This window comes from Gopherus evgoodei, chromosome 1, assembly GCF_007399415.2.
Source record: "Gopherus evgoodei ecotype Sinaloan lineage chromosome 1, rGopEvg1_v1.p, whole genome shotgun sequence".
Taxonomy (NCBI): domain Eukaryota; kingdom Metazoa; phylum Chordata; order Testudines; family Testudinidae; genus Gopherus; species Gopherus evgoodei.
The window spans coordinates 287,040,901-288,194,333 of NC_044322.1; the positions used below are offsets into that span (position 1 = coordinate 287,040,901).

Consider the following 1,153,433-nt stretch of genomic DNA (forward strand, 5'->3'; position numbering starts at 1 on the left):
TTTTAAAATAAAATAGTAAGGAACTCATTCTTCATAAAGCTCATGCATTTAAAAATCTAACATGGAAAAGACACAGGCAGATGATTTTCCTGTATTACACAAAAGACGTGGAGGAGAAGAGGGCTAACTTCAATAGGTCAAGAACCCGAGCCCTGGGTTTGGTTTGGTTGACTTATTTCCTTCCCTGCTACCTTCAAAGTTAAAAAGGAGAGCAAGATGCTTAGTTGTATGACAGCAGAAGAAGCCGAAAGGTATCTGATCTCACTACAGCAAAGGACTCCGCAGAAGATACAGACAGGATGAATTAAAACAAATTTACCAGCTCAGTCACTGCAGTGCTGGAATTCAGTTCTGTTAAGCAACAATATATATAGGGCAAATCCACCACTTTGCCACCTCCCTTTCTCTCAGTTTTATTTCCTTGAAGTTCCCTTGTTTTACCAGCACAGGGAGATGGCTGGGGAGCAAGTGGCTGGGGAGAAGGATCTCATCTCTGATTGGCTCAGGAAGCAGCTCTGGGCTCTGGTTGCTGGTGTTAGAAGGTTGGAGTGTTGGACACTCCTGCTTTGCCTGCATCTATCCACATTCTCCCCCCCATCTCCCATAATTCCAGTGCACTGGGAGCACGCCCACTTCTGAGATGCTGACTCCAGGCAAATTGCTTCTCCAGACAGAGTGTGATTTTGTTTTCTGTCCAAGGCACTCTCCCTCCTGGTACCTTTTCCAGCCCTTTCCCTCACTCCTTTATTTTTATTTTTTATTTATTATTATTATTATTTTATTTTATTTTAAATCTTCCCATTCTACCCTTAATGATTTTACTTTGTTTCATCTCCATCTAATTTCCTAGATTCTGGGTTTATAATAAATCTGGAATTATTCAATCCATTTTTCCTAATGTACTGTAATGTCCTAATGTAATGTAATAAGAAATACCTGATCTAAACAATATAATGAAGATATCAGTTTAATGATGAATCTTTTCAATTCCCCAACTGTAAAGAAATCTATTCTCCTGAAATCCTACCCAAGAATAATTATTATTGATGGTTATGATCCACCAAGTTACTGAGAATGTGTTAATATGAGATGTTCAATTGTTTTTTCAATATTAGTTCAAATGCTTTTCTTTAGTTTTTATTTTATTAAATCAGTTAAAATCAATATTATGGTGATTTATATTGCTGATGTCACCACTGGGCAATGGCCTTCATGCTATCAAGCATGGACAAGGTTCTAGGGCAGTGGGTCTCAAACTTTTGTACCAGTAACCCCGTTCACACAGCAAGCCTCTGAGTGTGATCCTCTCATAAATTAATTTTTTTTTATATTTAACACTATTATTAGTGCTAGATGTAAATAAAGATGAGGAAGTTAGATTTTTGCTGATGAAGACTAAGGCCTGGTCTACACTATGATTTCAGGTCGAATTTAGCAGCTTTATCTCGATTTAAGCCTGGACCCTTCCACACGACAAAGCCCTTTTTTTTTTTTTACTTAAAGGGCTCTTTAAATTGATTTCTTTACTCCACCTCCGATGAGGGGATTAGCGCTGAAATCAGCCTTGCTGGGTTGAATCTGGGGTAGTGTGGATGCAATTCAACGGTATTGGCATCCAGGAGCTATCCTAGACTGCTCCATTGTGACGGCTCTAGACAGTGCTCTCAACTCAGTTGCACTGGCCAGGTAGACAGGAAAAGGCCCATGAACTTTTGAATTTCATTTCCTGTTTGGCCAGCGTGGCGAGCTGATCAGCACAGGTGACCATGCAGAGCTCATACAAAGCTCATCAGCATGATGTGCACATTGCCAGGGCACACTGCCCGGCCCGTACTTTGTGAGAAGCCTGTGTCCATGTCTGTGTCCTTATCACACTCATCACCACTCACTCTCATCACCACGCTGCTGTCACCTCCTCGCCTGGTTTTGCTTTTGCAGCTTCTGGTTCTGCACTGAAAAAGGGTGTGAAACAATTGTCTGCCATTGCTCTGACAGAGGGAGGGGCGACTGAAGATATGGCTTACAGGAAGTTAAAATCAACAAAAGAGGTGGCTTTGCATCAAGGAAAAACACAAATAACTGTCACACAGAATGGCCCCCACAAGGATTGAACTCAAAAACCCGGGTTTAGCAGGCCGTTGATTTCACAAAACAAATAAGGTCAATTTCTTGTTTTGATCCACTCTATCTATCTTTTACATAGGCTGGTAGCAGATGGTGCAGTATGACTGCTAGCCATCGTCATCTCCTGAGTGCTCAGCAGAAGATGCTGCATTATGATTGTTAGCCATCATCATCTGCTGGCTTCTTGCCAGAAGACGGTGCAGTACAACTGCTAGCCATCGTGATCTCCTGGGTGCTTGGCAGAAAATGGGAATGACCTGGCTGAGTCACTCCCATGTCTTCCCAGGCACCCCGACCGACCTCACCGGAGGTTGGCTAGAAGAGCACCCAGGAGTACGACGACGATGGCTACCAATCATAATGCACTGTCTGCTGCCAAAAGGCAATGAGCTGCCGCTGTGTAGCAATGCAGTCGCACATCTGCCAGCACCCAGGAGACATATGATGATGGTGAGCTGAGCGGGTTCCATGCTTGCCATGGTATGCCGTCTGCTCAGGTAACCCAGGAAAAAAGGTGCAAAACCATTGTCTGCCATTGCTTTCACGGAGGGAGGGAGAGGGGGGCCTGATGACATGTACCCAGAACCACCCACAACACTGTTTTTGCCCCATCAGGCACTGGGATCTCAACCCAGAATTCCAATGGGCAGTGGAGATTGCGAGAACTGTGGGATAGCTACCCACACTTCAACGCTCCAGAAGTCGATGCTAGCCTCGGTACTGTGAACATAGTTTGCCGACTTAATGCACTTAGAGTATTTTGTGTGGGGACACGCACAATCCACTGTATAAAAACAATTTCTAAAAAAAATCTTCTATAAATTCAACCTAATTTCATAGTGTAGACATACCCTAAGATCCCTGACTCTGTATATACTCTCATTATTATATATGGACCCAGAAAAGATGATCCAAGTTTTTTTTTTAATTTTTTTTTCCAAATTAAGTAGTATACTACTAGAATCAATCATTGTAACAGGAGATTTTAATGAGGTGTTGGACCCTTTTTAGACAAGTTAGTGTGGCCCCTATGTACAAATTCACATGCTAGAAATATTTTTTAAAAATTATTTGTTAGAATTAGGGTTAAAAAATTTATGGCAGCTGCAGAACTCTACAATGAAGGATTTTACTTTTATTTCCTCCCCACATTCCGTGTATTCATGAATAGATTTCTTTGAGTCTGGTGGACTCAGTGCTAAATAATTCAGTCAAGTCTATCGTGATCTCTGATCATGTATTAGTGATAATATATTTTCCCCCTCCTCAGGCAAGTTGGACTTGTAAAAGATGGAGATTGAACTCCTCTCCTGTGAAAGATAAACATTTTCAAAACTATGTCACAGAAGAAATTTGTTTTTTCTTCAACACAAAAGACACCAAAGAGATCCCAATCCACCCTAAAGGATACACTAAAAGCTTTTATTTGGAGCATGGTCAATTCTTACTCAGTGGATAGAAAAAGCATTAGCCAGGCTCAGCTCCTGGAAATACTGGGACAAATTAAAGCTATGGATTTAAAATGTGTAAAGTATCCCTTCCAAAGAAATCTTTTAAAAAGTAATCAGTCTTCAGTATGAAGTAAATCTATTGACTTCACCACAAGTTTATGCTTTTTTTAGTCTCTAACATACCAGGCATCAGGGGAGTGAACAGAGAAAATTCTTGCATATACATTTAAAAGAGAGAGCTCAAAAGTCCCGAATAGCATCACTCAAATCAGAACAAGGAAAGATTACTACTTCTCAAAAAGAGATCAGTGTTTAAAATTCTAGCAGGCTCTTTCAATAATTATTTATCCCCTGCCTCAGAAGAATGGAATAATTTTGTTAAAACTTTTAACCTCCCACAAATCTCAGAAAAGCAGCAGGCCAGGCTGTCCTTTCCCTTGCAATCAGAAGAAATAATCAAGACCATGGAGGAAATAAGTCTGGGCAAGACCTCCGGCTCTGATGGCCTACTCATAGAATTCTATCAAAGTCTCAAAGAAATTCTGCCTCCTAAGCGGTTACACATTTATGAAGATGTCTTAAAGAAAGTTACATTACCTCCTACTATGAACAACCCCCTAATTACTCTACTACTTAAACTGGGCAAGTATGTGCAAAGATGTTACAGCTGTAAACCCAGCTCTCTAATCAATACTGATATAAAAATACTTTTAAAAATATTGGTTAAGAGGCTTAAAAAGTAATTAATTATATGGTTCACCCCAACGAGTGGGATTTATTGAAAAGCATGATTCAGATAACACATCAGTTGATTAATGTTATGGCATTCCACCAATATTATAGAAATTTCTAAGCACTCATTTCACTCAGTGAAGAGAAAACCTTTGACACACTGAACTGGAAATCTCTGTTTCTTACCCTGCATAAAGTTGGCTTGGGAAATTTCTTTATTCCATGGATAAAGCTGTTATAATCCAACCCAAAGTCATACTAACCATAGCACAATATCCCCTCTCCCTTTGATCTATTTTGGGGAACTAGACAGAGAGGCCCTCACTCACCCTTCCTGTTCAATTTAGCATTAGAACCACTTACATTACTAATTAGGGAACACCAAAGTATTCAAGGGATCGAAACAGGGTCTTAGGAGACAAAATCCTTCTATATGTTGATGACATCCTCCTATTTATTAAAAATTCAGATCAATCTATTCTAAATATCCTACAAGCAATGCATGATTTTGGCAAATCATCTGGCTCCAAGATAAATTGAGAAAACTTAGAAGCAAAAAAGAGCTCATTGGATTTGGTTGCAAGTGGCTCTCCTAGAGTTTGGCTACACTTGCAGGTGTGCAGTGCTGGGAGTTAAAGCTGTCTTCGTACAGCTGTGTAGGGAAAGCACTGCAGTGTGATCACATTGACAGCTACCAGCGCTGCAGTGTGGCCACATTTGCAGCAGTGTTGGGAGTGGTGCATTATGGGCAGCTATCCCACAGAGCACCTCTTCCCATTCTGGCGCTGTGGGTTGTGGGAGGGGGGCAGAGGGTGCGGGTCATTCTGCTTCCTGTCCCAACGCCCCGTGATGCATTGCTTCACATCCCAGCAATCCCTGTTTTTCCGTCCATGTTTGGTGCCATCTTGACTCTCTCAACGGTTTCTGTGCAGCACAATTTCTGTGGGAAAGAGTCCGAACTCCTGAGGAATATGCTGACGAGTCTCGCTAGCACATCATGTTTGGCAGTTGAGCTATTCCTTAAGATCCAAAGTGATGAGGAGTCCGATGATGATAGCAAGTCGCGTGACGCATACGACATGAAATTGCTTGTGGCATTCATGGAAATGCTCAGCACCTTGGAACAACACTTTTGGGCTCGGGAAACAAGCACTGAGTGGTGGGATCACATCATCATGGAAGTCTGGGATGGCGAGCAGTGGCTGCAGAACTTTTGGATGAGAAAAGCCACTTTCATGGTACTGTCTGCTGAGCTCACCCCCACCCTGCAGCACAAGGACACGAGATTGAGAGCTGCCCTGCCGGTGGAGAAGCAGGTGGCTATTGCAATCTGGAAGCTGGCAACTCCAGACAGCTACTGATCGGTCGGGAACCAGTTTGGAGTGGGAAAGTCGACCATTGGAATCGTGTTGATGCAAGTTTGCAGGGCCATTAATAGCATTCTGCTAAGAAGAACTGTGACTCTGGGGAATGTGCAGGACATTGTGGATGGCTTTGCCCAAATGGGTTTCCCTAACTGTGGAGGGGCAATAGATGGGACGCATATTCCTATTCTGGCACCACCCTACCTAGCATCCAAGTGCGTTAATTGGAAGGGGTATTTCTCCATGGTTCTCCAGGTGCTTGTGGATCACTGTGAGCGTTTCATTGACATTAACGCAGACTGGCCCGGAAAGGTGCATGATGCACGCATCTTTTGGAACACTGGCCTCTTCACAAAGCTGCAGGCCGGGACTTTTTTTCCAGACTGGAAGATCACAGTAGGGGACGTCAAAATGCCCGTTGTGATCCTTGGAGACCCCGCTTACCTGTTAATGCTGTGGCTCATGAAACCATATACAGGGAACCTTGACAGGAGCAAGGACCAGTTCAACTACAGGCTGAGCTGCTGTCGAATGACTGTGGAGTGTGCTTTTGGCCTTTTAAAGGGGCGCTGGAGATCTCTGTATGGGAAGCTAGACTTGGGGAAAAACAGCATCCCTGCAGTTATATCCACATTCTGTACCTTCCATAATATTTGTGAAGAGAAGGGTGAAAGATTCAGTCAGGCATGGACCTCCGAGGTTCAATGCCTGGAGGCTGAATTTGCACAGCCAGAGAGCAGCACTACTAGAGAGGCCCAGCCCAGGGCTGCATGGATTAGGGATGCCTTGAGGGAGGAATTTGAGGCTGAAAACCAACAGTAATGATTGGTGCCTTGCACAGAAGTGAAGTGCAGTGGTTACAATGTTAGTAGGAATCTGTGTTTGCTAAGCTGATTTGCAGTGCCTGTTTCTTTCCTGGGCTAAGGTATCTGACTTTCTGTGATAATAAAGACTGTTTTCAAAGCCAAGAATTGATTTATTGAAAAGAAAATTACTTTATTGACAGACACACAACTTTTTGGGAAGCTAAAAGGGCAGGGGAGTAGGGTGGGGAACTGTACAGTCACAGGTTTGAATATGTCCTGTCTGGAGTGCTGTGCAATGACTGCTGCACTTCAGGATGGCTATACTGCATGGTGATGGGGGTTGAGTGCAGAGGGTAAGGGTAGTAGTTCTCAGAGCTGGTTGGTGAATGTACAGGTGTTGGAGGCAGCTGGTGATGGTAAGAACCTGGATGCTGGGGAAGGGGGTTTTGAGCTGACATTGGGGCACAAGGGAAAGAGCTTTGGGATGGGGGGGGTGGGCACAGTAATGCTCTGCTTGCCTGGCTACGAGTGCCTGGATAGAGTCTGCTTGGCGCGCCAGGATGCTTATCAGCTGCTTTGTGCTTTTCTTCCTGTCCTCTGCATTCTTCTGGCAGATCCTGCTTTCCCTTTCCCTCCAGTCCTGCACTTTTTGATTCTCTGTGACAGAGTGCTTCATAACTGCTTGCAGCATGTCTTCTTTGCTTTTTTGCGGCTTCTTCCGGAGGTTTTGTAGTCTTTGAGACTTTGATAACATGGACAGCCGAGATCTCAAGGTTGCTTCTGTAAAGACAAAAAATGCAACACTTAACAGAGGCAGCATTGTTTATACCAGACAGTTATTCCCACACAGTTAAGGTGTGTAACAGTCTTCAAAATAGCATAATTTTCCTATCCCAAAGAGAGTGCACATAACCCACGGGAGCCCCGAAATGGTGAGTAAGGGGGACTGATTGCTCCAGGGCTCTACTGTCCTCAGGGTTTCTGTGTGTTGGGGAAAGCAAACAGCTGCAGGGGGCACCTACACTGAACACTATCCCAACACTTTCCACAGGAGTCGATCTTGGAAGATATCTCACTGCTGCTAAGGTCACCTGGGAAGGGGGAATGATTGGTTCAGGGCTGTGCTGGGGTTTCTGTGCGTTGGGGAAAGCAAACAGCTGCCGGGGGCACCTTGCTGCTGCGGGTCACCTGGGAAGCGCAGGAGGGTCTTCTACAGCAATGCGGATTCCGCCCTGGCGCCTATGCAGCTTGCCTGTGTGCAGCAATGGTCCCCCCACCCCTTGCGGCACAGTGGCGTGGACGCATTAGCCTGACTGGGACAAAGACCACAGTGGCTCTCCCAATAAACTTGCGCAAGCACATTGCCTACGCTCTGGCTGAAACTTTTGAAGAGATTACCAAGGCCGATTACCGCGACGCAATAGACCACATCAATGCACTATTCCACATCTAGGCATGCATGCATGCAGCCATAACCCTCCCTCCTTTCCTGAAAAATTTCCATCATGAAAATAAAAGCCACTTACCAGGAACCCTCTCCTCTGTTTGTCCTCCACCAAGTACCAGCTGCTGCGACGGGCTACCTTCCTCCTGGCTTGAGAAGAGCTCTTGGCTGCATTCATCCAGGGACTTCACGGTGTCCCCCTCACCCTAGTACCCTCACTCTCACTTTCCTCCTCCTCCTCCCCTCGCTCTGAAGTGTCCATCGTGGTCCTTGGAGTGGTGGTGGGGTCACCCCCAAGTATCGCGTCCAGCTCTTTATATAAACGGCAGGTCATGGGGGCAGCGCATGAGCGGCGGTTTCCCTTGAGGGCTTTGCAATAGGCACTCTGCAGCTCCTTCACTTTAACCCTGCACTGCAGCGTGTCCCAGTCATGGCCCCCTTCCAGCATGGCCCTTGATATCTGCCCATAGGTATCGTAATTCCTACGGCTAAAGTGCAGCTGTGACTGCACAGCTTCCTCCCCCCAAACACTGATGAGGTCCAGCAACTCGCCATTGCTCCATGCTGGGGCTTGTTTGCCACATGGAGCCATGGTCACCTGGAAAGATTCACTGATTGCACTCCACATCTGGCTGAGCAAACAGGAAGGGGATTTTTAAAATTCCCGGGGCATTTAATGGGCAGGTCACCTGAGGCCAAGGCAGTAGAGTTCAAACTGATGAGCAGAGTGGCTGAACAGGCATTCTGGGATACCTCCGAATACCTCTGGAGGCCAATAAGAGCGCTTTTGGTGCCCACACTGGTGGAGCAGCACTGCATCAGCAGCGCTATAATCATTATTCCCCAGGCCGAGGTGGAGTACAACCAGTGCTGTAACCAGGGAGATACAGGGCTGTATGTGCCTTGCAAGTGTGGACGGTGAGTGAGTTGCAGCACTGTAAAGCCACTACCAATGCTGCAACTCTCCAGTGTAGTCAAGCCCCTAGAGGGACATTGAGATGGCAACTGTCTCACCTGAGACACCTTGGCATCCTGTTCCCTAAGGAAAATGAAAACATAATCGAGATTAACCTAGCCACCATATTCATGCAGTTAGCAAATGATTTAAATAGATGGCAGGCACTATCTCTCTTTAGGGGAAAAATAAGCAATTAAAATGAATGCCCTCCCCAAGATCCTTTTTATTCTGAATTCTCTCCCTACCCATATGACTTCATTTTAATTTACCGAAATCAACAACTTGTTCAGGTCCTTCTTGTGGAGTGGTGGTAAGAAACACAGAATTTTGTTACTAAGATTACTGCTCCCAATCAAAACAGGTGCTTTTAGATTTTCCAACTTTAAACTTTATCATCAGGCAACAATTCTTAGCCAAGCATCATAGTGGCTCATTCCCTCATGCTGCAGAGTCCCAAATTGGCTCCAACTGGAAACAGAATTGGTTGGTCCTTTCCCCATTTTCAATGAGCTGCACTTGGGTTATCATCAATTCCCTAACATAAGAACATAAGAACGGCCGTACTGGGTCAGACCAAAGGTCCATCTAGCCCAGTATCTGTCTACCAACAGTGGCCAATGCCAGGTGCCCCAGAAGGAGTGAACCTAACAGGCAATGATCAAGTGATCTCTCTCCTGCCATCCATCTCCGTCCTCTGATGAACAGAGGCTAGGGGCACCATTCTTTACCCTTCCTGGCTAATAGCCATTTATGGACTTAGCCACCATGAATTTCTCCAGTTACCTTTTAAACATTGTTATAGTCCTAGCCTTTATAACCTCCTCAGGTAAGGAGTTCCACAAGTTGACTGTGCGCTGTGTGAAGAAGAACTTCTTTTTATTTGTTTTAAACCTGCTACCTATTAATTTCATTTGGTGACCCCTAGTTCTTGAATTAGGAGAATAAGTAAATAACTTTTCCTTATCCACTTTCTCAACATCAATCATGATTTTATATACCTCTATCATATCCTCCCTTAGTCTCCTCTTTTCCAAGCTGAAGAGGCCTAGCCTCTATAATCTTTCCTCATATGGGACCCTCTCCAAACCCCTAATCACTTTAGTTGCCCTTTTCTGAACCTTTTCTAGTGCTAGAATATCTTTTTTGAGATGAGGAGACCACATCTGTACACAGTATTCGAGATGTGGGCGTACCATGGATTTATATAAGGGCAATAATATATTCGCAGTCTTATTCTCTATCCCCTTTTTAATGATTCCTAACATCCTGTTTGCTTTTTTGACTGCCTCTGCACACTGCGTGGACATCTTCAGAGAACTATCCACGATGACACCAAGATCTTTTTCCTGACTCGTTGTAGCTAAATTAGCTCCCATCCTATTGTATGTATAGCTGGGGTTATTTTTTCCAATGTGCATCACTTTACATTTATCCACATTAAATTTCATTTGCCATTTTGTTGCCCAATCACTTAGTTTTGTGAGATCTTTTTGAAGTTCTTCACAGTCTGCTTTGGTCTTAACTATCTTGAGTAGTTTCGTATCATCTGCAAACTTTGCCACCTCACTGTTTACCCCTTTCTCCAGATCATTTATGAATAAATTGAATAGGATTGGTCCTAGGATTGACCCTTGGGGAACACCACTAGTTACCCCTCTCCATTCTGAGAATTTACCATTAGTTCCTACTCTTTGTTCCCTGTCTTTTAACCAGTTCTCAATCCATGAAAGGACCTTCCCTTTTATCCCATGACAGCTTAATTTATGTAAGAGCCTTTGGTGAGGGACCTTGTCAAAGGCTTTCTGGAAATCTAAGTACACTATGTCCACTGGATCCCCCTTGTCCACATGTTTGTTGATCCCTTCAAAGAACTCTAATGGATTAGTAAGACATGATTTCCCTTTCAGAAACCATGTTAAGTATTGCTCAACAGTTTATGTTTTTCTATGTGTCTGACAATTTTATTCTTAACTATTGTTTCGACTAATTTGCTCAGTACCGACGTTAGACTTGCCGGGATCACCTCCAATACCGGCGTTAGACTTGCCGGGATCACCTCCAGAGCCCTTTTTAAATATTGGTGTTACATTAGCTAACTTCCAGTCATTGGGTACCGAAGTCGATTTAAAGGACAGGTTACAAACCTTAGTTAATAGTTCCGCAACTTCATATCTGAGTTCTTTCAGAACTCGGGTGAATGCCATCTGGTCCCGGTGACTTGTTAATGTTGAGTTTATCAATTAATTCCAAAACCTCCTCTAGTGACACTTCAATCTGTGACAGTTCCTCAGATTTGTCACCTACAAAAGCCAGTTCAGGTTTGGGAATCTCCCTAACATCCTCAGCCATGAAGACTGAAGCAAAGAATCCAGTTAGTTTCTCCGCAATGACTTTATTGTTTTTAAGCGCACCTTTTGTATTTTGATCATCAACTGGTTGTTTAGCAGGCTTCCTGCTTCTGATGTACTTAAAAAACAATTTGTTATTACCTCTGGAGTTTTTGGCTAGCCGTTCTTCAAACTCCTCTTTGGCTTTTCTTATTACACTCTTGCACTTAAGCTGGCAGTGTTTGTGCTCCTTTCTATTTGCCTCACTAGGATTTGATTTCCACTTTTTAAAGGAAGTCTTTTTATCTCTCACTGCTTCTTTTACATGGTTGTTAAGCCACGGTGGCTTTTTTTTAGTTCTTTTACTGTGCTTCTTAATTTGGGGTATACATTGAAGTTGGGCCTCTATTATGGTGTCTTTAAAAAGGGCCCATGCAACTTGCAGGGATTTCACTGTAGTCATTGTACCTTTTAACTTTTGTTTAACGAACCCCCTCATTTTTGTATAGTTCCCTCTTTTGAAATTAAATGCCACAGTGTTAGGCTGTTGAGGTGTTCTTCCCACCACAGGGATGTTGAATGTTATTGTATTATGGTCACTATTTCCAAGAGGTCCTACTATAGTTACCTCTTGGACCAGCTCCCGTGCTCCACTCAGGATTAAATCTAGAGTTGCCTCTCCCCTTGTGGGTTCCCGTACCAGCTGCTCCATAAAGCAGTCATTTAAAGTATCGAGAAATTTCATCTCTGCATTTCGTCCTGAAGTGAAATGTTCCCAGTCAATATGGGGATAATTGAAATCCCCCACTATTATTGGGTTCTTAATTTTGATAGCCTCTCTAATTTCCCTTAGCATTTCATATCACTATTACTGTCCTAGTCAGGTGGTCGATAATAGATTCCTAAACTTATATTTTTATTAGAGCACAAAATTTCTATCCATAGCTATTCTATGGAACATGTGGATTAGTTTAAGATTTTTACTTCATTTGAATTTACATTTTCTTTCACATATAGTGCCACTCCTCCTCCCTGCACGACCTGTTCTGTCCTTCCGATATATTTTGTACCCCGGAATGATTGTGTCCCATTGATTGTTCTCAGTCCACCAGGTTTCTGTGATGCCTATTATATCAATATGCTCCTTTATCACAAGGCACTCTAGTTCACCCATCTTATTATTTAGACTTCTAGCATTTGAGTACAAGCACTTTAAAAACTTGTCCTTGTTTATTTGTCTGCCCTTTTCTGATGTGCCAAATTCTTTTTTATGTGACTGTTTATTATCTGATCCAGACCTTACATTATCCTCTTCTGTCCTTTGTTCCTGACTATAAGCTGGAGATTCTCTATCATCAGACTCTCCCCTAAGAGAAGTCTGTGTCCGATCCACATGCTCCTCTGCAGCAGTCAGCTTTCCCCCATCTCCTAGTTTAAAAACTGTTCTACAACCTTTTTAATGTTTAGTGCCAGCAGCCTGGTTCCACTTTGGTTTAGGTGGAGCCCATCTCTCCTGTACAGGCTCCTCCCATCCCAAAAGTTTCCCCAGTTCCTAATGAACATAAACCCCTCCTCTCTACACCCTCGTCTCATCCACGCATTGAGACTCTGAAGCTCTGCCTGCCTACCTGGCCCTGCGCGTGGAACAGGGAGCATTTCTGAGAATGCCACCATAGAGGTCCTGGATTTCAGTCTCTTCCCTAGCAGCTTAAATTTGGCTTCCAGGACATCTCTCCTATCCTTCCCTATATCATTGGTACCTACACATATCAAGACCACCGACTTCTCCCCAGCACTGCACATAAGTCTGTCTAGATGCCTCGAGAGATCCGCAATCTTCGCACCAGGCAGGCAAGTCACCATACGGTTCTCCCGATCATCACAAACCCGGCTATCTACGTTTCTAATGATCGAATCTCCCATTACTAACACCTGCCTTTTCCTAGCAACTGGAGTTCCCTCCCCCGGAGAGGTAACCTCAGTGCGAGAGGCAACCCCAGCACCACCTGGAAGGAGGGTCCCAACTGTGGGAAGGTTTCCCTCTGCTCCCATTGACTGCTCTGCTTCCCTGGGCCTTTCTTCCTCCTCAACAGCACACAGACTGTCTGAGCGGAGGTGGGACAATTCTACAGTGTCCTGGAAAGCCTCATCAACATACCTCTCTGCCTGTCTTAGCTCCTCCAGTTCCGCCACCCTGGCCTCCAAAGTCCGTACGTGGTCTCTGAGGGCCAGGAGCTCCTTGCACCGACTGCACACATACGCCACCCGGCCACAAGGCAGGTAATCATACATGCTACACTCAGTGCAATAAACTGGATAGCCTCCACTCTGCTGCTGGGCTTCTGCCTGCATTGTCTCCTAGTTAATGAAAGGGTGAGTTTAAAGAAAGGAGTTTTGGAATATGGTTTTAACGGGCCTACAGGGGAACAGGTAGGACTGACAAGGGACTCCTGCTCCCCTCCTACTCCCCCTCCTACTCCTCCTCCAAACTCCCTTGTGAAACTCTCTGTTAGCAGCTCCTGGTCGCAAGCTCCCTGGTTACTTGTGCTCGGCTTTATAAAGCCCTGGCCTGAGTGAATGCCCGCCCACTGATTAAGGCTCAGCCAATTGCCAGAGGCTTCGAGCTTTCAAACCTTCCTTTGAAGCTCATGGCCTCCAACTGCCAGCCAGCACACTGTCCTTCAACCAACCAACCAACCAAACGAACAAACAGACTAACAACACAAGCTCAGCACACAGCACACAGCAAGTAACCCCCAAACACAAATACACACGCACTACAGACAGTCACTTACCCCACAGATGCTGTATTTGCTCCTCCTTCACCTGGAGAACTCCCTTGCGAAACTCCCTGTTAGCAGCCCCTGTTACCCTAAAGAACAATTACCAGCTATTGTGGCAGCTAGAAATATTTTGCATATCACGTCCACTAAATTTAAAAATCGTTCGCTTCTACATACAAAGACCTCTATAGGAGATAACTCAAAACTCTGCATAGCAGGCAATCCCATTATTTGGCCAGATTGAAAATGATACCTTCCTCCCTTTCACAATATTAAAAGAAAGGTCCAATGTAGGGACTAAGAAGGAACTGCAATATATCCAACTCAAACACGCCACCTCCCATCTGTTTGGCCTTAATGCCTGAACCCCAACCCATTGAACTACTTTCATTTCTCCAAATATTACCCAGATTGCCAAGATTTATGGGAACATTATATGCAAACCAGCAAATTTGAATTAATTGTAGATTCCCTTAAAAAGAAATGAAAGGAGGAACTAGGCCAATCATTTTCTGCTAACCAAATTTTAGCCAGTGCTCAGAACTGTTCCTTGAACATCTGTTTTAAGATTCATCTAGCAGAAAAACACATGGAGGATGCATTGGACCCCCTCTCCAACAGGTCTTAAGTCAGACAAATGTCTCTATGATTCAACAGGTGCTAACTTAACCCATATGCTCTGGGAATGCTTCTACCCCCATATGTTTTGGGAGGAACTCAATTATTAAAGTATTTTTTTCCTATCAAATAAAATTGTGTTATAAGCTAAATACGTAATTTTAAACCTATTAAATGTTAATTGGAAGCTGAATAAATCTGAAAACCTTTGGCTAAGCAGAGCACTAATGATTGCTAAAAGACTACAACTACAAAAGTAGAAATCCAAAAAAAACCCATGAACAAGTGTTGCCTGGAGCACGGACATCATAAACTTGGCCATCATGGAAAAAATTGTATACTATAATAAAAAGCCTCAATAAAATTTTTCAGAGATATGGGATCTTTGGAAGTATCTGAATGATGCTCCTATTAAATGCTTGTTTCCACCCCTACCCCCACCATTTCATTCCATCCCTATCTCTATCACCCTTCTTTGCATTTTGCTTTTATTCTTTAGCTTAACTTAATTTTCTTTCAGTAGTGGGATTTTTATAAACAAATGTTTCTTTCTAAATTGTATTATACAAATAATTGATTTATAGTTTAATCATTCAATCATATATAATGTTTCAAGCTAAGCCAAGGTTAGGTTGCAAATGGTTAATATACTGTAAGAAGTTTATGTATTATGAGAAGTTTATGTATAGTTTGTTATGCTTGTTTTTTCTGTATATGTTTTAAAAAAATTAATAAAAAGTTAATAGAAAAAATACTTGCTGCTACACTTTTCATGAGCTACACATGGACATTGAGAACTCACTTCTGTTTCTATAAATTGACCACATTTTGAGATGCAGCCACCATTTGTACCCTTTCACATGTGACAGTATCTACTCTCCATTTTTATGTATTACCACAAACATGAATAAATTCACATTCACTTTCAGTCCAAATCAGTTTATATTTTAGATTAAAGGAAACTATATACAACCGGTGTATGCAGCTAGGTAATTTAAGGCTGTTTGTTATGTCTTGTACCTTTAAAAATAGACTTCCTAGCCAGCTTGTAAGAGCACTCACTGAATTACTTCATGATGGCTGCCGTTTACAAAGTGAATCATATTCACTGTACTTTCTCATGGACACTTCATATCTATATGAATAATTCAGTGAGTGCTCTTGCAAGCTGACTAGGAAGTCCATTTTTAAAGGTACAGGACATAGCAAATGGCCTTAAATTACCTAGCTGCTGACACCTGTTTTCTTCACCCACTGCTACACAGAGTTTGATAGAGAGATCTTATGAGACAGCAATATTTATCTCAAAATAATTGTACAATGATAGGGATGAGTAGCAATTCATTAGTAAAAATTGTCTGGAATCAGGGCCTCCAGCTGAGTCAGTCTCCAGGCAACCTAACGAGAATGGCTGGCCTTTAATAAGCTCCCTAATTGGTTGGAGGGGTCAGCAGACTGGCTCTTAAGCCCAGAAGCAGCAGCAGTTCAGTGGCTACACAAAGCATTTATCTTGATTATGATAGCTTCTGCGGCTGCTTTTTCCCAGCTCTGCTTCTATCTCAGCCCCAGCATTGCCCATGTCTTGTCTCACTCTGGGTAACCTGGTTCTGACTCTTGGCTCTGATTCCTGACTCCACCTGTCCGGGCCACCCCTAGGGGGGTGCGGGGCCTGAGACAACCCTCCCACCCTCCAGTCCAGGCCCCGCCCCCACTCCACCCCTTCACCCAAGCCCCCGCCCTGCCTCTTTTCAGCTTCTTTCCCCTCCTCCGAGTGACGCTAGGAGCTGGTGGGGTGGAGCGGAGCGGGGCAGGCTGGGGCTGAGTCACTCGCTGCTGCCGGCACCAGGCTGCCCTGGATCCCGCTTCCAGTTCTGATGCTGGGCTCTGACTCCTGGCAACTGATGCCTGCTCTAACCACTAGGCATGACTAACGACTTCAGCCTATTTTCCTAATGTGTAATGACATGGCGGTTTACATATGAGTATTTCTGCCAAATTACTGAGTCTTTTTTCAGATCTGGGTATGCTTCTTTTCTACAAGAAGTCCAATCAAACTTGCAGCATTAATTAAATAGGGAGGAAAGTGTTTGTTGGTGTTAGGCTTCTTTTGCAGAAGCAACACTGTAGCTCAGTTGATTTAATAGCTGTCCTAAAGCTTATATTCTATAAACTGTGTTGCAGGAATATAATTTTCCTCTCATGCAGGTTGCTAGGCAACATCATTCAAAATATTTTTGTTGACCACAAACATAGCTCTGTGTGGTCTCATAAAGAAACATACATTTTCCATTCTGTTTCTTCGAAGTGCACAAATATTAACTTTAATTCCATCAACTTGGAAATAGAAATAATAATTTTAAAAATAATTGTGACATATTCTGTTCATATCTTTCTTTAATCTGCATCACCTTTCTTCTGGGGTGAATACTAATAAATAAGATGCATTATATGTTAATGAGCACTAATTCAGTTTAAGCTTATTGGCTTCTCTGTACTTTTAAATCTTTTAAAACATGTTTTAGATGTTGAGGGAGAAGAAAACTTAGAAACTTAGCAATAGAACATTTTGGCTTTATAAAGCTGTAATGATAAAAAATAGCCATGTTAGGAAAGGATTAGCTATTTCAATGGGTAAAAGAAACAAAACACTATTACAGCTGCCCTTACCCGGACTCTTCACAATTCAGTGCTCCCATGTTCATAAAACCTAGATTAGAAACCAAAGGCTTGAGCCTGATGCTGTTGAAGGAAGTCTATGGCAAAAATCCAGTGGAGATCAGTAAAATCAGGATTACGCCCCAAGTTAGCACTAGCTATAAGCTGCTTCTTCATTAAATGATCAGTGACCCTTTAAGGGTCACCCTTATACCTGCATGACTTGCTACTGGTTCCTGACTATTCCAAAAAGCAAATCCTTTTCTAACACAGCCATTTTTATGACATATATTGTTGAATTGTTCATTTTCTTACCAGTAGTTGTTTTAAACATCTTAAATATTTTGACTCAATTTTTGGTTAGAAAAAAGAATGACTATATCCCAAAGTGATAGCTACAAGTTATAAAGAAAATGAAAGTGCATTTTCACAAGATTAGAATGCCAGACTTTTGAAACATAAAACGGGCAATTTATCCATTAGAATATATAATCTTAGGTTAACATACATGAGAATTGAGTGGTAGTACTTTTCCACTGGATGCCTTGCACAGGATTCCATTGATGCAATGTTAATATATTGACATTGACTAAAAATAATTGAAAATGTAATATAAAGGTTAAGTGCTAAGTGCATTCAATAGATTACACAAAAATCTTCATGCAAGCATAATTCAGTGAAAACCAGGCTTCCTATGACTTTGTGTGGTGCTTTCTTAACACACATCTGAGAATTTGCAGAGCACTCTGCTCACTGCATTTCTCTATACAGTTTTGACCTTTTACAATTACATTTTCTAACATCACATACAAAACTCTACATTTGTAGAAACCTTAACTATAAGTAAGTATTTAAGTTCATCTCTGTTCAGCACAGCACTTAACCACATGCTTACATCCTCATAATTTAAGCATGTGCTTAAGTGTTGTGCTGACTTGAAGCCTTAGGGTATGACTACACTGCATACTCATTTTGTCGATAGGTAGAGTACATATACTACATACACCTTTAGACTGGGTATAAATAGCAGTGCAGACAGTGAGGCACTGCTTAGATGAGTAGAGGAAAGACACTACTGAATCCTGTTACTGTATACCTGGTATGTGCATCCCCAGCTACACTGCTATTTTTAGCAGTGTCCCACTGCCTCCTTGCTGCTAGAATCTTTCCTGCTGCAGGGAACAGCAGAAGGAGGCAGTAAAAACAAAGTCTCCAGCAAGTCCCTGCTGCTGAGCCTTTCTCTGCTGCCTTCCCCTTCCTCTGGCCCCCCCCCGCCCTGCCACCCCAAGCCTTTCACTGACATGAATAGCTACATGCTGCAGTGTGTAGCTGCACATACCCTACACACCGATCGAAAAGGTATGGTTTCTAGCGGTAGCATGATGAAGTGTTGCTGTTCAAGTATTTGTGAAGAATCTACTGTATAAATCAGTGAGGGAAATATACTGCGGTTCATATACATATCTGGAGAAATAGCACTATTGTTTTCTTTTCAAAACTTATGTTCAGTATGTCACTGAATGGGGAGTTACTTAAAACACTTCTAAAAAGATCAAATTGATTAAAGCATAAGAAGGATAAAATAGGAAATTAGACGTGTAAAAAGATGTGGTAGTTTTAAAGGAGTCTAAAAGTTAAATAGATATTATACATTTAATATATTTGATATGAGACATGAAAGGAGAGTGGCTTGAAAAGGAAAACAGCTAAATAGCAAACTTTTTGCATCTGCTTTGATAAAAATAATTCTTAATGCATTAGAATCACAGATGACTTGCAAGAGTAAATTTTACATTTCTCTATGGATATTTCAAAGGTTGCATGAAATGAAGTTTCTCCTCTGATCCATATCAATTTGTAAAGGTAGGCAATTCAGTTTGCTTCATGAAATATATTCTTATGAAGCATAACAAAATCCAATTTAGCAGTAAAATCCATTTAAATTAAAATCAAAGAGTAATCTTCATATGATTCGCTACTTGTACCATAATGATGAAATGAGATCAGATACCTATGCCGTACAGTTTCATATCCTGATTACTTTTTGCCCTATTCAGCAGAAATTATCCATAGTAGGAAAGCTGCAGAAAGGTCACACATCTTGCTTTCTCACTTTGCCGAACTATTCAAGCAAGAAAATATGCTTGGATGTAGGACAGCTTTGGCTGAGATCTGCTAGTGTTTCCAGATGTGGTTGGAGGGATGAGTTGGGGAGAGCGTTATCTGTAATGTGTTTTTTCTCCCTCCTGAAGAACTCCATTTAAAAAAAAATAGAACCAAATTTTTTTTTGCATGATATGATGGCAAGAAGCTACTTGATGATTTCTAAAATTAGATGAGATCTGACCTAGAGTATTTTCTATCTGAAGGCTTCATATGGCCAGTGTAGACATTCTCCAAGCAGGGGGAACTTCAGCCCCTAATTTTCTAATAGGCTGAGCAGCAGATTTTTTAAAACAGGTCTGTGGAAAGTGACAACTTTTCTGCAACAAAATCCTTTTTCTAAGAGATTGAGCACAGTTTGGGAACTGATTCAGCAACGTGTTTAAGAATATGCTTAACTTTAAGTGTGTAAGTTATCAGTGGGACTATTCACATGTTTAGAATTGCACACATGAATAGTACTTTCCACACTGAGGTCTTAACAGGTGTTTGAGAAAACAATTGTGTCTGCTGAAACTGAACTCTAAAGCAAACATTATTTGTTTACTTTAACAGTGATGACTAAATATGAATGGATAAGCATAACATATTATAGCAATAGAAACACATTAATGCCTAGATATGTCCTCACATTTTTCACGTGGGTTAAACTTAATGTTGGATTTTTCAGGGTGTTTGGGAATTTAGCTCTGAAATTTGTTTAATGCTCATGAGACGTGCTGCTAAATCCTCATGCACAGCTTTAAAATTTTACCCCTGCTCCCAGTTAATCGGAAAGCAGCAAGTGAGGTGATTCACTGCAGTGGGAGCTTGCTTGTAGCCAGTTTAAGGAAGCAAAAGTTTTCAGCAGAAGCGGAAACAGATTAGTGAAGAGCCAGATTTAAGATTGTAAATGAAACTTAGATGAAGGTTAGCGTGAAGCACTAGAAGAGAGTAAAGTCAGACAGCAGGAATAAGGGACTGCAAACCTGGGTTACGTGGCTGTCTGGTCCTTAATGTTGTTCAAAACTAAACTTTGCTAGCTGCAAAAATAATTTTCCTAATTGTAAATATTTTGTTCTTAAAAGAGCAAGAAAGCACATATAATCAAAAAGGTCCCTATAGGTGATCAGAGTTCACCATTTTAATTTGTTTTCAATTTTAAAGACAGCATTATCTTCATTCCTTTTTTAAATATCTGGGGTTTTTTTACAAAATGCAAATAGGCAAGAAAAGAAATGCTACCCAAAATATGTTATTTATATAAAAATAATTAGTGTGTTATGTTAAGGTATATTGCCTATTATTCAAGTTAGGATGCATGTAACCCTATAAAACATGTTAGCATGCATATTGTTTTGTGTGGACTGATCCCTTCACCTGAGCAGAGCCTTGTTTAGTAGTGCAGCATGTTGGTGCAGATGTGTGGAGCAACTTGTAGGACTGTAACCTTAGTTGTTTTAATTTTATGAAATCAGTTAGAGATTCTATTAAGATATATACGGAGGAATGATCTGACATATTAAACTAAGTTCACTTAGAGTGTCTGCTGGCTAATGCCTACTAGAACCATAACAGATGGTTCCAGTAGTGTAAAGTCCACCAGAGAACCAGACTGCAGTGATAAAAACCCGCTCTTACGCTGCAGGGCCATATAGCAGGTATGCGTTGGCTCTGTAGGGTGTCTGACCAGACCCCTGAAGGATCGTGTTGATTTGTGGGGTCCTAGCTATGGATGTTTTATAACAGTGTAGTGGTAGTAGATTAACTTTACACCTTGAGTAGTCTCACTGTTTTCAGTGGGACTATTTGCAGAGTGAGACACTGCACACAGTAAGGAAAGTTGGCAGAATATTTCTGGCTCTTAGAAAGAGTAATGTGCTAATAAACAAGAAAATGGAAATTGGATTTGGGTGAACCTCAAAAGATTCATACTGAATACGTGCCTGTAAAGAGTCACAGGTTTAGAACCTGCTGTTGCTGGGTCTAGAACAGCTGACAATTCTACATGGCCAGTGGGAAGCATGGCTGTCCCTTGCCAACAATTATTGGAGGATTATGCATGGTTGGATGAACCATCTGAAAAGGCCAGACTACGGAACCCTGCAGCTACTTCATTCGTCCACACCAACTATTTAAACAAGGAAGTTGCCTTAGTGAGCTGATTGAGCAACAGGTGAATTCTACCTTACCACTGATACAGACAGCAACTTCACCTGTCTGACTCCTGTCCTTGACCCTGGCCTGATAATTAGTACTGATTCCTGCCTTTGTCCCCATCCCAATGTATGCTATTGGCCCAGTCGCCTATCCTCATTTGCTTTCCTTGCCTCTTATCCAAAATATGTGAACCCCTTGGGTATGCAAAATTTGTCCATATTCTGATCTACATAGCTGATCCCATGTCTATGTGGAACCCCAGTTACCTCCGTGAGACTCTGCTTAGGCAGACCCATAAGTTCACAAGGAAACCCATTGAGTCTCCATAGAAACCAAAACCCTCCTCCCTATGATTCACTTTCAGAATCTTCTCCCTTCTATTTTTGCTCAGGGGACAGGAAAGATCTCAGAGAAGATTGTTTGGACATTATTTTTCATCAAGCTTCCAAGTTCCATGAAATAACTACTCTCTGTGAGATATCCCATGATGCAGTGTCATTAGTCCATCCCCAATGGATCCTTGCCTGTTGACTTCAGAAGCCCATCTAATCTTAGAGTGACATCTAGTGTCTTGGCTCCAGGAAGGCATCACACTGTACTGTTGTCCACCTGTCCCATGAAGAATGTTCGTCAGTTCTTCTGAGTATTAAATCTCCAGCAAGGATAATCTCTCTACCTCGGACAATTGGAGAACCCATTGCGGGTAAACTTGATTTTTTCTTACAGATTGGGCTGAGCTGGTATCCACATGTGTGTCCTGTACATCTTTCCAGTCCCTTGCACTTGAGATCCAGTCTCTGGATCTTGAGAGCTATCTTCCATAGTTTCCATATTGAGGTGTTGGTCTCAATGTGAAACTTCTAGCTGTGTGGAATTCTGCCTATTTCACTTCTCTTCTCTCTTGTGACCACAGTCTACCTGTTCTTGTCTGTCTCCAGTCAAGTGAAAAGTTGCTGTGACCTCTTGTCTTGGGTGGTTACGAATTGCCAGGCCTCCTCTTTGACTTCCCTTCTCACTAGTGGCCACACAGTGCTCATGGCATTGGGGTTGGGGGCACACAGAGCCACTGGCATGAGGGAGGAGATGGGATAGGTTTCCAGGAGTCCCTGAGATAGAGGAGATGGGAGGATGGCAACTAGGGATCTTGTGAGAGGGTGAAAATGGAGGCATGCAAGGATTCCCTGCTGTGTGTAATGAGCTCAGCTGACAAAGCTATAAAGTATGCAACCCTATAGCTTAATTAAATGGCTCCAAAAATACAAGAAGAAGTATTTAACAAAGATATAGTATATGAGAAGAAGGATGGGCTTGTGGCAAGGGCATTGGTCTGGGTCTTGAGAAATCTGGGTTCAATGCCTAGCTTTGCCACAGACATCTTGCATGACCTTCAGCAAGTCAGTTAGTTCCCAATCCAGCAAAGGAGTTGTTTAACTCTAAGAATGTGAGTGGTCCCTATGATTACAGTTAGTGCACTGTTGGAGTAAATGCCCTGTTTCAGGGAAACATCCCTTTTCAGGACAGCAGTTAAGAACATACTTAACTAAGTACCGTGGGGTTTAAGCACATGATTAAACATGCTTAAAAGCTTTCCTGAAATGGAGCCGAAATGCTTTGCAATACTAGAACCTTAATCTTTTCGTGCCTTACTCTTCTGTGATAAAAGATGGATAATAATAATGCTTTCCCTTGCCTGGGTTTTGTGTTAATTTTTTTCATGAATGTCTTTGAGGTGCTTAGATACAATGGGGGCCTTTGAACAACTAAAAGAGTATGTGTAACGTATAAGTGCTTTTCGCATACACAGTTGAACATTTACAGAATTCTTTTTCCAGGTGCTATGTGCATCAAGTGATGTGTAATGGCAGAAATCTCAAGAAATGTAGCCAAATACAGGGAAATTTCACTACAGTACATTTGTTCATGTGTACAGAACCTTGAATGGTAAAGTGTTATTGTGTTATCAATGTTCTTTTTAGTCTAGAGGAAAGAGGGAGTAAAACAACAGCTCATGTCAGTCAATGCCTAACACCACTAGCAAAAATTCATATGCTATACTAATCCTAGTGTAACCTTAGCGCCCTCGTGGCCAAGATGGATTCTGCTCTGCAGGCAGCCCTGACCAAGAGAAAGCACACACAGGAATGCAGCAGGAGAAATCCCTTCCATCCCAGGGGCACCTGTTCCAAACCCCCTAGAGTGAACACCCACACCCACAGGAAAAGTACAATGGATATAACAAAGAGAGGTATTTATTTACAGAGGGATGAGAGGAGAAAAACAACAAGGGGAAATATAGGGGAAGCAGTAAAACAGGGCTGCATCCAAGCCAAGGCCCCACAGGCCCAGCGGTACCAAAGTCTGGAAGGGCAGACACTGAGCAGTGTGTCTGCACACAGAGTTCAGGAGTCCTGAGCAAAGTTCCAGTCCAGTGGTGAGTCTTGGGTGCTGCTGGTCGTCTTCTGCCCCAGTGAACTTTCCCCAGCAAACCCCTCCGGTGCCCTCTTCTGCCGCTCTCTGCAAACCCACACAGAGCGACCACCTCCCCACTTAACTAGCTACAACCTCCCTCCTTGTTCCCAGTGCAGAGTCACAAGCCCCAGTACTCACAGCCCCACCCAGCTCTAGGCAGTCTGATACGTGGGCAGCATGATTCCTTCCGGCACAGTGCTCCTCCTGGCTCCTGTCCTGGGCTATCCCCGATCAGGCCTGTCCTCTTCAGGCCTCAGGCAGTTTCTCCCTCTTCACTTCTCCAGGGCCTGCCGACCGTTCCTCTCTCCCTGGAGCTCCAGCGCTGGCCCTGGAGTTTCCCTCCTTTTTCTTACTCTCCCCCTCCCCCCTGGGAAAAAGATTTAAAGGGGTCATGCGCTCTAAACCCCAAAGGGATTACACTAGGATCATGCCACAAGTTCATAATTGCCAGCTGGTAGTATTTTAGGCTCTTGCTGGTACAGGCAGCATCAAGAATGTCACTAGAACTTGTAAAAAGGCTCATAAGGAACTCCCTAATGGCTTGTGCAGAAAAATATATTCATAGAATTTAAAATAAGGGCTGTTTTAATTGCCTGGTTTTGCACAGTAAAAATGGCAAGAGAGTAAATACCCATTAACAATAAACACTCTTTTATTGGGCAAGGAAATTTTAACTCTGTCTTCAGCTGCTTTGAGCATCATAACAAAATGAGTTATGAAGCAACATTTAGAACATGGTTTTGCATGTTATTGTTAGAGATGAGTGAAGTAACTATTAGATATGGCGAAAATGTTCTTTCTTTACTGTTTTAAGGGTTGAGAACAAAGGGTTTGTTTCCCCTCAACCTGAACATTTTGCAAAAACAGATTCAATACAATCCACATGTTTCTGAAATTGCATCAGAATTGACTAATCAGCAAAGAAGCTGTAAACCCAGTTTTCTATTGAGGTTTAGGTAGGGAGAAGATTGTGGAAAGAGAGGTGGATGCATTTGTTTGAAACTGAGATAGCAAAGATCTTTATTTTTTCTCAATGAATAATTTTTACATTTATCTAGTGCCTTTTATCCCAAAGGGCCAGACCCTGGTCCCACTGAAATGAATGGGAGTTCTGATATTGAGTTTAGTGAGAGTAGAATATGTTCCTAAATACTTTATAGACTTTACATACATGCAGGAATCATCTCACTACAACCAAAATAGAATCACCTCTAAGGAGGAATAGGACACCTATTGAATAATATACAGTAATACAATTTCCTGGTGCAAGTGCTGGAGGAACCAACTGGGGCAGAGCTCTTGACCTGCTGTTCACAAACAGGGAAGAATTAGTAGGGAAAGCAAAAGTGGATGGGAAACTGTGAGCAGGGCCAGCTCTAACTTTTTTGCTGCCCCAAGCAAAAAAAAAGAGTGCCGCCCCGCCTTAACACCCCCCCCCCGCAAGTGCCATGCTGTCGAAACCCCTCGCAAGTGCCGCGCTGCCGAAGCCCCCTTGGGTCCGGCCCTGACTGTGAGGCAGTTACCATGAGATGGTAGAGTTCAGGATCCTGACACAAGGAAGAAAGGAGAGCAGCAGAATACAGACCTTGGACTTCAGAAAAGCAGACTTTGACTCCCTCTGGGAACTAATGGGTAGGATCCCTTGGCAGAATAACATGAAAGGGAAAGGAGCCCAGGGGAGCTGGCTGTATTTTAAAGAATCCTTACTGAGGTTGCAGGAACAAACCATCCCGATGTGTAGAAAGATTGGTAACTATGGCAGGCGACCAGCTTCGCTTAACAGTGAAATCCCTGCTGATCTTAAACACAAAAAAGAAGCTTACAAGAACTGGAAGCTTGGACAAATGACCAGGGAGGAGTATAAAAATATTGCTCAGGCATGCAGGAGTGAAATCAGGAAGGCTAAATCACACTTGGAGTTGCAGCTAGCGAGGGATATTAAGAGTAACAAGAAGGGTTTCTACAGGTATGTTAGCAACAAGACAAAGGTCAGGAAAAGAGTGGGCCCCTTCTCGAATGCGGGAAGCAACCTAGTGATAGAGGATGTGGAAAAAGCTAATGTAATCAATGATTTTTTTTGTCTCTGTCTTCACGAACAAGGTCAGCTCCCAGACTACTGCACTGGGCAGCACAGTAGGGGGAGGAGGTGACCAGCCCTCTGTGAAGAAATAAGTGTTTCAGGACTATTTAGGTTTAGGTTTAAGCAAACATCTGTATTTTTGTGTATAAAAGGCCTGATCCACTGAAGTCAGTAGAAAGATTCCCCTTGATTTGAATGGGCTTTGGATCAGGTTAATTATTATCAAGTGCTTGTCAGGTGATGCTGCTTGTAGCCACATCTATCAAAAACCACCCCTACCAGGTGAAGGAGGAGAGGAATTTCATTCTATCCTGATTGAGCAATCTGATTCCTATGCCACCAAAGAGAGGGAAAACCCCTGCCGCAGGAATGGCCAGTCTATGTGTTCAAAGAAGAAAAAATAAACAAGGGAACACAAATTTTCTTTCCCACTTCCAGGGACTTCGCAGAATAGTGTGTGTCTGCATACGTGCACATGTACCAGAGTAAATGGTGTCATCTTTTCCCTTCCCTATCCCAAACACAAATGCTTGTAAAATAGCAGCATGCTTTGTCACTTTTTTGGAGCACCATCATGGTGGGGACTGTTACAGGATGGGTTCCAGAGAGGAAACTCTCTATTTGGAGTTTTAAATTAATGAAACAAGTGAAAGCTCAGAAGCATTAGCAGCACTTGATAGAAAAAGAAACAGGGATGAAGGAAAATACCAGCGGAAGCTTGAATTGCTCTACTGACTCCTCCATCATATTGACTATGTGCTCAGAACTTTCCCAACTAAGCAGCCCTCTCACCCACAGTAAAAAAAATAAATCCCATTTTGCACAAAATTCTGTATAGTGACATAAACAGACTGAACATTTTTCTTTTTCTGTGATATTTTTAGTATCTTCCTTTTCTCTAGTACCAGGTGATTTGCCTCCTTTGCTGATGAGTATTGTTCAAAAGATGGGTAAAAAGAAATATGCAAACCAAATGAAGCATCGCAAAGAATTTAAACATTTGACACTGTGCTCCACCTCCACCACAGACTGTGGATTTTTTCCTAATGCAACTGGAAAACCTGCCCTGGATAGAAAGTTTTCACGTGAACTGCATTGGATAAATTTTTATTCACTCTGATGAGAAAGCAGAAAGAGAGAGTCAGTTTTGCTGGTTTCCCACTGTGTGAATGTGCTTGCACAACTCTACTAGGTAAGTAGATAGATATTAGTTCATTGAGGGAACCATTTCATTTCCCCTAAAGTGCAGACTGGGGCACCTGAATTGTTTTGAAGCATCCAACACAAATAAATTAATTTAAAATACTTCTAGGCAGTTTATATTAGAAGAAGAACAACAAAGAAGTATGCCTTTCCCGTGACTGATAGATCTTAGGATTTGATAAGGCACTCACTTTTATTTAATGTCCTAACCAATTCTGGTTTGCATTAGTCACGTAAGCATAAACTCACCTTTTCCATTTATTATTACTTAGCGTTAAATAAACCTCTCCTTTGCCTTAGTAAAGAACGACAACCTGTGCAAGAAAAGTAGAGCATACATTAACTTTGCTCTTAGCAATCCCTCATTCAAAAATGCTTTGTGAATTTTCAGAATGCTAACTAATCCACGGAGAATGCAAAGTCAAATGACTTTCCCTTGTTTATAACCTGACTCATCTGGATGCTACACCTGTTCTAATGTTGTGACTACATCTCAGTTTTGATGATCATTTCAGGTTTATTTGGGGTTGTTTTTAAAAGAAAATCAGCAAATTAAGCCAAATAATTTTAAATTAAAATTGAACTATAGCTGCAAGTAGAAAGATTTCAAACTGAGTACATCTTGTGCATCCTTATAGCTTCAAAAACATAAATAATTATGTGATATAAAATGTTATGCTCAGTGGGGATTACTTATGCGACTAAGGTGAGTAGGATTTGGCTTGAAATTAGGGAGAGATTCAATTTTTGCTTCCTTGATAGAGTAACTGATTATGGGCCAGGACAGCTGGATTGTATTGGTTTATCTGTCTGTGTGGTATTTATCCTGCACTCATTGCCATGTTTTCTGAAGTTCTTATACATTCTAAAAGTAAGCACACTAAAGGATCAATGTTTCTCCCTGTGCACCCATCATTGTGGCAGTTTTGGTTTGCTTGGTGGTTTTTGTTATTGTGGAAAGTCCTCGTGAAAAAAATGGATTTTGCATTCTGATCTGAACGTTGTGAGACTTGACATGGTTGTAAGGTCTTCTGTCAGTGGGTTGCACAGTGGTAGCCAGTTGCCAAGAAATCCCAATCAGTGATCTTCACTTGGCATACTTAACAGCATAAGCAGCATAAATTTGCTTTGCATGACATTTTTTTTACAGTATCTTTCCAAAATAAAAATTTGATCCTCAGCTGATATAAATTGGCATTTAATTTAGTGCAGCTACATCTATTTAGGTTGGAAAATATGAGCCTTTATTGGTATGTGACTGGGCGGAGAGATCTTTTGCGCAAGGGATCCTGAGGTTCTGCAATACCCCACCTCAGAGGTACCCTGAGGAGAAGGCCTGGCCAAATCAGCCAATGACCTTAGGTTCCAGGGTTTCATTACCAGCTCAGGGAGCCACTATTAGTGAGCCAGTAATTGGGTCATGGTCTGGTTTGCATACTGACATCTGGGCTGGATGAGTAGAGCAAAGGCTCTGGAAAGAAGTCAGAATTCACTTGGCACAGGAAAGCTTTTCATCCCTTTCCCCACTCCCCAAACTCAGCTTGTTGCGGAATTGGGTCCAGAAACAGGTATCCATCTTTTTAAGGGTTAGCCAGGAAGGATAATTCCTGGATAAGGAGGCCATCAAAGATCATCAGTAACACGGTAATGATAAAAAGGGTCAGATCTGTACAAATTTTAGTGAGAACGTTAATTCCTGCAAGGGTTAACTTTCTGCAACAAGGTGAAAGCAAAGAGATTACAAATGGTAGCTCTGCTATGATAACTGATGGGTTCAAATCTAGACCCTGTAATGAACTACATAATCATATCTTAAAGCAACGAGACTACTCATTTGAGCAAGACCTGCAGAATCTGGCCCCTAGTTAATTTCTATGATGAAGCAGTAGCTGTAGAAATCTCTAATATAATGTACTGACAGCCCCTTTATTAAAGTTCCATAGAAGCCAGTGGTGAAACTCCAATTGACTTTAATCGGAGCGGGTCCTATGTGCTTTAATGTTCAAACTTTGGCTTCTCATGTCCTTTTTCATTATTTCTATCTTTTAATCTTCTACTTTATTTTATTTATATATATTTATTTTCCGTGTGAAGGAGATGAGAACTTAATTTATCTCTTTGTGCCACTAACTTCCTGAGTGCCTGCCTGTGAACTAGACCTTTCTATACACCAAAAATAAGCCTTGGGTGGGCTTCTTCGTCACGCTGGACACCACAGCATACAACAGCATGCCCTCTAATTGACAGAAGGCAATTTTAGCCAAGATAAAACATGATGGTAGCTTTGTCTTTTTTTGTGTGTATTTTCATGGGTAAATGTCTATCTCGGAGTCAGCCTGGAGAAAAGTAGCTTTTGACCTTGGGTGGAAAAATGATGAAAGTTGCGTGAAAAAAGCACAGAGGCATGTAAAACTAAAAGTGTTTGGAGAGTGATGTACTTTATGTTCCATTTCTATATAAACATGAGTTCCATTTTCTCTCTCTCTCACTCCCCCACCCATCTGCCCCCTACCATGGATTAGTCAGCACCTATACCTTTACAAGCAGCATATCTTTTAATCATAAAACTCTTTAAAAAGAACTGGGAAATGGTTTGTTTCCTCCTCCAGAATCTAAAAGGAAGAATACAGGAGAGTATAGGAGAGTACAGGACGTTTGCTGAATAAAACAATTATTCATTGAAGTGTATAGAGGAAAGGAGACTCACAAATGAAAAAAATGTGCACAGTAGAGAATTGGGAGGAAAAAGTTTCGGCATTAGTGGAAAGCTTGTTTATGTAACGCTAATTTCCTCAGGACACCAGGGATGGCTCCTGGCACCAGCGTACCAAGCGCGTGCCTGGGGCGGCAAGCTGTGGGAGATGGCCTGCTGGTCGCCATGAGGGTGGCAGTCAGGCAGCCTTCGGTGGTGTTTCTGCGGGAGGTCCGCCAGTCCCTTGGTTTCAGTGGCAATTCAGCGGTGGGTACAACGAAGGCGTGGGGCCAGCAGATCACCCACAGAAACGCCGCTGAATCCACAGGACCGGTGGACCTCCCTCAGAAATGCCGTCAAATGCTGTCTGACTGCCATGCATGGGGCGGAAAAAAACATAGAGCTGTCCCTGCAAAGCACAATGCACTCTACTTCCCTATTGTGCTTTCAAAAGAAGAAATTTCCCCATAATAACACCTGCTGATGAACACACTTTTCTCATTCATATTTTTAATTATGTTTAGTTTTTATATTGTATACATTTGTGAGAAATATAAATCCACTGTAGAAAACAGTAGCCTATGGTGATCATCTCTACAGATGAGACTATCAAGTGAGAAAGTGCACACAGACAATGTTAACAAATAGACTATATTAATGTTATTGGGTATCTTGGCTTTCTTCTGTGAATTTAAATAGCTGTAGTTTCCAGCCTTTGGCAATCCAGTGATCCTGAAGACTTCAGGCATAGTCTGTTTTGCAAACAATATTCTTTGTTTGTATTGCAAGTTCTTATCTAAAAATATAGTATGTATATGGCTAGATGTTTATGTCGTTGGCTGGCTAAGCTTCCTTCTCTGAAATTCTAGACTAACTGTAGGCAGTATTTTAGCCCAAGGACACTTACAAAACTATATTTGCTCATGCTTCCCTAACCCAATATCCTTCATCGGCCATGCACTTTTACCAGAATATTTTTAATCTAAATGCATAAAAAGTAATTGCACTTCAGATAAGAGTCAATTTCAACCTAAAAAAAACCAAAGAACTTATAGCACTTCAGTAACTGGAAAGGAAAGCAAATATTCTTATTTTGTGTGTCATTACATATTATGTTTTTGCATGATTGCTTTCCACCTTGATGCTGTCAAGAGTTGATTTTATATGCTCTCTTTTACTGTCGATTTCTCAACAGTTTGTAGGGAGGTTTATTAATGGCCAAATATATATATTTTAAACAATTAAGCAGGGTTGTTTGACTATTAAAATATGTGCTCAGGGTGTGCAACAAGATGCCTGTGAAACTTGAACTTCAGTATGGTACTGCAGGTAAAGGTAACTACTTTATTTTTAAGGAAGTAAAAATGCAATGTTCAGTCCCTGTATGTGTCTTATTCACTGTGCACTATGTGTAGTCTCAGAATCACTGTAGAGAGGTGTATCAAAGATAAGCCAGAGATATCTATTCTTTCAGATATTTGCATATATCCAGTGGGACAGGGGCTCTCAAAGGAGAGATTCAGTGTCTTTCTCCTCTTACAACATAGTCTGTCAGTGGTTAGAACTAAGCTTTGGAAGCTATATTGGATGGTTATGGACCTTGGCTATTTAAACTGGAAACAAAGGTGAAGATTGTATTAAGATCTTGGAGGAGAAAATGATGAGTCTTCAATAACAAGGAAAAAGCTCAAAGTCCTCACAAGTGCTCATCAATCATAATGATTATATACACTGGAAAATATTTTAACAGCAGGATCTTTCAAGTATTTTGTTTATATACAATGAAATTACATGATAATCCTTGCTATGTATCAAGAATGGTTCAGAGGGGAAGAGAAGGCAGATTTAAAAAGTAATATATAACTAATGGAAGAAAGAGGAAGTTGGTAGTAAGAATATAAATCAGAAGTTAGGAATTGTAGTATATTGATAAGGGAAGCAAAGTGACACAATGAGAAATCTGTGGCCAGCAGAGTTAATGACAATAAGGAAGTTTGTTTTGTTTTGTTTTGTTTTTACTATATGAGGAACAAGAAGAATCTTGACAAAGGTATTTGTCCATTACTAGGTGTAAATGGTGGGATTATCAATAATAATACAGAAAAGGAAGAAGTGTTCAATAAATATTTCCTTGTTCTGTATTTGGAGAAAAAACAGATGATGCAGTCTCCACATATGGTAATAACACTCTTTCCATTCCACTAGTACCTCTGGAGGATGTTAAACAGAAACTACTGAAGTCAGACAGTTTTTAATCAGCAGGTCCAGATAACTTGCATTATGTTCATTTAGGTCTTTTTATACATTTCTTCATTACAAATTACTTAATTATTATCCAATTGGCTTTTAACACATCAACCTTTTGGGTATTAGTTATCTTTCCCTCTGTCTTCCCAGAAAAAGTGTTTTTCATTGTTTAAGGTTTTTAACCTCCAGTTACACCACATTATTACTTTTCTTTCATCAATACTAACATCATTTTAAGTAGATCAGCAATTCTATGTGAAAGAAGAATTGGTTAAACCACTTATGCCAGCAAAGCCTTGGCTAAATGTTACCTCATCTGTACTTATTCTCTATCCATAATTACAAACCATTAAAATATAACTAACAAAGCTTTTAATTTTACCATTGGGCAAGTCAGTGTTATAACTCAGTATTTGTTATACCCTTAATCTATCTGGGGAGGGTAGTTAGGAATTTTTGAGTGGTTTATCAATTTTAGGGCATTGATATTTGGTTGCTTTTAATGGTACTCTAACACATCTAAGAGTTTTAAAAGAGCTGGCTGAGGAGCTTACAGGACAATTAATGCTAATTTTTCTGTAATTCTAGGAACACTGAGGAAGTCCCAGAAGCCTGGGAAAAAGCTAATATTGTGCCAATTTTAACAAAGAGTAAATGGGATTACCTGGATAATTATAGGCCTCTCAGCCTGAGATTGGTCCTGGAATATGGGACTCAATTAATAATGAACTAAAGAAGGGTAATGTAATTAATACAAATCAACATGGGTGTATGGAAAATAGATTCTGTCAAACTAATTTGATATCTGTGATGAAGCAGAGAAAACTCACGCCGGTACAAAGAATTAGAAACTCTTGGGTTCACTTAGCCCTGCCCTGATACATCTACAGATAATGCCAGGCCTGGAGGGGAAAGAAAAGGAGAGAATTTGGCTCATTTCAGTATTGACTGGAAATAAGGCAGCTATGCCTGTCTGTGTGGAGGAGCATCACTACAAGCTTGACAACCAGGATAGCTGTGAGGGGAGAAGCACTGTATCTCTGACAGACAGACTGCTGCGGAGCACTCAGTAGTTAATGAAATGTACTATTTGACTATAGAGACATTGTGGGACTAGATTTCTCCAATCTTATATCTGCCCCTTCCACAGGGACTTGAGGCCATGGCAGGGCACCGTAAAAGTTCCACAAGGGGCATTACTCCAGGCAAGACACTACAGACTGTTTGGACTATAGGGACTATATCCCAAACTGAAGGAGCATAGCTAGGAAGTAGCTCAGGGCAGTGGACTTAAACTCTCTGCATGGACGATCCTGCCAGCATTGCTTCACACAGAGCCCTGGTCTGGGACCTGGTGGACAGGGAGAGCCCAGGTCCCCCTACCACACCTCCTTAAGGGCTGAGGCCCAGATTCAAGTGGAAGACCACCTTGGCTTACCCTTGAGATCTTGCGTGACCTACAAAATAAAAAGGCGGCATATAAAAAATGGAAACTAGGTCAGATCACGAAGGATGAATATAGGCAAATAACACAGGAATGCAGAGGCAAGATTAGAAAAGCAAAGGCACAAAATGAACTCAAACTAGCTATGGGAATAAAGGGAAACAAGAAGACTTTTTATCAATACATTAGAAGCAAGAGGAAGACTAAGGACAGGGTAGGCCCACTGCTCAATGAGGAGGGGGTAACAGTAACGGGAGACTTGGAAATGGCAGAGATGCTTAATGACTTCTTTGTTTCGGTCTTCACTGAGAAGTCTGAAGGAATGTCTAGTATAGTGAATGCTTACGGGAAGAGGGTAGGTTTAGAAGAGAAAATAAGAAAAGAAAAAGTTAAAAATCACTTAGAAAAGTTAGATGCCTGCAAGTCACCAGGGCCTGATGAAATGCATCCTAGAATACTCAAGGAGTTAATAGAGGAGGTATCTGAGCCTCTAGCTATTATCTTTGGGAAATCATGGGAGACGGGGGAGATTCCAGAAGACTGGAAGGGGGCAAATATAGTGCCCATCTATAAAAAGGGAAATAAAAACAACCCAGGAAACTACAGACCAGTTAGTTTAACTTCTGTGCCAGGGAAGATAATGGAGCAGGTAATCAAAGAAATCATCTGCAAACACTTGGAAGGTGGTAAGGTGATAGGGAATAGCCAGCATGGATTTGTAAAGAACAAATCTTGTCAAACTAATCTGATAGCGTTCTTTCATAGGATAACGAGCCTTGTGGATAAGGGAGAAGGGGTGGATGTGATATACCTAGACTTTAGTAAGGCATTTGATACAGTTTCGCATGATATTCTTATAGATAAGCTAGGAAAGTACAATTTAGATAGGGCTACTATAAGGTGGGTGCATAACTGGCTGGATAACCGTACTCCGAGAGTAGTTGTTAATGGCTCCCAATCCTGCTGGAAAGGTATAACAAGTGGGGTTCCGCAGGGGTCTGTTTTGTGACCGGTTCTGTTCAATATCTTCATCAACGATTTAGATGTTGGCATAGAAAGTACGCTTATTAAGTTTGCGGATGATACCAAACTGGGAGGGATTGCAACTGCTCTGGAGGACAGGGTCAAAATTCAAAATGATCTGGACAAATTGGAGAAATGGTCTGAGGTAAACAGGATGAAGTTCAATAAAGATAAATGCAAAGTGCTCCACTTAGGAAGGAACAATCAGTTTCACACATACAGAATGGGAAGAGACTGTCTAGGAAGGAGTATGGCAGAAAGAGATCTAGGGGTCATAGTGGACCACAAGCTTAATATGAGTGAACAGTGTGATACTGTTGCAAAAAAAGCAAACGTGATTCTGGGATGCATTAACAGGTGTGTTGTAAACAAGACACGAGAAGTCATTCTTCCGCTTTACTCTGCGCTGGTTAGGCCTCAACTGGAGTATTGTGTCCAGTTCTGGGCACCGCATTTCAAGAAAGATGTGGAGAAATTGGAGAGGGTCCAGAGAAGAGCAACAAGAATGATTAAAGGTCTTGAGAACATGACCTATGAAGGAAGGCTGAAGGAATTGGGTTTGTTTAGTTTGGAAAAGAGAAGACTGAGAGGGGACCTGATAGCAGTTTTCAGGTATCTAAAAGGGTGTCATCAGGAGGAGGGAGAAAACTTGTTCACCTTAGCCTCCAATGATAGAACAAGAAGCAATGGGCTTAAACTGCAGCAAGGGAGATTTAGGTTGGACATTAGGAAAAAGTTCCTAACTGTCAGGGTAGTTAAACACTGGAATAGATTGCCTAGGGAAGTTGTGGAATCTCCATCGCTGGAGATATTTAAGAGTAGGTTAGATAAATGTCTATCAGGGGTGGTCTAGACAGTATTTGGTCCTGCCATGAGGGCAGGGGACTGGACTCGATGACCTCTCGAGGTCCCTTCCAGTCCTAGGGTCTATGAGTCTATGAGGTCAGAAGGTTCCTGGCCTAAGATCAGGAACCAGGCACCCCTAACAGGGAAGCAAGTGGCCAGAAGTCAGATAGGCTGCCTTGTCCTCTGAGCACCCTATCAGTATATTTTTTTTCTTTTTTTGAGATCACAAGTTTAGTGATAAAAGTAATAGCGCTAACGTAATATACTTAGACTTCTGTAAGGCATCTGACTTGGAAGCCTGCAACTGATTAAAAGTTTAGAAAACATTCCTTATAGTGATGGATTCAAATAGCTCAGTTTATTTGTCTTAGCAAAGAGAAGGTTAAGGAATGACTTGATTGCAATCTATAAGTACCTACACAGGGAACAAATATTTAATAATGAACTCTTCAGTCTAGCAGAGAAAAATATAACATGATCCAAGAGCTGGAAGTTGATGCTAGACAAATTCAGATTGGAAATAGGTCATAATGTTTTAATGATGAGAGTTATTAAGCAGTGGACCAATTCTTTATCACTGGCAAATTTAAAATCCTGATTGGATGTTTTCTAAAAGATATGCTCTAGGAATTCCTTTGGAGATGTTTTATTGCCTGTGCTGAGGCCTAGAAGTTTGGAGCATGTCCTAATTTAATTTAGCCCTAGACCTTAGAACTCTAGTCTGTGCTGAGGTACTGAAGAAGAGTACACTTCAAAAAGAGGCACACCTCCTTTCCCAGCATTTGTCTCTTCCCCTTGTTCCTTGTGACATTTGTGATATCCCCTGGCCTCGCTTAGCTGCCCCATCAAGAGCCAGAAGAAAGGACCCACTCAAGATCCTAAAACACCTCATTTCTGTCATCGCTGCCCCCCCCCCCAGTTTCTGCCACTGCCAGCATCAAAACAGATTTTTCTTATTCTCCCCTGACCTCAATTAAATCCTATTTTCTTGCTGATCACTAGCTTGAGGGACATGTCATAAAGCAGCAGCAGCAGGACGAGGTGAATCAGATTTGGGGTCAGGACAGGGTAGGAGGGTATTTTACCAAGAAAGAGATGCAAGATTGACCCAACTTCAGTCTTGTGTCCTGGCACTGGCCTACCTGCCAGCAACTCAAAACCCACCCTTCATATGGCATAGCAGTCCCCATTAACCTCTTCTGAAAATGAAAATCTGGTATTATCCAGGTGCAAGCCATCTGAGAATTAACTAGATTTCTAATGTTCACTGAAATGATGCCAATAGAGACATTTATATCTTTTTCCCTATTTTTACCCAATGTTTGTGACAAAGACATTGGAGAGCAATTTTATTGAATCTGGCCTTTGTACTCGAGGAAAATAAATTAGATTTTCTTTGTGGCTATTTCTGGAGGACATGAAAAGCTGTGAGCTGGGGAAAAAATTGAACAAACAGTTCAATTTGTGATAGTCAGACCTAGTGAAAGAATCTTCAGATAGCTCATAAGTAACTCTGAAGCACCTCCATACCATCTCAGGGAAAACAGGTTTGGGAATCTTATTATAATTACATAAGATCAATATAGATATAGTATTAAAAAGCTCATAAAAGCAATACTTTTTTATGTAGCTTTAAAGGTGCTTGGAGATTAAAACTAGTCTATTTTGCCTTGCTTACTCAGGATTTTTCCACACTAGGCAGCCTTAAGTAGACAGTCCCGGAGGCTAAACTTGAAAGATGTTTTTCTTCTTCTCCACAGTGTCTGTACTGGGAAGAAAGCTTTGGCTATATGTGTGTCCTTTAACTGGCTTACAGTTCTTTGGAAAGATTTCATATATAGTTGGGGGGAGGGGTGGGAGAGGTTTGCGATTATCTTTGAATATATGTTGACAAAAAGGGAAATGCAAAAATAATTAGGTTTTGCTAGAAAAAAATGTTAGATTAGAAATATTCAGCATAATACCTTGCACAAAAAGTCCTGTATTACATACATATCTCAAGAGTCATCATTTATTAAGTCTTTATTTAGCAGTAGTTTCTACATACTGATACTCATATTTCCCATACTCTTAGGAGGGAACTGTGTTATCTGTTGGCTTTTTTTTTCTTTCTTTCTTTTTTAATTTTTAAAGGTGTGACATCATTTAAGAACTGCACTTGGAAAAGGCTTCACAACTACACAATTTCATAAATGACCCATAGATGTTCTTCACTAAGGGTGCATCAGTGCTGCAGCTGGGACACTGCTTCCCAGAGTAGGAACCTATGTGCTAACTCAGCTCTAGCTAGCTAACTAAAAATAACAGTGCAGCTGAGGGTAGCAGGTGGGCAGCTTGGGCTAGTTGCATGAGCATATACCAAGGGGAACCCCAAGCAACATGCTATTTTTAGTGTGCTAGCTCAAGCACAGCTAGCTTGTCTGTCTGCAATTTAGGACACATGCTCCCAGATGCAGTGTAGACATACCTTCAAACAAATTTGAGTCTACTATTAAGATACTGCTAGTGGATTAAAGAGGAATATTAGCTCAATTAAAAGTCTGAAAGATACAGTTTTCCCTTAAATACAGTTGTGTTGAGATCTCATCCCATCTCTGCTGAACCTTATACAGGGCATGATTCAACTCCTACTGGGGTCAGTGAAAAAACTTCTATTGACTTCAGTGTGAGTTGCATCAGTCCATATGGCCTGATCATGCATAGTACTGGATTTTGATTTAACTTGGAGTGGAGGATGCTTCACAGGATTAGCACTTCAGGGGATCAGGTCCAGACCTTTTAGACTGAAGCAGTGATATATCAGTTGGCTCAGATGTCAGTAGACTACAAATTAAAATTAGCCAAAGGATATCAAATAAATTCTCAGTGAATACACTTCACTTAGAGATGTGGGGGCTGCTCTGCATTTGTCAGTCACAAACAGAATAGGGTGAGATGCTGCAGATGCTTCATGGGATCTGAGACTAAATTTATTATGTTTTGATTGAAACAGACTGATCAACATAATTCTCATTACAGGCCTGTCTTTGGCCAGACTATGTGTTCCTCTAAATTAAGACCTCCATTAGACTTTCATGGAGGCTCTCTGTGTTAGGAGTTTGTTGGATTTTATAGACTCATAGACTCATAGACTCATAGGTCAGAAGGGACCAATCTGATCATCTAGTCTGACCTCCTGCACAAGGCAGGCCACAGAACCCCACCCATCCAATTTTATAACAACCCCTAACCCAGGACAGAGTTATTGAAATCCTCAAAATTGGTTTGAAGACCTCAAGCTGCAGAGAAACCACCAGCAAGCGACCCGTGCCCCACGCTGCAGGGGAAGGCGAAAAACCTCCAGGGCCCCTGCCAATCCGCCCTGGAGGAAAATTCCTTCCCGACCCCAAATATGGCGATCAGCTAAACCCTGAGCATGTGGGCAAGAGTCACCAGCCAGCACCCAAGAAGGAATTTCAGTATTCTGTCTTAGATTCCTGTTATATGAATTGCAGCAGAATTTAACAAACACAGGCAAAGTCCAGTTAAGTACATGATCTGTCTCTATTGAAGGCATTGATGGCATCATAATAAATACATAATAAACTCACTATATTCAACAAAAAAATATGCATGAGAGAAGTTCCACCAATGTTCTCCATTTACCTTCTAGCTAGTATTTAGATTATAGCTGAACAGTATGAGAAGGATTGAGATAGGCAGAAATGCGTTAGATATTTACCCTCATAGATTCTTTCACCCATCAATGGTCAAATAATAATGGTCAAATATCTTGTTAGCATCCATTTAACTTCATTGCTGCATCCTGCTAAAGTGACATGCCTAGTAGAAACTTTGAATCATCATCCAGTTGTTTGGCTGTTCAATCAAATTATTATCAATAATATTAAGTTTCTCTTCTCCCAAATATGATCATGAACTATATATGCCAACTGTGCAGGGAGATATTGATGCACGTCTGACTAGGGACTCAGTTCAACAAAGCACTTAAGTACACTTTTTAAATTTAAGCGTGTGCTTTGCTAAATCAAGGCTTAGTTTAAAGAGGTTCCATTTTAACTTAGCTGTAGGATAAATGCGTATGTATCAGAGGAGTCCTGTTGCAGACTTGGGCAGAGGAACCTGCAGGATACACATGTATGCTCGATTGCCAGCAGATGTGGAATTTTCCTAGTTGATTATGTAAGTTCTAATATCTGGTCAAAATTTGATTGCAGCCATAATATATTATGAGTGTATGATCTATTGGGAGTGTATGCATTCTGTAAAAGCTTAGAAATGATGTATGTTTTTGTCTCACAGTCTAGGTATTTTCATCACCACTCATATATGTAGACAAAAAAGGAAACCTATTTACCTTAGTATTGCATTTATGAAAAATAATCAAATCCAATAATTTTGCTCTGCATCTTTATTTTGTAGTTACGAGGTTAAAAATCTTACATGGATTTAAAAATGAAGTCAATTGAGAATCTCCAGTCTGAATTACCTTTCCCAGTGAAGTGAACTGCATCTTATTCTCACAATTGAAAACTCAATTTTATTTTTAAAAAATGAAGACGTGTTTAAAAACAACCTACTCAAAATTAAGTTTTGAGTTGTGTCTCCTCCAGTTCAGTGTTACTTTCCTTGTCCTTCAGATGTTTTTGATGTAATTGGGAAGGAAGAAAAGGAGGAATATTTTGGGGCTCTGTTCCCCTTTCTTATACTTCCTTAGAGACAACAATAATAACAAATTTATTTCAGCATAAGCTTTCGTGGAACCATTCTATGCATCTGAAGAAGTGAGCTGTAGCCCACGAAAACTTATGCTGAAATAAATTTGTTAGTCTCTAAGGTGCCACAAGTACTCCTGTTCTTTTTACAGATACGGACTAACACGGCTGCTACTCTGAAACCTTTCTTATAGTTCTGTCTCTTTGATCATCTCCAGCTGAGCTTTCAGAGACAGAAAGTCTGTGGGGACAGGAACCTTCAGTGGTTTCTCTGCCATAATGTAGATTTCTTGCTCACTCTCTTTTTCCTGAGAAAGAATGGCCACTTAACCAAGTGATAATCCATTTGATCTTGTTGACATCTGGCTGAGGCGTTGATTTGCCTTTTGTTTCTGAGGAACTGGATTGTGGTTGTTGTTGCAGACTTGGAGCATGTTTCAGTAATATCATACAATTGAATTTCATAACTTACATAAAATGTTGCCACACATATTTTACCAGGACAATAATGATCAGCAAATGTGCAGTTTTCAAATGATACTTCATAAGACATACTTTATACAAAACTTAGTCTTATAAAAGGGGTAAACACAAGGGTATAAACTGTCACAAATGCATTTAAATGCATGGGTACTGCTGCCCAACTTTCAGTGAAAATCAGGAAGAAGGACAAGTTGCAAGGGATGTGGTTTAATTAGTCATTTTATTATTTAACTTATGGGGAACTATGAAGTGTAGTTGCCATTGTGTCAGGGTATTAAGGAACTCTCCATCAGTAACTTGTATAGTGCAGGTTGTGATTCCTTCCTTAATCACCTCTACCTGGAAGAGAGCTACCATCAGCTCTCCCTTCTCCTCCACCCCCAGCTCTCTACAGCTGGTCTGAGCCTTTTGGGGGGACTACACTGCCCTCCATTGTAGTGGGCTGCAGAATGGGCATTGTCTCCTTGTTTTATCAGGCAGTAGGAGTGCCAGCACCATTCCCCAGATACATTAAATAAATTCCAGTTTATTAGGAAACTGGACCCCCGTGGAACAAGTACCTGCACAGGATAGCTGAAATAAGAAGGAGCCAGCAATTAACTTTGTCTGCACCATTTCCCACAGCTCCCATTGGCCTGGAACAGTGAACCGTGGCCAGTGGGAGCTGCAATCGGCCAAACCTGTGGACGCTGCAGGTAAACAAACCATCCTAGCCCTCCAGCAGATTTCCCTGATGGGCCGCGTGCCAAAGGTTGCCAATCCCTGCCTTACGGTGTCTCTCTATCCATGCTGATGTGGAGGCATGGTAGGGAACATCTGGGGTAACTGGCCACCCACTCATGGGACAAATGTACAATATTATGCCCACACCATCTCCTGTGACAAATTAATATGATTGCAAAGGAAGGGATAAATGAGAAGAGTTTAGCAAATAAAAACCACTGATTTTATCCTTCCTGTGAAGGAGTAAGGGATAATATTGCTCTGGGGTATGGAGCTGGCCTGGCTGCCTGATTAATCCATTCCTGCACCTGAGGAAAGAAGGGGGGAGACCTTAATTAGCTGACCCTTATAAAAGAGAGAAGCAGGAATGAGGGGGAGGGGATTGCAGCATCCTCCAGGAAGTGGAAGTAACTGGGTGTGTGCCCAGTAGAGTGCTAGAGGAGTCACTTCTAAAAGGAACTGCTTCAGAAAACCAAATGAACAAAAGGGTAGACTGTTTGGGGAGCCCAGGCTGAGGCTCTGAGCAAAAAGCCAGGAAATCTTGATGTGGGAATTACTGGTATGAGAGACTGAAATGGGGAAGTGAATAGTCTGTGCTATGCTTACACAGACTTTGAAGTAAAAGTCTTCATAGCGTGGGATTGTATTTGGGCTTATTTTATAGCAACTTTTTAACAGTCTATTACACTCCATAACGTGGGCCTGTCTGCTCTTGTAGGCGCTGAGATGCCACCATTGATAGGAATAACATGTTGAGCTCCTATTCCAGTCATGCTGTGGATGTAAACAGTCCAATCCTGAATGAATAGGATCCCACTTCCCCAGGGGAACCTCCACAATACACTTGATTGCCAATGGTATTTCCTTTTCTGAGGTAATACCCTTTCCTGCGAAGGAAGAGTGGCTTCTACACAAAGCAAGTTCGTATTGGGCAAATCACAGCCTCCCCCTGCTCTTGTAGTGTTATTACTCACATGCCATCCCTTAATTGCTTTTTTTGATATTCCAAGAGTTTCAGATGTCAGATCTCTCCCTACTCTCCGGCTGCAGACCCCTAAATTCCAAAGCCCCATGTTAATTCTTCCTTGATGAAGCCTTTATTGACCCTGACAGACCGTCCCTCCAAGAAATCTCAGCCTCTCCACACTTTTGTAACTTCTATTTGCCTTCACATTAGAGTACAACAAACTTTTGCACTCTGCCACCTGCAGCATAAGGATTGCAGGATCAAGGTTTTAATCTACAGATCACTGATGCACATAGAGTATAATAAATTCCATTAATTGTGCAAGAACTAATTAATTTTAAAATGAAAATGCCCTTGGAGACTGATTTCACCAATAAAATTTCCTTCAAAATCTTCCCTTTTTGAAAAAGGAATAGTTCAAAGGACACATTACATCTTTAAATTAGTCAGTTGATTTCTTCTTTAATCCTATTAAGATGAGGTGTGTATGTGGTGGGGAGCAGAGTGAAAGCTTTTAACAAGCCTGCTAATAATTCTCTGCTTGTGGGCTGTGCTATTTGTTGCAGTGGAGAAAAAGGAATTTAGGATTCAGAAGTTGTTATTGGAATGCTGGCCTTGTTATACTTGCTGAATAAAGTAAAATCAGCTTTGAGATATCTGACATCGTCTGGGGAAAAAACTGTCTCAGAAAGGAGCAGTAGGTCTTTGCTTGAGAAATTAATCAGAGGCAGTGTGCAGTGTGAATACTCAATTATGTGAATAGATGCACAATATAAGGTGTGTGGAAGTAGAGAAAGAACTGACAAGTATTTGAAGGGGATTTTAATGCATAACAGTCTTTGTTAGCAAGAGTCGGGCTAGCTGTAACCCTAATAACGCGAGATTTGTAGAAGCGAGGATTGTGTGAGGCGAATGGGAAAGAACTGTATGAGAAGTTGTTGCGACCTTGTGTAAATAAATATGGAATGTAGACTGAAGTCTAAATAAGTAAAAAAATAAAATATTAAGATGACCTATGTATAGACAAAATGCAGCTGTTGCTTATTATTGTATGTAACAAAAGGTATAAATGCTTGTTATAATTGTTTACCTGTAGAGACACAAGCCTAGCAGGAAGAAACTCTGTGTCCTAGTGCACTCTCTCCCTCTATGCAATTGCTTGAGAATAAAGGATCTGACTTTGCTGCACTCAACCAGAGAGTGAGAACTGTGTTTTTCTCCGATAGGTGTGAAGTGACCACCTATGTGTCTGATTAAAGGACTCTTTCAGAATAGTTATCTCCCTGAAACAAAGGTTTTGAACTCAAATATGGATAATGTGTTTAAAGAATTCTATTTTTATTTTTAGCTAAATGTTTGTATTTTTGTCACGCATACTTTTATGAGCCAGAAGGGATAATTATAATCAACTGATCTGACATTCGGCATAATACAGGACATAGAATTTCACCTAGTAATTCCTGCATTAAAACTATAAATTCTGGCTGAACTTGAGCACATCTTTTAGAAAGACATCCAGTCTTGATTTAAAGACTTAAAGTAATGGACAATACACCACCTTAGGTAAGTTATTCCAATAGTTCTTTACACTCACTGTTAAAAACGTACCCATTTCTAGTCTGAATAAACATGCCTAGCTTGAGTTTCTAACCGAGGGATTTCATTATGCATTTCTGTCCAGATTTAGGAGCCATCTACTATCAGAAAGCTTTTCCCCCTTGTATGTAGTTGTAGACTAAGGGTAGTCAATTTTTATTTTAAGATCCACATTTCTTGGTCAAGATATAGTCAAGGTACAAACTCCATATAACTATAATGATAATAAGTAAGTAAAAAGATTTCAGGGTCCATTCAAAAGCATCTGGCATTTTGGATCTGGCCCACTGTTTGCCTATTGACTACCCCTGTTGTAGACCATAATAAAGTCGTCTCATATATTTGACTTTTATATAGGAAAATAGCAGGTCAGACCATCTCTTCCCATTCATGTCTTTCAGAACAGAAGTGTAGGATCCAGTGGATTCCAGCTCAGAGATACAAAAGTGGGCTTCTGTCACACATTGAGCTCTTATGTTTATATTATTTCTTTTGTGTTTAATAAAAATTCTATGAAAATTATATATGCATGAAGAGGTGACAGCATTCACAGAAACAAAATCCATTGGGAGAAACAAGGGGCCTGATTCATCACTGTGCTACAACTCTGTAACTCCATTGATTTGATTGCAGTTTGCAGATTCACAAATGGAGGTCAGTTTGAGTTGATTCCTAGTTGAAAAGAAGTTTTAGTTTTTCTTGGAGTGCACAATTAAGGAGAACCCTCAACCAGAGCCATGAACTAGCAAACAAATAGCAGACAGAACATCTCTTTTGTTTAAGCGTAAAAGTGTAAGAAGTGTGAGGTAGTGAGAAAGAAAAGGATGGAAATGAAAATGGACCACACAGCTGAATATTTTTTTAAAAAAATCAATCAATAAATCAAAGGACAAACATCTACACTGGACAAAGTGTTGCCTTATCTGCAATTAAACTATTTCAGTGGTGAGTGTCAGGCAAGTAAATTTTAAGTGTGAACACCTGGTCCTTTGAAGATAATGACAAAACTCCCATTGACTTCCAAGGGTTAGGATTTCACCCTCAGTGTCTGCCACTGTCCTGAAATCCAAGGACCAGAGTTATCTGACACTCCTTGTGCTTTCTAGGGTAACCTAAACATACTAATGGGTGCAAAGTAACTGGAAAGCAGGTGCCACAACATTTTATTTCAGAATTATTTGACTTTTTTATAGAACAAGTGCCAAGTTGAAATTTCACAACTCAGAGTATTTGCTTACTCCATGAAAAAGGATTAGTGCTAATCTAGTCCAGTGCTAGAATTGTTTGCCATGTCTTCAAAACATTTTATCACCAACAAACTATCCCACCCTAGGGTGGCATCCACACTTCTGTTCACTTCACCTGGACCACAGGTGAGCATTGGATTGGGCCATGGAACTGGTGAGAGAGGTGAAGATGATATTATAGAAGGTGCTAGAACAAAAAGTGGGAAACAAACGACTATAATAGAGATAATAAATAAGTGTTGGGGGGGAGGTGGGAGCCTGAGGCAAGGAAAAGGAGAGAAGAAAATGACAGAGTCAAAGCATGGAGAGTAGAAGAATAGAGAATTGCATTTCTTCCGCTCTTTTCTTGCTCCTCCCCAGGAAAGAGAAATCTCCCACTGAGTTCACTGGAGTCTGGGTTTCACCGCAGTCCCTAAATTTCTTCTGCATCTCACTGATCTTGGACTTTAAGTGTATCTTGTGGTTGAGTAGTACTACAGATTTGAGGTTATGTAAGTACGAAGACAGTGGAGAGGAAGGAAAATAGATTAAAGCAAAAAGTATGAGTTAATCAGCTGGCTTAGTAGCAGGAATAGATAGCTTTCATGAATTTTACTGGGGTGGACAGCTGGAGCTGTATGAATATATATACCAAATTAAAGTTTTACTCTCTCCAAATAATGGGGGTTAAAAAAAATCTTATGGCTAAATTTTGAGAGCAAGGAAAGCGAGAGATTAGTACATTTTGAAATCCCTAAAGATAATTTTTATTTCATTGGACTCTGCCTTTAATTGAAACAAATGCAGCTATTTTAGAGCAAACCAACAAAATGTATTTCATTTGAATGCCATCTGAGGACCCATCATAGGGTGAAGGGTAATCAACAAATGTGGTAGTTGTGGTTATTCAACATGTCAAGTTATATTTGTAAAGTTCAGTATTCAGATTGTTAGAGTGCTTTTGTGTTTTTGTTGTACATTTCCACCTCCACAGGGCCTATTTAAATGTTACTCTCAGGTCAAAGTAGCTGCAAGAAAATCAGATCCCATCTGTTTCTGCCAAATGAAGGAAATGAATTCAGGGAATCAGCAGAAGACTCTTACTTGTTAAACACCACTTGCACTCAATCTGTGGCTACAGAAACTTCCTGTCAGATGACTTGTGCAAAGTAGACTGCCTTCCCACTAGTAATCTGCATAGCCTTTTGAACATGCCAATAGTCACCAATAGACATATGAAAAATTAAAGTAAGCCACTTCTTACCTTCATAGATCATGAATTTTCATTGTATAAAGCCCATAGAGATACTATCAATAGGCTGTTTTTCTTCAATGAACAAGGTAGATAATCGTAGAATAGAAATTTTTATTAGGGTCTTTCATATGGTAAAAGCAGGGACCTCTTTGCATTTCTTGTTTGCTTTGATAAATCATAGATCCTAAGGGCAATTAAATTAACTACTACATTTGTATTGCCAACAGTTTACACGATGTAAATACTCCAGGGTGAAAAACATGACTCTGTGCAGTTGTATACAACACTTCATTTCATGAACATTTTAGCTAAACTTTACTGGAATAGGTGTTTCTCTATAGCGTTACTTGTTCACCTTCTTTATATATCATCATCACCCAAAATGTTTAAAGCAGTGGTTCTCAAACTTTTTTACTGGTGACCCCTTTCACATAGCAAGCCTCTGAGTGCAACCCTCCCCATATAAATTAAAACCACTTTTTAATATATTTAACACCATTAGAAATGCTGGAGGCAAAGCAGGGTTTGCATTGGAGGATGACAGCTCACGACCCCCCCATGTAATACCATCAAGACTCCTCCGAGGGATTCCGACCCCCAGTGTGAGAATCCCCGGTTCAAAGTCTCGTTTCTTCATGTGACACCATTTTTCCATCATTATGCTAATATAATGTTATAATATTGTTAGTACAGTATTAAGAAGAGAGGGGTAGAGAGTCTGGTTTCTCTCTTTCTCTCTCTCTGAACTTAAATCCCAACTATGTCAATGGAAGTGAGGTGAATACCCAGTGCAAGAGAGAACACATATTCTGTAAATGAAATATTTGTAACTTTTGCTACTTCATGGACATACAGATTAGCTGAAAATGAAACTTTTGAAATGTAGCTAAATTTCAGGGCTTAGTCTGTAATTTGTTGAAATGATGGGCTGTAATTGAGTACTCACACTACATTCACCTTTGCTGATTTTTTGGCTATTCAGTGCATAAATGCAGTAACACAGGTATCCTCTGAGTATGCTTCCATTTGACATGGTCCCACATGAGGATGGTTTTAGATGTTTTTGTCACACCCTTGTACATTCTCTGTAAAGATGGCCAAGGCTAACACTTTGTGTTAGAGCTGGTAGCTCTCTTGTTTTTGAAATCCCTTTATTCTGAGTAATTAATTTATACAAAGATGTTTGAAAGTTGAGAACTAGTTCAAGAAGAAACCCTGTAATGAGTTGCATGTGCTAGTGCTGCAATGGGCCACATAGGTTTGTTATTTGTATTTCTTTATAGTTTTTTTTTAATATCACCTTGTTGTCTATTGAATGATGATACAGACAATCCTAATATGTGTATGCAAAGCAGGAATGAGAGTAAAGAGCACTTAAGCACTTTGCTTAAGAAATTACCAAATCCAGCATGATAGCTCACAAACATATTGGAGCAACTTTGTAGTGACAACTGTGAATGCAGTTACTGCAGTAAAAATTCCTTACTGCCCAATGAAGAAGTTCTCACAAACCTATTCTATGCTCTGTATAAGTCCTCCTTATAAGTAAGTGAATTTGGGAACATAGAGGTGGGAGGTGCCAATGAAGTGCAAATGGTTTATGAGTTCTTGCATTAAAAAATATCTATGTAGCTTGTGCTGGGTGCCTCTTTGGTACTTTATGTTGACACCAATAATAACCAAACTTATTAATTATAAGTATTACCACAGCGCCTAAGAGCCCTAGTCACGGAGCAGGAACCCATTGTGCTAAGCACTGTTCAAACATAGTGCAAAGAGATAGTCTTTTCCTTGAAGAGCTAAGGTGAAATAGACAAGACAGTCGCAAGAGTAGAACACACAAGCAGAGTGAATAATCTGCTGGCATGAAAAATGACGTTATGTTCATTATTTTTAAAATGAATTTAGGGAGTTAGTTAGGAGAGGATAAACTACAGGAATGGGAGAAGGGACATTGAAAGGAATGGGGTGAGGCAGACAGGGAGGGTGAAAGGAGCTTAAAAGGAGTGACACTGAAGTAAAGAAAGTGAGTGGGGCAGAGAGAGGGATGGAAGAAACAGTGAGTCAGCACAGAGCAGGGAAAGTCCAGTCAAAACTGTAAAATCTCCAAAGGCCCAAAAGTCCTTGCCTTCTCTACTTCTGAAATCTCTCCCTGGCTCCTCTTCACAGCTTTCACCCAAATCCACATGACAGGGTGGAAGGGAGACACTATTTGAGTCTTATAGCCCCCAAACTTTGTGTGGGGTCTCCTTTGTACAGTTCTTGGCATCTCATCTGGCCTGCCAGCATCACAAAAAACATAACTCTTTCCATTATAGAACTGATTTTTGACACACTGACCCAAATTCTTTTTTTTAACTGTGAGCATTCCTCTCTTAAATACCTGAACCATGGCCACTTCTCCCCCTGACTCTCTGGGAATATGAAGACTTAACGAGGACGGGAGTTTGCCCCCTGAACTCACTCTTGGATATTGACAGGAAGTTTCCAGTTTGTGGCTGGAAGTGGCTCTTTCCTATCTCAAATGCCCAAGATCTTATATACCTTCCAGCAACAGCCACATAGTACTGGAGATGTTAACTCTAGTCCCAGTGAGTGACTTTAAAGTTCATGGAGATGATGAAACCTTACACTCAGGTCAGGATATTAAAAATTAAAGAAATCTACTTAATTAGAACTGTTTTTTTTTTAAAAACCCAAACTTTATTTTTGCCAAAAAATGCAGATTCAGATCAAATGGAAGACTATGAAAATTGACTTCACTGCTGTCCCCTCCAAAAACAACACCTGAAAATATTTAAACATTTCATTATGCCATTTTCTGAACAAAATTTTTCAATTCATATTTTAAATTTCCTTCAATTTTATTACAAAATGGGCTTTTTTAAAGATGCTAAACTGATATTAAACTTTGTTTGGAGTTGAATGATATATTTTGTTTGACTCAAAATGATTTTTATTAAACTTTTCCGTTTGTCAAACACTTTGGATATTTGTTGTCTTACATTGGCCTGAAACATTTTTTATTTTTTTTTCAGAGCAGCCAATGCACTATTTTTTATTATTGCAGAATACCTTGTTTTCATTTGGCAAACTCACCTGCCCTTGCCCAATACTGCATATGCATATCTCAGCCTGTGCACAGTTATTGGCATAGCTCTATTCTCAATTGTCCTACCAGCTAGGAAAAAAACAAAAAACATCTTCATTAATATAGATTTTTAAGAGTGTAAACATATTGTTATTCTAAGAGATGCTAACTAATTCTCAATTAACGTTGATCTTTCTGAATGTTTAATGAAAAATGTTCATTTCTCACTGTTTGAGTGAATTTCTCAGAGAAATAACCTGCCATCATAAAGAACCAGCAAGTCTGTCTATTTCTGTAGTTTGATTTTAATCCCAGAGTGGTCATTTATATTGCACTAAATTAAATGAAGAGAGTGAGGTTCACTTGGCTAGAGATTCTGTGCTTCATACAACTTTTTTTCCCCTGCTCATCATCTTCTTTTTCCTCCTCACCTCATGGCATGTTAATAGATGTGGTCAATCTATTTTCTTTCATTTTTGTTGCTGTATACATTATGCAGCTTGGCATGAATGACACATCATGTTAAAGAGGGAGTCATATGTAGAAAGGGGGAAATGGATAAAGAGACTGAATAAATTGCTGGAAAAAATGACACTTCTTTCCATTCAGGAATATAGAGTGGCTGTTTTTCTTTTAAACTAATGGATGTTCTTATGAAAAACACCTGAGTTAGCCTGTATTTTCCGTTGTCTTTGTAAGATACCTGCAGACTAAGTTCTCATTGAAACTAAGGCTGTCTCCACCATTTTTACTATTTAACATTCATTAGTGAATCCTTACATTTTATGCTCTTTGTGACAGCGATTGGGTCTCTGTAGGAGGGGTTCTCATGACAAATTTTTTGGCGGTCTCAGAGTGCAGCCACTAGCTCTTGCTGGTGGCCATTCTCACACCTTTTCCCTAAAATACTTAATTAACTTTATGAAAAAAAATACACACATACACATCAAAATCATTGTAATTTATGTATTGCTAGCTAGTAAGTCTGCTGCTGTGAAAAGTGATATTTGTTAATATTTTTCACAACCTCCCAGCTAGCTACCAAGTCTGCTGTGAGAAGTGATATTGACAAAACATACAAGTATCACTTCTCATGGCAGACTTACTCAACCCTAGCAAGCCCGGGGATAAATTAAGCCCTGGATAGGGAGGTGGATGGATAGGCAGCAGGAGCCAGGGGTGATGGTGGGTGGAGGGAGGCAGTGGGGAGCTGGTCTGAAGCCTGGGAGATGGGGTCCCTGGGCTCAAGCAAGAAGCCCCGGGGCATAAACCCAAAGCCCCATGGCCAGGGCCCAGGGACATAGTCCCATGTGTCCAAGGCTCAGGGACATAGCCTGCAGCACCATGGCCAGAGCCTGCTGCCCTGTCATCCCAGGGCCAAAGCTCAAAGGCTGCCCCCAGGGAGGTAGGGAACTCAGTCTGCCTGCTCCTCCAGCCTTGTGCCCCACGTATCTCCAGAGAGGGGCCGGGCCCAACCCCTGCTGGCAGTCCCAGTAACCAGCACCAAGGTGGCATATCCAGGAGCAACAGAGAGTGTCTGCTGCTTTGCCCCCCGCCCCCGCCACCTTTCCCTCCATAAGGTGTGGCCCCAAGAAAAGCCCCTGCATGCGGCCATGGTGGCCGCATTTGAGAAACACTAGCACCTTGCACAATGGGTCTCTGATCCCCATTGTGGTTTCTGAATGCTACTACAAGACAAGTGTCTAATAAATATAATAATAAAGACAGAACTAGACCGATAGCACAGGCAAGAGCCAGGTATAATTCAGGGAAGTGCTGTGCATGCTTTCCCACGCAGCTTTGTCAACATATTTGTCCTGACCTACAACCCTATTTTCCATTCCTGGCTTTGTCTTGAGTAAAGAGTACCAGTCATGTGGAGCTTTGCCAAATTACATGACAGATTAGTGACCTGCACAAATAGGAATTAACAGGAGGCCAATAACCTCACTTTCACTTTTGACTTCTTTAAACTTACGTCTCCAGGGAAGCAAGGCTAATACATTACCCTTGGTACTATTCAGTTCTTCACAATACCCCATACTCTCTTTCCATTTTAAATAGTAACCATGAAATATACTTTGCATTATTATGCTTGAAATGATAGGCAAATATTTAGATGAGATGAGAGGTTTTTGATTTTTCACTGAGTTATTTCCACCATCCTTGTTAGCATAAAGAAGTTATGCATAAAGCTGCACTGAATACTTGGCAAACTATTTTCTATACAAGAAATAGGAGACATATAATACAGCTACGGTCTCTCTGTGATACAATGCCACTTCAGATGCCTTTAATTTGCTGCAAATCAGACTAAATTACAGTTTAAACTGAGAACATTGCTATCTTGCACTTCACGTAGCAATGCTGCACCCTAACACCATGTAAGCCATCACAAGATTTAGAGCTCAGCTCAATCAGAGGCAACAAAATTAGAAATAAATAGAGAAGGATCAATACAAAGTGTTGTCTGGAATAATGAAACAGCCCTTACCTGGAAAATCTGTTTTATTTTTCTCTCACCAGCTGTACTCTTTGACAATCTCTGTCCCAGTCTAATACACAATAGACCTATTTATTTTATTGTGGAAACAGTGCAAAAGTTACATAACTTATATTCCAAAAATACTATATTGTTGATCAACGAAGTGGTTAAACAATTTAGTTTGTATATTGTAGATACTTGGCATTAGCACCGCGTTTTGTTATTTAATACGGTGTAAGAAATACCTGGCAATTGCTGCTGGTTTGCTGAGTAGTGTCTGATGGTAAATGTTTTCCACCTTGCTTTAATTCAGAATTTATCTATATGTTGTTGGACAATGCTAATAAACACATATAGAGAAAATTATTATTCCTCATAGCAACACAGTTCAGAAGCTCAAAGTGAGGCCAGCTTAGTGACTGACAAAGTGTAATGTAGGACTTTTTCTTCTTGAGCAAAAGTTCTGACAGTACTTTACACTGAGGAATCAAATGCTCATTTACAGAGCATTATTTGTGCTGGAAACTCAATTATTTGAATGACAGAAGTGCTTCTAGTTTCCTTGGAAGAGGAAAAACAATCCAAAAAATATGGAAAATATGATTCAGCACAAGCCATTGTGAGTTGACAGCTCATTCCACACTTCCTGTTTTCCATCCTTTTTTAATTACTTAGTGTTTAAAAAACACTAAACACCACTGTTTGGGGGCTTATATCTGTCTCAATTATTCATACTCCTAACTTAATTTGTCAAATGCATTTTGAGGAAAGCACTTAAAAATACAAATGTGGGACTCAATCTACATCCTTTTCTTTGCTTGTCCCCAGTACAAATCAGGCAGTCCTTGGGCTAGTCTCAAATTACATCAGTTAACAAAAGGAATATATAATGTTTGGAATGAGAACAAGACATGCAACTTTGTTCCAAAAGTTTACTTTGGTATTCAGTATACATTTTTTTTACTCAATGCTTGGAGCAGTTTGACTTTCCCATCTGCTTGGTGGTGATGTATTCCATATTCAGGTTTGCTACTGATAGTGACTCTAGAAGACTTTAAATGGGTGACAGGGCCAAAGCAGGCTGACAGAATTAAGGCTTTGAGAATGGTGGAGATTTTGGAGGTGGAGCAAGAGGAAGGAGGAATGGGATTGAAAGTTACAGTTTTTGTTACAGTTTAACCTTTTATTATACAATGCAACATACATACCAGACAAAAAGCTCATTTTTCCTTAAAACAAACATATGGGACCAATTTTTCAACTCTCATTCACATTAGTACTTAATGGGATAGCTTGTGTGCTCGACTTCATTGTCCTTAGCTGTGAGAACAAGGGCTGGTCAATGAATAAGGATTGCAGGATCAGCATCTTAGACTCTTCACATTGAGCCCAAGATATTTTAAAAATAGGAGTCTAAAAGAAAATCCCTAAATCCAGAGCAGGCATCTGAATAAGTGGCCTGATTTTAAAGGTGCTGATTACTCAGCAGTGCCCAGTGATGTCTTGGACTTTGAAAGTGAAGCAATTTAATTAGGCCCCAAAGTCTAGACTACCAAAATGAATGAAAAGGTCACTTGAAACACTCTCTAAAACAGTACCCCCTCCTTATTTTTGTTATTGGTGCTGCATTGCTAGTAGGTTGTTGATCTTGAAGTTGCACATATAGTAATAGAATACAAGATAGGGTTCAGCCAAGAATTTTTTTTTGCTAAAATTGTTAAATGGGTCATGTGGTCTAATTGTCAACTGCTGTAATTGTTCTGCTACATAAATTCAAGTGATTAATTAAAATAGATATTGTAACAAAGCCAGATGCATATTTAATCCTTTTTAACAAACAAACAGTTTTAAACATTAATGAATGAAAGTCATATTTTCAAAAGGTGGCATTAATCCTATTTTACATGCTGCAATGTCTATTAAAAAAGAAGCAAACTTTGTCTAATTATTGCTTTGACTATTGATTGGTGATAAAGTAATGTTACTGTAGCACCTTAGTTGTGGGTGATAATGGAAAACATCTGCCTAATATACATTCCCTTTGCAACAGCCTCCTGGGATATCACCTTTTACTTAGAACCAGGTCATCATCTTATCTGATATCTAAAGCACCATCTGCTAAAACACAATTCCCCCCCAAAAAAATTATCAGTAGTGGATGCCCTTCAGAGATAACTGCAAAACCTGTCAAAAGAGATCAGAAATGTAAGACATCAAAATGTTACCTTTTACGTACACACTTAGATCTTAATTTTGAAGCTTCTGAAATATCTCCAGACTTAACAAGAATCAAAAGCAATTAAAATGTAGTGTTAGAGCTGACTACGATATTTTCATCTTGTGATGTTCTCTTTCCTTTCCCTCATGGTTCACTGTTTCTCTTTCATACCTCAAGAAACAAGTATTCTGTTATCTGACAATGACAAGGCTTTGGATAGTCTTAAAAGTACTCTATCCTCTAACTTCTACATCTGAAAAAGTTATTCAGTCGTCTTCTTTTGACATTGACAGTCAGCTTTTCATACTCATGATAATGAACAGGGAACTACTCTGTCCTGGTGAAATTGTCTTGTAAACACAAAAGTTTTATTTTAAAAAAGATCAATTACAGCTGTATAGAATGTTATATCCTTGGGGGCAGCCAGTTTAGGAAGAAATCACTTGAGAGCAGACAGCAGACAGCTAACAAAACTACCATCTATTTACAGACACAGAGCTCCCTAACCGGCCGAAGCTGGCTGGGCTATCCTCTAACAATCTAACTCAGTTGCCATAGGAACAAAAACCATGACAACCAAATACACAACATATTCCTCCCCCCCCCAATAAGAACATTCCCTAAATAAAACACACACTAGACTAGAGAAGGAGGGTAGACTGCCTCCATTCCCAGCTAAACCCTGGGGATTATTTTGCCCCATAACCATGGGTTCGCCTTAGCTAAAGGTCCAGCCGATGAGGAGGTCTTCTGTTTCTAGGTGGATTACGGCAAACTTCTGGTGTTGTTGCACCCGAAAGTACCATGGGTCCGCGGCACGAACAGGTGAGGAGGTGGTATCAGTTCGTGCTGGGCAAAGGGGTATCTCAGCCGCCGGCAGTAATGGAGGAGAACAGTCAGGAACAGGTGATTTGTGATTTGGTGTCTCACCAGAAGAGGTGAAGTCAGACCACTCAACTGCAGATGTGTCCTGAGGACTGGCATGACCTGGCAACAGCTGATCTACATGTCGCTGCCAGGTAAGATTTTCTGCAGTCTGGACTGTGTAGGAAACAGGTCCTGTTTGAGTGATGATCGTGGCAGGGACCCATTTAGCTCTGGAAGTATAATTCCAAGCCAAAACTGCCTGTCCTGGGCTAAAGGTTCGGTCTTTTGCTCTGGGTGCCCGTCTGACGACTTTATATTGCTGCTGATGTTGCACAATTTCTCACGGTTCAGAAGGTTTCAGCAGATCAAAGCAAATGCGCAGCTGTCGTCCCATCATTAGAAAGGCTGGGGATGCCAGGGTCGTAGCATGAGGTGTGTTTCTGTAGGAAAGTAAGAAAGTATCCAGACGCTTTTGAATGGGGTGTTGTCCCCTTGCTGATTTCAAAGCGTGTTTCATTGTCTGCACAAATCTTTCAGCTACTCCGTTCATGGATGGATGATATGGTGCTGATATGATGTGGTGTATCCCATTTGCCTTCATAAAATTTTGAAACTCCTGAGAGATGAACTGTGGTCCGTTGTCTCTCACAAGTTGTTCTGCCAGACCTAAAGGACTAAAGAGTCCCCGTAGTTTTTGGATAGTACTCTCTGCAGTAGTGGATTGCATTATAGAGACTTCTGGCCATTTAGAATGGGCATCTACTGCCACTAAGAACATGCTTCCTTCAAGGGGGCCAGCGAAGTCAATGTGAATACATTGCCACGGGTTTTCAGGCCAGTCCCATGGGTTTAGGGGTGCCCACTGGAGTGCATTCCTCACACCCTGACATGACATACAAGCTTTTGCCTTCTCTTTAATAGCACTGTCCAATCCAGGCCATCAAAAATAGCTTTGTGCAATTTCCTTCATGCGCACTATTCCACAGTGACCAAAATGTAGCTGTTCTAACATCTGTGATCTCAGTGGTGATGGAATAATGACAGGTCTCCCCCACAACAAAAAACCAGATTGGACCGATAACTCCATCCTCCTGGACATGTAGGTAACAAGGTCGGGTGAGACCAGAGAGGTTTGTCGAGATTTTTCATGCATCACCAGGTCCATAACTTGGGACAATACTGGGTCAACGCGAGTTGCCTTCTTTATCTGAGTAGCAGTGATGGGTGTATTCTCTACCTGTTCAAAGTAGAAGATTTCCTTTTGGGCACTATCTTGATATTTGACCGGCAAAGGCAACCTTGAGAGGCCATCTGCATTGCCATGCAGAGTGGATTTCCAATATTTGATTTCATATGTGTCTTCTGAAAGTAACAATGCCCAACGTTGCATACGACTAGCAGCTAATGGAGGAATGCCTGTGTAGGGTCCAAAAATTGACGTCAGAGGTCGATGGTCTGTGAGAAGAGTAAACTTTTGCCCAAACAGGTACTGATGAAACTTCCAAATTCCAAAAACAATTCCTAATGCCTCATGTTCGATTTGGGCGTAGTTATTTCTGCTTTGCTTAGAGTGCGTGAAGCAAAAGCAATATGTCTCTCTTCTCCCGAAGGCATAATGTGTGACACGACTGCTCCCACTCCATAAGGGGAGGCATCGCAGGCCAATTGTAGGGGTAAGGATGGATCAAAGGGCATTAGAACTTCAGAATTTAGCAATGCATCCTTAGCTTTGTTAAATGCAACATCACAGGCTTCAGTCCACTTCCAAGCCTTGTTCTGCCCCAGGAGCTCATTAAGTGGTTTTAGCAGTGTGGCTAACTGTGACCTGAACTTTCCATAATAGTTCAGTAGTCCTAGAAACGAGTACAGCTGGCTTACATTTCGAGATGGGGGAGCCTCCACAATAGTTTTAACTTTTGCAGGGGCCTTATGAAGACTTGCAGAATCAATGATGTGTCCCAAATATTCAACAGAGGGCTTGGAGAATTCACACTTGTCTTTGCGAACTCGTAGGCCATACTCTTCCAGTCTTTGTAGGGTAGCCTCTAAATTCTTTAAGTGATCCTCTTCATTCCTTCCAGTGACCAGGATATCATCCAGATAGCACTGAACTCCTGACAAGCCACACAAGATCTGGTCCATAGCCCTCTGGAACAGGGTGGGAGCAGACGTTATTCTGAATGGTAGGAGACAGTATCAATAAAGCCCCTTATGAGTCACAATAGTCAATTGCTCTTGGGACTTTTCATCAAAGTGCATCTGTAAATATGCTTGACTCAGATCAATCTTACTGAACTTTTGTCCCCCAGCCAGGCTTGCGAAGAGGTCATTGATGCGAGGAAGCGGGTATTGCTCTGCACAGAACACTGGGTTGACAGTGACTTTAAAATCACCGCAAATCCAGAGAGAGCCATCTTTCTTCACTATTGGAATGATAGGAGTGGCCCATGAATTATGGGTAACTGGTATTAGGACTCCATTGGTGACCAGGCGCTCCAGATCTGCTTCAACTTTTGGCCTGATGGCATATGGCACCGTTTGGGCTTTCAGATATTTTGGTGGACTGTCAGGTTTAATGTTCAATGTCACAGTGATTCTCTTCATACTTCCCAAATCACCTCCAAAAACAGCCATGTTTCCTTAGTATAGGGGTTAGACTGGTTTCTTCTTTAGCCATCCGGTGCACTTCTGCCCAGTTCAGCTGAATCTTCCCAAGCCAAGACCTACCCATTAAGGCTGGATAGTTACCTCTCACCACAAACAGTGGCAATTTAACAGCCTGTCCATTGAGATCCACCTTAACATCAATAGTGCCCAACATGGGCACAGCTTCTCCCGTATACATCTTCAGAACAGTTTTTGTTGCCTTAAGCGGAAGATGCTGTAGCTTTTCTTTATACACAGTCTCAGAGATCAGCAAGACGGCTGCACCGGTGTCCAGTTCCATGCGTATAGGTTTGCCATCCAACAACGGGGTTACCCAGTATTCATGTGAGCCCACTGCCAAAGACAAAACATGCAGTGGCACTTCCACTTGAAATGAGGTGTCACCTTGATCATTCTGGGTCTGCTCTAGGGTATGCAGGGTTCCTCTTTTTGTCAGCCAGACCACAGGCCTCTTCTTCTTTTGTTTACAGGCACACTCAATGTGTCCCTTTTTGCCACAGTGTCGACACACCAGGTCCTTACACCAGCATTCTGATGCCTGGTGACTTGGCTTATCACAGCGGTAACATTCTTGACTCTGCACAGTTTTGTGGGTAGGTTCTTGTGACACTTTTTGCACCCTAGGGGATGCACCAATGTATTGCGCCTCCCTTGTAGCCAGTTTCATGGAGACAGCAATATCAACAGCCTTCTATAATGTAAGCTGAGCCTCTGTCAGTAGGCGCTTCCATATAGCTTCACTGTACAGACCACACATTAACCTGTAACGCAGGGCATCATTTAACATCTCTTTAAATTCACAGTGTTCTGCTAGCTTTTTTAAAATTGCTACAAATTGTACAACTGTTTCATCTTCTTTTTGGTCTCTTTTGTGGAACCAATATCTTTCAGCAATTACCAGTGGTTTGGGGGAAAAATGGGACCCCAGGATTTCCACGATGTCACTGTAAGATTTAGTCTCAGGCTTAACAGGGTGTAGTAAGCTGCGTAGCAGGGAGTAGGTTTTAGCCCCTACAACACTTAAGAATATTGGCACCTTCTTCGCTTCTTTAATGTCATTTGCAATAACAAAAAGCTCAAAACGCTCAGTATACACATGCCACTGCTCTATATTCTCATCAAAAGGTTCCAGTGGCCCGGTCAGAGTAGCCATGATTTTTAGTTTCACTTTCACAATCAGTGCAAACAAGCAGTTTTTTGTTTATTTGTTCTTTACCTTGACTTCTACTTCCTTCTGTTACTGGAGCAGCACCGGAATCCCACCCTCATCGCCACTTGTTATATCCTTGGGGGCAGCCAGCTTAGGAAGAAATCACTTGAGAGCAGACAGCAGACAGCTAACAAAACTACCATTTATTTACAGACACACAGCTCGCCTAACCGGCCGAAGCCGGCAGAGCTATCCCTTAATAATCTAACTCAGTTGCCATAGGAACAAAAACATGACAACTAAATACACAACATAGAGGATGTCCATGCAAAACACTTGTGTCACATAAGACATAATTCTGCAAGCGTTTAGGATCTAATCTTGCAAACGCTTGGGTGTTTGATCCTGTACATGCAACAAGTCACATTAAGAGATGCTAAACTTTGCAGATCAGGGCCTTGGTATGCAGAAATCCCATCAAGAACAGTGGGAGATGTGTCTGTAGAACACTTGTAGAACTTGGCCCTTACTTTGTTCATCATCAAGAGTATGCATCCTCCGTGTATCACTTTAGCAGAGCAGGTAAAATAGTTAACCACAAAATCTTTCCCCTATCTATTCATACTAGTACAGCACTAGTCCTGCATGACATTAAAGTCTTCTATATAAATTTGGGAAAAAATCATCGTTTGTGGGTTTGTAATGATCAGTAATTTTTTTAAAATAGTGCTTACATGTCTATATGGACTAACCTGGTATTTTTGTAATAAAATTAGCTCAGGGGAAAATACTATATTTTGCTTTTTTTCTGATTAAATGTTTCCATCTCTCTCCTCAATAAATTAATTTTTGCACAATGCTAAGGATTTTTCTGACTCAGAATTTTTCATGCAAATCGAATTGAGCACCTTAAGCACCTAAAATATTTTGGCACTATTATATATGTCACTTATGGTGTAGCTTTCATCCATACTTTTTTATGTAGGAAAAAACATATGCATTAGAAAAGGAAGAGGTATGTTGAATAAAAAAAATATCCAAGAGTAAATAGCAAAGCAATTTTTTCTTGGCTTTGTTATTTTAATTTAAAAGGGTGAATGACATTTCAGTTGTATGAGTTGTAGAGAGAGCTCATAGTCCTTTTGTCAGTGTGATTTATGGTGTCATTTTAATTTTGTTTTAATATTCAAATTGAGATGCATAGCGCCAAATTCAGCATGGTTCCAATGAATGAAATAGGGTTGCACCAATTCAAATGAGAAAGTGTGGCCCATTGACTTCAGTAAGAGTTTTCCTTGAGTAAGGACTTAACAAATAGATTTCAAAATTTGCTTTTCATTTTGTAGTGTATTTTCATATGCTGAATATCTCAGAAAGGATTTAACAGAACAGAGGGGATTCAGAGACTGGTGATGAGAATGAATAGAGGCATGGAAAATGTCTGTATGAAGGGGGATTGAAAAGATTGCAATTGTTTATTCTGGAGAGAAGGTAATAAAGGAAACCAAAATAATAAATGGCATAGGAAGGTAGATAGGGTGAATGTAAAAGTTTCTAATCTTCTATTACAACAAGGAAATGTTCAGTGAAACTGCCTGGCAGCAAATTTTAAATTAATAAAAAGAAATAACTTTTTTACACAATGCACAGCAAGCTCATGGAATTCATTGCAACAAGATATCACCGAGGGCCCCATTTTAAAAGTCTTTAGGTGCCTAAAGACGTAAAGAGATGCCTAATGAGATTTTCAAAAGCATCAATGGGAATTAGGCAATTACCTGCTTAGATACTTGGCAGTATTTTCAAAAATGCTGCCTGCATCTTCAGGAACCTAAATTCCTTTGAAAATCTGGCCAAGGAGCTTAAAAAGAGTATTTTTTAAAAAAGGATCCAATATTTATAAGGATAGTGAGAACATCCAGAGTATATAGAAGGTAGTAAAGATTAAAAAGAGAGTTTTGGAATGGATATAAATCTTCATGTTTCAGGACATCAGCCAACCTCTAACTAATGGAGACTGTCATTTGGTCATGTAGTCCATAACTGACTTCCATGGGGTTTCTTCTGAAGCTGCTGATACAAGCCACTGGTGGGGAGGGAGGGAAATGACTGGAATATACAAACAACTGGTATGATCCTATATGACAATTCTTATGTTTCTAAGAAGGCTGATCTTTTTACTTTAGCAAAATATCACTCTGATTTTGTGAGGTACTTGCATTTGTCTTTTGTAAGTCTGTTCCAATTCCGTCTCATACCTATGCATTAGTCTTTTTAGTCCTCATATTTAATTATACAAATAATTGGGTCTCATTATTAAATGACAGGGATCCTCTAGCACTTTTCTAGTCATCTCCTTCATTCTGAATATTTCATGCAAAGACATCACTTTTACTCTATATCATAGATAATAATGACACTTAGAGACTCATCTTTTTACTCTTTTTGACTCAATCAATTTCTCATGCTATCCTGCAGTTCTTACACAGGCAAATTTCCATTGTAATCTATGGAAGACTTGTCTTTGTGATGGACTGCAGTACTGTGCCCAGATTATCTAAATGTACTTATAGTGACCTATAATCTTGATGAGTTGTTTTAGCCCATTCTTCATAATTAAAACTCTGATTAACTTGATATTTGTACTAATTTGACTTTTCTTCATATAGACTTTTAAATATGCAAATACTCTATAGTTTTTTCCTTTTTTCTCACAACAACAACCACTCGCTCTTGGATTATTATTTAATATTTTCTCCCTTTCAGATCTGTGCTGTGTTTATAGTAAATTACAAACTTTTTCTCTCCCTACCCATGCCATGCTGTATCAGTACATAGTACTCCTCATTGTTGTTTCATTTCTTTAATAGCGCAGTGCTTTTAATTTATGTCATCTGTTTCCTTTTTAAAATATAGTTGTTATTTAGACATTTCTAAAGCTCAATTTTTCATGAAATTCTCTGTCTTTGACTGTTTTATGTAGGCCTCCTCCATGTTTTATGACACACAGACTTGTTTACTGGGTTATCTTCTTACTTTTTATTATTTTACTTATTTTAAGATTGCAGCATATTACACCTTGTCATTATTTTAAACTTCAAAGTGTCAGAAATACTGTAAGGAAACAATGCTGTATTTACAAAGGCTTCTGTAGCATTCCAATCATTTCTTATTTTATTTTCAAGGTGAACACATATCTGTCATGAAACCACTTGAATTACAGGTGGAGGCTAAATAAAATGTGTTCTTACTGACAACACTGACATGATCAGTCTTTTTCAAGTTGTTCATCTGAATAACAAACACCTGACCTGAATTTTTTGTGGGTAAACTGTTTTAACTCCTACCTGTCTTCTTTATAGCTATAGGCCCTGGTTCAAGAAAGCACATGAGCCATGTGCTTAACCACTGGAACAACTTACTTAGGCATATGGTGTATCTTCCATCATCTGAAGTCTTAAATGCAGGGCAGGATGCCTGTCTAGAAGATATACAGTAGCTCAAAGAATAGTTATGGGCCTGATGTAGAAATTAGTGGGTTAGGTCTTATGGTCTATGCAGGAGAACAGTCTAAATCATCATAATAGTTTCTTCTGGCCATAAAAATCTTTGAATTTTAAGCATGTGCTTATGTTACTTAATTATGTACTGAACATTAAGCACTTGATGAAATGCCATTCCTGGACAGGTATGCTTTTTTGAATCGGGATCATATTTTGAAAATTGAATTATATTAGTTTTTATCTCACTTTGATTCCAGGAATATTTTATAACAATTGTGCTGAGCTCTGAAAGTTCTGTTAGAACAAGAACAATGTAGTCAAAATAATTACATCCAAACCTAACATAATTTTAATCTATCTTAACTAAACATAAATAGTGAGTTCATTTAAAGGTGGTTATAGTTGCTGAAATAGACGTCTGATTAGATGGACTGAAATATCCCTGTTTGGAGAGGAGCAGTTCCCATAATTTCACTAGAAAGCTTCTCTGCAGAGGATTTTAAGTTATTAAAATAAATTAAATTTGTTTAATAGCAGGCTTATTCATTGTACTATTTTGTATGAGGGTAGTATGGAAGACTTACAGAGTACAATACTTAGGTGGTTTGTTTGTTTTTAAAGTATTGTGTGCTTTCAAAGGCAAATGTGAAAATTTGCTTGCAAATGGTGGTAGTAATGTATATTCTACCTACATATACAAAAATTATTTGAGACCCAGGATTTTAAAACTGTTAGATCAAGGAGTATTTATATTTGGCATTTAAAGTAGCTGGTAACTAAGGTGCTGCAATAGCACTGCGTTAAGTAGATTATTAAAAGAGAGAACCTTATAATCAGAGAAATTCCCATCTTCAATGGTTCACATGCAGAACCTTTGTAGTTTGAGGGTTCTGAGCCAAAAGGGAAGCAGTGATGAATTGCAGGACAGTTGGGTAGCACTTGTTTATATCAAATCTATGGCTGTTTTTAAAATAGATTTTTACACTGGCAGGAGGGAATGGCAGTGGAGCCGGGGCCAGAGGTTGTACACAAATTACACTATCAAGTGATTTGATACAGATCTCTGGATTTCGTAGGGGAATGTGCAACTCCTGTGGTTCAGCCCTTAATTTTTGAGCCAGTGTGAAAGTACTTTTACAATCTGTGACACGCCAGACTCCTCTCCCACCTTGGGCTTCCAACCTTGGATGCCTCTTGCTTTTCAATACCTCTGTGATTTTTATTAATACCACCACCACCAAGTCCCCATCATAATCCATGTATACCACTTCTAACTACAGTATCCTTTAGCTCTCAGCCATTTCGAGAGGAAGAGGAAGCAATCTCACTAGCCAGAGACCTAGCATCCTATTGGCTCTGCTAGCCCTCTTTCTTTTGCACTTCCTTCTTCTGCCTTTAACTAGTCTCCCCAGCTGTTTGGATGATTAGCACCTTAACTCATCAACCCCTAGTCTGCTTAGGCAATAAAGTACTCTTCTCCATCAGGCCTCTCCTGGTGGAGCTAATTAATTCTTAAGTGATCAGAATGCTGGGTCATCTAGTGACTCTCAGCACTCTGTCATGCCATCAAAAATCCATTTCAGGAAGGCAACAAGATGGTGCTAACAAGTGGATTGAACTGCTCACCCTGGTGAAGCAGAAGTGCATGGAGCCAGCTTTTCCACTGACCATGTTGGAATGGTTCAAGCTGCTATCTCAAGGTTTGACGAATCATTTATACACCAGTGGCAGTGAAACAGTCATGGAAAGACCATATCCTGGTGATAAGATGTTAGTCGTTCATCTGGGGACCAAACTGAAGCACATGAACCTTTCCAATGACTGTTCTACATTTGAGTATATGGGAAGCAGCTCTTGGTCATGGGAGCATATCTTTTCAGTAGTGACATATTGTCTTGGACTGATGTCTTACAAAGTTGGCTGGTGGGGTATGCTAGCTAGGTGGAGGCTTGTGTGTCTGTAGTGTTCTGTCCCAGAAGAAATGGTGCGATTTCCCTTTAGCAGGGATAACATTTTTGAGGGGAAATAGTTAGGTCTCCCACTATCTCAGAGATTGATAGATGGGCCAATATCTTTGATGAACATGGATGATACTTGTATTTCTTTCAAAGATAATATACATCTTTGACTATTTGATTACTATCATGATGTCTGCTACATGGATACCAACAGTAACATTAGTCCTGGGTGGGGCTTTGCACGTCTGCAGAAAGGCAGGCACTGATTGTATATAGCCCAATCACTGGACATTTAGCCAAATCCAAGGGGGCCAAACCATCCCCACTCAGGGTTCTAGTAGGAAAATGGATATTACTGGCCAAACACTATCAACTGGGAAATGACTCTTATTCACCATAACAAATGCAGAGGATTGAAGAATGTAAAAACCATTGGGAAGGACTGGAGGCAAACTCTTTCTAGCAAGGAGAGGAGAGACAAGAACCAGAAGAGAAAATCGAGCAGGAGGAGAGGGTGTTCAGAATGATCCTGGACACCCTGGAGGATACTGACTAAGATACAAAGGACTTACAGGAGGATGAGGAAAGTGAGGGAGGGTCAGAGTTGTTTGTTTTTCCATAGATCTGTATTCCTCGTATGCGTCATCTATGAGTAAAGGTTGATTAGTTTGGAAATTCTTTTTCAAAGCCTGTGTGCCTTCTACTTTTAATTGTCTCATAGACTCATAGACTGGAAGGGACCTCGAGAGGTCATCGAGTCCAGTCCCCTACCCTCATGGCAGGACCTAATACTGTCTAGACCATCCCTAATAGACATTTATCTAACCTACTCTTAAATATCTCCAGAGATGGAGATTCCACAACTTCCCTAGGCAATCTATTCCAGTGTTTAACTACCCTGATAGTTAGGAACTTTTTCCTAATGTCCAACCTAAATCTCCCTTGCTGCAGTTTAAGCCCATTGCTTCGTGTTCTATCATTGGAGGTTAAGGTGAACAAGTTTTCTCCCTCCTCCTGCTGACACCCCTTTAGATACCTGAAAACTGCTATCATGTCCCCTCTCAGTCTTCTCTTTTCCAAACTAAACAAACCCAATTCCTTCAGCCTTCCTTCATAGGTCGTGTTCTCAAGACCTTTAATCATTCTCGTTGCTCTTCTCTGGACCCTCTCCAGTTTCTCCACATCTTTCTTGAAATGCAGTGTCCAGAACTGGACACAATACTCCAGTTGAGGCCTAACCAGTGCAGAGTAAAGCAGAAGAATGACTTCTCGTGTCTTGTTTACAACACACCTGTTAATGCATCCCAGAATCACATTTGCTTTTTTTGCAACAGTATCACACTGTTGACTCATATTAAGCTTGTGGTCCACTATGACCCCTAGATCTCTTTCTGCCATACTCCTTCCTAGACAGTCTCTTCCCATTCTGTATGTGTGAAACTGATTGTTCCTTCCTAAGTGGAGCACTTTGCATTTATCTTTATTGAACTTCATCCTGTTTACCTCAGACCATTTCTCCAATTTGTCCAGATCGTTTTGAATTTTGACCCTGTCCTCCAAAGCAGTTGCAATCCCTCCCAGTTTGGTATCGTCCGCAAACTTAATAAGCGTACTTTCTATGCCAACATCTAAATCGTTGATGAAGATATTGAACAGAGCCGGTCCCAAAACAGACCCCTGCGGAACCCCACTTGTTATACCTTTCCAGCAGGATTGGGAGCCATTAATAACTACTCTCTGAGTACGGTTATCCAGCCAGTTATACACCCACCTCATAGTAGCCCCATCTAAATTGTACTTTCCTAGTTTATCTATAAGAATATCATGCGAGACCGTATCAAATGCCTTACTAAAGTCTAGGTATATCACATCCACCGCTTCTCCCTTATCCACAAGGCTCGTTATCCTATCAAAGAATGCTATCAGATTAGTTTGACACGATTTGTTCTTTACAAATCCATGCTGGCTATTCCCTATCACCTTACTACCTTCCAAGTGTTTGCAGATGATTTCTTTAATTATCTGCTCCATTATCTTCCCTGGCACAGAAGTTAAACTAACTGGTCTGTAGTTTCCTGGGTTGTTTTTATTTCCCTTTTTATAGATGGGCACTATATTTGCCTCCTTCCAGTCTTCTGGAATCTCCCCCGTCTCCCATGATTTCCTAAAGATAATAGCTAGAGGCTCAGATACCTCCTCTATTAACTCCTTGAGTATTCTAGGATGCATTTCATCAGGCCCTGGTGACTTGCAGGCATCTAACTTTTCTAAGTGATTTTTTACTTGCTCTTTTTTTTATTTTATCTTCTAAACCTACCCTCTTCCCAGAAGCATTCACTATATTAGACATTCCTTCAGACTTCTCAGTGAAGACCGAAACAAAGAAGTCATTAAGCATCTCTGCCATTTCCAAGTCTCCCGTTACTGTTTCCCCCTCCTCACTGAGCAGTGGGCCTACCCTGTCCTTGGTCTTCCTCTTGCTTCTAATGTATTGATAAAAAGTCTTCTTGTTTCCCTTTATTCCCATAGCTAGTTTGAGCTCATTTTGTGCCTTTGCCTTTCTAATCTTGCCTCTGCATTCCTGTGTTATTTGCCTATATTCATCCTTTGTAATCTGACCTAGTTTCCATTTTTTATATGACGCCTTTTTATTTTGTAGGTCACGCAAGATCTCGTGGTTAAGTCAAGGTGGTCTTTTGCCACATTTTCTATCTTTCCTAACCATCGGAATAGCTTGCTTTTGGGCCCTTAATAGTGTCCCTTTGAAAAACTGCCAACTCTCCTCAGTTGTTTTTCCCCTCAGTCTTGATTCCCATGGAACCTTACCTATCTGCTCTCTGAGCTTACCAAAATCCGCCTTCCTGAAATTCATTGTCTCTATTTTGCTGTACTCCCTTCTATCCTTCCTTAGATTTGCAACTCTATTATTTCATGATCACTTTCACCCAAGCTTCCTTCTACTTTCAAATTCTAAACGAGTGCTTCCCTATTTGTTAAAATCAAGTCTAGAACAGCTTCCCCCCAGTAGCTTTTTCAACATTCTGAAATAAAAAGTTGTCTGCAATGCAGTCCAGGAACTTATTGGATAGTCTGTGCCTCGCAGTGTTATTTTCCCAACATATATCTGGATAGTTGAAGTCCCCCATCACCACCAAATCTGGGGCTTTGGATGATTTTGTTAGTTGTTTGAGAAAAGCCTCATCCACCTCTTCCACCTGATTAGATGGCCTGTAGTAGACTCCCAGCACGACATCACCCATGTTTTTTACCCCTTTTAGCCTAACTTAGAGACTCTCAACACTCCCATCTCCTATGTACATCTCTACCTCAGTCCAAGTGTGTACATTTTTAATATATAAGGCAACACCTCCTTCCTTTTTCCCCTGTCTATCCTTCCTGAGCAAACTATACCCATCCACACCAACATTCCAGTCGTGTGTATTATCCCACCAAGTTTCAGTAATGCCAACAATGTCATAGTTGTATTTATTTATTAGCACTTCCAGTTCTTCCTGCTTATTACCCATGCTTCTTGCATTTGTATATAGGCATCTAAGATACTGGTTTGATCTTGCCTCCCAGCTTTGCCCTGACCTTCCTTTCTCTCTGCCATTATAGCCCGTGCTCCCTCCTGTTACCAACCCATCTCCCAGGTCTTGTTCCCCACTTACCTGTGGGCTTTGCTCACCTGTCCCCGTCGAACCTAGTTTAAAGCCCTCCTTACTAGGTTAGCCAGTCTGTGCGCAAATAAGGTCTTTCCCCTCCTCGAAAGGTGAACGCCATCTGTGCCTAGCAGTCCTTCCTCAAATAGCATCCCGTGGTCGAGGAAGCCAAAGCTCTCCTGGCGACACCATCTTCGCAGCCAGGCATTCACCTCCACGATGCATCTGTCTCTGCCCGGGCCCCTACCTTCGACAGGAAGAATCAAAGAGAATACCACCTGTGCTCCAAACTCCTTAACCCGTACTGCCAGAGCCCTGTAGTCACTCTTGATCTGCTCAGTGTCATACCTCACAGTATCATTTGTGCCCACATGGATGAGTAGCATGGGGTAGTAGTCAGAAGGCCGGATAATCTTCGACAATGCCTCTGTAACATCTCGGATACGGGCCCCTGACAGGCATACCTCCCGGGATGAACGGTCAGGGCGACAGATGGGTGTCTCCGTCCCCCTCAGCAGAGAGTCTCCAACCACCAGTACCCTACGTTTCTTATTATCAGTGGTGGCAGCAGACCTCCCAGCCTTAGGGGTACGAGGCTTTGCCTCCTTAACTGTTGGGGGTGATTCCTTCTCTCCTGTATCAAGAAGAGCATAATGGTTATCTATTACCACAGCAGGAGGGTTCGCAGCAGGGGTGGAGCACTGCCTGCTGCCAGAAGTAACCAGCTGGCTGTGTCCACCCTGAGCCATCTCCTCCTCCACTGGTGTGTCAGATACACCCTGAGCCATCTCTTCCTCCACTGGTGTGTCAGATACACCCTGAGCCATCTCCTCCTCCACTGGTGTGTCAGTAGTCCTGTGGGACAGCTACGTCAGCTGTCTCCACATGGATACTGTCCAGGAATTGCTCATGGATACGGATGTTCCTCAGCCTAGCCACCTCCTCCAGTAGTTCTCCCACCTGCTGCCTGAGAGATTCCACCAGCAGGCACCTTTCACATTGGATACCACCCCCAGCCTGGATATCAGTAAGTGGAAATTGCAAATTACAGTCTTTGCAAGCCCACACCAGAATCTGGGTAAAAGCATCCATGCTTTGGTGTTCTGTCTGGCTACAGGCGCAGGTGGAGGAGACAGAAGCAGTGCTGGCACAGGTGTTGCGGGTCCTCCTCACCATTGTAAGCCTCCCTCTGTCAAACTCTCTCAATTTCCCGTCTGCAACTCCCGGTCCGCTCTGCTCCCACAGATGCTGTATGTGCTCCTCCTTCACCTGGAGAACTCCCTTGCGAAACGCCCTGTTAGCAGCTCCTGTCAAAGAGTTAAATGATAAAACAGGGTACTCATGAAGATGGAGCTCTGGAGAAGACATGCGTGAGTTACTGGGAAGCCTTGGTGGGTCCACACTGACCTTGAGGCACAGGGCAGCTGGACCGTAGGGGGGCTCAGATCCCAAGAATGAGAACTAGCTTTGCAGTCTGTACTTAGTAATCTTAGACATATATAGAATATAACCACTGGATCCCATACAGCAGCCTGGTGACTGACCAGAGAGGGGAGCTCATCCAAGTTCCTTTTCCTGCAAATTAGTCATCAAACCCACCTTCTGTGCTACTTTTCACAAAGAGGCTTAAGATTCCACAGTGAGGTTTGATGTTTTCTTGGACAGTGTTTTGTATGGAGCTACAGGCCTTGGAATTGTGCATCTGGGCTTTCCATTTAAGCAAGTTGGTGAGATTTAGGATGGAGACTTTGGGATCTGAGCAGCAAAATGGAGACAGGCTAGTGGCAGTTCAGTGTGGCTTCTGTTTTCGTCCTTCAGTGCCTGGAATAGGTTGTCTTTAGGAGTTGTTTTATTTGTTGATGAGCTGTAGAGTTGTGTCCACTTGGACAAAATGTAATGCTGACATACATCCTTATTGGCACCTGCCATTCCTAAATATTAGTCCTAGTCCTGATGTACATTTCAAATGTGCTTTGATGTCTGGTGCTGTAGCTTTTTTTCCTTATGAATGGAAAGTGTATTTTTGACCAACATTCACACTTTCAGGTGTTCTACAGAAGAGGGAACAATGGAAGCCATCAAATTAATAATGTGTTATCACCTGGTAACATGAAATAGGTGTTGCGTTTTTAACAGCAAAGACTAGATTAATGTAATTTCAGCCACAAAAAGCTTGGAATCAATTTCAATGCTAATCAGTGGTTGAAAGAATAGATTAGTAGTGCAATGAATGCCATTAACCTTTCAAGCACTGTCATTATATGAAGCTTCCTGCAGAGGCATATAGTAATGTGGAAATGTGATACAACCAGGCAAAATACTGTAGAAACAAATGTTGCCTACAAAATTTTACAGATGGCATTAAAGTAAGATACTCCTATCAATAATTCTTGTTTTGCAAATAGGAATAACAATCATCCTGACAATAAAAAAATTACATTTTCTTTAAAGAAATAAAGATATAAAATTTGTATGGCACTTGAACATTCTCAAGTATGGACCATCACTTAATCTAAACACTTGGTTTAAATTGGATGATTCCTATAATTTTGCAGTTTGCTTTTCATACAAATATCATTTTTAAGAATTTAATGTTGCAAAATGCATACTGCCCTTTGAAGCCCTTAAGTTGACATGATTGCTGGGAGATATTATTCTAACACAATATTGATATATTTGTTCTTCTGCGTTAATGAAGGAATTCTGATCAGTATACATTATTCACAATATTCTTCTAGATGACATATTTGATAGAAAAACATTATGGCCCTGAAGCTAAAATCAGATCCTGTTGTACAGACTCCTGAGTTCCACTGTCTTCACCGGTGATGGGTTTTAGGGGCGTTATATTGTAACCTTACACTACAGGAATAGACAAAGGCCCAGATCCTCCAAGGTATTTAGGCTCATAGCTTACATTGTCCTTAATTCTTTACACAATTGGAAAGGGGAAATATCAAGCTCAAAATCAGCTCAGGAAGGTCCCATGGTATTTGGCCTTAAATTGTGAGTTTCTTAGGTCTGAAAAAGCTGTTTTCCATTTTTTTGTTCCGTGTAACTTTATAAAAACTCTTTTGCTCCACCTAGATAACCATGAACATTTTGAAGCTGCTGTTCATTGATGAATTTTAAGTTTGAAATGTGTTACTGGAAAAATTCATGAGACAAATCACATGGTGTTTTCCAGTATGTTCATTGGCCCAAGTTCCTGTTCTAGGAAAACCTATGCAAAAAATGTCCATAAACTACTTATGACACACAAAATTTGAAGCAAATCTAGAAACATTTGCATATCTCCATTTAGACTCATTTGGGAAAATTCTTCACTGATGGAAATGGGTGCAACGCCATAGAAGTCATTAGCGTTGTATCCTCATGAATCAGTGGACTAATTTTTTAGACTGATTTAAATCATGATTTTTTTCAAGCATTCTAAATAATTATCACAGGTTTTTTAATGTAGCACTGTACTAGCACTTTATTTTTAATCCATAAAAATGTAGATTCACAGAAGTGTTTTGCAAGAACATATATTTTCTGAGCAAGAAAAATGTTGTTACCTTGTACAAAACATTTGGGAATAGAACCTTTAATTGCTGCTATTCTTTTACTCTTTTTAAAATGTTCAATCAAATTTCTGAGATGATGATGCATGATCCCCAAGTTGTTTTAGTCCTGATATTCCATCATTTTGGAAACACTGTTGTTACAATTGATGATGGTAAATGATTCATCTCACTTAAATAGGCTGAGGAAGAAGTGAGATTTAATAGAAAATGGTTAAAGAAATTTTTGATGTCTATAGCTTTCTAGTTTTGTGCATTCTGGGCTACATTTGCTTTTTCTTCTAAATTGATCCCCAAAAGGGTGGATATACTAATAATAAGTATTCTTAAAGAAAAAGACTAAGGTTCTAAACTACAAATTATTTCATTCCATTTCACAAAATAGACATTAGGTGAACAAAAGCTACATTCTTTCATCTGCAGCTAGAAATAAAAAAACACATTTGCTATGTCAGGAAATATTATACACAGATATGATTGTATATGCTCTTTATTCATTCTTGTTAAGCATCTTATATATTCAATAAATCATGTTTTAGTCATATAGATTCTTATAACCCATTCCTCACAGTATCAAAGTTAGTATGAATAAGCATTTGGAGATATTTGCATTTAGGAGAAAAAATATTATTGTAATATATTTTAAAAGGTCCTTGAAGATGTTATATTCAGATACAAACAGGACACTAGTTTCATTTGACAGTCAAATATAAATAAATTATTAGATGCCAACCACAGTACTGCAGCAGGTTATATACGGAATGGATCCCTTACTTAACGGCAGTATTGCCAGTTCTGCACCATTATAAATTTAATACATTTTATAGCTGTCTACTATCACTTGAAGATTATAAACTTCAAGAAGGGAGAGAAACTGTTAGGTGATACAAATGGGTATAATAAGGAATAATTTGATTAAATTAAGCAATTGAAAATGAAGACTGAATTCCTAATAATCATATATGTTGGGCCCTTTTCTGCAACCCCTACTACTAATTTACTCAGGAAAAACTCCCATTTCACTGAGTTTAACAGAAGTATGTCGTGCTGAGTAAAGTCCTTGGAATGTGAAATGTAAACCCTACAAGGAATCTTGTAATTTTACACTAATCTTGGAGAGGAAAACAATCATGTATTTAAAGCACTGGACTGGGATTCTGGGTCAATTGCCAGTTCTGCCATGTACTTCTGTGTGAATGCAGACAAATCATTTGATTTGTCTATGACTTCATTTTCTCATCCGTAAAATGGGGCTATTAATATTCATTCCTCCCACCCTTTGTTTTGTCTGTTTAAATAGTAAACTCGTTAGAGCAGGCACTGCCTCTTACTATGTGTACGTACAGCACCCTGATCTTGGTTGGGGCTTCTGGATGCTGTTGTAATACAAAGTCATGAAAACCCCTTCTCCTGAGACATTTTAAATCAGCTGAATAAAGCACAATAAAATATATGCATTTTTATAGAAAGCTTAGGGTGGCAGGGATAAACTAAATGCCCTAGACAAAGTTCTTGAAAGATTTGGGTGGCCTTCCTTTCTTTCCAACTCCTGCTACTGCCACATGACTTTCTGCACAAAATGTCCTGGTTTTGCCAACCTTTACATGTTTTCAGGCTAGCGACCATATACTGGGGCATGGGATCAGGGAGTCATAACTCTTCAAAGGCCCTTCCTTTCCTTGCATTGAGTGAATTTCAGCCACAGAAGAGAATCTGGCTCATAGTTTCCAAAGAAAATAAATAATAGTGTAGCTAATAAAACTGTAAAGAAACAGCTAAAACAATGCTTGCTTTGTATTCTGGCCATGAAAATAGTGCACATAGCTGTTATAACTTATTTTGAAAACTAGTATTGCTTTGAATATTTCTGAACAGTAACAGTTGGTATACTGCCTAAGGTAAGATCAGAATCTGGTTAACCATTAAGTTAGTTAAAGACGTGTTGCTGTAAATGCCATAAAACTGCATATATTAAGCTTAGAGGAGCATACAGGGAGAAATCTCAGATACTATCCTAGGTGAGCATTCTTTGGAGAGAATAGCACATTAAGATAGACAAATCAATCACTTCAATTATCCATCCCCCAAGAGGAATTTTACTTTCCCCCCAACAGATAAAGAAAGATCTTACCTCTGAAGATTTAAAAAAGCTAAGAGTTATTGAAACGTTGGTGCAAACTCCGACTGTTAGTTCAGTAGCTGTAATATAAAAGCCAGACAAAATATGGATATACACAGATCCCAGTGATTTCAGTAAAACCCTAAGGCATGAAAACGTCCCATGAAAACTGTTGAAGTAGAAGCTAAGCTTTCAGAAGCAAAAAATATTCTCAATATTAAATGCAAGACATGCATTTTGGTTAGAGGAGTCAAGCTATGTTAGGATTTTTAATGCACCATCTGAATGTTAAAAGTACAAGTGAATCAGTTTTCTTCCTAAGATATTGAAATGAATAGTGTCAAATATTTAAGACATAACATGCAGAGGTTATAATGCAGAATGTTTCCTTTTTCAATAGGGATGTTTTCTGTGACAATGGAACAACCTGCCGCCATCTTAAAGACATATAGTGAAAAACTTGTGAACATTTTATAGAGAGCAAAAGAAAGATCGCTTACACTGAACTTAAATAAGATTGGTATAATAGCAATGATCTACATTGGACATAAATTAAGAGAAAATTACTTAATTCCTGATTCACATAAAATAAAAGCAATAGTTGAAATGACCTCTTCACAATGTAAACCAGATCCTCAGAGATTTAAAATGATGAAAATTTATTTGACAAAATTCATTGTAAATCTAACTATGATCATGAGGCTCTTAAGAGAATTGCTGGAAAAATGACATTTCCTGGCATGAGAGGAAGGATGATCTTGTTAAGACATGTAAGTAGATCTCAAGAGATCTGTGTTCAGTTTCTGGCTATACCTAAAACTTGCTGTGTGACCTTCAGTGAATCATGTAATCTCTCAGTGCCTTGGTTTCCAATCAATAAAATGGAGATAATAGTTAGAGCCCTGCCAATCCCTGGATATCTGTTTTATATCCATGGATATCTGCATCTGCAGATGTGGATGTAGTCATATCCTTTACCATCTTTGTGGATTGGATGTGGATCCAAACTTTTGTATCTGCACAGGTCTCTGACAGCAAGATAGGGTGCTGGTGTGGGTGAACATGCAGACACATATAAAAAGTGGAGTGCAGATTGAGGATCTGATACAAGTTAATCAAACTGCAGGTTGGATGCATATCCAAATTTTTGGATCCGCACAGTGTTCTAATAATAGTACTTCCTTTGTCTGTCTTGTCAATTTAGATTGTAAATTCTTTAGGGAGGGGACTGTATTTATACTGTGCCTAGCACAATGAGGCCCTGATTCCAGCTGAGGCCAATAAACAGTAAAATAATACAAATAACTTAAGGAGCCCACCTTATGCAGGAAGAGCAGTCAGATGCATCCATGACTGAATTTCCTGAACTAGGCAGAAAGAAACTATGATGTGTTAGAATATGTTAGATTCCATCAATATAGAGATAGGAGAGAAAAAAAATACAGAGGCCCTTTTCGCCAACCAGGCCCTTTTCGCCACTAGAAAGTTATGTGCTTGAGTCAAAGTAGCTGAAGATCTGACCTTTTAACTTTTAATAGCTAGTACTATACCTTAAAGATTTGTATTATAAGGAGTGCATAAAATCTAACCTTTATATTAACTTGTAGTAAGTATCTTGTAAGAGTTCTATTAAACTAAGCAGAATGCTAGAACACTTACGTTAACTATTTGAATGTCCTCCTAAAGAGCCTTTGTGGTCTATCTGGGAGTCTGAATGCTTTCGTATATGCAGTGCTACTCAGAAACTCTGAATCCACTCTAAAAAGTTTTGTAGACATTTTAACCTTATTTGCTCCAAAAATAAGGAATAATGGAAAGATCTTAAACTACAGCATTTTAACAACTGGCTCAAAGACATGTGTGGAGTAGTTAGAGTTAATGGCTGCAGGAAAGAAAGTCTGCATTAAATGGTTTGATAATGATCTTGTATTTCAGAACATTTTAAGTTGCACACTACTCATATGTGGAGCAAATATATTCTGCTACTACCTGAGTCATTATACAGCACTCTAAACTCTTCTAAAGAAAAAGCTGGAAATTGTAGGTGGTTTCTGATATACTGTATTACTTCTTGCCTTTGGTCTATGCATTCCAGCCATGTCTGCTATATATTTTTTTCTCTACAAAGCTTTTCTTTACTTGTATAAGAATTTGATAATATACATGAACAGACCAAAATAAATAAAAATGATGCAGGAGAATCAGAGGAGGTAGGGAAGGACCAGTGTAGGAGCTATGATGATCAGTGAGAACCTTTAGAAGGTTTTAATTTTTAACTAGTTTTTCACTGTTGTACTCATAACTGCAGTTTCGGTTCAGGGTTCCATTGCGAAGAATTTGGTTGTGTGTGTTTTATACCAAGCAAGAAATTACATACTCAAAAAGAAAAATAGTGGTTGTTTAAACATTTTGGGTGAGATCCTCATCTTTTTTGATAGCTGTTTACAGCTGACAAAAGAGCTTTAGTGGCAAACAGAGGTCCTAAAAACCCTGGCTCTAACCATGGGGAGGGCTCCCTGGTGGAGGCAGTATAGAGATAGTTGCAAGACTGTCCTCTGAGAACCATTTTGCAAGCCTTTCATAGGGAGAATGCCATAAGTGGGGCTGAGGGCAGGAGCCATGTCAGGTGAAGAGCTGCAACACCTATAGCTGCAGATATTCTGAGCAGTGCTGCAGCCCATACAACAGCCCCACTATAACTTAAATAGGGCCGTAGCATTCTCTAAGTTAGTGATTCACAACCTTCCAGACTGCTGTACCCCTTTTAGGAGTCTGCCGTTTGTCTTATGTGCCCCCAATTTCACTTCACTTAAAATCTACTTCCTTACAAAATGAGCAAAAAATACAAAAGTGTCATAGCACACTACTACTGGAAAAATGGTTTACGTTCTCATTTTTACCATATAATTATAAAATAAATCGATTGGAATATAAATATTGTACTTACATTTCAGTGTGATACTTGAGCCTCTTTTTCACTTGTGAGCCTTGTCATTCTGGCAACAGCAACAGTTAATTTTTTCTCCACATTGAGTCTATTTCTAGTTTTTGTCTTGATGGCAGTCATAGCAGAAAACGAGACTTCACAAAGATATGTTGACCAAAAGGTAACCGAATATCCAAAGCACAGTTCCCAAGGTCAGTGTGCTCTTTCTGTACTAAACACCAGAACTGGGTTAGCATGGAGTCATTAAACTTAATTGGCAGACCATGGTCTGAGGACAGCTCAAGAAGATTTTCTTGTTGACTGGCAGAGAGGTTACTGCTGCTAATATCTGACAAAATGAATGGGTTTCTTATCCGGTTGAATTGAGCCGAGTTGTGTTGAATGTTGGGGGAATATGACTTGAACTCAGATGTCAAGTGGGCCAAATGATCTACATATGAAACTTCAAGTGCTTTTGTAGAAATAGCTGAAGCTTTTTTTCATTTTAACCTGGCAAGTCTGGAACTCAGAAACCTTTCTTTGAAAAAAAATTCTACTGGTTTATCCACATGCACAGGGCGTTTTGTCTTCAAATGTTGCAAATACGCTGGCTTTATACTGTTATTTGATAGTTTTCCAGCAAAGGAAACACAAAGCTTGAGGTGGATCACTATTTGTAGATGTGAATCCAAAAGCAATATATTCCTCACAGAACTGACTGCTTTTTCAGTCATTTTCAATTTCTTACAATTTTTACTATCACCACTTCAGACTCCTTCTTTTAAATCTATTCATTTTTACAACACAACCAGACACACAGCATAACTTCAACATCATTAACATGTTTGCATGCAGCAGTAAATGACATAAAATGCATGTGTAATATAGTGTGCGTATGCACGTTGTTTCCATATAATATATAGAGCAATAGAAACAAATCATTCTTTGTATGAAACTTTAGTTTATACTGACTTAGCTAGTGCTTTTTTGTAACCTTTGTAAAACTAAGCAAATATCTAGATAAGTTGATTAAGACCTCTGCATACCCCCAGAGGTACACATACTGCTAGTTGAGAACCACTGCTGTAAGTAATATTGGGGGTCTGTCCAGTCCCTGTAACAGTCAAGGACTGGGATGAGGCAAAGATGTTCTAAAGTTACCTTAACTCCAGCCCTTCTTCTGGGCTGAGAGTTCTGTGCTATGCCTCTTAGAGGCAAAGCACATACTTTCACCCTTAAAATGAAAAACAGAAAAACAAGAAAAGGCCAGTCTACTTTTAACAAATGTCACTAGACAAGTCACTTCACTTATGTTGCTCAGTTTCCCCATCGTAATAAGGAGGATGTTGGATATTATCATGAAGTCTAGTAATCTGTCAGTACAATTTATGAATTCTGGTGACATTGTGAAATGTTACTCTGAAAACTGCCTTATCACAAATGCCTCTGTATGCGTATCCACCATGTCTTACCAGTCTAATCAGCTAAAAGGAAATGATCTCCTTAGCTGATCAGAAACAGTGACTGGATAAATGGCTTGGAAAAGGACATTAAAAAGAGGTGCTTATTAAAGGAAGGGAATAGAGGGGGAGGCTGGAGACTCCTATGATTGGTACAGAAGGGAGCCAACCCCCCTTTCTTATTGCCCAAGAGAGAGGAGGTGGATGGTAAGGTCCCTACAATGGATTGGCTGGAAGCACGTGGATGGAAAAAAGAGAGGGAGCTAGCAGAAGCACCCCCAGGGTAATTATGGAATGAACATGGGGTTACCTGCATTGTACACTTTTATCTGTTGGGTAGTCCTCAACATCTAATAATAAAGTTGTAGCTTGATTTAACCCATATCAAATGTCTTTTGTCCTTCTTTCAGTACAACTGGACAAGCAGCTTTTATGTGAAACTTCATGCTTTTGAGATTTCCAGGAGAGGTGGGATCCAGGCAAGTTTTAACACTTATTTCCTAGGTTGTTACTTGTAAGTGAAGAGAGAATATTGGAAAGAGAGACGTTATTTTATGTATTCTCCATACATATATATTCTCATATATACTCATTTTGAAAAAAGATCTCTGTGCCACATATTTATATATAAAGACACACATGCGCGCACACGCACACATGCACGCACGCACACACACACACTTTGCTTAAGATTTTTCGCAACATGAGTTTGCAGTGTTCATTTACACAGGAAGGGACAATGCCCTCCAATCCCCCCTAAAAAAAGTTATAGCTCCGCACTCCAGGGTAGGGTTGAAATTATCCTCTGCCCCCTTTAGAGTATGTCTACATACAGCTGGAGGTGTAATTTATATCTTGGCTAGATGTTAGGGTGACCAGACATCCTGATATTATTGGGAATGTCACAACATTCAGGACTTTGTCTTACACCCCTCTACCTCCAAAAAAGAGAGTCCCGATTTTTCACACTTGCTGTCTGGTCTCTCTGATAAATGAACATGTGCTAGCTTTGATTTGAGCTAGCATGCTAAAAATAGGAAGGTAGCTGCAGTGATGTGGATGGTGGGATGAGCTAGCCGCCGAAGTATAATTGTGTCCAAGACCCTGGGTAAGTACTTGGTTGGCTAGCCCATGCTGCCACTGCAAGTACACTGATACTTCAAAGCTACCATGTGTATATCTACCCTAGCTGGAAATTATGCCTCCAACTGTACTGTAGTCTTAGTTGTAGAGAGACAGTATAGAAGTCTCACCCCAGGGGATGAAGGTTAAAGGTAATTTTAAGCATCACTGTGCTCTCTGGCCCAGCACACTTTCACCATGATGCTACCCAACAATACATCCCAACACTGGGGCTTGTATGACAATCCTAGAAAAACAGCCTATGATTGTTCATCAGGCCCTGCCTCTGGGGATTCGCTCATAGCCAGAGCTGGAGGATTTAGAGCCACTTTACACTCCAGCAGCCATTTTACACCGCATAGAGGAGCTGCAGCACGGCTGAGAATCTCACTCCAGATGTCCTAGTTACCATGAGTTTGAGTGTGCAGGGATGAAAGGGAATCATAAAACTTTTGGAAAGACTAAGGCTTTGTCTACACTAGCACTTTTGTCAGCAAAATTTTTGTTGGTCAGGGGTGTGAAAAAACACCCCCATAATATTGTACTTTTCACCAACAAGAGTGGCGAAATGGACAAGGCTATGTTGGTGGGAGAGCTGACATAGCCACCGCTGCTTGTTGCCATCATAGAATCGCTACACAGACCTTAGAGTGATGCAGCTGTACTATGCTGCTGTAAGGTCCATAGAGTAGAAATAGCTTAAATGTAGAAAAAATGGTCATGATGATGTTCACTGGGTTACCACCAGAGTATTATGGGATAGAGCTATGTTCACCCCTCCCTTAGTTCCTGTTTAATCAGTGGGAGTTTCCCTTCCCCCAGCGCCACACTGTTGTGATGCAGTGAAATAAAGCAGTAAGTACCCAGCTGGCAGTTCTGTAAGTAGACATATATTTGTTGAACTGAGTGGTCCCTTTAAAACAGTAAAAATAGCTTTTTGATACCTAAAAATGTGAGGTATTCCAAGGGGAAAATGGATAGTGGGCATAGTTCCTAATAACTGCAGATGCATATTAACTTTTGTTTCCCCCAAGGTTCTGCTATTGAATTTATGTCTATCACCACCACACTTATAACTAGATGCGTAGGTGTATTTATGTAGCCAAAAATAAATATCTGGTCAGCTACAATGTACTAAGTTGCACACAGAGTGTACATTTGATTACCTCTTCTAACACTGACCACTAATCCACAACACCAAGACTATTCTAACATCTAACCCCTCTACATAGCCCAAACAGCCACAATTCTAAAAACAAAAATATCCCTCAGTCTGACAGAGGAATGTTCCTTTATCTTCCCTCCCACCTGCCCACCCCAGCCCACATCAATGCAGTAGGGAATAATTTACTTGTCCTGGGCCTCAGACTAGTCGAATTATTGAAATATTAGTCCTGGATGACATGCAAAGAGTCTAATAGCTCATGATTCATGGGGGCTTTATATTATTAAAAAGCCAGCAATCCCCCACTGCCATCTACAGTGTTGAGACATTTGTTGCTAGTTCTGTTAGACAAAAACATCTCTGACCATAACATTCTGATGTTATAATGTATTGAACAGATGTATTAGGTAAATATTATAATTTTTCTGCCTCTGATGGTATTCATGGTACAAAGGGAGCCTAGCTTTACAGGATAATGGAAAACAAAATCAGAAACCACCACCAGCGAATGTCTAAATCTCTACAACATTTCTAAAATAGCTTTTCTGTAAAATGTGGCATATATTAAAGTGCATGATCATGAGGGATTGTATAAAATTTGGCTTTATTGACATATATTTGGAATTGCTTACATCAGCTATGGTACTGCTATCCCAAATTCATATCAATAAAACATTTCTACCACAACATATTGCTTAAGGGCTTTTCTCTTTCTCTGGTTCAATAATGTGCCACTTAGGCACAGGCCTGTGTTGGATGCAGTGCAGAGGGAGCTAGAGGAGGGAATCAACACCAGAAAGAGGTAATCATCTCTAAGCTCCCAGAAGGACTTGAGACACACAGGATGCATCACTCATTAGGATGTATCACCGACAATTGCCTCATTCCCTTTGGAGTGATTTATGCATAGGAAAGCACATACAGGGAACAGGCCTTGCATTCCCTGGAGCATGGGTATACAATTGTCCCTGTCTGGCACAGGATGCACAAGGAGTGTGGGAAGGGTTCTTACACCCTTCTCCCCTTTCCCTTTCCCTGCACTATGCAAAAAATATAGCCTTTCCTGGTTATTTACATTTAAAAGAATTGTGCGTAACACACTAAAGCAAGATTTACATTAATCTGTGTTAATGATTGCAATTTCTGGACTTCTTGTTAATTTAGGCAGATGTAGACCTAACTGGGGCTAGAACATGTGGATCTTGCTTCAGAAAATGAGTCTGTCTTCATTTATGTTACAATATTGTAATTTGTTGAATTTTCAGTCTCTGCTAGATGTTAAAGCAGGACAGCCTAGACATTCATAGCAAAGGAAATTAATTGAAAACATGCAAAGATTTAACAGGAAAACAATTTTTATCTCCAATTTTATGTATTGAGGTCATCATTTTCAAAAACTATCAGAAGTAATGCTATGCATTTGTGTGCTGGAATTCTAGCCTTTAACTTGCAAATCTCTCTCCCAGAATATTCACTGCATTTAATTTGCTGATCTTATTTCCAGTCTGAAAACCCTGACTTAGTTTTAAAGAATGATCAAGTCTCATTAAAAATTCAGAATAAGTTCTTTCTTGATTTACCTAATTTTCTTTAAAAAATGTAAACGACTAACTCAACTATAACGCATGTTTGACAGAAATAATTTGAAAGTAATTATACAGAGCCAAGCATTTGGACTCATGGGTAATTTGAATGCAACTTCTTTCACTCTTTAATAATTATATACCCTTTGGTGTTGTGCTATTGAATGAACATCATCCTTTAAAAAAATGGAGAAAAAGATGTGACTATTCAGTATTCACCCCACGGTTCAAAACTTCAAGTTATCATTGTGCAGAAGAAAAGTGCAGCATAAAGAAAGCCCTTCAACGAGTCCTGTGTCATCTCCATTAGGAGCTTAAAATCCTAGCAAAAGTTATATGAAGATGCTTTTCGCTTCCCTCTCTTATGCAAATACATTTCAACCCTTGGATAGGGAACTGCATAAAAAAACAACGTGAAACCAGTTACCAATGAATGAGATAGCTATAACCATATTATTACTTGCTTTTGTTAACATTAGCTAGATTCTGATCCTAGCTAAATTATTTAAGTCAGTGGATTTACACCCAACATGAGATCAGAATCTGAATCTATTCCAGTCTCTTGCAGATGAGATTTCAGTATGGCACAGAGACCGCTTTAGTCTCATTGGTTGAACTGAGATAGTCACTGAGATAGTCTCACTGTCCAGTCTGCAGCACCATCAGAATGCAGATTACATGCAAGTAAGCCTAATTTTTCATCTCACCCAGAAGAGGTTGGGTGCCTTTTTTCCTAGTGTCTGATTGAGAATGGGATTTGGCTGAGGGCAAGGTGGTTGAAGCTTAATCCTCAACAAGATGGAGGTGAAGTTAGTGGGTAAGGGGAAGGATCTATGGGGAAAGGTAGTTGTGATGGTGGCAGCACTTTCTCTACCCCATTGGTGAGGGGATCCATCCTCCCTTCTGCCAAGAGCTGTGCCATATTGGTGTGCTTCTGGGTCCCTACTTGGTACTGAATTATAAGTGGCATCAGTGCCCAAAAGTGCTGGAGTTTTCTTGTGATATCTACATTTGATTAGTTGCTGGTGCCCTTTTCTTTCTCACTGTTGCCATCTGACTTCTAGACTAAACTATTGCAACCAAGTCCACAATATGTGGAGCAACCTGAAGACAACATGGGAACAACAACTGGTGCAAAATACAGATGCTCATTTTGGTTAGAGAAGTTAATCATGGGGGAAAATATTACTTCCGTTCTTCAATAATTGCATCAACTCCCCATTTCTTTCTGGGTGCTAGTCAAGATGTTGATTTTGATTTAGAAAGCCCTACAGGGCATAGATCCTGGCTGTGTGTGACAGACCGTCCTTCTCCCTGTGAGCTGCCAAAGCAAGTATTGAGGTCACTACTGTGCTCAAGGAAATAGGCCTCAGATTTAAATGTTTGAATAATTTCTGAAGTTCACTTCCTAATTGCACCAACACAGACAGAATTCGTTAATCTCTAGGACAAAATTTGTTTCTAAATGTAATGCTTACAATAACAAAACAAGTATGAATTCAGCATTGAGGAAGGTCCATCTAATCTGATATCATGATGTCTCCAACAATGGTAGGTACCAGATACTTAGATGAAAGTGCAAGAAACCCAATAGTGAGCAATTTTGGAATAACAAGTCCAATATGAAGATTTTACTTTACTACCCCCTACATACATCACCATTAGAATGTGGCTCATACCCTGACGTGTAAGTGAGTATACCACTTTTTAAACAAATCCTATCCATCAAAACTGTGGATGTTCTTGTTACTCAGATACCTGTCTAGTCCTTTTTGAATGCTGCTAAACCCTTGGACTCAATGATACCTTATGCCAGTGAGTTCCACAGGATATCTGAAGCCAGACATTTGGAAGTCTGAATTCTGTTCTTGGCTCTATGCAGGCATGTTTGTGACCTTTGAGTATATCATTTACCCTCTCTATAGATCAGTTTCTCCATCTAGAAAATAAGGTTCATATATCCCTACATCACAGAGGTGTTGTGAGGCTTAATTCACTAATATTTATAAATTGGTTTGCATGTATATAAGTGCCTTACTTCTGAGGATCTCAAAGTACTGTTAATGGATGATAGTGAATTCTGTGGCTGTTTAAACTGAAATTTAAATAGTGCAGCAAAGAGGGATCAACAAGAATGTGCTAAAATTCCTAATTCTGTGAAAACTCATCTTTAATTGCAAAGGGAAATGAAAGGAAAACTGAGCCATCTTCCTCTCCAGCTCCTGGAGCTGGGGGGTGAGGAGTGTGGTAGGCAGGAAGGCTGAGCATCCCAAGCTCTATGTCTCTCAGCCTCAGAGCAGGGAAGAGGAGTAGGGAGACTGAGTGACCATAGTCTCTGCCTCCTGGAGATGGGAGTGGGGATGCTGAGCAAGCATGCTGGAAGCTCTTATGAGTTTCACAGATGGGATCCTGAGAAGCCAAAAACTTCTGTTTTGCCTCTCCTAAACCAGAATCTTTCTTGGGGACCTGTCCTGTGGAAAAACAAAACAAGAACACATTTTAAATGTTGAGACAGTCTAATTATGATTTGTGTTAACAGGTGGAGCTCTCAAGTCAATTAAGATACTGTACTGGGAATAGTTCTTTGTCTGAATTCACAGGAACAAAAACAATCACACAGATGAGGCCTTCAGGATGAACGTTTGTTTTTTCAAAAATGAAATTTTTTACGGGAAGGGATTTCCATTTCTGGGCCAACTCTAGCACTGAGGAAGGATGGTCTTGCAGTCAAGATACTGGCCTGGTACTAAGTGGATCTGGTTTAATATGATCAGCTCTGCCACAAACTGTCAGTGTAACTTTGGGAGAGTTGCTCTTCTTTTTGCTTGAGGTTCCCTATCTGTAAAATGGGAGTAATATTTTCTTTCTCCTATCTTGTCCATTTAGATTGTAAAAAACATTCCCTGGCATGAAAAGCTTACAATGTGTTTTGTACAGCACCTCTCACAATGGGGTGTTGATCTCACATGGACCTTTAGGTGCCACTGGAATACAGATGATCATGGAACAGAAGAGAGTCATGGAGGTACTGAAGGGCCTCAGAGTATGAAAATAAATCTGGGGAAAAGGGACAATGGGGAGATAGAAAGGCTTTAGGAAGGGAATGAGCATGGTAAGAAGGACAGTAAAATTTATCCTAAACTGAAATAAGGTTTGAGTGAAGGGGATGTACTCATCTGCCTGATTTTCATTTTCCTAAAATATGTGTGTCCCTCCCTAATTCAGGGTTTCAGATGGTAACTGTTTAACAAAGGAATTGTCCTTTCCCCTTGTGCTCTGTCTAGCATATTGAACAACTTATGTCAACATGGGAACTGTCAAGCTCCCCATAAAGCCTTTTCTTGATTACTATTTGTTTGTAGTGAGACTGCTGATGGATAGTAATGGAACGAGGCAATCCAGTAGAAGTGAAATGTACAGGGGATTTTAATTGGAAGACAGCAATACTGGAGAAAACATTCTGTTTTTGTTCCCTTGAATTCAGACAATCATACAGATGAAACCTCTGCCCCTTCAAATTAAAATTTTGGCTTCAGGACATGCTGCACCATATTGTCTACACTAACAAGTTGCATTATTGTAGCTGTGGTAGCATGCCGTAAAAAGTACTTTTGTTCATTGTTTCGAGACTATTGGAATAAAAGGAAGAGTGAATCTAGGAATTTAAACTATGTAAGGAAAGAAGGAAGGTCACAGACGTGATATGCCTTAATACGTTCCAACAGAATGCCCTGGCAATGCATGTTTTTATCCTCTACAATACAGTTGCCTTAATCATTACTGTTTCTGTAATTTGAGGTTGTAAAATAAGTCTGAATAACAAAACTTTATTCTTCTGTAGAAATCTTCATCCAAGGATTGCAAAGCGTTCAAAAAAACTTTAAATTTCACCTATTTTATGCCCATTACACAGATGGTAAGTTAAGACAGTCTATTAAGCTTTGTGTCAGTAGCCGGAGCTCTCCAGTCAATTATGATGTTGTACAGAGATTAGGGCTTGTTGTTCCCAATCTCATATGCTGATAAAGCCAACTCTCTCCCCCAGAAATTGGTCTAGAATTTATATGAAAACATGTTTCTGCTCCTGTAAAGCCACTAGTTGCAACATGGGATTCTATATTTACTATCTCAGTGGCTTCTGTTTCAAACGTGCTCTGGCTATGAAGCAAAGCAGATGGATCTCAGTTATACCTATGATCAGAGTTTGATCAAAGTTATGTGGTGTTCCCGTCCCAGCTTGACAGCTAGGAAAGACAGCAGGTGAAATCCTGTCCACAATGAAATAAGTGGTGTAATCCCTTTTGATTCCATGAGGTGAGGATTTTACCAAACACAACATTTTTATTGTTATGGATCTCTGTTGAAATCAATGGGGAATCATTAATTTCAAGAAGAGCATCACTAAGCTCAAACTGAGCAAGTTTGCTCTGGAAGTTATTGACAGACAAACATGGAACTCCATAATCCCACTTTCAGAGTGGAACTACAATTTAAAAAAAATACATCCTGCTACTCTGAGTATCCACACATGACTGATATAACAGCTTAATACACTCATCCTTGGGATAGGGAAAACTCTTCAATCTTCCAAAGGACTGTTAACACAAATCTCCAACAAGGCTAAGTAGTATTTCTTGGGGTCAATATACATTAACTCGTCTATTGTCCCTATTCATAGGCCTTAGTTCAGGGATATGCATTATCCAGTGCAAGTTTTTATTGTCACAAAAATTATTAGCCAATACTTGTCACAGTTATGGGGCCAGTTACCCATCCGTCTCCTTTCTGGTTTCTCTGAGTGCAGTCCTTCAGCTGCTTGCCTATACCTGTCTTGGTGTGGAATCCCATGCTTCTTCCACTTTTAACGTATCACTACACTACAAAAAAAAGCTGTTTTTTAAAAACAAACTTGGATTAGCTAACATGGGTTAAAATAGCAGCTGAAGACACGGCAACTCAGCTTTTAATTTAGGCTTTAACTCAAGCTGCTAACCCATCAGGCAGCCTAGGGTTGAATTTGAGCTGCTAATCCAAGTTAAATGCTGAGTTGCTATGTCTTCATCTGCTATTTTAACTCATGTTACCTAATCCAAGTTATGAAAACAGCATTTTTTGGTGTCGTGCCATATCTGAGAATAGGCCTTGGATGCACTACCCCACATATACAAAGACCTTATCATCCTTTAGGTCCAAAGAGGTTTGGGGCACCTGCATTTCTTCTATTGCCACCACTGATAGGCAACAGCCTTCTTAAAGCAAAGTATCTTTATTTCACAGTTGGAATAAACTATTAGTGAAAAGTGGATTTTAAAACAGGTGGCCTACGTGCATATTTGGTCTTATTTCATCTTACACTTCTCTATCAGATAAATTAGGAACACAACAGAACCAAACAACATTCTCCTAGCAAGCCCAGATCCTCCTGTGTATCATTGGTATGTCTTCACTGAAGAGTTATCTTGGTCTCTTACTTGTTTGTTGCCCCTAATCCCCCTTCCATCTACACACACAAACTTTTCACCTGAGTTTAGTGGTATATTAAACCTGGGCTAGTTGGTATGACTGGGGAAAGAGTAAAAGCCTGGGTTCCACCTCCACTTGGGCTTGTAACTCTCCCTCTTTAGATTGGGCACTCTTTCTATAAAATAAGATATAGGAGGAATTTTGGGGGGAAAGTAGATAAACATGATATCTTCCATAACTTGAATGTGCTGAATTGGGGGGGGGGGGAGGGCAGAGTTAACAATCTAATTTTGAATATTTCACCTCCTAAATTGGAGTTCAAAATTTAAGTAAAACTTAAAAAAAATAGTGTTTATGGTTTTTATTCTACTACAGATAGTTACTATTTGTCCTGCATGCTGTTTAGACAAGCATAATTTAACAGTTCCTACATGTGCCAATACACCACTTGCGTTTACCAGTCCCATGCATGCCAATGTGGCATTTCTGCAGCTACAGCATTGTGATATTCAGTTGCTCCTGCCAAATATTTCTGCATTCAGCAGAGTGTCCTGAATGGCTTCATCAACATAACCATGAATCTTTTGTGCTGGTGTGGATTCATTGCACATCATTCAATCATCAAGTCCAAGACTGAATAATTTTCTGATTTGAGCTCCAGTTTGATCAAGTAGATTATAGGAGATAGCCCATCTGCTAAGTGCTGAGGCCTTTGTTTTTATACCTATAATTCCTCTTCCTCCTCCTCCTCTTTTTACCAGTGGCATTGAGCCACTCTTGGAAGTGGCCTTGATCTACCTGATTGAATCTGTATTTGGAACATTTCACAACCCAATTGCCTCTATGAAACTCTTCAAGTAACACTAGAGGGAATTGGTTCATTTTTGCTAAGCACACAGATCCCATTTAACATAATTTGTGTGGTCATAGCGGTGAAAGAACGGAGGCATTCTTTTGAAGGCATACAGCTATAGCTCCCAAATTCCATCCTGTTGAACTCTGGTGAAAAGTATGAAGAAACACCCCACATCCATGTTCTGCCACCAGAGGGTTATCTGTGTTGTTCAACAAAAATTATGCCCCCGGTCATGAAAATTTGCCAATGAGAGAATAAACACTACCTTATTGTAATTTTCTCCAGCATCAGAGTTTGCAAAATCCAGGAGATTTTCTTAGAGCTTCTTGTCAATTTGCTGTAGGTTGCACAGATGTTATGGTAACAGGTTGCCACATTGCCTGTTTCAGTGATCTTCTGAGCACAAATGTCTCTTGCACAATTTTTATCATCAATTACATTATCCATTGTTCATCTACCTAAAATTCCACTTTCAGTACACACACTCACTAATCCAGAATCCTGTATGAAGCTCCAGCACTTTTAGGAAGTTCTTTGATGTGTGTAAACTTCCTATTTGTGGAATCAGAATATTTTTATAGTCTAGTACAGTCCACTTTATCTCCATCAAAGCAGAAAAGGTGTTCAATCAACAGTCAAGACTATATGTTTCTGTGGAATATAATGTGTGACTTCTACAAGCCTTTTCACAACTGTATCCAGTGTCTGGGGGTGGGGACTAGGGGAGGGAGCTGCACAGCGATCTCTCACCTCTGTGCAGCCAGTGGCCTGTGGTCCTCAATACCATGCTGATAGCTTCCATATTTGACAAATAAAATATGCAGAATTTTGTAGAATTTTAAAATATTATGTGCAGAATTTTTTTTGGCACAAAATGACCTCAGAAATAACTGCTTATATATTTCCTTTTTCTCATCACATACAGAAGATGATGATGTCAAAGTATCTACTCCTTGTCACCTTCTTCAAGAATAGATTGCCCAGCCAAAAGGAGTTGCAAAACCACATCCAGTCTTTGGCCCACAGTGTCTCTTCCTCACTGTTGTTAAGCCCATGGTATCCAGGTTGAGCAATTACATGTGAGTGTAATTTCAATGTCACATATACAATTGAGAGCAATTCATCTTCCAGCTCAGTCTTGTAAACTGGAATGGTTGATAAATTTTCTTATCCTGCACTGACAAACAATTTAAAGAAAGGTATGTGATGGAATTTGACAAGGACTAATAAATTTTCTCTCTCCAAAGGAGGTTGATCACGTAAAACAATGAACTCATAAGCACCATCAAGATGTAGAATAAGTATTTATTGAAGGTTGCCATACCATTCTCAAATGAAACTGGGGGTGATGTTTCATGTTCATTTGTGAGAAAACAATGACTGTGAAAGTTCCAAAACACTGACTTCTTCTGCACGATGTTTTACTCATTACTAAGCCAGACTTAGTAATGTCGTCAGTACTACTATGAGTGGTTTCATGCTTAGTTTTTGTTCCCTTTCTCAAGAAATATTTATAATGATTAATATGTTATTTCCCTTCTGAGGCTATATGGTCACTTATACCAGCTACACGTACACTAAGCTCATGTTCATATTTTGTTCTCTCAAGTATTTGTTCATTGTGAGTGTTGTTACTGAAGAAAGTACTTGTTTGAAACTTCCATTCTGGCAGAAAATGAAAAGACTCTAGTTCACTGTGGGGACCTTGCTCCAAAACACTGTTGAGATTTTGGCAATTGTAACACAAGACTGGGTTTGGAGTTCCCCCTTACCAGTTGATTAAAGTTCCTTCAAATCAATTTATGAATTCTGTTAATTTTACCTTTATCTGTGTACATTGCATAACAGTTTTTATGTCAAAGTAATGATTGCCTACATTCAGATTGAAGAGCTGTTAGAATTCTTCTATCAATTGCATCCATATTTTGGAAATCCCTGAGTTTCTGTCTTGTGTTGTAGCCAGTCCTTGTTAATTAGAAGCAAAAATGGTGTCCTTTTTCATTGTTTAGCAAATAATGCATTGTTCATAACATACTGTTGGGAGACTCTTCAGGTGCAAGACCACTTCCATGTTTTGTCTGTGGAATACCTGACAATAATAATAAATATTAACTACTATATGAATATTGAATAAATAACAAATATTTATTGGTATGTAGTTTATGCCATGGCATAGGTGTCCAAATAAATATTCAAATTGCTTACATTGTAAGTAAAAGTTAGCTTTAGGTTAGGTTAGTGATTAAGTCTAATAACCAGCTAATAATTTATATTTTTGAAAGATGAGAACTTATGGAAATCAACTATATCTTATTATATTGTATATTATACTTTGTGTAATGCATAATAGTGCATTTAACTCCTTCACATATCAAAAATACCTGAAAAATACTTTGTTTACTGAATTTTAAATGTCATCCTTGCTGCAAAACCAACAAAATTCAAGTACATATCCTCATGTGACCAGAGGAAGCAGAGAGTTTGATCTTGAACAAGAATTGCTCCCTGCATTGTCTGATAGCCCAGCATTCCAAATTAGGGATGTTGCAGCCCTAAGGTATTTTTTCCAACATGGAGTCTGTATGGCCAATTGTCGGTCATCTAAAGGTCACACTGGTACTGTGTGCAACACCGTAGTGTGGTGTGTAACATTAGAGTGCCGTGTGCATTTTTCCTGCTCTTTTTCCTGGTCACCTACGGGTCAGGCTAGTGTCATGTGCAGTCTCTTGCTCTTCTGCCTGGTAACCCAGGGGTCAGGTTAGTGCTGTGTGCATAACACCAGCGTGCCGTGGGCAAAGGGATCCAATCTGACCAATCGTAGTTCAGTTCAAACGGTCAAATTAGGGTTGTGTGCAAAACTATGCTAGTGTGCTGGGTGCAGCTTCTAGCAGCTTCTAGTGTGCCGTGTGCAAATTCTATCCACATAGGGGGCAACAGCTCGGAACTTGGAGGATGTAGGAGCTAGGGGCCATCAGATTTTGGCAAGTGTAAAAGGGCCTTTGAATAAAACCATGCCTCGTGCCAGGATCTGCAGGAGTATCCATGTACTGACTGAAGGACCTGATCAACCCTTCGGCCAGGGGTCTCCTCTGGATATAGCTGGCTTGGGACATGTCATTTTATTGCTTTTTCAGCGTTATCTTCTACGGATTCGGTATGCTTCTAGTGTCTGTTCTGCTGGTCAGCTGCGCCTGGAATAGGGTACTTGCTTTCTAATCTTTCTTTCTGTGCTTTGCTTAGCCTCTTCTCTTTTCCCCCTCTCTTATTTGATACAGAACTGCATATATTGTTATCTAATGTAAATTGTGTATATATGATATGTAAGAATTGAGTTGTTGTAATAACTGCTATTGAAGTTAATTGGTGTATTTAATAGTAGTACTTGGTTAGTGTGCACACAGTTTATTTTATTTGGTGTATTCGTTTACCTTTTTTAAAGAGCAGTTAATTTTGAATCATTTGGTTTCTTGTTGATAAATGTAAATAGATTGCTTCAGGTTGTGTAAAGGTTTCTTGTTCCAATAGTACTGTTAGTTGGTAAAAGTGCTCCTCCCCAGCCCAAGTTGTGATTTTCTCCCTGTTAATAAATGGCCACATGGTGTTTTGAAATTTACGTTTGTCTGGTTTTAATTTTCCTCTCTCAATTAAAAATTCACCGAACCTGCATTAGGGACGGACAAGGGATATATTCCATATGTTTCTCTCCTTTATTTTTATTTATTTTTTAAAGTTACAAATGATAGCCATTTTTTTTTGTTTTTTACTTAACATTCAAAATTCAGCTTAGTAAACACCATTTTCAGATTCAGCACATTCAAATTATGAAAAAAAACCCCAACCCCTGTTTACGAACTTTATCCAGAAATGCTTTCTGTTTCATTAATATGAACATATCTGGGAATTTTGGCCTACTCTACGTTGCTATGAGGACACAAGCTAAATTATCCAAGTGCTGACAGGCCTCCAATGCCTTCCCACAATTACTCTTATGTGCCCTGAAGGTCAGTCAAATTCTCCCAGAAGTCACTGGGAAAGAACCTTAGAGCAACTCCGCTTGGTGCAGCACAAAGAAGCCTGTGATAACTTCGGTAGGGTTTTGCAGTGCAGTTGCTCACACATGGGCATTGATTACCTAGGCTAACACTGGTGTGCTGATACCACTGCTATCATGCTGACTAGTATTGGCCCATTGTTTCCTTTTACTCCCTATCTGCTGACCTGTATCCATCTGTTGTCTCTTGTCTTATACTTAGACTGTAAGGTTTTTGGACAGGTTTCAGAGTAGTAGCCATGTTAGTCTGTATCCACAAAAAGAATAGGAGTACTTGTGACACCTTAGAGACTTACAAATTTATTGTAGCATAAGCTTTTGTGGGCTACAGCTCACTTCATCAGATGTATGTAGTGGAAAATACAGAAGGAATATATATATATATATATATAGACAGGAAACATGAAATATATATATATATATAGACAGGGAACATGAAACAATGGGTGTTACCATACACATTTTAAGGAGAGTGATCAGTTAAGGTGAGCTGTTGTCAGCAGGAGAGAAAAATAACTGTTTGTAGTAATAATGAAAATGGCCCATTTCCAGCACTTGACAAGGAGATATAAGGAACTGTAGGGCAGGGGGAAAGATAAGCATGGGGAAATAGTTTTACTTTGTGTAATAGTCCATCCACTCCCAGTCTTTATTCAAACCTAATTTAATGGTGTCCAATTTGCAAATTAATTCCAATTCAGCAGTCTCTCGTTGGAATCCGTTTTTTAAGTTTTTTTGTTCTAATATTGTGACTTTTAGGTCTGTAATCGAGTGGTTACGGAGGTTGAAGTTCTCTCCAACTGGCTTTTGAATGTTATAATTCTTGACATCTGATTTGTGTCAATTTATTCTTTTACGTAGAGACTGTCCGGTTTGGCCAATATACATGGCAGAGGGGCATTGCTGGCACATGATGGCATATCACATTGGTAGAAATGCAGGTGAACAAGCCTCTGATAGTGTGGCTGATGTGATTAGGTCCTATGATGGTATCCCTTGAATAGATATGTGGACAGAGTTGGCAACGGGCTTTGTTGCAAAGATAGGTTCCTGGGTTAGTGTTTTTGTTGTGTGGTGTGTGGTTGCTGGTGAGTAATTGCTTTAGGTTTGGGGGCTGTCTGTAAGCAAGGACTGGCCTCTCTCCCAAGATCTGTGAGAGTGATGGATTGTCCTTCAGGATAGGTTGTAGAACCTTGATGATACGCTGGAGAGGTTTTATTTGGGGGCTGTAGGTGATGGCTAGTGGAGTTCTGTTACTTTCTTTGTTGGGCCTGTCCTGTAGCAGGTGACTTCTGGGTACTCTTCTGGCTCTGTCAATCAGTTTATTCACTTCAGCAGGTGATTATTGTAGTTGTAAGAATGCTTGATAGAGATGTTGTAGGTGTTTGTCTCTGTCTGAGGGGTTGGAACAAATGCGATTGTATTGTAGAGCTTGGCTGTAGACAATGGATAGAGTGGTGTGGTCTGAATGAAAGCTGGAGGCATGTAGGTAAGTATAGCCGTCAGTAGGTTTCTGGTATAGGATGATGTTTATGTGGCCATCGTTTATTAGTACTGTAGTGTCCAGGAAGTGGATCTCTTGTGTGGACTGGTCCAGGCTGAGGTTGATGGTGGCATGGAAAGTGTTGAAATCATGATGGAATTCCTCAAAGGCTTCTTTTCCATGGGTCCAGATGATGAAGATGTCATCAATGTAGTGCCAGCAGAGGAGAGGTGCTAGGGGACGAGAGCTGAGGAAGCATTGTTCTAAGTTAGCCATAAAAATGTTGGCATTCTGTGGGGCCAACAGACTGCAAGGAGAGACTACTGAATTGGATTTAATTTGCAAATTGGACACCATTAAATTAGGTTTGAATAAAGACTGGGAGTGGATGGGCCATTACACAAAGTAAAACTATTTCCCCATGCTTATCTTTCCCCCCGCCCTACAGTTCCTTATATCTCCTTGTCAAGTGCTGGAAATGGGCCATTTTCATTATTACTACAAACAGTTATTTTTCTCTCCTGCTGACAACAGCTCACCTTAACTGATCACCCTCCTTATAATGTGTATGGTAACACCCATTGTTTCATGTTCCCTGTGTGTGTATATATACATATATATCTTCCTTCTGCATTTTCCACTGCATGCATCCGATGAAGTGAACTGTAGCCCATGAAAACTTATGATACAATAAATTTGTTAGTTTTTGTAACAGAGACTGTCTTTGTTCTATGTTTTGTTCAGAACCTAGCACAATGGGGTCTTGATCTATAACTAGGGCTCCCAGGCTCCATGGATCCCTCAGACTACTTCACTGAAAATGCTACTGTAGTGACTCAGTGTAAACACTTGCTACAGCAATGGGAGGATTTTCCTTTTGCTGTACTTAATCCACATCTCAGGGTGGTGCTAACTAGGTTGACAGAAGAATTATTCCATTGATCTAGCGTTGTCTATACTGGGAGTTAGTTTGGCTTTATTACATCATTCAGGGGTGTGGATTTTTTTACACCCTTGAGTGACATAGCTAACTTGACCTAACTTTTTAGTGTAGATCTGGCCTCAGCGTGGCTCCCTTTGACCATGCAGTGGTGATCCCCTTTAACTCTAGTGATCCCCACAAGCTACAGCCATTAAAGCTATGTCTTTGGCATAGTCATTTAATGATCCTTAAGCGACCCTGGTAGCTGACTAGTAGAAAGGCCTTCTCCCTCTTTCCGTAGTGGGACTGATCTCCAGAGTGAAATATCCACTAACACTTGATGCACAGCTGGTAGCAGAGGACCCAAATGCTATAGTCATGATCACCAGAGAGCAGCCCACACTTCTCACAGACACACATCTCTCTTTTCCCCTTCCCTTCCATCCCAGTAGGTAAATCAAATTATATAGAGCATAGCATAATATCTGCCTTTTAAAGGGACACCTTCATGCAGAAAGATTCCTTGAATAGCCTATGCTGTTATTTTCAAAAGATTATATGATCTACAGAGTATGGATAAAAATGGACTGAAAACTTGACCAACAATCTTCAATGGTTGCTTAGTCTGTCATTAAGTGGCTAGTAATAACCGAGGCCAAACAACTTCCAGATAAAGGCTGAGTATCCATTAATATGGGAACTTTTAAAGTAACTACTGTATTAGGAAATGTAACTTTGTAAAAACTCAGATGTAATTGCATTTACTTACAATCTAATTACTGTCACTTAATCTTGAACTATTGACAGTTTTTGGTTATGGGCCTTATTAACAGAGGCAGTATAATTTAGCAGCTACAGCACTGCTCACAGTACAGTAGTTATTGTTTTGGCTTCAGAATGTAGTGGTGAGAGCATTTCGTCAGTCAGCTTGTAAATAAATTAACAGGATTAATATGTGACTTAATACCCCCAGACATCTCTGCCATCATATAATATGACCTTGTAGGTTATAAGTAATTACTAGTTGAATGTTAATGTAATGATTATTGTGTTGGTGAAATAATTACATAGGGTGAAATGAAAGGCAGCACATTCAAATTTCAATTAATTTTTCAAGCTTTGAAGAAAAATCCTGTTACCTAAAAGTACAGTCTGTTTTACATTAAGATTTTAACTGACCCTCTGAAAAAGTTACAACAATTCCTCTGGTGCACAAAAGAAAAGACTGTTTGAAATTCACAAAGTGGGATTTAAAATGGGGGTGAGTAAGGAGTACACAGAAATACTTTTATTAACAGGGTGGTCTGTCCCCTTTAAAGGTAGAAGAGACTAGGGTCAGCCTACCTCTGTTTCATGGCATGGCTCTATAAAGTTTGGGGAATTTTGAGATACACAAGGGCCCAGGAAATAGCACAAGCAGATACGGGTGGAGAGGAAGTGATCCCAGGGAATAATTAGTGTGTGTGTGGAAACTCAAACTTCTGTTCCATTAGAGTATGTCCATCCAGCAATTAAACACCTACAATTGGTCCTGGTCAGCAGATTCTGGCTCACAAGGCTCAGGCTTCATGGCTGTAAAATTTCAGTGTAGATATTCAGGCCTGGGCTGGAGCCGGACTATAGGACCCTCCCCACTTGGGCCCTGTGAGTAGGAAGTTTTCCAGAGTCCTGGCTCCACCCAAGCCCAAACATCTACACAGCAATTTTATAGCCCAAGCCCTGTGAGCCTGAGTCAGCTGACCAGGGCCAGCTGCAGATGTTAATTGCTTGGTAGACATAGACCTGGGACCAGGATCCTTGTAGGGTAGGTTGGGGCAAAGCTCCCCTGTTTCCCTGCCAACCATGATGAGCCCTGGGAAGAAAGGCTGTGTATGCTGCCTTCTCCCTCATAAAAAGAAGATATTAGCAGCAGGAACAATGCTTGCTTCCCTCTATTGGCCCAGAAACAAAAGGATTGAGTTAAGAGGAGACAGTCTGGTAGTAAATTATTGTAATGAACCAAGAGGGAACTGAGGGTAGCCTGCCTGTAAGGTCGCTGTACCAGAAGGTAGTGTGCTTTTAGGACAGCACCTGGTCACATTCCTGTATAAAAATTACATTATATCTTCCCCCCTCCCCTCCATCATGCTGAAACATATTATACTTTTCCCCTTAAGCCAAATTGCTGTTATCTCAGAGAAGATTGAGACATGGAGGTGACAAATGAAGATTTAAGTAAGGTGCTGACAGAGGATAAACTGATGGGCACAGTTGATATCAACTCATTGACTGGTATCCTTTGCCATAGCGACTGTCCAGTTTGGATAAATGGACAAAATCAGATATTAGGAATGGCAATATACAAAAACCTGTAGGAGAACACTTCAATCTCTCTGGTCACACAATAGCAGATTTAAAGGTAACCATCTTGCAGCAAAAAAACTTCAGGACCAGACTTCAAAGAGAAACTGCTGAGCTTCAGGTCATCTGCAAATTTGACACCATCAGCTCAGGATTAAACAAATACTGTGAATTACTAGCCAACTACAAAAGCAGTTTCTCCTCCCTTGGTTTTCACACCTCAACTGCTAGAAGAGGGCCTCATCCTCCCTGATTGAACTAACCTCGTTATCTCTAGCCTGCTTCTTGATTGCATATATATATATATATGCCCCTGGAAATTTCCACTACATACATCCGACAAAGTGGATATTCACCCACAAAAGCTCATGCTCCAATACGTCTGTTAGTCTATAAGGTGCCACAGGACTCTTTGCTGCTTTTACAGATCCAGACTAACACAGCTACCCCTCTGATACTTTTCTCCTCTGGATCCTGTTTGGGTGACTGCTTTTTTGAATCTGGTTCCCTGAAACTGCCTACATAAATCACTGAAGACATTTTGCTTGCCAGGGCCTCTTCTGCTGCTTTTAACAGTCAGCTATCTACTTCTCCTTGAGATACTCTCTTCCCTCAGGCTTCTGGGACTGCCCTTGCTTAATACTTAATCTCATTCACATATGCTGATGCTGTCTTTTTCTCTTCCTCCCACTCTGTTATCCCAGGGTGTGGTTCTTGATTTTTTTTTTAAACCTTCCATAATCGTCCTCCAAGTGACCTCATTCATTTGCTTGGTCTCTAACTCTGATTCTCAAATCTACCTATTCTCTCCTTATCTCTGTAGTGAAAATTTAACTGACCAAAATTAGAGATGACTAATCTTTTCCTACTGGACATTTTATCCATCTTCCTGCCAATGCAGCATGGAGCACCCTTCCTGTACAATAAAATCTGTTGATGTTGCTAAAGGACTGTAGTGCATAATTTTATTTATTTTATACTTTGCTGTCAAAGGTACAGAACTTAATCAAATCAAGATCACAACTGGTTCATTAGTCACCTGGTTAATTAGCATAACAATCTAAGAAACTGTGCCTAAAAGTGTTAAATGCAAAAAAAGCTTAGTACGCATTAGTAGCTGTGAACCTGTTTTACTGGTTGTGACATTGTCTGATTAAAATATAATTATGCAAACCATTGTTGCTAACACTGCTATATAATTGCAGCAAATCTTATACAAAATATAACTAATTGCCAGAAAGGGCTGAACAGCTTGCAGGCTGAATGACCCAGAGCTCACCTTTAAAGTCATGTTAGAAATGGTGATTAAGGCCATTCAATGCTTAATTCAATGCTAGAACTTTGAAATGCAAACCTATGTTGTTAGAAATTAGGGGTAATATTAATTGTGTGTATCTTTGATGCTAACCATGTAAACAGACAGTTCCAATCTGTCACTATAACTATTAATTCAGAGATCAAAAGGGAATATTAACATTTAGATGTATCTTGGGTGAAGTAATATCATTGTCTATATGTCGCTTTGAAGTTTGTGATAGACTGCCTAATGAATAAATTGCCCTATGTTAATTTGTGTAACTGATTACTGGTGGTGTTTAGGAAACAGAAGGTTACTATTGTTTACCCACGACTGTATGGTCAAGTGGCTGCTAGAAAACTGTATAAAAAACCATTGGGTCCTGATTCTGCCATCTCAGATCTGATTAAGCTTCATCAGGGGAAGTTTGTCACCAGACTGAGATCCCAGTTATGCTGGTACTCCCCGAAGGTGATATTGGCCATTGGACTATAATCTATGGACTAAATTCTAAAGGAACTCTTCGAACTATAAAGCTCACCATCTCTGCTATACATCTAAACCTCAAGAATTGAAACTCATGTCTGTATGTATATTGATCTTTTAACCATACCCTCTCTCTTTTCTTTTTTTAATAAATGTTAGTTTAGTTAATAAGAATTGGTTGTAAGCATGTATTTGGGTAAGATCTGGAAAATTCAATAATTTGGAAAAGCAGCAAAGAATCCTGTGGCACCTTATAGACTAACAGATATTTTGGAGCATGAGCTTTCGTGGGTGAATACCCACTTCCTCAGATGCATGTAGTGGAAATATCCAGGGGCAGGTATATATATGCTAGCAAGCAAGCTAGAGATAACGAGGTCAGTTCAATCAGGGAGGATGAGGCCCTGTTCTAGCAGTTGAGGTGTGAAAACCAAGAGAGGAGAAACTGGTTCTGTAGTTGGCAAGCCATTCACAGTCTTTGTTCATTCCTGAGCTGATGGTGTCAAATTTGCAGATGAACTGAAGCTCAGCAGTTTCTCTTTGAAGTCTGGTCCTGAAGTTTTTTTGCTGCAGGATGGCCACCTTAAGGTCTGCTATAGTGTGGCCAGGGAGATTGAAGTGCTCTCCTACAGGTTTTTGTATATTGCCATTCCTAATGTCTGATTTGTGTCCATTTATCCTTTTCCGTAGAGACTGTCCAGTTTGGCCAATGTACATAGCAGAGGGGCATTGCTGGCATATGATGGCGTATATTACATTGGTGGATGTGCAGGTGAATGAACCAGTGATGGTGTGGCTGATCTGGTTAGGTCCTGTGATGGTGTCACTGGTGTAGATATGTGGGCAGAGTTGGCATCGAGGTTTGTTGCATGGATTGGTTCCTGAGCTAGAGTTATTATGGTGTGGTATGCAGTTACTGGTGAGAATATGTTTCAGGTTGGCAGGTTGTCTGTGGGCTAGGACTGGCCTGCCACCCAAGGCCTGTGAAAATAATTTGGAAGGTAATGTGTCCAATCCTTTGGAATTGGTAGAACCTTTTCTTTTATATGATGGAACAAGATTTTCAGAAATCTGCATCATATTTGACTGGAGTACCTGGATGAAGGCCTGAGGCTGGATCACTTAAAGAGAACTCTGTTGTTGGTTTCTGGGCAACCAGGGAGGTAATAAAGAAGCTGTTTTGTGCTGGCTTGGTAAATCTCAGTATTGAAAAATCCATCAGCTTGGGAATTCTCTGCCCCATTCTTTGCAGTTCACCATAACTGAGTGACCTCAGCTGGCCCCGACTGGGATCCCAGTCATACTAGTCAAAGTGAATAGTTGCAGTTCTGCAGTGCAGTAGTTGATGAGTTGTCACTATGCAGAATTCACAATATAAAAACTATTTTAATTTCACTTCAGAGAATCATAGTCATATCACAAACTGTAATATTTACCAATTTTGATTTCCCATTAGAGCATAACCTGTTTTAAGGAGCTTCAGGAACATTTGATTATGAGACTTGAATATACTACTAATCATCAGCTTTCTCTTCTTCTGAATAATCTTTCCTGTTTGTCCTCTAAGAATGAAATCCTGGTCCCAGTGAAGCTAGTGGAAAAATTCCCACTGACTTCCATAGGGCCAGTATTTCAACCAGTCTACAGTTCAGTTTTGATATATCTTCTTATTTTAAAGGCGATGATATTCAGTATTATTCTGCAAGGATGATAAATTTAATCCTTATTGCTGAATAGTTTCTTTTCAGACTGTCATTATAATACTGTATAGATGGGGAAAACGCAAACTGACAAAGATACCACTGAGTTGTTCAAGTCAATATTTCTATAATGATAAACCAAAATCCCATTTCTTGTGCTGAGATTCAATTATGGCTTATTTTGGCAGAGTTTCTTTTAAAGAAAAGACATTGGAATGGTCTGCAGTATGAACAGCTAATCATGTCAATTCACACCATGTTTCTACGATATGTTTAACAAAATGTATGGCAGTGTGATACGATCTGATTCTGAAATAAATTAGCAATTGATTCTATTTTATGCTATGCTTTATAAGATATTAAAATGCCAGTGAAATGTTCACAAAATCATACAAGATATTAACAATGAATCATTTTTATAAGATGTACATGGTAGTAAAGTTAGGAAGTCATACTGGGCGTAATCCATGCCCCATTGAAGTCAAAGGGGTTTTTCCATTGACTTTAATGGGCCAGGATTTCACCCACTGCTCCTTCAGAAATCTAGAAAGAGGTAGGGATGAATTCATACATTTTATATTGCTGCTAGATTTTATGCTGCTTTGTCATATGAACATAAGAATTGCCATTCCAGATTAGTCCAACAATCCATCTAGTTCAGTATCCAGTCACTTAGTGGTCAGTACCAGATGCATCGGAGAAGGATTCTCAAAACCATTAAATAAGCAATTATGGAATATGGGAAGTTAATACCTACAGAACTCTCATGCACCAATTTATGATTAAAGCATGATGGTTTGTACCTCTTCCAAACATCTTTAAAAAAATCTTGCCTCATGAAGCTGTGCGATGTGCTTTTAGCCATATGCAGATTTCTGAATCCTGCTAAGCTCTCACCTCAATGATACTCTGTAGTAATGAATTCCACAGGTTAGCTATGCATTGCCTATAATGTATTTCCCTTTTCAGTTTTACATTTGCTGCCTTTCAATTTAATTCAATGTCTCCTTATCTTGTATTATGAGAAAGGATCAATAGGATTGCCTAATTTACTTGTCAATTTCATTCTAACAATTGAATAAAATTAACAAAGAAAGGCAAATAATTGGCAATGACAAGAACTTTTGTATTATGCCTCTTAGCACAGAAGTTCAGTTTTCATTTTTAACATAAGCTTGTTTCTAAAGATGAGTAAGGGCATCGTTCAGGATCAATAGGATTGCCTGATTTACTTGTCAATTTCATTCTAACAATTGAATAAAATTAACAAAGAAAGGCAAATAATTGGCAATGACAAGAACTTTTGTATTATGCCTCTTAGCACAGAAGTTCAGTTTTCATTTTTAACATAAGCTTGTTTCTAAAGATGGGTAAGGGCATCGTTCAGGAATCCAACATATATATTAACATATCTGCCAAAGGCCAGTCATAATTAACATTACAGTATCTTTCTAGATAAACTTTCAAACAAATTTCTAAGACATCCAGTTAATATATAAATCATAGCGGTGGAAGGGTAAAAAAATTATAAATTTCTAAAGTTTGAACTATACTCAAATCTAATATGTTGGTTTGGGATAGGAATTCTGAGTAGTAGACATTTTCGAAGAGTCTATGTGCTATAGGTGTCCTGGCATATTTTAAAGAACAGCATTTTTCTGGAAGCCTCCAGTTCCAAAAATTGGTCCAATTGAGTGCTATTCTTCAAAGCAAATGGGCAGAGAGGAACCTGTGTATATATTTGACTTGAAAAGAAAAAAAACAAACCCTCAGGTCATTGTTTATTTTAAGCACAGAGTTATTTAATCAGTTTTCCATGTAAGTAAATAGGCTGCCACAATACTTGTCTGTATTGTTACAAAAAGTGCTCTCCTGTGCTGCCAACCTCACCGCACTGCCTCTATCTAGCATTGAAGCACTATCTTTTGCTGCCATGCAGTCTGCATTCTGTGATAAAGAGCAGTTCTGCGCTGCCTTGCTGATTATCTACTCTGCTATGGAAAGTGCTCCCTTGTGCTGCTGTATTCCATTTTAAAGTGCTCTTTTCTGCTGCTTGTCTCCCTCCTGAAACACTCATCACAATCACTTTATTTTACTGCTTTCAGTTACAGTTCCATTCTAGAGCATATTCTTTCTGTGCACTCTTCTGAGATTTTTTTCTTTCTTTCTGCATTTGAACATGGGGAAATTTGTAGCCTGGGAGTGGGTGAGGAATTGAAACAGTACATTTTAATTACTCACCGACTGTAAATTACTCATAGCCATGTTTTCCACAGAGATGTTAACAAGACAAAACGTAAACTATGCTGAATCATCTCAGCACACACAGTTTTCAAGCTTCCACTGGGAACAATGCATGCACTAACAACAATTGTATTAGCTGTTAAGAAAAGAGTATGTGTAACCTGAATCAATTCATTTTGGATGCAATTCACCCTGGGCAGAAGGCCAGCACAAGGCATATTTACTATGGGAGTGAGACTTAAGTTATGCTAGCCACTCTGGAGGAATGAGTTTCACCCTCTGTTAATTTTATGAGCATGAAACTTGAGTATATGGAAATTCATATGACTTCCATATCTCCTTTCATCTCCCTGTATCCAAAACTAGTAAGCTACAGTACTAACAGGTAAGAGGAGTACCCTAAAGCACAACTTCACCATCTCAGTGTCCCTCCTTGAGGACAAAGTGACCTCAGCTACACTGAGGTAAATTCTTATGTAGACCCTCCCCTGAGATCTGGCTTAACCCTCCTTCCTTTTCTCTCTCTCGTGCTTGCTATCCCATTCGTAGCAGCTTCTTCCCTTTCCTCATGTGGATCAGGTTTTAGATTCAGATATGCAATCAGTGACGATACTGCCAGATGGCAAGGAGAGTAAAGAACACTATACAGGAGACAAAGTACCTGAGACAAAGTCCAGCAAAAGAACAAGCAGTACTTGTGGCACCTTAGAGACTAACAAATTTATTTGAGCATAAGCTTTCATGGGCTACAGCCCACTTCATCAGATGCACAGACTGGAACATACTGCAAGAAGATATTTATACACCAAAAATATCAGCATGATAGAGCGGGTGACTTTATTGGGAACAGGAAAATTGGATCTGGGGAAGGAAGGAGTTAAAGATAACTACCAATTATTAAACATAAGACAATTTCTTGCCTTTATAACAATCAAACTCCAATTCCTTCTCTAGCACCTCTCCTCCCTCAAGTCTGCTCTTGACTCAGAGTATCATATTTACTACCTCCTTCTGTAACCTGGATATTTGATTTGACCTTGTAATTGTCAATTTCTCCAAAGTGGCCATCAGTTTAAAAACAGCCAAAATATATTCTCCACCACACTACTGAAGAATCTGATTATGTTTAGGACAACAAACATAATTTTGTGCATTATCAACTCAGAATCCCAACAACATTAGTGGTCTGGTTATGTTTCTATACTTACAGACCTTCTGACTGACCCCACTTTATATATGTTAGTGTTTGGCATACCACAGGTTTGGAGGCAAGCTTTGTAGGTGCTCCAAGCACGAGGCTCCACAGGCTCTAAACCTCAATGGGTCCCTTTAAACACACATTTAAAATAAGTATTGTGATTCCTTTATTAGGGCTGGCCAGAATAAAAGGGACAGAAACTCTAGGTACAAGGATGTCAGCATTTACAACAATCAGTCAGCCTGGCAGATCCTAACTTATAACCACAGAGACAGTCCAGAAGAGGGGTGTGAGGTTAACTTCTTCTTGGTGGGATCCCTCCACATTGTTCTACTGCCTTCCCCATATGTTGTCATCCCATGCCCCTTGCTTGCAGGCTATTCCTTGCACAACTTTCAGACTACCTATTACCCAGCCTTCCTCCCACTGCCAGCACCCAAGTAGCTGCCCAGACTGCTTACTGTTTCTGCTTACACACATCCTCCAGCTCTCTAGTCAGCCTGATGTCCCTGAAACCTCAGGCTATTACTCCTTTTTCCTATACTGTGAAGATTAGGGAAACCTCTACTGACGTGTTGATTTATAACACCGTGCTCTCTTTTAGGTAGGTTCTTTTACCTCCACCTCATCCAGAGTTGGAGGGAAAGTACCCAGTTATAAATCAGAAAGTTCTTTACACACCAGTCTCTTCCTATCATCAAGCTGGAACATTGTCTTGATTTATTTATCTTTGGCTTATTTTTCTTTCTTTCCACATTAAGTTGCATAATGAATATTGTGTCAAATGTTCATTTGCAGTTCTGTTTCCATTATTCTTAGAGCACTGTGCCACCATTTTTTATCATTCATCTTCTTACTTTAAGGTAGTTTCTCATATTATTGAAGAAAACAGGCCTGATTCTGATCCTGTACAGTTATTCAATAGAATGTGACTCCTTCTATTGCTGTCTCTGATTTAACGTTCTTAATTGGAGCAAACAACTTTTCAAAAATATTAACTTGCATTCTCTCTAGCATGCTTAGAGAGAGCTTGAGTCCCAACTTGGGGTGGCCCTTTCAGAGTATGGGCTTTACCCACACCTGTGACTAATCGACTGTCTTCCAGCTGGTGAGAACTGACTGCGGATACCTGCTGAGTAGATAGCAGCAGAAATCCACTGAGGAACAGGTTCATATAGATTCAGGCTTATTTGTTTTCACTGATGTTGAACAATGTGGGAACAATAAACATGTCTTTAGGGGGAAGGGATTGAAATATTGATGCTAATGGGAGCATTATTGGTGTACTAGCTTGTGAGTTAGCCTGCCAGCTTGTACAAGAATGAGGAAACTGAGGCAGGAGCAGGGTCTGATAATGAGAATGGGTGGGAAGACTTCCACAAAGCTAAATAAGGAGTTGTTTTGATTACTTTTAAATACTTTTACATTGTGCTGTATGAAGCTGAAATGCTATTGGGTGTTGACCTCCTTAAATTCTTATTGAAGTCAATAGAAGCTGAGGGTGCTTGTCACCTCACAGGATTGAGGTCCATTTGAATAACCTTTGTTTGCTAATAGAGACTATTCTGTCTGAGAGAAAAGGAAACATGTGCCTGGAAACATAAACTAGAGCTGGCTGGAAAATGATAAATACTTGAGTGAAAACTTTTTTAAAGAATTGGGTTCTTTCTAAAAAAGGAAAAGAAACTTTCAAATTTTCATTTCTAAGAAATGCCATTTTCTTGTTGTTTAAACTTTGTTTCAAATGCAAAATTCCAATCTGCTCTAATTTAAAGACTAGTATGAACCAATACAGACATTCTTGATTTACAGTAACACACCTAGAAAGTGACTGGATCACCTATCCTCCATACAGGGATGAGGGGAAGCTCTCTGTATGAGCCATGGACTAAGGAAATAAAGTCTGATACTTTGCTCAGAGAGATCAGAATTATCTCATACATTTTCCTGCTATGCAGAGGCCCAGCACCACTTAAGAACCATTTAAAACAAAATAGTGTAATTTAGAGTATTTTCTCCCATGTTCTCTTGCCAATCCTGAGTCCGAGTTTATCACAACTTTTTCAGGAGGCACTGTAGTGTTTGGTTCTGTAGACCCCATTAACAGTTGATAGTTAATTAAACTCAGATTTGTGACTAGGTCTGGGATATGACTCTCAATGATCTACCATAGACTGATTCCTCTCATTTGTGTCTCCAACTCTCACATGAGGAAGGAGTTATAGAGAAATTGACTGCAGGGTCTCATTTGTTATTATGTTTATAGGGTGGCTGGATAGCTCCCCCCCCCAGGTTTCATTATTGCTCATGAGATTCTGGCATTGTTAAGTTTCAATATTGAGATTCCCCACTGGACAAGTTCCTGTTTTGAGAAGTGAGACAAACTGAACAATGACACTCTACAGGCCAAAGGGTTTGCCTACATGGATCCAATTGCAAGAGATGGGGCTTTCTACTTGGTCCCAGTTTTTATAACAATGTAAAATAAAGTTCCATCTCTGAATATACCTGATAGTTATGGAGGTTCAGATTTGGATGCATCTCTTTTGGTTAAATCCCACTTTGGATCTAACTCTTTCCTATAATCCAGCTGTAGCAACTGGGCGAGTGAGCATTCAGACCAAGTACTCCCTGTCCCAGACTTCCACTTTAGTACTATTAGTATCCATTTTATTAATCTTAGCTGTTTATTGTTCAAAATTCACACAAAGGAAATATGATCTGTAATACTTTCTTTTCATATTTAACAGCCCAGCTCACTTTTATTTCACCCCAGGTGCAAACTACTGCCAGTCAGAGCAGTATCACAGCTGCATCCATTTAGCACTTCCTAAACTGCAAGAATTCCAGAACCAAAACATATTGAATCACAACAGCTGGGCTTTATACTGGAGCTAGATTTCCCATGAGCTTTAGTAGTGCAAACAAATCAATATTTGTATATTATAGTTTAATTATTTTAATGGTCTTAAAAGCCTAACTTAAGACTGACTCCCTGAATCCCTTTTACATGAGAAAACTATGTAAAATGATCCCAACAAGCTTTCAAAATAGCTTCTCCTCACTCACTGAAAGTCCCTAGTGCTTAGGGCAGTTTGCACCCTTAACAAAACAGCAAAGTCAGGGCACCAGTCTGCAGATGTTACTTCACTGAAGCAGTTTCCTTTGGTAAAGTAGTCTATTGTCCTAGGGCTTGTAGCAAGGAACCTGATGAAATAGTAATGGCAAAGAGAAAGAAAGGACTTCTTTTTCTTTACTAGGCAAAAAATCAAGTATAAAGTTGCTTATGCCCTGCTTAACATTTTTATATCATTGTAGTAATATTTTTTATATTAGGTTTATAAACACTATTGGATATGGAGAGAAAAACATTAGTTGTAAAGAAAAGGCAAAAGGAGTGCCCGCTCTTTTATTTCTGTAAACCTTAGACAATGGCAAATGATACTCAATGAATGGAGGCTCAGATGAAGTTCAGAGTACATGTTATTTCTGAGAGCATATTGATCTTTTTTCTGCCAATATTGTTTTCTACCATAAAAAAACAAAGGAAGGGATGGTACCCATTGTGTTATGGTTTGCTGAGAGTTGCAGAGGATATTGCAGGAAAGCCATATGGTTATGCATTTATCAAGTGAGAGATCTCTGCCATATTTCAACCTGAGAGAAACAAGGTGAGTGAGGGAATCATTTATTGGACCAACTTCTGTTAATGAGAGAGACAAGCTTACTGCTTACCTCACCCACCTTGTCTCTCTAATATCCTGGGGCCAATATGACTACAACAACACTACATACGACATTTCTACCTTATCAGTTGGTGTATTGGTTCATCTCAGCTATGTAGTAATAAATTGCAGGGGAAAAAACACTCCAATGCATTTTTTTTAAAAGGGGGCCAAATTTCCAAATACTTATACACATGCTTAGATTAACTAACATGAAAAGTCTCACTGGATTCCATGAGGTCACACTTAAGTGTATACAGCCGCTGGACTTTAGTTTGTGTAAGGTTGGGACAAGTGGTGAGGCAACTGCCCCACCCAGGTAGAAAAAAAGGGTTAAAGCAGTCTTGGGAAGGCTGTACAGAACACAGCCAATAGAAGAGGGCTTATTGAGCCAGCCAATAGGGATAAGGCTTAGTAGAGCAGCCAATCAGGGCCAGACTGGCCCATATAAGATGGTCTGCTGAGCAGAACAGAGGCAGTCTTTCCCTGGAGGCTAAGGAAGGAGAACTGGATCCCCTGTAGGAAAATTGAGAGACAGAGTAGTACTGGACAGGATCAGGGGAGTAAGAGGGAGTTTGAGCCTGATGTTGGTTGGACTGAGGGCCCACTACAAGGGCAGACAAGGTGCTAGGGCTGTGGGGAATTGGCCCAAGGACATAGACAGCAGTGTAGGAGGAGGGGCAGTATGTGCCTATCAGCTATAGGGTTTGTGGGTTGGGACCTGGAGTAGTGAGTGGGCCAGGTCTTCCCACTTCTCACCAAGGGGAGAAGCCAGTGCATGGACCTCAGTTTGCCCCTTAGGTGAGTGGCTAGACCAGAGACTGCAGTTTGCCACTGAGGCAAATGGCTGGACTGAGAACTGTCAGATCCCCCAGAAGGAAGGCTAGAGAACCTAGTGGGGTACAGCTGGAGGATTGTGTGCAGAAGAGTATGGCATGGTCTGGGGAGCAACATGGGTCCTAAAAGTGGAGTGAGAGTGGTAACAGGTGAGATACCAGTAGTTGAGGGTGCTCTGGTGAAATGAGAGCTAATTCCCAGGATGGAGCTAATTCCCAGGAGGTGCTGCAGTGGTGAGTGCTGCTCCATTACAGGATGTATTTCTAAATTTAATTCAAAGATAATATAAGAGCTTTATTTAATAGCTAAATATCCAACTGAAAAGATGGGCATCTGTATCTAGTTAGATATTGCTGAATGGTTTCAGTGCATTGACAAACATAGGATGGTCATACTGATGGTCCATCTTGCCCAGTGTCCTGTCTTCTGACATTAGTCCATTCCAGATGCTTCAGAGGAAATTAGTGGAACAGGGCAACTATCAAGTGATCCATCCCCTGTCATCCAGTCTCAGTTTCTGGCAATACCTCACTAATGTGTGGTGGTATGTGCTATTCCCAGGAGAATGTGGTTGGGAAGTGCACAAGATGATGAAATGGTGGTTACACATCATGCTATTGGCTGCTAGCAGTTAATTGTTTTCTTTTAAATATGTACATAAATTGCAGCCAGAGAGCAGAGTGACTGACCAGAATAGGGGGCTGAGTTAAGGAGTCGCTGCTGTATGTGACATACTCCTACAGCAACCACCCATAACCTATGTGACTGTTGACTAAGTCAGTGCTACTTGTTTCACTGCTAATTCCTTCTGATTGGCTTTTGCTTGTATTTGGGGAGTGACATTAGGAAACATACAGCTAAGGGGAAAGTTTCTATACTAAAGGATTTAATCTGAAAATAAATTAATAATGATAGGAGATAGATATATCTCCTATAACTGGAAGGGACCTCGAAAGGTCATTGAGTCCAGCCCCCTGCCTTCACTAGCAGGACCAAATACTGATTTTTGCCTCAGATCCCTAAGTGGCCCTCTCAAGGATTGGACTCATAACCCTGGGATTAGCAGGCCAATGCTCAAACCACTGAGCTATCTCTCCCCCTCATTGTTAGCAGCAATGGTGAGAGTGCTAGAGTAGACCAAGTTCCAGGTGACACCAGTGACTAAAGGAATCTTGTTCTCTAACCATGCTCGGAGCAGATGTAAATCATGTGGAAACAAAGCACAAGTACCTTATCAACAACAGTGCTCAAACCCTTGCTACAAGAGCTGGAGCTCACCTATTTGTAACAAAATGCTGACAAAATTCAGGTGAAAATCTTGTGTAGGGACAGCACAGTAAAGAGCCAGGTCTTTTTTCTTTTGTATGGTTGGTGTAGAGCATCAACTACAATTTGACTTGAACTTGATCAATCCAAATGGCTACATCAGGAGTAGCAGAACTTATTTCAGTAGTGCCTTCATATTTATAAATTTGGCAGTACGTAGTGATATGTTCAATGGTCTATCATGGGGAACCACACTCTCACACTATGAAGTCCCTGACTTTCCATTCAGATATCCGTATCTGCAATGGTGGGGTCAAATTCTGTTCAGAGTTGACCAAGATGACTGTGGAAGGCCAAACCCAGGAACCTTCTGCATGGGATCTGGCACAAGATGCTTATTTTTTAATTCCTGTTTAGCCTAATCTGCCTTCCAATCCTCCTCCTGATCATAGCCTGATTGCATGAGGCTAAATAAATGTTCCAAAAAGGCTTGCAGGACTTCAGACATTGCAGGGGGGCATTGTCAAGGTCTTGGTGAATAGGAAGATATGTTTTCCTGGATTTGCTGAGCTTCACAGATGTAGCAGCAGTTCAACATATTGGTGGTGGAGCAATGTTAGACCGGACAGGTAGCCATAGTGTTGGTGTCAGCTTAAGGGTTCCTGTGATGTGCTGCATCACTGTATTCAGCTGATATTCACAAGTCATATGTAACCACATCTGCTCCATACCAGTGCACAATATTCAGCTACTGAATATACAAGTGCTATTGCAGATGTTAGCAATGCTGATGCACCACAGGTTGTACCTACTAGTTTCTGGATTATGTTGGCTCCCATTTTTATCTTTGCAGCTACCTTCTCAAGATGATCATGGAAGAAGAGGATGTGGTCAAGTTTCACTCAAGATATTTTGGCATGTAATCATATTGCACATTTTTACCATAGAAAGCTACTTTCAGTGTGGTTTTGGCACTCTTATTATCAAGATAAAATGCACTTACTATTGTTTTTCCAGGGTTTGGTTTGAACCTTCATTTCCAGAAATATTCTGCCACATTTTGGAGATCCTTAGTTAATGCTTTCTGAATGTCATGGAGGTTTGATGCTTGGATTGACATTGCAAGATCATCTGCATATCCACATTTTTGTGATTTAGTTAGAGCATGTCATTTATATAAATATTAAAAAGGATTGGTGCAAGTACAGAGCCTTGTGGTAACCCATCATTTATGATACGGAGTGAGTTGGACTTATTACTCAAGTACACCCATAAGTGTCTGTTATTCAGCAGGGCCCCTAGCAGGCCCAAGTGTCTGGTAGCAAGGTATAATTTTAGCAAGTTTCAGCATCAGGCCCTTAATCCATACAGCATCATCTGCAGATGACAGGTCAACAAATGTTGTGTCAGTCTTTGGTTTGTTTTTTTGTTTGTTTGTTTGATAGCCAACCTCAGTGTGAGTTGTGAGTGCCAGAACTTGGTCACAACAACTACGTTTTGGCCAGAAGCATGCCTATTCGACAGGAATAACTGGCTCAGTAAAAGGGCATATTCTTTTGAGGATATGTTCAAGAAGTTTATAAATTGTACATAGTAGAGAAATTGGCCTATAGCTTTCTGCTTCATGAGGGGTCTTTCCAGGCTTTGGAATGGCAATTACCGTTGCCTCAAACCATATTTCAGGGATCCGTACTGTCCTTAAGGTAGCGGAGTACAATGTTGCTAGCCATTTCTAGTCCTTTGGGGCCAAAATGATGGAGGAATTCTGGTGGAAAACCATCAAGCCCTGCAGCCTTCCCTCTTTTCACTGTGGCAAGTCTGTCTTTTACTTAATGCTGACAGTGGCAGGTTCTCTTTGGGGGATTGATGCAAGTGTTCAGTAGAGTTGTTGAAACACTTCTCCTCTTGTTCGTTTTTATCAAGTGGTCCTTTTGTGTTCTCCATTAGTTTAGAGGCTATTGAGTTTGGCTGGATTTTTGGTGGCAGGTACTCTGTGGGATGAGTGGCCCCAAGACGTCATAGAAGTGTCCGCACTCAACTACTTGACTGTAAAATCAAGGCTTTGCATGCAATCAAGCCAGTGCTGACATATATTTTGTGTATGTTTTTTGCTTTTTGTTTAAACATTCATTAGAAGAGAAATTCTCCCCTCTTACTTCAATGGCAACAAAAATTTTCTAAATGTAAAAAATCAAGTGAGGAGTCCTTTCTTTGAAACTCTTTTTCCAATTAACAATTAGTGACTAGCACTTTTATTTCATTCTGACACATTTAACAGAGATCACTGCCAAAATCATCATCATATTATTTAGAAATTAGCCAGATAATTAGAATAGGGATATTTTGTTTGAACAAACCATATTTTAGTCTTTTCTGTCACTTGCTTTCCTACTTTTTGTAACTTTCCTTAATAAATCAAGCTTAATTACTTCTGCTTACCTAATAGCTCTGAAGTCTAATTGCCAAGCCTTGTTTGAGTTCTGAAATTCAGAGTCTGCCACCATCTTGGATGATCTCCTTCCTATTCACTGAAGTGATATTACTGCCAAAATTGCAAAAAAACATAGGCTATTTATGCTGTTCTTGAATACACAAAAAGATTCTTCAAGGCTGTGTGTGTTGGACCCTTCAGAATGGCCTCTATAACCCTTAGTAATTTTGATAAATTCTGGAAATATACAAAGGTAAATGGACACTTATGACACATGCTGTGGGAACACCCAGTTGTATGTGGCTTCTTGGTCTGCAACTTGAAAATAAATTGTTCTTGGATGCTAGTTTTCTGGTAACCCATACATCTCTCTATGCTAAATAGTTTATGCATAAAGTTAAAGTTCTCCTTCTCTAGAGGAGGCAGTTTCTTGGACCCATCATAACTGAGTATCTAATAAGCTAGCAGCAAACACCCTGGTAGCCCCAGAAAGTGAGTGAGAGGCTAAATAGTTTAATGAATTTGGCTTTTGGGGGGAACATTGAGTAAAATACATGGCTAAGCTTTTATATGAACCATGCACTCAGCAGTGCTGCACACTTTGCTCAGTGCAGCTGAAGAAGATGTAGAGAAAAAGACTTTTGGACACTTTGCTTTTCCCACCTCTTTCTTCCCACCCCTCAATTCCAGGTGGAGAATGTGGGCACTTGATTGGATGCTATGTAATTTAGGACTGCTTTAATATCTGGCTTGCTTTAATTCTGTAAACTGGTAATGTTTCCACAGGGTTGCTATGCTAGCTGGGATCAACGAAGTGCAGTGTGGATTGGCTATACTCATACTACCCTAGTACACCCAATGTACTGGGTGGGCTGAAGGGGGAAAGTAGTGAGCCTGGTACACCAGCTCTGTGATAGCTGGAGTTCTCACATGCAAGAGGACACAACATCTGCTAATTTAGGGTTTTATTGCTCTTTGTGTGATTCTGGCAGATTAGATTTGGAGGTAGTTAAAATTACTGCTCTTTTCATAGAGTAAATTATAGAATCACTTTAAAACACAATAGATCTACAGCTTATAATGAGGGGAGGGTTAATCTGGAATCTACCCTTTGTCCGTTATAATATATTACATTGAAGTTCAGTTTCACTTTTTCTCTCTTGTAAAATCTGGTACACATGTTCAAGTATTACAAATGACCTGTTTAAATTATGTACTGGCCAACTGAAGTAGACCTGCAGCGTGCTTTAAGCATCCATAGTTATTGATTAGGGAATGGGAAGCCTGCAATGGCTCCTAAACTTTACTGGTTCACATACCACATTCTTAAATTGTTCCATCCATTCACTTCACAATGGCAAGCTCATGTTACAGGGTTTGTGATTCTCTGGACTCAAGAGAATTTTGTAGGCATGGGGATATCCCCATTCCTAAACAAAACAACTCATTTGCTTTAAAATCTAATGAGACTGACAATAACAATGTAGCTATGTGTAGATAGAAGCCAGTAAATGAGTTGTACAATAACATGTCCTTAACATCTTACACTGCCCACATAATTATATTCTAAACATGTATAAAAATCACATTTCACCAAAACACATCTTAAATCTTCTCCGTGAAGAGTGCCAGATGGATGTAATGGAGCAGAGGGCAATAAGACTGGGAAAATGCTCAACTTAACAAAACATTGTCAATGTAAATCTAATTGCCCCATACATTTGTGTTAAGAGGAGTCAGCTGATACATCATGTAGAGTTGTGCTGCCTGGTTTTTTTGTTTGTTTTAATTTTTTTATTTACACAAGTTGTTATTGCAAGTTTCTTGCTAAGTTCCGAAAGTGTCAGTCTAGGTAGGAAGTATGGTTCCATATACCACTGTATTGCAAGTTTCCTGCCACTTAAATGTGCATGCACAATTAAATGATGTGTGTTTTTTTTTTTTTAAAGGCAACCCTACTTGTTTGCCAGGATTTGAATATGTTGTGTGTGTGGGAGGAGGGTGTTTGGTTTTTTTTGGTGGGGGTGGGAAGTGGTGGAAATGGGGGAGCAGCCATGGCAAGGTCACTTATTTTTGTAACTGCAAACAGGTCTAATTCAATGCATTTGAACCTGTGCACCAGGTTATTTAACCCTTGATGTGATTAGTTACTGTGCATCAGTCTTTTGCATATTATTTGGATATGTGACTGCGTTGGGTCCATCTATAAGAAAGCACTTAGTCTAAATCCCTTCACTGTTTTGCTAGAGAAACAGTCACAGGATAATAGCTGCAAATGTATTATTAAATAAATCCCACTTCAGGCAAGAAGGCTGATATGGGTTGAAAAGAGATTAGCAGCTTTGAAAGAACTGGTTAAATCAGATACATTAGCTTCCACCATCAGAGTATTAATGTATGGGCCTCCCACACAACATACTAAGCTAGCATGTAGTAAAGGAAAAATTGTTTGAAAAAGTTACCTAAACCATTAAGTATGTTGGAAATAAAAGTAAACATACATGCACAATGGTATGTTACAGTATGTGGCGTAATGTTTCAGAACAATGAAAGCTAGCAAATGAAACAAAATGAATATAACTACACTGATTATTAAAGTGTTTTGCAAGTCTGACCTATTTGCCTTAAATATTTTAAGAAGTTGATTTTATTAGCTTTCATAAAATATTAGTTTTCATAAAAATTTTAAAATGTTCTCATGTGTTGGTACCAGAAGCCATATGGGGAGGGGAGGAAGACAATTCTCTATTCATTTTATTAGGATGGACAAACTTCTTCAGATTGGATTTGGTACAAAACAGGATAACTTCTGCTATTTTGAAGATACCTGGTTAACTCTGGGAGCTGGATAAATAAGCTATTATGAACATTGGTTCATACTTAAAAATGAATTCCTTTTGGCTGCCCACTCAGGGAAGTGAATTTTAAGACTTGTGCAACAAATCACCTACAAACTTTAAACTCACACAGGGATTGTAGGAAAAGGTGGGTGGGTGTAGAGGAGAAATCAGTTTACAGAGGAAGAGCTGTGGTGGGGAGGCAGAGCCTGTTCAAACTGGTTCTGGAGCTGCCACCACTAATGTCTTGTAGCAGTGCCACAGGGGCCAGTTGCTTGCCAGGTATGGAAGAATATATGTGGTGAAGTAGAGGGAGCACTGCCACTCTGGGTCAGCCTTCACATTTTTGATACGCAAAACAGACTAAGTTCCTTGAGTATCTTGCTCTAATGCATATTTTCCAATCCTTAAATCATTCTTGTGGCTCATGTCTGTACCCTCTCCAGTTTTACAATATTCTTTTTGCAGTATGATTTAGAGATGAGCAAATAACTGATTTTTCAGGCCAGATAGTTTTTCTTTAATTTTTCATAACTTGGTTTCATCTAAACCAGAACCAAAATCTTTGGCAAATCAAAACAGTCTTTTTTGGGGGGTGGAGGAGGGGACAGCAGCATATGCAGTGTTTTGTTCAACCTGAAATGAAACACTTCATTTAGTTTCCAGACACTCTTTAAAAATAAAAGCAAAGGATTCGTAAGTTCCAAGACTAAAAGGGTCCAGTGTGATCATCTAGTCTGCCCTTCTGTATAACACATGCCACAGAACTCCCAAAAATAAATCTTGTATGTCTCTTGAAAAAACATCCAATCTTGGTTTTAAAAACGGTCAGTGATGGAGAATCCACCACAGCCCTTGGTAACTTGTTCCAATGGTTAATTACCCTCACCATTTAAAAAACATGCCTTGTCCCAGTCTGATTTGTCTGGCTTCAGCTTTTAGCCATTGGATCATGTTGTACCTTTCTCTACTAGTTTGAACAAGGATCTGCCACCTTTCAAGTGAATGCCCTCATCTATTCTGGTGGGAGGCTCCATCAGTCTCTCCCATTAAAGCTGTTCTGCTTTGGATACGTGATTAAGTCATTGGGTGAAAGAGCATACACACAAGCATGACAATAACTCAGTGGCCTGGTGGCTAGAACATTTGCCTAAGAGGTGGAAAACTTAGGATCCTGTCCACCTATTCCAGCACCTTCTTTACATTATTTATTCAGAGTGGAACAGCTTCAGCAGGAGTAATTGAGGGACCTCTACCTCAACTGTCTCATTGCCTTGTGGTCAGGGCACTCACCTAAGAGTTAAAGATCCCAGTTTAAATCCCTTCTCCCCCTCAGATGCAGAGATGACTTGAACCTGAGATCTCACACAACCCAGGTAAAAGTAACCTAGCCACTGGGCTAAATGTTATGAGGAAGTTGGCCTTGCCTCTGCCCTAACTTCTTGCAAAACAACATAGATAGGGCCCTACCAAATTCACGACCATGGAAAAATGTGTGACGGACCATAAAATCTAGTCTCCCACCATAAAATATGGGCTTTTACACTATATAAGATTTCACAGGGCAGACCAGTATTTCTCAAATTGAAGGTTCTGATCCAAAAGGGAGTTGCAGGGAGAGTCACAAAGTTATTTTGGGGGGGATGAGGTCACAGTATTACCATCCTTACTTCTGCACTGCTGCTGGCAGTGTCTGTGTCTTCAGAGCTGGGCTCCTGGCCAGCAGCCCCCGTTCTCCAGCTCAACAGCTGGAGAAGGTAGCACCACCACAAGTAGCAGTGTAGCAGTACTGCAACCCCCCCTTACAATAATCTTGTGATTTTTTTTCCCCCCCCCCACACACACAGATACCACAACTCCTTTTTGGTCAGGACCCCTATAATTACAGCACCATGAAATTTCAGATTTAAATAGCAGAAATAATTAAATTTACATTTAAAAAAAATCCTATGACTGTTAAATTGAATAACATGGACTGTGAATGTGGTAGGGCGCTAAACATAGGTACTTAATGTTAAGATTTTGTTGCTGAAAATTCCAAGTAGAGGGAGGTACCTCCCTTCAGCTTGGGCTTGGATGCCTCTCTCTGAAAAAGTAGGGTTTATCACACACTCCTTGCCTTGGCATCTTCCGTCAGTTAGTTTAGGTGAGAAACCACCTGATGTGCTGGCATTTGTGAAGCCCCTTTTGAGGGGCCTATCTCTTCCCATTCCTTGTTTAGGGAACTTAGGTGCCAAACTCAGGCTTTGTGAATACCAGTGATCTTTTTTTCTTAGGCATCTAAAAGTTGAATGTGGTGATTTTCAGCATCATCAGCCTAAGGTGTTTTGTGCTTGTAGACTCTTTTGCCACCTACCACTATACCTCTTCATAACTTCATATAAAAACAAAGGTAAGACAAAATATTGGCAATAAGTCCTTTGAGTACCCAATTCTGCAATGATACATTTTACAATATCTGTGCTATATGTAATATATAACACAAAATATTATTTGAAAAGTTGGAGGGAAGTACAAAAGTTCTGATCTGTGATGTATTTGTATGTTTTATAATGCAGCCTCCTTTGTTCGCATCTTTCTGCTTGGGGGGCGAAAAAAAGCAGGATTCATCTTTTTTCTGTATGCCTTGTCCTGTCACTACTTAACATCTTAGCAGGAGTTTTCCTCCTGCTAACATTTTATTCTCAGGATAATCTTGAACTTGTATTAAATGTAACTTGAACAAGTAACATATGGTTTTTTTACTGTGATGTACAGTACAAAACACACGCACAACTACTTCATAGCTCTGCTGACGTTTGTGCTTTCTGAACACACTAAAAGGTTTGGACATGCTTTTTCTTGCTCTGAGTTCTACAGTGTTGCTATATGATGGTTGGTAATATAGTTTATTACTTCCTCCTTCTCAATACGCGCTTTCTTCAGTTAACTATTTATTTGTATTACAGTAGTGCCCAGATGTCCCAATTAGTCATAATGAATTCCTGGAATTGTCACAACTTGTTTGGTTTTTTTTCTATTATCCTTCTGATCAGGATCCTTTGAATCCACATATAACTGAGGGGAAACAAATATGTAGCTAAAACATTGACAGCCGGAAGATTGAAGGCCCTTTCACCACTGATTGCTGAGATTTTCTGAGAGCATGCACCTCCCTGCAGTCCAGTTAGTGGAGGAAAGAAGTCTGTAAACAAGTCTGACCAAATAAGACACACACATTGAACAGTGATGGCATTATAACTCAGCCACTATCCTCCACCGCACAAACCCAACTTAATGGAGGTGCCCTGTTACAACTGTCTGTAATGTTCTTTCCCATGAAAATTCACACCACTCATGACCTTCAGCTACAGGGAAAACAAACCCACATGAAGCCATGTTGCCCCTCAAGTATGTGCCAGTGTTCTGGCATGCACAACTTCTGGCATGGCACAGGGTGTGAGGATGTCCCTTTGTATGGGCAGATGGTACAGCAAACACAAAGGATGACAAGCTGTGTGCATATCCCTGATTTCCCCCTTCCCTCCCCCCCGAGGAACTAGAACTAGTGTGCACATAGATGGGTATCTCAGGGTTTGGGGAACACTCCAGACCAGTTAGAGGCTGGGTCACCACTTGCCCTGAAACTCCGGGTGCCTTAAAATGTTCTACTGCTATAGCTCCCAACCTAGGATGCTCATAGCCAGTCTACAAGCACACAGGCTGCACTCTGTGTCTGTGTTCTAGACAATCCTGGTTCAGCTCCTCTCTGGTGGCTTCCACCTGCCTTGGTTACAAGCAGGAAGGTGACCCCAACACAGTTCCAGTCCTGAATTTCTCTTCTCTAAAATTGTGTGCTCTGCAGTGTCTAGCCCTCTCCTGGACAGTTCAGAGAAATAATAAGATTTCTTTATTCCTCTAAAGACCCAAAGCACATCACAGTTTATTAACTTAATACACTTTACATTTTAAACCAACTCAGTGCTGTGTTTTAGTAAAAATAAAACAGATTTATTAGTAATGAGACATAGGTTAAGTGATACCAAGTGAAAAGAATAAAGTTAGAAAGGATTACAAGTAGAAGTGGGAAAACATGCATCTAAAACTTAATATTGCAAAATACAGGCTTTGTTCAAGATGGTTTCTCTCACCACTCTTCTTCCCAGCCGTGGCTGACTTTCCCTCAGTCATGACCTTTTATAGAAGTACAAGATATTGGTTTCTCTTGTTGTTCTAGATGAAAGATCTTGACCTATGCAGATTTCTCACCTATATTCAATTCCCAAAGACTTAAACCCCCTTGTTCAGCTTACAAGTTCTCTGTCCCCTTCTATCTGTCTAGTGATGGGTAACTTAGGGATTTCTCTGCCCTGCCTTTTATTAGTCAATAAACCTTTGAAAAGTATATTTATCAAAGTTCATTGATCCTTCTTCAAGAAGAAGGATGGCCTCATGCCATTAGTCTCTTCCTGTGATCTTCCCATTGCTCTGCATATTCTTTGTAAATAGGGCTTCTGCTGTTTATTGTCACACCTCACTTAATTTCTTTGGAGACAGGTAGGTACTTGTGACATTCCCTTCTGTGTGAGAGAGGCCTGTTTTTCTCTTTGTTTGAGTTACAGGCTGTAAAGCATAATGATCCATAATTAATGGATAAAATATTGAATCAAATGATTCTTATACAACATTACTGTGTACAGTTGCTTATCACTTGAAGATCAGCCCCCATCTTTATAGAACAGTTAAACCTTTGCAATGTATTATTTGAAAAGTAAAACTCAGACCAAACATCTCTCTCCTGCGGGGTGTAGACACCATGCTGTCTCTTCCCCCGCTTGTTTGCTTAATAGCTTTGTTTACACAATATGTAAAAATGGACCTTCATTAACTTGTATCTGAAGATTGGGCTGGTCAGAGGATCAAATGTGCATTCCTTTGTCTAAGGCAGACCTGTCTACCAACTCTCCCCAAGAAGCATGAGGTAAACACCCTTAAGTCAAAACTCCAGCATATATCCATAACTCCTAATACACACCACACAAGAATATAACTCACTGATCATAAGTAATAGTCAAATGAACCTCACAAGGCATATTTTGTACAAAGATTATTAAGATAGGGTGTGAATACCAGGGTGCTTATGATCACGGTGGGATCTGGCTGCTTGTATGCAGTTTGTAAACCAGACTTTTCTGGATTTAGGGTGACCAGATTGCAAGAGTGAAAATATCAGGACACATTGGGTGAGTGGGGAGGGAGGCAGAAGAGAGACACAGGTGCACAGCCTTGACTGGAGCCATGAGAGGGGGTGCACAGCCCTAGGAAGCTGCAAGAGGGATAAACAGCCCCTGCTGCAGCCTGCACCACAGGTCAAGGACTCATGGCCTCAGCTCCAGCAGAAGCCACAGGGCTAGGGGCACAGGGCTTCAGCTCTAGCCCCTGGCTGAGACTGCAGGACAGGGGCACAGGATCCTGGTTGCAAAGTCAGACCCAATTTCCAGGGCAGAGGAGTGAACGGTCGCAGTTCTAGCCCTGGCTCCGGCTCCAGCCCCATCCGCAGTCACAGAGGGGAGGCCCACAGTCCTGCCTTCAGCCTCAGCCTCAGCCCCAGCTTCAGCCACTGACAGCTGACGCAAACTAAGTCACAGAGGTCTGGAATTAGTGAGTGTCATACCACCTCCCCCCCGACTAAATTATAGACTTAGGATTAATCCATATTTAAACATACAGATTTATTTGTACACTAAACAAACAGGGGTAAAGGGCCGGGCTTTTTATTCAGTCAGTAAATCAACTTCCCAATTTGCATACCTCTCAGACATGCCAGAAGTCTAATACTGCTTGGATGACTTTGCCATAGTCACGACTTGCTTCTGGGCAATTGCAGAGCTGTAGAAGTTCTTGCAACTCATCCAGAAATTCATTTTGACAAGAGTTTCACTCCACACCAAGTCCATGCTGCTTCGATTCCGGGCGTCATTCCATTCACCTTTCGTGATTGAAAATACACACTCTGTGTATGCGTTCCTTACTGGTATACTGAGCACATATGACACCACTTTCATCATGGTCAGGAATTCAGTGTTACCGTCCTTGTTTCTCAGCACTTGAGGCCAGAGTTCCCCAACTGAGAAGTTTACAGGCTCCAGCTTGGAGCTGATGTCTTTGATACAGTACTAATCACAGTACTCCCATGGATCCAATGAAGTGGGTATTCACCCACGAAAGCTCATGCTCCAATACTTCTGTTAGTCTATAAGGTGCCAGAGGACTCTTTGCTGCTTTTACTCATCATAGAGTTGATCAAGATCCACTGTTTTCTGGAGGTTTACAGCTGTCACAACCGCAGAAAGATCCTTGTGTTCGAATGCCCTATTAACTTTGATGTTCAGGCACTGGGTATTGAACAACTAGTGAGTTGTTGAAAAATCAAACCATTTCTCCAAATATAGGATTGAAACATCATAAAATTTCATGAAGTCTTTCTGGAGACATGCAGCAGTGACAGGCAGCATCTCAGTTAATGCATTTTCAAATCTGGAGCCAAAGAATTTGTCATTCTTCTATTGCTGAAGTTTAATTCTCAGAGTATTCATTATGGCATATACTTCACATGCTGTCATACTCTCATTTTCCAACAGAGCACAGTATCACTGAAGATTTTCAGGACATTCTGGAGGAAAAACCGATGAACCTCAACTTTGCTAGGCCCCCACACCTTGTTCACTATTTTCCATGTCCTAGAACAACATCCATAGAAATTTTGGGCACACTTCACTGTCCAAAGAAACAAAGTAGCACTTAACAGCCTGCCACTTATTTACAAGCCTGTTTACAGCTGGGAAAAGACTCAACCAATGTATCAAAACGTGGTACAATAAATTGGCATACTCCATATCCACAAAGTCAAACATATCCTTCAATGCTGCTACTCTCTTAGCGGAACTGCTGAAATGATTGGTGATGAAACATTCAGAGCCTCAATGTCAACTTGTAGGGTATTGCTAGCATGTTTCACAGCATTGTGCACAACATAGGCAGGGCAGTTTGCAGGCAAGATATTTTAGTTTTGTGTTTTAAATTCTGGTACAGTGATTCTCGCTTTCCATAATTCACATTTGCATTATCAGCACAGTAGGAAGACACTTTGTTAAGGTCTAGTTTGTGTGTTGCAAGTTTTTCAAGTTATGTGTTTATTGCCACTGCAGTTTCTTTGCTTTGCTCATAGAAGTCTAACAATTTATCTTGGACTCCATGTTCCAGTGTCCAGTATCTCAGCGATAAGGGGAAAGTTTTTTCACATTGCCCTTGTTAGATGCATCTGTGGTAACTGAGAAATAAGGACCGACTGGCTTGCTGAGGTCTTTTAAAAATTCTGTTGAGAGCAGTGACAGCACATTTTTTAATCAATGCCTCTGCTTTAGTCCGGCCATAGCTGACATGCTTCACAATAGTTGAAATCTGGATACAAGGTAGGTGCCAGTTTAAGTTCACAATCACACGAGCGATAGGAGTGTTGATGGACTACTGTGTGGTAACTTGAGTTAGCTCAGTAGCAATAACCTTGTTGTTGAAGGATTCATTTGGCCTGCGGAAAAAAATGTGAGACCAGGGTATTGCTCTTGTGAGTCTTGACGTTTTTGTTCATGACTTTTTTGATTCAGCATGATGCTTAACGTCAGACTCCCCGCCATAACAAATGCTAAATTCCTTCTTGCATGCTTTACAAAAGGCTTTTGAATCGCACTTGTAGGATTTCCAAATCCAAGTGTAAATGGCTTCCCATCCTGTCCTGTACAGCACTGTCTGTTTTGTTTGTTTTGTTAGTTGGCTCCTCCGTTGCTGTTGCCATTTCGAGTGAGGTTTTCGGCTGAAGACCGTTAGCTAGCTAGCCACTGAAAAGAACCGCACAGTCTGTGCTTCTTACGTGTTATTACATGCCCACTGTAGTTTGTCCTATGGTATGAACTGTGGCTCAGAACTGTAAACTACATATCCCTACTGTAAATTGTATTACACTTGAAAACAACCAGAAAAACCAAAATTGCCAGTAGATAACAGATCACAACTGGGTTTAATGGGACATTCCCAATTGACTAATTTTCTATTTCACTATCAAATTTTAAATTTTACCTGACTATTGGGACAAATGGTGTCTTGGCTGTACATCAAGCAGATATACGCCACCAGATGCAATCCCTGCTTGCCAATGTGGGTAAGTGAACTGGGCAGCAGCTTAGCAGTACTCAGCCCTGACCTACCCTAAGTGGAATCAGAATGTGCAGAGGCAGGTGTCCTCTTTCCTTGGCTCTGCACACACTTTGCTGGGGGAGCCCGGGCCACACTGCTGGCTCAGCCCAGCTGACACTCAACTTGGGGTCTTGCTGGCCGCTTCCCAGGAGCTACCCCAGGTAAGCACTGTCAGGACCCACCCCTGCATCCTCTACCCCCGCTTTCAGTTGAGGAGTTGAGCAGTGGGAAGGGCAGGGCCAGCCAGGGGCAATGGGGTACACTAATCCGCCGGGCCCTGTGCTACCAGCATGCCCCTTCCTATTGGGGGTGGGCCCATGCTGCACCACACAGGTCCCCTGCCCAGCGCCCCCTGGATCCACTATGCCCTGCACCCCCTGAACCCACTATGCTCAGAGCCCCCCACAACCTCCCACATTTTCACCACAAATACACAGTGCTGTGCACACCACCACCCCTGCCCAGTGCCCCCCTGCCCACAGCCCCACCACAGCTGCCCAGCACCCCACACACAACCCCCCACCACAACTAAACAATGTCCCATGCAGACCCCCAGTGCGCTGACACACACACCTCCCCCACTGCTCAGCACCCCCAACAGGCCCCCACTGCCTAGCACCCCAAAACACACACACAAACCTCCCCCACTTCACAGTGCCTTCCACACCCTCACAGCCCAGCACCCCACACACACCTCCCAGACACTCACTTCATCACACCCTACCCCCTTCCCTGGCTGCACTCACCAGCCCTGCTGGGAGGTCTCTGGATCCTAGGATCAGAGCAGTGAGGGGAGAACAGACTCTCCACATGCTGTGCCCGCCACAGGCACAAGCTCCGTGGCGCTTTTCCTGGCCAATGGAAGCTGCTGGAGCCGCAGAGTGGGGCTTGCAGGTGGGAGGAGCTTGCAGAGACCCCTACCCTCTCGACCCTAAGAGTCAGAGGGACCTGCCAGGAGTCTTGGTGGTGCTTACTTGGGGCAGCTCCTAGGAAGCATCCTGCAGGTCCCTCTGCCTCCTTGGGTCAGGTTGGGTGGGGGAGCAAGGTGGAGGGCTCTCTGCCCACTGCTGGCACCTGCAAGCACATTCCACCCTCAGCTCTGATTGGGCAGGAGGGAGCTGGTGCAGAATGCAGAGACCCCCTCTGCCTTTGTGTCTAGGGGCCGCCCACACTGCAGGTTCCCGCCGACAGGCAGGTGCACTGCTGGGAGCTGTCCCAGGAAGTGCCGCCACAGCAGCCCTGGGACTTTGGCAGTGACTCAGGGTGAGCGGTCCCTGATTATCTGGACAAAGGACGTCCCAACCGATGTGCGGTCAGGACACGGGACACGGGTCGAGACTGTCCCAATAATATCGGGACGTCTGGTCACCCTATCTGGATCCCACTGGACTGGAAGGCTGGAATCACTCCCCCTTACCCTCACAAAAGTTATGGAGTGTGCAGCAAACAATGATTAGATGAATAGTGTTTGCCACATTGGCACAGCCTACACACTTGTCAATGAGATTTCAGCATATCATATGTGCATTTTGTGACCATTCTATAGTTAAGTTTGTAATTGAATTCCCTTTTTGCAGAGTCATTGATGTCAGTGTATGTTTTCATGAGCCAAGTTAGGAGCAGGTATTCCTTTTCTCCCAAAATAACAGTGGGCCTAGACATATCCTACAGGACAATACCTTTCTGAGGAATCAAGTCCCTTCTTCCTCCTCCACTTACAATACCAATCTGCTCAGCACACTTTTATCATGAACCTTTCCAGCATTTCCTATGTTGCTATTCATGATTCTGCTTCTGTGATCCACTAAACCTTGCAGAAAGAGTGTATAGTAACCTTTTGAGTTCACATATTCACTCATCCCTTTTGATGGGCAAAGTATTGGGATGTGGGTGCCAACGATGGCCCCTACACTGTTCAGAAACCCCATCCTTTGAAATCCAGCTATTTCTGGAATTGTTCTTAAGGCAGCAACTTTTTGGTAGATTGGTGTTAACTGCCTTGCAAACATGCATGACACTAATAGTGGATTTTACCACCCTAAAGTGGCTTGCAACAGACAATAGCTGTCTGTTGCCAGCTTCCACAGGACAATAGCCCCTCATACTTCACCAGTATGACTTGCCTGAATTGAGTGTTCTGATGCTGGAGGTTTGGTGCAAGCTTCTCTCACAGCTCCATGAAGGTCTGTTTCCTCATTCAAAAGTTCTGAAACCATTGCTGGTCATCCCAGGTTTCCAAAATGATCCCACAACACTGTGCTGGTTCTTCTGCAACAGAAATTATGGTCCAGCTTAGGGACATGCTGTGGCAATAGAAGCATTCGCCATATCTGTACCATGGGAATCAAATGAATTGTCATTAACCCTCCAGGACATCCATCTTTGTGTGAGAAAGTTCTGCCCAAATTTCATCCACTAACTTCCCAATCACATTTTCTGCTTCACATTTGTCCCATGACAAGGAGTCAAACCTGAACCACATATCATAGGACTGGAAGGGACCTTGAAAGGACATCAAGTCCAGACCCTTGCAATCAAGTAAGGATTAAATATTATCTAGATCAGTGATTCTCAAACTCTTTTTTCAAAGACCACTTGAAAATTGCTGAGGGTCTCAGTGGACCACTTAATGATCTCTCCAAATGTTGTTTGTCCCATTAGCTAACTATTATAAAGCGCTTTGGATAAAAGCACTATGTATATTAAAAAACCTTAATAATTAACTTTTTTTTGTTCTACAAATAAAAGCAAACAACTCATATTTTAATATCAGTAGTTTTACCTTTCTAATGTCATGGATGTGCCTTCTTCCCTCCCCCACCACAGCAGCCCCTGAGCAGGGGCTGGGAAGTAGAGGAGGGTCTCTCCCCCATCACAGAGCTGGAACTGGGAAGGAGAGCTGTCTCTCCCTGGCAGCCTTGGAGCTGGGGAAAGTTGTCTTTCTCTTGCCGCTGCAGCCCTGCATGTTCCAAATGTCACCCCCCCAACCTCCTCACCCCACTTCCCCCTCCCACCTACCTACTATACCCCCAAGGCCAGCACCTCACCTTACATGTGCATCCTCTCCAGGGTCCAGGCACCTAATTAGTGGAGCCATACCTGCACAGCTCCACTAATTAGGTGAGTGGCCCATCATTCCCAGGCATGCACCTTAGATGGAACTATCCACGGACCACCTGAATGGAGCTCGTGAATCACTGGTCATCCATGGACCACAGTTTGAGAACCTCTGACCTAGGCAATTTCTGACAGGTTTGTCTAATCTGCTCTTAAATCTCCAATGATGGAGATTCCACAACCTCCCTAGGCAATTTATTCCAGTGTTTAACCATCCTGATAGTTAGGAAGTTTTTCCTAATGTCCAACCTAAACCACTCTTGCTGCAATTTAAACATTACTTCTTGTCCTGTACTCTAAGATTAAGGAGAACCATTTTTTTTCTCCCTGCTTCTTTTAACAAACTTTTATGTACTTGAAAACTTATGTCTACTCTGTCTTTTTTTTCCCCTCCCCCAATATTCCCTCCTAGGTCATGTTTTCTAGATCTTTAATCATTTTTGTTGCTCTTCTCTGGAGTTTCTCCAATTTGTCTACATCTTTCCTGAAATGTGGTGCCCAGAACTGGACACAATACTTCAGCTGAGACCTAATCAGTATGCAGTTGAGCAGAATAATTACTTATGCCTTGCTTACCATCCCAGAATGATGTTTGTGTTTTTTGCAACAATGTTACCATGTTATCTCATATTATAGCTTGTGATCCAACTATGACCTTCAGATCCATTTCTGCAGTACTCCTTCCTAGGCAGTCATTTCCCATTTTGTAAAAATGCAGCTGACTGTTCCTTCCTAAGTGGAGTATTTTGCATTTATCCTCATTGAATTTCATCCTATTTTCTTCACACCATTTGTCCAGTTTGTCAAGATCATTTTGAATTTTAATCCTATCCTCCAAAGCTCTTCCAATCCGTCCCGTCTCAGTATTGTGCTCAATTATAATAAATGTACTCTCTATGGCATTATCTAAATCATTGACCAAGATATTGAACAAAACTAGACCCAGAACTGATCCCTGCAGAACCCCACTTGATATGCCCTTCCAGCTTGACTAGGAACCACTGATAACTGCTCTTTGGGAACAATTTTCCAACTAGTTATGCACTCCCCTTATAGTTACTCCATCTAGGTTGTGTTTACCTAATTTCTTTGTGAAGGTCATGCAAGACAGTATCAAAAGGCTTACTAAAGTCAAGATATACCATATCTGCAGCTTCCTCCCTATCCACAAGGCTTGTTACCTGTAGCACTTTGGCACTAACCTGAATTCTGAAGAATTTCAATTGCAATTTTATTCCATTTGCAAAGACTATGTAATCAGTGTCTGTGACCATCTGTCACAAAGGGGTTTTTTAAACCAGACTTTCTAAGAGTACAGCAAAATGGCCATCAGATGTTTTCTTGGACCAGCATCTCTTAAGGTTACAAAGTGCAAAATGTCCTGATTTCCAGCTATCACTTCAGTTTTTGTCAGCTAGAAGAAAACCCTGCTAAACACTATACTAAAGCATTTCAAAATGAGGATAATTGTTGGCATAATGATTGTTAAGACCAAGAGAGCAGGAACAGGAATGGAAAAATAATTTGGGAACAAGCAGGTAACATTAGGAAATATATCGCTTGTTAACATAGTCTAAGTGTAGGCAATTTTTCTATTGGACAAAGCTATTACAAGAACCAGGTTATCACTTGCTAACTAAAGTTTCTTTCAGATAGAAATGTATCAACTGATAGTATGTGTTTTGACCTGTAGCATGAAGGAAAGCAATAGTAAAAATGAATTTCATGCTAGTAGGTACTCTTAAAAGTAGACTTAGCTGCAGTCACATTAGCTTAGAAAATGGGAGAATTTTTCTTCATTGAAAATGCTCCCTGTCGCTTAAGAAGAACTCACTGAGGCAGCCTGCCATCTAGCTTTTTCACAGCAAAACAGGCTTGCAGACTGCAGATGAGAGACTCAGGAGCAGAGACAATTTTAACTTAGCCAGCCCTAATTTATCTCAAGCTTTTTCAATTCATCTTCACTGCTCTATGCTCACTGGAACACCAGATTGTCATCCCTTGGGAACAGCATGCAACCAGGGATCTAGAGAGCTGTCACATCACAAGAAATATTTAAATTGTGCTGATTTTCTTCTGGAGTACTGAGCAGAGGGAATGAAACTCTCCATCAAGTCATAGCTTTGCGGGCAATAGATCAGAGGATACTGCCAGTTTTCTAATGGATTATTGTTATCGGGCAGGTTCTTCCTGAAGGTATGCAGTTGCTCTCAATTCATTACCCAGGCTGTTTATAAGGTAATGAGCTAGTGAGCCAAATATATTAGAAAAAATGTTAACTAAGTAATCTGTAGCCATGGAATGATATCACTTTATTGCAGCATGTTTACAGGTAAAATACTCTAATCCACTTACTGTAGCACCTACTGCTAAGTGCTCTGTCAGCTGCGGGGGGGGGCCCTCACTGTGCTGCAGACCACATTATCATAAGTTAGTATTGATTGCCCTCAGGGTTTTGCTTTTGTGAAACAATGAATAGTGAAGGGCAAAATCATACTTCTGAAACAGTCAACCATTTACATTCCTGGGAATTGACAATATTTTATTTTGCAAAAGAGAATGTTTTCACAGGGATGGAGAGGGTGGAGAGGAAAACTTTCCTTGAAGTAGCATAAATTAATTTTGGAGTTTGACTTTTTTTTTTCTATGATAATACATGCTCTTATATGAGGGATGAAGGTATTTAAATTTGAGAAGCTCCAGTGTGAGATGTGTGATGGAAGCATGTTGTTGCATTTGTATTCCTGACTGGAGGAGTATCTTGATAAAACATCAGGATTACAGAACACAAACAGGAATATTAACAATAAAATGAACTTATGGAGAGGAGTATGTTGTCTTTGAAATTTTGTGAGTTGTAAATGAGCCCTCCCTATGCTCAAAAGCTTATGTTAATGTGCTTTGTAGTGAAGTGTGAGCCAAAATAAAAGGATCTCACTAAATTGCAGAGCAGTCAAAAATTTTCAAACTGTTCCAAGTGCGGGAGTCACTGGATCTGTGGAATTACAATGCCATATTTAAGCTAACCTCATGATATCATTCCTGATGTGACATTTTCTGCTCCAGCATGTATCAGTTGTGACACTTCAGTATCTGCAGAAATAGGGGAAATACATGAACTAAACCCTCAAGAGAACCTTATAGTTAACCTGTTCACTTCTGGTTTTCTTCACTTGCTGTGCTGCCATCATTCCACTCAAATGTCATGTTAGGCCATGTTTGGCAGCACAGTGGGTGGCTTAACTGTGGGCATGCTCACAAGTGACAGAGCCTAGTCCTGCTCCTTAAAGCAGTACTGAAAGACACTGGGACACCCCAGTGACGGGTGAATAGGACAGACATAGCATGGGATGTTCAGCACTCAAGGGGTTAAAAATAAATGAGACTGAAATGAGAGATTTTTCATGTTTAAAAGAATCTTCTTAAGCTCTTGCAATAGTAGTAGAGAAGAGAGCAAGGGAGATCAGGTACTCTGCTCCCCTATACAGCACCTTTCAACAGTACTTTTTCTCTTGAGTCTCAGACTGAAAGAAAAAGAAGGAAGAGAAGTATGGATTCAGCCCTGCCCAAATGAACTCTAAAAAACTATTTACTTTTCCATTGACATCAGAGGGACCAAGGCAGAGAGGCTTTAGTTCAGTGAGATTCAGACTGAGGCTTGCAAGCCACAAGTGGCTCTTTAATGTGTCTCCTGCATTTTATTTTCAGCACATGATATTAAAACACTGATTTTAATTATTAATCAACCTAAGTTATTAACAAATTAGGATGCTTTTACTATGTTAACCAACTGTGATTGATAACATAAAACTTGGTCAATCATTTTGCTGTGAGAATAATATTGTGTGTATATAATAGTAAATGAAACAATGAATTCACATTACTGTGGCTCTCTTGGGTAATGTTGATCACTAATTTGGCCCCAGAATCACTGAGGCCTGAGAATTAAAGCAGTGATAAAACTCTGCCTATAGGATCCTACCTTCAAGTACCAATTTTCTGTTTTAAAGGGAGTTCGTGTGCCAGGTTGTTTTTTCCCAATCTCTCAAACTTCTTGTTATATTTACAGAGTATTCTTAAAGTGCTGTCACCCTGGGGTGTTTCAGAGTTTTAAAATTCAATGGCTTACGAATATCAGAGGATCAGGAGAGAGAATATGCATTTTAATATTATAACCCTCTAAAGAAAATCTGAGGACATGTTCAAAATAGGATCTTATGTTTTCCCCCTTGGGGTAAGATTTTTGAGTATTTGCTTTCAACAGTTAAAGTAACATAATGCCAGCTGATTTAAATGTAATCACCTCCAACATTTGGCCTTGGCAAAGATTTAACCACTTAATGATGTCTCTCTGAATTTACATTCTTTAAAGTAAGATGATTGAGAAGAGATTAAAGTGGCAAAGGAATGTTAAATGGTCAGAATTCAATGAAGGCTATTACATTAGCACTCTGTCCTAACTTTCACATAATTGTCCTTTCTTCTGCTTACCCTGCTGTTCAGCAATGGCCATTTATCTCCTCACATTTCAGAGAAATTGTGCATTCCATTATGGACTAGGCATCTGGAACTTTCTGCCATCTTTTGAAACAGTATTGTGCTATCTTGTGTGCATGACACTGTATTACTTTAGTGTTTTATTGTGTGTGGATCAAAATTATCCATCCAGACTATTAATTGAGCTAGCAGTTATTGGCACTTAAGGGGATTTAATTGGGATTTGGGGAGGTGCGGGACATAAATATACTGAAGCACTATCTTCTTTTGACTGCTGGCTCTGTCTTCCTCTTGTTGCTATTTTTGCTGTCTGCCTGTTCCAGTTCCGACATTATTGTTCCTGCAGCTCTTCTCTTCTATGGTGGGGACTTCTCTCAGAAGTCCATGGTGACGGCCAGATTTTTTTTTGACAGTCTAGCTGTTCTTGCATTGTCTTAGAACTTTCTCACTCATGCTAAGCCTCTTTCTTAGCTCATCCTTCATCCTCCCCTTTCTTCCAGTGGGAGGAAATTATTTCAGGCAAGTGCACCAGTAAGACATTGCTTATATGTGGCCTTCCTACTTTCTCAGTTTCAACACCATGTGTCTATGTCTTATTGACTAGAGAAACCTTATCCTTTCGTAGATCACAGTAGATCAAGCAAAGGCTATTTCAGTGACAATGAAGCTAGGGACCTTCATGATGATTTAAACCAGTTTAAAGAGATGCAGCAAGAATTATTTTTTTAAATTACTTTTTTTTTAAAGGTGCCCGAATTCTTGGCTGCTTAATGTGAGGTTCTTTTACAAAGCCGGACTTTCTAAAAGAGCTAAGCACTTAACCACTGAAAAGCAGGGTAAGTTACCCTTTAACATGCCCCAAGTTGGATTCCTTAATCACTAGTCATGTCTTACAATATTAGCTACACAAGTCATATCTGATTGGCTGGTATTTTTAACTGTAATTTTGAAGGAAGAACACAATCTGACTTAAGATGCAATACAATAATTTTATTTAAATATGTGGGTGGCCTTGTATTTCATATAAAAAAGAGCAAAAAATATCTTTACGTCTATTTTCTGTTTCAATATACATCACATACCATGCAGAAAACAGGGAGTAAGGATTCCAAATAATTAGAGCCAGAGGAACAAGCAAGACTGCTTCATCTAAAGTACTGCATAATACCATACAATTTTTCTTCCTGACAATGACCTACATAAAATGGAAATCTTATGAAGCCTTAGGTTTTTTTTTAAATTCCATTGCAGTTTAAAAAAAACTTAAGCATCCTGGTTACTGCTAGGTGGAATTTTGGATAACATGCCATCCAAGAGTCTGCCTTCTCATTTAATATATTTGGATACTGTCTCAGTGTGATCTGGCCCTTTAAGAGGTGCCCGCAATCCCAGGTGAAGGGAATAAGCCCAGGTGTTACGTGATTCGAACATATGACTTGGAACCAGGCCTGCTGGGAGATATAAAGAGCAGCCTTGAAATTAGGAAGATAAAGGTGCAGGAGGGATACGTGAGCTGCTCTAAATAGAGATTCTCCTTAGCACCCAGGCAGAGGGCCTTGGGAGTGCAAGCCTGCAGGGACCAGGAGCCATCTAGGAAGACTGGAGTATAGAGTGCAATTCTGCTAGAGGGAAGCCTCACCAGAGACAAGACTAAGGCCCCTGCAGCAAGAGTTGTGAGCCAACTAGAAAAGCTGGATATGAGTTCCTGTATTAAAGCTGGCGATGAATCACCTCTTCTTGGGATCTGGATCTACTTGACTCATGCTGGTTATGATGATGATCCTGAAAAGTCCAAGAGGAGCCCACAGATGGGCCCAAAGCCAGACTGGGAAAGTCCCTGCTACAAATATATTTTGAGCCTCAGTAACCTAATCTTGAAGGAAAATTGAACAGAGTATCAGGGAATTGTAAGTGGCTTCCTGACAACACACTGATCTGCTGTGCCTGGTGGGAGTTGACCACAACAGAGAATATGCCCGTCTATCTTGAAAAGTCCCATGTGTGCCTGCATTGTAATAGTATAGTGCCTTTACTGTTTAGGGTTGAGCACACTGGCATGATTTGGGCTGTATCTTTTCTGTGCTTGGAGGAAATTAGTTTTCAAGGCTGTCAATTCAGCAGTTATCAGCCAGGCCAGCTCCAGGCACCAGCATTCCAAGGAGGTGCTTGGGGCAGCAATCTGCAAAGGGCAGCAGTCCGTGTGTTTTTGCTCCCAAGCAGCGCGCTGAATTGCCACTGCAGACGGTGGGGGCAGTCTGTGTGCTGTTAGGGCAGCACGTGCATTTCCACGGTGGCAGCAATTTGGCTGTAGCTTCTGTCTTCTGCTGAAGGCAGAAGCTGCTGCCAAATTGCTGCCACTGCGGAAATGTGCGTGCCACCCTAACGGCACATGGACTGCCCCCGCTGTCAGCAGTGGCAACTTGGTGCGCTGCTTGGGGCAGCAAAAACAGTAGAGCCTGCCCTGGTTATCAGAGGCACTAGATGTGGGAAAGAGGACTTCAAAAGTAAAGAAAAATCCTTCAAAATCTTTGAGACTCAAGTGAATTACTAAAAACATGAAGTGTATTGTTGCTGGCAATCCCAAAAGATAAAGGAAGGGCTAATCCTCCCCCACACAGTAATGAAGGATGTGATATCACAACTGCTAAAGTGGACATGAGAAGAGTATGCAGATTCTATACATTAACAGGATTCTTGTGGAAAAGCCAAACTGAAGAAAGAAATAGAAACCTATTGTGACAGAAGAAGTGGGGAGAAGGTGCTGACAGCACATAGAAATTACTGTACATTACTTACAAAGACAAATGCTTTGTTTCCTTACGTACTCCAATGCAGAGAAGACACTCTGTCCCCATGAAGTGGGCTTCTGTGTAGGACAGAGAACAGGTGGTTGTTCTATTGCCTGACTCTTCAGGTGATATTGAAGGACACTATGTCTTCTGAGACTTAGAAACTGCTGCTGGAAAAAGTATTTAGAAGAAAGCTTTGAGTAACAACAGAACATGAAGAAAAACAAAGATTGTCAGTCTAAACTCTTATTTTATTTTTTTAATCTTTCTTTCTCGGTTTGATTCTTGACCTCATTGCTATTTCAGAAAATATGGAATGCTACTTTGGGGGGCCTTGCTTTATGCAGCCTCTAACTAGACAACAAAACCAGCTGTTAGGCAGGAATTGTGTTAAAATGTTGAGCAGGACTTAGCCTGATGGTATATATTACAGTTCCTATTTGAATATTGGGCAAATACTAACTCGGTGCCTGAGTCTCGTAGTTCAATGAAATGGAAATTTGGTGGGAGTCAGAATTTGTTTTGTAAGGGGATTTGATTAGTTTTGTGTGTGTTCTGCTTTGGATCTCATCTAGTTACTTATTTGGGTGTTGTAAAAATGGTGACAATAAGCAGCGATGGGTAAACCTTGCAAAGTGTATGGGTTCTTGCCATAAATAACTAGTTCAAATTTACAAATATTTTCTAGTAAATGAAACTATACAGTGGGTCAGTATTGTTTGTATCTGTTTCATTTGGATCCTGATCCAAAGCCTGCTAAAGTTGATGGATACATTCACTCTTCCAAGACCCACTGAAGTCAGACCCTAGATTCTCCCTCCCATTCCTTCTCATTTCACCACTCTTTCACCCTTTAATGTTGCCTAGTTGGTAGAGCACAGGGTTGGAACTCAGGAGACCTGAGTTTTATTCCCAGCTCTGCCATTGATCTGTTGCATGACCTTGGGTACATCAGTTTGTCTCTCTGTACATCAGTTTACTTTTCATTAAAAATGGGGGATGTGTCATGGTATAAATCCCCACTCTGAACCTTAGAGTCCAAAAGATGGGGTACCAGCATGAATTCCCCTAAGCTTCATTACCAGCTTAGATCTTGTAGTGCTGCCACAACCAGGACTTGGAGTGCCTGGTACACTCTGGTCCCCCCAAAACCTTCCCTGGGGACCCCCAAGACCCAAACCCCTTGAGTCTCACAACAAAGGGAAATAAACCATTCCCCCTTCCTCCTTTCTTCCTCCCAGATCCTCCCCTCCCTGGGTACACTAGGAGATCACTGTGATTCAAACTCCTTGAATCTTAAAACAGAGAGGAATGTCACCTTCCCCCCGCCTCTTTTCCCCTCACCAAGAGGCAATACAGATTCAAGCTCCGTGAATCTAAAACAGAGGAATTCCACCTTCCCCCCTCCCTTCTCTCTTTTCTCCCACCAATTCCCTGGTGAGTACAGACTCAATTCCCTTGAGCCTTAACAAGGTAAGAAATCAATCAGGTCTTAAAAAAGAAAAGCTTTTAATAAAAGAGATAAAAAAGTAAAAGTTGTCTCTGTAATCAAGATGGTAAATGTTACAGGGTCTGTCAGCTTATAGACACTAGAGAGAATCCTCCCCCCCAGCATACATACAAATTAAAATCCTTCCAGCAAAATACACATTTGCAAATAAAGAAAACAATCAAAAAAGACTAAACCGACTTTCTACTTGTGCTTACTACTTGAGCAGAAAATTAGAGAGTCTGTAGGTATGTCTGGTCACTCTCAGATCCCAGAGAGAACAACAGACAAAGAAAACACACAAACAAAGACTTCTTTCCACTGAGATTTGAAAGTATCTTGTCTCCTGATTGGTCCTCTGGTCAGGTGGTCCAGGTTCACTGCTTGTAACCCTTTACAGGTAAAAGAGACATTAACCCTTAACTATCTGTTTATGACTGGATGATACTGTGATTTCCTTTTGTGAAGTACTTTGAGATCTACTGATGAGTGCTATAAAAGAGCTAGATGTTGTTTTTTCTGCCCCTGGATCCCTTTCCCCCTTCCTGCACTACATGCTCTCTAACAATGCAAATCCAATTTCAGTTATCGCACTTTATATCCCTGAATGTTCCAGTGGGTTCAAAAACAGGCAAAACACCCATCCGAACCATGCAGAAGCACTTCTCTGAAGTGGCAATACAATGCAGACTTGCATGCTTGGCTATGGGACTGGCAGTACATATTTATATGCATTTGGTAATGTGCCTCCTTTCAGCTTATATCAGTGGTTTTCAAAGCCAGTCCACCACTTGTTCAGGAAAAGCCCCTAGCGGGCCGGGCCAGTTTGTTTACCTGCTGCGTCCGCAGGTTCAGCCAATCGTGGCTCCCACTGGCTGCATTTTGCCGCTCCAGGTCAATGGGGGCGGTGGGAAATGGCAACGAGCACATCCTTCGGCCTGCGCTGCTTTATGCAGACTCCCCCTCCTCCCTCCCCGGTATGATTGGTATGTGTAGTTTTGACCATGTTGTCCCATTAATATTAAAGTCTGTATCCAAATATGGAACAGTGGGCTCAAAATATGTATCTCCTAAACCTCTAGGCATGATCACTGTATTTTATGTGTTTAAATTGTGAAACTGAAATATTCTGTACCCTAGTACCTGACTATATTGATAAGTTTTAGCTCCATGAAAAATTGAGATTTGATTTTTGGTTCTGAGTGGAATGAAACTAGATTTTGAAATCTCAGAATTTCTTTTGCCATAGAAATTTTGATTTCTTTTTTTTCCAGCCTGTTCTGATATTGAATTAATTAAACTTGAAAAGGATAGGATTCTGTGAATGTGTGGCTTCAGGCTAACTTATGAACCTTTTATTGTCCTATTCTGCCCCTCCCGCCCCCACCATGTACTCTTACAGAGCTGTTCTCCAAAGTGAGACCAAATGAATCCTTTCTCTGCTTCTTCTCCCTCCTACCCTTCTGCATTGTTAGGATGGGACAATGTAAGGGATTCTTTTGAGAAATCAGAACTTTTTTCTACTGTTGCTTTCTCAGTCTCCTACAGTTAGATAAGTTAGATAGAAAAGACCTACTAAGTCATCCAGTGTCTCTTCTTGTCAATACAGTTCCGTGCAGTATGTAATGTATTTATTTATTGTCTGTACAATTAGAGGTCTTTCTGTTCTGGGAACTCTCAACCTGCCTCTCTTGTCTATCTCTTAGTGTGATCGCCAAAGTCTCTCACATACTAATATAAATAATATTGTAAAAGAAATTGTGGTATTGTATCTTGTTCTGAATGTCAAAAGCGCCCAATTCACTTCTTTATTACAGCAGCAGAGGCCATTACACTGGTGTAAGGCAGAGGGGAAATCAGGCTTGGTATATTTTAGAAGCTCTGTTGGCTGCTAGGCTTGGATCAGCTTGAAATTACTGCCAGTAAAATTGTTAATTTTTTTTAAAGGCATTTTTATTTGAACTTAAATTATTTTTTCCAAGCTCCTGCTGAAGAGTAAACACATTTTGTAAACATTAATGTGTTCTTAAGCTTTGAAGAGGTTTTTTTTTTTTAAACCAAAGCTTTAAACTCCAGCAAATAGTTTGCTGCTGAGATTTTTAAGACTTTTAATGTTACTGTGAAGTCCCAGAATACACAATACTTATTTCCAGGATACACAAACTTTAAGGTAATGTAATTAGGGATGAGAATGCTGCTATTTCCCCCCCGGCCCCTTGTTTCTATGTAACATACATAGTAAATGTGGTGATGTATCCATGTTGGCTCCAGAGAGACAAGGCGGGTGAAGTAATGTCTTTTGTTGGACCAACTTCTGTTGGCACTCGTTAGCACTGACCACCCCCCATTTGGTAAGGCAAGTCCCATCTTTTCATGTGCTGTAATGTATATTATTCTTACTGTATTTCTCACTTCATGCATCTGATGAAGTGGGCTGTAGCCCACAAAAGCTTATGCCCAAATAAATTTGTTAGTCTCTAAGCCCTCGTCCAGACTAACCCGTGGCATCGGCGGGTTAAAATCGATTGCTCGGGGATCGATATATCGCGTCTAGTCTGGACGCGGTATATCGATCCCTGAGCGCGCTTACATCGATTCCGGAACTCCATCAATCCGAACGGAGTTCCGGAATCGACACGGAGAGCCGCGGACATTGATGCAGCGCCGTCCAGACTGGTGAGTACCTCGACTTTAGAAATTCGACTTCAGCTACGTTATTCTCGTAGCTGAAGTTGCGTATCTAAAATCGATTTTAATTCCTAGTCTGGACGTGGCCTAAGGTGCCACAAGGGCTCCTCATTGTTTTTGCTGATACAGACTGTCATAAACAGATAGCTAAGGGTTAATGTCTCTTTCACCTGAAACACCTGAACAGAGAACCAATCAGGAAACCGGATTTTTTCAACCTTGGGTGGAGGGAAGTGTGTCTCTGAGTCTTTTGTCTGTCTGCCTGTTTCCTCTGAGCTTTGGAGAAGTAGTTCTATTTTCTAGTCTTCTGTTTCTAAGTGTAAGGACAAAGAGATCAGATAGTAAGTTCTATGGTTTCTTTTCTTTGGTATTTGCATGAATGTAAGTGCTGGAGGGCTTTAATTTGTATTCTTTTTGAATAAGGCTGTTTATTCAATATTCTTTTAAGCAATTGACCCTGTGTTGTATCATCTTAATACAGAGAGAGCATTTGTATTTTTTCTTTCTTTTTTATATAAAGTTTTCTTTTAAGACCTGTTGGAGTTTTTCTTTACTTCAGGGAAATTAAGTCTGTACTCACCAGGGAATTGGTGGGAGGAAGAAATCAGGGGAAAGCTGTGTGTTGGATTGCTAGCCTGATTTTGCATTTCCTCTGGGTGAAGAGGAAAGTGCTTTTGTTCCAGGATTGGGAACGGAGAGGGGGACTCACTCTGCGTAGTTTCACAGAGCTTGTGTCTGTGTATCTCTCCAGGAGCACCTGGAGGGGGGAAGGGAATCAGAATTATTTCCCTTTGTTGTGAGACTCAAGGGATTTGGGTCTTGTGGTCCCCAGGGAAGGTTTTTCAGGGGGACCAGAGTGCCCCAAAACACTCTAAATTTTTTGGGTGGTGGCAGCAAGTACCAGGTCCAAGCTGGTAACTAAGCTTGGAGGCTTTCATGCTAACCCCCATATTTTGGACGCTAAGGTCCAAATCTGGGAATAAGGTTATAACATGAGTGGCAGCGGCGGGATCTAGACAGAATCCAGAAGCCAGTAGGAATATTATATTTTTCTTTTCTCTGCTAAGGGCTTTTTAGCAGAGAGAAACAGTTTGGTTTTAAAAGGGAACCAGAGAGAATTTTTTTTTTCTTTCTGCTCTCTCTAGCAGTTTGTGGTTTGCATGTTAAGCGAGAAGACTGTGAGGGTCTTTTGTCATGCAATAGCCCTCCCATTAGGAGGCAAGTAGCAGCACTTATATGCATGCAAATAAAGTGGTTTTTCTGGTTTCCCTTCATTGAACATTAGCTAGAGAGAGAAAAGGAAAAAAGCACTGTTGCTAGGCAGACTCCAGGAGGGAACAGAGCCTGCAGTGCAGAAGATAAACACCGGAGGGCACCCCAACACAAGAAAACAGGAATCATGACTTCTAAGGCAAAAATGAGGGCCGAAGACCAATTCAAAGAAGCTGAACACAGGCGACAAATGGAGATGAAAGAAAGAGAAGAACAAGCCAAAGAGGCAGCACACAAAAGAAAACTAGAAGAAGAAGAGTTAGCCCACAGAAGACAGATAGAACTCCAGAGGGAAGCCCACCAACAGGCCATGGAATTAGAAAAGGCTAAGCAACAGACTCCAGCCAATCCTAACAACCCATCGCCCATTATTGCTCCACAGCACAGGAAATTTCCCACCTACAAGGCAGGTGATGACACCGAGGCCTTCTTGGAAAATTTTGAAAGAGCCTGTCTTGGGTACAGCATCCCCGAAGACCAGTACATGGTAGAATTAAGGCCACACCTCAGTGGACCTTTAGCAGAGGTGGCAGCTGAAATGCCCAAGCCGCAAATGAATGACTATAAACTTTTTCAAACCAAGGCCAGATACCGGATGGGGATAACCCCAGATCATGCCCGTCGGCGCTTCAGAACCCAAAAGTGGAAACCAGAGGTGTCATTTCCCAAACACGCCTACTACATTGCAAAAAACTATGAGGCCTGGTTAACAGGAAACAACATTCAAACCTTGGAAGACGTGAACCTCCTCATACAAATGGAGCAGTTCTTGGATGGTGTTCCTGAAGACATCACACGGTACATACAAGATAGAAATCCCAAAACTATCGCTGAGGCGGGGGAGATTGGAGCCAAATGGATGGAACTGGCAGAAAGCAAAAAAGCTACTGTCAAGGGGAACGATTACCCCAGGGGGCACACAGACCATAAACCCTACAACCGAGGACAGCCAAAGACCCTCCATACCACCCAAGTAAAGCCACAGATACCCTACTCTTCAACCTCACCAGTCTCCAGTAACTCCCCTCGGCCCAGTGAACCATCAGATGGAAGATGCTTTAAGTGTAATGAACCGGGACATATCAAGGCCAACTGTCCCAAGAACACCATGCGAGTGCAATTCATTACACCACCCTCACCCCAAAGATCCCCAGGCCCAGATGCCTCTCAAATACCCTTGGAGCGAAGGGAAAATTTGAGAGTGGGCGGAAAGAAGGTTACTGCGTGGAGAGACACGGGGGCACAAGTGTCAGCTATCCACCAATCCTTCGTTGACCCCAAATTCATCAACCCAAAGGCCAAAGTTACAATTTACCCCTTCATGTCACAAGCTGTAGACTTGCCTACAGCTCAACTGCCTGTCCAGTACAAAGGCTGGTCAGGAATGTGGACTTTTGCAGTCTATGACAATTATCCTATCCCCATGCTACTAGGGGAAGACTTGGCCAACCAAGTGAAGCGGGCCAAGAGAGTGGGAATGGTTACCCGTAGCCAAACCAGGCAAGTTTCCAGACCCATTCCTGTTCCTGAGCCGTCCACAGACGCCCCGTCTGTGTTACCAGAGACCCAGACAGAGGCAGTGGACCCGGATTCCATGCCTACCACTGAAACAGCCACAGCATCTCCAGTCCCAGGCCCGGAACTGGAACAGCAACCAGCACCAGCAAGTGCAACCACATCTTCAAACTCAACGCCAGAGGGCGCCAGCAAGCCAGAACTGGCAGAAGCAAAAGACAGCCATACCCAAAAAGCTCAGCCAGAGCCTGAAATACCCTCAGGTGCACCAGCGGAGAGCGGTTCACCAGCAACGGAAACAACCCCATCACCTACATCGCTTCCAGAGGGACCAAGCCCAAGTCCACAGTCTGAGGAAGAACTGGTGACCCCAGCCTCAAGGGAACAGTTCCAGGCTGAGCAGGAAGCAGATGACAGCCTTCAGGAAGCGTGGGCGGCGGCACGGAGCACCCCACCGCCTCTCAGCTCTTCAAATCGATCCCGGTTTGTTATAGACCAAGGACTTTTATACAAGGAAATTCTTTCTGGTGGACACCGGGAAGAATGGCAGCCGCAAAAACAGTTGGTGGTCCCAACTAAGTACCGGGAGAAGCTCTTAAGCTTAGCCCATGATCATCCCAGTGGCCATGCTGGGGTGAACAGAACCAAGGACCGGTTGGGGAAGTCCTTCCACTGGGAGGGGATGGGCAAGGATGTTGCCAAGTATGTCCGGTCTTGTGAGGTATGCCAAAGAGTAGGTAAGCCTCAAGACCAGGTCAAGGCCCCTCTCCAGCCACTCCCCATAATTGAGGTCCCATTTCAGCGAGTAGCTGTGGATATTCTGGGCCCTTTCCCAAAAAAGACGCCCAGAGGAAAGCAGTACGTACTGACTTTAGTGGACTTTGCTACCCGATGGCCAGAAGCAGTAGCTCTAGGCAACACCAGGGCTAACACTGTGTGCCTGGCCCTAACAGACATCTTTGCCAGGGTAGGTTGGCCCTCTGACATCCTTACAGATTCAGGGTCTAATTTCCTGGCAGGGACCATGGAAAAACTGTGGGAAACTCATGGGGTGAATCACTTGGTTGCCACCCCGTACCACCATCAAACCAATGGCCTGGTGGAAAGGTTCAATGGAACTTTGGGGGCCATGATAAGAAAATTCATCAACGAATTCTCCAATAATTGGGACCTAGTGTTGCAGCAGTTGCTGTTTGCCTACAGGGCTGTACCACATCCCAGTTTAGGGTTTTCACCATTTGAACTTGTGTATGGTCACGAGGTTAAGGGGCCATTACAGTTGGTGAAGCAGCAATGGGAGGGGTTTACGCCTTCTCCAGGAACTAACATTCTGGACTTTGTAAGCAACCTACAAAGCACCCTCCGACACTCTTTAGCCCTTGCTAGAGAGAACCTAAAGGATGCTCAAGAAGAGCAAAAGGCCTGGTATGACAGACATGCCAGAGAACGTTCCTTCAAGGTAGGAGACCAGGTTATGGTCTTGAAGGCGCAACAGGCCCATAAGATGGAAGCATCATGGGAAGGGCCATTCACGGTCCAAGAGCGCCTGGGAGCTGTGAACTACCTCATAGCATTTCCCAATTCCTCACTAAAGCCTAAAGTGTACCATGTTAATTCTCTCAAGCCTTTCTATTCCAGAGACTTACAGGTTTGTCAGTTTACAGTCCAGGGAGATGATGCTGAGTGGCCTCACGGTGTCTACTACGACGGGAAAAAAGACGGTGGCGTGGAAGAGGTGAACCTCTCAACCACCCTGGAACGTCTGCAGCGGCAACAAATCAAGGAGCTGTGCACTAGCTTCGCCCCATTGTTCTCAGCCACCCCAGGACGGACTGAACGGGCATACCACTCCATTGATACAGGTAATGCTCACCCAATCAGAACCCCACCCTACTGGGTGTCTCCTCATGCCCAAGCTGCTATAGAACGGGAGATCCAAAACATGCTACAGATGGGTATAATCCGCCCATCTACCAGTGCATGGGCATCTCCAGTGGTTCTGGTACCCAAACCAGATGGGGAAATACGCTTTTGCGTGGACTACCGTAAGCTAAATGCTGTAACTCGTCCGGACAACTATCCAATGCCACGTACCGATGAGCTATTGGAAAAGTTGGGACGTGCCCAGTTCATCTCTACAATAGACTTAACCAAGGGGTACTGGCAAGTACCGCTAGATGAACCTGCCAAGGAGAGGTCAGCATTCGTCACCCATGCGGGGGTGTATGAATTCAATGTCCTTCCTTTCGGCCTTCGAAATGCACCCGCCACCTTCCAGAGGCTGGTAGATGGTCTACTAGCTGGACTGGGAGAATTCGCAGTTGCCTACCTCGATGATGTGGCCATTTTTTCAGACTCCTGGCCCGAACACCTACTACACCTGGAAAAGGTCTTTGAGCGCATCAGGCAGGCAGGACTAACTGTTAAGGCCAAAAAGTGTCAAATAGGCCAAAACAGAGTGACTTACCTGGGGCACCAGGTGGGTCGAGGAACCATAAACCCCCTACAGGCCAAGGTGGATGCTATCCAAAAGTGGCCTGTCCCAAGGTCAAAGAAACAGGTCCAATCCTTCTTAGGCTTGGCCGGATACTACAGGCGATTTGTACCACACTACAGCCAAATCGCTGCCCCATTGACCGACCTAACCAAAAAGACCCAGCCAAATGCCGTTAAGTGGACTGATGAGTGTCAAAAAGCCTTTACCCAACTTAAGGCAACACTCATGTCTGACCCTGTACTCAGGGCCCCGGATTTTGACAAGCCATTCCTAGTAACCACAGATGCATCTGAGCGTGGTATAGGAGCAGTGCTCATGCAGGAAGCAACAGATCACAACTTCCATCCTGTCGTGTTTCTCAGCAAGAAACTGTCTGAGAGGGAAAGTCACTGGTCAGTCAGTGAAAAGGAATGCTATGCCATTGTGTACGCCCTGGAAAAGCTACGCCCATATGTTTGGGGACGGCGGTTCAAACTACAAACTGACCATGCTGCACTCAAGTGGCTTCATACTGCCAAGGGGAACAACAAGAAACTTCTTCGTTGGAGTTTAGCTCTCCAAGATTTTGATTTTGACATTCAACACATCACAGGAGCTTCTAACAAAGTTGCTGATGCACTCTCCCGTGAGAGTTTCCCAGAATCCAGTAGTTAAAAAGTGTTCTTAACATGTAAAAGTCTGTTAGTTATATACTTAGTAGTATATGTAAAGGTGCATGTGTTGTATTAATCTGTTTATTTTCAAGTTCTAGAAGGAAATTGCCGCCAGTGAGCTTCCCCACTGTCTGCAATTTGGGGGGCGTGTCATAAACAGATAGCTAAGGGTTAATGTCTCTTTCACCTGAAACACCTGAACAGAGAACCAATCAGGAAACCGGATTTTTTCAACCTTGGGTGGAGGGAAGTGTGTCTCTGAGTCTTTTGTCTGTCTGCCTGTTTCCTCTGAGCTTTGGAGAAGTAGTTCTATTTTCTAGTCTTCTGTTTCTAAGTGTAAGGACAAAGAGATCAGATAGTAAGTTCTATGGTTTCTTTTCTTTGGTATTTGCATGAATGTAAGTGCTGGAGGGCTTTAATTTGTATTCTTTTTGAATAAGGCTGTTTATTCAATATTCTTTTAAGCAATTGACCCTGTGTTGTATCATCTTAATACAGAGAGAGCATTTGTATTTTTTCTTTCTTTTTTATATAAAGTTTTCTTTTAAGACCTGTTGGAGTTTTTCTTTACTTCAGGGAAATTAAGTCTGTACTCACCAGGGAATTGGTGGGAGGAAGAAATCAGGGGAAAGCTGTGTGTTGGATTGCTAGCCTGATTTTGCATTTCCTCTGGGTGAAGAGGAAAGTGCTTTTGTTCCAGGATTGGGAACGGAGAGGGGGACTCACTCTGCGTAGTTTCACAGAGCTTGTGTCTGTGTATCTCTCCAGGAGCACCTGGAGGGGGGAAGGGAATCAGAATTATTTCCCTTTGTTGTGAGACTCAAGGGATTTGGGTCTTGTGGTCCCCAGGGAAGGTTTTTCAGGGGGACCAGAGTGCCCCAAAACACTCTAAATTTTTGGGTGGTGGCAGCAGTACCAGGTCCAAGCTGGTAACTAAGCTTGGAGGTTTTCATGCTAACCCCCAAATTTTGGACGCTAAAGTCCAGAATCTGGGAATAAGGTTATGTCACAGACTAACACAACTACCACTCTGAAGTATAGTTACAGTTTCTCTTACTATAGATGGAGCTGGTGGTAGTTGTGGTTGCCCACCACTTCACACTCTAAGACCCTGTTGTCAGTTGCTTATAACTTTGAAACTTTAACTGTTTTGGCTGAAACTTTCATAGCTCTCTGTCACTCTCTCTCTGTTAGGCTGGAAAAAAAAAAGTTCTATTTTCCAGTTCAAAATGAAGAAAAATGAGATTTCAAAACCTTGCCATTTCTACCTCTGGACAAAACTTTTGAATTTTCCCCCACCCCAAAAAGAATTATAGGTGTGCTACTCTAGAAGCAGAGACTTGAACAAGAAAAAATATTTCTCAAACTCCCAACCAGCTCTACCACAGAGAGATTGTGTATGCTCCACCATGAGGCTACAGGGGCTGAGTAGAACATACTTTGCAGTTGCTTTTCCCAGACACTGCTGTGGCATGAAGGAACTGATCTGAGAACACTCAAATTACATCACCACATACTTCATTTTGCCAAAGGACTTGTGCCTCCTTCACTGCACATGATGATGGATTATGTTCAGGGGGATGAATCAGTGTTGAGTAGTATTATTACTGTCACCTGTAGGACCACTACCTCTTTCATTGTAGTAATTGAGCAGGAAGAAAGAAGATTGTCTCATGATTAAGGCAGCTTAATGTCATCCTGGAGAACTGGATTCTATCCCTGTTTCTCACCCAGAGTTTCTAGATCATGCTGGACAAGTAATTTAAACTAATATGTTCACAGTTAGCCACTAATTCTGTGCTCCTGGAACACCTAGAAACACATTTGCAGTAGAGCTGAGCACTCATGACTACAACTGAAGTCAATTGGAGGTGTGCTTTCAAAATATAAAAATCTATAAAATGCTAAGTACTCTGGAAAATCAGGGCTAAGGTGTTTGAAGTTGGTCATGTTTGAAAATATTGTCTTGAATCCCTGTGCTTCAGTTTTCCAGCTGTAAAATGGGGATAATATCATCTAATCTCACAGGGATGTGATGCTAAATTTACTAATGTCTGTGAGAATTCAGATACGATATTGAGAGAACCATAGAAACATCCATGAGGAAATCAATCACTTATATTCTGCACTGGGTTTGCATGGTGTGCAGAAAATCAGGCTGGTGCCATACATTGAATGATGAGAATAAAGCAAGATATTGAATAACTGCTTATTAACTTAACATCTGTCCCATTGAGGCAAGAGTCCTGTGGAAAAATGGTATATACTTATGTAAATAAAGATTATATTGTAATGCATAGGCATAAGGGAGTCAAATTAAGGTTGCAAAGTAATCTTAATTCTAACATTTCTTAACTTGGGAGTGCTTGACTTTGCCACCTTCATGTTCTCTTAAGAATTTTTTTTAAAATTTGTATACGAAGATTCCATGAATGTTGCTCTATTTCACTCTGAAACCTACAATGTCTGAATCAATGTGAAGTGATGGAAACAGCTACAAGCAGGGCTGAGAGCTCTTTTTGTTCAGAATGTCATCAGGTTGAATCATCACTGGGTTTTCTGGTTTGTTAGCATTTAATAAGTTCTAAACCACTTTGCACTTTTTTACAGATGGTTTTATGAATTACACCTGTGTGACAGCACAGGCTTTCAGCTACTTCTTGGAATACCTGTCAGGAAATTGTATTGCTGTGCCTAGAAAAATGATTGAATTACTGCCATATAACTCTATTTGACACTGAAGGGCCCTTTGCAGAAAGGGGAACTGAATACCTGTATAAAACATGTGTTGTTGTTTTTTTTTAATATTGCTAATTGGCAAAAAAAAAAAAAATCTTGTGTTGATTTCCATCCACGCTGTTTTACATAGCTTCTTTAAAATAAATGTTAGAGGCCTTGCATTGCTCTTCTGCTGCCATAATTTGGAGTTTCTTTGAATTTAAAGGGACTACTCATATGCTTAAAATTAAGCAAGTACATAAGTCTTTGTAGGATTGATGCCCCTAGGCTTTTATTTGTGTCTTCTAGCAGCCCTTGGATCTTCGCCTTTGCTTAAGACATTTTTTTTTCCCCTTTTTGTACAGTGCCAGTCACAATGGGGTCCTGGTCCATGACTAGGGTTCCTAGATGCTACAATAATACAAATTAATAATATCTGTTTCTCTGCTAAAGATGGTAGGGCTTCCTTTTTGTGTGGCTACCACTAAATCTGCTTTGGGGCTAATACAATCTCTCTGTATTGTCTTCCTTGGTCTAGGACTTCTGTCTTGTCTGTTAAGAGCTTCAACTAAGAGCTACAGGTAAGAAGCCATTTGCAGTGTACAGGTTTTATTGGCCCTACAAAATCCACTATCTATGGTAAATATTCTTAAGTGCCAGTAGATGGCACTTAATCTGTTGTTTTTATATAATATATAAATCACTTAGAGCATTCTTGTAACGTTCTTCATCTGTTTCCTAATAAATAACTCCAAAAATAATTTGATAAGTGACCAGAGGAAACACATCTCGAGTTGTTCAACCTACAAAGTATCAGAGGGGTAGCCATTTTAGTCTGTAGCACCTTGAAGACTAACAGATTTATTTGGGCATAAACTTTCGTGGGTAAAAGAAATCTACTTTTTCACTCCATGCATCTGAAGATTACAGATACAGGCATAAATATACTAATACACTAACCCAGGAACCAATTCCTGTAACAAACCCTATTGCCAACTCTGTCCCCATATCTACTCTTGCAACACCATCAGAGAACACAACCACATGAGCCACACCGTTAGGGGCTCATTCACTTTCACATCTACTAATGTGATATATGCCATCATGTGCCAGCAATGCCCCTCAGCCATGTACATTGGCCAAACCTGACAGTCTCTACATAAAAGAATAAATGGACACAAATCAGATATCAGGAATAGTAACATACAAAAGCCAGGAGGAGAACACTTCAATCTTCCTGGACACTCAATAACAGATTTTAAAGTAGCTATTCTTCAACAAAAAAACTTCAGAAACAGACTTCAAAGAGAAACTGCTGAGCTACAACTCATTTGCAAACTTAACACCATAAATTTGCTCTTGAATAGGGACTGGGAGTGGCTGGCTCACTACAAAAGCAGTTTTTCATCTCTTAGTATTGACACCTCCTCATCAATTATTGGGAGTGGATTACATCCACCCTGGCTGAATTGGCCTTGTCAACACTGGTTCTCCACTTGTAAGGTAACTGCCTTCTCTTCATGTGTCAGTGTGTGTGTGTGTGTGTGTGTGTGTATATATTTGTCTGCATTTGTAATTTTCACCCCATCCATCTGAAGAAGTGGGTTTTTTACCCATGAAAGCTTATGCCTAAATACATCTGTTAGGCTTTAAGGTGCCACCGAACTCCTTGTTGTTTTTGTCAACTTACAAAGTTTGGAATAGGGACAAAATTAAGCAAGACTGTTGTAGATTTTAGAAAAAAAAAATCTACTTCACTTTAATGGGTGACCTCAATGAGAAAACAGATTAAATTCAGTATTTCCAAAGTTTGCAAAAATCCCATATAAATAGGAAATAATTTTACTGTGCATTCAACCTCAGGTCACTGAGAATGAATTGCTTCAGATTTTATACAATTAAAACAAAAATGGAGTGGGACTTCCCATAAGTCTTCTAGCTGTTTGTTTTTATTAGCCTAAAGTATTCTGATTTGAGCAGAAATTGAATCTGAACATGACCAAGAGCTAATCTGAAAACACTTCAAGTGCACATAAAAGATGCATAAAATAGAGTACTTGTACTGTGTCACTGATAGTGTCTTTTTTTCATTAAATGAAACATGGCCATGACATTTGTGTCACCATTTTAGTGTGTGTGTGTGAGAAGATCATAAATTACCATATATGGCGGTCTGACATGAGACTGACAGCTCAGTTATGGGTAGCACTCTCTCAATCTTGCCACCGGAGCCAAAAAGATGAAGGTGTCTACCCAAGGAGGACAAGAGTGTTTATCAGTTTAGGGTATCGGAAAATTAGAAATGTATGATCAAGTTCATTTTACAGCTTAAGTAATTTAAAAATTGACTCTTCAAACTCCTTTCATGCCACCATCAGCAGCCAGTAGTGGTAGTGATCTTTTGTTCACTTTGACAATGCTCTTAGTAACAAAGCAGCAAAGAGTCTTGTGGCACCTTATAGACTAACAAATGTTGTGCTAGCTACAGGCAGCCAACGTACCACTGCAGCGTGTTTCACTATTGTTGATAATGCGATTATTTAACTTTTTATTGGATAGTGGAGTTTTCCATGTTACCTCTGCAGGCTGCACTAGCCACCACTTTATTAGAGACACAAAGATTACATAAAATCTTCCTCCCATCCAATTATGAGCGATGTCATTAGACAATACACAAACTGAAGGATGTGTTCGGCTCCTAGTGAACAAATTTTGATAAAGAGTTAAAATCTCCCAGGAGAGCTAAGATTACTCTCTAACTATATGTCAAAGAATCCTGTGTTTCATACATATCTTGTAACAGAATAAGTTTACTACATTAAAGCAAACCATTCTAACAAATGACAAAATACGATTATCTAATTTCTTAAAGAGCAAGCCTATTGCATTTGCTCACACTATTATTTATCAACTTTAGCCTACTCACACTCACACTCACACTCACACTCACACTCACACTCACACTCACACTCACACTCACACTCACACTCACACTCACACTCTCACTGTATGGCTACACTTGCAGTCGTACAGCGCTGCCGTGGGAGCACTCCCACGGCAGCGCTTTGATGTGCGAGTGTGGTCGCGGCGCCAGCGCTGGGAGAGAGCTCTCTCAGCGCTGCAGGTACTCCACCTTCCCGTGGGGATTAGCTTGCAGTGCTGGGAGTCGTGTTTTTTCACACCCCTGAGCGAGAAAGTTGCAGCACTGTAAAACGCCAGTGTAGCCAAGGCCACACACACTTGGGAAAGGAATAACACTTGTCAGAGAATGACACAAGTAAAATCCCTTTTGCCTGAGATGTGCAGAATGGCATATAGGAAGAGCAGTGCTGATGTAGCTATGCTTTTTTTAATCATGGCCACTAAATTGAATAGCAAAAAGAGAAAACATTAATGTAAAATTATTCTTCCTCAAAGGATGGCAAATTGACTTGATGTTTGAATGACCATTTAATTTTCTTCTCTGCAGGCTGCCAATCCTTCCTGCTCTTATCCTTCTCTTTCCTAAAGTGACTAAGCACACCAGATCCTCCTTCCCTTAACGTCTGTGACAAAACCTCCATTTACTTCAATAAGTCCCTTTTCTAAAATCAGAGTGTATAATAACCATAGCACATATATACACACAATAGTACTTGGTGAGAAGAGCGCCTTAACTTGCATAATATTCTACACTGAGAAAGCAGAACACAGTTGTAGAAGAAGAAACCTGCAATGTCATTGTGCTGTTACATGCTGGTGCTTGTTTCATCAAGTCTGATAGTGAATGCTGGTGTCTTCAGGGAGCACTAGCAATGGTGCTTCAAAGGTCAAACATCTCTAACATAAAACCATGCTAGTCAAGGTAACAAGACCAATTAGATCTTTTTATTTTATTTTTTTTTTTGTATGGCCAGAAAGGACTTTAGGATCATCTAGTGAAGCCTCCTGCATGACAGGCTGCATCCAGTGGTTTCTGCATCAAATCTTTAACTTCCGTTTGAGGTATATCCTATCTCTGAAAGCCTTCAGGACATTAATTCCCTATATCCATAGTAAGATATTTCAATAATTACTTATACTCACTTAAAATTGTGCACCTTATTTGTAGCCTGAATTTATTGAGTTTCAGTGTCCAGTCATTGGATCTTGTCATGTCCTTTTCTGCTAGATTAAAGAGCCATCTACCCATCAGAACTCTCTTGACCACAGGTACTTGTAGACTGTGATCAAATCATCTCTTAATCTTCCTTTAGATAAATTAAATAGATTAAGCTTGTTAAGTGTCTCTCTAAAAAGGCATGATTTCCAGACCTTGAATCATTCTTGTGGTTCTCTTCTGAATCCTCTTCAATTTTTCAGTAACCTTTTTGAAGTATGGACTACATACTTCAGAACTACACACAGTATTCAAATAATGGTCTTTCTAAAGTTTGTATATGGAAGTTGTGAAGTTCCCCTAGTGTTATCTGAACTGGTGATCTCTTAGGTCACTCCAGCCCTCAACTCTGGGAACCAGCCTTACCCTGCTCTGCTGTGAGAATCCCCACTCCCAGGTTGTTCACGCACAGCCTCTGCATGTAAGCTGCTCCCAGCTACATGAGTGAGCACTTTAGGCCAGCCGCTGCTTGGTTTGTGCAATTTAATGACACTAGCCAATATCTCCAGGCCCAGACGCAACCCTAGGAATCTCCATCTTGCAATGTCCAGTTATGCCCACTGGATGCTGCAAGCTTAAATGAGTTAATCAATTTAACCAAGACATTGATATGTACCAGGCTTGTTATCGCAAGGAGAGTTTCTGATATGCTTCAAACTAAACGCACTGTTTCAGATAGACTAAACAAACGTATTAAATACAAAACAAGTCAGATGTGGTCAAATGAAATACAAGCCAAACTCATTGTAAGCTGATCTTAACACTTTCAATGCCCATACAAACTTAAATGCTTCTCACCACAGGCTGGCTGGTTGTCCATCAGCCAGGCTACTCACTTTGATCAGAGCTTCAGTCGCTTGGTGGCTGCATCTGTAGATGGAAATGGAAGAGAGCGAGTGCATGGCAAACATCTCTCCCTTTTATCATGTTCTTTCTTCCATCTTGGGTTTGCCCCTTGCCCCTTCAGAGTCAGGTGAGCATTACCTTATCGTAGTCCCAAATTTCCCAAGGGAAGGGGGGTGACTCAGTGGAGAGTCCAACAGATCCTTTGTTGTTGCCCAGGACATGTCCTTTGTTCCTGAGAGACTGGGCTGGGTTTGTCCCATACATGCCCCAATGAGGTGTGAACTACCCCTCTGCTCCTGGAGAGTTTTGCTTGGGCTTGTTTTAAGCCACAAAGACACATTTTAAGACTCATAACTATATACATGAAATTACAACCTATAACATTACTATAACAATGCTCAGTGCATCACGAGACTTCCGAAGACACCCAGCATGACAAACTTTGCATTGGATACCACACAATTGTTTTACAAAGATGAACATGGGGGTCCTGGGTGTTCCCCTGAGGTACACCGTGTCACAGAGGTATGCTCCTCTGTACTATGACTTGATATTTCCCTTGCTTATACATCCATAGATCGCATTAGCCTTATTAGCATACAGCATCACACTGGGAATCCATGTTCTATTTGTTGTTTACCCCTAAGCTGTTTCAGTTTTGATGGCTTCCAGGATACTGTCTCCTATCATGAATGTTCTATGTTATTTGTTCCTAAATATGTGACCCATGGTTTGGCTGTATTAACTAGTGTTGCTCAAATGAGCTCAATTTTCTAAGTGATCTAGATTGGTTTGTTTAATTGACCTGGCAAATCATTATTTAGCATGCCACCAGTTATGCCCTTTGCAAATTTTATCAGCAATTCTTTTATATTTTCTTCTGGATTACTGAAAGATATTGAATAGTTTGGGGGTAAGAATAAATCCCTTTGGAACCTGACTGGAAACTCAGTTTTCCATTTACAGTTATTTTTTTTGAGATCAGATAATCTATCCATTTAATTTTAATCCACTTAATATGGGCTATGTTTATTTTATATACGCTAATTTTATCAGAATGCCATGCAGGACAGCTTTTCAGGATGCCTAACAGACATCTAAGTATGTTGTGGCAACATAATTACTTTTTTGGATCAAACATAGATGATCTCAATCACGTTGTTTAAAAAGGGCTATTATCCATAAACCATGTTGATTGCCATGGATTATGCTACCATGATTTCATTCTTTACTAATGTGTCCCATATCACTCTTTCTATTATATTGCATGCAATGGATGTTGGGTTAATTGACTTATAAGTACCAGGGTCATTCCTGTGACAAATATGACTAACAGACATATCTTTTTGAGACTATTGTTTCAACTTTGTAAAAGATTCACTGCATGTTTGTGAGCTAGTTATTGTATGCTGGCTAGTTACAGGCATGTGGCATTAAGGTCTATCTAGGAAATAAAATTGGAGTGGATAATTACTGCAAATCGTAGAACTTGTAAATAACTCCATAGAAGCACTGAAATGAATTACATGGGCTGGTTCAGACAGGGTTCAAGAGGCCCAGGAGACAAAGACCAAGCTGGGGGTATAAAGGACTAACTTGAACTGACTCTTCCGCTTGCCCCTTGTTTGAGGCAACCAATGGACATGAACCTTTTCCAAGGGTGGGAAAGGCACAAACCCTGCTGAAGTGGTTGAAAGGCTGTGATCTATCAGACCTTGATGTGGAAGATAGGAAACTTCTGGTAAGTTTAGTATGCATTTAGGCCTTTTATTGTTTTCTCTGCTTTTGTTCTTAAATATGCACTTGGCTTTGGAAGAGCTGTTTGGTTACTTTTAACTGCTGACCTATACAGTTCATAGCCTTCTGAAAGAAAACAAACTATGTGTGCTGAGCTAGGTCAGACCTGCTGTGGCCTACATCACTTGTCTTGAAGAAGTGGGAGGTGGATCCTTGCCAGAGCAAGGTAATGGTTAGAGGGCATCCCATGGGCAAACCACAGCAAGCATTAGAGGCGCATTTACCCTGAATCTGTGGGAATTCCATTCACCCTTCCAAAGTATTGGGATGATGGTAGCCCAGTTTTCTGGTATATTTAAGGAAATGCTTCTTATTGGCCATAGATTTATTTTCATTGATACTTTTTTAGCCTTCTATATCAATTGTCTTTATCTCCGAATTGCCAACTTGTACTCATTGCTATCAATGCTACCATTTTTCCATTTCTTTAATTGTTTTAATTCTTAATTGCAACTTTTCACTTCCCAGAATATTCTTAACTAGAACCTTTTTTTAAATTTTTTTTAATGTTTTCCTATGTCACCGTGGAATTTTGTTTTTTGGGAGCATCTACTAAAACATTCTTAAACTCCCAATGGTCATTCACATTTTTGTTTTAATTTTTCCTCACACTCACTTTTTCTCATGTTTACTTTCAGCTTTGGGAAATTAACCCTTTCAAAGCATGATGTGCATACAGGGGCGGCTCCAGGCACCAGCACTCCAAGCACGTGCCTGGGGCGGCAAGCCACTGGGGGCGCCCTGCCGGTCGCCGCGAGGGCGGCAGACAGGATGCTTTTGGCGGCTTGCCTGCGGAGGGTCTGCTGGTCCAGCGGACCCTCCGTGCTTGGGGTGGTGCAATGTCTAGAGCTGCCCCTGTGTGCATATGTATTACCAGATGTACATAAGTGAAATTAGATCATGATCACTTGTGCCTAGACAACCATTAAATATTTAGTTCAGTGATGAATTCATCCTTAACTGACAAAATAAGCCAAAAAAATTTGTTCAGCTACCCAATCAATGTAGGGCTTTTTTAATACAATATAGTTTGTAGTGCTCTATTCATTCTCATTTCAAATGTCTTGTATGATGGAACTTCCACCACTCCTCTTGGAAGGTTATTTCAGCTACTAGAAGGATTTCCCTGACTAGTCTTAATTAAAACTGAATTACACCTCCTTATTACTATGCTAAAGCATGCCTGGTCCTGCTCCCTTACTTTATGGTATACCATTCTCCTCTGTATTGGATCTTTTATACTCTTTGAATTCTTTAGAATGTGGAGAATGAGGGAGTTGTGCAGTATTGTTTATGAATGCCCTATGCCCCTCAGATTATTGGATTGATATTAACAAACCTTCCTTTCAGGAGTTACATTAAAGGAGGGTTGTAAAGAGAGAGCAGCAAGAAACAACAATGGCAAATGTAAGACACCTGAGACCAACAGCTTGAAGGGCATTGAGATGATAATGACTGAGCCATCTACTGAGAAGTAACTACTATCTGGTTCTATCAAGAGAGGCATAGTTTAATCTTCCCAAGGCTGATGCCTAAACCTAAAAGTGCTGACCTCAGGAAGGAGAGAGAAGTGGATTGTCAGCAGATTGAGGATGACACCCAAATGGACTGGCATAGTCAGCGAGAGAGACACTGGGACCCCTAACAAGCAGGCTGACTCTCCCAACCCAGAGATGAGAATGAGCTGGCCTTACCTAATCTCTTTATACATAGCTCAGATAAGGAAAGATACATGTTTTATCCCCAGGCCCTGTGGGCTTTGTACTTTTTAGGTGAAAAAAAAAATGAAGAATTATTTAAAGAAGTTGTTTTAGAGGAACTTTAATCATCTGCTGTTACAGACTCCTGGGGTGGGGGGAGGACTTTAATGTGCTAAAGTCTGCTGGGCCTGCTGGATTAACATGCAGCCCAGAGATCCAGTCTGCATGGTTCTACTCCGAATAAGATACAAGAAGTCCAGCCTGCTGTTGCCTAAACGGTGCACTTGAGAGGGAGTGAAGGTGGTCTAAGATGCAGTTTGCCCTATAACATGACACTAATACAGTATGTATTTGTTATGGTTTTTCCTCATAAAGGCTCCCTTACTTTGGTTTCCAGATGTGAGGTCAAAGTCCCATTTTAATGAGCAAGCCTCAGACTCCTGAGTGCCTAAGTCACTTTGGACAATAGAACTTAGGTTCCTAAACAAGTTAACCACTTCTGGAAATTATATCTCTGATCTCACTAGAGATGTATAGAGAATATCCTTTCCTAGCATTGTGCTATGAGAAATCTGAATATGCAGTCTGTTAGATTTCTGATGCTGTATTCTATTGCAAATTCATTCTGTTTTTATATTTCCTATCTGCTAATATTTGTAGTAATCTTTTGACATGCTTTCAGAGGGTTTCCATCTCCCCAATATCTGTTGAATTATTTTCCTCAGATACATTGTACTTACCTAAACTGAATCCTATTTTGTTTCCATCTCCTTTTTCTTTTTTCCAATCTCTGTACTTGTTTATATTTTTCTGCCCTAATTGGCATTCACAACAGTACTTTATTATCTGGGAATGCAATTTACATGCTATTTATCCTGAACTTCATATTTTAATGAAGATGCTAAATAAGACCAAACCTAACACTAATCTGTCATTCCACCAGACACCACCTCCAACTCACTTACCATTATTAGAATGGAGGGGCTTACTCTGTGTTTGTTTTTCTTTAAATAACATGGATACTTTAATTTAAAAAAACTGAAATAATTTTGGCCACATTTATATCCACTTTGTTGTATTATAAGCATTTGTGAGTGAATTTTGGTTAACAGCAGTGTTTGTGAAGATAGTCTGCATAGCCATCTTGTAACCTCACTCCACATATGTGAATTGGAAGGAAGGAATTATTGAGAAATGTGGAGGGGAAAGTATAAGATAAAAAGATGAGCAGAAGCTGTGAAGAACATATGGAAAACATGGCAACACTCATGGTAATAGGTGATTGTCATGGTAACCTTGGCGGAGTTCATTGCTAGGATGTATATGTAGGACAGTATATAGCAAGCAGTTTCATGCTGAGGGAACTTAATTGCCACCTCTCTTTAAAAAACAAAAACAAAAACAAGTATCATTTACCAAGATGGAAAGGCTGTAAACTCTATATTCTGTGAATTAGCATAAGATTCAAAATATGATGCACGTAGGGGAAAGTGCATGCACCCTCTGTGTATACAACTGCTTCTGCATGTGATCCACTGATTCTTGCCTAGAAAGGTTTTTATAACAGAAATTTCTTTGTTTTACATATGTAAGTTGATGGAAAACTTACTGTCTGGGAAAGTTTGCAAAGCTCCCAACAACTCTTCTGTGCATGACCCTTTCTGCAGGGCTGGCTTCACTTTCAAACCTGAGTTCCAAAGCAAGAGCAAGTACACTTAAAGTAGTGGGCACTGACCACCTGACACTTTCCCAGCTGCTGCCAGCTCAAAGAAAAGAGAACATACCCTTTGCCTTTAGTAACCTCCTGGCTACTGTGGAGAGACCCTCATGAGGTGCTACCTTGGGGCCCTTTATGCTACCCTCTGTCTCACAGGTGAGAAGCCTTATAGCTGGCTTCCTGTGGGTCACATATTTGCTCCAACCACATGCCCTGTCATTACAACTCCAAGTTTTAAAGGACGTAAAGGCTGTAACGAACACATTGAGATATGCACATGTGCCCCTAGAACTAGTGCCCTGTTACCAACACACCTGGTTGATAAGTATGGCATGTAGAATTAGGTGAATTTTTTTACTGCAGTTAAACAGGTTTATACTCATGATAACACTATTTTTAATACCCTATATATAGGCTTGGCAGAATTAGATTTTTACAGATGAATGTGGATTTCAATGTGCTTATATATTACACACACACACGAAAATATTGCTATCAATCATCAAATGTACAGATAGGAAAATAAATTGTTACTTGGGAACTTTGGAGTTTTATTTAAGAATATTTACTTTTTTCAGGCATGTGATATGGATAATTTGTGCTTTATCAGTTTAACTTTTTGAATCTTAATATCTACTATCATGAAATAATTGTTGAACCCCCACAATTTTCCACAACTGTACACATTTTAAATTGATAAAGTGAAAAAATATTTAAGTAAATGTTATCCATCAAAATTATACTAAAAATTAAAATGTAATTCTGCCAAGCCTACAAGTAAAATGGAAATAGTCTCTCCTCTTCTAAACATCTAGTACATCTGCTCTACTATTGTACTTTAGTTAACATTCCATTAAAATTGATTATTGTTGAATAAGACACATATGCCCAGGTCAGGGTACTGCAAATATGGTCTACTCTTCTTATCAGCCAATGTAGTCTGGTAAAAAAACAAACACAAAAACCTGTTGGATAGCATTATGGTGTAAAATTAGAAAACGTCAATAAATCTTAACTTTCAAACTAGTTCAAAGATCCATGGTACTATATTCTGAGGAGTGAGGGGAGAGGAGGCTGTGTTCTGTAATCCTAGTAATATACACTCAGATCATCAAGGAACCTATTTGAAAGAGGGTTCTCTTTAAGTGTTGGACTTATTTACTAAAATCTTGATGACAAGTGAAGCCCTGACTAAAGACATGTTCGTATATAGAAACAATTGCTTTCCATCACATGGAGTGAAAGTGGTAAAAAGCTTTTTATCAAATATGTCTGCTACAGGCGTATATAAAAATACTGTTAGTCTATTCTGATTTGGGAGCATAAATAGTACTGTGGAATGATTTTCACATAATCAGTGATATATCTAGCCATACATATTCAAGGAGCCTGGAACCAGCCCCAGTGATGCATTGGAGGCGGGGAGAAGTGATAGAACTGCATGTCTGTTATAAATGAGGTTTTTGGCAAAAAGTGCTGAAACAATTTTAGCTTAAGTCCAAAACCATAGCATAAAATGTTTGATTTAATCAAGTTGTTTGTCATGGGAAATTGAGAAGACAAATCCTTCTTCTTTACAATAAAACTTGTTTAAAGCTATTTTGAACCACACATACACCCCTCAACTAAACAGGACATGCAGACCCTGATCCTGCAATTGGCTCCTCCATAGCACTGCCTACTAGATGGATGAGATGAAGGTGTTTCTCTTTCTCCTCCCACTATCATTAATGTTATACAGAAATTACCATCACTGATGAGGAGACCCTACAACAGGAAAGATATCTACACTCCCAAAATATGCTCTGTCTTCCACTTATCTCAAGTCAGCTTATTGGAGATGTTTGGCTGATCATTACCTTTTTTGGTTTGAAGGTGGCTTAACTGGCCTGTATTTCCTCCATGCACTTTGCACATACCCTTCTTGGAGCATGCAGAGACAGCTGGCAGAAAAGCCTGTCACCTCTGTATCGGTTTATTCTCATGGGGGTGAGAGGCAATACAGCCTAGGTGAATGCTGCAGCAGCAGCAATTCTGGAACTGAAAAATGCTGCATCCTGCTTCTACTTCATCATCCTCTGTCCCATGGATGCCATTGCCCTTTGTGGGTAGTTAAGGATTCAGAGACAGACTGAAGAAGTAATGGAACTTGTATCTCAGTCTTGTTGATGCAAAATGTGACTGGCAGACTGGCTTCCTAAGAAATCTGAGTTTATGAGTGCCATAAACAGATGGTTAAGGGTTAATGTCTCTTTTACCTGTAAAGGATTAAGAAGCTCAGTGAATCTGGCTGACACCTGACCACAGGATCAATGGGGAGACAAGATACTTTCAAATCTTGATGGAGGGAAGTCTTTGTTTTGTTTTGTTCGTTGTTAGCTCTTGGGGCTAAGAGGGACCAGACGTACACTCAGACTTTCCCAATCTTTCTGAATCAGTCTTTTGTGTTTCAAAATTGTAAGTATAGCCAGGCAAGGCGAGTTAGTCTTATGTTTGTTTTCTTTCAACTTGTGAATGCTTTCCCTTTTGCTGGAATGATTTTTACCTCTGTTTGCTGTAACTTTGAATCTAAGGCTGCAGGGGGAGGTCCCTCTAGTCTATATGAATCTGAATACCCTGTAAAACATTTTCCATCCTGATTTTACAGAGATAATTTTTACTTTTTCTTTCTTTAATTAAAAGCTTTCCTTTTTTAAGAACCTGATTGATTTTTTTCCTTGTTTTAAGACCCAAGGGGATTGGGTCTGAACTCTCCAGGGATTGGTGGGGGGGAAAGAAGAGGGGGAAGGTTAATTCCTCTGTTTTAAGATCCAAGGAGTTTGGATCAGTGTAGCCTCTCAGGGTAACCCACGGAGGGGAAAGTCTGGGGAAAAAAGAGGGGGAGGAAGGCTAATTTCTCCTTGTGTTCAGATCCAAGGGTTTTGGGTCTTGGGTTCCCCAGGGAAGGTTTTGGGGGAACAGGAAGTGTGCCAAACACTATATTTTTGGCTGGTGGCAGCGTACCAAATTTAAGCTGGTAATTAAGCTTAAAAGTGATCATGCAGGTCCCCTCTTTTTGGACGCTAAAGTTCAAAGTGGGGAAAAAACCTTGACAATGAGGCAGGAGGGGGTTAAGCAGTTGCATCCATTGAATACAGAAGAGGGGGTGTGGGTGTGGGAATGGAGGTTTGGGAAGGTAGATCTGGCTTTGAGAGAGTAGGGGGATTTTATTCCCTTTCCCTATGGGTACAGGTTATCACCCCTTATAGATATTTCTCCTTCATCTCCCTGGGATTCATACAGCTAAAGGACTATGTATGGTATTGCATTGTAAAATTATCCCTAAATTAATGGTTTTCATCCAGATCAAATTCATGGTAATAGAGATCCATAGTCTGCATGAAATGAGTTATTGCTCTCAGTCCAGTTCTTCATGAACAGATGCCATATATGTAATAAACACCAAAGCAATGGAGACAATTGGTGTCTATAGTAGTAAGAGGTTTTGGCAAAGATGCTAAAAGTAGATGGCTATGGACACTAAAGACCCATTCATCTCTAGGTGCTCACTGTGGGATTAATGGGGCAACTAGAATACAATCTGCAATATTCCAGTGCTGTGCCTGTTCCATGGATAACTAGAAGGCTAGCATTCTGGTCATTCATACAAGTGCTATATTTACATAAATTGTAATTAATACTTTTTTCGGTTAACACCACGAAAAACTCATTTACATAGAAACATCTTGAATGAAGAACTCTTATTACATTTTAGTGCTTGGATATTGAAGTGAAAAACTCCCTTATAGATTTAGCTAATACCTGCATTGATTGATTACCAAATATTTCAATTGCAATAGTAACTAATATTACCTTTTCTAGAATACTGGTGTGCATATATATAATGTGTGTGTGCATGTGCAATGTAATTACTTTGTATAATGTGGAAAGTGTGCTAGGTTGGTACTGTGGGCTCTATTGGCAGATGGCAAAAATTATTCCCTTCCTGCACATACTTGACCTAAATGTAGATTATACCAAATGTTTTGTTTGTTTGTAATAGACGGTGGATATTCAACCCCAAATAAACACTCTCTAGTTGTATGCTAAAATGTTGCATCAGTATTTAAAACATGAGTTTATAGATTTGATGTATTGCACTACTTTGTCATGTTGTGTCAACTTGCATTGATTTATAATCTGAACTATGTAATATGATATGACACCACATAATTTACCATAAATTGACATAATTCAACATAGCAGGTCAGAAATGTAAAACAAAACCAAAATTAGCTTGTTTGATGAAATTCATGTTGTCAATTTGGACAAAATACGGTAGATTTTTCATGAAGCACAGAATTGGACTGAATTTTAAATTACAGGCATTTCACTATCAATACTGTAGTTCCTCTATTTTCCTGCCTATAAAGTCTTCAGTTGACTTGGTATATGCAAATAATACTGTACGCAATCTAAACAACAGATCTAACTGAACACAAAATTTAAAGCAGTTTTTAGTGGGTTAAAGTAGGTTTTTTCTTAAGACTCTTTCAAATACGAAATATGTATATTTTTCCCATAAGGAATTGGGACTGGATCCCTGGGATGACCAAACTGTTCAGTATAAGACTAAGCCTGAAGCTGCTGGGACTCCTATGTAACTTGAAGTAACTGTTACCCAGGTTTTTGCTGAACTCAAAGCTCTTGGTAACTTTACTCTTTGTGAGGCAGTGGCAGGGAATAAATCAGTAGGGACATAGCACGACCAGTCAACTTGTTTGCCTTGTATTAGCTAAGTGCTTTCAGTTAAAGCTTCTACTTTATTTAGTCTCCAGCAATTACACATCTCTGCAACAGGTTAGTAGAAAACCCCAAATTAACCCCAGATTCATATTTATGCAAGATCTTGAGGAGGCCTCGAGGATTTCCATAGACATCCAGTGACCAGCTTTCTGTCTGCAAGGGAACTTCAGAGGTGTTTAAATGTCCACAAAGCAGAGATTCCCCCCCTCCCCCGTCTTTATACCCAATTTGTTAGTATTTACATGCCTTACCTTCTGCTCAGCAGTTTTTTGATGAACAAGCTAAGTGTGGGGTTTTCCAGCCTGTCAAGGAATTTTCCATCAGTTAACCAGCTGTATTTTTTCATGGCAATAGTTAACTATTGCCAGACTTTCCATCTTGCATGACTGCATGCTTCAGCAGAAACCACAAATCAGGACGGCAGAGGGTCATGTTAACTCCTCGTGGTCGATCACTTTGCCCCTCCGCTCCTGGTCTGTTAGTTGTGCTAAGGCATCAGAAACAGCCTTTCTAGCTGCTATCCCAAGGAGCATAACAACTGGTATTCCAGCTGCTGACAGTGGTCTAGGCATGTTACTGGGCTCTGGGCCATGGGAAATATCCTACATAGCATCCAGGTTGTGCCAGAAGAGTACTCTGAGCATCCTCCTTTTCTCAGCATACCATCTGTAGTCCAGGCAGGGAGGAAACATTCCTACCACACTGGCCTGTAGCACCTGGGTTGTGTTCTCCTGTGTGCTCTCTCTCCCTTCCCCAGTGCAGAGCCTCACTTTCATGTTAGTTTCAGTCCTGCAGTCAGAAGAATAAAGACTAGCAAAGCTGCGAGCTTTGTTTCTATCAGCTCCCTCTGCGTGCATCTATCTCGTTCTCTGCTGTGTCCAAAAATATAACACTTAGTGGGCCCCTTTGTCAAGGGGAAACCCCCAAATAGTCAGTTAAAGTAACATTGCAGCTGCTTTAAACCTCTAGGGAAGAGCACAATAGCTGTGATCCAAAGGACCTAGACTTCATTGTAGAATTTAAGTAAGCATAATGTGTATATATCAGTATCACTTTACTACAAAGCATTATTATCTAAAAATCATGAATTGTGAGACATATAGTTCTGTGGCTAATTTATTTCTCATTACACAAGTAAGTTTAAAACTTTGGGATTTTCTACACAAATGCAGGACTTGATGTTCAAATCTGGAATGCTTGCAGAAAATCCGTAGAGAGATGTTGGTGACAGACCCCAGCCAGCAGGATTACTTTCAAATGTAGAAGTCATGTGGGTCCAGTTTGTAGTTAATGTTCTGTTCAATAAACCTGGGTTTGATTTAGAGACCCAGCTTCTATTTCTATGTCAACAGGAGCTAACCTTTTAAGAAAAGTAACACACTCAACATCCAGAGTCACCCCGCAGAACACTAATGACTGAGTTTGGGGGTTTAATTGATTGTCTCAGCAGAAAGATCCTCCACTGCCTCCATTCTAAGGTGTTTACTGTTGTATAAATCCCTTTAAGGTGGAGGAGAGAGTTTTGCACTGAGGATTAGGGAAATGAGTCAATACAGAGAAGACAATATGCCATATTTCATATACCATATAGCATTATTTCATTTTTATGGTGTCTAATAGGAGGAAAAAGTTGTGCTCTAAGTAAAGCAGCAGAAAATCATGTTATGTTATTTCTAGTGATCTTTGAAATTACTTTGCTGAACTGTAGGTATATGAATAATCGAAAGCTGAAGCTCATGCTGAGCTTTCAGATACAGTAATATTTGTAACCCCAAATTGATACACATCTACATACCGGCAATCAAACAAGATCATAGGAAAGAATAACAAACACTGACAATGCAACAGAAGGTTGTATTTTTTTAAAGCAGTGTTTAGTATTCTAAATTTATTTGCAATCCAAAAAACAAGAAATATATGCTCACATTGTAAACTAATATTTTTATAAGAGAATTGTACCAATAATAAGAAAGTGTTGTAAGATACTAAAATATTTCAGATCTACTGCTTTTGATATCTTTATGGGAAACAATTTCTGGAGATAATGTGACCGTTTAGAAACATTTATTTCCAATAAACATTGATATGTATTTTGATGCATACCTATATTTTTCATTATGTAGTTGTCCACAGCTGCCTTGAGGTGGAGGAAACGTATAGGAAATAGAGATGGATTCTGCTTTTCTTTCCCTCTCAGTACCCCAGTTTCTTGTATACACTTCTTTTGATCCACAATTCAGGCAAAGGCAGCAAAGAATCCTGTGGCACCTTATAGACTAACAGACGTTTTGGAGCATGAGCTTTCGTGGGTGAATACCCACTTCCTCAGTGACTGTACAGAGAGAAGTGCTTCCCATCCCAAGGGTGAGGTTGGCGAGTGGTGTGGCCATGGCCATGGCCATGTTCACACGTGCACCTGCTAACAGCTTTGAAGAGTGTAGTGTTTTCTGCATTCCCTCCATGTCCTAGAAAAGCTCTTCCCAACAGTCTTATACACAGACCAAATGTTTCTGGCAGTTATCATTCAGTTACTGCATCTCTGCATGTCCTAACCTGGCAGTGCCCCACTAGCTTTCAGCAGAGTATGGCTGGGGATTCTGATTATCCAAACCTGCAATCAGAGATGCAGTTGAGCCTCTGACATAGCTGTACACCAACTCTCAGTGCTACCGAGTAGGAACTTCCAATACTGTAGCAAAAATGCACCCTAGACTTTCACCTTGTCTTGATGCTGAGAACTGAATTTATTGATTCCCACTTCTCACTTCCTTCTTCCAATCAGTTTTCAATCCATGACAGGACTTTACTTCACCTCAGTGCTACCAAGTTACATTCTACCTTGGCTGCCATGTCTAGCCCCCTTAATCTGGGACTGTAATTATTTTAGAGAAATTTAGAGGCAGAATCATTGTATTATTGAGATTTTTCAGCTATTTTACTGACTCTTTGAGTTAATCAGTTTCTGTTGGAGGGGACTGTTCTTAAGCAAAAAAAAAGTGAATACTGGCCATTATCCAGTCTTCTGATGTGGCAGCTTTTTCATTATAAAACTTAGTAAAAACTTCAGATGCATACAATTTTATTTTACACTACTGTTGCTAGTACATGTATCCTTAATAAATTTGAATCTGTTTTCTTCCAGTAACAGCTTCAATTAATTTTGTTGCATTTAAGGTTTACTCACTTAGTTTTACAGAATATTCCCAGATCTTTTTTTTTTTAATCTAGCTAATGAGAGAATAGGAATCCAATTTTAGCCCTATATAAATTCAGTCGTTAGTAGCACCGTTCTATTATGAAAGAAACAAAAATGTAATGAGAAGTTCATTATTTTCAAGCAATATTTTTTTCCTCTTTGAGACAGTAAATCAGTAGGGCTATTATTTGTGGTGCTGGTCAATTTATTAAGCCCCATTCTGTGCCTCATTTAATGTTAACATGGGGTTATGGTATCAGTTTTTCTAAATTAAATACATGGTATTTTACCTAAAATCTTGCTCCATGACAATAAATCAGGTCTTGCTAGGGAAAGCAAAGTTTTAACAATGTTGCACCCTGGAATAAATCTACCAATACTAGACTGATTTGTTACATTATAACAGTTCCATTAACTTTATAGGCTAATTATCAAGTGTTCAATTATATCTAAGTCAATGTGTCTATGTGGCTTTGAGTCACATTGTTTGATTATAGAACTTCAAAATGCAACCTAATTACACCTGCTTATTATAAATACTTCAAAATGCAACCACATCACGTTCCTTTTGTTAGAGTTAACTGCTTTAGAATAATACAAAACAAATGCTACCAGAATAATCATTCTGAGACTATTCAATAATTAAAAGCTATGTTGTTGATTATTTTCTCATGTTGAATGTGTCTAACTTACCTATTTAAGATAATGCTCTGTATCAGACTATTACTTAGATGCACAGCTTCACAGACTGGCCCTAAACCCTAGTTAGCTTTGCATCTTTTAATGTATGGCTTTGGTGATAATTTATTCAGAAAAATGTATATAGTGCCATAACCCTTGTATTTTTAAAAAAACACTTTTTTTTTCCTGTCTTGCCAGGCAGAATTTACAATCTAAGGATCAGATTCTGTCCCCCTTACTTGTGTTGAGTAGTTTCTACTATGAGTATTCACAGCAGTTCCAGTGAGATTACTATGGGTGTAAGGCAGTACTCAATATGCAGAAAGGTGCCAAAACTTGGCTCTAAATTAGCCAAGTCTAGAACATGGAGACAAGCCACAGAAGGATAAGAGTTAAAACAAAATAATGTGAACAAAAGTTCTGTTACATTGAAGGAGAAATAGAGAGCAAGAGGGAGTGTCAGAGGCAGGGATATAGAGGAGCAGAATGAGGATACATGATATTGCTGGGAACAGAGATGATATTCCAGGCATTAAGGGCCAGTGTCCAAGTCACAAAGGGGAAGACAAAGAGAATAAGGAAATGGAAGAGTAGGTAGAGTGCACAGAAAAGCAGGCACAACAGTGATTAGATGTAGGAATGGGTGTAGCTGTACAGAGTATTAAAATTGAGAATGATTTTGAACTGCTGGTGGAAAGTGACAGAGCTAGCGTGGAACCTGAAGAAGGAAAAGTGTGACAGTCAGCGAGGCAGACAGATTTTCAATCTACCTAGTGCTTGGCAGCTAAAATAAAGGAGAGTGATGTTGTCAATAGTGGTGGAGAACAGAGGAAGTAGAAAGGAAGAAGGTTTGAGGAAAGATGAATTTGGTTGTCAAAGATCATCATGTTTCAGTTTGCATGAGGGACAGGTTGGAACAGTTACAGAACTAAGGACCCAGGCCTCTGCAAACTAGCGGACAACATTTTAATTCAGTGAAGAAATATCAAACTTGTGTTCTCATGCAAGCTTAACTATTAATGTTCTTTGTTTTGAGGTTTCTAGAATCACTTTTTTTCTTAGGAGTTGTTTTTAATGTAATAAGTACGTACCACAATCTCAATGTAAAAAATGTAACACATTACATTGCAAATTGAAAGGATTCCACCATGTCGCAATACCAGGATACTCCAGCAGGGCTGTATAATCCTTTTTTGAAGTCATAGTCTGACTGCTTAATTTAATACTTTGAGGGGAAGAGGTTAATGTGTTACTAATGTGTGGACTAGGAATTAAAACTTAAATTCAAGTTGGAATGTATCCTCATTTCATGGCTTACAACATATTTTGGTTTCTTCGTTCATTTAAGTGTGACGGAGTTCAAGACACCTGAGGGAGATGCTATTGAATAACATGATTGCAGGCACATTTTAAAGTTAGTTCAGGCTAAGGTTAATCTCATTTTGATGTATCTGAAAAACTGTTCAAGGACTGTCAGACCTTCACTCCTCTGTTAGAGATAAAGAGAGGCTGATGGACCCAAATTCCACCTGAGGATAAATCCTTTGGCTGGAATGTTTAAAAGACGAGATTCTGTACTGAGGTCTTCTAGAGAATATCAGAGGTGGCTTTGAATCCATTTCCATCTTGTGCATCTGGGGTGAAATTTTCAAAAGCAATCAGCATTTGTCTTACCCCCCTCATTGTGAAGTCAGTGGGAGTTTTAACCTTGAATTGAAGGGAAGTAAACTATGGACAACACTAAGAGACTTCCAAAAGTGTCACCCTTGTTTATGAAGTCAGGTCCTGATCCAAAAGTCAATGAAAACAATCCCACTGACTTTAGTTGGCATTGGATTGTGCCCCCAAAATGAGTGTGTTCTTGTAGTCCGAGAAATTAAAGCAGGTAAAACACCCTGTAAAGAGGTACTAAAATAATGACAAGGCCATTAGCTGCTTTTTTAAAACTGTTGTTGGAAGAAAATATCAATATCCCTGCATCAAAATGTCTTGGCACTTCTTTCATGTGGATGTGACAATGTGTAAAACCACACTTGATGCTGGTATAGAAAATAATGTACCTCATCACTCCAACAAAGGTGGAAATAATGGCAGTTAGTGAGAATAGTGTGTGAACAGGCGAGATGATATAAAAGTTGCTGAGACTAATTAGTTCTCTCTTGAACCTCAGCAAGTATCAGGTTTCATGCCACAATACTAAAATTTTCAGGGATGAACTAAAATGTCTAATTTACTTTAATGCCAAGATTTTTTATATTTTGTTTTAATATTTCAACTTCTTATCTCTTTTATTTCTCTTGCTTAGATTATAGGCTGCTGAGAAAAGCAATAGGGCCCAAATTTGACTGATTTATTAAAGGTTTGATTATTGATGTAGCATACACGTTTAACAATTTGATTGTAATTAAATTGATGTCAATGTCAAAACTCCCAGTGACTCTAAGGGGGTCAGAATTTTATCCCAAAGATCTTGTTTGAAAAAATGAAAGGTGAGAGGCGGATAACAGCATGTAATTGAAAGCACCTGCCTTTCATTTCAGCTCCAAACTCTTTTACACAAATATTATGAGCCAAACTATAATATATGAACCTATAGAACACCTTTCATCCAAGGCAGCCAAAGCAATTTACAAACACTTAGTCTTGCCTTTGTGGTAGTGTTTGTTATTTACAAATAAAACAGTTCCATTCCTAAAAAAGGGAATAAATATTGTTAAGAGAAGTATCAGAGGGGTACTCTTTGCTGTTAAGGGAAGGTGATTCCATCACAAGCTAGAAAATCCATATAAGGTTCCTTCCTTGGTTATGTCATAAGGCTGAATTGAGAGACAGACAGACACATATCATTGTAAGGTGTAGGTGGACATGAAGGACTGCTGTGTGTTCATTTAGTGTAAAATAACTCCTTTTACTGATATATTTAGGGCTAATGAATCCTCCTAGTATGCTTTGCTTACCTAAATGAATGTTCTTGAGGACTTTGATTTTAATAACAGCAAATTTGTCTGTTTTCAGAATCATGTTGAATGAGTGAAGGGATGAACATTAGTAATAGAGAGTGAATTGGACTGTATGTCTAGTAAAGCTGGTTATTGGTTTTTTAAGAGATTTAAATGGTCTATTTGGAGGACTTGGGCTGATATTCCAACCTCTAGTTAATTGGTTCTTCTTAATATGAGCATTGTTGCATGGTGACCTTCATTTGCAACTTCCTAATGTTAATATTTGGTAGATTGAAGAGTGTACAGAGCTCTTAGGTGGATGTCAGGCCCAAATGAGACTCAGCACTGTACTGTTAACTTTCTTATTCTTCACAAGAGCTGAAGAAACAATAAAGAATTGTGAGGGAGGGTGATAGTTTTTGGGTTGATCTCACTAAAACACAATAAAAAGAAACAAAGTAAAAAAAGTATGTTTTGGGTTTTTATTTTGTCATTTTCTGAAAGGCTGAAACCTCTCCTTTGAAACAAACCCAGCTTAATTGCAAAATGTCATTTTGAAGCCAAAATAGATTCTTTTTTTTCTATTTTTTTTCAAAACTATTTACTAAATTTAACCTGAATTCATGAATACTTTCTGTTGTCCTGAAACTGCATTTCTGGGCAAATAATTTGTCTGAAATCTAACCAAGCCCTAAACTTCACTTGGCAAGACTTTTGAATGAAGTCTGAACTCTGCAGTTGATCTACATACTCCAGAAACAAGCCTTTATCAATTTTGATGCCACTAAATCCTCATGAGTGCAATAATTTTACATTGTCTGTTTGCACACTTCTACAGTATGTTTCTATGCCAGTCTTGTTCCCAATGCTACACAACTAGAGGATTTCACCTGAATGACTTTGCCTAGAAAGGATCATCATCATTAAAGGTCATTTAAAGCTGGAATTTCCATTCCATTGGAAATTTGGAAATTCTGAAAAAAGGGAATAAAAATCAGAATTTCAAATTTTCGTGTGGAATGGAAATCAGAAAAAAATAATTTAGAAATAAAACTTTTTTTTTTGAGAACTTGGAATGAAATTGACTCTGGGAGTCTAACCTTCAAAACTCCTAACTCTATGGCTCAGAGGTTCCTAACACCTTAGCTGACTATCAGAACCCTGCCTGTGATAAGTTTTCACAAAATACTTTAGGTCTGGCAAATTGCCATATTCTTGTAAGCAGAGTCAGGATGAGCTCTACCCTGACATCTGGTGCTGAATTATGGTGAGTGTGGAAAAGAATTTCAGAGGCTGATCGTGTTTCCATAGGCACACCCACTCCGCCTAGCATAGCCCACGGCAGACTAAAATGATTACTTTCACAGCTGTGGGATCCCCAATTTCTTTGTTATTGGGGTAGGAGGAATAAAGTGTTTTCACCCTGATTAAGTAAATGAGGAACTACGAAACTGTTTTATGATAAAGGGTTTCACTATCAACTAAATAGCACTTGCTAGACAAGGGACATGGGTTCCAACTCCCAGTGAATGGAGAGAGGTTGGGGATAGGTATCTGTACCTGGTGGGGCCTTGTGTGAGCCAGAAAAACCAGTTCCACTTACTCCTCTCTCCACTGTGGAATATCAGAGCTGATTTTTGATTCCCTTAAGAATCTAGATACAGGTTACTGAGCTGAACTGAATATGGGCTAATGGTGCACTAGCACTGGGGCTCCCCTACTGTGAGCTAAAAACAGTAAAGAGCTGGAATTGCTGAGCTGAGAGCACTGAGTACTATGCTAACTAGTGAGGGAGCCTGAAGCTATACTGCAGAGCAGGTGGCAGAGCTGAGTGGAGCAGTTTGTGGAGCCATGGAGTGAGTGGAGCCAAGCAGTTTGTAGGGACGGCTGGAGCAGATCACAGGACAGCTGGTGCAGCAGAGCAGCTGGCAGAGCGGAGCAGCTGTGGGACGCGTGGAGTGGCCGACGGAGCGAGTGGAGTCAAGCAGTTTGCAGGGATGGCTGGAGCGGATCACAGGATGGATGGTGGAGCAGAGCAGCTGGCAAAGCGGAGCAGTTTGTGAGGATGGCCGGAGGAGAGGAGTGGCTGGTAGAGCAGAGCAGTTCGTGGAGAAGGCAGAAGCAGAACCCCACAGAGAGGCAGGGCAGTTGGCCTCAGACCACGTAAGGTGCCCCCTTCTACCCAGGCTGGGTGGGGGACCTCTGCAGATAACCCCAGAGTTTGAGAGTCTGCACTGACCTGGGACAGAGACTTTTGGATTGTGGGACTTTTGGGACTGTGGGTGATCTTTGGGTTGCTGGACTCTAGGGACATTTGGGGTATTGGACTTTGGAGTCTTGGGGTGATTTGGGGGTTGCTGGATTCAAGAGCCCAGGGAAAAGGATACGGCCCAATTTCCTGGGGTGGGTCCTTGCTCATGGTTTGGTCTATGAATTCTAGTTGAGGTGTTTTCCCAATTTAATGCTTGTTGTTAATCTCATGTAATTAAACCTTTTCTGCTACACTGAGACTCTGTGCTTGTGAGAGGGGAAGTATTGCCTCTTCGAGGCACCTAGGGGTGTGTGTAAGATTTTCCCAGATCACTGGGTGGGGGGCTTGAGCTGGTTTTGCATTACGTTGTAGGGAAGGGACCCCTCTGTATTGAACCCGGCCCTTGCTGCTATCAGTTCGGCCTGGCAGAATGATTACATTCTGAAAAATCCCCATTTTGCTGGAAATTTCCCAATGGGCTGTAGTCAGCATCCCATAGATCTCCAGAGAGTGGGCCTGAGCTGTCAGGAGCTACAGTTTGCAGTAATTCTTCAGTTTTAGGGTCGGGGGAAGCCTCTTCCTCTTTTATCTATACCATACCATTGTGTCTCCTTGTGATTTTATGTCTGCTACCATTTATAGTATTTAATGATAATATGTGGTAGACATGGTCACCTAGAAACCCAGTCTATGAATGTCTATGCTTTAAGGTGTACTTATTGCAGTTTTCATTTTTTCTCTGGTGAGCAAATTATAGCATACTAGCTTTAGGCCATACACACAGAGGCAACTGTTTTTGATGACTGTGTCTCTACAGTTAGCTGCTGTTTTTGCTTATTCTTCATGGTTTGATGTCTGTATCTGACTTGCCATTACCCAAATATTTGCAGTAAACTCCTGGGGGAACAAGAACACATACAAGTGGCGGCTGACCCCAATACAGCAAAGATTGATATGCTTTTTTTAATGGATAACTACAAGATATAATCTCAGAACATTCCAGGCATAAATAATCCTGTGAAATGTTGCACACATTTTCTTATCATAAACAAAAAGCTGATCTGAGAGACTCTGTGGGCCATAAGCTTAAACAGAGCTAAGTTGATGAAATATTTACTCCCATTAACAAGCATTAAGAATGCAGTAATGTCTCCACTAATAACAGCAATTTATAAAGGGCATAAAGTATCAGACACACTAAGGAAGAAAAATTCTGAGCCTGAATATCTAACTGGTGTCATGATGAAGTGGAAGTCACTGTGGTCCTTATCTAACTCCTGTTGAAGGCAATAAAAAGCCACCTATTAACTTCAATGGGAGTTAGATCAAGTCCAAATAAATTGAGGAGAAAAGTACTGGAAATACTAAGTATTTCTTGTCTCTTTAAAAAACAGAATTTAATAAAGTTGCTAGGTTCTTCGTATCAGAGCCTAGAGTTGGCCATGGTCGATGTGTCTCAGATTAACATGATCAAACATTTTCCTATTTTGCACATTGGTGGACCTGCCCCAAAGCTTGAGTTTTAGAAGACTGACAAAGGAGCCTGTAATAATCATCTCAATAGGGAATACATTTAAGATTTCCCCTTATGGTACAGCCTCAGATCATTAGTATATATATCCAGGTCCTCAGAACTCTTGGCTTGCTTAAAGAGATGGGCTCTTATGTACTGGATAAGAAATTAAAACATTTTTTGACCAGCTAATTAAGTGCTAACAGATCCACCTACAATGGATCTCACCGTTCCGGGGTAAAATGCACCTCAGCTTCCTTTGTGAACTCGTTAAGTTTGCCCCTTTTAGATATGAGACCTCCAGCAATCACCTCTATATGAGTGTCCATGTCCCTCTCCTCCCTGACTGGGGTTTTAGGCTTGAAGTTCCTCTGCAATTCACTGTAGTTCATCTGTGGTTCGCTTTTATCTCAAGAGCTATGATACTATCTAGCTGTGACCAGCCAGCTTTCACAAAACACAAAACATTTAATTTTGGGCAAAGCATTATGGAGAAAGCCAACAATAACAGTCTACATGTGTGCTAAGTTTACCAGGTGTCAACTATCTTTCACAAGGAAACAATGGCAGGTTTCCAGTCCTTCAAACCCTTCCAGGAGGGTTTCACGCTCTTGATTACAATCTCATGTCAATTATTAGATCTAAAGGAGGGATCCCCAGCTATTTCAGGCTGACTCTCTATATTTAAAGCTCTTTTTGTCTCCTGAATCACTCTTGAACCTGGTTTGAGCAAGTATATGCAGTTCACCCCAGAGGAACTTCTCTGTGTAACTGTTCCAGCATTGAAGTCATTACCTCCCACTACTCTAGTTCTTGAGGAATGATCTGTATCCTTCCCCTAGTGGGGCTAGAATACACTCCCTAGCTCAAAAATCTACATATAACATTTGTAGAAACAAATGCTTGTCTATTCCCTGGCTCACAGTACTTGGCGCATCTGAATATAGTAGTGTTTTGAAGATTCCATGTTTCCAAGATTTTGCTTCTGTTATAGGCACATTGATTACTCTTCAACTCCATTAAACAATGAACTCAGAGGATTATGATTCTAAGGTGTCACTGTTCAGATGCAGTCAGAATTGGCCTATCCCAATGAAGTCAAAGGGAGCTCCCATTAAAGTCAACACTAAGTACCTTGGAAAAATCCTACCATACAGTAGGATATATTTATGCTGTTAGAACCTAGAGGAAACCTGAAATATAAAAGGGGATTTTACAGAAAGCATCTTATGAAGACTGGAGCTGCTTGAAACATTTCACTATAAACAACTAATATGCAGTGCCATAAAATATTAGAGAATTAAAATTAAACTTCAAGCTTTGAACTGCCTATAATATATTAAAAGTGAACTCTGCACCTGAAAAGTGACCGACAAATACCAAGCGTTGAATTTTGTGGCTTCCTTGGCAGGTTGAGCAAAGTGGCTCTCTTAAGTTAGTTTGTCTGCAAAGGTACAGTTGGAAACATTGTGACTTATAAGAGCTGAAGGAGGGGAAGGGGTGCTTTGGCAGTGTGCATAAAATCAGTGTGAAAGGGAAAAACGAACTAAAAAGAGAAACGTTAAAACGACTTGATAAATGTGGGCAGCGTGCACCCCTAAACGTTGGTAAAGAAGAGAAGTAAGGAGAAGAAAAAGAATAAAAGATGGGAAGAAAAATAAAAGATGACCTAACTTGTCTTACCTATTCTGCACTTTTGAAAAATAATATTTTTGGGGTGGAGAGAGGGAATAGTTAGAGCAAGAAAAATCTAAAGGCAGGAGGACATGTTAAGCTTGTGAACCTATAGGTAGTTTGGTGTTTTGTTATAGAGAGCCTTCTCTTAGCACGCTATTTAATTGCAGAAAAGAAAAAATGGAAAAGCCAAGCCAAACCACTGGATTTTGCCTATAAAATTATTAGAATTCTGACTAGCAGATTATGTTTCATACCAGCTTATAGCTTGACATATCACGGTTAACAATAGTTCAGAAGATAGGCATTAGGAAAAGAGATACTTGATTTGCTAGCAAAGGTTCCTGATGTTTGTGTAGCTGGTATAACTGGATAGAGATCCAGTGCTAATTATGATTAAAATGTTCTAAATCCTCCAACAGTGTGGAATCAAGTTGTCATCTTAATTTTTTCTTTACTTCTGTTTCTTCCCATTTCTCTCCTTTCAGTATGTTTCCAGTTTAGAAATGCACAATGTCTGCACTGATCTAGTCATTTTAGACTTTGCTTTGTAGTATGAAGCCAATGTTAATTCTAAACTATTATTAGCCAGGCCCTACTGTATAGAGGTAAGAGTTTTTTCACCAAAAAGCGAGGGGGACGTTTAAAAACCAAAGAATGCAATAAGATGTTGTGTGTTTTTGTTTTTGTTTTTAAATTATGCAGGACACAAGCAATTCAACTGGCACATCAGGCTTAAACAATTAAAATCAAACTAATACCACATATAGTACCAGCAAGAATAATAATAGTGCTTATCTCTTCAAAGGAGCTTTAGTACAGCTCAAGAACACCCAGTCTTTCATTTTAAATGACTTCTTTAAAAAAGGCAAAAGGCAGATGCCCACGCCTCTTAGCTTCTAGTAACCTCAGCCTCGAGCCAAATATGCTGTATTATGGAATTAATTAACACAGAACACTGTATTAAAGTTATAGGACCAAGTTCCTAGTCCTTTCTGGTTTACTGTTAGATAGTATGTTCATTAGCTGGTGCATGGTGCAGCTGTGGAAGACTAATCCACCTTTCTGCATCCTCACAATTGTTACATTTCTTTTTTGTTGTATATGTTTTGGGTAACTTTTTGTGAACAAGCATCTGATGAAGTGGGTATTCACCCAGGAAAGCTCATGCTCCAAAACGTCTGTTAGTCTGTAAGGTGCCACAGGACTCTTTGCTGCTTTTGTGAACAAAATCATTATCTTCCTTTCTCCTGCACCAGGCATCTTTAACTGAAATGGCTTATAAACATTTGTTGTTGTTGTTCAAACAAGTTTCCTGACTAGTTTAACCTTTTGCTCACGTTATTTCTGTGTGACACTGCCTTCATATACATAAATAAGCATTCCAAGTGCCAGCAGCTGCTATCCTGAGATGAAGTGTGTCCTCAAGAAATTACCTACAATGCATTTTGTCCTGTTTAGCTAAAATGAATTTCCCTTTGATGGCTAGCGGTGTTAAAAAAATGTTCCAACTAAAGTGTGTGTAAACTGAAATGTGTGTCAGTATCAGTTTAAATGAATCTCCTAATTTAAAAAAAAATGGTTTTCAAAATTCTTGAAACATCCTGTTTTAATGCTTTTAAAAGAGTCTTGATTTTTCATTTAGAAATCATAGTTAATTTGTACTAAAAAAAAAAGTTAAAATGAAACATTCTGAAATTATCAAAATGAAATGTTTAGATTGACCAGCTCTAAATATTTTTGGATTGTTTGTGAAAATTTTCATGATTTTCACTTTTGTCCTAATTCAGTATGGGAAATTAAAACAACAACAACAAAAAAACCACTGTTTCTTACATAGCTCTAAACATTTTTGCTATTTATCGAAGGTATCCATTGCCATGTTATGTAAGAACTGAACACAGAAGCATAAACATGGCTTAGTGTTTGTGACTGGCTTAACATCATGTCTTGACAGAAGTGGTACACAATCCTTGAGCCAACTGCCTACCGGTGGGTGAATTTCATCTAGCATGCATAGTTCTGAAGTACTGTAATCTGAAATGAGTAGGCTGTGGGTGTTTCCAAAAACACAAAGTGAAATACTCAATTGACTGTTTTCTATAACAAAACAATTGCCATTATAATAGCCCTTCTGGTATGTGATTATGTTTTTGGTTGTTTTTTTTTCTCTTCTTGTTATCTAACTCCCCCCCTCAAACTTCTGCTTATTTTCCCTCCAATAAGATAGTAGCAAATGTTCGAAACTTGTCTTATTTTCATTGGGTCCTATAGTTTGGTAGTTTTTATATTTGATGTACCGATTGTGTGCACTTTTCAAATAAAAAAAAAAATTCTGTGATGAAGTCTTGGCCCACTGAAATCAATGGCATCACTTCCATTGACTTCAGTGTGGAAATGATTTCACTATAGTGTTTTAAAAATTTCTTTGTATCTTAAGCATTCGAACATTTATGTATATAGTTAACCTAATTCATGTGAGTACTCTCATTGATATCAATAGTTCACATGCATGCATGTGAACAAATATTTCTACGACTATGGTCAAAATTGGTATGTAAGTATTCTTTTTATATTCAGTTTTGCTTTTGCTGGCTGGATTTTTCTTCTATCAGACTTTTTTGTTGTTAGTTTCTTAAGTAGCTACTGGAATATAAAAAGGTGGCACTTCAAAGAAGATATTTTGGTAAATATATTCATAGTAAAAATGTATGTTTAATTCACTATATTTTGATATTACAGTAATTTGCCAGGTCTTGCATAGTTTACCGGCTGAAACATAGTAACATTTATTAATCAGCTCTTTTATGTTGGTACTTAAGAGTAAATGCATGCAGAAGAAAACACAGTTTTCCTTATTTGGTGGCAGCCTAATATTACTGTTCATTTTTCTAGAGTCAATAAAATTCTTTTGTCTAAGAAACATAGCTGTTTACACCATAGTCATTCAGATATGAGAAAGCTGTAAACAAATAGTGAATGGCTTGAATAATTCAGACTCTGTTCTTATAAAGTTGTCCATGGCAGTAGTTCATGCTTGGTGTACTAAGAAAATGGAAGGAAAAAAGATTGCTCTAACAGGAACAGCTGAAAGTAACTGAGGCTTTGGAAACATGTTTATCTGAATCTTCAGAAATTATGATTTAAAATGTTATGGAATAATTTATCATAGCCTCATTAATACAAAATAAGCCTACAGTGATTGATAGACTGCCTAGAAGTGCTGCAGACATTGGAAATGTAAGGTACCCAACTCTTCATTAACAAGCAGAAGCGAGGGTAGGGTTGGATTTCAGAACTTACATTTCTGACATGTTTTCTTTTCATGTTAAGAGCTGTCTCTCCCATAATGAAATTGCATGCCTCCAGTTCACTGGGGATATATAATCATTTCTGAGAGGATGGATGAATGCAGGTGGGGAATGAACAAACACTTCTGAGAAGCATTTGAGCATTGGATGGTGGTGTCGTATCACAGAGCAGATTATGCAAGTGTAATTAAAACTCCATGCATCTAATTAATACAGTACATATTAAAATAATGTCACTACAATGTAGATGGAAGAATGTAATAAAGGTCCTAATACAGCAGTCCTGATTTAACTTTTTTCTCTCCTCTTCTCTGGTGTTCAGCCAAAAAAAACCTTATTCCTATAATTACAGCTGCTAATTATTTCTACTTGGCCTAAGTAGATATGGACACTTTCTCAGACCAGGTGTCAGTATTGAGGAGGCTTGTAGGCAAATGGTTGCTATTTTAGCACACTAGAGGGAGTACAGGAAGTTGTTAATCATTCTCAGTAGCGGTTTTGAAGCACCGTGGAAGTTTTCATTAAGGGCAGGCATTCCTGCATGTACATACCTACTCCCTTTGTTCAAGAGCTTCAGGCTTCTAACTATTAGTAATGGATTCTGTTGGGGTACAAACCTGACAGCCATTTTGAGCACCAGTCAAATCCAGCCTACCTTACCACTTCAAGGAGCAGGTATAGTTGCCTGAGGTAACAGACTGAATCTGTGGGTTGGATTTCATTACAGTTTCCTGTAATTTTACAGGTTAGTTGGACCTTATTGTTCTGCAGCAGTTATATGCTAAGGTATCTGTACAATCCTTAGTCCTCAAAAGGAAAATAAATATTTTTTATAGCAATGGCTTATAGTTAAGGCAATAGGGAAATTTGCTACTTGCCTAAAAGCCTGCTGCCTTATTCTTTTCATTCTGAAAAGCAAGCTTAGTATTAAGTAAAGAGGGAAGATGTATTTGTGTGAATATATATAAAAAACTGTTGAAACACAAGCATGGCTCTGTGCCTTGATTTACAGAGCAGCAATCAGATTTAGGCCAGCCCTGCAGAGAGAAGATAAAGCTATCAGGGGTACCCGGACTGAATCTCTGGCTTGGATCTCAATATAGTTTCCTATAATTTTACAGACTTCAGTGGGATTGAGACAGGGAAAACACCATAAAGAAGGAATTGTAGACTAAAAGGAAATTTTTTGTGGGTTGTATTATATCAGTCAGGCTCACAGTGACTTTTGTTAACAACTACAGTAATTGTCAGTTTTTCTTATTGGAGGCTATGTATGTGTTCAGTTTCATAGATGCTGAAATAATTGTTTAGGTGGTATAACTAAATGGTATTTATTTTAAAAACTATATAAAACTAGAGTGAGCCTACTTGAAAGCAGAAGATCACCGATTGTGTGAACTTCTAATCTCTATACTTATTTTGTGAGGTTTAAAAAATATATAATTTAAAATTAGGTTTTATGTCCGGTGTTATATTTTTAATTTTAAAGGAATATAATTGTTAGTTGATATTAGTCGAGCTAGGGTGCTGTAAGAACAGTTTATATTTGGAGTGTTATTCATAAAAATGGAATTTGGAAATTGTGGGGGCGGGTGTGCATGTGTGTGTAACTGTCTTATGGTAGAGACTGGCACTGGATTCCTAAGAAAGAACAGAAAGTGTATCATATTATTATTTCCACTTTTTGTATTTAGAGGGTTCCTTTAGAAAATCCAGCTGTAGTCTCATCAGAATGAATTTACTGTTCGTGCACATACCTGAAGTCATATCGAGAATTCTGTAGCACAGAATTGGTAAGTAAATCAACCTACCTCCTTTATATGTAGGTTACATTTACTTGGGTAAAACTCATCAAACTTCTTAACTGAGGAATAGGCCTGGATGCTCATTTTTCATAAGCAATAATTTGAAGTTAGCTTAGTTTCCAATACAGTATATATCTAAGAAGGGGATCCACTGTCTAAATTAATAGTGATTATTTGCTTTTGTCATACTGTTCCTGAGACTTTTTCTGGTATTAAAATCAATGAAAATGAGACTGGCCTAACATGTCTTGTCCTTATTCCTGTCTGATGAGTGGTTATATAGTATTCTCACCAAAAATCCTATCTAGGTGTTGAAGGATAGCAGTGTGGTACAGCAGATAAGGCACTGGACTGGGGCTCTGGAAACCTAGGGTGGAATCCTATCCTCATTGAAATAAATGGCAAAGCTCCCATGGACTTCAGTAGGGCCAGGATTTCTATTCCCAGCTGTGTCTGTCAGCTTAGGGCAAAGAGTGGTGACCATCTGTAAAAAGGGATAATACCACCTTGCTTAGATAGGCACTTGGAGATCTCTGGGTTAAAACAGCTATATAGGCCACCAGCAGAATGATGGGATTTTTGCCATTGATTTCCAAGGAAGCAGGATAAGAACTACATTCTCTTTCCAATTACTATCATTATTATAACAATACATTATTGAAAGGCACAGAGAAAAGCAGCCTATGACTGTCATCTTATGAAACGCAATTTGCTGAGGCATAAAATCTCAGATTGGGTGTAAATATTTTGAAACTACTCACATTGTTTTTTAAATATTGCTTGCATGCGTCTTCTTGAAATCATTTCCAGCCATCTTCCATGCACCTGAACTTTGGAAGTAATTTTCCTTTCCCTTGGTCCCACTCTGTTCTTCACAACGTTTAGTTTTTGAAATACCCTCTTGATAGTAATTTAGTCTTAAATTATTGCTGCACATAAAAAGGTTAGTTCTGAATCTGAAATCATTGTGGCAAATCCACAACAATTCTAAATATATAATTTTTTTCTGAGTAGTTATTTTCTACAATGATTTCTGACCTCAACTGTCTCTTATGCCTCATTTACTGTAAATTACTGTTTTGGGTGTGATATGGATATTTCAAAGAGCAATATAACTGACACTAGCTATTATATTTGTTGGTATTTGACATGCTGACAGGACTAGCTTAGGGAGTCTTCCCCGTCTCACAGCTGCAGTATTTCATAGTGAGGCTGCAGATATTTGAGCTCTGGGAAAGAACAAACATTTAGGTGTTCTGGTGTGTGCTGTGGCTTCTGTCCTGTTGTCCCAGTTTACAAGCTAGCAACCATGATCGTTCAAAAGTCACTTGAGGAATTATGGGACCTGAGAAGGAAAAATAGAGGGAATCTTAACAAGAGATTCCAAACTCCCAGATCTCTACAGCCATAAACATTCCTCTCTTTAGGTTGACAATAAAGGAGGGAAGAAGAACTTTGCTTGTCTGGACTCGGAAACAAAAGCTTTTCCCTAGGTTTTGTCTGAATATTGTGAAGGGATGGCAGAGTGAATGAGTGTCTAAGTAGTTCAGAAAACACTGCCATAGCAGAGTCTGTCCTTGTGCAGTTTTCAGTATATATTTTTGACATACTGATATATTTTACTGTATATTAACAGTTCATTGGATAGCCTTCACATATTGTAACTGTTATAAACTACTCTTTGGAGCAATACAGTAGAACGACGGTACACAGTTCCACTGTTCGTGAGGTTGAAGTCCTAGAGGAAGAGGTGTCCTTTTGGTATCCTGGTTCATAATGATTTTTTAAGCCTTATTTACAATACCTTCATTCATTATTTTTGGAAGTTATCCTACCTTAGGGTCCAAATTGATTTGAGGATTTGACAAATATTGATTACTTTTTTAGTTGATTTCTTCTGAATTTTTATTGAGATTTTGATAGTAATTAATGGTTTTGTTGGGTACCCAACTAGAGTCCTAAATTCCAGAAAGGGCTGAGTGCTGCCCTCAGCAAATCAGGCCTTTTTATCATGTTGGATACACAAAATCTCTAGGCATTTTTTAAAATCTTGTCCTTTGATCTTTCATTGTAAACTTTTTTATCAAATTTATATTGATAGTTTAAACTTGCCCCTTTCTATTACAATTATCAAAAGAAATTCCAGCTGTTTTAAAATGTTCTTAACAATTATTTCCTTTCATTTTTGTTGCCATTTACCCATTCTCCCCCCCCCCACCGTTCCTTATCCCTAGTAAACAACCAGTGGCTATTAGAAATTAACTGATTAGCTCCAATGTTTATGCTAAGGTTTGTAGCCTTTCAGATTATTACAAAAGTGCATTCAAAATTAAATATGCAGAATAAGATGGTGAATTGTCAGTTTTTTCATGGAAGGAAGAATGTTCAATTTTTAAGGCTAGCAGGATATAACTACTTGTCTCATGCTGCTCTCCTCCACCGTTGCTTAGTAATACCATGTAGAGCTACTGTAGTTAAAGTACCTTATTTCTAAACTTGCTCAGCCTATATTTCACTGAAAACACAATATCAATGTGCTTTCGGTATGTGAATATTTCACAGGGTCAGGCTGTATCATGAGGCTCCAGGCAGATTTCCCAGTAGGGCCCAGGACCTGGAGGCCTCCCACTGCAAGCTGTAGCAAATCAAGGATAGATATGTTGATCCAGGAATCTAAGCCCGGGACCACCAAAATTTGACACTTTCAATCTATCTGTGGAGTCACTGTTGCTGAGTTAAGCACAGGTGGTAGAGAGGCAGGGACTCAGCTTCCCCTCAGTTTAAATTTGAGAGGCAGTCAGTGACTTCCCATAATACATAGCATGGCAACACACTAATGTTAAACCCGGAGAAATCAAATGTCAGGGAGGCAACATGTGCCAGCACTTGCAGTAAAATGGTCTCTCTGAAGGTGTGCATGTGGCTGTCTGAGTGAGGGGTGGGATAGGGAGATGGGGTTCTATGTGACTTCGTTTCTCGGTCACTGTGTGTGAAGAGGAAGGGGGAGGAGTGGATGTGTGAGTGTGGGTTAGTCATGGGAGGAGTGAATGGGTGAATGATGCATGCATGAGAGACTGAGGGAAATGGAGTCAAGAAGGCAAAGTATGAGTCAGAAGGGAGGAACGTAAGACTTAGATTGCAAGGTCTTTAGGGCAGGGCCATCTTTTAGATCTGTGTTTATACAGTGCCTCACACAATGGGGTCCTGATCCATGACAAGAGATCCTAGACACTAATGCAATACAAATAATATCAAAGGAGAGAGAGAATTTAAAAAGAAAATGAATGGGTGGAGAGAAAGGAAGTTAATGGAAATGGATGATAGGGAGAGATTCATGATGGAAACTAGGTGGAAGGAAAAATGAAAATTATACAGGACAAGTGGAGAGAAGAATATGGGATTGTGGGGGAGGAGGAGAAGAAAATTGGACTTATTAAAATGCACATGGAAACAGAAATGTGGAGATGCGGTTTATACGAGAAGCAAAGGAAAATTGTAGTGAAGGAACAGAAAGGGGGAAGAGGAGGAATAAAAGAGAGACACCTGCTTTGAACCAGATCCTCACCTGGTATAAAATAGGGTAGTCCTATTGGCCTAAATGGAGATGAACAAATGTGCACCAGCTACACCAGCTAATCTCTACTGAAGTTTCCACCAGGGCTGGATTTACATTTTACATGCCCCTAGGCACAGTATCTTCAGTGCCCCTTCCCCCCCCCTCCACTAACCTCCTTTCCCTGGCCTATAGCTGACCTTTGTATTACACAGTTTTAGAAATGTAAGGTACTCCTAGAACGCCAGCGCCTAGGCACATGCTACTGTGCCTACTTGGAAATCCAGGCCTGTCCAGGAGAAGATCTGACCAGTACATCTACTTAAACTTTATTTTCAAAATGTTAAAATAAATATACAAATGCCTTCTTTAAGATCAACCTAAAAAGATCCTCTTTGCACTTTTCCATTAAAACCTTTGCCCAATGAATTCATCTATATATGCTCTGTATAAGGCAACCCATCACCAGCCTACATCAAAGTATTGTTCCCCTTAAACTGCAGTTTTAAAAATGGAAAGGATTGTCTGTTCTGGGAAAATAGTTTTGAAATATTTAGACTGCTCTGGAATATGAAATGAGAATGGTCTCTAATGCTAAAGACTCTTTCTTGGGGGGGCAATAGGGAAGCTAATCCAATTTAAACTGATAAGTGTAGTCAGTACTTTCATGCATAAACTGCCACATTATCAATATTTCTTTTAAAAGGGAGAAAATTATGAGAGGAGCATAATTATAATCCTTTGAGAATCCAGACCCAGCCCTGCTGTGAGATAAATCACTTTTTGAAGAAAAATATCAAATTCATCCTCATTAGCTTGCTCTATGTAATGTGTGTACAGTACTAAAGTATATCATTTAAGTAAAAATCTGTTCTTGGCAGACTGACAAAAGTAATTTAAAAACTGTCCTTGTAATTATCTCAGCCATGGTAAGCAGAAATGTTTTATCCAAACACAGTTGAGAAGATAGGGGTTATGAGTGCTGTATTATAGATTTAAAGAACTGTATTAATAATCAGTAATATGTGGTAATAAATGGATAGCATCATTGGCAGCTGAGTTGTTAGCTCAGGCAGTAGAGAATCATGAATTAAGATCTAGGGGTCCCAGGTTCTATCTCTGCTACTAATAGCCCACCTAGAGGCATCGATGTTACGTATGGAAGACTTAGTGAATATTGAGGGAAGACTTCGAGAATTTTAGTCTCTGGCTCCCAGAAGCAGACATATGTGCCTGGCCTGAGCCCCTTCAACAAGTTGTTGCATGAAACCAGATTTCAGGATTGTGGCTTTAGCTAGTTCTGTCAAGTTCTCTAGCCAGACAATGTTTCTGTGATGCATTATAACAAAATTGGCCAATATTAATCTTTTAAATATTTGCACGTACGCTTTTTTTAAAGCTGATGGTTTTTCTCCCAATCCAGACAATTATGTGGTGTGTCTGAACTGCAGTGTGGGCATAAAATTTACATTTACCTAGAAAGTAGGGTTTGCCTGAAATTATAAAAGGAAAGTAAATTCAACTCTGCGTAAGAAGATTATTTTCCAAGGTAAGAAGAGCCAGTGAGGACGTTTGTTCGGAATATACATAGATAATGTATAATAGCATGGGAAATTATGGAGATTGGAACAATCGTACATACTTTAATATATGCTATAACAGAGAACAAGTAAATTGAGGGGTTTTTTTGTATTTAGATATTATAGGAAACATCCCCTTCATTGGCAGGAAGATGGACTGGATTGTCTGATTACTATGCTTCTAATATACTGAACAGACTTGAGGATGTGTATTGTAAACCTATGACATTTTACATCAGTTTTTATGGGAACTATAGTTGAGCTTGTTTCTATGCACACTACATGTTCTCACTTGAAAAATATCTCACTTAAGCCTCTCATAGGGAGACCAAAAGATGCACAGATCTGACTGTTGCTGAGATTTCATGGTATGTGTGGTACCATGTGCAGTCTGAAAGTATTCCGTGACTTCAAAAGACAGTCCCAGGGTAAAGACCTTATTGCAGATGCCATGTTTAGTCTGTACATCTTTAATCAACTTTATTTTTTTGTTTTCATCTCATTCTTTAAATAGGCTTATTTTTATGAAATATTAGCAATGTTAAGGCTGCGCAGTAATTACACAAGTTGGACAGTAGCAGAGTTCAGGTTGCGGACAACTATAACTGTTCCCACTTTCATAGATTCCAAAGCCATTGTGATCATGTAGTTTGACCTCCATTATAGAATAGGTCAAGATAATTCCTAGAACATATCTTTTTAGAAAAACAGCTAGTCTTGATTTAAAAACTGTTAGTGTTGGAGAATCCACCATGATCCTTGGTAAGTTGTTCCAAGTTCATTACCCTGACTGCTAAAAATGTATCCCTTATTTCCAGTCTGAATTTGTCTAGCATCAACTTCCAGACATTGGATCATGTTATACCTTTCTCTGCCAGATTGAAGAGCCCATTATTAAATATTTGTTCCCTGTTTAAGTACTTATATACTGTAATCAAGTCACCCCTTAGCCTTCTCTTCATTAAGCTATGTAGATAGACTCAATGAGCTCAATCACCATAAGGCACATCTTCTAATCCTTTAATCATTTTCATGGCTCTTCTCTGAACCCTCTCCAATTTATCAACCGCTTTCTTGAATTCTGGGCACCAGAACTGGACACCGTATTTCAGCACTGGTTGCAGAGGTAAAATAATCTCTCTACTCCTACTTGAGATTCCCCTGTTTATGCATCCCAGGATTGCATTAGCTCCTTTGGCCATAGCATCACACTGGGAGCTCATGTTCAGCCGATTATCACTGTGATCCCCCCAAAAAATCTTTTTCAGAATCATTGCTTCCTAAGATAGTCCCCATCCTGTAAGCTTGGCCTATGTTCTTTGTTCTTAGATGAATAGATTTATATTTAGCCATCTTAAAATGCATATTGTTTGCTTGCATACAGTTTACAAAGTGACCTAAATCATGCTGAATCAGTGACCTGTTTTCTTCATTATTGACCACTCCTCCAATGTTTGTGTCATCTGAAAACTTATCAATAGTGATTTTGTGTTTTCTTTCAAGATCATTGATAAAAATGTTAAATAGCATAGGGCCCAAAACCAAGTCCTCTGGCACCCCACTGGAAACACGCCCTGTTGATGTATTCCCCATCTGCAATTGCATTTTGAAATCTATCAGTTTGCCAATTCTTTATTTAATATATGCCATATGAATTGTTCTAATTGTTTAATCAAAATGTACAGTACCAAGTAAACACCATATAGAAATCTATTACATCATCAACACTAATACCTTTATCATCCAAACATATCATCTCATCCAAAAAAAGTCAAATTAGAGAGGGTATATTTTCTATAAACCCATGCTGATTTGCATTAATTACATTACCCTAATTTAAATCTTTATTAACATTAGCGAATGTTTGACAACCACACAGGCCTTTCCTTAGGGGACTGTGAGAGAGTTAGCTATAAAAATAACATAGGCTCTGATTCAGCAATGTGTTTAAGCATGTGCTCAATTAATCACATAAGTAGTCCCCTTGACTTGGTTGAGACTATTCATGTAGCAGTATAGTTTGGGATTCTCTAGCATGGACTAGCATTGGGCTAGTTTTACTGCACACTATGAATTTTTGAGTTCATGGATGGGTGGGTGAGAACAATGCACAAGAGAATAGATTTAAGGCATATCTACACTGCAATCAGGAGATAGGATTCCTGCAGGTGTAGGCATATCTCATCTAGCTTTGACTTAGCTATTCTGCTAAAAATACCAATATAGCCACTACAGCAAGGGTGGTGGCATGGGTTAACTTCCAGAATGCGTATCTTGGGCTCTGGGAGGGACTATATTCAGGCAGCCATCCAATGCCATGGCTGCAGCACTGCTTTTAGCAAGCTTTCTTGGGTGTGCCTGTGTGCCGCAGAATAGATGCACCCCTAGTGAATAACCTAGCATGAAAAGGGAGGAAATGTATAAGCAGTAATGTACAAGCACTAAAGCTTTTCCCTATGTGGCTGCTTTATTAAAATAAATAAGTTAAAGCTAAATAAGTACAGGGTTAAAAGAGAGAAAACAGAGGAGAAGAGTGACTGATTTCCAGTACTCACTGAGAAAAATCCTGACCTGCCAGTCGCTAAGGGTATGTCTATACTATCTGCTAAATCGGCAGGCAGCAATCGACCCAGCAGGGGTCGATTTATTGCATCTAGTCCAGACGCAATAAATCTACCCCTGAGTGCTCTCCCGTCGAGTCCTGTACTCCACCGGCGCGAGAGGTGCAGGTGGAGTTGACGGGGGAGCAGCAGCAGTCAAGTCACCGCAGTGAAGACACCGCGGTCAGTAGATCTAAGTACGTCTACTTCAGCCTACATTATTCATGTAGCTGAAGTTGTGTAACTTAGATTGATTTCCCTCCTCCATCACCACCCAGTGTAGACCAGGCCTAGGTGTGTCACTGTTTAGCCCGGCATCTCCCAGGGGTCTAAATATCAAAGCACTTAAGCATGTGCTTAACTGAAATACTTGGTCTTAAAATGGCAAAAATATCAATTTTAGTTAATACCGTTTTTAGATGTTCTTGATACCCCTTTCAAGTTATAGTCTCTGCTTCTAGGCTTTAAACAGGCTTGTTCAGGCTTAATTTCTGGTGTATCACAATACATTTTAAAAACATTTGAAAGGTACTATATAAATGCCAAACTATTGCTATTATTGTTTAGCTTTGCTTTTAATATATATTTGCAGACATATTATACTCTTAAATCTAGAGGGTGTTTGAGTGCAGAATTTTGGTCAGGTTTGTCCCAAAACTTGACTAAAATAGCAATATACTCTTGTAATTTTAAACAACTAAATTACAGTTTTGTTAAATAACCACTTAACTTGCATTATGATCTCCTCAAGCTGTCCATCCACTGAGATCAATATTCAGTCTTCACATTTTAGAATATAAATTGATTTTTCCTTTTTTAAAGCAGTCTGTTTGCCATGTCATTGCAATATATAATATCTTATCTAGCTTGATCTACAAGTCAATATATGCACTACTTACCCCTGAAATTCAGTTGTTTTTGGTTGCTCTCCTTTCATTGCATCTGATAATCTCCTCTCATTGAACAATAGATCCTCTTTGCACAGTGTGTCTTCACAAAGATCCTCTCTTTGCAGCTTGACATCCTACTCTGTTGCCTGTTGAGTGAGATATTTCTGTTCAGGGCTTTACTGATGATTTTACCTTTGCTTTTACTTTTGATGCAGTTTTTTTGCTCTCCTTCTGTCCTTTACATGGAGTTAACTGGTACCAGCATCTGGTGTAGAGTTAAGACACATGAAGGAATGAATGTGTTGTCTTAACTGTTGACTTGAGAAAGGAAAAAAATATTTTCCATAACCTTAAATAAACCACATGGTTTACACCACTCAAAACCTCTTTTTGCACCTGTACCTCCTTCTTTGCTATCTGAAAAGGATACAATAATACTCAAAGGAGCCTTGCTGACTCTAGTACAACCTTAATCTAACATACATTTTCTGAATAACTAAAAATACATAAAATACTTTCTAAACTGAACTATGTCCAACAAATTTGCCCAAAAGCCTGTGTCATAAACAGATAGCTAAGGGTTAATGTCTCTTTCACCTGAAGCACCTGACCAGAGGACCAATCAGGAAACAGGATTTTTTTCAACTCTGGGTGGAGGGAAGTTTGTGTCTGAGTCTTTGTCTGTCTGCCTGCTTTTCTCTCAGCTTTGAGAAGTGATTTCTGTTTTCTAATCTTCTGTTTCCAAGTGTAAGGACAAAGAGATCAAATAGTGAGTTATGTGGTTTCTTTTCTTTGGTATTTACATGTCTATAGTTGCTGGAGTGCTTTGAATTGTATTCTTTTTGAATAAGGCTGTTTATTCATATTTCTTTTAAGCAATTGACCCTGTATTTGTCACCTTAATACAGAGAGACCATTTGTATGTATTTTCTTTCTTTTTATATAAAGCTTTCTTTTAAGACCTGTTGGAGTTTTTCTTTAGTGGGGAACTTCAGGGAATTGGGTCTGCAGCTCACCAGGGAATTGGTGGGAGGAAGAAGTCAGGGGGAAGTCTGATTTTGCATTCCCTCTGGGTGAAGAGGAAAGTGCTTTTGTTTCCAGGATTGGAATTACAGAGGGTGGACTCCTTCTGCTTAGATTCACGGAGGTTGCTTCTGTGTATCTCTCCAGGAGCACCTGGAGGGGGGAAGGGAAAAAGGATTATTTCCCTTTTTTGTGAGACTCAAGGGATTTGGGTCTTGGGGTCCCCAGGGAAGGTTTTTCAGGGGGACCAGAGTGCCCCAAAACACTCTAATTTTTTGGGTGGTGGCAGCAAGTACCAGGTCCAAGCTGGTAACTAAGCTTGGAGGTTTTCATGCTAACCCCCATATTTTGGACGCTAAGGTCCAAATCTGGGACTAAGGTTTGACAGCCTGATACATAATTTAAGGCTGCCTGAAGGAAGCTTCAATTGGTGCTCTGGCAATTTGTTCATGTTTTCCTGACTGTATCACAGAGTGAATCAGAAAATGAAATCTGACTTTGTTTAATGTAACAAGTTTTTATATTTATAGTCTACTGGTGATATGCAGAATGTGGCTAGTATATTTTAAATATCTAATAAAGTCTGACCATGAAAGCATGTCAAGACTTTGCAGTAAGGAGCAAGACATAAATACTTCAGTGATGTGTGGTAATGAAAAACATAAAATGTTTTAAAGGTATGAATGTTGATTGGACTGACCAACAGGATTACAGGAAAATCTCTAAAGGCTTCCCAAAGCCCTGAAAACAACATCAGCTTAAGGTCCTTCCTATACTCAAATAGCTGGTACAAAAATTATCCAGCATCCTACACCATTATTCCTGGCTTATGTTTACCTTCACTGCTGCAAGAACCACATTTACGATCTTTATAGAATTAGGGTTACTAAGAAAGATACGGCTGATAGTATTGCACCAGAGACAAAGGGACTAAGCTACTTACCTTACCTGCAGATAAATCCATGTTTTCTGCTTTGCATAGGATGGTAATGTACCTAAAACTGATTGTTACACAAGCCTTTATTAAAATGTTCATATTTTCGGGTTGAATTAGTGTTGACTGTTTTATTTATTGGTGTGATCATGAGTGCTGACAGATTAAGAGCCCTGGCTACAGCCAGACACAACTTTGCCAATGTGCTTCAGTCCATTCTTCTGCACCATCTCTACTATTCCAATATCAAGGCCTCTTAGAACAGATACTGCCAGGTGTGCCCAGGGCTGGTGCTTCCATTAGGCTACCCTAGGCCATCGCCAGGGTGGCATTTTGTGCACTCCCCATGGGGCGCAAGGGAGCTTCCGGTTCCACTCCCGTCGCACCGCCGAAGAAGGACCTTCTGCCAACGTGCTGCGGAAAACAGCGGCAAGCAATTGAGCAGCTCAGTGACTGCCGCTGTCACCTGCGGCATTTCAGCGGAGGGTCCTTCTTCGGCAGCGTGATGGGAGTGGAACTAGAAGCTCCCGCATGCCCCATGGGGAGCACACAAAATGCCGCCCCCTGAATTCTGCCTAGGGTGCCAGAAACTCTGGCACTGCTCTTGGGTGTGTCAAATTAAGCAGTGTGGTGGAATGATGATTAATCATTGGATTCATGATGACCCCACAGAGGTCTCTGATCTGTGTTTTATTATAAATGATTAAACACAGGTGTCCAAATACAAAGGACTGATGACTCAATCCAGTGAACCCCCTGTCCCTCAGTCTTGACTTCTCGAACACTCAAAATCACAGTCAATTTTGATACTTTTCAAATACATTGCTAGGCATTTTCAGAGCTTGGGCATCATATGTTGTTATAGCTGTCTCAGTAGTGGCAGTATCCTTGGACCTTGGTGTGTATATATCTCATGTCATCTCTTATTGCCTGTTAATAATTTTCATGTCTTCATTTCCTAGCTGAGAGGAGAGTTTTTAATGTGCTGAAGAAACACTCAAAGACAGGGAAACAGTGAGGTCTTTACAGATGTAAATAAGAATGTAAATGGCCAAGCATATAGGCAAGAGAGAGTGAGTGTAGATTTTTGTGTCAATCTGTGGTCAACTAGAAACCCTAAACTTCTTCAGCTTCGACCACTTCTAGTGTTTGGTTTTCAGTTGGGAACACAATGTCCCCCCCCCCATTGTTTACAATGGAAAATATAATCAGGAAGTAATTCTCCTCATAAATATTTATATTCGATGACAGGAGTGTTGCAAGAATTCCATTCCTATGCTCTTCTCTGCACTTGTAAGCAATCCTGTAGCATGATTCTGCTTTGCTTTACTGTATTAAACTTCAAGTAGATTCTATATTTTAGTTACTTGAAATACTTGACCTATTTATTTCCATTTGTTTAGGTTCAGTTTTATGATCTCAAGTGACATTGACATTGTCAAGTAGGTGCCACATGGTTGGAATTTAACAGCTCCATTCCTTCTGTGAAATGTACTTTTGTGTTTGGCTTAATATGCATAAGAGTCCTCAGGAAAAGTATAGCAAGCATAAAAGGGAAGCCCTATTCTGGAATGTGATGACTTTGGGGGGAAAACAAATTCAAAAGTGCTTAAGTCCCATTGGAAGTCAATGGGACTTAAGCTCCTAAGTCACGTACTTCAAAAAATGTCACCTTTATCTCTCAATAGACACCTTTGTACATATGATTTGGCTACTGTTTATATAACTGAAAATGTACTACACAGTGGTCTCAAAGTACATTTCTAATCATCAGTTACTGATGAAGAAAGACAACAAATAAGGTATCTTCTAGTGTGAGGGGGAAAAAATCTGTTTTTTGTATCTCCTTCATTTTGGCTCAAATTTTAAAACTACTAAGAACCCCAAATTTCCAAAAATAATAAAAGGAACAGTGATGTAAATAAGTCTAACACACACAATGTTGGATTTACACAATATTTTCATTATTTTTCATATTGGTAAATCACAGATAAAAGAAGGGCATATTTGGAAGTTAGTTGCCTACTCCATATGAACTGGTAAGAGGGAGCAGTAAAGGGGAAAGGACCTCAAAAGCCAATTTTCTTAGATAATCTGAATACTACAATAAATGTGTGGATCGGAACAGTGGACCGGATTTTCCATGGCATAGTTACTTGTCTAGTTATTAATATTTGTGTAAAGGGAGTGTACAGTGTTGCATTTTGGATGTGTAATATTTTACATGCAATTTGTTCATCGTTTGCAATGTGTAAATGACTACATCAAATACAGGATGGTGATATATCTGGGTATCTATATTTAAATTGTGTGTACGTGATTGATTACATTTTTATTACATTTTGTTACATTGAGATTTAGGCTCTCAAACCTTTTTTTTGCTCCTGAAATGTAACTTACTATGTATACATTGTTTTTCATGTAACTTATTCAGAATGTGTGAATGTTACTTATGAATATAAATTTGCACTGCATTATGCTCCATATAGATAATCAGTGGTGAAACTCTTGAATGTGCTTACATTGGGTGCATTCTATTATTTTATTGTAACCTTTCTGCCAGGCCAAATTGATAGCAGCAAGGGCCGGATTCAATACATAGGGGTCCCTTCCCTACAACATAATGCAAAACCAGCTCTTTCCACCCAGTGACCTGGGAAAATCTTACACACACCCCTAGGTGCCTCAAAGAGGCAATACTTCCCCTCTCACAAGCACAGAGTCTCAGTGTAGCAGAAAAGGTTTAATTCATGAGATAAACAACAAGCATTAAATTGGGAAAACACCTCAACTAGAATTCATAGACCAAACCATGAGCAAAGGCCCACCCCAGGAAATTGGGCCGTGTCCTTTTCCCTGGGCTCTTGAGTCCAGCAACCCCCAAATCACCCCAAGACTCCAAAGTCCAATACCCCAAATGTCCCTAGAGTCCAGCAACCCAAAGATCACCCACAGTCCCAAAAGTCCCACAATCCAAAAGTCTCTGTCCCAGGTCAGTGCAGCCCCAGAGTTCGAGAGTCTATCTGCAGAGGTCCCTCCACCCCGCCCCCAGCCTGGGTAGAAGGGGGCACCTTACGTGGTCTGAGGCCAACTGCCCTGCCCCTCTGTGGGGTTCTGCTTCCGCCTTCTCCACGAACTGCTCCGCTCTACCAGCCACTCCACTCTGCTCCTCCATCCATCCTCACAAACTGCTCCGCTCCGCCAGCTGCTCTGCTCCACCAGCCGTCCCGTGATCCGCTCCAGCCGTCCCCACAAACTGCTCGGCTCCACTCGCTCCATGGGCTGCTCCACCCGTCCCACAGCTGCTTCGCTCTGCCGGTTGCTCTGCTCCACCAGCTCTCCCCACAAACTGCTCGGCTCCACTCACTCCGTGGCTCCACAAACTGCTTCACTCCGCTCTGCCAGCTGCTCTGCTCTGCAGTATAGCTTCAGGCTCCCTCACTAGTTAGCACAGTACTCAGTGCTCTCAGCTCAACAATTCCAGCTCTTTAGTGATTTCAGCTCACAGTAGGGGAGCCCCAGTGCTAGTGCACCATTAGCCCATAGTGAGTTCAGCTCAGTAACCTGTATCTAGATTCTTAAGGAAATCAAAAATCATCTCTGATATTCCACAGTGGAGAGAGGAGTAGATGGAACTGGTGCTTCTGGCTCACACAAGGCACCTACACCACCAGGTACAGATACCTGTCCCCAAACTCTCTCCATTCACTGGGTTTTGGAACCCATATCCCTTGTCTAGCAAGTGCTATTTAGTTGATAGTGAAACCTTTTATCATAAAACAGTATTGTAATTCCTCATTTACTTAATCAGAGTGACACACTTTATTCCTCCTACTCCAATAACAAAGAAATTGGGGATCCCACAGCTGTGAAAGTAACCATTTTAGTCTGCCGTGGGCTATGCTAGGCAGAGTGGGTGTGCCTATGCAAACACGATCAGCCTCTGAAATTCTTTTCCACACTCGCCATAATTCATCACCAGATGTCAGGATGGAGCTCATCCTGACTCTGCTTACATTATCATAAAGTATTGATGAAGACTTAAATTGTATTATGCCCCAGAACTATTGAAGGAGCTACTATAACTCTTTGGGAATCAGAAAAATGGCTCTTATTTCTGGAAGATTTATGTTGAAATTCTGCAGAGTAAAGTGCACAAGGCCTTCTTTGCTTGTTCCATGTCTGCTTTTGGGCTTTAAACTTCAAAATGCTTCAAGAAAAGTTTTAAGTATTTTGGCAGAGTAATACTGAGTTTCAGGAAACAGTAAATGTCTGCTCTGGCCTGTTTTACATGAAGAAAATGAGCAAAATGCTAGTAGAATTAATTCAAAGAGATTAGAGCCCTTACGCAATAACAAATGTTGCTAGTAGTGATGGTTGTAGTATGCTCTAGAGACCTTACAGGTCTCCATACAGTTTAAGCCAGCATCTGTGTTGTGTGGGTGGTTATCACATATTCTGCTGTTTTTGTAGCCATTCTGAATAGCAACTCATGGTCTGGCACATGGGGAGAGGTGAAAACTTGCTGACAGTATGTTTGTGATTCCTGCATTTAAATTCTTCCTGGGCATCAAACTTCAGTCTGTTGACTGCAGCTGAGACTCAGCATACAGTCTTGATGAATGGCTAGTCAAACCTTCAGAGTAAAGTGAAGGAAAATGTAAAAAAACAAAAACCCATCACCACCATAAATTCTTCACAAAATAGAATATACTATGAAATCTTCCAATGATGCTGTGAAATATAATTTTATATGGAAGAGGTTCAATTATTCAGCTCTCCAGTTCATCTTGAGAGTATGATGTATGTTATCCATTGGTTCCACTGTAACAAAATAGTGACTTTAAAGTGATCATATATGACCTCTAATGAGGACATACGAATTTCAGCTATTACTGTTGAGGCGAAGATCAGGCTTTAGGTGGATCAAGACTGAATTACTTCTTACTGTTAGAGAGAAGCCCTTTTGCAGTATTTCAAGGTTAAAGCAGCTTACACCACAGCTTCCTATTATAGCTGATGTATAAGCACAGCAAAATTTCTACTCCTTTCCAATCCTTCTTTGTAAGTTTAACACTTGAAAACGTGAAGCCTAGAGATTCCTATTCTTATTCTTCAGGGGCTGCTGTGCATTCTCACATAAGGTCTAATGCTTCGAGATCAAGCTTTGGAACTGAATAAGAAAGCAATAAGCTGTGGGGTGCATCAGTGTTTTTATGCTAAGGTTTGATCTTTTCTGTCTATATAAAAGAGCACAACTCCACCCTGTCAGAAATAAGGCCCTGCAACTGTGCCTGCTCAGCTGATGTCCTAACAAGTCAGCTTAGCTGCCTGATGGACCACCATGCATAACTGGCTGAAGCTATTCAGCTGGTTTTTAAGCCCAGCAGCAGCAGAAGGACATTGGCTTCTCAACACCTGTGGACTCTCCATCTCCCTTGGTCATCTCTCTAAGCTCTGCTCCTGCTTTTCTCCTCCACGGCTGCAACCCAGACACTGCCCTGCACCCAGCCTTGCTCCTGCCTCGGAACCAGCCCTGCTCCTGCCTTCCTTGACTCCTGGTAATCCAGTCCTGACTCCAACTCTGTGACCTGGTATGCTGAGCGACATCCCCAACTACCTCGGTTACTTTACTGCCACCACAGAAAATTAATGGAACTACCTCCCATGAACTGTGAGCTAGTTAGCTTCTGGTATTATTATTTAGTTAGTTAGAGTAGTTGGGGGTTCCGTATTATTTTCAAAGCTATGTTGGGTCCTGAACCACATGGAAATTCAGAAAGTGTATGACCTGATAATCCATCTTTCCAGGGATGGATGCACATGTTTGGCACCTAGCATGTCTGGGAGAGGATCATGTAATGTCTCAGTGCATAATTCACCATGCCTTCTCTCCTTGGAGGATATGACAGACAGTTAAGACTGCGGGCAAATGTGGCTTCTTTGAGTTTTCATCCAGACCACTCTAACACTCCTTCAGAAGTTATGAGGCCTTCTGTAAAGGGACCTGAGACACATCTTGCCACCTTAGGTTCAGTGCTGCCCTTGATGTTGACATCTCTGAGGCAAACACTTATGGGGGCTGAGCCTCCTGCTTGGCACAGTCCAGCACAGCAGACTCCAAGAAATCATACTGCTCTGCCACAGAGATCAGTACCACAATCTTCCTTGGTGCCCTTACTGGTTGACACCACCAGGGAGAGTCATGCTTCCAGATCTTCTCCTAGCTCTGTTCCAGGGAAGACAAAGGAAAAAGAGGAAGTATTCTGATCAATGAAAGTAGTCAAAAGAGAAAAAGAAAAAGAGGCATAATTTTCCTTGAGTTCCATTGATGCATGTCACATGTGGAGACTGCTTACATATTTCAACGCCACTCTTGCCATGCACAGCTCTCAGCTTGAAGATGAGGCACTGAATGACTTGGACACCTCACCAGTCTACGTAGTTCCAACACAGTTGATTTTTCCTTCTCATGACTGGGGGTCCTCCAAATATTTACACTATGCCTCCTTTGCTGATCTACACAGCAGTATTTGTTACTCATATAAACTTGGAAAATCCTTGAAGAACATGGGATCCCCTCAGACCTGACATAGCAGCTCCTCTAATTGTTAATTTCCTATACACTGGAGTGCACAGACGTCCTTGAAGAAGGAGGGATTACATACTAGTGGCTGTTTTTCTTTTGAGAGTTGTCTTTGTGCATTTACACTCCACTCGCTTGCCTTTGTGTTTCAGGATTCTGTGGGTTAGGGAGAAGGAATTGAAGTCTGTGGAGGATGCGCTCCCCTTATATAGATACAGCCAATGATATCAACCTAGTACAAGAATGCTACTGCGTCCCCCTAACAGACATGGCTTTATTATACAGTTCTTTATTATACAGCTGTTAGATCCCATAAAAGGGAATGCACAGAGGCAACTCTGAAAGAACAGCGGTTACTAGTCAGTAACCCCTCTTTTCTAAATTAAACCCTGCAATTGCCATATCAGACACTAGTGCTTAATTTTTGAAGACAATTCACCTGAGAGTAACTATTCAGACAACTTAAATTCATATCTTTGCTAGACAGTAAAAATCATAGCCTGGACAGAGGCACTGGATTTATGGCTTATTACAACAATCTATATCTAAGGCTACGTTTTAGTCATGGGTATTTTTAGTAAAAGTCATGGACAGGAACTAAAGCTGCGGGGCAGTGCCTGAGGGCAGAGGCAGCTTGCAGAGTCACCTGGCCACGCCTCCACCTAGGAGTTCCCCCAAGCGAGATAAGTGCTGCTCAGAGCCCTCACCCCATCTTGCGCCCCAAAGCCCAATCCTGAGCCTCCTCCCACATTCAAACTCCAAAGAAGACTGGTGGCCCGAGACTGCCCCAGCAGCAGCCAGTGCGGCTGGCCCAGGGGCTGCCTGATCTGCCCAGGTGATCGCTGGGCCAGCTGTACTGATTGCTGCAGAAGTCATGACCTTCCTTACAAACTCGCAGCCTTATAACCCACTAACCCCTGTTTTGTCCCAGGATTACAGGAATGTTAACAGGCTACTTTACCTTAAAAGGTCCCTTAGAATATGTGCTAACTGCTTATGCTGAATTATTTGTGTCATCGCATATTTAGCTGTGAGACTCTACAGCTTTGTCTACACTACAGACCTTATAGTGGCATACTTGTACCACTGCAGCTTCACCACTGTAAGCTCTGCCACCAGCATAATTAGACCACCCCTAACGAGTAGCAGTAGCTATGTGTTCGGGAGAGCATCTCCTGCCGACATGCCATTGTCCATACCGGTGCTTTTGACAGTGAAACTTATGTCAGTTGGGATGTGGTTTTTTTCATACCCCTGACTGAAAAAAGTTTTACAAACAAAAGTGCTAGTATAGACAAAGTCTTAGTACCTTTCCCAGACCTGAGGAAGAGCTCTGTGTAGCTTGGAAGCTTGTTTTTCTCACCAACAGAAGTTGGTCCAATAAAAGATAGTACCTCACCCACCTTGTCTCACTAGTATTCAGGATAACAGTAATTAGTTTGGACTGACCATCAGGGAGTCCAAATGCTCTTGTTCTGTTCAGGTTAGTATAACATACCTGTTATGTAGCTTCAGGCTCTTAATGGTTAGAGACTTGAAATTTTCTGTATGGTTTAGCCCAACTCTGATTCAAAAATTGTACTTTTGGGGGAGACATAAGATTTTTCTTTTCTTGCAGAAATGTTTCCCATGTCATATTTAGACTCAAATAGAAGTCCCATCAATGACTGGCTTAACATCAGACATGCACAAAGGAATATTCATTTAAAATGTCATTCTCACATTTGCAATTGACAAAATGAACTGTGTAAATTGGAGCTTTGCTACTGTTTTTTTTTCTTAATTCAACATGATCCCTGCCATTTATGATGTTGCATATTTTAGTGATGATGATGATGCTGTGTGCAGTTTGAGCTGCCAAGCTCATCTAACTAATCTAAACTGCGCCCCTCCCCCCAAAAAAAGTGTGTCTGGTGCGTAGGAGGGGATACAGAGTTACCTTTTATGTTAATGGCAATGCTTCCTGGTGTCCTCCTTACCTTTGTGACCCATATCTGTGACCTTTTAAATTGAATGTATCTGTCATTTATTACCAGCTCTATTTTAATTTCCTCTCCAGCTTACACTGCAAATCAAAGACTTCTAGCTGTTTTTAATTTTTCCCTTCTGACAGAAAGACATATCTGCATGATTAAAATGCCAGACATCTTTATAACTATTATCAATTACATTAATTAATAGAAATAGCAGTTGAATTTGCACAGAAAAAAGTATTATTCTAAATCTTTGTTAATGCATAGCTGTCTAGAAACTACTGTTTCTCCCATATTCCACTTATTTTTCACCCATCAGTTTATGCATAATTAATATCTGCTTCTCTAACAGGTGTGCTGTGTAGTTACAATATGCCTCAATATGAAGTATAGACCCATTGGCTTTGATTCTTTCTGCCTAAGAAGTAAAAAGGAATTTTTTTTCATAAAACAAATTGTGCTTATTAAGTGGCTGAGTTGTCTGAATGCCAAACAGACCCTTGACTATCACATATTTTCTTTTAAATTAAACTATAGACCACTCAGCTCACATTAAAAAAGTAAGAGTCATAATAGCCCCAAAGAGAACACATTAATAGGAGAAACTGAAAGAGCACTGAAAGATGCAAGGATCTACACTGACAGGCTCCAGTGGAGGGTAAAGTCTAAGGGTGCTTCAAATATGCTTTGGATTGAAATTCTGAATCCTCTTCCTATACTTTTCTTGCTGTCTGTTTCTCCTCCAGTGTTCCTGGCCCAATCTTCTATTACCTCCTTCCCATTCCCAAGTTTGGCTAGTTTTTCCTCTCTTGTCTTGGCCTTTCTGTGAGTCCCTTGGGCCTGCCAGTGCTTTTGCAACCTTTCTTGTACCTCCTCATTATGGCCCTATTGTCCCTCCCATCTATTCTGTGTTCCATTCAACTGCATCTTATGAATCTTAATCTGGAGGAGGATCTCCATGGGGTCTTGCAGATGGAGGGCAATGCTATAGGAGCAGCTGGCCTCAGGGGCATGATATGTCCCTGAATTTTTAAGGCAAGCTAGAAGTGTTCCTTTCATAAAAGAGATTTTGTGATGGAAATCTGACAGACTCTTAGGTGAAATGGTGCTTGGAAGGTATGGCAATAGTTTGAACCCTATGGTTAGCAGAGTATCACATTGAATGAATATATGTACGAACCACAAACATGTAGGAACAAAATTAGAAAGGCTGATATTAAACTAGCAGCTAGAGACATAAAGGATAACGAGACAGTTTTACAAATATATTAGATGTAAGAGGAAGACTAAGGACAAGGAAGGCTTGTTACTCGATGAGGAGAGAACGACAATAATAGCAAACAGAGCAATGGCCGAAGCATTAAATGCCCCCCCCCCCTTTTTTCATCAAAAATTTTAACAATGATAAGCTAATTAACATAGTGAACATCAGTGTAAGTGGGGTCCAACCTGAGGTTAAAATAGGGAGAAAACAAGTTAAGAATTAAGTTAGATGTCTTCAAGTCAGCAGAACCCAATGAAATAAATCCTAAATGATTTAAGGAACTGGTTGAAGAGATCTCTGAGCCCTTAGCTATTATCTTTTGAGAATTCATGGAGGATGGAAGAGATTCCAGAGGACTGGGGAAAGGCAAATTATCTATAAAAAGGAGAATAAGGACAATGCAGGGAATTACACCTCTACCCTGATATAATGCGACCCGATATAACACAAATTTGGATATAACGCAATAAACCAGTGTTTGGGGGTGGTGGGACAGGGCTGCACACTCCGGTGGATCAAAGCAAGTTCGATGTCAAGGAGTTTCACCTATAATGCGGTAAGATTTTTTGGCTCCCGAGGACAGCATTATATCAAGGTAGAGGTGTATAGGGTGGTCAGTTTAACTTCAGTACCCAGAAAGATAAAGAAGCAGTTTGTAAGCACCTAGAAGATAATAAGGTGATAAGTAACAGTCAGCATGAATTTATCAAGAACAAATCATGTCAAACAACCTAACATACTTCTTTGATGGGGTAAAAAATCTTGATAAGGGGGAAGCAGTAGATGTGATACATATTCCATTTGAATAAGGCTTTTAGTACTGTCTCACTTGACTTCATAAACAAAATAGGGAAATATAGCCTAGACTCACCTATTAATAGGTGGATATCTATCCACCTAATAATATAACCTATAACCATACTCAGGTAATAGTTACACTGCTCTACAGCCAAAATGCTTCTGAAATAAATGTAGTCCAACTTTACTAATTCTGGGTCACTGAGAACGAAAATGATGCTTAAAATTGTTGATTGGCTGTAGTTTTCAAGATATGCTATTGGGTCAGTATATACGACCCTTGATTTGGGAATGGCGGAGGATAAGTGAGTTATAAAGGGACAGGATCTCAATTTAAACCAGAAATGACTAAAATACATCTTTGACTGGATCGATGAATAAATCTATGACTGGGTTTGGACAGTACTTGCTTTTGAGGCAAAACAATGAATGATGCAATCTGAAGCTGGTATTGCATCATACATGATATGAATTGCATCATGTTATTCCTAGAAGTCATGGATGATGCAATCATAACGAAGCTTACATCACTCTGCTGAACAAATTGCCCTAGATCAGCTCTAGAAATCATACAGTGTCGTGCTCTCTTATTTGTCAGTGTTTGATTTTGCAAAGGGACACATTTCTGTTTAGCCAAAGTGAGCAGAGATGCCTTGTACTTGTGTGAACAGTGCAGATAACTTCTGCTATGTTTGTGGTGAAGTGACTTTTGCATCACAAAAGTGCAGTATAACCACTTAAGAAAAGCCTATCACCTTTATTTTGGCTGCAAAATTGGAGATCAGGACATGAGGTGGGCCCCACACATATGCTGCAACACTTGTGCAACAAATCTTCGCCAGTGGTTGAACAGGAAAAGGAAATCTATGCCTTTTGCAGTGCCAATGATTTGGAGAGAGCCAACAGATCATACCAGCAATTGTTACTTCTGCATGGTGCCTCCAGTTGGGAAAGGTGTGTCAAAGAAGAAAAAGTGGACTGTGCATTATCCAAACATTCCATCAGCTATACGCCCAGTACCCCACGGAGAAGGACTGCCAGTTCTTGATGCACCAGAATCATTCTCACTTGAGTCAGACGAGGAAGAGGAAGAGGATGAAACTTCTGGTCCTGAACCATCAATGTCACAGGACCCACATTTTCTCCCATCCTCCTCCTCTGAACCACACCTCCTAACACAAGGTGAACTGAATGACCCAGTCAGGGATTTGGAACTACCCAAGAGTAAGGCAGAGCTGTTGGGCTCCAGACTACAGCAGGGGAATCTCCTGGCAGGCTATCAGGGCAAATGGAGCCCATCAATGCTTGCAGACTATTGCTGGACAGTGACAAAAGATGCTCCATTTAATAAATACAAGAGACAAGCCAAGAAGCGCCGAGTAGACACTGAATAGGACTAAACTATGTACATAATAGTTTTTTGCCTTTTGTTTCATAATAAATTTTATTTATATAACCCTTTTGCTGATTTTAAAAGTGTTACATAAACAGGACAGGTGAAATATTATCATGTAAAGCAACCATAAACACATGAAAAGACCTAGGTTTACAGTTTATGATTAAAACTCTACTAGCTACACAATATACATAGACATAAAATGTAAAAACTTAAATATCTTAGAAACAGTAGCCAATCAGTTGTTTTAATTGTCATATTTCAATTCAGCACATCAAAATACATAATAAATATCACATTTTATCTCTGAAGCAGACGACTTCTCAAAAATTGTAGACCAGTGTTATCAAAGGTTCACAGTCAAGCTGTAAGGACATATTGAGTGGGTCCTACAGGTATCAGTGTGGGGTCCCTCAGTGACCAGTCCTGGATCTGGTTCTATTCAATATCTTAAATGATTTGGACAGAGGTTATAAAGTTTGCAGATGATACTAAGCTGGGAGGGGTTGCAAGTGACTTGGAGGACAGGATTAGAATTCAAAATGATCTTGACAAACTGGAAAAACGGTCTGAAATACATGGAATGAAATTCGATAAGGGCAAAAGCAAAGTACTTCATCTAGCAAGGAATAATCAGTTGCACAAATACAAAATGGGAAATGACTGCTTAGGAAGGAGTGCTGCAGAAAAGGATCTGAGAGTTACCGTCAATCACAAACTAAATATGAGTCAACAATTGTTGTATGGTTTCCAAAAAAGCAAACATCATTGTGGGATGTATTAGCAGAGGTGGTGTAAGCAAGACACAAGAAGTAATTTTTCCGCTCCACTCAGCATTGATAAGGCCTTAGCTGGAGTATTGTGTCAGTTCTGGGCACTACACTTTAGGAAAGATGTGGACATATTGGAGAGAGTCCAGAGGAGAGCAACATGAATGATTGAAAGTCCAGAAAACATGACCTATGAGGAAAGATGGAAAAAATGTTACTTGTTTAGTGTGGAGAAAAGAAGACCGGGGTGGGAAGGACATAACAGTCTTCAAGTACAGAAAATGAGGGTGACATTGTTCTCCTTAAGCACGGACAACAGGACAAGAAGTAAAGGGCTTAAATTGCAGCAAGAGAGATTTTGGTTAGACATTATGAAAAACTTCCTCACTGTAAGGTTAGTTAAGTACTGGAATAAATTGTCTAGGGAGGTTGTGGAATCTTCATTGTTGGAAATTATTAAGAGCAAGTTAGAGAAATACCTCTCAGGGATGGTCTAGATAATAGTTTGCCCTGCCTCAATACAGGGGACTGGACTAGATGAGCCATCAAGGTCCCTTCCAATCTTACATTTCTATGATTCTATTTTTGATTGCTAAATCTCAAAATGTAGTAAATATCTATTAGGCTTTGACTTTGGAGTACTTAAGGCTCAGGGAATTTATCTGTTTATTGGTCACTATATAAGTCAGTCATGTGCAAATTTAATGCTTTTTTGTAATATGTCTTGATTAAATTTGCTTTAAAGAAGTAATCTGGCATTTGGAACCTTTACAATGTAGCTAGCCTATTTTAACAGTCCGGTGACTACTATCTCAATGAACATTAAGGACAGCGGGCTTCAGTAACCCCAGAAACATTCAGTTTTCATGATTCCTTTTGAAAGTGTTTGCAATTAAACAATTAAATCAATAGCTAAGTAATTCAATCTCCAGAATATGCTATTCCATGGAAATTATTTGAGTGTAAAAGTAACATTGGACACCTTTTCTTCGCAAGCTGATTATTTTGCCCATTGTATAGTGTTTGTTCAATCAGTGATTAACCATTTTTTTTTTTGGTAATTAAAAGAATGACTTAGAACTTTGGTGGTTGTGATTTTATAATCCATTCTCTTGCTCAATGTCTAAATTAGGCCCAAATAACAAGACAGTTGAGACTGCAGACTTACATGTCATCTGTAAACCATACCCCTTCTAATGATGTAGTGGAACAAACAGCTTTGAAAGTAGAGTTGGGCAAGTCCCTGGATGAGACTCTATTTGTTTTTAAAATAAAGTAGAAACTATTAGTAGGTGTTTTTCTGTTGTTCTTGAAAACTGAAGTATTCCTATTGAACAGTGTACATATGCTCATTTTTACCAGTAATTGCATAGCAAAATAATGGGAATTATAGTTGTCCAGAGTTTACGTTATCTGACTGTATGCTCTGATGTTTAGATGGAAGTTCTGGAATTAATGTAAGTTCTTTTGATTGTGTGTGTGTGGTGTGTGTGTGTAAAAATTACTGGTTTTCCCTTAGGTACTTCACTTTTTGTAGATGAAATTTCATGCTTCTTGTTCTCTGAGCTATTCTTGGTAATTATTCTCTTTAAAATGTTGTAGCCTTAACTTTCAGAATTATCCATCACTTACAAACAATATTCTAGTAAAGGCTGCCTTTTGAAAAATGTCATCAACTCTGAGGGGTGTGTTTTTTATGTGGATCTATTTCATTAAGAAGCTATGAAGGTACATTATTGCTTGTATTTGTGTGTGCTGATATTTAAAAGGAAGAAGTCCTTAACATTTCTCAGTTCTTATATTTTAATTGAAAGCCTATATAATGACTTTCGTAAATCTCATAAGGGATCTTTTTATCCAATTGAAACAATGTAGAGTTGTGATAGGCACAATGTAACTATTTATGTTAGAATATGGTAAGAATGTGTTTGTGCTAAATCAATTTGTTTTAAAAGATGCAGCAATACAGTCAGTTTTTGCCAACCATGATTCACAGTAGTTTAATGTTACACACAGAATAAAAAATAACTCTGGAATCTTGCAAATAATAACTTTTTGGTGAAGACCACTATAGTCTAAGAAGTTGCTGATTGCCTGATATTCAAATCCATGATAATGGGACTGCTGAATTTTCTTCTCTGACGTCTCAGAAGTGAGATTCCTCCTGCAAAACTAACAATTTTTCACCTCTTAGTGAGAACTGCTGAGTGATCATCACTTTTGAAAATCAGGCCAGTTAGTTGGATGCTAAATATGTACTTAAAGGACTTTATTTTTTTAAAAACAAACAAAAACCTTAGCTTTCATTTTAATTTAATGTACCTTTTTTTAGGATACTTTATTGTAAATATGACAGTAGCAACTAGATAATGAGGTTTGTTTTGTAGAAACCACAATAGTTAGGTACTCTGACTGCTTTTGTTAATGTCAGTTAAACAATCTTGATATGACTATTATAACCAGAATCTGTAATATGCAGTGGCAATACATTCTACAAAGATGCACAAATGCTAAAGGCTTATCTTCTGGGACTCTTAACACCTAGGACAATAATAATAAGCTTTTAACAGAAAAGTTCAAAGAATGGTTACATAAAAGAATTATCAAATCTAAGTAGCTAGAGCAGAAAATAACTGAATTCAACCTTAAACTAATTGTTCTGTCTAATTGTAGGCTGTCTCTCTTCAAGTCCAACATTTTGCAATAAATAATAGTTTATCTTGTACAGTACCCTACCAGCAAATTTTTGGACGAATTGTAACTTAAGATGCTACAAGGGACCAAAAAATGACAATTAAAATGAATAATTGCTGTGTTATTTGAAAGAAGAAAAAGTAATTGCTATTGAATTACAGGTGATTATATAGTAACTAGTGGAATAATATGTAATAAAAAGTACATTATGTACATTATGTTTAACCTTGGATTTAGTCTACTTTCACAGCAGTGTATTTCACATATTATGTGGCAAATCAGCAGAAATTTGACCAGACCTGAACAACCAGTCTTTCTCCTTAAACATTTTGGGTGAAATCTTGGCCTCATTTAAGTCAATGGCCAACTGTCAATGACTTCTGCGGGGCCTGGATTTCATCCCTCTTGAAAATTAAAGCAAATAAGGAAACTGAATTAAGGAAAATAAGGAAATATCCAGTATTCATTTACATCTTTAATAACTAAGATTCACAATGGGAGTCCTTCCACACAGTGGACATTCTATCAGATCAGGAAGGGCTCTACTAATTACTTGACCACTGAGTTTTAGGTGTACTATGTGGAAGTTTTAGAAATGCTTAATGGCTAGATTCACAAAGAGGACTTAGATATAGCCAGGGCTTTGGAGCTGTGCTCTGGCTCCACTCCAGCTCCAGGCAAAAACCTGCAACTCCACTGCTCTGGAACTGCTCTGCGCTCCAGCTCTCGGCTCCACTCCAAAGCCCTGGATACAGCAGAGCTCAGTGTTGCAGTGTCTTGCTGCCTAGTAGAATCTTCAGCTCTGGGTTAGGTCCCCAGGCTCCCCATAAAATGCACGAAGAGAACTAGGCTGCTATGGAAAGGAATTCACGGAAGCCAGCAAGCTGAGAAGAGAGTTTCCAAAACTAGCTAGGAGTGAAAAGCAGAGGAAAGGTTGGGGTGGGGTTTAGAGCCCATGTCATCAAAAGTACTTAAATGCCTAACTGCTATTAACTGGGCTTTAGGCACCTGACTGACAAGTATTTCCCTCTGACCTGTCTCTGCTCAGGATTTTCAGCCATGAATTCTCTCCTATAGTTAGGGATAACCTGACTTAGGCACCTATCTCATGAAAAACTATAGACCGCTCCTCCCCCAGGACCCACAGAATTATAGACAATAGTCCAGGAGTTAAAGCACCCCGAAGTGACTGTTAGGCTATACAGCCACACCCAGGATGGCAACTCTATTGTCCCTGGTTGCTAGGCCTCACTGCTCTGTGAGTCAGGATATCTTTATTGACTCTGGCCTCTAGACCTTACAGCCCTGCAGAAAAGGATCACTCTTTTGACTTTAGCCCTTAAGCCTCACTGCCTGGAGACAGAGGGCAGTCTGAATGATGGGGTGCACTCCACCCACACTGGATGGGATCCTCCCACTCCATCGCAGGGTGACTAACAGTGGCTTGATCTCATGGCTCCTGGACTGTCTGGAAAAGCTACCTCAAGGTTTGGAGAGGTTGTTTGGCTGTGAATTCCACTGCAGGTTTAGGTGGCAGCTGAGGGGATTTTTAGATTGTCAGTTGTGCCTACATATTGGACTTAACCACCGAACTGCCCCTTTAGGAGTCTAAGTACCTTTGTGAATCTAACCCAAAGTGACTTAGGAGCACAAATATTGACTTTCAATGGGACTTAAGTCTAAGTGATTTATGAGCAATTTTGGAAAATCTGTCCATTATCTTTTATACCTCATGTAACGTTTTCTTGTGATGCAGTATCTGAATAAATTGGGTGTGACTGATATTGCAGGAACTTTCCATAGCCTTGAAAAACCTTAATGTAGGGGGAGGTGAATGCAAATTTTCCATCTCTGATTATGCAAAACCCCAACCTTTTAAATTTACACTCTGAAGAGAGGACCATTGTTTGCTGATTGTCCATTCCTGAAATCTGAAGGTCAAAGGCCCAACCTCTGCAAAGGAAAGCCTGAACTATTAATAGTTGTGCCAGTTCTAAGCTAAGGCTATTATGAACTTGTAACTAGAGAAAAATCCCTCCTGTGAGTTTGAAGGAGTTGAGGGGTGATGTCTGATAAGCTTGTTAGCATGCATGTAGGTTCTTTTGTTGTTTTAATTTTTTTCTGCAATGCTTTCACCTTAAGAATAAATATGCTTGCTTATAAAGAGTTGTGTGGTAATTTCGAACTGCTGGCAACCATAGCTGTACATAGGGGTGCCAATTTTGTAATATTTAAAAACAGGATACTTAAGCAGGACTTCCAGAGCCTCTCCTGCCCTGCCTCTATCCCCAGACCCTACCCCCAATTCATTCCTCTTTCCTCCTCCCATTGCTTGCTGCTTTTCCTACACTCTCTCTCTCTCTGCCCCCACCTCCGCCGCCAAAGTCGGGAGCTACTTGCCTGCAGAGCCATGGCTGGGAGAAGCATCCACAGTCATTAAATCAGAAATATGTTAAACCTGAGGTTAATTGATGAAAGTGCAAAAAAACAGCTAAGTCACATAGATGAAACATAATTTTAAGAAAAAGTAGTATCAAAGATATTATATTTAATTACTGTCCTATCTAATTCTATATACTGGAACAGGAATTACAAAGTAATACGTTTCAATAAAGACTCTTTTCAGGATTCAAAACACTTGACTTCAGTACTGAACTATACTAACCCTGGAAAGGTCTACTCTCTGCTGGTAGAAATAAATTATTTTTCACTTTAAAAGAAACAAAAATAAAGCAAGCATTCTGGTTATCCGAGGGAGAGAACTGAAGTTAGGCTGTCTTGGATACATACTGTGGAATTATGTGGATAAAATTAGAGTTTGTATCCTGAAGAGATTTCTAAATGAAGAAAAGAGGCAATCCTAATTTGGTAGATAAGATATTCATCATGGAGTGTATAAGTGGGACAGAGAGAGAACTGGAACTTTATTGAGTTAATGGAGAACTTTTTCTCCTTTTATCTTAAATTTTTTTGGCAAATATACAAGCCCTATGTGTTTTTCCCTCGGGGGAAAAAAAAAGACACTGGGGCACTTTGTTAAGGGCAGAGTTTATAACTTGTACATTTCCACTAGCAAACAGTTATAAATTCTGTTGCCCTGTGTTTCATATGGGCCAGTGGAATCTAAGTAGCCAGTTATATATTCCCTGGTGCAGATGATCTTGACCCTTGACACAATAATTTTGTTCTGGAAACAGACAGCTAGAATCTAAAGATCAAAATCTATCCTGATTTGTGACACAAGGAACACACACCAGAGTTCACAGGGGCACAGCCAAACATTATTCCATTATGCAACTCTACTGGCTAAAATATTTCTTTTCAACAGGGGAGAGTGAACATTTCAAGAACCCACTAAGGCTTTTGAGAGCTCTCTGAAAAGCTTCTAAAAGCTCAAAAATCTATAAGCTAAAGCTGGATCAGTAAACTCAATGAATTGTGAACCTTTTGTTTTCTCTCCATTCTGTGTTAGAGATAAAAATTCAGGGTAAGTGTGGAAGACAACAACAGATATCTGAGAATTTTGCTGATGTCTGCCATCAACTGTATTAATGGAACATCTGAGCTAAGAACCTTGCTATTACAGCTATCTTAAACTATCAAAAGACATTTTTAATATATATCAGTTTGATATTACACTATTGATTTGTGATAATGTACTATTTTCTTCTATTATACTCAATGTTTTTGAGACTTGCTTTTGAGCTCTTAGTTTGGTCTTTGTTATGATAATATATTCATATTTTTGCATTATCTGTTTCTCTCATTATTTCAAGCAGAAGGAAAATGCATATGACTACTACATTTATTAGGAGACAAATAGATAGAAAAAGTGACAATTGTATGACATATACCTCTTCCATGATTATGATTTTTAATCCTATAAAATAGCATGAAATTAGTCCAATCTTGAAATAAAATGGAATAAAGTTAATTCTGTTGTGAGAATCTGAGAACTGATTTGTGTAAGAATTATTTGTCCCTCTGTCCTGAAAAAATCACACATTTCTTAGGGATTTGAACTAGCTAACATGGTAAAAAGTGCTTAAAGAAATTATAGAAATAATAGCACTCTGAAATGTACCTTGGGATTCATAAGCCTTTCTTACTTTCATGCTTTTAAATAGAGTGGGAGACTTGGTTTAGAGGGTTGACTGACTGAACTAACTATCTGAGAGTGAAAGGATCTATGTCCCATTGCCAAACATGGCCCAGCTTAGGAGTGATGAAAGTCCATTACCATCAATTGCCCACATGAAATGAATTCAGTGGAGTTTAACATGATTGCTGGAAGCCTTATCAGAGACTAGGAGCCTGGTCCAACATAACTTAAGTCAATAGGAGTTTTACTGGTGATTTTCAATGTGAGTAGGATTAAGTACTAAATTGGTTACAGAGAATGAACTCCCTTCTTACTTTTAATGGTGGGTTTTCTGTCACACAGTTGAAGCATTTATGTGAGATAGAAAACTTATTGCCATTTTCTGTCATACGTGCACTATAGATAAAGAGACCAGTTTCTGTTTGTGATCTGTGGCTTTCACAAGAACTGAACATCTTGGTCTTAGTGTGTGTTAATATGTGCATGATGAGCATACTGCAAAAAAATGGATGCCCGTCATAATTATTTGGACAGGAAATGGGGCAAGCCCTAATTTTTTTGTCAATATTTTCATAGATTCCTTGGGCAGAAAGGACCGTTGGAATGCTTAATTAAACTGATTAGTGAAATGCTTAATGGAACATTGTGATCATCTAATCTGACCTTCTGCATTACCTAGAACTTCCCCAAAATAATTCCTTTTTGAACTAGAAGATCTTAAAAATACAATCTTGATTTTAAAATTGCCAGTGATGGAGAATATACTGCAACCGAGGGTAAATTGTTCCAATAGTTAATTACCATCACTGTTAAAAATGTACCCCTTTCCAATCTGAATTGTTTAGCTTCAGCTCCAAGCCATTGGATACCTTTGTCTACCAGACTGAAGAGCACATTGTCAAATATTTGTTCCTCATGTAGGTACTTATAGACTGAGATCAAGTCAGCAATTTAACCTTCTCTTTGTTAAGCTAAATAGATTAAGCTCTTGGACTCTTATTTCTGTAAGACATGCTTTCTGATCTTTTCTATATTTTAAATACTACTTGTCATCTTTTGGACCAGAAATACTGACAGAATGTCTCACCAAGTACTATCAATGCTTGTTCCAGAGGTGCTGTCTTTCTAATTTCCACAGGGGTGCTCGACCCCTCACTCCACCCCTTCCACAAGGCTCCAACCCCATCCTGCCTCTTCCTGCCCCCAATCTTCCCCCTCCCTCTCACAGTGCCTCCTGTGTGCCACTGAACAGCTGATCCTCAGTGGGCAGGAGGTGCTGGAGGGGAGGGGAAGGAGCTGATCGGAGGGGCTACTGGTGGGTGTTGAGCACTGTAATGTGCTTGGATGCTCTGCAAGAACGAGGCCCACACACACACTGTGAGTTATTTGGCTTTAACGACGGTAAAGTGACACATCTGCAACGGGGACTCCGGGCGTTGCTGTCACTTTGGCGGGGAACCCAGCACCGAAGCTCAGCTCGGCCTGGGTCGAAGTCCAAAGGCAGGACCAGGAGCATACAGCTATATAGACATAATACAAAAGCAACTAATACATATGCAAAAAGGGACTTCCCACAGGCTATGTCCGCCCCTTGGCCAAAGGCCAGGGACTGTCCATGGGCGGTGTACGCCCTTTGGCCTAAGGCCATACATGCTAGTTTCAACCAGTTAAAAGCAAGTTATAACTGGCATGCCGTGTCCTACAATGACCGGCCACTTAGCAAGCAGGGGCTTTCCACAAGGCCACTGAGAAAGCGGAAATACCCTAGCTAGGCCATGACACAGTCTTCCGCAGTCCCCTACAAGCTCACACACTCCCCATGGGTGCTCCAGCCCTAGAGCATCCACGGAGTGGGCACCTATGGCTAGTTCTGTTATTAGGAACTGCTACAGACAGGGAAAAAAGTTAGTCTTTGTGGTCACTTTAATTCTATAGACACTTCATAGCTCGTAGAGCCAAAGGATCACATTCTGGCTAAGGTTCTGGGCTGCGTGTGACAGACTGTGCAGCCTTTTGGGGATTCTTCAGGGGTTCCAACATATCTCAATTCCACTAACAAATGGAGGCAACATCTCTCTCTGGGAGATGGGAAGCTAGGACCCAGAGAAATTTCTTTATAAGGTTAGTGTAAGAAGACATGTAGTGCTGAAAAGAGCTCAGGATGGCGGGAAAGGGCAGCTGTGGCAGAGTTACCTGTGTCCTCGTTTTCCTGGACATTGACTCTTTTTTGAGGCTCTGTCCTCTGTCCAGGCATATTTTTCAAATAACTGGCATTGTCTAGGATTTTTTCACAGCAGATGTTGCAGCTCAGAATGAGCCTTGATTGGTTTCCTGATTGGTGCCTCCCTGGACCCACAGCTGATTTGGTCCATTCCCCTGCACCCACAGCTGCTGGATCCCATCTATTCAGCCTCCGGGTCCCAAACCTGGGGAGGGAGTCCCGCAGGGAGGTGCTGACTGATAGATGTTGCGGCATCCTGGGCTTACGCCGTCTACCCTGCCTCCAGGTGACATGGAGTGACACTGCCCCCTCACCTCCAGTGAATTCCTCAGCTATCTATACCCCCTCCAGAACCCTCAACTGTACCTCCCTATTCCCTCCTCCAGCTGTCCTCCTCCCAGGCGGCATCCTCTTTTGGGGAACCTGAAATATGGTAACCCTAAACTGTGGGTACTGCTGTTCTGCACTCTCTGAAGGAGTATTCCAAATATTGTACTTCTATTGGTTGATCTTATGTTGCAAATGCTGTTTTGAATTAGAAGTTGGAAGATCTGATGGAAATGTGACCTTCTGATGTGCTTTCTCTCTTAAAACACTTAACAGGCTTATTTCTCTAAAGAAAGAAACATTTGTTGATTTGGATCAGTGCTGGCCTTACCATGAGGCAAATTGAGGCTGCTGCCTGAGGTGCGAGACTATGGGTGGCGGGGGACTAGGACCCAGCACGTAGAAAATTGTGTCTGCTCCTGGTGCACATGTATTCTCTCTGCTCTAGATGCACAGAGATGGTGGAGTGCTGTGCTGAAGGAAGGAGGGCACAAGAGACATAACAAGCAGGCAGGAGAAAAGGTGAGAGGGAATAGCAGAAAGCAGCAGGACCTGCAGGGAGAGAGAGGAAGAGGAACCTCTTATGTACCTCTCTAGCACCCCCAGGAGCCTGGACTGATTAACACCGGCTTCTCAAGGAGCATCCTGTTTCCTGCTGCTTCCCTGAACCCACTTGAGGAGAACAGGCAGTCAACTGAAGTAGTAGGAGCCAGTTAGGCCCTTAAGATGCTGATATCTTCCCTCACTCAGGCCCTGCTACCAGCCTGCTTATTTGTCCCCTTCAACTGAGTGTTAAGAGGCACTATAGCTGGCACAGAACAGCAGTCATGAGTGAAAGAAGAAAACGCCCCTCTGGGGCAGCATTCAGAAAAGCAAGCAAGCAAAGGAAGCTTTTCTATCTAAGCAGGAAGGGGCTCTCCTGAGATACATAGACACAAATGTTCACAGTGAGCCTTCCAGCCCAAGTGAGGATGTGAGTGGTGAGCAGATGCCTGATCTTCCAGTTAGTCAGAGTGCAGGTGACCTGGCAGCTATTGCAGCATCCATATCTCCATTTCAAATGGATGTAACCATGCACCTTCCTAAAGAAAATCCTAGATCAGAGAAGAATGTGGTGGAGGCACAAGAAATAGCTGCTGCTGAGTTTAGTTCCTTAAGTCTAGATGATCCAGGACTGTGGACCCACTTGAGCAGTAGCCTGAGGGACTTCCTTGTACTGCATGGGCCACAGGAAGTGAAAAATTTCATGTCCCCTAAAGAAAATGAAAATAGATGTTTCCATCAAACACACATTCTAGTAACATATCGGAGAAATGCTTAATGAAACACTGAATGAAACTGAAATAACCAATTCCGATTAAGGGAAAATTGGATGTGTTAAAACATATGTGTGTCGACTGAAAGCTGAATTTTAGGGACCGTTTATATTTCATTGCTTTTCTGTTGGTTTAAATTAGTAGCATTTTATCCTCAAATATTAAATGCAATTAGTACTCCATTACTTTTTGACCCCAAAAAAGTGCAACAAAGAGATTAAAAAACAAAAAACTGGAGTTTATATGTCATGGGAGCTGGCCCTTTTAGAGGAGACAGGAACCAGCCTACCCAGGAGAGGCTTCTGTAAGGGTGAATCCAGCTAACTCAGACCCACATGGAAGTAATTAATCCATAAATGGCTGGTTTGCAGCTAATGAGCCTGATAAAGGGTTATTAGGGCTCAGTTGAATTGGTTCCTAGAGACAGGAAGCTCCTGAGGAAAGTAGGAGAACTGAGGAGAAGAGCTCATCATAGCAAGGGCACTGGAAGGTGTGCTCTGAAGAACAAGGAACTCTCACATAGTGGCAGGACACCTAGCCTGTCAGGAGCTACATACTGCCTGAGAGAAGAGCTGTAGCTGACAGATCTCTGCAAACTCCTGACTCTGGGACAGGATCTTCCCAGGTACTGGCAAGAGACCTGACTTCAGAGAAGGGTCCACAGCTGAGAGAACCCTCCTGGCAGGAAGTGGTGGATCCAGGTGGGAATGAATAAACTAAGAGTGACTCTGTCTCCCAGCTAAGATGCTGGGGTGAGGGCTTGCTTGTGATTTCATCAGGTCTTTGGCTAATAAGCTGGACACCTCAGAAGAAGGCATTGTTTCCTGTTTGAAGCCTTGATGATCTTATTGATGACATTAGGGGAAACTGAGGCAGAAAGCACATACAATGCCACACTTGGCTAGACGGAGACACTACAGGACAGGGGCATCCTGTGACAGTGTATTACAATAAATCAATAAATTGGTTACTAAATACTATCTGTCATATTTAATAAATATTTCACTAAATCAATCATTCACAGAGGAATTTTAAATCTTAAATACATACGAATAAAGGCACATGTTTTCTTTGCAGGTGTACACCACCATCTACTATATGTACCCATAATGGTCATACAAAGCTCTGATTTATTTATCTGATCTCTGCACAGAGATATTATTCCCATATATGTTTCAAACAGCATTATCCTCCCAAGTACCTAATTAGTAAGAGAGAAGAAGAGGAAAGACATGAGTGAAGCTATATTTGAAGCATTGTTAGCAGCCTACAACTGTGGAAACACATTAGGATAATTTCCCTGCAATAGCAGATTTTTGTTTAGAATAACCCCCAACCCTGACACAATCCTATTTCCCTGATAATCAAAGAATGAAAGTTATTGAAAGCAATCATAAAAGAGATATACAAGCTCATTAAAACATAGTTAGATAAATATGCATACTCTGAATGAATAAATAATTCTTTACATTTATGCTACTGACAAGCACATACCAATGTATTCTGTCCATGGGCTGATGTAAAACTGAGACTCTGAACACTTATAGCCATTAAGTGCTGAGAGAATACAGCAAAACAAGTTGTCAAGGTTCCTCCCCCACTCTGAACTTTAGGGTACAGATGTGAGGACCTGCATAAACACTTCTAATCTTAACTACCAGCTTAGATCTGGTTCGCTGTCACCATCCAGATTCCTCAGTCTGGAACACCCCCTTTCTTCCCAAAACCTTCCCCTCCCTGGGTAGCCTTGAGAGACTTTTTCACCAAGTTCCTGGTGAACACCGATCCAACCCCTTGGATCTTAACACAAGAGAATTTAACCATCCCCCCTCCTTTTCTCCCACCAATTCCTGTTGAGTCCAGATCGAATCCCCTTCTATCTTAAAACAAGGAAAAATCAATCAGGTTCTTAAAAAGAAAGCTTTTAATTAAAGAAAAGGTAAAAATCATCTCTGTAAAATCAGGATGGAAAATACTTTACAGGGTAATCAGATTCATATAGCCCAGAGGAACCCCCTCTAGCCTTAGGTTCAAAGTTACAGCAAACAGAGGTAAAATCCTCTCAGCAAAAAGGAACATTTACAAGTTGAGAAAACAAAAATAAAACTAACATGCCTTGCCTGGCTGTTACTTCAAGTTTGAAATATGAGAGACTGATTCAGAAAAAGTTGGAGAGCCTGGATTGATGTCTGGTCCCTCTTAGTCCCAAGAGCGAACAACCCCCCAAAACAAAGAGCACAAACAAAAGACTTCCCCCCCACCAAGATTTGAAAGTATCTTGTCCCCTTATTGGTCTTTTGGGTCAGGTGTCAGCCAGGTTTCCTGAGCTTCTTAACCCTTTACAGGTAAAAGGATTTTGGTGTCTCTGACCATGAGGGATTTTATAGTATTGTACACAGGAGGGCTGTTCCCTTCCCGTAATAGTTATGACACACACCCCCAAATCACAGATAGTGTTGGACAGCTGGTTCACACTGGCTGTGATTTCTTCCTGGAGTTCTAGGAGAAAACAGAGTTAACACATGCACCTTTAGGCATACTACTGATAATATAAAAACTAACAATATGTCCCACATTCCAAGAACAATTTTTAACCAGTTGATTCTGGGAAACTTTCACGGGACAGGGCATCAACCACTTTGTAAGAAGCTCCTGAAATGTGTTGAATTTCAAAATCAAAATCTTGGAGAGCTAAACTCCACCAAAGAAGTTTTTTGTTATTTCCCTTGGCAATATGAAGCCACTTTAGTACAGCATGGTCAGTTTGTAGTTGGAAACGCCATCCCAAAACATATGGGTGTAGCTTTTCCAGAGCGTACACAATGGCGTAGCATTCCTTTTTGCTGATTGACCAGTGGCTTTCCCTCTCAGACAATTTCTTGCTGAGAAACATGATAGGATGGAATTCTTGATCCCGTCCTTCCTGCGTTAAAACTGCTCCCACACCATGCTCAGATGCATCTGTGGTTACTAGGAATGGTTTGTCGAAGTCTGGGGCCCTTAGCACAGGGTCAGACATGAATGTCAAAAGGCCTTAAGGCAACACTCATCAGTCCACTGAACTGCATTTGACTGCGTCTTTCTGGTCAGGTCTGTCAGTGGGGTAGCGATTTGGCTGTAGTGTGGTACAAATCGCTTGTAATATCCGGCCAAGCCTAAGAACGATTGGATCTGTTTCTTTGACTTTGGGATAGGCCGCTTTTGGATAGCATCCACTTTGGCCTGTAGAGGGTTGATTGTTCCTTGACCCACCTGGTGTCCAAGATAAGTCACACTGTTTTGGCCTATTTGACACTTTTACAGTTAGTCCTGCCTGCCTGATGCACTGGAAGACTGTTTCCAGGTGCTCCAGGTGTTCTTCCCATGAATCGGAATGGACGGGGCAGGTAAACAAACTGGCCCGGCCCACCAGGGGCTTTCCCTACCTAAGTGGCATCCCAAGTTTGGGGAACACTGCTATACAGTGTTGTGACATGTTTGCTAGTGACAGAAACCTTTCCATGTTGACTGTTAATCAAGTGGCATAGAATCTAGTATCTGCACTGTGAAAGATCTCCTTATATTATTTCCTTTCCTTTCCTGTGACTTTCTTCTCACATTTTCCCCTGAGAGTAATCATTTCATAAAGTAACTTCCCCTGTTCTTGAGTGTTAGTAGAGAGCAAAATTGCTGCTAATTATTGTGGCTGCATTTTTCAATCTATTCTGTAACACCAGAATTAATCTCATATGAAATTTGATCTGCAAACAGGTCCCTTAGCTTGTTAAGTTGATGCACCAGTAAATCAGTGTTTTGTTTTACTCATTATTGAATAGATTCATCCTGTTCTTAGCTTCAACAAAAGCTGGGTTGAACTGGGTCCTACTAACATGTTAGATAGAAAAATCAATAGTGTAATGCCACTTGTAGAGCTACTAGTTCAAAAGGTGTTTGCATGCTATAATTTATCGATGAACCACCACTGATTTTAATATAGATATTCTGTCTTATAGACAATTGAAACTGAATACTACTAAAGAAGGTGAGAGTGGGGAGATGGCCAGATCCTCAGTTGGTGTAAATCAGGAGAACCAGATTGAAATCAATGGAGCTATAGTGATTTACAGCAGCTGAAAATCTGACTTGGACACTATACTTACTATAGGTTCTACAGTGGATTACAGTGATTTCATGAACATCTTTATTAAAGGCTGTTAAAGTAGTCCCTGTGGTTTTGGCACTGTTAAAATACATCCTCCAAGAGTATGACTATATTTCAATCAGTAATACTTTGGTGTTGATGCAAAAGTGCATTGTAATTGTATACCTCTGCTGTCAACCTGAGAAGTATAATAATCCAGGTGTTTTAACAACAACTTAAATCTCAGGAGAGCTTGAAATTTTTGACCCTACATTTGCAGTGCAATGATGCCAGATTTTCTGGACAGATTCATATGCAATTGAATCTCATGTACTGTCGTCCTAAAAAAAAAAAAAAAAAAACCTGCTTAAAAATTAATCACCTAACATTATTTTTTCAGCAGCTGTATGTTCTGTAGACCAAATATTTTAAACTGCCTTCCACTAAGTAAGGGTTATGCTTCCTTACTCCCACAATTTATTTTCTTAAATGCTAACATCTATCATTGTAAATTGCAGTTGACGTACATACTCTGCAAAGACTTTTCCTTTATTTCCTTGTAATGTTCGTTTTAACACCCACATGTTTCTAACTACAGGAACTAACCCAAAAATTGTCATAATTTTAAGTCAGATAATTAATACCATTCACACAGGAGCAGTGCACACACAATGAATCATTCCAATTTCTTTCAGAATTTGCAAATGCAAGTCAAATGTGTGTGAGATGGTTTTAAATCATCACCACCGCCACACAGGCACACAAAAAGTCATTGTTAATTTAACGTTCAGCTAAGGTTGCTACTTTAATGTTGAAGTTAAAGTAGGTATAACAAGAAATATTATAGTTTCAAGTCTAGTGCATTTAAATGTATGGTAACTAAAGATAACTAAATATGGATGTACTTTTGTAAATTTGTTAATTTTTTTCCTAAAAGCACTGGCACAATAAACTGGTACAGTTAAGTATGCTGTACCATTACGACATTTATTGCCGGTATGCCATATTGTAAAGACACATTTTCAGAACCGTAGGGCTCTCCCAGGAACTGCAGCAGCAAAAGGATAAGAACATGGGGGAATTCTCATGTCCTCTAGTGGGGCTGTACAGACCCCAGACAGGAAATGCAGCTGTATGGAAGGGCTGGGGGCAGGACTAAGGGTGGTATAGTTACACTGAAGGACCTGCTGATGTGGGGCGCTGGTTCCTGGGAATGGTGGCCCCACATTCTGCTCCTTTCGCTGTTATGGTTCCTAGGAGAACCCTGTGGTTCAACAGATACCAATTTCTATCCATGGATATCCGCATCCATGGCTATAAATTTGTATCCCCACAGGGTTCTAGTCACAGAACATTTTGGGGGGGGGCGGAGCAGAGTTGGTGGCTTGGTACCGTATTGGTAAGACTTAAAATCTACTTGCACCACTGACTAAAAGTAAAAGCATAAAATATCACAGTGCCCATTCTAAAAACCATGTCCCTCAATAAACCTATCCACCATTCCCCTAACAAGAATATTCCTTGATCATAACTAAAACAGGGACATTTCTGAAATCATTGACCAGAAATGAAAACCTACTATGTCCAGATGGCATCTCTACTTCTACATGCACTTAATGCTAAATAACTGTGTAAAGGGGGATATAGAGCCTATATATGGAGGATGAGGGAGGAGGAAGAAGAGTATAGTAAATATATTGATCCTTTACTTCATATATGGGGTAGGTGGATTGGACTTTCTGCATCAAAAGGGGATAGTGTATGGGGAATAATATTTTTTTCTAAACTGAATACCAGGTCTGATTTTATTACATGCAGAGAACCCATAGCTCCTGTTTGTTTCACTGGCAGGTGTGGTTGCTCTGCATCATCAGGCCAATGGATAATGAAATATAATGTGTTATCACTAATCATATTGGAAAGGGGAAGAGTTGACTCTTTTGATGGAACAATGAGTCTAAGAGGTCAGTGGGCCATATGATACATGGTGGGTTGGTTGTTTTTCGTAAAGGTCTATAGTCCATGTCGACTGTGGGTTGGTGTAAAAGGGTTTCTTGTCTACAGATTGAAGTTGGAGTGAATTAACATTGTTTTACTGGGCAGTGAGGTACTTTACATGTGTACATTTATTTGAGATCATATGAATGAGGGTATTTGAATATTGTTCTGTCTCTGACTGTTAAAATAGCATTTGACAATGTGGAAATCAACTGTAACAATAAAATTTAACTTCAGTGTTAAATGAGAACCATAACTCAAAGGTAATACGTTTTGCCAGTTCACAAGATATTTAGTTGTTCTCTTGTTATATATTGTTTCTGGGAAAGATGGCAGTGAGATATAGCAAGCTGATACTGAGTTCACTGGGACCAACATCAATCATAAGAACAGCCATACTGGGTCAGACCAAAGGCCCATCTAGCTCAGTATCCTGTCTTCCAACAGTGGCCAATATCAAGTGCCTCAGAAGGAATGAACAGAACAGTAATTATCAAGTGATCCATCACCTGTCGCCTATTCCCAGCTTCTGGCAAACAGAGGTTGGGACAGCATCCTTGCCCATGCTGGCTAACAGTGATTGGTGGACCTATCATCCATGAATTTATCTAGTTTTTTTTAATCCTGTTGTAGTCTTGCCCTTCATAACATCCTCTGGCAAAGAGTTCCACAGGTTAACTTTGCCTTCTGTGAAGAAATTACCTCCTCTTGTTTGTTTTAAACCTGCTGCCTACTAATTTTATTTGCTGACCCCTAGTTCTTGTGTTATGAGAAGGAATAAATAACACATACTTATTTCCTTTCTCCACACTAGTCATGATTTTATAGACCTCTATCATATTCCCCCTTTAGTTGTTTCTTTTCCAAGCTGAAAAGTCCCAGTATTATTAACTGCTCCTCATACAGAAGCTGTTCCATACCCCTATTCATTTTTGTTACTCTTTTCTGAACCTTTTCCAATTCCAATATATCTTTTTTAAGATGGGATGATCATATTTGTATGCAGTATTCAAAATGTGGGCGTACCATGGATTTATATAGAGGCAATATGATATTTTATGTATTATTATGTATCCCTCCCTTATAATTCCCAACATTCTGTTAGCTTTTTTGACTGCTGCTGCACATTGAATGATGTTTTCAGAGAATTATCCACAATGACTCCAAGATCTCTCTTTTGACTGGTAATAGCTAATTTAGACCCCATGATTTGATATGTGTAGTTAGGTTTATATTTTCCAATGTGCATTACTTTGCATGTATCAAGATTGACTTTCATCTGCCATTTAGTTGTCCAGTCACACAGTTTTGTGAGATCCCTTTGTAGCTCTTTGCAGCCTGCTTTGGACCTAACTTTCTTGAGTAGTTTTGTATCTGCAAATTTTGCCACCTCCCTGTTTGCCCCTTTTTCCAGATCATTTATGAATATGTTGAACAGTACTGGTCCCAGTACACACCCCTGGGGGACACCAATATTTACCTCTCTCCATTCTGAAAACTGACTATTTATTCCTAACCTTTGTTTCCTATCTTTTAACCAGTTACTCATTCATGAGAGCACCTTCCCTCTTATCCCATGACAGCTTACTTTGCTTAAGAGCCTTTGGTGAGGGACCTTGTCAAAGGCTTCCTGAAAATTTCAGTCCCTTAATTATTCACTAAGGGCAAAATTCTGAAATCTTTACTCAGTTTTTACCCAGTTATTTGGAGTTGGCCCAAATAAGGACTGAAAGCCAGATCCTGACAGATGTCATGCACTTATACTAGTGATAAGCATCCTCTTTTCCCACACTGAATGCAATGGGAGCTGAGACTAGAACACTTATCATTGTCCATGAATGGACTCTGAGTAAAAACTAGCTTCTTGTGAGTTTGAAAAATTCTCTAACCACCATTAATTACATTAAACCCAAATAACAGGAATTACACAGAGATGAAGGGAATGAGAGCCATAAAGTCCAGAAAAATAGTTACCATCTTCATACCAAAAAGGCTTGCTAAAGTCCAAGGAGAAATAAAATTAGAAACTAGAGAGAAAAGGTGCTTATTAGATGCAGTCTATTTCATCATCATATTCTACAATTCTCTTCCCTGTCATCCATTGTCCCCTGTGACTTTCATCCAGCCCAGGTCATTTTGGATTGTTCCCCATAATGTCTCTCCTGGTATTTTTTTTTATCAGTATCACTTGACATTATTCTAATAGGACTTTCACCTTTTCCCTTCAGAAGCTATTAAACAGTCCAATGAACCTTGACACTAACAACTTCCTTCTGATGACCAGCCTAAATTTTATTTGTCTTAATTTCATGTCATTGCTCCAATACTAAATTATCACTGTGTACTGATCTAAATTCTTCTTCTGTGTTGGTATTTCCAGACAAGAGAGAATAGTGAATACAAACCTCAAGAAAAGTAGCGGGTTGTCCCTACAGTCCGTATCAACAATAGAAAGAAAATGAGGTCGAAAGGAGAACCTGCAGGGGTGAAGTATATACCAATTTAGAAGGTAAAAGACAGAAGAGACTAGTTCGAAACAGTAGGCGCAAGGGCCGCTGTTATAATCATCACTGATGCTAATTTTTATTCTAGTTTTCATGATAGTCCAGTAGAGAACAGAGGAAAGCAAGGGGAATGGTAATAGCAGCATTTGCAACAATAGTACGTGTACCAGATTGAAAGACTGAGAGACATCCTGGAACAGAAAAATCTGGGGAGTCCCCATCTTGGCCTTATCTCAACAATTCTCTCCTCTAGAAAAGAGAGACTTGTTTGGGGTATGAGACTACAAGTGTATAGTTCAACCACTGCCCTTTTGACAGCAGTGTTGCTGGAAATCCTTAAGAAAAAACTTCAGAACAAACTATGCAGTAATTTAATTGTCTTCACTTTTAACTTCTCATCTCTATTTTTCCCTTGACACTTTCGATTTTGTAATATTTCCTTGCACTTAGCTTCTCATAGCTCCTATACATTCAGAATTTTATTCTTAAAAAAACTCTGCTTGTGTTAATAAGATTAGAAAAAAATCAAAATAAAAGACAAAACTGATTATTGCTAAAACTTTAAAATTATTATTTTTTATTACTTCAGATTTCATAACTCATCTTGTCTCCTTTCCCAGGGTCTCAACATGCACAGTACATAGGACAAAGGACTTTTTTCTTCCTCTCACTCTGACATATAGCTGATCAGATCATTTCTAATGAAATTTCATTAGTTGAAATAGGCTGTATTGTCAAAGCAGAAGGAAAGTGAGATTTTTCTCTCATTCTGTGTAAGCCTGTTGGTTAGCCCACTCGCCTGAGATGTAAGAGATCCAGCTTCAAGTCCCTGGGATTCAGATTCTGGGATGTAAATGCTGCTCTGAATGAGATAGAGCAGGGACTTGAACTGGGATCTTCCCACATCCTAGGCCAGCCACTCTTGTCTTGTTGAAGAGAATAGCTCAGGTTTCTGTCCAAAACTGGACATTTCAACATAGTTCTGTTTTCACAAGAAACATATGAAAGGTTTTATTTTTGATCTAATCTGGAACAAAACCAAACTTCAAAACCTCTAAAAAGTTGAGCCGAAATGGAAATCTCTTCTGACCAGCTCTACTTTTGTGTAATATTGATTCACACCTTTCACTTGAGCCAAACAAAAAGGATTTGTGACTAGTAAAATGTGTTTGTTCTATTAAAAATGTATGAAAGTTCTACCGCTAAAATGATTTTTAGGGGAGAGGCTGATGGAAAGACAGGGAACCCTGCTTTCTTAGAACTTGTTCTAGCACATTCCTAGCCTAGAGATCACTTGTCAAATAAAAGTGTATTTCTAATGCACCCATCTATCTCTTCGCTAATGGTGGCTAGAGCTCTAGCAACATTTTTACACTCTTGGTAACATGGGGAAATTTATGCTTGTTACCATTTCTACTTTAGAGGGGTAATTCTTCTGACGTCAACCACTCATACCAAATAATAGTTCAAATCTAATTTTTGCATTTAAAAACTAATTTTCTCTGCCTCCACAGTTCTATTTTGCAGGGAACTTGCTTATTTGCTAGAGAATTTAAAGACTGGAGGAAGGGAAATGTGATATTGAATTGGACCAGGGGTGCATATACTCAGTTCAGTATAGATAGAGGCTTATTTTTTTCAGGGTGGGGAAATGACCTTTTTAGCCTTGATGAGACCATATTTCCCCTCTTTACCCTGGAGCTTTTGGCTGATGAGAAAGAAGGCTGAGATTGAGGGAGAAGAAGAGAGTGTGAGGCTGCTTTTGGAAGCAAATAGCAACTGGGCTTCCCCCTTCTGTGTGCTGGATGCCATTCAGCTGCTAAGGCTCCAGAGACAGATACAGTACAGTTTCCTTCCTCCAGAGGCTGCTCTGTTATTTGCTGGGCAGGCAGGAAGCTGAAGCTAGGTTTCCTATTCAAACTAACTTAGTCTGGATGCTCTTTCTTGATCACCAGCTTGGTGTGGAGGCCAGAGAGAAAGAGGAGTTCAGGTGGTTGAGGTGGAGTTCTGGTCCCTGTCCTCCTGACTGCACAGCATATACCAACAGTAAACCATCCATCAGGTTCTGGGAGAAGGTGGTAGAGGATGTGTCTTGGTTACTGGGTTATGCAGAAGGTCAGACTACATCATGTAATGGTCCCTTCTGCCCTGAAAATCTATGAATTGTATATGAAATTGTCATAAACATACAACTAAGGGTAGCATAAAATCCCTCTTTACCCTGTAAAAGGTTAATTCCACTTTAACCTGTAAAGGGTTAAAAAGCTCAGATTACCTTGTTGGCACCTGACCAAAAGGACCAATAAGGGGAGAACTGTGGGGGAAGGTTTTTGTTTATGTCTTTGTTTTGTTCTCTTCCAGTCAGTAGGGAACCAGGACAGTTTTGCCTACAGGGAAAATCCTCTGTGTTTTTGAAGCTTTTATTATTCTGTAAAGTACTTACCATCCTAATTTTACAGAGGTGATTCTTTACCTGTTCTTTAACTAAAATTCTTCTTTTAAGAACCCAATTGATTTTCATTGTTCTTAAGATCCAGGGATTTGGGTCTGTGTTCACCTGTACCAACTGGTGAGGATATTATTCTCAAGCCTTCTCAAGGAAAGGGTGCAGGTGTTGGGGGAATATTTTGGGGGAATAGGACTCCAAGTGGTCCTTTCCCTGATTCTTTGTCTAAATCACTTGGTGGTGGCAGCATACTGTTCAAGAACAAGGTGGAACTTGTGCTTTGGGAAAGTTTTAACCTAAGCTGGTAAAAATAAGCTTAGGGAGGTTTTCATGTGGGTCCTCACATCTGTACCCCAGAGTTTAGAGTGGGGAAGGAACTGTTGGGATTTTGTGGTTCCCAATGAGTCAGATGCTGGGCAGAAATCAAGGGACTTCGATTAGATGTGATTCAATTCAATTCGATGCGATTCAATTCAGTTTAACAAGGCTTTGTTCAATATGTACAAAGGGAGAGCCCCTAGTACAAAAATCAGGCAGAGTCCCTCCAGCAAGGAGCCCCTCCCCTTGCTATTTTATAACACATGGCACTTACATAACAAGTTACATAACACAAACCTCTCACCAATCAGATTTAACCTTTCCATATATGGATTTCCTTATCACATGCTCATAGTTCTCCATTCCACATGCTGAGCTTACCTCCCTCCCCATGGTCTTCTCTAGAATGTTCCTAGGGTGGTGAGCCATAACATGCTTCCCTATGCATAAGCACCCTGCAAACCACATTTTATCCAAAATGAACATAAGCATACCCTTCAGAACCCTGACAGAGACACACAGCACATAGCCATCTACAAAAGAAATAAAACATTAGCTTGCCTCATTGAAATCCTCCTGAAAACATCACTTCTATAGTTTTGCCTTTGAGAAATAAACAGGGAAGAAAAAAATTGTGAGTGAGGATAGGGAAGTAATATAATCAAGATGTTACATATCGTACAGAAATGATTAGTTACAGGGGTTTTTTTAATTGTCACCCTTTTTCTTCCTCTTTCCCTTCCCTTTCATCTGTTAGGACCCTGGTTAGTTGTCATGTCAGATTTAGATTGTGTGCTTTTCGTGGCACAGACCACGTCTTCATCTATTTGTGAGGTGCTTAGAACATGGTTTGTGTTAAAAATAACACTATATGATCTGCATATTAGTGAAGGGGGTAGCCTTGGTATTCAGAAGTAACTTCACAAATTTTAAAGCAGTTCAGTGTGTCTCTAGTTTTTATGTAATGCTGTGATATTTTATTACAATCTCATGTCCTTCTTGACCCACTTGACTGTCTCTAGTGCCATGGAAATGGAGGATTTAATCTATCTATAAATACTGAGAGGTGTGCCGTTACTTACTTGTCTTTCTCATAACTTTTTTTTATCTTGTTTCTGAAAAACAAACGTTCATTTAGACCATCCTGATCTCATACAGTTAACAACAATAACAACAACAACAAAAATCCTTTCAACCCTTTAAGAACATTAAAACAACAAAGCTATCTATGATAGTGAATACTGGCACATGTTCAGGGTGTTTTTGTTGAAAATTTTAAAACCTTCATCAGACAACCACCACTTAATATTATCACATGAGATGATCAATGATATTTGACAGCAGGTACCAACTAGCCTAATCTGCTTTTGATGAGATCATCTATGGAGAGGTTAGATGCAGGAGAGACCAGGCAAATTTTTAAAATTGCCGGTCAGAGCAATGGAAACACATTAACATTGAACAAGTCCTACTGTTGCAGGATATAGAAGAAAACAGTGTAAAAATAGTTATATATTATCCAAATTGGCTCATTTGCCATGCAGGCAATCTTCTTAGTCAAGGCATCTGGTTTCTCAGAATGAGCTCCAGCTAAAGTACCAGATTTGTCTACAAATCCAACAGCTTCTGTGTCTCTTTCTTAGCAGCTGTCATCATTAACCATCCAGTTTGTTTCCACAGAGAGGGCAGGTGAGCCAGAAACTAATCATATTTCATTGCACAAGCTTTTAGTTTAAAAAAAGAACAGACACTTCTTTCTCCCTAATAACTGTAGTGGGCACAGCAGGCTTTCCCGATCTTCAGCTGATGGTCACTTCCTACCAGTAATTTGGAGTATAATGTCCATACTAAACTGCTCTGCTGTGCCTTATGGACTTATTTTTTCCCACACCTAATTTTTCATAAACTTTACATAGTAAAATAATAATGATTTTACTCACATATCCAGAGAAAGGACAGTTGTGTGGGTAATGAGGCAGATGGCATTGAAACAGCAGCCAGGGTTTCAAGCAAGGTATTTAATCCCAGTTTAGAATTTACATGGGTGTATTGGGCAGAGTAACTAGGCATGACTAGAGACCTGAAATATTAATAGTGCTCTTAAAAGGGTGCACCAACAACTCTGTATAGAAATTGCGTTAGATAGCTGGCCTTTGAGAAGGCAGAACTCTCCACTTAGTTGTTAAAGGACAGAGCTGGCAGGCATTTTAGATTGGGGACAGGGTTACTAATATACAAGAGCTTTTTTCATTCAGTGTTGTTATTCGTGAATTCCAGAACCTCATGAATAAACTCTTGAAGTGGATAACTTGCTGACTGAGGCCATATCTATATGTACAGTGCTGCAGCAGGACAGCTGTTCCAGTAGAGCTGCACCACTGCGGCATGTCTGGTGGACGCGCTCTAGGTCAACGGGAGAGAACTCGCTCCACAAAAAAACACCTCCTCAAGTAGCATAAGCTATGTGAGCAGGAGAAGCTCTCCTGCCCACATAGTGCTCAGCACACAAGCACTTATGCTGGTGTAACTTATTGCGCTCAGGGTAGTGTAGACATACTATGAAATAATTGTTTTTCTCTGTTGCTGAACCAGCTGATCCACTACGCTTGTGTACCATTGCTTTACCACTGCAGCTGCTTTCCGTTATTGTTTTGTTGCAAGGGTATGTTACTAAAATGAATGAATAAATTTATATTGGGTCTTGATCACTTACAGTAATTTACTGATATGAACAGAAAAGCAATCTATAAAATGTCCTGAAGAACCATCCAAGGAGGAAACAATGTGGCAAGTTGTCAGCAATGCAATCTCGAATAAAATACTTTCTGTCAATACTGTTTTTCTTACATTGTATGTTACTGATTTAGTTTTGCACAAATTGTCCTATTAAATGCCCGTGTGTAATTCCTTTAGTAGATTGTTGATTTGTTTTTTAAATTTAATGGGTAATCCTCTGACAGCTTTCTTTTGTTCTTTCAGAAGGTGAAAAGTATATTTCTTCATAGAGGATAAAAGGCTGCATCTTTTTGACACATTAAAAGTTACTTAAGCATACAGTGTCTAAACAGACTGGTTAATTTCTTGGTGGTGAATCAATATTAACAAAGTAGACTCTATTCTTCACTACCACCAGCATCTTGTGCCATGCTCTATCTGCAAGTTTCAAAATAGATATGATGGGGAGCCACCTCATATAAGGTGTCTGTGATTCTAAAGGTTCAGATTCTTCTAGTCCTTACCTTTTAATTATTATTCGAAGACATAAGGTAAATATAGTGTTTGTGATGTAAGTATACTTGGCAGTTAGCGATCCAGTTCGTGATCTAAAGGCATAAGAACATAAGTATGGCCATACTGGCTCAGACCAGTGGTCCATCTAGCCCAATATCGTGTCTTCTGATAGTGGCCAGTACCAAATGCTTCAGAGGGAATGAACAGAACAGGGCAATTTATTGAATGATTCATCCCTTATCACCCAGTCACAGCTTCTAGGGACACTAGGAGCACGAGCTTGCATCCCTGACCATCTTGGCTAATAGCTATTGATGGACTGATCCTCAATGAGATTATGTAATTCTTTTTTGAACCCAGTTATACTTTTGGCCTTCACAGAATCCCTGGCAATGAATTCTGCAGTTTGACTGTGTTTTGTGTGAAGAAGTACATCCCCTGTTTGTTTTAAACCTGCTGCCTCTCAATTTCATTGGATTCCCCATGGTTCATGTGTTATGTGAAGGGGTAAATAACATTTCCTTATTCACTTCTCTACGCTAGTCATGATTTTATAGACCTGTATCACATCTCCCCTCAGGCATCTCTTTTCTAAGATGAACAGTCCCAGTCTTTAATCTCTCCTCATATGGAGGCAGTTCCATACCTCTACTCATTTTTGTTGCCCTTCTCAGTACTTTATCCAGTTCTAATATATCTTTTTTTAGATAGATTGACCAGAACTGCAAGCAATATTTATGGTGTGGGTATAAAATGCATTGATATAGTGGCAGTATGATGTTTTCTATCTTATTATCTATGCCTTTCCTAATGGCTCCTAACATTCTGTTAGCATTTTTACTGCTGCTGCACTTTGAGCTAATGTTTTCAGATAACTATCCACAATAACTCCAAGTCTCTTGAATGATAACAACTAATTTAGACAATTTAGATAATTTAATAATCATTTTTATGTGTAGTTAGGTTTATGTTTTCCAATGTGTGTTACTTTACATTTATCAACATTGAATTTCATCTGCCATTTTGTTTCCAAGTCCCCCAGTTTTGTGAAAACTCTTTGTAACCCTTTGCAACTGGCTTAGGACTTAACTGCCTTGAGGAATTTTGTGTCATCTGCAAACTTTGCGATGTCACTGTTTACCCCTTTTCCCAGATCATGTGGAGCGGCACTGGCCTCAGTACAGATCCCTAGAAGACCCCACTGTTTACCTCTCTCCACTGACCCTTTGTTTCTTCCTGTCTTTTAGCCATTTACTGCTCCATGAGAGGACCTTCCCATGACTTCTTACTTTGATTAAGAGCCTTTGGGTTGGGACCTTGTCAAAAGCTTTCTGAAAGTCCAAGTCCACTATATGAACGGAATCACCTTTGTGCACATGTTTGTTGACCTCTGCAAAGATTTCTAATACATTGTCAAGGCATGATTTCGTTTACATATGCCATGTTGACTCTTCCCCCAACAAATGGTGTTCATCTATGTGTGTGATAATTCTTTCCTTTTCTATAGTTTCAAACAATTTGTCTGGACTAAAGTTAAGCTTACTAGCCTATAATTGCCTTTAGAGTCTTTTTTTCAAAATTGGTGTCACCTTAGGTATCCACCAGTCAGCTGACATGGAAGCTGAAATAAGTGATAGGTTAGGTACCACAGTTAGTACTGCAATTTCATATCTGAGTTCCTTCAGAACTCTTGGGTGAATGCCGTCTGACTTATTGGTGACTTATTAAGTTTTTTTAAGCAAAATTGAAGTGTCATTTTCAGGCTTATAAAATAGTATCACAAAAATAGGAAATGTAAACACTATTTAAAAAAAATACTTGACAGTGTCCATTTAAAAACAACACCAATCAGTAGCCATTCTTTGATGAGTAATTGGGATTTGTATCCCAAGTCTCAACTTTGGAGATATCCAAAAACCTATTCAATAAGTGTCCACTAGGAAGACAAAAAATAAACCTCTTTTGGGAAAATCCAAGGAAAATTTCACAATACCCACTGAAGTATTGCTGGTATTAAGATAATTGCACACAGTATGAAGAGGTAACATGAACCAGTACAGGAGCTATCCCTGTGCTAAAGCATATTGGTTAACTTCCCGTAACATTATCAATAGCCAAAAAGCAAAGGTTTGAGAGAGTAGCTTTAACATATAAAGGCTTTGGCAATTGAGGGGGGCGTGTATTAAAGCATTGTGGAGTTTATGTTGCCAAAGGATGTTCTCACGCACCCACTGACCATCCTTTGAACCCCAGGCTTACTGCCTAATTAAGATGAATTTGCAACCCAGTTAATTTAATTTCTCAATTAGTTCCAAATCCTCCTTTATTAACACCTCACTCTGGGACAGTTCCTCGGATTTCTCACCCACAAAGAATGGCTCAGGTGTGGGAATCTTCTTCACATCCTCTGCAATGGAGACTGATGCAAAGAATTCATTTAGCTTCTCTGCAACAGCCTTGTCTTCCTTGAGTGCTCCTTCAGCATTTCAATTGTCCAGTGGCCCCACTGATTCTTTGGCAGTGTCCCTGCTTCTGACATACTTTTAAATAAATTGCTGCTAGTTCTTCTGTCTTTTGCTAGTTGCTCTTCAAATTCTTTTTCTGCCTAATTGTACTTGACTTGCAAGAATTTATGCTTGTTTGTATTTTCCTCAGCAGGATATCACTTCCAATTTTTGAAAGATTTCTCTTTGCATCTAGCCATCTCCTTTACTCTATTGTTTAGCCATGGTGGCATTTATTTTTTTGGTCCTCTTACTTTTTTTGTTTGTTTTGAGTATACATTTAGTTTGCACATCTATTATGGTGTTTGCAGAAAGTTTCCATTCAGCTTGAAGGCGTTACACTTTTGTGTCTATTCCTTTTAATTTGTTCAATAGCCTCTTCATTTTTGACTAGTTCCCCTTTTTGATGATAATTGCTGTTGTGGTGGGTTTCTTTGGTATTTTGCCCCTATAAATAATAATTTGGAACTGTATGGTACAACTATTAATACAATAAAATAAATATAAAGTGGCACAAGGTCTTTATAACTGGAACGCATCACAGAACAGGCAGATTTTCAGACGTGTTGTGGAGGAAAGGAAATGGCACTGGGACTGTTTGGGAGGCAGTTCCGGGTCTGTTTAGAGGCGTGAAAAAAGACACAAAGCAATCAGTGCATAAGGGAGGCACACTGAGAGAGAAGGTTGGGCAGAACATAGGGAGCAGGAAGGGATAGGGAAGAAAATGGGGTGAAGGGAGAAATTTGTATTCAGAAGAAGGGTGAACCCAGGCAGGTTTTTAAGAAGGGGCTAGTGTGGTCAGAGCAGCTAAAAACCTCAGCTGGCCCAGTTTTTTAGTTGAAAGTGCACACCTAAGTGTTGCATTCAATTGCTGCAGTCAAGGTGAATGGTGAGACTCTGTCTGAAATGGCTTCCTAAAATCCAAATATAGTAAAATTCCTGCATTCCTTTAGCCTGCTAACTTTATAACATTTTTAAAAAAGGAATTGTTTGTTTAACATGATTATTCTCTATAACTTTTGTGCTGCCTATTGTTCATGGTCGCTTAATCTCTAGATGTTTCATGATTTTAGTTCTCTCTATATATTTGTTCCATTACTTTACTAAGGAGACTTGTTAGACTTGGTGCATGGTAACAGCCAGGATCTCTCTTGTCCTTCTTATGGTAATTTGGTGCTACATTTGCTTCCCTCAAGTTTTCAATTCATTTCCTTAATTGTCCATATTTTAAAAAAATATATTTTATAAAGTCATTAGCCAATTTCCTTAAAACTGAATGATGCATGTAGTCTAGACCACCTGATATGATATGGTAGGATAACTCAAAGATTCCCTTCCCTTCTCTTTGTCAACAGTTCTTTTAAATTCTTTGTTTTTCCATACTAATTGTTCAGACTTACCTTTTTCTTGTTGAGCACAGATTTTTAAAAGATGTTGAGTACCTGTTAGTCTTGAATAAATCTTCCCTATCACAATATTTTTCCGGTGGCATATTATAAAAGACTTTTTTGTTTCCCTTGACCTTTCGCTGCTGTGATATCTCATTTTTCTTGTTTTCCTGCATTTTAGCTTTTGTCGCGAACCTTAAATGAGTCCATGTTTTTGTTTGCTTACCTTCCTCCTCCATTTTCAATAAAATTTTTCATTTATCCTGAAATCCTTGAGCAGCCCTTCATAAAGCCACATAGACAGATTCTTATTCCTTGCAGATTTTTTAGCAAAATTGTATTTGACTATTTTTTTTTAATTTCTCCCCTGTCTTTCTCCATTCTGCAGAAAGAGTCCTCCTGAAGCCACTAGGTCTACTCATTTACTTAGTCAATCTCTTGTTTAATTATCTTATTGAATTTAGGCCTAGACTTCTCTAATTTTTTTTCCAAAATTTGCTTTCTTTAGCCTTAAGTTTTGTATTCTCTGATCCAGTTCTTTGCTATGATAAATTCAATAACCTCATAATTCCAAGGTTTCTGGTTCTGCTTTTCATAATCATAATTCCTCCTTATCAGGTAGGAGGCAGGAGAGGATGGCGTCATTAGAGGCTGGGAGTTTATACTTCCATGATTATAAAGATATTGTCTATATCACTTAAGAACAAAAATGTGTCATGTTGCTGTTTCACTGTGTATTTTGTATGGACAGATATATGGATTCTTAAAATCCCACATGAGCAAAGTGTCTTGTGTTTAGAATACCTTCAGATTTGGTCTAAGAATCATTAATTGAAGATTCCCAAGACCTCATTTTCTCATTCAGTTTTAATTTTCCAAAGGTTTTGCTCATATTGTTCAGAAATATATTGGGATTTTACATACTAAAATGCATGGAGTATTGTTTGATCTGTCTTTAAATATAACAGCATACTTTCTGAACATTTAGTCAGCCTGCTGAGTTCTGTTCAGTTTTTATTTCAACCATGCTAGCTAGTTATTTATTCTGCATGTCATGGCCTCAAATTTCCTTTTTAGAGTGGTCATCAAATCCTGAAGTTTGTCACTGCAGGCAAGTAGTTTTTTTCTAGCGTTTCAATGACTTATTGCTGTAAAGAAAGATCAAAAGTGCATCCTTGGTGTTCAAAGATGATGCCTGGACAATCTGTGAGGCAAAGATCTATGTCTTTGAAAAAAGTAGGGAGGGACTTTTATTTCTGTTTGACACCTGGTTTTCACATATATGCAAGGTGACATTTTTTTTCTTATTCCCATTATAGATAGTATGTGGTCAAGAGCTCTGTGGGTGCTGGAATTTTTTTATTTATCAGTACATGCTGCAGTCTTGCAGAATATCTACCATATTTGACAGCCAGACTCTCCTCCTGCAGGTAACAACTCATCAAAGCTTTTTCAGACCTCAGTTTTGTCCTTACAACATGCAATATCAAACACTGGTTTTGGTGATTACTCTGTCTATAAATAAAGAATGTCCTGCAGTCTGTATTGAAAAACAGTGGACACCGCACATATTGAACACCTTCCAGCAGAACATCGTAAAAAATTGTAGGCCATCATAGCCACAGATCAGCTACTGGCTAGAAAACCATTACAAACTCCCTAGATGCTGCTGACACTGTAGCTTGCTCCATCTCCATGGCAGTTGTCATTTGTGGGGCATCTTGCCCCCAGGTCTTTGGATTCCCAAATACTGTTGATGTCTTTAATTTTTTGCTGAGACCACTAACGAATTGCTGCACGCCTTGAAAAACTCCGGGGCCACCTTGTGATCTCTTGGAATCTATACACTTGCAAGTAAATTGAGATTTTGTAGATTCCAGATGGCCCAGAGATTCCATCCCATCAAGTTATCTGGTTTCTGAACTCCTTCTGAGCTGCTTCTTTGAAACCTTGGTTTCTTCCTAAAGAGATCACCTGCTAGAGCTGGTTCAACCATCCTAATCAAAATGCCAATTTTAATGGACTGGTCAGGAGCCTAGAACAATGCCATTTCTCATATCTTCAGCTGCACTTATTTACCTGCCTTCTTCTCTTTGAGGACTCTCTCTTCCACTTTCTACCTGCTGGGGAGCTGATCACATCTGACAAATGGGCACTGAAAGTTATGCGATTAGGTTACTCCATGTATTTTACCTACCTGCCTTACCTCACATCCTTCTCCATCCCTCTTCAGGGACCTCTCTCATGAACACTTCTTGAGACAGGAAATCACCTCCCTTAGGAGCTTTAGAATCAGTTCCTGCTCAATAAAGGGAGAAGGGATTTTTCTCAAAGTATTTTTTGGTCCCACACTTCCGTTCAATCTTTCATCTGCTCAGAGAGTATTCTCAAAGATTTTGTCAGTGGACACCACCTATCTTTCTACCATAAAGGTAGCTTTCCCTCTGTTCCTCAAGCTAGATATCCAGCTCAACATTGAAAAGTTCACTTTGACTCTTGTACAAAGGATAGAATTCATAGGTGCCTTCTTAGACACAATAATAATCAGAACTTAGCTCCCCATAGAGAGGTTCAAAATTCTAGCAAACCTCATTGCAAAAATTCAAATAATTCTGCAAACTTTGAAAATATATAGTCTTCAAGTTATTGACATATGGCAGCTTGCACCTTTGTGATGGGTTCCTTGGGGTGCAACCTGGAACTGGGGTACTGATGAGCCCTATAGCTTACCAACATGGGCTCTCTCTCACACTGGAATGCTGTGAGAAGCTGCAAACCACTGCAGGTATTGCACTTTCACAGCCATCCACAGGCAGGAACACACCCAGCTAAGATGCATGAATGCTTTTGCCAGCCACTCATGAACCAACAACAGAGAGGCTCCAGCCAATTCTCTTCAGCTCCCCAGCCTTATACCCTACAGCTGTACCATCTTGTCCTTGTCAGAAGCCTGACCAGTGTAAGTTTATTACCCAGTTTGCCACTTCTACAAAGGAAAGTGGACGTGCACTAGTCCTTGCAAATTGAGCATATTTCCCAAACACTTCAACCAAAACACACTGTTTAAGGTAAAATAGAAAATAGATTTATTAACTACAGAAAGATAGATTTTAAGTGATTATAAATAATAAGCATAGAAATCAAAGTTGGTTATCTACAAAATAAAAGTAAAATCACAATCTGAGTTCTATAAACTGGACAGGATTTGAATCAAGCAGTGTCTCACCCTGACAGTAGAGTTCCTAAATACAAAAGCTGGGATTCTCCTTTCCAGCCTGGACCCCATCCCCAGTTCAGTCTTCATTTTCCAGACATGTTTGCAGGTATTGAGCTGTGGGAGGGAGAGAGGCCAAATGCTGTCACTTCCCCTGTTTTATAGGTTCTTCCAGCTTGCTGGAAAGATCTTTTGCTATGATGTGAGTCAAGCAGAGTCCACTGTCTATATGCTGCCTCTTAGAAATCTTCAGGTATACAGATAGTGATAGTCCTTGATAATGTGGATTCCCCTTAATGGGTCATCAACAATGTCTGGCTTCTCCATTTTTATACTTGAAAGGCTGGTTGTGAGTGTTTCCAACTTCACAAAATGTTTCAGTAACACACACATAGCAAAACTTCATAACTTCCCATACAATGATAGCACATACAATCCAACAGGATATTAATATTAAACAGATCAAGACTTTTAGAATGATACCTCACAAGGCATACTTTGTACAAAAACATAATATCATATCACCATGGAACATATGGGGGTTGCTTTGGGCTACAGAGTGCCACATTTATGCCTTTACTGCTTTCAGATTTGGCTCAGGACCATATACATGCTGAAAAAATACAGTTTGATATCAATCCTTTGTCAAATACAAGATTCCCTTTACTAGTGGAGGAATCCCTCACAGCCATCTGTGTTGGTGTCCCCTTAATCCAACCATCACCATAATGATAGATTTTGTTGTGGGAGGGTGGATATAGGGGCACATGACATTAAGGGCAGATGGTCTACCCAAAAGTTTGTTTGTATATCAACCTTGTGGCCTAATTAATCCACAAAAATCTCAAAAAGAAACTAAACTTCCCTGTTTGGCTTGTTTTTTAAAAAAAAACAGGATAAGGAGGGTGAGACTCCCCTTTCTTTGTCCTGGAACAATGAAGCTATGGAACTTGTGTATAGTCAATCATATCCTTGTTTCAGAAGCTTCCCTTCCAGGCATAGAAAATACCATAGCTGACACTCTCAGTGGGCACTTCTTCCAAGATTACAAGTAGGACTTAGAATTCTGGACTCTCAATCATATTTTTCAGACATGGGGGTTTCCAGAAGTGGACCTTCTTACCACAGTCACCAACGGGAAGTGCAGAGAGTTTTGCTCAAGAGGGGGTTAGGGCGTCACTAAGAGATATTTTCCTTGTTTTGTATACATCTCCTTCAATGCTTCTGATATTGAAAGTGGTAAACAAGATAAAGCCAAGTACATACCAATAGTTCCACCATGGCCCAGGCAGACTGATATCCTTTCCTGACTTGATTTGGTGTTTTGTCTGGTGATCAGTCTTCCATTCATTCATTTTCTCTCCCAAGATGCCGATCAGACTCTCCATCCCAATCTAGAAATTCTCCTTCTTAGGGCTTGGTTCCTCAGTGGCTCATGGGAATAGAGACCTCCTTCTTCTCCAGATGTACAGCAGGTGTTGTTAAATAATAGAAAATATGTTATGCACAACTTACCTTCAAAAACGGAAGAAATTCCACCATTGGTATTACCAGTGGCATCTTTCTTCCACTCATTCCTACCTTGCTGCTGTACTTGAATATCTTTTGGAATTAAAAAAAAATCAGGATTATTTATAAATTCTCAGTGTTCATGTGATGCCTATAATGGCCTTCCGTTCCTTGATTGAGGGCTTTTCAGCATTTGCTCATCCCACCATGGTAAGATTTATCAAGGGCTTGGAAAAAATTTTCCTCAGATTTGGAAACCTACCACTCTATGGGAACTAAACTTAGTACTGAAATAGCCTATGAGACCTCCCTTTGAACTAATGGATACTTATTCTCTTCTTAATCTATCCATAAAAATAGCCTACTTGGTGGCCATTGCTTCTGCTCAGAGTCAGGAAAATGAAAGCTTCAATGGCAGATCCTCCCTTCATGTAGTTTTTCAAGGACAAGGTTTCATTACTTCACCTTTCTAAAATGTTACCTAAGGTGTCATCTGAATTTCACATCAAACAAGTCATCCATCTCCCAGTTTTTCCCCCCCAAAACAACATATAACCTGGGAGGGTGCAGCCTTACACACATTGGATGTCAGGAGGTGGACTGAACCAAGCTATTTAGAAAGTCTCCCAAACTGGTAATTTCAATTGCCAACAGGTGAAAAGGGTCCATGATCTCCACCCAGAGACTCTCCAGGGGGATTTCTGGATGTATTATACCTTGCTATGAATCTGCCACTATATCACCTCCTCCTAGGATATTAGCCCATTCCACAAGATCTTGTTCTACTTCTGTGGCATTACTTAAGCATGCTCCTATTGTGGAGATTTGCAAGAGTGCACCTTGGACTTTGATAGAGATTTTTTTCCCAATATTAACTGGTGATCCATTCTTTTAGATTTGATGCTGCCCTTGGGAATGCAGTCTTGTCTTCAGTCTTAGACTTGGCTCTAAATCTTTCCCATCCAGTTGAGGGTACTGCTCAGTAGTCACCTGAAGTAAAGCACCTATAGGGACACTACTCAAAGAAGAAGAAGGGGTTACTGATCTTGTGCAGTAACTGAGTGGGGTTGGTTTTTTTTTTTTGAGATCTGTGTCCCTGTGGGTGCTCTACTGCCCACCCTCATTCATTGCTGCTTCAGAGTTTGCTCTGTGGGACTTTGTGGTGGAGAAGAAACTGAAGGTGATTCATCCCTGTAGCCCTATATATCCTCAGTGTGGGGCATGAGGATGTGTGAAGCACGCATGTATGCCAAATGGGCATGCCACCTGAATCTCTAATCAAAGGTGCATGAGGCACATGTGCACCTGAAACAGTGTACCGAGAGGGACATATCTCTCAAAAAATCCCCAGTTTCTGAACAAGTAACCTCTACTTTTCCAGTCATCTTTGCTAGTAATTACTGCAAAGGGAAATTCTGGCCTGTGATTTGGGGGGTCTCCTATTACTTTTTGTCTCACAATTGCTTCTCAAGACTCTGTCCATGCCAGCTATGCAAGTCTTTCCTCCTTATCCCATCCTCATTACTTTGACATATGGTTGATATCCTGTGATAAGAGCTTCCTTTTCCTTGGCTTCTTTGGATATGCCTCAGGAAAGAATGTAAATTTCTCCACTGATCCCATCCCCTGTCCCCTCCTCTTCCAACTCTTCTGTTCTTGTTTTGTTTTGTTTGTTAATGTGATGTTGAAAGATTCAAGCAGAAGCTATTGGTTTAAATATTTTAGTATAAAATGGAAGTTAACCAGATGACTAAGGAAGTGGAGTAGAGCATTCTGTATTGGAGAAACTATGGCTATACTTATGAATGTGGGAAAATGTCAGTTTAATATGTTAGAAACACAGATGTGGGTTTTCCCAGGCAGAAGTTTCTTTCACTTAGCACAAATATGTCAATATGCCAATTTGTGTTCAATATTAAAATAGGAGCCATTAGAGAGCTCCTAGTCTGCAGACTTCTGTATAAAGTTAAACTGATGTGGGAGGTTGAAAAATGGTGATGTCTGGGGTGGAACTGCATAGAGAAGAGGAAGCACATTTAAACAGTAGCTTTTATTTTTTTTAAGACAATAAGTTAATGGACATAGTTTAAACTAACATTTTGAATATCTGGTTAAAAAATTTCCCCTAGAAACTCTTTTACCTGGTTTTGCATGTGTTAATTAGCATAGCTGTATGGGCTGTCATTCCTAGTTGTATAATATTCCCTTTGAACTTAAAAGTGTTCAAAGTAAAATCATTCACAAAGTTTACTTGTGAAGAAATAAATAGACTCTTTCAGGATCATGAGCTGGTGGAACTGACTAGTACTCAGCTATCAGAGTATGATTAAGAACTGAAAGGAAGGCCAGTAGCTTAGGGCAAGAGACACTACCCGTTACAAAGGTTTGACACAAGTTAAAACCAGTATTGTACAGAGTATACTGTTGAGAGAGAGACTTGCATAGGATTTGTCGGGTTGTGTGTGTGTGTGTGTGTGTGTGTGTAAGTTTTGAGGCTGCGGCTTCTCCATCTTAATGGGGTTGGCTGAGCTCTTTGAAGTGGAAATGTCAGACAGCTGGTTGGACATATTGTCAGGTGAAAAACAAAAATTAGGTGAGAGCTGATCAAAGGCATCTTGATTGATAGAGGCTGTTGCATATTCTTATACAGTTGCTACCTTGCATCTAAGATGTCATCTGGTAGAAGACCCAGTATTTAAAGAACTTACTGTATACTAGGTGAAACTGGTTATATCAAAGTTGCATCCCACAAGACAAACAGATGGTACACAGATAGCCAGCTTGCCACTAGCTTAACAGAAGCAAACAATATACATATATATTTCTGAATCATCCCCATAACATCATCCCTGTATATCCCAGGCTTATACAGAGTTATACAATGGTAGGATGTAAAGGTTTTATTGGCACTCAGACTGAACTCATACCAGTAAAACCTTTTATATCACACACTGCCATCATAAATATAGTCTCTCAATATATAATATAGTCTGGTTCTAAAATTATTTTATTTCCAAACTGATTTTTCAAACTTTTATTGTTATCAGTGATTCAATTCAAGTACTAAGTGATTCATTTTCAATTTTCATTTTCTTCACCTGATGTTCTTACCACGTCACTCTGTTCAAATCCTCGACTGGCTTCCTCTTCTTTTCAGTGTCAAATGTAAGTAGCTGGACATCACCATTAAGATCTTGTACAGCTCTGCTCTATCTTTCATCTCAGTGCTCTCCCACTTTTCCTTTTGCCCCCTTCTCACAGCTCCCTTTGTATCTCACATTGTATCTTCTTCCAGGTTATCCCTTATTCTGAGAATTTTCATCTCTGTCCTGCAAGCATCCATCTTCTCTTTCAAATCTCTTCTCCAAATATATATTTTCTATGACATTTAGCAGTGTTAACTTGCAACCTAGATAGCATTATCCTTCATCTGAATGCACACACAGAAGAGAAATAGTTTTACGGCACCATCTGGTCACATGGTGCTATACATTTGAACTGGTAGTATCTGTGTATTTTTTATGATTAGGGTCCAGTCCTTCAAATCCTTACTCACATGAATTGTCTCATGGAATAGAGGTGATTTAAGTCATTTGGACTAGGATCTGAAACTTCTTTTTTGGAGAAGAAAAGGAAGTTGGGTAACTTTTTCCTTTTGAAATAAACTGCTGCAGCAGATATGTTTTTGATGCAACTGACAGTTTGTTTTAGAAATGCCTTGAAGTCTAGGGCAGCTTTACACTAGCACTGTACTTATATATTTTCTCTGTGCTGGCAGATAAGATGCTCTTTTCCGTGGTGGGGTTTTACAAATTGAACTCAAACTGTTTTTCTAAATAATTTTCCAATGGAAATTCTTTTTCATTGATTAACTTATAGTGGTATGTAACTGTTCAAGCAGTGGATTTGGTATATAGTAAACATGGATCCTGACAACAACCCTGTATTTGAACACTAGGTAGAGTTTCCAAATGTGGACACAAACACGGATCTGAATTTTACTATTCTGAGCTTCAAATGCACATGCAAACTGAACAATCAAACGTATACATAAAATAGAGAAGTGGTAAACAAAGAAGCACAGAGTCTGTCTGTCAGGCCATAATTTCTAAAAGTTTTGTACCGCTGCCCACCACTGTAGTATCTAAGCATCTTTATCATATAACAGATTAACAATCGTGGAATACTTGAAATTCCTGGTTTCTTGTCTTTTTCTGGGTTATAGAAGGCTTCGATTGGTGTATGGTGGTGTGATTTTTTGAGTGAGAGGGATGAGTTTCCAGAATAATCTCAACATGGATTATATTTCCGTTGCACTAACCCAGCCGCATGATTGTTACATTATTAGTATTATATTACCACAGCAGCAAAGAGCCCTCGCCATGGACCAGGAACCTCATTGTACTGGGCTCTGTACACACACAGAATTAAGAGTCCCTGCCCCCAAAAGCTTATATCCCATTATCTAAATTGGAGCAATTAAAAGAGAAATCTGTATAGAAGGCCTAGAAGGGTTTTTTTTTTCCTCTTCTCCTCCCCTCACAGTTCAGCAGCACAGTAGGTAACTTGAGAAACAACAAGCATGTTTGCCACCCTTTTGGAAACTGATATAAAATATTTGTTATAAACCTTTAAATAGGTACACATCAATATACAAGAACTGTTATAGAAATAGTTCAGCTGATCATGGAAATGAAGTTAGAGGAACAACACTGCATACATCAGTGTTAGCCAGTTCAGTTGTAAGCTTAAGTCAGGAGTACTTCTGGAAATCACAAATTATATACTTCTGACAGCTCAACATATAAGTAAACAGGATGGTTTACTGTTCATTACACTGTACAGTACTTCTGGAAATCACATGGTGGTTACTACTGGCTCAGAGTGCCCACTAGTGGGTTGGTTCTCTTAGTGATTGCTCTGAGCACTTGTGGTAATGAGTAGAATGTGAGATTTGGCTTATCTCTAGTCATTATTCATGACTAAATTTTGTTATTACCCCATATAAATAATTTCTGAAAATGAACAGAAAAAAGAGAAATACCATAGACAATGTCATGACTTCATATAGTCCTATTTCCACAGGCATGCAGATTTGGATTACTAATCATTTTTTAATTTAAATTTATAACACATCATGTTCATTTGGAATTCTTTGTGCATGCAGCAACAGCTGTGCTAATTAATTTTGTGTAGTATCTTGTGAATAAATCTGCTTTTGATTCCAGTGAAAAAAGCATTATCCCTATACAACTGACATTTGTGTAGAAGGAAATACATTGAAACAGGTGAATCTTCCACGCTTTGGGAGTTATTCTGAAGAGAAATGCTATATTATAAAAGTCTTACATAGATTACATACATACAGTATTTAACCTGTTCATATTAGTAAGACTTGCAAAAATCGTTGGATAACTTTTCTTCACATCAGGTACTTAATTTTCTACAAGATGTTTGTAAGTAAATAGGTATTTTTCTGCTTTTTAATGTTGATATATTGTGTTTAGTGAAATTTCCAATTTAAGGGCCCATGCTAATAGAAAATGTACACACATTAATACTGAATTGTGCTATGTACTAGTCATGGGTGTATTTATATTGAAAAGTAAAAATGATCACTTTAATGATGGGGCAAATCCTAATCCTACTCAATTACATCATAGCAATTGTTAATTTTTATTGGATCAGGAATTGGACCTAAAATGTTGATCATATTTTTAAAAATAGATTTTCAATGAATAGTCTTAATTTTAAAAAACAGATCAGTTATGACACAGCACTAAATATCCTAACTCTGTAAATGTTTCAGTAATCCAAATATGTGACTTCAACTGTGGTTTCAGGCTAAGAAAATTAAACAAAAACTATTTGATTAAGCATGGGTGAAACAAGCCAATCCAAAAAAAATTATAGTGATTTTGTTTCTTGCAAGTGTTAACATTCAATGCATTTGGCATTTTTATTGTAAAACCCCAAGCTTTGATGGTTACTTTTATCTTTAGAAAAAGTTGCTGGGTTTTTTCCTCTAGAGATTTACAATATCACTGTCTTATCAAGTTCAATAACCTGCCTGGACTTCTAACGGTGGATAAATTTAACTCAGTGTGTATATGGAGCTAAAAGCTATATGACTAGTTTAATTGATGTCTCATAGACTATGCTTAACACTAGATAATATGTAATAGCTTAAATGGCAGAACAGAACCATTTTCAAGATCATAATCTTTCAAATGCTAGTTTGTGCTTGTAAATGAAAAGAGTGAGTGACAGGTGTGAAGCCATTCTCTATTGTCAGTAGCCCTTCATAATGTGGGGTTTTATTGGGTTTATGATGGCAATTTAACTGGAACGCTGTGATACAAAGGTTTAACTGTGAATAAATCCATTCATGGCCTGTCTTAATATTTTATCTCACTGTACCTAAATTATTTATAGTGACTGAAGATTATTTTGATCATAGACTGCTAGAAGCATATACAGTACAGAAACAGGTAGTCTTACCTCATGTGCTAATGGGTTTATTTAATATGTTAGTTCTCATCAGTCTGGGAATGATTTGGCATGGATGGCAGGCTTTGCTCAGAAGATAAAATGATTGAAATAAACATGAAAACTAAATCCTTTTTTATTCTTTCCCCTGCAAGTGGTCTCCGCAGATATGACCTAAGGTAAAAGAAAATTATAGGAAGAGAGGACTTGTGATGTTCATAAGATCATTATTTCTGCAGATCAGTTGAATGCCTTGGGGTAACTTGTCAATGAACAGGGTATTAAGTGCATAACTTGTAATAACCATAATTACAATTTGTGTGTTGTTCCCTTTGCACCACACTAAATATGGCTTCAACTGCATTTTAAAATTGTGTTACTCTACTCTGCACAGACTGTGAATAGCAAATAACTTTTTTTAAAAACAACAAAGCAAGTTTTTAAAATGATTTTAAATATATAATATGTATATACACAATACACTAGCTTTAACTAGTCCAATATTTTAAGACTTTTTAAAAAAGCATGGAAGAATTTTTACTCTAGTTTGAAATCCAAACAGTCAAACCTTAAGGGAGATTTAGTGTAACTCCTGACTCCTATATGTAGCTTGATCTTTTGCAACTCTGCATTTGTCATTTACCTTAAAGTTAATGTGTACATAATACTTATGCAAGATGTAATCACAAATGTGAAAAGGTGTATTCCTTTACACAAGATTCTACAATAAATCTCTCTGATGCATTAGAGACCATCTTTTTTGTTGTTGCATCAAATTGATTTTCTAGCTGTAGGATCTGTCAGAAATGAACAGTAAACCATCCTGTTTACTTTTATGTTGAGCTGTCAGAAGTATATAATTTAGTGAGATATGAGGAGTGAATAGGAGTAAGCATCCCAGACTTGTTTGTTTATCCACCCACTAGTAGTTCAATTTGAATGAAAACTATATACATTTCTGTAGCAAAGAAAAAGCTCCATAGTCCCCAACCAATGATGACTAATGATTGTATTTATTTTGAATATAACAACATACCGGTCAATAAAATGGCAAATGATGTCTTGTTGGGCATAGCATTTAACAGGGATGCTATCAGACCCTGTAACTACAAGCATACTGCCTCTGTTTTCCTGCTTGTTTTTCTAATCAAGGACATACTTTCTCCTCTGAGTCATGTGAGAGTTTAACAATTACTTGCAGCTCTAACACCAGACAATTTCTTCTGGGACTGCAATCTGTTAGTTCAATTTTCTCAGTCACTGATGAAATGATCAGAATGAATTCATTGCTTCAAAATGAAACTGAGTGAATAAACTAAATGTGATTGAAATGAACTTTCATGGCACTCCCATATGAATCAGGCTTCTTTTGAGCACGTGCATACGCACACGTGCGCACACGCGCACACACACACACACACTGTCATGTACAATTGCAAAGGGTGGAATTTCAAATATCCACTAACAGAAGGTTCTTTTTCCTCCTTTGGATTGGCCTTTAACCAACAGGTGCCTTTTTACAGCAGTGGAAAAAATGGGTTGCCTTTTGTGACACTAGGCACAGGAAATTCTAAGTAGGTCTAAGTTTTATCAACAATAAAGGTTTAATTGTAGTTGCATTAGGTGATAACATTATAAATTAAACCTGGACTAATCTACATAATGCATATGGCTTGGGTTTCGGACATTTGAGTAGTGGCATATGATACTAATCTTCCAAAGCACCTCAAATTAAAATCTGTTACAGCCAAAAGAAGTTAAGCTATATAACACATTTTTTTTTAAAAAGTGACAATCTGCAAAGTACTAAGCATTTCAATAAAAATTTCTTCCTCTTTATGCATATCTGAAACTTGCTCATGTCTAATGGGAGACCGTACTGTGAATATGATATAGGAGTGATATCAACAAATTTGTCTGACTTAAGTTTAACCTATTGCATTCAGAAACGGTTAGGATTAGAGAAGCCATAGACAATTTCAGTGGCAGCTGATGCCCAAAATAACCGGCAGAGCTACAGGTACAAATTTCTCTCCCCTCCCCGCAATCATTCTCTTATACTGAGATGTGAAAAGCTAGGAGACATTGTTTTGGGCATTGGGTGGTATCAGATATCATTTTCATAGAGGATAAGAGGAGGGGAAAGGGTTAAGAAAAATGGGTGCCATCTTGTCTCTTCCACCTCTTTCAAAATGGAAAAAAAAAGGGCATTTTACTGTAAAGGGCAGGTTGGGAGAAAATAGTGTTTCTGTGACTCCTTCACTGTTCTTTCATTGTCCCAGCCTCATTGTCTCCGATATAGTTCTTGCTCTGTCATCTCCCCATACATTCACTCTCACCCTTGGGGGTACGTCTACACTACCCACCGGATTGGCAGGTAGTGATTGCTCTATCGGGGGATCGATTTATCGTGTGTAGTGTAGGCACAATAAATCGATCCCTGATCGCTCTCCCATCGACAGCTGAACTCCAGAGAGGCGAGAGGCGGAAGCAAAGTCAAAAGGGGAGCCGCGGCCATCGATGCCGTGCCGCGAGGATGCGAAGTAAGTAATTCTATGTTGATCTAAGATACACAACTTCAGCTATGAGAATAGTGTAGCTGAAGTCGACATATCTTAGATCGATTCTCCCTCCCATCCCCCGGTGTAGACCAGGCCTTGTTCAACAGTTGACTCCACTCCCTTCTGCTCTCCTCCCTGCCAGTTCAATCCTTTCCCTCCTGACTCAAACTCCTCTGATACCCTCATACACCCACCAAATCAGAAATGCCCCACACCACATGCACTTAAGAGGAACACCACTCCACATCCTAACTCATCTTTCTGCCACACAAAACCACTCAGACTCAGAAACCTCCTTTCCCCACAACACACAAACCCCTACAGGTCCGAAATAGAGTGAGGGCAAAGAATAGATTGGGGTGTAGGATTGTTGGCTGTTTTGATAAATAACTTAAAAATAATCATGATCAAAATATATTCCTTAAACATTTTTGATGATTTGAACATTTGAAAAGAATGAGTTGAAACATGATAATGAAATGAAACATTTCATTTTAACCCCTAAATTTGTGTTTTGCCTTTGACATTTTGAGAAAAGCAAGTAAAGAACAGCAGAAGAAGATAAGGGATTTGAAATTGGGTCTCCCCCTCTATCAGAGAGTGCCTTGAACTTGGGTCTCCCACAGCCTAGGTAGTGCCCTAACTACTGGACTGAAAAATAATTATTCCTGGTCTGATAACTATTTATTGTCATTCATTATAACTTTGAATAGTCTATGAATAAGGTCCAGTATATGGTCCAGTAATTCTTTAGTTATATATAAGGAATGGAACAGGTTCAGCAGCAGAGACTTAAAAAGCCCCATACCAGAGTATCCTATAGCCCAAGCATTACAAACACTTTGTTTTGACTTTTCAAGTTTGGTGAAAACTATTTGGCAAACTCGACCCAAATTTGTGAATACTTTCAGTCAAACAGCATTTTTCAATGAATAAACTATTTGCCTGAAAAATTTCAGCCATCCCTAGTCAGCCAACATAACTTTAGTCTCCGCTCATCTCCCTTGTACCTGACACCATCCCCATTGTGCTCAGAAACCCCATTTCTTTCTCCCTGAACTCAGAAGCATCCCTCTCCCTCCGTGCTTGGTGTTGGTACCTGTCATAACATATTCCCAGATTTGGAACTTAGCGTCCAAAATATGGGTGTTAGCATGAAAACCTCCAAGCTTAGTTACCAGCTTGGACCTGGTAAAGCTGCCACCACCCAAAAACTTAGAGTGTTTTGGGGCACTCTGGTCCCCCCAAAAACCTTCCCTGGGGACCCCAAAGACCCAAATTCCTTGAGTCTCACAACAAAGGGGAATAAACCATTTCCTTTCCCCCTCTCCTCCTTCCAGGTGTTCCCTCCCTGGGTTCCTGGAGAGATACACAGAAGCAAGCTCCGTGAATCTAAACAGAGAGACTCCACCGTCCCAGTCTCCAGTCCTGGAAAACACAAGCACCGGGATATCTAATCTCTCTTACATCCCCCCTTCACCCAGAGGGAATGCAAAGTCAGGCTAGTAAATCTAACACACAGAGATTTTCTTTTCCCCCTGGCTTCTTCCTCCCACCAATTCCCTGGTGAGCTACAGACTCTAGTCTCTGGAGTCCCCCAATAAAGAAAAACTCCAACAGGTCTTAATAAGAAAGCTTTATATAAAAAGAAAGAAAAAGTACATAAAAATGGTCTCTCTGTATTAAGGTGACAAATACAGGATCAATTGCTTAAAAGAAATATGAATAAACAGCCTTATTCAAAAGAACACAATTCAAAACACTCCAGCAACTACACACATGTAAATACAAAAGAAAAAAACCAATAACCCCTATTGTTTTATGATCTTTGTACTCACAACTTGGAAACAGAAGATTAGAAAGCAGGAGACAGAAAAATCCTTCTCATAGCCGAGAGGGACAGACAGAAGACAAGAACAAAGGACTCACACACAAACTTCCCTCCACCCAGATTTGAAAAAGTCTTGTTTCCTGATTGGTCCTCTGGTCAGGTGTTTCAGGTTACTCCTTTCCAGGTAAAAGAACGTTAACCCTTAGCTATCTGTTTATGACAGTACCACAAAAGCATGAACAGGGGCTGCAGAAAGCATAGAACCCTGTGTGCTCTCTGCCTCTGGGGCTGAAGGGAATCAACCACACAGACTCTATTGCTTCCTTTGGGCCACCTCCTGCTACTGCTTTCAACCCATGTGCTGCAAGGAGTATGTGCAAAATTATTTATACTTTGCTTCTGTAAAATTGAAGAGAATATACTCCAACAGAAACCAGTATTCCCTGTTCTCCCTCTGCTGTCTGGAATCAGTGCTGCAGGGTTCCAGGAGATTTCCAATAACAGCCAGACACAGCAACTGAACCAGGCATAGCATCAGCATTACCTCTGCCCAGATGGTAGTGATACTGCACCCTGCAGTAAATGGATCATTCTAGGTGGGTTATACAGTGTATCTGACAACTAAGATATTATTTCTGGGCTTATCCTCATTAGGCCCTAATGAGTAGATATCACTGCACAGTTTGAGGTTAGTGAATTTTAAGTGATTTATATGCTGGCAGACCTATTATGCATCTAACTTTGGAGAGAAGGGTTTGTTAAGGAGCTTATTCCTTCCCTCTCACCCTTCCCTAGTCCTTCTCGCATGAACAGAGAGCAACGATACCCGAAGTCCGAAGGTGCAAACAATTCGATGTTTATTGGGGTGAACTTCCAGCAAGCTTAAATTCAAGTTCATTTTCCTCATTTTTCGAATCCCAACTTACTTCCTGTTTGCCCCTAACTTATATAGTAATATTTTCAGCTATACCTTAACAAATCATTCTACTAAAATTTACCTAACGTACTGTAATATGATTAGCTAACCAATTATATCCCACCACCTTAATTAGTTTACACCTAGCAAAATTAATCCCAGAACCAGACAGAGACCATGCAAATAAACATACAAAACAATACAGAAGTAAGGATTTCACAACTACATCTACACAGACATAAGGGTTCTCCAGCAGTGTCTATTGATAAGTGAGTTCTTGCCAGACAGGATGCAATCAAACTAAGTTTCCTTTTACATCTTCTAGGCTCATCTCTTTCTATGGAGGTGATAGATTGAATCACCTTCCTAACAGTCCCAGACTGCCTTATTTTAATATGACTAGTTTGGAATGTGAGGACGTGACCATACATTTCCCAGTTTATGGCCGCTAAAGAACCAGGCCTCAGACTGTCACAGTAAGAGAAGGCCACTACACAGACAGTGATTCTTGATTCTTTCTTTTATACCTCTATGACTAGCTAAGTGATCAGAATACACCTAAAGTCTTAAAGTATAGGCCTTTGCTGACAGGCCTGAATATCTATATCCTAACAGGGTTAATTATTTTGAAACATTTTGTTAACATCTCACTGTTGTGCATATTGTGGATTCTATACTCAAGTAATTGTGGTGAAAAGAAAACAGGCAAAATTATCTAAATTCCCAGAACGTGCACACAACTTGCTAATTGGTTAAGGAGATGTTTTGGGCCCAGACACTTTTGAACAGTTGCCCAGGAAGGATAGGGGGAATATAATAAATATGATATTGGTAGCTGTGTACTGGGTGGCAGCCCCACTCTGAACATTGTCTGAGGATCTAGGGCTCAAGGTCTGTGATCCCTCCTACCACCTTTGGGGAGGGACAGCTTGGTGGGCTGAGCATTGACCTGCTAAAGCCAGCATAGTGAGTTCAATCCTTGAGGGGGTCATTTAGGGGTCTGGGGCAAAAATCTGTCTGGGGATTGGTCCTGCTTTGAGCAGGGATTTAGACTAGATGACCTCCTGAGGTCCCTTCCAACTCTGATATTCTATGACTCCAACTGTGAGCAAAGAGCTAGTCTTCACTTTTCCTGTAAAAGATGATGTTTCACCCTCTTCATTTCAAATAAGTCTGCTAAGTTTTGGATAGAATAAAAGATTATTTCCTTAGCTTCTAAAATACTCTATAGCCACCGCTACAAAACACAACATTTTCCTAATCTTTCAGTCAAATGTAAGGGTCTTCTTCCCTTCACCTCTCCTTCAAATTAGAGCCACTGTCTCCTCTACTACTGAGTAGGGTCCAGTAGATGGCCAAGTCTCCCTGCCCCAAAACTCTGAAGTAGCCATCGGTTCTCTTCAGTCTGTCAGTTGACTGATGCAAAATTCAAGATCTCTACATGGTATGAGCTATTTCAAAGTGATATAGACACATGATGCCATTGTATATGAGAATAGAATCTGCTACCTGACAGCTATAGGAAGAATGTGTGCTTGCTCACACACACACATCACATCTAACACACATACAAATAATTGTTTAGATGATTGTTAAACTCTGATCCTAGCAACAGGTATGCCCACATCTTCTCCCCCCTCCCCTGGCCTTTTTCCTGACAACAAATGTTTAGATGCATTTTTAATATGTTTTGTCATGTTCTATCATATGTACCCCATTTTTAATCCTCTTTAGGTTGCTCTGTAGATTAATTGCAATATGTGATTGTGATGGGGTATTTACCCCACACTCGCCCTGAAAGGGTTAATGAAGACTAAGAATGGGGCTAATTAACCCAACAGGTCATAGCTGAGAGGAATCATGGCTAAGTAATCCCCAGACTGAGTGAGGGAGCCCAGCTGGGGAGGAACAGGTCAGGCAGGACTTATAAAGACAGGAAATTGGCAGCAGGAAGTGGGGGCTGGTAGGAAAGGCTGCAGTTACTCCCTGGGAGGAGTGTTTGGAGAGTGCAGAGATGCGTAGCCTGCAGTTGCACCCTGGGAGGATAAGGATGGGGTGAAGCTGGCAGACCCAGAGGAGGGAGGGGGGAAGAGAGAGAGCCAGCTGGTTAGGAAAGGGCTCAGGGAAATGCAGCACGGTCTGGGGTGGAACAGACCTTGACTGCTGACAACAGGGCCGGTGCTTCCATTTAGGTGACCTAGGCAGTTGCCTAGGGCGCCAGGATTTGGGAGGGCGGCAGACTGGTCTAGTGGACCTCCCGCAGGTGTGCATGCGGATGGTCCGCTGGTCTCGCGGCTCCGGTGGACCAGTGGACCATCCGCAGGGACACCTGCGGCTGGTCCACCGGAGCTGCGGAACCAGTGTACCGTCCGCAGGAACACCTGCGGGAGGTTCACCGGAGCTGCGGGACCGGCAAGCCGGCCCTGCGCCTAGGGTGCCAAAAACCCTCATGCCGCTCCTGGCTGACAAGAGAGTCCCTGAGCCAGAACTTGAAGTAGAGAGTCAGCCAAAGTTCCCCAACCAACCACTGGAGAAGTGGCGCCAGTGAATAGGAAGACTGCTGAGCCTGTTTGTGTCCAGAGACTTTCCAACCCCAGAAGGGGAAACCTCTGGCCAGGTCACCAAAATGGGCTAAGTAACAAAGAGGCAGCAGGAGCTCATGGAGCAAGAGAGGGGCTGCAAACCCAGAGAGAAAGATGGAAGCTGGCATGCAACTGCGGAAAGGGGTGTTGACATCGTCAGCTGTTCCCCAGAGTGACCAGGAGGAGAAGCCATCCTAACAGTCAGTGGACCACCCCATCACAGTGATGAATTACAGAACGAGTTTCCCCATCTTCCCCAAATCCCCAGGGCCTGAAGTGACTACAGGAAGTCAGAGGCTTGCAGAGCATTTAATTCATATTCATATGAGATAGATATTGAGAGAGAGAGAATGGAAAAACATAATATAAAGAATGTTAAATCCTAAATTATGTGTGTGTCTGTCAGTTTGCATCAGACACTACAAAATGTCAATTATTTTCTGGTTTAAACAGGTTGGTCTTGATTCTGATTTTGTGAGCGCCAAAATGTAGAATCTCCCATAAACATCATATTTTAGTTAAACAAGTGCTAATCATTCTCTTTCACATGCATTAAAAAGAGTGTCTGACTTTTAAAGTGGTGGTGTTAATCAACTGTACTAATACTTCATAAATTCCATTGAGCAATTTTTCCTCATGACAATAACCCCAAATGAATGAGACCTAAGTACAGAAGAAACCTTTGAAGAGAGTTCCTTTGTTGCACAATAGATGTATTCTTTTCTGGTTGACTATTTGAAGAGGTGTCACTTAAAATTGCTCCATTGTTCTATTATATTACTGTAAGGGAAAGTATTTGCTGAACCTCCTGAGTGTTGTTTGAAACACTTTGTGCATAAAGCAAATCAGGATTTCTCTGTCTTTAGAATAGTAAGTCCCCAGCATATCCCACACTTCAAAAAGAAGATTTTAACAAACTGAAATGACTGGTAGGTAAGGTCCTGTGGGAAGAAAATCTAAGGGAAAAAGAAGTGTGGGAGAGCTGGCAGTTTCTCAAAGACAATATTAAAGGCACAACATCAAACTATTCTGAGGAGAAGGAAAGATAGAACCATAGTGGCCTCTTACTATTCTTCCTATCAGCAGCTCTTGAATTATCTGAAAATCAAAAAGGAATCCCACAAGAAATGGAAACATGGACAAACTGCTAAGATTGAGCACAAAAGATTAACACGAGCATATAGGGACAAAATCAGAAGGCTAAGGCACAAAATGTTACACCTAACAAGAGACATTAAAAAGCAATACATTCTATAAATACATTAGGAGCAAAAGGAAGAAGTAGGAAAGTGTAGGTCAGGGGTCGGCAACCTTTCGGAAGTGGTGTGCCGAGTCTTCATTTATTCATTCTAATTTAAGGTTTCGTGTACCAGTAATACATTTTAATGTTTTTAGAAGGTCTCTTTCTATAAGTCTATAGTATATAACTAAACTATTGTTGTATGTAAAGTAAATAATGTTTTTAAAATGTTTAAGAAGCTTCATTTAAAATTAAATTAAAATGCAGAGCCCCCCGGACTGGTGGCCAGGACCCAGGCAGTGTGAGTGCCACTGAAAATCATCTCGCGTGCCGCCTTCGGCACATGTGCCATAGGTTGCCTACCTCTGGTGTAGGTCCTCTAGTTTGTGGGGAATTAGAACAAGAGTAAAAAGGCTTAGTTTTTAATGCCTATTTTGCTTCAGTCTTCACAAAAAAGTTTAATGGTGACCACATACTAAATATAATTAATATTAACAACAAAGTGGAAGAAACGCAAGTCAGACAGGGAAAGCACAGGTTTAAGAATGCTTAGATTAGTTTGATGTATTCAAATTGGCAAAGCCTGATTAAATTCATCCTAGGGTACTTAAGGAACTAGCTGTAGCAATACTGGAAACATTACCAATTATCTTCAAGAATTCATGGATGATAAGTGAGGTCTCAGAGGACTGGAAAAGGGTTGACATCATATCTATACTTTTTTTTTAAAGGTGGAGCAGCAATGAGGACCTCGGGAATTATAGACCAGTGAACCTAACTTTGACACCTGAAATGATACTGGAACAAATTATTCAGCAATCAGTTTGTAAGCACCTAGAGGTTAATAGGGTTATAAGTAATAACCAACATGGATTTGTAATCATGTCAATCCAACCTAATTTCCTTCTTTGACATGGTTACTGACCTAGTGGATAGGGGGAAGCTGTAAACGTGATGTATTCTGATTTTTATAGTGCAAAATGCAAGGTCAGGTACTTAGAGACTAACAACAAGAACTTTTGCTTTAAGCTGAGGATTTATCAGCTGAAAGCAACAGACAAGGAGAAAAACCTGGGTGTATTGGTTGATCACAGGATGACTGAGTTACAAATGTGATGCACCCATGAAAAAGGCTAATACAGTCCTAGGATGCATCAGGCAAGGTATTTGCAGTAGAGACACAGAAGCGGTCGTACCATTATAAAAGGCACTGGTGAGACCTGATAAGGAATACCGCGTGTAGTTCTGATTTCCCATGTTTAAGAAAGATGAATTCAAACTGGAACAGGTGCAGAGAAGGGCTACTACAGTGATCTGAGAAATGGAAAACCTACCTTATGAGAACAGATTCAAAGAGGTTGTCTTGTTTAGCCTAACCAAAAGAAGGCTGGGGAAAAATATGATTGCTCTCTATATATACATCAGAGGGATAAATACCAGGGAGGCGGAGGAGTTATTTCAGTTAAGCACCAATATGGACACAAGAACAAATGGATATACACTGGCCATCAACATATTTATGCTTAAAATTAGGTGAAGGTTTCTAACCATCAGAGGAATGAAGTTCTGGAACAGCCTTCCAAGGAAAGAAGTGGGGGCAAAAAAACTAACTGGCTTCAAGACTTCTTGATACATATATGGAAGTTATGGCACGAAATTGCCTACCGGGGCATATTGCCGATCTGTGACTGCTAGTAACAAATATCTCTAACTGTCGTTGTTTGGACACTAGTTGGGGAGGGCTCTGATTTACTACAGAGAATTCCTTCCCAGGTGTCTGTCTGCTGGGTGTTGCCCACATGCTCAGAGTTCTAACTGATTGCCATATTTGGGGTCAGGAAGGAAGTTTCCCCCATCAGATTGGCAGAAACCTTGAGGATATTTTGCCTTTGTCTGCAGCATGGGTCAAGAGTCACTTGCAGGCTTAAACTAGTGTAAATGGTAGAATCTCTGTAATGTGAAGTCTTTAAATCATGATTTCTGGAGTTCAGTAATTCAAACAGAGGTTAGGGATCTATTACAGGAGTGGGCGGGTGAGGCTCTGTGGCCTGAAATGTATAGGAGGTCAGACTAGATGATCATGATCATCCATTCTGGCCTTAAAAGTCTATGAGTCTCTAACAGGAGTGTGTTGTATGTAAGACAAGGGAGGTAATTCTCTCACTTTACTTGGCAATTGTGTCCAATTCTGGGTGCCACATTTTAAGAAAGATGTGGACAAATTGGAGAAAATCCAGCAGAGAACAACAGAAATGATAAAGGTTTAGAATATCTGATCTATGAGGAAAGATTAAGAACACTGGGCATATTTAGTCATGAGAAAAGAAGATTGGGAGAAGATGAGGGTGGACCCAGATAAGTCTTCCAATATGTTAAAGGCTGTTGCAAAAAGAATAATGACTGATTGGCTGGCTGGCTGGAAGAAGAAGGCAATGCTTTCTGGCTTAGAGTGGAGGGAAGACGTAAAGTTTCTGGAAAAGCAGTCAGCATGGTGGATATGGAGTTGTGGGGTTTAAAAAGATCAGCTGGGCCTGGCCCCTCCCTTCTTTATTCAGAACAGGCTGGGCAGCATCCACCCACCCTCCCTAATTAGGTCTCAAATATGTTGGGTGTTTAACTATATCTGCTGTGGGCATTACGCTAGCCCTCTCACTAAGGGGGGCTGGGAAGGATTTTTTCCCTTACCACCATATTGGCCAGGTGCAGTGGGGAGCTTTCCGCCTTCCTCGCAGCAAGTTCAGGTAGGCTCGGTTCATGCATAGCATGATGGGCAGTAGGCCATATATTGCAACTCTTTAAGTGTATAGCAGACGTTCAGTGCAGGTACTCCATAAATTAAGGCACAAAAGAATGAAAAAAATGTCTTGGAAAAGGAATTAAGGAAAGGTACTTGGGGACTCCTATGATGGGTGCAGCAGGGAGCCAACCTCCATATCATTATAATCCACTTTAACCCCTCCTACGAGAAGGTGTGGAGGGACCTTGTCTTGGCAAGAAAATTGCTGGAGGGATCTGGATGAAAAGGTGTGTGTGGGGAGCTGGTGAAAACTACTCTCCCTCCCCCGGAATTGGCTGGAAGTGGTAAGGTCCTGGCAAGGGAATTGCTGGAGGGACCTGGATAAATAGGGGTGGAGCTGTGGAAGGGCCAACCCCCACCCTCCCAGAATTGTCTGAGATTGGTAAGGTCCTGGCAGTGAATCTACTGGAAGGATAACAAATTTTGCACCTGCACTGCACACATTTTATCTACCGGATGAGTTCCAGACATCTGTCAATGATAAAATTGCAGTCTGATTAAACCCATATCTAATGTCTCCTATCATTCTTTCTGCATAGCCAGACAATCGCCACCCTGCACTTAAGCAGGGAGGAGTTTGTTCTCCATGCCTACTGAAAGTATGACAAGAAGTAATTGGCTTAATCTGTAGTGAGGAAAATTTAGTTGTGACAATAGAAAAATCTTTTTAACTACAGTGATGATTAACCACTGGAATAGGTTTCCAAGGGAGCTTGTAGAGTCCTTGTCATTGGAGATTGTTCAAAACAGGTTAGACCAGGGGTCGGCAACCTTTCAGAAGTGGTGTGCTGAGTCTTCATTTATTCACTCTAATTTAAGGTTCCATGTGCCAGTAATACATTTTAACATTTTTGGAAGGTCTTTTTATAAGTTTATAATATATAACTAAACTATTGTTGTATGTAAAGTAAATAAAGTTTTCAAAATGTTTAAGAAGCTTCATTTAAAATTAAATTAAAATGCAGAACCTCCTGGACTGGTGGCCAAGACCCAGGCAGTGTGAGTGCCACTGAAAATCAGCTCGCATGCTGCCTTTGGTATGCATGCCACAGGTTGCCTACCCTTGGGTTAGACAAACACCTGTCAGGGATGGTCTAGGCAAATTTGGTCCTACCTGAATTCAGTGAGCTGGACTAGATGACCTCTCAAGGTCCCGTCCAACCTTAATTTTTTATGATTCTATGACCGACAATGTTACTTGTTAAAAATTAGGTCACTGTCAATGGTGGTGCCCCTGGTGAGTTAGAGGTGCTGGCCTTTAAGTACTGAATACATTTATTCCTTTAATAGTGCAAATGGACTATTAATAAATACACAAAGAAAGTTTAAGAGAAAACTGGTAAATATGTAGCTTCAGTTCACAGACAATGTAAAGTTTTAAAGCAGATGGGCCAAAAGTAAAGACTTCCTGAATTTGTGGAAAATTCTGATCTAAATATGGTGGCAAAGGGCCTATTGCAAAATACATTTCTTCAAAAATGTATTAATTTAGAAGTACTTTTATAAGTGTTTGCCCAATTGCATATGAAAGGATTCTTTTCCTATCCTTTACCACTTCTCATTCCTGTATTTATATTTTGGTTCACTGGAAGATCTCTTCTTTTGGCTAGACTATTCCTTCAAAGATGTCTTGTACAGATTATTCTGAAAATACATTTTTTAAAATAGATATAAAAATGTGGTGGGATGGAGGTGGATGGGGTTATTTTAAAATATAGTCAGAACTGTATTTGAACAGTCTTTGACAAATCATTAGCTCCTTGAGATTCTGAGGAATGAGCTGTACAATTTTACAAAATCATATATATATATTTGGGAATTAAATATTACTCTTCAAAACTGAGGGTTTTTGTTTTTGTGTGTTGTTTTTATGAGCCCCACAACATATTAGGGAGATATGGAAATTAAGATGTATGTATGACAAATTGATAGTTATTCCCAGTTGCTCATAACACATTTAATCACAATGTAAATCTGAGGTCCAGGGTACGTTTATTACAATATGCTGGGCTTCGAAGTTCACCATGTACGACCAAGGATCTTAGAACAATACATAGACCCAAGTCACTAAGCTTCTAATTTTGCAATTGTCCTTGAGAATTGGAAATTCTGACACTGAGTAATCTGGGAGGGAACGTGGATGAGAGACTTGGTTTTGGTGAGAGGGTTAAACAGAGCCCCCAGAGAATACATTTCAAGTCATTGGTTCACAAGGTTTTCCCTGTGCAAATCCACCTATAAAATATTTGTGAATAGACCTTTTTGTTATATCTATAACAATACATGGTGATAACTTGAGAAATGAACAATGCATGAAAATACATACTGAGAGCATATACATATTTAAGTTGGGCATAGATTTAGTGTAAACGTCCATTGTTCTACTGGTTAATAACTTTAATTGAAAGTAGAGGATTCTTGGAATCTCCTGCAGTAGGTCTGAAAATCACACGTCTTGATCTCAAATGTGCTCTGATTTGTTGTGCTTTAAAATGAGGACTTCTAAGAGTTTTGAACAGAAGTACTTGATGTTCAGCTATAATCTGAGAACCATGACAACATAAGTATCATGAAATGAGCACCTGTTGAACATGGGCATCTGTCATTAGAAATAAATCATAGATTAAAACCTCTGGTTAAAGGTAAAACACCATGAATTCATCCATATAAATCTGTGTGTATTTCAGTCTTTCAGTGTCTATTCAGATTTACAAAGGGAACAGAAAACGGTTTCTTGTCCATTGTCTAATATTAACATTTTCTGATATTACTTTTGTGTCTACAAGCTATTTGTTTCAACCTGAGATTTTGTGCAAAGAAGCCTTCTATACTCATAAAACTAAATCTTCAGAGATAAATTTAATTTGAAAATGATGTAAATACTTACAAAACCTATATAAGAATACTTTTTAAAAATCAAACATGTAGTTTGATTTTACAGGTTTGATGTATATGAAGTTTATAGACTGATAGTAAGTTGAATACTTGGGAAGTTGTGAGGTACAGGTGTCATAAAATGTTGCTAATTTTTCTGGGGAATTCATAGGTTTAGATTTGCCTCATGTAAGTACATTTGTATTCAAATTGGTTGAAGCTAAACTTTCTTCCAAACACCATAAAATCTTGTTTTCTTTCAATCACTAAGTGTCCTTACAACTTGAGAGCCCCAGATGAAATATGAAAGCTGATTTAATGTAAAATTTGATAGATACTTTGTCAGGATGCCAATAGACAGCCTACCTGAATACCATTAAATATCAGTGCAAAAAGAAATTTTCCCTGTAGAATTCAAAATATGGTGGGTTTGCATTTGGTATCTGATGTATATCAACAGTCAAAATAACTAACAATGTTAATTACTATTAGGAAAAGGATAGAAAATAAAATAGAAAAATATTATAATGCTACTATATAAGTTCATGGGGTTCCCACACTTTGAAAAAACTAGGTCTATTTCTGGTCACCCTGCCTCAAAAAGGGATATAACAGAACCAGAAAAAGTTCTGAGAAGGGAAACAAAGATGATCCAGGTTATGGAATGGCTTCCACACAAGAAGACACTAAAAGATTAGGGCTCTTCAGCTTAGAAAAGAGACATTCAGGAGAGTTATGACAGAGGTATATACAATTGTGAATGATGTGGAAAAATTGAATAGAGAAGTATTAGGTATTGGCATAGAAAGTATGCTTATTAAGTTTGCAGACGATGCAAAACTGGGAGGGATTGCAACTGCTTTGGAAGATAGGGTCATAATTCAAAATGATCTGGACAAATTGGTCAAGAGGTAAACAGGATGAAGTTTAATAAAGACAAATGCAAAGTGCTCCACTTAGGAAGGAACAATCAGTTTCACACATACAGAATGGGAAGAGACTGTCTAGGAGGAAGTATGGCAGAAAGGGATCTAGGGGTTATAGTGGACCACAAGCTAAATATGAGTCAACAGTGTGATGCTGTTGCAAAAAAAGCAAATGTGATTCTGAGATGCATTAACAGGTGTGTTGTGAGCAAGACACGAGAAGTCATTCTTTCGCTCTACTCTGCACTGGTTAGGCCTCAACTAGAGTATTGTGTCCAGTTCTGGGCACTGCATTTCAAGAAAGATGTGGAAAAATTGGAGAGGGTCCAGAGAAGAGCAACAAGAATGATTAAAGGTCTAGAGAATATGACCTATGAAGGAAGGCTGAAAGAATTGGGTTTATTTAGTTTGGAAAAGAGAAGACTGAGAGGGGTCATGACAGCAGTTTTCAGTTATCTAAAAGGGTGTCATAAGGGGGAGGGAGAAAACTTGTTCATCTTAGCCTCTAAGAATAGAACAAGAAGCAATGGGCTTAAACTGCAGCAGCAAGGAAGGTTTAGGTTGCACATTAGGAAAAAGTTCCTAACTGTCAAGGTGGTTAAACACTGGAATAAATTGCCTGTGGAGGTTGTGGAATCTCCATCTCTGGAAATATTTAAGAGTAAGTTAGATAAATGTCTATCAGGGATGGTCTAGACAGTATTTGGTCCTGCCATGAGGGCAGGGGCTGGACTCAATGACCTCTCAATGTCCCTTCCAGTCCTAGAATCTATGAATAAAAAAAAAATTCACCCATTCTGGCAACACAAAAATCAAGAGTCACCCAATGACATTTATAGGCAGCCAGTTTAATACACACAAAAGGAAATATTTTTTCACACAAGGCAGGTAACTTGTGGAACTCATTGTGATGGGTTGCTGTGATGGCCAAAAGTATAACTGGGTTCAGAAAAGAATTAAGTAAGTTCATGGAGGATAGGTCTATCCGTAGCTATTAGCCAAGATGGTCAGGGATGTGACCCAATGATTGGGATAATCCTAATCCTTTGACTGCTAGAAGCTGGGATGGAAAGATGAGATAGATCTTTCTAGAATTGCCTTGTTCTGTTTACAACTCTTGAAGGTCTGGTACAGGCCACTGTCAGAAGACAGTATACTGTGCTAGATGAACCAATGGTCTGACCCAGTATGGCTGTTCTTCTGTTCTTAGTTTAGGTGTTCAGATATCACAGTGATGGGCATCATATCGGAAGCTAGCTAGGTAAAAGTACCTGAGAAATTAATGCCTCAATTGCAAATTCTAGCTTAGAAATTAGTAAAAAAATATATTCTTGAGACTTTGACTAAAAGTTATGGGTCCGTCACAGATAGGTCCCAGTTAATTTTTCCAATATCATGGGGTAGAGGTAGATGAAAAAATTGACTGTGAGATGCCTCAGATGGATTCCTCACCTCTTGAAGGCGAATAATGTAATCAGTTGCTTGGTATGATATTCCCTGTCTGGATTTCACAACATTAGCAAGTAGGTACAGCTCTCCATGCTAATTTTTTTTAACACAAATTCATGGACAGCTGGTTTCATCCTGATTTATTCAGAACAGCCTAAAGCATTGGTGTTATACAGTACATAATAATAATCCTACTTCAGTCAAAATGTAGAGGGAGGAGAAAATAAACAGACGCATGAGGAGGAAATCATGTTGCTCAGCTAAACTATGACTTGATTATATTTGTTATATGCAAAAATAAAGTCCAAACCACAAATTACAAGCCAAATCACTGGGAGAGAGCATTTAAACAGAAAAAAAAAGACTGATAATAGGGAACTGTTTAAAAACATTTTCTAGGTGCGCAAAAGTCAGCAATTGAGAGAGGGTTTACTCGTTTAAATGAAAACAACCTGGCTTAAAGGGGAAGTGAAAAAAAGCTTGCTCTCTCTCTTTCAATCCCAACTGGAAATAAAAGGGGAAGATGATAGTAATTAATATACATTAGATGCTACAAATTGTAGAAAATTGATAAAGGCAGCAAATGGACAAAAGGAGAAATTTATGGCTAGCAGACTTAAAGACAGTAAGGATGAAGATTTTAAGCATATTAGGAAAAAAAGGTATTGGTTCATTACTATATGAAAATGGTAGAACTGTTGATGATGATGCAGATATAATCAATAAAATGTTTCTGTTCAGTACATCGGGGGAGCAGGGAGCCAGATGATATATTCATATCATATAATGATGAAATACTTTCCAACAGAAACTGAAGAGGCTGTTAAACAGCAGCTATTAAAATTAGACATTTTAAAATCAGCAAGTCTGAAGAACTTGAATTCAAGAGTGTTAAAGGAGCTAGTGAAAGAGCTCTCTGGACTGTTAATTTTGATTTTTAATACATCTTGGAGCACAGGGGAAGTTCCAGAAGATTGAAAGAAAGCTAATTATAAGCCTATCAGCCTGATATTGAACCCAAGCAAAGTAGTGGAATGGCTGATATGTTGCTCAATTAATAAAGAATTAAATGAGGGTAACATAATACCAGTCGACATGGGTTTATGGAAAATAGATCTTGTCAAACTAACTTGATATCTTTCCTTGATGAGATCACAAGATTGGTGTATAAAGGTAATTGCACTGATATAATATACTTAGACTTCTGTAAGGCATTTGATTTGGGCACCACACTACATTAATGGACTTTAAACCAGCAAACTAGTAGGTCTCAAAATGTAATTTTAAACAGGGAATTGTCATCAAGTGGGTTTGTTTCTGGTGTTTCTGATACCATAGGGATTAGTTCTTGGCCCTACACTATTTAACATTATTGATGACTTTGAAGATAACGTAAACTTATTACTGAGCAAATGCGGTAGATATAATTTACCTAGATTTCAGTAAGGCGTTCGACACGGTTCCGCACGGGGAACTGTTAGTCAAATTGCAAAAGATGGGAATGAATATGAAAGTTGTTAGTTGGATAAGGAACTGGTTAAAGGGGAGACTCCAGAGGGTCGTATTGAAAGGTGAATTGTCAGGCTGGAAGGAGGTCACTAGTGGAGTCCCTCAAGGATCGGTTTTGGGACCGATCTTATTTAACCTTTTTATTACGGACCTTGGCACAAAGAGCGGGAATGTGCTAATAAAGTTTGCGGATGACACGAAGCTGGGGGGTATTGCTAACACGGAGAAGGACAGGGATACTATTCAGGAAGATCTGAACCACCTTGTTAACTGGAGTAATAGGAACAGGATGAAATACAATAGTGAAAAGTGCAAGGTTATGCATTTAGGAACTAATAATAAGAATTTTGGATATACGTTGGGGGCGCATCAGTTGGAAGCGACGGAGGAGGAGAAGGACCTTGGGGTGCTGGTTGATAGCAGGATGACTATGAGTCGCCAATGTGATACGGCTGTTAAAAAAGCAAATGCGATTTTGGGATGCATCAGGCGGGGTATTTCCTGCAAGGATAAGGAGGTGTTAGTACCGTTATACAAGGCGTTGGTGAGACCCCATCTGGAATACTGTGTGCAGTTCTGGTGTCCCATGTTCAAGAAGGATGAATTCAAACTGGAACAGGTTCAGAGACGGGCTACAAGGATGATCCGAGGAATGGAAAAACTGCCTTATGAAAGGAGACTCAAAGAGCTTGGCTTGTTTAGCCTGGCCAAAAGAAGGCTGCGGGGGGATATGCTTGCTCTATATAAATATATCAGGGGCGTTAACGTTAGGGAGGGAGAGGAATTATTTAAGTTTAGTACTAATGTAGGCACAAGGACGAATGGGTATAAACTGGGTATTAGGAAGTTTAGACTTGAAATTAGACGAAGGTATCTAACCATTAGGGGAGTGAAGTTCTGGAACAGCCTTCCAAGGGAAGTAGTCGGGGCAAAAGACTTTCCTGGCTTTAAGACAAAGCTCGATAAGTATATGGAGGGGATGTTATGATAGGATTGTCAATTTGGGCAATTGATCTTGGATTACCACCAGATAGGTCTGCTCAATGATCTGCGGGGAGATGTTGGATGACATGGGAACTGAGTTACTGCAGAGAATTCCTTCTTGGGTGCTGGCTGGTGAGTCTTGCCCACATGCTCAGGGTTTAGCTGATCGCCATATTTGGGGTCGGGAAGGAATTTTCCTCCAGGGCGGATTGGCAGGGGCCCTGGAGGTTTTTCGCCTTCCCCTGCAGCATGGGGCACGGGTCGCTTGCTGGTGGTTTCTCTGCAGCTTGAGGTCTTCAAACCAGTTTTGAAGATTTCAATAACTCGATCCTGGGATAGGGGTTGTTATAAAATTGGATAGGTGGGGTTCTGTGGCCTGCCTTGTGCAGGAGGTCAGACTAGATGATCAGATTGGTCCCTTCTGACCTATTAGTCTATTAGTCTAAATTTGCAGATGCCCAGGGGAGCAATCTGACTTGTTGGTAAACTACACACAAGCAAATAATATGTGTTTCAGTATGGCCAAATGTCAGTTCTACATCTAGAAACAAAGAATGTAACAGATGGGGACTCTATTCTGGGAAGCAGGAACTCTGAAAGAGACTTGGGAGTTTTGGTGAATTATTAGGTGAATATGTGTTTCTAGTGCAATACTGTCATCAGAAGAGTGATGCTATTTTTCGAAGTGTAAACGGGAATATCAAATAGGAACAGAGGTTATATTCTCTCTGTGTTTGGCACAAGTTTGACCTCTTCTAGAATTCTTTGTCTAGTTCTACTGTCCACAGTTCAAAAGGGGTGTTGATATATTGAAGAGGGTTCAGAGAAGAAAAGCATGACTGATTAAGGAAGCCTACAAAACAAGCATTAGAGTGAAAGACTCCAGGAGCTTAACAAAGACACGGTTAAGGAGTGACTTGATCAGTCTACAGGTACGTATATGGGAAGCAGAAAATTGATAATACAGGATTCTTCAATCTAGTATACAAAGGTATAGCAAGATCTAATGGCTGGAAGTTGAAACTAGACAAATTTAGACTAGAAATAAAAAGTAATTTTTTAAGTCAGGTTAATTAGCGGTTGGAACAGTTTACCTAGGGCTATGGTGGATTGTCCATCACTGGAAAATTTTTAACCAAGACCAGATGTTTTTCTAGTTTAAACAGGAAATAATTCAAGGAAGCCCTACATCATACATTACACAAGAGGTCAGAATAGCTGATCATAATGGTCCTTTTGCACTTGGTATCTATGAAAAGTAGAGAAAGGAAATTATTTAATTTTTATCTATTTTTATGCAAGTTAACAGCTGGAAATGAAGATGAGTCCACACTATGCAGTCAGCCAGCTGTTTGCTGACCTATTGGCCACAGTTTGAAGCTCTGGGTAATTAATTTTCAGAACAACCCAAACAGTTGAGATATTTGATTAGTTAAACATCATATGAGTATAAATTAGTTAAATATTAGCTGATAAATATTCACTACCTTTCCCACATTCCCATCCCAACCAATCCCTGTCATTTATAGACACAAGGTTGGTGGTAGCTGCCTGGATAATCTCTAGTTTACAAAAGGATCCAATGCTCACCATTAACAATCAATGGGAATTTCTTTAGGGCATCTAGCTGTCTACTTAATTTAACCAGAGCCCTGTCCTGCAACATCAGTGTCAGAATATTAAAAGGTGATTTCTACATAATGCTTTCTGTAGTGACTCCAGGTTCTGACCAACATTGACAGTAAACAGAAGCTTTCTGTCTGAGCTGATGCTTCAAAATGGGGATCAGGGAGGAAGTGAAGGAAGCAGTGCTTATGGGAAGGGAGGTGCATTGCTGACATTGAGACTGGATTGTTTTCAGATTCAGGGGTCTGACTATTATCTGAACATTATATTCAGAATGTCCTAACCCAATTTGGAATATCTGCCTATTCACTCATTTTTACAGCACAGCAGTTTTCTCAAGCACTAAATTTACTTAGTTTAAAAAGAAAACAGAAAATTATAGCTCGTTTATATTCAATTTATATGGGTCGTTAAGAATTGGCCTGTAAATTAAATTTATTCTGAACCTAGTTGCTCATTTATGTGCCAAATGAAAAGAACGATATCAAAGTAAGTGAATATATTAAATGTTTTCAAATATATCCACTTCCCATTATTTATGTGGAAATGAGGAAGGAGCCAGAGAGGCACTTGTCTGTAGTGGGAAAAATGACTCAGACACTACTTCTGAAATTAATACCCTGGAAATATGATGAACACATACATGCTGCAAACATGCTATTAATATTAAAATTGAAAATACTTCTTACAGTTTATTAGTACCAGCATCTAGCTACTGTTACAGTGATAGGGGAGGCTGATTTCATGCTTGAATGTATTGCTGTAGCCTTACAGTGTTGGAATCCATTCTGTATATGTACTACAGTGCATAAATGCTAGGGGTGGGGAGATGATACTGTCTTGCAGGGGCTCAGAAAATGTGTGTGTGTATTGGAATACCACAAAGTTCCCTTCACAGTGTTTTCTGCAGATCGTTCAGTTCCTCACTGTTTGGGGCCTGAGATCTACTGGAGACAAGGGTCATCGTTACTGGCTCCCTAGCCCATCATTGCCATTGAAAGCATGCCCCATGGTCTGCATTATCTTAAAAGGAGATTGTTTCCACATGGACTTGGTTTAGTATGTGAACAATGAATGTAGTCCAGCAGTGCCCTTGCATCAGTCTGCACTCACCCATCTTTGGCCATCCCTTTCTCTATATGCTGACGTCCAATTCCGTGAAAGACCCAATAGCAGATCTTCAACTGGTTACGCTAAGAATCTTTGATACATATGCTATGGGACTGTCCAGCAGTCAGGCAGCTGTGGAAAGAGGTGGGCACAAGAATGAAAATAGTCTTTGGTTGCTGAAGTCAAGCCTCACCTGAAAATGATACCCTAAGCTGTGTATCGACTACCTAGGGTTTTATTCCACCACAAGGATTTTGAGTCTTCAGCGCCAAAATGATTACCAGGTGTCATAAACAGATAGCTAAGGGTTAATGTCTCTTTCACCTGAAGCACCTGACCAGAGGACCAATCAGGAAACTGGATTTTTTCAACTTTGGGTGGAGGGAAGTTTGTGTCTGAGTTTTTTTTTTCTGTCTGCCTGCTTTCTCTGAGCTTTGGAGAAGTAGTTCTGTTTTCTAATCTTCTGTTTCTAAGTGTAAGGACAAAGAGATCAGATAGTAAGTTATATGGTTTCTTTTCTTTGGTATTTGCATGAATACAAGTGCTGGAGTGCTTTGATTTGTATTCTTTTTGAATAAGGCTGTTTATTCAATATTCTTTTAAACAATCTACCCTGTATTTTGTCACCTTAATACAGAGAGACCATTTGTATGTATTTTTTCTTTCTTTTTATATAAAGCTTTCTTTTAAGACCTGTTGGAGTTTTCTTTACTTCAGGGAAATTGAGTCTGTACTCACCAGGGAATTGGTGGGAGGAAGAAATCAGGGGAGATCTGTGTGTGTTGAATTTGCTAGCCTGATTTTGCATTTCCTCTGGTTAAAGAGGAAAGTGCTTTTTGTTTCCAGGACTGGAAACAGAGAGGGGGAGTCACTCTGTTTGGATTCACAGAGCTTGTGTCTGTGTATCTCTCCTGGAGCACCTGGAGGGGGGAAGGGAAAAAGGATTATTTCCCTTTGTTGCGAGACTCAAGGGATTTGGGTCTTGGGGTCCCCAGGGAAGGTTTTCAGGGGGACCAGAGTGCCCCAAAACACTCTAATTTTTTGGGTGGTGGCAGCAAGTACCAGGTCCAAGCTGGTAACTAAGCTTGGAGGTTTTCATGCTAACCCCCATATTTTGGATGCTAAGGTCCAAATCTGGGACTAAGGATATGACATGGTGTAGCAGCAGTTGGGAGATAGACAGAATCCAGAAGCCAGTAGGAATATTATATTTTTCTTTTCTCTGCTAAGGGCTTTTTAGCAGAGAGAAACAGTTGGTTTTAAAAGGGAACCAGAGAGAATTTTTTTTTCTGCTCTCTCTGGCAGTTTGTAGCTTGCATCTTAAGCAAGAAATCATTAAGGTGCTATTAAGAGTCTTTTGTCACACAATAGCACTCCCATTGAGAGTCATTACCAGCACTATATATATGCAAATAAAGTGGTTTTTCAGGTTTACTTAACATTGAAGATTAGCTAAAGGCACTGTTGCTAGGCAGACTTCAGGAGGCAACAGAGAACCTGCAGTTCAGAAGATAAACACCGGAGGGCACCCCAACACAAGAAAACAGGAATCATGACTTCTAAGGCAAAACTTGAGGCCGAAGAGCAATTCAAAGAAGCTGAACACAGGCGACAACTGGAGCTGAAAGAAAAGGAAGAAAGCATCAAACTGGCAGACTTCCAAAGAGAACAGGCAGCCAAAGAAGCAGCACACAAAAGAAAACTAGAAGAAGAAGAGGTGGCCTACCGAAGGAAACAAGCAGAAGAAGAGTTGGCCCACCGCCGAGACATGGAAAAACACCAAAAAGAAATGGAAAAACAACAAAAAGAGAATGAAGAGAAGGAAAAACAGAGAAAACATGAACTGGAGTTGGCAAAAGTTGGGCTGCATGTGCCAGCCAACCCTAACAACCCGGCGCCGATTATTGCTCCACAGCACAGGAAATTTCCCACCTACAAGGCAGGTGATGACACCGAGGCCTTCTTGGAAAATTTTGGAAGAGCCTGTCTTGGGTACAACATCCCCGAAGACCAGTACATGGTAGAATTGAGGTCACAGCTCAGTGGACCTTTAGCAGAGGTGGCAGCTAAAATGCCTAAGCAGCAAATGAATGACTATAAACTTTTTCAAACCAAGGCCAGATACAGAATGGGGATAACCTCAGATCATGCCCGTCGGCGCTTCAGAACCCAAAAGTGGAAACCAGAGGTGTCATTTCCCAAACACGCCTACTACATTGCAAAAAACTATGAGGCCTGGATAACAGGAAACAACGTTCAAACCTTGGAAGAACTGCACCTCCTCATACAAATGGAGCAGTTCTTGAATGGTGTTCCTGAAGACATCACACGGTACATACAAGATGGAAAACCCAAAGATCTCGCTGAGGCGGGGGAGATTGGAGCCAAATGGATGGAACTGGCAGAAAGCAAGAAAGCTACTGTCAAGGGGAACGATTACCCCAGGGGGCACACAGACCATAAACCCTACAACCGAGGACAGCCAAAGACCCCACATACCACCCAAGTAAAGCCACAGACACCCTACCCTTCCACCTCACCAGTCTCCAGTAACTCACCTCGGCTCAGTGACCCATCAGATGGAAGATGCTTTAAGTGTAATGAACTGGGACATATCAAGGCCAACTGTCCCAAGAACACCATGCGAGTGCAATTCATTACACCACCATCACCCCAAAGATCCCCAGGCCCGGATGCCTCTCAAATACCCTTGGAGTGAAGGGAAAATTTGAGAGTGGGCGGAAAGAAGGTTACTGCGTGGAGAGACACGGGGGCACAAGTGTCAGCTATCCACCAATCCTTCGTTGACCCCAAATTCATCAACCCAAAGGCCAAAGTTACAATTTACCCCTTCATGTCACAAGCTGTAGACTTGCCTACAGCTGAACTGCCTGTCCAGTACAAAGGCTGGTCAGGAATGTGGACTTTTGCAGTCTATGACAATTATCCTATCCCCATGCTACTGGGGGAAGACTTGGCCAACCAGGTGAGGCGGGCCAAGAGAGTGGGAATGGTTACCTGTAGCCAAACCAGGCAAGCTTCCAGACCCATTCCTGTTCCTGAGCCGTCCACAGAGGCCCCGTCTGTGTTACCAGAGACCCAGACAGAGGTAGTGGATCCAGATTCCATGCCAACCACTGAAACAGCCACAGCACCTCCAGTCCCAGGCCCGGAACTGGAACAGCAACCAGCACCAGCAATTGCAACCCCATCTTCAAACTCAACGCCAGTGGGCGCCAGCGAGCCAGAACTGGCAGAAACAACAGACAGCCATACCCAAAAGGCTCAGCCAGAGCCTGAAATACCCTCAGGTGCACCAGCGGAGAGCGGTTCACCAGCAACGGAAACAACCCCATCACCTACATCGCTTCCAGAGGGACCAAGCCCAAGTCCACAGTCTGAGGAAGAACTGGTGACCCCAGCCTCAAGGGAACAGTTCCAGACTGAGTAGGAAGCAGATGACAGCCTTCAGAAAGCTTGGGCGGCGGCACGGAGCACCCCACCGCCTCTCAGCTCTTCTAATCGATCCCGGTTTGTTATAGACCAAGGACGTTTATACAAGGAAATTCTTTCTGGTGGACACCGGGAAGAATGGCAGCCGCAAAAACAGTTGGTGGTTCCAACTAAGTACCGGGGGAAGCTCTTAAGCTTAGCCCATGATCATCCCAGTGGCCATGCTGGGGTGAACAGAACCAAAGACCGGTTGGGGAAGTCCTTCCACTGGGAGGGGATGGGCAAGGACGTTGCCAAGTATGTCCGGTCTTGTGAGGTATGCCAAAGACTGGGAAAGCCTCAAGACCAGGTCAAGGCCCCTCTCCAGCCACTCCCCATAATAGAGGTCCCATTTCAGCGAGTAGCTGTGGATATTCTGGGCCCTTTCCCAAAAAAGACACCCAGAGGAAAGCAGTACGTACTGACTTTAGTGGACTTTGCTACCCGATGGCCAGAAGCAGTAGCTCTAGGCAACACCAGGGCTAACACTGTGTGCCTGGCCCTAATAGACATCTTTGCCAGGGTAGGTTGGCCCTCCGACATCCTTACAGATTCAGGGTCTAATTTCCTGGCAGGAACCATGGAAAAACTGTGGGAAACTCATGGGGTGAATCACTTGGTTGCCACCCCGTACCACCATCAAACCAATGGCCTGGTGGAAAGGTTCAATGAAACTTTGGGGGCCATGATACGAAAATTCATCAACGAATTCTCCAATAATTGGGACCTAGTGTTGCAGCAGTTGCTGTTTGCCTACAGGGCTGTACCACATCCCAGTTTAGGGTTTTCACCATTTGAACTTGTGTATGGTCACGAGGTTAAGGGGCCATTACAGTTGGTGAAGCAGCAATGGGAGGGGTTTACGCCTTCTCCAGGAACTAACATTCTGGACTTTGTAAGCAACCTACAAAGCACCCTCCAACACTCTTTAGCCCTTGCTAGAGAGAACCTAAAGGATGCTCAAGAAGAGCAAAAGGCCTGGTATGACAGACATGCCAGAGAACGTTCCTTCAAGGTAGGAGACCAGGTTATGGTCTTGAAGGCGCAACAGGCCCATAAGATGGAAGCATCATGGGAGGGGCCATTCGCAGTCCAAGAGCGCCTGGGAACTGTAAACTACCTCATAGCATTTCCCAATTCCTCACTAAAGCCTAAAGTGTACCATGTTAATTCTCTCAAGCCTTTCTATTCCAGAGACTTACAGGTTTGTCAGTTTACAGTCCAGGGAGATGATGCTGAGTGGCCTGACGGTGTCTACTACGACGGGAAAAAAGACGGTGGCGTGGAAGAGGTGAACCTCTCAACCACCCTGGAACGTCTGCAGCGGTGACAAATCAAGGAGCTGTGCACTAGCTTCGCCCCATTGTTCTCAGCCACCCCAGGATGGACTGAACGGGCATACCACTCCATTGATACAGGTAATGCTCACCCAATCAGAACCCCACCCTACCGGGTGTCTCCTCATGCCCAAGCTGCTATAGAATGGGAGATCCAGAACATGCTACAGATGGGTATAATCCGCCCATCTACCAGTGCATGGGCATCTCCAGTGGTTCTGGTACCCAAACCAGATGGGGAAATACGCTTTTGCGTGGACTACCGTAAGCTAAATGCTGTAACTCGTCCGAACAACTATCCAATGCCACGCACCGATGAGCTATTGGAGAAGTTGGGACGTGCCCAGTTCATCTCTACAATAGACTTAACCAAGGGGTACTGGCAAGTACCGCTAGATGAACCTGCCAAGGAGAGGTCAGCATTCGTCACCCATGCGGGGGTGTATGAATTCAATGTATTTCCTTTTGGCCTTCGAAATGCACCCGCCACCTTCCAGAGGCTGGTAGATGGTCTACTAGCTGGACTGGGAGAATTTGCAGTTGCCTACCTCGATGATGTGGCCATTTTTTCAGACTCCTGGCCCGAACACCTACTACACCTGGAAAAGGTCTTTGAGCGCATCAGGCAGGCAGGACTAACTGTTAAGGCCAAAAAGTGTCAAATAGGCCAAAACAGAGTGACTTACCTGGGGCACCAGGTGGGTCGAGGAACCATAAACCCCCTACAGGCCAAAGTGGATGCTATCCAAAAGTGGCCTGTCCCAAGGTCAAGGAAACAGGTCCAATCCTTCTTAGGCTTGGCCGGATACTACAGGCGATTTGTACTACACTACAGCCAAATCGCTGCCCCACTGACCGACCTGACCAAAAAGACCCAGCCAAATGCAATTAAGTGGACTGATGAGTGTCAAAAGGCCTTTACCCAACTTAAGGCAACGCTCATGTCTGACCCTGTGCTTAGGGCCCCGGACTTTGACAAGCCATTCCTAGTAACCACGGATGCATCTGAGCATGGTATAGGAGCAGTGCTCATGCAGGAAGCAACAGATCACAACTTCCATCCTGTCGTGTTTCTCAGCAAGAAACTGTCTGAGAGGGAAAGTCACTGGTCAGTCAGTGAAAAGGAATGCTATGCCATTGTGTACGCCCTGGAAAAGCTACGCCCATATGTTTGGGGACGGCGGTTCCAACTACAAACTGACCATGCTGCACTAAAGTGGCTTCATACTGCCAAGGGGAACAACAAAAAACTTCTTCGTTGGAGTTTAGCTCTCCAAGATTTTGATTTTGAAATTCAGCACATCACAGGAGCTTCTAACAAAGTAGCTGATGCACTCTCCCGTGAGAGTTTCCCAGAATTCAGTAGTTAAAAAGTGTTCTTAAAATGTAGAAGTCTGTTAGTTATATACTTAGGGGTATATGTAAAGGTGCATGTGTTGTATTAATCTGTTTATTTTCAAGTTCTAGAAGGAAATCGCCGCCAGTGAGCTTCCCCACTGTCTGCAATTTGGGGGGCGTGTCATAAACAGATAGCTAAGGGTTAATGTCTCTTTCACCTGAAGCACCTGACCAGAGGACCAATCAGGAAACCGGATTTTTTCAACTCTGGGTGGAGGGAAGTTTGTGTCTGAGGGTTTTTTTTTCTGTCTGCCTGCTTTCTCTGAGCTTTGGAGAAGTAGTTCTGTTTTCTAATCTTCTGTTTCTAAGTGTAAGGACAAAGAGATCAGATAGTAAGTTATATGGTTTCTTTTCTTTGGTATTTGCATGAATACAAGTGCTGGAGTGCTTTGATTTGTATTCTTTTTGAATAAGGCTGTTTATTCAATATTCTTTTAAACAATCTACCCTGTATTTTGTCACCTTAATACAGAGAGACCATTTGTATGTATTTTTTCTTTCTTTTTATATAAAGCTTTCTTTTAAGACCTGTTGGAGTTTTCTTTACTTCAGGGAAATTGAGTCTGTACTCACCAGGGAATTGGTGGGAGGAAGAAATCAGGGGAGATCTGTGTGTGTTGAATTTGCTAGCCTGATTTTGCATTTCCTCTGGGTAAAGAGGAAAGTGCTTTTTGTTTCCAGGACTGGGGAACGGAGAGGGGGAGTCACTCTGTTTGGATTCACAGAGCTTGTGTCTGTGTATCTCTCCAGGAGCACCTGGAGGGGGGAAGGGAAAAAGGATTATTTCCCTTTGTTGTGAGACTCAAGGGATTTGGGTCTTGGAGTCCCCAGGGAAGGTTTTCAGGGGGACCAGAGTGCCCCAAAACACTCTAATTTTTTGGGTGGTGGCAGCAAGTACCAGGTCCAAGCTGGTAACTAAGCTTGGAGGTTTTCATGCTAACCCCCATATTTTGGACGCTAAGGTCCAAATCTGGGACTAAGGTTATGACACCAGGCACATAGAATAATAGAATATCAGGGTTGGAAGGGACCTCAGGAAGTCATCTAGTCCAACCACCTGCTCAAAGCAGGACCAATCTCCAACTAAATCATCTCAGCCAGGGCTTTATCAAACCTGACCTTAAAAACCTCTAAGGAAGGAGATTCCATCACCTCCCTAGGTAACCTATTCCAGTGCTTCCCCACCCTCTAGTGAAAAAGTTTTTCCTAATATCCAGCCTCCCCCACTGCAACTTGAGACCATTACTCCTTTTTCTGTCATCTGGTACCACTGAGAACAGTCTAGATCCATCATCTTTGGAACTCCCTTTCAGGTAGTTGAAAGCAGCTGTCAAATCCTGCCTCATTTTTCTGTTCTGCAGACTAAACAGTCCCAATTCCCTCAGCGTCTCCTCATAAGTCATGTGCTCCAATCCCCTAATAATTTTTGTTGCCCTCTGCTGGACTCTTTCTAATTTTTCCCCATCCTTCTTGTAGTTTAGGGCCCAAAATGGATGCAGTACTCCGGATGAGGCCCCACCAATGTTGAATAGAGAAGAATGATCACGTTCCTCCATCTGCTGGCAATGCCCCTACTTATACAGCCCAAAATGCTGTTAGCCTTCTTGGCAACAAGGGCACTTTGTTGACTTATATGCAGCTTTTCGTCCGCTGTAACCCCTACGTCCTCTTCTGCAGAACTGCTGCCTAGCCATTCGGTCCCTAGTCTGTAGCACTGCCTGGGATTCTTCCGTCCTAAGTGCAGGACTCTGCACTTGTCCTTGTTGAACCTCATCAGATTTATTTTGGCCCAAACCTCTAATTTATGTAGGTCCCTCTGTATCCTATCCCTACCCTCCAGCATATTTACCACTCTTCCCAGTTTAGTGTCAAAATGATTTTACAAAAATTGAACAGTAGGTGGATGCCAAGTATTCAGATCTGTCTGAGTTAGCAATGAAAGAATGAACTTCTTATCAATGCACAAAGTAGTTATATGATTTTGAAGCAATTTGGACCCATTTCTTGATTCATTTGAATAATGCCAGACTTACATTTCACTTGAGATTTCTGCTTTTTCTCTCCTTCTCCCCACCACCATCCCAGTCCTTTTTTCCCCCACCCTTATTTTTTTCCATTATTTTGTGTCTCTTGTTGTTGTTAGGTCCACCCTGACATTTTGTGTCTCTATAATTGTCAAGGTTCCTTCCCCATTCTGAACTTTAGGGTACAGATGTGGGGACCTGCATGGACATTTCTAAGCTTAATTACCAGCTTAGATCTGGTATCGCTGCCACCACCCCCAAGCACTACTTTTCTTCCCTGGGTAGCCTTGAGAGACTTCACCAATATCCTGGTGAACACAGATCCAAACCCCTTGGATCTTAAAACAAGGAGAAATTAACCATCCCCCCTCCTTTCTCCCAGCAACTCCTGGTGGATCCAGATCCAACCCCCTTGGATCTAAAAACAAGAAAAAAATCAATCAAGTATTAAGAAAAAGGCTTTTAATTAAAGAAAAGTAAAGTAAAAGAAAACCCTCTGGGAGAGATTAGCATACCAGCTACTCTCACAGACAACAAATTCAAAACACAGAGGATGTTCCCCTGGGCAAAAACTTAGTTACACAAAAAATACCCAAATACCCAATTTCGATAATTCCCTTAATGGTACCAAGACAAGTTACAAAGAAAATAAACATAAACCTATTTATCCCTTTCTTAAACTTACTACTCTGATAAGAGGCTGGTTCCTTGATCTTTTTGACTTCGGCTGAAACTGAAACTGACTAAACAAAGGAAAACTTCCCTCTTTCCTTTTGAAACATCTAGTTCCCCCATTGGTTCCTCTGGTCAGGTGTCAGCTAGGCTAGGTGAACTTCTTAACCCTTTACAGGCAAAAGAGACATTAACCCTTAACTATCTGTTTATGACAATAATATTGTCTGATTTTTATATTGTCTGGTCTTGCAGCTTTGAGAAGTTCTGAAGTCGCATAATTTTATGGGGTATCTGGTGCCATATACTTGCTGTAAGTCATTTACCTTTTTGTATTTTAGTTTGTTTATTAAAATTAATTTAAAAATCTCTCACAACACAAAAAAGACAGCACTACCCCTTCTGCTTATTAAAGATGGAAATACATGCATATATTTCAAAGGGACCGTGCAACTTCATATTTGATTTTTTTTTGTTAATTCACGGCTGTATTTGAATTAAAACAAATTCTGTAGTTCTCTCTTGAATCCCTATGCTTCTGCTGCTTTTTTGTCATGCCATAATCCTTTTCTTGGACATTGCAGCTGATTGCTGTGGAATAACTGTGGTGTCAGAGAAGATAATGATTTCAGCAATGGCACAGATGACTTTTTGGAAAAGACAATCTTGTTTCATGCAAACACTCCTAGTATTAGGGGAGGGAGGACAGAGACAAATGAAATGTAGTGAAGAGATAAGAATTGCTTTAGGATGTCTGTTTCTGTGCCTTCCAAAATGTTCTTCAAAAATGGATTGTAAAATTGTGTGTCTGTGGTGGCTAGGTCCCTGCGCTGCAGTTTGTCATACCCATGACAGCTCTGATTAATAGTTCAACAATTTACTCAGAGACTAAAGTTCAACTTCCCCACCAGCCACCACTATTTTATTCAGAAACATACTTTTGCTGGACTGTTCCCCAATCCCACTGGCTAAGGAAGAATTCACAGTAAAGGAGATAGTATGGCTCTCTTTTCAAAGCACCAGTTCGGTGTTACCACTATCTCATTTTCAGCATGGTATTTTTTTGCCTGAGGATTCCTGAGAAATGCTATATAGTTAAACACTGTAACTTTTCTTTAATTACAGAGTTTCTTTTTTTCTGTTTCTACATCAGTCCTATGATGTAGAGTCCTATGACTCTCATTCTACCTGCTGGTAATATGTGGTGGTCTGCTTCATGTTTAGAGTGGCTTGTGTTTCGAGGTAAAGTTTTATTACTGCCCCAGCTTGTGAAGAGGGATGTGTGAAATGCTCTTGTTAAAATTAGAATGCTCCTGAGCCTTCTGCCATCTTTGAAACAAAACCAAATTCAAGCCCTCTTGAAGGCTGGGCAGGTTTGGTTAAGGAGTCCCATAACCCATACTTCTGTTGTAATCTTCTCTTTTCTTTCTAAAATATATAGTGGCAGTACTTGTATTGTTGGAGCAAGGGCATTCTCACCTCTGACCTCTTTATAGAGGATGACAAGGTGCCTATCCAGCCAAGGAAAGGTGCTTGTGTGATTAAACCTTGTATCAAAACTGATTTGTAACTTTTTAAGTCATATATTTCTTAAAAAATAATTGATAAGGGAAATGGTAGGACAACCTTAAGTTTCCTGTATGTAACATCACTATTACAAGCTCTTATATTTGTATTTTTAGTAAACAAAGCTTCTGTAACATTTCTGTTGCAATATTTGATCAATAATTTGCGCCGTTACTTGATGTCTTTCCCCTCTTCCAAGCCCCATTTGTTTGCTTCTCAAGCAGCAATCAACACATTGACAAATGACATTCTGCTAATGGATGCACAATTGCAATATCCATGTTAAGCAGACAAATTATTAAAGTTGTTTTTAAATATCCTTAAATACATACAATGATTTGGTCCAGAAATTGTTGCTTTATGAAACAAATTAAGCCTCATATTGTGAAACTAAGGCTTTTTATTGATTGGCATGTTAGCTGCATTGCCTTTTCTCAATTTTACTCTAAACCGCTTAAATTGTTACAAAGAAAATAATGAACTCTATTTTTGACAAGTCCCTTAAATACAAATATTGAGCTTTCAAGTCCAACCTTTCCTTCTGAGCTTTTGAGCCTAATCTTAATATAAATGACATAGCAAATAAAAAGGAGGAGGGAGAGAATAATTTTATATGAAACTTCTTGGGGAATGTAGGGGGGTATTTATCTGAAGCTTATAATTTAAATCTGTCGTGAGCACACCTAGAAGATACACAATGCACCTTAGAATTTCTGTAGTGTTTTAAGCTACTTGAACAAATACATTTACCAGTGCTCAAATGCCAAGTCAAACAGGTGACAAGACAGCACTGATTAATGACATTTGCACAAACTAAAGCTTAGAAAATAAATTAATAAACCATTCAGATTTAACATTTGCTTGGCAGAAACTCACTACTAACTGCACAGAAGCATGGGAGCATTAACCAGCAGAATGGCATTGATAATGCAAAATGCAGTGCAATATTTTTTCTAATCCAAAGGAAACCATTTATGAAGAAGCAAATGTTGTATGTGTTTCTTCCAAGGTAGAAGCTGTGACTGGTTAAAAAACAACCAATTAACTGCAGTCTGACTAGGCTTTCGGTTAGGAGTATTCCATCCCTGCGTAAGCTGCAAGGGGCTAAAAGAATGGAGCTGGTTGCATGATCAGCTCAGTGGGTCTGAGGTGATGTATAAAGTGAATCTTGGTAAAACTTGCATGTGCAGTGGGGGAGGAGAGGCAGAATAAGGTGTAATCTGTTCCAATTTTGAAATCATTTAGACTAATCTCTGAATTTCCCTGTCTCTTCAGTGACTTTCTTCTGTCCAACTGAATGGTACTGTAGGAAGAAGTCACAATTTAGTAGAGTCTTTTAAAGCTGAGAATGAGGAGTCTGGGCCTGGAGAACATTATTACTTGATATATATAGTGTCATCCCTATTCAACAAAGCATTTAAGCATCTTTCTAAATTTCTAAGTCAAGTGGACTACTTGTGCTTAAAGGTAAACATATGCTTCAATTTCAGTTGTCTTTCAGTTTTCCCATCTGTAAAATGGAGATAATAATATGTACTACAGGTGAAATCCAAAAATCAGAGAGATTAAGATGTAGGTTGGTATTTTTCCATTTCTACATTTAGGGGGCAGGGATGGCTCAGTGGTTTGAGCATTGGCTTGCTAAACCCAGGGTTGTGAGTTCAATTCTTAAGGGGGCCACTTAAGGATCTGGAGCAAAAATCAATGCTCAGTCCTGCTAGTGAAGGCAGGGGGCTGGACTCAATGACCTTTCAGTTCTAGGAGGTAGGTATATCACCTATTACTATTTTCTTTTTAAATGTGGGAAAACTGTAGCTTCAGGGAAAACCTCTGTTTCTCAGGGATCAGTATGTTAGCTGCATATAGTTTCCATTCAGAACTAATTTGACCTCTCAGTGTCTAGATAGGATATAGGTTACATATATCCTATCAGAGCTCTTAACTGCATTAATAATTTTGTGTTTTTCTAGTTCTTTTTAAAACTAAAAAATATGTAGTCACTGCAGAAAAGCAGAGTGATTATTCTAATAGTAGTTTATCTGACAGTAATTGCTGTAATGTGTGTCGTGTCATCATGCCATGTTTGGTTAGTACATGAGGAAACTGATGGAACCAGGAATGTCGCCCCAAGGGAATGATAGTTTTGAGTAATGATTCAAAGGGACACAATGAGGGGGAAATGCTTAACACCTATGTGTGTAAGAAGTTGTTGGAAGTAGTTTGGGTTCATATTTTTATAAGAAAAAAACAATACTTGTGATGTTCAGTGGAATTAGAATAAGGAGTTGATGACTACCACTTTTTTTTTTTTTGGCCAATAGGTATATCACCCAAAAAGGCTATTTCCATATTAATATACAAAGAGGTGACTAGGAAGGCTGACTATTTGCTTATTTAGAAGTTGCTAGCATAAGACTGGTTTGTTGTTCTAGCCTAATTTTATGTAATCACAACTAAGTCGATTTGCATTAAACCTGGAAAACAAATGCTTGCTATACCGGTGCACTACAAATGCAATGCAACATTTAACCATTCTTTATTGGAATAATACATATTTCTAGATAATACTTGATACATAATTACTTATGTGAAGGCATCTGATCATAAAATAGGTCCCACTCCAGTACAGCACCTAAGGATAGGCTTAAATTTATCCAGAAATGATTTTCCAATAACTGTTTTTAGGCATGTTAAATGTCAATGTGATTTACTTTAAATTTTGCATCTCTGTGTTAACAACCAACAAACCCTGAACCATTCTGTGATAGGAATTTAAATTACAGACCTCTGTGTGAAAAATGCCCTGGAACTAACGTGGTTTTTAAATATAACTCTATTAAAATCCCTGAAAAAAATCAGTTACTTCCACATCAGTTGTGAATTCTTACTGTAAATATTCATACAGACTTTACACAGACTATAGTTCATAGGTTTCCAACTTTACATCCACTAGAAAAATAACTCATTTTTTCTTAATGCTAAATCAAACCTGAAAACAAACCAACTGAATATTCCTTTTTTAAAATTAGTCATCCTGCATTAGAAATGTTTGAAGGTTTAATTCCAACTTATTTTAGTAACTAGCATATGTCTGCTAATAAATTGAGTGCCTTGAGGCTAATTGTGAAATGAATGCCTTGAGGATGATGCTACCTGCCAGATAACTGTTTGATAAAATTCACAGGTATGACAACTATTTGCCATTAATGTTGGTATATAATTAATCTATTATAAGAAAAGTTTAGCTTTGAAGTACAGTAGGCAATAGGGAGACCATAAGTGTTTATCCCCATCAAGTGAAAATATGGGAAACTGTTTTCTGTTAGACAAGTATGTAGCATTTCTAACAGCATTTGAGAGAAAACAAGTCTCATCTTAATTTTGGAATCAGTTGCTAATTAATTATGGCCCAACTGTGAACATAATCACATCATCGTATGCTGTGTTCATATGGCATATTTTTAAATAGCGTTAGTGTTTCCCTTGCCTTTCATGAAAAGACTTACTAGTAGGATTTGGTTTTGATTGGTAGTTTTCCGACATATAACCAAATTATAGTAGTGTCCTGGCTGAAACATAAATTAATGTTATAGCATCTATTTTAAAATGTGTTCTGTTGGATTTTTTTTCTTCTAATTCATGTTTAGAAATATGACTTACCTTGGGAGACCATAAAATAAATTGTAAGCTTTAAATAACACTTTCTGGTGGTGGTGTTCTAGTGCTTGGAAAGGGGTGTGACACGAGACTGAGGAAAGGCCGGCCCTAGACCAAATGGTGTCTCAGAGAAGAAGTGTCTTGGTGCCCCCCCCTTCCATTTGTTAAGCTTTTGAATATCTTACTATTTATTGCATTTGTAGGCCATTTCATGACACTGATGCACAATTTGTATGCATGATTTATCCATCATATAAGATGATAAATGTACATGCTGGGATTTGTAAACCTGTGAACCCAGTGCCCCCCAAGCCTGGCACCCCAGGTGATTGAATGGGTCACCTGCCCCTAAATCCGGCCCTGGACTGAGGGCATGCATAGACTACCGGTTCATCTCTAGCAGCAGCAGTTAAAATGTTGTCCTACTATTTGTATCAGAGCATTGCTCCTTCAATGCATGTGTGTGTTCTAATACTTCTGTTATGTGTCCTGGCTCTTTAAAAGTGGGAGGTGTAGTCTCAGTGGGAAATCTTGTGCCTGTGCTTGATGGATGGGTGCAAAATTTAGAGTTTGGTGTCCCCATTGGAGCTGGATAAGAGACCTGGGAAACAGCCAGAAAGGCTGAGGAATGAAACCTGGGAGGGACCTAGAAATTGTTTGTAGAAAGACCCCATGAATGGGTGATGTGAGAAAGAGGAGACCTGGGTGGTAAAGCGCAGTGTGGTGCTGAGGTGTGAGTTGACACCTGCACTCATTTATGAGCTAAGATTTCAAGTTGTTCAGTTCAGACCTCCTTCTCTGACCCTGTGAAAACAAGCCAAATGAATTGCTGAGCTTGGGAGAGGGTTTAAAGAGTAATAGTAAGGTGGGGAGGGAGATGATACTGTGCACTACGGGGAAGGAGGACCCTACATCAATAGAACTGAAGAACTAGTGAGTGCTGAGGGGATGAAAGACTATGTGTGCATTTATTTTGGACTTTTGCTTTAATCCTGGAGTGAGTGGATTTTGGCTTTTGATGGGAAGGTGAAAAGCACCACAGTTGCCAACAAGCCCCTGAGAGACAAACACTAGTGGGGAAACTGGGGCCCAGACACATGACCAACAGTGGAGAGGAAGCCCCTCATTCTTTGAATGATTGCATGTGTTTATTACATGTGTGTTCCTGTTGTTCACTAGTGCTAGAGAATTTTCTCTAGCAGCACCCATAGGTGTAGCCATACTTGTGTCCTCGTGCTGTCTGCTGAGGATATAAATGACAGAGCTGCCCTGCCTATCATTCAGTTTCTTCTTACTGTTCGTGGGCAGTGGTTAGAATGTGTACTATATTCATTCCTTCTGTGAACATGCTATTTATAGTTCATTGTTAATAGTTTGTGGTCCTCCTTTTGGGTCCCTTAAACCTCCTTTTCTTTTTTTCCTTTTTTCGATCTGAATGTTAGTAGTTAGTGAACCCTAGGCACCATCCAGTACCAGGGAAGCCTATGCCAAGGTCCCCTGGCTTCAAGCCCTGCTTTTGCTGTCACAAGCCCATGCCAGTTAGTGACCCTCACACTGTTTGAAGTGTGAAGATCACATCAGAGAGAGGTGTCCAGTTTGCTGGGGCTTCAAGACAAGATTTAAGAAGCAGAGAATAGAATGCCTCCGGTGCATCCTCATAGGAGCCGATCTTCACCCTATATTTGTACCACCTCAGTTGACTAGCTGAAGTTCCTTCCTGTCCAGGAGTGCTACCCTAGCCTTATCTGAGGATAGAGACAGGAGGAGATTCCTATCAGTAGGACAATTCTGAAAAAGGCACAACATCTCAGAGCATCCAGAGCCAAAGAAAGGGATGATTTCCACATCATAAGAATCCTCAGTGCATGAATTCTGAACCACATAGGCTAGCCACTCGGGTCCCATAGCTGAGGGTTCACTTTGGACCACTGATCCCTGGTACTGCATTCTAGTGGCTTGACCAGTCCAGAGTCAATTACTCTGTTTCCTGTGCCGGGACAGTTGAGGCCAACTACTTCCTCAGGGCAGATGCTGGATATGTCATCTCTGCTCCCTGTGGGGCAAAGGCCCAATTCATACTGAGCACCTTGGAGGCATACACCGCTACAAAGGATCCACTGAGTCTCTCAGTAACAACCTCACTGACTATTCAGGCTGACATTGTTGGGCCCATTGCATATGGAGCCCATGTTTGTTTCCATGTTGAGAGCTGCTTTGGCACCAATGACTTCAAGTCTGGTACCAGTTCCAGAAGTCTGGAAGCCAGCTCTGAGGCCAATGGTAACTGCATCACAGCAGCTCAAGGCAGAAGCCTCCAGTGTTGCCTTTGGTGCTACCACTTGTTAGCAACCCACCCTGGCCTGCGGAGTACTCATATTCCTCCTCTGAGTCAATTTTCCCATTTCAGGGAACCCAGGCATGGTTCTCACTCTCTGTCTCATAGACGGACAAGAAGGTGCCATTTTTCCATAGTTATTTTTCAGGGTAGAACGGCACTTCAAGAAAAAAATTAGCTAAAAGTGTCTGGGGGCAGGAGAGTTGATCTGAATTACTATTCAGGTCATTTTTAGCAGGAGTCTGTCCTTGAGCCTGAGTAGTATTCCAAAAATAGATGCTTTTTGTGCTCCTGTAGCATGTTGAGCACACCCTATTCAGCATACCTATTGTGTGATCTCTTTTGTTATAACGTTCAATCCATACAAGTGTGCAATTCTATAGATAAAGCACCTATTGAAAACATCTAGCTGCTGTACAGAAATAATACTCCAAAACAATAAGCTCTTTGAAAACAGTTTAATAAATCCTGCACAGCTGCTGTTGGAGAGGATAACGTGAACTGATTTATCAGCAAGATGGAGTGGGGGGCTGAGGTATAAAGTCTGGCTAAGGAGGTTTTTTTGTTTGTTTTTGTTTTGTTTTTGTATGATTTGGTAGTTGCCATGTTTTCTGTCACTCCAAAAATAATGGCAGTCCTGTCTAAAAGTTCTGTGCTTTTAAAATGCTGCATTTGTATCCAAATATAGCAATTGGCTGATGTGTGATGAAACTTTGAGTGCTGTCTTTAGATGACAAATCTTCTTGAATTAAATATTATATAATAGTCCCCAAAATAAAGTTAGAGGCAAGTTTGGATGATGCCCTTGTTGGGTGTTTGAGAATTGATAGGCGTCTTCTCAAGAGTGGATGATATTTCAATATTTTAGATAGGTGGTATATATATATATATTAGAATATATACTAATCCAATATCATTAACAATATTTACTGTTAAATAACTGGAAACTGGATTGGAATTCACACTAATAGAAAATGTTGTTGTGATGAATAATTTAGTGAATAAATTTGTAATTGATGAATTTTTAAATGTATGCATTTTATCTAAGAATGTAATGGCCATACTGGGTCAGACCAAAGATCCATCCATCCCAGTATCTTGTCTTCCAACAGTGGCCAATGCCAGGTGTCCCAGAGGGAATGAACAGAACAGGTTATCATTAAGTGATCCATGCTCTGTCACCCATTCCCAGCTTCTGGAAAAAAGAGGCTAGGGACACCATTCCTGCCCATCCTGGATAATAGAAATTGATGGATCTATCTTCCATGAATTTATCTGGTTCTTTTCTGAACCCTGTTATGGTCTTGGCCTTCACAACATCCTCTGGCAAAGAGTTCCACAGGTTGACTGTGTGTTGTGTGGAAAGACTTCATTTTGCTTCTTTTAAATCTGCTGTCTATTAATTTCCTTTGGTGACCCCTGGTTCTTGTGTTGTGAGAAGGAGTAAATACTTCCTTATCTACTTTATCCACACCAGTCATTATTTTATAAATCTCTATCATAGCCCCCCTTAGTCATGTCTTTTCCAAACTGAAAAGTCCCAGTATTCTTAATCTCCCCTCATACAGAAGCCATTCCATACTCCTAATCATTGTTGTTGCTCTTTTCTGAATCTTTTCCAGTTGCAATATATCTTTTTTTTTGAGAGGAATGAGCACATTTGCATGCAGTATTCAAGATTTGGGTATACCATGGATTTATAGAGAGGCAATATGATATTTTCTGTCCTGTTATCTATCCCTTTCTTAATGATTCCCAACATTCTGTTCACTTTTTTGACTGCTGCTGCACATTGAGTGGATGTTTTGAGAGAACTATCCACAATGACTCCAAGATCTTTCCTGAGTGGTAACAGCTAATTTAGACCCTGTCATTTTATATGTATAGTTGGGATTATGTTTTCCAGTGTGCATTACTTTGCATTTATCAACATTGAACATCTGTATTTGGATTGTATTTTGTTCAGAAGCTAGATGTTGTCATAGATTTTAAAGCCAGAAAGGGACCTTTGTGATTATCTAGTCTCTCCACTTGCATAACATAGACCATAAGAATTGCCTGAATTAGTTACTGTTTCAAGTCCAATATCTTTTAGAAATATAGCCAGTCTTCATTTAAAAAAAATCCAATGATGAAGAATCCACCACAACCCTTGGTAAGTTATTCCAAAGATCATTTACCCTCTCTTAAAAATGTGTGTGTCATTTGTTTGAATTTATCAAAGGTGGCACAAACCTCTGTTCCCTATCTCGATAATTATAGACTGTGATCAAGTTACCTTTGATAAGGTAATTAGATTGAGCTTCTTGAGTCTTTCATATGAAGCATGTTTTCCAATACTTTAATCATTCTTGTGGCTCTTCTCTGAATCCTCTCCAATTTTTCAGCATCCTTCTTGAATTGTGGACATCAGAACTAGACACGTTATTACATTAGCACTAAGCCAAATACAGTAGGTAAAATAATCTCTCTACTCCTATTCAGTAGTTTCCTGCACACCTAAGGATTCCATTGGCATGTTTTACCACACAGTTGAGCTCTTTTGGCTTCTTTCTATGATCCTATTATTTCTATCTCTTAATATACCAAACTATTTTTAGGATTTTTTTTTGTTCCTAATATACTTTAGAAATTCATTCTTATAGTTCTTAACTCCAATTTCCAGAGATGACTTCTTATGTCCTTTTGCTTCCCTTGTACTCTTTTTAAAATAAATTTCAGCTTCTAATTTATATTCATTGCTATCAGCTTCCTCCCTTTCCCACCTCCCATTTATGTATTTTTAAATGGCTGTTTTCACCTTCCCTTTAAGATAGGATGGTTTACTAACCAATGTTGCCGTCTTTCTTGATTGTAACACATGGAGCATATAGTAAATATCATTAAGAGTTCCCAACTATTATTCACATTTCACTGTTTAAGTTCTTTCTTGCTGCTGATTTGGCTCATAATGTTTTTCAGCTGGCCCTTTAAAGCACCAACCATATATTATATTAATAGATTATAGGGTTTGGACTTTATTCTGTTTTCACATAATAAATGTAATCAAGTCATAATCACTGGCACCTAGGCAATCACTAATATTTAGTTCTGTGATCAGTTCCTCTTCTTCTGTCAAGATGAGGTCTAATATGGAATTCCCCTATGTTGGATGCAACACTTTTTTGAGTTAGGAAATAAACATCCTCCATATTTCTAAAAATTATAGATGACATAGTATTGGCAGCATGAGACCTCCAGCATATGTCACTATGATTTAAGTCCTCTGAGTGTTTAGACAGCTGGTCACTTTTCTACAGCGATTAGGTTGTCTGTAGCAGACACCAGTTAGTACTCCATCTGCTGCTTTATCTGGAAGAACATGAATATGTTTTCAGTAGGTGCTCTAATGCAGTGTTTCTCAAAGTTGGGCTGCCGCTTGTTCAGGGAAAGCCCCTGGTGGTCCGGACCAGTTTGTTTACCTGCTGCGTCCGCAGGCTCAGCCGATTGTGGCTCCCACTGACCACGGTTCGCCGCTCCAGGCCAATGGGTGCTGCAGGAAGGGCAGCCAGCACATCCTTCGGCCTGCACCACTTCTTTTGGTTGAAGCCAGCATCTTCCTCACTCTCTCATCCACCAGTCTTACAGTGGTTTAACCTTCTACTGTGCTGTTTTGGAGATAGCCATATGACACAAGGACTGTGAGGATTTAGCTCTGATCACCTATGAAAATTCCAGAATTGTTCTGCCTCCAGGTAGAGGCAGTCTATCTCCAGATTTCTACAGAACACATGGTCTAATACACATAACAAATTTCTTCATTTTCTGGGTTATTTGGAACACCTTGGGAAATTTTGCAGGGAATTTTGGGATCATAATTCCCCAGGATTTTCCATTTCTCTTTGTAGCAGCACTCTTCTCTGGCTAAGGTAGCAAAAATGGCAGGAACACAAAAAAGCAAGCTGCAAACTGTCAGTATATGTTTCTTGCTTTGAATTCCTCCATCTCTCATTATAAAGTTCTCTCAATCTTTTTTGCAAACAAGAGGTCCACCCTTAATCTTTCAAGAATGTTCATGGGGAAAGTAGACCCAGAGCAGACTCTTCTGCCAGATCTCTCTCATCCCTGAGAATAACTCCTCCAGACTGTTTTTCCTCACTGGTAAGAATATAGGCCCATAATTTTTCCCTTCTCCCAAATCAATAAGTATTCTAGTCACTATGATGTGAGTATCGGGGTGAAGAGCTCATGGTCTATTCTTATTGGCAAAAGGCATTATTCCATTTATGAACTTTAAAAAAAAAGTAAAGATTGACTGCAATGATGATCACTTCTGTTAGTATTGAAGACTATGAAAAACACACCTGAAGATTCATGATCACATTCTAATCATGAGCTACAACAGGTGTGGAAGAGGGCGTGAGGAGAAAGAAAACATTTTTCTTTGTATAAAGGAGCAGCGCTTCCCACTATAGAGCTGAAGTAAATTCAGTTTCCAGTTGAGTCTTGTGACAGATACAATGAACACACAGGCATATCCTGAGACTGTTGTTTCAACTTTACAAATGTTATTTGCATACTTCAAGACATTATTTGAAAGCATGAAAACTTCAGACTATTTTATTGAGATGTGCCTGACAATATGGCCCTGTAGGCCATTGTATCCGTAAGTGTTCTATGTATGTGTGTGTTCCTGGCTCACTGGGTGGATTTGGGAAATCTTAAACACCAGAAAAGCCTGATTATCATACAGTGTATGTTTGCTGCCCCCATGCTGCTGCCTGAGAAGTAACATTGTGACAGAGAAAAATAGCTCCCTCCTTCCACTTTATTTGCATACTTGGGTATCGCTGTTGCCTTGATTTTCATGGCAATGGATTTCTTTGATAAGAGATTAACCTCAGATTATCACATTGTTTGAAGAAGGGTCTCAGGAGGAGATTCAATCAAAGCATACTGGGTTTTGTTAAACTCTGCTGTGCTTCTTTGGGTTTGTACTGTGTTGTTAGTTACCCTTTTGAAATGAGACAGTTTGTTTACTTTCCTCAAAAAGAGTTTCATGAAAAGAAAAAAAAATCACAACTCTATTTTCTTTACATTGTTTAAATGCTGTACCAATTGGGGGAGACTGACTTTTTGAATATTAACTTTTTTTTTTAAGTGGAAAATTATTGATGAGTCCCTGCTCAGTTTTCTGTTGCTCAATTTAAAGAGACATTTAGGAGTTGCAGAACATTTTTTTCCTAATACTGTAAGACCCATATTTTCCCCCAAATACTGAAAACAACGTTTTTATAACTCTCTCCAAAATACAGGGAGACAGTGACTCTTGCTGACATGTTTACATGATGTATCATATTTTTGAACAATACTGATACTACTTAATTATGTCCTATAAAACACAATTGTAATGCATAGTTTTACAGCAGGATGAACATTGTCCATGCAACCTTAATTCATCCTTTTTTGCATATGCAGTATTATACAGTCTTTAATTACATGCAGAAGTGGCTACCTGTGAAAAGTTTGACATTAGTGATTTGCCCAGCATCACATAGGAGCTCAGTGGCAGAGGCCAGGATAGAATCCAGGTCTCCAGGGTAGCAGTAATTAGACTATCATAATGCCTACACAGAAAGGGGAACCAGATTAAGATTTTATGTGTAACCTGAATACTGGCATATCCTAATTTGTGAGTACGTGGTGTTGCATGATTTTAATCCTTACTTTGTATTTTCTAATTTTTATGAGTTAGTTTATTGATGTAAGCAGCCTAAGTTAATGTTCAATAAAGCTTTGTTTGTGATATTTTTTGGGGTGGGAGGGTGGGTAGAAGAAATACATATAAGCAATAAAACTATTTAGTAAATAATGTTTTATGAGACACTGACTATTAAACTCCAGCAGTATTGTTTATAGGAAGTTGACTTGCGTAAATAAATCCACAATTCAAGAAGGATGCTAATAAATTGGAGAGGGTTCAGATAAGAGCCACAAAAATGATTCAAGGATTAGAAAATATGCCTTATGCTGATACACTCAGGGAGACCCATATATTTATCTTAAAGAGAAAGTTAAGGGATGGCTTGGTTAGTCTATAGGTAAGGGAACAAATTTACTAATGGCCTCTTCAGTCTAGCAGAGAAAGGTATAACATGACCAAAGGGCTGAAAGCTGAAGCTGGACACATTCAGACTGGAAATAAAGTATACATTTTGAACATTGAGTGTAATTAGCCAGTAGAACAGTTTGCCAAAGATCATGGTGGAGTCTCCATTACAGACTATTTTAAAACAAGATTGGATGTTTTTCCAAAAGATATGATCTGGGAATTATTTTGGGGAAGTTCTAGGGCCCTGGATTACATAGGATATCAGATTGGATGATCACAATAGTCCCTTCTGGCCTTGGAATCTATGAATCTATTCTTTCAAGTCATTGTAAGCACTATCATATTAAATGCAAGGAAAGTGACAGACAGGTTTTACACAATACTGCTTCTAAGACACATGTTGACACAAAACCACTTGAGTTTTGCTTTTTGTTGTTCTCATGTTACCAGAAGAAAGCATAGCTTTCTATCTTACCCGTGTAACATTTTTCTTATTCATATTTGACAACAGTTATAGAAATGACCAATCTCTGAAGTGCAAAAATTATCATAGGTAGTAAACACTGTTACATATCTAATATCAGTCTATTTAGTAGCATGTTAAAAAGATTCTAATCTGTTTAAAAGATAACTATTTTAGTACATCACACACACACATTATTGCTCAGGACAGTTTCTTCCCTATTTCAAATCCTGTGTGATCCCATAGCTTTATGGATACTGAAATAGTGATCCACTAGAAGCCAATATAACCAACCCCTTATGGAAACAACATATACTGATTAAATTTGTTAATAAAATGGCATAGGAACTGCGCCTCTCAACATCCCCAGAAGGACTGTTGTTGCCTGTAAGTCCCTTAGCACAGACTATACAAATGAAAGGCTTTTGAGAGTTCTCTTGTGAACAGTGGAAGCCTACAGTGGTATTAAATCAGTCTCTTTACCCTAAGTGTCACTAAAGTGTGAAGGTTTTGCTGGCATTTGAACTCTGCTTGGAATGAAGTTGTGTGTGTGTGAGAGCTTAAAGGAAAAATCTCAGATTACAGTGACTAGTGGTATTAGCAGTTTATTCTATTACAAGGCCTCCAGCCACTAGAGTGCAAAACCATAATTCCCTGCAAGGTATCGATTTAAATCTGAGCAGTGCAATTCTGAGCCCTTGATGTTTTGGGTCCAGTTTCAGTGGTATATTTGGAACTGTTCATTGGCAGCAGCAGTTACAGACTTGACGATGTAGGATTTTACTAGCTCTAGAATACTTAGAAATATATTCAAAGGAGACACATGTTAAGTTCCAAAAATACCTTTTGCAGTTCATATTTAATTCCAGTAAATCTCTCATTGTTATAAGCAAGTATAGCCCATGGTTAGTTTTGTAGTAGCCAGTTATAATCACATCCCCTTTTTCAAGTAGAAAAAGCATGAGTTTTTAAGTTACCCACTGGCTGCTTTAATGCCCAGTCCTGTGAAAAGCTCACAACCCTCACTGAAGAAGATAGTAATTACCTCTCAGGACTTGATCCATAGGATTGAAGTGCACATCTACTCAGAGAAAGATCTCTTCTGAAAGGCAGAAAACCAAAAGCATATTTTCAAGTTTTAAACTCATAAAGCCTAGTTTAATTAAAAATTGTGGTCTTTTCAGCTACAGTTTTTTAATCAAAGCTTACCTTTTTCAATTTTCCAGGCTGATGATGCAGCACATGGTGTTGGCAAATCTTTGTGATACAGACTGTGAAAGTGTTTAAAATATATTTTAAATTGTTTTTAATGTCTGAGGGACCTGTATGATTACAATGTGTGGTGTCTTTATGTACTAACACAGGGCATGGCTCTGCCAGGTGCTGACTACCCTCACTACCCATTGAAGCACGTGTGAGTTAAGTGTTCAGCGCCTTGCAGGATTGAGCCCAGAACCTTTTAGATCAGATGGATATAGGACGGGGGGAAATATAATGAGCTAATTAGATATATTTGTAGTGTAAACAAGAATACATTTATTGCCAAAGATTCAAATAATAGTGAGCAAAAATATTCGTTACACGTAAAAAAAAATCATAACATGCTTTCCAGAGACTATACTTAACCAACACGTTATTCTTCTGTCTAAAGAAATGTATCCCACTTCCATAGTCCTCTGCAGCATTTCAACTGAATTTGGCTGAAATCCTATTTTCTGAATACAAATGCACTGTCCATTTACTTCCTATGTGCAGGATGAGGTGGTGTCTTCATTGCTTTCTGCTTAGACCCCCCAAATTCATTGTCTGTACTCAAAGACAGGTTAACTACTCATAGCTTATTTTTCTTGAGTGCTGCTTTTTTTCACTTCTGTTGGTGACTCTCACCTCCATACACACTCTAAGAACATATTTCCAGTATACCTACAGAGCACCTTGCATAGTATCTGCATGTACATTTCATAACAATATTAATGACCAGTGTGATTCAGACTTTCATTTAAGATCTCATATGACATTCTCTGGAGAACAAAAATGTAGATACCAGAATCAGGACATTCCTGTAACCTCCTTACCAGTTGGCATTAAGGCATTTTTGGGTCACACCTGGAGCCTGCTGCCCTGTATAAAGGTCAGGATACTAAGGAAAGGTTAGATTTAAAGAGAGGAGCCCAGGAGAGGTGCATCTAAGCATGTGGGACTATTGTTTAACTCTGGGATTGTGAAGACTGGTTAAGTTTCTTCATTTATTAGAGACACCAGGGAAATCCAGGAATCCTCAATCTCCTGGAAGGGTGAGCTGCATGAGCAGTGAAAAGAGTTTAGGTGGACAACAAACAAGTCACATGAGACTCTTTAAGCTGTGACATTTGGACTTTAGGGGTATGATTGAGTGAATCAGAAGCCTTTCTATGAAAAAGCCCTTGACAAAGGTAGTTTTCCATGGAAAATATGTTTGTGGAATGATTGGCAGGGGCACATTTGTGCTGCAAGGGGACATCAGAAGGCCTTAACCCTTTATAAATCCCTTTTAAAATTGTCTTTCTTTGGTCAGGTGGTCAACTGAAGAAAACTCCACCTCCCTTCACTTATGTGCTCTGACTGAGGAGAATTCCAGCCCCTTCTCTCTTTCCTCCAACAGGTGTCTGTCGGGAGATATTCCATTCAGAGGTAATAGCTCCTGCTGTCAGACACCTTATTTTTAAAGCATCTTATGGCCCTTTCATTGCTTTGTTCCTCCTTTCCCCACATAGATTACTGCTACATATATAGTTCCTGCCACAGGTGCTGGCTTTTTGCTTTGCCCCAGAGGTGCTCAACTTCTGCTCAGCCCCAGCCCCCACACCTGCCCTGTCTCTTCCCACCCAGTTCCACTCCCTCCCCTGAGCGAGGATTGCCAACCTTCCAGAATTGCCTTGGAGTCTCTAGGAATTAAAGATGAATCTTTAAAGATTATAACCACCAGAAATACATCCAACCAAAATTAGCAATCTTACCCTGAGAGCCTCCCATCTCTGGTCGTCCCCCTCCCTCCCAGTGTTTCCTGCATGCTGCAAAACAGCTGATCATGGTGGGCTAGAAGTGCTAGGAGGGAGGTGGAGGAGTTGATAGGCAGGGTCACTGGTGGGTGGGAAGTGCTGAGGATAGGGAGGGAGAGCTGGCTGCCAGTGAGTGGTATGCACCTGGTAAATTTGTTCCATGGGTGCTCCAGGGCTGTTACCAAACTTCAATTTCAATTAATTTTTTCCTTTTCTAAACCTCTGTCTTGCAACAACTTGTAGTATGTTTCTTCATTATTTCCCCTTTTACTTCTCAGACATGTGACTGGTCGCAGTTCCTTCCTGGCAACCATTTTTTCTCCAAACCCTTCTTCCCCTGTAACTTTGTATCTCAAAGTCTTGGTAAAATCCCCTGTTATAGGTTCTTTATTTTTTACCTTTTTCACCTGTTTTTTTACTAAATCTGGTTTAAGTAAATCATATCTAATTCATAATTTACGTTTACAGAAATAATTGCTTAGGGTTTTTTGGTTTGTTTGACTCTGGTGTAGACCTGTATCGTAGACTATTTTGAGCACACTATTGAAGGGGTCTGCCTTCCTATATGCTAATATGTATGCATGACGTATTCTGCTAACCTATTTGTTGCTGGGTTATAAGCTGCATATTTAGTGTGGGTATAAAATATTCTGAATTTCTTCTGAATACCATTTGAAATTCCATAGAAATGAATTGAGAACCCCATATGAAATGATACCTTCGAAGAACCCATATAGGGCAAACAAATTTTGCAATGTGTTAATGGTCTTGGCAACAAAAGTATTTCCTATTCAGGCTGTTTTTTAGTTGAAGTTGGTCTCATTAATCTTGTGGCATTGTTTCTGGTCTCTGATTGGCTGAGTGTAATTCCTGTAATCAAGAGAAGGACTTGAATAATCCTCTTTGGGTTTGAATATCACAAGGAAATAAATAGAATTAGGAAAACTTAAATCTTCTTCTTGGCCACACATACCTTGCCTGAGGCTTCATTTTTTGGGGAAAAAAATTATTCTGGTGTAAAATGTGTTGCACTGTATCATAACCTAGTCCCAGATTTGGACCTTAGCGTCCAAAATATGGGGGTTAGCATGAAAACCTCCAAGCTTAGTTACCAGCTTGGACCTTGTAAAGCTGCCAACACCCAAAACATTAGAGTGTTTTGGGGCACTCTGGTCCCCCCAAACCTTCCCTGGGGACCCCAAGACCCAAATCCCTTGAGTCTCACAACAAAGGGAAATAAACCTTTTCCCTTCCCCCCTCCAGGTGTTCCTGAAGAGATACACAAAAATAAGCTCCGTGAATCTAAACAGAGGGATTCCACCCTCCCCGTTTCCAGCCTTGGAAAACAGAAGTACCGAGAGCTAATCTCTCTTCCCCCCTCACCCAGAGGGATGCAAAGTCAGGCTAGTAAATCTAACACACACAGATTTCCCCCTGACTTCTTCCTCCCACCAATTCCCTGGTGAGCACAGACTCAATTCCCTGGAGTTCCCCACTAAAGAAAAATTCCAACAGGTCTTAAAAAGAAAGCTTTATGTAAAAAGAAAGAAAAATACATTAAAAATGGTCTCTCTGTATTAAGGTGACAAATACAGGGTCAATTGCTTAAAAGAAATATGAATAAACAGCCTTATTCAAAAAGAATACAATTCAAAACACTCCAGCAACTACACCATGTAAATACAAAAGAAAAAAAAACAATAACCCTTATTGCTTTATGATCTCTGTACTCACAACTTGGAAACAGAAGATTAGAAAGCAGGAAACAGAAATCCTCCCCATAGCCGAGAGGGACAGATACAAGACAAAGAACTCAGACACAAAACTCCCTCCAGCCAGATTTGAAAAAGTCTTGTTTCCTGATTGGTCCTCTGGTCAGGTGTTTCAGGTTTCTTCTTTCCAGGTGTAAGAGACATTAACCCTTAGCTATCTGTTTATGACACACTGGTGCAGGATTTAAATGTCACAAAGACACTAAGCTACGGAGCATGCATGATCCCCGATTTGAAGAGTATCATGAGAATACTGTTTGGCTTGGGTTCTGGGGACTGCTGTAGTCCCTGCTGTATTGAATAGTCTCATCCTGTACAAACATATACCAGTTACACTGTGAATAATCCTGGATGTATGTTAAGCTTGTGAGTACTGAATGTGCAAGCCTAAAATGTACTTCCTACAAGCACTCAAAACTCAATTACTCAACATTTTTAGAAAGAACACACACACAGGGGCATAAGCACGGCTGACTGAAGCAAATGTATTTATACATTTGAGCAAATTCACAAACTTTTTGTGATATTTGCCCAGCTCTATTATTTACTCACCTAGGATGGGCTGTCTTCAAAGCATTCTGTGGGCATATGCAAACAGCAAGTTTTTGTGTGGTAAGACAGGGTGTGACTCTACTGCACACCAGCTTACCATGCAGTAATGTCCTGTGTGGACACTGCTGCAGCACTTTGAAAGTTCTGGAGTGTGAGTGTTTGTAGTAAACTGTTGTATCAACCACGCAAGGTACTAACAAACTTTAACAGGACTTTATTTTTACAGTTGTAACCTCTTTACCAAGCTGCTGCTGCACGCTCTTTAGCTCTCACTCAGCCTCCTCAACTCCTCCCCCCTCCTTCCTGTTTCCTGTCCTTTCAGACTGCCAACAGCCAGTGCTCCCAGTTCTAATAATTACAGCAGCATCTAAACACCCAGGGGTGGATCTAGACATTTTGCCACCCCAAGCAGGGCAGTATGCCGTGGGGGGCACTCTGCCAGTCGCCGGGAGGGCGGCAGGCAGCTCCGGTGGACCTCTCGCCTGCGGGAGGTCCACCGGAGCCACGGGACCAGCGGACCTTCCGCAGGCACGCCTTCGGGAGGTCCACCAGAGCTGTCTGCTGCCCTCCTGGTGACCGGCAGAGATCCCCCCATGGCATGCCACCCCAAGCACACACTTGGCATGCTGGGGCCTGGAGCCACCCCTGTAAACACCACATTCCCTCCTCTCTTAAGAAACTCTCTCAATTAAAATAAACATTGTTGTTCTAACCACAGGAACAAATAGGAAACAAGACACTATACTATTGGCCAAAATATTACACTGGAAACACTGTAGATACTATATAACATAGTCTTTAGTCCAGACAGGTGGTCGTCTGGTCTGACAGGCCGTCTCTCAAGCCCCGGTTCCAGTGCAATGTCTTGTTGTGTTGGTACTACGGTGAAGTCATCCAATGCAGACTGGGTATTGGCATAATCTTCTCTTGGTGCATAGGCAGGTGCAAGATAAGAAGCATTCCATACCCACCCATCAGAATGTCGATAGGTGAAAGGTCCTTTCTTCTTTATGATTTTAAGACGAGCTGTGAATTTATGGTCCCCTTTGTGTAAGATTCTAGGTTTTTGTATTCTAATGAAGGAACCACACTCAACCTTTGGTTCCTTAGCACCCCGCCACTTGTCTGTGAAAGACTTATACTTTGCTTGGTTCTGTTCAACTGTTTTTCTCGCATCATCCTCGGTTGGGGCATCAGGTCGTGCCTTTAACAATCCATCAGTGTTCAGTTTAGTAATCTCTCTTTCCCATGCAGTAACTCTGCGGGTGATCTTTGCGTTGTGCCATGTCTTGTAGCCTGGTATGCTTGCAAGAAATCAGTAGTGAAGGGTATCCACAATCGCCCTTCCAGTTTAGCTGTTTACAAACTCTCTTTCAAACTTCTCTTAAACTTGTCTTGAGGGTAATATAGGGATGACCTTCTGTGTAAAATGTTTCTCTCTGCTAGAAAGGCTTCAAACTCCAGAGAAGTAAATAGACTACCATTGTTGGAAACCAGTTCTTTGGGGTTACCTTCCCTGCTAAAAACTGAAGAGAGGAACTTAATTGCTGTAGCAGAAGAGATTTGCAATGTAAATGCTACCTCAGGCCATTTACTGAAATAGTCTATTAAAGTGGTGGCATAACGACAGTCATTTGGAGCAGTATCAAAGGGTCCTACAATATCAATTGCCACTTTTTCCCATGCAGATTCAGGAAGAGGAACAGGGTATAATGGAGGAGTACATGTCACTGCTGTCTTATCATGCATTTGGCAAGTGACAAAGGATCTTATGAGTGCTTCAGTTTGAGAGTCCATCCCTGGCCACCAATACAGATCCCCCATAATTGGGAATGAATTTTGCATACCAGGAGATAAGACCCAAGAAGGAACGTAAGGTTTGCAAATCTGTTGGAGGAGGAGCATTTGAAATTGCCAGGATATGATTTGGATCAGGTTTTAGTCCAGCCTGTGAAATTATATGCCCCAGAAAGGAGAGTTCAGTTTGTCTAAATTTGCATTTGGACCTATTGAGCTTGAGGCCTGCTTTGCTGATGCAGTTTATTACAGACTGCAGGTTATTGTCATGCTCCTCTGCAGTATTTCAAAACACAATAATATCATCCAAATATCACTGAACTCCATATTGATTTTTCAGAATCAATGACATCAATTTCTGGAAGGCACATGGGGCTGATGCAAGACCGTATGGAATACGTTTAAAACAGAATAGTCCCTCATGTGTAATAAATGCTGTGTGGTCTCTGCTGTCTTCATGCAACATAAACTGGTGGTATGCGCTCTGCAAATCAAGAGTAGAAAACATCTTTGCTCCATGGAGTTCTGCAAATACTACTTCTATGTGAGGAAGAGGACGGTTGTCAATCACAATAGCTTTATTTGGCTCCTTTGAGTCCACACAATGGCGAATGCCTCCACCCTTCTTCACATCACTACTATAGGTGAAACTCATTCCGAGAAGTTCATGTCTTCAATAATGTCCTTTTAAACAAGTTTTCTAAGTTTCTCTGAAACAGCTTCCCTGACTGAAAATGATAAGTGTCGTAATTTTTGTCGTACAGGCATCACATTATTCCGCATTTTAACTTTATGCAGAAACCCATAAGCACAGCCAAGTTTCTCCTCAACCTGGTGTTGGGTCCCAGCTGAAATTGGTGTGGGTACCGCAAGAGTGCTTTGCTGAGGAAGATTAATTCGTCCATTAACTACCTTGAGATTTAAAGCAGCCAATACATCTCTGCCAAGGATAGGAGTGCCTTTGTGGACAATGCAGAACTCTGCAGTTACACAGCAGTCACCAAAAGTAACTGTTGCTGGCAGGCAGTCATGTACTGGAAGATGGTTTTTCAAACAGCTCACCAACTGAAATTTGGGTTCAGTAAGAGGCACATCTTTAAAGTAATGCAAATAGATGGAATCAGGCAGTATAGATACTGCTGAGCCAGTGTCCAACATTAGCTGAATAGAGTGTGATTTGCGGAAACAGTGCACTTTATCTGTTCTGGAATATGTGCACTAGTGATTTTGTCCACACTCAGCACAGTAACATCTGGTATTGTAACTGCATGCACCTGTTGATTGAACTGGCTACTGCTACATACTTTAGCAAAATGCCCAATCTTTTTGCAATGATTGCACTGAGCTACTTTTGCTGGATATTCTGTGCAGCTTGCAAGATGTTGTGGGGATCCACAGCAAAAGCATGCTTTTACTGTATTTTGAATTTGCTGATTCAGTGGCTTTTCATTAGTTTTCCTCTTGCAATTGTCTGTCTGCAGCGATAGTGAACTTTTCTGCAAAGGAGTCACAGCCTGGACGGTGCTTTCTGTACCTCTGCCCATTATTTTGGCTTCAGGCATAGCTGACTCAATCTGAGTAGCAATGGATATTGCTTTTTCTAGTGTAAGTTGTGGTTCTAGAAGTAAGAGTTCTCTTACACGAAGCATGGTTGTTTTCTCAATGAGCTGGTCTCTAATCATCTCATCTGCCATCTTCCCAAAGTCACAAGTTACAATCAGACTCCTCAAGGAAGCAATATACTGCATTATAGTCTCCCCTGGTTTCTGCTCACGCTGGCGAAATCTGTAATGATTAGCTACTACATTCACTTTTGATACAAAAAAGTTCTTTAATGCAGTGAGTGCAGTCTCATATTTATCATCTGCAAGGGGAAAAGTGTAAAATATTCGCTGCTCTTCTGCTCCAAGGCAGTGGCTTAGCAGAGCACGCTTTCTTACTTCAGAAATCTCTGTAGCACTGATTGCAAGCAGATAAGTCTCAAACTTATGTATCCAGACAGTAAAAGCAATTGGAGGCTCACCTGGGCTTTTCTGAAAGGGTGCAGGTGGGTTCAGAGGCAGAAGATCCATCCTCATTGCCAAAATGTTGTATTAACCAGGCAAGGTACTAGCAAACTTCAACAGGATTTTATTTTTACAGTGGAAATCTCTTTACCCATCTGTTGCTGCACCCTCTGTAACTCTCACTCAGCCTCCTCAACTCCTTTCCCCTCCTCCCTGTTTCCTGTCCTTTCAGACTCCCAACAGCCAGAGCTCCCAGTTCTAATAATTACAGCAGCATCTAAACACCACATAAGCCATGCTGCACTCCAGGACTTTCACTGCACTGCAGCAAAGTTGACACAAGATGCTAGTTTGCATGCCGTCGATTCACACCCTGGCTTGCTGCTCACTACACTTGCCATGTACAGATAAGCGACATGTCTAGATGGTTTGAAGGGTCTATTTTTGAACTGCAATCACATGTGACAAAGCATTGTAATGTCACTAGCCAACTAGATGAGTCCAGAATCCTAATATTTCAACAATTATATCGACATGCTACAATAATTTAAGTTGTCAGAGGGAGAGAGACAAATCCTGCTTTCATTGGGAGTCTACATGGATAAGAACTGAGTAAAAGCAGAATAGACACCTCAACTTTAGTCCATCTATACTAACCTAGTTTTTATTTGCAAAAGATTACAATGCAGGAATTAAAAACAAAACAAAAAAAAAGTCAGTCGACATATAAATCACTATAATCTTAAATTGAGTTTTGAAAATGGGCTGTCTTGTGTTTAAACAGTCAGCAAAGGTCTGTGTGGGAGTCAAAAGTGAAAATCTGAAATTCAAAGCAAAAACACATCCACAGGCTCAGCTTTTTAATGCTCAAGTTGTTAATTTTGGCTCATACAGATTAATTGTAAAATCTATATTTTACTTAAAATATGCATTTTTCAAAGGCATTTAAAAAAAAAAATCAGTATTTCTTACTGAATGACAGGGGGACTACCTTCTTTAGTGTTTGTTTATTTTTTCATTTTGGTTTGGAAAGACAGCATGACTATTTTGAACTCTATTCTTCAGGTTTGAGACCCTTCCAGAGTATGTAATTTGGGGTATTTAAGAAGTATGACCCTAAATTTTACTCCAAGGTTTTAGGCACCACTACCTTAATCCAGTCTTGCCTTGGATATATTATTTCATTGTCTTCCATCAACTGGAACAGTTTTGTCTGGAGCAACATGGCAGTTCTTCATTTGATACCACCAGACAGGTTTGCTGCTCTGGTAGCATTGATTGGCTCAATTCACAGACGGCATAAGGTTTGTGTTTGTGTGGTTTGTATTTTTAAACCAGGATTGCAAACTTGCCTTGTGTCTGTGTATTTGATTAATGTTTTCAGGATGACATTCTCCAGTTAAATTAGGAGTAGTTGACCCATCATTTAGACAAAAGAACTCTAAGAAAATGAATAACATTGTCAGGAATCAGGGCCTTCAGCTGAGCCTGGGACCAGCTAATTGACCTACAGCTGAACACCCTGATTATCCAGATGCCCTGATAGGCCTAGTGGTGCCTCTCAGCTAGCTCTCAGCAGCAGCACCAGGCCAGCAGCTGCTCAATACTTTTTTCTGCAGCTGCGATCACTCATGTGCCTGCCCTCTTCTTGCTTTGCTCCAGTTCACTCAAACCCTGCTCCCCTACTTGCTCCTGACTTCTGGATCCAGACTCTGGCCTTGGGCTCTAAGTCCCAGCCTTTGACTCAGCTCCAATCAGTAGCCCTGGCAGCTTGCTGCTCCAACCACTAGATCTGGATGCCCCTGATAAGTGACAAAAATGGATTTTCTTCCTTGGAATAAAGGGATTGGGATCATGCTCTACTTCCCATACTACTAAATAGAAGGGAAGTCCTGGCTACATCAGAAAGAGGCTCTAGTATGTGGTGGTGGTGGTGGGAAACTATTATGGAACCAATTCCACCATCAAGAACATACAATAATGTTGAAACAGTACACCGAACAAAATAGGTTAACCATGGGCAGCTTGATGATATTCAGTTAGCCTGTATGTTCAAGAATTACTTAATAGAATGCCAAGGGATACTTTTCCTACAGTGAGGCATATTTATCTAAGGAACATATGTGGTCCCCATTGCTGTAGTGTTAGAGCTGGTAAAATAAAATAACTTTCTGACAGTCACCACAAATTTTGAGAGGGGGAAATGCAAAATCTTTCATGAGGAAGGATTTCCATCTTTTGGCCACTGCCACTCACAATCTTTAATATATGTAAATGAGATAGAGGACTGAGGCAGGGAGGGAATTGAATCTGGATCTCTCAAGTCCTAGGCTGGTACGCTAACCACTGGACCATCCTTCCTCATGTATAAGCATAACTATAGGAGTATACACAGAAATTATTCAAACTGCAGTATCTTGACACAAAAACAGATTATCATATTTTTAAAGAAAAAAGAGAAACTTGTGTTTTCTCAAAATGCAAAGTTACTTTGTGATTTCAAAACAATTAAAGTCACAATACTCAGTTACATCCCAAATTCCATCATCTCATTCCATTATGCTTAAGTACCGTAGCTCATCTAGTATGTAAAATTACTTCCTCCATTACTCAAATAGAGCAGATCAACTCCAGTAAGTACAGCTGATATAGAGTGAGTTAAGAATAGAATTAGAATTTAGAAAGTGTATTACTATGTTTTTCCCCAGTCAAGACAGATTTCCAAAGTTAATACTTCCTTTTTTCCTAGATAAAGCTCATGGTTTTATTTGAGATGAATTTTAATACAACTACTAAAAGCTTTTGAATCATTGATTATTTCTGTTTATTTCAAAGTGCCTACTCAAATCTCCAGGGTCCAAATAATATGAAGAGCATTTCCTTTTATGGGTTGTTCATGCTAATGTGGTCCACATTGGTAGTGAGTGAACTCATCTGGCTTGGAATAAAATTAGCTCAAAATTTTTGCCCAACATTCAAATTATCTGAAATGAAATATCTTTGTCACTGAAACTGACTCGGCAGATCTCCATTGTAGGAATCACTTTATGTGACTTTTGGTCCGGTCCCAATTCTAAAACACCTTAACTGTTAGAGGGATTCTTCTGTGTCAGTCCGTAGGCCTGATACTCCAACTATGATTATAAAAGCTCTACCCATAACCATCCTCACAGTTCTCTATTTTCACTTGCAGAAATGGTCTTCGTCATCTCCTCCATCTCTTGAAATAGGAACAGAGATAGGTAAATGCTAAGTGCTTTTAAAAAATCTCGCCCTTATAGTGTGGAGCTAATGAAATTGTGCCTGGCCTAAGACAGTGATGTTCTTTACTGTTAAATTTTGTGCTTGCATCAATTTTTTGCTTTTATGTAAGTACATATGTAATTTCCTCGTTAACATATTTAGCCTGATATATTCCTGGAACTGTGCTCAGGAGCTGTCTTTGCTCCACATTCCCAGGCATTTAGGGACTTTTAGCACAGGATAAAAGGCTCTTTCTCTTTAGAGGAGCAATCCATTTTGATGTTGTGGTGTGGTGCATTATTTAGAAGAAGTGTGAGGCTTATCTTGTTTTCTCCTTCAGAAATTAGGTTTCTGTTAGGAAAGACTATTCTTCCTATCCAGCCACCATGCAACTCTGTTATGTCTAAGTGTAACTTCTCAGAAGGAGTTCTGAATAGTTTGCCTCACTTTCATGTTGGCAGGTGATGCTCCTGTGGTATACTGAGGATGAAAATGGATGTATAGTAGCACCAGCAGTGAGGATATAGTTAGCCTTTCTGCTATCCATGAGGATTGTGGGGGTCTTCTTCCTACCCCAGCCATGATGGTGTTTGGTCAACCAGCTATGCACTGCTGACAAATGACAGACTCACTGGCTGCTATGTGTGAAATGACTGTTCTATTGAGGCAATGAGAGTTGCGGGTGTTGGTGGTTTCTTTGCTGTAGGCAGTTTTAAGTGCAATTTCTAGTACAAAATATTTGTGTTCCAAACTATTTTTACATTTAGGAGCCTTCCTTCAAAAAGTCTGTGGAAGGCAGACTTTCCAGGATATGCCAAAAAACAAACTCCTCTTTTGCCAGGTGCAAATTTTGGCAGGCACCGGTCTCTTACTCTCCAGTTTGTGCCACCATGTGAAAACACTTCAAGTGCACATGAATTACGGGGGTAATAGTCCAAATTTGAGAATTTTAACTTGAAAAATATTCAAGACTTTAAATGGCATCTCTGAAAATCCAGGCTGTAATACTTTGATAGTTAGATGTTACCTAAATTCACATTTCAGCAAATGCAAGATACTAGACAGCATAAAAATGTCCTGATAACATTACTGAAGTCAGACAATGATTAGCATATTACACTGATTACATGTAAGATAATGTAGGAAATCAATAAACTTGTATGTTTATCCAATGTTTGTATTTCCGTCTGCAACACAAATATGCTAGTGAAGAACTAAGTTATAATGGTACAAATCCATGGTATAGTTAGTCAGTAGACATATTGCAATATTTTTTCAAAATGTATTTTTGGTAACAACATATCCTTTTAGTTTTTAAATGTTCAATTTCTACATTTTCACTCAAATACACTGGTGTTTTTATGCCCACTATTACAGCTTGATTGTAAAATTAAAGATCTTCTGGGGCAGATGGTTGTTTTCTTTGTTAATTTGTTTTTATATTCATTAATTCTTGTGTTTACCTTCTGTTTGTGCCTCTGTTTGCCAGATAACATCTACAATATGGAAGTCTGTGATCAAGACTGCAGAAATGAAGTGAATGTTTTACTTTCTCTGCATAGCATGGGGTAGAAATAGGTGTTTTACGTTGCTGAGTTCCAAATAATTTTCTCTCCAAAAATATATAGACTAGAGCGGCTCAGGAATTTTCTGTCAGAATGACTTTCCTTTATAAAAAATACTGGTTTTTACAAAACTGAAATAATCTGTGAATATTTCAATTTTGCAACATATATATATATAATAATATGTTTCCACTAGGAAAGTTAAAAAGACAGCGCCCTAGTTACCTACCTCCAAAACTCTTGGCTTTTTCTCTCTGTGGGCAGAAAGTGAAATTGGCAAGATCCTTCCAGGCAAGAAACTGAAAAATTCTGTTTTGGGAAAAAACAGAATGTATTTTGTTGGGAATCCTTTCCTGTGAAAAATTCAATGTTTCTGACTTTTCATCCTGATTGGGGATTAAATTGTTTTCATGGGGTATGTTGAATTAATTTAGATGGAATATATGGCCCAAAGGTGTTAACAGAAACTTGTCATTGTCCAACATTAAACAGTGGTAAACAAGATTCAGGATTTGGTATACAGAAACTTAGTCTGCTTAGTACCATGGCAAACACAGAATTAAAAATCTTTTAAACCTTTTATTACAGACACAGAAAAGAAGGAGAAACAGTTAAAACATTTGAAATGTAAAGTACTAAGTAAGACTTTCATTTTAACATTTCTTGTTCCCTCTAGCCTTAGCTGGAGGGCACTTTAGAAAGAAAACCCACCTTTTTTGACAATCTTAGGTGGTATCAAAGATGTAATGATCGTCCTTCTGGGGAAAACAGAATGTGTTTGTTGAGATGCACTAGAGCTGTTTCTGCTCTTGTTAAAGTCTGATCCCATTTCATCTCAGGTGGTGTTTGGGATTCCTCTCATGCTGGTAGAGGTGACAATGTCATCTGGATTCCTATCCCTGGCCAAGTTTGGTCAGGGCATCCTTCAGGCTGAGAATGAAGAAGATGGTGGTGATGAAAGCAATTATGCTGAAACTCTCTTCAGTAGCCTCCATCTCTTCTTTCTGTTTCCCTTCCACCAAGTCTTTCTTTAAAGACCAAAAAGGGAGTGATGGGGGAAATATGTGACACACCGCTTTTGGTTAATTAATTTCTGTTTGTACATCTTCTGTTTTTACCAAGCATGATTTTAACATAGTCCTTGAACCATATGAGCAGGCTCTTTTGTTCTGACTAATTTAGTTTCTGTCTCTTTTTCCTACCTTTTTCCATCACCATTTATTATTATAGGTTATTGTGACATCTTATGAACTTTGACACATTTTTTACATTTGAGCTCACAACTAGAGTAAATCTATAGGCCCCATTATCACAACAGATGGGATTTCCAGTTTCTGGCCAGCTTTGCAAATATACATCTCAAAAGGAGGTTATGACATCTTAAGCCTTTGAGGAACAACAAAAGCTGTCCACTTTTAAGTGGAAACATGAATTACAAGTAACAAAGGTATTGTACAAAACATTTCCCAACCATAAATGTTCTCCTTAACATTTGAAGAATGAAGACTTTGGAGAGTTTGAAAGAAATCAATTTTAATAAGGATAATTCTTTTTGTGTGGGTTTAAATTGAGGATTTTCTTTTTCAAAGAAGAGACACTTTTATGACTGAGTTTATAGTTCTGATAATGCATCCTGAAGCACCACATCTCTTTGATCCTGACTAGGAAACATCTTTACATTTTTTACACAGTGATGTCTTTTCCCTCAAACCTAAATATTGTAGAAAATTTTATTTCTTAAGATAGAGACTATATCTAGACCGAACTGGTGCCTTGGAAAATTAAAAATGTACAATTGTGTGGCTGTTAGCCTTTTTGACCAAATGGTTCCTAGATTTATACACTACCATTTTCAATACATTTACAATTTGCAGTTAAAAATGCCAATTGAATATGTTATACCAAAATGAATCACAATAACTAACATTTATATGCATCTTTCCAAACGTAGTATAAAAGCAAATATAGAATGTTAAAGCAAACTAGAAACTACAACGCTTCATTCCAATGTAAATACACTTGATACCTCCTTAGTCTAAAACCTCCATCTTCTTTGATGCATCTTGGCTTGTCCCTGGCTGACAGAAAACAGAGATCTCCTAGGAAATTCTTCAATTAGTTTGAAGATATTAAAGATATAAAATTAAATAAGCAACTAAAACATAAGCGTTTTCCTATTTATATTCTCTAAGCAATGTGCATATGGAAAATTGTATTTCTTAATAATCAGTAAAGGTGCAGGCAAGTTTGAAATAACTGAATACAAATAAATTAAATTTTATTAATACTATTTTTCCACCAGTATTTGTTTCCTCCCTGCAATAGTAATTGCCTTAGTGTCAAATCTGTTAGCATTTTCTCAAGTAGTTCAGACAGACAATTAACACAGGACATCTTTTTAGTTTTCTTTCTACCGTTGTCATCCAGCATTGTAATTACTAGCTAGCACTTTAAAAGTGACAGCCAATACACTTCTCCATTCGTCACATAGCATTGTGAGCATGAGTCCAGAATGAAGTGAAGTCTCCCCCTCTCTTCGAAATTCACCTTCCAGGCTGGAGGGGGTCCTGGCGATTCACTTTCTGATGACATCCTAGATAGCACTCTCCATGATGCTCCTTACCATGACATCCGGGCATTTCAGAAGGTGTGAGTGATCACCGCAACATCTCACAGATCGTCCATTCGATGGACATTGGTGCCGACCTTCCTGTGCGAGATGTACACCAGTTGATTGCTGGCCCTCTGAGGAAGAAATATCCACTTCTTCACTAGTTGCCTGATAGCGTTGTTTGTCTTGTTAAGATGTACCTTTGCCACGGCAGATCCCCTCAGGACAAATGAAATATAAGGGATCAGGAAAGTGTTAAAGGTGTTGAACTTCTGCCATGGTGACAATAAGGAGTGGTCGATCATGGCCACATCTCCTAGGATCTCCACAATGGCATCCTCTGATGTCTGATGGATGCAGAAATCCATGGGCATGCCAAGATGTTGGTATGCTTGCCCATCTTCAAGGAAGATTATGGGTTCACGCTGGATCTGAAATGGCATCACTTGGACCAAGTCTCTTCTACTGCCATTGATATGCAGGGATGCACACTTCCTGTCATTGAAGCTGAATCCCATCCACTTGGCAACCTGGCTCATGACATTGAGCATTTGTTGGAGACTCTAAGTATTGACTGCAATAAAGACCAGACCATCTGTATAGGCCAGGATATTCACTCTGTTGCCATACAGGTCAAAACTGCCAAGATTGTTGGAGATTGCTCAAATGAATGGCTCCATGGCTAAGTTGAAAATGATGGGGCTGAGGGAACAGCCTTGCTTCACACTGAATTTCAGGCATCTCTCCTTCCATGGAGCAGATGGCAGTGGTGCCGCCTCCATAAAGTTTCTGGACCAGTTGGAGAAAGTTTTCAGACATCACGAAATCTCAAAGAGTGGCAAAAATGTGCTGGTCAGGCATTGATCCAAAAGCATTAGTGAGGTCAAGCCACACTATGGCCCATGGCCAGGAAGGCATGGCAGCAGTGTGAATGGCAGTCTGAAGGATAAAATTGTGTTCATAGCAGCCTTAGCATGACATGAAGACTTTCTGGGTGGAGCTGATGGCTCCTCCATTCACTGACCAGTCTGTGATCCTAGCTGCAATGCAACTGGCATATAGTTTTGTGTATGGTGGAACAGGGAGAGATGGGTCTGCAGCTGCTGGTGTCGTTTCGCTCTCCTTTTTTGTAGACAAGCACCCTCAGAGACTTCTTCCAGGAGCTGGGCGTATAGCAGAACTTTTTGCATTTGTTGAAAATGACAGTTAATACCAGGCAATCAGGGTGTCATTTTTCCAGGAAGTTATAGCAAATGCCATCTTTTCCTGGGGCTGTGTTTTTGGTCTTTGTAAGTCCGGTCATTACTTCTCACGATATAAAGTCTTGTCCCCTGCATAGTCAGCCCAGGTAAAGGATGAAGGCATCCTGGATGCTGCATGTTGTTCTGAGCTACATGGTCAAACACACCCTTGAAGTACAAGAACAGTCTCTCAGACTGGTGTTCACAGTAAGATGAAGCATCTCTCTCATAGCCTTGGGGCAGTTTGACTTGTAGAGCTTCTAGATTCTGGATGCTGCTGCTGGACCATAGCAGTAACTAATGTTCCTTCTCCTTGCTTCCCTCGTGGTGTACTTGTTATGGCTCAGTGCAGGAGTTCTGTGAGCAGTTGGTGTATTCTCCTGAGTTCCCTTTCTCTCAGGTACTATTTATGCAGACAGCTCTTTAGTAAGTCTGTCTACAAGGTCAAAATCATCAAAGGAGGCTGTCCTCACCAACTCCTCCATCCAAGCGGCTAGCCATGGTGTGGCAGTCCTCATCAAATGCTACTTCTCCTCTGGCGCCTCAATCTCTGCAGGCTCAGACTATAAAATTGCTATGGGATTAGCCTGTTGCCTCTTTTCCTGCTGGTGTGGAGAACTCCATTTAGCCAGGTCTTGGAAGGAAAGTCCATTCACATTTCTGCAGAACTTTATAGATACAAGGGATGCCTTCCAGTGCTTAGTGACTTGTAAGGGGAATCTGTCTCCTCTCCACTCCCATGAAATGGCAATAAAATGTGGATAGAATACTGAATGTAAAATGCATTTTATGAAACACAAATAATAGCATATTCTAGTATCTCTATTTGAAAGATATTTGCAAAGGACATGGACCACAACTAACATCCAGAGCCTCTTCCCTTTTACTTATTATGTTTTTTTCCTTGTAATGTCTGAAATAATTTTGTTACATTCACATTTGTGACCCAGAGACCTCTTGATGCCAACTGGCAGTGGGCATAAGGGGGGCAAGCGGGTTACAGAAATCTCCTTGGTCTAGTATTTACATTCTAGTTCAAGAGAGTGTCATGTGACATCTTTTTAATACAAGCATGGGCTCATTGGTCATCATCAATATCATTGCAAAAAACATGTATGGATGTTGTGTAAAGAATTATGTATATACATTGAAAATTATGTTCTTAATCTTTGTGTCTAGGGATTGGTCACTAGGAAAGGTGCGGGGCAAGGGGAGGGAAGGTATTCTTTCACTCAAGAAATGTTTGTCTGCATTCACAATGGCTCTCCGCTCACCAGTCTTAACCAAATGCTAATGAAAGATTGTCCAAACTTCAAAGATATAAAAATAACAGGAAGAAAGAAACAGTGGGGAGGGATCCCTACCTTAAGGTGCACATCTTAAGGTTTTGGTATATATGAAGAACAAAGAGGACACCTACCATCCTTCAGCTAGGAAGTAAACAGTGAGTTTTCTTCATGAAAAAGGTTTATCCAGCAGGCTTGGTTGAAAATGCTTGAGAGAACTTAAGACAGGAGGATAATTTGATAGTTAAGTTTTGTCTCTGTAAAGCACATTATGACTTTATTTTATATGTAACCTTTAGTTTCCAACATTTTTACCCATTATCACTTAAATCTCTGTCCTTGGATGATAAACTTATTCTTGTTTTCACTAGAAATATATCTTAATGCTGTTTGTTTAGCAGAGCTATGTTCTAGGGTATAACTAATGCTGTGGGGTACTGTTCCTTTGGGAACAGCAGGCCTGGTAATTCTGCAAGTGTTCAGTGCGTAAAGGGCTGGACACTATGAGGAATGGTCAGAGGACATGGTGGGTTGCTGTGTGACTATTTCTGACCTGCACAGAGAAAATGAGGCCTGCAGAGACCTAGAAGGCAGTGCACATGTTGCCAGACAATGCAGGATTTAGGAAGCTGATCCACAGCAGGCACCGACAAGACTTCCTCATATTCAGGGTGGGGTGATGGTGAGGTGCCTCACAACCCAGATACCTCAGAGAATCATTCAAAAGAAAAGAAGAAAAAAACAAAGTAACAAAAATCTTGAGTCCTCATGCAAACACTTAGGACATCAAAATAAGGAAGAGGAGATTTAAGAGGAGATTTTAATAAATGTATCACCAAGTACTTGTTCCTGGAGCCAAAATGTATATTGTTATGGCTGGATTGTTAATAGCTGTTAAATTGATAGTCATGTAACTGCCCAAGTGTGTGTTTTGTGTTTTTGTCCCTCTAATGAGACACACTTCGGCAGTGTGTTTAGTCACTTAAAAGAAGAAATGTTCCTTTCTTATCACCAATCCCCTGCCCCATCAAATTAGTCTAAAAATATTTGATCATGATGTCTATTTACAGTGTGAACTATCAAAATTGTCTTCCATTCTGAGCCCTGTGTGGCTTACTGGGTGAAATTCTGGCCCCACTTAAGCAAATTAAAGTTTTGCCATTGACTTCAGTAGGGATAAGATTTTGCCCGCTGTTCTTATATAGTCTCATTTCGAGGACTAGTAAATTTAATTTCCTTACTTGATTTTTTTTCAACTTAGCTTCCTTTTATATATCTTTTATTGTTGCCATTTCTGCAGTGTAGTGTCATAGTGACAGCTTCTTATTTCTCCAACAAGAATCTTGAACTCTAATTTTATTGTGATCACTAGTACTTTGTGGCTCACTATCTTTTTGAACTGGGGTACTGCTTAACACTAAGTCAAAAAACCCTTCTCCATTGCTTATGTGAATTCTGTGCATTTACTTATAAAATAGCTATGTTTTTTCCTTGTCCTTTCTTCTTTCTCCTTACTACTTTCCTCGGTTACTTTCTGAAAGTAGTAGTAATAAAACTATTGGGGATAATCACTATTAGGTCTAATAATAATTATTAGGTATGCTTAGTCTTTAAAACTATCATGAATTCTTGGGACTGCACAGTTTTTAATCTTGCCACTGAAAGAATACATGATATAGAGTATAATTTATAATAGAATATTGCTATTTACATTTGTTAAATAAATATTTATGAACTGGCTTTTCAAACTCAGAAAATGTTGACTACAGTACCTTTGTTTCAGAATGAATAACTGTGCCATAGGCAGCACATTTCTGAACCAGGTGGTTGGCAGTCATGAATAGTGGTCTCCAAATGGGTGCAGGTTCAGTGACAAAAGATTTATCTCTGCAGTAATATAAACATTATTGTGAGCAATCTCTGTTCTTATTTGACTTTGGTTTTCAGTTCTGAATACCAATTAAAAGGTAACTAATATGCCATTCTAATATGATCATTCAGTACCAAATGAGGGGTGCATATGGAGCAGCAGGTGGAGTAGAACCTCATTAAGCATAATGCACAGTTGTATGTTCCTGTCAACTGCACAGTAAGCTTTTGGGGGATGCTACTACCCCTTATATGTAGTCTATCAGTATTTTGCAGTCCTAATATAGATCAGTGGGAATAGGAGGGGGGTCAAGCTGCTTCCTGATTTTTTTCCTCTTATCTTTATAAACGTACAAGGCGTTATTTGTTTACATTCTGCATTTTTGGGCGAATCTGAATTCAGGGTACATATTAAAGTCCTGTTCCACACTTAGAAATGTCCAAGCCCCCTTCAGTTGCATTCTGTTTCAGATCTCTCTTATATTTTGCCTAACTTCTGGAATTTCATTCTTCTTTGGATGTAATTTAGTACTTTGTTGTTTGAAAGGTATGTTAGTCCCTTTTATTTTATTTCATTTTCAATTTTGGAGACTCTTCTCTCCACTGGATCTACCGATCTGCTGAAAGGGGCTCCTGAAAGATTTAGTGACTTACACTTCTAATTTAGTTTACCCCTTCTCTGAATGCTGCTCAGTTATCCCTGTCCAATAGTTCTGAGTCTCATAACATTATTTATGAATACATCTGGCTGGGAATTTTCCATCAACATGGTTTTTCAATGAAAAAACAGTTTCTGCAAAATTGAAAATTTGGGAAATTTCAGTTTTACCAAAATATTTTGATTTTTTTTCCCAGTGGGAAAATAAAATGTGATATTTCATTTCAGGTGGAGTTAACCTGAATTAAAACATTTATGTTTGTAGAACTAAATCAAAATGTTTTGGTTTTGGTCAGTATATTATTCTGTGTCTGCCTGAGCTGCTGTAGTACCTCATGGCAGTTGCAGTTCAGGTGCCTCATGTCCTCATTCTCTTGTATGGATAGGGCTCCCAGTTGGACCATATTTCCAATAATGCACCCTCATGGTTTGACCGGAAGAAAGATCCATGAGAGATGTAGACCATCCACCGAATCTGGCCTATGGTGGAGAATAGGGGAAAGAAGCACTGTGGCAGCTCAGATAGAATCAGTTGAATACAGAACTGAGCCACAACAAAGTGTTTTGACTTTTAATTATGGCTTGGGACAAAAACAAATGTCAAAATATGGAATTTCCCATTCGACAGAAATAGTTTGTTTTTTCCTACTAGCTCTACTTCTAAAGTGTAAATCTTCTCAAAATAAGAACATTTTGACAAAATAGCCATTTTTCACTGGGAAAAAAAATTAAAGAAAACTTTCAGCCAACCGTACCCCATAATTACCCACATCTTAAATTGTACAAATTGAACACTGTTCCGTACTATCAATATACTAAATATAATATTGAGGAAAAATGTATTTGTTTTAGCATTTCTCTCACACCAGTAGTTCGGTAGTGTCCCCACCCAGCCCACTTTTTGTAGACTCAAAAATTAACCTAGTCAGAGCTCTAGTATACAAATGAATTCTTCTCTTAGTATCTATCTTTTTCTGAACCTAGCTTACTTTTTCAGAGGGATAGTCAGAGTAACATTTGAGCCAAAATTATCTGAGTCTTCAGAAGTTAATCAGCAACTCCTTATTCCAGACTTTCATTCACACCTTGGAAACACAAATGGTGCTTTGTCAGCAAAGAGAGAACATTTATATCTCCATATTAAAAAGTGTGTGTGAGAGAGAGAGAAAATGGGACTTATGATGGTGACTCATTGAAACTTCAACAATAGCAATCATGCCCACCCTGTTAAAATATATATGATATATTTTATGCTAAAAGAGACATAAAATATTTCACATTATGATTTTGCATTAAAAATACAAATGTCCTGCTTTCCTTTAATAGTCACATTACTACATTAATTGTAGAACTGGGTGAGAACTGATTGCCTGAGAAATTCTGCAGTATCAGTGTGGAATGGAAACAAAAAATAATGGAATTTCCCACAAACTGAAATTCAGGAAAATAATTTTTGTTGTTGTTGTTGATTAAAACATTTTGTTACATTTTTACCTTTAACATTTTTATAAAATTTAAAAAAATGTGAAATGAAAAGTTGTTTTAAAATGGCAACTTTAAACATTGAAATAGTCTAATCAGAACATTTCAAACCTATCAAACACTCAATTCTGGTTTTTTTCTTCTTCTTCCAATTTCTTCTAAATTGACATGTTTCCATGAAATGTTTTTCAACAAACTCTCATTTTTCGGATGGAGAAATCAGAAATTTTCTGACCAGCTTTAACTAATGCTCAGTCGACTGATGTTGTGCATAAAGTTAGGATAGACCCCTAAAATACTTCACCATAGAACTGGGGAAGAGAGCGCGAGATAACATGTGCAAGTATGTGTTCTTCCTTCTTGGAGGTGGGTCTGAAGATGCTGATTACTTTTGTCTACCATTTTACTGCTTCCCCTGTTCTATGGCATAATAATCCACATGCATCCCTGTCATAAACAGATAAGTAAGAGTTAATAGAACAGAAGTACTTCATCTCTCTTTTGCCTGTAAAGGGTTAACAAGATCTGTGAGCCTGGCTGTCTCCTGACCAGAGGACCAATCAGGGGACAGGATACTTTCAAATCTTGAGGGAGGGAAGTTTGGGTATGTGCTGTTAGAATTTGGTTGTTGTTCACTCTGGGGTCTCAGAGGGACCAGACGTGCAACCAAGTTTCTCTCCAGTCTCTCCGATACAGGCTCTAAATAGCTCAGAATAGTGAGTACGAGGTAGATAAAGCGAGTTAGACTTATGTTTATTTTCTTTATTTGCAAATGTGTATTTGGTTGGAAGGAGTTCAAATTTATATTTTGCTGAAAGGATTTTAATTTGTACTTGAATACTTAGGCTGGGAGGGTATTCCCAGTGTCTATAGCTGAAAGACCCTGTACCTATTCCATTTTAAATTAACAAAGATAATTTTTACTGTTTTCTCTCTTTAATTAAAAGTTTAAGAACCTGATTGTTTTTTTATTCTGCTGTGAGACCCCAGGGGACGGGGTCTGGATTCACCAGGGAACTGGTGGGGAGAAAGGAGGGAAGGGGGAGAGAGAGGCTAATTTCTCTCTGTGTTAGGATTACTGTCTCTCTCAGGGAGAATCTGGGAGGGGAAGAGAGAAGGAGAGGGGAAGGTGCATTTTCCTTTCTGTTTTAAGATTCAAGGAGTTTGAATCACAGTGATCTTCCAGGGTAATCCAGGGAGGGGAAGCCTGGCAGAGGCAACGGTGAGGGAAAGGGTTTACTTTCCTTGTGTTAAGATCTAGAGAGTCTGGGTCTTGGGGGTCCCCGGGCAAGATTTTGGGGGGACCAGAGTGTACCAGGCACTGGAATTCCTAGTTGGTGGCAGCGCTACAGGTTGTAAGCTGGTAATTGAGCTTAGAGGAATTCATGCTGGTACTCCATCTTTTGGATGCTAAGGTTCAGAGTGGGGAATTATACCTTGACAATCCCATTCTTTAATTGTGGAGTGGCAGTAATCACTCCATAGTTAAAGATTGTAAATTCTGATTTTCAGTTTTGCAATTTCATCCCAAAAGCATATGCTTTCCATTTCAATTTCTTGAAAGATTTTGCTTAGAAATTATTACCTTATAAGGTAATAAGCAAGCAATTTTCTGGTAGAGCCAAAAGAAGACAGTTTACTTGACTAGGTTTAGCCAACACATTCTGATAACCATCATTCTATTATGTATGGGTCAGCCAAATGGCTCTGTTTTTCTATGCAATGTCATAGAGCTTAAAAGAGCGTCATATAAGGGGATCTTACAGTGCTGCACTTACTGTGCAGTAACTGGAGTTTGTTGAAAGCCTCATACAGTTTTTTCAATTTTTCTTTCCAGACTTTGACTAGCACAGCAGCTGCATCTTGGGTTTCAGCCTGCAACCTCAATATGATGTTCCAGGCCTGCCAAAGACTGTTGGAATCTGCAAGATAAAAAAGGTATGTGAGATAATTCAATTTCTAGTATTAAAATAGAGAACTTGTAGAAGAGAAAAGAGGGGCGGGGAGGGAGGATGGAGAGGTTTGGCAACAAAACCTGTTTTATGCCTTTATCAAATAGTGTGTGTGTACACACACAGTATCAGCAGAATCTATTTTAAGTTCATTTTAAACCACCCACTTATTAAAATTTACAGCTTCTGACAGTGGTTTATGTATTAAGTTTAATATTTATGTTCATGTGCCGACACAGAGCAATATAGCTCCAATCCAGGAGTTTAAAAAGGTTACTTTCCTCTGAAGTATTTGCAGGGATAAAGGGCTCCTGCATGGAGTGAGCCAAGAAACAACCAAATTCAAGAAGAAGATTGTACTGAGGTTTATACTTGCGTTGGTTTTAAGTTAGAAAAAAGGCAAACTCCAGAAAGTGGGGAGAGGATAAGTTTGAAACATCTTGTTTGTGAATGAAGTCATTCAAGTGGGTGTTGAAGTCACACAATCTCTGAGCTCTGACAGAAAGTAAGGGGGAAGATTGGGTGGTCTGTACAGTACCTTGTTCCCACTTTGGCTCTGGATTAACGAACAAAATTAGTGCACTTGAAGAGGGAGTCCTTTGATGGTAAAATCAGCCAGCAAGAAAACCAGCTCCACCCAGAAATGAATTCAATATATATTTTAACTCTTTGAGGAAGTAATTCTTTCAGTCCTCACAGAGTTGCCAATCAGATATGGTCTCAAAGGAAAAAAATGAATAATTATAAATTCATTGTGTATTTCTTATGAATTCTCAATAACTAATTTATATGTATATATTGCAGTTTCTCATAAACAGATGGTTAAGGGTTAGTGCCTCTTTTACCTGTAAAGAGTTAAAAAGTTCACCTAGCCTAGCTAACACCTGACCAGAGGGACCAATGGGGGAACAAGATGTTTCAAAAGGAAGGAGGGAAGTTTTTCCTTTGTTTAGAGTTTCAGTTTCAGCCAGAGTGAAAAAGATCAAGGAACCAGCCTCTTATCAGAGTAGTAAGTTTTAGAAAGGAATAAATAGGTTTATGTTTATTTCTTTGTAACCTGTCTCATGCAATCAGACGTAGAATCAAATTGGGTATTTTTTGTATAACTAAATTTGTGCCCAGAGGAACATCCTCTGTGTTTTGAATCTGTTGTCTGTGAGAGTAGCTGGCATGCTAATCTCTCCCAGAGGGTTTTCTTTTACCTTTCTTTTCTTTAATTAAAAGCCTTTTTTCTTAATACCTGATTGATTTTTCCTTGTTTTTAGATCCAAGGGGATTGGATCTGGACTCACCAGGGATTGGTGGGGGGAAAGGAGAGGGGATGGTTAATTTCTCCTTGTTTTGAGATCCAAGGGTTTTGAATCTGTGTTCACCAGGGAACTGATGAAGTCTCTCAAGGCTACCCAGGGAGGGGAAGGTTTTGAGGGGAAAGGGAGTGATCCAGACACTGAATATTCTGGTTGGTGGCAGTGAGTCCAGATCTAAGCTAGTAATTAAGCTTAGAAGTGTCCATGCAGGTCCCTACATCTGTACCCTAAAGTTCAGAGTGAGGAAGGAATCTTGACACAGTTGCATTAGGTTTATGGATACTATTTCTCTATTTGGTATGATTGTGGAGGGAGAAAGTGTGTGTGTTTACATATATAATCCTAATGTTTAAAAATCTCCTGCTGGATAGACCCGATTTCTTTGCTTGTGTTGAGAATATTGAAGTAATTGATCAAGTAGGATTTTTTAAATATTCTCTAAACTCCTAGGTTGTCATTTGTTGTTGTTAAAAGATTTTATCACATTGTGAGATATGTATTTTTCTGAAATGCTATATCAACATTATGCACACTCTCCGCCTGCTAATTATTCTATTCTAGATTGATTTGGGTGTGCCATTAACATGAAATCTTACTTGAATGACCTTTTTCCCCTACTGACATACAGAGATATTAGTGAGATACACATTTTGCTCTTTTTACTTTACTATCAACTTCTCTTCTCAGTATTATTCTGATTTTATATCTGAATAAATCTCACCTGCCAATTCTTTTCCATATTGACATAGAAAAATCCAATTACATTTCACAATTCTGGTAAAATCGGTTGATGAAAGCTTTACTCTTGTCAGAGTAAGAAATAGCTGTAGAGTTAAGACAACATAGCTGTAAACTGGCACTCATGTGTCCATGTTTCACCTTACCACTCACCAGTGTCCTCATGACTATACTGGTATTACTGACATAATCAGGTTAACGTATCAGAAGGAACTGTTGACTTTTATGAAACTGTGCGAAGCTGTAGAATAAATACATAGTGTGGCGTATAGTGGATTTATTCTGACCATCTATAATGTAGTTAACTAATATCCTACTAGTGCTGGTTGGAAAACTGTTAACTAAAAAAGCATCTTACCAGTGTCTCCTAATGAGGTACCCAACAATGTGGTAATTTAGTAGAGTAGAATAATGGTAGTGATCTTATGTATGATCAAGGACAAAAATGAAAGAAGCCAGTGAAATTCTAACAGTCTCACTCACACTCACGCCTTACTTTCAATCCTTGCAAAGGCTATAGGTATCAAGAGCAGTATTTGAATTTTTGTTTGTCAAAACAGAACTCTATGAGAAATCAGGTTCAAACTTGACCTGGATTGCAAGCTTAATGAGACCGATAGGATATCTGTCTGCATCGCATAATGACATATGAACAGAGTCCCTTTTGCTGAAAGACTGGAATAGCAGAAGTATTGGCAGTCTGAGATGATGATGATGATGATGATTATGATGATGATTGATGATGATTTATAGTGCTGTGGATGTTCACAACATTCTAGACTTAGTACAAGTATACAAATCAAGAAATGAAGCACAAAGTCCCTTCTTCAAACAATTTAAAATTGACCACCTGTGTGGGAAATTGTTTGACCTCTACCTGCACCATCCTGGAAAAAATGGGATACCAGCAGAGATATACAAAGCAGCAGGTCCAGCAGCACTAACAGCGTTACACAGCATGATCATCAGCATCTTGGAGGATGAAAACATACCACAGGACCTCCGCAACGCTACTATTGTCTCTCTTTTCAAGAACAAAGGCAGCAAAGTAGAATGTGGAAATTATAGAGGCATATCCCTCCTCTCCGTTGGAGGGAAAATCATTGCCTGCTTCATCTTGAACCGCCTAATAGCCAGTATTTCTGAGGCAAATCTACCTGAAAGTCAATGCGGTGTTGGACCTGGCCGGAGCACAGTCGACATGGTGTTTGCTGTCAGACAAATACAAGAGAAGTGCATTGAATAGAACATGCACCTGTATGCTGTCTTCATAGATCTGACAAATCATTTGATACCGTCAACAGGGAAGCCCTTTGGACTATTCTGATATGACTTCGCTGCCCAAGAAAATTTGTCCAGATTATACGCTTTTTGCATGACAGGCGAAGTATTGTCTGATGGAGCCACATCTGCCCCCTTCAACATCACCAACGGCGTGAAACAAGGATGTGTTCTCGCTCCTGTCTTATTTAACCTGTTCTTTGCATGCGTCCTTAACCATGCAATGGAAGATTTGGATCGAGGTATATATTTGAAATACTGGGACGATGGTTCACTTTTTGACCTCTGTCGCCTGAATGCAAAGACTACAACAGTGCAGAAACTCCTTCTTGAGGCACTCTTTGCCGATTACTGTGCCCTCATGGCTCACACTGAAAATGATCTTCAGCACATTGTCAACAAGTTTGCCAAGGCCTCGCAACTCTTCGGACTAACTATCAGCCTCAGAAAGACAGAAGTTCTCCATCAACCTGTACCTGGATCAAATGCTTCTGTCCCGAGTATCTCCATTGATGGCACTCAGCTTAAAGTAGTGGAGAACTTTAAATACCTGGGTAGTGTCATATCCAGTGATGGGTCACTGGATAATGAGATCAACGCACGAATATCCAAAGCAAGCCAGGCACTTGGCTATCTGTGTGTCAAAGTTTTAAACCACCACAACATCCGGATGTCAACAAAACGGCTTGTGTACAGAGCTGTTGTTTTTTTCATCTCTTTTGTACTGGTGTGAAACATGGACACTATACAGGCATCACATCAAGCAACGCGAAGCATTCCACAGGCATTGCCTCCACAACATCATGAAGATCCGCTGGCAAGAGAAAGTGTCCAATCTTGAGACCTCGAGAGAGCCCAGATGACAAGCATCAAAATGATGATCGTGAACTCATAGCTACGTTGGACTGGTCATGTCAGCAGCATGGATGCCAACAGAATCCCCCACCAGCTTCTCTATGGTGAGCTCTCCCAAGGGATTCGGCATATAGGCTGTCCACGAAAATGTTACAAGGACACCATCAAAGCCAATCTGCAATATAGCAGTATCAAACCCAGGGACCTTGAGGACGCCACCAGTGACAGAACACAGTGGCATGCAACAGTTAGAAATACCTGCATCGCTTTGAGGAAGACTGCTGCCGGCGTCTACAAGAGGCTTGCGAACGACGTCACAGAGCACCAGCAGCACACAACGCACTGACTGCGAACTTCCCATGCACCATCTGCAGCAAAATGTGCACCTCTAGAATTGGCTTGTATAGCCATCAAAGGGCACACAATGAGACCAACAATAGATGATTTGCTCAGTTTTGTCATCATTGGATTGATGGACTACCAAGACCAGCACCATCAGTCCCTTACTGTCATGACCATTAAAGAAATGCAAAAACAACAAAAAAAATTGAAACAACAAAGGTGGGAAACAGATTTAGAACTAGTATGAGCAGTACTACCTTTTACATTTAATCTCAACAACCATGAGGTGCGTCATAGTGGTTTTATGCCTTTTTCTGTGGTAATGGCCATTGTCAAAGCTGGGATTCTAGACTAACTGGACCATTGTTCTATGATGGCTATTCATGTTCCAAAATGTAGATAGATCAACGTGGAACTGAAAAATTAATTTGTAGCATGCATAATGCATTGCAAATGGGAAGTGCTAACGTGTCAGATAAGTCCAGAGTACTTATAGTATTGGTGTTAAAAAATAATAGCTATTAGTGTTAGCATTATTATATAGTGTATTTTAAAACCCATAGTAAGTTAGTTCTTGGTTTGTTTGTTTTTTTGCTAGGAAATTATGGTGTCTTTCAATCTAGCCAAATCAGTCATGTTCCTGAACTATATTCCTTTCATAAACTCTCTTCTTTGCTTTGCAGTTTTTATTCATACTTCCCCATTAGCAGCGGTTCTGTTTCCCTATTAATAGAGAATTCAAAAAGGTATACCAAGAATCCAATTTCTACAGTATTTGATTTAAACAATCAAACCAGTCATGCTAACTAAATGTCATAACACACTTAATTGCTTCTGTCATAATATTGGGTTGTCCATTAATTTATGAAAAATAAGGTTGCTATGTATAACTTTGTTGGTAAAGCAGAATTAATCCAAACAATAAACTTTGACAGGGCAACATTTTGATATTTGTCTCTTGGGACAATACTACATGCCTCTTCAGGTTGTAAAAATTGTATTTTTGCACTTGTGCTATTACATCTTCTTGACACAGCAAGACAATTCTAATTCACACCGTTGCTGGTTACAGGGCAAAGCATGCCACAGACAGTAAACCTGTTCTGTTATCTATCAGTCATGCAGTTGACCTGGTCTGGTATTGCATTTTGAATAAAATGGCATTATTTGATGAAACTCTCAAATTCAGCTCTTTTGTTTAGCACCAGATAAATCTCTAATAAAATGGATTTTGGGTGTGAAATCACCTTCTGGTCACTGTTTTGATGAGATTATATATAGCTGCTAATAAAGTCACTGACACCTATATCCATGTAATGTTGCATACTCTGGAGAGCAAGATATACAAAGTTAAAATGTGCAACATATTTTACTTGATTGGCTATAAAATCTCAGATATGAATTTCCAGGTGGTGAAAATGGGCTTTCTTGATGTATTTCAGGAATAAATCCTTTACATCTGATTAAAATGCAGATGAGTATCATAAACTATTGTAATTTAAAAGGGTTGATCTCTTGATACAATCTGCTTCCATCTGCTTCAGGTGTAAAGCTGGAAGGAGATGGCTACAATACAACTGAATTCAATTTGGGGTCAGAGCTAGCGCCCCCCCTCAAGCTGAGCATTCAGGCTGAACCTCCCAATGTGAACCAAACATTTTTTGCTGTTCATTTATGATATTCTGGAGATGTCTGAAAAGCGTAATTGGTACATCTTTATGATGAGATTAGTGATCATTCTAGCAAATTATATCTTCTGCTTGTGAAGACTCCAAAAACAATACTGGAAAATAATAATGACCGAAAGGGTAACATCTCACATCATGTCACAAATATTCTGAAAAGGCTAATTTGGTGCACTAAGGTTTTCCTTTTATGGGTTGTTCATTTAGCTCTTCCTATATATTTCAGAATAAGGTCAGTGAACGGCTCTAAATCATATCTTGATGCTACCTACTTGCAATTAATACTCATCATTTAATGATTGCAATTTGATTAATAAATTTATGTATCAAGAGTTTGGTTTATGGAACTGTCTTGAAAGAAGCTGCTGCATATTGGAAAGTTATGGCTTGGCTGGGATGCATCCAATAGGGATGATTGGTAGCTGCTATGCCTCACTCCAAGGGCAGTTAGTAGATGTGAGTTTTTGAATATTGATACCTTACATAGAGGGATAGCAGGAGCAGCAGGGTCATTTCTTGCAGCAGTAGTTGCTAGTTTGAAAAAAAAAGAGAGAAAGTGAGAGGTGAGCTTAATATACCACCTTTGCAAGGCTGACCTGTAAAATGTGTGTGAGAGACGGAGCAGGGAGAATAAAAATTTCCCAGTTAACTGATGTTGAATAAATAGAATAATAGGTACTTTTACTGTAATTCTCTTTTATATTGAAATTATGTAGGCAGGGAGGAGAAGGAAAAATACTCTCTTTCATCTGTTGACTTCTTAGTAAAATATTAAACTCATTCCCTCCAAATAAATAGTCTGCTTTCAAAACTGGCATAGGATGTAGGGATTAGCAGAGGTGTTGACATTGAGAAATTAAGTTCAGTTACTCAATGACAGGGAGTGATACTCAATGAAGAGAGGAAAGAAATGTTGTGCTCAGCTCACAAACAGCAGTATTACCTTCTAAAATGGGTGACTGTCAACAATAGCTTTTTTATTACTTTTGTTATTAGGAAAAGTCATTGAATATTCCATTCACTCTCCTTTTCAGTTGATGTTTTGATAGCCTGAATGCCTCTGTACAGTGAACTCATTTCCTGAAAATGTATTTTTAAAGAATGTCTGAGAGGCTCCAATTCTACAGGGCTCTTTTTTTCTGTTCTCCTTAGAGTTTCTCAATGTTTTCTGTATGGGTTATGCCTTAAACTGACATATAGACAGTTAAGAACTGAAGGCTTGATAAATGGTAACCATGCAGTAAGATTTCAGTTACCTAACTTTTGGACTAAAGATGTAATTAGCATTGAGAAATTAAAAACGGGATAGATGTTAATGCAAACATTTGCCTTGGAGAAGGAAATGGGGAAATGATCATTATCAGGGAAACTTGATACTCCCAGAGTATCAAGATGCTGCATGTTTATCCTAGAAAGACACCTTAATCAGCAGAAACTGTTATATGACCATTAATGTCTTGTCCCTTTGTTAAAGAGAGAATATCACTCAAAGGAAACACTTTGCATCTGACGAAGTGGGTATTCACCCACGAAAACTCATACTCCAATTCGTCTGTTAGTCTATAAGGTGTATAAAGGCAGAATATCTGTACATTAAAAACAAGGGATATAATGAATAGTAATGTGTGGGTTTCTTCACACACAAAAATTCTTTGTAGGACATCTGGCCAAGCATGTATAAATGACATGTCACAAAGTCTGTAAGGAAAAGAATAATTTTGTTTGCCATATTAGATAATTCAGACCCTTAGTAAGAGATTTTAATGCCAGTGTAGTGCTGCTGTAGCACTAGTCTAGGCATGTTTGTGTTTATCACTTTATTTCATGCTATTTTGGTACAATTGCCAATAATAATCTTTATTGTCTTTATTCCTTTGCATAGCAATAGTGATATTTTAAGTTTGTGATATTTTCTCCAACCATTGTTGATCAGCATCATGAAAAACTATAACTTCTTGGAGCATAGTACAAGAATCTGATTGCCATAGGTCATAAAAGATTATGAATAAAAAGTAACCAAAAGACTAAGAAAAAATACTGCTCTTCACAGAACAACAATGTCAAAATCACTTAGTACGACTGCAAATTTCAGTGGTTGCCTTTAGAATGTCAACATTTAGTAATGGCAACTAAAAAATATCCAAAATACTGAAGTTATTTCCGATGGCATGTATAGTGAAATACTATGGTGTTGGCAGTCACCAGTTGGTGCTACTTAGAGTTAGTCAGAATTTGTTGGAATTTAAAAATTCTGATGAAATTTGAAAAATAAATGAGGACACTTTCAACTAAATTAAAATTCTATAGCTTTGCCATTAAATAAAATGTTTTATGTAAAGATTGCTCTAGAAACTTCATATTTAAACATCAACCTTTAATTTTTTTAAGTGAATAGAGTTGTTTGAGTTTATCTTTAAAAGCTGAATAGTCATTTTTTCAAGTGCTATAGAAATCCCTAGTAAGAAATTGTCAGGATAAAGGTACAGAATTTTGAATCACACATTCATTAGATCTCCAGACAATTAGGTTTGATAGAATTTTCTGAATTTTATAAAGGTTGTGCCAGCATTTTCCTGACTGGACTGCATCTTTATGGCTATGAGTAAAGTGTAAAATTGACGTTAAGTCACTTCCTTGATAATTATTTGCTAATCTGTAGTTGTTCAATTGACTTTAAAATTATGATCTAGATAATATGGAAATAATGAAAATAAGGAGAGATGATGGTCTTCTTCAGGAAATAAACTATATAATCAAATTAAAAATTAAAATGTACACAAAACAGTCATATTATTTTCATCTGATTCATTAAGAACAAGGTCACAATCCTGTAACTATCTCCACATGGCCCCCTTGATTTTAATAGCATTCTAGGAAGGCTCAGGAGTCTGCCCACATGATAGATTGGGGTCCAAGAAAGATCCTCTCTCTTCTGTTTACATAGTAATAGCCACTTAAACATTAGAGGTTCAGAGTCCTAATTGATAACTTGTTTGATTTTAACCTAGTTTTATATTTATTGTCTAATTTATTCTTCAATTTGTCACAAGATCTAATTCCCCAACTCTGTTATTCTTAGCTTCCAGGGCATGGAGATTCTGTGTAGGAAACAAATCACCAAAAGCCATTTGACCTTTCCTTGCTTGATAAAACTGGTCTCCAGTTAAGTCGCTTATTACAATTTGTAGCATAGCTTGGAAATGTACTCTAGCAGTGCAGTGTGTCACTACAGAACAGTGTGATTTTTCAAAAGCCACTAAGTTAAAATGTAGTATTAGACTTGCCTAAGTTGAGTCTATTATCTACACATTTGGGTATTAATGTACATAATTTCCTACTGTCTTTTCAGTTACTTCCTAGCCAGAAAAAAATCCACAAATGGTACATTGCATTTTTTGTATGAAATCTTTAGCCTGGAAATGTCACCTCACACTTAAAACAATAAAACTGCGTATTGTAACCTGAACATGGGGTTCCCAAGTGACCTGACATTTCAGATAGAAAACATTTCATTTTGATTGGAGCATAGATACAGCCTTGTAAACAAGTTCAACAAAGAATACAAAATATGTAATATAAGTTCAAACTCATATTCCTCTACTCAAATGCTGTAACATTAGGAACCTAGGAACAAGTGATGACGGACAAATTGATGAGCTGTCTTAAAAACAAGTATAAGGATAGGCACTTTCTTTCGTTTTTTCCAATTACATTGAGAAGATTGTATAGGATTTGTAGCAGTTCAGAATTCCCTCCCTTCATTTATTTAGGTAGGAGCTAGTGCTTTCTCACTTAAGGTTAGATTGTGTTGCTTGTACACTGCTCATATTAAAAGGTGATGCACAGGCACACTGCCCTGAGTGGAGCACCAGAAAGCACTGTGATTGCCAGGCTCTGTTGTTGTGGTGGGGTGGCAAGATATTTGTGGCACTCCTTTTATGAGATGCAGAATACCATCACCATCCTACAAACAGTCAGTTCTTTTGGCTGATGCATGGGATGAGGTTGGGTGCTTGGCTTAATCCCTGCTCTTTACTGTCCCCTTCTCACCCTTTTGTTCCCAAAGAGGAGCATCTGGTGTGCAACCCAAGAACTCCAGGAGCTTTGATGTGGGTAGCCCCTGTGTGGCTGCTGAAGATGGGGAAATCCGCACACTCCTCGGCTTTCATGCATGGCTATATTAAGTCTCGTAACAGTCTAGTCTAGTCATGGTATAAATTGGTCAGTTTAATTTAATATTGCTGTACATTTATAATGTGTTTAATCAACTTAGTTTTAACATAGACCAGGCATTTACCAGAGACCTTCTGTGATCTGTATGATAAAAAGTTTCAGCAGAAAAAAAGTTGTATTGTCTTATCCTATGAAACTTGCTGCACTGAGTACCCCATTTGAAGCTAGTTACTGAATTAATTAATTAAGCCACAGTAATAGTTGCTACTACTAGTCCTAAATCTTCATTTGCTTTAGTTTTTAGTAAAAATGTTTCTTCCTCAAGGTTTATTTTGGAGGGTTAGAGTGTAGTGTTTACAAAAAGGACAGTAAAAATATTTTCTTAGGAAATTATGATATTACTTTCCCACTGAAATCTTTGAAGACAGAAGTATTTTAAAATGAAATAAACTTAATTGTATGTGATTGCTTGTGTTTTGTATATTTTAGAAAGCCATTAAGTTATATTTAAATGAGCATGTTCTCAGAGAACAGTATTATTTATTGAAATACTGCTTAACTAAAGGCTCATTCTTAAGTCAGTTTTAAAAAATAAATTTAAATGTTCTTTGTAGAACCGCCAAAAAAGAGGGGTTTCAGATCTTAATTATGCTTTTGTCAAATAGATTTAACTAATAAGAATATTACACTCCATTAGTTTACGTTTCGGATCTCACTTTTCTTCCATATGAAAACTTGCCATATATTAAGGCCCAAAATGCAGTCAGCTTGCATGCAGAATATTATTTTTATAATTATTTTTAATATATTATTTATATACAGTACCTCTTTAAATGTCGACACTATTTTACAAAAAAAAGAAAGGCTCTATGAGCCCACAGGTTAACAAAGACAAACTGTAGGTCCACAGTTGAAGTGCGGAGCTTGTAAAGTCAATGGTAGCAAAGTGGTTAGTGTGAAAAATAGAGCTGGTTCGGCTTTCAGTTTAAGTTTGGCTTCAAATATAAACTATAAAATACAGACAGAAATCCCTACCCTGTCATGCAACCTGTAACTTGATATAGTTCTAGAACTTCTGTAATTTGGACACCATTTGACAGGTGCCTCTTTGTGGCCAGAGATGTTTCCACAAGGCCCTCCAACTTTTCAGGGGCCTGTGGGAGTGGCATATAGTTTATCTCAGGGCTATCCATGGCCCTTCCTGAAACTGGGTCAGTAGCAAAAAGTAATTCAAAATAGTCTTCAGTGTTCCAAATACGTCTATCATACCATCCCTGTAACCCTCATCCACCTTCAATGGTCTTGTTATCCATGGAGACCTTATTCTGATCAAGAGAAACATAGCCTTCTAGTTTAGACTTTCTTCCTGAGGGTACGTCTACACTACGGCATTATTCCGATTTTACATAAACCGGTTTTATAAAACAGATTGTATAAAGTCGAGTGCACGTGGCCACACTAAGCACATTAATTCGGCGGTGTGCGTCCATGGTCCGAGGCTAGCGTCGATTTCCAGAGCGTTGCACTGTGGGTAGCTATTCTGTAGCTATCCCATAGTTCCCGCAGTCTCCCCTGCCCCTTAGAATTCTGGGTTGAGAGCCCAGTGGCTGATGGGGCAAAAATCATTGTCGCGGGTGGTTCTGGGTAAATGTCGTCAGTCATTCCTTCCTCTGGGAAACCAACGGCAGACAATCATTTCGTGCCCTTTTTCCCTCGATTGCCCTGGCAGACGCCATAGCACGGCAACCATGGAGCCCGTTCAGCTTTTTTTTTTACAGTCACCGTATGTGTACTGGATGCCTCGGACAGAGGCGATACTGTAGCGCTACACAGCAGCATTCGTTTGCTTTTGCATGATAGCAGAGATGGTTATCAGTCGTTCTGCACCGTCTGCTGCGCCATTGTAAATTGGCAATGAGATGATGGTTATCTGTCCTTCTCTACTGTCTGCTGCTATCATGGGTGCCCCTGGCTGAGATCGGTTGGGGGCGCAAAGGCAAAACTGGGAATGACTCCCCAAGTCAATCCCTCCTTTATGGTTTCTAAAAATAGAGTCAGTCCTGCCTAGAATATGGGGCAAGTGTACTAGAGAACCAGTGTATCAGAGAGCACAGCTGCTCCATGTCAGACCCTGCAGAAATGATGAGCTACATGCCATTCATGGGGGGTGCCCCTGCAACAACCCCACCCATTGCTTCCCTCCTCCCCAAGCCTTCCTGGGCTACCATGGCAGTGTCCCCCACATTTGTGTCATGAAGTTATAAAGAATGCAGGAATAAGAAACAGTGACTTGTTAGTGAGATAAAATGAGGGGGAGGCAGCATCCCGGTGCTATGACAGTCCAGGCAGGACATTAAGCGATGTGGGGGAGAGGAGCCCAGCATGCCACTGCTATGATAACCCAGGCAGTACAGAATCTTTTCTTTATACATGAAAGGGAGGGGGCTGATGGAGCTCAGCCCCCAGTTGCTATGATGAAGACGGTTACCAGCCCTTCTGTACCATCTACTGGGAATGACCGAAAATCATTCCTGTTTTCACCCAGGCGCCCCAGCCAGCATCACCTGAAGCCAGCCAGGAGCACTCACGAGTTGATAAGAAGGACGGTTACCAGTCCTACTGCACCGTCTGCCACTGGGGAGGGGAGAGGAGCAGATACTGCTCTTCACTGCTGCAGCATCCCGTCTACCAGCAGCATTCAGTAAACATATGGTGACATTGAAAGAAATCAGGAAATGATTTCTTTCCCTTTTCTTTCACGTGGGCGGGGGGAGTAAATTGACGAGCTATTCCCTCAACCACGCTGGACAATGTGTTTGAACCTACAGGCATTGGGAGCTCAGCCAAGAATGCAAATACTTTTCGGAGACTGCTGGGGACTGTGGGATAGCTGGAGTCCTCGGTACCCCCTCCATCCCTCCCTCCATGAGCATCCATTTGAGTCTCTGGCTTCCCGTTACGCTTGTCACGCAGCACTGTGTAGCCTGTAGATTTTTTTTTCAAACGCTTTGGCATTTCATCTTCTGTAATGGAGCTTTGATAGAACAGATTTGTTTCCCCATACAGCGATCAGATTCAGTATCTCCCGTACGGTCCATGCTGGAGCTCTTTTGGGATTTGGGACTGCATTGCCACCTGTGCTGATCAGAGCTCCATGCTGGGCAAACAGGAAATGAAAATAAAAATTTCGCGGGCCTTTTCCTGTTTACCTGGCCACTGCATCCGAGCTGAGATTGCTGTCCAGAGCGGTCACAGTGGTGCACTGTGGGATACCGCCCAGAGGCCAATACCGTCGATTTGCAGCCACACTAACCCTAATCTGATATAGTAATACCGATTTTACTGCTACTCCTCTCGTCGGGGAGGAGTACAGAAACCGATTTAAAGAGCCCTTTATATCGATATAAAGGGCCTCGTAGTGTGGACGGTATAGCGTTAATTGGTTTAACGCTGCTAAAATCGATTTAAACGCATAGTGTAGACCAAGCCTCAGTCTCTCCCCCGCAGCTTCCTGCTGCCTTTTATACTGGAATCATCTGATTCCCCTTAGGTGGGACTCATCTTGTAACCTGGCTTAGCCCCAGGCTCCGTAGCCCATGGGCAAACCACCCTATAACTAACTCCATTAAAGACATAGGGCTAGATCATGAACTATGGCTCAGACATGTTTAGTGCATCTGAGGAAGGGGGTACAAACATGAGTTTTAGTGATCATGTGGCTGTGGTGTACCAGTCTGATTCCTTCAAGGAAAGTTTGCCTATTGTCACTAGAGCTGCAGCCATGTTGGTTTCAGTATATTAGAGAAATAAGTTGGGTGAAGTGCTATCTTGTCTCTTTCACCAACAGAGTTTGGTCTAATGCGACTTTCAAGCTATACAGAGTTATTCTTCAGCAAGTTTGTCTCTTTCACCAACCGATATTGATCCAATACAAGATATTACTTCACTCACCTTATCTCTCTATTGTCTCCAGAGTCTGTTACAATAGTCAGAGGTCACCAAGAGACCACGGATACCCCAGCCATGGCAACTGTATCTATTACATTGGCTTTTTGCTGTCTGAGGATAACTTGGCACAGAGGATCTTGTGATACAACTTTGTTTAAAAGTTCTTTAACCTAAGTCAGATTTACACTTTATAAAAGCAAAAAAAATAAGCTGAAGCCTAGGTCTTGCAAGAATATCCCTTTCAGTACGCAATGTAACATCACATGCTAACTTGTGATACCTTCAAAATTTGCCATAATAGTGCACAGAAAGAAAACTTTAATGATGTATTTTCCTCCAGTGACTTTGTGTTGCATGATTTAAAATAATAATAATAAAAAAAAAGTTCTTGTAAGTGGTGCCAGATTCGAAGAGCTGGAAATGAAATCCTACTCTCATTCACAGAACAAGTACACCATGGGCAAATTTCTCCACACTACCCTGCCAATATATTTCAAGCCTGAAATGGAGGTATTGGCTCTAGAAGTATCAGGGTAGTTTTATTCTTCATATCTGTTCAGTCCTTGGTGCTTCTCCTGAATCTGACAGCTAATGTCAGCTGCGATGCAGACACATCTCCTCTAGGAATTTTACAGGAACAAAAATCACAAACTTACTTCACATATGGTAGACCATAGAACAGCTGCTTAAAATGTCACTTCTCCCCTAAACCACGTTTGTGCTCACTCAGTATGGATGTTTAAAGTTTAATTCAGACTTTTGTAGATCTCAAAACCATTCTTATGGTCAGCTAAATAAATAAAGCTATCATTTACTTTTCGGGAAATGTTGGCCTTTAATTAGCCTTCTGATCTCCAGTGTGTTTGTGTTTGCCTTTAAAAGGGCAATATGAAGGATTTTTCATTCATACTTAAGTTATTTTTGAGCTATTAATACTAAGAAAGAGGACAGAGAAAACGAGAGAGGATTAGCTCTTAAAGGTCATTTTAAGATGTGAAAGGTGTCATTGACCCAACAAGCAAGCACAAGTAGTAGTTTTTAGAATTATTTTTTATAAAGAAAATAACCACGTTCTGAAGGAACCTTTTTTCTTTGTGACATAATCTCGCACTTTGCAAATAGAGCATATTATAACTCATTTTTTTACATGAGGCTTTATCCATGTCTTGAACTCTTTTAATGGTTTCAAATGTTGTATGTCTTTATGCTGTTTCAGTGGGAACTTTCTTCATTGCTGTTGTTGTGACTGAGCAAAGTTTTGTGGTAACCACTGCTCAAGAGATGAAATAGTTTCAAATGTGTATCTAATTTAGTAGTGCATTGTATTACCTAACTAGGATTTTTGTCATTTCACACTGACTTTGCAAGCATTGTAGTTAACTGAAAGACTGATAGAGAACTTTGAGCAATATAATGTTTTTTTTTAAAGTAAAGCTACAGTGTAGACAGAAACAGGCAGTATTTAACTGAATTTTACCAGAATTTAAAAACCAGCCTGTACCTTGTTTAGAGATATTTATATTTACAACACTTGAACTACAACAGATAAAACAAGAGACTAAAAATAAATATCAAATAGTGGTTGTTGTCAAGATCTTTAATTCTTTCCTTTGCTTAATGTTATCACAGTGTTGGGAACACAAAACTATGCTGATAAAACTAATACTTGTGAACAGTTATTCTAAAATTGTTAATAATGAGTACTGTTTAGAATCTCAGAGGAGTGAGAAACAGATGCCGAGGAAGTGCTAGAGTAATCTGAATACAAAGTCATAAAGATTGAGGACATGACCAGCATATTAGCTATTCAGGGATGTTGACATATAATGGCTATGTTAGTATTGTGATGTGCATACGTTTAAGTGGAAGTTAAACACATTTTTATTAAGAATGAGAGAGCACAGGATCACAACTGCATTAAGCTGGTATGAGAATTAAAATGATATATGCCCTTGGTATCTCTGTGCTTCCTGTGTTTTTAATGACATGTCTTGTTGGAATTGATAGCTTTTCCTTGCTCCCATTTTGAAATGATATTGTCAAAGTGAAATGTGGAATATCACTGAAAAGTCCAGTGTTGTCAGTCAGTCCAGTATATTCAAGTCATGTGCACCTTAAGTGAGGGCAGTACTTTGCATGTTAGGGGACAGAATCTTAAAGGTGAATAGAAATATTTTTATTCAGCCAAGTAGGCTAACTTTACAATAAACTGCAAAATATTCAAACAATAAAGAACATTTCAGCAAACATACTTTTTCTTCAAAATAAACGTTTTAGTTGTTGTTGTAGGCCTTGAAGCTTCTATGTGCAATCTCCAAGTTTCCATTCACTCTGGACATCTCAGCATGCACAGATCTTCCAAAAGAATCACTGTAAATAGCATTAGTAGAAAACTTCAATGGTAGTGGAGAAGGGCATTGCCTATGGGAGGAATAGGTAAGTGTTATACTTAGTGTTGAATGGTAATTTTGGAAAAATATCCAATAGTAAATAAAACAGCCTTACTTTTTCCTCCTATTTGATTAGCTCTCTGCTCAAGCACCAATGATGTTTAAGGTTATCATCACCAGTCCACACTCAGTTACTTAACACAAGGAAAATGTTGGTCATTATTAGATGAGATAAAATTATCCTAGTTAATAGCCTGTCAGTTATATAAACATGGTATGATTAAAACGATATTTTAAAATAGCATCTGATCATTTAGTTTGATCTTCATCGGTGATGTTCATCTAAAACCTGTTGATTATGTAAATCTAAGTAGTTTTTCCCCTTTAATTCACAATGCTGTATGGTTGGCATAGTGTTCATAAATCAAGCTGTTCACGTTCTACATCCTCACTGTTAAGAGAAAAAGGAATAGAATCCAGATAAGGAGACTTCCTAGACAGTGGAACTGGTGCACTTTCCTTGCACGAGGGAGGACAGGACTGTTAGGACTTGCTTGGGGTATGTGCACAACATGGATATAGAAAGCTGCCTCAGGAGAGTTAGGGCAAAAAATGCTATTATACGCTAATGCAGTAATTACATGTGCGGAAAGGAGAAAGCTGCCTTCCGATCACCATAGCCCAGTCTCACCTGTGGATGCCATCTCAACAGAAAGTACCAGAGGCTTGAACATCAGCCATCCTCACCTGTGTCCCAATTGTGCAGAGCATTAAAGGTGTATTAAAGATGAACAGACACTCTTCTTGGCCAAGCGGCCATTGTCCGACCATGTCAGAAGAAAGACAGGAGGCAAATGATGTGGTTTAATTAGGCTACAATTTTATTCACTTAAAATGGTGGGAATATCTGGTTATAAATTGTACAGTGCAAGTCGTCATTATTTCCTTAATTGTTTCCACCTACTTTGGGGACTGCCCTCCCCATTCCCAGTCTGGTCCTAGACAGTGTCTTGCTCTGCCCTTACTGCCTCATAGTGCAGCCCCATGGCTGCATGTCACCACAACAGGTTCCTCTCCCATCTTGTAGCAGCATCCCATCTTGGGTGATTGATGAGAGCCTGGCATTGCCAACTTACTGGCCGGGAGTGGGTAGGTAATTTCTCCCTTGCCGTTTGAAACCCTGGCTCTGCACCACCCCTTTTACTGCCTGAGGAATTTCCTCCACTACTCTTTGCCCTGTGTACTAGGCACCATAGCCCTGCACACTTTCCCTTGTGTATGGGGTTTTCTTCCCCACCCCCTGCCATGTTAGCTATGTTCCCCAGCATTTCAGGAGGGGGGATGGAATTCCCCTTATCCCATCCCAATCTCAGAACACTGTTGTGGTGAGCATGTGCATGCATCTGGAGCCTCCACTGTTAGCCCTGAGGAGCCTCCACTGTTAGCCCTGCTGCTGCTGCTGCTGACAGCCTGATCGTCGTTAGGGCATCTTTGGAACAGTCCAGGGTAAAAATACCACCCTCCCCCAGTCACCTGGAATGCAGTGTCCCTCCATTCCCACGCCTGGTGCAGCCGCTTCCTGTTCCATCCAGGTAAACATTCTCCTTCCTCACCCTTTGCCACCAATCGCAGAGGGAGCCCTTTTAGGAGCAATAACCCCTTTTCTTCCCTCCTGTTGGAAAAAGGACCCACTGCTTATAGTTACAGTGAGCACATCGGGCTAGTATTAGGCCTGGTCTACACTATCTGTTTAAACCAATTTTAGCAGCTTTTAACCGATTTAACGCTGTACCCGTCCACACAACAAGGCCCTTTATATTGATATAAAGGGCTCTTTAAACTGGTTTCTGTACCCCAATGAGAGGAGTAGTGCTAAAATTGGTATTACCATATTGGATTAGGGTTAGTGTGGCCACAAATCGATGGTATTGGCCTCCGGGCGGTATCCCACAGTGCACCATTGTGACCGCTCTGGACAGCAATCCGAACTCAGATGCACTGGCAGGGTTAACAGGAAAAGCCCCACAAACTTTTGAATTGCATTTCCTGTTTGCCCAGAGTGGAGCTCTGATTAGCATGGGTGGCCATGCAGTCCCAAATCCCAAAAGAGCTCCAGCATGGACTGTAGGGGAGATACTGGATCTGATCACTGTATGGGAGGAGACAAATCTGTTCTATCAGAGCTCTGTTACAGAAGATGAAATGCCAAAGCATTTGAAAAAAATCTCCAGGCCATAATACAGAGTCTACAGCACAGTGCTGCGTGACAAGCGTAACGGAAAGCCAAAGAATCAAATGGACGCTCATGGAGGGAGGGAGGGAGCTGGTACTGAGGACTCCAGCTATCCCACAGTCCCCAGCAGTCTCCGAAAAGCATTTGCATTCTTGACTGAGCTCCCAATGCCTGTAGGGTCAAACACATTGTCCGGGGTGTTTCAGGGTGTAGCTTGTCAATGTACGCCCTCCCCGCCCATGAAAGAAAAGGGGAAAAAATTGTTTATTGACTTTTTTCAATGTCACCCTATGTCTACTGAATGCTGCTGGTAGACGGGATGCTGCAGCAGTGAAGAGCAGTATCTGCTCCTCTCCCCTCCCTGGTGGCAGATGGTACAATACGACTGCTATCCGTCGTCATCATCAGCTCGTGAGTGGTCCTGGCTGGCCTCAGATGAGGCTGACCGGTGGCACCTGGTTAAAAATAGGAATGATTCCCGGTCATTCTCAGTAGATGGTACAGAACGGCTGGTAACTGTCCTCATCATAGCAACTGAGGGCTGAGCTCCATCAGCCCCCTCCCTTTCATGTGTAAAGAGAAGATTCTGTACTGCCTGGACTATCATAGCAGCGGGATGCTGGGTTCCTCTCCCCTACACCGCTTAATGTCCTGCCTGGACTATCATAGCAGCTGGAGGCTGCCTCCCCCTCAGTTTATCTCACTAACAAGTCAATGTTTCTTATTCCGGCATTCTTTATTACTTCATCACACAAATGGGGGGGACACTGCCATGGTAGCCCAGGAAGGTTGGGGGAGGAGGGAAGCAACGAGTGGGGTTGTTGCAGGGGCACCCCCCGTGAATGACGTGCAGCTCATCATTTCTGTGGGATCTGACATGGAGCGGCTGTGCTCTCTGGTTCTCTGATACACTGGTTCTCTAGTACACTTGCCCCATATTCTAGGCAGCACTGACTCTATTTTTAGATACCATAAAGGAGGGATTGACTCGGGGAGTCATTCTCGTTTTTGTCTTTGCGCCCCCGGCCGACCTCAGCCAGGGGCACCTACGACAGCAGCAGACTGTACAGAACAACAGATAACCATCATCTCATTGCCAATTTACAATGGCGCAGCAGATGGTACAGAACGACTGATAACCGTCTCTGCTATCATGCAAAAGCAAATGAATGCTGCTGTGTAGTGCTGGAGTATCGCCTCTGTCAGTGGCATCCAGTACACATACGGTGATAGTAAAAAAAAAAGCTGAACAGGCTCCATGGTTGCCGTGCTATGGCGTCTGCCAGGGCAATCGAGGGAAAAAGAGCGCGAAATGATTGTCTGCCATTGCTTTCCCGGAGGAAGGAATGATTGATGACTTTTACCTAGAACCACCCGCAAGAATGATTTTTGCCCCATCACGCACTGGGATCTCAACCCAGAATTCCAAGGGGCAGGGGAGACTGAGAGAACTATGGGATAGCTATGGAATAGCTACCCACAGTGCAAGGCTCCAGAAATCGACGCTAGCCTCCGACCATGGATGCACACCACCGAATTAATGTGCTTAGTGTGGCTGCGTGCACTCAATTTTATACAATCTGTTTTACAAAACCGGTTTATGTAAAATCGGAATAATCCCGTAGTGTAGACATACCCTTAGTTGACGCTGGGGCCTTACATTGACTCTATTGACCTTTGTGAAATTACTAATATCTGTATATGACCCATGAACTATTTTGAGTTTGTAAATATGTCATGTTTTCTTAAAAAGGCTGTGTATGTATATTATATTTTTTCAGTTGTGCTTTCTCTACATGCAGTAGTTTCTTCCACTCTCTATTTGTGCCTGAGTATTCTAACATCTCCCGTATGTGCTTCTGTTTTCTGTGTTGTCTGTTAGAATTTATCTGAAAATGTGCCAGTATTCCCATAATAAGTGTAGGAGCTTCAAGTTAATCAGAATTCATTTCTTTTCATTCTAATATAAATCCTCAAGGCCACATTTAACTTATTACACCATGCTGCCCTAGCAAATCTATCCTTTTGATGAGTCATTATTTTCCAGTTTTTCTGCTTACTGATATCCATGATCCCATTTTCAGCCTCACTTACACACAAGTGAAGATTAAGAGACACTCATTTTGGAGGAAACATTCCCCATCAATTTAATTGTGCCAAAAACGAGCTTCTGAGAGCAGACTGCCATATGTGCTTGTCCTTAGCCAGGAATTCTCTTAATATGAAGAAAGGGTAGAATTCTTCTGAGAAGTTTTTGGGGAGAAAATAAAAGAAGCTTGATGTGTTTCTGTAGAGAGAGAGTGACTGTGGAAATCTAAAGTAATCCCTTATCTTTTCCTTTCAAAACTTTTTTACACTTAGATTTCATTAAAAAATGTGCAGTATTGTAAAAATACTTTAGATGTTAGTTGGACTCCATTCAAACTCACTTTCAGTTGTTACTTCTTTTCTAAAAAAATTGTGGGCATGTGGTATGAATTCATGAAATAAATCACCAAGTTATAGGTCTAAGAAAGGAATATATCTGGAAATAAACAAAGTTCACTTCCTCTTCTCTCAGTTTATGGGTATCTTGGTGTACTTGAAATGGTTCTTTTCTCACTAACAGCCTGATCCAAAGCCTGCTTAGGCCAATGTGATGCTTTACATTGACTTCAGTGAGCTCTGGATTGGGCCCCAGCCTTTGCAGCTCCCTCAGATGCATGTTGAAAAGCCACGTAACACCTATTGCTCCACAAATACTAGATCAAGAATGTTTGGGTAAATATTCAAAGTTTTCTGCATTTCACTAAAATAATAGGTTATGCTATCTATGTATGCTGTTGTGATTTAAATGATAGTTGTCATCTAATCTGGCAGTTATGTGGTGCTTAAGCTTGATTTTTTGTTGTAGTTACACTGACTATAAATTTATTGTGCATGAACCAGTTACATTTTTGGATTAGGTGTTTGTACAAAGAGGCTCTAATTTCCATTGTAGGCTTCTAGGTGCTATGATAATAGTTATATTATATTCTGATGCAGGACCTGAAATTTCAGTTCATTTGATAAGATATACTTTCTAGCACAAAGTGATTTTGTAAATAATAAATGTATTATGTTGTGACTAGAATATCTGAGGTGGTTGGTCTAAACAAAAGCAAATGTAAAGTTGGTGTGCTGCACTCAATTATGAAAGCGTTACTTTGTCTAATATAATGTAAATGAAAAACATGTTACCATTTGATAGAATATCTCTTACTGGAAACTTGCCTGACCAGATATAAAAATATGGTAGTAACTTCCTGACAAACACTTTTAAAAAAAAATAAGTTATGTACATACTCTGGAAAGTGAGCCAGCTTATGATACAGGTTTCAATAAATGATGCATTTGATGGGATCCAGAACTTTGAGAAGTAAAGAACCCTAGGAATGTAATCAGTAACAAAATGAGTCCACTGAAGCGAGGCTTGAAAAAGGTGTTTTTTAGACGGTGGAACTGGACTTCTAAAGAGATTTTTGCTGTATTTGTAAATCACTGGTTTTGTAGTGCTGTTATTTTGAGATCGAAAGGCTGTAAAGTATGTGCATAAAAACCAAATATATTGATTTCCAGATCAGCTTTACCTTCAGTTAGATGACATCTTTATTGTCTTAATTGCTTGTGACTGATATTCTTCATAGACTATCCAAGCTTAACGAGTACAAATAGAACATTTTTCTTGACCATTGCCTGCTCCTGAATTTAATACTTTGACACATCTGTGCTTAGTTGCCATAATGAATATTCACATATTCTCAAGAGTTGCATCAGTTTCTTGGCTGTGGACAAACTCCTGTTTTTCCAGCTGCTATCTAATTATGGCAAGGCTTTAGATTTCCAGTAGCTTATTTCCCATGTAGGCTGCAAAGATGGCAGTGTTTACAGGTGAATTGTTCTAAGTTAAATCAATAGTCTTATGATCAATTAATTTTTTTTAGGAAAACATTTTTAACTTTATCACTCTTTTGGAATATTACATTAATGTCCTTGTCATAACCTAGTCCCAGATTTGGACTTAGCGTCCAAAATATGGGGGTTAGCATGAAAACCTCCAAGCTTAGTTACCAGCTTGGACCTCGTACTGCTGCCACCACCCAAAAAATTAGAGTGTTTTGGGGCACTCTGGTCCCCCCGAAAGCCTTCCCTGGGGACCCCAAGACCCAAACCCTTGAGTCTCACAACAAAGGGAAATAAATCTTTTCCCTTCCCCCCCTCCAGGTGCTCCTGGAGAGATACACAGAAGCAACCTCCGTGAATCTAAGCAGAGGGAGTCCACCCTCCCCGTTCCCAGCCTGGAGAACAGAATTACCGAGAGTCAATCTCTCTTCCCCCCTCACCCAGAGGGAATGCAAAGTCAGGCTAGTACATCTAACACACACAGGTTTTCCTCTGACTTCTTCCTCCGACCAATTCCCTGGTGAGCTGCAGACCCAATTCCCTGGAGTTCCCCAGTAAAGAAAAACTCCAACAGGTCTTAAAAGAAAGCTTTATATAAAGAGAAAGAAAACTACATACAAATGGTCTCTCTGTATTAAGGTGACAAATACAGGGTCAATTGCTTAAAAGAATATTGAATAAACAGCCTTATTCAAAAAGAATACAATTCAAAGCACTCCAGCAACTATACCTATGTAAATACAAAAGAAAATATAGAAATCACTATCTGATCTTTGTACTCACAACTTGGAAACAGAAGATTAGAAAGCAGGAAATAGAAATCACTCCTCATAGCCGAGAGAGCATACAGGCAGACAGAAGACCCAAGAACAAAGGACTCACACACAAACTTCCCTCCACCCAGAGTTGAAAAAATCCTGTTTCCTGATTGGTCCTCTGGTCAGGTGCTTCAGGTTACTTTTTTTTTCAGGTGAAAGAGACATTAACCCTTAGCTATCTGTTTATGACAGTCCTGTTTAGAGCTCATCAGTATATTTAATAACACAGGCAACTGAAGTAATGTTTGAACTTAGTTATCTTTAACTGTTATCCAGTTTTCCATGGAATATTGTTGATGCTGTGATTAATTTTAAAATATTTGTGCTTATTTTAATGTTTTCAGCAATGTTTAATAATCAGTGTACCATAAAGCAATGACTTGCTCTGGACACATGAGGATTTAATGTGAGATTCTCCAACTCATCCATTTCCTTGTACTCTAAGAAATGTGTATATCTCCATCTGACACTGCCTCTGCTGCAGCTGTCTCTTATGATGGCCTTTCCTTTGCTTACACCTCTAAATGAGTCATCTGCCAGTGGGCACAGTGAGGTGTTTGTGTGTCTCCATCTTTTTTCCTCTCCATTCTCCTCTTTGGAACAGCACACTGCTTTTGACCTTCTTCAAATAATTCATCTCCCGACTCCTCCTGGACCACCTTCCTCTCTGACATCTGACTTTCTTCTCTTCCTCCTCTCTGTCCCCCCAACATCACCATCCTTGACTTCAATTTTAATGTTGTGTAATCTCCCCTGCCCCAACTGCAGTCTTTTTGGGCTTGGCACCTGAACCAGCACTCTCACTCATCAGAATGGTCACTCGCTCTTCCTTAAATTCACCAAACCCCATTGCTTCTCAAATCTCCCTGTTTGTACTCCTTTCACACTACAACCTCAACTCCTTTGACATTTCTCATCTGTCTCCCGCCCAGTACTTTACTGTCTTTCAGTAGATGAACATCTGTTATTTCTCTGCCCCTGGTCTGCTCACACTGTCTCTTTTCCTGGTCTGCTCATACTGTCTCTCTTCCTGACTCTCAAATATTGTCACTCCTCTTTCTCTTCTATTCTAAAGCCTTTTCCCTGTGTCTTCATCACAGTCTGTTGTGTCACCCCCATCCCTGGCTCATCTCATTATCAAAATCCTTTCCCCCTGCTCCTGTGGTTCTAGCCCAGTGTCCACACTGACTTTCTCTGCTACACATTTGTACTTCCAATCCCATTTTTTCTGCCATATTCCTTTCCAAGCAGCATGATATTTACAACCCTAACTGACTCACAAGCATACAGTCCCAAAATCTGCCATGACCTCCTTTTCCTTTCTTCTCTCCATCTCATCTAATATCCTTTGCTCTAATCTCTCCCATCCTAACAAATTGTGTCTTTTGCTCTCTTTTATCCCTCCACCTCTAAATTGGCTGAATGCAACATTTGCAACCGTTGTTTTGAGTTCTTCTCTTATCTTCCTGGGTATAGTTCAGTTTGGCTTTTAACCGGTCTACTCCTTCTCCATAGTTAGATCTCAGGACTTTTACTTTAACCTCTTCCTTCTTGACCTCTGCAGCTTTTGACAATGTTGATCAGACCCTTCTTAAAAGCTTGTACTCCCTTTGGCTTTTGTGGTTTAATCCTTTCCTGATTATCTTCCTATATCTCTAGCCTTTCCTTTGTTGGGTCCTATTCCTACCAGCACCCACTTTCGTAGGGGTCTCCTGTTTCAGATTTTTTTTCTTTAGGATAACCTTATTTGCTCATATGGCATCTTTACTTGGATGACAAATCTACATCTCTGCTTCTGAACTGCCTCCTTCCACCCAAATCCTCATGTTGGTCTGGCTAAGACTTCTTTTTCATATCTTATTATTTATTTAAAACTTAACATGAAAAGTGGTTAAGAGTAAAAAGTTATGGTTTTTTTCCCTTTTATGGTTTCTTTGTTGGTAGCTGTTGGATTTGAGAAGTTTCTAATACATTTGTTTTTTAATGAAAATGATAAAAAGGAAGCATGACAAATAACAAGTAAAATCCCCAAAAGATATTGTTGTGCTAATGGATCCCTTTTCATTTCATAGGCCATTCCTATTTAACCTATGCTCAAGATGCATAACTTAGAATCTCCCTACAATTCATTTGGCCATCAGTTCTGTTCCCCTCCCAGGGGTATATTGTCCAACTGGGGCCTATCTCAGTACCCCTTAGTTTCAAAATCCAGGCCCTGGTGTGGGGCTGTGCCCTCAGAGCTCCCTCCCTGGACACTCTTCACCTCTCTGGACCTTTCTGGCCTCATCTCTCCAGCTGGGCCACTAAAAGAGCTCCGTTCTCCTTCAGGGGTGCCTCATCAGTGGCTGGTGGGGTGGGGAGCCAGGCATCCCATTACTCCAGGTCTCAGCCCAGGGACCCTATAGACATCAGCCAAACACCACACCTCTTTAATTAAACTGCATCACTATTACAATACGCTGAGGCACTTCCCCACAGCACCAGCATATTCTTCACCCTTACCTCAGGGCCAAGTCCCAGCAGTTAGCCTGGAGGTCCTTCTCACTCTGCAGCTCTTCTTATACTAGCCTGCAGCCCCTTTCTGATTGGCTGCTCCCTAAAACCCCTTTCTGCCACTTGGAAGACCCTTTTGGCAGCTTAGAAGACCCTTTCCGTTGCCCTTTTTGGGGAAGGAGGGGGAGTTGGCACAGTCATGAGACATTCAGCAGGGGACCTCAGGGCCTAGTCCACCCTGTCACACTGCCCAGTTGATCAGACAGCTTCTTCTACTCTCTTTTTCTGCAGTGGTACCTGACCAACCCTTCTGTCTTAAAAATTAATACCTATAAAGCATTTCTGCATCTGGGGTTTTCTCCAGAAAGATACCTTCTCTGAATCTGAGTGCCCTAATAAGAAATGGACTTTGGGGTGATCCAATATCAACAGCTGGACCCAGATTGCTTAGGATCAAGGGATATTAGTCTGGGAGCACAGTTTAGTACAATCTCATTCTGTGGGCAATATAGCAATAGAAAAGTAAAGAAAGTGTCATCTGATTGTTAAAAATCTTCAGAATCATAATTTCATTGGTGTCACCATCTGCACTGTGGCAGGAGGGATTCCCTTCACCCTGGCTCACAGCTCCAGAAGAACAGCTGTAATGGGTCAGACCAAAGGTGCATCTAGCCCTGTATCCTATCTTCTGACAGTAGCTATTATCAGGTGCTTTAGAGGGAATGAGCACAACAAGTAATCATCAAGTGATACATCCTCTGTCATGCATTCCGAGTTTCTGTTAAACAGAGGCTAGGGACACCATCCCTACCCATCCTAGCTAATAGCCATTGATGGACCTATCCGTCACGAATTTATCTAGTTCTTTTTTAACCCTGTTACAGTCTTGGCCTCCACAACATCTTATGTCAAAGAGTTCCACAGTTGACTGCGCATTCTATGAAGAAATACTTCCTTTTTGTTTGTTTTAAACTTGCTGCCTATCAATTTCGTTTGGTAACACCTAGTTCTTGTGTTATCAGAAGGAGTAAATAACACTTTCTTATTTACTTACTCTACACCAGCCATGATTTTATAGACCTCTATCAGATGCCCATTAGTCATCTCTTTTCCAAGCTGAAAAGTCCCAGTCTTATTAATATCTCCTCATATGGAAGTTGTTCCATACCTCTAATCATTTTAGTTGCCCTTTTCTGAACCTTTTCCAATTCCAATATATCTTTTTTTTTTTTAAATGGGGCAGACATATGTACATGCAATATTCAAGATGTGGGCATTCTTGGATTCATATAGAGACAATATGGTATTTTCTGTCTTACTATCTATCCCTTTCTTAATGATTCCCAACATTCTGTTAGCTTTTTTGACTGAGACTGCACATTGAGTGCATATTTTCAGATAACTATCCACAAGGACTCAAAGATCTCTTTCTTGGGTGGTAACAGCTAATTTAGACCCCTTCATTTTATATGCATAACTCCATGGAAATTTTGATAAATGTTGTCAGAAATGGGATGAGTTGGGTATCACAGGGCCACTCAGAGGATTCAGGGGGCCTGGGGTCTTGGGCAGCAGGGGGTCCCCGCTTCAGCGGTAATTCGGCGGCGGGGGGTCCTTCTGTTCCGGGACCCACCTTCAAAGTGCTCCAAAGACCTGCGGCGGGGCAACCCCGCCGCTGAAGTCCCAGCACTTCGGCGGTAGGTCCCGGGGCTTAAGGACCCCCCACCGTGGGTCTTTGGGGCACTTCAGGGGTGGGTCTTGGAGTGGAAGGACCCCCTGCCACCGAATTGCTGCCAAAGACCCAGAACGAAAGAAGCTCCTGGGGCCTGGGGCTAGAGTTTTCCAGGGCCCACTGAGCAAGTGAAGGAACCTGCTCCAGGGGCCCTGAAAAACTCTCGTGGGGGCCTCTGCAGGGCCTGGGTCCTGGGACAAATTGCCCTACTTGCCACCCCCCCCCCGGGTGGCCCTGGGGTATCATTCCAAAGGCCTTTCTCCCACAAACGCCATGTTACCAAACATGACAAGCGTAGAACAATTATGTGTGTGTGGAGATATATATTTGAGCACATATTAAAAAAAAACTTTTAAAAAATTATATTTTAACACAGGGATGCATTGCGTACATTAAAAAATGGATCTTTGGTAATCCTAGGGATGTTAGTGTTGACACATAGAGCTGAAAATATTTATTCATGAAAATCATCATCGATGTCTTCCCCATCTAGGACATCACTGCTAGAGACAGTATCACACTGATGCTCATTAAAATGCACTTGCACAGCTCAATACAAGACAAGCTGTTCACCAGACATTTGCAGGGTGGTGAGCACCTGGTTTTTGCATACAGAAATTTGATTAGATGAAGGATTAATTTCAGAGTGCACATAGTATCTCATTCACAACTACTGTGATCAGTCCATCCTCCAAGACCCATGCATGCACAGTAGGGAAGTGTATTTTTGTACACAATTGATCATAAATTGTTCCAGAGCCATTCTATCGCTTGATAATTTGCCCTTTTGATATAAATGCACCACTTGTGGGTGGCAATTTTTCTTCATTTGTCTGCTTCTTGGAAAATGTCATTGAAGACAGCTCTGCGAGTGTCATAATGTTGGTGTTCGAATGGTAAACTGGGCATATGAACACCTCCAGTGCATTTCTGACCTCATTAGTGACTGTTTCAGCCATTCAGAGTGAGGAGAGAACATGCAGAAGCTGAATCAAATGGTTTCTAGTAAAATAAGTTGGTCTTTTAAGTAAACCTTCCTGAAAGATATCTGGCAGTTCAGTGGCTTTTAATGGTATGAATGATAGGAACAGATCTCTGAGGGATACAAAGCAATTCTGTTCCCCAGCACAGGCACAAAACCAGAATCTAGTAGAAGTCTTGGGTAGCATCTCAGAGAGAGCACTAGAACTTCTCTCTCCCATGCGAAAACACAGAATATGGTAGCACCTCTCTTTGTGGCATTGATGGCATGCAAGATAATTTTGGTGTCAGATTTCTCATGGGAACTATGAAGACCTCTACTGAACAGTGCAAGATAGCAGCTTCATTATGCCACATGACAACAAAATTCTTTAAGCAATTCTTCGCATGAGAGAGCATTTTTTTCCTGCAAAGTATATGGCTAATTCATCCTTCATGTCAGTACGAGACAATAGTTTCTTCATTGTGACATTGGGAATGTTCATAGAGTCAATGATTTTTGTATTGGACAAGTGCAATAATATTATTATAATAATATTGGTAATTTTTAAATTGATTTCTCTGTATATATGTGAAACACAAGGTGGACTTTGTCATAGTTCCAATATTTTCTCTGTAGCATCATGATGAGGTGTTTAACCAAATCTCAGCAGGTATTAATATTTCAGTTTGTCGAGAGCTCGTATCTCAGCCATGCTATCTATGATTGCTCTGCTGAAAAGCCTCTGATTGTATAAGGTGCTAGCCACATTGTCTGTATGAGCTGGCTTAGGAAGACCATATCAGATGTGCAATAGTTTGCTTTTTGCCTGGCGCGTATGGATTGTTCCATCTCATTCAAGCATCAGTAATGGCACCATAAAAGACTCATGCTTCCCAAAGCCTCTCACAGATCCACATCATGCTGACATCTGGACGTGAGTAGGAGACAAACCAACAATGACATGTCTGCAGTCAGATTTGTATCAGTTCCTGGCATCTTCTTTCACTCTGGCTGTCTTCTTTGTATTTGAGCTCAGCTTTAGTCTGTTCTTCTAGATTGGAGCCCAGAAATTGACAGAGCTTTGGATAATTTTTGTTGGTTTTTGAAGACTTCATGCAAGTCTTTATCCAAAGTACCCAATCAAATGACCTCTTTAGTTATGTCATCATTTGAAGACGGCTTTTGTCATGATATTAATGATCTCCAGTCCATCAAGTGGGCTGTCAGTATGAGTAAGCTCATCCTGTAGTTTTAAAATTTCCCCTTCTTGGCATTTAAAAGCACATGAGTCTAGATGGTATTTTGTTACTTCTGGGAAAATCATGCCAGACATGCTTAATATTTTGTTCAAAAATTGATGGCATCCTCGAGTTGTCAGAGCATTTTAGAGCATGTTATGCCCACAGACTCTCCCTCCACTGCTCTATGACTTTGATTGCTCTGTTTTCGTGTTCTTGGGCTTCATCTGAACCAAGTGTACAGAAAGGAACTAGTGACCTTTTAGCAACCCAATTATCTTTTCAAAAATTCTCCTATATGTCAGCTCAGATTTTTCTACATGTTATTTCAGCAAGATACCAGGCAGTCATCGCAGAATAGTTTGCTAAATCTATAGCAAAAAAAAAAAAAGTGTTTCACAGACTCTTCTAGTGCTTTGGCATGCACATTCAAATTAGCAGTCCTTGACGGTTCAAATAAAGAGCAGCAAAAAACTCAACCATCTTCATGTATTGTCAGACCACAAAAGTTGGCTTTGTCACTGATTTAACCTCATCAAATTCCTTAACCCATTCTGTGATATTGCAGCTTTTCATAGCGTGCAACAGGTCATTGAGAGTGGAATGTACACTGGATGTGTGGAACTACTCTTGCAAGTCCTGTATCCTTTGGGAAATGACTGCAAGCACATCAGTATGCTTTTCAAAGAAGACATCTAGGTCGCATTTTTGAAAGGCCATGAGTGTTTTACTGTATGCTGCTATAGAACATCAAAACTTTTTTTTCTTGCAAGAATTTGGTTCACCATACTGTCCATCTAAAAATCCCTGAGATCTCAGGAATACCAGTGCCATCATCAAATGAGCTGATTGTGTGTATTGCTGCAAAGAATTGCTGCAGTTCTCTAAGACACAGATGCCATCATGAAGATCATCATGGGACATTATCAGCTGTTGATAGGGCTGTAAAGGCCCATCTTTATTGTCACAACACATTTTGATTCAGTTCCATTGTCATAAACAGATAAGAAAAGTTAATAGCACAGAAGTACTTTATATCTCTTTGACTATAAAGGGTTAACAAGTTCAGTGAGCCTGGCTGTCACCTGACCAGAGGACCAATCAGAGGACAGGATACTTTCAGATCTTGAGGGAGGGAAGTTTTTGTGCTGTGCTGTTAGTTTTGGTTGTTGTTCACTCTGGGGGCTCAGAGGGATCAGACGTGCAACCAGGTTTCTCTCCAATCTCCCTGATACAGGTTCTTATAGATTCAAAATAGTGAGTACTAGGTAGATAAAGCAAGTAGGCTTATGTTTGTTTTCTTTATTTGCAAATGTGTATTTGGTTGGAAGAAGTTCAAATGTGTATTTGGCTGAAAGGAGTTCAAATTGGTATTTTGCTGAAAAGATTTTAATTTGTACTTGTACTTAGGCTGGGATGGTGTTCCCAGTGTCTATAGCTGAAAGACCCTGTACCTATTCCATTTTTTTTTTAAATTTACAAAGATGATTTTTACTGTTTTTTCTTTCTTTAATTAAAAGCTTTTCTTGTTTAAGAACCTAATTTTTTTTTTTAATTCTGGTGAGACCCCAGGGGACTGGGTCTGGATTCAGCAGGGAATTGGTGGGGAGAAAGGAGGGAAGAGGGAGAGAGAGGCTGATTTCTCTCTGTGCCAGGATTACTTTCTCTCAGGAAGAGTCTGGGAGGGGGAAAGAGAAGGAGGGAGGAAGGTGAATTGTCCTCTCTGTTTTGTGATTCAAGGAGTTTGAATCACACAGTGATCTTCCACGGTAACCCAGGGAGGGGAAGCCTGGGAGAGGCAACGGTGAGGGAAAGGGCTTACTTTCCTTGTGTTAAGATCCAGAGGGACTGGGTCTTGGGGGTCCCCGGGCAAGGTTTTGGGGTGACCAGAGTGTACCAGGCACTGGAATTCCTGGTTGGTGGCAGTGCTACAGGTTCTAAGCTGGTAATTAAGCTTAGAGGAATTCATGCTAGTACCCCATCTTTTGGACACTAAGGTTCAGAGTGGGGAATTGTACCATGACATCCATAAATATACTTATGCATGCATTCCAGCTGCATACATTGAACTCAGTCATCAGTGGGGCTTGCAGGTACGATTGCAGGATGCGTATATAAGTCTTTCAGTCTGGCAACTTGTATAGTAAAAAGTTTAAAGGCTGACCCCATTGGAATGTATCTTTTTCATAAAATAGTATGATATGGTATGTCTTGGGTGTCTAGATGATTTGAGGGTACATCATTATCTTCAGCTGAAGATATGCTCAGTAATTCTTTTCACCTCTGGGGTGCATCCCACTTTTGCACAACAACTAAGTGAGGTCCACGTTAGGGAATGTAAAAGACTCTAGTATAGTCAATTTAACTGCTGCTTCATTGAAAATAGGATTTCTTGGCTTCAGAATTTTTGAACCTTGGTAGGAAAGTAAGTGAGTCAGGAAGACAAGACACTCCTTCACGGAATGGTTCTTTGCTTTTCCAGAGAGCACTTTATCATGGGACTGGTCCTCATTAATAAACTCCTAAGGGCAGACCATAACTGTATCAGGAAGGGTGCCTTTGCCATCTGCTGTATCTTCAAGGAAGTCTAAGTTAGCAGCAGCACAAAATATAAACCTATCCTTCCTGTGGTTTGGAGAATGTGTACCCTTCATTCAGTTCCATGTGGCAAAGAACCACATTTGTAATTGCAGTCTGCAAGCGGACTACTCTGTAGTCACTGGAGAACCTAAAGCTGTGCATAAGCTGCTTGAGGATTTTGTTACAGGTTTTGGAATGAATTGTTAACCAATAGCCATATGTAGTGGTAGAGTACTCACATGTGGCATAGTTGTAATGTATGTGCTGGAAACCTGCCTTTCTCTCAAGCATTCATACATAGTGATTTGCGATAAAATGGCCTCCTTGAGCGCCACCTGCTTACCATCCTATCTGCTGGTGCTGAAATCACTGTGACCACTGATGCACCACTTAAAGACGTGCAGGTCACATGGTATTATTTTTTTCAGGTTTGGCTTCAGCTATGTTCACACAGACTTCAGGACAAAATGTTTTTCTGTAAAAATTTAGCACCTGCAAATAGTCTTCATATTAATGTTGACATCAGCACTTTCTTCCACTTTTGGTAGCACTACACTTTTTTTTCCCCAGCTTTTAGGGATGTGCACTTTAATTCATTTCTTCAGATAGGATTGCTAAAAAATGTCCATGTTCCCCAAGTCATCTTCAATAAGGGTTTTAACTGCCTTTCTTTTAAGCATTTTTTTTTCTTCAATCCCATTCAAGGCATATTTCTCTGTACTTAGCCTCTGCATCAACTATCACCACCACTTTCCCATCCATTAGAGTGTCTGCGAGGCAATTTATGAACTCAGCTGAGTCACTGTTTGCAGTAGTAAAATCTGTGTTTGTTTCTGTTGCTTTTACTTTTTTGATGCAACATATTACATATATTGTTGTTGGTGAGCTAGTTGTGACACACAATATCATGTGTTTGTGTCTGTTGGGTTAATGCGGGAAGCAGCATGGGCCAAAGGAGGTGCTGGCTGCAGCTTCCCACAGCCCCCCTTGGCCTGGAGTAGTGAACCGCAGCTAGTGGGAGCTGCGATTGGCTGAACCTGCGGACGCTGCAGATAAACAAACCATCCTGGCCCATCAGCAGATTTCCCTGATAGGCCGCGTGCCAAAGGTTGCCAATCCCTGAACTAGCCCATCGAATCACATACATTCCCAGACTATGTCATAGGCTACCTAGACATTCCTATGGATTACCAGTTGTCCATTAATATTCCACGTCATCTTAAGTCAAGTAACAGGAGACATTCTATCAGTCAGCTAACAAGGTTCGATTAACTATTTTTTGTTTGTTTTGGGAGAGGAGGAGTTACCTTACGCAAACTTTTGTAGAAATGTTTTAAAAGTGTGAGAGAGGTCACCCTACAATCCTCTGTATTTCTTGTTTTTCTCCAGAAGTCAAAATGCCATGAAAATGACTTACCTTGTGGCTTAGCTAAAACAAGGGAGTACTGGAAATTGCAACAAATATCACTGGTTATAAAATATTGAAATTATCGGTCTGCTTGGCTGCCTACATATTTAGAAATTGTTTTACAAGATTATTTTTCGAAATACTCTTTGTTCAAGATTATTTTTTCATAACCCTTTGGCACCACACATTTTGTACATACAGCAGCACACATTTTTCCTTACAATTCTCCTTCATTTTTAGATGCATTATTAATAGCAAAATATTATAATGTACTCTGTTCCTGTGGTATAACCATAAAGATACTGTAGTTTCATAATTGAATTTTCCATTAAAAATGTTTCTCTTCCCTATCCCCAATACAAAATAAACTCTGGTGTGAATATTTATTAAATATTCAAATAAAATGATGTATTTGTATTTTGCTGATGCTTACCAATATGAATGACTCTGCTTTGTACATTTTCTAGAATAAAGAAAATGTTTTAATGAAAAATAAGTGGCATGAAAGAAGTTAACTACTGAGGAGATTAGCTGTGCTCATTGCAGAAAAATGTACTAATCTAAAGCAGCATATTCACAAAGGGTTTGTTTATGTATGTATTTGCATTTTCTGATGTCTTATTAGTGACTTCAGTGGAAAGTTTCAAAAGGATTAATTGCTTGCTTTTGCACAAGTTCTTTATTTATCATCATTAACAGGCCTGTTTGAAAGAGGTTTTTTTGGTTTTATGGTGTAATGTATCATTTACTGAAATTCTCTTTCTGGCAAGCTGACAAAAGTAGTATATTAGATGTTATGCTGTCTAATTACATGGCGTGATTTTAGCAATCATTTCCAATTTGTTGGACAGAAAAGAAGAATATTGTAGCACAAGTCTTAAGCTCTTTCCATCATACTATATCTAAGATAGGATAAAATGTCTGAAAGGTCTTATTTTGTAGCGTTCGCTAGACACTTCTGTTGAAATAATTCACTTATCCATTGGAAAGGTTTTTAGCTCGTGTTTGAGAAAAGCTTTTGTTACAAAAAACAAACTTCCCACAGAATGTTCATTGTGAATAACACCACAATGTCATCGAATGTAATAATTTTTTAAAAAAGAAGTTACGCCTAAAGAAAGCTTGACTATTCAAAACATTGTTTTAGTTATTTAAGATAACTGGTATTTTATGAATTCATTAACATCTGATTAAATGCATTTAATGGACACATCAATGCATTTACTATCAAATAATTAAGAATACTATCCATAATTAATAAAACAACTAATTGAAAAGCTGTTCATGGAATATCTTGACAGGTACTTTTTGCCAAAAATATTGAAAACCCTATAAATTAAACCCTATCAATATTGTGAATATTTGGGCTGTCTCTATTTACCATGTCACAGGAGAGAGAAATTCTCTGCCATCCCCAGTGGTTAGAAAAACAAGGTGCATAAGATAATGTATTTTGTTGGACCAACTTCTGTTGTTGAGAGAGACAAGCTTTTGAGTCACACAGAGCTCTTCTTCAGATCTGGGAAAGTAACTCCCAGCATCACAGCAAAATGCAAGGTGGAACAGATTGTTTAGCATAAGTAGTTAGCACATATTGAAAGTGATCATTGTAATTCATAATATATTCCATATATCAGCACATACAAACACTTATCTTCTTAAGATGATAAACTTAAAAACATGTTTCAATCTTCAGACTAAAGTTCTTGCAGGGAAAGCCTAGTCAAGCTGAAGAATTGGAAGATATTACAGAAATCAATATGCTAAATATATTACTGGTCTCAAACTTTTGTGAAGTTTATAAAGACATTAATGGAATATAATATAATCAATATAAATGAGAAATTATATGAATGTCAGTCACACTATTGTTACTTTGAGTAATTTTATTGTTGGTCAAAGAAAAGTATGGTGGGATATAAAATGTAAGCAGATTAATTATTTGTGCAAGATTTACAAATTAAATACATTTAGAGACCTGTCTAAAACTGTAATATTTGAACAAACTACTCTCAAAGCTCAAATATAGTGCACTGTCTCACTTAATATTATACTGATATTCTGTAGACAGCCTTCCTGGTACCTGCTTTTGACTTATCTCTGACACTTTTGGTAGGTCTGTAGGTTTAATGGGGCTGTATATAATGATCCATCACAGGGTACAAATACAGGAATGTTAAAGTAATTCTTAACATTATGGAGTAGAATCTTGGACTTCTAACAGAAACATAAATGCACTTCGGACGCTATTGGAACATTTCAGTTAAGTAATGTTTCAGGTAAGAGAACTACAAGAAAGGTCATGCCTGTTTTGAAACCAGACAAATAACTTTTGAAAACAAATCTGTAACCTAAGAACCTCTTAATGTCAACTGGCAAAGGGGTGCAGCGGAGTTACTGAAATGTCACGAGCATGTCGTGTACATTCTAGTTTGCTGAAGAATATCATGTGAGGTCTTGTATGAAAGCAGGTGTCATGCTGGTCATCTATATCATTATGAAATGTATGTACATGTACTATGCTGTGAGTTATGTATCTGTACCTGAAAATTATGTTCTCAAGCAAGTAAAGTAAAAACAAATCACCAAAAGGTGACATTCCTTAGACTGGTTCCTCCAGATAGGAGGTGAGAGATGTATCTCTGCCAGGAGGTAAATTAAGTATTGTAAGCTAACAGAATGGTTGTCCAATTACATATCAATTCCAATGCTAATGAGGAGATGTGAAGTCAGCAGGAAAGAAGCACACGGGAGTGGGGGAGAGAAACCCAAGTCATGGGGTTTATCCTGTCCAGGAGTAAAGACAGTACATTTTTTGGGTGCGGGGAGGCGGGTATAAGTAGAAGACAAAGAAGGCATTCTGGTATCCTTTCACTGCGGAAGCAAAGGGACAGCAATTTTTGTTTTATGGCAAAGGGGTGTCAGTCATGCTTGGTTGAAAACTCTGGTGAGAACTTTGGGTGAGATAAAATGTCTTTAGACAAGAGAGCAACTTGTTAGTTGAGTTGAGTCTCTAGAAAGCGTGTTATGATTTGTTTTATGTGTAACTATTGATTTCCAATATTCATTCTTACTATCACTAGAACCTCTTTTCTTTGACAAACATTCTTGTTTTCACTGTAAATAGATGTAACTATGGTATTAAGCAAAGGGGTGGTCCTCAGCTGACTCTTACAAGCTGGGGTGTATACTGTTCTTTTGGGACCAGCAGGTTTGATAGAATGCTCAGTGGAGAAGGGACTGCATGCCACAGAGCATGCTCAGAGAGGACTCGAGGGTTGGTATGTGCCGTTTACTAACCTGCAGAGAGCGAGCAAGGCCTGCAGGGTCCTGGAAGGCGGCTCTTGTGTGCCAGAGACTGATGGATTCAGGAGGCTCATTCACAGTAGGCACAGACAAGGTTGCCTCGTGCTGAAGGGCAGGTGGTAGTGAGGTAGTTCAAAACCCTGGAGAGCATCACACAGACTGTTAGTAAAAAATGTGGAGTAAAATATGAGTATGTTTCTGAAATGCATATCTGAACATATTTTCCAAAGATGTATTACTGAAAAAAGACCTGTGGAAATCAAAAGCATAGTCCTGTTTAAATGACCAAATGTCCTTTTATTCCCAGTACAGTCTAGTCATTGAAGCCTTAAAACGGAGCAGATGTACACTGTTTCTTTAAATCTGCAGCAAGAACCCAGACAAAATGTTCTAGGCAGGCGATTTACAATGAAACAGGGAAGCTGTAATGCAGTGTAGTACAGGAAGGGCATAGTTTGAGCAATACTTGCTTACCTCACAGGGGTGCTATGAGCATAAGTAATGATCTAGATCATTGGTTTCCAAACTTTTTGGCATCACGCCCCCTTTTTAATTTTCAAGAAACCCTCATACCCCCCACCTCTCCTTTACTATCATCCAAGCCTCTTTTGAACAAATTCAATTTGTAATGTAAAATTTAAAGTAAACACAAAAACTTATAAGCACAAATAGTTTTTCTTGGCACAAAAATGTAATAAAAATGTGATTTAAAATAAGAAATAGCATAAACAAAATTAATTTAATGTTAAGGATGATGATGCATTTTCTTCACAAGTTGGGAAATCTTAGCTTTGAAAGATGAAAGTGCACAATGCAAATAATTTCTGACATCCAGTTGATTCCTTTGTTTCATTTTTATTATGACTAAACTTGAAAAGCTTTTTTCACAGAGGTACGTCAACGAAAACAGAAGAATAATACCTAGCGCTTCTTCTCCAACTTTTCAGTAAATTGGGAAATATTTTATCCAAAATCCTCTAGGCTTAAGTTTTCAAAAATATCTTTCACACTTGACTCGTATTTCATTTTGAGTGCTTTTTCTTGCAATACTTCTGACAATGAATCGACATCAACCTTGAATAGATTACATGCCAATTTCTGAAAGGGGTTGCCAGAAAAGTTGTCTGGAAAATAGCAGATGAATTCGTCAGCAAGGCAGTCCAGATGAAACACAATTTTGTTCTTTGCATCCTCTTTACAAAGTTTCAGTGAGTGTTGAAAATGTTGATAAAGACGAAAAATTAGGCATCTGAGCTTGCGTTCGACGTTTCCTAAGGTTGATTTTTTCTGTAAATGTTTTTATAGCATTGTGGTGCACTATAACGTTTGCAGTGTTGTTTGTTGTTTTCTTGCAGCTTCAAACTGAGATTGTTCAAAAATTCAAAAATGTCCACGAGGTATGCCAGTAAAAGTTGAAACATTTGGTCCATAAACACACAATATAACTCTTCTTTTTTCTGTTGCTTGAGGAAAATTTCCACTTCATCTTTCTCTTAGAATAATCTCGAAAGCATGTTCCCTTTGGAAAGCCATCATACCTCTATGTGAAACAAAAGAATGTTATGATCCGCTCCCAAATCTGTGCAAAGAGCTGCAAAAAGTCTCATATTTAAAGTGCTGTTCTTCACAAAATTGACAACTTTGATGGCCAAATTCAACAAGTCCTGTAGGTCATCTGGAAGGGTTTTAGCAGCTAACACTTGTCTGTATATAATGCAGTGAGTCATGTTCATGGCTGGATTTTTTTCTTTCACCGATGTCACAAATCCAGAGCAAGAGCCAAGCATCACTGGAGCATCGTCTGTGCATATACCAACCAGTTTTTCCCTGCTTTCTGCTGCCAGGATGTGCTTCCTGCTGCCCAGCTGAGCCTTTTAGTGTTGAGTTCCGCTACGGGTGGGCAGTCGTGAAGGATGAAGAAATGGGGCACAGGAGAAAAATAATAAAGTATTTCTTAGGTGGTTTAGCAGAAGTGACCCTTGAAAATGGATTTGAATGAAGAGAGGTTTTTTGCCACACAGATCAGATCAAGTAGTCCATTATAAGGCCTGGGGATGGAAGAAAGCATGAAGACATTTGTGGGAGAAACAGAGAAGCAAGTATTTGAGACTGATGGCACTGGAAATGTAGAGGGGCTGATAACATAAGAGATGAGAGATCATGATGTATGACCAATTTAGCGTGCAAGCTCTACAGGGCAGGAGCATGCCTTTACTGCCCATACAAAGTGACAACTACACCTATGGTACTGTTTACAAATATCAGATAATAACAAATTCACTAGTGTTGCACATCTCTTTTTTATTAAAAAAAAAAGGAGATAACAGAATGGAAAAAGATCCTGTCCCCTAAAAAGGGAGAAAAATAGCCTACATTTAGAAAGCCTGTATCACAGCCAAGACTCTTGACTTTGTGTTGCTTACATTTGCCCAGTATCCATAGTTCTAGCCATTTAATTGCTCTTTCTGCCTCTCATTTTCAGCGTGCTCAGCTCTCTGCGCCTAGTGCAATGGTGCACAACCTCTGCAACACACAGGTGATACTGACAACCTTTAAGGGGCAAGAGGACTGCAATTCACATACACATTTACATAAAAGTACTTGAAATTTGTGTCTGTTTGGCATCCTCCCTACATTGCATTTAGAATAAGTAAGATTTCTTTAAGTAAAGTGACTCCTTTGCTACCCTGAAAGCTTGGTCTTCTCATGATTTCTCTTTCCTTTTTTATTTCTTTACTTTCCCCTTTTCCTCTTCTTCCATCTGCCACCTTTCTGGCCATATTGTGTTGATATTGATAGAGGAGGGTGATATTTCACGTCTTAGTGATAGCAAAAATGTAATATTTTCTTGATGTTGCAAGATAAAACCAGTGCAATATTGCTTGCATTGTGATGATAGCACAGAATTATTATGTTTGAAAATATATTTAGTACATTGGCAAGAGACATAACTGAATTGGTTCCTTGGGTTTCACAGACCTAGTAGAGATCCCCCAGCTCGACACTCATTAGGCAGCTGTGTTTGGGTTCCACCATGCTGGACCCATGTGCTTTAAGTTTTCTGAGTAGGAGTAAGCTCCAGCACTGTCTCTTTCTTTGGCCTCTTTGACATACTTGTGGGTATAGATGCTCAGTCTATTACACCTTTATTGAAATGGGATCCTGTGGCCCAGCTACTCTAGGCCTTGGGATCCGTGTTGACCTCCACCCCTGAGAATCCCCAGTAGCTTAAAGACAGGTTTCAGAGTAGCAATCGTGTTAGTCTGTATCTGCAAAAAGAACAAGAGTACTTGTGGTACCTTAGAGACTAACAAATTTATTTCAGCATGAGCTTTCGTGAGCTACAGCTCACTTCTTCAGATGCACAGGATGGAACACACAGATATGAGATATTTATACATACAGAGAACATGAAAAGATGGAAGTATGCATACCAACAGGAAAAGTGTAATCAATTGAGAGGAGCTATCGTCAGCAGGGGAAAAAAACCTTTTCAAGTGATAATTGAGATGACCCATAGAAGGTGTGAGAAGAACTTAACATAGGGAAATAGATTCAATTAGTGTAATGACCCAGCTGTTCCCAATCTCTGTTAAGGCCTGAGTTAATTGTGTCTAATTTACATATTAATTCGAGTTCAGCAGTCTCTCTTTGGAATCTGTTTTTGAAATTTTTTTGTTGCAAAACTGCCACCTTCAAGTCTGTCCCTGAGTCGTTAGAGAGGTTGGCCAATGTACATGGCAGAGGGGCATTGCTGGCACATGATGGCATATATCATGTTGGTAGATGTGCAGGTGAACGAACCCCTGATGTGATTAGGTCCATCTTTAGGGATAGGTTGTAGATCTTTGATGATGCGCTGGAGAGGTTTTAGTTGGGGGCTGTAGGTGATGGCTACTGGCGTTCTGTTATTTTCTTTGTTGGGCCTGTCCTGTAGCAGGTGGCTTCTGAGTACTCTTCTGGCTCTGTCAATCTGTCAATCTCTATCAAGCATTCTTAAAACTACAATACCCACCTGCTGAAGTAAAAAAACAGATTGACAGAGCCAGAAGAGTACCCAGAAGCCACCTACTACAGGACAGGCCCAACAAAGAAAATAACAGAACACCACTAGCCATCACCTACAACCCCCAACTCAAACCTCTCCAGCGCATCATCAAAGGTCTACAACCTATCCTTAAAGATGATCCCTCACTCTCACAGATCCTGGGAGACAGGCCAGTCCTCGCTTATAGATAGCCTCCCAACCTGAAACAAATACTCACCAGCAGCCACACACCATACAACATAAACACTAACCCAGGAACCTATCCTTGCAACAAAGCCCGATGCCAGCTCTGTCCACATATTGATTCAAGTGACACCATCATAGGACCTAATCACATCAGGGGTTCGTTCACCTGCACATCTACCAACGTGATATATGCCATCATGTGTCAGCAATGCCCCTCTGCCATGTACATTGGCCAAACCGGACAGTCTCTTCGCAAAAGAATAAATGGACAGAAATCTGACATCAGGAATCATAACATTCAAAAACCAGTGGAAGAACACTTCAGCCTCTCTACCCACTCAGTGACAGACTTGAAGGTGGCAGTTTTGCAACAAAAAATCTTCAAAAAGAGACTCCAAAGAGAGACTGCTGAACTCGAATTAATATGCAGATTAGACACAATTAACTCAGGCCTTAACAGAGATTGGGAATGGCTGGGTCATTACACTAATTGAATCTATTTCCCTATGTTAAGTTCTCCTCACACCTTCTATGGGTCACCTTAATTATCACTTGAAAAGGTTTTTTTCCCCTGCTGAGGATAGTTCCTCTCAATTGATTACACTCTTCCAGTTGGTATGCATACTTCCACCTTTTCATGTTCTCTGTATGTATAAATATCTCCTGTCTGTGTGTTCCATTCTGTGCATCTGAAGAAGTGAGCTGTAGCTCACGAAAGCTCATGCTGAAATAAATTTGTTAGTCTTTAAGGTGCCACAAGTACTCTTGTTCTTTTTGTGGTAGCTTAAACACACCTTTTTCCACAGCTCCAATTGTGTGGGCACTCTGGGTAAATAAGTCTCCTCTTCCAGCTCACATGAGATTTGACACAAACAGACACACAGCCGTCTCAAGCATTCAAGCACCAATCAATCCCTCTATACTTTACATAGCACAAGAAATATATAGAATTAGACAAAACAATAAAGTACCTGCATCCATTTCCCTGTTTGTTTCCTTACCACCTGGGAACATACTTTTGGCTTAGGTTAGAGTGCTCTGTATAATCCAGGATCCCCCTTCCTGCACATGACTTCTCTGAATTGTGGAGTCTTTCTCTCTGCAGCCAGTTACCTAGCTTCCCCGCTAATCCCACAGTTAAAATAAACTTCCATTAAGAGAGCCTGTCCTTCTATTCTGTCCAAGCTTCCTTTGTCACTGTTAGTTCCTCTAGTCTAAGTCTCTCTCTTCCCCACAAAGTTTCTCAGGCTATCTGGTTTTTAAAACTCCAGATTAACACCTGATCAACTTGTTCTCCCATTCAAAAATTTTCTCCTGTGTTGAGGACTTTTCCACTCTCCAAACCCCAGCCCCCTGGAGAGAAGATGGAGATAACTTGTTTCACCTAAGATGCGACTATTTTGTGCTCCTCAGGCAAGACTTATTCAGGTGTTGACAGTCTTCAATGATTGGCCTACTTTTGCATGGACATGTTAATGCCATTCTCCTGTCTCCTTAGCACAAGGAACATGGGCAGTAAAGAGTAAAAGACAGTCATAAGACATAAGGATACAGACAGTTCATAAAATCAAACTGGAATTCATCAGGCAGATTCCCCAAATTATCACTTCGTCCCTTCCCCTCATGTAGGCTGTTGTCAATGGAACATACAGAAAGGGGTGAATGGTGTTCCTTGTTAGAACATCAGAAGAATGTGGCCCACTGTGCTCCCATCAGAACTCTATTCTATGTCTTTCTGCCTGTAGATTTCCTAAGAACTATCACACAGATGAGCACCTTGTTCTCTCATGCAATACAGCCCTTATACAGAAGGCAGAATTTTTTGACTATACCTGCATACTCTTTATCAAATGTGTAGATGATCAATGAATATTCCAGTCTTTTTTACTAATGCTCCTGAAAAGTATTATAAACAGACACAGAATTCAGTTTTGCTTTTATTATGTGGCTTAAATACACCTCTACCCTGCTATACCGCAACCCGATATAATATGAATTCGGATATAACGTGGTAAAGCAGTGCTCCGGGGAGGTGGGGCTGCGCACTCTGGTGGATCAAAGCAAGTTCAACATAACGCTGTTTCACCTATAACACAGTAAGATTTTTTGGCTCCTGAGGATAGCGTTATATTGAGGTACAGGTGTATATAAAAAGTGTGCGTGCCTATCTGCCTGTGTTTGTATGTATAACGTGCATTTATAAAAAGAATTTAATAGATTTTGTAGACTGGAATATATTTCTTAGTTAGCGCCCTAGTTGGTTTAATGACACACAAATAATATATGAAATGAATTAAGTAATTTAAAAGCAATTATAAAGAAGTATGTATTTAGAATCCTGAGTGGTAGTAATCAATGGCTTCTAGTATTTAAGAACAGCATGGTATGGGTTAGTGAGGTTTTCTCCCCAGTATGTAGTGTAGGTTTTTGTTTTCTGAATCTCCCTCTCCCTGCACTACAGGAATTTTTCACTGGTAAACTTGAGGATTGAAAGATAAAATTAAGATAATTATGGACGTACATGAAATTTTAAAAGTACAAATTTTCCACTAAAAGAGACATTTCAAATAGGTCTATTTTAAAATGTGTTCCCAAAAATAGCTTCAGTGGGACCCCTGAACACAGGAGTCTTCTCCAGAAGGACTTCACTAAACTGTTTGGGGCTTTCATAGTGGACTAGATATAATGACCATAAACTTTACAAATATTAATAGCAATTAAGATTCATCATATAATTGAAACTGGTCAGTGCTGAAAATATTATTACCAAGGATGTGAAGATTACTTCCCACATTTGAAGACCATTGGTCATGGTGTTTTCTGGAATCAGCTGTATTCTTTAAAGTAGAGCCTTGCAAAGCTATCAGGTTAGATATCTGGGGACAATGTGGCGAAAATCTACACCTTTTTCATTCAATTTTTAATGAGCTATGACAACAAATATTGAAATTAAATAATTAATCTTTATGGTTCACTTGTGCAGATTAAAATAAAGTTGTGACCCTTTTCCCCAGTGCAATATTTTGAAAGCTCACATGGTGGGAAGAATTTTCTGTGATGTTGTGTATCCATTGGGAGTTTTACATCCAATACATGTTAAATTCAGATTATTTTTCCCCTGCATCTTTTGCTACTAACCACCATTATGTTCATGAGGACAAACATTTGTGATTCCCATAGCAGGAGAGCTCCATATTGTTAAACAATTTCCATCCTACTAATACAAGTTTAATAATAATAATAATAAAAGACAAAAAACCCTACATTTTATAGAACAAAATTAAAACTGTAGACTTCTGATGTTAAACCAGTACCTAAGTATGATGTGTATTCTTTTTTGAGCATTAGTCTTATTAACTGTATATGCTTCTGTGTCAAAATAATGACACTTTACACTGGTGGCTGCTGACAGAAAAGTCAGAAATGAAAATTTTAACTAACAGCAAGTTATAATTAAGAGTCACAGTTTACACAGGGCAGAGATACTTCTCACCATGTGAAATTTCAGAGGCCTGGACTAAGCAGAGAAATATCAATAATATGATATTAAGGTATTTATTCTCCCAACACACCAATAAGGTAGGTTGGTAAATGTCACCTTATTTAATTGGGAAATTGAGACAGGGTCTGGGTTTCCTTAACACCAAGATCCATTTATGCCACTCTCTTACTGACAGCACAATATGAATTTAAGTGAGCATCAGTATAATTTGTTCTTTTTCAAGTGCCTTTACTGTCAGAGTGCTGCAAAGAGACTTTACTGTAAATGCAAATCAAGTCCAGGGAGCTTAAGGAATTTTTCCAAGGAGACATAGGAAGCTAGTGTAAGAGTAAGAACTAGTATGTAGAAGTGTTTGTCTTTCAGTCCTATGCTTAAATTAGCAAACTCTATGTAAAATTTTCAAAAGTGACTAAGGCCTTGTCTACACTATCCAGTTTTGTTGGCAAAAAACTGCTTTTTGCCAACACAGTGGTGGTGTACGCACTACAGTGCTATTTTTTGTGGCAAAACTCTCCTGTTTTGCCAACAAAGTACAACCACCTTGACGGGAGGCATAGAGCTTTTTGCAGAAAAGTTAAAGTGACAAACCGTCAGTGTAGATGCTGCCGTTTGTTATGTCGCCGTAACTGGCCTCCCTCAGTATCTCACAATACCCACTGTGACTGCTCTGCTCACTGTTTTGAACTCTGCTGCCCTTCAGGAATGCACCTCTCCCTTTTCAAAGCTTCAGGAAGCTTTGACATTCCTCAGCTTGGAGAGCTCATATATTGAGCATGTGGCTCCCAGTAGGAAAACAGCAACATGCTCCTGTCTGGACTACAGGGGATGGGTGAATCATTGGTCTGTGAGCTGAGGAGGATGTGAAGAACTCAGAGGGAATCACAGAACCATTAATATGGGATCCTGCTCTGCTCTCCCCGGCACTAGGTACTTTTTAAACTTTTACCCTCACTAAAAATGGATGCAAGTTCTTAATGGGACTGCATAAACTATAACATCCCACTTTGTGGAAACTGTTGTGAATCAGGAATGTAGGACTGGAAGCAGCCTCCTGGATCTTTGAATCTAGTCCTCTATTATCACAAGCAAATCTATCATATAATGCTATTCATAAACATATCAGGCTGCATCTTAAAATTAGTTAGGTTATTTGTCCCCACTAGGAATAGTGTTTCTTGTTACTTCTTACTGAACCTTTGGGTCGTATCATCTTGTTGGTTTAATCACAGAAATCCTATTCCTGGATACATTACTTCTGGGTATTATATCAGTCTCAACCACTGGTCATTCAAAGCCCACGTCCAGACTAACCCGCGGCATCGGCGGGTTAAAATCGATTGCTTGGGGATCAATATTTCGCGTCTAGTCTGGACGCGATGTATCGATCCCCGAGCGCGCTTACATCGATTCCGGAACTCCATCAACCCGAACGGAGTTCCGGAATCGACACGGAGAGCCGCGGACATCGATGCCGCGCCGTCCAGACGGGTGAGTACCTCGATTTTAGAAATTCGACTTCAGCTACGTTATTCCCGTAGCTGAAGTTGCGTATCTAAAATCGATTTTAATACCTAGTCTGGACGTGGCCAAAGGCAATACTGTGGACAAAAATGTCAATTCATGGTGGGTTTATTGATGACTGTATTTCAAAAATATCAGAATTTGGGTTCTGTTCAGATAAGAGTTGAAAAATTCCAAGACTTCGATGAAATCTCTGAATATCTGACAATTCCTACCACACCCAGAAAATCTCAGCTCATTCTACCAGAAGTGTTGGCTTTTGGAAGAGGCCAAGGAGGCTACTGCTCAGGACAGGCATCAGTCTACCCTTTCTAGCCTTTTACCTACTGTTGCAAATAGACTTTGAACATCACTTTCTTTACTGCCAGTCTTGCCTAACCACATAATTCCTTCTGTGGAACAGTTCTAGAAAGAGGTACCAGCCTTTGGCCCAGTACACAGGCAGTTACCTTCACCTTTTGGACTTCTCTGCAGTCAGACTACTGTTCTGGACTTCTCTGTAATCAGACTACTGTTCTCTTTGAAAACAATAGCCCTAGAACTAGAATGCAAGAGTCAAGTTAAGTGTGCATTGAACAAGGGAGGCATTATTGGCAAATTACAAAACTGAAGAAAAAAAGTAGAAATCAAGTGGCAGAATATTTCTATAGGTGCATCTCTGAATAGGGATCTTTTAAAGTTTAGATGCAGTCAAGGTACAGACTATTGGAAAAAACTAGCATATCTATAGCATTGTAAAATTTATAGTGGGTCTTCACATGATTGAGAGAGAGGCAGCAGTATAATATAGTTTTAAGATATTTCTATGTTACAAAAAGCCTCTTTAGTTACAGTCAATGGAAGTATTTTGATCTTCTCCATTAACAGGCTCTTAGTAGGCGTATCATAACCTTAGTCCCAGATTTGGACCTTAGCGTCCAAAATATGGGGGTTAGCATGAAAACCTCCAAGCTTAGTTACCAGCTTGGACCTGGTACTTGCTGCCACCACCCAAAAAATTAGAGTGTTTTGGGGCACTCTGGTCCCCCTGAAAAACCTTCCCTGGGGACCCCAAGACCCAAATTCCTTGAGTCTCACAACAAAGGGAAATAATCCTTTTTCCCTTCCCCCCTCCAGGTGCTCCTGGAGAGATACACAGAAACAAGCTCTGTGAATCCAGAGTAACTCCCCCTCTCCGTTCCCAGTCCTGGAAACAAAAAGCACTTTCCTCTTCACCCAGAGGAAATGCAAAATCAGGCTAGCAAATTCAACACACACAGATCTCCCCTGATTTCTTCCTCCCACCAATTCCCTGGTGAGTATAGACTCAATTTCCCTGGAGTAAGGAAAAACTCCAACAGGTCTTAAAAGAAAGCTTTATATAAAAAAAAAGAAAGAAAAATACATACAAATGGTCTCTCTGTATTAAGGTGACGAAATACAGGGTCAATTGCTTAAAAGAATATTGAATAAACAGCCTTATTCAAAAAGAATACAAATCAAAGCACTCCAGCACTTATATTCATGCAACTACCAAAGAAAAGAAACCATATAACTTACTATCTGATCTCTTTGTCCTTACACTTAGAAATAGAAGACTAGAAAGTAGAAACTACTTCTCCAAAGCTCAGAGAAAGCAGGCAGACAGAAAACAAAGACCTCAGACACAAACTTCCCTCCACCCAAAGTTGAAAAAATCCGGTTTCCTGATTGGTCCTCTGGTCAGGTGCTTCAGGTGAAAGAGACATTAACCCTTAGCTATCTGTTTATGACAAGGCGACAAAGTGCATACTACTGTTTGATGAAGTCACCTTTTCAATAAAATACAGTTATATGCTCCTTACGTAAAATGTCTTTTGAGTAAACTATATCCTCTGGAAGTATTCATTTCTAAATACTATACATGAGAATCTGTGTTCTCCTTACTGGTACAGAATATATACTGGCATCTGTATTACATCCTCTGCGATAATTTTTTTTTGTCTCCTTGACAGAAAATTTACCTAGTTATCTTTATGCTCTGCAGAAAGGGAACTTCAATTTTTGCATTTGTTTGTTTTGTGGCATTATTAGGAAAGCTACATTGAATGTTCTGCATTTTGTTCTGAAGCTCTTGAGGTTTGACACTAATCAGAGCAACAGGAAAACACTAAAGGATTTTGGTTATATCTCCTCTTGTAGGAATATTAAGTTATTTATTTATGGTTTAAGCTTGATTACACAGATCTCATACATCAGAATCACATCTTTGATTTGAAAAGCATATTCTCGATAAAGTGGAAATTTGGCTTGACTTACTTTTCTCTCTAAGAAATTGAAATATATTCTAGTTTCTTAAAAAAAATATTGGATGGTATCCAAGTCAAATGCCTTGGAAAAGTCTGTTGCATCAAAAAAATTACCTTTATCAGACAAGCTTGTAATCTCATCAACAAAAGATACCAAGTTACTTTGACAGGCTCCATTTACCATAAACTCACATTGTTTGACAATGTTTATATTATCTTCCTTTAATTTGTTGTTGTGTTCCACAATTGCCATTCTGTTGTTTTTGCTGGGGCTCGATGTCAGGCTAACAGATGTATAGTTACCCATGTAGTCCCATTTACCCTTTTAAAATAGTAGTTCTATATTAGATTTCTTCAAGTCTTTTGGAACTTCCCTAGTATTCCAATTTATTGAAACCGTTCATGTTAATGTTATCTATTACTAAGCCTGAAGTTGTATAACCTCCTCTTTATCTGTGTAAGATTGATAAGGGGAAAATACTGCTGTCCCCAACCCTTCCTGCACAGCCTCTAAATTCTTCTTCTCCATGTGGACCCTAAGAGCACAGAAAACCCTCCATGGGGTTGCCAATGAGTCAGCTGATCCTGGTGTAGGGCAGAGTAGATCAATGCATGGAGAGACCAGTCTGACCCCCTTTTTAATAGATCTAGAGCGTCAAATAGATTTTAACATTACAGACTATGAATTCGAGTGTCTGGGTTTGTAAAGTGTAGAGTGATTTAATATATTAGCAAACCTGAATTTTATAAAAACCTCAGTCTGAATTTTGTGGTTTTATATTCCTCTAAAAATGTAATGTTCATCTCATGTAATTTATCTCTGCTTCATTAAAGAGAGAGACTCAGATGATCTTCCTTTGCATTTTAATGTGTTTTATTTTAATCAAACTTGTTTTGTGATAGCCTTTAAAAAAATTGAAAATTACATTTTTCCCATCTGGCTTTGTATTTTTACTTTTGGCAAATATCAAATTCAAAGCAAAACTTCAAAATGGGGAATAACTGGCTAGATGATAGCACTGCTGAAAAGGATTTGAAGTTATAATGGATCACAAACTGAATGTGAGGCTACAGTGTGATGAAGTTGTGAAAAAGTCTAATGTCATTCTGGAGTGTATTAAAAGGAATGTCATATGTAAGACATAGGAAGTAATTGTCCCACTCTACTTGACACTGGTCTGACCTCAGTTGGAGTACTGTGTCCAGTTCTGGGCAACACACTTGAGGACAGAGATGGACAAATTAGAGTCAAGAAGAGAGCAACAAAAATGATAAAGGATTTAGGAAATTTGACCTACAAAAAATGTTTAAAAAAAAAACAACACTCCCCCTCCCCCCAAAAAACAAAATTTGGATATGTTTAGTCTTGAGAAAAGGAGATTGACAGCAGGACCTGAGAACAGTCTTCAAATATGTTAAGAGCTGTCATAAAGAGGATGGTGATCAATTGTTCTCCATAGCCACTGAAGATAGGACAAGAAGTAAAGGACTTTATCTGCAGCAAGAGTGATTTAGGTTAGATACTAGGAAACACTTTCTAACTATAAGGGTAGCTAAGCTCTGGAATACACTACCCAAGGAAGTTGTGGAAACCTCCAATGTTGGGGATTTTAAGATCGGGTTGGACAAACACCCCTGTCAGGGATGGGCTAGGTTTACTTGGTCCTGCAGGGCACTGGATTTGAGTTTTGGGGATAGTATTAATTTTGCTCCTTTTGCTGTTTTGGTTGTCTCTCCATCAGAAGAGTCAATTTATTACTCCCTATGCATTAACAGAGACTTTTAAAATTGAATATTCACAGAGTGAATGTAAAGATATATAATCTTTTTAAGGCATGCCAAATTTCATGTTTGCTTAATAGTTTTTCCTCTGAAGCCCAGAACACCTAATTGCCTCCAAATAGTTTTACTCCTAATAATTTAAAGATACATCATTTTAAATTGCATGTTCTCAGGCTACTAATCATTTTCAAATTCAAAGGACTTTTATAAACATTTAAAGAGCACTAATAATATAAAATTATTCTACACGTCTAAAACCAAATAGTCTCCAAAGGGTCTGGTTTAGAAAAATGTATATCATTTCAGACATTACAAGTAACTATTCAGAGTGCAGAATTGCTAGAAAATTCTGTAATTTCTCTTTTGGATAGGCTGGGCACTGGATGGCTCAAGTAATATGATATGGAGCTTTTAGTCTAAAAGTTACTGAAGAATTCAGTTCTGGTAGAAATTGCAAGTTAAAATATTTGCTATCATTTTGTTTATAGCACTGGACATTTGTGATTTAACTCCCAAGGAGCAAATCCTGCCCCTTTTTTTCCTGAAGCCTGGCAGAGCCTTTTTGCAGAAGAATCTATATGCTTCATTCCTTCACTCACCTGTTTATTGCTTTCTCTGCCACAACCCCGCTCATCTGCATCTTCAGTTTGCAAATTGCTCCATCTGATTTATATTGATTTAACAACTCCCATTTGCATTCTCTGAATTTGACCCATCAAACCATTGCAAATTAATGAGTTTTAAAATAACCTGAATTAAGATTTTCTGCCTCTGTGATAAAGGGATTTTGTGAATACTCTCCAGCAATCAGAGGCATTGTGCAAAAACTTAGAAAGCTTTCTAAATTTTCACAGTGTGAAAATTTTGTAGCAACAGGACATTTTAGTCACAGTCTGAGGGTCAGATTCTGCCACTCTTACTCTTGTTGGGTGGTTTGTTAATTCACAATAGTCCCAGTGATTTCAATTAAACTACCTGTGGAGTAAGGTACTGCTCAACATGATTACAGCTTGCAAAATCAAGACCTTCAGCACTCCTCCACATTTACTTCTTGCACTGGGTCAAAGTCTAGGCCTGCTACTACTACTAACAAAACAAAGTAAAAACTGAGTAATGACCTCAGGCTTTGGTCTACTATTCTTTATTATATTGCCAGTAAATACACTCAACAATTTATTGCATGTGGAAATATATGGGGACAATTCTCTACTGCTTTCAACTGTGTTGTAATTAACACCTGTACAAAAATGAATGTAAAGTGGATTCAGAGAACAGCTAAAACTATAATATAGACTAAACACAGGAAGGTGTGGAAAGGTAAAGGAAAGTGTAGAAAGGTCAATGGTGGACTCATAAAACATTAGCTTAGGAAGGAACTGAAGTAGAAGAATTAAGGATTTTTTCAGAATTATGGCAGAAGGGAGGAAGGCATGAAACCAAGAGTGGAAGAACAAGAACAAAGGCCTTGATTCAGCACTGGTTCAGCAAGACAAATTTGTGTCTAACTTTAAGCCCATGAGAAGTCCCAATGACTTCATTGGAACTCCTGTGCTTATATACCTTCCTAAACCCAGGAGCAGGAAGAGGATTATGTACCATAAAAAAACAATATAGGCAGTCAGAGGAAAGAAACGCCTATGATATCTGTTTATTTGCACAATGTAACTAATAAGATAGAGATCTCACTGTATTATTTGACATGGGTGGTGAATATGATTGATATTTATGTGTTGTTTTTTCTCGCTGATTAAACTGTACCTACCACAGACTTTGAATGGGTTCCATTGAAATTGAACCTGTAAGTTTGTTAGAATGCCTTGGTTCTCATGGAATGCGCATGCATTTGTTGCACACATTACACTCAAAAGAATAAATTCCTCTTCCTTCATGAAATATATCAGTCAGCCCTATTGCAACTTCTCCCAGAGGGTTTTAAATTTGCAAAGCCAAACTTGATTATACTTTAATTTTACATAAAAATCCAAATATGTATTTATTTCATGTCTCAGCTATCTAATTTCTGTTTTTATTTTAAAGTGTGATGCAAAGTAAACATGGCAAATGCTGTGCAGTGTTAATGCAGTAGCACTGATTCTTTAAGAACTGAGGGAAACTTACTGTACCTTTTCATATGATTATAGTCATTACTGTCTTTCTTTCTGCACTATTACACTTTTTCAATCCCAGATTCAGTTCAACTGAATTCCACTCGCTACCTGCCCATATGTATGCTGTCTTACGATGCTAATGTGTATTGTCAGCAAATAATTGGTTTCATAGTTTGAAAGGCTTAAAACCCTTAGAAACCGGTTATTTTTATTCTTATTGCAATACTTTACTGTATGCATGTCTTCAACATCTACCGAGCATGAACTTCTTATCTTTGTCAGCTGAATTCAGTTCTTTACTTCCTTTCTCTATTTCTCTGAGAAATAGTTGTTCAGAAGCACTATTTGATGTAATGTTCCATGTGCCTGCCTATATTTATACTGTCTACAATCTTTCAGTGAGAACGGAAGAGATAATCTTTCAGTGAGAACGGAAGAGTAGAAGCTATTGTTTTGCAGCGCATATTTAGATTGCAATTACTGATACCATCATAGTTCCTATTCTAGTTTGCTGAAATAAGTTGTCATCTGAAAATCATACCTCTTTCTGATTTTGCCATAGTGATAGCAAGCACAGGACTCCTAGTCTCTCTCCTGTTCAGGGCCGGCCTTAGGATTTATGGTGCCCTAGGCGAGATTATCAAACTGGTGCCCCTGTGCCTGATCTGCTCTTAGCAACAGAAACATAAGCTTACAGTACTGGAAAACTTGCCACATTCACGTTATTAAAACCAGTTTAACTTAATGAAGCACACTGTAATGCTGATGGACTAGCACTAAAGAAGCAGCACTATAGAAAAAATTCTGATATGATAGAATGATGCAAATAATATTTTTTTTAATTTATCAAAATTTTATTGGAAATTTATATGAAAAGGTATTGAAACAAAGATTTGTTTTTAATTAAAAGCAATCTTTCTGGCTTTTTTGGCTGCAAAATCAGTAATAATGTCATCGTATGACAAAGACAAAGTCGTGTCTTGTTCGATTGCAAGAATAGCAAGACCAGTTAAGCGTTCCTGACTCATGGTAGAGCAGAGATAGTTTTTAATGAGCTTTAGTTTTGAGAAACTCCGTTCTCCTGATGCTACTGTTACAGGAATTGTCAGTAGAATACGAGTGGCAATATACACATTAGGATATATGTCAACAAGTTTGCGGGTATGAATAAACTGTACAATGTCCTTCACCGATTTTGCATGTGGCAACATTGATGACAGTGTACTCAATTCTTCGTACAGTTCAAGTCCATTTAAATCAAAACTATCACCGTGCTTCAGGAGGCTCTCTAGGTTCTTGCACTTTGTCATTAGTTGCTCTTGTTTTCCTATTTCGTTGAATTTAGTTATGTCATACAAAAATCCAAACTGTTCATGGTGTACTTGCAAGGTATTAAACCTTTCATCAACAGCAGATACTGCTTTATCCATCACAACATTAAAAAATTCAACCTCAAATTTATTTTCTGGATCGTCTATGGGAATGATCTGCTGTACAGATTCTTCACAAAGAAGTGTCCCTGGCCTTTTAAACTCATATTAACTATGTATTTACTTTATGAAAGTTGGAGAAAACATTGTGAAAACGTAAAACATTGGCTGCCCAACTTCTGGGCTGGCAAAAGTTATACTGACTCACAGGGAAAAAAAAAAGCAGGAGAATCTTAGTACAACATATGGTCACTTTATATCAGGGGTCGGCAACCTTTCAGAAGTGGTGTGCCAAGTTCACTGTAATTCAAGGTTTCTCGTGCCAGTAATACATTTTAATGTTTGTAGAAGTGTCATGGAGTCACCGGGCGATGCTCTGGAACTGCTCCCCACAAAGCCAGTCAGGACTTTGGGGAGCCTCCTGTCCCTTGGAGCAGACTTGTTCAGGGCAAGAAGCTCACATGTCTTCACCTCCTGGGTCTCTCCTTGGAGCATTCAGCATCCTCTGCCCCTCTGTGCGCTTCCCACAGCGAGCCCGCCTCAGCGGGGTCCTGGGGAAGCCACCGGGTCCTGCACCCCCACTTTGCAGTCAGATGTGACTCTTAGCCAACCAGTAAAACAGAGGTTTATTCGATGACAGGAACAGGTCTAAAACAGAGCTTGTAGATACAGCGAACTAGACCCCTCGGCCGGGTCCATTCTGGGGGGCAGTGAACCAGACCCCCCACGTCTGCACTTCACTCCTCGACCCCAGCCAGCTCCAGACTAACAACCCCTCCCAGCCCCTCCTCTCTCCTCAGCCCCTTTCCCGGGCCATGAGGTCACCTGATCCCTTTGTCTCCAACACCTTCAGCTGGCACCTTTGCAGAGAAGGGGCCCAGGCCATCAGTTGCTAGGAGACAGAGTGCCAGGCATTTAGGTGCACTGTCCCTTTGTTCTTCAGCAATCACATGCCCTTATCCCACCACCTAGATACTTAAGAACTGCATAGGGGACACTGAGGCACCAAAACAGTATTCAGAGGAAACATCAAGAACCTTCCCAGTTCGTCACAAGAAGGTTTCTCTCTATGTCTATATTATATAAATAAACTATTGTTATTATCTGAGGTCTTGGCCACCGGTCCTGCTCAGGCCACTGCCAGCTGAGTAAATGAAACCCCAAACTGGCAGCGGGCTGGTGGCTGGAACCCTAGACAAGGATCCCAGGCCCTGCTCAGCCCGCTGCTGGTCTGGGGTTCTGACCACCAACTCCTGCCAGCCAGGATCCCGGCCGCCAACCCCCCCTCAGCCCGCTACCAGCCTGGGATTCTGCTCACCCAGGCTGGCAGGAGGCAGAGTGGGGCTGGCGGCTGAGCTCCTGACTGGCAAGGGGCCGGCAGCCAGAACCCCGGAGTAGCAGTAGGCTGAATGCTGCTTCCACCCCAGACTGGCAGCAGACTGAGCCACTCAACCCTCCACCGGCCCTGCTCAGCCCGCCACCAGCCCACTCAGCCCACTGCCGGCTGAGTGAATGGAACCCCAGGCTGACAGCAGGTTGAGTGGTTCAGCTGGCCTGCTCAGTCCACTGCCAGCCTGGGGTTCCTTGAGGGTCCCCAGGCCAGCAGCAGGTGCTGAATGGGGCCGATGGCTGGTATCCCAGCTGGCAATAGGGCAGCAGCCGGAACCCCAGAGCAGAGATGGGCTGAGCCGCTCAGCCTGCTGCTGCATACCATCAAAAATCAGCTCTCTTGCCACATTTGACATGTGTGCCGTAGGTTGCCGACCCCTGCTTTATACACTAGTAAGAAGATGAGCATATTACAGTTGTTGGAGGGTTCTTATCAGGAGTAACAGGCTATATGAAAGGCAGTCAACATTTTTTGTTTCTCTGATGAAAACTGGCCCACTCCCTGCCTCAAACCAAACATGTCACTAATAATTGTCAACAACTTAATTTTCTGTTTTTGGCTAAGATATTGACTTTTTTTTAAAAAAAAATATTGAAATTGGATTCAGGATTGTTAGCAAGAATTTTTGGCAAACAAAGTTGTTAAATGACAATCTAAATGGCAACACAGTACTGTTTTCATGCTTGGCTCACCCCCCAGCCTGCTGGTCCAACAGCTGCAATAGACCCCAAAATCCACCTCTTGGGGTGCAGAGTGGCAACAGAAGCAGCAAACCCTCAGGTGCAATCACACGCCAATGGGCACCACCACCAGCCTTACGGACCATGGTGAAGTTAGCACAGCATCTGATCTCAGACAGGTCACCCATGGAGCCACAGCAGCTCATCTTGCCCTGTGCAGCTCCCCCCGGTTGAGATGGATCGCTGGCAGCTGCCAGCCCGGGGGAGAGGCGCTTCCCAGCTAGGGTGGCCAGATCCAAATGTCCTGACTTTATAGGGCGAGTCCTGATATTTGGGGCTTTGTCTTATAAAGGCACCAATTACCCCCACCTAGAGTGACCAGACAGCAAGTGTGAAAAATCAGGACAAGCAATGGGGGCGGGGGGAGAGGGGGTAAAAGGAGCCTATATAAGAAAAAGACCCCAAAATTGGGACTGTCCTATAAAATAGGGATATCTGCTCACCTCACCCCAAGTCCTGATTTTTCACACATCTGGCTAACCCCAGCCAAGGCCTGTGTGACATTCCAATCCTGGCTCGCTGCCCAGGAAGTGAGTTACTTTCACTTTCATTCCTCAGCAGGCAGCCGGCTGCCTCCTCTCCCCTCCCCCGCAGCACCTCACCCAACCCAGCCCTGATGGAGGGGAGGGAGGAGAGAGAGATGGGTGCTCCTGGGGAGGAGGGAGAAAGGAGGGGGTGCTCCGTGGGGCAGGGGGGAGAAGAATGGATGTTATGGGAGACAACAAAGGATACTGGTTCCAGAGCCACAGAGCCTGCCTGACCTCACCTCAGCCGGGGGGAAAGAGTCACACTCACAGGTGAGCTCCTTCCCCAACCCCTACCCCCTCCCCTTCCCAGAGACCCCAGCAGCCAATCCCATTCCTCAGACTGTGCTGCATTCGGCTCTCTCTAGGACCCAGCAGCCCTGCTTCTACACTGTCTGGTCTGCCTGCAGCGTGGTGCCCCCAGGGAGAATGAGGCCCTACGCCGCTGCCTATTCTGCCTGTGCCTAAGGACGGCCCTGCTCCTGTTGTTTGAGAGTTGTTTTTTTCAGAACAAGTGATATCAAATATGTAATTAATCATTTTCACCTGAAGAGATTCTAAATAATATATCTGGTCTTTTTTTTTTGTATTAGTGATTGAATTGTGTGTGTTTTTATTAAAAAGAAGATATCATTTAAATGTGGCGTAGTGTTTGGGGTACCACACAGGGATTTGGGAGACCAGAGTTTTAAGTCCCTGTTTTCCCACTGACTTCCTGTATCATCTTGAGCAAGTCACTTCGACCGTCAGTCCCCCATCTGTAAAATGAGGATGATGGTATTTTCCTATCCCGCAGAGACGTTATGAGAATCAATACATTAAAGGTTGTCAGGTACTCAGATACTATAGTAATGGGGGCCACATAATTTCATAAAATGGGTAAATTAGAAACAAGTCTGTTACAGCAAACCTCTTAGATTATCCAAACATAATGATAGCTTTTATTCAGAGTAAAGTATTTCACCGAACTTCAGCTTCTCACTTTTATATCCATATATATGCCAGGTTATGCGTGCAGAAATTTAATATGGGGAGAGTTTGACTGAGTGACAGTTAAAGACTGATGAGGTTTAATCATACCGTGAGATGAAGATAGATGCTGACTTTTTTTAAAGAGGCAAAGTACTAATATGGCAATTTTATGAAGTCATTTCACTAACTATGAGCACCATAAATTGCTGTATGATTGTATGAGATAGGTGGTACATGCATCTCAGATCAGTGTTCTCATTCACTAACCTTTTCTTTTCTTTTAGCTTTCAAATCAGGCCTCCTGGGTAGATTGGTGATTGCCCAAAGGATGCTAAATGCAGAAAGAATGGTTAAGTTGATCTGCTCAGCGACCCCCGTTAGAAGATACTTTCAGTAGGGTCTGTACTGTCAGTTGCCTTGTGTGCTGCACTGTTCTGCAGAGGGGATATAGTAATTATATTAGGCCCTAGAAAAGAACTTGAAATGTGTCATGTTACAGCAGTAATTCAACTGCTTTTAAAATAGGGGTATTGCACTTAGCAGTTTGCGGCAACCTGTCACAAACTGTTAGTTTTAATTTTTGTTTTGAAGCAGAAATGTAAAACAACTTCTCTAAGTTCATCTCATTCAAGCATTCAAAAATAAAAAATATTAAACGTTTATCTATCATCAATAATTAGGCCTATTGCTAACAGCTTTTGGTTTTTTATTCAGGGTTTCTTGTCAGTTACTCTCCCTTCTTTGATTAATTTTGGCCATTCTCAGACTGTATTCTGGCCTTGATAGAATATGGATCTGATCCAGAATAATCATCCCTATATCTCCCCTTATGACCCATTCTCAGCTCTCTGATTCTAACACAATATTTAATACTTGCTCCGATATTTCTAAGATGTTTCCTTCTGTCACCTTTTCCCTACCTCTTCCCTTTTCCTTTTGTCTATTTTGCTTTTACTTTTCATTGTTAACTTTGACTTTACTTTTGATGATAAAAACCAGTGATCAATGGTATTAGTTAATAACCTGCCCACTTACACATTTTAACTTATATTTGTATTACCTGTGCACAACATGCAAACTTACTTTATTTCTTTTTCAGTGGTGCATTTAAAAAATAGACAAACCTGTTATGAAATTCAGCAAGGAGTAAAACATGATCCATACTTTCTGTTCTCCAAATTTCATATGTATTTGAATTTGTACAATGCCTTATATTGTTCTCCTGCTATCCATTTGCAGTATCCAACTGCTATCTCTTGTCTTATAGTTAGATTGTTAACTTGTTAGCAGGGATGATCTTTTTTGTATATGTGTATTCAGTGCCATTACAGTGTGGCTCTGGGCTCTGAGTGGAACCTCCTGGCTGTATTGCAAAAAAATAATTGGTGTCTCGGCCCAAGAGACAGTACAAAGTTTACATTCCATTATTCTCTGCTCTGACCTCTCTTTGCCTTTCTCAGTCTTTTTCTTACACAGAACAGCAAACATTTTAAACATTTAATTCTCCTCCTGATAATTAACCACATTTTGAAAGCACTGGATTCCCTGGTACTCCCTAGTTTGCTTATCAGTGCTCCCTTAATTCCATACTGATGCAAATGTGTTAGTGTAATGATGCAGGGCAGGGAGACCTGCCTTGATCCCTGTTAGCACTGCAGAGAGGGCTCATTCCTGGAACTCTCAGCACCATAGTAAGCATTAGGAAAGATGTGATTGTCCACACTATGGGGGCAAGACACTGCTGAAAGTTTATTGGGGAGAGAGGAAAAAAAATCTCATTACATGGAGTATAAGGTCCTTTAAAACACCTCCCTCTCCCTGCTGGGATTTGTCCCTGTCTGCCCTCCTCTTAGCAGTTCTGATCTAAACATTCTATTTAATATTTAACAATAAGCCTTCAGACATGAGCTAATCTGAGCAATCAGTGTATTCATCCTCTCTGCCAAGATGGAGAACTTTTGTTTTTTATGCCACTTGGAAATCAATTTAATCTCCCAAGATAAATGTGTGGGTATCTCTAACTTAGGTACTTAATTACTTCTGACCAAGAGGAGAATGCCTCCATTTCTTTGTTCTGTTTTCTATTTAGCAAAGAAACAGATCCAATTATTGCAGTCTACCCTGCAGTGAAGTGGGAAGTGTGAGGTGGTTAGCAGGGGTTTATAAGATCTTTGTCCAAAAGTACAAAAGAAAAATGGGAACATGATAGTTTTATTTAACCAGTTTAGATTTTAAGAAGAGTGCTCTGTCTCCTTCAGTTATTTCCTAACCTTTCCACAAATTCTTAGTTTACACATTCTACAGGACTCTAATCTCAAAAGTGCCCATCGATTCTAATCTAAAATGTCTGCATATTGCCTATCTGCAGTAATCTAAATATTGCCTTTCTTATATGATGTATATTTACTGTTCATTCACTTTCTATTCATGATATAGAACAGACACAAAGTTGGAGGGCTTGGAATTTGAGTCATACACAGTCTGCCCGTGATAGCACAGTAATCATTGCAGGCTGTTTATATTTCTATAGTTATTGCCACTGCGTAATTTGTAATGAAAGAGGTGCCAGGACTCAAGCAATTAGGTGCTGGGGCTCAAGCGATTTTTTTTTTTTTATTTTCATAACTGACGTAGCAAGGCTAGAGGTGTCAAGGCTCAGTCCTGGCACAAATTAAGCACTAGTTACTGCTGCATAGTGGATGGCATTTCAGAACTTAAACTCACACTGTGGCATTTATATGTGATGTTTATATTGTGTCTGATTGATTATGACAGTAGGTAGAACCACCATATACAGAATTCTGTAGTCAAGTCAGTGGGCAAGAGGCAGTTCATGTTTTGTTCTTGGGGCCCACCTTCCTAGGCTATGTCTTCATACCAAAATGGTGTGGTTGTTTTGGGGTTGTTGCCTTTTTTTACACCAAGGTAGCTATCTTAATGTAAAATCCTATTGACAAGAAGACACTGTAGGTTTTTACCTTGATGGAGCTGGCTGATGTCAGTCCTGTACCCCTTATGGCCTCAACTAGCTAGATAGAGGACGAAGCTACAGTATCTTCTCTTCAATAGGGTGTTAAATTGAGATCTAATTGAAATCACCCATATCATTTTAACTTCCCAGTGAAGGTACATCGTGTTAGTTTTCTCAATGTAAAATACACTTTTTTTCTGTAAAGACATAGCCTCATTCACTTTCCAGTCCCCTCGTTCACCACCCTGGATCCTTCTTTCCTGCCCCTTGATACCTTAGGTCTCTACTGTGATTGTACTGAGGTGTTCCAATGTTTGATGATCATGGGAAGGGAGGCGTAGGCATGGGCAGAGTTCATAGGGAAGTGCCAGTCAATTTTCACCTATTATCCTTTTGAGCTGAGTCCAAAGAATGCACTAATAGTGAATGGAATTGTACTGCTGGCACATGTTCAGAAATAAAACCAACCACTTCATGGATTTAATGGTCATATGGAAGATAGGAGCGCCAGGAATCTTGAGTGATGAAGGAGGAGATCTAGAAACCATTGGAAACGTTTTTGTGGTTAGAGCAGACAACTAAAGCTGAGAAGACCTGGCTTCTCTTCCTAGTCTACCACTGGTTTGCTGTGACCTAAATTCACACTTAGCTTCTTTGTCTGAGTTTCTTCATCTGTGTAAAAATTTATTTTTATATGATTCTTAGCCTCCTTTGCAGAGTGTTTCTGTGATTCTCTTGCATTTATATAGCACATATCTTCTGAGAACCTCAAACCTCTCTCCAAAGGTGGCTAAGAGTCACACAATCCCCTTTTATATTAAATATGAGTAGCAGTTGTAGTAACAGGAAGACTAATGGAGGAAAGGGCACTGGAAGTCTGAGAGGTGGTTTCAGAGTGGAAAGAGGTTGCTGGAAGTCTGGAGTAAGTAAGATAGAAGCTTGAAGGTCACGAAGTCTGGGAAGAGGCAGAGGATAGCTATGAAGCCTTTCAAACAAGGCAGTAATGTTTCAGAACTATCTTGCTATTTTAGATTGATTTTCATCCCCATGCTTGGACACTAATATTCTTTTTACAAAGGAGATGCTGTTTCTGAATGTAAATTATGTTGCACCACATGTCATGGATTTTGCAAAATAGATCTAAGATGTGAGACTTCAGACACCTTTGTTTCCTCTTTTTCTTAAGTATAGGCTGCTCCTCTTTTATTTTCCTCTTTGTGTGCTAAATGGTAACACTAGCCTTCTCTGCATGCAACACTTAACCTGCTGAACATCAAACACAGGGCGGAGAAAGCAATATTTTAGCATTGGCACTGGAAGTGGAATGAGAGCTATTTAAATTTCACTTGCTCATTCATCTCACCTCTTAGAGCTGGAAATAGAATATATCATTGTACCGACATTACAATAGTTATCTTTGCATTCTAAACCCATATATTCAAATAATAATGTCTTTCTCAAAAAACTACACTTTGGGTGGATATTTCAGATCTTGTTTCAGCCCAGAAATGAATTCTTTTGAAATTTTTGCTGAGATCAGTGCCAGAGAGGGAAGAAAAAGTGTTTTTTAAACAATAAAACTTTCAGGCACTTGTTGAATTTTGGCTCTAACTGTGTATATATTAATGGCCAAATTTGATTTTGTTTCACCAGTGTAAATTCAGTGATCTCCATTGATACTCAGTTCCTTATACTTAAGAGGATGTTTCACTTCACCTACACCCTAGTCAATGCTTTGCTGGGTTGCCTGAAGGCTGCCATTACAGAATGGAAGATACTGAATCAGAGTATCTGAATCTGAATCCTTCCCATGCCATTAGACATCACTCAAGGGCATGGATATGGTTATCATTTATCATGCTGTTGGAGGAATGGCTGCTTTGTGTTTCTATAACTTTTCTTTTTATGAGAATAGGTTGTTGGCCCTAATGCTCAACCTCTAACGCTCGAGGCCAGTGAGCTGCTTTTCATCTGGTCCCTACCCTTTGACCTCTCCAACTTAGGTGTCCCTACCAGGACGTAAATCTCCCGGTGGTGTAACTCTCAAGGTCACTGGAATACACAAACTTTTCTATCATGTCAAAGTGAAATTCACAGGCTAAGCTCTGAGTATCAGTTTCCCATAATGATTTTCTTGAGATTCTCACATCTGACTAATCAAATCTTAATAGTATGTTGTGAAGGGGTTCACTAACCACTACTGCACCTCCTTGTGGCTGGGCATCATGTAAAGGCTCTTTCTCCAACTGGTGTCCCCTGCCGATGGTGTTTCTGGCACAGCAGTGGTCTTTCTTCCCATAACTTGGCCCTCTGGGGTAATAGAATCCAACAAAATAACAACCTAAATATCCTCACCAAAAGGTCTTTGGCCCCAGCACTGAGCTCTGTGGTCCTCACATCCCTCTCTCAGGGTTCTTTGTTGATCTGAATTTCATTATCAGGGATTTCATACCATCTTCTTCAGTGGCTGGTAGGAGACCCTAGGCCTACCCTCTGCACTGGATCCAGCCCAGGGATCCTATAACCTTCAGCCAAAATCTACTCAGTTTTACTCCTTGCTACTATTTCCCCAAACTACTTCTTACTCAGACTTTCTCAGACATTTTCCCTTGCAACCCCTCTAGATTCTTCCTTGCTTCACGGATGAGACTCTCAAAGCCCTCTCTAGGAATCCCCTAACAAAATTCCAGCATAAAAAAAATAATCAATGTCTGTCTCTAACATGGTGCTCAGCACGTTCTGGAACACTTACAGATTCAGGCTGATTCACATACACATTCATGATAGTCAGTAGTACAGGCTGAAAGATGTATAAAACATCACATATTTTCTTCAGCTCCATGTGTCTGAATACATTCTTAACCTACTAGACAATGAACATACTTTTTATTGAATACCACCATATATTCTGCATGGTTTTTAGCATTTGTAGTGTTAATGGGTAGAGATTTCTTTTCAGTGCTTTAAGTGGTTTGGGAGTAATACAAATTCACTTCTTCTGATAATTTTCTCACCACCACTCTAGCAGGCTGCTGATTAATTCCCTCCCCCACATTCCAGTTTGTAATGATTTTGTAGATTTCAGAATAAATATTTTGACCTAGATTTACAAAAGTATTTAGGTGCCAATGCACAAAACTCCCGGTAAACTCTGTAGGTACCTAAAAGTTACTCTACACCTACATTTGTGCAGTTAAATTTCTCTACGTGCCTATGTTTCTGCCTCTGGGCACGTGCAATGCTGTCTCCCTCTAGGCATGTGGCTGTCTATCTCCACCTGAACCCCAGACCAATTCACAAACCAAGGGAATATAGATGGTTGGCTGCCTAAGTCAAATGCAGGGCCCAGTCTGGTAAGTCCCCTTTGAGCATGCCCACTGGATTCAGACAAGTTCACACAAAACAGCTGGGAGTGGGGGGGAAGAATGCAGAGAAAGACATCTTGCATTAGTTTTATGCCAGTGGCCATAGGGGCTGACTTCCCCTCTGCCCCATGGGTGCTTGACCCTCCTCCCTGCCCCTGCACCACCCTTACCCCACCCCAATTCCACCCCCTTCCGCCAAGTCCCTTCCCCACCTCTTTACTGCCTCCTCCCCCAAGCAGGCTGCATCCTCATTCCTCCCTCTCCCTCCCTCCCAGAAAGTCCTAAACACTGCCAAATGGCTGTTAGGCAGCAGGCAGGAAGTGCTGGAAGGGGAAGGAGCGGGGACATGGCACACTCGAGGGAGGAGGATGGAAAGAGAGGGTAGGGGTGCAGGGAACTTGGCTGCCAGTTGGTGCAGAGCCCCTGCTAATTTTTTTTCCCTGGGTGCTCCAGGCCTGCAGCACCCACAGAGTTGGCACCTATGCCAGTGGCTATAGTACTCACCTAGGATGTGGGAGTCCCCCAGTTCAAGTCCTCCCTTTGGCTGAGGAGGAGAAAGGATTTGAACAGGGCTCTACCACCTGTGAGGTGAGAGCTTTTAACCGTTGGGTTGTGGGATACTCTGATACAGGGCTCCCTCAGTCTCTCGTGTTGAAGTTGTTCCACTGTGGATAAAGGAGAGAAATTGGAGCAGGGGTATTGGATCCTGGATCTCCTACATCCTGTGTGAATGCTCTAGCCATCAAACTACAGAGCCATTTTCATGCTTGTGCTCTCTTGTTCACTCTCTTTCTTTGGCTTAAATGGCTGTGTTTTTAATTATGATGCCTAACTTCCAGGCCTACAGCCTCCTGATTTAAGCTCTAGCCTTCTGCACCATTCCTTTTAAAAATGATACTTTGAGGAAATTCTTTCCAGTTATATTGGTTTATATTTGACACTTTGTGTGTGTGTGACAGCTAGAGAGAAAAATATTAGTGAATTGACTAATACAGCAAACTATTGCTCAAGTATACATTTCTGCTAATGAATTCCAGTGGAGCACAAATTCCTCTGTAAGTGAACTCAACTACTGCAATATGAAAGAAAACAGGCAATACAGGCTATTTTAATGCCTATGTTAGATCAAACTAAGCCTCTCACCATCTGTTCCAATTCCAAATTATGACTGCAGAAGAACATATCTCTCTACTACATCTGTAAAAAGTTAGATATAAATGATTTTAATACAGCTGTATGTTCATGGTATAATGCCACATGCAACTGATACTCTTCTTTTATGTTGAATGTACAAATCAAGGGAAAATATGCTCGTTCCTAATACAGGGTCTGATCTGAAACCCATTGAAGTCGATGGAATCACCCTCATTGACTTCAGTGGCTTTGGAGTCGACCTGAAATGAAATTCTCAATGTAGTAACTTTTTTAATGGCAAGCAGAAGTCAAAAGTTTACTGTAAAAGTATAAAGTTTTGTCTATAATTAATATTACGTACTGTATAAACTTTCTTTAAATGCTCAAGTATATTAGCCCTTCTGCATATTGATTGATTTATGTGGTTGAGTGCCCTCAGGCAAGACCATTTTATGTCATCCTAACTGTTTCCAATGGATCATTGGCAACAGTAGTTTTAATAGAATACATGTTTTAGAACTGTACAAGTGCCATTTTGCAGGCAGTACAGTCTTTATAATTTTAATCTCACATTATGTTGGGGACACTATCCTCGTGCAACATTCAGAACCTGGAGATAATGCTCATAAAATGCAATAGCATAATTCAGACCAATAAGGTCATTTGGCTGGATGACAGTTTAAAACAAAATGCCAAGTTTCTAGCTCACTTTGTTTAACTCAAAGCCATTGCTGGACCAAATCAACTGCTCTGCTCAAGAGGTGTAATCTAGACAAACAGTATGATGAATCTATGCAATTCATGTTCCCAGGGGAGCGCCACTCAACTAAAACCAGGATATAATCACTTTTTCAAAAATCTAGAGACGTAGATGGCACGTATCTACGAAGGATATTTAAGGTTAATTAAATAAGGGCTTGTTTCTTCATTTACTTACTTATTCTGAGGTGTAGTTATATGTGGTCGTAGAACTGCGCTTTCTTGTAGTGTGATGGCAATGAAAAAGATGAAGTATACAATATTTTTAGCTAACATAAATGAAGGTCATGTCCCCCTTTTTTCTACTTTTTTTTCTTAAGTACTTACCCAGAGAAAATGATTGGCAGCCTTACATTGCATTTTCCAATTTTTGAAAAACTTGATTTTCTTTTTTTTAATATTCAATTTATGCTTTCTTTCAATTATATTTCGGGGGCTTAATAAATATTCAGATAAATAATTGCAGGCTTAGTCACAAAGAATGACAGGGTGGGAAAGAAAAACCTGTGACAACTTTGTTTTCTTAACAAAGTTTCTGCAGCAGCAATATGTTTTAATTTTACTAGAGACATCGTCATTCCTTTAGGGGGTGGGGAAATTGTAGCAATTTCTGACAGCTTCATCACCAGCCTTAGCCTCTAGAGTCTGAGAACTCTGTCCAGAATAGACTCTGTTATAGAAAAAAATAGCATACTATTTTCTTTTCCTTTGAAGCCAAGCAGTAGTTTAGCAAAAATGATTGAAAAGAACTTAAGTGTTACAAAATACACAGACATCTATATTCTTCTGAGCATGACCCAAAAGAATATGGACAGCAATTAACTGAAATAATTTTATCTTCCTGTCACAGGAATTTTGCAATTCAATTTAAATAAAGTTGTAGATAAATAAGACCCAACTTTTCCCTAAAGAACATATAAGGAAAACTTTGGCAATATAAATTAAAACAAATGTGTTTGTTATATAACTCTTGTGTTTTATCGTCACTGTCCTCAATATTTAGAAGTCCTCTTTGTCTAAGATCAGATAATGACTGATGAAACACATTCACAGCATGAACGTAATGGACTGAAACCAGTGCCGGGGAGAAGTCTGGTGTGTTGCACATTGCTATACTCTAGAGCCATGAGATTTCTTGCTAGTTTTCCATGTAAGTTTTTTCCAGCTCCTGTCAACTCTTACTCTTACCAACAGGTGGATTAACAGGTCTTTATGACCAGAAGGCTAATTAGGCTATAGAAGGAGGCTTTTCCGCAGGATGATCAACAAGTCCTCCAGGAGACCCATAAAAACTCAAGAATCACCCACACCAAAGAGAACCTCTTAGTATAATAAGAGAAGGCTCCTTTGCAAAAGGTGAAGAAGTCTGCAATTATTTTGCATTTTCCTTGTTCAGTTCATTTCCTTGGGAAGGAAAATGTTTCTATTCATAATAGATATTCACATCAATGACTGACTTTAGGAGTACTCAATGCATCCCCACCACCCAGGGAACTCATTGTACTCCTTATCAATAGTTGCTGAAAAGTTTTAACCTTTCAGTAGTTTTCAGGATACTAAGTGGTTTTTCCAAATCTCTAGGGAGTGTGACCACTTTGTGGTCTATAGTGATTTCCCTATGAGACGGAGCTGGGGAAATTCTTAATTGAGGACCCTGGTCAGCTTGGGTACATCAACCCTGATCTATGTTTTCTGTCTTCAGGTTTCCAGTTACTACCTGGTGGTAGGCAGTCAGGTCTCAGCCTGTGTCAGGTTGAAGTAAAACTCATGATGGTCACTGTAGAAGCCTTTTTGCCCGGTCTGATAACATCAGCCCTGGAAAAGCTCAGGAGTCTGGAAAAATAAGTCTAGATTAATAATGATCTTGTCAAGTATGTATCTCATCTCTGTTACAAATGCCCAAGGACATATTCTAGGTTTAGATTATCACTTGGCAAAAGGGCAATTTGTGCATCTGAACCCAGTATCCTTTAGCCTGAGAGCATGGCTCTTGATAGTGACAAGCTTTGCAGGCATTTTGTTTTTAAGCAGGTGGCCTGACCTGCCTGCCTTCTTAAAGCTCTCATCTGGATGTGCTTAGGTAGTAGATTGAAAAGATTTGTGGTATTACACAATTGGATCCATGTGCACTACTTTAATTTTCACCACATGTGGATTGCTTTTCTCCCTTCATTATTGTCTTAATCTAACTCTAAGTCTAGCTCCTCCTAGGTCTATGTGGCAACAATTTTGGCATATCAAATCAGTATTTAGGTCAGTATCTCCACATGACCTCTTATTGTGAATCTAGGCTTATATGGAACTTTATATTTTTCAAGTTCTCATTAAGCCACCTATGGCATGGGATCTTCCTGAAGTCCTGAGAAAAGTAAGGAAACCTTTCCAGAGTATTGGTGAGCTCAAGGTTTTCTTTCATGGAGGGTCATATCCGCTTCTAGGAGTGAATTTGACTCATTGAATGAGTGTGATTTTTGGCTTTAATATCTTTTCTGCCTTATAAGTTTTCTAGGATAAGAAGGTGCTAAGGAATCTTCCAAAATCTCTTCCCAGGATGATTCCCATTTTAGTAGAAGTATCATAATGGCAACTTCTTCTCATGTCTACCTGTCCAAACTCGTGAGGCCTCTCTTTGCACGTTTAACATAAAAAGTTCCTTAGGAATGTTACTTAGGGTAGACTAATTCCAAATACAAAGTGTCCTATAGGATGTGTTGGAACTTTAGACTTTATGCTCAAGCTTAGCTCTTTATAGAAAATCCGTTTTGAATTTCATCTGAGTCATGTGACAGAGTTTCTTGTTAAACCTGAATAAATATAATGTGTGGTGGGGATACCATTGCAGGAGTGTAATTGCTAATACTCAAATATGACTGATTTGTAAACTTCCAAATTAAACCATTGGCAGTCTGATTTTGAAATGCTAAAGATACATGTAGGTAAAGTTCAAAGTAATTTCAAAGAGTGACGGTACTGGAAGAATGACACTGATTTCCCACTGACCCTGCATTGCCTTTCAGGTACAGGGGTAGATTCTTTCTTGTTAATCAGAACCATCTGTCAGAAGGAAACTCGTGCATAGGTGGCAGCTCCTCAGAGTCCCTTGCTAGCACTTTAACTGTGCAAAAGAACCATTTAATTAAGGTTTGATCAATAGTCATTGCATATTGAATAAATGTCAGGAATATTTTTCAATCATTAATAAACAGATTGGATTAACCATTCTCATAGCAAATCAATTGGAAATGATTTATTCAAACTATAATTAATGTCAATAAACATAATTTTAATTTGAACTCTCTGAGTGAAGAAGCTAGTTGTCTTGTGTAAAATACTTAGTAAATATATTTGTAATTATTATCTATTGATTAAAACTAAGAGAGACTGGAAATTAGTGTTGTCCATAACTAAACCACAGTAAATGCTTTCAGTATATTTAATAAGGTATGGTCATTTTTTAAAAGAAATCTGTATTATGTGCATATATTATTCAATTAGTATCAAACATCCCTAAAACACAAATACCTGTAAACATTGTTATATGCAGTATTATGCATTTTTGTTTACCTTATGACTGTGATTGGCTGGAGCGTAAATTGTTAAAATATTAAAAGTAAAGCTGAATGAAACATTTGATTTTCTGAACCTCCCCCAAAGATTTGGAGGGAGAGAGACCTACAACAGAAAGCACAAACATGAAAAGACTTCTGTGATAAGTTGGCAGTCCGCCAGGGTGAATACGGGGATGTCCTAAGGAAGTGGAATTTTCTCTTGGAGGATGCAGTTTCTTTCTGACCTTCCAAGTAAACCAGTGGAGATTGATTTCTTCCAACATTTGCAAAATAACCTACAATAATGGTACAATTCACAAAACTCACTAAGAATGAAACCCTTCAGGATTCACACAGATCTGGTCTAAAATACATTTTCAATTCATTTATTTATGCTGAGTAGTCAGAAGCAGATGAACTAATAAGGGAACAGCCTGGCTGGAAACATGCACCATAATTAGTGATTTTTTTTAAAGAAAGGGAGAAATATATATTGAAGATATTGTTTAAAGTGGATGGAGTTTGAAGTAAATAGTTTTTTTTCTTGGACTAAGAATTCATAGCTTGATGAATTGCTGTTGTTTATTTGTGCTGTTAGTGCCTGGAGCCAAAATGGAGCCCCATTGTGGTAAATGCTGTACATATGTGTACTGTAAGAGACAGTCCATGCACTGAAACGCTTAGTCTAAATAGAAAAGATGCACAAAACTGGGAGAAAGGAACGATTATTATCCCTCAGTTGCAAATGGGAAGCTGAGACACAAAGACATCGAGTGACCTTTCCAAGGTAATACAAAAAGCCTGTGGCATAGGTAGGATTTGACTTGAGTGCCAGTGCCATCCTTAACTATAAAACCATTATCTTCTCTAAAAAAGAGTAGTACATAACTGCCCAAGATTACAGACAGATTAGAGGTAGATTCTGTTGACAGCTCTTCGCGAATGTTTTTATGCAGAAATAAAGACCAGTTCCCGAAGCTGATTTAGCAGTTACTGCTGCACATAAAAAAGAGAAAAACATAGATCTAAAGTGGATGCTGTTTGTACATGGGGCCATACACCATGACTTCAAGAGTGAAACTGTGCTGGGTCACCACTCTTTTAAGAATACGGCTCTCTTGCTGATGCATCATATTCCCTGATTCTTTGCTTGCATGTGCAATGTACTGTAGCTTTTATCTTGACACAGAATACTTCATTATTTCTGTTCTGGTCAGGGCCAGCTTGTCCTATCTCTGATGTTGTTATCTCTCGTCAAGAATAAAAATAAATGGAATCAGGTAATTGCAGAGTTGGATTCTATTAGTGATATAGCTGCTGTGCACTGGGCTGCACAAGTTAAAAAAAAATTTACAATGCTGTGCTACTGTAAATGCGGCGAGAGATCCTATTATGCAACATGTTTTTGAGTTGTAACCATTCAGGCTAAAGTCTTAGAAACTGATGGATCACAATGATATGAAGGTGCAGCTACAATAGGTATTTGGTTTATGAAATATTAAATTTATATGAAGATAAAGGGAAATCATACCCCCTGCTCTGCCTCTGTGCATTACAAAGCTTACCTGGATGAAATTATCTATGCACATCAGGGCACAGTGGGGATTTGGAGGATAGCCAAACTAAGGAGATGTGGTGCTGAAGGGTTCATGACTAAGCAAGTCTACCAGACCTTCCCCAAGCTACCTATGACCAGTGGCTATATCCACTCTCCTCTTGCATTCCTTGTTGGAGGCCAACTGAGTGACTTGTGCTGGTCATTGTCTCCAGAATTTTGGCAATACTGTTAATCTTGGTATGAGCTAGAATATATGCATAGAAATATACCTATGGCAGAATCTCTTATTAGGGGGGAAAAAGGGGAGGGATTGGGAGAAAATACAGAAATATTCAATGTATAGTTATTTTCATTCAAAAATGCTGTTTTTAGTCAAAACTAGCTTTGAATAAAAATCTTTGACTAGCTACAATCAAATTGCACGTAGCCAGTCAACGCAGTAATGGATATATGGGAGCAGATGCTGAGAGAATGCAAGTTACTCAAGAAAAGTTCTCTCTAGCTGAAGGTTCCAGTGTTTTTCTCCAGTTCTGCCCTTTTCTGATGCCACAGTATGGTGCAGTAGTATTTTTCTGCCAGTTTCACCTTTGAGTCTTTGCTCTGGATGTCCATGCTTACAAAGCAGTTGCAGAGCTGCCTTTTTTATGGAAGCGTGCTAAATGATGGTCAATCAGGTGCAGCGATTGAGGTCAGTCTTATTTTTAAATTTTATTTATTAACAGATTCATTCTTTTATAACAGAAATATTTTATAAAACTCATTTTGCAATTTAAACAGGGATAAATTTAGTATATGCACAAAAACGCAATTATAAATTGGCCTGCGGAAGTCCCTAAATCTGTGTTGATGAGACTGGCTACGAGTCACTTTCTTAAACTTTGTGGTATTCATTTTATATTCTAGTAGATGATTTTTTGTTTTTCGTCTTCCTCTTTCTGTTCTCTCACCTGAAGTGTTTCACTGTCTCATGTTCAGGTCTAAACTTCCATTTTCCTTACATTTAATTGCATAGCCTGTTTATTAGTTGTCTTATCAAGTCTTTGCATGATATTAAGCTTTTTCTCTTTTTTCCTACTATTTTTCTTATTTTAATATCTTAATTTTGAGGTTAGTCTTTTTGACACAAATAAAGGCAAAATCTGGTTGGGTTTGTAAGTGTGTTTGGGGATGACTTTTTCCCCCCCTAAAGTAGCACAGTAACTGGAGGCTGAAAGAAGGAGAGCGACATGATGAGACGGTCATTTGTATTTGTAAACTCCATAATGTATGATTGCCTGATAGGCCTGTCATTTTCAGTTAGTGTTCTTGTGTACTCTCAGTATCTTTTTTTGGATTCACATGGCACAGGATGGCCACCTTCCCATTTTATTTAATTTTATCTAAGAAAAGTTTACTTTAGATGAAATTTCGCTGTGGTTCACCCATTTTCTGCAGCAAGAAAACACGGAGGGCAAAACTGTGATTGCTTTACTTACATGATTATTCCACCAAAGCCAATGTGAATAATTGCATAAGTAAGATAGTCAGGACTTGGTTCAGAGAGACTAGTGTATTCAGCATGATTTGCAATCTTTTTTGCTGGCAGAGTAGCCTCAGAGAGTTATTAGGAATATATATTCTTCTTAAAGTGATGGTCCCTATATGTATTCCAAACACTGGTGTGCCAAAGCCAGAAGATTTCTGTAGCAGTGTCCATTGACCCCTACGTGTGTGGAATGTAGTCTTATATTCCAGGTGAGGTTATATGAGGCTGTGTGGGATGATGCCCCCGAGCTCGCTCTTACGGCCATATGGTCCGGGTCAGAATCCTCATTCCTCCATGCTCATAGTTTGACTGTGAGACCATTCTCATCCATTGCTGTACATAGTTAATTATTTTGTTTGTTTGTTTTTCTTGTAATTAGTGTTAGTTACTCTCTTCTCACCTTGCTCGGGGCCTGCCCCCAACTTCTTCGGGGGACTATGCCCCATGTAACAGGATTAAAAAATTGTGCTTCGTGTCCTCACTCTTTCTCAGTGAGCGACGAGCACCAAGGTTGTTTTTATGGCCTGAGGAGGCACATCTCGCTGTGAGATTTGTAGGTTCTTCCCACTGTGGATTCACGAGCCTCATGGAGGATGCTTTCCAGCCGCTTGCACAGTCCAACCTGGGGCTGTGAGACCTGGCAGTACACTGCCCTTCACTAGTGATGAGTGCCCCACCTAGCACATCCCGTGCCTCGGAACTGGTGGTGCAGGACAGGCCCAAACATGAGCACTGCAAATATTCTCATGGGTCCCTATCACAGACTGCCACCAAAGACAGTGTTCCCTCCTGGAGCTGTGCCAGGTCGAGAGAGATATCACTTGTAGACACTGCCGCACCACTGCCTAAGCTTCCCCGTTATGAGGATAAAGCTAAGAGGAAGAAAGATGTTGCTGTACCACCTCCCAATGTAGTGGCTGCACAACAAGACCGCTTTCCAGGGCACGCACTGCAAATACAGCCAGAATCTCTGTACAGGCTCTGGCAGTCCTAGAGACATCTCCTGGACTCCTGGGCATGTCAAATCCCTCCTTCCAGTGATGCACATAGATCTATCCTACCTGCCTTCTCTGCTGTTTGTAGTACTGGAACCCCCCACTCCAGCAGATACACCACTTCTCCTGGTGCAGTGGCCCTACTCAGCCCTCGGCGACGGACCACCCATACTGACGGCTTTCCCACTACTGAATGCTCCCTCACTCTCCTGATGCCTTCTTGAAGGTGGAGCCATCCTTCTCTCTCATATCCAGGCAAAGCTCAAATTCTCTTGCATGGCTGGTACACCCATCAGGGTATGCCTCTACACTGCCGCTTTGGTCCCGGTATCCTTGAGGCCTGCAAGACCCCCTGCATCTCAAGACCCTTGAGATCCTGGCCACCCTGGAACCCTTACCACCAGCCATACACACCTTTCCAGGTATCACATCTTCTTTCCTGGGCTCCTGCACTTCACCTGTCGAGCTCTGACCTTGAACTGGAGCTGGAGCCAGAGCCAGTATTGCTTGTTCCACCAGTCCCTATGGCTGCCTCCTTCTCTGATTCCCTCTCACCTCCTGATGATAAGCAGTAACAGGAGCTGCTGCAGTGGATTGCTGTTGACTTGGGCATACCCTTCGAGGAGGTACAGGAGCAACACCACCAGTTTTTGGATTTTCTTCATCCCAAGGGGCCATCTCACATTGCACTGCCCCTTAATGACAATATTCTGCAGTCTGGCACTTGCTGGTTTCCTGTGTCCTCATGCTCCAAAGGGCTGGTACTTTGGCCTCTCTAAAGGGACAGACTTTCTCTTCTCCCACCCATATCCCCTTCCTTGGTAGTACATGCGGCAACCAAACGGGTGCTACAGCACTCACATGGCTCTATTCCCCCATATCGGGTGGCAAAACTCCTTGGCATCCTGGGCCGCAAGGTCTGTTCCACTGCAGCATTGTCATTTTGCATTGTCAACTACCAGGCTTTTCTGGCAAGTATGACTTCAACAACTATGCCAGCAGAGTTCCTGGGTGACCTGGTGACCAAGGTGAGCTTCCAAGCTACTGTTGATGACACAGATAGATCCTCCTGCTTCCTCACTTCTGGCATTATCATGCACTGGGAGTCATGGCTGCCATCCTCTGGCTTCCCGCAGGAGGTCCAGACCACTATCCAGGACCTCCCATTCAATGCGGACAAGCTGTTCTTAACAAAGACAGATGAGTCCCTTCATTCCCACAAGGACTCGAGGGCAATGCTTCAGTCTCTCGGGATATACACCATGGTCCCCCGGTGTAAACAGCAGAGACAATCATTCCATCCATGCTCAGATGCACCACATCAGGCTGGCTATTCTCAATACCAGGAACCACCACAGAAACATGATTGGTACCAGCAGCCTGCCCCTTGGCCCCTGCCACAGTCACCACCTCTGCCTTACTGCAATACCAACCAAAGGACTAATTTTGACATGCAAATCTAGAGCTGCAAGTCCCCCTCCATCACCACCCCAGTCTCCCTGTCACCTTTGGGTGCTGTCTTGCCCTGTTTGCCCACAACTGAGGCAAGAGCACCACAGACCAGGGATACTAGAGATCGTACGGCACGGTTACTCTATTGAATTTCTCATCTTCCCTCTGCACTGGGGCCTCCCCTCCAGACACCTAGTGGGGTCTCTCTCATTGCAACCTCCTACAGAACGAGGAGGATTCCCTCCTCACAAAAGGCACGATAGAACTAGCGCTTGACCCCTTTGTCAGCAAAGGATTCTACTCTCTGTACTTTCTCATCCCAAAATAGGGTGGAGGACTCTGCTGTATACTTGGTCTCGGCCTCTTCGACACATTCATCAGAAAGGCCAAATTCCATGATGCTTGCCTCAGTCCTTCCCCATGGAGCCTTGTTTGCAGCTTTTGACATGAGGGACGCATACTTGCACATCAACATCCACCCAGGTCACCACAAATTACTTCACTTTCACGTGGGTGACAACTACTACCATTTCAGGGTTCTTCACTTCAGCATTGCAACATCTCCATGGATCTTCACGTAAGTATTCACAGTTGTTGTGGCACAGATGAGGTGTCTGTGGTAATATGTGTTCCATTATCTGGATGACTGGTTTCTAGTTGCACCCTCCCTCTCCAAGATTATGTCTGCCATCCATACTCTCCACTCTCCTCACCACTCTCAGCATCTGTATCAACAAGGAGAAGTGCGCTCATGACAACTCAGATAAACCGATTCATCAGTGCACACCTGGATTCTGTGGGAGTTAGGGCCTTTCTCATGGCAGATCGCTTCACCGCCCTGATGGCTCTTGTGGCAGACTTACGCTGCAAGCCATGCACCACAGTGCGTCATTGCCTCTTCTTCCTCAGGCATATGGGAGCCTGTACCTATGTGACGCCTCATGTCTACCTGTACATGTGCTGTCTCTAGTTGTGGCTCCTGTCGGTTTTCAGACCCACAACACCACATTGATTTTCCCATGGTCAGTTCTGGCCTCCCTTGCCTAGTGGTCCAACCCTTCCAAAATGCCGCTTGGCATACCTTTCTTTGCCTCTGTTCCAACCGCCACCCTGACCACGGATACCTCCCTCACCATTTGGGGTGCTCACCTGAATTTGGAGGGCAGGGTGGCTGAGCAGCTGCAGAGATGGACAGAACTACTCCCGTGCCTGCAGGGGAGGATGCTGGTGCTCAGCCATCTGGTCCTGTCCATGCTCTGGCACCAGCTGAACACCCTGAGCCCCACCCCAGGTATCCTGGCCCGGCTCAGAGGTTAACTTGAGTTCTTTTGGCTAGGACTGCACTGGGACTCTGTGGGGGTTTTGAGTCTTCCCCTGGAGAAAGGAAGCCACTGCCTGGTCTGCCTTCACAACCAGATCCAGATCTTCCACCTCCAGGCCCGTAGTGATTCTTTTACGGTTCAGGTAGTCTGGCGTGGAGCATGTTGGAACACGCTTTCCTCTGCTGCCTCCAAGGGCTCCAAGGCTACCGGCAGCTCTTTTTTCTCCATCCGAGAGGTCTTACACAAGCCCTCTCCAAACTGCTGGTCTTCTACCAGGACCTACTCTGAACCTAGAAGCTGGTCTCAGTGACTGGGTCCATGTTCATCAATGAGGGGGTTGATCTCCTGGCGGAGACTCTGATACACAATTCCCAGCTCAGTGTGCAGGTGGAAGAGTCCCCTTTAGTGCACCAGAGGTTAGTCCTGGCAGGATCCACCATGATCGTAGACCTCCCAGATTACTAGCAAGGGGATGGAGTGGATCCCCTTGTGCTAGTTCGATGCATGGGGCTCTCCACCCCTCATACTTCCTGTCACATACTCCAGAAGGTGAGGGAAGACTTACTGATGGCCTCTCTGTCTTTCCTTGACCAGATCCTTTGGGAGGGTTCTCCTCACCCATCTCTTACCCATGGTCCTCTGGATCTCATTGTGATGGGATCCCCAGAGTGCAACTTAGGACCGTATGACCACTGTTCCCCCTTAATTCTCCAGCCTGGGCTGTCTCTCTCAATGCTTTGCTAATTACAAGCAGCAAACCCCTCAAGGGTTCTGTTATCACTCAGCACAACAGCATGTGGAGCCCCACACTGAGCCAGATTGCATGAATGCTCCCAAAGCCACTCATGAATCACACAGAGAAAGGCACCAGACAAATCTCCACCTTCTCCCAGCCTTCTACCTCAGGAATATACCATCTTGAACTGCTCAAGACCATTTCTTCATCAATGCAAGTTTATTAAGTTCACGACTTCATCAATGAGAAGTGGACATACACCAGCCTTTGTAAACCTGAGCAGATTTACCAAGCACGTCAGGCAAACTCACTAAAGATAAACAGCAAAACAAGTTTATTGATTACAAGAGAGAGATTTTAAGTGATTATAAGTGATAGGCAAAAATTCAGAGTGGTTACCAAAATAAAATATATAAGCACACAGTCTGAACTCTCAACCCTATTAGACTGGGCAACATCTACATTAAGCAGTTTTTCATACCCCACTGGATATTGCAGTTCACAGTACACAGGTTTCACCCTTGAAAATCTAGGCCAGTCTCCTCTGTTGGAGTCTTCAGTCTCCTAAGTGTCCTTGTTTCTTGCAGCATAGATGGAGAGAGGAGAAAAGGCCACTGTGGGCCACATGGGGCCACTGTGTTCTGTTTTATACCCTTAGATCCATTTGCTTGGAGAACACAAGTCCAGACATGTCTGGTGGGCATTGCTGAGTCCCCAAGCAAGGTTGAGCAATTCCTCCGGTGTGACCTTGTGCAAGTGTGTCATTATGTTGTAGCTCCCTTGCTGGACAATGGCTGCTGATGGTGGTTTGACACCCACTTGGGCATTGGTTAGCTCTCTTGTCCTTGTCTCAGGGGATCTAATATCAGGCCAGTTCCCCAACTCACAGCATGTTTTAGTGACAACCATACAACACAATCTCGTAATTTATTATGCATTAATGATATACATATTTAAATAGAACCATGGCCTTCAGCGGATCATAACCTTTCCCCGATACCTCACGTGGCATGCTTTATGTGAAATATCACAACTGTATATAAATGATTAATATGGGAATTACAGGGTGCTCCCCCAAGGTATAGAGTGTCACACTCATTATCCATCCCCTGCCTCGTGAGTCCCTTTGACCTCCCCGCCCCCATATTCTGAGCTGGCTGCATGATCTGCAACCGTTTCATTTCCAAATTGCTCTGAGGTGCTTCCCACACGTCATTTCCTCACTTTTGTGTCCCACTCTGATCTAAGTGGCAGGACCTTTTGCCATCTGTGGAAGGTGAGGAATCCTGGTGGGGCCTAGGTATTCTGCCTTGATTCCACGGCCCACCAGGGATAATAGCTGACAGCTCTTTCGTGGAGCTGTGAACATGGGCATTTACTTGGTGTAGTTCACCCCATCCCCAAAACTTGCCCTTTTTGTGGCATGAGGGAAAGTCTGGCACACATTTATCTCAAGTGTGCTAGATTGCAGCCCCTTTTGTAGCTTCTCCAGAGTTTTCTTCTAAAGTTCTTGTTGCCCTTTTTCCCACATCTCTTGATTTATGCACACCATGTCCGTGGCCCTCCTCCTCCTCCTCCTGGCATTGGCCAAAGTGGCCATTTATAAAACCAGGAGGAGGACGCTGGCTGGGTAGGTGCTCTGAGACTGAGGAGCCCATTTCCATTCCTCCATCCAATCATGTCCAGGCAGAGTTCCTCTGGGTAGTGTCTGCTCTTTCCCTAGACACCTTTGAGGAACAGTGGGTGATGTCTAGGGTTCTCTGCTTGCTGTCCCCGTCTGGTTCCTTGATTATGGCTCTATGACCTCTCTTCTGAATCTGTTTTTTTCCTCAGATGCTCCCTCCCTTAGGCTGGGGGAGAGACCTTTAGACATGGGTGGGCTTGCACTCCACACTGATCACTGCTTGCAACTCATCTGCATTTGGAATACATATAGGGGCCATCACTCGAAGAAGAAGAAGAGGTTACTTTTCCTGTAAGTGGAGGTTCTTCAAGATATGTGGTCCCTATTTGTATTCCAATACCTGCCCACCATCCTTTCTGCTGTGGACCGTGCTGCTCAGCAGTAAGAGAGTGATTGAGGGGGAATCATCCCACACAGCTTCATATAACCTCACCTGGAACATGAGGTTATACACAATGTACATGTGGGTCAACGGATACAGCTACAGAAATCTTCTGGCTCCAGCATATGTCACTCATTCTCACTCGTGTTTGGAATATACATAGGGACCACACATCTCGAAGAACCTGCAATTATAGGTGAGTAACCTCCTCTTTTGAAAGTACTGCATTCTCCATCCAAAATCTGCAGCTTTTTAAAAAAACAATTTTTACATATTTTAGTGCACTTAATCTGGGAATGTGACTCTTTATAGTAAAAGTAGCACTGAATTTTTACCCCCACCCCACTATCCAAAAGGGATTCAGAACCACCTCCACTTAAATTAAAAATGTTTTAAGGCAAAGTGATTTTGTGTTTTTTAACAAAAAAGATAACTCTTCATCTATTTAAGGGCCCTATTCTCAAAGCAATTACAGGTGAACTACACTTGAGTTTTGCAGATAGCAGAAAAATCACAAAATTGAATGAGTCCTCTGGGAACACATTTAATGATTTGAGTGCTAGTGTTATCTATGTAAAAGACCTTTTGTAAATTGAACGTTGAAGATAAAATTTTGAAAATCTTTTAATCTCTTTATTAATTATTATTATTATTATTATTATTTAATTTTTCATTCTTTTGTAAACATATTGAAGAAAGCATTTAAAAAATGATTCCTGGAAGCCACATGGAACTGGTAGTGAATACCTGCTGTTGAATTCTTCAATACATTAGACTGTATTAGAATTGCAAACCATAGTTGTAAACCATGAATGGTCTGATTGGGTAGAACCCTAATTCGTGTGTTGGTGAGCATTTACTCACAGGAACAGGCCCAATTAAATAAACATTAGTAACATTTGCGCCTGAAGTAACCCTAGCATTTTGCAGAATTACACAAATCCTCCCAGGTTGTCTGTAATCATCCCATGTGTGTCCTACTTTATCTGTATGAGATCAGTTTTTGAGTTTTGTGCCATCTTTGGCTAGAGAGGTTAAGTTTGGAGAACTAACACAGAATAGAAGAGTGAAAAAATGTATTTAGAGATTGTGTTTCTAATTAGTTTTACATAAAGTTTTATACAGTACCTTACCAACTTTTTCACTATTATTCTGTTGCATGTGGCTCCCAGGGTAAGCACCCTGGCGAGCTGGTCCAGTTTGTTTACCTGCTGAGTCGGCAGTTTCAACCGACCACGGCTCCCACTGGCCGCAGTTCGCCATCCCAGGCCAATGGGGGCTGCAGGAAGCGGTGCGGGCTGAGGTATGTGCTGACCATGGCTTCTCGTCACCTGTATTGGCCTGGGACGGTGAACCGCGACCAATGGGAGCCACAGTTGGCCAAACCTGGCAACACGGCAGGTAAACAAACTGGCCCGGCCCACCAGGGTGCTTACCCTGGCAAGCCGCGTGCCAGAAGTCGCCGATCCCTGGTTTACAGTAATATAGTACTGCAATCTGAACTAGAGATGAGTGAACTGATATGCATAAGACAAGAATCAACATAAATCTTTGCAGAGAGTCAAATGCATTTGAGGCTCAGATATTTTAGTGTTCAAAATTTTTTTGTTAGTATTTCCCTCTGTTATTTTCCCTCTTTTTTGTTTTGTTCCATTTATTTCTGTTTGTGAATAGATCTTCATGCTTCCTGATTGTGGCTGGACCCATAAACAGAAGTCCTATATAACACTGCAGAAAGATAGTGTTGAAATATTTCTAGCCTGTCTGGAAGTAGGAAGTATATTGGATTGCTTCTTGTAGCCATCAATTGACCACAACAAATGTTCTGTGGTTATCTCTAGCACATTGTGGCATGGCCACTCCTGCTGGCTGTCTCAGGAATTAGCTTTTTCCAGCCCGGAGTGCCCCCTGCAGGCCAGTGTCTTGTCTGCTGCTGGCCCTGTGTCCCTCCCAGACCCCGGTGCCCCTCTACTTCAGGGTTCTTCCCCCTAGCAGCAACCTACTGACTTTGGGTCTCCCCTCCCAGGGGAACCCCCAACCCTCTATCCCTACCTTGCCTCAGTGGCTACTGCCAGTCATAATCCAGCCCCCAGTCCCTGGGACTGACTGTAGTCTGTAAACCACTCATCATCGGCAAGGAGGTTAGGCACAGGCAGCAGGTCCTATCTGTGGGCTGTCTCTCCAGTACCTATTTGGCCCTTTTAGCAAAGCCTTCAGCCTGGGGGTTTTCCTGGCTGGAGCTCCCCAGCTCCCTCTGCTCTTCGCAAGCGCTGCTCCACCTCAGGTGCCCTTCTCAGCTCCCAGGCAGCGAGGTCCCTCTCTCTCCAGAGTGTATGTTTTCAGTCTCTGGCCCTCAGCCTTCTTATAGGGCCAGCTGTGGCCTGATTGGGGCATGGCCCCACCTGTGACTTTTTCCCCCAATCAGTCTAGCTTTTACCCTGCCCTAGCCCTCTTCCCAGAGCTATTTTAAGCCCTTCAGGGCATGAGTGGGGTGACCATCCAACTACATGTGTATTGTAGATACATTTACATATTCACTGGAGAAGAGGAACTGATAACAGGACTGGAATTAGAACAATACATCTGGTTACCAGATATGTAGTGGCAGGTTGGCTGAGCACTAATGCTTGGTTGTCTGTTTTTATACTGCACTTATCCTCCCAGTATAAAATAGAGTGCCTCACACTTTAATAGAAAGGATCACTTTCTTTTCTCCCTTCTCCAGGCAGAGAGATTCTTTGTTTTCAATGTGTATTTAATGCTGTAAAGCCAGGTCATGTAAGTGTGTTTCACATTTTGTCCTGAAAGTAAAGAGGATAATGGCTATTGTAATGTGTTTGCGGTGTGAATGCCATGATCCTGCAGCAACTACCGAGGAAGCTTTGTATCCAGCACTCACTATACCGTTCTTGTAAACCGTTGCTTATATTTTGGGAGAAAAGGGTCAGGGTGGTGGAGTGTGCATCAGTCTCTAAGGCAGTTTGGGTCATTGCTGTGGGAGGTTTGACATTTGAGTCACATGCTTGTACTATTAGGATTGTATCAGAGCAGTGGATGAGGCAGTTTAGAATAGAGATGTGGTGGTTGAGGAACTAAAAGATGTTGTTTCTTAGGGAAGGAAGCAGACTTGTTGGGTATATAGAGTGACCAGACAGCAAGTGTGAAAAATCAGGATGGGGGTGGGAGGTAATAGGAGCCTATATAAGAAAAAGACCAAATATTGGGACTATCCCTATAAAATTGGGACATCTGGTCATCCTATAGGTATATAATGACTACTGATGATAGAGGAGTTAGCATTTCGGCATGGTATGTATTTGGAAACGAAAAGAGAGAGAGTATAGTGTTCTGACAGTGAACAAATAAATTTAAACTTATGACTGCTTTGTCTGATTAACTTCCATTTTGATGGGAAAATTTGCAGTACCTACCTATTGATTGGTTTGAACGTTAAAGATTGCCTTCACCAGGGAAAAGGGGAAAGAGGCTTATATTTGAATCTTAGGTCTCCTCATTTAATCCTGTCGGAGCAGATATTGACACTATTATTTAAAATCTTTAACATTTAAAACTAGGTTTAATCCATGACTCTTTAGTCTTGCACCATAAAGTTCAGCTTGATGAATCCAATAAATTGTTTTCTCCCATGATATTTATGGGGTTTGCTGAAGAAAAGTGCATGGAGAAGAGATAATAGAAGAATGTTTGGACTCTGAATGTATACCAGTATGTTTCTGGGTATCTTAATTCAGAAACTCTTTATCCAATTCATCTAAAATTTTGCTGGAAAAATTCTAACTCACCCCAAGACCAAAACAGCCTAGTGTTGCTAATGGATACTCTTTTGTGGATTTTAGATTTGGATTAGGTCAAACCCAGACTCAGAATGACATTTAAAAAAAAAATCTGAAAACTTAAGGGTTTTTTTGTAGAAAACCTCAATTGTGCAAAAACTGCATCTTCTGTCAAAAAAACCTTCCTGATGTGTTTCAATCCAGCTGTAAGAATAATAATATATGTAACTTATCTAGAGATCTTGCAATAAAAATCACTTTACAAGTATAAACAAATAAAATATATACATTATGAATATTAATCGGCCAGAAGACTCACTATTGGCATAGTACTTTTATGCAGAGACTGGTATACTGCCTATCTAACACAAAGACGGGATAAATAACGTTTTTAATTATATTTTAGATTTTATCTTAGTTTTAAATATTCTTTATAATCTGCCTGTTTCTATACACTAATCTTCAACATTTTTTAAAAAGAAAACAGCAGAAAAGGAGAGTTTCCAATTAAAATTAATGGAAGGAATACACATAGACTAGAATACCAACTTGGAGAAGCAGTGAATTCCAATTACTCATTTCAACACTAGTGATATCTATTTTAGTCTGTTATAGTCATGTGGACCAAATAAGAAATATACTAATTGTACCACTGCAGTGCACTGATGGTTCTTAGTAATGTTTTGGTTTTCCTGGAAGTTATACTCAGTGGTATCAAAAAATGTTAACAAATGATGTTGTGAAATGTTTTGATACAACATTTGAGATGTCTTAAAGTAACTTTAAAACTACTGGCAGGCTTCCGATCAATAGAGTTGCTCCAGTTTTGCACCATTGTGACTGAGCTTGGCTTACTATATTACCCAAAAGTACATTAAGGCACAAACTCGGACTGTAAAATAGCAAATTGGCTTAGAAATTCTCAAAACTATGACACAGAGTGAGGATCTTTGCGCTTGTGCAAGTTACAGACACAGCTCTAATTTTACTGTTTTTAGAAACTTAGAGCAGAAACTAATAGGAAAAAGGGAACAAAAATCCCATTCCTACCAATATATACAACTGTACATCATCAGCTTGATGACAGGAAATAACACCTTTTGAATGCATTTTAGAATTTTCTGTCATAGCTTGGCTATTGTTTTATAACATAGCCTGAATTTTAATTACAAAGTCAGAAACTTCTTGACATTGAAGGTGTACAGAGAACTATGGGTTCATTGTTTCATTGAAGATATTAATTTAGACAGCTGATTGAGAACCAACTGGTCAGTACCAGAGGGGCAAAAAAGTTTTATTGACAAGTTTGAAGACTCAAGTGACGTAGTGTTAACTAGCTTCAACATGCAAGTGCCATTGTGATGAATGTGTACAACTTTTTTTTTTGAAAGCCAATTATTCTGCTTTTGTGTAGGGCCTGGAGATGAGCCAGATCAGTCACATGCACAAAACATCCTTGGATCTGTCTCATTTAAACAAGAACTGCAGAAAATGTAATAGCAATGCTGAAGCCTTTTATTCTGCTCTGCCAAGAGAAGCTTATTTTTCTATATGACTATCAGACAACAGATTCAAAACACAGAGGAGTCCCCCCTGCTCAAAACCTTAAAGTTACACAAAAGAAAAACCCAATTTAAATCTCCCTCTTATTCAAAGAAGTCACAAAAGAAAATAAACATAATCTAATACATTCCTTCTCTAATATTCACTATCCTAGTTGATTCCTGGATCTTTTTACTCCGGCACACACACTTACAGAATGGACTCAACAAAGGACTTTTTCCCTCCTTCCTGTTTGAAAGTATCTTATCTTCCTATTGGTCCTTCTGGTCAAGAGACAGCTAGGCTATGTGAACTTTTCTTAACTCTTTACAGGTAAAAGAGGAATTAATCCTTAACTGTCTGTTTATGACAACTGGCAATTGCATTCACCCTTTCTCAGATTTTCTTTTTTGCTTTATTTAGATGAGGAAACCCCTTCTTGTGCAAATATGTTTTTCCTCCTCCTTCCAGAAATCAGAAGTTATGGTATAACTCTTACTTTCGCCACTAGAAGATGTCTGTGTTACAGTGGAAAGTGATATGGACAATGAATTTCTGTACAATGCTTAGCTATTTAAGGCATTGCGCACGATAAACTAGTATGGTAACCAAATTTATAATAGATTATATATTGATTTTATATCACTGTAAACATGCGGGATTCACCCCTGCGGCGCCTCTTGCTGGTTGTCTCAGGGAATTAGCTTTTTGATGCAGGAGCGCCCTCTGCAGGCTGCTGTCCTGCTTATTTCTGGCCCTGTGTACCTCCTGAACCCCAGAGCCCTTTTATCTGGGGTGCTGACCCCTGGCAATACCCCCACTAGTTTCTGTGGCTCTCCCCTCTCTGGGAAACCCCCAACCCTCTAATCCCCACCTTGCCTCAATCTAGGCTACTGTCAGTCATCACAATGCCCCAGCTACCTGGGGCAGACTGCAGTTTTAAAGCCATTCATCATAGGCAAGGGGGTTTGGACCTGCTGCCTTCCTCTGCCTCCCAGTACCTCTATGGGTCTTGGACCAGCAGAGGGAGTTGCCAGCCTGGAGCTCTCCTGCTCCTCTGGCTCTCCCCAGCCCTGCTTCACTCCCAGTGCCCTTCCTGCAGGCAGCCAGATCCTGCTCTCTCCCAGCCTGAAAAGAGAACCTTTTCTTGGGCCTCTGGCTCACAGCCTTTTTATAAGGGCCAGCTGGGCCCTCATTAAACCAGCCACAGCTGTGGCTGCTTTCCAGTCAGCCTAGCCTTTCTCCTGCCACAGCCCTCTCTCAGGGCTATTTTAAGCCTTTCAGGGCAGGAGCAGGGTAACCCCCCCACTACAATCACCTATTGCCCTTCTGCAGATGCTGCATCTGTCCGTTCTTCTAAGTGTTGCCCCAACAAAAAACAAAAACAAAAGCATCTTTTTCTCATCTAATTGAAAAATTTTAGATCATTTTTGTTTTCATCCACTTTCTTAGGCTCTGGCAGAACAGTGCCATTATAGAATCTGCAGACACTACTAGGACCGAGTATAATCTGTGGATTTAGTTGGAGACTAAACAAAAATAATTGAATAATATATGTGATGACTAACAACAAACCTTGCTGAATAATGTATTTGATTGATTATATTCAATCAGATGTCATCAGTAGTGTATCAATGAAATGCAACGCAAAAATGTTTAATACTCGCACCTAGTGGCTTTATGTAAACAGTGAACAGGATGGGTGGCAAGAACAATTGTTCAGCACTGCCTTCTGAGATGCGGGACTTCTCAGATGGAAACAATCTAACTTACTGGATGACCACCCTAGTCACACCTGTAAAATCTCTAGTTGAATGGCACACTGTGCACAAAGCTACTCACTTGCATATTGCTTTATATTTTTAACATATATTTACCAACTGAATGTACGTACATCCATAAAATGATTTATAGTCACTTTGTCATTTAATGAGAACTTTTGCATAGCTCTACTTGTGAACAAAGCCAGAGTCAGAACTCTGAGGTTTCTTCAGATGATCTCCATGTAGATTAAGCAACTGTTTTTTAACTATTTTTTAAACTGTTTTAACAACACCTCTACCCCGATATAAGGCAACCCAGTATAACACGGGTTTCCATACAATGCGGTAAAGCTATGACACGCTGCTCTGAGCAGCATGTTAAGGGTGCCGGGCCAGCCCTGGGCCAAGGGGTTTGATAAGGGGCAGGGGGTCTCGGGAGCTTGGGGCAAGGGATCCTTCCGCACTCACCAGCAGTGGTGGAAGCAGAGCAGCCCGGCCCCAACCCGCTCCACTCCACCAGCTCCTAGCCGCAGCGCTCCGCTTCCTGCTGCAGGTGAGTACAGGGGTGTCCTTTCCCCAATATCCATGCACTCACCAGTGGTGGGAAGCGGAGCAGACCAGCGCCAGCCAGCTCCACTCCGCCAGCTCCCAGCCGCGGTGTTCCACTTCCCGCTGCAGGTGAGTGCAGGACCTTTCTCCAGCCGCCCCCAGCGACACGCCTGGGGCCGGGGCAAAGAAAGCGGAGTTGGCTGGGACATCCTTTCCCCAACCTCCTAGGGTACCAGATCTTAAGGGGAAAATATCGGGATCAGCGCGGGGGGTACTTTTTTTTTTTTACACTCACCCGTCCGGGACTTCGGCGGCAATTCAGCGGAGACTCCTTCAGTCGTGGAGAGTGTTCTGTGGTATTTCGGCAGCGGGTAATCAACCTTGCCACCAAAATACCACCAAAGACTGTCAGTGACTGAAGGACTCTCTGCCAAATTGCCGCTGAAGACCAGGAAACAAAATATCGGGACAAATGGCATCCCGACGATCCTCTAGTTGGAACGCAGGACAAACTCCTCAAAATCGGGACAGTCCTGATTTTATCGGGACTTCTGGTCACCCTACAGCCTCCTCACATTCACCAGTGGCGGAAAACGTATTGCCACGGCTGGGAGCTGGCGGAGTGTAGTGGGCTGGGGCCGGAGGGGTCGGAGCGGTCAGGGGACAGGGGGGTTGGGCAGGGGTGGAGTCTTGGGGGTGAGTAGGGAGGGGGGGTCAAGGAACGGCGGGGGCAAAGCAAGTTTGGTATAATGCAGTCTCACCTATAACGCGGTGAGATTTTTTGTCTCCCGAAGACCACGTTATATCGGGGTAGAGGTGTATTTTTATGCCTCGTCCAGCTACCAAAGTCTTGTTATAATGGAGAGGTAAAGTCTAGCATTAATTAAGATGTTTAGGTGAAAAAAATGGACAAAAATGGGGAAAAGAAAAAGATAAGAAATCAACTTGTACAATTAGAATGTTTTACATGGCTAAAAAAGATCAAGCATGAAACAAAATAATAAAGTTAAGATTAGAAAAGCAAACTGAAATTTACAACTCCCTTTAAAATATCATTATTGGGACAATACATGTAAGAAATTCATTTATGGGAACTATCTGAAGAACTGATTCAATTGATTAACTATGCCAACATTCTTTTTCCTCCTTCCAGATAAATTCTGTATGTCTTGCCAAAACATGTGTAGTAGAAAATAAATTTGAGTTACACTGGCTAACAATACAATAGTTTCTGAATTGTTAATGGCCTAATAGAAGTCAGTGTGATAAATTGACTTTGAAAGATGTGGTAATGTCATCTTAGGCAGACACAGTTTGTAATGTATATAGCAGAACAATATTTGTCTAATGTGAAGCCATCAAACAGTACTTTAAATTTCAGCATACAAAGGATGCTGAGGGTAATATATCTAACATTCAATAAGTCTGATATACATTCAATATCAGTATCTCAAATATTAGAATTACTGTATATAAAATTAAAAATGTATATACCGTTAGTCTTCAGTTTGCTACAATGTCTCTAAAGAGTGATTAGATTCGTTATTCATTTTCAAACAGTCTCTTGCCGGCGTATGTAAGGATTTTAGTGATGAGCAAACTTCATCCTTAGCATAATTCCACTGAAGTGTAACACATGAAGCAGCAGGGAAAGAGTTTAGAGTGTCAGGGACAGAGTGTTTCATCTATTTTCCTCAGTGGAGACTCTGGATCTTTCTTCCTTTCTTAGGGTTTTGTTGTTTATTTGGGGTTTTGTTGTTGTTTGTGCCTTAGAGATGAACCATCTCCCCTAATACCAGCAAACTGGGAAAGTTATGGACCATAACTGGTGAGAAGATTTATGGAGTGATAGTGGTCAACTCCTTGTCTTCCCAGTATTGGATTCTTCTAGGGAAACAGCCTGCCACCCTTCCATTCCATCAGATCTATCTGGAATATTGGGAGACATTTTGGGCTTGAAAATTAATGATTGTAAATGGAAAAGTGTGTGTGTGAGGGGGAGAGGAGGGCCGATGGTGGAGGAAGGGGAGCAGAGGGAGAAATATGCTGTACATTTCTGCTGTTAATAAGTTTTTGCAGCTGCTCCACAGAATGTCATAACAAATAAAACATTAAAGATGTATTTGAAACTGAATCTCTTTTTTTATCAATAAGATACTACAACTCACCTGACAATTTGTGACAAAGAGCTGATATTTTTAAATCAGCCCATTCTGCTATCAGTACACCAATTTCTAAACTGAATGAAAACTCTGTGCCTACTATCTCCCTTTTACATTACTGCTGGTTCATAGGAGATACTCATCAAATCCAAGAGGATAGATTGGAAAATAATTGGAATTTTAGGTGAATAAATGACTAAATTCTCCTTCAGAGTAATCTATAGAGACTTAGTATTTTTCCTAAAACTGTAAACAAGCTTTTTACAGTAGATCCTTCTTGCAAAGGCTTAAAATATCTGATTTGTCAAAGTCAACACCACAGCTAATTTTTTGCAAAATGTCAAACCCTGAACTATCATATATTTTTTTGTGCAGTACAGTGTAGGAAAGATGATGAACAGTGATAAAAGTAATTGGCAAAACATCAGATTATTTTTTTTTGTGGGCATGTCTATAGGAACAGGTGGAGGAAACAGGTGAGGAAAAAATAATCCAAAATTTTCCAAGGTTTGTGGGAGGCATACGGTTCAACTTCTCTGCACCCCATTAGATTAATCTGTGTCTATAGTTTTGCAGTATCTTTGGATATATCTTCAGCTTTATGGAATTTATATAACAACAGTCTCACTATAAATGTGTATATGGACTTTCTTTATAATTATTTACATATAGCAAACCTAAACCTTTGGGCTCATCTGTTAATGCTGTTTGTTGCCTAGTAGGGGTGTTCTCCTGTGTAGGTTTCCCTGTACATGCAAATTTTCTCTTTTTTGAGAGAGGAAAAGCACAGCTAAAGGGTCTGATTTTAAACTGGCAATAGCAAATATACTTATTGTTTAAGCCTTAACTCCACTTTTCTGGCTCTTACTTATTTACTTTTGGACATATTTGAAATGCATTCTTTCCTGTATTCAATTTATTTTAAAGAACAAATCTAAAATGAACATCCAATTGAAATGGTTCCAGCTGTCGATGGGATTTCTGAGAGCTATTCCATGGGATGGCTGTAATATCTCCAAAAAAAGCAACTAAGACCTCAGTGGAAGTCCCTAAGTCTCTAGCCCACTTAATGCTCCCATGTGTAGTTGAAAGGCATGATTAAAAAAGATCTCCTGGTAGATACATATTTGACATGACAAACTGAGATGACTGTGAAGAAATGTGTACAGTCTGTCATCTTTCTTGGAGGACTGGGTATATATTTAATTAAGGAATTTAGGTCCTTATTCATGCCATATAGTAGTGTAACTTGATATTAGGAAGGGTCAGTTTGCCTTTATTAATGGATATTATTAGCATTTTTGCTCTCTCTCTACCCACTCCCAAATTGCTAATTTTGTTTTGGTAAATGAATAAAGTACACATCAAACTTAGTTTCTTAAAGAAGGGAATTAACACGGCACAGAATATTGATTGGAAGACTAACCTATCTAGGAAATATGTTCATTTAAATTATATTTCTACTTTCTAGCTGTGAAATGGGGGGACATTTTCAAGATTGTCGGATTCTCTTTTCATTTGAAATAATATGTGATTTTAGTTAAGATTGTACAACTGAGAAAGTTCTTTAGTTATTTTCACACTTACTACATTATTGTTTCCAGTTCTGAGCACCACACTTTAGGAAAGATGTGGACAAATTAGATAGTATCTAATGGAGAGCAGCAAATGATAATGGGTTTACAAAACCTGACTTATAAGGAAAGAGCATATTTAGTTTTGAGAAACTAAGATTGAGGGGGACCTGATAACAAATATTTTAAGGGCTATTATAAAGAGGATGGTGGTGAATAAACATATCCACTGAAGTAGGACCGGAATTAATCTGAAGACAGGGAGATTTAGGTGAGATATTGGGGAAAACTTTTTAAACTTTCTAAAGATAGTTGAGCATGGAATAGAAATAGAAGTTGGAGAATCCCTATCACTGGAGGTTTTTAAGAATATTTTAGACAAACACCTGTCAGGGTGGTCTAGATTTATCTGGTCCTGCCTCAGTCAGGGGTATGGTCTAAATGACCTCTTGAGGTCCCTTCTAGCCCTACATTTCTATGATTCCATGATTTATATAGGGAACAGCCCCAGATCCAGTCCTGCCCCTACCAGCTCATCTTTCAAAGCTCTCCCTTTGGGTTAAAATCCACATGGGACTAACTTCCTCTGTGTGATCTCACTGTGTTCCCACTTCAGCTGCTTCCATCCTAGCTTAGTCAGGGGCTGGGTTGGGTGGCCTCTTCCTCCCCTCCCGTAATGTGGTATATTATGCAATCAGTAAGTTCATTGCTGTTTGTGTTATTACATTTTAAAAACAGAACAACAGTGCTTAATGTTGTGTGGTTAAGAAGTGGGTTGTTTCCAGAGCCCTATGATTAAGGAGTGCCTCGTTGGGGGCTTGTTTTGAGGGCCAACAGGGCTTGTTATTGACAAACCTGATAACCCTTGCATTCCCTCAAATTTGGCCTGGCCTTAATCGTTTCATGATGAAAGGGTATCTGGACCAACCCTGTATGCGTGATGCTGTGAGCCGGTGCTTTCCCTTCGACCCTTATACCATAACCTCCAAGCCATCAGAAGTCTTGCTTCACCACCCCACCCCCTAGAAAGTTGCTGAGGCCCCTGGTTGAGCACCTCTGTTCTAGGGAGTAGGAGAGGGGCAGCACAGTGAAGTTTTGCCTAGGGCAGCATTTGTCTTGTAAATCAAATGGTCAGTCTAGGCCAGAAAGTTGAGCCCCCCGCCACCCCTCAATTTCCATAGTGCACAGAGACCCCAAATTCTTTAACTTGGGCCTACTTTTCAACACAGTGCCATATAAAAGAAATAGGACAGTAAATAAAAATATAATCAGGAGAGAATTTAAGGTGGCAGTTGATAAATAACTGAGGAACATATTAATCCATTTACAGTCTTAAGAATAATTAAAAACAAGTAAATTAACACTGCTGTAGTGATGATCATCTGGGATGCTGATGTTGTTGGATTTTGTGTTATGGAATACAATTTAGAAGCTGCAGTGATACAAATAATAACTTGATAAATAATAGCTAAAGTTGCACACAGAAAAATGTCTAGAAAGTGCTAAACAGGAAATGGAAACTCCATGCGACACTAAGCATATTGAAATTTATATTCCACCAGTTCTGACCCATAATCATTATTATTAGAGTTATATGAAAAAGCTAGAAAGTTTGCATGGATTGCTGCATTACTCCAGTACCTATGCAATAAAGCAAACTCCGTTGTTCAGAGGCTGTTTTACATACTAAAATTTAATAATTCAGGTTGATTTCCTGTCTGTCTTTTCCTGATATGAATTTAGATTTTTTCATATCTGTTTGTGGCCATCTGAGATTACACAAAGTAAGGAAAAATATCATATTATAGGGCAAAGAGCAAAAAACGTGTGTTTTACCTCTGCCTGTTCTACATTTGTATAGTGCATACTGGCATTTGGAGTAAGCCAATATGAAAAATCTATAAATAATGCATTCTTTTCAAATGGCAAATTGTATTTATCTAGCTCCTGTGCAATTTTAATTTTTTTAATCATTGGTTGTTTTTTAAGCCAAGTGACTTTCTAGTATAGTTATGAAAAAACATTTAAAGTTAAAAAAAAATCTGTAAAGTTCCTTACTAAAGAGTGTATGTTTAGTCACAGTCCTCAGCATAGTAATTATACTCAAATATTAAAACAGGCATAAAACCGTCTTTATGTGAATCTTTAACCAATTCTCTCTTGAAGTAGTTCTTTCTAATGCTTAATTGGTCAATATATTAACTGACAAAAGAGAGGCTGCAAACTAAAGCAATAACTTCAAATTAGAAACTTTGACTCAAAGAGCAATGAGTCTCTCACTTGAAATCATATTGAAAGTCTCAATAGTGATCTTTTTTATTCAATCCATTGAATTTTCAAAATGCCTGCCATGGAACAGCGCAGCCACCATGCTCCAGCCTTTAAAGGATCGCTGGGTGTCCCTTCCCCCAAGAATCCAAGCAGGGACAGATGAGTTCATAGACGCTTGTGTAAGTGGAAGAGGGGCTCCAACTGCCCTAGCCCCACTCTTCCCTTTTTCCAGAGCTATGAACTCTTCCCTTTTTCCAGAGCTCCAGTTCAACAGTTTTGCACTCTCTAGGGCAGAGGTTCACAAACTGTGGTCCATTCAGGTGGTCTGCAGATCATTCCCTTTAAGGTGTGCACCTGGGCGGCTACATACGAGAGAATGAAGGACTACCCACTGTGACAGACCCAGGCCAGTGCAGTACAGGAGTCTGGTAGCGGGCAAATATACTGGTCCTGGATGAGTAGTTTTCTGTTCCCTGAGTGACCAGAGCAGGGGCTGCACTAGAGTAATCAGGAACCTTCTAGAACCAATTAAGGCAGACAAGCTGATTAAAACACCTGCAGCCAATCAAGGCAGGCTAATCAGAGCACCTGGGTTTAAAAAAAAGAGCTCACTCCAGTCAGGGAGGTGGGAGCCAGAGGAGAGGGAGTGCGTGTGAGGAACTGGGAGCAAGAGGCACAAGGAGCTGAGAATGAGAGGGTGTGCTGCTGGAGGACTAAGGAATACAAGCGTTATCAGACACCAGGAGGAAGGTCCCGTGGTGAGGATAAAGAAGGTGTTTGGAGAAGGCCATGGGGAAGTAGTCCAGGGAGTTGTAGCTGTCATGCAGCTGTTTCAGGAGGCACTATAGACAGCTGCAGTCCACAGGGCCCTGGACTGGAACCCGGAGTAGAGGGCGGACCCGGGTTTCCCCCAAACCTCCCAACTCCTGATCAGGCACAGGAGGAGTTGACCCAGACTGTGGGGAAGATCACTGAGGTGAGCAAATCTGCCAATAAGTGCAGGACCTACCAAGGTAGAGGAGGAACTTTGTCACACCATCTAATTAGTGGAGCCATGCAGGCGTGGCTCCACTAATTAGGTGCCTGGACCCTGGAGAAGACACACATGTAAGGTGAGGTGGTGGCCTTGGGGGGAGTAGGGGGTAGGTGGGAGGGGGCAGTGGGGTAAGAAGGGGAGGTGGAGGGAATTTGGGACGTGCAGGGCTGTGGCAGCCAGAGAAAGAGGCGACTTTCTTCAGCTTCAGGGCAGCCAGGGCCAGCTCCAGGCACAAGGGCAGCAAGCGCATGCCAGGGGTGGCAAGCTGGGGAGGACGGCGTGCCGGTCGTCATGAGGGCAGCAGTCGGGGAGCCTTCGGCTGCATTTCTACGGGAGGTCCACCAGTCCTGCGCCTTTGGTGGCAATTTGGTGGCAGGTATGCCGAATCTGCGAGACTAGTAGATCACCCACAGAAATGCCACCGAAGACTGCCTGACTGCCATACTTGGGGTGGCAAAAAACATAGAGCCACCCCTTGAGGGCTGTGGCCGGCGGGGAGAGATGGCCTTCCTTCCCATCCTCAGCTCTGTGGCTGCTGTGGCAGGGGAGACACCCAGGACCGGTGCTAGGGGTTTTAGCGCCCTAGGCGCACGGCAATTTCGCTGCTCCGGTGGAGCTGCCACAGTTGTGGCTGCGGACGGTCGGCTGCTCTGCAGCTTTGGTGGAGCTGCCGCAGTCGTGCCTGCGGGAGGTCCACCGGAGCCAAGCGAGCAGCCGACCGTCCGCAGGCACGACTGCGGCAGCTCCACCAGAGCCGCCTACCGCCCCCTCTGGCAAAACACCGCCCACCAATAATCCTGGCACCTTAGGTGATTGCCTAGGCCACCTAAATGTAAACGCTGGCCCTGGAGACACCCCCTCCTTCCCAGCCCCAGCTCGGGGGCTGCGGTGGTGAGGGGGAGAGGGAGACGCTCCCCTCCTTCCCAGTCTCAGTTCAGGGGCTATTGCAGCAGGGGACAGAAGGCACATCTATCTCATTAGAAAGGTAAGACTACTGATATTTTAATATGAGTTGTCTGCTTTTATTTGTAGAACAAAAAATGTTTATTATTAAGGGGTTTTTTTATATAGCATTTTTATCCAAAGTACTTTACAGTTGTTAGCTAACGGTACAAACAGCATTTGAAAAGATCATTAAGTGGTCCACCAAAAAAAGTTTGAGAACCACTGCTCTAGGCTACTCCACCTACCTTTCCCCTCCCCTTTTCAGTTCCATCAAAAGCAGCCCCACACTCACCTCAAGGTCTCCCCTGTGCCTTTTCTGTAATACCCTGTCAATCCCCATTCAAACCCACCATAAACTCTCTGGATTTTCCTTGAGGAGTTGGGCATTACACCAGAGTAAGACAGGAATTCTCGATTCTATTACTCAAGCACCTTTGTCAAATGTTGTTCACAACCATGGGGGCTAATAACTTTTTTTTTTTCATTTAGATTTTGATTTCATCACATGACTGGGAACCAGGGCTCTTGGCACATGCCACTGTGACTATGCCTTAATAAAGCTGTGCTCATAGATACATCTGAAAATCACTGCAGGAGAGTATAGCAGAGCTCAGGAGGTTAGCCTAGAAGTTAAGGCCTGGGTTCAATTCCGTATTCCATTTTACACTTTCTGTGTGAATTAGGACAAGTCAAGTAGTCTTTCTGTGCCTTGTTCCCCATCTGTAAAATGAGGATAATAGGACTTCCCTATTTTACAGGATTACAGTGTAGATAAATACTTTAAATGCTGGTTTCAGAGTAGCAGCTATGTTAGTCTGTATCCGCAAAAAGAACAGGAGTACTTGTGGCACCTTAGAGACTAACAAATTTATTTCAGCATAAGTTTTTATGGGCTACAGCTCACTTCTTCGGATGCATAGAATGGAACACACAGACAGGAGATATTTATACATACAGAAAACATAAGAAGGTGGAAGTATGCATACCAGCTGGAAGAGTCCAATCAATTGAGATGAGCTATCATCAGCAGGAGGAAAAAACAAACAAACAAACAATAACCTTTGAAGTGATAATAGATGACCCATAGAAGGTGTGAGGAGAACTTAACATAGGGAAATAGATTCAATTAGTGTAATGACCCAACCATGCCCAGTCTCTGTTTAAACCTAAGTTAATTGTATCTAATTTGCATATTAATTCAAGTTCAGCGGTCTCTCTTTGGAGTCTGTTTCTGAAGCTTTTTGTTGCTTAATTGCCACCTTCAAGTCTGTCACTGAGTGGTCAGAGAGGTTGAAGTTTTCTCCCACTGGTTTTTGAATGTTATGATTCCTGATGTCAGATTTGTGTCCATTTATTCTTTTTCATAGAGACTGTCTGGTTTGGCCAATACACATGGCAGAGGGGCATTACTGGCACATGATGGCATATATCACGTTGGTAGATGTGCAGGTGACTGAGCCCCTGATGGCGTGGCTGATGTGATTAGGTCCTGTGATGGTGTCACTTGAATCAATATGTGGACAGAGCTGGCATCGGGCTTTGTTGCAAGGATAGGTTCCTGGGTTAGTGTTTATGTTGTATGGTGTGCGGTTGCTGGTGAGTATACTTCAGATTGGGAAGCTGTTTGTAAGCGAGGGCTGGCCTGTTTCCCAAGATCTGTGAGAATGAGGGATCATCTTTTATAATAGGTTGTAGATCTTTGATGATGCTGTCATAAACAGATAGTTAAGGGTTAATGTCTTTTTACCTGTAAAGGGTTAACAAACAGGGAACCAAAAATACCTGACCAGAGGACCAATCAGAAAACAAGATACTTTCAAATCTTGGTGGAGGGAAGCCTTTGTTTGTGTTTTTTTGGATTTTTTTTTTGTTCTTTCTGGGTCCTGAAAGGGACTAGACGTGCAACCAGGTTTCTTGCCAATCTCCCTGCTACAGTCTCTTATATATTCAGAATAGTGAGTTTTAAGTAGGAAAGGCGGTTATAGTCTTCTGATTGTTTTCTGTATTTGCAAATGTGTAGTTTGCTGGAAGTATTTTAAATTGTATTTTACTGGAGGGGGGGGCCTTCTCTCTAGTGTCTATAAGCTGAAAGACCCTATAACTTTTACCATCTACATTACAGAGACAACTTTTACTTTTTTTCTTTCTTTTTATTAAAAGTTTTGCTTTTTAAGACTTGTTTGATTTTTTTACCTTTGTTGAGGCTCAAGGGAATTGAGTCTGTACTCACCAGGGAATTGGTGAGGGACAGGGAGAGAGAAGGGAAGGGGAGAGAAAGGTGGGAAAAAAACCTGATTTCTCTGTGTTGTGATTCAAGGAGTTTGAATCATGGTGATTTCCTAGTGTACCCAGGGTGGGAAAGATCTGGGAGGAAGAAAGGAGAAGGGAGGGAAATGATTTATTCCCCTTTGTTGTAAGACTCAAGGAATTTGGGTCTTGGGGTCCCCAGGGAAGGTTTTGGGGGGACCAGAGTGCCCCAAAACACTATATATTTTTGGGTGGTGGCAGCTTATCAGATCTAAGCTGGTAATTAAGCTTAGAGGAATTCATGCTGGTACCCATTTTTTGGACTCTAAGGTTCAGATTGGGGATAGAATACCATGACATGGTGGCAGTGTGTGGGAAAGATGGAATCCAAAAGCCAGTAAGATTATTATTTTTCTTTTCTCTCTGCTAGCTGTTTGTAAGCAGGAGAGAGGGTTTTTAAAACTACAACCAGAGAAATTTTTTTTCCTTGCTCCTTTCTGGTTGTCCAGAGAGACTGCCTGAGGGCACACACATTAAGGTTTAACAAGGGTCTTTTGTTAAACAAAGCAGGCTTAAGTGGTCAGCAACAGACTCCAGCAAAGCACATCTGGAGAGGTTTTAGTTGGGTGCTGTAGGTGATGGCTAGTGGCGTTCTGTTATTTTCTTTGTTGGGCCTGTCCTTTAGTAGGTCACTTCTGGGTACTCTTCTGGCTCTGTCAATCTGTTTTTTCACTTCAGCAGGTGGGTATTATAGTTTTAATAATGCTTGATAGAGATATTGTAGGTATTTATCTCTGTCTGAGGGATTGGAGCAAATACAGTTGTATCTTAGAGCTTTGCTGTAGACAATGGATCGTGTTGTGTGTTCTGGATGGAAGCTGGAGGCATGTAGGTAAGTATAGCGGTCAGTGGGTTTCTGGTATAGGGTGGTGTTTATGTGACCATCGCTTTTTAGCACAGTAGTGTCTAGGAAATGGACCGCTTGTGTGCATTGGTCTAGGCTGAGATTGATGATGGGATTGAAATTATTGAAATCATGGTGGAATTACTTGAGGGCTTCTTTTCCAGGGGTCCAGATGATGAAGATGTCATCAATGTAGCGCAAGTAGATTAGGGGCGTTAGGGGATGAGAGCTAAGGAAGCATTGTTCTAAGTCAGCCATAAAGATGTTGGCATACTGTGGGGCCATGCGGGTACCCATAGGAGTGACGCTGCTTTAAAGACATTAAAGACTGTGCAGTACTGAGATACTATGGTAATGGGGGTTATATAAGGCTCCTACAATAGATTGCATTTTGAATATCTATGCAATCTATGGTGAGTGGTGTCACAATTTCAAGGTTAAACTGTACTTTTGACACACGCACCCGTTGGTGTTCCTTTAGGGCACCCAATTAAGGTTTTAAACTTTTGGGGCAGAGACCCAGGTCTCTCTCCCTTGAGACCAAATGCTTAGTAGGCTTGCAGTCCTTCTGCACGTCACTAATTTCCTAGCAGTTCATACTAGGGTCCAGCAAATGTGGTTAATGCTTTCTCCAGGAGCTACAACAGTGTATACCAGTTAGCAGCCAGCCTTCACAAAGCAAAATACATTAATTCTTAGGATAAAAACGTTACTGAGCAATATGTGTAATATAAAAAACTATAGAAGTTCCTGTGTACATGCTAAAAGCTTATCAATGGTTACCCCCCAAGTCTTATGGTGCCCTAATAGGCCAAAGTCTTTCAACCCTTCAACAAGGATTTGGGGCCCTGGAACACAAGGTCCTGTCCATTTGTTCAGAGGAGCTGACTTTTAGTTTTCCCCAGGGGTGCTCCATCCCAAGGTTCCGTCCCTTCCCCCGAGACCCCACTCTTGCTCTGCCTCTTCCTGCCCCCACTCCGTTCCCTCTCCCAAGGTCCGGCCTTTGCTCCATCTCTTCCTGCTCCCGCTCCACCCTCTCCCCGAGGCCCCCATTCACTGCTCCCCTCCTCCCCCAGCTGCCAAACAGCTGTTTGGCAGTGGCAGACTAACAGCTGTTTGCAGTGCCCCAATTAATTGATCAGGAGTGCCGTCGAACAGCTGTTGCTGGTGGGTGCTGAATACCCACTATTTTTTTTCTATGAGTGCTCCAGCCTCAGAGCACCCACGGAGTCAGCACCTATGCATTTGTTGGATCAGAGAAAAGGCTCAGAGTCATTTGAAATCCAGCTTTTTTATCTCAAAAGTCTTTTCTCTGTTTGTCTCTGGAAAACCCAGTTTGAACTAGTATATGCAAACCTCCCGGGGGAGTTGCAACCTAAGTGCTTCACCGTGATCATCCCTGATTGTTTTTAGTTCCTGGAGGAGCTGTGGTATTCCTCCTCTCTGGAGTTGCATACTATTTCTGGTGCACAAGGATACATAAACTTAATGCAGTACAGTCCCTGAAGATATTGCATGGGATGGCAATATCTTAAGTGGGTGGCTCTTGAGAGTTCATTCTTCCCCCCACCCCCTTTTTCCCTCCCACATTTGTATCCAGTTTTAAGAGCATACTTTTCCTAGTAAGTAGATGTTAGTAAGACTTTTTTTGTGATTTAATTTGAAAATAATATATGTATGTATGTTTGGAATAAATACTTTTCAGATGTGACAAGTACTTAAATATAAGCCCATTTAGATTTTTTTAAAGCATTTCATGAGTTTTTGAATACTCTGACTTTAAAATAGATACTTGTCAAAATTCAGATACAGGTAGATCTTGGAATACCACATGCATATAATATGTTATAAGAATTTTTGTTTGGAAGTGGAAGTTACTAACATTCTTTGCTAGAATAGATTGGATCTCTACCAACAGCTTAGTGTCTAAACTTTTAATCATCTAGTGAGTGAATTTTTCATTACTAAGCAATCGGCATTTCAGGTTTTAAGAGCTAAATGCTTATCTGTGTTCTAGAATTAGAGGACAGAGGGGACATGAAAATGGTGTTGCCAGAGAGCTGACAACCAGTTAGACACAAGCAATTTTCTCTCTCTCACTGAGGCAAGGGGCTAACACGGTGACTCAGTCTTGGGCACCCCAATAAAGTGTCACACTGTGTCCCATTGTTTCTGTGTCTACGTCATCATAGTTGCTGAGAAAAAGTCTGCAACCTTAGCAGATAAAGCTTTAACCAGCGCTTAAGCTTTGACCAGACAGCACATACACAGGTTTTCAGATGAAACAGTAGGAACCTAGCATCAAATTAAAGCAAAGATTTACATGAAATAAAGAAAATTCTAAACTAAAAAGGGTTGTTACAGGTAATGCCACTAAGTGCAATTCTGGATAAGATGCACCAAAGGAAAATATTTATAAAACACTTCCCCCACTCCTCCAGAAAAACAGAAGAATAGAACAGGAAAGTGCAATAGATTGAATTAAGCTAAACACTGAAACTGAACATGAACCCCCAAAAAGTTTATCTTTGTATGTTTGATCTCAGTTTTGGATTGAAATGTCTCTGGAGATGTATCTGCTAAGTGATAGCATTGCACAGTGAGTAGAATGTTAAATTAGAATTTATCCCTAAAAATTAGCAGAGAGTAAAACTATGTGTGTTTGGGTTGGGTGAGATTGTGAAATGGGCCCTTGGCATGATGAATATTTATTAGTGTGATTGCCTTCTAGGAAGAAAAAAAACCCATAAGGATAGGATTGTAATGAGCTTGCTTTATTGAATTTAGCACATACTGCTAAATTAATTTTGTATAAGCTGTATTTACTACAGAATAGTAGATGCATTTCTTTGATTTTACTGTTACCACTAAAAGCCTATACTAGAATATAGGAACAAAATACAGTGGAGTGATTTAGAAAACAAAAACAAACTGTAATAAAATCAGGAAACGATTTTTGCTTCTACAGTAAATGTTCCTTTCATGCTTCTTGAAGTGTGGTATTAATCATAAATGTTGCAACATAACCAAGAAAACATGGGAAACCAAGTTCTTAGAGAAGTAATTGCAACAATTTTGGATTTTTGAACTTTGCTAAATTTTTATAAAGGTCTGTACATATCTATTAATGGTAATTCAATTTTGCTTCCTTATAAATATATCTTAATTATTAGTCTTGTTCAGTGCACAAGAAAAGCTTATATATTAGAGGACCAAACAAGATCTACTGTATAATAACAGAGAACAAAAATGAGAAACAAAATTCAACATAGATTGACTGTATACAGAGTAAATGGAGACAATATTTCATCTTTTGTACCTATTATTTGAGCTGGAGGAGATAGTGCTATTTCATCTAGTGACAGATGATGATTGGCAATGCATCAAGAAAATTACCCCCAGCAGTAGTATAAATCCCCAAAGAAAGCACAATTTCTCTATGAAAATGAACAGTTTCACTTTTTTAAATGCACTGTGACTGAAAATCTGTGAACTGTGATCATATTTTGTATTTAAGGCCCCTACTATGAGAACAAAAATATTGTTATATTACCTTGGTGAAAACACAGATGGGTTTTCAGCTATGTTAACACATTAGGGGGACTGGGGATGCAGGCCGCCTTTTTTTGAGTACTGTCACAGAGTGCTGGGAACCAACTGCGGAACCACCACTCTGGTCAGAGAAACTGAAACTGTAAATGATTCTGGTGTAGGGGTCAGTAAGGTGGTGGGAATAGCAAATGTAAATAAACTGCACTGGAGTGTGTAACAACTGAAGGTGTCTGAGTCTGTGTAGACCGACAGGAGAAGACAGGAGCAGGACATTGCCCTGTCACAAGTACTGATACAATCAAATAAGAGGAAGTGTGTTTATATGCCAAGTGAGGGTTCCCTGGCAACATTAGTGTCAATTTCTGTTCAGGGTAGAATACCTGTCCATGTCTAAAATGCTATTTATCTTCAGTATAACAAAGTAATTTATGTTCTCCACTCTTTTGTGACCATTGGGTATCTGCTCACCATACATATAATGCTTGACTAGGCTGCACTTCAAAAAAAGTATAGCTATAAACTTCCAATGTTATGTTCAGAACTTATGGCATCATTAACACTGAAATGCCCCTCCATCATCTCCCTTTTTTATACTATTTAATAAGAGAACTGGAAGGTGAAGGCCAAAAGTTATTCACCAAACCACATTTATATTAAAAACCTCAAGATGTTAATGAAAAATCATTTATTGGACTGCAGAAACTGATGCAGCTCAAATCACTGGAGCTTGGACTGTTTAGCGTAGGAATAGCATTCCACTCTTTTAAAAAAAAATCCAGCTAAAAATGCAATCCCAGTCTCAAAGAAGTGTTCCCAATGCTTTTACCCAGAAGTGCAGAAAGTACCACCTGTGTCACAAGCACTGAGTACTGCCTTCTTCACTTAAGAAGTGATGTGCAACTGACCATCAGATTTTCTGAAGTGCCCAAAACAGCTACAGGCCGCCTATTCCAGAGAAGAATCTCCAAATGCCAATGGTGTGAAAAGGCAATGTTGATATTTGATCATATTTCTGTGTTACCCAATTAATTAGCTCTAAACAGCTAACACTATCTGATCATCTACTGTGATAATGGACAAATAACCAACCTGTGTAATTAGGGTGGTGGTGTTTCTAACTGCAACTACTGGATGAATACAAGGTGTGTTTAGAGCAATTTTATGAGTCATATTGGTTTTGTACCACCAAAGCCACTTAAGCCTTGTTGAGTAAAATCTTGACAAAAGACAGATTTTGCATAATAGGAATAATTCATTTTTTCAACAAACTAATTTTGGATTTTTTCCAATAAAACTACTATTTGAACCTGGTAATTTCTTTTTAACATGGTAAATTTTTAGCCATTGAAGTGTTTTACCTGGATACTCTGTAGTTGGCACTGTTACTTGAATTTTATATTAAGTTGTTTGGAATATGACAAATATTACAATATTCCTAAAATGTTTTCAGCTCAGTGCTTTGAAGCAAACAATAAGGACATTTAACTGGAATTGGTTTATTGCCTGTGTTTTTAGTTAGTCTGTGGATGTTTCTCTGGCTGAACTTTTCTGAACTTTACTTTCAAAATAACTATCAATTCTGGCACCCTTGTGCATAGATGGATGGATATTTGCAGAAGCTTGCTGCCTAAGAATGCATGGGAGCTACCACAAGAGCATTAACTGAAACAATGTGATGAGTGCTCGCAACCTGACTCCTCTTCTTGCAGAATAACTTCAATAGAAATTTAAAGGCTCCAGAGGAAGAGTTGTGATAATTTCTAAAGTAATTTCAGTCCATAAACATAGCTCTTTTGCTTACCTCTATTACATGACTCTTCTCTGTTTGGCCTTCTCTCATAAGGCCTGTTTCTGATATAAAAGATCATCAGGATAAGTATTTGCTAAAACCACTAAAAAGATCAGAATGTAAATCAGATGGACGATGTCGTTTTGGAACCATGTATTTAAACATATATACCTATCGTCACATATTATGAAGCTGGATGAAAATATTTGAAGCAAAATGTAGAAAGTTTAGTCGAATGGCTACAGCATAGACCAGGGTGTTGGTACTAGCTGCCACTGGGCTTAAGTTAGCAGCTGGAGATGCAACTGCACTGTAAAGAGTAAATTTCTCTTCCCTGCCTTGTGAGTGAGTGTCAGGCTACCCTTTGGCCTTTCTTTAGAGTCTGGGGACATGGGAAGGGCAATGTGTGTGATGTGCTCAGATAGACTGAGCACATCACACTTAAAGAGCCAGATGCAGCAGAAAGGGGAAAGAATACATTGACTTGCCTCTGCCAGTGACAGTAATATGAGTCCCAGGAGCTTGTTGCAGGAAGGAGAGAAGAAAGCTGAATGGGGAAAATGTTTAACTGTGGTGTTTTTTGATTCACAGTTTCATAATGTGGGCCCTTAGCAGCAGAAAGGCTGTAAGGGAAGAGGTTGTACCAGCAAAACGCAGCCATGACACCGTTCTCTACTGAGGAGCTACCACAGCTCCCAGAATGTGCAGCAGTGTGTGAGGAAAGTGTTGGAATTTAAAGCACACCCTAGTTTCATGGAAAATTCTGCTTCTCAAAACTAGTTTCAGTTTGAGTAGAGAGAGGCTCCATATGAATCATTCATAAAGCTCCCTAGGTAAACTATACTTGTTTCAGTATATTTCCATGTATGCTTCACTGCTGTAGCCAGCAGTATCCACAGTCACAGAAGAGCTGGGACAAAGATGGTACTTGGGCAGACTTGGAATATGAAATACTAGTCTATTTAAAAAGTGATTTTCTTCATTAGAGTGGGAGTGTGTGTGTGTGTGTGTGTGTGTGTGTGTGTGTGTGTGTGTGTGTGTGTGTGTGTGTGTATTTTCTATGATGATGCTGTGTGTTTTTTGTAATCTGACAGAAATTAGAGGGGGTGAATTAGGGTTTCTTTGTTTTATTTTTTAAATCTTGTCTGTTGAGAGAGAAGGGATTCCTACTTTGACGTGTTATAATGGCCACAATATGGAATGAATGAAGTAAAGTGGGAAGGAACAAGGGATGGAAAAAGACTATATATGTTTTATTGGCAACAACAATCTTTCTATTGCTCAAATGCCACAAAATCCCTTGGAATTAAGAGGCAGAATTAAATGCAGCAGCACATGCTGGAGTAGAAGCAACAAATGAGATGTAATCAAATCCAAGCAATTTTGTTAACAATAACTGTAGTTGATTGTGCATTTTATCTCTCCTCCCATTAAACAAAGCCCACCAGCAGTAGTTTATTAGCAAGTTTCTAATTCTCATCCAGCACTAGTGTCAGCTGTCCCTCCTACAAAAGTTTGCAGCAGTTCTGCAAAGAGAGCGAATGTAGAGATCTTTGTAAGCAGTAGCTATTGATTATTTAGGGGGATGCAGTTTTAATTTACGGTACTTCTGATCTATGAATTGGTCACTCATCTTAACATACTGTTTACAAGTTGATGTGCAAATCCTGTAAGTACATGCTATCAAAGTCCTGAACAATGGCTAAAGGGTGCTGTGCAAGTTTAGTCAGGTGCATTGCCCCATACATTTCAATGGAACATACTCCCTTGATTAAAGTTACATATGTACTATATGTAAGTTATTGCAGGATTAGTGCCTTTAAACAATTATTATCTGTATGTAGTCCCTCTAGTTCTGTGTTTCCCAAACTTGGGATGCCACTTGTATAGGAAAAGCCCCTGGCAGGCTGGGCCAGTTTGTTTACTAGCCGCATCCACAGGTCCGGCCGATCGCGGCTCCCACTGGCAGCAGTTTGCTGCTCTAGGCCAATGGGAGCTGCTGCAAGTGGTGCGGGCCAAGGGACTTACTGGCTGCTGCTTCCGGCAGCTCCAATTGGCCTGGAGCAGTGAACCATGGCCAGTGGGAGCCGCGATCGGCCGGACCTGTGGATGCGGCAGGTAAACAAACCGTCTCAGCCTGCCAGGGGCTTTCCCTACACAAGTGGCATCCCAAGTTTGGGAAACACTGCTCAAGTTCTTTAAATATCCGCTCCAGTTCTGTTTTGTTCATATAACGTTACAGCACATTAACAGTTTGGTAGAAGCAAACAACGGTGTGGCCACGTCTTGTCTTTAATCTCCCAACATAATAAATGTTTAATTTGGGCTGCACAGTTAGTACCTAAGTCAGTGTGAGCTGCCAGTTTGGGGCCCAACTCATTTCTGTTACTTTAAAAAAAAGTTGCTGTGGTTACTCTCTGGATTTTCTTGACTCATCTCTCCTGAGCCAAGGCCATGTTGTTTTCAATTTGGTCATATGTCAGTGTTCATCTGTTTACTCTCTCAGTTGTAGAGCAATATTTTGTAATCCTGCTGATTGCAGGTGGATGGGCATGTGTTTTACCTCCCTCGGTTTTGTGGTTCATTCTCCTAAAATACATTTTGTTCTCATTTAGCGTAAAGTTTATCTAATTATAGATGGCTTTTCGGTCCTGTGTTGGGGCTACAAGTGGAATGAGTGCTTGCAGACCAGCTGTACAACAGGAAACCTCTGCATCGTGTGTCTGCCATGAGAGGGAAAGGTCTCTAAGCTTAACTACATAGCATGGAGCACAGCACTGGGACTGGGGATACAGGAAAGGCTGGGATCTAATGATCTTAACACCTTGTCATAAACAGAGTGTAGGAGTTAATAGAACAGAAGTACTTTATATCTCTTTTGCTTGTAAAGGGTTAACAAAAGCAGTGAGCCTGACTGTCACCTGACCAGAGGACCAATCAGAGGACAGGATACTTTCAAATCTTGAGGGAGGGAAGTTTTTGTGTGTGCTGTTAGTTTTTGGTTGTTGTTCACTTTGGGGGCTCAAAGGGACCAGACGTGCAACCAAGTTTCTCTCCAATCTCTCTGAAACAGGCTCTTATAAGTTCAGAATAGTGAGTAATAGGTAGATAAGGCAAGTTAGGCTTATGGTTGTTTTCTTTATTTGCAAATGTGTATTTGACTGGGAGGAGTTCAAATTTGTATTTTGCTGAAAGGATTTTAATTTGTACTTGAATACTTAGGCTGGGAGGGTATTCCCAGTGTCTATAGCTGAAAGACCCTGTAACATATTCCATCTTAAATTTACAAAGATAATTTTTACTGTTTTTTCCCTTCTTTAATTAAAAAGCTTTTCTTGTTTAAGAACCTGATTGTTTTTTTATTCTGGTGAGACCCCAGGGGACTGGGTATGTATTCACCATGGAATTGGTGGGGAGAAAGGAGGGAAGGGGGAGAGAGAGGCTAATTTCTCTCTGTTTTAGATTCAAGGAGTGAATCACAGTGATCTTCCAGGGTAACCCAGGGAGGGGAAGCCTGGGAGAGGCAACGGTGAGGGAAAGGTTTTACTTTCCTTGTGTTAAGATCCAGAGGGTCTGGGTCTTAGGGGTCCCTGGGCAAGGTTTTGGGGGGACCAGAGTGTACCAGGCACTGGAATTCCTGGTTGGTGGCAGCGCTACAGGTACTAAGCTGGTAATTGAGCTTAGAGGAATTCATGCTGGTACCCCATCTTTTGGACGCCAAGGTTCAGAGTGGGGAAATATACCATGACACACCTAATGCAAGAGGCTTTGCAGGTGGTGTTTCAGACCATATGTTGAAATTATGGCTGTGGGGGAAATGGAGGCAGTCCTGCACCTTGGGATAGATTTTACTTTCTCAAACCCTAAATGCACTTTTCTGTCAGAAAGCCCAATCATTTGAGCTTTCTTTGGGTGAAGTGACTCTTACCCTTAGATGGCAAGCTGCATTGCCTTCCCTTCTTTTAAGATGCACTTTTGAAAACCCACAAGTAAAACATTCAGAGCCAGTCACAATACATCTGCAGTAAACTGGGGACAAATTCATTTCTTCTTCCACTTTATGGATTTATTTAGCAGTAATACAATTGCAATTAAAATCCAGCACTGTGACAAGATAGCAAAATTTGGGGGAAAGAATAACACTAGCAATTGATCTGTACACATTGGCAAGTGAGGACAGTCACAAGGATGGATTTTAAGCAGCAGGCCTCAACTTAATTAAACTTGATGCAGAAAAAGTGTGCTACCGCCCATCATCCATGCTCTCATATACCAGGCATTTTAAGTGGTTCCAGTGTCAAAATTACAGGGCTCCTACTCTATAAGCCATAACTTGTGGTAGACTTTGTCGACCTAACCCTAATACTCAACTCACTCTTCTGAATATTTTCACCCCTCCTACCCCTGGGAGGGGAACTGCAGTACTAAAAGCCCATGAAGAAAGCCCTCAATCCCATAGGTACAAGACCCATCAGCAAAATCCTAGTCTTTTATTTCTAGGAATTGGTCCATTTAGCCTTTTAGCCATGTTGGAAACCAACTGCTGGTTGTGATGAACCAATATTCCTACAAAGTACCACCACTAATTAATAAGTCCAACTTCTATTTAACTTAACTGTACATGCAGGATGCTATGAGGAAGGTGGAAAAAAAAAAACCTCCATCCCACTGTCAAGAAAGCAATCCTTCCTGATACAAACAATTGGTTAGACCCACAGCCTTTGCAAAACACTGTTCTGATATTACAGTTACAGGAGAGGAGAGGAGGGCTGCTGAAATGGAGAAAGAAGAATAAAACAATAAGGAGACCTTGTGGCACCTGTGAGACTAACAAATGTATTTGGGCATAAGTTTTCGTCTGATGAAGTGGGCTCTAGCCCACAAAAGCTTATGCCCAAATAAATTTGTTAATCTCTAAGGTGCCACAGGGACTCCTCATTGTTTTTACTGATACAGACTAACACAGCTACCACTCTGAAACCAGCGAAAGAAGAGGCTCCCAAGGACCTGAAAAAAGGTTTAAACTAATACATTTCACTATCCTCATTATAGCTATAGAGGAATGCTATTTAAAACTTTTGTTCATTTCAAGGGGGAAAAACCCAATGACTTTTATAGTGATATTAGAGATACTGTGCACTAAATTAAGCAAGACCACTGTAATTTCCAAATGCTACAAGTTCATAGTCCTCATCTAAATTCTGCATAATGGCATGCATTCTCTCCACTTCTCAATGAGTACAAAGGGGCCCCTGACAGAGCAGAACCACTGTACATACATGCAGAGAAGAATGGGTAGGAGGTCCACAACTCCAGAGAGTGTAGTTCAGGGAATCTTGAAGTGGCCTCTGGAGCAGCATGGTGAAGAGTAGTGCAGAGCAAGGTTAGATACAGAACTTATGCCAATATATGTGGGTTTTTTCCTCCCCTTACACAAGGGAGAGGCAAGTGTCTCTAAGGGTATGTCTACACTACAATGTAAGCCCAAGGCTAGTGGGACGTGAATCAGCTGACCCATGTTAGAGAATCCTGGGTTTGAGTCTCTACATTGTTTCTTACCCCTGCATTAAGACTTTTCTAACCTGGGCTTGAACCTGGGCTCTGGCATCCACACTGCACTGCACAGATTTGAGTCAAACCGACTATATCCCAGAGTCCCTACCTCCCTCCTGATGTGTGGCAGCTCTAGCCCTTTGACCATGATGCACTGCAGGAAAGCTCTACTGCTCACCCTGCACATTAGAGGAAGTTTGAAGAGCCCATCAGCACAGCCTGCTGGGAGTCATTTTGGTCTGTGCGCTCCCAGCTACCAGAGCCAGCAACATGGAGGAAGTGTCTTTTGAAGAACTTGCACTTTCATGCCTGTGTCAGACAGCGCATCTATGAGGTGCTGGTGGACATTTCAGCAGTGGTTTCTGACCCACCTGATGAATTTTATGATGGAGGAGGAGGAGGAGCCAGAAGAGAAGGAGTACAGTGGTATGGCAGATTGACACTGCAAATGCTGCTCAGTACAATTAGTATAAGTGCTGATGTCCCCTACGTAGACTGCTCTTCTGACACAGGGCCACAAGCACAGACTGGTGGGATCACATCATTATGCACACCTGGAATGACCAGCAATGGGTCCAGAACTTTCAGATGAAGAAAGCTACATTTCCGGAGCATTGTGAGCACCTTATCCCAACCCTCCAGTGTAAAGACACACATATGAGGTCTCGTTTTCTGGTCCAGAAGCGAGTTGCTATAACAATCTGGAAGCTGGCTACCCCAGACTGTTACAGGTCAACTAGTTTGGTGCTGGAAAATCACCTGCATGCAAAGAAATGGTGGAATTTTCTGAAGGAAACCCCCATGGTTTGTCCCCAGATGGCAGGTATTACAGATATTTCAGAGGTAATTGCTGGATTTGAGAGAATGCGGTTTCCAAACTGCACTGGGGCCATTGATGATGGGACTCATGTGCCACAGGCGCCAGCTTTTTCCTTTGCCCGGGTTTCAACCCCTGGCCTGTCCCTGTCCCACCCGTCTCTTCCCATCCCCTCTCTGCCCCTGCCCCAACTCTTCCTGCCCAGTTCTGCCACCTGCCCTGAGCGCCCCATTCCCTCTCCTCCCACTCTCTCCCAGACCACCTGCACCCAATGGAACAGCTGATCAGCGGCTGGTGGGAGGTGCTGGGAGGGAGGGAGAGGAGTTGATTGGTGGGGCCGCAGGTGGCTGGGAGGTGCTGGGGGAAAGGGGGAGAGCTGGCTGATGATTGGTGCTAAGCACCCACTAGTTTTTTTTTCCATAGGTGCTCTAGCCCTTGAACATGCATGGAGTCAGCGCCTATGTCATGTGCCCATAGTTGCCCCCCTCAAGAAACATATGAGTACATGAACTGTAGAGAGTACTACTCCATCGTTATACAGGCCCTCATGGACCACAGACGCTGATTTATGAATGTCAGCGTGGACTGCACTGGAAAAGTTCAAAATGCCAGTGTTTTTTGCTGCTTGAAAGTCATGGACAGGCTGGGACACTATTCCCACCAAATAACATTGTCATAAGCAGTTACTCTCCCCACTGCTGTTCTGGAGGACCCTGCATGCCCCCTTTTGCCTTGGCTTATGAAACTATCCCCTGATTTCAGAGGCCTTGGCAAAAGATTGTTTAATTACATTCTCAGCAGGTGTATAATGGTTGTTGAATGTGCTGTTGGCTAATTAAAATCCTGTTGCAGATGTCTACAGACCTGTTTGGATGCCAATGTCAGTAATGCTGTCTGCATTATTGAGTCTTACTGTGCTCTTCAAAATCTTTGTTAAGCCAGAGGTGAGCCATTTGCCCCTGAATGAACCTTTGACAGTGAGGAGCCACTGAATCAGTATACTTTGCCAGAAAGTCGACCACTGCTGGAGCTGGTTGACCCAGGCAACAGAAATCAGGGATGCTTTGCGTTATCACATTATGGACTTGCATGGCCTAATGGAAGAGGGAGATAATTTCTGTAAGAATGTGCTTGTGGGGTGGAAGGGATTAATTAATTGTGGGATATTCATTGCTTGGGAGGGGGATGGGCTTGATTGCCATGCAGTGTGCTTATGAATGACATGATGAATAATGAATAGAATGGTGGTGTAATCACAGCATGAGTTTATAGATGGAATTTATTGACATGTGAATTGCTGTACCTAATTAAATAGAGGAACTGTATTTGCTCAGTAATTCATAATTACTCTTGATCATATTTTTAGTGTTGTTATCTCAATTAATAATATAGTATTATATAACTTGTATAATATGATGCAGTGATAGAAACAAACTTTCTGGATGACATGCGCTTGGTGATGAGAGGGATGGAGGTATCCACAGGTGAAGGTCAAGAAGGAAGGCTGCGTGGGGTTTAGTAGCCCTGTCCAGCTCCTCATGGGACAGAATGCCTCGTCCACCCCAAAATGGATTGTCCAAGCTACTTCTGGAGTGAGGGTATGTTGCAGAGGGATCAGGCTGTGGTGTGGGAGAGGCAACAGGAGCCAGAGATCTTCCAGCCAAGATGGAGATGAGATGCTCAAACAATTCTCTCTTTTGAGCTCTATCCTCCTCCTTTATCCACCCTTCCTGTCTCAGGAACAGCTTTGCAAGTGCCTATTCCGTCGCAGAAACACTGTCTTCCATCTGTACAGCAAGCCTCAGCCTTTCCTCCTGCCTCTTAGCATGCCATTGTTCCAGTCTTACATCCCTCTGCTTCTGCTTCTGGATCTGCTGGTCTGTCCTCTCAAGAACATCAACCATAACTTCATCATGGGCACATGGTCTTTTTGGAATGGTCCATGAAGTACATTGAGCCATTGATTAAGTTATTGATGTTCAGCAGGCAGTAGAGTTGGAGGGGCCTGAAACAGGACAAGAAACAGTGGGTTATTGTCTAAAGCAGCTCAGTGGAAAAGCAAAGAATTAATTCTTGTGGAATCTCAAGGGCACAAAACGTTATATTTCAAAACTTAACCAATATATATTCTGAAGGGGATGCTTCAGTCCACATACTCTCTCTGGACACAGCCTGGTTCTTCACATTGACAGAAGTGCAAAGACAGTGAGTGGTAAGTTTAAAATTACAAGTATTTTCTGTTTTATCAAAATTGAAAAACTATTTGTGCTGTGAGGATGGTGGCTAGTGACCTTGCTATAAAAAACTTTTTTCTATCATTCTGGGTCTTTCATATTTTGGAAGAATGTTACTGTTCTTGTGGTGCCCTATTGGCAAAGGGAGATGTTATTCCAAGCTGATGGTATGAAACCTGTAGTATATGTAACCAAAGTATTCAAATGATAGTGATTGATTAGCACATTTGTGAGTGGAATGAACTAGTCAGCTACCAAAATGACCCTGGAAAATATGCTGTTCCCCTCAATGTAACTATCTGGAGTTCCTGATTCAGTAAAAATTTGCAGCTATCAGGATTGGAGATTGGGTCAGAATCCATGAGGGAATTTAACAGGATGCTGAGTTAGCTCACACCTGACTCACCCTCTAATGGCTGTATGCAAACATGCAGAACTCAAAAGCCTTCCTCCTCCCCGACCCCAGAACATTTCAGGACAAAAACTGACTTCCCATTCATACATGGGAGAAATTATTTTGTCTTCTGCAGACTGCATGGACTGCTTCTAACAAACTGATATGAACTAGATTTGGAAATAGAACACAATTGCCCAAACACACACACTGACTGTTTATGGGCAGTTCCATAGATCATTGAGTGATTACAGAGCAGCAAACTTCAAGCCAGTATTACTTAAATAGAAAACCTGAATGACCCAAGCAAACATTTGTGACTTTGCAGTGAAAATACTCTTTTTAAAGCTATTCTCTCCCCCCCACCACCACTGTTTGCAATTCCTGGTGGCCAATTTGAACTCTACATGGCGTGGTGCTACCTTGCAGGGTCCAGGAACTCTGTGTCCAAGCCCTGGGTTACCGTGGTTTCTGTGTACATGGAAGTGGGGTTAGGCTTGAGACTTAGTTTGATCCTGGGCTTACATTGCAATGTAAACATACCCTGAAACTGTTTTATTCCTAAGCCTGGAATAGTGGCCACAGATTTTACCTCTTACCTGATGAAGGGTTCCTTCCATCTGGTTCCTATGGAATTTCCCAGTTCCCAAATGAATTACTGTGCTGGGTTCTTGGACAAGATTTGGACTCATAGGGATATAGTAGATAACTTTTATAATGAGTTGTGAGTTTTTCAGATCTATTTTGTTTGACAAAAAAAGTTTTAAGAGGCTGGAATCTTAGCTGACTGGTGTTTAAAATTAATGGGATGTATGTGGTTAAATCCTCTGTCCAATTTTGCAAATATAAATCAAATTTATACATTTTTAATTTAAATCCAAATAACTGGAAATCAATGCTTCCTTCACTTATCAACAAATTGTAAATTAATTTGCACATTTCCATGACATCACAAATTCTTAAATAGAGCCTGAAAATGCCTTCTGATTTATTTCATATGTTTGTAATATTCTATATTATTTGCAAAGGAAAATAATAATGTTGAACTCAGCTAGTAGCTTCCCTTCAAAGGAACTGATTCACAAGTACTTTGCTATAAAATGCAATTTCACTCTAAGATGCTACAAAACTAACCACTCTTTTCATACTCTTTGGCCCTGATTCAGTAAAGAAATTGAGCATATGCTTTGCTAAATCAGGAACTTGGCTGTCAAGTCTTTCCTGTGCACGCTCACCATCTAGAACCATGACCCAATCTGCTAGGTCATCTCCCTCGCTTTATGAAAGTTCCTTCTTAAAAAATTGTTCCAAAAGGCTTTTTTCCACTTTAGTCACCTCCTGAAGAATCTTTTGCAAATGATAAAGACATGTACTTGTCTCATAAGTAAACAAGCAAAAATTATGGCACTAACTGGATCCATACATATATATTTATTTATTTATTTTGGATGAATGGTTTGTGAAAATTTTCAAGAGTATAATTCTGTCCTGTTTTGGGATAGAAAAACTTTTGAAATCTTGAAAACTCTCATAGGTCAGGTTCTGCCCAGTTCCACTTAGCACATTACTGGTGTTAAATAAATAAAACAATATCTTTATTCTAAGTCTGCATATCTTTATAATTTATTAATGATATAGTTTGAGACAAATACTTTTTGTTTCCTTAGCAGGAGGAAGCCTTCAGTTAAACTGTTTTTTAATGCCTGTTAAAGGTTTGTACTTATTGATGTTATTTCTTCTGGAATAACATTATTTTCTCTCATCCTGAAGAGTCATAAAACAATGGACATTTGATCAAATTAATATAATGATGATTGGCTAAGGTCAAACTTACAGATTGCATGTGGGTGGACAGCTGCACCCATGTGGAGTGCCAGTGAACTCAGGGGGATTTCATTGGGGTTTAGCAGTTACAGTTTTTGGCCCAATACCAATAGTAGTTGATGAAATAATATAATAATATTAAGTCAAGTTCATTTCTGTAAAATAGATGATTTTTTCTTACCACAGCTATTCATCTATCTCCTTCTTTTCAAGAGACACTCCAGAGCTGTTTGTCAATAGAGCTTTGTTACCAAGTCCCTGAAATCTTATTTTCTCCATTTTATTTTGTATAACAGATAACCATTTTATGACTCTTATTAACAATAACAGAACTGTTGAAGGATTAGCCTAATGGATTTTTACTGCATGTTTCATCACTGTGGTATTCTCCTAATATTATTCATGGAATATTTATAAATAGAGATCAAAGAATCTTCTTCCACATTCTTATAAATTGAAAGAAGCCAATTTAATAGGATTACAAAGTAGCTATTGTCCCTGTGAACTTGGATTCAAATTCCAGATGGGATATATGAATAATACAGGGAGTTCAGGTTCTATCAGACCAGTATTATCAAGAATAAAAGGAGGACATTGCTTGGCATTGAAGCTTACCAGTCCTTAGCAAGAAGCAGCTCCTTGATATTGACGCACATAAGCTTTGAATGGATTTAACAAATCCAAAGCCTTTGTTGTAAGAAAAGCCAGAGCATGGCAGTCAAGTTTTCACTACCGAGACTTTTGGATCCTTTGGAAACATGTCACAACATAAAAGGATTAAAACAAAGAACTATTTGCAGTTTTCATTTGGAAGCATGGGATTTAAGGTGAGAGTAGCTAATTAGTTATTGGAGAAGTCTACAGTGTCCTATATGACATGTATTGTTTAATAAATTGTAGCCGATGCGTAAGCCAATATACTTAAAACTAGAGGGAATTATGTTCACGTTATCCAAACTTAACTTAAACTGAGCAGAAGACTGACTAATACAGCATATTTCTGTAGTATTATACCTAACATTCAATATTTTTATACAGATAGATAGATATAGATATAGCCAAATATATTTGACAGATATTGAGGTTGTCTGTGATTAGTGGATATATAAATACTATACATATATATTTATTGTCATGGGTAATGTGTTTCAGTTGAATGAGATGTTATCATTTTAAAATAAAATTTACACATTTAATTAGATGGAATACAAGTAACATAAATGACTTGAATCTACTTCCAATAAAATCATTTGGAGTCTTACCACTGACTTCAAAAGAAAATAAGATGAGTTCCTGAATAAGTGCAGTTTAGAAAAAATTAAAGGCATTATTTGAACAGCTGTATTTTTGTCTATCGTGCTGATACAGCCCCTTCACTATAATATCCGAGTGCTTGCAATCTTTATTGTAAATATCTGACAACCTTCCTGTGAGGTAGAGTAGTCTTGTTATCCCCATGTTACAGATTGAGATCTGAAGCATAGAGAGATGAAGGCCTGGATGGACAAAGAAGTTAGGCATTGTGATGCTGAGCATCGCAGCACCTACCTTTTAGGCACCTAGAAAATCACTGTTTCACAAAGCCTGAGTTAGGTACTCCAGGCTTTCTATACAATGCATGGGGAGTCACAAAAGCCAAGCTAAGAATGGGAGTCTCAAAAGCCAGTATGCTAGGTGGGAAGCCACGTAAACTAGCCACTGGGAGATGTCGACCAGAGAGAGGTATGCTAAAACCTACCTGTCTCATGGAGTTAGGTATAGAAATCTAGGCTTCAGGGAGGCACCTATCTCAGCTTCTGATTCTCAGCTGCATATCTCTTCTGGAGGTAGGTACCCATGCGGTTTTAGCAAGAAATTGGGGTGAGGAGGAGGAAACTCTTATAACTTTTAGTCCAGAGTTAGGTGCTAATTTGAGATGTGGGAGACCCCTGGTTCAAGTCCCCTTCTACCTGAGGGGGCAAAGGAATTTAAACAGGAATCTGCTATCCTTCAGGGGAGTGCTCTAACCCCTGGGCTATGAGATAAGAACATAACATAAGAATGGCCATACTGGGTCAGACCAAAAGTCCATCTAGCCCAGTATCCTGTCTTCTGACAGTGGCCAATGCCAGGTACCCCAGAGGGAACGAACAGAACAGGTAATCATGAAGCAATCCATCCCCCGTCGCCCATTCCCAGCATCTGGCAGAGGCAAGGGACACCATCTCTGCCCATCCTGGCTAATAACCATTGATGGACCTATCCGCCATGAATGTATCTAGTTCTTTTTGAACCCTGCTATCGTCTTGGTCTTCACAACATCCTCTGGCAAGGAGTTCCACAGGTTAACACAGATATTCTGATGTGAGGCTCCCTTAGTCTTTCCTATTGAAACTGTTGCACACTGGATAAACTCTTGAAGTGTCAACTGAGCCAGAGAGTGAGAGCTTGAGAATGATGCTGTAGCCTGCTGGTTAGAGCACTCACCCAGCCTGTAGGACATCCATGGTCCAGGCCATGAATTTTTCATTATTTATCCACAATGCAACAGCTTCAACAGGAGAGACTGAGAGAGCCCCACAACAGACTATCCTGTATTCTAATGGTTAGCACACTCAGCTATGAGGTAGCAGATCCCTGTTCTAATCCTTTCTCCCACATAGGCAGAGAGTGGGGACTTGAACTGGTGAGTCCAACATCCCAGCAGAGTGCCCTAACTGCTGGGCTAAAAGTTATGAGGGAAGTCCTCCTTTTCCCCACCCTAGTGGTGCTATTTTAGATATTTCTTGAGGGGTGAGAGGACACATTTTTTTCAGATCTGAATTTAAATATATAATAAAAAACAACTTATGCTGCCTCTCCCAAGACATGGGGAGACCCCCAGAACAGCAGGGAGGCAGTAACTGGTACAGACATCCCTGCTGTGAGTACCTGTGGGTAAAAGTAGGAGTAAACCCCAGGGAAGGAACTGTTAATGCGCTGCCAAGACCAGATGAGGTCTGGAGTGTTTTGAGGTCACCTCAATGTCATCGCTCAGTCCTGTCAGTATGAACCTGACGGTATAGGGAGAGAGCTCCCTATGCTGTTACCTGCATGGACGGAGGTGCTGTGGGTGTTTGAGGTAGTACTACACAGCCCCCTTGCTGCTGCCTGGGTGGGGGGAAGGCAGGAGAAACAACATGGTGACAGAGACAGAGATGCTGGATCCCTTCCATTCAATAGCATTTCAACAGACTCAGATATGGGTGGGCTTGGATGCTAGTTTGTGGGCTATGGCTGTGCCTCTGCTTTAAGGGAAAAACCCTGAGGAAGGGCGTTCTTCCCAATCCCCCAACATTGGCACTCCTGTCACCCCCACACACATTGTTTTGTGTGAACTTACTTGAGGGACCTGGTTCAGAAGGTGTACTCAGAAGCTGCATACCAGATCGGGACCTGCATGCAAATAAAGCAGTCAATTGTCCATTTTCCCCTGGCTTGTGAATTGCTCTGGGGCTTAGGTGGGAGACAGGTGTCTAAATGCCTAGCGGGAGGCAGCAGTTCATATGCTCAGAGGCAGAAACATAGGCACCTGGGGAAAGGGAACTTTTACTGCAAACATTTAGATGGCAAGTCAGTTTAGGCACCTACAGCAGGACTTTTGTGCATCACAGTAGCCCTGAAACTGGGACTTAGAAAACATAACTCCTTTTGTGCATCCAGGCTTGCATGATTTGCCTGAGGGCATGCCAGAGATCTAAGGTGAAGGAGGAAATTGAACTTGCATTTCATAAGTCCCATCCCATCCCAAGCACATTTTGCTGCTTTGCCTGGCTTTAATCCACTAGGCCATCCTGAGCTGTAGATAACCTACTATCCACTTAAAATTCAGCAAGGAAAATATGTCCACCTACCCAAATTCCTACCCACTTACATTTGACAAAAGTATGTTGCACACTAATACAAGTGGTGGTTGCTGCTTTCCTATTTAACAAAACGTCTAATTACTATCATTGCTTTTTTGAAGGGTATTCAAATGAAAAATAAATGAAGTGCTTTTATTAAGGAAATAAGATTTACTGGAAACTCACAGCAGTGTGAAGTTTTTTGTCAGCAAGAGTTGGCTTTGCTAAGGATAATAAATACAAAATTTCAAGACAGCAATTGTCTCCTTATCTTGCAGTCTGATGTGGCTTTACAACTGACTGCTTTTTTAGTAGTGGATGAGTAGGGGCACATCAGTGACAATGGGTCCCATCATTGTACATGCAGGCTAGGCTGGCAACTGGTACACTCTATAAAAGGGTAAAGCGTGTGCTATCCCTAGAATATCAGTGCAGAAGAGGAAGCAAAGTCATGCTACAGTCTGACCCAATCACTCATCTTTTGGGGTATTCATGTTTGCTGTCAGTTTTGTGGCTGCTCTTTTCCCTTTCTTCTGTGACAAGGAGGCTCAAAATGTAGGTGGATTCATGCTGTCCCATGAGCCACTTTCTTTCTCCTCGTGTTGTGCACTCTCATAAAATAGTCCAGGTTGTGTCCCAATAATCTTTTAAAATATCTCAATGGAAAATCAGAGTGTTCTGTAAAAACATCAGCTATCCATCAATGTAATTGAGGTAGACCCTAGAGAAGAGCCTAGGGTTCTTCTTTGAGTAGTGTCCCTGTGCATGCTCCACATCAAGATGTGCATGTGCCTGTGCACTCTTGGTCTCAGATTTTTGTCAGAAATGTTCACTTATCCATGACTGCACCCCAGACACCCTGGTGCTCCAATATGAGGGTATATGGACCAGTTGGACCCACCACCACTCCATTTCTTTTTCAACAGCCTGCAGCTTGTGACACAGTGCTGCTCTGTCCATTAGATAGCTATGCAGCATGCTATATCTCTGGCTTAATATTTTCTTTCCTTTTCTTGTTATTGTCTTTATTTTTGTTTTTTATAACTTTTTTGCTTTTGGGGTGCATAAAACCCTGCCAGACCTACCACAATTCTTTCCTGCACTGTGATGGACATTCAAGCTGCCTTTGCTGCCTGGGAGAGTCTTGTGGCGCCTCCAAATGTAAGATCTGTTCGCATTTTAAAAGCAGATTTAACAAACACAGGCTACGTCCAGACTACCCACAGTATCGGTGGGTTAAAATCGATTGCTCGGGGATCGATATATCGCATCTCATCTAGACGCGATATATCGATCCCCGAGTGCGCTTATATCGATTCCGGAACTCCATTAACCCCAACGGAGTTCCGGAATCGACAGGGAGAGCCGCGAACATCGATCCCACGCGGTGTGGATGGGTGAGTAATCCGATCTTAGATATTCGACTTCAGCTACGTTATTCACGTAGCTGAAGTTGCGTATCTAAGATCGATTTTCCCCCCGTAGTGTGGACCAGCCCTTAGGGAGGATATGCTAAAACTCCTGTTGATGGAGCGCTCTTTGAGATTCATGGGATCCAAGTCCCGCCATGTACCTTGGATCGTCAGAGAGCCCTGGTGACCATCATTCTGTGATGGTAAGCAAAGACCTGGGGCCCTTCAAAGCCATCAAGACCCTCGAAGAAAAGACTCTCTTCTCCAGAAGGGGAAAGTCACCCCCTCAGCTTCAGTCTCAGGAGACCTTGTGTTCCATTATGGATACCATTGATGCTCCATTACTCTCCATTAACAAAACAATGACACTGGATAAGAAGACGGTGCCATGTACTGAGAAGTCATCTGGTAAACCATCTAGAGTAGCACTGGACATTTTGCCTCCAAAACACAGGGACTCCAAGCCAAATATGATCGCACTTTGATACCATCTACAACACCATTTGACATATTGAATCCCAAGGTTTCCTACCTGAAGTCCCTGATACCTTCCACTCTTCTATCCCATGAGGATCTTTGAATCTCAGAAGAGCCTTAATCACCACTGCTTATCACTTGCCCATGAATGATGGTCTGCTGTCCCAGCATGTTCTGTGTGGCAAACGTCACCTACTACACCATCTGTGTGTAAATGGCCTGACAAAAAATAGTACATCCCACCCAAAGGCTCAGAACACTTTTTTCTCCCACCCTACAGCCAATGCCCTTGTTGTAGAGGCAGTTAACAAACAAACACTTTTTCAGCCCAATACGATCTGTCAAAGCATTAAATAGACTGAACCTTCTGGGCTGCAAGAGTTACTCCTTGGACTTGCTGCAGTTCAGAGTAGCCTGTTACTAAGCCCGAATAGCAAAATATGAGTTTACAAAGTTTTCATGCTTTATTGAACACCTGCTACAGAGTCAGAGAAACAATTTCAAGCCCTCATAACAGAATTCCAGACAATCACCAAGGCATCTCTCCAGGCCTCAGTGGATGCTGCTGGTACAGCTGCATGCTCCATAGTTACAGTAGTAGTCATGTACTGATCTTCTTGGCTGCAGTCCTCTAGTCTGCCCCAGTAGGTACAAAACAATTTGTAGGTATCATAACCTAGTCCCAGATTTGCACCTTAGCGTCCAAAATATGGGGATTAGCTTGAAAACCTCCAAGATTAGTTACCAGCTTGGACTTGGTAAAGCTGCCACCACCCAAAAAATTAGAGTGTTTTGGGGCACTCTGGTCCCCCCAAACCTTCCCTGGGGACCCCAAGACCCAAATCCCTTGAGTCTCACAACAAAGGGAAATAAACCTTTTCCCTTTCCCCCCTCCAGGTGTTCCTGGAGAGACACACAGAAGCAAGCTCCGTGAATCTAAACAGAGGGATTCCACCCTCCCCGTTCCCAGCTTTGGAAAACAGAAGTACCGAGAGCTAATCTCTCTTCCCCCCTCACCCAGAGGGAATGCAAAGTCAGGCTAGTAAATCTAACACACACAGATTTCCCCCTGACTTCTTCCTCCCACCAATTCCCTGGTGAGCACAGACTCAATTCCCTGGAGTTCCCCACTAAAGAAAAACTCCAACAGGTCTTAAAAAGAAAGCTTTATATAAAAAGAAAGAAAAATACATAAAAATGGTCTCTCTGTATCAAGGTGACAAATACAGGGTCAATTGCTTAAAAGAAATATGAATAAACAGCCTTATTCAAAAAGAATACAATTCAAAACACTCCAGCAACTACATACATGTAAATACAAAAAAACAAACCTATCTTTGTACTCACAACTTGGAAACAGAAGATTAGAAAGCAGGAAATAGAGAAATCCTTCCCATAGTCGAGAGGGAGATAGGCAGAAGACCAAAAAACAAAAACTCACACACAAACTTCCCTCCACCCAGATTTGAAAAAGTCTATTGTTTCCTGATTGGTCCTCTGGTCAGGTGTTTCAGATTACTTCTTTCCAGGTGAAAGAGACGTTAACCCTTAGCTATCTGTTTATGACACGCCCCCCAAATTGCAGACAGTGGGGAAGCTCACTGGCGGCGATTTCCTCCTACAACTTTAAAATAAACAGATTAATACAACACATGCACCTTTACATATACCACTAAGTATATAACTAACAGACTTCTACATTCTAAGAACACTTTTTAACTACTGGATTCTGGGAAACTCTCACGGGAGAGTGCATCAGCTACTTTGTTAGAAGCTCCTGAGATGTGCTGAATTTCAAAATCAAAATCTTGGAGAGCTAAATTCCAACGAAGAAGTTTCTTGTTGTTCCCCTTGGCAGTATGAAGCCACTTTAGTGCAGCATGGTCAGTTTGTAGCTGGAACCGCCATCCCCAAACATATGGGCGTAGCTTTTCCAGGGCATACACAATGGCATAGCATTCCTTTTCACTGACTGACCAGTGACTTTCCCTCTCAGACAGTTTCTTGCTGAGAAACACGACAGGATGGAAGTTGTGATCTGTTGCTTCCTGCATGAGAACTGCTCCTATACCACGCTCAGATGCATCCGTGGTTACTAGGAATGGCTTGTCAAAATCCGGGGCCCTGAGTACAGGGTCAGACATGAGCGTCGCCTTAAGCTGGGTAAAGGCCTTTTGACACTCATCAGTCCACTTAACTGCATTTGGCTGGGTCTTTTTGGTCAGGTCGGTCAGTGGGGCAGCGATTTGGCTGTAGTGTGGTACAAATCGCCTTTAGTACCCGGCCAAGCCTAAGAAGGATTGGACCTGTTTCTTTGACCTTGGGACAGGCCACTTTTGGATAGCATCCATCTTGGCCTGTAGGGGGTTTATGGTTCCTCGACCCACCTGGTGCCCCAGGTAAGTCACTCTGTTTTGGCCTATTTGACACTTTTTGACCTTAACAGTTAGTCCAGCCTGCCTGATGTGCTCAAAGACCTTTTCCAGGTGTAGTAGGTGTGCGGGCCAGGAGTCTGAAAAAATGGCCACATCATCGAGGTAGGCAACTGCATATTCTCCCAGTCCTGCTAGTAGACCATCTACCAGCCTCTGGAAGGTGGCGGGTGCATTTCGAAGGCCGAAAGGAAGGACATTAAATTCATACACTCCCGCATGGGTGACAAATGCTGACCTCTCCTTGGCAGGTTCATCTAGCGGTACTTGCCAGTACCCCTTGGTTACGTCTATTGTAGAGGTGAACTGGGCCCGTCCCAACTTTTCCAATAGCTCATCGGTGTGGGGCATAGGATAGTTGTCCGGACGAGTTATCGCATTTAGCTTACGGTAGTCTACGCAAAAGCGTATTTCCCCATCTGGTTTGGGTACCAGAACCACTGGAGATGCCCATGCACTGGTAGATGAGCGGATTATACCCATCTGTAGCATGTTCTGGATCTCCCGTTCTATAGCAGCTTGGGCATGAGGAGACACCCGGTAGGATGGGGTTCTAATGGGGTGAGCATTACCTGTGTCAATGGAGTGGTATGCCCGTTCAGTCCGTCCTGGGGTGGCTGAGAACAATGGGGCGAAGCTAGTGCACAGCTCCTTGATTTGTCGCTGCTGCAGATGTTCCAGAGTGGTTGAGAGGTTCACCTCTTCCACGCCACCGTCTTTTTTCCCTTCGTAGTAGACACCGTCAGGCCACTCAGCATCATCTCCCTGGACCGTAAACTGACAAACCTGTAAGTCTCTGGAATAGAAAGGCTTGAGAGAATTAACATGGTACACTCTGGGCTTTAATGAGGAATTGGGAAATGCTATGAGGTAGTTCACAGTTCCCAGGCGCTCTTGGACGTGAATGGCCCTTTCCATGATGCTTCCATCTTATGGGCCTGTTGCGCCTTCAAGACCATAACCTGGTCTCCTACCTTGAAGGAACGTTCTCTGGTATGTTTGTCATACCAGGCCTTTTGCTCTTCCTGAGCATCCTTTAGGTTTTCTCTAGCAAGGGCTAAAGAGTGTCAGAGGGTGCTTTGTAGGTTGCTTAAAAAGTCCAGAATGTTAGTTCCTGGAGAAGGCGTAAACCGCTCCCATTGCTGCTTCACCAACTGTAATGGCCCCTTAACCTCGTGACCATACACAAGTTCAAACAGTGAAAACCCTAAACTGGGATGTGGTACAGCCCTGTAGGCAAACAGCAACTGCTGCAACACTAGGTCCCAATTATTGGAGCATTCGTTGACGAATTTATGTATCATGGCCCCCAAAGTTCCATTAAACCTTTCCACCAGGCCATTGGTTTGATGGTGGTACGGGGTGGCAACCAAGTGATTCACCCCATGAGTTTCCCACAGTTTTTGCATGGTCCCTGCTAGGAAATTAGATCCTGAATCTGTAAGGATGTCGTAGGGCCAACCTACCCTGGCAAAAATGTCTGTTAGGGCCAGGCACACAGTGTTAGCCTGTTGCCTAGAGCTACTGCTTCCGGCCATCGGGTAGCAAAGTCCATGAAAGTCAGTACGTACTGCTTTCCTCTGGGCGTCTTTTTTGGGAAAGGACCCAGAATATCTACAGTTACTCGCTGAAATGGGACCTCAATTATGGGGAGCGGCTGGAAAAGGGCCTTGACCTGGTCTTGGGGCTTTCCCACACTTTGGCATACCTCACAAGACTGGACATACTTGGCAACGTCCTTGCCCAGTGGAAGGACTTCCCCAACCTGTCCTTGGTTCTGTTCACCCCAGCATGGCCACTGGGATGATCATGGGCTAAGCTTAAGAACTTCCCCCGGTACTTAGTTGGAACCACCAACTGTTTTTGCGGCTGCCATTCTTCCCGGTGTCCCACAGAAAGAATCTCCTTGTATAAAAGTCCTTGGTCTATAACAAACCGGGATCGATTAGAAGAGCTGAGAGGCGGTGGGGTGCTCCGTGCCACCGTCCACACTTTCTGAAGGCTGTCATCTGCTTCCTGCTCAGTCTGGAACTGTTCCCTTGAGGCTGGGGTCACCAGTTCTTCCTCAGACTAGGGACTTGGGCTTGGTCCCTCTGGAAGCGATGTAAATGATGGGGTTGTTTCCGTTGCTGGTGAAGCGCTCTCCGCTGGTGCACCTGAGGGTATTTCAGGCTCTGGCTGAGCCTTTTGGGTATGGCTGTCTGTTGCTTCTGCCAGTTTTGGCTCGCTGGCGCCCTCTGGCGTTGAGTTTGAAGATGTGGTTGCAATTGCTGGTGCTGGTTGCTGTTCCAGTTCCGGGCCTAGGACTGGAGGTGCTGTGGCTGTTTCAGTGGTTGACATGGAATCCGGGTCCACTACCTCTGTCTGGGTCTCTGGTAACACAGACGAGGCGTCTGTGAACGGCTCAGGAACGAGTCTGGAAGCTTGCCTGGTTTGGCTATGTGTAACCATTCCCACTCGCTTGGCCCGCTTCACCTGGTTGGCCAAGTCTTCCCCCAGTAGCATGGGTATAGGATAATTGTCATAGACTGCAAAAGTCCACATTCCTGACCAGCCTTTGTACTGGACAGGCAATTCAGCTGTAGGCAAGTCTACAACTTGTGACATGAAGGGGTAAATTGTCACTTGGGCCTTTGGGTTGATGAATTTGGGGTCTACGAAGGATTGGTGGATAGCTGACACTTGTGCCCCCGTGTCTCTCCATGCAGTAACCTTCTTTCTGCCCACTCTCAGATTTTCCCTCTGCTCCAAGGGTATTTGAGAGGCATCTGGGCCTGGGGATCTTTTGGGTGATGGTGGTGTAATGAACTGCACTCGGATGGCGGTCTTTGGGCAGTTGGCCTTGATATGTCCCAGTTCATTGCACTTAAAGCATATTCCATCTGATGGGTCACTGGGTCGAGGTGAGTTACTGGAGACTGGTGAGGTGGAAGAATAGGGCGTCTGTGGTTTTACTTGGGTTGTATGTGGGGTCTTTGGCTGTCCTCGGTTGTAGGGTTTGTGGTCGGTGTGCCCTCTGGGGTATTCGTTCCCCTTTGACAGTAGCTTCCTTGCTTTCTGCCACTTCCATCCATCTGGCTCCAATCTCCCCCGCCTCGGTGAAATTTTTGGGTTTTCCATCTTGTATGTACCGTGTTATGTCCTCAGGAACACAATCCAAGAACTGCTCCATTTGTATGAGGAGGTGCAGTTCTTCCAAGGATTTAACATTGTGTCCTGATATCCAGGCCTCATAATTTTTCCCAACGTAGTAGGCGTGTCTGGGAAATGACACATCTGGTTTCCACTTTTGGATTCTGAAACGGTGACGGGCATGATCCGGGGTTATCCCCATTCTATATGTGGCCTTGGTTTGAAAAAGTTTATAGTCGTTCATTTGTTGCTTAGGCATTTCAGCTGCCACCTCTGCTAAAGGTCCACTGAGCTGTGGCCTCAATTCTACCATGTACTGGTCTTCAGGGATGCTGTACCCAAGACAGGCTCTTTCAAAATTTTCCAAGAAGGCCTTGGTGTCATCACCTGCCTTGTAGGTGGGAAATTTCCTGTGATGTGGAACCATAATTGGCGAAGGGTTGTTAGGATTGGCTGGCGCATGCAGTCCAGCTTGTGCTAAGTCCAGTTCATGTTTTCTCTGTTTTTCCTTCTCTTCACTTTCTTTTTGTTGTTTTTCCATTTCTCGGCGGTGGGCCATGTCTTCTTCTTCTTGTTTCCTTCTGTGTGCCACCTCTTCTTCTTCTTGTTTACGTCGGTGGGCCACCTCTTCTTCTTCTAGTTTTCTTTTGTGGGCTGCCTCTTTGGCTGCTTGTTCTCTTTTGTAGGCTGCCAGTTTGATGCTTTCTTCCTTTTCTTTCAGCTCCAGTTGTCGCCTGTGTTCAGCTTCTTTGATTTGTTCTTCTGCCTCCCTTTTTTCCTTGGAAGTCATGGTTCCTGTTTTCTTGTGGTGGGGTGCCCTCCGGTGTTTATTGTCTGAACTGCAAACTCTGTTGCCTTCTGGCGTCTGCCTAGCAACAGTGCCTTTTTCCCTTTCTTCCTCTAGCTAATCTTTTGAATGTAAAGTAAACCAGAAAAACCACTTTATTCACATGTGTATAGTGCTGGTATTTGACTCCTAATGGGAGTGCTATTGTGTCAAAAAAGACCCTTTGTCACAGCTTAATGGTACCTTGCTTAATATGCAAGCCAGAAGCTGCAAGAGAGAGCAGAGAAAAAAAATTCTCTCTGGTTCCTTTTAAAATCAAACTGTCTCTGCTTAAAAGCCCCTAGCAGAGAAAAGAAAAATATAATATTCCTACTGGCTTCTGGATTCTATCTTTCCCACAAACGCTGCCACTCATATCATAACCTAGTCCCAGATTTGGACCTTAGCGTCCAAAATATGGGGGTTAGCTTGAAAACCTCCAAGCTTAGTTACCAGCTTGGACCTGGTAAAGCTGCCACCACCCAAAAAATTAGAGTGTTTTGAGGCACTCTGGTCCCCCCAAACCTTCCCTGGGGACCCCAAGACCCAAATCCCTTGAGTCTCACAACAAAGGGAAATAAACCTTTTCCCTTCCCCCCCTCCAGGTGTTCCTGGAGAGACACACAGAAGCAAGCTCCGTGAATCTAAACAGAGGGATTCCACTCTCCCCATTCCCAGCTTTGGAAAACCGAAGTACCGAGAGCTAATCTCTCTTCCCGCCTCACCCAGAGGGAATGCAAAGTCAGGCTAGTAAATCTAAAACACGCAGATTTCCCCCTGACTTCTTCCTCCCACCAATTCCCTGGTGAGCACAGACTCAATTCCCTGGAGTTCCCCACTAAAGAAAAACTCTAACAGGTCTTAAAAAGAAAGCTTTATATAAAAAGAAAGAAAAATACATAAAAATGGTCTCTCTGTATCAAGGTGACAAATACAGGGTCAATTGCTTAAAAGAAATATGAATAAACAGCCTTATTCAAAAAGAATACAATTCAAAACACTCCAGCAACTACATACATGTAAATACAAAAAAACAAACCTATCTTTGTACTCACAACTTGGAAACAGAAGATTAGAAAGCAGGAAATAGAGAAATCCTTCCCATAGCCGAGAGGGAGATAGGCAGAAGACCAAAAAACAAAGGACTCACACACAAACTTCCCTTCACCCAGATTTGAAAAAGTCTATTGTTTCTTGATTGGTCCTCTGGTCAGGTGTTTCAGATTACTTCTTTCCAGGTGAAAGAGACGTTAACCCTTAGCTATCTGTTTATGACAGTAGGACTTCCCTTTGAGGGGACCAACTTGTTTAGTGATGCCATGGATGGATCTTTAACTCTCATAAAGACTCCCCATTGACACTATGATCTCTGGGCAGGTATATACCTATTGCAAAGAGAAAGTATAGTAGATTCCAGATGGCTCAGTGGTATCACCCAGTCCACTATCTACAAGAACATCCAAGCCCCCAGGATACAGAACAGGTACAGTAAGAAAGGACCATCCTCTACAGAGACCTTCCAGTTGGCGGCATCCTCATTGGTCGAAGGTCATGAAATCCCTCCTGCTCTGGATCCAATGCTGCACCTGTCTCCCTTTATCCTTATGGAGATGTATCTCTCATTTCCTGCCTTCCTTGGAGCTCATCATCTTGGAAAGGTGGATCCTGGAAGTGATTTACATAAGTTATTCCATCCAGTTCACTTTCTCCTTTCCACTCCCTTCCCCTCCTCATCCTTCTTCAGGGATTCCTCTCACAAAAGTATTTTGAGGCAGGCGGTACAATTCCTTCTAACACTGGAGGCCATAAAACCTGTTCCACTAACTTTGTTGAAAAAGAGTTCTATTCCTTGTAGTTTCTGGTCTAAAAGAAAAATGGAAGTGGAGACCAATTTTATTCCCTTTGTCCGCTCTCTGGGTCAGAATGGTAACCCTAGCAGTAATAATTACTTCTCAGGAAATTGATTTGCAGAGACATTTCCTATGTTTTGTGGTGGGCAGAGACCACTACCAATATTGCTTCCTTCCCTTTGTCCTCTTCACTGCCCCATGGATCTTTACCAAAGTCCTCTCAGCCACGACAATTCATCTTTGCAAGATGGAATTAATGGTTTTACCTACCTGGATGATTGGCTTCTGAAAGGCTGCTCATTTCTGGAGGTACAAACAGCAACCAACACAGACCTATCTCTGTTCCACTTCTTGGGCCTCCACATCAATGTGGAAAATTTTTCTCTCCCCCTGTAATAGGAGGGCTGGGTAGTCTTATGGTTGGAACACATGGCTTCCGGCCCCTTGCTTCCCTGGTCAAGATGCCTAAGTCTTTAAGGCAATTGGGTAGGAGGACCCAGCCCCTCGCTCTCCACCTGATCCCAGCCCAGGGCCCTGTGTGAGTCAACCCCTGACTGAACAGGAGATCTTCCAGCAGGGAGTTTGTCAACCTGGGCTACTTCCTACCACTGTCCCTTCCATTTGAGATATGGCTCCTATAATCCAAGTTGTTGTGGTGGCTTGTCTCTAGTAGCACCCCCTCATTAAGCTTGGGTGACATCCTGCTGTGGTCCTAGGTTCTTCCAGGCACGGCAGCCGTAAGTGTGGGGGGGGGCAAAACCCCACAAGATCTCTGTGCTTCAGTCACCTAGCAATATATTAGGCTGGATGCTCCTAAGTCTCTTCCACAGTCTCCTTTAGCCAGGGAGACTGTACTTCCTGTTAGCTGCCTTGACTGACTGACTAATGACTCCTCTCGTCAGATAGAGTGGCAGCCTCACCACCAGTAAGCCCTGAACTGAGCCAAGCTCTCTCCTTTTCTTCCACCTCCAGGCCTGGCATTGGCTTAAGGGAAAGGGCTAGCTGGACTCAGAGGCTCTCTAATTCTTTCAGTGCTGGCGGGTGATTTATCTGCTTCATTGCACACCCACTCAATGAATAGACTTTGTTGTGACTACTCTGGGATTCACTTCCACCAGTGCATACTTGCCACTAGTACAGATTTGCCACTCTGTCCAGCCTTGTTTCAACAATACAGCAGAGCCCACAAACCACAGCAAAGGTTTGCCTGCAACTTCTGGGCCATATGGCAGCCTGTACATTTGTGACAACCTTAGCAAGATTACAGTTTTGGTATCTTTTGACCTGGCTGACAACCATCTGTGCCCCCAAAAAGCACAGTCTATCCAAGCGAGTATCTGTACCTCAGAGAGCTCTTGGTTCTCTGAATTGGTGGAAAGATCCACAAAAGGTGTGTGGGGGGAGTTGTTCCATTTTTGCCTTCTTCTCCCACAAGTATCATTATTACAGACACCTCCTTGATAGGCTAGAGTGCACCCTTCCAAAATCTTACAGCTCAGGGCAAATGGAACCCTAGGGAGTGGATCCTCCATGTCAGTGTATTAGAGCTCAGAGAAGTTTGTTATGCTTGCCAGTGATGCCAGGGTACCACCCAATAAGAATAATGCAGGACAACAGAAAAGCAATTTATTATATCAGTTGTCAAGGAGGATCAAGATCCCAGTGCTTAGGTGCAGAATCCATAAAACTATGGAACTGGCACATGTTATACTGCATAGAGACCTCAGTGGTTTATCTTCCAGGACTACAGAACACAGCAGTGGACACCCTCATCAGACATCTGAGCATTAATCACACTTGGGAGATGAACAAGGTGTATGAAAAGAGAGATGTCTTACCTAGAGTCATCCACAGATTGATCTCTTTGCAACACCATCTTGTGAAGTGCAGACAGTCCTGCTCAAGAGAAGGGCACAGTCACTATTCAAAGGGAGATGCTGTAGTCATGCCTTGGCCTCACATATTGCTATATACTTGTCCCCCAACCCGCTTACTGCTCAAAGTCCTGGAGAATAGAAACAAACACTTTGGACTTTGGTGGCTGGGAAGGAACTAAAGTGGCAGTGAGTCTGCCCCCTCCCTATATGCCTTTGTACTAGAGCACCAGAGTGTCTGGGGCACAGCACTGCTGACAAAAATCTCCAATAAAGAATGCACAGACATGCTCACATTAAGGTGTGCGTCCCTGTGGGTGCTCCACAACAGGAAGAACTCCAGTTACTGGGCAAGACAAGTAATGCCTCCTGCACTTCAACCAACATCCTTCAAGGTAAAACTACCACCCAGCTTCTCTCAATGAGATAGATATTTTTTTGAGACATCTCATTGTTAAGAAGCCTTTTTTTCAGTTGTAGACTGGGCCTTAGTGTCACATAGGATTTTACTGCTTATTACTCCAGTGCACTGTGTTGTCTACAATGCTATGAGTTTATTTCCCTTTTATTTTTCTCCTTTAAAAAACAAACCAAGAAACTAATTGCAAAAAAAATTAATGCAAGACTAAAGTATCAAGAAGATGAAGAAAATGCTTTGTTTCCAGCAAAGTTGGAAGTAGAAGGCAAAAAGAGATGAGGGGATGAAAGAAAAATGCATGATGGAAGATAGCCAGAAGACTTAGTACTGTGTAGTGTGTTTTTTTTTCATTAGCTTGTGGGCCAGCTGTGGTATTCGCTACAATTTTTTTGTCTATTACTTTTTCTTCATTTCCTTTCAATTGACAAACAAAGGCTAATGAATTTGAGCGAACAAGAGAAACAACTAGGGATGGTAGGAGGGGCTTGTCATAATATAATTCCCAATTCTGAACCTTAGCGTCCAAAATATGGGTACTAGCATGAATTCCCCTAAGCTTAATTACCAGCTTAGATCCTGTAGTGCTACCACCAATCAGGACTTAGAGTAGAGTGCCTGATAAACTCTAGTCTCCCCCAAAACCTTCCCTGGGGACCCCAAGACCCAAATTCCTTGAGTCTCACAACAAAGGGGAATAAACCATTTCCCTTCCCCCTTCTTTCTTCCTCCCAGCTCCTTTTTGCCTTGGGTACACTAGGAGATGACCCTGATTCAAACTCCTTGAATCACCACACAGAGAGGAATGATACCTTCCCCCTTCCTCTTTTCCCTTCACCCAGAGGCAATCCAGATTCAAACTCCGTGAATCTAAAACAAAGAGGAAATTCACTTTTCCCTTCTCCCCCCTGCTCTCTTTCCCTTCTCCCCACCAATTCCCTGGTGTACACAGACTCAGTTCCCTTGAGCCTTAACTAGGAGAAAAAAATCAGACAGGTCTTAAAGCAAAGCTTTTAATAAGAAGAAAGAAAAAGGTAAAAGTTTATCTCTGCAATTTAGATGGTAAAAAGTTACAGGGTCTGTCAGCTTATAGAAACTAGAAAGAAGCCTCCCCCCAGCAAAATACAATTTAAAATACTTCCAGCAAACTACACATTTGCAAATAAAGGAAAACAAATAAAAAGACTATACCGCCTTTCTACCTTTGTACTCACAAAATTGGAATAGAAGATTAGAGAGCCTGTAGGTACGTGTGGTCACTCTCAGAGCCCAGAGAGAACAAAGCAAAACCCAGAAAACACAAACAAAGGCTTCCTTCCACCGAGATTTGAAAGTATCTTGTCTCCTGATTGGTCCCCTGGTCAGGTGTTTGGTTCCCTGTTTGTTAACCCTTTACAGGTAAAAGAGACATTAACCCTTAACTATCTGTTTATGACAGGGCTATAGAAGAAGGTGCAAAGGTTAGATGAGATAAAGTAGCAAAGAGGGTTAGGTGAAAGCTTGGGAGGTGAAAGAGGAGGGGAGAAACAGAAAAGATAGAGTTGTAGGCACAAACATGTTTGTGTAGAGCCTTACATGTGAGAACAAAAAGATTGACTATAAAGTGGAATAAATCTGATCCTATAGACATTACCTGGTTAGTAGCATATACTAGTGCTAGAGAAAAATGTGTAAGCTGCTACGTTCCCAAATAAGTTACCTAATGTTGAATGCCAGGAGTTGCATACATATTGCAATATGATAAATCAATACTAGGAAATATAAGAACTCAGAAAAAAAAAGAAAACATTAATTTTTGAGAGGACATAAAAAGAGAACAATAAAGAGAAAAATGCTAACTACTTGCGCTGAAAGAGACAGGTGGGATTAGCCCATGAACTCTAAATAAATCTAGTTGCCTTTGATACCTTCTTGTTGACCTTCATTCTCTGAGTTGAAAGTCAAAAGGGCAGATGTGTAATCAATGATGCAGTACAAAAGGCATTTCTCTCCGTAACAATGTACACAATGCTACCAAAATGTACTTTCAGAGAATGCTGAAGAGTGGGAAATGCATGTAAATAATAGCAATTTCTACCAGATCTGGCCATAGACAATCTCTCTGGGCTTAGTTCAGAAAAACAATGTTACCTAATACCTGTGCACTGTCCTATCATGAAGATACTCTTTAACCATTATATCGCTAGATCATATTTGTATAATTGTATTTCACTCTGGGGTCTCTTTGTTCCATGGCACATACATATAAGGGCAAAAGTTTGCTCTGAATTGCACCTGTTCATCGGTAGAAGTGAAAGTAGTCTTTGGCTCGATTACTCTAGTGTCTGAGCACCGCACAATCTTTAATGTATTTCACCTCACAGCAGCCCTGTGAGGGAAGGAAGTACTAGTCATCTTGTGTGTGTGTGTGTTTTACTGCTGCACTATCTTTTTTATGTTTCATTCTCCTTCCGTGGATTATTGTTTTTCATAATTGGAAGATTTTCCCTAAAAGTTGTTTTATTTTCAAATTATATTAATTTTTTAAACAATTTGATGCCATGTTGTAGCATTAGGACACACTCCAGGGTGTTTTTACTGATGCCTTAATAAACACCTCAGGAGGTTTAAAGCACTCAACCTCTAGACTTGTGCTTCACAGAGTATCCAAAGCATGTATTAATGGAACAATAAAACAAACCCTGGTGTGTCTTAATGCCATATTAGAAATGTTGAACTTATGTGGGATGAGGCCAAAAGCAAGTAGAAGTATCAGATGGTGCATGTGCATACAGCTGAATCTATCCATTTATATTTAAATCTAAATGTACTCTCTACTTCTGAATAGCATGACCAGATAGAAGTGTGAAACATCGGGAGAGGGGGTTAGGGGTAATAGGTGCCTAAATAAAACAAAGCCCCGAATATTGAGACAGTCCCAATAAAAGGTCTGAATGTCCAGGAAGCTTTGGATTCAAGATGGTCTCCCCACCTCCTGCCTTTTTTTTTCTGATGTGGGAATGTGGGAAGAGACATGAAAAGATACAAATACAGGATTAATAATTATCTTTACTCTTTTAATTTGCAATATGCATTTGTCCTACAGAATAATGTTCTGAACAGAGAAAGACATTAAATACAAAAGCAGGACAGGTAGGACTCATTTTACCCTTACATTGCAGCAGCAACTTTCTAAACCACTTCAACCACTGTTTTTTTTCAGCTGTTCAGCTGAAATCCTGTAAGTGCCACTTTTAGTCCCCTCACAAAAAAAGCTATTTATTTACACTCCCTGCACTAAGAACTCTCTTGACTCTATTTTCTAAGCTCAGCCATTTTTCCTCCTGTATGCAGATAATTTAATGCCTGCTGGCTTGTCTTAGGTACATACATGGCTCCATTACTGCAATATCTGTGTACTTCATAATCTTTAATGTATTTATCCTCACAACATCCCAGTGAGATAGAAAAGTGCTATTATCCCAATTTTACACATGGGAAACAGAGAGACTAAAAGACTTGCCCAAGGTCACACAAGTAGCCTGTGTTAGAAGTGGGAATTGAACCCTTATCTGTGTCATCTAAGCAAACAGCTTAATCACCACTTTATCCTTTCTCTCTGTCTATAGATGCCTTGCTACACACAAGGAAATCCACTTAGTGTTCATGTGGTCAGCAACATTCCCTCTCAAACATAATGCTATTTTAACAATCTTATGTGCTTATGAGATGATTTAGCTTTTTTATAATCATTTGCAACTGAATTCAAGGTTTTCTTTGTTGGGGGATTCTCTTCTGCTGTTTAATAGGACTTCTTGTATGAAATGTTAGACATTCCAGTATAGCATTTATTTAAGATCTGATTCTGCCGCCCATTTAGAGTAGAGTATCTCAATGATATCAGTAGAAGTACTCTGTGTGCATAAATCTAGCAGAATTGGCTCCTTATATTTTTCAACATTGTATAATCCCTTCCATTTCTGATGTTCATATGCTTTGGCCACAATTGGCTTCTTTTTAATTAATTCCTTGTTACTAAATAAGAAGTATTAGCAGCAGAGTGAAGCAGGCTATAGGAAATGCTTTTTAATCCGTAGGAAATGCATTTCAAAATATTTGGAGCTTCCTCCTCTCTTTTTCTTGTGCCCCTTTGTGAGTCTTTGGGCCTTGGCAGGCAGAGAGATGGAAGTAAAGCATAGCACCGATTCTGCATCAAGCATTTCTGCCAACACTTTATTATTTTTTAAAAACTGGAATCTTTTCAGGCTGTGGCTGAACTACTGCGTTTCAAAGCTTCTAATACATATTTTTTATAGTACTGGTTTAAAACTGGCAGACAGAAACATTGTCCAGCATGCTGTAATTAACACAGAATCCATTCCTTAGCTACTGGTGCACACACAATCTCCTTAGTGATATTAAATATGTTGTTCATGCTCCAAAAAGCATACTTATTATCATAGGCCTGTTTTGTTTTGTTTTTTACAATTGCTGAACAGCCAAAAATCCTTCTGCTGTATTGGACAGCTGAGCCTCTCTTAAGCTGTATTGCTCAGCCTCTCTTAAGATCAGGCCTTCTGTAAGTAGATGTTTCGTAGGTAGAGCAGGGGGACTTATGTTTCCCATAAACAAGACTGTCGATATTACTAGTAAGAAATAGAGGCAATGGCAGTGGGTCTCAGACAATCAGAATTCAATTTCTAACTTTACCATGATTTCCGGTGTGATTTCTCCATCCTTCAGTTCCTGTCTATATACTAGGGATATTAATTTTTCATGCAATTGTGGTAAGGACAAATTCATTAACGCTTGTGAAGTGCTCCAGTACTACAGTGATAAGGCTACACAATTACCTATCTAGATGGGGCAGGCCTGAGCTACCTGCTTTAACTCCATGCCTCTGCTTCTGCAGACTACTAAGGTATGTGGCAATGATGTTTCTGCTGACCGTAGATTTTTAAGGGTATTGGTGGTGGTGTAGCATAGGGCTATTATGGGGTTTGCTTTATATGGTAACAGATTTTTGTCATGCCAAAGAACTATTGTAACATTATAATAATAAAGGGACAAGAATGATAAAGGAGAATGGTAATGTGGGCCAGTGGAAGCAAATGATATGATACATTTCCTGAAGTTTGCTATGAAGGTCCTGGCAACCTTACTTGAGTTCAATGGCTTTAATTTATTTTTCTAGTTCCTTCCCAACAATATTTTCAGCAGTTACCTATATGTGATTTTTTTTGCATTTATAAAGCATTTTTCATTGGAAACCATTTTATAACTGTAAATTCTATATGGTTTGGGGGTCATGTAGGAGGAAATTAGATAGGCAGAGTGTGAATAGCCAAACTGTAATTTCTCCAGACACCAAGGGAAACATCATATCTCTCACTGTTGAAAAAGTGGAAAACGTGTCACTGGATCCTATGTGATAGCTGTATTTGATAAAAGAATGTGGGTATGTTTGTGTGGTTGAGTGGACATGTTTGGCCTAAGCTGGGCCTTTAATATAGTATTATTCACTAAGGAGTCTCAGGTTTCAAAGACAATAGTATTCATAAGCTTCTAGGAATGGGACATGTGGAGCAGATGGTTCAGACAACCTACCAACTGAACCTTTTATGAATACATGTCAAGCCTAGAGACTATGGTACTTGAAGGTCTTTGATGTCACTATTTCACATGAATCAAAGTGAGTCTCTTAATGTCTCAGTTTCACCAACTAAAGTTCTTAACTCACCATGCCCTTTTATAGGAAGTTAACAGAGAGTTGGGAGGAAAAAAAAGGAGAGGAGGGCTTAGTAGCCCGACTTTGTTCTCATTGTAGCATTCAGCAACAGCATATATATATTGTTCTTTGTGACATTTCTTTGATGGTTGTTACCCTAGTGACATTGAACTGAGCAACAGCAAAGGGGATAAAACACCCCATATTATCCTGGTTTGTCAAAGCGAGCAAGTATTTTAAATTCTCATGATATTTATTCCTCTAAACTTTTTTATGCTTTTAAAAATAAATAAATAAATACATAAAAAATGACTGTGAGCTAAGGAATAGGAACAGTTCATTACATTGTTCTAGTAACATCACGAACAAGAGAAATGTTTATTTTAAATTATTCTGTATTAGTCATGTTCTCTTTGGTTACATTTGAAATATTTATATTTGTAAGATTTCCTTCTGTATAATTCTGATTAAAAACAACCAAAATATCTTTGTCAAGAAAAATCACTGGGGAAGCTAATGACAATTTGCTCTTTAAACCTCAAACAGGCATAAAACTATGACACCCTTCTCAATGCACGTAATATATAGAGAATTGCTCAGACTGCAGTCCTTTTAAAGAGCTGTTCTTTAAAAGTATAACTGAGAGAACATCAGTCCTTCCATTCTTTAGAGGAAGCTTGTGTGTGGTAACAGCCCAAGGACAAGGCATAAACTCTTCTGAAGTCAGTGGAGTTACTTGTGGTCTATCCTCTTTAGAGTCACCAGCTTGGGACCAGCCAGCTCTGTATTTTAATCAGAGGCAGCTGAGGAAAAGACATGTGATCCTTATAAAGAGTAAGACTCTCAGTAAGGTAAGGAGAGCAGGAGTAGCAAGGAGTCCCTTGGGAGGGGAGGCAGTAAGAATCTGCTGCAGAGAAAGGGGCCTGCAGGGAGCAAGCTCTGAGAGACAGCGCTCATCTAAAAACACTATGCAGAGCCCAGGAATAACGTATGGATTTAGAACTGATGTATGCAAGTTCAGAGTTAGATCCCAGTTGAGTTTTTAAAAAAGAGAAAATCTGGCCATCTAGAATTTAAGTAAGTTAACTCCATTTATTCATGTCTGAATACTAGTGACATCTTTTGCTGTTTGTCCCCTACTACTATGACCTACCACATTCCTTCCATAGAAGCTTTTTCAAGGTTATTTCCATTTTTGTGTCTGATGTCACCAAAGTACATAAGTTTGTGCTTGTTGATTTCTGAAAGCAGAGTCCACTTCACTCCTATAATATTTCTAATACAAGTATTCATCTTCTTTTCCCTCATCTTCCTAATCTTCACCACTACATCATCTCATAGGCGACAATATTCTTCTTGTCGGCATTAGTTTCCTGGGATTAACATCCATAAATCACCATGGAAGCAATTATGTTTTAGACCAGTTGAACCTTTATACCTTTTGAGATACCTGGTTACACACTGTACTTTTAATCTAAAATTTACATATTAATTAATCCAGCATTTCCTCAAAAGTTGGATGTTCTCTCTAAGGAAATGTGAAAGACTAACTAAGACAGACCTCTCAACTGTTCCCTGGAGACTCAGGTTTCATTTAATAAATAAAAGTAAGTTTCTAGAGTTTATGATTGTGAAAAAAAAATCTTGAAAATATGAATGGTTACTGAAACAGCAACATCTCCAGAGAGTCTGAAACATTAGTTCTGAGGTATTAACTGCCTCATTTCTTTCAAAATGCCACCCACCTGCATCAATGGGTGGGGGAACTTGATGGGACAAGTGGTGAAAGAGAGAGGGTCCCAGCAGTAAGGGAGGGAGACGGAAAGGGATTTTTTTTCTCCCGCAGACCAATTGGTAGAGGACCAGGGAGATTTTTATCTTCCTCACAGCACCTTCAAGCCACAGTGGGATAAGTACTCGGTTAAGATTTTGATGTTGGGCATTGGGGTCATGTCATAGGGTGAGACCCTGTGGCCTTTGTGACCCCAGGTCCTTACCCCACTGCACATGTTACCTAGGGTTATCTGAACCTATATTCACACCACCACAGGAATAGGCACATGATCCAACTACCAGCACAAGAAGCACACAGAAGTGCATCATCTCCAATATCTTCCAACATCCATGCTGTTAGTAATCTGGAAAAGCATAACAAAGCTTTTCCCTTCCAAAATAAACAACTGAACTTACTTAGAGTTGTCAGAATCTAAGTCATTTCTCACCAAGCTGGAGACTCAGGCTTTTAACTGTGCTTCAAGCACTCACCTGGATTTCAGCAAGTTTATCAGTTCTGAATTGTTTAGGGTGGGGGATAAATGGGACCTGACTCTACCAATAAATTTTATCTGAACACTCTTCCTCAAAGTTTCACATAAACTGTGAAACTCCTTCACCCAGCGGTGTTCAAATGTGCCATTATGCCCTTCATGCTTAGCAATCTTTAATAAAAGTGCTAGCTTGGACAATTCATCAGTCTTTTCCGTTGGTTTGCACCTCAGGAGTAGTCTCCAAATTTCCACCCACCAGTGATCAGAAGTTCTTTTGTAGGGCCTGTCTCCCTTGTCCTTCCCTTTTCCCGTTCGCTTTCCCTCAGAGTTTTGTCTGGGAAGGTTATTGCAGCGACCTTATCAACTTTTTTCTTGAGGAGGTGAATATCAATCTGCACTCCCTAGGCTTTTCTGGCCCTATCCTCTGTCTTCTAACCTAGCTACTCCTGAGTCAATACCCACCAATGACATGCGAATCATGGTGAGAAACCCTTTGATCAAGGCCTGTTTAAATGCAGCTGTCTTATACTCAAGTTACCTGCCATAGTCAACCCAGAGTGTTTTAATGGTAGCTTCTTTCTAGACACATAGCTTTGTGGTCGCTCCCCCTCCTGTTGCTTCTCTTGGTGGTATGTCACTACAGGGCTTTTTCCCGGGAAAGGGCCTTTATCATCTCCTCCTGAAAGCTAATATGCCTTTGGGCATCATCATCTTCAGGCGTGGTCCCTACCTGGATATTATAGAGGAGCCTTGCAAAATCCTTGAGGGTCATATGTTCTCTGATCAAAGCTGCTACATCTGCAGTGATGAGACTGGGGATTCCAGCTATCCTTGTCAGCCACCCCTAGGTTGTGCTCCAGTTTAGTGGACCAACCTGATCAGAAGAGAAGGGTCCGTTCTCTACCCTCTCCTCTGTTTTCCCGTCAACTCCCCCCCACCACCACCGAGGTCCAGTCTTCCTCACCATGGTGTTTATTATGGGGACTATGGACAGGGCTTCTTTCTCACTACATGCTGTCCTCACTTCCAGCTTTTGGTGGCTAAGTGCACAAGAAGCCTGCAGGTTATGTCAAGTCCAGTTCTCTTGTAACACACCCTCTGACCCCTCACAGGGGGGAGAGTGATAGGACACAGAGCTAAGTCCTGGGGGATAGGGTGAGGAAAGCCTACTCTGCAAAGTAGTTTATTTGGTAAGAAGCCCTGTAACCCCCATATTGGAACCAATTAAATGGCTGGTATAGCAGAGTATGGGTAATGGGTGGGTTGCACCCATCCCCTGTGTTAAAGTTTAATAAAAGTTGCAGCCTACCACTTAATTCCATGCATGTATCTGTCCTCATTTTGCTACTGTGTCCACATCAAGGATGGCTCAGATGACAATGGTGATACTTTAAATATCCATATTAACTATATTGTTGCTCAAGTCATGTAAGAAAATAAGAGAAAGTATCATCTATGAAGATCTACACAATCTTTAGTGGCTGTTCATTTTAGGCCTTTAGCAACACATTAAATAGTTGAAGGAGGTGACATTTTCATTTTTCTGAATGGGGGCTCAGTTTTCAAATGTTGGAAAATGTTATGTTTACTCATCTAGATGAATGGTTAATTTTTATTTGGAGAAATTAACTTCTGAACATTTACTGTAGCTTTAAATGTTGACGTTTGTTCTAGGCTTCTTACTGGTTTTAAAAAATGAAAACACCTAAAAACTATGGTAAGTAGCAGAAACTTGGTAAGCAGCACATCTCTTTAAACTGCTAAAATAGTTGTGTTTTTGTTTTTTAAGAGGTGGCTGGGAATTTTTTGACAGAATGTTTTTTCTTTGAAAATTATTGATTACTTGAAACTTTTTTTGCAAAAATGTATTGGTTTTGACAAATCTTTCAGTGAGAAGGTTTATTGTGTCTAGTATGGAATTTCTGCTCAAAAGGACGGGCAAGAGAGACCCATCTCAAAGCAGCCACTAGTAATGGCACTCATGTGGGATGAGGAAGACCCACTTTCAAGTCCCTCCACTGTCTGATTTGGAGCAGGGACTTAAATCTGAGTTTCCTACATTTCATGTGAGTGCCCTCACTAATGAGCTGTAATGTCATTCTCTCTGACCCAGTTACTATTTAATTATTCAGACAAAGTGGAACAGCTCCAACAGAAGAGACTGTGAAAAAGAATGACTAGATAGCCTGGTAGTCAGGGCACTCCCCTGGGATATGGGAGACCCAACGTCAAGTCCCTGCTTTGAATCGGGCACTAAAATAACAGCTGAAACCGCAAAACTGTTGTGAAATGGAGGTTTGTTCTCTGGGTAGCCCCTGTGTTTTGGTGTATGAGTAGCTGAGATGACTTCAGTGCTAGTTGGTGATGAACTTTTTAGTTCCTTTTAAATGAGGAACTAAAGTCAGTGAGCTACAATGGGACAGACAGTTATTGACATTTTTATCTGGATCTCTATTGCAGAAGCAACCACAAAAACAGGTTAAAAAATGTGCTTGCATTATGAGTTTCAGTCACTTGGAGACTGTAGCTTTTGCTAACCAAGGAACTCCCTTTTATTAATGAACTAAACACTTTTTGTTTTGTCTTTGCTTGTCAGTAAAATAATTCATTTCTGAAATTTGCTAGTTGCTCCTCCCTACACTGTGGTGATTTTGACACATCAAAATAGTAGTAGATTGACCATGACAAATTCAGTTTTCATGATAAATACCTCAGGCAGCAATAGTCTTTTCACTTGGAAATGATTGCTCTCACTGCTTCAGTTGCTTGTCAGTTTTATCTTCTAAGACACAACCTGTGGTTGATAACAGATTCTCTTGTAGTTTTCACTTTCCATATTATTTCTCTATGATCTGGATGATGAATTATTTCTTCTCCAGTACAGCTGAAGTAAACTATGCTATGTCTGTATTCAGTTCATTCTGAAGTTTAGTCATCTGATTTTGAAACTGGCTGATAGAGCAATATCTAGTACATAAATGTCAGTGTACTTTTCTTATAGAATAGATTTTGTCTATATTTTCAAGATTTCATCAGTTTGCAGCCAGGATGTGTTGCCAACATTGGAATGATTGTTGGGAGCTGGGATCCTGTTAGAAGGTGAGCTGGACTTCATTTGATTACCTCTGCAGGGATTGATGAGCTACTGAAAAGCTGAAAGACAAAGGTCATCCTGATTTTAATAGTTTTCTGGCAATCTGCTTTTAGTTTCTCCAGATGTCTATATAAAATGTCACCTGACAGAAATGTGCTTAGAAAAAGCATCTTACTGAACATTTAGGAAGACTCCTACTTTCCTTGAACAGGGCTGGCTAAAAGGGTAATTGTGTGTAATAAGCTGAAAAAAAAAATGTTGAGCACATGCTATTTTTATGTACCCGTTCCTGTTAGTTCTAACAGCATCAGGTAGCCACAAGAGCTGTGTGGGACAAACATTGCATTGTCAGTGATGCAAGATCATGTTTTACAATAGTAGCAGCAGTGCAAATAGAGAGTTTGCATAACTACTTTTATTAAAGTAGTTTGCTGAGGTTGGCATAAAAGTAATTATTTACCAATTGTTGTTACAGCGTGATGTGAGATTACTGATGTATTGTCTGGTATTTAGCCTAAAAAAAGGACAATGATACCAAGATGTACTAGCTCTTGGTAAATTGACATTATATTGGTGATTCCTATATTACTTATTGTAACCGCTGAACAAAGGGATTATTGTGTTTAGTGACTACAAATCGTCTGCACAGAGCATATTAAAAAATTCTGGACTGGCTAAGGACATCTACTTCATTCTCAAGCATTTCTATAGACTAACAGACGTATTAGAGCATAAGCTTTCGTGGGTGAATACCCACTTCGTCAGATGCATGTGGTGGAAATTTCCAGAGGCAGGTATAAATATGCAGGCAAGAATCAGTCTAGAGATAACGAGGATAGTTCAATCAGGGAGGATGAGGCTCTCTTCTAGCAGTTGAGGTATGAACACCAAGGGAAGAGAAACTGCTTTTGCAGGATTAAACAAAGACCGTGAATAGCTAGCCAACTACAAAAAGCAGTTTTTTATTCTTAATCACATTCCTGAAAAGCAGAAAAAGATAGTAAAAAAATATGGTGACTGAAGGATATATAGAGTGTCGTCATATGTTACAGGCCTCTTACGATGCTTCAGACAAACTACAGATCAGATAGTAGGGTCAGCAGCTTGAGATATGCAAAATTATAAGGCCAAAAGGGACCATTATAATCATTTAGTTTGACCTCTTGCATACAAGGGCCATAGAATTTCACCTGAATTAAGCCCCTAGCTTCCCATAGTAGCACAGAAGAAATAAAACTTTTATTTAGCTATTTCCTCATACCAAAAGGGAAGGCTGTTTTTTTTTTTTCCATTGTGGATCTCTGAAAACTAGACAGAGTCATCAGAAAGTTCAAGTTCAGCACATTTACACTGGCTTCTGTAATTCCTATCCTTTCCCTTGAGACTGATTGCATACAATTTAAGAGGCCTCAATGTTGTAGCAGTGTCGGTCTCAGGATATTTGAGAGACAAGCTGGGTGAGGTAAATATGTGCTAACTACTTATGCTAAGCTATCTGTTCAACCTTGTACTTAGCTGTGACACCCTTCCCAGACCTGAGGAAGAACTCTCTGTAGCTCGAAAGCTGGTTTCTCCCACCAACAGAAATCCCACCCCCCCAAATTACCTCACCCGCCTTGCCTCTTAAATTGAAATATGCCTATCTACATCTGTATTGACATTTAGCTAGTTTCCAGATGATAACAATTGCATCCCCATGCAAAAAAGCAGTTGTTCTTATCCCTTGGCCTTTCTACCACACCAAGTGTATTTACCAAATGCCTGGCATGACTGGCATTCATTACAGATATCAGTGTACACATATCATCTCACACCTGGATGGTTGGTTAATTGAGGCTCATTCTCGGCAAACTTTGGAAGAATCAGTTGACATGACATGCAAACTATTTCAGTCCCAATGTCTATGGATAAACTACACATGGGATAACCACTAGGAAGGAGATTATCCTGGACCCTGTTCTAGTTAGGGGAAACCTAGCAGCTTGTTTCTTTCAATTTTAGTAAATTTTAAATATTATCTTCACCTCCTGAAAAAAGATTATTTTATATGAACGTAGAGATTCTGCTTAGGCCCAAAGTACAATTCACTTAATAAAGGACACACATGACCTCCCACAGTACCCTCCAGCTCATCAGTGCCAGTTTTCATCTGGGTTTATATACGATGAGTGTTTTATGCAGCCCTACTCTGAAATTAATCTTTAATATTTAATGATAAATTGAAAATAACAGTCATGGAATGTAATGATTCACTTGCATTACTATGAGATTAATCATTATGATTTAGTGTTATCACACTGAATACTTAATTGGCTAATAAAGGTTTGTCAAGGATTCTAAAATACTACTGAATCTACAACAAATTACTAGAACGCAGGTATTGTATGCCCCTATCACCTTTAATCTGTCCCACAAACTATACTATAGTGTAGTCTCATTTGTGAAAATTTAACTGTGAACAATGAGATTGTGGATAATTCCATGGGTTGCACTTTAAGATATTTTTCTGATGCTGTTCTGTGAAAAGTTTTACAACCACTTTCACGATAACACAAATTATTTTACTTCATTTGTTATTCATTGTAATTTAAATAATGATTTATTCTTCAAATATTCATTTGAATGTAACCAATAATTCTGTAAGAAGTGAATTTTAAGTTAGCAGTAATCATTTTCCATTTATTATTTTACTAATAGTTATGCTATCAGCATTGAAGTGTAATGTTGTAAGTGCTCTCAGCAGAAAAGTATACTATTATAAGTGCTATCAGTTATGCTTTTTCATTATGTAATTCATTTGGCTTCCTGGTAATCATACTGCTGTATAAATAGGAAATTCTTCACAGTTGCATAAAGTGTTAAAAGGGAAACATGGTCGATGCCATTTTTATAGCATTTAGTTATGAAAAGTTACAAATGACTTGTATATAACAGAGAAAAAAACACACCTATTTTAATTTCCTCAGGGTCACAAAACATTTCCACACAAGCCATCTGATCAACACACGTAAGAATATTTCTGAAGTATTAGGAAAGCTGTACTGGTTCCAAATTAGTTATTACTTATAGGACTCAAATGATTACTTCCCTCCCATGCTTTTTGGGGTACTATTATGGAGCACACAAAGTGTTTTCTGTTGCTTAGTGTACTCTAAGTGCAAGTGAATTTAGTGCTAATTAATGTGAGGTACTGAGTTGATAGCATGAACCATGAGTAACTTCACCAAAGTCAAGAGGAGAATCAGGCCAAAGGTCTATAACTGGTCTCAGAAAACTCTGTGCAGCAGGGCAAGCTTTTATCTGTTTTCTTGACAATGTGTCTTACTACCAACTGAAGAGGGAACCAATCTATGCATATGAATGAATAGTACAGTTTGCCTGCACATTCAGGCCTTGATTGTCCTACTACAATGGCCAACAAAGGTGACTGTTGTTAATGGAGTTGTGATGTGGACAATGGTTCAGTAATAAAAAGTAATATTTTCAAAAGTGCCTAAATCACTTAAACTCAATGGGATTTATGCTTCTAAGTGATTTAGATGCTTTTGAAAATAGGATTTTGCCCAAGTGACTTCAGAAACTCCTTTGAAAATGTACAGCATCCCAACTAATATCAGATAGCTAGACATTTCTAACTCTAAAGGAGTTAAGCTTTCCCCAGCCATCCCAGGCAAGGGCTTATGCCATGTTATAATTCTCGGTCTCCAAACAGCCTCTATTTCCACTCAGATATCACTTTTTATAGATAAAGAAGTTAACCCTTCTCTGACTTCCAAAGGAATTAGATGTATACAGCTCCAAACACTTCTTTCCTATGACAAATATACACTCAGTGGAAGCCTCCTTATAAGAACTTGAAGGGTTGGGATCTGGGACCATGGGGGATTTGATCTGCAGCTGCTGCTGCCGCATCAGCACTGGAGGGTTAGGATGTGCTCTTGTGGGTGGAACCTGGAGTCTCGGCTAAGCAGGAAGAATCACTCAGCGGGACCTGAGTGGCAGCCCCTCACAGCCCACTGATTGGTTTGAACCAAGAAGCCATGATGAGAAGCTCTGTGAGCAAAAACATGGACTGCCTGAATGTCTCTGCTCCTAACTCTCCTTGCAATAGACCTTAGGCCAGGTCCAGACTAGAGCTTTAAATCGATTTAAACAGCTTTAAATCGATTTAAAGCTGTAACCGTCCACACTACAGAGTACAGAAAATCGATTTTAAGGGGCCCTAAAATCGATTTCTGTACTCCAGCTAAACGACAGGAGTAACCCTAAAATCGATTTTGTAAAATTAATTTTATGCTAGTGTGGACGGAAACCGAAGTTAGTGGCCTCCGGGACGTATCCCACAGTGCACTAGTGGCTGCTCTGCACAGGTAAAGGAACTCTACTGCTGGCCAGGTACACAGGAAAAGCCCCGGGAACTTTGAAATTTCATTTCCTGTTTGCCCAGCGTGGAGCTCTCAGCAGCAGAGATAACAATGCAGTCTCCTGAGAATAGGAAAAGAACCCCAGCATGGAACACACAGGAGTTAATAGATCTGATAGCTGTATGGGGAGAAGAGTCAGTGCTTTCAGAACTGCGGTCCAGCAGACGAAATGAGAAAACCTTTGAAAAGATTTCTAATGCCATGTGGGAGAGAGGACATAGCACAGACTCGCTGCAGTGCAGAGTTAAAGTAAAGGAGCTCAGACAGGCATATCAGAAGACCAAAGCAGCAAAGGGCAGGTCAGGATCTGGCCCCAAAACATGCCGCTTCTATGATGAGCTTAACACTGCGCAACGACAAACCCCCCCTTGTCTGTGGATTCAGAGGTGGGGGTAGTGATCTCTGCCACTGCCGAAGATTTAGAGGACGGCGAAGATCACGATGAGGACCAAGAGGACCAAGAGGAGGACGATCCAGCAGAGAGCACAGAGCATTCAATTCCCCATAACAGCCAGGATCTTTTCCTAACCCTTACAGAAGTACCCTGCCAGCCCTCTCAAGCCAGTAGCACAGAAAATGATGCTGTGGAATCGTCCTCTGGTGAGTGCACTTTTTATTATTAAAAGCGTAGGTTTACTGAGTGATTTGCCATGAGTGCTTGCATGCAGTAGCTGGAATTAGAGTTACTGGAACAGTCTGTTAACATGTCTGGGGATGGAGCGAAAATCCTCCAGGGACATCTCTATGAAGCACTCCTGGAGGTACCCCAAAAGCCTCTGCAGAAGGTTTCTGGGCAGGGCGGCCTTATTCCGTCTGCCATGAAACGAAACTTTACCACGCCATGCCTGCAGCATGTAATCAGGAATCATTGCATGACATATCCTAGCAGCAAATGGACCTGGGGACTGCTGGCATTCAAGAAGCATAATTTCTTTTTCTCTGTCTGTTATCCTCAGGAGAGTGATATCGTTCATGGTCACCTGTTAGAAAGTAATGTACTTTTAGTAAGGGAACAGAGATGACCATTCATTCCTTTCTTCTGTGCTGACCCAGTAAATGAAAAACCTTTCCTAAAACAATGACCCATGTGGTGGTTGTTAGAAAGCTATTCATTCCTACGGAGCGGTGTCCCCTAGCACTTGGCCAGCATGAATCATCGCTATTAATTGCCATGGCAGAGGGGGGATGGGGTGAGGTAGATGGCATTAAAGCTAACTCCAAAGTGCAGCACAGATGATTGTGGGAGGGAACTTGTATTTCCCTGTGCTGCACCTTTTCCATGGCTTAAGAAAAGAAACCATTGTTGTTCCTTAAAGCACTTTGCCCCAATACCGTTCATGCTACCTGATAATAGCAGGGGGTGCAGGGTACTACAAGCCACTGCACGGTTCTCTACCAAATAACTTACCATTGTCTCCGGACACGGTCTGTGTGCTCCCCTGACCTGTGTCTGAGCTGAAATCTCAGTCCTCAGCCACAAGCAATAAGTATTAAAAGAATCCTAAGGCGACCTTGTGGTAAAGTTACATGTTCAAGGTATGGTGAATAGCGCAGTTCACTGAGAAAGACTGTATCCATTGTTCTGTGAAATGATTCTTCTATCACTCTTTCCACCCCCCACCCCCCCCACACAGCTGCACATTTCTCCAGCCTCCCTCTCCCTTCTCCTGTCCGACGGGGAGGTCACATAAGAAGGCTAAGAAAAAAGATGACGCGTGAGGAGATGTTCTCAGAAATTATGGCAGTAACCCATACTGAGAGAGCTCAGCAGGGGGACTGGAAACAATTGGTCGCAAAGTACAGGGAGGCTGCCAGTCAACGCGAAGACAGGAGGGACGCTAAAAATGATTTCAGGTGGCAGGAAGATCAGCGCTGGCGGGCAGCAACGCTGGATCTTCTTCGTGATCAGACTGACATCCTCCGCGATATGCTGGAAGAGCTGCGGGGTCTCAGGTTGCCACTGCAGCCCATGTATAACCTCCCTCAGTACTCACCCTGTCCCACACCTTCCAGAACCAGGCGTGTAAGAACGCGTGGGGGAAGGCTATCTGCACCAGCCAACTACACCCCTGTGGACAGTCCAACCAGAAGGCTGTCATTACATTGAAAAGCCCTTTATGTTATGTTTCTTCCCTCCTGTACTCCTCCCAAACCTCTCCCTTGGCACCTTTTACTTTCTTTACTCTCAGGACATGCTATTCAAAGGCAGTGTGAGGGTGGGTTGTTAAAGAAATAAAGCATGCAGCTTTGGAAAGCTTCAGGGAAGCTAGTTTGCAGCATCAGGAGTTAACACATGGGGAGTTGGGTAATACAGGGGAAATAAACAAAGCAGTCACACCGTACCATGGTCCATGATAAATCTTGTTATGTCTTCTCTGATGCGCCTTCTTCTTACCAACCTCCCTCCCCCTTCCTCCAAACCTCCCTCACTCCCTTCCCCGGAGAACCTCGAGTTATGAAATTTCATGCACAGGATTGTAACAGCAAGCATGATGATTGATTGCTGAAAGGGTCTGATTTTTAATAAATAACTCAATTTCTTTAACAAATAACAGTAACTTTATTTTCAATAAGCAAGCAGTTAAGGAAGGGTGCAGGGAAGCTCGTTTGCAGCAGCCGGAGTCAAGACATGGGGAGGTAGGTAATAACAGGGAAATAAACATACCAATCACACTGTTCCCTGGTCCATGAAGCCACTTCTGGGCTCCCTTAACTGACTTTGTCTTTCCTTCCTACATCCCTCCCTAACCCTAGCCATTTACTATTCTCCTCCCAAAAAAACCCTATTAATGTAATTCTATTCGCAGGCTTCTAAATGCAAGAGGGAGGGTGCGCTGCTTACAGTGACTGTCTTTTAATAAAGAATTCAATGTTTTCCACAGACACAGACGGCTATTTTAATTACCATAAGCAAGCAGTTGTGGAAGAGTGCAGGGAAGGCAGCTTGCAGCAGCAGGACTGAATACATGGGGAGGGTGGTAATCAATGGAAAAGAAACTCAGCATTCAAACTGTACCCTGGCCCATGAGGAAGCTACTTTTCAGGGCTTCTCTGATGCGCACAACATCCTGGTGTGATCTTCTAATTGCCCTGGTGTCTGGCTGCGCATAATCAGCGGCCAGGTGGTTTGCCTCAGCCTCCCACCCCGCTATAAAGGTCTCCCCCTTACTCTCACAGAGATTGTGGAGCACACAACAAGCAGCAATGACAAAGGGGTTATTGGTTTGGCTAAGATCTGAGCGAGTAAGAAGCATTCGCCATCTTCCCTTCAATCTGCCAAATGCACATTCTACCACCATTCTGCACTTGCTCAGCCTGTAATTAAACAACTCCTGAGCACTGTCAAGGCTGCCTGTGTATGGCTTCATTAGCCAGGGCATCAAGGGGTAGGCTGGGTCCCCAAGGATAACTATAAGCATTTCAACATCTCCAACTGTTATTCTCTGGTCAGGGAAGTAGGTCCCTTGCTGCAGCCGTTTAAACAGTGTAGTGCTTCTGAAGACACGTGCGTCATGAATCCTTCCTGGCCATCGCACGTGGATGTTGGTGAAACGTCCCTTGTGATCCACCAGGGCTTGCAGCACCATCGAAAAGTACCCCTTGCGGTTTATGTACTGGGCGCCCTGGTGCTCCGGTGCCAAGATAGGGATATGGGTTCCATCTATGGCCCCCCCACAGTTAGGGAATCCCATTGCAGCAAAGCCATCCACAATGTCCTGCACGTTTCCCAGAGTCACAACCTTTCGAAGCAGCAGCTTAATGATTGCTTTGGATACTTCCAGCACAGAAGCCCCCACAGTAGATTTTCCCACTCCAAATTGATTACCGACTGACCGGTAGCTGTCTGGCGTTGCAAGCTTCCAGATGGCTATTGCCACTCGCTTTTCCACTCTGAGGGCTGGTCTCATCCTGGTATTATGCCGTTTCAGGACAGGAGAAAGCGAGTCACAAAGTTCAAAGAAAGTGCTCTTACGCATGCGAAAGTTCCGAAGCCACTGCGAATCATGCCACACCTGCAGGACTATGCGGTCCCACCAGTCAGTGCTTGTTTCCCGTGCCCAAAAGCGGCGCGGAACGGGTAGAACCTCCCCCAAAACCGTCAGGAGCTCCAAAGTGCAGGGGCCCGGGGTGTCGGAAAACTCGTTCTCCAAGTCCTCATCACTGTCGTCCCCGCAGTCAAGCATTCTCTCTTGCATTTCTGACTCATGGTTCAGCATGGATAGCACGAGAATGCGTGAACTATTTACAACATTCGCGATCAAGGATAAGAGCAGACCTGGATCCATGCTTGCTGCAAAATGGCGTTTTCTCACTGCAGCCAGTAAAAACCACGCAAAGTGACTGTGTGCCGCTGACAGGAAGGGAGGGGGTGAGGCTGTACCCAGAACCACCCACGACGGGGATTTTGGCCACATCATGCACTGGAGTAGTAACCCATAATCCAAAGGCCAGGGACCCGTGCAGGAACTGTGGGATAGGTACCCAGAGTGCAACGCTCAGGGAAAAGATGGACGCCAGGGAACATGGACGCTCAACATCGATGTAAGTAGCCCTAGTGTGGACGCGCAAAATCGATTTTATAAACCCTGCTTTATAAAATCGATTTTGCTAACATCGATTTTAAGCTGTAGTGTGGACGTGGGCTTAGACTCTGGCTTTCAACTCTGGTTTGTGCTCTTCCACTGCTGTCTGTAACCTGGCTCCTGATCTGGTAACCAGATGTTGCCTGCCTCCTGATTCCTGAACCTCAGTCTGCCCTCCAGTCGATCTTGGATTCTGACCTCCAAGTACTTGATTTGGGCTGACTCATGCTCTGACCACTATGTATGACCACCTTCATCCTGGTCATGGCACTCCCTACCCCGCCCCCAAGATATAAATTCTGCATCAATGTGGCCTATGCCCACTCTGTGTACCTGGAAGAAAAATAGCTGCAGATCTCAATAACATCCAGGTAACAAAGAATCTCCTTAAATTGGGTAAACACTGACACACATTTCCACCGGACCAGGATTGGTTCTTCCACATGAGATTAGTAGATGGTGGTTGTGGTGGAGAAATTTGCAATAAAGTACTTGTTACTTTCTGCAAGCTTCTCACACATCTGTTTTTGGTAATTAAGACCAGAAACTCCAGCAAGTCCTGTGCTCTAGGCACTAGGAATATAATCTGACATCCCCAATGACATAATTTAGTTCCTGCTTTTCCAAATACCCCTATAGTATTACATGTCCTGCTCTATATAAGGAGGTGAGGACCACCATTAGATTCTTAAAATAAACAAACTTGCAGCTGGGATTTTTACAGTATGAATAATACAGTTTTTATACATAGGATACTATGACAATTTTGGTAAAGTTCATACAAAGGGCATCAAGTCTATTGACAGCAGAATAAACTAGATTGGAGTTTCAATGCCAAAATTTTTTTAGATGACATTCCCCTTTCCTCTCCCACCCCCTGCAAAATGAACTCCAAAACCTTTTTTAACTTTGGAAACCTCCAACTTTTCAAGTATGTTTCTGAGGAATACATTTACTTACTTCAAGAGTTCTCTGACAGAAGACAATGATAAATTCTGTAGACTTAGTAATTCAGGGCTGAGGATGCGAGAAGAAAATGTTAATTTTGAATGGAAAGCTAATCACATATGTAACTATGCTGAAAGACCAGTGTCCATTGGTGAGATTTTCAAAAACTTCCAAGTGAGGCATATGGGTGCCTAACTTCCATTGTCTTTCACTGGGAACTGTGATATTCTAGCTGCTGAACTGCAAACAGGGAGAGATGCTACAATGTATCTTTTCTTCTTCTCTTTGTGTATTTCTGTTAAGAAGAAACAAGTTAGGATTTTCGCTTATAAACCTGAGAGCTCCCACCTAAAATTGTCTTTTTTCCCCTTTGCAAGAATATTTGATACCACCTAAGGCTATCAAACAAGGGAATTCCCCCCCCCAAATTCTCTAAAATTAAAATGTTTAAACATAGAGTTTAAAATTTCTTAATATTTGTTTACACCAAGCAAATTCTTCATTATACAAAAAATGAAGTGAAGCTACCTGGCAACCAAACTCAAATTATTATTAACATTGTGATAGTACAAAAAAGTAGCGTTGCATTGAAGTTACAATATCCCTATATTGTAAGCTCCTTGGAGGCAGGGACTCTTGCTTTCCCCCCCCACCAGAATCCAGCACAATGGGGTCCTGGTCCAGGACTAGGGCTCTTAGGTGCTATGATAGTAAAAATAATTGTTGAATTCTGAATCAGAAATAACTATAACCCTTTATCCAAATATGCCCACCATATATTGTACGTGTGGCCATAGGACATAGTCTGTAAATCTTTAGAATGTTGCAGACCCAAAGGTGCAGCATGTTCTTTATCTCTGTTGTGACAGTTGCTGTTAGTTCATGCCTGAGCTAAACTATTTCTCCAGGTGTTGTCTGTGTGATGGGTTTTTTCAGAGTTGGTAGAAAACGTGTCTGAAATTGCCACATCAGATCCTGACCCTGTTGCCACAATACCTCAGCATATCTCAGGCCTGTGTACATTGGTATGATAGTGTTTAAGTTAGGCCTTATCTTGCAAACACTTGTGCACATATGTGCAACTTCACTCTGTGAACAGTCCTACTGATGTAAAAGGGCAAGACCATTAGGGCCAGTTTACACGATCTGACCAACTGACTCAATACGAGCAAAATTACAAATGTTTCCTGGATCAGGCCCTTAATTATTGAGTACCCATAATATTCTAATACTGCATTACTTATTATCATAGCATGCTCTTCTAAATGCCAGCCTTTACTATCCAGCAGCCTTTTACATACCTGTCCATGTGCACAGAATAATTCAGAAGGTATATATTTCTTAGCCTCTCTCTTCCTACAGAACCTCCTATCTAGCTTTTAAATGTTACAGTGTGTGGCATTCACAAAAAGAGATTTATATATCTAAATCTTTAGCTATTTTTTGTAACACCTTTGACAAAACCATGTTTACTCATGGAGGGCCCAAACAAAAGAGCCTCTGAGAACCTTCCTCTCCCAGAAACTTGAAGGGACAGCACTCAGATCCAGGTAGCAATGATATCACAACTGATAAATTCATTTTGATACTAGTTTATCGCATTCTACTCTAAGTTAGTCTCATCAGCACAATGGATTCAATTGAAAAAGGACTAGTTCAAGTTTTTCTGCATTCACCTCATGTCTTCTTATTGTGGTCTCCAGTGAAACTAGGAGTTTTCTTGCCATAAATCAGCTGCATATTGATTATTGAAGCTGTAAATGGAGAAGTTGACTTTTCAGCCCACAGTCAGAGTTACATCTCTCTTTTGGTGTGTGTGCTGCTTCTTAGCAAGACCTTTGTCGTAGTGCACTAGCAATAGCTCTACATCACTTTTTCAAAGCCTCTAATTGCTGTATCTCAAGCTACCAATGTGATAGATAATAGTTCTGAATACTCCATAGTGCCAACGCATTAGTACAGAGGGGAAAAGATATCTTTATCTTTGTTAAAACATTTTAAATTATCACAAATATTTAATAATTAATAACAATTGACTTATCAGGAAGTACTTTAATGCATGTTTATAACCATACTGCTGAGACCAGTACTTGATATACTGTATGATGTTATGCATTGTGGTTTAGTAGTAGTGTATCAATTTGTCTTTTCATCATCTGAGTATTTTTAAATAATTTAAGGCATGACTCTAACTCCTAATTTATTTTTAACTAATAAAAGTGTTCTTAATTATTCTTAAAGTATTTGCCATCTTGATTTAACATTTTACATCTGCTGCATCTATCTTCTACTAGAAGCAGCTACTACCATTCTGTTTTTACAGTGATTTTAAGCTGAATTTTGCAGGTTTTTTTGACAATATCTTATGTGGTTCTCACAAATCCTTTATTGGATTCCCTCGTTTAAACCAACTTTCTTTTTTGTGCTCAAAATTACACTAATTCATTTTTGTAAGTCACATTACTCATTCTACTGCTGCCCCCTTACATGACCCTTGCTCCTTCTGCAACATTCAGTCCATCAAGCTCACTGACGTCTCTGCTACTCTGAGCCATTTCTTTCTCTGTATTCTCTCCATTCTTTCAATTCAACGGTTGCTGCCTTCAGCTCCCTTCTCTCGTCTCACATGTCTGTCACTTACTAAACACAAACCTTGGCTTACTCTCCTCTCACTTTATTATCCCTATTCCTGCACCATTCTACTGAGTGCCTCTGGAGAAAACCTCTTGATTATGTCAACTTCATCCATTTCTCCTTTCTTATCCCATCCAGTTGTGACTCAAAAACTAAGCAGAACTTTTCCAATCTCTGTCAGAAGTTCTGGGAATGAAGTGGGGTTTTGTTGGTTCACCAGGGGCCAGGTTTAGTGACTTGTAGACAACACATTTCCCATGGACTAACTTCACAGGAGGATTTAAACACCTAATTGCCATGTTATGCTTCTACATCCTAAAATCAGGCTGCATCGGGATTCATAAAACCCTGCTCAGCTCAGCTGTCCCTCAATACTGTGGGCATCTAAACTCACTCAGAGCCTACATTTTTGCTGTAAATGTTCCCTAGATGCCTATTTTTCTGCCTACGAGCATGCACACTGCAGGTCAACATACCAGATGCCTAAGACTCAGAGCGATCTATGACCCAAGGGAAGATAGGAGTTCTTCTACCTAACTCCTCTGTGGGGCCTGAATCAGTAAGTGTTCTGGCTCTTTCTCCCCCAATGATTCTTCCATTTTTTATCCATCATGGAGCAGCTTCAACATTGGACTGAAGAAAGAGCGAGTATGAGATTGACTCCAGAGTCTGGTGGTTAAAGCGCTCATGTGTGAGACCCAGGACATGGTCCCCTGCTCTCATGACTTTAAAAAAAAATATTCAAAGTAGAACAGCTTCAACAGGAGAGATTGAGAGATCCAGTATTAGAATATTACATAGTCCAGTAGTTAGGCCACTCACCTGTGGCAGAACTTAGTTCAAATCCATTCTCTTCTTTAGGTGGAGGGTATACTTCAGGTCTCCCACCTACCAGGTCACTACAGTACTGTAATGACTGACCTAAAATTTATGAGGGAGCAGGACCTAATGCCAAAAGATGTTTGCAGGTGAGAAGCTCAAGATCAGAGAAGCACCTCCCTGCAGCACAGATTTAGGCAACAATCTCTGGTATGAAGAGGGTCTTAGAACACACTCCTTACATTGGCATTTCCCATTGGCTAGTTTAGGGGAGGAATTTCCTAGCCTGCTGCCTTTTGTGACTCCCATTTTGAGGCTCCTATCTCACGCCCCTTTATTGTACAGGGAGCACCAAATTTATGCGGTGTGACTCCCAGTGATATTCTAGGCACCTAAAAGCTAGACACGGTATCACCACAACTAAGTTCCTTTGTGAATCTTATCACAGGTGTGTGTGCTGGGGTTCTTTTTGGGGGAGGGGACAGGTGTAACTCAACTGGGGGAAGTCTGGGAATGGGTGGCTATAACACAGGCAGCCACTCCTTGAACACCTTCTTCACGGGCAGCATTTCCTTTGCAGCAGCCTTCCATCTTTGCAGCAGTTCTCCATCTTCAGGGACCCTTAGGAACTTGCTGATCCGTAGGTAATTTGAACAATCCTTACAAAGGATACCATTTATTGCAACCCCTGGGCATACTCTGGCCCTCCAAGCCCCAATTCTAGTCCACTGTCTCTCTCCCGGTAGTCCAAAATAACAGAATGTCTTTGAAATAGAACAAAACTCTCACAGTCCTCACTTTCAGCTGAACCCCTCCTCTCTGAGAGTCTGTCTGTTTCCCGGTACCTCCTGCCTAGAGTTTATCCTTCACAGGCTTTCTGAGTGTTGCCTTTCCACTGCTGACTCAGGACCCCGCAGGAGCCTTCTTATTACTCCCTGCATGTCTATACACATAACTGCAACTTCTTGCTCCTTTTATACTGGAATTACGTGATTCCTCTCAGGTGAACTCATTCTGTTACCAGGTTGGCTCTCCATCCTATGGGACAAGTCTAATTGAAAGATTTGTGATGGGAAATGTGGTTGTCACATAGGACACTAAGGAAAATCTCTTCTTTGTCATTATATTAAACTGTGGGATTATTCTGTTTGTGGGTGGTGGTGTTTGGGGGTTTTGGATTATTCATATTATATTGTTCTCAATTCTTTTTATACAGTGCTCAAGAACATCAGATGGGTACTTTATAAACAGAAATAAATTAGAGTTCTCTTTATGCTGTGAAAACCCCTTTGGAATGTTTGTACTTGAAGAGAAGACGAATGATGGTCTGGACAATCTGTTGCTCATTCAGACAACAGCGGTTTCTCTTAACCATAACGAAGGAACTAAACAAACAAATTCTTAAATTCTTTTTGCAGGAAATGTTCCTACTTCTGTTCCTGCTAAATAGTCTGAGTATATGATAGCGCTGTGTTCGGTGCTCACTGTTTGGTACAGAGTGCAGTGTGTAAAGACTTTCTAGTGTGTTCCCAAAAGAGACTGTTTGTGCCTCAGGAACACTTTGCTGAGCTTCAGGGATAAAATATCTCTGGTAGGGATGATTTAGCAGTACCTAGAGAAGGGATAAACTCCATCAGAGGATGGCTAAATCACCACAACCTTCAGTTTGGTGGTAGAATTTGTAGTTCTGGAGTATAAAAATGCAGGAAGTAGTTAAAAATAATGGTTCTTATAACGTTTGGAGCACACTTCTAGCAGTGTCTCAATGTACATTCCAGTATTGTTTTATTCAAGTTTATTTCCATAAGACACCCTTTAGATTTCCCATGACTAAAGGAAATCAGAAATCTTCAGGTTCTGTTTAGATGCTAACAATGTCATTAATGTAGGATGGTAGAGTTTAGAACCATGGGTGTCTGAGGCAAAGCATCGAAACTACAAAATAGTGGCAACTGAAAGATCATCATTACTCTTACAGCGCTAAGAAGTACCTATACCAGTGTTCCTCTGTTGGGTGTTTAGCATTATCTTAATTATTGCTGGTAATAAGGGCTATTCATACCCTAATCAAACTTTAATAATGTTAAAGTATTTTGTCAGTAATATTAATTTTATATACAATCCTTTTAGTGCTATGTTCAGGAAAAGGGGTAAAATAAGGATGAATGGATGTGTATAAAATAGCCATGATTGCATAAAGGCAATGTGTATATAATGTACATTAAATATTTGCTGATCATTTTTGAGACACAAACTTTACCCTATTATTGTTAATTTCTCTCTCCAACCAATCAAATAGTAGTTCTTGGAAATAAATATAATTAGGCTTCTAAGGATTTGTATTGGTAAATGTCAGTAAAATCGATTTCACTGTACACACACAACTTGATTGTAGGAAAAAAAAATCCATTGATGAATAACAGAAATTGATGATAGGCAAAGTAAGAAGATGCTTCTTGAGAACTTATTAGAGTTTGATTTAAGGACATTTACTCAGTATATTTTGATATATGATATTGACAATTTGTGTTTTAATGGTCACAAAGCTTTAACTTTTTGAAATCAATGTCTATTGTCATTGAACAATTTTCTGCTATGTTGTCTGACCCCCCATGATTTTACACAACTGTGAAAATTTAAATCGATACAAATAGAAAAAGGTTTAAAAACAAACATGATCTGTTGAAATGATTAAAAAAAAAAGAATTCTGCCAAGTCTAATTTAAATAATGATAGTAATATTGTATGTACTGAGATTAATGGTTTTTTCCTTTAATTTCCCTTTTTAAAAGTCTACCTTATGTTTGAACCATATGGATTTGGGTTGTTGTTTTATTTTTGTAATACCTAAAAATGTGCTAGATGTTTGTCAGATGTATAATAAAATACATACCTGTCCCCAAAGAATTATACTCAAAACAGACAACATGTCATGTAGATTACAGACAAAAGAGTAAGGCTTAGATGCACAAATTAATTATGTGCAAACACTTTCAAGAAACAGAAAGCTGAGCTTTTACCCCTTGTTCTATCATAAAATGTGTAGGTACTTTATTGTTGTGTGTTCAATAAAAACCCACACCCCAAACTATATCTATATAAAACGTTGATGTTTGCCCCTAGAAATGTTAATGGGAGTTTTTATTTTACTTTAATTTATAATTTATTTTATCTTAATGAGAGTTTTTATTTCTTTTGGACTATATGTCTATATGCTGATAAATAGATATGCAAAGAAAAGCAGATGATCTAAATTTGAAATTTCCGTACAAAGGCTCATTATTGCTATTTTATTCTTTTAGTTCTTTTTGACTGAATACGTATGTGCATGAAGATTAAGAGTCTGACAGCATAGGAAGCTAAAATCCTCCCTTTCTCTGTTTTGGTTTAGCAGACCACTGCACATTGAATTTTCTAATCAGGTGACCAACCCTAACTTTCATGTGGCAGGACTGTCATTGGAAGGAGTGAAAGGCAATTCAACTTCGCTTTTTTTGGTCAGTATTTATTGTGCAAAATTATACTAGTCTGGTTGCTAGAGTATGTATTACCTAAGCAAAGACCATGTCTTTTATTTTTAACATCTATGGAATTGTATGCCTCACAAGAAGTGAAAGGACAGTGCATTGTCTGTTATGTTTGACTTATCTTTAATCATCCATCATATCAAAGTGATTCAACTCTTAGCAAAATACTCACTTAGATCTGGAGCATACGGTGTGCCTGCTTGAAATATTTCAGATTCTCAGTTTGTGGGTCACATGATGCATATGTGATTTGTGTATTTTCAATGTTTCCTTGTATGAAAAAAATGAAATGTTCTACTAGTTTCACTCTTTCTGTTAAGGTATTTGTTAGTTATGTTAGGTTCTTTCTGAAAAAGTTCTATATGTTCCTTAAAATTCAAATATTATCTCTAAATCTGCATCAACTGCTGAGATAACATTGTAGAAATGCTGACTTTCATTTCATTGTCTGGCTTTCAGTATACTTCCTAAAATTTGGCAGCTTTTCCCCATATACCTGCCTCATTTTATTGCTCTGCTGTTATGTTCTTGAACTTTGTCATGACTATGATCCTAGGGCTTCTGAACTGTCAGATATAAAAGTGGGAAGAGAGAAAGAGGCTGTGAGAGTTGTAGAAGGCGAAAAGCTTAGTAATGTGCTGATGAATTTCCTTCCTGCAGATAGTTTTCACTTTGCCTTCATTGCTGTCACATTTCCTTAAATAATAGGAAGACTTTTCCACTAATGGGCAATGGAGGCTGTTTGCCTGATGAGAACTTGCAGAGGCAGCCTGCCATGTGCCTTTATCTTTTAAACTGAGGTGAAACAAGCTTGCCTGGCTGCAGATAAGCGGCTTAGAAGCAGTCCTATTCAGGTGTACCTGTCACTGATTTATCTGGGTTTTTTTGTATTCATATATACTGTTCTATGTGCAGTGGAGCATTAAATTGCTTTCCACTGGGAGCAGGTCACATTCAGGGGTCGACAGAACCATGCTCTTGGATGAAGAATACTTGATTCATACAGGCTGTTTCTATCGAGATCTTGGCAGGTGAATTCTCTATCTAATTAGAGATTTTACACAGACTTTTTTACTGGAAAAGTTGATAACATTTTAATATAATGTAGATAACCATTAAGAACCTTTTCAGTTGCATTGCATTTATGTATATTTTACAAAGCAAAATGAGCGGCTGCTGAATATTGGTATATCTGGATTGACAAAGAAAATTAATCACATTCAGTTTGTTTTAGTGACACCCATTGTTGTGGTAATTGTGTAGTAAAGATAGATTACACTTCCAGTCAAATGATAGCAAGCTTCCCATTTTATTAAATTTATTCAGTTTTGATAAATATTCTTTCATGCATCTTATTAGCTAAGTCAAACAAAAGAAATAGGACTTAGGCTCTTTTTTAAAATATCAAACTGGAGACTAGCCTAAAATCTCCCTGAATCCCTCTTGCTGAACGTTTCCTTCTGCATTTTGAGAGATGTTCATTTCAGAAAGTCACAGTTTGCAAGAAGACAGTTGAAACTCATAACATGTCTGTGTTTGGAGTGGGTTTGGAATGTATTTACTCTTAGAGTACTCCTAATATTTGTGCAACATCATTTTTGTCAGTGTTGGGTATTGCTAAGAAGGGGTAGAAATGTGAAACTTCAAGCTATTGCCTTTGCTGTTGCTTCTCAACTTGTAAACTACACAATATTAACAACAACAACAACAACAACAAAAAGGCAAAGTGGTTAGTAAATGATAGCAATAAGAGTGATGTTTCTTGCATGTTGGTAGTTTGCAATGACATGTATCTTTGTTGAAAAAGAAATTTGTAATCGTGTACAATGTTTTTTTTTTTATTGAGAAGTGAGCATTATCTACTAAGATGCAGGGCCAAGCAAATTTGTTAATTTCTTACACTAGCACAAAAAAAGTTTAATATAAACTAAAAAGGTGATTTAACACTCCACTGACTGAAAATCATTTCTTTGGTTCTCTTTGGCAGGAATATTTTTGACATCCAATATAAAGCAATTGTCTTTTTTATGATATTAATGAATATGAGTGTATCACAAAACAACCTATTGGTTCAATCTTGCAGAACTCACAGTATTTAAACGAATCATCACATTCACATATTACATATTCTAATCTGTAAATTGGACAGTGACCTCAAACCTTGTAAGCAGTGGTGCCAAATACAGTATGTACATTTCACAAAATTTGATTGGAAAGGTAACACTTCCTGAAATATGTATATTCCTCCAAATTGCATCCTCTTTAGTTAGAACCTACGATGTTTAACTACTGAACAGAAAATGACACAAAAGAAAATCCAATAGACCTTTCCTTTGAAGAAAGTAAAATATCCAGTGGGAAATCCACTCAAGTTTGCAGTGTAAATTACTGTCTTTCATGCATTTGGATTCAGTTAGTAACTAACACTGAATCTGTACTTTGTGCCTATGAAATTAATATTCAGAATTTGAAAGCCAGCTCATGAAATGAGTTACCTAAGTCATATAATATTTTTCTGTTCCGTTATTGAAGAAACATACTTTAGAATCAAGTTTCTGGTGGACATGCATGTGTAAAATGAATTAAAAGCCATAAGCATCCTTTAGTACTTAATTTAAATTCAATTTTTGTGAACATCCCTATCCCAGAAAATGTCTTCATTTGAAAATTTGTTGAAAGTAAGCCGGAAATGGGTACAAACACAATCAAAGTCCTGCCTTGAATGGAGGGGACAAGATTGGGAGACCTTTCAAGGTCCCCTCCAGTCGTATGATTCTATGAAGGCAAATCCAATTAAAATGGATTCATTTTGAAGGAAAATGCTTCATTCCGTAGGCGTTTTAAACCTCTAGTCCCCCTTTAAAAAAAATCAAAACAAAACAAAATGAAGAGCAGTTTAAACCAAAGTAAAAATCAACAAAATTGGCAACATCCTGTTTTGTCATCATTTTCTTTTAGTTTCATTTGCAAGTTTTTTTTTGTTTTGTTTTGTTTTTTAAGAAAAGGGAAATGATGCTTTAAATTTAAAACTCCTACTGAATGTAGCGCAAATCTCTGATAATCTCTCCTGTAATTAAATGTTTAAAAACACTTTCAGTTTTCTTTTTTGTGGAATGTTTTTGTCTTACTGGATTCCAGTGCCTGAAAATGGGAATGAGTACATACCTTGCATGCTGAAAAGCCTTTTCAGTATTCCATAATATTATCGGTTACTCACTGCCATTCTCTTATATTTACAACTTCAGTTGAATGTGAAGTGATGGAATGGCCGGCCTATTAAAATACTATAGATATAGAATATTGAAAAGATCAAAGAAGTTCAGTGCTGTACTATAACAGAATATAATTATTCATTATCAGTTTGATATTTTAATCTTTTGGCAAATAATTTAATAAGATGTGGAAAAGATAGACTATAAATCAACTGCCATAGCAAGAAAGCCATGATCAAATGGAATTCCCAAACTGAACAATTTGCAAATTCAGAGCTAACTTCTCCTCAGCTCTGGATAGATAGAGACATAGCTGGTGGAGGTCATAGTTAGGATCATCCTTTTCCCCTTTATATTCCTACCTACTGAGGGAGCTCGTTCAGCAGCATCACATTTAAGAACCTCGGTATCGCTTCTGACCAAAGCTTTCCCTGGAAAGCCATGTCAGCTATTGAGTATGAGAATGTTTTGCAATTTGGGCAAACTTTGTCCTTTCTTCACACATAATGGTTTTGCAAAAGCACCATGTTCTTGTGAACACACAATTTTGAATGTAATGTATTGTAATTTCCTTTTGGCAGGGTTTATAGAACAGGGTTTAAACAATTTATGGCTTGTTCAGAATTCAGAAGCATATTTGCCCACTGGTTTAAGGAGCCAGGATTGTACTATGCCTGTCCTGTATTCTTTACAATGACAGTCTGTAAAACCTTACATGTTGTAAAGACTTTAGCCACATCCTAGTTCTACTCATGAAGCCCTGCCCTAACAAGTGTATCTGCTCAGTTATCATGAGCTCTTTAGGAGATATCTCATTATTGTGTCAGAGGAAGGCAAGTAATCAGGCCTTTGTTTTGGTGGACTGCAGAATGTTAAACCCATTCCCCCCCTCACATCATACAGAACAACCTCCTACCATGCCCTTCCCACCCCCCATATGTGGCCAAGTCAGCTTCTGCTGAACAAAACCAAACCTCTTTTCAGCATTCATGGTTGAGAAAACAGCCTCCTTCAAGTGAGTAATACAATGCTGTTTTCCTGATTCAGCAGACAGAAACAGTAGTTTCAGGTGTGAAATTCCAAACCCCATTCATCTCAGGGGATATGTAAACTCTGAAGGCTCGTAGCAACAATGGTCAATATTTACTATTATAATAGTTATAGCTAAGATTTGCAGAAGAAGCCCATGGCTGTTTCGGAACTGTGACCAGTGTTTGGTATTGAGTAGTTTATCACTGTCTGTTACAGCTATCCCCCATTCCATTTTGTTTCTTACAGCTGTCCCCATACTCCATTTTGTGTTTGTTCTCCTCCTGTGGCCGCCCTTCCCTAGCTGTTAAGTTGTTTACCAGGGCCACTGCCCTTCTCAAAGGGAGGGCCCCTTAAGTTGTTTACCAAGAGCCATTGCCCTTCTCAAAGGGATGGCCACTTGTGCTGCATGCTAAGTGGGACCACTGCCCTGTTCAAAGGGTTAGTCCTGTTATCACCTTGTTGAACCTGGGCTTGGTGTAGGGCAGGCAATGTCCAGAGCTGCAAGACCTATTGTGTTTTTGAGATCCTGGGCATGAGTCATAGGCCTCATGTGCTTTTGAATCACCTATTGCACAGGACTCTGCCCAGACATGTCTCTGTGCTCACCTGCAGTTTTTCCCTGTGCCTCCTCCCCTGTGACGGAGGGAGCCTATCAGTATCACTGGCGGGAAACTGCCTAAGATTGCCTTTAAAAACAGACATTTTTGAAACAAACATCAGAACAGTTCCTGCATTGCCGCCTGGTCTGATCAGCCAGGGGTTTTGGGGGGTCCTTTCTCCGCTCTCGTTTTATTTTTGAGCATACTCTTGGTTTTTTTAAAAAAAAAACCCACGAAAAACGAATTGCTGCCTGAGAGATCTCCTGATTATCAAGACCGTACTGAGCCCTCCTTGCTTCTTCTGATGTTACTGCTGCTTCTGCCTTTGCTGCTGCCTTGGGGACTGGTAAGAATCCATCTGTAAAACTTTCCATACTTTTATTTTATTACTTTAGCTGCTGGCTCTGTTTCCCTAGCACACAGACTCAAGCTAAACCTTGGTCTGTGTCTTAAAACCTCTCTTAAACTCCGTGGCGCTTTGCTGCTAAAAATAAGCTTGTGCCGCTGCTAACCTCTGCTCCCTGCTTTCAGCTGTATCCACTGCTGCAGCCACCATCCCTTGGCTTCCTTGGGGGCTGCCTTGGGAGCTGTATCCTGGGCACATACCACTCTGCCCTCTGTGACTTCCCCATAGCATAAGGTGCACCATAGGTTTTGCTTTTTAGTTTAATAAGTCATAGTTTTCTAAGATTGTAGAGCTTGTAAGTTTCACCTGCCTTGTTATAGTTTGCTGTTTTGTTGCTCTGTATAGTTGCTTGTTATAGTTTGCTTAGAATTGTGATATTTGTTGTTTTGCCTAGTCGTTGATTAAGATAGATTTAAAAAAACCATTGCCTGGTTTTATTCTGTACCTGTTTTATTACTTTGTATAAGCGGCTTGTAATTTATATAAGTTTAATTAAGTTAGAGGATAGATAAGGTTTTTCCTGCTTGAATTTGTCTTCCCGCTGTCCCAATCTCTCCCTGAACTTTCCCGTGTCTGTTTTTCCCCCGCTCCAATCTCCCCCTCTGTGTACTTCTCCATGTCTCCCTGTGGTAAACCCTTGCTGCTCCCCCCCCACTCCCCGTGTAACTTCCCAAACTCTTTGCCGCTTCTTTCCCTTTTTTTTGTCCCTCTAGCCCTTCTTTACACCTCTCTGCTGCCTCTCCCTGTATCCCCTGTGTTTGTGCCCCCGCTCCTCCGCTGCCCCTCCCCTACCGAAGATCGCCATCACACTGCTCCGTTTGTCTTCACCCCGCTGCTCTGCAACTTCCCTGAAGTGCTCTTCGCTGCTGCAACCTGCTTCTTCCCTCAGCCGTCTCCCCCATTCTCCACGTGCCTTCCCATCGCTTACACATTCAGCGCCCTCCCCTCTTGGTGCTCCCAGACTCCTCTTAAGTATGCTCCAGCCGCTCTTGTCTCCCGTACCTCCAGCCTGCAGGCTCCAGAAGACTGCTGCTCTGGGCTTCATCCCACAGGGCTTCAGAGTCTCTCGCTGCTTGCAGCTGCACTCTCCTCTTGTTAGTTACCACTAATCACTCACTCCCTTCCCACCTCCCGCTTCTTGACCCAGCTTTTAGGTACACTCTTGCTATCACAGCCTCACAAATTATGTCAGTAATTTTCTACATTGCATAATTTTACTTACCACCCATATTGTATTATTGCACTGTGACTCACATTTTACTTGTGGTTATAATACCCAATTAGTTGCCCCCATTTTTCTAATATACTTTGTATACCATTTTTATATAGACGCTACCATTTTATTTTGCATTCCACACTGTATCTAGAGTTGTTCCTATATAAAGTTGAGTTGCTTATTGACTGTACTGTATCCCATTGTGCTGAATCCCACTTTCTGTACCCCACTGTTAAAACTCCCTACACTGTTCAATAAGAACCCCCCCCTTATCATTGTTTATTGTAAACACCTTATACACCCCATCCCATCACATTTCATTGTTAAATTCCCACCACTTATTTTTTCCTTTAATAAAGAAATTAATTGGCACCCCACCTGTGTGGTAATTGCTCCCCAAGATCCCATATACCTGCAGGCAGGGACAATCACATTCTGAATTTTCCAAAATATCTCCTTTTCCTGCTTGCTATTTTTTCCATTATAATTCTGATATTCCTTTAGATGTGGAAATAGCAGGTCTGTCTATTTGTTCAAAATTTTAAGAATGTACTTTTTGGTTTGAAATTTTTCATGGTTTTTAGAGGTTTGGGTATAGTAGCTGTGTTTCCAAACACTGGTGTGATTATATATGTTCACTGTTATTGTAAAACTGAAGACTTCACCTATAAGTGACTCACCTTTTATTTTTTTTTAAAAAGTTGACATAGTCATTGGTTAGAGGTGATATTGTTATATCCACAAAGAATTGGGTACTTTGATAATGTTATGTATTTACCACTGGAAGGAATATCACCATAATGTTCAACAGTAATTCATTACAATTCCATAAAAAGCTAACTCTGGTGCTGTAATATTGGTGCTTCTCCAATTAGCTGCTTTCTTTATGGAATCAGCAGATACATTGTGCAGGTGCCATGCTAATGAAATGAAGGTTTTGCTGCATCAGAGTCTTGCTTTTCAACACCTCACAGGATCGAGGCCTTAAAACTTAAAAGCTATTGTCACATTAATAACCATACCAACTTAAATATAAGAAATTCAGAGCCACATTCTCAGTCCTGCTTTCCCTTTGTGATACAGTACAGCCATGCTGCTAGCTAACTGGCTGGTGAAGGATGATTCCAGAGTGGAGAAAACACAGGCATAGAGCTGCTATAATGCTGTGAACACCACTTGTAGTCAGGAATAACTGGGGCAGAGGGGGAATGGAAAAATAGGGTGTGGGTTGGAGTACCCATTTACTGGAATGGCCTCCTTGGCTATAACTAACCAGGAGTTGCTTAGAAAAGCTTGCCCAAGACTTTTCTAACTGATACTAAAGATGGAACTAGTCCCAGGCATGTGGGGGATGGGAGAAATTTGGCTTGAAGCCATTTTCCCCTCTCCTGAAGCCCAGGACCAAGATCTGTGTGTGCTCAGAGTTCTGTCTGTGTTAAATTAAATGTCAAAAAAAAAACCCAAAAACCTTTAAACACAAGCCAGTCATCTCACACGTTATGATACATTTTCTAAAGCAGCCTCTAAAAAATGGCCCTGCAGAATTGTGCATGTACCTCATGGCATTTGTGCTTTCCTGTCAAGTCATTACAAACACAATGATCAAATCTGAGTGTGTAAATGCCAACTGGTAAATGTGAAAACAGGCTTTTCAGGTGCATTTTTTTAAGACTGCCTTTGAAAATTTGCCCTTATGCTTGACTGAAAGTGGAGTGTTCAGCCTCAAACAGCAACTTGTTTCATCATTTTGTTCGTGAGCTGCCTGAAGCTGTTAGTGAACATGTGAATCCAGCCAAAGGTTAAAACTGGGGAAAATGACTTTCCTGGAGTTCATTGATTATTAAATACTGGATATTCTCAATGCAAATACCACAGTGCAACACTCACAACAAGCTGACTGAGTATACATATTGGAAACAGTCACTGAAAATATGATACAGTAAACAGAGTTTGACTGTTAATCAGCAACCTTCAGTGCTAAGAAATAAGACCTAAGCTAAGAGGGCTACAGGGTATGCTGGAGGTACAAGCAAGCAACATGCAAATGTCACAACCCAGTCTTTCTTTTAGACAATAATGGTCCAGAAATTACCTTTAAAGTGAAGAATTTAGTGGGAGTTACCATGTAGCTGCACCTGAATTAACATAATTATGCTCTATTCTAAAATTAAGGTACATTAACTTTTGTTAAATATTACATTTTAATAAAGGTTATAGTAATTGTCATATTATATCTGTTCACTACATTAGAGATTTTCAAATTTAAAAAAATCCAGAATTATGGCACACCATAATAATACCATATCGGAGTTATAGATGAAACATGGTGACTGCTCAGTGCTACAGAGTCATTACAAATGAGAGTAAACACTTCCTTGTCTTTTATGTACAATCCAAAAAAAGGGGACCCTCATTTAGAGTACTGAGACCATTAACGTCCAGAAATGCATACTTTGGACCAGGAACTGGTTACATGTTGTATGAAGCACAACTAGGACAAACAGGAGCTGCATGGAAAGATTTTGAAGCTGCTGTCTTTTGCAAAAATACAGATTAAATCAAAATTAAATGAAAAATTGCTGAGAGAGTGCAGTGTTAAGTAGGAGTACAGATTTACTTTTTTTATCTGTACCTGCAACCAGAAAAAATAATTACTGGGAAGGAGGATGGAAAATGAAAGATAATTTGACTCATAACAGTTTGGAGCAGTGCTTTAGTAAAGCTACAGTTGTCTCTCTCATTTTTCAAACTTAGAAAGATGTAATCCATTGAACATTTTCTTTCAACTAGCCAAATGCCTCACTATATCAAAGAGCTCAGAAGGAAATAACATTTTTAATCTGATCCCAGTCACTGAAAGGCTACTTCTCTATAAATTCATGGAAAATAAAGCAATTTTACACAGAGGTCTGTGAAAAGCAATTGACTAAAATACCATATATACTAAATAATTTTCATCTTCTATCTATTCAGTTTTAGATGAGTGTAAGGGCTTTTTGTAGAGCTTTCATCATTTTGTGTATATTAATTAAAGTTCAGTAAGAAAAACAGAAACAGAATTCTTTTGAACAATATCAGTTGTGTGGTATACTTGACTGAGAATATCTGACAATGTTTATGCAGTGTGCATAACATGTAGTATTACAAAAGAGATCACCACTGTCATTGTCTGACTGAAATGACTTTTTTTCTCTTTGTTTGCTATCTACTTACTGAATTCCTATTCTTTTGTTGTTCTACCACAATAATATCAACATACTTGCTCTTATAAGTCTTCACTTTAGAGTGTGGGCTTAGGAATGAAGGGCATTGCGTGATTTTTTTTTTTTTAGAGCATGTATGTTTTTGTAGTTCCTTGCTCAGATTTAAAGCACTACCATTAGTGGCTGCAAACATTTTTGTCTTCTATAGAAGTGCCTTCAGCTGGCTGACAGATGCCATCTACTACCCATAAACCATTGTACATGATCGTACAATGCCTCTTTAAAGCACCATGGGGATTGGAACATGTGATTCTGGGTCTCATCTAAGGGGGACACATTGTAACTGAATGCAAGGTAATAGTAAGAAAATGCAGGAACCATTGATCTAAAACAAAATTAAGGTCTCTCCCCCTCCCCCCCAAAAAAAAATTGGATTGTCCCATAAAGGGAAAGCTACATGAAGACATACAGTTACCACTGCAGAAATGTTTTACCCTGAGATGTCATGTGGCATATGGACTTCCAGGTCATTTGGTTATGTGCAATTATGAGGAGAGCTATTGAAAATTCAGGTACAATTGGGTTAGTTTGAAGGTGGAGAGAGTTAGGGACTGAAATCAAGATTTATTCACTGGGAAGCATCTTGCATTTTTGGCTATAGAGGGATTTCCTTCATAATGTTTTTGCCACTTTAGCCACATTAGCATCTGCTTGACCACTGTCACCTTTCCTGGAAGCCTTTGGATGAAATCTTACCTGCGCTGAAGTCACTGAACATTTTGCTATTGACTTCATTGGGGCCAGGATTTGCTCTGCTATCTTTATTCCCAGAATAACTCATTAGCTCCATGATATCCTAAATTGTTTCTTTCTAGCAGAGTAAGTGGGAAGGCAGACTAGGAAAGAGGCAGGGGTCTTCCAGCAGCCCAGCGCTTGTTGGTGGCCTGCGGTGCGGTGTGAGGCGTGGATTGCCAGGCACAGAGTTGGAGCGCTACGATGGAGGCGGAGGTGGCAGGTGCAGACACACTGAGGATGACCGGATGCGGTAGCTGCGGCATGTACATGGTCCTAGAGGGAGCACCTGAAAGGAGTTTCATCTGCATGAAGTGCCGCCTGATAGAGCTGCTGGAGGAAAAGGTAAGGGGACTGGATATGCAAGTGGAAACTCTGGCTGAGTTTAGAAGGGGATTTGAGCAGATGATGGAACACAGACATGATGAGGCACAGGGGACAAGCTCAGACGAGCGGATAGAAGCAGGACCAAAGGACTCTGAGGAGGGGCTGCTGGGTGAGGAGAGTGGACGGTGGAAGCATGTGACTAGGAGAACCAGGCAGAGGAAAAGACGGGCCAGCGATGGAGAAATAGAACTGAGGAACAGGTTTGCTGAATTAGGAAATGAAGATAGAGCACAGCAGGCTGCTGAAGGAGAAAGGGCGAGGAAGAAGAGGCGAGCAGCTAGTCCTGCAGAAGGAGGGGAGGAGTCGATGGAGGCGACACCAAGTACGAGCCCTAGGAGGATTGTAAGGGCGAATACAAATTGAGAGGAATTGCGGCCAGCTGCTGTGGGGGATAGACCGCAGAATCGCACTGTCGCCAGGAAAAGGCAAGTCTACGTGATTGGAGACTCTTTACTGAGAAGAGTAGACAGGCCTGTAACGAGACCTGATCGGGAGAACAGAAGGGTGTGCTGTCTGCCAGGGGCTAAGATACAGGATGTGGACCTGAGGCTGAATACGATCTTAGCGGGAGCGAGAAAGAATCCGTTGATTATCCTTCATGTGGGAACGAATGATACAGCTAGTTACTCGCTGGACTGTATCAAGGAGGACTTTGCCAGTCTGGGGAAGAGGCTCAAAGACATCGAGGCTCAGGTGATCTTCAGTGGGATTCTGCCGGTTCCTAGAGCGGGGCAACGAAGGAGTGACAAGATTATGGCGATCAACAGATGGCTCAGGGAGTGGTGTTATAAGGAGGGCTTTGGGATGTACGGTCACTGGGAAGCGTTTACGGATAGACGACTGTTCGCTCAGGATGGACTTCATCTAAGCAAGGAGGGAAATAGAATTCTAGGATGGAGGCTCACCGACCTCATCAAGAGAGCTTTAAACTAGGAAGTTGGGGGAGATGGTTGGGAGATGTTCGGGAGATCTCCACGCCGGAATATAGCCTGGAGAGAGAAGTAAACAAAGTGAGAGGGGATACCCTTGCGGTCCCAAGAATTGATCCAAGGAGGAATAGTGGAGTAGAAAGCAGAGTAACGGGAGATGCTGGTGGTAGAAGGTCTCTGCATGATGGGGGAAAGAATGTCACTGATGCCAAACGCCGAAAATTAAAAGGTCTGTACACTAATGCGAGGAGCCTAGGCAACAAGATGGAGGAACTGGAGTTACTAGTGCAGGAAATGAAACCGGATATTATAGGGATAACCGAAACCTGGTGGAATAGTACTCATGACTGGAGCATGGGTATTGAAGGCTATTTGCTGTTTAGAAAAGACAGGAAGAAAGGCAAAGGTGGTGGAGTAGCCTTGTACATCAATGATGAAATTAACTGTAGCGAAATAAGAAGCGATGGAATGGATAAGACAGAGTCTGTCTGGGCAAAAATCACACTGGGTAAAAAAGCAACTAGAGCTTCCCCTGAGATACTGCTTGGGGTGTGCTACAGACCGCCGGGATCTGATTGGGATATGGATAGAGACCTCTTTAATGTCTTTAATGAAGTAAACACAAAGGGGAAATGTGTGATTATGGGGGACTTCAACTTCCCGGATATAGACTGGAGGACGAGTGCTTGCAAGAATAATAGGGGTCAGATTTTTCTGGATGTGATAGCGGATGGATTTCTTCATCAAGTAGTTGAAGTACCTACGAGAGGAGATGCCATTTTAGATTTGGTGTTGGTGAGCAGTGAGGACCTCGTAGAAGAAATGGTGGTAGGGGACAACCTTGGTTCGAGTGATCATGAGCTGATTCAGTTCAAACTAGATGGAAGGATAAACAAATGTAGATCTGGGATTAGGGTTTTTGACTTCTCGAGGGCTAATTTTAAAGAGTTAAGGAAATTAGTTAGGGAAGTGGATTGGACTGAGGAATTAGTGGATTTAAATGCGGAGGAGGCCTGGAATTACTTTAAGTCGCAGCTGCGGAGACTGTCGGAAGCCTGCATCCCGAGAAAGGGGAAAAAAAACATAGGCAGGAGTTGTAGGCCAAACTGGATGAGCAAGCAACTCAGGGAGGGGATTAGACAAAAGCAGAAAGCTTACAGGGAGTGGAAGAAAGGCAGGATCAGTAAGGAAAGCTACCTTGGTGAGGTCAGAACATGTAGGGATAAAGTGAGGAAGGCTAAAAGCCGCATTGAACTGGACCTTGCAAAGGGAATCAAAACCAATAGTAAAAGGTTCTACAGCCACATAAATAAGAAGAAAACAAAGAAAGAAGAAGTGGGGCCGCTATACACTGAGGATGGAATCGAGGTTAAGGATAACCTAGGCATGGCCCAACATCTAAACAAGTACTTTGCCTCAGTTTTTAATAAGACTAGTGAGGAACCTTGCGATGATGGAGGGATGATAAACGGGAATGTGGATATGCAAGTGGATATTACCGCAACTGAGGTAGAGGCAGTACTTGAACAGCTCGATGGGACGAAGTCGGAGGGCCCGGACAATCTCCATCCGAGGATATTAAAGGAACTGGCGTGTGAAATTGCGAGCCCGTTAGCGAGAATTTTTAAGCAATCGATAAACTCGGGGGTTGTGCCGTATGACTGGAGGATTGCTAATGTAGTTCCTATTTTTAAGAAAGGGAATAAAAGTGATCCGGGTAATTATAGGCCTGTTAGCTTGACGTCTGTAGTATGTAAGGTCTTGGAAAAAATTTTAAGGGAGAGAGTAGTTAAGGACATAGAGGTCAATGGTAATTGGGACGAATTGCAACACGGATTTACTAAAGGTAGATCGTGTCAAACCAATCTGATCTCCTTTTTTGAGAAGGTGACGGATTACTTAGATAAAGGAAATGCGGTAGATATAATTTACCTAGATTTCAGTAAGGCATTCGACACGGTTCCGCACGGGGAACTGTTAGTTAAATTGGAAAAGATGGGAATGAATATGAAAGTTGTAAGGTGGATAAGGAACTGGTTAAAGGGGAGACTCCAGAGGGTCTTATTGAAAGGTGAACTGTCAGGCTGGAAGGAGGTCACTAGGTCCTCAAGGATCAGTTTTGGGACCGATCTTATTTAACCTTTTTATTACTGACCTTGGCACAAAGAGCGGGAATGTGCTAATAAAGTTTGCGGATGACACGAAGCTGGGGGGTATTGCTAACACGGAGAAGGACAGAGATACTATTCAGGAAGATCTGAACCACCTTGTAAACTGGAGTAATAGAAATAGGATGAAATACAATAGTGAAAAGTGCAAGGTCATGCATTTAGGAATTAATAATAAGAATTTTGGCTATACGTTGGGGGCGCATCAGTTGGAAGCGACGGAGGAGGAGAAGGACCTTGGGGTACTGGTTGATAGCAGGATGACTATGAGTCGCCAATGTGATACGGCTGTTAAAAAAGCAAATGCGATTTTGGGATGCATCAGGCGAGGTATTTCCTGCAAGGATAAGGAGGTGTTAGTACCGTTGTATAAGGCGTTGGTGAGACCCCATCTGGAATACTGTGTGCAGTTCTGGTGTCCCATGTTCAAGAAGAATGAATTCAAACTAGAACAGGTTCAGAGACGGGCTACAAGGATGATCCGAGGAATGGAAAAACTGCCTTATGAAAGGAGACTCAAAGAGCTTGGCTTGTTTAGCCTGGCCAAAAGAAGGCTGCGGGGGGATATGCTTGCTCTATATAAATATATCAGGGGGGTTAACGTTACGGAGGGAGAGGAATTATTTAAGTTTAGTACTAATGTAGGCACGACGACGAATTGGTATAAACTGGATATTAGGAAGTTTAGACTTGAAATTAGACGAAAGGTTCTAACCATTAGGGAGTGAAGTTCTAGAACAGCCTTCCGAGGGAAGTAGTAGGGGCAAAAGATTTTCCTGGCTTTAAGACAAAGCTTGATAAGTATATGGAGGGGATGTTATGATAGGATCGTTAATTTGGGCAATTGATCTTGGATTACCACCAGATAGGTCTGCTCAATGGTCTGCGGGGAGATGTTGGATGGGATGGGAACTGAGTTACTGCAGAGAATTCCTTCTTGGGTGCTGGCTGGTGAGTCTTGCCCACATGCTCAGGGTTTAGCTGATCGCCATATTTGGGGTCGGGAAGGAATTTTCCTCCAGGGCGGATTGGCAGGGGCCATGGAGGTTTTTCGCCTTCCCCTGCAGCGTGGGGCATGGGTCGCTTGCTGGTGGTTTCTCTGCAGCTTGAGGTCTTCAAACCAATTTTGAGGATTTCAATAACTCGGTCCTGGGATAGGGGTTGTTATAAAATTGGATGGGTGGGGTTCTGTGGCCTGCCTTGTGCAGGAGGTCAGACTAGATGATCATATTGGTCCCTTCTGATCTATGAGTCTATGAGTCTATAATATTATCAAAGGTGAACTTCTGTATGACAGTCACACAGCTCAGAACAGTTGAGAGCTGAGCTACTGAAGAGGAAAAATAGAATCTTCTTCCCAAGTTCAAAAGAATTTACAACTGTTTTGTCATACCAATATTCTATACTGTAATTATAAATCTTTGAAACAGTTTCAATTTCATATCATCCAAGCACTGTAAATAAAAAAGATAAAATAGGCATGTATATTATATTTTAAATATAGACAAATTCTAGATTACTGTTTTTGTGACATAATTCACAATTTGAAATGATTGACATCCATTTTAAACTGTACAAGCCTGATTCATCCACTTACGACTATACACCACAGTCATCAAAAATTAAGATTGAATTCTTAATATTTACTTTTTTATAGATAAAAATTTTTCAAGCAAAATATTTTGAAGGGTTTTTACATATTTTGAAATGTTCACATTGGAAGACTTTAACATGTAATTCACAAAATTAGGTATCCTGTTCTTCTCAGTTTTATACCAATGTTGGGATAGTTGGATGGCTTAGAGAATGTGGATGTTCTGTAATTGTTATCAGTTACAATATATTGCCACATAGGAGAAAAAATCCTAAGGTGAAGTCCATCATTAGAAGTTCTAAAAGCAAAAGCAACCTATTATCATGATCATACCAGAGGTACAGGGAACATTGGAACATGGTTGTCCAACTTTCAGCACAGCTATTATAGACATAGTAATATTAGGATTGGAAAGAAAAAAATATTAGAATGTCAGTTATACACTGGTAACTGCTATTATAATTGTTACTCCTTTTGATCTGAGCATGTAGCCAAAAAACTGACGTCTAGTGGCTGTTCCAGATAGGAGAAATTGGTTATAGGTGTTTCTTTGATGCAGTTTTGTTTATTTACAAAGAATGAACAATGTCCTGTTTCAATGAAGAAGGAATCCCATAGCAGAAAACAGCTTCTTTTGCTCATAGCACCAAGAACATTCTTTTCAGTCTGCACTTTATCCAAAAACACCCCAGAACTCTTCCCAGGTTTCATCCAGGGTTGGCCACCATGCTTTCAGCTGCTCTTTCTGGAACTCTCTCGCTCTCTCTCTCCCTTTTGTGTGTGTATCTGTTGTACCTTTCCTCACACACACGTACCCAAAACAATACTCAGCAAAAGCTCCTTTGCAGGTTCATATCTCCTTTTGTCTTAGGTGGGGGTTTATGCTTACAGTTTTGTTAACTGAAGGGTAAATTCAGAACTATGAACCTCAGTGGAGTTTTAACTCAGCTCATAACTAGCTCTTAATGTCCTCCAACTCAGCTTCACTCATTGTACCAAAGAGACCCGAAAAGCTTACACCCAATAACTCATCCCAAACAAATTAAAAATGTATACATTTACGTTTAACTGTTCACATATGTACAGGGCCTTTCTGTCAAAATCTTTTTCACATCACCACTCAAAATAATTTTATTCCCACCAAAGCGTCATCGAGGCTTTTATCTTCTTGTTTTTCAATTCACTCCGCTCTTGAGGAACACCTATTGTTTCTGTGGAATTTGCTAGTGGAGGCAGACTCTGCCCATTTTCTTCTAATGTGGAATTCACCTTTGCAACTACTTTTTCAGCCTCAAATTCCAGAGCTACCTTTTCATTTTCCGGAGGTAGCCAAGCTGAAATTCTGTGTGTCTGATATCCTCCCAAGTGGTTCTTATAAAAAACGCTGATGTTAGTCCTGGGATCCAGCTATATCCTGTACACCATTTAATTTATTTAGGTCAGTACTGTTTGGGTTCCCTCCCAAGATTGATCTAATTTATGGCTCTTACCCTTCTTTCTTTTTGGATGGCGTAACCAGATCAGATTTCTTCTTTTAAAAGTTTCCACATATGACCTTCTATAAAACAGCTTTTTCATTTTATCAGAAGCTATTCTTAAATTTTATCTAGCAATAATTTGAACTTTCAGTATTGGATTGTAGGCTTTTTACATAGTCCAAATGGTTCAAATCCTTTTATTCCTCTTCAGGAGCTCCAAACAACAGGTTTGCTTGGGTCCGTAGCTCATGCCCAGACCTGAAGAGTGCTGGGGTACACTTTGTGATGTCATTGCTGTTCTATAAACCATTAAAAGGAATGGGATATGCTGAGTCCAGGCCCTTTGTTGTTTGTACAGTGGTAGCCAGCAGAAGCCCCAAAGTCCTACTGACCCTTTCCACCATCCCATCTGGGTTTTCTGCGGTGGTGCGAGTTTTGTGTATGCCTAGATCCTCGCAAGCCTGTTGAAACACTTTGGATTCAAAATATCACCCTTGATCTGTTTGTAACTCACCTGGGACACCAAATCTGGTGAAAAATTTGTTTACTAGGACTAGGGTGACCAGATGTCCCGATTTAAAGGGACAGTCCTGATTTTTGGGTCTTTTTCTTAGATAGGCACCTTTTACCCCCCACCTCCATCCCGATTTTTCACACTTGCTGTCTGGTCACCCTAACCAAGACTCCTGCTACTGCCACAGCTTTTTGATTTCTCACTAGGTAAGCTCAGGCTATTTCATGAAGTAGTTTATGGCTAGCAGGAAGTATTGACTGCCCTGACAGCCTTTTGTCTCAAGAACATCAATGGCAAAGTGCTCCATTGGCGGCCCTACAAGATGCTTCTGCAAAGGCGATCTCCCAGTTTTAGGGGGTGCCCTTTTTTGACACAAGCATCACAGTTTGCAATTGCACTTCTCTTTTTTACTATTTGCTGTTTGTCTGATCAAAAGAGCTTTAGTAGCTAAGATTCCCTTAAAACCTTGAGTCTCAAAACAGGTTTCAACCACTTGCCATCTTTCTCATGCTGAAAAGCTACCACAGCATGTAACTGTTATAATGGTTTCTGCCCCTGAGTGTAGGACAATTCATTCACTGAAAACCAATTGCCTAAAACCACTTAAAAGAAATTTAAAAGAAATTTCCACAGACTGAATTTGTAAGACACCTTTCTGTCATTCATTACACAATTATTAGCCATAATAAAATAAAAGCGAATTATTAGTTCAGCCACTATTTGAGCTACCCAGACTTTCTGCTTGAATTCCAGTCGTCCAATGGGTGACCTTTCCCCAATCACTGTCTCCATTTGAGACCATTTAGGTGGTTCACTTTTGGATCCCCGGTTCCCTAGCATTTTTAGTGGCTCTGGCTAATAATTGTTATGTCTGAGCTTGTGTCAGCTATCCCTGTCCACCTTACAGAATCTATTATTCACTCAATAGCCAGACTCACATTATTGTTATTCAATTGCTCAGTTCTAAACACAAATAATGGAACTGATCCTTGCACATCCATTATACTTTGCCCCATCTGCTTGGTGTTCCCCCATTTTCTGAACTAGAGGAGAGACTCTCACTAGACACTTGTAACAGTCTGTCTTGTCCTGTCTTCAATTATTAACAATGCGTTTTGTGACCAGCATTTAACTATTTACTTTAATTTGTACATTTATTGCCAATATCCCTTGTTTTACAAACCAAATTTGCCATTTGTTTTAATTATTCAGTACAGTCATGAACCAGTTTAGAATCTCATCTTTCATCATACATACTAGACATAGAGCTGCGCTTAGAGGACTCATGGTAATCTACTTCCATCTTCCTCACTAGCATCTGCTTCCTCTTCTGGTGAACTGCTGCAAGAAAATGTAGCAAATTCCACAGCTTCTCAATGTGTCTGTGGCCTTTTTTCACTGATCTTGATCTGAAAGTCCAAGTCCAGCTGTGCATCTATAAATTGATCTATTGCCAGTCTATTCTGGAAGGCTTTGGTGGTATCTGGGTATGCCAGAAACACAAGTCTCCACAAGTTTTCTGACAGTTCAGGTGGAGTTTCTTCTTTCCCACTCCTTCTTGCTCTTAGCTGTCCTGGCCAGCTCAGATTGATGGCTAGAACCAAACCACATATCAAAAGTTTGTACCAGGTCTGAAAGCTGTCTCTTTTCTGAAGGTAGTTTCTGAGGCACCGTCAGAACCAGGCCATCCAAGTTGACTACTAGAATCCCCCCTTTATGTCACTCTTCCCAATAATACATTTCAGCTATAATGTTTAGCTGAGTCAAATAAGCCTCCTGGAAAGGTTTTTTCCCCTTAAAGCTGGGACAGACTAACTTCTCCTCACTAGACCTCTGTGGGTTACATACTGGGGTAGAATACTGTTGTAAATGTCCAGTCTTACCCAAATCCTCTGGCTGGCTCAATTCCTCCTCCAAGTGGCTGCCTTCCATTGTGATTTATGACTCTTTGATTTCCTCCTGGAGTTGAATTTTCAGCTTGTTAAGTCGTTTTTGCAGCTTATCTCTGTTAGCAAGTTCCAAACTGGCTAAAGGTTGCCTGGTCTCCACTATTGCATGGGAAAACCTCTGGTCTATGGCAGTCAAGCTGTTGGTCACCTCATTGGTCTATCTGGCTGTTCCAGCCTGGGGGTTTCACAGCTGGGCTTCCCAACCTATTTGGACACTTTGTAGTTGCTCCAGCTGAGATTTGACTCCTTCCCTCATCTCAACTCTCATTCCTTTCTGTGAATCCTCCAGATGCTGCTTTAGTTCCTTTTGTGAAGCCTCTGGGTCTTGTTTTAAATTATTTGTGAAACCCCCAGCTCCACTTTTAAGTCTTTTTACAATTCCTTTTGATCATCTTTGATTTCTGCAAGAATTGCCATCATTTGCTCTATCTTGATTAAACAGTTTACAATTCTTCTCCTTGAAAATCTCAGAGAACATCCTTTCTTAAATTTACAGCCCTCTGCCTCATTTACTGTTCAACCAATGTCCCGTGGAACAAACAGTTTTCAGTATGTAATTAAAGACTATATCAGAAAGCATATACACAAGAAAGCATGAGGCAGATGGCATGTTAACATTCAGCCTAAATTGTTAAAATTTGGCAAAGTTATAAGCGAATGGAGTCAGGGCTTATAATGGAAGGTGTTAGGCTACCTTAAGTACAGGTTTCACTACCAGTTCCTCCCATAATAACCATCTCTATGTGCTTGATGTATGAGCTCTAAGGTGGGAGAAGAGAAGAATGTACACTGAATATTAGTGCAAAAGTGTTAACATTGAAGTTGGGTAAAGTGTGCAATAGAATCCCATGATACAAAGTTCATGAGCCCTGTCACTTAACCTATTTAAAACTAGATTGGTCAAAACATCTGAGAATACTCTATAGGGAACAATCCTGTACTGGATTGACCTGGGGACCTGTTAGGTCCTCTACGACTCTAATTCCTGTGAGACCACATGATTAATGGTTAGATTATTTCCCTCATTTACTCATAGGACAAAGAAACGTCAGGAATGTGAGTGCACTTTAAAGTGAGTGATACAAAATTTTAGGACTGTGTGAAACTAGAATTTTGCTTTTGTGCAAGTTTCATGAAAAATCTGCCATTTTTGTACTAATTTTTTCTCCCAGTTCATCTGTGTGCAGATTTTGGGAGCTGGTATTTACTGACTATTTCTGTTATAGTGTCATATGTAAGTAATTACATTGTAGATATTAATGAAAGTAAAAGACAGTTTTATCTATTATGCACACTTTCTTCATAATCAGATTACTAAATTGTATATGTTAAGGTCAAGGGTTTGGTCTTGCTTTTTGTACAGGTCAGGCCTGCCTGTCCCTCTCTACTTTGTATAGCACCCAGCACAATAGGGCCCCAATCCTAGGTTACCAACACAATGCAAATAATAATAATAATAATAATTAATAACAGGATTAATGTACTTTGTACATGGCTGGGATCCCTGTTGTGCCCAAGCAATGGATACATAGAAGAATTAAAATTGTTTGGGTCTCGTCTGCATCCTTTTATTCATTTTATGAGCCAGCTTTTCAAAAGAACGCAGCATCCACCAGGTCCTTTAGGCACTTACTGAATTGGCCAGATTTTCAAGTGCTCAGCACAGAACATTTCCCATTGATTTCACCTGTGAAAATCTGGTGCCTAAATGAAACGGCCAAAGTGGCTAAATGGGAAATTAGCTTATTTGAAAGTCTGGCCTCCGTTGTGGATGCTGAACACTCTTGAAAATGTGACCCTTAATATACTTAAACAAAAAAAAAGTTTTCAATATTCAGCTTTAATTTATGCGCCCATTCCCGACCCCATTTGCTTTTTTAAAGACACAGTTTGCAGTGTGTTTTAGAAAAGTTCTTTTCTTTACTTGCCCAATTGTAGGATATGCTCAGCCTTTACTTGCGTAACTGGAGATATCACATATATGCTTGTAATTTGTATGTATGGTAGGATATGAATTTCAGCTCACTTAGGTGGCAGAAAAAAGCATGTGATGAATAAGATTCTATCTGTTTCAAATTATATGGACATTCAAGATGGGCCTGTTATGAAGGCAAGAAAATGGTTTGAAATGTACCCAGTTTCAGAATACTGTAATCTCAAAATACATTATCAATTCTTTTCAGAACAGAGTTTCTCAAGTGACTGGAAATCAAAATAAAATGGAAACAAATCCATTTATTGCAGTTTCCCCAGGTTCTCTGCAAATTACCAAACCGATGGAGTTTATTTTCTATCTACCCAACAGAAATGTGTATTTAGTAAACACTTTTTCACTTGTGACCACTGCAAGTAATTATCAGACTGAGGTAGCAGATTCTTTTTGTATAGATAAGAATATACTCAGGGAGTAATGTATCATGATGTATACAAAACCTCCAATATTTATATTTTGAAATTGCAGATAATATCGTTCTTGGCTATCTAGGTTGTGTATACCTTGGTAGCAGCCTTGCATACCAAATTTATGTCCCTCATCTCTATTGTCCATTAGTATATAGTCACTTACCTACACTGTATAGTTTACAGAGATGATTAAATACAAACCTGGAAGAAAAAGGTTAAAGAATTAACTGCAAAGCAAAAATGAAACCTTATGTAAGATATAAAATTTTAAAAATCCATTTGCTCTTATGAGTTTTGCATAAAAAAAGTAAACAGTATTAAGAATCATTCACTTCATTTGTATGCAAACACTATACTATGTACTGGTTTCAACCCACTCAAATATTTAGTTTTACCATATCTGTCATCATCACCGATATCATTGTGCACTCCTCCAGGGAATAATTTACAGTACAGGCATTGCAAATATCTATCTGGTTTACTAAAATTAGCAAGTGTTTCTGACATGAAACATACTGTTTAACAATGCAAAATGCTACAAGGAATAATCCAAACAATACAAGTGCCTGCATTACACTAATGCGTGTATAACATGAACTACTAATACATTTTAATCCCTGCATTAATTATTTTGGTAATGAAGAACATTTTGTAATATAGTAAAGAAACACTTCTCTCTGTCAATGTAACAATAAAGGATAATCATGTCCTTTTGTCCTTCCATTCTGCATGTCAATTGTCTGTTGAAATGGAATAATAAGCAAATATGCTGGACAAGGCGTCAGCACTGTTTAGTGATTTGGATGATACCGTAAACTAGAACTCCATATTTTGCTTTAATGTGGACACCACAGGTGAAGGAATTGTGCATTGCACAGCTGCTTGTGCCTTAAACAAATGGATGAGACTTCATTAATTATTAACAAAATCTTATTAAAACTGGTCATTTTAACTGATTCACCTACATTCATCTCCTGGGTGTTTCTCAGCACATAATGTGTCCAGTGTGATGATTCCTCAGTTGGCCATCAAAGTCCTAACTATGAGACAGAAGACACCTGGGAATATGCCTTCCTCCTACCCACAAGTAACAATATTCCAACAATAACTAATGTCTTCCATTCCTCTTTCTTTGTGTGAAAAATTTGAGTTCTGATGAGAAATGCCTGAAACTGTGTTCCCATGTCTCAGCCCTAACTAAAGATCTCAGCCAAAGCATTTCCAGCCCTGGGCTCAGAACAAGGATCAATAGAGAGCCTTTGCTAATGCACTGCTGATATGGTGCATTGTTGGCTACAGGAGCACCAGTGATTGGCTTGGACACTCTCCTCCTATTGTCAGACAGTGACTGGGGAAAGTCACCCCAACTAGCTTAGGAAGAGCAGCAAAATATTACAGCAATAGATGAAGGGTCTGAAGTTGGCTATGATAACCAGGGTCGGTCTTCCCTGGCCAGTTCTTGCCGGTGAATTCGGAGTGGGTATTTGTTTTCTATAATAAATGGATTGAATTGTAAAAAAATAATGAAAATAAAATCAATGGGTATTGTTTGCATAGTCTGTCAATATATCTAGCCAGCTAGCAGGAGCATGTATCTTTTTTAACAATTTCAGACGTGAGCAAACATACTGTATCTGTTTAAATTTGATATTCCACGCTCACTCTAAAATGTTTTTATATTATTGATTGGCTTACAATGAATAGTATAAAAAAGGGAGTGACAGCTTACCTGTAGAAAAATATGTCACTCCTTCTATTTTGTTGTTCAGGTTTTTTTAAAAAGATTTTAATGCCAGATTTATACAATCAGAGATTACATAGTGAATATATATTAAAATAATAAATAATTTCAAAGTTAGAGAGTGATATGGTGGCAAACTACAAAATATGGAATACAAACATTGTTTTAACTTTATATTAATTATGCCTCACCTGCGTTCATGTTTACTCCAATAAATCATGCTGCTTATTATACAATAACTCTGGTTGTTTCTCAGGTGCAATTGTATTTGAATATTTTCCCCATTGATAAATGAGTGTAGTATCTTGTATCAGTGTTCAGTATGGAACAAATCCTGTAGTTCATATTTGGGGCTTACTCAAGCCAAAGACCACATAATGGTCCATTAAGTACAATAGTTATCAAATATTGTGTGGTACATACATTGATATTAATGAGTTGCACAAGAGAATGTTGTCTCAGTGTGCGCTAAAGTAAATAATAACTTTCCACTGTGATGGATGCTGCTGCTAGAACTCACTTTCTGGGTGTCAGTTGTTACTAAGAGCAGCCTCATGGTGTTTTTTGTTTGTTTGTTTGTTTGCCTGGTCTCCTTCAGACATTTCACTGAGTTCTCATGGTCTGTGGTTCTCTTCTGCTTAGGGCATAGTTCTCTGTTTTGCTGTTTCAGACTGTTCCTTGCTAAGGAGCTGGATAAACAATCCTATTGCATAGTCACAGAAATACAACTGCAGCAAATGGGGCTGGATAGCATAACACAGTTTTATAACTTAAATGACCAGTACCGTGGGCAGTTGTGATCTTTGCTGAACACTAATGTGCTGACTTAGATGTGTTTATAGCTTCTGGTCTCCCAGTATTGGAATCTAGTTTTATTACAATCGTATAATCTATGGTCATGACTATTTCTTTCAAGTTGCATAGAGATAACCAGGAATTTTAATTATTCATGCCCCTCAAATGTGCTGTTCCAGATACTAAAAACATTTTTATTGGGTTAGTGTTCAGGTTTTGTGAGGTTCCTATCTGGGAGAAAACATGGGAAGAGTGTATTCACTGAGGGTTTGTATTCACTGAGGGTTATTTCTCCACCAATTTGCATACCTATCACTTCTGCTGTAGAATTATGGCCTTCTGAAATCATTGTCAGACTGTGACAGCTGCACTCCCTCTACTCACCCCCTTACTTGTTTGTGCACCTTCTGAGTCTTTGTTGTCTCCCTGGCAGAGATCAGGGAGTGAAGAAGGGGTGCTGACATGCAACTTTCCAAATATTGCAAATGTCTAACTGGGTGCAAATCACAAAAGGGCACTTTTGGCACTGATATCCTGTGTCATGCCCAAGCAACTCGGAAAGCATCACCAGTCTGAAAATCCTTTAGATGACAAAATGATATACTCCATCAACAATGGTGAAATAACCTCTCCTTCTCCTTCCACATCTGTCCTTCCAGATTTTCCCCTTAATCTGCCAATATCTCATTTGTCTTCTCTACATTCAGTATCAGACGCTGTCCTCCCTTCCATGTCCCAGTCTTGGCAATGCTTTGGTACAGCAAAGACAACTCTTGAAAAGGAGAGCTATGTTTCATTTACATTACTAATGAGGGCACAGTCTACTAAATATTTCTCTCCCATGCCTAGATGCACAAGCCTAGGTGCACTACATACATGCTGAAGATCAGGGGAGTCAAAACAGATGTGTGTGATTGTATTTTGTTTTCACATCAAAATCAACTCAGAACCACATTCTGAAGAAATACAATGGGCTCATTTTGGTAATCTTTGCTCATGTTGATGAGCACTTACTCACATGTGTAGTCCCTTGTAATCAGTCCTGAATGTGTCACACTCTTGATTGAATATCGCCATTATTTACATTAAGATTGGCTATCCAACCCTCTACGCAAAGGCTGTCACTTATTATCCTGCATCGTGCCTTAGATCAAAGAGAGCATTTGTGTGAGTAAGTGCTCACCAATGTGTGTAGAAGGTTGCACAATCAACCCTTATGTAAATGCTGGAGACATACAATGGGAAAAGTAGGGCACAGAACATTATTTAAAACGTTGTTCTTGAAGTAGTAGATGGACATGGAGGCACACTTTACTAGAGGGGCCTCTGAATTTTATTGGGAGTGTTCCAGTTGGGAAGATTCTGTGTGCTGCAATCCAGCATTACAGACCACAACTTCCATGACTTGGGGGGGAAAGTGAGAAACTTCCTCTTCCAGTGAGTGTAGGAAAAGCAGAGCTGGGCTCCATTTTGGGGGGAAGGAGCCAGATTGCTGGTGTGGAGCTCTGTCCATACCAGGATCTGCTGCTAGGAAGCCAGAAGTTGCTGCTGAGAGCCTGCAGGAGCTTTGATTGAGCAGGGAGCCTCAGAGGCTGTTGGTGGCTTCACTGGAGCCAGGGTGGAGACTGTTGCTGTGCCTAGAGCTGACTGAGGGGGGCCTGCAATGAGGGAACAGAGTAATCCCCATTCTTGTTGGGGAAAGTACTTGCAAAGAAAGGGGCACAGTAGAGAGTCTGAGTCTGAGGAGAGACAGAGTGACCTTTCCATCCACCCAGGACCCAGAGCAGCTGACATTTGGTGGGGCCAGCTCCAATCTTGAGAAGGGTTGTTCAGCTTGTTACCTTGGCTGGACTGACACATGGGACCCAACAGAGTGCTGTCTCCAGCTTCAGATCTTCAAGCGCGCCCACATAAGCAAGTGTGTAGAACTCTGAAACCTTGACTCCGGGGTAGGATAAATGGTGGCAGTGTAAATGCCAGTTAGATAAGTTTCATTTATCACCATAGCCTGTATTTGTTAATTGATTTTATTCAATTGCCCTGTTGATTTAAATTCGTAGTGACATTTAATCTTAGTCTGATATACCCTTTGTCTTTAAATTGTTTAGTAAAGGTCTGTTAACTCCTATTTAAGTATATTGAATGTGTATTATTTGTAATTGGTATTTTTGAGTTACACCCATGCCACCGATTATTAATTATTTGTAATTATTATTTTATTATTATTAGAATGCATTTATTCCTGAAGGTTCCCAAGGCACACCACTGAGTGTGTACAGGGGACAGCCAGGAGAAGGCACCACCAATTTTAAATTCCTTTAAAGGGACTGCAGCAGAGGGGTGGATAGAAGATACCCACCTATCAACATCATCACTAGGATACTCAGAATCTCCTTTAATGTCAACAACAGGGGTAGGCAACCTATGGCACGCGTGCCGAAAGTGGCACGCAAGCTGATTTTCAGGGGTACTTGCACTGCCTGGGTCTTGGCCACCAGTCCGGGGGGCCTCTGCATTTTAATTTAATTTTAAATGAAGCTTCTTAAACATTTTAAAAACCTTACTTACTTTACATACAACAATAGTTTATTTATATACTATAGACTTATAGAAAGAGACCTTCTAAAATGTTAAAATGTATTACCGGCACGCAAAACCTTAAATTAGAGTGAATAAATCAAGACTCGGCACACCACTTCTGAAAGTTTGTTGACCCCTGGTTAACAACATCAGGTGCCCAGGCACACAGGTGAGTGTTGCCTGCTGCCGAGTAACCCAGGGAGGAAAGAGGGGGTTACATATTCGTGATTTTTAAGTTGGATGTCATCTATGCATTTCATATTGCATTCAAGCATTTCTAATCTATTATAGGTTTACTTTTTTAATTCTTTATGCTTTCTCTGTATGAGTTTATTGGTCACTGCTTAAAAGGAAAACCAGTTAATTTGCAGACCTCGTCCCATTATTGATGTCAAGAAATAGATACTGTAAATTTTAGGTGATAACATTAACTGGTGATGACATCCAGACTGCATTACAGCCTTGGTTGAAAATGAAGAAATGTCATTTATGAGAATTATGAAACATAAGTATGCAGTTTAATCCAGGTGGATAAGATGACACTTTTGTTATATAAAGTATGTAAGCCTACACTACTTTTTAGACTCAAACCAGAAGTGAGTTTTCTCTAGTAATTTTCATGTCTAGCAACTTTCATAAAGAACATTATTCATTCTGAAAAGATTCAGCAAAGATACCAGACAAAACAATAAAAAAGCCAAACAATATTCCATCAATGTAAGTTTTTGAAGTTACAGATAAAAACTACAGCAGAATGTAGCAATACTTCTCACTTAATTAATTTGCATAATCAATAATTTTCACTAAAGCTCTTTCCTCCTCACCCAAAGTCTTAGTAAAGATTTAATAGTGAAGTGCATCTCCCCCAAATGAAAATTGTTTGAAAATTCTGGCAAACCAAAAAGTTGAAAAAAAGTCATTTCAATTTCGAGTTTAAGGTTTTTTAGGGTTTTTTTTAGGTTTTTTAATAAAACTGAAAGAAATTTCTAAATGTAAGCTTGTTTTGAATAAAAAAATCTGAATGTTTTCTTTTGAAAATGTTGAAATGTTTTGATTTTTTTTAAGTGAACAATATGGCAAATTTGACTAAATTTATGGAATGTTTGGTCGCTGAATCTGTATTTTTGTTTAAAAAAACTACACATCTTTGCATTTTAAATTTTAACTGTACTGAAATGCTAAGAAAACTGAAGTATAGCTGCAGAATGTTAATTATTGATCCATTTATTAGTTGTAACAAGGATTTATTATTGCTCACCCGAGTTCTACAATACAGTTCCACTCTTGCTCAACTAAGCACAAATTTGTTTTGTTTATACCTGTCAGGAAGGATTCCACAAATGATATCTGTGTTTGTGTGAGAGAGAGATCAGTTGTGCCTGAGCATAATATTTAAAAAAAATACCAATTGATAGCAGTGTTTGTCTATTGATTAATTCTTGATGTTGACAACATGAAGAAGAAACATAATTATTAAACTAGGTCTCAGTACAAGAAAGTACAGAAGAAATAGAGCTTAAATGGATACCAAACTTTAAGAAAAAAGAACATGAGCACTTGTGGCACTTTAGAGACTAACAAATTTATTTGAGCATAAGCTTTCTTGGGCTTATGTTCAAATAAATGTGTTAGTCTTTAAGTACTTCTGTTCTTTTTGTGGATGCAGACTAATACGGCTGCTACTCTGAAACCTAAACTTTAAGAATATGTTTAAATGATTTCAACATAAGGATGCCTTCCTGAATCTCATGGTCTTAATTTGTGAAGCTGGGACACGTATATTGAGGATACAACCTAGATTGCAGGCAAGTCCATTATCAGAACAAATATCACTATGACCATTCCTCAGAGAGGACTCTGCTTTCCATGTAAATTTCACCATAAATTACAGTATCTTTTTGTGCTGCTAAACTATCTCTTTGTTCAAAGCTTTTGCCAGGAGCATTGACCTTTAAACTACAGACTGTATAGTATTTTCAAATTCCTAAAAGACAAATATCTAGTGGATATGATGGCCAGAGCAATATTTATTTTTTTCCCTCTCAGATTTTCCCCTTTATTTTGCAGTCTAGTCCTGCAAAGCTACTCCTGTGTCTGTTCAGAGCTCTCAGTACAACGAACTAGATAGATTTGTAAATGCTAGGCTCAACATGGTGTACTGTTGCATTTCTTTATAACATGTTTTAATGTGTCCACCTCAATGCCACACTACCGATGCATATCAGTGTAACCTCCCGTTTCCTCCCTGGATTATTCAGGAGAAGGCAACACTCAGCTGTATGTCTGGGTGCCTGATGTTGTTGATATTAAAGGAGATCCTGAGTATCCCAGTGGTGATGTTGGATAAGTGGGTATCCTCTAGACACCCCTCTGCTGCAGTCCTTTTGCTCCTAAAGGAGTTTAAAATTGATGGTGCCTCCACCGGGCTGGCCTCTGTACACATTCAATGGTGTGCTTTGGGACCCTCCAGGAATAATTCTAATAATAATAATTAATCATCTGTGGCATGGGTCTAACTCAAAAATACCAATTAACAATAATATACATCTAATATACTTAAATAAGAGTTAACACACCTTTACTTAACAACTTAAAGAAACGGGTATACCAGACTAAGCTCAAATGTCACTACTAATTTAAATCCACATAATTTAAATCAATTAACAAATAGAATATACAGTAATAAATGAAACTTATCTAACTGACATTTACACTGCCACCATTTATCCCGCCCCAGTGTATATACTCCTTGGGATTTCAGAGTCCTAGATGCTTATGTGGTTATGCTTAAAGATCTGAAGCTGGAGACAGCACTCTGTTGGGTCCCATATATCAGTCCAGCCAAAGCAACAAGCTGCACAAACCCTGCGAAGACTGGAGTTGGCCCCACCAAATGTCAGCAGCTCTGGGTCGTGGTTTAGTGGGAAGATCACTCTATCTCTCCTCAGACTCAGTCTCTCTGCTGTGCCCCTTCCCTTGCAAGTACTTTCCCAAACTAGAGTGGGGATTACGCTCAGTTCCCTCATTGCAGGCCCACCTCAGTCAGCTCTAGGCACAGCAACAGTCTCCACCCTGGCTCCAGTGAAGCCACCAACAGTTTCTAAGGCTCCCTGCTCAATCAAAGCCCCTGCAGGCTCCCAACAGCAGCTTCTGGCTTCCTAGCAGCAGCTTCTGGTACGGGCAGAGCTCCACAGCAGCAATCTGGCTCCTCCCCCCAAAATGGAGCCCAGCCCTGCTTTTCCTATATTCCTTGGAAGAGGAAGTTTCTCATTGTTTCCCTAAGGCATCCTGGGAGTTGTGGTCTGTAAGGCTGGATTGCAGCACGCAGGATCTTCCCAACTGGAACACTCCCAATTAAGTTCAGAGGCTACACTAGTAGAGGGTACCTACATCAATTTTCTTTGGCCAAAAAACCCCACAAAAAACAAACAAACAAACAAAAACCAGGCAATAACTGCTATGGATTAGTGACATCTATGTGTTATCCTTTACTTTGTTGTTTTAAAAAAAACCAACTGCTTTTGTTCCCCTGAAGTTTCTCTCTGATTTCTGCACAATTTCAGGCTCCTACCACAAGGGCCTATTCCCAGTTGGTTTTGAATCTCTCTGGGTATACCAGATTTTTCCCATTTTGTCATAGTGTGATGGGGTGTCTTCTCCACACTTGCCCTGAAGAAGCTAAGGAAGGCCAGAGCAGCTAATTAACCTATTAGGTAGGGTGACCAGATGTCCCGATTTTATAGGAACAGTCCTGATTGTTGGGTCTTTTTCTTATATAGGCTCTTATTACACCCCACCCTGTCCCGATTTTTCACATTTGCTGTCTGGTCACCCTACTATTAGGTGGGCAAACTGGAGAGAATTAAGACTGAGAGAAAAGTCTTAATGAGAAGAAGATTGCCTGTGTAAGAATAGGCGAGGCCTATGTAAGCCAGGAAGCTGAAAACAGAGACAAACCAAGAAGCTGGAAAGGCTGCTGTCACTCCCATGGAAGAGGGTGGTGTGTTTGTAGCCTGCAGTTGCTCTTTGGGAGAGGTAAAGCTGGCGAATCCTAGAAAGATGGGAGAGCCAGAAGGTTAGGAAAGGGCTCAGAGGAATGCAGCAAGGTATAGGGTGCAACAGACCTTTACTGCTAAGTAGAGGGTCCCTGAGTCAGAACCTGGAGTAGAGGGTGGGCTCAGGTTCCCCAACAAGCTGCTGCAGGAGTGGCATCGGTGGGACAGTGAGTAAGTTGCCTAAGCCTGTTTATGAGAGAGACTTTCTTACCCCAAGAAGGGGCAACCACAATAGTGACCTAGATGGAGGGCTGAATCACGGGGAGGATGTAGCAGCCCCTGGAGTGTGAGAGGGGCTAAAGACAAAGAGAGAACATAAGAATGGCCATACTGGGTCACACAAAAGGTCCATCTAGCCCAGTACCCTGTCTTCCAGCAGTGGACAACACCAGGTGCCCCAGAGGGAATGAACAGAACAGGTAATCATCAAGTGATCCATTCCCTGTCGCTCACTCTCAGCCTCTGGCAAACAGAGACTAGGGACACCATCCTAGCCCATCCTGGCTAATAGCCATTAATGACCCTTTCATCCATGAACATATCTGACCACTGTTATAGTCTTGGCCTTCACAACATCCTCTGGCAAGGAATTCCACAGGTTGACTGTGCATTGTGTGAATAAGTACTTCCTTTTGTGTGTTTTAAATCTGCTATCAAAGGGAAATGAAGGGGATGGCATGCAACCATAGGAAGGGGTGTTTACCTGGTGAGCTATTCTCCAAAATGGCCAGGAGGAGATGCCAAACCTGCAGTGAGTAGAACAACCCATCACACACAGGACATTAAATTTACTCATCATTACACTCACAAATACTAAATACTTTCTTTGCCCATCAAGGCTCTTCACACACTTTGTCATCAATAGTGAAAACACTATTCCCCAAAATGGGCTATCTGCTCATACTAATTAATTTCCTATGATTTTTTAAATGAATGAATAATAATGAAGAAATAATTACACTGTTGCAAAATCTTAATAAGCCTCAAACCATCCCATATCTTGGAAATGCTGAGATTCTGCATCTCAGACATATTTTATCTGTCTTTCCTGTTATTTATTGCCTATCTGCAGTCAAGTTATAATTTTCTACATCTGAGATACTAAGGTCTCCCATTTTGCTTAGGATAAGTTCCTTGGCAGCTAAGAAGGCTCTGAAGAGCCAAAGTTTATGTCCATTAGTGAAATTAGGAAGATCTATCATGGCCCGAATACCAATTTCTTAATGGAAAGTTGGAGATCAACTTTTATGTCTGGTGATCACTTCCAACCAAAATTAATGTGTCTTGGAATAGGTCCACAAGAGATGAACTAGAGCTCCATTTGGCAATACTACTGTTTTTAAATGGGTAGTACAGATGGGAGCTCTGAATACTGTCAAACAGGACAAACCTCGTAACAATGTGACTTCACAGAACAGAAAAGTAGAGAGTTAGTACATTTTAAAATGTGAGATAAAGTTGTGTCGGTACATATTAGCTGAAGTATTTTTCACACATGAAATATAACTTTCATAACATGTTATACAGAACTTCACTCCCTAGTAGAGTCAGATCATATTTAAGTTCTGATAAAATTTCTCACATCGAAGTCTCCACACTGATGTAATAAGTTGTTGCTGCAGAATTATTAGACTTATTGGTGGTGTCTACCATTTCTAAGCAGTTAATATCTTCAAGTTCCCTCTCTGGGTTTGTTTCTAAGTCTATGTAACTGTCTTCCATGCGGGGCTCTCTGCATTTGACAATGTCCTCCTTTAGTGCTTGAACAATTTGAGCTAGTTAATGTTTGTAATATTTAATATGTGCATGTATTTTTATGATATTATAGTAGAGAGAATGATGGCTGCTGTAGTTTAGATTTAAATGCTATTTCTAATTCACTATATTTAGGTTGTGTATAATTGCATCTGGATGAATAATGCTGTATACCGAATGAATATTCTGTGGAATTTTGGTACATTTTCTTTGGTTGTATCCATGGCTCTTATGCTTGCTATCTGCAAACATTTGAGTGCCCTTCCAGTCACTGTTGCAGTACAATTCCACTGACAATCCTTTTAATGTTTTTTTTTTAAATAAAGGAGAGCTCATGCAAAATTAAATGTTAATGCTACTTGAAGTTTGAGAAATCGAACATATAGAAAGCTCTGCCTCTTTATGCTTATATCTTATTATTTGATCACTATATCATTATGAATTATTTATCAAACAATTGATAACATAGTGTTGTTATTCCCAAGTAGCAAGTCAAAATCTAGGGCCTTGGTGATGTTCCAGTTAGGGGTAGAAACTGATGGTGGTGTCTGGTATTTTCTGATGAAATCTTATTTATTTACAAAGAATGTACAAATCCTGACTCTATGAATGCAGGAGGAGCAGACTAAAAAGCAAGGGTTTCACTTTTTTGCCGGCTACTCAGACTTCTTTCACCCCCTCACCAGAACCTTCCTCCACGCTTCTCTCTGGTTCTACAAACAAGGGTATGGGCAGTCAGGTCTGATGGTTGAAGCAGGAGACATGCCTATTGGTCAAAGCAGGAGTCAGAAGCCAGAGCTAGAGGTCAGAGCTAGAGAAAAGAAGCCAGTAACCAGAGCCAAGGGGTGCTGCGTCTCAGGAAATCAGCAGATAGTAGATGACTTCAGGGAATTTGGAAGCTTGCTGAAGAAGTATAATGTCCAAGCCATCTTCTCTGAGATTCTTCCTGTCCCTTGAACAAAGGAAGGCAGAAGATTCTGTAAAGAAATCCCTGGATAGCTAAGTTATAGAGAGCTTTGGTTTGTGGAACATTGGTCCATCTTCTATGAGGAACGGGGCTGTATGGTTTAAATGGCCTCCACCTCTCTATAAGGGGGATCAATGTCCCTGGGAAGAGGCTGGCGAGTGTAGTCATCAGGAGGTAAAACTAATAGTAAAAGGGGAAGGTAAAAAAGGGAAGATATGACAACTCAGCACAAAATTAATATGTTAATAACAAAATTAATCAAGGAACCAAAAGACATGAAGAGAAGGGATACTTGAATTACTCATATACTAATGCTAGAACCCTGGGCAACAAATGAAGAATTGAAATTTGTCATTTATGTGCATAAATTTTATCTAGTTGATATTGACACCTAGTGGGATTATTTGCACACTTGGAATGTTAAATCAGTGATTATAAGCTGTTTAGGAAGGATCGAGAGGGCAAAAGGGGAGGAGGAGTGGAACTCTGTAAAAAATGGCACTACCTAATTCTGAGTCACTGATAACTCAGAAGAAAGTGATCTTGAATTCTTATGGATCAATGTCCAAACAGATAAAGCACAAGATGGGGTACTAATTTGTGTCTTCCACAGACCCCAAATCACACAAGGGAACAGAATGACTACTTCCTTATGCATCTATCTATAATGTGTAGGGGGGCAGGGAGGAACTACAATCACAGGATACTTCAATTTGAATGATGTGCTGGAAGTCTCATGCTGCCAATACTAAAACATCCTTGGAAATTCTAAATGTAATAGATGATAATTTCCAACTCAAAAAGTGTTGCAGCCAACCTATTGGTGGTTCTATATTAGACCTAATACTAACAGATAAAGAGGAACTGATCACAGAATTAAAAGTGGATGGTTACTTAGGTACAAGTGATCCTGACCTCATCACATTTCTAATGTTGAAGCAGAATAAAATTCAGACCAGTAATACAGGCATTTGGTGCTTTAATAGGGCCAATTCACGAAGCTGAAAACAACGATGAGCCAAATCAGTTGGGAGGAAGAACTTAATCAGAAAAATGTGAATGATAATTTGGAATCATTTCAGAAAACCATATTAGATGCCCCAAAATCCTCAATTCCACAACTGAAGAAGAAAGCTGTGTTGGTGAAAAAGCCAACTTGATTTAGAGCTGAAGTGAAGGCAGCTGTAAAAAAAATAAAATAAATATAACAAATGGAAGAAAGGGGAAGTTGGTAGTAATGAATATAAATCAGGAGTTAGGAATTGTAGAAAATTGGTAAGGGAAGCCAAGGGACACAAGAAGAAATCTATGGCCAGCAGAGTTAAGGACAATAAGAAGGAGTTTTAAACATATATTAGAAATAAGAAGAATGCTGACAGTGATACTGGTGCACTACTAGATGGAAATGGTGGAATTGTCAATAATAATGCAGAGAAGGCAGAAGTGTTCATTAAATATTTCTGTTATGTATTTGGGGAAAAACAGATGATGCAGTTTCATAACTTTCTTTCCATTCCATTAATATATCTGGAGGATATTAAATAGAAGCTACTAAAGTTAGATATTTTTAAATCAGCAAGTCTAGATAACTTGCATGTAAGACTTTTAAAAGATTTGACTGAGGAACCCCCCTGACCATTAATGTTGATGTTTAATAAGTTGTGCAGCACTGGAGAAGTTTCAGAAGACTGGAAGAATGCTAATGTTGCCAGTTTTTTTAAAGGGTAAATGGGATGACCTGGGTAATGATAGGCCTGTCAGTCTGACATTGATCCCCATAATGATTGATACTGGTATATTAATAGAATGGCTGATATGAGAATCAATTAGTAAAGAACTAAAGGAGGGTAATGGAATTCATATGAATCAACAGGGCTTATGGAAAATAGACCCTATCAAACTAACTTGATTTTTTCCTTATATTGCAAGTTTTGTTGATAAAGACAATATTGTTGACTTCTGGAAGGTGCTTCCCTTGGTAACACACAACGTTGTGATGAAAACACTAGAATGATATAAAATTAACATGGCACACATTAAATGGATTAAAATCTGCTTGATTGATAGGCCTCAAAATGCAGCTGTATATAGGGAATTGTCATCAAGCAGGAGCGTTTCCAACTGGGTCCCGCAAGGATTGGTTCTTGGTCCTATGCTATTTAACGTCCTTTATCCAGGGCCTAAAAGAAAATATAAAAATCATCACTGATAAGGTTTGCAGATGACCCAAAAGTTGGAGGAGTGGTAAATAATGAAGAGGACAAATCACTGATTCAGAGCAGTCTGGATCTCTTGGTAAACTCAGAGAGTCCTGTGGCACCTTATAGACTAACAGATGTATTGGAGCATAAGCTTTCATGAGTGAATACCCACTTTGTCAGATGATGCATCTGACGAAGTGGGCATTCACCTGCGAAAGCCTATGCTCCGATATGTCTGTTAGTCTATAAGGTGCCACAGGAACCTTTGTCGCTTTTTACAGATCCAGATTAACATGGGGGGAACTGAGGGGAAGAATCATAGATGAGACTTAAGATGGCTGAGGAGTCCAATCTGTGCTCTACAGATTATTCCACATATGTGACAGTTGGTTGAATGGAGAGAGCGCATCTGCTGGCCAGGATGCTGTACACTTTCCTTCCTCCTCTGCCATTTCTCAGCCTCTTGAGCAAGGCACTTCTCTTCAAAATGGGCTAAGGTTTGATGTATGGTCTATTGCCTGCCAGCTCTTCCCAATTCATGGGGTCAATGCCTCCCTTTTTAAGATATACTTTCAGGGTGTCCTTGTAGCATTTCCTCTGTGCCCATGGGTCCTCTTACCATGACTAAGTTGAGAAAAGAGTACTTGCTTCTGAAGATGAGTATCAGTCATCCACACACAATGACCAGCCCAGTGAAGCTGATGTTTCATAATCTTCACCTCAACACTGATGATGTTAGCTGCAGAGAGAATGCTGCATTTGTGTGATGGTCTTCCTATCTGATATGGAGAATCTTCCGAAGCAAATGCTGTTCCATTCCAGACACTTGCGATGGCTTCAGTATGTCACCCATGTCTAACACCCATAAAGGAGAGTGGGGATGACTATTACATTGTAGACCAGGCTCTTAGTTTCCATTCACAAATCTCTGTCAATAAACAGATGGAGCAACTTTCTGAAGGATGAACTAGCACAAAAAATGCTATGTTCAATCTCCATATCAAGATTAATTACCTGGGAGAGGTGGCTACCAAGGTAAGGGAAATACTCAACATTTTCCAGGGGCTCACCACCAATGACAATTTGTGGGAGAAGAGGTGCAACTTGTGCTGTGGCAGGCTGATGGAGCACTTTAGTTTTCTCAATGTTGAGGGAAAGTCCTAGGTTATGATAGGTGTCTGAGAAAAGATCTAGGGTAGATTACAAGTCAGTCTTGGTATACATGAAGATAGACAGTCATCAGCGTGCTGAAGGTAAGTAATAAGAGTCCTGGCGACCTTAGTTTTAGAATGAAGATGCCACAGGTTGGAGAGCTGGCTGTTCATGTGATACTAATCCCTATTTCAGAAGGAACACAGTCATGAATAAGAATCAAGATCATGGCAAGATAGATGGAAAAAAAGATTGAGACAATAAAACAGGCCTCCTTGATAGCAGTGAGATGGTGAACAGGTCCATCTCTAACCCATTACAGAGGACAGTGGCGGACATCCCATCATGAAGTAATCTGAGAACGCTAACGAACTTCAGGGGACAACTGAAACTATACACCACTTTTCATAATATTTCACAGTTGCAATCAAAGGCCTTAGTTAGGTCAATAAATGCTGTAAACAATGGCTGGTGTTGTTCTCTACACTTCTCAGATCTGTTGTGCAACAAAAATCATGATAGTGGTGCCCCAAAATCATCTGAAATCACACTAGAATTCAGGAAGGACATCTTCAGCAAGAGAGAGGAGACAGTTCAAAAGTATGTGAGCAAGGATCTTCTTGGCAATGGAGGTGAGGGCAATGTCTTGATAATTCCTGCACATTGACTTGTCTCTGTTTTTAAAAATTCCTTCTTAACCCAAATTCTTATAAGTTGATGAAGTTTTTGTATGAGTGCTATTCCACCAGCTTTGAAGACTTCCACAGGGATGCCATCTGGGCCTGGAGCCTAGTTGTTTCTAGTCTGAGCGATGGCATGCTAAACTTTATCCGAAAAAGGGGTGTCTATAAGAGTTTCTATTACTGAATGCTGAGGAATGAACTTGATGATGGCAGTTGAGACTTCAGATTCATGGTTCAATAGAGTTTCGAAATCCTCCTTCCAGCATTTATTGAGGGCCAGTCCTTAAGAAGGGTGGAGCTGTCCTGGCATTGCGGAGGGGTTGTGCCATTTGAACTTGGATCATAGATTGCTTTTGTTACTTGAAAAAAGCTTCTCATGTCATGTTGATCAGTGAAGCTCTGGATCTCCATGGCCTTTGCTTACCACTCCTGATTCTTGATGTCATGAATCCTCCTTTGAAATACAGCTTTAAGTTGATAAGTCTCTCATTTTTTCTGGTTAGAGGGTTCATTTAACCAAGTGCAAAATGTGCTTCTTTTCTAATGAATAAGTGCTAGGATTTCCTCTTTGTTCTCATCAAACCAGTGAGTGAAGTATCCAGTCGATTCAGCACATACCTTGAGACTAATGGTCTTGAACTCCTCTCAATATGTGTGGATGTCATTGATCATGTCAGGTAGGTCAGAGAGGCTCTCAATGAGGCATCGCTGAAGAGGCTCATGACTAATGTGCTTTTGAAGGACCTTGATGTTAAATCTCTTCTGAAGTCCTTTCAGTTGTTTGTGCTATTGTGATGCAAGCTGTAGATCCATGATTGATCTAACTAAAGGATGGTCTGTCCAGCAGTCATCCATACCTCTCATGGCTTATGTAATATGGACATCAGTACGATTACAGGGTCTGACAATGACATAGTCACGAAGATTCCAGTATTTGGAACATGGGTGTTTTCAAGTGGTCTTATATTTGTCCTGCTATCTAAAGATGGTATTTGTAATAAGCAAATCATGCTCCACATGCTTACTGAGGAGAAGAACACTGTTAGAGTTGACTTTTCCCACCCTTTCTTTCCCAATATTGCCTTTCCAGAGTTCTGGGTGTTGCCCAACTCTTGCATTAAAGTCATCCATGAGGATAAGCTTGTTTTCCTTGCTGTGGCAGTCAGGACTGCATCAAAAGCACAATAGAACTGCTCCATGTTTTCTTCATCATCATCATCAAGTGTGGGAGAGTCTGCACTGATGACCTTGGCATATTGGTCGCTACTAAGCTTAAGATGAGAGTTGTGAGATGTTCTTCCTGAAAGCAGACCCACCATAATAGCTAGTGAACTTGCAAGATAAGACACTGATATTGCTTCCCTAAATGAGACCCATTGAGTAGATGTTCAAAGATCATTATGGTTGGAAGGGACCTCAGGAGATCATCTAGTCCAACCCCTTGCTCAAAGCAGGACCAATCCCCAAATGGCCCTCTCAAGGATTGAACTCACATTTAGCAGGCCAATGCTCAAACCACTGTGCTATCCCTCCTCCCCTATCTGAAAGAACATGGAGGGGCCATACATCCTTTTGGAAAAGAAAGCTCTCTGAAGAGAGCTGTATTCATGGGGTTGGTTTTGCCATCAAGAACAAGATTGTTAGTCGGTTTTTATAAATCCCTATGGGTCGGTGCAAGAAAACAATATGTGTTTTAATGTGGCTGAGTGTAAATGTATACATTTGGGAACAAAGAATGTAGGCTATACCTGCAGGATGAGGGACTCTCTCTTGGGAAGCAACAAAGAGTCCTGTGGCACCTTATAAACCAGGGGTCGGCAACCTTTCAGAAGTGTTGTGCTGAGTCTTCATTTATTCACTTTAATTGAAGGTTTTGCATGCCAGTAATACATTTTAACATTTTTAGAAGGTCTCTTCTATAAGTCTATAATATATAATTAAACTATTGTTGTATGTAAAGTAAATAAGTTTTTAAAAAATATTTAAGAAGCTGCTTTAAAATTAAAATAAAATGCAGAGGCCCCCCGGACCAGTGACCATGACCTGGACAGTGTGAGTGCCACTGAAAATCCGCTCTCATGCTGCCTTCGGCATGCGTGCCAGAGGTTGCCTTCCCCTGTTATAGACTAACAGATGTATTGGAGCATAAACTTTGTGGGTGAATACCCACTTCGTCAGATGCCCGCGCCGCTTCCAGAAGCTCCCATTGGCCTGGAGAAGTGAACTGCGGCCAGTGGGTGCTGCGATTAGTGAAACCTGTGGACAGAGCAGGTAAACAAACTGGCCTGGCTCGCCAGGGGCTTTCTCTACACAAGCGGCGTCCTAAGTTTGGGAAACACTGCCTTATAGTGATAGAGGTATTTCAAGGAGTTCAATCTATTTAGCTTATGAAAGAGACGGTTTATTGGTGACTTGATTAGTCTACATACATAGGGAGCCAATAGTTAATAATGGACTCTTCAATCTAGTATAAAAAAGTATAGTATGGTCTAATGACTGGAAATTGAAGCAAGACCAGTTCAGACTGAGAATAAGGTGTACATGTTTAACAATGAGAATAATTAAGCATTGAGACAATTTACTAAGAGTTGTGGTGGATTCTCCATTACTGGCAATTTTTAAATCAAGTTTAGACATTTTTCTAAAAGATCTAGGAATTTGTGTAGGAATTACTTTGGGGAAGTTCTATGGCCTGTGTTGTACAGGAGGTCACATAAGATGATCACAATGGTTTCTTAATCGATGAACCTACGAACTTGGGGTTACGAACTCAAACCAGAGGTCAGAGTCAGGAAGTCAGTGGGGAAGCAGGGCTGGAGTGAGGCTGGGAAAGCAGCAATTGTAGCTGCAGGCATAAGTGTTGAGTAGCCAGAGATCAGTTGTTGCTGTTGCGTATAAAAGCAGGTTTGTTGACTTGCTTAGCTAATCAGGCAGAGAGGTCAATCAAGTGGCCCCGCTGTGGCTCAGCTGTGCTCATAGGCTGCCCAGAGACTGAGGGTATGTCTACACTACGGGATTATTCTGATTTTACATGAACCAGTTTTGTAAAACAGATTGTATAAAGTCGAGTGCATGCAGCCACACTAAGCACATTAATTCGGCGGTGTGCGTCCATGTACCGAGGCTAGCGTTGATTTCCGGAGCATTGCACTGTGGGTAGCTATCCTGTAGCTATCCCATAGTTCCCGCAGTCTCCCCCGCCCATTGGAATTCTGGGCTGAGATCCCAATGCAAAAACAGTGTCGCGGGTGAGTCTGGGTAAATGTCATCACTCAATCCTTCCTCCGTGAAAGCAACAGCAGACAATCATTTCGCGCCCTTTTTCCCTGGATTGCCCTGGCAGATCCCATAGCATGGCAACCATGGAGCCCGTTTTGCCTTTTGTCACTGTCACTGTATGTGTACTGGGTGCTGCTGACAGACACGGTACTGCAGTGCTACACAACAGCATTCATTTGCCTTTACAAGATAGCAGAGCCGGTTACCGTCCCTATTGCACCATCTGCCATGCCATTCTAAATTGGTGATGAGATGACAGTTATCAGTCATTCTGTACCGTCTGCTGCTGTCGTGGGTGCTCGTGGCTGGCCTCGCTGAGGTCGGCCAGGGGCGCAAAGACAAAAATAGGAATGACTCCCCGGGTCATTCCCTTCTTTATGTTTTGTCTAAAAATAGAGTCAGTCCTGCCTAGAATATGGGGCAGGTGTACTAGAGAACCAGAGAGCACAGCCGCTCCATGTCAGAACCCCAGAGATCCCACTGAAATGGTGAGCTGCATGCCATTCTAGGAGGTGCCTCTGCAACAACCCCACTCGTTGCTTCCCTGTTCCCCCAACCCTCCTGGGCTACCATGGCAGTGTCCCCCCATTTGTGTGATGAAGTAATAAAGAATGCAGGAATAAGAAACACTGACTTTTTAATGAGATAAAATGAGGGGGAGGAAGCCTCCCGCTGCTATGATAGTCCAGGCAGTACAGAATCTTTTCTTTAGACATGAAAGGGGGGGACTGATAGAACTCAGCTTCCAGTTGCTATGATGGAGATGGTTACCAGCCATTCTGTGCCATCTGCTGGGGATGACCGGGAGTCATTCCCATTTTTACCGAGGCCAGCCAGGAGCACTCACGGGCTGATGATGAAGACAGATATCAGTCATATTGTACCATCTGCCATCGGGAAGGGGATGCTGGTGTTCAGCACTGCAGCACCCCGTCTACCAGCAGCATGCAGTAGACATAGGATGACATTGAAAAAAGGCAAGAAATGTGTTTTTTCCCTTTTCTTTCAGGGGGAGAAGGATGTAAATTGACGACATATACCCTGAAACACCTGGGAAAATGTTTTTGACCCTTCAGGCATTGGGAGCTCAGCCAAGAATGCAAATGCTTTTCGGAGAGTGCGGGGACTGTGGGATAGCTGGAGTCCTCAGTCTCCCCTCCCTCCCTCCATGAGTGTCCATTTCATTCTTTGGCTTTCTGTTACGCTTGTCACAAAGCACTGTGCTGTGGACTCTTTATCATAGCCTGGAGATTTTTTCAAATGCTTTGTCATATCCTCTTCTGTAACAGAGCTCTGATAGAACAGATTTGTCTCCCCATACAGCGATCAGATCCAGTATCTCCCGTATGGTCCATGCTGGAGCTCTTTTTGGATTTGGGACTGCATCGCCACCCGTGCTGATCAGAGCTCCACGCTGGGCAAACAGGAAATTAAATTCAAAAGTTCGTGGGGTTTTTCCTGTCTACATGGCCAGTGCATCCGAGTTCAGATTGCTTTCCAGAGTGGTCACAATGGTGCACAGTGGGATACCGCCCAGAGGCCAATACCGTCGATTTGTGGCCACACTAACCCTAATCCGATATGGCAATACCGATTTCAGTGCTACTCCTCTCGTCGGGGAGGAGTGCAGAAACCTGTTTAAGGAGCCCTTTATATTGATATAAAGGGCCTTGTTGTGTGGATGGATGCAGGGTTATATCGGTTTAACGCTGCTAAATTCGATTTAAATGTGTAGTGTAGACCTGGCCTGAGCAATCATAATTGCAAGTCCTCAATCCTGACACTTGGTCACACTCTACTTACAGGTTGCTGCTTGGCTTTTTTAGATGCCTCTGTCCTTCTGAGGGTCTGTGTTCTGTCTTACCCCTCGCTCTCATACCCAAAACAATACTCAGCACAAACTCCTCCATCCACACACTCCAAAACTGCTGAGTGAATTCACATAACCCTTTTCTCTTAATTATACTTAGATATTTTAATTGGAAGTTCACACTCATCAACCGAACGAGGTTTTAACTCAAGCTATAACAAGATTTCACCTAGCTCCTAACACTATAATACAAACTGGAAATTTAATAATAGAAAATGAATACACATTAGAATTTCTGGCAACCTCTATCCTGCAAGTTACAATGCATAACTGTTTCAAATTGTTGCACAGATTTATATTAACATTAGAGATAGTGCTTATATTTAAAATATTCTGAACATTTATAGTATGTTACAATGAAATTTTAGTCAGAAGTGATTTTAGAACAGTGAAAATATTAAGGTAATTTAAGAACTAGTATATATAGTCATAGAACACATTGCAGTGTTGAATAGCATTCGTTAGGCAGTGGCTCTTTGGGAGAAACCTGTAGCAGTCATTGCTCTCATCAAAGTGGCGCTAATAAGCCATGTCTCTTGAGAATGATACAGAACACATAAGTGTTGAAACAGGAATCTGGGGCATGGTGCAAGTGTTACTAGAAAAGAATCATTGATTATTTTTCTGTGAAACAAACAGAAGATTAGGAAGGTTGCAGATGATTTACCATAAAATTGACTCTGGTCTCTCTTCAGCTCATTTGAAACTGGTATTTGCTGCCAAATGTGAAGTTTTCCCTTATTCTGAGATCAAAGTAGAAGTGAGCCAACAATTTGGGTGGGAATGGAAACACCTCTGAACTGGCTGTTTGCATGAATGAAACAAATTGAGCCTGAACTTGGAATGTGGTGTGGAAATATGATTCTATGTTTCAGGCAGATGGAAGGTAGCAGGAAAGGACTGGCTATAAAAAATCAGACATCCCAGTATAATCTGTAGTAGGAATACCATCTTCATAATGCTCCCTATGGCCAATTCTGCCATTTAGGGAAAAGGCCCAAAGGCAAAAGTTGCTAAACTGCATAGAAACATCTCACTCAGTTGCACTTATGCACACAATGGTTTTTAAAGTTATTTAGGCATTGCTGCACTCAGCACTTCGGAATCTAAATTTCATCAACAGTTAATGAGATTTAGACTCCTAAAGTGCCTAAATCCCTTTCAGAAAAAGGGTTTTAGCCTCCTAAATCAGCTAGGTGTTGTGATATCGAGTGCAGCAACACCTAAATACCTTTAAAAATGTTGGCCTCAGCTACTAACGCAATTGGCTACTGCTGAATAGCTGCTCTTCCAGATATCAAATCCTCCACTTGCTCCCAACCCCTAACTGAAAGGCACCCTTTTTGAAGGATGAGCACGGAACCATGTATGAAAGGCACTCAGCTGCTGTGATGGGAAAGGCCATATATGTAATTAGATATACAGATATAAGAACAGGCTTAAACATTCACTCAAAACTTAACCTCATCCTACCTGTTTATTACTGGTTAAATGGAAAAACAGTTTGGTTAACTAAATATAAATATATATAATTCAAAATATTTATTCTTCTTCGAGTGATTGCTCACATCCATTCCAGTTAGGTGTGCGCGCTGCGCGTGCACGTTCACCGGAAACTTTTTACCCTAGCAACTCCAGTGGGCCGGCAGGTCGCCCCCTGGAGTGGCGCCGCCATGGCGCCCAATATATATCCCTGCCGGCCCGCCCGCTCCTCAGTTCCTTCTTACCGCCGTGTCGGTCGTTGGAACTGTGGAGCGCGGCATAGCTGTCCTCCACGTCCCTAGCTCTCCTAGTTATCTATCGTTTATCTATTGTTTATCTCTAGTACTATTGTAGTTGTTAATTAGTTTGTTAAGTAGTAGTTAAGTTAAGTAGTTGTTAAATAGTTCTTCGCCGGGGGCTTAGCCCTTCCCGGCACCCGGCGCCAGGCTCATGCCTGTTTCGCCGGGCTTCAAGCAGTGTGCGGCCTGCAAGAAGCCCATGCCTACCAGCGATCCCCACAAAGCGTGCCTGAAGTGCCTAGGGGAATCGCACAGATCCGACAAGTGCCGCATCTGTAAGGCTTTTAAGCCAAGGACAAAGAAGGAGAGGGATCAAAGACTCCAAACTCTCCTTATGGAGGTGGCACTTGACCCGACGGCTTCGCAGGCCGTGATCTCGGCGCCGGCACCGGATCGCACCGGCACAGAGAAGACTCCCCGGCACCGACCTTCTTCGGCACGGGAGACGGAGCCAAGGCCGTCGAAGTCCGCTACTCCGGCCAGGCAGACCCGGCTAGAGCGCCCGGCCTTGACATCGGCCGCGGCGCCGCCGGCACCGTCGACTCCGGGCCCGGCGGGTCCGTCGAGTCCGGTGCCGCCGAGCTCCCCCACGAGATCTGGGGTTGAGATAGTGGTCCCATCCACACCGGAGACCTTCGCCTCGGCTCGGGACCTCATAGCCCTGACTGAGCCCACTCAGCTGCCACCCCCGGTACCTCCGGTGCGGGTCGTGTCCAGAGGCAAGCCCCTGATGTCGGCACCACCTCGAGACTCTCGTTCGCGATCCAGGTCCCGACGTCATGGTCGCTCCAGGTCCCGCCGCCGCTCGCAGTCCCGGCACCGCTCCCCTCAGCGGTACCGGTCACACTCGCGGCACCGGTCGACATCAAGACGATCGCGGTCAGGTTCCAGTCGCTGAGACCAGCACCGCGATTCCAGGAGCAGGTCCCGACGCTATTCGCCGCACCGGTCGACCTCCCGGCACCGAGCTGGTGGCAGGTCCCGGTCGACCTCCCGGCACTGAGCTGGTGGCAGGTCCCGGTCCCGGTCGACCTCCCGGCACCGAGCTGGTGGCAGGTCCCGGCACCGAAGCGGCGCCCGGTACCGATCCGGATCCCGGCACCGTGACAGAACCCGGTCCCGATCCTGATCCCGGCACCGATATGACTCCCGGCACCGGTCCCCGGCACCAAGACGATCCTCCGTGCCGACCCGCGCAGACCCTTACCATCCAGGGTCGGCCCCACCATGGCCCTCTAGACAGCCGTCCGTATACTCGCAAACGGACAGCGGGTATGCGCTGGGCACCGACCGGCAGGCGGCGCTATTCGGTGATCCGCCGCAGCAGGACCAAGGCCCGCAACAATGGGGATTCTGGACACCCTGGGCATACCATCAGGCCCAGGGCCCCCAACAGCTCCCTGCTAGGCCGGCGACTGCGGAGCGTAGGGCTCCTGAAGCCTCGTTGTCTCGCCCCCCTCCCTCCCCGGATGGGGAGGAAGGGTCCAAGCAACAAGACTCCGCTTTGGCTCCTGAGGCAGAGGCGAGGGCTGAGGAAGACCCACAGTTAGACACTCTCTTGCCTGGGGTCTCCTCATCCTCCTCCCCGGATGAAGCGGTGGCTGGTACCTCTTCCAACAGCCCCCCCCGCTGGATCTCAGGGCGCACCAAGACCTCCTCAGGCGATTAGCTCAAAATCTGAGTCTGCAAGCCGAGGAGGTCTCGGAGATAGAGGATCCAATTGTCACCATCCTCTCATCTGACGCTCCCACCAGGGTCGCCCTGCCCTTCATACGAACCATCCAGGCCAACGCCAACACCATCTGGCAGTCTCCGGCCTCCATTCCTCCTACTGCCAAGGGCGTCGAAAGGAAGTACATGGCCCCTTCTAAAGGCTATGAGTACCTCCATGTGCACCCGACACCGGGTTCCCTGGTGGTTCAATCCGTGAATGATAGAGAGCGTCATGGCCAGGAGGCTCCAGCCCCCAAATCCAGAGAAGCCAGGCGGATGGACCTCCTCGGCCGTAAGGTGTACTCGGCTGGGGCGCTGCAGCTCAGGGTCTCCAACCAGCAAGCCCTGCTGAGCAGATACGCCTTCAATTCCTGGGTGGCAGCAGACAAATTTAAGGAGCTGCTGCCACAAGACGCTTGCCAAGAGTGGGCGGCCATCTCGGAGGAAGGCAAGAAGGTCGCACGCACGGCCTTGCAAGCCTCCTTGGACGCTGCAGACTCGGCTGCCCGTACCCTCGCGTCGGGAGTTACGATGCGTCGCATCTCCTGGCTGCAGGTTTCCGGCCTTCCGCCGGAACTCCAGCATACTATACAGGACCTTCCTTTCGAAGGCCAGGGCTTGTTCTCCGACAAGACAGACCCCAGACTCAAGAGTCTGAAAGATAACCGAGTCATCATGCGGTCCCTCGGGATGCACACTCCCGTGACGCAGCGTAGACCTTTCCGGCCACAGCAACAACAACAGCGCAGGCCGTTTTCCCAGTTCCGCCAGCGGCAGGACCTTAACAGGCGCCGCGACAGGAATGGAAGGCGCAGGCATTCGGGGAACCAAGGAGGGTAGAACCAAGGCTCCTCTAAGCCCCCGCCTGGACCTAAGCCTTCATTTTGAAGGTGCGCCCGAGGGCGCAGTAACAGTTTCCCTAATGGATCCTTCCCCCCCGTTTTCCAACCGCCTTTCGTTTTTCTTCCCGGCGTGGTCCCAAATAACATCGGACCGCTGGGTCTTAAACACGGTGCAGACGGGATACCGCCTGCAGTTTGTTTCATTTCCTCCTCCCCGCCCCCCTTCCTCGTCCCTCTTCAGGCACCCCTCTCACGAGCAATTCCTTCGGCAGGAGGTGCAGACGCTCCTCAGCAAAGGAGCTATAGAGGCGGTTCCGGAAAACGAGAAAGGCAAGGGGTTTTATTCCCGCTACTTTCTGATCCCCAAGGCCAAGGGAGGCCTCAGGCCTATCCTCGACCTGCGAGAGCTCAACAAATACCTGGTGAAGTTGAAGTTCCGCATGGTATCCCTGGGGACCATTATCCCATCCCTGGATCCGGGAGACTGGTACGCCGCCCTCGACATGCAGGACACGTATTTTCACATTGCCATTTGGCCACGCCACAGACGTTTCCTCCGCTTCGTTGTGGGGGCTCTTCATTATCAATTTGCAGTCCTCCCATTTGGCCTGTCCACGGCCCCGAGGGTGTTTACAAAATGCATGGCAGTTGTTGTGGCGCATCTTCGGCGCAATCGTGTCCACGTGTTTCCTTATCTGGACGATTGGTTGATTCGGGGCACGTCGGAACAACAAGTCAACAGCCATGTCCGCGTGATCACCGGCATGTTCGCAAGTCTGGGCCTCTTGGTAAACACAGACAAGTCCACCCTGATGCCCACACAGAAGGTGGAATTTATCGGGGCCGTCCTGGACGCCACTGTGGGCAGGGCCTTGCTGCCACTGCAACGATTCCAGACCATGTCGGCGATCGTTCAACGTTTGCAGTCAGCCCCATTGACGTCAGTGCGGACATGTCTAACCCTGTTAGGCCACATGGCGGCTTGCACCTTTGTGACCGATTACGCTCGGCTCCGCATGAGGCCCCTCCAGCTGTGGCTTATCAATCATTACAGGCCGTCAAGGCAGCCGTTAGACATGTTAGTCACAATCCCCTAGAAGGTCTTAGACTCTCTCGGCTGGTGGCTGGACCAGTCCGTGTTATGTGCGGGTCTCCCTTTCCACCCCCCTCAGCCCTCGGTATCCCTAACAACGGATGCCTCAGATCTAGGCTGGGGGGCCCACCTAGGGACCCTGCGGATGCAGAGCCTGTGGTCCCAGGAGGAGGTGGGGCTACACATCAACATGCGGGAGTTGAGAGCGGTCCGCCTTGCTTGTCAAGCATTCTGTCATCAGCTTCAGGGTCGTTGTGTCGCCGTGTTCACGGACAACACGACGACCATGTACTATATCAACAAGCAGGGCGGCACCAGGTCCTCCTCCCTGTGCCACGAGGCGATACGACTCTGGGACTTTTGCGTAGCCCACTCCATTCACCTCAGGGCTTCCTTCCTCCCCGGAGTACGGAACACGCTGGCGGATCGATTGAGCAGATCCTTCCTGTCACACGATTGGTCCCTCCGCCCGGATGTCGCTCTCTCCATTTTCCGGAGGTGGGGTTATCCCCGGGTGGACCTCTTTGCATCCAAGGGGAACAGGAAGTGCCAAGCGTTCTGCTCTTTCAGGGCAGGGAGCCCGGGTCGATAGCGGATGCCTTCCTCATCCAGTGGTCGACCCACCTGTATTATGCGTTCCCACCGTTCCCTCTGGTCCACAGGGTCCTGCTGAAGGTGCGCAGGGACAGGGCTCATGTGATCATGGTGGCCCAGGCAGCACTGGTACACCATGCTGCTGGACCTGGCCGTAGCCGACCCAGTTCCCCTGCCCCTTCATCCGGACCTGATCACCCAGGAACACGGGATCCTCTGTCACCCAGACCTGCAGTCGCTGCACCTGGCGGCGTGGCTCCTGCGTGGCTGACTGGTTCTGAGCTGCGCTGCTCCACGCCGGTGAGGGAGGTGCTCTTGAGCAGCAGGAAACCGTCCACAAGAGCCACATATTCGGCAAAATGGAAGCGTTTCTCCTGTTGGTGCATAGAGAGAAATCTCCGCCCTATGGAAGTTTCGGTGACCGACATCTTAGACTACGTTTGGTCCCTCAAAGGGCAAGGTCTGGCCATATCGTCGTTGCGAGTCCACCTAGCAGCTATCTCCACCTTTCACCCGGGTGCAGATGGTCGCTCCGTTTTTTCTCACCCAACGGTGTCGAGATTCCTTAAGGGGCTGGAACGTTTATTCCCTAACGTCCCTCCCCCTGCTCCAACCTGGGATCTTAACCTGGTGTTGTCCCGGCTCATGGGGCCCTCCTTTGAGCCGTTAGCTACTTGCTCCCTGCTTTACCTCTCTTGGAAGACTGCCTTTCTAGTAGCTATCACCTCAGCTAGACGGGTGTCGGAACTCCGAGCTCTTGTGGTAGACCCCCCATATACGGTCTTCCACAAAGACAAGGTGCAACTGAGACCACACCCTGCCTTTCTACCCAAGGTGGTCTCAGCCTTCCACGTCAACCAAGAGATATTCCTCCCGGTTTTTTTCCCAAAACCTCACTCCTCAGGCAGGGAGCAGCAGCTCCACTCGCTTGATGTCCGTAGGGCTCTCGCGTTCTACGTGGAGAGGACCAAACCCTTCCGCAAATCCCCCCAGCTTTTCGTGGCGGTAGCGGACCGTATGAAAGGGCTTCCTATCTCCTCCCAGAGGTTATCCTCTTGGGTAACGTCCTGCATCAGGACCTGTTATGACTTGGCCCGTGTCCCTACGGGCCGTGTGACTGCGCATTCTACCAGGGCGCAGGCGTCGTCGCTGGCTTTCCTCGCCCGTGTGCCCATCCAGGAAATCTGTCGGGCAGCGACCTGGTCATCGGTCCACACCTTTGCTGCCCACTACGCCCTGGTCCAGCAGTCGAGAGAGGATGCGGCCTTCGGATCTGCAGTGCTCCATGCCGCGACTTCTCACTCCGACCCCACCGCCTAGGTATGGCTTGGGAGTCACCTAACTGGAATGGATGTGAGCAATCACTCGAAGAAGAAAAGACGATTACTCACCTTTGTAACTGTTGTTCTTCGAGATGTGTTGCTCACATCCATTCCGCACCCGCCCTCCTTCCCCACTGTCGGAGTAGCCGGCAAGAAGGAACTGAGGAGCGGGCGGGCCGGCAGGGATATATATTGGGTGCCATGGCGGCGCCACTCCAGGGGGCGACCTGCCGGCCCACTGGAGTTGCTAGGGTAAAAAGTTTCCGGCGAACGTGCACGCGCGGCGCGCACACCTAACTGGAATGGATGTGAGCAACACATCTCGAAGAACAACAGTTACAAAGGTGAGTAACCGTCTTTTTTCTTGTTTCTAGCTAGGGTAGGAAGTGGAACCAGGGGGAAAAAACCCACCATAAACTAATCTGTTCTTATGCTATTTCCATCATGGTCAGGGAGTACTAGAAATCTCACTACGGAATGTGTTATCTCAAGATTTCTAGCATTGCTTTCCAGAGCGAAGAGTTGAAGATAAACTTCTACTTTCACCCATTGCTAGTCTATTATTCCATCAATATGAATCAGGTCTAGGAAAAAGGTACGCTCAGACGACATGCAGTTCATGTTTGTGCGTGTGTTTGTGTGTTCCACTGTGATCCAGGTGGGACCTTTACCTATTTACAGTAAAATATCTGAATATATCCAAATAGCAAGGTATTGTGCCAGAGCACCTGCTTGTGGTACTGAGAGACCCTACAGGCACATTTTCTCAGTTCCCCCTACTGGGGTTCAGATATAAACCACTCACCACAGGGCTCTTTAAGCAATATTCCTCTTCTACTGGAGATTGATGTATTTAGTTGATACAGTTTCCCCTCAAAAGAGCTCTCCTTTAGGTTAAATAGTTTTAACAGCGCTTGTCCCTGGGGTTGTGGGGATTTGAGTTCTAGACTTCCTTGCCCATAGAGTCCCCTTTCAGATTCAGGAGTCTTCCCAGCCTTTCTCTGGGTTGAGGAGATTTCGGTTTCTCCCTTGACAGAGGAGGCCCACAGCTTGCCATGTGCAGCTGTGCTCATTACCTGAAACCACTTATGGTTTCCAACCAACTTTTCCTTTGGCTGGTCCCTTTTCATATTAGTCCTTTTTCTCCTTGGATTGGGAGAGCTCAGCAGGCAGCAACATTCTATGGCTGGTGTGTGTCTGTTCTGAGGGAAGAGGCTAAAGATATACACAAGGCTGGATTAACCCATCTCTGGGCCCTGGTCAAGTTTGCATGGTGTTGCAACCCTGTGCACCAGGTCACAGTGCCACTCAGATGAGTGAAGATCTTCGTTTGCATGCAAATCCATACCTGTTTAAAGCAAATCAACAACAAAAACCAACCACCCCAACCTTTTGCCTTTTTTCCCTGCCCCTCTCATGAATTTGGGCCCTAAGCATGTGTTAGTTTGCCTATGTGTTAAATTAGCCCTGTATATACAGCCCCTTTTCCCTGAGCTGGTTGGCTGGGAAAGAGGGGGGACTTGCCTCTCTGTCTCTACAAGCCTCCTTGTCCCAGACTATTAAAGGAATAGGTTTTCCCACACATGGATTATTCCCCTGGGGCTGTCATAAACAGATAGCTAAGGGTTAATGTCTCTTTCACCTGAAACACCTGACCAGAGAACCAATCAGGAAACCGGATGTTTTCAACTGTGGGTGGAGGGAATTGTGTGTCTGAGGTCTTTGTTTTCTGGCTACCTGCTTCCTCTGAGCTTTGGAGAAGTAGTTCTGCTTTCTAATCTTTTGTTTCTAAGTGTAAGGACAAAGAGATCAGATAGTAAGTTATATGGTTTCTTTTCTTTGGTATTTGCATGAATATAAGTGCTGGAGTGCTTTGATTTGTATTCTTTTTGAATAAGGCTGTTTATTCAATATTCTTTTAAGCAATTAGCCCTGTATTGTATCACCTTAATACAGAGAGACCATTTGTATTTTTTCTTTCTTTTTTTTATATAAAGCTTTCTTTTAAGCCCTGTTGGAGTTTTTCTTTACTTCAGGGAAATTGAATCTGTATTCACCAGGGAATTGGTGGGAGGAAGAAATCAGGGGAGATCTGTGTGTGGGTTGGATTTGCTAGCCTGATTTTGCATTTCCTCTGGGTGAAGAGGAAAGTGCTTTTGTTTCCAGGATTGGAAACGGAGAGGGCAAGTCACTCTGTTTGGATTCACAGAGCTTGTGTCTGTGTATCTCTCCAGGAGCACCTGGAGGGGGGAAGGGAAAAAGGATTATTTCCCTTTGTTGTGAGACTCAAGGGATTTGGGTCTTGGGGTCCCCAGGGAAGGTTTTTCAGGGGGACCAGAGTGCCCCAAAACACTCTAATTTTTTGGGTGGTGGCAGCAAGTACCAGGTCCAAGCTGGTAACTAAGCTTGGAGGTTTTCATGCTAACCCCCATATTTTGGACGCTAAGGTCCAGATTTGGGACTAAGGTTATAACATGAGTGGCAGCTGGTGGGAGATAGACAGAATCCAGAAGCCAGTAAGAATATTATATTTTTCTTTTCTCTGCTAAGGGCTTTTTAGCAGAGAGAAACAGTTTGGTTTTAAAAGGGAACCAGAGAGAAATTTTTTTTTCTTTTTTTTTTCTGCTCTCTCTGGCAGTTTGTGGCTTGCATGTTAAGCAAGAAACCATTACCAGACTATTAACAGTCTTTTGTCACACAATAGCACTCCCATTGAGAGTCATACCAGCACTATATAAATGCAAATAAAGTGGTTTTTCAGGTTTACTTAACATTGAAGATTAGCTAAAGGCTCTGTTGCTAGGCAGACTTCAGGAGGCAACAGAGAACCTGCAGTTCAGAGGATAAACACCGGAGGGCCCCCCAACACAAGAAAACAGGAATCATGACTTCTAAGGCAAAAATGGAGGCCGAAGACCAATTCAGAGAAGCTGAACACAGGCGACAACTGGAAATAAAACAAGCAGAGATGGAAATAAGAGAGAGAGAAAGAGAGGCAGCCTACAAAAGAAAACTAGAAGAAGAAGAGGTAGCCTACCAAAGAGAACAGGCAGCCAAAGAGGCGGACCACCGCCGAGAAATGGAAAAACAACAAAAAGAAATGGAAAAACAACAAAAAGAGAATGAAGAGAAGGAAAAACAGAGAAAACATGAACTGGAGTTGGCAAAAGCTGGGCTGCATGTGCCAGCCACCCCTAACAACTCGGCGCCAATTATTGCTCCACAGCACAGAAAATTTCCCACCTACAAGGCAGGTGATGACACCGAGGCCTTCTTGGAAAATTTTGAAAGAGCCTGTCTTGGGTACAGCATCCCCGAAGACCAGTACATGGTAGAATTAAGGCCACAACTCAGTGGGCCTTTAGCAGAGGTGGCAGCTGAAATGCCTAAGCAGCAAATGAATAACTATAAACTTTTTCAAACCAAGGCCAGATACAGGATGGGGATAACCCCAGATCATGCCCGTCGGCGTTTCAGAACCCAAAAGTGGAAACCAGAGGTGTCATTTCCCAAACACGCTTACTACATTGCAAAAAACTATGAGGCCTGGATAACAGGAAACAACATTCAAACCTTGGAAGAACTGAACCTCCTCATACAAATGGAGCAGTTCTTGGATGGTGTTCCTGAAGACATCACACGGTACATACAAGATGGAAATCCCAAAGATATCGCTGAGGCGGGGGAGATTGGAGCCAAATGGATGGAACTGGCAGAAAGCAAGAAAGCTACTGTCAAGGGGAACGATTACCACAGGGGGCACACAGACCATAAACCCTACAACCGAGGACAGCCAAAGACCCCACATACCACCCAAGTAAAGCCACAGATACCCTACCCTTCAACCTCACCAGTCTCCAGTAACTCACCTCGGCCCAGTGACCCATCAGATGGAAGATGCTTTAAGTGTAATGAACTGGGACATATCAAGGCCAACTGTCCCAAGAACACCATGCAAGTGCAATTCATTACACCACCATCACACCAAAGATCCCCAGGCCCGGATGCCTCTCAAATACCCGTGGAGCGAAGGGAAAATTTGAGAGTGGGCGGAAAGAAGGTTACTGCGTGGAGAGACACGGGGGCACAAGTGTCAGCTATCCACCAATCCTTCATAGACCCCAAATTCATCAACCCAAAGGCCAAAGTTACAATTTACCCCTTCATGTCACAAGCTGTAGACTTGCCTACAGCTCAACTGCCTGTCCAGTACAAAGGCTGGTCAGGAATGTGGACTTTTGCAGTCTATGACAATTATCCTATCCCCATGCTACTGGGGGAAGACTTGGCCAACCAGGTGAGGCGGGCCAAGAGAGTGGGAATGGTTACCCGTAGCCAAACCAGGCAAGCTTCCAGACCCATTCCTGTTCCTGAGCCGTCCACAGAGGCCCCGTCTGTGTTACCAGAGACCCAGACAGAGGTAGTGGAGCCGGATTCCATGCTTACCACTGAAACAGCCACAGCATCTCCAGTCCCAGGCCCGGAACTGGAACAGCAACCAGCACCAGCAATTGCAACCCCATCTTCAAACTCAACGCCCGTGGGCGCCAGCGAGCCAGAACTGGCAGAAGCAACAGACAGCCATACCCAAAAGTCTCAGCCAGAGCCTGAAATACCCTCAGGTGCACCAGCGGAGAGCGGTTCACCAGCAACGGAAACAACCCCATCACCTACATCGCTTCCAGAGGGACCAAGCCCAAGTCCACAGTCTGAGGAAGAACTGGTGACCCCAGCCTCAAGGGAACAGTTCCAGACTGAGCAGGAAGCAGATGACAACCTTCAGAAAGCTTGGGCGGCGGCACGGAGCAGCCCACCGCCTCTCAGCTCTTCTAATCGATCCAGGTTTGTTATAGACCAAGGACTTTTACACAAGGAAATTCTTTCTGGTGGACACCGGGAAGAATGGCAGCCGCAAAAACAGTTGGTGGTTCCAACTAAGTACCGGGGGAAGCTCTTAAGCTTAGCCCATGATCATCCCAGTGGCCATGCTGGGGTGAACAGAACCAAGGACCGGTTGGGGAAGTCCTTCCACTGGGAGGGGATGGGCAAGGATGTTGCCAAGTATGTCCGGTCTTGTGAGGTATGCCAAAGAGTGGGTAAGCCTCAAGACCAGGTCAATGCTCCTCTCCAGCCACTCCCCATAATTGAGGTCCCATTTCAGCGAGTAGCTGTGGATATTCTGGGCCCTTTCCCAAAAAAGACGCCCAGAGGAAAGCAGTACGTACTGACTTTAGTGGACTTTGCTACCCGATGGCCAGAAGCAGTAGCTCTAGGCAACACCAGAGCTAACACTGTGTGCCTGGCCCTAACAGACATCTTTGCCAGGGTAGGTTGGCCCTCTGACATCCTTACAGATTCAGGGTCTAATTTCCTGGCAGGGACCATGGAAAAACTGTGGGAAACTCATGGGGTGAATCACTTGGTTGCCACCCCGTACCACCATCAAACCAATGGCCTGGTGGAAAGGTTCAATGGAACTTTGGGGGCCATGATACGAAAATTCATCAACGAATTCTCCAATAATTGGGACCTAGTGTTGCAGCAGTTGCTGTTTGCCTACAGGGCTGTACCACATCCCAGTTTAGGGTTTTCACCATTTCAACTTGTGTATGGTCACGAGGTTAAGGGGCCATTACAGTTGATGAAGCAGCAATGGGAGGGGTTTACGCCTTCTCCAGGAACTAACATTCTGGACTTTGTAAGCAACCTACAAAGCACCCTCCAACACTCTTTAGCCCTTGCTAGAGAGAACCTAAAGGATGCTCAGAAAGAGCAAAAGGCCTGGTATGACAGACATGCCAGAGAACGTTCTTTCAGGGTAGGAGACCAGGTTATGGTCTTGAAGGCGCAACAGGCCCATAAGATGGAAGCATCATGGGAAGGGCCATTCACGGTCCAAGAGCGCCTGGGAGCTGTAAACTACCTCATAGCATTTCCCAATTCCTCACTAAAGCCTAAAGTGTACCATGTTAATTCTCTCAAGCCTTTCTATTCCAGAGACTTACAGGTTTGTCAGTTTACAGTCCAGGGAGATGAGGCTGAGTGGCCTGACGGTGTCTACTACGACGGAAAAAAAGACGGTGGCGTGGAAGAGGTGAACCTCTCAACCACCCTGGAACGTCTGCAGCGGCAACAAATCAAGGAACTGTGCACTAGCTTCGCCCCATTGTTCTCAGCCACCCCAGGATGGACTGAACGGGCATACCACTCCATTGATACAGGTAATGCTCACCCAATCAGAACCCCACCCTACCGAGTGTCTCCTCATGCCCAAGCTGCTATAGAACGGAAGATCCAGAACATGCTACAGATGGGTATAATCCGCTCATCTACCAGTGCATGGGCATCTCCAGTGGTTCTGGTACCCAAACCAGATGGGGAAATACGCTTTTGCGTGGACTACCGTAAGCTAAATGTGGTAACTCGTCCGGACAACTATCCAATGCCACGCACTGATGAGCTATTGGAGAAGTTGGGACGTGCCCAGTTCATCTCTACAATAGACTTAACCAAGGGGTACTGGCAAGTACCGCTAGATGAACCTGCCAAGGAGAGGTCAGCATTCGTCACCCATGCGGGGGTGTATGAATTCAATGTCCTTCCTTTCGGCCTTCGAAATGCACCCGCCACCTTCCAGAGGCTGGTAGATGGTCTACTAGCTGGACTGGGACAATTTTCAGTTGCCTACCTCGATGATGTGGCCATTTTTTCAGACTCCTGGCCCGAACACCTACTCCACCTGGAAAAGGTCTTTGAGTGCATCAGGCAGGCAGGACTAACTGTTAAGGCCAAAAAGTGTCAAATAGGCCAAAACAGAGTGACTTACCTGGGGCACCAGGTGGGTCGAGGAACCATAAACCCCCTACAGGCCAAGGTGGATGCTATCCAAAAGTGGCCTGTCCCAAGGTCAAAGAAACAGGTCCAATCCTTCTTAGGCTTGGCCGGATACTACAGGCGATTTGTACCACACTACAGCCAAATCGCTGCCCCATTGACCGACCTAACCAAAAAGACCCAGCCAAATGCCGTGAAGTGGACTGATGAGTGTCAAAAAGCCTTTACCCAGCTTAAGGCAACGCTCATGTCTGACCCTGTGCTCAGGGCCCCGAACTTTGATAAGCCATTCCTAGTAACCACAGATGCATCTGAGCGTGGTATAGGAGCAGTGCTCATGCAGGAAGCAACAGATCACAACTTCCATCCTGTCGTGTTTCTCAGCAAGAAACTGTCGGAGAGGGAAAGTCACTGGTCAGTCAGTGAAAAGGAATGCTATGCCATTGTGTACGCCCTGGAAAAGCTACGCCCATATGTTTGGGGACGGCGGTTCAAACTACAAACTGACCATGCTGCACTAAAGTGGCTTCATACTGCCAAGGGAAACAACAAGAAACTTCTTCGTTGGAGTTTAGCTCTCCAAGATTTTGATTTTGAAATTCAACACATGACAGGAGCTTCTAACAAAGTTGCTGATGCACTCTCCCGTGAGAGTTTCCCAGAATCCAGTAGTTAAAAAGTGTTCTTAAAATGTAAAAGTCTGTTAGTTATATACTTAGTAGTATATGTAAAGGTGCATGTGTTGTATTAATCTGTTTATTTTCAAGTTCTAGAAGGAAATTGCCGCCAGTGAGCTTCCCCACTGTCTGCAGTTTGGGGGGCGTGTCATAAACAGATAGCTAAGGGTTAATGTCTCTTTCACGTGAAACACCTGACCAGAGAACCAATCAGGAAACCGGATGTTTTCAACTGTGGGTGGAGGGAATTGTGTGTCTGAGGTCTTTGTTTTCTGGCTACCTGCTTCCTCTGAGCTTTGGAGAAGTAGTTCTGCTTTCTAATCTTTTGTTTCTAAGTGTAAGGACAAAGAGATCAGATAGTAAGTTATATGGTTTCTTTTCTTTGGTATTTGCATGAATATAAGTGCTGGAGTGCTTTGATTTGTATTCTTTTTGAATAAGGCTGTTTATTCAATATTCTTTTAAGCAATTAGCCCTGTATTGTATCACCTTAATACAGAGAGACCATTTGTATGTATTTTTTCTTTCTTTTTATATAAAGCTTTCTTTTAAGACCTGTTGGAGTTTTTCTTTACTTCAGGGAAATTGAGTCTGTACTCACCAGGGAATTGGTGGGAGGAAGAAATCAGGGGAAATCTGTGTGTGTTGGATTTGCTAGCCTGATTTTGCATTCCCTCTGGGTGAATAGGAAAGTACTTTTTGTTTCCAGGACTGGGAACAGAGAGGGGGAGTCACTCTGTGTAGTTTCACAGAGCTTGTGTCTGTGTATCTCTCCAGGAGCACCTGGAGGGGGGAAGGGAAAAAGGATTATTTCCCTTTGTTGTGAGACTCAAGGGATTTGGGTCTTGGGGTCCCCAGGGAAGGTTTTTCAGGGGGACCAGAGTGCCCCAAAACACTCTAATTTTTTGGGTGGTGGCAGCAAGTACCAGGTCCAAGCTGGTAACTAAGCTTGGAGGTTTTCATGCTAACCCCCATATTTTGGACGCTAAGGTCCAGATTTGGGACTAAGGTTATAACAGGGGCCACTTCCTCTATCCCCATCTCTGCTTTTGTAACTTTCCTAGACTCTTGGGCACCAAACTTTAAAAGGGCACACCACAGGACGGGTGGAATGACCCCTAAGGTCAGGAATTCTTAAGGGGACAGGCCACCACTACTGCAATCCAGAATTTTCTGTGCATTAAGGGCTAGATTATCTCTTTAAGTAGAGCCCTGAGTAAGGGATTTTGTGTTACTTGCACCACCTGAGGAGGAGGGGCAGGCACTGTTTTCTTAAGGGTATAGGAGGAATAGTAAGGTACAGCTGGCCTACAGCAACAAATTGCAACATCAGTCATTTTGCCTAGTGCATTTGCAAGGTTGGAGTCAAACCTTCACCCATTCGCCTTCTGTTTTGTCCTTCCTTTCTGCTTTGCAGTCACCTGCTCTGAGGGAGAGAGAAACATGGTGCTTGTCCAGGCTGCCTGTAACCAAAGGTTAAGGGGAGTTCTTATTCGCCTGCATGGGCATATATTCTAAATAACAATCTAGCCATAAGTATTTTGATTTCATGTACTGAAAAACGGTGGTACTAAATCAGTCCAATCAGATTTTATATGTGGTCTGTGACTATAGTGCTTTGATACACCACTAGATTTAGTCTAAAATGTCCAATCATTGTCTACTTTATTCAGTCACTTCTAATTATGATTTCTACTAATCAAGAAAGATGATATAACAACATTTAACGTTTGACTAACTTTAGCCATCAATAATAGAAAACAAGTGAAAACATTTACAGTTTGTGATTTTTACTAGAGGAGAAAAGCTGGCATTAACTCATGAGTCATTTACAATTGATTTTTGAGTCTTCCTATGCACTGATTTCAAACAGCAAAACAGACAGTGAATTTATTTCCATGTTATGATTTCCTATAAAGCCCTCAAGTCTCCTTCTCGGTCCAGCTAAACTGGTGCTAAGTGTGTTTATATTTAAAACATCCTATAATTTTAATTAAAGGGCCAACAGATCACCACTTCACTGACATTCCTATATTTAATAAACAGGTTGTAAATATGTTTTTAGTTTACATGCTCACAATCACTATCATTCAAAGACATGACCTAGAGATTTTGTTAACTAGTTTGCTAGTATAAGACTGCTCCTCAGTTGATACTCTGTGGGTGAGTGAACAGCTGTACCCTGATGGAGCTCCATGCAGGTGCAGCAGTCTGCTCATGTTCTGTCAGTTGAGCGTCTGAGTCATATTTGTTTATTTCCTAAATAGCTATCATATTAACATTTTCCAATAAATGTATTTAATGTTTTGCTTAATATAGCAGATTCTCACCCCAACCATCACCTCTAAATAATCAAGCCTATGATTTCCTTCAGTGCAGTTTATATAGAATCCCTGAAGAACTCTGAAAATACTACTGCTGTTTTTCACCCTCTTCATTTTAGGCCAAATCCTCCTCCCCACTAAAGTCAACAGGAATTCTACCATTAATCTCAGCTGAGGATACTGCCTCTGATTCCATTACAGAATCAAAGACTAGTCCTGTCTTTTTTGTGTGGTTGTGTTTCCCTTAGAAAATATATACATTAGAAATAAATATAAGGTTAACTTAAAAAAAGTTTCCTTGCTGTTGTAAGTATTCTGAATTTCATGAACTGTATAAAAATAAGAGTCCTTTATTTTTCTGCCTCACTCAGAGACTTCACACTTTCTCATCCACAATGAGTCAAAATGGCTTCTGCTGAATTTCCTGAGCCCCAAAGGAAGGGTCAACTAATAAGAAAAATAGAAGAAATGTTATGCATCTGCACCCTTGAGACAAAATCCAGCTAGTTCAAAGCTCAAAGTATGTAACTTGAAAAAAAAAGCATTGAAACTTTCATTGGCATCCATTGTGTGAAGGAAGAACTCCTGCACATCTTAATTTTCACGGAAGAAAACCATTCCCAAGGAAATAAAGTATTTTGAGAAAAATACCTGAAAAATGAAAAAGGGGGAAATTGTGTCCAGTTATAATTCAAATATTTTCCCATATCTTTCTGTTGAGCATAAGGCATTTCAAGTGAGCATGCACATTGAACATTATCTGTTCATTACAGTAAATGTACAGTGAGATTTGAAACGCATCACTATTTTAAACCTATGTCAATGTAGATCTTAGAGTGTGTTTGGAAGAAGAGCTATTGTAATCTCTTGAAATGGCTTTAAACAGAGATAATGTATTACATCATTTAAATTTTGGTACTTGGATGGTATCTTGCACAAAGTTCTATTCTATTGATATGTGTGCTAATGGGGTAGCTTTCCCAGCATGGGAGATTGAGTTTCAACTTCACAGGCATTTTCAAAGCATACAGCACAATGGATTAGACTGGTTTCTAATTTCAGATTCATAGTAATTCATCACCATGTACTTTGAAAAATCCACTTATGGTAATATATTTAATAAGATTGTTCATAATACACAAAGTGATATGGGCTTTTATATATTTGAAATTATAATTGGCCCTTTGCACTCTTACTGCCATGCATTAACAGCAGACAGAGAGTTAGCCATGGCCTGATTATCAAACAGGAAAGAAAAAAAAAAACTCATCAAAAATAGTCTATTTAATTCTGTCACCATTTTCAGTTTTAGTTTAGATATTATTCTGAATATTATCATTCACTTGTGCACATAAGATCACTCTTTCCTAGGGGGGGGTTAGGTGTGGCAAGAAATTCTAAAGTAGATGTGCAGTTGCTAGTAGCTCTGGTGAAAAAGGAAAAATCTATTCTAATGAAAATGAGTACCGGCAACAGAGATCTAGAGTATTTGACCCATCAGTACCATACTCATGGAACACATTTTAAAATATAGCCAAACATACATAATTAAAGAGACTCCTAAATTATAGGGAAGATTTCTATGTCTTTACATAGCTTCATTGCCATACTGTGAATGTCTTACAATTATTAATGAATTTTTGTCTTCATGGAATCCCTTTGAGTAGGCCGGTCCTATTTCTATTTTACTGGTAGATTGGGTGACTCTTCCAAAACCACATATGAAGTGTTTGGATGTCAGGAACTGAACCCACTGAAAGTTTTCCACTGTATTATATGATTTGTTTCCTATATTTTGACTAAGCACCAAATAAGGAAAGAGTTTTGTGGACTATACCAAAAAGAGAGTGGTTTTTTTAGTGTAATAAAAAGAGGTACTTGTTACAACTAACTTTCAGATGATGACATCCATTTCAACAAATAGAAAGTTTAGGATGAATGTCTAGAAAAGAAATTCCATTAGCGAGTTCAATTCGATTATGCAACATCTCTCAAGGGAAATGACTGCACCTTAAGCTGGGAGGACATTGTCTGGGCTTGCTGAAGAAAGGGTGGCAGTGCTTTACGGGTTGGGGAGGGGGATGGAGATCAGAAGCTGCTGTAAAAAGGGAGGTAGGGGTCAGTATGGTGACACTGACTCATCGCCTGGAAATGTAAGTGCAGAAGGGTTAAAAGGGGCATACCCAAGCGTTGGAAGCCCTTTCGCCACTCAGCAGGCAAAGTAGCACCCACTCTTCCCCCTGCCCTCCAGGTGGCAAATACCAGGTTTGGTTAGGTTTGGTTAGGACCTGCTGTCGGCATTGCACTAGTCTTTCCTTTTCAGGGAACTGGGGAGGAATTTTTCCCTCTCCACCATATTGGCTTGGGTGGAGTGGTGTTTTTTGCCCATTCCCACAGCGCGTTTCAGGGAGGTTGTTATAGTGAGGAGAAAAGAGGGTTAGGTTATATGTCACCACTCATTTTGTAAGTGTGGGGTGGTCCTGTGCAGATACTCCTTAGGGAAGGCATCCACTGACAGGATAAATGGCTTGGTGAAGGACTTTAAAAGGAAGTGTTGGTTAAAGGAATGGAACGGGGGGAGGGAGGGGCAGTTTGGGGCTCCTATGATTGATTTGGCAGGGAGCCAACCCCTCTTTCTTATAGCCCACCTTAAGCCTCCTATGAGAGTAGGGGGATGGATGGTAAGGTCCCAGCCATGGGTTGACTAGGTGACCTAGATAGAAAATGAGGGGGGCTGACAGAAGCCCCCATTAGTTATTGAATGAACCTGGAATTGTTTGCATTGTAAGCTTTTATATGCCAGGTAGTCCAGACATCTAATAATAATTTGTGGCCTGATTAAATCCATGTCAGGTGTCTCCTGGCCTTCTTTCTAAGAATAGCTGTACAGTGGTGGAAATCCTGTTGCTTGGCACCTTAGAAACTAGATTGTAGAGTAGACTAGTAAAGATTGAATAGGAAACAATCTTTCAATGACAGGCAAATAGATTAGATTTCGAGCTAGAATTTTCCATCTCTATATTCTGTGATTCTGTCTTTAATTTTGCCTACTGTTTTTCCCATGGTTATCTTAAATATTAATTCTTCCCTCCTGCAAGTCGTTGTGTGATGGCTTGTTAAATATCAGCTGGGTAAAAAATGAGAAATGATACCTTTGATTTTTTAATCTTGACTTCAGTGGGGCTATCTGATTAAAACATGCTTCTGAAATCACATTACATTTCATAAGTGTGGAGCTTACCTTTTGGGTCCACTTTTTGCACAAAATTCATTTCTTCCAGAGTAATAAAAAACAAAAGTAATATTTAAGCTCTCAGGATAGAAGATCATCCTCTGTAAATACTAGTTAATGCCCAGAGGGAGGACTTCAGACTTTGTCAATCAACGGATAAGTACCTTTGATGTTATACATTGAAAGTTGTGAGCAGGATCTCAATCATATTGGCTCCATTGTGAGATTTATATTTCTAAAACCCTTCTATATACTATGGATACTTAGAAATAAGGGCTCAAATGTTCAAATTTAGGCATATAAAGTTAGCTTCTTGCACCCCATATTCAAGCACCCAAATGCAAGTGGTTTGGTATTTAAAGGAGATGGTTATTGAAGTCAACGGGAACTGAGGTGCAAAGTATTTCTGGAATAAAGGTCACCTCTAACTTTGGGCATTCAAATTTTGGCCAAGGTTTCTTGAATTTAATAATAAAAGGAACTTATTTTTTTAATATTACTTTAAAGCAGTGTCTCATGGCCCATAATTGGGATATCAATGAGCTTGCTCAAAAGGCATACCTATTATTCAGAAAAATTAATTTGAAATTAAAAAAAAATTTCTATGGTTTATATAAAAGAAATATAAATTTAACTATTGATTCAATGATGCATTCTAAGACCTTTTTCGTGGATAATTTTTGGAACATACTAGCAAGGAGCTCCTACACAATCTTCATTTGTTGTTTTGCAAACCATATGTTCGTTTTCAGAAAAATTATTATTTAACAACATACCTTGTTCTATTTTGACCAGATTGAGTAATTGCATTATGTTTTTAAAAGTAAAAGAAAAAAATGTTCCATAAGGAATACGTAGGATAATATCATTCTGAGATTATCTAACACAGGAATCGGTAACTTTTGGCACACAGCTCGCCAGGGTAAGCACCCTGGCGGGCCAGGCCAGTTTGTTTACCTGCCACGTCCACAGGTTCAGCCAATCGTGGTTCTCACTGGCTGTGGTTTGCTGCTCTAGGTCAATGGGGGCTATGGGAAGCCACGGCCAGCACATCCCTTGGCCCGCGTCGCTTCCCACAGCCCCGATTGGCCTGGAGCAACGAACAGCAGCCAGTGGGAGTCACGATCGTCCAAACCTGTGGATGTGGCACATAAACAAACCAGCCCAGCCCCCTGGTGGGCTGCCCGCCAAAGGTTGCCAATCTCTGATCTAACAGGAGTGTCATATGTAAGACCCAGGAACTAATTGTCCTTCTTGGCACTGGTTAGGCCTCAGGTGGATGATTGTGTCCAATTCTGGGTGTCACACATTAAGAAAGATGTGGATAAACTGAAGACAATGCAGAGGACAGCAACAAAAATTTAAAAAAGGTTCTGAAAACCTGACTTATGAGGAAAGGTTAAAAAAACTGGATGTTTAGTCTGAGGAGAAGTTGAAGTTGGGGGAACCTCACAACAGTCTTCAAATATGTTAAGGCTTTTTTATAAAGGGGATGGTGAGCGATTGTTCTCTATATCTACTGAAGATATGACAAGATGTAAGGGGCTTGAGATGCAGCAAGGAAGATTTAGGTTAGATACTTACTACACCTCTACCTCAATATAACGCTGTCCTCGGGAGCCAAAAAATCTTACCGCATTATAGGTGAAACTGTGCTGTATCGAACTTGATTTGATCGACCGGAGTGCACAGCCACGCCCCTCCGGAGCGCTACTTTACCGGTTATATCCGAATTCATGTTATATCGGGTGGCGTTATAATGGGGCAGAGGTGTATAAGGGTAGTTTTTCCAAGGAAATTGTAGAATCTTTGTCATTGGAGGTCTATAAGAACAGCTTAGACAAACACCTGTCAGGGATGTTCTGGGTATACCTACTCCTGCCCAGCACAAGGGACTGGAACCATCAAGCCCTACATTTCTCTGGTTGTGTGATATTAGTAAAAAGTACAGGTTCTATACTTATTTATTTATTGGAACTTGGCTAAGATCAGGTCACTATTATGGGAATGAATGAAATAGCACAATCTTCAGTGAAATAAAATCTTAAAATATGCTGTGGCCAGTCCTTTGGTCTGACAGTATCTCCAGTGGGAGGATAAAGTGTACTGGGATGCCCAAATAATCTTTTTAATGTAATTTGGGGGCACAGAACCCTGTGGAGGCAGCATAATGAGCATTACTAGACATGTGGAAGGTGTTAAAAGAATGTGACTTTCCCCTGTGATCCTTTCATTTCTTTCAGGAAATTATGTTGATAAGTTCCTTTGGATACCATGTCAGCCTTCTCTGCTAGAAAAAAAGGGTAGTCATGATGCAGGGGCTTTAAGGGGAGTGACAGTGGAATTAATGTGTTATGGTTGGGATTATAAGGATCCTGCAGAGAATAAGATTTATTTTTCTCTTGAATCAGGGGGTAGCCGTGTTAGTTTGTATCCACAAAAAACAACAAGGAGTTCGGTGACACATTAAAGATTAATGGATTTATTCGGGCATAAACTTTCATAGGTAAAAAACCTCTCTGAAGAAATGAGGTTTTTACTTACGAAAGCTTATGCCCGAATAAATCTGTTAGTATTTAAGGTGCCACCGAACTCCTTGTTATTTTTCTCTTGAGTTTCTTTTCAATTGTCTTATAGTTGTCTGAGTCCAGAACTGTCCTAAGTGCAGGTCTGGGAAGGAATGCATTATCCTACATCATGTTGACCCAGGTCTGTTCACTCAAAGCCAGTAGCAGACTCTTAGACTTCTTTTTGTGCTCTAGCCCCTTGAGAGGGCTTGAAAGCCATACCATTTTAAGTGTGGGTTACATAAACATGTGACTTTGAGTTTTCTGAGGGATAGAAGGTAGGGCATTTGAGAAGTGCATTGTGATTTTGCTGCTGATTTCTCTACTGTTCAAAAGAAAAATATCACCCACAAAGTCATTGTAATTTCAAGACCTTTATTATCTTCATGCATAACATGAATCTTTGTATTAAATTTCTTTTATATTTTTTTTCAATTAGTTCCAATACTCATCACAAGGAGGAACTGGCAAATAAAGGAAAAAGTGATCTGCAATGCTGCAGTTTTTACTGGTGATAAACAAATATAACACAATAATTTAATCTGGAAGTTTCCAAAGACTTTTCAAACAAGACTTTAGAATCACAAATAAGCACTTCAACAACTTACATGCCTTTTTGTGTCTATAGTTCAAAAAAGCCAAGTAGACCTAACATTTTCTAGATCTAGCCACCACATTTATTAATGTTTTCTTATAGCTCAGCATTTCAAATCTAAATTTCTTTATTAATTTCAGAATTAGATTGGGGATAACAAAAGAATGGATCTGAGCTCCTTAATGCAAACTCAAACCTGCTGGAAAGCTTATATTTTCAATGTAAGAGTTCTCCAGCCTTCATAGCGACCATAACTTTTTCAAAACTCTTTATCACTATCCATTTTTGTTTTTAAAGCAATCAGCTTTAAAAAACAAACAAATGTTATCTAACTATAACAGCATCCCCCAAAATGTATGATTTGTCTGCCTGCACTGTCAAGTGGAGGAGTAAAGGAACTTCCACTCAAGTTATGCATATGTTGCAGGGTCCATTTGCAGGAATTAGTCAGGAGAGCTAATTTCTACAAAGTCCAAACTATCGTGATTTAAAGAGGTTTCTGGGTTCTATGTGAATCATTTGCACATCCTTATCCTCTCTCTGCTCCTTCCGTCTTTAAAACACAATAAATTCTCACCTCTGGACATAAGTGGCAGGACTTGTATGAAACTAAATGATCATCCCTCTTTTCCTTAGTCCTCTCTCTTTATTACCCTTTAAAATATTTTTCTTTTACTGTATAATAGGTAGGATAACTAGCACAGTAACTATTTTGATTAGGATACACTTGTGTTGAGAGAGAACATTCTGCTCTCCTCCACCTGAATTAGATCTTTAATCAGTTGGTAAACTAGATTATTTTTCCTGGAACACTCTTTTGGATTATATGAGATTTTATGGCATTGTCTTGCAATCATCTGGCAAATCCCATGTAGTCAGAACTTTAGAAATTTTATTTGATCAATTCTAGATTCTGCTGCAGTAATGATACACTTTTGGAAATCACTCCCCATGACTGTTTGCCACAGTCGAGGTCTTTGTGGCCTTCTCAATATGATGGACAGTGCATGTCTCTTCTCTTTATTTTTGTTCAGCTGTTTAATCTAGATCAGGGTGGGCAAACTTTTTGGCCCGAGAGCCACATCAGGGTTGCAGAACTGTATGGAGGGCCAGGTAGGGAAGGCTGTACCTCCCCAAACAGCCTGGCCCCCACCGCCTATCTGACCCCTCCCACTTCCTGCATCCTGACTGCCTTCCTCAGAACTCCCCAGCCCTCCAACCCCCCCGTTCCTTGTCCCCTGACCGCCCCCTCCTTGGATCCCCCACACCTAACTGCCTCCCAGGATCCCACCCCCTATCCACCCCCCCCTGCTCCCTGTCCCCTGACTGCCCCCCTGGATTCCCCACCCCTTATCCAATTCCCCAGGCCCCTTACCATGCCGCTCAGAGCAGCAGTCTGGCAGGATTATGCAGCCATGCCGCCCAGAGTGCTGCCCACACAGGGGCGTGGCTGCAGTGGAGGGGAGATAGTGGGGGAGGGGTCGGGGGCTAGCCTCTCCAGTCAGGCGGACCGTAGTTTACCCACCTCTGATCTAGATACTTAGATATATCTGGCCACAGCCATGGCACTAATCTTCAGGCTAGACATTGCAGTAAACTGGTATAATTTGCAATGAATGTGTTTTAAACTTTATTGCAGTGCTAAATGCCACATAGAAAGGAACTTCTCAAGAGCAGTATGTATTTTGTAAATAATTTTCAGTTTTTTTGCCAGATTGAAGTTCCATGTCTCATCTAAATCACATACAGTTCAGATTTCTAAGGGTTGGTGGAGGGGTAAGGAAGACTGTGCATCACAAGATGGCATCAGGCAACATAGAATTACAGATTGACCTCAGGCTCACCTTGTATCTTCCCCTTCAGCATTGTTTTCTTTACATTGACTGCAGCCTCAGAGGCTTCTGGTTCAGCAGCAACGTCAGAATAATACTTCTGAGAAGACCAGCAGAATCCATTTCTATTTTTGTCTTGTCTTGGAGCATGCTGATCTGCTAGATAGCTAGCTCTGGTTTCTCCTTCTTATATTATAACTTTAAGTACCTTCCCCCTTTTTATTAATGAAATGGTCTTTTGGAATTGGTGAGATGTGGCAGGTAAGCTGTTTCCTAGCCCCACCATTAGGAAACATTTGAAAAATTAGGGTTCAATTCTGCAGTTATAGATAAAAATTCAACACTTAGAGTGGCTATAGAATAAGGGGCTGTGAACTGTTAGCAGTGGGAATCAAGTGTTAAACATAGCAAAGTAGAGCTGAATTTTCATGAAATGTTGATATTTTCCCTAAGCTTTCATCCAATTCTGCTGGATGTGAGGAAGTAGCTGTATACCAAAACAATAAATGGATTGCATGTGAGAGAACAATGGGAAACATTGGTGCTTTTCATTCCATTCTAAGACTTCCAAGAAACTTGTGTTGTAAGTGATCAGGACATAGTATAAGAATATTTCAGGAAACTAATTTGCCCATTAAATCCTCTGTTGGCTCACTATTTTCTTAAATCTGCTAAAATAAGACACCACATATCTATCTTCCTCCTCATTCATCTTTGAGTTATAGGACAAGCCTCTAAACACAAATATATAGACTCTCCAAATAAACACAAATTGTTGTTGTATGCTTGTTTTGACATCACTATGATTTCCTCCACACTAAGTGAAATAATTCTGGAATTACTCCATGGCTTTTCCAGCAGCAAACTTTGAAAAGTGCCAATGGAGTTTATGGATAACATTACTATTAGCAATTCAATCAGAGTTGTCTTCACTCAATACAGCTGAGATGTGTAGTATATGATCTGTATGATAAAGCACCTTTTTTGGTTGCTGAGAGGAGTGACAGGATGTGGTTCCCGAATATAATGTTTAGCAAGCTCCCAAGACACCCAAAGTTGGAGCGATTCAATCTGCATTCTTGTTGTGTTGTGTGCAGTCATTTCCCCAGTGCTATCAACCAAGTGTCAGCAGTGACAGCTTTACAAACCATGAGCTTCAGTGAAAAAGTGCAGTTATTTATTTAGCTTCATCAATGTGCACATTTAAGAGTGAAAATGCATGATTTACCACAACTTCTCTGTGTTGACGCTGAAGGAGCCAGAGAAAACCTGGCTGCCTTTATAGTCTCAGTCTCCCTCTCTCTTCCTCTTATGTTTAAAATCTGTCCATTTAGTTCAGGGGTCGGCAACCTTTCAGAAGTGGTGTGCTGAGTCTTCATTTATTCACTCTAATTTAAGGTTTCGTGTGCCAGTAATACATTTTAATGTTTTTAGAAGGTCTCTTTCTATAAGTCTATCATATATAACTAAACTATAGTTTTATGTAAAGAAAATAAGGTTTTTAAAATGTTTAAGAAGCTTCATTTAAAATTAAATTAATATGCTGAGCCCCCGGACCAGTAGCCAGGACCTGAGCAGTGTGAGTGCCACTGAAAATCAGCTTGCATGCCGCCTTTGGTACGCGTGCCATAGGTTGCCTACCCCTGATTTAGTTAGAGTACAGAATGATAGTAACCCTTTCAATGTTTGACATACTATTTTACAATATCAACCTGTTTAAGAGAGGAAAAAATCATGTAAGTTGCTTTCTTTTTGTTTGCTTGCTTTTTAACAAAAATATCATATTTTAAGAGTATTCAATGGCTTCATTATATAAATATAATTTTAAAGTTTAAAATACCTTCTGTATTTTAAATAGCTCTAATAAAGGAAAAGTTAAATTGACAAAATACAAAACATAGGGAACTCAGTACCATAGTTCTTGGTACATATGTCATTCAAGCTTTAGTAGAAGGAAATTTTCTTGAACTTGTACTATAGTTTATACAAATTGCTCAATTATCAGTTAATTATCTGGTTGCATACAAACTGTGAATAATGGATAGCAGTGATCTATAGTGTCAGAGCATAATGTTTTAATTTTCAATGTTAAGGAGAGATAGCCATGACCCATACTGCAAGCAAAAAGTACTCAGGGAAAGCCATAGGGATTTACAGGAACATATTGAAATATGGTTATGAGGGATGTGATGAGGATTCTGTCTTCGTTGCAATAATTTCAATAAACTCTTTTCCAACATTTATATGCTTTTTTTTTTCTGAGTAGTAGTTAGGTGGTAATATGGCCCCAAAAATCCCAAACAAGAAGTCACAGGCAAAGATTTTCAGACATAACTATTGATATTGGATGTCTCAATTTTTGGCTGTCCAACCTGAGATGTTTTAAAAGGAACTGATTTTCAGAAATTTCTAAGCACCCATCCTCAAATAGTCAAGCCCTGTTAAGATTTCTCAATTTAGTTACCCAAAAACAGAGGGAATCAGAATCACTAGTTGCTTCTGAAAATTTTGGCCATAGTCAGAAAAGTTCCTTCGTCAACGTCTGGTTTCTAGGCAATGTTTACAACCAGAAAATGAAATTTGATTATAACCATTCCATGAACAGTAAACTCCAACTTCTGCGGTTCACCTGAACCAGTAAGCACTGTTCTTTGCTGCCAAGCAATCCCTTAGCAGTCACTCTTATAGATCACTTCTTGTGAATGCAAGGGGAGGAACATGAAATGCTGGATTTAGCTGCTTTTTCTCTAAACAGGTATTTTCCCTGAACTGAGTCATAGTAACTTGAGATTTGCATGCAGTTGGTGGTCTGAAGCACAAATATAAACTCCTGCACATTTACAAAGGGTTATTCTAAAGAATGTTTCCTCTCTAGGCAAATATTTCAACAAAATCAAATTATTGAAAAATGTTTCCTTAAAGAAATGGTACCTATCCATCAACATTCAGATTCACTTCAAATGGTGGATAGATATTTACACACACAAAGTTTGCTTGAACCACTTTTTGTCTTTTTATCACTTTTTTCAAGGTCTGCATCACTTACGGTGAATTGCACATCTCAAAATGTGTAAAATGGAATTTAAGACAGAATTCGGTGCTGAATGCTCCTGGGCATTCTGCAGTGAATTGGTATGAAGTGGTGTCACAGAAAGATGCATATTTTGTCTGTTTCAAACCAGGGAGTGAGGGGAATTTTGTAGATAGCTCTTATTGTTTAAAGACAAGTGTTAGTGGTTTGGCTTAAATTATTGATTAATCAGATGTCATATTCCTTTCCTCAATCAACATAGATAGATCAGTACAATACAAAAAGATTCATACATTAACAATCTGGGGAGCAGCTTTGCAGAAATCACAACTTATATCATCAGTCTGTGTCTGTCCCAAAGTATGAACTTAATTTGATATGTATTTATACTCACCTTGTTTACAAGTAGAAGAGTCCATAAATTCTACAGTATAATTAGAGACCTTACTCCATTTTTCTTATCTTGCTTCATATCAGTTTTTTTCAGGGTACTACTACAAAGACATCTGTACTTACAATCCCTAGCACACTGTGTTAACTGTACTTAGCATACTGTTCATATCTGGCAAACCTTGACAGAACATACTTCTTGTTTATTACAGATTCTACACATACAAGAGCCAGGTTATACACAGTTTACCTATCAGTACATTTCCACTATAAAGCTTCACATGAGTGCAAGGTATTCTGGGAATTCAGTTCATAGTTATACAACATAGCATAAATACAAAGTATTATGGTTTGTAAAGAATTCAGTGGCAAAAAAAAACCCCAAACCCCTATGTTAATGAAGAGTTAAGTTTACTTGGTGGAATGTTATCCCCTGACAGAATGTTGACTTAAGAAAAACTCAAACGTCTGAAAACCAAAAAGTTCACAATTAAGGTTCCCCATGCAACCTTAACTCTTCCCTCTTTCAGCAATGCCCCATTAACACACATACCTCTACTTTGCCTACCCGACAGTTGCTGAAATATACAAGCTCTTCACCTCCTTTTACAACCCATTAATTCTTATGTACAGGATTCCATCTAATACTATTAAAGGACAAAAAGGAAAGAAAAACTGTTGCCCATGCCACCTTTCCTCTATTCCCTTAGAGCTGATAGGAGCCAATGGAATCATTTGCATTGACTCCAGGTACAGTCACCATGTTAGGTGTACTTACACTAACAGTGAAGATAATAGTTAGGCTTGTTTGGTAAATGTGTGTTTGCGATATGAGGAGATGTGTGAATTACCCTGAGGTTTGAGACAGATCAGTGATTGTGAATGAGATCTGTTTTCTGCCCTCTTGTGTGTAAGGAAAAGAAAAAGTTGTGTGCGTTTATGTTCAGAATGCAGCATTTCTATGCACAATTGTGTAGGTTATGTCAGTAATGAGCACAGGATTTTTATTGAAAAAGGATATTGTCAGTAGTGAGGTGGAATATGAAAGTATTCTAATGCTTTGATGATGTTGAAGTGAAACTGTAGGTTGAGATGGTATCCTGTGAGTATAAGGGAGTGAAGGTTGTGAAATGATTCTCGAATTGCACACCTGTGGTATTCTTTCTGGGGAGCTGGCTAACTATGTGAGGGTATACCAGGATATATGCATCTTGAGGGATTACTCAGAAAGGGTAAAGAGAAGGTGGCTTGGGCAATTTTTCTTCTTTGTGTCCTTCAATAGTGTTCGATGGAATTTTGTGGGTTAGAGTAAATGGATTGTAAAAGGAAGTGAAGAGCTTGTACATTTCAGTAAAGGGGAGGATAAAGATATGTGTATTAACATGTCTCAGATCCCCATAAAGGGGCAAGAGCTCCCCAGATCTGGGCACTCACAAGGGAGAGAAGAATGTTGTGCCCCTGCCCTTGTTCTCCTCCAGTCCCTCTGCCTCTTACCCCATGTACCCTTCCCACTCCTCCACCCATCTACTGCTTCTAACCCCCAAGCCTCCCTCCCTTGAATCCCCAACATTTCCCCTCCCCTATCACCCAACCCCATTGATCCCCATCTGTCAAGGTTCCTTTCCCACTCTGAACTTTAGGGTACAGATATGGGGACCTGCATGGACACTTCTAAGCTTAATTAATAGTTTAGATCTGGTATCGCTGCCACCATCCAGAATTTCAATGTCTGGAGCACTCCCTGTCTCCCCAAAACTTTCCCCTCCCTGGGTAGCCTTGAGGGACTTCACCAATTCCCTGGTGAACACAGATCCAAACCCCTTGGATCTTAAAACAAGGAGAAATTAACCATCCCCCTTCCTTCCCCCACCCCACCAATCCCTTGTGAGTCCAGATCCAATCTCTTTGGATCTAAAAAAACAAGGAAAAATCAATCAGGTATTAAGAAAAAAGGTTTTTAATTAAAGAAAAGAAAGGTAAAAGAAAACCCCCTGGGAGAGAGTAGCAAACCAGCTACTCTCACAGACAACAGATTCAAAACACAGAGGATGTTCCCCTAGGCACAAATTTAATTACACACAAAAAATACTCAAATACCCAATTTGATTCTACCTCAATTTGCATAAGACAGGTTACAAACAAATAAACATAAACCTATTTATTCCTTTCTAAAACTTACTACTCTGATAAGAGGCTGGTTCCTTGATCTTTTCACTCCGGCTGAAACTGAAAACTCTCAACAAAGGAAAAACTTCCCTCCTTACTTTTGAAACATCTTGTTCCCCCATTGGTCCCTCTGGTCAGGTGTTAGCTAGGCTAGGTGAACCTTTTACAGGTAAAAGAGGCATTAACCTATAACCATCTGTTTATGACGCCCTCCCCTTACTGCAGTCCCATACCCCTCACCCCATATTCCTCAGACCCCTAATAATTCTCCTCTTCCAGAAAGTATTCACATCTATCTCTCCCCACCCCAAATACTTTGGTTGCATTCCCTCCAAACTAAAATTGCCACTCATGACTCACAATTTGTAGCACTCTCCAGCCATTCACTTCAAAGTGTCTTCTGTTTTAGGTGGGAGGATTATGTTAATGGAGGAGTGAGTTCAGAGCTAACAAGAGGGCTGTGATTCATCCAGTCATTAGTAACTCTCAGATTATTAGTGCAGAGCATCAGAAGGGAACTCTTTTGTGGGAGATTTGTAATTTAGGACCCCTGGGGTCAAATAATCCTACATTTGGAGCACTAATGCTACCCTGCACCCCAGTAAGTCACACCAAATTTCAAACCAATCCAGTTACCCTGATTTAAGAGCACTTACCAGAGTAAAATTTTAAAGCATACAAAATGGTGGGAATAGAACCACTCTAGCCATTTTTCTGTATTGGCATGTGCATTCTGGAAACATTGGCATTTTCTTAAATACCATTCTCAGTTTGGATCCCCCAAAGATTTGATGATTGGCAGACACTAACTTTGGTAAATCTCAACACATGGAAATCATTTTGCTCCCCATTACAGCAGTCGGGTGATCTGTAGCTCTGTACAAATAAAAGCAACCTAGAAGCTTTTTTTTAAAAAATAGCTATTTTTTTTTCTGTTTTGGTGTTTATATTTCCAGAACTTCACTGTCAAGAGACTCAAAATTTGGTTCACTACTCCTGTCCAGTACCCTCCTGAGGCACCCTCCTGAGGCACCACAGATTTCAAAGAAATCTGACTGAGCATGTCAATTTTAGAGGACTTAGAAAGGTCAACCTTTAAACAGATGTCATGATACAACCTAAACTATAAAGCTCCCACACTGCTATAATACTAGCTAACATAAGTTACAATTTTCTTCTAAGTATCAGAGGGGTAGCCGTGTTAGTCTGGATCTGTAAAAGCAGCAAAGAGTCCTGTGGCACCTTATAGACTAACAGACATTTTGGAGCATGAGCTTTCGTGGGTGAATACCCACTTCGTCAGATGCATGTAGTGGAAATTTCCAGGGGCAGGTATATATATGCAGGCAAGCTATAGATAATGAGGTAGTTCAGTCAGGGAGGATGAGGCCCTGTTCTAGAAGTTGAGATGTGAAAACCAAGGGAGGAGAAACTGGGTCTGTAATTGGCAAGCCATTCACAGTCTTTGTTTAATCCTGAGCTGATGGTGTCAAATTTGCAGATGAACTGAAGCTCAGCAGTTTCTCTTTGAAGTCTGGTCCTGAAGTTTTTTTGCTGCAGGATGGCCACCTTAAGGTCTGCTATAGTGTGGCCAGGAAGGTTGAAGTGTTCTCCTACAGGTTTTTGTATATTGCCATTCCTAATACTGATTTGTGTCCATTTATCCTTTTCCGTAGCGACTGTCCAGTTTGGCCGATGTACATAGCAGAGGGGCATTGCTGGCATATGATGGCGTATATTACATTGGTGGACGTGCAGATGAATGAACTGGTGATGGTGTGGCTGATCTGGTTAGGTCCTGTGATGGTGTCACTGGTGTAGATACGTGGGCAGAGTTGGCTTCGAGGTTTGTTGCATGGGCTGGTCCCTGAGCTAGAGTTACTATGGTGCGGTGTGCAGTTACTGGTGAGAATATGTTTCAGGTTAGCAGGTTGCCTGTGGGCGAGGACTTGCCTGCCATCCAAGGCCTGTGAAAGTGTGGGATCATTGTCCAGGATGGGTTGTAGGTCCCTGATGATGCGTTGGAGACGTTTTAGCTGGGGACTGTATGTGATGGCCAGTGGAGTCCTGTTGGTTTCTTTCTTGGGTTTGTCTTGCAGTAGGAGGCTTCTGGGTACACATCTGGCTCTGTTGATCTGTTTCCTTATTTCCTCATGCAGGTATTGTAGCTTTGAGAATGCTTGGTGGAGATTTTGTAGGTGTTGGTCTCTGTCTGAGGGGTTAGAGCAGATGCGGTTGTACCTCAGTGCTTGGCTGTAGACAATGGATCGTGTGATGTGCCTGGGATGGAAGCTGGAGGCATGAAGGTAGGCATAGCGGTTGGTGGGTTTTTGGTATAGGGTGGTGGTAATGTGACCATCACTTATTTGCACCGTGGTGTCTATGAAGTGGACCTCCCGTGTAGATTGGTCCAGGCTGAGGTTGATGCTGGGGTGGAAGCTGTTGAAATCGTGGTGGAATTTTTCCAGAGACTCCTTCCCATAGGTCCAGGTGATGTAAATGTCATCAATGTAGCGTAGGTAGAGAAGGGACGTGAGAGGACAAGAGCTGAGGAAGCGTTGTTCCAGGTCGGCCATAAAAATATTGGCATATTGTGGGGCCATGCGGGTGCCCATAGCTGTGCCACTGATCTGGAGATATATATTGTCATTCAATTTGAAATAATTGTGTGCGAGGATAAAGGCACAGAGCTTAGCAGCCAGTTGTGCTGTGACATCATCAGGAATACTGTTCCTGACAGCTTGTATTCCATCTGTGTGTGGGATGTTCGTGTAGAGAGCCTCTACATCCATGGTGGCTAGGATGGTGTTTTCTGGAACGTCACCGATGCATTGTAGTTTCCTCAGGAAATCAGTGGTATCATGGAGATAGCTGGGAGTGCTGGTGGCGTAGAGTCTGAGTAGAGAGTCCACATATCCAGACAGTCCTTCAGTGAGAGTGCCAATGTCCGAGATGATGGGTTGTCCAGGATTTCCAGGTTTGTGGATCTTGGGTAGTAGATAGAATAACCCTGGTCGGGGCTCTAAGGGTATGTTGATTTGTTCCGGTGTTAGTGTAGGGAGTGTCCTGAGTAGATGCTGTAGTTTCTTAGTGTATTCCTCAGTGGAATCTGAGGGAAGTGTCCTGTAGAATTTGGTGTTGGAGAGTTGTCTGGCAGCCTCCTTTTGGTAGTCAGACCTGTTCATGATGACAACAGCACCTCCTTTATCAGCCTTTTTGATGATAATGTCTGGGTGGTTTCTGAGGCTGTGGATGGCATTGCGTTCTGCACTACTTAGGTTATGAGGCAAGCGATGTTGTTTTTTCACAATTTCTGCCTGTGCACGTAGGCGGAAGCATTCAATGTAGAGGTCCAGACTGTCATTTCGACCCTCAGGAGTCCATGTGGAGTTCTTCTTCTTGTGCTGTTGGTGGGAGGGTACCTGTGTATCAGTGCGCTGGTCCGTGTTGTCCTGAAAGTATTCTTTGAGTCGGAGACGGCGGAAGTAAGCTTCCAGATCGCCGCAGAACTGTATCATGTTGGTGGGGGTGGCGGGGCAGAAAGAGAGTCCCCGAGATAGGACTGACTTTTCTTCTGGGCTGAGTGTGTAGTTGGATAGATTGACGATATTGCTGGGTGGGTTGGGGGTACCATGGTTGTGGTCCCATGAAGCAGGTAGGAGTTTAGACAGCTTACAGTCCTTTTTCCTTTGTAGAGAGATGAAGTGAGTAATGTAGATCTCCTGTCCTATTTTAGTGAAGTCCGTTTGTATGGAAGTTTGGTTATTAATGAGAGTCTCCAGGTTGGAGAGCTCTTTTTTGATGTTTTCCTATTTGCTGTATAGTATGCTGATCAGGTGGTTTCTCAGTTTCTTTGATAGAGTATGGCATAATCTCTCACTGTGGTCTGTGTAGTATGTAGATAGCAGTGGATTTTTTACCTTTAGTCCATTTGGTATGATGTCCATCCGTTTGTATTTGGAAAGGAAGATGATATCTGTCTGTATTTGTGCAAGTTTCTTCATAAGGTTGATGGATTTCCACTCCATATGGCTAAATGCAGTGCCTTGCATGGTGTCAAGTATCAGAGGGGTAGCCGTGTTAGTCTGGATCTGTAAAAGCAGCAAAGAGTCCTGTGGCACCTTATAGACTAACAGACGTTTTGGAGCATGAGTGCCCTTTCACAGCTCTGGTTGGGCTCGCCCTACTGGCAGCTCACCATATTGCTATGAGGGGACTTAGCTGTTAAATTCATGGGTGTTGAGCCTCGAGAATCTTGCTGATCACGGACCCTGACTGGGGGGTCTATGCACACTATCAGGGGGCAGTTCCTCTATCTAGTACTCCTTCATGAGAGCAGTGATCATGTGATTCCCTGCCCAGCCCCCAGAACCAGTACTGGCTCCTCAGAATCCCCAATATACTAAACAGATCCTCTCCCAGAACTCTACACAAAGGTATGAACCCTCTGGTTTATCTCTTCAAGGGACCAAGTGGTAAGTGTGGCATGTAACACAGACACTTTGCATGGATTTCTAACATGTTGCTTTTTACTTAATCACACAAGAAATAGAGATTCAAACAAAAATAATAAACCTTACAAGCATTTCCCTACCTCCATTTCTTTACCACTCTGAAGCACACCATGGGCTGGGGTCACAGTTCTCTGAGCCACCCAGAGCTGTTCTGCTTCTGTGCACCACTAATGTTGTGAAACAATGAGCTTTCTGTCCCCTGGTCAGATCCCTTCCATCCTCCTGCCTGAAATTCCCATTTGTCACACCCCAAGTCACACTGTGTGGCTATGTGAATCTGTTTGTATATGCTCCTACCTATACCTTAGCTTCTTTGTTCTGTCTTTGTTCTAAGCTGTTTCCACCTCAGTAGCTGGTCACTAAGTTTTAACCACTCATCTTTGTTCCTGATCTGGCAGAGACATGAGACAGCTCTGCTGCCAATGCTGGATACACCTCCAGGGGGACATTTGTAATACAGCAATTTTCACAATAACATCATACTTTTATATACCAGCCAGAGTTGATAAATTGTACACACTGATTTCCCAAATTGTCACATGCCTTCCTATCTCCACTCCACCCTAGCCTGTTTTATATTTACATGAGCAGCCATTTCTAAGTTTGTTGTTTCATTTAATTTTTGCATATTACTTAGAATTTATTAAAAACAATCTGCTAAATATTAAATTAAAATTGTACAAAGGAGTATTTTAACCCTGACATATCACTGGAAAAAGAGAAATGCATTTTGACTTGTTAAACCTCATTGGACATATTTTCTCTTATTTGAAATTTTTCATAGTACTTGAAAAACGTATGCCAAATATATTCACCTTTAGCTAACAGATTTTTCCTTTCTCTCATTTATGTGCTAGCTTGTTTTTTCCCTTTGAATGCTCTGATCATGATTCAGTAAAATCTGCTTCAGTTTGCATAGTTAAAACAAAGTTTTGTTGAGAGTTTTAAGGAAGAGACTAGGAAGATTGATCATTTTGATCCTTATTCACAAAACTGAGACACAATTACTACTTAATAGTCAATACTGAATGTACTAGGGATGGGAAAAGTTTCATGCTCAGTGAGTTTGAAATTCATCTAAAAATGGAGTCTTTTAAGTGGTGCATTCGATTTAGGCAGATCACACTTGGCTACATCGTTGTCAGTCTATGCTGTCACTTCTCATTGTTCTATTTCCCATTATTCTGATCTCACAAGCCTTTCTTTACCACTCTTCCTTCCTTGCTACTTTCCCCTCTGCATTTTTGCCCCCTTCTTTGGATCATCTACCTGTTTGTTTCTGACTTTAAGTCAGTCTATACTGATTCCCGGTGCTGGCTAGCCTGTGACCGATGTACCCCATAATGCTTTGTTCCCACTGAACTCAGCTGAAGTGACACTGACTCAGAGAACCTCTCCTGTTGTGGTAGAAAGGAGCAAATGATTCCAAAGCATGTCAGCTGTAGGCTACACAGTAGGGAGAGATAGAACCGTTGTGCTAAATATAGTTAATCAGGAGTGGAATCAACTCTGTTGGAAGGAAGGACTCCCTCTTTAGGTGGATGGTTAAAGACAGTGGTATGAGAGGGAAAGGGAAGAAAGGGTAAGTGATCTTTTGTGAGAAACTTGATCTTTAGGTGATTCTTGCAGGGATTTGAACTACATTTTGAACTAGGTACCTTCTGAAACAGAAAAAAACCAAGATGTGTTAAGATTATGTTAAAGATTAAGGGGTTAAAGATTAACCCCTTTCTCAAGTTATAGGACTATTACCAAAATGAATCACATTCTTGTTGAGTAGCTCCTCACCAAGGGTTTACAAGCTGGCCCAAATTAGAAATGATATGACAGGAGGTGAGGTGAGAAAATGTAAGGAAGGAATTATAAAGAAATTATGGGATAAAATCAGTAAAATAATGCACATATTCAGCAAGGGCTACTGTATGTCATGATGAAATAAACAAGAGATTTTCTGTATGTAGTTTTAAAATATGTTGTTATGGAAGATGTCCTTAGGTGAACTACTTATATGTAGTCTTCCAAATTGTTTTTCTTAGTGTGCAAGCAAGTTTTGACTCTTAGGAAGACATGTTCTATTGTGAGTTTGGGATTTTGCATGGTTGCTGGGAGAGGTAGATTTGGGAAAGAGGGTGGTGTGTGAGCAGCAGGAGAGTTTGCTTTTGCTTTGGGTTTGGTTAGAGTTAATACTTGAGGAAGAGTTGCTCCTTGGTAAATGGACATTGGTATTGGTCTTAGATTCCTGGAAGAAGGAATTTCCCTGCATGTTGTTTGACCATTTCAATTCAGGACCAATACAACATATAGAATATATCTGGACTCCACACCACTGATTTCCTTTGGGAAGCTGACCTACAAGTCCCCATACATCTGCTACCACCCATAGGGATGACAGTGGGGTGACATTGGTGTCAGAATGAGTCACTGATTTTAGAAGAAGGGGCAATCATATATTCAAAGTAAAGGTATGGCTTATTTGGCCAAATTCATATATATTTTGCAGCAGAAGTCAGGCTTAAGGAGAGACTTGAAAGTGAAAATGTGGCTTTATAAATCAGTTTAAGAAGGGGACAGACAGAGAAAAAAGTATCAAAGACATTTGTGAGAGAATGGAGTACCTAGGCTGGCATCACTAGAAGTGCCATCACTTTGACTTTGTGCCCTCGGCTCCAGCCAGTCTAATGCCAGCCCTGCTTGGTGGACCCCCCTGAAACCTGCTCACAGCCCACTAGGAGGCTAGAGAACCACTATGTTAGAGAACATAAAGAGAGGTTGTGGAAGCTCCTTAACACTGGTTTTCAAAAGGAGGCTGGATAGTCATCTGTCTTGGATGGATTAGACACAATAAATCCTGTATTTTGGCAGGGGATTATACTGGATGACCCTTGCAGTCCCTTCTATCCCTGTGATTCTATGATGTTAGAGAAATCCTCTGATGATGTAAATCTGCATAGTCCCATTGACTTCAGTGGAGACACTAATTTACAGTTACTGATTATCTGGACTATTGCATTTAATAGGACCCATAGCATTCTTTTTGTACATGCATCCTATTAAAATTTGGCTGTACCAGAAAAGGTGTGTCTTCTTAAGATGAAGGGACAAGTTATTTGCACTTTTGGCAAATAAAAAAAAATTGAAAACATAAAACCCACACCTCTTAGTTTTTACCTATCATCCTCTCAAAGGCCAAGATGATTACTTGGTGGTAGCAAAACTAATCCCTCTCACATAAACAGAGTTAACTGTTCTTAAAATCAAAGTTGATTTTTTTTTGTCACCAGGGTAATTTAGAGAAGAAATAGTAAAAAGTTTGCTTCCCATACTTCATAGTTTTGTGTTGGTAGAAGCAAGAGTTGCAGAAAAAAAATGTATACTGGTCCTAAAGAAAATATAAAAATGGATGAGAGAAAAAATCCTTTAATGAACTGTGGAATGAAAAGGTATGGTTGGAAGATGCCTCATTTGCTGAAAATATGTACTGTAAGAGTCTCTCCTTCTTCTACACTACTGCTCTATTTCTGTTATATTTGTGTTTAGATGTGGTTTTCTGATTCAGTTGGAAGAGTGTTGGCAGATACATCCATCAATTTTGCTTCTTCACTTGGTCATATGTGTCATCCAAGACTAGTTCAGTTCTACATAGGTGCACAATGGACTCCTAATTATTTTCTCTGTCATGAGTTAAATTCAAGTTTTAACCTTTATCCTAGATGTAAAAAAAGATTACGAAGAATAAAAGCACAGTAACATTAGAGAAGTCTGGGAATGGGTGACAGGGGATGGATCACTTGATGATTACCTGTTCTGTTCATTCCCTCTGGGGCACCTGGCATTGTCCACTGTCAGAACACAGGATACTGGGCTAGATGGACCTTTGTTCTGACCCAGTATGGCCATTCTTATGTTCTTATGTCTTCAGTGTGAAGGTTGATGTAGGGATCTATCTCCTAGCTTTGCACTTGTTTTTTATTCATGTATTTATTTATTTTGAAGCATCAGCCTCTAAAATAGAGCATAGTACTTGCACTGGTGATTGTAAGGGTATGTCTGCACTGCAGGATTATTCCGATTTTACATAAACTGGTTTTGTAAAACAGATTGTATAAAGTCGAGTGCACAAAGCACAATAATTCGGCGGTGTGCGTCCATGTACCGAGGCTAGCGTCGATTTCTGGAGCGTTGCACTGTGGGTAGCTATCCCGTAGCTATCCCATAGTTCCTGCAGTCTCCCCCACCCATTGGAATTCTGGGTTGAGATCCCAATGCATGATGGTGCAAAAACAGTGTCGCGGGTGATTCTGGGTAAATGTCGTCACTCATTCCTTCCTCTGTGAAAGCAACGGCAGACAATCATTTCGCGCCCTTTTTCCCTGGATTGCGCTGGCAGACACCATAGCATGGCAACCATGGAGCCTGTTTTGCCATTTGTCATTGTCACCGTATGTGTACTGGATGCCGCTGACAGATGCGGTACTGCAGTGTTACACAGCAGCATTCATTTGCCTTTGCAAGATAGCAGAGACGGTTACCAGTCGTTCTGTACCATCTTCTGTGCCATTGTAAATTGGCGATGAGATGACGGTTATCAGTCATTCTGTACTGTCTGCTGGTGTCATGGGTGCTTGTGGCTGGCCTCGCTGAGGTCGGCCGGGAGCGCAAAGACAAAAATGGGAATGACTCCCTGGGTCATTCCCTTCTTTGTGTTTTATCTAAAAATAGAGTCAGTCCTGCCTAGAATATGGGGCAAGTGTACTAGAGACCCAGTGCATCAGAGAACCAGAGAGCACAGCCGCTCCGTGTCAGATCCCACAGAAATGATGAGCTGCATGCCATTCTAGGGGGTGCCTCTGCAACAACCCCACTTGTTGCTTCCCTTCTCCCCTAACCCTCCTGAGCTACCGTGGCAGTGTCCCCCCATTTGTGTGATGAAGTAATAAAGAATGCAGGAATAAGAAACACTGACTTGTTAGTGAGATAAAATGAGGGGGAGGCAGCCTCCAGCTGCTATGATAGTCCAGGCAGGATATTAAACGGTGCGGGGGAGAGGAGCCCAGCATCCTGCTGCTATGATAGTCCAGGCAGTACAGAATCTTTTCTTTAGACATGAAAGGAGGGGGCTGATGGAGCTCAGCCCCCAGTTGCTATGATGAGGATGGTTACCAGACATTCTGTACCATCTGCCGGGAATAACCGGGAGTCATCCCTATTTTTACCCAGGCACCCCCAGCTGACCTCACCTGAGGCCAGCCAGGAGCACTCACGGGATGATGACGAGGATGGCTATCAGTCCTTTTGTACAGTACCATCTGCCACCGGGGAGGGGAGGGGAGAGGATGCTGCTGTTCAGTGCTGCAGCACCCTGTCTATCAGCAGCATGCAGTAGACATAGGGTGACATTGAAAAAAGTCAAGAAACGATTTTTTTCCCTTTTCTTTCATGGGGATGAAGGGGGTAAATTGACGAGATAGACCCTGAACCACCCCGGACACCCCGGACAATGTGTTTGACCCTACAGGCATTGGGAGCTCAGCCAAGAATGCAAATACTTTTCGGCGACTGCAGGGACTGTGGGATAGCTGGAGTCCTCAGTCCCCACTCCCTTCCTCCATGAGCGTCTATTTGATTCTTTGGCTTTCCATTACGCTTGTCACACAGCAGTGTGTTGTGGACTCTGTATCATAGCCTGGAGATTTTTTTCAAATGTTTTGGCATTTCGTCTTCTGTAACAGAGCTCAGATAGAACAGATTTGTCTCTCCATACAGTGATCAGATCAAGTATCTCCTGTACGATCCATACTGGAGCTCTTTTTGGATTTGGGACTGCATCGTCACCCATGCTGATCAGAGCTCCATGCTGAGCAAACAGGAAATGAAATTCAAAAGTTCGCGGGGCTTTTCCTGTCTACCTGGCCAGTGCATCCGAGTTCAGATTGCTTTCCAGAGTGGTCACAATGGTGCACTGTGGGATACCGCCTGGAGGCCAATACGGTCAATTTGCGGCCACACTAACTCTAATCCAATATGGTAATACCGATTTCAGCACTACTCCTCTCGTCAAGGAGGAGTACATAAACCTGTTTAAAGAGCCCTTTATATCGATATTAAGGGCCTCGTTGTGTGGACAGGTGCAGGGTTAAATCGGTTTAACGCTGCTAAATTCAGTTTAAATGCGTAGTGTAGACCAGGCCTTCAAGTAGTGAACTTCTGTGTTTTCCTTTAGTATGATAATTTCCTACTTTGACCACACATCTTTGATGTGGAACCTTGCCAAATACATGTATAGGGCAATTCTAGCACCTCTTCTTGCTCTGTAAATTACAGAAGTGCAAATAACTATTAAAGAGTGCTTGGCGTTAGCATCTCATGTTTTAAGATGAAACATCATTGGTATTGCCCACAATCTATTCTTTAGTTCCCTATATATTTCATTTTAATTCCTCTCTGTGTATATTTTGAAAGAAAAAAGTGTTATTAGTAGAAATTCTGTGACTATCTGGGGAAAAAAAATCTTGTTAGTAGCAATTCCACATTGAACCATTCTGATTATTTTTCAAAAGACACCAATATCTTTCTTTCCAGATAGTTTAAATGACATGATAAGCCTTGTTCCTTTGTTTATTGTGCCCTTGAGATGCATACACAGAAACCACACTGGCATATGTAGCCCTTTTCTGATTTAATTGAGATTAATTTCAGTCACAGTCACTCCCATTATTCATATATTTCTAACTCCTCTATAATGCATTTTTAGTTTCAACAAAATTCTGGGATATTTGACATTGCCTTAAATGTGGCTTTCTTAAATTAAAAAAAAAAAGAAAAAAAGAAAAAAAAGTCACATATTTATTAGTACTGTGGCAGAACATAATTATTTGAACTCTAGAATAGATTTTTATTAGTTGCATTCTAATTTTGCACAGTTTTAACCTTAATTATCACAGCTGGCACATTTCTTAGGACTGGACCCAAAATAGCCCCTGACTATGGAGGATGTTCAACAGACTGTGGTAAAAAAGCCATCCTTCCATACATTTAGGAACAGCCTCCCGCCTTCATAGTGTTTGAATAGTTATCCATATTCATATTAGAGTTATGCCTGTTGTGATCTTCGTTCAGGCATCTCTCATTTACAAATGAGACTTGATTTATATTTTTGTAACAGACATGGAATTCTTTTGAAACATCCAAGAATCCTCAGTTGCCTACTGTTTTTAATTATTATGTAAACTGTTGTATACCATGCCAGTTACATTTTTTCTCTACAGATTTTTATCATAATTCTAGGGTATAATTGATCTGGGAGCCAGTCTGGAATTAGCTGTTCAGATATATTGTTCACTTGAAAAACAAATACTATGATTATGCCTAGCTTTGACCTCCACAGTCCTTGTAAAGTCAAGGGCCCTGTAGAAGCAGTTTCAGTTACAAAGAAAATACTCAGTTTCCAAAAATTACTTTTTGAACTGCCAGATTGGTCTGTAGGGAAAGAAGAGGGTGGGGAAGATGCACCAGAAGGGTGAGCAAGGGGTGAGAACTGCTAAATCTCTGCTGCTGTTGTAAGAAATTCTTGCTGATGTTTGGGGGTGGTGAAATCTGCTTTTGAAACCGCATCCCCGCCCCAACATCTATCAGCCCACTCGCTGTAACCTTCCAGTACTCCTGGCTGAGACTTGAACTCTTGGCCATGGAAGAAACAAATACTAGTATTACATACTATGTTTATTATGATGGTGTCTAGGGGCCCCATTGTTCTAGCACTGCACAAACAGAATCAGAGACAATCCCTTCCCTGACATGTGGTCGCCATTTACACGTGTAATTTTTAATCCCCTTCTCTTTGATGTGCCTCACTATAAAGAACATTAATTATTATTTGTTGTTGGTAGCACCCACAGTGTGCTAGACAATTTCCAAACCTAAAAGAAAATGTGAGATCCTCCCAGAAGAGCTTACAAGCTAAAATCCTTGGCTTTCCATTTATTTGTGCTCATTTTCAAGAATAAAAGCAAAAAGATAATAGTAGTCTTTTGTAATGAGGTATTAAAAGTGTCTCAAAAGTTAGATTTTGGCCATGAGAGCAATATTTTGAGTTCTGGCTCTTTTTGATTAATATAGTGAAGAAAAAAAAAACAAATAACTGGGTGTTGAAGAATAGACTGAACCCTGATAAATGCTCCAGGGTCAAAAAATTGATTGTATTCCTTATATTATTACCCTATAAGCAAATGTTACTAAACTCAGTTCAGTGGTGTACATAAATAACTTCTGATTTAATTTGTTTTAGCTATTTAATAGTGTACGTATGGACAATTGCCCAGATTCTGCTCTACTTGAGTGATGTAAATCAGGGATAGCTATGATGAAGCCCAGGTAGGGCTGAGCAAAAACCAGAATTTCTGTCCCACTGTCTACAGATTATCTACAATAGTCATTTGAAAGCATCCAACATAAACGGATTGCTTTTCAATTTAGCCACCAACAATATTCCTTTTTTAACTTTAAAGAAAATAACTAAATTTAACTTATATGCTTGACCTATATATCACATACTGTATTGGTCTGTAATTCTGTCAGCCTTCCCAAGTGAACAAGGTAGGGCTTGGTCAGTAATGTGTTAAGGAATGTCAAATTAACATCCAACAATTAAGTCATCATTTGCAATTTCCTTCCTATGTCAACAATTTAGGTCCCCAACTCAACAAGGTATTTAAACTCAAGCTTAACTGGAAGTATCTGGGTAGTATTATTGTGTTCAATGACACTACAGATTCTGAGAGCTAAATGTGCACTTAAACACCGTGCTGAGTAGGGCTTATATGCTGAAGTCTGTTTTCAGTGCATAAAAACTTATGTGCATACATATTTATGGATTAAGTATATTAATGCTTTTATTATACTATATAAACTCTCTAACTGAAAAACAAGGGAATTCCAAGACACAAAACATCACTTAAAAGTTGCTTCATTATGTAATCTCATCCCTTTACAAAAACAAGCTTTGAGAACTACATTGACTAGTTATGGTGATTGCTTTTATTTATATACTTTATACATAGAAAATATGCATATATTAATATTGATAATATTTGGAAGCATTCATAAATATTATTTATATGTCAGTGTTTAGGGTATTGAGTACAGGGACGTTTTACACATTCCTCTTGCCTGGTAAGTGAATGCATGAACAATGAGGGTATTAGAATATTTATTTAAATTACCTTAACTAGAAATTTCCATGCTTCTTAATTTTTTTCAGTTTTAATTATTGTTTCTACAAAGGTAGGATTATTTCATGTAATAACTTTAATTTTCACTTTATTTCTTTGTCTAATATTCCCATATGTTCACTATTTTTCACTCAATAAATTCCATTCTGTATGTTTTATTTATTATTCCATTTTCTACTCAATATGTAAGTTCATATATTTCTATTTCTATTGTAAATTATATCCCTTTATGAATTCAGGATGTGTGACAGGACTGCAACAGACCTGTGTATGACAGGATTGTGCCCATACCATCCCCAAGAGTGACTGAACATATGTCAACCCCTCCCACCTCCTAGAGCTGACCAGACTCTGTGTGTGTGCGTGTGTGTGTGTGTGTGTGTGTGTGTGTGTGTGTGTGTGGTGTTCTCACAGAAAATATGAGCATGCTTCAGCCCAGGGCTACCAGGTCAAAACCTGATTTTCCCTTTAATTTCTGCTATCAGCTGTTCTGTGCCATGGTGGGGACCTGGCATTAGAAAGGAAAGCTGTGATCCTGGTTTTTTTGTGTTTTTTTTGAACCCCTATGCTGGCACTCAGGCAGTGGGGAAGAGAAAAACTGTTTGATTTGAATGCAAAGGGTACAAAAGCCAGACTAGTTGGGCGAGAAAGGAGTAGGTTGAGACAAGAAGTCTGGTAAGGACTGGGACTAGAGAGGGAAGTGGGAAGAGAGGAAGACTGGGACTGGTTGGGCAAGGAGACTGTGACTGGAGACAGTGAAGGAAATGGACATGAGGGACTGTAAGACAGTTGGTGGTGGTGATAGGGACACTGAGATTAGACGAAGACCTGGGAGAAGTGATGGATACTAGGACTAGGAATGAGTGTGAGGAGGGAGGGAAGACAGATCTAAGAAAGAACTGGGGTGTGGGGGAAGAACTAGGACTGGATGCTCTGGGACTGGGAGTTAAGGAGGGGGATGATTGGAACAAGGGAGCTGGGTAGGATGTGTTAGGGCAGAGGGTTCCCAAACTTGGTTTGCGACTTGTTCAGGGTAAGCTCTTGGCGGGCCACGAAATGCTTTGTTTACCTGTCAAGTATCAGGGGGTAGCCGTGTTAGTCTGTATGCACAAAAACAACAAGGAGTCTGGTGGCACCTTAAAGACTAAGATTTATTTGGGCATAAGCTTTTGTGGGTAAAAAAACACTTCTTCAGATGCATGGAGTGAAAATTACAGATGCAGGCATTATATAATGGCACATGAAGAGAAAGGAGTTACCTCACAAGTGGAGAACCAGTATACGTGCAGGTGAATGAGCCCCTTATCGTGTGGCTGATGTGGTTGGGTCCTCTGATGGTTTCGCTAGAGTAGATATGGAGACAGAATAGGCAACGAGGTTTGCTACAGGGATTGGTTCCTGGGTTAGTGTTTCTGTATTGTGGTATGTAATTGCTGGTGAGTATTTGCTTCAGGTTGCAGGGTTGTCTGTAAGCCAGGACTGGCCTGCCTCCCAAGGTCTGTGAGAGTGAGGGATTGTTTTCCAGGATAAGTTGTAGATCGTTGATGATGTGTGGGAGAGGTTTTAACTGGGGGTTGTACGTGATAACCAGTGGTGTTCTGTTATTTTCCTTGTTGGGCCTGTCCTGTAGTAGGTGACTTCTGAGTACCCATCTTGCTCTGCCAATCTGTTTCCTCACTTCTCCATGTGGGTATCGTAGTTTTAAGAATGCTTGATAAAGATCTCGTAGGTGTTTGTCTCTGTCTGAGGGATTGGAGCAAATTTGGTTGTATCTTAGGGCTTGGCTGTAGACAATGGATCTGTGATGTGTTCTGGATGGAAGCTGGAGGCATGTAGGTAAGTATAGCAGTCAGTTGGTTTCCGGTATAGTGTGGTGTTTATGTGACTATCACTTATTTGCACTGTAGTGTCCAGGAAGTGAATCTCTTGTGTGGACTGGTCCAGGTTGAGGTTGATGGGGTGGAAATTGTTTAAATTCAGGTGGAATTCTTCAAGGGTCTCCTTCCTGTGGGTCCATGTGATGAAGATGTCATCAATATAGTGCAAGTAGAGGAGGGGCGTTAGGGGATGAGAGCTAAGGAAGCATTGTTCTAAGTCAGCCATACAAATGTTGGCATACTGTGGGGCCATGCGGATACCCATAGCAGTGCCACTAACTTGAAGGTATAAGGTGTCCCAAACCTGAAATCGTTGTGGGTGAGGATAATGTCACAAAGCTCAGCCACCAGGTGTGCCATGGCCTCATCAGGGATACTGTTCTTGACAATTTGTAGTCCATCCTCATGTGGAATATTGGTGTAAAGAGCTTCTACATCCATAGTGGCTAGGATGGTGTTTTCAGAAAGATCACCAATGCATTGTAGTTTCTTCAGGTATTTGGTAGTGTCTCAAAGATAGCTAGAAGTGCTGGTAGCGTAGGGTCTGAGGAGAGAGTCCAAATAGCCAGATAAACCTGTTGTAAGAGTGTTGATACCTGTGCCACCCCTTTCCGCAGCTCCCATTTGCCAGGAACGATGAACGACGGCCACTGGGAGCTGCAAATGGCCATACCTGAGGACGCTCAGGTAAACAAAAGCATCTCACGACCAACCAGGGACTTACCCTGAACAAGCCATGAACCAAGTTTGGGAACCCCTGTGTTAGGTGGCCACAGCATGGATGAGGAATCCAAGTAGAGAGGCTAGAGCGGGGTTCAGGGGAAGAAAGGAGAAACATATCACAAAAAGCCTGGGATGTAGGATTCCTGTGGAAAAATATAGTAGGTGATCAGGTAAATAAAAACTGTAGCATTATTCATATGCACTAGAGTTCCAAATTAAGTCACATGAGCAACATTAATTCTGGCATTTCCTAACTTTTGAGTGCTTGACTTTGCAACTTTAATAATTTTCTTTTAACATAGTTTGTGTGTGTGTGTGTGATTACTGTATAGATTACAAAGAAGAAATAAAAAAGTAAAACTCAAGTCTAAATGTGAAATAAGGTCAATCTTCTTGAATGAAAACACATTCTGTGAGATAGTTAGAGGGCCTTTAAGTCTGAGAATGCAGATTCCATATCTACTCAAAAAGCTAAAAGTGATTTTGAATGTTTCAGCAAGTACTGCATACTACTATAAGCAAGAATTCAAGAACTCCTTTTCAGTTAAATAGATTAGAGATGGGTGACTCCAGCTGGTTCAAGGTTTATGAGCTTCATGATTATTTTAAATGTGTTGTGAATTTTCAAATCATGTTGAAGGCTTTTAGGAAACTTTTTTCCTACTATAAATCAATCAATACTGTTTTTTATAGACAATGAGTTCTAAAACAGGTTCTACAATCAAAGACAGTCTGTACCATACTAAAAAAGATAACAATTAAAGATGGCTGTCACAGGATGACTGAGTCTTTCAAGAAAAATAGGCTTACTCTTCTTGTGCCTGAAAAGGTAGTTAGACTGGATTACAGAAGTAGAGTTGCACCTGCAGCTAGTAGATATTTAAGAGGAGATAGGAGTTGGGACTGTGTGGATGGCTGAAGAAACTGGAAGAACATTAGGAGACAGAAGTGGGGGCTGCCCTGAGGCAGGAGGTAGCCCCAAGGGCTGGAAGCTGAATGTGGAAAGTGGAAGCTGGAGCTACCTGAGGCAGCAAAGCCTAATGGTCAGAACTGGTGAAGCTGAAGAGACAGTGAATCCTTCCTGGAAGCTGGAGGCAGCAAAGCCTTAGGGGCTAGGTGCATAGAGCTTAGGGCCAGGAGGAAGTCATAGAGGCAAGATGTAGTGAAGCCTAAGAAAAGATGAAGCATACAGGGCCAGAGACATATGTGTTTGGACCTGAGTGTCCGAGATCAATACAGGTTCGAGTAAGGATTTGATTGAGAGAGGAAAATCAAAATGACAGCAGATTGTAATTCATAACCAAATGGTTGTTTATTAACGGGGATAAGTTGCAACTTGGGCTGGGGAGGAGCACTTTTACCAACTAACAATACTATCAGAACAAGAATATACACACAACTTGAAACAGTCTATTTACATCCAACAATAAGAAACCAAGCAGTCTATAATCAGCTGCTTACTAAAATCCAGAACAGATACACAAAACTAAGTAAACTGTGCGCACATTAACTGAATATTGTAAAATACAACAATTAACCACAATAGCAAACAATACAACAATTCAAGTCTCATATACTATATACACAACTTGGTATCAAGTAAGGGAGGGGAAAAAGGGAAGAAGTTAAACAAACAGAGTATTTACAGAACACTCCAGGTGCAGCTGACCAGCAGTACAGACACCAAGGGCATGACGAATTGGCAGGAAAATAATCCAAAAAAGAAAGCGAATCGACACGACCTGAGCCAGCTAAATCCGGAGGAGACCCTGACTGAAAGGGTGATCAGGCCTTTCAGCTAACCCGCAGATACTCCTGCCGTTTTTGGCACGAGACTTAGTTTTATTCAAAGACTCTTACTCGTGTCAGCATCTGATTGGTCCCTAGCTCCTTCACCAACCAGGTTCCGAGCTGGTGCCCTCTAACGGGGAGCTGCACCCAGCACACTACTTTTGCGCACAGCCCTATGCTTTTGCACACAGCACCAACTTAACCTTTTGACCGACACAAGGTTCGAGAACAGGCACACTGGTATTTTTGCACACAGCACTAGCCTGACCCTTAGGTGACCAGGGAAAAGAGTGGGAATAGGCACACGGCACTATGGTGTTGCACACGGTACCAATGTGACCTTTTGACCGACAATTGGCCAAACAGATGCCATGTTAGAGCATAGGCTTTAGGGCTGCGACACTGAGGTGGGGATTTGAGTAATTTAAGTTACTAAAATCCACCTTCCTCAGGGGCATGGATTTTGTGGTTTGGTTCCTGAGAGATCAAGAGAGACAGGGGATGGACCTCTGTAGCTAGGCCAACCTTCCACTATGTGGTGCCCCCAGCAGACCTGCATTATTACAATGGTATGCAGCTGTTTTTTCTATCCAGAGAGGTGTACAAGTAGTCACATGTTAATGACTTGAGATCTTTGAGGCTGGGTGGCTTTTGGATTACAAAGCCACCCAGTCTGATTGGGAATCAATGGGCAAGGATCATGTATAACTGCTATATAAAATGTTAATGGCTTGAGAATGAAGTGCAAGTAGTGGTTTAACAATGTTAAGTTCATTGCCAAAGACACTGAGCCAATTCTTATGAGGAAAGCCACTCTATTTTTGCCTCAAATTCATATTGTAGATTTTTAGCTGTGTGAGTCTTGATAAAGGTTTTCTAAGGCAGCAATAGCATGTTTGCAGCTGGTCTTGTTTCAAATAAAGGCATGAATGATAACTAGGGCCCGACCAAATTCATGGTCCATTTTGGTCAATTTCATGGTCATAGGATTTTAAAAATCACAAAATTCATGATTTCAGCTATTTAAATCTGAAATTTCACCATGCTGTAATTGTAGGAGTCCTGACCCCAAAAGGAGTTGGGGGTGGGAGTCACAGTACTGCTATCCTTAGCTCTTCGCTGCTGACGGTGGCGCTGCTGTCAGAGCTGGGCAGTTCGAGACTAGTGGCTGCTGGCCAGGAGCCAAACTCTGAAGGCAGAGCCGCCACCAGTGCAGTGCAGAACTAAGGATGGCACGGTATGGTATTATCACCCTTTTTTCTGTGCTGCTGCCTGCAGAGCTGGGCCCTCAGTCAGCATCCGCCACTCTCCAGCCGCCCATCTGTGAAGGCAGCAGTGCAGAAGTAAGGATGGTATGACATGGTGTGGTATTGCCACCCTTACTTCTGTGCTACTGCTGGTGGGGCACTGCCTTCAGCTTGGAACACCGGTCAACATCTGCCAGTCTCCGACCACCCAGCTCTGAAAACAGTGCAGAAATAAGGGTGGCAATACGGTGACCCTCCTAAAATAACCTTGCAATCTCCTGCAACTCTCTTTTGGGTCTGGACTCCCAATGAAATCTGTATATTATAGGATAAAAGCTCACAAAAGCCAAAATTTCGTGCGGGGAGTCCAGATTTCATGGTCTGTGACATATTTTTCTTGGCCATGAATTTGCTCGGGCCCTAATGATAACCAAGAAACCGAATAGTTAGTGACAAACATGAGATTGTCCGCAAGACATTAAAAAAAATACCCAACCTTCCCTTCATCTTCTCCCAGTACCTGCAAACCCTGAAATTTCTTGAGCCCAATATATTTTGCAGATTTGTGCAGAAAAAGATAAACAGTTTTTAAAAATATTGTGCTGTGATTCAGTGCATTGAAGTGGCAAAGGTCTACAGCTGTCAGATAGCATCTAGTGGGCTGAAGGCTCGAGCCTTCAGCCCACTAGATGCTATCTGACAGCCATCCTTTTCTCCACCACTGTGCACCAGCATAAGGGACAGGTTGATAATTGGGTTTGGGTTAGTAACAAGTTCAGACCTCATCAGTGAAACAGGAAATATAATGGTCTAGCAAGGCCATGCTGGGATGATTTCACTTTGATCTGAATATATTAGGTGTATCAGGTGCTCTATAGGAAGATGGTGGTGGTGGAAATTGGTCTTTAGGTGAGGAAGACCTCAAATTTTGAGTGCAGATTTTTACCATTAGTATACTCAGGCTTCTATTCAACACAAGAACCTAGAGGACAATTTTTCCTTCCCTGGAAGATCAGCAAATCTTCTGATTTACTTTTACTACATTAATGTTACTGATCTCTGAAGATGAAGTATCAGGGGTCAGGAATAGTATTTGGGCCTTTCCAATGCTTGAGTACTTGGTCTCCCTTTCTTGTGACACTGGTCACAAAATCTAGACTTTGGCTACTCCCCACAGGCAATAGGCTTTTCTTTTTTATTATTGGAGGATTTAGTATCCTTAGTATAAGGGAGTGGAGCATAGTTGGTTCAGCCAGTGGAAATCATCAAAATACAACCCCAAAACCAAACTTGAGATTTATCAGAGCTGCATACTTTCAACACTACTTTAGAGTGCAGAATTCTGGGGAATGAGAAAGTCTGATGTGTCCAAACTGTCTTCACTCCATACAACTTGTCTCAGAAAAATCCTCCCTATCTTTTGGCCCAGAATAATCTCAAACCAAGATCTATTGACACAGTGCAGCCAAGAGGATCTGAGTACCATCATTGCCAGAAGGTGTTGGAGATGGATTGGTCATGTGCTCCGGATGGAAACTGATTTCATCACCAGAGTAGCAATAAGATGAACACCTGAAGGCAAGCGAAAATGAGGCCTCCCAAAAACAACATGGTGAAGAGCTGTGTAAGCTGAGCTGAAAAACCTGGGGCACAGCTGGGAAACCATTGAAAGATTTGCCAGAAACAGACAGGAGTGGAGGAGCTTCATCACTGCCCTAAACACAAGAGGCGTAATAGGAACATGATGATGATGATGATTTTACTAATCACTTCCACAGTCACAGCTCACACATTATAGTAAGGGAACAAAATGCCTCTGCATCTATTCTAATTCTCTGGCCAGGTAGGACAGCAGAAGGGGTAGTGGGAAATATTTTGAGGGCTTCCCACTACCCCTTACTTCCCCTTGGCATCATCCTTGATCAGAATACCTCAGTCTTTAATATAAAAAAGCAGAATATCCCCAAAAAATCAGCCACTAAAAATGAATGTAACCTCTGGGATTTCTTTATCCTCATGTGTAGCAATTAACTCAATACCTTAAACAAACCTACAAGGCAATGATGCATCTGAAAAAGGAAAGTGAATATATATTTTTGTTTTAGTTACTTGATGTGCAAAGATAGAAAGAATAAAAAGGCAGAAGAGCCTGATTAAAAACTTTGCAATTAAAAGTTATTTTGATAAATAAAAGAATTGTGACCTATATGCAAAAATCAGTTATATTATTAACAGCCAAAACCCAACCAGATTACTAACATTATGACACCATCAAGGAGTCTAATTCATTAACTACTCCATACATACTCTATACATATGTGACAATGTTTTATGCATGAGTTCAGACATAATCCTACATAAAATTATACTGTTCTTATTGAATTCATAGACGGAAATTGAATTTTGTTCATATCAGAGATCACGTATGACTTAATGGAACTGTGAAGTGGATATTATTTATGCACTGCAATGACTAGGTCTTTCCTGAGTATCAACCTCAGTTAGATAAAAGCACTACAGTACCATTAATGTTATACTTAGATATGGATATACAGGGTACAACAAGTGCAGACTGTGTTATGTTACCTCTAAGAGCAGATGCTGAACATGTGAAGCAGATATTTTCTCTCTTCTGAAAATCAAAGTTTTGCTTCTCCAAAAGATCATTATATTACATTCATGGTTTATATTCTACTTTTTTAGGTAAAGGAGTGAGAACCATTAGTGGTTTTCTTTTCACGCACACACACTTTAGACAGATAAGCTTTTAGGGCAAAGTTATGTCTGGCCTCTTATATTGCCTGAGGGATATGTGAGGAGGGAGAAAAGAGACTCTTCCCACTTTCACCTCACATAAGAGCAAAACCCAATAACACTCCTTGTATTCAGTGCACACACCAAAAGGCAACTCTCCAGAAAATGAAGGGCTGAGGCCATGAAGGGTTGAGGTCATGATCCCAATCTTCTACGTACCTACCAGCAAAACTAACTGGAAGCAAATAGAAGTATTTGCGGCATCTTCTCCAAGGTAACACATCAGTTGTTCCCTTCCTTAAAATCTTGGGGGCAGATCCACACCTGGTGTAAACTGTCATACCAACAGTGAGAATCTGCCATTCTGAATACCAGGGAACATTGTGTCTCCAACTGAATGCCTCCAAAGGCTTCTGATGTCATGGTGCATCTCTGTATTACATGGGGACAGATGGTTATATGCCACCATCCAGCAAATGAGTTTTGCTACCACATATTCTTTTTACAATGGCTACAGAAATTTTCTTTGAGAGGTCACATTATACAGAAGTTTAAACACAAAATGTTAAGCTGCTATTGCATATAAGACTATATTTTGTCATTTCTTGTGTGCAATGACTTCAGATAAATTCACTCAAATATTTAGCATTTCATTTTACTCCAGTCTACTTGAGCACTAAATACAATGTGAGGAGATTAAGTGGAACAAAAGACAGATAATATGCAAAGAATATGTTTCTAAGATAAACATTTAATACACCTTTCCCATTAGGAAAGAAGTAGAAAGGCTAAAATGTGCCTTTTCTGAGAAATCAAACTCAAACTTTTCACTTTCAAGCTTGAATTTCAGTTTCCTGTATACACTTTCTGCATGTGAGCACTTTATCCCTTGTGGGCTCAGCAGTCAGGAAGCAGGGCCTTCAGTAGAGTCAGCCTCCAGGCAACCTGGTGGGTATGGCTGTGGCTGCCTGTAATAGGCTGTCTGACTGGCTACGATGATTGATTGGTTGGAAGAGTCAAAAGACTGGCAGCCACAACAGCCTCCTGAGGGTCGAAATGACAGCCTGGACCTATACATTGAATGCTTCCGCCGGCGTGCACAGGCAGAAATCGTGGAACAACAACATCGCTTGCCTCACAACCTAAGTCGTGCAGAACGCAATGCCATCCACAGCCTCAGAAACCACCCTGACATTATCATCAAAGAGGCTGATAAAGGAGGTGCCGTTGTCATCATGAACAGGTCTGACTATCAAAAGGAGGCAGCCAGACAACTCTCTAATACCAAATTCTACAGGCCACTTCCCTCAGATCCCACTGAGGAATACACTAAGAAACTACAGCATCTACTCAGGACACTCCCTACACTAACACCAGAAGAAATCAACATACCCCTAGAGCCCCGACCAGGGTTATTCTATCTACTACCCAAGATCCACAAACCCGGAAATCCTGGACGCCCCATCATCTCGGGCATTGGCACTCTCACTGAAGGACTGTCTGGATATATGGACTCTCTACTCAGACCCTATGCCACCAGCACTCCCAGCTATCTCCGCGACACCACTGATTTCCTGAGGAAACTACAATGCATTGGTCACCTCCCAGAAAACACCATCCTAGCCACCATGGATGTAGAGGCTCTCTACACAAACATCCCACACACAGATGGAATACAAGCTGTCAGGAACACTATCCCTGATGATGCCACAGCACAACTGGCTGCTGAGCTCTGTGCCTTTATACTTACACACAACTATTTCAAATTTGATGACAATATATATCTCCAGATCAGTGGCACTGCTATGGGCACCCGCATGGCCCCACAATATGCCAATATCTTCATGGCCGACCTGGAACAACGCTTCCTCAGCTCTCGTCCACTCACACCCCTTCTCTATCTACGCTACATTGATGACATCTTCATCATCTGGACCCATGGGAAGGAGACTCTGGAAAAATTCCACCATGATTTCAACAGCTTCCACCCCACCATCAACCTCAGCCTGGACCAATCTACACGGGAGGTCCACTTTCTTGATACCACGGTGCAAATAAGTGATGGTCACATTAACACCACCCTATATCGAAAACCCACCGACCGCTATGCCTACCTTCATGCCTCCAGCTTCCATCCCGGGCACATCACATGATCCATTGTCTACAGCCAAGCACTGAGGTACAACCGCATCTGCTCTAACCCCTCAGACAGAGACCAACACCTACAAAATCTCCACCAAGCATTCTCAAAACTACAATACCCGCATGAGGAAATAAGGAAACAGATCAACAGAGCCAGACGTGTACCCAGAAGCCTCCTACTGCAAGACAAACCCAAGAGAGAAACCAACAGGACTCCACTGGCCATCACATACAGCCCCCAGCTAAAACCCCTCCAACGCATCATCAAGGATCTACAACCCATCCTGGACAATGATCCCACACTTTCACAGGCCTTGGGTGGCAGGCCAATCCTTGCCCACAGACAACCTGCCAACCTGAAACATATTCTCACCAGTAACTGCACACCACACCATAATAACTCTAGCTCAGGAACCAATCCATGCAACAAACCTCGATGCCAACTCTGCCCACATATCTACACCAGCGACACCATCACAGGACCTAACCAGATCAGCCACACCATCACTGGTTCATTCACCTGCACATCCACCAATGTAATATACGCCATCATATGCCAGCAATGCCCCTCTGCTATGTACATCGGCCAAACTGGACAGTCTCTACGGAAAAGGATAAATGGACACAAATCAGACATTAGGAATGGCAATATACAAAAACCTGTAGGAGAGCACTTCAACCTCCCTGGCCACACTATAGCAGACCTTAAGGTGGCCATCCTGCAGCAAAAAAACTTCAGGACCAGACTTCAAAGAGAAACTGCTGAGCTTCAGTTCATCTGCAAATTTGACACCATCAGCTCAGGATTGAACAAAGACTGTGAATGGCTTGCCAATTACAGAAGCAGTTTCTCCTCTCTTGGTTTTCACACCTCAACTGCTAGAACAGGGCCTCATCCTCCCTGATTGAACTGACCTCGTTATCTCTAGCTTGCTTGCTAGCACACATATATATACCTGCCCCTGGATATTTCCATTACATGCATCTGAGGAAGTGGGTATTCACCCACGAAAGCTCATGCTCCAAAACGTCTGTTAGTCTATAAGGTGCCACAGGATTCTTTGCTGCTTTAACAGTTCAGTAGCTGCTCAAAACATTTGCCCATGGGTGTATTAGTTCCTATGTCTGCTTATTCCCAGCCTTGGTGCTGCCTTGCCCCATTCCAGATAACCTGGTTTTTACCCTCAACTCTAATTCCTGACCTCTGACTTCAGCTCTGACACTTGTCTCTGATGTCTGCCTCCAGAACACAGACTCCAGCTCTGACCACTAGAGACTTGACTCCTGCTCTGACTAGTAGGCAGGATCACTGATGTTTCAGTTATGTGACAAGCTCCATCTCTACTGATTCATAAAAAATTTATAAGAGTTGGCTTGCATTTACAAAGAACCCAGTATGGAAATGGCATTATTCCTCTGTGTGTGTCCAATATTTTCTTTCTAGTTTTCTCATCGCTACTCCGTTGCTGATTAGGGATTCACATGTGCTTCATACTAAGATTCAAGTCAGCGAGGACACACTTCAGTGAAGAAAAATACACTTTCTTCTATTAAGACTGTATTATGGTGGTACACAGTGTCCTATCCCCAGCTACCATGACCTGGTCGTGCAATATTTCATATAATGTGGTGTCAGCCTTTGTTACATGGAAGCCAGGGAATTCTGAGCGAAAATCTAATGCCAGATGGTTAAAATATGGTCATGCTTTCTTCCTCTGATGGCTGTGTACATAAGGTCAGCCTTATGACCACTGTATGATCTCAGTCATAAAGTGGTGTTCATTCTATAATTTTATGTTTTTAAAGATCCTCTCTTTCCTATTGTTTGGCTTCTCTTAACTGAACACCTCACCAAAAGAGAAATACAGAAGCACTATTGTTGAAAGCTTCTTATAGCTTCTTTGTTAGGAGAAGAAAGAGGCTACATTAGAGAGGTCTAGAGAACAAAGATGTGTTAAGGTTCCTTCCCCACTGTGAACTTTAGGGTACAGATGTGGGGAACTGCATGGACATTTCTAAGCTTAATTACTAGCTTAGATCTGGTATCACTGCCACCATCCAGAATTTTCAGTGTCTGGATCACTCCCTTTCCCCCCAAAACCTTCCCCTCCCTGGGGAGTCTAGATCCAATCCCCTTGGATCTAAAAACAAGGAGAAATCAATCAGGTATTAAGAAAAAGGCTTTTAATTAAAGAAAAGAAAGGTAAAAGAAAGCCCTCTGGGAGAGATTAGCATACCAGCTACTCTCACACACAACAGATTTCAAACACAGGGGATGTTCCCCTGGGCACAAATTTAGTTACACATAAAAAAAATAATACCCAAATACCCAATTTGATTCTACCTCTAATAGCATAAGACAGTTTACAAAGAAATAAACAAACATAAACCTAATTATTCCTTTGTAAAACTTACTACTCTGATAAGAGGCTGGTTACTGGATCTTTTTCACTCCGGCTGAAACTGAAACTCTAAACAAAGGAAAAACTTCCCTCCTTCCTTTTGAAACATCTCGTTTCCCCATTGGTCCCTCTGGTCAGGTGTTAGCTAGGCTAGGTGAACTTTTTAACCCTTATAGGTAAAAGAGGCATTAACCCTTAACCATCTGTTTATGACAAGATGAGATAAATTGTCATCCTGACTGTGAAATTAAATTCAATTTAATACAATGATTTTAATCCAAATTCCATGTAGAGAGCCTTAATTAGAAAACTTGGAACCTCAGACCTTGCAAATGATAAGAATATCGGAAAGAACACATCAGAATCTTGTTATGCTCTATAGACTGTATAACACATGAATTTAACTCCTGAACTTTGAAATGTCTTCCTGAATGAAGGCGTCTTCCTATTAACTTTTACATTTTGATGTATTATAATTTTGTAATGCCTAGGAATTTAGGAATCGCCAGACTAAATCAGACGTCTGTCAAGTCCAGTACCCTGTCTCCCAACAGTGGCCAGTACCAAGCACTTAAGAGAAAGGTGTAGCTCCCTGCAGTAGGTAGCTATGGGGGAATCTCTAACTAAAGATTAGCTTAATCCCTGAATCATGAGGTTTAATATCCCTTCCACAAATTTTTTTTTATAATTAATTATGACAAATCTGGTTATTCTTGATATCCATATAGATGTCCAGTCTCTTTCTGAATCTTGTTAAGATCCTGGCCTCAACAACTTCCTGTGATAATGTGTTCCACAGTTTAAACAAACATTGTGTGAAAAGTACACTCTGAGATGTTTGAATGTCCCACAGGTTGTTCTATTGTGTTATGAGACAGAGAAAAGTTCACAATCATTTTCTCTCCCATTCAATATTTTTCATACTTCTATCATGTCATCTCTTATTGTCTCTTTTCTGAGGTAAACAATCCTAATCTTTTCAATCTCTTTACTAAACAGACTAAACAGTTTTCATATCAGATGCTGGAAAGACAGGGTGACAAATGTGGAAATGTTAAATCGTACTGGCATGTCATTCATGCAAATGTTGATTAGTCAGAAAAGACTCAGGTGGCTTGGTCATGTCAAGCAAATGCAGGATTACAGGATCCTGAAAAGCATGCTGTACTCTGCAGCTTGCAAAATGTCTAGAAAGAGAGGCAGACTGCTGCACAGTTTTCAGGATGCTTGAAAATATGATTTAGTATCCTTTGGAATCTCTGTGGATGATTGGGAAAGAAGTGTAGAATGCCATTCTGGTTGACGGAGTCAGCTTGTAGATGGAGTGAGGCATTGCGAAGCATACTAGATCGATCTTTGTGATGACAAGTGTATCAGAGGAGAAAATAATCTGTTGCTCAGATTCAGAGAATTGCTAGTGCATGGTTGTGCCCTACCTGTAGACGGGAACTGTCACTCACGCATCAGACTCAACTGTCAAAAAACTCATTGACACATACACCATGTTCTGTAAAGAGCAATGGTGCCATTGTATGTGATTTTTTCCTATGGTCTTGGTCATTTTCTAAAGCCCATCTAGTTCTGTAATCTCCTTTTTGAGATAAGGTGACCAGTCCTGCACACAATATTCCAAGGTGAGGCTGTACCATTGTTTTATATAAATTGATATATTTTCAGTATTATTCTCCATCTCATTCCTTATGCATCTTAACTTATTTACTTTTCTGACCATAGCTGCACATTGAGCAGAGGTTGTCATTGAACTGTCTACAGTGATGTTCCCATCCCTTTTTTTGAGTTGATACAGTTAATTTAGAACCCTCTAGGGTGTATGAGTAGTTGTTTTTATCAACACTGAATTTCATTTCTTACAGTTCTCTCTGATCGTGACTAACCTAAATAACTGTCAGCTGAAGATTTTGCTACCTCACCACTCACCCCACACACACCTTTTCAAATAATTAATTATTTTAAAGAACATGGGACCTAGTACAGAACATTGAGGCACTAACTGGTAATCTTTTGCTATGGTGCAAATTAATTATTTAATCCTACTCTTTGCTTTCTGCCTCTTAGCGTGCTTTTGATGCCTCTTACACTGTAGCAGTGTTATTGTGCTGGCTGGATCTGGTGCCTCTAAGGTTATGGCTTCTCCCAAGTGGAAGAACTTTGCTGTCTGGAATTTGAGGGGTCTTTCCTGTTTGTGGGGAAAGACAAAAGTGTTTTGGATTCAGCAGTACCAGCAGCTGGAGGGGAGCTGCCTCTGTACCCGGTGGCAGTAATAAATACATGTTTTGCTTTTTACTGGACTCTCCCTGCTTGTGTTAACCCACCCAAGGAGGTGGTCATGCAGCATTACTTTGCTTCTCACCTCATAACTGCTTTAGTAGCATCTTGTCAAACTCCTACATGTCTAAATATATGTATCAGTCAGTTCTCCTTTATTCACAACATTGAAACCTTCAAAGAATTCTAAGAAAACACAGAGACTATTTTCCTTTGTAGTAACCGTGTTAGTTAGACCCTATTATATCATGATATTTGCCAGGTACAGTGGTAAGGCTTATTGGTTTATCATTTCGCAGATCATTCCCAGAGCCTTGTTTTGGTTATTACAATTTCTACCTTCCAATCAGTAGCTGTTTATAATGAGAAATTGTATATTTTTGTTAGCAGTTAACCAATTTCATTCTTGTGCTAATCTGGACTCTTGAAGATATACCACCTGAGGTGGTGACTTCGCTTTTTTAAAATTATTCTTTTGATATATCTCAGTCTTTGAAAGGACTTAATCTTTATTACCAAACAGAGCAGGTATGTTCCAAAATTCCTCTGTGGTAAAATCAGATGCAAAGGAATCCTATAGCTGCTCAGCAATGTCTTTATCTTATTTACTCTCTTTAAACCTGATGATCCAGCAAACCCAACTGATTTTTTCATAAGCTTCAAACTTCTCTTCTAGTTAAAGAATGTATTATTTGTTATTATAGCTTTAGATATGTATGCTTCAAAACACATTTTGTCCCTTTTAAATTCCCTTTTACCTATTGCCTGCTGTAATTTCTGCTCCTCTTGGTTGCCTTCACTAGGGTCAGATAGCCAATTTTGAAGGATTTTTGTTTGGCTCAAATAGCCTCTCAAACCTTGCTATTTAGACATGTTTGTTCCTTCCTACCTCCCACTTGTATTTATTAAATATATTTGTTTATTTACCTGAAGCAAATTAGCAATTAGTAGCTATGGTTTCTTTACTATATTCAGGATTAAACATTCAGGCTGTTGTAATTAATCCATCTCTTTATTTGAACAAGTATTATGCATCAAGCTTTTAAACCCTTTTAAAATGCATTACAATTACTTGGATTGGAACACTCTCTGGCTGTTTGTTGTTAGTACTTTCTAAAAATTCATTAAATACAACTTCATAGCTTTTTGAGTTCAATACAATGTTACAGAGCAGCATCATGCTGGCTACAGTTCTTTTCTTTAATCAATTTAAAAATCAAGAGAAAGTAAACCATAGCTCCTGAACTGTACATAATAAAGGGACATTAAACTCATCAGAATAAAAAAAACATATTTACAATAAGTTTAATTCTGAGGAGAGGGGATGCTTTTGGAATATAAAAAAAAGCTTATTTTTTCTGTGAAAGTTTAGAAATAAATTTAAACTGTCAGTGTAGGAACATCTAAGTGTAGGGATTTTAGTAAATCATAGTATGAAGCAACAATAATAAAATATTATATTCTTGGGCTTTCACCAAGAACAGACATTGAACAGGGCTTACTCTTGGTCAGGAGGGAACATTGCCATATGCAGCAGGAACAATTTATACCACCAAATAATTCCTCAAACAACTTCACATATATTTAATCCGATAGCAAGTCTAGCTTCCACTCTGGAAAAAAATAATCATTACGATGTCTGTCTTTTGTGTTGCTGCTAAGAAGAATTAACACTCTAATGAAAGATTGGACTCACCATTCTTTGTAATAGCTCAGTGTCTCACAGGCAATGGGGTTAGACAAGATAACTTCTTAATTTCTAAGACTTTTCAAAACCAGTGTTAAGAATTATTTTAGGATGCAATATGCCATCTAGTTGATATCATAAGCTAAGTTCTTTAAGGTAATGAATTTTTTCTTTGCTTCTTCTATATACGGGCTTACCCCAAGGTTGGTCTCTACAAGGTTTTGTTCTATCCACAGTAGGTTCTCTTCGGAAAGAGAATCTGTTCAATTCCTAGCGTATTATCAGAGCTTGAACTAAATTGCAATATAAATCTTCTGAAGCAGTCTCTTCCTTCTTTTCAAAATGCTTTCATGGCAGCAACTCATCACTCTGAGGAACCTACTGAATTCTTCATGCTCTAGATCTCTCTGTCTAAATAGAGTAGGGATGGCTGAATGTTTTTGCACTAACTTTCTTCAATTTGAACCCAGTTGGGCCTTGTGGGGTTGAAAACAGGCAATCATTTGTCAGCTCTTGTGTTTTGCATTCCACTGAGCACTAGTAGAAAGCAAATAAAGTCAAAGTGCATTGTTGAATTTGCAAATTAAATTTTACTTTTTGGTTCCAGAAAGGCAGCTTATAATAACAGCTCAGATTATGTGAAAAGAAGAGGAAAGTGATGGGATGACAGGAACAAATGAATTTTCAAAGAAAATAGCTGCAGATGTTCTAGAACTGCAACTTAAGAGCCTAAGGGGAGAAAAGCCATTTAGAGATCAGAAAATAAAATCTGTCTCAGGTTATTGCTGTGGACCAAGGTGGTTGCAGAATAAAGAAAATACTTATCACATAAATAGAACAAGTATTTCAGTCTTCTATCTAGGAGCAAAAGGAGGATTCCCCTGTCTCTGCTAAAAACAGAAAGCAAAGCAAACATTTGAGAAAATCATGGTAAAAAAGACTGTGGGCTGTATCCAATCCTTCAGCATTGCATTGCTACTGTCAGTGCTAAATATTGTCATATACATTTATTACTTCCATTTGATACTTCTGCTATTTCGACAAGGAATGCCTAGCATTGAGCCTGCCTTGAATGAGGTTGAGTGAGCGGGCACTTCTTTGCCCTCTCCCCTTTCTGCAGAGAAGTGGCACATATGGTTCAACACCTATTGTCCTATCCTGAAAATCGCTGCTCTTTGGAATCAATCATCTCTCCTGACACAAGTGATACTAATCATACAGCTGTACAATCTCCTTTCTGTAATATTGGTAAGGGCATGTGTCCACTCTGACCAACACTTCACTTAGTCTGACCATCTCTTTCTGTACCACACTTAGACAAACAGGATACATAACAGAACAGGAGTCAAAATATGTCATGTCCTGCTTTGAAGGTGGTGTGAGTTTGTTTTACACAGTTGTGTGCTTTTTTTTGTTTTTGTTGTTTTATTTGTTTGTTTGTTTGTTTTTGCATCTCTCTAACTTATGTCCTGTAGGTTTGGGAAGAAAGAGGTGAGACGTCTATTTTGAGCATTTATATTACTTAAAAAAAAAGAAACAGAACTCTAAATCCAAACACTCTTGAATTACAGGGTTGTTCAGATCCAGAAAACCAGATTCAGCTTCTGGAGCCAAAAGCTGGGAAAAGCCAATTTCTGCTTCTGCAGCTAAGCATTATCACATTGGCCTTGGCCACCCCACAAGCATTCTACTCTCCTGAGGCTTTTATTCACGATTACTATTTTCTGTGAGAGGGCATACATGCTTCTCCATGTCCCAAACTCTTTGGCCAGAGCTGGTTGTCCGTTCCATGCAGCTCTTTAAGGCCTTTTATATATAGTGAGGTCTGGTATGGTGCCGTGCACCTGTAATCCTAGCTACTTGGGAGGCTGCAACTGGCGGATTGCTCAGGGATTCTGGGCTGCAGTGCGCTATGCCGATGGGGTGTCCGGTGCTACCCACAGCCTGGCCAGCGGGTGGCTGGAGGACTGGCTAGAAGAGGGGTTCTCAAACTGGGGGTCAGGATCCCTCGGGGGGTCACGAGGTTATTACATGGGGGGTCACGAGCTGTCAGCCTCCACCCCAAACCCCGCTTTGCCTCCAGCATTTATAATGGTGTTCAATATATAAAAAGTGTTTTTAATTTATATGGGGTTCACACTCAGAAGCTTGCTGTGTGGAAGGGGTCACCAGTAAAAAGGTTTGAGAGCCACTAGGCTAGAACAACACGAATGACATGTTGTGATTGGCGCTCTCTCTGTGACGGCTGATGGACCAATCGATCAAGGTGATATATAGTGAGCTAGTTAAATGTCAATGAACCTCAAAGAAATGTCTTGCTGACCATCACCAATATTCTAAGGAGAATATAGTGGTGGAATCAGGACTGAGAGCAATCAGAGAAGGTAGCTGAAGAAGAGACAAGAAATGTCATTTCCTAGTGTGACAGATGTTGCAAACACATGTACCATCTGTAGGGACTATTGTTTCAATTTTTTAAATGTTATCTGTATGTGTGAAGCAGTCCTTGAAAGCATGAAGACTTCAAAAACTATTATACTGAGATGGGGCAGACAAGAAGCCTGTAGAAAATTCATAGGCCTTTGTATGAATATCTGTTACATGTATTTCTGTGTTCCTGGCTCCCTGGATAGGTTCCCTGGGGAATCTGGAATCAGTAGGGGGTGATTAATGCAAAGTCCCAAGGCAGGTTATGCAGATACCCAGCCTTTGAGGCTTTGCCCCCTAGGGCAAAGGGCAGTGATTGGTTTTAACTTTTTTCAAGATGCCTAAGAATAAAGGTTTTGGAGATATAAAGGTTGATCTTGAACTGACGGAGGGGTTTTCTTTTTCAGTTAAGAAACAGACATGAACTTTTGTCCAACGGGGAGACAAACACTGCTGATAGGCTGCCTGACCTGCCAGGCAGACAAGTACGTGCATGCATGCACACAGATTCTGTTTGGAAGATGAGCAACTTCTGGTTGTTTTGTGTGTGTTTAGAGCTTTTTATTGTGTTATATGTTTTCTCTATATGCTTTTGCCCTTAAATAAATGTATTCTGTTTGCTTACTTTTAACCACTGGCACACTGTTCATAGTTCTTGCAGAGAAAGAAAAGCACGGGTGCTGGCCTCTGAGTCAGAGCGCTTGGAAAAACACAGTGAAATACAAGGGGGCTGCAAAGTCTAACCTCCTGGTCAGGAAGGCAGGGCTGGCATTACCATGAGGCAAAGTGAGGCGTCCGCCTCAGATGCCAGACTGTGAGGGGCCAGAGTGTGGAAAATGGTGTCTTCTGCTGGTGCATATGTTTTCTCTCTGCTATAGATGCACAGAGATGGTGGAGTGCTATGCTGGAGGAAGGAGGGCACAAGAAACATAAATGGCAGACAGGAGAAAAGGTGAGAGGGAATAACAGAAAGCAGCAGGAGCTGCAGGGAGAGGGAGGAAGAGGAGCCTCTTACTTACCTCTCTAGCACCGCCAGGAGCCTGGACTGATTAACACCAGCTTCTCAGGAAGCTTCCTGTTTCCTGCTGCTTCCCTGAACCCACTTGAGGAGAACAGGCAGTCAACTGAAGTAGTAGTCTTGCAACCATCTCAACAGAGCCATGAGCTGGCCCAGACTGTGGACCTTCTGCAGGAAGCAGTTCAAATCTTTGCAACCAGGAAGGCAGAGAAAGCACCACTTTGTTTATTCAAACAGATAAAAATGCCAGTATTTACTATGCAGATAAGAAAAGTTACATTTGCTATTCAGGTGTTTGAAAGTTAAGTGTTACTTAAAATTTTTGAACAAGGCATTTTAAGTTGTTAGTTCTCCTTTATTGAGGTAGGTAGCAGAGCAGTACTATGAGAGGAGTAGAACAGGAAGAAGGAAGAATTGAGACCTTTCAAAGCTTTGGCCCAAGCGAGAGAGCATGGGGGCATCATTTGAGCTCCCCGCCTCAGGAACCAAAATGTTGTGGGCCAGCCCTGATTTCCAGACCGTATTTAAGCTCCTGAAGGTGTTCCTGGCTTTACTGATTTTGTTCCAGATGTCCTGGCTTGTTCCACAGTCCTGGCTGATGGTGCTGCCCAAGTACGTGAATGTTTCTACATTGGTGAGAACATAATCGTCTATCCATACTGGTGATGGTGAGGCAATATTAAAGGTCAAAATATCTGTCTTATTGCAGTTGATTTTCAGTCCAATTTGCTGGCTGAATGCATTGAGTTGAACTGTTTTTTCTTGTATATGGTGTTGGGTATGTGATAAGAGAGCGACATCATCTGCAATGTCCAGGTTTTTAAGGGATGAGGCAGAGTGTCCATTTAATGCCTCTTGTCATGTCTTCTGTTGTACGCCGCATTACCCAGTCAATGGCAATGCTGACAAGGATTGCAGACATGACAAACTCCTGACGTACTCCTGTTTTGATTTCAAAACTGAGCTCACTGTGATCAACACTGCATGTAAAGTTGAAATAGAAGCTTTTGATGATGATAATTATACAGAAAGGAATTCCATATACCCACAGAATGCGCCATAGGCTAGTCCTGTAAATGCTATCAAAAACCTTCTCAAAGTCTATGACATTTATGTAGCATTGCCATTGCCATTCTAAGCCCTGTTCTATTATGTTTTGTAGAGTGAAAATCTGGTCTGTGCATCCATGCCATTTCCGAAAACCAGCTTGCTTTTTTTCTGAGAACGCTATCAACTGCCTCTGATATACGCTGGACTATAATCTTATACAATACTTTGCTTGGCACAGATAAGAGTCTGATACCATGCTAGTTATTACAATCACTGAGAGTTCCTTTCTTTGGTATCTTCACTATAGCCCCATTGGTCCACTCATCTGGCACTTTTTCCCTTTCCCAGGATGATGTAAATAGTGGGGCCAGGATAGATGCTGCTAATTTAGGATTTACCTTGAATAATTCTGCATTCAAGTTATCTTTGCCAGGAGCTTTCCCACTTTTTAAGGATTTGATGACTTGAATGATCTCTTCCTTAGCTGGGGTGTCTGTGTTGATCTCAAGATCTTCTGCCTCCTGTATGTTTGCTTCCTCTTTAGCTGGCTTCCTGTTCAGCAATTCTTTGCAATGCTCTGTCCAGTGCATTTCTTGTTCTTTTTCAGTTGTTAGTGGGTATCCTTGTTTGTTCATGATGAGAGTGTTTGTTGGTGTCTGCTGTTTACCACTAATAAGCTGCGTCATTTTGTAGACAGTTCCTTGTTCACCACGAGCAGTTGCATCCTCTGTGTTGCCAGATTATCAGTATAATGCTGTTTGTCCGCTCTCACAAGGTATGTGACCTCCTAGTGTGCCTTGCTACATTGCTCCTGGTATTTGTCCTTTAGCTTCTGGGATTTTGTGTCTAAAACTTTTTTTCTTCAGGGCTCATCTGGTTTCTATGGCATTCCATGTGCTGGGTGTAACCCACTCCTTCCTTCTATAGCCTAGACAGGACTTCACTGGTCTTTTTATAAATTGCTGTTAGTTTGTCCCACTTCTTGTCGATCTCCTCATCTGCATTCTCCTCCTCTTCATCAAAGTCTGCAAGTGCTTGAAATTTGTTCTTTACCTGCAGAACGAAGGCTTTCTGTATTTCAAGGAGATTTAGCTTGTCAATATCAGAACGTCTATATCTCTTGTTTGGTGGACCCACGCTTCTCAGTTTTAGCTTGATAGATGCTGTCACAAGGTGGTGGCCACTGCCAACATCTGCACCCTTTCTCACTTTCACATCTGTCAGTGAGTGTCACCATTTGCCATTGATCATGATATGGTCAATCTGGTTCTTACCTTTGCCATTTGGAGAACACCATGTCAGCTTGTGAATTTCACAATGTTCAAATAGAGTTCTGCCGACGACCAGGTCATTCATATTAGAGAAATCAACAAGCTTTTCTCCATTTTCATTCATAGTGCCACACCCATGTGTTCCCATTGCTCTGTTGTTATTTGTGTTGTCCTTCTGAATGCCAAGGTTGGTATCTCCCATGAAGATAGTTAGGTTGTGGCGTGGTAATCTCTCTAACTCCGCCTATAGTGTAAGGTAGAATTTGTCCTTTACTTCTATCATTTGTTGGAGCATAGAACTGAATCAGGATGATATTATTATGTTCTTCTTCGAGTGACTGCTCATATCCATTCCAGTTAGGTGTGCGCGCACCGCGTGCACGTTCGTCGGAGAAACTTTTACCTTAGCAACCCAGGCGGGTCGGCTGGGTGCCCCCTGGAGTGGCGCCGCTATGGTGCCCCATATATATCCCAGCCGACCCGGCCACCCTTCAGTTCCTTCTTACCGCCCGTGTCGGTCGTTGGAACTGTGGAGCACGGCTTCGCTGACCTCCACACTCCCTAGCAGCTCATTTAGCTATCGTTGTATATAGTAGTTATAGTTTATTGTTGTACATATATATATATATATAATTATTAGTCAGTAAGTTAACTAGTGTTATTAGTGTAGTTATTAGTTGTAGTTTGAGGGGATCAGGGACCCCCCCCTTTCCCCACACTGGGAGCCGGAGCGCATGCCCGGCTCATCGGGTTTCAAGCAGTGCTCGACTTGTCACAAGCCCATGCTAGTTGGAGACCCGCATGACTCCTGCTTGAAGTGCCTCGGGGAGTCGCACTTATCGGCTAAGTGCTTGATCTGCAAGTCTTTCAAGCCGAGAACCAAGAAGGAGCAAGACATTAGATTAAGACAGCTCCTTATGGAAGCGGCCCTGACACCTCCGCTCTTGGCACCGAGCACAAGTCAGCCGGTAAGCAAGCCGAGCGCTGCCACCAAGGACTTGCGGCACCGGCCTCCGCTGGCACCAAAACTGACTCCGAGCCGCTCCCTCTCCCCGAGGCTGAAGGCGGCGAAGGCGCAGATCATCCCAACATCAACTGCCTTGCAGTTAGAGCCTGCGCCAAAGACGGACCGCCCGGCACCGATACCTGCCGTGGCACCGCCTAAGCCGGTACCGTTGACTCTGACCCCACGAGAGCCGTCGAGTCCGGCACCTGGCGGCTCCCCGGTGCACACCGTGGTAGAGCCTGCTTCGCCTTCTACCCTGGAGATGTTTGCCGCAGCGAGGGATCTGATCACGATCACAGAGGCACCGCTGCCCTTACCCCCGGCACCGCCAGTGCGGGTACTGCACTCCATGGGCAAACTGACCCTGACCAGACCAGCTTCGGTCAGCGTAGCAGACCGGCACCGCTCCAGATCGCGGTCCCGCGGACATTCTGCATCGAGGCATGCTCTCGACGTCGATCTCGGTCTCGGCACCGGTCAGACTCCCGGCACCAATCACCTTCCCGGCACCGATCACCTCGGCACCGGTCAGGCTCCTGGTACCGATCACCTCGGCACCGTTCGGGCTCCCGGCACTGATCACCTCGGTACCACTCACGCTCCCGGCACCGGTCAGTCTCCCGGCGCCAGTCGACGTCTCGGGCGTCAACCCGGTACTCGCGGTACCGCTCCAGCTCACGGCACCACGGTGGGCGCCGTGCCTCCAGGAGCAGATCAAGACAGAGGGACTCGAGATCTCGGTCCACCTCCCGGCACCGAGCCGGTTGCAGGTCCCGGTCTCGCTCTCAACACCGTCACCAATACAGACACCGGTCACCACAACCCAGAGATGTAAGGTCTGTCGGTACCTCGGCGCCAACTTTCGCCGCTCCACCTTGGCCATCTAGAGGCACGTCGGCATCTTCCCAGGCGGGTAGCTATTACGAACGGGACCAGGATCCCGAAGTACCGCTGGGAGTGTTTCAGGACCCCCGCCCGCAGGACGCGGGTGCCCAACGGTGGGGTTTTTGGACACCCTGGGCATATCATCAGACCCAGGGTGGCCCCGTGCCCCGGACACTTTCTACCGCTTCAGAACATCGGGTGCCAGAGGCCACTGTTTCCCGCCCCCCCCGTGGTTGAGTCGGATAAACAGACGCCACCAGACTCCCTGGGTCAACTCGAGCAGGAACCAGTCCAGGAGCAGGAGACCGCACAGGATGCCCTCATCCCCGGAGTATCCTCCTCCTCCTCCTCGCCGGATGAGGCTGTGGCTGTCAGCATCAGGACCCCCACCGATAGACCTCAGGGCCCACCAGGACCTCCTCCGTAGAGTAGCCCTTAATATCAACCTACCTGTAGAGGAGGTCCCAGAGGTTGAGGACCCAGTAGTGAGCATCCTCTCTGCCGATGCACCTACCCGGGTAGCCCTCCCATTCATAAAGACTATCCAGTCTACCGCCGATAACCTGTGGCAGTCACCAGCCTCCATCCCGCCGACAGCTAAGGGAGTGGAGAGGAAGTACATGGTACCCTCTCGGGGGTACGAGTACCTATATGTTCACCCTCCTCCTTCCTCCCTAGTTGTCCAGTCTGTCAATGACAGGGAACGGCATGGCCAACAGGCTCTGGCCCCCAAGGCCAAGGAAGCTAGACGAATGGACCTCATGGGGTGCAAGGTGTATTCAGCTGGAGCCTTGCAACTCCGTGTGGCCAACCAACAGGCCCTACTGGGCTGTTATAAGTAAGTTCTCCGAGCTTCTAATCCAGGACTCCTGCCCGGAGTTTAATGCGTTCCTGGAGGAGGGTAAGAAGGTGGCCAGGACCTCTCTCCAGGCCTCCCTCGACGCGGCTGACTCAGCAGCCAGAACCTTGGCCTCGGGAATAACCATGAGGCGCATTTCCTGGCTCCAGGCCTCCACCCTACCTCCGGAACTCCAATATACTGTCCAGGACTTACCCTTTGACGGGAAAGGGTTGTTCTCAGACAAGACGGACTCCAAATTGCAAAACCTGAAGGACAATCGAGTCATCATACGCTCGCTGGGGATGCATACACCTTCCACCCAGCGTAGACCCTTCAGGCCCCAAGCACGACGCCCATACTTCCCACCCCGCCAGAGGCAGGACCTCAGTAGACGGCGTGGTCGGGGGGGCCGCAGACACCAGTCCGGCTCCCAGGGAGGCCAAAACCAAGGGCCCTCCAAGGCACCACCGGGCTCCAAGTCCGGCTTTTGAAGGTGCGCCCAGGGACGGCGTACCAGACGCAAGACAGGATCCTTCCCCTACCTTCTCCAACCGCCTCTCCCACTTCCTCCTGGCGTGGTCCCGTTTAACTTCAGACCGTTGGGTGCTGCGCACAGTGAAGCAAGGATACCACCTGCAATTTGCTTCCTCACCCCCTTCCCGCCCCCCTTCCCGGTCCCTCTTCAGGGACCCCTCTCATGAGCAAAGCCTTCTGCAGGAGGTTCGTTCTCTCCTCGCAACAGGAGCTATTGAGGAGGTACCTCTAGGCGAGAGAGGCAAGGGGTTCTACTCCCGATATTTTCTGATCCCCAAGTCCAAGGGAGGTCTCAGACCCATCCTAGACCTGCGGGGCCTCAACAAATGGATGCTCAAGTTGAAGTTCCGCATGATCTCCCTGGGAACCATTACCCCATCCCTGGATCCTGGAGACTGGTATGCCACCCTCGACATGAAGGACGCGTACTTCCATATCGCCATCTTTCCACCGCACAGGAAGTACCTTCGATTCACGGTCAGACATCAGCACTTCCCGTTCGCAGTCCTACCCTTCGGCCTCTCCACAGCCTCGAGGGTGTTCACCAAGTGCATGGCCGTTGTGGCCGCCCACCTCCGTTGGCGGGAAATCCACGTGTTCCTGTACCTCGACGAGTGGCTCCTAAAGGGGTCCTCCCAGTCATAGGTGCGGCGACATGTCGAGGTGGTTATGGACCTCTTTTCCCAGCTAGGCCTGCTTCTCAATGCCGAGAAATCCAGCCTGGTCCCCACACAGAGGTTGGACTTCATAGGTACGACCCTGGACTCTACTCAGGCCAGGGCGTACTTACCTCAGCCCCGCTTCCAGACTATCGTCTTGATCATACGGAGCTTGCAGGCCACCCCAATCACCTCGGCTTGCACCTGCCTCGCACTACTAGGGCATATGGCCCCAGGCACTTACGTGACGAAGTATGCCAAGCTCCGAATGAGGCCCTTCCAAACGTGGCTTCATTCCGTATTCCGCCCGGGCAGGGACCACCTAGATGTATTGGTAACGGTCCCCCCCGACCCTCTCCGCTCCCTCGACTGGTGGCTGACCCCATCCCTAGTATGCGCGAGGATGCCGTTCCAACCGCAGCCACCGTCGATGACTCTAACAACCGATGCAACATCCCTGGGGTGGGGGGCCCACCTAGGGCACCTGCGTACCCAGGGCCTCTGGTCGTCCCAAGAGCTGTCACTCCACATAAATGTCCGGGAGTTGAGGGCAGTCCGCCTCGCCTGCCAGGCATTTCAACGACGTCTGCACGGCCGTTGTGTTTCCGTACTCACGGACAACACAACGGCCATGTACTATATCAACAAACAGGGGGGAACCCGTTCGTCTCCCCTATGTCAGGAAGCCATTCGACTCTGGGACTTCTGCATAGCCCAGTCGATAGATCTGGTGGCATCCTTCCTCCCAGGGGTCAAGAACACACTGGCGGACAGACTCAGCCGATCCTTCCTATGCCACGAATGGTCGATCAGACTGCATGTCATCCATTCCATCTTCCAGAGGTGGGGATTTCCCTGCATAGACCTCTTTGCGACCAAGTCCAACAGGAAGTGCCAGGAGTTTTGCTCCTTTCAGGGCCTCTCTCCCGGGTCGATCACGGACGCATTCCTCCTACCATGGTCCCACAACCTACTGTATGCCTTCCCTCCGTTCCCTCTGGTGCACAGAGTCCTGTTGAAACTATGCAGGGACAAGGTGCATCTAATCCTGATCGCACCTGCGTGGCCCAGACAGCACTGGTTCACCACCTTGCTGGACCTGTCTGTGGACCCTCCAATTCCCCTTCCTCTCCACCCAGACCTGATCACGCAGGATCACGGCAGGCTCTGTCACCCGAACCTACGAGCCCTGCACCTCACGGCGTGGCTCCTGCATGGCTGAAAGCGGCGGAGCTCAGCTGCTCTGCACCGGTCCAGCATATCCTCCTTAACAGCAGGAAGCCCTCCACTCGCTCAACGTACAGGGCCAAGTGGAAGCGCTTCTCCTGCTGGTGTGCTACTCAGGGGTTGAACCCTACGCAGACCCCGATTCCCACGGTCCTAGACTACCTCTGGCACCTTAAGCAGCAGGGCCTGGCGTCATCCTCCTTAAAGGTGCACTTAGCGGCCATATCCGCCTTTCGACCAGGGGAGGGTGGCCGCTCCGTATTCTCCCACCCCCTAGTTGCCAGATTTGTTAAAGGCCTGGGGCGTCTCTACCCCCCCGCACGCCGCCCCGCTCCTACCTGGGACCTTAACTTGGTCCTAAACAGGCTCCCGCTCCCGTCATTCCTCCCGGTCTTCTTCCTGAAGTCCCACTCTTCTCGGAGAGAACAGCAGCTACACTCCTTAGATGTACGCAGAGCGCTCGCCTTCTACATTGAGCAAACAAAGCCATTCCGGAAGTCCCCTCAGCTGTTTGTGGCGGTGGCAGAACGGATGAGGGGTCAACCAATCTCCTCTCAGAGGATCTCCTCCTGGGTGACTGCATGCATCCGTGCATGCTACGACCTAGCTCGTGTCCCCTCTGGCCACCTCACGGCACATTCCACGAGAGCTCAGGCATCGTCAGCAGCCTTCCTGGCGCACGTGCCTATCCAGGAGATATGACGTGCAGCGACCTGGTCATCGGTCCACACATTCACCGCACACTATGCGCTAGTCAGACAATCAAGAGATGATGCGGCCTTTGGCGTAGCAATTCTAAATACCGCCACATCTCACTCCGACCCCACCGCCTAGGTAAGGCTTGGGAATCACCTAACTGGAATGGATATGAGCAATCACTCGAAGAAGAAAAGACGGTTACTCACCTTTGGAACTGTTGTTCTTTGAGATGTGTTGCTCATATCCATTCCAAACCCACCCTCCTTCCCCACTGTCGGAGTAGCCGGCAAGAAGAAACTGAAGGGTGGCCGGGTTGGCTGGGATATATATGGGGCGCCATAGCAGCGCCACTCCAGGGGGCGCCCAGCCGACCCGCCTGGGTTGCTAAGGTAAAAGTTTCTCCGACGAACGTGCACGCGACGCGCGCACACCTAACTGGAATGGATATGAGCAACACATCTCGAAGAACAACAGTTACAAAGGTGAGTAACCGTCTTTTTCCCTTTCAGTCCGGCTCTCATAAGTCTGCTGCTGATGGATTTCCATTCAAGCAGGGAATGCTCCACTCCCTTCTTCGAAAGTATGGCAACATCCTCATAGTGTTGTTCATCATCCCATCCAGAAAACAGCAGTTTCTCCAGAGGCTGTTGTTAATCTTCCTGATCCTGTCTGTCTGCTCTCTCTGACAACCAGGATGTGCAAGCTGTAGCATCTCATCTCTGCTGTGACCTGAGCTAGCTTCCCTTTTTCATTCATTGTCAGTACATTCCCAAAAACAAGTTTGTCTTTTGTCTTGGTGTTCAGTATTCATGCCAGTGGATTTCTTTCAGCTTTCACTGCTGGTAGTGATATGGGTCATTGACTCCTGAAGGCCATCACACACAGTGATAGTCGATTTCTCCATTGCTGTTTCCATAACATATTTTGGTTTTTATGGGACAGGTTTGGTAGCCTTGTGACTAACCTTCAACCTAGAGGACCAGGGTGTTTGTTTTGTCTGGCCCCTCCCCCGCAGACCAATCTGGCATGGTTGAACCTAACAGGAGCAAAAATCCCTCACTGACACAGACTCTGGAGATCATTAGAGCACGCAAGCTGTCCCGACACAACAAGGCATGGACAGCAGAGGACAGGATTAGTAAAATAAAAGTAGGTAATTCCTTAACTCAGGCAGCAGGGAGATTGCTCCAGAAATGTGCAGCCTACAGGACACACACCAGCAGAAGTGAAATTCAAACTGATGCTCATCCAGTGTTCCCGATTACTCGGAAAATATCCCAGAAGGTTATGTGGCTGCAATTCAGATACACATGTACCCACACTCTCTGTGTCTCCTTCTCCCTCTCAGTCACTTTTCCCCACTCCAGCAAGCAGAAGCCAGAGAAGATAGTTTGAAGGAAGACTGCTTCCCACCAGGCCAGACCCTGTAGCTGCCTGGCCAGGCAAGTTCATATGCATGAAGGTGCTGTGCATGAATCCTTTCCTCTTTTAGGCAATCTACCCATGCAAGCTTGACCTATGTGCTGGCACTAATCCCTTTACCCCCACCCCTGCAAAAAAAAATCATCCTTCCTGTTGCATGGACTCAGTCAGGAAGAGGAAGGTAGCATGTGAACTTTGGCCTAGACTAGTCCAAAACAGTAGCACTGCTCCTGAGGCCCTCCTGTTTCTGAATACAAGTAGCTAAAAAAATCTTTTTAAAACTGTCAAGCAAATGATGGTTGACAATTCCAGAACTTTTCAGCAAGCTACATCTATCAAAGAAAAGCAAGTATTCTGAAATTCACCAAGACATACCCTTAGCTTCAGAAATACGTCTAATTTTGGAAATATTAGTAGGAGAGTGCTATGCCAGTATTCCCTCCAAACTCTGCACCTTAGACAATGATAAAGAAGATTATATTGTAGAAGAATCAGAAGTGGAATATTCCTGATTAGGTTCTTCATCAAATGAAAAAGAAATGGAAGTAAATGACTGGGCAATATGGTACCATGAAAAGCTGGAAGAGAACACACCTGGTAATAAGGTACATCTAATAAGGTAAGATTCCACCAGGACCAAGTGGTATTACACAAATTGTACCTGATGGTCCCAGAAAAAATACAGCTAAGATCTTATCCTCAAACAAAATACAAGAGTGAGTGAAGAAGTTTCAAAAGAGAGGGATTCAGTTTATATCCATGGGTCAAATACTGAAAAATAATGAATGTAGTTTACTGCTTCCCATGCAGATGTTTTTCAACATGCATTGCTGTAGAAATATCTGTGCTCATTAGTAATGGCTTCAGCAACTGGAAAAAAATGTATGGGAAAGGATGCAGTATTCCAACATCTTGAAAATAGTCAGAATCACAAAAGCTGTCAAGTGGCATGGGCTTCATTTAAAGATACTTATTAAAAAGGTGACGGTCTTTCAGCTCAATCTCCTATTACTGATGCATATTTTGCTTTAGTGCAAGAGAACTGCATGTATATTGAAGCTGTGTCAGATGTCCTGTGAATCATCGAGCCCAGGTGATTGCTCAAAGAGGAAAAGAAGAAAGTTAAAGCAGTAATGACATGTGCAACTTCCTGGAGCTCCTGACTCTAACAGCCAAAAACAATGATGTGAAAGAAAATTGAAAATGGATCAGACCATGCGAAATACACCAATTCGTCAATACAAAATGACATCATTCATATTATGTCAGAAAGGGTTTTAGCCCGGAAGTGAAAGAGGCTAATGTTTTCTCTGTAATGGTTGATGAAACCAAAGACATTAGCAAAGTAGAACAAGTGTAAGTTGTGTTGAGATTATTTGCATGGCATTGTATATGAAGGGCTTCTTGGTTTCCATCCTACTGAGACACTTCATGCAAAATCTCTCTTTCAGTATGTGAAGAACACATTGTCACGGTCTGGTACTGATATACAGAACTGTATTGCTCAGACTTCTGATGGCACCAGTGTAGAAAACGTAATGGTGTGCCAGCTCTCTTATGGGAAGAACTACCTCAAGCATTGTACATTCACTGTTTCAGCCACTGGCTCAATGTAGTTATTGTTGATTTATGCAAAAGAAACAAACATGAACTGAATTTTTTTCATTATTCTGGAGAAATTGTACACTTTTGTCTTTGGTTCAACTAAATTCATCGATATTCAAAAGAAAGTACAACCGAGAAATAAAATCCTTAAATTGAAGAAGCTTTGTGACACTCGATGGGTGTGCCATATTTCTGCTTGTAATGCTGTGGAAAAGACAATTACATCCATTCCTGTGACACTCACTGTACTATCTTGAGATATGTCAAGAGGAGACAGGACAGTGGATGCACAAGGTCTTTGTTCAGTGTTAGTTTCTGATGTATTGTCATCTTTTGCATGTTCACAAAAATTCTTCAGTTTCTTAGTTATACCTGACTGTTTGCAAACAGCTGAGTGTGACTCGTCTCTGGCATGCCTATCTCTGAACACTAATCAGTGAATTTCTCAACATGAGTGATTCAGAAGAGGCATTTGATGAAATATGGAATGAAATTGTTATCATAGCTTCAGAAAATTATATGAAGCTGCCTGAACTTTGGGGATACACAGTAGTGTACAAAAAGTTGCCTAAAAAACTTCAGAAATACATTTTGATTGAAGAAGTGAAGTCAAGTGAAGAACAGACACTTTTAGGTAAAGGAGACTTCAGAAAACGTGTTTTGGCCAGTGCTTGATCAAAAACTGGAGAACTTCAAAGAAGATTTTCTGAAAATAGAGTTGTTCTTGTTGGTATCAATTGCATTAACCTGAAGTCTGAGAACATACTTGACTTTCTAAAATTAAAACCGTTCACAGAACACTATGAATGTAGTATAGACAGTATGGAGACTGAGGTAAAACTCTTGCCAAAAGTAACTGAATGCTATGAAGAAGTGAGTTAATCCAAGACTGACATTTTGCTGCAGTTGCTATTTTTGTTTTTTTGGAGGGGAGGAGGGGTGATAAATACTAACTTGCCTTCCATAAACTGCATAAATTGTGTGATTGGTGTGAGTATTCCTCCATCAAATGCTGCACATGAAAAAATATTTTCATGCCTTCAATGTGTGAAAGATTACCTGAGGAACCACGTGACAAGTGACCAGTAAGGGACTTGGCTATCATGGCTGTTGGAAAAAAAGTTAAAGTCCCTCTTTCTGAAGAGAGCTGTTGTCATCACCATTATTTATGCCCATTCTATAAAGTATATGTGATAAAAGCTGTGCTCCCCCAAACTAATTATTTTAATGTCACCCCTGATTCTGGTGCATGCTATCATGGTGTCTTTAATTTTACAGATATATTATTGAAGCCAGATTACAGGAAAATTCTAATTGTGTTCTGAGTACACAGTGGAGATCAAGGAAAATGGTAACTCGAGTTTTGTTTTTATTTGTAATTTTAACTATAATTTTAACATAGATGTTTCCATTTATCATTATTTTCATCTTCAAAAGCAAGAAAGCCTTAAAAATATCATTCCTATGTAAAAATATTACTTCAGTTCTCTCATATCTATATCTTACCTTACATACTTCCTCTCTTCCTTCCTGGTTTATCAGTCTCCCTGTAGAGCAATACCACTACAATATCCTCAAGTATCAGAGAGGTAGCCTTGTTAGTCTGCATCTGTAAAAGCAGCAAAGAGTCCTGTGGCACTTTATAGACTAACAGACATATTGGAGCATGAGCTTTCGTGGGTAAAAGCTCATGGTCCAATACGTGTGTTAGTCTGTAAAGTGCCAGAGGACTCTTTGCTGCTTTTACAATATCCTCAGCATTTTAGGTATTCCAATAACACATAGCAACACACAGTTTAGAACTTTGGTATTCACTGATGTTTAGAGGTTGATCAGCATTCTCTTTCTGTAAAAATACATGCCAAAGTGCATTGTAATCATGGACTTGGAAAATAAATTTGCAAATAGAACAAGCTCTCATGGTGAAGAGTACCCAGATTAAATACCCTTTTGTGTAATATTCCACCACAGATCACATTTCTGTAAATCATTCTAATAGAACAGACAAGTTACATAAGTTGAAAGACACAATAAGAAAGGTAAGAATTGCATGGGTTTTGTTTTTTTTTTGCATCTGTGGGTTTTAACATGTGAATTGCCAGTGTGTAGGTTTAGACAAAACATTTTAAAGAAATGTTTAGGAGTGTTTATTTTCCAGTAGAGTGTGTGTGTGTGTGTGTGTGTGTGTGTGTGTGTGTGTGTGTGTGTGTGTGTGTGTGTGTTTTCCATTGCAGTTTTTATTATCATCATTAAAATACTTAATTTTATTTTGTTGAAAGAGGAGAGACTGTGGTGTATCGTGAGGTGTAGTCTGGCCATTTAGGCCAGGTGATATGAGAGAATGGGGGTGTACAGCACCAAATCTACAAAGACACACTGTGGCAACTCAGGGATGGAATAATGTTGAACTGAGCTAAAAGGAAATATTTTGGTTTTGTCCAACATAATTGTAGCAAAATCTAAATTTTCCAGTGGAACGTTTTGATTATGTAGAACTCAGCTCTATTTGTTTGTTTTACGGTAGCACTAAAGGCTCCAAGTGATTTTACAGTGTCAGGTACATCGAGGCCTCATTGTACCTGACACTGTAAAATCATTAAATAAGACTAGAACTGATGGAGGCTTGTTTGGCACAGTATTTTTCACTGGAAAATGTTGATTTGTCCACAACTGAAACTTCTGGCAGAAATGTATTAGTTTTGCCAAAACTTTCTTTGGGATGTTTTCTCAGGTCCCAGATAAAAATTTTACAGAATGTAACCTCAAACTAGTCAATTAGGTAGTCTCAAAACCTGGGATGTGGGAGACTTAGGTTCACGTATCTTTCTTTCTTGGTTTCATCCTAATGCAGGAAAAAAAAATATTGAAATCACAAAATAGATTTTGACTTTTTTTTAGATTTTGCTTTTTTGCTGTTGAAACACTGTGGCAAAATCAACACAAATTTATGAAGTGTTTTTGTGCTGAATTTTCACTGAAAAAAGTTTCAGCTGAAAAATTTCACTGAGCTCCTTTCCTGTGTCACATAGGTGCTTTTGAAAATTTAACTCTAAAATTTAACTCTAAAATACAAATGGACTAATATGACAGTGCAACTATTGTCTATATAAAAAATATAACAAGTAGTATAAGATTCCAAATATATGTACTTAAGATTTACAGATGCTTATCTTATTATTTGAGAAATAGTGTGCATCCATCTAATAAATACTATTGAAAGGCATATATTCACAGGGTCAGAGTTAGTAAATCATGAGCAACCATAACTTGCTGTTCCCTAACTTTTGACTCACTGGTCGTGCAAGCTTACTGTGCTGTTAACATTTTTTTTATTTAGAACATATTAAAATATGACATGACATAACATCACATATATAACACACACGTCTTTTCCACACTGGTTAGTTACAATGATAGAACTTGTTCTGTCATATAGCCAGAGCACATTGTTAACCGGAACAACAAAAGGTTCAGTGACTATTCATTGTGTGAGTAATTGCAGGCTGCATGTTTTTTTCACTTTTCCAAGGCAGCAAAAGTTCTAGAATCCTGCTGTTGAAGATCATTTCCTTGTGCTAGTATGTGGGAAAGAAGAAGAGAAAGATAAAAATAGTCGATGACCATTCCACAAAGCAGAAGAAAAAGCTGAGTGAAAATGTATTTCACAGGCCTTTATATCATACTACTTTATCCTGCCACCTTAATCTTCCCATAAATGTAATGACAAATTGTTTTATTTTGAATATTCATAAAGGTCTCTAGGCACAAAATCTACAAAGATAAATAAAGATGGAAATAACTTAATATCATAAGAACAAAATTAACATTTTTAGGATAATCTCAAAAGAAATATGTACAAATATCCATACCTAATTGCATTCCTTTCATAGAGAATTATACTTCCTTGTTTACTCTATTTAAAAATTCAAGTTTCTTATAACTAAGTAAACATATCTCATATCTGGATATGTACACTATTATAAATCTCTGTGAATCCCATAATTTATTGACAAATATGTAGGTATTCTGTTCTACAATTTTTTTGAACAAGCTGTTATATGTTGACATGTTTTGTCTTACAAAGAGGAAAATGAAAGCAATTCAGCCTTATTAAGTATGTGAGATATAAAATGTATTATTTATAGTTTAGTTTTTAGTAAGCATTAATTACATTGTATTTTTATAATAAATGTGGAAGAGACGTGCCAAGCTATACTGCTAGAAAGAAAAGGAATGGAATATATAGATTTACCCATAATTGACAGGCAGCTTGACATTTCTTTCTCCAAGTATGGTGTGAGGAAAGTGCATGTGAGCAGGGTTTTTGTTTTTTATTTTGTTTTGTTTTCTGTTTTTTGTTCACTAGATCTGTGAGAGATCTGTGAAGTCTGCCATGTGAGCAAGCTTTCTTTTTCTTGTAAAATCTCCCCAACCTCACAAATCCAGGGAGTACTTTATTAAAGTCAGCAGAGAAATATTCAAGAAAATAGAAATAATTATAATTAATAATAAATTTAAAAAATCTCATCACTTAAATGTGTTTCTGATCTTGGTTCATAAAATCCTTCACTTTCTTTTTCTTTCTCTGACCCCCACACTTGTCTGAAACTCAGACCAAACAGCTGAAGCTCCAGTAAATGTATAGACATATGGTAGCTTGCTGGATTTTCATGTAATCTTGAGTCAAACAGGTGAATAGCAGCTGGTTTTGAAGTTTTTTTTTCTAAGGGAAACTATATATAATCATCATATTTGCTAGAGTCTGAATTCCTGACCAAAAAAAAAGTTTGAGTCTCTATCTTTCTGGCTCATTCATACACACTTCTAGCCTTGCACCTTCCTAACAATATACAATTCCCACCTTACATTGATCCTAGTTCCTGCTGTGCTTCATTACATCCTTGGAGATCAGCATGCTTCTCTTTAGAATGCACTAGTCATTCATTACTAATGCCATAAAAGCCCTGAAGTCCTAGAAAAGATGATTCTTTACTTTTACCTTTCGGTTCCCTCACTATTAATAGATAACTCCCAGCTACTGTTTCATTTTTCTTCTTTCAGGAAAACTATAACTACATGATTAAAATGGCATGCAGCTCTAAAACTATTATCAATTATACTAATTAAGGTCAAATAGAGTGGAACAGCAGTCTTTGTGGAAAACAATGCAGACAATGTAAACTGCTGTTAATTTAAGGGCTTCATATGTACATATGACAGATTCTGCAGACCTTATTATTAATTATTTTTAGGCAGTCTCTTATAATCACATCTCCAAGACCCTATCTGTTATTCTGCTCTCTTTAGCTGGGAACATAAAGAGCATTGATAGAAATCAATGCTTTCTGAATGGTTTGTGCAGGGTACCTATAATGACCTCTTTTCAGTGGAAAATGTCTCCTTTTTCTCTTGTGCCAAAAGAGATTTCACTAGGAATTCTGAATATTTGCTTTCATAAGAATGGGTCCTACTGGGTCAGACAAAAGATCCATCTAGCCCAGTATCCTGTCTTTCAACAGTGGCCAGTGCCAGGTGCCCCAGAGGGAACGAACAGAACAGATAATCATCAAGTGATCCATCTCCTGTTGTCCATTCCCCGCGTCTGGCAAACAAAGGCTAGGGACACCATTCCTGCCCATCCTAGCTAATAGCCATTGATGGACCCATCCTCCATGAATTTATCTAGTTCTTATTTGAAACCTGTTATGGTTTTGGCCTTCACAATATCCTCTGGCAAGAGTTCCACTGGTTGATACTGTGTTGTGTGAAGAAATACTTCCTTTTATTTGTGTTAAATCTGCTGCCTATTAGTTTCATTTGGTGAACCCTGGTTCTTGTGTTATGAGAAGTAGTAAACAATACTTTGTCTAATTTCTCTACATCAGTCATGATTTTATAGATCTTAGCCAGGGCCAGCGCTACCATTTAGGCAGCTTAGGCAATCTCCTAGGGTGCCAGAATAAATGGTGGGCACCGTTTTGCCGGAGGGGGCGGCAGGCTGCTTCGGTGGAGCTGCCGCAGTGGTGCCTGCGGAGCGTCCGGTGCTTGGCGGCTCTGGTGGAGCTGCCGCAGTCGTGCCTGCAGACGGTCAGCTGCTTGCGCGGCTCCAGTGGACCTCCCGCAGGCATGACTGTGGCAGCTCCACTGGAGCCACGGAGCACCAGACCCTCTGCAAGCACCACTGCGGCAGCTCCACCGGAGCCGCAGGACCAGCGCGCGGGGCGGCGAAATTGCCATCCGCCTAGGGCGCTCAAACCCCTAGCGCCGGTCCTGCCCTTAGCTATCTTTTTTCAAGCTGAAAAGTCCCACTATTATTATTCTCTCCTCATATGGAAGCCGTTCCATAACCATAATAATTTTTGTTGCCCTTTTCTGAACATTTTACCAATTCCAATATATCTTTTTTGAGGTGAGGCAACCACATCTGCACACAGTATTCAAGGTGTGGGCATACTATGGATTTATATAGAGGCAACATGATATTTTCTGTCCTATTATCTATCTCTTTCTTAATTATTCCCAGCATTCTGTTTGCTTTTTTGGTTGCGGCTGCACATTGAGTGGATATTTTCAGATAACTATCCACAGTGATTCCAAGATCTCTTTCTCGAGTGGTAACAGCTAATTTAGACCGAATCATTTCATATGTACAGTTGGGATTATGCTTTCCAATGTGCATTACTTTGCATTTATCAATATTAAATTTCATCTGCCATTTTGTTGCCCAGTCATCCAGTTTTGAGAGATCCTTTTGTAGGTCTTCGCAGTCTGCCTAGGTCTTAACTATCTTTAGTAATTTCATATCATCTGCAAATTTTGCCACCTCACTGTTTACCCACTTTTCCAGATCATTTATGAATATGTTGAAAAGCACTGGTCCCAGAACAGACTCCTGGAGGATACCACTATTTATCTCTCTCCATTTTGAAAACTGACCATTTATACATACCCCTTGTTTTCTATCTTTCAGCCAGTTACCAATCTATGAGAGCACCTGCCCTCTTATCCCATTACAGCTTACTTTGCTTAAGAGCCTTTGGTGAGGGGCCTTGTCAAAAGCTTTCTGAAAATCTAAATACACTATATCCAGTGGATCCCCTTGGGCCACATGCTTGTTGACCCCTCCTCAAAGAATTCTATTAGATTTGGTGAGGCATGATTTCCCTTTACTAAAACCATGTTGACTATTCCTCAACAAATTATGTTCCTCTATATTTCTGACAATATTGTTCTTTATTATAGTTTCAACCAGTTTGCCCGGTACTGAAGTCAGGCTTACAGGCCTGTAATTGCTGGAATCACCTCTGGAGCCCTTTTTAAAAATTGGCATTTGCTATCCTCCAGTCATCTGGTACAGAAGCTGATTTAAATGACAGGTTACAGATTACAGTTAGTAGTTCTGCAATTTAACATTTGAATTCCTTCAGACTTCTTGGGTGAATACCATCTTGTCCTGGTGACTTAATGCTGTTTAATTTATCAAATATCAAATTTAATTTATCAAATATCAAATTCCTTATAGCTACACAGAGATTAAAAAAGTCCAAAAGCCCTAGACATAAGTAAAAATAAACAGGGACTTCTCCAAATCTAAATTCATGTTTTCCTTCACAAAATAAAGCTATAATCTGATATCACCAGATGTTACCTGGTGCTTTATATGTCAAGTATGCAGCTGAGAAATAGAGCTGGTGGGAAAAAATGATATATATTTTCCATGATTTTTTTTTAATGAAATGAAATATTTAACATGTCATTTCCCAGTTTTTTAATCAAATGAACAGTGCAAACAGTTTTTCTTTGTTTGTCTATCCTTAGGTGATGGAAAGTAGAGAAAGAGGGAACAAAAAAACTAAAATGTTTCAATTTTTTTGTCAGGAAGTTCAGAAAATTTTAACTACTCTAGTGAGAGAACCCTAAAACATTTGGGTCATGACTGCCTTAGGAACCGCTTCTCTCTACATGTGATAGCATGTGTCTATCATCAGATGGAACCTTCAAGCTAACAGTGCCCACGTTAAATTGGTAAGGCGCCGGTGGCAAGGTGCTTTTCACTGAAAGACTCCTGAATCTGGAATCACCTTCTCATATTTGCTTCAGTAGAGTCCAAGTCTGACCATCATAGTACATTGCTCTTTTCCCAAACTGCTGAGGAGGATGTGTGCTGAGGACAGAACATATTTTTTGAGGATTCATGGTGAAGTCATTAGTCTATATGGATTGGTGTGCAGAGATTATACTGCTCCTCTTTTTGATCAAGTATAATCTTGGTGTATGTTTTTTGTGTATTTATGTAGAACATGGGGAAAGGGTCATTTCAGAAACCAAAATAAATAAAGTCCACATCTTAACACAAGAGAAAAAATCCACCAAGTGGGAATCCTTTCTCTTAATGTTTTAGATACATAATCATTTCTGCATAATGAGTGGCTATAACTATTGCCACAAGGTGTTGAGTAATGCATGCAGAAATAGAACAGCTGGATTTTGCGAGAGGATTTCTTGAGAGAGCCAGCGTGCAAAAGCAGGGTATGTGACCCATTATACCAGGCCCAGCATGCAAAATACTTTGTAGCTAAATTATTCAGATTAGATGAGTGTTGTAATAATATGCACTAATTATTAGTCTCTTATTAAAGTACCTCCAAAAGAAGGTGTCTTCATAATGAACAAGCAAGCATTACCAACTTATTTTTCACCAGTACAAATGTATAAATATTACATCAGTAAACTTCCATTTTGTTATAAAATCACTTGCACCACCCTGCAATAAAAATATTCCTATTGAATATTTTCTGATAAACAATGATAGCTTCTAACTATAGTGGGAAAAATCCTCAGTTGGTGTAAATTGGAATACCTACATTTAAATCAATGGATCTACACCAATTTACACCAGGTGAGTATCTGGCTCAGGGTAACTTCAAAGTAGTATTTTGTAATTGTCTTATTAATTACACATTCTTTGTGGTCTTAATCCACAGTCCATTGAAGTCAATGGGAGTCCTTCCATGTACTTGAATGAGCTTTGAATCAGGCCCTTAATCTTCCACTCTTCATTTCCTTTCTCCATTCCCCAACACATCCACCCAACATAGAAGAATTTCTCTTCTATTTAGTAACTTTATCTCAACAGCTGTGAATAATCAATGTAAACAACAATTATCTGATAGCACTTCCATAACCATCTGATACGAACAATGCAAAACTTTTATAACTTTATCATAGTTAATTTTTGGCACATTAATAATATTTGCTGTGTACCTATGCTTCAAAAACAAGATGCCTTGCAAAAAGGTATTACATGGCGGCTGACAAATAGAACAGGTCAGTAATTTTTCAACTAAACTAAATTTTGTTGTTGTCAGAAAATGACGATTCTCTGAATCCACAATTTGTTGTGGAAATGTATCAGTTTAAACTAAAATATCATTGGAAAGTTTTCTCAGGTCCAGGATGGAATTTCTGGTGAAGGACCCGCCCGCCCCCCAGCCTGGAATAGCCAGTAGCCCAGTTGTTAGTGTGCTCATGTGTGACATAGGAAATGCATGTGCTAGTCCTTGCTCTGCCTGATTCTCCCCTATCTGTGGTGAGTGCCTCAACCACCAGGCTACTCTTCTGGGTGTGTCTTTCTCAATCTTTCCTGTTGGAGCTGTTCCATTTTGTAAAAATTATTAAACTTTCATTGGGTTGAGGGAGAGACTGACTCTCTGACCCAGTGGTTAGGGCACTCAATGGGGATGTGGGAGACACAGTTTCAAGTCCTTGATGTGAATCACACAGTGCAGGGATTGGAGCCTGGGTTTCCCATATTTCAGGTAAGTGCCCTAACCACTGATGTATTAGCTATTCTGGGGTGGGTCTCTCTGTTTTTTGGTTTGGTTTTGTTTTTAATAATATCATTGTTCAACTCAGAATGGACATTTTCATAGGATGGGTTTTCTGCTCAGCTTTAATGAGAAAATGATGTGGGTGAGCTGAGGAAAGGAAGACAGCCCAGGGACCCTATGGTATCCCAGATGCATGCTGTTAAACTTGAGCTAAACAGATAATTCCCGCAGCTCAGAAAATAAACAATTGCTCAGAATTTACCACAACTCCTTAAACAGTACATTCACATGTGCACTGAATTATTTCTCGGAGTATGAAATTTTGTATAAGGATTACACTAAGAAAAAATTAACATGTACTATGAAGAAAACCACGAGTATTCAATAAGCAATGAATGCATGATTTATGCAATGTTAACTTGAAGAAGCCGATATATTTTTCTTTTTAGATTAAAACATCAACATAAATTTGGAAAGTACAGACAAGCCAGATGCCATCAATTTTCAGAGGGCCACTCTTGGAGAGTGAGCATCTAATTGTTCCCTACAAATTGTGGAGAGATACTTTCCTAGCATGAAATTCATCTCTTTGAGGAGGGCCAGCACAAATCCTACTTAACAATTTAAGTGGGACTTATATGATTCATAGGCCTTATGCAACCTTTTCACAGGGGCAGCTTTCAAGCTTTTGTGCAGTGTTCTTTTGGAGTATCAGGAGCTCAGATGCTAGAGGAGGAAAGTTAATGGAGTTGAAGGTATGAGGTGAGCCTTATTCAGAACTCACAGGAGAAGTGACAGAACTACACGGGTTCGCATATAGCGCGGTAGCAGCAGGACTCCGGCGGCGTTTTAAAGGATCCGGGGCTCTGGCTGCTGTGGGGAACCCCTGGCCCTTTAATCACCACTGGAGCCCTGCCATCTCTACACTGGGGCTGCAGCAGCAGGGCTTGGGCAGTGCTTTAAAGGGTCTGGGGCTCCAGCTGCTGTGGGGAGCCCTGAGCCCTTTAAGTCACTGCTGGAGCCCTGCTGCTGCAGCAGCGGGGCTCGCCGGTGATTTAAAGGGCCCAGGGCTGCTGCAGGGAGCCCCAGGCCCTTTAAATCACCACTGGAGTCCTGCCACCTTTACCCCAGGGGCTGCGGCAGCAGAGCTTACTAGTGATTAAAGGACCTGGGGCTCTGGCTGCTGCGGGGAGCCCCGGGCCCTTTAAATCACCGCTGCAGCCCTGCCACCGCTACCTCGATATAACGGTGTTTCATTTATAATACGGTAGAGATTTTTGGCTCCCCACGACTGCATTATATCAGGGTAGAGATGTACAGAGGAAAAGAATATTAAAATATTTTTAGAAGATTAAGAAAGTAATATGACACAGGAAAGGGAGAAGGTGTGTCATTAAAGAAATTACATACAATATACTGGGGATTAGATATAAACACTAATTGTTTTAAGTGATTGGTTCCTATGCAATTCATTGTTGTAAACCTTGATTCATACCAAGAAATGATGGAACTGACTTCAGTACACAGTTCCTTCAGTAAAATAAAGATGAAGATAGATTGGTTTAAAGAAACTGCTAATTTTATTCTAGGAGGAAGATCCATTGTGTGTATGAATTTAGGACTCAAGAAGGCAAAAAGATATCTGAAGATTACTGCTTTAATTTCAGGGAAGGTCAAAGGGGTCAGGCAGGTTGTTATTTTCAGAAAAATGACTAAAAGAGATTCAAACTTTATTATTTTTTCCAGGGAATAATAAAATGGAATATATGGCTCATTAATTTATAACAAGGAAACACAGAATGGAAAATAGTAATATATTTAATTTATCAATTTAAATCAAGGCAAATCTGAAACAATATCATTAGCAGTAATTGAAACCAAAGAAAGGTGTGTATGTAATACAGAATATATTAATTTAAATCTAGGTGAGGAAGGAAGAAATAAATGGTTCATATTTCTAAAAGTGGGAAAAGATTGAATTATGGGCCTGATCCAGCAAAGATCTCTGCATGAGAAAATCCTTATGCCTGCATGGAGTCCATATAAAGTCAAAGGTAGTCTATGAGATTAATTAAGTTTTCAGTCTTATCACTTTTTTAACTCTATAATATTTTTTGTGCATAAATTAGGCACATGCAAATACATGTATACAGATATGCACATATAACTTAAAACATCCTAGCCCTGCATTTCTTTGTTTTGTATCTGGACTAAACATTTTTAAAAAGAGAAAAGGAAAAGGAGAATTTAAATACAAATCCATGTGCAAGAGAGCACTAGAACTGAGAATTAAAAAAAACAGGAATTTTCCAAAGAGAAAATGTAGTTTCTTCAAAATTGAAATTTTCCATGTGGGAATTTCAATTTTGCTATTTTTTATCTTTTCTGAGGAAAGTGGAAATGAAGTAGTTCATTTCAATTTGTCTTGACAGACTATTTCATGTTATTGAATTGATCTGAAATGTTTCATTTCAATTCAGTTTAAAAGCGAAACAAAACTAACCAACCCCCCCACCCAACCTCCCACCCCAAATCCTCCAATAAACTGCATTTTTGTAACACATGGTTTTATGGAAGTTGTAGCTTGAGTGCCCATTGTCTCTTCTGAGCCAGCCTCCCTTGAGAACTTTATCTTCCACCCAGCATCTACATTGCATTGTGGGAGTTGTAGTCCTCCAGGGAGTCTAGCTCATAGGAGACAATGAGCATCCAAGCTATAACCTCTGTAAAGCAATGAGCTAAGGAAATGCAGTTTAATAGGATCCTAACTGAACCCTTTTGAATCAGTTTACCAAACAAAGTAGAACATCTTGATTTGATTTCATCTTCAGAACATTTAATTTTGATCAAAAATGTCAAAGTGAAAGATGTTCACATTCTTGAACAGATTTTTTGTTTTTGTTTTTTAATTACCATTCTTTTAAAATTCTGAAATTTTACCCTTTTGTCCTTTCGGTGTTGAAAACAAATGTTGAAATCTCAGAAATTCCCCTGGGACAGAAATTATGAATTTTGTTTCACTCTAGTTAAATTTCAGCCAATCAGTGTGAATGCATTTGACTTTCAAAAGCATTTCCATGTACAGCAGACTGTGGTTTATATTATTATGCAAATTAAGAATTTAGACATTGAGGACAGATCGTGTCTAAATTTTCCATTTGGATAATAATACAACTAAAATCTGGTCTAGAAAGAAATATTTTTGAGAGTCAAATGTGTGCAGGTTGACTGGACGAGTTTTATAATGCACAGTTTAACTTCCACTCATTGTCTGCAAATGGATCGTGAGTGGAAGAAGAGGATACATACAGTAGTGAGCTTTCTGTTTATAATTCAGGGATGAGCTACAGGAGGGCAGGGTTTTTCTTTGCCAGCAGTTTTGCTCCTGGTGGGGAGACTAATCCTGAGTAGAACTGATGATATTTCACTTCAGTTGTCCTATTGCAATATCAGCACAGGGTTGAATCATCCTGCCAGCATTAAACCTATAATGTCTCAATCTAATTTGGCTAATTAAAGCCCATTAAATCTGCTTCAGTTGGATTTTTATCTTCTGTAGAATGGCTCACCCAACCTTAAATATTGCAGCCATTCGAAAAGCTAAAATGTTATTTTAATAGTGTAATGTAGATCATGGCTAATCGACTCATGGTTAGCACACCATTTTGAGTGTATTCTGTAGTCCATGCAATGTTGTATGTGTGCTTTATTGAATGGTAATTAAAGGAAACATTGAGAGAGAGTATAAACTATCTTCATTTGTCAGATACATTCCTGAAGACCTAAAATGCTACCTCTTCTATAAGGGAATTTCCTCTGTGGTGAATTCCATTAAATATAATTGAGTATTAATAATAATGAAAAGAATTAAGATATTGTGTTATTGCAGATCAGTTTAAAGTTTAAACTCTGTATACTGAAAAATAACTAACTACAAGATCATGATAATAGTTCACTGAATGTCATTCTAAAAATCATCTCTCTCAGACACCAGTAGTGACTTTTGAAAAGAAGCTGCCCTTTGTACTTATAGGTTTTTAAAAGACAGCGAGTGAACATAGCAGATAAACAGCCAGGCTAAATCAATGACTGGCTTATACTTCCCAAGGTCTTTCTTTCAGTTGGTTTTATTATCGCTAAGCTTGCAGCAAATGGTGAAAGATTGCCACTTCTCACAGAAGGATTTTTTATGTTGTCAGAACCTGTTGATGTATTATTTTCTTAAGAACAATAACAATATTAAAGATCCTCATGCAGATGCTTGTAAAATCACCTCTTTTAATAACTCAGTAAAACACCATGGAATTCTTTGCAAGTATAAGGAAAATAAATCCACTTGTGTATAAATTCAATTAAATATGAGCCTTTTACATGCCTGAAAGGCTGGTTGGTCATTCAGCACAGTGCTATACATTGTTCACCAGTGCTCCCTTCCTTTTGTGGAATAACCTAATTTTGTACCTTGTCATGCTAACTGCAGAAACAACCTCCTCCTCTTATGTTATCTCAATTTCTCCTGATATAATACTGACATCTTTTTGCTGAATATCTCTATTTTTGAGGAGCTTTCATTTTAATTTTTAATTAAATTGAATTCAGGATAGCAATTCTAGTTTTGAGGGAAATAAGTCCTCTCTCTCCTTTCCTGATGGAATTTGGCCATGCATCTGAGGCTCTGAAAGTAATGAGTAAGAGCTGAGAAACAATCTTGCAAGATGCACGTGTGGCTACTATGCTTGATATAAATGAATGAAAAGCACCTTGGTCCACTGTTGACTGAAAATGTTTGTGTCTTATAGGAAGGATAAGTAACCCTTAAACACACATTAGTCTATCCAATATTCAAAAGACTATCTTCTGACAGGCCCACTTATCATTTTCTGGTCTCCAATCACCCAATTTTGGCCAAAATGATTGAAACGTTGTTGGTAACTGGTATTTTAGTCTTCCACACAGGCTTCAACCTAGATATAGATAGTGCTGGTCATGAAGCTGGATGGTTTACTTTGGCCATTGAAAGAGCTCCAATGTACACATTAATGTTATTAGATTTACTAGTGAAAATTTTCAACTTGCTCTATTAATTAACTGATTTACTTTAAACATAGCTTTCTCTGTAGATCTCCTTGGGCAAGCCAAATCTGAAGACTCTACTATATCTCCAGTTTCTATTTCATTACATGCTGTACTGATGACAAGATTTATAATCCTATAAAAAGAGGCTGTGTTTTAAAGTTTAAACACGAGGACAGAGAGTTAAGACCGAGTTTCAACGTAATCCCTATGTTTCATGACTTCAATGAAAGTAAGTTAGTTTAATTAAAGTTGGCCATTGAAATGTTCTATTGAAAATGTAGAGTAGTGGCTTTATGCTGCATTTGTGGCTTCCTATTAAAGGGGCTGTCCTTGATGGCAAAGAAGCATCAGAGTACAATGCTACATGGCCTCTCCCACAGGACTGCATCAACAACATTGCAGGGCTGATATAAACCAACGTTAATGTATGCCAATTCTACATCTCTCCATGCTAGGCAAATCCTTAGCTGTCCAGATTCACCAGCTTTCCAGATTAGTTTTGCCCAGTGCTACATTTTTAATGAAAGAGGTGCTGGGGCTCAAGCAATTGTTTTACTTTCATAACTGACATGGCAAGCACAGAGATGCCAGGGCTATGCACTGCCAAGCCCAGAGGTGCTGAAGCTCAGCCCTGGCACAAATAAAGCAGGGGTTTTGCCACACAAAAGTGGTGAAATAGAGATGAACATCTGGCACGCACACAAACCAGGCTATGTGTGGAATGTGTTTTTTTGTCCAGCTATGCCAAAAGAAGAACAAGAGACACTTGATATGGATGTAATTAGGCCGCAACTTTATTATTAAATATCTGGGACAACCCGGCAGATAAAAGTGTACAGTGCAGGTAACCGTGGTTTATTATGTAACTACCCAGGGGGGCTTCCACCAGCTCCCTCTCTTTTCCATCTAGGTCCCTTCAGCAAATCCATTGCCAGGACTTCACAATACCTGAAGTGGGGAGTTTACCAGCTCCCCCTTTTTTTCCATCCAGGTACCTCCAGCAAATCCGTTGTCAGGACCTTACCATCCACCCCCCTCGTAAGGAGGGTAAGGTGGGCTATAAGGAAGGGGGTTGGCTCCCTGCTGCTCCAACCATAGGAGCCTCAAACCCCACACCATTCCACTCCTTTAACCAGCACCTCCTTTTTAAGTCCTTTACCAGGCCATTTATCTGGTTACCGGATGTCTTCCCATGGAGTACCTGCACTGGACCTCCGCCACAAGGGGGCACCAGCAATTAGCATTGCTACCACCCCCCCACCCCCTCCACACACACCAATCAGGGTCCCAGACATCTTCTAATGACCTTTTGTAGAGCAGATCAAAACATGTTACCCCCAAGTTTGATAGCTGAACCCTCCTGTCCCCCAATTAACTTGGTTGCCCTTTGCACTACGCAAGGATCATCACGGACTCCCGCAGCTGGGATGCCAATGCCATGTACCGCAACACCAGCCCCTTCCTGATGGGCTATATAGGTGACCAGCCGCCCAGTTCCTCAAATGCCAAAGCTCCATAGCAACAGCAGCATCTACTTGAGTTAGTTGCTAGCTCCTAATGCAGGCCACTGCACTCTGTTGAACTGCAAATGAGGCAGAGCATCTGCTATGCCATCATCCAATCGTGGGCATATGCTTGGAAGGAAAAAGAGATGTTAAGGCTTAAACATTGTGACACAAATTCCCTCTCTAACTTCAAAACCCTGCATGAGGTGAAAGTTTGGCCTGCCATGTTGTCATACCAGAAATACATACGTTTATTGGAAGGGAGCTTTAATATACCTGTCCTTCTGTTCCACACGATACCTAGGTATGCTAATGTGGAAAGGCCCTCTGTCTCATCTTCAGCCAGGAATACACCCAAATGTTTTGCCAGGCCACTTGGTTCATTGTACTGTAATGGAGCCACCTCATAGGTATGAAAGGTGATGTATTACTCGATTTTCCCTTGAGTGCAGTTAGGGACCAAACCCAGGGGCAGGGGGAAACCCTTACTTCTCTATAGATAATTGATTATTTTTGTTTTTTGGACCATACCTGGGTGCTACTTCCCGAAAAGGGATCTGAAATCCCAAAGTTAACCCCCCCACATCCATATATGCCACATGTGCTTTATTAGGTAATCCCATAGGAAATCCTGAACACCTTAAGCCTAACAATGGTGCCCATGCCCATTGGACAGTCCCCCAGATTGCCCCTCCACCCAGCCTGTGTTCTGCACCCCATGACCTGCTCAGCCGAGCCAAACTGGTGGTTGGCACTTCATCCACCCCCAATCCTGTTTTCCCTTTGTGATTGGCCCCTACCACTCTGGCAAGAACGGGCCAAATGGATCCCATAGCATATCTTGCATGCATGCTTGAATCTACAGGGGCTGTGAAAACAACCATTGTTATTAAATGTCCAGCAAATATTATTATGTGACTTGTGCCTCTCCTGAGCTTGCAGTGAAAGGAACAGGCCACTATCCGTGTGAACTGCTCCCCATGGAATCATCCACTCTAACCACAGTGTGATGCAGTATGTTCCACCCAGTTTGTGTTGCTCCCTTTAATTGTCATGTGGCAAGTGCAGAGATGCCAGAGCTATGCTCTGCAAAGCCCAGAGGTACTGGTACTCAGCCCTGGCACTAATTAAGCACAGATTTTGCCACACAAAAGTAGTGAAATGGAGATTAGCATCTGGCATGCACACAAATTAGGCTGTCTGTAGAACTTTTTTTCTCCCTTTAATTTTAAAAAACAATTATTTCTTTCAAAGTAACCTTTTTTTTTTGTAAGTTGCTAGTAAAAGACAATGGAAATATGATTTAGTCAGTTAGCTGCTTTTCATATTATTTTTTACACTAAATCTATTTAGAGCCACTAAACAAGAAAAAACAAAATCAACCACTAAATAAAGGATATAATTTTCAAAAACACTTTAGTGATTTAGAATTAGACCTGTGTACATAACTGATTTTTTGGTTCAATGACCAAACAGGAAAGAAAATGATTTTTTAAAAACTTTTTAGTAAAATGAAACACAACAAAAGTTTCAGGTTGTACTAAACATATTGTTTGACTTGAAATAAAATTCTCTCTTCATTTTTTGTGGTTTTTTTCTTTTTTACTTTTTTTAAGCATAATAGAAGTAAATTTCTAAATACAAAGTTGTTTAAAAATGAAGAAAAATGAAAGTTTATTTTTTGAAAAATTAGAAACTAAATATTTTAACTGTTTCAGAATTTTCTTTTTATTTTTCAGTGCAAACAATTCAGTGAATTCAATATGAGTTCACACAATGTTTCAGTGGACCCAAATATGTATTTCATGGCCAAAATGAGTTTTGTCCCCCAGAAAAGTGCCCAGTTCTACTTCAGACACTTGGGACCCTAAATCCTACAACGTCAACTAAATACCTAAGTTCCTTTTGAAAATGGGACTTGGGGTCATAAGTCACTTATGTGCTTTTGAAAATTGTATTCAAAATCAAGTTTCAATGCTGCTAAAACTTAAACCCTTAAATGTACCACGGTCTTTGTGCCAATATTGCAAATTACCTAGTCTAACATTATTTTATGTGATATTTTCTTTTATTGCAATTAGAATCCCATACTTACATTCTCCTTTGAAGGAATAGCTGTAATCCCAGTGAAATGACATCTTTTTAAAAGACTTTAAAAATAATAGAACCTTACTTTCTTGTTTTTCATTGTAGTCACATGTAAGGTAGCAAGACTATGCACATTTTTAGGAAAGCTAGTCAAGTGTGATAAGACTGAATATTTGACTAGGTTTTATTTTCCGAGAAGTCATTTTGGGAGTTTTTATACCTTCACTCTCATTATGAAACTGAAACCTTTCACAATCACCTAAACTCAAATTGACCTAATTTGTGTCTCTTCTTTTGGACTTCAGTGAATTTGTGAGGTATAAATTAACATCAGTCATTCATTACATTTATTTAATCAGTCTGGCATTTACCCTTGACAAAGAATTTTACCTTGGAAACAAATATATCTGTTACATTTTTTAGTAGCACTACTGAGGATAGGAGGTGTGTTCCATTATTTTAGAGATGAGTGAAGGATTTAGGCAACTATCCAGCTCAAGCCCTAAGCATATGCTTAACTTTAAGCATGTGAGTAGTCCCATTGCAGTTAATGAGATTGTTTGCTTGTTTTAAGCTAAGCATACGTTTAAGGGCTTTGCTGGCTTGCCCTGCTAGAGATTGAAGAGCATATGTTTGTGAATAGGGAATATTTAAAACTCCTAAAATGAAGCTTCTATTCTGTCTGTACCATCTCTTGCTCTGCCATCTCTCAACACTTCTGCAAGAACTTCATAACCATCTGTACTTCAGTACTAGGGTTGATCAATGAATTGTCAGGATTTTTTTCAAGTTTTCTTCATGATATATGAAAATAGCTACTTTAAAATGAAAAATGAATTTGAAAGTTCTTCAAATTGGATATTGCAAGAGTAAGTGACAATGTAAACAGAGCTGCCATCTTGTGGATAACAAGGTAATGAGCCAGTTGCTGATGCTGCAAGAATAAAATAGACAAATGCTTGTAATAATTATTAACTCTTCCTGACTTGGAACTCTTCTGAAATAGAATTCTGAGAGCAGCAATTTTGAGTCTGTACATTTAATCTCTAAAACCTCATCATCTTAGTTCTAATTTTCCCCCAAATCTTTAGACTTCACCCCAACCATATTAATAATGTGTAGGTTAAGCTACATCGAAAGACTTGTGTTTTTCAATTAGTCTTTGCTGTGTTTTGTAATATAAATAATTGGTTTAACCATTAAATTGATTTGACAGATATAACTGTCAGGCAATTAAATGCAGTAATTATTTCAACTTGCGGGAAATATGTATTCATGAAACTGAGTTTCACTTCGCTTGAGCTCTAAAATCTCATCATCTGTTTGATCCATCAGAATTATTTCTGTGTTGATTAATACTGTATTCTGGGAGAAAGCAGCATGCTTACTCACTGAGAGTCAGTCATCTTTTTTCTTCTGCTAAATGTGATTTGTATTTTACTAAAGACACCTTCAGTAGTAGCTCATTGCCTGTGCCATGGATGCCATACTGTATGTCTCATATAACAAGGGAGGCTAACAGACCACTCTTATCATAGTAACACACTCTGAGAAAGTAGTATATGCATTTTTATAGCATTAGGGTAAGCTATTTACTTTGGTTATCATTTTTTTTACCTCAAAATACAGGGATAATATGAGTAAAACATTATTTGAGCTACTTTGTGTCTTTTATATGCTTTTCACTCAGATGGTCATTTCAAGGAAGTACCTGACAGCTATTTCTGCAATATTAGCTTGCAATTACTGTCTATGCAAGAGAGCTTTAGTGGTCCATTATCTAATTTATTTTTTTATTTTGCTATTTGTACAGCCAATGGGAAAAGTTATGTTTAACACACTGGAAAGCTTGTTTTAGTGTTGATAATAAGTACATTTATTATGATCATGGAGCTGCTATTTCACTGACAGCTTCACAGCTATTACCTGTTGGGTCTGACCATCTCTCTATAATCATCCAATTTCTACCACATTGACTATACAGCAATATTAATTTTAATGTCAAATGTATGTGTAAATTGATGATTTACTATCATTAAGATATGTCATAAGCCACTCAACTTAAAGATACTAACTTACCACAAGTTTACAGTATAAAAAGGCATGCTAATGAAAGTATGCTGGAGTTTAAGTGAAAATTCCATTTAACGGATAGGTTTGGGGAAATATTCTCCTCTTTTAAATTCGCAATGGTCCTCTATTGCTTATTGTGTGCTAATTTCATGAGTAAAACTACTAACATAAATGACTATTCAGTGGCCAAAATATAAAATCTGGACTCTCATGTGTTAGTGTCGATGGAGGCTTTTTTCCAGCATACTGTACTTTATCCACATAGAGTATCTACCAGTTCACATAAGAATAAATCATCCTGTTAAGGAAGTGAAGTATTGTGTGTGTAAGAATAACAAATGTATGGGACATGAATTCATCATGTTAAGATTAGTTAGATATGGGAACTCTACATTTTACAGACCAAATCAACCTACATAATCAGATTTTATCAACAGTGACTCTTTGTTTGATCTTGGCTATTTATAGCAGTAAAGTTTCAGAAGAATATAACTTAAATGTGATATGTCTAAGCATATTTTACTTCATAAATATATGACTCATATCTTCTTAGCAATTACTATGTCTTACCTTTATCATTAATCATAGAAAAGCAAAGTTGCCTTTCCTATTGTCCAAATTCATCTTTCTGATCTGTAATTCAGTTTTATGTCACTTTGCATGGTAATGAATCTTTTTTTTCTAAATATACATTTCCATCTAAACTCCTATGTTTTCTAGGCAGAAATAAATGATATGGGGCTTTCATTTTGGCCTAAAGTACATTTTGACTAATAGGCTTGCTTCCAGATCCCTACATAGAGCTGCTGTTTATTAAGTCCCTAGAATTTAATCTTCTAGGTCTCTACAACTTGGTGAAAGGACCACAAGGCAATGGCAGAGCTGTTTATCAAACTTATTTGAGAAATCTTATGATATGTTTCACATTCTATATTAAGCAACAACATTTCTGAGTATATATCTTTCCTGGGAAATAAACTGAACAGAAGGAATTTTAAACACAACCCTTACTTTTAGTATTAGGAATACGGAATTGCAAAATAACGAATAGGCTATACATTTTACTCCAAACAAACATCAAATCAAGCTCCTATACAGTCAAATAAGCAAAAGGGCACAATTCAAAGTGATGGGGAAATGAATATAGTAGATAAAGTAGTACAAAAGCTCTATATACAACATGTAACATATATGACCTGTGATTTTTTTCTTTGCATAGATCAATAGGATGTTCTATCAGTTAATACTGAAAAATCAAATTATTATTTCTATCTTGTTTTTTTTCTGAAACAGTTCTTTAATAGCTGGATTGGGGCTCATTTTAAAAGTTCACATGATTTGTGGAATATTTCTGGTAACATAAAATATATAGTGCCACTATATTTAGGACATCAGATTATTGACAGTGTGTTTCATGCCTCATTCACCACACAATGTCTGAGATCCTACTTTACATTCAAAGAATAAGAGCACATTTACATTTGTGCATATCTTTACTTTTATTTTATTTTTTAAATTCTTAAAATACCAGTGTCTTCCTGTAGCTAACCTAATTATAGATATATATGCAATGTTCTCAAATTTAAATTCCCTTTTTATGTGTATCTTTGAGAAATCTCATAGCTTAATGGGAGGCAATATAAAATCATTAAAAAAGTGAATTCTCCAGATGCTGTATGCATTAACCTTTCATTTAATACCCCTTCTGTACAATATTTTGATGATTACTGTCATTTAGCAAACATTATGAAAATGCAATTCCCTAGGGCTCTTGTTTAATAAATTAGGCAAATTAGGTTTTGGATTTTTTTTTATTTTAACTGTTTAAACAGCCTGCACCTGTCACCCAAAGTGGGAGCTTTCAGTACATTCCATTCCCCCCCCACACTCCACCCCATATATATATAAAACCACATTTCAATTTGCAGCTGACAGTTTAGGGTTAAGATATGATTCCAGGTAACAGAAACCAATGAGAATACACCCAGTTGATGTTTGTGACATCATCTTACAGTCAGAGTACATAGAACAGCCGAGGTAGCTTTCAGCCTCAGCACCAGTGCCATTATGATGGATGTTTACATCTCTTCATTGAGAGGCAATTATCTTGCTTTTGTGTAAGGCCCAAAAATCACTCATGCTGCCTGCTTGCACAGAGCACTGTTGGATTTAGCTGAACGAATTGTTTTCTCTGTCTCTGGTAAGAGTCTCTTCTATTTTATCTTCTCTTTCAGAATAAAGGTGATGCATCCAACCTGTATAGGGAATTGTTTTCTTAGTCCAGAGGGTTACAGAAGCTATAATATGTAAAGAGTGGTTTTTATTGAAAGAAAGATGCTGTAGGAAAGGATGTATTTCAAAGGAAAATCAAGTGTATGCTTATCTGATAAACTTTACTTTGCAATATAAAATAAACAGTATTGCTACCAATGTTTAACTTTATGGTAACTGAAGTTATCATTAGATTGACAAGATTGTTACTCTGAACAATAATTTATTGCATGTATTTTTCCTTCTTTCTATAAAAATCAAGTATTTAATGGCAAACAGGAGATGAGGAAGGTTAAGGATAGAGACTTTAATATCAGATAAAACTTTAAAAAAAATGTTTTGAAATACTTTTGTGGAGGTGTATTCCAAAGTCATGGAGACTGATACTTAGTTGTTCAAGTTACAGACTCTGAAATAAGTTGTGGTTACTTTGTTCCTGGTTATCATTTAAAAGGACAAGGAACTTGGTAATAGATTTACAGCATTTTATGCACAAATAGCTGTACTTTTCAATTAATAAAATTTTTCCCCCAATTATAGAGCACAAAATCTAAGGTGAGAGAGAAGTGATTATCTATTTCAAAGAGCTAGCAGCACTGTGGTTCATATCAGGGGGTTCTGCTTGTATAGCCTCCCAGTTTTGCCACAGAATAAGTACATTTAACGCTTGCGAACTGATGTGGATTTAGGAGATTAGCAGTGACTCTGGCACTGACAAATCAGATACAATAAAGAATTTAATTGACTGAAGGAGTTCAGGGGCTACTGTATGAAGAATCCAATAACCTGTTTAACTAGTCACGTAGTGTATATAATGGGAGATGAATAACAGACTACAGTTAATTTAAAAGCTGGTGAGACAATTATTTATTTGAGAAAGACTGGAATTCACTAAATATCTATAATTTACCTATCTTGCTGCACTTATTTTAATAATCTGTGATCGTACAATAAAAAGTTTTAAATAATTGCATATGTTGCAAGCATTATGAGTGCTTGCAATTCTCACACTTCTTGTCATTCAGTCTAGTTATGAATAGTTGTCTAGGTCTGTGCTAATCAGTATTTTTGTCAAATAATAGCCATTTTCAGCTCAAGCATAACTTAAATACAGAGAATTTCTCAGCTGTGTTGTACTTTTTCATTTTTACTAATGCAGTCCTGTCTTTGCAGTTCTTAATATTTACCACATTTGTTTTAGCTTTCAGTCAATATGTGTCCAAGCTTGAATCAAATGTTAGATAGATAGATAGATAGATAGATAGATAGATATTATAGAGGGGCTTGATATGATATATTTTAGTTAGGGCAAAATCTCCATTACCCTGTATTGTCTTTTCAATGGCAAAACCCAAAGCACCCTGATTAAGGTTCGAAAATCATGGCCTATAGGCAGATTGAAATTTTTACGTTTTCTGAGTTTCCCCTGCTTGCTTGTATCGTTAACAGGTTGCACTAATCTTCTGTCCCCCTCCTTAAATAACTGGGCTTAGTCCCTGAGACTGAGAGGAATAAAATAAAAGTACACAGTCCTTAGCATCAGCATTACAAATTTACACACTGTACAGTTCCATGAAGTTTGCCTATCATTACTAGAATTAATATAAGAGCATACAGTAAATCAGCCTCCCAGATAGACAAAAGTCATGTATGATATGAAGAAACTAGCTCTTAGCATTGCCAAAATGCTCAGGGAATTAGAGATTCTACTCAGTTTGGATCCCCAAGTCCAACCCCCACAAGTTCAGACAGTTCATATTCAGGGGGTTTGTATCAGACCTATTGCTTATACTTATTAGAGGAATTTAAAAGTGAGTGGATGTGATAGGGTGTGCACACTACATCACCCCAGATAGAGTTAATGAGGACCTGTGAAGCCAAATAGATGACCTGGGAGAGGGAGGGGTTAATTGAGTGAAGCCTAGCTGAGGAAGGGCTGAGCAGCACTATGAAGCCAGGAGGCTGAAAGCCGAAAAGAGGCTGCAGGGGAAGGAAGGTGCAGTCACTTTCTGGGATGAGGAAGGTTGTCATGGACAAGGAGGAATTCCAGAGAGAAAGAGAGAGAGCGAGCATAAGCTCTGGGATCTTGCTCTGGAACAAGGAATTTAGCAAGAGGCTAGGAGGTGGTAAAGTAGCCACAGGGAGTAGAGTAGACGCCTGCTGTAAACCAGAAATTGTCAACAGAAGAGATAGAGGCTGGGTAGGAAGGAGCTGAGGGAAACAGTAATGGGGAGGGAAATTGAGCAGACCTGACCTGATAGTTATGGGATCCCTAGACTGTAACCAGGTATAACAGGTGGACCCACGTTCCCCTGCTGGCTGCTGATGGTGTATGACAGAGCCCCGAGTAGGGGTTGAACACTATCCAGACAAGGCATTTGGACAGTGCTCCTGCTGGACTTTGTAACCATGGAAGAGGTGGACTAGATGGGTACGCAGCCAAATAGCCAAGTTATCCAAAGAGAGACTATCATAGAGTGAACTGGAAGCACAAGGGGGTATCTGATGCCAAAAGAGCTACTTTCCCAGACCTGGACTCAAGAAGATGCCCTACTGGTGAGTGGGAAACCTGTTACCGTGCATTATTATATCACATAGCCTTTTGAAATCCCAGGAAAACTGTTGATCTTACAGTCCCGATAGCCAAGTGCCTAGTACAGTCAAACTCAGTCAGGGCAAAGCATTTTTCTGTTCTTCAGATCAACGGAGAATCAGTTTATGGTTTCTCATCAGTTTTTATACTGCAGAGAAAATGAATTCTAAGTTTTGCTTTTAATAGGAAGCTAAATTCTGCCTGCCAAACCATAGAGATGCATCTTCCCTTCAGAAATATCATGTCACACTGTTTCTTTGGGGGGAGGGGTATTATTTTTTTTGAGAGGGGAACAGGTTGAGGGGATGAAGGGAGGACTCCATTGCTACTTGACTGTTAGCTCACCATTAGTCCAATACACAACTTCTTATATGCTATAGTTTGCACTTAAAACAAAGCATGACCACTGAGCATGTTTAGCTGTTTCCATATACCTTCTAAAGTCATTATAGTGGAGGAGGAATAAAAAGATTACTTTTGAGTTTAAGAATAGGCAGTTCTGTTTGTCAAGAAGTAATAATATTGCATGATTTCTCATGAATGAATCAACACACATCTTCACAATAATATCAGGTAACAGAGAAAGAGATCTGACACGACAAAAATTTCAATCAGTCGTCTTACACAAGGAGCTCACTTCAACCCATTGCTGATTTTGAACCAAAGGCCAATGTGAAAAATAGTGAAAGGTGCTTGCATAAACACAACAGGTTTAACATCCTGGGCAGAAAAGATAGGCCAGTCAACTGGGCAGAAACATGGAAAATAAATGTCTTGTCTATGATCAATAGTAAAACTACGAACAAAGATTCTTCTTCCCTCCATAAAGTAAATAAGAGCTCAACATTTCCTTCAACAAATAGGGAAATGCCAGAATTAAGGTAGAATTAAGGTATTAAAAATATTGTTCGAGCATGCAGGGGTGTAACCAGCAAAGCTAACACACAATTGGAGTTGCAGCTAGCAGTAGATGTGAAGGGTAACAAGAAGAGTTTCTACAGGTATGTTAACAACAAGAAGAAGGTTAATGAAAGTGTGGGGCCCTTACTGAATAGAGTGGGCAATCTAGTGACAGTTGATGTGGAAAAAGCTGAAGTACTTTTTTTGCCTCAATCTTCACAGACAAGGTCAGCTCCCGGACTTCTGTACTTGGCAGCACAGTATGGGGAGGAGGTGAACAGCCCTCAATGGTGAAAGAACAGGTTAAGTGCTATTTAGAAAAACTGGACATGCACATGTCCAGGGGGCTGGATGCAATGCATCTGAGGGTGCTGAGGGAGTTGTTTGATGTGATTGCAGAGCCATTAGCCATTATCTTTGAAAACTTGTAGTGACTGGGGGAGGGCCCAGACCACTAGAAAAAGACAAATATAGTGCCCATCTTTAAAAAAAGGGTAGGAGAATCTGGGTAACTACAAACCAGTCAGCCTTATCTCAGTGCCAAGAAAGATCATGGAGCAGGTCCTCAAGGAATCCACTTGGAGGAGAGGAAGGTGATCAGGAACAGTCAACATGGATTCACCAAGGGTAAGTCATGCCTGACTAACCTGATTGCCTTCTATGATGAGATAACTGGCTCTGTGGATAAGGGGAAAGTGGTAGACATGATATACCTTAATTTTAGCAAAGCTTTTGATACAGTTGTGACAGTTTTGGTCACAGAGACCTTCTTGGGACTGTTACCTGACATGCTGAGATTACCTCTGAGCCCGTTTTCCCTGCCAGCTTGGAATTCCCTGAACCAAGCTGGGTTGAGCCAGAGTTGCTAGCCTGCTGCAGCACAGACCCAGGTCTGGTCCACACCCCCAAAGCTGCAGACTTTAACTAAAAGCTGCTCAGCAGGTTTCCTATCTCCAGCACCCACTCAGCTCCAAATGGGATCCAAACCCCAAATAAATCCGTTTTACTCTGTATAAAGCTTATTCAGCATAAACTCATAAATTGTTCTCCCTCTATATCACTGACAGAGAGGGAGATGCACAGCTGTTTGCTCCCCAGATACTAATCACTTACTCTGGGTTCATTAATAAACAAAAGTGATTTTATTAAGTATAAAAATAAGATTTAAGTGTTTTCAAGTAATAACAGACAGAACAAAGTAAGTCACTAAGCAAAATAAAGCAAAAAATGCAATCCTAAACCTAATAGATTAAGAAAATGTTTACAGGTAAAATCTCACCCCCAGAGATGTTCCAATACACTTCTTTCACAGACTAGACTCCTTCCTAGACTTGGCCCAGTCCTTTCCCTTGGTACTATCCTTGTTAATTCCATCTCAGGTGGTAACTAGGGGTTTTCTCATGACTGGCCTCCCTCTTTGTTCTGTTCCACCCCCTTTTATAGCTTTGACACAAGGCGGGATTCTTTCATCTCTCTGGGTCCCCACTCCTCCTTCTAAATGGAAAAGTACCAGGTTTAAGATGGATTCCAGTTTCATGTGACATGTCACTGTAAGACCTCATTCTTCATTACCCACAGGTAGGCCCACATGTCCACAGGAAGGCTTACAAGTAAATAAACCAGCTACAACCAATCTCTCTAGTTAATGGATGACATCAAGATTCTAAACCACCATTAATGGCACACAATTTGCATAGTTACAATAGAACCTTAGCATTAAACTTTATATTTCTAGCTTCAGATACAAGAATAGTACATGCATGCAGATAGGATGAACACACTCAGTAGATTATAAGCTTTTTAATGATACCTTACAAGAACCCTTTTGCATAAAGCATATTCCAGTTACATTATATTCACACGTATAAGCATATTTCCTTAAAACATATGGAGTGCAACATCACAACAGTCTCCCACAGTATTCTTGCCAGCAAGTTAAAGAAGTATAGATTCGATGAATGGACTGTAATGTGGATAGAAGGCTGGTAGATAGTTGGACACAATGGGTAGTGATCAATGGCTCAATGTCTAGCTGGCAACCAGTATTAAATGGAGTGCCAAGCGTTGGTCCTGGGGCTGGTTTTGTTCATTCAAAAATGTATTCAAGGAAGTAACTCATCTACATTTTTTTAACCTAGAAAAGTAACTAGTGGTTTGTGGTCAGTTTCCCTGTGGAATTTTTTGCCTAGTAGAAAGTCTCTGAAACATTCTCAAGCCCTTGTAATGGTTAGGACTTCTTTTTTCTAATTGTGTGTAGCATTGCTTTGTAATGGTGAATGCTCATGAAGCATATACTACTGAGAGGAGACTCTTTCTGAAGGAGGACTTCCTCTACCCTATAGGATGAGACATTTGCTGAAACTTCAGTCATTATATTTCTCTTAGACTGGACCAAAACTGATGGAGTGCTCAGATATAGCTTCGTTTCTCTGTATGCCTGGCTCTTTTTATCCCCCCGTACGAGGAATTTTGTGGACTTAGGAGATCTCATAATGGCTTTTAGTTCTCCACCAGATGAAGTATCAGTTTCTCTGGTTGTATCACCATGCACATAAATCAAAATACTTCACTCACACTCTGAGGCTCCTTCAGCCAAGTAATTGCTTGCACTTTCTCTGGATGGGGTTGCATCTCTGGTCCATCAATGATCTGGCCTAGAAACTTGATTCTATCTTTTGAAAATTCACCTTGGTAAATGATAGGCCTGCCTTCTCTAGTCTTTCCAGGACTACAAAGAGATGCTGGTCAATAAGGATATCATCCATTTGACAGAGAACCCTACCAGACCCTCCAGGAATTGCAATATTTTTCTTGGGACGCATTCAGGAGCAGGTGGTATGCTAGTCAACTGAAACAAAAACTTGTAAAAGGTGTGGTGAATAGTTAATAGTGCTGATTTTGCAGATGTATCTGCCAGACCCTGGACTGGGCATCCAATGTTGGGAAAACTTTTGCTTCTCTAAGGTGTTCCAGGGCGTGTTCAACACATGGGGCACATGTCATCCTCTACTGACATTCTCACTGAACTTAGCAAAGTTACATAGATCCAAACCTTGTCAGTCGGTTTTGAGACCACTGCCATGCCCCTGCACAACATTCAGCCTGTTCAGTCTGTCTATTTTGGAAGTTGTACCCATCTGCTCTTTGATGCTGAGCTCTGCTTTCATCTTGGGTGGTAAAGGGAAGGAGACTGTCCCAGGTTTAGACAGAGCAAATGAATTTGCACTTGGTCTAAGTTTAATGTGATAATATCCCAATAGTTTTCCCAATCCTTGGAATTATTTGGGGAACCTCTTCCTGATTTCAAGTTCTAGGTCCATAGTCACTGGTTGTACTCTTATTAACCAAGCCTAAAACTGTGACTGCGGGGCAGCCAGCTAGAGTGGTATGTAGGCCATCTACAACATAGACTTCTTAGAATGTAGTCTTCTCTCCTAATTTTACGGTGGCCAAAATTTTTCCTTTCACATTTAATGGGGACTGTCATGAACCTTTCAGTTTTGTTTTTTTAGCACTTAAAGTGTTGATGCTTTGTTTACCAGTGTCTATTTTGAAGTCTATTTAATAATTTCTCAAGGAGATTCTGGTTCTTTTTTGTCATCTCCTATGGCTCCAAGGTGTATCCTTTTGGTCCTTTTCTTGAAAAACTATCATTGTCATGCATTTAGACAGGCAGATTACTGCATAATGTACCCTTTTTAGAGATTTCTTGCATGTGTTCTTCATTGCTGAATAAAGCTATTTGTTATGAGGTAGTTTGCCACACCATGGGCATTCTTTCACATTCTTGTTGGGCACCTTTTCTTTATTCTATGTTAGCATAGTCCTCCCTGGATTCATTCATGCCTGTACTTGTCTGGGTGGGTATTGTTTCTGGGCATCCAGAGATATTTTCCTCCCCATGTCTATGGCTTCTATAGTGGATTCCACCTCAAAGTGATTCCTCAGAAAAATTCCTTCTTTATGTAGTAACTTTGAAGTACTATGTTTTAGATGTCTCTAGTTAGTGGTTAGGATAATTTTGGGGTCTTTCTGTCCCTCAGCATCCTGGAAATCAAATTTTCCTGGAGGTGGTGTTTGGGACAAAAGCTGCAATAAATGTAGCCCTCACTACAATTCTACCAAACTAGATTCCCCCCACCTCTCTTTTGTTGTTTTTGTTGCCTTTCTGTGGAGTAAGGTAGTGTGGCCCCTTAAAGCAGCAAACTGGTGATAGTCTCACCTTCAGTGTCACTTACTTTCCTGCAGTCACTCCTGTGACTCAGCATAACAGATCTTTCTTGGTCCTGTGTGTGTGTAGGCTACTTCCTTGCCTGTTTTGCTGCTAGCTCTGTGCAGCTTCTGGCTGGCGGGGTGGGGGAGGACTTACTTTTCTCTTTTCTTTTCCCCTCTTCCCTTGCCAGGATGTTCTGTGATCTGTTGGGTCGTATACAATTCCAGTTGGACACCATGTAGAGATTACAGAGACCTAGGACACAATGGTCAGGGTGATTGCACAATTGTCTTTATTTCTTGTCTACATAGACCCTCACCTTCTTGCTAGATGCCGCCCAGTTGCCATCCTGAATAGTGGCTCTAAACATTCACAACTAATCCCAACCACAGTCCCAGTCTTCTTGCCCAATTAGCCTTAGCCTCCACTACCCCAAACTCCCAGTTTCAACTTCCCTTCCACCTTCTGTCTCTCAGTCATGGTCTCCTTGCCCAGTCAGTTCCAGATTACGCCTCCAGATCCCAGTCACAATTTCTGTCCTTTGCTCCAGTCCCAGTCTCACCAGACTCCTTGTCCCAACCTACTCCTTTCCCCTCCTCAGTTTGCCTTTTATCCCCTCTTCATTAGAATCAGATTGCATCCTTCTCACCACTTCCTTCTCAGCATTGCCAGTACTGAGGTAACAGAGCACAGGAAAGACAGGCTAGAGCTCTCAGTTCTAGTGCCTGACTCCACCATTGCCTATCCGTCAGGGTAAGTTTATTGCGGGCTATGAGACATTTTGCTGATGTTAAGCGTCTGCAGGTACGGCCCCCCGCAGCTCCCAGTGGCCGCGGTTCACCGTTCCTGGCCAATGGGAGCTGCAGGAAGCGCAGCTGTGTAACTTTTTCCTTGCATCCAACAGAGACCTTTAGATTGCCTTTAATTTAGAGGCAACCAACAAGAAAAGCAGGGAGTAGAGCTACTAGAGTTCCTAGTAGGCTTATTAATTTCCTCATTGTGATGGAATAAGGAGGTATCCACTTCTGGCACACTTGTAATGAATTCCCTCTTGGACCTAGAAATGTTTAGTATCAGCACTGCAGTATGCACTGTGACCTCCAGGAATGTTAAACTAAGAGAAAGGGGTTGGAATGGACTTTGCTAAATATAACACAGACTCCAAAGTCCCAAAGTACTGTGACAAGAATATGCAATCTTCTGACTTTTACAGTTAAAAAATTATCCATATAAATAATTGTTTTAACCACAAAGACATTAGCAAATAATTGATTGGTTCTTGCCAGACAGATGTCTTTGGAGTAATCCAAAGACTGAAAATTGTGCCTTTTTAAATTAAATTAAACTATTAAAACACTCCTTTCTCAGACTGCCTTATTAATTTTCTGTAATTTGGACACATTGGAATACTGAGGAAAGCTCTATTTAGCTCTGTTTTAGCTAGGAAATTGCCTTAAATCTTTCACATTCTCCAGACAAGGTTGGCCCCTCAGAGTTTTGGAAACTTAGAAAAGAGGTAACTTAGTGGAGTTGGGCACCACTGGGTAAAAGGGAAAAATTTTCAAAGCTGCCTATGTTTTTTAGGAGCATATGTCTCATTGAAAGTGAGTTTTGGAAACTTAGAAAAGAGGTAACTTAGTGGAGTTGGGCACCACTGGGTAAAAGGGAAAAATTTTCAAAGCTGCCTATGTGATTTAGGAGCATATGTCTCATTGAAAGTGCGTGGGACTTGTGCACAAAAGTTACTTAGGCAGGTCTGAAAACTTACCTAAATAGCTTATTCAACCACCTCATTCCCTTACATATTTTCTTTTAGTACCACTTTAAGGCCTTTCTTCTGTAAAGCAAAAGAAATATTTTTATGATTATATATAAGGTGTAGATATTTGGTGGTTTTTGTTTCTTGGGCAGGGATAAGTTCATTTTCACAGAGGAGGGGCCATCAAGTTCCCAAGCTCGTTTACAGCTGATTTGTCATTAGAACAGGGAAAGACATTGAGTCCAAGTTAAATGTAATAATGAAACCCCAAAAAGGGGCGGTCTCCTCAGGCAGCTGAAGTTGAATGATGACACCCTGTCATAAACAGATGGTTAAGGGTTAATGTCTCTTTTACCTGTAAAGGGTTAAGAAGCTCTGTAAACCTGGCTGACACCTGACCAGAGGACCAATAGGGGGACAAGATACTTTCAAATGTTCGTGGAGGGAAGTCTTTGTTTGTGCTTTTTGGTTTTGGGTGTTGTTTGCTCTTGGAACTAAAGAGGGACCAGACGTACATCCAAGCTCTCCAAATCTTTCTGAATCAGTCTTTCATGTGTCAAAATTGTAAGTAATAGCCAGGCAAGGCGGATTAGTCTTATGTTTGTTTTCTCAACTTGTAAATGTTTCTTTTGCTGGAAGAATTTTTACCTCTGTTTGCTGTAACTTTAAATCTAAGGGTGGGGTGGGGAGTTCCTCTGGTCTATATAAATCTGTGTACTCTGTAAAGCATTTTCCATCCTAATTTTACAGAAATAATTTTTACTTTTTTCTCTCTTTAATTAAAAGATTTCTTTTAAAAAATCTAATTAATTTTCCTTGTTTTAAAATCCAAGGGAATTGGGTCTGAACTCACCAGGGATTGGTGAGGGGAAAGGAGTGGGGATGGTTAATTCCTCCTTGCTTTAAGATCCAAGAAGTTTGGATATGTGTGAAGCCTCTCAAGGCAACCCGGGGAGGGAAAGTCTGGGTGGAAAGGAGGGGAGATGGTTAATTTCTCCTTGTTTTAAGATCCAAGGAGTTTGGATCTGTGTTCCCCAGGGAAGGTTTTGGGGGAGCAGAAAATGTGCCAGACACTAAATTCTGGCTGATGGCAGCATTACCAGATCTAAGCTAGTAATTAAGCTTAAAAGTGTTCATGCAGGTCCCCACTTTTGTACTCTAAAGTTCAAAGTGGGGAAAGAAACCTTGACATGATGTCAGCGATGGGATTTTTAGGAACCAAAAGCCAGTATGATTTTTTTCTCTCCTTTCTAGCTGCTGGGAAAGCAGCCTGAGGGCAGAGGTGTTAAGTTTTTAACAAGGGTCTTTGTTAAGAGGAGGCTTCAAGCTGTGAGCAAGCAGACAGCAAAAAGGAATTTACAAGTTGAATTGTTTTCTTTCTTTCTACCTCTCGGGTATAGCTAGTTAGAAAATCTCTGTTAACCAAGCAGCCCTGAGCGGAGTGCATCCCAGGTTTCAGTGAGCTGCAGAGGGGGGTGTGGCCAGCACAAGAAAGAAGAAAAATGAGTACCAGTGGAGCAACTAACAAACTAGAAATGGCTAGGCTGTAAGCAACAGAGAAAGACAACGAACATAGGAGACAGATGGAACTAATTAATGCAGAAATAGCCAGGGAAGAAGTGGCCCACAAGAGAGCTATAAAGATAAAACAAAAAGAAATAGAGATAAAAGAAAAAGCCAAAGAGGCTGACCACCGGAGGGCTTTGGAGCTCCAGAGGTAGGCCCACCAGCAGGCCCTGGAATTAGAAAAGGCTAAGCAGGATGGAACAGCCAACCCTAACAACCCTCCTCCAGGTACTATTCCCCATCTCAGGAAATTCCCCACCTACAAGGCAGGTGATGATACTGAGGCCTTCTTAGAAAATTTTGAAAGGACCTGCCATGGGTACAACATCTCTACAGACCAGTACATGATAGAGCTGAGGCCACAGCTCAGTGGACCCTTAGCAGAGGTGGTAGCTGAAATGCCTAAGGAACGCATAAACGATTATGATATTTTTTCAAAACCAGAATCAGAATGGGGCTAACACCTGAGCATGCCCGTCGGCGGTTCAGAGCCCTAAGGTGGAAACCAGATGTGTCATTTACCCGACACGCCTACCACATTGGAAAGAATTGGGATGCCTGGATATCAGGAACAAATGCTAAATCTCTGGAAGAGCTGTCCTTCCTAAGGCAAATGGAGCAGTTCTTAGAGGGTGTTCCTAAGGAAATAGAAAGGTACATCCTAGATGGGAAGCCCAAAACTGTAACCGAGGCGGGGGAGATTGGAGCCAGATGGGTGGAAGTGGCAGAAAAGAAAAAAGCTACTAGCAAGGGGAGTGAATATCAGAGGGGGCAAACTGAAAATAAACCCTATCACCGGGGGCAACCCAAGACCCCACCTACAACCCAAGAAGAGCCCCAGACACCCTATTGTCCCACTTCACCAGTCTCCCGCAACCCACTTCGGCCTAGTGACCAGTCAGTTGGGCGATGTTTTAAATGTAATGAACTGGGACATAGAAAGGCCAACTGCTCCAAGAACCCCAACCGAGTACATCACACCAAAGATCCCCAGGTCCACCATCATACCAAAGATCCCCAGGCCCAGATGCCTCTCAAATACCCCCAGAGCGAAGGGAAACCTTGAGAGTGGGCGGAAAGAAGGTTATCGCGCAGAGAAACACCAGGGCACAAGTGTCAGCTATCCACTTTGGGGTCCTTAATGGACCCCAAATTCATCAACCCAAAGGCCCAAGTGACAATTTACCCATTCATGTCAAAATCTGTAAACTTGCCTACAGTTGAATTGCCTGTCTAGTACAAGGGCTGGTCAGGAATGTGGACTTTTGCAGTCTATGACAATTATCCCATTCCCATGCTACTGGGGGAAGACTTGGCCAACCAGGTGAAGCTGGCCAAGAGGGTGGGAATGGTCACACGCAGCCAGACCAAGCAAGCTTCCACACCCATCCCTGTTCCTAAGCCGTCCACAAGGACCCCGTCTGTGTTACCAGAGACCCAGATAGAGGTGGTGGACCTGGATCCCCTGTCAATGACTCCAACAGCCACAGTGCATCCAGTCCCAGAATCGGAAATGGAAAAGGCACCAGCACCAGAACCGTTGCCAGCACTGACGCCAGCGCTCGCAAACCCATCTCCAGCCCCAATGCCAGAGGGCACCAGCGGGCCTAAACTGGCAGAAGCAGCAAACAACCCTACCCAAAAGACTCAGCCAAAGCCTGAAATATCGCATAGTGCACCAGTGGAAAGCGGTTCACCATCAACAAAAACAACCCCATCACCTACATCGCTTCCAGAGGGACTAAGCCCAAGTCCACAGTCTAAGGAGGAACTGGTGTCTTCAGCTTCAAGGAAACAGTTCCAGACTGAGCAGGAGGCAGATGACAGCCTTAAGAAAGCTTGGGCGGCTGCATGGAGCACCCCACCGCCTCTCAGCTCTTCTAACCGATCACGGTTTGTTGTAGAACAAGGACTCTTATACAAGAAAACTCTTTCTGGTGAACACCGGGAAGACTGGCATCCTCAAAAACAGTTGGTAGTTCCAACTCAGTACTGGGTAAAGCTCTTAAGCTCAGCCCATGATCATCCCAGCGGCCATTCTGGGGTGAACAGAATGAAAGACAGGTTGGGGAAGTCCTTCCACTGGGAGGGAATGGGCAAGGACATTGCTATTTATGTCCGGTCTTGTAAGGTGTGCCAACGAGTGGAAAAGCCCCAAGACCAGGTCAAAGCCCCTCTCCAGCCACTCCCCATAATTAAGGTCCCGTGTCAGCAAGTAGCTGTAAATATTCTGGGTCCTTTCCCAAAAAAGACCCCCAGGGGAAAGAAGTACATACTGACTTTCATGGATTTTGCTATCCGAAGGCCAGAAGCAGTAGCTCTAAGCAACACCAGGGCTAAAACTGTGTACCACGCCTTAGCAGACGTTTCTGCCAGGGTAGGTTGGCCCTCCAACATCCTTACAAATTTGGGAACTAATTTCCTGGCAGGGACCATAAAAAATCTGTGGGAAGCTCATGGGGTGAATCAATTGGTTGCTACCCCTTACCACCATCAAACCAATGGCCTGGTGGAGAGGTTTAATGGAACTTTGGGGGCCATGATACATAAATTCATAAATAAACACTCCAATGATTGAGATATAGTGTTGCAGCAGTTGCTTTTTGCCTACAGGGCTGTACCAGATCCCAGTTTGGGGTTTTCACCATTCGAACTTGTGTATGGCCACGAGGTTAAGGGGCCATTACAGTTGGTGAAGCAGTAATGGGAGGGGTTTATGCCTTCTCCAGGAACTAACATTCTGGACTTTGTAAGCAGCCTACAAAGCACTCTCCGACACTCTTTAGCCCTTGCCCAAGAAAACCTAAAAGATGCTCAGCAAGAGCAAAAGGCCTGGTATGATAAACATATCAAAGAGCGTTCCTTCAAAGTAGGAGACCAGGTTATGGTCTTAAAGGCGCAACAGGCCCATAAAATGAAAGCGTCATGGGAAGGGCCATTCACGGTTCAAGAGCGCCTAGGAGCTGTGAACTATCTCGTAGTCTTTCCCACCTCAACCCTAAAGCCTAAAGTGTACCATGTTAATTCTCTCAAGTCCTTTTATTCCAGAGACTTCAAGGTTTGTCGGTTTACCACCCAGGAAGAAGATAACGCTGAGTGGCCTAAAGGTGTCTACTACAAAGAAAAAAGTGATGGTGGCGTGGAAGAGGTGAACCTCTCCACAGCCCTGGAACGTCTGCAGCAGCAACAAATCTAGGAGCGTGCGCTAGCTTCGCCCCAATGTTCTCAGCCACCCCAGGATGACCGAATAGGCATACCACTCCATTAACACAAGTAATGCTCATCCAATTAGAACCCCACCCTACCGGGTGTCTCCTTATGCCTAAGCTGCTATAGAACGGGAGATCCAAAACATGCTACAAATGGGTATAATCCGCCCCTCTATCAGTGCATGGGCATCTCCAGTGGTTCTAGTACCAAAACCAGATGGGGAAATGCACTTTTGCGTGGACTACCGTAAGCTAAATGCTGTAACTCGTCCCGACAACTATCCAATGCCACGCACTGATGAGCTATTGGAGAAATTGGGACGTGCCCAGTTAATCTCTACAATAGACTTAACCAAGGGGTACTGGCAAGTACTGCTAAATAAACCCGCCAAAAAAAGGTCAGCCTTCATCACCCATGCAGGGGTGTATAAATTTAATGTGCTTCCTTTTGGGCTGCGAAATGCACCCACCACCTTCCAAAGACTTGTAGATGGTCTCCTAGCAGGATTGGGAGACTATGCAGTTGCCTACCTCGATGATGTGGCCATTTTTTCTGATTCATAGGCAAAACACCTGGAACACCTGGAAAAAGTCTTTGAGTGCATCAGGCAGGCAGGACTAACTGTTAAGGCTAAAAAGTATCAAATAGGCCAAAACAGAGTGATTTACCTTGAACACCAGGTGGGTCAAGAAACAATAAACCCCTTACAAGCCAAGGTGGATGCTATCCAAAAGTGGCCTGTCCCAAAGTCAAAAAAACAGATCGAATCCTTCTTAGGCTTGGCCGGATATTACAGGTGATTTGTACCACACTACAGCCAAATCGCTGCCCCACTAACAGACCTAACCAAAAAAACTCAGCCAAATGCAGTTAAGTGGGCTAATAAGTGTCAAAAGGCCTTTACCCAGCTTAAGGCAACACTCATGTCTAACCCTGTGCTAAGGGGCCCAGACTTTAACAAACCATTCCTAGTAACCACAAATGTGTCTAAGCATGGTGTAGAAGCAGTTTTAATGCAGGAAGGAGCGGATGAAAAATTTCATCCTGTCGTGTTTCACAGCAAAAAACTGTCTGAAAAAAAAAAAGCCACTGGTCAATCAGTAAAAAAACAATGCTACGCCATTGTGTATGCCCTGAAAAAGCTAAGCCCATACCTTTGGGGATGGCGTTTACAACTACAAACTGACCATGCTGCGCTAAAGTGGCTTCAAACTGCCAAAAAACCCAAAAAACTGCTTCAATGAAGTTTAGCTCGCCAAAATTTTAATTTTAAAATTCAACACATTTCAGAAGCTTCTAACAAAGTAGTTAATGCACTCTCCCATAAAAGTTCCCCAAAATCAACTGGTTAAAAATTGTCCTTAAAATGTAAAAAGTCTTGTAGTTTTACATAATTAGTAGTATATGTAAAGGTGCATGTGTTTTATTAATCTGTTTATTCTAAAGTTCTAGGAAAAAATCACTGCCAGTGTGGTTCCACACTGTCTAAGATTTGGGGGCATGTCAGAAACAGATTGTTAAGGGTTAATGTCTCTTTTACCTGTAAAGGGTTAAGAAGTTCAGTAAACCTGGCTAACACCTGACCTGAGGACCAATAGGGGGACAAAATACTTTCAAATCTTGGTGGAGGGAAGTCTTTGTTTGTGCTTTTTGTTTTTGGGTGTTGTTTGCTCTTGGAACTAAAGAGGGACCAGACGTACATCCAAGCTCTCCAAATCTTTCTGAATCAGTCTTTCATGTGTCAAAATTGTAAGTAATAGCCAGGCAAGGCGGATTAGTCTTATGTTTGTTTTCTCAACTTGTAAATGTTTCTTTTGCTGGAAGAATTTTTACCTCTGTTTGCTGTAACTTTAAATCTAAGGCTGGGGTGGAGGGTTCCTCTGGTCTATATAAATCTAAGTACCCTGTAAAGCATTTTCCATCCTAATTTTACAGAAATAATTTTTACTTTTTTCTTTCTTTAATTAAAAGCTTTCTTTTTAAAAATCTAATTAATTTTCCTTGTTTTAAAATCCAAGGGGATTGGGTCTGAACTCACCAGGGATTGGTGGGGGGGAAAGGAGGGAGGATGGTTCATTTCTCCTTGTTTTAAGATTCAAGGGGTTTGAATCTGTGTTCCCCAGGGAAGGTTTTAGGGGAACAGAAAGTGTGCCAGACACTAAATTCTGGCTGGTGGCAGCGTTACCAAATCTAAGCTAGTAACTAAGCTTACAAGTGTTCATGCAGGTCCCCACTTTTGTACTCTAAAGTTCAAAGTGGGGGAAAAAACCTTACCACCACCCCTAGTGAGGAGACATTTTGGAGGGAACACACCTCCATGCAGCCTTGTTTTCAAGTGCTAGTTAAAACAAATCACTAGTCGGTATACCTGGAGAATTCAAACTCTTGAAATGAAAGATTTTTCCCTCCTCACCTGACATTACCTCTTTAACTCATTTATGAAAGGTAATGTTGGCTGCCATTCTGCGACAGCTGTACACATTCTGTTGTGTCTTCTGAATCAGGCTGGCCTTGCCAGTGCCCATGAACAGAATTTCAGAGAGAATCTGGCCCAGCACTTATGCTGCCAAATTTCTGGTGGTAAAGTCTAGATTCTTAGGAACTATTGACCTGAAATTGATTTTTTTCTATTTACTGGTCCCTTGTGCAGATTTTACTTTCACTCAAAGAAGCAACAGTTTGAGATTAACAGTGTTAAGATGGTATCTTTTAATTACTCAGCCAAACTCTATCAGAGCCACATCATACATTTAAAAATAATTAATTGTTGCTTCTTCTTATTCTGAACTGTTACTAAATGATTTATGTATGTTTTTGGAAGATACAAAATTTATCCTAGTGTGAGGAATCGAATGTGTTTTTTTTCCCAAAAGTATTGACGTATTTAAAATAAATTAGCCAGGATTTTCATGAGGATATTTTGAGTTTTATTACAAAGAAATGACCATTAAGCTTGCTGTTATATTAATTAGAAACAATATAAAATCACTTCTTCATCCTTTTTATTATGAAATAATGCAAAGAAATCCTTGATCCATTTGAAAATCACCCATTGTTATTTATTTAGCTAAAGAATAAATTATAATTATATTAACAAAAATACTTCAGAAGCTTTAGAATTGCAAGACTGTGACCCTAATCCTGTTTAATGGATGTCTGCAACTGCACAGAGCCATTGGTTTATGTGGGCTTCCTGTGGGCACAAAGGTTTGCCCCTCTGGCTCCAAATGAGGCCTGTGTATATGTGCCCAGTTGATTTTAATTTCACTTTTTCTAACCTGCAAATAACGATGTAGTAGAATTACTTAGTCCACTAATGATTGAGAAAACCCTTTGTGAAGGACTAAATGCTGTGAATTAGGAGGAGGTGAACACACAATAAAAGGGTAAGGATAATATGTGGCAGAATATAGTTTGTTCATTTGTCAACTGTACCTTAGTTTTAACTATTTAAGTATATGTCACAGTACATAAGTACAGTTTATTTTGTAAAATAATGAAATCTTATTAGTAGGAGACCTCAGTACAACTGCTGTTGTTTAATTTTTGCTGAGAGAAAAAGAAACCTGTAAGGAGGTGAAAACTCACCACAGCAGCACCTCCTTCTGGTAGGTTTGGGAATTAGCTCTTTCAGAGGTGCAACTTCGCTAGTAGCATCTCACCCTCCATTACTCTCTTGGTCTCCACCATCCTCATAGTCAGACCCATGTCACTCCTGAATCACGGCGTCCACTTCTGGACACTGCCCTCTGGCTCTGCCCACTCTGCTGGCTCTCCCCCTGTTCTGGGAGTGGGAGTGGGGGCACCTTTTGGTTCAATCACTCACCTCAGTGGCTCACTGCAGTCCTCAATCTAGTCCCTTTCTCCAAAGGCAAACTGCAGTCTGGCTTAGCTACTCTCATCACTGGCAAGTGAAAGGGATAGAGGGGGGCCAGGCCTGCCTGCTACTTGGGACTGCAACCCAGGGATCCTCTAATGGCAGCTACTTACTGCCCTCCTCCAAGTCGCCTCTATTGCCTACTTCCCTGGGCCACTTCCCCATAGCCCCAGCACCTTCTCTGCCCCAGTGTGTCAGGGCCCCACTCTGGCAGTCATTAACCTAGAGCTCTCTCGGCATCTGCTAACCCTGCCCAGCACTGCTCTTTCTTAGGTGATTCTCCAAGAGCCTTTTCTTCCCCCTTTGCCCTCCAGGAAGAGACTCAGCTCCTCTCGGCCCTGCAGCCTTCTTATAGGACCCAGCTTGGCCTGATTGACTGCTTCCAAGCCTCCACTTGATTGGCTTCCAATAATCCCTTCCAGGATTGGCTGGGGCTCTGCACAGCCTCTCTGGCTTGTTCTTAATGTGGTTTAGTTGCATGCTTTAATAAAGTGTGGATTGGTTAGGTAGGTTTTGCAGAATGTGATTGGTTTTCTTTTGATCTCATCCTAATAATCCAGGGCTGTCCCCTTCAATACAGCATTTGACTTTGCACCATGACAAGTGGCAAATGCTAGTGGTGATGTTAATGACTGATAATTAATAAGCACTAAAGGTATCCACCTCTTTCTCTCTCTCTTTTTTTACACTTCAGGGTCTCCTATTGTGGTAGCAAGGCTCAATAGGATTTATGAGAAACCAGGTGAGATTTCATGATAGGCTGCCAATTTAATGTGTATCATCGCAATATAATTTCAGCTTTTACAAAAAGCTCTTTGTTCTTTGGCAAATATTGTCCGTATAATGCCAGTGTTTGGTGCTGGCATGGATTACCAGCTGCATAAAGCAAAAGTGTAGATAAATTCAATGTAATATGCCCAGAGGCACAGACTTTACACACACTTCTTTTCTGAAATTAATCATTTATTCATTCATAAATCTCATTTTTCCTCAGTCATGTTTTCTTCTGCATGTTCTACTTTGTACTCTCCCATGCTTCCAAAAATCAACACTTGGTTATAATCTGTGAGAAATGTTTATTTTAAATCTTGGAAGTTCTCAGAATCAGCTTTAGTTTGAGTTTGAACTCTGTTTCTGTTACCAGCAGTAGCTAGCCTGTTTTTTCTCCATCTTCTTGAACTGAGAGTAGACCCTTTTTTCTGAATGTCTGTGCTCTATTTGGACCTCGACAAACTTTACCATACTGTGGTTTGTAACATGTATTGTTCACAGGGCCTTACTATGATCTCCTATGGTCCAAGGGGGAAAAGGGCAGCTGTCTGAAATATACAGGATAAAGCTGATTTTATGGGAACATCACCCCATAACGTTTTACTCATGCTACAAAACCATACATTGATATCACAGTGTAGAATTCTTTACATGGTTATATTTCAAAAATATACATTTTATCTGGTTAAATACTTATTATCTCCTTATTAGTTAAAGGTTATGAGAGATTAGCAGATAAGAGATGCATCTTAAAATATAAAACAGATGGTCAACTTAGTGTGTGAATTCATTATGGTAGGTCAGATGGTAGGAGCCGTATGCCATTTATTCTTTTTCACTAACTAACTGAGTCTATCCAATATAATAAGCAGTTTTAAGTTGTTGTTTTTCTAATAAAGCCATTTCATTTTCATTTAGCTCTCCAGTCCAGTTGGAAACCAAGAAAAAAATTTTTTTTGCTAGCTCTTATCTTTCTGACTTAAACAGGCAATAGCTTTTTCTAATTCCTTCAGTTATTTGGAAAAGTTTGTGATGGGCTTCTTTCCCTGTATTACAGAGTTCTATTACTAGATCACAGTTTAGGATTAATCTCAATATATACCTGAAAGAAGACAATTGTATTTATAACTCCCTATAGTTCAGTGTTACTTTATATTTTGGCACATGTAATATTTTTTCTGGCAAAAAGTAGGGTATAATTTGTTTCCTGTACATCAGTAATGTTCTATCATATCAGAGATGAGGCTGATCTTGCTTCTGATCTTGATAAGCTAGTATGACAATTATGAAGCACTGACCATGTGGACTGGTGTAGCAGCAGTAAGGGAGCTTCAGTAATAGTATTTCCATTTTAAAACTAGAGTCTCCCCAACCTCTGATGTCACCCTTGTTCATTTCTGACCTTCTGCATCATCTTGTTTGGCTACTGTTGTTTTCTATCCCTTATGAGGTTTCTTCAAATGACTGGGCTCAGCTTCACAACCTAACTCCCTTGTTTATTTTCTTGGTCCTTCTGTCTAGATTAAAAAGGAAAGTAAAAGTAGCATATTATGTATTATATAAAATAAAACAAAACAAATATGAAAGATGGTAGCAATAGTGCAAATCAACAGCTAAGAAATTGAGACATTTTGTAAGGGAAACTAAAGTATCAATGTAAAATCTATGTCCAATAGACTTACGAAAAATAAGAAGGAATTATTTCAATATATCAGGAACAAATGAAGTTCTAACAATGGTGCAGATACGATACTCAAAAAGAATGGTAAAATTGTCAATCATGGTGCAGAAAAGCCAGAAGTATACAAACATATTTCTATAATGTATTTGGAAAGAAGCATGAGGATGCATTCATATCATAACTGTAACAAGGAAATAATTTATATTTTCTCAGTAACTAGAGAGGATGTTAAACAGCAGCTATTGAAGTTGAACATTTTTAATCAACAGGACTGGATAACCAGCACCCAAGAATATTGACAGTATTAGCCAAGGAACTCTCTGAACAATTATTTTTGTTTTTAATGAACATTGGGGGAAGTTCCAGAGGCCTAGAAAAAAGCTAAAGTTTTGCTAATATTTAAAAATGCTAAATTTAATAATCTATGTGACTAAAGGTTGGTTAGCATGACTTTGATTATAAGTGGGGAATTGTCATCTTCTGGCTTGACTTTGAAATTTAATGCTGATTCAACATGAAGAATTTTTGTTTGTTTTTGTTGTAGAAAAAATCAGTTTTGGTCTGAAAATATTTTTTTTCATTTTGGTCTGAAACATAAAAAACAATTATTAGCTCTGCTCTAATAATAATCCCTTCTATTTCACTACTTCTAAATTCCTCCTTCTAACATCATTTTTAGTCCTAGTCCTTACATATAGTCATACAACTATGCTGATTGTCTCCACTTTAAATTAAATTGTTCATTTCTGAATTCAATCTGGTTCTTTCTAAACAACTTTATAGTAGCCATCTGTAAGAAGTCAGGATTTGCCAACATTCAACACAGGATTTGCCAACATTTATATGAGAGACTAACTTTTTCTTTGTGCTCAGACTAGGAAATAATAGTGGTAACAGTGTGGTGTCAATGATTTATTCTTCAGCATCTAATATAACATCTCTTCATGTTTCTCCTTAGTCCCTATTTGTTTGGTTCCTCATGGTCCTGTTCTTTGTATTTGTAAATTTACAGTGCCATATACTTTATTTTTAATAACAACCAGAAGAACAACAACAACAACAACAATAATAATAATAATAATTAATAATAATCTGATCCTTGCCTAGCCTCTGTTTTTGCAACATGATTTGCCCATAGGTAAATCAGATTTGTTTGAATATGAACTTCAGATCATGTGAATGAAATTTTCTCTACGAAATTGTGAATATCTTTCAAACCTCTCTTCTCCTATAAATAATTTACTTAAAATTAAAGAGTCATGAAACTGGCATTATAGAAATATAAAAATGAACTTTACAGCACATTACAGGTGCGTGTAACTCATTCGTCAGTGTGCATTACATATCCCATCTGTTTGATCCACAGTCTGTTACAGCCCCAGTTACAGAATCCGGTTTTGTATCTCAAGCTGTAGAGACTAGTTCTTTTAGCTCTGAAGGCCTCTGATTAAATTCCTAGTGCATTAGACAGTATGGCAGCCACCACATAAGTGCGGTCTTGTCTAGGATTTAAACTGCTGGGTCTCAGAAGCTCAGGATGACTTTCTACTGTCCAGAGGAAATATATTACCAGCTGGACAGTATTTGTTATGTGTCCTCTTCTATTCCTGATCTACGGAAATTCTGAATGTATTATAAGCTTAGTTATACAGGCTGGCACTTTGGCTTAGTCTGTGAAGACTCACACTTTTAGTTCAAGAGGTCACTAGTTCAATCCCTGGTGTCAGCCAAGATGACATTTATCCAACCTCCACTAATAAATTATTTGTCTTGTTCCTAGTGTTTTCCTTTGTGCCACTTTCATCTTACAACTGGACCTCGACAGGTTAAAAGAGATGCAATTCACATACATGGTTACTTTTTTTTGGTTCTTCCTGGGATTTATAAATTTATAAATATTGCTGTTTTGTGCACAAATAAGCTTTGTAAAAGTTACACTGAGTATGTCTACACTGTAGCTGGGGTGTGCTTCCCAGCATGGATGGACAAACATGTACTAGCTCTGCTTGAGCTAGCGTGCTTAAAAATAGCAGGGTGGCTGCAGTGTCAGTGGTGGTGACTCAGGCCAGCTATGCAAGTACTCCTTTACCCCGATATAACGCTGTCCGCGGGAGCCAAAAAATCTTACTGTGTTATAGGTGAAACCATGTTATATCGAACTTGCTTTGATCCGCCAGAGCGCACAGCTCCCCCCCGCCACTCCCCAGAGCACTGCTTTACTGCGTTATATCCAAATTTGTGTTATATCGGGTCACATTATATCAGGGTAGAGTGTACATACCCAGGGTGTTGGGCAGGTTTGTACCTCACAGAAGATGTGAAATCAGAGTAAGCTTAATTACCTTCCCAAGATTTTAGACTAATTTTTTATTTTGATTCCTCTCACTATTATCATTTTTGATTTTCAATGTCCTCTGTGTAACCTCCACCCAAGTAGCTCCTATGAAGTCTTCAGTAGAAAAAACATCTGTCCCAATCAGTGGTACCCTGCTAGGAAGGTGGCAGTGGAAACACTATATATTATCCCCTGATGTCTGTGCCCTTGTGTTTGTATAGGCAACAGTCTGTTCTTCCGTGAGCCAACAGGTGTGAATTTACCCTATAACATTTGGATTTACTGCTTAATGCTCTGAAGGGATTTATTGGTTGAGTTCTCAGCTGCTAAATTATAATATTACCTGGGAGTTTCCATAAGATAAATTAAATTCTCTGTGAGTTTTTAATAAAATTCATAATAGTGATGAGGCAATTCCAGGGGGTGTTTTATTATGTGAAAACTGTTTACCTTGTAAGTACACTGCCAACCTTTCCAACTTCTTAGGGAAGTGATTATACAAATATTGCTTCAAGAAAACCACACTACCTTTTAGGATTTACTAGGTGAATACTTGTTTTATTAAATGCATTTGAGACAGATTTTATATAGATAAAATGAGGCCTCTGGAATGCCTTAGAGTTTGGGAATCAAATCTGAAGTCTTGGGCAAATGCAAATTGTTCCACCTGTACTATATGATTATCTTTAAAACTGGCTGTCAGAGCTTAATCCCATTTTGGACTGGAGCCCTATGGTACTAGTTACCATACAAAGAAAATGAAAAGATGTTTTTTTGCCGTAAAGAGCTTAGAGTCCAAATACCTGATCCTACGAAGACATGCATTTAAATTAATGGCACAGTGTATAAAGTCAAACACATATAAATATTTGGAGGATGGGGCCTAATTATTTCATAAGTATTATATCCTTCCGATACTGCATTAGTGATCATTGTAGGATGGGTGTGAAGGGTTCCTCCTGGAGTGCCACTTGAAACTGGGGTACCACTGAGCCTGCCTGACCAACCAGCTTGGGTTCCCTTTACACTGTGCTGCTGTGACATGCTCTTGAGCCCCATCCCATGCACACACAGGTAGGGACACACCCAGCTGCAGCTATATACACACAGATGTTGAGATCAGCTCTGTATGGGAAGGCTCAGCTAAGGGATTTCCCAATACTCAAGTGTACACTCCCCTCTAGAGCAGGGGTCGGCAACTTCTGGCGTGCGGCTCGCCAGGGTAAGCACCCTGGCGGGCTGGGCCAGTTTGTTTATCTGCCATGGTGGCAGGTTTGGCCAATTGCGGCTCCCACTGGCTGTGGTTCACCATCCCAGGCCAATGGGGGTGGTGGGAAGCGGCACGGGCCGAGGGATGTGTTGGCTGCGGCTTCCTACCTCTCCCATTGGCCTGGGATGGTGAACCATGGCCAGTGGGAGCTGCAATTGGCTGAACCTGCTGATGCAGCAGATAAACAAACTGGCCCGGCCCACCAGGGTGCTTACTCTGTCAAGCCACGTGCCAGAGGTTGCTGAACTCTACTCTAGAGGATAAACCCAAAATTGTACCATCTTGTGTTGCAAAGTGAAGTATACAGCTCATTGAAATTCACCCCCTCCCTCAGTGTGGAGGAAGATATGCACAGCTTTTGCCCCCCAGTTATGAATTTCACAAACTGTTTTAGGGAGAACAAAAACAAGTTTATTAACTACAAAAGATAGATTTTAAGTCATTTTAAGGGATAGCAAACAGATCAAAGCAGATTACCCTGCAAATAAAACAAAAATACAGTCTAAGTTTAAGATTCTAAAAAAAATGGTTACAAGTAGTAATGTCTCAGCCTAAATGATGTTTTAGGCAGATTACAGAGATTCTTGAAGGCCAGCTGCACTTGCCTGCAGTTTAAGCCTTCAGATATTTCATTCACAGGCTAGATACCCTTCCAGTCTGGGCTCAGTCCTTTTCTCTTCATTCAGTCTTTGTTTCTTAGATATTTACAGCAGTCATCTTGGGAGGGTATTCAGTGAAGAATGAACCATGATTATGTCACTCCTCTGTCTTAAATTGATTTTACATGTGGCAGGAAACTTTTGTCTTCCAGTGTGCTTCCCATCCCTGGCCAGTGGAAAAATACTAGTAATATTCATGGAGTCCAGTATCAGGTGACTTGATCACGTTACCTTGCAGCCATAACTCAAAGGCTGTTTGCAGCATCTCCAGGAAGGCTTTCCCAGTGAAAGATTAGCATCTTCTAAGACCTATTGTTCTTCCTAATTGCCGTTTCCAGACAGCAATGTAGACTGATTGTATTATGTCTAGTGGGTGTTCCCCTGGTGTAAACACATTTTAATAGGTGCATAGATAATATTCCTAATTTCACTTACAAAATAATAATGTATACAAATATGATAATCATATTCAGTAAATCATAACCTTTCCAATGATATCACACATGCCTTATATTGCACAAAATACGTCATAATTATGCCATACTCCTATCATAATAATATTACTATGAAGAATATGGGGCATAATGTCACAATGGGTTATATCATTTCAGCACATATATAGTAAGATTCATATGTCCAAAAGCAACAATCTTTGAAATCTTTTTGTAGCTTCCCATTTATATGTAGGTGTAAGACCCAGAAACTTCGCCCAAGTAACATGTTGAAAACATCAAAACTTCATTGTGTCTGTTTATGATTAGCTTTATCTGGGAGCCCTTGCTCCATTGACACATAGATATAATCTGTTCTGTCTGTGGAAAGTTCAATTATTGTGAGTACTAATGCAATAATGGAACAGTTATTTCTGGAGACAAAATTTTTAATCCATTAACTTTGCACTTTTTTATTTTTAATCACTAGATTGGTTTTATGAATATATAATGGAGGGAGAATTTTTAGAATTCTAAAATTAACTAAAATATATGCCACAGTGGAAAAAATAAATAGAAAACTACAATGTTTTCCGTTCTGAGTTGTATTATGTCACTTTCAGTGTAGCAAAAATCTTCCTAATGTGAAAATGTAATCCAGTGTTCAGCATGTGTATTATGGGTCCCTCTTTGGCTAGTCCCTAGAAGATAGGTCTACTGTAATGACCAGCAGATAGTAAAGGCTCATACTTTTAATGCTGGAGGATCTAGATTTGGTATGCAGTGATGACTCATGATGTCAGTCATTATAAAAGGAAGAAGGAAAGTTAATAACTTAGGTCATGATGCATCCTAGCAATCAAGGGAATTCTCTTTTGAAATCCTCCATAGACTTGCAATCAACAAGTCTAATTAGACTCATAGATTTATACACTTTAAGGCCAGAAGGGACCATCGTGATCATCTAGTCTGACCTCCTAATTATTATTAATGTTAAATCAGAAATACTAGATGGGAAATGGTATATTCCAGCTTTTAGAAGTATGCTTGAAAGCATAGTGGAGCAAAAATACAGTTGAGATTAATATGTATTTAATAGGATATTTAGAATAAATGGAATACTATAAAAACAACTGGAATGGCTGTCTAAATATCTAAATGAGTTATTTTTGTATACTGGAAATACAGAGATGACCTATCTGACATAATTTATTATAGAGAATGATAAATACAGCTTTGAATGAAACATTCTTTGGAGTGGAGGAAAGTTTAGATGATGAATGTGGGGGCCATTCCTATAGTTTGTAAAAGAAACATTACTAAAAATCCCTAACATATTATAACAAAGGAGAAGTTCTAGGTTGTCAAGTTGTCAATCCAGATAGCATATGTCAGCAATGCCCGTCTTCCATATACATTAGCCAAACTGGACAGTCTCTATGCAAAAGAATAAATGGACACAGATCAGATATCAAGAATTGTAACATTCAAAAACCAGTAGGAGAACACTTCAGTCTCCCTGGACACTCAATAAGAGACTTAAAAGTCATCATTCTTCAATAAAAAATCTTCAAAAACAGACTTTCCCTCTGTTGCTACTCACACCTTTTTGTCAGCTGCTGGAAATGGGCCACATCCACCTTGACTGAATTGGCCTTGTTAACACTGACCCCCCACTTGGTAAGGCAACTCCCATCTTTTCATCTGCTGTGTATTTATATCTGCTTACTGTATGTTCCACTCCATGCATCTGATGAAGTGGGCTGTAGCCCACGAAAGCTTATGCTCAAATAAATTTGTTAGTCTCTAAGGTGCCACAAGGACTCCTCATTGTTTTTTATTCAATCCTCAGTTTCCAAACATGTTAGGCCACAGCACAGGTATACAGCAGGAGGAGAGGCAGGTGCCACAAGGACTCCTCATTGTTTTTTATTCAATCCTCAGTTTCCAAACATGTTAGGCCACAGCACAGGTATACAGCAGGAGGAGAGGCAGGTATTCCTCTCCTCTTCAGCTCCCCTCTGATCTCCTCCCTTTAGTTTCAGTTTCTTGCACTTATAGATCCTCCCCATTACAAAGCCAATTACCTCCTTTGGCCAACAGTAATCTTCACCAATAACATGTTGTTTGATTCCAACTGTGCCTTCAGCCTTCTCTGTGCTGCAGCAACCTCAGTGATCGGAGCCATAGTCAGTGCTGCACAATACTATAGATATGTACCCAAAGTTGTAGTAAAAATGGTGTAACATATTGCTTGAGATTAGGGTGACCAGATGTCCCTATTTTATAGGGAGAGTCCCAATATTTTGGGGCTTTTTCTTATATAGACTCCTATTACCCCCCGCACCCTCTGTCTCTATTTTTCACACTTGCTATCTGATCACCCTATTTGAGATATAAATGTATTTAATAGGATAATCCAAATAGAGCATCATAATGCATATACCCGAGAGGGCAGAGTTGAGGATGCAAATACAAACAACTTTGGACCAGACTCTGCCTCCCCCTTATGAGGGTCTGTAGGAAAGGGGGAGAGTAAAAGAAGCCTTGTCTTCCAGCCCCATGTGGGTTGCCAAAGGGCTGAGCATACTGACAGTATCTGCACTTAGTGGAGCACAAGGGCTTGTCCCTCCCATGTAACTTCTGGCTGGGGGAACAGTCTTCACCTTGAGAAGGGATATAGTGGCAGAGGGCTGTGCATTTTGCCTCCTAGTGTTGTCTCTTGAGTACAGTGTCCCTCTACACAGAGCAGTGCCTCTCAGGAGCAACTGACTCTCTTGCCATCCACCTGACTTTTAAACACTTTAGTAGCATCAACCCCAAAGCATTCAAAAATGGTCAAATTGGGTTAAAACCATATTTTAAGAAAATAATAACATTTAGATTCTCTTTTATTTGTCTTTTGTTTTTTGACTCTTTGGAGTGCACATGGGTCGTGTTTTCAAGTTTTTGTCCTGAAATGTAAAAACTTGTTTTAGAGGGATATAAATTTACTTTTAATTTTTAATGAAAGCAGAGGTTATAACATAATCAAGTGTCCCCTAGGCTTTAAGGATAATATCAATATCATGAAACTCATACTGAAATTGTGAGAGTTGGCAACACTGGTTATTACTTGGGGTATGTCAGAGGTATGTCAGTGCAATCCGAGGTGTTGTGGCAGCACATTGTAGACATACCTAAACTAGTTTTGATCAAGCTAGCTGACTAAAAATAGCAGTGGAACTGTGGCAGCATGGGCTGTACAAGGAACCTGTGTACTTACTTGAGTGGCTATGCCATGACACCACCCATGTTACTGTAGCTTCACTCTTGTTTTTAGCAAGTGAGCTCGGTATGCCTACACATGCTTCAGTCATACTTCCTGTTGCGTGCAGACATACCCTTAGTTGCACAATAAACTTAATAAAAGTTTTCATGGAATTTCTTCCTATCTGTCTGTCTGTCTGTGTTTTATATATAGCTATAAAAGGGAGTTAAAATGCTTCCAAGGTTTTTAGCTATATCGATATAAATTCTGTTGTACGAAAAGAAAATAGTCTTGTACACAATAATCTAGAAAAAATACATGCACTATCTGGTGTGAATCTTGTACACAATAATCTAGAAAAAATACATGCACTATCTGGTGTGAATCCCTTTAACAGGGCCAGATGGAATGTTGGACTCTAAGTGTCTGTGGCTTTTGGAAAGGACAGTTGATATGTGAGAGTGAAATGGAGTCCATCTTTCCTGCTTTTATGGATGAATTGGGACACTGGAGGCCCACGGAAGCAGTTCAGAATATTTCCTGCAGGTTAAACCAAATAAATCCTCAGGACGTGACAACTGCAGAGCCAGGGTGCTACTGTTCCTGAAGTGGGAATGAGCTGCTTGGAAAGAGAAATCTTCTCCTGGGTGTGACAGAGAAGCCATTGAAAAGGAAAGGGGAAGAAAATGGGAGACAGTGTACAAGAGGAGGCTGCTGTGAATGACCTGGGAGTCCAGGCCTGGAGAACTACTTTGAAGAGACCCAGGGTAATTGTAGTCATTCGTTCTGTCACTGCTGCAGGGAAGGAACCACACTGCTCCGACTTTGATGACAGAGCAGGGAAGATATAAGTTCATTGTCAGTGCTGAAGTGTGTTGCAGTGTCTGTAGCTTTTAGATGTTTTTTAAACTTCTGCTGCAGCAACTTGTTATTATGCATGTAAATAAGTAAACACTACTTATTACTATACTTTTCCAACCAGTTTACAACAATAAGTATTTTATTATCATTATTTATATTGCTTTGTTATTGGTCTGATGTGAAGATTAATTTTATACTTTGCACCCCACAATGGTCACCTCTTCCTACTTTGCAGTTAAGATTTCATATTGGAGTGATCATTTGTGCTCATTTAATTTTCCAAAGTACTCGACCATACGTACTTACTAGCATGAAGCACTCTCTCTACCATAAATAACTGAAAATTAATTTTAGATTAAAAACATTTATAAATCCTGTTATCCACTCTACACTGAAGTGGATTATTTGTTCTGTGTTTGTACAGCACCTCGCACATTGGGGATCCTTGACAGAACCACAGTATAAATACATAATAGAACTATGCAAATTCTATAACTACAACTGTGTTTTGTAAATTTTAGTTATGTAAGTGAACCTGAGATATACTTTATCTAACGCACAGACGCACCCCCCACATATTTATTATTATCTTACTGGTAATTTCTTCTGTCTCTTTTGTGTGATTTTTTGTCCTCTTTCTCTTCATTTATGCACTCTGTTAAAATCCAATTCATTTTTTAAACCTCAAAAAAAAGTTAAACCAAATCAGTTAATAAATTGACACAAATCAATCAATCAATTGTTGTTTATATGTTTGGGAGGAGGGTTTAGCCTTATTTACTTGCCAAGTTGCAAATTTCAGTGATTCAGGATGGGTCTACCAGCTCCTAGTATGAATTAATGAGTCTTTATTCTAATGATATATCAGGAGCATGGACTGCTAGTCAGGGCAGCAGTTATACTGAAGTGGAGCTCCACTATATTAAATGTTAATATTATTAAAACTTAAGAAGGCAATGAGAATTCCTTTGCAATATAATCCGTGAGGATCTAGAAGAGGTGACCTTCAACGTGGAAAGCTGGCAAAATCAGGAAGCAAAATATGTGGATTTCTGTTTGATACTTGAGAATCACGGCTCCCCAAAATGTCTCAGGATTATCTATTCAGAAGACAGAGGCAGTTCACACTACATCACCTCCTACATTAACTCCACTAGCCTTTCATCCAGAACTCATTTATCACTGGGCACTCTCTTAGAATATACATTAGTGTACCCTTCTTTCCTCCCACAGGCTCTTCAGAAAAGCCCGACAGGTCTTGAGAAATTCCTCTGGTGTTTAGACATCTAAAAAGTGACCATTTAAAATGGGTGGGCAAACTTTTTGGCCGGAGGGCCATATCAGGTTTCTGAAATTGTATAGCGGGCCGCATGTTAGGGGAGGCTATGAAACAGACTACCGTAAGAGACACCTGGCTGTCCCGAGTCAGCTGACTAGTGCTTTCAGGGCTTAGACTGTGGGGCTCTAACATTGCAGCGTAGACCTTCTGGCTCAGGCTGGAGCATGGACTCTTAAACCCTGTGAGGTGGGAGGGTCTCAAAGTCTGGGCTCTAGCCCAAGCTGGAACATCTACGCTACAATTTTACAGCAGCTGTTCTGTGGGTCTTTTATCAGTGTAGATGTTCCCTTATTAACTTTTGCTTCTATGGAGGAAAGTTGTGGTGTTCATTTAAATGAACAGTATGTATCTAGCCACTTTCTTTGCAAAAATAGCACTGACAATATGAAACTGTGTAAGCCAGCTGCTGGAGTTGAAAAGGTCAAGCAACTGTGTTACATATTTTGCCTTAGGACATTGAGTAGAAGCCCTCCAACTACACACTTTTTATATAAAATTAAACTAGTTTTGTGGTCTCTTCCAAAACATCATCTTGGTAACCTTCCTGTCATAACATTTCTTCCCAGATCTGGACCTTAGTGTCCAAAATATGGGTGTTAGCATGAAAACCTCCAAGCTTAGTTACCAGCTTGGACCTGGTATTGCTGCCACCAGCTAGGAATTATACAGTGCCTAGCTCGCTGTGGTCTCCCCAAAACCTTCCCTGGGGGACCCCCAGACTCAGATGCCTTGAGTCTTACAACAAAGGGAAATAACCCCTTCCCCTTGTTTCCTTGTTACTTCCTCCCAGGCTCCCCTCCCTGGATGACCCTAGGAGATTCCCTGCTTCCAGTCCTGTAAACACAAGTACAGAGAGATCTAATCTCTCTTCCCCCTCACCCAGAGGGTATGCAAAGTCAGGCTTAGTAAATCTAACACAAAGAGATTTTCCCCCTGACTTCTTCCTCCCACCAATTCCCTGTTGAGCTGCAGACTCAATTCCCTGGAGTCCCCACTAAAGAAAAACTCCAACAGGTCTTAAAAAGAAAGCTTTATATAAAAAGAATGAAAAAGGACATAAAAGGGTCTCTGTATCAAGGTGACAATATACAGGGTCAATTGCTTAAAGGAAAAAAATGAATAAACAGCCTTATCCAAAAAGAATACAGTTTAAAACATTCCAGCAACTACACACATGTAAATACAAAAGAAAACAATATAAACCTATTGTCTTACTATCCTTGTACTTACAACTTGGAAACAGAAGATTAGAAAGCCAGGAAATAGAAAGATCACTCTCAGAGCCGAGAAAAGAACAGACCAAGAACAAAGGACTCACACCCAAAACTTCCCTCCACCCAGATCTGAAAAAGTCTTGTTTCCTGATTGGTCCTCTGGTCAGGTGTTTGGTTCCCTGTGTTAACCCTTTACAGGTAAAAGAACATTAACCCTTAGCTATCTGTTTATGACACTTCCCCCTCTTCCAAATTTGGAGGCCTGTCCCATGCATAATGTAGTGATTTTGATGGGACAAGATTTGGTTTCATTTCAGCATGCGCACACATGCATGCACACACAAAAAAAATGATCAGGATCCCTCTGTAATGGAATGGTAAACTGTATTATATTGTTCATCTACTAGCTGGCACTTTGTGTAAATACCTTATTTAAATTAACCTTAGCCATACCTGGCAGAGCATGAAAGGATCTTATGATGAACACATATGGTGTCTATAAGCAAGCCCTGTAGCCAGTCCATATCTGGTACTGGGACATGACACCCTCAGAATTTTAAGGCAAGGACTCACTTGCTTATACAATAACAAGGAACTTGGTCCTCTTTGGTGCAACAGTGCATTCACTCATGATGTGATCTGCCTTGGTAACTTTGGGAATTTTCTTTTACATCTTTGAAAACAGACAAAACAAGGGTTCTGGCTCAATGTTTCAGATTGAATTCATTCATGACCTGATGCCATGTAAGTGCACAATGCCACTTTTGGTCAACAGAATTACGCACTGTGTACTTAGGCTAATCCCATGCAGCTCTTTGTGTTATTCACTCTTGGCTGGTGGCAGTTTTGCTCCTGAAATTTTTAAATACACTAGCACACACTTAAAACCATGTAAATGTTCACTTCAGGTATTGCAAACAATCACAATGTCAACAACACAGTCTGTAATGTTTCTTTTTTACATTTTGCATCAGGCAAAAACTTTACAAACAAGTAATTACATTCACTTAGAGGAATTCTGTGCATTTCTTGGCATTTCTTTTCTGAGCATAAGATTGCTTCCTAGAAGAAAAAAGTCAGTTTGCCATTCACATTGAGAATACTATCATTATCTAGGAGTCAACTCCCCTAGGATAAGGCCTCAAAACTGGAAATTCATACTGCTCTCTTAGGGTACGTCTACAGTACGAAATTAATTTGAACTTATTCTATTCGAATTTTCAGAAGCCATTTTATACATTCAGGGTTGTGTCCCCTCCCCCCCCCACTAAAGCACGTGAATTCGGTGGAGTGCGTCCTCAGTACCAAAGCTAGCACTGAATGTTGGAGCGATGCACTGAGGGAAGCTGTCCCACAGTTCCCGCAGTCCCTGCCGCCCACTGGAATTCTGGGTTAAGCTCCCAGTGCATGATGGGGCAAAAACATTTTCGCAGGTGTTTCTGAGTATGTGCTGTCACTCGCTCCTCCCTCCGTGAAAGCTATGACAGACGTCATATTGCCAGCAGTACGGTGCACTGCCTGTCTCCTGTTACTATGAATCTACCCCGCATGTCCTCTTGTCTTTCTATCTACTCTTTTATCTAACCATTTCCCATCTTTTCTCGGCTGCCGTGAACCGAGCAGCACAGCTTGTGCTGCAAACTCTGCTCTCCCACTCTTGCATCACTAGCTAATTTTTACATGTTGTCTGTCCTGGGCTCCCGTGAAAGCTACAGAAAGCAATAATTCCCTGCCATTTTTTCGGCCGTTGTGAACTGAGCCTCAGAGCCTCCACCGCAAACTCTGCTCACGCTTCTGCCACAAACTCTGCTCTCCTGCTCTTGCAGCTCTAGCGAGCTTCCTGACTCCATGAAAGCTACAGAAGACAACCATTTACCACCTTTTATTGGCCATCTTGAACCAAACAGCTCTCCCACGTTTTGCTCCCTTTTTCCAGGATTACCCGGGCAGATGCCATAGCATGGCAAGCATGGAGCCCGCTCAGATCTCCACTGCAGTTTTGACTATTATAATTACCTCACGCATTATCCAGCAGTATGTTCAGTACCTGCAAAACCGGGCGAGAAAGCGACGATAGTGTGATTACTATACTGATGAGGACATGGATACAGACATTCCTAGAAGCACGGTATATGGCGATTGGGTGATCCTGGTGTTATTGGGCCAGGTTCATGCTGTGGAACTCCAATTATGGGCCTGGGAAACAAGCACAGATTGGTGGGATGGCATAGTGTTGCAGGCCTGGGATGATTCCAGTGGCTGTGAAACTTTCATATGCGTAGGGCCACTTCCATGGAATTTTATGACTTGCTGTCCCCTGCCCTGAAGCACGAAGACACCAAAATGAGAGCAGCCCTCACGGCTGAGAAGTGAGTGGCCATAGCACTGTGGAAGCTTGCAACACCCAGCAGCTACTGGTCAGCTGGGAATCAGTTTGGAGTGGGCAAATCTACTGCAGGGGCTGCTGAGCTGCAAGTAACCAATGCAATCATTGACCAGCTGCTATCAAGGGTAGTGACTTTGGATGGCCATTGTGGATGGCTCTGGGTTTCCCTAACTGGGGGGGGGCGATAGACGGAAGGCATATCCCTATCTTGGCCCCGGCACACCGGGGTAGCCAGTACGTAAACCACAAGGGGTACTTTCCATGGTGCTGCAAGCACTGGTGGCTCACAAGGGACGTTTCACCGACATCAATGTGGGATGAGCAGGAAAGATACATGATGCTCGCATCTTCAGGAACTCTGGTCTGTTCGAAAAAATACAGGAAAGGACTTACTTCCCAGACCAGAAAATTACTGTTGGGGATGTTGAAATGCCTATAGTTATCCTTGGGGACCCAGACTACCCCTTAATGTCATGGCTCATGAAGCCATACACAGGCAGCCTGGACAGTAGTAAGGAGCAGTTCAACTATAGGCTGAGCAAGTGCAGAATGGTAGTAGAATGTGCTTTTGGACATTTGAAAACACGCTGGCGCAGTTTACTGACTCGGTTAGATCTCAGCACAACCAATATTCCAATTGTAATTGCTGCTTGTGTGCTCCACAATATCTGTGAGAGTAAGGGGGAGACATTTATGGTGGGGTGGGAGGTTGAGGCAACTCGCCTGGCAGCCAATTTCACACATGTGATTAGAAGAGCACAGCAGGGTGCGCTGCACATCAGAGAAGCTTTAAAAGCCAATCTCATGACTGGCCAGGATATGGTGTGACAGTTGTGTTTGTTTCTCTTGAAGTTACCCACCCCCTATATATATGAAAGGAAATAAAGTCAAAATTGTTTTAAAAACTGTTCTTTATTATTTGTTGCACAACACATTGAGAGAAATCAGAAGGTAGACCAGGGGAGGCAGGGTATTGGGTTAGGGGGGTGGAGGAGGAGGGAAGGACAAGTCCAGAAACCAAATCAAAAGTTCACATATGCCAGCTTTCTGCTGCTTTGACGATTCTCTGGGGTTGAGTGTGTGGGTTCCTGCAGCTTTCCCCCTTATGTTCTTGGGCATCTGGATGAGGAGGCTATGGAACTTGGGGAGGAGGGAGGGCGGTTATCAGGGGCGGCTCCAGGCCCCAGAACGCCAAGCGCATGCTTGGGGTGGCATGCCACAGGGGGCACTCTGCTGGTCACTGGGGGGGGCAGCAGGCAGGGTGCCTTCGGCAGCATGCCTGCAGAGGGTCCGCTGGTCCTGTGGCTCCGGTGGACCTCCTGCAGACGTGCCTGTGGAGGGTCTGCTGGTCCCACGGCTCCACCGAAGCCGTGGGACCAGTGGACCCTCCACAGGCATGCCTATGGGAGGTCCACCGGAGCCGGGAGACTAGCGAGTGGCAGAGCACTCCCCATGGCATGACACTGTGCTTGGGGCAGTGAAATGTCTAGAGCCGCCCCTGGCGGTTATACAGGTTCTGCAGCGGCAGTCTGTTGTCTTGCTGCCTTTCCCACATTAGATCCACCGTACAGCGGAGCATGTCAGTTTGCTCCCCCATGAGCTTGACTGTAGCGTCCTTCCTGCTCTCGTTGCATGCATCCCTCCTCTCTTCATGTTCCTGTATTGCTTTAAGGGACTCCGCAACTGTTTGCCTTCATGCATTCAGCTGAGCCCTATCAGTGTGGGAGGACTGCATGAACTCGGTGAACATGTCATCCTGAGTTTGTTTTTCCCACCTTCTAATCTGGACCAGCCTCTGGGATAGTAGATAGGGGTCTCGTTGAAACATTTGCACCTGTGGGAGGAGAAAAAGGGAAAGTAGTATTTTAAAAGATACAAAGGGACACTTTGGTGTGAATAACCCATCACACACAGCCGGGCAACAGAATTCAGCTTGCAGGCAGCTTAGGGGCATGTGGGGTTCTGCTGCTTCTGCATTCATTTCAATGCTTTCAAACTGCTGGGCCTCCTTTCCCATAGCAAGCAATGCCTGGTGGGTTTGCCATATAAAAAGAGGGCCTGTGGGCTCTCTGGGATGATCACTTCACACAGCGCCTTGCCCCCCCCCCAACACACACACACTGCATGGCTCCGAGAAGCCTCTGAGCAGGGATGAGCCCTTTAACAAACTAAACGTGAACAGCCCAGCATGGCTGGGTTCCACCCCCTCCCCCAACCTTCTCCAGGTTCATGGTCCAGGAGCACGCCTTGGGAGTAGGGGGAGGCTATTGGCTCCAGTGTTAAGAATAGTTCCTGGCTAGGGGGGGAAACGGATTCCCCACTTGCCGCCTGTGCACTGTCCTTCTCCTCCTCCTCTTCTTTGTCGTCCAATGACTCTTCTTCCTGGCTCCATGCAACTCCCCCCTTGCACATGTCCACGGACTGTGGTGGGGTAGTGGTGGCGTCACCCCCCATAATTGCATGCATCTCATGGTAGAAGTGGAATATACTGGGCTGTGACCCAGAGCTCCCGTTTGCCTCCCTGGCTTTTTGGTACACTTGCCTGAGTGCCTTCATTTTTGTATGACACTGCTCTGTGTCCCTGGAGTAGCCTCTTTCTGTCATGGCCCTGGAGACTTTAGCATATGTATTTGCATTTCTTTTTTTGGAACGTAGTTCTGCCATAACAGATTCATCTCCCCAACATGCAATGAGATCCAGTACCTCATGTTCAGACCATGCTGGAGCTCATCTGCGAATCCAGGACTTCATGATCTCTTGTGATGGTGGACTCTGCATGGTCTCCTGTGATGGTGGACTGTGCTGATGGTCACCAAACAGGAAATGAAATTCAAATGTTCCCAGGGATTTTCCTGCCCACCTGGCTAGTGCGTTGGAGTTGAGAGTGTTGTCCAGACAGATCACAAGGGAACATTCTGGGATAGTTCCCGGAGGCCAATAACATTGAATTTCATCCATAATACCATTAATCCAGGATTGTGATTTCGATTTAAGCACTACTCTACATGCCAAGGTGGAGTACAGAAATCAGATTAAAGAGCCCTTTAAATTGAAAAAATTGGTTTGGTTGTGTGGATGGAATCATTTTTTTTTTTCGAATTAACTTGACTAATTCCAAAATAACAGACTAGAGTAGACCAGGCCTCAGTTGTAAGACATTATATTAATACTATTATGTTTCTGAAAGTGTTTATTTCTTATTTTAGTTGCCTAGTACTACATACTAAGTGTGCACCCAAACATAGTCATGTTGGTGACCTAAGAAGCTAGGAACGAATACTATTTTGTTCCTCTTTAAAATATAATTTTACACAGCGTTGGAAAATATAATTTCATTCAATATTTTTGTGGCAGTTTTTTCATTTTGTCTTTCTTCTTTTAGACTGTTGTATCAAATAACAGAACATGTGATAACCAAAACAAATAGAAGAAACTGAAGTTCAGGAAAAGGTTCCTAGATACAAATTCCAGTTCTACTGAAGATTCCAATTTATTAAAATTATATCCATCCTACATTAGTGACATCAGTGACAACAGACAAATCCTGTTCATTTGACTTATGCAACTAGTCCCACTTAAGTCAATGAGACTGTGTTGATGAATAAAGCAAATAAGATATAGCCCAGAATGTGCAGTGAATCTTATATTTCCTATCATTCTTTTCTGAGAATAACTTCAGTTAAATCGCCCGTCTTTTTAAGTTTCTTGCAATATAATCCTCTGTCAATATCTCCTGAAAAGAGAAATGTAGTTCACACAATCAACTCTTATCCCCATGTCCTTTCTCTCCGTGTAGTTCTGTAATGTATACATCATGACATCTCACCTCCCATAGGATCTTTAGTGAATCCAAACCTGATCTAAGAAGTTTTTGCAGAGTCCAGAAGTCAGGAATATTGAAAAAAAACAAACTTTAAAATGATAACTTCAGTAAGAAATTAGTTTCAGCTGCTAAATGAAAAAGGCATTCATGCAAGAATTGCAAGGTGCTGTCAGCACGCTATAACAATTTACTTCACTGCATTTAATCTGTAAGAAAGGTGAAAGAGAGATGCAGTTGAAATTCTCACATATAGAAAGAATTGCCTTCTGAAGAACCACTACTGAAAACCAGCTAATGCTCACTGAAATCCAAATCCAATTAGACTAAAATTTGGTCCCAACTATTGATTCCAAAATTCCATATTCTGCTTCAGATTTTTTTGTGACGTGATAAATAATTTTGGGAGAAATATGCTATCACGAGCTTAAAATTTAACAGGCCAATTAATGATGAGCTGATTTTTAAAATGTTGTGTATTGAAATGCAAATAATTTCATATTCTGTTCCTCTCTGGGTGCCTTAATTCTTTAAAAAGAAAATTAAAGGTTGCTTTTCAGTTTCGTTGGGACAGCTGGCCAAATACTGCTGTCGCTTACAAAGTTTCAACTTCATTAATTTTAACAACACTTCATTGGTTGAGTATTTATAATGGGATACAAACCTCTAAAAGTTCATTCCTGTTGGGAAATGTCATATCTGTGAATTCTGAGAGGATTGAAATTCCTTGAAGCAGGTTCTCTAGTGAATTACAGCCATGGTTTAAAAGCCCATTATTAAATATAGCCAGTTTCATCTTATCTGATCCATGAAAATACTGTTTTTGACCATAAAATAGCTGTATTATAGTAATAAGAGAAGTTATTTTCTAGCACTGGCCCAAGATAACAATAACATTATCATGTGTTAATGCAAGATAACATTTTGTCATCACTGTGTACAGTGCATAGAAATAATTATATTTGAACATAGCATCTAGAAGTCTTTTGTTTTTTTGGTGAAATAATCTGATTCTCATTGTTCATGATTAAGATATGGAACCCATATCTAATTAATGCAGGGAACAAGCAATGATGATAGATAATTTTATATGTACATCTGCTAAAACTGAAAAATCAGATTTTCTTTGTCAGATGCACAGAGACTTGCATGCAATTCCCAACATAACTTGGACTGTGATAAACACTTATTTTGCTGACATTAAAAATGGCAATTTATTATCAGTAAGTAAAAGGCAAAAAGAAAACAAATAGGTTACAAAAAAATGTCCCCAGTCAAAACAGGCCTACTACAAAATGTTACTGCAATCACACAGATTCATATAAACTGTGGATGTGGTTGTATTGTTTTCTTGAACTGTGTTACAGTAACATATGCATTGTAGGTGAAACTTTCCCTGTGTGGAAAACTTTGTGCAAAGCCCTCTGTGCCACATAGGCCCCATGGTGATGCTCTTGGAGGGTAGGGGGGAAGGTGGTTGTAGGCATACCAAACACACAGGAAGGTCTCCATACTGCTAACACATACAGACATACGTTCTGTGCTGATCCTAAATAGGCTGATGAAGAGCAGAGTATGCTCATTGGATTGGGAAAATGGTCCAAAACCCACAGATGGACAACAAGAAATGGTATGCTGGAACAACAGGAAGGCTGCATGGCAGCACTATGTCCTGCTTGCAGATATATGGGTGGTGAATTCTGTCTCCTCAGCACCTTGAAGTTCCCTACACAAAGTGCAATTATTCAGGCTTTGTGCAGGGGCAGAGCAGGGTAGACTTTCTTCTCATGTCTGTAGAAGGGTCACAATTACTTTTCACTTTGGGAAATTGGCTTCCCAAGAAGGTGGGTCTCTAGCTTTGAAAACTGAAGCCCTTCATATTAAAATTAAGTGAATTTGAATATTTTGGGGGTCTGAAAATGTTTGTCTAACTTGTTAGAGTTGATTTTCAGTAACTCTTGGAACACCAAACAAGTTCCAGAGGACTAGAAGAAAGCTAATGTGTCAATATTTAAAAAGGGCAAACAGGGTGATCCAGGTAATTATAGGCCTGTCAACTTGACATCAGTTTGGGGCAACATAGTGGAATGACTGATATGGGACTCGATTAATAAAGAATTAAAGGAGAATTATAAAATTAATGCCAATCAGGGAACCGACATCCAGATTAGCACAAGCAAGTTTTGTCATACTGCAGGCAGGGTTGTGTAACAATGTGACTTGCTATCCTGACAACCATCAGATAGGTCTCAAAATGTAATTGTAACTAGGGGATCATCATGAAGTGGGTGTGCTTCTAGAGGAGTCCCAAGGGAATTGGTTCTTGGACTTAAGCTATTTTTGTATTCAATGACCTGGAAGAAAACAGAAAACCATTATTGATAAAGTTTGCAGATGACACAAAGATCCAGTGAGCAGAAAATAATTAAGAGGACAGTTCACCGATACAGAGTGATCTGGATCTCTTGGTAAGCTGGGTGCAAGAATATTGTATATGTTTCAATACATGTAGGAACAAAGAATAGGATGGGTATGCTATCCTGGGAAGCAGTCACTCTAAAAATAAGGCTTGCAGGTCACAGTGGATGATCAACTGAACATCAGTGTAACACTGTGACTAAAAGGGCTAATGTGATCCTTTGAGATATAAACAGTGAAATAAAGAATAGGAATAGGGAGGTTATATTACCTCTGTATTTGGCACCTGTGTGACCATTACTGGAATACTGTGTCCAGTTCTGGTGTCCACAATTCAAGAAGGATGCTGAAGACTGGAGAGGGTTAGGAAACATACCTTATGATGAAATCCATATATTTAGCTTAACAAAAGAAAACATTGGGGGAGAAATGTGATAAGAAATTCTTCACTCCAGCAGACAAAGGTATAACTTGATCCAATGGCTGTTGAAGCTAGACAAAATCAGACTGGAAATAGGTTCACATTTTTAACAGGTAAGATTATTAACCATTGGAATTAATTACCAAAAGGTTTGTGGTAAATTCTCCATCATTGTAAATGTTTAAATCAAGATTGGATTTTAAAAAGAAAAGATATATTCAAACAGGAATTAATTCAGGCCTGTGTTCTGCAGGAAATCTGATGATCACAATGATCCCTTCTGGCCTTATTTTTTAATTGCTGTGCATTTCTGAACTCCCTGGGTTCATCTAGATGGCACAAGGACCCAGACAATGTGAGAAGCTCTTTACTGTATTCCTTGCATAGTTGAAACCATATACCTTATTTAAATAATAAACACATGCACACATGAGAGTAATCAGCATAGCAGCTCTGATTCTTCTGTAATTGGTGTTTCATTGTCACAGCACTTTGTTTTTGTTTAAATGGAAATTTTATGCCAGTGACTAGGGAAATATCATTCACCTTTTCTACCCATTTTAGAATATATTGTGTTACTGGCAGATTCCCAGTTCAACACAGAGAGATAGTGAAGTGAAAAATCTCGTACATTTTCCTCATGTAGTACACGTGTACTCCAAAGAAATGGGTCATAAAGTTTTTAATGAATCTCATCTTTAGTTACAAACGTTTACAGTTAATGTATCTTGTTGCTTGAAAACTGTCTTATTAATACATTATGTTGGAAGTATAATCCCTTCCTGGCTTTTGAACAAATTATTCGCTGAAGGGAATGAATTAAAACATTGCTGGGGAAAAAAATCTGCTCTATAAGCTGCCCAGATGTCTAATGCATTACACCTGATTAATAGGGCTATCTATAGCACTGAAAACTTTAGGCAATGTTGTTAGACGTGGTTTTGTTTCATTTTCAGCAGGTCAGTCTACCTCCTCAACTATAGTACAGTTATCCATTACTGCCTGTGATTGTGTTGACCCTCAGGAAATACAGCTGCTGACATCCAGAGGAGGAGATGACCTGTTCATAATCTAATGGAAATACCTTTTCCCCACTTCACACATAAATTAAGAAGAAAGTCAAAATAAAGGTGGCTGAGGCAGGCAGGCATCTGATAAAGGTCAAAGTTTCAGAGATTTTTTTTTACTACAAATATGGCAAAAGCAATTACCATGTTTTTTTTTTTAACATTGTCTACTCAATGACAGACGCCCAGGCTTCCTCTGTGATCAAGCTTCTTGAGTAAGAGAGTGTTATTGTAAAATGTCACAACAAAGATGAATAATGTAGCAGAATAGCACACTGTTCATGCTTGTATTTTGGATAAAAAGTTTACACGTACCAGCATTAAATTTGGTCAAAAAAGTAAAGCTATCCAGGGAGGCTTTTTCTATACACAGTATAGTATTTACTAATTTTCTGCAAAATGTTTTAAATCAGTCTTTTTTTCCAAACAGTCTGGGACATATGGACACATCTATCACTTAAAATGTAGTAGTTGTTGTTTTTTCTGACCTGCTTCCCCTACAAACACACTGTCCCTTCAAAATCTCTGACAGGAACTGTTTGATAGAAATTCTCCACCAAAAAGGGTTTCCTATGAAGTTTGTTTAATATGCAAAGCTGGTTGAAAAACAAAATTCCAGTCCCCTGGGATATTCTGAGATTCTCATAGACTCCTAGACTCCTAGACTCCAGGACTGGAAGGGACCTCGAGAGGTCATCGAGTCCAGTCCCCTGCCCTCATGGCAGGACCAAATATTGTCTAGACCATCCCTAACAGACATTTATCTAACCTACTCTTAAATATCTCCAGAGATGGAGATTCCACAACTTCCCTAGGCAATCTATTCCAGTGTTTAACTACCCTGACAGTTAGAAACTTTTTCCTAATGTCCAACCTAAATCTCCCTTGCTGCAGTTTAAGCCCATTGCTTCTTGTTCTATCAGTGGAGGCTAAGGTGAACAAGTTTTCTCCCTCCTCCTGATGACACCCTTTTAGATACCTGAAAACTGCTATCATGTCCCCTCTCAGTCTTCTCTTTTCCAAACTAAATAAACCCAATTCCTTCAGCCTTCCTTCATAGGTCATGTTCTCAAGACCTTTAATCATTCTTGTTCCTCTTCTCTGGACCCTCTCCAATTTCTCCACATCTTTCTTGAAATGCGGTGCCCAGAACTGGACACAATACTCCAGCTGAGGCCTGACCAGTGCAGAGTAAAGCGGAAGAATGACTTCTCGTGTCTTGTTTACAACACACCTGTTAATGCATCTCAGAATCACGTTTGCTTTTTTTGCAACAGTATCACACTGTTGACTCATATTAAGTTTGTGGTCTACTATGACCCCTAGATCTCTTTCTGCCATACTCCTTCCTAGACAGTCTCCTCCCATTCTGTATGTGTGAAACTGATTGTTCCTTCCTAAGTGGAGCACTTTGCATTTATCTTTATTGAACTTCATCCTGTTTACCTCAGACCATTTCTCCAATTTGTCCAGATCATTCTGAATTTTGACCCTGTTCTCCAAAACAGTTGCAATCCCTCCCAGTTTGGTATCGTCCGCAAACTTAATAAGCGTACTTTCTATGCCAACATCTAAATCGTTGATGAAGATATTGAACAGAACCGGTCCCAAAACAGACCCCTGCGGAACCCCACTTGTTTCAGAATTTTGTTTTGTCCTGAATCAGGACAACAAGTAGATATCTCTGATTTACTTTTTTATTTATTATTATTATTATTATTATTATTATTATTTTATTTTGCAAACTGGAGCAGAATGTAAAAATTTGACTAAAAGCTGTGTTTTTTTGAAAATACTGAGTTGAAAGTGGACATTTTCCTGGAAATGAATAAGTTTCAGTGAAAGTCTTTTGAGGGGAAAGGGGAAGAGAGAGAAGGAAAAGCCTATTGCCTTGTAATTAGGGCACTCAACTAGCATATGAGACCAAGGGCCAAGTCCTTGCTTTACCTGATTCACACTCTCAATATCTCCTGTTGGAGCTTAAATAATTGAATGTTCAGTGATACAGAGAGACTGACTCTATAGCCAGGTACTTAGGGCACTTATCAAGTCCCTGCTCTGAGTCAAGTAAAGCAGTTACTTGAAACTGCATTTCCTACTTGCCAGCTGAGTGCCTTATCTGCTGGGCTCTTAGATATTCTGGGCTCTCTCTCTTTCAAGAGAGATTTTTATGAAAATTTCTAAAAGGTCTGAGTTTTGTTCCAGTGGAGAATGAAAACCAATCCTGAAACCTCAAACATTTTTTTTGAAATGAAGTTCTTTTTCTGGCCAGTCCTAGTTTCAACCTTGATTCGATATGATCAAAGTATCTTATAATATATAACCACAATAATGTCAAAATGAGAAACAAGTTGGGTGAGGTAATATCTTTTATTGTACCAACTTCTGTTGATGAGAGAAGTTGTGCCCAATAAAAGATATTACCTCACCTATCTTGTCTCTCTAAAATCCTGGGACGGACACGGGTATAAATACACTACACACAATGTCAGAATGAAACATTTCAACCTTATTTAAATAAACTGGCAATAATTCCCTGCAGAATTGACATTTTCTGATGGAAAAATGTTCTGTCAGTTTTTTGTTTTTTTTTAACCAGCTCTACTAATATGTGACTATAGAGTGGGGACAGGACAAGGTCTTTATTCTACAAGATGCTGTAAAGGTTACTGTATAATGGTGCCTGCCAGCCAGTTATATCCGAGAGCTCTTGATTTCACTTGAAACAATGAGAAATGGAAATGTTAACTCTTGTGACAATGGGAAAAAGCAACGGCATGGTTGTGACATACAGAAAGAATGCCCATTTCTCTGTTGTGATGCCATTTTTTACTGCAATGGTCTAGTGGTATTCTGGGGAGAGGTATTGATAAATCCCAGCTTCTCCCTCAAAGTGCAAAAATACATAAAGCCAAATTATGATCTGCTCTATGCAGGTGCATAAAGGAACTTTGTGCAAGCTGTCTTCTTCCCTTTTGCATGGCCTACACAAGAGCAAATGATAGTATCGGTCCTCTGAGTAGTCCCACTGCCACCCCCCTACTTCACCAGTATGGGGAGCAACGCAGATGCACCACATTGATTCTCCATAACAGCCTTTAAATCACAATCTAGCTCTTAATAGTTAACACTGTTTTATGGGACTAGCAACTTCTCTATGCTCTCTAAAGCAGCCTCTTGGTCCAAGACGAGAGGTTTGGCTGTATACCAAAAATGAGTTCTTTTTGTTATGTTGTAATCACTAGCAAGGAAAAGTCTCCACATTTTGCTTGCTGATGCGTAAACTAGATGACATCAAATAAGAACTTCATGGTGTCAACATGTGCCCTCCCTCACAAAAAAGCCCTCTCCCTCCCCAAAAAACTCCTCGACTCTGTGCCCAAAATGTAAATCTTTTCTGAGTTCCAAAAATAGTTTTCCTCCATTTTACACATAGGTTTTCCCCTTTCTATCCTTTCCACTTGAAGACTCCAGATATAACCAGAACCAAAAATACAAAAGAGAGTCGTGTGGCTGTGGGTGACCCAGGGTAGTGGGAGGATGTTCAGAGAGAAGGTAAGTAAGGAGAAGATTTATCATGTCCTTCTCTCCACAAAATCTCGCATATCAGTCTAAGGGACCCCAAATTCTGTTTGCATTATACACTAAATGACACTGAAACCAAAGCATTTCAGTTGACCTTGTGGTATATGGAACCAATCTGTATTACAATATATTAGCTTACTGCAGTGGCTTACTGCTACTCTACATCTGAACAGGAAACGTTAAATGATAACCAGAGAATAACCTTCTGCACAGTGTACATTAACATTATACTGCTGAAAAAGCAGTGAAGTTACAGTTATTCCTCCGGGTCCATGTTTTAATATGGATTACTGTATCCATCTCTATTTTTTTTACTAGGAGGTCAAAGAAAAATATTTGTCCATTAACCTTGGATATTGGGCACACGCGCGCGCGCGCACACACACACACACCCAACTTTCATTTTCAACTAGCAGCAAAAAATGGACCTTATGGTACATCATAAAGAAAGACTTTTATCTGGTGAAATAAATTTATAAGATGTTCTAAATGTCACTCCTTAGATTTTTTGCAAACATTAAAATTACATCTCTCATTTTAGATATTTTGGGTCACTGTGTTGTTAAATGGATTTTTTAAGGGGTGACAGTAATAATGAATAGGGAACGTTATATACATTGTTCCTTAGTTCTGTTGCATTTCTCTGACATGACTAAATTCTTGGTCTTTTTAGCTTTATAATTAATGAAATCCTATCATCATGAATGTTTATACTTGCATATTAATTTGTAGGTAACACTTGTTATTTGGAGAGCAGCATGTTAAGAAAGGCATTGGAAAATTATTTCTCTCACCATATCTACATGCATCTCCTGATCCCTTCAGACACCACAAATTCACATTTTCTTGGTGGAGTTAGTAATCTCTGATAAACATTCACAAGCTAGCTGAAGACAGTTCCCGGAGGATTCAGTCAGTTCACAGACTTTCTGTTTGTCTAGTTTGACTTTGCTGATACTAACAAGAATTCAAGCTCTTAGCGCTGGTAAATGTGATACCAGTCTAACTTAGGCCTATATGCTTAAGTGAACCAAGATACTCTTTATATAGAACAATTATGTATATTAAAAATAAATAATGATCCGTAGGTTTCACAGTAATGTCTTGTGAGTACAATTCTTATTTTCTTGCATCACAGTAGTCTAAACTGTGGAGTATTTATGCAATAATTAGGGGTTGTAACTCAATTGTGCCTGATAGAAGCTGCAGCTGAATTGTAAAAGAATGTACAGGTAAGTCTACACTGCAATAACAAGCCTGTGCCACCAAGTCTGAGCCTGTATCACCTGACTCAGCTTGCCAGGCTTGAACTGTGGGGCTATAAAATTGCAGTGTAGACATTTGGGTCTCAGGCTACAGCCTGGGTTTTGAGACCCTACAAGATCTGTTACAGCCCTGCAGCACAGGACAGCTGCCCTGGGCCAGCTACAGCCATGCCATGGGTCTTTTATCACAGTGTAGACATACCCTAAGGAGCTTATGCTAAACTTCAGTTCATGCTGTTTCAGTAATACATTCTGATTAAAACGGCATAAATTTTGGCTCAACATTAAAGAGTACTATTAATCAGTCTTTAGGTAAGTTTGAGTTACAGTTGCAAATGTGTTGCATTCTGTCTTTTAATTTATTTATTTTTATTATTATTTTTTTTTTGCATTAACAAAAACATCATAATAGCACAAGATAATTTCTCAGTACCCAGACACCTGTAAAAATATCAAGGCAGCTCTTTGCTTTGTATTTAAAATTTCAAGCTGGGTTGGTTGGGACTGGTCATCTGGCTAAAATCCCTGGGTTGATTGGGGTCCTGCATGTGGAAGACTTTCAGAGTATAGCTCATGTATAGATTTTTATTTTGATTTTTCTGTGGTTTAAGGCTGGACATTAGTAAATTGACAAGAAAAGCCATTGTTACAAGTAGCACATTGCTAACTGTTCAAAGAGACAATACAGCTTGTTGATTTCCCCCCAGATATTGACAGCAATAGATCATAGCAGTAGACTCCAGTGTCATATCTCCAACAGAATGTAGCAGGTTGTATCATAAATAAATGTTATAGGATGTTACAGAGTGTTATAAATGAAGCAGCACCAGCAGCTGCAAACACAGCCATGTGTAACAGAGGGTTACTTTTGCTGCACTGACAGTTGATCACATAATTCCCTTAAAACTGTTCATTCCATATGAGTAAATCTGTTGTGTTTAAACATTATTTCAGTCCTAACTCTCTTACCTGCTCTAGTAACACTCACATGAGTTTTGTACTTTGGATAGAGAAGTTTAATCTTCTTGACATGATATTATTTATTCTACCTCTTGCTATAGTTCCAGAGGGAATCTCTCTGCACATGGAAAATCACGTTTGAAATTAACAAGTTCCAGTTTGACAGAAAGAGTCTCAAGACAGGCTTAGTGCAAGAGTAGATTGTTAATGTGTATAAGATGTTTTAAGTATTGAGTAAAATAACATTAGAAGCCAAGGATAAAGAAATATAAAAGGGAGGGGGGGAGAAGCACTTTGGATCATGTAACCATATTGGAAGATAAGTATGGATTGTTCAGTTATTTAAAGTCTGATACTTTGTACTTAGTATACATGTTAATTTGAGTGGTTCTTCAAAAACACAGAGGAAATAAACAATAGCCATAGCTTTTTTAAAGTTATGTTTTTATTTAATTTTAGTTTAGAAAACAAGGTAACATCTATTACATAAAACACCATTACAGCACAGCATGCTAACACCAGCCACATCTATCTACCATGTCACTTTTAATATAGTTCGATTTGACATAAAGACACATATTTATTATCTTGCTTCTGCCTCCCAGTCTGAATTTCTTCCTTAATGGATTCAACTGCAGCAGCCATTGTGCCCCAAATGATCAGTCTGTTCTTCAGATTCCCAGTGGGACTGACCTTAGCTAAAGAGAGCATAGCAGTTCTGTGCAAACAATGAAGGGCTCAGTTTCACTGCTGGATGGACCCATACAAGTGCATGTTTCTGTAACCTGATTGATCTGTCAATTTAGATCAGTAATGCCAGATACCAGAAGGGCAAGACTATCAAGTAAATTACAAAGATGTCCTTGAGCCACAAATTTATCTTACTATCTAGCACATACGGCTAATGACCTGTTAATTCAGCTATGGAGAAGTAAGGACATGGCACGTGGACCTGATAGACACAACTATCCATGTAGAGTCATTTCTAATTCATTCTTAAATTAAACACACCTTTTTTCAGTTTTGTTAACGGCAAAGATTATAGACCTATTCTGAATGGGCTAGATGAGAATTCTTCCACCTGACACACTTCAGCAGTACTAATTGATTTTTTTTTAAGCATGTAAGTGACTTAAGAGTTTCTGATCTGATCTGTTCTACATATGTCAACCTAACTGTAAGCATCTACACTAAAATGTGGCTCCAACCAAAATAACTCGCCCACTACACTGACTTAATAACTCCACCTCCGTTAGAGATGTAGCATTTAAGACGTAGCAATTAGTAATGCAATGTTAGTGTAGACACAGCATTGCTTATGTTTACTGTTGCTCCCTGTGATGGTGTGAACTTACCGTGCACTAGACAGCAAAGGGTCAACCCTTCCTTGTGGACTGAGGAAGCCCTGCCCCTACGACCCTACTAGGCATGCCCCAAGTGCACTACCAGTATAAAAGCAAACAGATCAGCTCAGTCTTGAGTCTGATTGTTGCAGGCTCCAGCCTCGGAGCTGCTGCAGACCCTGACTGTGTAAGCCAGAGGTTCCGAGACCTCGGCAGACACCCCAGTACTACAGACACCCCATGGACTTTAGAGCCACCGGGAACAGCCCAGACAGGGAAACCCAATAACCCTGAAGCCACCCAGACCATAGATTCAGGAGTCATGCTAGGAAGTAGCCCAGGGGAGGGACTAGCCATAGTCCCGAGTGTAATTGGCATGTTGTGACTGGATCCCTGCTGACTCAATGGTGAATGCACTTGCAGTTATCAGGGCCCTGGGCTGGGACCCAGTGGAGCAGCAAGGGTCCAAGTCCCCCTACCTTGGTTGCTACTTGCCTCCTGGTTGCTGCCTACCATCTTATTGACTTTGGCCACTAGACCCTACTGCTCTGCGAATCAGGCCCACCCTATTGATTCCAGCTAGTAGGCCTTACTGCTCTGGGAATCTGAGCCACCCTATTGACTCTGGATACTAGATCTTGCCACCCTGGGAATCAGGGTAACCCATTGACTCTGGCCACTAGTCCTTGACGCCCTGTGGCCAAGGGTAACCTATTGACTCTCATCCTTAGGTCTCATTACCTCGAGAAAAAGGACAGTTTGAAGGCCAGAGTGAAGTCATCCCAGACTGGACAGGAACCCCCACCCCATAATATTGCTTTTCAGAATCCATTCCACAATGTCCCTCACTGGCAGTTAAATCAGTGCAAGTTTGCATGGTGAGTATGCACACTGCTGTCACAAACTGCATAGTGCGGACGTGTAAAACTGATTAAATTATTGTGGTGGCTGTATAACGACTTTACTTAGGTTGACTTAATAGTCTAGTGTAAATCTTCTGTCTATTTCAGAAGTGACTTAGAAACCTCTGTCTCACTAAAAGTCAATGGGCGTCAGGCTCCTGTGTCACTTAGGCACTTTTGAAAATTTTACCCCTCATGCCTAGTTTTCCTTTTATCTGCAATTAATATGATGTAGAGTTTATTGTTAGCAAAAATGTCCTTTGCACTGACATATTTAAATTTCAGAAATGTGTATCTAAATGTGCTCACTTACATAAATAACTTTTGATTTAGAAGTCCAGTGCTTGAAAGTTCAAAATGGTGATTAACAGCTTTTTGCCTTATCTTACTTAAACAGGGTGTTAATTAAAGGCAGATAGTTTCAAAAGTACTTGTATTTGTTTGCCACCTTAAATGGGATAATGATTTCATCCAGCTCTATGTACTGCTAAGCAACAATGCTTTTATTTAATCATGATAGTACACTATAAATATATGTGTATAGATGTGTCATTACTTGAAATCTTCTGAAGGGCTCTAGTCCTCACATTCCACTTGTGCAGTGATATCCTACTTATTTACTTACCTCACAGAGGTGTTGAAAAGATAAATTAATTGGTGTTTATGCAGCAGTTGGAAGACTTAGCCAAAAATAAATTCTAAATTGTAGCTGTTGTGCTAGGCTGAAAATTAGAAGCTGCATGGATTTGCCTGCTCAGAGCTTATTGATAGTGTTAGATATAGCTATCACAGCCTCATGTATGAATTATTCATAGAATATCTTCACTCTTAGTGGACTTTTTTAGGAAAGAGGTAGGGACTATGATTTGGCTCATTTCAGAGATGAATTTAAATGAGCCCAGAGGGAGTCTAAGTTGTTTTAATGTAAACCTTCTTCTAGTGCCAGTTTAGACCTTCTCTACACCCTCTACTCCTGGGGAATTTTGCATCACTGTGCATGCGCAGAATTCATGTCCCCCACAGAATTCTTCGCTTCCTCACAGAAAAATAGCTTTTGATGGGAAAACAAAGGGAAGCTGCAGTAGCGGTCAGGTTGGATCAGGTGCCTGGAGCAGCCAGCAGAGACATAAATCACCTCTAGGAGGTGGGGGGCTGCGCAGTCATGCAATTGAGAGAGAAAGACCCTCTGTCCCTCCCGCTCACTATTGCAGAAAGCTTGGCATGGAGGGGCAGGGCTTCAGGATGTTTCTGAGGAGATAGGCACAGGGCAGGCTCTGTCCCCTCAGATCGAGCAGAATGTAGCAGCCTGCTTTCTTTTGTTCCCATTGCCTTTGTAAATTCCCCCAGGAGTATAAAACAGGTGTAAAAGTTTTAAGGCTCTTTTACTTTGCCAAAGGGATGTAAAGGACAGTATGACTTTATAAATGCTTATGGTGCTTTCGTGATTAGAACTGGTCTAAAATTTTGGAGTGAAAAAATTTCTTATCACAATGTGCTCCATGAATTTTTTTGCTATTGACCTTTCTGGAGATGGTCAGTAGCCAATATAAATTGTGAGTTTGATTCCCCAGCCCTCACTTGCTCTTCAATTGTTATAGAAACATTGAGCATATGGCTGAATATATCTGTTGATTAATAACTAGAAATAAAAGGTCAAACTTAGTTACATTACTATTAGGCAAGGGAAATTGGGGATTTCCTCCAATGCTCCCCACTTGCATTTTCCATCCATTGTATTGTAGTTTAAATAAAATATCAAATAATTGAAACCAAAATGATTATATTGCATTATTTTGTCAAATAAACTATGCAGAATTTTGCAAAATTTTAACATATTGTGCACAGAATTTTTAAATTTTTGGTGCAGAATGTTTAAATTTTTGGTGCAGAATCCCCTACAGTAACACTCACCTAGACTCATTTAGACTCTCAAATAGTGTTGTAATTTACAATGCCTTCTTACATATCACTGCTAAATTTTGCCCAGTGAGTCTATAAGTGAGTTCATACATTCTTCCATCTCTTTGGTTAATACCGTAGCTTAGAATCTCTCAGACACTGATACGTACATGTGGTAAAAATGTTTAATTTACACACAGTGGCTGAAATTCTTGCTGCATTTAAGTCAATGGCAGATCTTTCAATAATTTCAGTTAGAGAAGACTTTCTCCCTATCATTTGGCCTGTTATCTTCTGGGAAGTGGATTCTGTTGTCACCTTAAAGGTATCCTGCATTTCAGATTGTATTGTTCCTCCACTCTTGGATTTTATGTTAGTAGTGACATTGAAATGTAGACTTGAGAAGCCAATATCATCATACTCATAATTCATTATACTGGTATCCCAGTCTTCATCTATGTAATATCAATACTTTGTCCTTTCAATTTATCTTTTTTAAGGTGGATAAGAGTTATACGGATGGAGAATCTCTGGGTCACAGGGAGGGTCAGGGACTTGTCTGGTGTCACATAGGACTGGACACATCCATTGTTATTCTGAAACAATACCATATTCCAGTAAAGTGTGTCAGCTGTTAGATGCCACCTACCCATTTGCATTCCTCTGTGACAAAAAGAAACTTTTAGTGGCTTTCATAAATATTAATAAGGTGATGGCTTTGAAGGCATTAGTAATGGAAAATCACAATGTTCAATTATCTTTATTATCCTTTTCAGAACTTTTTAGTGAGAGTAGTCTCAAGTTATTTTATCTTATTTTACTTACTTTTAATGTTTAAATTATCTTGACATTATACTAACATAACGTCAATTAAAAGCTTACTGCCTATATTAAGAAGAATTAGAGTCAAAGCCACTGATAATGTACAATAATGGTAATGTAAAATATGAGCCATACCAACTATATTATGCATTGCATATTATTAAGTTTTGTAATATTTGCTGTAACTGTAGGAAACTGTTCGTAGATGAGAAAAGTCAAATAAAATCTTAACTGTATATTGGGTCTTTGCTTTCAGGGGAAGAAAATGATTCCAATTTCTACATGTGAAATGTATTAAGTTCAAGCTTGTGGCTAGAAAAGGCACTATACACTCCCTCTCCTCAAGTCCCAATTCAGCAAGGTACTTAAACACGTCTAAGCATGTGAATAGTCCCATTGACTTTATTTGTGGCTCAAGATGGCACAGCCAGGCTATCTGCATTTAGCAGTGTTGTAACCCAATGTATCTCTGGCCACTACAGCCATTACCACTGCTAGTAGCTTCCTTCTGTTCTCCTCCTCTCGCTGTCTGCCCCTTGTCTCTTCTTTGGGAATCTCATTTCATTTCATTGAAAGTTCATCAAACCTCAACCCACTTTGCTAGACATTTTGGGCTCACCAAACTGGGATTTTTCTGAAAAAACAGAGTCAGAGCAGTTTTGTTGGAAAATTTCCAACCAGCTCTATTTCCAACCCTAGATTTGGCAATCAGTATAACTCTGAGCATGGGAGCAAAACACATCAGCGAGGCATCCAAAAAGAGAATTCAGAGCATTGGTCCACACTACTTGGTATCCCTTATTCAGTTATGGCCAACCTGATACTTCAGAGGAAGTAAAAAAAAAATATCCCAAATGGCGTGAGAGTATGAAGCTTAAACCTTTACTTAGGTGAGTAGTCCTTACTTCCCCAAAATGTTCACTGAAGTAAAGCAACAGGAGTGCTGTTTTCAATCTACAAATGTTAGAAGAAATACAGACGCACATGTGCATACATGAACGTGTGTGTGTGTGTGTGTGTGTGTGTGTGTGTGTGTGTGTGTGTGTGTGTGTGTGTGTGTGTGTGTAAAAAAGTCTACTGAAATGGACAAGGTTATTCTTTAACTTGATGGCATCTGTTTAGCATTATTTCAATGGCAGTATGGCAGAATTATTTGTCAAGAACTGTTCTGCCAAAAGCTGCATCAGCCACACCCCAATCAGGCCTCAGTTGGCCCTATATAAGAGGCTGGGAGCCAGGCACTCAAGAGTCTCTCTCTGTTTGTAGAGGGAGATGGGCCTGGCTGCAGGGAGCTAGAGATAGGGTACCTCAATGAAGCAGGACTGGGGAAAAGCAGAGACTCCTAGAAAGCCCCTGGCTGCAGCCTAGCAGAAGGCAAATAGGTATTGGGGGTTGTGGAGGGCAGCCCAGGGGTAATAATAATAGGAGATATACCAATCTCTTAGAACTGGAAGGGACCTTGAAAGGTCATTGAATCCAGCCCCCTGCCCTCACTAGCAGGACCAATTTTTGCCCCAGATCCCTACAGGGCCCTCTCAAGGATTGAACTCACAACCCTAGGTTTAGCGAAGGCAGCAGGTACAAACCCAACCTTGCCAGTAATGAGTAGGCGGATACTGCAGTCTGCCCCAAGGCACAGGGGCTAGACCCTGACTGGCAGTGGCTTTAAACTGAGGCAAAGTGGGGACAGTGGGTGAGGGTTCTCCAGGGAAGGGAGACCCAAAGAGAAAGGGGTTACTACCAGGGGGCAGCACCCCAGATAAAGAGGCACTAGGTCCTGGGAGGAACTCGGGGGCCAAGAGGCAGTGGATCATCAGCCTGCAGAGGGTGCTCCTGGCTGGAAAAAAAGCTAATTCTCAAGGACAACCAGCAGGAAGTGCTGCAGGGGTGAGTTTGCCCACGTTTACACTTCCCTTCCTCCTCACAGTATATGTCTTAAATTGAATATTTTGTGGGTTTTTTTCCTTGGAACAGCCTGAGTAGTTTGGAGGTGGAGTCATCCTCCTATTATCCTCTTTCGCCATTCTTTACTCTCTCTGCTTCTTAATATATGCTGTTATCGTTCTAGTCATGCTAATTTCTGCAGCACTTCTGGAGACGAGGAGGAACTCTGACAGACCTAATAACTGATAAATAGTTTACTGTTATTTTTCATTTCTTCTAACTCTGAAAGCAAAACAGGGGAACTTTATGTTTGGATTACATCAGGTTGGCTATTGAGTCTATTAATTTTACAGTGCCTAGAATTTTTATGCTTCTTTGCCAGTCTCCATTATGGACTTTCACATTTTGATTCCCATCTCAGTAAGTTACTGAAAGATACAGCAAGCTTAGTAAGCATAATGGAATATGCATAAGGATTAGAATTTTCTCTTGTGCATATGTTTTTAGATAACATTTTATTCCATTGTTTTGCATCTATAAGATCTATAATGTAGGATACATAATGTATGAAGTCCTTTAGAAATACATTCATTCATTCTTTCTGTGATTGCAAAGGTCTGCTTCATGGTCTGTTTTTCCATTAACAATGCATAGGAATAACCATTTTTTATAAAGCTGTTCAGTTTTCATTTTGCAGACCATGTAACGTTGCATACTGCTGTCCATGTTCAAGGTGAAAAGTAATAACAGTAGTTAGCATTTATATGGCATATCAGGTATAGGGTTATCTTGAACATAGAGACATACTGCTCCTTATAACAAGTATTACATAGTTTTCATTATTCATGAAAAAATGACACTTTTTAAAGTTAAAAGACATTTTATATTGAATTAATGTCTTTTCTATTTAAAAAACAGAAGAATGTTTCATAAAAGAATCAGTTCTCTATTAAGATAAACCCACAAGATTTCTGAGTAAGGAATATGTTCCACTTTTGAGTTTGGACATCACCTAACACAATGGGGAACTAATCCTGGTAGGAACATTTGAGTGCTATTGCAAAGTAAATATTTAATAATAATAATTAATTTAAAATGAGGCTGGGGAAAACATTTATGGTATTAGTTATGTGTTTTTGTTAAATTGCTTGAAGCAGGAAAATATTAAAAAGATATGGTATCTTAGACACCTAAGGATTGTAGAGCACTAAAACTATACAACAGTAATAAAAATAGGCAAAAGAGGCCAGTGTTATGTTATTATAAATAAAAATTTTAAAATAATTATTATGACAAGTTAGTGACCATCAGAAAACATCCTAGCCACCATGATGCTACATGGAATGGCTACATGGGACTTCAAAGCAAGGATGAGAATAGATTTCAGACACTCCTATTAGATCTAGACAATGTTTTCTTTTTTTGACGAATGCTATATTTGACAAAGAATGCTGTTTCAGTTGACCCAAAACGATTAATGAATTTGGTATGAATTTTGTTTTTTTGGGACCCAGTGCCATTTGCCAATGAGGAGGGGAAGACTGCTATATAGCCATTAGCCTAGTGGTTAGGTTGCTCATCTCAGAGACCCAGGTTCCAGTTCTCCTGCTCTAAAACCTATTTAAATTTTGTGGAACAGGAGCAACCAGCCCCAGAATATCCCATAGTCCAATGATTAGAACACTCTTCTGAAAGGTGGAAGAGCCAGTTTAAATCCCTTTTCTACATCAGGCATAGAGAAAAATGGAACCCTGGTCTCCTCCATTGCAGGTGAGTGCCCTAAATGGTGGGCTAAGAGAAGTGAGTTCCCTAATAGTTCATTTTTGTGACTCTAGCTAGCACTGAAAGAAACATTTAATTTGCTGTAGCAACATTTCAATTGGTTCTTTTTGATTCATGGGGGAAAAAAATCAGAATGTTCAGTTTCGGCTTGACCCTTCCCCATTTTTTGGAATTGCCAGAAAACAAAAAATTCAGGTATTCACCCAGCTCTAATTCTTACTTCAAAAATGGTAACACTTGAACTCAAAGAGACTCCATAATCTCTTACCAATGAAGGGCCTTGTCATAAACAGATAGCTAAGGGTTAACATCTCTTTCACCTGGAAAGAAGTATCTGAAGCACCTGACCAGAGGACCAATCAGGAAACAGGATTTTTTCAACTCTGGGTGGAGGGAAGTTTGTGTATGAGTCCTTTGTTCTTGGTCTTCTGCCTGTATGCTCTCTCAGCTATGAGAGGATTTCTATTTCCTGCTTTCTAATCTTCTGTTTCCAAGTTGTGAGTACAGAGTTCATAAAAACAATAAGAGTTATTGTATTCTTTTTGTATTCTTGAATTGTATTCTTTTTGAATAAGGCTGTTTATTCAATATTTTTTAAGCAATTGACCCTGTATTTGTCACCTTAATACAGAGAGACCATTTTTATGTATTTTTTCTTTCTTTTTATATAAAGCTTACTTTTAAGAGCTGTTGGAGTTTTTCTTTAGTGGGGAACTCCAGGGAATTGAGTCTGCAGCTCACCAGGGAATTGGTGGGAGGAAGAAGTCAGGGGGAAATCTGTGTGTGTTAGATTTACTAGCCTGACTTTGCATTCCCTCTGGGTGAAGAGGGAAGTAATTCTGTTTTCCAGGACTGGGAACGGGGAGGGTGGAGTCCCTCTGTTTAGATTCACGGAGCTTGCTTCGGTGTCTCTCTCCAGGAACACCTGGAGGGGGGAAGGGAAAAGGTTTATTTCCCTTTGTTGTGAGACTCAAGGGATTTGGGTCTTGGGGTCCCCAGGGAAGGTTTTTGGGGGGTCCAGAGTGCCCCAAAACACTCTAATTTTTTGGGTGGTGGCAGCTTTACCAGGTCCACGCTGGTAACTAAGCTTGGAGGTTTTCATGCTAACCCCCATATTTTGGACGCTAAGGTCCAAATCTGGGACTAGGTTTATGATAGACCTAAAACAATTTAATTTTCTGAGTCCATCCACATGTGGGCAGTAGTAAACATGTACAACAACTGTATTCTAAGTTTTGCTGTGGTCACAATGGTGGAGAATGGAAGGAAAAAATATGACTTCACAAGGGATTGCAGAAAGGTCTGCCTACAAGAGGGAAAAGACACATAACAGAAATTGAAAAGAAGGGCATTAACTTCAGAAGAATATACAGTCAATTAATGTTTGTAGGAAAAATGTAAAGTCATCAAGAAAGTAGGAGTTAATGTCAATTTAAAGGGTTTTTATTCATATGTCAGAGATAAAAGAAGATTAGAGGAAAATAAGTCAATTTATAAATGAGGTGGAGTATATTAATGATTCAAAAACAGCTGAGTTAAAGAACTTCTGGAAATCTTGAAAAATAAAGAAAAGAAGTTTGGGCAATTAAGAGACAAGGAAGACCTTGTACAATATTTGTTGGTAAAGAGGAGGTTAGGGAATAGTTGAACAATTTGAACATGTATACAAAAGGCACTCCAGATGGTAATATCCTAGGGTATTAAGGGAATTATTGCCAATTGCCATTCCATAAGTCTAGCTTCCATCACTCTAAAATAAATTATCAAATATGATAAGGGGTGGGGAAGTTGAAGAGGACAGTGAAACCATAATTAACATGATGACAAAGCTGAACACCTTTTAAAAAGAATTTCAAAGACAGAGTCAGATTTTTAATGGTATGTACATGCCTAAAGATGCTGATAGGCACATAGTGTGATTTTCAGAAGTACCCAGGCTCCTATCTCCCATTTATTTAAATGAGATTTAAATGCTCAACTCCCATTGATTTAAATGAGGTTTAGGTGCCGAAGCACTTTTGAAAATCCCAATAGGTACTGATCTGCATCTTTAGGCACCTAAAAACCTTTAAAAATCTGTTCCTAGGTCCCAATCCTGCATAGAATTATGCCTGTGCTTAGCTTTCCACACTGAGCAATTCCGGGAAAGTCCATGGAGCTACTTGCAGTGCATAAAGTTAACCGTATGCAGTATCTGGGCCTTAGTGACTACAAAGAAGGTGGTATATATTATACATTATAGTGTTCATAAAGCATGCTATTCCATGTCCTGGGAAATCTTGTTCTCAATAGTCATATCAGCTTGGTTAGGAGCACTACCAGAAAGACTGAAAATTGACCTCAGGGGCATAATAAAGGAATGAAGTTAGGACTGGTCTTATTTTACATCTTCATTATGATCTACAAAGGGAATAAGTATCTTGCTAAAGCCATCTGCAGATGTTAATCAACTGTGAGGAGCTGCAGATACAGTTGAATACAGAGAACTAATACAGATGGACTTCAAGGGCCAGATCCTCTGATAGGCTTTAGCAGCTTTGCACTTCTCTGTTGACACATAATAGCCATAAACTCACCTCAGCTGGCCAGCTGAGAGAAGTTTACAGCCTTGTTGGGGCTGTGCGAAGCAGTGAGAGCGTGAATCATTATAACATGGAAACATCTTGGAAAAATACAAAGTGAAGGCACTTGGAGAAAATAATCCAAAATCCAGAAAGAGAGGAACCTGGGAAGGGAGAAATGTCAAAAGGAGTCTTAGCGCTAATAAGGGATGGCAAATTAGGAAACAGTTTCTGATGCAATTCAGCAGCAAAAATAAATTTAAAAGGCCCTTGCAGTTTTGATCTGTTACACGGAAATATCACATCATGGAGTAGAAAGGTAAGTCCCTGGCTACTGCTGTGGTGTGACAACAAATAGAGTGCTACTTTCATGCATGTGTACACTTTATTATTAGGAAAATATTGACTAACTAGAGAAAGGCAACAAAATTGAAGAGGAGTGGTACTGTTCCTAGAAGAAAGCTGCACGTCTTCCTTACTCTTGGCTAGGACATTGTATTTGCATAAAATTTTGCTCTTTTGGTGACTCCTGCCAGTAGGTGTGGCTGTTTCTATATTCTGCTCTGTTTCTTGCTACTAAAGAGCAGGGATTAGAGAAGCTGGCATAGAGGCTGCATCCACTCTATACATTTACCCTCTGGTGCATTCTGGGTGGAACTGGGCTAACTATATATTCTGAACAATATATCCTATGAATTTAGCATTTTTCCTGTGTGCGAACTACCCAAGAACTACTTATGATTTTAAAGAATTTCTGTGTTTGCTTTTCATAAATGTCTGAATGGATCTTTCACAAATTGATGGAGTTTTCCTCTGTTTCGATTTTCGCAATTGTATCAAGTGATCTTTCAAATTATCTGCATTTGTAATTAAGTATGTGGTTTTGTGTGCCAGGAAGTCTGTTACTTGGCTTGATTTCAGTTCCTTATCCTAAATAGAGCTGGTCAGAAAAACTTTGACAGAACATTTTTCCAGGAAAAAGGCAGTTCTATCAAAACCAAGACATTTTATGAAATTATTTTGATTTTCCTGGAATTATGTTTAGCAGGAAAGCAAAGGAAAAAAGGGTTCTGAGAGGGTCAAAACATTCTGTTTCAATATTTTTGGAATGAAACATTTCATTTTTTCCTTTAAAATTTAGCATTGAGAGGGAAGAAAACGAAGTAAGAAAGGATACAGCCGTGGGTAGGAGAATGAACATAAGGAGGAAGGGTAGATACCAGTCTAATAGTTGATACTGGTGGTAGAATGTCTGTGCCTAATCGCGTAAAGAATGTGAGCAAAGCCAAACAGCTAAAATTAAGATGTTTGTACACTAGTGCAAGGGCCTAGGTAACAAAATGGATGAACTAGAGTTGCTTGTGCAGGAAGTGAAGCCAGATATTATAGGGATAACAGAAACATGGTAGAATAGTAGTCATGATTGGAGTACAGGTATTGAAGGGTATGTGCTGTTTAGGAAAGACAGAAATAAAGGCAAAGGTAGTGGAGTAGCATTTTATATCAATGATGAGGTTAACTGTAAAGAAATAAGAAGTGATGGAATGGATAAGACAGAGTCTGTCTAGGCAAAAATCACATTGGGGAAGAAAGCTACTAGAGCCTGCCCTGAGATAGTGCTTGGGGTTTGCTATAGACCACTGGGATCTGATCTGGATATGGATAGAGACATCTTTAATGTTTGTAATGAAGTAAATACTAATGGGAATTGTGTGATCATGGGAGACTTTCACTTCCCAGATATAGATTTTCCTGGATGCAATAGCTGATGGATTCCTTCACCAAGTAGTTGCTGAACCAACAAGAGGGGATGCCATTTTAGATTTGGTTTTGGTGAGTAGTGAAAACCTCACAGAAGAAATAGTTGTAGAGGACAACCTTGGTTCGAGCGATCAAGAGCTAATTCAGTTCAAACTAAATGGAAGGACAAACAAAAATAGATCTGTGACTAGGGTTTTTTATTTCAAAAGGGCTAACTTTAAAAAATTAAGGAAATTAATTAGAGAAGTGGATTGGACTGAAGAACTTGTGGATCTAAAGGTGGAGGAAGCCTGGAATTATTTCAAGTCATGATTGCAGAAATATCAGAATCCTGCATCCCAAGAAAAGGGAAAAAATCATAGGCAGGAGTTGTAGACCAAGCTGGATGAGCTAGGATCTCAGAGAAGTGATTAAGAAAAAGCAGAAAGCCTACAAAGACTAGAAGATGGGAGGGATCAGCTAGGAAAGCTACCTTATTGAAGTCAAACATGTATGGATAAAGTGAGAAAGGCAAAGGCCATGTAGAGTTGGACCTTGCAAAGGGAATTAAAACCAATTGTAAAAGGTTCTATAGCCATATAAATAAGAAGAAAACAAAGAAAGAAGAAATGGGACTGCTAAACACTGAGGATGGAGCGGAGGTTAAGGATAATCTAGGCATGGCCCATTATCTAAACAAATACTTTGCCTCAATCTTTAATGAGGCTAATGAGGAGCTTAGGGATAATGCCAGGATGACAAATGAGAATGAGGATATGGAGGTAGATATTGCCATATCTGAGGTAGAAGCCAAACTTAAACAGCTTAATGGGACTAAATCAGAGGGGCCAGATTATCTTCATCCAAGAATATTAAAGGAACTGGCACATGAAATTGCAAGCTCATTAGCAAGAATTTTTAATAAATCTGAAAACTCTGGGATTGTACCGTATGACTGGAGAATTGCTAACATAGTTCCTATTTTTAAGAAAGCGGAGGGGAAAGTGATCCAGGTAACTATAGGCCTGTTAGTTTGCCATCTGTAATATGCAAGGTCTTGGAAAAAAAATTGAAGGAGAAAGTAGTTAAGGACATTGAGGTCAATGGTAATTGGGACAAAATACAAAATGGTTTCACAAAAGGTAGATCAGGCCAAATCAAGACGGTAACAGATTTTTTAGCCAAAGGAAACGCAGTGGATCTAATTTACCTCGATTTCAGTAAGACATTTGATACGGTTCCACATGGGGAATTATTAGCTAAATTGGAAAAGATGGGGATCAATATGAAAATTGAAAGATGGATAAAGAACTGGTTAAAGGAGAGATTACAACGGATCATACTAAAAGTTGAGCTGTCAGGCTGGAGGGCGGTTACTAGTGGAGTTCCTCAGGGATTGGTTTTGGGACCAATCTTATTTCAATCTTTTTATTACTGACCTTGACACAAAAAGTGGGAGCGTGCTGATAAAGTTTGCAGGTGACACAAACCCGGGAGGTATTGCCAGTACAGAGAAGGACCAGGATATCCTACAGGAAGAGCTGGATGATCTTGTAAACTGGAGTAATAGTAATTGGATGAAATTTAACAGTGAAAAGTGCAAGGTCATGCATTTAGGGATTAATAACAAGAATTTTTGTTATAAGCTGGGGACCCTCAGTTGGAAGTAACAGAGGAGGAGAAAGACCTTGGAGTATTAGTTGATCACAGGATGATTATGAGCCGCCAATGTGTTATGGCCCTGAAAAAAGGGAATGCGGTCTTGGGATGCATTAGGCAAGGTATTTCCAGTAGAAATATGGAGGTGTTAGTACCATTATACAAGCCACTGATGAGACCTCATCTGGAATACTGTGTGCAGTTCTGGTCTCCTATGTTTAAGAAGGATGAATTCAAACTGGAACAGGTACAGAGAAGGGCTACTAGGATGATCCGAGGAATAGAAAGCCTGTCTTATGAAAGGAGACTCAAAGAGTTCGTCTTGTGTAGCCTAATCAAAAGAAGACTGAGGGGAGGTATGATTGCTCTCTATAAATATATCAGAAGAATAAATACCAGGGGGGGAGAGGAATTATTTAAGCTCAGTTCCAATTTGGACACAAGAACAAATGGATATAAACTGGCCATTAGGAAGTTTAGACTTGAAATTAGTCGAAGGTTTCTAACTATCTGAGGAGTGAAATTCTGGAACAGCCTTCCAAGGGGAACAGTGGGGGCAAAAGACATATCTGGCTTCAAGACTAAGCTTGGTAAGTTTATGGAGGGGATGATATGATAGGATAGCCTAATTTTGGAAATTAATTGATCTTTGACTATTAGTGGTAAATATGCCCAATGGCCTGTGATGGCATGTTAGATGAGGTGGATCTGAGCCAATTACTACAGAAAATTTTTTCCTGGGTGTCTGGCTAGTGAGTCTTGTCCACATGCTCAAGGTTTAGCTGTTCACCATATTTGGGGTTGGGAAGGAATTTTCTTCCAGAGCAGATTGGCAGAGGCACTGGGGATCTTCGCCTTCCTCTGCAGCGAGGGGAACAGGTCACTTGCTGGAAGATTCTCTGCACCTTGAAGTCTTTAAACCATGATTTGAGGACTTCAGTGACTCAGACATAGGTTAGGGGTTTGTTACAGGAGTGAGTGGGTGAGCTTCTGTGGCCTGCATTGTGCAGGAGGTCAGACTAGACAATCATAATGGTCCCTTCTGATCTTAAAGTCTATGACTCTATAACATTAGAAAATGTACAGTAGAGCAGTAGTTCTCAATAGGGCCGGCTTTATGAGCCACGGGCCCAATGGGAATACTCAGCAGTGGTCCAGGGCTTCGGCAGCACTTTGGCTGTGGGGGGGGTCTGCTCCGGGGCTTCTGCAGCACCAAAGAACCCCCTGCCACCGAAATGCTGCCACAGACCACTGGAGTGGGGCCCCCCTGAAGCGTGGGTGTGGGGCCCTCTTTGGTGTGGGGCCTGATTCCGGGGAATCGGAATCGGCGTAAAGTCAGCCCTGGACTTCTGAAAGCTGATCCGCTGCTTGTTCAGGGAAAGCTCCCGGTGGGCCGGGCCAGTTTGTTTACCAGTAGCATCCACAGGTTTGGCCGATCGCAGCTCCCACTGGTCATGGTTCGCCACTCCAGGCCAATGGGGGCTGTAGGAAGAGCGGCCAGTACATCCCTCAGCCCATGCTGCTTACTGCAGCCCTCATTGGCCTGGAGCAGTGAACTGCGGCCAGTAGGAGCCACAATTGGCCGAACCTGTGGACACAGCAGGTAAACAAACTGGCCTGGCCCGACTTTCTCTGAACAAGCGGCAGACTGGCTTTGATAACCACTGCAGTAGAGAACAATCTTCAGCTGAGGGAGGGATTGACAGGAGGATGTGATATGTCTTTCCCATCTCTAATTTATATAATTGTATATAGTAATGGTGCATGTGGTGAAACAGTGTTCTGCTTAAGAGATACTGAGGTTATGTTAGTTGGTAGGTAAAGCAGGGACTAGAAGTCGGAGGATCTAGCTTTTATTCCAGTGTATGTTTGTGATCTTCACATCTCTGCATGTTACCTACATGGTTTCTTAATGTTTAAATCATGAATATTATCACCTTCTTTTAAAAAGTGATTATTTCATCTGAGAATTTATAAAAACAATAGGTAAAAATTTTTAAAGCATCTAAGTCCCATTTTCAAAGTCAATGGGACTCAGGCTACTAACTGTCTAAGGACTTCTCTACACAAACATTTAGTCTGTGGCAAGCAGGGCTGTGAATCTACCCTGTGCTTGTCTGCCATGCACAGTCTGTGTGGACTCTTCTGATATACTCTAACAGTATTTTAGTGTGCTTTGATCTACTCTGCTTTAAAACAGGAATGGGCTAAAGTGCTTTAACCAGCTGTTTGTGCATCATAAATAGGGTCCACGTGGACAGTTAGACTGTGCCAGTTTAGTGTGGGATAGATTCACACCGCAGCTTGCCGCAAACTAAACGATCATGTAGAAAAATCCTAAGTGACTTTTGAAAATGGGACTCAGGCTCTTAAGTCACTTAGGCAATTTTGAAAATTGTATCTTATACACATTATTATTTACTGCTAAAGGACACAGTGCTCCAAAGAAATATCATTTGTTGAAAGATCTCACATTGGCTCCAAATTATCACTACCACTGTGTAGTAGCCTGGTCACTGTTTGGTTTCAGGAATAGTACAGCTCCACTTTTGCTGTGTCGACTCATGTTTAAAGCATTCAAAATAAAATGCATTAAAGTTAGTGTTGTCCATATTTAGGCTCCAAATAAAGATTTCCATAAAATAATGATTCAATTCAAATAAATTACACTTAGCCACATTTAGTGACCTTTTCCATTTCCAATTACAAAGCTGTCCATTCCTGCAGTGTTTTCATTTACTTTTCTTATTCCATGCTTCTGTTCATTTGTCAATCAATTAAAAGGACTGTTGTTTCAGGCAATAAATTAACTATAATGTTTACCAGGTTTCATTCATCCTCTTGGCACACGTTCTTTTGCTGAGGGTAGATTTGTACATTTAAACTGACAGAGTTGAGCTCCCCCGATGTGTCTAACTGAGATTCTATTAAAAATCCACTCTCTCCTTCCCTCCCTTCATCTCACTCAAAGTAATCTAATCCAAATCAGCAGCTACATTTAGAATTCTGTGGAGCTCGTTTGAGCCATGCCAGAGATGAATGCATACTGGTCTCACTACAAGAGATAGAGCCCATCTGAGTCCATTGTTGGACCATGCTTCCAAATGTATTTAAAAGTCAACTCTTGACAGAGCAAGATTTATTTTAGTGCTTCTAATATTAAATATTTGTTTCTTGATGATTAATAAGATTTGAGTTAAAGTACATAACTGCAGTAAAATATTCATGGCATTATTGTAATCCATTCTGTCATGAAGCAGAAAAAGTTTGACAACTCATGAGGGAAAATGGCAGCCATGAGTGTCATGAGCTTTTCTGGCATAGATTATGCACACCTAAAATTTTGCTGTAGACCAATTACCTTCATTTCCCCCCTCCATTTAAAAAAAAGTTTCTATTATTGTATTTTGGGCAAAAGTTCTGGATAACTGTAAAGTGCTGTAAGCTAAAATGTGGATATTAAAATCTTATGTTTCAGGGCATACATTGATTACCTGCCGGGGCAAGGAGGGAAGTTCTTTCCCAACAACTGGAATGGGGATGGAGGTTCATCTTCCTCTCAATAATTAATTGATAGGCATTGCTGGAGCTAAAATGTTAGATTTGATGGATGAATTGGTATGATCAGGTATGGAAGATCTTCTGTTCTTACATTATTGTGGCATATGGGGCCAGATCCTCAGCTGGAAATCAGTGTAGCGCTATTCACTTCAGTAGAGCTATGCTGATTTACAGTAGCTGAGTATCTGGTTCTTTGTTCTGAAGGAATAAATATACTCATTTTTGTGGCTGTTGCTGTGTTGTATTTTTGTTTGTTTGTTTGGTTGGTTGGTTGGTTTTTAACCACAAATCGAGGGCCAATTAAACATTCCTTATGTGGAAAGATAATTATATATTTTTCTTCATTTAGAAACCTCTGGTAGCTTAACTATGCATTTCAGTAGCTACAGTGTCTGTTCACAAAGAAAGAAATCTCACTCAGCAAAGCATTTTCGTATTACAATGTTAGCATTTTGAATGAATTTTTCGACTACAGTTTGTACTTTTAAAGTCAATCCGAAATCAGTGATTTCCATTTTTCAATATGGTGTAGTAGGTGGAATGGGAAAAGTCTAAAAGAAAAACAATGGAGCATAAGTATTTTGTCTCCATGCTTCCTTTAATTCTTTCCCTCCCCCCTTTTCCACTGCAAATTTTCTTTATTGTAAAACCATATTCCTCATATGATGCTTTGCTCTTCACTCTCTGACACTTCTTTACATGTAGGTAGCTACTGGAAACTTATTACCAGTGTCATGGAGTGGTGTCTGTCTGGTATGAAATGAATACATGAAGATCCTTGGAATTTTTAGCTACCTTGCTAATACATTCTGTCTTTGTAATAATTTGGGAGACTTCAACACCAGAAAGGAACTCCTCCCACTTTTGCTTTTTTAAACAGTTCTTTGAGAAGCCCAGCTCTTTTGAAAAATGAATGATCATTTCTAAAGATGTGCCATGGAGACTCAAGTAGGATCTTTTTTTTTTTTTTTGGAGAGCTTTAGTAAAATACAGAATAGTACAATGTGTATGCATATATTCTTCGTATCAATGAAATGGCAAGCTGCAGTGCCATCAGAAAGTAATAACCACAGTGGAGTTAGTCCCTGTATGTAAGCATGGTGAAAAACACAAAACGCTAGCTTAGGTAGTTTTAGATCACTTTGTTTAATTAAATTAATGATCACATGTTTTTAATTTGTGGGTTTTTGAGTTTATGGATCTACTTTCCCTCTGAGTGTCATCTATCACCTAGAATGAAGTGAATACAAGCAAAGTGCTGCTAATTGCTTATATTGCTAGGATTTCCCATATGCTTTGTCCAGTTGTACAAAGACAGTGAAGAGGTAATGTTTTTAGTCCTGAAGGGGTTTTTGAACACTGTGGCTAACAATTTATTTTGTATTCTACCACCAAGCCATCACGACATACCAATTTTCACTTCTCTCCCTTCCTCTCCCCCCACCCTGGAAAGCTATCACTATGCTTGAGTGAATAGCATAGACTCCATTCCAGAAGCTGCTGGAATTTGCAATCATTTCACATCACATCATCATTCTGTTAAATGGATTCAGTCTTTGTAACTGTTACTTTTGGGGAAATCCTCCTTCCTCATCTCTTGTTGCAACAGCAGAGCGAAACCGTATATCTTGTGTTCTAGGAAATATATACTTTAAGTACTTTAAAGGAATATATATATATATAAATGCTTAAGAACATAAAAGTATAGAAATTGCAAAAGTCAGGTGTGACAGATGCCTATTTCTCGAGTTCTCACAGCGTGCCTGGGAGACTCATGATTTTTGAATCACAGAGCCTAAGATGACAAAATCTTTCTAGGCCAAACTCCTGCCAGAGCTGGATTGCTCGCTTATTGTACATTTGCACTACTGTAGTTTAAAGCCCAGTGCTTTAGCTTCCATTGCTTCCCTGTGCCTTTGTGCTGCTGTTGGAAAGTGTGCCTGATATTCCGCTACATTTTTTTTTCTTAAATTCATCTAACTACTGTAGTTAATACTCTCTTTTTCTATGCTAAACAATTCCTTTAATTTTTATAGCTAAATAGCTGGTACTTAACCCGATATGATTAGGCCAAGATTTAAAAAAATGGTGGCCTACAGTTGAGCTCCTAAATCCACATGGCTGCATGCAGAGGGATCTGCAGGATCCAGCAAAGTTTTCAAGTAGGGTGATCTACATGCAGAGGATTTCAATAACTGGCTCAAGAGGAGTGTGGTGTGCCCCCTGGAGGGAAAAATTGAACTGCCCCTATTTGTTAAAATGGGCAGTTTCATCTGATAACCATGGAGATAATACTATGCTTCACATTGAGAAGAATATGCTTTCTGCAGGTGAATCATAACAGCCATAAGTGCAGCCTTACAATAATGCTTCAGATTTAATTTCTGAATTTTTCAATGCATTCAAGACACGCATTTTTCAGTAATGTGACTGAAACCAAACTTCACAATGTAAATATCTATTGGGATTACCATCAGGGAAATAGATTTGCTACCATTAGAAGCCTTCTCCTAGCGAATGAGAAGAAAGGAAGTTTAGGTGAATATCTCTAGAGAAAACCTTTGAGAAATAAATTGGAAAACAATTTCACTGTTAGGAGGCAGAAATTGCCTTCTACAATTTAGCTGCTGGTATTTTACTTGTTCCTGGATTTGGAAATAAAATACTGTACATAAACATTTTTTTTCTATTCTGTTCTTTTTGGAAGGAGAATTCTCAGGATGATGATGATGATGATGCTGAGAACAGGCTTTGGGATTGTGAATATGAGACAGAAAATAAAATGTGCAAAATGAAGGGTAAGAACAAAAGAACTAGCAGAAAGAAGAATGAGGCATGACAAGAATACTCATTTCCCCATCACTTTTATTAGTGCTTCAGAGTAGGGGAGAAAGTTGCAAGGAAGATCAACACAGTTGCCAACTTTCACGCAGTAAATAAGCACCCTGATTTTCACAATAAACCAAAAATCAGGCTAATCCCATTTCAAAACAAGGCCAAAACAAGCCAATCTCTAAGAATCCCAACACTCTATGTGAATAGATCCCCCCGGCCTGCCCTGTGGAACTGTGGTGTGCCCGCTGTGTACCCCTGACTCTCTCCCCACTTGTCCCTGCTTGCTGGGAGCCAATCAAAAAAAGAAGCAACAAGCTGCAACAAGCTACAAGCCAAAAACTAGCCAACAAGCAACTCACAAGCCAATTAAACCAAAAACAAGCCCAATTTCTGTGGTTTTTTCCACGGTTTTGGTGTGTTTGAAGATCCAGGCAGAAGCAGCAACCAAGGCTGAAGTAAATGGAATATGTTTAAATCATTCCTGAGGCAGGCAATCAAAAGCAATAGGATTTGTTATTAGGTGATAGATAATTTGCAGCACCAATAGCCAGTAACATCCACTGTACTTTTGTCTTCTAAACTTCCAGTGTTCCAATAAGAACAGGCTTTCTTGATGAGTTCCCCTGTCCATTTCTGTAGGATAGGTACCTTCAGATTTCCATAGCAAGACAGAGTGGAAATAGACCAATGAACACAGTGGCCAGTGCTAGTTGCTTTAGTGGACATTCTGAAATCCATACAATACACATAATTGTACACCACTGTTCCATGTGTTAACTTTATCTCTTAATCTTGGCTGCAGAATTACTTGTATCCTGAAGCATTTGATAGAATTTAAAGAGTTCAGTCACTTTTTGACCATGAATATACACTGAGCAGACATCTTCATTGAGCTGCCCATACTAACTCCAATCTATTTTTCTAGCTATTTCAGAAATTGCCCAATGGCTGCCTCCAGCAATGGTTAAGAAATTCAAATGTAATTAAAAAAAATTACATATGATTGCAAGAGATTTTTACCTTGCCCAATAAACAAAATGTTCCTTTAACTTTAGTAATATTCATTTAACTAGATTGGTATTGAGTCAGCAATGGCTTACTGAGCAGGATGATTATAATAATTGTCTGATTGTTCCTTGTAGAAGATAAATAACTAGTAAAGTAAACTTTTAGCATGGGAAGAATGCTGTTGGGCATGGTCAGCATATACTGGCATATTATGAAGATGTCGATAACAGCGACATAGTGGAGTCTGAATTGAGTTTTTTGTTCTTAAAGCAGGGATTTAATCACTTTATTTATCCTATCCACCCCAAAATTAAAGCACTTACTCTTTGAGTACAAAATTAATTTTCTGAAAACTTACAGGTAAATTTGTTAATGAAATTGATTTATAGGACCCTTTTTAAAATTAATGTTAAGAAATTTAGCACTCTATGCCCAGACCCTTTTTTGGTCCAAATGATCTCAGCTCAGGCATTGACTTGAGTATATATGGTACAGCGAGTAATTTTTTGGTAAGAAATGTTGAAGATGACTTGACATTTTCCCCATCATACTTCATTATTGAAAGTTTCTCCTTCAGTAAAGGTGGAAGAATAATAATCTCCTTTGTAAAAATTCAAGAAAAATTACCCTCTTTTCAAATGGTCATCATTTCCCAGTGTTCTCAATGTGACTGAGGCCCTGGGCTGCCCTTAACAAAGGCCTGGTCCACACTACGCAGTTAAATCGATTTAAACAGCGTTAAATCGATTTAATGCTGTACCCGTCCACACAACAAGGCACTTTAAATCGATTTTAAGGGCTCTTAAAATCGATTTCTGTACTCCTCCCCAACGAGAGGAGTAACCCTAAAATCGATATTACTATATCGATTTAGGGTTAGTGTGGACGGAAATCGAAGTTATTGGCCTCCGGGCAGTATCCCACAGTGCACCAGTGACCACTCTGGACAGGTAACTGAACTCTACTGCACTGGCCAGGTATACAGGAAAAGCCCCGCGAACTTTTGAATTGCATTTCCTGTTTGGCCAGCATGGAGCTCTCAGCAGCACAGGTGACCATGCAGAGCTCATCAGCACAGGTAACAATGCAGTCTCCTGAGAATAGAAAAAGAGCTCCAGCATGGACCGCAAGAGAGGTACTGGATCTTATTGCTATATGGGGAGAGGTTTCAGTGCTATCAGAACTGCATTCCAGAAGACGAAATGAAAAAACTTTTGAAAAAATTTCCAATACCATGAGGGAGAGAGGCCATACCAGGGACTCAGTGCAGTGCAGAGTTAAAGTCAAGGAGCTCAGACAAGCCTACCAGAAAACCAAAGCAGCAAACGGCAGATCCGGATCAGGGCCAAAAACATGCCGCTTCTACGCTGAGCTGCATACAATTTTAGGGGGCTGCGCCACCACAACCCCCTCCTTGTCTGTGGATTCCGAGGCGGGGGTTATAATCTCACCCATGGGTGAGGATTCAGCAGAGGGGGAAGATGAGGAGGAGGAAGAGGAGGACGAGCTTGCTGAAAGCACACAGCACTCCATTCTCCCCAACAGCCAGGAGCTTTTTGTGACCCAGATGGAATTACCGTCCCTGCCCTTCCAAGCCACTAGCCCAGACAGTGAAGCCATGGAAGCTACTTCTGGTGAGTGTACCTTTGTAAATATAAAACATAGTTTAAAAGCAAGAGTTTTTTAATGATTGATTTGCCATGAGGGCTTGCATGCATTAGCTGGCATTAAAGTTACTGGAAAAGTCTGTTAACATGTCTGGGGATGGAGCGGAAATCCTCCAGGGACATCTCTATGAAGCACTCCTGGAGGTACTCCAAAAGCCTTTGCAGAAGGTTTCTGGGCAAGGCAGCCTTGTTCCGTCCACCATGGTAGGACGCTTTACCACGCCATGCCTGTAGCAAGTAATCGGGTATCATTGCATGACAAAGCCTATCTGCATATGGTCCCGGTGATTGCTGGCATTCAAGAAGCATCATTTCTTTATCTCTCTGTGTTATCCTCAGGAGAGTGATATCGTTCATGGTAACCTGATTAAAATTAATGTATTTTATTAAGGGGACAGACAATTCCCTTAGGGGTAGAGTATGTCGTCTGCTGCTCCTTGTAAAAGCAGAACAACAGGGAGAAGACGTGCTTTTTAGCATTTGGCCAGCAGGAATCTTCCCAGCTACTAGCCACGCGGTGGGGGGGGGGTTGGAGGAGAAAGGAGGGGTGATTAGACATCTAATTCCCTTAGCCTGAGAACTAAGGTCCAGTTGATCATCTAGGCCCCTAACCCTAACCCTAACCCTTCCTACGGGGCTGCTTGCCTGCTGCTTAAAAGAAATCTTTCCTTGCAGGTAGCCCTGTGGGGGGAGGGGAGGTGGCTTAATGGCGCTGAGCTTTTTAGCATTTGGCCAGCAGGAATCTTCCCAGCTACTAGTCATGCAGTGGGAGGGGGGGGGAGGAGAAAGGGGGGGTGATTAGATGTAGGCCTTACCATGACCGCATGCAAGCTGAATTGTGATCCCCGGACCTGCGTCTGTGTTGATCTGTTACACCACAGCCGCAGGCACTAAATACTAAAAGAATCCAAATGCGACCTTGTAGTGAAATGACGTGCTACGTAAGGCGAATAGTGTAGTTCACTGTGAAAGAGTATAACCATTGTTCTGTGAAATGTATCTGTTATAATCCTTCTATCACTATTTTCCCCCACTCATGCAGCTGCAAATTTTTCAAGCCTCCCTACTCCATCCCGAAGGCTAGCTCAGATAAGGCGGAGGAAGAAGAGGACACGAGATGAAATGTTCACAGAAATCATGGCAGTAACCTGCAATGAAAGAGCTCATCTGGGGGAGTGGAAGGACGTGGTAGCAAAGTACAGGAAAGATGCCAGTGAACGTGAGGACAAGAGGGACCAACGTCAGGACAGGAGGGACGCTCGAGATGAGATGTGGCGGCAGGAAGATCAGAGGTGGCGGCAGGAAGATCAGCGGTGGCGGGATGCAACGCTGGAGCTGCTGCGCGATCAAACTGACATCCTCCGACGTCTGGTGGATCTTCAGGAAGAGCTGCGGGGTCACAGAATGCCGCTGCAGCCCATGTTTAACCACCCTCAGTACTCACCATGTTCCATATCTTCCATACCCAGACGTGTAAGAACGCGTGGGGGAAGGCTTTCTGCACCCGCCCACTCCACCCCCGTGGACAGTCCAACCAAAAGGCTGACATTACATTAATGGCCTTTTTCTTCCCTCCTATCCTCCTCCCAAATCACTCCTGGGATACCTTGTTATTTGTCTTACTCTTTTTATAATTACATGCTTTTTAAACGAAGTGGGAAGGTGGGTTGCTTACAGGGAATGACTTTTAATAAAGAATACAAGCTTTTTAAACGATAGTAACTTTATTTCCATAAGCAAACTGTAATGGAAGGGGGGGGTAGGTTGCTTGCAGGAGGAGTCAATAAAGGGAGGAGGTTCATGAAGGGAAAACAAACACAGCAGTCACACCGTACCCTGGCCCATGATGAAACTCGTTTTCAAGGCTTCTCTGATGCGCACCGCATCCTGGTGTGCTCTTCTAATCGCCCTGGTGTCTGGCTGCGTGTAATCAGCGGCCAAGTGATTTGCTGCAGCCTCCCACCCCGCCAGAAAAGTCTCCCCCTTACTTTCACAGAGATTGTGGAGCATACAGTAAGCAGCAATAACAAAGGGGACATTGGTTTGACTGAGGTCTGAGCGAGTAAGTAAAGTTCTCCAGCGACCTTTTAAACAGCCAAATGCACACTCTACCACCATTCTGCACTTGCTCAGCCTGTAGTTAAACAGCTCCTGACCACTGTCCAGGCTGCCTGTGTATGGCTTCATGAGCCATGGCATCAAGGGGTAGGCTGGGTCATCCAGGATAACGACAGGCATTTCAACATCCCCAACTGTTATTTTCTGGTCTGGGAAGTAAGTCCCTTGCTGCAGCCGTTTAAACAGAGTGGTGCTTCTGAAGACGCGAGCGTCATGAACCCTTCCTGGCCATCCCACGTGGATGTTGGTGAAACGTCCCTTGTGATCCACCAGGGCTTGCAGCACCATTGAAAAGTACCCCTTGCGGTTTATGTACTGGGTGCCCTGGTGCTCCGGTGCCAAGATAGGGATATGGGTTCCATCTATGGCCCCCCCACAGTTAGGGAATCCCATTGCAGCAAAGCCATCCACTATGACCTGCACGTTTCCCAGAGTCACAACCTTTCGTAGCAGCAGCTTACTGATTGCTTTGGCTACTTGCAACACAGCAGCCCCCACAGTAGATTTTCCCACTCCAAATTGATTCCCGACTGACCGGTAGCTGTCTGGCGTTGCAAGCTTCCAGAGGGCTATTGCCACTCGCTTCTCCACTGTGAGGGCTGCTCTCATCCTGGTATTATGGCGTTTCAGGGCAGGGGAAAGCAAGTCACAAAGTTCAAAGAAAGTGCTCTTACGCATGCGAAAGTTCCGCAGCCACTGCGAATCGTCCCACACCTGCAAAACTATGCGGTCCCACCAGTCTGTGCTTGTTTCCCGGGCGCCAAATCGGTGATCAATGGGTAGAACCTCCCCCATTACCATCAGGAGCTCCAAAGCATGGGGGCCCGCGGTTAGGGAGAAATCAGTGTCCAGGTCCTCATCACTCTCGTCGCGGCGCTGCCGCAGCTGCCTTAGCTGCCATAGCTGCCTCCTCCTCTCCTGCGTTTGCAGTTCATGGTTCACCATAGACAGCACGAGAATGCGTGAGCTGTTTACAACGTCCACGATTGCGCTACCGAGCTGAGCAGGGTCCATGCTTGCTGTGCTATGGCGTTTGCTCAGTTCACCCAGTAAAAAAGGCGCGAAATGGCTGTCTGCTGCTTTCAGGAAGGGAGGGGTGAGGCTGTACCCAGAACCACCCACGACAGTGATTTTTGCCCCATCAGGCACTGGGGTAGTAACCCATAATTCCAAGGGTCAGGGAAGACTGCGGGAACTATGGGATAGGTACCCACAGTGCAACGCTTCGGAAATCGATGATAGCCTAGGACCATGGACGCACACCATCGAATTAATGTGCCCTAGTGTGGACGCATAAAATTGATTTTATAATATCAGTTTTATAAAACCGGTTTTAGTAATTTCGATTTTATGCTGTAGTGTAGATGTAGCCAAAGATATGTACTACCTTTATTTACCTTCTCCTCCTTACGGTGGCTCCTCTCTGCTTCCTGACAAACTAGGAGCCACCCTTTTCCCTTAGCGAACCTTGGCATTGTTCCTACTAGGAACAATGGTCAGCAATGGCCATTTCTCACCTACAGAGAAACCAAAACAATATTTCAGAGAGGTTACAGTGCTAGTTATTCCACAGCAAATAGCATAGGTAGAAACATCCAGTAACTGCTCTATATAGTGTAGCTAGATTAATGTACAAGGACAGTCTATAGGAATAAGGTTGCAAGTTGGAAATTATTCAGTGGTTTATCTTATTTATTTATTTGTGTCCTCATCGTAGACTAAGGGAAGGAAGGGAAGAAAGAAGGCCTATAAATTTTTGAAGACTTTAAGGGGGAATTAAATATTTCTTAGGGTTGGGGAAAAATTTTGGGAAAAATAGACTGAAATAAAAAAGTAATTTTATTTACAGCTACTAGTAAAAGTAAAAAAAAAGAAGACAACATAATAGTGTTTTCAGTTCTGAGACCATTTAATTTGAAAACACATTTCAGAATTTCCTAAAATTTCTCAAGCATTTGACCAAATTTCCTGCAGATTTTGAGTGGACCTAATATAATAAGTTATTTGGGCTTTTGAGGATACTGGTGTTGGCTTCTCCTCTTCTATTAAAGGATATTGAACATTATAAAGACAACAAGCTGCCATATTGTAAAAATGTGAGTACAGTACCATAATATCAGTGCAATAAATTCTAAATTGAGATTGCCAAATATTATTTAAGAGAACATCCCTTCGCTTTCATTTTCTCGTCATAAATAATTTTAAAAGATAAGTGGTGTTATTCTCCCTGTTCTGTATTAATTCAGACCTTGCTTTAAATTGTTTTTGATGTCTCATCCACTAAATTGGAGTCCTTCTTAATAATTTACAGTTTGAAATCTTTACTAATTCATCTGTTCAAACTAATTTCTGTCTGTTTCACAGTAAGCATTTGGATTCTTACCTCATATCAAATCTGCTAAATGAGGACTGCCCTTTGCCCTGAAGTTGCTTCTCCAGCTAAGTTTTGCAGAGAAGAGACCTGGTGTTTGCAAGGAGGCAGTCAAAATACATTTATCCTATTTCCTTCCTATATGTTTCTCAACCTTAATTATATTTATAACCAAATAAAATTTTAAAAATGGAATCCAAATATTGGCATTTCATGATTTTTTTCTTAATTAATCAAGACTGTCATCTGTGAAAAATGGGCTGTCTAGAAATGTACAATAAGAATATTAAATTTCTGCAAATTCAGGTGCTTCAGATGAAGAATGAAATTAGCAATTTCTTGCAAACACCCACCTGTGTTTATATGCATTATTTAAAAATCTTGGCATGTTGTATATTTTAATAGAGATCACAGGAAAATAACCCCACCTTTATGCCAGTGAATACTGAGCGGATTTGCAGCTAATTGTTTGAAAGATTCGACCACTGGTAAATAAGACAGAGGCAGAATACTGGCTCCTACCCCAGACTGAAGGATTGGAAGCTGTGTGATTAGGCATGTGCATGTATATAGAGTGTGAGGGAGAATATGTGATGGTGTGGTATAAAGCTTTAATCACAGTGAATATAGAATGAGAACACAACTCGTTCTTGGCCAAGACAGCAAAAATTACAGAAGTTATCCAAGCAAGTGCCCATGAAGCATTCATATCAGGTCATTCTTTTGTGTAATTTGACTATGTCACAAAGCCTCTATGGGGGAAAAAAATATGTTTGGACTATTTTTATCCTACTTTCTTTGTAAAATCACGTCACTATTACCATATGTAAACCTATGCAGAACTCAAAACATAGAAAATATATAACTAATAAATTTTTAATCATGTAAAAGTTTGGTTTTTGTTTTGGAATCATGGCCTATAGGAATATGGAGTATTTTATACTTTCCAAGTTTCCCCTGATTGCTTGAGTCAGAATCATTCTAAATTAATAATCTTTAACTATAAAAAACTCAGATAATTCTAACTCTGATTATAGTTCAACAACAATATAAAATAATCATTATGAATAATACAAGTATGCAAATTCCACCTTCAGCATTGCACATAGAAGCCCACAAAATCCTGCCCCGAGCATTGGAAAATATAAGTATTCCAGCAACGTGTATTGCCAAAATTCACACTGGATTATTCAGTTAGCCACTTTCCAGCGTTACCAAGGTATACATAAAATATTGGCCTAATAAACGTAACCAAATCCACAAATCAATTTGAGATGGTAGTGTTACCTTGTTTTTAAGCATTGCGCCTATTTCCAGTAGCTATCCCATTTGTCAATTACTGCAGCAAGAATACCATTCATATGAATCTATAAACTTGCAGTGTACATATTCCTACTCAAATTCAGGACAGGAATTTTCATAGAAGATTATTGTTGGTCTGTTTATGTCTATTTGTAGAAGACCATTTCCTCTTTGTCAAATGCATTCACTTTCCCAAACACATCCCCTTTCCATTGTACTCTCTTTAACCGCAATGACAGGGAGAACGAGGAGGAGTGAGAACATGGTAATCAAACCAATGCAGGACGTAGAATTTTTTTTACACTCCTGCTATGTCAGCTTGTACTGCTCTGTGGTACTGTGCTGCTACTCTTCCACTTAATCATTGTGAAATCTGGTACAGGATCAGCCAGTGAATGGGTGAGGTATAATACTGATAAATAGATCAAAAGAATGTCTGGGAAATTTACAGATTGGGAGCAAGTTCTTAGCATCAATAATTGGCTGTAGGAGTAATCTGAGTGGGAAAGAAGTGATCTAAATTGACACATACATTGTCAGCAAAGGTTTTGGTAGGTTTTGAAGAGGTAACATTTGCAATTTCTTGACTGTGGTTGGATAAAACAAGTTTTTATTGTAAAATCTCATTATGTTAGATGGCCAGCTAAGACTACTAACCTGTTCTGGGCAAATGCTCATTCAAGATTCAAATATAATGAAAAATAAAAATGATTGAGAAGTCATGGTTTCCTAAACTCACAATAAATCCTATTTCTCATCAGCTGTTCAAGTTATGGAAAGTCAATAAAAATGTAGTTATAGCTGCAGAAAATTGTGAAGATTTTCTTTTGCCTAGTGTCACGTACACGCAGTCCATTGAGTGAACATCTTCCAGAGCACAGCATGATACTAATGTTAGCTGCCGGTGCGCACAAACAAGAAATATTCCCTTTCCGTGTTCTGAAAACCTGACCCAAAGTCCATGGAAGTTAGTGTAAATATGCTTATTGACTTGCATAAGATTTGGATCTGTCTTTGAATGCACCGTTGAAGGTCTGACAACTATTGCTGATATCATTTACTAAAATGACAGGTGCATCCTAAAAGAGTCACATGGTTGGTTCTGCAAAGCAAAATAAAGATTTTTGTGTATAAAAGACATAAAGCATGATTGTAATGGAGGAAGTCAACAAGACAAAGTAACAAAACCATGTTACATATTCTTCTCCAATGTAAAAAAAGGAGGAAATCATCTGTTTCCATAAATGAAAAAAAAAAAAAAGACTCGAAAGAGAAAGAATGTCCTTCCCTGAATGGCTATTACAAATAAGAGAATGAAAATAAATTAACAGTAAGATTTTAATTAGGCTAAGTGCAGAATCTTGGTATGCTTTTGGAAACCAAGCAAGCTTGTTCACTGTGAAGTTTTTGTCAAGCTTGGACAGGTCTATTAATGTGCTACCCATGACTGGTTTGTATATCTCTGCTCACAGTTTCCCTCTATATCACATTTAAAATGCACTTTTCCCTTTCATAAACCAATATGATGCTTTTATTCAGTGATAAGAATAAATACTCTCACTCCTAGGTTATTAGCATACACTGGAAATGTAATAAAGGAGATAACTGTTTAGGGCAGCATGAAACTCTTTCACAGAATATAAATTATAAATCTCCATCCAATGGGCTAATCACAATGTATTAAGCATCTTTTCTGATAAGCAGGAAAATTGCAGAGTGAGATTCAAATAGATACATTAACAGAATGAAGAAAATAAGAAAAACAGAACGAAAAAACCACCTATATTTTCAAAGAGGCTATAATCACAGGGTTTTAAAAGAAATCCTTTTTACAGAGGATTAATTGCTTTGTGAATCATACTTCCCTGGTCATCATAATAATTCTGTTTGTTACATGTCTGGTCTGTTATTATATTAAATAACATAGTGTTGAAGCTATCAGAGAAGAAACAGTCTATTCTATGACATTGCTGGGTACAAATATTTTTATAACCTACTTTTTTCAGCTTAATTTTTAATGAATAATAATAATAAAAACCACTTTTCAAAAGTGCTATTAATTGTAGCCATTAAATCATTTGAGACTTCAATGATGTGAAAGTTTTTTTTATACACCTAGAGGACTTAGTTGAGTTTACAAGTCTAATCCTTGTTTCTTCTGGAGCAGGTGTTCTTGTTGGTATATGTTTGAAGTGAATTTGAACTCTTTCCTAATTAATTGAATTTAGTTCATTATTTAAAGATTGAGAGCAATTATTAACTAAGTGACTGTGAACTTAGGATATACTGATACAAATGAAGGCTTGGTTCATCCGCTTGACAACTGTACATAGAAAGGGGCCCTATCCATGTGTGGATCTCATGTGCTGTGGAAAGGCCAGGCTTATCTGTGGTATCACTTTCCCCTCCCCTCCACACACACCTGTGGTGCATTCTTTATGGGTCTAGAGTCCATGTTGGGGGAGAAAGTAGAGGTTAGAAGGATCTGGGAGAAGTGGGTAGGCCATGGATGGGGTTGGGAGCACATCTCCTCCCTTCAGTTCCATACAGATTCCCTGGAAAAGATAATACAGTCCCAGATGGGGAAATCTCTGATAACAAGGCTCCAATAAAGCTGAGCTGCTAGGAAGCAGAGGGAGATGCTTGTGGAAAAGCATAGGGCTTATGCAAATTCTCATGGGTCCTTCATATTTGTAAATGGGCCTCACGGTCTTTTCTGCAGTGATAAAAAACTGCCTCCCTGATGTTAAGGGATCTCAGCAGGGAATTCTGATGGAGATCTCCTGCTCCATAGCCCACCACTGCAGGTTTTAAGGTGGGAGAGGAAGATTTGGCTCCAGGGAACCAGCATTTTACTGCTCTCTTAAAATCATATTATTTTAAATGCCAAGTGACATCTAGGCAGGCAATATCTCATATTCAGAAACCAGCCTGCTTAGAAATAAAAGGTAAAAACAGAGGAGGGGTTTTTTGTTTGTTTGTTTGGTTGGTTGTTGTTTTTTAAAATCTTGTAGAGACTTCGAATAATAGACTAAAGTGAGAATTTATAAAGTAATCAAGATACACAAGGTATGGAGCAATTTGAGTGCTCAACTTATGAGATTTTAGTTTATATGACCTTTCTGCTGATTGCTTATTAAGATGTTCCATGCTTATTCCATGTTCAAGTCATGGAACCCAGTATATATCAGTGATTTTAGCATTTGAGTCCTTCTACATGTGGTCTGTTGTTATTTTTGGGAAAAATAACTCTACAGATTCAAACAGTTTAATTTTGAAATACACAATTCTCTTTTCTAGTTTAAAACTTCTTGAGTGAAATCCTGGCCCCAGTGAAGTCAGTGGAAGCTTGTCAATGGGAAGTTGGGGCCAGGATTTCATTCTATGTACGTAGTGTACACTTATGAGGTATGTTAATAGCATGATCAGGAAATAATGCAAGGCTACTTGTTACTACAGTTGCAGAACATTGTTTCCAACATCATGACATGTGAAATATAAGCAGAACACTACTGTATCATGAGTTGTTGCAATTTTAAGTTAATAATTGAAAGCCACAATAATTACTTGAAGCCTTGTTAGAAGAAAATCTCTAAAGCAGGGGTTGGCAACCTTTCAGAAGTGCTGTGACGAGTCTTCATTTATTCACTGTGATTTAAGGTTCCGCATGCCGGTAATACATTTTAACGTTTTTAGAAGGTCTCTTTCTATGTCTATAATATATAATAAACAATTGTTGTATGTAAAGTAAATAAGGTTTTTAAAATGCTGAAGAAGCTTCATTTAAAATTAAATTAAAATGCAGAGCCCCCTGGACCGGTGACCAGGACCTGGGCAGTGTGAGTGCCACTGAAAATCAGCTTGCGTGCCGCCTTCAGCACTCGTACCACAGGTTGCCTACCCCTGCTCTGCAGTTTCCTGGATGGGTATTGTCTTGGCAAAACCAAGCTGTAATATCTGTGTCCAAATCAGTATCTTTTATAATCATTCCAATATCTGTATTTACATAAGAATGGCCCTACTGAGTCAGACCAAAGGTCCATCTAATCCAGTGTCTTGTTTTCCAACAGTGGCTAGTGCCAGGTGCCCCAGAGAGAATGAACAGAACAGGTAATCATCAAGTGATCCATCCCCTGTCACTCATTCCCAGCTTCTGGCAAACAGAGGCTAGGGACACAATTCCTGCCCATCCTAGCTAATAGCCACTGATGGACCTATCCTCCAAGAATTTATCTACCAATAGTTCTTTTTTGAACCCTGTTATGGTCTACAATGCTTAAGATTGCATTACCCTATTATTTGGAGGCCTGAACCCAAACCCATGGACTTCAATGGGCTTTGAATCAGGCCCTGTACGTCAAGGGGCCTGTAGGGCTCTAGCAGTCTCATCATCAGCAGTATTGTGTTTTTTATAACTTAATCACCTGGGGATCAGTCCTGCAAACTGAGAACTGTGACCCTGATCCAGTGAAGCACCTAACCATAGCCTTAATGTTAGGTATGTGAGCGGTCTCATTCAGTTAACTTGTACCTTGCTAGAGCTGACCCTTTTATGTGTTATTTTAGATGGTTTTGCTTTTCCTTTGCTAAATCAGCTATTTTTGCATTTAAAATACATAGGATAAGATTATAAAATAATATGAATTTGTTACATAGAGAAACAGCTCTAGTGCAGCATAATATTCATTAAAATTTCATTTTCAAAAACAAGGTTGCAAGAAAGTTGGGAAAGGGAGGGGGTAAGAACCTACAGGGTTTAGGCACCCAACTCCCATTAATATTTTTTGTAAGTGCAAGGAGGTATTTATTATTAATTTATTATTTGTTCATTCTCTGCCAATGTTTGGTGCTGTTACATAACCAAATCTAGGGGAAATGAACACACAATTTTCAGCAGCCTTGTGAAGACTAGACTTGCAAAGTCATGCTCTGTAAGCAACTTCAGGGTTCACATACATGAGAGTGACTAATGGTACTAAACTTAGAAAGCTGTAACATTAAAAAACAATATGGCCTCCAGGACTTTACAGACTTGTCAAACAATGCAATGCAATGCAACCATTGTCTGGATGGTGATGGCTACTGTACTGGGTCACTGGTTTCATGCGATCTGCAGTCATTCAGTACATTGCACAAGATTAGCTTTGTACCTACCTCTGTTGCTATTGTGGTAATTGAATTCACTTTACATACTGTTGGAAGATTGTCATGCAACAGTGGTTAATCCTGACCAGAGCAATGCATTCTGTCAATGCTGGGATTGGGGCTTTTCACCTTTTCTGCATTGATGTTGTCATTTCATAAACTACAGATGTGAGAGGAATCAAATGGCATCTAGTTTATGGTCTCTCACAATCATGTGGTTTGTGTACTATCAACATTTATTTAGTTAACATAAAATTCTATCAGATTAACAATGCTGTGCTGCATTTGCAGCCTTTTGTGACCACTGAAGATTGAAACCTTTTTCTACTTGGACTTTTTCAAGCAATGGATATTTGGTCAGGCATCAGTGTTGTCCCGGGAATGGGGGACATGCTCTTTGAAGGAATTGGATTGCTGGCCACATTTGAACCCCAGGTAGCAATTGCCGTGTTAAAAAAAAATGTTAGTAATTGAATGAGTTAATTAACGAAATAACAATTGCAGCTAATTTGGCCTACCTACAGGGTTCGGTTATTATATTCAATGTGGATTTTTCTTGATTTTACATCTGGCTGAACTTCTGAGTCTCCTTGCCCCAAACTTGGCTGATTTTACATGTGAGATATTCTGGACTGGGTATTTTTCTTATTTACAAAAATGGTAAAGGTTGAATTTCACCCTGTCAGAAAGTCTGTACCACCTAAATCTTTCTTATGCCCAATTGTTCATAACCTCACTCAATATAGGAGCTGATTTGGTGAGGTGTTACACACCTGCAACTGCCAGGTTGCTCAGCACTCTAATCAGTTGGAGGTGAGGAAGCACAGAACCTCACAGATCTAACTCTCTCCCAGTCAGGTTCTTTAAGTGTACGGGCTGGGCACCCCAGTTAGAGCAACGAAATAATATAAAGCAGAGATCAGCAACCTTTGGCATGCGGTCCACTAGGGTAAGCCTCTTAGCGGGCCACGCCGGTTTGTTTACCAACCATGTCCATAGGTTTGGCCAATTGCGGCTCCCACTGGCTACGGTCAGGGCCGGCGCTTCCATTTAGGCGGCCTAGGCAATTGCCTAGGGTGCCAGGATTATTGGTGGGCGGCGTTTTGCTGGAGGCGGTGGCAGGCGGCTCCGGTGGAGCTGCCGCAGTGGTGCCTGCAGACGGTCGGCTGCTCCCGCAGCTCCGGTGGACCTCCCGCAGGCACCACTGCGGCAGCTCCACCGGAGCCGCGGACCAGCGGACCCTCCGCAGGAATGACTGCGGCAGCTCCACTGGAGCCACTGGACCAGGGCGCGGGGCGGCAAAATTGCTGTGCGCCCAGGGCGCTAAAACCCCTAGCACCCGTCCTGGCTGCAGTTCACTGCTCCAGGCCAATGGGGGTTGCGAGAAGTGGCGCGGGCCTAGGGGTGTGTTGGCCTCTGCTTCCCACAGCCCCCATTGGCCTGGAGTGGCAAACCGTGGCCAATGGGTTCTACGATCAGCCAAACCTGCAGATGTGACAGTTAAACAAACCAGCCCAGCCTGCCAGGGTGCATACCCTGGCGGGCCGCATGCCAAAGGTTGCTGATCCCTGATATAAAGCATTCTCAAGTAGTTGAAAGGATGGACATAAAATAATAAAATACAATTGTATTTGAGAAAATGCAAAGTAATATTTTGGGGGAAACAGTACAAAACACACATACTCATTGGTTGAAGTTCACCACTGTTGCAGTCTTCAAATAAAGCTTGTTTCTTAGTTTGATGCAAAATCTACACTACATTGCTGAACATTATTAGTTTTAAGTTATGTGTTTTGTTTCATTAATTTAAACAAAATGTGAGAACAAAAATGTTCCTACATTTTAACTGGAGATCTCTATATAAGCAGGGATCCTACTACAGCAATTGTTTTCCGTTAATTTAGTGACTGGATGTGTGTAAAAGCACAAAAAGTTTCAAGTTCTACTGGCTGGTATTATCAGAACAATATTTCTGAAAGTTTGATTTGTAAATACTAATTGTAATGCTCCTCTTCTCATTTTGCTGGGATTTTCTATAGTTGACTGTCTATAAAGTTTATGTTGTGCTTATAAGGAAGCGGAGGGTATGAAAAAAGAGGACCATAGCAAAGATCAAGATGTGATACAATGGATATTTTGTACAATCTAATGAGTATAACAAGTGAAAATCCAATACAACATGGCAGTCATAGAAACAAGGCACAGCCATCCTCATAAAAAAGTTATTATTTATCGAAATCCAACACAAAGTGGTATATGAGATATCATGATCCTTCTTTCTCAGGGGTTGTCTGAACAGTGATTTAGTGCATGGCAAACCAGGGTATAAATCTACACCCATTAGCCTGCTACACACTAAGTTACCATGTGGACCCTCCTACCCTGCACTAAACATTCCATAGTGCATGTAGCCAGCAGTGGGTTAACGCACCTTACAGAATAGTTAGTGCACAGTAGTGGAGTCCACAGCATGACTTAATGACTTGCAGGCTAGTGTGCTTTCTTTCATACCCTGGCTTGCCATGCATTAAGTCATGACATAGAGTGTTGTATCTGTTGGTAAATATTAACCATTTAAATGCCAGCTGTGGTATCTGATCACTAAACCAAAATAAGGCAGCATACTGTGATGTGGCGCTGACACAAGTTGAGTCAAAGTTTAGCACACATTTTGAATCATTTATTTTTCCAGACTCAGGACTGCCAGCCATTGTGGTTTTTTCCCCCATTCTATGAAGCATATATTTCCATTTAATGGTTTGGTTTATAGACACAATTCTTTGCATGGGTCTATATAATAAACTGACATCATACTATCGGTACCATTTTCATAAAAAAAAGTTATGCTTACTGAAAAAGCATTAGCTTGCCTGGTCAACCACACTTAGGTCCTCACTTCCTTGGTATTATTGTTGACTTTTATCCTAGAATTGTCAGATAAAGTTATTTGTTTTCTGCAAAGCTGTCTTTATCATTGCTATTATAAAGTCAAACATATCCTTGGAACAATATTGCTAATCTTTTACTGCACTCTAAATGTCACAATTGTTAAAGTCTTCTATTATGATGGCATTAGCATTGGATACTTCAGCCTACTCATCCTAGTTGGTATGGATTCAATTTCCTGCCTTTATTGAAACATAAAGGCTGAGGATTTTATTCACACAAAGTTAGATAAATAACCCTGGTCGGGACTCTAGGGGTATGTTGATTACTTCTGGTGTTAGTGTAGGTTGTGAGGCAAGCGATGTTGTTGTTCCATGAACTGAGGAACCACCTGATCAGCATCCTATACAGCAAACAGGAAAACATCAAAAAAGAGCTCTCCAACCTGGAGACTCTCATTAATAACCAAACTTCTATACAAACGGACTTCACTAGAATAAGACAGGAGATCTACATTACTCACTTCACCTCTCTACAAAGGAAAAAGGACTGTAAGCTGTCTAAACTCCTACCCGCCACATGGGGCCACAACCGTGGTACCCCTAACTCACCCAGCAATATCGTCAATCTGTCCAACTACACACTCAGCCCAGAAGAAAAGTCTGTCCTATCTCGGGGACTCTCTTTCTGCCCTGCCAGCCCCATCAACATGATACAGTTCTGTGGCGATCTGGAAGCCTACTTTCTCCGTCTCCGACTCAAAGAATACTTCCAGGACAACGCTGAACAGTGCACTGATACACAGGAGCCCTCCCAACAACAATACAAGAAGAAGAACTCCACATGGACTCCTCCTGAGGGTCGAAATGACAGTCTGGACCTATACATTGAATGCTTCCGCCGGCGTGCACAGGCAGAAATCGTGGAACAACAACATCGCTTGCCTCACAACCTAAGTCGTGCAGAACGCAATGCCATCCACAGCCTCAGAAACCACCCTGACATTATCATCAGAGAGGCTGATAAAGGAGGTGCCGTTGTCATCATGAAAGGGTCTGACTACCAAAAGGAGGCCGCCAGACAACTCTCCAATACCAAATTCTACAGGCCACTTCCCTCAGATCCCACTGAGGAATACACTAAGAAACTACAGCATCTACTCAGGACACTCCCTACACTAACACCAGAAGAAATCAACATACCCCTAGAGTCCCGACCAGGGTTATTCTATCTACTACCCAAGATCCACAAACCCGGAAATCCTGGATGCCCCATCATCTCGGGCATTGGCACTCTCACTGAAGGACTGTCTGGATATATGGACTCTCTACTCAGACCCTATGCCACTAGCACTCCCAGCTATCTCCGTGACACCACTGATTTCCTGAGGAAATTACAATGCATTGGTCACCTCCCAGAAAACACCATCCTAGCCACCATGGATGTAGAGGCTCTCTACACAAACATCCCACACACAGATGGAATATAAGCTGTCAGGAACACTATCCCTGATGATGCCACAGCACAACTGGCTGCTGAGCTCTGTGCCTTTATACTTACACACAACTATTTCAAATGTGATGACAATATAGATCTCCAGATCAGTGGCACTGCTATGGGCACCCGCATGGCCCCACAATATGCCAATATCTTTATGGCTGACCTGGAACAATGCTTCCTCGGCTCTCGTCCACTCACGCCCCTTCTCTACCTATGCTACATTGATGACATCTTCATCGTCTGGACCCATGGGAAGGAGACTCTGGAAAAGTTCCACCATGATTTCAACAGCTTCCACCCCAGCATCAACCTCAGCCTGGACCAATCTACACGGGAAGTCCACTTTCTTGACACCACGGTGCAAATAAGTGATGGTCACATTAACACCACCCTATATCGAAAACCTACCGACAGCTATGCCTACCTTCATGCCTCCAGCTTCCATCCCGGACACATCACACGATCCATTGTCTACAGCCAAGCACTGAGGTACAACCGCATCTGCTCTAACCCCTCAGACAGAAACCAACACCTACAAAATCTCCACCAAGCATTCTCAAAACTACAATACCCGCACGAGGAAATAAGGAAACAGATCAAGAGAGCCAGACATCTACCCAGAATCCTCCTACTGCAAGACAAACCCAAGAAAGAAACCAGCAGGACTCCACTGGCCATCACATACAGCCCCCAGCTAAAACCCCTCCAACGCATCATCAAGGATCTACAACCCATCCTGGACAATGATCCCACACTTTCACAGGCCTTGGGTGGCAGGCCAGTCCTTGCCCACAGACAACCTGCCAACCTGAAACATATTCTCACCAGTAACTGCATACCGCACCATAATAACTCTAGCTCAGGAACCAATCCATGCAACAAACCTCGATGCCAACTCTGCCCACATATCTACACCAGCGACACCATCACAGGACCTAACCAGATCAGCCACACCATCACTCACCTGCACATTGACCTGCACATCCATCAATGTAATATACGCCATCATATGCCAGCAATGCCCCTCTGCTATGTACATCGGCCAAACTGGACAGTCTCTACGGAAAAGGATAAATGGACACAAATCAGACATCAGGAATGGCAGTATACAAAAACCTGTAGGAGGGCACTTCAACTTCCCTGGCCACACTATAGCAGACCTTAAAGTGGCCATCCTGCAGCAAAAAAACTTCAGGACCAGACTTCAAAGAGAAACTGCTGAGCTTCAGTTCATCTGCAAATTTGACATCATCAGCTCAGGATTGAACAAAGACTGTGAATGGCTTGCCAACTACAGAACCAGTTTCTCCTCTCTTGGTTTTCACACCTCAACTGCTAGAACAGGGCCTCATCCTCCCTGATTGAACTGACCTCGTTATCTCTAGCTTGCCTGCATATATATACCTGCCCCTGGAAATTTCCACTACATGCATCTGAGGAAGTGGGTATTCACCCACGAAAGCTCATGCTCCAAAATGTCTGTTAGTTTATAAGGTGTCACAGGATTCTTTGCTGCTTTTACAGATCCAGATTAACACGGCTACCCCTCTGATACTAATCTTGAATGTCTGTGTTTCTGAGTCTCCAACTTGAATCTGATTTTTCAGAGGTACTGAGCACCCACAGTTTCCATTGATTTTTCAAATGGACTTCCGGTTCACAGCACTTTTGAAAAATCAGGCTCTGCGTATCTCAGTTTGGCCTCAGTCTGTGGTCACTTTTGAAAACTTTGGCTTTAAATTTCATCAGCTGCCCAGTGTGGCACTAGTTTTTAGAAGTGCTATGCATTATCATCTACACTTTGTGTCTTATGTTGTCCCATCAAGAATAATTTGTTCCGGATGTCTGATGTCTTTCAACACCACATGACTTGAAGAAACCTAAAATAGCTTTTTACCACTGCCTTCTGCTCATCTCCATCTGTCTTTGCACAGTTCCCACATCTATCTCTTTCCATCCCCTGATAGAATTCCAAACTGAACAAAAGCCAGAAGTGAATGATTCAGAATCAGTGGAAAGAACATAATTAATTGAACTGGTTATTAAATGAAATTAACAAAATTCTGAAAGGATGTTGTCTGTCATGATAATTTTTATTCTTTACACTGAACACATCTTAAGTGTTTAATCATCAAAACAGTTCAACAATTAAAATATAACTAAATATTTATGAGTGTATTTTCAGTCTGATTTTAAATGGATATGAGCAAGTGCTATATTTCCTCCTATTAGGCATGACCATAAGAGGTGTTGTGGGGTCTGATCTTACAATGGCCACGGTGCACATTATCTGTCCTTTTTTTTTTTTTTTTAACAATGGGTTGTACAATAACTTAAGTGTGTTTATGTATTTTTTGGAATTTGTGCTCCAGTGATAATTAGATCATTATAATCCTTATGTGGAATCCTTAAGATGTGAATGGCACAACGGATCAACTTTCTTCTTAGGTCAGCTTTGTATTTATCATCATATTTTACATGTTCAAAGTACTGCCCAGACATTTACCCTTACAAGACCTTTGCTGTAAAATAGGTGAGTAAACATTGTTCCCCAAGGGTCAGTCCTAGTACCAATCCTATTCAACTTAATCAAAAATGGTCTGGAGCAGGGGTAAGCAACCTATGGCATGCATGCCAAAGGCAGCACGCAAACTGATTTTCAGTGGCACTCACACTGCCCACCTCCTGGCCACCAGTCCGGGGGGCTCTGCATTTTATTTTAATTTTAAATGAAGCTTCTTAAATATTTTAAAAACTTTATTTACTTTACATACAACAGTAGTTTAGTTATATATTATAGACATAGAAAGAGACCTTCTAAAAACATTAAAATGTATAACTGACATGCAAAACTTTAAATTAGAGTGAATAAATGAAGACTTGGCACATCACTTCTGAAAGGTTGCCAACCCCCGATCTGGAGAAAGAAGTAAACAGTGAGGTGGCAAAGTTTGCAGATGATACTAAACTGCTCAAGATACTTAAGACCAAACCAGATTGTGAAGAACTTCAAAAAGATCTCAGAAAACTAAGTGATAGGGCAACAAAATGGCAAATGAAATTTAATGTGGATAAATGTAAAGTAATGCACATTGGAAAAAATAACCCCAACTATATATACAATTTGATGGGGACTAATTTAGCTAAAACTAATCAAGAAAGAGATCTTGGAGTTATTGTGGATAGTTCTGCGAAGAAGTCCACGCACTGTGCAGAGGCAGTAAAAAAAGCAAACTGGAGGTTAGAAATCATTAAAAAAGGGATAGAGAATAAGACAGAGAATATCTTATTACCCTTATATATATCCATGGTGCGCGCACATCTTCAATACTGCATACAGATGTGGTCTTCTTATCTCAAAAAGATATACTGGCATTAGAAAAAGTTCAGAAAAGGGCAACTAAATGATTAGGGGTTTGGAATGGGTCCCATATGAGGAGAGATTAAAGAGACTATGACTTTTCAGCTTGGAAAAGAGGAGACTAAGCGGGGATATGATAGAGGTGCATAAAATCATGAGTGGTGTGGAGAAAGTAAATAAGGAAAAGTTATTTATTTGTTCCCATAATATAAGAACTAGGGGCACCAAATGAAATTAATGGGCAGCAGGTTTAAAACAAATAAAAGGAAGTTTTTCTTCACACAGCGCACAGTCAACCTGTGGAACTCCTTGCCTGAGGAGGTTGTGAAGGCTAGGACTATAACAGGGTTTAAAAGAGAACTAGATAAATGCATGGAAGTTAAATCCAGTAATGACTATTAGCCAGGATGGGTAAAGAATTGTGTCCCTAGACTCTGTTTGTCAGAAGGTGGAGATGGACGGCAGGAGAGAGATCACTTGATCATTACCTGTTAGGTTCACTACCTCTGGGACAGGATACTGGGCTGGATGGATCTTTGGTCTGACCCAGTATGCCGTTCTTATGTTCTTATTATCTCTGTTTTATAGATGAAGAAACTGAGGCAGAATGGTGAAGTGACACAATGAGTTATCATTACAGCAGGGATTAAAACGCTAGTTCTCTTGACTCTGAACCCCCCAAATTTCCCTAGAACTTTAAATTACACTAAAGAATAGGAACTGTGGTTTGGTTAGCACTTATTTATCAGGGAATTTGGGATTTGTTCTACCATTCCTCATTATTTAGTATTTAATTATTCAGTTCTTCATTTCCTCAATATTTTATGTAGTGACATTTATTTCATCTCTCTCTCTCTCTCTCTGTGTATGTTTTTTTCATTTTCTTTCTTTTTCTCTTCCACCACTCACAGAGGAGAGTAAGTGATCTGAGCAGTTTAGATAACTAAGTCAAGACCCTTCTTCTCACATTTGCCTGGCACATTATCTATCTTTTAGGTTTAGTAGTTAATATAATGGGCTGTATTTCCTTTTTCATATGTTGAAAGGTTAGGTGAAAGCTAACTCTCAGCAGCTGAATTGTTTATTAATTTCAGAATTTCCTTTCTCCTAATTACTTCTCTTGTTTGTTTCTGTGTAGGCTTTTTATTTCATTTCATTTTATAACTGTTATATTTTAAAAACAAAATTAACTTGATTTTACTTTCCCCAATGCAATTTACTCTCTTAATCCAATTTCTACTAAAATGCGGTTCTCCCAGTATATGTACATTCTGACTTTACGACTTTGAGACTCGGGGGCAGGGGGTGGAGGGCAAAGGGGCAGGGCTAGTAAGAACTAGAGCCTGAATAGAGGCTCTCTGAGCCTTGTTGGCAGTGCAGGGAGGATGCTGAGAGGAGCTCCAGGCACCATATTTCAACAGAGCTCCTTATTGTTGCTTCAAAAAGAAACTACGCATTTCCCACACACATGTCCAGAGCCTGCTGGGCATGGCCACACCCCCAGATTACTTAAGGCTGTGGAACACCTGGCACTAAAGGGAATATTAGTTCCCTATCCTGTTCTACTCTTAGGCAGGCATATGAGGGGCAAGGAAGCTCTATGCACCCTCTCACCAAGCTTCATCAATACAAGCCAGGTTGTCCTAATTTTATTTTAAAGCAATTTATGTTTTAAATTACATTTATTTTGAGTTCATATTAGACCCAGTTCTGCAAGATACTGAAGACTCTGGGCTCAATCTATCAAAAAACTTCCTCTGTTTAATTTTAAGCATGGGAGTAGTTCCACTGATTTCAAGTCAAGCTACTTCTGTTCTGAAATGCTTTGCTCGATTGGAGCCAGATTGCTCAGTGCATTTCATTATTTAACATACTGTGAAGAAAAGTTTGTCTGGTTATCACACCATCTTAAGAATAGATGTTTCTTGATTTATTTATTTTTGTACTTTATAGCTGAAGAGAGCTTTAGAAAAATATAGTAGTTAACTCTGTGAAGTGCTCATTCACTAAATAAATAAAAACATCAGCTTTTGGAAATATATCTAAATGAAAACAACAAAATGCATATAATCAAAGCCACTTTATTCCTTTAATTGTGAAATGCAGAAAAATAATACAAATTTACAATTAAAAGTAAAAAATAAAAATTTCCATTGTAGATGAAACTTTTAATTAAAGTCATTAATGTATTATCCATCTTAATGTGAGACCTTGGCATCTCAGTCTTCTGAAATGCATGAGTACATTTTAAATAAAAACACATTTGTAATCCACTTTTTACACTTTATTAAAATTACCAATATGACATAAATCATCTCAAACAAATTCTTTTTGATGTAATCTAATATAAACCTGAATTATAAAATGGAAATGAGAATTAAAAATCCAAGGTACTGCAGGAGTTTGCTGTGATCTCTAACCTTCTGGCTAATATATATTTTTATATATATTAGTCAGTAGGTTAGTGTTTTCTGTTTTTCAAGAAAACTTAAGAAACTCCAGAAAAGACAGTGGAAATTGCAGTGTTTTCAGTGTGTTATAAAAATGCAAACATTAATTTTATTCAGATGAGATCATTTGCATGCAACTGGATTAGACTGCATGTTTATCTCATTCCTGTCTCAAGCCTATGAGCTTGTCTTCCTTTTACAGAAGCCATTACTGTTAATAATATAACTGCCTGCATTGTATATTAAAAATGTTAGACTGTTATAAGACTTCTGTATAATAGTAAAACATTAGCGACTATTTATCATTTTATTCTCTAGTTCATTCTTCTTAAATTGCTCTGGTTAAAATAACAGATTTACCAGTATGTCATATCCTGTTTTTTTTCAATTTTACAGACTATATTCTCCACTCCTTGTCAGTACTTGGACATTTAATTACCTATTAGCTTTATTCCTGTGTATCAGCAATATTTAATCGATTTCAAATATTTTAAAGCTGAAAATATTCTCTCACCAATCTACAGCATATCCTTTTCATGGTTAATTATATAGTTTTATAATATTTAAAAAGAGTATGTTTTTAGCCTCTTTTTTTTTTTCTGACCACACCACTTTCCTGAGTCTGCCAAGTATTGCAAGGATTGGTAATGGCATAGGCAACTGGTAACTGCTAATAATAAGGGGCACAATTTAAAGGTTATGGTGGTATGCAGCAGGGATCAAGGCAGGTACTCAAGAGACCAAAATGTGTTAATAACTGTCTATAAATATGTCCAAATGCTTGTTATTGTTTTTTTAAAAAAAACTGTTGAAATGAAAACTACATTGTTCTTGTTTATATATCTTGTTACAATAGTAAAGGTTTTATATTTTGAAAAATACCACTCTATAGTTGTATCCACATTTACAATGGAGATTTCACAATGGTAACAAATTGTGACAGGGCACCAATCATCCATAAAGGTTTGCTACCTCTAAACTTTCTCATGCTGTGCTCTGGGGTTGATGCCCTGTCACATTCATAGCAAATTGTGACAGAGGCACCACCCCCTCAGTCACACTTTGCTCCCCTAGACCAGAAAAGGGGGAAGCTGAAAGGAGAAACTGGAGGTACACAAGGTGATGTGACTTGCCCAAGGTTGCACAGCAAGTCAATGGAAATCCTGGCTCTCAGATCCCTGTACTTTACAGCAGAATCCCAGTTTGTAAACTTTCTGGATTGCCCTTGTAAATTCTCCAAAGGCCTGATGGGTTTAGTCTGTCTAATATACTCCCCTGCTGTAATTCCAGAAGCAGCATCTATTAACTGGCAGGTTCATCAAGTGAAACTCTCATCTGTCCAAATGTCATCTTGTTTCATCTGGGGGGTGAGGTATGGGAGGATGTGCAGGCTCTGGGAGGGGTTCAGGGGTGGGGCAGGGGATTGTGATACAGGAATGGGTGAGGGATGCGGGCTCTGGGCAGCATTTATCTCAGGCAGCTCCCCAGAAGCAGCAATATATTCCTCAGCTCTGAGGCAGAGGCGAGGCCAAGCAACTCTGTGCAGTTTGCTCTGCCTCTGCCCACAGGCACCACCCTCTGAGCTCCCAATGGCTGCAGTTCCCAGACAACAGGTGCTGCAGATCCAGCACTCGAGGCGGGGATAGCATGTGGAGCCCCACCTCCCCCCCCCGGCCGTGCCTTCACCTTGGAGCCGAGGGACATATCACTGCTTCCAGGGAGCCACGTGGAGCCAGGTAGGAGCCTTAGTCCTGTTGCGCTGCCAACCAGAATTTTAACAGCCTGGTCAACAGTGCTGACCAGAGGTGCCAGGGTCCCTCTTCAACCTCTCGTTCAGGTCAAAAACCGCACACCAGGCAACCCTAACCTGCATGTAAACAGCTGTAGTATATAACAAATTTTGTTAATCCTAAAAACACATGCATAATACTGTATATTATTGAGGGCCATCTACCAGTAAATTTATCTATTAACTAACTAATTACATGTATACAGATACGTCTTTTATATAGCACTGCTGTAACAGCCATCATACAAGCTAGAACTGTGCGGAGAAAGGTAATTCCGTTTAACAGAAGATTTTGATATTTTGCTCTGGTTTGATTTTGCTCTGATTTGGAACAAAACCCCAAAATTTCAAAAACTCTTTGTTAGAGAGCTTATTCCTTTACCCTCTCACTTCCCTGGTCCTTCTCGCATGAACAGAGAGCAACAATAGCTGAAGTCCAAAGGTGCAAACAATTCGATGTTTATTGGAGTGAACATGTTTATTCAATGTTTATTGGAGTGAATCCCAATTTACTTCCTGTTTTCCCCTAATTTATATAGTAATATCCTCAGCTATACCTTAACCAATTGTTTTACTGAAATCTATCTAACCAGTCCTAACATATTGTAACATAATTCTCTAACCAAGTATATCCCACCACCTTAATTAGTTTACACCCAGCAAAATGAACTATACAGCAGATAGAAACAATCACAGAACTGGACAGAGACCATGCAAATAAACAATAACAAAGTGGGAACTATAATAACAAAACAGTACAGAGGATTTCACAACTACATCTATAAAGACATAAAGGCTTCCCAGCTGCGTCTATTGATAAGTGAGTTCTTACCAAACAGAAAAATATCGAACTAAATTTCCTTCTACATCTTCTAGGCTCTTCCCTTTGTCTGGAGGTGATAGATCGGATCACCTTTCTAACAGCCCCAGGTTGCTTTATTTCAATATGACTAGTTTGGAATGGGAGGATGTGACCATACGCTTCCCAGCTTATGGCTGCCTCTGCTGCTTAGCCAAAGGCCTTAGCTTAAGAACAGGGCCACAGACTGTTACAATGAGAGAAGACCTTACACAGATTCTTTCTTTTATACCTCTATAACTAGCTAAATGATAAACATATACCTAAATTCTTAAAGTATAGGCCTCTACAAGCAGGCCTGCATACCTATATCCTAACATTATTCATGAAAGGGAATGAAGCTCCAGCTCTGGGCCCATCTGTGGGTAATTATCGTGTATTTTAGGACAAGGATTGTGAAGTTAATCTGGAAAAATACTGGAATCCTTGTAATAGTCATGTGACTGACTGAACTTTAGTTAACCTTGAATTGTGAAGTAAACAAAGCCATTAATGGTGCCCGTATGTCTGCTGCTTTGTGCATGCTATGCGTGTGATAATTTTCCCTGGTCCAATTAAATGGCCAGTATGTATGATGTTAGCACACATGATTAATGCTTATGTAACCAGACTTAACTATATAAGGGAGTGGTAGAAAAAATAAAGAGAGATCTGATCTGACTTGCTTGCAGCTGTGTTGACTGTGTGAATTTTCTTCGCTCCGCATGAGATACCACACCCATCCACTTGGCAAGATGCTCCAGAGCCATGGACACTGGTAGCCTAGGCTAGTGAGGAGCACAAGCCTGGGAGTTTGAAGGCCATTGTCCCCAGGGCTCCCAGGTCCCCATCTCCCCCTCATGCCATTTGATGAGCTGAAGGTGAGTCAGGAGCCTACAAGTCCCAATTGAGCAAGGAGCTTCTGAGCTTGGAAGCCATAGCTCCCAGAGTTTTGAGTCTTTCAACTATCTGTCAGCGCACTAAGCAGACTACTATGGAGCTGGGCAGGTAAGCTGGCAGGAAACCAGACTTGTTTTAAAACCTGTGTGGCAGGAAGGGTTTAATCATAAACACTCTAGTTTCTATTATGAATTTGTCAAAATAAAAGTGACTCCATGAAATGTTTCAGTTTTAATGAAGTGGCATTCTCCAACAGACAAATGCTCCACCTGAGAAATTCTGACCATCTCTAGGACAAGCTCCCTGCCTTGAAGAACTTACCATCTACACAGAAAAATACCAAGGGGAGAGGAGGGAACAAAAGCACAGAGAGATTAAGTAATTTGTTTAAGCGCACTTGAAAGGTCAGCAGAGAACTGGGAATAGAATCCACTTGAATAGTTGCCCTGTTAATACACTGAAACACACTGTCTTATTCATATGGTTTTGTGCTTTCCTGATCTAGAGTCCAGTCTTACAGCTAGATCTGGTCAGAAAATGGTTAAATAAAGCTGAAATCACTCGAGCTGGGTTAGGTGGTGGAGCCTCAGGACAGAACCAAGTAGCATTTCCCAAAGGACTAGAAACAGGCTTGCACCTCAGGACTCTAGGACTACCCACCAACAGCAAACTGTGAATGGAGTTTAGAGGATGGAGAAGAGTGAAGTGATGTGGGAAAAGGACAGTTGCCTTTTGGATATTCACTCTGGCAGGTGAAGAAATGAGTCAATGGTCTATTGCCAAAGTTACGGTGTGAGAGTGTTTTCCTTATCAGTCACTTAGATGTACTGTTTCTGTATTTTCCCAAGTTAATGCTATGTTCCCTCTTCCCTTATTAAAGTATTCATTCTTTCATACAGACTCGGTGCTTGTGAGAGAAGAAGTTTTGCTTATTCATTGTGCTTGGGGAGGCTGGGAGGGTGGTGGTCCCCAGATTCCTGGATGTGGGTCCAAATCAGTTTCTTAGTTTTAAGAGGAACCTATAGCTATTTGAATTTAGCTCTTTTTGCTGCTGTTAACCCCCTGGCAGAAGGCCACAAGTCAAAAGAAAATCAAAAGAAAATCTTACAATCCTCAATTCTACGGGAGAGATCAGAGTATAAATGATAATAAGTGCACCAAAATTAGATTAGAGGACTCAGCACAGTCAGTTTATTGATAGAAACTGATTTATAGGAGACAACTGGCTGTGACTAGTAAAAGTGTAAAGCTAGAAGTACAAGTTAGTAGAGATGCTGGATGGAACAAGAGATATGTGTTTGCCTTTAAAGCAGTCAATAGTATCCTTATGCAACATTTTCTGTTAATGGTATGGTCACTGGGAAAAACACATTACTTTCTGCTCACAGAGGGAAGATCCAGTTATAGAAATATTGGCTAGGATGCTCATCTGGGATTTGAGAGACATGAGTTGAATTCCCAGCTCCATCACAGACTTCCTGTGTGACCTTAGACAAGTTGCACAAAATCTCAGCTCCTCAGTTTCTCATCTGTAAAATGGGGAAAACACTTTCCTGCCTCACAGGGGTTGTTCTGAGGATAAATATACTAAAGATTAGGAGGTGGTCAGATGCCCCATTGATGGGGGCAATGTAAGTACCATAGATACCACACATTCCATAGTATGTGTTCTATGGTCACAACACAAAGTGTCCCATCCTGCAAAGTGCCAGGCACTTATTGTGAAGTGAATGGCAGTGGAGGGTGCCCAGAACTTCACCCATTTAGCTGCAAGTATTCAATGACTGCTGCAAAAATACAAAACTACTTAAGAGTGAAATATTTAATTTTATTACTGATTTCTTTGTCAGACCCTTCCGCCTTGCATGTTGTAATATGAAGCTTTTCACATTACTTGGCAATTTTTTAAATAAAGCCACATTTTAATATGATATGATTTTTTCCAAGTCTCATTGTATTCAAGGAAAGAGAGAATAAAAAATATTTTTCCTTTTTTTTAAAACATTGTTGAGGGATTCTTTAAAAAATTGTCATTAAAATCCTACCATAGAATTCACAAATCTAAAATATCTGTTAGATTCTCTAGACCATCTCACCATCAATGCAGAATTGTTTCCCACAGTATGTACATTTTCAATTTTTTTTTCCCCAATCTATTTTCAAGTGTCCCAAGCAATTGGGCTTCTACAGTTTACAATGGGAGATTCTTCTACAGCCTAATCCAACCCACTGTCAGGGTTTAATTTTTTCCCTTTGCGTCTCTAATCTTCCCTTTCTCAGATTCATCGCATTACTCTGATTATAGCCCATACATACCCAGATGTTTATTCATTGCTAAGCTAAGTTACACACATTTAGTAATTTAATCCTTTCCTCATTAGAAATAGGGTTGCGCCCAATGGAACCTACATATCCACCCCTTATCCTTCTAGAGTATGTATTTTCCACTTCTTTTGTTCCTAAGAGAACACTACTCAATTTTGGTGGTAAATATTATATGGTAGCTAAAAAACACCCTGTGTTCTCAAATCAGCAAATATTTTCATAGATTCATAGACTCTAGGACTGGAAGGGACCTCGAGAGGTCATCAAGTCCAGTCCCCTGCCCTCATGGCAGGACCAAATACTGTCTAGACCATCTCTGATAGACATTTATCTAACCTACTCTTAAATAGCTCTAGAGATGGAGATTCCACAACCTCCCTAGGCAATATCACAGTATCCACAGTATCCACAAATCCACAGTATCCAAAAATATCACAGTAGATTGACTCCTATATCATTTTTAGATATTTCTATACAGTTCTACACAAACATTTTTTTTCCTGACATTTCAGTCCATGATGTAGTTCATGGTCTTCAGGGAACACTCCAGACAGAACTACATCTTTAATAGCTGAAACTGTTGATTTACTTAATTGTTAAAGATACTCTTCTTTTTAAACTAGACATGTGTTGCCTTTCCTGTTCTCAGTGATGGTTTTCTATTTCTAATAACTATAGTACCTCAAATCCTGTCAGGAAACAGCCTGCAACAGAGCCAGTCTCTGGCAACTTAATGAGAGCAGCTGGTCTATCGTAGTCTGCCTAATTCGTTACACCACCTGACTGGTTGAAAGAATCAGCAGATCAGCCCTTAAGTCCAGCAGCAACACCAGTTAAATGGCTATTCAAAATATTGGCCCTTGTCTCCTATAATGTTGTGCTTATTCTCAGCCTTGCAGCCAGTTTTGCCCCTGCCTTGCCTGATTCCAGGTAATCTGGTTTGGACACTTGGCTCTGATTCCTGACTCTGGTTCTGACCCTTGGCTTTGATTCCTGGCTGGTGACTCCATAACTGCCAATGCCCCGATCTAACCAATCATTTCTTCAAATCTGAATCCTCTGCAATGTGATTTAAATGAATGGCTCAGTCCAGCAGAGAACAGTCTGCACTTGCTGTCTGGCATAAGAAGCCCACCCTGGGGTCGGCAGCTGTGGATACTGCTTTGTATGCAGAGAAGGAAGTATACTCTTTAACAGTTGCAATATGCCATGTTAGATATTCCATGGCTGCCTCTTTCACAGGAATGGAATCTGGGGCACTTTACCAGAGCTTTGAGGGAAGAGGTTGGGAATTAAGAATATAGTCAATGAGTCATGCAACAGGAGAGGGTTCTTCCCTTGAGGCCAGTCTTCCCTTGAGACCTTTTAAAATATTTCTTGCTTAGGGGGACTCCTTCTGAGAAGCTGCTTCATTCTGAGGACAGGCAACATGAATAAGAAGAGGGGCCAGGCATCTCCCACTCGTTCTCCCTAGTTTCAGGAAGGAGTAACCCGCAAACAGGAATCCATCAGTGAATTGGCTGAGTGAGAGAAGAGTAGCACAAGCAGCAGAATAGTCAAGAATGAAAGTCTTCTTGCCCAGCCATCAGAATGCTTCACATCCCTCTGTAAGGCAGGTGCTTCTCTCCCCTTTTCTTTCACTCCTCAAATCTTGCATCATACACTCAAAATCTGTCATATCACCTTTTTACAAAGTTTTAACCTAACGCAAGTAGAAGCTGGCTATTGAGGCAATCTGTCTTTCCACTAGAGGCTGAACTTAAAGGTCATACAGACTCCCAAACTGAAACAGCTCTCATGGCCTGGGTAGCCACAGCAGCATGTAGTGTATGGATGAATCTGCAATCAGGAACTGTAAAGCTCAAAAGCTAGAGAATTCATTCAAATAACTTTTTTTTCTCATCTTATCTCCACAAGTAAGCAAGAGGTTTTAAGGTTTGGGTTATTTTAGTCTTACACTACTGGCTCCTGTTTACCATACTAGTTAGCCCGCTTAGAAGTCCACAGGCATGACCATATGTGACCAGGGAAGGGAGTAGATCTGTTTTCTGGGACTGCGCGTAAATAACTGAGGAATTGACAACAGCCATCATGCTTAACCTTTGATCCATTTGTCTTTTGCCATTTCCTGTTCCCTCCTGTATAATTGATGAAGAAGCTGGAAAAAAGAACATAGTTTGTCCCAAAATAGATATTTTTAGCTCAGCACTTGAGTTAATCATATGTTCTTATTTGAAATCAGAGGTAGTGGGAGCCACCCCACAATGTTCAACCAGCGCTGGCCTAGAGAGCCATGTCTTGTAGTGACCAGGCATTTCATCTCTCATGCCATTTCATTGTTGTGAGGCTGACACTTGTCCACTGGAATCTGGACTGAAACATTTAACATAGGTCACTGAATAGCCATCAACAGGTAAGTACTATAGGCCTAAGAAGCAAAATTAAAATTTTGCTCATGGCCTTGTTGAAATGAACCAAAGGAGAGCAGATAGTTGAAGGGGCAAGAGGAAACATGAAATAAATAGTTCAGGGGGCAAGAGGTAGAACAGATGTGGGTTAAGGGGTAGGTCATGGTCTTAGAGGCACAGACCGCACCATTTGAAAACTAGGGTAAACAAAGAGGGAACAGAGCTAGATAGGAGAGGGAAAGGAAAAATACTACTACCAGATATTGAGAAATTGTTTTGTTTTTTTGTTTTTTTCAAAAGAAGTGGCAACGTCCTGCTCAGAGAAGGGAGCTCAGGGTGAACAGAGGGATTTGTTACAAAATTCAGCCTAAGAGTTTGGTTTTAAGCCTGTTTGCAGTTCAGAGCAAATGTTCATATCAAGAAAGTAGGGAAATTCAATCCTAATTATAGGAACTCACAGAGTGAACTATCATGTAGCATATTATGAAGGATTCGTGCTCTGAGAATATATTATTCTTGCAACAGTTCTGATGTATTTTAGTGTAGGCTCTATTGCCATGATGAAATACATCCCTGGAGTGATGGCATTTGGTATTATACTTCATCAGAGCAGCAGCTTTTAGTGTTATACAGTGCATCATTCACATGACAGCCTTGTGGTGTTGTGTAATAAATCACTATCCTAATCCCATTCTGACCAACGTATTTAGTATTCACTGCTATAATAATAATGTATGGATTGTTAGTTTTGAATAGTAAATAGGCATAATACCTGCACTTCTGGCTCTAACCAGCAGTGTGTCTTCTCTAAATAGTATCACCAGGGCTTCTGTCATGCAGGGACTTCTCTGGTAAAGGAAATAATTCACATACTAGAATCTAAATATACTGATTATCATAATCTACTCTAGGTGTGACAGAGGTTAGGTGACAAATAAAACTTTAACATAAACTAGTCAATTATACTATCAGCAGGACTGTAAATTATGTAAGTACAAATGCTTCATTAGTCCAAATGCATATATCTACTAGCAAAATCAGTTTTAAAAAAACAAACAAAAACTGACCATTAATGACATCTCCAAAGTACCTTCTGTTCTGTGTCAGTGTTCCTACCTCTCCATTGCTAGTCTAAATCTCTGTTATCTCATTTAATACAAAGTAGTTTTCCCTTGGTTCACTACTTGTTTGCTACTTCAAACTCATTTTAAACTTCAGTCGTCTTTTAAATTAATCAAAATGAACAGAATCCTCCAGTTGCTCACTCCTCAGGACCTCCAGTCCTAATCCTGGTTGTCATCCTCATTAGATTTAATTAATACATCTAGAATTTCTTTTCATTCATTATCTTGTTCTGCCCTTTGTTCTTCAATAAATGTACCAAATGGCTCAGCTTTGTGTGAGGCTTGCTCCCACTTTGAAGATGACCACCGAACTCAGCAACAGAGGATATAAATAGACCTGATCAAAATTTCTGCTGCAGGTGGACCCAGTTTGTACCCAGGATTGTGAATCTCAGCAGTGGAAGGGAGCATGGATGCAGATGCTGAAGCCACTCCAACTTCCACTCCACTAGGAGTTAGCTATTAAAATCCACAGAGTAGATAGGTCAACCACAAACCAGGCAGTGCAAAACCACCTGGGAGATGCACTGATTCAGATAATTTCCTAGAGAGCCATGGAGAGGGCTGGCCATAAAATAAATTTGTCTTCCCTTTGTGGTGCTCCTACCACCATTTGCCCTCCCTCATGGATGAATGCCTACTCTAGCTGAGCTATCCCCATGGATGCAATAGGAGACTTTTTCTAAGCTCAGAGATGTAACTGAGGGAAGAATTTGGCCCTAACAGATTTACCTAAAGCCCACTGCCATGAATGGAAGTACTGTCAGACTTAAATCCCTACATTTTATCATTATTTTGTGTATTCCTCTTCTGGAGTATAATTTTTTTATATTCAGAGTAGCATGTAATTTACAACTTCCCAAAGTAACATCACATGCCAGTTTCCCGGCTCTTGATTAGAGTCATCAGCCAGTTCTCCCTGGTATTTGCACATTCATGGAGACCTCAGAAAGACCATATTTTTACTGTATTTGGGAACTCGCTGCTGAATGTCATACTAAATAATGCCTTACCTACCAAGTAAGGAGAGTAACTTTATCATATAACTCATATCTCTTTGCTTATCTGTTATCCTATAGCTGTGGTGCAGATTCCTGGTGTAAGCACAACTGTCACTCTCTGTTTTGTATTCGAAAGGCTATCCATGGAGCTTTTTTATTAACAATGTGCATATTCAACTTTAAAACCTGCTTTCTGAAAAAAGAAATTGTCAATCAAAGTTGGTGATTCCAATGTTTGTGAAAAGCAGACATACAAAGGGGTGGAAAGAAGCAGCCATACAGTGTGGAGGAAAGCAAATAAATTTAAAAGCTCAAACTAATATTACTGACATTTTTTACATAATATTACTGGAATTTTTTGGATCTTTTTTTCAACTTTATTAACCTTTGGCTAATCCTGCTTTATTATGTTTCATATTTGAAAGACCTCTTTAAACACCTTTTCCATGTATGAATGTGAATTTGGCAAAATATGCCAACTTCAATATTATCATAGAATCATAGGACTGGAAGGGATCTCGAGAGGTCATCTAGTCCAGTCCCTTGTACTCATGGCAGGACTAAATATTTAGACCATCCCTGATAGATGTTTGTCTAACGTGCTCTTATGTGTCTTTGTAATAGGCTTGTTTGTCTTTTATGACTGCATTAATGGCATTTTTTTCCTTTCATTTTTCAGTAAAGGAATAACCAAAATTTTTCTGCCCAGTTAATGAAAGAAGTTCAGTTTAAAACAGATTTCTTTAAGTATTAATTCTGATTGTCAGTTTGAGCTGATAATAACCATAGTGATGTGGAGATAGATAATGGATACCTAGTCCTATGGTTCATGTGGAAATATTGACTGGCTGAGCTAAAGATGGAAGAGTCTGAAACCAGCTATTTCTCCAATGGCTAATTTTAGCTTTCATCTATTTTAAGACCATAGTCACTGTGTGATTCTATTCCTATTCCATTTTAGCTATTACATTTTTCCAGACGATACTATTGTACTGTACATCATGTTGAATTTGTGATTGTTTACTCACTAAATATAGACACCCATGTATGTGTGTTTTAGTGTGAATTTTCTCTATGGAATTTTTCTCCAGTTATTGTATTCATCTTTAGTTTTATCCAAAAGCTTTTAAAAAATGATGCATTTTAAAATTTGTGCTTATAACTCTAGTGCACCTTTTTGAAAATCTGTCCCTTCAGATCCATTAATTCAGACACTTTTTGAATAAGGCACTCCTGGGGTTTTCTGTTTGTCACACACACACACACCACCCCCCTACACACAAATGTATGTATGTGTGCGTGTGTGTAAAGAGTGTTGGGGGAAGAAATAAACAATCTGGATAGCATGACAGCAGACAGACCATTTTGAATTGAACATTTTCCTTTTGATTTTTAATTACTGTTTAATTTTTACACCACAAACAGAGACAGAAAAATAACATCTAATTTAATCTCAATCGAGACATCCAATTGTTGTTAATTTTTAATCATTGCTATATCTGTATGTAATAACCAGTTATGCCAAAGCTGAGTCCTGATAGTACAAGAAACAGAGAAATGAAAGAATCATATACCTAGCCCTTGGCAAGTCAATTTCAGCTGTATAAACCCTTTCTTTTCTGCTTGCCTGTAATGGACAGCTTTCCATTAAGGGAAAGTGGAAGCCAAAAAGAGGACAGGATCATCTAAAAGAGGCCATTACAGTTTAATAAATGAGTGAACAGTATATTTTCCTAAGTACCTGTTGTTTTTGAGTTGTTATATTAAGCCATGCTTAGTTCATTGAATTAAAAAATGTTTGTACCCCACTCATCTGATGTTTATATCAAATATATACATTTGACTTCCTCTAGCTTCAGTACCCCTTTTTATGATACAGTGAAAATTCTCCCATTGACCATGCTGGGCTCTGGATCAAGCTGGCTCAATACCGTTATGTTAAACAGACAAGTATAAAAGTTGGAAGACCAAAAACAAACAAGAAATCACTGTCATTATAGCAAACTGAGTACAAAAATCACTGTTACATAACTAAACTTTTATTTCAAAAGCAGACCCTAGTTTTTTCGTACTAATGACGGAGTCTTCAATTTTCAAATTAATGTGTTTGATGAGTTGCAGAATAACTAAACAAAAACAATAAAGCACAGCACAGCTAATACATCACAAAATATACTTTATTTAGACAATTGCAGTTTATTTTAATTATGATGATAAGATTTCCTATTTGTAAATATAGTACCAATTACTTTGTAAAAGTAATGTAGTTTTGCTACTATCAGGCCTCATTCTTAAAGACTCTGCTTTTAAGTCTTTGCTGAGAAGATGGGAGAGCCCTCCCATTTCTTGTGAAAATTCTGAAATATGCAATTAGCACATTTTAGTATATCGAGATTTTACTGGATTTTATTTAGTTTGTTCAGGACTGCCCAGCTATCTCTACAGCCTTGTGGATTTGAGGTGTCTCCCTTCCTGAGGAGTAAGCTGCCCATCACATGCAAGATAAAATTAAATTTTCACTTCAGCTGAAATGACTCATTAGATACAGCCCAACTATTAGAACCCCACATGACAAACTGCTTTCTCTTTCTGCCCTTCCTTCTTTCTGCTCATCACTGCTTCCTTGGAGATCAGCACTCTTCTCCTTTGAATACATTAGTCATTCATGAATAATGACATACAAGCTTGGCAGGACTTTAGAAAAGGAGCCTTTTATTATACTTTTCTAACAACCATTAATATCTATAACACTCAGCAGTTTTCTAATTTTCTTTTGTGAAAGGACAAGCTGTAACTATATGACAAAATGGCATGGGGTCCAAAACTATTACCAGTTTCATTAATGTAGGTGAAATAGAAGGAAACAGAACAATATGCTTCATTCATGTCAGATAACGGAAATTTCTAGGTTTTTGAAAACCTCTCATCAGCCTTCAGCTGAATTTATTAACACTAATTGAAGTAAAAGTCCATTATGACAGACACATCATTTTTTTTATCCAAGTCTCTTAAAGAAACGAGGCCAAACTATGAAAGGTTTCAGCCCATACGCTAAATTGATTATCATGTAAAAATACCATTGAAAAGTATTGGTTCCATGCTAAAATTGATAGAATTGCAAAATTTATATTTGCTATTAAAATTTTGTCCGTCTGGGTACTGGTCATGCAAAAAGCTTTCCCACTCTTGTGTGGTTATATAGGAGGCCATCCCAGTGTTTTATGGAACGCCACAGGCACTACTTGCTCTTGATCCCCACCTGTAATTACTGCTGGGTACTGAAAAGTGGGCAACTGACAAGGGCTGGTCATGCCGCCCTCCACATTGGCCCACAGAGCATAGATAGCATTCTGTGGCAACCTCATGGCCGGTCCAAAATGTGCACATGTACCCCGTATGGAATGAGCAGCATTAAGGAGTCTGCCCACATGGAGGTTAAGGGTATGTCTACATTATGAAATTAGGTCGATTTTATAGATGTTGATTTTTAGAAATCAATTTTATACAGTGGATTGCGTATGTCCCCACTAAGCGCATTAAGTTGGGGAGTGCGTCCTCACTACCATGGCTAGCATCAACTCACAGAGTGGTGCACTGTGGGAAGCTATCCCACAGTTCCCGCGGTCTCCGCTGCCCATTGGAATTCTGGGTTAAGCTCCCAATGCCTGATGAGGCAAAAACATTGTCATGGGTGGTTTTGGGTACATGTTGTCAGTCTCCCCTCCTTCCCTCTGTGAAAGCAATTGCAGACAATCATTTTGCTCCTTTTTTCCTGGGTTACATATGGAGATGCCATAGCATGGCAAGCATGGAGCTTGCTCAGTTCACCGCTGCTATTGTGAGCACTGTAAACACCTCACACATTATACTGCAATATGTGCAGAACCTGACTAAGAAACGGCAGCATGAGAATGATTGTGAGGAGGACATGGACACAGACGTTCCTGAAAGCATGGGATGTGGTAATTGGGACATCATGGTGGCAGTGGGGCTGGTTGATACAGTAGAACACTGATTCTGGGCCCAGCAGACAAGCACAGACTGGTGGGACTGCATAGTGTTTCAGGTATGGGATGATTCCCAGTGGCTGCGAAACTTTCGCATGCATAAGTCCACTTTCCTGGAACTCTATGAGTTGCTTTCCCCAACCCTAAAGCGCAGGAATACCAGGATGAAAGCAGCCCTGACAGTTGAGAAACGAGTGGCAATAACCCTGCAGAGGCTTGCAACGCCTGACTGCTACCAGTCAGTCGGGAATCAATTTGGAGTGGGCAGATCTACCGTGGGGACTGCTGTGATTCAAATAGCCAACACAATCACTGACATTCTGTTATCAAGGGTAGTGACTCTGGGAAATGTGCAAGTCATAGTGGATGGCTTTCGTGCAATGGATTTCCCTAACTGTGGTGGGGCAATAGATGGAACCCATACCCCTAACTTGGCACCAGACCACTTTGCCAACCAGTACATAAATCTCAAGGGGTACTTCTCAGTGGTGCTGCAAGCACTGGCAGATCACAAGGGACGTTTCACCAACATCAACGTGGGATGTCCGGGAAAAGTGCATGATGCTCACATCTTTAGGAACTCTGGGCTGTTTGAGCAGCTACAAGAAGGGACTTATTTCCCAGACTATAACATTACTGCTGGGGATGTTGAAATGCCAATAGTTATCCTTGGACACCCAGCCTACCCCTTGCTCCCATGGCTCATGAAGCCATACACTGGCAGCCTGGACAGTAGTAAGGAGCAGTTCAACTGTAGGGTGAGCAAGTGCAGAAAAATAGTAGAATGTGCCTTTGGACATTTAAAAGCACGCTGGCGCTGTTTGCTGACTAGGTTAGACCTCAGTGCAACCAATATTCCCATTGTTATTACTGCTTGATGTGTGCTCCATAATATTTGTGAGAGTAAGGGGGAGATGTTTTTGGTGGGGTGGGACGTTGAGGCAAGTCGCCTGACTTTTGAACAGCCAGACACCAGGACGATTAGAAAAGCATAGTTAGGTGTGCTGCGCATCAGAGAGGCTTTGAAAACCAGTTTCATGACTGGCCAGCCAATGGCGTGACAGTTGTGTGTTTCTCCTTGATGCAAACCCACCTCCTTTGTTGATTTTAATTCCCTGTAAGCCAACAACCCTCCCCCCTTCGATCACAGCTGGCAAAGGAAATAAAGTCACTATTGTTTTGAAACCATGCATTCTTTCTTTATGAATTTTAAAAAAGAGAGATAACTGATAAGGTAGCCTGGTGGGGTAGGGAAGGATGGAAGGCCACATTGCTTATTGTAACCATACTACAAATCAAAACTGTTTGAATGACAGCCTTCTGTTGCTTGGGTCATCCTTTGAAGTGGAGTGGCTGGGTGCCCAGAGCCTCCCTCCCCTTCTCCCCCGCATTCTTGGGCATCTGGGTGAGGATGATGTGGAACTTGGGGAGAAGAGCAGGTGGTTGCACAGTGGATACAGCGGCAGTCTGTGCTCCTGTTGGCTTTCCTGCAGCTCCACTAGATGCCTGAGCATGTCCATTTGCTCCCCCATTAGACTCAGCATTGCACCCTGCCTCTTCTCATCGTGCTTTCTTAATGCTTTCCTGGACTCTGCCACTGAATATCTCCATGCATTCAGCTGTGCCCTGTCAGTGTGGGAGGACTGCATGATCTTGGAAAACGTCATCACGAGTGCATTTTTTTCGCCTTCTAATCTGCGATAACCTCAGGGACAGAGATTATAGGGGAGTATAGAAACATTTGCACCTGCGGGGGAATAAAAAGGGAGAGTAAAATTTTAGATCAAGCAAGGTCAATTTTAGTGCTACTCCCCTTGCCAGGGAGGAGTACAGAAGTTGATTTTAAGAGCCCTTTAGGTCGATGGAACGGGGTTGCATGTGTAGACGCATTCATTATAAAATCAGCCTAATGCGACTAAATTCAACCTAACCCTATAATGTAGACCAGCGTAAGTGACTTGCTCAATGCTGTACTACAGATCAGTGGCAGAGTCAGCCAAAAGAACCTAAGCAAGTAATTCAAAGTCCTAAGTACAGTACCAGACTGCAACCCACAGTTCACACTTCGACCATACCATAATTAATTTTCAGTAAAGATTTATTAAATAAGAATTTAAGTCAATGTATGACTTTCTTATTAAATGCTATAGATATCCTTACATAAAGTGATATTTTTCTCGCAAGAGACAACAGTAAATATTTCTGTTGTGCTGGGTCAGCTTAGGTCTTATGGAGCAGAGCTGTGAAGTTACGCATTAGGAATTGTAATATAGCATTGCTAAGAATTCATAACTTTCTAGATGAAAGTGCCTAGGTCACTATCTTCACACTGGACTTTTTTTCCTAAAAAAATCTGTGAAAGGATCTCTGATTAGAATTGTATCCAAAAGTCAATGTATAAACCCTACATAAACATACATACTATCATTTCCTGGGCACTTCCCCAAGATTTGAAACAGTAAAATAATCCTCTTTTTCTAGATCCAACCTACAGGTACCATACAAACCAGCAGCACTTTGATATCTTTCTTTTTAATGGAGAAAATTAATAGAGAAACAAAATATTTGCAAAATGTCTGTGATGAAGTGCTGGTACATTAAATGCAGAGTTGAGTGATATCAAAATTATCTCAGGTTTTATTATAGGAACATGATATCCATCACTCCTTTATGACTGCCTGTTCACAGCTGAAACTCCCACAATCACCCTTTTAGAGGAACTTTTCCCAGCATGCTTTTCTTATAGCTGGGCTTTTAAATTTGACAGGGACAAGCAGCTGTAGTCTTAAAGTGCCCATTTGGCAGTTGATGTCCAGCTAGTAAGTATTACTATTATGTTTTTTTTCTCTCACTTATCACTAAGGAGAGGATGTATCTTCTCGATGGACAAAAGCAGTTAATTTGAAAGCCCATATGTTTATGAAAGCCTGAGATATGACCTACCATTGACCTATGCAATATTTGCACTGTAGTGTATAATTTGAAGAAAAACCTGTATTTATAGTAGGATGATGTCAGTTCTCAGTGCTATCTTCCCTTGTCTGCCATGGAAGAACCTACAATGCAGTGTTTCTGAAAGCTATTTAAAGCTCCTGATGTTATGCACTGCACTCCCATCTCCCCTCCTTATTGAAACCTTTCTCCTGCTTCTCTATACCAGCTCTGCTGGAGAGGCAGAATTACAACAGTGCCAAGCTTCACTAGCAGGTAGGTGCTCCTATCACAAAGAGGAGTTTGATCTCCAGCTGTGATAAAACCTTTTTAATCAAGCTTATAAGTATATATAATTGTTTCCCTGGTTGAGGATGGGAGCATGGGGAGCTTTCATGTACAGTCACTTTCCTGGGTGGAAGACTGTTGGAGAGAAGGAGACTGGGTTCTATACCAGCCTTTCTTCCTCCACCAAGAGACCTGATTTCACTGGGTGAAGAGGATATTCTGAGGGTGCTTCTTTTCATCTCTGTTAGAAGGGCAGAAATGGGGCCAAAGCAAGTGCACCTGAAGAATGCATTGGGTTGTACTCCCTAACCAACTCACATTAGTACTGAAGTCTACATTCATGCTTGGTAGAACCATAAATCTGACATCTCAGGCCTACCATATTAGTAGTACCGGCATTATTTTATTAAGATAATATTTCACGCATGTCTATTGTTAGAAAAAAAAGATTCTTTCTGAGTTTCTGTTGAATTTATTTTCCAGTTGTTTCAAGTTTAGGTGTTTCAAAGCTGTCATTGCCCCTGTCTCAATAAACGGACATACAGGGTTTTATTTCGCTTAGGACATTTGGACAAAGCTCATTTAAATATAAAGCAGGATTTTCTAGCTGTTTATATTTAAAGAAGACATTCTTTCTCCCTCTAAAAAGGGGGTGGGGTCTTAAAGGGTCTGGTCCTGAAAGTTGCTGCTGTTCATTGGCTTCTGTGTGAGTTAGGGATGCTCAGCAAGCCTGAGCATTAGCCTCAAAGTGTGGGAAGCTTTGGAAACACTTATTAGTAGAAGACATTGCAGAGAAGGGGTAAAATCCTGGTCCCGCTGCTTATACATGTGATCCTAAAACCAAAGGTTTGCCTTTATCTCAGTACCTAGGTAAACTGTAGTCAAAACTTTTCCAAGAACACCATCTCAGAGGCAGTCTCTGGTCTTAGTTAACAATTTGAAAATATATTTGTGTCTGACCTTTATTTAAAAGCCATCTCTACTAGGAATTGATTTTAATTCTTCCTTTGATGATCACTTCAGATGGGTTTCACTTAATTCATTTCTGCCCAGGAGGCAGGTCAGTGTGTGGCTACCGTCCAGACAGATAATTATATAAACCAGCCCTGGAGGCAGGTCATCAATAAGGATGTCCCTTACAGTCATGTAAAATCTCATACTTTCCCTCACAGGGAGGCAGTAGTCCTCATGACTGCCATTCAGACAAGATATTGCACTGACCTGCCTAGATGGCAGGTCAGCATATGCAGATACCTCAGCAGACACATGGGCCGAAATCCAAAGTAGCTGTGTCCCAGCATGAATCTGGTTAGAACCCCTCTATTGTACCTATAGAGAGAGGGAACATGCCTAAAGAATTTGTCTTAGAAAATGGCTGTTCAGTATTTTAGGTGACCAATAGAGCAGTTTCTGAAACTGCTAGAGATAAGACCATCAAGGTCTGTCTGTAACATTATCAGCATTGTGGAACAGTACTTTAGTTTTCTTTTCTTTTCAGATACCAAAATGGCAACAAAATGATTAGGACACTGGATGGCTATCAAAGTAAGGTTAACATTTCATGCAGTGTTTAATCATTTGATATAAACTCTGTGAAATGTGACACGAAAAAAGATAAACTAGTGAATTAGATTAGCACAATTGTTCCCACTTTTTGTTTTGTCTTTATTATTCTGTAAAAGGAATCATCACTTTTGTAAAACCTGAAAAAGAAAATAATTGAATGAGGTCTCAATTGTGATTTTGTCACGAGCCCGGAGTAAGGAGCGGCATGTTGTGTGACCCCCAAGAACAACCATCCCTCCTGGCTCTGGGGAGGGATGGGCTATGTCTGATACAACATACATTCCCTTGCATGTAGGCACAGCTATTCTGGATGGTGCAGTGGGGAGATGAAGCAAAAGACCCAACCTGTGCTCACCTTTTTTCACATGTGTGGTGGGGACATAGCAACTCTTCAGAGCCTAGTCCAATCCTGCACTGCTACTCATAATGCTGCTAGCTGGCACAGGGGCATGAGGTGCTTTGTATCCCCTTAAACCTGTAAGCCAAAGCATTTTTAATGTTGTAGATAATTTCCAGTGAGCTCTAGATTTATAGGTACAAGTATCTTAGCTAGTATTTTTTTAATCTACTGTAAAATATTTTAGAGTAGATATTTGATATGTTATTTCATATACCATTTTTCAATATGATGAGTGATATACATCTATATATCCTGCCAGACAACTTTCAGTGAAAAACGTAATGTAATTTAAAGAGAGTTGCTTCAGGATAAGCCATATGGGAGGTACAAAATGTCAAATGTACATATTCTCCTCAAAAAGTGAGAGTGCAGTGGTTTTGCAGCACCTCTCATTTTGCCATAGCAACATGATTTATTTGACCCATTTTAGGAAAACTATATTCATTTGTACCTGAACTTTGGTTCCAAAAAGAGGGTCATTTAACAAAAAATAAAAGCTATAAGAACATACTTGAAGCTTGGTTCCAAAAAATGTCCAGCAACAAGAGTGAGGCACACAATTTGGTTTCATAAACAAAATGTCTTGTTTTCATACTTCTTCAGTGACAGAAGCAAGTATAAATCCAAGAGATTACTTTACAAGGTGCATTGCACTGTAGAGGCTTCTGCAGCAAAACCAATATCTTCTTTAAACTAGTGTAACCACGAACATCGCTTTGTGAAACAAAAAAGCAGAGGACATTTTGGCAGCAAGCAGTACTAAAATAGTTGGAACACCCTTGAGAAAAGCTACAACAGGTCACAGAGCACTGACATCCTTTCATCCCTTCACATTGTTTGGTTAATGCGCAATTATTCAATTCTTCCAATGAAAATAGTAACTACAGGCTAAAAAAATATAATTGAAGAGAAGAGTTGCAGGTGTGTATGGAGCAACATTGTCCTCTCCCAAAAGCTCATTGGGAGTAGTGTGAGGGGAAGTAATCTTAAAATCTACATCAGTGGGAACTTACAAAGATCTCTGCTATCTTCTCAATGAGGAAACCTAAGTATCTTTAGGGAGAACTGGAAATTGATTCTAGCTTTGGGATATATTGTGCTTTTTGTTTTACCCAGCCAGAAGAGGGAATAAGGCACCCAACCCCATCCCTCTTGCTTACCCTATCTGGATTTTGGGTCCTAGGTCTGGTGTGCAGTGTAGCTCTGCTCTCCTCCCAGTCAACTAGTGAGTCAGGGCGAGAGAGAAAAAGTGAGCAAGAGCCTTATCTTCTTACCTGCCCACCACTGTCTGGACAGAATATCTTGCCTGGCATGAGTATGGAAGTAATCTGCACTTTGCAGTAATTTACTTCCACCTTGGAGCAAGAGGGAAACAGAGGAGAAATTGTAACTCTCTGAGCCACAATTCCTTCCTTGGGCAGTTAACTGTACACTATCTATTACTCAAAGCTGAATATTAAAGCACACTCTAGCCCTTAGTGACTGTCAGGGCATCCAAGCCCTTTGCATTCATTTCCCTGCTCATTCACTCCTCTCTACACTGCACCTTGCAGAAGATGGGTCTCTCTGGCTAATTGTCTTTAGTATTGAATTGCCTTTTAAAATAATCAGCTAACCTTCCTCTTCACACAAACTATGCCCTATTATCACACCACTGACTCAAAAGCCTGGTGATTCATGAACTAATTAATTCATGTTTGTGCAGCACTTTGAATGCGTAAGGCCATATATAAGTGATATGTATTATTTTTATAGAAAACTTAGGGAAAACATTCTATTAATAGACAATTCTGCTTATCTTCACCTGTTAATTATTAAGGAGATGCTCACAACAACAAGATATTTGGGTTTTATTTTATTTGGGGGGGAGGTTATAAGCACTCATTTGCTCCTGCTGTTTGTAGTTTATTTGAGATTATAACTCTCCATGACATCACACTTAGTGGCTGTGTACATGATTATGTCCATTAACAGATAATTGGGCTTCAGATTGAGAATAAGCCACACAGTAGATAAACACTCAGTGCGGTTTCCTTAATTGTGCTCTATAGTGGCTTGAAAATATGGGCCAAAATTCTCTAAAGTTGATGCATAAAAGTTAAGATCCTTAAATAATTTTTTAGGTACACAAGTGTCTGAATTTCCAAAGTGTTGTGCACCCATCAGCTCCCAATGGGAGATAAATATGTAGAATTTATATTTCAATGTAACAGCTTAAGTTTGTATAAATATGTAAAAACCAAAAGCTATGAAAGGGCCTGATACACCTTGACCTTGATATAATGCAACCCAATATAACACAAATCCGGCTATAATGCAGTAAAGCAGTGTTCCGGCGGGGCAGGGCTGTGTACTCCGGTGGATCAAAGCAAGTTTGATATAACGCGGTTTCAGCTATAACGCGCTAAGATTTTTTGGCTCCTGAGGACAGCATTATATCAAGGTAGAGGTGTATTACTGCATTATTCCATTGTTATGTTTGTGTACCTCCATTGCAATGGTGTTTCAGTCATGATTCAGGCCCAAGCTTCAGGTGAGAATATAGAATGTAACTGTACATGTTCAAATTATCTATTTTAATTTGAATAGATGTGAATAATTTACCACAGAATAATTTACTTTCAGGAAATATGCCTAAAACGGTAACTGAAAGACCAAGAATCCAGTCCCAGTCCAAGCAGGAAATTGCCTTCCATTTTGAAAGTACTTTATTCTGAATTCCATAGTTGTATCTCTGTCCTCAGAAATCACAAACTAAGATTGGAGTTTGCTGGTTTAATGGAACAAGCTGTAGATGGACCAGATTCACCCCTGTGGCACCTCCTGCTGGTGACTTCCAGGAATTAGCTCGATTCAGCTCTGGAGCACCCTCTGCAGGCTGGTGATCCACCTGTCCTCTTGCCCCCATGTCCTTCCCTGGACCCGGTGCCCTTTTACATGGCGTGCTGCCCCCTGGCAGTAATCCCTTTCTTTCAGGGTCTCCCCTCCCTGGGAAACCTCTACCCTCTATCCCCACCTTTCCTCAGTATATGGCTACTGCCAGTCATTGTCTAGCCCCATGCCCTGGGGCAGACTGCAGTATCAGCCTACTCATCACTGGCAAGGAGGGTTTGAACCAGCTGCCTTGGCCTACCGCTGGGCTGCCCTCTGCAACCCCAGTACCTTTTAGCCCAGTGCTATGTCGCAGCCTGGGGCTTTCCAGGCTAGAGCTCCCCAGCTCCTCTGCCTTTCCCCAGCCCTGCTTCACTCAGGTACTTAATGTCCAGCTCCCTGCAACCAGGCCCATCTCCCTCTATAGCTAAAGAGAGACTATCTTGGCTTCTGGCTTCCCTGACCTTCTTATAAGGCCCTGTTGCTCAGTTTGGGGCATGGCCCCAGCTGCAGTCACTTCCCCCAATCAGAGCAGCCTAAAGGGTGCTTTCTCCAGCCACAGCCCCTTCCCAGGGCTGTTTTAAGCCTCTTCAGGGCAGGAGCAGGGGTCTACCCTGCTACACAAGCCCTAAGCACAGCCCAGAAATGGGGAGAACAAGTGAGTCAAACTCTTTCAAACTTCGGTATGTCAGGGTTAGTTCAAGATTTTTTTAAATCTTTTTTAAAAGCTCAAGACAGTTCTTTCTTTATTTGAAAAGTGTTCACCTAGTCTTTATATAATAAATGTGAATGTTGAGTTTACAGAGGGATGCAATGTCAATCATGAGAGATACCTGATTCAGATAAACTGAATACATGAATATTCAGAGACCCAGAGGCTAGCAATCATGGTGGTTGTTGCTGATAGCAGCACTTACCCTACCTTTCTTTTTTTCTGGGTCTTGACTGTGGCCTACATTGTAAACTCAGCATTTACCAATAACACTGCTCTACAGTGTTGATGCTTAAAATTGATGCTTAAAATTGTTGATTGGCTCTAGTTTTCAAGATATGCTATTGGGTCAGTATATATGACCCTTGACTTGGGAATGATGGAGGATAAGTGAGTTATAAAGGGAAGGGATCTCAATTTAAACCAGAAATGACTAAAATACATCTTTGACTGGATCTATGAATAAATCTATGACTGGGTTTGGACAGTACTTGCTTTTTAGGCAAAACAATGAATGATGCAATCTGAAGCTGGTATTGCATCATACATGATATAAATTGCATCATGTTATTCCTAGAAGTCATGGATGATGCAATCATAACGAAGCTTACATCACTCTGCTGAACAAATTGCCCTATATCAGCTCTAGAAATCATACAATGTCGTGCTCTCTTATTTGTCAGTGTTTGATTTTGCAAAGGGACACATTTCTGTTTAGCCAAAGTGAGCAGAGATGCCTCGTACTTGTGTGAACAGTGCAGATAACTTCTGCTATGTTTGTGGTGAAGTGACTTTTGCATCACAAAAGCGCAGTATAACCACTCTGGTTAAGAAAGCCTATCACCTTTGTTTTGGCTGCAAACTTGGAGATCAGGACAAGAGGTGGGCCCCACACATATGCTGCAACACTTGTGCAACAAATCTTCGCCAGTTGTTGAACAGGAAAAGGAAATCTATGCCTTTTGCAGTGCCAATGATTTGGAGAGAGCCAACAAATCATACCAGCAACTGTTACTTCTGCATGGTGCCTCCAGCTGGGAAAGGTGTGTCAAAGAAGAAAAAGTGGACTGTGCATTATCCAAACATTCCATCAGCTATACGCCCAGTACCCCACGGAGAAAGACTGCCAGTTCCTGATGCACCAGAATCATTCTCACTTGAGTCAGACGAGGAAGAGGATGAAACTTCTGGTCCTGAACCATCAATGTCACAGGACCCACATTTTCTCCCATCCTCCTCCTCTGAACCACACCTCATAACACAAGGTGAACTGAATGACCTAGTCAGGGATTTGGAACTACCCAAGAGTAAGGCAGGGCTGTTGGACTCCAGACTACAGCAGTGGAATCTCCTGGCAGGCTATCAGGGCAAATGGAGCCCATCAATGCTTGCAGACTATTGCTGGACAGTGACAAGAGATGCTTCATTTAATGAATACAAGAGACAAGCCAAGAAGTGCCGAGTAGATACTGAATAGGACTAAACTATGTACATAATAGTTTTTTGCCTTTTGTTTCATAATACATTTTATTCATATAACCCTTTTGCTGATTTTTAAAGTGTTACATAAACAGGACAGGTGAAATATTATCATGTAAAGCAACCATAAACACATGAAAAGACCTAGGTTTACGATTTATGATTAAAACTCTACTATCTACCCAATATACATAGACATAAAATGTAAAAACTTAAATATCTTAGAAACAGTAGCCAATCAGTTGTTTTAATTGTCATATTTGAATTCAGCACATCAAAATACATAATAAATATCACATTTTATCTCTGAAGCAGACAACTTCAAAAAATTGTAGACCAGTGTAATTTCCAAACTGTAGTATCTGAGTTCTGACCATTTTCCATACACATAAAATAAAGCAAAAGCAATCATCTGCTTGTATTTCTACATGTTGATTTCTAAATGGCAACAACTGTGTACATGTCATTCATACTTATCTAGCTAGTCCATCTAAGATTTTATACAACAGTATCTGGTAATACTATTCAGATGACCCCAAAATTACTTATGCGTATTAAATGAACAGTAATACTCAGAGGATTTGGTTAAATTCACTCTGCCATTCACAAAAAGTAGCCTTAAGTGGCCCTTCTGCAGGAGTGGGCCATACGTGACTACTTGTGTCAAGAACATGGGTGACAATTGATAAAATATCCTTCCTAAGTCCTATTTTCAAAAGGAACTTAAGACTTCTAAGAGCTTAACTCTCATTGAAAGTCCATGGAATTTAGGAGCCTAATTGCCTGTTACTTTTGAAAATAGAACATAGCTTCCTAAATCATTTATGTCCAGATTTTCAATATATAGGCACTGAAAGATGCAGATAGGCACCCACTGGGATTTTCAAAAGTTGCCTATCTTGCTTAGGCACTTTTCAAAATCACATGAAGTGCTTATCTGCATCATTAGGAGCCTAAATATTTCTGAAAAACTGACCCTGAGGCACTTTTGAAAATCTTAGCCAATGATCTAGCCCAAAGGTATCGCAGAAAACTCCTAAAAAGCTACTGGGAGATTATAAAGTTGTTCCCATCTCGCAGAAGCACTGAAGGCAGATGCCATCAAAATAAGTGCCCCCCTTCCCGTTGCCCTACAGTAAAAGGCAACATGTGGTGCAGGGAAATGTAAATTCACATCCCTTCTCCAGTTTGGGTAAACCAACCTGAGTGTGTGTTGTATTGGGCTAAAGATTATTATACCAATGCTGCTGTTAAAATAAATGAAAAACCTATTTTGCATCCAACTGAAGGACAAGATATCCAGTTGGTTCATTATAATGTTTTTCTAAAACATTATTCATTGATTTTTCTCTGCAACCACAGTTTGTCTTCTTTTTTATTCAGTAGATCAAGACTTCAGTATCTGCCCACTGGAGCTAAACTTTATGTCAAGGAAATTAATCCCTGGGTAGATGAATTGTAAGCAAACTTGATAGTGGGAAGACTGTTGTTGATGAGGCAGTTTATAAGCTCCGAAAGCTCTTTGCTGTACGATAAAAGGGTGTCTTCCATGCAAGCCTAAAAACAAGCATTGTCCCCCCCCGTCCCTCCCACCTATTATTTCTCAGTAGTTCACTGGTTATTATAGTTGCAACATATGCCAGGCAAAAAGGAACAGTATAATCTTTGCATTGGGGAGGGTTATCTCTTATCATCAAGTTTAGTGGACAGTAGGCAGCTATTTTATCACTTAAAAAATAACTTTATGGCATTTATTCTTTTGTGACTTTGAAATCTCATATGCATGCCACTATTATCCATCAACTGTGTTAAAAGCATAAGGTAGAAACACAACTTGTAAATGAGTTGTGGTTTAATAAAATAAAGAAGAAAAAAACTAAAAACAAGAAAGTGATGCTCTTTTTGTACATCTGTGGTTGGAATAGAAAGTCTGGAGTAAAGTCTGGTAAATAGTACTATGGTCTATAACAGTAGTTTTGGGCTTTTTTCTCCTAATAAAAGATTGCAATTATTATAATCGAGCCTAAGGCACTTTACATTAAAAACCAAAGTGATTGAATATTGCAAAGAAGCATTCGTGAACACACATTTGAATCCTGAGCAACTGTTAGATCTTTCAATATTCATGCACCTAATCAGCAGCCTTTCAATGGAAAATGCAGTTTTCCTCAAAATTTTGCCAACATTTTTTCAGTTTTCCTTTGGGAAAATCAAAATGAAATTTCATACCAGGGTATTTTGATTCATCAGACTATTTCATTTTTAACGGACTTGAAATGGTTTTTTAAATCAGTTTTATAAAACATTAAACTGTATTTTCTTTGTATTGCATCATCTTGGGAAAGTTGTGGTTAGGGTTCCTATTCTCTCTCTTGAGCTGGAGGACTACCTCTCTCATAATAAAATGTGGATTTTTCTTTCTATGGTGTATCATTGGTATCACATGATGTGACTCAAGACCCTCTTGATTCCACCTAGCAAAGGGCACTGGGGCATATATAGGTATAAAGATCCCAGAGGTTCACCAAAATAATGTCATGTAAAGTTTCTAATGAAAGCCTGTGTTATACTGGTCATCATAATCATTGTGAGATGTACGTATGGAAAATATATGAGGAATTATTTGTATATATTTAAAATGTTCTCTAGGTCAGTAGTTAAAAGCAGGTAATTCAAAAGTAGTGTGTTTCGAGACAAACTTCTCCAGATATGATGGTGGGAGATATTTATCTTTGTGGTGGACTATTGGGTATTGTGTGTCATACAATAGGAGTCTAATAGCCTTCTATGTCAGATGCTAATGAAAAGCTGGAGACGACTTCAGAAGGAAACTAACAGGTAGAAGTAAACAGTATGGAGGGGGGACACTATCTTGAGGTGAACATCAAAGGTCTATTCTGGTACGTGTGGGGGAGCAGAAAGACACCCTGACATTCCTTCTGTCTGTGAGGACAGGCTGCCAGTGGGTTTGAGCCAAATTGATTGAAAATGCTGGGGAAAGAACTTGAAGTAAGCTATTCTGTAGGAGGTATGGGAATGCCTTGTTAGTTTAGTCTCTAGAAAGTGTGTTATGTTGTTTCATATGTAAGCATTTGTTCCCATCTTGCATGGTGGTTTTTATTTTAATATTCTTTTTAAAAATATTTTTTAAAATTATTTTTATGTATTTATTTATTTATTTTATTTTTTTAAAAGAGCTCTAGAAAACCCATTACTATATATGCTGCAAATGCATATTAAGAATCAGATTACATTATGGACTACATTTTAAAGGGGGCACCACCTAAGCTCCAATTTTGCACTTGCAGTCAAAATTGCTATTGTAGTCAATATAGCACAGTATTGTGGCTACAAATAATTCTAGCCCAAGTACATGGAAATAGAAGATAACTACTTAATTTACAGGTTCAGTCAGATGTTTAGGAATCCAAATACTATTATTTGCACCTACCATTATTTGTATCCATAAAACTGCAGGTTCAAAACTTAGTCTGCTTCAGAAATAATTGGTCATGAATGTCTACATATTATTGCCTGTAAGGAGGCGCCCTGGCTCCCCGCCGCACCTGAGAGGGACGAGCCAGAGCAGGTGCCTCAGTGGGCGGAGTCAGCACGGCCTGTCCCTGCCCCCCGGAAGTCAAGGGGCGGGACAGGAAGTATAAAAGCCCGGCCCCAGCGCTCAGTTGGGTGCAGGCTGCCGGAATGGACAGACGCTGGTGCCCGAGCTCCCGCTGGGCCCAGCCTGCCCCGCGCCCACTACCCAGAGGAGCGCTGGCCGAACCTGCCCCGCGCCCACTACCCAGAGGAGCGCTGGCTGGACTTGCCTCAGACCCGGTACCCGGAGGAACGTCGGCCTGACCTGCCGTGTGCCCGATACCCCGAGGAGTGACCTGAGCTTCCCCACGACCGGTACCCAGAGGAGCCCATGGTCTGGGACCCCCCAGATGACGTTGGCAAGGACCAGGTACCCAGAGAGGGGGAAGTTGGAAGTGGCCCAGGGATAGCCGACCTTGATTTGGCTCCTGAAGAGCCCGAACCCATGTCAGTGTGTCTTGACCGCTGCTAGGGCCCCAGGCTGGAATGCAGTGGAGTGGGAGAGCCTGCGTTCCCCCTGCCACCCGTAACCGGGTGGCAGACTCCCCCTCTTCCTGCCTATTGCCACTGCTCTGTCCTGATCCAGAGGGCCAGAGCTAACTAGACTTGTGTTTGGTGCCCCGCCCGAACGAAGGACTGGGCCCCCTTTGACTTTGTCACTGCTCTGTCCTGATCCAGAGGGCCAGAGCTAACTAGACTTGTGTTTGGTGCCCCGCCCGAGCCAAGGGCCCGGGCTGATACTGTGTTTGCTCAGCCCCTGCTAGAGGTCTGAGCTTGAACTGCTACTGCCCCGCCCTGCCAAGGGCCTGGGCTGATGCGGTGTTTGCTCAGCCCCTGCTAGAGGCCTGAGCCTGAACTGTTACTGCCCGCCCTGTCCAAGGGCTGGGGCTTATTTACTTTGAGAGCCCCAACCCCGGCTAGAGGGCCGGGGCTCTACCTTGTTTGCAGACCCTGTACCCCCTCAACACCTTCGGAGGGGCTAAGCCTACCCAGACTGCAGCGTGCTAGGAGGCGCCCTGGCTCCCCGCCGCGCCTGAGAGGGACGAGCCCCAACACGACCGGCTTACATTGCCCTAGTTGTATAATATTGGTAAAAGGAAAATGGAGACTTAGTGTTACACTAAGAACTTTTCTTTTTATTTTTATCAGCTGAAATTATTTCAAATGAAAAGTGGTGCTGATGGTTTAAACAGATAACCACACCTGCATTAGATAAATTAGAACCGAACTTTAGTAAAGTCTATAAACATTTTGAGTGGAAACATTTCCTACTAATAATGCCATTAATTACTTGATAGTTGATTTATCTAATGTGGTACTCCTTAATTACTTAGCAGCCATAAGTGCTCTGTGTCCATAATGATAGAGGGGAAATGCAATTATCTGACCACAAGCATTCAAATACTGGAATTTAGCCACAAACAGAAAACTCACATTCTGCTCTTTCTTCACATGAAGAATTTGGGCACTAATGAGAGATGCCTTAATCTGTGCTCAGTAGGAAACCAAACACTCCCATCTCAATAGTCTTAGCAAATCCTGGTTCTCACACAATCTTTGCTTGGTGACAGCCACCATCTTGGCCATCTCACTGGGGTTGAATTAGGGTTCTTTAGAGCTAGCAGCAAGAGTGTCTACAGCTTGAGAGCCAGACCAGGAGCTGGGGGATGCAACAGACTCACATCCTTTGTTATTTGAAAACAGAAATGGAATCTTAAAATGCACTGACCAGTGGATTACACTTGGTACTGGCAGAAATTAGGCCTGCTACTTATATATGCCTTAAAGCCTGATTGGCTGGATGGTCAGAAGAAGGCCAAAAAAAAAAAATCCAGCTACCCCTATGAACCTAAGAGAGGGGTAAAATATTTTTCCTGGCTCAAATTGGCAGTCAGGCATAACTCAAAGCATCCCTTGAGGCCCAGAACAACCTTATTGAATAAGGTATTCGTGGAAGACCTCAGTGCTGGAATACTATTCCTGACCCAGCACAAAGCTAAACTTCTCCAGTTTTGGGAATGGGATCTATGGGGTTCATTCCATAGGTGATGGGTTTGCTGGGTGATCAGTCCTGTGAGGGGAGAAGGGGGTTGGTGAAGAGCTGAGAGTCAATTGACCGTCTGTGGAGGTCCTTTCCCACTTGTTTCTCAAAACCCCTAACTCTGCAGTATAAGACAATTCAGCATTTAAACTGAAACTTAATCCTTGTCACATACCTTTGTTCCCATGTCAGGGGCTAAACAAGTTCTACTCTGCACAGGGTCTGACTAGGAGCTGATTCAGCCTCCAACACTTCTTGACCTGCCTCAGGGGTATTCTAAATTGTGCCCAGCTGCAATGGTCTCAAAGGGCCTATTTCAGCAACTGGCATGCACCAGAATGCAGCACAGTACTCTGGCCATGCTCCTATGCCACAGAATCCAACATGTTTTTTTTTTCTGGGAAGAAGGGTATAGAGGAGGCTTCTAGAGGATTCTCCTAGTGAAGGGGGCTCTTTAACTAATCGCTCAAGTGGCAGAAAGCAGACTTATGAGGGCCAAGGATCTGATCAGGAAAGAGCTACTGCATATCACATGTGCTTAAGTGAATTAAAGAGCAAATTCAGCTTTTATTGCCATGTCATGCTTCTATTGATGTCAGGGGCAGTCTTATCACTGACGTCTATAAGTGCAGATTAGAACTAGTCATACAATGTGAAATTCCATTTTGTGGTCTTGTTGGTCAGAGCTTTAATTTTACCTTTTATAGTTTAAACCATGTTTTTATGATTAAAATAATCACCAATATATTTTGTTATTAGAATTATGTCTTATCCAGCAGCATGTATTTCTACTCTCATATTTTACAAGTGAGTACCGGTATTTTATTTATTATCTGCTTTATTAATTTTCCGTTTGCATGTTATCCTCCAAGAGGCATTGTGATGGACACATTTTAAATAAGTGATAATTCTAGTGATAATTCTAGCGATAGGCAATGACAAGTTTCTGGGAAATAAATGCATCATCAATGCAAATGTGTTACATTGATCTTCGTGTGTGATATTTTAATGCATTTTGATGGAAGCTAGCTGCAAAATAATTTAAAGATTAAGAAAATAAAGGCAGTTTGGCTGAGTCTGAGTGGGATTTTGTTTAGCCTTCCATATATTTTTTTAAAACTATGAACTGTTGCTTTAGTTGCATACATTTATCTGTTACTGTCAGTAATAATGTATGCATTTGTATAATAATTAGTCGTAGCTGTATTTGTTATTCTCCTGAAACTCCCGAAAGCATGCTAGTCATTTTACTGTATAAATGCAAAAAAAGAACCCTGCCTAAGGAGTTTACAGTCTAATATCCTGATTCTACAATGTACAGCCTGTGGGGAGATTGCTGCATGTGCTATACGTTGCAGGATAGGGTCATAAGGGCTAGAATACGATATGGAAATGTAGTCTCCAAACAGAAGGGTAAGCAACAGTAAGATGCTCCTTCCTTCTCTTCTTACTCTGCTGCTCTGACTGTCTGGCCACTGTAAGCTATACACTCACTCCTTCCCTCCCCCCCTCTCCCTATCCCCTGCTCCAAGAACAGGTAGGTGTGAAGGAACATGAAATGGGAAGATTCTTGGCTTTGTCCCTTCCCGCAGTGCAGTGGCTAACTCAGCTGAGTTGAGGTGAAGGCTCTAGTACCGTCATGGCACCAGGGGGAAACAGAAGGAACTACGCTGTACAAATGTTTATCCCCTAACTACTGCTAGGGTCATATAGATTATGCATAATTGTTGTTCAGGGCTAAATGTAAAAGCACAGTCTAGCCCTCATGTGTATTCATGTATATGCATATATTAATTTAAATAATGATTTTTGGTAGTAGTTGCTATTATTTCACAGCCACTAAAAGTGTGCTAGGCATTTTACAATACAAATATAAAAACAGGGTTCCTGCCCCAAAGAGCTTTCATTATGAATTAAAATGTAATATAGTAAGTGTTTAACAAATAATGTAGTGGAATGGGGTGAGGAAGGATAAGGGCTACAATCATAACATATTTATATGGCGACTCAGTTTGCCTACATGCACAACTTTGGGGTTCTGCTGGGATATAATTTTACTTTTTGAATTGTGGAGGAAGTTTAACTCATTCCTTGTAATTAAGAAGGAAGAAATGAGTTTTGCATAGAGATCTGAAAGAAGAGAATGGCAGCTTGGAGAGTATAAAGGGCCAGATTGTTAGTTGATGTAAATACACATAGCTCCATTGACCTCAATAGAGCTACATTGATTTACACCAGCTGAAGATCTGGCCCAGCGATACTACAAGAGTTCCTATTTATTGTGTGTGTGTTCTATGAAGTTGAAAAAGACACCCTTATTAAAGGATACCTTAATTAATCCAAGGAGACACAAGACAAAAACATCTAACATTAACTTGTTTTTTAATGGAGTACTGTAAATGACACTTATAAAGATACACTTCTTCATTCTTCCTTGAATGCCAAAATAAAGTGTTTCTAAGACAGCATTGTTTTAAAAAAGAATGTATCTAATTATATCTTTAAAGCATAAGAATTTTAGAATCAGCAATTTTACGTTTCAGGTTTATTATAATTTATTTTGGAAATAGCATATTTAATATTTTTTTCAGTTTTTAAGGAAAGAAAACTGCCTAATTTTCTAAGTAGATATCAGTGACTTTCTACTAGCTATAATGATTTTGTACTTTGTTGACTACAATTATAATCGCACTTGTAGATTTTGGTTTATGATTGTTTTTGTTCTGCTTTCAATTATTTAACAAGCAGCTTCAAAAAAAGTGGATAAAGGATCTGAATTAAATCCATTAGCTTTTTGTGATGGCAACTTTATATGCCCCCAAATGCATTATTTAAGTTTCCTTTATGGTACATTTATGAATACAACTACATCATTCAATTTTGAATGGATTCTGATAGGTTTACTCTGTTTCCACATGCTCTTGAAGAAAGAGTGAATATAAACATTTGAGGTAGGTTCACTTTTTAAAGAAATACAAGAAAGCCCACATGTCTATACTCCTAAAAATGTTTTGAGCACTTGACAAAGTCATTCTGTATGGTTCAGACAAGTGACCTGAATCATAAAACACTGTCGGAAAAGAGCAATATTGTTCTGGTGACATTAATCAAATGGTCATGCCCTTTGACATTATTCACAAAAGACTCTGAAAAGTAAAGTAGAGAGTTGTGGGTTTTTTATTATTATTGTACATGAACTACTTAGCAGAATTTTTATTGGAAAAAGGGATTATATGACAGTATCCACAAAGATCATGTTTTAGTAATAAAATAACTGTTTACGACTTCCTGTGAAAGCCTACTTTATTCTTACAGTAAAAAGCATTACAAAGGAAACATATTGAAAACAATGAAATAGCCTACATGCATGCTACTAAGCTTAACAGTATTAACCCCATGGATCCTGACAGGAGCAGGCCTTCAAACCACCTCTCAAAGGGATTCCTTGTGGTTACAAGTTCATCACAGCTTCAGCTCAGAACAAGCCCCTAGATTTATGAGGCCTCAGTAGGCTAACTCCTTCCAAGGCTACCCTAAGGACTGGGGCCCTCCATAGAAAAAAGGTCCTGTCTGTTTACTGGATCAGGAAGAAGGCCATGAGCCAATTTAAAACCAGCCTATTTATCCAAAACTCCTTTCTTTGTCAATTGGTCCCTAGAGACTCCAGTTTGAACTAGCATATACACACCTTTCCAGGGAGGTGGCATCTCTGGTGATGTTACAACCTGAGTGAATTTGCCTAATCACCTCTTGCTAGTTTCCTAATTACCCTTTTCATGGAAATTACATGCAATTACACAATAGCACATACACAATTGTGTTTTTAATATGACGATTTCAAACAATGTTAAAATCAATTCAATAAAGTTACAATTAATTATTCCTGGGGGAATTCTGTGCCACTGAGCATGTGCAGGATTTATGTCCCCCACAGATTTATTTGCTTCCCTGCAGAAAATGACTTTCTTATGGGAATGCAAAGAAGATCTACAAGAACAGTCGTGCAATTCTCCCCAGCAGTATGTTTTGGGGGACCAGGGCAGCCATGAGAGAGGTAAATTACTGTGGGGCAGGAGGTGAGACTGGGGAAGACCCAGCTGGTGGCTTCTACCCTGCTCTGGGCTCAGCTGCTAGTCCAGGCTGGTCTGGGGAGGATGGAACTTCCTCTTCCCCTGCATGGTATCCAGAGCCAGGTCAGACCCACCTCCATATTTTTCCCCAGCTGCAGAAAACTCAAATCTCCCTCCTCCCAACCCTCCTCACTTTCTGCACCCAGTGCTTCTCAGGGAGCTGCTCCCCCATCCACCCAATCCTCATGCCTCCAGACCCCCTCATACTCAGACCATCCTGCCAAGCCTAACCCCCTTTGCCCTGCATTCAGAATCCCCTTGATGAACCCCACTCCCCCTGCATCTGAACCACCTTGATGAGCCACCAACACCTGGATCCCAACCTCACTGAGCCCCAACCCAGATGCACGTGGATCCTCACACCCCATTGACCCCTACTACTCCAGCATCTGAGCCTCCCCTTTGAGCCCACCACACCTATATCCCCACTAAGCTCTTCCTCTCACCACACCCAGAGCCCTTCTGCTGAGCTGCAGCCACATTCACCTGGACCCCGCTGCAGAGTCCCATTACCATTGCACCCAGAACCCCCCAACAAGCCTCTGTGCATCCAGATCCCGGCCTGTACCCAGATTGCCCCACACAGAACCCTCTCAACCCATACCTAGGGGCCTACGGTGTTTCTGAGGCCGGCCTGCTCCTTGCACTATGTCAGGGTTGGTTGCAGCCTCACTGCTGAGTCCATGTCCTGGGGGCAGGAAGAAGCTGCAGGGTGATCTCCCATCTCTGTGCAGCCAGTGGCCTGTGCTCCCCAGTGCCATGCTGGAGCCTCCACATTTATTTGACAAATAGAATTTGCAGAATTTTCAAAATATTGTGCACAGAATTTTTATTTTTTGTTGCAGACTTTTTATTTTTTTTGGTGCAGAATGCCTTCAGGAATAATTAATTTAAAAAATTTCATTTAGGATATTGCAGGAAATTGCCACAAAATACATTGGAAGAAGTATGATAGGCAATATGATCTGTACTGCAACTCTCCACAGAACATCTCTGGACGTAGACAAACGTCATTATGTTTTCTGTGTTGTATATCTTAATTTTATTATCCCTATGTTTGACATTCGAAGGATAGTTATCACAACAAAAGATGGCTCATGAGATGGTCCATCTTATTAATATTTCTTTTTAAGAGGGTTCAGGTTCAATTTCATTTTATATTCTAAACATGTGTACTATATTTTCTATACTGAAGAAGCCTGAAAGAGGTAGGCATTCTAAAGTCCACTGGCAAAGATACATATTCAGCATCTCTATGAATAAATAAAACATCATAAGTAGTTGTAAAATCATCATAGAGGGATAATACATCCTATTCAAACTATTGTCTGCAGATTTTACCAAAAAAAGGGCTACTGCTCACTCCTGTTCATGCAGTTCAGCAGACTGACTACACTGGGGAGCCTTTGTGAGTGACATGACCAGGACTTTTAGCCCAAAATGTTGTATCAGACAGGAATATGCTCTGTTTCAGATGTGGTAGCATTTTACACGCCATTTGCACTCAGTTTGTATAGATGTAAGACAGTAGAAGTGATCACTTAAATATGCAGTTACCTTTAAATAAGAGTTTTTCCTGATCAAAATGTCTACTTACAGAGTTTGAATATATTCATAATTCCAGGCATCTAACTTTCATTCCGTCTAGAGGCATGTACTCCAGAATGAAACTGAAATAGGTTTAAAACCACATGAGAATTAAAAATACAAAAAAGGCTGTAAAATAATGTCTTGACTGTAACTTATTTTCCTTTATGTTTGGAGTAATATTTGTGTCTGATTCTGATTCATGAGTAAATAATAACTATAGAAATTAGTTTGGTGTTGAAATATGTTTGTAATAACCAAACTTCGAGGGATCTCACATTTAAGGGGAAAAAACCAAACATTTATAAACATGATTGAATGGTAATATGCATTTAGCCCCAGTTGGCTATTATTACCATTCAATAGTGATTAGAGTATTTAATAGATATTTTACATTCTATTTGTCTCTGGCTTTTATTATGGTTCTGTGATTTTAGGTTTTTAATATATGTGCAGTACCTTTGCAAGTGTTCAAGCAGAGGCGTGGGTGAAAATAACTATAGCCATCAGAGTTAAGCCTTTTTATCAGGCTTTCATACAAGGATTTGAGAATGAGACTTCAGGGAATATTCTCCTCTTGCCATGCATAGAAGGGAAAAAAATATTTTATTTGTTTCATATGCTGTTTCTGGCCAAGAAAAATCAAGTAGATGATTGTTAATAAATGTTTTTCAGCGCTTTGGAAAAGCCTAGTGCTAAAACTGAACCAACAGTATATTAGTTCCATAAAATAATAATAGTGAGTAGATGAGTTTTGAATTGATTTATTTATTTGTTTATATATTGGATGGAAGTCTGAAATACACTTTGAACCATCACTGCATTTTTTTTTTAGATCTGTTTGCATGTAAGCATGAATGCAGGAAGTTGCTCATTGTCATGGATTTTCTAAAGTGTCCACATATAAGGATGATTACAAGAATGAAGATGATTAAATTACAAATTTTCCTAAAGTGAATATCTGTGAAAAATATTTCACATGTAAGGATAAGACTAGTATTTTGTCTCTTTCTGGATTTCAAATAACGTTAAAATATCCATTCATATTGGTGGGAAGAATTTTCACTCTTTTTAAGAACATAGAAAAAGTATGTATGTAAAATGCAACACAAGGCACAAAATGACCACCAAATATGCAAAATAATGGCCATGACTGTGAAGTTTGTTGGAATAATGAAGTGTCACTCTACAAAGACGTATCCCCTTTTTTTCTAAAAGCACCTCAGAACTTGCATTAAATGATAACTGCTAGTTTCAACTAACTGTCTCATAGTGCTCAGGAACAGGTTATGATGGACTTAAATCTATTATGAACCTATGAAGTGTGCTAATGCAAGTGTATAAGAGGGGGTTAAGAACTCCCCTTTTATTCCTATGTGGGCTTCCTGGACCTTAGGTCTGGGTGTGCTGGAGTAAACTGGTCTTAGTATTTGCTTATTGCTGCCTAGGAGTTGGGGAGAGGGGTGTAACGAATGGCTGGCATCTTGCTCTACCCCAAATACTCATTAGTCAAAGAAGTTGTGGTAGCACCAAAAGAGTGTTTAGTAATTCATTTCTGGCAGAGGCCAACGGCAAAATTCTACACCTATTGACTGAGGAGATAGCAGGGGAAAGATTGTGCTTCTGAGGTATGTCTCTAGTGCTTCCAGGGTTACTCCTCAGTTGTGACATTTACATATCAGTCCTTTTAAAGGCTATGCCTATAGCCACAGACTAGCTCTTAGCAAGCTACAATATTCATGATAGAGAATTGAACCCATGGTAAAAAATATTTTGTTTTAAATCCCATCACTCTGAATGCTTTTTCACTGATGAGGTGTCTTGCAGTTTATCTCACAAACTAGACAATGTATTTGCTGAGAATGTTTATAATGTATTTATGAGAATGTTTATATTCTCTTTGATTTTATTTCTGATGTGTTTCATGAATGGAGTAGTCCAAAATATAGCAGTATTACAGAAAATAGAAGAAAATATGCACTATGTTGTATAATAATAAAACCCTATCTTTAAATCATAAGACAAATAGTTGACAGGTTCCTAGATTAGTAGTTTGGTGGGGTCCTGGAAAGATCGAGGTTGGTTTTTTGATATTCCTTTCTACAGACTCTAAGGCTTTTCAGATAAAGATGGCAAGTTTGGCTCATCGAAATAAAGAAGTGTGTGTCTTTATTATTTTGGAGAGATAACATTAAGATGCTAATATAATCAAGAAACTGTGATGAAATGATGCCACAAGTTAAGTCATGGATGTCAATCTATCTCAGAGTAAGCACCCAGGGAAATGTTCGGCCAGGGAAGAAGCATTTTTATTTTTAAAAACACATGGCTGTGTAGGGAAAGGAAAGATGAGGAATCTAGTAGTGCTAGGCTTAGCTGTAGAAAAAGAACCTTTGACACTGCAGGAAAATGTACCATTATCCAGGAAATACAGGAAGAAGGGAAAACTTGGAAAATTTTAATTGAAAGAAACTTGGTCTGATCTACCTAAAAGCTGGTCAAAATTAGCATATATTGTGTCTGAGGAATGGAAATTTTACATGTATGGTATTTTGAGAGTTGTTACAACTTGAGAGGTGGTGAGCCATACATTTCAACTCTGGTAAAATAAAAAAAAATTATGTCTAGATTTCTGATCTTTACAGGGCAAATGTACTGCTGTTTACCCAGTAAGCTTCCTCAGCTGGTAAATCCTGCAAGAAAGCTTGTTTACTGGGCGCCATATCCTGCATGCTTTGTTCAGGCAAAACTCCCATTAAACTCATTGCCTCAGAATGGCATCAATAAGGCCTGCAGGGTTTGGTCTTTCAAAACTGCAGTCAGAAGTATCATTTTCAGATGAATGGACATCAGAATTGTTTCCTTAATCAGAATCATGTATCAAAGAGGCTGAAGTTAGCCATTAGCTGCCTGTCATGAAAAGGGTGACAATGGAATGATGATACAAATTATAAATATGAACAGTGTGAATCTCACCTCGATAGAAATGCAGAAAAATAAGGGAAGTGAGGTAATAACTTTAATTGGACCAACTTCTGTTCTTGAAAGAGACATGCTTTCAAGCTTGCACAGAGCTCTTGTTCAGGTCGACTGGAACACTCTCTTGTCTTGATGGAGACTAACGGAGATGCCGGTGTCTGAAGAATCCCTTTGTATTGGGGAGCAATTGAGTAGCAGAAGGGCTGCACAGGCCTGCCTGAAATTGCTCATGTTCACTACTCAGAGCAGTGAAGACTATGTGACTTTGAGGTGAATGCTCCAGGGTCACCAGTTTAATTAGCTATGGTTCAGTTTTCTAGCATAAACATGGACTTAGCTGGGTTTTCTGCCAGTGGCATTCTGCTTTACTGCTATTTCCTCAATCTCTGTTCAAAGTGAACAGGATTCATTTATATTAAATAAATAAAAAATTACACTAAAAGATATCCTGAGCCTGGGATCACCAATTGCTCTTCCAAGGAAATTGAACCTCTGTAAAACCCAGGAGTCTACTGGAGCCCACCAAGGGGGCAACAAGCCCTTACCCATGTCCAGATGGTTTAAATCAGTCACAGCAACTCAATATTGCAATGAGCCAGAACTGGGTATATTGGCTCTAGCTTCTCTTGTGTGCAAGGAGAAAATAATATGAGAACAGCCTTTCATTACCTCTGCCTCATTAAGGGCCTGATTTTGATACACTTTCTCTCACTGGGTAGAACCTTACTCCACAAATTGTTTCGTTACCTTCAATCAGACCCTGTGGAGCAAGGTACTATTCAACATGGGTAAAGATATCACCATATGGCCCTTTACTGATCTCTTCTTCCACTGATCCCTAGTTGCCCACTTTTTCCCATGAAAGATCCAGCATGGCATGACTGGGACATTTAAGGAGAGCCTGTGAAACTATTGTATCACCTGGAGCTAGAAAAAGCAGTCTAGCCCTGCATGGATGAACAACACACACACACACACACAAATAGACATTAAATATAACTAACCAAGAATAAAGAGAACACAAGATCTAAAGAAAAACAAACCTTGCAGGCAAGTTGATAAGCTGGCACAGTAGCAGGAGAAAGATGCATTTTGAGAAACAGAAGAATTCTTATTTAGCAAAAGTAGAACTGGTCTAAATAATACTTGGATTGAAAAATAAAAGACACTATTTAAAGTTGTCATCAGAAAGCTTTCAGTCAACCAAAATAACAAAAACCCCAAAATAAACTATGACTGGTTAGGATAATAAAGGGAAATACAGAGACAGATGACTAATGTGAGAGGAAACTTAAGTCATTGTGGGCTGAAAAGTACTAAACATTGCTTTAAAATCAACAAAGACAGCATCTCTGGGTGTTACGAAAAGAATAGCTTTGTTCCGCAATAACCTGCAGGTTTTGGCAAATATCTAAGATAAAATAAAAATAGAGAGATAAAGCGAAATAGTGGAGGACAGAAAGGAAGGCAATCCAGGGGGATGAAGGCAATACCTTTGCAACTCTTTGAAAACCTCTTTACTCTCCACCTCCACATAGCCTCTTTGCCTCACCTTCCCTCTTTCCTTTATTTAAAACTGGTGGGAAGATCATGTTTCTCAAAGGTAGATATAGATCTGTAACCTGGATATGTGCATGTATTTATATATGTATACCTATTATATGGATAAGAATACTTAGAGTCTTAATTAGTGACGATAAAATTTTGGAAGGGATTTAAACCTCATGATTCCAGGCTTAAACCAATCTCTAATTATCAGAGATTAGGATGTGATTGTATGTGTGTGTGTGTGTGTCTGTCTGTGTGAGGAGGTGCGACGAGTGGGGAGGAAGATTATCCTATATCTTCCTATTGTTTATACTTTGTACTTCTTACTAGGGACACCCAGAGGATTCAGGGGGCCTGGGGCAAAGCAATTTCAGGGGCCCCTTCCATAACAAAAGTTGCAATACTATAGAGTAGTATATTCTCTTGGGGGCCCCTGCAGGGCCTGGGGCAAATTGCCCCACTTGCCCCTCCTGCCCCCGGGCGGCCCTGCTTCTTACGCCTTTTTCTCAGTTTCTGGTATTGGCCATTGTTGGAGACAGGAAACTAGACAACATGGAGTTTCAGTCTGATCCATGGTGCTAATTGCTATGTTCTTATGCTCTTAAAATGCAAGACTAAACCCAAGGTCCAAATCCAGCCCAGGTGAGCATATCCCATTCAGGTCCCTGCTGATCTTGCACAGTTCTATTTTAGTCTGAATTTTGAATTTCTTACTCCTTGGTGATACCCAGCTACCCTTAATTTTGCTAGAACTTCTGAAGCAGGACTGGTTAAGGACTTCAAGACTGGTACCCCTGGTATTTGCTTTTGATAATCCATTATGAAGAAGTCAATTGATATATCTTGAATAGTCTGATTTCACTTAATACTTCAAATTTGAATATGCAGGGCCAGATTCTCAGCTGATGTAAATCAGTGTAGCTCCATTGACCAGTAAAGCTGTACTGATTTAAACCAAGTGAGTATCTGGCCCACTATTCCATTCATCCTCTCTAGATAATGGTTAATCAGTGTCCATTGATATACATCAACTATTTCAGATTTAACATTTTCCTAGAACTGTCGCTTGTAGGAGACTCTGTATTAGGAAGGATGAAATGTGGCCTAAGATCAAGCTTTATTTTGCTATTCCTGTATTATGACATCAATTTCAGTTAAGTTATATTTAAAGGTCTACCATAGAGCAGGACATCTGGCAACATCCAATATTAGGTTAGGAGGAAAAGGCTTGAGGAAAATAGTAGCTTTTGGTCTACTGTGCATTTTCAACCTAAACAAGTTCAAAAAGAGACTCCATTCTTATTATATATCAGACTTGATAGGAATCACTGTTGGCTAGGAAAATTCCATCAAAAAGAGTGTGCTTTGAAAGGAAATGGCAAGTTTTCCATTGGACTGGATTGAGATAATGAAGCAATTTACTTCAGGTGGAAGACGGGCTGCATTTCCTATCATTGCTCTCCCTTAGGTTTCTGCCAGGGACTGGTAGCTTCAAATTCCACTGTGGCTCCCATAGAAGCTTGCATAGGGGACAGTGCATTGAGAAAGCAAGCATTTGAATAAGTGCACCCCAGACACACTGTCCAGGAACCTCCCTAGCTAATTCCACTAATAGGCTACTTTTGGGATCCCCATTGGAGGTTGCTGTTGCATTGCACTGCCACAGTCATCTCCTTTCGATCACGAGGGGCCTTATATCCATGTTTATGCCACTAGAATCCATCAAAAACAAGAAATCTCAATAATATTCTATGTTCTCTACCTAGTTTTATAGATACTTATAATTTATATATTTCTGACTTTTACAGGCATAAATATAGCCAGTGGTGGTGGGCTCTAAGGGGTTTCACGATCCCCCAAATTCTAAAATGCTCCCATTTCTCATCACTGTAATTTCTCAATAAATGTTAGGAGAACTAGTACAGTTTTTATGCAGCACAATCTCTCCTTGCAATCCTCTCTCACTTTATCCGGGGTGGTGGGTGCATCTATTTAAAAGGCTTATAGGGAAGACCCTGTTTGTTTTTAAAATATTTTAAATAAATGTACAGTGCCCGGAAATGATGCTGCATTAGCAGGAAGGGAAATTAAGGGATCTCAGACCTTATCTTCAAGATGCCCAGGATACCTAAAAGATCACCCCAAGATCTGGGAGGAGGGCCATGGTGGACATCTCTGCTCCTCTGGCACAATGGAACTTTCTACCACAAGTGTACAGCTTGTCTGTGCAGGAGACAGAGCTTTCTCAAGGGATGGCCCAAGACTGTGAAACGATCTCCCACAGGAACTAAGGACAATCTCCCACACTACACCAAGGTGCTCTTCTATGACCTGTTGCCTCTAACAAGAACATATATTAGTGTGTACATTTAAAAACAGCAACAACGACAGCCCCACAAATCTTATCCAAACCAGAGGTTACCAAGATAAAATATTCCACCGCAGACACAATTCTCCCCCAGAAATGAGAAGGAGATACAAAATGAACCACATGTAACAAATGTTAGTTATGGCAAAGCTGAAAAGTGTTCAGTCACTACAGTGATAAGGGCACTATATGAACCTATATAGCAGGGGTGGCCAAACTGTGGCTTGTAAGTCACATGCGTCTGTTTTACCATAAAAGTGCCGCTTGCAGAGTCCCACCCCACTCCAAAACTGAGGGCAGGGGAGCTCGGGACCTCTGCATTACAACGGGGTGGTAGGGTAGGGGCTTCTGCCCAGGAGGGAGGGGCTTCAGCCCCAAGCACTGGCAAGCACCTCCCGCGACGCTGAAGCCCCAAGCTCCAGCAAGTGTGACCCAACTCTCGAACTTCTGAAGAGTGTCATATGCGGCTTGGAGGGTCAGTAAATTTGGCCACCCCTGCTATATAGAATAGAATGTTTATCCCCAGGAAAGGTATAGTATGAACATTAGGTTACTAATTATGATGCTGGTTTTGATGCTGTGTAACTGGACTTAGAACCTCAACATATTTCACATTCTCCCCCAAACAGCCATCAAATGACAATAAATTTTGGCCACTACTGACCTGGGCTGGGTAAACTGATTACTTAGAGGTAACTCTCCTGTGCAATGTCCACATCCATTCTCTTCAAAGACACTGGTTTAAATACTGTAATCTTGTTCTTTTACTTGGTTTTTCGTATTTTATTCTAACAGCATATTATTACCAAAGAGCTATATCTTGGGAAAGCAATGTGGTTTCTACTTTCCAAGGGTGGTAATTTACCTAATGTAATGATTGTATATTAACCTTGTTGGTGGTGTCATACTATTGTCTCAAATGAAAGTGTTTTGGAAAGCCAATGCGTATAACTATTCCTGTGTACATCTAATAAAATGCTTCAATGTTTAGGTCTCATTATATGACTAGACAGATTGTTCCTGTAGTCAAGACGCATAGAGTGAGCATGTTATCACTAATCTTCCACTTCAGGGTCATTAGCTTCTGTAGTATAGTCGTGGTAACAGCCATCAGAATAAATTAATGATTAAAAACATACATTCTCTATGCTTGTGGAGGACTAGGAAAATATACATGTAAGAATGTCATAGCAAACAATACTGACACAGACAGAAGCTCAATTTACATGAGAACAAAAAAGACAATAATAAATTGCAAAGCTGCCTCTACAAATATGCATGTTGAGTAAGACAAGAGGCACATTAATTTCACCGGCAAAGTTAGCAATCCTTGCCAGGCCCATATTATTCATCTTAGGTAAATTACTAATATCTTGTGAACTACTGACCCAGGCTTTGGGAAGACCTACAATTCTTATTGCTGTCATTCAGAGTTGAAGTAACTTTCCATCTCTCAGGATCAGGCCCAATGTCAAGTAGCTTCAAAAACTGGTCCTGGCAAGGAAAAAAAAAAGAGAGGTGTAAGCCGGTTGTGTCGGGGCTTGTCCCCCTCAGGCGCGGCGGGGAGCCAGGGCGCCTCCTTGCGCGCCGCAGTCCGGGTAGGCTTAGCCCTCGGCAGGTGTTGAGTGGGGTACAGGGTCTGTAAACAGGGTAGAGCCCCGGCCCTCTAGCCGGAGTCGGGGCTCTCAAAGTCAATAAGCCACGGCCCTTGGACAGGGCAGGCAGCAATAGTTCAGGCTCAGGGCTCCAGCGGGGCTGAGCAAACACAGTATCGGCCCAGGCCCTTGGACAGGCCGGGCAGTAGTAGTTCAGGCTCAGGCCTCTAGCGGGGCTGAGCAAACACAGTATCAGCTCGGGCCCTTGGCTCGGGCAGGGCACCAAACACAAGTCTAGTTCGCTCTGGCCCTCTGGGTCAGGGCAACGCAGTGGCAAAGTCAAAGGGCCCAGCCCTTGGTCCGGGCGGGGCACCAAACACAAGTCTAGTTCGCTCTGGCCCTCTGGGTCAGGGCAACGCAGTGGCAAAGTCAAAGGGCCCAGCCCTTGGTCCGGGCGGGGCACCAAACACAAATCTAATTAGCTCTGGCCCTTTGGGTCAGGGCAATGCAGTGGCAAAGTCAAAGGGGCCCAGCCCTTGGTTCGGGCGGGGCACCAAACACAAGTCTAATTTGCTCTGGCCCTTTGGGTCAGGCCAGAGCAGTGGCAAAGTCAAAGGGGCCCAGCCCTTGGTTCGGGCGGGGCACCAAACACAAGTCTAATTAGCTCTGGCCCTTTGGGTCAGGGCAGAGCAGTGACAATAGGCAGGAAGAGGGGGAGTCTGCCACCCGGTTACGGGTGGCAGGGTGAACGCAGGCCCTCCCACTCCACTGCGTTCCAGCCCGGGGCCCTAGCAGCGGTCAAGACCCGCTGCGGTCAGTGGGGATCCTGGCCGCAACGCACTGACATGGGTTTGGGCTCTTCAGGAGCTGAACCAGGGTTGGCTACCCCCGGGCCACTTCCAACCTCCCCCTCTCTGAGTACCTGGTCCTTGCCAGCGTCATCTGGGGGGTCCCAGACCATGGGCTCCTCCGGGTACCGGGTCGTGGGGAAGCTCAGGCCACTCCTCGGGGTATCGGGCACACGGCAGTTCAGGCCGACGTTCCTCCGGGTACCGGGTCTGAGGCAAGTCCAGCCAGCGCTCCTCCGGGTAGTGGGCGCGAGGCAGGTCCGGGCAGCGCTCCTCCGGGTAGTGGGCGCAGGGCAGGTCAGGCCAGCGCTCCTCGGGATAGTAGGCACGGGGCAGGTCCGGCCCAGCGGGAGCCCAGGCACCAGCGTCTGTCCTCTCCGGCAGCCTGCACCCAACTGAGTGCTGGGGCCGGGCTTTTATACTTCCTGTCCCGCCCCTTGACTTCTGGGGGGCGGGGACAGGCCATGCTGACTCCGCCCACTGAGGCGCCTGCTCTGGCTCGTCCCCCTCAGGCGCGGCTGGGAGCCAGGGCGCCTCCTTACAAGAGGCTAGCCAATTTAGAACAAACTTTTCAAGAAATGAACCCAATTAACCTGCGAGTAACATTCTCTCATATTAACTCCCAAATTCTTTAAATGACATTTTTTTCTAATTTAAAATATTGTGTCAAGATGGGCAGTATTAAAAAGTGCTTAGGTTTGCTGTGTAATAAGTCTTAACTCCACATTAAAATAACTGTTAAAACACTTTCTCATTTATTTCTCACATAAAGAGGGCTAGCTGAATTTACCACAGGATGTGCATGGGGAGGTGGGGCAGGGACAGATTATTGTAATCTTTCTGAATCATTTTTTTGTTCGTTTGTTACCCCAGGACACTAATGGAGTTTTAATTTGTTGTTACGCTAAAGTTTTACACTTCATTACATTCCTGTGCCAATAATTATGGCCCTTATTGATTTCCTGTCTTTTTAGATATTCAAGAGCTCTTTAGGGCTTGTCTCCTATTGGATTGTTTTTCTCACATTGAAATGCCACTGTTAATCTTTCAAAGGCGAGGTAGAAATCATTTAAGTTTTCAGTAATACATCCTCATCTTCTTAACCACTTTAAAGCTAATTAGGCAGGGCTGCCAACAGCTTCCCACCCACCCACGCCCCCACCAAAGCAAAGAACAGTACAGTGTTTCCAGTGGTGGTGGTGGTACCTCTTCTGCAGCAAAACATTTGCAAATTTCCTGATTGGTCTTACAATGTGCAATAAGGTACCTTTTCAGCATGGGGATTTAACCACATGATTTCTATTCAAGTTAATTAAATGCAACAAATAAATAAATAAATAAATATGTCAATGCTAAGGTAAGATCATGTGACTAAGCATTAAAAGTCAGGAAAAGCCAACATTTGAACATGCAACTTTAATTTTCCTCCCTGGTCCATATGCATTAGGATGCTGTTATTAATTATATAATAATACACTGTTTCACAAATAAAACAGTATAATGCCACACAATGTTTTATCCTGCATCCTTAAGTACCCAAGTGGATGATCTTATATTTTTATGTCATTCTTGTTTACTTACAGAAATAGTCTGATCAAAATAGTCCACATGGACTAAATCCTGCTGTCCTTACTTAGGCAAAAATCCCAATTAAGTCACAGTGGATTTTGCCAGATAAGAAATGCACACTGAATGAAGAATATGGGTCAATGAGATATTTTAATTAAGTAAAACTACTAGGGATGTAGTTAGTTTGTTGTTAGTTAACTATTAACCCTTTATATGAAAAATCATAAAACCCAGGCCTTGCTCCATGGAAATACATGGGAGAATTTCCATTGGCTTATGGGAACAAGAACAAACACCTAATACTGTTAACTATCTTCTTACTCTTTATCTGTAGTATGATACTAAGTCTGCTTTAGTTTTGCTATGAGGATTTTCATATTTGTGTGGGTTACACCCAGAGATACAGGTTGCTACACATGTATACAGTATCTAATCTCTAAACATCTAGAGTATATTACATTGTGTGAGAGAATATTTAATCACATAAATAAGCAAAGCCTCCCAAACCCAGACATCCTTAATTTAGGGCTCCACACCTTGCTGTCCAGAATCAATGCCTCCTGAATGCTGCTGTCCTTAGCTAAAAACTTTCAAATCCACATCCATCCTTGACCATGAGGCATTCTTAACCCTGGGCTATCATAAACCCTAATCTAATCTCTCCCCTCCTGCTCTATGGTATTTCTAATGTACCTTTCACCATTTCACCCCAGAAGTGGCTATGTCTCAGAGGCAGTTTAAATGATTCTTTAATGATACCCATAAAATTAGTATTTCAGTTTAAATTGTTGAAGCATTATGGGATCCCTTGGAATGAAATATACTAAATATACTAAATTTAATGTATAATATTTTAAAAATATACATGTGACTAATATATAAAAGGATACTGTATGTTACCATTTTAAATTCAGTGTTCCTTTTATTATGTGAGTTGTTAAAACTGACAGCACGATCTTGAGAAATGAGTTGAGGGCATTCAGAATATCTCGATATTAGATCCTAAGGAAGAGGCTCTTTATCATCTCAACAGAGTCATTTTTGAATATTTCTGTTGAATTAAAAGAAAGCCATGTTATACTTAAGGGTAATGGGACTGGATGGCTCAGGAGATTGGTAATGGAATATGGAGTCTTCCACCTCTACATTACTAGTTCTAATTCAGCCTAGATTAGTAGTGACAGAACATCAATACCACCTGACAGCTCTGTGTTGTCCAATATTAAATCAGTTGGTGGTCTCAGTTCAGTTCCTAGTGGACAGGTGTACCCATCACAATTGGCAATTCTATTGACAGTCACAGAAGAGAGGACAATGTTTGAATAGCAAAAGAAACCGAGTTACTGTCTGGCCCTAGAAGTGGTATCATTGTTGCATGGTTTTAAACAGATGCATTGTACAATGGGATAGCATATACTGCACATTCTTTTGGAATATCTGTTATGGGGCAAAAACTGTTTATGTTATTCACACAAATATCCCAGCAGTTCCAATAAAGTCAGTGAGACTACACATGTGAGTAAGGTGAGCAGCAGGTCCTGGCACCCAATGGATGAAGGCCTTTCCAGTTGTGAGTATAAGGAATATCTCTCCACCAGAGCAGTCTTCAGGCAATAGAATTTACCTGAAAAGGCCTACATGACTTAGCGCTTTCCTTTTTGAGAAACTGCTTCTCTCCCCATTTTGCCATGGGTAGAGGCATTCTGCCTGGGCCTGCCTTGGTACAAAAAGCAGAGTACTGCTAGAAGGGAGTTCCTTGTGAAGAGACCCTTCCTCTGGAATTCTCTTCCTTTCCCACCTGCGCCCCAAAATATAGATTGAAGCTACTGATCTTCAAGGCATGCCACCAAGTCTGCCTGGGATGGCTGCTAAAGAAGCAAATATGATTGAAGGAGATATAATGGGGAGATGGGAAAGTTGTGTTTTGTTTGTTTGGTGTTACCGCCCAGTTATTCAGTGGTATTATCTATTATGGAATTGCTGTTCCTTTTTTTGATGTGTTGTAGTTTAAGTAGTGACCTAAAATGGTCAGTTTTGTAGCAGTTGTTGCATTATTTTTTAATTGGAAATATATAAAAAATAGAAGAACCTTTTAAAGTGTGACTGCTGCGTGTAATCAGATAATTAAAATCTCTATCATAATGCATCAGCATAGAGCCCATTGTTAAAGTGATGAATGCAATCTTACCTGATGTTTCTTGACTTTTGACTTGATTAGCAATGCAGTTTTAACATTCTTTTAATGGAGAGTTTTTGTTTGTTTTAAAATAGTCACCGTATAGCTTAATTGTCTATTTTGATTTATTTGAGCATTTTTAGCCAAATATCTATGCAAAATACACTCATGCCAGAACAGCAGGTATTTATTTACACTGAAAATAATAACTTGTGAGTCAGGATGAGAGATTGGTTAATACTGTACCTTATGTCACTAATGCTAGCCATATAATTTTATTTATATAGCCATCTATTTTCTGACCATACAAACAACTGATCAAGCAAGCAAGCCAAATGCAGAAACATAAATTAAAAAGATTAAAGACAGTACATGATGTATACTAGATAAATCTCAGAAAGATAATAAACAGTTTGGTGAAGGTAGCTTGTATAACCTTTGGAGATACTGTTTGATTGCTTAGCTGATTACACTGCAACCTCAGTAATATAAGAGCTGGGGTCCAGTTCTTAATAAATTTGTTTTCCTTTGGCCTTTTTTTGATGAGAAGAGAGACCATATTGTTGCTTTAATATACATAGTTTTTTTATGAACAATTTCCATGTTTGAAAATAAAGATAAAAACAAATGCTTGGGCTTAACAGTGTTTTGTAGTTAAATGATCTCCATTAAACTTTGAAGTTCACACTTTAACAAGGTGAACAGGGTTATGGGTGTCCACCTTTTGCTACTGCTTTTGTTTATCAGAATCCATGTAAGGACTGAGCTGCAAACAGATCCAAACCCAGGACTAGACCTGGGATTTGGCTTCTTCCTATTGCTGGTTGTAAATGGCCTCTATCTGAACATTACACAAATTAACTTATATATCCTATTTATGTATATCTTGTATACAGAGTCTTCTATTGTACAATACTCAACCTTATTTTCAGTTTAAAATAAAAGGTATGCAATGTGTAAGCCTGGAGTTGGCATAGTGTTAACTTTGCCAGGTTAGTGTATATAACTACAATCAATGCATGCAGTAAAATGTTTGTATAACAGTAAATAGAACTGAGAACAGTGATATCTAGTATTAGATAAAAACAGACAAATGGATATGTGGTAATGAATATTTTAGTTCCACAAACCTTTTCTAGTCTCCTGTGTGTGATTGGTTGTATAAGACTCGCATTAGGAAACCAAAGGCTATCGAACAGCTCTAGGTGCAGAAGGCCACTCCCAGTGACATCTGCTGAGCATGCTCACAATGGAAGCAGAGGTCAAACAGGACCGACTCAGTTCAGTTCGAGGTGGACAGAGCAAGGGAGCAATCCTATGCTGTTAGCTCCTGTAGAGAGGCTAGAGGAACACCACATTGCCTGGAGCAGACCCTGCGGCAGAGCTGCCAGAGGCTCCCGGGGGACTGGGCCATGAGGGAAGGAGAAGAGCCACCAGATTCCTGTCAGTGAGAACCCTGCCATGTGTCATAAGTCAACCCCTGTTTTGACTTTGGAGGGTGCTGTGAATAGGAAGTGACCCAGAGAGTAGGTGTGGTGGCGCATGCCCCCCAGGCTGCATAACCAACCAGCCAGTCACAGGTCCCTGGGTTGGAACCCGGTGGAGCAGGGAAGGCCCAGGTTCTCCTAATGCCGGCCGCAGACTCTCGATGCTGGGCAATACCACCAGGCATGGACTGACCCCTCCCCTCCACTCCAGATGCTTGGTTTAGAGTCAGGGCCGGCTCCAGGCACCAGCTTAGGAAGCAGGTGCTTGAGGCAGCCAGTTGAAAGGGGTGGCACTCCGTCCGGTATTGGGGTGGCATGTCTGGGTCATCAGCAGCAATTTGGCAGCGGGTCCCTCATTCCCTCTCTTCCTCTTTGAGCTGCCGCCAAATTACCATCAAAGAGGAAGAGAGGGAGGACCCACCGCTGAACTGCTGCCAAAGAAGCGGCGCAATTTAGCTGCCGTTGAAGTGCCGCCGCTCATCTTTTTTATAATATTGTGAATATTTGTTGTCCTCGGAGTAGTTCCTATGCTAAATGAAAAAAGTTTAAAAACCTAAGGCATTCATTAAAAGAACAGCATTCTGAATCCTGTGCTGTGCACTGGGCCATTACTGAATAGTCCCCAGAAATTGAAAAAGCCTATATATGCTTTTCAAGTCATTATTGTTTAATTTCTAAGCTAATTCTAATTAAAATCTCAGAAAAATGGAAGACAGTGACCTGCCATTTATCATTCATCCTAATAAAGGAAGGACCTGCCAACAATGCCTTTAGCATCAGCTATAAGATTGCAAGACAATATTCATATTTAAGAAAAGTTTTATAAAAATCATATTCTATCTACCTGAATGATATGCATACAATAGGGTGACCAGACATCCAGATAAAATCGGGACCATCCCAATATTTAGGTGTTTGTCCCACTTCCTGACTGATCTTTGGTCAGGAGGCAATTTGTCCCGATATTTCGTTCCGCTGGCAGCACTCTCTGTTTTTATTTATTTATTTTTTGCTGCTCCACCGGCAGCACTCGGCTTCTCTCTCCCCCCCTCACCCACTGGTGGACATCTCCCCCCCTGCATGTGTCCCAATATTTTCTGCCTCTCATCTGGTCACCCTAAGATACAATGAATGTGTTCTTGATTTCTTTTAACTGCTTATAAATCCCCTGCCACCTGGAGATGAAAGAAGGAACATTGGGTTGCTTTCTGAACAGGTTTTTCAACCTAAATGCAAAACTAAACGGTTTTTTTTCCCTTTCTTTCTTGGGATGTACTGTACATAGAGTATGCTGAAACATTCACCATGTAATTAATCAGAAAAGATATGATCATGGATTAGCAGTCATGTAAATATTCAGTGAATGATAATTTTTCAAGCTGTTATTGCAAAGAAAGTATTACAATATTACAGCTTTTAGAACAATCTTGGTTTCCTGATAATATTTAGGCATACCAAAACACGGGGAGTTATACCAGGAAATATACTGGTAAGGCATGCATTTTGCTTCCCATGTCCCTGAAACATCCATGACAGTGTTTTGACTGGTAATCACAATCTGCTCAGGCACGGCACTAATACTTATCAGTACCAGTACTGTGTCCTTTTGGTGCTGAAATGTGACTGTACTAGCATCTAATAGCACTGTTTTTATAAATAAGATTTTGGCTTGTAAGGAAAGAGGCTGCTGCATATTTTATTATGCATACATCTTTTCACTTTGAGTGTTCTTTTTTTTCCCAATAGAATTCTACCTCTTCAGCCTACAAATAGTAAAACACTAGAATTAAATTCATATTAATCGTTAGTTGTATTTGGTTCTGTAATTTTTTTTATTCTTATCATTTTATTTTGTGGGTGTTGTGGAGGCAGAGACATTGCATTTCCAATTTCCCTGCCTTCCATGCAAAATTTTATTTTAAGTAGGCTACCATTTTCACCATTTCCTTACTTATATTTTAATGTGCAATAATGAATTATATTTAACTCCTATTCCCCGTTGCTGTGAACTGATGCTCTTGATAGGTAAATCTGCATAAAGTATTTCTAAAACACCTATCTACATTTTACTCCAGAGATGACTGCATTTTGGTAACTGTTTAAGTGATCTTTTAAAGACCCAAAATGCAGTTACTGTTTCAGTCTGAATTTTCAAGTGTTTTAGGTTCCTTTGGGATAAAAGACACTGTATAAATGTGTGTTTATTATTAATCTTCCCACTGATATTTATATAAAAATACTTTAAGTGGACCCTGCTTAATATTGTTTTTAATTCAATGCTCACTCTATGTCAAGAGATATGACAATTAAGGGTCAGATACTAAGAAATTACCTGCTATGCCTATTGGCTTCATTGGCAATTGTGGATCTTCAAAATCAAGACAGACTAAAATGTGGCTGTTTATTATCTCAATACATTAAGTTTTGAATGTGTTTATTGAATTAAAATCAAACTATATTATATGTAATGTTTCTGGAACTGGAAGGGGGGGGTTGGTAATACAATATGGAGCCTTCCACCTTGACATTACTGGTTCTAATTCAGCCTAGATTAGTAATGACAGAACATCAATACAATGACAGCTCTGTGTTGTCCAATATTCAATGACTTGGTGGTCTCAGTTCAGTTCCTAGTGGACAGATGTTCTCATCACAATTGGCTACATTATTAGCAATCTCAAAGGAGAGAGAGCAAGGATTGAATAGACAGGGAAACCAAACTGCTGTGTCACTTGCTGGGTAGCCTCTGGGTTCGGGGTGATTTGGGAAAACGTATTCATCTCTACTACCTTTGCTCTACTTTTTCCTGCACAATTTCTCCACCTGTTGGGATTTCTTATAGAAATAAGAGGAGTAGGATTTAGCGCTTTATGCATAAGAGACTATAAAAGAGTAAAAGACTATCTAACATTTTAATTAGATCAAAATTCCTCTGTAACTGCAAACACAAAACAGATGCTGATGCATTGTAATTACTCATATTACATTACATGCATGCATTTTCTAAAGAACTATATTAACAAACATGTTAAAGGCTAGATTTCTCAACCCTAGCCTTCCATTCATCCCCATCCTTCCCACAATCTTTCTCCTGTCAACACCTCCATCTATCTGGAACCTCCTTTTTAAACCTACACTAACTCCTCCTCTCTTTACCTCTTCTGCTCCATCTGGAACACTTGCTTCCTATGAAAATTAAATAGAATAAAACAAATAGATCTCCCCAACTTTTCATCTCATATTATGTTTCCAGGCCCTCACAGAGTCTTGGGTCCCCCCTCTGGTACAGCCTTTGGAGCTGCTTTTAAGATGATAGCTTCTCCTTCTCTCACAGCTCTCAAACCAAGTCATGAAGAAATAAGGTGGGCAGGGGTGAAAGTTAGCCAGTATGGGCGGTACTCCATACTGGTAAGAACCCACATCGGCCCATTCCCAGCCCACATTAAAGCGTTGCTGCGGCAGTGCTTTAATTTCTCTGCCCCTTTTGCCTCGGGGGGGGGAAGGGCAGTGCTTTAATGTTGCTGCCCCTTCCCCCCATTGGCAGCCCTGCAGGTAGGGTTCGTATTGGGAAGGCCATGGACAGGGGAGGCAAAAAGGGCAGGGACATTAAAGCACTGCCGCAGCAGCACTTTACGTTCCTGGTCTAACTTACGTTCATCCCTGAAGGTGGGAGTATTGGACTTCTTTTCTCCTTTTCTTACCTCTACCACTTTCCCACTTGTCCTTCATCAAATAAATACTCATTTCAAATTTTGTGTCTGTCATAAACAGATGGTTAAGGGTTAATGCCTCTTTTACCTGTAAAGGGTTAAAAAGTTCACCTAGCCTAGCTAACACCTGACCAGAGGAACCAATGGGGGGAACAAGATGTTTCAAAAGGAAGGAGGGAAGTTTCCTTTGTTTAGAGTTTAAGATTCAGCCGAAGTGAAAAAGATCAAGGAACCAGCCTCTTATCAGAGTAGTAAGTTTTAGAAAGGAATAAATAGGTTTATGTTTATTTCTTTGTAACCCGTCTTATGCAATTAGAGGTAGAATCAAATTGGGTATTTTTTTGTGTAACTAAATTTGTGCCCAGGGGAACATCCTCTGTGTTTGGAATCTGTTGTCTTTGAGAGTAGCTGGTATGCTAATCTCTCCAGAGGGTATTCTTTTACCTTTCTTTTCTTTAATTAAAAGCCTTTTTTTAAATACCTGATTGATTTTTCCTTGTTTTTAGATCCAAGGGGATTGGATCTGGACTCACCAGGGATTGGTGGGATAAAGTAGGGGGGATGGTTAATTTCTTCTTGTTTTAAGATCCAAGGAATTGGATCTGGACTTATCAGGGAATTGGTGAAGGAGTCTCTCAAGGCTACCCAGGAAGGGGAAGGTTTTGGGGGGAAAGGGAGTGATCCGGACATTGGAAATTCTGGATGGTGGCAGCGATACCAGATCTAAGCTAGTAATTAAGCTTAGAAGTGTCCATGCAGGTCCCCACATCTGTACCCTAAAATTCAGAGTGGGGAAGGAACCTTGACAGTGTCATTTCCCACTTGAAGTAGCTATCTTCTGCAGCCACACAGACTCCTCCTCAGCCACCTTCTTGTCTCACTTTGTCTCCTGGCTCACCACCCCACACCTTCCTCATGAGCACATTCAGCTAACACGCTGCTGTTCCATCTGACCCATTGGCTGCCTGACTCTTTGCTTTCACCTACTTATGAGAAAGATCTTATCTAGGGTTTCTTCATGAGGAATTGGATCATTTTCTATGTGCTTATCAGGTTCTTTGCCAGCTCTTTGCTCTTTTTGTGATATTCCATTTTGTTCAGATCTGAGAATACTTTATTGTAGTTCATTAAGTGCTTCTTAGCTAATATCCACAAGTTTTGTGAACTGCAGCTGAAGCTTAAAAACCACCAAATACTTAAAGAAAATTTACTTGTCCAGAGTGAAGTAAACTCTTAGGGCTGGTCTACATTACTGCTTAAGTCAATCTAATTTGCGTTGCTCAGGGGTGTGAAAAAGAAGTCCCCCTGAGCGATACAAGTTACAGCGACATAAGCACTGTGTCGGCAGGAGATGCTTTCCCACTGGCATAGCTTCCGCCTCTCATGGGAGTACTCTCCCTGGCATAATGTGTCTTCACCAGATGCGCTTAAGCGGCGCAGCTGCATCGGTGCTGCTCTGCCAATGCAGCATTACTACTGTAAATCTGCCTTTACATGAGTACATTCTGAAAGTGATCATGCAGACAATTCCATTTCCGTATAGTCTCATTGGCATTTTAGACGGAGGGAGGCATAACATGAATTGGCACCCATGTGGACAGCAGAACGTCTCAGCTTTCTTGATCACCAGTTATGAAACTCAAGAACAGTCCAGCTTCTCAGAAGACAATGCTGAGACAAAATAGTGTGTGACCATGTAATTCAAGACTCTCTGATAACACATGAACACATGGTGGCCAAATTAAAATTGCACAGGCAAGCTTCATCTTGTCATTTCCTAACTCTTGAATGCTTGACTTTGAAACCTTGCCATTCTTTTCATGTATTTCTGTGTGATTGTATCACTACACTATAGTGTAGTATAGATTCTGTATTTATTTGCCTGTTTATCTGCTATACAGTAGTTAGTAGGGGAGTGTCTAATTTGCGAAGTATAGTTTCCATGTTTAGATTTCTTTCTCCTGTCAGTCATTATCTTGAGAGTTCTTCAACTTGTTTGTTGCACTCTCAATCTGTTTGCTCAGGTTTAAGGGTTCTCTTGTGATTGCTCGTCCACCGTTTGTTTTACGTCCTCAGCATGGGCTGTTAGTATAAAGTGTGTTGTTATAGACTTCATTTCTGTCATTGGGATGTTGACTTGAGGTCATTAATTGCACTTGAACCAGAGAAAGAGTTGCAAGTAGTTGAGGCTATTTTCTTCTTGCTGCTTCACAATACCCCTTAGTTTCATTGAGTGTTTGATTATTGAAATCTGTTTATGAAATTATCCTGTGCAGCACTTCTCTTGTGTAAACCTTCAAGCTTTTTTTACTGCTACTGTTGTGTAAATTAAATTAAACCCAAATCATTGCAATCTTTAAAAGAAAACAAATTTCTGCCAAATATATATTGCATGTATTTATATAAGTTATATGTATGACTGTATTAACCCTATATTTGGGTGGCCTAACACTTTTGATTATAAAAGATTTTTGCAACCTTTTTTTGAGCAGCTCTCACACCTCCATTGTCTGCAGTAGGCCTTTAATATTTAGCAGGGAGAATCCACTTGGGCTACAGGGCCTTTCCTTTGTCCCAGGGAATTCTATTCAAATTTATATGAGTTTTGTAATATTAAAATTCACCATCTCCCTTCTCTTGTTTGTGTTTCTCAGAGAAATACTGGCAGACTGCCAGAATCACTGACCATTCCAAGGATAGGATAACACCAAAAGCAGCAGCAGTACACATTGGATTGAGAACACCTGGGATGTACCAAAAGAGTTGTAGTGGGAGATAACAGGGCTTCATCTCATCACCCTCTGGGAGCATCACATGGGCCAGGAGCATCAGCAAGACACAGGAGGGATTAGAAAACTAAGCTGGGTTCCCCCTATAACTCCATTGGACCCAGATTCCCAATATCCCCCCTTAGCTCTCTCTGGAAGGCGTCACATAGGGCAGGAGCTTCCCTAATTCCTGAGGATGGGGAGAAAGAGATGAGATAAGCTTCACCACTAACCCCCCTGGACCTAGCAATACGGCTCCTATATCTCATCCCCAGAGATTCCACATGGGAAAGGACCCCCACCTCTGAGGATAAGGAAAAGAAAGAGCTGAGGCAGGATGCTTCCAACGTTCTCTGGTTCTGGCACCACTAACAGACCATCCTCCCCGCCCCTTGGATAACAATATTCTATTGCTTCCTGTTAACATAGTTATTCCTGTAGCTCAAGTGGTACAAATCTGTGCTACAGTGCTAAAGTCTCCAGCTTCAACTCCTGCTGATGATGCATGATGAGGAGGTTGTTACATTTGCACATAACAAAACTGGTTTTACCTCTGCCCTTAAAAAAACCCCATAGGTAATTACATTAAAAAATCTACATTAAAAGAAGAATATATGTGTGTCCACCCTGTGCACTAAATGAGGCAGGAGTCCTACTGACAAATTAGTGTGCAATCATGTAATTAAAAATGTATTATAATTCATATGCACAAATGGACTGAATTAAGGTTGGGTGAGCAATCATAAATCTGGCATTTCTGAAGGCAAGACTTTGCAACCTAAATAACATATTTAATGTAGTTTTAATGTGATACTGAAATAATATGTAAAATACAAAAAAAAGACTATAGAATAAGGAGATTATGTGACAATTGTCATAATTGCATTTCTGCTGTATTCTGAGCAAAACAAAACATGGTCTGCTGTCAGAGTATGTGAATGGTTGTTATCCCATAGTCTGTCATGCCAGTTATGCTCGAGAAACCAGAACAAGGAAAACGTCAGCTCTCAAAAGCAATTACCAAAATTCAAGAGAGCGATAGGCAAGCTTGCAACTGAGCTGTCACTAGTAGCCATAAAATGAACTCACAGCCACAAGGTTTCCTATGCATTGCCAATGCCAGTTTCAAGTGAAAAAGTCCTGTGTCATCCATTTAATAAACTATTAGACCACTGATTAGTTTACTCATGTTCCTATATTCTTTTCCTTTTTGATTTGTGACTGTCCAAGGTGAGAATTTGCTAATTTATGAAAGTCAAGGGAGTTGGGTATAGGTCTTTAACTACCCCAAACAATTGAAACACATGATCCTCCATCATTAATACGGCAATGAGTTTGACCAGCCATCAGAACAGAAAATCCCAGCACAGTTGGCAATGGAGAGATTCTCTTCCTCCACTGGACTATTCCCCATTTTCCCATTTTCATCTTAATCTCTGAGTAGTTCATCATCTGAAGTGTCTGCTTTCTCCCACAATGTTACTATCAGTGTTCTGTTATACTCACCAAGCTTAGAATCTGTTTTCTTCCTATTGGAAAATAATATTCCTATACCTCCCTCATCCAGATTGTATGGTCCCCATCCTTTCATGAGATATCAGCATCAAATTACGAAAGATGGAGATGAGATTAACCCCAAAGCTAGCAATTCCCCTTTAGGCAAAACAGATGCTTGGGAGGGAAGTTCTGATGCAAAGTCACAGCCAATCCATTCTAAATACTTCCCATTAGAGCTTTCCCCTAATATCAGAAAGTTTAAGTGTGTTGTTGGTTTCATGGTCCATTCACTAGCAGACTGCATAGGATTTGTAGGTTCCTGGTTGGGCCTGTGGAACAGACATGGCAGTCATATTTAACTTCTCCTTAGGGGAGAGAGCCCATTAGTTTTAGAGGGGAAAATGTCTGAGTCCATGTGGAATCCTGGGTCAGCAAGACCTCAGGTTTTCTGATAATATAATAGTCTGCCCTAGTGGAGAAGGGGCAATCCAGGATACCTGCAAGTACATGCTGTTGTATCCCCCGCTATTATGTTCAAGATGTCAGGGGGTTGATTTGGAAAGATAGGAAGCTGAGTCTGAGGTTTTCTTGGACTTCCACGTATCTTCTCTATGCCTGATCCATATTTTGAAAAGTGAACTTGTGCTGATTTGAAGATGATGCAGACTCCAAGTGATGGTTCCTTCTCTAAGCACTTGAGGGGAAAAAAATCGAAGTGGGCTACTTTGGTAGGGACACCACAACAGAGCTTGTATGAGGGAGAAACAAAAAGTAACCTTATTTCCATTGAGACAGATAGGCCTTGATTTGTGATTTTTATGGCTTAATTCAAAAGTCTCATCAGGATAATTCCCAGGAAACAATCTCAATGTGAGTGGATTATTATGCATAGTCTAAAATCCTCTCTAAGAAGAACCTTGTTTAATATTCTCTTGACATACTGTACAGTAATGCTTTGCTGAGCAGTCTTTGCCACTTTTACAAACCACACTGTTTGGAACATAGTCCACTATATTAACTATAGATGCTGATGTCTGAATAATGTAGAGTCTTTCTGCCAGATTGGCAGTTTTTCACTGCAATCATTTTTTTTTAACAAAAATATGTACGTGGTACTTTTACTTGAATTACATTAAAACTTCATAAGGGAGACAAAATGTGCTGAGGATTCTTTTGGTAATGTTAATATCTAAACATACTGAGAAGAAAATGGCTAACAATCCATCACAATGTTCTTGTTTAGAAGTCTGGACAATTATGTATTGAGGCTTTGTGTTCTGGCTCATTTACCCAACTCCTCTGATGTAGCTAGCTACTGTAGACTGCCCTCCCACCCTTCCTCCCCCCACTTCCCTTTCACTAAAACTCTCTTTGAGGGGCATCTAATACAACATTTTTCTCATAAAACATTAACATTGAAAGCACTGAGAATTAGAATGGTCTCAAGACCATGGGCTTTTTAACCTGCCTCTAGTCTCTTTCTTTCTTCATGTGTGCTGCATATGATCTTTTCATGGAAAACAAGATATAATTTCTAAAAAACCAAGTTGCACAAGTTTGAATATTAATCCTTTCATTCTAACAATAACTTCAAAATGTAGAGCCCCTTTCTACATGCTTCAATAAACAAACAACTCGAAAACTCAGTGCCATATTATGTTACTTGTGTTATAATGGGTTGGTAAGGGATTCTGAGAGCATCTTGTTAAAATATTGCCACCAAATTACTTCTGAGGGTCCATTTTATCATAGGAAATGATGGTGAAGGGCTGTGGGTTATTGCCAAGGATCTGATCCTCAATATAAATGCCAACTCATAAAAGGTGCCACAAATTCCATGGAATTTCTCTGTGGACCTTAGGACTTCTGCAAGGTTGGAGGGCTATTAACCCTGTTCATCCACTGATAGCAATACCCTCCTCATCAGAGAAGCTGACACAGAGGAAAGGAGCCAGTTTCACAGCTGCAGAGTTTTCTGCCCATCTTTGGCCCTTTCATAGTCCTTTATGAAGGAAAGCATGATCTAACTCCTGCTCTTTCTCTTATACACTAGAAAGTAATACATAGGTTTGTTTCTCCGTTCTGCTTTTCAAACATAACAGAATTTGCCACTAAGCATTGCTCTCCTCCTGATAGCTGCCCTTAAAAATTATAAAATTTCCCTGCTGATGAGTTTCCAATCAGGTTTATAATACTCCCACAGCCTTTTGAAATGGATAAACCCTGGGAGGCCAACATTCTGGTTTGTGGTAGGCCATCTTATCCAGAGGTCTATGTGGCCTACCTCAGAAAGCATGTGGAGAAAGGTTCCCACTCTTTGGCCATTAATGATGTAGGCAATTGGGAAGAAGAGAAATCATACAATTCAGGTCCTCACTTTGCATTCTGCAATGCACTCAGTTCTCAAGAGATGCGCCCAATTTTGATCATGGAGCCGCAACTTTGTGCCATACTTCTAGAGCACTTTTTATCCTTAGATCTTGAAGTGCTTTTACAAAGGGAAGCAGGTATCATTATTTCTACTTTATAGATGTGGAAACTGGGGCCCAGAGAGGTGAAGTGATTTCCCTGAGTTCCCACAGCACATCGATGGCAAAGATAGGAATAGAACCCAGTTCTCCTGCCAGTCCAATATCAGCCTCTGTATCCTACTGTTACATCCAGGGCTGACGAGAGTGGCCTGGCTTTTTAGCCGGTCCGCCCTTGCTGGGGGGCCAAAAACTTTTTTTCACTGAGGCCCTAACCCATTCTCGGCAGCCTTGGTTACATCCCTAAAGAGAATGTATCCAAGAAAGGTGACTAGTTTTTAGAAGTAAAATATATTTCCCCTCTGTCAGTCGTATTGTCACAGCAAAGTGAGAGATTAGTTTTCAGAAGCTATTTTAAAAGTGATATACTTCTTCCCTTGCTTTACAAAGAGCAATGAGGAATAATGCAATGTAGTCAGAGGGACTTTTGCTTATTTGGGAATATAGAATTTGAGGGCATATTAATTTCTTTTCCCTTGAGGGTTTGCTTCTTGGAGTTAAGACATAAACCGTAATAGAAAGTTAGGCCACTGAGCATTTCTAAACTGAAACTCATTTTTAGAAATAATGTTTCAATGGTGCGCATAACAACAGTTGTACAAGGAAAGACATTTTATAGGTCCATCACTGATAATGAAATAGCATTTCTGACCTGAGTTTTTCATCAACTCCACTTGTGTTAATCTCCTGAATTTTATTACCACAGCATTTACAGAATTATAATTATATTGATGTACCACATTACTGAATTCCACTTCATAAGCACCTAAAGTCTTGATTTTTATAAAACAATATATTTGTTTGAAGTTAGTGGCAAATTCCATTGTTTGATGGTTATGATGTTCTCTGAGTCTCATTTGTGGGCTATTACAGGACTGTGACAGGGTGTATCTGCCTCTCTGTGGCCTCCTGCTGGAGGCCCAGTGGTCCTATTACACCCTGCCCCAAGAAGGAGCAGTGAAGGTGAATCCTCTTGGCCATGAGAGAGTTCTCATGGAAGTTGCCAGTCAGAGCCCAGGAGGCTCTGATAAAAGCAGGGCATTAGCAGGTCAGTGCTTGACAGGGTGAAACAAAGTGTGCTCTGCTCTGGCAAGGGGAGCTCAATGGACTGCATTTGCTAAACCTGGGAGTGAGAGGAGTTGAGAGTTCTAACCTGTCATAACCTTAGTCCCAGATTTGGACCTTAGCGTCCAAAATATGGGGGTTAGCATGAAAACCTCCAAGCTTAGTTACCAGCTTGGACCTGGTACTTGCTGCCACCACCCAAAAAATTAGAGTGTTTTGGGGCACTCTGGTCCCCCTGAAAAACCTTCCCTGGGGACCCCAAGACCCAAATCCCTTGAGTCTCACAACAAAGGGAAATAATCCTTTTTCCCTTCCCCCCTCCAGGTGCTCCTGGAGAGATACACAGACACAAGCTCTGTGAAACTACACAGAGTGACTCCCCCTCTCTGTTCCCAGTCCTGGAAACAAAAAGTACTTTCCTATTCACCCAGAGGGAATGCAAAATCAGGCTAGCAAATCCAACACACACAGATTTCCCCTGATTTCTTCCTCCCACCAATTCCCTGGTGAGTACAGACTCAATTTCCCTGAAGTAAAGAAAAACTCCAACAGGTCTTAAAAGAAAGCTTTATATAAAAAGAAAGAAAAAATACATACAAATGGTCTCTCTGTATTAAGATGACACAACACAGGGTCGATTGCTTAAAAGCATATTGAATAAACAGCCTTATTCAAAAAGAATACAAATCAAAGCACTCCAGCACTTATATTCATGCAAATACCAAAGAAAAGAAACCATATAACTTACTATCTGATCTCTTTGTCCTTACACTTAGAAACAGAAGACTAGAAAGTAGAAACTACTTCTCCAAAGCTCAGAGAAAGCAGGCAGACAGAAAACAAAGACCTCAGACACAAAATTCCCTCCACCCAAAGTTGAAAAAATCCGGTTTCCTGATTGGACCTCTGGTCAGGTGCTTCAGGTGAAAGAGACATTAACCCTTAGCTATCTGTTTATGACATAACCTCAAGGTATTGAATGGAGATAAAAGGACTATATGGGAAGAAGTCCCAGAAAGGCAATAGGGTTACCACCTTTGAAATGCAAAAAACTCAGCAACTTCCCCCCAAACCCACAAAGGCAAGCCCGCTGTAACCCCAACCCTCCTAACTACAAGGCAATTCTGCAACCGCCCTTTCTCTTCAACAGCCACTTATGGTATCTAGAAAGATAATACATATAAATAAGATTGATAACAAACGGGCATTTGTTGTATCAACAAATTTTGCCGGCCAGTCTTTGTAGTCTATTTCGTTTAGTCAGTTGTCATTGAATGTGCAGTTTCTCAGGGTACATTTACACTACAGGATTATTCCGATTTTACATAAACCGGTTTTGTAAAACAGAATGTATAAAGTTGAGTGCACGCGGCCACACAAAGCACAATAATTCAGTGGTGTGCGTCCGTGTGCCGAGGCTAGCTTCGATTTCTGGAGTGCTGCACTGTGAGTAACTATCCCGTAGCTATCCCATAGATCCCGCAGTCTCTCCTGCCCATTGGAATTCTGGGTTCAGATCCCAATGCATGATGGTGCAAAAACAGTGTCATGGGTGATTCTGGGTAAATGTCATCACTCATTCCTTCCACTGTGAAAGCAATGGCAGGCAATCATTTTGCGCCCTTTTTCCCTGGATTGCCCTGGCAGATGCCATAGCATGGCAACCATGGAGCCCGTTTTGCCTTTTGTCACTGTCGTCGTATGTGTACTGGATGCCACTGACAGAGGCAATACTGCAGTGCTACACAGCAGCATTCATTTGCCTTTGCAAGGTAGCAGAGATGGTTACCATCTCTATTGTATCGTCTGCCATGCCATTGTAAATTGGCAATGAGATGACGGTTATCAGTCATTCTGTACCGTCTGCTGCTGTCATGGGTGCTCCTGGCTGGCCTTCGCTGAGGTTGGCTGGGGGTGCAAAGACAAAAATGGGAATGACTCCCCGGGTCATTCCCTCCTTTATGTTTTATCTAAAAATAGAGTTAGTCCTGCCTAGAATATGGGGCAAGTGTACTAGAGAACCAGTGTACCAGAGAACCAGAGAGCACAGCCGCTCAGTGTCAGAGCCCGCAGAAATGATGAGCTGCATGCCATTCTAGGGGGTGCCCCTGCAACAACCCCACCCATTGCTTCCCTCCTTCCCCAACCATCCTGGGCTACCATTGCAATGTCCCCCCATTTGTGTGATGGAGTAATAAAGAATGCAGGAATAAGAAACACTGACTCTTTAGTGAGATAAAATGAGGGGAAGGCAGCCTCCAGCTGCTATGATAGTTCAGGCAGTACAGAATCTTTTCTTTAGACATGAAAGGGGGGGTGCTGATGGAGCTCAGCCCCCAGTTGCTATGATGAAAACGGTTACCATCCATTCTGTACTATCTGCTGGGAATGACCGGGAGTCATTCCTATTTTTACCCAGGCACCCCCGGATGACCTCACCGAGGCCAGCCAGGAGCACTCACAGGATGATGAGGACAGCTATCAATCATTTTGTACTGTACCGTCTGCCACAGGGGAGGGGAGAGGAGAGGATGCTGCTGTTCAGTTCCGCAGCTCCGCAGTAGACATACGGTGACATTGAAAAAAGTCAAGAAACATTTTTTTCCCTTTTCTTTCATGAGGGGGCAGGAGGGGTAAATTAATGAGATATACCCTGAACCACCCCAGACAATGTGTTTGACCCTACAGGCACTGGGAGTTCAGCCAAGAATGCAAATGCTCTTCGGAGACTGCAGGGACTGTGGGATAGCTGGAGTCCTCAATTCCCCCCTCCCACCCTCCATGAGCGTCTGTTTGATTCTTTGGTTTTCCGTTACGCTTGTCACACAGCACTGTGCTGTGGCCTCTGTCTATCATAGCCTGGAGATTTTTTCAAATGCTTTATCATTTTGTCTTCTGTAACAGAGCTCTGATAGAACAGATTTGTCTCCCCATACAGAGATCAGATCCAGTATCTCCTGTATGGTCCATGCTGGAGCTCTTTTTGGATTTGGGACTGCATGGCCACCCGTGCTGATCAGAGCTCCACGCTGGGCAAACAGGAAATGAAATTCAAAAGTTCGCAGGGCTTTTCTGTCTACCTGGCCAGTGCATCCGAGTTCAGATTGCTTTCCAGAGCGGTCACAGTGGTGCATTATGGGATACCACCCGGAAGCCAATACCGTCGATTTGTGGCCACACTAACCCTAATCCGACATGGCAATACCGATTTCAGCGCTACTCCTCTCGTCAGGGAGGAGTACAGAAATTGGTTTTAAAAGCCCTTTATATAGATATATAGGTCCTCTTTGTGTGGACGGGTTCAGAGTTAAATCGGTTTAACGCTGCTAAATTCGGTTTAAACGCGTAGTGTAGACCAGGCCTTATGCAAGCTTTGGGGCGGAGGAGTATGGTAGGATCACTCACACTATTGCCCTGATCTTCCATTATTTAATATGCCTCATACATCTCACTCTCACGCGACTCAAACCCTCTCTCACACATGCACACGGTGCACTTGTGTGCAGGTGGGCAGACAGCTGCTGTATTTTCAACTGTTTTGATCTGTTATTGCTTAAACAGAAGTGAGAACACCGCTGCATCTTTAGCAGCACACAAACTTTTAACATTTGATATCACAGTATATTGTGATACTAAGGCAAATCTTTAGACCCACGTGTAAAGAAAAAACAAATAAACAAACAAACAAACCAGCAGATTAAATTAGTTTTTTGGCAACTGGCAAATCCAGGCTGATCAAATACTGGCCAGGTGGTAACCCTAGAAGGCTGCATGAACTAATTAAAGGAATTAAAGTGAGTGGTACATGGTTGCTATTTAGAGGATTCCTGGGTTGAAACCCAGAGTAGTGGGCCAGCCTGGATTCCCTCACCAGCCACTGACAAAGTGGCCTAAGACCTAAGGCAGGGACAAGATTCCTTTAGAGGCCTGAATGAAAGTCTAGATTTAAAAAGGGCTCAGAAATGAGGCTGAAAATCCTGGTGAGGGCAGACAGCTTGCTGAACTCTTTGCTATCCCGAAAGGGGTCCATTGTTGACTGTATGATTTGGCCAGAGGGTTGAGTGATTGAAGATCCACCAAGCAAGGTCAACAACCTATAGGGGGTCCTGGTGCAGGAAAATATTGGAGTACCATACCCAGCTGTTAGGGGGCACTCGAGAGTTGACTGTCCCCCAATGCAAGGACACAAGTAAGTGAAATATTTGCTGACACAATATTTGCATTACTATGTAGAATACTTTATAAATTAGTGTACTTCAGTGTAAGAGCACACAGTATTATCTACAATGAGTAAACACTGTAGAGCAAGTTTAATCAACTTGCTTAGTTGTTGTTTCAGCTGAGACTAAATATTAAATATGCTTGAGAGAAAATATGGTGTGAAGTACTGCTTAATTTCAGTGAGGGTCTCCACAGGGGCAAACTGCTGAATCCCATAAATCACTTCTTTCCCTACCAATCTTGGAGATGCCACCTCCACAGTAACGTGCAGTTCCTGTTGCAATGAGAGGTGAATCAAAAATTTCTAATGCCATGTCACCAAATTCATCCATTCATATATTCATAAATTTTAAAATTAGAAGGAACAATTAGAACAATGCATAACAGAGGCCATAGACTTCACACAGCAATTTCTGCACGAAGCCCATAACTTCCGTTTGAGCTATAGTATATCTATTCTTAATTTAAAGACTTCAAGTGATAGATAATCTACCACATTCTTAGTTATTCCAATAGTTTATTGCCCTCACTGTTAAAAAATGTGTGGCTAGTCTGAAGTTGTCTATAGATACAGCTTTCAAGCACTGGATCTCATTATGCCTTCATCTACTAAATCAAAAGGCTGCCTATTATCAGAAATCTTTTCCCCACATAGGTAGATTATGATTAGGCCACCTCATAACTTTTTCTTTGATAAACTAAACAGATTAACCCTATAAATGTAAGGACTATTTTCCAGACCTCAGCTCATTCTTGTAGCTCTTTTCTGAGCCCTTTCCAATTTTTTCAGTATCCTTTTTGAAGTGTGTACATCAGAACTACATTCACCATTCCAGCAACACTCTCACTAGCCCTCAATACAGACCACCTCCCTACTCAATATTCTCCTCCATATGAATCCAAGGATTATGTTCTCCCTCCAATCTATAACGTTATACTAAAACTCATATTCCGTTGGTTACCTACCATGATGTTTCTAATTTCACAGCATTCCTGGATACTCATTCCCATCTTGTAAATGTAATCTACATTCTTTATTCTGAGATGTATGACCTTTCAGTTGGTTTTATTACAATGCTCACAGTTCTATCAACCATAACCTAATCACTGGCATCATTCCTAATTTATTTTTTACTATTGGTTTTGATATTGCTATGCATGTTTTAGATTAACAACTGAAATATTTGAGAAGAGATGGGCCAATTGTGATAAATGTTATAATAACAGCTTAATTTATAGTCCCTTATCTAGCATGTCTGACAGTCTCTTACTTTTTATAAGCAAATAGTATTTTCTGTCAACAGTACTGCTTATTTTTATACCCTCCCCCCAAATTACTAGAAACAACTTCAGTTTTCTAAAATAGCAGTAGCTATCTCAACTATTAGTTAAATACTAATTAGTTAATTTGAAATGCTGTCACAATGTGTTTTGTTGTTATTCCCTCTAAATAATAAAATAACCACACTTTCCTCACCCAAATCAAGTTTAATATGGACAACTGTAAAGTTATATATCTAGGAACAAAGAATGTAGACCATACTTATAAGATGAGGGACTCTATCATGGGAAGAAGCAGTGACTCTGAAAAAGACTTGTGGGTTATGGTGGATAATGAGCTCCCAAGTGTGATGCTGTGGATAAACAGGCTAATGGAATCCTTGGATGCATAAACAGGGCAATATTGAGTGGGAAGAGGAAGGGTATATTACCTCTGTATTTGACACCAGTGCAACTACTACTGGAATACTGTGTCCAATACCAGTGTCAACAATTCATGAATGTTGATAAATTGGAGAGAGTTCAGACAAGAGTCAAGGGGATGATTAAAAGATTAGAAAACATGTTTTAGTGAGAGACTCAAGAAGCTCAGTCTAGTTAGTTTAACAAAGAGAGGGGTTTATGGGGTGACAATCAGTTTATAAGGGAATGAAAATTACACAGGGGAATGAAATTTTATAATAGGCTCTTCACTGTAGTAGATAAAAATATAACAAGATCCAATGGTTTTCCGTTGAAGTTAGACAAATTCAGACTGGAAATATGGCATACTTTTTTTAACCATTGGGATAATTAACTATTGGAATAATTTACCAAGGGTTTTGCTGGATTCTCAATCACTGACCATTTTAAAACATATGCTCCAGTTTGAACAGGGATTCAGCAAAATTCTATGGCCAGTTTTTATACAGGAGGTAACACTAGATGATTACATTGATCCTTTCTTGTTTTATAATCCAGAAATCTACATTTTGCTCTGTGGCTGTTCAGTGTTGAAGAAGTTGTGTGAACTGCACATTAATGTACTGAATTAATCAAATTATTAAATACAGGCCTAGTTCTGTAAAATCCTGCTCATTTGAGTAGTTCTTACTCATTAGTCATCTCGATTTCAAAGACACATGATGTTATGGACTATTCATGTTGGAAGGGGTCCATAATGTTGGAAGGATGGGGTCCAAAGATATTACTATATTGATCTGTGTCCTAATGCATTATACACAAGGAAGCAAAATCAGACTTGCAAAGGCAACCTTAATTCTGGCATTTCTTAACTTTTGGGTGCTTAACTTTTTACTCACATGATCAAGACTTACTGAAAAAAACAGGAATGTATCTATTTTCTCACTGAATTTAGAGCATTTGTATAAACACTAGATAATGTTTTATGGTATATGTAAACTTTTAAACCACTGATACCTAATGCATATCTAAGGTTATTACAGGGTAAGACAAAGGGAAATTAGAAATCTATTTATTTAATGTTTTTTATTTTAACCCAAACTGATGAGAAAAACTTACACAGCTGATATTTTACTTACAATTAAATATTGTCCATCATCAACATATGATAATGAGCTGGGAAAAGATCCTGAATGCTGTGAAACTGAATATTGTAGGGACTGTTCAAACTAATGATAGTTTAAAAAGTGTGTATGGGAGGAAACTGCAACTTAGCTAGTTTTTAAAAATAATCTCAAGTCACCTTTGACATTCTTACAAGATAGATAGCATAGCAAAAAGTCCACATATGATGAATGACTTCCTGGGGCGGGGGGGTGGGGGAACATTATTGAAATTGACACAACTATCATATTATTTCAAAATATGATATTTTGACTTGTGGTATGGTAACCTCGATAACTCTGTCCATTCTGATTTGCATGTGTCACTGGCAGATCATCAATGAATTGAAAATCATGCGGATGAAAAAAGAAGGACAGTAGGCTGGACACAAAAAGGGCACTAAGTAGATCTTTTTCATAAGCATTCTTAGTCGTTATTTGATTGTTTTAAAATATTAGTGAATTACCTGAGTAAAAATATAGGTTTTTATCATTTTTCTAGCAAACTTCATTAACTGTACTCTTATGTGTATATGCCACACCAAATACCTATAAATATAGAAATTTGAAAATTACCCGTACTATCTGATTGAAAAAGGAGCACTAAGTGATGCAATTGTATAGGTGTAAATATTAATTATCCATTATCCCTTTCATTAATCTGGCCCAGAGTCTTTCCTTGAGGAGACTAAAAATGTAAAAAAAAACCTCTTAAAATTATAGTGTAGTCAAGAAAGTTAATTATGCATTATAATTGTTATCCTATCTGTAGGCTTCTGAATATCACCAGTGTTCAGAGGTATCTGAAAATTTCTGTACTTTATCACTTCATTTATAATTTTTCAATTAGGCCTTATTTTTAGCTGCTAATAATGAATATCAGGTCTGAGTAGTTTTCTGTAACAGTTTTGAACAGGTATAAATTTAAAGTAGGAGCAACTAATCTGCTTTGCTGTAAATTGTGCAAATATGCTCAATCATATATTCTCATTATCCATCTCCTGCATGCTTAAAACAATTTTCATTTATCTGTTTTCAGGGCATGCATTTTGCTGAAGTCCAAGGCAAAGTTTGCAGTATTTGCTACATGCCTGTTTTGTTTGTTTTTTACTTCCTGCAAAGGGCATCCCTAGTTGGATGTAGATACTGCAAGGAAATGATATACAACATTTGTATGGCTTAAACTAAGCCACAACTTTATTTGACTGCTTAAATAATCATCCATAGCTGTAAGGCAGTGTTTCCCAAACTTGGGACACCACTTGTGTAGGGAAAGCCCCTGGTGGGCCGGGCCAGTTTGTTTACCTGCCCCGTCCTCAGATTCCGCTGATTGCAGCTCCCACTGGCCAAGGTTTGATGCTCCAGGCCAATGGGAGCTGCTGGAAGCAGCTTTCTCTATACAAGCAACATCCCAAGTGTGGGAAACACTACTCTGAGGGGTTGGAATGTTACAACCCAAATATTTAGCAAAGTCCTACTCCAGTTCAGAATGCATTATTAGCCTATAAACCCCACAATATTAGGGAAAGTTACCTTTAGCTCTTCCTTCTGCTACAAGCCATGGGATTTCAATAGCCAGAAATTCCAATCTACTCTTTCTATGTGTAAGAATTGGACAGTCAAGACAAGGTGCTTGTAATCATTCAAACATCCCACCCTGAATAACAGTTCCTGGCACTTCTCTAGGGCTTGGTAACCATGGCCGTAGATGCATGGTAAAGAAAAGAGGTTTGAGTCTCCTCTCTCTCATGTCTGTGTTAAAGCCAATAGTGGGTCAGCTCCTCAGCTGGTGCAAATAAATCAAAGTAGTTCAGTTAATTTCAGAGAAGCGATGCCAGTTTATTCCAGTTGAGGAACTGGCCTAATGCAGAGATACAATTTTTGCACAAGTTTGAATCAGAAGATAAGTTGGTCTACAGATTCTTAGATGTAATTTAAAAGTAAAAGGGATCTCATACATCTATAAAATCTAGTAATACTTGGTGCTTGTGTAGCACTTTTCTCTTTCCAAGAGCTCTACAGAAATTAACATTGGACTGGACGGGACCTCCTCGGTCATCAAGTCGAGTCCCCTGTTATCACAGTCTAATAATTCTGTTCATAAATTTATCAATCGCCATTTTAAAAGTAGGTACCTTGTTTTCCCTCACAACACCTACTGAAAGGTTGTTCCAGATCCTCGCTCTTCTGATGGTTAGAAAACGTTTTCTAATTTTCAGCCTACATTTAATTATTAAGCTTCTCAATAACTTTGCATGGTAGGTAGATAAATAAGACTAGTATATAATCCACATTTCATAGAAGAGGGAGCTGAGAGAGGGCATAGTGGTCAAGATTCAAAATCATAAAAATAAAAATACCTGAGTCTCAGTGGTTGCCATTACAATTACAGTATTTGTCAATTTACTAACCACTGTTATTTCTGATATTACTACCATTTTGTCCCTGTTTATTATAGGGGATAACTGTGGTAAGAGGCTAGAGTGGGCTTTTTTTTTGTAAAAGAACTGATCTACTTTCATCTACTGAACTTTGGATGAATATTTAATTGCTTAGTGTTCCTTGTTTCTATGCTCCCAGACATATCACTTCCACCAATGGAATTTCCAACACTAATGTTATGACATCCAGTGCTTAGCATTTTCAGCACCTCTGTCAGCTGTACAAAACTAACAATTCTTATTTTACCTCTTTTTTGTTTTGTTTTGTTTGTTTTTGTTGTTGTTGTTGTTGTTGTTATATCAGATATTTTGGAGACTTCAAACTTTGCCTGAATGTGAAGTCTTCCATTACTCCATCACATATGTATTGATTTCCATTATTACTGTTTAATCTAATGCTAACTTTGCAATTCTGTCTGAATAAAAATAAAATATTTTGTTTCTATGTTTTTGTCACTTTTGTGAAAATGAAATTTGAAGTGTGGTAGTTGCTAATGTGAAAGGCAGTTTTCAGTAGATTGAAAAATGCTGTCTTTTGAAATGCTGTCTTGGAAAACATTAATGTTTGAGGTGAACATGGCAAAATTTTCTATTGGGAATCAAGAGACAAATCTATTTTTAATTATTAGTAAAACAAACAGGAAAAAAACTTCCCCAACACTGCTTGTAGAGATATGAGCTACTTTGGGGCACTGCTGTATGACACTATGGCATATTATAGTGCTGCTATACTGATTGAACTTTCTGCTATAGCTTCTTCTAGTTGTTCAGAAACTCCTGGTAAAACAAAAGTATTAGCTGATGTTGCTCGCATATTTACTAAGTATAACACCGCTATACCCAACATGTGTCTGGAATTGCCAGATAACCATATCTCATCTAATGGTTTTCTATAGCACCTATCCTAAGTGTACCAAAATGCCACACAGATAAATGCATTAAAACTTTTCACTTTGGAAGTTAATTAAGCAAAATTGAATTAAGGTTGTTTTAATTCTGAATAAGAACATGCACACTGGGGTTTAATGTAGTTTAACTAATCTACTTTAAAGTCACACCTTTAGTTAATTTAGATTAATTTTCCTGAGGCAAATTCTTAGGTCCATTGCAGAATTAACTTTAGATTCTGATCACCTACTGACAACCACTGAATTTGGGCCCATAAGTGGTTTTTGTTTTGTTTTTTTTCTGGGGGCTTCTGGACATCTTGTGCTCTGAAGCCATCTACTTTTTGTTCAACTAGTTCAACTCATTGCTACACTATGTTACTGAATTTCCTTTCACTCAGACAGGTTTGACAGTAGAGTAACCCAGCTAACTTCAGTGATGTTAGTCCTTCTTTGCACCAGAAATTGAATCCTAGTCAGATTAATTAAACAGGAGGGTGAAGTTTTAGATTGTTTATCATTTCTATAAAAATGGGCAAAGTATGAATGGTGTGATTCCAGGAGCTACATGGTAACTTACATCACTCTTAAAATAAAGTGCACATGCCCAGTAACTATAAACTACCCTTTCCAGCTGAATAGTAAAGATGATTTTTAAAATGACCTGGCTTTGGAAAACACTGACCATTCTGAAACAATGCTGCATCTTAATCTGAAATGCAGAGACAGAGAGGAAATCTCTCAAACTCTACAGTGTTGATGATACTATACAGCAATGAAAAGAATCCAGCAAATGGATCTTAGTAGTGGGAAATTGTTTTTGACTTAAAATGGAGAATACATTTAGCACCATTAAAAACAGGGGAGGCATAGCTCAGTGGCTTGAGCATTGGCCTGCTAAACCCAGAGTTGTGAGCTCAGTCCTTGAGGGGGCCATTTAGGGATCTGGGGCAAAAATTGGTCCTACTATTAAAGGCAGGGGGCTGGACTAAATGACCTTTTGAGGTCCTTTCCAGTTCTAGGAGATTGGTATATCTCCAATTATTACCTATTACTTTAAGTTTATCTTTTATTGGGCCATTAAATCTAACTGTAAAATGTGAATTTAGTTGTTGAAATCCTGCATTAGTTAGCATCCTTTTATTGACAGATAATAAAATGTAATTAAAAATAACATTATGGGATAATTGGAAACTAGCTGCAAAAGCTAGGAAAATTAGAGTTTGGGTTAAAAATACCTCCTTACATCACCAGATTGTGCTTATAACCTTTGTTGCATATACTGTACAATAGGAAACATCTCCCACTACTATGAAACCCCACTACAGAAACTGCAGTTGGCTGCAAAAAATAATCAGAATAACTCAGGCTTTTGTTTCAGCTCAGTTTTCTGGCTCTAGTTAAAATTGATATGATTCTGGCTAAAAATAGCTAGGCAGATGGAACCCTTTAAAGATCAGATTTAAAATGATACTAATATCATTACTCATGGCCTCTATCCATACTCAGAGCAGGTCTCTATACACATGGATCACTGCCCGCTCTGGTGGAAGGATAGGTAGGTGAACATCTTCCTCAGTAGGGATCCCACCCTCACACTCTATTTCTTCTACAAACCTATAGAGGGCTGGAGGGCCTTAGCAGGAACAGGGGCAGGGAGTGAGTGGCCAGTGTGAGGAGTAGGCAGGCTTGGCACAATCTCCTCCATGTCCAGCGATGTTCCTGGTGGAAAAAGACAACCCCTACACTGTAGTGTGAGGTCAGGGAGTGGATGTTAGCGTACATGCCAGTGTTGCTTTTCTAGCAGATAGGTTCGGGAGAGGAGTGCCACATGGAGGTATGGCTTCCATGGGATTTGTGGCATGGACTTGTAGCATATGGCACAAGGGACAAACCCCTCCCCACCCTTGTGATGATCACTGCGGATAAATCTCTTTGAAGGGGAAAAGGACATTTAGATTGTTTGTTTGAAGTTAGTTTCAATTTAGTGGTATAAGAACAGCTGAGAGAAACCCTAAGCCTTCGTCTAGAAGAGACAGGTTGTTCTTGCAGTGATATGACTATTTCTTCTGTTAACTCAAAATCCATTTTGGTTAATATTAAAGTACATGCAAACAAGACAAATGTATTATTTTCTCTTAGTTAAACATCCATTCAGCTATTGCTAGGCTCACTTTATGTATATATGAACTGATTATCCCGTTGATGTATTTGGCATACTGTAATAAATATTCAGTCCAGAAGTATAAACAAGATACTTCTGGACTAAGAATATTTACTACAGCATGTCAAATACATCAAAGGGATAATTAGCAATTCTTTTGCCATCAGAATACTAGGAAATGGCAGGCACTATTTAACTCCTTTTGAATGCTAATAAACATTAGAGATAAGCAAACTGGTCAATTAGTATTTTGAAACACGGAGGTAGTTCCCCAGTTGGTTTAAATGATCATATCTCTGATTTTAATGGAACTATGGCAGTTTATGTCATCTGAGGTTCTACACCATACTCTTTTATCTTCTCTAAAGCAAACATTTTTGTAATGTTTGGATTATTTTAGGAAATTTCCTCTCTTCATATCCCCACAACAGGATCCCCCTCCAGGCTTTTTGGCCTCCACATCACTTGCCACAACCCCTTCCTCCAAAAAGGAGACAACTCCTTTATCTTTGAAAAGCTCCTATCTCTATTTTTTCCTCTGCTGAGCCTAGATCAAAGCTCAGTGGCAGGTTTGGAGACACACAGCAGTATGTTGGAATTGTTTTGTTTTTTTATGGTGGGCCAGTATAATTGTCACACTGCATGAGCAGTTCAATATGTATTGTGTCTATTTTATTTCTGCATTGTATATTTTAATTATTCTGAATTATTGGAGCTAAAGACTGATGCTTAAAGAAATCAATAGGGTTATATTACATGTATAGAGTTGTGATAAACTACTTGGGCCACGACTATTCCCAGAAGTCATTGTAAGAATCCTTACTTCCCCAAAATGTTTAACATTATGCTTGCTTCTCTTAGTCTCACTTCCCAGAGCCTGAGGATGCATCTAATTTAGTAAACTGTTTTGCATTTTCAATTTATGCCATGACTTTTCCTTCTTGTTGGTTGTTTGACATACTCTTCTTTTATTTTTATTATTTAAGTGCTCTGTTTTTATAGCCTTGTTAAGGTCCTTGGAGTCTTAGCAAATATGCTAGCAATCATATTTGTTGTCCATAATAACAAAAGAATTTCCTCAACAGGTGTTTTCCTTGTTGTTTGCAAGGATTTCAATTCTATCCAAGTCAGCCTTCATTTTGTCCAAAAGAACATATAGTACCTTTCTAGGTGGATCAGAAGCAATCAGCATGTTTACCTTAATTTTTTGTGCACTAGATAAATTACCCAATCCTCAAAATAAATCCTGGTATACATTAATCAGTGTATTAGAGACAGGGTCAGACTGATTCTCTATTGCTAGTATTCTGTTTTCTAGGTCGAGGCTTGTCTATGTGGGAAGGTTATACCAGTATGAGCTAAGGTATATCCAAACTGATATAATTATGTTGCTTTAACTCCCTGTATGGGACACTTTTATTCTGGTATAAGAGTGCCTTTTTTGGTTTTGGTTTTGTTGCTTTAGAAGGGTTTATAAAAAGCCTATCTTATTCTGGAATAAAGATGTTCACATGGGGAATTATATTATTATAACTATAGAGGTTGAACACCTGTCTATCACATTCACTAAACCCCTAGTATAGATGGAACATATTTTAGGGCTTTAATGAATGTCTTCACATTCATAATGTGAGAATCACTATAGCACCTTTCACCGAAGAAAATAAAAGCATATTAGTGTCTAAAAACATCACATTCTCCATCATGCCATTGTTTTAATCTTGTTTTATTAAGTGGGGTTGTGTCTCTTCTCACTGAGGAAAATTGTGCAGCTTTTTCCACTGTCACTGTCATATAGGGGAGTGTAACAGTGTGCTTGGAGGGCTGGGCAGCCTAATAGTTAGTGAACCTGATTTCTAGCTACTTGCTTCCCTGGCAGTGGTGCCTCAGTCTTTAAGGCAGTGAGGTAGGAGGGCCCAGGCCCTCCCTCCCCACAGGGTCCCACTCCATGACCCTGAGTGAAGCAACCCCTGAACAGGGACTTTCCAGCAGATGATCTAAATCCACTCTCCTAGGCTATTTCCTGTTGCTGTCCTTTAAATTTTGGAGTATGGCCACTATAGTCCAATAGTTTATAGTGACTTGACTTAAGTAGCGCCCCCTTGTGGATCTTGGTTGGAGTCCTGCTGCAGCCTCAGGTTCCCCTGGGTGAGGAAGCTGTAAATTAGGTGGGGCCTCACCACAAAATGTGTCTATTGTTCCATCATTCAGCTCACTCACTGCTGGGAGCTCCTCGGTGTCCTCTACAGTCTCCCTTGGACAATGCAGCAGTGCTTCTTCCCTAGTGGCTATCAGACTCCTAGCGATGCTCCCCTCAGGCAGGGAGTCACCTAGTTCCTGTCTCTTTGCCAGTTAGTCCTGAACTGAATCACATTCTTTCTTTTTCTCCCCCTGCCAGGCCACATATATATATGCATATTGGCTGTATATATAACAGGGTAGTGCCAGCTGGATCCATATGCTGTCTTTAACCCCCACCGTGCTGGTGTGAGGTTTCTCAGCTTCGTCATAGGGAGGCTTCTGCAAAGAGCTATATACACCCTGAAACTGGTAAGGTTCAGGCTCATCCTAATAGAATGCACTTCCTTAGCATAGGGTTTTCCTAGAAAAACACCCTGTACTCAGCTCCTGAGTGTGTTGCTTTGTATTCTGTTAGCTCTAGTTCCACCAAACATCAGAGCTAAAAGAAAGAATGATGGTATCATTAAAAAAATATAAAAAAGGTCTAGCTCAAGTATTGCTTTGTAATTGAGGATTGAAATTTTCAAATCCATCTAGGGATGGGTACCGGGTATGTGAATCCTTTAGGCAGCTTTTAAAATTTGAGCCAAGATGGAGAAAATCTTGTCTATTAAATCTGCCCCTTTTAGCTTTTGCTCTGACCTTACTCCATTGGTTTCAAGTGGAATTTTGCCTGGGAAAGAATAACAGAATCAGCCCTATAAACATGTGTTCTTTGATTAATATTGGCTCTCAGGTACTCCTTGGGGTGCCTTGGTATGAATCTGATTATTCATCAGGAGGCAGTTGCATATAACGAGCCAGCTGCAGTTTTCATGTGTTTTTTCCCCTTCAATTCAGATAGACTATGCTGTAGGTTGGAGGGGTCAAAGGCGCTGACGATCTTAGATTCTCATTTGTGAAGAAGAGGGAGCAAATTTCTTGGCTAGCTGAAGAGTATTTTTTTAGCACTGTTTGGTTATCCAAGAGTAGTGAAAACTCCAGTAACGCCCAGGCATACTGTTTTGATATATGTCCTGCATGTGACCCATCAGGATAATCTGATTGCGGGCTGCAAGCCATTTTGCTGATGTTGACCATACACAGGCACAGCCCCCACAGCTCCTAGGGGCTGCAATTTGCTATTCTGGGCCAATGGGAGCTGCAGGAAGCAGCAGGCCGCAGGGACGTGCTGGCCGCCACTTTCCACAGCTCCCATTGGCTGGGAACAATTGCAGCCATGGGAGCTGCAAGGGCCATGCCTGAGGACAGTTAACATCAGCAAAATGTCTCACGGCCCGCAGTCAGATTACCCTGATGGGCTGCAAGTTGCCCACCACTGATCTAGACTCTTCAGAGGGCCTATGAACCTCTGATATCATTTGATTGGGATCAAAGGGTAGGTTAAATTCCACCGTATATGTCTTTCATATGTTAATAAAGTTGTGGCTGATATTCCAGTATTCTTTTTTCTGAATTGCATTGTGTCCTCCTTGCCATAGGCAATAACATGCTATGTTGATGTACAGTCAGACCAATAGATATAGTTACAGCACAGCACTGAACTGCTTCTGTTCTACATTTTCCCAGATCACAAATACTATTTTAAAACTATTTAGCATGTACAAATCTCTTTAATTAACTTTGCCCAAATAACTGTTTCTTATTGTGTTATTGAGATGGATCAGCAAATGTAGGAGAAAAATTATTTTCTTTTGACGTTCTTTTTAAGGAAGATAAATCAAGGGTGTTGATAGGTTAAACTTGAAATAATAGCTGACTCTTGCAGCAGTTTGAAGCAAATGAAATGGACTTTATTTTATTGAAGGACAGTGAGGTATGAAGGGTTTAAATAGAGATTTTAAAAACACCCTAAATTGCATTCATCATGTTTTCATCTTAATGGGAATTTAAGCACTACTTGGGTATTCTACTGCTCTCATTGCTGCTCAGATAGGCATACATTGCAGAGATCGCTGATTCAAATAACGTAGTGTAAAAAGAATACTTTGCTCTATGACATCTCTATTGTACTCTTTATTTCACCTCTCTCCTTATATAGATAAAATCTACTAGTCTGCCCTGCTTGTTTCAATAAGAGAGAACTTTTTCTTCAAGATTAGGCAGATATGAGTGAGGGCTATAAAATATTAATAGTGAAAGCTCTGGGAGTTAGATGTATCCCCCCACTATAGGCTTGTCTCATCAGTAGGAGCGTCTTCAGTCTAACATATTTCTTTTGTGTGATCTCCATCGGGGATGACATAGAGGCAAAATAACACATCCGTTCAGATTAAAATGGTTGCTGATTTTTTTTTAAGTTTCATGTTTTGGGTTTCTTTAGCTTTATACATTTTTTCAACACAGTGTTACTTGTTTAAGAGGGGAGATATGTTTGCCAAGCTGTCATTCTTCTTTCACCTCCCTTAACATGGTGCCACTCTGCAGACCTTTATCTCCAACATGAAGCTAGGGAAACTGGAGGTGGGTCAGCCAAAGAGATGGGTAAGTTTGTACTCTTTTGTCCTCTAAATGGGTGGGATGCCATGATGGAGAGAGGATACATAAGGGGCCAGTAGCTTTGATGGAGAACGTGTGTGCCTCATAGGCTATAGAGATTTTCTTGATTTCTGATCATGCTAAATTATTGTTTGGGGATTGGAGTATGTCATGTGCCATCTTTCCAGTCCCTACCCCTATCCCCCAGTATTAGGGCTTTCATGATTTGTGCTAGGTTGGGCTTATCCTCTATTTGGAATTAAGAAGGTATTGTCCCTCTTTCAGCCAAGAATGGATTTTTCACCTCCTTTGTTGCACCTGCTGGATTCTTTTCATAGCTCATGGTTACTGGTTTGTCCCTCCTAGGCAGGGTCTTGTGGGCTGGTGGCGAGACCAAGACAGCTGTATGAGTAGACAACCACAGTGTACAAGTGACTGTTGCAGCTCTGTTGGCAAGGTATCTGTGATTGGTTATTGTAGTTGGCCAGATAATCACGCTTGCAGGACTTTGTGTCATGATTTTGCAGTGGTGAAACAGAGGGACCAAGTGGCTGGGGAATCAGTTAACCAGTTTTAATTCATAAGTTCTACAGTAAAGTTATGGCAAGAGGCCATAAATTTGCAGTGTCAATGTGTTTATTTCTGAGACATGAGAGTGGCACTCAACAATAAGTTTACATTAAATCAAAATCATAGCAATGTGGAAACAACACAATACTATATTTAGCTTCAATTAATTCTGAACTGCACAGTCATTTCCTAATACTGAACTCTTGAAAATTATGACAAGCTAGCTCACTCAATGATGTGTGCATGTATATAGAAATATGTAAATATGGTTTAAATATTGGCCCCAAAATTTGTACTTAGTTGCCATTGGGGGAAAATAGTCATAGTATATAATAAGAACTCAGTCATTCAATATTTAAGCTTTATATTCTTCAGAAGTTTTTTTTTCTCTTTTGTTTTTACATTCTGGCTACATTTTCCAAGTTACACGGCAGATTCCATGGATGATCTACATCTTGGATTCTTTCATATTTTTCAGATATTCTGAAACTTATTTTAAACAATATTTTCATGCTCTTTGTAAATGTTTTATAAATAATTATTAGTATTGCTTTAGTGGATATGCTGATTTATTTTGACTTTGGAATTTGCTTGTTCTTTTGTGCAATTCTATGAAATAATTCATATCAACTTTTTTACCAGATTTTTGGGGGAAAGTTTTATGAACTACACAGTAACACTAACACAACTTAGCTATTTAAGCTGGTAAACAAAGCTACTTAGTAAATAGATTCTGTAACCAAATCAGCAGAGTTGAGCGAGACTTTTTGAATCCCCATGTAAAAATTTCTACTAACAAAAAGATTTCTTTGAGGTCTGATTGCTTTATGTAGAAAAAATCACTCTAAAGTACATAGAAACTTCCCTGATTGCTCTCTGTCTCCTTATCTGTGTATGTAAAACATGTAAAATATATGTGTATAAATTGTTAGAGAATATTGTTAACGTTCTAAAATCAAGCACTCAAAAGTTTAGAAATCCCAGAATTAAGATTGCCTTTGCAACCTTAATTTGGCCCCTTCTGCATATACCTTATGAGGACTCCTGTCTCATTCAGTACACAGAATGGACAGTGCTCACTTAATGAGCAGCTATTCAATATTTTGTTTCCTTGTCATTGTTCAATGTGTTGGCCCCAGGCCTTGTTTGCTGAACACCTTTCAAACCCTGCTCTGATAACAGGATTATTAATTTCCTCATGGGCTTTTCAGTGCCATTCATCTCTATAACATCTGAGGGCTTTACAAAATACATTTATCTTCATAATATCCCTGTGAGGAGGGGGGGAGAGGGGCATCATTCCCATTTTGCATATGGGGAACTGAATCACAGAGATTATGATCAAAAGCCTCCACTAAGTCTGGGTGTCCAATTCAAGACACCTAGGACCTGATTTTTCAGCACATGTAATGTTATATGTAATTTTGTATGTTCAAAGCACAGTTCCCATTGACTTCAGTTGCAGCTGGGAGTGTTCAGCACTTTTGCAGATCTGACCCTGGGGTCTGAAGTCAGGCACACAAAAAATGAGGAACACAACTCATGACCACCTGTGAAAAGGTTGGCTTAAGTGTTGGGCTCTGGGCTTCTAGGCTCCCCTTTCTGCTAGTGGGAGAATCCCCAGTCTGCCCTCCACTCTCCCCCTGAGTCTGTCTGAGTTGGGAGCAAACTGGGGAGTCACTGGAAGCCAAGGCACTTGGCTGCTCTGTTTTGTTTAGAAAAAACATCAGAAGGAAACAGTTCAATTATTCCAATACAAATTTTTCTCAGAAGTCCTTGTTTGTGAAGGAAATTTCTAATTTTCTACTTTTTGTTGCAAATCAGAACAAAACTACTCTAATTTAGATTTGACTGGTATTTTAGCAGCCAGGCACAGATCACCGTGCATGTCCCATTATACCAGAGTGTGAGGGGTGGCACAAAACAGGGAACTCTGGAGCCTACAAAACCTACCTGCCTGCATTCCTTAGCTACAATGTTGGCAGGGTAGAGACAAAGTTTTCTTTCATTTAAACACCAAATTACCTGTTTCACAAAATCTAAACAGGATTGCTGGATACATCACCTTTTGTATGCTTTTGACACAGCTTGAGATCTAGTCATATCTCCCTCAAATCTTTCCTATATACCTATTCCCATTGTGCTGTGCTCAGTAACTCTTCTTGCATTCCCCCAATAAATCCAAATTACTTTCAAATTAATAAAAATATACTCTGTCTCAGCAGCCTTTTCTCTCCACTTATTTTCCCCCCTTATTTCTGCTATTCTGGTTTGTGCATTTGGTCTTGCTTTTGAAATGACAAAATCAGAGCTTTCCCTTGTAATCATGTGGCTAGTCCATGGCTATACAATGCTCCATTCTGCATTATAGTGGAGCAGGCACAGCAGGTGGAAGCTTATTTTATTTCCCGTTTTTCTAAATTGGAACATTACTTTTAGTATGATGGGGAAAATATGTCAGGTGACCCATTTTTCCTGGCTAAAATCCTGCAGTCTCATAAGGATACTGTTTGTCATTCAACCTCACAGGTTATCCATTAGATTATTTCTTCATAAAATGGGGCACAATTACTCCATAAATATACAAGAGAACTTTATCTGAGAGAAAATAGAGTTCACATTGTATCTGCAAACGTTATCCTGTCTTGGCACATGTCTCCCATGAGAAAATGTGTGATGATTTTAAACTGCCACTTCTTGCAGTACATGTCTTAGGCAATCATTGTCATTGTATAGGGCAAAATGTATTGTCATTTTTCAGCTGCAAGTTGCAATACAGGAGAACTCATAGGCCAACACATATGGAAGGCTCTGTAGTTTTGTAATACTTTCTTAACATATAGAAAAGGAAAGTTCTAGTAAAAATTGAACAGAACAGCTTTTGTTTCCTCTTTTCGGTGACTTGATAAAATCACCCACATGCAGCAGGTATTCTGTGTACAGAGCTATGTCTGAACAACAGGATTTGAATATCTGATTAGTCCTGGGCGAGGTAGACATTTTGGTACCATTTTTTTTTCCTTCACGAGTGAGGAAAATCAGCATTACACACACATAAGAGAACGTTTTCTCTCCCCTCCACTCCTAGAAGACAAAATAAATAACTTGCTTTGAACAAATGGTAAACACCGACAGCCAGATACTTAATCCAGCATTGCAGAACTAGGAAGAAGTGCAAGGGAAGCCAGCAGGACTGGACTGATTGTTTAGGTAGCTGTCCTGAATACTACCTACCACTATTATCGCTCCTTAATTCAATATGCAACCAACTTCAATCCCATATTTTTCTGTGGGGAACAAGTTTCCCTTGGTCATTACAATTCATGGATTCTTTCTTTCTCCCCCTCTCTCATAAGTACCCTCCTCCACCCTCCCCACTCATTCACACAGTTAAAGGGACAGCGTCAAGGTCAGAAATCCTCTTTCTGAGAAATGTGTTTACCTTCATTATTGTCCATGTGTACTTTTCCCAGTCAAACCAATTGCTTGTGCTATTTAGAAATTTTGGTTGAAAAGCAGATGTCAAACTTAATGAGAGATTCACAGTAAACAAACTGGTGCAGCATACTGTCCCTAGCATAGCGCGCCATAAGTGTCACAGTGAGACATCTGTTTGCTGGCTTCTTTTCAGCAACAGAAAATGTGGTTTCTGTTTGATGTGAATAAGAAGCAGCTAAAAGCTGAGAGCCAACCATCCTGCTGCAGTGCTGAGAGCACCCAAACAGCTGTATTCATTCACTTGCCCTAACAATTTTACATAAATAATTGTGAAGCTACTTAGAGTAACCTGTAGCCAGGGCCAGCTCTAGCAATTTCGCTGCCCCAAGCACGGTGGCACACCGTGGGAGGCGCTCTGCCGCTTGCTGGTCCTGTGGCGCTGGTGGACCTCCTGCAGGTGTCCCTGCAGGAGAGCCACCGGAGCCACCTGCCGCCCTCCCGGCAACCGGCAGAGCACCCCCCGTGGCATGCTGCCCCAAACCCCTGGAGCCGGCCCTGCCTGTAGCTGGCATCATAAAGGTTAAATCACACTAAAAGAATTTGTAAGGATAGGAGAGGTTGGTAAGAGTTTGGAGGAAAAAATGCCTGCATGAAATCCTGAAAGTAATTCAAACAGTTTTCAAGGTGGGTTGATTGTTTACCATCCTTGATGATGTCTCCTTATGATTGTGATAGAACTATGTAAATGCTGTAAAAAAAATCCATAAATATTCACTTGGGTTTTTTTAAATGAATTTGCTTCATCTACACTCTGATCCTTTGTATTTGCTTTCTGTGAATACTCTTGTGAATTTTTAAATTGCCATTCATGCAAGAAGTGCTTACCTACTCATCCATCCAATCAGGGGCTTATCTGACCAATCACAACTCACACATGGTTTCAATAGCAAATCTGTATAGTGATGTATTTGCAATCAATTCAGAGAGGGGGGGAAAGTCATTTAATTTTTTTCCTGAATAGTTACAAATAATTTAGCTGCATTTTTCTAACTTATTCTCCAAGCAGAAAAATAGGCTAAATGTACTGGATAAATATTCACACATTTCTAGTTGTGATGTAGCATAATTAGTGAAGTTATACCTGCTTAAAACTGAAGGAATACAGTTTTAAACCCATTTTACACTTCTCGTCTGTACATTTATATGCAGAGATTTTTTTACATAAGTGTGAATGAAGCTTGTGTCATCTGAGCCAAATCTGAGTAACCTGTAACAGCTCTAATTAAAATATCTTGATTGCAAATAATGAAATACTCTTGACTTTGGCCACTGAAGCCATAATCTAGCCTGTAAAATATATATTTCTAGCTCATTTTTGAGGAATGGCATTTTTCTTCTAATGTTTTAAATATTAACATTATTTAAATATTTATTAGCTTGTTACATTATCTGGATAAGTGTTGTGTAGCAGAAAGGGATCTGATTTACTTAAAGCAGAGTGAAAAGAACTTTTACAAACTGAATATATTCTGTATTCTGAGGTCTCTCATTAATGAAAATACTGCTCATGAAAGACCTATCAGCAGTCTGCAATGATGTGGCAATGTTGACTAATCCACAGAACCTGGCAGGTGAACAGAGCTCCTTTAATGTTCAGTCTTATTTCCCCAGAGCATTCTGGTCCATTTCTTCCCAGAGGGTTCTGATGGGAAGCTGCTTTTCCTCTAAATGCAATTTTGCTGATGGGGCCACACAAGGCTATATTTCAGTTCAGCAAGGGTGAACAATTCTGGCCATTTGTGTTTGACAGTATTGTAGCAAAAGCAGATGAAGTTGGAAAGCTGAAATTGGCATTGGCAGTAGTCCTCATTGAAGACCAGGGCCTTTGCCAGGTTTGGGAAAGAAGGGTTTTGGTGTGAAAACAGCAAACTAAGTGTGCAATGTGCACATGTCAGAGCTGACCTTTGGGTCCAGTGAAACCATCAGCAATGGGCCCTCATTTTAAAGTGACTAGAAATGCACAGGAGGACCATCATTCATTAAAAAAACAACATTTTCCAGACCTTATTTTTTGTGAATATAGGCTCTAACCCACCATAACACTTAAACACACGCTTGAAGTTAAGATGGAAGTAACTTCTTTGAAGCCAGTGTAACTACTCACATGCTTAAGTTAAGCATGTGCTCAGCACCATAGTCTTGAAAAACAAACTGGTGTAAACCAATGCAAGGAACAGGCTGTTGCATTCTGCTTCCACAGGAAACTGGTGGGACCTAACTATTATGCGCCTGTTTCACTACTCTTGCTCCAGTTGTACATCAGTCTAAATCTGCCAATTGGTTGTGGAGCAACATAGGTAATATCCCAAAGGATAATGATGCTGACCATCCCAGAAATTACTTAAGCCAGCCCTGTTCACACAGGAGTAATCATACTGCACAAGAATCGGTTCCATTTGGGTGGGGAGGAGGGGAAATGTTTAACAGAGCTGAACATCGATGCTAAGGCCAGCTCTGTATCTGTGAAAGTTCTTATGACTAGATATCATATCTTAATGTTGGCTGTCTGCTCAAATGTATTATCATGCAGTCTTTACTAAAGTGCATATGTTGTTACATGTATATGTATGTACATATATCTAAGACAAACTACTACTATGTTTGTTAAATGTGATCACATAGATGAAGATCCTCCACTGGAGTAAAGTGGTATTCTGTTGATGTCAGTGAGGCTACACGGACACCAACAGAGGATGTGGCCCATAGATTTTGCATTTAACTTCCTATTTTGCAGAAAAAAAGTTTTATGTATTGTGATAGACCCAGGCCAGTTGGGTACAGCAGAATAGCAGAAGGCTGATATACTGGCCACTGGATTAACAGTTTTCTGTTCCCTGACTGACCAGAGCAGGGGCTGCTCCAGGCTAATGAGAACGCCTGACTCTAATTAACCTGCAAAGAGTCAGGTGAGACCATTAAGTTAATGTGACCACCTGACTTTAATTAAGGCTTTGCTGATACTATTAAAAGGGCTCACTCCAGTCAGGCAGGGGAGTGCCAGGAAGCCAGAGGAAGGGAAGTGCGGCTGAAGGGCTGGTTAATGAAGACACCCCCAAACCATCATTAAGGGAGCCCTAAGGTATAGGTGAAGAAGGGAGAAGCAGGAGAGCTGTGGGGAAGTGGCCCAGGGAAATGTAGTAACTCTGGCAGTGAAAGGTTGGCTGCCAACAGCTGCTACCATTAGGGTCCCTGGGCCGGAACCCAAAATAGAGGGCAGGCCCTGGTTCCCTCCAACCCACCACTGCAGAAACATCTCCTGAGACAGGAAGACAGGCACCTGTCAGGACAGGAGGCTAAACTGTTCTGAAATAAGCTCCCAGGGACAACAGAGACTGTGGGAGTTGTCTTACCAACCTCCTTGCTGGCCTATGATGAAAAGGGCTCAGTAGACTGTGACCCTGGCCCTAGAGAGAGAAGGGCTACGTGGAGGGTCAGAGTGAGCCAATGAGGCTAGCATAAACCGCCTAGAAGCGCAGGACCCACGGGAGCAAGGTCAGAGCTCTGCCACAGTATATAACTGAGACCTTTATGACTGCACTAAAAACATGTTATCAATATATTTACTGTGCTAATTCTTTGTCATTCATCTTAAATCTTTACATCTCAGTTTGTCGTTTAGCCTTCTGTTCCTAGCAACCCAGTTATATTCCAAGACAAGTTATTTGTTTCAGTGAAAGTGATTCCTTTTTTGAAGGAATCTTTTTTTATTATATGCTTAGTATATTATTATAAAGAGTCATTGGAGAGATTATTTTTCACAATTTGTGGGCAGAAGCATTTTGAATATATTTCTGATCTCTAGTCTTTATAGGTACTGTAAGGCCCACTTTATGCCTAGACTTTAAACATGAGAGACTTGATTAAAGTGCATTACCTTTGAATCATTTTTTTCCCTTGGATACTTCAACAAAATAAAAATATTGATGGCTCCATTTTTATAGTCACAGTAATATAATCTGGAATATATGGTGTTCTAGATGTCAACATTTTGACACATCTCAGAATCTGATGAATTACACTTTTTTTTTGCCCTCCTACCTGTCTCAGGTATAATTATATCTATAACCAATGGATTATTTTATCTGTTGTCTTAATCAGGCAATCAAAATTCACAATAGCAGCATCCATCAGAATAGTTTACAATGTTGAAGTCAATAATATTGCTGGCAACATTACTATTACTGTATCTCATTTAATTGCCTTTTCCATCAACCTTCCTTTCGCACCCTTCCCCACTGCTCCCTTTTCTCCCCCACCCCCTCAAAAAAAATGGTGGATGTACAAAGTTACAGCTCACTATGAAGTAGAAGAATATAGCTTTTAAAATATTTGGTATTTCTTAGGATATCTTCACAAATCATTGTGTAATCCATGGTGCTGTGTGTATTATGGATTCCCATCTATGTCAATCTACAGAGGATGTGCTTTGCTAAAGCCTCTGGCTACAGAGGTGTGGCTCTTTAGCTCAGACTGCAGCTGTTTATACTTTTATCTCTGGAGGTCTCAGGTTCAATGCAAGTGCGTCAGCCAAGAGGCATGTGGTCACAGTCACATTATATCTCTGCACATTATGGGACAGTGTTACAGTACATGATATGCCTCAGATAATCTAACACAGGCAACAATATCAAATCATTTGAAATAGTCATGGTGAACACAGAAGTACAGATCATACACAATCTTGTCACATATTTTTAGTCAGCTGCCTCTCTTTCAACATGCTAATGAAAAATAACCTGCTTATTCTGCTTATTGCAACATAAACTTTCCAGAATGTACTCTAATGCCCTTAGGGAACCAACTACATTCTCTCTCATGGAGCACTTCAAAATACTATATTAACATATGTAAAATTAATCACAAGAAGACCTCTTCTCCCATTGATGAGCGCGGATAGCTCACATTAGTGTTAGTGAGAATCACACACTAGACAGTGATAATACAGAAGACCACTAGGCTGATAACTAATTGCAGTCCAAATGCTTTAGAAAGTGTCCCATGAAGTAGTACATATTTGTATGTCATAGTCTCATGAATGGACAGTAAGTACCTATCCATACAGTGGTATTAAAAAATGGCAACCCCCCATACAGACGTATATTCCAAGAAACAAAGCCTTAAATCTACCCCCACCAATCAATAATCATCCTCTGTAAGTTTGGAAGGCACTATGCCCACAAAAACTACAGTCATGACTTTTGCTTTAGTTTAGTTCTTCAGGAGAAACCAGGACAAAGACATTGATCTGGACACTAGAACAGGAAGCATCACCTGCAGAGCACACTTCTTTTCCTTAGACCATTTCCTAGGCACTTGAAGATGCACTGTCTTCAAACTCTCACTGCACAAAAACAAATAAAAAACCGCAAGCAAAAATCGAAAGCAGAATGCTTGCTACTTACAAAATGAACACACAAACAACGACTGCATCTGCTTCAAGCAAACATTGAGTACTGGAAATAGAACGGGGGGAGGGTGTTATATCTCTGTCACACTAGTCACTGTCTACAACAAGAAAACTCATAAAATCAGGAAGCATGAAGGAAAAAATAGAACAACTCCCAGGACCTGTTTCAACTTCCAATTTCAGGCAATAAAGCCCTTTATTGTTAATTTGTTTTTTCATCCTATATACCTTTTTTCATTTATGTACCCAATCTCCAGTGTGGCCAGTATTATTTTATATAGACTGTGTGAGCCAAATTGTGGTTGATAGATTCATAGATTCTAGGGCTGGAAGGGACCTCAAGAGATCATCAAGTCCAGTCCCCTGCCCTCATGGCAGGACCAAATACTGTCTAGATCATCCCTGATAGACATTTATCTAACCTACTCTTAAATATCTCCAGAGATGGAGATTCCAGAACCTCCCTAGGCAGTTTATTCCAGTGTTTAACCACCCTGACAGTTAGGAACTTTTTCCTAATGTCCAACCTAAACTTCTCAATGGTTGCCTTATTGTGCTGCAATAGTGGGACTCCTTGTGCGCCCTTATCTCCATCTCCTCAACAGTAGCATTACAGTATATTAATCAACCAAAATTTGAATCCTAGCACTTCCTGTGTGCAAATAGTGACCATCAGCACTGCTGTCAGTCAGTACTGCACCAAGGAGACATGCTGGTGTTGGTGGAGTCATGACCGTGGCCTTCTGGGCTATGATGGGAGTAGCAAATGCTACATGTGTCCTATATCAGTGCAGTGTGGATGATGCTTTCTGCTGTGCCCCTGGAGGCATCATGTTTCTTCTTGGCTTCTATAAGCATATTGGCTCAAGACACCACCACTTCCACCTCTACCACACCAACATAGATTCCTCTCGGATACTTGGAGTATGGCAATTCTTTCATAGAGAGTGATTTGGAAAGAACATCTAAAAATATGACACTCACCCCATGAAAATAGAAAAATCTGTACAATCAACCATGGATTGTCTATTTTCAAATGCCTGTTTGTTTATTTTGTGGAATTATTGATCACATTTCAGCTTTGCTGGGTTTGGTTCATACAAGTTCCAATGAATGGACATGTGCGGTTTTTGCATTCCCTTGAGTTTTGAGCTTGTTCAACCTCAGAGTTTTGCAGGCAAAACTCATTGTGAAACTGCAACGTTTCATTAACTTCTTGGATTTGCCTGTGGGTTTTCAGGTTTTGATCAGTTTACTTGAAGATGGCAGTGGGGCAGGCAACCACATTTGTGTGTCTCATTGTGGTCAGGAGGAAAAAGAGATGTGTTTTTGGAACTAACAAGAGTAAAAAGATTCATGCTTTTTCTTTCAATCCATTCACAAACACAATAGAGTTTGTTTGTATTGTTCTTTTTAAGAATTCTTGAAACTTCTATCTGAGATTTTAGCAATGGACAAAGCCAGCTTTGAAGCACCACTGATGATGGTGGTGGTGGGTGCTGTGTTTAGAACAATTCAGGAACAGCTTGTATGGTGATAACCTTCCAAACTTGTTCTCACCACTGCAAACACTCTCAGCTCCTCAACACGCTCATCTTCTGCAGGTGAGAAGGCAGGAAGCAGTTTCAGCATTTTACTACATAGGCAGTCAGCAGCAATTAGAACATGGTGTAGAGTTATTCTGATGGATGTAAGGCTTGATTTTCATATGTTTGTGTAAAAACTTCAAAATGAAACTTTTGAAAAACAAATAAATAAGTAAATAAACCCCCAAACACATCAGCAAAGCTTTATTTGATTAAGAAATAAGCTTTTACAAATTCTATACCAGGGATCAGCAATCTTTCGCACGCAGCCTGTCAGGGAAATCTGCGGGCGGGCCAAGACTGTTTGTTTACCTGCAGAGTCCAAAAGTTTGGCTGACCGCAGGTCCCACTGGCCATGGTTCACCATTTCAGGCCAATGGGGTCTGCGGGAAGTGGAGGCTAGCATATCCCTCGGCCCAGGCCACTTCCCGCAGCCCCTATTGGCCTGGGACAGCGAACCATGGCTAGTGGGAGCTGCGATCGGCTGAACCTGCAGAGGCTGCAGGTAAACAAACCATCTCAGCCCACCAGCAGATTTCCCTGTTGGACTGCGTGCCAAAGATTGATGATCCTTGCAATAGAAACTGATCGTCTTATTGTGCAATAATTTCTAACTGAGTTGTTGTAAAAGGCCCTGGTAAAGTAGGCAAACCCTTCTTGCAACCAGGAGGATTACTATAGGCACATGGAATGTGAGGACCATGCACGAGTCAGGAAAGACAGCGCAGGTTGCAGCAGAGATGAGGAGCAACAACCTGACCCTATTAGGCATTAGCGAGACAAGATGGATGCAAGCGGGGCAGAGACGACTGTTGACAGGAGAGTTGTTGCTGTATTCAGGACATGAAGAGAGCGACGCACCCCACACACAGGGAGTAGGCTTCATGTTGTCCAAGCAGGCACAGAAAGCACTGATTGGTTGGGAGGCACATGGTCCCAGGATCATCACAGCATCCTTCAGAACTAAAATGAAGAGGATTAAGATGAATGTTGTTCAGTGCTATGCTCCAATTAATGACAGCAAAGAGGAGGACAAAGATTATTTTTACAACAGACTCCAAAAAATATTAGAAATTCTCCCGGACAAAGACATCATCATCCTTATGGGAGACTTTAATGCCAAAATTGGACCTGACAACACAGGATACAAACAAGTCATGGGGACCCATGCTCTGGGAGAGATGAGTGAGAATGGAGAGAGATTTGTGGATTTGTGTGCACTTAACAACCTGGTCATAGGAGGTAGCATCTTTCCTCATAAGCGGATCCACAAGAGTACCTGGATATCACCAGCAGGCACGACAGAAAATCAGATCGATCATGTCTGCATTAGCAAGAAGTTTACAAGATCCTTGCAGGATGTTAGAGTTAGAAGAGGAGCAGACGCGGCGTCCAACCATCACTTAGTGGTGGCCAGATTGAAGCTGAAGCTGAAAAAGAACTGGATAGACACGTCAGACAGAAGAGTGAAGTACAACGTCAACCTTCTGAAGGACCATAAGACCAAGGAAGATTTTGGGCTGAGGCTGAAGAATAAGTTTTCAGTATTACAGGATCGGTCTGAGGAAGAGGAAGACAGTGTACTAAACAGATGGCAGAAAGTGAGAGAGACACTTAGGTCAGTTTGCCAGGAAGTGCTTGAAATTAAGAAACACCAGCAGAAAGAGTGGATCACAGCAGAGACCTTGATCAAGATAGAAAGAAGAAGAAGGCAGCAGTCAACAACAGCAGGATTAGAGCAGCAAAGGCCAAAGCTCAAAAAGAGTATACTGAAGCCCATAGAGCAGTGAAGAGGAATATCAGGAAGGACAAGAGAGAGTATGTGGATGAACTGGCAGCAGAAACGGAGTATGCAGCATACAGCGGTAATATGAAACAGCTGTATGATACTACCAAGCGACTGTCTGGAAAGTTCAGCAAGCCAGAACGTCCCGTTAAAGACAAGCAGGGAAAGTCTATAACAGGAATAGAACAACAGATGAACAGATGGCCGGAGCACTTTGAGGAATTCCTGAACAGACCAGCACCACCAAATCCACCAGATATCAACTCAGCAAAGGAGGACCTCCCAATTAATTGTGATAAACCAACCAGAGATGAGATCAGAAAAGCCATCACCATGATGAAGAATAGGAAGGCAGCTGGACCTGATGACATCCCAGCAGAGGCCCTGAAAGCAGACCTGGATGCTTCAGTGGAAATGCTGTACCCCCTCTTTGAGAAGATATGGGAAGAAGAAGTGATTCCAGTAGACTGGAAAGAGGGATATCTCATCAAAATCCCCAAGAAAGGAGACCTTAGCAACTGTGCCAATTATAGAGGAATCACACTCCTGTCGGTGCCAGGGAAAGTCTTCAACCGAGTCCTCTTAGAGAGAATGAAGGATGCCGTCGATCCACAGCTACGAGATGAACAGGCAGGTTTCCGGCAGAACAGATCATGCACGGACCATATAGCAACGCTTCGCATCATAGTCGAGCAGTTTGTAGAGTGGAACTCCTCATTGTACATCAATTTTGTTGACTATGAGAAAGCGTTCGATAGCGTGGATCGAGAGACCCTTTGGAAGCTCCTTCGGCACTACGGCATCCCAGTAAAGGTGGTCAACCTGATCAAGAACTCATATGACGGTATACACTGTAGAGTGATCCATGGAGGGCAGCTTACTAACAGCTTCCAGGTGCAAACTGGAGTCAGGCAAGGATGCTTGTCACCACTTCTCTTTCTTCTCGTCATCGATTGGATTATGAAGACATTCACCTGCGAGCGTAGGAACGGAATCCAGTGGATGTTGTGGACCCAGCTTGATGACCTGGACTTTGCTGATGATCTTGCACTCCTTTCGCACAGTAAACAGCAGATGCAAGAGAAGACCAATGTAGTGGAAGCCACGTCATCACAGGTTGGCCTCAACATTCACAAGGACAAGACCAAGATCCTTAGGATTAATTCCATCAGCAATGACCCAGTCACACTGAATGGAAGCCCCCTGGAAGAAGTGCAGTCCTTCACCTATCTAGGTAGCATCATCGACCAGCAGGGTGGCACAGACACAGACATCAAAGTAAGGATTGGTAAGGCAAGAGCAGCCTTCTTACAGCTCAAGAATATCTGGAGCTCCAGAGAGCTGTCTTTGGCAATAAAAATTCGACTGTTCAACTCCAATGTGAAATCAGTCCTACTGTATGGAGCTGAAACCTGGAGGACAACCAAAACAACCAGGAAGATCCAGACCTTCATAAATAGCTGCCTCAGAAGGATTCTCCAGATCCGCTGGCCAGACACCATCAGTAACATCCACCTCTTGGAGAGGACCTGTCAACTCCCAGCAGAGGAAGAAATCAGAAGGAGAAGGTGGGGTTGGATAGGACATACACTACGCAAGCAGCCAACTAACATCACCAGACAGGCACTGCGGTGGAACCCCCAAGGCAAGCGGAAAAGAGGCCGTCCAAGAAACACCTGGCGACGTGACCTTCAGGCTGATAGCAAACAAATGGGCTATACCTGGAACCAGTTAGAACGAATGGCCCAGGATAGAGGACTCTGGAGATCTGTTGTTGGCGGCCCATACCCGATAGGGGTGATGGGCATGAGTGAGTGAGTAAAGTAGAAATAAACCTGACCACTACACAGTAAATAAATGCCAATTGCTAGTAAACAGAGGGACTGGTCTAGCATATACTGACATCAATAAAAAAAAACCTCAATGGGTTTAGATTAGGCCCAGAATGCACAGCCAAGCCTGAAAAATAATAGTACAGTATATATGGGAAATGTTTTATTGTGGAAACTATTGCTTTGGTAAGATGACAAGCTGTCATTTGGTGTTGGAGTCTGTTTAGATCACAAATGTTATCTGTTTGAAACAGGGTATAATCATCTGACTAATCCCCGCTAAATGATCTGACTACAGTGAAATTTTCATGTGAAATTTAAGATGTAAGATTTAAAGTAGAGCAAAAATGGAACAAAAATCTCTTCCATTACATCTGTTCTTCCATGCAAACATTTTTTAAACGGTGAGGTACTGTACCATTTTCTTTTAAAACAAGCTGTGATAATTGAAGGAGGTGGGTAGCTCCCTTACTGACGCCCAGCCAGCCAGTTAGCTATAAATTCCCTCTCGGTGTCTGTTCGCTGGTAGCTTTACCTGGAAAGGGTTAACAAGCACACAGATAAAAGAAAAGGAGTGGACACCTGACTAAAGTGCCAATAGGAAGGTAGAACTTTTTAAAATTGGGAAAGAAGCTTTCCCTTTGTCTGTCTCTCTGGGCTGGAGGAAACACGGAGCAGCAATGCTATAAGCAGGAATGCTGTGTAAGGCTTGAACCAGGTATGAAAATTCATCACTTATTTGAAAGCCCCCAAATATGTAAGTAAATTAGGAATGTTTAGCTAGATGCGATTAGGTTTATTTCTTTATTTGGCTTGTGGATCTCCTTTGTGCTAACTCCAGATGCTTTTGTTTGCTTGTAACCTTTAAGCTGAACCCCCCAAGAAAGCTATTTTTGGTGCTTAATTTTTGGAACTGCTCTTTTAAAATCTAGCAAAAGCCCAAGTTCCAGATGTATTTTCTTCCTTTTTGTTTTTAATATAATTCACCTTTTTTAAGAACAGGATTGGATCTTTGGTGTCCTAAGAGGTTTGTGCCTATGCTGTTTGATTAGCTGGTAGCTAATTTTCTTTGTTTTAGTTCTCAGCTCTTCCCTTTGGAAAGAGAGGGGGAGGTGAAAGGGCTTGAGGGTACCCCAGAGAGAGGAATTCCCAAGTGTTCTTTCCTGGGTCCAAGGTTTGTTTTGTTTTGTTTTTTGCATTTTGGTGGCAGCAGCTTTTACCAAGCCAAGGTCAGAGAGAAGCTGTAACCTTGGGAGTTTAATAAAAGCCTGGAGTGGCCAGTATTAATTTTTATAATCCTTGTGGGCCCCCACCTTCTGTACTCAAACTTCTGTACAGAGTGGGATTCAGCCTTGACACAAGCTACTGTAATTCATCAGGAGCGTGGCAGAGGAAAAGGCACATGTGCAAGTTAAATTTGTTTTCAAAATTGGATGGCTACTACAGTAGCTAAAATCCTCCCAAATCCTTGCAATCCTTGTAAAACCCATCAATGGTTAATTTACCCGTACTCCGCAGTTTATTAGAAAATATTTACCATCAAAAGGTTCTTAAACTGACCTCCATATCAGAAAGTATACATATAAAAGACTTCTCTTCATCCACAAATCATATTGAGCTAGATTATGATCCCAATTACTCTTCTTAGATCACTGTCTGCCCTATTTTATGTAAAAAAAAATTTTTTCATAGTTTCAATTCATCTCTGAAATGAACTGAGTCCATATGAGGATTTCCAGGCATGAAGAATGTCTAGTGTCTCATATTTTGGATTATAAAATAATGTTAGGTGAAAGTGGAATTTCTCATTTACATGAGAGAGAATGTATCCTTATGTGCAATTAATCCTTTTAGAGCTTGAGTTGGTTATGCACAAAAAGTCTTGTTCTTTCTAATACATTAAGAATTCTCTGAGGGCTCAGTCCTCCCATCAGACACACAGGCACATCACAGCAGCTGATTTTGCATAAGTACTGAGCATGAACTATAATAATATGGACCAAGCAGCATCTGTGCTGATATATTTAAGGACTGTATTAAATACTAAATATGAGTACTTGGAATATATTCATGTTGTTAAATGAACATGATGGGCTTGGCACAAGCTGGAAAATGGGGATGTGGGGAATCAAGAATCTGGTTCCAGACCCCTGCTTCTGAGGGTCCTAGCTCCCTCCAGTTTGACTTACAGCTGCTGCTGGACAGCTGTAAATTGTGTCATTGACATAAGGCTACAATAGACCCTATGCCAGTGGAAGTGGCACGAACAATCTCCAGTTCAAATCCCACCTCCACTCCCATCAATATGCGACACCCACTCCTCATCGCTCACTGCATATAACATCTACCTCTTCCCATGCCTCAAAGGAAGGGCAGCTAGCTCATGGGCCAGGACACATTTGCATAACTTGGGAGTGCCTCTCTGACCTGGAATTCTCTGCTGGCTATTTGTAACCATTTTCCACCCCCTTTATACTTCCTGAGTGGTTCAAAGGGGCTGGATCTCAAGAGTGAATCTGGCTTGGTTTCTACAGCCCATCCTTCCCAATGGTGGATCTGTTTGTTCCTGCTGTTCACTTGTGTCTGTGTTCTGAAGTCAGGTTCAGATCAGTAGATGAGAAAATGAAAAAGCAGCAAAGACCTGTGGCTTTTAAACAGAATGGTAGTATGAAAGCAGTTTCTGTTTTCAGTACCACCAAAACTTCCTTTGTTTTGGTAGTCTCCTTGAAGATATTCTATTCAAATCGTTCTGCAGTGTTCAGAAGAATATTGCATTTCCTGGTCCCAATTCTTTCCCTTTCTCCACAGCCAAAGCTCATATTACAAAAACCAGAAGGTGATTCTTTGTAAATTGATGTCACAATTGTGGATTCAGATCTTAACTCGTTTCATATTAACCTCAACACTGTATAATATTTAAGCACAGGTCTAACTTTAAGCACTTGAGTAGTTTCACTGAAGTCAGTTGGGTTACCTACTCACTTGCTTAAAGTAAGACACATACTTAAATACCTTGCTGAATCAGGATCTTTATCAGATGTTAATATCACACTTTATCAATCAAACCTAATATCACACTTTCTCTATCAAACCTTTCTATTTTGAACTGTTGACTTTCTGCATAGACCATAACTATTCCAATTCTTTTCATCCTCTTTTAGAATTCCATGGAGTCCTCATCTCAAATCTAAGGAATATTTGAGTACCTTTTGTATCTTGTATATTCACTAGTGTGTGTGTCATCCACAAAGAATGGCATAGGTTGGTCATTCTCTCTTCAATGATATTATACATAAGTATCCAACAGAATTTTAAGGTCCAGTTAAACAATATTACTATTCCATCATTTATGAGTTATATGGGGAATAACTCAAGTCTGATTCCTAGGATTTCTTGCCCCCCTAGAACACTCTGGATTCCAAGTTTCTCTTTTGATCTATACGTTTAGCAGTAGCACACCAAAATCTGATAAATAATGAGTTTATTGTTGGAATCTCAGCTATCTCTAAAGTTTCTCAATTGGCAGATTGGACAGACTCCCGACTATGTTGTAAATTCATGAGACAAAGCAAGAGAAGACTGTTTTGTACAAAGGCCCAAGCATCCTTTCACAACTGATGCTTACACAAGACAATGCTCTATTGAAAATCTTCTTGTCCAAGAAGGATTCATCTTTGCAAAACATATCAACTTTTCTGCACCGATTTTCTACATTTTGGGTCTGGTTCTCCACTGCCTACCATCCTATGCAGTCCTGTGCAAAGTGAGTGTAAAATGCTACCATTTGTTGCATTTATACCCATTTGGAATACTTGTAAATGATTACACAAGATACAAGGCAGTGGAGAATTGGAAAGCCTGTCTGCATTTTACCAAGTAAAAATCTCCCTCAAGTTGCCTAATCTCCTGATATACACCAGGCCTTAGATCACTTTCACTGTATTGCTCAGGAGTATGAAAAATCCACACCCCTGGGCGACACAGTGAAAGAAACCTAAAGCTCAGTGTGGACAGTGCTAAGTCAAGCTAGCTACTGCATCTTGGAGAGGTGGAGCACATACGGCAACAGGAGAAGCCCTCTTGCAGGCATAAGTACCGTCTTCACTGAAGCGCCACAGTACCACTACTGTAGTGTGTTAAATGTAGACATACCGTAAGACTCCTGAAGGACATGGCATAATTTTAATATCTCCTTTTTCAGTGCATCCAATACAACCCTTTGTTACTTGCACTGATCACAGTAGTTGTCAAATTGTGATTTATTGTGCACACTGGTAGACTGTGGCACACGTCTGCTTCTGTCACACTGGTGAAGCATCTATCAAGTTTTAAAAAGTGACTTCCTGCTCGTTGCAGACCAGTCCAGGCCTCTCTAAACATTTTCAGGAGCCTTTTTGAGCAACTAAAATTCAAAATGAACAAAGAAAACACTGCACAATACATGACCGTTTCATGTCTTTGTTGGATGTTTCTTTGGTGTTAATTCAGCTGTGATCCAAAACAAAGCTGCAAAGTGACCTGGAAAGATTAAAGATGTTGCAGGCCTCCAAGGGAATTCAGTGCTCATGTATCTATATTCTTACTAAGGACTTGTGTACGCTGGCCCAGTTCAAACTACGTGGGTGTGAACAGAAGTGCTCACCAAAGTGCTGCGCTGTAACTCCCCCATGTGGATGCTGCAGGCACAAACTAAAAGGTTCCTAGCAAGCATTAATGTAAACCTCTTCAAACAGGATTACATTGATGTGCACTAGGAAGTTTTGGTTTGTAGCCTCACCATCTTTCAGAGGAGTTACAGCAGGGCACTTTAGTGTGTACACTGCTGTTCACACTCCATAGTCCAAACTTTGGGGCAGTGTAGACATAGCCTTAGTATGAGAATTGGTATTGTTACTGTAATTGTCCAAGTAGCCACTAGAGTCACTGACCCCATGGGGTTTTTTTTATACTGTTAGATCTGAGAGCTTGGAACTGTGAAAATCTCAAAGGACTATATTATCAATAAGTAGTGTACATATCTGGTTCACTGGACGGGTTTCCTGTGGAACCTGGAATCATGAGTGGAGGAGGGATTAATTCACGTAAACAAGTCTGTAGAAGTAGCACTCCCAAGCTGCATGTACTGGTTTTGGTCAGGTTCAGGAGGGCCAGTGGACAAAGAACAGGGCACTGTATAAAGACTCAGCCTGAGCTGACTCAGTAGAAACACATTCTGGAACAAAGAACTGACAAACTTATGTACAGTCCTACCAGGTTCCCATGTGGTGACACCTGGTATGCCTAGCACGGGATAAACACAGTGAATTGCAGAGAAATTGCAGCCTAAATCCTCAGCCTAGAGCAGTGCTGGACAACCTGCAGCCCATCAAGGTAATCTGATTGCAGGCCATGAGACATTTTGCTGACATTGACCGTCAGCAGGCATGGCCTCCTGCAGCTCCCAGTAGCCTTGGGCCGCAGGTTGCCCACCACTGGTCTGGGACCTTTACCTTGCTCTAGGATTTGTTTTTGCTCAAAACAGCATACCATTGTTATTGTAAATGCCAACACAATAGGTGATAAAACTTATCATCTATTCTGACTTCCTGTTTTATGATTCATGACCATATGACCATGACCAAGCTTCCTTTCTCTTTGTGTGTTACATTTATAGATAGCACTCTGCCTTTCTGTCAATTCACTAAAACTGGGATAGAAGTTTCACTTACAATCAACAGACTTGATAAAAACGTCATAGTGATCCTGTTGTGAGCTGAATTATTATGGCAAAGAGACTGAAGTGCAAAGAATGAAAAACTGATTTCAAATCAATAATTTATGTCATCTTAAGTAAAAAAAATAGACTTTTAAACAAAATCAGTAGAGTTCTCTTTTAAGGTTTTGTCTTGCTAGTATAAACCACTGACATAGATTATGTCTATTGTTAGAGGTTCAGAATCTTGGGTCTTATTTCTAATGCCTAGGCATGGGGAAAAGATTTGGGCGTATACTGTGGGCTGTAATTTAGACACTCCTTTCTTAATTTTTCAAGTTCTTAACTTTAGTTTAACATAATTTGTAAATGTAATAATCCATAGAGTTTATTGTAGCAGGCTGTTGGGATAATGACTTGTGAATTTCTATCTGGTAAATTCCAAAAAACGTGTTGTTTACTTTTACAAACAGCATTGCTGGTGTTCTAATTACTGGTTATAGTTTGCATAAGTGTTTTAGAGGAGTGAAAAAATCTATTTAGAAACCTGGCAGATTGACCTAAAATAACTACTAGATTCATGAGATTCTTTCAAATTGATTATTTGCGCAGGGCCATGTATCTGTGAAGTCCAGGGTCCTCCTGGGAAATAATGTAAAACAGATTAGGAGATTAAACGTGAGAAAATTGGTTTTCACTGGCCCTATTATTAATCTTTTTCTAAAATGAGTTTTTCATTAAGACTTCCCATTGTGCGCTCTGACACTACCTTCCTGATCAATAAAGGAATTCATTCCAAAAAAAGCCTTAGAAAGTGATGTACAGGGAACTGGCAGTTTGCACTAAGTTACCATGCACAGTTTTAAAAATTAGTTTATTCCTGTAAGAAAACCAGCTGGCAGTGAGTTTTGATGAATACACAACTATAAAATGAAAAGAAAAAAAATCTTTAGAAAGTGCTGAATCTGTTGCTTAGTTTCTCAATACTTCATTTGTTGAACTCAGTATACTGCCATACACACAAAATATATTGCTATGGGCTTTTTTTAAATAAGATATTTTTACCAGAATTAATACAATATGTATTAGGCACATCAAACAATTGCCATCTTGAGCTCTGCTGCTGCAGTCAGATTTGCTAGCACAGACTCATGCAGAGCCCCACTGAAGTCTCTCAGGCTCACTTGGGTACAGGAACACATACTAACATGGGTTCAGGGATCCACTGACTGTGGGATCAAAGCATTTGTTTAACAAGAAAGAACTGGAAGCAGCTTTGCTGTTCAAGAGACTTTGCTGTTGAAGGGCTAGCATGTTGAGTGTATGTCCTGATGGGGTGCCCAGCTGGAGATTTTAACTACCATTGTCCATGGGTCCATGCCTGCCCATGGCATCTCCTCATGCTCCTGTGCGAGGGCATCTCCTTTGCAGGCACAAACCCGCCACTGCTCCTGCTCCTTTTCAGCTGCCCTGGGCTCAAGATGGTTCAGAGTGATGTCCACAGTGTTTATAGCTATTGTTTTGAGGTTTGGGGAGTTTTTTAGTTTTACCTGTTCTAGTTTCAGTTTCATTTTATCCCCCTTAGTTTTGTTTAGTTTGATTTCCAAAACACACTTGTGCTTGCAGGAGATTTACCCCCTCAGGACAGTTTTTCCCCAGCCAGGGCCTTTTGTCCTAAGCTGGTCTATCCACAGCTTTCCTGCTCAGGTTATGCCAAAGAGTCCAGGCTTTAAGCTTTGTCAGTCCTGCCACAGGTCTTTCCCCATCAGCAATGGGCATTCCAGCTACCTCTGCTGCCTAGGAGAGTTTCACATCCTGACTATGTGTAAGGTCAACATGGGTTTTAATAGCAGATCTCACAAGCTCTTTCTTATAGAGCGCTTGCTGAGATCTGTGGGTCCAAATTCCCCTCTTCCTTCCCCATGCCCCTACCCCTGTACATTGGCCTCAGCTGCAGTGGTTCCTTCGATCTCAGCAAGTAAAGACCATGGGGTTGCTTCAGAATCAAAGCATTCTAAGAGCAAGAGATCTCCTTCCTTGGAGAGAGATTCCAGGAAGCTGAGGAAGTCACCCCGGATGCTGGAACTTAAGGAGACCTTGTGCCCTGCTGTTGAGCCTTCTGTGGGCCCTGGTACCTATGCGCTAGTACTCATCTTGAAACCCCTCAGTTCACTAATGAGGAGTTGTCTGGCAGACACCAATTGATTCAGAAGTTGATACTAGAAGAGGATGCAAGAAAGACTCTAGAAGCAAGGACTCCTCTCAGAAGTCTGCATCAACCGTGGTACCTTCTTCCTTGGGTCACAGCCACAAGAACCATTGAAATAGTACCTCAGCTGAGTCCCTACACTGTCCTCCTCAGCTCACATTCCTACACAGTGCATGAACCACACCTCCATACTATTTCCAGTGCTTTCCCAGGCTATGATGGAGCAGTCCCTGGGCTCCCCAGTACCAGCCACATTCTTCTCACATGACCTCTGGGTCTCAGAAGAACCAGAGTCTCCCCTCATAAAGGGGCACTGAGAGGGACTTTCTGTAATACTGTCCCACCTATCGGAGCTGAATCCTCCATCTGTGCTACTACACCCCAGCACAGTCTCCCATTCACCAATATAAACTTGACTGTCTGCCCCTCCTTGGACTGCAGTACCAACACAAGCCCTGGTACTGACATTGAGGGTTCCCCTTTGGACACTGCAGAAAATATGTCATCAGACTTGGATATCTCTGTGCAGGATTCTATCTCTGCTTTTCCAACCCTCTCTGGAGATGTTTCCAGATGAGGCGTCTCAGTCCACAATCCATAAATGCTCTTGATACCCCTGGCCAGAGCAATCCAGGGGTTGTAATGTAGAAATGTTGCTGAAATGTTTGATGTCCCCATTCTCCTTTATGGGTTTAGCTCCCCAGCTACTCTCCATCTCCAGTCATTCACCACTCCCAGGGACATCCCTCTGCTCTCCAGGAAGGGAGACCCAGGTACATCATGGAAGTTGTAGTCTGACCATAGTTGTAGTCTATAGAGGCAAATGAGAACATGAATGAGGCACCCAAACCCCAGCTTCCATGGGGCACCAAGGCAGCATTTCCACATTATAATTTTATGGTTTTTGAATTTCTGCTGAAAAACTGAAATTGTCTGTGAAGAAAAACAAACAAAACCCACCTTTTTTTGACCAGCTCTACACTTCTTCAAAAATAGTTATGATTCTACAGACACACCAGTTTAATTGGCTTGCTTTTTAGAAATTGAATATGGTGCACATTTTTAGATCTAGGTTTAACAGTGAAAGCATGACAGAAATTTGATATTACTTTAAAGTTAAAATATTTAGAATATTTGCCACATTGTTCTCAATTTCATTGACCCTGTCTGACAACTAACAGTGCTTTCTGATTAATTTCATGCTAACAGCTGATAATTCAGGAATCAGGTACAGTGTAGTGACATCATGAGTGCATACAGCATTTCCTGGATGTGGCATTAAACTCTCCAAACTTTACTTGTTGAAAAACTAATACCTTGCCTTTTGTCTAAAATTCTTTTCACAAAAACAATATTTGTGTAAAAAGTGAGTTCATCAGTTTAGGCAGTGTGTAATGGGCCCATAAACTAAGGGATGAGATTCTGCCTGGACCTAATGAGCTGTGCAGTCGCAGAAAGGAGACTTTCCTACTTAGGTTAAGGCATAGGCAGAACTGCAGCCCTGTGCATCACATGGGCTGCTCCCTCCCTACTCTGATGCTCAGAGGGTGGCGGGACTCAAATGGGGAAGAAAAGAAGTAGGGCCATGGCACCACTGACCCCTATGCACTGGCCAGAGGTCAGGAATCAGGGCAGGCATGTAGCCCAATTTGTCTCCAGACAGCCTCATCAGTACAGCTGGCCTGCAGCGGGTTGCTGCCGCTGCTTTGAGACCCTCCTGGCCTGCTACTCTGCTTGCTCCATTTCCTGACCTCTGTCTTGACCCTTGGCGCCAGCTGTAGACTACTGACTCCAGCTCTGAGTCCCGCCCTTGGTTGCTCTGACCAGAAGGCTACACTTTCCTTGTCCTGGTTACCCTATGTAACCAGAAGAATAGGAAATACAGAGGGAGATTATGCTATTCCCCATAAAGAATGCTTCTTGGGGTCCCCCAACATTAGTGTAACTCTTCACCCACCCCTCCTTGCCCCACTCATACTATGGACTGTGCTTAAGAGGCACAGTAGGGCCATCAATGATTTTCAGTTTTTCACTATGTAATCCACAGGTTCGTGGGAGATTGCTCCCCTTCTTTTGCTCCAGTGAAGGTAAAAGCATGAGAATTCTAAAAGTTTGTTAGAGGAGGAGATCAGATCCTAGAGACTTTTTTACTTCTCAGTCTCTCCTGCCCTCAGTACAGTCCTGTGGATCCATCGTCTGTGCTAGCCGCATTCTCTCAGCTATTCCTTTAGCTTCTCTTTGGTGGCTGTAAATCATCCTTCCTCCCACCCCCCATTAACCTCAGGGTTCAATTTGCCTCCCCCTCCTCTCCTTCCCCTAAACTCATTCCTCCTAGTTCACTCTCTGTTTCCACTATTATGATGATGACTCACAAATATCTCTGTCCTTGACCTCTCCTTATCTCCCCAGTCTTGAATCTCTGCCAGCCTGTAAGACTTTGCTCCTGAGGGAACTCTGTGCCAAAAAGTTTAAAATTCTGCATCAAAAGTTAAAAAATTCTGTGTACCATATTTTAAAATTCTGCAAAATTCTGTAAATTTTATTTGACAATAAATAAATGTGGCTCCAGCATGGTAGTGGGAAGCACAGACCACTGGCTCCAGTGAGGTGGGCAATAACCCTGAATCCCCCACCTCCTCCGGTACAGGGACTTAGCAGTGTGGCTGCACCTCACTCTGACACAGTGCAAGGGCTGGGCCTGCCCCAGGGACACCCCGGGGTCCTATCCCTCTCCACCAGGTGCACCAGGTGTGAATGGGCAGGCTCAGCCCAGCAGGATCCAAGTGTAGACGGGCTTAGTGTGTGTCTGGGAGATCCATGTGTGGGGTGAGAGGTTTGTGTGTGAGGCAACCTGCGTGCGGGCGGCTCAGTGGGAGATCTGGATGCACAGGGGCTTGTTGCGGAGTTCCGGGTGCAGGGGCAATGGGACTCTGCAGGGGATCCAGTGAAGGTGGTTGGGGCTTGGGGAGGGGGAGTCTGGGTGAGGGGGCTCAGCGGGGGGGTCCAGATGTAGCAGGCTAGGGCTTTTCAAGGTGAGGGTTCAATGGGGCTGCTTAACAGGAGAGTCCCAGCTGTGCCAAGGGGAGGCTGCATGCTGGGCTGCTGCTTCCCCCTGCAATTCCCCTACCCCATTTTCTTCTCCATTCCCCTCCCCTCATTCTCACATTCCTGTCCTGTTCCACCCAATTCCTTCCCCATTGCCTCTTTCCCCACAACTCCTTACCCAGACCCAACACAGGCACTCACTGTACAGGAATGCTCTCATCACACAGAAGAGGAGAATGACTGGCACTAGGACCCAGGAGGAGGTGTTCAGCTTCAGAAGCAGTGGAGCCCAGATGAAGCCTGAGGGGCAGAGTAGGGAGGGGGGCAGTGGCACATAACCCAGGTGCCCCCCAATGCCTTGCCTCTGTTTGGAGGGGGACAGTCACTCACAAAAACTATGTCCATGGTTGTCCCGTCCCCCACACAGCTTCCCTTTGCTTCCCTTCCATTTTCTGCAGGAAAACACAGGAATTCTGCAGAGGGTGGGGGTGCCGTTGTACAGACACGCAGTCATGCAGAAGCCCCCCAGGAGTCTACCTGGTCTACCCTAGAAAATCAGGTTGGTTTATCTATGTCAGTTGGGGTGCGAAGTGATGTAGTTAAAATGACCTAAGTCTCCCATCTACTGTCTCTCGGGAAGGTGGATTCTCTGTGCTGACGGGAGAACCCCTCCTGTCAACATAGGTGGTGTCCACACTGAAATACTACAGCTGCAGTCCTGCGGTTATGCCACTGTAGCCTATCATGTGTAGACAAGCCCTGACATATCTAACCCTGCATGTCTCACCTCACTTTCTTTCCCTTCTTTTTCACTAATTGATAGCTGAACTTCTCTGAGGCTCACAATCTGTCAAATTCCTCTGTCATTTACCCCAACATCCAGGCTTATGGCAAATCCTGTCAGCTCCTCCTCTGTATTATAGTTCCAAACCCCATTCCTTTCCTCTGTCACAGCTGGTAAAACATATCCAGTGGTATTTTTGATTCATAAGGTGGCACTCTGTCCTCTAAGTCAATACATTTTCTCAGTCATTAGTCATCTATTGCATTGATTAGTGTAACCTTCTCTGCAGCATCCCTAATATTTTAATCTCTATTCTGTCTAAAACTCTAGAGCTAAAATAACCCTTTTCCCACTACTCTGATCTCCCTCCTTGAATCCCATCATTTACTTTGTCCCCCTTGCCCTATATGATTTAAGCTCTTCAGCCTCACTTTTGCAGTTCTGTGCCTCCTTACACTTCAGCTTGTTTCTTCCTACACTCCCCCTTGAATACTTCACTTTGCCCAATCAGTCTTTTTTCCCAAACAGTCATCTCAACATTCAAATCTCTTCTTCAACACCACTTCTTTTTGCCTACCCTTCCTTCACTACCAAGTATGATAAAGTCTTTTCCCACCCACAAACCATTTCTTTAATTGTCAGTACAGTGCAGTATCTAGATTGTAAATTCCCTGGACATTAAATTTTTTAAACATGTTTTGTCCCATGTGGTGCTATAGAAGTAACACCCACTACAAAGAGATTGCTTAAACCCATGTAACCCACCCCCACTTAGATTTGCTAGTCTCATCTGAACTAACACACTCTACCTTCCCTTCCCCCACATCAGTTTTACTTGTTGCTGCCAGTGCCAGCAAACTTCATGCCTGTCAGCTTTAAATATTTTACATGTGCTTCCAAGCTTTCAGTAAGACAGACAGTGAATCTTGTTGGAAGTCTATCTAAGCCCCATGGAACAGTCTATCCATTACAATTTTCCAGTTCACTGCCAACCATATCTGCAAATATATACAATTACATTTGTGTTCTTATTTTTCATCTTGTATGGAAAAAAAACATGACACATGCTAACACAAGTGTTGCAGACCCTCATGTACAATTTAATATTAACCATGTAAAAAAATCCTTTACATATCGGCTAGATGTTTCTTTCTGGAATCTTTTGTTCTGTGTGGACCATATACTTCATAAAGAGGATTGAATGCAGCCTTTGGGGCTTCAAGTGCAGCCTTCCAAAAAGAAAAGCAGAAAAACAAATTGGACAAGCATTAAGAAATGCAAACAAAGCAATTCAGCTACACATTGGCAGAATAGTGCATCAGAAGGCTGGCGTGTAGGGATTCTGCTTCAGAGAGACTTAGGCAAATCAGGGATTGTAATAAAGTTCACCAGGGGTTTGAAAATCCAACGATGCTTTTTTTGTATGTTATCTCTGGGTTTTGCGGATATTGTAAATGTGCCAATGGATAGGTTGTACTGTACTTCCAAAATCAGGGACATCGTGGTGACAGGCAAAACCGTATGGCTGATTTGAAAATATTATTATACAATAATAATTCAGTTGTCCTTTCTGACAGTCATCAGTTCCTCTGCAAATAAGTAACTTTTCTTTAGTTTGTGAGATGTAGCACTCAAATACACAAGCGGTGTAATATAGGTACCAAAACACATACTCACATAGTGACAATGAAATGCTAAGGGAGATTAGAGAGGCTATCAAAATAAAGAACTCAGTAATAGTGAGGGATTTCAATTATCTCCATATTGACTGGGAACATGTCACCTCAGGACGAAATGCAGAGACAAAATTTCTTGATACTTTAAATGAATGCTTCTTGGAGCATCTGGTACAGGAACCCACAAGGGAAGAGGCAATTCTCGATTTAGTCTTGAGTGGAGCACAGGATCTGGTCCAAGAGGTAACTATAACAGGACTGCATGGAAATAGTGACCATATAATAATAACATTCAACACTCCTGTAGTGGGAAGAATACCTCAACAGCCCAGCATTTTGGCATTTAATTTCAGAAAGGGGAACTATGCAAAAAAGAGGAGGTTAGTTAAACAGAAATGAAAAGATACACTGACTAGAGTGAAATCCCTGTAAGCTGCATGGGCACTTTTCAAAGACACCATAATAGAAGCCCAACTTAAATGTATACCCCAAATTAAAAAACACAGTAAAAGAACCTAAAAAGGATCCACTGTGGTTTAACAACTATGTAAAAGAAGCAGTGAGAGATAAAAAGGCATCTTTTAAAAAGTGGAAGTCAAATCCTAGTGCGATAAATAGAAAGGAGCATAAACACTGCCAAATTAAGTGTAAAAATGTAATAAGAAAAGCCAAAAGGTAGTTTGAAGAACAGCTAGCTAAAAACTCAAAAGGTAATAACAAAATATATTTTAAGTACATCAGAAGCTGGAAACCTGCTAAACAACCAGTGGGGCCCCAGGACGATTGAGATACAAAAAGATCACTTAAAGACGATAAAGAAATTGCAGAGAAACTAAATGAATTCTTGATTCAGTCTTCATGGCTGAGGATGTTAGGGAGATTCCCAAACCTGAGCCATCCTTTGTAGGTGACAAATCTGAGGAATTGTCACAGACTGAAGTGTCATTAAAGGATGTTTTGGAATTAATTGATAAACCTAACAGTAACAAGTCACCAGGACCAGATGGCATTCACCCAAGAGTTCTGAAAGAACTCAAATGTGAAATTGCGGAACAGTTAGCTATCGTTTGTTACCTGTCCTTTAAATCAGCTTCTATACCCAATGACTGGAAGATAGCTAATGTAACACCAATATTTAAAAAGGGTTCTAGTGGTGATCCGGCAATTACAGACCAGTAAGTCTAACGTCAATACCAGCCAAATTAGTTGAAACAATAGTAAAGAATAAAATTGTCAGACACATAGAAACAACATAAATTGTTGGGCAAAAGTCAACATGGTTTCTCTAAAGGGAAATAATGTCTTGCTAATCTACTAGAGTTCTTTGAAGGGGTCAAAAAACATGTGGACAAGGGGGATGCAGTGGGCATAGTGTACTTAGATTTCCAGAAAGCTTTTGCAGGCTCCCTCACCAAAGGCTCTTATGTAAATTAAGTTGACATGGGATAAGAGGGTAGATCCATTTATGGATTGAGAACTGGTTAAAAAACAGGGAACAAAGGGTAGGAATAAATGGTAAATTTTCAGAATGGAGAGGGGTAACTAGTGGTGTTCCCCAAGGGTCAGACCTAGGACAAATCCTATTCAACTTATTCATAAATGATCTGGAGAAAGGGGTAAGCAGTGAGGTGGCAAAGTTTGCAGATGATACTAAACTGCTCAAGATAATTAAGACCAAAACAGACTGTGAAGACCTTCAAAAAGATTTCACAAAAGTAAGTGATTAGGCAGCAAAATGGCAAATGAATTTAATGTGGATAAGTATAAAGAGATACACACTGGAAAAAATAACTCCAACTATTCATACAATATGATGGGGGCTAATTTAGCTACAACAAATCAGGAAAGAGATCTTGGAGTCATTGTAAATATTTCTCTGAAGACGTCCACGCAGTGTGCAGCGGCAATCAAAAAAGCAAACAGGATATTAGGAATCATTGAAAAAAGGATAGAGAATAAGACAGAGAATATCTTATTGCCCTTATATAAATCCATGGTACGCCCACACCTTGAATACTGCATACAGATGTGGTCTCCTAATCTCAGAAAAGATATACTGGCATTAGAAAAGGTTCAGAGTAGGGCAATTAAAATGATTAAGTGTTTGGAACGGGTCCCATATGAGATTGAAGAGGCTAGGACTTTTCAGCTTGGAAAAGAGGAGACTAAGGGGGAATATGATAGATGTATATAAAATCATGAGTAATGTGGAGAAAGTGAATAAGAAAAAGTTATTTACTGGTTCCCATAATATAAGAACCAGGGGACACCAAATGAAATTAATGGGCAGCAGGTTTAAAACAAATAAAAGGAAGTTCTTCTTCACACTGTGCACAATCAACCCGTGAAACCCCTGCCTGAGGAGGTTGTGAAGGCTAGGACCATAACAGGGTTTAAAAGAGAACTAGATACATTCATGGAGGTTAATTTCATTAATAGGTATTAATCAGGATGGGTAAGGAATGGTGTCCCTAGCCTTTGTTTGTCAGAGGGTGCAGATGGACGACAGGAGAGAGATCACTTGATCATTGACTGTTAGGTTCACTCCCTCTGGGGCACCTGGCATTGGAATTGGCCACTGTCAGCAGACAGGATGCTGGGCTGGATGGACCTTTGGTCTGACCCAGTATGGCATGCTTATGTTCTTATGTTCACACACCTCTGCTACATCATTGTACTTACCATCTTTGGATAGCATATTTGCTGTATTGATTAGCTGAGGCTAGATCATAGCTGTCTGTAATGTGTCCACACAGAGGGATGATGGGGGTTGAGATTAGGCCTTAGAAATCATGGAGCACAAGTTGCTGAGAGGTGTACAAAAAGGTCTGAGATTTTCATTGACTTCAGTGGGAGTAGGATTTGGCTCATAAAAAGAGACTCTTCTTAAAAGATTGTGTTGTTTTTTTTTTTAAATCATGTAATACTTAAATTTGTGCTGTGCTATATTGATTGTGTAAGAGAGAGTGCAGAATTGGAATGTGAAAATCGATTTTGACCTCTGTATTATTGCACGTTTCCCAGAGTTACAGATCCTATAAAGAGCAGTTTTTTCATCACTGTAACTTCATGAGATTGTTTATCTCAAAAGAGCTGACAAGAGAATGAACTAAGATTGTCAAAAGAAACCTGCTCATGCTGCCTAAACTTTAACAAATCAAGAAGAAATTCAGATGTAAACTTTAGCAGGAATATGGAGACTAAAAAAAAGAATCAGGAAAGCACACGTTATTTTTAGAACAGAAAAGAAAATTAAAATTCACAAATGCATTTATTAATGAACATGAAATCCTTCAGGATTAATTTTCAAAAGCAGTTGCATTTATATAGCTCAGCTGTCTATCTAGTTACATATGAAAATAAGAGAACTAAACACATAGTGCTAAAAAATACACATACAAACTAGAAGTTATGGCATTGGATGCTGAGTCCAGACCCTCTTAAAAATCAGGGCTTCAGCCTCTTTTGGCTTAGTAATGGTGAATATTTATGTTTAAATATCTTAAAGCCTGTTGTTATGTCACTATGGAAAGAACCAAGGCTGTTTTTGGTTTTTTTTCAGAGGAGGCTAACTGAATTCACATAGATTGGGAACAAATATTAAGTTTTCTTCTGAAAAATTTCAATTCCACAGTGTTCCGCTATACAGTGTTAGAAGCTGGAAATTGAACCGTAACAAAAAAGAAGTTCTGGGAAAATGCAGGGAATGTTTCCTAAAAGTATATACTGTAAGTATGCTAAACAGAGCTATGCATTAATAATAAGCTGATTGGGAGAAATACAGATAACAAAACATGCTGATATGATAGCAAATGTGTGTACATGCTGCCATCTAGTGTTTTTAAGAGCAAGTGTCAGCACATTGGAGAACATACTGTATATGAAAAATTTGTTAAGTCATAACTGTGGCGCCCTTCTCTTCAGTCTGTTTAATCGGTATGAATCTATAGCTGGCTCTTACATACAAACAAAATTCTTGAAAATTTACTTTGTTTTATCCTTCAAATTATTGTGAACACTATTTGCAAACAGTTTTGTTCATTGTTATAATGATTTCCATATTAAAGGTGCCCAGTAAAAATATGGAGGTTTTCGTCTAAAAGTCTGTCCTGCAAATTGAGCCTGTGCTCTGAGACAAGCTCAGTGCTTCTCATCTTACACATCATCATCACTAATAAAGTTTCTGTAGTTCTTCACTTATACTTCTGCAACCCCATTGTCTGCAATTTATGATAGTCCAATGATACAATAATTAATTGATGATTGCCTGGAAATAATTATGTCCGTGATGCACAATGTGGAACAGAATCTGCAGCTCATAGCAGTGTTGACTGTGCAGGGTTATGTGAAGTAAAGCAGGAAGTGTTTGGTGCTGTAATTCAGGTCAGCAAATATGACTCTGAGCACACACACAGAGTAACCTAGTGAGTAAGAAGGTGCCATTGGTATAATATTTTTTCAGAGGAAAACTTCACTTTAATGCTTGAAGGTACATTATGCCATCTAAAATTTTGATCCCAGAGTTACTGATATCACTAACATCCATGTGTTCAAACATACTTGAACTTTTGAGAATCAGGCTAGCCCTTGCCAGGTTCTGAACAAAGCCTGAGTTTAAATCTATTCATATGTGAATTTGTGAATTTCTAATTCCCATCCCACCCTTTAAAAACAATAATTTTGAGGAAAAGAACAATGTATCTCTCTCAATATCTATAAGTGACGTCTACTTTTAAAAAGTCCTTATGTATATTGTTGTGACATTATCTACTATTAATAAAATGGGCAAAATTTTGGTGGAGCTTCCGTCATTTCCCTTCAGATCGCTAGGGGATCTTCAACTAACAGTTTGAGGGAACCCACAGACCATGTCACTGTACACATTCTAGTTGCCAGTTGTAGGCAGGGCAATAAAATCATTTAATCAACAATGTAGTGGTATCATTTCATATTCAGGTAGGATTTGCTTACCTCCTGTACTCAGTCTACAGATGTAGCATTTCTTAAGAAAGAAAAATGCAGAAACAAAACCCCACTTTCTTTACTGCTTCATCACTTTGCAACAGATTCCTAGGACTATCCCCAACCTCCCTTGAATTCTCTAACCCACGTACTGCACAAAAGTTTTTTTGCAATGTTTTTAGGCCTGGGTCAACAGCATGAGATTTATTTCTTTTGTGACTGATTTCTTTTTTTCATTTCATACAGAACAAGTAAGCAAGTTACTCAGGCATGGAAATGAAACTATGTATGATACAGATAGATACATTTCTCAGCATGTGGTAGGATATTAACACGCAATGAACTATAAAGATGGAATTGCAATGTCATTTTCTTAGCTAAATTTCCAGTTTATAAAATAATACTTTGTGCATTTTTTTCATCTTCAAAATATTGGCCTGCTCCAAAACAAACAAACAAGCCTGCAAAATATTATCAGCCGTTAATAGAAAATGAATAATTAAAGGCATAGGAAAGCCAGGTTAGAATGCAATGTTTTCCTGCTAGAGGGAAAAATAAGCTATACTCCATGATTTCTATCAAAGACTCATCATACTAGTCCATTTGTTTTCCACCAGATTTCACTGGAAAACAAATTACTGGTGTTACAACCATTGTCCTTTTTGTCTTACTTTCTGAGGACAAAATTTGGTAGAGTCTGGATACTTTTTTTCATAAATAATTAGGTTGGGAGAAAACAATGTGATGCTCTAAATATAGTCTCATTGGGCCATTTGAGCGGCTCAAGATCACCAAGTTATAGGAACAGCCTAGTTGTTCTCTCTGTTCCTCCACCATATCCCCTATACCCAGAATAGTGGTGGTGTAATCCTCCCATAGCTGGTTAACCTGGTTTCCTAGATACTTTGGATTTGAGTGGTAAATGTGTCTCATTCATTGAATATTGACGTTCACTCATTTTTTATTTCCTTGTTTGTTTTATCTTATATTGTTCTCATTCTTATAAGAGTTTAAAAAGTCTGTTTACACACACAACTTCCTTATTCCAAAGCTTATATTTTGTCGGTATGGGCTAATGTTGATGGTTAACTGTGCTATTATTAATACATTGTGTGTATGTCTCACTGTTATTTAGGATCTAGTGGAGTAATTCTTCAAAATGTTTGATATGTTTAATCAGCTTGGCGGAAAAAATATGGATTGTAATTTTCACTTCCAGGGGTTTTTTTTTTGGTTATTCATCCTGTAAGGTTCTCAGAATTAATGTGCAAAATCTTTGAGAAATTTCCACACGTGCTTAGATCTATTTTCTATCAGGTTGAATGCCTATTGGCATGCCATTATTTATTTTTGTATGTGCAGTTTAACACTTGCATAGCCAGTTCTTTGCCTCAATTTATGAAAACACAGCCCCATGCAGTACATTCATATATAAGGTCGGTGAGTAAAACTTGGTAGAATAATTAACAAAATTTAATGGACAGTATCTTAAAGAAAAATGATCTTTCTGATTTAAACTAGACATGGATATGAGCCACAAACGTTTAATCTGGTTTCAGGTTCAGAATCCCTCAAAATCTGGGGCTGTTTGAATTAGGGGTTTGTTTTTTAGCTCATGGCCATCTCTAATTCAAACACATGAAGTTATAATGCACATGCTAATGGCTGTGATTTGGTCTTTAAGTGGTTGCGTTCTATACCTATTCAAAGAATTTAGTAACCTGTTTTTCTCTCCTAGGAGACCCTATATGTTTTTCTTCACATGAAGCTCACTTTGAAATATTTGGAGAAAATGAGATGCTTGCGGAAACGATCAGCAGTATCATTCTTAGGAATCCTTGTCATTTGCCTGCTGTTCATGAACTTGTACATTGAAGATGGTTATGTCTTGGTAAGCTTCTTAGGTGAAAGAAATGGGGTCATGGAACAAGCGCACAGTACAAGGTACCACAAGTACTCAGCCAAATTAGAAACTGTCTGGAAGTCAAAATGACAGCTGCAACTTTTCCGTTTTAGTGAGTTGTTCAGAGTAAAGTCTCCTCAGAATGATTCATATTACATATATATGTCCAATAATGTAAAACTTATGCTAAATTGAAATAGTGATTAAAAAAAAGTTAACAGGTGATATTACTATATTATCACTGCTAGCCAATCCATTTTCAAGTAATCTAAAAGAGAATCCCTGATTTCTGGTATGCCACTCCACTTTTTTGATACATCGCTTCCTCTAGTGACGTTGTTTGCATTGAGATTTTTTACAGTATCTTATTTATTCATCATCTCTTGGTTGTGACAAAATTTGACCTGGCTTGTCTATATTTTCTCCCTGATACCTCTCTTGCTTCTGCTAATTGCTACAAATTCCCTCCAGAGGCTTCTGAAAGTGCATCTTTTTTGGTTATTTTTTAAATCCCTTCCTGTCCTGTTTGCTGACTCCTGAGATGTCTTATTCTAAATTTGTCTTTTTTTGTACATTCTCTTTCTTTCATTGTTTCTCTCATCACAAATCTGACATGTCTGAATTCATGTAACTCCCAGCCAAGACTTTTACTTTCTCCTGACAGTTTTCCCAGATCTCCTGATACCTTTATGGTCCATCAACCATTTTTCAAATGTGTTAGGCTGTTGGCTTTTTTATTTTATTTTATTTTATTTTTCTACATCCATGACCACGTCTGACAGCTCCCCTGGTCCATCTGATGTTTTCTTTGCTAAGGTAGAAGATCAGCAGTTTAAATGTGGGAGTTTAAAAATAATATCCCAAATAGTTCCCTTGCAGGAAAAAAACATATGTAGGGAACTGGAAACTCTCTGCAAGGTTCTTCCTGACTCCCTATATGTGTGGAGTAGCACTGCCTGAGCTCTCCTGCTAGCCACTGCTTCTGTAAAATCCCCTTAAGTTAGCTGATTAGGGAATGAGGCCCATGGCTTCAGTCCTTCCCCAGCAGCTACCTTTCTCAGATACCCAGCCCAATGGAGAACAAGACTTGATTCCCTGTACCCCACATCTAATGTGAAATTCTTAGTATTTTTCATTAATGTGGACTTCTCAAAGGGTGGCCGGCCCCTTTAAGTGAAGCAGGTCTAGCTCCCCTGTGCCAGAACAGTTGCTCCCAATGGGTATGTTTACACTGCGATTAAACACCCAGGTCTAGCCTGTGTCATTGGACTCACAAGGCTCAGGCTGCGGGGCTGTAAAATTGCAATGTAGATGTTCAGGAGACCACAAGGGGCAAGGACCCCAGAAGCGGGGCTCCAGCCTGTGCCCAAACATCTACACTGCAGTTTTAGAGCTCTGCAGCCTAAGCCCAGTCATCTGGGTCAGTCAGGGGTGTTTAATTGCAGAGTAGACAGAGAGAATTTGGCTAATTGAGAGGGCAGGGCAGCACCAGGGCTATGTAGTGCTAGCTTGTCAGTAAGGAAGGGGGAGCAGGAGCAGTAGGGAGACCCCTGGAAGGGGAAACAGTGGGAACTTGCTGGGGAGAAAACCTGGGAAGGAGGGGTGCTCAGCCAAAAAAGCAAGGAAGGACTTTTTTAGTCCTTGCAGGAAGGACTGAAAGAGGCAAGGGGGGAAATAACCTTGGAGCTGTAGCCCAGGGTGAGCTGAAGAGCTGTGCCTATGTTTGTGTTTGGGAAACAAAACCATGCTTGGGAAGAGAGGCTTGGAGTGGCAGTGGGTCTTTGTGGGCTGGAGACAAGCCAGCACCTTACAGAGACCATTTTCAAAAAAAAAAAAAAGAAAAGGAAATATGTTGATTAGTGGGGTTTCAAATTTCATTTGGAGTCTCTTGCACGTCTCCAGTAGAATCCACTCATTATTGCTACGTAAAAGTGCTGACTCCCTTGTGGATGTTGAAGTGGGAACTGAAATCTCCATTTCAATGCATGAGCCCATTGGGGGATAATGCAGCAAAGACAACTTTGCTTAAGCTGCGTTAGTGATACAACTACACAGGGGTAGCTCTAGACATTTCACCGCCCCAAGCATGGCGGCATGCCGCGGGGGGGGCGCTCTGCTGGTCTCTGGTCCCACGGCTCCGGTGGACCTCCCGCAGACATGCCTGCGGAGGGTCTGCTGGTCCCGTGGCTCTCAGCAACCAGCAGAGCGCCCCCCATGGCATGCCGCCCCAAGCACGCGCTTGGCGTGCTGGGGCCTGGAGCCGCCCCTGCAACTACAGTCCATGTACGGAATGTGCAGCATTGATGCACATTGGCAAGGCAATGGGGGGATACTGAAATTGCAGCTGTGTGTGCTGATCCTGATCAATAGATCCAGAAATGTTCATGAGCACTAAATTCACTTAGACTGGATCTCGGAATGTGCATGGTTCAGTGCTGACTTTAAGCATATACTGTCGGTTATAAGTGATAGGGAGCAGGGACCGTGTCTTTTTATTTCTATTGTAAATGTAAGTACCCTTTTGGGGGCACTGTGAAAGTAATAACAATATTGCATATGGGGATCCTCTGAAGAGCAAAGTGTCTCTTGAAAGGCAAGTTAACCCCTTCAGCTCCCAGGAAAGTTAGGGGAATCTCACAAGGTCAGGCAAATGTAGTACAAAGTGTGTATGTTACTGACTTCTTGCTTCTTTCCCCTGCACTTACTTTCCTGTCTGGGTGCACACTGTTTTCCTGATTAATGGCTGAAAATGAGGATCACCACAGAAAAATCAGGAGACTGAGTAGCCAGCAGGTCTAATGGATCAGCTGTATGAACATCTGTTTGGTAACACCCTGGGGTCAGGGCATGGACTCTAGCCAGTCCATTGCATTCTAATCTGGAAAGTGATAAACATAAAGCTTTGTTTCATAGCTTATCAGTAAATGCAAGGTAGCCTAGCAGCACTAGGAAGAAATTATCCTGGGAGACCTTGCAGAACGAGAGAGCATAACAGTTCAGGTAGGTGCATCTGGATGTTAGCCAAGAGAACCTGACTCAACTTGTAAATGGATTATTTATTTCTTCTATAAAAAAAAATACTGAACTTAACATGAACCTAAGATAGGTTGCTGGAAGTATTTCTTACATCCCTGATTGTGAACCTGAATAACATTGAAATAAATATTGTTTATTGTTGCCCTTTCTACTTGTGTTAGCAGTATTATTGTTTATTGCATAGTACTCTCTTTTATTCAAAGCTCAAGTCACTTGTCTTGCATTAATGTATTATAGCACACATGTGAAACTGCCAAATAATTTTCTTACTCTTCTCAGGGCCACCATCACCCAATGTGAACTAGAAAAGCATTCCTAACGCTACCTCAATTCCATGGCACCACAGCTCCAATGGAAAATTTTCTTATTTGCTTAAGCATTAAGAGACAGATGGTGTGGGTGTGACACTGTGTATGCCATGGTGCAGGGGCGGGCAAACTTTTTGGCCTGAGGGCTGCATCAGATTTTGGAAATTGTATGGAGAAACTTTTAGGGGAGGGGGGCTTGGCCCAGCCCCCACCCCTTATCTGCTTCTGGCCCCCTGATGCCTCCCCTGGACACCTGGCCCTTCCAACCTCCACATTCCTTGATGGCCCCCCTGGGGCCCCTTCCCCTTCTACCCCCCCGTCCCCTGACACACCTCATCCCTGACTGTCCTGCACCGCCCCATCCAACCCCTCCTCTCCTTCCTGACTGCTCCCTGAGACTCCTGCCCCATCCAACCACCCCTTCTCCCTGACCGCCCCTGGAACCCCTGCCCCTAACTGCCCCCTGCTGCCCCATCCAACCTCCTCTCCTTCCTGACTGCACCCCCTGAGACCCCTGCCCCCATTCAACCTATTCCCTGCCCTCTGACCACCCCATCCACATCCCCGATTCCTGACCACCACCCCAAACTCCCCTGCCCTCTATCCAACCCCCCCTCGTTCCCCGCTCCCCGCTCCCTTCCCCCTTACCATGCCGCTTGGAGTACTGGTGGCTGGCAGTGCTGCAGCCGCGCCGCCAGGCTGGAGCCAGTCATGCACCGTGTGGCACAGAGCACTGGGTCAGGCCTAGCTCTGAAGCTGCGCTGCCCCAGGAGCTTGCCACCCAGAGCATAGCGCCAGCGGTGCAGTGAGCTGAGGCTGTGGGGGTGCGGGAACAGCAGGGGAGGGGCCAGGGGTGAGCCTTCTGGGCCAGCAGTTCAGGGGCCGGGCAGGAGGGTCCTTGCGGGATGTAGTTTGCCCACCGTTGCCATAGTGGTATGGAGAGCCTCAACTCAAAGAGAAATGGGCGAGATGGGAAGGAGGCAGGGCCATAACCCTACCCTTTCTCTGCACCAGTCTATTTTGGTGGCAGGGCATGCAGTGGGTACAGGCACCAGCATCCTTCAGCATAGTACAGTCTGTGCACTTCCCGTGCACATCAAGGATCTGGGGAAGGAATGATCCGTACTCAGGAAAGTGCCAAATTGGTACAGTCTTGCCTTACGTCTGAGAATATTATTTCATGTTTCATCCAAACCAGTTTCTAATATTACAAAAAAAAAAAGTTAACCACTTTCCCACTGTACTGTCAAGGGGGATTATGTCCTTCTTTGAAAATAGCAGCACTTTTCTGGCAATACTGTAGTGCTCTCAATTCTTCTAGAAAACTAGATTCTCAATGTTTCTGTGCCAAAGGGCTTTTTTCTCTTTCCCAATTTTCCAAATCTGAAACTATATGATAGATTTATTGTAACCAAAAATATATAATATTCAGATAATGGATTTTTAAAATGAGGTGAGATTTAAATGTTTTCCAGAAAACTAACTTTGAAAAAGTTTATTATTGAAATTTGTCTACTCCCCTTGTCTGTGTGGCCAGCATCCACAAATGTATTTCTTTCTGTGTATTCCCCTTCCCAGGCACTCTCTCATTCTTCCTCTTTTCATATTACTAGGAAGGGGACAAGCAATTAATCAGAGAAACAGCCACACACCAACTTAATTCGGAGCGCTATGTTCACACTTTTAAAGACTTGTCAAATTTCTCAGGATCTATAAATGTTTCCTATCGCTATCTAGCTGGCACGCCTTTGCCAAGGAAAAGTAAGTAACCAGAATCTGACTTTCATTAAATTAAATAAGATCTTACCTCAGACTTTTGTTTACATACATTAATTATTTCATTTTAGAACTGTGTGAAAACTCTTTGACCTACAGTGACATTCACAATGCTGCCTGCTCCATAGATTTCCCATGGTACTTCTGCACAGGGATGATATAGTGGAACAATGTAGGTGCACTTCTGGGTCTCCATGGATTGAGATGGGTTGAACCACTGAATTCTCACTTATGTGGATCCTATAGCTGGGAACAACCATATATAGGGCATTAGGGTCATTCCATAAGCTGGGACCATAAAGGGACTGAGCCACAGCACTATAGCCTGCAATGGAGGGCGGAGTAGATTTTCCTACACTCAGGCTCCAGGTAGGACCGTTCCAAATAGTCTGGTTATTCTGACTTTATGCAGTTGGTCTAATAAAAGATATTGTCTCATCCACCTCATTTCTTTAATATTCTCACTTTAGGCAGGAGTCAAGACTTTCACCCTCACACTGAAACATGCCAATATTTGGCTTTTGACAGGTCACCTTGGGGCACCAAATCAATCATTTCACATACACAAACAAGGGAGATGAGGGTCAGAATGGAGAAGTCCAAGCATATAGCCAGTGCATAAATCCAAGCACCAAGAGAAAAGTAAGACATCTGTGAGTTGCTGGTCTTCCTAGGACAGGGTTGCAATGTAAATTTTAGTTGAAATAAGGTTTGAGAAGTTTTGGTTGTGTAGGCAGTGCTGATGACTGATAGCATTTGTACTACACCCCACTAAAACTCCATTTTGAGTAGACAGCTTAGAGGAAGGCCACTGAACACCTCATTGGAACATGGTCGCAATATTTCACCCATGCTCATATTATCTGCAAAATTTTGCAAATCAAAATATTTACGTAGAGTTTTGGTCAGCTGCAATGGAAAAGAAGCATACTAGTTTTAACATGAACCTATTTTTACAGAAAATATGGGGATAAACTGATTTTCTTAAAAATGTAGTTGCTCGCAATTCCAACAGAGATTACATTCCATCCAAACAGCTAGATTCTAATAATAGATTTGGAGTACACGTTAACAAATATCTGAAAGAATTAAGTTAATGGTATATGCACATGTGCAAGAAGAGCTATTTCCAAATACTGCAGAAGGCAGAAGGCAAAATCTCACCCAAAAGATTTTAAATGCACTAAAAACTACTTACTTTTACATATATATATATATATATATATATATATATAGTACTTATATTATATATATAGAAAGGTATAATATTCAGAAGTAAATTGTTTGTACTTCTAAGTAAAATCTGATTTACTTGTCTCAAATTCAATACCCTAGTCTATTTCTTACTGAAAATATGAAGGAAGTTTGCAATAGGAATTCTAACAAGGAAAAATTAGAGAATTGGGAAATATTTTAAAACTGAAAATGCTAGACGAAATCATCCATGAAAAGTTTAGAAATCCTCAAAACTATGTATAAATGTAATCAAGCTTGTTATGGTACCATAAAATGGTAAAAGCAAGGTGATTATTCTTTAACTCATACTTTTGTGCTATTTTTCATAATGGCTTGACTTAAGAACAATTTGCGAGCCATAACTTTTCGATCCCTTTTCTTTATAGCTTTAACATTGTCTATATGTATTTCTTTTTTTCTAATAGGCATATATGCACACATCACTTTGGCTTTAGTCCATTTCACAACACTTCTTGCAGTTAAGAAACTAATGTTTAATTCAATAGTCTCCGTATGTTAAATTGCTTACAATATAATTCTTCTTTCATGAAAAAGCATAGAACAGTCTTTGTAGCATACAGCTTAACATGTTTATATATAAAACATCCCAGACGTCATCATTCAGAAGGTTTATTTAGTACACTACAGGCCTGGAGGTTAGCTTTGTTGCTGTATGATTTTCAAAGCCTGATTCATGTTCAGTTAATCTTTCTGTCTGAATTTTCTTTCGCACAGGGTATCTTACAATTGGACTATCCTCAGTCAAACGGAAAAAGGGGAATTATTTGCTTGAGACAATCAAGTCCATATTTGAGCAGTCAAGTTATGAGGAACTGAAGGAAATTACGGTGGTGGTTCACCTAGCAGATTTTGACTCATCCTGGTGTGAAGGGATGGTCCAGGATATTTCACAGAAATTTGCCCATCACATCATTGCTGGAAGGTTAATGGTTATCCATGCCCCTGAAGAGTACTATCCAGTACTGGATGGCCTTAAGAGAAATTACAATGATCCAGAAGATCGTGTGAAGTTCCGATCAAAACAAAATGTAGATTATGCTTTCCTGCTTAACTTTTGTGCTAATCTTTCTGATTATTATGTCATGCTAGAAGATGATGTTCGATGCTCTAAAAACTTCTTGACTGCTGTTAAGAAAGTAATTACTTCGCGAGAAGGTTCCTATTGGGTGACTCTGGAGTTTTCCAAACTGGGCTATATTGGAAAGCTATACCACTCCCATGACCTCCCGCGTCTGGCTCATTTTTTGCTGATGTTTTACCAGGAAATGCCTTGTGATTGGCTGCTAATCCATTTCCGTGGGTTGTTAGCTCAAAAGGATGTCATCCGCTTTAAGCCATCTCTGTTCCAGCACATGGGATATTATTCATCCTACAAAGGAGCTGAGAACAAGCTAAAGGATGATGACTTTGAAGAGGATTCGTTTGACATCCCTGACAACCCACCCGCAAATCTTCACACCAACATGAATGTATTTGAAAACTACGAGGCAAGCAAGGCTTACAGCAGCATTGATGAGTACTTCTGGGGAAAAGCTCCTTCTACTGGAGATCTCTATGTGATTGTATTTGAAAAGCCTGTTAAAATCAGTAAAATTAAAGTTATCACTGGAACAGAAGACCGGCAAAATGACATCTTGCATCATGGTGCCCTGGAAGTTGGGGAAAAGATTGTAGGGAGCAAAAAAGGGAGGCAATGTACTACTTACTTGAGACTAGGGGAGTTCAAAAATGGAAATTTTGAAATGACAGATGTGGAACACAAAGTTCTGTTTGATATTAACTGCATGAGAATACTTGTTACCAAAAGTCAAAAAGAATGGCTGATCATTAGGAGCATTAGTATTTGGACTTCTCAGCCACCAAATCAATAAGGCAAAATTACTGAAGCTGGTCCTCCTCCTTTCGTGGTGGAGTGAATGCCATCTGTTGGATCCCAACTGGTGTCATTCCCCAAGGAGACTGACTGACTTCCAATTATTTACTATTGACACTGGAAATCTAGGGAAATCATAAAACAAGCAAAAGCAATTTATTTTGTACTAGTCCGCCAGGCAATATACAAACACTAGTTTGTTGGAATGTTTGAATTTTATAGGAAATGCAAACAAGTTCTCATCCATCACTTAAGATTCAGAAATCTTTCTCTTTTATTTTAATTTCTCCTTTGGGAAAAACTACTGTACTAAAGAAAGCCAATGCTTTTCCATTATTCAGAAATTTTGTAGGCTTTGACCAGTATGTTGTCAGATGAAATTTGACTCCATCATATACACATATAAATTAATAATCAGATGGTAGTACATGTTTGTACAATAGTTGGTGGTGTATTTGTGTGAAAGACAGTTGTGATAATGAAAGTCTGTTAATGGAGCTTGCGATTTCATTTGAGCACTGTAAGGAAACAGTGTGGTTAAACATGGCAACTTATTTTAAGTGAAAATACATGTACAGTTATAGCGCTGACATGACAATACTGTAAAAATAGTTAATTGTATTCACTATCCTGTCTCAACAAATATGCTTTGTTCTTCTCCCAGGGCCCTGGCATTGAAATGTGTCACCAGTTGTATTTTTTTTCACATGGGGACCAACCCTGCAATCCTTATTCAAGCAGTCACATGGTCAATGGGAGTTTTGCTTGAATAAGGACTGCAGGATCAGCCCCTGAGTTTTAAGGACAAAAATATCCTTTTGGATTTGCATGGCAGTAGTTTTAATCTTTAATATTCTCTCTTCCAGCACATTCAGAGCTCCCAGTGATGTCAGTGGGAGAACTGCACAAAGCTGAGCACTACCATATGGTCCAAGAGAAGAATTTTGCACTCAGTGTTTAGATCAGTGATAGGCAACATGGGGCACATCAGGGTAATCTGATTGCGGGCCGCAAGACATTTTGCTGACATTGAACATCCGCAGGCATGGCCCCCCGCAGCTCCCAGTGGACACAGTTCACCATTTCCAGCCAATGGGAGCTGCAGGAAGCAATCAGATTATCCTGATGGGCCACATGCAGCCTACGGGCCACAGGTTGCCCACCACTGGTTTAGATGTCCATCTCTCATTCAATGCAAATTAAAGATCTATAAAGTTCAGCAGTAGCGGCTGAAGGTGATCACTGATCTTCCCTGGTTGATGTCTCTGCAATAGTGCTGTGTGAAACATCTCCTACTCTTTGCAAAAGCAAGAATCCTGGATGTGTGAGAAGTAAATACTTTGTCAAGTTAGTTTTGAATTTTTTCAGATTTTTCAATGCTGAATAAATTGTCTTAGGAGCTCAGATGATGTCCCCACATTTCAGATGTCTACAGATGTCCGCAGATAATGTTTTGGTCTATATATTTATATATTACCTAGACCTGTTCCTTTCAGGTGCTGAGCACCTACTGACAGGGGCTGATTGTCCTCCATTCCTATTGACTTCAATGGGAGTTGTGAGCTATAATACTTCACAGAATCAGACCCCGTATGTATACAATATATATTATATATAAACACATCTGGATTACCATAGACTCATAGACTTTAAGGTCAGAAGGGACCATTATGATCTTCTAGTCTGACCTCCTGCACAACTCAGGCCACAGAATCTCACCCACGCACTCCTTTAACAAACCCCTGACCAATGTCTGAGCTATTGAAGTCCTCAACTTGTGGTTTAAAGACTTCAAGGTGCAGAGAATCCTCCAGCAAGTGACCCTTGCCCCACGCTGCAGAGGAAGGCAAAAAAAAAAACAGAGCCTTTGCCAATCTGTCCTGGAGGAAAATTCCTTCCCGACCTCAAATATGGCAACCAGCTAAACCCTGAGCATGTGGGCAAGACTCACCAGCCAGACACCCAAGAAAGAATTCTCTGTAGTAACTCAGAACTCACTCTATCTAGTGTCCCATCACAGGCCAGAGGAGATCTTATTATTCTTTAAGGCATTCCAAAAGCTTTCTTGTAAAGATACTGGGAGCTACACAAGTATATCAATAGCAGCACAGATGAACACTATATTACTAGTCTCATGAATATTGTGGTAATCATCAAATTGCATGTACTGGTTTCAGTTGAATCTAGGAGGTAAGGATTAAATTGCAAGAATGCCTGTGCTGACCAAAAACTCCAAGTGGAAGTGAACTGAATATTGTGCTCTGCATACTAGCAAGCCTGACATGGTTATTTCATAAGGGCAGATTATTCACAGGTCTACAAGAAGCAGCAATCTAATTGCTTTTCCTGATTCATAAATCCTACTAAATTCAGATGCAGGTTTGGCAAATCCCTACTTGTAGCAGCAATGTACTTTAAAATAGATGGTCTAGTAAATACCTTTGCAAAGCACACAAAAGTGTCCCCATCCCAAAGAGAAGAGTCTTTGTTTCTCTTGTTTCTTAATACCTACCCAGAACTCTAATCTCTGTAAAAACACAATATTTTAAATACAGTTTGGCAGTTCAACTTCAGACACCACTGCAGTTTAGCTAAATTAAAAATACCCACTAAGCTTAAACCAATACTTATCTAAATATACATGAAAGACTTGCTATTTATATTTTAAATTATTTTCCATGGTAACTAGTTAATTTTATGGTCAACCCTAATACTCCTTTAAACATACAATAAATTCTTTTTTGTTTCGTTTACCGTTAGTGACAAAGAAATTTCAATAAGGAGTACTGAATACCTGAAAACTCGTGTAGAAACTAGCTACCTGGTTATATACAAATGTGCTATTTCCAAAACAAATACATTTTGAATTAGCACAGATTGTAAACACAATCCCAAGGCTTTAGATGCCCATGCAATCAAAACCATATTCAATTTGAATGTTTTAGAATAAATTAAATGTTCTCTGCACAAACCTCAAGTAATTTTAATAGCTATTTTTAAACCATAAATAGTAAATATTTTAAAAATCATTTATTGAGCTCTGCTTCCCCCTCCCTGCCTTCCCTCCTCCCTCTCTCCCCCCCCCCCAACAAAATCTTATCATTAATGAAGCTGGAAAAAAGCACATGTTGCTATGTTTACTGAAAAACAAACTATTTTGTAATTATGACAACAATTTTGGGGGGTGAAATTCACCCCAATGCAGAGGAATGGCACAAGGTCTCTCCCATCAGTTAAATCCCATTTAAAGCCTATTTTCATGGCTTATGTGGGACTAATGCTGTCCCTATGCATCAGGCTAAATTTCACCCTTGTGAATGTGACTGGCAAATTTTATACATGATTTTTTTGAAGATGATGATTTTTCCCCCCACCCCCCAGAATAAATTTACAAGAGTAAGAGTTTTTCAAAAGTTAGCATTTTGCTATGCATCCTGCAAAAAAGCTATTTCTTAGCAAAAAGGACACTATTTAATCATGTTTGTGAATTCTCACCAACATTCCCCAAAGTACTGGATTTTCTTCTTTTTACTAGTGACTACTGATGAGGCAAATAATTGGTAGTTTCACACAGTTCTATTCACTGGTGAGTAAAAGTGTTCCTATTTTTTTTGTTATTGTGTATTTCTTGTGTTCATTTGTGGATCAAATGTCCAGTTCCCTTGTACTGAAATGGAAATGTAGAACCATTTTTTAAATATGATATTGTAGCCTGCATACAAATGGATCCATTCTTCATTGGGCATATATGTATCATTCCACTGGCATTACTTGGAGTTGCATATGTGCATCAAAGGGAAAATAGATTTCTTAAAATGTAATGCCCGTGGGCTTTTATTTTCCTTTACTAAGAGTCAGTTTTTTCCATCCTTATTCATAGTGGGTAGTCCCTTTGACTGGGACCAGTTGAGGAGTAAACTACAACTTAATATGAGTAAGGAGGAAGAATCTAGCCTTAATTTGCTGCGGTTTACTCTACAAATCCAAGTGAAAGTAGTTGTCTGGCTACACCACATCATTGTTTATTCCTTGTACTATATATTCTCTAATGAAGAGACTTCACTAAGGTGCTATCTGAATGTATTGTTTTTACATCAGTCTGATCTGATCTGATCTGTTTTAGCATTCACCCAGTACTCTGTTGTGTTAGGCACAGTTAATGTTTTGTTTGTTTAAAGAAAGCAAATTAAGATCCTTTTCTTTACTGGATTAAAAATAAAATCAAAATTAAAGTGCTTCACCTTGGAAAACTGTAAAAGGGAATATGGTTAGACATCTTATCTGCAAATACAACGGCCTTCATTTTGAAATGTTATTTCAGTCTTGGTGGAATTGACGCTACTGAATAATCACGTCTGCATTTGTGATCCCTTCATGTTTGAATGAGTTAGAAGTTAACAGCAGTGACACATTATGTATAATGAGATGATGTAAAATAGCACATTCTCATATGGCACAGTGCAGTGCTTTGCAACAACCAGGTGGGTTATACAAGTGGATTCCAATGAAAACAACAAATATGATTCCTTTCTTTGTCAGATTCTAAATAAGGTAAATAACTGGAATCACAACCACTGTGTCAGCTTTCTCATATGCTCTCACTGAAGTCAATTGCAAAATTTCAACTGGCTTCAATGGGAGCAGGATTAGTGCTATGTAATATTCACACTTGGAGGTGTGGATTTCAAGGTTCATGGAGTAACTATTTATGCAGAACTAAAACCAAAAATCTATGGTCCTTATGTTTCCATCTTTCTTCTCAGCACTACAGATGACCTGAAATGGAAGTAGCCACCTTGCTGGTTGCTTTTTGTATTATAGCTCCACTGCAGTGCGACATCATTCCCACCTTGCCTTCAAAGGCTCTTCTAAGAGTTTTGAAACAGTGAATCTATTCCAGTGTTACCTAATCTACAGTATTATTTCTCAAGTGCCAATTGCGGGTAGTACTTCTGAAAACAATGTTGTATAGAGACAGAATCGATACTGCCATAAATGATGATTGAGAAGAGAAAGTATTAGTGTGTCACTACTATAAAACTTAGAGAAATCCAAAACAGAGTGGGCCAGCTTTTATTCATTATTAGATATTTGCTAGTTGTCAAACTACCTACTAAGGGCCCAGGGTGAAATTCACCCCTGTACAGAGAGCCAACAAATGGCCTATACATCATTTATATCCTAATTAAGGCTTGATAATTAAGTAGGATTTAAATAGTTAATCAAGCCTTGTGCTGGTCCTATGCACAAGTGTGTGTGTGTGAATTTTGCCTTCAACTAATGAGTCTGAACATAAAAAAGCAAACTTTTATTTCCTCTGTTCACCTCGTTAGATACAGCTGTGTCTTCCTTTTGTCCTTCCAATTGCTCTTTATTGGGTCATATTTTCTTTTTTCTTCCTAGCTCTTGAGAAAATCAGGACTCCTGGGACAGCAGTGTTCTTAGGTTAAAATCTGAATTCTGGTTGCCTTTGAATTGCTGTATTTCCCCAATCTCTGTATGAAATGATCCAGTTTCTTACTATGTTTGGCAAATAAGCCTCACAAGCATGAAGTTCAATTTTGTTGGCTGTTCCCCATCACACAAACTGTTATTAGGACAAGGTTGTCTGGATAACTACATCGAGCAAAGCTTTTTGATTTTGTTTGTTTTTTATGAGTTATTTTTTTAAATTAAGTTTATTTCCCAAGGGTAAACAGATACCTTATAAAAAGTGTTGGTGTTTAATTTTTAAAACAAGGATCCAAACTTTCTTTGTGGTTATACCGCATCTTTTGTGAGCAGTTTGAAAAGATGACACATACACACAGGGCCATGGTAACAAGAAAAAAAAATGAATACAAGAACTAAATATATTTAGTAGAGGAAGAAACCATGTGTTGCTGGGCAACTGGATCAAACGGGTATATTTCTTTTGTGGAATTGCACTTAAGCCATTAAACTTCTTGTTTAAAGGCAGAGGAATAGCATACTCCTTCCTGTCTGCATATTGCATTAAGTCTTTTACAGAGAGACATCCACATGGCCCAAGCCTTGTCCTACTCTTGCTGCTTCAATAAAAATAATGTGTTCACCTTTAAAAAGGATTGACCTAGGCATGCTCACAGATGTGGCCCAGAAACGATTGTATTAGCAATCTACTCAGGCCAGTGTGGTTCAGCAATGAAATAATCTTATCTACCTACATGAATAGAGTTGTGGCAAACATGGGGAAATAGTTACTTATCCTTGCTACAGTACCTGTAATTTATTTTAAAATAAATGAAATGACATGAAAAGACATTTTGTGCTAACATCTTTCAGGTAGTGGTTATAGAGTGCTCTTTTAACTGTGCATACCACATTTTAGTTTATATAACTACTGCCAAAAATGCCTCTTTCTAGCAATGAAAGGTATAATTTTGTAGAAAATTGGACAAATGGGGTATGTTCACATGCAGTTCAAGATTTGTATCTGCATTGTTCTGAAAGCCCAATGTTAGATGAATTACCACAGAAGTTGAAGAAGGTAAAGGTAAAACCTTGAGGCTACTTTCCTCAATGCAACCTGCACTGATGACAACTGCGGTTGCTAGGGCTTATTTCAAGGCCTCACATCTCCTCTTGCGGCTACTTAGTAGCTACTGAACGTCACTGGCTTTTTACATTAAGGCTATATTCAATTGCTTTATGATTCAGGTAACATATTGCCGCATGAGATATCAGATCCTGTGTAACATTTAAATTTGTATTTCCCATAGTACACTTCCTGACATTATAGATAGATAGATAGATAGATAGATGTGTGTGTGTGTGTCTGTGTGTGTGTGTGTGTGTACACCCTCCCTTCCGCTCTCTCTCTCTCTCATTTATTTCAGTACTGAGCATATCAGAATCATGGAAGAGGTGAGGTAAGGTGCAAATTGACCCTTATCTTTTTTTAATAAATCAAATATACTGTTACCATTGATTTCTCAGCATTAATCTCTTCATTTGGCCATTGGTCATTATTTTGAAATAGCATATCCACTGGGAAAACAATAAACATACCAATAATTCCATTTTAAAAGCCCCAGGACAACAATGTGAACAAACCCACTCCCCGCATTGATAATGATGATACAATTTTCAGTTGTCAAAATATGTGCTATGCTATACCCATGCACATCCAGCAAGTCAAATTGCTCTGTTTACCAGTCCTGCAAAGATTCTTGGGGTCAATTTGCTTTGGCTTTTGAGAGCTGAGCCAGTTTTCTGTCCTCCATGGAACTGAATAGCCTCATTCTAAAATAAATAAATAAATAAATAAATAAAGTCATCTCTCTGGTGAATGTCTGGTTGGTTTCAAAGATGGAGTTTCTTGAATTTTTTTTCCATAAAAAACTGTCTAAGAGCCAGCATGTCTTGCCTCAGCCTCCTGCCCCCACCAACCCACTTATTTTCTTCTGGAATCAGGAAGTTTTTGTTTACCCATGGAGTCTTCAACTTTGTGAGCAGCTGACAAGGTTCACACCAGCATATATCTTCCTTTAAAGATCCTTTTTTTTAGGAGGATTTGAAGTAGAACTCAATATTCCCCAAAGGAGATAAAATGTTTGCTTGACATCCCAAAAGTCTAAAATTCCTGAGAGACTTTGAGGAGGGAAAAGGCAGTAGAAGAGGTAAATAGAATTATATATATTAAAAATGCAACAAAACCCCCAAAGCTACAGATTCCTCCTTTTCTAAAGACTCTGAGTTCCAGGCACTCTAGTTAAAGAGAGAGACCCTTTTTTAATCAAACTAATGTTTCAAAAATAATTTGCGCATTGGTTTTTCCACAGTGAATAGCTCTTTCTTTTGACATTTAGTCACATTCCAAAGAACATAGCCTCCTGGGTAATACCTCTTGCCAAGACGTGGCATGTCTTTTGTAAACAGAGATCCTTTCTTCTGAATATCAGTTGCATTATAATTAGTATATTAAGCTAACCTGTAAATAAGAGTTAACTTATTCCTGACTTACAATACTTGCAAAGCTTTCTAAATATTTTTATTGGGGGATTAAATTAATGCCATATAATAGTTTTAGGACAAGCACATGGTTTAGAAGACACAACTCTGTTATAATTTCAAGGTAGATTCTCCTAAAAAAATGATATTAAGAGGACAGATTTTAATCCATAACAACTATATTTAAACTTTCTACCCTGCTAAAAAAAAGTTATCATCCTTGCTCCAGGGCTATGTGAAATTTTTTGCAAGTAAAGCTAAATTGCTGGAAAAAATGTCTTTCCGCCTGATATTTTCATTAGTTTTTGCCTTTAGCATAACTGCACATCCCTCCAACTTTGCTTCCAGAAACTAAGTTTCCTTGTATCACATGCTTCCCTTCTACTCAGCTATATTGGACCAAATCCTGAGCAAGTATAAATCAGCACAATTCTGTTTAACTCAATAGAATTACCCCAATTTACACTTTCTGAAGACCTAATCCATTATCTTCCTCAATGAACTAAAGGGTTGTGTTTGTTTACACAGTCAAATTGGCTTGCAGTCAAATCGTTCTGGCAATGCTTTTTGGAATGTTCACAGAATTGTATAACATTTTGAAAAATTTTGAAAGATTTTACCAGGATCGAAAGCTAAAGTTAGATTAAAATCCCACAGATGTCAAAACACAGTCAGAATTCTCAAAAAAAGAAAGTTTAGATGTAGCTTTCACTTCCCTATCTTTCTCCTACTTTATTTTAGGACTCTGATACCCACACTTATTACAAGCAGTACCTTACACCATGAGAAGTCCTACTGTAATGGAGCTATTGGTGGAATAAGGTGCTACTCAGTATGACTAAAGTTATCAGAATCTGGCCCTTAGTTATTTCCCTTGTAACTGTAGCAATGAAAAGTGCACCCTATTGATTGTTGCAATACAAAAAGACAACTAAGCCACATTGCCAGTGATGGCTCCTATCAATGGAATATGTCTTCCATTTCCTGCTCCTCACTCTGAGTTTGATCCAAAGCCTGTTGGTATCAATGGGACTCTTCCTATTAACTGCAGTGTGCTTTGGATCCAGCTCATCTTTATTTGGATGACAGTTTCTGTCTGAGATGTTTTACTCCAGTGCTGTATAATGTCACAGAACATTAACCGCAAAGGAAAACACCATTTTGGAGAAGATAAGTCCTGGGTCAAGTTCAGAGGAGAATCTTAGAGAGTCTGGATAGGAGTCAGAGTTTAAAGGTACTTAGGTGCTAAAAGATGTGGATGAGCACCTGGTGTGTTTTTTTTTCAAAAAGCATCTAGGTACCTCACTCTCATTGATTTCAATTGATTTCAGATGCATAAAAAATCTGGCCCTAAGTCCCTGATCTGGCACACACTTATGTGCATGTTTAACATTAAATAGTCCCAGTGAAATCAGGAGTGGGGGCTGAAGTTGGTGTAACTTACATCTTCTCCCAGCATCATTGTGGTGCATGTTACATCAGTTTAAATTTTTCTAAACTTTTATTACTTCCTTTTTTTCCTTTGGTTTTCCTCTGCACACCCCCACACTTCCCCAAAAGCACCCCTCTTGCCCTTATTTCTTGAATGACCCCTTTCAGGGCAGTGCTTTCTGGAATTACAGAGGGGCATGACAGGAATATGCTTTGGGGTTACCAGTAAGAAAAATATGTCTTGGTGTTAAAATACCTGAAAGTAGAATTGCTAATAACTCAGTTCCAGTAGTAAATCATGGCCTACAGCTTGTCATGAGTTCAAATTCTCTCTCTCTATTTATTATTATTATTATTAATTTTATTTTACATATGAAGTACAAGGAAATGAAAAATTCTACTTTCACTCTTCTGGTTTATATAGATTTAGAACTTTTTCATAATTTAGCCACATGGAAACCTTTACCATCTGGTGAGCATTCTTTGGTTAGTCTCCCAGCCGAAGCTGCCCAGCATAGCTTGAAAAAGTTCCTAGCTCTTATTAAACAAATAACAAAATCCCTCTTTGTTGTTAGTTTATAGGCCAGATTCTACTCTCTGTTACACTGATACAAATCTGCAACTCCAATAGCATTTAAGAGCAATGCTGAGCCTGGATCTTTTATGACATGCAATATTTGACATAAAGAAATATTTTATAAGCAAATAAATTGGTATGATTACATCTTATAATGGAAATAGCAACACATGCTTAATTCAATACTAGCAAAAATGGAGCCAGGATTTTACTCCTAGTTCCTACCTTTACCATAGCCCTCAAGGGGCCATGCCCCATGCTTTGAAAATTGCTCTTTTACAGTAAGAATACAGAAGCTTCCAAAACATCCTCTCATATGGTTAACTCTTGTTCTCTTTACTCCTGTAATTTTGGCCCTGAGGGTACATCTTCATTGCAGTAAAAGACCTACTGTACAGCCGTGGCTGGCTGGGGGTCAACTGTCTTGGGCCTGCTGGGCTCAGTCTGCAAGGCTATAAAATTGCAGTGTAGATATTCAGTTCTGGCTTCAGCCTGGGCTCTGAGACTCCGCAAGGAAGGGTGAGTCTCAGATCCCAGTCTCCAGCCCGAACTCAAATGTCTACACTGCAGTTTTATAGCCCTGCAGCCCAAACCCCATGAGTTCAAATCAGTTAACCTGGGCTCTGAAACTTGGTGCTGTGGGTTTTTTCTTGCAGTGCAGACATACCTTTAGTGATGTAATGCAAGCTGTGTATAAAACTTAGGACAAACAAATTATTATCTACTGTGTGTATGGCTAATGTTTTAGTAAACTGGGTCAAAAGAATTCTCACACACAGACACACAAATAATCAATTAGTAAAAGTGTTTATAGCCTTCAGGAGACCTGTACACATTTTATCTATTTTCCTGGAAACCAGCTCTGTTCTCTCATATGGCTTTTCAGAACAGAGCTCTGGCATAGATTGTTATTTGCAACAGCTTCCTAAGTGCTAATTGACCATGTTTTGTTTTAGTTTTGTTTGTTTGTTTTCCCAATCCTGTTTTTAGTACTTTATTATGTCACAAGCAATTACTGTCTTTTACAGATCCATTTCTTATTTAGCTGTGCTAGGGCCAATAAGGGTACTTCTCATCAGTCTTCTTAGCAGAGCTTGACCTATTTGTAACAACCACTTCATATGATGAATTTAACTCATTTTTTCTATCCGTTTACTATCTCAATTGTTCAAAACAACTTTGGGTCAGACTGTGGCAGTTAAAAACTGACCCACGTAGAACAGAGAGTGGAGCTGAATTGTCCCATTAAGGTTATCAGGTGGCATTGTTCTTTTCAGTTCCTTGGTGAGCTCCCCCTTCCCCTGCCCTTAGTCACCATTTAGTCTGGTGCAATTTGCATCCTCCTCCACATCTAGCCAGGGTAGAGAGAGGAATTATGATTGTTCCACCTATTACTTGTATCTTCTCTGGTGCCTTGTGTCAAGGGGATGCTGGTAGACAGCAGCCCTTGTGCTCAAGAGAGCACAACAACAACAGTTGCACTGCTGCTAAGAGAAATCAGCTTTCAGAACAGCAAGGGCAGTGACACAAAGGGTATGTCTACACTGTACGCTAAGCCTGGGTCTGTGGAACCTGGGCTTGTGGACTCAGTGGTATGTCAACACTGCAATTACACACCCATGGCTGGCCCATGTTGTTAATTCAGGCTCGCGGGCTAAGGGTCTATTTAATTATGGTGTAGATGCTCGGGCTCAGACTGAAGCCCAAGTCCTGGGACCTTCTGGGTTCCAGCCCAAGCCTGAATGTTGACACCACAGTTAAACAGCCCCTAAGCCAGACTTTTGTAAGTGCTAGACAGCTGGCATGGGCCAACCATGGGTGTTTAATTGCAGTGTATACATACTCAGTGTTTCCAAGCCCATGCTTAAGCATCCACAATGCACAAACCTGGGGCTCACAGCTGTGCTAACATGTCCATTCTGCACTACGTAGACCTTCTGACTCAGGTCTGCAGCATGACCTGCTTCCACAATGCAAAATGACAGGGTTTGGACCAGAGTCCCAGCACAATTTGGGCTCGAACCCAGCACCCTACCAGGGTGCTAGGACCCGGGTCCTGAATGCTTGATGACCTGAGACAAGCTGTTTTGTATGTGGAATTAGATGGAAGAGGGGCTTGGGCTCATACCTGAATCATAGCCCAGGTTTAGTGTGCAGTGTACACATACCCACAGAAGAGGATGACACTGCTGCTCGCAGAGAGTTCTGTAATATCACATACCGTGGGCCTGATCCAAAGACCATTGAAGTCAGTGGGAGTCTAGTCATTCACTTCAGTAGGCTTTGGATCAGGTCCTAATTTATCAGTTTTGTTTAATCATAAACCTGAGTTCAGCTACAGGTTGGCTTTCTGAAGCAGGTATGCAAACAACATGTTGCTCACTCAAATATTCTTGAACAAGCAAATAATATAAATTAGACTATGAACAAGGTTCAGTGAAATTCTATTCAGAACTACTGAAAGCACCATAAAAAACTAACCCACTATTTGACCTCTGTTTAGAAAAGACCTTCTTCTCTGGAATCTCATGTGAGTTACATCTGTTCAAAAATGGATCTAGGGAACTCTTACTCATAAGGAATATACTATTATAATGGCTGCCCAGGTAAATATCACAAAAGCACAGTGCAGTAGTGCTAGAGCCTATGAAACTAACATGTGTCACTGTAACAAGGTCAGCACCTGACTCCCACAAGCACCCAATCTAGTTAGGTGTGTCTGTGGTCTTTAAACCAAGCCAGCCCTGATATGGCGATGTATCCCCAGGACTTACTCCCTGTAGACATTATCTTCCTGCAGCCCTCCCCAGCTCAGTCTTTATGCAGAATCTGCAGTCAGCCAGGAGCTCTTTCATTGCTCCCTGGTCCCTGTTAGCAAATTGTCTTTGGCTCAGTCTTAGCAGCAAGCCTCTTGCTCCGCTGGTCCCTGCCCCCACTTAGCTGTCCTTTGTGCTGCAGTTCCCTCAGCCAGCCATGCATGAAGTCCTTTCTTCTCCAGCTTCCAGCAGCAACTAACTGCTCTATTCTGCAGCTCCTTTTATATGGCCCTCCTGGACCCTGATTCGCTGCTGCCATGCAGGGGAAAAAAGGTGGAGGAGTTGCACTGTAGGTAAGAGAGCAGTATGATTGCTCAGATCTCCAGTATGAAACTGGAAAAAAGCCTGTTGAGAGTCTTTGGGTTAAGTTTAGAGGCAAGAGCAACAAGGATGATGTCGTGGTGGGCGTCTGTTATAGACCACCAGACCAGGCGGATGAGGTAGACAAGGCTTTCTTTGGACAACTAACAGAAGTTTCCAGATCACAGGCCCTGGTTCTCATGGGGGACTTCAATCGCCCGGACATCTGCTGGGAGAGCAACACAGCAGAGCACAGACAATCCAGGAAGTTTTTGGAGAGTGTTGGGGACCGCTTCCTGGTGCAAGTGCAGGAGGAACCAACTAGGCACCATGCTCCTCTTGACCTGCTGCTCACAAACAGGGAAGAATTGGTAGGGGAAGTAGAAGTGGGTGGCAAACTGGGCAGCAGTGACCATGAGATGACTGAGTTCAGGATCCTGACAAAAGGAAGAAAGGAGGGCAATAGAATACAGATCCTGGATTTCAGAAAAGCAGATTTTGACTCCCTTAGGGAATGATGAGCAGGATCACCTGGAAGGCTAATATGAGGATGAAGGGAATCCAGAAGAGCTGGCTGTATTTTAAAGAAGCCTTATTGAGGGCACAGGAACAAACCATCCTGATGTTCAGAAAGACTAGCAAATATGGCATGCGACCAACTTAGCTTAACAGAGAAATCACAAAAACACAAAAAGGAAACTTACAAGAAATGGAAACTTGGCCAGATGACTAGGGAGGAGTATAAAAATATTGCTGGAACATGCAGGGGTATAATCAGGAAGGCCAAAACACAATTGGAGTTGCAGCTAGCAAGGGGTGTGAAAGGTAACAAGAAGGGTTTCTACCAGTATGTTAGTAACAAGAAGGTCAGGGAAAGTGTGGGACCCTTAATGGGGGAGGCAACCAAGTGACAGATGATGTGGGAAAAGCTGAAGTACTCAACGCTTTTTTTGCCCTAGTATTCACAGACAAGGTCAGCTCTCAGACTGCTGCACTGGGCAGCACAGTATGGGGATGTGACAGTCAGCAGCAACCCCCTAACAGCTAGTAGTTTTATAATAGCTGGTAACCATTAGGGAAAATTGGACATCTCATGGACACAGTAGCCTGAACTTTTGAACTGTCTTTTTATCAGTCTTGAGGCAGTTGAAGCTGGTCCTAAGCCAGTTTTTGCTGAGCAGATTGCAGAAGTGCAGCGTTTGCTAACCACCAAATGCTAACATGACCGAAGCCTGTGTGTGAGTGTGTATAAAAGATTCTTGGTTTTTGTATTAAGTAGAGTTTTTTTGTACCAAGGTACAGAACTCTCCTTTCTTCTGCAGAATAAAGCAACCTTTCCTTATCCCTGTCTGGCTGTCATTGGCTCTCAGCTAGGCGGACCCAAGATTTTGGAGACAGGGAGGAGGTGAGCAGCGCTCAGTGGTGAAAGAGCAGATTAAGGACTATTTAGAAAAGCTGGACATGCACAAGTCCATGGGGCTGGATGCAATGCCTCCAAGGGTGCTGAAGGAGTTGGCTAATGTCATTGCAGGTCCTGGGGCTGGTTTTGTTCAACTTCTGCATTAATGATCTGGATGATGGGATGGATTGCATCCTCAGCAAGTTCATGGATGACATTAAACTGGAGGGAGAGGTAGATATGCTGGAAGGTAGGGATAGGGTCCAGAGTGACCTAGACAAATTGGAGGGTTGGGCCAAAAGAAATCTGATGAGGTTCAACAAGGACAAATGCAGAGTCCTGCACTTAGGACAGAAGAATCCCATTCACTACTACAAGTTGGGGACTGACTGTCTAAGCAGCGGTTGTGCAGAAAAGGACCTGGGGATGACAGTGGACAAGAAGCTGAATATGAGTCAACAGCGTGCCCTTGTTGCCAAGAAGGTTAACAACATATTGGTCTGCATTAGTAGGACTATTGCCAGCAGATCGAGGTCAGTGATTATTCTCCTCTATTCGGCACTGGTGAGGCCACACCTGGAGTATTGCATCCAGTTTTGACACTCTTTCCCGACACACACTACAGAAAGGAGGTGGACAAATTGGAAAGAGTACAGCAAAGAGCAATGAAAATGATCAGGGGGCTGAGGAACATGACTTATGAGGAGAGGTTGAGGGAATTGGACTTATTTAGTCTTCAGAAGAGAAGAGTGAGGGGGGATTTGATAGCAGCCTTCAACTGACTGGGGGTTCCAAAGAGGATGGAGCTAGGCTGTTCTCAGTGGTACCATATGACAGAACAAGGAGTAATGGTCTCAAGTTGCAGTGGGGGAGGTTTAGGTTGGATATTAGGAAACACTATTTCACTAGGAGGGTGGTGAAGCACTGGGCTGGGTTACCAAGGGAGGTGGTGGCATCTTCATCCTTAGAGGTTTTTAAGGTCAGGCTTGACAAAGCCCTGGCGGGGATGATTTGGTTGGGTTGGTCCTGCTTTGAGCAGAGGGTTAGACTAGATGACCTCCTGTGGTCTCTTCCAACCCCAATCTTCTATGATTCCCCTGCAGCCACTCTAGCCTGCTTAGAGGACCTCTCTGCTGCTCCTTACCTGATATCAGTGTGGCAGAAGCCTGAGGCCTCCAGCAAGGGGCCTCTGGGCCTAGTCCACCCCATCACATTTTTCAAGCATGATATTTAACAAATGTTTCAGGGCAGCCTTCTAAGGAAATGTCCTGAATTTGACATAGTTTTAAAAAATGTGAAATTCCAACTTAATGCTAAAAAGGCATGCCCTCCATTTTAATGAAAATTTAAATATAATGCTAACCTATTATTATTTGTATTACACTAATCTCTAGAAGCCCCGACAGGGATCAGGGCCACATTGTGCTGTACAAATATATAGTGAAATGAGCAAGAAAAAAAAAAGGATGGGAGAAAGAAGAGTTTGAACCTCATTGTGAAGGAACTGTGGCACAGAAATTAAGACACTTACCCAAGATAACACAGTAAGTCTGTGTCAGAGCCAGGTATTTAAGCCAGGACTTTTAGGTCCCCAGTCCACTGCTTCCCAATTTGAGTATTGTGTTTTGTTTTTACTGATTTTTCTGGCATTAGGTAATTTTACAAATGGGTCTCATCTCATGGCCATAAATAGGGATTAAATGTCTTACGTTTTAAGTAGAGTTGTCGATTAATTGCAGTTAACTCATGTGGTTAACTCAAAAAAATTAATCACGGTTAAAAAATAATTGCAACTAATCAGTTTTAATTGCACTGTGAAACAATCAAATACCAATTGAACTTTATGAAATATTTCTGGATGTTTTTTCTACATTTTCAAATATATTGATTTCAATTACAACACATAATACAAAGTATATACTGCTCACTTTATATTATTATTGATTTCAAATTTTTGCACTGTACAAATGATAAACAAAATAAATAATATTTTTCATCAATTCACCTCATACAAGTACTGTAGTGCAATTTCTTTATCATGAAATGTAACTTACAATTGTAGATTTTTTTTGTTACATAACTGCATTCAAAAACAAAACAATGCAAAACTTTAGCACCTACAAGTCCGCTCAGTCCTACTTCTTGTTCAGCCAATTGCTAAGACAAACAAGTCTGTTTACATTTACAGGAGATAATGCTGCCCACTTCTTATTTACAGTGTCACCAGAAAGTGAGAACAGACATTCACATGGCACTGTTGTAGCCAGTGTTGCAAGATATTTACATGCCAGATATGCTAAACATTCGTATGCCCCTTCATGCTTTGGCCATCATTACAGATGGTTTTCTTCCATGCTGATGACACTCGTTAAAAAATTAATGTGTTAATTCAATTTGTGACTGAATTCCTTGTGGGAGAATTGTATGTCTCCGACTCTGTTTTACCTGCATTTTGCCATATATTTCATGTTACAGCAGTCTTGGATGATGACTCAGCACATGTTCATTTTAAGAACACATTCATTGAAGATTTGACAAAATGCAAAGACGGTACCAATGTGAGATTTCTAAAGATAGCTACAGCACTTGACCCAAGGTTTAAGACTCTGAAGTGTCTTCCAAAATCTGAGAGGGATGAGATGTGAAGCATGCTTTCAGAAGGAGAAACACTCCGATACAGAAACTACAGAACCCAAACCACACAAAAAAGAAAATCAACCTTCTGCTGGTGGCATCTGACTCAGATTATGAAAATGAACATGCATCGGTCCACATTGCTTTGGATTGTTATCAAGCAGAACAGGTCATCAGCATGAATGCACATCCTCTGGAATGGTGGATGAAGCATGAAGGGACACATGAATCTTTAGTGCATTTGGCATGTAAATACCTTGTGACACTGGCTACAACAGTGCCATGTGAATGCCTTTTTGAACTTTCTGGCAACATTGTGAGCAAGAAGCAAGCAGCATTATCTCCTGAAAATGTTAACAGAAGTGTTTGTCTGAGTGACTGGCTGAACAAGAAATAGGACTGAGTGGACTTGTAGGCTGTAAAGTTTTACATTGTTTTACTTTTTAATGCAGTAATTTTTTGTACATAATTCTACATTTGTAAGTTTAACTATAATGATAAAGAAATTGCACTACAGTACTTGTATGAGGTAAATTGAAAAATACTATTTCTTTTGTTTTTATAGTGCAAATATTTGTAATAAAAATAAACATAACATGAGCACTGCACACTTTGTATCATGTATTGTAATTGAAATCAATATATTTGAAAATGTAGAAAACATCAACAAATATTTAAATAAATGGTATTCTTTTATTCTTTAACCGTGCAATTAATTGCTACTAATTTTTTTAATCGCTTGGCAGCCCTAATTTTAATTTAAGTGATATCTCCAAGTTCCTTAACATTGCCATGAGATGAAATTTACTTACATTCTGTGTGTGTTTTGGGACAGATGCTCAATTGGTGTAATTAGTCACAATAAGGAGCTATGACAATTTGCACCAGCTGAGGTTCTACATCCTTATTTTAGCAACACATATTCCAAAGTAATCCTGCAGAAAACTCCTCCTTGATTCCATTAACAGCACTTTCTGTAGTCTTACCAACTACTGTAATAATCTGGAAAACAGCTTTCACAACTGAAAATTCATGAGATGCATAGAAAGGCATAAATTAAGATTACTTGAACCAAACAAGAAATAATATGGAGTTGTTCCACACCTCAAAAAAGAGTGTTTTTCTTTAATAGAATGAGTCAAAACCTTCAACAAGTGCAAAATAAAATGTTATAGTGATCAAGCCTTTAGGCCTATGGGGGAAAAAAAACACTTAGGGCTAAAAATAGCTTTCTATTGTTATTAGTGTATTAACAGGTTTTCAAAAGCCTTACATAGGTTCATATTTAAATACATTAAACTGATTTAAGGAGTAAATGGCTGCCTCTGCAGGCATGCAAAGCCTACGGAGATTCAGTATAAGGCCAGGTCCAGACTAGAGCTTTAAATCGATTTAAACAGCGTTAAATCGATTTAACGCTGTAACCGTCCACACTACAGGGTACAGAAAATCGATTTTAAGGGGCCCTAAAATCGATTTCTGTACTCCAGCTAAACTAGAGGAGTAACCCTAATATCGATTTTTTAAAATTGATTTTAAGCTAGTGTGGACGGAAACCGAAGTTAATGGCCTCCGGGAGGTATCCCACAGTGCACCAGTGGCCGCTCTGCACAGGTAAAGGAACTCTACTGCTGGCCAGGTACACAGGAAAAGCCCCAGGAACATTTAAATTTCATTTCCTGTCTGCCCAGCGTGGAGCTCTCAGCAGCAGAGATAACAATGCAATCTCCTGAGAATAGGAAAAGATCCCCAGCATGGAACACACAGGAGTTATTGGATCTGATATCCGTATGGGGAGAAGAGTCAGTACTTTCAGAACTGCAGTCCAGTAGACGAAATGAGAAAACCTTTGAAAAGATTTCTAATGCCATGCGGCAGAGAGGACATAAAAGAGACTCGTTGCAGTGCAGAGTTAAAGTGAAGGAGCTCAGACAGGCTGTCATAAACAGATAGCTAAGGGTTAATGTCTCTTTCACCTAAAGCACCTGACCAGAGGACCAATCAGGAAACCGGACTTTTTCAACTTTGGGTGGAGGGAATTGTGTGTCTGAGGTCTTTGTTTTCTGTCTGCCTGTTTTCTCTGAGCTTTGGAGAAGTAGTTTCTACTTTCTAGTCTTCTGTTTCTAAGTGTAAGGACAAAGAGATCAGATAGTAAGTTATATGGTTTCTTTTCTTTGGTATTTGCATGAATATAAGTGCTGGAGTGCTTTGATTTGTATTCTTTTTGAATAAGGCTGTTTATTCAATATTCTTTTAAGCAATCGACCCTGTGTTGTGTCACCTTAATACAGAGAGAACATTTGTATGTATTTTTCTTTCTTTTTTTTTTATATAAAGCTTTCCTTTAAGACCTGTTGGAGTTTTTCTTTTTGGTGTTTTTCCATTTCTCGGCGGTGGGCCGCCTCTCTTTCTCTCTCTCTTATTTCCATCTCTGTTTGTTTTATTTTCAGTTGTCGCCTGTGTTCAGCTTCTCTGAATTGGTCTTCGGCCTCAATTTTTGCCTTGGTAGACATGGTTCCTGTTTTCTTGTGTTGGGGTGCCCTCCGGTGTTTCTCTTCTGAACTGCAGGCTCTCTGTTGCCTCCTGAAGTCTGCCTCCAACAGTGCCTTTAGCTAATCTTCAATGTTAAGTAACCTGAAAAACCACTTTATTTGCATGTATATAGTGCTGGTATGACTCTCAATGGGAGTGCTATTGTGTGACAAAAGACTGTTAATAGTCTGGTAATGGCTTCTTGCTTAACATGCAAGCCACAAACTGCCAGAGAGAGCAGAAAAAAAAATTCTCTCTGGTTCCCTTTTAAAACCAAACTGTTTCTCTGTGCTAAAAAGCCCTTAGCAGAGAAAAGAAAAATATAATATTCCTACTGGCTTCTGGATTCTGTCTATCTCCCACCCGCTGCCACTCATGTCATAACTTTAGTCCCAGATTTGGACCTTAGCGTCCAAAATATGGGGGTTAGCATGAAAACCTCCAAGCTTAGTTACCAGCTTGGACCTGGTACTTGCTGCCACCACCCAAAAAATTAGAGTGTTTTGGGGCACTCTGGTCCCCCTGAAAAACCTTCCCTGGGGACCCCAAGACCCAAATCCCTTGAGTCTCACAACAAAGGGAAATAATCCTTTTTCCCTTCCCCCCTCCAGGTGCTCCTGGAGAGATACACAGACACAAGCTCTGTGAATCCAAACAGAGTGACTCCCCCTCTCCGTTCCCGGTCCTGGAAACAAAAGGGACTTTCCTATTCCCCCAGAGGGAATGCAAAATCAGGCTAGCAAATCCAACACACACACAGATCTCCCCGATCTCTTCCTCCCACCAATTCCCTGGTGAGTACAGATTCAATTTCCCTGAAGTAAAGAAAAACTCCAACAGGTCTTAAAGGAAAGCTTTATATAAAAAAAAAGAAAGAAAAATACATACAAATGTTCTCTCTGTATTAAGGTGACACAACACAGGGTCGATTGCTTAAAAGAATATTGAATAAACAGCCTTATTCAAAAAGAATACAAATCAAAGCACTCCAGCACTTATATTCATGCAAATACCAAAGAAAAGAAACCATATAACTTACTATCTGATCTCTTTGTCCTTACACTTAGAAACAGAAGACTAGAAAGTAGAAACTACTTCTCCAAAGCTCAGAGAAAGCAGGCAGACAGAAAACAAAGACCTCAGACACACAATTCCCTTCACCCAAAGTTGAAAAAATCCGGTTTCCTGATTGGTCCTCTGGTTAGGTGCTTTAGGTGAAAGAGACATTAACCCTTAGCTATCTGTTTATGACACAGGCGTACCAGAAGACCAAAGCAGCAAAGGGCAGGTCAGGATCTGGCCCCAAAACATGCCGCTTCTACGAGGAGCTTAACGCAATATTAGGGAACTGCGCAACGACAAAACCCCCCTTGTCTGTGGATTCAGAGGTGGGGGTAGTGATCTCCGCCACTGCTGAAGACTTAGAGGACGTCGAAGATGTGGATGAGGAAAAGGAGGAGGACGAGACAGCAGAGAGCACAGAGCATTCCATTCCCTCTAACAGCCAGGATCTTTTCCTAACCCTGACAGAAGTACCCTGGCAGCCCTCTCAAGCCAGTAGCCCAGAAAATGAAGCTGCTGAAGCGTCCTCTGGTGAGTGCTCTTTTTTTAATTAAAAGCATAGCTTGAAAGCAAGCGTTTTTTACTGAGTGATTTGCCATGAATGCTTGCATGCAGTAACTGGAATTAGAGTTACTGGAACAGTCTGTTAACATGTCTGGGGATGGAGCGAAAATCCTCCAGGGACATCTCTATGAAGCACTCCTGGAGGAACCCCAAAATCCTTTGCAGAAGGTTTCTGGGCAGGGCTGCCTTGTTCCGTCCGCCATGAAACGAAACTTTACCACGCCATGCCTGGAGCACGTAATCAGGTATCATTGCATGACAAAGCCTAGCATCGAATGGGCCCGGGGACTGCTGGCATTCAAGAAGCATAATTTCTTTTTCTCTTTCTGTTATCCTCAGGAGAGTGATATTGTTCATGGTCACCTGTTAGAAATTAATGTACTTTAGTAAGGGAACAGAGATGACCATTCTTTCTTGTCTGCTGTATTGCTCCAGTAAATGAAAATCTTTCCTAACATTTAGCCCTGTGGGGGATGGTAGAATGCTAAACATTCCCACGGGGCGGTGTCTCCAAGCACTTGGGCAGCATGAATCATCGCTAGTAATTGCCATGGCAGAGGGGGGGAAGGGGTGAGGTGGAAGGCGCTAAACCTACCTCCCAGTACAGCAGAGATGCAGATTGTGGGTGGGGGGGCATTCACTATTGTCCTCTGCTGAACCTTTTCCATGGCTTAAGAAAAGAATCCAGTGTTATTCCTTTAAGCACTTTGCCTCCAAAGCGTGCAAGCTACCTGATAATAGCAGGGGGTGCAGGGTAATAAAAGCCAGTGCACGGTTCACTGCCATGTCACTTACCATGTTCTCCAGACACGGTTTGTGTGCTCCCCTGAACTGCGTCTGAGCTGATATCTCAGTCCACAGCCGCAAGCAATAAGTATTAAAAGAATCCTAAGGCGACCTTGTAGTACAGTTACATGTGCTAGGTACGGTGAATAGTGCAGTTCACTGTGAAAGAGTATAACCATTGTTCTGTGAAATGTGTCTCTTATGATTCTTCTATCAGTCTTTCCTCGCCACCCCCCACACAGCTGCACATTTCTCCAGCCTCCCTTCTCCCGTCCGACGGGGAGGTCAGATAAGGAGGCTAAGGAAGAAGAGGACACGGGAGGAGATGTTCACAGAAATAATGGCAGTAACCCATACTGAGAGAGCTCATCAGGGCGACTGGAAACATTTGGTCGCAAAGTACAGGGAGGCTGCCAGTCAGCGTGAAGACAGGAGGGACGCTAAAAATGATTTGTGGCGGAAGGAAGATCAGCGTTGGCGGGCAGCAACGCTGGAGCTTCTTCGTGATCAGACGGACATCCTCCGCAGTATGCTGGAAGAGCTGCGGGGTCACAGAGTGCCACTGCAGCCCATGTATAACCTCCCTCAGTATTCACCGTGTCCCACTCCTTCCAGAACCAGGCGTGTAAGAACACGTGGGGGAAGGCTTTCTGCAACTGCCCACTCCACCCCCGTGGACAGTCCAACCAGAAGGCTGTCATTACATTGAAATGCCCTTTATGTCATGTTTCTTCCCTCCTGTACTCCTCCCAAACCTCTCCCGTGGTACCTTTTCATTTTTTTGACTCTCAATACATACTGTTCAAAGGCAGTGTGAGGGTGGGTTGTTAATGATAGTAAGTAAGCAGTTCTGGAAGGCTGCAGGGAAGCTAGCTTGCAGCATCAGGAGTTAACACATGGGGAGGTGGGTAATAAAGGGGAAATAAACACAGCAGTCACACCGTACCATGGACCATGATAAATCTTGTTTTCAGGGCTTCTCTGATGCGCCCTTTTCTTACCTCCCTCCCTCCCTTCCTTCAAAGAACCCTCCCTCCCTTCCCCGGAAAACCCCGAGGTATGAAATTTCATTCAGAGGCTTGATAAAGCAAGCATGAGGGTTGGTTGCTTAAAGGGACTGACTTTTAATAATGAACACAATTTTTAAGCATATAATAGTAACTTTATTTTCTTCTTCGAGTGATTGCTCATATCCATTCCAGTTAGGTGTACGCGCCGCGCGTGCACATTCGTCGGAAAACTTTTACCCTAGCAACTCAGTGGGCCGGCAGGTCGCCCCCTAGAGTGGCGCCACCATGGCGCTCCATATATACTCCTGCCGGCCCACCCGCTCCTCAGTTCCTTCTTACCGCCCGTGTCGGTCGTTGGAACAGTGGAGCGCGGCTTAGCTGACCTCCACTTCCCTAGCTACTCGTTTTCTCGTATATAATTATGCAGTTATAACACTTTTATATATATATTTGTATGGTTATACGTGTTTTCCTTGCTAACATGGTTAGTTTAGTTAGCGGGGTTCAGGAAGTAGCCCCTTCCATGAGCCCAGTGCCGGAGCCATGCATGGCTCACCGGGTTTTCAAAAGGGGCCCGGCTTGCCAGAAGCCGCGGCCGAAGAGAGATCTACATGACTCCTGTTTGAAGTGCCTCAGGGAATCACACTTGACAGATAAGTGCCCCATTTGCAAGGCTTTTAAGCCGAGAACAAAAAGGTGCGGGACTTTCACTTGCCCCTCCACCTTGGGCGCGGAGCGATGTTCAAGCGGCGGGCAGAAGCGCCTCCTCGGCACCGGACCCCGCCGGTACCACCAAGGCCTTCCGGCACCGACCGTCGCCGGCACCGATGTCGACTCGGCACCGTTCCCTTCTTCCGAGGTCGAGAGAGTCTACGATTCCTGCTGGTGCCTGGCGGCTCCCCGGCACGCGCCGTGGTTGAGCCCCCTGCTCCCGCTACTTCCGTGCCACCTGCATCGCAGCCAGAGAGCTCGCCTCAGTTGCGTTATCCGGCCTGCAGAGGCACCGATGACTTCGGCTCCGTCGATTCCAGTCCCCCAGGACCAGGGAATCCGGTGCCTGGCAGCTCCCCGGCTCGCGCCGTGGTAGAGCTTACTGCTCCTGCTGCTTCTGTGCCAGCTGCACCACAGCTAGACAGCTCGTCTAAGATGGCTCGCCCGGCACCGACGACGTCGGCACCGTCGATCCCGGTCCCACGAGGGCCGTAGAATCCGGTGCCTGACGGCTCCCCGGCACGCGCCGTGGTTGAGCGTATTGCTCCTGCTGCTTCCGTGCCAGCGGCACCGCAGCCAGAGAGCTCGTCTAGTCGGATCGCCCGGCGCTGACACCTACTACGGCACCGATGACGTCGTCACCGTCGATCCCGGTCCCATAAGGGCCGTAGAATCCGGTGCCTGACGGCTCCCCGGCACGCGCCGTGGTTGAGCGTATTGCTCCTGCTGCTTCCGTGCCAGCGGCACCGCAGCCAGAGGGCTCGTCTACGTCGGATCGCCCGGCACCGACACCTGCTGCGGCACCGATGGCGTCGGCACCGTCGATCCCGGTCCCACACGGGCCGTAGAATCCGGTGCCTGACGGCTCCCCGGCACGCGCCGTGGTTGAGCGTATTGCTCCGGCTGCTTCCGTGCCAACGGCACCGCAGCCAGAGGGCTCGTCTACGTCGGATCGCCCGGCACCGACACCTGCTGCGGCACCGATGGCGTAGGCACCGTCGATCCCGGTCCCACACGGGCCGTAGAATCCGGTGCCTGACGGCTCCCCGGCACGCGCCGTGGTTGAGCGTATTGCTCCGGCTGCTTCCGTGCCAACGGCACCGCAGCCAGAGAGCTCGTCTACGTCGGATCGCCCGGCACCGACACCTGCTGCGGCACCGATGACGTCGGCACCGTCGATCCCGGTCCCGCAAGGGCCGTAGTATCCGGTGCCTGACGGCTCCCCGGCACGCGCCGTGGTCGAGCTAATTCTCCGGCTGCTTCCGTGCCCACGGCACCGCGGCCAGAGGGCTAGTCTAAGTCGGATCGCCCGGCACCGACACCTGCTGCGGCACCGATGACGTCGGCACCGTCGATCCCGGTCCCGCAAGGGCCGTAGAATCCGGTGCCCGACGGCTCCCCGGCACGCGCCGTGGTTGAGCGTATTACTCCCGCTGCTTCAGTGCTGACGGCACCCCAGCCAGACGGCTTATCTAACTCGGTTCTCCCGGCACCGGCACCTACCGAAGCTCTGATGACCTCGGTACCATGGATCCCGGCCCCATGAGGGCCGTCGAATCCGGTGCCTGACAGCTCCCCAGTACGCACTGTGGTTGAGCCTGCTGTTCCCTGCGCGCCGGAGATGTTACCAACGGCGAGGGCTCTCAGTGCCATGACGGAGTCAGTGCTGCCTGACCCGGGCACCGCCGGTACGGGTAATACAGTCTCTTCAAGGGACTGCCCCCTGTCAGTACAGCAGAGCGGCACCGTCTATGATCACGGTCCCGCAGACGCTCCAAGTCCTGTCGGCACGCCGGACACCACTGGCAGTCCCGGTACTGTTTTCCTCGGTACTGGTCACACTCACTGCACCGGTCGGTATCCCGTTCGCCGACCCGCTATCGGCACCGTTCCGACATCTGGCACCGGGGCAGGTACCTTGACTCCTGTAGCTCTTCTCCGAGCCTCGAGATCTCGGTCGACCTCCCGACACCGTTCTGGTTGCGGGTCTGGATCTCGTTCCAGGTACCGATACGCCTCCCGATGCCGGTCCCCGGTGCCGAGTTGGGCAAGGTCCGAGTGAGTCAGAGACTCGGCCCGTGCCCTCTTTTAGTACCTCCATGGCCGTCCGGACACGCATCCGTGTCACCCCATATGCGCGGATTTTATGCTCAGGACCACGATCCTGATATCATGGCCAGCGGGCGCCAGCCCCGAAGCAGAAAGAGCCTTGGCGAATGCAAGGTGTACTCTGCAGGGGCCCTGCACCTCTGGGTAGCAAAGCAACAAGCCTTGCTTAGCTGCGATAATTATAGCACCTGGGTGGAGGAGTTTCTCCCTCGAACCTCCCACCTAGAGTTCGCTGCCGTCTTGGGGGACGGGGGAAAGAATTTACCCTTTGTTGGTAAAGGCATCTTCGCGGCAGAGACAGCCCCAGACTGCGAAGCCTGCTGGACAATAGGGTCCTAATGCGTCTCAGCATGTATACGCCTGCGACCAAACGCAGGCCTTTATGGCCCCAGCCGCCATACTCTGTGCCTAGCCAGAGGCAGAACTCTGGAAAACGGCAAGGCCAAGGTGGTCGCAGACAAATGTCAGGCCCCCTAAAAAGCCAAAGTCAAGGTCCCTCGCAATTACCACTGGGACCAAAGACGGACCTTCCAAGGTTCGCCGGAGGGCGGTGTACCAGTCGCAGGACGGGATCCTGATCCCGCTTTCTCCTGGCGTGGCCCCAGTTACTTTTAGATCGCTGGGTCCTGCGCACGATGGAGCATAGGTACCACCTTTAAATTGCTCCAGCCCTGTCCCCCTTCAGCGGACGAAAGGGGCTAGGGGTTTTACTCCCGTTATGCCCTAGTCCCCCACTCGACCACAGGTCAGACCTCCCTGGTCCTGCATGGACTCAACCGGTTTGGGATAAGTTTGAAGTTCTGCATGGTATCCCTGGGAACCATTATTCCATCCTTGCCTCCGGGGGGCTACTATGCCGCCCTGGATAGGAAGGACGCGTACTTTTGCAATGCCATCTTCCCTCCGCATGGGAGATGCCTCCGCTTTATAGCCAGCGGTGAATACTCCCGGTTTACGGCCATAGTCGCCGCCTACCGTAGCTATGTCGGATATGCGTTTTTCCGTATTGGGACGATTCGCTTATCCGAGGAGACTCTGACACACAAACCACTCAGCCCGTGGGCATCGTCACGGTCTTATTCACAGATCAAGGCCTGATGATTACTAATAGAGCAATCCGCTCTGGTTCCCACGCAGAGGTTGGGCTTCCTAGGGGCTATCTTGGTCTCCTACCTAGCCGGAGCCTGCTTATCGCAACTGCGGTTTTAGGCGATGGCATCAATCATCTGAGGTCTGAAGGCTTTCCCAACGACCTCAGCTCGTTCTTGTCTCAGTCTCCTGGGTCCATGGTTGCCCGCAAGTTTGTAACCAAACGCGCCAAGCTCCGCCTCCGTCCTCTCCAAGTCCGGCCCACCTCGGCGTACCGCTTGGACAGGGAGCCAATGGTCATGGTAGTCACCGTTCCCTCGAACGCCTTAGGCTCCCTAGAGTGGTGGCTAACTCCCTCCTTGGTGTGGACAGGATGCGGTTTCATCCGCCCCAGCCCTCACTGCCCCTGACGGCGGACGCATCATCTCTCTGCTCGAGTGCTCATGGTCACCTCCGAGCTTAAGGCCTTCGGTCTTCTAGGGAGCTGGCATTCCTCATTAATGCCCCAAAAATGAGAGTAGTCCGCCTGGCATGCCAGGGGTTCCATCGGCAGCTGCGAGGCCGTTGTATCTCGGTGTTTACAGCCAACACAATGGCCAGGTGCTTCATAAGCATTCAGGGGGGACATAGTCCTCCCCCCTTTTTTGTCAGGAGGCCATCCATTTCCGGGTCTTTTGCATGGCCCACTCGATGGAGCTGGCGACGTCCTTTCTCCCAGGCGTTCGGAACGTCTTATCTCTTTGACTCAGCAGGTCTTTCCTGTCTTACGAGTCATCACTCTGCCCCATGTGAGGCGTCCCGCTTTCCGGAAGTGGAAATGGTTCCTCACACAGACCTGTTCGCTCACCGCGAGTGCAGGAAATGCCAGGTGTTCTGCTCCTTCCAAGGTCTCTCCTCGGAATCGATCTTGGACGCATTCCTGATGCCGTGGAACGGCCAACTGCATTATGCCTTCCCGCTGTTCCCACTGGTTCGTTACGTCCTGCTCAAATTCCGCAGGGGCGGAGCGTGCATCATCATGATCACTCCAGAGTGGTCCAGGCAGCACTGACATACCACGTTGCTCGGCCTGTCAGCCCAGACCTCATCACTCAGGGCAATGACAGGCTTCGTCACTTGGACCTGCAGCCTCTTCGCCTCACGTACCTGAGTCGGGGTGACAGGCAGCCTTCCGCCTGGTCAACGTACCGAGCCAGGTGGAAGCGTTTCCTTTACAGCTGCAGTACGCTCGATCTTGCTCCTGCTGAGGTCTCGATCCCCTCTATTTGGCCTGCCTCTGGCCTTCAGCGGCAGGATCTGGCGGTATCATCGCTGAGGATACTCTCAGCAGCCATCCCTACCTTCCAGCAGGCTAAGATGGACGTTCAGTGTCCCACTATGGGTTCGAGGTCCCTCAAGGGCTTGGAGCGCTTGCACCCTCGGGTGCGCCGCCCAGCCCCGCCCTGGGGCCTCAACCTAGTCTTGGCCAGACGGGTCTCTGAGATCAGAGCTCTTACGAAGGTTCCACAAAGACAAGGTGCAGTTATGACCGCACCCGGCTTTCCTCCCTAAGGTGTTTTGGCCTTTCATGTTACCCACAGCTCAACGCAATGGGCATAACCGTTGCACTCCTTGGACATCTGTGGAGTGCTCGCATTATGTTGTGCTGACAGAATCATTTCCTAAGGTGCCCCAGCTCTGCCCCGGTAGCGGGCCAAAGGGAGGGCTTGCTTGTTTTCCTCTCAGAGGATCTCATCTTGGGTGATGGCGGACATCCCCACTTATTATGATTTGGCTCATATTTCCCCAAGCCACATCACCGTGCATTCTACCAGGGCTCAGGCTTCATCTGCCGCCTTGCTGGCTCGTGTTTCTACCCACGAGACCTGTCGCGAAGCTCCATTGGTCCTCGGTCCTTACCTTTGCTTCGCAGTATGCCCTGGTTCAAGAGAGGCTGTAGCCTCTGGCTCGGCAGTTTTATTCTGCCACATTTCACTCCGACCCCACCGCCTTTGTAAGGCTTGGGATTCACCTAACTGGAATGGATATGAGCAATCACTCGAAGAAGAAAAGACGGTTACTCACCTTTGTAACTGTTGTTCTTCGAGATGTGTTGCTCATATCCATTCCGCACCCGCCCTCCTTCCCCACTGTCGGAGTAGCCGGCAAGAAGGAACTGAGGAGCGGGTGGGCCGGCAGGAGTATATATGGAGCGCCATGGTGGCGCCACTCTAGGGGGCGACCTGCCGGCCCACTGAGTTGCTAGGGTAAAAGTTTTCCGACGAATGTGCACGCGCGGCGCGTACACCTAACTGGAATGGATATGAGCAACACATCTCGAAGAACAACAGTTACAAAGGTGAGTAACCGTCTTTTCAATAAGCAATCAGTTATGAAAGGGTGCAGGGAAGCTTGCTTGCAGCAGCAGGAGTCAAGACATGGGGAGGTGGGTAATAAAAGGGAAATAAACATAGCAGTCACACCGTTCCCTGGTCCATGATGACACTTCTGGGCTCCCTTAACTACCTTTGTGTTTCCTTCCTCCCTCCCTCCCTAACCCTAACCCTAACCCTTTACTATTCTCCCCCCCAAAAAACCCAACTTATGTAATTCTATTCGCAGGCTTGTAAATGCAAGAGGGAGGGTGCGTTGCTTACAGGGACTGTCTTCTAATAAAGAATTCAATGTTTTCTACAGACAGCAACTTTACTTTCCATAAGCAAGCAGTTCTGGAAGGGTGCAGGGAAGCTACCTTGCAGCAGCAGGAATGAATACATGGGGAGGGTGGTAATCAATGGAAAAGAAACTCTGCATTCAAACTGTACCCTGGCCCATGAGGAAGCTACTTTTCAGGGCTTCTCTGATGCGCACAGCATCCTGGTGTGATCTTCTAATTGCCCTGGTGTCTGGCTGCGCATAGTCAGCGGCCAGGTGGTTTGCCTCAGCCTCCCACCCCACTATAAAGGTCTCCCCTTTACTCTCACAGAGATTGTGGAGCACACAGCAAGCAGCAATAACAAAGGGGATATTGGTTTGGCTGAGATCCGAGCGAGTAAGTAGCGTTCTCCAGCTTCCTTTCAATCTGCCAAATGCACATTCTATGACCATTCTGCACTTGCTCAGCCTGTAATTAAACAACTCCTGACCACTGTCCAGGCTGCCTGTGTATGGCTTCATTAGCCAGGGCATCAAGGGGTAGGCTGGGTCATCCAGGATAACTATAGGCACTTCAACATCTCCAACTGTTATTCTCTGGTCCGGGAAGTAAGTCCCTTGCTGCAGCCGTTTAAACAGAGTAGTGCTCCTGAAGACACGAGCGTCATGAACCCTTCCTGGCCATCCCACGTGGATGTTGGTGAAACGTCCCTTGTGATCCACCAGGGCTTGCAGCACCATCGAAAAGTACCCCTTGCAGTTTATGTACTGGGTGCCCTGGTGCTCCGGTGCCAAGATAAGGATATGGGTTCCATCTATGGCCCCCCCACAGTTAGGGAATCCCATTGCAGCAAAGCCATCCACTATGACCTGCACATTTCCCAGAGTCACAACCATTCGTAGCAGCAGCTTAATGATTGCTTTGGCTACTTCCAGCACAGCAGCCCCCACAGTAGATTTGCCCACTCCAAATTGATTACCGACTGACCGGTAGCTGTCTGGCATTGCAAGCTTCCAGATGGCTATTGCCACTCGCTTCTCCACTGTGAGGGCTGGTCTCATCCTGGTATTATGGCGTTTCAGGACAGGGGAAAGCAAATCACAAAGCTCAAAGAAAGTGCTCTTACGCATGCGAAAGTTCCGCAGCCACTGCGAATCGTCCCACACCTGCAGGACTAAGCGGTCCCACCAGTCAGTGCTTGTTTCCCGTGCCCAAAATCGGCGAGGAATGGGTAGAACCTCCCCCATAACCGTCAGGAGCTCCAAAGCGGAGGGGCCCGCAGTGTGGGAAAACTCGTTCTCCAAGTCCTCATCACTGTCGTCCCCGCACTGAAGCATTCTCTCTTGCATTTCTGTCTCATGGTTCAGCATGGATAGCACGAGAATGCGTGAACTGTTTACAGCATCCGCGATCAAGGATAAGAGCTGACCAGGATCCATGCTTGCTGCAAAATAGCGTTTTCTCACTGCAGCCAGTAAAAAACGCGCAAAGTGACTGTCTGCCGCTTTCAGGAAGGGAGGCGGTGAGGCTGTACCCAGAACCACCCACGACGGGGATTTTGGCCCCATCATGCACTGGGGTAGTAACTCATAATTCCAATGGGCAGGGACCCCTGCAGGAACTGTGGGATAGGTACCCAGAGTGCAACGCTCTGGGTTTCGATGGACGCCAGGGAACATGGACGCTCAAGATCGATGTAAGTCGCCGTAGTGTGGATGCACAAAATTGATTTTATAAATCCTGCTTTATAAAATCGATTTTGAAACCACCAATTTTAACCTGTAGTGTGGACGTGGGCTAACAGGTATGGTTTCGCTGCATGGATGTTGCAGGATAGAGGATGCTAAGAATAGAGTTTGTATAAAAGTATATAAAAGAAACAGGGACAGAGTATCCTAATCTGCACTCATTTGAATGTAAAGATAAAATTTTGAGGTCCACTTGGTTTGAAACTTGGGCCATTTCCTATTTTTTTTTCAGCTCTGATTGGGTTAATTCTTGGGCCATTTTCTATTTTTTTCAGGAGTGATTCACCCATCCATTTTATATATTCAGGACTGAAGGGGAAATCTGAACTGTGTACAGTGGTCAATTTTGTAAAGGAGCTTCACTTTACTGTTTGCTATATATGATGAATAAGTCCTTTCATGCTTTAAAAATATGTGGCTGGAGGCCTCTGTTGCAAAGCTGGAGGGAAGCAGGAAGTTTGGAGAGGATAATGTTGCAGCAATCGTTTCAGCTCCAGAAAGGCCTAGACAAAAAACATATAATCTTTAGTAAAGGAATTTAAAAAAAATTAAAAAGGTGTGGGAGGGATGATTCAAATGAAGCCTGGCCCACTGGAAGGCAGAGAGAGATTGGGAGATGACTTAGATCAGTTTTTGATAGACTTATGAAAACACACAGAGAACAGAGAAAATTGGGATGAAGAATAAAGACTAATAGAATTATTCCCATTTACATGCACACCTGCACTATTTTCTGAGATAAGGGCTTAACTGTAACTTGGCCAAGGCAATACTTCAGACAAAAAACGTGTCAAGGCTGATGGCACTTCGAATGGAGAAAGTGGGAGCCTGCAAGGATTCTAAAAATTAATATAGGCCACTCCAGGCTTGTATTAAACTCCCAAGAGTACAGTTTCTCTCTGACCTTGGAAGGGTAGATGCTACCACCACCCAAATGCAAAAAAACCCTTTGAAACTAGAAAGGCACACTTGGGAATTCCTTCCTATGGGGAACCCTCAAGCCCTTTTACCACCTCCGCCCCCTCCGTGGAAGAGTTGAGAAAGAAAAACAGAGGAAATGAGCTGTTGCTATTAGCTAATTTAACAACATTAAATTCAGACACCAAAAATCAATCCTGTTCCTTAAAAGGTAAATTTTATTAAAAACAAAAAGAAAGAAAATACACCTAGAACTTAGGCTTTTGCTAGATTTAAAAAACTCACTTACAAAATTTAAATATCAAGAATAACCTTCTTGAGGTCCATCTTAAAGGTTACAAGCAAAACAAAAAGCATTTGGGGTTAACACAGAGGAGTCCACAAGCCTTACAAAAATAAAAGAAATAAACCTAATCACATCTTTCTAGACATTTCTGATCTACATACATATCTGGGTTTCCAAATAAGTAATCTCTAGGTATGATCTGATGGTTTTTCATATCCAGCTTAAGCTTCTCACAGCATAACTGCTGCCGGTTTCCCTCTTTCTCAGAGAACCACAACACACAGACAAAGGGACGTTTTTTCCCAATTTTAAAGTTCTAGCCTTCCCATTGGCTCTTTTGGTCAGATGTCCACTCCCTTTCCTTTACCTGGAAACTTTTTTAACCCTTTACAGGTAAAGCAAGTAGAGAACAGCTACTAAGAGGAATTTTATAGCTAACTGGCTGTCTGGATGTCCATAAAATGGAGCTACCCCTACCCCTTCACTTATCACAAAAATATTGTAAAATATACTTGTCATAATATAATTCCCAATTCTGAACCTTAGCATCCAAAATATGGGTACTAGCATGAATTCCCCTAAGCTTAATTACCAGCTTAGATCCTGTAGTGCTCCCACCAATCGGGACTTAGAGTAGGGTGCCTGATAAACTCTGGTCTCCCCCAAAACTTCCCTGGGGACCCCAAGACCCAAATTCCTTGAGTATCACAACAAAGGGGAATAAACCATTTCCCTTCCCCCTCCTTTCTTCCTCCCAGCTCCTTTCCGCCCTGGGTACACTAGGAGATCACCCTGATTCAAACTCCTTGAATCACCACACAGAGAGGAATGATACCTTCCCCCCTCCTCTTTTCCCTTCAACCAGAAGCAATCCAGATTCAAACTCCGTGAATCTAAAACAAAGAGAAAATTCTCTTTTCCTTTTTCCCCCCTGCTCTCTTTCCCTTCTCCCCACCAATTCCCTGTACACAGACTCAGTTCCTTTGAGTCTTAACTAGGAGTAAAAAATCAGACAGGTCTTAAAGCAAAGCTTTTAATAAAAAGAAAGAAAAAAGGTAAAAGTTTATCTTTGCAATTTAGATGGCAAAAAGTTACAGGGTCTGTCAGCTTATAGAAACTAGAAAGAAGCCTCCCCCCCTCAGCAAAATACAATTTAAAATACTTCCAGCAAACTACACATTTGCAAATAAAGGAAAACAAATAAAAAGACTATACCGCCTTTCTACCTTTGTACTCACAAAATTGGAATAGAAGATTAGAGAGCCTGTAGGTACGTGTGGTCACTCCCAGAGCCCAGAAAGAACAAAGCAAAACCCAAAAAATACAAACAAAGGCTTCCCTCCACCGAGATTTGAAAGTATCTTGTCTCCTGGTTGGTCCCCTGGTCAGGTGTTTGATTCCCTGTTTGTTAACCCTTTACAGGTAAAAGAGACGTTAACCCTTAACTATCTGTTTATGACAACCTGGCTATTATATTAAAAGACATGTGGGTTTTTTGTTTAGGTTTTGATGGGGGGGTGCTAAGAGAAAGATGCTGAGGGGCAAAAGGAGATAGAGCGCTGGGTTTGGAGACTGTGGAAGAATAGGAAGTGTTATATGAGGATCTGGAGGGAAGAGCAGGGGATCCAGCCACATGAATTTCATTGTAGGATTGTGGCCTTCATGATAAACGAACTGGAAAGGGTGTACATTAGCTTTCGTTCAAATGCTAATTTTAAAAATAACCAGTTTATCTAAATGTCATGAGTCTACTAAATTTAGTTGGAGACTGGTCTTGTTTAAATGTTCTGTACTTTCTGCTTCTAATGAGCCTGGAAATATGAGAAGGGCTGCCCTCGTGGTATTTTGACACTTCCAGTCCTGATTTTTTTTTTTTTTTAAAAAAAGTGTGCAAAAGGTAGCAGAAATTGAAACATAGTTAGGGGAGAAAACCTTCAAAGAAATTTGGTTTGGAATCCATCTGTTCTACAAATAGAAAAAGATTCTGAGTAGGATGGGCATTTAATTTTTCTCAGTCACTTCACCTATTCCTGTACAACTGCATATCCTCATGAATGTTAATTTTAGATACTAGTATTTATATTTTTTCAAGTAAGAGAGCACTACTCACTGTAGCGTGAAGTTTGTCATTCTACTGATCTCAGTGTCTTTTTTATGATGTGAAGCCTGGTGATCCCTTCAGAAGGTTGCTCTGTTCTGTAGTAACATCGTGGTCTTGTCTTTGTGTAAAAGTCTAGTGAAGTGTAAAGCAATCTCTCTGATGATTTGCTATGAGCATTCAGAAATTGTTTATCTTCAAGAACCAGTACATTGACTTGGTACTGTGCAATGTTTTTAAGTGTCAAAGTTTGGGCCACAGTTTATCAGAAGCCTTCCTGAAGAAGGAGAGACCTGCCATGCCTATGGGAAAGTTTATTTGTGTTCATTTCTTTGTCTGTCGCCGGCTCTGGAAAAGGTGAGCTTTCCGAGATTCAGCCTCTTACCATGGTATTGGTGTGGCAGAACACCTGGACGCACAAACTAACAGCTGGGTGAATGCAAAGGGCCTGTCCTGGCCCTTCGGGGGTGCCCTAGAGGAGAAAGCTGGTGACAGTATCTCTCAAATCTATTGTCTTTGCCATTTTAAATAATAATAACAATCCTCTATTAAGTTCAGCACATCCAGCAGTAATATAACTTCTGGTCCATATTCTACACCCTTATCTTATAATACTCCCCCTAAGTGAAATCCTGATGCCACTGAAGTCAATGAGAATATAGCCTTGGAGATGGAGTCCCATTGAAAACACTGAGACAAGTGTTTTCAGTATCAATTAGAGTATTGGCAACTGGACATTTCAGAATTCAAGTAAAATTGGATTTGTGCACAAGCCTTATCACCCTCACCCTCTTGTAGTTAGCTTAGTGCTGGAGCCTACAAACTTATGGAGTAAATAATACTAGACAGAAAAAATTAAAAATCAATAGGAATATATACATGGTTTTAATTTTATTTGCCATCTTTTATTTTTAGTCCCACACTTGATATTTGGGATCAGAGCACCACCTAGTGGCCACTAGTGGATTTGTTTGTAATATGAATAACCTAGACAATTCTTTTGGCTTTTTTAATCCCTTTTCTCCCTCCCTCCTCTACCTTTCTGCAGCCAACAGTTTTGATGTTTGTGTAGTAGAATATTTATGAAATTTTACATATAAATATCTATAAAGGCCAAAGAGTTTCAAATTTCTACCCACATGGGATCAAATCTTAGTATACTTATTGAAGCAAATAGTCTTATTTAAAGGAATGGAAATACATGTGTGAATGATTGCTGGATTTGTCCTAGGGAACACAAATATAGGAGCCAGTCCTGCACAGATGGGCTGTGGAAACCCCACTAAACCCTCTTGAAGTCAGTGGAGCTCTGCATAGGCCCAACACTCTGCCTGAATGAGATGCAATGCATGGTTCATAGAATCATAGACTTTAAGGTCAGAAGAGACCATCATGATCATCTAGTCTGACCTCCTGCTGGAGGTATATGTGTTCACCTACACAGAGGGAAAGGGAAACAGATATAAGGCCTGATCTAAAGCCTATTGAAATCAATAGAAAGCACAAATGGGCTTTGGAATGGATCTCTATAACAAAAACTTTATACATATTGCATCTCTTTTTTTAAAATAAGGTATCAAATAATTGAAAACCAGATATAAACAGTGATAATCACCCTTCTGCAGGGTAATGAATTATTATAAGGTTAACAATATAAGATGCAGTCTTACAGCATGTAAGTACAGAATGGAGACTGAGATGAAGAGGGAGGAGGCAAAATATGCCCATAATACAAAAATATTTAGGTTATTCAAGACAAGAGAAGACTGGGGGAACTCCAGAAGGATCTAACAAAGCTAAATGAATAGGCAGCAGAAGGATGACACCTGAAATTCAGTGTTGACTAGTGTAAGGTAATGCACATTGGAAAGAATACCTACTGCTGTGTTCTAATGTAACTGGGAGATGACTTTACCTTTGTATCTGGCATTGTTGAGAGCGAACTAATGCATCCATTTCTGGAATCCATCTTTTTAAAAAGGCCTTTGAAACCATATGAACCATTGTGAAACATCAAAAGAACAAAGACTTTGTTAAGTATATGCTTCATCCCCTCCAGGAAGTGACAACCTGTGCATGAACTCATCCCATCAGCTTGAGCTCTGGGGAGAAGAGGATAAAAATCCTTGACAAGGAGAAGCAATTATTTGTGATATAACTGGTAGAAGTGTAGATATTTACCTATTATGAAAGAAAAAAGGGGCAACAATGATACTGAAAAACAACATATTTCAAACTGAGAAAAGTTAACATTTATTACATAGCATATAATTAACCTGTGGAACTCCTTGCCACGTGATAGAACTGAGACAAAGAACTGTCCACAAAGCTAACTCTGGAATTAAAAATAGTACTGAGCCATCCTGCATGTTTATGCTGACAGTTATAAGTATGATAGTTAATGGCAAGAAAGCCACCTATTAGTAGTCCATGTTTAAATAGTACAACGTGCTTAGCAATTTCTGCTAAACTTTCCACATCATGTAGCCTTGTCCAACCCAGACAAAACAGAGCAGGTTAAGTGAGAGTTAAGCAGATAGGCTGCACCTGGGGATGAATCAGGGATTGAAAGGTTGATTGAAGATAGAATCCAGCTGAGAAGAAACAGGCTGAGCTGGTATAAAGCCAAGAAATTAGCAGCTGAAAGGTGCTATAAGGGAAGTAGTCTGAAGTCACTCCCTGAGAGAATGGAGGTGGGTTTGGGGATACAGCATTAGTTAGTCTGCCATCATGACTTTGGAGGAGGGAGTTTGAGCCGGTAAAGCCAGAGAGGTGGAAGGCCAAAGGATAAGAGGAGAGAAGGAGAAAGGAGCCCAGGGAACAGCAACAGGGTCTGAGTGCAAACAGACCATAGTTGCTGCACACAGGGTCGCTGCACTGGAGCCTGGAACAGTGAGAGGGCTCTGGTTCCTCTACCAGCCACTGGGAAGTACCACAGACTGGGTAATGGAACAGAAGACTGCTTGAGACAGCTGATTCAGTGGAACTGTGCTACACTGGAAGGGGAGGACTGTACAGTGAGGTGCCAGAGGGATGAGCCATGAAGAGGGAGCATCCTGAGTCCCAGAAAGAGATACAGGGCCCCAGTGTGAGAAGGGGATATGAGACCTGAGTGGAGCTAACTGCCATTTCCAGCCACAAGGAGAAGCCCCAGCGGTGAGTGTACCCTGTGACATGGCCTCACACTTTCAATCCTACCTTTCTTGTGTGCATACAAACGAAAGTTTGGGTTAACAGAGCATTAAGGATTTGGACTGGAATGAGAGCATAGCCTGTTTTCTTTATACACTTATAATATTCTAACTCTCTACAGTAAACATTAAATTTAAGTAACAAATGAAAAAAAATTTCTTTGGGCTTTCCAGATTTAGAGACTGAGAATCAACACAGAGATGTCTCTGACTTAAAAACCTAGCTTGGCACTGCTAAACTTTGGGGGCCCAGAAGGGGTAGTTCAGGATCTGAAACAGGATCCAGAACCAAATTTCCCAACTTTGTATTTCTATAATGAACAGAATCCAGATCCAAGCATCAGTGGCGGCTCCAGGCACCAGTGATACAAGCGTGTGCCTGAGGTGGCAATCTGCGGGGGGCACCCTGCTGGTCCCTGCAAGGGCGGCAGTCAGGCAGCCTTTGGCCCATGCTTGCAGGAGGTCTGCCAGTCCTACGGATTCGGTGGCAATTTGGCAGTGGGTACACTGATCAGTGGACCTCCCGCAGGCAAGCTGCCAAATCCACGGGACCAGGGCCTCCCACAGGCATGCTGCTGAAGGCAGCCTGACTGCCATGCTTGGGGCGGCAAAAAAGCTAGAGCCGCCCCTGCCAAGCATGCATACACTCTGGGTTCAGGTCTGAATTTTATATCTTGAACACATTCCTAGTTAAAAACATGAGAAAAAGAGTGTGTGACGAGTATTTACCCTGTATATGAGTGGGCAATTTCTCCTTGAATCCAAGCATGGGCCATACGTCCCTGTTTCTGTATCAGGACAACCTAGGCGATGCTCTAACTTGCTCAATTCTGGGAAGGTCCCTAAGGCAGTAACATAGCATAATGGAGCCCTGTCATGCGCTCACCATACTACTCCCACTACTACCAAGGCCCTTCTGTGATGCTAGCAGACCAGGTGCCAGCTGATGCCAAGGCCCCAGGGTTCACTAAATACTTACAAATGCATAACTGGAAACCAGTCTGGCTTGCCTGTATGTTAGTATTTTAGAGTTGTAAGAATGTGTTTGGTGTTTAGATCTTACGAATTGCCTGTGGGATGCTGCATGTATTAGTCTGTCTGTTCTGTACCCCATGTAAAGCAATAGAAAACTTTTGTGATGTAAACCTCTAACTGTGTAATTCATCAAACAGAAGAGAAGTCTTCTCAAAAGCAAATAATGGCTTCCTACAGATGATGATAGGTCTTGCCCAATCAGAAGGCCTTTGAAACCATATGAACCATTGTGAAACATCAAAAGAACAAAGACTTTGTTAAGTGTATGCTTCATCCTCTCCAGGAAGTGACAACCTGTGCATGAACTCATCCCATCAGCTTGAGCTCCGGGGAGAAAAGGATAAAAATCCTTGACAAGGAGAAGCTAGGGTTCTTTTTTACTGCTTGGACTCTAAAGGGTAAGAATCAACAAGCATAAGCAAAACACCTCTCTGGCTGTTTTGCCTGAGTTAGCCCTAAAGAATATATGGAGTTTGCTTATGATAGAAGTTTCTATTATCTTTTGGAATCTAAAACTGTATTTTGTGTGTTTGTTTAGTTACTTTAACCTTGTAAATAATTCTCATTTTCTTTTCCTAGTTAATAAATCTTTAGTTAGTTTATTATAGTGTTGGCTAGAAGCATTGTGTTTGAGAGATCTAGAGCATAAGCAAGCTGGGGCAAGGGGAGAGAGAGTTCAGTGGTTTGAGCATTGGCAAACTAAACCCAGGGTTGTGAGCTCAATCCTTGAGGAGGCCACTTAGGGATCTGCAGCAAAAAGCTGTCTGGGGATTGGTCCTGCTTTGAGCAGGTGGTTGGACTAGACAACCTTCTGAGGTCCCTTCCAACCCTGATATTCTATTACTGTTCCTTGGGGACTGGGAGTAACCTGAATATTCCTGGTATAAGGGACTGTCTATCACAGAAGGAGGCTTTCCTGGATGGCAGGATAGACCAGAGTTCCCAAGGGGACTGTCTGTGACTCTATGGGAAGCCTGTTATAGTGTTTGTGGCATTCACACTTGCTACTGGGCTGATGAAATCTATTTCCTGACTGTCTGCCTTGAGGTTGGCACCCACATTCATAAGCCACTCCAGACAGCGTGACACCTTCTCCTGGTATGCTAGCTACACTGGTGGGGAGTAGCAAGGTAGGGGAAGAGGGATCCTGGCACAGAAATTTGATATGCTGGATTTATGTCAGTGGGGAGTTTCCCTCTGTCAGAGAAATTCCCCAGGGACCAGCTAAAGCTAGAGCTACCCCTTTGCATTGCCTCAGCAGCACAAAAGGAACAAAGTATAATAGAGAAGCTAATTCTCTGATGAATTCTTATAATTATAGAACTGTGTCACTTCATATTTATAATCAGAGCTGGTGAAACATTTTCCACCACAACCATTTTTTTGGTTCAATTGAATTGAAACATTTCACAGAAACAGGACCACCCCATTGTAACTTACAGCAGAAACTAGGCAGACATGCTGCCTGGTGTGTCTGCAGCCCACCTGGTGGACTGTTCGGCTCCCCAGCAGCCCATCAGGAGTGTTCCCTAGCTCCCTGGTATCCACAGGCAACCCACTCACTGTTCTGTCAGGCTTCCTGCTAGTCATCTCCCTGTTGCCAAATTGGTGGGTGGGCTGTTAGGTGGCCTGTCTAGCCAGGGAGCCAAGGCCACCCCCTGGCAAGCAGCTGGGGATCCAGGGATTCTGGGGAGTATATTTTGTTTTGAAAAGAGAATGTTTTTAGTGTTTCCAAAATGAAACATTGTGGAATTTCTATTCATGAAAAATTTTGTTTTTAACTTTTTGCCCCAATTTCTGAGTGGGAGAGGGGGAAAACTGTTTATGAAACCTCAATTTTTTCATCCAATACAAACTCTGTTTCTTTTGACCAAAAGATAGAAAATACATACTGTTTATATGGTGTTTTCATGGATTAATCTTGTATATCTGCATATTTGGGTACTATATATGGGTACGTTTTCTGTATGGTACCTATGTGGACTTGTTTCCTCAATCTCTTGTACAATTATGGCAGAGTTATAAGTAATACTTTTTTACCAGTTTACCATGATTATGGATCTATCAATCTGGTACTACAAAAACACAGATGCGGTCCTGCAGCCATGCCACTGTAGCACTATAGTATGGACACTACAGCAACAAAGTTCTTTTTATTGTTATATTACATGCACCCCCTTGAGAGGCAGAAAATGGGTTGACATAAGGCTACGTCCACACTACCCACCGTATCAGCGGGTTAAAATCAATTGATCGGGGATCGATATATCGTGTCTCATCTAGACACAATATATCGATCCCCGAGCGCACTTATATCGATTCCGGAACTCCATCAACCCCAACGGAGTTGTAGAATCGACAGGAAGAGCCACGAACATCGATCCCGCATGGTGTGGACGGGTGAGTAATCCAATCTTAGATATTCGACTTCAGCTACGTGAATAACGTAGCTGGAAGTTGCGTATCTAAGATCGATTTCCCCCCGTAGTGTGGACCAGCCCACAGATTCTTCCCTTGACCTTGCTGCATCTACAGTGGGCGTGAGGTCAACCTAACTAGGTCAGAGTGTGAAATTTTTCACATCCCGGAATGATGTAGCTAGGTCAACCTAAGTTTTAGGTGTAGACCAGGTCTAATCCCTTTCAGAGAGACTGCATGATTTGATTTCTATCACACACAAAATACTAATATGATTTATAGGAGTGTGATTTCGTTTACAAGCAAAATCTTCAAAAACAACACACTCATCACCAGGTGACAAATTCTCTAACAGCATCAGCACCAGTTATTCCTAATGCCTAACGTCCTACTTAACTTCAAACACCTCTTTAAGTCCCATTGAATTTGATTGCTTGAAGTGACTGGCTGAATAGCACTGGCATAAGTACATTGTTAAACTTATTGATGTGCTTAAGCACTTTGCTGAAATGAAACCTTAAAGCCTATACAACATGATCAATGCAAGTAGAGTTGTACCTTCTTACATCAGCAGTACATTTCTCTTGATTTTGAGAGGAAGCAAACTGTTTCCTTGAACTTCATCTGTTGTTTCCTTTATTTCCACAAGATGATGCTATAACTCAAAAAATCATACAGATGCAGACTGATTACAGTTTTAACTTGTCCCTGCAAGGGAAGATCTTTGAATATGGTGACTTCAGTTTTAAGTGTGATACAGCTGTTAGTTACAACATACTGCATATAAGAAATATACACATCTGTTTGAACTTAACACATAGAAACATTCCAAAATCATTAATGTATATTGACCACCATTTTCAATCCCGGATGCCTAAAGTTAGGCACTTACATCCATATTTAGGTACTGTGGCTTGATCGTGATAGGTGCTGAGCATTCAGGCTTTGGTCCAGGAAAATGTTTAGTCATGTGCTTAACTTTGAAACAAATGCAGAGTCCAATTGACTTCAGTAGGACTGCTTGTGCTGAAATGTAAGCATGTGCATAAATGCTTATGTGCTGCATTATACGAAGGCACATCCACAATAACTAACCATTTTTTAACATTGAGGCCAAGAGCCATTTGCAAGATGTGGATTTGAATCTGGATTCAGAATCGCAGGGTGGGTGAGCGTTGTTCATCTCTGGCATTTTGATTCAGGCCCTTCTTGAGCTGCAAATAAAGGTTCCAGGCGTGGGCTGAGGGAGCACAGAATGTTTGTGCATGCTGGTCTGATTGCATTCTTACTGTCTGGCTGATACCTCTGTCATAAACAGATAGCTAAGGGTTAATGTCTCTTTCACATGAAAAAAAAGTAACCTGAAGCACCTGACCAGAGGACCAATCAGGAAACAGGATTTTTCAACTCTGGGTGGAGGGAAGTTTGTGTGTGAGTCCTTTGTTCTTGGTTCTTCTGTCTGCCTCTCTCTCAGCTATGAGAAGTGATTTCTGTTTCCTGCTTTCTAATCTTCTGTTTCCCAGTTGTAAGTACAAAAAGATCAGATAGTGAGTTATATGGTTTTTTTCTTTTGTATTTACATGTCTATAGTTGCTGGAGTGCTTTAAATTGTATTCTTTTTTAATAAGGCTGTTTATTCAATATTCTTTTAAGCAATTGACCCTGTATTTGTCACCTTAATACAGAGAGACCATTTTTATGTATTTTTCTTTCTTTTTATATAAAGCTTTCTTTTTAAGACCTGTTGGAGTTTTTCTTTAGTGGGGAACTCCAGGGAAATTGAGTCTGTACTCACCAGGGAATTGGTGGGAGGAAGAAGTCAGATTTCCCCCTGACTGTGTGTTAGATTTACTAGCCTGACTTTGCATACTCTCTGGGTGAGGGGGGGGGAAGAGAGATTAACTCTCGGTACTTCTGTTTTCCAAGGCTGGGAACGGGGAGGGTGGAATCCCTCTGTTTAGATTCACGGAGCTTGCTTCGGTGTCTCTCTCCAGGAACACCTGGAGGGGGGAAGGGAAAAGGTTTATTTCCCTTTGTTGTGAGACTCAAGGGACTTGGGTCTTGAGGTCCCCAGGGAAGGTTTTTGGGGGGACCAGAATGCCCCAAAACACTCTAATTTTTTTGGTGGTGGCAGCTTTACCAGGTCCAAGCTGGTAACTAAGCTTGGAGGTTTTCATGCTAACCCCCATATTTTGGACGCTAAGGTCCAAATCTGGGACTAGGTTATGATAACCTCAACCCTGACTGCATGAACCCCATCCTCTCCTTAGACATATCATCTTGCAACAAGTACAGAGTCTGCCATAATATGTGCAATCTAAATAAAACCAAGAAATAGAGGACAACACATCTGTTAGTAGATTTAGTCTGTAGCATAAAAGGCAAGGCTAGAAAGCCTTGAACTGTGTTCTATTATTAGTGATTTGCAATACGTTGTAGCAGAGCTGTTGTCACTATATCTATATGCTATGTGTCTCCCATTTTTGTCTGAGCACGAAAACTCAAGTCAAGTTCCTCCAGGTGAGTCTTTGGATCAACTCACTGGCATACACACACTTATATCCTCTCCTGCCCTTTCTTTCCAGACAGTAGTATGCTGCAGGCGTTTATGCTGCAAATGAACACCTAATTGGAAAGACTGATGCTTCAAAGTAGAATATATTAGTAAAACTTACCTATGCTGCATTTGAACTTGTCCAAGACACTTCATATCTTTCTAGACATGAGCCTTCATTATTAAATTCACATCTGGCAGAAACGCTAAACGCAAGGGAAAAAAATTAAAAATGGTCAGATGCTGTGCAAAGATAATTTCCTGTAGTTGCCTCAAAGGCGTCATTCCTCTTGTGACTGAGTATTTTCCTCTTCAGGTCAATAAAAAAGACAGATGCTGCTTAATTACTCTGGAAAAAATCCACTTAGCTTAAATGAATCTAGCGTAAATAATGGAATGTGTCCACATCAGATCACCAGCAAACTATCTGTTTCAGATTTGTGGGAATGTCATCTAGTGGTTAGGGCATGGGACTAAATCAGGATTCCTAGTTTTTTCTTGAGGCTTGAGTTTGCCAAAACTGTGTGTATATGACGTTGGGCAACTTACTTAACTTCTCCATTGTCCAACAGGGGATATAGATCTCTCTCCTGGAGGATGTGAGGACTGATTCAATAATGCCAGTAAAACACTTTCAGGTTATTGGATGAAATAAATGATACAGTAATACATGGCCCTTATATTACAAATAAAAATGATGTTCTGCATAGGACCGGTTTAATTGTTTTTTGCAGAAAATGTGTTTCTGTAGAAAAATATTGTTAAGATGATGACACAATTTTGGGGGGTAATTCATTTTCATATATATATTTTTTTTGTTCAATGAAATTTCAAAATTATGGGACCTCTTCCCGCTCTCTTCCCCCCCCCCCCCCCCAATCCATTGGACAACACTTTGGGACAAGTTAAAGTGTGTAAAGTTATGCATGTGCATAAATCTTTGTAGGATTGGAGACTGTACATTGAATTCTGAGGAGTAGTCTAATGCATAGTTTTTAGTTTCACTGCTAGAGTATACTTCCAATCTTTCCTCTTATTTTTTCAAGAACAAAAGGTTCCAGTCTGACACATGTAAATACATATGTCCCTAATCTCTCTGTGGCAATGCTATTTTCACAGAACACAGTTCCTTTAGCATAAGCACCGTCTAATATTTTCTCCACTCCCACCAAAATGTTTTTCCATAGTTGTTTATGTAAATAATCATTGCAGCTTTCTCTAGTTACAAGGTCACAATAGGCATATAGTGTCTGGGATTTAGGATTCTTTTCTTTTGAACTCAAATAACTTTGAATGCACCGTCAGTATTATTGCTGAGTTTTCTCCATAAATCAGAACTTCCTTTTTGATTTTCAGAAATGTTTTCTATGCCTTCAGTAACTTTCCCAACCAGGTGTTAGGGAAGAATTCCCCCTGTGGCAACTAGGAAATGTCCTTTACAGGACCAGCCCTGGACATGAAAGAAAGGCAAATACAACCTTAAACTTCCTCCATTCTTTGGTAGTTTGGCTTCACAGAGCAGGTATTCCCTTCTGGTGCACTCTGCCAAGTTGCTGACTGCTAGCTCCATGAGCTTGTCTGTATGTGTCTCTGGTTAACCTGACTTTTTCACCAGCTCTAGCTCAGTACAGAGATTCTCCCCTGTTCAGTGGGGTGTGAAGACCTGTAATCTATGGTGAGCCAGGTTTCCAGGGTACAGCAGAAGGGAGAAGAGGATGCATGGGAAACCCGTACTCATAGGTGCTGGAATTAGGGGTGTTGCTGCACCCTCGATTGAAGTGGTTTCCATCATATGCAGGGATTACAGTTTGGTTCAATGGCTCTCAGCAACTCATTGCATTCTTCCGGGCCACTCTCAGAAGGTTGAGATTAGGCCCTGACTGGCTCACTTGCACTTTCTATTGTGTGAATGGGGGCTTCTTCAGTTGGAAGCCTAGGTTATAGAATCATAGAATATCAGGGTTGGAAGGGACCTTATCTAGTCCAACTCCCTGCTCAAAGCAGGACAAATCCCCAGACTGTTGGTTTGTTTGTTTTTTAACCCCTGTTCCCTCTAAATGGCTCCCTCAATAATTGAATTCACAACCCTGGGTTTAGCAGGCCAATGCTCAAACCACTGAGCTATCCCTCCCCTGAGTTATGGATGGGGAAACATTCAGCATTACTGGTGGAGGTACAGGTGTCAGCTTGACATCTGTACCACCAGGAAGGCAGGAGGGACAGGTAAGATCCTGGCATTTACTGTGCCGGGGTATGTATATGTAAGGGAGGGGGCAGATGACCACTTGTCATCCTCACTGTCAGAGAGGCTTTCCAGCCATTAGGCCGATAAACTCATTGTAAGGAAGATAGAAAGCTTGCTTTCTGCCAAATCTGAACCTGTTAGGGGGGACACATACATTCAATATACAACACCATACTCTGCCTTGTGGTCCTTTCTGTCTTTATCAACTATTTGTAACCCAATCCATTAGCTTAATTATATCTTCCTCTCACTGTCTCCCACCCATACTCCCCCTCACCACATTGCTGCCCTCTATCTTTCACTTCCAGCTCCCCATGTCATCCCTCCATAGTTGCCTGTCCTCTCCTCCTCAACCTCTCTTTGCAACAGCTAGCTCTTGTCTTATGCCTACCACTCAGACTTTGCAGGCAAGACATGACTGCAAGGCTAAAATGAAAGCTGTCAAATACTTTGCTACCCAGGTGCTTCGAATTCAGTTCAGATCCAAGCGTCAATACATTTAAAAATGGAGCTCTCCTCCCCTGAATTTTGGAACATGACAATTAAGTCTGAGTACTATCCAAACCAGGTCAAATTTGCAGCTAAGGTTCCATCAAGCCAAAATTGCATGAGGGCTAGACCTGTCTGGTTGCTTCTGCTAATGCACCAGTGTTCAAAGGGCTTAGGCTCATCACTAGTGAATTAATCAGCATACTTTGATAGTAATCAGTCATCATAGGCACTGACATTTTTGCCAGTAAATTGAGATCTTCCTCTGAGATGATCTTGTGGTAGGATTACCATAGATGCAACAAAAGTAATGAGGAGTCCAGTGGCACCTTAAAGACAAACACATTTATTTTGGCATAAGCTTTCATGGGTAAAAACTCACTTCTTCAGATGCATAGATACATCTTTAGGTACATGCATCTGAAGAAGTGGGTTATCTGAAGATGTATCCATGCATCTGAAGAAGTGGTTTTTTACCCATGAAAGCTTATGTCCAAATAAATCTGTTCATCTTTAAGGTGCCACCAGACTCTTCATTGTTTTTTGTGGATACAGACTAACATGGTTACCCCTCTGATAATAGATACAACAGAGTATTTTACCTGTAGCATTTTTCTTTCTTTTTTTTAATAGTAGCCAGAATAGCACACCCTACTTGTATGCCTTTTTTTTTCTATTTCCCAGAACCTTTTCCAGTGTGTTGCACAAAACTGTACTGCTTCATCAGGTTTTACTTCTGCACATTAGCAATTCCAGTGAGCAACCTATAATGCTTTGTTAAAACAGAGTTCTCATCCACTGCAGCTTTTCCTTGATAAAAGTTTAACTAAAATAGATGAATCAGAGCAGCTTTTTGTATCCAGTGAGTGGCAGATGTATATCTACCAGACAAATACTGAACTGCTTAAGTGAACAAGAATCAGTTTTACAAGAACTGCACTGTGGATATTTTAATACTCAATATATATAAATAAAGCCCTTTCCTTCCAAAGTAAATGTCAGATCCCCCTCTTACATTAAGATATGTCTTTGTAAGTGGTGCATTATGTTTCTTTGCATTCTAGTGAAAGCTGCTAATAACAAGAGGCATGAGAAATGTTTGTGTTTTTTGCCTTTACCATCCTGAGTGCTCATAAGAAATCTTGTTTATAATTTACATCCATAGAGGTCACAAAAACAGGTGTTCTTTGACCTATGAGGTTTTCAAGTAGCTTATACTTATGCTGAATTAGAATTTTCCAGAGATTCAAACCTTCTCCACAAAGAATTTTTAAAACAAAAGTATGGGCTTGGGAAGTAGAGCTGCATACAGCTTTTCATACACAGGCTAATACCAGCAACTCTGAGGCTATTTTAATTTGGGTGTAAAAATTAATGTTGTTTCAATATACTTGTTCAGTTATTTTTTGTAATAATAATTAATAATAACATAATAATCAAGGGCAACATGGTGCAGCATGCCTGGGATGCTGAAATTATCCAGGCTTGTATTGTCTGGCCTGTTTTTATGCCAGGCTACAGGTACTTTTTTCCAACCAGGCAAAAATACAATCCATTCTGCTCCCTCAAAGAAAGTGTGCTCCTGCTGGGAGCAGAGAAGCAAGTTGAAGGCCTCTTAGCAACAGGTGGTATCATTTCAGAAAAGTTTGGGCCAGGTGAGGGAGGACAAAATTGTCATCTTATAAACATCTTACTGTGATCACTTTTATATCCTGTGAAGTCTAGGGGAGGGCACAAAAAGTGGAAGACAAATTGGAACATATAGACTCGGGGAAAGTCTTCAAGGAGCAAACCAAAGTCTGCTATGCTGTGACGGGAATGGCAACTGCTGCCCTTGCCCATTAGCCAATGACACCCTTGCTAGGAGGGGACAGTATTTAATTAGCTGGGATTCAAACTAGGATTTTCTAGTAAGTGTGCTGAGTTTTCCCAAGATGAAAATGTAATGTCATGAAAGTATTCATTTTAGATGAAATTTACTCCAAGGCAGAGAACTAGTATAAGGTCTATGAACCATGTGGGCCTAATTTTTATTATTTATTATATGTATTTTGGCAATGCCTACAAGCAAAGGCATCATTGTGCCAGGTACTGTATGAGCTCATAATACGCTCCAAAGAGAGAAAAATGGCAGTGAATGTCTGCATTGCAATCATGAAGTGTGACTGTAACGCGTATAGACATAGATGAGGTAGATAGCTCAATCCCTGTGACTGTACTATAGACTTTAAGGCCAGAATGGACTGTCATGATCATATAGTCTGACCTCGTGCACATTGCAGGCCACAGAACTTCACCCACCCACTCCTGTAACAGACCCCTAACCTCTGACTGAGTTAATGAAGCCTTCAAATAATCATTTAAAGAGTTCAAGTTACAGAAAACCCACCATTTAAACTAATTAAAACCTGCAAGTCTCCCCAGAGTCTCTGCCAATCCTTCCCTGGGGAAAACTTTTTCTTGACATCCAAATATGGAGGTCAGTTAAACCTTGAGCATGTGGGCAAGACCCAGCTGCCAGACACCTGGGAAAAAATTCTCTGTAGTAACTCAGATCCATCCCCATCTAGTGTCCCATCACTGGCCATTGGAAATATTTGTTACATGCCATTCTAGGAAGTCTCCTCATACTATCCCCTGCATAAACTTATCAAGCTCAGTCTTGAAGACAGTTAAGTTTTTTACCCCCCTTGAAGGCTGTTCAAGAACTTCACTCCTCTGATGGTTAGAAACATTCATCTAATTTCAAGCCTAAACTTATTGATTACCACTTAATATCCATTTATTCTTGTGTCAATATTGGCGTTTAGTCAATATAACTCCTCCCCCACCCCTAGAATTTATCCCTCTAATGTATTTATAAAGAGCAATCATATCTCACCTCGGCCTTCTTTTGGTTAGGCTAAACAAACTGAGCTCTTCAAACCTCCTCTCATTAGGTAGATTTTCCATTCCTTGGATCATCCTAGCAGCCCTTCTCTGCACCTGCTCCAGTCTGAATTCATCTGTATTAAACACAGGAGACCAGAACTACACCTGGTATTTCAGATAAGATGTCACCAGTGCCGTCTATAATGGTACTATCACTCCCCTGTCTCTACTCAAAATACCTTGCCTGATGCATCCTAGGACTGCATTAGCCTTTTTCACAGCCACATCACACTGGCTATTAATACTTATCCTGAGATCAACCAATACACACAGGTTTTTCTCCTCCTCTGTCACTTCCAACTAATAAGTCACCGGCTTATAGCAAAAAAAATTGTGTGGCTCCTAAGTGCATGACTTTACACTATTAAATTTCCTAACATTTCTATTACTAATTTTCAAGGTCATCCAGATCTTCTTGTATAATATTCTAGTCCTCTTCCATATTGGCAATACCTCCCAACTTTGTCATCTGCAAATTTTATTAGCACACTCCCACTTTTTGTACCAAGGTCATGAATGAAAAATGAGATTGCTCCCAAGACCGATTCCTGAGAAATTTCACTAGTACCCTCCCTTCATCCTGACAGTTCACCTTTCAGTATGACATGTTAACTCTTTAACCAGTTCCTTAACCACCTTTCAATTCTCATATTAAGTCCCACTTCTCCAATTTAACTAATTTCCCAAGTGGAACTGTATCAAATGCCTTATAGAAATCTAAGTATATTAGATCTACTGCACTTACTTTGTCCAAACAATCCGTTATCTTCTCAAAGAAAGAGATCAGGTTAGTCTGGCATGATCTACCTTTTATAAAACCATGTTGCAGTTTATCCCAATTACTGTTTACCTTTATGTCCTTAACTACTTTCTTTTTCAAAATTTGTTCAAAAACCTTCCTTACAACTGAGGTCAAATTAATGGGCCTGGTTTCCTGGGTCACTTTTCCCATTTCTTAAAAAATAGTACTCTATTAGCAATTCTTGAGTTTCAGGGTACAACCCTTGTGTTTGTTTTGGTTTTGTTTATTTAAAGATATGGTCTTGTTCAAAAAAAAAATTGGGGGGAAGGTCTATGGTCAAACTAGGTCTATGCCTAACTAGTCCAGGTCATACCAAATCATCCCAATGATCTCTTCTGGCCTTGGAATCTATGAATTTTTGTATCTATTAAACCTTAATTTTGCTATTTCCTAACTTTTGAACTCTTGACTTTGCAACTTGCATAATGTTATTTGCATATAATATACACAAAGAATAAAATACAAATTCTGTCATTGAACCTCTATGGCTATTAACAGTGCTGAACAAATTATGCTGAATTCACCTTCTGCCTGTCACTGTGGTTTGTTGCCCAACAGTCTGTAACATAGGAAGAAGCAAATAATGCACACATTACAGTTTCCAGTAGGTGAAAAGGTGAGAGAGAGACATACCTTATTTTTTTAAAAAATATGTTATTTAAAAAGCTTTTGAAGCTGCTCTTAATCTCTCTTCAGAGATTTTTGAAGGACAAAAGTGTTTTTTGATGATTCTACTTTTGGATAAGGTAGAAGGTTCCTATAATAAAGTGTAGGGTCATTTGTGTTTTTCTCTCTCTCACTCTTTTTTTGGTTTGGGGTTTTGCTTTTTTTGAGGGAAGAAAGATCAGCACCAATCTGTTAGTTTCTTAATACTAGTCAGTGACAATTTAAATATGCTTGCTGTGTGAATCATAAAACGTCATGTTTTGCGACCTGCCTGGCCATACACAAATCAATTATACGGATGATTCTACAGCTGTGGGTCTTAGTGGTCTGCAGAATGCAACATTTTCGAAAGCAGAAGTTGTAAAACTGGGTGGCCAAGTGTGGGTGTGTGAAACTTTTTGCTGTTGTGGTCTACAGGGTGATAAAGATTAAGAACCGCTGAATTAAATAAATTAACAGATCACAGCAAAATAAAATTGTTTTATGAATTTGAGTAAGTACTGTGTAGAATTGAAATGTTTTTAACAGTTACCAGGGCTAATATTATTCGGAATGTCATGGTTATGGACAAGCTTTGTTTCAGACCTTTCTTTTGGTGGAACAGCCTGGTCCAGCCACTTTTAGACAGGATATCTGGGCTACAGCCTCTCTGTTCTTACCAACCATGTTAACCCTACAGCCCCAACTGTGTTCAGCATCTGCAAGCCCTTTTCCTCCAGGAGCTGTGAGACTCATAAACAGCTCCATCAACATTAAGCATTATTTATTAACTCCCCCAAAGGTACATAGCAATCAGAGACAAGGCTTAAAACAAAGGCCTATAGGGCCTCACTTAATCTTTTCTTGCAAGATTTCACCGACACTCTGTGAGCTGCTTCTCACAACCCGTTCATTGCCCTTCCTTTCTAGGCCTGGGTCCTTTAATGGTTTAGTATCCCCTTTGATCCTAGCCTTAGCCTGGGAAAAGTAAACCTGGTTGAAGCCAAGCAAGGGCATTTCCCAATTAAAAGCTTCTCCATTGTTCCCTTAAGGTGACTTATATCTGTCATTGTTTCATTTCCTGTTTGCTTCACCCCTTAACAGCTTCCTTTGATTTAATTCTGTGTTGTCAGGCAGGATAATAAGAAACAGGTAAACTGAGGGCATGTGATATTTATAAAAATAATACACATAACTCCCTCATTCTCCACAGCTTTTAAGTTTTGGGCAATTGTATTCCATCATTTTGAGGTATTTCCTGCAGTGATGAAGAATGGCAATTCACCAGGGAGTTGAATTTGGTGGAAAAACCTCTCCAAGATCTTTAGGTAAATGCTTTCTGGAACATTAAAGGCAGAATCCCCAGAAACTTGACATCAGTGACAATTTCTGTGACAAGGGAAGAGAAAATAATGGTGATTTATTCATCATATTATTCTGTATATTTTAGATTGCACACTTCCAAAAATAATTGTTGGCTGCAGAATTCTGAAGAATTTGAATACATCTTCCCATTTGTGTGTGGTACACATACAAAAAAGAACAAACAAAGATTGTCGTCAAAGGGTGACACAACAGCAGCAATATATTGGTTATTACACAAGTGTGTTGTCATTGTGACATATAGGATATACATGTAACTATCATATTTCAGAATGTTTCTTTTCAGTGTTTGATTTTAAAAAGAATAACATACAGGTGAGAGGCATAGAAACACAAAGTGATATCCATCAAAGTTTCTCTGCCCCATAGGAAAACTATTCAAATAAATTAGATTTATCCAGAAATCCTTCTCTTAACTATCTTCATCAAAAGTCCGTTTTCAAAATGCCTATGATGTTTCATGAACCTGTGTCATCCTGCCATAAACTTCATCTTTCATAGTCTTTATTCTTGCTGTACCATTGATTACCCAGTGGCAAGTCAGCCTCTTGCTCTATTGCCATGTGCTAACCCGCAATATAAAAATATTTCTTTTGTACATGTTGTAAAATAATAGCTGATATTTTGTGTCAATGATGGGAAAATTGCTAATTTCACCATGGTTTGCATATAACACTTTTCATATATAGAGGTCAGGAGGTTTGGGAGGCCCTGGAGTATAACTTGTGAAAAATAGCAAATATTCTGTTTAACTGAATTCTGTACCAAAAGGATCTGAGAATCATAGACATCTGCTCAAAGGGCCATCACAAAAGTTTGAGTATAGATGTATATAATTACTAAAAAATCCCCTGATAAACCTAAAAATATTCAAACAATGTTTTTTTTTGAGAGAGACAAGGTGGGTGAGGAGGTCTTTTAGAGATCCAATTTCTGTTGGCGAAACATACACTTTAAAGCTCCATGGAGCTGTTCTTCAGGACCTGATAAAGAAAAACTCAGTGGATCTTGGAAGCATGTCTCTTTCACTGACATAAATTGATCCACTTAAAAATATTGCCTCACCCACCTTGTCTTTCTCCTTCTCACCATGGCTACAACATCATTGCAAGCCATCTTTTATTCTGACATTTTGAAATGAACATTTTGATTTTTCACTTCAAAGTTGCTTTTGTTTTGAAAATTCCTTTAATTTTATTTTTAAAACTTTTAAAAAGATAAATAGTGCTCAAAATCATAATGAGCATACAACCTGAAACAAATTTTAAAACAAAACAAAACAAAAAAAGTTTTCTGTGGCAAAATAATTTAAAGAATTTCCTTTTCAGCTCAACCTGAAACTGTTGTTCGGTGTTTTTATTTTTTTGTTTTTTGTTTTTTAACTTTTGGAATAACCATCTAACTGAAAAATGTGTTATTCATATGGCTCTAAACTACAGTGACAGATAGCCAAATCTCTCAGTAATTGCTTTATTAAACGCAAATAGCTCATTACCAAAAAAAAAATTTCTAAAGGGCCAAGTGAACAGTCTGTACTAATGGCCTTAAAAATAATACTTAAGAGTTAAGCCTATTTTATGAGTATGAAAGAGGAAAAAAAGTATGAATTAACAAAACTTTAAAAAGCCTTGATTATTATTTTTACAATTTACAAATATCTCAGTTAATTTTAATCATGTTGACTGAAAATATGTTGTTGGTTTTTCAAACCAATTTTCTTTGCAGACTGAATTTTCATAATGAAATTCTGAACTCTAGAAAGCTTGACTTGTAATACCAATTGAACTTTCATATAGGTGAATAACATGATTGTAATATATTTCCTGAATTTAGTTTCCTTTCCATTCATGTTTGACATTTAGTTTTAAAGTGCCAACAACTTTTGCCTCCATGTCTTTCCTGAGAGCAACAAAATAAGTCTACTTTTCCAAAATTATGGATATTGTTTCTATGGTTAGGGCAGGATTTTCCACACTCTGTCCTCCAAATCCCTGCCAGGTCTGTAAGAATTATTGTTTTCTTCTCTTTTATTGAAGCTATGTGAGGGAAATGACTGTCTTGGTCTCAGATTTTTTTTTCCTTATTCTCTAGTGATTAAGAGAGCAGAATTCTCCAGTCATGAACTTTCAAGAGAATCTATTCTGCTTTGTTATTTCAGGTCAACAGAGAAACCATTTGGAATTACTAATGCTATATTTTAGATCTACAGAACTTGCACATTTGGATGAGAGCATGTTCTCTTCCACTTATTTCCACACCTTAATAAAAAGAGCATCCTGACCTTCCTTTCACATGCACTCCCAAACTTACAATAATATATACAAAAAAATTTTAAATTATATAGATTTTGTGCCAAGTATTTATCAGCACTTGCCTGAAAAAACAGATACTAAAACTGTTTCAAATTCTATATGGATGTTCTGTAGTTTATTATTAGGCTTTTTCATAAAGAGGCTGGCTGCTTAAAGGGATATGGGCTCAATCTCACTGGTGATAGGATCAGCTCATCTCCCCAGATAGGAAAACCATTGGGTCATTTGACTAACTCAGGCCAAGACTTGAGAAATAAGGAAGAGGCCCAGGAATGAAAGGAAAGGAAGCTGTGCCAGACACTGCAGTGAGCAGGAGACCATTAACCAGGGGAAAGGTTTGTGTGTGGAGGGTCACTTGGACACTTAGCCTGTGGAAGACTCCAGGCAAGAAGTCTGAGGTGTCACTGCTGGGAGAGCAGGTGGACAGACCAGCATGGGAGTGGTGCAGAAAAGTGCATGAACTGTGTGTGACGACATGTACCCCATGTTCACCATTTTATAAAGTTGTAATGTATTTTGTACAAAATATTCCTTGTGAGGAATCATTTGAAAAGTCATAATCTGCTAAATACTATTGTCCTGGTAAAATGTGTGGCAACATTTTATTTATAGTCGCAAGACTCTACTGTCTGACTTTGGTTTAACATGCTCCAAGGTTAAGAAAAGCAGCCCAAACTAGTTTTTCAGAGTCAAAGACACACTGACACTCCAACCAGGTGCTAAAGGGCTTTCACCAGTTTAAGCAGCCATTCTCCAGCAGATGGGAAGGGGTAAGCAAGAAATTTGCATTCCATCACAGGGACAGTTCAAACCTCATGTCCACAAGAGACTGTTTTTGTCACCATGAGTCAGGAAGGATGTTTCTAGTACAAGAAACAGAATTATAAAGAGGGAAGGAAAACGCTGGACTTCACTTCTCTTCCTCCCATCTCTCTGCTCATGATATCAATGAATACCTGAAGGACACTGAACTCAGGAGGAGGGAACCTGGGCTGGATAGAGACCTAACCTGTGAAATGTGGTGTGCAGTGAGAGAAATGCCTTTGCTTTGAATTATGTAAGTTTATTAAGTAAGACTTTAGTTTGTGTTTTATATTTTTTTCTTTTGTAACCAGTCCTGACTTTTATGCTTCATTACTTGTAATCACTTAAAATCTATTTTTTCTTTCTGTAATTAATAATAAACTTGTTTTACTGTTTTATCTTAACCAGTGTTTAGTCCTAACCAGGATTAAAGTGTGTGGGGAAATTCCATTTGGACAACAAGGCTGATGCATGTCATTTTCCACTGATGAAATGACAGACTTTATGTGAGCTTGCATTATTCAGCAGTATGTTGGGCAGTAGAAGACACACATTTCTGGGGGAAAGTCTGGGACTTAGCAAACAGGAGCTGCTAACAGGGAGTTTCGCAAGGGAGTTCTCCAGGTGAAGGAGGAGCACATACAGCATCTGTGGGCAGAGCAGAGCAGACAGGGAGCTGCAGACGGGAATTTGAGAGTGTTTGACAGAGGGAGGCTTATGATGGTGCGGAGGACCCGCAACACCTGTGGCAGCACTGCTTCTGTCTCCTCCACCTGCGCCTGTAGCCAGACAGAGCACCAAAGCATGGATGCTTTTACCCAGATTCTGGTGTGGGCTTGCAAAGACCGTAACTTGCAATTTCCACTTACTGATATCCAGGCTGGGGGTGGCATCCAATGTGAAAGGTGCCTACTGGTGGAATCTCTCAGGCAGCAGGTGGGAGAGCTACAGGAGGAGGTGGCTAGGCTGAGGAACATCCCTACCCATGAGCAATTCCTGGACAGTATCCATGTGGAGACAGCTGACGTAGCTGTCCCAGTTCACAGGACTACTGACAAACCAGTGGAGGAGGAGATGGCTCAGGGTGGACACTGGCAGCTGGTTACTTCTGGCAGCAGGCAGTGTTCCACCCCTGCTGCGAACCCTCCTGCTGTGGTAATAGATAACCGTTATGCTCTTCTTGATACAGGAGAGAAGGAATCACCCCCAACAGTTAAGGAGGCGAAGTCTCATACCCCTAAGGCTAGGAGGTCTGCTGCCACCACCGATGATAAGAAACGTAGGGTAGTGGTGGTTGGAGACTCTCTGATAAGGGGGACGGAGACACCCATCTGTCACCCTTACCGTTCATCCCAGGAGGTATGCTGCCTGCCAGGGGCCCATATCCGAGATGTTACAGAGGCATTGTCGAGGATTAGCCGGCCTTCTGACTACTACCCCATGCTACTCATCCATGTGGGCACAAATGATACTGTGAGGTGTGACACTGAGCAGATCAAGAGTGACTACAGGGCTCTGGGAGTACGGGTTAAGGAGTTTGGAGCACAGGTGGTATTCTCTTCGATTTTTCCTGTCGAAGGTAGGGGCCCGGGCAGAAACAGATGCATCGTGGAGGAGAATGCCTGTCTACGAAGATGGTGTCGCCAGGAGGCTTTGGCTTCCTCAACCACGGGATGCTATTCGAGGAAGGACTGCTAGTCACAGATGGTGTTCACCTTTCGAGGAGGGGAAAGGCCTTATTTGCGCACAGACTGGCTAACCTAGTAAGGAGGGCTTTAAACTAGGTTCAACGGGGACAGGTGAGCAAACCCCACAGGTAATTGGGGAACAAGACCTGGGAGATGGGTTGGAAACAGGAGGGAGCACAGGCTATAATGGCAGAGAGAAAGGAGGGTCAGGGCAAAGCTGGGAGGCAAGATCAAACCAGTATCTTAGATGCCTATATACAAATGCAAGAAGTATGGGTAATAAGCAAGAAGAACTGGAAGTGCTAATAAATAAATACAACTGTGACATGTTGGCATTACTGAAACTTGGTGGGATAATACACACGACTGGAATGTTGGTGTGGATGGGTATAGTTTGCTCAGGAAGGATAGACAGGGGAAAAAGGAGGAGGTGTTGCCTTATATATTAAAAATGTACACACTTGGACTGAGGTGAGATGGACATAGGAGATGGAAGTGTTGAGAGTCTCTGGGTTAGGGTAAAAGGGGTAAAAAACACGGGTGATGTCGTGCTGGGAGTCTTCTACAGGCCACCTAATCAGGTGGAAGAGGTGGATGAGGCTTTTTTCAAACAACTAACAAAATCATCCAAAGCCCAAGATTTGGTGGTGATGGGGGACTTCAACTATCCAGATATATGTTGGGAAAATAACACCGTGGGACACAGACTCCTGGACTGCATTGCAGACAACTTTTTATTTCAGAAAGTTGAAAAAGCTGCTAGGGGAGAAGCTGTTCTAGACTTGATTTTAACAAATAGGGAGGAACTCGTTGAGAATTTGAAAGTAGAAGGAAGCTTGGGTGAAAGTGATCATGAAATCATAGAGTTTGCAATTCTAAGGAAAGGTAGAAGAGAGTACAGCAAAATAGAGACAATGAATTTCGGGAAGGCGGATTTTGGTAAGCTCAGAGAGCTGATAGGTAAGGTCCCATGGGAATCAAGACTGAGGGCAAAAACAACTGAGGAGAGTTGGCAGTTTTTCAAAGGGACGCTATTAAGAGCCCAAAAGCAAGCTATTCCAATGGTTAGGAAAGATAGAAAATGTGGCAAAAGACCACCTTGGCTTAACCACGAGATCTTGCGTGACCTACAAAATAAAAAGGCATCATATAAAAAATGGAAACTAGGTCAGTTTACAAAGGACGAATATAGGCAAATAACACAGGAATGCAGAGCAAGATTAGAAAGGCAAAGGCACAAAATGAGCTCAAACTAGCTATGGGAATAAAGGGAAACAAGAAGACTTTTTATCAAAACATTAGAAACAAGAGGAAGACCAAGGACAGGATAGGCCCACTGCTCAGTGAGGAGGGGGAAACAGTAATGGGAGACTTGGAAATGGCAGAGATGCTTAATGACTTCTTTGTTTCGGTCTTCACTGAGAAGTCTGAAGGAATGTCCAATATAGTGAATGCTTACGGGAAGAGGGTAAGTTTAGAAGATAAAATAAAAAAAGAGCAAGTAAAAAATCACTTAGAAAAGTTAGATGCCTGCAAGTCACCAGGGCCTGATGAAATGCATCCTAGAATACTCAAGGAGTTAATAGAGGAGGTAGCTGAGCCTCTAGCTATTATCTTTGGGAAATCATGGGAGACGGGAGATTCCAGAAGACTGGAAGGGGGCAAATATAGTGCCCATCTATAAAAAGGGAAATAAAAACAACCCAGGAAACTACAGACCAGTTAGTTTAACGTCTGTGCCAGGGAAGATAATGGAGCAGGTAATTAAAGAAATCATCTGCAAACACTTGGAAGGTGGTAAGGTGATAGGGAATAGCCAGCATGGATTTGTAAAGAACAAATCGTGTCAAACTAATCTGATAGCATTCTTTGATAGGATAACGAGCCTTGTGGATAAGGGAGAAGCGGTGGATGTGATATACCTAGACTTTAGTAAGGCATTTGATACGGTCTTGCATGATATTCTTATAGATAAACTAGGAAAGTACAATTTAGATGGGGCTACTATAAGGTGGATGCATAACTGGCTGAATAACCGTACTCAGAGAGTAGTTATTAATGGCTCCCAATTCTGCTGGAAAGATATAACAAGTGGGGTTCCGCAGGGGTCTGTTTTGGGACCGGCTCTGTTCAATATCTTCATCAACGATTTAGATGTTGGCATAGAAAGTACGCTTATTAAGTTTGCGGACGATACCAAACTGGGAGGGATTGCAACTGCTTTGGAGGACAGGGTCAAAATTCAAAATGATCTGGACAAATTGGAGAAATGGTCTGAGGTAAACAGGATGAAGTTCAATAAAGATAAATGCAAAGTGCTCCACTTAGGAAGGAACAATCAGTTTCACACATACAGAATGGGAAGAGAATGTCTAGGAAGGAGTATGGCAGAAAGAGATCTAGGGGTCATAGTGGACCACAAGCTTAATATGAGTCAACAGTGTGATACTGTTGCAAAAAAAGCAAACGTGATTCTGGGATGCGTTAACAGGTGTGTTGTAAACAAGACACGAGAAGTCATTCTTCCGCTTTACTCTGTGCTGGTTAGGCCTCAACTGGAGTATTATGTCCAGTTCTGGGCACCGCATTTCAAGAAAGATGTGGAGAAACTGGAGAGGGTCCAGAGAAGAGCAACAAGAATGATTAAAGGTCTTGAGAACATGACCTATGAAGGAAGGCTGAAGGAATTGGGTTTGTTTAGTTTGGAAAAGAGAAGACTGAGAGGGGACATGATAGCAGTTTTCAGGTATCTAAAAGGGTGTCATCAGGAGGAGGGAGAAAACTTGTTCACCTTAGCCTCCAATGATAGAACAAGAAGCAATGAGCTTAAACTGCAGCAAGGGAGATTTAGGTTGGACATTAGGAAAAAGTTCCTAACTGTCAGGGTAGTTACACACTGGAATAGATTGCCTAGGGAAGTTGTGGAATCTCCATCTCTGGAGATATTTAAGAATAGGTTAGATAAATGTCTGTTAGGGATGGTCTAGACAGTATTTGGTCCTGCCATGAGGGCAGGGGACTGGACTCGATGACCTCTCAAGGTCCCCTTCCAGTCCTAGAGTCTGAGTCTATGAGAGTACTGGTCCTGATCTGCAATTTAATTAATGAGTGGCTAGCTAGTAGCAGTCAATACCATGTGACTAGGACCAAGTTACATTGCTGGAGACTGTCTGTTAACTGGCTAGGAGTGGCTGTTCTCACAGCAAAGCAGTGTAAGAGGCACCCTAGGTTGGAGAATGGGGGGCTAGGGGGAGGGGAAACACAGTTATTCAAAAGTCCAGCCTGTACCTTGGGTAATGTCACACTGTGAAAGACAGACCCACAGAGAGGAGTGGGTTGACCCAGACTGACACTGAGGTGAAGACTTATTGGTTTCTTTGTTTTGAGTTCTATTTGATTTATGCCATCTTATTGGCAGGACTAAATAAATTGGACTCTTGAGGAGGAAACTTGTTTTAAATACTGCTGGACTGTGGTGTGGACAACTCAAGATGCCCTTCAAAGAGGGAAACTGAGGCAAGACTGTGGCAGTCATCTATCAGTGAGAGGGCACTGGGGAGGCTGTGACCCAGTGTCAGGCCTCAGCTCAGCAAAGCACATGCTTAACTTTAAGTCGCTAGGACTTAATATTAAGCATGTGCTTTATTGTTTTGCTGTATTGGAATTATAATTATTTTTTAAATTAGTGCATATATCTTTGTGAATTCACACATCACATGCCATGCTGCAAAGTTTATATGGCTATTTAAAAACAAACAGATAAATACAATCTGTGGGTGACAATGGGAAGTGTGATTATCCTCAGTGTACTCAAAGTAAAATGTACAGTATAATGTCCTCACTATAAAAATGTTATTTTGGCCATGATTAAGGATATAAGTCTGTTGTGGATGTCACGGATTCCATTACTTTAATAGACTTCTGTGACTTTTTTGGCTTCAGCCCACCACAATGGCAGGGCCAGAGCAGTTATCAGCCCCTACCCAGGAGCAGTAGCAGGACTGGAGCAGTGGCTGCAATCAGCCCTGGGGCTTGAGCAATAGCCGGGCGCACAGCAGTGCCCGGAGCTGGGTCAGCCTCCACTGTAAGAGCAGGCTCTGGGGCTAGGGAGCGGTGGTGCTAGAGCAGTGGCTGGCAGTCAGCCCCTGGTTAAGCCCACCCTCTCACCCTCATGTACTTTTTTAGTAAAACTCACAGACAGGTCATGGGCTTCTGTGAATTTTGTTTATTTCCCACAACCTGTATGTGACTTTTACTAAAAATACCTGTGACAAAAGCTTAATCTTAGGATATGTCTACACCACCTGCCGGATCAGCAAGCAGCAATCAATCCAGCAGGGGTCATGTCATAAACAGATAGTTAAGAGTTAATAGAACAGGAGTACTTCATGTCTTTTGCCTATAAAGGGTTAACAAGATCAGTGAGCCAGGCTGTCACCTGACCAGAGGACCAATCAGGGGACATGATACTTTCAAATCTTGAGGGAGGGAAGTTTTTGTGTGCTGTTAGTTGTTCTCTCTGGGTTCTGAGAGGGACCAGACGTGCAACCAGGTTTCTCTCCAATCTCCCTGATACAGGTTCTTATAGATTCAAAATAGTAAGTACTAGGTAGATGAGACGAGTTAGGCTTGTGTTTGTTTTCTTTATTTGCAAATGTGTATTTGGCTGGGAGGAGTTTAAATTTGTATTTTGCTGAAAGGATTTTAATTTGTACTTGTATACTTAGGCTGGGAGGGTATTCCCAGTATCTATAGCTGAAAGACCCTGTAACATATTCCATCTTAAATTTACAAAGATAATTTTTACTGTTTTTTCTTTCTTTAATTAAAAGCTTTTCTTGTTTAAGAACCTGATTTTTTTTTATTCTGGTGAGACCCCAGGGGACTGGGTCTGGATTCACCAGGGAGTTGGTGGGGAGAAAGGATAATTTTCTCTCTGTGTTAGGATTACTTTCTCTCTCAGGGAGAGTCTGGGAGGGGGAGAGAGAAGGAGGGGGGAAGGTGGATTTTCCTCTCTGTTTTAAGATTCAAGGAGTTTGAATCACAGTGATCTTCCAGGGTAACCCCGGGAGGGGAAATCTGGGAGAGGCAACGGTGAGGGAAAGGGTTTACTTTCCTTGTGTTAAGATCCAGAGGGACTGGGGCTTGGGGGTCCCTGGGCAAGGTATTTTGGGGGGACCAGAGTGTACCAGGCACTGGAATTCCTGGTTAGTGGCAGCGCTACAAGTACTAAGCTGGTAATTGAGCTTAGAGGAATTCATGCTGGTACCCCATCTTTTGGACGCTAAGGTTCAGAGTGGGGATTATACCATGACAGGTCAATTTATTGTGTCTAGTCTAGATGCGATTAATCAATCCCCAAGCACTCTCCCATTGACTCCTGTACTCCACCGTCATGAGAGGTGCAGGCCAAGTCAACAGGGGAGTGGCAGCAGTCGAGTCACCACATTGAAGAAACCATGGTAAGTCGATCTAAGTATGTCGAATTCAGCTACATTATTCACGTAGCTGAAGTTGCTTAACTTAGATTGATTTCTCCCCCCCCCCCCCCGCACCCCCAGTGTAGACCAGGCCTTAGTAATGATTCATTGTGCTGGAACCAAAGCTAATCCTGCATAATCCACAGCTTTGATGGATATGTTGAGTCGTGGTTCACCTGCAATCAGAACCATGATTTAGGACATTTTCATTGACTTCATTGTACTTTAGATCATCTCTTAGAGAGTAAAACTAAGTGCTTCTGTTGAGCATGCATAAAGTATGGAGAGAACATAAGTTGTTTAATTGATTGCATAAATGAAATATATGTTGCTTTCTTGCCTCAGTCATAATATGAATTTCTCTGAAGTCGATATGACCTTCTGGCTTTGTTCAACTAGCAGACATTGGTGAAAATATTTTCTCTCTAATACTAATGATATAATTTATTATTATTATTTATTAAATCATGGTCCTTCACTGGTCCATGAATAATTAACAAGTTAAAGCCACCAAAATAAGGAAGGTCACTGAAATGATTTTTGAATTTGCCACTTAATAGCCAATGCACAATGTTCCTTGCTTATTTAGACTTTAACCTTGATAATTGCCAGTGGTCGGAAAACATTGTGGCAATTCTGATCACCATATTACACAATAGTTTGCCAGCATAGATTGGTTTTGAGGTGTTTGAGACATTTTATGATATTTACTGGTGTTTATGGACTATTGATTTACTTTTTGGTGTAGGAAGGTGTGTTTTATATCACACACACACACACAAAAAACCTCATACTGTAGCAAATATTTTGAAATCTCAGATTTGTACAATACATCATGCTTAGAAACTAGATTTATTTGTAAATGTTTTGGTCCAATTAATCTCAGGTAGGAAAAATCACATTCAAGAAACAATTGCAAAAAAGACACAGTTATGTTATAATTGATGATTTTTCATAGTATATTTTTCACACAAATGATTTTAGATTTAAATAAGAACCATAAAGCACAGTTACTCAAACTAAATATACATTGCTGTCTTTGCTGCATCAGTAATATGAACTTCTCTTGAGTATGTACGGTCTTCTGGCTTTGTTACCATGTAGTTGCCGTTTCAGGATATAAGGAGTTTTTCTCTTCATTATATCTTGGTTTGAATCCTCTTGATTGAAAACATCCTGCTGAAGCATCTGTAAGACATGAGAAGAGACACTGTGGAATCTATGTATTTCTTTGGATTAAAGATAAAGAACAATATTAATCTCTTGATATTTTTGTAAATCTATATTCTCTTAATATACCCACTAGAAAAAAAAGATAACGGACTTTAGTCATGTCAAGGAATTAATTATAAAGCAATACCTATCTACTCTCTAATCAGAGACGATGAGGAAATTTCAAAATTTTGGGGGTGAAATCCTCATTCCATTGAAGTAAATGTGACTGTTGACATTGACTCGAGTGAGGCTAAGATTTCACCCTGGGAGCTTTCATTTAATGTGGATGAAGCTTTCAGAAGTTAAAGTTCTTATATCAACTTCTTTGGTCTAAAATTTAGGCTGGAAATCTCATGAGATTTTAACTACTTGCTAGTTTTAGCCTTCCTAGCAATATTAATAGGCAAAATGAGAAAAGTATAAAATTTTAAAAACCAGAAATGTACAAATATCAACAAAATGGCAGTTGTAAATGTCATAATGTTCAGGAACAATTGTGCTTTGAGTTTTGCATGAAGGGTCAAGTCATTTCTTAGTTATCTGAAATGATTTAATCCATTCTTATTTTTGCACCATTTAATGATCAAACACAATCCAACTGGTTGACAGAGAGTTATTCAATTAAAACCTTTGTAGCACTCCAAATATAATTGTTTGAGGTAGGGCTTAAATTCTCAGAGTATTTCCTGGAGCCCTGCGGCTTGGGACTTCATTCTTGTGGGAGACATCAGGGTTGGGACTTCATGCGTCGGGGCTCCCGTGGGATTGAAAATATTTGCAGGAGCTCCACTCCATGTGGCTATGGCTGAATTTAAGCCCTGCTTTGGGACACTAAAATCTATTGATCACTTAGTTAATGGGTCCTGATCTAAAATCCATTGGAATCAATGGAAAGACTCCAAATGATTTCAATGGACTTTGGAACAGAGCTTGGATGAATAGTATCACAGAAAGTTGCATCATGGTCTGTGGAGCCCTTTCTCAAGTTTCCTCAATCCCTTCTTCCCTCATTTTCCTCTCCTCTCAAACTTGTCTGATATTTCTTTTCATTCCTTTACCGCACATCTAAGCTGCACACAACCATATTTTCTCTATCTATGGCTTCTCTGAGGCTGGGGAGCCCCAATTTCTGCTATATGTACCTGCATCTCCAGGGTGAGACACCTCAGTATCATAGTGAAGCATGCCAGTTCTACCGCAGCTACTCTTCAGTGCTAAACGTACTGCTGTTACAGTTCTGTGTAAGTGCTACTGCAGCTCATGCAGAGGATCCTGGTGCACAGGCTTGAAAATACGCTGCTGTGGTCCACCAGATCCAATGGGCTAAATTCTCAGCTGTGCTGAACATAATTTGACACAGCTGAGGAGTGTGCATACTGCAGAGAGAGAAAAATGGCTCTAAACCACCTTTTCTGCCTCCTGGGCCTCTGGGCAATGCTCATGGGGAAACACCCTGCTTCATGGTATTCCCCAGGGCAACCATGGTGGCTTTGCATTCACGCTGTACTGACATAAGTAGTGCAAATGGCCAACTGCAAAGTGGGCCCAATGATCATATGCACATACATAGGGCCATCTCCTGCTTTCAGTCACACCTCTGTAAAAAGAGTTTAATTTTCTGTTCTGTCAAGAAGCTCATTTTCATATCTCTACTTAGTTTTGGGGGAATTGCTACAAAGTATGGAGAAATTATATAGTTAATATTTTACATTGATGTAGTCCAAAGCACCCTGCAGCTCTTCAGAAATGATATATGTACAAGACTGTTTAAGGAAACCACTTAGAGATGGAGAGCACCAGAGAGTTAGATAACCAGCATCCAACAATGCAAGAAGAGGATATTTTGGCCAAGTATACTGAAACTTTGAAGGGTCCATACAGAGCAGGCAGGATGTAGGTTTTTAAGTCTCTCTTGATATATAAATACAGCATCAAAGCAGAGTCCTTCAAGTGACATGCATTAGTGGTGTGTTGCTTACCTCCCAGTGCTGAAAGGCTCTGCTGTGGCAGACTTTTTGGAGCTGGTATATTGTCAGCATCACTTCCAAGCTGGAGCCATCTAGAGCAGCAGGAAACTGTCCTCTCGGAAGGAGGTCATCTTCCTCAGACTCCGCTGTTTCCTCTGCTTCGTTGTTTATGTTGTTTATAACACTGCACACATTGAGCAGGATCATCTTCCAGTAAGGAAGTTTCACTCTGTAAGGCTGAAGGATACAAAACACATGCTATGTGAAATGCTGTCTTCTCTTTAGCAAGAGCTGTGTGATACTGTAAAGCATTTCAATGGGGACAATATATTTTGTTTAGTGTGTTTTGGGGTTTTGTTTGTTTTTGTCTAACCAAAATTAAGGCAACAATTATAGTGTGAGGTAATTAAGACAACTCATTTATTAAACATGCGCAGGGTCTGATCCTCCTTGTGTAGTTGTGCAGTGTCAAAGGAAACTGCCATCAGCTCAGAATGATAGTATTTCACACCACTCTGTGCAGGTAGGTGTAAATGATTTTACATGGCTCCAGGGAGTGAAGAATCAGGCTTGTTGGTTGAAGTCCTGGTGCAGGGAGCTCAGCCTAACTAATAAGCCTGTTGATGAGGATGGATTCTGAGCCACAAGGGGATTCTCCTCCCCAAACTGTAGGCCAGTAAGAGGTACTTTTCTGCTCCATGGCTCCTCTTGCAGGGAGTGTGCTCTCTCTGGACACAGGTGTGTGATGCAGCGGACATCTGAAGTTCATGAACCGTAAGGCCTTGCCTGCTGTGGCCCTTTTAACAATCTTGTGTAGGGAGCTGGCATGGAGAACTAATCTGCAGAGTAGAGTGGATTACAGAGTACCAAAATGAAATTACAGATTAAGATGATGTATAAATACAAAAAAAAATTATTAAGCAAATAAAGATGAGCTACTCAATATCTGGTTCTTCATGGGAAGTGGGGTGAGTTTATAAAAAAAAATGAAGTGAAATAATGAAGAAATGGTGGATTCAAAGTATTCTTGCAATAGGCTGAGTGTTATTTGCCTAAACACCTGACACCCATGCAGCTAGCAGGTGTTGATCCTATTCAGAATGGGTTGAGTGGGTTCTGCTGACTCACTGAAGCAGATGACTTAAGTGACCTTTATAAACAGGAAGGTTAGAGTGGTTCTCATGTGAGCGAGGATCTAGAGTGTGGGTTGAATAGTCCCAGACAGAATCCTAAAACCTACCAGGACTAAGGAGCAGATTTGAGTTGACTTTTATATCTTCTTATTGATAAATTCCAACCACAGGAGGGAGGCCACTTCAAACTTTATATAGGGCATGGAATTTATTTGTAGGGAAAGTTGGAAAAGGTGACAGCCCACTTTATTCTGCAGTCTGAACATATTCCCATACAACTCAATTACATTACAAAACTGGGATATAAAAGATTAATGCTACTGGGCCATCTATACATATCTGTGCCTCTTATTATCATTATTAAAAGATAGACATGAATACCAATGGCCATGTAGACCCCTTATGAAGAGGGAAAACACTACATTCTGTGGTAAATATATTCAGAGACAAATATCCAGAGCAGAGAGACAAGTCATGCGGGAGTAGATATTCAACAGGGGCTGGTTGTAGGGGAAAGTACTGGTAGGCAAACAGAGGTGGGTAGCAGTGGGGAGGCAGGTATGTGAGGTAGAAAGGAGGGATTGAGCAGAAAGGAGGAGAGGATAGGATGATAGGATTTGTGGAGAATGTTGGAGATCAGGAAACTTAGAAGGAAGTGGAGTCTGTTGTTGTGAGTAGAAAGAAGAATCCACACTGGGGGAAAGAATAGGGGCTTATCACAGGAAAGGGAGAGATGAGGATTTGAAGATATCTATGGTATTATATGCTTATCTTCAGTTTCTCAGTGCAATTTGTTGAATAAATTTGGGTTACTAATAGATATTGGAGCATTTTGCTGTAAGACTGGGTGAACTGCAACAAGAGTTCAGTGATGTAAGAATTTACTGATGTGGGAAGATTTCCTTCTGGTCAAGCTGAATCTCCAGTCAGTAGAGAATCTGTTGCACTTAAGTGTCCTGGGTGCTCCATTAACTTAAACTATTTATTTCCAGTCAACACCTTTCCTCTATTTTCCTATTAGCTAGAGCTGGGTGAAGGAAGGTAAGTGTGTTTTCATGAAGGATTTTGATATTTTGATATTTAATTCCAGTTCAGAACAAACCCCAACATTTCAAAATTCTCTGTGAAAAGGAGCTTTGATTTTTGGAGGCAGTCTTTTTTTTTTTTTTTTTTTTTTGTTGTTGTTGTTGTTGGGGGAGCTGTGCCCCTGAAGCCCTCAGATCCCTTGGCTGCTGAGGAGTGGTGATCTTGGGAGCCAGGACCTATGAGGTTTCTAGGCTCACAGCTCTCCATCTGCCTACCAGGTGGACTGCCAAGTATTATGAGCTTGGAATGCCAGGCTGATGAGGAGACTCAAGCCCTAGAGTCAGAGTTTCCATGGCTTCCAGGCTCTCAGCTCCTTGCAAGCCTGCCAGCTGATACTTCTGTTGGAACTTTACAACAGCTGTCTGTCCCTATGAGATGTCTCAATTTCAACAAAACACCGAAATGTATTGTTGGAATTTTTCTACCAGCTTTAAATTTTGGTTTGGAAAAACTCAAGCGAGGATGCCACCTTGCCTTGACTTCACTCACTGCTTCCGTTCTCCATCATATTTTCCACATTCTGCCTTCCCTATCTATTTTTCCCTTCTTGAAAATTTTGATTTTTCTCCAGCACAGAAAGTAATTTCCTTTAAACAGAAACTAGGAACAGGAAAATTGCAGGCACAAAGAAAGCATAGGCTGAGCAGTACCTTCTTGCTCACTGAGCTTATAGTTCCTAAATGATCCATGCTGTGCATCAAATCATAGAAAGATAGGCTGGAAGGGACCTCAGGAGATCATCTAGTCAAACCGTCCTGTACTGAAGAAGGTATAAGTATACCTTGACCATTTTAGATGGATAACTGTCTAATCTGTTCTTTAAAACCTCCAATGATGGGGATTCCACAACCTTATTGATAAATTATTCCAGTACTTAACTATCTTTACGGTTAGGTTTTTTTCCCCTAATATCTAACCTCAATCTTCCTTGTTGCAAATTAATGTCAGGCTTACATTTTTTTTAGTGAATTAAAGTGTATTTGTTTGTATGTTTCTAGGAACAAATATTAATGTAGCAAAATAATATAGCTGTTTCAACAATAGACATTCATTTTATTTAGTGATAGCATGGTTGGAATGGGGGAAGGATATGTACGCCATGTAATTTTCAGTCCACTAGAGAATTCCATAACCTTGTGGTTCTTTGTCATCTTTCTAATAGAGATGAATATTCTATGTTGAATTTGTGTGGTATTCATTGTTAGCCATATTTGTGTGTGTATTTGTTAGTTAGTTATGAAGAGAGGGAGAGAAATGGCATAAAGACAGGCCAAGGGAGCAACAGAAATTTGAATCAATGTCAGCATTTTTTAAAGAAATTCCCTTTGGACCATAGTCTTCCCTCAGATACAGGTGTGTTATTAAGTGGACATAATTTAGCCATTTGTTAGACAAGCCTTGCTTTCTCAGCAGCGTTGGGTTCACTGTTCAGAAATGTGTATGTTGTTTTGTAGGTGAAATGGAAACATATCCTAAATCCTGCTCAGCAACTTGAAATGTTGTGTTTTATTTTGTTTACTTAGTACTCATCTGGTCTTCCACTCAGGTGATATAATTAGAGCTTTGAAATATTTTGAAGGATCCGACAGGTTCATAACAAAATTAACCTCTTCATGGAATGTCTGACTTAATTAGCAGGAGGTGGATTTAAAAAGTAAATAAAATGCCCATTTCAATTTCAAAACTCTCTTTGGTTTACTTTAAATTATTTGTGGCATTAAAAAAAAGAACTGATTTTTTCACACAAAAGATGAAGCTTTCCACGTCCGCTTTCCTGCATGTTAAATGCCTTTACACAAAGAATGATGTTTTCAGTATGTGGATGAAAATTCTGTGGCTTCCTGTGTAGAGCTTCAGTATCCTTTGTGTCTAAAGTTGTTACTCTATCCCAGCTTTAGACATTCCAGAGAACATTTTTTGAAGACACGAGTGGCATATGCAAGTAGCAACCCCCAGCTGAGTCAAGTTTAGTACAGTTCTTACTAGCTAGGCCAGAAGAAGAGTCCCCTTTGGCTCGACAGTTATTGGGTTTTGTAGCATTGTTTGTGAGACACTCCTAAGATAGATTGCTACAGTGGACCTGATTCCCATTTATACCACAGTTACATCAATGTACCTCCTTTAACTTCAGTGTAATTACTTCTGATTTGTACCAGTATCAGATCAGAATGAGGCCTTATGTCTTTAAGTACAACTGACTAGGTTAATTGTCAGGCAAGACTGCATATATGAGGGCTATTTATATTGTGGGAGGGAGTATGGCCTCCTGATTACAGTACCAGACTGGGATTTAGTGGACCTAGGTTCTATTCTTGGTTCTGCCACTGGCTCGTTGGATGATCTTGGGCAACTCGCATCACCTTCTCCTAGCACTAGGTAAGAGTTAGGTATTGTTATTATATAACTTTCTGCTGCATAGAAAGCTCTCCCAATTAAGAAAATAGAACAGGATTGTTACTCCAATGTAAGAGCAGGTATCGAATGACTATATCTCAATTTATATATTGTGTGAACTCTCTAGTAATATGGTAAAGCATAGCCTTACACTCATGGAGCCCAAGAGTCCTGGTTCACTTTCAATGTGTGGCATATTTTCTGCACTGTTCTAAACTGTCAGTCACACGGGTGACTACAGATGCTCAAGCTATGGTTTGGACAACAGCCATGAAGGAGATCAAAGCACCAAAGTCTCAAAGAATAGAGCTAATATACTGAAGGTTAGTTGAAAAAAGAGTCTGGTAGTAATTTGATAAAACAATGGAAGTTGTTTGTAATATGAATCTGGCTTTGAGATATACTGATGCTGAAGAATTCATGCAGGGAATTTGATATATGTTTTTGCATTGAAGAAGCTTCTTATGAAATGGAATATTGAAAGTTATTGGGCTCAGAAATGTAATGGGCCTTTTCTCTTTCCTTTGATGTATTTCTGAAAATTTGTGTCCCAGTTGTTAATTGAGCTGGCCAACACTGGCAGTTTCTGGTTCATGATAAATTTTGGATATTTTGAAAAAAAAAATTCAGATCCAAAATGAAACCAGATTTTTAAAAAAATCCCACAAACCAGAAAATCAAAAACAAACAAACAAAATTAATATTTAATTTACGTGATGTTTCCAAAATGAAATTTGCTCCCTGGGACCTTGGCAGTGACTAATTGAAATGGACATTCTTGTTAGTTTCACAACTGCTATTCAGGTAGCAGCCATGAAACTGTCAAGAATGTCCATTTTAGCTAGCAACTGCCAGGGCTCCAGGGTCTGCAGTTCTGAGGCGACCCACAATACAGGCCGCCCCACCACAAGGAACTCAGAGCTTCCAACCTCCTGGGCCAGCTGGCCTCAGGACTGCCCACTCACAAGTTGGGTAGCATAGGATCCTACTGGTTTGGGGAGTTTGGAAGCCCCGAAGTCCTGGACCCAGGAAAGTCTGCATAGTAGGGCTGCTGTGGATCCTGGAAGCCTGTCCTAGGACTTCCAGGCACTGCAGCAGGGAACCTGAAAGTCTTGAGAGCCCCCAGGTTTTCCAGGTTCTCTCCAGCAGAGCCAGGAGCCTACAGGTGGATCTCCTAGGGCTGCCAGGTTCCTGACAGCCTTGGCATGGTGCGGCTGTCTTTTGACAGAAATCTATCTGACAGACAGAGTTTCATCAGAACCCTGCCTGGGATGCTACAAATTTGTCAAACCCAAACCTCTTTTGCAGCACATTTCAGGTTCAACAAATCAGCATTTTTTCCAACAAAACTCTGTTACATCACAAAATTTCCAACCAGTTTGAATTGTTTACCGAAAAGGAATACTGGGGTAGCCTTTATTGTGTCTGGAACTTCTTTGAGTGTGGAGGTACTAAAGAGGAATCTGCGTTCCAATGAATGGATTTGTTACATATCAACTTGTTTATCTCTGATTTTGGTTAAATAATACCTCTGGAGGCCTTGTTGATGTAGTAATAATTTATATTGCACTGTGTGCATAGTATTAGCTGCTGAAACATGGATAAATCTTGAATGTTACAAATTTTATACAAATAAATTCATTTCAGCTCTTGCTTCCTATATCTTCTAACTCATCCTCAGCTAAACAGACCTTTTTTTAATAGAACCTCAAAATAATGAATAAAGTCAGATTTTGTGCCAGAGATAGCTAAAACAGTGAGGAAACTGGTTATAGAATTCTGGAGGTATACCAAAATGCTTGCTAGTCAACTAATATTTGGAGGATGCTGCTCTGCAATGGGCTTTGTTTCATGACAGAGTACTTTCTTCCTCCAGGTAGTATGATTTTACTGCATAGATTTTTCCTCCTTCTTCCATAGTGGAGGATGAAATAATTAAGCATATTCTGCAAATGGATATTCATGTGAATTAAATGGAATATCAGGGCATACCTGTTATATCAGCAGTGCAAGACATGTCAGATCTATAGGAAATACTTATCTATTCAGGTTCTCATATACTAGCTTCACTGTAGTATTTGAGTGCCTCCCAAATACTTACAAATAGAAATAACAATCTTCCTTTCTCTGTTGCTAAGCAGACAGTCTGAATTTTGTACCAACTAGAGCTTTTCCAAGGTACATTGCTGTCCTTGCATATATAAGTTGCAGTTACTCAGGTTGGAGGTCACGAATGCATGGATAACTGTGGCCAGGGCTGTGTCTGGTAGGAAAGAGCTATGTCTTCTGACCAGACACAGATGGTATAGATGGTAGTGAGCAGATTTTACAACTACAAATTCTGGGTATTGCTTATCTATCATACTATAGCAATAAGATGTTGAAAAGGACCAAGCATGTTGACAACTTTAATAGTCTGAGAGCAGGTCCCTCAATAGTGGGGAATATTATAGAGGAGGCATGTTTTTCAAAGTGACTCCACTTCACCTCAGTCTTGTTTGGAGTCTGTTTTGTCAAGTTATACTTCATCCAGGTGACAGTTTTAGCAAGGCACTGAGAAAACTGCGAGTCAGTGCTGTTTTTTCTATGTAAAGCAGATGAAGACCAATATTACGTCTGCATACTGATGACACTTCAGGCTATGTTGTCTTCCTAGATCTCCAACAGGCAAAGTAAATGTTGAGTAAAACTGGAGAGAAACATGAGCCTTGTGGAATTCCATAGGTGAGAACTGTGGAGGTAGAGAAACTGTTGTAGAGAAAAGACCTAAACCATTTCAGGGAACTTCCATTTGCCCCAGGAACTTCTGTATCCCATCAGGGTTGTGACACAAGTATTTGGTGATCAATAGAATCAAATGTTGCAGACTGGTCCAGCAGGAGCAGTTATGGGTATGGATGTGAGGCTATCCACCAGGCTGCCATACCCTGGCTTGAAGTTTGACTAAGAGAGACCCAACCCACAGATGGTATTAAAGACTGGCTTTTGCTTGCTTAGAAAAGGGAGGAATAGACCCTGGGCAGTAGTTTGTGAAGTCAATAGCATCTAGTGCAGACTACTGCATGTTCTATGATGGGTTGTAGATTACCCTCATCAAAGAAGAGTCCTTTATTCTCTTACTGTCCAGGAATGCTAGGGCTTAGAATCACAGATAATTAGAGGTATATTCTTGAGCTGTGAATCAGTTTAAAAAATTTGAGCACTAGGACATACTATACCATCAGAATGCCCTTGTTGAAAATATATTATGGACGTACCAGGAATGCCAGGCAGTGTTAATGTGATTGATAAACTACTTTGCTACACTAACATGCATCCAATTAAGTGTGTATACACCCATGAAAGCACATGCTCCAATACATCTGTTAGTCTATAAAGTGCCACAGGACTCTTTGCTGCTTTTACAGATCCAGATTAACACGGCTACCCTCTGATATTTGTTACACTTGTACATCCAGACTTTGCAAAACAAGTTTGCTTTTTTCTCCAAGATGTGAGGGCCAACAAGATGATTAGAGATTGCTTGGCTAGACTGGCAACTCCATATCAGAGATGATTAGTGAAAAATAACAGTAGTTATTCTCTGTTGGAATTAGATGTGAGATGGCGGATAACAGGTTTCAGTTCAGGAAGGTCTGATCAACTACTACATCTTCCATCCCAAAATGTGCCTCACATTCTTTTACACATTTAAAATAGTCACTAGAAATTAGGTTTTAATCTGATGAATGCTACAAACCCACACAAAGTGCATGATAAATGAATTTACTATCCCTCTAATTGATGTAGTAGTGAAGTCTCCCTTGCTAGACTGGTGGTATTTCCCGCAACTATAAGTGACTTTTGGGGGGCTTCACTATACCTTACTTGGATGTCAAGAGAACATGCACAATATGTCAAGGAGCCTGAGATTCACAATTATGTCACCACAAGTTAAGCTAGGGATGTTTCTATCACAAGTCCACTTATTAAGACAGGCATAGCTATTATTAGGTCACTTGAACTGCGTTTATGGATTTTATGGCGTTCTGGACAGAGGGCAGCCTAAACAGCAAGTTGCCTCACCCAACATTATACATACCAAAAATCAGCTATGATTCAATTTGGCACATTCTTAATCAGCCATTACACAACTGTTTTAGTGTTTGTTGTGTGTCAGAGATGGGGGAGAGCGACAAGTGGTGAAATCTTGGCTCTATTGACATCAGTAGTAAAACTCCCACTGACTTCATTGGAGCTAGGATTTCACCAAGAGTGTATTAGCCCTTTGGGACTCAGAGGAAGAATCCTTCTGACAGAATCCCACTCCTAAACTGGTCCCAGGAAAAGAATCCTCAGTAATCTTTTCCCTACTTGACCAGCAGGAGTCAAGAAGAAGGTTTGTGTGACATCTGGGCCTTTGGGTCTTGTTACCTTGCTAACTGGGAATACAGAAATATAGGAATTACCATACTAGATCAAACTGGATATCCATCTAGTCCATTCTCCTGTTTCCATTGACACCTGGTATCAGGTGATATCAGAAAGGAAGGGGGTGAGAAACCCTGAAGTGAACAAATGTGGAATAACCAGGCAACAGGGAAATTTTCAATTAAAACGCAAAATGTTTTGACCACTCTTGTGAGAAGGGATAAAACCTCCTATTTTAAAATAAATTAATAAATCATTTATCAGGGAAGACTGAAACATGCATATATTTCCCACTTAATTAAAGTTTTTGGCTGCTGCCTGTCAAATGTGTATGTTCTGTTTTTGATACTTCACCTGTGTGAAGCTGAGATCATTGAACCCTGCGTATTTAGAAAATAAATCTATGGCTGATTCTTTGGCCACTCAGGAAGGAAACTATTTACTGGATATTTTTGTGACAATTTTTCTGATGTTCTTTACAATCATTACAATGACTAGCTTATTCCTAAACCAAAATAGTTTTTGTCTTCTGAAAATATTAATTTCACACACATGTAGAAAAAATACAATAGCATCTCATTTAGGCATTAATTCAAGATCAATTCAGACATATTCAATTGGAAACACATTTTCTTCTGATAAATTTACATGAAACACAATCTGAATAATTTAATGAAAGTATCAGCATTACAAGTGAGAGACACTTTAAGTTTTCTGTGTCACATCAACACCTTTAAACTTCCTTTGAACTAGAAGAAAAATTTGCACCAAAGTAACGCCTTGCACTGAACTTTTATGTCTAGACTGTTATTACTTTGTGCAAAGACTTCCATGCTTGTAATGAGAATTCATGTGCTCCCTACAAGTCAGCTAAAGGGTAAAAAGAAAAAAACAATTACCTTTGATGTATACATATTGGTCAATAAATCTGCTTCTAATGCTTTCATTTCCTCTTCTGAATCTGGGAATAAATCAGAAACACATGTGTACTATTTCATCACAAATCAGTCATTTGATTTCAGAATATAGGATTTAGGTATATCTCATAAAGAGCTCTTAAACTTAAATAACGGATAAAGAGCTAGTGGAGAATTTTCCTCTCTTAAAATATGATCCAGAAAGACTGACTGCAAGGGTCTTTTAGTATAAGCACAGCCTAGGTTAATGACACATCTTATAAACAGTCACTCAACATCATTCTAGGGTCTGATCCAAAGTCACTGAATTCAATGGAAAGATTCCCATTGACTTCAATGGGCTCTGAATCAGGCTCATAACCTATAGCCATTTCAGTAAAACAAAAATGTTGCCAAATCTCCTCATCCAACGTCAATATGATTTTTTTTTATCATCTGAACAAGCTTGTCTGTCACCTTTGCAAACTTTTAGACCCTGACATTGTAGGTCTTTATCTTAAAAGGACATTTCTTCATAATAGAGACAAAGTTTTAAGTAAAGTTTTTTTTAAATATGCATTAATAGTAGTTATACTTACTAGGCAAGACTCTCATTTTAGTTATACCAATATAAATTCTGCTGACATCAGTGATTTCAATCGGATCAGAATTTGACCTATTAATTTTTAATTCGTGTGTGTGTGTGTGTGTGTGTGTGTGTGTGCGCGCGCGCGCGCGCAACAGAGCTAGAGAGATTTAATGTAGTGGAATAATTTCTTTCTACTAATTTAGTTGACCCTACATAGTGCAATATATTAACAAGTATCATGACTTATCTGACAGGGAAACGTTATTTTAGAAGGATGAAGCACAATCAGAAAGAATTCTATTCTGCTGTGCACTGAATTGTGTGACAGAGATCTACTTTGCAAATATAGCAATCGTAACTCCAAGAGTATGGTAAATGTTTGGAGATCATTAAATACCTCTGCTGAAACAAATTTTATTTTAATTGTTTTGTAGCTCCCTAAAAGCAACAGTCATTCAAAGACAATCCATAAATTTATTTACTTAAATATAAAAAAATAACTAAAATGACACTTATCTGAGGCTCTGGGCGCCCTAACAAACATAATATATTGTAAATATCAGCTGTGTTAACGTGAGCAGTGTTTTTGTTGTTACTCATGTGTTCTGTAGGATGGAATATGTTGCCCATTTCCATCCAGGTTTGACATCTACTGATGAAAAGTGCTATAGAATAGGGGTGGGGTTTTTTGTTTGTTTATTTTTTAATTTAATTCAATTATTTAGTTAGTTAGTTTGTTGCTACTGCTACCTTGGCAGTCAGAGGAATTTAAGAGATAAGACTAGGAGGGCCCTCGTGGATCATCCAATCCAGTCCCCGCCTACCGCAGGCAAGCCTAGGATATATTCACATACATCAAATAATCAAGCTTCATTTTAAAACTAATTAGGCTGTTTGTTCCCACTACTGGGAGACTGCTCCAGCACCTCACGCCTCTGGTTAGAAACCTTCTTTTACCCATTATTCTTGTGACACCATTGTCCATTAGCTTAAATAGCTCTTCTCCCTCCCTGGTGTTTTCACCCGATGTATTTATAGAGGGTAATAGTATCCCTGCCTTTGTTTTGCTAAGCTAAAGAAGACAAACTTTTTTAGCCTCTCCTTGAAAGATAGGTTCTTCATTCCCCCTGATAACAGCAGTAGCCTTTATCTGTACCAGTAATCAACACAGTATCTTAGTACCTACCAAAAGTCCTGTTACTAGGACTCTGCCCTAGTTTACACTACAAAATACAGACTTAAAATAGAGCATAGAAAATAGCCAAGATAGGTGGAATGCTGCACAGAATATGTAGGTGCTAAGAAATGTTTTGAATGAAGAGAGCAAGGGAGCTTGGTGTACCTAATTTGGGAGCCTATTCCAGGTGAAAGCGGTGGCAAAGAGAGAAGCGTGGATTCAAAAGCCAGTGAAAAAGACAATAGGAGGAGGCAAAAGAGGCATGGGCAGACAGCACAGGGAGTGGGAAGTGGTGCAGGACAAGCTGAGGGCAAGGATGCAACGGGGACAGAGTTAGAGAGAGCTCTGAATACAAAGTTTGTTTGTATCACACTATATTATATAAGGGGGAAATGTACACATTTTAACTGGATTTAAATTCTGCACTTTGTTCATATATTTAAATTTTACAAGCTACATTTTCCTCTCAGCACAAACCATATTTTCAAAAGAAAATTAGAATACATGTTCTGTGTCTTAGCTAAAAACAGTGCAATGCTTTCTGCACTGAGCTAATCTGTCCCAGGTCCACATTTTCATATTTTTAAGCAAACTAAATCATTTTAATTATGGTATGTTCCACTTTCTTCATTATAGACCCAATCCAATGTCTATTGAATTCAATGGGAGACTTTCCATTGAGTTTACTAGGTGCTACCACAGGTGCTAGGATCTGATCCTGCATCACTGATGTTAACAGTCACCTTTTTTTTTGCAATGCTTTTTAAGATCTATAGATGAGAAGTGCTATATAAAAACCAAGAATTATCATTATTGTCACTGCTTTGCTATTCTGTGAAACAGAGGAACTGATCCTGCTGCAAACAAGTTTACAGCAAAATTTCTCTCTCTTTAAACAGGAGCAGGATCAGATCCAAAGATCTATTATGTGTCAGGTTTTGCTAGCACTTTGCACACTGTCAAATGCTAATACCTAGTTTACTAGTTATTCTCTTCAATACATTTTTGTTAGTATTCCTTTAAGATCTTGTTAGGAAATAACAGTTTATCATCTAGAACAATGCTAATGTGCTACCAATATAAAATTCTACACGTGAAAAATTTTAATCTAATGGACAGAGCCCAGTGCTCCTGAATACACTGTGAAATAGAATTCTGAAAGTTGAAATGTGAGAGTTATAATTTCTTTGTGTAGGGCCTCAAAGTCATCTAATCTATTTCCCCCCTCCATGCTGAAGCAGGCAAGTAAGTACACCTAGGCTCTACCTGACACCATGAATATAGTATCATAATAAATCATGTTAATAAAGTATTACACTATTTTGTAATTTAGCAAGTCTGTATTTTGAAATCTACTCTGCTCCATGTGCATGATTGAGTGACTGTGTGGTTATAAAAGCCATTACATTTTTGTGTATAAACTTAGCTATGTCATTTTCCCAAAGGAAACTATAAACTAAACAAGTGTTACAGATCAGCTGTTATACTCTGGCTATTTAAAGCAGTTACACTTGGAGTAGAAAGTCACTTGAGTTTATCCTCCCATGGTGTGATTTGGTTTTGCATTGATGTAAATCTGAAGCTTTCTTTCCCCTTCAGATAATTTGGTAAAGATTATTTTAACACTACAGCTTCAGTTTTTGTATCTGCATCATTGATGGATATGAAATATGTTTAAGTACACATATAGCCATTTTGGTTAGGATTTGTCAAGGCTTCATATGAGCTGTAGAAAAGATATTGCCTAGGATATTTGAGAGAACAACACAACATTCCATAGATCACAAATACTTTCAACATTTGTGACAAAGTGAATGGTCACATCCTGTTATGTTTCTGAAGGACTATTCTATAACTTTTAAAAAAATCTAATATTGATGCTGCGTGAAAGAGCAGGTGAATGTGAAGGGAGGAACTTATGGCAATGACAGAAAAACTGTCATTCAACACTTATCAGGGTTGGCTTGTGTGTGTACATATATAAACCTTAGTCTAGCCTTAATTCACTTTATTTCTTTTGATCTCATCCGAGGGGCTAGTATACATGTTAGCTCTTATCACCCGAAAATGACTAGCCAGATGTAAAGACTTTTTTTTAAAAAAAAAACTTCCACTCCTCCTGGGTTTAAATGCCTATCAGATGAGGCATAATCTAATAACTAACCAGAGGCAGGTTTGGGGACAGGAGCAGATACACCCCCCTCCCTCCCCCAATTCACAGTTTAGGAAGGAATCCCAAGAAGTTGCAAAGCAGAGCTTACCTGAGCACAGACTCCAAGAGGTGAAAGCCAGCAGGATCATGCACACCAGTTGAATTCTCATTCTTGCCATCTTCAGCCCTCTAGAAAGTAAAGTCCATAAATACAAGAAGAAGAGATGAGAGAGACAGACACAGACAGAAAGAGAGAGAAAGTACAGCTGCTTCTTTCCCTTGCTGCCTTGAGCGGACTTGTGAGTGTCTGAACCATAAGGAGATCCCTGGACCATTCCCTAAGTATATAAGCAGTGGGGTGATGTCACAAAAGTAGAGTGATTGTCTCTTAATGAATTACCCTCCCTTCTCCTCCCCCTCCTCCTCCACAGCCCCCGCCCTCAGCTACTCAGTTCTGAGTGAAACTGACGCGATTCACTCCTTGACGCACACAGATATTAGTTCAGAAACATTTCTGCATACGGAGTGCAACCCCTGTTCGGCTCACCTTCTCTCTGTTATACACACAACAACCCGAAAGATAGGGCAGTTCTTAGTTCTTTGGGGGGAATAGTGAGTGTCACAGTGTGTGTGTGCGCGCGCGCGCATTAAAAAGGAGTGATCACCTGGCAATGAGATGCACTGTACAAGACGCAAGAAAGATGCTCTGGAAAAGGGAGCTCTATTAAAAGGGCGAACATCTTACCCCGGTATCTCTTGAGATTACTCCATAATCATTTTACATACTTCACCTCTGTAAATGTGTTGCCGAATTTTACTAATAGCTCGACAAACAATGTAAGGGGGTAAAATGTATATTGATTTATATGGAACCGATGTTTTGTGCCATCACAGGATGGTTGGTTTTTGTTTAAGTATATTTTCCATAAACTTTTTTTTTAAATTTAGGACACACTAATAGCTAGACTTCAGGCTATTTCGTGTGTCCTAACTTATATAGTAAACATATATAATGCCTGAAAGTTTAAGTGTGCTATAGGCTAATGAAACATATTCCCATGATATAGGAATTATATTTGCACCAGTGTTGCACAATATTGATAGAGATTTCCCCACAGTCCCAAGCTCCAGGACATAATGAGAACAGATTCTAGGTGAGTAAAAACTGGGGTAAATACATTTAAAAAACCCCGACATACAGAAGGTACAAATGTGTGCGGTTCAAGTGATATGATATTGTGTGTAGCTCCTTTCTTTAAACCGGGGCTGAAGTGTTTCGTTTTGACTGGTGTCTTTGCTTCCATGAGGGGGCGCAATGGAAGTATGAGAAAAATCACTCTCCGCTATTGGTATTCAAGCTTTAAGATCCTTGTAGAAAACTCAGAGCTATATTGACTTCAGTTAATAGAGCCTCCTATTGCATGAAAACTGGATTGGTGAAGTATTTCTCATTTGTGTTTACATTCTTTCCGTATAATTTTTATCCTCAGCACCATCACTAGAAATGTAAAGAATATTTGAAGCAGTGGAAGGGTGGATTGACGTGAAATGCTACAGAATCACATTAGACTGAATCACATTATTTCTTTACAATGTGACTTTTCTCAAAGACAAATGTTCCATCTGTTGAAGGCAGAGAATGCACATATTACAGTGCAGCATATTTTGACCTGTGGGGATTTGTTTAAGGACTGGTATACGTAGTCCACATGCCAGTAACACACTCATTGAATGATTGCTGTTCAAAGGATGATTGCACAGCACTGAAGAGGAAATCGTTTCCTCTAAAAGCAAAGGCAATGACAGTGATCAATTATATCCTTCTCCTCACGTGCTACACATTTTTACATACTATTGAAATATATTCCATGTAGTTAAAAAATACACTGTATTTAAAACATCCTGCCATCCAAGGCAGCCTTAGGTGAGACTTCTTCTGTATGGATTCCCATTTTGCACCACTGTAAAGTTTTTGTACTGTTGTCACACATGGATAAATATGAAGAAACACACCCGGAGTTAGTTCTTGGATTATTGTTGGCTCTTTTACCCAAACTGTTGCATATTATTGAAAGCTTTTTATTTCCTGTAATTCTGGCTTACTAAGCAAGGATGGTTTTTTGAAATAAAGCTTTCCTATTTTCCTATTTTTTCATTCATATTATGGTTACAGAGGATCACAACTACACACAGTATAAAGACCAATCCTTAAACTAATTTGACTCCCTGGGTGTGCTGTTTCTTTTCAGAAAGTTCTGTGAGTAGGAATCATATCTAGTGTCTACTCTCTGACATGGGTTTCTCCAACAGCAGAATTCCCATATTCTTACATAACTGAAATGTGCAGTGATGGTGTTGGGGGGGGGGGGGGCTGGTGAGTCAGTGAGTGTCAGTTTTACTGGCACTGAAAGATGTGATCATCTAGTTTTTATCCTGGTTCTCTCTGGACTGTAAATCCCCAGGGAATAATTTAGGGTTCTGTTATGCTATAACCTTTCTGAGTCCTACCTCTGTTTTTATCCCACTACTAGCAAATAATCAGGCATGAACACTAAAGTAGTTCAAAATCTCTTTTGCTTCCACATTCCCCCTTCAATACTCATCTGTACCTTCCAGACATATCATTTTCAAATGTACTGGGGTCAGGAACCATTGATCCAGCATACTGGAGTAGTTTTCTTTTGTTTTAAATGAGATTGAACAGTCTGTTCTTTTCCCATTGCTTCTTTATTCCTTTCCTCCAGCTTCTTGTTATGTCTGCAGCTTTCCCCTACTGTCACATTAAAATGTGGTATAGTGAGCAGCATAGTAAGCACTTTAATAGCTGAATCTCAAAATCCGATATTTTCATTCCTAAGTCTTTCCTGTTTGGAAGTGTTTCTTTCATTTGCAGAAGAAACTGCCCTGGGAAGGCTTTCTAGGTGGTAACTGTTTCTTTTTCTGTAAGGTTCACTTCATTTGTGGAGGTCCCTTTAAAAAAAAAATCTCTGACCCACATGACCTAGGGAGAATATGTGCAGCCTCTCAAACATGTCAGCCAGGATGGGGATGTCGTCATATCAGACAACATTCAGACTGTGGCCTGCACAGCACTCTCAGGCCCACACACCACCTTCTCTCACAGTGACAAAAAGCAGCTGCAGGTAATCAAACAGTGGTGTTTCCTATTAGATGTAGTCCAATAAAAGAACAAACAAACTAACCTCTATGTACCCTGTGTATCTGCTTTGTCTTTTGTATCTGTAAACACAGTTGCAATCAATTCTGTGGATGACACCAAAGATGATGGAGTTAGTAGCTATAGAGAAGAGAACCAAACTGCTAAATGTCCTGGAGTGAGAGGAGCAGAAGCTACAGGTAAATGAGAGGAGAATAAGTATCAAATAATTGGTAAATTCTTCCACTCAGGGAGCAGAAATAATTAGACAGGTGCAAAACAGGGGGAGAAATGCACCAGGCTGCATTCATCTCATTAAAGCAGGTTTATTTTCATATTATCTGTTTGACAGTGGCCTATGACATTGTTTGGAACCAAGCTCTGCAGGTGCTTCAAGGAAAGTGTGGAATCCTGAATTTCATTGAGGAGTTACCCCTGCCCCCATAGAAGTGGGAGCAAGACCTCCCCTCAAACTTGGGGGCATTGTGACTTCAATGGAATCACATCTGTTTAACCTTCTCTGGTTATGGTCCATGGGTCTGAACAGAAGATGATGGCTGTTCCCTTCCAAACAGTCCCTTCCGTGCCACAACTCTGCTCAGTGTCCTGCCCCTCCCCCATTGTGGACCATGGCCTGCACTGAGAAAGCTCCACCACATCTGAAGGAAGAGAGAATGGTCCCACTGAGACAGCAGAGTCCCTTTCTGGATAGAAGGGGTGAGAGCTTCCTGTGGAGGTGTCCTACACTCAAAGATCAAATGAACATTGTAAAATGTGAGTTCAGAGTGTCAGTAAAGGACAATTAAATGTTTTCAGGGTTGTTTGGGGGATTAGTTTTTTTTTGGGGGGGGTAGTGAGGGAGGGGAAGGTTGGCATCCTTGATTCACTGCTTGGAAAAATTTACCTCTTTTCATTAGCTTCCATCTGAGAGTTTCCTAGAGAAGTGCCCATTCAGGAATGCATTTCTTCCACCCCCATAATTATATATTTTCCAAAATAACCTCAGTGAATTTACCTTTCAGTTGCCTCCAGTATCCATGATATAGCCACTAAAAAAAGCACTGTTTTTTTTATTTAAATGTAATTAGATGATATCGGTACAGAATATATGTATATGTGTGTGTGTAGGTGCAGAGGAGTGGATAATATCTTTGCTGTATACCATCATATATACATACATTCCCCTCTCCTCCCCAACCCCGACAGGTCGTGCTTTGATACTGTTTGGTAAACTGAAACAGTTTCAGAGTGAAAAACTGTTACTTTAACAGAACTCTTAAATCGTTGTTGGATTGAACAGATGAGAATGATCATCTATACTTCTTGAGAAGGAGAAATTAAATCTGCCTGAATTCAGTCGCGTGAATTCCACTCTTTCCCATGGTATTCAGACATGCATGTAGATATGCCTGAGTTTCCCCTCACATATGATGATCATAGGTAACATGCGCTGTCTCATATGGCATTGGTTAAATTGTATCACTTCAGGAGGAACTGGAGGGCACATTGTGAAAGTTTAGAATACACTATACTTTCTCTCCTGCTACCTTCCTAAGTCTCTCAGATAATTGTGCTGTTATTTTCTTTGTATCTGAGAGACAATTTCACTTCAGCTAGTTATTTAAACATCAGAGAGCTGTGGAAAGATTTTTGAGCTAAAAATACTAAGGAATATTTCATCTGTGCACAATAGAAATGCAGCATGTCTCTATTGCTGGAAAGAAATGTTCCCAGATCAGTAAGATTATGCTGAGACCTTCAGCTTGGACAGACCAATATGTTCTCAACCAGGGATGGCCATCATGTTTCAGGGGCCTCAACCATGTCCCTTTCTTTATGGCTATCTATATGGAGAGTCCCAAAACTTATTGTAACTTTTTGTAATTAGGGGTCACAGTATGGATAAACTTGGGAACCACTGATTTGATTTAGTTAAACTTTTTCATTTACTTAATTTAATAGCTCTTCTTTCATGCCCATTCTTCTTTCTACTCCTTTGCCATAGCAGGTAGAAGTACTAGCACCCATGGATTCAGCACATATGCATGAATGAATTTACAGCATTCAAGAAAATCCTTAGGGATTAAAAAGCAAACATTACAGTTTAGACAATTTGGTAATAAGAAGACATCACAACAGCAAATATGAGAAAACAATCATTTGCAACATAGATAACTTAAGTAGAAACCCAATGGATACAGAAACGAAAGCATCACTCTTGAAAATAGAATATTGCTTTGCATAATAATAATCATATTTTGTATTTACATAGAAATTTTCAATGAAAGAATTCAATGCTTTACATATATCAATTAATCAAGGCCACGTCTACTTGAGGAGCGCTTTACCAGCATAGGAATACCAGTATACTATACTGGCAATGCACTCCTAGTGTGGACAGAGCTTATACTAGCAAACCTAAACCTGGATAGTTTATTCCACCCCGATCCGCCTGAGTGAAACAAGTTACACTGGTAAAAGAAATTGATTGGCCATGGTGGGTGCAGGATCAGACTGCAAGTGAATTGCCCAAAGTAATGTGGCAAGTCAGTGGCAGAGTACGGAACAGAGTGAAGGAGTGCTCCTGACTCCCACATTCCCATGTTGTAATCACTGCACAATATATCCTCAGTCCTGAAAACATTTGCACACAGTCTTCATTCTAAACACAGGTGTAGTCCTGTGCATTTCAGTAGCAGCACTCAAGTGCTTAAAATGAAGAGTAGATATATGGGTTTGCAGAAATAGAGCAAACTTTAAAATAGGAAATGACAATATTCAAATAAATGACATTTGAGTGTGATGATGTTGATGATGTTGTCCACATAAGCATTGGCTGAATTATTTATTATGGACACTTTATATGAAGAATTCTGGCCTTTCTTCTGTTTGTGAACCATTTGCAAATTGATCTGGATTTCTGATTGTGTTATCCATATATGCAGTGTTGTAGCCATGTTGGTCCCAGGATAGGAGAACGACAAGGTGAGTGAGGTAATAGCTTTTATTGGACCAACTTCTGTTGGTGAGCGAGAAGAAGAGCTCTGTGTAAGCTTGAAAGCTTGTCTTTCTCACCAACAGAAACTGGTCCAATAAAAGATTACATCACTCACCTTGTCTCTTTGTTATGTATAAGTATTCACTAAATAGCTTCTATGAACAAATGTTCACACACTGTTAACTTTCAGTATTTATGATAGGTGATTACTCATCTAATTTATACAGCATTTTCTACTTCTGACTAAGATAAAAGTTTTCTTTTTTGTTGTCATAGTTTAAATTTACCTCTAGTATGAATTTTCAGACAATACATTATTCTTGCCAAATATGTGAAAGTGATGTGATTTGAAAACATTTCCCTAAATAAACTGGTGGCTGTCCACATGCTTTCTAATGATCTGATCAATAATTTCTGCTGCCACTATATTTTTTTTAGCTGAAAGAGAAAATAACGACGTTTTCAAATCTTTTCAACCAGTTCTATTCAAATGAATAATATGACCCAATGAATAACAGCAAACTGGTTTATATCCAGTCCTATATAGGTTCTCTTACCACACTAATCACTGTAATATTCGAGCTCCTTCCAATCCTGCACTAAGCAGCATGATTGACATTTGTCTTACTTACTTGTGAAAATATGTACATGGTTTTGTCCTATTAGATCAGCTATAGACCAGATGAAAGTTGCATAAGATTTTCGATGCATCTTGAGGAAATGGACAATTATGTCCACAAATTACAAAAGCTTTATAAAGCGAACTGCTGAATTAAACAATTAGGGCTGAGTTGTAGCTGCTGATTGCATCAAGACACTTCTGTAGTAAGATGAGGCCTAAACTGAGAATGCATTAAAATTCAGTGTACTGAAGTGCACCTAAAAGTATCTCAGGCAGAGGCTCATATTTCTGTTGTGTTATAATTGTAACTGTTCGATTTAAATTCCATATTACTCTTTTGATTTCAGGGTTGTGCGTAGCCTTGATCAGTACCATCTCCCAGACAGAATTTCTTTATAAACAGGAAACTAATGCATCATAAAATACATTAAATCCTTAGCCCCTTTATAGGCACAAAGCAAGACAATCCTACATTGAAACAATTACCATATCCTTCTCTCACTTCACTTTACATAAAATTAAAAGAGATTCTGCACCAGGAATCTCCATATAATACCTGGACAGAAATAAATTCACATGCAGAGTGTCTTCGTGCATCCTTTTCATGAAGCTAATAGGGGTGTTGCCTGAGCAAGGAGTGAAGGATCAGGGCCTTAGTATACAAGTGAATGACTGTAAATAAGTTGGGAAATCTGACCTCCAATACAGTGAAACAGACAGTAGTGTTTTGACTCTACTGTTCTAAAAGTTTCGAGGTCAGTTGATAACAGCACAGCCAAGGGCATTTCTGTCTCTCATAATACCTGGTAAGTGGATTTCTTATATGGAACAGCTGGCCCTAAGAAGAGGATAAAGCAAATGATGTAGCACCACATACAAGTCAGACACAGAAATTAGAAATTGACAAGACTGTATAGGTCATATCTAGTTCATCTTCTTGTCAGTGAAGGATGGATCCCTGCAGCATATTTTCTAGTGATTTGTCTAGTCTCGTTAGGCTCTGGTGACTTAGACACTTTTGAAAATATATCCTAAACCTAAGGGCAGGTCTACACTTAAAACACTGCAGTGGTGCAGCTGTGCTGCAATAGTACTTCAAGGAAGACACCACTAAACCAACAGGGGAGCTTGTTCCATAGGTGTAATTTAATCCACCTCTGCTAGAGTTGGTAGCTATGTCAAAGGGAGAATCTCTTCAACTGGCATAGCGCTGCCTGCACTGGGAGCTAAGTTGATATAACTCTGTTGCTCACTGGTGTGGATTTTTCTGATGTATGTTTGTAGACCAGGCATAAGTCCATGAGAGGCTCCCAAGTGATTTGGGTGCTTTTGAATTTTTTTTTTCTTTAATGTCCTAAGCCAGTGGCGGGCAACCTGTGGGCCGCATGTGGCCTGTCAGGGTAATCCACTGGTGGGCTGCGAGACAGTTTGTTTACATTGACCATCTGTACGCATGGCCACCTGCAACTCGCAGTGGCCACAGTTCACCATTCCCAGCCAATGGGAGCTCTGGGAAGCACTGGCCAGCACATCCCCGGCCCACTGGGAGCAGGGCTTCAGACTCCAGCCCCAGAATCACCCCTTCCCATGTCACCCCGGCCCCTGCCGCCTTCTCCAGGACCTAGCTGTACAGCCGGACCCCAGGCTCCAGCCCCTCACTCCCACCTTCTCCCATCACCTGTCCACCACTGTCTCCTCCAGTCCCCTATAACCCTGGCTCTCCTGCCTCCTAACCCACCTCCCCAACTGGGGTTTTATTTTTCCCCCAGCTTTCCGGGGATGAGTAACTTTGCTGTGAAAAGAAATATGTACAAATACTACTTTTCACAGCAGCTAGCAGGTCTAAAAAAAAATTAACAACAAAAGCAAAACATACAAAATACCTTATTTGTGTTTCTATTCTGTTTAGATCCAGTAAAGAATAGAGACACCTGTACATTATTTTTATTACTGAGTCTGTAAAAAACCCTACATAAATAAATTACAATGATTTGGACATGTATATGTGCCTATTTATTTGTTTTTTCCTAAAGTTAATTAAGTATTTTAAGAAAAACTGTCAGCGTGGCCACCAGCAAGAGTTGGTGGCTGTACTCTGAGGCCACCAAAAATTCCTTGTGAGAACCCCAATAGGTATTATTTTTGTTGATATAAAGGTCTATTTAAAATATAGTGTGTGAAAAAACTATTTCTTTTTATCACTTTGAAATTTGTTTCCTTTCAGTTTCATTGTATGTTTCCTCTTGCATTTTAGAAACCGTCAATTGAAACTCCCAGCTCATTTGGTGCTTTGTTTACCTATCATGACCTCTCTTACTTGCCTCCTCTCTAAAGTAAACTATACAGATATTTTCAAACTCATTTCAGAAAGTGTGCAAAGGGTAAGTATGTTATTTCAAACTTGGATAGAAATGTACAGTTGTTATTGCAGGAGTCTTTCCTAAAATTCATGCCATTAAAATGAAAATGGAAACTTTAGAGGTTTGCACAATGAAGTGTGTGTATATAAAATTTACCCTGAAGATTTATTTTTAAATCTGCTTCGTGATTTATTTGCATAACAGCATTAATTTTCCAGAGGCCCATCCATACGATTAAGTTTATCTGGCAATGCAGGTAAATAAAGGAACAAGTAGGCCACTACATCATACCGTACTTTAATAGTTACAATCAATTAATACTGTGAGGTGACAGCTGATTAATTTGGAAGTGTAAGAACAGCTGTAGATGTTGTCCAATTCCCATTTATCTTTGTAACTAGGAGAAAAGTAAGTGAGCAATATTAGAATGCTTCACATTGTAATATGCAGCAGATAAAGCTATTTATTGTTATTTTTGCCAACAAGGGAAAGAGGGAAGGAAAAAACCCTTTATTTAAATATCTATTTTACTCTGAGAAATTCTCAGCAGCAGAATAGCAATTCTGTGACAAGACTGCCATGTCTACATCTAAAATTTTGCAGCGCTGGTTGTTACAGCTGTATTAGTACAGCTGTATAGGGCCAGCGCTGCAGAGTGGCCACACTTACAGCAACCAGCGCTGCAAGTGGTGTTAGATGTGGCCACACTGCAGCGCTGTTGGGCGGCTTCAAGGGGGGTTCCGGGAACGCGAGAGCAAACCGGGGAAGGAGACCAGCTTCGCCGCGGTTTGCTCTCGCGTTCCCGGAGCCACCCTGCAAACCGCAGGGAAGGAGACCTGCTTGCTCGGGGTTCCGGGAACGAGAGAGCAAACCACGGCGAAGCTGGTCTCCTTCCCCGGCTTGCTCTCTCGTTCCCGGAACCCCGAGCAAGCAGGTCTCCTTCCCTGCGGTTTGCAGGGTGGCTCCGGGAACGCGAGAGCAAACCGCGGCGAAGCTGGTCTCCTTTCACGGTTTGCTCTCTCGTTCCCCGAACCGCCGAGCAAGCGGTTCTCCTTACCTGCTTGCTCGGGGTTCCGGGAACGAGAGAGCAAACCGGGAAAGGAGATCAGCTTGATTACCAGAGGCTTCCTCCTTCCACGGAGGTCAAGAAAAGCGCTGGTAAGTGTTTACATTGGATTACCAGCGCTGGATCACCAGCGCTGGATCCTCTACACCCGAGACAAAACGGGAGTACAGCCAGCGCTGCAAACAGGGAGCTGCAGCGCTGGTGATGCCCTGCAGATGTGTACACCTTCAAAGTTGCAGCGCTGTAACTCCCTCACCAGCGCTGCAACTTTCTGATGTAGACAAGCCCTTACAAACATCTCAGGGGGGTTGGAAAATATTTGCCACCATTTAAAGGTGAGGAACCCCCCCCACCCTGGCCCAAAAAGACTCCCATTAATTTCAGTGGGTTTTGGATCAGACATATAATACCCAAAGCAGATCCTGCTTCATAAAACCTCCCTTGGCAGCAGCCTCAGGAATCTAAAGGATTTGTGTGTGTGTATTAATTTAACCCACCCAAACAAGCTGTGACTTCAGTTCCTCTCTGTGTAGTCACAGCTCAGGGAGTTTACAGAAGTGGGATTGAACTGAAAGTATGTGGGGCATTCCCAGGACTGCCAGTAATAAGTAACCCATGGAATGGGCTCTAGCATTGTTTATTGCAGGCTGATGTGACTATCTCTGTTCAGGGAAGGGGAGTATTTTATTCCAATGTCAAAAACGACAAAGCCCCTTCTAGATAAACCCATCACTCTACCTGATTACTCCTCTTGTTTAATACAGACACCAGCAGAGGTGGGACAAGGCTACATTGAGGATGCCTGATTAACCATTACACCTGTAGCATGGTATAGCCATTTGCAGCAGTATAAAGTGAGTGTAAAATGCAATGAACTCAGGATGGAAACATTTTACAGTGCAAATAACCATGCAAGCTGCAGGGCAAAGGTTCATTCCCCCTTGCCCCCAGTACCCTTCACCATCAGTTCCCTGTTTATACTCCTTTCTGCTTTAATGGATCTGCCTTTTGCACTGTAATCCCCAGCCAAAGCCCATTGAAGTTAATGGGACCCATGTCTTCCCTTTCAAAAGCTTTATTATTAATCCTATTTATGCATTAGGGTCCAGGTTTTTGGAACAAACAACTTTAACACATGCTCACTTCTCCTTTAACAAAGCCAGCCAAAAAAAAAACCACCACATTGTTGGAGAGTGCTGTGCGGTGTTGCATTGTCCCGTCCTAACAGCCCCCTTGTATGGCCCGATTTTCAAAGGGCTGAGACCTAGAATTCTCACTGGCTTCAGCTAGAATTGGGGGTTTTCAACACTTTTGAAAATCAGGCCCTCCTGGGAAGTGTTATGAAGCCACAGGTGGCTACTGAGTGAGGTTTGCAGACCAAAGTCTCTAAAGGTTTAAATGTACCCAGCAAAGTATTAAATGTTTATCTAAAAGTACAGATGACCTACTTTGTCATTTCATCTCCTGACTGTTCTTACACCCTGTAATGAGAAGCAGCTACAGGTTGATCTGTAAGGCAGGTTATTGTTATGCACTAGAACTGGTGGAACAACTGCTGTCTGCCCTTTGTTAAGGCTTGTGTTTAGCTGCTCGACTTGACCTTAAGTGGCTGGAACTTGGCGGAGAAAGTTTGAATCCTTCTGTTGTGTGTTCTTGCCTAGCTCCCTCCTGGAGCCAAATCCCCTTTTTCCCTTTGTTGATCGGTGCCTTGGCGGCTGGCAAGGCTGAAAGTTTAGCAAGTTCTGCAAATAACTTCACATCACAATAGAAAGTGGGTGGGTTTTTTTTTTCTTTTCCTTTTTCCTGCTCATAAACGCCTCCTTTATGATTGCAGCTGGGCAGGACTCCAAAGGTGCAGCAGCAACAACAAACCAGTAGTTAGCAAATTGCACAACTTCCAGCTCATCGCTACGCTGGGTGACTACTAACAAGCTGAAGGAGGTGAGGGGAAAGAGGGGGAGGAAAGAACACCCCAGCCTTGGATTTGGCCGCGTTGATGTGGTGGTTCGGCCGCTGGAGTGGCTATGGCTCCCTTTGGAAGGAATCTATTAAAGACTCGGCACAAAAGCAGGTAAAGTGTGAGTGTGTTCGCGCGGGAGGGGGGAGGGGCACTTGATGTGGTGGTTTGCAGTCAGGTAACTTCTCGGGCGGGGTGTACGTTGTTGGGAAAAGTTGAACCCCCCCCCCCCGAAACTGACTTAGAAACTTACCTAGGGTTTCGTGAGTCAGTTTAACGTGTTGCAGGAATATTGATCCGCGTGTGTGCAAGCGATGGGTCTCTTTACTCCGATTTGTGCATATTCCTCCCCTTAAAATCTCGGGCAACATTTTTAGTAGGAAAGGTAAGCTCTAATTTAACAGATTCCCCAGCCTTGGGTGCCCTCCGTGCTCCCAGCCCAGCCAAACTGTTTAAAGTCTCGGACATCTCATTTGTAGCAGGCTGCAGATTAACAGGAGTGCAAAGGAATGATTGAAATCCGGATGTTAATGCTGCCATGCGTGGTGGTAACTAATTGCAGCCAGGGTAATAGCGCCTCTTATAAAGGCTGAAAAAAAACCGTATCCGGACCCTCTCTCACACCAGGGCGTTCTCCTTGCTCTAGAACTTCAGAACCAGTGGGAGCTGAGCTGGTTAATCGAAAGCTGTGATCGATTTTGAGACTCTACTCTGGGGATATCTGTCTCCCTCCGTCCTAACCCCCCGCACCAACTTTTTCCGAAGTTTGCCTGGATGTAGGAACTGGATCCTGAAAACTTCCAAGACTCCCTCCCGTTTCTTACCACATCCCTTTAATTGTAAGTTTGGGGTGGGGTGGGGGGGTTGCATGGTGAATCGAATGTGGTATGTGTACAGTTGAGGCTTTTAGTATCCCTATCCCACGCTCTGAATTTGGGACTCTCTTTTTGCCAAGAAAACTGTGTTGCCGATAAGCTGTGATAGCCCCGGTTCGCTGCTGCGAGTTCTAATCGTACAGGTTGATTTTGGCGGCTCCCCCAAATCAGACTTGCTTCTACATGCCATCTGCATAGACTGGAAGGGGAACTAAACTTGCGCAGTATGAGAGTATGTAATTATTTTGAAGCGCTAATATGGCACTGAAGTTTTAAGTGCAAGTGTTCATGGAGAGAACATGCTATTTCAGTCTCGAGTTTCTAATGACTCAACAAGTCTAGCTAATAGTGTGCATAACTCGGTCACTAAAACGTTGGCTGTAAAAGCCTCCGTTGTTATCTTTACTTCATGTTATCCTGCATTTGGAATTTCGTTCACAGTGATCCTGATCCCCTTCCTAGTGGGCAGGATTGGGCATAAATTTGAGGGTATTTGTAGTTCCATAAACTTACTTCAGATAAAGTTAGGATTTTTTTTCTTTTTTGTTCATTGTTTCCATGCACATTTATGCCAAAGATTTATACTGAGATTGTGCATACATTTTAGTGAATTATTAATTCAACAACTTAATGAAAGCAAATCACTCCATCAGTTAGGGCCTTCACCAACAATATTATGTTGTTTTAGAATCACTAATAGCATCGGTTACTGCCCACAAAAGCGCATAGGAACAGGACTGTAATTAGTATTTTTCAGAAGGGAATTCCACCTTTCAACCTTCTGGAAAGGTTGAGATACTGTTTAAGACCAAACTAAATATATATAAAATTGCTGTATTTTCCTGATACTTTTAAAGAAAGAATTGTATTATATTGACATTAGTTAGCTGAATAAATACATACACCCAGAAATATGCTTCCCCTTCATTCAGGTATGAATCTCTTTCTGATTTTAAAATACACCCCTCATGGTAATTATATCAGTCTCACAGAGATTGAGGTGAACTTCCATTCTTTGCAGAACGAAGGTCAATTTACAACGCTTTTTTAGTCTGAATTACAATGAAAAGCTGAGGGGAATCTCCAAAAAGTTGAGAGAACTTTTCTTCTTCTTCTTCTTCCAGTTTCTAAATGGCATATCAGTTCTGACTGGCACAGAAGTGGTGTTTTAATGGGAGATGCGGGGGCAGGGGAGAAGGGATGTAGAAGTCCTGTGCATGTATAATAAGGGTGGTGGGAAGAGGGAAAGTGATTCTTTTCAAAAATTTCCTAAATGCATTTTCAAAAAGTGGAACCCTAAGTGTGTATGTCTAAACTTATCTCTTTGAACAGATTTGTACTTGAGAATTCAAGGTTTGCTGGCAGGGATGGTAAATGTTGTGAGGTTTTTTTTTAACCTCAGTAGGATGCAATGACCTAGAAAGAGTTTCTCTTTTGCTACAGTTGCTATCTTTGCCAGTTTATTTCAAACCTTGCACTGAATGGAAAGTGCTTTTCAAGCTTGACATTGGGAGGCAGTGTCATCCAGTGGCTGGAGCAGCAGACAGCATCAAGACTTTTGGGTCGTGATCCAGCTCTGCCCAGTTTGCCTATCTATCAAAAGGCTGTATTGTATTTTCCTTCCTCACAGCAATGTTGTGAGGCTTAATGTTTGTATGGGTCTTGGAGAAACTCAGGTGTTATATGTGCAAATAATTAATAATAATGAACGTTTTCCCCTTGTTGTATGCAGTGTGGCTGTAGTTGTGTCAGCCCCAACGTATTAGAGAGACAAGGTGGGGGAGATAATATCTTTTATTGGACCAACTTTGGTTGGTGACAGAGTGGCTCGAATGCTTCTCTCTCTCACCAATAGAAGTTGGTCCAACAAAACATATTCCCTCACCCACTTTTCTCCGCCATTTTCCCATTTAGCTTTTTTACATCTTCAAAGTATTTCACGATCATTAACTTAACTTTTTCATATATTCCCCAGAGATGAGCAATTGTGGAGTATTATCCATATTTTTCAGATGGAATAAGTGAAGCAGAGATGTTAAATGACTTAGCCAAGGCAGGAAGGCAGTCGGGACAAACACCAGAATTAGAATGGATCAGTTATAGCCGTGTGCTCAGACACAGAACTACACCTCTGTGGTTATTATCGTTAGTTTTATTTCGTATTTCTCTTCAGATATTAGTAGCTTCTTCAAAGAGTAGGATATACAGTGCATATGGGCAGAGCGAGTATAGGCTACAATTTCCAAAAGCATCTACATGACTTAGGAATCTTAGCCCAATTGACTTTCAATGAGACTAAGAATCCCTTTCCTAAGTGCTTATGGGCCATATTTTAAAAGATGTAGATAGGCAAACTGGGCACACACAATGGCATCTAGATGATTGTCACCTTGAATTCATTGGACACCTAAATGCCTTTAAAATCTAGCCTTAAATGACTTTTCAAAATGAGTTTTAGGCTTGTAAGTCACGTTAAATACTTTTGAAAATTGCTGGCTCCGTCACTACCACATTCATCATTCCAAAATTCCTTGCCCACCTCATGCCAAGAAAGATTCAATCACATCTTCTCATTCATTGAGGTCGGTCCTCTTGATTTTTCAGAACAAACCTCAACTACCACATTGATCTAGCATTCTATCTTATTTCACAAATAGTTTATTTTTAGATCAGGCATAGAGGTGAAGGGAGATGGTGCTCAGGGGTCCCTCTCCCTCATGCAGATCTCCTGCAAGTGCCAATCTATATTGCCAGGCGCGAACAGCCAGAGCAATATCTTTTGGAGCTGTCAGCATAACTCAGCCATAATGGCCTTAAGTTTGCAACAACCATCTGTGTGTTTTATTTGCATACACACAATGTTGCTTGCTGATTGGGCATTACTATTACAAATCTGTTGTTTACATTTATTGCTTTTGCTCTTGCTTCATGAACATTTCCACTTCTATCACTCATTTCTTAGCCCTGCACTGATAGCCATTGAGTTCATGCAGGCAAAGCAAGCCTGCTGATCAGACTTAGGGCTTGGCTACACTGGAGAGTTGCAGTGCTGGTGGTGGGTTTACAGCGCTGCAACTTAGTAACTGTCCACACCTGCAAGGCACATCCAGCGCTGCAACTCCCTGGCTGCAGCCTTGCTGTACACGTGGTCTGCTTGGGGTGTAACGATTGCAGCACTGGTGATGCAGCGCTGCTTATCAAGTGTGGCCACCAAAAACGCTGTTATTGGCCGCCAGGGTATTAGGAGGTATCCCAGAATTCCTGCTCACAACAAACCGGAAGAATGGCTGAACTCCGAGCTCCCCCGAGCTGCTTATCTAAAAAACAAACACAGCTCCTGTTTGCTGGAGCGAGCGAGTGGAGGCAGGCAGGGGAATTGCTTTGGAAGGTTCACAGCTGTTTGCTTGAAGAGAGAAGTCACACCGCAGAGGGGGCGGGGGGAGTCCGTGTTGAGCAGCTTCTTATGTGGTCTGAAGGCTATTTAGGAGTGCACAATTTGCATTTAGTGAATAAGAGAGCGGTGGGGGAAGGGCTCAAAACTTTTAAATTGATTGCAAGTTGGTGATGTGTATGTTCTAGTCCTTAGAACTTGCAAGGCAGGTGTCATAACCTTAGTCCCAGATTTGGACCTTAGCGTCCAAAATATGGGGGTTAGCATGAAAACCTCCAAGCTTAGCTACCAGCTTGGACCTGGTACTTGCTGCCACCACCCAAAAAATTAGAGTGTTTTGGGGCACTCTGGTCCCCCTGAAAAACCTTCCCTGGGGACCCCAAGACCCAAATCCCTTGAGTCTCACAACAAAGGGAAATAATCCTTTTTCCCTTCTCCCCTCCAGGTGCTCCTGGAGAGATACACAGACACAAGCTCTGTGAACCTACACAGAGTGACTCCCCCTCTCTGTTCCCAGTCCTGGAAACAAAAAGTACTTTCCTCTTCACCCAGAGGGAATGCAAAATCAGGCTAGCAAATCCAACACACACAGATCTCCCCCCTGATTTCTTCCTCCCACCAATTCCCTGGTGAGTACAGACTCAATTTCCCTGAAATTTCCCAGTAAAGAAAACTCCAACAGGTCTTAAAAGAAAGCTTTATATAAAAAGAAAGAAAAATACATACAAATGGTCTCTCTGTATTAAGGTGACAAAATACAGGGTCAATTGCTTAAAAGAATATTGAATAAACAGCCTTATTCAAAAAGAATACAAATCAAAGCACTCCAGCACTTATATTCATGCAAATACCAAAGAAAAGAAACCATATAACTTACTATCTGATCTCTTTGTCCTTACACTTAGAAACAGAAGACTAGAAAGTAAAAACTACTTCTCCAAAGCTCAGAGAAAGCAGGCAGCCAGAAAACAAAGACTCAGACACAAACTTCCCTTCACCCAAAGTTGAAAAAATCTGGTTTCCTGATTGGTCCTCTGGTCAGGTGCTTCAGGTGAATGAGACATTAACCCTTAGCTATCTGTTTATGACAGCAGGGAGCTGACAGATCCAAAAATCCGCTCTCTCTCTCTCCCCCCCACGTTTCCTCTCACCTCCCTCTTTTGAAAAGCACGTTGCAGCCACTTGAACCCTGGGATAGCTGCCCATAATGCACCACTCCCAACAGTGCTGCAAATGTGGCCACACTGCAGCACTTTCCCTACACAGCTGTACGAAGACAGCTGTAACTCCCAGCGCTGTACAACTGTAAGTGTAGCCATACCCTTAGCCTGTTCTCTTTGCTCTGAGTGTTGACTGGCTGTTCGGCATTGGGCTCTGATGTGGGAATGGAGGCAAGCCAAGCATGTGGACCCTATAGAGTGGCCCTTCCCAATTAATACCCAACTAGCCCTGAGGACTCATTAGGGGGCAGGATAGCCAGTTAGGTCAGAGACTTGGTTTAAGCAACACCCATTTTGCACTGACTCTAGATCCCCACCGCCTCTCACTCTACTGGCTTCCCACTGAACCTGTTCAGATCCTGATAGCAAATGCTTATATTTTCCTCAGGTCTACAAGTCAGTGTAATGTAGTACATATTAAGCCTTGGTGAAGGGACACTCCGAATGCTCAGCTTTTGCATTTGGATTGGCTAAGAACTCAGTTCCAATGCTTATCTGAATTATCGCAACTTCATGTAATGTGGGCTGGAAGTCTCATGAGAACATATACACAATATCTGACACTTGCCTTCTTGGATGGGGTTACCATGAGAGCAAACTATCTTGTGCCATTTTGGCACTTCTTATCCCAATCCCGTCTGGAGTATGTGCTCGGGGGGATTGGGAATATTTACTCAGAGCCTAAAATTGAATTCAGGTTCAGTTTTAGAAATGGGAAGATATTCAGGGTGGTGACATTGTATATTTTGCAAATTATTGTTGTCTTTGCCTACATGCAAGTACTTTGAGGCAGGGGCTTTTTGTTTTGTGTTTGTACAGTGTCTAGCACAACGGGGTCCTGATCCATGACACGGGCTTCTAGACATTATGGTTATACAAATTAATATTAATAATGTTGCTCCGCCATCAGAAAAAGGATCCTCTTTTTTTGGCCCCAAGCTCATATATTATAACTTGTTTTCTGGTCCATCTTGTCTGCTTTGTCCAAGAACCAATCTGGTTGCAAATATTTTGTAGTAATCCCTGTACATGTCTGCTTGCTTCACTTTCAGGAAGAGCTATACATCTGGCAAAACACTAGCTTTATTTCTAAAGAGTTAATTATCTACTGTTCTAGGAGAGTAGACTGCAATTTCATAGCAGTGGAGTAAATGAAATGACTAATAGACTTGTGTGTAATACTACACCATCTGGAGAAAGAACAATACTTAAGCAAAGTTGAAGTGAATATGAAACACCAATATAATGTTCAGTGGGGCTGAAAAAACACTGCAGACGAAGAAAAATGTTATTGATAAATGACTTCTTCTTGCAGTGGTGAGAAATTAAGATTTCATGTGTATGAATGGGAAAAGGGGATCAACTGTGCTGTTGAACATGGAATGACTTTAGTACAGAGAAGTAGATTTTCAGTGGCGGGATGGATTTTTAACTCTATATCCTCCATAAAAATCACATTAGTGACAGGGCTAAATCTCATAGGATGGTCTCAAAAGTGTCCTCAGACCCTTTTTCACTATCTCAGACATTCTTAGTTTGTTTTCTTTGGATTTATATGTTGAATAATAATAAAATATACAAAACAGATGGAAATACTTTACAAATATTATTTTAAAATTAATTTGCAAACATTAAAATAATGCTGTACCAACATGTATTAATTCTTACAACTTCCTTGTATGGAAGAAGGTGAGTACTAATTAATATTGGCACTTCACTATGAGGAAACTGAGGCAAAAGGTTAAGTGATTTGCCCTAGACCACCTAGCAAGTTAGTATCAGTATTGGAGTGTAGCACTTTCTGGTTCCCAGTCACATGTTCAAATGTCTGGACTGTTGTCACTACTGTTGTTGTTGTTGTTGTTTGTTGTTATTAAGGTAGTTCCTAGGAATTAGTCAATGAATGAATGATCAGGGCCCCATAGTGCTAGATACTGAATAGACACATAGTAAAGAAGACCATCCTTGCCACAGAAATTTTACAGTCTAGGGGCCTTTGTTGAAGTCAATCAGTAGCAGAATGCAAAAGGCGGACAAAACAGACAAATCTTGGACTGGAGCACATATAGTTTAAAAATAACAACATGTAAGTTTCAAGTGGGTTAGCAGTCGCAATACAGCATTCTGTACTGCAATACTGTACAGCATTCTCTTGAATCCCTGTCAACCCACCTTCTTCCTGACCTTGTTTGGCCCTGCTATTCCAGTCCTATGTCTGTGATGAGCAAAGACTATCACAGGTTGAGAAAAATACTTGTCACAAAAATGCTGCTGATGACATTTGCCTTTCATCTTCTGGAAAGTTGCAGAATTCCTGCACTTATAAAGCTTTGGGGAATTTTCACCCAATACTTTCTACTTTTGTGTGTGAGAGATGTAGAAGTTAAGGCCAAGAAATATTCAGAAATGACTAGCGACTTTGGCAGGTCAATTTTTTGGGCACCCAATCTGAGACTGTTTAAAGGGGACTGATTTTCAGAAAATGCTGCACAACTTTTGAAAACTAGGCCTCATTAGAGTGTCTCCAGTTGGGTGCCCACAATCACCAGTCACTTTTGAATATCTTTGGCTTGACTTGCCTACAGGGCATTGCTACCTAGACAATGGGACATGGACAGAGGAGATTCGAGTTGTACTCCTGGTAATGTTACTGACTTGCTTTGTGACCTTCAGCAGCTGATAATCAACCTGAGCTTCACAGTCCCTCCCTGTAAATGGGGGATAGTGCCATGTGTCTGCCTCAGAGGGACATAACTAAACCATGTTGTCTATAGAAGTGCAAAGAGTAAAAGCCACCCAGGAGGAGAGAGAGAATATAGAATCTCAGTGTTCCTTGTACTGAGCCATGTGCTCAGTCCGCTACACCATGCTGCCCATAGGACATCCCAAAACACACGTGAGAATTCGCACCTGGCTGTTTTGATTTTTCATCATCTTCACTGAGACGTTTTCAGCCTTCTGAAGTTCCTCAAAGCATTAAAACTGGGAGTGGGGGAAGGGCTGCAAAATCACTCAAAAGGAAATCATTAACATTACCACATGGCTCGAATAGATTGGATGACGGTTGTATGAGGTAAATGTACAGAGGAAAGATGAGCTCAGGGCCAGCTGTGTTCAAATAAAGATGTAAGGCCTTAATTTTCAATCACAAGTCTCTGCATTAATGAGTTCCTGACATAATAAAACTAAAACCCTTATACCCTGGGGACACAGAGAAAGCACCCCAGCTGTTGGACTGAAGGTGCTTTTTCCACTATGCTCTTTGATATCCTTTCAAATACCCCTCATTTCCAGAGATTACTTTCATTTTATTTCTAGTTACTTATGCACTGCATAAATTCAGGGTCAACTCATTTTGTTGTTGAAAGTCAGAAGTCAAAAATCATTTAACTGAGATTATAGACAGCTTTACTTACAGTCAGGGGATGAACCCTACTGCATTTTAATGTGGCTGCGTGAATACATTTTTTATGCCCCTCATTTGGAGTCTTTGGGTAAGTCTATGTGGCAGCTGGAAGTGTAATTCCCAGCTCAAGGTGACATACATGTGCTAGCTGTGACTGAGTTAGCATGCTAAAAATAGCGGTGCAGGTGGTGCTACGGGCTAGCTACCAGAGCTCCTTACAGAAAGTCTCAGACTGTACTGTACTCAGGAACTAGCCCAAGGTGCCACTGCTGCTGTTAGCAGGCTAGTTCAATCAAAGCCACATCTACCTGAGCCAGAAATTGCACCTCCAGCTGTAGTGTAGACATACCCTTTGTCACACATGTGGGCTTTGGATTGATGATGGGAGGCATTATCTTTGGAGTTTACTTATCTTGGGTAGAAGGTGAGACTACCAATTTACGTTTGTACTTGTAACCTTAGGTAGGATTGATATCCATACCATCATGGTCTATGTCATACTTGCAGTCGTCAGCTACATTATTAAGAATAGAATAATGTTAGATGCAAGATGCATTTTTACAGAGATGGGAAATTGCTATGAGTGGGTAGCTATGTAATATACTAATTTGCTTCAGATCCGTTTTGGGGTTCAGAGTCTGGAATGTGCTTTTTCTTGAGGTCCTTATTCTCTACACCTATATACCCTCACTCATTCATGTTTAAAATAATTGAGTTATGGATGTTCCAGTCATAGAAAAATGTAATCGCCTTCCTTGACAAGTATATTTGTTTTTTTTATTCCTTTTAAGAAAATAAAATTGACAAGGGTTGCATTAAATAAGGAAAAATGTAACATACCTCTTGGTCAGGCAAAAAATCAAGATTTGAAAAATGGAATAATCAGATAGCTGTGAGATGATAATGTGAAAACTTGGTCTATCAATATGTCTACTCTCTCTTTAAATATTTACAGGTTCAATGACCTCAGTAGAATTGTGCATATGAGTCAGGCTTACTCATGTGAGTCAAGTTTTGCAGAATATGCTCTGAATCTATGCAGAAAGATCCTTTCATCCATGTGGAACAAGTTGTAGGACTGAGGCCTTAATTTGCTTTTTGCCAGCCTCATCCAAGTCCATCATACAAGAATTTTGGTTTAGTGGTAGTTTCCACATATGTAAGCACTTTAAAGTTCAAAAGTATTCAAAACTATATGTGAGACACCGATTTGACAGTTAATTTCATGCCTCATTTACCAAAGGAAGTGATCAGATTCTGTTTACTGATTAGAGAGTGGCTTAGTAATAATTTGTAAGTAAGGTCATGGCATATTGGTTTTTGGTTGTTCTTGTTTCTATTGGCTTTATTATTGGTAGGCTGATGTGCTGAAATGTTGCTTTGTTGTTTTGAAGACGTAGTATCCACTACTTGAACAATATGTGTCAACAGGCTTTCTGCACGCTGACAACTAAAGTACTTGCAGCCTAAGATCCTCTCCTGCAGCTGTCAGGGCAGTTTCACTATTAGAATCTTGTCATATCAAACAGCCGACTACAATGGTCAACTCCAGATTCCTAAGAGAAATTTGAGACCTGCTGACTTTGGTGTAGTCTCCAGGCTCTACTTATATAGCAGAGGTATAATCTCCTTGTTCGGCAGAGGTCATCTTATTTACTTGTGAGTTCACACATGTTAAAGTTACCAGGCATGTTTCTTAAGTTATGATGAGGAACAGGCAAAGAGAAGTTTGTATGTTTTGACCTTGCTTTTGAGCAGGGGTGGCTCTTAGCATTTTGCACAACCCTCCCATCCCCCCCCGCCCCCCCCCCAGCACAGCAAGCAGGAGGGAGGTCCGCCGAAGCCGCGGGACCAGCTGACCCTCCACAGGCAAGCCGAAGGCAGCCTGCCTGCCGCCCTCTCGGCAACCAGCAGAGCACCCCGCCCCCCGTGGCTTGCAGCCCCAAACACACGCTTGGCGTGCTGATGCCTGGAGCTGCCCCTGGCTTTGGGACTGATTTAGAATTCTGAATCTTTATTGTTTTTCCACAGTCAGACCATCACCTTATGCAGTTGAAAATTGAAGCAGCAAAATGCTTTTCAAAGGGGGGAAACTTCGATAGTCCAGCCTCAGTGCTTACTGGTCACAGAAGAAGATTGGCAAAGGTTTTGTACTCACTGTCACAGTCCAGGGCAACTGAACATGTGTTTCCCCTCTACAATACTGCCAAAGGCTCACACTTTCCATTTCCTAGCTGTCACCTCTCTTGGACAGAGACTCATGTCTCTCTCCCTCTGACTAATGTATTTCCAGATTGCATAGTATTTAAGAACATAAGAACAGCTATACTGAGCCAGACCAAAGGTCCATCCAGCCCGGTATCCTGTCTACCAACAGCAGCCAATACCAGGTGCCCCGGAGGGAGTGAATCTAACAGGTAATGATCAAGTGATCTCTCTCCTGCCATCATCTCCACCCTCTGACTAACAAAATCATCCAAAGCCCAAGATTTGGTGGTGATGGGGGACTTCAACTATCCAGATATATGTTGGGAAAATAACACCGCGGGGCACAGACTATCCAATAAGTTCCTGGACTGTATTGCAGACAACTTTTTATTTCAGAAAATTGAAAAAGCTACTAGGGGGGAAGCTGTTCTAGACTTGATTTTAACCAACAGGGAGGAACTTGTTGAGAATTTAAAAGTAGAAGGAAGCTTGGGTGAAAGTGATCATGAAATCATAGAATTTGCAATTCTAAGGAAGGGTAGAAAGGAGTACAGCAGAATAGAGACAATGGATTTCAGGAAGGCGGATTTTGGTAAGCTCAGAGAGCTGATAGGCAAGGTCCCATGGGAATTAAGACTGAGGGGAAAAACAACTGAGGAAAGTTGGCAGTTTTTCAAAGGGACGCTATTAAGGGCCCAGAAGCAAGTTATTCCGATGGTTAGGAAAGATAGAAAATGTGGCAAAAGACCACCTTGGCTTACCCTTGAGATCTTGCGTGACCTACAAAATAAAAAGGCGGCATATAAAAAATGGAAACTAGGTCAGATCACGAAGGATGAATATAGGCAAATAACACAGGAATGCAGAGGCAAGATTAGAAAAGCAAAGGCACAAAATGAACTCAAACTAGCTATGGGAATAAAGGGAAACAAGAAGACTTTTTATCAATACATTAGAAGCAAGAGGAAGACTAAGGACAGGGTAGGCCCACTGCTCAATGAGGAGGGGGTAACAGTAACGGGAGACTTGGAAATGGCAGAGATGCTTAATGACTTCTTTGTTTCGGTCTTCACTGAGAAGTCTGAAGGAATGTCTAGTATAGTGAATGCTTACGGGAAGAGGGTAGGTTTAGAAGAGAAAATAAGGAAAGAGCAAGTAAAAAAGCACTTAGAAAAGTTAGATGCCTGCAAGTCACCAGGGCCTGATGAAATGCATCCTAGAATACTCAAGGAGTTAATAGAGGAGGTATCTGAGCCTCTAGCTATTATCTTTGGGAAATCATGGGAGATGGGGGAGATTCCAGAAGACTGGAAGGGGGCAAATATAGTGCCCATCTATAAAAAGGGAAATAAAAACAACCCAGGAAACTACAGACCAGTTAGTTTAACTTCTGTGCCAGGGAAGATAATGGAGCAGGTAATCAAAGAAATCATCTGCAAACACTTGGAAGGTGGTAAGGTGATAGGGAATAGCCAGCATGGATTTGTAAAGAACAAATCGTGTCAAACTAATCTGATAGCGTTCTTTGATAGGATAACGAGCCTTGTGGATAAGGGAGAAGCAGTGGATGTGATATACCTAGACTTTAGTAAGGCATTTGATACAGTTTTGCATGATATTCTTATAGATAAGCTAGGAAAGTACAATTTAGATGGGGCTACTATAAGGTGGGTGCATAACTGGCTGGATAACCGTACTCAGAGAGTAGTTGTTAATGGCTCCCAATCCTGCTGGAAAGGTATAACAAGTGGGGTTCCGCAGGGGTCTGTTTTGGGACCGGTTCTGTTCAATATCTTCATCAACGATTTAGATGTTGGCATAGAAAGTACGCTTATTAAGTTTGCGGACGATACCAAACTGGGAGGGATTGCAACTGCTCTGGAGGACAGGGTCAAAATTCAAAATGATCTGGACAAATTGGAGAAATGGTCTGAGGTAAACAGGATGAAGTTCAATAAAGATAAAGGAGTTCATCACCCCAAGATGTATTGAACTTCATATGGGAAAATAAGCTGACAGATAGTGTCCCTAACACAGTTATTGCTCTTCGCATCCTCTTGACTCTCCCAGTTTCTGTGGCCAATGGTGAGCAAAGCTTCTCGAAGCTCAAGTTGATAAAAACATATATGCGAACATCAATGTTGCAACAAAGACTTGTTGGGCTATCTACCTTGTCAATAGAACATGACATTGCTCGCAACATTGACTTGGAGGAACTTGTTTCTAAATTTGCTAAACTTAAAGCGCGGACACATAAATTCTAAATTATAACATGTTACTCTGTGACCGTGTATTGGGTATAATGTATGTGATTTGGGGGGCGGGGGGCGCAAGATGGAATTTTCGCCTAGTGTCCTGCCCTCCCAAAGTAAGGCATTAGCTAGCTCCACCAAGAGTTGATTTGGGACCTCACCACAGGCTTCCATCAATCAGGAATTAAATGGGTGAAATCCAAATGTAGCTGAACTCAGCTAGGATCTCCTGGAATTTGGGAAGAGTAACAACCTGAAATTTACCTAAGAGTAGCTGGGAGTTTGCCTCATCCTTGGACATTTTATAACAGTATAGTCAACCATCTGCTCATCTACGAAAAATTTACACGAAGATTGCTAAAATGTGTTAGAGTGCAACTATTCTAATCAGTATTAACTGGATCATGGGCAGCTTGAGACAATTTCCTTTGGTTAGTTCTTTCCTCTCAGGATAAGGGAGGCCAGAGAAGACACTGGGTATAAATGGATTCTGAACAGCAATCCTAGAAGCTAATTTTCCTTCACCAGTGGCAGTTTCCTGCCTAAATGCTTCATGTAAGCTTACCAGTAAACCAATAAGTTCTATAAGAATATCACCAATATACCATCTCATCAATAGTGGTGAAACAAAAATAAATATAAATAGTAAGACTATATATCTATCTCAATAGATAGAGATATAAAAATCATAAGACTGACAACATAGCAAGTGTGACAGGTATGACAATTTCTTACAGTATCTTTGGGAGAACTTATTGTATTAAGTGTGTGTCATTTTGGGCCAAGGATTGTATGTAATTCCCTGGGGAGGGGATCCACTGCCCTTCCAGGAACTAAGAAGAGTAGAAGATAATTAGGCAAATTCATTCAGGTTGTAACACCTCCAAAGAGGTACCTCCTCATGGAGACACTTATGTTCAGTCTGGATTCTTTAGAGACAAGTAGACATAGAAAGGACTTTTGGATAAATAGCCTGAGTTTAAACTGACCGAGGGCCTTCATTCTGACCCAGCATGAAAGGTCCCAATCCTTCAGGAAGGGTTAGAAGGACTGACACCAAAAAGAGCCATTGTGGAGATAAGCTTATTAGCTTGCATATTCTTTTATTGTTTTTAATATGTTCTCTCTGTATGCTTTCACTTTAAGAATGTATGCTTGCTTAGAAAGAGCTGTATGGTAAATTAACCGTGGCAATTGTGCTGTTTATGCCTCTGATTAAGAAAGGTAAAGCAGGCCCACTGAGGCAATCTGCCTTCCTTGGAAATTCACACTCTAGGCAGCAGGGAACCTGGAAATATTGGCATTAGAAAAAGTTCAGAAAAGGGCAACTAAAATGATTAGGGGTTTGGAACAGGTCCCATATGAGGAGAAATTAAAGAAACTAGAATGTTTCAGCTTGGAAAAGAGGAGACTAAGGGGGGTTATGATAGAGGTATATAAATCATGAGTGGTGTGGAGAAAGCGAATAAGGAAAAGTTATTGACTTGTCGGGGGAGGGATAGCTCAGTGGTTTGAGCATTGGCCTGCTAAACCCACGGTTGTGAGTTCAATCTTTGAGGGGGCCACTTAGGGATCTGGGGCAAAATCAGTACTTGGTCCTGTTAGTGAAGGCAGGGGGCTGGACTTGATGACCTTTCGAGGTCCCTTCCAGTTCTAGGAGATAGGATATCTCCATTATTTTATTTAAGAACTAGGGGGCCACCAAATGAAATGAATGGGCAGCAGGTTTAAAACAAATAAAAGGAAGTTCTTCACACAGCGCACAGTCAGCTGTGGAACTCCTTGCCTGAGGAGGTTGTGAAAGCTAGGACTATAACAGAGTTTAAAAAAGAACTAGATAAATTCATGGAGGTTAAGTCCATTAATGGCTATTAGCCAAGATAGGTAAGGAATGGTGTCCCTAGCCTCATAGACTCATAGACTCTAGGACTGGAAGGGACCTCGAGAGGTCATCGAGTCCAGTCCCCTGCCCTCATGGCAGGACCAAATACTGTCTAGACCATCCCTAATAGACATTTATCTAACCTACTCTTAAATATCTCCAGAGATGGAGATTCCACAACTTCCCTAGGCAATCTATTCCAGTGTTTAACTACCCTGACAGTTAGGAACTTTTTCCTAATGTCCAACCTAAATCTCCCTTGCTGCAGTTTAAGCCCATTGCTTCTTGTTCTATCATTGGAGGCTAAGGTGAACAAGTTTTCTCCCTCCTCCTGATGACACCCTTTTAGATACTTGAAAACTGATATCAGGTCCCCTCTCAGTCTTCTCTTTTCCAAACTAAATAAACCCAATTCCTTCAGCCTTCCTTCATAGGTCATGTTCTCAAGACCTTTAATCATTCTTGTTGCTCTTCTCTGGACCCTCTCCAATTTCTCCACATCTTTCTTGAAATGCGGTGCCCAGAACTGGACACAATACTCCAGTTGAGGCCTAACCAGCGCAGAGTAAAGCGGAAGAATGACTTCTCGTGTCTTGTTTACAACACACCTGTTAATGCATCCCAGAATCACGTTTGCTTTTTTTGCAACAGTATCACACTGTTCACTCATATTAAGCTTGTGGTCCACTATGACCCCTAGATCTCTTTCTGCCATACTCCTTCCTAGACATTCTCTTCCCATTCTGTATGTGTGAAACTGATTGTTCCTTCCTAAGTGGAGCAAATATCCTTGCACTGGCCTTGCCCCCCACAGAAACCCCAACCTATCCGACCCCCACAGCTCCCTGTCCCCTGATCGACCCCTGTCCCTAACTGCCCCCCAGGACCCCACCCCCTATCTAAGCCTCCCTTCTCCTTTTCCCCAAGTGCCCCCTCCTGAGGCCCCCCCCCAATTCACCCCTAGGACCCAACTCCCCACCTGTCCCCTGACAAACCTCTGGGACTCCCATGCCTATCCATCCGCTGCCTGTTCCCTTACTGCCCCTCGGAATCCCAGACCCATCCAACCCCCCTGTTCCCTGTCCCTTGACTGCCCCCCCAAGAACCCCCTACCCCTTCTCCAACCCCCCAGTCCCCTTACCATGCCACTCAGACCAGCATGTCTGGCTCTGTGCAGTGCCAGACACACTGTTGCATACATGCTGCCGTGCTTCCTTGCGGAGCCATAGCCCCCCTGCCACCCCCCGCACCTGCCTTCCAGATTTGAACACCTCAAAATTCAGGAGTGCTCACACTCAATTTGGGCAGCTGTTACTTCATTTCTCCCAAATCAAATATACTGATCCACTATAACTTGCTGTAGAAAAAGTAGGATAAAATTGAGCAAGAAATGCTTCCCAGTTGTTGTTAGGACTGGAATTGCTATTTTCCACAGCCATTGCCTTTTGCTTGCTTGCTTGTTTGTTTAAAAGGAAGACAGTGATATTGCATTGGCAAATTCCCCATAGAAAGAAAGAGTGGAACAAAAGAATAATAAAGGCACCAACTTTTCCTCATTCATGGAGGACAGTCTTATAATATGCATCCAGATATCCTCCAATCACACAAGCTGAAAATTGTTCCACTTTACCACAATTCTGTAACCATATGGAAACGAATACTGTCTGTGTTCTGTGCACATCCAAAATTCCTGCTGAATGACCTGCCCCGGGAGAGAGTTACCAGTGATCCAGGGCTGTGGCGGAAGGAGGGTGCAGGTGGGGGAAGGGGGGGGCAGAGCCTAGAGCTGGGATAGCAGGGGGTTGGGGGGAGAGCCCAGGGCTGGGGCAGCAGGGAGGTGCAGTGAGGAGCCCAAAGCTGGGGCAGCCAAAATTTTTTTGCTTGGGGCGGCAAAAAACCTGGAGCCAGCCCTGTGTATAAAGCTTATACAGGTTAAACTCATTAATTCTCCACCCTCTATAACATTGACAGAGAGAGCTGCACAGCTGTTTGCTCCCCAAAGTACTAATCATTTAGTCTGTGTTAATAAACAAAACTGATTTTATTAAGTATAAAAAGTAGGATTTAAGTGGTTTCAAATAATAACAGACAGAACAAAGTAAGTTACCAATCAAAATAAAGCAAAAACACGCAAGTCAAAGCCTGATGCATTTAAGAAACTGAATACAGGTAAATCTCACCCTCGGAGATGTTCCAATAAGCTTCTTTCACAGACTAGACTCCTTCTTAGTCTGTGCCCAATCCTTTCCCCTGGTACGGTCCTTGTTCAGGCACAGGTGGTTACTAGGGATTTCTCATGACTGACAACCCCCTTTGTTCTGTTCCACACCCTTTTATAGCTTTGGCACAAGGTGGGAATCTTTTGTGTCTCTGGGTCCCCACCCCTCCTTCTAAATGGAAAAACACAAGGTTTAAAATGGATTCCAGTACCAGGTGACATGATCACATGTCATTGTAAGAGCTCATTCTCCATTCTTTCAGAGCTGGCGTGCACATACCCAGGAAAGTTTGTGAGTAAATAGAGCCATTCACAACCAACTGTCCTAGTTAATGGGAGCTATTAAGATTCCAAGCCACCATTAATGTTCCACACTTTGCATAGTTACAATAGAAAATCAGAGTAATATTTCATATTTCTAGCTTCCGATACAAGAATGATACATTCATACAAATAGGGTGACCACACTCAGTAGGTTATAAGCTTTGTAATGATACCTTACAAGAGACCTTTTGCATAAAGCATATTCCAGTTACATTATATTTACACTCATAAGCATATGTCCATAAACATATGGAATGCAACGTCACAGTTGCTCATTAAGTGAGCACTGTCTGTCAAATGCCCTGAATGAGCTAAAGTTTCTGTGTGGGATACATACCATGTGCAGAACTGGCTCTAGCTTTTCTGCCACCCAAGCGAAAAAAAAAAAGGGGGGAGGGTGGCCGGACTGCCGAAGCAAAAAAACTCAAAAAACAGTGGCAGCCGCAGGTGAAGGCGGCTCGCAGGGGGTTGAAGAGCGGCGCCCGCCTGCTCCCTCCACCTGTGGGCAGCCAGGCACTGCAGCCCGCTCGCAGCCGAGAGAGGGGCTCCCCCCTCAGGCCTTGGGGTTCCTCTCCCAGGGGCTGCAGGAGGTGCTGGCTCAGCCACTCCTTTAAAGGTGGCTTGGCCAGGCCAGTCTCAGAGCGGCATGGGAGGCAGTGGCAAGGAGTGGCTCGTTCCAGGGAGCCCAGCGAATGGCGAGGATAGCTAGTTCCTATGCCCCCCGGGCCGGGGTCTGTGCCCCTACAGGGCAGGGCTGGGACTGGCGGAGCACATCCATGAGGGGAATAGCTCCCAGCACTGGTGCACTGTCTATACTGGCATGTTACGCGCTGAATCTTGCAGCGCTCAGGGGTGTTTTTTTCATACCCCATAGCGAGAAAGTTGCAGTGCTGTCAAGTGCCAGTGTAGACAAGCCCTAAGATAGCTAAGAAGATTTTCTACTCAAAATTAATGTCAAAGATTCAAAATTTGTGACCTAATTATTTTATTACCATGGCTGTTCATCTCAATACTCAGCCTCTCTGAAGTTACAAAGCAGTTAACCACAAGTTGCTACAGATCCACTACTATTACACAGCTGGAGTAGACATGCTAGCATTACAATGGCTCTATTTTGGTAGTTGTGTGTGTGTGTGTGTATATATACTTGTGCATGCTATTTAAGGTTTTTGATATAAATTGGTTCAGATTTCTTTTGTGTATCTAATACTCAGCATGGGTATTAAGTATAAAGATATTTGTGAGTGTGCACTCCATCTTGAGTTTCTTTTTTTCTCCTTCTGGCTCGTCAAATACTAGTTGTAAGTAATGGAACCCATTTCATTCAGAAAGTTCCAATGAGAAATAAAATAGATTTGAAAAGGAAAAAAGAACTTGATTGCAAATGAGGCCTTGATAAAAATTCCTTTTGGAGATCACATTTTCAATAAGCTTTAATGAAAGCAAGAGAGACGGAGGAGATTATATGGTGTAATTTGAAAACTGAGTAGTTCACTGGCTGTTAAAATAATGAAATATATAGACAAGGTGAAACTCATAGAAGACTTGCTCTGCCAGTCGTACTCCTCCAATGCTCCTAACTACTGCATGATTTAGCTATCTATTACATATAACAGAACTGGGTCAAAAGAACATTAAAAATGCAAAATCAATAATTTGAAGGTTAGGAAACACCATCTTTATGGTTACTAACACAATAATAATCCAGTTGCCTTGTGGTAGGGTCCCTATGGAAAAAATAGCATGTAACTAAAGACGTATAACACACATTCATTGGAGCAGATTTAGAACTACGAAGACAACTGTCAGGAAAAGTTTCCTAACTTATCAGTGTTTGATTTTGCAAACTATATAATGTTCTGTTATTGTAGTGCATAGGTAATCAGTTGCTGGGGTCATATGCTTGGAGTAGAGAGTATTCACTGGGGTGGGAGGAGCCCAGCTCAGCTACTGCTCCATGAGTTATCTGCAGAGGGGGCCCTGTATCGGACATGAGTTTTAAACTCTTCTCCTTCCTCTATTTACAAGGAAGAGATCTGTGGAGAAATAATTTTCAGCCTCCTCCTGTAAACAAGCCGTACCAGCACAAGACTTAAGTTTTGCATAGGTCTTGTGCTGGTCCTTTACATGGGTAAATTTCTGCAAAGGTACTTTGGCAGCAGAAAAATTGGGGGACACAGTTTCATTTGCTGATGAGTTGAAACTGCCTACCAAACATACCTGCTACCATGCTGAAAGGGACAGTCTTCCAAGCTGTGTTGTGCACCAACACTGAACAATTGGAAAATGTCTCTCTTCCCACACCTATCATACTGCTGCAAATTACTGTAACTAGATGCATCAGTGTCAGGTTCAACTAGGGAGCTCCTGCCTCAGCTGCTGCCAATACTGATTCTCCAACAGCAGTCACATTATCCACATCAAAGAATTATTTTTCCAGTGGATCAAGTTGCTGATGTTACTTCTGCTCCTTTTGGAAAGCACTTCTGCAAACCGTGATCTCGGCTTCCTCTTTGTTCTCAAAACCTCCACTCTTCCAGCCCACCATAGTATACCACTGATGCAGTTTATCTGCCTTGGCATTGTGCCTTCTTAGCAAAGTTGCTCATGGTTACTCACAGAAGTTTCCTTCCAGACATTTTTAAACTGGTAGCCAGAAGCCCTTTAAATACATAATGGAGAATGATGCTTTGTCTGACAGAATAGTTGTTGCTGTGTAGGTCTGAAGAAGAGCTCTGTGCAGTTTGAATACTTGTTTCGCTCACTAACAGAAGTTGGTGCAATAAAAGATATAATCTCACCCACCTTGTTGCTTTGTCTGACAGGCAGACAGATTTAAGGTGTGGATACAAGTTATAGGAAGTGTGTACCCTGAGGGTGGTGGAAAGCATTCTATAAATCATTTCACAGTCAAGTCAGATAAAGAGATGAAGAATTAGCAATGGAGATTTGTAAAGTAATAGCCACCACTGAAGCACTGACAACCGTGCAAAATGCAATTGCTGTGTCGTCATTTAAACCCTCATTCTCACTCTTCAGGAGAGTCTTCCAAAAGTATTTATAGGGTGGAGATTTCGTCTTAACAGAGGCAAATTTACCACGAAGCAAACAGTGCGGTGGCACGGACCCCCCCAAAATACAGGAGAAATCTCATCTGACAATTTGCCCAAGTCCCAACTGGTGGCACAGCAGGGCTCAGGCAGGCAGGCTGCCTTCATTTCGTGGCTGGTGGCCTCATGCCACTCCCGGAAGTGGGTGGCTGCTGGCACATCCCTGCGTGCCCCTGGTGGGGGGGGGCAGCTCTGCGCACTGCCCCCACCCCAGGCAGTGCACGGAGACCTGCTGCCCACCTCCTCCCAAGTGGTGTGCAGAGCTGTCTAAGGCAGCTCCCTACCCACATTGCCTCCGTCCCTCCGCACTGCGCTACTCCTGGAAGTAGCTGGCATGTCTCTGAGGTCCCTTGAGATTATGATATTTGATTATATATATATCAAATATCATAATCTCAAGGGACCTCAGAGACATGCCAGCTATAGTGTGTATATATATATATATATATATAGTGTGTGTGTGTGTGTCTCTCTCTCTCTCTCTCTCTGCATGTTGTCTCCACCCCAAGCACCAACTCCGCAGCTCCCATTGGCTGGGAACTGAAGCCAATGGGAGCTGTGGAAGCAGCATGCAGAGACCCTCGTCTCCCCCAGCCTAGAAGCTGCTGCTAGAGGGGTGTGCCGGTCACTCTGGAATCTGCGCCACCCAAGGTAAGTGCTGTCCCCCAACACCTACCGCACCTCAACCTTTGCCCCAGCCCAGAGCCCGCAACCAAACTTCCTCCCAGACCCTGCACCCCAACCCCATCCCACACCCCAACTCCCAGTCCATAGCCCACACCGAGCACCCAAACTTCCTCCCAGAGCCTGACCCCTGCACCCGTTCCTGAACCCCAACCCTCTGCCCCAATCAAGGTACCTCACTTTTTATTTTCATTTACTTCCTATTACTTATAATATAGGAGGACGATGAAGAAAAAAGAATGAAAAACTTGGGGGGAGAGCGGTGGGGAGATGAGAGAAAGTTCTTTTTGTTGACTGGGTCCTGAGGTGGGGCAGGCTGGGGCAGGGAGAAATGAAGCTGCGCACAAGGCCCCACTAACTCTAAATCTGCCACTGCCTCTTACAATAACTATTACCTGTTTGTTCTTATCAGTCTGATGCCTCCAAATATGTATACCTTTTAGCCTTACAATTTCTGTGGTTTGTATTTTCCGTAGTGTAAGTTCTGCCACCCATCTACCTAGCAAAACATGCCCTGTACTTATCAAGGATCCCATTTTTAGTTCCATCTGACTGTGGGTTCTTTCTTTTCTTCCTTCTTCCTTTTTTCTTTCCATAAGAAACTTCTGTTTCCTTTTCTTTGTTTCTCTGAAAATATGGGATCGGATTCAGCCACCCTTATCCATACTGTGCAGGGGTAGGTGAGAAAAGGAGGATAGACGAATCAGTTCCTGGTTTGCCACTGTAATCTTTATTAATGCTGGGCACCCAGTCAGGTACAATTCTGTGATGGACATGTTTACAATATGCATTTCCCCCCCTCTAGAACACATTTATCAATCAGCTATACTTTTGTGGTCTTAATGTATTTTGTGATGTGATGTTTTATCTGTTCACTAACAATATATTTTACTTACAATGGCCTGAGTATGGGAATGTATTTTACAGCTACATTGGTGATAGGGTGACCAGATATTTGAGAAGAATATTAATAGACAAGACTTGTAATGTATCGTTGCATTAAAGCTGTTTGCTATCATTTCAGATCATTATTGTATGTTATGTATAGCTAGCTAAAATAGGCTCTCTTTCAACTCATTATAATAATGTTTGTGAAATATATTTAAATTGTAAAAGCCCTCTCTTAATAAAAAAAAAATTAGAGTTTGCCATGTACCTAATGCTTTCTTTTGTTTTCATTAACATATCTTAAACTTAAGCAAGGGTGGCACTATACTTGTATAACAATCAAGTGAAGACAAAACTGAATGGTCTGGAGAAGTCTGTGTTATGTATTTTGAACTAATTTATTACTGTTTCTCATTTGCTTTCAAAGTGGCTTGAGGCCTGTCATGTCCAGGAGAGGAAGGATGGTTCTTCTTCGAGTGATTGCTCACATCCATTCCAGTTAGGTGTGCGCGCCGCGCGTGCACGTTCGTCGGAAACTTTTTACCCTAGCAACTCCAGCGGGCCGGCAGGTCGCCCCCTGGAGTGGCACCGCCATGGCGCCCAATATATATCCCTGCCGGCCCGCCCGCTCCTCAGTTCCTTCTTACCGCCGTGTCGGTCGTTGGAACTGTGGAGCGCGGCATAGCTGTCCTCCACGTCCCTAGCTCTCCTAGTTATCTATCGTTTATCTCTAGTACTATTGTAGTTGTTAATTAGATTAAGTAGTAGTTAAGTTAAGTAGTTTGTAAATAGTTCTTCGCCGGGGGCTTAGCCCTTCCCGGCACCCGGCGCCAGGCTCATGCCTGTTTCGCCGGGCTTCAAGTAGTGTGCGGCCTGCAAGAAGCCCATGCCTACCAGCGATCCCCACGAAGCGTGCCTGAAGTGCCTGGGGGAATCGCACAGATCTGACAAGTGCCGCATCTGCAAGGCTTTTAAGCCAAGGACAAAGAAGGAGAGGGATCAAAGACTCCGAACTCTCCTTATGGAGGCGGCACTTGACCCGACGGCTTCGCAGGCCGTGATCTCGGCGCCGGCACCGGATCGCACCGGCACAGAGAAGACTCCCCGGCACCGACCTTCTCCGGCACTGGAGACAGAGCCAAGGCCGTCGAAGTCCGCTACTCCGGCCAGGCAGACCCGACTAGAGCGCCCGGCCTCGACATCGGCCGCGGCGCTGCCGGCACCATCGACTCCGGGCCCGGTGGGTCCGTTGAGTCCGGTGCCGCCGAGCTCCCCCATGAGATCTGGGGTTGAGATGGTGGTCCCATTCACACCGGAGACCTTCGCCTCGGCTCGGGACCTCATAGCCCTGACTGAGCCCACTCGGCTGCCACCCCCGGTACCTCCGGTGCGGGTCGTGTCCAGAGGCAAGCCCATGATGTCGGCACCGTCTCGGGACTCTCGTTCACGATCCAGGTCCCGACGTCATGGTCGCTCCAGATCCCGCCGCCGCTCGCAGTTCCGGCACCGCTCTCCTCAGCGGTACCGGTCGCACTCGCGGCGCCGGTCGACATCAAGACGATCGCGGTCAGACTCCAGCCACCGATACCGGCACCGCGATTCCAGGAGCAGGTCCCGACGTTACTCGCCGCACCGGTCGACCTCCCGGCACCGAGCTGGTGGCAGGTCCTGGTCCCGGTCGACCTCCCGGCACTGAGCTGGTGGCAGGTCCCGATCCCGGCACCGAAGCGGCGCCCGGTACCGATCCGGATCCCGGCACCGTGACAGAACCCGGTCCAGATCCCGATCTCGGCACCGATATGACTCCCGGCACCGGTCCCCGGCACTGAGACGATCCTCCATGCCGAACCGCGCAGACCCTTACCATCCAGGGTCGGCCCCACCTTGGCCCTCTAGACAGCCGTCCGTATCCTCACAAACGGACAGCGGGTATGCGCTGGGCACCGACCGGCAGGTGGCGCTGTTCAGTGATCCGCCGCAGCAGGACCAAGGCCCGCAACAATGGGGATTCTGGACACCCTGGGCATACCATCAGGCCCAGGGCCCCCAACAGCTCCCTGCTAGGCCGGCGACTGCGGAGCGTAGGGCTCCTGAAGCCTCGTTGTCTCGCCCACCTCCCTCCCCGGATGGGGAGGAAGGGTCCAAGCAACAAGACTCCGCTTTGGCTCCTGAGGCTGAGGAAGACCCACAGTTAGACACTCTCTTGCCTGGGGTCTCCTCATCCTCCTCCCCGGATGAAGCGGTGGCTGGTACCTCCTCCAACAGCCCCCCCCCCCCGCTGGATCTCAGGGCGCACCAAGACCTCCTCAGGCGATTAGCTCAAAATCTGAGTCTGCAAGCCGAGGAGGTCTCGGAGATAGAGGATCCAATTGTCACCATCCTCTCATCTGACGCTCCCACCAGGGTCGCCCTGCCCTTCATACGAACCATCCAGGCCAACGCCAACACCATCTGGCAGTCTCCGGCCTCCATTCCTCCTACTGCGAAGGGCGTCGAGAGGAAGTACATGGCCCCTTCTAGGGGCTACGAATATCTCCATGTGCACCCGACTCCGTGTTCCCTGGTGGTTCAATCAGTGAACGATAAGGAGCGTCATGGCCAGGAGGCTCCAGCCCCCAAATCCAGAGAAGCCAGGCGGATGGACCTCCTCGGCCGTAAGGTGTACTCGGCTGGGGCGCTGCAGCTCAGGGTCTCCAACCAGCAAGCCCTGCTGAGCAGATACGCCTTCAATTCCTGGGTGGCAGCAGACAAATTTAAGGAGCTGCTGCCACAAGATGCTCGCCAAGAGTTTGTGGCCATCTTGGATGAAGGCAAGAAGGTCGCACGCACGTCCTTGCAAGCCTCTTTGGACGCTGCAGACTCGGCTGCCCGTACCCTCGTGTCGGGAGTAACGATGCGTCGCATCTCCTGGCTGCAGGTTTCCGGCCTTCCGCCGGAGCTCCAGCATACTATACAGGACCTTCCTTTCGAAGGCCAGGGCTTGTTCTCTGAAAAGACAGACCCCAGACTCAAGAGTCTGAAAGATAACCGAGTCATTATGCGGTCCCTCGGGATGCACACTCCCGTGACGCAGCGTAGACCCTTCCGGCCACAGCAACAACAACAGCGCAGGCCGTATTCCCAGTTCCGCCAGCGGCAGGACCTTAACAGGCGCCGCGGCAGGAATGGAAGGCGCAGGCATTCGGGGAACCAAGGGGGGCAGAACCAAGGTTCCTCTAAGCCCCCGCCTGGACCTAAGCCTTCATTTTGAAGGTGCGCCCGAGGGCGCAGTAACAGTTTCCCTAATGGATCCTTCCCCCCCGTTTTCCAACCGCCTTTCGTTTTTCTTCCCGGCGTGGTCCCAAATAACATCGGACCGCTGGGTCTTAAGCACGGTGCAGACGGGATACCGCCTGCAGTTTGTTTCATTTCCTCCTTCCCGCCCCCCTTCCTCGTCCCTCTTCAGGGACCCCTCTCACGAGCAATTCCTTCGGCAGGAGGTGCAGACGCTCCTCAGCAAAGGAGCTATAGAGGCGGTTCCGGAAAACGAGAAAGGCAAGGGGTTTTATTCCCGCTACTTTCTGATCCCCAAGGCCAAGGGAGGCCTCAGGCCTATCCTCGACCTGCGAGAGCTCAACAAATACCTGGTGAAGTTGAAGTTCCGCATGGTATCCCTGGGGACCATTATCCCATCCCTGGATCCGGGAGACTGGTACGCCGCCCTCGACATGCAGGACGCGTATTTTCACATTGCCATTTGGCCACGCCACAGACGTTTCCTCCGCTTCGTTGCGGGCCTCTTCATTATCAATTTGCAGTCCTCCCATTTGGCCTGTCCACGGCCCCAAGAGTGTTTACAAAATGCATGGCAGTTGTTGTGGCGCATCTTCGGCGCAATTGTGTCCACGTGTTTCCTTATCTGGACGATTGGTTGATTCGGGGCACGTCGGAACAACAAGTCTACAGCCATGTCCGCGTGATCACCGGCATGTTCGCAAGTCTGGGCCTCTTGGTAAACGCAGACAAGTCCACCCTGATTCCCACACAGAGGGTGGAATTCATCGGGGCCGTACTGGACGCCACTGTAGGCAGGGCCTTGCTGCCTCTGCAGCGGTTCCAGACCATGTCGGCGATCGTTCAACGTTTGCGGACAGCCCCATTGACGTCAGTGCGGACATGTCTAACCCTGTTAGGCCACATGGTGGCTTGCACCTTTGTGACCGATTACGCACGGCTCCGCATGAGGCCCCTCCAGTTGTGGCTCTTCAATCATTACAGGCCGACAAGGCAGCCGCTAGACATGTTAGTCACAATCCCCCAGAGGGTATTAGATTCTCTCGGCTGGTGGCTAGACCAGTCCGTGTTATGTGCAGGTCTCCCTTTCCACCCCCCTCAGCCCTCGGTGTCCCTAACAACGGATGCCTCAGATCTAGGCTGGGGGGCCCACCTAGGGACCCTGAGGACGCAGGGCCTGTGGTCCCAGGAGGAGGTGGGGCTACACATCAACATGCGGGAGTTGAGAGCGGTCCGCCTTGCTTGTCAAACGTTCTGTCATCAGCTTCAGGGTCGCTGTGTCGCCGTGTTCACCGACAACACGACGACCATGTACTATATCAACAAGCAGGGCGGCACCAGATCCTCCTCCCTGTGCCACGAGGCGATACGACTCTGGGACTTTTGCGTAGCCCACTCCATTCACCTCAGGGCTTCCTTCCTCCCCGGAGTACGGAACACGCTGGCGGATCGATTGAGCAGATCCTTCCTGTCACACGAGTGGTCCCTTCGCCCGGACGTCGCCCTCTCCATTTTCCGGAGGTGGGGTTATCCCCGGGTGGACCTCTTCGCGTCCAAGGGGAACAGGAAGTGCCAAGCGTTCTGCTCCTTTCAGGGCAGGGAGCCCGGGTCGATAGCGGATGCCTTCCTCATCCAGTGGTCGACCCACCTGTACTATGCGTTTCCCCCGTTCCCTCTGGTCCACAGGGTCCTGCTGAAGGTGCGCAGGGACAGGGCTCACGTGATCATGGTGGCCCCGGCATGGCCCAGGCAGCACTGGTACACCATGCTGCTGGACCTGTCCGTAGCCGACCCAGTTCCCCTGCCCCTTCATCCGGACCTGATTACCCAGGAACACGGGACCCTCTGTCACCCAGACCTGCAGTCGCTGCACCTAGCGGCGTGGCTCCTGCGTGGCTGACTGGCTCTGAGCTGCGCTGCTCCACGCCGGTGAGGGAGGTGCTCTTGAGCAGCAGGAAACCGTCCACAAGAGCGACATATTCGGCCAAGTGGAAGCGCTTCTCCTGTTGGTGCGTGGAGAGAAATCTCCGCCCTATGGAAGTTTCGGTAACCGACATCTTAGACTACATTTGGTCCCTCAAAGGGCAAGGTCTGGCCATATCGTCATTGCGAGTCCACCTAGCAGCTATCTCCACCTTCCACCCGGGTGCGGATGGTCGCTCTGTTTTTTCTCACCCAACGGTGTCTAGATTCCTTAAGGGGCTGGAACGTTTATTCCCTAATGTCCGTCCCCCTGCTCCAACCTGGGATCTTAACCTGGTGTTGTCCCGGCTCATGGGGCCCCCCTTTGAGCCGTTAGCTACTTGCTCCCTGCTTTACCTCTCTTGGAAGACTGCCTTTCTAGTAGCTATCACCTCAGCTAGACGGGTGTCGGAACTCCGGGCTCTTGTGGTGGACCCCCCATATACGGTCTTCCACAAGGACAAGGTGCAGCTGAGACCACACCCTGCCTTTCTCCCCAAGGTGGTCTCGGCCTTCCACGTCAACCAAGAGATATTCCTCCCGTTTTTTTTCCCGAAACCTCACTTCTCAGGCAGGGAGCAGCAGCTCCACTCGCTTGATGTCCGTAGGGCTCTCGCGTTCTACGTGGAGAGGACCAAGCCCTTCCGCAAATCCCCCCAGCTTTTCGTAGCAGTAGCGGACCGCATGAAAGGGCTTCCTATCTCCTCCCAGAGGTTATCCTCTTGGGTAACGTCCTGCATCAGGACCTGTTATGACTTGGCCCATATCCCTACGGGCCGTGTGACTGCGCATTCTACCAGGGCGCAGGCGTCGTCGCTGGCTTTCCTCGCCCGTGTGCCCATCCAGGAAATCTGTCGGGCAGCGACCTGGTCATCGGTCCACACCTTTGCTTCCCACTACGCCCTGGTCCAGCAGTCCAGAGAGGACGCGGCCTTCGGATCTGCAGTGCTCCATGCCGCTACTTCTCACTCCAACCCCACCGCCTAGGTATGGCTTAGGATTCACCTAACTGGAATGGATGTGAGCAATCACTCGAAGAAGAAAAGACGGTTACTCACCTTTGTAACTGTTGTTCTTCGAGATGTGTTGCTCACATCCATTCCACACCCACCCTCCTTCCCCACTGTCGGAGTCACCGGCAAGAAGGAACTGAGGAGCGGGCGGGCCGGCAGGGATATATATTGGGCGCCATGGCGGCGCCACTCCAGGGGGCGACCTGCCGGCCCGCTGGAGTTGCTAGGGTAAAAAGTTTCCGACGAACGTGCACGCGCGGCGCGCACACCTAACTGGAATGGATGTGAGCAACACATCTCGAAGAACAACAGTTACAAAGGTGAGTAACCGTCTTTTCCTGCGGTTAGAGCACTAGTCTCGGGTTTGCTGCTCTGCAGACTTCCTGGGTGACCTTTGCCAAGTCACTTAGCTTCTCTGTGCATCAGTTTGCCATCTGTGAAATGAGGATAATGGGACTGACCTCCTTTGTAAAGCACTCTGAGAGCTACTGTTGAAAAGTACCTGGGTATTCTTCCTTTTTCTTCTGGAGACTTAGGTATAACTCCATATATTATTATTATCTCATAGAGCTGGAAAGGACCCTGAAGGGTCATTGAGTCCTGCCCCCTGCCTTCACTAGCAGGACCAAGTACTGGTTTTGCCCCAGATCCCTAAATGGCCCCCTCAAGGATTGAGCTCACAAGCCTGGGTTTAAGCAGGCCAATGCTCAAACCACTGAGCTATTCCTCCTCCCCCTTAGTATTGCATTATCAGGATTACTCCGATCAGGATGAGCCTGACAATCCTTTGAGGTCTGCTGTGGTGCTTGCCCCAGAGGAGAAATGTGCCCTGGTGCGCACATGTTGGCTGGAGAGGAGCAGGGGTGAGGCCAGTGGTTCTGGGGTTATGTAGATTCAGCAACCCTTTTCCTATGGAGTTGGGCAGTGGGGTGAGTAGGGTCTCCTGCAGCATAAGGAGTAACAAAGTAATTCCAGTTATTGCTTCACAGCCTAGATGTGGGAGACAGAATTTTTCTCTCTTATGCCCTAAGGACATCCCCCAGCACATAATCCAGGCAGGCTGCATCCTGGGCATAAGATTTGGCTCAAAGTGCTTTAGAGCAAATGTCCAAGAGCTGGATTTAAACTTGAATATATAGCCAGATTGAATGAAGATGATTTGAAAAAATCAAATTTGACCGTTAAGAGATTCATTCTGTGTCAGGGGCACCAGAAAGGGGGGCTATGCCGTCCCACTTTTTACCAGCCGTAAGTGCGAGCAATGAAGGAAGGAGGGAGTGGAGATGAGCGAGTGGGAGGCAGGGTTTTGAGTGAATAGGAGGCATGGGGTTGGAGACTTGGGGAGAAGGGGCAGCATGAGGATGGGGCCTCGGGGGGGAATGGGTAGTGCAACGGCAGGGCCTCAGGAGTGGGGGACGAGCTGACACAAAGGGGTGGGGCCACAGTTCAGCTGCCCATCTCCCCCACTTTTAAGGACCTTCCGTCACCCCTGTGCAGTGTACAGTGAAAGAGACTACTAAGCCAAAACCGGAAACTTTTTCTCTTTCTTTCTGAGATAATACTAAACTGCAAAATTCAGATTCAGATGAGATCCTTCCAGAGCTTTAGAAGTATTCCTATTCAGGGATCTGATTCAGAGCTGTAACTTCAGATGTGAATTTCCCCAAAGAACCAGAAATACAATTGATTCCCAATGTGTGGGAGATTTTGACCTGAGTTTCCATACGAGGACCATCCCTTATAGTCGTATCATTTAATTCTTATTAAAGCAAAAATCCCATTGATTTCAGTGAGAATTTCACCCAAATGAGGACTTCAGCATAGAGCACCATAAGCTTGGCTGTATGCAAACCCCTGAAGCTCAAATTAAAGCAGAATCAAATGCTAAAATGTTTGTTGATCCGCTTTGCCTGATGGTCTGTGATGTGGTCTCGTAGCTCCATACTTATTTTCTAGTGCAGGCCAACAAATGGAATTTCCATTGTACAAAAATAATTGAGATTTTGAAATTTGTTGTCATTCCAAATTGGAACATTTTCTTCTCTGCAAGGGCAATTGCACAGTAGCTGACACTGGTCATAGAGCTGTCTGCAGTGGGTAGTTTCCCTCCATCAGGGGAATTTTCTGATGACCACCTATTGAGCTTCCTGAGTGGCACAAAGAGGCTGGAAAAATATAAAGCAGAATCTCCTCCTAAATGTTCAGTGGGAAGAAGCCCACTTCTGAAGCAAAGCATGCTGTAATGAGAGGCCATTCCTAATATTAAATACTCTTTTGATATTGAAAATGACTGAGCCTCTGTAAGAATTATGATATGCTGTGACTGACAAGAAGCCAGGTTCATATTAGTCTTGTTCAGTATGAATTGGATGAATTACAATTAAAGATTTATTTTTTTTCCCCTGAAAGGCCAATATGATGTACTAAACTGTATCAGCACACTCTACTGAAAATGAAAATAGCCACAAAGAAGAGATTTCTATGTATATATAAATAAAATATTTGTATGGTACTATGTGAGATGTGACTCATGAATTCATCTTCAATTAAAACGTGAAAGCAGAAGAATTACAGTGAATCTAACGAAAAACAAATGATACCAATGCACATTGTAACTAAACCATTATTGAGCAATCTAGTTTTAATGCAAGAATTATATCCAAGCCTATAAATTGTGATTCTTTCTCTCCCCTTCCCCTCCTCCCACTTTTATTTAAAAGGTGGTACTATTATTACTGTTACTATTTTAATTATGTATTTGTATTTCAGTAGTATATAAGTGCCCGAGTCATGGACTGGGACCCCACTGTACTAGGCGCTGTATAAGCAGAACAAAAAGACCATCACAGTCCCAGAGAGCTTATAGTTAAATGTGGGTAGATGGGATGCTTGAAAAACAGAACGGAAATGATATATAACCAAGGAGACCTTATTTTACATTCTCAATGTTTTATTTTCTCTGACTGAATAGCTAGTCACAATTTTCTACATTGCCTCTTGGGGTTCTACTGGGATTTTCTCAAGTCAGCAGTAACTTTCCATCAGTCTGCTTGTTAAACTTCTGGTGAAGCCAGTTTAAAGTGTCTACTGGTACATTGATCTACAGACATTTTAAGGTTACTTGAAGTTTTGCTAACCCTCATGGATTCATACCTGCCAAGACTTGCTAGGTAGCCTTTAAAGTACAGTAGTTGGAGAGAGGGGAGAAGGAGAGGGAGGCGAAGAATGCGAGCATTTGCGTAGTTTATATAATCTGGCACATACGTCCAGTGTACTGGAGATCACAAAGATAGCGTGTTACTGTAACAAAAAACTAAGAATAAAAAGAATACTTGTCCCAAAGAGTTTGTATAAGAGTCTAAGGAGAATGGGTGAAGAAGGAGGAACTATTATAACAAACTGGAGAATAACAGGTGGGGCAGTAGTATTGCAGAAAGTATTCCCAGAAATACTGGGAATTGCAGTGGATCACAAACTGAATATAAGCCAACAATGTGACACAGTTGCAAAAAGGCTAATATTCTGCTGGGATGTATTCACAGGAGCATTGCATGTCTCTGCTCAGCACTGGGGAGGCCTCAGGTAGAGTACTAAGTCTAATGTTGGGTGCTACACTACAAAAAAAAAAAAAAAAAAAAAAAAGTGGGAGAGGGGACAGCTGAAGAGAGTCCAGAGGAGAACAAGCAAAAGGATAAAATGTTTGGAAAACCTGACCTCTGAGGAAAGGTTGAAAGAAGTGGGCATGTTTTGAGAAAAAAGACTGAGGGGGAACCTGATAAGTCTCCAGGTATGTTATTGGATGTTACAAAGATGACTGATCAAATGTTCTCCATGTCCACTGGTGGTAGGACAAGAAAGAGATGTAGGTTAGGTATTAGGAAAAACGTTTTAGCTCTAAGGATAGTTAAACTCTGGAATAGGCTTCCAAGGGAGATTGTGAATCACCATCACTGGATGTGTTTAAGAACAGATTAGACAAACATCTGTAAGACATGGTTTAGGTTTACTTGTCCTGCCTCAGAGCAGCTGGGTGAACTACATCACCTTTTGAGGTCCCTTCCATTTCCATGATTCTATAAGTGCAACTAAATGAGGAGGGGGGTGATCTACTGTGCATTACTGACACCTGATGTAGTATAAAGAAACAGAGGGGCAGATCCTATAAATCAATTACCTCAGCCGAGATACCAGTGTATTGTTTTACACCTATACATGTTTGCACTTAATTCATTTTTGTTTGTCTGTTAGCTTTTTTCCACTTTGAAAATCATAGACTGATACATTACGTTTGATTTCTCTTTCACTTATTTCTTTGTCAGCAGCTGGTGTAGTTATTTGAACAACTATCAGGTACATTTGATAACGATTATATTAATTTGTATAATCTTTACTTGACACCTAGCTCCTACAGTAACTTGATATTCCATTCTGGATTTTTCTTTGTGATACTGTAGCTTAAAGCAAACATTGTTTGTTGACCATTGTAGCTGAACTCTGTGTTGCAATAGTCTATTCCTGTTAGTTTCATTTAACTGCCAATCTATCAACAAGTAAAAACATTTTTATGATATCCTGTGCTGTGTAAACTTACTAAAAGGTGACAATGTTGACTTTGTGGCCTGTGATACATTCAACAGTAATGTCAACTGATCTAATGTTTTCTCATTGTGTTATGTTTTTGGTTTTTAGTACCTACCCATGCCTTAATGATTTCTTGATCTTTGCTATCTGGGATATTTAATGCCTACTATATGCTTCAGTAATCTGTTGGAAACTCTGATTTGCTTAAATTGATTATAGTAAATCACTAATCTTTTAAATGGGACCCGTTGAAATAAGAACCTGTGATGTTACCACGCAGACTTATTTAGCAAAGTATGAATTTTACACAGGAATGCTCCAGTAGAAGAGTAACACTGCATTTAAACAGCGTTCTCTTGTACTATATAACAGCAAAAAGATATTTACTATGTTACATTAGTAGTCCGTTACTAACCTGAGTCTCTTGAGGCACCTTGCCTCCATACAGAGCTGAGTTAATCACAATTCAAGTTTTTGGATTACATTTAATCTCCCAAACAGGGTAATAATTTAAGAAATGAAACCAGCAGAAATATTTTAATAAGCAGGATGTAACACTAATGAATCCAGATTAGGTTCTAATCCTGCTATGGCACATGAGCCTAGAAAAATACTGTGACTCAGTCTGAAATGCTAACTATTGTAGAATCAAAAACTTCATATGTCAACCACATTTCCGTTATCCCTGCATTTTTCAAGCTTTCTACATGGATGTGGATTAAAGTTTGTTAATTTGAATCTACAGAGACTACAAGAGAAGATTCACAATAATGTAATGTGCTCACAGGATGTATCTAGAGCTAAACAGTGGGACAGATCCTTGAGTGTGGCCAGGCTACATGGGGGCTCTTTTCTGACTTTCTGGTGCCACTGTCCAATATAAACTGAAGCAGTTGAATGGAATTAATCCTGGATATCTGCTCAGTGTGGTGTACTGGCCTTTCCTCTTCTCCACATTGCCTTCACTGGCAGCAGGGAGGAATGGAGCTGTAGATGCCTCTAAGACAGCTCTGCATCAATAGGTGTAATCCTTTGGAGATGCCACATTTGGAAATTCTAGGTCACCTCCTCAAAAATCACAAAATGGGTGTAAAAATTATGACTGGGGTTTTTGGTGGGGTTTTTTGGGAGAGGGAGGAGTTGGTTTTTCTCATTTTAAATAATCTTGGGGTTCTTTTTATTTGCTTTTTGGTTTTGGACCCTTTAACATTCACTCAGGTCACATTTTGATGCTTTTCTCCATAACCACAAGAGCTAGATTTTTTTTTTTTTGATGAAAGCTGAGATTCTCCCATAATCATTTGAATACAGGATCTGGCGCTTTAAGAAAAACACTGTATATCACCAAAACATTCAATAAAATTCGTGAGAGTTGGCAACACTACAATGATGTGGGGCAAAGGGACTGCAGATTTGTCTCAGCATCACAATATTTCTTTTTATTTCAACTCCTGTAGGGTTCACATGATTCATGGTGGCTTAGTGATTCATTCAAAAAAATCTGGATGTTTATCCCAAGCTTCTGGACCTGTATTATCTATAAATTATACTGCTATCTTGTGAGAAAAGATTTTCTTTTGAGATTCCCGGTATTCCTTGATTCACCTGGGAGCATAATACAATTAGAATAGCACTTTATATGAATCTATACTTCTGGTCTTTAAGTGAATTGCATCCAGGTGTTCAGAGAAAAGGGAGGGAAAGGGTTTTAAAATTAATATATAAGAATCTAAAAAAGAGGTTTGGATTTGTAGTTGGGCTAAAATTCAGGTAGGTTGGTATTTTTTCCCCTTTGGTCCAGTGAGAGAGAGGCAGATAGGCCGGTGTTCTCTCCATTTACATTGCCCACCATTTGACAGTTTTTATATCAAGGATAAATGGATTGTCATTTCAATTCACACACTGCATGCCACTGATGTAACTCATATTTGATGTTTCCTTATTCTAGATCTCCAGACAAGAACATGGCTTCTGATGAAAGGGAGATAGTGGTTTGGATATGCCAGGAGGAGAAAATTGTATGCGGACTGACAAAGCGCACAACCTGTGCTGACGTGATCCAGGCTCTACTAGAGGATCATCAAGCTACGTCTGGAGAAAAAAGGTTTCTTTTTGGACAACCTAGAGATTATTGTATCATAGAAAAATGGAGAGGCTCTGAGCGGGTCCTTCCCCCGCTGACAAAAATGCTGAGACTTTGGAAGGCCTGGGGAGAAGAGCAGCCCAATTTGCACTTTGTTCTGGTGAAGTCAGATGCTTTCCTCTCATTTCCATTGTGGAGGACAGCTGAAGCAAAGATAGTACAAAACATAGGAAGACAATGGGAGCTCAGCCCAGCGAATTACATGAAGATGTTGCCAGTGGATAAGCAAAAGAGGATTGTTAGAAAGACTTTCAGGAAACTGGCCAAACTTAAACAGGACAATACTCTGCAAGAGCGAGACAATATGGAGACATTGATTCATCTGATCATTTCCCAAGATCATACCATTCATCAGCAAGTCAATAGAATGAAGGAATTGGATACGGAAATTGAAAAATGTGAAGCCAAATTCCATCTAGTTCAGGTAGAAAATGATGGAGAAAGTTATGTGCAGGATTCTTATTTCATAGCTACTCCAAATGATGCTGAGCAACGAACACATGTGCCACATAGTCAACATCAGATGCATGAATACTTGAGTAAAAGTGATGGAATTTTACAGATGGAAGAAGGACTGAAACATCACAAACTACTCATTGAAAAGCTCTGTGCCGAAATTGAAGAAGAGGTAAAAGGTGTATGCACTGAAAAAAATGGAGATGGTAAATGCATGGCAGAGGCCTTAAATGGCCAACTAGAATCCTCAAATTTAGAAAGTGTCAAACATGAGTTGGAAAAAAGTACAAAAGATGGCTTGAGAATCCACTCTCACTTGAGCTGCATTCAGAAAGAGCTTACCTACAGGGACTTGCTGCTGCAAAAGAAGGAAAAAGAATATGAACTCCTTGCAGAAGAATTTAATTCACTGCATATCAAAGACAAAATTGAATCCAGATGTCCAGCTAACGAAGAGCAAGCAAAAGGCAGCGAGGTTACCAGCAAGTGTGTCACAGTGCCAGACTTTGTTCGTAAAGTGACTAATTTAGACATAAATGATACGGACTCTGACACTGGAATCAGCTCAACTCATAGTCAGGACTCTGAAACAGCTTTAGGAGATATGATATTATTGTCAACATTGTGCACATGACAGAGAGCAATATAAAAACAACCATCTTTGGGGGATATTTATCCTTTTAATACTCTTGCTATCATAGGGTATGTCTACACTGCAGCTGGAAGTGAGCCTCCCAGCCTGGATAGACAGACTTGTACTAGCAGAGCTTGAGCTAGCTCACCAAAAACAGCAGTATGGATGTCGCGGCTAGGGCTGCAATCTAGGCTCTGAAGCCGGCCCGACCCCCTAGACTTGAGAGCCCGAACTACAGCCCAAAGAACAACATCCACTGTTTTTAGTGTGTTAGCTTGAGCCTCACTAGTGAAAATCTGTCTACTCAGACGGGGAGGATATGGTATAAGACATGCCCATATCGTCTCGGACCTGAAGGTATTGACTACTCTGGCCCCAATCCAACAAAGCACTTTAGTATGTGTGTAATTATGAACACAAGGGACTACACGTGCTCAAACCAACACACATACTCTAGCATGTAAGTAATCCCGTGTGTTTACAGTTACACACGTGCTAAAGCACTTTGCTGGATTGGGGGTCAGAGTGCTCAGGGTTTTGTGAGACTGAGCTTCATTGAGACAAAAGTATTCTGATGGGAGATGGCCTGAACCAAAATTCCAGATCTGAAACCCTGTGATCTTTGGGTCCATCTCTACATCTGACTAATCTTTTAGGAATGTGGACATAAGGGATAGACCAATTTAGACAGACAACTTGATTATCTGCTCTATTACACTGGCTTTCTTCAACTGGAGTAACAGGGTGTAAGATAAGGCACACAATTGGTTAAAATGTAGTTTTCATGATACTGTAGAGCTGATAAAAAGCATATACTTTTTATGTTGTATATTTAAATTTCATTACCACAGATCACAAAGGGTAAAATTTTCAAAAGCACTTAAGTGCCATTTTCATAAGTGACTTAAGCACATAGATTTATGTCTACACTGCAATTAAAACCCAATGGCTGGCCCATGTCAGCTAAGGGGCTGTTGAATTGTAATGTAGACATTCAGGTTTGGGCTCGGGCTGGAGCCCAAACATCTACACCACAATTAAACAGCCCCTTAGCCCAGGCCCCTTGAGCCCAAATCAGCTGACATGGGCCAGCTGTGGGTGTTTAATTGCAGTGTAGGCATACTCAAGCAGTCTCAGTCCCATTGACTTTCAGCAAGATTTAGGGTTGAAAGTTAATCTGGAATAGGGTAAGTAAGAATTTAAAGTGAATTGTTTCTGATTTAACACCATGTCTGGAATTTCTTATTCCAGAATGAGAGCTTCCATACAGGGAGTTAATCAGGAATAATTAATTAGGAATAGCTGAATAACTCCCTGTGGTAGACAAGCCCTTAGGCTCCTAAAGACAAGGTCTTCAGAGGTTTTTAGGACCTAACTACCATTGAAATTGGTGGGAGTTAGATGCCTAATACTTCTGAGGATCTGGCCCCTAAGTCACTTAAGAATGTCTGTCTGAAAATTTACCCTGAAATCTGACTAAATGTATTTAATGGGAACTATGTACTAGCTAAGCAACACAAGTTCAGTCAGATCCTGGACTTAAGTCTTAACAATGAATGAAAAGATGACATATAGATAGCATAAATTTAAAAAATGTCTGCTACATTCTTCTCCTATCCTATATTTTGGCTTTCATTAGGGTCCTCTCACTACCAGTATCTGCCAGTCATCAGGTTTTCAAAATAACTAGAACATTGTGGATTTAAGATTGTAAATATGACTTTGGAGAGCAACATTTCCTGAACATCACAAATTGTTTGTTTTTAAAGACTTGTGAACTCTGGACTTTATGGAGAGAGTTTGTGTTTGCAGGTATCTGTCTTGGATGCCTTAATATATTTTATCACTCAACATTATATAGAATGATTGGGATGCTTCAAGTGTAACGTGGAGCTCAGCTACATGAGTTCTTGATGTAAACGCAGATCTACAGCAAACAAGATATCTTAACTTCGTAATAATTTATTAACACAACTCATCTTTTGTACTCTGTGTGTCATGTACTGATATTAGATGTTGCATGCAGTTCTCAGTTTAGAGCTTTGAATGTTGAGAGCAGACTAATGTATTTCATGAGTTCTTGTGCAGTTAGAGATTTTGTTTAATGTGTCAGCAGTTTTTATAAATACAGTGCTAGCTTGTCTTTTCCTATTGAAATTCTTTCCTATGCAGAAGGCCCGCACTATGTCTTTGGGCCACTTCATTCCCACATATGCCCTCCATCAAAATAGGGTTTTTTGCAGAGCTGGGTAGTTGATTTTTCAAGTAGGTGGCAATTCTAAAAATAATAAGAAGAAGAATTAGGTTTAGATTGAACCAAATCTGAAAATGTCTAGAATTTTCAGTGAATTGGAAGAGTCCATTTCAGCTCTGCTCCGGAATGGGGATTGAAAACTGGGTTACCCACATCCCAGGTGAATGCCCTCCTAGAAAATTAAAGTGAAGGAGAGGGACAGCAGCACCTTCACTGCCTCTGTTCCCATCAACACCAGTGCTACTGCTGGTTGCTTTGTTGCTCAAACCATACATGTCAAATCTGCGGATTGACCAAAACTGCATTTTCAATTGAACAGACAATTAAACTGAAAACAACTATGCCTAGTTCTCTTTATGTGATCCACAGACCTTGTGCTGGCCCTCCAGAAAGGGGTGAATTTCACCCACACTGCATGCTTAATTGTGCACCCATTCCTTGTAATGTGTAGATCCAAAGGATATTGCTCTCTGCTGAGAGGGGGAAAAAAGCAAGAAAACCAAGGCAGGATACAATATTTGGTTTTTTTTTTAAATTCACAATGATTTGAAGCTCAGCCTCACTGTCTGCATCAAACCTGAATTCCTTAGATGGGCTTAAATAAGAAATACAGTACATGCTCAGTGCTGTTTTAGCTCCCTCCTGTTGCTAAATCCCTGATTAATTCAAGCTTAGCACACTGTCAAGATATCTTGGGGGAAAAAAGCACTTTCCCAGTATTATCCTTTTGCCTTCTTTCCCTACTCAGTTAACTGAACATAAAAACGGCCACATTGGGTCAGATAAATGGTCCATCTAGCTCAGTATCCTGTCTTCCAACAGCGGCTAATGCCAGATGCTTCAGAGGGAGTGATCAGAACAGGGCAATTATCAAGTGATCCAGCCCCAGTTGTCCAGTGCCAGTTTCTGGCACCAGAGGCCTATGGACATTCGGAGCATGGGGTTACATCTCTGACTATCTTGGCTGAGAACTATTGATGGACCTATCCTCCATGAACTTATCTAAATCTTTTTTGAATCCAGTTATAGCTTTGGCCTTTACAACATCCCCTGGCCATGAGTTCCATAGGAAGTTGTCTTTCTTTCTCCTAGATTAGCTAAGATATTTGCCTTCCCTTGGGAACTGCAAAATATTAGCCCCTTATGTTTATTTCCGGTCTCTCTTAAATCGTGTTTCTCTGGCACCCTTGCACTCTGATTTTATGACTCATGCAATTCCATTGGGTGAGCAATGCTTACTGATTAAGGGAAACACAAAGAATTGCTGCATGATGGTGCAACAGCTCAGACTGTGGGGAAAAAAATCTCCTCATCAAAGAATAAAAGGGTATGAATTAGAGTAAAATATAGGAGGAGTCGGTACACTGGATTGAGGTGGAGGAAGGGAGAAGTGTTATTTTGATGACAAATAGTTATCTGTTGAGGATGGGGAAGAATAGCCAGGTGAGTGGGCCTGCACCACTGCTATTTTGAGCTGGGATAATTTGGATCCAGACATGAATCCAGGACAAGAACCTCAGCTGTTATAAAATGGTGTAGCTGAAGTCAGTGAAGAGGCACCGATTTACACCAGATGAGAATTTGATCCGCAAACTGGCAAGGACTTCAGTGAAGAATTCACTCTTGCATATATAAAATAACCAATATATAGCCTCTGTTATTTTCCCAAATGCATACTGGATATAATTCCATGTTTCTGCACGATTAATGTGTAATTTTACAAATTTGATGGAACCAGATAAGTAAAAATGTAATTACCTGTTTCAGGCTCTTGACGACTCTTTCATTTAGAAGACAAATAAAAGAACATAACTATTACTTGATTATGTAGAAGTGTACAGTATCTGCTATTCATTTACATGGTCAATAATTACAGTATAACTTCAGAATTATTGCATGATTGTCTATTCTGCAATACCCAAGAAATTTTATCACTTCAAAACTAAGGGCCAAATTTGATCCTCCAGTCTTGAGTGCATGAAGTGGAGGGACGGGGGAAATGTCTTCTGTCTGAAATATGTGCCTGTATTTATGGGCCCTAATGCAGTGCATTCAAGTCTAGCAAATAGGTTGAAGTTCAGAGTTGAACCTTCATTCTAAGGCTTTAGGCTGACAACACATATAAGCTACCACTTTTTCCAAAGGCATCATTACTGATTTCTTTACATTTCCACTCTTGAATGAAGCAGACTACTGGAGCATTCATGGTGGCATTGTTGATGATGGAAATTCAGATAGTATATTCTATGGCAAAAGCATATGTGACGGGATGGGTCACAGAGATCCCTTTGGGACTGTCACCTGATCTGCTGAAATTACCTCTGAGCCCGTTTTCCCTGCCAGCTTGGGACTTCCTGAACCCTGCCTTGTTGAGCCAGACATGCTAGCCTGCTGCAACACAGACCTGGGGTCTGGGCCACGCCCCCAAAGCTGCAGACTTATCAGAAAACAGCTCAGCAGATTACCTATTTCCAGCACCCAGACACCCAGTTCCCAATGGGATCCAAACCCCAAATAATCTGTTTTACTCTGTAGAAAGCTTATACAGGGTAAACTCATAAATTGTCTGCCCTCTATAACATTGATAGAGAGAGATGCACAGCTGCTTGCTCCCCTAGGTATTAATCACATTCTAGATTTATTAATAAGTGATTTTATTAAGTATAAAAAGTAGGATTTAAGTGTTTTCAAGTAATAAAAGACAGAACAAAGTAATTCACCAGGCAAAATAAAGCAAAAACATGCAAGTCTAAGCCTAATACATTAAGAAACTGATTACAGCTAATATCTCACCCTCCAAGATGTTCCAATAAGCTGCTTTCACAGACTAGACTGCTTCCTAGTCTGGGCCCAATCCTTTCCCCTGGTACAGTCCTTGTTAGTTCCAGCAGACATCTCAGGTGGTAAGTAGCGGTTCTCTCATGGTTGGCAGCCAATTTTGTCCTGCTCCATCCCCTTTTATAACTTTGGCACAATGCAGCAATCTTTTGTCTGTGCTTGTCCCCACCCCCACCTCATCAATGGAAAAGTACAAGGATTAAGATGAATTCCAGTATCATGTGACATGGTCCCATGTCCTGTGAGACCTTAGCATCCATTCTTCCTGGGCTGGCCTACACATACACAGGAAGTTTTGCAAGTAAACAGAGCTATTTACAGTTTATTGGTTCTGAATCACCCTTAATAACTTCCACTTAATATGCTGACACCAGTAATACCAGTTTATATCTTATTCTCCTAATTCCAGACATATAAAGAATACATGCAAACAAATAGGATGAACACACTGATTAGATTATAAGCGTTGTAATGTTACCGTCAGACCTTTTGCATAAAGCATATTCCTGTTACATCATATTTATATTCATAAGCATATTTTCATAAAGTATATGGAATGCAATGTCACAGCGTAGTTATATTCTTTACTCAGTAATATTTCATTAACTTTACTCAGCATAAATTACTTATCTCCAATGTATGTCATGTTGTCCATACTGGACCATCATCTTAACAAAGAAAGTAGAGGGCTGAAAAATAGAAACCCCTCATCCCACCACACCCCCCAAAAAATCATGTTTTTGAAAATAATTTCATCCCGAACCAGGACAATATGTCAAAAACATGACATATTTTGCAGGAAGGGTCTTTAAGATCAATGTCAGTTGTAGGCAAACCCAAAGAGATTTTTTTTTTTTTGACTTCCTAGTTGCCTGCAGGGCATGTCTTGTCAAATTCACAAGTGATATTGACAAGAGCCTGCAGCCTGGCTGCTCTGACTCCCAGCCTCCCCACCTAAGCTCCAGGGCAAAGAAGCATAGACAGGCAATTTTTTTAGACTCTTCTTCCTTCCAACTCTGCCAACTTGCTGCCTCTGCATTCTTAGAACTTGTGGGGAGGTCAGGAACAGCCCACTCAGAAAGCTTTTGTTAATTTCATTGACAGAAAGCAAAATTGGCAAGCGTCTTTAAGGCAGGCAGCCAGGGACCTTGCTGGGAAGTGGGGGTGAGGGTCTTTGTTTTGTCAAAACTGAGATCTTCTCACGGAAAGTTTCAGTTTTGTGAAAAGGGCATTGTTTATCAAAAAACTGTTTGAATTAAAAAAAAATTTGACCAGCTCCAGTCGAGAGGAAGAACTATTGTTCTAACTAATACCCTGATTTAGCAAGTAGTCCCAATGATGTCAGTGATTTCACCTACTGATTTAAGAAGCATGTCCTATTTTGCTTAGCAGCTCTGTTAGGATGAAGGCATTCTTTGAGTAAACAGATAATTTGGAGGAATGAGAGAACTCCTCTGAATATTAGAACTCTCCTGAAAACAAAGAGCAAAAATTCTCTTTTCTCCTCCCATATCCCCATCCAATATACTTAATAAAAATACGCTTATCAAATTAAAGCCTTTTCATTTTTCCATTCATTAAATAAAGCAAATGTTTGCATATTTTCTTTTTCTAATAAATGATGTTTACATGTGAAAAGTATTTCGACTGACGTTGCTTAGAAACTGAACATACTGTTAAGAGCAGAACTCTAATTGGAATCCCAAAGCTTTTCTTTTAAAGTTATGTTAAAGCAGTTCTCAAACTATGGAGAGGGCCTCCCAAGGGAGGCGCAAGCTGTGTGCTTTTTTTTTCTTTTTCCTTAAGAGCTCTGGCAGTCAGCTCGTGGTGGCTGGGGCTTGTGCAGAAGGGCTGTGCATACCTGGGAAGTGGGGGAATGGGATGAAAGGGACAGCTTGAACCTCACTGCCCCAAGGCTGACAGCTGGAGTCCTGCTGGCCAAGATCTCCTTCCCTCATCCTCAATCTCTCACTGGGAGGCGGCAGCAGGGCTCCAGATGTCAGCCTCAGGGTGGCAGCAGCAGTGCAGAAGTAAAGGTGGCAATGGGGTGCTAAATCTACTGTGACTTTTCACATTGCCACCCGTACTTCTGTGCTGCTGGCACAAAGCTGGCTTCAGAGCTGAGTGCCTGGCCAGCAGCAGCTCTCTCTACTCGACCTTCAGAGCTGGGTGGTGGTATATGTACTTTGGAGGGGGAGCATAAATGACTACAGACATAAAAATGAGGGGGGGGCACAATCAAATTTGAGAACCACAGCATTAGGCCATCCCTTCCTTGCTGATTTGTGATTGGATTACCCTAAGTAACAATGGCTATGATTTCTTCAAGTTACAGCACTTGCATAATGATTCTATGTATGTTTCCTTTTTCTTCACCTATGTTGTTTATCCTTCTGGGTATCTTAGTGGTGGATTTAAAAGCCAACTAGATTATCTGGCATTTTATCAGATGCCAAAATAAGAGACTACCCAATAGAGTCCTCAAGGCTCAATCTGAAATTATAGGACTAATTGGATTAAATTATCAGGGTCTTTATTGTACAACCAAATTTTCCTGTAGACTCAATGGAGGAAAAAAACAAAAACAAAAACTTTCCCCTATAATACATATTTAAATGTTTTAAGATGCTTTTTTTTTCAATTTAAATTATTGCTTTCATAAGAGTGGGATTCTGGCCTATGCAATGTGAACATACCGAGGGGCATTTGTAAGTTTTCAAGTGCTAACAAATTCAAAATTATTCACTACAATGGGCTAAATCTTGAAGTCCTTACTCAAACAAAATTTACCTTGACTTCGGCTAGTTTTGCCAGAGTAAGCTACAGCCGTATCAACAGATCAACATGTTACTAACACTTGGCTTTCACATAGGACATGACTTTTCAGAGATGCTAAGCCCCCACATGCTGACTGTCTTCAACTTGAGTTGTTGGGTGCACAATATCTTTGAAAAATCAGCCTCATATGATGCAGTCCTGCCCCACTGAAGTCAGTGGGAGATTGGCTATTAACATCAATGGGAGCTAGATCAGGTCCGTAATGCTATACAGACTTTAAGGTTCAAGAAACTATTCCAATTAAGGAAATAAAAAGCACATGCTTAAGTTTAAGCAGTGCTTAAGTATTTTGATGAGTTGGGTTATGTACTTAAATCTTTCATATATATTTGCTAAACAGATGTGGTGTAAGTTAATATTTTACAGAAGGGAAAGCTAATGTATTAGAATAAAAATAGGCTCTAGAAAACCTAACTAGAATTCAGATTTTTATACCTTTAGATTTAGTTGGATTTTTTTATATTAACAGAAGCACTTAAAACTGAGTCCAAAACCATTTTCCAAAGGTTTATGCAGCTGACAAGCTACATAAAATGAAGAATGTATGTGCTAGATCTGTTGAATCCTATGTATGGGTGTGAAAATCTAGTCATTGCTCATGTAAATGCAAGCTTCTGCTTGTATAACCCATAAGTATACATTTGGCCTGACTCACCTGTTCCTTGGGCATTTGAAAATGTGGCTTATAATGTTTATCCCCTTCACTGACTTTCATTTCTGGAGAATTATTCTTTAACAATACCATAGTAAAAATAATAATAATTATCCTGATGTTCACTTGCTTATCTCCAGTAAAATAATTAAATCATCTAGGACAAAATAGCCTTGCATCATTACCTAGGTAAAAGTCCAGAGTCATTTTGAATCTGATTGTTTTCATTCAGAAGGATCAGATGCAAAGACATCTTGGATCAGAATTTCAATTTTTGTTTTCTAGCTGCAAAATTTTGTGAAAACAAAATTGAAATGCCACACAATGCAGAATATTAAAGGTGTACATCTAAGCCTACACAGTGTCTGCAGCTCAATTCTAGACCATAGGTGTCAGAAGACCGCTACCTGTCTGAAGAAATGGCTGGCACTTCCTCCCTATACAGTAGGACTTCAGAGTTACGAACACTAGAGTTATGAACTGACCAATCAACCATACATCTCATTTTAGAACTGGAAGTACACAATGAGGCAGCAGCAGGGGGAAAAAAGGAAAATATAGTACAGCATGGTTAAACTAAAACTATTTAATAAAATAAAGGGAAAGCAGCATTTTTCCTCTGCACGGGGCGGCTCTAGACATTTCTCCGTCCCAAGCACAGCGGCATGCTGCGGGGGGCGCTCTGCCAGTCGCCGGTCCCATGGCTTCGGTGGACCTCCCTCAGGTGTGCCTGCGGAGGGTCCACTGGTCCTGCGGCTTCGGGACAGGGAAGGCATGCAGGAAGTAGCGGGACCAGCGGACCCTCTGCAGACACGCCTGTGGGAGGTCCACCGGAGCCGCCTGCCGCCCTCCAGGTGAGCGGCAGAGCACCCCACACAGCATGCCGCCCAAAGCACACGCTTGGCATGCTGGAGCCTGGAGCTGCCCCTGCTTCTGCATAGCAAAGCTTCAAAGTCAATGTTCAGTTGTAAACTTTTGAAAGAACAATAATGTTTTGTTCAGAGTTATGAACATTTCAGACTTATAAACAACATCCATTCCTGAAGTGTTCATAACTCTGAGGTTCTACTATAGTCGGAGCTCTAGACAGACATCTTCTTAGTCAGTTTTTTCTCATGAAGCCAGCATTATCTTGTCATTGAAGCACAGGAGAAGCATGGACTCTTCTGAGCTGGTATTAGATTGTGGTGACAGATCAATTCTTCTGAATAGAATCTACAATGTTCAATCCTTTCAGCTGGTTTGAATAAGTCTAGAACATGTGAACATGAATTTTATCTGACTGTTCACCCACCTTTAATTTAATCCCAATTCTCCTTTCTTTACTTCAGATATCTATCAGTTATGTGTCTGGGGCTCCATGCAACTTCCATTTATTTCAATTTCTTCCCAGCCCTGAAAGGACTAACACCTGACCACACTTAAACCTCTTTCAGTCCGTTCCTTCAAGGAATAGTTTATTAATTCAAACAACAAAAATTAGCAAAGTTACACAAGTCAAAGCTTTTCCACTGACCAACACAGGCCACAGAGGACTAACTCTGTGTGTCTGTCTCTTTCTTCTACAGGGCCACTCACAGGATCCAACCTTCAGCTGAACTCAGAATACTTTATAAGGACTACCTGATCCATCCCAGCTGGGTCTCAAACAGGGCTAGCTGGCCACAGACCTCCTGGCCCTTAAGAGTATGTCTACACAGTTCCTGGAAGTGAGCCTTCCAGCCCCGGCTGACAGACTTAGGCTAGCAGAGCTCACACCAAGGCTCTAAAAATAATCTTTAAGGTGCCACGGGACTCCTTGTTGTTTTTGTGGATACAGACTAACATGGCTACTCCTTGACACTTAAAATAGTTGTGTGGATAGTTCTTTGAAGTTGCTGCTTGGGTTAAAACTCAGGCTCTGCAACCCAACCCCCTCCCTAGATGTCATTGCAGGAAAGGAAGAGATAGAGTAGGAGCCTAACTGAGGGGTGAGTAAAAGAATAGAATGAATTAAAAGAAGGAAGGATAAAGGAAAATCAAAAACCAAACAAAATCATCACATTTATACTCATAAAAATGGTTAGAAAAGGAAAGCAAAACAAAGGAATACACACACATGGAATGGAGAATTCTTGAAAATTTGACCCATTTCTGGGCACAAGTGAATTCAGGTTTTTGGGTCACATCCATCAGCACTGTATTTCCAGATTTTTTTTGAATCAAATTGGGAATCAGGTACAACTATTTAACAGTGAAGTTAATCTTCTATTGGATCAGGATGGCAAGGAAAAGCGATAATATCATCTTCACTTGGAGTCCTTCAATTGGCACTGGTTGTCTTTATGATCCAATTCAACCACAAGCTAGTGTGCTTGACAGCATTACATAGTAGAGAAGAAAGATGTGCTCCACTGCAGAAATTATTAGTGAAATTCTATGGCTATGTTATACAGATCAGACCAAATGATATTAAGTTGCATTCTGGCCAACTAGGAATGATTCTGAGGATGATCAGGACTAATGTATACCAATGAAGGACTCTACACTCATGCTGTAGATTGCATGAAGCAGGTGATGGGGAATGGCAGAGCACTTGTGCCAAAATCCCTCCTGCCTTCAAGAGCAAGCACAAGGGTTATTGCAGCCTTAGGCCACAGTAACCCTGAATGAGCTTCTGAAGGACATTTGGGAGAAAGATGGATCAGACTAAAATTGTCTGAATGGGAAAACACCTTAAAGTTTGCTGTGGGAGGGCATTTCCCTACCCCTACTTCAATCATCATGTAGGTCAACCAATCCCACCTTTGCTGGGATGATAGCTTTGTTTCAGAGTTCTCATCCAAGAGTGGTTTCATTCAGGTGGAAGAGCAAAGCTCTGTTGTACTAGGTGCTGTAAAAATAAATACATCCCCTGCCCTAAGGAGTTTACCCTCTTAATTCGCAAAGGAAATATTATCATCCCTATTTTACAGGTGGGAAGAAAGCTAATGCTGGGCCTTTTTTTAAAAAGGGTAAACAGGATGACCCGGGTAATTATAGGCCTGTCAGCCTGATACCAATCCTGGGTAAGATAATGGAGCAGTTGATACAGGACTTGATTAATAAAGAATTAAAGGAGGGTAATGTAATTAATGAAAATAAACATGGGTCTATGGAAAATAAATCCTGCCAAACTAGCTTGATAGTCTTTTTTTATGAGATTACAAGTGGGATTGATATAGGTAAGTTGATGTAATATACTTGGACTGCAGTAAGGTGTTTGACTTGGTACCACATGATATTTTGATTAAATAATTAGAACAATATAATGGCACACATTAAATGGATAACTGGATAATGGATAGGTATCAGAATATAACTGTAAACAGCGAATCTTCATCAACTGGGTGTATTCTAAGGTGGGGGGTGTCCCTTCGCACTTAGTCCTATGCTATTTAGCATTTTTATCAATGATCTGGAAGAAAACAAAATCATCACTGATTAAGTTTGCAGATGACCCAAAATTTGGGGGAGTGGTAAAATAATGAAGAGGACAAGTCACCAATTCAGCGCTATCTGGATCATTGATGCAAGCAAACAATGTGCATTATAATATGGCACAGATGTAAATGTGTAGCTCTGGGAAAAAAGAATGTGGGCCATACTTACAGGATGGTGGACTCTAGCCTGGGAAACTATGTCTCTGAGAAATATTTGGGGGTCAGGGTAGATAATCAGCTGAACGTGAGGTCCCCCTCTGACGGTGTGGTCAAAAGAACTAGTGAGATCCTGGGAGGCATAAACAGGGGAATCTCAAGTAGGAGTAGAAGGATTATTTTACCTCTTTATTTGGCACTGATGAGATCTCTGCCAGAATACTGTTGTCAGTTCCCACAACTCAAGAACGATGTTGATAAATTAGTGATGGTTCAGAGAAGATCCTTGAGAATGATTAAAAGATTATAAAACATGCTTTATAGTGGTAGACTCAAAGAGCTCAATCTATTTAGCATAATAAAGAGAAGGTTATGAAATGACTTGATCAGTCTGTAAGTATCTTTGTGAGGAACAATTATTTAATAATGGGCTCATCAGTCAAGCAGAGAAAGGTATAATGATTCAAAGTGGCTGGAAATTGAAGCTAGACAAGTTCAGATTGAAAACAGGGCATACATTTTTAACAGTGAGAATACAATAATTAACAATTGGAATAATTTAGCAAGGTTCATGGAGGATTCTTCATTAATGACAATTTTTTAAAATCAAGAATGGATGTTTTTTTCTAAAAGATATACTCTAGGAAGGATTTTGCAGACGTTCTATGGCCTGTGTTATACAGGAGGTCAGACTAGATGATCAAAATTGTCCCTTCTTACCCTGAAATCTATGAATTAACAGAGGCATTTGGACATCTCTATCAGAATCAGATCTTCTACAGTGTATGCTACCATCTTAGCTACAAGGGCATCCTTATTCTCTAGACCAGCCTTCTTTTCTCTGGGATGGATTCTGCCACCATACTCAGTCTGAATCATACCCTATTCCTTGAATAGAAACAATGTATGTACTCATTGAATAAGGTATCAATGGACTAAATTGACACAGCCCTTACTCAGTCACAGAGACCAAGAAGAGACCATTTATTCCTCTACTCATTTCTTCTAAGATTGCAACACCCGTCACAGGGCTGAAACAACCAGGGCTTATATGCTTCATACTTTTCCCAAGTGGGTGGGATAGTGATAGAGAGGAACAAGAAGAGGGAAAATCCTGTGCTCAGCTGTTTACCCCAACGACCTGGCTTGGATAAGTGAAGTAAGTTCCTACTTCCTTGCTCACCAGAGCAAAGGGGGAATAGGAGAGGAATTGTGGCTCTCTGAGATGTAATTCATTCTCTGGGGTACTCTTGGGGTTGGACAGCTACATGGCACCCCTTACTTTGTGCTAACTGTGAAGTTAAAATCCAGCTCCAAGGGTATAATCGTAGCCCTATTGAAGTCAATGCCAAAACTCTCAATGAGTTCAGTGGGCCCAGGATTTCACTCAAAGCGAGTAAGGGTGGCAGAACCTGGCTTTTGGTCCTTAATATCTAATTTCCTATTATCTTTGGTCTAGTTTACTCTGACATGGGACAGGTCTTCTGTGTATATGAGTTAATGAACCTTTTTATTTTAAATATTCTTTCTGGATCACAAGGCACATAGGTCAAGGTCACAGTCTGTTTAGGCCATATGATCTTTCTGCCCATGTAACCAGCGCTCAGCTCTCTTTTATGGTTAATACCATAAGAGTGCAGCAACAATGAGGACTTCTAAAAGCCATTTCCTAAGAATGTCTTCATCTTATATCCTTAAACGCACACACGAATCCCACAATGATGTTAGGAGGAAGCTGCATGTTATATAGTTTAGTGGAGGGTCAGAAAAGTTGTTTATATGATACCAGTGCAAGAAGTCCATTAAATGTACTTAGAACAAATGTCAAAAGCATCAGAAAACAATGCTGTGGGGCTTGATATTGACACGTACTCTTTTAAATTGCAGGCTATTGATTTGCTGTCTGGTGCACACATCAGGGAAGAAGTCATTTCATCCTTTTTAGTTAATGTTCCACAAGGCAACACATAAGGGGGTCTGAAATGCCCCCACCCCACAAAGCTGCAGGCAACAAAAGTTCACTTCTTCCCCTTTCCCATACCATTTTTTTTTTCTCTTTTGATTTAAACTTATGTGCATCTGGCTGCCTCTCTGCCTCAAGAGCTTGTGTGTTGGTGTAAAAATTGGCCTTAAAAAGTTACTTTAATTGCAAACTTATCTGTAAATAATCTGTGACAGTTCCTACAATGTTACAATAATCTATCATAACAAAAGTTGGTAGAAAATAAGTTGTTTTTAATAATGAATATTATATGCTGGTGCAAAGAAACCAGAGACTAAATTAGTTCAGGCAACAAAGGCCTGCTGATTTGGTTCAAGGACAATGTTGCAAACATGCTTGGTAAAATAGAAGATGTAAAACCAAAAATTAATTACTCAAAATTGGTGTGTCAAAAAATGCCTAATATGTGGACAAAAATAATGAGGGGGATAAACTATGCCACCCATTTTTTTTCCCTTTTGAAAAGAGATTTTCAAAATCTTGGTAGCTCTTGCCTCATCCCATCTCATCTCAATTTCCCTGACTCCAAAGACAGAGGGAGAAGCCCAGACCAAAGAATGTTCTTCCTGAGCAGCAATATTGGTTACAGAACTCTTTTTTTCCTCTATGTGTCCTGAAAGTCATCAAGTCATCCATGCCTCAGCCCATCAGTGGGGATAGCTAATCCCCCAAACCACAGAGATATATAAGATCCAGTTCCCCTTCCCTTTTATGTTACTATCTATCCCTGCCCTATCCTACCCTCTCTCTCACACTCAGTTTTTCATTGAATCCTGGAATAAACTGCATAAGATAATGTCTCTGATTGAAACGTGAACCAGGGACCAGGTGTTGTGGTCGACCTGACAATCAAAGCATTCATTTGTAACTGACCGGCCATCCAGGATTTCAAAAACATCAGCAAAAGCCTTTGCTTCCATCTTCCCCAGCCATTTCTATCCTCTCTCTTCTCCGCCTCTTTGTCTGTCTGTCTACATCTATCTGGCTGTAAAAAAAAAAAAAAAGAGAAGCTAATAGCCTTCACACATCAGACAGAGTAAAATTAACTCTTTCCTTTTTATCAAAAAAAAATTGTTAGTGAAAATAAGAGACTCTAATATTTTGCATTTAAAAGAAAAGAGAATTTCATAGGTTTTAATTGTTTGTTTTGCATCATTACTCATTTTCAGTTTCATTATAAATAGTTGGGTTTGGTTTCTTGTTTTTCATGAATAAACTTTCACTTATAGAATGAGTGAATGAATGCTTTTAAGTGTTTGCCAAAAAACTGAATAAACCCACACCTCTATTTTTTAAAAAGCTTTGAAATACTGTTTCAGTGATGAAAAGTGAAAGTGTTAATAACACCTTTAAGTTGTTTAGCCCTTGAAATCAATACAACAGTGGTTAGAAAGACTCTAAACAAGATGAAGCTCTAAAATAATCCCCCACAAAAGGGGCTAAGGTGCAGAGCAGGACACTTTATACAACGGATCTCAGGTGTGATGGTTACAGCTGGTCAAAAAATTGTGAAGGGGAAGTGGGGCAGAGGATTGGGGGAATGTGATGTGTTTTCACTGAAATGTGAATGTTGAAAAAAATAATCAAAGTTTTACTGATGGTGCAGATCAGGCCTTGATGAGAGACTTTGGAAGGGTCCCAGTTCCTGTTAATGTTTTTAATAAAGACATCTATGTCCTTAGATGGTGCCTTTGTTATTTATATATTTATTTATTACTAGTATTACTGTAGTGCCTAGGAGCTAGGTGCTGTACACACACAGAACGAAAAGACAGTTCCTCCCTGCAAGAGTCTTGCAAGCTAAGTATAAAACAAAGACAACAGATATATGCAGACAGACTGGAAACAATGAGATGATATTGGTCAGCATGATAGTCAGTGGTCTCAGCACAACAGCTGCCTGACCAGTGTCATAGAATCATAGAATATCAGGGTTGGAAGGGACCTCAGGAGGTCATCTAGTCCAACCCCTGCTCAAAGCAGGACCAATTCCCAACTAAATCATCCCAGCCAGGACTTTGTCAAGCCTGACCTTAAAAACCTCTAAGGAAGGAGATTCCACCACCTCCCTAGGTAACCCATTCCAGTGTTTCACCACCCTCCTAGTGAAAAAGTTTTTCCTAATATCCAACCTAAACCTCCCCACTGCAATTTGAGACCATTACTCCTTGTTCTGTCATCAGGTACCACTGAGAACAATCTAGATCCATCCTCTTTGGAACCCCCTTTAGGTAGTTGAAAGCAGCTTTCAAATTCCCCCTCATTCTTCTCTTCTGCAGACTAAACAATCCCAGTTCCCTTAGCCTCTCCTCAGAAGTCATGTGCTCCAGCCCCCTAATAATTTTTGTTGCCCTCCACTGGACTCTTTCCAATTTTTCCACATTCTTCTTGTAGTGTGGGGCCCAAAACTGGACAGTACTCCAGATGAGGCCTCACCAATGTCGAATAGAGGGGAATGATCACAACCCTTGATCTGCTGGCAATGCCCCTACTTATACATCCCAAAATGCCGTTAGCCTTCTTGGCAACAAGGGCACAGTGCTGACTCATATCCGGCTTCTCATCCACTGTAATCCCTAGATTCTTTTCTGCAGAACTGCTTCCTAGCCATTAGGTTCCTAGTTTATAACAGTGAATGGGATTCTTCCATCCTAAGTGCAGGACTCTGCACTTGTCCTTGTTGAACCTCATCAGGTTTCTTTTGGCCCTGTCATAAACAGATAAGTAAGAGTTAATAGAACAAAACTGCTTCATATCTCTTTTGCCTGGAAAGGGTTAACAAGAACCGTGAGCCTCGCTGTCACCTGACCCAAGGACCAATCAGAGGACAGGATTCTTTCAAATCTTGAGGGAGGGAAGTTTTTATGCTGTGCTGTTAGTTTTGGTTGTTGTTCACTCTGGGGGTTCAGAGGGACCAGACGTGCAACCAGGTTTCTCTCCAATCTCCCTGACACAGTTTCTTATAGATCCAGAATAGTGAGTACGAGGTAGATAAAGTGAGTTAGGCTTATGTTTGTTTTCTTTATTTGCAAATGTGCATTTGGCTGAAAGGAGTTCAAATTAGTATTTTGCTGAAAAGATTTTAATTTGTACCTGTATACTTAGGCTGGGAGAGTATTCCCATGTCTATAGCTGAAAGACCCTCTACCTATTACATTTTAAATTTACAAAGATAACTTTTTACTGTTTTTCCTTCTTTAATTAAAAGCTTTTCTTGTTTAAGAACCTAATTATTTTTTTATTCTGATGAGACCCCAGGGGACTGGGTCTGGATTCACCAGGGACTTGGTGGGGAGAAAGGAAGGAAGGGGAAGAGAGAGGCTGATCTCTCTCTGTGTCAGGATTACTTTCTCTCAGAAAGAGTCTGGGAGGGGGAAAGAGAAGGAGGCAGGAAGGTGAATTGTCCTCTCTGTTTTGTGATTCAAGGAGTTTGAATCACACAGTGATCTTCCAGGGTAACCCAGGGAGGGGAAGCCTGGGAGAGGCAACGGTGAGGGAAAGAGTTTACTTTCCTTGTGTTAAGATCCAGAGGGCCTGGGTCTTGCGGGGTCCCCGGGCAAGGTTTGAGGGGACCAGAGTGTACCAGGCACTGGAATTCCTGGTTGGTGGCAGCACTACAGGTTCTAAGCTGGTAATTAAGCTTAGAGGAATTCATGCTGGTACCCCATCTTTTGGACGCTAAGGTTCAGAGTGGGGAATTGTACCATGACAGGCCCAGTCCTCTAATTTGTCTACGTCCCTCTGTATCCTATGCCTACCCTCCAGCATATCTACCATTCCTTCAAAGTTAGTGTCATCTGCAAACTTGTTGAGAGTGAAGTCCACGCCATCCTCCAGATCATTAATGAATATATTGAACAAAACCGGCCCCAGGACCGACCCTTGGGGCACTCCACTTGAAACTGGCTGCCAACTAGACATGGAGCTATTGATCACTATCCGTTGAGCCTGATGATCTAGCCAGCTTTCTATCCACCTTATAGTCCAATCATCCAGTCCATACTTCTTTAACTTGCTGGCAAGAATACTGTGGGAGACCGTATCAAAAGCTTTGCTAAAGTCAAGGAATAACACATCCACTGCTTTCCCCTCATCCACAGACCCAGTTATCTCCTCATAGAGGGCAATTAGGTTAGTCAGGCATGACTTGCCCTTGGTGAATCCATGCTGACTGTTCCTGATCACTTTCTTCTCCTTTAAGTGCTTCAGAATTGATTTCTTGATGACCTGCTCTATGATTTTTCCAGGGACTGAGATGAGGCTGACTGGCCTGTAGTTCCCCGGATCCTCGTTCTTCCTTTTTTTAAAAGATGGGCACTACAGTAGCCTTTTTCCAGTCATCCAGGACCTCCTCCGTTTGCCATGAGTTTTCAAAGATAATGGCCAATGGCTCTGCAATCACATCTGCCAACTTCTTTAGCACCCTTGGATGCAGCGCATCCGGCCCCATGGACTTGTGCTCGTCCAGTTTTTCTAAATAGTCCCAGATCACTTCTTTCTCCACAGAGGGCTGGTCACCTTCTCCCCATACTGTGCTGCCCAGTGCAGCAGTCTGGGAGCTGATCTTGTTTGTGAAGACAGAGGCAAAAAATTCATTGAGTACATTAGCTTTTTCCACATCCTCTGTCACTAGGTTGCCTCCCTCATTCAGTAAGGGGCCCACGCTTTCCTTGACTTTCTTCTTGTTGATAACATACCTGAAGAAACCCTTCTTGTTACTCTTAACATCTCTTGCTAGCTGCAACTCCAAGTGTGATTTGGCCTTCCTGATTTCACTCTTGCATGCCTGAGCAATATTTTTATATTCCTCCCTGGTCATTTGTCCAAGCTTCCACTTCTTGTAAGCTTCTTTTTTGCATTCAAGATCAACAAGGAATTCACTGTTAAGCCAAGCTGATCGCCTGCCATATTTAGTATTCTTCTTACACATCAGGATGTTTTTTTCCTGAAACCTCAATAAGGATTCTTTAAAATACAGCCAGCTCTCCTGGACTCCTTTCCCCCTCATGCTATTTTCCCAGGGAATCCTGCCCATCACCTCCCTGAGGGAGTCAAAGTCTGCTTTTCTGAAGTCCAGGGTCTGTATTCTGCTGCTCTCCTTTCTTCCTTGTGTCAGGATCCTGAACTCGACCATCTCATGGTCACTGCCTCCCAGGTTCCCATCCACTTTTGCTTCCCCTTCTAACTCTTCTCTGTTTGTGAGCAGCAGGTCAAGAAGAGCTCTGCCCCTAGTTGGTTCCTCCAGCACTTAGACCAGGAAATTGTCCCCTACACTTTCCAAAAACTTCCTGGATTGTCTGTGCACCGCTGTGTTGCTCTCCCAGCAGATATCAGGGTGATTAAAGTCTCCCATGAGAACCAGGGCTTGTGATCTAGTAACTTCAGCTAGTTGCCGGAAGAAAGCCTCGTTAACCTCATCCCCCTGGTCTGATGGTCTATAGCAGACTCCCACCACATCACCTTCGTTGCTCACACTTCTAAACTTAATCCAGAGACTCAGGTTTCTCTGCAGTTTCATATTGGAGCTCTAAGCAGTCATACTGCTCTCTTACATACAATGCAACTCCTCCACCTTTTCTGTCCTGCCAGTCCTTCCTGAACAGTTTATATCCATCCATGACAGTACTCCAGTCATGTGAGTTATCCCACCAAGCCTCTGTTATCCAAAAAAAATTTTCCCACAGGCATCACGGCAAAGAAGATTTTTAAAGAAGGATTTGAAGGTGGATAATGTAGCTTTATGGGGATTTCCCTTGCTGCCCCATCTACTTGGGAGGAAGTACAAAAGGTGCTTTTTGAAAAATCTAACAGGTGGGCAATGAAAGCTGGCATCATGGGCTGATCGAAGGTGAGCAGCAATTGTTTGATGCTGTAGAAATATTGGTTAGATAAGCCTTAGTGCCGTTATTTGTACTTAACTAAAATCAATTCAAAAATTCACTTATCTGCCTGCCTCAGTCTACTCCATTGCTACTTCAGCAATCTAGACTTAAATTTGGAGTCTATCAGAAACAAAACAAAAACAAAACAAACCATTCCCCATCCCAATATCATTTCCTTCAATTGAAGTAACAGGCATAGACACCCATTCACCCATCCTTAAATTATAAGAATTGCAGTGGGACAACAGTGTCTACATATACTGTCTCTTATGCATGCCTTGTGATAGGCCTGCGGATCAAATCCTAATGTCTACACTGTAACTGGGAGTAAGCCTCACAGACTAGAATAATAGAATATCAGGATTGGAAGGGACCTCAGGAGGTCATCTAGTCCAACCCCCTGCTCAAAGCAGGACCAATTCCCAACTAAATCATCCCAGCCAGGGCTTTCTCAAGCCTGACCTTAAAAACCTCTAAGGAAGGAGATTCCACCACCTCCCTAGGTAACCCATTCCAGTGCTTCACCACTCTCCTAGTGAAAAAGTTTATCCTAATATCCAACCTAGATCTCCCCCACTGTAACTTGAGACCATTACTCCTTGTTCTGTCATCAGGTACCACTGAGAACAGTCTAGATCCATCTTCTTTAGAACCCCTTCAGGTAGTTGGAAGCAGCTATCAAATCCCCCCTCACTCTTCTCATCTCTCAGACTCATGCTACCGGGGCTTGCACTTGTCAATAGTGCACTAAAAATATTGATTTGGATGTTGTGGCACCAGTGGAGCCACCTGAGTTTAAACCCACCTTAACTCCTGCATCCAAGTTTGGCTGGCAAGCTTGTGCCTCTGCTGCAACATCCACACAAATATTTTTAGTGGGCTAATGTGAGTCCCACTAGCACAAGTCTGACTACCCAAGCTGGGAGACTCACTCCCAGCTGTCATGTGGACATCCTAAATCACTCATATGCAGTGGTGCTGGAATAGGTTTTAGAGTTGGGATGTTGAGCTGCGTCCCCCTTTCCCCATCTGCAGTCCTCCCTGGTCCCTAGAGCTGGGGCTGGGAGCAAGGTTGTGGCTTTGGGAAGGGGGGAAATGTGGACAGAGGTAAGGCAGGTGCCACAGATTGGGGCAGGTGCAGAGCCCCGGAGTGGGACCAGGAGCTGAATCCCCAGGTGTGGGGCCGGTGTCTGGGACCCCACGCAAAACCTAGGAGTGCCTCAGCAACCCCCACGCCCTTAGTTCCCGTGTCTGTGCTCACATTCCACTACAAGAAGAATTAAATACAAGCAGAGTTCAGTATAAGAGATTTCCACTGCCATTACATTCAGCCAGAAGTGACAAAAACAAGGTGAAAGATCTCATTTAGGGTATGACCACACTAAATAGAAATGCTCCAGTGTATCCTTCGCTTCACTCTCAGCAAAAGATTTCATCTAATCAAATTCAGATGGGCCCGCATGATACATCATCTGATTGTCACACTCTATCTGTTGTGGTGGGAACTGAGTAATTGGCTACATAGCTGAGATGGTAGCCTACTGGTGCAAATGTCATGTTTTGACAGCAGCCTCTGGAAAGTAATACTTTCAAATGTCCTGTTATTAAATAAAGTTACTTGGAAAAAGTCCTTTTTCCCTGTAGAAGTGTGTTGATCTCTAAACACAAACTCCGCTCCTGAACAAGAAATTGCTTTTGCATGTGAAGGAATAAGAACATCTGCAATTTTAGGCTCAATTAACTTCTGGAGCTGCTTAGAGGAATGGCTCTGCCATGTTGACTTTCATGCCTTTCCTCCCTAGTAAGCTAAATATGTCTTACTTAACTTGACAAATTATACAGTCTTGTTGAGAAGAAACAGGTAATTATTTTGCTAGAACTTGGATTTCTATTGTCCTAACCACTCTAAACCTAGATGTACCTATATACTGTATCACACCATGCAACCTGCGGAAGCCATGAAACATAAAAATCAACCAGTTTATTCCCTTTCAGGTAGTAATGCAAAGAAGACACTGAGATGGCATTCAAACAGGAGCAGTTCAGGCAGAATTTCAAACTGGAGCCAATCACTGATAATGTCATAGATGAATTGTTTGAGGGGTTGGGGCAGGAGAAAAATGAGATCTGAGCTCTTATGTTTCATGTACCTGGTACAAGACTTGCATACTTCCCTCTCAAACAGACAGGGCTGAATCTCAAACACAGATCCTCCTCCCTCCCAAAATGTCTTCAGTAAATGCTGCAGTGAGGAAACAAAAGTTGAGACTACAAAAAGCAGTGAGGTGCAATTCTTGGATTGTAAACTCATCAAGGCAGTGTACTATGTGTATCTATAGTGCCCAGCACAAAGATGTGCTGATCAGGATCATAGCCTAGGGCACTATCGCAATACAAATAATTAATAAAAGCAATGCATGCTTGGGTGACATCATAAAGCCAGGCTACTGGGTGGGCCTTTGCCTTGGTGTCTAATTCCACAAACGGGAAATACTGGGATTTTTTTTTCTTTCAAATTATTAGCTGCACGTGAAATTTTTCATATTTCAAAATTTTCATTTTGAATTAAATCTAAAACCATTCAGGGACTTGGATTTCTTGTGACTATAGCTAAGGTATTCTGTAGTTGATTAAATTACTGGTGCCCACAGGAATTAGAAGGCATAACAGATTTTATAAGTATATCAAGGGGAGAAAGCACCAGCAAGAAAAGAGATCCATTAATAAAAGAAGAAATTAAATGATTTAAAACTAAGATACTACATATACTTTTAAAAAATATGTATTTCACAAGAACAATAAGGAATGGCTGTTTAGGCAATCATGAACGTAAGCAAGATCTAGTTAAAAATAACTATCAATGGATATTAAGAATATCAGAACATGAACAAATCAGCCAGTCTGAGTGATACACATCCTAGGGAATTGTTTTTAAAAAGTTAGTTTTGAGGACTAACCCTTGACTGCTGTTGAGTGTTTACTCGGAAGTATTTAAAGTCCATCTTATTCCCACAGATTTCCAGTCAATATTTGATACTCACTAAAGGTATATTTATCTGATCTTTTAAAAACTACTGCACACATGCCTAATCATAGCATCAAGATAGAAGCAGTCTGAGCCAGGCAGCTATTGTTATTCTTTCTTAGCAAACACCAGTTGAGCTACACAAGAGACAGACTCATGATATTTTCATTGTTTAATATTAGCAGAAAACTTGATTTGTCTAGCAAATGGATGTCTTAAGAGTCAGGAATTGCAGGCAGATTATCTACAATGTCAACCAACTTCAGATCATGATAAAATGTTGCTAGGAATCTAGTTTTAATATCAAATAGTTAAAGTAAAGGATATCAGCTTTATCAAACCAATTAATCTAATTCCTAGAACAGTATATTTACAATACTACCTCAGCTATGCTTTAACCTCTTATAAGCTGGAAACCCTTCTTTACTGCTTACATGGATGTATTACAGTGGGGATACCTGAAGGTCTAGTTGGAAGAGCAGGGTTGTAACTGTGGTAATGAATGTTCCCTCTATGCTGCCCTGCTAACATGGAGGAGTTGTTGAGAATGCAGTTGGTTTCACTTTCTTGATAGCTGATGGAGCCCTCAGCTTTGTCAAATGCTGGCTTACAGTATGTAAGGCAATAGCTTGTACTGTTAATGAGTCTGTCTGAATGTAATAAAAATTGAACATGAAATGAAAAAGCAATCAGTTTGTGATGGGATGTGTACCCTACACAGGCTCTGAAAGAGTTATGGTGGGCCTGAGAAGCTAATTATGCTACCTGGCTCCACCTGGAGGGTGGGCCAAGTTTAACTAAAGATGAGTCCCAGGTGGGAAAGGAACTGGGTGGCTAGTTTAGGCAGGAAGCTTAGAGCAGAAAGAGTCTATAGGTCTGAGAAGACTGGTGAGAGTACTGGCAAAGGAGGATAGCATTAAAAAAGCATTACTTTGCTTTTTAAAAAATACAGGACTTGGTGAGAGGATAAAGATTTTTGCTTATGTGAAAACTGCAGTAAGTGTCCAGCATAGCCTATACATAGAGAGTGAGGAACTCTGTAGTCATTCTCTTGGATTAGTGAGTAAGGAGACCAAGAGGATCAAAGAAAAAGCCCAGGGGAAGAATAAGCCCTGAGATCCTTGCCTGAGTAGAGAAGTCTGACAAGTAACCAGGAGAGATACAGAGCAGCTGCTAGGGTGGAGCTGCTGTGCCCTGAAAAAAAGGCAGGGACTAGACATTCTGAGAGAGAACTCTGGGAGGCATTTGAACAGGTAATAGAGCAGGGGAAACTAGAGAGGGACAAAATACTATGCCTAAGGAGAGTAGAAGTGAGTTTATGTTTAATTTTGTTGTGGGATTCCAGGGGTGAGGTATGAGAGTCCCAGCCCTGAGAAAGGGGTGAACCTAGAAGGGTTGCAGGGGGAAAAGCCTGACATATGCTGGGTAGAAGTAAGTCCAGTGAGACAGAAGCAAGGAGTCTTGTGGAGTAGATCTTGGATGCTAGTTATAGAGTCCTTGGGCTGGAAGCTGGTGTAGTGGGTGGACCTGGATTCCCCTACCAGTCACACATGAGATGGCATGAAGCCAGAGAAGGGGTAAAGGATGATGAAGGACCCTGAGAAAAGGGTGTGAGGAATACAGGACCCAAAGTTGTGGCCAAAGACCTTGTAAGGACTTTTTAATTGTTTATTTGTGGGACTTTGTGTTACCCTGGCAAGCGTGGACTTAAAGGTTTGTCCCCTTCAGAAATAGATTCAAGGACTGTGAGGGGAACTTGGGGAACCCTCTGTGATGTGCTGTGTTAAACATTTCTGCAAGGAAACATCTTGGTTTTGGTCTAGGAAAAGTCTGTTTTGATATGGGGGAATGCCTTTGGGTGGGAGACCCAGAGTAAGGCTGTGTTGTGGAAGGCTTGCCCTAGGGGTAGGAAAGAATGCAAGAGGGAAGCAGTGTCACTGTGATACTAGCCCTTTAAGAAGGAAGAGGTAGTGCAACTGTGATTTGTCAGCTGATCCCAAGTGGGCTTAAAAGTGAGCACCTGGGCCCTCGAATGGAGACATCTGATGAGTCAAAGCTGCTTGCATCAATCAGGAAAAGGGCAGGGGAGTGCTTCCTGACTGGCTGAAGGTCAGGGAGCAGCCAAGGGAGTTGCTAACTGAACTATCAATGGATATTAAGAATATCAGAACATGAACAAATCAGCCAGTCTGAGTGATACACATCCTAGGGAATTGTTTTTAAAAACAAGTTGTTTTCCAACTGAACTGATTTCTAAGCCAGAGAGAAGCAGTAAAGAGCTAGAAGAGGCTGAGGCAGGGGCACAGCAGAGGGGCTTATATGCTGACCTCTGCATGCTGGAAAGCTGAACTTGGAGGAAGAGTGAAAGGATCAGGGGGAGGGAGGGATTGCCTCTTGCTGAGGATGAACTCCAGCACAGAAGAATGTGTGGGTTCCCGCTGGAAAGAGAAATGCAATGGGATACTCATGTGAGTAAAGCAAACATAATTTGTCCCTTTCAATACATAAGCTCAGGGAACTGGATATTTGGAGCCATTTTAAAAGTGGAAATCACTTTAAAGCAATAGAAAAAAAATCTTAAGCACAGAAATGTATTTAAAATGTGATGCAAAAGTTCCTATTTTAGATGTGCAACTAAATTCCAAGAATTTATTTAAAATGACCTAAAAGTGCACATAGTAAAAAACATTAATTTTCAGTAGAAAGGGAAAAATGTCATATTTTATATATTCAAGTTATGGACTGTGTCCGTACAAGTCTGTGCATATGAATGGTTAGCTAAATTTTCTGTACTTATGTTAGTCATACAATGGGCTGTTGACTCCATTGGGGTTATGAAACAGAATCTAGCAAAACAGGGGATTAACTTTAAGTACATGAGAATTCCCACAGAAAGGGTAGCATATGAGCAGTCCCATGGACTATGAAATGATAAGTGATGTCAGCAGGTATGATTTCATTGCATCTGGGAGCAAGCCTCCAAGGCTGGATACACAGACTTAAAATAGCTGAGTAGATGTTGTATGTCAGGTTCACAAGCCACCTCTAAACCCCATACTTTAAAGCCCAAGCTCTAGCCCAAAATGCAACATTTACACAGCTATTCTTAGCATGCTAGCACAAGCCATGCTAATACAAATCTGTGGACCTGGGCTAGGTGGCTCACTCCAAGATGCAGTGTTGATATACCCAATGGGACCACTCACATGCTTAGTGTTAAATGCATGCTAAAGTGCTTTGCTTTGGTACAAGGGTTTGCCTGCATGTGGTCTTCAGAATCAGGCTCCATATGTATTTAATACATTACACACACAAAAACCCCATTAAAAGAACAGTATTAAGGTCAAGCTCTTAAAAGTTAGACAATACCAGCATTAAGGTTACCTGTGTAACTTTAATGTGACGTCCTTGTACAAATGCCATCTGCAATTACATAATCACATACTCTTTTATTCCGGAGGATTTTCCTCACTCAGTGCATAGAATGATGGTGCTTACTTAATGAGCACAATTCCATATTTTATTTTGTCCTCGCTGTATAGCTCTAGGTCTATTCAAACCCTGCTTTGAAGACAGAATTATAAAGTTCCTCATGGGTTTTTCTATGGTGCTCATCTCTATACTCTGAATGCTTCAAAAACATTAATTTATTTTGATGACACCCCTGTGATTGAAGTGCTGAGTAGGTATTATCCTGGTTTTACAAATAGTGACCCAAGGGCCAGAGATTAAAGGTCAAAAGTCTCCACTAATGTTGAGTACCCAAACTGAGACAATGCAGTGATCATTCTTCAAAGTATTTAGTATTGGATAGCACTATGTATTCAAGCGCAGCCCTGAGTGACTTCAGCTGCATCTGAGTATTTAGCACTTGTGCAGATCAGACTGCAGCCTATCAAATCAGGCAATTAGAAAATGAGGCTAACACACAGTGACTACCTGTGACTAAATTGGTTTAAGTGACATGCCCAGCATCACAGGAATTCTTTGGCAGAGACAGAAAGAGAATCTAGTTCCACAGGGCAGCAATCAACTGCCTTAACCATGAGGCTTTTTTAATTCCCACCTCATTAACTGCACACCCTCCATCTTCAGCAACAAATGAAGCAAAGGGCATTTACTACTTAACCTTGATTCATTTCAAAAGCAAGTCCATCCAGTGAACTTAATGACAAAGAGATCCTGTGCAAAAAAAGGTATGTGATCACGTAATTAAAGATTGTATCATGATACATATGCACAAGAGGGAATGGATTAAGATTGCATGGGGAACCTGAATTCTGGTCTTTCCTAACTTTTGAGTAATTGGTGTGGAAATCTTAATAATTTTTCAGTGTATTTTTTCAAGGTGTAACTTCCTAGGTTTTGAAAAAAGCAAACTGAAGAAAATGGAAATGCTATCATGCAGCCTCATATTGACACCAACATGGTACATCACTAGGGTTGAAACCTTTAGCTCCACCACCAGATCTCTGCCACCTGGGATAATGGAGTAACTGATAGCACTAGTCATTCTTTACATGGACCAGCGTTAGAGGGGGATGAAACATTTTGCCAATTGGTTTATCGGATACTTGCTGACAGCAGAGGAATGGTGAGACTCAGGAATTTTGGGTTTCATTGTAGGTTCTGGAGGAGAATATGTTCTAGTCAGCACAGACTCTTCTGTCTTTCCCTCTCCACATATGACCCTTCTTTCCCATTTCCTCCACTGTCCCTGTCCTGACCCTTCCCTACCCCTGGCTCCACATCCTAGTTCATTTCTCCTTGCGTGTCCTCTCCCAGTTTCCAATCCTCTGGATTCTCATCCCTGTCCCATTCCCCTTGCCCAGACGATTCTAGTCTCCCACTCTGGAGTCCCTGTCCCAATTTTCCCTTCAGAATTTTCTCTCGTCAATCCCAGTCCTAGTGTCCTTGCTCCATCAATCCCAGTTCCTTTCTGGGGTCCCCACTGGCTCCCAGTCTCAATCTCCCTCCCTTGGCTCCTTATCCAATCTCAGTGTCCAGCTTGTCCCAATCTCTTCACCCAGCCAGTCCCAGTTCTCCCTTGAAACTCTGCCTCTCATCAGATCTGGTTCCCTGCCCCAGTCTAGCCCAGTCCAGTTGCAGTGTTTCTCTCCATCTGCCTTCACCATTCACCAGCCCTAGTCTCTCCTACCCACCATCCCACCAAATTTCAACTCTTAGCTTTAGCGCCCTCATTCTTTGGAGCAATCTTAAAAAACAAAAAAAAGTTACCAGAAGTATTTTTAATGGGTAAAACAATGTGTCAGGGAACCTTCATAAGTGTTGCTTGCAACAGCTTTGCCTATAATAAATCCTGATCCTACTCCCTTTGAAATCAACATTAAAAAATCGCAATGGGGCCCCATGAAGTTAACATCTTTTAATACGTAAGAGTGGAATATTGAATTCAAAGGAACTAAAGCATGTGCATTTAAAGTGATTTCCAGACTCATGGACCTGATTAAAAATCAGTACAGAGCTGAAATTGCTATAAAACTGGAATGTGGGCACTTGCTACTGAGTTCCATCTCCAGAGCACAGAGAATGAAATCCATGGATATTTTCTTTGAAAATTGCCACATACAATTGGCATCCATTGCATGACGACTACAGGCATGGAAAATGAAGTAAATTGTTCAATTGCTCATTTCTGCACAGAATGCTCTAAATGGCTGGCCACTGTACTTAGTCAACAGCGGAGCACAAGGGTTTGTTTTTTTTCTCTTCCCCAAGACAACAGCAGTACACCAGATAACATCGCCCAAAGCAACTTCAGAGACAGGAACGTGCTTCTCTAACTTGGCTTTGATTTGTAACTCAAAAATACAGAGCTTAGTGTCTGGATCTGTTTTTTCTCTTTCATGCTTTCCCCCTTTTTCTGTGACATGCGATTCTTCTGAGAGTCTCTCACAGAGCTTGGTTACAGCCTACTAGCCTTTGGCACTGTGCTTGAGAGAAAACACTTCACTGAAATAACAAGCGAAAACAAAGTCTGTGAAGCTGGGATAACATAGATTGTTGTGGCAGCTTGTTGGAAGGTCATGGCATCAAAGTATTGTTCAGTAGTTCAAACAGGAAGGTAGGATTGGGTTGCTATTGAGGGTTAGGTAAAGGGAGCATGTCCACAGAGGAACCCCCAGCCCCAGAATTCTCTTTATATACCTTAATGCCCAAACTGCAACTCACAGGCCAAAAAGAAGAATAGTCAAAATGTCTTGTTCACACTGTAGTGATCAGGTATGTGACTGCTATTCGTGGAAATTGTACTGTTTGTGCTTATAAACATTGGTGAGTATTATGGATTAGGGTTATTATGGAACTTTCAAACAGCAAAATCAGTAGCAAATTCGTTCATTTTGCATCTGTCATACTTGGTCATGTTATCTTTACTTAAGGTTTGTAACTTGATGTGTTAGGAAAATTTCATGGAGGTAGAAGCAGTGCAAAAACAACAGAAATCTTTTAAAAATAGGAAATAGGCTTGTACATCTTTCTCTCTTTGCTTTCCTTTCCAAGCCTTCCAAACTCTTTATCAACTCCCCTAAGTGGTTTCAGCTCTGTTTTGTCATTTATAAAGGGAATAAACTCTTTTCTGTTGCTGTATGCAGTATTGTTGTAGCTCCATCAGTCTCAGGATATTAGTGAGACAAGGGGGGTAAGGTAATATCTTTTATTGGATCAACTTCTGTTGGGGAAAGAGAAACTTTTGAGCTTGGTCCAATAAAAGATATTGGATATTTGAATTTGGTCCCAAAAAAATATTACTTCACCCACCTTCTCTCTTCTGTTGTTTACAGTTGGTGTCTTCCAGGTAGCTCTTGCAGTTGAAAGAACCTGCTTCTGATCTCACCTAAAGCTAGGAACTTTTCTAACTGCAAACCAATGACTCTTTGTTAGCACTGGTGTAAATGAGATCAGAATCAGGCCCAAAGCCTTCAGGTCTTGATTGTTTCACTTGTCACATAGAATTCCTCCAGGTTCTGGCAACACCACATGTGGGTATAAATAAATGAAAAGCCAGCAGAGAACAGCTGATGCATTTAAAGGAAAAGATGCCTAGTGAATTCTTATGTTGTAGCCTATAGGATTAACCTGCTTGCATATATATAATATAAGTATTTGGTTTATTTTTGTAGATTTATATTAAAGTAAGTTTGGCTGTAATGCAAGAGACCTACAGGCCATATCCTGTATGTTAAGCTAAGGCAAAGTTAGCACATCTATAGTAATACTTTTACCCAGAAAAGTAAAGTTGACTTATACCTTCTTATCTAAATAGATAAGTATCTACACCTATGACCTTTTATTTAGCCCAATAGACAATGGAGAATGTCATAGGGTTTTTTCAGTGTTGTACCCACAGATTTAACAAGTACACCACAAGAGACTGATGTGCGTACATACCTGTTATCAATATGCACATACAAATTAGCCTATGGGGTAAGTGTACCCTAACATTTCTGTGAGTGAGGAATGAAATTTAGGCATAAGAGGAAGGATTTCCAGCACTTTACCCTATAAAAGCAGTGACCCACCTCAACAGAGTACTCCCTCTCTCTATTCTCACTCTCTCCATTCTTTCTTACTCCATTTCTATTCTTACTTATTCGCTGTCCTATTTACAATGACTGCTGCTCTTAGTAGGCTATACTTGTTCTTCTGAAATTCTACGTTTCAAAGGAACTAGGTTAAGCTTGGCTTTCCTACGTTTTATTTTTTATTTATTAGGTTTTGATTTTAAGTTTAAGTTAGTTAAGTAAACCCTAGGTTCACTTTAATAGCTCATAGCATGAGTTTCTTCTAAGCACTGCATCCCTTACACAAGAATTGAAAAACCAGAACTGCAAGGCTGTTCCTGTGTCTCTTACCACCAAGTTATCAAGAAGGGTGTGAATATATTAACCAAAGCTTTGTTGCATATAATACTATATTATCATATGTATCTTTTGAATAGAAGTAATGCAATTATAACATTGTAACTCTGGTTATTTTACTATTTACTTACTATTCTTGATTTTAATAAGTCTTTAAGGCTATATCTGTCAGTATGAGCTTCCTGTCATACCCCCGAGGGTCCTTTGTAAATTCTGTGGAGCCTGATTCAGGACAAGAACTTTTATCTTCTGATCAAACAGATTTGCAATCCTAAAACCCATACTATTAATATTAATGATTAATTGTTATTAATATTGTTACTTAAATTAAATCAGAATAAAAATTAAAATTAAATAAATTTAGATAATATGGGAATTTAATATTATAAGTACACTCTAATTTGGGCTAAAATGTTCAGGGGAGCAACTTGGTTTAATTTACTGGCATCTGAAAAATAGGGGCAAAGAGATTAATTTACCACTGGTCTCATGTGATTAGGCCAGTCACAACTCGAACTAGTCTTACATGAGCAGTAGTCACAGGACAATAAAGATTCCAGCAAGGAGCCAGAATTTCATCCCAGTTGTAGATAGCTATAGGGTTCAAAAACATATAGACATGTCGGTCAAATTCTATGGGACTTTTTCATAATTAGTTTCCTCCATATTACCTCCGCTCATGCCCTGAAGCTCTTCCCCAGCTCACATGTGTCTTCATGCATAGCAGTAGGGCTGCCTTTCTTGTGCCTTCCTGTTGGAGGACTTGCATTGCCTTGTGGTTATGATTCATAAGGGATGGAGATACCATCATTCACTACAGTACAAGGTATAAAATAACCATGAATGCTTATTGCACACTTTATGGAAAGCCTATCAAAAATAAGTTAAAGTGAACAGTGCGTTTTTATGGACATGAACAGTGGGTCATACTTATTTACATCACACAAGTATCACGTCAGCTAGGAAGAAGCATCAGAAACATGGTGACAAATACATTCATATTTGAGAATGTATCTACCATGCTGGTCATACCAGTCTACAGCAAATTGTATTGCAGTGCCATGAGGTGGGAAATGCATGGCATATAATCGCTGTTGGAAAAAGACATCTTCTGCATGGACTAAATAAAAATGATGGTGAGCACTACAGCCCTACTTTTGCTCCTACCTCAAGGAGAGTTGTGAAATTGACTTCAGTATTAGCAAGATCAGACCCAACATGATTATACAGGCCAACTAATACAGTTAATAATAGAATTTTTAAAAGATGGAAACTAATGATATACTGATGTTCAAATAAATTACTATTCATTGTAAACTCTACTAATACTAGACACTATTTATTATCCTGTCATAATAGGAAACTTGAAGGGATTATGTCCTTTTCCCTAAAGGCATGACAGTGAAACTTGTAAGGCAGTAGTGAAAAAAGAGGGGGAAACCTATGTTCAATTGACAACATTTTCCATAGTGCTAGGTATTTAGGATCATCTGGTGGTAAAAACCACACAGCAATATGTCCATGTAGAATTTTATTACGATGCACTCTTTGGCTGTGAAAAGTAGGCAGTTGGTGACTGCTTCTTGTTGGCTACTGTCCAGGCACAGGATGGTATAGTTGATGTTGGTCCGTATGGAGACAAGTGGTCCTTGGGGTTTGTTCATGTAATGGTTGCTCTTCTAAGACAATTGACCACGCTAGACTGGTGTCAGTTTCTCCTTTATGTCCATGGGAAATAGGCACGTGCTTAAGTGCTTTTCTGAATATGGATACTTTCCTGAGGAATGAAGAATACTGCCCCAGTACACCAAGATATTTAAGAAGCATCTAATCTTCCTCAAGTGGGTCACAGATAGCCTTCTTTCCAATATGCCAGATTCCCATGTACAGAATTTTCCAAAGTTGTACTAAGCAGTATGGCTCATCTCAATTGGACAGGAAAAAAAAGAGAGAGATAATGGAAAAGAAAGTAGAATGAAAACAGACAGAGGTCTGAAGAAGTATTATAGACAGGAAAATAAGCAAAATAAAATTGCTACACTAGGGAAGGATGAACAGTTTCCAGCTAACTTCTGGGCCCAGAGACTCAGCTCTCTCCTCCCTGCTGATCTTTTGTACTGCTTTCTATCCCTTTAGTCATTGTTCAGCTCTCTTACTGCTTTCATGCTCAGGATTTTTTCTTTTCTGATTCTGGAAGCCAATTTGATATAACATAAAGAAAGAAGGAGAAAGGGGTTTGTGTGTGTGTGTGATGGGGGACATCTGATCCTGCTGCTCTATTTAACTAAGAAAGGAATCTTGGTTGATAATACAGTAAGTTACAGAAGGTCATTTATTATATAATAGTCACTTGTTCTGAGGGTCAATGGTGAGGCCACTGGAACATGTGAAAGGAGGATGGAGGGAAAGAACATACCAGAGCAAAAGGACAATGAATTTAAAGAGAAAATAACAGAAAATACAAGGTTGCACAAAAGGAGAGAATAGCTTAACTAGAAAGAAATCTGTAACAGGGAGCAAATGGAGCTCAAAAAGAAATGACTGATGGACAAAAAGTTCAGGTCTCCCCCCCCCCCCCCCGAGACTGGGAGAATGCATTTAAATCATGCAGTAATACTTCATTAGGCAAAATGATCCACAGTCTGACACTTTTCCTAATATAGAAGCTAAATTTGTCCTCTTTAGCTTGTTACTCCTTGTTTAACACTAATGTTTAGTGTGAATGAATAATTTCTGATTATTTCTCTTCTGATATTCCCAGAGTGATTGTATTTCCCTAAAAGGATGCACCATCAACTTAGAAATCACACATGTGCTTGATAATTTTTGGACTACTTTTGTCACAAATTCTACATATGATAGCTATAGCTGAAAGAGAAGTGAAAAAGAATTTGCTGGGGCAGATCCTCAGCTGGTGTTAATTGGCATAGCTCCCCTGAACTCAATGAAATTAAACAGATTTACACCACCTGAGGGTTTAGCCATCTGAGTTTGCATTTGAAAAAACTTGATTTGAAAACACTAATTACTTTCCATTGTTTTTTGTGTGGCTCTTAGATGAGGGAATCAGGGGGGAGAGAGCCCCTTACTGCAGGCCTGCTACTCATCATCTGCAAATGATAAGAAGAAAAAGGCAAGGGAGTATGTTTTAATTTGCTGTGGGAAATGGGGAAGAAATCCTATTTCAGACATGTTACTCCTGATTGGCTCATCTTGCTAAGGGCTCTGCCTAAGGGCTCAATCTAGCCCATTGAACTCAATATCAAATCTCCTATTGACTTAAAATGGATTGTGGCAGGGCAAATAATGTGGACTGGCTCTTCTGTCTGTGGACTGCCTTATTAGAGGAAAAAATAACTTCATGATAGTGTTCATCTTGAGGACCTGAATGCACCTGTCTTTCCCCAGGAAAAAACTTCTATTAAAGACAGTGAACTCTGTTAAACTAATTTCCCCATGGATCTTAGGTAATCTTTACTACAGCAATGGGTTGAGTCTGTGGTCCATAACATGACACTAGCCCTTCATGTTGATATGTGCAGGTAGAAGCTACTGTTACTGCTATCTAAACATCACAATTGGGTTTTTTTCAAGTGTTAGTATCTGAAACCTCTTGATCATACATGCTTAACAATAAAAGGGAAACTCTTACTGCTAGAAATGTATCCTGTGCAACTGAAGGCAGTGGGCAAAGCTTTGGTTTTTCTTTTAAAATTATTTTTGCCAGTACAAAATCTGGATGATTCTATATCAAACTCAAAACAGTGATTTAGTTAATGTTCATTAGAGCGCCAATTTTTGTTTGAGATGAGTATTTGATTACTAAGAGAACTTATTTTTGTTATAAAGTGCATATCTTCTGTGCACAGAAATTCTTAGGACAGGTTTTCAGACTTTGCTAAATGTTTCTGAAGCTGGTTGCCTTGTTCCTCTTGGCTGTGTTGTTTTACTTCAAAGTTCAGTGCAGTATTAAGTGCAAAAGACCTCCCTTCTCATTCTCACGTTGCCAGCAAATATGAGGTTAAGTGTCTCTCTGCTTTTTCAATTCCAATTAATTCCCAGCAATCATGGAAGTGTATTGGTTGGTGTTGTGGTTTTTTGAGGGGAGAAGGGATTTAATTTAATCAAAATTTACTTTCAAGAGATTTTATTAGTGACGTATAATAGAAGAAATAGGATGAGAGGTAGAGAACTTGTAGCCTGATTCTGATCTTATCTATGGTGTAAATCAGGAGTAATTACACTGAAGTCTGTGGAATTACAGTGATGTAATATCTGTGTGAAACTAGATTGAAGCTTGTAGTATGTAGCCTGAAACACTCATTTTGCAGACAAGACCATAAAGTAATATCACAGAGGGATTAATTAAAGGGTCCAGAAATAAGTCCAAAGCCTGACAAAATAGGAAACCAGCCATTCAAACAAATTATAATAACTTAGGTATTTGACAGGTTAGGAAGAAAATGTCTAGAGTGATTAAACAGAAGAGAACAACAAAAACGCGGCACGTGCTCAAGTGACTAGCACTTGAAAGCACAGACCAGCATTTTCAATGCTTAACTCACCCAACTCTTAACTTTTAACTACAATGAGCCTACTGGACTTGGTTGCTGACAAAATCAAATAGTTTGGTGTTGTGCTCGGAAATGACAACAATGTAGAATCTAAATGGGATTTTAGATTAAAAGGTACAAAGCACAAACCAGCTGTAGAAGAACCATAATTAAACAGTGTCTTAAATTAGTAAACTGTTCCTTATTTTGATTCCAGTTGTATAACCGTTTTCATGGGGAAAATCCATTACATCAGCTTAATGAAGGCACTTACATAGAAATATTTTAAGATGCCTTTAGGTTGGGATTTATACTTAATATTAATTGTAAAGGGAGTGGTATGACTAGTACCCCGTCAACATGCAGAGAAGCTGTGCTGCAGTTTAAGAATAGGGTGACTCTTCCATCTGTGGTAAGGACAATGTGCCAGATTAACTATGGTATTGATGCATGGCTAGGCTGGTCCTGTACCCTGGCAACTCTTTGTTGCTGCAAGCCCCATGGGACAATGCCCTGCTCCAGTCCCTGAATAGCCTTTCCTCTGTCACTAGTCCTTGTGCTAGTGAAAGTATGAATCAGCAACAGTGCCCTTGGGTTATTCCAGATGGACTTCAGTCACTATGCCAGGGCTGAATTTAGCCCACTATGTCAGCATGTGTTCATGTCACAGACTGACTTTAGGATTTAATGAGATCCTTCAAATTATCAGCTTTCCCCTATGCATTTCTCAGTTGAGTCCAAATCAGCATATTGGCAGGAGGCTAAAATTTCCCAGAATGCCATTGCCGTAGTTTGACAATCCATCTTCTGAAAATACCATCTTAATGAATAAAAAGGCTATATTTTAAACTAGTGGTTACTAATGTAGTTAAGCAGGAATATTCAGTGAGAACTTACTTTCAATCTTGAATCTTTTTTTAAAAATATGACTAGTAATATACTAAATCAGGGGTCGGCAACCTCTGGCACACGGCTTGCCAGGGTAAGGACGGTGGCAGGCCGGGCCAGTTTGTTTACCTGCAGCATTGGCAGGTTCGGCTGATCGTGGCTCCCACTGGCCGCGGTTCACCATCCTAAGCCAATGGGGGCAGCCAGCAACACTTCCTGCAGCCCCCATTGGCCTGAGACGGCAAACCGTGGCCAGTGGGAGCTGCGATCGGCTGAACTTCCCAACGTGGCAGGTAAACAAACTGGCCTGGCCTGCCAGGGTGCTTACCCTGGCGAGCTGCATGCCAGAGGTTGTTGACCACTATACTAAATTACATGATGGGCCCACTTAGGTATTGGATCAGTGTTGCCTTGCATGACATGCAAAAATTTGTCAAGTTTAATGCACAATGTTCTTAATGATCTACATATAAAACTCACTTCTCTCCAGTGAGACTTTTGGTAAATCTTGTGATGTACAGTACATTAACTGTTTTTTACCACTGTATGTGCCTAGACTATCTAAGTTCTATATATTGTTCTGTAGGTGACGTGACATATTGAGTCCACTGTCTTACATAGTGTTAATGGTCAGTTGGTCTGTTCTAGTCAGATTGGAGTGTGCTGCTGCTGTGTTTCCAGATGATGATCTGCTCCTATGTGTGATAGTAGAGTAGCTAGGGAAAAGAACAGAGCAGAAAAAATCTGGCAGCCGATGGAAATTAATTAGGAGAAAACAGATTTAAAAAGTGTCTGTTTTGTTGACTCTCTCCCAAGAGAGGTAACATCACTCAACATTTGGGCTAATGAAATTCCCTTGTGAATCATTCTCTCTCAACTATACAGGTCATATCTTGATTAACATCTGTTTCTTTTTTTATAAACATTTTTTTTTAATCTCATGGGATTTGCCATTTGTTTGCAAACCCTGTCGACCATTCCCTCATGTAAATACTGCCCCATTTGCAACAATGACTCTAAACTTGACAAAAACTTAACTTTTAACTGAATGGGGCTCTGGTTTGGCTCCACTTGTCATAGAAATGAGAACCTATCTCTTCACAACATAACCAGTGAGAGGTTAGAAAGGTCATCAGAGCCCCTTAGAACAAGTCAAAAGACAGGAACTCCTCCACCTTCATCTTTCCATGTGAGGGGAAGCAAAAAGTTGAGGAGAATGCCTGGAAGTTTGAGAGAGTTACACTGGGAGCCCCGTGAAGAACAGAGTGTTCATCCATACCTCTCAGAATGTCTTCTTCAAGCTCCAATCCCTGTTTCTGATCTCTCAGACCTGAGATTCTATATTTGAGAGAATTTAAGGATAAATGCCAGACCAGAGACCAAGAGGGGTGACCCACATCAGGATAGTGGGATTACCTCGCCTTGCCTGCTTCAGGCAGAAGGATGGAAACTTGTAGTGGATCTAGGTAACCTGCCATAGTTTAGAGCAGGATTTGGTAAACTTTGGCATCTGGTTTGCAAGGGTAAGCATGCTGGCAGGTCGAGATGGTTTACATGCTGCATCCACAGGTTTGGCTGATTGCGGCTCCTACTGGCTGCAGTTCGCTGCTCCAGGCCACTGAGGGCTGCAGGAAGTGGCACAGGCCAAGAGATGTGCTGGCCGCCACCTCCCGTCATCCCCATTGATCTGGAGCAGTGAATTGAGGTCAGTGGGAGCTGTGATTGGCCAAACCTGCAGATGCAGCAGGTAAACAAACCGTCCCGGCCAGCAAGGGTGTTTACCCTGGCAGGCCGCATGCCAAAGGTTGCTGATCCCTGGTTTAGAGTAAATGCCACAACCTCACTCTAAAATTGACTCAGATGGTTCATGAACAAGAATTCCACTCTAGCATTGTATATCCTTTCACCTGCCGCATCACTGGGTGAGCCACAAATTTTTGTGAAGTGTCAAAATCAGCATTTAAAATGGTGTTAGTTAAGTTAATTACCAAATAATGAACTTTAATTTAAAGGGGACCACAGATTGGCAATCTTAGAAATAGAGAACTTTATTCTCCAGTGGTTTGCACCATGTGTAGTTCTTTTTATATAGGTGAAAATTGGCTACAAAATGCTACCAATGGAGTGAGTGGAGAATTCTAATCAGGTAGTACGGCGCACCCACTCTGCAAACTCTTAATGGACTACACAAGGCTGTGAAGGTTTCCTTGCAAAATCTTTGTTCTCAAGGATGAGTGAAATAGTTTGGATGAAATAATAAACATCTGGAAATGGTGCCCAAAAGTTATTTACCCATAACCTTTACTGATGTCTGAAAAAGGTGTTTTATTTTGGGTTTGTTTTTTTTATTGTCATCTTGTCTCTTCTGATTCCAGATGAAGCCAGAAGTAAAACTATCACATTAACACCTGAGAGGCTTTTAGAGGTGGCTTTTCCTGGGCAACAAAAAAGCAGGGAATACATACATGCGTGTGGTTTTGGTTTTGGGTATATGGAAGAACTTCATCTGATGGGATTTCTAACCCAATTCTGGACTACAGAGGTTTGTATATGCTAGTATCTGAACTTTTGGATGCTTCTATAAAAAGAACCCTTTAACCTTTATTGGTTCCCCCATCACTAATCACTTAAACAATTTTATAAAATGTTGCCTGTATTTCAGTATCTGTTCCTCAGCTTCTAAATAGAAAAAACAAAGTAAAAGTTTTAAATGATTCCTGTGCAATTTCAGTGGAGTTACACCAGGGTGATAGACTCTGACTTAGATTAAAAAAAGGTAACGAGGTTCCTCTCAGTAATATATGACTAGTGCTAATGACAATACAAAGGTTTCTCATGGTCACTTCTGAGGAAAATAAAGTACTGTATCCCATGACTCAAACAACATCAGTCATTGAGAAGTATTAGGATTCCTTCTGCTGAACTTGGATAGAAGTAGGCTCGGTTCCCAAATAATGCCCCAGCTACCCTGTATATATATCCTGTATCCCCACTTACCTTGAACCTCCCAGTGAAGGTTTGAGAGTTTCTCTAATTTAATTAAATCACCATACAGAATGCTGGTACAATTTTACTGAGAACTGGTTGGTGAAACAGGATGGACACCATGCTTCTTCAGTGACTCTTTTTTTAAATGCTCTCTCAAAGGGTTCCCTGGCATTTCTAATTCTTTATCTTTAATCTGATGAAAGAGCTCTGTTCTCTGACAGGATCATCATCAAAGATGAAAAAATGTTAGAAATTAGACCTCTTTCTTTAAAATGTGCCTATGCTTATCTGGGATGTGATATAATGGAATAATCACTTAAATCAGTCAAGCATAATTATCATAGGGTAGGGTTTCTCACCCTTTTTCTTTCTGAGCCTTCCCCCTCTTCCCCCTTCCCGACCCCCACATGTTCTAAAAACTCCACCTGTGCCAACTGGTTTTCTGCATATAAAAGTCAGGGCTGGGGTTAGGGGGTAGTAAGCAGGGCAATTACCTGGGGCACCAAACCACAGGAGCCCCATGAAGTTACATTGCTCAGGCTTTGGCTTCAGCCCCAAGTGGAGGGACTTCGGCTTTCTGCCCTGGCCCTAGCAAGTCTAATGCCAGCCCTGCTTGGTGGCTCCCCTGAAACCTGCTTGTATCCTCTTAGGGGGCCTCGGACCCCTGGTTGAGAACCACTGTCATGGGGATGTAATAGATGTGAGTGAAGTTGTTTTAACTGCCTTCTAAATTAGAAGGCAATTTATACTATAAATGAAAAAGTGCAAATGACTTCACTGTAATGCAAATAAATGAGACAATTACCAGAAATTAATTCCATTTTAAACTGTCAACAAAAAGAGGGAGGAGATCTGTATTAAAACCTAGCAATGTGATACTACCTAACCATTTTCTTATCACTGAAATACAAAGAAGCCTCTTTTATTTACATAAATTGCTGTTATGTAAATGTGACTAGCTTGGCAAGAGATTCTATGACAAGGCATGGAGGAACAAAGTGGGTGCTTTTGCTGTAGTTAGTGGAGTGAAAGTGTGTACTTGTTTTGCAGAAACTTCACTTTCTGTACAGTAAAATAAATGGTTTAACTTAATCTGTGTGCTCTGTATTCTGGCCAAGTTAGCTTTAACCAGTAAGAATTGGCTGTCTTTCTACCATGACTTGTGTGCCATCTCAATATAAATGCAAAGAACAGAACAGATTTTTGTAAAGGGAATTTTAAAACCATTTGATTTCTTTTTATTACCATAACTGTATTGCTTTGCTAAAAATGCTGCTGATGCTTTTTTTTAAGTTTTTATTTTTGCATGAATGCCTGATTCTAATGGAATGTAGGAGTGTATTGCTAAGTATGCTATGTATATCTGGGATTCACAGCTTGCTTTAACATGTTAGCAGAAATTATGGAGTGAATTCTTTAGGAGGCCCATTTGGAACACAGAATTTATCTGTGAACTCCCTTCCTTACATTTGGAATTATATGGCTTTTGTCACTAGCAAATAATTTAGCAGCATATCGTGCCCTCTGCTCCCATGAAAAGATGCTACAGGGAGACAGAACAACTTGGACAATATGGGAAGTGCTGTCCTTGAGACAGCATTCTCCTCACTTCCCCTACAAAAGCCCCTTCATGAGAACTGTGGCTCAAGTATGGGGAAGGGATTGCGGGTGGAAGAAAGTGAGTCTTGTCTCACAGCAGTCTCTGCTGCTCTTTGGGACAGAAGCCCCCTGTTTTTTCTGTGTAGGTCAGTGGCATATTATTGCCTAGGCCTAGGGTGGCAAATTTGCAGGAGTGGCAAATTTGCTTGTGACCCCTCCCCAACTCTGCCTTTCCCCAAATCCCCGCCAGCCTCCTGCCCTAGGTGCATTATGCTTCCCTCTCCCCCCCTCCCTCCCAGGCTTGCCACGCGAAAGCGCTGGGAGGGAGGGGGAGAGAAGTGAGTAGCGGCGCAATCGGAGGAGTCGGAGCAAGGGTGAGCTAGGGCCAGTGGGTGCGGGAAGTGACTTGTGGGGTGGCAGGGAACCGCTCCCTGCCCAAGCTCACCTTCACTCCACCGCTGCCATCCCCTGAGTGCGCCACAACTCCCTTTCTGCCCCCTCCCTCCCAGGCTTACCATGGGGAGCAGAGGTGAGCTGGCGGGGGGGGGGGAGGGTTGGGGGACAATATTTGGAGGGCCTAGGAGTGCCATTTTTGTTGATTCGCCACGGTATAGGTAACTGTACATGTGCAAACCCCATATAGAAGAAGGTGTGGAGAACTCTGAGGGGAATCTGTCCACTCTGCAGCAGTAGCCCATATGTGTGAAAGTGTCATTCTTTAAAAAGTAATATCAGTTTTTAGCTTTCCACTGTTAGCCACCTCCCTGTTCTTGAATGTAGTCTGGCTAACAGACCATATTCAGTGGCCCTCAATCAATATACAGAATGTGCTATAAATTAGAAATATACAGACATAAAAGATTTTAAATGCACATAAACTAACTCACTAAGGAATATTTTATGTGACAAGATATTTCCTCAGAATTAACGCTAGAAAAAACACACAAGGCTTCAAATAGGGCTGCCTGCACAGACCAGTTTGCAGAACTGCAGCCAAACTAAGAATTAACATTCTTGAAAGAGGAGACTGCATAACTGAAGATTGTCTTGAAACCTCTGTCTGTTTGCATTGTGAGTTACTCAAAAGGTGAACTCAAGTGGATTGTATGTAACAAGATTGACTGCCTGAAACAATTGCAAAGAATGCCTTGCAAGAAACCATTATGTGCTGATCTTTTAAGGTTTTGGACAAGATTAATTCTGCATTAACACTCTCATTTTCTACAAACCTTTCTCAACTTTCTCTTAAGTTGTTTGTTTTCTACGACCTCATTTTGCCCTTGTGAGTAGTGTTTTAGGGCCCTGAGGCAAGAGTTAAAAGGCCTGATTTTTTTTCCCTTTCTGATATAACTTTGTTGATAAACACAGTATTTAACACTATAAAGATTACCCCACACACACCCCTCAGCCTTTTGATGACTTACACTGTGTAATTAATTCTATCTGGTTTTCTTATTAAGGAAATAGCACAATTTTGCCCAAATATTTCATGCTAGCCTGATCACCTGCTGGGATCCTTCTCCTAGGAGCACTTGTGCTTTTTTCCTCTTATCTTGCTTTCCAAGCATAGAGAGACCTCCCCCAGAACAAAACACCTAAAACCAGCAGCTCATTCTCTTTTATATTCCTCCTAAAATTTTACTCCACCACAGCAGTAACAAATCTCTATCATTTTGCCATTGATTATACTAGTGGGCCATTGACACTACTAACATATGCTTTTGTACCCATCTCTGTTATTGCCCATGGCACACCATTTTGTCTGTTTATACACCTGTTGCATGTGGTCCTAATCCTAGATTGAGCTCTCTGGGGCCAAGGACTCTCTATTCTCCTTTATATTCTACCTAACACAATGGTGCTTTGAGTGCTCACTGTGTGCTCAAGATGCCACCATAATATGCACAGGGGGAGATTTTCAGGTAAAAACAGGCAGTATAGCACTCAACTCCTACTAACTTTCAAGTTAGATACTTAATTGCCCTGTTTGCCTTTGCAAATATCCCCCCACCCCAATTGAATAGTGGGTGGGTTTTTTTTTTTTTTGTTTGCTCTTCTGGTTCACTAACAACTAAATTTGTTTATCACAAGTGCTGGTAAGACACTTGTTTGCATATGACTTATTGAACCACAAATAGAAACAGTTATGAAGCAGGCTTTAACTAAAAGCTTTGGTTGAAGGAGCTAATTGTTCTCTTGAAGATTTGTTGCTACTGGAATTCTGTTATTGTTTTAAGACATACTGGTTATAATACAGACATTTCTTTAATGTTCTTCCTTAGAAGCAGCCATAAAGAGATTTGTTGCTTTTAGCTCTTTCCTCATGTGATGAAGTGGGAATGTTCTTAATGTATTCTCTGAATACTGTGTGGGTGCCTCAGTTTCCCCTATGCCTTTCTTAAGTATCTAGGTGGTGGATAAGGGTGTGTTACTGTTGCAGAGCCCTAGGCAGCTGTGACGCTGTTTGCACAGAGAATGGCTGACACCCTGTCTCCTGTAACTGATGGCCTGGGCCCTCCCCTGCAAAGGTGCCAACTGAAGGTTAAGGATTTGCTAATAATCACCATATTTTACCATGTTTAAATACAGTAGTGCACTGTTTCCTTGAGCTGTGGATAAACTTTTTTTTTTTTTTTTTGCCCCTGAGAAACCTTCTGTCCAAACGGTACTACCATTTACACTCCATAGGCCTGCTCCAAACCCTTTGACATCAATGAAGAGGGTCCCCTGGTTCTTATTCCAGGCTCGGCTCCTGACTTGCTGTGACCTTGGACAAATCAGTTGGCGACTCTGAACCTCAGATCCTCTCATCTGTAAAAGGCATCATAATCCTACCCACTTGTATGAAGCAGTATGTTTTGGGCAAGGTAAGTAACGTTGCCTGTTATTAATTAAGATGGTCTGAAATTTATTATACTTGCTTATAGTCTTGCCAGACTTTAACCATTTGGGGTAAAATTGTACATCATGTGCCTCAGGCTGATATTACATGGAAAATTTCAGCCAAAACAGTTCTCATTTCTGAGAATAAAGCTTGGGGGAAGTACATAGCTTTGCTCCTGTGTGGTGGTTTTATTTTATTTTATTTTATTCTTGAGACTTTTTCTTTTGCAGTGCTTTAGTATTTGGAGCAGGGACTTAAGATTTGTCAAGGGGGCCTCTGTGTCAGAGATGTGCCTTCTGCTGTTCCTTTGCGAATCCCACCGCCAATTTAGCCAAGTTGTGTCTTTGAAAAATCTCAGTTTTCACACATTCACTAGAGAGTTGCTGGAACTTAACAGCTAAAATCTTCCAAGATTCCATTCTAACTGAGCATGCTTGAGTCTCTTTGGCTTTTAGTGCTGATCAGACTGTGCATGTGCCACCCCCACAAAACAACTGAACATCCTGCCTCTAGCCTAGAGCTACAGGGGTGAAGCTAGATGGTTCCTCTAAAGGCTGCTGCAGGCATGCCCTCTCCCCTTTGGGCACCCAAGTTGTATGGAGGAGGAAGCTGTCTGATTAGAACCCACAGGAGACAAAAGCCAGATTGGTCAGGAGGAAATAGGTTAGGAAGTCTGAGACTGGAATCAGAGAGCAGGTCCATAATATGCATTGAATGAGGCAAAGGTCCTGTGGAAAAAATAGGATTGTATAAACACTGATTGTATTATAATGCATATTCACAAGAGGGGTGAATTAAAGTTGCACAGGTAATGTTCATTCTCTGTTTCCCAACTGTTGAGTGCTTGATTTTGCAAACTTAATAATTACTTCTATGTATGTGTAATTTGAATATAATGTGCCAAGCTATTTTATTTGTATTATCATGTTGCATATGCTCTTCCCAATCTTCTTAATTCCTCCCCTTGACTTTCTTGCCCACATTTGCTTACACTTACTCTTTTATGCTGGTACATGTGCTTTGAACAGTCTCCCAATTGTTGCTTGCTGAGCACCCTCTGTGTTCCTTCAAGTCTCTTTAAACTCTTCTTCTAAATCAGGGGTCCCCAATGTGGTGCCCGTGGGCTCCATGGCACCTGTCAGGGCATCCATGTGTGCCCACCTACTGGCTGCCAGAAAAACAGCACTACTGTTGAAATCCCACCGAATTTCAGTGGCATTTTGGTGGCGGCTACTCTTGATGTTGCTGCTTCATTGTGGCATTTTGGCAGCTGCTTGGCCAGCGGCCATGGTCCTCAGCAGCTAGTTGTCCAGTGCCCGCCCCACGGAAAAGGTTGGGGACCACAGTTCTAAATCTTTTCCTACATGGTTTCCCTGACCAACAATTTAACCACATCCTTTATTTACCTGAACAGCTGTCATGTGTCTTATCTCTTAGATTGTAAGATCTTCAGGGTAGACAGTGTATTACTGTTCTGTAAAACTTTGCATAGATTTGCTGTGCTATGCAAATAATTAGCAATAATAATTCACCGAAGACAATAGGAGATACAGCACTTATTATTTTCATTTGTCTGCCTATCAGTCTTGAATGTTTTATTACAGGTAGTCAGTTTGCCATTGACTCACTAATGGATTAAGCTCATGCCATGCTGTTCTCAGTCCCTGCCAAGCTTCTTCCACCCTGATATTAACTTGTGATATTTTGGATTAAATGGTCTTGTATTAAGTGAAAGCCTGCAGCATTTCAGCTAACAAAATGAGATTAATTTAGGTTGAGTCTATTATTGAAAACTAATAAACTGAAACCTCAGGCACATAAGATTAGTCATTTTTTTTTTCAGCATATAGACATACTGACTGCTTAAAATAATTAACTCATACTCTCTGCCTCCATTGCTGGACACTTTCTGGAAATCTGATCCCTCCATAATACCTTTACTAGAAGGGTCTTTTGTGCATGCTGTTGCTTGATGCAGTTTGTTTCTATCCCTACAGCACACATGTGACTCTTCAGCTAATTGGATTTTAATAATTTTATCTAATAATTCCATGTGATTTAAACAACCAGAAATGATGGCAAATTCCTTGTGTATGACAAAATATAGGTTTTTTTTCATAAGACTGAAATAATTCTACACTGAAGAGACTAACTCCTTGTACAGCAGTGTTTCTCAAACTGGGGTCGCCACTTGTATAGGGAAAGTCCCTGGCAGTCTGGGTGGGTTTGTCTACCTGCCCCATCCACAGGTCCAGCCAATCGCGGCTCCCACTGGCTGTGGTTCTCTGCTGCTGGAAACAGTGGCCAGTAAGTCCCTTGGCCCACACCGTTTCCCGCATCCCCCATTAGCCTGGAGCAGCAAACTCTGGCTAGCGGGAGCCGCAACTGGCCAGACCTGCTAATGGGGCAGGTAAACAATCCAGCCCAGCCTGCCTGGGGCTTTCCCTACACAAGCGGCAACCCCTGTTTGAGAAACACTGTGGTACAGCATGAAAAAATAAGGAAACACAATACTCATGAATGATATTTTGCAGAACTGTCATGTAAAGTTAAAGCAATCCTCTGAAGACACTGATACATTCTCTGTTGCGGTACGGTCTGGGATTAATAATAATTAATAGCAGCAAAGAATCTTGTGGCACCTTACAGACTAACAGATGTTTTGGAGCATGAGCTTTCATGGGTGAATACCCACTTCGTCAGATGCATAATTAATAGCTAGTTTTTAATCTAGTGCTTTTCCTCAATAAATCTCACAGTGCTTTACCAAGGAGATCAGTGTCATTATGCCTGTTTTACAGATAGGGAAACTGAAGTCCACCTCCAGTATTGCAAGTTTACTAAGTGTCTAAGGGCCAGATCCAAAGCTCAACAAAGGTTATAGGAAGACTCATTAACTTGTACAAACTTTCAATCTAACCCTAAAGGCCTGATCCTGAAAAGTTCTGAGTACTCTGGCCATGATCCAGCAAAGCACTTAAACACACACTTAATTTGTTTAATTGCTCTCAATCATGTTAATTTACATGGGATTATTCATGTGGTTTAAGTTATGCAAATGTTCATAGGATAAAGCCCTAAATGAGCTTTTAGGCATACAGGTCCAAATGGAGAACGAACCCATTTCTTATCACATATGGGGACGCTGTATCTATATACAGTAATACTATTATATGGAATGCAGATGCTCAAATGGGGAGGGTTTCCATCACCTACTAAGTGTCAGAAAATAAATAATTATTTCTTCTTTCAGCTCCATGTAGAAACTGATGAGTGTTGATATGGCAGAAGAAATCAGATCTTTCATTTGGGGACTTCTCTGCAAATAGGAAATCCGAGCCTACCTGTGCTCTCTCCTAAGGTAGTTGCAAAGATTGCAAAACCTAGATTCTTCTTCCACCGCATATACTGTGCAAAACACCCATAGGAGAAATGTTGATAGAGATACCTTTCCTGCTTGTGAGTTTCCCTTGCATATGCACAATAAGTGTTGTTCTGGGTTGGGATTTTGAGTTTGGGTGTGCAGCTGCTACTCCAGCCCTGTGCCACCCAGGGATGACCCTTACAGAAGCAGAGGTCAGTTGCCTTTACAGATGCTAGGCAGGAGAAGAATTGAGAATCTGTCCTATATAATGTTAAATTACATAAAGACACAGATTTGATTTAATTAGTCTCTTTAGAAGAGTTACAGAGCTACCAGACTCAGTATATCATATTTATGATTTAAAATCAATTTGTGGTCCCCGGGTACTGTATGTTCGGTTGGCAGAACTGGGAAGACTATATGAGCTTTGGATTCATTTGCAAGCAGTATGACAGTATTTTAATCATAAAGGCAGCATTTGCCTTTTCTTCATGGTGATTTAAAAGATGCACTTCAAACTGAATTAAAGGGCTGTCATCACTGTAATCAGCTGTCATCACTACATTAGCATGAATTACAATACAAGGAGCTTTAATCTACCTTTTTTTTTTTTTAATGTTGGGTACATCCTTAGCATCAGAATATAGTATCTCACTAGGTGGAACTCTAGCTGTCAAAACACTAATTACTAGATCATTTCTTGTTACCTGATAAAATGAAAAGATGACCCTGGCTTCCACTGTTAAATAGTGTAAAAATTTCAAAAGTTCCTGAAGTCCATATTTGTAAAGGCATATAGGTATTTTTGAGCTCAGCATTGCAATACCTATCTGACTTGATGGTGAAAGTCCAAGGATGGTGGCTTGTAAGTTAAGGCACTTATGGAAATTTTGTCTGTCCAACTGCATTAAAAAGTTTTTGTGATTAAAATCTTAACTCAAATCTTTTGAGCTCTTCACATGAGTGAATTATATATCTAGAAGCAATATAGACTCAGACTTTAGGGTCAGAAGGGACCAATATGATCAACTAGTCTGACCTCCTCCACAAAGCAAGCCACAGAATCCTACCCATCCACTTCTATAACAAACTCCTAACCTATATCTGAGTTACTGAAGACTTCAAATTGTGGTTTGAAGACCTTAAGCTGCAGAGAATCCACCAGCAAATGATCCATACCCCACGCTGCAGAGGAAGGCAAAAAACCTCCAGGGCCTCTGCCAATCTGCCCTGGAGGAAAATTCCTTCCCAACCCCAAATATGGTGATCAGCTAAACCCTGAGTATGTGGGCAAGACTCACCAGCCAGCACTCAGGAAAGAATTCTCTGCAGTAACTCAGATCTCATCCCATCACAGATCACTGGGCATACTTACCTGCTGATAATCAAAGATCAATTGCCAAAATTAAGCTATCCCATCATACCATCCCTTCCATAAACTTATCATGCTTAGTCTTAAAGCCAGATATGTCTTTTGCCCACACTACTCCCCTTGGAAGGTGTCCCTGCCTGCAGGTATATGGGATGTTGGGGAGCAATTACCACACAGCTGGGGTTCCAATTAATTTCTTTATTAAAGGAAAAAAAGGAAGTGGTGGGAATTTAATAATGAAATACGATGGGATGGGGTGTATAGGGTGTTTACAATAGACAACGATGGGGGGGTTCTTATTGAACAGTGTAGGGAGTTCTAATAGTGGGCTACAGCAATTGGGGTTCAGCACAATGGGATACAGTGCAGTCAATAAGCAACTCTAGATACAGTGTGGAAATGCAAAGCGTACCCAAAAGAAATGCAAAATAAAATGGTAGTTTCTACATGAGTTAATAGCTAGATACACAATGTAACACAGTGGCATCAATGTAAATACAAAGTATATCAGAAAAGTGGAGGCAACCAATGGGGTGTTATAATTACAAGTAAAATGTGAGTTACAGTACAACAATACAATATCAATATAAAGGCTGGGTCAAGAAACAGGAGGGGGGAGAGTGAGTGATTAGTGGTATGCAGACAAGCGGCTGGAAGCAGCGAGAGACTCTGAAGCCCTGCAGGGTAAGGACAATGGAGCAGTGTGATGGTGATCTTCGGTAGGGGAGGGGCAGCGGAGAAGTGTAAAGAAGGGCTAGAGAGAGGTTTAAGCAACAAGCGGACACCAAAAACAAAGGTAAAAAAAAACAGCAAAGGGTTTGGGAAGTTTGACAGGGGGAGAAGCAGCAAGGAAAGTTCGGGAAGTTCGGAGGGTGATGCAGATGAGGGTAAAGGGAAGCAGCAAGGAGTCGGGAAGTTCAGAGAAAGTGCAGATGTGGGGGAAAAAGCAGCAAAGGGTTATAACAGGGAGACACAGAGGAGCACACAGAGGGGGAGATTGGAGCGGGGGAAAAACAGACATGGGAAAGTTCAGGGAGAGATCGGGACAGCAGGAAGGCGAATTTAAGCAGCAAAAAACCTTATCTAGCTTAACCAACGACTAGGCAAAACAACAAATATCACAATTCTAAGCAAAGCTATAACAAGCAACTATATGGAGCAACAAAACAGTAAACTATAACAAGGCAGTTGAAACTTACAAGCTCTACAATCTTAACAAACTATGACTTATTAAACTAAAAAAAACAAGACCTATGGTGCACCTTATGCTATGGGGAGGTTACAGAGGGCAGAGTGGTATGTGTCCAGGACCCATCTCCCAAGGAAGCCAAGGGATGGTGGCTACAGCGGTGGATACAGCTGAAAGCAGAGAGCCCCAAGGCAAAGCCCACAGGAGCAGAGCTTAGCAGCGGCACAAACTTATTTTTAGCAGCAAAAAGCCCTGGAGTTTGAGAGGTTTTAAGACACAGACCAAAGTTTAGCTTGAGTCTGTGTGCTGGGGAAACAGCCAGCAGCTAAAATAATGAAATAAAAGTATAGAAAGTTTTACAGAGGCATTCTTACCAGTCCCCAAGGCAGCAGCAAAGGCAGAAGCAGCAGTAACATCAGAAGAGGCAAGGAGGGCTCGGTACAGTCTCAATAATCAGGAGATCTCTCAGGTAGCAATTCGTTCTTCGTGGGGGGGGGTGTTCAAAAAACGGGGGTACGCTCAAAAATAAAACGAGGGCGGAGAAAGGACCCCCCAGAACCCCTGGCTGATCAGACCAGGCAGCAATGCAGGAACCTTTCTGAGGTGTGTTTCAAAAATGTCTGGTTTTAAAGGCAAACTTGGGCAGTTTCCCGCCAGTAATCCTGATAGGCTCCCTCTGTCACAGGGAAGGGGGCACAGGGAAAAAACTGAAGGTAAGCCCAGAGACATGCCTGGACATAGTCCTGTGCAATAGGTGACTCAAGAGCACATGAGGCCTATGACTCATGCCCAGGATCTTAAAAACACATTAGGTCTTGCAGCTCTGGACATTGCCTACCCTACACCAAGCCCAGGCTCAACCAGGTGATAACAGGACTAACCCTTTGAACAGGGCAGTGGTCCCACTTAGCACGCAGCACAAGTGGCCATCCCTTTGAGAAGGGCAATGGCTCTTGTTAAACAACTTAAGGGGCCCTCCCTTTGAGAAGGGCAGTGGCCCTGGTAAACAACTTAACAGCCAAGGAAGGGCGGCCACAGGAGAACAGAAAACAAAATGGAGTCTGGGGACAGCTGTAAGAAACAAAATGGAATAGGGGATAGCTGTAACAGACAGAAGGCTGTTCCAGAACTTCACTCCTCTAATGGTTAGAAACCTTTGTCTAAATTTAAGTCTAAACTTCCTAGTGTCCAGTTTATACCCATTTGTTCTTGTCTACATTGGTATTAAGCTTAAATAATTCCTCTCCCTCCCTAATATTAATCCCTCTGATATATTTATAAAGAGCAAGCATATCCCCCCTCAGCCTTCTTTTGGTTAGGCTAAACAAGCCAAGCTCTTTGAGTCTCCTTTCATAAGACAAGTTTTCCATTCCTCGGATCATCCTAGTAGCCCGTCTCTGAACCTGTTCCAGTTTGAATTCATCCTTCTTAAACATGGGAGAACAGAACTGCACCCAGTATTCCACATGAGGTCTTACCAGTGCCTTATATAACAGTACTAACACCTCCTTATCTTTTCTGGAAATACCTTGCCTGATGCATCCTAAAACTGCATTAGCTTTTTTAACGGCCATATCACATTGGCGGCTCATAGTCATCCTGTGATCAACCAATACTCCAAGGTCCTTCTCCTCCTCTGTTGCTTCCAACTGATGTGTCCCCAATTTATGATTAAAATTCTTATTATTAATCCCTAAATGCATGACCTTGCACTTTTCACTATTAAATTTCATCCTATTACTATTACTCCAGTTTACAAGGTCATCCAGATCTTCCTGTATGATATCCCGGTCCTTCTCTGCGTTAGCAATACCTCCCAGCTTTGTGTCATCCACAAACTTTATTAGCACATTCCCACTTTTTGTGCCAAGGTCAGTAATAAAAAGGTTAAATAAGATTGGTCCCCAAACTGATCCTTGAGGAACTCCACTAGTAACCTCCTTCCAGCCTGACAGTTCACCCTTCAGTACGACCCCTTGTAGTCTCCCCTTTAACCAGTTCCTTATCCACTTTTCAATTTTCATATTCATCCCCATCTTTTCCAATTTCACTAATAATTCCCCATGTGGAACCGTGTCAAATGCCTTACTGAAATTGAGGTAAATTAGATCTACTGCATTTTCTTTGTCTAAATAATCTGTCACCTTCTCAAAGAAGGAAATCAGGTTGGTTTGGCACGATCTACCTTTTTGTCCCAATTACCATTAACCTCAATGTCCTTAATTACTTTCTCCTTCAAATTTTTTTCCAAGACCTTACATACTACAGATGTCAAACTAACAGTCCTAGAGTTACTCAGATCACTTTTTCCTCCTTTATTAAAGATAAGAACTATGTTAGCAATTCTTCAGTCGTACGGTACAACCCGAGTTTACCGATTCATTAAAATTCTTGCTAATAGGCTTGCAATTTCATGTGCCAGTTCCTTTAATATTCTTGGATGAAGATCATCTGGACCCTCCGATTTTGTCCCATTAAGCTGTTCAAGTTTGGCTTCTACCTCAGATGTGGTAATATCCACCTCTATATCCTCATTCCCATTTGTCATCCTTCCATTATCCCTAAGCTCCTCATTAAAGACTGAGGCAAATATTTATTTAGATATTGGGCCATGCCTAGGTTATCCTTAACCTCCATTCCATCCTCAGTGTTTAGCGGTCCCACTTCTTCTTTCTTTGTTTTCTTCTTATTTATATGGCTATAGAACCTTTTACTATTGGTTTTAATTCCTTTTGCAAGGTCCAACTCTACATGGCTTTTAGCCTTTCTCACTTTATCCCTACATGTTCTGACCTCACTAAGGTAGCTTTCCTTGCTAATCCCACCCATCTTCCACTTTTTGGAGGCTTTCTGCTTTTTCTTAATCATCTCTCTGAGATGCTTGCTCATCCAGCTTGGTCTACAACTCCTGCCTATAGTTTTTTTCCCCTTTCTTGGGATGCAGGCTTCTGATAGTTTCTGCAGCTTTGACTTAAAGTAATTCCAGGCCTCCTTTGCATTTAGATCCACAAGTTCTTCAGTCCAATCCACTTCCCTAACTAATTTCCTTAATTCTTTAAAGTTAACCCTTTTGAAGTCAAAAACCCTAGTCCCAGATCTATTTTTGTTTATCCTTCCATCTAGTTTGAACTGAATTAGCTCATGATCACTTGAACCAAGGTTGTCCCCTACAACCATTTCTTCTATGAGGTCCTCACTACTCACCAAAAACAAATCTAAAATGGCATCCCCTCTTGTTGGTTCCTCAACTACTTGGTGAAGAAATCCATCAGCTATCACATCCAGAAAAATCTGAGCCCTATTATTCTTACTAGCACTTGTCCTCCAGTCTATATCTGGGAAGTTAAAGACTCCCATGATCATACAATTCCCATTAGTGTTTACTTCATTAAAAACATTAAAGATGTCTCTATCCATATCCAAATCAGATCCCAGCAGTCTGTAGCACATCCCAAGCAGTATCTCAGGGGATGCTCTAGTAGCTTTCTTTCCCAGTGTGATTTTTGCCCAGACAGACTGTCTTATCCATTCCAACACTACTTATTTCTTTACAGTTAACCTCATCATTGATATATAATGTTTCTCCACCACCTTTGCCTTTATTTCTGTCTTTCTTAAACAGCACATATCCTTCAATACCTGTACTCCAGTCATAACTACTATTCCACCATGTTTGTGTTATCCCTATAATATCTGGTTTCACTTCCTGCACCAGTAGCTCTAGTTCCTCCATTTTGTTCCCTAGGCTCCTCGCATTAGTGTACAGACATCTTAATTTTTTCTGTTTGGCTTCACTGACATTCTTTACCCTGTTAGGCACAGACATTCTACCACCAGCATCACCTGTTAGACTGGTATCTACACTACCCTTCCTCCTTATGTCAATTCTTCTGTCCACGGCTGTATCCCTTATATATATCTATATTCTTTTATTTCCATCATTTTTTATTTGCAATTACTCCATAATAAAGAATATAGGATACATCAGTGCTGTGCATAATGACATAGTGCAGCTCAGAGGAAATATAAAAGTTCAGATAGGTAACAGTTCAAGCACAAATAATGAAACAAGGCCTCGATTCGGCAAGCTCATAAACACATACTTAACTAAGTCTCAGTGAAGTCACAGGAATTTAAGCATGAGCTTAAAATGAAGGAAGCTATTTGACATTCAGATAATCAGTCCAATAAATGTAGTTCTCATCCAAATTAAATCTACTTTAAACTGGTGAAATTATAGGGTACTCCTATCCATTGTTAGCTACAGCTAGAACTTGTTGAAAACATTTCACTGAAACGTTTTTGGATAAAAAGCAGCATGGAAGTTTGAGTGATTTATAATAAAATGACTGATTCATTATTCTTCTACATAAAACTTTCTAGACATCTAATTGAGGAACAGTTATAATAACTTATGATTTAGGTGCAGTAGGCAAAACAAATGCCAAATATTTCAACTAATCAGTTTGTGAACAGCCAAGGGCTGAAAATTATTCACTAAAACTACTGAAGATTAGCTTCTGGCTAGCTAATCCATTAACAAAAATAGGTTTTCAAAGTGTAAGATAGGCCAAATGTATAAGAAAGTTTCTTAGGGTATGATTCATAAGCAGCAGTTGATTTTTTTTTGGGGGGGGGGTCAAGGCTCTTTTCCCCCTTCCCCCCACCCCTGCCTCCCCGGAACAAACCCAAATCCATATATACGTATATAACAGTTATATGTTATATGTATAACACAGTTAGCGACCAAGCAAACAAAAAAAAATTAAAACAAGTGAAATTCCTTTGAAGAAACTTAAAATCCAAAGGGACCATTATGCTACTAATATGCATATCTCATTCTTATAGAGCCAGTCAGAAAACCTTTGATCGAATCATATTTGATCAGAATATGTGGTTACATAGAACAAAATGCTCTGCAAAATCAGGGATTTTTGTTTAGAAATTACTTTATTTATTTATTTTGTATTCTATGTTAAATTACTTTTAAAAGGCAGAATTGAAATATCTTTTGCCACAAAACACTTCTGGAATTTTTTTGCAGAAAACTTTGAAACTTTTAGTTTTCATTCCAATTTTGAACAAACCTCCTGCTAGGTGATTGCTGCATTCTGGAGTTTTAGCCTAAGGAGACATAGGATTGGCCAGTAATTATGATGCTAAACTGAGATTCAGAAGACATGGGTCAATTCCTTGCTTGCTACAGACTTCCAGCATGACCTTGGTCAGGTCAAGTCAAGTCACTTAACATCTCAGTTCTCTCTCAGTAAAATGGGGAGTGAATAGGATGATGTTTGCCAAAAGTCATGTTAGAACTATGGTTTGATTTTCTAAGAAAAAAAAATTAAAATATATTATTGGGGCAGAAAAGAAATGAGAGGAAAGCAGGAGTGAATGAATTAATAGGAGGAAGGGATGGGAGAAGAGAGAATGCTAGAGAGGAGTAAGCAATGCAGGGAGACTGAGGCTGATAGCAGAGGGTCTGTAAGGGAGTAGATCTGAAGTAAAACAATAAATCAGAGGAAAGAAGAACTGAAGAAAGCAGAAGCTTGCTCTTACCCTCAAGATCCATGCAAGAGAAACTAAAAGTTAACTCCCCGTGATCAACTAGCAACCCGGCACCCTGTCACCTAGTGCAAAAATAAAAAATTAGCAACTATAAGTCTCAATGTTCCATTGATCTCCTTCAACTTCAGTATTAGTTATGCAGATCCTAAGGCCTCTTTTTGGCCCTATCTTCATAAGAGGAAAGGGCTGGGCATGGTTCCCAGTTCTTTACTATGATTAATGAAAAAGGCAGCTCAAACAGCCACTCTAGTATAGTAACAGGACATACTCCTTAGAGAATGCAGGATCCTGGTTGTTTTCCAAAGTCTCCTTTTACCAAAGGCCTGCACTAAGGGATAAGATGAACAGAAAGAAAATCTGTGGCAGGAACTTGCACCAAAGTAATAGCACAAGAATAAAATACAGAAACAGCCCCACATCTTTCTTACTCTATTAGTCCCTACTCAGGCAGGATTGCCTTCTTATAGGAGGGTTTTTTCCCCAGAATGTCCTTTTGAGGGCTGGTCCTTTACATGGGGGCAGAGTGAGTTAACTAGCCTCAGCCCTAGAGCAGTCATCAGGGGACTGGCTAACATTTGCTATTGTGACATACTCCTTTAGCTGGGTAAGAGTTCTTAATGCTTGTTATGTTTTCCCTTTTTTTGTTCCTGAGGCGATATTATGGTCTTATAAGTATCTTAAATCCCTACAGCTAGGCTGCAGCTGAGGATCATTCTCTGAGTGAAGCTGGAAGATTTGTCCTTTATATGATTTCTTCAGCTGTCTCTGCTTTACAATTGTTATCACAGCATTTTGACCTTAATTTTGAAAGTCTTGCCTTCAGATGGTCTAAACTCTAAAATATACTTTTGCCTCGTAGACTAAATTCAGCTCTTCTGGTGTATGAAGCACCAAAATTTCTACTCCAGATAGAAGGTGTTTAAAAGAGATACTGTTGCTGAAGAGCTGAGAAATGTAGTAGAGGAAGATGACGCAGAGCTAGGACAAATTCTTGCTGGTTCAAAAGGAACATGTGAAGAAGCACAAAGGGTCGTGTGCCTTAAATTTGTAACTGCTGTTAAGAGAGTTGAAAGCACTGCAAAACACTTTTTCATCCCAGCACGTAGGAAGCATCTTTGGTATGGTCCACTCAGCTGCTACATTACAAAAACTATAAAGGCATTTTCCAAAGATGGTACTATGTCAAATTAGCAGCAAGAGCTAATTTGCTCATTAAAGTAATAGAGGTGCTATCTATATAGAATGCAGTATCCATGTCAGTCTTTGTTATAGCAACAAAGTTCATGTAATACACTTGGCATATTTACGGTAGAACTTAGTTCCTCTGGTGCCGATGACACATCAGGCAGTCCAGTTCACCCAATGATTGCAGTCACACTCTAATTGTGGTACTACTTCCCAAGTGATGCTACCACATTCAATATCCTCTGTCATTGTCTTCTGCCTGTTTTTCCTTGGCCATCCTTGCTTTCTCTTTCCTTTCTCAGGCACCCAATTCAATGTTTGCTTTTACCATGTCTCCCATCTTCCATATGGTATACAAGTCCCAACCACCTGAGCCTTCTTTCTTTGATGATATTTTCTATCATATCCTGCTCTGTCAGCTCCTTTCCTTTTGCATTATTTATTTTGTGTTTCTATGAAATGTGTAGCATCAGCCTTAGTCATCTGTGATGGGTAGCCTCCAATCTCTTCTTTGTTAACCACTGTCATTGGCCAAGTCTCTCATCCATGCAATAGCCAGGGTCAGTTTAATCTATTGTTTCGTTTGAGATGCAGACCTCTGTTTGACCAGATGTTATTTCACCTTCCAAAATAGTGTTTTGCTTTTCTTAATCTCACAGCCACCTTCAATTTAATTTTTTTTTTTAATTATTGGAGATATACTTATCTCCTAGAACTGGAAAGGACCCTGCCTTCACTAGCAGGCCCAAGTACTGATTTTGCCCCAGATCCCTAAGTAGCCTCCTCAAGGATTGAACTCACAATCTTAGGGTTAGCAGGCTAATGCTCAAACCACTGAGCTATCCCTCCCCCTAAATGTCATCACACTACCCATTCAATTTCTTTTCCATACATGTACCTCTTTTACATCTGTCTTCCAGTTTCCCATCCTTATAATCTTGGTTTTCTCTGCATTTGTTGTCAATACAATTTTTGTTGCTTCCTGTTCTCTTACATCAGAAGTAGAAATCATTCCGTTCCACATCACACTTAGTAAATTAATGCTGATGGCAAGTCAAGGTTGTGTAACATTTCCACTAACCAATTTTACACCATCCACAATGTCTCTTGTTGCCCCTTTCATCACCCAGTCTGTTGCTAATTCAAAAAGGATTGGTGAAATACATACCTTTTGTCTAACTCCAGTCACAATAGCAAACCAGTCAGCTAGGCCTTTATCCAATCTTACCGCAATTCCACGGCTATCATATAAATTCCTTATTATGTTGTTCAGCTTGTCTGGTATCTCATAGCTCCTAGCCCTATTCCATAGGGTCTCTCTATGGACACTACTGAATGCCTTAAGTCGGAAATATTGATTAAAATGCATTTTTACCAAGCATTGTCTTTTTCAATGATCTTTCAGAGTGAATATCAGTTCACAACATGAATCTACCTGACTGGAACCCAACCTGTTCTTCGTGTATTATTTCATCCACTGCCACTTTCATTCTTTTCAGCATATGGTAGTCAATACTTTGCTCAGGAATGGTAGCAGTACAATACATCTACAGTGCATGTTCTGAAGAAAATAACCCTTTTTTGGCAATTTCTAGAGTAGCACCTGTCTTAGTCTGTCTCCGCAAAAAGGAGTACACATACAGAGAGCATGAAAAGGTGGGAGCTGTCTTACCAACTCGGAGAGGCCAATTAAGTAAGAGAAAAAACTCATGAAGTGATATTCAAGATAGCCTAGTACAGACAGTTTGATAAGCGGTGTGAGAATTCTTACATGGGGAGATAGACTGGGAATGGCTGAGCCATTTCAAACATTGAATCTATCTCCCCATGTAAGTATGCTCTCTGTATGTGTATATATATCTCCTCAATATATGTTCCATTCTATGCATCTGAAGAAGTGGGCTGTAGCCCACGAAAGCTTATGCTGAAATAAATTTGTTAGTCTCTAAGGTGCCAAAAGTACTCCAGTTCTTTTTTGGCAATGCCACTCTTGTGACACTTGTCCTTTCACCAGTATTTCATTAGAGTTTTGTTAACTGCTCAATAAGAATTTCAATTCCTGCCTTCTGCTTGAATTCTGTCAACACCAATGCCTGTCCCCTGCTTGGGGCCTTGGATGGCTACTTCAGTTTCAGGTGTTAGTCTCTTTTCTATTTCTAACTTAGCACTGGCATTTCTCTTGTACTAGTGCATGATCATTGACTCTGGAGTGTTTTATATGGAATGGCAATATTCTTTCCATCATGTCTTGTCTGCATTCTTAACATCTGTCCCTAAGAGTCCTGAAGGGCATCACCTGTGATGGTCTGGTTCTTCCTGAGATGTGGCCTTGGCTGTGATATTATTGAGTAGAATTACTACACCTATTTTGTGCATTTCTCCTGCTGAGTTAAGTAGCACCATTAGACACAATCTTGCTACTCCCTGGCCGTCTTATCTCACTAATGCTAAGTATGTTCAGATGTTTTTTTTTCTTCATTTCTCATGTAATCTGTGCCAGCTTTCCCATACTGTACAAAAGTACATTCCATGTGTTTTCTCTTGTTACAAATTTAGTTGTCAGGATCTGATATTTTGTGATACCAGCTTCCTTTCAGCTTTCACTGAGACCTGTCATATTTGGGATTTGAGCTCCATCTGCTCCTCTAGTTCTCCAGTTTTGGTTTAATTGAACTGTTTCTGTTGCAGTAAGGTTTTACTTGAGTGGGTTGACAACCCAACTGCAGAACCCTCCTTGTTTATCCAGGCTTTGGACCAGCTCTGTTGCTAACAGTGGCAGAGTTACCCTTGGCATACAGTAATCTTGTTAGATTTGGCAGTGGCACATGGTCTTTTGTTGGAACCACTAAGATATATCTTACTGTCTATGCCATCCTGGCAGCAGTGTGTAAAGTATATGTAGCTACATACCTCAGTGAAAAGCAGGCTATGTCTGCACTAGAGTAGACTCTGCCAATGAGGAGCTGCCAGAGCCTTTCCCTGTGGTGGTTCTGATGTTTCTTTACTTGCCTAAGAAATGCCTCACTGCCTACATGCTATTTATACCTGTCCTGGGGGCACATGCAGTGTATCTACTCTACACACCACCGAAAGTGTAGACATAGTCTGAGATTACAATTCAGACTCTTGTTTGTGGAGCAGACCATCAGCTGTGTTACAAATGTAGAGTCTTCACTGAGTTCTGAACTATTTAAATGGTATAACTTGTTCCACTACACCTACACTAGCTTACATCACAGCTGGAGACACTGCTTCTATATCTTTGTGTCATTTATATTTTGAGAACATCAAACGTCTCTTGGGCACTGAACTGGTGCATCAGGTTTCAGCTTGAAACTTTTGCAATGGGTAATTTTATAATGGAAACAACCTTAAGAACACACCCTTAACTATAGCTTGAACATGCTCTTAACTATTGCTTTATGAATGAAATGCTATGGTACAATCACTTGTGGTGTGGATACTCAGATTGCAATACCACACTTTTTCTCAGTTAGTCTCTTGGTGTAGTGTTTTGACCTCCCTGGGGGCAAAGGAGTTGCAGCAAGTTAAATAAGACTGTTTCTGCACTCCAGCAAAAGCCAAAACCTGATGCTTCAGAAGTGCCACCTAACAAGTCGTACAGTTCTGTATAGCATTGCATGGCTCCCTGCCTTCCCTTTTCCTGATAGACTTTCACCAAAGCACATGCCTGGTCATTATTTGTTGGTCCTTTCTTAGTCTTTCCAAATCCCCACTCCCACACCTCTGATGGCCCTCATGCAAACTTCAGGATCACTGTTCATAGGTCTTCTCAATCTTCCACTCTTGCAGGCTCTTGATCTTGCAATGAATGACATTATTTTGAACTTTTCTTGTTCCTCTCCAATCTCCTCTCTGGTTTTATTCTTTGAGAAATTTGGTAGTAGAGAAATGCACTGGAGTGATAACCTTAGAGAGCTAAGTGTTCCATTCATAGGTCAGATAAAAGTGCAAGCAGAGGAAGCACAGGCCTTCCTATGTGGTGCTGTCATGGTGCCTCAACTCTGTCCTAGAAGAACCATCTTTAGAAGTAGGAGGCCAACTGGGTACTAAGTCAATGTAATCCTTTTTTTTTTTTGTGCTGAGACTAATTAATAACTGTGATGTAGACAGTTGTTCATTAGGAACAAGTGAACAGCAACCATTAAAATCATTTCACGTATGTCACTTAATAACCTTAAGATATTCAGTCTGGTTTTGAACCAGTGACCTAGACGTGAAAAGCTCTGTATCCCATTACCAACAGTCTGATCCTCTAATCTCTTCCTTTCTGTTTCTGAATGGAGTTCTCTGTTGTAAATGCAGAGTTAAATGTTTAAATCTAGTTAAAAATAATATATCTGCATGTTCTCCATTAATATTAATGGGCAACCTGTGGCTCTATCCCAGTAGATCTCATTAAAAATATGTAGTTAAACTCTTGTTGCCCTGAACCAATTCGGACTCATGAAAGCTGACTTCTCTTCCTGGACCTGCCACTGGCCTTCTGAGTGATCTTTGGGCTACATCACATCCCCTCTCTGTGCCTCAGTTTCTCCAGCCAAAAAATTCAGTTGCTGCAGGGGAATGTTTGCGTTGATAAATTTTTCCACTGGGGTTTTTGAAAATACAAAAACCGTGAAAATATTTCTGTTATCCTTATTAGGAGCCAAATCTGATCTGATGTCTTTTAATATGTTGACAGGGCTATTATAAATTTCAGGAGATTAATTTCTGTAATTTCCATTCAGGTTTCCCTCTATTTCTGTGTCCTTGTGGTTAATGTATAGTTATAATTGTTCTTATTAAAAATATTGCAGATTTGTTCATGTGCAATCACAAAAAAACATGAGGGTTTCTCAGCTGTGGATTTTGATTTTATATCTTAAGAGCAGACTTCCACAAATAAAGGCATAGAATGCAAAATAGAGAACAGTCAAGCTTTACTGGGGGAAGGGAGAGGAAGGAATCACATTTCTGCTTTTAAGCATAAAATTGCATTATATGTAATAGATCAAAAGCTGGCTTACCTGGCAGATCTAAAAAGCCATAGCAGGACTGCAGTTCTGCTACCCCCATCCTGGTTGTCCAAAACTCCATAGTCAAGCTTTGTAAGTCTCCCATGTAATGACCCAATAGGGGGTGATCAGGGTGTGGGCCAAATGTTTTACTCGAGTCTCAACTCAGCATGCCACATTTGGATTAATCATACTCCTAACATGAGTAATCTGTCCAGACAGATGTGTAGTTGCTTCCAGAACAATATATGTGTATATAAATACTGCAAAAGCAGGTAGAATTTATATTTTGGGAGGCAAAGTAAAGACATTTGGAGTTTGTCTAATAGTCTTGTGTTTGTATCAACTAAGAATATTGTATTATCATTTAGGCTCAGATCCTAAATAGGTTTTAGGCACTTAACTCCCACTAAAATTTAATTATCTTTGAGGATCTGGGCCACAGTGCCTGATTTTATTCTGCTGAAATCAATGGAAATTTTACCGTTCACTTAGGGTATGTCTACCTGTGGGATTATTCAGATTTTACATAAACCGATTTTTGGAAGCAGATTGTATAAAGTCGAGGGCACGCGGCCACACTAAGCACATTAGTTTGGCAGCATGCGTCCATGTACCGAGGCTAGCGTCTACTTCTGGAGCATTGCACAGTGGGTAGCTATCCCATAGCTATCCCACAGTTCCTGCAGTCTCCCCCACCCATTGGAATTCTGGGTTGAGATCCCAGTGCCTGGTGGGGCCAAAAATTTGTCACGGGTGGTTATGGGTAAATGTCATCAGTCAATCCTCCCTCTGTGAAAGCAACAGCAGACAATCATTTCGCGCCCTTTTCCCTGGATTGCCCGTTCAGCCTTTTTTCACTGTCACCATATGTCTACTGGATGCTGCTAACAGACATGGTACTGCAGCGCTACACAGCAGCATTCTCTTGCCTTTGCAAGTTAGCAAAGACGCTTACCAGCTCTACTGTACCATCTGCTGCTTTGCAAGTTGACAAAAGACGGTTAACAGTCATATTGTACCGTCTGCTGTTGTTATGGATGCTCCTGGCTGGCCTCAGTGAGGTTGGTCGGGGGCGCCTGGACAAAAATGGGAATTACTCCCCAGGTCATTCTGTTCTTTAAGTTTTGTCTAATGGAGAGTCAGTCCTGCCTAGAATATCAGGCAAGCCTACTAAAGAACCAGAGAGGCAAACGGCCACTACAGGTCAGAGCCCCAGACATCCTGCAGAAATGATGAGCTGCATGCCATTCTAGGGAGTGCCCCTGCAACAACCCCACCTGATGCTTCCCTACTTCCTCACCTCTCCTGGGCTACCATGGCAGTTATCCCCCCATTTGTGTGATGAAGTAATAAAGAATGCATGAATAAGAAACAACACTGACTTTATTGCCTCTGCAAGCAGAGATCAAAGGGGGAGGGGAGGGCGGTTGACTTACAGCAAAGTAGAGTGAACCGCCATTCTGCACTTGCTCAGCCTATAGCTGAAAATGGGAATCTGTGACAAGCACTAGGATAGAAGCACAGGCAGGACTGAATATCATTTGTGTATGGGCCTTTGGTTGACACTGGTAAAATACAAAATGTTCCAGGATACATATGTTGGGGGACAGTTCTAAACTGCAGCTTAATTTTTTTATTTGCAACAAAATGTAGAGGTCTAAGTATCTGATTGTGATCCCTGGTAGCAAGGGGTAGGCACGACCGTGCAGTGCTGCTGACTAGGGAGAGCAGCCTGAGGCAGAAGCCTCTAGTTATGATATTCCAGGCAGGATTGAATCTCCATTAGACAAAACTTAAAGAAGAGAATGACCTGGAGTCATTCCCATTTTTGCCCAGGTGCCCCAGCCGACCTCGCCAAGGCCAGCCAGGAGCACCCACGGGATGACGATGACGGATATCAGTCATACTGTACCATCTGCCATCCGCAAGGCAAGGCAAGGCAAGGGGATGCTGCTGTGTAGTGCTGCAGCACCGCATCTGCCAGCAGCATCCAGTAGACATACAGTGACATTGAAAAAAGGCAAGGAACAATTTTTTTCCCTTTGCTTTCACTGAAGGAGGGGGCTGGGGGAAGGGGCTGACGACATATACCCTGAACCATCTGTGATGATATTTTTGACCCTTCAGGCTTTGGGAGCTCAACCAAGAATTCAAATGGTTTTTGGAGAGTGCAGGAACTGTGAGACAGCTACAGTCGTCAGTCGCACCTCCATCCGTGAGTGTCCATTTGATTCTTTGGCTTTCTGGTATGCTTGTCTCGGCTCCTTAAGTTTCATGCAGCACTGTGTTGAGTCCCTGCTGTGTTGAGGCCTCTGTCCATCATAGCCTTGGAGATTTTTTGAAATGTTTTGGCATTTCGTCTATTGGAATGGAGTTCTGATAGAACAGATTCATCTCCTCATACAGAAATCAGATTCAGTATCTCCCGTACTGTCCATGCTGGAGTTCTTTTTTGATTCTGGGACTGCATGGTCACCCGTGCTGATCAGCTCTCCATGCTGGGCAAACAGGAAATGAAATTCAAAAGTTCAAGGGACTTTTCCTGTCTACCTAGCCAGTGCATCTGAGTTCAGAAAGCTGTCCAGAGCAGTCACAATGGTGCACTGTGAGGGAGCTCCCGGAGGCCAATATCGTTGAATTGTGGCCATACTAACCCTAATCCGAAATGGCAATACTGATTTCAGAGCTACTCCCCTCATCGGGTAGGATTACAGATATCGGTATTAAGAGCCCTTTATATCGAAGGATTGTGTGGATGGGTACAGGGTTAATTCGGTTTAACACTGCTAAATTCGAGATAAACTCCTAGTGTAGACCAGACCTTAGTGGGCACAGGATGAATCCCATAGGTCTGGTCCTGCAGAGACTTAAGTACATATTTCACTTTATGCACTTTACACGTTGCACTTTACTTTAATGGGACTAAACTGTGGTAGATGTCAGTGAAGCCCTGGCAATTTACACCAGCTGAGACTGTCACTGTGCCTCAAGTAAAATGTGTACATAAGGAAGCACCCTTATTCTCAACTTTTGTTTGCTTGCTGTTCTTAAAAGCTTCCCTCTTGGGTTGAAAGGTTAACTTAGATATTTAATGCATGTTATATATTAAAATATCAAATATTGTCAATGGTTTGATGTTGCACATATGTACACTCAGAATTACCATGCTATAAACACAAATTCTATGCATTAAACAGTAGATACTGATTAAGATAATTGGTCAACAAACACTATAATCTGTATTCTATTACTAACCAGCCATTTAAGAGGAAATGTAAAATTTGTTCCATCATTGTAATCAGCATCTTCTATTATTAATATCTAAAGCTTGTGTTTATAGCATGGTTATTCTCAATTTACCTATTTCAAAATGCTTAGATGTTGCATAACATTTAGCTGTTTACTGGTAAATATGAGTTCTGGTGAAATATATCAAGGGAATAATATAATCCTTATTTTAAATTGAAATTGTCTACTCTAAGAACAATTAAGTGATTTTTACTTCATGGTATTTCCTTCTGAATCATATTTATTCTTCAGAATTATTTGCTAATACAAATGATTCTCTGTTTGTTGCCCATTCTAGACCAGTTAAGCTTTCACTAGTCAAAATCGGTGTTTTTCTAACTAAGATACATGTGTTTTCTTCTCCTTGCATGAATGAATGCAACTCTTAGATTAAAATTTCAGGTGTGAATGCCTGCTTTCTGTGAATAATCTCAATTTTTTTGCTTAAAATTCACTGTTCTTCAGTATATGCCTGGTAGTAAACAGTTTGATTTGAAGGTAGAAAGCAAACCCAAAAGAAATTTTGTTTAAAAATTCTAATGGAACTGAACTTGTCAGCACTGTTACTCATACTTATTTCTCTCTCCGTCAAGTTGGACTATAGCTCTTATTCTTGACAAAATGAGATAGGAAAGAGAGTATCCTAAAAAATAACCTAGAGTACCTTTGCTAGACACTGAAATATCAGACATTTAAAATTTGATACTTTTGCCCTCCCAGAGCTGGAGGTGATTGCTGTGTCTCAGTGGGAAGCTGGAATTCCTTCTTCCTAATGGTTGAGTTCTCAGTTTTTTGCCCTGAAATGTTGTGAGTTAAAAGACATTTTTTAGATAGTGAATACATGTCAGTGGCCTATTTCTGAATCTTGTATGTGCTGAGGCAAAGGTTAAATTCTTTTTTTTTTTTTGGGGGGGGGGGAGAATTCTAAATTTGCAGGGAGAAGCAAGAAACGTTTCTATGGTGGGTTGACTCTTCTGTTTGAAGTGACTGCAGGCTCTTGGAATGTTCAGATAAGTCCAAGAGGAGATGAATTATTGAGGAGAGAAAGAAACATGGTGAAAAGTCAAAGATACAATAAATGCAGTACATGGCTCAATTTATCAAATAGATCTCACTTCAGAAATGCAATATATCTATATTATAACATATCTGTGTGGGGTTGTGGTTGGCCTCTGCTGAGGATCTGAACAGGGGGGAGAGGAAACAAAGAATTCTTCACACACATGCAGTTAGTACTGTCAATGCAAACTTCTCCTAAAAGACAAGGAAAGGAGCAGAGGATCTTAAAGGGTGCTGCAGTAGCCACATTTGCCCTCTTCTATCCAAATCTGAGACAAAGTGGGTCGGTGGACCAACTTCTGTTGGTGAGAGAGAGAAACATTTGAGTTGAATACAACTACACTATATTCAAACCTCACTGAGACATTATGACTGTCTGAAGTACAATATAACACTTCCCTTAGTTCCTTCCAGGGTGGCATGTCACCATACTGGCCCCCAAGTGGCTATATGACAAGCTCAAACAGACATAGCTAAATCTATGTAATAGTTATGCCGTCATGTTCCATGTACCACAGCCTTTAAATCTCTAATTACAGAGACAGGCAGCCATTCTGTGCTGAATTTTTACAGCTGGCAATAAAAGAGGCACATGCTCTATGGTCTTTCAAGTTCCCTAGTTTTTCTTTTTGTCTAAAACAATCACTTTCAGAATGGGGGCCTGTGGCTGCCTCCTTATATGGAAACATAGAAATCATATGTATACATATTTTTGTTCTTCTACTGGAGCATATAGAGCTAAAACTAGGGCATTCCTTTTTACTTTTGCATAAATCCAGAGAAAATATCAAAACACTAAATACAGACTGTCCTAGGTGAATCTGATTCCTAGCTAATTTCAGACGGGAAAGGGAGTACAGTGCACCTGTACTCTGATCAAAATAAATAAATAAATAAGAACAATTAGAAAGTGAGTTCTGGTGTGGTAAATGAAGCATTAGCTATTTTGGGCATACATGCCCTTATTTTGCTCATCAGCAGATGCTGATGTTACAAAATCATAACTAGCAATTGGGCACAGATGGTAATCTCTGTACAATACAAAGGCTCAGAAGGGAATAAGTACTTAAATAGAGAGACTTTAATCACCCTTTGCAGTAAGTTTCCGGCAGTTGCTTTCAGATATATCTATTCTCATTTTCAAGTTGCTTAGAAAGTCAGCGTATCCTCAACGGACATGACTTCTGTGCAGACCTGACCAGAAATGAAAGCTGCCCTCACCAAGCAAAGAGATGGCAGGGGTACACAGGTGAATTTGCCTTGTGACAAAGGCTACCACAATAATGTAGTGCATATAACTTGCTCCCCCTACCTGCTGGTGAGGTTCACCAAGCCAATAGGGTGCAAATGAAGAGTAAACTTTAAATTCCTCTAATGCTGTACCTGCTGTGCCTTCACTGATATCTGATATACTGTGGTGTTAACTGTAGCATTTCAAATATCTTGGTGAGTATATAAAATTGGTGGGCCCTTAATTTGAGTTACCAACATCTTTATAAATATTCTGAATGTCTTCTAAAGCAGTGAGCTCCATTTCCTAGTCACTTTTTAATGGTGAATCAAAAGCACTGGAGGTTCATGAGCAACGTCTCAGTTTCAGCTAATGCTGCTAGGGTTGGGTTGTCAGTGAGCCAGTGACACTCCCTGACTTTCTTCTCAGCCCAGATGCAGGTTAGAGCTGAGTGCTTTAAGTTATATCAGTTTGGCATGGTCCCTTAGGGACCATAGGTATGTTGGGCATAACAGGAATATCATGTGTACTGACAACGCTCCTGACATGTACCTCTCCACCCTCTGCTTTAGTGAGGAAGATGTACAAGCCATCTCCTCTGCTTTATGCCTGCTGAGGAGTTACAGGAACAGGGCAAAGAATCTGTCCCTATGTAACCCACACAGCTCTTGGATAGGGCATGGAGGAGAGACAGACAGACAGGAGTCAGTTGGCTTTTAGCTCATGCTGTAAAGACTCATGCCCTAATCTCCAGAGGCACCCGAGTTCTATCCTGCCCACCAATGATCGGGGCTTGTCAGCATTACAAGTGTGGACTCATCCAGGATTTAAACTGGGAAGTATCTGAAGCTTGGGACACTCTCTCTCATCCAGGGGAAGAATGTAACCCCCACACCTACTAGGTGTAGTGTTCTGACCCATCTAGTGACACCGAGACCATTTAGAGAGAGATTAATGAGTTTTCTCTTCAGCCTTAGCTAACAGCCAGTTTGCTTTTAGCTCATGTGGTATGCTGACGTCTGGGGTCTGTTGGCATTACACCTATGTTCTGAGAAGCTTTCTAAAGTCTGTTTGAATAGTTTGGTTAAACATCTAATCTGAGCTAGTAAATTGGGTGGGAAATATTCTGAGACATCACATGAGATTTCTGGTACATTCTATTTCTAGATGGGTGAGAAGTGCTGCAGGCTTATATTGCCTTGTGGGTAGGTTACTGTGTTTGAATTTCTCACACTTGGATGGAGTTGGAAAGTGCAGAGCAGTGTGTAAGTCAACTTGTAAGTTTAACTGTTCAGAATCTCCAAAAAGATTTAATTTGAGTTTGCTTTGTTGGATGAAGATTTTGGTCAGTTTTTCCTTTAGGCAAGCTAATTCATCTGGATTGCAGCTCTTTAAAATGCCTATTATTGCTGACTAAAAAAAAATGTATGTGAACAGACAGACCTGTTATGCAAAAAGGCGCAGGTGTATTGTTGGTGTGGCTGCCTTTTTCTGCCCTTTTGAGTTAGTTACAACGAGAAATTGATGCAGTTCTGTATGACTTATGTACGTATGCAGACTACTGAAATCAGAGTAAGCTACACTGCTGTGGAATCAGTTTGAATCCAGTATGAAAAGCAAGAGAAAACTGTCTAAAGCATAAGTTCTTAAGCAATTCTGCCAATAGTGGAACATAAGTGGGAAAGGAGACCATCTGTTAATGTCACTTGATTCATATTTAAAACAGGAAGGGGAAGTTGCATACTATTTCTGGAAAAAAAGTTTTTGTAAATCGGTTTTGAGCTGGATAGTGTTGTTTGCATTAATTTATTAATCAAATTCTTCCATGCTTAACACTTCAAATACTCTACCATGTTAATTTTGTCACTATTTATTTTAATAAATCATTAAAATATCCCAGCTTCTGAATTGATCCAGTTCCCCAGTTTTTCAAAAAACTGTTTAGGCCAGCTATTTCACTACTGATAGTATTGTTTTATACCCTATGCTTCCCAAAAATACTTAGAAGGGAATAAAAATGAAAAATCACTGCTGCATTTTTTTGTGCTATGCACTATGTAGTTCTTTCTACTTTTTTGCACTAACTTGCTGGCTATTAAGAAAGGACACCACAATCAATTGAACAACGGTTCAGCTAGTATTGTAAAGAAACAGCATAACTGAATAAGCTTTCGTGGGTGAATACCCACTTCGTCAGACACATGTGGTGGAAATTTCCAGAGGCAGGTATAAATATGCAGGCAAGAATCTAGAGATAACGAGGTTAGTTCAATCATGGAGGATGAGGCCCTCTTCTAGCAGTTAAGGTGTGAACACCAAGGGAGGAGAAACTGCTTTTGTAGTTGGCTAGCCATTCACAGTCTTTGTTTAATCCTGAGCTGATGGTGTCAAATTTGCAAATGAACTGAAGTTCAGTAGTTTCTCTTTCGAGTCTGGTCCTGAAGTTTTTTTGCTGCAGGATGGTTACCTTTAAATCTGCTACTGTGTGTCCAGGGATGTTGAAATGTTCTCCTATAGGTTTTTGTATATTGCCATTCCTAATATCTGACTTGTGTCCATTTATCCTTTTACATAGGGATTGTCCAGTTTGGCCAATGTACATAGCAGAGAGGCATTGCTGGCACATGATGGCGTATATTACATTGTTGGATGTGCAGCTGAAGGAACTGGTGATGTTGTGTTTGATCTGGTTAGATCCTATGATAAACAGAGCCAGACGTGTACCCAGAAGCTTCCTGCTGCAAGACAAGCCCAAGAAAGAAACCAACAGAACTCCACTGGCCATCATCTACAGTCCTCAGCTAAAACCTCTCCAGCGCATCATCAGTGATCTACAACCCGTCCTGGACAATGATCCCTCACTTTCACAGGCCTTGGGAAGCAGGTCAGTCCTTGCCCACAGACAACCCACCAACCTTAAGCATATTCTCACCAGCAACCACACACCACTCTATAGTAACTAACTCAGGAACCAACCCATGCAACAAACCTTGATACCAACTCTGCCCACATATTTACACCAGCGACAGTGTCATAAACGGATGGTTAAGGGTTAATGTCTCTTTTACCTGTAAAGGGTTAAGAAGCTCAGTGAACCTGGCTGACACCTGAGCAGAGGACCAATGAGGGGACAAGATACTTTCAAATCTTGGTGGAGGGAAGTCTTTGTTTGGCCTTTTTGTTTTGTTCGTTGTTCGCTCTCGGGACTGAGAGGAACGGGACATCATTCCAGGTTCTCCAATCTTTCTGAATCAGTCTTTCATGTTTCCAAATAGTAAGTAATAGCAGGCAAGGCAGATTAGTTTTATGTTTGTTTTCTCAACTGGTAAATGTATCTTTTTGCTGGAAGGATTTTTACCTCTGTTTGCTGTAACTTTGAATCTCAGGCTGCGGGGGGGGGGGGGGTGGGGAAGTCCCTCTAGTCTATATGAATCTGAGTATCCCGTAAAGCATTTTCCATCCTGATTTTACAAAGATAATTTTTACCTTTTCTTTCTTTAATTAAAAGCTTTCTTTTTAAGAACCTGATTGATTTTTTTCCTCGTTTTAGAATCCAAGGGCTTGAGTCTAAACTCACTAGGGATTGGTGGGGGGAAAGGAAGAGGGAGGGTTAATTCCTCTTTGTTTTAAGATCCAAGGAGTTTGGATCTGTGTAGCCTCTCTGGGCAACCCAGGGATGGGAGAGTCTAGGGGGGAAAAAGAGGGGGATGGTTAATATCTCCTTGTTTTAAGACCTAAGGGGTTTGGGTCTTGGGTTCCCCAGGGAAGGTTTTGGGAGAACAGAAGTGCCAGACACAGACTTCTGGCTGGTGGCAGCGTACCAAATTTAAGCTGGTAATTAAGCTTAAAAGTGATCATGCAGGTCCCCACTTTTTGGATGCTAAAGTTCAAAGTGGAGGAAAAAACCTTGACAGACACCATCACAGGACCTAACCAGATCAGCCACAACATCACCGGTTCATTCACCTGTACGTCCTCCCTGATTGAATTGACCTCGTTACCTCTAGACTGATTCTTGCCTGCATATTTATACCTGCCTCTGGAAATTTCCACCACGTGCATCTGATGAAGTGGGTATTCACCCACAAAAGCTTATGCCCCAATATGTTTGTTAGTCTATAAGGAACCACAGGACTCTGTCACTTTTTACAGATCCAGACTAACAGGGCTACCCCTCTGATAGTATAACTGAAATCTATTATCTATGTAAGTTCACAGAAATACTAAAAAGTTTATTTGACAAGGTTTTCAGTTCAATGAGATTAACATAAATGAAGTACTAAGTGTCTGCAACACTGGCCATTTTAGGGGAAAGGTTGAAATATCAGACACTGGGTCCTAATGAATAAAAAAAGTGTTCTGTTACTTTACCAGCAAAATAAAGTTTAAACCTATCTCAGTAATAGTAGTCATAGAGCTGTGCAAATAACTGATTTTTTTGGTATGCTGGCTGTTCCAAAAAAATCGAGAGGAAAAAATTGTTTTTGGGTCAACTAGAAACACCATTTATTTTATTTATTTATTTTGAGCTAATCAAAAGTCAGATTTCAAGTCAGCCAAAAAGGAAACATTCTATTTCAATTTTGGGCATCTTGATTTTTTTTTTTAAACAAAAGCAAAGGAAATCAAAGGATAAGAATTTAGGCACCATTTTTTTAAAAAAAGAGGAATTGATTTCCTCTTTCCTCCCTGCAACTTGTGCCCTGTAGCCTAGTGGTTAGGCCATTCACCTGGAATGCGGGAGACCAAAGTACTAAAGAGTGAGGATTTGAAGAGACTGGAACTTGTCTTCCCCATCTTCCTCCCTCCCCAGGTGACTGTTCTATTCACCAGACTATAGCGTTGTTCTTGTTCACTGATTCAATTAATATTTATTTATACAAAGTCTAACAGTTTCAACAGGAGAGATGAGAGAGGCTCACCCCAAAATAGCCAATAGCCTGAGGGCACCACCTCTATTTTGTGAAAGGCGCTTAAGTCCCCTTGTGAATCCAGCCCTTCCCCCAACCCCAATCAAAGTTTTTTGATTTGGAAATTTAGACGTGACCTTTTTCAACATTTCCATTTTTTTTCTTTGAAAACAATTTGCTGAAATTGACAAGTATTGACACAAAGTTCTGCCCAACCAAATCTGCATTTTTCATTGAGGGGAAAAAAAGCTTTGACCAAAATTTTTTCCCCAGCCCTAATTGTGGTCAATATTAAGGAGAGTGAGATGAAGCAAAGCTGTTTTAATGTGACAGCTGCAGCTGCTCACTTATGCCCTTCTTTTGTGTCTGTAATGTTTATTTCCTCTCCTTGGGTGTAGGACTTCATTTATTAGCACTGTATCTCCCATCATTGCCTGCAGTTCTCATTGTTCAGTTGACTTTGCAGTTTGGATCTGTCCTCCTGTGTGTTTGCTACCGCTCCAATTTTGATGTTCCAGGCAGACTTGATTACAATTGAATTACCACCAAAAATACCCAGGTGGAAGTGCAGAAAGGCACTTGGTTGATTTTTTTTTAATTGGGTCAAAAAACAATCTCATATAAACTTCAAAATCCTATCTTGGGCTGCATCTAGCATGGCATGTCACTATTCGAAGACTGACAGAATCCAGAAAGCTAACAGAACTAAGCACCATAATGCTTATGAGAATCTCAGAAAAGATTTATTTTTTCTACAGGATGAACCTGAAGAGCACAGGGAAAGCTGGTCTGGGTGAGGATACTAGCCCAGAATTACCCACGTTCAATTCCTTTTTCCATCACAGACTTCGTAGGTGACTTTTGGCAATTCTCTTTGTCTCTGTGCCTCTGTTCCCCATCTGTAAAACAGAGAGAATTGTGCTTTCTTGTCTTAGGGGTGTTTTGAAGATACATATAATAATAACTGTGATCACTTTACCTACTATAGTAATGGGGGCCTGATAAATACCTAAGGTAGAAATCAAAATACATTTAAAAATGTTGTTGAGGATATAAGATTTAGGTCTTGGTTCTGCAACTGTTACAGGCAAGGAACTCCCATTGAAGTGAATGTAGGATTTGGTGCCAAACTGGCCATCAGTTGCCAGATATAAGCACAGGAAAAGGGGGGTATAGATTGAATTGAAGAAGCAATAGATAAGAGAACATAAAAGAACTAAGAGTGACTGAGGAAGAGAATTTTTAACAACTGAAAGAGGTGACTGTCATTTGCCAAAATTATATGGACAATGTGTGATAACTCCAATAGAAGACACAAAGCATTGACTAGAATGCAAAGAAATCTCTATGTCTCTTTCACCGCTCAGCATGTGACTCTAAATCTTTCCAGACAACTAAAGTCAAACGCACAATTAATGACTTCTTTACAAAGCAAACCAAATCAGTAATTAAGTTAGGTTGATGCCCTGTAATACTTGACACTTATTAGAAGTAATTAACATGGAGATAACAATGTACACAAGCACTAAAATACAGCAATATTTTTGTCCATTCTCTGTCATCTTTTTCGGAGTAACTATATTCACTTCTCCATCATTGAATTTATACTTTGAACTCCTATAATACATACTGGTGCAGATGGCAGTGCTATTGATCAAAGGTTGTTCAAAACAGAAATGGAATCTGAAGGAAGAAGACTGCTTTCAGTGTAGACATGAAAGTGTGGACTAGAATGATGTACATATATATCAGCTGGTATCACTCAAGCCTGACATGTTGTGTACTGAACATCATGGATAGATGGGTGACTCATTTTGGAAGAATAAGAAACCTATTCAAACAAAAGCCAAATCCTGAAATATATGACACAGTTAACTGAGATTTCTGGTACTTGTGAAACTCACAAAAATCTGGACGTATTATATGTGCCTATTTGAACCAAATTCTGACTACAGCATGTGTCCTTTCCAGGAATCTTTTTCTACTATACTAAAATATTTCCACTTTATTGAAAACTAAAGAATCAGAGTTCTTTCATGTTTCCAAACTGCATATGAACATTGTATTAGTCTTTTGGCTGTATGGAAATTATGATTTGATTGACCTGAGGAAAGCCCACAAGCTAGAGTAGTGTCTCTTGACCATCTCAGACACTATAGAGAGGACAATCACAATAACCAGGGTCAAATATCAAAATCAAGCCAATCTCAAAAACAATGAAGAAAAGAGTTTGAAAGCTACATTATTTAGCATGCATGTGTTTGCAGTGCAGGCATATATTAGAAAATGTGGCCCTGTAAGACCACTCTGTAACCTTCCGGTGTTGGGACTCGGCTCTCTCAGGTGCAGCTGGGAGCCAGGGTGCCTCACTACAGGCCGCAAATAGTTCTGGCCCTTCAGCAGGGGTTAAACAAACAAATAGTCGATAAACCCAGGCCCTGGGTCAGGGCGGGGCAATAAGCAGTTCAGAGCTCAGGCCCTTCAGCAGGGGCTGAGCAAACAAATATAAGCCCAGGCCCTGGGTCAGGGCGGGGCAATAAGCAGTTCAGAGCTCAGGCCCTTCAGCAGGAGGGTGCCCCTTGGAAGGGTGGTAGGGGGAACACAGGCCCTCCCACTCCACTGCGTTCCAGCCCAGGGCCCTAGCAGCGGCAAAGGCTCGCTGCTGTCAGTGAGTATCCTGGCCGCAACACACTGACATAGGTTCGGGCTCTCCTGGAGCCAGACCAGGGTCAGCTACCCAGGGCCACTTCCGACCTCCCCCTCTAGGGGTACCTGTGTCTCACCAGTGTCTTCCAGTGGGACCCAGACCATGGGTTCCTCAGGATACCGGGCACAGGGAAGCTCAGGCAGCTCCTCAAGATACCGGGCTTGGGGAAGCTCAGGCAGCTCCTCAAGATACCGGGCATGGGGAAGCTCAGGCAGCTCCTCAAGATACCGGGCACAGGGAAGCTCAGGCAGCTCCTCAAGATACCGGGCACAGGGAAGCTCAGGCAGCTCCTCAGGATACTGGGCACGGGGAAGATCAGTCCGGGCGGGAGCTCAGCCCCCCCGTGTCTTGTCTCTTCGGCGGCCGGCCTCCAAGTGAGCACCGGGACTGGACTTTTATACTTCCTGTCCCACCCCTAGACTTCCGGGGGGTGGGAACTGGTGTCGCTGGCTCCGCCCACTTTGGTTGCAGTAGTGGCTCGGCTCTCTCAGGTGCAGCTGGGAGCCAGGGCGCCTCACTACACACTCATGTAGAATGAAGTCTTCAGCTATAATAATAAACCTGTGTGTAATTACTAGAGCCCTGTGAAATTCCATCCCCCCACACTACAGTTATCCATTCCAAAATGTCCTGGCCAGCTCCTTAGGCTCCCCCCATACCTTGAAATGTACCCAGTACTGCAGCCTCTAAATAACCCCCACTTCTCCATCCCGTCTCAGTGACACAAAAGCCATGAGACACCATGGATCTTTCCAATCCCTACCGCTTCTTTCTCCAGCCTCCACCCCAGTCCCCCCTCTCTATCCCCAGGGACCCTTTTCTAGGTGCCCCTATCCCCCTCCTTCCCATTGAACTTCACCCCTTTTAGCCCCACAAACCTTTCCTTTACCCTCTTAAATATTCTCCCTCCCCACTGAGCCCCTGCCTGCCCTTATTTTCAGGGACCTCTCATCTATTCCCCTCCTTATATCTGCAGATTCCCGCTAGTTGTGTTCAGACCTAACATCTATTTAGAAGGCTGCGAGCACTTGTTCAGGGAATGGAAATACACCATGTGATTTGGGTATCCAATTTCAAAGCTGTAGTATGGATTATTAACATAAAATACCTCACATGTAGTCCATAAATGCTCAATTGGGCACTCACAGTATGTGTTGAAAATGCAGTAAAACTGAATATACTCACAAACAAAAAGGAATAAGCAAATCATGAAGTTAAGAAAACGTTTTCCCTAATTTGGTATTCAGTGTGTGCTATTGGACTTTTTGTTGTCAAGGCTTCAGTTAGCCTCACAGTTGGGAATATAATTGACTAGGAGGTATGTTTGGGTTTCTCAATTCTGTAATGGCTGAAATACAAGGAGGTGGCTTTTCCAGGAAGATTAGGCATCAATGTATCTTCCCATGCTAGAAAGGGGTTTGGTCCATGGGAATGTCTGTATATCAATGCAAAATTTTGTGGTGTTCCTGATCTAGTATTTTGCATAGCACTACGGGCCTGTCTGGGCCTTGACATATGCAGGTATCTTTGAGAATTTATGGGAGATGTCTCTAAATTCCCTACATGATTCTGAAAATCTCAACCATAGTGCCAGATTTTTCTATATTGGTGTAATTTGACAGAAACTCCACTGAAATCCGATGACTTACTCTTTTACAAAACTAATGAGAGCAGAATGAGCCTAAGAAGTGTGCTCTTTGATTTGGGAGGTTTGTGTTATTTTTAGATAATCCCCAGGGGATTAATATTTGAAACATTCTCCCCATGTATTTGACCAAAAGTATTTTATTATCAGTTCCTGATGGGAAGATTCAGTGTGCTCAATACAGTATCCCTCCTTCAGAATTTCTGGGTCAGAAATAAAATGTCATCTCTGAAATATTCCCTTTTTTCTTATACAATCACTGCTCCACCTATTGCTGCTCTGCCTGCTGAGTGCCCGCCTGCTGCTCAGGAAGCAGTATTAAAGGGCACCAAAGAAAGTTTACTCAGGGCACCATTTTCCCTAAGGCTGGCCCTGCATGTAGATGTCTAACCCTTCTGCTTGCAGAAACACTGAAGAATGCAGGAGATTAGATGTCTGTCTAGAGTGACACAGAAGCATGTTAGTTAGCTCACACCATGATGTGGGAAGAGAAATATTCATCAAATATGTTCACCTTTATTTTCAGGCTTCTGAATTCTATTTCTTCTGCTCCTCCATTGCTCCCCTTATGATGGGAAAGTCTTGATATTTTCATATTACAGTGGGTGGTTGTCTCATTGACCGATGGTTACCAAGTAACCTTCAATGGCAATCTGTTTGTTTCCCCCTCAATAGGCACATTATAATGTATTTATATTATAGTATCATCAAAAAACTCAATTGACATCAAGGCTAGGGCATTATGTTTGGTATTAGAGTTGCACACAATGAGAGAGAGTCCTGCTTCTAAGAGATAAATAGACAAGACAGAAAAGATGTATCATTTTTATTTTACAAATGGGGAATGAATAGACTGAGAAGTTAAATTATTTCCCCAAGGTCACACACGGAGAATATGGCAGAGCTTCGAACTGAACACCAATCTCTAGAGTCACAGGGCTTGTTTACATGGGAAAGTTTCTCCAGTTATTGTGCTATAAAATACTATTGTGCTACCAGCGTAACTCCTGATGTAACCATTCTTATCTTCGAATTAGTTTCTTTTTTTTTTTGGTTCCATTAAAATTTCTTCCAGAATGACAGAAGTACTTTTATAATGGCAAAGGCATTTCCACGCCAGTGGTTACACTAGTATAACTATAGCAGTTTAAATTCACACCTTAGCTTGTGCCAGTGTCACATTCCCACCTATACAAGCCCTCCGCCAAGTAACTTAATGATGAAACATACCTTCCTGAAATTGAGAGCAATTTCACATCATTGTGATTTATAGAAGGATGGTCAGAAGTTGTCCAAATAACCTTTTTCCATTGAAGAATGCCGATTCATCAAAATCCAAACTTTTTGCAGTGACTGTTTGTTATTTTGATGAAGTTGTGACAGAACCCTGCTCGCCAGGCAGGATTTCCATCTGAACCCTGCCTGGTTTCCTTCCAGTTTGCCTACCTGGATCCTCAGCAGCTTGCCTGGAGGGTTGCTGGAGAGCTGGATTTACAGCTCTGGGGCAGCTCACCAAATGGACTGCCCTTCAGACAGGGCTTCTTTCCCTTTCCCAGAATATTTAGAAATTCTTGGGTTGTGAAGGAAATCAAATGGTGAAATCCTCCAGGAAATCAAATTACCATTCTCAGAACAGCTCTTGTTATAGATGTGCAGCGAAGGAAGGTCAGATCCCTGTTTTAAGTGTGCTTCAAAATAACTTTTGTTTGTAAAAGACTGAGTCTTTAGTGCTAGAGACCTCTAAAATGCATTTTAGAAATGGATGACCAGAGGATGACAATTCCATTTCAATGCAACTTCTAAGGTTTCAGAATTTGTTTTCATTCTGCACTGGAATGGAAATAAAGCCATGTGTGTGTGCGTGTCACATGTGAATAGCCTGGTGGTTAAGATAGGGTACTGGCCTGGTATGTTGAAGACTCGGGTGTAAGTCCATGTTCTGCCTCATTCAGAGTACTGCAGCTCAGATCACTTCAACTCAGACAGAAGAGGACTTGAACTTGGATCTGCCTGGTCCCAATTTATACAGAGTCTCTCTCTCTCTTTCACGTACATACATACACAAACACACACAGTATATACCCCAGATACAAAACCGTTCTTCACAAAACATTTTGCAGAACTGCTAGGTTTTTGCAAAACATTTAGGTTTTGAAACAATAAGTTTCTCCAAAATTAAATTTTGGCAAAAATATTCTGACAAACTCTAATTAGAACCATGTGGGAATAAACTGTTATCACTCTTTTCCTGCAGGTAAACAACTTTCTGTGTTTCTTAGGTGACATGACTTTTACACTGAAATATGAATTCCACGGTGGAAGAGATGACATCAGCTGGCAGAAAACTAGTATGAGAAGTTGCCAAAAATCTGCCTTAATCGGAGCAGGCAGGTGCTTCCTGTGTTTGGAAGTAAGTCCATTTTTGTATGTGTTTCCAACTCTTCAAATGTGATCTTACCTCTAAAGCAAAAAGCACATTAGTTTTATAACCAATATGTATGAGGTGAGAGAACAGTAAAATATTCTAGATTGAAATAACTTCATTTAAAGTTTTAACCAGAATGTAGTGATTTAGATTTTTAAGAAGATGGAATTTTCTTGGTAGATTTTATATGGAACAAAATGACAAATGAGTTACAATGAAATATTGACGTGGTCCTAGAATCAATGAGACTCAGACAATACACTATGGCTGCAACTTTCTTTAAAACAATTTATTTCCTCATGCAAGACTTGTCTACACTTCCTGGCAAGTCAGCCTATCTGGGTATGAATACCAGTGCTCACCAAAGTGCTGCGCTTGGTGTGCACACTGTAGGCATGAACTAAAAGGTTCCTAGTTTGCATCAACGTAGTCCTTCTTAAACAGGATTACATTAATGCTAAATATAAACCTTTTGGTTTGTGCCTGCAGCATTTATCGAGAGAAGTTACAGTGCAGCACTTTAGAACTCAGTGTTATTCATACCCCATTGCATTGCAGTTCAGATATAGCCTCAGATAATCATCCCAAACTAGCTAGCAATGTTATTCAGTATGGATCTCAACTCCACACTAATGGCCCCACTGTCTTGTGAACCTGAGGATGACTGTGAAGTCCACGTCCCACTTCACCCTCAGGCCTGCCGGGGCACCTAAGTAGAAACCAGACATCCATCCCACTCCCCTCATTCATGCTACAGCTAGGAGAGAGAAGATGAGGGTGCCATAAGGTGGTAGATTTGTCTTGCCACCATTAAACCCTTTGAAGCAAAAAGCATTAACAATGTATTTGAAAAAACATGAACAGAGCAAAGCAAGTATACAACAACCTGCAATGCTCATGGAAAACCTTATTTGTCCCGCATGTAACTGTGTGGGCAGTTCTCACATTTGTCTGACCTCACATATACCTTTTCACCTATACTTTCTGCTGAAGCCTCTTGATGTTCATGTGAGACTCCATTGTCATCATCATCACCACCACCACCCTTTTGCTAGCTCCTCCCTCTCTCTTTGTACGCCTTGTTTTCTCCATATTTTACTGGTATGCTGTGATGGGGAGGCTAATATCATGTCATGTCAGACTACATTCAGCAGTGGTCTAACTCAACTGAATTTACACTGGGGATATGTGTGGCCCTTTAACTATAGATTTTTAACAAAGTATATGATAATGACAAAAACAAAACAAAACAAAACCGCTGCAATGAATCAACTATAATATGGCGCTGGAAAATCAGTGTAAATATATTAATATCACTATTATGAGGCTTAAACAGTAATGCTGAGATAATTGGAAAATTATGTCTGGGAGATTAAATTGGTATGAATGATGGGCACAAGATGAAAAACTGCTGCTAAACCACAAATTCTCATTAGTAATCCCCTAATGTAGTAGATATGTTGAGAAGTATGAGTCAGCCATTCAGTAATAAAAAATAAGATGAGTGAAACTTATTTGGTCTAAGAGTATTTTCTCATCAGTATTAAGCACAGTTGTCAAGCCATAGCGTGAAAGGGTGTGGAGAAAACATAGCAGTATAGGGAGAGAAGAAAGAGAGAGGGGAATCTAATGACTCTAGCACAAATTTTACTGTGTGCAACTTCACTGAAGCAAGTAAATGAGATCAGAATATGACCTTTCTAATGGATTTCTTTACCAATACACACAAAGAATAGATAATTGGCATTTGACCTGATAACCATCCTTACCAAGTTTGGTATAACTGAGAACACATACTCCCCTTCTCTTCGTGTGGCTCGTAGAAGGATCTAAAGCCACAGATAACACTTTCGTACTCTTGTCTGTTTGTGAATATAATACATTTTGAATATAATACATTTTGAAAAGATGCTTCTATTAAACATCTATTAAATTATTTCTATTAAATTTCCATTTCTGTAATGTTCTGGCAAATGGAAGTCAGTCTTAACACCACAAGCTTCAACATATGTGTTTACTTTTACTGTTGAGTTTCTGGGTTCTCTTCCTTTTGCTCCACTGATAGAGAATACTTTTGCAATGTTTCAAATTCTTCATTAATTTATTCATTCAGGGGACAAACTTTTAAAAACTGAAAATTCATCATTAGACATCAAGGCTGCAATTGCTGGTTAAACAACTGTTCTTGGAAATGAAATGCAACATCTTGAATTACAATATAATTACAAACCAGATCATATTCTTCCCATTTTTTCTCTTCAGATGTTCCTGTTCTGAAGATTGAAATGGCAGGCATATTAGTCTGGCTTATTTCTCTGTTACATATGTTAGCTTGGCAACTGCATTAGGCTGCTGAGCTTCTTGAAAGCTCAGATACATTTGAAAAAAGCTATTTTGTCAGAATCTGGAAAGGATTTGATAAATGCTTGGTATAAGGCTGGATGAAATGGAATTCTTGAGATGGAAAATGATCCTGCAATTTTAAGCAGCTGTGTCAAAATTCTCTCTGCTGTGTTTGGGCTTATTATAGAATGAAATGCACATCCCAGCTGCTCTTGAAAATGTTCTAGTTCCTTGAGCACTTTTCCACTCATATGTGACCTATTTGTTCTGTTAAAACTCTGAGGGCTATTGATTAAACACTTGAGCCAAGAATTTGTTTTTTCTCAAAAATAGATGCTTAATGTTAGTCTTCTAAGTCCCTACTTAAGCACCTAAATGAGTGATTTGGTTTGAAAAGAACTCAGCACATGGTTGATGTGGCTGGGAGGTGACTGGTAATCATCACTTTTGAAAATCAGATAATTTATCTAGGTAACTAAATAAAGATTCGTGAGGCTATCCAAAACACCCATACTTCAAATCTTGGCCTTGGGATCTATATTAGAAGTGGAAAGAAACCTCACTGCTCATCATTAGCCTCACTCCACTGCTAGGAACCCACTGAGGTGTTTGTAATAACTGAATACTTACGTGATGTGCATACAGACCCGTGTCCTGGAAGAATCCTCCATTTCATTACAGACTAAGCAAAATCAAGCAGTTGTATCATCATTGGGCTAAAATGAAGATCTCTAATTATAATAATAAAAATACTATTTTAATCAGAGAATGAGTTTAATCTTCAAAATACTCCTTATTAATTATCACACCAACCCTTGCAGTGGTCAATTATGATTATCGCTATTTACATATGGGGAAATGGAGACAAGAAAATTAAGTGACTTCTCCAAATCTACATAGTCATTGTCACACCTGGGATTATAGCTCAGAAATTCCTGGATTCCTGTCATGTGCTCAGACCACTGTAACATACTGTTGAGTGAGAAATACTGTACCCTATCACTCCTTCACAATGGCCATCAGCAATAAATGACATGAGAGGAACAAGCCACATTTTTTTTAAATTAAAAAAAACTATTCTAATAGCTAATCCTGAGTCCTGATATTATTGCCTCATAGGATCTGTGCTGCTGGCAAACCAGGTGCCAGCTCTTGCCCAGGCATTAGGTAAGAAGTGACAAACTTATAGCTGGAGACCAGTTCACCCGTATGTTAATTTAGCTCAAAATAGGTATTAGTCTTATAAGAATATATTTAGTGTTCAGACCCTATGAAATGCTTGTAAATTGCTGCATGCATTAATCTCACTTGTACAGTCTGTTCCATTTTGCAGCTCTCTTTTCTGTTTGAACTCTGACTGGACTAAAGACCCCAAACTAAAGCCAAAGATACCCCTGGGATTACCCCTGGGTCTGCCCTGAAAGACATTTGAATTGACAGATCACTACAACTCTGTCCCTTTTAGGATCTAGATAGTAAATCATTTATGTTTATATGTTTGCTTGCTTTAACTGGTAAGTAACTCTCTTATTCCTTTTTCTGAGTTAATCAAATTTTAGATAGCTTATTACCGAATTGGCTACAGGTGTCATCTTTGGTGTAAGATCTAGGGTACCAACTGGTCTGGGGTAAGTGACTGGTCTCTTGGTAATGGAAGCAACCTGAATATTGTAAAAGCAGCAAAGAATCCTGTGGCACCTTATAGACTAACAGACGTTTTGGAGCATGAGCTTTCGTGGGTGAATACTCACTTCGTCAGATGCATGTAGTGGAAATTTCCAGGGGCAGGTATATATATGCAGGCAAGCTAGAGATAATGAGGTAGTTCAATCAGGGAGGATGAGGCCCTGTTCTAGCAGTTGAGGTGTGAAAACCAAGAGAGGAGAAACTGGTTCTGTAATTGGCAAGCCATTCACAGTCTTTGTTTAATCCTGAGCTGATGGTGTCAAATTTGCAGATGAACTGAATCTCAGCAGTTTCTCTTTGAAGTCTGGTCCTGAAGTATTTTTGCTGCAGGATGGCCACCTTAAGGTCTGCTATAGTGTGGCCGGGGAGGTTGAAGTGTTCTTCTACAGGTTTTTGTATATTGCCATTCCTGATATCTGATTTGTGTCCGTTTATCCTTTTCCATAGCGACTGTCTAGTTTGGCCGATGTACATAGCAGAGGGGCATTGCTGGCATACGATGGCATATATTACATTGGTGGACATGCAGGTGAATGAACCGGTGATAGTGTGACTGATCTGGTTAGGTCCTGTGATGGTGTCGCTGGTGTAGATACGTGGGCAGAGTTGGCATCGAGGTTTGTTGCATGGATTGGTTCCTGAGCTAGAGTTACTATGGTGCGGTGTGCAGTTACTGGTGAGAATATGTTTCAGGTTGGCAGGTTGCCTGTGGGCGAGGACTGGCCAGCCACCCAAGGCCTGTGAAAGTGTGGGATCGTTGTCCAGGATGGGTTGTAGATCCCTGATGATGCGTTGGAGAGGTTTTAGCTGGGGACTGTATGTGATGGCCAGTGAAGTCCTGTTGGTTTCTTTCTTGGGTTTGTCTTGCAGTAGGAGGATTCTGGGTACATGTCTGGCTCTGTTGATCTGTTTCCTTATTTCCTCATGCAAGTATTGTAGTTTTGAGAATGCTTGGTGGAGATTTTGTAGGTGTTGGTCTCTGTCTGAGGGGTTAGAGCAGATGCGGTTGTACCTCTGTGTTTGGCTGTAGACAATGGATCGTGTGATGTGCCCGGGATGGAAGCTGGAGGCATGAAGGTAGGCGTAACGGTCGGTAGGTTTTCGGTATAAGGTGGTGTTAAGTTGACCATCACTTATTTGCACTGTGGTGTCTAGGAAGTGGACCTCCCGTGGTGGCAGGCCATTTGTTACTGGGTTGGAGAAATCTAATTAAAGAACACATCACCAGTTTGGTGTGTCTGCCCTGTTTTTGACAGTCTGCGCTGAGGTAGGCACCCACGGCTGTGAGCCACTCTAGACAGTGTGGCAGAATCAGTGAATCAGACAGTGGTGAGAATAGAGACAATAAAGAACAAATAGGAAAGCAAAGTACCGGGGATATAGGTGCATGTGCATGCATGTGTGTCATAAACAGATAGCTAAGGGTTAATGTCTCTTTCACCTGAAACACCTGACCAGAAAACCAATCAGGAAACCGGATTTTTTCAACTTTGGGGGGAGGGAAGTGTGTGTCTGAGTCTTTTGTCTGTCTGCCTGTTTCCTCTGAGCTTTGGAGAAGTAGTTCTATTTTCTAGTCTTCTGTTTCTAAGTGTAAGGACAAAGAGATCAGATAGTAAGTTCTATGGTTTCTTTTCTTTGGTATTTGCATGAATATAAGTGCTGAAGTGCTTTGATTTGTATTCTTTTTGAATAAGGCTGTTTATTCAATATTCTTTTAAGCAATTGACCCTGTGTTGTATCATCTTAATACAGAGAGAACATTTGTATTTTTTCTTTCTTTTTATATAAAGCTTTCTTTTAAGACCTGTGGGAGTTTTTCTTTACTTCAGGAAAATTGAGTCTGTACTCACCAGGGAATTGGTGGGAGGAAGAAATCAGGGGAGGTCTGTGTGTGTTGAATTGGCTAGCCTGATTTTGCATTTCCTCTGGGTGAATAGGAAAGTCCTTTTTGTTCCCAGGACTGGGGAACGGAGAGGGGGAATCACTCTGTGTAGTTTCACAGAGCTTGTGTCTGTGCATCTCTCCAGGAGCACCTGGAGGGGGGAAGGGAAATAGGATTATTTCCCTTTGTTGTGAGACTCAAGGGATTTGGGTCTTGGGGTCCCCAGGGAAGGTTTTTCAGGGGGACCAGAGTGCCCCAAAACACTCTAATTTTTTGGGTGGTGGCAGCAGGTACCAGGTCCAAGCTGGTAACTAAGCTTGGAGGTTTTCATGCTAACCCCCATATTTTGGACGCTAAGGTCCAAATCTGGGAATAAGGTTATAACATGAGTGGCAGCGGCGGGATATAGACAGAATCCAGAAGCCAGTAGGAATATTATATTTTTCTTTTCTCTGCTAAGGGCTTTTTAGCAGAGAGAAACAGTTTGGTTTTAAAAGGGAACCAGAGAGAATTTTTTTTTTCTGCTCTCTCTAGCAGTTTGTGGTTTGCATGTTAAGCGAGAAGACTGTTAAGGGTCTTTTGTCATGCAATAGCCCTCCCATTAGGAGGCAAGTAGCAGCACTTATATGCATGCAAATAAAGTGGTTTTTCTGGTTTCCCTTCATTGAACATTAGCTAGAGAGAGAAAGGGGAAAAAAGCACTGTTGCTAGGCAGACTTCAGGAGGCAACAGAGCCTGCAGTTCAAAAGAGAAACACCGGAGGGCACCCCAACACAAGAAAACAGAAACCATGTCTACCAGGACAAAAATGGAGGCCGAAGACCAATTAAAAGAAGCTGAACACAGGCGACAGATGGAGATGAAAGAAAAGGAAGAAAGCATCAAACTGGCAGCCTTCCAAAGAGAACAGGCAGCCCAAGAGGCAGCACACAAAAGAAAACTAGAAGAAGAAGAGGTGGCCCACCGCCGAGAAATGGAAAAGCACCAAAAAGAAATGGAAAAGCACCAAAAAGAAATGGAAAAACAACAAAAAGAAATGGAAAAACAACAAAAAGAGAATGAAGAGAAGGAAAAACAGAGAAAACATGAACTGGAGATGGCAAAAGCTGGGCTGCATGTGCCAGCCAACCCTAACAACCCGGCGCCAATTATTGCTCCACAGCACAGGAAATTTCCCACCTACAAGGCAGGTGATGACACCGAGGCCTTCTTGGAAAATTTTGAAAGAGCCTGTCTTGGGTACAGCATCCCCGAAGACCAGTACATGGTGGAATTAAGGCCACAACTCAGTGGACCTTTAGCAGAGGTGGCAGCTGAAATGCCCAAGCCGCAAATGAATGACTATAAACTTTTTCAAACCAAGGCCAGATACAGGATGGGGATAACCCCAGATCATGCCCGTCGGCGCTTCAGAACCCAAAAGTGGAAACCAGAGGTGTCATTTCCCAAACACGCCTACTACATTGCAAAAAACTATGAGGCCTGGTTAACAGGAAACAACATTCAAACCTTGGAAGAAGTGAACCTCCTCATACAAATGGAGCAGTTCTTGGATGGTGTTCCTGAAGACATCACACGGTACATACAAGATAGAAATCCCAAAACTATCGCTGAGGCGGGGGAGATTGGAGCCAAATGGATGGAACTGGCAGAAAGCAAAAAAGCTACTGTCAAGGGGAACGATTACCCCAGGGGGCACACAGACCATAAACCCTACAACCGAGGTCAGCCAAAGACCCTACATACCACCCAAGTAAAGCCACAGATACCCTACTCTTCAACCTCACCAGTCTCCAGTAACTCACCTCGGCCCAGTGACCCATCAGATGGAAGATGCTTTAAGTGTAATGAACTGGGACATATCAAGGCCAACTGTCCCAAGAACACCATGCGAGTGCAATTCATTACACCACCATCACCCCAAAGATCCCCAGGCCCAGATGCCTCTCAAATACCCTTGGAGCGAAGGGAAAATTTGAGAGTGGGCGGAAAGAAGGTTACTGCATGGAGAGACACGGGGGCACAAGTGTCAGCTATCCACCAATCCTTCGTTGACCCCAAATTCATCAACCCAAAGGCCAAAGTTACAATTTACCCCTTCATGTCACAAGCTGTAGACTTGCCTACAGCTCAACTGCCTGTCCAGTACAAAGGCTGGTCAGGAATGTGGACTTTTGCAGTCTATGACAATTATCCTATCCCCATGCTACTGGGGGAAGACTTGGCCAACCAGGTGAGGTGGGCCAAGAGAGTAGGAATGGTTACCCGTAGCCAAACCAGGCAAGCTTCCAGACCCATTCCTGTTCCTGAGCCGTCCACAGAGGCCCCGTCTGTGTTACCAGAGACCCAGACAGAGGTAGTGGACCCGGATTCCATGCCTACCACTGAAACAGCCACAGCATCTCCAGTCCCAGGCCCGGAACTGGAACAGCAACCAGCACCAGCAAGTGCAACCACATCTTCAAACTCAACGCCAGAGGGCGCCAGCGAGCCAGAACTGGCAGAAGCACACGACAGCCATACCCAAAAGGCTCAGCCAGAGCCTGAAATACCCTCAGGTGCACCAGCGGAGAGCGGTTCACCAGCAACGGAAACAACCCCATCACCTACATCGCTTCCAGAGGGACCAAGCCCAAGTCCACAGTCTGAGGAAGAACTGGTGACCCCAGCCTCAAGGGAACAGTTCCAGGCTGAGCAGGAAGCAGATGACAGCCTTCAGAAAGCGTGGGCGGCGGCACGGAGCACCCCACCGCCTCTCAGCTCTTCTAATCGATCCCGGTTTGTTATAGACCAAGGACTTTTATACAAGGAAATTCTTTCTGGTGGACACCGGGAAGAATGGCAGCCGCAAAAACAGTTGGTGGTTCCAACTAAGTACCGGGGGAAGCTCTTAAGCTTAGCCCATGATCATCCCAGTGGCCATGCTGGGGTGAACCGAACCAAGGACCGGTTGGGGAAGTCCTTCCACTGGGAGGGGATGGGCAAGGATGTTGCCAAGTATGTCCGGTCTTGTGAGGTATGCCAAAGAGTGGGTAAGCCTCAAGATCAGGTCAAGGCCCCTCTCCAGCCACTCCCCATAATTGAGGTCCCATTTCAGCGAGTAGCTGTGGATATTCTGGGCCCGTTTCCAAAAAAGACGCCCAGAGGAAAGCAGTACGTACTGACTTTAGTGGACTTTGCTACCCGATGGCCAGAAGCAGTAGCTCTAGGCAACACCAGGGCTAACACTGTGTGCCTGGCCCTAACAGACATCTTTGCCAGGGTAGGTTGGCCCTCCGACATCCTTACAGATTCAGGGTCTAATTTCCTGGCAGGGACCATGGAAAAACTGTGGGAAACTCATGGGGTGAATCACTTGGTTGCCACCCCGTACCACCATCAAACCAATGGCCTGGTGGAAAGGTTCAATGGAACTTTGGGGGCCATGATACGAAAATTCATCAACGAATTCTCCAATAATTGGGACCTAGTGTTGCAGCAGTTGCTGTTTGCCTACAGGGCTGTACCACATCCCAGTTTAGGGTTTTCACCATTTGAACTTGTGTATGGTCACGAGGTTAAGGGGCCATTACAGTTGGTGAAGCAGCAATGGGAGGAGTTTACGCCTTCTCCAGGAACTAACATTCTGGACTTTGTAAGCAACCTACAAAGCACCCTCCGACACTCTTTAGCCCTTGCTAGAGAGAACCTAAAGGATGCTCAAGAAGAGCAAAAGGCCTGGTATGACAGACATGCCAGAGAACGTTCCTTCAAGGTAGGAGACCAGGTTATGGTCTTGAAGGCGCAACAGGCCCATAAGATGGAAGCATCATGGGAAGGGCCATTCACGGTCCAAGAGCGCCTGGGAGCTGTAAACTACCTCATAGCATTTCCCAATTCCTCACTAAAGCCTAAAGTGTACCATGTTAATTCTCTCAAGCCTTTCTATTCCAGAGACTTACAGGTTTGTCAGTTTACAGTCCAGGGAGATGATGCTGAGTGGCCTGACGGTGTCTACTACGACGGGAAAAAAGACGGTGGCATGGAAGAGGTGAACCTCTCAACCACCCTGGAACGTCTGCAGCGGCAACAACTCAAGGAGCTGAGCACTAGCTTCGCCCCATTGTTCTCAGCCACCCCAGGACGGACTGAACGGGCATACCACTCCATTGATACAGGTAATGCTCACCCAATCAGAACCCCACCCTACCGGGTGTCTCCTCATGCCCAAGCTGCTATAGAACGGGAGATCCAGAACATGCTACAGATGGGTATAATCCGCTCATCTACCAGTGCATGGGCATCTCCAGTGGTTCTGGTACCCAAACCAGATGGGGAAATACGCTTTTGCGTGGACTACCGTAAGCTAAATGCGGTAACTCGTCCGGACAACTATCCAATGCCACGCACTGATGAGCTATTGGAGAAGTTGGGACGTGCCCAGTTCATCTCTACAATAGACTTAACCAAGGGGTACTGGCAAGTACCACTAGATGAACCTGCCAAGGAGAGGTCAGCATTCGTCACCCATGCGGGGGTGTATGAATTCAATGTCCTTCCTTTCGGCCTTCGAAATGCACCCGCCACCTTCCAGAGGCTGGTAGACGGTCTACTAGCTGGACTGGGAGAATTTGCAGTTGCCTACCTCGATGATGTGGCCATTTTTTCAGACTCCTGGCCCGAACACCTACTCCACCTGAAAAAGGTCTTTGAGCGCATCAGGCAGGCAGGACTAACTGTTAAGGCCAAAAAGTGTCAAATAGGCCAAAACAGAGTGACTTACCTGGGGCACCAGGTGGGTCGAGGAACCATAAACCCCCTACAGGCCAAGGTGGATGCTATCCAAAAGTGGCCTGTCCCAAGGTCAAAGAAACAGGTCCAATCCTTCTTAGGCTTGGCCGGATACTACAGGCGATTTGTACCACACTACAGCCAAATCGCTGCCCCATTGACCGACCTGACCAAAAAGACCCAGCCAAATGCCGTTAAGTGGACTGATGAGTGTCAAAAAGCCTTTACCCAACTTAAGGCAACACTCATGTCTGACCCTGTACTCAGGGCCCCGGATTTTGACAAGCCATTCCTAGTAACCACAGATGCATCTGAGCGTGGTATAGGAGCAGTGCTCATGCAGGAAGCAACAGATCACAACTTCCATCCTGTCGTGTTTCTCAGCAAGAAACTGTCTGAGAGGGAAAGTCACTGGTCAGTCAGTGAAAAGGAATGCTATGCCATTGTGTACGCCCTGGAAAAGCTACGCCCATATGTTTGGGGACTGCGGTTCCAACTACAAACTGACCATGCTGCACTAAAGTGGCTTCATACTGCCAAGGGGAACAACAAGAAACTTCTTCGTTGGAGTTTAGCTCTCCAAGATTTTGATTTTCAAATTCAACACATCACAGGAGCTTCTAACAAAGTTGCTGATGCACTCTCCCGTGACAGTTTCCCAGAATCCAGTAGTTAAAAAGTGTTCTTAAAATGTAAAAGTCTGTTAGTTATATACTTAGTAGTATATGTAAAGGTGCATGTGTTGTATTAATCTGTTTATTTTCAAGTTCTAGAAGGAAATTGCCGCCAGTGAGCTTCCCCACTGTCTGCAATTTGGGGGGCGTGTCATAAACAGATAGCTAAGGGTTAATGTCTCTTTCACCTGAAACACCTGACCAGAAAACCAATCAGGAAACCGGATTTTTTCAACTTTGGGGGGAGGGAAGTGTGTGTCTGAGTCTTTTGTCTGTCTGCCTGTTTCCTCTGAGCTTTGGAGAAGTAGTTCTATTTTCTAGTCTTCTGTTTCTAAGTGTAAGGACAAAGAGATCAGATAGTAAGTTCTATGGTTTCTTTTCTTTGGTATTTGCATGAATATAAGTGCTGAAGTGCTTTGATTTGTATTCTTTTTGAATAAGGCTGTTTATTCAATATTCTTTTAAGCAATTGACCCTGTGTTGTATCATCTTAATACAGAGAGAACATTTGTATTTTTTCTTTCTTTTTATATAAAGCTTTCTTTTAAGACCTGTGGGAGTTTTTCTTTACTTCAGGAAAATTGAGTCTGTACTCACCAGGGAATTGGTGGGAGGAAGAAATCAGGGGAGGTCTGTGTGTGTTGAATTGGCTAGCCTGATTTTGCATTTCCTCTGGGTGAATAGGAAAGTCCTTTTTGTTCCCAGGACTGGGGAACGGAGAGGGGGAATCACTCTGTGTAGTTTCACAGAGCTTGTGTCTGTGCATCTCTCCAGGAGCACCTGGAGGGGGGAAGGGAAATAGGATTATTTCCCTTTGTTGTGAGACTCAAGGGATTTGGGTCTTGGGGTCCCCAGGGAAGGTTTTTCAGGGGGACCAGAGTGCCCCAAAACACTCTAATTTTTTGGGTGGTGGCAGCAGGTACCAGGTCCAAGCTGGTAACTAAGCTTGGAGGTTTTCATGCTAACCCCCATATTTTGGACGCTAAGGTCCAAATCTGGGAATAAGGTTATAACAATGTGCCTGGTTGGAAATTCTAGAGAAAGAAAATCTCATTTGAATATGCTAATACATGACAGACCAAGGAATGCTTAACTGCTCCAGAAGCAAACTAATCCATGTGGGGAAATCAGTTTAAAAACTCAATCTACTGCAGGTTCCATGGAAATAACTTATATTTAGTTCCTTTAATTTTAATTGTAACACATACTTAATTGGTAACTGGACAGTATCATTAGTGTCAGTCAGCCACCTGTTGTAGTCATTCTAGATGATATGGTAGCCTGTTGCAGCCAGAACTATAACAGTAACTGTTTTATGGTCTGACTTGACTTTTTAAAGAGTGAACTGCCCTCTGCAAGGCCAGATATCTATATAAGTGTTGCCATCTGAGCAACTATAACAAGTGAGAGAGTGGCAAGAAAGGTGCAAACTAAAATATTTCAAAACTTAAAAAAAATCAGGAAAGAAGCCTTGAAAGTGTTTTAAATCATAAAAATTTCTAACAAGAGGGAAAAATTAAGTGTTCTTCTTTATGTGGGTTTTCCCCATGAAAGGGGCAGAAAATTCTGCATCTCTTATGGTGCCTTATGCTAGGCACTGTGCAAACACAGAACAAATGATGGTCCCTGCCTACAGAGTTTACAATCTAAGACAGGAGTCAACAGATGGAAATAGAGAAATTATCTGGGGGAGTACAAGGAAACAATCACGCAATATTGGTCAGCATGATAAGCAGTAGTCTCACCACAGCAGCAGCCTGACCATTGTCAAGTTTTTCATGGGCATTACAGCAAATGAGAGTTTTAAAGAGGATTTTGGAGGGAGATAATGAAGTAGCTCTTCATAGCCATTAGGAACTTCTCCCAAGCATGACAGGCAGCATGGGAGAAAGTATAAAACCTCCGACATCCAGGTGCTAGGACTGGATAACAGGGGATGGAAACTCCCTCCTTCCCCCTGAATTCCTCTATTCCCCTTCTAGTGGTAAACTAGTTTGTAGCCAATTACTTCATTTTATCATTCATTTATTGTGTGATGTTATAATGAATTTATATGCTATGTCATATATAATCATTGTATGCTAAACAGATTTAAATTGGAGAATTCTAGAAGTATAAGATTGATAAGTATTTAGAAGTGATAAATATACATTAGGTATCTAAGTAAGTAGGGCTGAAATGCAAGGCCTACAGGCTGAGGCCTCTAAGATTTTAGCTTAGCCATACTAGGCCTTAGACTTAGGAAATGCTTGACATGAGTAAGTGACCAAAGAATAACCCAATGCCACAAGATTAGGGGGAAAGATGTACCAATGGGTGGTATTGCAAAAAATTTACTTCAAGGTTTATTTCGGATCACAAAATGCCCTAGAGGAACACTTTCTTCTGACGTGCCTTAACCACAGGGTACAGGTTGTGTGTCAATGCAAATGAGATTAAAAAGGAATTATATACCATATATGGAAAATGGAGTTCCCCCATATTCTTAGGGGAAACAATCCAAATAAAGAAAAAAGGGCTGGACATCTTCATGCACATATGCAGAGTGTTGGGTGTAGTAAGAATCACAACATAAAATAAGGCTCCCAGATTGGGTAAAATGAGTTTCCCATGGGAAAACTCCACCAGGAACCATCCCTCTACTGATCATCAATTGGCAAGGCATCCATCAAACCTTAAGAATATCATAAAGGATGTGAGTATGACTATATTTGTAACTTCTGCATAGGTCTTTATAGGATTTCTATGTGCATGGGTAATCATAACCTTCATTATAACTTTAATAAAACTTGTAAAACAGACTAGACCTTGTACTTGTGAATGTATGTTTGGTCACTATTCTTGGTCTTTTTGTGTTCCTAGATGCTCTAAATCTGAAGCAGATAGCAGAGGTGACTTTTTCTCTGTTGAGCTGGAAACTGTAGCCACCAGAGCTGAACCCATGGTGGTGTACTATAACATTACTAAATTCATTTTAAATAAATAAAAGGCGACAAGTTAGCTGTGTTGCCAGTTTAGTCATTGTCCAACACCCTCTGTAAATTCAAACACCCCCTCTAATTTCAGTTATTCCACACAATAATTGCCCTGTTCTGTTCATTCCTTCTGAAGTACCTGGCATTGGCCACTGTCAGAAGACAGGATACTGGGCTAGATGGATCACTGGTCTGACCCAGTATGGTTGTTATTATGGTGCTTGTTTGAAAATTTAACAAGTGGGTGATCGAGGCTAGTGACATGGACTGACTGAAGGCAGGAGTGAAACTTTTGATACTGAATAAGTAATATAGTTAGGGAGGGGATAGGCCATGAAAGGCCTTAAAAATGTTTGATGCCATAGAGCAGTGATTCTCAATCAGGGGTACACATACCCCTAGGGGTACAGAGAGGTTTTCCAGGGGGTATATCAGCTCAGTTAGATATTTGCCTAGTTTTACAACAGGCTACATAAAAAGCCCTAGTAAGGTCAGTACAATCTAAAATTTCATATAGATAATGACTTGTTTATACTGCTCTATATACTACACACTGAAATGTAAGTCCAATATTTATATTCCAATAGATTTACTTTATAACTATATGGTAAAATGAGAAAGTGAGCAATTTTTCAGTAGTAGTGTGTGCAGTGAACTTGTATTTTTATGTCTGATTTTATAAGCAAGTAGTTTTTAAGTGAGGTGAAACTTGGGGATACACAAGACAAATCGAACTCCAGAAAGGAGTACAGTAGTCTGGAAAGGTTGAGAGCCACTACCATAGAGAAGGAGGGACCAGTGGAGGGCTGCAAAGAGAGGAGTGACATGATGAAAGTAATGGGCTTTGCAGCAGCTTTCTGAATGGCTATGAGCTGGGCTGCCAAAGGAAAGGATGTGGCAATAACTGAGATGTTAGATGACACCCTGTATGAGAGTTTTAGCTGTGTGGATGGATAGGTAACACCATGTCATAGAGACATTATGCAGAAAGAATCTGCATGATATAACAAAGTCTGGATGTGAAGTCCTACAGAGAGGACAGTCAAAGATGGTACTCGGGTTACAGGCTCAGTGACAGGCAGGATGGTGGAATAGATTAAGAGCTATGTTTTAGCCATGTTGAGCTTCAGCTGGTGGCTAGGCATCCACAGGGAGATGTCATTCTTGCCATCCCTATGCCCCTATTCGGGTCTTCCAGTGGATCTCTGTTCATCTGGTATAACTTTTTATGAGCGTTGCAGTCCCTGGTTGCCTCCCTATGCAGCAGCATAGTAGTAGCAGAAGAGGAAGTCTTTAGGTGTTAATACTGATTAAGATATCATAAAATAATAATAAAAACTAAGCAGATCAAGGGATACTCTGACATATAAATAATGGAATCAACCAGAGAATGTAGATTATAGGGAAAACTACTGCATTTGTGTCTCCCAGTTTTAAATTACTCAAAAGTGCTTTTTACCACTTCCCTTGGGAGTCTGTTCTACAAACTAATAGATACTACCTGTTCATTCACTTGTCCTGATTCTCAGCCTACATTTACCTTTGCTTAGTTTCAGGCCATTATTCTCAATTATACTGGAATTGGTTACAAAAGAGAACTTTAGAGAAAAATTTCAAGGGTTACTTGAAAGGCATGATAGACTATTAGCGGGAAAATATACTTTTTTGTTAGCTCATGCTGGGAACTTCTTATCTTTTGAAACTCCATAGTGTTACTTGGAAGAAAATGTGTTCATTTCCCCCTTTGATAACCTAAATCACACAAAAGCACGATTACACCCTTCACCATCATTTCTGAGAGAGAGAGAATCAGGGATTGTCCCAGATTCACAAAGTTTTGCACTCAGGAATAGTTTGCATTGGTTAGGACCTTTATAGCAGAATTTTGCACAAGTGTCATGGTTAAAGCTGAGTTTTGTGCCCCTTTGTGCTGTCTTGAATGCACCCTTCAGGTGACAGGCCTGGCTTCCTTCACCTTTCTCAAGAGTGGAACCCCACAGTCCAATTATTCTTGCTGAATCTTTGGATTGCAGTCCCCCCTACTTCCCAATTGTATAAATACAACAGATCCACCTGTTCTTATCACCTGCAAAAAAACTTCTCTGCTGGGAGCCCGTGATCAACGGCTGATTAAAAGAACTCAAAAATAGGGCTGGCTAGAAAACAGAAATTCTGTTTCAGGACAAAATTCAAGGTTTTTTAATTTGTTTTCGTTCTGAATTGAGACAAAAGAAAGATTTTTTTGAAACTTTTGAGGATAAACTGGAGTGGTATCTGCTTAGCCAGCCCAGAATAGCCAATAGCCTTGTGGTTAGAGCATTCATCTGGGATTTGAGGAAACCCAGGCTCAAGTCCCTGCTCTGCCTGATTCAGGATGAGGACTGGAACCTGCATCTTCCACACCCAGATGAGTGTCCTGACTCCTTGGCTACAGGGGTAGTATCTCTTTTGTTTAGACCAGAAGTTCCTGGGCTGGAGAAACCTTCTCAACAAAAAATTTGCCAAAACAATAAATTTCCACAAAAAGGTTCAGTTTTGACAAATCAGCTTATTCTGACATTAAAACATTTTCCTTAGTACTCTACTCATTGATGGCATACACCACAATTCCTCTTATGCTGTTCATGTACAAGTTTACTACAGAACCATCATAATAGCAATATGCAAAATCTTATTGAAATTCAATGGCCATTATGTGATGAGATGTCTTCTACCCAAGAAACGAAGAGTATGATGTAGGGAATTATTGGGCGAGAATTTGTACCATAGAGGCAAACACTGTCCCCATAGGGATCAATTAGGAACTAGCTCATTAAAGCCAGAAGAGAAGTAAGCCGGAAGATAAGGACTGAAGAATGGAAGGTTTGTTGCAGAGATAGAACATCTAAGGTTGAGTTTGCACTGCCTGGGATGTTATGAAGTGGTACAGTATGTTTGAAAATGTTCTTTAATGTATTGCCTCTTTTGTAAATAAATCATTTTGAAGCAGAACTCTTGTTTCTAGTCTGATTTTATTCCAAGCACTTTCGCTCTACCAGGCCCCGCATTTATAAATAAAGAACTAGATCCTCAGCTATGAGAGAGAAGCATGCAGCATATGTGTCCTAATGCTTATCTTTGCAGCCTGCGCCCCTCCATCCCCATATCCTGGGCCTGATATATGCAAGACTGATCCAAAAGATGCTGTACATTACCCTAGCTGACAATGGACTCAACACTGTCCATCTATTAGCTTTGCCACTGTACAACTTATGCAGACTCAGTCTCCTAAGGAGGAAGGGAAGCTTGGTAAGATTCAAGCTGCAAAAACACATCATCACTTTTCTGAATCCCCACACAGTAGCTCCATATTGACAAATGTTTTTCAATAAATTGTCAAAATCTTTCCAAAGAGAAACATTGTCACTGCCATATAAGTATATAAAGTGACAAAACAAGACTATAAAGAGTGACTAAGATAATATAAAACCATCCATGATATTAGGGTAATAAAAATTAATGTTTGAAACTCTTCCACCAGTACAATCCTTTCATAATGCAACACTTTACAAATACAAGACTCTTGAGAACGCATGCCCTGTCTGGGCCCATAGAGAGCCCTACTGGCGGTGGAATCACTGCAATTCTGCTGTGCAGTGGTGGTGGAAGGACAAGAATCAGATAAACCACATAAAGTATCCACACCCCCTCTCTGGCCTTGGGCTCAGCATGCAGAGGGTTCTGGTGCATTAAATGTAGCAAGCTTTATGTGAACAGGGCAGGCCAAGGGCTCCATTATTACATTTCACTTTATATAATTCTGTGGGCTGTGTCATATGGGAGGTCAGACTAGATGATCATAATGGTCCTTTCTGCCTCAAAAACTATCAACTTATGAAACTATAGGTCATTACCTCCCCCTAGAACATGGGTGCAGCAGTAGCAATCTTAATACTGATGTAGAACCAACAAAATAAGAAGACTTCCTCCTTCATCTTTTTTCTTACTGAGGTTTGATTCAAGGCTATAAAAAAACTCATCAGTAAAATTCTGTACACATAAACCTAAGCTGATGTATTGAAATCTGTAAAGTAGGCCAGTTTGCACCAGCTGAGGTTCTAATCCAAGCTTATTTGTAGCCTGTTCCTTTAGTGCTGACTCAGACAAAATTCCCATTGATTTCCCAAGGACCCACTTCATCTTGCAACAAAATTAACCTAAAACATATTAAAAAATTAAGCTTCTGATAAAGGTGTTCAATGGCTGCAAATAAATTATTTCTTTTTTCAAAAATTCTGTGTAGATTTTACAATCATTTATATAAAATTATATTTTTATTAAACAGAATTTTAATGAAGTAGGTATTTGTCAATTTAATCCTCCTATATTTTCTATCAATTCTTTCTCTTCTGGATGCTTCTAGCTAGTGGTGAGTGTTCCCTAGAGTTGAGCTGGGTTGGTGCCTATCTTTATCATTAATTAATGTGCTGTCTCAGAGGTGTTCAGTCACTAAGAATATCACTCCTCATTTATTTTGTGCTCACTAAGGGCATGTACCTCTGCTGAAGGACCCCGAGGCACTGACTAACACCCCAAAATCTGGATAATTACAAATCCCAGTCTCAGTCTGTCTGACAGAGTCAAAAATCGACCTCTAACATTTCAGCAGCTGCACTGCTTTATAAGGATCAAATTTAAAGCTATTTTAAGCAATGCTGTCCAGCATGGTCATGTAATCGCCCCATAACTGTTCCAAAAACCAGTCTATTCAGAATACACCAACATACTAATAAATGAAATTAGACAGGATTTTCTATTCTATAATTTGTTAGCCATCCATTTTAGCACAATACAGAATATCATATTGCTTAATGAGTAGCACAATTCCTCTTCAGAATCAGAATGTCATGGGTTCAAGGTCCATTTAAGGGACAGAAGGTTAAATAAAGGAAAAATAGCTGGCTGGTGAGATATATTAGACTATGAAATAGTCTCCCAAGAGAAGTGGTGAAATCATTTGGTTAGATACTGCCAGGTTCAGTCTCACATTGGCAGCATGGCAGAGATGGTCTAACAGGGCTCTTCATTATTTAAATGCCACCATCTACTTTATTTTACATCTTCTTATGATCGTGTGTCAGTTGTTTTACCTGACACATCCCTTTTTAAGTAAACCAAAAGGTGTAATTTATACCTACTACCAGGGTCCTCACCATGTCATTTTAGATTCGGTGGGCCCAATTCACAGATATGTGTAGGGGGAGTAAGTTGCGTATTGGTTAGTGGATGTGAGTCTAATGGCATCTAACTTAGTTCTCTTAGAATTTACACCAGTTTAGATTATCTTGCCTCTAACATACTGAGAAATAGGTATGCCAGTGTGGAATCTGACCTACTGTCTATGTAAAATATTTGTGAAAATACAGATATATATTGCATTTACAGTCTTACAAAATAGGCCAATTGTGATGAGATAAAAAGCACATGGTACAGCACAAATGCTCTACATATACTCCAATATCTCTTTTATTCTTCCTGTGAAAATGGAGTTTTGTTGATGTGAGAGGGAAAATACAACAACAAAAGGTTACTGTTAGAAAGTGTTTACATTTTGATTCTTTTAATATATATTCTATTATTCAGCCTTTTGTAAAGTTAATTTTCAGTGTGGTTTAATGCCTCCAATTATCGAAAAGGGTTTGGCACCATTCCACTGTATTGTAGTGAACTGGACCACTGCCTCTAATGAATGGAAGGAGAACTACTAAGGGCTTGGCTACACTTGCAAGTTACAGCGCAATAAAGGAGCCCCAGGCACACTAGGTCACTCCCTGTCCACATTGGCAAGGCATGTAGAGCACTCTGTCTCCACGGCTACAGCACTGTTGGTACTCTACCTCGGCGAGTGGAATAATGTTTGCTGCACCTTGGCTACAAAGCCCAGGCGTCAGTGTGAACGAGGTGTTGCATTACTGTGCTCTGATTGACCTCCAGAAACATCCCATAATCCCCTTAAATCAAGTGGCCACTCTTGTCATTGTTTTGAACTCCTGTAGGAATGCAGAAATGCCCTTTCAAAGCTCCATTTCTGACAGCCAGCATGCAAGCCCTTACTGAGGAATGCTGTGTGTGAGAGAGAGAGGCAGGGGAAAGGAGGAGGTCTGCTGCTGTCTGAACTTACAAGACAGCATGTTGATATGCTCTCAGCCCCTCAGAAACCCACTCTCTCTCCCCCCCACGTACACACAACACACTCCCTGTCACACTCCATCCCACCCCTCCCATTTTTAAAGCATGTTGCAGTCACTTGCATGCTGGAATAGCTGCCCATAATGCACCACTCCCAATGCCACTACAAGTGCTACAAATGTGGCCACGCAAGTGCGCTTGAGCTGTCAGTGTGGACAGATTGCAGTGCTTTCCCTACTGTGCTCTATGAAGGCTGGTTTAACTCAAAGCACTCTACATCTGCAAGTGTAGCCATGCCCTTAGTGTCTGATATGCCCTATACTTCATTCACTCAAAGGCCAATCTTTGACGCAAGTGATAGGGCTCTAAGATTTTGGAGCAGGAGGCTCTGAATTGGGTCCCTTCTGGCATTATGAAGTTCTGAATGGCTGATACTTGTGACATGCATTGTGGATCTTAATTGTGTTGCAATAGAAAATACAGAGAACAACTATATTTTAAATAAGAATTTCATCTTATTGAATTAAATATTGTATGCTTGATCATTAATATAGATATTTAACATTTCTAAAACATGAGAAAATTGCTGGATTTTTTGTGTGCTTATTAAATAAAATCCTACAATGTTTTGAAATTTCATTTTGTCAGTGGTAGGGCTACCTAGCAAAATTGTGTTGCTGAAGTCCATGTCAGAAATGTCAATAATTTGTTGTGCTTATATAAGCCTTTGGCATGTATCCAGGTGTGCTACAGATTCACTGTAAATTGTTTAAACATCCCATGTTTGCCTTCAGTTGCTGCAGAGAAGTGAGATATTAATCAATCAGCAAATATAATAAAAATAGATCTGAAAGAAACCTTCTGTACCAGTGAAAACTGATACAGAGGCAATGAAGCATAGGTAGCCATTTGTGCATTGCTTAGAAGCTATATTGTAGCACAATGGAAACCTAAGTAGGTAGATTATACAGCATGTTGCCCAGAAACCCCAGAAAACAACACTTAACCTTTATTTCAACTAAATAATTAAGTAAATCTAATGGCTTGTGATCTACTTTTCTAGAGTTTGTGGGGTGCTTGATTGCAGAAGGTACTTCCTTTCCAGAAGGATTCTAGTGCCTGGCATTTCTCTTAGCCCTTCCATTACAGGCTATCCAGCCATGAAGAATTTGTTTAGAATGAAAGCCTGCCACTTTATATAGAATCTCAGGGTAGCATTTTCAAAAATATCCAAAGTTGGCCTGAAGTCAATGGGATGATTTCATCAAGAGTAGAATTAGGCCAATCCTGAGTGCTTTTAAAAAATCCCTACCTTCAAATATTCTGATATCTGGGCCACATGGACCTCCTCAGTCAAAAGGCTTTGCCTGAAAGGAATATTATGTGAAGAAGGAACCTGACTTTTGCTACCAATGTTCCAGCAGAGCTTAGCTCCATGGCAAATAGTGTTATCCCGGAATTTGACATTCCTGACTGTATCCCAGAATTTGACAGTTTTGCAATCAGCCATTCTGTATGTTCAGCCACTGCCAGGTGAAAACCAAACATCTCATAGCTAGGAATTATATTAGACCTTTGTGAGACAAGGTCAGACACCTGCATGCTTGCAGTTTGTTGATCAGAATGGGAGAATGGGACAGAAAGTTATGGAAGAGAGTGAATATGGACCTTGGTTTCAGGTGCCCCTGATATATTGTTGTTGTGGCTAGAAATACTAGAAATGTTTTGAGATAATGAGTAGTTTGTTGAAATTAGGAGAATTGGTGATCCAGTAGAGGTTACTATTCTGACCCACTAGGAGTCACTATAGGTTACGCGCTTGTTTAGATCTAGCTATAAAAGTTCAAGTAAAAGTAAATATTTCAGAGCAGTCCCAGGAAGCTTTTCTTCGGGCAAGGAGTAGACATCTAAACTCCCCATCAGCCACACAGAAAGAGGATCCTAGAAGCCTGGCTGGTGATCACTTAAAACTATCTCAGACTGTGGATAACTATATCTGGGATGTCCTAAACTCATGTGTGTGTGTGCGTATGCATTTAATATCTAACAAATAGTAGTTTTAGATAAGAGCACACTTGATTGTATCAATCATTTATCAGATGGAAGCACCATGTTCCCATTGATTTATTCCTGAAACCTCCTGGAGAGAAACAGTTAAGTTACCACTGTGTTGAGGTTTGAAAGCCCTGGGTAACAATAGGGGCAATTAGCGCATAGGCTGTGTGCTTATCTTACCCATTTCCACCCCATTCAATGGAAAAGTAGAGTTTTGAATCTTTTGGCCCCAGGGGCAGGTCTTTTGTCATATTCCTTTGTAGTCCAGGTTGGTAGGTATGCATAAAAAGTTATTTATCCTTAGAAGGAATTTCCAACCATGACATATATTTCATGGGACATGCATTACTGGTGATTCTCAGTTTCTAAATAACAGGTACAATATTTCACTCCTGTCATGGGCTTTGAAAACGAAACTAGTAGTAGCAAATTGAGTGTATTACTGCTCATGCTATTTGTCCCCAGTGGTTCACTGACATAATATTTCTCAAAGTGCTATTTTGTAGGCATTGTTCTGATACATGACTCATGTGAAGCCTCATTGGTCTAGAACATAGGCCTGTAGTGCTATCAGGGAGTTAACAGCTCCAAACTACCACCTAGCATCAATGTCACTAGTTTTCACTCCACTTCCCATGACCCACTATGAACACAGACTAGGGGCTGTTCCATCTCAAGGGTTTGACAGGCAGCAGCCCTAAGGTTCCTAGTTGGCTCCCTGCCCTATATAAACCCAAGGCGCATTCCAGGAAGTGTCTAGGTAAGAGTGTGAATTTTCTGTAACTGCTGTAATTGTTCCTGTTCTTTGACCTTGGCTTGTTTTGGCCTTTGCCTTCTGACTTGCACCCTTGCTGTCAACACTGGCCTGGAACTGACTACAAACTCCTTGGCTACTCTTAACCTCAGGTTTGCCCCTGTTTTGACCCTTGGCCTGACTGCCCTTGTTGGGATACATTATTTGTTCATCTATTAGAATTAGCATGCTCTATTTTTCACCAGTTAAAAATAGCTTTTTTCCCCTTTTGTGTTGGGGGAAGAGTCTTCTGAAACCCTTGTCATGTGGCCCATTTGCACCAAATAGTAACATCCTCTCAAGTTGAGGAAACCATGCATCTTCCTTAAGCCAGTCAACACTGCTCTGAATGCTGGCCAGCATCTACTCCAGAAAAATATGAGGTGCTCCCTACCTCAGGGGACTCAACATGCTGCTTTTGCTGTACAGTCTGGTTCTTTAATGAATTATAGTGGGTTTTAATTTTACAAAACCTTATTGTGGGAAGGCCTATTCTGTACTAGATTAAAGGCAGTGACTGATAATTCCACAAGATTTTCTCTTGGTATTTTTGTTACTCCTACGTTTTCCAAGGACTTCTAAAAGTGGATGGATTATAATGGAGTCCAGCTATAAAATTTCTGCTGTAATCCTCCTTGTCTACTAGTAAACTCTTAATCTGTACTCATAGCATTCCTGACAAACCTCCAGACTGTGAGAGTCTTGTCAGGTTATGTAGATAACAATATATAACTTGTATCCTGCTGCAGTAAGTCTTGTCATTCTTGAATAATCCATTACTTAACTTCCACAATGTCTTCCTTCTTTCCTCCTCATTTCTCCTAGCATTTATTAAGAAGTAGCTGGGACGGAAGGTGAGAGGGACCTAGTAATGACCCCAGGCTCCTTGTTTCTCACCTCCATGTAGCCCTGGAGATGCTCCAGTAGTCACCAACCCATAACACTTCAGCAGCCCCACGCCCACCAACTGATAGCTCCTGTGCAGCTTTGACTAGTCCAGCACAGATAGAATATATTGACCATAAATGGAAGTTATTGCTACTTATAAACATGCAAATAGCTCATAAAATAACTTGCATAACTCACATAGATCCTCTCTAAACTTGGAAGCTATGAGCCCATTGCCCTTATAAAAATACCACAGTAATGTCATACTAATGCAGTGTCTCTGTTGTGTCACATTCTTTCCCAACTGTCCTCTGTGCTGCTGCAAATGTTTAGGGAACCAAAACCATCCACAGACCTTTTGTGAGGATTCTCCTGTGTAGTGGAATCTCTGGCAGGTACAGGGTCAATGGAACTGACTACTTTGCCTCCATCTCTATAACCTGCTAATGAAAAAGGTCTGATAGGATGATAGGAAGAAGAATGGCTAGTGTGGCCCCTGAGCTTCTCTAACCAGCCTGGGGCCAGCAAGAAAATTAGAGATCTGTAATAAGCTTGTTGACAGCCACCTTTCTCTACTGCTCTGAGTAGAGGAAAATCTGACCTGTAATGTTTAGGACTATTCTTGTAGAATACTGTATTGCCTCTTTATCAAGGCACTGATGTTGTATCAATGTAAACGAAACGTTCTCTGCCCAGCATATTCTCTAAATTTTGTGTTCTTCTCATTCCCCATTTTTGGATAGAAAGTGGCCAGTGCCTTGTAGGAACAGTGTCCAGATTTGTTGCAAGGCATAAAGTATTAGGCCAATTATTCAAAAATCAGCTTTGATGCTGGGTGCCGCTCTTTGAGTAGTCAACTCTGGAGACATTGAGAGCTTGAGTCTCCCATTGACTTCTGCTGGAGTTATGGGTGCACTCCTCCTCTGAACATTAGGTCCAAGAGCTCACAAGTTGGACACAGAAATGGAGGTACCCAAAGTCAGAGGCCTCATCAGAAAACTTTGTCACTAATGGCTGGTATTGGGAAGAGTGACTCACAAATCAGTTACAATTCAATAACAGACCTGGATGTTTACCTCCTACCATGCAATACAGCAAAGCTTTTTATTAAGAGTCAAATAGTTCAATTAATGTTTTTGTTTTGTGTTCAAATACCCTTGTTCTTTCTAGTCTTTTCCTGGAGTCACAGTTCCACAATATCAAGAGAGGCTTTATTTATGACCCATATGAACAGGATATACTGCTAACCTAGTGACCAAATACTATGATCCAGCTGAACTAAACAGTGCCGCACCCAAAGAATGGGTGTGGAGATGGCCCTGGACGCTTGTTTGGGACTGGTGCGATTTAGTGCAGCCTCGTAAAAGGCTGAGTCTGAGTCTGCTTTTGTAAAAATGTGCATCTAATTTCCAAGCTTAAAAGGTATGGACAAATAAACTGTTACATGGTTAGCTTATAGAATGATGGGCAACATAATAATGTGGTCAAAAATGGTAGTGTTTCAAATTTAGGCCACAACAATTAAGGTAGATGATGGCATTAAATCAAACAAATTGATAATATCTCAGATGCCCTGCTCTGTGGTAGTTATTGCTACTTTAAGATGAAATGCAGAAAAAGTATTGATTTCACATTTGATTTTTATCTTTAACTTATAGGTATTGACGCAACATGTGAATGTCTATGACAGTAGTGGCCTTGTGATGTAATGGTGGTGATTCAATTTCATTTAAAGGGAAATACTGAGCAAAATCTTGGGACTTCCTGATTCTGGATCAAAACAAAGCCAAGCTTTCTGTCCCTATAGAAAAAGGGGGAGGATGGCATGCTGCTCTCAGGTTTTCAAACTCTTCTATAGTGGACAGAGCTCTTTGTCCAAGGATGGACACCAACCCTGCCCCATTCTATGGTTGTTGTGGTTTTTCCTCCCCCCGAGCCCCAGTCTCTTCTGGATTAACCCTCAATCAGCTTGCTTTCACCAAGCTTCTTTCTTAGCTAAGCACTGGTCAAAGCATAGACAGGAATAGTGAAACAAAGCAGTATGCCATCTACATATTGAGTGCATTACAACCCAGAACATCTCATTGTCTCTCCTAGAGGCCTCTTATCCATTCTGAACAGGTGAGGATGGTGAAATAAAGCTCTTGTAGAACCCTAGAATAAAGTCTGAGGAGCTGCCCAATACCACCTGCTGGGATCTTTTTGAAGGCTAAGAATAAAAGTACTTGAGTATTTCATTCCACACCTGCTTGGGCATGCAGTTGAGTCAACAAAACTCCAGGGTCAATGGAATGAAAGGCTGCAGATAGGAATAAAAAATAATCTTCATGGACATCTGATCCTCCTCAAGCCTCTGGAGACATAACAGAGAGAAAAGACAATGAAGCATGATCTTAAATACTGGGTTTTCATTCTCCAGTTACTGAAAACAATAAGTTTTACTTTGTTAAACAATTCTAAACAATATCTAAACAATTCAGTTAGATATTATCTCATGGCTGATTCAGATGCACAGCAATAGTCACAGTGGGTGGTGCACTGGCTCAGGAAAAGACATTATTTTGGCTTGTGTATTCATGAAAACCTTGTTCACATTCACTGGCATTAATATGTTATAAGGGAAAAATCCTGGCTATAATTATATCTGGAAATTGCTAACACAGCCCAAGTTTAATGACTAGGGATAGACCTGAAGAAGAGCTCTGTATAGCTTGGCAGGTGATCTCTTTCACCAACAGAAGTTAGTCCAATAAAAGATTACCTCACCCACCTTGTCTTTCTAGTATCATGGGACCAACCTGGCTACATCGCCACCTCAGTTATAAAATAATATACATAGAAATGTAAGGCCTGCAGCATTATTCAATAGTGATTCACTTCAACAATGAAGAAAAGATGAAATATTCAATAAATATTGCTGTTCTGTATTTGCAAAGAAGGAGGGGGATGACGTATTTTACAGTCCATTAATAACCAACAAGAATGTTAAACAATATCTACCAGGGATAAACATTTTTAAATCAGCATGCCCAGATAACTTGTTTCAAGAGTCCTAAAAGAGCTGGCTGAGGAGATCTCTGGACTACTGATAATTCTCATAAATCTTTGAATACCAAGGAAACTCCAGAAGAGTTGGACAGGTCTAATGTTGTGTCAATATTCAAAAAGGGTAACTCTAGGCAGGTTAGCCAGACATGAATCTTGTATCAGTTTTCTATTATTTTGTCTGGGACTAAGCTGATAAAGAATAAGGATATAACTTTGACTGGCATTAATGTTCTTGTATGATGTTTTGTGTTTGCACAATTGATCTTGTCAAATCTGATCTCATTCTTTGAGGAGATTAAATTAACTGCATTAAGATGCAGTCATCTTTATCAAACAAATGTGTAGATTATTATAAGACATTTGACTTACTACCACACAACTTTCTGATTTTAAAAATCAACATGGTCAATAAAGCTTATTTTAAATAGATTAAGAACTGGCTATCTGACAGATCCCAACAAGTAGTTAATGGGGAATTGTCATGGAAGGGGTGTGTTTCTGTGGAATTCTGCAGGGATGGGTATTAGGTCCAACACTATTCAACATTTTCACGAATGATTTGGAAGTAAATATAAAATCACTGCTGACTAAATTTGCAGATGAGACAAATATTGGGGGAATGGGAAATAATGAGGGACGGGCAGTCAGACAGAGGGATCTGGATCTTTTGGTAAACTGGGCCCACTCAAACAAAAGAGACTGCATCCTGGAAAACAGTGATGTAATGTAGTAGTAAATCCCAATCCTTTTCTGCACTGAGATAAAATTAATATACAGGATACTGTGCTCAGTTTGTAGACTTTGTATAAACAATATTGTGTGCAATATTGTATTGAATTAAATGATATTTAATTCAAAATAAGTACAGCAGATATTAAGGGCATTTTGCAAAAGTATTTCCCATCTGTGAGCAGGCATGGTGCCTTTGGAGTGCCGATTTAGTTCCTACTTAGAAATAATGTGTGCCCTTTAAAGTCTTCATGGGGAATAAGGCAGTTAAATATTATGTGCAATGCAAAAACACAGAATTAACCTAATTCTGATTAATTTTGTGGATGGTGAAGTTTATTTAAACAAGTTACTATGGTAATGACTGTTGAACTCCAGGTGAATCCAAGATAGTTCAAAATTAAGACCGTATTTAACAAGCAGACAAATACAGTCCGTCCATTTTTGTTTGTACTGTATCATAGCACTTTTAATCTTCTATGCCTCCCCACATTACCATAGTATCTGAGCACTTCAAAATCTTTATTCTCATAACTCCCAGGGAGGGGGGAGAGAGAGGGGTGTTTATACATGCCCACAGATAGGTTACAAAAATGAAATAAATAAAAAACAACAACCCCATAATCCTAATGCTGCTAATATGGTACCAAACAATCTTGTATGTTAAAAGAACACTACTGAAGTTGTAAAGTCAAACATAGAAAACTTAGGAAAGGCCTGAATTAAGGTTTCCTGGGCAACCTTAGTTTTGCATCCTTGCACATTATGATATAGTCTGTAAATATACGCCCCTATGCTATTTTTTCCCCATGAGAACCATGCCTCATACATACAGAGCCACTTATTTAGCTAAGAAGCATATGTAATAAATCTCTGGCTATTTTTGAGGTTGTAAATATCTTGTAGGCAGAATTATTTAGTATAGTCAAGGTCAGGTGTGTGAACAATTTATTTTAATGGGAGGGGGATGTAAAGTTTAAATAGCTGCCAAATATCACTTCAGTTAGTACTTTTGAAACCTAACTAAATTTGTCACCTTAATGAAGATGAACTTCTGTTCCAAATGCAATATTTCATTTGCTTATAATTCAAAACCTACAACTGAGGGTGGAGGGTGGTGGTAAGAGGCTCAAGTCCCCAGTTGCCTGTGCTTATGAGCATAAATAGGATGTCCTATTTGCATAAATGAGTATTGATCTGAAGCTGAGAAAGGGAAAACTTAACCAGACTATCAAGGAAAATCTCCAGGCATTTCTATGTACTAGGTCTGAAACAGTCTTGGACAATAATGGAAGCTCAATAGTTTGTCATACCTAACTCTAGAACAGACAAAAATACAACAGGGAACAATCTTGCCTGGCTGGGGGAGAGACTGAATAAACCAATTCACTGATTCTCGCTTCTATGATTCGCTTGCCCGGATTCACAACTGACACTGTCAGAGGTTTTGCCATTGTATTTTTTAATGAAGATTGCATAAGTGTTCCTGACTCAAACTTGAAATAATGAAAGTAGAGAGAACCTACTAAGAATCCATCCCAGGTTTCATGTGGGAACCAGAACATGTTGCAACAGATCATTTTGTTCTATATAATATACTTTACACCTGGCTGAATGGATTCAATAAAATGCTAGTTCACCAGTTCTGTAAAGCTGCTGCTAATATGGTACCAAACAAGTATGACGGAACTTGCCTTATGAAGCAATGTTCTCCTATTAGAAGCAGCTTTACATCGTTAACTAGAACATAGAAAAAAATAAAATTGAGCAGCGAGAACACTATGTTGTAGGCTGTGCTCATGTATTAGGATTTCTATGCAATGACCTGTATTTTACATTACTTATTTAGATAACACATGATTGATTGGAAAAAAGTCTTTCCTGGACAACACAATTCTGCAAATTTCCTCCAAATTGCATGTCATATTAGAATCATAATTTTAGCACTGGGGAAGCTGACATTTTTTGTTTGACCTTCAACCGAAGGCTTTCTATTTGTCTGCAAAGCTTGCCAGATAAAACAGGGGTCAGCGTTTGTTAGATTGTTGGTACTCTAAGCTCAGGGATTTTATGAAAGCCATTACTGACAATGTCTCAGTGGTCCTGCCAGTAAATAACTCTCTATAGGTCCAATAATATTAGAGAACAGAGACTGAAAAATAAACATTATCAGACTGCATTCTGATATATATTTATATAATATAAAACAGAATGCAGTCTTTGTCTGAGTTGTTTAATCAGCTGTGCAAAATCAGTAAAGATGCAATCTGAGCATGAAAGTAACCAGAAGATCTCCATTTAAGTATGCATATTATGCATGTCGCGCTACATGATCATATTACATCTGTACTGATTTTGCATAGCAAATTACATAACTCAGACAAGGACTCTAAAACACAGTAAAAACAATGAGGAGTCCTTGTGGAACCTAATAGACAAACAAATTTATTTGGGCATAAGCTTTCGTGGGCCATAATCCACTTCATCAAATGCATGGAGTGGAAAATACAGTAGGCAGGTATAAACACACAGCACATGAAAAGATGGGATTTGCCTTACAGAGTGTTAATGAGGCCCAATTCAATTAGAGTGGATGTGGCCCATTTCCAACAGTTGACAAGAAGGGGTGAATATCAACAGAGGGAAAATTATTTTTTGCAGTGACCCAGCCACTCCCAGTCTTTATTCAAGCCTAATATGATGGTGTCAAGTTTGCAAATTAATTCTAGTTCTGCAGTTTCTCATTTAAGTCTGTTTTTGAAGTTGTTTTGTTGAAGAATGGCCACTTTTAAGTCTGTTATTGAGTGTCCAGGGAGACTGAAGTGTTCTCCTACTGGTTTTTGAATGTTACAATTCTTGATGTATGATTTGTGTCCATTTATTTGTTTGCCTAGAGACCGTCCGGTTTGTCCAAGGTACATGGCAGAGGGGCATTGCTGGCACATGATGGCATATATCACGTTGGTAGATGTGCAGGTGAACGAGCCCCTGATGCTGTGGCTGATATGGTTAGGTCCTATGATGGTGTCCCTTGAATAGATACGCAGACAGAGTTGGCAGTGCGGTTTGTTGCAGGGATTGGTTCCTGGGTTAGTATTTTTGTTCTGTGGTGTATAGTTGCTGGTGAGTATTTGGTTCAGTTGGGGGGCTGTCTGTAGGTAAGGACTGGCCTGTCTCCCAAGGTCTGTGAGAGTGAGGGATCATCCTTCAGGATAGGTTGTAGATACCTGATGATGCGCTGGAGAGGTTTTAGTTGGGGGCTGTAGTGATGACTGGTGGCATTCTGTTACTTTCTTTGTTGGGCCTGTCCTGCAGAAGGTGATTTCTGTGTACCCTTCTGGCTCTGTCACTTCACCAGGTGAGTATTGTAGTTTTAAGAACATTTGAAAGAGATCCTGTAGGTGTTTGTCTCTGTCTGAGGGATTGGAGAAAATGCAGTTGTATCTGAGGGTATGTCTACATCTACAATTTTGCAGCGCTGGTTGTTACAGCTGTATTAGTACAGCTGTATGGGGCCAGCGCTGCAGAGTGGTCACACTTACAGCAACCAGCGCTGCAAGTGGTGTTAGATGTGGCCACACTGCAGCGCTGTTGGGCGGCTTCAAGGGGGGTTAGGGGAACGCGAGAGCAAACCGCGGGGAAGCAGGTCTCCTTCCCCGCGGTTTGCTCCAGTGTTCCCCGAACACCCCCCCCCCAAGCTGGTCTCCTTCCCCGCGATTTGTTCTCGCGTTCCCCGAACCCCCGTGCAAGCAGGTCTCCTTCCCAGCGGTTTGCTCCGGTGTTTTTTGAACCCCCGTGCAAGTAGATCTCCTTCCCCGCGGTGTGCTGTCGCGTTCCCCGAACCCCCCTGCAAACCGCGGGGAAGGAGATCTGCTTGCATGGGGGTTAGGGGAACGCGAGAGCAAACCGCGGGGAAGGAGACCTGCTTCCCCGCGGTTTGCTCTCGCGTTCCCCGAACCCCCCTGCAAACCGCGGGGAAGGAGACCTGCTTGATTACCAGAGAGGCTTCCTCTGGTATGCTGGGATACCTGTTTATTCCACGGAGGTCAAGAAAAACGCTGGTGAGTGTTTACACCTGATGACCAGCACTGGATCACCAGCGCTGGATCCTCTACACCCGAGTTTCAACAGGTGTACGGCCAGCGCTGCAAACAGGGAGTTGCAGCGCTGGTGATGCCCTGCAGATGTGTACACCTCCTAAGTTGCAGTGCTATAACTCCCTCACCAGCGCTGCAACTTTGTGGTGTAGACAAGGCCTTAGGGTTTGGCTGTAGACAATGGATCGTGTGATGTGCTCTGGATGAAAGCTGGAGGCATAAGGGTAAGTATAGCAGTTGGTAGGTTTCCGGAATAGAGTGGTGTTTATGTGACCATCACTTATTCATACAGTCTTGTCCAGGAAGTGGATCTCTTGTGTGGACTGGTCCAGGCTGAGGTTGATGGGGTGGAAAACACACTGTTAATCAGAAACACATTCTTTCATTTTTCCCCTTTAATCATTCCCACTATTAAAATTAATGTGAATAGTTAAGATGAGTCATATTCATAAATATTATTATTCCTATGGTAAAATCATTTGGTGCTTGAGGTAGATCTTCCCCCGATGGTATTGGTGAGGCCAGGTGAAGGGCAGTTTCCCTGGCTGGATGTGGGGGTTTAGGAATGAAAGTTCCCTCCCAGCTTTGACTTTTCAGCATCTTATTTAGGGGCTGGACAGGCTGATACTGGTGGGCTGCAGTGGTTGAATGACTGCCACTCAGTGTAGTAGTATCTTGGCTCAACCTCCTCTTCCTCATACACTGCTAGATGGAGAGGTATGCTGGAAGGGTATGGTACTTCCCCCAAATGCTGCTTTAGGTACTACTATGTGCGTTGGGGCCCAGTGAAGATTTTTGCAAGCAAGAGGGGGGAAGACATTATTGCGGCAGACTACAGATTTAGTGATCAAAAACTCTATCTGAGACTTAGGTGCACTCAGCCTAAGCTTTGGGGAACTCTGAGTTAATTCTCACTGTTTCTGTGGGGAGTGACTGGCTTAGATTTAACTTGCCTTGTGTTTATGTATAACTGAAGATAATATATGTTGATTATTAAGTAGCCTTGGTATGCAGTAGAATTTAAGTTTTTATTATTATTTATGTTTATCATAAGATTTTTATAAAGTTGGTACATAAGGAATGAACTTAATTCTATTGTTATGTTTGGACTTGATTGTGGGGCGGTTGACCCTGTGAAATTCTTTCTGAAAATCCTCAGTGACTGAATTCTGGGTCTCCATGTGCTTTTCTGCCGGAGTTGTTTTTAAGCACTAGGAGGAGGAGCAGTGAAGTAAACTCTATCCCACCCAAAGTTTCCATAGACATACCCGAAGTGTAAGATGAGACAGATGGATACAACAAGAAGGGTTCATTATACATAAAAAGTGTATTATATCTCATCAGCTCCTGTAGCAAAAGTGGAGCTATTTAGTCTTTTTCTTTCTTTTCGACCCATCTGTTCTCGCTGCTTTAAATGTGCTTACATTTTAAGGCTAACTTTGCAATGAAAAGGACTGGAAAATAATGGTTTTAAATGTGAATTGAGATTTTCCTTCCTGGGACTCAAAGGTCAGCTCTCTTATTAACAGCCTCACCAAGGTCCCAGTAGCTCCTCATTAAGGGATCAGAAATGAAACCAGTGATTGTAAGTGAGCAGCAAAGTTGTGCAGAGCCCTAGGGAGTCCAATGAGAATTTTTAATTTGATATAAAAGGCAAATGGAAGCCAGTGAAGGAAGTGATTGTGATGCATGACCAGAAAGGGTTAAACATCCTGCAAAATAAATAACCCTCAAAAGACATGTGGGTAGGTAATGGTTGTGTTTTTGTGTATTTACATATGTAATTACAGTATAGACAAGGACTGTTCGGATAATTCAGAGATCAAAAAAACATCCCAGCATTTAAATGAATTGTAAACACCGGACATCTCTGTATTCCTCTCTCTTTTAAATGTACTGTGAATGGTGGAAGAACAAGCAAATTGTCTTATGTTAATTCTATAGCTTGTCAAAAGCCATGAAATTGTATAAAAGATCCTTGGGTCCTGATTCTGTCATCGCAGATCTGCTTAAGCTTCATCTGAGGAAGTTTGAATCTAAAGACTGAGGTCTCAGTTATGCTGGTACACCCTGAATATGATATTTAGACATTGGACTGTAACCTATGAACTGTTTCTGAAAGAACTCTTTGCAACTACCACCATCTTTGCTATGAATCTGAACCTCAGTGAATTGAACTCCTGTCTGTATTTATATTGATGTTTTAACTATACTTTCTCTGTTGCTTTTTTTAAATAAATTGTAGTTTAGTTAATAAGAATTGACTGTAGCGTGTAGTTGGGTAAGACCTGGAATATTCAATAACGTGGGAGGTAATGTGTCCGATCCTTTGGGACTGGTAGAACTGTTCTTTTATATGATGAAATAAGATTTTCAGAAATCTGCATCATATTTGACTTGGGTACCTGGATGGAGGCTTGAGGCTGGGTCACTTCAAGGGAACTGTGTTGTTTGGACTTCTTAATAATCAGTAAGGTATGAAAGAAGCTGTTTTATGCTGGCTTCCAAAGATAATTTAATAATTGAAGAAAAAATCCCTGAATATATTCGCATATAAGATACAACGTAAAAATATATTCCTCTGACCCTTTTGATCACATGGGATTGGCCCAGTTATAGAAGAGTTCCCCCATGTGACCTATCCTAATAAAACTAATTCAAACTGGAGAGTCATCCTGAATTGTCAGACTGGAAGGAGGTTACTAATGGAGTTCCTCAGGGATCAGTTTTGGGACCAATCTTATTTAATCTTTCTATTACTGACCTTGGCACAAAAAGTGGGAATGTGGGAATAAAGTTTGCAGATGACACAAAGCTAGGAGGTATTGCTAACACAGAGAAGGACCGGGATATCATACAGGAAGATCTGGATGACCTTGTAAACTGAAGTAATAGTAATAGGATGAAATTTAATAGTGAAAAGTGCAAGGTCATGCATTAAGGGAGTAATAACAAGAATTTTAGTTATAAATTGGGGATACATCAGTTGGAAGTAGCAGAGGAGGAGAAGGACCTTGGAGTATTGGTTGATCACAGGATGACTATGAGCCGCCAATGTGATATGGCCGTTAAAAAAGCTAATGCAGTTTTAGGATGCATCAGGCGAGGTATTTCCAGCAAAGATAAGGAGGTGTTAGTACTATTATATAAGGCACTGGTGAGACCTCATCTGGAACACTGTGTGCAGTTCTGTTCTCCCATGTTTAAGAAGGATGAATTCAAACTGGAACAGATACCGAGAAGGGCTCCTAGGATGATCCGAGGAATGCAAAAACCTGTCTTATGAAAGGAGACTCAAAGAGCTTGGCTTGTTTAGCCTAACCAAAAGAAGATTGAAGGAGGGGATATGATTGCTCTTTATAAATATATCAGAGGGATAAATATTAGGGAGGGAGAGGAATTATTTAAGCTTAGTACCAATGTGGACACAAGAACAAATGGATATAAATTGGACACTATGAAGTTTAAACTTGAAATTAGACAAAGGTCTCTAACCATTAGAGGAGTGAAATTCTGGAACATCCTTCTAAGGGGAGTAGTGGGGGCAAAAGACATATCTGGCTTTAAGACTAAGCTTGATAAGTTTATGGAGGGGATAGTATGATGGGATAGCCTAATTTTGGCAATTAATTTGGCAACTGATCTTTGATTATCAGCAGGTAAGTACGCCCAGTGGTCTGTGATGGGATGTTAGATGGGGTGGGATCTGAGTTACTACAGAGAATTCTTTCTTGGGTGCTGGCTGGTGAGTCTTGCCCACATGCTCAGGGTTTAACTGATCGCTATATTTGAGGTCGGGAGGGAATTTTCCTCCAGGGCAGATTGGCAGAGGCCCTGGAGGTTTTTCGCCTTCCTCTGCAGTGTGGGCACGAGTCACTTGCTGGAGGATTCTCTGCAGCTTGAGGTCTTCAAACCACAATTTGAGGACTTCAATAACTCAGATATAGGTTAGGGGGTTATTACAGGAGTGAGTGGGTGAGATTCTGTGGCCTGCATTGTGCAGTAGGTCAGACTAGATGATCGTAATGGTCCCTTCTGATCTTAAAGTCCACTAGTCTATGAGACACTGGATAAAGTTTGCAGATATATAGAAAGAACAAACAATTTTGCAAAAAGCTTCTACAGACTGTGTCTAGGAACTAACTTACTAATGAATCAGGCTACTTGTCATATGCAGAACAAATTAGCAGATTTTGATTACTTTTGCTGTTTGAGTCAAATGCTTTTTACAGCTCTAGCAATTTTGCCCAATTTCTACACACACAGCTGTCTGAGCATGCAAAACTGGAGATTTAAAAAAAAATTGATCTAATGCAGTGATTCTCAAATTTTTGTACTAATGACCCCTTTTACATAGCAAACCTCTGAGGGCAAAAATTAAAAACACTTTTTCAATATATTTAACACCATTATAAATGTTGGTGGCAAAGTGGGGTTTGGGGTGAAGGCTGACAGCTCATGGCCCCCCACATTATATCAGTTAAAGGATATTCAGTGTTCCTGGGAAATTCTCTTAGGGTTAAGGTGAGAACTGGCCTCATTATTTGTAAGTAAAAATATGAGAATTACACTGTTGTGTGTCTGTGAAATAATGGAGCTACTTCAGTCACCACACTTCCTCTTCAAAAAAGAATATCGAACTGTTAAGTACCTACCTGAGAGATAAGAGAAGTAATATGAGTGAAATGAATAAAAAAACACAAAACTCACTTAAAGATCTTTTTATCTATTTCTCCCCTTCTTGACTTGGCAATGGCACTTAATGCAGATGAAAAAATACTTGGTGAAATCAGAATGCATTTTTAAGATAAAATTCATTGGAGAATGAAACATATCATCTTTCTGAGATATACGTTTCCAGTTATCCCTAGATCTACTGTAAAATAAATATTAACAATACACAGTGGTTACAGCTCCTGGTTGCATAATTTCCCAAGGTGGTGTAATGCTCACTTGCAGAGAGAGAATGGCATTGTAAATATATCTCCAAGGTACCATAATTTTTTTGAGTAGAAGTCTCCTTCCAGCTTCTATGTTAATAGGATGGAAGAAACAATTCCAGTTTTACTTTAGTGGGTAAATGAATAGAGTATGTATCCCTCAAAATTACTTCCTCAAAATGCCTAGAATCCAGTTATGCCCATATTGTAGAATATTATTCTTAGTAGTTTAGCTAAATGCTGTAAAATGGAGCTTAGCTTTTAGTACTGGATATTAGAGATGATTTAAGATTATACATCAAATCTAGGTTTTTGGCTAAATGATTTTTTCCCACAAAAAGTGTCTACTTCCCATGGAAAACTTCAGTTTTTCATATTAAAAAAAAAACACCCCAAAACACTAAAAACTGAATCTCTGATTTGGAAATGGCACCATGGTTCTTTATGTGAGTTGTAGTTTGGATGATCCATGTCCCAATTCTCCTCCCTGAGTCAGGTTCATTGCCAGACCACATTTTCCATGGCATATGGTCAATGCTCATCGGGAAGGAAGGCCATGAGGTATCATGGGAAACATAGTGGGGCCAGGGAGTCCAGCATATGGAGAGAATGGGGGTATAGGGCACCTGAATAACAACTCCCATTAGGCAACATAATGGATTTTTTTAATAAATATTTTTGTTTCAGATGAGTTTTCTACTGAAACTTTTCTGTTTTCTATAGTTTGCTCCCAAGTAATTTTTCCCATGTGAGGAAATAAAACACTTTTTACCACTTTCCCTGGATATCTCAAATATGGGAGCGTGGCTGCCTTGCTATCAGTAGTCCATCATTCTCTGGAACCCTGTGTTCAGTACTAGTCACTCAATCTCGAAAAGGATATTGCAAAACTAGAGGAAGTTCATAGAACGGGGATGAGGATGATCAAAAGTATAGATATGTTCATATAAAGAGAGATTAAAAGATTGGGATTGTTCACCTTAGAAAGGAGACATAAGAAAAGTATCTAAATATAATGAATAGTTTAGAGATGGTAGATTGGGAACTTCTGTTCTCCTTGAAACAGAAACAAATGGACATTAAATGAAACCAAAGGTGGCATAAGCAAAGCTAATAAAATATTTTGTCCACACAATATATACATAGACTCTAGAACTGGAAGGGACCTTGAGAGGTCATCGAGTGCAGTCCCCTGCTCTCATGGCAGGACCATATACTGTCTAGACCATCCCTGACAGACATTTATCTAACCTACTCTTAAATATCTCCAGAGTTGGAGATTCCACAACCTCCCTAGGCAATTTATTCCACTGTTTAACTACCCTGACAGTTAGGAACTTTTTCCTAATGTCCAACCTAAATCTCTGTTGCTGCAGTTTAAGCCCATTGCTTCTTGTTCTATCATTAGAGGCTAAGGTGAACAAGTTTTCTCCCTCCTCCTGATGACACCTTTTTAGATACCTGAAAACTGCTATCATGTCCCCTATCAGTCTTCTCTTTTCCAAACTAAATAAACCCAGTTCTTTCAGCCTTCCTTCATAGGTCATGTTCTCAAGACCTTTAATCATTCTTGTTGCTCTTCTCTGGACCCTCTCCAATTTCTCCACATCTTTCTTGAAATGCGGTGCCCAGAACTGGACACAATACTCCAGTTGAGGCCTAACCAGCGCAGAGTAGAGCGGAAGAATGACTTCTCGTGTCTTGTTTACAACACACCTGTTAATGCATCCCAGAATCACATTTGCTTTTTTTGCAACAGTATCACACTGTTGACTCATATTAAGCTTGTGGTCCACTATGACCCCTAGATCTCTTTCTGCCATACTCCTTCCTAGACAGTCTCTTCCCATTCTGTATGTGTGAAACTGATTGTTCCTTCCTAAGTGGAGCACTTTGCATTTGTCTTTATTGAACTTCATCCGGTTTACCTCAGACCATTTCTCCAATTTGTCCAGATCATTTTGAATTTTGACCCTGTCCTCCAAAGCAGTTGCAATCCCTCCCAGTTTGGTATCGTCTGCAAACTTAGTAAGCGTACTTTCTATGCCAACATCTAAGTCGTTGATGAAGATATTGAACAGAACCGGTCCCAAAATAGACCCCTGCGGAGCCCCACTTGTTATACCATTCCAGCAGGATTGGGAGCCATTAATAACTACTCTCTGAGTACGGTTATCCAGCCAGTTATGCACCCACCTTATAGTAGCCCCACCTAAATTGTATTTGCCTAGTTTATCAATAAGGATATCATGCGAGACCATATCAAATGCCTTACTAAAGTCTAGGTATACCACATCCACCGCTTCTCTCTTATCCCCAAGACTTGTTATCCTATCAAAGAAAGCTATCAGATTGGTTTGACATGATTTGTTCTTTACAAATCCATGCTGGCTATTCCCTATCACGTTACCACCTTCCAAGTGTTTGCAGATGATTTCTTTAATTACTTGCTCCATTATCTTCCCTGGCACAGAAGTTAAACTAACTGGTCTGCAGTTTCCTGGGTTGTTTTTATTTCCCTTTTTATAGATGGGCACTATATTTGCCCTTTTCCAGTCTTCTGGAATCTCTCCCGTCTCCCATGACTTTCCAAAGATAATAGCTAAAGGCTCAGATACCTCCTCTATTAACTCCTTGAATATTCTAGGATGCATTTCATCAGGCCCTGGTGACTTACAGGAATCTAACTTTTCTAAGTGATTTTTTAACTTTCTCTTTTTTTTATTTTATCTTCTAAACCTACCCTCTTCCCATAAGCATTCACTATGTTAGACATTCCTTCAGACTTCTCAGTGAAAACTATGGAACTTGCTGATACAGGATATCACAGAGGCCAAGCATTTAGCAAGATTCAGAGGAGACTCCTGTCTCCCAAACTGGAAATGATTTGTAGAGTCCTTTGGAACAAGGGGAGGCTTAATAAGCAGGGGACGGCTCCTCTAGGTCAAGACACTGTGACATATTCATTTAATTGGGAGTTTGATTAACCCAAGGCTGATGGAAAAGGGTAGCTCACCCCTTACAGGCTGGAGGGCTGAGGCTAGCAGCCTGATGACTAGAATGAACTACATCTGGGAGTTCTCTGTAAAGAGCAGCAAGAAGTTGCAATGAGGGAGACAATGATGAAAACTAAAGCATAAGATCAGATAAAGGGTTAGTAGATAATTAATTAGTAAAAGAAAAGGAGCAAACTAGCCAGCAACAACATTCCTGATTATATTTAAGGGAGGGACTCTACCTGAGAAAGTAACATTAAGATATTCAGATATTCAGAATCAAGGAATCAAGTCATATACTACTTGGGGGGTGTGGGGTATAAGTGCTGATGCTATGTGCATGTAGCAACTGTTTGTAAGGGGAAAATGAGATTAAATAAATGTGGGGAAGAACATTCCTATGAAAACTGTATAGAAGGGATGGAGGTCAAATATAGTAACTGCAGTGCTAATCACAGTCCAGCATATAGCAATGTATTGTGGCAAGACAAGCTAAAGAGATACAAAATACAGCTTCTGCCTGAGATTTTATTAACAATTTTATGAGGAGACTCTCAAAGCATCGGGCAGAGAAGGAAGAGACAGTCAGCACAGGAAAAGATGAACTGCAGACACAGCCTCATTCTATAAAGAATATGATAAACACTGTGGAAGAATTGTCAATGATATACCAATAGTGAGAAAAAAGGGGTTTATTGCATTTAGGATAGCAGTAATGAACCAGTAAAACTCAGAAAATATGAAAATTATGGCAAGGGCAGTGGAAAAATACTTCTATGGTAGCAGTTTGTCAATGAACTGTAGTCATGCAATTTTGAAGTATATTACTAGTGAAATATGAGTAGTATGGAGAGCAGTCTTTTTGCTGGAATGCACCCAGTTTGATAGCATATGGTCAAAAACTAAAAGAAAATATACTGGAAATGAAAACTAAGCCAGATATCATATGCATCCAGGAAATATAGCTGGTTGAAAAGCTTGCTTTTAAAATTACAGAGTATGTTGCCTTTAGTCAAGACCAAAAACTGGGAAGAGAAGGCATACGTACTTTCATAAGGGAAAGATTAAACTACATAGCAGTCAAGAAAGAAAAAAGTAAGCCTAGAGTATAAGGCTGTTGAGATTCCAGTGCAGAAGATAAATATTTCTCTCAGGATTTCTGATATCTATAACCTATGTGCGAAATTAGGAAGCTCAGACCTATGAAAATAGTGAAGAGTGCTAAAAGACCACATATTATCAGTGGTGACATAAATAGTCATGATACATTTCAGGGAAGTAAAACAACCGATATGCATGGCACATGCTTAGAGCTCAATGATGAAAACAATCTAGTGGGCCAGCAGCACTGGTCACTTTTTCAGATTCAGTCTCAGACCTGATGATGATGATGAAGGAATTCTCAGTATGTAAATGATTTAATCAATGAAATTATATTTCTAATAACAGAGTTAGTATAGATGGGGATATGTGTAGCATTAGCTTTGATCTCAGTGCATATTGGGATAATGGAATGAAATGGCAGACAAAACAGCTAAAAATGCTGTAAGAAATTGAAGGATTGACAAAGAAATACCTTTGAATAAACAGGAATTCAAAAGCTTAGTACAGAAAAATTTAACAGAAATGGTAAAAAATGTCAAGTAATGAAAAAAGAGGAAAACCTTTTTGAATTGTTCCCTAGAGTTGGGGTAACAAGATTCTTCAGGGTCTGGATAGGAGGAATAAGTGTATTTATTTAGAGTACTGACTAGCCATTTGGCTTAAAGAATTTTTTTTTTGAATAAATAGCACATAATCCATCTTTGTGTCTAATGTGTAGAGTGAAAGAAACAACTGATCACCTTTTTGGATACGTAAGACCTTTATTAAAGGAAGGGAAAAACTTTCTGAGGAATTCAAACACTAAGGTAACAAAAATTACATGTTTTAGTGTATTATTCAAAAGGCATTCATACATTACCTAAAAGATACAGGGCAGAGTGAGAGAATATAAACCACTAAGTTTTGAGGAATTATTGTTAGAGGCAGCTATAGACTATTCAGTCCAATCTGCTTAGCCATAAAAAATGCAAAGAAAAAAGAAAATCAAATGAGGACGCTCAAGAAATGGTAGAGAGACTGCAGACAGTGTGCAAGTAAAGACAGCATTCAGGGAAGACCCTGAGACCAAAGGAGTTGTAATAGAGGAGCTGCAGTGAGCAGGAAGCTCTTGCGAGAAACCCTGATCGAGAGAAGGGTTTGGGCCTGGAAGCCAGATCAGAGGGGTGAGGAAGGCTAAGCTTCCAGGTAAGGTGAAGTTGGAGAGTACCAGGCCCAGCTCCTAGCATAGACACTGAATGGGAGAAGGATTTGGGAGCTTGGAAGCCAGAGGGCTGAAGAAAGGATGAGATCCTGACAGGATAAGGCTGAGATTTTGAAATGGGAACCTAGCTCTGGAAAGAAGGGATGGGGACTCCTGCTATAAAGTAACAGAGTGAATGAACTACGATTGGGTCCTAGAGGGTCAGTATATAAGGAGTCATTAAATTGGACCCCAGGAGCGGAATGTTGTAACTACCTGTGGACTGTGAGTTAAGGGGCCTTGGAAAGTGGAGAAATGGTACCAGGGCACAGCAGAGTGACCTTTGGCTATGAAGGGATGCCCAAGAGGTGGTCGACCTCACTACAGTTGGCTAACCTGGGTTACAGTGCACTAGATTTTAGCACTAAATGCTAGAAAAATCAGATACTAATATGCAGAAACTTTATATTGGTTTAGTAATATCTTAGTCAATAGCTGGTAGGTCAACCCTTTATTGACCAGTTAGGAAGGAAAATGCAATATTATGTCTTCACAATCACGAAGTCCTCAAAACAAAGAAAAAAATTAAGCCTCCATGAGAGAGCACAGTGTGTTTCTCCACAGCTACAAGCTTCTTTTGAACTGAACATAAACAGTCAGCCACCTCTAACAGAGAGCAAACTACTAGAAATTCCGAGGTTCAGTATGTAGGAAACAAAGATAGCAGACATAGAGTTGCATATGCTATAGTTCTAAATCACATGACCCTAATTCAATAATTGAGGAATATTTGTGTATAGATACTAGAGCTAAGCAAATAATTCTCTTGACAAATTTTGCCTCTTAAAGGCATAATTAATCAAATGTGTCTGCTATTCAAAGGTCACTGACCCATTTCTTTTGCAAAATCTGTTATAAACTGGACTGATTGAGGACAGTTCATTACAAGTTTCACTGATAGATATTTGTTATAACTGTATGTTTTCTGTTCCCTGGATGAATGAACATAATGTTAATAATAACTAGGGGGAGGGGTGGATTAGAAGACATTGATCTCTTGGGGAAAAGGAGCAGTTCAGGGAAATATAAAAACAGTCTTGGGGATTTTTCTAAAATGTTAAATCTTTTATTTTCCTTGCCACACAGGCCCTTCATGAGGTGTCATTCCTAGAAAAAATGGGCTAGTGTAAGATTTATTGGCTGGGTGCTGAATGTACATTTAATCTTCTCTCATCACAGACACACAAAGTAATTGTGTGGGCATGCAAGGTAATCATTTTGAAGGGTGCGTCAGATCCTTGCTTAACTGCTGCTGTGACAAGGCTCTGGAAAGAGGCTTTGGAAACTCTGCTCCCTCTTCTGTCCCATCTCATATGAAATATACCCAGTGCATTACAGTTACCTGTGTGTAATTGTCATCATGCCAGTCAATTATAAGTAATTGCTTGCATCCCCCTCAGCAAGGACTATGCAGTCAGATGGTTATTCGGCTCATTTAGACTCCATCATGAAAGAAGCTGAGCGCTCTGGCCCTAAGCTCACAAAGCGATTAAGTATGGACTTATATTTAAGCATCTGAGTAGTCCAATTTAGTTCAATTGAACCACTCTTGTGCTTGGAAGTTAAGAATGTGCTTAATGGTTTTACGGAATCAGGGTGTAAGTGCTTTGCTGGATCAGGGCCATCAGAGTGCTCAGCGGGTTTAATTTTAATTGCCTCTGGGTCAAGACACAGTGCAGGAGATTTGGGAACCCCGTTTCCTTGTTTATAAAGCAGTATCCCATCATAATAAAACATACCAACTCTGGTGTGACTACTCAAGCCCCCAGGTATTCATGTGAGTAGAATAAGACCACTCAAATGTTCACTCAAAATGAAAACAAAAGGAACCTGATCATGACCAAAGCAAATTCGTTACTTATTTGAACAAATGCTTCTTTTTAATTATTTTTTTCCTGTCTTTAACATCTTTAATTGGCATGCACATGTAGGGGGGGAAAGCACTTCTAAAGGCAACACTCTCAAACTATTTGTAGTATTTAGACCATGAGTCCAAAAGTAATGTACTTCAAAAGTCACATACATCCACAAAAGCTGTGCGTTGTCAAGGTTACTCTGGTTCTGGCCTCAGCAATAATCCTTGCCTGACATGTCTCTGTTGTGCAACAGAAAAGATAGAGAATTCAAGAAAAAACGTGAAACCATAGTTCAAAGCAAAGCTCAGAAGATAGAGAAAATGCAGGTTAAAGCAACAATGGGGAGCATCTGGGCTCTCTGAACTTAAAATCATGTGGAAAACACATCTGTCCAAATATTAGAATACAAACTGATGTTTTTTTACTTCACTGTAAAAAAAAACCAAACAGAAGTCTTAATTTAAGCAGCTTTTTTACTTTGTTTTTCTAATAAACAGAGATAAAATCAGCATAACTTTTCAGCTATGTTTAGAAAAATTTCTACCATTTCAGTTTTCTTAAGTATTGCTCTCAATTTGGGGAAATTCTATACTGGACCTACTTTTGATGGATGAACAGGAATTGATCACTGAACTAAAAATAGTGGTTGCATGGTGCTCATGGCCTAATTACCTTTATGTGTAAGAAGAATATAGTCCTAATTAGTAATATCTCAAAGTATTGTTAAGGTTACCATATGTCTGGGTTTTCCCAGACATGGCCTGTCTTTTGGTCCTCCAATCTCCATCTTGGTGGATTTTTGAAATATGCACAAATGTCTGTGATTTTGAGCTGGACGGCTAAAGAATGGTGGCTACTGGCCAGCCACCCAGTTTTCAAGCCATACAGATGTAATATTATGGTATTGCCACTCTTACTGCTGATGGCAGCTCTGCCTTCAGAACTTGTCGGCCAGGGAGCTGTACCCACACCCCCTTCCACTGCCTCTCCCCCTACCCCAGCAGTGTCCTCTATTTGGAAACTTGAAATATGCTAATCTTAGTAATTGTAAATAAGGAGCATTTAACCATTGGGGGGTGATTCCAGTGGTGTCCTTCAGGAATCTGTTCTTGGCTCAATGCTCCTGAACTCTTTAATCAGTGATCTGGAAGGAAATTATAAAATCATTGCTACTAAAGTGTACAAATAAGACACATAGGTGAAATGGTAAATAATGACAGGTCAGTTCTATGCAGTGATCTGGATTGCATAGTAAGCTGGGTTCATTTAAAGATGCATTTTAATATAGACATATGTAAGGTCATGCATCTATGAAAAATAAGCTAGGTCAGGGGTTGGCAACCTTTCAGTAGTGGTGTGCCGAGTCTTCATTTATTTACTGTAATTTAAGGTTTTGTATGCCGGTAATACATTTTAATGTTTTTTAGAAGGTCTCTCTCTCTACAAGTTTATATATTATATAACTAAACTAGTGCTGTATTGTAAAATAAACAAGATTTTCAAAATATTTAAGAAGCTTCATTTAAATTAAATTAAAATGTTGATCTTATGCCGCCAGCCCGCTCAGCCCGCTGCTGGTCTGGGGTTCTGTTCACCTAGGCCAGCAGTGGGCTAATGGGGCCTGCGACCGGGATCCCAGCTGGGAAGGGTCTGGCAGCCAGAATCCCAGACCAGCAGCGGGCTGTGCGGGCCAGCAGCTGGGACCCCAGATCGATAGTGGGCTGAGTGGCTCAGCCCACTGCCACTCAGGGGTTCCATCCACCAGCTCCTGCCAGCCGGCAACCCGGCTGCCAGACCCACTCAGCCCGCTGCCAGTCTGGGGTCCTGGTTCTCCCCACACACAGTGGGTACCTACTTTGTCCCTGGTTCTGGCCCATTCTCTTCCTCTCTCTGCACTGAGCTGAGGGTGGGAGTGGACTGAGCATAGGGCTGGGGGTAGACAGTCTGGCCAGGAGCTAAAATGAGGGAGGGGGCTCAGGGTTGGGGCAGGAGGTTTGGGTGTGGGGGCACTTACCTGATCAGCTCCTATTTGGTGTGAGGGATGCAGGTGGGAATGTGAGTGGGAGTGCAGGAGCTCCCGTTTGGTGCTCAGGGTGGGGGTGAGGATCTGCAGGTTGCATGGGATGTGGGGGGGCCAGGGATGTGCAGGGTGCAAGAGTCAAGGCAGATGGCTGGGGGCATGTGAGGGGGATGCAGGTGTCAGGGTAGGGGGGCTGGATATGTGTGGGGATGCCAGAGTCAGGGCTGTGGTCATGGGGGGGCATGAAGGAGTCAACAGAGGGCTGGGTGGTACAGGACTCAGGGCAGGGGCCTGGGGGTGTGTGGGGGTGCAGGGCTCAGGGCAGAGGACCGGGGGTGCATGGGGGGGTCTGGGCTCAGGGCAGAGGGCTGGGTGACTGCCCCCCCCGAACCCCCAACCCCCCCACTCCTTGTCCCGACTACCCTCTCCTGGGACCCCACCCCTTATCTAAGCCTCCCTGCCCCTTGACCTCTGACTGCCCCCCTAGCACCCTACCCCCTACCTGTCCCCTGACTTCCCCAACCCTTATCCACACCCCACCCCCAGACAGAACCCCCTTGACTCCCATGCCTATCTATCCACTCCCCCCCCCGACAGGACCCCCAGAACTCTGGACCCATACAACCCCCCCTGCTCCTTGCCTGCCCCAACCCCCCTCCACATCCCTACCTCCTGACAGGACCCCCAGAACTCCCGACTCATCCAACCCCCACAGCTCCTTGTTCCCTGACCACCCCCTCCAGAGACCTCCCCCCGACCCTCCTTGCTCCCTGGCCTCTGACTGCCCTGACCCCTATCCACCCCTCACCCCCTAACAGACCCAGGGACTCCCATGCCCCATGCACCTCCACTGCTTTTTGACTGTCCCCTCCAGACTGACTGCCCCAACCACCCCCTGAGATCCCGCCACCCCCATCCAACCCATCCTGCTCCCTGTCCCCTGACTGCTCCCACTCCTTATCCAACCCAACCTCCCCCTAACCCTAGCCCCGGCCCCCTTACCATGAGGGTCCCCGCTCATATGGAGTTTTGTCGCCACTGCGTGTGCGCAGCCCCACCCCACCCCGCCCCGCCCTGCCCCGCCCCTCCCCTCCCTTCAGAGCGCTGTGCGTGCTGCGGAGTTGCTCCGGATGAGCGGGAAGCGGTTTTCTCTCCCCACGGAGCTGTTGGGGAGGGGCAAGGCTCCAAGTAACTGGCAATATGGTGTGGGGTCAAAAGTTTACATTCTCAGGCCTACGATTGCCCTCGGGTTGCCCCTCGGGCTAATCAATATGTTCCTTTGAAGCTAGCATGAGTACATGTGTTCATTTATTATTTTTCTTTTGTTCCTTTGTTTATGGTATAAGATGTGATTAATCAAAGGGGGTTCTGTAGTGTGGGTAAAGGATGTAGTTAATTAAAGGATCCGGTAGTTAATGAATTGTAAATGATCGATTGTAGCACCTGTGAACATCTTTGTAAACAAGTAGGGTATATAAGGTAGGAAAAAGGATAGTAATCTGTGCATGATTTGAGATTTGTATCTCCCTGCACCTTATTTGATTTCAAATAAAGAGATTTGCTTCTCCACTCCGGTGTGGTCATTGGGGATACGCACACCGGGCAAACAAACCCCAACTATTGCCCCCTGCAACAGCAAGCCAGGCAGGAGGTCCGAGGCTGAAAATTAGCCTTGTCTGGACCGTCTCCGGTGGCCAACGGATTGAGACAGTCGCTGATGCCCAGCACGCACTGGTGCTTTCACCGGGGGCCTCAGCGAAGTCTGGTACGGTTGACCCCGGGAGGCACAACGGTGCAACGCCCCAGAAGGTGGAGAAGCTTTGGTCCCGAGCGATGGTGAGGAACCAGTCTTGGGGATAAGGTAGGATTTATTTTAAAGGGTTTAGTCTGTCACCTGTTAGGACCTGGGGACTCCCAGGATTCCCCTGTAAGGAATGGGACAGGGACAGTCAAAGGATAAGGTAGCGTGCACACCTTTAGAATGCAATCTGGTTAATTGGAAAATCTTTGGAATGGATCCACTAACTAAAGATAAACTAAAAAGATATTGTACAATAGACTGGCCTCAGTACCAGCTGGAGGACCAGGAACGGTGGCCACCGGAGGGTTCGATTAATTATAATACGATCCTCCAACTTCTCTTATTTAGTCAGCAAACCGGTAAATGGAATGAGCATATGTATGGTCAGATATTTATGTTGTTATGGAACAGAACAGATATTTTGAAGCAGTGCGCAATCTGCTGGCAGGAAGGACACTGGAAAAATGAGTGTCCGAACCGGGAGTGTATTCCCCAGATGACAGCAGGGACCCTGAAAGATTAGGGGGGTCAGGGAAATGCACTATCCTACCCCCGGAGCCCAGAGTAAAAATGAGGGTAGGAAACACCGAAGTGGATTTTTTTGGTAGATTCAGGAGCAGCCCGAACTGCTGTAAATCAGCCCCTTCCCTTACCCATAGAAAGCTCTCTGGTGGTAACCGGGGCAGTCGGAAAAACAGCTTCATGTTCGGTTTACGCCCCTGCTGAACGCGCTCTGGGGGAGAAGACTATCTCACACCGGCTTGTTTATCTCCCTAAATGCCCCACTCCGCTGCTAGGACGCGATGTCTTATGCCAGTTAGGGGCTACGTTGCACTTCTCTCAAGATGAAATTGTTCTCACTCTATCCCCCAAAAATGCCTGGGTTATGATTCTGGAACCCGAATCTGAGTCTACAATCACCTGCGCCCCAGAATGGGAGGAATGGGAAGACCGAGTGTACCCTTTAGTCTGGGCTTCAGGGACCCCAGGAAAGGCTGCTCATCTAAGTCCCATAATGGTGCAGCTCTTGCCAGGAAAGGGGCCAATTCAGATTAGGCAGTACCCCATCAAGAAAGAGGCCAGGGAGGAACTACAAAAAATCATAGATAAATTCCTGCAATGCGGGGTATTACGGGAGTGTCACTCAGCTTGGAATACCCCTATCTTACCTGTCCAGAAACCTGACGGCAGTTATCGATTGGTGCAGGACTTAAGAGCAGTCAACGAGCGGGTTAAGACTCTACACCTCCTTGTCCCCAACCCATACACGCTGCTAGCCTCTGTGGGGGGACAGTACTCATGTTTCTCAGTTCTTGATTTAAAGGAAGCTTCTTCACGATTCCGGTGGACCCCCAGTCCCAGGAAATTTTCTCCTTCGAATGGGAAGACGCAAACAGGAATAAAAGGCAGCTGTGTTGGACGGTGCTGGCACAAGGATTTAAGACCTCCTCCACTCTCTTCGGCCAAGCTTTATCTCGGGACTTGGAAGAATGGGAAAATGAGAACAAAGTCCTTCTCCTGCAGTATGTTGATGATTTAATAGTAGCAGTGGGACTAGAAGTATGTCTCAAGGCAACCGTAAGTCTTTTAAACTTTCTTGGGCTGCGGGGGTATCGCGTGTCAAGAATTAAAGCCCAGATTGCCCTCCCTAAAGTACGCTACCTAGGCTTCCAGATCAGACAAGGGGAAAGCCAGCTCTCAAGGGAGAGGCTTGAGGCCATCTGTCAGGTCTCTACTCCCCGAAATCGCAAGCAGCTTAGAGCATTCCTGGGAATGGCAGGATTTTGCCAAATGTGGATTCCAGATTTTGGACTGCTAGCTAAGCCACTGTACGAATGTGTTAAAGGGACCAATCAGGAACCATTTTACTGGACAACAGAGGCAAATAATGCCTTTACCTTAATAAAAAGAAAACTGATGGAAGCCCCAGCCCTGGGTCTGCCCGATCTTTCTAAGCCCTTTCAATTGTATGTACATGAAAGAAAAGGGGTGGCCCTGGGACTACTTACACAGTTATTGGGCTCTTGGAAACGTCCAGTGGCTTATTTCTCCAAACAATTGGATCAGGTTGCTAAGGGGTGGCCGGCATGCTTACGGGCAGTTGCAGCTCAGCTCTGGTGTTAGAGGAAGCAGAAAAACTGACTTGGGGGGTGGGGCTGTGCAAGTGTATACTCCTCATATGGTTCAAGCCTTACTGGACACAAAGGGGGGTCTCTAGCTCACCCAAGCTCAGGTAGCCCGGTATCAGGCTAAGCTCTTAGAGAACCCCGAAGTTACCCTGCAGGCTTGCCCCTCCCTTAACCCAGCCACCCTGCTGCCAGAAACAGAGGGCCAAGAACATGACTTCTTGGAGGTTATAGATGCCCAGTATTCTAGCAGTCAGGATTTAAAGGATCAACCTCTCCCTAACACAGGCTATGAGTGGTACACGGATGGCAGTAGCACTGTTGTAAATGGACTAAGAAGGGCGGGCTATGCTGTTGTGTCCCTCCATGAAACTGTGGAGGCAAAAAGCCTGCCCCCCGGGACCTCAGCCCAGCTAGCTGAAATAGTGGCTTTAACTCGTGCGCTTGAATTGTCAAAAGGAAAAAGAGTTAATATCTTCATGGACTCTAAATATGCTTTTGGTGTGCTGCATGCCCACGCAGGTCTGTGGAAACAAAGGGGATTACTGATGGCTCAGGGTTCTCCGGTCAAGCATGGGTTCCAAAGTCTTTGGCTTTTGGAAGCTGTACAGCTCCCCTTAGAGGTAGTAGTAATGCACTTCAAGGCTCATCAAAAGGAGAATCACAGTATTAACCGAGGCAACGCTAGGGTGGATAGAGAAGCCAAGGGGGCCGCCACTTTAGAACCGGGACTAGCCGAGGGTGTCCATCTCCACGCCTTGATTCCATCGCTAGGGGACCTCCCTACCCCGCAGTATACGAGTGAGGAGTTAGAGTGGGTTGAATCTCTTGGGCTTCAGGAGGAAAAAGGATGGTTCTGTTCCACAGAGGGAAAGGTCCTGTTACCAAGGTGTATGATGCGATCAGTATTACAAAAACTACATCAGACCTCTCATGCGGGCAGGGAAGCTTTGACCCAGCTCACACAAAAGTATTTCATCACCTCAGGACTTCGGCCCTTAGCGTCCCAGATATCTGCGGAGTGCCTTACTTGCCAGAAAAATAATCCTCGACCAGGGAATCCAGTTATATCAGCTACCCTAGAACCCACTCCGGGCCCCGGGCTAGTGTGGCAAATTGATTTCACCGAACTTCCTCGAGCCCAGGGGTATAGATACCTCCTTGTCCTGGTGGATCGTTTCAGTGGGTTGCCGACCGCTGAGGTAGGTTTTGCTGTGGGGTGGTGGGCTGTGTCCTGGAAAGCGATAACTCTGCAAGAGGTTTAAGGGTACTAGTGAATAACCAACTGAACATGAGCTCCCACTGTAGAATGGTGAGGATGGCCATGGAAGTGTGTAGGTAAGCAGAGACCATCAGTACCCAAGTGCAAGTTCCACTGTTTTCTCCAAAATTAGTGAAATCTGTTGGAGGTTCTTGTTCAGCCAATCACTAAGACAAACAAATTTGTTTACATTTATGAGAGATAATGCTGCCTGCTTATTTACAATGCCCCCTGAAAGTGAGAACAGTCACATGACATTGTTGTAGCTCACATTGCAAAGTAGTTACCTGCCAGATATGCTAAACATTCATATGCCCCCTTCATGCTTTGACTTATAGATTGCAAAGGTTTGTAATAAAAAATAATAATATAAAGTGAGCACTGTACTGTTTGCATTTAGCATTGTAACTGAAATCAATATATTTGAAAATGTAAAAAAAATCCAAAAACATGTATAGTAAATTTGAATTGGTATCTCTTGCAGGGATTGGCAACCTTTGGCATGTGGCCTGTCAGGGAAATCCGCTGGCAGGTTGACATGGTTTGTTTACTCGCAGTGTCTGCAGGTTTGGCTGATCACAGCTCCTACTGGGCACTGTTCGCTGTTCCAGGCCAATGGGAGCTGTGGGAAGCAGCGGCCAGCACAACCCTCAGCCCGCACGGCTTCCCGCAGCCTCCAGTGGACCACGGCCAGTGGGAGCTGCGATCGGCCTGTCATAACATATTCCCAGATTTGGACCTTAGCGTCCAAAATATGGGTGTTAGCATGAAAACCTCCAAGCTTAGTTACCAGCTTGGTCCTGGTAAAGCTGCCACCACCCAAAAAATTAGAGTGTTTTGGGGCACTCTGGTCCCCCCAAAAACCTTCCCTGGGGACCCCAAGACCTAAATTCCTTGAGTCTCACAATAAAGGGGAATAAACCGTTTCCCTTCCCCCTCCTCCTTTCCAGGTGTTCCCTCCCTGGGTTCCTGGAGAGGTACACAGAAGCAAGCTCCGTGAATCTAAACAGAGGGGCTTCACCCTCCCTATTTCCAGTCCTGGAAACACAAGTACTTCCCTCTTCACCCAGAGGGTATGCAAAGTCAGGCTTAGTAAATCTAACAAAGAGATTTTCCCCTCTGACTTCCTCCCACCAATTTTCTGGTGAGTTGCAGACTCAATTCTCTGGAATTCCTCACTAAAGAAAAACACCAGCAGGTCTTAAAAAGAAAGCTTTATGTAAAAAGAAAGAAAAATACATAAAAATGGTCTCTCTGTATTAAGGTGACAAATACAGGGTCAATTGCTTAAAAGAAATATGAATAAACAGCCTTATTCAAAAGAACACAATTCAAAACACTTCAGCAACTACACACATGTAAATACAAAAGAAAAAAAAACAATAACCCCTACTGTTTTATGATCTTTGCACTCACAACTTGGAAACAGAAGATTAGAAAGCAGGAGACAGAAAAATCCTTCCCATAGCCGAGAGGGACAGACACAAGACAAGAACAAAGGACTCACACACAAACTTCCCTCCACCCAGATTTGAAAAAGTCTTGTTTCCTGATTGGTCCTCTGGTCAAGTGTTTCAGGTTACTCCTTTCCAGGTAAAAGAACATTAACCCTTAGCTATCTGTTTATGACACGGCCAAACCTACAGATGCTGCGGATAAAAAAACCATCCCGGCCCGCCAGTGGATTTCCCTGATGAGCCATGTGCCAAAGGTTGCCAATCCCTATTCTATTGTTTAACAGTGCAATTAAAACTGTGATCAATCACAAACATTTTTTTAATTGTTTGACAGCTCTAATTTAAATTCTTGCTGATGCAAGAAAAAAAGGCCTTTTGATCTGCAGGGAGTTATTGAGAGAATAGGGTATCCCTTCCCCCAAGTCTAACCTCTTATCACACAGATAACCTCCCTCAAACCCATGAAAGGGAAGCTACTCACACAGGGCAGTTTCCATGAGAAAGAGTGAGGGATGATTACAGATGACATCAATCCTTCCTTCCTCATTTCCAACAGATTTCAGGACCAAGAAATAGGTATTCCAATCCTTATAGCTTCTCCGTGGGGAAAAAGTAGAGGGATGATATACCCTTAGGTAATTAGTCCAGATTTATATAACTTGTGATTGGTTTTGTTTTGTTTTCTGGTAAATTCTTCCTCCCCCCATCCCCAAGATAAAAAGCATCATGGTTTCATTCTTTGTCTCAGGGGATCATCTTTGTAAGAACACACTATGTAAATAGAGAAAAATAATTCTAGGCATTTGGGCTGGTGAATGATGCTCTGTCACGCTTTCTCTTTCAACCAAGAAAATTTACGTAGAATAGAAGGGAAAAATTATAGAGAAGAAATTTCATAATAGTAATGTTCCAACAGGAAAGAACCAGTCTTTCCAGAATGTTGTCTCTGTAACTTGTGTGTAGCTTAAGAAAAAGTCAGAAGCATTTGCAAAATTAATCAACAAGCAAATTCCACCCACAAACACTAGTAGTGACAACAAATCATGATTAAATTTGCTTTCTGAGCAACATTGTTAATTTTCAGAAGTTTTCCTTTAGGAAGAATTTGCCACAATCATAGCTGAAATAGATTATTCTGAAACTCAATAACTGCTGTGCTTTTTGCTCAACAAATCATATTAACAATTGGAGATAATTGTGCCAGTACTCCACATACTACAAAGTCTATTTCTAATAACTTACCAGATGCAAAACATATAAAGCATTATACTATTACTGTTGAATAATTATAAACTTTTCACAAGAGGATTGGCTGACTGTTAGATTTTTGTATACTTATTTTTTATTTGAAGCAGCTTTTTAAAATTCAAGCAATTTTATAATAAAAAATAGAGCTGAATATTTGAAAAGTTCTAATTTTACCCTTTTTTAAAACTCTCTCAGGGAACTAAGCCAATACTGGATACCCTAATAAGGGCAGCATCCTAGTATAATGATGCAAACAGGATATATCCTAAAATGCCACTGAAATCATAAAATACTGGATTTCTATGTATAGGGGAAATTATGGTATTTCAGGAACCACTTTATGGAAATTGTGACAGAGTCCTGTGGCACCTTATAGACTAACATACGTATTGGAACATAAGCTTTCCTGGGTGAATACCCACTTTGTTAGACACATATAATAGAAATTTCCAGAGGTAGATATAAATATGCAGGCAAGAATCAGTCTAGAGATAACGAGGTTAGTTCAATCAGGGAGGATGAGGCCCTCTTCTAGCAGTTGAGGTTTGAACACCAAGGACAGAGAAACTGCTTTTGTAGTTGGCTAGCCATTCACAGTCTTTGTTTAATCCTGAGCTGATGATGTCAAATTTGCAAATGAACTGAAGCTCAACAGTTTCTCTTTGAAGTCTGGTCCTGAAGTTTTTTTGCTTCAGGATGGCTACCTTTAAATCTGCAATTGTGTGTCCAGGGAGACCGAAGTGTTCTCTTATAGGTTTTTGTATATTTCCATTCCTAATATCTGACCTGTGTCCATTTATCCTTTTATGTAGGAACTGTCCAGTTTGGCCGATGTACATAGCAGAGGGGTATTGCTGGCACATGATGGCATATATTATATTGGTGGATATGCAGGTGGAAACCCAGCCAGCCAGTTAGCTACAAAATCCTTCTTAGTAGCTGTTGTCTACTTGCTTTACCTGTAAAGGGTTAAATGAGTCCATAGGTAAAAGGAAGGGAGTCGGCACCTGACCAAAACAGTCAATGGGAGGGCTAGAACTTTTTAAAATTGGGAAAAAACTTTCCCTTTGTCTACCTGTCTGTCTGTCTGTTGTTCTCTGGAGAAAGGAGACACAGAGCAGCAATGTTGTAAGAAGCTTTAAACCAGGTATGAAAAATCATCAAATCATACCTAGAAACTATTTATCTGAAACCCCAGATATGTAAGTAGATCAGAGAATGTCTAGGAAGATGCAATTAGGTTTCTCTCTTTTATTTCTGTAAGGCTTGTCGACTCCTCTGTGCTAACCCCCAAATGCTTTTGTTTTGCTTGTAACCATTAAGCTGGACCTTAAGAAAATCATTCTAGATGCTTAATTATTTTATTTGCTTTTTAAAATCTAGCAATAACCTAAGTTCCATATGTATTTTCTTTCTTTTTGTTTTTAATAAAATGTACATTTTTAAAGAACAGGATTGTTTTTTTTGTGTGTGTGTGTCCTAAGAGGTCCGTGCATATGCTGTTTAATTTGCTGGTGGCAACAGCTGATTTCCTTTGTTTTCTTTCTCAGCTCTTCCACAGGACAGTGGTGGTGGTGAAAGGGCTTGAGGATTCCCCACAGGGAGGAATTCCCAAGTGCACCTTCCTGAGTCAAAAGGGGTTTTTTGCACTTGGGTGGTGGCAGCATCTACCCAACCAAGGTCAGAGAGAAGTGGTAACCTTGGGAGTTTAATACCAGCCTGGATTAGCCAATATTATTTTTTAGAATTCTTGCAGACCCCCACCTTCTGCACTCGAAGAGCCAGAGTGGGGAATCAGCCTTGATACCCTTGCTGCAGTAAGCATTGGGGTCCAGGGTATAAAAAGCCATGTAATCACACTGAAAACATATGTATGTTCAATGACAACCCCTATGCCAAATTCTATTTTGTTGAACCCATTCTGAGGTTCTATGACATAATTCAGAGCAGATCAAAGTCTTTCACACATAGACTCCTGGCTCTAAACTTTCACCTGTTTTCTCAATAAAAGAAAGGGGACAAGACTGTATTTTATTTAGGGAGCTGCTCAGTGAATAACACTGATATCTGAATCTTTTCCATCATACCAACTTAGTGCTCACCTATCCCTGAATGCAATTTCTCATGCTGTTAAATGAGATTATATCCTTCATTAACCAAAGAGAATCTTAATCTCTATGAGGAAGAATAAGACATTCTTGGAAAGAATACAAGCTGATTGGGGTCCAAGAGATAGATTTATCTATAGCTGTCTGTTTAGCCATCTAGCTAGCTAACGTGTGTGTGTGTATATAACCTATTCTCTTTATAATATGCATGTACAGACCATTTCTAGGAGAAAGCTGCAATGCAATCTAGATTTACTTTCATGATACAAAAAATTGGAAATTAAAGCAATTATATGAATGTGGATTTCATACAAAATATATTCCTATCCCTAGCCCCCAGTCAATTAAATTTTCCTTTAGCACTTTGATTGTGAAACATATTTCTTTTCTGAACTGAACACAATTAGGGAAATTTTAAAACCTGCATTTCATAATGTTATTGATTTGTTTCTTTATTTCCCATGCAAGCCATTTCATGTGTATGGTGATTGAAGAGACACAAGGGCTTTCTATCAGGGAAAGTGGGGGAGGGGGAAGAAGAAAAAGAAAATTGAAACAACAGAATAATAGAGAAAATACATAACCTCACATAATGATTTGGGCAATAATTCACTTTGCCTGGTACTATGGGGATATTTTTAACAAAAGGTTAATTTTACAGAACTGAAATCTTTTAAGCAAGTGCCTTGAACAGGCAGCACTTATTGAAGCTGTAAATTACTGAGTAGTAAAAGTAATTAACCTTTTCTAATTACATGTACAGCACTAGCTATATGATCTCCACTTATGTGTATTTCCCTCCAGCCCCCGCTGTCCCCAGTGGGGTAGATTAAATATTTCTTGTTGCATGAAAAATGAGGAATTGTATATAACTTTTAACTGTATAAATGGGAGGTGTGCGGGGGGTGTTTCATTTTGAATAGCCTTTTTATTTTCTATAAGAATGAAGGTCCCAGAATTTGGCCTTCAGGATTAGGATGGTTTGGATTAAATTATACACTTCCTCAGTTGTTTGTTCTCATTGTCCTTTCAAATATAAATGTGTCAATTATAATTATAAAGGAATAGAATGAGACACAGCTGATGTCCTGTTAAAATGTGCACAATAATATATGCAATTTATAATACTGTCATAATGATACTGATGTCCTCGATAAAACCCTTTGGATATGTCTACACAATCATCATCTCAGGGCAGTGAGTATTAAAGCTCAGGTCTGGGCTCAGGCCATGCTATGACACTAAAAATAGCTGTGTAGACGTTCAGGGTTGGGTTTACGTTCTGAAGCAAATGGAGAGGAATAGGCTTCAGAGCCCAACCCACATGTGTTTTGAGCTCCATAGCATGAGTCCAAGTCTGTGAACCTGGACTCTGAGACTCACTGTGGTGTACATGTACCCTTTAAGATCTGGTATCAGAGGGGTAGACATGTTAGTTTGGATCTGTAAACGCAGGAAAGAGGCCTGTGGCACCTTATAGACTAACAGACGTTTTGGGGCATGAGCTTTCGATGAAGTGGGTATTCACCCGCGAAAGCTCATGCTCCAAAACATCTGTTAGTCTGTAAGGTGCCACAGGACTCTTTGCTCCTTTAAGATCTACTGATGAAAAGCCCTATATAAGAGCTGGGCATTATTTTTATTAATTTGTAAGCCAAACTCAAAGTTAAAATGAGGCAATATTTATTTTAATTGAAATTTCCAGGGAAATGTAATGCTTTCTATCATGGCAGAGCATTAGTTACTGTATTGTTCCCAAGAACCTTCTTGATCTACTTGTTTTCATTTGCCACTTTAAAATCAAATTCTTTTATCTTAAGTTTGGGTTCTTTGTTTTCTTCTTTTATCTTCATTTTCTTAACTTGATTATATCTCCACACATAATGTGTGGCATCTCTAGGACAGGATAGGTACTTCCAGTTAATCTCCTCTTCCTTTCCACAACCCACATTACCCACATTCCTCCCTAATACACACAAGTAAGACAGGTTTTGCCATTCATGCACATGAGGTGTAAATCCTATCATATTTTTCACCAATCCCTGCTATAGTATCCAGATTTTTCTTCATAAGCTCAGCAACCACTTGTCCTATGGCACTTAGCATTCCAGGGAACTACCAAATCACAGGGCTCCTGCACAGTCTCTAGTGTGGGTGTGGTTTGGTCAGGGCAGCTCATCTTCTTCATGGAACAGAGGATATGATATAAAATCCAGCTCCACCATATTCTGCCACTATTGCTCAGCTCCAGAGGTGCAGTTAAAGATTTTGCTGGTCCTGTACCCTCTTCTGGATGGATCAGATTTCTGTTCCATTATTAGGGGGTATGGAGTGCTCATATGGACTATGGGATTACATTGCATGGACTCATAAAAAGTACAATCCACGACATTAGAGTAGATTTGGTGGTGAATAGAGTGAACTGTGTGTTGCTTTTTGCAGCACTTCTACTGGGACACTTGACTCATTCAAGTGTTGCATGTGTTTTTCCTACCTAGCAGCTAGCGCAGACATCAGGACTTTGAGGCCTAAAAGGGCAACTTACACTTCAATCAACGTATTGCTGGATCTTATTGCCTGAAGGCGATTGTGCAACAAGACACAAAGTGCACTCCTGATCTGTCATCCTAATGCCCTATCTGGCAGCCCCTTCATTTCCCTGAACATGTAGCATGGATGTTTGCAGTGTGTAAGATGTTGAAATGGATGTTTAATGCATGCCATCATTAGCACTTGCCCTTTGATCACTCACACTAAACACTTGCATTACCTGTGAATGATGGGAGCATAAACATGACACTATCATAATTACCAGCTATAAATACAGCTTCATGCAGTATGTTAACTGGCCAAGTAAAAGGGATATTGGCTAAAATATTCAGCCTTGATGAAGTCTGCTCTATAGTACAATCGCCTATGTGAATCTGCTCACAGCTATAGATTTGTTTTCAGCTGCAAGATGGCTGCCTATTGGCTCACTTGCACAATACCTTCTGTCTGCCTTGGTCCTGGGAGAGTCCTTGGAGTTGAACATCACTGATTGAAAGCATTCATAAGTCCTTAGAGACTTATATTGTTTAGGCTATGTAGGCAATTAGGTTGTTTACCTTTGGGCACATTGCTCTGACTGTGACATACCTCTGGGGTATAACCTGGCACTGTGGGTCCACTGAGTCCCCTTAAACTCTTCATCCTCATCTGTATCTCACAATACTATGCCAGTGACAAGCAGCAACCCCCTCCAGATGCCCTGATCACTCAACCATCAACATGTGGAGGCACACACCCAGCTGAGTTGCATGGATTTTCTTTAAGGCATTAGTGAATTATACACAGGGAGACTCCAGCCAATTTCCTAAGCCTCCAAGTCTTGCCCCCCAGTTATGTCCCTCTCTTGAACAGTGCAAGATCATTAATTAATTTGCCACTTCATCTAAGGAAAGTGGACATGCACCAGCCTTTGTAATCTGAGCAGATTCCCCAAACACTTTAGACAAACTCACTGGTAAGTATAAAATATTAAAATACATTTTTATTAACTACAGGAAGATCAATTTTAAGTGATTATAAATGTTAGGCACAGAGGCCAAAGTTAGTTACATAAAAAATAAAAACAGAATCACAGTCTAAATTCTAACTTTAATAGACTATGCAAGATTTGAATCAACCAGCTTTTCTCACCCCATTGACTGTTGCAGGCAGTTTACAGATCTTAATACACAGGCTGAATTCTCTTGTCAGCCTGGGACCAATCTCCCCAGGTCAAAGTCTTTGCCTTACAGACAATCTTCCAGGTGTTGATCTGGGGGAGGAGAGAGGCCAAATGATGATGGCATCAACTTTCATTTATACTTTCTCTCCAGGTGCTAGAAAGATGTCTGCCGTGATGAAGGGAGTTAGGTAGCCCCCACTGTGTACATGTCATCTCTGAGGAGTCTCTGGGAAAGTGGATTCTTCTTGATGGCCATCAAGACATGTCTGGCTCATCCTGATGTAAATCAGTTTTGTCAGTGTTCATTGCTCCTTTCTCATCACTGAAAGGCTAGCTGTGGGCATTTCCACTTATCACATATTTTAGTAACAAACATAGAGCAATACTTCATAACTTCACATACAATTATAGTACATACAATCCAAAAGATAGTAATGTTCAACAGGCCAAGACTTTTTAAATGATACCTCATAATACATACTTTGTACAAAACATATCATAATCATATCACAGTGGTGAATATGGGAGTAAGGAAGCTGTTTTGAGGTTGAGTTCCACACTGACCAAAATATCAGCCTAAACAGATGAGTGGCAGGATATCAGCTAAGTTATCCATGATATGTGATGTAATAAATAAGTACTTCCCTTGGTTACAAAGTCCATGTACCATGCCTTTCCCGCAATTATATTCTTAGATTTATAGAAGGCCTCTCTTATGGTTCCTATATGCTTACTGATGGAACTCACCACTCCAAAGTGAAGGCCTTAATAAAAGGAATTGGCTTCTCCTTGTTCACTGAGCATGCATCAGGATTTTCTCATACTTCTTGGTGCTTGCTTCATTTGGATTTGCACTTTTCGCTTATCCTGGGCAATGTCACTGTGCAGATAGTGTCTGGAAACACTTCTCATGGGATGTTGATTAAAGGGTTGCGCTACATATTCAGGGGCCAAGGCTACTTTGAAATGACCAAAAGTACCAATATCGACTTTTGAAAGAGCTATCTACTGTAACCTGAAAAAATAGGAACCCTTGCAGTATATTGACATCTTTCTAAACCTACTGTGTGGAGAATGGGTATAGGTACGTTGTGGTTTAATACTAGAAATGTTGTCTTGACCCTGGAAAGATTATTTTCATTATGGCAGGTTTTGTGCACAAATAGTCCATATTTAACCTCCTGATGAAGTGCACTTCACTTTGTGTTACTATACAGAATATAGAGACAAGATTGTATGCAGATGCATTCTTCTGCTATATGTTGATTTGCAGCATAATCAAGGGACACTTTGCTTAAATTAGTTCTCAGCTATGTGTGTTTTAAAGCCAGACATGAGCCCCATCTTTAAGAGTACGGCTTTTGATTTTAAGGACTAGAGGGAATATCAGTATGAGAATGATCTTGTCACATGTGCTCGAAACATGAGTAAATCTCAAAAAGTCAGTTTAAACAGGGATACCGTATTGTATCTCTGTGCTCTGCTTTAAGACGATTTTGAAGGGTCTAGATGTAGTAGTGAAGACATGATCAGTGCATAAAAAAATCTTGGCAGAAATAAAATTCTCTGGATGGGCTGTTTTCACTAGCCAGGGAAAATTGGAAAGATTTCTGATGTGGCACTGCTGTCTTTGTCTTCATTTCACAGCTACTGTGTTACTGTACCTACCAGTCATTGTTGCAGCAGAACACTTTGCCATCTTGTTATGAAACCTGCATCCATCCAGTGACATGTAGAGGCTAGTCTCTTTGCTCTGCTTGAACCCTGAGAGCAGAGTGTCTATGGCCATATTTTTGTATAATGTCTGTGTGCTTGTTTTGCTATCTGTCAGGAATGTTATACCTATCACAATATCTGAGCACTTCAGCCCTTGTAGTGAGCTTCACCTTGTTAGAACCTATAATGGGATGGATGGATTTGGTTAGAGCTTTGTTTGAGACTATGTTCCATAACCAGCTGTAGCTTCTGTTTATTATTTAGAAGATTTTCAGCACTATGATAGCAACTCTGGGGCTGAATCTGTGAAAGAGGTTAATCTTTCATCTGCCTGACTATGCAGTTATAACTGACCCTTTCTAAGGCTCAGGCTGAGGCCTCTTGTTGCCTTGGCAACTATAAAGATACTTGCTGGTATTTCTATCTAATGGGCCAACTGATCTGAATTTTTGATTTTTATTGCAATTTTTTTGCCCCCCAACTGCCCAAGTGCCCCATTTACATGGCAACTGTATACTGCCTCACTAGCTTTTGCTTTATTCATCCCAATTTGTTTGCCTGCTTCTAGGGCTGTGCGGGACTGTATACAACTTTACCCCTCAACTTTACCCCTAACACAGAGATTGCCAGGCTGGTCATATGATTCTGTCTCCTGCTTTTTCCAGCTGACTATTTGCATTAAATATCAGCTAAAATTTACTTTTTTTCCAAATGAGCAATTGCTGTAATTACCTCAGGGATTGAATGTATTTGTGAATAGAAAGTGGCCTTCATGATCAAGAAATGGAAGGAAGGTGTCCAAATTAGGAACCTCTTCTGTAAATAAATAAGCCCTTGGCATGCAATTCCCTTCTTACTACCACTATGGTGGATTCTAGCATTGGTACAAAAATTGCTTCAATTCTTGGTCAGTAAAGACACCCCATCAATACAGTATAACCATTCTGCTGCTGCTAATTCTGCTGCACAGAAATCTTCTGACTTGGTTGCTGGTAGCATCATAAATTCTTCACAGATGGGGGGTATGTGGAGGGAGATGTATTCATCTTCACAATCCATTATGAGCACAATTAATATCTATCCCCATTACTTACATTTGCCCCAATAATGTTACTACCAGTTGAGCTGGATCACTGGGTTACACATCAATAGGGGCTTGTGTATGGAACAACGTGTAGTCTTGTTGCATTAACCCCTGCATATTTTACAGAGGTCCTCAGGAAACACAAAGACTCTTCAGGGCATTGGTGAAAACACGTTTTTATTAGGGAAGGTAGAAATAGAAGACATGAGTATTTAAATTATGAAGAAAAGCTGCTTGTTGTATAAAACACTGGAGAAATTGTCCAAAATCAGATTATCTGTGAAAGTGTGAGTCCTCTTACTTTGCCAAAATCAGAGAGAAGCAAGGTGCTTCTTTGTACTACTGCTAATGGGCAAGCTAATGCTTCTGGGTTTTGTGGGGTGAGAAGAAGCTTTCATGTAAGAATTCATTTCTATTCAAAATTTACAAGCAATTTAAAGCCAATATCTGCAATTTACCATTTACCTTCTCTGCCTTCTCCTGCCCGCCATAGTCAATAAGAGACATTTCTCTCTTGTATCCCTGGAAAGATACCAAAATGCAAAATAGTAATTTGAACATGAGAAGGACATAACACTATTCTCTATCAAATGGTGCTCAAATCTCTAATAAATAGATTACAAGTAAAGCAAATTTTAGACCAGAGCCCTTTCAAAGTGCACTCAAGCAAGGAGGGGATTGGGGAACATGTTCCTTATTTTGAAATTCTATTGTTAATTGTTCATTTTAGTAGAACAAATCTCTTCTGATTCAATGACCTGAAAACTAGCATAAATCATGAACAGCCAGATCGTCTCTTTATTTGTTAAAGAAACCAAGGAGTCCATTTCAGCTTACAAGAATCAATATAAAGCTATTGAATGATAACAAAGGCAAACAGTGTAACTCTTATCATACTGAAAGGATTATTATTAAACATACAACCAGCTGTAAGGATCAGCTTTAGTACAATTACCAGACATGCTTAGCATTTCTACTTACTTAAAAATATTCCTTATGGCTCACTAATATCTGAGAGACTCTTGTATATTTTAAGGTCCATTTTATGGCTTGAATATATACACACACCCATTACTCCAGTGTTGTGAAATGACTATTTGGTGTGCACCTTAATGATTTCCATAGTGTAAGTATTAAAATATCAATTTTGTTTCCATGGTTACAGATTTGCCACATAGTATAGAGCTGATTCAGCCAACAATTTTCAGGTTAATCTACTAACGCTTTACAACAAATTAAATTGTGTTTTACTAAACCATTATACTGCTATAATGTAACAATGTACAATAGCCTGGAACACATTTTCATCTAAAATGCTAATCACACACTGGATCAGTAATCCCCGAGCAAAAGAGTCGTTGAAATAACTTGTTTCAAGCAAAATAAAATGTTGATGATTGATCTGGTATTCCAGAAAGATATTCTCAAACTAGCAGCATGGCTTGTAATTTTTTTTTTTATTTTAAAATCCTCTGAAAATATCAATTCAAAATAATAAAAAATATTTATCTTCTACTTGCTGCTAGTACATTTTTTTTTCAACTGGGCTACAGTTGTATTTCATCAAAGTCAATAACAAAAGTCCAGTTGATTCCAGTGGGTGCAGGTTATGGACCTTACATCATTGGCTATGTGCTGTCTTATAAAAACACTTTTTTTAATCCAATGTAATATCAGGGGGCTTTTTTAAAAATGCGTTTTAAATAGATCCAAAAGAAAAACTGTAAGTAAGGAAAAGCGTTTATACATTTCAACTAGTGATTAGTTTGAAGGTGGCAATACTGCTCTGATATATTATAAAATAGAAGTGCATTCTGAATAACAAGATGTACTTTTCAAGCAAATTACATAGTGCCTTTTTAAATTAGCTGAGGTTTTTGTCCATTAAATTTTTTGCATTGTAATTTCAGCCATCTTATTTCATCAGAAGCATACAACTGCTGTGATGTGAAGAGCTATTTCCGCCTCAGATAACCTCAGCACAGTTCAGGTCTGATACACTTAACTAAAATGAAGCAGTCCAGGTTAACTGTAGGGTGGGCCAGAAACAAGAATTCCAAGTTAATGAAAACTTTTGAAGCTTTGGTATTTGGTTTCATTCCTCATCAGCCTTAAACAGAGACATTTTTAAATCGTTCCTGAAAAAATTGAGAGAAGCCTGTCCCAGAATAGCTAAGAGTCCAGCAGTTAGGGCACTTGCTTGGGAGATCCCACTTGAAATCTGATAGGACTTGACCCTGGGTCTCCCATATTTTAGGTGAACATCCTAACGCCTGGGCTGTTGGCTATTTTTAGGGGGGACTGTGCATGTTCTCCTGGTTTTGACCAGAAATTCCACCACAGACCTGAGCAATGTTCCTGTTGAAACTGATAAGTTTCCAGAAAACAGTTTTGGTTGTGAAATGAAATCCTAATTTTCCAATAAAAACAATAAGAGAAACAAAAATTCCCCACCAGCTGTATTAATTGCTAGTCAGCTGTAGTGTCTGAGCAGCATTTGGCAGACAAAATGACCCCCATAAAACTCACAATCTGGAACTAAGTTCTACTTGCACATTATAAATTTTGATTTTTTTAGAGTTAAAAAATTGCCCAGTAGTATAGTTATTACTATGATAACATTAATTACACACTAACAACAAATGTGAGGGATTTAATGGCAGTGACTACAGCGGACAAATTATCTCTTTTAAAATAAATAAATAAATAAATAAACAAACAGGCTTGGAACCATATGAAGTCACCCAGCCTATTTATATGCCTCTATGTTTTCACTTACTTGCAGAGCCTGCTGTTAATTATTGCTTTCATGAATCATTTTGCACTCTTGCTGCCTTCAATGAAAACAAAAGATTGACAAGCATCACCATTTTTTATCTGAATATTGATGTTTCTTAGTCAAGTCACAAATTTGCATGATGTTGAAATTTCATCATCTTGGCACAGAATAATCTTTATTGAATTGTGGTGGTGATAATATTTTGCCCTTGATCAAATTTGCAAATTCCTATTCTTTTAAAGGTACTGTAATAATTTCACAAAGCTCAGTTTTAATTAAGGGCCATTTTACCTTGGATTGTTCAATTGATTTCTATAGGAATTTTTCATGGTGACACTAAATACATTTTAAATGGCAAAGGAGTAGTGTTCTTTCAGTTGTAACTTTGTAGCTTGGTTTTTATATTCATGATACGGAGTCTTGGGCCTGTATTAAAAGCATAATGAGGGAGAAAGACCTAGATCTATCCAAGACCATAAGAACAAGGTTCAAACACATTCTAGAAAGCAAGCTCCTCTGATCATTGCTTATCAGATACTGTCAGCCCATAGACAGTTCACTATATGAAGTCTTTGGAGAAAATTGACTATTTTACATGATATCATGATCTATTGTGTCCTCTGAAATTTCCCCTGATCTTATATATGCAGAATCCAGAATTAGTTCCATGAACTTCTCCAAACATACAAGTGACAGTGTGTGGCAGCAGCTGGCCCAGATGATATTGTTCAGGCAATGGATTAAGTGCAAGCAAAGGATGGAGAAAAGTGTGTTTGGGGCACATAGATCTGAGATTACTTATGTAAACTAATTCATACCATCAAAAAACTTCAATTTCAGCCTGCGATGTTTCCTAAGGTTTCATATCTTCATAGATTTTTAAGTCCAGAAGGGACTTATGATCCTCTGGTTTGGTCTAGTTAGTGTTATTTTGAATTGGTTTGTATGAGGTCTGAACTAGAACTCCAAACTATGAATGGCTTCCTCAAAAACCTGCTATAAGTGAGGCAGTTTAGGGAGTGAGTCAACAAGCTCTCCATCTGCACCTTCAATCCTGAACTCGAGACCACATACACGTAGAGAAAGATTCAGCTCCTATTAAGTTCAGTGGAAAAATTCCAGCTGAGTTCAATGGAGATGGATTACACCCCATGTCTACTCTGCACTGGGAATTCTATGACCATTCTTTTCTTTAAAAAAAAAAAAAGTACCAAAATATTCTGCAATGGTGGCCTAAAACACTACAGGTTGTCATAATATATACTGCAGAAATTTTGTTTAGTAACATCAAAAAGAAGGTTCCATTTTTGAAGTAGGTGATTCAAATTTAGAATTGTTCAAGTGAGGTATGCTCAGGGTAACCAATTAATTTTTTCATTTACAGACTGCCTTGAAATATTATCCTGCTATAACTAGAGCTAGTGCAACTGATAGTAGTTCATGCAAATCCTTTTTTCAGTTTCAGTCCCTGACCTGGGCTTTGAGTTTGAGGGTTAAAATGAGCTCAGGAATTTAGAGTGAAAGTTAACAGCCAGCTGGGTCTCGCCATTCTTGTGTCTTGACCATATGAAAGTTTCATTTGGTTTTTGAAGCATAAACATAAATAATTAAGGAGTGCTCAAAATTGGGCCAAGACTTGCTGGAGGAATTTTGAACTTTTTTTACAAATCTGTCCCAAGCTTTGGTTTGATTTATAATCAAACATAAAAGTTTTGAGGATTTTTTGTGTGTGTTAAAGTTCCATGCAGTACTGCTTCTAAGTCCCATGTCTCCTCACTGCTCACAGAAGGCATGGCTGTGTTCACGTCTGATGGTGCAGAGAAATGCAAATTGTGCCAATCTGGATTGTTGTTCCCAGGGTCATTCACCTGAGGAAGGTGACTGCACAACTACCTTAAAGGGAACTTTAATCTCCACCACAAGTGAAGGGTTGTATTGAATCAGTGCATTCTCTATTCACCTTATTTCCCTACCTGGACAGCTCTACCCACTTCCAGAGATATGCTGGTTTTTTGGGCCCCTGGTAGAGAAGAGGTGACAGATACCTTCTGCTGCCCCATTCTGCCCTCTCGTCTTCTGTGGGCCTTTTCCAAAGTCTGCAGTGTATTGGCTCCCAGAGTTCAATGCTGAACTGATGACTCCTTCTGTCTAACATCATGTTAAAAAAGACATCACAACAACCACTATGCATATTCCTGATCATCTATCATTGGGTATAATGGATTAACAGTGGAATACTCCAGCTTTATGAATGAATCTTCATTAATTACAACAAACACCAAGTTTGATGCACTCCAGGATATCTCCACTCTAATCAGGTTGACCTTTCAAAATTGCTTTTATTTATTTATTCCCAAAGCTGTTATATATTTAATGTCTAAGTATCCAAAGCAAATATTCTCAGCCACAGTCACACCAATATTCTCCGAATTACAATAACACCCACTGACAAACAACAAACTTGTGCTAGATTTTGTGATGGTATTTTGTTTCACTGTGAACAGAAAGCTGTTAATAAGATGTCCTGAAGCTTGGAATACTGCCAGCCAAGATGGGAAAGCATCATTAGGGAATGTTTGCAGGGTATGCACAGTAGAGGAGTGAAGCTTCTGGCAAGAAAATAAAGAAAACACTGATGTAGTAGAGATAACTTTATTAAAAGTTTAAAAACAAAAATCAAAAAATCTTGAATTCATTTTAATGAGTTTTATGGTCTGGAATGTTACTGTTAGTTGGCATTGAAATTCATCCCCACAATTATCTCTGAAGTAAGTTTAGCCCTTTCTTTTATAGAGTGGAAAACGGAAACTAAAAAACCCACATTTCTCTAGACATATCATTTGAGGCCCATAGACTAGTTATAAGCCACCTATATAAACACACAAGTGCCTCACCCATTTTACTCATGCTTTCAACAGTTCTAGAATGGTTCAATCTGAACTGATTTACTTCCAGTGTAAACAAAGAAAAGTAGAAATGGTTCAACTAGTGTTTACCTGCACTGCTCCACAGTGCACCCTGTGGCCTTTTAAAGTATCCCAGAATCCACTGTTCCTGGAAGCTGTGCAAGTAACTGTGCATTGGATATCCAGAGAGTTTTGCTACTGGAGCAGTTTAGAACACTGCTATCATGGATGTGAGGCAAATATGCAAGTGTTCCTTAATGGATTCCATATGGCTAGTATGACTGCACTGAACTGTCTATGCTTCAATCATTTCTATCCTGCCATTTCAAGTATAAGTTCCATGTTCTAGTGTAGACACAGATAGGGAGGTCAAGTGGCATATCTCAAGGCAGCCCAATGATTCATTCAAAGAGCCAAGATTTGAATTTGGGAGATCCTGTTCCCATGTCCATTCATCTCTAGATCACACTCTTCCTGTTAAATTCAAATGCAAAAATCAGGCTACTGCTGTGTAGTGAATGAACAATTTTATCTTTTATTCAAAGTCATGTTTTATTCTGGGTGTTAGTGCTTAAGAATTAGGCAATTATTTCTCGTTCTTTTTGATTGCTGTCCCCTTCCTCACCCCCCCAAGTTTTTAAAATGAAAGATCACTTTCATTGTATGACATCAGTGACAGATTCCAGTGACTGTTCAGAATGAAGATGTTCAAAATCACGGTATCATCTATAGTTGGCTTGGTGAATCCAGAGTATAAAGTATTTTGAAGTAATTTAAAGCGCATATCCTTCTAGTCAAAGTTCAGCTATGAGGGGCCTATTATCCTCTTTTTTTTCAGTTCTGTGTTCACATTTACAAAAATTGCGTTCCTTATAGCAGTAATCAAAGATGCAGCAGGCACATTATGAATTACAGATGTTGTACTGTGTCCTCTTACACATACTTGTTTTCTTAGCATTTTGTTTCTTTTGTACCAGTTATAGCAATGATGTCTTTCCCTCCATGGGCATCTGTAGAAATTCCCATCATTCATGTGGAGCCTGATCCACAGCTAATTAAAGGGGAAACTTTTCAATTAGTTCAGTGAGGTTTGGATCAGGCTCCTCATCTGCCAAAAATCTTTTAAAATGTATGACCTAAAGTAGCATGAATTAGGTCTTGATTTTGAAATCTAATGTGTTTTAAAGAGAAAGTCTCTCTCTCTCTCTCTCTCCTATAAGTGCAGTTGAGGTCAAAAGAAGGGGCATATCTTTTTTTGGACATTGCATTGTCAGATTTCATGATGATGGTCTAAAAACAACGGGCCAGGTTCTACCATGATTAACTGAGTAGTTCTGTTTACAAAGTCAGTGTATTTGCTCAGCAGTTTCTCCTGGTGGGACTCCTTAAAGCAATTTAAAATTGCCCCCAGAAGAAAATCCTAACAGAAAGTGATGGCTACAATACCTTCACTCTCTTTTATTGTGAATCTGCATCAGGGCACAAAGACTGTATCTAACACCTGAGGAGATCTGATGTGCTAAATCACATGCATCAGGCCTAGGGGGAGGGATAGCTCAGTGGTTTGAGCATTGGCCTGCTAAATCCAAGGTTGTGAGTTCAATCCTTGAGGGGGCCATTTGGGGATTGTGGTCCTGCTTTGAGCAGGGGGTTGGACTTGAGGGTCCCTTCCAACCCTAGTAATCTTTTAAAAAAAGCATTTACAGCAATCAATACAGATTTTGTTTTGTTACAGTTGCAATAAATATCAAGGTATGAGTTTGATCCTCCAGTCATTCACTTTCTAGTGAGTGGGGATGACTACTTTGCTTAGGCACCTTGAACTTACAGACAAAGGACTTCAGTAGAATTACTCAGGCCTATTCTATGGTGGTAACATATAGGGTACGTGTAACTACATGCTGCACTAAAAGCAGGGCACTTCCACATTGTGGTGTATAGTTACGTGTGTTAGTGTAAGACTCTGGTAGGGGACAAAGTAGCAAGAAAATGTTACAGCAGTGGGGAGCTACCAGAGCCTTTCTCTGCCATCTCTTCATGCCAGAGCCTTTCCACACAGCTGGAGCCCTTTCTTGAGGTGGGGTAAGGCTCTGCTAGCTCTCTGCAGCAGGAAAGGCTCCAGCAGCAGGCAGATGCCAAAGCCTTTGGCAAGGAAACACTCTGGCAATAGGGAGGCAATGGGACATTACACTATAATAATAATATTTAATAAAAAGCCATGCAGAAAGGAGACACACTGATGGAGCATGCAGAGAGCTGTGTAGGGTACATACCCTAAGGTTCAGGCACATCTTTACTTTTCTTGCCAAAGCAGTGCCTCACCCTCTACACTGCTATGTATATCCATACTATGGGGGTATGCAGTCTATGTACTCTACATGCCATCATAAGTGTAGACATAGCCTCAGACTGGGTAAACAAAAAACTAATTTCTAATTTTTTTACGCTCATTTTCTCAATTTTACACTGTGACATGGTTGTCTTTTTAGGAGGCTTTTTATAACTTATCTGATCTCTTTATTTTTTTTCCTTCATTTCTCACTAGAAACTGTGGCTAGAACTGATTGTGTGTGCTTTTAAGTTTCAATTATCCTGGCAGTTGATAGACCATTTTTACGTATGACATGCAGGCCACACGCGGCTCATCAGGGTAATCTGCTGGTGGGCCGTGAGACATTTTGTTTACGTTGACTGTCCATAGGCACAGCCGCCTGCAGCTCCCAGTGGCTGCGATTTGCTGTTCCCAGCCTATGGGAGCTGCGGGAAACAGCGTGGGGTCTCTATATAATTTGGTACAATGGATAAATACAGAAAACAGAATAAAACATAATTGCTGCCCCCAGAGAATTTGTAATCTCCAGTGAAAACATAGAGTTGTATAGATTATGGTATGGTGAGTAGAGTTGTGCAAATAACTGATTTTTCAGGTTGAGTGGCTAAATCAAAAAATAAAATAAAGAATGTTTGAGGATGAACAAAACATTTTATTTGACCCAAAACAATACATTTCATTTCACTTTTGAAATGTTTACTACCTTTGGAAACTTATTTCAATTACATTGAAGTGAAATTTGAGACAAAACATTTCCAGTCCAAGTCAAAATGTTTAATTTTGAAGATTTCTAAATGGAATGTTGTGACATTTTTGGATTTTTCCCCTTTGTTTGACCAAAACAATTTGATAAATTTGACATGACTTTATAAAATGTCTGACACAAATTGGCCTTTTTTTGGTGAAAAGAGATTGTTATTCACTCTACATATTTTCACTCACCATTAGTGCTGGGCAAAAAATTTCAGACAATGTCAGAAGAATAAACTGGATGTTAGTGTTATGGGAAAAGTAATGTCACTTGGTGTAGGTATTAAAGCACTGAAATGGTGTCAAAAGGGAGCTGTCACACAGACATACGTCTGCATCATGTACTAGAGACAGAAAATATAGTTCATATTTTAGGACCTTTCTTCAAAAGGTTAGATTAGAAATGGGGTTCTTACAAGGTAATGGATTGCTCTGTCAATGAAGCTGTCTGGTTTAAATGGATATTTGAACTTGTATGGATTAAACAAAGTTGCTATTTGACCTAAGGCAAGATAAGTGGGTTTTAGAAGATTTAACCACAATCATATATATCTTACTTATGTAAACTAAGTCCTATTTCATCTTCTCTCAGAATTATTAACCAGATAAAAATAATGTTTTATAATAGGCAGTTTAAAAGTCAATATATGTAGGCATGAGACACTGCTCTTGTCTGAAGATGGAATTTCAAGCCAAGAAATGACACATTCGGTAACAGGATGTGCTGTCAGAGTGGTGCAAAAGGAACAGATTTGGAGCCAGTTTATGGCCCTTAATCAATTATAGTGATGAATCTTAAATTTCCCTTTTGTCTCTTCATTCTAATCTAGTCCTACAAATTAAAATTTTTGTTATTGTTATGGTTTAAATTGCCCTACACAATACAATTTGACTGAAACATACTTTCAAGTGTTTTGTTAAGGTTGTTGTAGAATTGTAAATTCAAGATTCACTGACAGTGTTCACTCCTGCTATTGTTCACCATAACACTTGCATCTAAATTAAGTACTCAGTTGCAGTTACTTTTCGGTGCTCTTCACTTTATACAGTGCACCTTTTGGGCACTTAAACAGTCAAGAAAGTTGGAGATTTATAACTGTATTACCAAATTTTATGTAAGAATAAATGTATGAAAGAATTACATATGAACATAAGAATGGCCCTGTTCTGTCAGAGCAAAGGTCCATCTAATCCAATATCCTGTCTTCCGACAGTGGCCATTGCCAGGTTCCCCAGAGGGAATGAACAGAACAGGTAATTATCAAATGATCCATCCCCCGTCGCTCATTCCCAGAGTCTGACAAAAAAAGGCTAGGGACACCATCCTGCCCATCCTAGCTAATAGCCAGGGATGGACCTATCCTCCTAGAATTTATCTAGTTCTTTTTTGAACCTTGTTATGGTCTTGGCCTTCACAACATCCTCTGGCAAGGAGTTCCACAGGTTGACCCTGTGTTGTGTGAAGAAATAATTCCTTTGTTTTAAACCTGCTGCCTATTAATTTCATTTGGCGACCCCTAGTTCTTGTGTTAAGGAAATGTTGCTAACTACTTCTCATATCTACTTTGTCTACACTAGTATGATTTTATAGACCCCAATCATATCTCCCCTTAGCCTTCTGTTTTCCAAGCTGAAAAGTCCCAGTCCTATTAATCTCTTCTCATACGGAAGTCATTCCATATCCTATCATTTTTTTTACTCTTTTCTGAACCTTTTCCAATGCCAATATATCTTTTTTGAGATGGAGCAACCACATCTGCACACAGTATTCAAGATGTGGGAGTACCATGGATTTATATAGAGGCAACATGATATTTTCTGTCCTATTATCTATCCTTTTCTTAATTATTCCCATTATTCTGTTCCCTTTTTTGACTGCCGCTGCACATTGAGTGGATGTTTTCAGAGAACTATGCACAATAACTCCAAGATTTCTTTCTTGAGTGGTAACAGCTAATTAAGAACCCATCATTTTATATTTATAGTTGGGATTATGCTTTCCAATGTGAATTACTTTGCATTTATCAACATTAAATTTCATCTGCCATTTTGTTGCCCAGTCATCCAGTTTTGAGAGATCCTTTTGTAGCTCTTCGCAGTCTGCCTGGGTCTTAACTATCTTTAGTAATTTTATATCATCTGCAAATTTTCCTGCCTCACTGTTTACCTCTTTTTCCAGATCACTTACGAATATGTTGAATAGGACTGGTCCCATTACAAAGCCCTGAGGCACACCACTATTTAACTCTCTCCATTCTGAAAACTGACCATTTATACCGACCCTTTGTTTCCTATCTTAACCAGTTACCAGTCCATGAGAGTACCTTCCCTCTTACTCGTGGCAGCTTAGTTTCCATAAGATCCTTTGGTGAGGGACCTTTTCAAGGGCTTTCTGAAAATCTAAGTACACTGTATCCACTTGATACCCTTGGTCCACATACTTGTTGACCCCCTCAAAGAATTCTAGTAGATTGATGAGGCATGATTTCCCTTTACTAAAAACATGTTGGCTCTCTCTCAACAAATTATATTCATCTATATGTCTGATAATAGTGTTCTTTTTATTATAGTTTCAACCAGTTTGCCCAGTACTGAAGTCAGGCTTACAGGCCTATAATTGCCGGGATCACCTCTGGAGCCCTTTTTAAAAATTGGCATCATATTAGCTATCCTCCAGTCATCTGGTACAGAAGCTAATTTAAATAATAGGTTACAGACTACAGCCAGTAATTCTGCAATTTCACATTTGAGTTCCTTCAGAACTTTTGGATGAACACCATCTGGTCTTGGTGACTTATTGCTGTTTAATTTATCAATTTGTTCCAAAACCTCCTCTAACCTCCAAACCTCAATCTGGGACTGTTCCTCAGATCTGTCACCTAAAACGAATGGCTCAGGTTTGGGAATCTCCCTCAGATCCTCAGCCATGAAGACTGATGCAAAGAATTCATTTAGTTCCTCCACAATGGCCTTATCGTCCTTGAGTGCTCCTAGCATCTTGATCATCCAGTGGCCCCACTGGTTGTTTAGCAGGCTTCCTGCTTCTGATGTACTTCAAAAAAAATTGCTATTATTTTTTAGTCTTTGGCTAACTGTTCCTCAAATTATTTTTTGGCCTTCCTGATTGTATTTTTACACTTCATTTGCCAGTGTTTATGCTCCTTTCTATTTTCCTCACTAGGATTTTACTTCCACTTTTTAAAAGATGCCTTTTTGCCTTTCACTGCTTCTTTGACTTTGTTGTTTAGCATTGTAGCTCTTTCTTGGTTTTCTTACTATTTTTTTTTAAATTTGGGGTATATATTTAAGTTGAGCCTCTATTGTGGTGCCTTTAAAAAGTTTTCATGCAGCTTGTAGAGATTTCACTTTTGACACTATACCCTTTAATTTCTGTTTAACTAACCTCCTCATTTTGTGTAGTTCCCCTTTCTGAAATTAAATGCTACAGTGTTGGGCCACTGTGGCGTTTTTCCTGCCACCGGGATGTTAAATTTACTTTTGTTATGATCACTATTATCAAGCAGTTCAGCTATATTCACTTCTTGGACCAGATCCTGTGCTCCACTTAGGACCAAATCAAGAATTGTCTCTCTTCTGGTGGGTTCCAGGACCAGCTGCTCCAAGAAGCAGTCATTTAACGTGTCTTGAAATTTTATTTCATCCTAGATTGACCAGACAGCAAGTGTGAAAAATCGGGACGGGGGTGGGGAGGTAATTGGAGCCTATATAAGAAAAAGACCCAAAAATTGGGACTGTCCCTATAAAATCAGGACATCTGGTCACTCTGTCTCATCCTGAGGTGACATGTACCCAGTCAATACCAGGATAATTGAAATCCCCCATTTTTATTATTGAGTTTTTTATTTTAATAGCCTCTCTAATCTGCCTGAGCATTTCAAAATCACTATCACCATCCTGGTCAGGTGGTCAATAATATATCCCTACCGCTATATTCCTATTATTACAGCATGGAATTTCTATCCATAGAGATTCTATGGTAATGTTTGATTCATTTATGATTTTTACTTCATTTGATTCTATGCTTTCTTTGGCATATAATGCCACTCCCCCACCAGCATGACCTGTTCTGTCCTTTCGATATATTTTTTCGATTTAGGTCGATCATCATTTTAGTTACTTCAGGTTGAATTTGGCTTTCAATATTGTAAGTTGGTCTGGACCAGCTGCATTTCTTCAGATAGGAAACAGCTTAATGTTTCAAGTCAAATTGCAAAGATTTGTTTCCTCAAGGCCTTTCTGCTTTAAACTATCTAAATGGACAACACAGACAAAACTAACAATGGTACCCCTGTGCCTGGTGTTGCATTTTCCTGGGCAAAGAAACTGGTTCTAAAAATAAAGTTCTTCATCTTTTTATCTCTCTCAGCACACTGTCCTACTGGCAAGTGGAACTAAAACAGAGAATATCACCGCGGAAACCAAAGAATATTGTGAGGGACTTTGTGAAATAATTCATTCTGAGACTTCTTTGCCTTTTCATAAATGACAGCCAGAGAGAATGAAATAATATAGATCTATCATTATATCAAATTCTTTAAACTTGTAATACATTGCTTTTATGTTACTATCGGCAGTATTACTTTAAATCTGCTTTTTCATTAAATAGGTGTCCCTAATGAAGAATAATGGTATTTAAGAAGACAATTAGTATGTTTCAAATGGTCATTAATTTGTAAATCCATATTTATTGAGGATTAACAACTATTTGAGTTATTTATTCCACACTGTTAAATCTCAACATGCATGCTTTGCTACTATCCTCTCTGAATTTTTAATATATAACATCCTGTCAATTCTAAATCCTATTAAAGATTTACAATAATTATAATTTTTTTTTTCAGACTCAGACATGCACTTTGATCCAGTAGTGATATCAGCATAAGGATGCTAGGAAGTTTTGCTAACTAAGTGGAATCAGCTGTCAAAATAATGTTTGTTTAATTGAAACGGGGTGAAACTAAAATGTCCTCCAGAGGCTAATGAGAGAATTGTCTCTTCCTGAGCCAGATTAACACTTTGGTTCACAGCACTGGGTACATGAGATGCCAGGAAATTTTAGGTTCCTTGAACTTGAGGTAGGAAGGGGGACGCAGGATTATTACAAACATTTTCTTTTAAAAAAGAATGTTGGGGAGGGGCCTAGGCCGTCAGAGTCTGTGAAATCTTTATATTTATGCCCTATGTAGGCCTAGACACACTGCTAGTTCTTAAAAAGTAATAATTAAGGTGCCACCTATTAAAGGGTTAACAGTATTCTCATTTCCCTTGAAGATGTCCTATCTATATATTATCAAGTACCAATCTCAATTAGGTTGAGATATGAGGAGATCATCATCCAAGTTGATTTGGACATTTTTGTACTACAAACAATCTTGGATATTTTTTCACAAACAGAAGAGAATATCATTATTAAACTGCAGATCTGTACTGTCCAGTGGACATTTCAGTTAGAAAAGCAATGACAAAGAAAGGGCAGCTAGTGTTACACTTACATGCACAGATTTGCTGTGGGTGCCTCAAAAGACCTCACTTACTCAAATCAAACTGCAGTAGTAATTTGCTGGCATTTCAACATGCTGAAGGGATATGTTGTTGTTAACTCATGATTTAAAACTGAAGGAGGAGAAGTTCTGAGAGCCTGCAGTTTTGATGTAATAGGAGGCTATTAATCAGTCCAATGGTTAGAACATCAAAGGGTTTTGCTTCACTATGAAGATCTCTTGATTTTGTAATAATTGCCGATGAAAGGCCTTCTCTATGGAAGGCTGCACAAGTTATTTTAATAGTCACTCTTGTATAAATAGAAGCATTTGCCCTTTCAACTGACCTTTTTAATGTGCCAGTACAGTTGTACAGTCCTGGTATGCAGTGAGTAAACAGGTTGCAAAATCTGGACAAATAAATGTGCTTGAAGTTTTTTATTACTTAGTCCACCAAATCTTTTGTGAAATCAGTGATCAGTTCTCAGTGAACATTTTTGCTTTTTATTTTCCAACTAAGTTTTTTGTTTGTTCTGTACTGAGTTCTGAAACATAAGAACTGTGCCATGAAGATAGCAAGATACAACAGGGTTAAATCCCACTGTTTCAGCAATTACTTCAGCAGTGCACTCCCTTTTGTTTCTGTAATTTACAACCTTAATCACCAGTAAACAATTCAGTAAAAAGGCAGTGCCCTCACTCTTTAGGCTTATTAATCTTGGCAATGTATCATCTTGTACACATGGCATATTTCTTGTTTCCTTCTCCACAAAGGTAGTTACACTCTAGCTTTCTTTTTCCATTTTGATTCTGGTGCTTGACAAGTGTTGTTGTCTGTGTGCTTGCACAATATGTAAGCAACATGGAATGTAGCCAGGAAGAGATATCAACGTGCCTAGACCTGTACAGTTGTACATATCAACTTCGTAAGGTAAAAAATCCCTCAGATGTTGGGGGTTAGGGGCAGGACCACTTTAACACAGGGGGCCTAACAGAGGAGGGGAGGTGGCTCTGCACACTGCCCCAGCACTGTCCTCACAGCTCCAATTGACAATAAACCTGCCAATGGGAGTTGTGGGGGTGGTACTTGCGGGTGTGGGCAGCACATAGAGACACACTGTCCCCCTCCCTCCAGGGACATGCAGAGACGTGCAAGCAGCTGGCCGCTTCCGGGAGTGGCATGGGGCCACAGCATTCAGGCAGCCTACCTGAGCACTTAACACTACCTGTGTTAAGTGCCTCCCATCCGGAGCCTATACCTCGCACCCCCTCCTACACCCCAACCCCCTGCCCCAGGTCAGAATCCCCTCCTGCACCCAAACTCCCTCCAAGACCACACCTCCTCCTGCACCTCAACCCCCTGTCCCAGGTCCTGCACCCAAACTCCCTCCCAGAACCTGCACCCCTCACCCTCTCCTGCACTCCAACATTCTGCCCCAGCCTGGTGCCCCCATCTGCACTCAAACTTCCTCCCAGAAAGAAACTAATATAACAGCTGTTCTAAGGTAAGAAGTAGTCAATTTTGAATTAACTTAATTATATTCTACATGTTTTAAGACTGAAATGTAACCACAAAATGGATTTATTCTAATTCAAAGGCAAGTTTAGCATAGCGTTAATAGCCTTGATGCCATAATTATGATCCTTTTGTTTTAAATTTTGAAAAAATACTTGTATACAGGGGCCATACAAAATCTAATAACCCCGGGCCCACAGGAGAGTTAATCTGGCTCTCTTTAGGGGAGTGGGGAAGGAGAAGGTTGCAATTCTCAAACAAAGCATAAATTAACTATAACCTGACATACTACCTATCCATCCATAATGAACAGTTTCATTTTTATCCATGATCATGGAACTAGAATGCCTCAATCCTAACTGCTGGTGTTTGTATTGCTTTACTACTTTATGTACTGTCATAACCAATATACATACAAATAACCTTACAAATTTCTGATTAGAGAAATAACATGTTGAAGTAAATCAGTCCCCACTCTCCATTAAGGATTCTCCATATCATACACCTAATGCTCTATGCTTTGGAGCGTGAGGCCTATCATTCCATCTAACAGACAATTCTTCAAGCATTGGAGGGGTAGCCGTGTTGGCCTGGATCTGTAAAAAGCGATATTTTCCACCATATGCATCTGACAAAGTGGTTACTCACCCATGAAAGCTTATGCTCCAATATGTCTATAATGTACTACAGGACTCTGTCAATTCTTCAAGTGTCATTAGACATAGAGCTCGGATAGCTCCTTTGTATGCTGCTTAGATCATGCAATTTGATCACATACAAGAAAAGAGAACGTCAGTATGCTGACAAGTCATCCAACTTAACACTGGAGAAATAGATGTGTGGAATCAATCTTAAACCCTATATTTTCTATGCTTTGCAGACAAAGGAAGTTAGTGGATTGGCATCTCTATGGGTTCAGAGTCAAGCTATTTCAGACTTGTTTAAGATGTGCAGCCTTAGTGCTGCAGTTCTTGGTTGGTTGATTGGTTTTAAAATTTGAACTCTAACATTCTTGAAAGGTAACAAGAGCTCAAATCACACATCTGTGCTTGCAACCTTAACTTTACCTTAATGAAGTTGTTTGTTTTGGAATATGATTTTTCTCCCTGTACAGTTCTTCTGGGAGTAAGAACATAGTGTCAGTTAATCAGAGCTCCTTCAGACTGTGACATCTCTCCCAGAAATATATCTCCCTACTACCACTAGGCTCATGGGTACTCAAATCTTTGATATACACCTTTGTAGGTACCATACATAAATCTTCACAGGAGTACCAATGGCAGCTCTAGTAATTATGGAAGAACATCTAAGTAGAAAATATTTCTTTGCCTCTGTAGGAGTTAAGAAGATAAGACATTTTTGCCTCACATTAGTTATATCCTTTTTAGAAGGGCTTCATCACAGTTTCTTGCAATATACATATATATTCCCTTTCACTGTGGTGTTCATCAATGAGTTGATATCATTGCATTTAAATTATTGTACTTTTATAATTTCTTTCTTCTGTTTTCTTCATTGGTGACCCTTTTGATATTTAATAACTAACTCATTGTTGGGGGCCTGGGGAAAGTTTAATTTGAAATATGAGATACAGTGTATAGGGGAAAAAAATCCATGTAAGCAATTGTTATTAAAAGGCTTGGGTCATAGACATAGCTCCCATGCTTCAGATATCTATATTTCAGGAAGCAGTTACTTGTTGTCTAAAGCTTCTGGTCACAGTGTGATCATTAAAGAGTATGTAGGTGAGCTAAGTGCTAGGGATTCCAACTGCTTCTCTAACTCCCACATCAAGCTTTATGGTATGATATCTACTTCTACCATCTCATTTACAAACACTGAATGGAAGTAATATCTCTCCCCCCACACACATACAGGGGTTGGAGTATTGTCACCCAACAGTCCTTGACAATAGTGAAGAGGCAGCATCCAGCTTCATAATAGGGCTGTGAGTTGGGTCTGTGGCTCAGGAATACAGCAATGGTAAATTTGGACAGTGTTCCCAGAAGTGAGGGGGAATTAGTAGTGGAGCGGAGAAAGGGAGGGCAACACAAAACTGCATTGGCCAGGGCTGCTGTAGCTCATATGCCTGGAACAATTTTTCATGGGTTTAACTAGAACTTGAACCTACTCTGACTAGGCTGGTCTATTTGAATAGCTTTAGTCAGCACTGAATGAATGTCCCATATAGGGCTAGTCAGAAAATTTTTGTCAAAGTGATTTTTCCACTTAAAGAGACCCTTTTTTGCACAACTTTAATTTTCCACAGGAAAATTTCAGGTTTGCTGAAAAACTTCAATTTTTTTTCCATTGACAAAATCAAAATGAGAGACCCCTGGTGCTGGCTTGGAAGGCTCTTGTCAATTTCACATTCTGACAGAAAGTGAAATTGAGAAGTTTTCCAGGAGGGCTGCCAAAGCTGAGCATCTTGATTCTGCCTCTGAGCCTTTTCACTACCTCTGGAGCTGGAGAAGCAGAGATCCCAGGGTTCTCAGTCACTGTACCTCTTCTGAGCACCAGAAATTTTGAATGCCCTACGAGCTGGCTCTCTGCCTGTCAGGCTGTAGGTGGAAAGTGAAATTTACAAAAGCATAAGAGGTGGGCAGCTGGGAAGTCCAAAAGAAAAATCCATTTTGGCTCTCCAGCAATGGAATTTTTTCTTGAAACCCTTTCTTGTGACATTTCATGTTTTCGATATTTTGTCATGTTGCAGGGTGAAAACTTTTCAAAAACATGAAATTTTTTGAAGAGATTTACATTTTGTGGCCAGCTCCAATCCTAGATAGTGATAAGGAGCCATGCTGTACAGGAGATGCTTTTATCTAGACAAACTAAGGTCCTGACTGAAGGGGGCATTAAAGAGTCCATTTATATAAGAATAGGACCCCTGTGTCTGAACATTCCAGCTCAGGTATTTATTTTTTCTGCATGTAAGTTTTCCCTGCAATTTCAGTTGCTTATGGTATATATATGCACTGTCTGCTCTAGTCTGCTGGACAGTCAACGATGGTTCCGTGAAAGGTAGTGAAACAGCTGATTTGGCCTATCCATAGTGAAAAAAGGGAGGATTTGTTTGTTGGAAACCTGGAGGCTTAGAGACCAATAAAAAACTAAGCCCTTGTCTACTCTGGCAAGTTTCTGCACAGTAAAGCAGCTTTCTACATTGTAACTCCTGAGGTTTACACATGGCCACGCCACTTATTGTGCTGAAACTGCAAAGTTGTAGAGCTGTAAAAAAAAAAACACTCCGACGAGAGGTGTACAGCTTTCTGTGCCGGGGCTATAGCGCCGCGGTGCCAGTGTAGACACCCTGGTTGATTGCAGCACTGCAATTGGCCGCCAGGAGGTGTCCCACAATGCTTGTTCTCACCTCTCTGGTCAGTGATTTGAACTCTACTGCTCTGTCCTCAGGAGACCAACCGTGAGCCCCATCCCTTAAATTCCTTGGGAATTTTGAAACTCGCCTTCCTGTTTGCTCGGTGACACATGCAGTGGTCTTAGCACATCTTTCCAGGTGACCAGGCCCGCTCCATGCACCAGACGATTCCCCACTTGGAGCAATGCCGAGCTGCTGGACCTCATCAGCATTTGGGGAGAGGAGGCTGTGCAGACTCAGCTGCACTCCACCTGTAGGAATTATGATACCTATGGACAGATTTCATGATGCATGACAGAAAGGTGCCATGACTGGGACACACTGCAGTGCAGGGTCAAAGTGAAGCATCTTCAGAATACCTACCACAAGGTGTGGGAAGCAAACCATCACTTCAGTGCTGTGCCCACAAGCTGCCAGTACTACTAAAAGCTGGTCGCAATACTCGGTGGTGACCCCGCCTCCACTGTGGATACTTCGATGGCTTGCATGCCACTCGAGAGTGGACTGAGCCAGGAGGAGGAAATCTTGGATGAGGATGTTTAGGGGAAGGGGGACCTAGAGGTAGAGGACAACTCGGAGGTTAGAGATGCATGCAAACAGGAGTTCTCTACCCTGGAGGAGGCTACCCAGTCACAGCTATCAGAGCTTGGCGAAGTGCAAATAGGAGAGGAGGCCCCTGGTAAGTGGCTTTGATTTTGGGAATAACTGAAGTGAGTTGTTGGGGGCAGGAGTGTTGCAGAAAGCAGTCTTGTGTCTGTATAATGTGCGTACCACCACGTGCCTAGTCTGAGCAGAAGAACAGCGTGTTGATTGACTCCCTCACATCATGGAAATCTTTCTCAGATCTCCATGAAACTCTCATGGAGAAACTAGGTGGAAAATGATTATATGGTTCCCCTACAATGCTGGCTTTCCCCAAGAGTCACATGCCAAGTGTACAGTATGGTCCTAGAACACTGATTTCCCCTGCTCCTGCAGCTACTCACCATTTTGGGGGTTGTGTGGCTCATGTGTGCTTGCCTGGGGTCAGCCGGTTAGTGACAGGTATGTGAATAATGGCTGTGTTTTAAATCACTGAATCAGTGGTCTCTGTGTTGCAAACAATACTGCTTCTGTAAAATGTTGCATTTTGGCTTCACAGATGTGACCTTGAGAGCCCAGCCTCCCTCTTGGCTGAATGGTTGTGCAGAATTAGAAAGTAGCCATGAAGAACTAAAGAGGACTTTCTGCATGATGTCATGATGCACTCCGTGACCCAAAAACAAAAATTGAAAGAGTGGCAGCACAACGAGAAGAGGAACATAAAGGAGAACGCGATGTGCCAGAATGAAGCCACCGAGTAGCTCTTAAGCATTATGGAGCACCAAGCAGATGCGCCCCAGGTGCTCCTAGCACTGCAAACCGAGCAGCTCCGTGCCCGCCCTCCCCTGCAGTCACTGTCACAAAACTCTTTCTCTTGCCCCCTCCCCGCCAGACACCACCAACATTCTCTTTTCAACTTCCTGGCTCCAGTCTGTACCTGCTGCATTCCACTCCTGCCCCATCACTGTCCAGCCCTGCGGATTCCCAGTACCCACTGCACTTAACTCCCATCCCTCTGCAGTTTAGCCCTGCTGAAGTACAGAGCCCATTGCACTGTACTCTAAAGGACAAGGTTGCATATGATACCTGGACCAGGGGCGGCTCCAGGCACCAGCATGCCAAGCGCATGCCTGGGGTGGCAAGCCACGGGGGGCGCTCTGCCAGTTGCCGCAAGGGCGGCGGGCAGGTTACCTTTGGCGGCATGCCTGCGGAGGGTCCTCTGGTCCCGCGGCTTCAGTGGACCTCCCCAGGCTTGCCGCCGAATCTGTGGGACCAGGGACCTCCTGCCGGCAAGCCAACGAAGGCAGCTTGCCTGCCGTGCTGGGGCAGCAAAATATGTAGAGCCACCTCTGACCTGGACATACACAAATCTTTAACCATCCATTAATTGAAAGCAAACAGAGCCCTGTAAAGCAACAGGCAATTTTCTTAAAACTTCGTAGTGCATCATTTGAAACAATCACAATCACCTCCTAGCATTACAAGCAGTGCACTCACAAGCATAGCAACAAATATTAGTGGCTTTCAGCTTCAAATTGCTGCCTCAAGGCATTTCTGATCCTTATGGCCCCACACTGTGCCCCTCTAATAGCCCTGGTCTCTGGCTGTTCAAACTCAGCCTCCAGGTGCTGAGCCTCAGCAGTCTATCCCTGAGTGAAACTTTCACCCTTCTCTTCACAAATATTATGGAGTGTACAGCACACGGCTATAAGCATAGGAATTTTGTCATCAGCCAGATCCAGCCCCCATAAAGGCAGTGCCAGCAGGCCTTTAAACAGCCAAAAGCACACTCAACAATCATTCTGCATTTTCTCAGCCTGATATTGAACACTCCTTTCTGCTGTCAAGGTTCTCCATGTACGGCTTCATAAGCCACAGCATTAAGGGGTAGGCAGGCTCTCCCAGGATCACAAGGGCATTTTGACTTCCCCTATGGTGATCTTCTGGTCCACAAAGCAAGTCCCTGCTTGCAGCTTCCTGAACAGGCCAGTGTTCCAAAAGATGCTGCATCATGCACCTTTCTGGACCAGCCTGCATTAATGTCCGTGAAAGACCCACAATGATCCCCAAGCTGCTGGAGAACCATAGAGAAATAACCCTTCCAATTAATGTATTCTGTGGCTACGTGGTCTGGTGCCAGAATTAGAATGTGCATGCCATCTATCACCCCTCTGCAGTTAGGGAAGTTCATTTGTGCAAAGCCATCTGCAATGTCACGCACATTGCCCAGAGTCATGGTTTTTCAGAGCAGAATGCGATTTATGGCCCTGCACTCTTCCATCAACATGCATCCAGTGATCAACTTTTCCACTCCGAACTGGTTAGTGACTGATCGGTAGCAGTCTGGAGTAGCCAGCTTCCACAGTGCAATCACCATGTGCTTCTCCAACAGCAGGGCAACTCTCATTCTCATGTCCTTGTGCCATAGGGCTAGGGCGAGCTCATCACACAGTCGCATCTGAAAGTTCTGCAGCCACTGCTCATCATCCCAGATGTGCATAATGATGTGATCCCACCATTCAGTGCTTATTTCATGAGCCTAAAAGTGGCATTCCACTACTGTCAGCACCTCCGTGGATGCCACAAGCAATCCCGTGTCATAGCTATGACGCGTGGCGAGATCAATGTCCTCTTGCCTTTGTAGTTTAAGGGCTAACTCCACTGCCACTCATGACGCATTAGTGAGAGCGAGCAGCATATTGGTCAACTCTGCAGGATCCATTCCTGCAGACCAAAGAGGCCGAATGCGCAGTACACAAACAGTGAAAGATGGCGCCAAATGCGGATGGAAGCACAGGGATTGCTGGGATGCAAAGCAATGCATCACAGAGCATTGGGACAGGACCCAGGATGCCCAGCGACCCCCTCCGTCTTCACACAACTCTTAGCGGCAGAAGAAGAAATGCTTCGTGAGATAGTTGCCCAGAGTGCACTACTCTGAATACCACTGCAAGTGCCACAAGTGTGAACATGCTATTGCACTGGCAGCTGACAGTGTGAACACACAACAGTGGTTTCCCTTCAGCACTCTCTGAGCAGCACTGTAACTTTGCCAGTATAGACATATCATAACTGTTTATGATAATAATCTAGAAGAACAAGTGAAGAATAAAACTTTATTTCTCTAATAGGAACACATGTCCATTGATTTTTATTAGATGTGATGACATTTCCAAAGCTTTAAAGTTAAGCTTGAAAGAGGTTGATGTCTTCCCTATACTGAACCATTCACTAAATTCCTCTTTTTTTTCTATTTTAAGCACGTGACACCGTATAACATTTGTTTAAAGAGCACTCTGAGCATAACTTGGTAAAGCTAAAACGAAAAATGACCTTGCTCAAAGAGGTCTGTGTCAAGATATTCTGCAGGTCTCAATGGGACCGAGAAAGAGGCCGATGTTTCCTATCAGGTGCTTCCATACAAATAACATGCATTACCCATTCTAATAAACTTTCAGCATGTCACAGGTCACATTCCATCTTTTTGCCACATTTGCATTTGCAGCTGATGTGGCTGGCAACTTTTTCTTCAGTATACTAATCTCTAATATGGTTGTATGTTTGAAAGGGGCCTGCCTATTCATTCTGATGGCATTAGGTTTGCAAACTTCTGAGAAATCCTTCATTTTTCTCAAAAGAAACATCGAGCCCACTGCACAGGGGATTATGTTGGTACTCACATGCTATGTGGCAATTAGATCATTTTAATATGAAGCAGGCAGTTTTCTCTCTGCTTTTCCATTCTTTTGTTCTCAGTTTACTTCCTTTCCTCTTTTAGCCAATACTTTAGTTTGCCTATTTAGGAAAACCATGCAGAGGGAAATATTCATGAAGTTGAAAAATAAGACTCTTACTTATTTTTTAAAATGTGTTGAGTGTTTGTGAAAGGTGTCCTATTAACTCAATGAGTTGTTTCTTGTTGTTATAATTCCCATGGCACTGGCCTGAATGTGAGAACTGCTGTATTTTAATAGTTGAAGCCGTTTGGCAACTTATGTATCCATCCCCTTGTCTTTTGCAAATGTAAAGCAGTGTGGGCTAGTTTTAACTGCACTATTTACCTTAAGATCCTCCACTTGAGCTAGCAGAGCTCAAATGAGAGCATCTGTCCTGCAAAATGTAACTTGAACTATATGCGAGTTACTGCATGAACATTTGTCACAATATTGACCTGAGTGAGGTGCTTGCGTGCTGGGGGCATATCCTATTGCTGCGCTAGTCAGAGCCACCCCTTCCAAACATTCATGGTGTAGTTTGGGGGAACTTTCCTGTCTGGGCACACAGGGAGAAGTGGTGTTTGCCTGGCAACTTATTACAGTACACGACTTCTGCTTGTGTTCATTGTCTGCATACTGGTGGGAACTCATGGATCTCACTCTGAACGATGAGCTTTGTGAAATGCTGATATTAATATAGCTGTCATTTTGGGCAGAGGAGGTACATATAGGGTAAGACTCAGTGGAGGGTCTTTCAGCAGTAGCTTGTTGCCCTGAGAAGGTGGTGACATGCTTTCCTGAGCAGAGCGTGCTGGCAGCATGAAGGCATGATGGAGTACTGCAAATGTGTAATGCAGACTTTCACAGATGTGCAATCTCCCTATGCAGACCAACGGTTCTGCACTAGGACCACAAGTACAGAATGGAGGGACTACATTGTAACGCAGATCTGGGATGACCAGCCGTGGGCCCATGACTTCCATATGAGGAAACCTTACTGCTTTTTCGTGAGGAGCTTGCCCTGGATGAGACCAGTCATGGAATTCCAGAAGCAGGTTGCTATTGCCATCTGGAAGCTGACTACCCCAGATTATTGCAGGTTACTGGCTAGTCAGTTTGTCAACAAGTTAATTTTTGATGCTGTGGTGATGGAGGTTTGCAATATAATAATTGTTGTAGTTTACCCAAGATTGGATGGTGAAGATTGCTAATATCCCTGATGTAGTAGTGGGCTTTGAGGGAATGGGCTTCTGAAACTGTGCTGTGGCTCTGGATGACACACAGGTGACTGTCTGCCTCTCCTCCCCCTGATGGCACACATGAATGTTAAGCAGAAAGGATACTATTCCATCACTCTGCAGGCTTTGATGAACCACAGAGAACTTTGTGTGCTGCTCAGGCAGATTGCATGATGCCAAGGTATTCTAAAGCTTTTTTTCAGATGGAAGTGTATTCTCTTCTGTTGAGAAGGATGTCAAGGGGGTATCTGTGCTACTGTTATTTTGGGAAGGCCCAGACTACCCTCTACTGTTGTTGCTCATGAAGCTGTACGCTGACATGAGAAACCCTGACAGAAGAAGGTTCATTTGTACCCTGAGCAATGCAGGATGCCTATAGAACCATTTGGACTTTAATAATATATGGAGATATACCACCTATCTCATAGAGCTGGAAGGGACCCTGAAATGTCATCAAGTCCAGCCCCCTGCTTTCACTAGCAGGACCAAGTACTGATTTTTGCCCTGGATCCTTAAGTGACCTCCTCAGGAATTGGGCTCACAACCCTGGGTTTAGCAGGCCAATGCTCAAACCACTAAACTATCCCCCTCCCTGTGACACATGTTATGCAATCCATATCACAGGAGCATGCTGTGCTCTGGACAACGGGTATGAAAAGGCAAAAAGCTTTGACCTAGACTGGGGACAGCAGAACAGCAGAACAGTGCTAGTTATGCTTTTAACAATATAACATGGCACTTGGAACTTGGTTCTGTATTTCTGAGACTTCTCAACCGCTCTGGATTTTATGCCACCACAGGCTATTCAATGGGCTTATTTCCTGAGCCAGGATTATTTTAAAAAGTTCAAAATGCCTCTGAAACTGCTGAAATGCCAGTGCTAGGGTAAGAAAAAGCATCATCCACTATGCAATATACCCCACTACAGTAATAGATTGGTCCCACACAGTAAATGATAGCTCTCCTATGTTGTCATATCCCCTCAGTCACTTATTCCCATTAATCATGCAACAATAGTGCCTGGCTGAAGAGATGCTGATTTAACTGCTGCTTCCTCCCTGTTCTATTTCTTCATCTGCTACCCAAAAAGATCCTGGGTGAGCTCAAAGTGGCTGTGGGCCCAAGTGGTGAGCGCTGGCTTTGCTTCAGCCAAGATCACTGCAGCCAGCACTGGCCCCAGCTCTGGGGTACCCTCATGGTCTTTCATGCTCAGTTCCCAGGGGCTCTTAAGCTATCCAGGATGTGGATGGGCTCCCTACTTCGGATGCTGCAGAGCACCAGGTCAAACTGCTCATAATGAAGAGAACTCTCCGGGATTTCACCAGACTCGGAGTTGTGTCCCTCTGCCTGACAGTAGAATTTTCAGGGATTTTATCATCTCCCAGTACTGCTGGCCAGTCCAGTGGATCCTTTTCTCAAAACATTTACCAAAGATGTCATAAGTTTGTTGATTTTGGGTCCAGGACCCAAATTCCTAAGTCCTGCTAGCATCACAATTGCACAAGCTGTTCAGTGTCACTTTCAGGGCAGCTTGTGGCATGGGAGCATCATCTCCCACGCCACCTTCCCTGGATGGATCTGACTGAACAGGTGTAATAATAGAGCTAGGGCAGATAGTGGAGGTCTAGAGAGCCACATGCTGAAGCTAGGTCCAGAAGTCAAAATGGTGTATTTATAACTGGCTGGGGATAACTTCTGATCTGGAGGCAGGAGGAAGACAGATAAAAAAAAATACCTCTGCAAGAATTTTGGGAAGGCATTCGAGTGGACTGTACCTGCACCCTCACTCCACTTCCTACTCGAGCTTCAATCCATACCCCAGCTAGTTAGCGATTTGTGAGAGCAAGACAGTCCAGTTTGGGACTGCACTTGAGTTACAGCTCAAGCAAATACTACAGTGAAGGCAAGCCCTGTGTATTGTTATAAAATGGATTAAACCTAATTGAAACTGCTGGATATAACTACCACCTGTCATTTAAGACAGCAGAAACAGTTACCCTCCTTGATGAAATAACAGCAGTCTCCAAACTGAAACATAAGCTCATGTAACTGCCCAAAACAGACACATACAACACCTCTCAGAGATTTGGACTATGTGGGCAAAGGAGCATCACTGTGTATTTGGAAACTATAAAATCAATAGACTAGGATGAAATGGAGAAGCAACGGATAACATCACCAAAGTGGTTTGAGATAAGTATATGGGTTCATTTATAACTCTAGTCACCAAAGACATATCAATTGGTCATGTTAGTTTATTATAATAAATTATCCACTTTTGCATTTCCACAATACGTTTCTACAATAAATTTGTTGCCCCCTCACATTTAAATGGCTGTGCTAAATCCTTGTGCCTCAAGATCCAAATACCTTTATTCAAATGGTCCTTATGAAATGGGGTTATATATCAAAGATCAAAGAGATCTTCATAAATAAGGCATTAGAAAGAAAAGCTGTAATTTTTGAAGCAGTAAATACATCTTCTGAAATGCAAAGAAATTTAATGTATGTAAACAATTGTTCATGACCTCACTTACTATAGAGACAGTTAATTTAGCTTTCATCTCAGTATAATAATAATGATTTATGAATCTGTTTCTAATTAGGTGGTGTTATAGTGTGATATTTTTAACTAAATAATACTTGTGTGAATCTATAGAGGGAAAAGAGGTTCATAATCATAGCTTCTAAGGCCAGAAGGGACCATTGTGATTATCTAATCTGATTTCCTGAATAAAAAAGGTCATATAATGCATTACTTGGGCCACAGAATGTGACCCATTATGAGTAAAATGTATTGGCTTGCATCAATGTAAAGTGAAGATAGGATTTGGCCCTAAGTGTAATGTATAAAGAGCCATAAACTATTTAGGCCCTGCAGAAGCTCCTAAGCTTTTTAGATCCTCTTCTTTTTTAATGGAGTTTTTCATTACTTTTGTGCTTGAGAAGAGTGTGAGATTGATATAATCAGAGACTAATTACAGTACTCCTCGTGATAATCCAATGTTCTTCTTTCTCAGAGTTGATGCAACCACATATTTCAAAATCTAATAGCACTCTCATGACCCTTTACATCTCTTCTCTCATTGTCTACCTACCCTACCCTTGTTTTTGCTGTCCTGAAGTATGTCAGCTCATGAGTTCTATACTTCTTGCTGCACTATACTTGCCCTTTTGAATTCTCACATATTTATCTCACTGACTGTGCTTTTTATGGTGACTTCTCTCTCTCTCTCTCTCCTATACTCACCTCATCACTTAGTGCTATACTGAGTCTTGTCTGCAAAGTCACCAGCTATTGTATGCACACCTCACTTTGATACCATAAGTTGAGAAATTCTTGAATGTACCTCTGACATTTATTTAATTAGTGTCTCTCCAGTTGGTTATTTGTGGTGGCTACTTACTATTTGAGAAGATATATTCAAGTAATTGAGATTGATGATTATCCTGATACTACATTGACTGTGACTTTTACCCTTTCCTGTGACCTCCTCAAATCCTAGATCTTCAGATTCCACACTTCATTTAAGGATCAGAGTTCAGAAATGTAACTCCTTGCTCATTGTGTCATTGATAGACCTACTCGCCTTCTGACTCACAGAATTTATTTTTCTTACCTTCCATTTCTGCTCCCTCCTTTTTTTTTCTTTTTTTTTTAGCACTGATGCTTTGCACCTATCTTCTCTCTGTTGGTGTGATATCCTTCTGTATGGCAGCATCTGCTGATTAGACTAGCATTCTTGTAACTGCCCACCTTAAGAGCCCAATCCAGCTCTCATTTAAGTCAATGTAAAGAGCTGGACTGGGCTCCCACTTTTCATCTCTCTCCAAATTGCCAAGTCCTTGGCTATAACTCTTTATTTCTTACTCCCTGATATTATAAGTTAACTTCATAATGTGGTTTTGGATGCAGGTTTATAAACTGATTGTAAACGTTTACATAAACTGTTTCCAAAAGAACTTGAGAGTGCTATGCAAAAAATAAAAATTGCTCTGTAATGCAAGGCCTGTGCATGCTGTCCCAAAGAGGATAAACAGGTATTTCCTCTATTTTAGGAGCTGCCAACAATGTTAGTGTAAGAGCCTTGTAGTGGTACTTGTAGAGTATGTATTAATCTGCTACGGCAAAAAAGGACAGCAACCAACTCCTGTGGAATCAGTGGCAACTGTGGAACACTCTATGTGTATGATGTTCCCACTCTCCCTGTCCACTCTCTATGTGTCTGCATTTAGCTTGTGAGCTTCTTAGGGCAGGCCTGGGCAGACTTCTCTGTCTGAAAATCACCTGGTGCATTGTGGATGCTAAAACAAGTGTTAATTTCTTAACTAATATTCATAAACAGTAGCTCAGCCAACCGTAGCTCTGCAATTAGTCCAAGAGGCAGATAGGTAGGGTTATGGCTGCATGACTTGTATGAACTACAGCTAAGGAAAAACTGAAGTCCTAGATTTTCCCCTTTGCAGAATTCATCTGATATTTTCTATTTGAAATAACTATTATGGAGTAGATTTATTATTTTAAAGTCATAATATATCATTATTGTAAGTGAATTTGGACCACGCTAGCACTGAAGAACTATCATCTTAATGGCTTGTATGTTCAGGCCCCATTTTCTTATTCCTCCTTCAGTTTATTAATTTCCTTTCATAGCTGCCTTATTTCTATCCACAGGTCCAATGGCTACAGAACTGGCAAAATTCCTGAGATTTTAGAGGAAATCCTGAGGGCCCTAAAAAATTCTTCATAAGCCTGAGGTTATGCATGTCTGGCTGAGAGGCAGGTAGCTGGGTGTTTACAAGGATGCTAGCTGGTAGAAAATGGGGGACTATTAATCAACTACCAAGAAACTGTGGGAGCATTATATCAGTATGTAAAACCAGTTAGAAATCCCAAGTGATTGTGGAAGCAAGTCACCAGAAGAGTCTATATGGTGTTGAGGAGAATGAGGAAATTGAAGGAGAAGTGTATGCAGAGAACACTATGGTACTATGTGATGAGGAAGGATATAGCAAGTGCCGCAGATTATATGATAGACAAGGAAGAACTATCCATTCTGATGAGGCTAGAGGAAGAGGAAACCAACAGATTAGTGACATTTAAAATCAAAGAGGCCTCATGACAAAGTGAGTCACGTCTGTCTTTATATTTCTTTAAAAGTACCCCTGGAGGGATGTTTAAATTTGTCCAGTCCATAATTGTGTGCTTAGGCAACTAGGACAGTATATATCATTAACAATCATGAGAAGATGAGAAGTTTGCTAACTCTGACTAGTCCAGTCAGCATGAGCAGTAGTGTTTGCTAATATTAGATTTGGATTTATTAGAGAATTATTACCTATTAGATAATTACATTGAGCAGATGTAGGAATGGAGTTTAACAAAATACAGACCTTCTGTGCAACTGATATAAGCCTAATGTGAAATACAAATGAGACTCTGGGCAGAATATTCATTTTGAGTTATAGTCTTATAGTCCACGAAATGATTGGATCAAATTATCTTCCCTCTCCAGACCCTTTTTCAAACTGGATTGTTACTTGAGGATAATAAATCTAGGTTGCTTCATCACTCCGAATTAACTCAATGTCCAAACGGACCATCTGAAACTACTTTCTGCTCATGCTAGCTTCTGAGTCTGTTTTATCTCTAGGTTGAACTTGGTAGACAGCATCTCAGAAACTTGATAAAGTTAAATTCCTCTCACTTGGCTCTCAATCCACTACACTTCTGTTAGTGTAGATGCTGGGAGATGCTCTGAAATGAGATATTGTATGCACTGTACATTTTAGATAGTTAGCCTGAATACTTTTATGATTTGAATGCTCACCTAATCAAGCTTCAACCTTGATATATGCAATTATGTACACCTCAGTAAGCACACTGTACTTTTGAAGATTAAACTGATCAATTTAGTTTGCGGGTGTGACTGGAATCCCAGGAGAGCCAGCTGAGGTCACTCAATTAGGGAGAACTCCAAAGAATGGGGCAGACAATCCTCAAAGCTAATGGATATTCCAATACTTAAAATGTACTAAGCCAGCACAAAGCAGCTTCTATTATACCTCACTGATTACTCAGAAGTCAACAACACAGGGCTGGTCCACACTACGGGGGGAAATCGATCTTAGATACGCAACTTCAGCTACGTGAATAACGTAGCTGAAGTCGAATATCTAAGATCGGATTACTCACCCGTCCTCACCGCGCGGGATCGATGTTTGCGGCTCTCCCTGTCGATTCCGCAACTCCGTTGGGGTTGATGGAGTTCCGGAATCGATATAAGCGCGCTCGGGGATCGATATATCGCATCTAGATGAGACGCGATATATCGATCCCCGAGCAATTGATTTTAACCCGCCGATACGGCGGGTAGTCTGGACGTAGCCACAGTTTCCTTAAAGTAACCCAGCCTCAGGGCTCCACTTAGACACCCAGGTCAGGTATGATGAGGACTTCTGAAAATCTTATTTTATCATGTAAAAAAGGTTCTATCAATCCCAAAGGCTTGGACATATTACCTCCCAGGTTAATGAATATTCCAGACTTTCCCAAATACACTCTTACAGTCAATTCTTATTAACTAAACTAAAATTTATTAAAAAGGAAAAGGGAGAGAGAATTGGTTAAAAGAACAGTATATATAAACACATGAGTCAGTCTTGAGATTCAGATTCATAGCAGAGATGCAAATAGTTCTTTCAGAAATAGTTCTGAGGTTATAGTCCAATGTTTATATTTCAGGGCGGTCCAGTCGGAAATGGAATCTTAGTCCTTGTGGCTTAGGCTTCCCCTGCATGGAACCTCAAGCAGATCTGAGATAAAAAGGATTGGGACCCAAAGGTCTTTTATACATTCCAGGCCTTCTTTGACTGTCCTTAGTTGAACAATATTCACTCATGTGGACTTTGAAGTAGATCTATTTCCTAAGCATCACCAGTAATTAGCTACATGAATTAACATAAGGCAATTGCCTGTTTTTCCGCCATTCACAGATGATTTGCTATACATTACAAAGAGAGATGAATACAGAGATATTCTATGTTTACTGTTCATTTAAATGTTAAGGCTTTCCTTTGATTTCTGAATTAACAGAATACAGTATAGACAGGGACTGTTTGGTTACATTGTTGACCTCTACCAATGTGTATGTTAATACACAAACATGATCTCCCCATATGTTTTTAAGGGTTGAAGTTGAGTAATTTAACCTGCAGGATGCTTAACCCTTTCCAGTCGTGTGTCATAGTGGGAAAAATAAATTTAATCATATTACACACACTAACTCTTGATAATATTTATGTATTTATTTATTTTGAACTAGCAAAAAAAGTCAAAACTTTTTGGAAAAGTAATAAAATGTTCAGGGAATAATCACTGACATTTAAAATTTTTGGAAATTTACAGCAGCACTCTAAACTTGTACTTGGTCCTGCAAGTGAAGGCAGGGGGCTAGACTTGATGACCTTTCGAGGTCCCTTCCAGTTCTAGGACATAGGTATATCTCCAATTATTATTATTATTATTTTATTATTTAAACTCTTAAAAATTGTGTGTGGGATTGCAATTCTAAAAGTTGCAGCACGGAACTTTTAGGTGCCTAGCTAACCAATGGAATCCACAACTCCTGAGGTAGGTTCCGAGGCTTTCTGTACAATTAATGGAGAAGAATAAGTGCCTAACAATAGGCTTCACAAAAGCCAGCATGCTAGGTAGGGAGCCACCTAAGCTAGTCAATAGCAGATGCTGAGCAGAGAGATGGGACCTAAGCCCTGCCCCTCTCTGGGAGTTAAGCACTTAACTCCAGGCTGGAGGAAGGAACCTACCTCTGCTTAGGATCTACAGCTAAGAACCCTCTCCTTGAATCAGGGAAATAAGTTGTTCTTGCATTAATTGTGGCAACCCATGCCTAACTCCACACAAAACGCACAGGGAAGAGAAGAGGACCTCTCTTATAACCTTTAGCCCAGTGATTAAAGTACTCACTTAGGACATGAGAGGTCTCAGTTCAATTCCCCTCTTTGTCTGCTGAGAAGGGATTTATATATGGGTTTTCCACCTCTCAAGTGAGTTCCCTAAACACAGGTGCACTGGGATATACAGTCTCTCCTGTTGAAGTTGTTCCTCTATGTATAACTACACAAATTTGCACTGGGCCAAAGAGATTCAGGATGACACTATAGGTCAGTGTTTAGGGCACTCATCTGAGAGATGAGAGACCTCTATTCAAATCCCTTCTCATCAGGATGTTAAAATTTCCTTCCAAACATAACAGTGTGTGTGAAACAAGCCTGATGCATATCTGTGAGAGAAGTGACAAGAAAGAGAGTGGAGAAATGGAGGAAAATGTATCTAGCATAAGCTATGTATAACACTTTTAAGTGTACTTTTTTCCCTCTAGCCATTAAGGATGAAAGACACCGGGAGGAAGTGAAGAGAGATGGCTAAAGCACATGTAAGAAGAAATAACACTGAAGGGTTCTGCTTTTTTTTTCTCAAAAATTGTCAGGCTGAGAATAAAGAGAGTCAGAGAAAGAGAGAAGAAAGCCTGGATTAAGTGATAAGATGCCCATAAAATACTCCCTTACAGAAGCAGTGCAGTGTGCTGCCATACAAGCATCCTAACATTCTTCCCTCCACACAAGCCAATAGGAGGAAATGGACTGGCTAAGGTGGGGATATTTACTGAAGTAAATGGGAGCCTTTCCACTGAGTTGAATCTAGTCCTTCATGCTGGGTTTCCCTCTTGCACTGCTTGAGTAATGACAGGTTTCAGAGTAGCAGCCGTGTTAGTCTGTATCGGCAAAAAGAACAGGAGTACTTGTGGCACCTTAGAGACTAACAAATTTATTTCAGCATAAGTTTTCGTGGGCTACAGCTAGCCCACAAAAGCTTATGCTGAAATAAATTTGTTAGTCTCTAAGGTGCCACAAGTACTCCTGTTCTTTTTACTTGAGTAAATTAACCTGAGGGGAGGAGAGAGATGAATCTCTAAAGGTTTGGAGTTTGGGTTTGGTTCAGCTCAGATAAGTTTCCATTGTTTGTGTGAACCACTAAGTCTGCAAAATCTTAAGAGTTTTCAACACTTCCCATTCTTGATCTTGGGTGCAAATACCCTTTCTCATGGTATTTGAACACTTCTGCCCAATGCCTGCTATGCAAAACTGTGATGTTGAGAGGAGGAAGACATTTAACAAAGAAACAAAAATACATCCAGGGATTTCAGGATCTCAAAGAAAGCTCACTTGGAATTTATTTCTGGAAAAAAAAAGAGTGAAATCTTGGGAGGACTTGAGTTCCTCTTCACCTTCCCAGTTTTCTCAGCCCTGCAAATGACATTGTCTATAGAAAGCATGAAGCAATGCTGATAAGCTTCAAAGGATTCTGGGTTCTTATCCTACAAGAGGAATGAATCCTTTGAGAGGAGGAATTAAAGTAGGACTAGGGGGTCCCCAAATAAGGTTATGATTAATACATAATCCTCATTATCACAACTAAATAAATATTTCTATGTTGATCTTTTTCAAGAACTAAATTCGCCAAGCTGACCACACAAAATGGCACCTCAGTACTTAATTGGTTTCATTGTCAATTTGAAATGGATTAATTCAGTCTAGGCTTCTAAGCCTGACTTTGGGCATTTTTGCAGGCTTTCTTTTCCAGTATATTCCTCTCTGCCCATCAACTGTTGACCTACGCAGAATGAAGTGAAATCCAGCCATTCAATCAGCAATCTGTATACACAGTGTAAGTGAATTAGCCAAAAAAATGTAGGCTTCCAGGTGAAATATGCAAAACCAATGAGTAAACAATATACCTCAATTATTTAACTACAGCATTAATCAGCAGTGACTTGAATTTGACATAATTTAGTAAAAGACAAGTGACCCGTGATCATTAAAATATGCAAAGATAGCTTTTTGGCTGCTCTGGTCTGTGATTCCTTGCTGTGAATGACTTAAAATTCATATGCAGCTAATCATATCATGGTAATGCATAACCCTCACCACAGTATGTTGCATACTTGATTACACAATATACATTATAACATGACAGACACTGAAGACTGTAGCATGATGTGTCTGAGGAATGAAGCTTTTCTTTTCTTTCCATAGTCAGCATCGTATAGCACATTATGGATGTGGATCTTGGAAGACACAGAAGTGTTCTGTGAGGGCATAAGAAAGCCTCTTTCAAACTGTTATTAATGAGGCTTGTGTTTCATTTGATAAGAACACTTTTTTTTTAAATCCAATAGACATTTCTCCACTCACTGTCAGTTGTCTTATTAATAACACCTTGCTCTGTACGAGACTTATAAAATGAGATACGAATGTGAAGGAGTCTCTTTTTCCCCTTTACATCATGTATCCTTTCCAAAGGGATACCTTTTCCCTAGGGCAGGAAATGTGCATTTTTTATTTCTCACTATTGTGTAATAATGTCTTCATTACAAGGAATGATCTGTGCAGCTGTGTTCTGGTGTCATTGCAGAGTGACCTGTACTTCCTTTACCAATCATAACAATGAACAGAGAAAACAGATTATGACCAGAATGCTGCAGATAACTGAGGTAACAAATTGCAAAGGGAATTGTTTTTGACAGTGATAATTTTTCCCTTGATTTAACAGCAATGATATGGCTAAAGTTTTCCACCAACTTGCTGTAAATTCCATGGAAAGTGACGTCTGAGCTCCTGGTGCAGGGCACAGGTTGGGACTTTCCAGATTTCAGTGATGCTGATAGAGAATGTTTCACTTATTAATGCTTATTATAGTCCTTTCAAGGAAACAATGTGCATACAGTAAATTAAAATAATGCTCAAAATTACTGGAAGGATTCAGGTTGAATTTCTAAACACATTATAAAACTGGATTGTACCCTAGCAACAGCTTTGTAATTTATAGCAAAGAGACTTATATATTTACAGAAAAAATGTAATGCTGTATTATAAATTCTCCAAAGCAATTTTGTGAAAGCTGCCACTCCTCACAAGATCTCTAATAGAATTCCTGAATCTTTATACCTGCACAATACTGTATTCTAACATACGGGATATGAGCTATAATATATGCTGGGTTTGTTAGTTAATGCTTATGGTATATGGAAGTCATAGTGGTTCTGTAATGATTCTCATCCTGTGTTGTCTTTGTTTGTATTTCCTAGTAAAAACTAGAAATAAAGAAGAAAGAATATCGGAAATGAAAAGTTAGCTTGAAACTAAGCTTCTGAAAATCATGCACAGCTTTTAAATGACACCTACACATGTAACCACAAGGTGCTCACTGAGATCCCATGATCATATGTTATTTGTATTCAGTAGTGTCCATGATGTGCTAACTGCTTTCAATACATATGAGACAGGAAAATTCCTGTCCTGAGGACCTTACAGGCTAAGGCAGATGTAAAGACTACAGACAGGTAGAAAGGTCAGGGAGGGGAAACCAAAAATGCAATTTATATATCTGTTAACACAGTTCTCACTAAAGAAAGCACAAAGATGGGCTTCTAAGATTGGTTTGGGTGCTAATGAGATTTAAAAAAAATAGGAAAGGAGGTCATTAGTTTGGACGGAAATTTCCCTGAAGTTTAGAAATGGGTGAATTGATTTAAATAAATTCTAGCTCATTTTAAAAATGAATTCAAACCTAAGTTTTCCTGTGGTTGTGAAACCTTCCAGATTCCAGAAGTGGGTCCAAAAGTGCTGATGTACCAAGAGAAGAGGTTGCTGTCAAGGATCAAAATTTTCAAAATAACTTTTAGATGTCTCAGTTTTGGGAGGCCCAACATGAGACATCTTAAAGGAGCCTGATGTTCAGAAAGTGCTGAGTATTTTCCCTCTGAAAATTAAGTCACTTAAGAATGTCTCAACTTGCCCCCAAATGCTTTTGAAATGAAAATCTTGGCTATGATATTTCCAGCTATGATTGTGCCAGAACTTTTGCAAGAAAAATGGTTCTTGTGAGATTTGCAGCCCAGTTTTGTAGACTTTAAATATTCAGAGAGTTCCAATAAGCTTCAGGTAGAATCCAAAACTATTGGATATTTATCTGAACCAAATTCCAACTTTGAATCTCTTGGGTTGCCGTCATTCCTTATAGCTGTCTTATAGTTGACAAAACTGTAGCAGACAAAATGGATGAAAGCAAAAAGATAACAGTGAGAAATCTGTGTGCTCTTTGGAGCAGACCATGACCTGGCTTTAAATTACTCTGTTGTGTAAATGGAAATTTTTTTTCAAAACAACAACAACAACAACAACAACAACAACAAAATTATTTATCATAGTAAAGGAAGCGGATTCAATCTAATCTGTGGTAATGTCGCCTCCATTTTAGAAGCTTTTGCTTTTGTGTTTTTCTCCAGTTGCTTCAGTGGGGTAGAAATTGTTTGTTCAGTTTTTGGCCCATACTCAGATCTCAGTTTGAGAATAGTCTAGCTGGACTAAGGCTGGATTTCCATTTCCTGCATGTACTCATGTACCTTGTCATTTGACCATGCTGCTTTTCTGTCTTTTGTGGCCCAGTCATGGTATGCTTAAGTAGACTCCATACTGAATCTAAGAGTTTACATTTCCACAATTTTGAGTTTAAAGTCTTTTAATTTCCTAATTTGCTTTCAACCCCATACTCCTCTGACCCTTCTTCTGAAATGGCAGCTTTTGGTAGGATCTCTACACTGCAAAATAATACAATGGTAAGGATTACTTAATGGCTCAACGATACTTACTAATTGAACTAACTACTGTATATTATTTAGGATGAGGTCAAGACAAGAGTTGCCTCTCCTTGTGTGTTATAAAACTAGTTGTACCGAGCCCAAGATGCAATATTTAAAGTGTTGAGAAACCTGCTTTTTCTAAATTTTGTCTTCTATCGCTACTCTGGCCTTGCTGTACTTGGCCTGTGAGTGCTAAGAGCTGCTTGCACCATGTACACATATATGCCCATGGCTACAAGGGAAGTGGTTCTGTAATCTGTGCACTAATCTGTTGCTGAACTGCTAAATCCATTGGTTATACCATGATCTCTGCTCTGTGACTAGATTTTATGGTGACCTGTGTGACAGCTTTTATCGGTGTTATAAGCTAAGGGCTTTTATCTATGTATTCAATGGATTTTCTTTGCTTTAGCTTACTAAAGAGTAACTAAGCAGCCTATTCCTCTCAGTATCAAACTCCCATCACAATCCAAACTGCTCTGAGCTCACTCAACTCCTCTTGGAATAGGAGAGGGATAGATTTTGCCTCTTCCTATGCATGATCAGTGGAACTACCTAAGAATTATTTATTACATTTCAGTCAGCTACATCTGTGCAAACCCACTCAGGCAGTGGTGAGGGTACCATTTGTCCTGCAGAGCTCTTGTTTTTGGGCATAATATGTGTGAGATATGTGGAAAAAACACTTTAGCTTTCAGATCTCAAAGCTGGAAAGTACAGGGTTGATAGAATGATGTTTTGTGTGTGGAAACTCTATGAGATGCCAGAATACAATTTTAGAGCCACGTCTCAGGATAGAACTGTATTTTAAGAAAATGGAATTTGTATACAAACTAGTTATAGCTTTGTTTTCCTAAGTGACGCTCAATGATGTGATTTTTATCAACAGAAAGGCCCTTAAAGTATATACATATTGGTGCTTTTCTTATAGCTGACCAACAACGGCAAAAAATAAAGAAAGAAAATGTGTTTTTAAGCAGTGTTGTGTATACATACTTGTTTCTACTTTAGAAAAAAAATATGTGTTTATTCAGTCGTCAGGTTTGTTTACAGATTATAGCTCAGTAATGTTGCCTGGTAATGAGGCTTTCTTTCTGGGCATTCTGTGTGACTAAGTTCTTTACAGCCAGGATAATAGCATGGAATACACCTGATGATATTTACATTAACTCTTCTCAAACCTGGAAACGGTTGTTTTTGTAATATTGATGTTTGTGCTGTGTAAAGTACTTAAGTGCTGCAGGACAAAGAAGGGAGGTGGGGGCTGCTTATTATCTCATCAAATTTTTTTTTAAAAATGCCATTTCAATATATTTTTATGGGCAAGGTGAGGGGGCAGTAATGTGATGTGATGAAAGCAATTTAATCTGTTACTCACTCATCAAAACTATTAAGCGGTGATACTGTACACAGACTAATGTTGTGTTGCAATAACCAATGAGCCCTAAACAAGAGTGCACTCAACCAATTTGTAGAGTCCCCTATTTGTTGAATAGAATTGATGCATGAGAATCCTGCATGCTACTACCAATATAACTTGCAGCATTACGTATAGGTAGCACTGTGAACTACTGAGATCCTCCCTCTAGCTCAGCTCAACTTGGTTCACAACTTGTTCAGGGTAAGCCTCTGGCAGGCCGCGAGATGCTTTGTTTACCTGAGCATCTGCAGGTACTGTGGCTTGCAGCTCCCAGTGGCCACGGTTCACCATTCCCAGCCAATGAGAGCTGCGGGAAATGGTGGCCTGGCCTCCACTGCTCCCCTCAGCTCCCCTCAGCTTCTATTGTCTGGGAATGGGGAACCCCGGCCACTGCGAGCAACTATACCTGTGGATGCTCAGGTAAACAAAGCATTCTGCAGCCCGCAAACCAAGTTTGGGAACCCCTGCCCTAGCTAAACCATTAGGGTTTGAACTAAGCATGTTTCATCTGGAAGTTGCTCTTTACCTCTCTTAATTTACACAGAGCCAAACCATAGCGTTTAAATAATTATCTATCAGAGAGATTGGATCCCATTAACTCAGAAGCATAACATGCTCATTTTCTGTAGATACAAAATGCTCAGGGGACATGAGGAAGCAAGGAATATTTTGACAGCCTCTGTCCAAACAGAAAGAGTGTCTGCACCACTCCAGGCCCTCCTAAGGGCCCACTCAGGCTATCAGATCCCACCTCACTCTGTAAGAATGGGAGTACTTGTGGCACCTAAGAGACTAACAAATTTATTTGAGCGTAAGCTTTCATGGGCTACAGCCCACTTCATTGGATGCATAGAATGGAACATATAGTGAGGAGATATACATACATACAGAGAACATGAAAAGGTGGGAGTTGCCCAACCAGCTGTAATTAAGATGAACTGTTGTCAGCAGGAGAAAAAAAAAACTTTTGTAGTGATAATTAAGATAGCCCATTTAAGACAGTTTGACAAGATACTTAGCATGGGGGAAATAGATTCAATGTGTGTAATGGCTCAGTCTCTATTTAAGCCTAAATTGATAGTATCTAGTTTGCATATCAATTCTTGTTCAGCAGTTTCTCCTTGGAGTCTGTTTTTGAAGCTTTTCTGTTGCAAAATTGCCACCTCTTAATCTGTTATCGAATGATCAGAGAGGTTGAAATGTTCTCCTACCGGAGAATATTTTTGAATATTATGATTCCTGATGTCAGATTAGTGTCCATTTATTCTTTTATGTAGAGACTGTCCAGTTTGGCCAATGTGCTTGGCAGAGGGGCATTGCTGGCACATGATGACATATATTACATTGGTAGATGTGCAGGTGAATGAACCCCTGATGGTGTGGCTAATGTGATTTGGTCCTATGATGGTATCACTTGAATAGATGTGTGGATAGAGTTGACAACGGGCTTTGTTGCAAGGATATGTTCCTGGTTAGTGTTTTTGTTCTGTGGTGTGTGGTTACTGGTGAGTATTTGTTTCAGGTTGGGGGGCTGTCTGTAAACGAAGATAGGTCTGTCTCCCAAGATCTGTGAGAGTGGGGAATCATCTTTCAGGATAGGTTGTAGATCTCTGATGTGCTGGAGAGGTTTTAGTTGGAGGCTGAAGGTAACTGCTAGTGGAGTTCTGTTATTTTCTTTGTTGGGCCTGTCTTGTAGTAGATGACTTCTGGGTACTCTTCTGACTCTGACAATCTGTTTTTTCACTTCATCAGGTGAATATTGTAGTTTTAAGAAAGCTTGATAGAGATCTTGTAGGTGTTTGTCTCTGTCTGAGGGACTGGAACAAATGCAATTGTATCTGAGAGCTTGGCTATGGACAATGGATCATGTGGTGTACCCTGAATGGAAGCTGGAGGCATGAGGGTAAGTATAGCGGTAAGCAGGTTTCCAGTATAGGGTGGTGTTTATGTGACCATAGCTTATTAGCACAATAGCGTCAAGGAAATGGATGGCTTGTGTGGATTGGTCTAGGCTGAGGTTGATGGTGGGATGGAAATTGTTGAAATCATGGTGGAATTCCTCAAGGGCTTCTTTTCCACGGGTCCAGATGATGAAGATGTCATACATGTAGCGCAAGTAGAGTAGGGGCATCAGGGGACCAGAGCTATGGAAGCATTGTTCTAAGTCAGCCATATAAATGTTGGCATACTGTGGGGCCATACAGGTACCCATAGCAGTGCCACTGATTTGAAGGTATATATTGACCTCAAATGTGAAATAGTTGTGGGTGAGGACAAAGTCGCAAAGTTCAGCCACCAGGTTAGTCGAGACATTATCAGGGATACTGTTCATGATGGCTTGTAGTCCATCTTTGTGCCGAATGTTGGTGTACAGGTCTTCTACATCCATAGTGGTCAGGATGGTGTTTTCTGGAAGATCACCGATGGACTGTAGTTTCCTCAGGAAGTCAGTAGTGTCTCGAAGATAGCTAGGAGTGCTGGTAGCGTAGGGCCTGAGGAGAGAGTCCACATAGCCAGACAGTCCTGCCGTTAGGGTGCCAATGCCTGAGATGATGGGGCGTCCAGGATTCCCAGGGTTATAGATTGGAGTTCTAGGCATATGTCTGTATGGATCTGTTCCTGTGCTCTTTCAGGGAGTTTCTTGAACAGATGGTGTAGTTTCTTTTGGTAATCCTCAGTGGGATCAGAGGATAATGGCCTGTAGAATACGAAGTTAGAGAGCTGCCTAGCTGCCTCTTGTTCATATTCCAACTTATTCATGATGACGACAGGACCTCCTTTGTCAGCCTTTTTTATTATGATGTCAGAGTTGTTCCTGAGGCTGTTGATGGGCGTGTTCAGCACGACTGAGGTTATGGGGCAAGTGATGCTGCTTTTCCACAATTTCAGCCTGTGCATGTCGACAGAAGCAATCTATGTAGAAGTCCAGTCTGTTTTGACCTTCATTCTGTAACAATGCTGACCTTTGTGCTCCTGTACAACTTTTCCTCCTCTCCACTTGTATAGCATAGGTGATACCTAGCATATTAATGTTTAAGGATCGCATTGCCAGAAGTGCATGACAGCTTGAGCCAGTTTGAGTCATGTACTTGAAAGCAGAGAGATCAGGCTTTCTTTGAGCTCACCATTAGCACATTGACAATATAAGTACTTAAAAGCAAACCTTTTGCCTCCTTTTTAGCACTGAAATTTCTTTAAGATTGTTCAATAACCTCTTGCTACAGCTCTCTGGCAGACTGCTTTACAAATGTTACTGCTTAGAAAACTTGAACAACCTTTTTCTACATATTTTTTTCCTAATGTAATGCAGAGGACAAGAACAGATACGAGCCATTTTTCATCTTCCCTGTCACTTGATGTAAGATGGGATTAACTCAACAATTAGACAGTAAGAAAAAATAGTTTGGATAATCTGGGTATATCACTAATGGTGTAATTTTATTCATAGCCATATTTATAACAGGAAGATAAGTACAAAACAAGAAAATTCAATTGCTTAGGCAAGCTTAATCTTTATAGTAAACCAGACTTCACGTTTGCTTTTACTAGTTATTGTGACCAGTTGCTTTACTTGGTGATGTTAACAGATATAATTGACTACTAGCCCATGTACCTTCCTTTTGCACACATGCAGACTGAAGCTGTTTCGATCCACTGCATGAAAATTATTTCTCTAGAGAAAGAGAGGAAGGATGATTCCCAGGTTTACAGACTTCCTCTGAGGCCTGAGCAATTGCTGAGCACTGGATTCAACAGACTATTTAAGAACATGTTTAGACTTAAGAATGTGTTTTAAATCTTTGCTGAATCAGAGCCTTTATCTGCCTGTGTCTCAGTTTCTCTTCTTTAAAAAGGGAGAAATTATACTTTTCTCCTCACTCTTTGTCTGTCTTATCTATTTAGAGTGTAGTCAGGACAAGGGCTATCTCTTAAAATATGAAACTGTATGGTTTCCAGCACTTCGGAGGCCTCATCTCAGTTAGAGCCTCTAGATTCTACTGTCATACAAATAGTTGTTAATCATAATAATAAGGTAGGAGAGCTGAAGGGAAAAGAAGGATTTTAGGTAAAACAAAAGATAGGTAGGAAGCTCAAAATGAGATGAGGAAAGAAGAAAGTTCAAAATGAGGAAGAAAGTAGGAGAGGGTTAGGAAGAAGAAATGAAACACAAAATGAAAGTGAAGGAGATTGAAACAGAACAAAGCTTTAGAAGAAAAATAACCGAGATTCTGACTTGCAGTCAAGGGTTATTTTAAGGCATCTTTATATTCCTCTTTCTTCCATCCAGGAACTGATCCCAGGGTACAGATCAGAGCCACTTTCAGGCTGTTTATTGTTCCGTCTGTCAACATCCACCTGGAGTTCTTATGACAACTGGGGATTGCCAACATGTAGGGGAACCTAGTCTTGCCCCCTTCCTCATGATCATCCCACGTAGGCAGCAGGGAAAGGTGAAGAAAGTGTAGGAGGTGCTAGAGTGTCTCTCCTGCACTAGGGTAACATCCTGTGATTGGGTAAGGCAGCTTTATGGTGGCTGTGCACCAGTAGAGTAGCGCAAAGCTGTCCTAATGCAGGGGAGGCTATGGGCCATTGTCTGTAGAAGAGAAGATATGTATATTTATTTCTTTAATGTTATTCCATTTTGTATGGGAGCATTACATAATTCCCATTTTCTCTTCCTTTTCTTTTCCAAATGCTCCTTTTACATTTTTTCTTTTATTACTTTCTATTCCTAGTGGATGCCTCACCAAACATGTTAATCCTTGGGTCATGTCATATCTACAAATGTTGATAAGTGTGCTTATAAATTTCAAGAAGTGCTTACAGATAAAATATAGTTAAATGAATCACAGGGATTGATTCCTCCAAATCCCCTAGTTAAAATGTCAGCTTTGCTTTTCAATCTCAAGATGTTATTGGCTTCTACTAGGCCCCAGAAATAGTCATTGAACACTTTTTCCTCTGACTCTTGGGAATGATATAAGTGTAACTTACATCCTTTCGATGTGGCACTCTGTTGCTCTCTCCTAGTAACTGGACCATGTTCAGAAGTTGACGAGCCTGCTACAGCCTTGGGTAACAGACCTTTTAGCTCAGGTAGATGCTAATGCTCTAAGATCCGGAGATCCCAAGTTCAATTCCCACTGCCAACATGTTTGCGGGTTACAGCAGCATTAAACCTACGCCGAGTCTCTAATGTATATCAGGGTGCTTCTGTTCCCTCTTCTACACTGTCCATATCATGTTACATGAAAAAAGGCCCTCTGAAAACTGGTGAAATACAGGTGCTCCCTCTTATCTATCTTCATTTTCATTTAGTTGATGATCTTATAAGTCATAACAATACATCCATAAACCTTAATAATAATCAAGTTTTGATTATATTTGAGTCTGCAACCTTGCATTTCACACATGGCACCAATTAATTTAAAAGAGAATGATGACTTTGCTATCATTTCCACAGTTGTTTCCTAATTAACCAAACTGCCATCAATGCTAAGTCTTTTGATATTGATATTTATAACAACAAAGCTTGTATTAAAAAGAAAGACACTGATAAATTTACCATTTCCATCCCACCAGCTTTCTCATTAAAAAGCAAACAAGTTAAAAGACAAAACAAACAAATTAAATCCTGGGTCTCTCACTGTCCAGATAAGTGCTCTAAGCACTGGGTTATTAGGTATCAGAGGGCTTGGGCACCACCTCCCCGATCTAGCCCTTTGTTTCCTTTGCTGCTGTTATGAAAGACTAAGAATGTCCAGACTTTAAATCGCATGGGAGACATTCCATTAATGGTTCAGAAAACACAAAAAGCTGGAAGGGAAGATGGAGGGACATGACCAGTCAGTGAGCAGCCCACTGACCAGAGGACTGAAGGGCAGTATTTGCACTTATTAATGCTCTCAATTAGTACAAAAGCAACTAACAGAGGTTAGAATATTCTACCTAAAAATTTGGCCTCTAATTTGTTTGTGGGAGCCAATGGGAAATGTCAGTTGTTGGAAGATTTAATTGATGTTGCACATTTTCCTTAGTTTACAATTAAATAACTAATTTGTTCTGTGGCACTTTAAAGGTGCCAGTTATCAATCTTGTTGGCTATTTGGGCTCTTTGTTTGGAGATCTCAACAGACTCAACTTCACTCCCTTTTGGTTTTTGTTTGTTATTTTCTCTTGCAGGTATACCTTTGGTTATGTCAAAAGCATATAATCGTCTTGCTTGTGTTGATATCATCAGCGAACCAGATCTCTGTAACATGAGGGTGCCATCTTTTGAATGGTTGCCAGAAATGTTGTGAAGGCCAAAAGTATAACTGGGTTCCAAAAAGCATTTGAGAAGTACATGGAGGATAGGTACCTCAATGGCTATAAGCCAAGATAGTCAGGGATGCAATGCCATCCTCTGAGTGTCCCTAAATCTCGGACTGCAGGAAGCTGGGACTGAATGACAGAATGGATCACATGATAAATTGTCCTGTTCTGTACTTTCCCTCTGAAGCACCTGACACCAGCCACAATTGGAAGACAGGATACTCGGGTAGATGGATCGGCAACCTTTGGCATGTGGCTCGCCAGGATAAGCACCCTGGTGGGCCGGGCCGGTTTGTTTATCTGCCGCATCTGCAGGTTCAGCCGATTGTGGCTCCCACTGGCCGCGATTCATCGCTCCAGGCCAATGGGAGTCATGATCGGCTGGGTAAACAAACCGGCCTGGCCCACCAGGGTGCTCACCCTGGCGAGCCGCGTGCCAAAGGTTGCCTATCCCTGCACTATAGCCATTCTCATATTCTTAAAGAAAGTAGAAGAATATTTTTAAAAGCATGCAGAGAGGAGACTTTTGTGATGAACTTTCCTTATTTTATAAATGTTACTTTTCCCCATCATCAGAACCCAATTCCCCCTCACTTAGATCTGAATCTTTCAAATCTACAAGCAGATTGTGAACCCCCACAATCTGCCATGCAGTCTAGTCATTAAACAGCAATGTACGATAAGTGAGAGACTTAGAAAATTATAGCAAATTACCTCCTCTACTTCAGTCTTTTCATCTGCCCCCACAGAATCTTTGTTACATGTGTTGTTACTATTAATCATGTAAATATTAGACTATTTATATTGCTAGTTACCCTAACAGAAAGTAAATGGAATAAGAAAAAATGTTTTGAATTCACGTTATTTGATACAACTGTACAGCCATGTTCATGAGAGGATTGCATCCAAGTTCCTGAAAGCAATTTATTTTCCCCCAGCCTAATTAACCTTTAGAATATTAAATCCCATGTAGATTTGTTGAGACATAGTCTGATGTGTCAATAAGAAAGAGGTATTCTTGTTAGTTGCAGATCATTTCAAGCAAGGGAATTATTCTCTCAACCTCTTTCAGTACTTCAGTTAATAAAGTGTGCTTTATTGAATACTTACTGAACTGGGACATTATTTTCCCCTCCTAACTCTAGCCTGAAAATTACCCGCTAAATGATTGAAGAAACTACTCTCATTTAAGAAATAATTTGGGAGCAACTGTATAATTGCCCTGTCTGTGTCACATATCTTATTTAAGGTATTTTCTTTGTATTACATGCTTGATTTGCATAATAATCAGAGTAGAGGTCAAATACAGCCCTATTGAACCTTGTGGGGGAAAAGTAACAAAGTCTGGATATTTGATTGCAATCTACTTTTTTTATTATTATTATTTTGCTAAATTATAGTGACTTTTCAGAATTTCAAATTAGTGCCACAATTTGAATAGATCTTTTTCTACTTTTGTGTTATTGGATGTTCTGAATAGCTGCTTATATTTAAAACCCTCAAAATCTGAATTATATTTAAGCATCTCTTCTTGTCAGTTACCTTTAACTGTCACTTTAAAATCCAAGGTGCACAAGAGCAATGAATGAAATTAACATAAATATTTTATTTAAAAGTTTCATATCCAGACTACTACCTCTGCAGCTGTTTGAGAAGATCAAACACAAGTTATATATGAGTGTACAGTACCATACAGATCTTTGTGCTAGAGAGTTCAATAGTATGTGCTGTGGGAACATCAGTCTGTGGTCAAGTAAAGATTTTAACAAAGAAGGGAAAGGGAAATACATCTCTAAAAAGAAAATGTTCTGTATTCCACATTCATCTCCTTTTGATTTTTTGACTCTTCATTTTTCCAGTGATCTTGTCTGATTCGAATCAGGATGAAAAAATGATTCCAAGGTCGACTGTTTTGTCACCTTGTTAATTATTGGCAGGTGAAGAGGAGCTAGTGTTGGAATTAAAAATATTAAATCACAGACTATAAAGGCCATTGTTATTAGAACTGAGCTTTCCGGGTATAGCAAAAAGAAGGAATCATATCAGAAGTCCACAGCTCACTGGAAAGCATTCATTTAATGAAAGTGTGGTAGATATAGGGTACAAGTGGAAACCTACATCATGACAACTGTAAAATCGTGCTCCATCTGCTTGTGGTCACAATTTTGGATTTATTCTAAGGACCGAGTCCTCGCTACTGCTGCTGCTTTTCGTGCTTTAGAAAGCTTCATCTTCAGGGTGCAACAGTATGACTGAGCCTCAAATGAAAACAGTCCTTGAAAAGTAGTCACGAGGATTCATTGAAATGGTGACAACAAGGAATTCCACTTTCATGTTTGTTCCATTAGTAAGCTTAAGCCAACATTTCCAAACTAGGGTGCCTATAGATAAATCCCTAAATGCACATATAGGTATCAGAATAGAAGTGGTGTTAGCAGAGGTGCTGAAGTCATTGGAAGCTGTAGGTGCTCTTCACATCTGAAAAGCTGTTGTCATTGAGGGATGAGATTTTCAAAATCACCCAAATCCCATGGAATGTTCGTCTCCCCCTAAGGAACTAACTATGGGTGGTATTGATGGTCGTTGTGCCATGGCGTTTCCCATATCGTTGAATGGCTACTTTACAAATGTCTTTATGAAACTGCAAATGTTTTTGCATTCCTTTGTCTATTCAGGGATGTTGGGCACAGCAGCACCCGTTAAGGTATTCTCAGGGGACAATACAAAATGTAATTGCAATTTCAGTAGATACACCCAGGCTACCTTTAATCTAGGTAGTATGGATAAAAATTGCAGCACCACATAGCAGCAGCAGCACAGGCTTCAGTAACATGAGTGGGTAACCCAGGCTCCAGATGGGCTTGTATACAGGGCCAGATTAAGTTTGATGGGGGTCTGGGGCTGTTATAGTTTTGAGGAGCCCTCCTTGCATATTCAGTTCCTTCCCTTCACTGTTTTAACACCACCCAGGCCTGACACCAACCATTCTATTTACATTTGCTGGTGAGCCAGATAAGGTAATGTCCAAATCTTTTCAGACCAAAAGGCACTGTTTGGGACCAAAGTACTTTACCAACTTTTATCTACTAATCTCCAAATAAAAGGTTAAGGATGCCAGTTGAAAATAGTCCAATAAAATCTTGAAAACAAAGAATTACATAAAACTCATGCAATGCTATTAATATTAATTCTGTTAAAACCATGAAATTAAAATTAGGAGTTAAACTCATAGGAAATAAACTGACAACTACCAATTATTATTGTGTGAAAAGATTGGCTCCTGCTCGCACTGTCTCAGAAAAGTAATGTGCAGCACACAAGCAAGTTAACTACTGAAAGCATGTCAATTACTAATCACTGTATGCATAAGCATCTGATTAAGCGCCTGATTGTATTACTGTAAGTAGAAATGCATCAACACAGTCTAGCACCAAAGTGTTTCAATGTAAATGAAAAGTTTCTGAATTAAACCTGTGGCCTGGCAGTAAAAAGACCAATGTTGAAGCATTGCTACTTTTAATCATTCTGGTATGGGTGAAGCTAACACAGGTGTGTCAACCCACGGTGCAATCACACTTCAATTTAGAGGGCAGACACACTCTCGAACAACTTCTCCTGACACTTGCACTATTACATTCCATTGTTATTATGGAAAAGAGTGGCTGGCTGCTACACTAATTTGGGGTGAGACAGTCATGATGAGCACAATGTCAGCAAATCATCCTTTTAATGGCCTGTGGCTGCTGTACCTTTCTTCATTCTAGAGACTTCTTCTCTATTAAAAACCAGGGATAACTTTTGCTGTCACTTGGGGTTGCAAGGGTCCTGGGTGCAACTAATGGCAGAACATGGCTTATTGACTTCATTAGGGCAATAGTGCTAATCTAGAGAAATAAATGTAGCAGTAATGCTGCATATATTCTTTTAGCTAGCATTCCCCCTCTCTTTCATTACTGGCACTGTGGTATTTTGGTCTCTAGATTAGATTAGCGATTTCATTAGTCCAGTCAATTAAATAGTAAATTGTTCCATCCGATAATGATAGCAGCAGAAGCTTATATTGTAAGTTTAGATATATAGAGCATTTTGCTACTATACCCTCAGATTCACAGAGGCAGATTCCTTGTTGGTGTGTAGCTTCATTGAAGTCACTGGAGTTAGATCAGGAAATAGTTTAGTCTACAGTCTCTTATTACCATGGCAATTACACTGGGGCGAAGAAAGAATATGATGTAGAACTGGCTATACTGGCTTTTTCCTTGGCACTCAAACATTCCCCCATAATGGGAAAATATCTGGTTGGATTTTACAGTTCTTGGCACTGCTGGAGAGGCACAAAGGGACCATATCTCAACCAAGAATTAAGCCCAACATTTCAGTTAGGACTGCAGAAAAAGGAATGTAATATGCATTTGAGATTGAAAAAGGCCAGTTAAGTCATTTAACCAATCTTTCTGCCAAAGCAGGTATATTCCCTGTTATGCATTTGCTAGATTTCTGTCTGTTTGAATTTTGAAATCCAGTTGTGTGCTTCAGGTGATTGCTGCCAGGAAGAGAAAAGTGTTCCCCAGTGCATAGCATGGCACAACTAGCCAGTCACATTGTTTTTCAGCTTGGGAGCCACTGAGAACGGTGATTGTCATCATCATAAGGCTGACCCATGTGCGGAGCTCTTTGGGCTTTTTCTTTTGAATATCCTTGCTGGTCTTCAACATCCAAACTGACATTTCTCCTTCCTTTTGTGTCTTATGTGTTTATGGGAAACCATTTCTCTATGGGAAACAGTACCATTAGCATAGGAAGAACCACCAGAAGCCAAGCTCTGGATTCTGTTGCTTGAATTCTCTCTCCTTTTTGTGTCTTTATGGACCTGTGCCCCTGTTCTTCACTCTGTGTTTCTCCCCTTTTTTCCCATCTCTGTGTCCTCCTGAGAACCTGATCCGAAGTGAAGTGAATGGGAAACTTCAGTGGGCTTGGAATCAGGGCTGGCTCCAGGGGTTTTGCCGCCCCAAGCAGCCAAAAAAACAAACAAAAAAAAGCTGCGATCGCAATCTGCGGCAATTCAGCGGGAGGTCCTTCACTCCGAGCGGGAGTGAGGGACCCTCCACTGAATCGCTGCCAAATACCTAAAAGTGCTGCCCCGCTCCTGAGTTGCCGCCCCAAGCACCAGCTTGATATGCTGGTGCCTGGAGCTGGCTCTGCTTGAAATCAAACCATAAAACTTTTACTTTATTTTATTTTATTGCACTCTTATTTTATTGAACTCAGTGAGAGTTTTGCCACTGATTTTAATGGAGTCAGGATTTCAGCCTTGTTGCTGATCTTTAGATTATATATTAATTATATTGAAAACTTAAGAATCCTAGTTATTATTTTGAGGGTTGATCAGTTCTTGTCCCAAAATCAGGCCCAATATTAATTAAATTATTATATAGTTGGGAATCCCGATGTGCACAGTTGCAACACTCAGACCATAGGAACTCTTTTATATTTACAAACTCTTTTATATTTACATTTAGCACAGTCACAAACACCCCGACTTAGTAAGGTAGATAGAGCTACTACAGAATGTACATCTGCATATCCATATACTCACACCATCCCTTGTAGAGCAACCTGAAGTGTTAGCCATCATCTTCCTCATCATCATCACCTTTCTCATCGTCAGCAGTGGCCATCATTCTGGCACCTCCCAAGGACTACATCTCTCACTCCTACCACCCCTAGGCTGGGATGCAACTTTTGTAATATGTTACACTGATGCCGTTTCATTCAATGCATATTCAGTAGGGGATTTTTCCCTTTTTCCTTCTTTGTATTTCTGCACCTTATTAATGTTGGAGTGTCTTTTTTTTCCTACAGGTTAGTATATTAATTAGCTCAACTTATTATCATATACATCAATTCATTACCATGGCCCTTTTGCGGTTAGCTATCACATTTGTTATTTCAGTCCTAACCAGTTATTTTGTTTCTTTCCAAGCTGTGGTGTACCTGTTAAATTTAAAAGGGTATAAACTTAGCAAGCCCCCATGCCAACCTATTTCAATGCATCCTCCATGTTAAATGCTGCAGCCATATATGGACCTTATGCTTTAGGTCATCACCTTCTATCTAGGTGAAAGGTCCCAAACATATGTATGCTAACTTTGACTTAGCTCAACATACAGGAAGTGGCCTTGCATTACAGCAAAAATATACTCTAATATAAACCTATTATAGTAAGCCAAATAATCAAACCCATAAGAAAACAGGAAATGTATATATATATATATATATGTGTGTGTGTATATATGTGTGTGTGTATATATATATATATATATATATAGGCAAGCAAACAGGCTAACCTTAAATGTATCTCATGTACCTGTTGTGTACATCAGTTTGTTGCCAGAAGACTTCTGTGGTTGAATCATGTACCTGTGGTCAGAACTTCCCTTTAAACTCTGTTTTCAGCTCACCAAATACTTGGGTGGTTCTGTTGGGCCTTTTATCTGTGGAAAGTTTATCTGGTCAATGATCATAGGCCTCAAGCCTTGTGCTAACTTACTAAAGCTAATGTCTTACAAGATACAGGCCTGTAGGTTTCTTGCATTACTGCTGAATATAATGCTAAGCAGAATATAATGCAAAGCAATAAATATAATAAAGGCAAACTAGCCCACTGGGCTACACCCTTAATATTTTCATTCAACTATTATATTCCCAGAATTTAAGGATGTGATCATGTGAATAAGACATGCAGCACAACAGCTGTCTGATCACTGAGTCTTGACAGAAAAGCAAAGAAAGCTCACAGCCCTTTAAAATCTGTGTTCCAGGGCTCTGTTACTGAGCAAATCAGATCAATAAAAGGAGAACCTTCACAACATGTACCCTTTTTATTTTTTCAGTGCTATGTTATATCAACAATGGAAGTAGTTGAGAAAACACTTTTGGTTTGACTGGCACACAGATTTAAGCTCCTTGTCAAGCCTGGAAAACCTGGGTGGTTATTGAAACGTTACATGAATATGCCTGATTTTCAGTTGTAAAAGATATTTCCAAGTTTAATAAATTAGAGCTATATTTCTCCTTGATCTTTTTTGTTTTCTTTCTTATTATAATTATTAAGAAAGGGTCAAACATAATAGATGAGGTACAAAATTTGTTACTCTCTGCTGGATCTATTTCTTTCTGTTTACTGTATTATAGATGGAGAAGATAAAGAATTATTTTAGAACAGTGTATGGGTTGCCTGATTGCTGATTTAGAGGGACAATGTGCATAATCAGTTAATATAAAAAGCGACAAAGAGTCCTATGGCACCTTATAGACTAACAGACCTATTGGAGCATAAGCTTTCGTGGGTGAATACCCACTTCATCAGACACATGTGTCACCCATGAAAGCTTATGCTCCAATATGTCTGTTAATCTATAAGGTGCCACAGGAGTCTGTCGCTTTTTACAGATACAGACTAACACAGCTACCCCTCTGACAGTTAATGTAAATATCTTTTGATGTTCAAGTTACTAAACAATAATGAATACAGTCTGTATATTACTTTCCAATATTTTTCAATAGCAGATTAATTTCTGATGGTGTATTCAATCTTTCTTGAAAAAAATCTTGATATTCTTTTAATCCTCCTGATTATTTAAAATTAATCATTTACATTGATTACCACTTCAAAGTTCTCTGATCTGAACACCTTTCAGCACTATTATTTCCAGCAAATATTTACTTTGCAATTTAAACTGCTAGTTTTTGGATTGTTTTGTGTTGATTAGGAAAAGGAATCCAATAATATCTTCTAAACCTTTTCTGTATCCTGTGTTTTTCCAATTTCTGTGTTGTTCTATACCAGACTTGAAAGCTTTAAACTAGCTCATGCAGAAACCTGTAGCCCATGAATTATTTACTAACTAAATTCTTTACATGTTTCTCAGTTAGCTATCTGTGAGCAAAACAAAGCACCTTTAGGGAGTATTAGCATGCTCTAATTATGCCTTTAAACAAAGTGGGAAGGAGCTGGGATAGAGAGGAGAGTGGTACATTGATAAGCCATTCAGAATTTGAAAAAACTTTTAAGTAAGGTGTCTCATGATGGCAAAGCCATATTGCAAGTAAAAGTATTGTACTACCTAGTGATGTATGGTATGAATGTAAGTCTAAGAGCTAAATAGAAGTTTCTGGAGCAACCTTTTGGTGGCTTTTAGGTTGTAGCTTAGTTGCACCTATTTCAGTCTTTGGTTTGAAAAAATGTCTTTAATGGAACAGAACATTCTCTTAGAACCAAGCTTTGAGCAGGCATGCAATTCTTCACAAAAAGGGGTAAAAGCCACTTAGCAGGTATATATTCTGGCTATGCTTTCTTTCCTCTGGTTGCAATCTATGGAGTTATTCAAGTTTTATTTCCTTGATGTTTATTTGTGCATCTGATTAATATAAGGCACTTGGTGGAAGACTTGGTAGCCTTCTCCATGTGCAAAAGGAATCTGAGAAAAGCAGAGTACGAGCTAAGACTGAAGGAGGAAGCTGGGTGTGGAGGAGAGCTGGGTGAATAACTGATTTTTTTGGTTCATGGGCAGTTCTGAAAAATAATGGAGAAAAAAATGGTCAAACTGAAGTCGATAAATTTTAGTGAATCAAGAAATACCATTTCAGGTTGAATGAAACAATCTGGTAACCATTGTCATAGCCCCTGGGAGGGAGCAGAACTGCAGTCTCTGGACTAAGGGTTAGACTGCTGGGTTAAGAACAGTGAATTTCAGTGGGACTGCAAGCCTAAATCCCTAGTCTAAAGGGAAAGAAGACGAGGTCCCCACCCATAGAGAGGAGACCTAAGGGGGTCCGAGAATAAAGCTGTGCCATGGTTGCCATGGATGGGTCAGAGGTGCAGTTAACCCATGAACTGTGGCAACTAACACCACCATCTTCTTCTCTTCTGGCCACTCTGTGAATCTAGCCTGAATACATTTTTTTTCTAGCTGAAATTATTTGGTGAATTTGTGTCCAATTCACGAATAATTTGGGTTGACTGAAATGGCATTTTTCTGCAAATACATTGTGCAGCTGAAACATTTCACCCTACTTTACTGCAGAGTCAGGTGGTTCTTCCAC

At 41.0% G+C, this 1,153,433-nt stretch overlaps 3 protein-coding genes across 5 annotated transcripts; 2 read left to right on the top strand and 1 right to left on the bottom strand.

The window, feature by feature from the left end:
* The first annotated feature begins 313,182 nt into the window (after nucleotides 1–313,182).
* On the top strand, nucleotides 313,183–829,757 carry MGAT4C (MGAT4 family member C). 2 transcript variants are annotated; one of them, XM_030548601.1, is made up of 4 exons: nucleotides 313,183–313,277; nucleotides 820,768–820,920; nucleotides 825,890–826,037; nucleotides 828,024–829,757. In XM_030548601.1, the coding sequence occupies exons 2-4, from the start codon at nucleotides 820,792–820,794 to the stop codon at nucleotides 829,178–829,180; spliced, it is 1,434 nt and encodes a 477-aa protein (XP_030404461.1). In that variant the 5' UTR covers nucleotides 313,183–313,277; nucleotides 820,768–820,791; the 3' UTR covers nucleotides 829,181–829,757. The 2 variants fall into 2 exon arrangements, with proteins under 2 accessions (XP_030404461.1, XP_030404463.1); XM_030548603.1 differs by having other exon boundaries at nucleotides 820,771–820,920.
* A 62,911-nt stretch (nucleotides 829,758–892,668) lies between these two features.
* NTS (neurotensin) lies at nucleotides 892,669–921,355 on the bottom strand. Of its 2 annotated transcripts, none has more exons than XM_030548606.1 (5): nucleotides 921,268–921,355; nucleotides 908,964–909,043; nucleotides 904,940–905,001; nucleotides 895,030–895,254; nucleotides 892,669–893,023 (listed from the first exon to the last, which is right to left on the bottom strand). In XM_030548606.1, exons 2-5 carry the CDS (start codon nucleotides 909,031–909,033, stop codon nucleotides 892,883–892,885), a joined length of 498 nt encoding a protein of 165 aa, XP_030404466.1. In that variant the 5' UTR covers nucleotides 909,034–909,043; nucleotides 921,268–921,355; the 3' UTR covers nucleotides 892,669–892,882. The 2 variants fall into 2 exon arrangements, with proteins under 2 accessions (XP_030404466.1, XP_030404465.1); XM_030548605.1 differs by lacking the exon at nucleotides 921,268–921,355 and adding an exon at nucleotides 909,402–909,455.
* RASSF9 (Ras association domain family member 9) lies at nucleotides 920,925–958,507 on the top strand. The gene is made up of 2 exons (XM_030548604.1): nucleotides 920,925–921,128; nucleotides 956,250–958,507. The coding sequence occupies exons 1-2, from the start codon at nucleotides 921,082–921,084 to the stop codon at nucleotides 957,532–957,534; spliced, it is 1,332 nt and encodes a 443-aa protein (XP_030404464.1). The 5' UTR covers nucleotides 920,925–921,081; the 3' UTR covers nucleotides 957,535–958,507.
* Nucleotides 958,508–1,153,433: the final 194,926 nt, after the last annotated feature.

What these genes read in the sequence shown, in the direction of transcription:
- MGAT4C (XM_030548601.1), top strand. Translation starts at nt 820,792, where the DNA reads ATGAAGCTCACTTTGAAATATTTGGAGAAAATGAGATGCTTGCGGAAA. An exon ending in TTGAAGATGGTTATGTCTTG is followed by an intron (nt 820,921 to 825,889) that starts GTAAGCTTCTTA and finishes TCATATTACTAG; the next exon opens with GAAGGGGACAAGCAATTAAT. An exon ending in CACGCCTTTGCCAAGGAAAA is followed by an intron (nt 826,038 to 828,023) that starts GTAAGTAACCAG and finishes TCTTTCGCACAG; the next exon opens with GGTATCTTACAATTGGACTA.
- NTS (XM_030548606.1), bottom strand. Translation starts at nt 909,033, where the DNA reads ATGGCAAGAATGAGAATTCAACTGGTGTGCATGATCCTGCTGGCTTTC. An exon ending in CCAATATGTATACATCAAAG is followed by an intron (nt 895,255 to 904,939) that starts GTAATTGTTTTT and finishes TGTATCCTTCAG; the next exon opens with CCTTACAGAGTGAAACTTCC. An exon ending in GAGCCTTTCAGCACTGGGAG is followed by an intron (nt 893,024 to 895,029) that starts GTAAGCAACACA and finishes CATGTCTTACAG; the next exon opens with ATGCTTCAGCAGGATGTTTT.
- RASSF9 (XM_030548604.1), top strand. Translation starts at nt 921,082, where the DNA reads ATGGCTCCCTTTGGAAGGAATCTATTAAAGACTCGGCACAAAAGCAG. An exon ending in AAGACTCGGCACAAAAGCAG is followed by an intron (nt 921,129 to 956,249) that starts GTAAAGTGTGAG and finishes TCCTTATTCTAG; the next exon opens with ATCTCCAGACAAGAACATGG.